The following is a 1,005,593-nucleotide window of genomic DNA, read 5'->3' as shown; positions in this document are numbered from 1 at the left end:
CAGGATGGGCCCACCACTGGCCAAGGCCAAGCCCATGGGAAATAATGGTGGCGATGCTGGGATAGTATGTTTTAGAATAGGACAAAAACTGTGCAAGTGATACCAGAGGAGTAAAAATATGTGGGATAAACAACTCTGCAGACATCAAGGGCAGTGGAAGAGGATGGGTAAGAGGTGCTTCAGGCAGCAGAGCTGAGATTCTCCTGCAGCCTTTGGAGGAAACCATGGTGAGGCAGCTGTGCCCCTGCAGCTAATGGAGGTCCATGGGAGCAGAGATCCACCTGCAGCCTGTGGAAGATGCCGAGCCAGAAAAGGTGGATGCTCAAAGAAAACTGTAACCATGTATGAATACCCATTAAATCAGGCTCCTGGCAGGATCTATGGACTCATGGAGAGAGGAGCCCATGCTGAAGCAGGTTTTAAAGCAGGACTTATGATCCGGTGGGGTGTCCATACAAGACTACACTGTGCCGGAAGGACTGTGTCCTTGGAAGGGACCACCACTGCTGCAGTTTGTGGAAAACTTTAGCTCACAGGAAGGACTCACATGGGAGAAGTTCATGGAACACTTCCCACTGTGGATACCCCAAGCTGGAACAGGGGAAGAGTTCTCTCCCTCTAGGCAGGAAAGAGTGGCAGAGACAATGTATGATGACCTGAACAAAACTCCAGTCCCACAACTTGCTGTGCCTCTGTGGGAGCAAAGGTAGAAAATCAGAAAATATAGTTAAATCTGGGAAGAAAGGAGGTATGAGGAGAAGACATTTTAAAATTTTGATTTTATTTTGCATTATCCTACTCTGATTTGATTGGTTATAAATTTCATTCATTTCCCCAAATCAAGTCTGTTTTACCTATGGCAGTAATTGGTGAGTGATCTTTCCCTGTCCTTATCCCAGCCCATAGGTCTTTTGTTATACTTTTTCTCCTCTGTCTAGCTGATGAGGAGAGTAATAAAACAATTTTGGTGGACATCTGGTGTCCAGCCAGGATCAGCAACCTTCACAAAACTGAAAATTGTATGGCACTGCTGCTTTTATTCCCAAAAGAGTATCAATTAAACTTTGAATTTGTACATATATAGAAATAATCCCAACAATAAGATAAAAAACTTCCAGCTGTATCAACAAAACTGAACTCCTTTCATCAAGAGAATCCACAGTTAAAGGGTGGAAACTAGATTGGTTTGATAATCGGCTTGTTCTCACTTGCTTTTGAAGTCTCAGGTTCCTAATTAGCAGCTCACAGCATGCTTCCCATGTGCAATGACTGAGAAAAACAAGGGCCTCCTCATCCACTGATGAGAATCTGTATTTTTTATTTCTTCTCTGTTACAGGTATTTACACTTTATTTCATGTTATTGAGCATGAAAGATTAATTCTTTTAAAGATTTTTCTAAATGGTATTTTCCATTCTGATTCATTATCTTGCCTAGGAAATCAAAACAAAAAACAATTTCTACTCAGTAATTTCTCAGAGTGAGAAAATGGTTGCTTCTTTGAAGTCAGGGAAATATTCTATTTAAGTTTGATAACTCAAGGGTTGTTCTAGTTCAAATGCAGGATGAATAATATGAAGTGGTTGTTTACAAGTGGAAAAGTACCATGAAGTTTAAAACAAATAGAACCCAGACTTAGGGTATATTATAGTGCCAGATGCTGCTGTGGAATGAGAAGGCATAACAGCAGAGTTACCTCCAGCTATTTAAACAGATAAATTCCAGATTTACTGGCAGTACTGTCAGCTGGATGTGACTCTGGGTTCCTTCTTTAATATGTGTCCATGACAACAAGACCTTCTAAAGTACTCTGATAAGGGATTTTTGACTCAACATGTATTTGCATGCTTGGGAAACCTATAATAACATTGCAAAACCCATCATCTTCACTTTTAAATTCTATGGTGTTTATATCTTTGGTAAAAGTCACTTTGCAGTTTTCTGGCAAAAATGAAAAGTAGGATATCACAGTGGAGGTATAACTGAAAAGAACTTGATTCTGTATTGAAATAACATTTATAATATTATTAAATATAGTTTATTTTTTGAATAATAAAATTTCTTAATCCTTGTGCTTAAATAGTTGAATGAGTATTAACTACTTGAAATCTTTTCCACTCGTGTCTCATGACATGTCCTAGGAAGCCCTTAGAGAGTCACAAGTCTTGCTTGTGATCCACAGTTCATCCATCATGATTTCAAAAATGCTGGTCTTTATTAAAATATGTATTTTATAAAATTATCAGTGTTAAAACTGTAAAATTTATAAAACTCGTCTTCCTTTCACATTTTATTCTGCAGAACCACATTTTACAAACATACCAGCTAGAATCAGAGATCTCAGAGCAAAATAACCAAAATGTATTGAGATACTCTTCTTACAAGTAGTCTATTTAGACCAAAGGAGGGGCAAAAGAGATCATAAACCCTGAAACAAATGAAGATACATGGATGAGAGAAATGTGAGTGTAGTTCTGTAATGAAAAGCATTCAAAGATTCTTGCTGTATTAGCCATGAGAAAACAGTGTGAAAACTGGCTTAGTGGAACACCTGGAAATCTCAGTTGTTAATAAAAGGGCCTGCAACATTAGCACTCTCTTTCAAAATATCAAAACCTGAAGCCCTTACATCAGCTGGCACCAAGCCTTGGTGCCATTTTACTGCACAAGATAAGCCCATTCTCTTGACTTGAAAAGATTACCTAATTGCATTGAAGTACTTATATTTTATAATAAATGTTTGAAAAAATTGCTTGCATCATTTCTTCTTTCTGTACCTTGCAAAAAATGGCTGAGGTTTTTAATGGCTTTTCTGAATGCCAGAAGAGTTTCTTCTTGATTTTGTTTTTATGTTCATCAGAGAACAAAAGAGATTCATGAGACTTAGGTTGCCTGTCAGCATATTATCCTCTTCCTGCCTCTTTTCTATTTTATTTCTTTCTTATGGAAGGTTGCCAAAGATGTTCAGTATTGTTTCCACTTATTCTTGTGTTTTCAGCAGATTTAAACAAAAGAAAACATAGAGTAAGTGGGAAATTACATATAATACCTGGATGAGAAAACTACAAGTGCCTTTATGCTATTTCATAAAAATTACCAGAGAGAACTTCAGTTGTAGTGCTCAGAAAGACTAGCTCAGACACTTGAAATTGTCACAATTGTTTGAAGATAACAATTATACAGCTGTTTACAGAATATAACTTGTGTACCAGCCTCTTATGATTCTATTGTGCTATTCTTCCATAGAATCTCCACAAACGATAAACGATAGTACAATAAAATAGAGTTCTGTTTAATGTAAGAAACAAAGGGTTGGAAGAGAAAAAAAAAAACATTTTTGTAGAGCCTTAAAAAGCAGGAGATAAATTTATTTTTAGGTTTCCCAAGATAGATTTGTATGTACAGAATTTCAGTGATGGCTAGATCTTGTTCTAATATACAGGCAAATATATTTCCATGAGTGAAATTAGAGTTCCAAGGTTTCCCACCCAATTTTCTGTGCATTTTTACAAATAGTGCAAAGAAATACTGTAAAATATCTTTATAGAGTTCAGTCACGATTTGCTCATAGTGAAGCTAGATTCTTTCAAACTGTGAATTTTTTTGCAGCATGCATATAAAACAATGTAGACTAAAACCCTGTTAGTGATACTCATTGATGTTATAAACATTATATTGAGAGTAGAATAAAGTTATGTGAAGTTTGTCAGTTATATTGGGTCTGGGAAGGCAGCAAGAAAACAAGATGTACAAAGCTGTCAAGCTGTCAAGAGAATGGAGTCAGGCTCTTCTTGGTGGTGCCAAGCAATAGGACACGAGGCAATGGGCAGAAACTGATGCACAGGAATTTCCTCCTGGTGATGAGGAAGAATTTCTTTACTGTGTATGTGAGCAAGCACTGGATCAGATTGCCCAGAGAGTTTGTGGACTCTCCTTCAGGAGTTATTTAAGAACCATCTGGACAAAATCCTGTGCCATGTGCTCTAGGATCACCCTGGTGGAGCAGGTAGATTGGACCAGATGGCCCACTGTGATTCCATTCAAACTGGCCCATTCGGTGATTCTGATTTTGTCAGAATTAGATCAAAGTCTCAGGTAACACTAGATCACGTTTCCCAGAATTTTTATGGCATCTCTGTCTCTGGATATACTGAAAACCTGCTTGGACAAAAAATTTGGAAAACCTGCTGTAGCTGAACCTGCTTGAGCAGCAGGATTTGACTAGGTTACCTCAAGAAGTCCCTTTCACCCTAAATTGTTCTGCAATCTTGTGTAAATAAATACCAACATATATTAATTATTTTTATAAATTTGTTATATCAAGTACAACATTGATTTGTACTGTCAGAATTGTGAACAATCCTTAAAAAAAAAAAAAAAAAAAAAACCAAACAAAAAAAGTCCTGCCAGGTACAATCGAGACAAAGTTGCGAAATCATATGACAAAACTATGTGTCATGCATTCTAAAATATGTTTTTCCCTTTCTACTAGTGTGCCACTAGATTTTTGTTATTAGGAATTTGTAACCATTCATTTTGTTTCATTACAATGTTTGTAGTCTTTCATTATAATTTGTGTTGTCTACTTCAGTGTGTTCTGTGAAACAAAACCTTTCCGTGGTGTAATCAAACAATTTGTGTCCACAGTTACAAATGATGGATCAGACTGATGTTTCCAAATATCATTTCTGATTGCATATTTTTCCTGCAGAATCTTATTGGTCTTTTTTGTCTTTACATTTGCATACTCTGCCTTTGAAAATGCACGCTTTTTTTTCTCTTCTCCATACAGTTGTTCCTACTAGGACAAATAAAGGTCAATGGATACTGGAAGATTAGGTTATTTATATTGCTCACTGCCTTCTGAGTCCTCTACCACAGAAAACAAGCTGAATCACTAATACAGTGTGTGCTGCAGAATGAGATTACACTTTTGGGTTTTTGTACTGTACTTTGAATATGGTAAGGGTGTATTCATATTAGAAATACATTTTTATTAAGATAAATCTCACAAAGGTTTTCTCTAGTTGCACAAGCTGAAAGTCCTAAGAGAAACTTCTTCTATGCAATTTGCACTTGCTTCTGAGAAAATACAAACAGTGCATTTTTGGCAAAAAATGAATTCCAGGTGCAGTTCCATAAAGTTAATTTGGGGCAAATTCATTTGAGAACAACAAATTTTGGATGCCTGGTGGATGACCAGTTTATGTTTACATAATGACTGACAAGAGAAAGATGGAAAATTAATTTCTGACAGGAACAAAATGCAGGTTGCAAACATTTAATAGAGCATCTTTTAATTGTTAGAGTGAGGAGGATGTGTAGAAGTGAATTCCTGCCTAACGAACTCTGTATGGTGCCAGGAAATTGTCCTGTTGGCAGAAGCAAACTAGAGCATTTATTATGTGGGATAGTATGGCCAAAGCTTTCATTTTTCATGAGAAAACAAAGACTCATAGTTGTGATTTTAAATACTCAAGGAGTTTTTGTTTTCTTTCTTTTTCAATACAAACTGACATTACATGAGAAAGGAAGGCAGAATCTGTGTAGTCTTAATTGTGATGTAAAACTAGTCTACAGATGTAAGATAACTTTGAAGTTGCATACTTATTTCAAATAGCATCATGTTTTTATTGTGATAGGATAATTTGGCTTTACATAGTTAAGAGAGAAAGAGTGAGTATTTTTCACCCCATTACTAGTCTCCATTGCTTTTTTTTTTTTTTTTTTCTTCTGTTCTTAGGAGCTGTTTTCATGTGGAATGCAACTACTGTTTTCATAAAACAACATTGCACTTTTAATAACAGTCATTTAGACACATTCATACTTCTTGCTGTGCACAAATGGCTCCACAGTGTCACTTCAGGACAGCATATACTGTGGGCTGTGTGGAATCGCATCCTCCTTTATGAAGCAGAAAAGGCTTTATGTCTGCAAGCATCTACTACACTGCAGGGATTTGTTTAGGGCCTCACCGGAATCATTAGTCAATTTACAGAAAAGAGGAAGAGCCTGGGCCCAGTATCCTGCTGGTACATAATTTTGGAATTACTGAGCAAACTAAGAAAATAGTATCTGCGCAATGGTGTTATTTATTGAAACTAAGGCTGGAAGATACTTTTTTAGGTCAGCTTTGTGGATAAGTACAATTTAGCCTAAAGAAGGGGGTTTTGATCTCCTCCAGAAAGAAAAAAATATTCTGAGCTGAAAATTTGTTCAGGTGATGAGGTCAATATTAAAGTATGCTCTCAAATCCTAAGTAGCCATGAATTTCACCCACATGTTTGGAAGGGCTAAGATAAGGATGACTATCCATTTAAATCAGAGGTTCAAGTCCTGACACAATGGGAGAGGCAGAAACTAGATTTCTCAACTATCAATATAAAAGTAAGAAATAAACTGAAGAGAAAAATACAAATATATTTTAAACTTTTTCATAGGGAATTAGTAAATTCTTTGGTGAAACAGAGAAATGTGGGGGTTTTTTGTTGTTTGTTTTCAAAGATGCATTATATTAAAAACAAAAGCATTCACCTAAAAAACTCATTGCAACCATTCTCAAGATCAGATTGTATTATTATTTTTCAAAATAGAGTGTCTAGAAATGCATGGATGTTTGCCAAGTGGGCACCAATTTGGATTGCTTTCATACAGTGGAAGAATAAAAGTAAATGTGTAAATTCCCTTGTTCTGAAAAAAATGCTGCCTTCTATTTTCACCAGATGTAGCAACCCATGCACTGTGTTACAGGACAATGCTAAAATCTCTTTACTCAAGAATGGAAGCGTAAATAACACTTGATGATAGTGTGCAGTCTTGGATAACTTGGTGACAATTTTAAACTTTATAAAAGTGGAGAAGTATATTTGACAAAATTCGCTCGGATGGACTTTCTGCTTTTTTCACTCACAGTATTCTTTCACTACTCTCTGGCTGAGTTTCTAATGATTTAAAAAATAGATTGATTTAAATCTTTTGCCTCCTGAAGGAGGCCAGCTCTTATCAGGTGTTCTTCTTGAAAAGTCAATGGAATTAGACAAATTCATAGCAAAGTAAAACAAGCTCTTTTAGTTCTTCTTTCATTTAGAAATGAAATTTGCAAGGAACTTATAAATGTTCTAACAAGAAACTCTTGTGGTATTTTCTGAGACTCCTGTCTGAGGGAGGATGAATGAACTATTTTATGGATAGATTATCCCTTTTCTATTTTCATCTTTTTCTTCCACAATTCTTTTGTATTTTGGACTTTGCATTCTTATATAGATCCTGCATACAGACCTGCTTCTTCATTCTATTTCTGGCTGCAGATTTGGTGCACTGATACAACAGCTGTTCAGAAAGCTGCCTTTAACAAGATGGTGGGAGAAGGGTGAGATGCTCTGACTGCATGCCTGTGCATGCAGTCATGCATTTGTGCCAACTTTAATGGGAATAATTATGGAGTGCCATAATAGTACTCAGCCTAAAAAAACAAAAATAAAAGAAAAACCCCGAAGGTTATGGAATTGATTTGTTTTACTTGCCTTTACATCCCAAGATTTGGATCTGGGATAAAGTTCACTCCTTGAGTTATGGCCTGGCTCACTGAGCAATCTGTGATGAGGACAGGGAGAAGAATGATGGGAAGAAGTAAAAGATCAGAGTGAGTTTCAGTATGTGTGTGAAACCCCAAAATGCTTCAATTTGATCTTTCAACTTCCTGTTTCAAGTCTCACCCCAAAATCTGATTACATTAAAAATAAACAAACAAAACGCAATAACTGAAATAAACAATGCTCCCCCACCCCCGACAAAAGGGCCAAAAAGAAGAAAACAAAACAAAATTTTCTATTTTTAGCTCCAATGGACAGTGTTTACCTTGAGTGAGAATTATGATTTGAGGGGATAAGATGAATATAAATAAGAAATCCTTTCCTTTTATGGGCCTTAAATACTAACATTTTTTCATTGTTTTTGGTGCACCAGACATATCCACACAATCAGTTATATGCGCAGCTTTATCTTCCAAAATAATTTTATAATCTTAACGCTAAAGGATCTTTCTTCCTTAATAGCAGTGTAGTTAAGAAAATTGCATAATTTATTGTAGATATAAATCAATGTAGCTACATTGCTTAGTTTTGAAGGAATTAAAAGTATAATCTGATGAGTCTGTCTTAAGTACTGCGGCCTTCAGATGAGATGCAGAGCATGTGAGGGGCAAAGGTTCTGGGTTTTGGTCAGAAGCAGTGTTTTATTACATTATCCTTAATGAGACTATAAAACAGAAAACTGGTTTGGGAAGCAATAATAAAATAAAAAGGTGGCATCTGGAATTTAACTTGCAAGTTCTTTATGTAATAAAGACACAGACTAGCCAGATAGTTGTACGTATCATTGTCTGGCAGCAAAGTGATATTTCAGAATGAGAATGTGCCATAAACTCTTTTCTGCTAAATAATCTATAAAAAATATTAAAGGTGATTTTGTTTGTAATGTCAGAACAGTAGTTTTCATAGCAAATTGTGTCACATAAATGAAGTATTCAGATTGAAGTCAGTCATGAGGGAAAGACTTGTTTGGCTTCAGGCTGTCATTGTTATTATTGTTGAAACGATAAATTGTTATGAAACTACATAAATTTGTATGGACACAAAATCTTGGAATTTCAGTTGGCAGTTTTATCCACTTGAGAAATGGTATTGAAAATTGTTGCCTTAAGACAATTTCTGCATAGAGTCATCTCATCATGTAACTCTTACTGCTTTTACATTTTTGGATGGGAATAAAAATAAATAATTTTTCACAGAGGCAGTCTAGAAAACAGCTTATAGAGAACCAATGTGTCTCCATTGTCCACTTGTTGCATCATAACTTGGAGTGCAGTCTGGTGCTGAATTTGCAGTAGTAAAGAGAAGTGGCTCTGTTTTCCCCAATTCGTTTGTCTCCAGATGTATCCACGTATCCGGAGGTGGCCTGCCTACTGTCTCGTCTCCATACAGGATCTCTCAAGCAATTAGAGTAATGCTCCAAAGTGACTGAGACACTGATCTGGCCATTTTACTTTCTCCTGTACTTGCTGTTGTGTTCCAGGAGAATAGGAAAAATCAGTTTTCTTGCTTGTACTTTTCTAGTTTTAAATACCCCTTTCCAGACATCATCTGTCTTCAGGACACAATGATGACAGAAGCCTTAAGTTAACAAATGCCTCATTGGAGAATTGTCAAAATTGAGGGGTTTTTTGGTGGTTTTTAAAGGCAATAAAATAGAAACTGATTAATTGTCATGAGGTGATTCATGAATGCTCTATTTAAGGAGAACATTTCCCTTAAATGGGTGCAGATCTTTGCCAAGATAGAGTGTATTTTCTTCATAATATCTTGTATGGGATTGTTTTGAATTTGTGCTGGAAACAGTGTGCTTCATGCGTGGCACAGGCATGTTTTCATCATTTCTGAGCAGGGATTCCACAGCACCGAGGCCTTTTCTGCCCATCACACCACCTCACCAACGAGGAGGCTGGGGCTGCGCAAGGAGCTGAGAGGGCACACAGTGGAGACAGCTGGTCTCATCTGAGAAAAGGATATTTCAGTCATATGGCATCCTTCTCAGCATATAAACCAAGGGGAAAAAAGAAGGAAAGAGAGGTCTTTGAAGTGATGGACTTTCTCTTCCCAAGTCACTGTTACACAGGATGGGGCCCTGCCCTCCTGAGGATGGCTGAACATCTGCCTTCCCATGGGAAGCAGTGGATTAATTCCTTGTTTTTCTCTGTTTGTGTGTGCAGATTTTGCTTTCCCTGTTAAAAGGCATTTATCTCAACCCAGGAGTTTTCTCTCTTTTACCTTTTCAGTTCGGTCTCCCATCCCACCAGGTCAGAGTGAGCAAACAGCAGTGTGAGGATTAGTTTCCAGCTGGGAGTGCACAAGGAGAGTAGGAAACAGAATGACCTTTTCCATCCATTACTGATATGTGTTTCTTTCATTTCCCTGGTTTGTGAAAGGAAATGTATGCAGGGTTTCATTTCCCACTGTAGCTGGTGCAAACCCTGCTGCTCACCATGGGATGTCTGCAGGGACACCTGTTCTTCTCCACAATTCCCACAGTATCTTGAAGGATTCATCTGCTACTCAGTTAAGTTTCTATTCTACAATATTTTACATAACTTCAACACATGTATTGTTTACTAACTTCTAGTTAGACCTGTTTGAGATATTGGGGGGAGGTCCCTTTGCCCTCCCCTGCCAGATTCCTTTACATGTTTTGGTTATCCTAGAATATATATGTTGAAACCAAATTTTTGACAATTCGCAATTCAGTTTTCAGTTGGAAACCATTGTTTCCAAATGGTTTAAAAAGTTGACTTTGTCATTAAATTTATGTTTTACCTTCTCCCTAAATAAGAATTTTTGTTTAGAAAATGTAATTTATCTGTAATATATTGTTGAAAATTCAGTAACCTAAATGAAGCATATAAAAGTTTTCAGGTTTCTTTCCTGAATTAATTATTATTGATGTCAAACAACTCTTACAAAAGTTTAAATTATTCCAACCAATTTAAGAGGAGAATAATTTTCAGAGCTGTCAGAGAACAGGGAAGTTTTCTTTCCTCTTGTTTTACTCGGTTAAAAATCTGTGCCAAATTCTCTCTTAAGAATTATGAAAACTAAAGCAGGCAGTAAGCGCCAAGATAACTATGTTTGAGCAGAATCATTACCTTTTCCAATTAATTGTTTAGATGAACATTCTGTAAAAGTGAAAGTCGCGTTGAGTTTACATTTTTCTCCCTTCAGGTTTGCTGAATGTCTTGGTGTGACATTCTTCATTATTCATCACCTTATCAAGTGAAGTTTACCATATTATTGCTGGGACAAGGCTGATAAATCCCTAAAGGAATAACACAGTGCATCCCACCTGTCAAATCAATAACTGCAGATGAAGGTTAGCTTGTAAATGGAATTAGGTCTTCTGTTATGGGGCTGTGTATCTACACACCTCTAAGATGTTATTTTTCTCAGCATCTTTCCCTCAGGAAGTCTGTTCATTCTGGCAGAGGAGCATGACTCCTGCTTCTTCTATCAAAAATAATTGAAAATAACTGAGTGCTGCATTCTTCAGCTTAAATACATTGCCTTGGGTTATTAGTTGAACAAACATCCAACTATGTTTCTCTGATGTTTTAATAGTAAAATGAATAAGTATTGGTTTAAATGTTGACTACAACAAAATGAAAACTTTCTTTGTGGATAGAACTTTTCATCTACATAGAATATTCTGACAAATATCAGAATTTTTATCTTTTATTTTGTCACATAACTGGAGTTCTTGCTTAAAGGTCAGTTCTCTGAAGTAATGGGATAGTTTACTTGGGACTACCACCTTTCACAGTGCTTTATTGGAAGCAGTATAAGACATTCACTAAGGACTTTATATCCTTGTAAAATGCACTCAGTGATATGTTTGAAAATTGCTAATGGGAGTCTGAGGACAAGGGAGAAAAAAGTACCTGTCATTCTTCAGGCTTGCCATCAATTGGCATGATCCCTGTCATAAGGTTGAATATTCCCAAAAGCTGGCTTTATCAGCTCTCAGGTATCTCCATAGGCTCTTCAAACAAACTGCAAAAACCTGGGAAAGGCTTACATACTTACTCTTTATTTATAGTTCCCAAACACTTACCCTGGGGAAAGGTAAGACACTGCTTTGTAAAATTCTCCAAAAATGTAATTCAGAATGGGAGATCTTGAAAAGATTGTCCTGAACCTAGACTGGGAGCTGACTCATGAGGAAAGGTGGCATGAAGAGGAGAGAGTAGAAAGTAGCACAGCTAAAGATGCTTTGGTTTAATTTTTTGCCTGTAGTTCTCAGATAAATAAATAATAAAGCACAACTTAGTCATGGTAGGAACACTCCAAATGCATATTTTTTTCTTCAATACCCTAAAAAAAAAGGAATTATCAATAGAGCCCCATTAAGATAATTTCCAAGCTGCTGTGGGGCAGAGGAAGCAAATGCCTGGATGACTCTCCTTAAATCAAAGGTTCCAGCTTGCTGATTTTTTCTTTTTTCTTTTTTTTTCTTTTATTTATTTATTTATTTATAATGGTTATTTAGTTACATCATCAAGGACCTACTATTGCTAGTACTGCCTACATGCCTCTCAGGCACCTCTACAAACACCTAAATAAAACTGTACCAGAGAATGTACATCGCCCAGTCTTCACCACTTCACTATAAACCAAGGAATGGGTTTCTATCTAAAATATACAGGTAATTTCCATATGCAGATTAATCTAAAAAATGAGCCTTAAACTCAGCTAAAGGAACTTCTTACCTTCCACATACATTTAGTCTCAAATATATTGTGACTGTGAATAATGATTTCTGAATTGTTTCTGAAAGTTGAAACACTTTCACCTTTTCCTCTACTGATCTTCACATTTTAAATTCATAACACTTATTAAAAGTGTGTTAAAGGAATTGAAAATAATGCAGACACAAGAATTTTTTATCTATTTCTCACTGCTAGCATTTTTCTGGTAAATATCTACATATTTAAGTGAGTAATTGTATAGATATGTGATTCAGTTAACACTTCGTGAAGAGAAAAAAGGTTTCTCTAATTAATGAGCTGAGACATAGGAAATACAAACTACAAGCAAAACTACATCTTATTTCCCATTCTTGTAAAATACTGAAAGCTGAAGCTCTCTTTCTTAGACAAACTGCAATGTAACAACATTTTGCAACTGTAGTCTTGTGTCTTTCTTCAGAAGAACATTTAAAATCAGTAGCTTTGTAATCTGCTTTTTAAGATGTTTGTTTTTTGGCAGTAGGTAGAAAAGGTAGAAATCTGAGATTATGAAAGCTTTTCTAGACTGGTATATTTTGTTATAACTATGCAGTAAATATGTCAGCCTAGATTAAGCCCATCAGACATATATGATATTCTTTCCAGGATTCATCAAAACAAACATTTTATGTTTTTTCAATGTATAAATCCACATCTACTTTTTGCTTTCATGTAGAGCCAAATAGCCTGCTTATGTTGTAGGAATCCTGCTTTTAAAAATATAAGTATTTCAGTTGCTTGAAAATGTAATTTTTTGCTTGCTTGCCTTAAAAATGTATCTGAAAAATCTGGGGAAAAAAAGGCTCTTTATATGAATCTTGACAGCCTGAAGGAAGAGTGTCATTAATTTGTGATTAAGCCATTCCAAAAAAATAATTTTAATAAAGATGGTATTTTTCTTAAATTGGACAATACTTATTTTCATTTCATATTTTTTATTTGTTTAAAGAATTGATTTTATAACTTTTATTGAAAAAATAGGGATTGATGATCAGGAAAAGGTAAGGAGAAATAGATTTGAAAAATATACTTCCACTAATGCGTAGCAGTTTCTCTGTTTCATTTCAAAAGGTAAAAATTAATGCATTTTTCCTCCTTCCTCTGAAGTAGGGTGGTGATATTTTTCTCAGTTTGAAAGGAGAAAAAGTCTCTGAGAGATTTTCATTATAGACTAGATTGTCTGAATTTCATGGTTACTGCTGTAGAACTGGGGCTGTTTGATGGGCTCTCATGGTGGTGGGCTCTGTGCATACTCATACCAGTAAATTAAACAATAATTAAAAGTACTCTGAGCGCTAGTGGGAATATTTCTATCACACATATAAGGAAATTGCAGCAGACAGAAAATTTAAGAGAGATTAAGGCAATTGACATTTCTTTTAGGTGTTGCTACTTTGGTACTAATGAATCTTTGAAAATATTCCCAGAAATTTAGAATTATTCCACTTAATTTAAAATACTGAACTGTGACACCTAAGATAACCACCCATTCACTTTCCCACTATAATCAATGAAGATAGCTGGACTAAAATAAAGTTGCATTAGTAACTGGAGTATGCTAACACTTCAGAGTAGGAAGGAGACCAAATCATCCTGAGAAGCCAGAATATAGAGGAAAGCATTATATGCAATTAAATACCTCCCTTTTCTCACCCCGTCCATTTTCTTTTCTATTCTTTTAAATCTGCAGGTCATTATTCTTTATTCATCATTTGGACATATTGATGATCTCGTTTTCTACTGAGAAACACTTTTATTGCAGATTGACTAATTTCTGAGATAGGGAATGAAACTGTTCTTTAACAAGAAGGAGAAAAAGATAGAAATACTTAAATGAATGCAGTTTTATAACATATCTACCATAGTTCTTTTACAATTTTTAAGCACTTACTATGGTGAAGCAAATAGAATATTCTCTTTTTTTTTCACACATAGTGGTTTCTCATGCAGAAGACATGGACTCATTGATAATTGCTTGCAGAATGGTGAAAACTCCAGCTGGTTTGTACAACCGGATTCTTTCTGCCTAGAGTGTTCAAAAAAAATCTCTGTATTTCAATTCAGGCTGGTAATCCTTATAGTTCCCTGTCCTTCATGTTAAAACAGGCAGCAGGAGAGATTTTCTAACACAGTGAAATCTGTCAAAAGCTCCTCTTCCCACAGGGAGCTGCTGATTGCTGGTCTACTGTGCATAGTCTCACAGTAGTCAGTGGGACTTCTAAAATGGAACCAAACTTATCAGTAGGGTAAATGGAAAACAATTAAAATTTGTGAGAGTTGAGAAAGGTCATTTTGATCTGTGTTTGCCATCCGTTCATGTCCTCAGTCCAGTACAGACAAATTCCTGCCTTTAACAACAGGACTTTGTCTTGGGGGGTTGAAGGGATTACTGATATGCCTAAGAAGTTTGTGTGAAAGCACTTTACAAAATCAAGCCAAAATGAAAGTTTTCAAAAGCTTTTCTTCTTTTCTCTTATAAATCATTATTGTTTCAGTAGAAGCAGCCAAAGGCAGCCATCTCTATCTTTCTCAGTGCCAACTATTGACACATATTATTAGCAGCTACATAAAATGGCCCAGTTGGAAGTCAGAGGTGGAGAAGGTTATATCTGCCTGGCAATTTGAGTTCCTGTTAGAAAGTACAAAAAAACCCTATGCACTGATACATGCATTGACTTTTCATTACTTCCCAGATAAATTCTTACACAGTGTTCTTAAGCTCAAATCCATGAGTCAAAACAAATAACATTCTCATGGATTTTGGCCAGAGCAGAGGGTGCTCAAACAAAGCTCATGAACATCTACAAAATCCCATATGGACAGCAGGCACCATGTTGCTGCAAAGTTTTACATTTACAAAAATCATTTGATTATGATTTTAGGGATTTTTTTTAAAATGCATCAAAACTGCTTAGACTAGATGCTTTGTTTATTCGCAATAGGAAAAATTACAGAGCAAGTAACATTGGATGGCTTTTCCTTGCTGCTCTTCAAGAAGCAGTGAGAAAATATTTGGCAGTGACTCACTGATAGTTTAGGTTCTTTTGTATATACAAAGCTTTAAGGTGCAAGGTAAAGAACATAAAATTGTTCATTAAAAACTATCAATATTGCTAATGTAAATATTTTAATTATTTCTCTTGTAATTTCTTCATATTCATACTTCTTTAGTAGGAGCTTTGATGCAATTCAATTTTCCTGTGCTAACACACTACAGAATACACAGAATTTTAACTGTTTCTATGCCCATTTCATAGAACTCAATAAATGCTATTATTTCAGCATTACATAGTAATGACTTGAGGACATTTTGAATGTCTTCACATATTGATTCATTAAGTTTATACAATATTTTTTAAAACATCCAAAAGAATTCATTTAAATAGCAAAAAAAAGTGAAAGAGGGGGCTCACTGAGAGACACACACCGTTTGAAATCACTTTATAGACGTTATCTCTGTAAAATAATTTCTTCCTATATTTTTTGTTTTCCCTTCTTATAAAATCAAACATTTTGACCTTTTCCAAATTAACAAAAGTTTCCCTTTGGATTAAAACACATAATATTGGAAAGTTTCTGCTATTCAGAACAAAGAATTAAGAGAGCTGTCCATCAATTGCATTGTCATTTATAAAAGTCTGTAGACTCTATGTCTGTATTGAAAACCTGTTCTTCTAACTCAAAGAACTGTGATGTTTGTAATTCTATTTAGTGCCTTAAGTAATTGTGATTTTAGCCTGGATGGACACCAAGAACGCATCAAAGCCATTCTATCACTCCCTTCCCTAGCTGGAAAGGGGAGAGATAAGAATTGGGAGAGATTATTCACCAATTTCAGTATGGGGCAAAAGAGACTTGATTTGAAGAGAGACTTGATTGGAAAATTATTGAGTTTATTATCAATCAAACCAGTGCAGGAATGAGAAATAAACCTAAAACCTAAAAAATTAAAATAATTCCCCTCTCCCTTCTTCCCAGGGTTAACTTTATCCCTGAATTCTGTACTTTGCCTCTCACAGAGGGGCAGGGGGACAGGGAATGACGACTGTGGTCAGTCCATCACATGTTCTCTCTGCTGCTCCTTCCTTCTCAGGGGGAGGACTCCTCACTCTTCACCTGCTCCAGCCTGGGGTCCTTCCCAAGGGCTTCAGATCTTCATGAACTGCCCTAGCAGGGGTCCCTTTCCATGGGACGCAGTTCCTCATGAACAGCCTGCTCCAGTGCAGGTCCCCCACAGGGTCACCACTCCTGTCAGCAAATCTGCTGCACTACAGGCTCTCCTCTCCCCTAGGTCACAGTTCCTACCAGGAGCCTGCTCCAGCATAGGCTTCCCACCATGTCACAGCCTCCCTCAGACATCCATCTGCTCTGGCATGGGGTCCTCCATGGGGTGCAGATGGATGTCTGTTTTCCCATGGACCTCCACGGGCTGCAGAGGAATCTCTGCTTTAGTGCCTGGAGCACGTCCTCCACCTCTGTCTTCACTGACATTGGCGTCTGCAAGGCTGTTCCTCTCAGGTGCTCTCACTCCTCCCTGGCTGCAGTTGCAGCTGTGCAGTAACACGTTCCCTTCTTGGATACACTTTCCCAGAGGTGTTGTCACAGCTGCTGATGGGCTCGGCCCTGGCCAGCAGTGGGTCTGTCTCGGACCCAGTGACCATTGCCTCAGCCAGGATTGGGGAAGTTTCTAGTAGCTTCTCACAGAAACCCCACCTGGACTCCTCCCACTACCAAAACCTGACCCTGCAAACCCAGTAAGTGTTCAGTTAAATCTGGCTCATATGTACGCTGTTACAAGTCTTGCTGACTTGGAATGTTCAGCACTTTTTCTTAGCTGAATCCAGCTCATTGCTCTTAGTAAAGTTGCGAGCACTTAGCAAGAGAAGCATTACACTAAATACAGGAACTGTGGAGAACCATTGTTGGGTATTTGCTACTAATTTGTACTTTTGAAGTGCACAAAGCCCTCTACAGTGTCAATATTCATCAGACTGTGTTGTTCTGGTAGATTCAAGCTTTTCCTCACAGTCAGTGGTACTCCTGAAAAGAGATCCAAGCTCGTTGATTTCGGTTAGCTAGTATTTGATTGTCAAATCCTTTTATCCTTGCTTCTGTGAAGTTTTGGGCAAGCTGAAACGACTTTATTATAGAAGGAGCTATTATCTCTGATGCTAGTGTATAATAATCTATGTATATTTATATATATTTATATGTATTATATCTATATATATATCTGCAGTGACTGCCATTTTTATATCCATTTCTTAATGCACATAAGAAAAGTTTGTTAGTAGCAATCAGCTTTACAACTTGAGATTTAATTGACAACATCCAATGCTATTTTTATGAAATAACAAGCACATAAAAAATGAAATGAAAACTCATTAAAAATAAACATGCATGCTATAGTATGGAAATAGGTCTTAACAAATATTAATAAGGACTCAAATAGGAATCGCCAATACTACCTGGTATAATTTGTTTCTTTATGTGCATATACTGTTTCTAAGTGCAGCTCCATCCCATCGGATGCTGTAAATTTTGGATGTACTGTAACAAAGGTACACTTACCCGGTGTGAACACAGTGAGGCTCCTTTCTTGACTTGGGAGGACTCCTAAGGCTCGGAGCCACATGAGGGCAGCAAAGACCCAGACTCCAAGGGAGGGTTGTGCGAGCCATCAACAGAAGTGAAAATGACGCAGTGACTTCTTTATTCTCCTACTCCCCTTTTGCTTTTCTCAGATAAATTTTAAGAAAATCATAACAGTGATGGTAGAAAGTCCATCGCTGCAGTCTTTTAGAGATCACTGGACAGAGTTGATGGCACTCTCTTGCCATGAGGAAAGTTCAATGGCTTTCAGTGGGAGCTCCCAGCATTACTTTGGAATCCCAATGCAGATTTGTGTAGCCTGTTTTATTCACACTATGGGTGGAAGGAACTGTATCACAGTTTTAAAACCAAACTATTCTCCTTTGTTCCTAAGGTATAGAGTATGGAATGTTTTCCTCTAATTCACTGCTTTAGTAATATTTTTCCTTTTGAGTACTCTTTCTTCTTTTGACCCACTTTGCTGTTCATTTTCACAGCTGCTTTTTCTGTCACATTGATTACAAAACATCTGAATACTCTGGTTCTTATAATTGTTTCAATGCTTTACAAATTCACACATTCATGGAAATTTTAGGTAATCTGAGCCAAGAGAACCCCCCCACTATCTATTGCCTTGTCAGTACAATCTTAGCCGAAATTACAGGAGTATCCATTTCATATTTCTGTATTTTTACTTTCTGTTGTTCTACTTAAAACAATTAACAAAGAATGAACTTAAACAGCAATAGAAATGCATAGAAATCAGATTAATAAGCATGCATGGCCTGCAGTCCTATTAGTTTGTACTAAACAGAGTATTTCATAACTACACACAATGAAATGAGTCACAATTTCTGTCAAAATTGAGACAAGTTCCTCAAAATATAAAGCATTTGTTACAAATTAAGATAGTAAAACCTACCAGCTCTATGGTTTGATATGGCACCCAACAGTTGTCAACCAGGATAGTTCCATTTTCTGAAATCTTAGTGCTGATCCTATTTCACATAGGCAAAGAAACAGATCAAGTGTTTACCCTCTTATTTCATTGTTTCCTGATAGATTAGTATTCCATTTTTATGCTGATAGAGAGGTTGATCATTACTTTTTTATTTTTCAAAATGCTAGTATAAACTTTTTTTACCAAATGACTGTGACACTGTTGCTCAAACAGTGCAAGTAGAGCAGAATGGCAGACATCTCTGCTGCAGTATCCTTCCCCTAACCATAAAATCCCAGCTCCCACTGATCAGAACCAGAATCCAGTCTTTCAGACAGAGAGCAGTTTGAGGTTTTGCTTACACTACTGTTTCCTTGCACATGCTGGGGTACTTTAGAAAGTTCTTCTCAGATGTTCTGTTGAGTGAAGGAATCAAGTCCTTGCAGCAAAGTACTCCTTTTGTGCTTACTGTAAGCATGTGTCATAAAACATCTCTAACTGCATCCCACCATTTTTCTGGCGAAAGGACTGCATATCTGCCACACTGCATTACAAGCACAGGCATACATCTACCTGTTCCAAGACAGAAAGGCTGCTGGATTATCAGCAGCTAGTGTTTTTCAGATGTGTATTTGTGTTCTGCTCTAGGGAAATCCTCTTCAGCTGTTTTTCAGTACCAGTGAAACACCTGTAAACATTCTTCCTTTAAGACAGAGCATATCAAGCAAGGGGAGGGAGGTAAAGGCTAGAGTGAAGCTGGAGCAATTAGAGCAGAAGGGGATCTCAAAGCATGTGAGTAGCTGTAGCATGGGTAGAGTACACCACAAAATGATAGTAAGAATATTGATTGTACATCAAGATTCATAAGGGTTGCGGACTATTGTGAGTGCTTCAGCAAATTGTTGCCAAAAATGTGAGTTAGTGGACAGGCAAGAAATAAATGATATGTTTTAGGCTGTGGAAAGTATATCTGAGAGAGCATGATTTTGTAATGCCCTCTAAATGATCAGGAGTACCAGAAGAGAGGTAATCCTACTAACACTTCAGAATGGATAAATATGATAGTAATTCAGGAGAGATGTGGCCACCTGTTCTAGAACCGATGACAAATCACTGTCCATAGGTCACAAGAACTTTGGTATCCAAATGATTCATTGTCCAATTTTCTGTAAAAGTGGAAATAATTCTGGTAAGGAGACTTAGAGAAATAGGTTAGTGAAATAAGCTAGAGCTGAGGTCTGGAACATGAAACTAACTCCGGCTGTATATTAATGCTGTACCTGTGTTTATTTTCCAACCTGTTTGTATGCCACGACCATAATTTCTTAGCAGTATAACATTCTTCAGTCAGTCATGCTGACTCAGCCAGTCAGGCATTGTAGGCTGGAAAATGTTGTGCCTGACTCCGGTGAAAATATTCAGTGACAGATTCCTCTGTGGTGCTAACAGAGGCTTTAAACCACAAAGGCTTTGAAGTCTTTGCAAATTCCTTCTCAATATTTTTAACCTCATTTTCAGAGGTTTTTTCCAATACAGAACTGTTGATTGTGCAGCAAACTGAGTAATCTCAGTCTGTGTCTCTATACTGGAATCATTCATCCTATTAGAGTTGCCAGACTGATGATGAACTCATTTTCTTAAATTCCTTCATATGCTTAGAAATCAATGTATTAAATGTATTAATAATTTTAAAAATTACTTTCACTGTTTATAATACTTATTGAAAATGGTGAACATTTGGTTGTAAACTTAGTTGTTTAGAATTAATTTGATAAAATATTATTTAAAATAACATCTTGATGACTGTGTGGAAGTAAAAACATCAACAAAAAATTCAATTACAACTTAATAAATAAAATTAGGCACAGCCACATCCAAATATATAAATTATTTCTTGTGTAGTAAAAGTATCATCCTAGTGAACTGTAAAGTTCAAAAAAAAGTTTCAATGTAAGAAATATGGGGTTAGAAAATTAGTGTTATTGTTTGGTTACACAATACTCTTTAAAATTTTCATCACAATTTTCTCTTTTTCTCTTTTCTCTTTGGATTTTTTTGGAAAGTAGACTGTTAAAAAAAGTTACTTTCAATTTTTTTCCTGTTATGCTGTACCTCCTTTGTTTCAGTGTCTTCTCTACTATTTGTTCTGTGAATCTTACTAAAACTCTCTGAAATGCTTTAAAGCCATAGTTGAGGAAGTTCCATGTATTAGTTTCAAACACATTTCCTGTTAAAAATATATTTCTTGTTCTAGTGCCTAGAGTTGCCAAACTAATCTACTACACTTCTATAAAATTTTTAAATGAAATTTAATGAACAAAAAATAATAACTAATATAAGAAAATATACATGTTTTCAGTGAAAACTTGTTCCATACACCAGAACACACTTTTCAACTCATAATAGCCATTATTTTAATGTACAAGTCTTGTGTCACTGCAATTCAGGATTATTTCCATTAGAGTTCAAGGTGTTACAGTACTGTAAAAAAAACAAGACATCCCATCTCAAACATTCAAAATACATTACCTGGCAAAAAATATATTAAAAATTATTAAGTTTTATTGTTTAAAAAGGTTTGAATCTTTAAGTAGTTATGTAGAATATCCATATGTCCCATCACATAGAGTAAAAACAGTGTTTTAATATCTCATTAAAAATTGCTTCCTTTTTAATGTAGATTTTTCATGGATATACCTTTTGTTCTAAATTTTATTTCTCAAGCTCTTGGTATCTGAGCATTGCAGGAGAAAGGCAGGAAAGTTTCCTCTGCATATTTTTAATAATTATTATGTGCAATAGTCTTTTTTACTAGTTTTTTCTCATTTCACAAGTAGAACAAAGTTCTTCAGTTACATTAAATATTGCAGATTCAGCAAGTGCAGAACAGACAAAAAGAAGAACAGTTGCACACTCAGAAAAACTTTTTTACTTTCTATTAATGGATAGTTCCAGAAAGCAACTCTAAGCCAGAGAAAATTCAACTTGATACTTCAAGATTAGCTGTGTCTAGGTAGTCAGAGCAGCCAATGGATGAGACCAGAACTGAGGGGGAATCAGAATGTACCTGGCCAGATCTTTCTGTGATAAAAAATCAGCCAGAAGCAACTTTATAACACCGTTTTGCATATTAGAAATTGAGCATTCCTTATTGTACTTCATTTGCCAATCTGGGGATCCTTCCCCTAACTGAGTGCCCCAGCATCAGCTGAATGGAGTTTTTATCATGCACACCTGATTACATATTCATTATTCATGCCCTCTTACTTGATGTATATGTATTAATTTATTGTGCATAGTCGCACTCCTTGTCAGAAGCCCTTGTGTGGTCTGTTGGGGTCTTCTTTGGTGATCTTTAGTGTCTGGCATCATAATATTTGAGGGGGTCATTCACTGACCCCAGTCCTTGAGTAAGATCAATGCTGTTGTTTTGTATGACTCCTGCTTTGCCAGCCTTGCAGAGCTGAGCTGGCATCCTGTTTGCTTCAGTTTCATCCTTTATCTGCTTTCCCAAGCCTGTGCTGTTCTGTTTTACTGTCCTTATCAACTGGAGCATTTTCAGTCCCAGTCCTAAGAAACATCCAAAGGCCAGCCAGTACTTATTCATGGTTAATTGAGTCCAATCCTCTTATAGTTAAGACATTTCAGTCTTCATGATGAAGGAAGAAGAATTTCTGGAAGAAATACAATGAATGAAATGTCATTATTTCTCCACACAGGGAAGAAGAGTTTGCCAGGGATTTGAGATTGTAAAGGGCAAGTATTAGCTGTGAGAGAAGAATCCAGAGGGCACAGTGCCTTGCTTGTGAGCCTAACTTTTCCTACAGAGCATGTGGGTAATGTTTTATGGGCTTGACCTGCTAAATTATCTACTCCTTTGCAAATTTTAAATAGTTTCAGCAGATAGTGACCTGAATACACTATGAGAGAAGCAAGATACTTTACTTGCTGCAATCTTTGTAGTGCTTTAAAACTGGGCTCTTCAATTTTGTGTGCATACTTTAACTGTTTAGCTACTGTATGGGAGAGAGGGGAGTTTTTTGTCATTGGCAAGTTTAGTTTTTTCTTCTGTTTTGATTGATTTCTGCAAGTGACTTTTGCAGCCTGTGTGATACATCAAGGCTGTGGCAAATAGGATTGCAACTGACAATTTAGAAAAGGGAGAATTTCGTCCTGCCTTTCAGCAGAATGTAGATATGTTAGCATTGTCACTGGTTTTCTACCCTACCTGAAAATTCTTCACAGAAAACTTACCCTGGTTAATAAAGAAAGCCTATGGACAACTTCTCATCTGAGAACCTGGCAGAATCTTAGGAGGAAAAATACTCTGCAGGGCATGTTTTCAATTGTGTATAAATGAAGTCATGTATACTATGTGGGTGTCTGTGAGAAGTTTCGGATTAGTTCGTTTTCACCATCCCTTTGGAGGCTGTGCTGAGTCTAGCTGGGATGGAGTTAGCTTTCCTCATAGCAATCTTTTGCACCTGTGAGCAAAGCAGCACTGATAAACACAAATCATCTGGCTATTGCTGAACAGTCAAGGTTTAACTTTCCCCACTCTGCCACTCCAGTGAGGAGGCTGGGGATGCACAAGATTTTGGGAGGAGGCACAGACCAGATTACTCCAGCTGGCCAAAGGGATATTACATACCATATCATGTTGTGCTCAGCAATAAAGCTGGAGACGAAGGTTTTTCTTGGAGGCAGTCCTTGTTTTTAGACTGGCTGAGTATCGGTCTTCATGTAGGGGGAGGAGATGAGTTCATCACTTGGCCTTGGTATGTGGTTTTTTTCATGCTTTTCTCTTTCCTTCACTTCTTAGTCTTTAACTTGTTACATGAGTTATCTGACTTTCCTCTGCCTATTCTGTCCCCCAACCCATTGGGGAGGGGAGTGAGTGAGGGGCCATATGGTGCTTAGGTACTGACTGGGGCTAATCCTTCACAGGATTTTCATTTATTTTTCAGAGAGAAAATAAGATGCATGATGGAGCCTGGTCAGCTCAGAGACTTAAAACAAAAGGGAGAGAACAATTTTGGTTTCCAACATCATTTTGGTCCATGTTACGCTGTTTTATTTAATCCTGCAATGCCTTGTGTAAATGCATGCAAGGTCTCTGAACTACACAAGAGCAGTGGAGGCCATTTTATAAGGAAAGTGTTGTGCCTTACAGTCGCTTGAAGATCATTTCAATGTGAAGAATAGTCCCACTTAGATTTTCCCACATATTTAAATTTTCTCTGCTGCTGAGTGTTTTAAATGGGGATCTCACTCTGCTCATGGCAACAGTTTTCAAGAGCAATTACCCAAAGGAGTTGTCAAGTCAAGACACTGTTTCATTAAATCTGAGCCGTGAGAGAGCGTTCTCCTCACCATCAAGAGAGAACTCAAGCACTGCTTTCAGCTTGGGAAACAAAGCACTATCTACAGATAGGCAGCAATTCAGACATCAGTATCTTGTCTTTGAACATCTCTGGTCAGCAAATTGCTTCATTAAATCGTTTTTCTGATGTTACTTACCATGGTCTCTTGCTACATATGACATTAAGTAATTTAAATCATATCATTTGGATCAAGCAAAAAAAAAAAACCCAAAACCTAATGTGTGTGATATAAAATTTTAATTTAAATAAACAGAATTGCAATGATAAACATTAGTCCCAGAAAGAAATATGTAGCACTTACCAACTGTGGGACAGCATTACTAGAAGCAATAACCATTCATTGGTGAGTTAAATTCTTCCAACCTGAAAAAGATGAACTGAATTTTTGTGCTCAAATTTCACCTTTTATGAAATGAAGATGAATATCTTGCTTTACTGTATTTGAAGCATTTCAGTTTCATTTGTCACTGACGAATTCTCCTTCATTTCATGGAATATATTTTTCCTAATTTAAGACCAAAACCACAATTGAGCTAAGAAACGTTAGCTTGTTATTTATAGATACAAAAGGATGCTAAATACAAATAGCCATAAAAAAAGGAGGACATAACAAGTCTAGAGTCCTTCATCTCCTACTCTTTGTGTCTCCATCCCTTAACAGAGAGGATGTGTTTTTACATGGTGTGGTAGAACAGGAGAAAATACTCTACAGGTTTTGTTATTGCAGTTAGATTTTTTTTTTCTTTTTCACACTCATTGTCTGGTTTTTGCCTATGTAAGTTGGCAGAACATTGATTTGATGTTTGTTCATTCTGAAACATCTTATGCAAACCCAAACTACAGTTCTACACCTGTCCTCCTGTGTCCTATACTTTTTGGTGAGATGTTTGTAGTGTGAAGCTTCAGCTGCAGTCATTTATGCAGCCAGACAGACAACTGGGAACATAATGAATACACAGGGGGATAAAGATGCAATTTCAATGTAACCCAAACAATCTAAAGCAGCAGGGGCTGAAGGCAATGGGAGCATTCGAATAATATTAAATGTATCCTCTGACCTCACTTGCTGCTCTGACAAAATGAACTCCAAGGACAAAATTAAAAATATAACTATTTACTGCAGCCATATGACCAAATAATATAAGACAAGCTTCCAAGGCATATTTATTTGTGACCCCTCTTAATTTGATTTCATTTCCTCACCATACACCTTTTTGTGTTGCTTCTTGAATTGTCCTTTTTTATGGAGGCATACAATAGAAAAACGTACATTTGAGTGTAAATGCAGAGTATTCAACATTTGAAATAATAAATCCCTTCTAACATTACAACACATAGCAGGAGAGCAGTAGTCTGCATTCTAGAATAGTGGAGTAATACTGGCCCCATTTCTAGTCAGTCACTTCATTTTCCTGTCTCTTTTTCAGGTGTTCTTGGAACACAGGGATGTATTCAAGACAGCTAACAAATGAAACACATGCAAAAGAGGACATGTATTGTAGAGGTTATCTTCTTTATGCAGCAATGTTTTTTTTTGTGGTTGTTTTTATTTTTTTTTTTTTTAATATAGACTAAGCCAAACTGTGTCATCAGCCCTAACAGCAGTGTTAGTGTCCCTGCTAAAGACAGAAAAGGGTAAGGTCTATATAAGGTGTGCAGTATTGAAGGAAATACATAAATTACAATGGTTAAAATCTGAGGGAAATAACAAAATATGCATGCATATGAGCATATGGTATGTAATAAATAGGATAAAACTTTTTATCTATGTGATCTGGAAAATTAGAACTGAAGGAATGTTGATATGAAGATCAAGTAAATTTAGAATAAAATCATAATAGGAAAATACGTTAGTCAAACTTGGGTAGTAAACTTTACCCAGCACTGGCAGAAGCTGAGATCCCCGCAAAACACCAAGAAACCAACCATGTTATATGACTTACCAGATGCCATTCAAGAAGACACTGAGCCAGATATGATTCCTGTGTATTAAGCAACCCACAAACGATCAGTTTTCCAGGATTTTTGTCAAGCCTCTTTTTCAACCTGTCTAAAGTCCGAGCCTCCATGACTCTCTCAGCTAGTCATTACATGAAGAACCACATCTGTTTTTTTTTTTTAATTTCACCCTTACATTTACTTGTTTCATGTGATGCCCCTTACATCTTGAACCGGAAATTACAGTAAATAATTTATCCCTCTTCACCCTATCCTCATTGCTATTCTATTGCTTCACTCCTACCTCAGCTGTCTCACTGAAACAAATCATAGTTACTGTGGACGGAGCTTTGAGAAACCTGATCTAGTGGGAGGGGTCCCTGCCCATGTCAGGGGGTTGGAACTAAGATTTTTAAGGTCCCTTTCCAACACCAACCATTGTGTTATTCTATGGTTCTATTCCGCTTATGTAGTTAGGCCCCGAGTGCTATTGAGCTTGCTCAAGCTAAGGAGTCCAAGTGTGATTTTATCACAAGTCACAAAATGGATGAGGATGGAAGATACCTCTGGAGATTATCTAGTCCAGCCTCCCTGCCTATAGCAGGGTCAATTACAGCAGGTCTCTTGGGAAAAAATCCAGTTGGGTTTTGAAGATCTTCAAGGCTGGATACATGAAAACTTCTCTGACAGCCTGACAATAAAAGCACCCTTTTTCTTGCATTTTAATGGAATTTCATGCATTTCAATTTAAGTTTATTAACACTTGTCCTGTCACTGGGCACCACTAGGAACACCTTGCTCCACCTTGTTTACTTCCATCCATCAGGTACTTATACACATTGACAAGATTTCCCTGAGTCCTGGGAAGCAATTTGTTTGGAAAAACAGGCATGAAAGTAAGATTAAAAAAAAAAATTACCTGAGAATTTTAGTTGAAAAATAAAGTTGAATGAAAGAAGCCTATGAATTAAATAAATAGGTTAAAAAACATTCCAAAGTCCCACCAAAAAGCTCCAGGTACTTTTCTTAGTTTTGCTCAAAATAGCAATGGCTGCTGGTCTTCTGACTACTTATCTGATTCTTGATTTAAATAAGAACAGAAAAGGATTATTGTTATTATAGATTTTCCATTACAAAAAGTTTATGAATGAGTGTAATATAAAATTTGATTTTCATTCACACTTAAATGTCACCTCAGTAGAGTTATTATTGGGGGTCATTTCATTATTTACTTTCATTAGGTTTTTCAAAGATCAAATATGTTTTTATACACACAGGATTTGAATGTCTTTGCTAATAACATTCATAATAATAAAAGTAATAATATAACTGCAAAAACAGTACAACCCCAAATTTCAACAAGTAAAATGCAGTCACTAATGTAATATTATATGCCTTTAACCCAGCAAATTATTACCTTTTATTCCTGTATTCATTCAGTAGAGATCTGTCATTCCATAGCAACACAGTCTTAACTCTCATATCAATGATGGAAGTAAACCTAATATGAATATATCATCTGCAGAACCAAATTTTTAGCAGTATAAAATAAGGATATAGAAATCTTATTGTCAAGGCAAGAATATTTTGAAGGCAATCTCTAGAACAATATTATTAGTAAACTATTGAGTCATTTATTGGTCTTTGCTTTATAATGAACTCCGTTTCCAAAACCTAGAGTAAATCAGTAGTAACTGTGATTGTATTTCTAACAGTGAAATTTAGCCAATATATAAAATAAGTAAAAATAATGAAAGTATAAAATATTCAACCATATCTTTTTGTGCAGAAGACATAATCTACTGCCATTGCTTTCCAAATCCTTGCTCTTTGACTCACTGTCATTTTTGCAGATCTGTGTTACAAGAATAGCAGTAATTTCAGATTTGCGTGGTAGAGGTCTTAAACCCAAATATTTATAATTTTTTATATTCTGCCTCCACAGAGAAATTGTATGAACTTCCCTAAGTATTGACAATTTCAGTTTCCTTGAGAGGGCCGGGAAGATTTTTTTTTTCCTTCTTCCCTGAAATTCCTTTCAGATGTTCTATTATACATTTGTCTTCAATTCTGTACATCTATGCTTTAAGTTTAATAGTTGGCTTTCCTTAGATACTTCCACTCTTAGGTGAATGCTTTATTTCAGCACCAATAGTGTATGTCATAAATATTTGACTTAAAAAGTGGATTTTTTTCAAGTACTTCATATGCAGAAAGTGTTTTACAGAATGTTGTGATTTGCAGGGGGTGCACTGATGGGACATTTGAGATGATGTTAAATGTGTATGCACTAGTACCCTATTTTTGGAAATTAAAACAAAAACATTCTCTCAATTCTGTGCCTTTTATACATTTTCTTAGCTTCTTGACACTCTGATAGTTTTTGCGGTTTTGACAGTAAGAGAGACATCCACTTCAACATCTTGACTCTGCAAGGTTTGTTTTAAGATATAGTGTGTAAAACCAGAAGAAATTAACTGATACAATTTACATGTGCACTGGGGCTCCCTAATCCTACTAACTTCATGTCATCTCGGATGACTTGACCTATTTTAATTCTTGTAAATTTCATGTTTCTTTAATTATCATTGAAAAACCAAGATGTTAAAAACCTGACAAATATTTTCTAGAAAGGGGGTGGAAAAGAACATGGAATTAAACACAAGTTTCCTGAATCCCAAGCTATGAATAAATGAAAAGCAATTCATTTTCTTAGTTCTACAGAACTGTTTACCAAAAATACCCCTATTATGTTAAAAATGTTTGATCACTTTTCAAAAATGGTCTTCGAACATTTTAATTATATATTTTTAGGGCACTTTTGTAAGTAATTGCATTATTTTTCTAAAATCTTCCTGGATGTGTATTAATTATGTGATAGCAACATCTCAGCTACAAATACACAAATACCTTAAATGTCAAAAATATACACTTGATATACAATTTTGGTATTGATTTAACATACATCCACTCACTGTCACATACAGATTGTGTGTAGAGCATGTTAAAGATTATGTTTTCTGGCTACTCAATTTGGAAGTCAGGCTCACATATAGACTGTCCAGCTTAGAAACAAATGCCTACCTATTCAAGACATTTGTAGTGTAGACACTTTGTAGACATTTGTAGTGTAGAGTAGACACTACTCTTCAGCCAGTATGAGCTACAAATACAGAGAATTTCCTCGGGAGTGAGCATGCCTCACGGTGTCAAAAAAGTCAAACACTGCTCTCACGTATGGTGATTTTACTAGTGAAAGGCATATAAAGGACTAACACAGTTGCTAAGAGCAGGGCTTGGCTACAGTTTGGCTACAGATGTGCATTTTCAGACTGCACATCTGAAAATGATCAGAGTCAGAGGTATGTTTTAGTTGTGACAACAGGGTAGGAAGAATTACCATGCACATGCTACATGAGGAAGCTTTACTCATTAGTTGTGACTCTTGTATGAATCAAATCTCAGTTGTGAGTAATAGAAAATATAAATATTTCTTCTTTTATCCAGTGTTCTGCTTTAGGCCCATTGTGCAGTATCAAGTTGGTTTTGATATACTGTCAAGATGTGTGAAAATTTAAAACAATCTTCCACATGAAAACTTCTGTGCCGTTAAATGAGTTCCATCACTTCCTCTGCTGTCCTGACCCATAAGGAGAGAGCTTTTATTGATTTAGTCTGTCTTTAGGAAATGCAGGATAACTTTCCTGAAAACAATAAAAAACACAACATTTCCTTGTTGCCATTCGCTGGGTCTCTTCCTCAGCATACTGCTGGTAGAAGCTATGCCAATTGTGCTTTTGATGCAGCCCTGTCCAATTGTACTGAATGATCCAAAACTCATCTATAATGTGTTTCCAAGTCTTATTGAGAGATTAAGTTATATAATGTTGAAATACATTTACATTTCCCCCAGAGGGTAAAGGGAAACTTACGTACATTAATATTAGATGTGTGAGCTAAGTATATCTGATAGTTATTAATTCTTTAGCTGTACAAAAGGTAAGCTATAGACCTGAGGTGAACAAAAGACTTCTGGTTCAAGAGAGACTCAGGCTGACCTTGGCAGTGCCATTAATCATGAGTAGAGCTCAAACAGATTGTATAGCACTGCAGAGACTCTGGGAGGAGAATAAAAGGATATATGCACTTTGGGAGCCATAAACCATTGTCTTACAAAATGTCCATGCCTTAGATCATCAGAAAAAAGTCACATAAAATAGTTTTGCAAGACATTTTCCAGGACGTAATGCCTTGTGGATATCTGAACTTCTGCCATCTGCACAGATACATTTAGGCATGCGTATGTACATAAAGAGTAAACAAAAGTGCTGGTTTATATATTTATTCTGCTTCTGTTTAAATTTTGTCAAGAACAAAATTAAGAAAATGTCCAACCTCAAAAGTTTTTCTCAAATGTTTCCTGTGGGTGTGGCAGTGAAATATGGAAATATGCTGAACTGTAGCAGATCATCAATGGAAAAATAACTATATTTATAACATATATGCTTATGGTGACTACAGAGTAACAATCTAAATGCAAAGAAGAGTGGTGTGGAATTATTTACATGTATTTCTTTAGAGATACTTATAATGGAAGAGGTGTCTTTTTACTGAAAATACAGTAATAATCTTTTAAACCCTCTCCATTTTTATGTTCTAATAATAGTCTCATTTCAAAAGAAGCAGGAGAGACAAGGGAAATTTCCTTCACATCAAGGAATAGCTGCTTTCATCTTTTTATTATTTTGGAAAAATGTAGTATTTGTATGAACATTTTAAATATTCACCGATGTATGTTAAGATATTTTCCTTTTTAATTTGGGCTTTACATCTTCAAAGTGAGCAATAGCATTTTAAATTCAAATTCTCAGTGAAACTTTGGGAGAGGAAATATGATGTCTTGACATATTGTTTTCTTTAAAAAAAGACAACAAACATAACCCCCAAACACAATGTACACACCCCCCTCCTCCCGCACAGTTCTAGTCATTAGATACTCCAGGAAGTGATCTCCATTTTTTTCTAAAAGAAGTCAGCATGTTGCTATTGCTTCTTGTCTTAAAGTTCATGTTTGATTTACCATTCAGTTTTGTAACACCATCACAGCAGACAGCTTACCACTTAAATGATAAAAGTTTCAATAGGCACTTTAGTGGAATTACGAAAAAGCTACCACTCTTCCACCATGATGCCAGAAAGCTACCTTCTTTCTAAGTCAGGTCAGTAAACTGCACCTTGTAGGCCTGAGCTTGTCTCAGTGTAATTCCAGAGTAACAAAATAACAACAACAAAAACCTGTGTATGTTACAGGATTTATCATTCTTTCTCAAATCAAACCAAAGCTGACGGTATGATAAATGTAGTAACTTGCTGGAAACAATCGCTGTCTTTTATAATCAAAGTAATTGTGTCTTATATAAAGCTTAGGTTTATCTTTTAAATTTGTTGTTGGTTTGCTTTTCATTTTGTTTCACTGTTGTAGTTGTACTTAAGTGACTTTGTCAGGGTTATAACTTTCTTCTCCAAACATATCTGCCAAGATCTTAAAGCGAGGTCCCCAATCACTCAGATAGTCATAATCCTGATCTGCCTCTGTTGTGAGGGAGTCTATAGAGCTGAGAGACTCTGCAACAGATCCATTTCCTTCATAAGCATACGTTGCCAAGGAGTCATAAGGGGGTGCAGATGGATCTACATCATTTTCCTGCAGCCTTTGATTAATGAAATCTCTTATGTCTGTGTTATCTTCTGCTGGTGGTCTGTGGCGCGTAAAACGCAAGGTGTCTGGTTTTATGTCCCTGCGTATTTTATTATCTTCAATCACTTTGGGATTCCTCAGGGCACCTATGTCAAAAGCCTGGGTGTCCTCTTCTCCACCTCCTTCATCATCATAATGGATAACATTATCTCTGATGTCTTCTTTAGAGGTCATCAGGGTGTCTTTCTTCTTCTGCCTCCGTAGTGCTACATACAGTACTACAATAACTGTAATGAGAGACAACTGAAGTTAAGACATGCAGAGAAATAATTTGGTACTCTGACGACACATCATTATATCTTTCTTTGAAAGCCACAAGCAATCAAAGGGACTTTTGTCCTTAGAAAAGAGCAGTGCTTAGCAGTGCTGTAGCCAATGAAAAAATTATATGTTCTTTGACATATGAATCTAACTTTCTTAAGTGATTGCTGTACTGCTGGAGGAAGTATCAAATAATTTTCCTGCTGGCCTGCTCTACAAACTAATTGAATTGAAAAGAACTTCAGGTTTTTAGTTCAGAGAGACATTTAAAAATATTTACAAAAAATATCTTGCATAGAAAAATAGAGAAAAGAACCCTAAATTTCCACTTTGAAGACAAGAATAAAAAACTAAACCAAAACCTCAACCCAAAGAGTATTACAGAAAAAAGAAATTGGAATTTTGAATAATAAAAATTTTGAATAATTTCAAATTTTGAATTTTTGGAATACAGAAAAAAAAATCCTACTGTATATTTTTATGCAGTATACTTCAGCCTCTTCAGAGATCTGCTTCAAAAAATTACTTGTTATAAGGTTCTGGGAAGAAGAGGGTTCTAGGAGAGCTGGTTGATTTTCAAGTATCATGTCCTCCAAACTTAATAATGATCCAACCTGAGGAGCAGGAAATCAAGAAAAGGCAGCAGAAAGCCTGCAATGATGAATAAGAAGCTCTTATTTAAACTCAGTGATAAAAAAGAGGCATCTAAGAGTTGAAAACAGCGACAGGTGAGCCAGGAGGAACATGCAGTGACAGCCTGAACACGCAGGAATGCAGTAAGGAAAGACAAAGCCCACATGGTGCTGTCTCCGGAGGGACACGAAGGGCAGCAAGAAGGGCTAGTACAAGTAAGACAGAAAGAAAGGGTAGAAAGGTAAAGGTGGGCCCATTGCTGAATGGGGGAGGGGAGCTGTTGCCAAATTACATGGAAAAGGCCAACATAGCCAGCAACTTCTTTGACTGTCTTTTTTTTTTGTAAAGTTCTCCTTCAGTAATTTCATGTCTCTGAGACCAGAAGGAAGAAAGATGACCTAATCCTTGGTGGAAGAGGATCAGGTTAGAAAATACTTGAACAAACTGGAAACACAAGAGCATGGGATATGGTGAGATACAGATATGAATGATGAGGAAGGTGGCTGCTATCATTGTGAGGTTATTTGTGATAATTTCTGAAAGGTCATGGTGACTGGGAAAGGTTTCTGACAACTGGAGCAAGTGTCACTCCTATCTTCAAGTAGGGCAAGTAGAATGAGTTAGGGAACTAGAGCAGCCAGTCTCACCTTGATTTTTAGGAAAATTATGGAGAAAATAATTCTGGAAACTAAGAAGGGGCATAAGAGTAACAGGGATGGATTTATGAAGATGAAATTGTGCTTAACTCACTTGATAGCCTTCTACAATAAGGTGACTGGTTGATGAAGGGAGAAAAGTGCAATAATTTTATCCTAACTCTAGCAAAGCTTTTGATATTGTCTTTCATAGCAATCTTCTCAGAAAACCTGAAAGTGAGGACTATCCAAGCAGATGGTGAGGTGGATTGCAAAGCTGCCGAACTGCCAGACTGTAAAGGTTGTGAACAATATTTCAAAGACCAGATTGAGGCCAGTCTCTAAAAAAGTACCACAGGATTTGGTTCTGGGACTACTTTTGCTTAATACTTTCATAAATATCCTGGATGGTGGGATTGAGTGCACCCTCAGCAAATTTTCAGGCAATAAAAAAGAGTTGTTTTGCCACTGTTCAAAGGGATCTCATCAGGCTGAGGGAGCGGGCCAAAAGAAACTCGATGATGTTCAACAAAAAGAAATTCCAAGTCCCCCACACAGAGAGGAGTGACTGCCTACTGAAGATGCTGTTGGCCAACTGACCAGAAAGCTGCTTGATGGATGAGGCCTTGCGATCCTGGCGGACAACAAGCTCACCATGAGCCATCAACGTGCCCTTGTATCAAAGCAGATCAACAGCATTTGGGACTGCATTAGGAGAAACACTGCTAGCAGGTCTAGTGAGATAGTTATTGCCCTCTGCTCACCTCTGCTTATGCAAGTTTGGAGTTCCAGGCCCAGTTCTGGGCTCCTCACTAAAAGATGGACATGGACTCCCTGAAGTGAGGCCAATGTAGGCCCACAAAGGTGATTAAGGGATGGGACCACCTGCCACACAAGCAGAAGCTAAGAGAGCCAGGTCTGCTCCTTTTGGAGAAGGCACAGAAGGATCTTACCAATGTGCATAAATACCTGATGGATGAAAGTAAACTGAGACAGGTTTTTCTGAGGGGTGTCCTGTCACAGGAGAAGAGGCAATGGGCACAAAATGAAATGTGGAAAAGTCCATTAAAATGTTAGAAATAAAAGGTTTCTTTATCACCAGGATGTCAAGCAGTAGAATATGTTGCACAGAGATGTTGTGGGGTATTCATCCTGCTCTAACTGGAATTGTGTCAAAGGAGACATCATTCTTCTTGCTTCAAAATACTGACACAAGTTATTTGGTTTACTTAGTCTTTGGTTTTGTTTTAAATTCTTCAGAATGAGTATATTTGTGAACTTAATTGCTGCTCCATGGGAAGAGTGACCATTTGCCATTCTTGTTCTGATTTAAAATAATATCTTTTCTCACAACATTACTTTTTGACACAGAGCAGAAATCCTGACTTATACCCACTATTACTCAGAAGCTATTTATGCAATCCCGAGTCTTTAGTAATTTACTTAAGTGGTACCTACATCATCCAAATGCAATGAGGTATTCACATGTTATATATTCTGTGTCAGGATCTATTTTGGGGTATACATTAGATTATCACGTGACCTTGGAAGCCATTAGTATCAAAACAAGGCATAGGCCAACATCTGTAAGACTCAGTCTGATTTCTGAAGCCCACATGGTGCCTGTATAAGCTTTAAGGTTGATTTTATTTCATTGGCAGTTGCTTCAGGCTATATTCCAAGTAAGATGCACTTTGGATAGGCTGTTAATAAGAGTACATAAATATAAGTTAGAACAAATAATAACGCCATCTTATGAAATCAATGCCTGCCTAAAATCAAAAAGCTTCCTGTGAAGCTTTAAATACATGTGGCCAGTAACAGTCTGTTACAATTACTTTCTCCTCTTCCACTTCTTCATTCTTCTTTTGCTTAAATGAGCATGAAGAATTAAATAAAAGCTCTTACTATGTTCTTACTGCTGTTACTGTCAGTAGGACTTCTCTACCTCAGTAATAATCTAAAAAATGGATATTTTAATAAAGATATTGAAAATAATTTCATAGAAAAAAATATTATTTGGGTTCCTCTGAAAACTAATGTAATAAGTGATATTGCATGGATTAGCAGATTCATGGTCATGAGCAGTGTTTTGGGGTATTCTTCTAGAAATAAAGTGCTGCACATTTTCTATGGCTTTTGTTAAAAACTAGGGGAAGCTAGTGAATAATCACAGTAAAGCACTTTGCAGGGTTTCATGAGAACTAACCTAGAAGTATAACAATACACAGCAAGATTGCAATCAAAGCTCCTGTGCTGAGGCCGACTGGTAAGAAGATTGCTTCCACATTGCAGGACTGGATGGTGCCATCAGAATCACATCTGCAAACACGGATGGTCAGAGTGTTTGTGCTGCTCTGGACAGGGTAACTGCTGTCTTCAATTACTATTGGAAGAAAGTACAGCTCTTGCTGCCTTCTGCTGTAGCCATTTCTCCTGGTTTCAATCCCAGCTGTGTTGTCTGTAAAACATGACAGTCATTAGCAGATTTTTGTTGTGTATTTCACTCCATATTTTAGATATATCACCTTCAGTAATAGGCTGGTATTTCATATATGAACCTTGGTGAATTACATGCATTACATAAATGTCTTGCTTTGCCATTAGAGAAGGCATTGTATTCTGACTGGTACAGTTATTTTTTTCAGAGCCTGAAACAATTTTCCTTTTCTTGTAAACCTTTTTACAGCTGAAATTTCAAAGAAGACAAAAATATTAAAAAAAAACAACAAACAAAACATTAAAAGCGTGCTTCTGAAGACTTTTCAGTTTTTTCACCTGATCTCCTTATATTCTAAGCCTGTGGTCCAAAGGATTTTGATTTGGTATGAATTTAGAATCATATCTGAGTTAAAAACTTAATTTCCTTAAAAATACAAAAAAATACACCTGGACAATATGCAATCATTTTAGCCTTCCTTCCCCATTAAAAATAACTAGAGAAATTAACTGAGTACTAAAAATTCAGTACAGTTTCCATCAATTAATCCACTTCTAGATTTTGTTGTTGCTTCACAGTCAGTTATTGATGCTTTTCTGAATCAAAGTAGCAAGCAATTGATGTAAAGATGAAAATAATTACATTAAAAACAAAACTAAAATTAATTTGGCAGGGAATTAATGAGATGATAGAGCTAAATGAAAGTAAACTGCTGCAATTACCATTTTTCCATCTCGCATATATTTTTAATTATATTTTTTACAAGATGTCACATGATGGTTTTCATGCCTCAAAGGTTTGATACAAGGTAGAAGGATTAAGGGTGCTGAATTTCACACTCAAATACTGGTATGGAGTTCTGATTAAGGACAATTAGACAGAACCCTAAATGTCCAAAATTAGATATGTTATGATTAGATGCCATTGAGAAGGTGCATAGATCAAAAGAATACTTCAGACACCTCCTTTTCATCAAACTCAAACATGGACAGGTCAAGTTCAGTTACACTTAGTTTTGAAAAGGAAAAAATATCTCAGAATAGTTTGAATCAAACCAGCTTCCATCTTCAGCTTTTTATTTCTCTCTATAATCACTTGCACTATATAAAAAGTTAAGGAACTAATTTGAAGACATTCAGTTAAATCTTATTTCTATTATTTTTCCATATTTCTATTATTAGAATTATTTATATTCTTTTATTTTTTCTTCTAATTGAAACACTGAAGATCACTTTAAAAGCTTACAATGCAACTAAATGACTTTCCATCCTCCTTTGAGAAGAATCAATCAGATAAACCTCTTATCTCCTTGGTTTTGAACAGTTTTTGTTGCTCTTTTGTGACCCCTTTCAATTGTTCATAGTTCTTTTGAAAACATGAACACAGGTAGGTGTTTGAACTCTACACAGGAGAGTCTAGAGAAGCTGAGATAGCTTCTGGTTCTTCAATCTGTTGGCAATAAATTAATTTATAGGCTATGTGTGAGAAAAGGAAATTCTGTCTCTCACATGAGCAATGGAGTGTACTCCACATGGACGCTTTCCTCCAGAGACCAGAGGGAGGCCAGTAAAGCAGGAAGAGGGAGATCTGCACTCCCTTTGGAAGAACTTCAGCTCTGCCAGGGCATCACTTCTATTAACAATTAACACAGTGGATTGATCTCAGGGCTGCTGAAAGGCAACCTTGAGCTTCTGTCTCACTCCAGAACTCATTAAGTTATATTCTGAAGTTTGGGGCCTGGCTTCTCTTGGGTGCAGCACGAGAATACCTGCTGAAGTTACACCTGCTGAAGTATCAGACCACCCATGATTTTCAGTTGTATAGAATAGCGCAGGGATTAGGGCTTCTTGATATATTTAAACATTTTAAATGCTACCTTTACTTGTAAAAGCATTAATTGTACTACAGTGAACAACACTGTGTCCTCAAAAAAATAGAAAAAAATTGCTTTCACAAAGTACCTGCTTGTTACTAACATAATTTCTAACCTAAAAGAAAATGGTACTTGTCTTTAAAAGGTTTCTCCAGTGAAAATAAGGTTGTGTTACTACACCTCTAAATGGTGCACAGAACAGACCTTTCTCCACCTTTTTTGACAAACAAAAGGCAGATGAAATTGCAAGACAGGGTTTTTGTTTGGACAGATTTTTTCCTAATATCTTTGCAAATCATCAATAATGAAAAAAGGTTTTTATGGGTTTTTTTTGTTCCTTACATTCAAACAAATTGCATACTTCTTTTTTATTTTTCTTTTTGTTTCTAAGTGTTAAGAAATGCTTTTAAAATTTTATATCTTGGTGGTTTCCACTTTTTATCAGAATATTGCATTTGTTTTTATACAGTAATGAAACTTCATTAACAGATTACTGAGATCCAAATCATTTCAGTGTCAACATTACTGGTTTAAACAGGGAAATTTAATTATCTAATAATATTTGAACAATTTCCTCACCAACCTCACATGCTTTTTGCAAAAGCTCTAATTATCATATAGACTTACTAAGTTTAAAAATTATTTTAATGAATTAAATCTGTTAAAATTACCTGAGACTTCTTTTTAAAGCAGAAGTTCGTAATTATTATTTTAATAAACAAAAAAAAACCCCATAATCCTTGTTGAAGGATATTTTAAGAAAAGGAGATGAAAAAAAATAAGTTAAAGCTTTTACTTTAAAGAAATATTTATTAAAAAAATAAATTAAAGGTATTTAGAAATACATAGTATTTATGTTCTAAGACTATATAATTGTGAAGATTCTTCCCATATGGGCCTTAAAATATGTTCCAAAACAAAGTAATGCCCTAATCTTCCAAGAACAGAAGTAAGGGAACATGGATCTGTTGTAAAGTCATCCTTCATATTCATTGAGCTCTCTGTCTCAAGAAAACTGTTTGAATGCCATTTGATGAAATGTGTTAGATCTACATAGTTTTGGTTTTATAAGATACTATTATTCATGTCTACAATATTATGAATGGTTTCACTATATTCTCTATTTAAGAATCCTTAAGTGAAGTTCTTGGCTCATCAGTTCAGTCTTTTTAACTACCTGTGACAAAGATAAAAGTCACTATTTAGTTTGGGAATAAACCATTTTCATTGTATCAGCCTCATAGCAGAGCTATACATAAAGAGAAACGAGGCACATTTTGTTTTTTCAAATTTATTTCTTCCTGAAGTTTCTTAATGATTAATAGTGGTTACTTTATGTAGTTGGCTTTAGTTTTCTTTTACATAACAATGTCAATAGTGCATGGCTTCAAAAGTTATGTAGACCATATACATAATTTAAATACATTTTTTTAAAGGTTGAAATAAAGGCTTTCATAATTTTATTTCAATTGTTCTATTATTAATTTCTAGCATTTTTAAGGGCTTGGGTCACTTAATTCACAAGAAAGGAACCTTTACCTTATGAACTATGTAACCTCAAATTTAAATTGAAAACAGCAATTAAAAAATTAAGAATTATGTACTTTTTTAGATAGTGATATTTATAACCTGCACAATCGAATGTTTTTGAACTTTGTTGAATGGCTTTAGATGTTCTTTCTTTGAAGGGTAATTTAAATTTAAAGATCATCTAATAGCTTAAATACTTCTTTTTTTCTTATTTGAATAAATAGTTAATGATGAAAATTTACTACAGTTTTGGTTTAGCTGTGCCTGTTCACAAGACTACATCCTTGAAGATCCTTACAGTAGAAAAAAAAAAAAAGATTTTTTGTGTATTGTTTTTTTCTTTGCCATCTAACAGAAGAGTTCAAGTTAAAAAGTAGAAGAAAGGATATTCAGTTATGACAAAAATTGGAAGAAAAATCAGGGATGTCAGTTGTACAAATTTACAAGTTATTAAGGATGTTGTACCTCAGCAGCTCTGTAGATATTTAGAACTCACTCTTCTGCAGGATTACATATCCTCAAGAAAGCACAATATCTGGGTACTTTGAAAATGGTTAGCAAAATCATAGTATTTAAACAAGACAGCAATAGTGCCTTGTTTAAAGGTATACCTTCATTGGCATATGGATTCTTCCTGAGATACTGAATGATAAAAGGAAGAAAATAAAACAGGTAGCAGTGTTTTTGAAGGCCTGTAGGGAAATCTCAGCCTTTGGTGTTCTGACAATTCCTGCCCCTAAAAATAAGAAAAGGTGCAAGACCTGAATTTATATTAATATAAATCCCAGAGAGTTTAGCAATTAGAAACGTCAAAGAAAAATGTTAGGTCTGCAGACACAACTGTAATTGAAAGCAAACATATTTGTCATTGTAAATACAGTCTGCTGCTCTGAAAGAGAGTTATGGGTAACCAACTTACTTCTGTAGTCATGGACTGTGAAGTTTGGTTTGTTGGAAGCCTCAGATGACAGTTTGAAGGAAAACCTTTGCCCAGCTGGTGACAAATCTTTATCTGCTGCAGTGATGATCTGTATCACCTGAAATCAGATTAATTCTGAATCAGTTCACTCTTCCAAAATAAGCAGTTTTGTAGAAGTGCAAAGTGAAAATCAAACAAAAGTGTTGAAAGTGAGATCTCGTTGGATTACTGTCATTCCTTTAAAACACTGCCCAATGGAGGCAAGAAGTCTGAATTCTATAATTACCAGAGAACTCAGAAGGTCTTACTTTGACATATCTGATAAAAATCAGAAAGATTTACTGTATATTAATAGCATTTAATATTGATTGTTTATATTAAAATGTTAGTGATGGCTTTCAGTTGAATGGTTATGCTTCACTTCATCTGCTACTACTCCTGTCACAGTTACAACCCTTTAGAAAAGGGATTCTTTCTCCTCTCATAGTTATTAAATGCACAATAAAGGATGGCTCAGGCCCATATAATTGGAGAAATTAAAAAAAATAGACTGCGAATTGACCATAAAAGTCAACAAACAGAATTCCAATATGTATTTCCAACACAGACATTTTGTTTGTAGAAGGATTTTGCCCATGATGTAATTTTTAAACTCAGAAATTTCTACTGCTATAAATAATAAGGAAAGAAAAAGCAAAAGGGTAAGCATCACAAATTTGAAATACCTGTCCTGGCTTGGCATTTTCACATACAGATGTCTCATATGGAACTGAAATTTCAGGAGGGAACTCGTTGACATCCAAAACATTTATTATAACATTGACTTTGCTGGTTAATAGTGGGTTACCTATAAATAATTTTAGAAGAAAAACATTACGTTTGTTGCCATCACCAGTCTCATAAACTGTCATAAACTTGTGATCTCAATATTGTGGCTCCCAAAAGCCTTTGACTTCCATTTATTTCTGATTTGAACTAAGAAGAAAACAGAACCAAACTTCTTATCAATTTGTATCAGTCTTTGATCCATTACTCTTCATGGGTTAAGGAATCAGTCAGGGTGATTATGTTTAGAGCATAAATGGAAAAAAAAAGTGAAGTTGTACCTGTTATTAAGGATGCAAACTTTTCTCAGATCACTTTTCATTAAGTCTGTGGAAAACACTTCCAATGATTAAAACTGAATTCTGTTTTCCTCAGCTAAATGCAGAAAATCAATATTTTTTTCCTAGCCATTGTTCAAGTCTTCAAGATATTAAGGAGGAAAGCAGAGCATACCAATTTAAAAGACAGAGAGAAAGATATGGAAAAACAAAATCTTGCTGCAAGCCAGAGAGAATTAGTGTTAAATTTAGCAGTGGAACACTCACAGCTACCATTCAAATATTTGACTATGTCATGAAAGGTATTTCTTTAACTGCAAAAGCATTTGCAGGCAGCAAATACTTTTATGCAAAAGAAATGTTAAACAACAGAATACACCACATTTCTTTCCACTGTCCTTCCTCTATAGATAATTTTCATTAGTCACTCAATGCATTTTATAAACAAGTTTACTTGCAAGTGCAATGTCTGACAAAACAGAGACCCTAGTACAATACAAAGCACATCATGTTCTCTTTTACTTTATGTTGAGACCTCCTGCAAAATAGCAAATAGGTGAAAAACAGTATAGCTGGTGAGTCAAAAGTATGATTATTTTATCCTTTTCCACTTAAGATGAGTGGCAGAAACAGTTAACTATGGAAAAAAATCTATGCTATAAATGAGAGTGTTGTAGGACTGACAACATGAGATCATGTTCTAGTACAAGAGGAGCTGTCTTGAGTCTTCAGGAATAATTCATAGAATCATAGAATGGCTTGGGTGGGAAGGAACTTTAAAGATCATCTAGTTCCAAGCCCCCTGCCACAGGCAGAGACACCTTCCACTAGACCAGATTGCTCAAAATCCCTTCCAACTTGGTCTTGAATGCTTCCAGGGATGGGGCACCCACAACTCCTCTGAGCAACCTGTGCCAGTGGCTGAACACCCTCACTGTAGAATATTTCTACCTCGTATCCAATCCAAATCTACTCTCTTTCAATTTGAAGCCATTCCCCCTAGTCCTGTCACTACATGTTGCTGTCAAAACTCCAGCTTTCTTGTAGGTTCCCTTTGGATACTGGAAGGACACAATTAGGTCACCCCAGACTGTCCTCTTCTCCAGGCTGTAAAAGCTCAATTGTCTCAGCCTGTCTTCACAGGAGACATGGTCCAACCCTCAGATCGTCTTTATGGCCCTCAATGGACCTTTCAAATTATTTGCATTGGGCACTTGCTTTGCAGCTGGTATAATCCTTGGCATTTCATCTGTTTATAACTAACATAGCAAAGGGAAAAGTCTCTTCACGTTGTCACTGTAAAAAAAAAAAAAAATTGCATGCTTTCTTCCTTATTCTTAGGAACTACTAAATGCAGTAGTAGTTTCAGGGGGCCTCTGTTAAAACCAAAGGTATTCCCCAATTATTTCCTAGTTACACAGGACTAGCTGCAAGATGAACTTTTTTTACCTATTTACAAGAAGTAGATAAACTGATCAATCTATAAACATATCTTGCGACCTAGAAGGTGACAAAAATGCACTATCCAGATCACACATTTGTAGTGCTTATCTCTGAATTTAATAGAGAAATATTTAATATTTAATAGAGAAAATATATAATGACCTCTATTTGAATTCTTGTTCATTTTCAATTCAGCATCATCCCTACATGCAGAATGTCTCTGTGGAGGAGGGAATTGTGCAGTACAATCAAAGACAGAGTTTGGTCTAGCAACTAGGAATTGGGCACTCATTCTTTAGGTGCCTGAAGAGCTGGAAGAAATCTAGATCACTTGCTCACAGTTGAACTGGTTCCTTTGTATAATGGGAAATTAATAAAAAACTTAAGAAGTTATTTTATTCAGTAGAGGGCAAGACCTCTATGGAGAGATCAGAAAACATCTGAACAGGTTAAATTCACACAGCTACTGGGAGAAACAATCTGACCTGAAACTTCCCTCCTAGCAGTGTTCACTGAAAAGGACACAGCAACCCACATGGAGTAACTCAGGCTTTGCTTTAGATGTTTTTGTGTGTCTGTGTTCATTTTAAGGTACAACACTGAGAAATGGGGATTCAGGACATATTCATCAAACAGATTAGAGATCAATACATTGCCACGAAAATACAGGCATAGATGTCCATTGCCTTTTAGAAATATGTTCACTGTGCCTTTCCAATAAAACTTTTGAACGTATTTAAAATTTATGCATCATGTACGTGAAAATATCAGATGATTTTGATAATTTCTGTTAGATATATCAGTTTATTTAGAAAGTTTTTTAGGTCATATTTTTGTAAAGTAGCTTGTATAAATTACTTTTTTCTGCTTTTTGCAACCATTTAGGTAGTATGTGACCTATATTTTTAAAATTAACAAAAGGATTTGACATTTTTCCCCCCTCAAAATCACAACAGGATAGCATGCTCTGGAAATATACGTGAATATGAATATACTTTTTACATTTATTTCTCACTGATAGTATCTGATTTATTCTCTCTCATTATTTGAAAGATATATTGGAGGCCAAATTCTTCTAAGTATTCCAGTAAACTAGAATTTTACCTTTCACAAATGGTGTGGAAAAGGCAGATATGAGAGTAAACAGAATTACCAGAGCCTAAGATTAACCTATTTTGAGTTTTCATTCTGTTTATATGATTTTTTCTCTGGTTTGCACTGTCATCACTTTAACTACTTGTATATATAAATGAAGACTGCAAGAAGATTGTGTACAGCTTTGAATTCATATGCAATACCAAAGACCTGTAATACTTGATGTGAGCAAGCATGAAGAATTGCATTTAAAATACTACTTTGCAGACTTGACTCCCATTTTCTGTGCTTTTTGGTTGATGTTTTGCTCAAATTCAAGTCTTCACGAACCCTGTGAACACAATTGTGATGTACATACTGGTATCAGTGAGTGAGTCACTAAAAACATCTGCTTATGCCTTTTAAACCCAGATTACACAGATGAGAAGAGAAACTGGGTAAAGCATGAACCTAGAAATTAAGAAACTGATTTCATGTTTCAATTCTGCTTGTAAGATATAGGAAAATTAATTAGCTTCATTAATTTCTTTTATCAACTTAATTAATTAGTTGACTTCATTTTCCCTTGTTTTTTCTGTCTGTAAAACAATTACCATCCTGCTTCCTTTTTTTGCTTCATTACCATAATTTGTCAGCATCTTAATGGTTCAAAGCCATTACAGCAGTAGAAAACATGTAACATTCTTTGAATAATGAACTTGTGAAAATCCAAGGTATCTGAGAAAATTGATACTGACTATAGAGAAGTTCAGATTCTTTAATCCCAGTTATGGTACGCAGGAGAATATCAACTCCATCTTGTGATTTAAGGTGAGATTTCTTTAACATTCTAAAAATCTGGATCTAGGCATAGCTGAGTTAGAAAGATGGTTTGGACAGGAAGGATTATGACTTCATTTTTACCCTTAAATTATGCCTTGAGGACAGGAAAGCGGAAGTAAGTTCTTACACATTTTATCTATCTCCTCTTTTGTAAAATGGAAAAAAAACCCCACTTCTATACTAGGTAATTAGGCAGCATATGGAGGAATTTTGAACACTGGACCGCATTTTTTTTATGCCACTATGCTCTTATGGCAGCTCTTGGTACAGTTTTGGCCAGCAGCAACCAGTGATCTTGTGGAAAATTCACATGCATGTGCTGGGAATTAGCAAGGGCAGGGACTACTCTTAAAGGATCACTTTACATGTGGGGCCTCTGGAAGGTAAGAAGGCATAGAAATAAGCTACTTCATGCCAGCTGGCCTTTGTCCTTGAAATGAATGACAGTCATGTTTAATTTATTAGTTTGGATAGGTTCTGTGGCATCAAAAAATGTTCAGAAATGGCAACCATGCAGACTACTAGGGTATTGATTTATTCGAATTATTAAGAAACAAAACAACAAGCTAAAATGAAATATAGTCATGTAATGAAAAAAAGTACAGAGGAATTGGGAAGTGAAATGGGGGAAAAAAATGTGAGTCTGAAACATCCTCCACCTGCTCAAGCATTTTGTCCCATACAAAACCTAAACTTTATATCTATGAATGGGTTAGGGATGTTCTACATTCAGCTGCCTTCTCAGCATGTCTGCAGAACAATCATCCATCTCCTAATTAAAAACATCTCCATTTAGGGACAATTGGAGAAAAGTTAGTTTAAAGAATGACCATTAGGATGTGCCTAAAAATTGTGGGAGGTGTTGTTGTTGCTATTCTCTCACAATGAGAAAACAAAATTTTAGCAATTACATTTTTAAAATAACTTAATCTGTTACTAGTTATGAGTCTATTTATTTATTCTTATTTTATAAAGGCATATAATATATATATATATATATATATGTTCTTATAGAGAGATAAAGTCACCAGGAAAATACTTCAATAACAATACTGTCTGTTTTTCTCTGAAGGAAGTTTATGCAGCTAATTTCAATGCTGGGCCACTTTTTAAAATAGTCATGTATGTGTCAAGGCACTTCTCAGTGTGTTTTTTCTTGTGATAAGGGATGACAATTTTAGTTTGTATGTCAGCACTGGACAATAATTTTTTATATCAATATTTCTTCAAATATAGCAATTTTCCCTCAATCTTTTTCATCTTTTTTCTCTCTAACCATTATATTTTACTTTTGTGTAGTGTGTCATCCCTCAATCCTCCACCCTTTTTTCTACGCTTTTAGTCAGACAATTGCACATGTTTTGACAGTTTCTATAGCCCAAATCCTCCCAAATTTTGCCAGTTACTAGTATAGTAGAGATCTTCTAATTGTTACCATTATAGATAATGGTCAATATATAAATATTTCGGGATATACTGCAATAAAGCACAGATATGTTTTAGCTGCAGATTCTTAGTATAGCAATTGATAAAACTTGGGATAACAAAATATATACTATTTGCTACAGCTCTGCCTAAATGTCATACTGTTATATATACATGTCCATGAAAAAATAAATTTCAGGGTTTTAAACATCTTTAGTTACTATTGGGAATAATAAACAGATTTAAATTATGTTTACTAAAACTGTTTTCCTTGCTGCAGGAAAAAAATTTATAAATCTCAAACGTCCTTTGCCCACTACTAAGCCTAGATAGTTAAGCTTTAGTGACACTTAGACCATGATGAGACCTTCTTTCTGCATCTGCCTGCCTTTCAGTTTCTCTGGAAACAAATTACAGTTCTGCTGTTTTTTCTGTGAGTATACACCTGCACATGTATCTCCATGGACTCAACCACTTCTGACAGCTTAGGCTTCTCTGTTGGTGTCTTTTCCAATCTAGGGATAAAATTCAATCGTTCATTTGACCAGTGTTCTCTTAATATTTTCAGGTTCCCAGGAGTGAGCCCATCATTCTTTTTGAGATAACTACAACTGAGACTTCAGAGTTGTTTTTTTTTATCTGAAATAATATTTATCATCTCTGCTTCCAAAATCTCCCTCTTCCTGTCAGTAGTACGTATTAACTTTTGAAGACTCAGCCAAACAATACATTGAGGAAAACATAATATTTTCTACAAAAATTTGCCTTTTCTGACACATAAACAACAAGAATGAATAAGATATACAGCATGCCCCTCTTCTACAGCCTGTTGATGTCAACAGAAAGAATTCTGTGGCCTTTGCACAACTGCTAAGTGACCAAAAGATTTGTATTCAAAGTGTGAGATACACCCATGACAGTTTGACAAAAAAAAATGAATGAGAAATGCTACACACATAGATGGCAATGAAGAAAGTTGCAGGCACGTAATATAGTGGAAGAAGGGTCTTATAAAAAATAAGACTATGCAGAAGTCACAAAGACAAGAAATGAAATTATCCCACCACAAATCACACAGGAAAAGAAAAGAAGGGGTTAGGGATAAAATTTTGGGCAGAGAGAAGAGATAAGAGCAGAGATGCAGCACATAGATTTAGGGCATTAAATCTTGACTTAATTTTAGTGTACTTTTTATCTGAGTATAAAATGACTCTTTAAATTTTTCTGCCTTCAAAAAACACATAGACAGACCTGTTATTTGACTAACTTAATTTCATATGAAGTGACAGAAAATCAAAAATCAGAACTGGAAGGCACCCATACAGCTCCATGATGACAAAATAGTTTCCAGCTTCTAAGGGAACTGTGGTTACATGAGATCTGCTAGCAAAACCTTTCTAAACAGGGCTGATTGAACTTCACAATTATCCTTATGAGTCTGGGAAAATGATATTCATTGAACCTTCTTAAATAAGCACTTGGCAATTCAAGCAGTCTTCACATTATATTTATACCTGAGCATTATATTCTGAGAAAAATACCATATTAACATATTAATTCAGTTTGTGTCATACTTACTAACTTTACTTGCAATTATAGACAAATTGTATTGTGCTGTGCTTTCTCTGTCCAGTAATTCATTAGTAGCAATGGTTCCTTCAGTGGCATCTATTGTAAAGTAGCTGTCCACATCATTCTTCCAATCCATGAAGTATCTGTATGTGAAAAATATTAAAGAAAGTAGATGCAAATGTGCAAAGATTACTCATTTATCATAGCAGCAGTGCACCAGCCTCAAGTTTTATTATTTTTCTCTTCGCAGCTATTACGATCCTTGCAGGAAGAAGAAAATAAAGAATGATTTGTTCATTTCTTTTTTTGCCTGGTTGGAATGCTCAAGGGGAAATGGGATATAATAAAAGGTTTAGTACTCCTGGTGTTCAGCATATTTGAAAATCTTGAAGTCCCAAGAAGTTGATGCACATCTTCTGTGACCCTGACTACTTATATCAGCCACTTTGAAAGCACTATACAGGCTAAGAGGGAAAAAGAGAAAAAATATATGAAATAGGGCTTGAGGCGATGAATGGTGACGGAGAGTGTGCCAGATCTGGTTTCTTTACATCCATTTTTAGCTGCAGTGGGCTGGACATAGCCTCACAAAGAGGTGTCCCAAAGGATTTTGTCAGAGTAACAGCAAGGGAGATGGAGAAGAGTATGCTTATTCCCCCACATATATAGGATCAATAGATAGCACTTTGCCTTTGTGAAGAATAGGCACCTTTCACTGAACCTGTGTGGAACAGGGAAATACCATTGTTTTGCACTGTTTTGCTTTATTTTGTTTTGTTTTCTTGAGCTCTTATTTGTCAAGAAGTAGGAACATAGAACAGATTTAAAACTAAAAATGTTTACTTCTTTATTATTTTCTCTAGCGAAGAATAGAAAGCAGAGAGGTACCTGGTAACACAGATGCTTAAAAGCAATGTGACAACTATCCCAAACCCATTTCCCTTAAATGCTAATTAATTTGAAAGTCTATCTTAACATTTGATGCTACTGTTTGTAGTCATAACAGAATAATAGTTTTTTCTGATGCAATTGCCTCCAGCTACTAATTTCCTTTTCATTGTTAGTCTCTTCATACCTTTATAGTGTTTCTCAAAACAAGGCAGGATTAAACTGAGAAAGCCATTTGTGAGCAGTAGGCAATAAGAACAAAATGGCACTGAACAAGTACATTCAGAAGATTATAAAGCCTAGAGAACCACTCCTATGGCACCTAATTTCATGTAAACCAGTGAGAATAGGAATAAATCTGTTTTTTCCATCTCTAATTAGAGTTATTTATGTATTTAATATAAAGAGAATGGAATAAGCACTATATTTACTTCTGTAGAAGGAAGTAATGGTAGAAAGGCATATGTATGTCATATGCACAAAGAAAATATTTCGACTTGGTACTAAGAATGCCAATAGCTCTAGAAGCCTTGAAGAGTAAAAATCCACAAAGAAGATGATATGCTTGTTTGGAGACATTTTGTTCAAAATCACAAAAAAATTCCTATCTATAGATGAAAAATTTTATTTCATCAATTGACAGGCATCATTACCAGTTTACAGCTTTAATTAAAAAGCCTCAGAAATGGTTTGCTAAAGGCAGCATGTATCCTTTTACATAGTTGAACAGTCATGTTTTCTTGAATATGATACTATTATCTACGCATATTGTAATTTCAATCTCTTTGTTCAAAATTTGCTTGACGTTAAAATTATGAAAAATATATAAACCATTTATTAGAGATATCATTACCCTAAGATACTCTCTCAGGAACAGCAAAATTACTCTGTCAGGCTTTGCATGTTTAATAAATTATAATTTCTTTCAAAATTAAATACACAGCAACACACAAATAAATGAGTTCAAAGCATGAGAAAGTAACTTGTCCTTTATTTCCCCTTAGGAAGATTAACTCATTGCAGCATGAGCCAGGGGATAAAATACAGGCCTTAATTCAAAGCACCATGTAGGGGACAGCCTCCTTCACCAGGGGCTTTGAAAGCACAGAAAACATATCAGGTATGAACACAGTTGTGTTTGAAGGGAAGTTCAGGCATGAATATTTGCAGGATCAGAGTCTGATAGTCTGTCTGGAAGCATTCACACAGGTGATAACTTCATGCACAGGCCCAGTATGCCTATTCCTGAGCATAAGCACCAACAGGATCAAACTCCACAGTAAGAGCTGCAGGACTGGCATTACTCCTGCTGGTACTTCTGGCAGAATTCCTCATGGCTTCCATGGAAATGAGAATTGAAATAAATCAGGCTGTTGTTTCAGCTCCTCTCATTTTAATAGTCTACATATCCAATTAGACTACCAAAGGGAGAGGTATAGGCAGAATTGTTGGAGATGTACTGCCTAAAAGAGATAAATTAACAGGAAAACTTGCAAACAAGCATCCATTCTTCCTCCTTTAATTTACTCTCCATGTATAGTACCCAAGAAAACATACCTAGCAGAAAATCCTCTCACAAGCAGATCTTCTGGACACAGAACTTCTCCCAGGTACATCAGTAAGTCTATAAAGCTTAAGAAAAGTGAAAATAGGACCCCACCTATGTGGTCTGAAATGGAAATTTTTTGGGACACTCCAAGGGGAGGTTACTTTTGACAAAAACCCTAAGAAAATGTAGTTTCCTTTTATAGGCAGAAATTTCTCTTTCACACACTGGTGCTCAGCATGTGATGTTTTTCTAAATAGGACAGCAACACCTAATCTCTTCCTAAGGCCAACTGCATAGCCTGAGCTCTGTCCTTAACATGGAAGAGATGCTTTGAAGAAGAGAAGAAATGGAAAAAATATCTCCAACCAGAAAATCAGTAACTTTCCAGAGATGAACCCAGATATCTAGGACATAAAGCCTGAAATTTCTTGTGAGATTGGGATACACAGAGGAACACTGTTGAAATACTGCTATTAGGACAGCTGTCTACATCTTCCAGTCATGGTCTAGCAGTTTGAAGCAACTGAGGTTGGTTTATTTGACTGCTCAGAGTCCCTGCAAGACAGACCATGGATAAATGCACTAATCCTAAAAGGCATTTCCTTCCTTGAAAAGTTAGGGAGAACTTGTTGATATAGGACAAAGCAGAATTATTTTTCAGAAGCCCCTGTACAAGCCTGTCTGGCAGCTCCCAGTACCAGACACTGATATCATTCATATTCACTGTCAGTGAAGAAATTTTGACATATATGTTTCGCTGAATACTCTTTCCAGCAGAGAAGTATATTCCAGATTATATTGTTGAAGGCAGGGAATGTGTGGACAGGGATATCTTTGCTAACACTGTCTGAGTTTTCTCAAGAATAGCTGCATCTGGACATCATGTAGGACAGAAGAGATAGAATGGAAATATTTCCAAATATATCAGTTTATAAACTTATAAGATTCAAGCCTAAAAAACTCACCCAGATTCCACGATAACCTCTTAGGACCTCCAATCACCCTGGCTAGGCAGTGATGCTGCATGTCCCTCAGGAGCTCTCACAGAACACTCCCATGGAAGAGGGCTCACCTCCATTCAAAGAGAGGAGACAGTAAGGAAGGCTGAATTGATTTTTGCTGCAGCACAGAAGGTGGTAGTTCTTGATTGAGTGCTATTGAATAGATGAGTGACAGCAGGTCATCCTTGTGAGGATAACAGCGACTCTGAGCCATCAAGCAGACAACTGCAGCGCCTTCAGACTGTTATGCCATGAATAAAAGAACTAGACAGCTGTCCTGTGCTGCTGGAGAAACCTGTGTGACAACTTGCTCTGAAGGGATGGGAGGTGGCAGGATGCTAAGGAGGCTGTGAAGCTTAGGACTCAGGATGTATTTTTTGGTCTTAAAAACGTGGAGGGGAAGATTTCTCCTGCCTATCATGGAAAATATTCTTGATATTATGGTCATGTAATTTAAGCCAGGAAATGAGCAAGGTAAGACATCTAAAAGTGTGTGTGTTTTAGAGGAAGAGAAAACTGCTTTAGAGCTACGCTGGGAGGATTAAAGCCAAATGCCAGAGGTAAAACTCAAGGATTGACCTTAAAGAGCGCTAAAGCACAGACAATAGATACAGTGAAAGATAAAAAAGGTAGTGGCAGTATAAGATCAGCATAACCAAAATTAGGCATTTGAAGGTTAATGGCTTCTGATCATTGTGACTTTGTGCTCAAAAAACATTTCCTTAAAAATTCCTGTTGATTTGTTTTTAGTTTGAGAGGGAGAAATAACCAGGTGATAGAGGAGCTTTACAAAAATAACTTTAATTCGTCTCAACTCACCCTTTGCTGATGTAGAGCACATTGCATACTCTAGTACCTAGTGACCTAGAACACAGGCTTTTTTTAAGAAAAATACTGTAAAGAAAGGTAAGGGGTGAAATAACAATTTTCTGTAATGTGATAGATTACTATTTGTGTATATGACCTTAAATTGTTTAAACAGCATTCACTTTAAATTTTATTTAAATATTAAACTGCAACTAAAAGAAATTCAGGGTCTATGACAACTTGGGATGTATAAATACCACCCATCATATCAGAAATAACAAGCAGTAGCCTAAAAACATTAGGAACATAAATGAAAGCTAAGAGAATTCAGTTGGGTATTATGATTAGTTAAGATTTTGTGTATTTCCAATACATATATAATTAAATAGATGAAAGAAGCATTAAAGCAGGAATGGCAAAAGGGATGAGAGACTGGAAGAATACAAATGAGATTCTAGGTGTGATGAGACTACCTGAAAGCCCAAAGGAATTTTCATTATTAGAATGATCATGTGCTGTGGCTTGAAATTATTAGATCTCTGCATATAACTGGATGTTGAGAATATGACAAAATACAATTTTGTCCTGGTCATTAAGTCAATAGATAAATATAAAAAGATAGAAAGCTCACAGAAAAGCAAGAAAAACTGTCATGGGTTTCCAAGTTCTAAGGAAAGATTAAAAGAACTAACATATGCTTAGCATGGATAAGAGATGAAAAAAGGGCGACAGGATAACAGCCTGCAGGTAACTGAAGAGCTTCAACAGCAAAAAGGGAAGGGTAGGATTTTTTTTCGACACAGAGAAGTGAAGGGCCAAAACTCAGAAGGGAAAAATTATGTGTTGTAGCAAAATCTTTCTGTCAGTGATGTACATATGCTGCACACCAGAGGAATGACAGAAATGCTGTCACTTGGTACTAAAAAGGCAAGCTGGGCAATGTAACACACTCACACACTGTAGAGTAAAGGAAATTTCTAGAAAGGGGAAATGATAATCCTTATAGTCTCTGTAATTTTAAGATCTGCTAAATAGGAAACAGTATAATCATACCAATCATACTCATCATAAGGTACAGTTGCAAATATTTTAAATTATAACAATGGTTTTCAGGTCTTTTTAAGATTGTTGTTAATTAAATGTAGGAAAACTGGTAAATCACTCCAACAATGAGAAACAAGAAATTTAGACTTTGAGTAAAGCCTGAAAGAATTTAAAAACCTAGAGAATGAAATGTGTTGAAGGATACAAGCTATGTGTCCTCCAAATTCCCATCTTGCCACTAAAATTTACTTCCTGCAACTCTAAATCCATTCACTGACTTATCATTGTGTAAAACTCAAACAAATCTTATTATCATATTTACATGCATAAATATGAGAAACTCTAAATCAGAACTTTATTGCTCTTCTCAAATGTAAGTGCTAAACTCTTCAGCAGATTACTGGAAGTATCTTCCAGTCCAGTTAACACAGAGGGGTGATTTCAATGATTTTGCTAAAGTGCAATCAAGAATTTTCAAAATGAGTCCCCAGCGTAAAAATATTGAATCAAATACTCCAGCATAAGCTTTTCCAATTACTGAGCAGCTTTTTTTTATTGGAAAAAAAATGGTACAAAAGTCCATCAGTCCCTGCTCTCAGAGTCCCAGCCACCCATTGAACAAAGGGTTGCTGGAGGAGTCAGATGTTCTGTGTGAACTCCTGCATCACAAGGGCACAGACACTCATCAGCTGCAAGAATTCATCAGCACGCTCTGCCAAGCATTCGTCTGCTCTGGAAACTCTCAACAATGACAGATTTCTGCTTGTTGCTGTAACCCATGCATGCCTAAAGAAGTCATTGAGTTCAAACAGGTTTAAATGAATTTAACAAAACATTTTATTTTCTTCTGCTAAATGATATATTCAACTGAATATTTACAACTAAATAGGATTGTTAAATTACCAGTCTTTCTCAGTGCTACAGCACTTGAATCAGAATTATATTAATTTAGTTTCTTTTCCATATCTCCTTTCGACTTAAAAATTACCCTAGACTTAGTTTATTGTGGTTTTCTATTAACTTGAAAATGTTGTTTCACACAGTGTTACAGGAGCAGAAATGCTAAAGAATCTTTTTTCTCCTCTGTAATATGGTAGTATGAAGTAAAATGTCATGTACTGCTTGCTCAACAGTAGCAGGCAGGTTTGCACATCATTCATGTTGTCCTGCACTAATACAATTGCAATACAACTGCAATAATTTACACTGCCCTTTACACTATACAACCCAATAGCTGTTTTGTTGTAGGCATGCACACTACTATATATGTAAAATATTAGATATTTTAAATAATTAAAGTGCTTGTTATAAAAAAGTACTTGTTATATAAAACTTGTTATATACTTACTTGTTATATACTTACAAAGACTCTGTTAATATAAGATATTCTAAGAAATAAATTTCTTAGAACAATGAAAATAGATAGGACTTCTCTTTTGCAGAACTCTCACTTTTAATACTCTGGGTTTAATATTGTGATATTCTGCTTGAAGGAAGTAAATGCAATCAAATTTACCTATTTTCACATAAAACCATCATCTGATATATTCACACCTGTCTTGAGTTGGTTCTTACGTAGCAGATGCTGTTCCACTAGGTTGTGGGGTATTATTTTTGTTTATATGTTTTAAATAATTTATTGAGCCATCTCCCTTAATGGCAGCAGAAATTTTCTGTACCTTTGCAGAATACCTTCAGAACACTGTTGAGGCATCAGAAATCAAAGCAAAGGAAAATTTGACTGGTCTGCTGTCAGATCATATCCCTTCATCATTTCCCTTCAGTAATCTCATGGATGCCAAGTAGATCACAGAAGAACCCTACCCATGCCAATACATAACAGTCTCAAATACGTTGGTTTTGTTTTTCTTTTTTCTTTTAGAAAGAATACTAGAAATGGAGGATAAATAATAATAAACAAGCAAACAAACAAACAGCCATCAATGGAGAAAACCCAGTGCTATCTAAAGTGGTGGAATCAGCAGAATCACAGAAGGATTCTGCTGCTGTTCCAGGTTAAGTAGCTATGTCCTATCCTGACCTCCCTTCCTGCTTTGAATCAGCATTATCCTGGTGTTCTCTCAAATGCAATTTCCTTTTCAAACGAAAAGGGAGAGTTCATAAAAATGTATTTTGGTTTCAGCTGCTTTGTGACCTAACTAGTGTCACAAATGGGTCATTGCTCAGCTGTGCTTGCATAACTTATGTCAAAAACCACCTGAGGTGTGATGCTAAGTTTGCATAATAAAATGCAACCAAAAATGAGCAGCCAATGTAGTTGGTTGACTTTACTTTCATATAATAACACAAAACCAACAAGGGGAGCATACACTGAACATTTTCAGAGGCATTACTTTGTTCCAGGGTTTCAAAAACTAGAGATGCCTGTGTGTTTGATGCTGTAGAAGTGGCAGAATTGTCTTTATAGAACATCACACTTGACACACCTAAAAAAATGCACCCTCAAGTTTACTGACATACTAAAATATTTCTGTCAGTTTAACTATGTTTTTCATTCAGCATTTCACACAGAAAGCCATAATCCTACATGATTTTACAGAGATTTTCAAATGTACAATACACTGAGGAAAAGCTTTTGTGATAGTCCAGGCTGAGTGCTTTTGAAGATCCCAACGCAGTAATGTATCTAGTCTTTTAGGAAGGATAGTTTGCATTAGTTAAAATATTTTGGCTTAAAAACCAGAAAATTCTGGAATTAGTTTGACAGAAGCTTAAATAAGTTCTGTCTCTGTATCCCCTTCCAAAGGAGTTCAGCAGTGTAATTTCTCAGAATGCTGTCCTGTTATCTGTACTTCAGCCTTCCCACAATGAGTGTTGTCTACAGCCCATGAAGTGGTGGTGATGTTAAGAGAAGGACAAAGATTGTTACACACTGGGAGAAGGTATGAAAGCTTCCTGTCATTGTTCCATGCTTATCATTTGCATGTCTTTCATGTAACACTTGATCTCTCACGAGAAAAAAAAAAACAGTTTGAGTCTTTGGAATATTACTTGACTGGGTTCACAGTCCTTATATACATGGCTCCCTACTTCTGTGATTTTAATCAGGAGGTAGAAGGTTTAGTGATGTTAGGAGTCAGTATCTTACTTGGTCTGGAATGAGCAGTATCACTGCAAATAAATTACATTTTTCTCCTTTGGAGAAGATCAACCATTATGCCAAATTAATTGACAGGAAAGCAGTGGCTGCAGACAGCCAAACTAATGATGGGTCAGAGTGAAGTGAAGGAAGCTGTTAAACTTTTCATAAGCCTTATAAATCTTACATAGGAATTTTAGTAAAACATGGTAGGTAATATAGGAATTAAAATGTGCGGCAGTTCTGTTATCAACCCTTTCAAACTGGCAATTCTGCCTGTCTACAACTTCCTGTGATTTCTCTTCCTTCTGTCTTTAAAAGGTTTTGTTCATTTGCTTATCTGACCCTCCAGTCAGCTCCACTGTCTGCTCTGCATTTCTCATTACCAGGTGAGTATCTTATCAAACACTGTTGTCATTTGGAAAATGCATTGTTTTCATTCAGTCTCAACATCATTTTTCCTGCTTCATTGAGCAGGCAGAATCGCAAGACAGCCAGGCAGAAGGAAAGCTTTGTCCTGCAATTTAATTAAGTCTCAGTTTTTGGACTGTGAGCAACAGTAGAAGACATGTTGGACTTAACACCCTCACTCCTGGTTTAGCAGTCAATCCTGCTACTATGGGAAAGCAGTAGAGCACTTTCTATACCAGTGCCAAACATTATAGACCCTGAACACCATTTCACCCTGATTCTGAAAGGTGTGCATTTGCCCTTTGCCCTGCTCTTTCCCCTTTCATCCAGCCCATAGCAGGAGAACCCACCCCCTGCAACCACCAAGGGACCCAGGCACCAGGGGGCACATCTCATGCTTGGTGAAGAAGAGAAGGGCTCTTGCTTGGCTGGTTTTAGGTGGGGAAAGAGCATGCTGGGATGAGTGTCTGGATGTGTATGAGTATCTCTACTAATGGACAGAGTGAGTATAGAAAGATGGAGCAAGTAAACCTGAATGAATACCTCCAACCCTTAAGAAAGTTGAGGGGATGAAAGCAGATGCTGTGACTCCATCAGATAGTCAGCCTCTACTGACTCTACTACAGTAGTAGTCAGAATACTACTGTAGCCTCAGTAGACACCTACACTTTATTTTGCACTTGGGTGCATCTGACATAAACCCAAAAGGATAAGACAGAGGTGATTCCTGGGCTGCTGTTCCCATGCCTGGCCTGGAATGCTTTGTCCTCTGATAAAGTGCTAACGCATTAAATATCATAAATACAATAAAGGAGAGCTGGCCCACTGGCATATATCCAATATAAATAATCTTTGATTGTTTTCTTTTGCATCATGTAAATACATAAATATTAGCTCTGTTCTATATCTTTGGGAACCAAAAACTGAACAAATATCTTATATTTTTATCCATTTAAAAAGCTGAAGTAAAATGCTGATGCTGAGATAATAAAAGGAAAAGCAAATAAAATAACCATGCTGACTCTAGAGAAAACTGCAGCACACAGTAAAAGATTTATTGCTTGCTTAGATCATCACTTGGGACTCAGATTTTCAGCTGGATCTGCAAGGGGAAACAGGGAAATCAAGAACTGGAGGCTTCTTTGTGCTGCTTTGAAGCTGATTTGGTGAAGTGCTTATAAAATAAGAGATTATTCAGAACAGCTCTGATGCTGCAGAGCTGCTGCATTTTTCTATTTCATTTCTCCTCCCCAAGCCTCCGATGTATCAAGGAATGCAAAATCTACAGAGGTCAGTATAAGTATGAAGTAATCTTTCCGAAGGTTTTATAAATTTCATGAGGATGCCAGGCAAAATTTGCTGGATAAGCATCTCCTTGGTCCAGTTTGCATGCTGATGGTCTGACCTGAGCAACATCAGGTTTCATCATTTACTTCTAAAATTGGTTCCTCTCTCCTCCTATCGAGGCTGAATTTCTGTACTGTGCTTCCTTCACAATATTTTCAGATTTATTTTCTAAAATAATCTGTTGTTATAGCTCCGTATTCTTATTATTACAATGAATGCTGACAGCAGATTTTTAGCCATCATAGATGATTCTCTGCCTTTATTTTCCACAGATTATATTCCAGTTTATTAAAGATGGATGCCACAGCATCAGAGAAGGGTGGAGGTTGGACCTCTAGAGGTCCTCTGGTCCAAGCCCTCATTTCAAGCAGGGACACCAAGAGCCATTCACCCAGGACCAACTCCAACAGTTTTTGGGTTTTTTTAGTATCTCCACAGACACTCCACCACCTTCTTGGGCAATCTGTGTCAGTGCTTGGTCAACCTCACAGCAAGAAGTGCTTCCTGTTCCTGATATTGAGAGGAAATCTGTGCTTCACTTTGTGCCCACTGCCTCTTTTCCTGACTCTGAACACCACTGAGAAGAAGTTGTCTCCATCCTCTTTGCACCCTCCTTTCCGGGGCTCCAATGCGCACTAAGTGCTTTTATAACTGTTAAGACCCTCTTGAGACTTCTCTTCCCTGAACTGAACATTCCCAGCTCTCTCAGCCTTTCCTCACAGAAAGAATAGTCCAGTTCCTTCATCACCTTCTTTTGCTGGATTCCCTGCATATGTCCCTGTCTTTCTTGCACTGAGAAGCCCAGAATTAAGAGACAGTAGAAATATCTGAGATCTGTTGGTATCTACAGTCAGAATATGACCGAAACTTCAAAACACAGAGATCTCAAGAAGTGTAAAACACTCAAAAACCCGTTGTTGAGCTTTATTACTTAAACTGCAAACAATAAACAAACAAAGTGCAAAATATATAAGAAACTCTTTATGCAATAACTATTTAAACATAATAATAAACCTTGAGTATTTTAGGAGAGGAAAGTATAGTCAATGTTTACAAACAGACCTAAAGGAAAAATTCAGAAGGAAAAGACTTGGAATCTGACTAGGCTGCAGTTATCCTTGTAGATGAAAGACCTTAAATGAAAAATACTGGGAAGCTTATTTCTTATTTTATACTAATGAGATAGCTTCATGGTCGACTTAGTGTACCAAAGTGCAGATTACCAACTAACACACTTCCCTGTAGCACATAGGTTTTTCTTAGACATAGTTTTAATTCCTTAGCCCTCATAATTCTCTGTCAAGCCCTTTCAAGCCAATTGAGGTGATTTGATAACGGCTGTAGCCATTAAAGCTCTGTTTTATTCTCACAATTGCTTTCTAGAATCCTTGAGAAATCTGTTCCTGAAGAAATTTGAAATAACAGTTCTTGATGAAAAATCAGGAAGACTATTATTTGAGGTAAAATTACAGTTTGTGCCTCTGGGATAAGAGCTGGCTTTTCAAAATCACATCACCAGGTGGTACAAGTGCTGTGAAATAAACCAGAAACTATTATGAACTATTATGATCATATTGTTCCTTTCCCTTCACTTTGGCTGCTTAGCTGTTCTCAATTAATTGAAAAGCTTTCCTTGCGAAGTTGTTCTTTCCCTTGGATCTGAATGCATACTTCTTTATTTTCAGCATCTACTTCTTTCACAAACAGGCCACTGAGAGCTGTAGTCCATAAACTTCTTGGGTCTACACATCTATTTCAGTTCAGTCTCCTGAGTGACATTTTATAGCGTAATATGACTGCATATGCCAACAGAAGATCACTTGCTGTTTTTCACAAGCTTCAGTAAGTTGATGAATGACTGCCTGTAAATAAAGGTTACTGGCCTCGCTCAATTTTAGACTTTGTTTTCAGTTGCTTTTGACTTGCTGGACTTAAGAAATAATATTTCATGCTTCAAGTGCATCCAGGAATTGATCTACGAAAATTTATACAAGTCAAATGAATCCAACCAGTCTTTTATTTGGCAAAGTCTGATTTTTCACTAGCACAGTCTTTCTGACTTGTGCCAAAAAGTACTTACCTTTGCTCCGTGTTCCTGCCAGTCTCGAGAAAACCCACACAGATCAAAATGTCAGTCTGCATGTGTCCCAAAATTGCAAAGAAGGATTTTTAACGCACAACTCCATCTGCTTCCAGTGAACCTGCTGCAGCATCACAGAGGGCTAATGAGTGACTATATTTACCTTCCCCACTGATCATGTGTGATCGCTTCAGCCTTGAGTAGATAGATTTCAGATTAGGGTTAAGACAAATTCACACCTTTTTGGTAGTTTCTCCTTGTAGTAGCTTCAAGTCAATCACTGAATCAAGGTACCACAGACCCTGAATTGATACAACTGAGCCACATACAACTGATACCAGCTGAGCTGTGATAATTGTCTGCATGCACCTAATCCATCGCAAATGTAAAATAAAATGTAATAATTTAAACTACCATGAAGGGGATGGACACAAGAATTTGTTATTCACACTTTGTTTCAGGTGTAGAGACTGTGCTGCTAGAAAACAGCTCCTTTTGATGGACAATTTATACACAGAAGATAAAGATTTTTCTGCCTACTATTGAAGAGAAGTCACTTTTTTGTCCAGTTCCTTAAAACAACCCAGTTGCTGGGGAGGAAGACAGGTCATTCAAACCTAGAGAATGACAGAGCAGTACATGGGACCATAGGGGAAAATCTTAGAGGAAAAGGGCGGTGGAGCAAAGGATGGGATTGCTTGAGTTCATGAAGATGAAGTTTAGGAAATAGAAAACAGAACAAAGGAAGAGTCAGAAAGTGGGGAGCAGTGGGGTCCACAAGTAGGAGTTAGATGCCCCATATCATACCCAGCATTGCTGGAAGGTAGGTAGATGGAGATCTTGTTGATTTATGGTAGCTTGGTGTTCAGTGAGCCAAATGAGAATGGGAAGGAGAGGATAGTGAGGAAAGAGCAGATTTGTCTGCTAAACGTGGCATTGGAGCCCCTGGGTGAGCAAGGATAGGTTGGATTCCATCTACACAGGGACTCTCAGCCAATGTTATCCAGTTCTAAATGCAGATGTAGCACTGGCCAGAGCTGGATGGGGCTAAGGCCACAACCAATCACATGTGTAACTGGAGCTCCTATAAAAGGAGCTGGAGGAATAAGCTGGAGGCTGTTTGTCACATGGAGCTTTGGGGTGTGTGTGAGTATTGTTTCTATCTCCCAAGAACTGACCCCATGGAACACATGGATAATGAACACAGTATGTGCTGGTATACCACACAGGTGTGGGGGCTGGGGAGGAGGGGCTGGGGTCCCGCCTTTTTGCCAAGAAAACTGGGGTAAAACCCCTACAAGAGAATGGTGGGGAGAGCTGGGTGGTAGCATAGTACTGTGGGAGTGGTAACAGTTGAACCTTCCAGTTGAACCTTGTGGTGCCAGCCACATGGCACAGCCAACTCACAGCAGCAAAAGGCAGGCCACTCTCTCAGTGGGTTCAGCGGGACACCAGCAGCCCCAGCGCCAGCATCCCAAACAGTGACCCAAAAGTTCCAGAGCCCAACACAGCACTCTGAAGAAACCCCAACTGTGCCAAAAATTGCCACTCCAGGGAGGAAGGGCGGTACTCCCAGGAAACCTTCTCCTACACCAGTCAGGGCATGGGAAAAGCCCCTGCGGGGGGCCCAACAGGCCTGTGGCAATCTGGAGCAGCCCACCCCTCTCATCACCATGGAAATGCCAGGACTGCCCCGTCCTGCGACCTAGTGAGATGGCTCTGAGGAAACACCTGTGCTGAGCATAGCCATGTCTCCAGGAAGTGTGGCTCCATCCCGATTCAGCCTCTGAAGGCCATGCCTCCTTGATGTTGCCCCACAGGGGAGAGTTCCTATGAAACCCCACTAGCACAGAGGTGCAAGGTCCTAGCCCCTGCTACAGCCACTCCCAACCTTTCTCTGCAGAGGTGTGGCAGCAAAAGTAGTGAGGGAGAGACACAAAAATCTGCAAAAGATGCCTACTGTTACTTCAACTCTACCAAGGTCTTTCATACTACATACTTTCTACACATTCTAATAAGCTGATACTAAATAAAAGAGAAGATTGGGCTAGTTTAATAACTCCTTCCTCAAAAAGCAACACAGGAACATCTACATATGTTAAGGTTAAACTGACTCATATAACATATGTCAAAGTGATTTCACTTTTGCTGTCTCTGTTTTAGAGATTATCTGTGTTATAGATTATCTGTGTTTATAGTTTTAAATGGGTTTGTTTGTAACGAGAGGGCAAATAGTGACATTTGTCTGTGTGTGTATTAGTTATAATTGTTTATAAGTTTTTAAGACATTTGCTTATATAAGCACTTAATTATAGTTCTTTATAGTTTTTTTATAATATCATAATTTAGCTAGAGTTAATCAACAAAGCCAACTATTCTGTGGGATATAACTGAGGGATTACTTTTAAAGATGGGATGGGGAAGCCCATCCAGTCTAGTCTCAGCTCTGGCCAAGCTGTGGCCTTAACTGGTGAGAAAGGTGTTCCATCAGACCCTTCCAGGCTAAGTCATAGCCCTGGCCAGGCTATGGCTTTGTCTGGCAGGGAAAGTTATCTAAACCAGGTATTTCTGTGCTAGCTAAATTGGCTTTGCAAAAGCTTTCCTTTGAGATAAATATGGAGGCTTCTGGAAGAAGCCGTCCAAGTCCTCATTGGGAGAAAGAGACCCCTCAGCAATGGCAGACCCTGGGTGATGGTAAAGCACATAAGCAATTGTAAGTTTCACCTTATTGATTTTGTTCTAAGGTATATGTTGTACTCCTATTATGGTTATTAGAACTAAGAAAAGGGGAAAAGAGGGATGGATATACACGCGTCTCAAAGGTCTTGACTATTCTCATATTCTCATGTTTTTCTCATGTTTTTCAATAAAAATCACAGCATGACCTGGCAAGCCAGCGGCTTGTCAGAGGAAAGAGATTGTCAACAGGGAGGCAGTCAGTTCATCAACTTACTCAAGCTCCAGGAGGCAAATATTTAGAGAACATCAGTGGCAGAAATATGTATGGTTGCCATTGAAATGGTTTTGAGTTGAATTATTATTGTTTGTAGTGTTAAGTTGTAATTTTGTAACTTTTAGGCATTAAGCTTGTGGCATGCTAACCTAAAAAGATTGCAATGTTAATAGTTTTAGTTGACAGGTTCTGGATGAGAGCATCACAGCTCAAATGATACACAAGGTACTTCACTACCTGTTGAGTGAAAAAGCCTTGTTCAACTACGCTCATCAATTACATTTTTTTCTATAACTGAAAGGGTAAGTTGTGCCATTGGAGTCCCTGGGTGAGCAAGGATAGATTGGATTCAATCCATGCAGGGACTCTCAGCCAATGTCATCCGGTTCTAAATGCAGATGTACCACTGGCCAGAGAGCTGGATGGGGCTGAGGCCTCAACCAATCACATGTGTAACTGAGCTCCTATAAAAGGAGCTGGAGGAATAAACTGGAGGCTGTTTGTCACATGGAGCTTTGGTGTGTTGTCCCTATCTCCAACCACTGACCCCATGAAACATGTTTATAATAAACATATTCGCTAAAGACATTCCTTGGGATTCAGAGAAAATGTTGGAGGGAAACGGTTTCCGTAGTTTTCAAAAGAAGATAAAGTAGCTGCAACAAAGTGAAATAAATACATCAAGACACTGAGATCAAAAAAGGTATCTGTCCTCAGCAGAAGAAAAGAAGAGGATAGAGCAGCACTCCAATGAAGCTTCAGGGAGATGGTTCAGCACTAAAAATACAGAAATCAGCCATGGGAAAAAGAAACACTGTGGAGTAGGAGACTACTATTAGACAGAGCATAAGAGATATAAGAAAACACTGGGCTAGTAGGAGGACAGAAAGCCATACCAAGGCATCTGCAGCAGAAACTGAGAATTAGTTCTGCAGACTTTTAATTAAATAGTTTAGATAAATTAGAACTTGGACTAGAAGTTTTGAAAGTGGGGTGTGCAAAGGATGGAATATAGCTAAAATTGCAACAGAAACTGACAGGAGGCAACAGAGCAAGAAGTGTGCAGAACAACCAGAGCAGCTGAAAAGGAACCAAAATTCATCAGTGTCAACATCTCTTATCTGTACAAAACTGACTTGTTTCTCTCCAGCATGATACCATACACAGAAAAATGGCTGTCACTTAATCTGTTATTAAATGAAGACACTTCAGGTGCTGGAACTAGATGTTCCAGGTTTCCTATATATGTATGAAACTGTAAGATGCATTTTAATGTCACAGGTTGGGACTTTTCTTTTTGAAGAATAAGTTAATTCAAAAACTGCAAGCACAAAAAGATTGGAAGAGTTATGGGACTGAAAACTCAAACTCTTACATACTTTAATTCTTCTTGGTGCTTGCACATTAAGGTATGGTGTTCTAGGATTCTGGAAGAAATCTTTATTTTCTTGATCTTAACATGACAAAGTATTTTTTCTAGGAACACAGAAACTATTAATAAAAGTCTATTGTGAACTAGTTAAAAAAAAAAAAAGGTTTTCCTTTGAAAGCAGATGCAGGGAATACAGTTTTATCCCCTAGATACTGAGGACAGGACTGACCTATGGATAGTACACATGACTTTTTACTTTAAAATTTCAGTTTCATGACTCTGGACTTAGTCAAGAAGATGCAGCTTTCCTGCTTTGATTGGTTCTTTTGGTTCATATGGCAAAACTCCTGAGTCAAGCAGAGAAGACCTGAAGGACAGTGTTTTGGCACAGAATATGAAACCCATTGTTAATTAGAGTTGTCTGGGATTCACATCAGGGACAATAATCCCGTTATACTTTATGCCGGAAGATCATCTTCATGGAAATCTGACAACTTCGGATGTGTCAGTTCAAAGTTGTTGAACTTATCACACACTGTTAGACAGAGCTCACTAGGAGGTACTGCACGTAATTCAGTCTTGCCCTCCATTTCTGCTTTCTTGTTATTTAGACAGCTTTGTCTATAACATTCATGCTGTATGGACACATAAAACAGCAACTTTTAGAAAGTCCTAAAATCTCTTGCTCCAGAAGTACAAGGATTTTTATTAAAAACTTTCATAGTTACAAATTACAGACCTTGCAACATACTACCGGACAGCAGCTTTTTTTTTCGTCCCAGTCATCTTCAAACTGTCATAAACTAGAGGAGTCTGAGAAGAAAATGAGATCAGAGTTGTTTTTGCAAGTGTTTTGGGATTTTTAATGGCCAAAATGTAATAGGTCTTCACCTTAACATGTTTCTTGAAGCACTATGGATGAAATGGGAATAGACAAACAGATCACTTGAGACACATAAGCTCCAGATTTAACACAGTTTGAAAATTAGGTGCACTGGGGTAATGTTCCAAAACAGCTGCAAAGCCAGTCACCCTTGCAGGTGTTGAATACCTGCAGCTCTTTTTCTCCTGGTGCTTAATTTCCTGTTCATTTCTAAGTGTATGCTGTGCCCTTGAACTCCAACATCTCTAGCAAGTACCTTCCTACAAAACAAACCTTTAAGGCTTCTGACTTGTCTGAAATTTTGATACCAGTAACAGAAGAAAAGAGAAAAATAGTATAACCCTCGCCATTTGCAATGTCCTCCAGCAAAATATTTTCTTTAACAGCTGAATCCAGTTTTCATTCTTAGTCATTATCTCCCCCTTCCTGATGTGTCTAACACAGCAGATATAAAATTTTTGTCTGATAACATGGATTTAGTTGCTGGAACAAATATTGTTTCTTTTCATGTGAGCTGCTCTAGCTTGCATTGCTCTCTGGAGTTTTGCCTTCTGTTGCATGCAGTGCAGATTTTATCCCAGTCTTTATTGTTTGACAGAATGTTGACTATTTCTTTTTTCTGTTACGGACTTCTTAATGGGCAAACCATTCCAGAAAAACATTTTACAGAAAATGAATGAATCTGTAGAGAAACTACAACTGGTAGTTGTAGTACTACCAGTACTATCTGGTACTTTGTATGGCTGTGTCTTCAAAGAGCATGACTTGCTTTTCCCCATTTGTTTAGAGTGCATATTTACTCAGAAGTTTCTCGGACTCTTTTGCAATATGATGAAATTTATGAAGTCATTCTTTAGATCTATGATTTCATCTAGATTTTAAGCAGCTTACAGAGGTTAAGATAAAAAAGGATACAATAAGATACAATAAGGTTATTGGTTAAGATACAATAAGGACTTGCAAACACATTTAGCACCTTCAAACTCACACTTTTCTAAATTATGGTCTTGTTTTTGTTGTTTGTTTTCTTGTTTTTCATTTAGAGCATATAAAACTTACAGAATGTTGAATACTTATACATTGGTGTATTGGGTCTGGTTGAGATGGAATTCATTTTCTAATAGCAGACTTCACAGTGTTTGCTCTGCATTGGTACCTAGAAAAGTGTTGATAACACACCAGTGTTTTGTCTGCTGTTGAACAGCTATGGTACAGCATCCACTCAGTGTCTCCAACATTTCCCAAAATCCTGGGAGGGGACACAACTATGCCAATTAAATTAACAAAAGGGATAGCCCATATTGTATAACATCAGCCCAGATATAAAAGCTAAGGAAAGGAGGAGCATTTGTTATTGTAAATATCTTTGCCTTCCAGAGAAACCACTATGTGTGTTGAAGTCCTGCATCCTGGGAAGTTGCTGAACACCCCTTGCTGATGGGAAGTGGAGAATAAACCTTTTTTTTTCCTCTTCACTTATGCATGCACAAAGCTCCATTCTTTGCCTTAGTAAACTGCCTTATCCATCTTATTTTCGTTCCCCGTCCAGCTGGAAGGGGAGTGATAAAGTGGCTTGGTGGGCACGTGGCATGTCTCCAAGGTCAACCCACCACAGCTTTCTAGTGCCCACCAAGAGATACAAAGGCAGTTCTATCTCTCTCTCTCTCTGACTGTCTGATTGTCTGTCTATCATCTATCTATCTATATCTATCTATCTATCTATCTATCTATCTATCTATCTATCTATCTATCTATCCATATTGCGTACCATAGTAAGAGCAGCTATCTAGTAGCAAGTTCCTTTGTGGGACAGACATGGGGTTTGTCAGCTGTGCTCCTTATCTCTCTGTTTTGCTGAGTTTGCTGGGAATGTGTTAAGACAAGCAATAGCTCTGTGCTTTGCCCTGACATGGTAGCCTTGTTATGCAGGGGGAGCTATCTTCTGTGGATGATGAGGAAATACATCTCCCTCTCCCTGCCCAAAACTGATGTGAATGGGTTTATAATACAGGCTCCCATGGACATTGCTCATCCTTATTTAAGCTGCTTAATACTGTTAATAGTATTAAGGAATACTATTGGCCCACTATGGGATTTGTGGAATCTGATGTCATCCTGGTGTTAGAGAAAACAAACTTTAAGTATGGAGACATTGAAATGTGCCCTGAGGCATCCAGTTCCTGGGTGGTATGGTGTGTGGAAGAATTTGGACAGGTTCCTAGGGTGGTTATTACCTCCAGTTGCCTGTGACTTTACACCTGAACACGTGCCCAACCCTGGCAAAGTGACCCATCAGTGATGGAAGGGTGCCTTGCCCACCCCAGTGAAAGCCAGCAGCTCCCTGCCCTGTGCTGGGGCTGGACCTGTGCGTGCTGTGCCACTGTTCAGTCCTCACAGAGGTCTGTAGTTGAGGCAGGAACCCAAACTGCATTTGAGGACACTACGGCTGACACAGGGACTCAAACCACAGCCACTACAGTGCTTGCACCAGTAGTGAAAACAAAATAACAGATGAGGGAAGCTACAGGTCCATATAATTGATAAGAAAGGGAGGAAGAGGAAAAGAAGGGGGAGGAGAAGGAGGACAATCAGGAGAGGAGAGGTCAGATGAAAAAGCTGGTCATTCAAGAAATAAATTTGAAGGAGCGAGACAAATCAAATAGGAACCTGAAGTTACCTGTTCCTTGACCTCATCAGAACTTTGAGACTTGTGGAAAGACTACAGTCGCCAGCCAGGTGATGCTGGGATAACAAGGCTGACAGTCAACAATTAGAAGGTCATGAGGCCACAAAAGCAAAAATCCCTTGCTAGAGATGGGGAAATTGAAGGAGGAATTGGAAAAGAAGGAGCAATTTGTAGTCTCTAGAGATGGCCCCTCTAAAGCATGAGGGCATGAAATCCATTTAAGGAAGACCTTGTGAATTCCCCAGGAAGGTGGATCACTACAGATGTAGGTATCCAGTACTTGAGAGAATTAGAAGTCCTGGAAGTGCTTTATAGTGCAGTAAAAAGTGATAATGTCCTTGTCTAGGTTTAGGGACAAAATTTAGGATAAAATGCCCTGGAATGAGCGTTTTCTCTAAAGAAAAGGACTTTGATAATCCTGCTTGCCAATGAGAGAAATAAATCCTAGTGGGTCAAAGTGAAAAAAAATCCGAAACAGTTTATTTACAAAGAAAAAAACCAAAAGAGTGCCTGCAAGGCACAGAAAAGGACTGGATAAATGCTAGATAGTGAAATTTCAAAAACTTGACCCCAAACTCCCATGAGACAGCATAGCCGTGAAGCAAAGATGGTATCAGGGAAGGGGAGGAACAAGAGTTTGCGTAGCTACTTAGGCAGGATAGATTGGAATCTTTCTGATATTAGTCTCTTCCTTGCAGAAGGAGAAGCTGGTGGGTTTAAGTGTCCTTTCTCCTGTTGGTTTAGCTACTTTGAGGTCTCAAGTCTGGGGAGGCCTCCCCACCAGCTCCCCATGTGGGCCAGAAAAAAAAGGAAAAAAAAAGGAAAAAAGAGGAAAAAAAAGCAGAAACAGTGCAAGGAAAAAAAGAAGCAAATTAAAAAAACCCCCAGCTGTTACTGGGCATAAGCAGACAATTATGAAATAAAGAATCATTATAAAATCACCCCAAGACAGTCCCTAAAGATCCAGAGGATATCCTTTGCACAATGACCATATGGAGGAAGGTGGCTCAAAGTGTCCAAGAAGCACCATCATATAACAAGTTGTCCCAAAACAAAAGAGGCCATGCTCTATTTACTGCTGGATCTTTCTGCATGGTAGGAAACCATTGGAGGTGGAAAGCTGCTGTGTGGAATCCTACACAATGACTGCTGAGGGAGAAGAAGGGACTCTTTGCAGAAGTGAAAGCCATCCAACTAGCCCTAGAGATTTCTGAACATGGCCTGTATTCTATCTCTACACTGACACCTGGATGGTGTCCAATGTCCTGAGGTGGTGGCTGCAGCAATGGAAGAAGACTAACTGGCAACACAGAGGCAAACCCATCTGGGCTGCTGCACTGGGGCAGGACATCACTGCACAGGTAGAAGATATGACCCTGAACATAACTCACATAGATGCACAGGTGCCCAAAAGTCACACTACTGAACAACACCAGAACATTCTGGGACACAGTTCATGTTTTTCTGTGGGCATGAACCAGCTGAATCCACTCATAAACCTGACCCTGGGAAGACTTACGCAGCTTGTGAGTGTAAGGGGTCACCAGGAAGAGCATAAAATGTAGGGGTATTACCTTAATGTATTAATGTAGATGGGCATTTGGACACTTAAGTAGTGAGTTCAAGGTTAAAAAACATAGACATGGATATTATAAAATGGCTTAGGATTCAATATTCCAGTGAACACAGTGCGTGGACAAACCATTGAGAGACGATTATTTTTCTTGTGTAGTTGCAAATACAGAATGAGTAAAAAGCACTTGAGTCTCCTAGGAGCATTTGTGAAACAAAAAACTCTCACTGAAGAGTGGTTATACATCCAAATGATTCCACTGTCATATGAAAAACTGCTCAAGAATGTGATTAAAGGCTTTCTATCTGGTTGCAAGAGAGTATGGTTTTAAACAGAATATTGACATCACTGGGGATATTTTCATAGGCTACCACCAGGGAAAAATGTTCAGACTTGAGTCTTTATTAGTGAAGGTTTTGATCCTTTGTCAGAGAAGGAATGTGTCACAGACTCAAAGACAAATGCATTTCTATATTTAAAAAAAATGAAGATTATATTAAAAAAAAGTGAAACAAACAGCAATAGTAATAGTTTTAGGCAAAAATTAACAGTGACTTGACAAAGCAGGAGCTAAACAGTCACTGTTATATGTTAAATGTTTGCATATGATTACCACTAACAAGCTTATTGTATATTTTGAGAGTATAAGTACTGAGCCAAATTACACATAATTATTAAACATGGATTTAAAAAGTCCAAATTCAATTTGTAATCAAATATGCATGAAAATACATGTACTCAGTAGACACTAGTGGCATTTTCCTGTTCTGTCAAAGTCCCATTTGATAAACATTTATATTTAAAGACTGATAACATGCACTATGTCTTTAATATTTCTTAGGAAAATCTGGGGATAAAAATGTTTCCTGAAGTCAAAAATTGGTACTGGAAGTATGTGTTAACAACTGCCTGCATCTTAGACTGTGTCTAAGCTTTAAGGAGCTTCTTTATGACTCTGGTTCACTTTAATCTTTTTAATGTGGCTGTAAATAGGTTCTCAAAATCAATATATTACATTTGTATACCAGATCCCCTCTCCTTTTTATTTCATTAAAATAAGCTATAGCAATAAATGAGAGGCTTGCCTGGCAGGAATTTCCTTGTGCTGAACACAGCCATGTTGGTCACAATCATGTCCCCATAGCCTCAGCCAAGACACATGGTATGATTGTTTATGAGAGCATTTGTTCTTTGCAATATGTAGAGAGTAAGTGGTGAAAGGGGCAGTTCTGTCACCCATTGGGTTCTAACTCATACAGACATAGAAGCAAAACCTTCTTTCTCACTACTGTACTTTAGAGATATATTTGTGGAAGACCCAGTGTTGAGGACCAGACCTAAGCACATTTTGTCTCAAACTTTCTGAGCATTGCTACAGGAAAGGTGTGATCAGAGGAGAGGATCCTGCAGAGGTGGGGCTGAGCTGTTCTCAGCCAACTTCCTGCTCCACCTTGAGGCTCATTCACAGCTTCCACCTGCCAACTCATTTCGTGCAGAAATGCTGGCTGTGCATGTGCCAACAAAACAGTGTGAAAAATCCACTTTACATAAGAGGTGTGCACCAGGTTAACTATAAAAGTCAGGGATTGGCCCCCCTCAGTCTCTCTGGAGGTGTGTTGTGGCATCCTCCAGCACATTTTGAGGAGCTTGTTATGGGAGTTGAGAACCTATTGAAGCATATCGTTCAAAATTAAGGGTCACCACTCTTGTGGAAGAACATTTAAGAATTTAAGGGCTTGTTAGCCAACACCTTGTGAGTCAGATTTATAGTGATGGTACAATAATATCATGACAGCTCCCTGACATGTGTCCTTGTTCAGACTGAAGGACAATTTATAGCAAATATCACATCCTCTACCAGTGGGTTGGGACACCTGGGCACCATGCTATTCCTCAGTCTTAGCACAGCATCTCTCAAGTCACGTCAGTGTGTGCTACCTTACATGATCAGTATGATAAGAAGCTGTGAGCACTTTATGATAATTCACCCAAACGAGCGCCTCCTTCCAATATTTTGTTCAGAGCACCAGTTACCTGTTACAGTGACAGACTAGGTATATTTTATATCTTCATACTAAGTTCTTTGCCAGTGCATCCAACTGTCAGCAGCACTTTGGGTTGTCAGAGAGTTGCTAAAGGAGGAAAAGCTCTCTTACCTAACTGAGCTGCTGCCAGCATCGAGGTCTTGTGCTGTCACTGCACCTATAATGGTCCCCACAGGTGTGTCCTCATAGACTTCCATTGTGTACACGGGCTTGCTGAACACTGGAGGCTCATCCATGTCCAACACATTTATCTTCACGGTGGCAGTATCTTTGAATGGACCCACTGAGTGAAATCGATGGTCAAGATGGAGATTGGAGGCCTCCACTTTAAAGGTGTATGCCTTCTTTGTTTCAAAGTCCAATGGCTGTAGAAAGAACAAAAGCAAAACATTAGATTTGACTAAAAATTAGGCATTGCAAAATCACTTTGGTTGGATTAATCTGACAAAACTTAAGATGCCTTTTGTGTAAAATTCATCTCCTGAGCTAATCAATCATTTAAGTTTGTTTTGAAGTTCATCTTATGCTAAGGTGAATTTTGAAATAGGCCAGATGAATCACAGTCAGGAAATTACTGCTTCTCTACATCAAAAAATCAGGATGACTGGCATGGATGTAAACAGTTACAGTGTAGATGTCTGAAGTTAAATGAGTGAGATTCATCTCTTGCAAATGAGCTGAGTGAAGGTTAGTCAGAGATTTGCATTTGCAGCTCCCATGCACCGGCAATCAGCTGTCTCTAGTGGATCCAGCACCTTAAATAGAAGACTTCCTGGGTTTTTTTTAGCAGGAAAGGCTTTCAGAAGACCATGACGATGATGAAGATGAGCCCAAATGAAAACTTTGATATATACTAATGAGTCAAACCAAACTTCAGGTACAACTTGGAATGTGAATTCTAATTTGATCTGAAAGAAGTTTTCTTGTAAAATGTCGATCATAGCAGTGAACTGCTATTCATGCCATATGTTTGATCTGCATGTACTTTGCAAAATGCAGACTTTGGCTCTGTCTTATGATCCTAGGTGTAATTCATAAAGTCTTGAAGATGACACAGCAGCTTTTGTGTGGTTTGTGGGGTTTTGACAGAATGTATCCTGCAAAATAAGGTTGTTTTGATGTGGGTTTCTGTCAACGCATATCAATTTAGTGCCTTTCCTTCTAGAAAAGCAATCATCTCAAAACCCTCAATACAGTCTTATTTAGTTGAAAAGATGCAGAAGCTTTATTTTCATTTAAAGGGTTTATCTGCATTGGCTTTCATGTTGTTTTTAACGTTTCTAACAAAGCCTTTTCCCGATGTCTGGGTAACACTGGCACCTAGTGGTTTCTGCCTATAGCTGTTAAGCTGGAAATTTGCTATCGGGAATGAACAAAAAAAGAACACGTTCACATGTGTATAACAAAAATATTTCAATGTTTGTTTTTTTTTTCCCCCAGTGTTTTCAGACAGTTGTCACAGCCAGGATAGATTTAAATTCTTCAGTTTTCTGTCCTTGTCACAAGAGGACATAATTGGCCAGATGACTGGTGTAAATTGAAATAGCTCCATTAAAATCAATTGAGTTACCTTGACTTGCATTAGCTGAACCATAATGATTATAAATCCTTATAAAAGATTTTGTCATTTAAATAGACTAGATGCTATGTCTTTTTTTTTTTTCTCTGAGCTGGGGACTTAAAATTATCCATATAAATTTTAATGCCATAGAAATAATCACAGTTGAAAGTAATTCACTACCAAACACAACCATCCTCCTACAGACAAAATTACCAGAAAAGCCAGTATGTGCTGTACCTTTGTGTCTGGACCGACAGAAAGAAGAAGAAACTGAGCCTGAGAAGAAACAGACAAAATTAAGTCTGGTAGATCTCATGTCCCAGTGGTGAAACCCTAAGATGTTGCCTTCACTAAAAACAGACAAGTTGGTCCATTTTCCAAATAACTGCCACAATATATTTCATTTTCTATACTACTTGTACACACCTGTTATGCATTGCCAAAATAATTTTACCCAAAAAAAACACCCCAAAAAAACAAAAACCAAAACCAAGACAACTCTTCTCCAAATATTTATATCAATTGGTAACACATTTTCAAAAAAACATAAGAAGAGAAATATGAAGTTTAAGGACTTAGTCTGGAGAAGAAAAAGTCAGGGGTTAAATTAGAAATAAATTATTAAGACAAAGAAAGTAAGAAATCTAAGCTCCCACATAGGTAGTAATTCTTTCATACCACAAAACTTGTACTAAAACTTTTCAGATTGGCTCCTGTAATACATCAGTATATTTGCAAAGAAATTTATTAATGGAAAGAGCCATAATTCATGCAGTCTTTGCAGGCTGTCTTTCACCAAATTACTCTTCAAACACTTATACCAGATCATGGTGCATGGCCAGTGCCCAGTCACAACATTTCATGGTGCAAGGGGAGCAGAAAGCAGGAAGATTTCAAACAGTTCTGTCCATTGGTATGTTCAGACTGGCATATTTCACTGCACACGTACCCAGGGAGTGGGAAAATGGCTGCATTATTTTTCTACCCCCCAGCATTATGGGGAAATACTAATGTATATTTTTAAAAAGACAGTGTGATCCCAAGAAGGGATAATGTTTTTCCACTGAAACCTCAGAGGAACTCTTCCTCTCTTTCTGTCCTTCTATGGGTCTGATGATAAATATAGTTAGAGGTTATGCAGCCAGTGCAAAGCACAGATGGCAGTCAAAATAAGAAGAGACAGGCTGGAAGTTATGAGCCATCATGAGAGAAGGAAATCAGTGACAGACTCCCACAAAATAGCAGAAATTAACCTTTTGCGTAAGTGAGGCTAAACCGCAGCTGAAATGTATGGAGAGTTGGGAAATGTTGCAAGTGGTAAACCTAGGACTTAAATAGAAAAATACTTTATGAACATATATCATGTAACAAAAGTACAGTTTTATTGTCTTGCGTGTATGGGGATTGCATGCTACAACCTCCTGATCAGGTCTGGTTTTCCCATATTTGAACAGTTGAGTCATATAGATAGCACTGACAGTTTAAGATTTAGGCATTGCTCTGAATTGTCCAGAGTCTGTCTGAAAACAGTAGAATTGAATGTCTGCATAGGTCTCAGGCAAAACTTTTTGGATTTTTTTGATTTTTGGTTTAAAGCATGTATAAAAAGCATTTTATTATATTTTTAATTTTTAGTAGATATCACTAAAATCTGTCAAGTAAATGAGTGGTCCACACAATACCTGTTTTTGTTACTAAATCAAAAAACTAAACCAAACAAACCCAACAAACAAACAAAAAACCAATCCCATCACTGTGTTTTACTGTTATATAATAGCTGTCTAAGAGTGCTCAGTTCCACTTTTATTTTGAATCTGGAATGCTGCTAAGGAAAAAAACACAGTAGAATTCTTGAATGATACAAAAAACTCCAAACCAGTCCTGTAAGGTTCTTAAAATATTTTTTTAATTAATCAGATTTTAATGAAATTACTTAATATATTTTTTTAATAAGCAAGAGAAATATTTATTTCTCCTATAAAAGTAATTACATGCAGAAGGTAAATTTGAATAAGGCTTTTGTTTTGTCTTTTTTTTTGGTGCAGAAAACAGTATTTTTGCCAATAGTAAGGTGATGCCTTATTAACTGTGAACTGTTCAATAACTGGAGTATTTCTAATTGATATCCTATGTACCACTGACAGAACAGATGTATTGGGCCCCCTCAACTTGTCCTCATCTGCTTTTTCCTATGTTGAGGTTACAAGCTGTTCTATATAGTTGCCTAGTAAAGTGCTATCAGCATATACACACCTGTGCACAGCAAAGCCATTCTACAAATCCCCAAATCAAATACATACTGACAAATCACTTTACCTTGCAACTCTGTAAGCACCATGAATGGACTTATTTAGTATGACTAGGACAGCACAAAAACAGGTCTGTATTAGAAATAAACATATTTTGAAATATTGCTGTTTTCTACATTCAAGGCAGAAGTTAAGAAATGCTTGCTATAGTGGGAAAGAGAGAAATAATTAAAGAACTGAAAGGAAAAAAATGGTCCAAAAGATATAATGAATTCTAATGATAAGCACAACAATGGGGGAAAAAAGAATTACCCTGTCAGTTTGTTCTGCTTCACAAAGTGACAGGACTGGAAACTCCAGAAATTTCTGCTTTTTATACATAGATTTCCACTCATAAGAAATACTCTCTCACATAAGAGAGTATTATTTCTGATAGATACTTTCACCTACAATGATGGAAAAGCTGTATTTTGGGATGAGATTTTAAGCCCCAGGACATATGGATAGTTATGGGTAGTAGGACTGGGTTGACAGGAAGTGCATAATAACTTAGGCTTGACTTCATACTAGCATTGGGCAACTGCAGAATAGCTCTGGGTCATATGTGCTGCCCTCAAAAGCTGGAAACAATTTCCCCTTCGAATGGGTTGAGCACCTACGCATTTTGTTAAATATTGGCATAAGGCAATTTGCCGTGCATTGACACAACTTCTGGATGACCAGTTAAATTTCAGTAACTGGATTTCTACACTGGATTCTAAATAGCATAAGGAAACAAGTGGTATTACAGAGCAGGTTTGTAAAGTAGGCTCTAGATCAACCAGGAGCATTCATTAGTTAGAGTTGAGAAAGCACAGTAAAAACTGATATCTGTAGTGAGTATTTTGAGATTTGATGGCAAGTGGACAAAATATATGTGTGATTTGTATCTGGAGAAGGGGAGAAGCTGACCAGTGTCAGGAGTTCAGTTGTTTGCTGCTTTCAATTGTCTCACGCATTTTTGAAGGTGTTGTTTTTCTAGGGGAAACCAAACCAACCAGCTCTATCCACAAACTATGAAGACCAAAGGTCTCCTCTTCCTTACTTTTCCTGTTGTTCTTTGTGACTGTATCTGCACACAGCTCACTAATTTCTGCCTGTACTAAAGGACGTAATACCACTTGCTCTTCGTCCTCAAAATGCACAACCACTATTTGCACTCCCACAAACCCATGAGTTATGATTACAGGCAGACAGTGCCTGTGCTCACACTTGCAGAGGAAATTCCCTGCCTTTGGAGAAAGAATGGGTGGGGTGGTGTGTGATGAGAAATCTGTACAGTTTTGGTAGCAAAACAAGGAGCAGCTTTAACACAGTTCTCACTGAAGGACATTGGGAGTCTGCCTTATGCTCACTCTTGTGTGGCACAGGTGCACTCAGACTGCTCTTACATTACAGCAACATCCCAGAGCTTTGTACTTGGGCTGTCCCATGGGCAACACAACTGAACTTAGCCCACAGTCAAAGCACTATTTACTGACTGCATTAAAGGCTTCTGAAAAGTGCCTTCTGAGGTTAAAAGCAAGCACACACTCCGAATACTTTCCTGCAGCTTCTGGTTCTGTTCATTGTCTCACAATCTCTTCTATTTTATCATCTATAAAGTTACTGTTTCTCACTGTGCAATGCTATGCCATGCTGAGATTTCATGGCCACAGCTTTGCCATCTGATCAGTAAGTTTCAGTCATGGTGCACAACTTACAGAAAACAAGATGTGTTTGTCCCCTGAATTTCCACTGAACCATGTGGAGAAGTTCACCGAGTGTAATGGAGCAGTGTAAGATCGCAACAGGTGGAGCTTAGAAAGAGTTGTTTTCCAAGGTTTCAATGAAACACTGCACAAATTAATAAAGCAATGTCTTCAAGCATAACAAGTTCAGTGCCTGAACCCCACTCAGTTTCTGGATTAGCACATGCTGAGCTAATTAAAAGTCTTCTGCACAAAAATGGGGTTATTGTATAAACTCATCCTTGGTTTAATAAATTTAGTGACAACTTTTCAGAGAAGGTTGGAACCTTCTATTTTCCTTTACTGTTGTGCCTGTTCATTAAAGATTTCAAAATCAGCCCCTTGCCTGGAACTGATGCATCTGAGGTCACTATACTCTGGCATGAAGGAGATGGCCCCTTCTGTCACCATGTTTCTTATAGCTTATACCCACTGCAGTTTGCTAAAGATTCAGGTACAATAGAAGATGCTATTTAAATACCAAATGCAGTAAACACTTTTTTAAACAATAGTAGACAAGGGAGGGAATGATAATTCTATTCCTAACATAGAAATATTTCTGATTCTCTACAGAGAACTGTATACAGCACTACCCTTAAGCCAAGTTTCCCTCCCTTTTTTTTAAGGGATATTATTTTCCTTTATCTTTTATTTTGAGAGAAAAAAAATTACAGTACTAACCACACAGTGGTGCTAGATGGCATTTGGATGGTTTATTTAGCAGAATATAAGAAAAGCCATTTCATTTTTAATACATGTAATTAGCACAAGAGTAGTAGCAATCAGACTTATATAGGATCATGGCACAAAAAAAAAAAAAACCAACAAAAAAACCAAGCAACCAAAACAGATTATCTAAGATCTGCAACTTGTCTAGCTGTAGCTGTTCTTACCAATTTCCAAAGCAGAGATGGCACCCCTGAAGCAGAGAATGGCCTTCTGCATCTGTCAACACTTAGTGTGCTAAAAGGAACAGTTTACTGTGTGCAATTTTTTTCTCATCAAATGTATTTTCCACCAAAAATAAAGGTAGTCCAGGAAGGCTTCATTTTTATCAATTTCGATATAGAAATCTCTCAATGTTTTTCTGTATAATAACAGACCAAAAAGCATCTGTGCAGTGATGGACAGTTTCTGCCTGCAAGAAATTTTTCAGGGAAAATAAAAGCAAATTTTATAAATGGTTTTGAAATGGCTCAGCACTGAATTACTGCAGCACTTACAGCACATGCTTACAGAATATGCTATGATAAAGAAGAAATTGTGAACCTGTTTTTTAAAGCATATAGCACTTTTTATTAGTGCCTTTCACTGTTTAATATTTATAATTCTTAATTGAATGTGTTGGTCTTATTCATTTACCCACTTTCATTTTTAAAAAGACTTCAATACATACTTAAATATTTGCATAATTTCACAAGGTCAAATCAGGTTATGTCAATTTTATTTTTTATTTCATCTCTCTAATTTTCTTTCTACATGCCCTAATAACATCCTTAAATATTTTCTGAGTTGCTTGCCCACTTTTCCAAAGATTATAAAGCCTCTTTTTTCTCATTAGTTTCTTCAAAAGTCCCTGTCCAGACAGGTCAGTTTGTTGAGGTATTTTCCCCGCAGTGGTAGCTCATCCTGTAGCTTGTCTTTTGACTCATAGGGGTGCCCTGCTCCTGCACCTTCAAGATTTTTTTTCTTGAGGTATATCTTTCCTTCCTGGACCCCTTTGTTTTAAAAGGCTGTTTCCCACAGTACTCTCTGATCAGCATCCTGAAGAGGAAGAAGCTTGCCTGCCAGAAGTCCAGTGTGGAGCTTTGTTGATACCCCTCCTTGTTTCATCAAACATTGAAAACTCTGTGATCACTGTACCCCAGACGGCCTCTGACCACCACATCTCCCACCAACCCTTCTCTATCTGTAAGCAGAAGAGCTGGCAGAGCCCCACCCCTGCCTGGTGATCTTCAAACATCCTCCAGCTGCTCACAGAATAATTTATCCACCACTTCATCCTGGTTGGGCGGCCTATAACAGACTCCCACCAGGATGTGTGCCTTGTTGGCTTTCCCCCAGATCCTTACCCTTAGGCACTCAACCTCATCACCATTGATCTCAAATTCTATCTTGTCAAGAGACTCCCCAATGCACAGAGTCATCCCACCACCTCTCCTTCCTCTCCCATCCCTTTGAAAAGCCTGTGACCATCCATTGCAGCACCCCAGTTGTGTGATTCATCCCATCATGTTTCTGTGATGGTGACTATGGCATAGCTTTCCTTCTGTGTCATGGCTTCCAGCTCCTTGCCTGTGCAACATTAGTGTACATGCTCTTCAGCTGGGCTGATTTCACCCTCGACTCAGGCTTACCACCCTTAGGCTTATCTCTGAATCCCCTTCCCCCTTCACACCTAGTTTAAAGGCTTCTCAATCAGTCAGCTCATGGCCTAAAATCCTTTTGCCCTTGTTAGATAGATGGAGTCCTGTGATGGTGGTCACAGGGGTTTTCAGGTGAAGGGAGAAATGAGAATGTTGACTCCATGATCAGAAGGCTTGATTTATTATTTTATGATATATATCTATTACATTAAAACTATACTAAAAAGAATTAGAAGAAAAGGTTTCCTCAGAAGGCTAGCTAAGAATAGAATAGAAAAGAAAAGAATGATAACAAAGGTAGCTCTCTCGGACTCTGTCCGAGATAGCTCTGTCCTTGACTGGCCATTAATTGTAAACATCCAAGATGGGCCAATCACAGGTGGACCTGTTGCATTCCACAGCAGCAGACAACCATCATTTACATTTTGTTGCTGAAACTGCAGCTTCTCAGAAGGAAAAATCCCAAGAAAGGGTTTTTTATAAAAGATGTGTGCAACATGAGTCCATCTGACTTTAGCAGTCCTGGTGCTTTAAAAGTTATGCTATGATCAAAATCTCAAAATTGTGTGGATGTCACGAGCGCTTAAACCACTTATTGGTAGCATGGATTTTCTTGTTCCTTTCATCATTCATCTCTGCTACTGAAAGAATCAAGCAGAGTGCTGCCTGCACTCCTGCAGTGTTCATCAGAAGTTCAGGCAGTGTTCTGCTCAGTTCCTTCAGTAAGAAGGAACTGAGCAGATTTTCACCAACCAATCGACCCAGAACCTTGAATTTCCTTTTTAATTACCCTGGCACCCTTCTTATCAACATCATCACTGCCAACCTGGATAACCAGCAGTGGGTAATAAATACACTTAACCACAAGTATGGAATATTCTATTGTTGTGTATGAAAAAAAAAAAAAAAAGGAAGCACAGAGGAGGCTTAGGACAAAGAGAACTGAATTCTATCAAAAATCTGCTCTTGATGATGAAATATTAATTTTTAATAGTTCCTACTTACTGCATTTTCCAACTGGCAGTGCATATGGAGGAGTATGCAGCTGCTCAGCCTGACAGCTCCAGATGGACCCATTTTTGAGTCATCTGCATGGAGGGAAAAAGGTGACCAGAAGGGTGTTTTTAAATGAAACTAAGTCTACAAATTCCCATTAGAAGGAAACAGAACACTCAAACCTTTAGTCAGAGAAGAAGGGGGGTGTTAAGAGGTCAAAGAGTTTGTATCTCATCGACAAATTACTTCCTGTGAGTATAGTGGCTTCCATTTTATGTCATTAAAAGTAGAATCAGAGTCAGTGACTTGACATCATCTTGTTCTTTAATGCATCCATGGATAATTTACCATTTCCCAGGTCAGGAGGTTGAAGCCAGGACTTCCATTATTAGAATGGATATAATGCAAGGATGGATCAATGGTCAGAGGCAAGAAAAGTTAAGCACCAGCATTCTAAATTTTCTTAGAATTAAAGCTTCACTTTTTCTAAAGCTTATCCTAATACACATGTCCAGAACTCTTTCCTTCCCAGACCCTTGTAAAGTGTTCAGCTAATAATTTGGTTTTTTTACAAAATTTACACCTACAAGTAAGCCTGAGCTGTCTATAAAACATAACTGTGCCTTCCAAAATGACCCATGGTTCAGATTTCTTTCTACTGAACAAGTTGATCATTGGTGTATATGTAAATGCCTGGCTCAGAAAATAATAACTGGTAAAATGTGAAACTCCCTGTGTCAATTTCTCCTACTGAGTGCTTTAATCAATAAATTCTAAATGAAAAGTGCCCTTCCCATCTTTGAAATTCATGAATTCAGTAATTGTGAACTCATTCTAGTGTACTAAAGCAACATCAGTGACTGAGATGTAGTGTGGTTTCCTGCATGAGTATCTTATAACGAGCTACTTGGAACACTATCACAAGTTTGGAAGTAGGACATGGCTATTTGCCATTTGGGACTCTTCAACCCTAAATAAAAACTGTGTTCACCTTAGTACTTAATAATATTCATTACCAAAATAGCAAACACAAAGTCAAAATTTTCAAAATGAAATGCCTCTAAGTCAAAATATATTACAATCCATGTAATATAAAAAATAACTCTTTCATTCTATGATCTGAACTAAAATGGTTTTTGCATGGTTTTAGGTAGAAGACTTCTCAAGCAAGAGAAATTGTACTTTCTGGACAGAGATTAGAATAACTTCTTCACCATGACATTATTTATGAAACATCACACCTAACTGTATGTGAAATGAAAGACTAAATTGCAGTGCCTTTTAAAATGAAGTGCAAAACCGTGGATTCAAATAGAGACATAAACTACTTACGTAGCACTACTACTGTGAGCTATTTATGGCATAAAAATGCAAAATGTTTCATTCCCTTACCTGTTTTACCACTTGAGTCATAGGCACATCCACCCATTGGTGCCACATACCTTTTTCAGTTTAATGACTCCTTCCTGGGTGTACTCATCTGTCGTGATGTCAAACAAGTTTCCTCCATCTCCTGGAACTATGTTGTACTCAATTTCTGCATTTTTCCCAAAATCAGGGTCCACAGCTCTGATCCGTCCAATAGCAGAACCAACGTGAGAGGTCTCAGGTACTTTTAAATGGAAGATACCTGTGACAAAGTGGTAGACAGTCATTCTTGGGATTTCTTGGTAATTAAAACAGATATTTCTGATTAAAATCATAGAGCCTGGGGGAAAAAAAAAAGACCTAAGTAATCAAATTAAAATGAGGAGATGAAAACACCAAACGTTTTGAAAAATATATTCCTGTTTTATCTATTGACTTCCCCTAGATTCTAGATTTTTTCCATTGTACCTGTAAAGACATTAGCATTTATATCTCTTGAGATATCTGTCTATATTTCTATCTCTAACTTTTCACATGTGATTGGCTCTCTTGAATTAAATTGTACTTACAGACAGTAGTACAATTAGATAGTACATGTTTTTAAACACTTTCCTCCGTTTGTTTTTCTTCTTGTTTTTATTTTGTTTTGTGGTGGTTTTTTTTAGCAAATATATTTATGACTTTCACATTGATTGAAAGGAAGAATTCAGTGGAAAAAGTTTTCATCCATTTCTTTAAAATTCAATACTATAAATAAGTGTGCAACTCCTTTTGGAAGAAGATATAGAGTATTGTTCAGGCATGAGCCACCAGAGGGTGCTCTTACAAAAATTTCGGAGCTAAACAATTTTTAGCTTAGAACACTCTTGCTTTCAGATTATTTACTACAAGCTATAATAAAAAAATGAAAACAAACCACAAAAAATATTACACACTTTTAAAATAAGTATTGCTGCTGACATGTAAGGAGAAAATGGTTTCATTCAGGTGAACAACCATGTTGGAAAATGCTAGACATAATAGAGCTAAATGTAAAAGTCCAAAGTGCTTTGAGGCAGCCTTGATTTCAGCAGTAGCAGCAGGCCTGGGCTTGTAGCATGGTGCCCTGACCTATTTCACTGCTCCTGAAGTATCTGTATTCCTTGTTTAGCTGCACCTCTCGCTGGAGTTTGTGAGAAACAACTGCTCACTTTGAAAATTTAAAAAAGGTTTATTAAACCTTAACAAAAATGCAACAAAGAACTACATAAGGAAAAAGCTTCAGCCCTGGGAACTGCCCCTTGTGCATACCACATGGCCAGTTCATCTTCAAGATGGATGCTCAGTCTTTTATACCCATGGCGGGTTGCATTCAGGGTTGCAGCCCTGGCCCTCCCTAAGGCCTGTCAGTCAGCTCTTCTTTGCCATTTACGGGTGGAGAATGCTTTCTTATAGCTTGATTGGAGGTCAGGTGTTGCCATGCTGCACCCCCTAAGCAACCCCCTAAGCTTTTCCATTCCCAGGTGCCCCATGCAAGGGACACATGTGCACGCCTCCTTTCTACCTGTCCTAGACAACCCCGGCTGTCCGATCGTCACAACACAGGGGGTGAAAAGGGAACTATGGGGAGAACAGAGGACATCTAAACTACAACAACATAACTATACATCCATAAAGCTTTTATTAATATTCACACCATAGTTATCTTTTAATTGTGAGAGCCAATCATCTCATTATCCATCTAAAACAAGTTGTTACTTTGCTCAGCTGCCAGTGAGCACCTCCATGGTCAGTGTTTACAGTGGGCAGGCAGAGTTCACCTTTCTTCATGCAGCAGTCTCTGCTGTCAAAACTGCTGGCTACATTTGGAGCTGGTTTTGAGCCCAGGATGTTTGTTTCACTTCATCCTGTCTCTCAGCAAAACTAGCCCCGTCATTTTATTTCCCTCGGTCCATCTTGTTTTCCTGGGTCAATGTTCCACAGCTCCCACAGAGCAGCCCCTTCCGAAAACATAGGCAGTGGCCGCTCGGTTCTGCTGCATGTGACGTGTGGGGGGAAATTTGCACCTCTTTTTCAACAGCATAGCAGGACAGGCTCCTGTGACTCTTGGGAGGCACATTAGGGGGATGTCTCAGAGATTTCCACCCAGCAGGGGTTCAGCCACACATCACAAAATGAGGCTTTGAAAAGCTGTATATTATGTAACAGCAGGACAGATGACTTTCACATTCAGCTGCTGAATTAAACAGCAGACAATGTTCCCTGTCGTTATCTCCTTACAATGCATGCATGCTGTGGCAGCTTTTCAGCTTCACAATATTTTCAGGTGAGGAACAAAATGACATTAGCACTGCTGGATTAGGAGCAGGCTTACTGTTTTGTGAGCTAGTAATTTGAGCTATGGTACCTCTATAATTGTCTGTTTGATTGCATCTGAAAAAATCCTTTCTGTTTGCTTCCACCCTCTGGCCAACAGTATGCAAAGTATACCAGAAGGCAAAATTTTGCCTTTTTTCTTAGAGAAAATCCCCATGAGTAAAGTCAGCTTGTGCCAGCATTTACTTCTGGACATCTCAGTGTATAGGTTTGTACTACCCATTGACTGAACTATTAAAGACTGAGCAATTATCATTTCACTAATTTTCTTTCCAAAGAAACATACTAAAGGAAGTGTTCTTAGTGTTCTTCTAACAGCAGGAAAGGATTATTATGACACAAAATGGTGTCATGACAAGATATTCTCAGGTATGTCTCAGATGTACTTCAGTGATTCTGACTAAAGAATAAAATTTTGACATGCTATTCATGATACAGTCAGAAATCCTCCTATTATTTAAAGCCATTTACAAACACGTGTATTAATGGGTTTCTGCAATGCAAATTATGAAGAAAAGAGACCCAAAAGGCCTTTATCTGCACTTGAATCCTATATTAAGTTTCCACAACATAGTCCTAGCCCTGATGTCCAAGTCTTTTACAGGCTCTTATATCGGATTACAGAAATCATTGCTGCAGTCATTGCTGTTTACAGCCACAATTTTAGTGAAAATTAAATGGAAGAGTGTATGATCATAGATTTTTCCATCTTTGACAGCTTGATCTCTTTTTAGTGATCTGAAGATCACTCAGATTCATTAAAAGAGACATTTCCCTATAAAATATTGCACCTGGCTGAACTGCATATGGGACTTAGATGGAGTCAAAGAAAGACTAAATTACTAATTTCTCATTGTTTAGGTTTTTATCAGTTATTTTCAATGACTTGGCATTTCATCATTTCCAGAAATTCAACAACAATAAAGATGGGGTCATCCAGACTAATTTGGAACTCTGAAGCAGTCTTCAACCTTGCAAGAGTCATATTCCTGAAGACATAGTATGTAATTACAGTGCCCTTGTCCTCCTGTGATATTATCTTCACAGCACATGGAAGCTGTTAACTGTTCTACTGTGACAACTTACTTTCAAAATAAAATAAATGAAAACAAATCATGTATATTGCTGCCAGCTTGCAGGAAAAACTTTGACAGAATATAATATATAGCATGAAAGCCTCATTCCCTTCCTCCCCACCCTCAAATAATAGAATCCTAGAATCACCAAATATGTTGAGCTGGAAGATACCCAACAGGAACACTGACTGCAACTCCTGACCCTGCACGGGGGTCCCTGAGAGCCACACCATGTGCCTGAATGTGTTGTCCAAATGCTTCTTGAACTCAGAAAGGCTCAGTCTTTGTAGGCAGGACATTTGAAATGATCAATATATGCTATACATCAAATGAGATAGAAAGACAGCTTTGTAGATTTTCATTTTTCTGTTTCCAGCAGACATTACTTCTTGCTGTGGACTTGCTGTGACAGTTTAGCATTATTCACTTTTTATTGTCCATTTTGCCTGTATACGCTACTGCCTCCATTTGCTATAGAGATATATTGAAACAGGCCTGAGTAATAGCCTTTTACTCCCAAAGGTCCTGAAAACCTTGTTCTCTTCAGCTTCCAGGAATGATGGAACAAGCACTTCAGACAAACTTATGCAGCAGCTGGTTATGCTGCTCAAACAGTTCTGTCAAATTTTGTTGATGTGACTTCTCTGCCAACAAAAATCTTTCTTCTACTTGCATAAATCTCTTTTAAATGTGTTTTCTGAGTTTGTTCCTGTCTTTTGGGATGTACTAAAGGAGAAAGCCCTGATTTTCCTCATACTGCAGTAAAAACTGGACTCTGAAACTAGCTCCTCACTTTGTTGATTTTAGTAACATATATTGCATGCAAGACAGGATATTTTCATGTAAAGGAAAGCTGGTAGCAATAAATATTGTTTTATTGCTTGGTTAGGAAATTTTTTTTCATGTTGAGTGGCATCAGTGAGGATGATAAAAATAAATGAGTGATGATGCTGTTGAAGCTTTTAAGCTGAAATAACTGACAGGGCTAATTGCTTCGTCCCAAAATCATTCAGGAAAATGAGGCAGAGGTTAGCTAAGAATTCATACACACTGCCTCTGAGTTTCTAAAACAAAGATGGTTCCAAAGCACACAGTGAGAAGAAATAAGAGCTGAGTAAGTGACAGGTAATCAGTCATATTGACTGAAATGCAGCACACATTTACAGTTCCTCTGACGTGATTAGATTAGTTTTAGTTTTTAAGGCTCAAAATCTGTTCTGGGGGTTTGATTTTTACTTACGAAGATGTTAGTGCTTTTTTGTTTGTTTTTAACGTAAAAAGAGGTTTTTTTGCTGTTGTTTCTCCACTCTTGAAGTTTACACCATCATTTACCAGAAAGCTTTTCAGGTCGGATAGGAATAGCACATAAAAACCATTATTACTTCTTATCAGCAAAACAACCATTAAGAAATAACCCATGTTGGCTTCCAAGGACTTAAGCTAAATGCATAATGGCCTTCAATCAAACAGCTGTAAATGATATTCGAATGTTTTTTCCTAATCTATCTCCACACTTGTACTGTGCAAGATTATCCTCTCCTGATTTTTCTTTGTCTCTACTTCTTTCAGCTTTCTGGCAGTTGCCAAGTTATTGCATTGCAGTGGAGCACAATAGCATGATTCTTAAAGGCAAAAACACTGGAGTAAAATAATTAATCTCTCTTTCTTCTAAATCTTTAATGTTTCTTCAGGAGAAAAACAAAACACCAAAACAAACAAAATAGAAATAAACAAACAAAATCACAAAATAAAACAAACAAAACAATCAGACAAGCAAAAAGGAGCAAAAAGGAAAAAAAAAACCAACAAAAAACCTCCACAAACAACAAAAACTACAAAAAAGAAAACAACAATACAAAAACCAAACAACAAAACCCAAACCCAACAGACAGTGTATTGTAATATTACTTTTTTAAATTAAATTATCAAGGCATTTTAATTTTTATCCTGATCCAGGCTGTAAAGAGACTGATTTATGTCTGTTTAAGAAAAATCATATGGCAACAGTTCATATTTTCTCACTGGTGTTTTAGCTACAATATAATAGGCAAAGGAAAGTATAATATAAATATATAACCATACACTCAATATGTAAAACCTTCTACATCAGCTACAGCTAATCCTAATAAATAGCAGCATCTGATGCATATGGTCCTAAAACTAGGGAGATGTGTTTTAGCACAGCAGTGAGATGCATTCATTCCTTTCCTGGATGTGGCTTTGTGCCCTGCAGAGGGGCTGGGACATTGTGTGGGGAAAAAAAGCCAGGCTGTGTCACCGTGTGTCTGATGCAGGTCACACATGATCTGGGATGGGCTTGTAAAACTCCAGTTATGGAAAAGATCCTTACAGTCTTTAACCCACTTCTCTGAGTAAGGGTTTATGGCCTCATTAGATATAACATAACCGTGCTTAAAAATGTCTGGTTCTCTTCTGTGGATTCCAAAGTCCACACCTAGAAAAATGCACCTCCCCATGTTCCAGAGATTGTGTATGTTCAAGGGTCACCAGTACTTCAAGGGAAAATGAGCAGAAAGAAAAAACATTTTGAGCTTGATCCTACCCTAGTTTAGGATTATCCCCATGATGGTGCTTCTCCAGAGCTGGCAGCTCCTGAGCCAGCCCTATCTGGCTCCTGAGCCAGCCCTCTATCACCTCCTGAGGTGAGTTAGCAGACTGTGTTTTTGACGCTATCTTCCTTCCACCTTCCCAAAGGAAAAAATATTTTAATTATACTGGTATAATTTTTATATACTGAAATATTCAGTATTAACATTTGCCTTTTTTTTTTCCTACTGATAAGGCATTATTGTCATATAGCTTTCTAAAAATAGACCTATGCACTCCAGAGAGTAATTCCACAGACATGAACCCTTGTTGGAGCAAGGGTTCAGGAAATGGGAAATTCCAGTTCATTTTCACTATCTCAAGATAGTCAAGCCCACAGCTTTTGCCTTCAAAGTGTGCTGGTTGTTGCATAAAGAATACTTTTTGCAACAGAGAGTACTCTGCTTACAACATAATGTAGAAATAATTATAGAAGCAGTTGTTTTGAGCCATGCACACTCACATATGTGTCCTAATATTGAGGCAAGGATAACTTAATCTTCTTTAAAGATCTTAAAATCATCTTTGTATGGTAGCATAGTTTTACCAAGAGGGGAAGAAAATACTAGGTTCTGTAAATTCCTCAAGTTTATAAAGAAGAGTTTCTTCTAGACAATATGGAGTTTCCATGTTCCAGCAGGCTGAGGAGAAATAATCAATTCCTCAGTAACTGCTTTAATCCTGATGTTATTGTTGTATACGAAAGACGCCACCTTTATCACTTCATCTTTTTGTGAAAAATTTGGCTTTGCCAGTGCATTCACATGTTAGTGTAGCTTTCTGTAACTCTGAAGGCTTTTGTGGAAAACCAGTTCCACATGATCAGCTTCATAATGTATCATAACCAATGAAGAATTGTTCTGCTAATATCCAGTCTACTAATTAGAAATTACTACCAAAAAAAAAAAAATCCAGTGAGAGAAATACTTTTTGGAGGGTATAGTCTAAAAGCTTGAATCAATTATTTTGTATCTAAATTACATAGTAGTTATAATGAATTATCAAGGTGTAGCATGGTCTTATAGATAGAAAAAAGTTTTCAGGAGAAGATGTCTTTCCTTTTTCAGAATTCCAGGCAGCATGTAATTGACATTTATCAGGTAGGTTAGTTGGTAATATTCCGGTGATCACACCATCACCATGAAGTAAATCAATACGCTTGTTCCCTCTATAAAATTTAAATTGAAGGATACATGTGAAACATTAACATGATAAAAAGTACATTTTTCAAGGATGGGACATAGAGTTTGTAATGCTCTGCTTGACATCCCTGCTTCTTAAATATCTTGCCGGCACCTTTTCATATTATCTTTATCACTCTTGCACAAGATATAATAACACAACTTTTACTACAATTCATTCTCTCTTAAGAATATGGTCAAACCATTTACTTTAGGATCTAAGCAAGGTGCTCTAAATCATCTGCACTGGAAGAATAATTTTTCTCTCCATTGACTAAGGAAATTAGGTTCTATTCTTAAGTCCTCCAAGTCAAACCTCAGCTGTATACCTAAAATCACCTAAACAAAGCATGCTCAACATCTGTATTACTCATAAAACTCCTTGTGAAGACTTTATTTTTACACACTCATTAAGTAGATTCCATGCATTTTTTTTCCCCTGAACTCCATATTACTTTTCTTCCCGATGAGGGCACAGGATGAGGCCAAAAATTATTACTTCTAAAGATGAAATTGTGAAATTATCAAGTACATATTTATAATAGTTTACTGTACTTTGTTTCAAGTTTTGGTTTACTCTCTGCAGTTTCCTTAATTGCTTGTGATTTAGTGTGTGATATAGATAGGAAAATAATAATATAATGGGATAGCAATTGTGTATTCTGCATTTGTCTTATACTTTCATAGCAAGTACACTCAGCTTTTCACAAGTGATGCTTATGTTTTACAATTTAAGTCTTTTAAGTAAGCTCTCCTTATAAATACTGCTCATTTTGCAATAAAATGCAAAAGTCATGAATGCTTAATTACAGGTCTTTCACTTGTGAGCACTGGACAATCACATTTATAAATTCAACAAATTTTCCATAGAAGACACCAAGAATAAAATAATTGTCATGAATTCAAGACAAAACTTAAAAAATATATTCTAGAACATTTCTGTTATTTTCTTTTTATTTTACAGCTTTCTGCCTGCAAATATACTGAAGACATATTTTGGATTCACGGAAGACAATTACAAACTGCTTGGTATCTTCAGCTCAGCTCCTACTGCTGTCATTAGGAACGTGTGGATTGTTGCAAGCACTTGGGCATCCCATTTAATGCTTTTACAAGGAGTGGAGCACTGCTGAAATTCTGCATACAACTGCAGTTCTTTGATATTCTTGAAAATCATGAGCCTAAACTGTTGTGATTATAATTAGATAATTACATATGGTCTGCTTCACTTTATGTTGCCCTGTCGTCTCTAAATTTTCAGAAAGTAACCTCACCACGGTTGGAAGCAGAAAGGATATGTTGATTTCTTACTTAGATGGAAGACCTCAGGGAAAAAGGAAGATGCTGCCAGAACTGATAGTGACACAGCAAGTGGCACTGTTGTCAGTGAGTCACTTTGGAACCAAATCTCAAAGCATTGCAAGGCAACCCCATGCTGTTAAATCTGTAGCCTTAGCTCCTTTTCAATATCAGAGTAGGCGGAGATGCATGGGGCTTTCAAGACATACCAAGGTTACTGAGAGTAATTTCATGCATCCAATCTAAATACTATCTGTGTTTTGAATGAATAATTTCTTCATCACTCCCCACAGAAAACACATTGTGGTGGAATGAATGACATGATTCCTGCCAAAGGTTGTTGAATTTCTATGAACTGTATTTATTTGTACCTTCTCTACATAAGGTAGCAGATGTAAAATACCATTATTAATGATAATAATCTACTATGATGATAATTATAGTGTTTAAAACAATTTACCTAATCTTTCCATTAATGATCAATTACTGCTTAGAGATGATGATAGGAGGGAAATGAATTAACAACAGAATGATATGACAAACAGATAATATTTAACTTCTAATCACTATTGTGCTCATTTGTATTTCTTGAACTATTGTTTACAGTGCAATCAGAGCGTGGTGCTTCAGCCAGTGAAAAATTACCTATATTTTTCATTGGCTATGGAGTAGTTTAAAGAAGCAGCTATATTTGGGCTTTTGCTCTGCTTTGGAGCTAAAGGTTCAGTCTCTATCAGCTTAGACCTTTAAACAGGTTTTTTGTTTCATTCAACGTGTACTCCAAACAGTCCTCAGATAACCTTTGCTACTTACGCATTCTTGAGAAAGTTAAAAAATAATATAAGTGCAGCAGACAAAGAATTTGCTAAACACTTAGTGTTTTGAGAATCTGTAGTAATTGAATATCTCCCCCTCCAGTTTATTTCTCAGTTTTCTTCCAATTAGCATGCTTTGGCTGGGAATTCAGTTATTCAGTCTGAATAAAATGATTCACTCTTCAAGATGCTTTATGATTAAGAACTTGCAACAATGACAGCTACAAAAAAGAGAAGAAGTTTCCAGAGAGTTTTTACTAAGGTTACATGTACCTTGGGGGGAAAACCAGCTCTTACTAAAAGTGCATGAAGAATTCTGATATGAACAGAAATAAGAAAAAAATTAAGAAAAAGTTGGCGTAAGTGTAAATAGAAATTTTTATAGAGGTTAAATTTTAACTCCTTTATGTTGGACTCACACAAATAATTATAGAAGGCTACTTAACTGTGGGGTACTGTGACTCAAAGAGAGCTGCATGGCCTGGATTACAAAGCATAGGCTCAAAACTGTTACAAATATCCAAAGAAATTTTATGTACCAGTCATACTCTGTGGCCCAGAAGCCAGCCAATATAAATGGCCTAATTCCATGTTATTAAATTCTTTTACCCACACCAAAATAGGTCAATTTCATGGAAAGTGACTGTAGAAAATAGCTCCTGACCTGTACTAATTTCTCCAAATGCCCTAAATTTCTCTGAGAAAGCTTTACTTGGTGTTGGTCAAAATTGTGCCCTGGACTGTTCAAAGACTAACAGTACAGACAACATAAAACTTCAGGGACTTTCCCAGATATTCTCATGTCCATCTTTTGCTTTTAAAAGCAAAATGTAATAAGCCATTATATGTCTTCTTTTAGTCTATGTAAAAATGCCCATAGTTTCACTGATTAAATGGTGGTGAAGGGAAAAGAAAAACACAGAGGTTTTTTTATGTCAAATATGTAAGTCAAGTGAGTGAAATAGAAACAGCAGGCCAGGGTCACTGAGCTGTGTGATAGGGTGGTGGCCAAAACAAGTAACATGAAGATGTAAAGAGTTTATCTGGGATGGTGAAGACTCATGATTTCAGTATAGCAAATATAGAGAAATGCAGAGCTGGGAGTGACTCAGCAAAGTATAAATTCTTTTTGCAGTGCTACCATTGGGAAAGAAAAAAAAACTACTTGTGGAGTTGAAGGAGGACATGGCCACAATCTAGTTATACAATGAAAATGAGATCAAGGATAATTATGTGTCTCTCACACAGGAGAGTGGAGACAAGGGTGTGTGTTGAAAGTAAAGATACACAGGATGAGGAGGAAAGAGAGGCCAAAGAAGGATGAAACAGGTGAGGAACAAATGCAAATAGTACAGAGGTGTGAGACTTAGAAGGAACCTGGATTAAAGAGGAGCTACCTTTGGTTCTCCTCTGATTCCTGTAAGAGCCCTGTGAAAATACTGGCCAGCTGGTATTTAATATCGTACTGATTTGACTGTAGTTTTACTGATGCTGAAGCAGCAGTGAGTCAAAGGTATTGCAATCCAAAATGTGTGCTGTTTTCCTGATTTGCTTGTGATTGTATGAGCCCATTTCTGGAGCCTTTGCATTCCTATCTTCTATCACTCTTTGAAATGATTGGTTAAAGTACATGTTTAACTCAAAAATTATGCTTTAATCTACTCAAAACTCACAGGTAAGTGAAAATCAGAATTGCATAAAATTTTCTGACATTAAACAATGTAAGCTTGATTAACAGGATCAAGCTGGTGTTTTTTTCCTTTTATGTCTTACGGCATAGACATTAGAAAATTAAAGATAGAGAAAACTAAGGATTTGACCTTCTCTCCTCTTCTGATTCAAAGCAGGTTCTGGCTCAGTCTCACAACTAATCTCTGCCTGCAGGCTAGTCTGCAATGAATCTGTCCACCTGTCCTGTGCAGGTATCTCCCAATTGGTATAACGTAAGTAATTAGTTGCTGGAACTGAATTAGGGCACCTTGTCTGCCAGGCAAATTCTTTAATCAATGAAAGATGGACTCATTTTCATTCTCAGATGCAAGTGCTGTATATAAAGCACAACTTTTAGCAAAAATACTGAGAGAAGCCATGTTTCACCATCTAAATTACAGGGAGTAGAACAATTTACCAGAAACTCATGCAAACTTGTTAAAGTGTTTAATTAGGCAGATCTGAACCTTAATCCTGAGTAAATTTTCTAGCTAAAGAAAAGTAACTAAGTTTGCTACTTCTATATTGTCCAAGAAGGATGGAATAAATCTCCCTCACTTATTTTTAAATCAAATCTATGCTTTCATTATTTAATTTTTTTAGATTAGTGAACAGAATAATTTATTAATCACATGATCTTTTTCTATAAATTTCTAAAGCGTTACTGGTTTTATTTGTGTTGCATTCTTCTGAAATCTTTAAAAGTAGATACCATTGTCTTTCATATGCCACTCATCCAAAGCAATGGATTCAAATATTTTCCTTTTTATCTCTTGTGGACCAGAAGACCTCTTCCTTGCACTCTGCTTCTAAACCAGTTTTTCAATGTAATCTGAGCTAGACTTGTTCAAAGTCACTTGAATGGAATCAGACACATTTAATTTACTGAGTTAAAAACTGACCAGCTTTAATGTAGTAAAACTTGGGACAATTAATGCATGTGCAATTTCTGTGATGCAATAAGCTTCCAATAACATATAAATAAGTAACTATGATAAGAATTTTAAGTCTAAAAAGTGTGTATGCATATGTTCGTATAGGCAGGCTATTTCTGGTTCAGCACTTGGTTGTTCTTTCTTTCTTTCTAAATATTTCTATAGATTGTAGTATTTGACGGTAAGCCTATTAAAATAAACTACAAACCAGTAAATAATCACAGAAAAAAAGATGCAATCTAAAGGGTAATAATATGCAAAGCCTATTCCTAACATATATTACATACTGTGTCTATATAATAGGCCATCCAGTTAATAGATCATTCAAGTGCCATGCCAAGGTTAAATAACTAAGAGAATAAAGGGCTTGTTTATGTTTGCAAAAGTCCTTTTCACCTACACTGAAATTCCTGGAATTGCCTAAATGAAAGGTGTTTTTCTGTTTGTTTCTGAATTGTCTATTTTATGAACTTTTTTCTCTAAGATTATTGTTTCCTCTGCTGTCTCCAATAGAAGATTTAATATATTCTATGGAATACACTGTACTGGCCATTGGTAAAATCCAATCCAATTACCTGCAAACTCCTATAGTATGGAATGATACTCAAGGTTGTAGGAATGAGCCTTGTTTAGTTTTAGGTGTCACCACCAGAAAGATGAATAGTTGTGTTTCTGTTTCCAAACATGTTAGCATTTCTGGAAATTTGCCCCGTTCTTTTATGCAAACTATCTTGATGGATTTCACTGAGTTGCTCTTGGAAAGGCCAATGACAGCAAAAAAAAATGGCCCTTGTGATGTCTAGGCCTTGCTCTACAGCTGTCTGAATATTTTAAATGTGGTTGCACGCCCACCCTGAGATATTGGTTTCTGGCCATCAGAGATGCATTTTTTTTTAAAGCAAAGACATGCACAAGTAGACAAAATTCAAATATTGGGTTCAAACCTTAATTAATTTCTCTTCTACTAGAAAAAGCTTTTAAACATTCTCTCACAAAATTGACTTCTCTTAGCTGTAAATGATATGATAAAAAATAATTTTAGCTAAATAGTTCTTTTAAGTTGCAGAAAAGCAAATTCGGGAGGTGACACATTAAAAAAGTACACACCCTAAAAAGAAACCAAACTTATTACTGACTTCAAAAGACACTTGAAATATTTTATATGCTAATATCAGAATAAATAGTGTATAAACTTTAAAATTCAACTGCATTTTTTTGTCAGGGCCTTATTCTCTAATAGCATATTTTTGTCATATTAAAATAAAAAGACATATTATTCCTTTGACTAAAATAATTCTCATGTGCTTTTATTGCTCAGCATATAAGAGTTTATATCTCTAAATTGTTTTCACACTCACTCTGTCAGCAGTGAACAAAAGAAAGAGACTGGGAAACTGAAGCATTATAAATTTACAAAGTATGAATCCACCACTTCACTTAATTAGTTTGATTCCATAAAGCATAATTTATAGCAACTTATTATGCAGCTTTTTGTCATTTAAATGTTGAAATAAATATAACCCATCCATTTTTTCTTGAAGCTTATTTTAAGAATTGGAAACAAGCCACTCTGCTGTCCTGGCAGCTGTCTCAGACTGATCCTCTGCTTGATGAGTTAAGGGTTAGCCCATTAGCTTTCAGGAATTATGTGCTTAAATACGTTTTTACTTAGCCAGCTATCATGTACATAAGTAGCTGAGAGAGAAAAGCCATCAGTTCCCTTGTGGACCAGGATGCATGCCTACATGTACACAGCTTTTGTCCACTCCTCTCTGCTCAAAGGTACTGTTGTGTTATAACAAATTTTTTTCAGTTACTCAAACATTTTGTTATGATAGGAAAAGTACTTACCTTTTCAGCCATTGCCTTATTTTTTTCCTCTTGTTTTGGTAAAAATAAAACTTTGATATGAAATATTTATTTTAATATTTACAAAAAAAATCTATCTTTAACAATGAAAAATGCACGGCAATGCAGAAAGCTGCTGTACTAATGAGGAGCCAGGGAAGAAAGAAAATACTTCTGGAAATAAATTTTTACTAATAAAATCATTCAGATTAACTTTTTTATACTAGTTTTAAAGAAAATATCAGTTTATTGAAGTGTCAGTTTTCTGAAATGTGGGCCAACAGATACCTGCAGGTCAAACAACTCTGACAGAAATCTATGTTTAGAGGTTTCCTCTCTGTTACACTCCTCATTACTAGGAGACATGCAAGGTGGGAGTTCCCCACTGAATATGTTCAAAAGCACAGGTTCTAAATAAAAAATTCTGTGTTCAGCAGGCTAGTGAGTGGTTTTTCATCACTGGATGCTGATAACCCATCCAAACCTGCCTGTCTCCTTAAAGGACCCTCAATGAGATGAAGGTGTTTCGTGATACTTTTTTTTGCAAGCTTGTAATGTATTATTTATCAATGTAGCTCCTTCCAAATATTAATAATATATGTTCTTCTACTTCTGCTCTTCTGCTGTGAAATCTTTTTTTTTTTCCTCCAGCTTTACTAAGTTCAGAAAATAAATTTAAACTTTATCCTGTGAAATGTTAGGTGATCTATAGCATGACTTATTTGGCATAAGTCCTCTGCAAAACTGTGGTCCTGATTATGTGACACAAAAACATTAACCCTGCAGCAGTTTGTGTCCCTTTTTCCAGCCTGCACCTCCTGGCACTGTTGACCAACAAGGAGCAATGGGACACTGGAGGTCTCAGTCCCAGCAGCACCCAGGGGGTCCTGACCTCTTGCCAGGCCTGAACTTGGCACCTACACTGGATTTTAAAGGCTTATTTTTCACAAAACTAAAATTCTTCCCAAGTATCCTTTTAGCTATGGTAGTCAAGCAAATGGCACCCCCCATTTCCTGGTAGGTAATTGCTCCAAATCATTGCAATGCTTTCAAGGAAAAAACATGAAAAACACAGTTGCTGTTTTTGAAATATAATTAATACTCCACTTTTTCTCACTTATTTGTTTTGTTTAGCTGTAATTAGCCTGGTATCCCTGTGAATTTCAGGCACACCACATCATCTCATGCTGGATAAGCAAACAGGGCTGGCTAAGTAAATCCCCATTGATCAAGACTGTTGCCTGTAACACATGCAAAAAAAAAAAAAAAAAAACGCTTGACCAGTACACTGGAGTCTCCACACTGACATTTTAACTTGTAAGCCATTTTAAGTGTTTGTTATTTTTGATATCAACACAAACTTCCAATCTTATTCTCATTTGTTTTGTTGAGCATCACTGCTGTAATTTGTCTTTTTTGACGTTTGATATAATAGAAAGAAAAGGTTTTCAACCTTACAAGCATGCAAAGTACAGGACAAGCTTGGTCTTGGTCTCTTGTGAGTGATTTATTTTGCTTCTTCATAGCAACAACTGGGCAAAGATGTCATAACTGCAATTCATGCATTAAATGAGACCTGGAGGCTATTTTCTTCAAACAGGATGATATATTCCATGGTTTCCCTGTGTCATGAAAACCATCTGACATTATGCAAAAAATTGTGCTTTTTTGCACACCACAGTAGATGAAATCATACAACAAAATATAAAATACTGAGGCCCCTAACAACAAAGGAAGTAAAATATACAACCAAAAACCAGAATGGGAGTGAGCACTGGGGACATGAAGCTTGCCAATGAACTGAGTTTTCAGTCCCCAGACATTTTCATTGTTTCCTGTTGTACCCATGGCACCCTTCAAACAACAGAGGTTCCAGCTGAAAGGAAGGAGCAAACTGCAATTGTGGGCAGTTTAACAGGCACTGAGGATGAAGGCAGAAAGAATGATGGTACAAAGAGGCCCTCTGGGATGATTTGTTTATTGATCAGGTTTGGAGCATCCCACAAGTGCTTAGACAGCATGTCATGAAACTAAAGGAGATATCATGTGAGTTCTGATAAAATAAAAAAGTCTTAGGACTGAAGTTCAGGCTAGCAAATGAAACCTGAAGATAAGGACGTTCATAGTAGCATAGTTTGAACTAGTCTCTCCATGTACAATCAGGAGAAAAAGACTGAAAAGTAGAGCTTTAAACAAATGCCTGGCTGAGAAAAAGGGGTGAGGAGAAGTGAGTCACAATATTAGAATGTTGGAGCACTTGTTAAAGAATAGGAGAAATTGTGAAATTCATTTTGGCCATGAGAAAAATAGCCTTATGAAAGCTTACAAACTTTTCTATCATCATTGTGATACCTAGTGAAAGGTTCAGGAGAATTTTAAAGTGTTGGAAAGCACAACACTAGGAAAAAAAAATGCACAAGTATGCAGTTCAGACAAAGGGTGAAGTAATGAGAATTCTGCATTCTTCACTGGAGAATGCTACAAAAGGAGATGACAGCCCAGTAAGAAATGCAGAAGTGGTAGTTCATGCAGAATCAAACTAGGGACCATTAAGGGGAGAAAGAAAACCATAATATAAAGCCAAGGGTTAGAATGGGACCCAGTTACCTAGTATAGGCAACTTTGATGCTTAATGCTAAGGAAGAATATCAACATTATACCAGTGTTCAATATCTGTGGGAAAGAAGAAAATCAGTCAGGCAGCATAGTATCAAGGAGCAAAGTACGCAGGAAAGTCACAGCAGACTTTGTCCATGGAGGAATAATGATGGTTGTGAAAGGAATCTTTGTCAACTAAGACTTAAAAAAGAGGACAGTATTAACATTAGCTATTCAGGAAAAGTTCCCTAGTTATTCTACACTTTACAAAAAACTATAATTAGTTTAAATGCAAAACTTGTGCAGGAGCAATAAAAACTAGAATTACAAGATGGTTGTATTCAGTTAAATAAATAATAAGAAGAAAGTGGAAATAAATAAAACCGAGTCATATTACTATAGAAATTCTGAATGAGATAGCTGAGATTGTTAAATCACTACGGGTGGTGTGGATGCTATCTAGGGATATCATTTAGAAGACCCACAGCAAATGCACATATCCATTAAAAGGAAAATCTGTAAGGGCAAACAACATAGCTAATAAAAGAAAGAACACATCTTTCAAAAAAATGAAGTTGTGTCTCAGAGAGGACAATAGAAAGAACCATAAACCTGCTTTATCTATAAAACCACAATAAAGAAGATGAAAAATGAGTTTGAATAAATCTCAGCAAACAAGCTAATAATAATTGTCTTTTAAGATATCTGGAGGCAAAAGCCTGAGAGGAACTGTGCAAAGCCAGCCCAAAACTGAGATACAGAAGTGCTCAGAAAAGAAAATATCACAAATGTAAAACCTACTATGTTTTTTTCTTTATTGTTAGTGTAGAAAAACTTGGGATTTTTTTTCTACCCTAGAATTTTATAGGGGACTCAGGAGAAGGTTAAATTAGCTATAGAAGCAGTTGAGGAACAAACAGACACAACAGTAACAAATCATTTGGATTAGCTGTTACATGCCCAAGAGCCTGAAGAATGAAATAAGGGAACTATTATGATGTGCAATATTTTGCTTCAAACCACTGTGGCAAAAGAACACTTGGAGGTATAAAATAACGCTGATTTTTTTCCCCCAGAAGTTCTCCAGGGAGTCCAGGGGAGATAAGGATGGATATGACTGACATGTACAGGCAAAATAGTAGGCAAATCAGTAGGAACAGATTTACTCAATTCAGAGAAAATTTCCCATTCTGAAAAAAGAGAAATCAACATAGCTTCTCTAAATAAAGCTGATATTTTGTGTTGCTTTCTGAATTCTTTGAGGAGGTTAACATGAAGGCAATTATATAAAGATGGATTAAAAACAAATGAGGGGGAGCTCTTAGTTATATTATAAATAAATAAATAAATAAATATATATATATATATATATATGTGCTCTGACAGAGCATGTGGACTTTCAAATTTAACATAAATTTCAAAGCATTGGGGCAAATTGCTGCAAGAAAAATACATTAAGTGTTGTTAAATGCAAAGACACCATTAGAACTAAATACAATTAGATAGTAAGAAAGTCTTATGAAGTATTGCTTGGCCTGTTTTGTGGACACCATCTAGACATGAGTGTAAGAGACAGAAGGAATGACCAAATGGATCCTTCTCATGACATGACTTTTCTTACATGCCTGCAAAAGCGCAATTTATTTTCAGACTGAATAAAAGAAGTAGAATTTTTATGAGCAAAAACTTCACAGTTGCAGATGTGGTTTTCTACCTATGGAGTATTCATGATACATATAGTGGGATTTCAATTCATAGGGAAGAAGGAGATGCAAAGTAAAAAGCTGCCATGATCTTACTGCAGATTCATGCAATATATTCTAATATGAATTAGCCTTACTAACAAATTTTAGCAGTTAATAATTATAGTTATCAAGATATATGCTTGATTGGTTTCTGCATTTTGAAGGTACAGAATATACTAAACTTCAGTAAATTTATGGAGACAAGAATATGACAATCCTCCTAATCATACACAGACTATAAAACTCTTTAAATTAGCATACTTCTGAAAAGCTTCATTTAAACTAACTGATGTGAAACATAATAAATTATCAGTAAATTATCACTGTTTGGAGGCTGTAAGTGTTTTCAGGGACAGATATAACCTTCTGAGCCAAGACATATAAAAATCTGTTCCTGAATATAACAGTAATGCTTAGCATGAGCTAGCTCTGCCTTTGGTACCTGGAAGTCTCAGGTTATAACTTTTTGTAATTTGAAGGAGTTCATTCAGTTTCTCTTGACAAAATAGTATTTCCCAAATAAATTTTATAGTGCAAATGAAATTAACTCAGGCTCAGGTGGGTTTTGTGGAATGATGGTGTATATACTCTTAAACATTTAACTCAAACTTTCAAAGTCAGCTTTATATTATTTTTAGAAAACAGGATGTCTGATTTTTTCATCATATACTGTTCTTTTTCCAGGATCTCAGCTTCTTATCTACAGGGCTTTTCCAGATTAATACTTTTAGTCATACTTATTTGAAAATCAGTGCTTTGGAATATTACATACTCTTAGGAAATCTGGGTGGGTTGTCGTTGACATCCGTGAGAGTAATGTTTACAGTGGTAGTACCAGCTAGTCCTCCCAGCTGTCCTCCCATGTCCTTGGCTTGGATTAGAACTTGATATTGTTCTTTCACTTCTCTGTCCATGTTTGGCAAAGCTGTTCTTATTACACCTATGAGAAGAATGAAAAAGAAAAGGAGCAAATAAACAAAGGGCTGTGATTTTCTACTCTTACAAATTAATATTGGATTTCTTGAACCAGGTATAGAATTCTTCTGAATGGTTTGATGAGAGGAGGTCACATGAAAACACAAAAATCACTCAGGCTTTTCGAAAGTGTGTTTGTCAGCTATTCAACCACTCAAAATGACTGTTTTGCCTTTTCAATCAGATATGAATGGATGAAAGAGAATGATGCATTTTCACTAGAGATGTGAATGCTGTGATCATAGGTTTGCCACACCAGGGTTGAGGAGCACTGCCTTGTACAGAGTAAGGCAATGTAGAAAGAGGTGTCATTGCATTGCAGAGCCTGCATCTTCAATTGTTTCCAACCATTCACTTGACAATAAATGCAAGTTACTGTAGGCCAAGACAATGCTCCTCTGTAAAAAAGGAGGTCTTTATTAGAAGACTCTTCCTTTCCTAGAGAAAGTTTTCTTGATATAGCACAAATATGCAGTGAAAATTTGAGGAATTTCCTTTTAAAAAAGAAATTAAATATCACTGTAAGACATGACTTTTAGTCTTTAGTGATTTTGGATAACTGCTATCTAAGCAGATATGCCATAATCTCCCTTCAGATATGATAATATATAGAATTAAAGGAAGACTTGGAGAGAGAAAGAGAGAGAAAGGGAGAGGTACTACTATACACACAAATTAACCAATGAGATTATATAAAGCTAAAAGGTTTGGGGTACTAAAGGCTTTTGCTTGAAATGAAATGTGTAGGAGGAAATACATGTCTTTCTCAAAATTTTACAAATATAACTAGCATTGCAAAATGCTATTTATTCACCAACAGTTATCAGAAAATGTCCAGGTGCACATTGGTGCAGATAACAGGCAAAATTGAAAAATAAACCAACTGGAAGTATGGACTTCCTGGTTATTATTTATTTAGAAAGTATTATTTTCTAGTATTAAACAATTTGATGTCAAAAGCAGGTTTTACCAGGTATTAAAATGGGTATGGAATGGCAAGAAGCAAACTTTAAGGACAATTCTTATCTTTATAGCAGCTAACCACTGCTGCCTTAACAAGCCAGAATAGGAACCATTAGTTTATAATACTTTTTCAGAGTCTAGAAATGACGTTGACCTAAATCTGCTATTTCTGGAACCTATTAATAATTCCCATTGAATTGAACTCTGTAACAGTTTCTTTCCACCTGTAACATGATGATAATGACAATATTAGAAATCACCATTTTCCTGCCTCAGGATGGCATACTGCACACAGTTTTCTCCAAACTGAAATCTTTAATTATAAAACTGCAAAATTTGTTCATATTCATGAGATTCAGAAAAAAAATATTTTTGCAAATAGGATGAACTTTACAGGTTTCCTCTTGAATCTCTTAATCTCAATTATTGCTTAATTTGGCATTGTGGAGGCTATATGCTCTGCAGCATTTTACAACATCCTTGGTATGTTCATTCCAAGGGGAAAAGACCTATGGGAATGAAAGGCCTCCTGTGTCATAGTAACAAAATGAAATATAAGAATTACAGAATGAGAATATGCTAAATTGGAAGCCACCCATCAGGATCATTGAGTGCAACTCCTGTCTCTGTGCAGGACACACCGAGTCACAACATATTCCTCAGAGTGTTTGTACAGATGTTCAATGAACTCTGTCATGCTGAAGCTGTGACCACTTCCCTGGTAAGCTGTTCCAGTGCCCAACCAACCTCTGGGTAAAAAACCTTTCTCTGATATCCAACTTAAACCTTCCCTGACTCAGCTTTATGACATTTCCTCGAGTCTTGTCACTGGTCATGAGAGAGATCTGTACCTGCCACTTCTCTTCCACTCATGAGAATGTTCAAGACCACAATGAGACTTCCAATCAGCCTCCTCCAGGCTGAACAGACCAAGTGACCTCAGCTGCTCTTCATATGGCTTCCCCTCAAGGCCCTTCTCTCTGAGAGCTCACATGGGTCTTTTTTATATTACGGCACCCAAAACTGCCCCCAGCACTCGAGGTGAGGCTGTCCCAGCTCAGAGCAGAGCAGGACAATCCCCTCCCTTGGCCAGATGTCGATGCTGTGCCTGATGCCCTCAGGAGATGGTTGGCCCTCCTGGCTGCCAGGACACAATGACTCAGATTCAATTGGCCATTGTCCAGGACATCCAGGTTCCTTCTGACAGTGCTGCTTTCCAGCCCCTCATTCCCCAGTCTATACACAACCAGGGTATAGACTGCAGAATCTGGTACTTTGTTAAGCTTCATATGTTCGGTGACTGCCCAGCTCTCTATTTTGTAAAAAATCTGCTGGACCTCCCTGCCTCCAAGAGAGTCGACAGCTCCTCCCAATTTAGTGTTATCAGCAAACTTAACTGGTGTTCCTTGCAGTCCTGTGTCCAAATAATTTATGAGGATGTTGAAGAACGCTGTTGAGGATGTATCCCTGCAGAGCCCCACTAGTGCCAGGTCACCACTCTGATCACCCCATCACTCAGGTCACCCCATTCACTGCAACCCTTTGTGCCTGACCTGTGAGCCAGCTGCTCACCCATGACATGATGTGGTGTTTACCCAGCTGTGTGCTGGACATTTTGTCCAGAAGGTTCCTGTGAGAGATGGTATCAAAAGCATTGCTGAAGTTCAAAAAGGTGACAGAAAAACATGACAGAAAAAACTGAGCATGGGCACACAGCAGGTTGTGAAGAGAGAAATGCAGTTTATCTGGTTGATATAGGTGTTCTGGGTACAACTAAGTGACTTTCTCAGAAATGTTGCAGGGTTTTTTCATAAAATGAAGAATGGGCAATCACTCCACTAGTAAAGTTCCAAATCACCCACTATTTATTCCTGTCTGGATGTGTCAGGTCATTCTATATATTTTTCTGGAAAAAACCCTTTAGAAAAGAAAAAAATCTATGAAAATATTTTTTATGTCTTGCAATTCGTGGGCAATTTTATTTTTTCTGCCTACTCTATTTCAAAGGCTTAGACAAAATACTGAGAAACATTATTTCTTCCAAAATCAGTTCATATGGACAGGAAAAATGTGAATTAGAGTTATCTTACCAGCAAAATAGAAGAATAAAGTAGAGCTAAGGATCCATGGGAAGGAAAGGGCTACAAATGCTGGTATTTCAACTTCAGCATTACAAAGAATATCTAAATTTAAATCAAAGGGTTATTCAAATGTAGAGGCCTTATGTGCTTGTGATTATGTTCCAAGTTTTTGTAAATCTTTTTACCTTAAGATTTTACAATATTGTTCAACTGCAGAACTGAATAACTTTGATTTTTGTCTTTTCAGATGTCATCAATATCAAATGTGTAGAAAAATATGGTCTCCATGAGATTGCTGAAAACTCCAAATAGTATGTATGGGACTTGGGACAGAAGATTTGCTTTCCAAAGTTATTGACCTGTAATTCAGTAGATCATCCACTTTTGAGTAAGAGAAAACACAGGTTCCAAGAAAAACCTCCTGCATAAATATTAACATCAATACTCCTGCTGATCCCACTTTGGATTTCAATAATATTACTGAAGTCAGAAGATGGACTAGAATGCGAAGTCTAACAAAACTTGTTAACATCTAGCCATTAATAAGAATGTTGATCTAAAAAACATATCAGAAAATTGGGTGGAAAGGGCATTTTCATGGTGAAAATGGACACTTTCATAAGAAAGGGAATATACAGAGGAAAGAGAAGAGAGGTTATCTGTTTTAAGAGAAGTTCTCATGTTAAAAAAAAAACCCTCTCACATTAAAATCAGAAGAGAAATTTTATAGTATTTAAAAGTACCCCTGACATACAAGATTTGAGGCCTTAGAGTGTGGCATTCAAACAGTTGCTCTCCAGAAGGTACTGTACTGCATGTCACCTCCCTGAAATAGCAATGAAGGCTAACTCTCCCTCTTCCACATGGTTTGCTTATCTCCAACAAAAAAAAAAAAAAAAAAAAAAAAAAAAAAAAAAAAAAAAGGAAAAAAGATTAGGAGGTCAATAAAGACAAGGAGTAAAAGGGGCAGCCGTGATATTCAGACCCACAGAGGTTAAATACTATTTAAGTGTACTAGTTTCATATCAGAGTAAATGTGTAACACCTATTAGGAGTGACTTGAGAAAAGAATGTGTGCTAAATCATGTGTTTGACAAGCACCATCCTTATTTCACACATAAAGTTATGGTCAGTGGTTTCTCTGTTACTACTTTGCAATGGCATCTTGCAATGGGATCTTTGCAATGGGATCTTGCAATGGGATTGTTGCAATAGGATCTTACTTGACCTAGTAACAGAAATTTCCACAAACATATCAACATCTGTGGTAGAAGCTAAAGACACAAACAGTTTTTGGAACTTTTTGGGAAGGAACAGAGAACAGAAGTGCTATTAAACAGCTCTATACATCAGCTGCCTTCCTGAATACTGTGTGCACTTTCTCACCCTGAGGAGAAGAAGGATGATTACTGGTATGGAATGGCTTCTGTATAAAGAAGTCTTCAATCTAGAAAAGAGTCGTTTCAGAGAGAATATAAATAGAAATTAACTATTCACTGCCTTATGCAATATGTGAGGTATGAAACAAGTCAAGAGATGCCCCTCTTTCAAAAAAAAAAAGAGCAAGAGGAGCCAGTTCTTAGCCAGATAAACTTTTGCTGTGGAATTTCTAGACAGTGGGTATGCAACTACTGCACTCCTGGACAAGTCAAATCTACTGGGAAGTGGAAAAGTTGTGAAGGAGAAATACTTTCAGACTTTCAGTTACTTTGACCCTGCTAGTCACCCAGGAACTTTTCAAGGACAAGTTCTTTTAAAGCTAGAAGAGTATTCTGGGGGTTCATCACTACACACTTACTCTTCATCCCTCACTAGAACTAAGCAGGCCATCACTTTGGGAAACATGACACAGGGCAGAAACTTAGTATAGAAGTTCTTGGGTTCTTTAAATAACTACAAGATTATGTCTCAAAATTGTTTCTGGAATGCAAGAGATGGCAAAACAAGCCAACAAACAACACAAAAAATGCTTATTCATCTGCTGGCAGCTCTGAGTTTGTCATTGTGCCGAAATGGCTTTCTTCCCCTTTCCTGCCAAAAGCACTCAGGACAGATTTCTGGCAGTAAAACTCTCCAATGAAAAACTACCGTATAAACTCCTCAGTTATAAAATAAAGACTATGAAAGATCAGATCTGTAGTACTGCCCTTGACTTCTGGATTTTAGAACAGATCGTTAAGCATCATCCTGTGCAGTGTTAATCACACACTGCTTACCTCTAAAGTCACTGCTGGACCCATGAGTAATTCTCATAATGTGAGCTTTCTAATGTAAGGCACTTTACAGCATATTATTGATGCTTGTAGAACCATGAATCTATATGGTTTTTTCTGGTATAGGATTTTAAACTACGCTGGGCTACTGTTTCACCAATCTTCCTCTGCAGCTGTGTCCGTTCTTTTAGCCCATGAGTAATTCATTTAAGGAAATAGCCAGGTTTGTATGATGTTCCAGGGCTTGTAGGGTGCAGACCATCACCTATGGTTGTCCTTTACTACTGAGTAACAGATTAGAACATATGACACAGTCATTCAAAGTGCCATGGGAAAAATAGTTCTTCTTCCGTGTACTACTAACTACTCTTTTTTTTTCTTGTGAAACTTGTAGTAAAACTCCAATTTTGGCTCCAGTGAAGCTTTCTCTTGCCACTGAATTTATACCCATTCTTTACAAAACTGAAATGAAATATTAAGTATAAAGGCAACTACTTTTTTTCCCCCAGACACCCGAAGAAGTCCTATTTCAGTTTGAAAAGTAAAATTGCTCACTGCAAATTGCAGTATGATCTCCTGCTAAATGGAGCATGGAACAAAGGAATGTGTACAATGGAGATGGTGCACTCACAGCCTTACAAAGCTCCACCATCAGGGCTAAAGGCCCTGAATCTGACATTCTACATTGGAAGGTGGAACTATTTGCTGAAAGGAGCATATGGATAGCTTTCCCTATAGCACACTCAGGATGCCACAATGTGTGTCATTCACCATGTACGCTATCACTTCCTCAACCGAATTACTAAATATAGAATCAAGAATGACATTTAGAAATATAGGACAAGATGCCCAATTAACATGTCCACCAACTTCCCAAATACTTCAGTCTCTTTAAACACATTATCTTTTTCTGCTCACACATCCAGTAACCCCAAAGATAATATGCCCCAGGAAAAGAGGAGGGAAGGAGACAATTAGCTGTTCCACAGTCTCAAATTAGTTCTATATAACAAAACAATAATTGCTGGAGAATTTCTGTCTGTATGTTCAGCAAGTAAAAATGCTGAGAAGACCCAAGTTAAAATACTCAATCATCAGGGAAAAAAAAAAAAAAGGATACATGTAGAAGACAAAGCTTGATCTTAGGGAAATGGGGAAATGGTAAAGCATTGAAAAAATAATCATTCAATGCAGACATATTTTAGATATTCCAGTACTGGTTGGATGAGCATGTTTCTTTTCTTTCCACAACACATTGTAATTCATAAAAAGCTAGTCAATACTCTAAACTGAATCATGTGGGAAATTGATCTTCTGGATTTTGGCCATATCAACCAGATCCATATTTATTCATTGATACTGCCCACATGAATCAAAAAATCCAAAGCTTAAATCTTCCACTGTTGCTGATAAACTATTTACCTGTCTTGGGATCAATGGAGAAATATGGTTGCCCCTGAAGAATGCTGTAAACCACTCTAGCACTGTTTCCATAAGTGGGGTCATCAGCATCTGTCGCCTTTACTTGAAGCACATATGCTCCTGCAAAGAAACAAAGGTAATCACATTTTTGTCATATATCAATGATCAGGGATATTTCAAACATATTAGTCTAGTTGCTAGTGGATTCTGTTACAATTCTTGTTCCACTGGAAAAAAGGTGAGAATAAAACTGTTAATTCTTCAGCTCCACGCTAGCAGCCATCTAGGTAACAGCTGAGGCATAAAGGGGAAGAAAGAGAAAGAAGATATTTATAAAGATACTGACATCAGAAGATACTTATAAATAGTTTATGATTTTTTACAAAAACCTTTTACATAACACAGACAGAATGGAGGTTTGGGAAAACTCAATATTAAATTTTGAAAAAGGATTATGCCCCACAACTTTGTGAAAAAGTAGACAACCATGAAAGTAAAACATGGGAGTTGCCTTTAAAACAAGTATTTGGTCAATCAACTCCTGAATCTTCAGTAAGATCAAGCGAACCAAGCTCTAAGTACATTAAAGAACTGCACTGCAGTCTCCTACAGCTGGAATTCATATTCTTTAGAGTATGAAATTAGGTGTTTAGTTCAGGTAGTGGTCTTTAAAATCCAGACATGACTACCCTTGCCATTCCAATACAGCTCAGTAAGAATTAGAAATAACGTGGAGGAAGCATTTTTGTCACTTTGTCTTCAGCCATAACTGTAGACCAGACCTAATGCAGTTTTCTTTACATTACAACCTAAAATGGACCAATGGAGCAAAAATGAAATGCACATGAAACCAGAAAATTTTCTGCAAATAACAAAAGTCCACAGAAATTTCTTGTTCCTCCCGCTGTTTGCTAATCTATTTACTTGCATTTCCTCACTGCCCCATAATTAAAATAGTTTTCAAACTATAAACTGCAGCAAAACAAACAGCCACGTTGGCAGGCTTTTCCATCAGCTTTGAATAATTGTTTCCTATGATCTTCTGGCAATTCAGTGTTGGAATTTTCAGTGCTGATTTGGAGTGAAGACTGCCTACACAAGGACAGCACAGTGGTGTGCATTATCTCCATCATTCCTGTTTTAAGAAGCATTGAGCATTTGGAGCTCATTTGATATTTTTTCAAAAATATCCATGGAATACTGCAAGAGCTTTAAGATTGCTACTTTTTTGCAATGAAAAATGACAAGTTTCAAAAAATGTTCAGAGTTGGAAATGGACCTCAATGGATTTGTCGAAATTTTGTTCTGGGAGTACCTCACTGAGAGATGTTCCTTGTGAAAGGTCCTGTGACTTTGGGAGGAAAGTAAAAGCGAAGGTTAACTGTTTGAATGACAATTTGTTTTAGTGTCCAGCCCATGTAATCTCTTCATATGACAGTGATGACTGACAGGGGCGCTGAGAGGTTTGGTACTAGCATTGTAAAAACACTTGCTGCATGATGGCAACATCAGACTTCTCCTGTTATGGTTTTTGAGTAATAGAGAATGAAAAGTGATTCCAAGAGTAATATTCCAAGAGGAATATCTACCTCCTGAGGAAAACACAAAAATAGAAGTGTTCTTTGATTAGCAATCACTTTTTAAAGTTAATTGGTGCATCATGTTCTTAAGCTGATAGCAAGTTTCATTAAAATTAACTTCTAAAACAAAGAAAATGTTAGCAAATAATAAGTGAATCAATGAAAATAAACACCACAGCTGAATCCAAATCTATATCTCCTCACACAAAAATGTGATGATGCAATCTGAAGAAAGCAGACACTGGACATCAAAGTGCCTGAAAATTCTGTCACCAACTGAGGTGCTTGATGATTCCTGCACATGCTGATTATTCGTGTAGATATTCCTAGGTACATGATCCAGGCAGTCAAACATTCTTACACAAAAGAAGGAAAAAAAGTTAATTTTCAAGTATTATTAAGGGAAACATACAGAGTCTGATAAATCCTTGGCACTGAATATGAAAAACATTCCATTTTGAATTAACAGCATTTTCACCTGTATTAACCCACCTGTCAGATCTTTTAACCTAACAGATAATATGTAAAGTTTATATATTTTATGAGGGATTTGGCATGTTGGTTTGTATTTTTCTAATATGCCTCCAGTCATTTACTTATTTAAATGACTGGAGGCATATTAGTTAAATTTACTTAAGCATTTAAATGCATACTTAATGTTCTTAATGGATTTTCTGAAATTGGTTTCTCATCTTTTCAGTATTATCAAGAATTTCTCTTTGTATCTGACAAGCTTTCTATTTTCTTGCAAAGCATGAAACCAACGTATTTTTAAAAGTAGATTCTAAAATCAAATTATGTTTTTCCAGGCAATAATTCAGGGCACTACAGCTGTAAATCTTTAATGCACAAATGTAGTGATGAAGGATCACATTAACTGTACTTCATGACATTTCAATTAAAATATATACTTACATTACTACATGGAGTAATGTAATGAGCAAAAAAGATACAATGCTGCTTTTTAGGAAAATACCTTATATTTAAATATTATTAAATATTATATTTATATTTTAAATTTTTCATGTGCAAGCAACACATATTTGATGTAAGGCATTACAAAATGCAGAAAAAATGAATTATGTGCTTTAGTTATTTATGTTTTAGAAAGAGGAAAAAAATAATGTTAAACCATTCACACAGCTCAAGAAATGGTATGGAATTTTAAAGATTTGTTTTCTTTGAAAAAATATAAGCGGTATTGAAAACTAACATACTGTAAATCACAGCAAGCATGCTCACCTGAATTTTACTCTAGCTAAGAATAAAGGAGACTCATCAATAAGCACTAATAGAATGGACCCTAAGATCTATAACTTGTTGGCAAAACTGACAGAAATAGCACTAATAAAAAAGCCTTGTTTTTTATGTCAGAATAACATTAAGGAACTGTAGGACATCTGAGTTTATACCATAACAGAAATGTTTATGAAATATTGATTTGACTTCTAGAACAATTACCTTCCTTTTTTTTCTGACAGTCTCTCATTGGTAAAAATGTTATTTTGCCAAAATAAAAAGGATCTTTGAAAGAAGACCAATATTTATGGAATCTCTTTTCATCCAAACAGTACTACAAAGAAATTTCAAAATATTCTAATACAAATTGCTTATGAATGTCAACATTTGTTTAAAGAATTATTTTAAATTTTTGACCCTCCCAAATTTTGAAACAGAGTATTTGATTCATTGATTATCTTTTATGTTTTGGGGTTTTTTCCCATTATAAAAGACTAAAATATCGATCCTATTTATTATTTCAACATGGAAACAAATTCTATCTTTTCCAAAGTGTAGTTGGGGTGGGATATCTTGCTCTCTGTGGAGCTATTTCTGTCATTCAAAGTAATCAAGCATGAAATCTGAGGTTTTGTTATGTTTAGTTTGTTGACCTGGAGAGCATGACAAAGAATACACAAAACTCGACTGGGACTAGTTAAAATGGTTATTTCATTGTAAAGGAAAATGAGATGATTCAATGCTATGAGAATAACATAGCAGACTTATTTAGACATGATTCCCCCCCCCCAAAAAAAAAAATGCTCATTCAATAGAATTGCAAAGACAAACTGGAAAGGAGATGGTGATTTGTTATGCATTTTCCTGTTAAGAACAGCTTACACTATGCCTGCAAATCCCATTAAGTTTGGTTACAAATGCCAAAATTCAGGTAGGTGATAGCAGTGTGTTGTTTTACACAGGAAATGAGGGTGGCCTGCTTCGAGGCTTTGAAGAGGTAAGAGAAGGCTGGATGGGAGCAGTAAGTTTTAAAGATTAATTGAGAAAGGAAGGGATGCTGAAAATATTATATCACAGGACTTCAAGTGTCCCATAGGCTCTGTCTGGAGTCTCTCTCCACTCCAGAGTGATCAGATGTTCAGTCAAAGCATGTGACTCAGGCCCTCATCCTGCCTGGTTTTGTAATTTCATCAATACAAAGATATCACTGCTTTGGTGATACTGTCATGCAGATTCCTACCTCAACTCTCCTCCTTTGTAATTCAGTGCTCTGATTTTGCCATTTTTCTTGTTCATCTTTTTCCTGTCTTTTGTAAGTAGAAAATGAATATGTGACGCTGTATTTGAATTTTCATGGAATTACTTTTTGTAATGGAGTACCAAAGGTAGTTTCATCTATTTCATGGTGAGTAAAGATATGATTTCCTTGTACAGTCAAAAGAACTGTCATCATCTTGCTGCACAACCTCACCCCTTCCACATGCATTATGTAGTACTTTTGAAAGAAATTAAATGATTGTGAAAATATTTTTTTTATGGGAAGGGTGAAGGAAGAGCACAGCTGCTGGCATAGAAACTAACTACTTTGTGCAATATTATTTCTAAACAATTTCAAAAATAGCACCATGGCAACCCAAACAACATCCATCTTCTTATCAGAATTCAAGTAAAAACCTAATCAACAGATTTCATAATTGTGGGCTTAGTTTTTTTCTTTAAGTTTAAGAAAAAAAAGAAGTGAATTTATGGCTCACTGCAGCACTACATTGCAATTCAGATCAGGAGATTTCGTGTCTCAATAAATATTCCCCTGACCTGCCACCAGTAGTTTCAGCAAAACTCCAGTGCTCAGAAGACACGGGCATTTGTAAAAAGAGATGCTGACGTTGCCCTTTTGGGGCTTATCTCCTATAGAAAAATTACCAGTAATAAGTTTTGAATATATACTCTGGACGCTGACTCCCACAAAAGTAATGTGAAGAAGACATATTTTACTCGGAAAAGTCAGTTTCCAGTTTATGTATTCATGGCTGTGCAGCCCCGATAATAACACAAGCTTGCTGGCTCCATCAATATCTTGAACACTAGACACAATCAGGGAAGCACACTTTATTCCTGTTTTGCATTCGAGACATCCCCCTGAACATATATATTTCTCTCAGATGTCAGAAGCGGCCATGGCCACAAAAGCAATACTGCCATTCCCTTTTGTAATTGATGAAGAATGGCAAGCCTTTTTGCTAATAGTTCTGCTGTGCTGGTAGCTAAAAGCAGCTGCTGCAAATCTCAGCATTTAATGCATAATCAAGCATATTTCTTGTATGTCTAGAATAACATTTAAATTATATTGGCAACAATCCAGGGAACATGGAAGCTGGCTTATTTATTTTTTTTTCCTGCTGGTCATCCCTCATGGATGATGAGGGAAAACAAGGGAACCTGCTGTAGTAGTTTTAGCTAATTGTTTAGCTGAGAAATTAGAAAAGCAATTATTTCTTTCACCTTTTTTTTTTTTTCTTGGTACCATCATCTGTTGGGGTCAGCCAGAGTTAAGCAACTTAGTGTGGCTAGCCTAATAGTGCCTGTTATTCACTGAATATTTATTTAATTTATTTATTTTTATTAATTTAGGCTATTCATTTATTTATAAAGACATTCGGTGGCTTACACAGTCTCAAGGCTGTGATAATGTTTACAGAGGTTACAATTCTGAAGAAAATTAGGAGCTTGCAATAGCAACTAATAGTCTAAACCCAATATGCACATAAAGGAGTGGCCCGGTAAAGTAACTGCTGGAAATTATGCATAAGGAGAATGGCAGAGGAACCAATTAGCAAACACTAAGCTTAACATCTATCTGTTTGAGAACTGCACCTCTGGAGAGTGATTTTTCCTTTCTGTTTTCAAGATTGTTTTCCTCTTACCAATATGACAGAAGTTCTTCTCATATATATATGAAATTTAGCAAATAGAAAAAATTAGCTTTGACTTCTGCTTTTATCATCTTGACAACTTGATTAGTTTTCAGGCTATGACTGAACAGGGACTTAAGTGTGCCAGTATACCTTTATGGCTATGGAAGGTGAGATAAAAATAACCAGTACACTCTCTATCATGATAGCTGTGCTGGCAAATCTCCCACTGTAGATGTTTCTGTGCTGATAAAAGCCTGGTTTTGCTACCTTAGTTTATTTTTTTTCAGAGAGGTAGTTTAAGTTGTATTAGAACCTTTATGATAACAAATGCTATGTCTCAACCAGACCACTTTTTCAAAAGCACCGTTGGAAATTGGACATGTTGTGGGAAATACCTTCTTCAATGGAATTTCAAAATAATGAATTTTAGCCTTACTCAATGCACTGATATCTCAAAGGCTTTAAGAAAAAAGAGTTAACCCTAACAGCATAAAGAGTTCCTATTCATTTATTAATTTGCAAAGTTGTTTCTGTGTGATTGAAATATTTTTTCAGACATAAATGTTCAAATAAAATACTATCTATTAAGTTCAATTTGAGCAAGGAAAATAATACATGATGGAAGTGATCCAAGCTGATGCACCCTGCTGGTTGTTACAATATTTACCTGGACAGGAATTGTTAATATCAGCTGCCTGCCCTTTCAACAACATAGATTCTTCTCATGCCAGATAAAAAAATATTAGATAAAGAATTTTTAAGCATTCACTTGTCTCATGGAAGCGCTCCTGGAGATTCTTAATGTGTGACAAAGAACTTAAAATTGTGACACTTCTCCTGACAGCCTTCCAGCCCTCTTGCCCCCAAAATAAAGTATGCCAAAAATGGTGGCCATCACATAAAGAACTCAGGAGAAAGCAAGTCACAGTGTTACTTCCACTATTTCATGATTTGAAGTTTTCATGAGCTGGATTTTCACACATCAGTTCTTCAAATGTCAAATGATTTATTCAGAATGTAGTAATAAGAAAACTTGAGCTTTACAGGGGATACAAGAAAAAAGTTACTGTGAAATAAATGTCATTCACAGTGAATGTCAGCTAAAGAGACCTGGTTTTGAATCTCAGTAAATGTTCTAATGCTATATGGAGGCTGGATTGTTTCAATATTTTTTGCCAGATATTGGACCTGTTTAGAAATAATTTAATTCTGTGTTCACCCAGGTATCTTTAGCTAAGCAAAGTTAATTTCTAAACCAGTATTTGGTGAAAAAATATTTTAAATTTTGAATGGAATAAAGAAGTTTATCAAGGCCATTTCCCCAGTTATATATAGGCTCATGCACTTAGGCTCAACAATTTGGAACAGAATTACATACTTGTGTGGTAACATTTCAAGGAAAAGACATTTGGAGATGTTGATGACTGAGCACTTCTAAAGTTTGCATTGCCTGTATCAAATTTCTTCCTTCTTCCTACCTACTTAAAATAATGTTGTTAAATCTCTCAGTAAGGATGCAGAGTCATCTTCATGAACATTTTTTCCTTCTTTTTTTTTAATTTTTTTTTTTTATTTATCACTTTTTCCTACTCAAAATCTACAAATATGCCGAGGGCAATTTTGGATTAGGCAGAGTCATGATAACAAGCAAAAAGAACTTCAGAATACATCAGTGACTTCTACACAACCGAGTATGCAATGAGATTCACTGTGAAAGTTGCTGACTTTGATTATTTAATCAGAATATTGCTTTGAAGACTCTCCTGCTACTTGAAGATCAAAGTACTGAAGAATTCACAGAATTTTACCCTATACATTTGCATTAAAATTTAAAGTGCAATCTGATCCATTCGGTGACTTAATTCATAATGTCAATACTATTCTATGCAGCTCTCTACATCAATATCCAACTACACTAACCTTCTGTGGTGAGAAGAGAGTGTAACCCCACATACCGACCATGGGGGTACGACTATAGGGGCTTCAGGACATGGAACAACATGGATATCTTCAAGCTCGATAAGAGGTTCCCCTCATGCAAACTCCTTTGCAAGAATAAGAGAAATGCCAAAAGAGGATTGTTACTTTAGGTGATATCAGGCACATCCTCCATAAAAAATGGTATTTAAGAAAAAAAAAAAGGAGGGAAGAAATTCAGCATCTGAAAATACTGAGGATAATAAGCCACTGTGTAAGCCCTGGTCTGATTCCCACCCATGACCAATTTACACCATGAAACATACAATTTCCAAGTGCCTCTTACCTTTTACCACAAGAACTGGACAAATTATTCCTTAAACAAAGCTAATGATCTAATTTCCTTTCCTACAAGAACAGTACAAGGAACTGAAGGGCGTCAGAGGTTGGTGATGGATGAATAGAGAGAGCTTGAATAGAGCTGACTGTAGTGACTCCTCATCTGAGCTTTGAGTTCCCTCTCAGAAATCCCATCCCTGCTGTAGGAATGACCCAGTGACTTATAAAGACACAAACTCAGGTCAGCTTCATATTGCCTTAATAATCCCCAGCAGTTGGTGGACTTTGAACATGGAACTGAATCATCCGTGCAGCAGAGACTCTTGAGAGAGAGTAGGAACAAACAACTGGCGACAGAAAATCATGCAGGCATTAAGCTTACGAGTGGAAAGACTTTAAATAGAGCCCTCATGTTAATGGTAAACACATAATTAATTCCTCTTTGTTCTTTCACTAGAGGGATTGTAGCATCACTATCTTTGGGAGCAGATGCATTAGGAACAACATAGATGTGGTGATCCTCATGGAAATGCATTAATTGAACCTGAAATTCCTTCTGCCCTAGCTTTTTGATGACTTGTACTGCATGAAGATTTCCCTCCCCTCAGAAAACTGTTGTATCCTTGTTCTTATGGCTATGATAGAAGGCTTTAATTTGGTTCAGGAGAGCACTATTGAAGCAGATCTTTCCCTTGCCCTCAGTACACTCTTTCAGCATGTGAACTGGATTATTTTGGGTTAAAACTAAGATGGAAGGTACATGTGCACTTGATTCAATGCTACTGTTAATAGGTAGTTGATAAGACCTTTTTGGGAACCATGAGTGTTTCAAATACTCTGGATGCCAAATTCTCATCACACACTGTTCCATCACACAGCCCTGCTTCTATTGCATCATGCTGCTGCCTGGTATGACATCACGTTCTTTTCAGAGCCTTTAGACACTATAGCATTAACTAAGTATCATTATTATTTCACATCAGGAACAGTTGCAACTTAATTAGCAAAAATCTAAAAAGTTTTACCTGAAGATATAAAAGGCTATCATAGTACAACTACACATATTTGGCTAATTTCATGGCACTGAAAAGAGAACTTTCATGATTAGGAGAGAGAAGGAATTCAAACCCCAAGGTCATATTACACATATGGAAGTTTTAAATATACACACTTAAAGCTGAGCATGACTCTCTTGTCTCAAATATCTTATATTAGTGTGAAAACTCCCTCCTTTTTATGTGCTTGCATGGGTTTTGATTTTTTTTCCATAAAATCATTTTAAAACCTTCTAGTGTACCAGTCTGATTTTTTGTTGACCTGAACATTAAAACAAATGTTGCATTTACTTCATCATTTGGATCAATATAATGCTTTGATAATACAGTCCTAGTAAACAAAACCTCAAGCATCCTTCTCAGCAGGCAAATTTCTGGACTGTCTGCTGCCAGAGTGGAGATTTGCATCCAGTTTTGTTAGGAAAAGTCCACTGAGCCAAAGCAGATGTCAGTGTTTCACCGGAGGAATGCACTTCTCAGGCACAACTGGGAAGATGTTCTTTGCCAAAAGGTCACAGAAACATGCTTTTCCTTTTTTTCTGCCTTACTAAGCACAACTCAATTTCAGGATGCTGCATGCAGAGTTTTTCCCAGCATGAGGAAAGACTGAAGCAGAAGATGGTAACAGAGATCTGGTCCTGTTCTTAATTCAATACCAGACTGTTACTCAATAAAATATCTTACTGTTTCTTAGTTTCTCCATGATAAAACGAAACCAGGAACCTTCAGAGCCTCAGTGGTAAATACTGTTCTAAAACAGTTTAATGTGCAGTGAGTTCTTGTGCCCTGTAGTGGGATGGTAATAGAGATGTCTTCTGTTGCATCATTGATCATGACATAATAATATACATAATTTGGAAATGTAGCAATATGCAGAATACCACACCATCGCAAAGTAAGGCATGAAGAAGTACATCCTATTTTTCAAATCCCTCAAATTCACATCTTTGAAAGAATTATGTACTACAGTCAAGAAGCAGTCAAAAAACGATCTCAAGAACTGATAGAATTAAAATGTTGCTTATTTTGAACAATATTTTATGAGACAAGTTATTTTATGATAGAAGAAAACATCTTGCAACCTGTGGCTATGCAAATACCCAATATTCTTTTTGGTCAATTTGTTAAAAACTGAAAGACAGTGTGACTTTTGGAACAGAAAAAAAAAAAAAATACTGACGCAAAAAATGTGAGTTTAAGTTAGCATAATGCTAGTCACTGCATGAAAAGCATTTCAGTTTTGAGCATGGTAAACAGGCAAGAATAAGAAAGCTTTTGTTTCCAGGCTTGCATTAGGAGTGGAAGACACTCGGGTATGCTGTGGAAGTTCTCAGTTCAGATGATTTTTTTGCCTGAGGAGGTTCAAATTTGTACTGCCCGTCTTTCTGGAAAATTTTGTACATGCAACTGGTCATATACTTTAATGTTTCATTTAATCATTAACAAGGGTATACACCTGTTTTCTAAAACAGCTTCCTGACTCATGCAATGTTACTCTTTCTTTCATTTTGTTCCATCTCAGTTTCTTCTGTATGAGCACTCCTGATCAATGGAAATCTGTATTTTCAGAAACATGAAACAGTATTATCAAGTGAGCTTGAAAGATATACATTTATCTATGATAGGTAGAAAAAGACCACTGCTGGTAGAGAAACAAAAAGAAATAGAGTCTTCTACATAAATTGGACTACTGCATTAAAATTTTTCCCTGACACATTTTTATGTATGCATAATTGGCTAACTGGAAAATTGGCAATCTTGAATTGAGTTTTCAGTGAGTGAACTCTTCACTGACACAAAATTGACTTCAGTATCATTCCTGCCTTTTGTGACTCAGTTTTTACCTCCTAAGAGAGATTCAAGGAAATGTTGCAGCAAGAAATATGATGGAGAATATGGTGAAGAAGAAGGTTTGAAGTATGGGACAAAACCCCCACCTCCTCTGTTTAGAGAAGACAATAACTCTAAGATTGCTCTATTTTAAAATTAATATTGTTTTCATCAGTGTGTCCTAATTGTGGGTACTGAAGTTCTACTGTTGAACTTCAGTCACCTGAAACTCAGTATCAACACTCTAAAAGTTAATGTACCTGCCCATTCCAAAATATGAGCAGTTACCAATTAAATTTTAATTCCTCTGTTATCTAAAAAGAGGCCTGAACCCTCATGGGATAGTCTGTGTTATACGGATGGTGTGGGTTGTGGCTGCAAAGCTTCTAACTGGAATGATGCCAGATCAGATGAAGAGCCAGCCAGTGGTCCTGGGGTTATTCCAGATGACATTAAAGGCTCTATTCATGTATGTTCCACTCTTCCCTGTGTGCCAGAGGTAAGTTCACACCTCCACCTACAACAGTTCTTGTTTACCCATGGATAACAAAAGAAACTGTTCTCAAAGCTAGTCAAAAAGTGTATCTTCTGGCAAAGTGTAATTATTATCCTTATCTTTTAGCCAATTAAGACTATTTCAGCTAATTTTATGCAGAACTTCTCATTTTAAAATTCTGTTTCAGAAGGCTGAGATCCATTCATCCTAAAATTAACAACAAACTTGTCTTTACCTTAGATAGCAAAGGACCATGTGTTTAAATGCTCCTGGTGTTTTGAAATTCAAAATCTATCCAGCTCTATCAGTCTATATCAAACCAGATGTTTCCCATCAGGTTGATAATTATCCAGAGAAAATGGATAGAAATTAAATTTTCATAATTGACTTTGTGAGCTATCAGTTGGTTTTGAGCAGCCTTTCTGTTGGAAATACTGACTCAAAGCATTGCCTGAATGAGTCTTCAAGCACTCCTTTCTTCAGATCACTAACTGAGAATGCATTCTGTATCCACAGTATGTGATTGAACTCTGTAGGAACTCTTAAAATAGAAAACCTTGTGTCACCTATCTCTGATAAATACAAGAAATCCAAAATGTTTTTCTCCCCCTTGCAAAGAGGCATTAACATCTTCAAAAAAGAGGTGTTTAGATTCCAAATAATTTATAATCTTATGTTTCTAATTATATTTCTGTAACTTACTAGATCAATTTGAAGATGTTAGCACTTATGAAAACATGGCAGCCAAGATTCTTTTACCTAATTCATTTGAAACTTTTACCTAATTCACTTGAAACCTAATTCACAGAAAAATTTCAAAAGTTTTTAGAAATGTACTTCAACCTATGTGTTACAGATGCTAGAGGAGACAAAACCCCCCAGCTTTTAATAAATTATCACTTATTTCCCAAATATAAACATTTTTGACATAATTTTCTTCCCCAAGAGCCACAATCACATTTGTCAACTTAACTGATCCCTGAAATGAGATCCAAATTATTCAACAGGGATAAAATTAGTAGCAAGCCTCAGGCATAAGACAGCAGTTGTCTTTAGCATTCATTTTTTGTTTATTAACTGCTAGAGATCTACAGCAAATAAAATAATGATACTGCAGTCCAGTTGAACAATCTCGTATTCCTGCTGCAAAATAACTTTTTGTTTGTTTGTGTGGTTTTTGTGGTTTTCTCGGGGTTTGTTTGTTTGTTTGTTTGTTTGTTTATTGGTTTAATTGTTTGGTTTAGTTTGATATTTTTGGGGTTTTCTGTTTCTTTTAGTTTGGTTGGTTGGTTGGTCAGTTTTGTTCTTTAATTTTTCTACAACTCTGGAACCATTTAGATGAAGTGGAGCAGAGGTATCTGCAAAGGCACATTGAGGTGCTCCAAATTCCAGCATCTGAAAGCAGTAAGTTCTCAAATTTCCTCTCAAATTTATTAAGATGTCTAGTCATAGGACAAGTTACCATCTAAAAGCAAAATCAATTAAAATGCCAAGTCATCCACTGAGCTGCTAGAACTAATATTTCTTAAGAGAACAGTGATGATCTTCCTGGGCTGACTGCAGCTCTTCTCCTTGGCTGCTGAGAAGACTCATACCTTTTGAAATTTCCAGCCATATTCCTATTCCCATTCCCATAGCCTACATCTAGTGAGCTGCACAGAGGAAATTCATCCAGTCTAAACTGCAGTTTCCCATAGTTATTTATTACATTTTCTTACCTTCCCTATTTTTCCTGAGAGGTACCCTATTGTGCCTGTTATGCAACCATCTCCCTTGTGCCCCTGCTACTTTCTTCTCTAGGTCTTTCACTCTTGAACCTTGCCCAGGTCTAGCTTGATAAAATGTTCCTGAGGCAGCTTCTGTTTTCCCTAGATTTGTCTATACAGGAAAAAAAAAAAAGAAAAACAACCAACCAAACAAAAAACCCCAAAAACCTATGCTTCTGGATGCAGCACATTCAGTCATTTTTCATTCCTCAACACTAACCAGCCTACTTCTCTTGTTTTCATATTCTTTTCCATTTTGTTTCATAAAATAAAATTATATTCAAAATAACTATTTTTGACGTATCTCAATCTTTTAATCAACTATGGAATAAATAAATGTGACGTATTTTCTGGAAATGTATTGCAAAGGAATTATTTCACACTGCATCATAACAAGTTTTTTCCTGGTCCCATTGTATCTACTGTCAACAAGAGGCTTCATATCAAGATACTGAAAAAAAATATACTAAGTAAACAATAAGGACACTTTATTGAGAAATCTAAGCAGTATCAGGCCATTTATGATTTTCTGGGTTTTAATTTATTCATTTTTCTTACTCTGAAGATTGCTGTGATTTTTTTTTTAATCATCAAAAGTTAAAAAGAAAATTAATAGTAATTAATGTTAATGGAGACTAGTTGAGGATAAATGTATAGGAACATAGTGGAGAAAACATTCATTCATTTCTTTTTTTCTTGCAGCTAAATATAATGCAGAATACAGTCTTATTTTCTTAAAATTCAGTAGGCATGTGAGGGCCACACTGAATAAAGGAATGTGCTCTTTGACCGTTTTGTAAAAATGTCTAATTAATTTTTCTTTGTCACTTTCAATATGTTTCTATTACATTCTTGGGACTACTAGGGTTCCCAATGGTAACTGAATTTTGCAGCTGAAAATTATTGTCCTTAAGTAATTCTAAGAATTTCTCACTGAAAACTCTTAAGCACACATCAGATGGTGGTTGAGGCCACACAAAGACTCTGCTTGGTTATACTTATTATTTTACATTGACTTGAGTATTATTTGTTTATTTAGGATAATTGCAAATTTTTTTGAAAAGTCACCTGCAATATTTTCCTCTTCACTATAAATGAAGATTATGTGTTTCTTAAATATTCTTCTCATGGGCAGCCATGTATGAGCAGTGGATCCAATAGACTGCATAATCTTTGGCAGAAATGAAATCTGGGATTGTATCCAGTTCATCCAGTTACCGGAAAAGTTACAAGTAGTGCAATGCAGCAGGGCAAATACCATGGGCAGAAGGTGTCAGCACATGCTGTAGTCAAAGATTCCCACGGATAAAGGTCACCTGTGTTGCCTGCATGGGAACATCTGACTGGATAATTGAGATTTCCAGTGCTCTGGTAACTAACAGAATGCCTTTATCAGTGACTGTGATTGTATTCGAAAAGCAACTACTGCTACAGAAATCCTCAAATCAACTGAGTTGCAATGTAATGAAATAGTAAATGAGGCCATTTGTGTCCCCCCACAAACTCCCCAAATCTATATATTATTTGAATTTCCTGTACTCCATTACCATGTTCAGAAAACTATTTCACAGATTTATATAATTGGTTCTTTAATAGATGCTCATAGCTTTGAACAGAGAGTTCAAGTAAACACTTAATAAATTGGTTTTGACTCATTTTCTTTGTTCTCTTTATTACTCACATGGCATTTATTGTGCAAAATATAATGGTAATTTTCCAAAATGAACAATGGTGAAAATTATGTTTTTAATAACTGTTACATTTCTTCGCATCTTATTTAACTTTTAGCACTTCTTGCAATATATTCTGTTTTGAGAGTAGAAGAACAGCATCTAAGTTATGACTTCATTTTCCAGAAAATATTTTCCAAAATATAGATCCACCAGATGGTGCCATTCACCTAGCCAGATGAGGAATTTGGTCCAAGAAAACTTTCAATTTCTTATTCATAGATAATATTTAATAATCAATATATCCTTTTCCACCATTTTTTCAATGTCCTATGCATTTACGAGTGTTATGCTGATTTTTATTTAAAGACCTAAACTTGTCATAGCACCTGTTTCTCAAGAAAGGGTAGGAGGGTAGAGATGACCCAACGTGTTATTCAGTAGCAGAGTGTTCAGTTTTGGTTTTGGGGTTGTTTTGTTACTGAGAAGAATAAAGCAGAAAGCTGGGAGGACTGGCCAATACTGCAGAGCGCTCTGCAGCCCTTCAGAAGGACCGGAGAGATGGCTAGATAAAAACCTTCTAAAAATCAACACAGGCATCTGGGAAGGATTAAACCAATGGACTAGAACAGGCTGAGGGCTGGGAAGCAGCACTGCAGAGAGGGACCTGGGGGTCCTGTTTGACAGCAAGCTGTCCATGAGCCAGCAAGCTGTTCTTGTGGCCAAGAAGGCCAATGGGACCCTGGGGTACTCTGGGAAGAGCAGAGCCTGCAGGTTGAGGGAGGTGATCCTGCCCCTCTGCTCAGCCCTGGTGAGGCCACATATGGAGGGCTGTCCCATTCTGGGCTCCTCAGTACAACAAAGACATGGAGCTCCTGAGCAGGTCCAGCAGAGGGTAACACATATGATTCAGGGATTGGGGAACCTCAGGAAAGGCTGAGAGAGCTGAACTTGTTTAGTCTGGAGAAAGACAACTGAGAGGGGGCAGGATTAATATGTATGAGTATCTGGAGGAAGGGTGTCTACAGGATGGAGCCAGCACAAGAGGAAACAGGCAGAAACAGATACACAGAAAGATCCACCTGAACATGAGGTGACCAAGCACCAGAGCAGATTGCCCAAAGGGGTTGTGGAGTCTCCCTCACTGGAGACATTCCAGAACTGTCTGAATGCAATCCTGTGGCACGTGCTCTAGGATGACCCTGCTTGAGCTGGGAGGTTGGACCAGGTGACCCACTGTGGTCACCTCCAACCTCACCCACTCTTGTGATCCTGCAGCTGATGTAAAATTTGCATGCTGTCACAGAAAATAAAAAAGGTAAAAAGAAAAGCAAAACTTTCTACCTCACTCCCCTACTTTTTCCCTCAGTAGGAAGCAATCCATGTCTGTCTTCCAAAAATTCTCAGAATGTTTTACCATTAGCTAATATATTTCATTACTCTTCTATTAATTTTGATCTCTAGATTTGAAATGAGCTGGAGCTGAGTCTATCCATTAAATAAATGCATGGGTTTTTCTGATTTACTTTAAATGGCCGTTTCAAATTATTAGTATTTCTTCTCAGAGAATAAATATGTTTACATCTATTGTTCTGTTATCAATCTTAGACCTTAAATAGTGAATACAAGTCCAAATTTTCATTTTAGCAAGAATCTTACCCTCTTTCTGTCTTCATACCATATCTTAGGTAGTATTTAGTTTTGCCTGATCCTTCAATTAAGTACAATGGTAGACCATTTCACAGGGTCCTACATCCTTATGTGGTCGACCCTTAATGAAAATACATTATTTTTTTCATCAGGCTTAATGCAGCATTTGTCAGAGAGGGGGTCTTTTTCTGTCTCCATTCCCCTCTACCCATTCCACAGGCTTCCTGTCATTACTGTTCTCAGCACAGAAATGACAGTAGACCAAACATATCTGGATGAATCAGCAAGAAATTTTGAGGTGCCTGAGAAACAAGGCACTTATCTAGATATAAACACTGTACTTACTGATAATGCACAGGCCAAAAAAAGATCAGACATAGACTAAATGGTTTGGTGCTAATTCTGGACACTTTCCCACATGGCTGTGTGCCAACAGAGGGCTAAAAGCCACACAGCATAACAATGTTCATCCATTCACCTGAGATACAGGACATGTCAGTCTCTGCACAGACATGTGCTAATGAGCTCAGGCAGCCCTGGGTGCAAAGCTGCTTCTCACAGTGCATGTCCAGGGATTTTGCACCAATGCATACAAACTCTAAGTGAATCCAATACAAATGTTTCTCTATTTAATGCAATAAATTCATATATTGAGCCAAAAAGAAAAAGCATCTATGATGTCCAGTTTCATTTTCATCACAACTCTGGAAAGCCCTGAAAGCAGACTCCTCTGAGGAATCAAAGTGCCTCCTTGCTCAAAATGACTTTCCCATTTAAACCTGGAGTCTCTCAAACTTTACTCAGGACAATACTAATAGATTTTGGCAGAACTCTTACCTTTATGAGCATGTTCTCTGCCTGATTCATTCACAGGACACCTTAGCTTTCACTTTCTTTTGATTGGTTCTCTGTTTATTTAGTTTTCTATGTATCTTTCACTGAACTAAATGTATTTAAAGTTATCTCCAGACTTTGACATCTTAATTTAGCATATATAAATGCTTACAAATTGGATCTGTGGCCATAATAGAGCAAATACATTTGCTTCTGTGTGTGTGTGTGTGTGTGTGTGTGTGTGTACACAGGTATTTGTTACTGACCTGATAAAGTTAAAACTTTTCACATATATAATTAGCAGGATTCCATATTCTATCAAGTCCTCCTTTCTTGAGTTTTGGTTTTGCTTGTTTTTTGTAAACTGATGGTGGTAATAACAGGCTTGCATATAGAAACTACACAGTGCCAAGACTTTTAATAGTGAATCATACAATTGCTAGAAAAAGCATTCTATAACAGTTTCTAAGCTTTTTAAGGTTAATAATTCCCTAGCTAGAAAAAGGAAGATTGATTATCACTTCAAATTTTATTTCTTAAAAAAAATATGTTTAATGAGAAAGGTAAGCCATGCTAGTTTCTAGGTATCTGGAGATCCAGCCAAATCTGCTGAACTTGACTAATTTTTAAAGCCCAGTGTTAGTTTCCACAATGGATTGCATTAGTACACTCCTAGAACAACTCATCTCATGAAATCGAGCTAAAATGACACAGGAGCTCAATGGTGTTAAAAACTTGATACAGGTGCTATGGCACTAATCCAAATTCAACAGAATCTAACTTCTACCTCTAGCATGCTTGTTCTTATTGACTGTGGTTCTTTTTCATGTCTCACAGTGTAAGAATGCATTCAAAGAATATATATATATATATATATATATACACACAGACATATTTTTTTTATTTACCTTCACTGAAATTAGTTTCTGCCCCTAGACTCTGTTGCAAAGGCTGACTTATGTTTTCATTATTCCTTATTTTCAGTGGGGGAATGCATCTAACTGAAGAACAGTGGCAGTGCAAGAAAGGTTAAGCAGAAGCACCCTTGCAGTAAGCCCTTTGTCAACAAAGAAGAAATGAAAGATGTCAGATAGTTTGACTCAAGACATTAACTTCAGTGTGATATTCTGAGCCAGACTCTGTAACTGTGGGACATACTTTGTTTCAGGTACACCAGGGCCCTTGTGTCAAGATAAGCAGGTCTTCATCCTAAGTTCCTTAAATACACAAAGATTCAGTGGTTTAAGTTGAAATAAAGCAATAAAATTAAACTATTTCTGCCATTTTTAGACTTTGCGACTGTTATTAGCAGTGACTAATGAATTATGTTTATAGAGACTGTTGCACAAATCACCAAGGAATTTTTCTGACAGCAAACCCCACAGACTAAGGACTCCATACACCCTCTACTAATGGTGTGGGGCAGGACTCACTTTAACAGATAAGTCTTTCAATGTCATTGCAAGTGTATGTCTGAATTATACGTTTATTTGAACTCTTCTCTCTCCAGGGTTTATACACTTTATGTTCTTAACTGAATTTAACAATATATGACCATTAGAAAGACACCATCCTAATGGTATCTCATTTTTCATCTCTTTCATTTCCTGATTAGCATGCACTAAAAGATGCATTAGTATTCCAATCATTACAAGGAAATATTGAAACAAACATAATAATTTAGCCTTTTTTCTGCCCTCATCCCCTGGTAATAAAATATTTGTGCGCTTCTCTACAAGAAACTATGTAATAGCCTTTTACTTTAAGCTATGTTACAGTAAGGCAGATTTCCTTATAGAATGATAGAATGATTTGAGTTGGAAGGGACCTTAAAGACCATCTAGTTCCAACAGCCCTGCTGTGGGCAGGGACACCTTTCACTAGACCAGGTTGCTCAAAGTCCCATCAAACCCCGAAACTTCCAGGGATGAGGCATCCACAACTCCTCTGGGCAACCTGTTCCAGTGTCTTACCAGCCTCACAGTAAAGAATTTCTTCTGCATTTCTTAATATCCAATTTAATTCTACCCTCTTTTAGTCTAAAGCCGTTAGCTCTTGTCCTGTGACTTCATGCCCTTGTGAAAAGTCCCTCTCCAGCTTTCTTGCAGGCTCCTTTTAGGTGCTGGAAGGTTCTCTATGGTCTCTCCAGAGTCTTCTCTTCTCTGGACTGAACAACCCCAACTCTCTCCACCTGTCTTTATAGGAGAGGTGATCCAGCCCTCTGATCATCATTGTCATGGCCCTCCCTGGACGTGCTCCAGTAGGTCCATGTCCTTTCTCTGCTGGGATGCCAGAGCTGGATGCAACACTGCAGGTAGGGTCTCACCAGAGCAAGCAGAGCAGAGCACAGGGGCAGAATCCCATCCCTTGCCCTGCTTTGAATGCAGCCCAGGACATGATTGGCCTTCTGGGCTGGAAGCGCACATTTCTAGGTTGTGTGGAAACTCATAAAAGCAAAGAACTGAAAAGGGCAGGTGTGTTGCTTGCATTAGTATGTAACCCACACAGTATGTATAAAACCAATTCTGGTCAGAACTGAGCTTAACTAGAAAACAGAAGCATGCACATGATGAGATCTCAAATCCTTTGTTCCGTACATATGAAACGTAGGAATTGAACATACTTTATTAATCCACCTAAGGCCTTTAACCATGAGTTTTTCCTAAGATAAAAATTACAAATACCACTGTTTAGAGGCAGCAGCACTAGAAATCAACTCTTGCTCCAACAAATTTTGTAAAGTACGCTCCCACATTTGTGAATGCAGTGTGCTTTGTCCGTATTTGCACAAAACTAATTTAATGGAATGATAATACAATAAGAAACTTAAAGACTTTTTGCTTTTGATAATTTTTTTTTTTCCTACAGAAGCAATACCACTTCTCCAAACATGAAGTCAGAAGCAAGTTATAGTATGTAATATAGTTACAAAAACAGCTTAAAAGCAACTCATGTCATTATTACCAACAACTATCTTACCTGAAAAGAAAGTAGCTTTTTGTAGAGATATAAACAGAGAAAGCTAGTGATTTCTCCTTGGCAAGTTATAGGTATGTCACCATATAGTGTACAAGAAAGACTTACCAAAGCACACCTTCATGTAATTATATTTAACAACAAACTTCCATCCTTTTTTACCCTAAGAAAAAGAAAAGCCTCTGTAAGAGATATCAAGACCACAGAAAGGCTGGGAAGACCTTTGTCCTACTTTTCAGTATGTATCTACCTAGATGCAATTCCCCACTACTCCCATTCACTTTCCAGGGATAAAGCTCTGGGACTGCTGACAGATGGTTATCGGCACCTTATTACACAGCCACTCTGGGACAGAAAAACAGACAGCTCGTCAGGGCCACAGAGAATGAGGAGTGCTACAGCCATGGCTGAAACCTGGTGCACCCACTGCCCTGGCATGCCCAGTTTCTGTCCTCTGTTCTTTCTCTGTGGGCTTTGTCAGGTGCCACCTGCAATGGCCCTCCAAGCAGCACAGGAATGCAACTTGCAGGCAGCTGGCTACCTGTTAAACAGCCAACTAAATAAAGATGTCTTTTCAAATGTCTTTTCAGAACCCAGGCAGGTGATTTCTCTTTTCCCAGCCCTCTGCAGTCACTTAAAATGATAAGAATCATGCTACTTAAATATTGCAGTAAAAATAATTATATGATGAATATGCTGTAAGGTTTAATTGAAAAAGAGAAAAGCAATTAGAGGAATCTGAGTTTAATTTTACATTAAATTTAAAGATGTACTTCTGCACTTGAATTCATTTTTACTTTCTCTTTAATATGCACATATCTGATTTTTATCAAATTTAAATTAAATATGGGAGGACAACTTACCAAACATGATATGTGCTGTGTCCTTTCCTCCCCTTACTTCACATGCTTAGAAAAGATTTTTTTTCTTTTTCTTCTTTTTCTTCAGAAAACTTGCTGTCAATTACTTGGATTTTTAGGTCATCATATTAAAAACCATTCACCACTTCAATTTCCTTTAATTATTACATATTTGATTTTAAAAATTCTGTAGGCAAAATTCTATTCTCAGTTACACACATGCAGCCCCACTGAAGTCACTAATTACCGTTTAATCAGATATATTACTTACTCTCAGGGAAAGCAGATAAGAATGAAAGGAAAGGCAGGAAGAGAAAGGACTCAGAGCACAAAATAATAGGCTGACTAGCAAAGATAATTTAATGACATAGACATAACTAAGGCTTATGGTGAATATTCTCTTCTTACTCTGATTTTGTGAGCTAACAGTCATTTAAGATCAATGACTATGTACATTTCATAAGTTTCCTTTAAAAGACAAAGGGAAAATTATGTTTAGTTATAATTACATTTATAAGGACCATGCTGGCTTTTAAGTTTTCACTATTGCTATTTTTGGAAGGTACCAAAGACTCAAAGAGCAGAGAGACAGAAGGTCAGCTAAAGCACAAAAAGGAGTATCACACAAGCAGTAGAAATAACAGTAGAAGCAGTGATGCAGAGAGATTACATGCATTGCATCACAACCTCCTCTACCTCTGAACTAAGCTATCTAAAATTATCTAGTTATGTCTTCTTATTTAATGTCTTGCTGCACTGAGATGAACAAGAGCTTGATTAGTTTGAAAAAGCAAAAAAGTTACAATGACAAGATAAACTATCCCAGGAAGAGAGCATACTGGGGTTTTTTGTTACTTTTAATGTCCATACTAGTTTCTTGAGATTGTCTTATACCACAGCCAAGCAACCACTGAACCATGTTGCTGCCACTTGCTGACAAGGTTAACAGCACGTACAACATGAATAGTATGGGCTGCAGAGCTCTGTGTCTGCTCTTGTGCCCTGTAATCAGGACATGCAGCATCCTTAGGTGCTCACTGACATGTACTGCCATACCTGCACTCACCATCTTGTCTAGGTCAGATTTTGTGCAGCCAAGTTGCTCAGGTGGCTGTGAGCTCTCTGCACCTGAACCAAGTGCAATGTTGAGCAGCCTGCAGTAAATGTCCAAGCCAAGACAGATGTTTTGCCCTTAAACCAGATAAGGACTTAATATGCCATTATTTTTGCTTGCTCAAATATGGGGATGGTACTTTTGAGACACAGCAACATTTTCAATTAATGTAATTATTTTTTGCAGCAATTGCCTGATAATGGCGTTTAACACACATTTCAAGAAATGCTATCAGAAACCAATTGCATTGGCTGTCCAGAATATATTGAACCATTGCCAGTTATCCACGTTTATTAATTTCAATTAACTGAATTTTCAGTGGTTAGTATCACTGACCTGGCTTCAGTGGATGTCAAGATTAAAAGTTTTTCACTGTATATCTCATAACTGTGTATAATAATACATTTTCACTAGCCATGGGTGCAATTCAAGAATTTTGGAGTTCTAAGCCTTGGGTAAAGGCTTGGGAGTCTGAAAGTTATTCCTATTTTTTTTTTTCTAGATGTTTTTAGTCTCTAAAATTGAATTTGAAAGCCTGTTAGGGAAGATTCTTTCAAGAAGGCTTCTAAAAGTCTGCATTTGGCCAGGAAAACCTGCAAAACACTTCTCCTTATGATTTCTCAGAAAGATTGGCAAATAAAGATGTTCTGCAAAGATGCAGAACATCTTTGATGGATTGCTTCTAGAAATGTTTTGAAGAATATTTATTTTTCACTGAATTGGTTTGTCTTTACCTAAATTTAAAGAATAACTAAATGCAAAATAGTTAGTGATAGTATGGCTTTTAAAATGGCTGTATGTATATTTTCAGATGGTCTCAAGAACTCCATAATGATCAGAAGAAAAACTTTTCCTTGTTTCTCTTGCAAATCTCAGAGATTACATTATTGGTTTGGGTTTTGATTCCTTCCTTCCTTTCCTTCCTTTCCTTCCTTTCCTTCCTTTCCTTTCCTTCCTTCCTTCCTTCCTTCCTTCCTTCCTTCCTTCCTTCCTTCCTTCCTTCCTTCCTTCCTTCCTTCCTTCCTTCCTTCCTTCCTTCCTTCCTTCCTTCCTTCCTCCTTCCTTCCTTCCTTCCTTCCTTCCTTCCTTCCTTCCTTCCTTCCTTCCTTCCTTCCTTCCTTCCTTCCTTCCTTCCTCCTTCCTTCCTCCTCCTTCCTCCTTCCTTCCTTCCTCTTCCTTCCTTCCTTCCTTCCTTCCTTCCTTCCTTCCTTCCTCTCCTTCCTTCCTTCCTTCCTTCCTTCCTTCCTTCCTTCCTTCCTTCCCTTCCTTCCTTCCTTCCTTCCTTCCTTCTCCTTCCCTTCCCTTCCTTCCTTCCTTCCTTCCTCCTTCCCTTCCCTTCCTTCCTTCCCTTCCTTCCCTTCTCCTTCCTCTTCCTTCCTTCCTTCCTTCTTCCTTCCTTCCCTTCCTTCCCCTTCCTTCCTTCCTTCTCCTTCTCCTTCCTTCCCTTCTTCCTTCTCCTTCCTTCCTTCCTCCTTCCTTCCTTTCCTTCCTTTCCTTCCTTTCCTTCCTTTCCTTCCTTTCCTTTCTTCCTCTCCTTCTTTCCCTCTTTCTCTTTCTCTTTCTCTTTCTCTTTCTCTTTCTCTTTCTCTTTCTCTTTCTCTGTGGAGAACTTACATATTAAAAAACAGTGTAATTCTTTCTCATACAAGACATTCAAAACTAACAAGATATTTAAAGATAAGAGTTTTAAATACTTCCTCCCAAGAAATACCAAATCAGAAAGTAGTATGCAAGAAGATGGATTGTGAAAATATAATATTATGCAAATATCCCCAAAATATTGATGTACACATATTTTAGTTGTGCTTCTTGACAGGGAAGTTTTTAAAGCTGTTTTCAAAACCTCCTCAAGAAAAGCATTCTGATTCACAAAGGCAGCCTTCCATGCTTCAAATTTATCTTCAATTCTGTGCTGGTTTTGGCTGGGGTAGATTTAATTTTCGTCACAGTGGCTTGTATGAGGCTATATTTTGGATTTGTGCTGTGCACAGGGTTGACAATACAGAGAAAGATTTTTGTTATTGTCCAAAATGGACTGTTGTGGCTTAACCCCAGCCAGACACCAAACCCTGCACAGCCCCACCCTCACTCCCCTGCCAGGAGAACAGGCAAGAGAATCATAACAACAAAAGGTAGAAAAGTCATGGGTTGAGTTAAAGATGGTTTAATAGAGAAAGCAAAAGCCATGCACACAAGCAAAAATAAACAAGGAATTAATTCACTGTTCCCCAAGGACAGACAGGTGTTCAGCCATTTCCAGGAGAGCAGGGAGATGACAGAGATGACTCCATGACACGGAACAGTGATTTTAGAAGACCAACACCATCACTGCAGATGTTCACCCACTACCTCCTTCTTCCCTGAAATTTATATACTGAGCATGATTTCATATGGTTTGGTATATCCTTTTCTTTAGTTTGGCTCACCTGTCATGGCTGTGTCTTCTCCCAGCCTCCCAAGCATCCCCAGCTCCCTCAGCAGTGTGGCAGTGTGAAAAGCAGAAAAAGACTTGGCTCTGTGTAAGGCCTGCTCAGCCATAATACAAACAGCTTTTGGTATTGCTCATCAATAAAAAAAACCCCAAAAATTCTCAGAAAGTATTATCAACCCTATGTTCAGCACAAATCCAAAGCACAACCCCATACCATTCCCTGTGAATAAAATTAATTCTACCCCAGCCAGAACCAGCACAAGTTCCTAAGTTACATATTTTACAAATTTTTCTATCATATTGTAAGATGCCCAGCCATTTTCTGATAATTGCTTTTTAATAAATTAAATAATTGTATTTAAAAAAAAAAAAGACCATACTATAGAGAGATGATATCTGAGGACTGATTTGTTAAATCTCTTGAAACATAAGTGATTACAGAACACTATTGCAAATCCACTTGATCTTTTATTTTTTTTTTTAGTTGTTCTGTACTTGATAACATTTAGAAAGGTGAAGGAATAATACAGGAACTTTTTAATTAAAATTGTCGCTGCCCCAAATACTGTGAAAAACACGTCAACATTTATGGCAAATGGAGCATGAAACACAGCACTGTGAACATGATGGTCAAATTGCTGGGTAAGTAAATATTCTGCCTCAAAACCTTTTCAATGTCAGAGATGGCTAAACATTTAAAGTACAGTTCTACTGTGATAAAAGCTGTCAGAAAATAACTGTTTTGTACTTTGGAGATTGGCTTCTTATGTGACTCATGTGACTGAAAATATCAGACTCTATTCCAGCTAGCTGCATTCATTTCATCTGCTAGGTTGGCTACACAGACATGATTGAGAGTGCTTATTTATGTCTCTGGCAGTATTAACATAATTGTTAATTAGTTTCCAAGAATAAAATCTTAATTGCTGATAAACATTGTGTATCAAAGCACAAGTGAGCCGTTTCGCTCATGACAGCGTGTGGGTAACATGAGTTCAATATGTCTAGGCTTCAGCCTACACCAAACACTGTGAACGTTTAGTACCTTAGATTACTGTGCCTCCGTTTGCCTCATATGTTAGAAACGGTGAGCAAACACTTCAAATGCTCACTGTGAGGAAAAATTGAGGGGAAAAAAACATGAGAAAGACAAACTACGGGGAGCCAAGAGAAAACTTTCTTCCATATCCACCCCAAGCTGGCAGGACATCTGCTTGGTGCCCACCATCTGGGTGTGTCTAATTACAGCCTACCTGGAATAGGCTCTCAGAGAGCTATTACAGAAACAGCTCCACAGCAGATGCAGCTTCAGTCCCTGAGGGCTGAAAGATAAGGCTGCAAGAAAAAGGGGACCACTGAGCAATGGGAATATTGTATCACTTTGTGCAGTAGTTTTGTAGAGTGAAATGCTTCCAGAAGAAATAAGTATTGCTTGCACTTGGAATTTACATGGAATCCAACAGGGAGTGATGATTACACAGAGCAGCAAGTACAAAGACATTGGTACAGCACACTGAGATGTAGTAAATACATGCCATCCCATACTGATGCTTCTGATGCATCACAGTTTAGATTGATGTGATAGGAATTTTTTGGGGGTTTTTTTTCCCCTTTTCCTTGAAGCAGCATTCCCCCCTCCCATTTTTTAAACTATTTTTTTTAGGTTTTAATATCACTTCAATTTCAAATCATCTTCAGCTGAAATTTAACACAGATCTTCTCTCTTTAGTTTCCCACACTGTAGCCAAAAAATCTTAAAGATAACTTTCAGGGGTTAAACAAATTGCAGCATAACATCAGGAGAAGCAAAGTTAATTTTCCCTTTTTCTAGCTTTTCTTTTCCCCTGCAAAAGCATCACACTTGCCTAGCATAGTACTTTGCAGACTGAAACAGAAATTCAGAATCTTTAGATACTTCAAGGTAACTCTGGAGAACCGAAGCAACTTCCCTTGTACCGGAGATGCATTTATGTAAAACTGCTGTTTGTCAGAGCTTGATTATTATTTTTTAACTTTTGATATTGCCACTGATCCTAATGGTTCACTATGTAGAACATGCAACAGGGAAGAAAGACCTGAGTTCAGGTGGAGCCTCCCTTGATACAGCCATGTACTTGTCATGACTTGGCTCATGGCTCAGGGCACAGGGCCAGCTACAGAGCTCTCTGGACCCCTTCTGTGCTGCCCTCAGAAGAGTCACCATCAGCTCTGCCATCTTGTTAAAATAATGCCATGTTTTAAAAACACAAACAATAACAGGTATATTATATCATAAAGGTTATACCTTCTCCATGAGCCATTTCAGCTATGTTGCATAAGAAATTCCTGTCCTTTCCTGAGTTTTTCAGGCGAAGTTGTGTGTCTCAGAGTCTTCACTCCAGATCACCTCCACTTTGCACAGCAGCAGGAGCAGCTTCGGGGAGGTACCTGACTGTGAGACCCTCCAAAGCCTAGCAGCTCTCAAACACTCCTGATCTTTGGCCTCTGCTTTTCTAGTGCCTGGAGCCAGATGTGAATAGACACCTCTAGATACTCACCTTTGGGGCTTACACCACATGTGGACAAACGAATAAGGTCTTTTGTAAATGGGCATCTTCCATTTCCTTGGCCAGACAATCACTCACTTGATCTTACTTACATCTTCTACATTCTATGATTATAATTTTCCCAGAGCTCCTCTGAATAGTGTAAAAAAATCCACATGGGACTGCAAACATTAATGATGTTTTCACCTACAGCAATGGCAATATAAATTGTATTCTTAGGAACAAAAATATATTCCTCCTTCTATTCTAATTTCTGTTAGAATTTAATGCAGTTTCTGAGCTTTATCACCTAGCTTTTAAAGGCTCAGTGGGGTTTTCAAGCATAGAAAGATGATTTATCAAGTTCTTCCTGTTAGCTTAATAAAAATGCACATAAGTGAAAGCCACTGTTGTAAATATGAGGATGATTAGAGATCAGTAGCCCCAGCTCTGACTGTGCAGTGACCCATCCAGTGTCATCAGGGTGCTCAGAGCTCAACAGTCTAATGACAAGCACAAGAATGGATTAAGCCAGCTGGGATCAGAGGTGGAAAGATGGAATAGCAAGTGACCTGAACATTACCTAGTTCTGCTTATTCTTTTGAAATGCTCAAGGTGTGTGTTGTAAAGAATGTAGTGTTAAATCTCCTCTGGAAGAAAATAAACCTATGCTGATATTTGTCACATGAGAGAAGATAAAAGTAGTAGGAGATGTCTACGCAAAACCCTCAAAATCTGGAAACATTTAATATTTATGAAAATTTTAAATATGTTGAAAGATCTGCAATTACATTTCTCTTGCATGCTGACATGATGGGAACTCTACTGTTAAAATCATCTTGATATGCACAAGACAATCATGCAGTCCCCAAGTTGATCTCAGTTCCCTTTGTTAGTGCCCAACTGAATCCACACAGAAGTTTGCTATAGCTGTGTTGCAAAAGATAATTGATCTTCAGTGAAAACTTTAGTTATAAACATTTCATATTTTAAAAAATCTTTTCAATGTTTTTCAATGGTGTCCCCCCCCCTGCCCAGGAACATAATACTAAACGCTGTTTTAATTTTGGATATAGAAAAATAACTAAATAACTGAGGCTCATTTTAATCAAAGATATGTCTATATTTGTGCTGAACAACTTTACCACAATTATCTCTGAAATAATATCACAAAAGGTCAAATTATTTGGGTTTCAAAATTTTAATCTTTGATTGTAATTTTTTTAGGTGGTCCTAATTTTTCAGGTCCATGAACTAAGAAGCACCTACCAGTACAGACTACTTGTATGTCAAAACTCTTAATTTGCATGTCACTAAAAATAATATTAAAATAAATATTAAAATAAAGGCAAATAGTTTTTCCATACATTTCTGACTCCCCAATAAAATTAGATCCTGATGATTCTCCAGGGCAACAGCAACTGTACTTCAAAACATAAGCATGGATTTGTGAAGCAAGAAAATTCTATGTCAGTGTGGTTCCACAGACGAAAAATGGACAAGAATGGAAAGTGAAATTTCTGCTCACAAGTTAAAGATCTGCGTAATGAAAGGGACCAGTGGCAAAAGCAAATAGATTGAACATTTCCAAGGTGTGACATGATGTTTCCTCTTGTATAAATGTAAAAGAAAGGCACAGTGAGCATGTTCTTAAAAAAAGAACCCAACAAGTGTATGAAAAAAAAAAATCTTTAAAAGTCATTAGTCTTTCCTATGGCCTCTGGCCAAAAAAACAAAAAAAACCAAAAAAAACCCCAAACCAGCACTGAATGTTGTATATCACCACTGTACTAAAGTACAGGTGAGAAAATGTGCCTTAAGATAAAACTCTCAGCAAATGCCTGACATTCCTATATTTTTTCCTGGTATCTTAAATTCTTCCAGCAGAATTTTCCTCTGTATTCTTCATTTAGTGAGCATGCAATCAGAGTAGATCATCTGCTAGTCTACATACACAAAGGACTCACTACATAAAAGTAGTTTAAAAGCTGCATGCTTTATATCTAAAGTATTTCAATATGCTTGAAATTAAGTTTAAGATTAAATGATACACTGTTTTGGAGATTTGGGGCATAAAATCTGTAGGAATGCTTGGGAATTTACTCAAAAGTAGAACTAATTTACAAATACAGTGGAAAAACAGAACTGATGTGAACATCTGTAGAAATAAAAGATCATGGGAATTCATCAGCCTAGTGAAAGACACAATTTTCATAACTTTTTCAATTGTATTTTCAGAATATACCACTTTATGGAGTACTCCTCTTGATTTTAAAAGTGCTAGTCTCATAAAATTCTCTGTATTGGAAGATTCCTATTCCTTCTAAAACAAAGGCGAGATTTTTCAGAAAAGGGGAATTTTTTTCCACTCATAGGTGGGTGACAGAAACAGTGTATTTTGTTAATATGTCTCATGTTGAACTGGAAAAACAAAACATGAAATGGCAAACAAAACAAATAAACAGGATTAATATGGGCCTGGGAGTTCTGGCTTGCCTCCATTTCTCATATTGCAGTACTACATCATTGCCAGAAGGGAGTCCCTAAATAGAGATGGGAGATTAGGGGGGAAAAAACACTGAGGAGAAAAATGAGGTTCTGAGATGCTCAGATACATAAATCTACCTAAGAACTTGAGTTACCTATTTTTGCATGTGGGAATAGGTTGCAGATCTTCAACTCTGAGATTGTTTTACCTTGAAACCTAAATTCTGTCCATTTTTCTTTTGAATGAAAATACCTGAAATTTTTCATGGACAATATTAACTAATCCCACTACATTTTCAGTGTACAATATTTGTTGTTCTGCAAATTGGAATGCAGTGTTAACTGTGTGTAGTTCAGGTATCTATGAAAAAAAAAATCCAACAACCAGGGACCCCATTTTTTCCCCCACATTAGAAAAATAATTCAATATGGCACGTTATTTGTCTAGTTTGGATAAGAGAGAGTACAGTATGGGTGAACATTCAGTACAGATCAGATTTTTAAGGTGTTTATCTTCCTGACAATAAAAATGAAGGTATTTCTAACAGTGAAGACTGTATTTTTTTTTTTTATCACATAAACTTTATGGCAGGGATTAAGTATTTGTTAGCACAATGTGTGTAGAGAAAAACAAGTGTGTGTGAGCTGTGAAGCTGACCCCAGTCACCAAGGATGGCTGCCATGGTCCTGTGCCTACATCTGACTGTCACCACCTGAGGGAGCAGAAATGTGCTGGAGACAGATGTGTGCACAATATCAGAAATACAGGGGCTCATTAACTCTGGGCTATGTCAAAGAAAACACCCAAAACTCTTAATTTCTGCCTCATTATTTGAGTATTTAGAAGGCAGCACTGAAAATCACCACTCAGAAAGGCTTCAAGAGAATCTCACTCCACATCTACACAATCATCACCAACGCTGTATCCCTGCCCTAGCACAGAAATAGGGCATGCTCAAAACATCTCACTTCCCCAGATGTTTCATCAGAGGACTTCTGTCAGCAGGAGCTGAGCCCTGAAACCCACCTGCAGGAAGGCTTCAAGATGTCTTTTTCTGGGATATCTCCTGGCTTCATCCTCACTGTCCTGAGTTCCCCCTGCCACCCAGGGTGGCTTATCCTTCTCCCTTTCCCTGTCATTTGAGTACTGTAAAAATCTTACACTGATCAAACAGTAGCACTTAAAGTTATTCTTTCTTCTTTGAGGGTTATCCATGGGTAAAATGACAAATACCAGGCCAAGTCAGGACTTCCACTCATGAATCCTATTGCATTGCTCCATGGCCCAAATATTTTTGGTAAGCACAGCCTTGGATTAATCCAAAATGTGAATGAAAGCCTGACTGCAAGCTTTAAGAATTCAACTACTCAGCACACCACTTTCATTTAAAGAAAACTTTAAAAGGTACTGAAGCCAGTGAGATTCAATAATTATATTTTATAGTAAGTAATTGGGATTTACTGTTGAAATAATTGAAGGATATATGGTAACACGATACACAGTTTCATTTCCTTTCTCCATGCTCATTCCTTGATCGTGTTCTGTTCCTTATTGATAACTCAAAATTCAGGTGCATAACTGGTAATCAGAGAGCTCTAAGGAAAAATCTAATCTCAAACATTCTTTATCTGCCGAAATTCCTTATTGCTGTAAAATGTTAGCAGAAAACATTTGTTTGCCTTCCTCTGCTGTCACTGCATTATGGACTGACAAATTTTTTTACAAGTCTTACAACAATTCTTCTTTGAGAAAACTTTCTCTTATTTGGGAGTACTGAGCCATCACCTCTACAACATATCCTTCTCCTGATGTGATTCAAGTATATTTATATATATACTTTGCAAATATTTCACTGGTAGTCTGTTAGTTTTATAAATAAATGTGTTGAGAAACGATGACTTCTTAATTAAAATACCTGGACTTTGGAAAAAGGAGTAAAATTAAACAATGATGTTTAACTGTCTCTGTAGTAAGGGTGCAGCATTCTTTTATAATTTTAATTCTTAACCCTTATTTCTTATTTGATGGCTTCTTTCATGCCTCGATTTTATTTCAATGCATTATGTTGATTAAATAAGACACAAGACAAAAAAGACCAGAACAACACTCAAATATATTGTGGCCATACCTAAATGCATTAATGCAAATATTCCAATATTTGTATACCAGAGCTAGGATACAGAAAATTCTAGTTAAGGGTGATACAAACAAGCCTGACTCTGTGCTTCACACAGTTAAAATTATTAAGGTAGAAACTCTACAATTCTTACCAGATAGGAGTTTAAATCATTTACTTATTAGAGTTATTCTGAGCCTACTCTGGGATTTTTCCCCTTGATTTGCATTTCTCTCTCTATTTTGCTGATCAAAATCACTTGTCTCTGGAGATCAGATAAAAAGCAACGCTTAAGTTGGCACCACTGGCCAAAAAAAAAAAAAGAAGAAGAAGAAAAAAAGAAAAAAATCAAACAATTACAGATAATTAAAATGTTAAAATAGCAAAGGCAGAGCATATCTGACTGTTGTGCTGTCTGGGCTGATGTGTAATCTGACGCTTCTTAGGTGAGGATTCTATTCTATAAATTTGCCTTTTTATTCAACTCCCCAATATTTTTATGTTTATTCATGAATTCAAAAACCTGTGAGGTAAGCAAGCCTTGATATTCATAAAATTTTGAACTTATGAAATACCAGAGCTAAAATTAAATGCACCTAAATATGGTCTAGATATCCATAAAAACAGAGTTCTACATTTCAGAGGAAAATATTTGCTCAATGGTTGTTATGTTAAAATTTTAGAGATGAATCTACATCTGGAAAAAATCAAACCTGGGTCTACATGTTGACTATATAAAGTTTTATTGTATTCGATGTTCAAGGACTCTTGTATTCTCCTTAAAATTTCTAAATAAAATAAAATCCAAGTTATTGATTTTTTCCAGAGATCGAGAGTAGTAAAAATTGCAAAATAAAATTCTATCCTAATCCCAAATAAATCAAAATAAATTAAGAACAAAAACAAGACCAAAACAACAACAAAAAAAAATAGACAAAACCAAAACCCAGAAAAAACAAACAACCAATTAAAAACAAACAAAAAAACCCAGATGCTAATTTTAAATAGTTCATGCACAGTCCTTGCTCCATACATAAGAACAGACATAATGGTTGTCAACTCTCTAAACTAATACTGCTCATATTTTTTTAATGAGCATTAATATTTTGTCCTATTATTCACCTGGTTTACTAACTTTTTCCTGCTTTTTTTGTTTTGCATTCATCAACATTTTTTTCCCTTACACCTTCACAAACTTATTTTAAAAGACATACTGTTTTTAAGGTAATTTCCCCAGTTCCCTTGCACACACATCCTGTCTGTTTTTTCACTTCTGGTACCAAATAAGCATTAAGAGTCAAGCTCTGCAATGAATATTCCTTCTCAGTTTTCACCAACTTCAAGACTACATCTATAATGCAGAGATGTGACATTACATGGTGCTTTTATGCACAACAATACTGAGGGCATGAATCATAAAAATGAGCCACTGCAAAATGCAATAAGCTCAGATGCAGTTTTTTTCTCTTTGGTGTTATTTAGATGCCTAACAAAGAGATCCATACAAGCAAGCTTATTAGTGAAAAGGTGCTGTAAGAAATACCAATGAGAAAAGCTGTATCCTAGATATCTTCTTTCTCAGAAATTATTTACTGGGGATAAAAATTTTAACCCTTTTCTGTGTCAACAGTTTAAAGCAAGCTTATTGTCATAAAATGAAGAAGCAGATGATGTTGCTCCCCTTACTGTTCAGTGGATACATAAGCTACAGATTTTTTTAAGTCATTCTGCTGTTATATGTTGGTTGAATGCTTATTTCCTACCTCCTAAGTGAATGCTCTCCCAAGAGCATCACTCAAAAAAAATAAAAAGAAAAAGGAGGAAACTGATCTGCTTTATGTAGGATCATTAAATATTTATCAGGCCCAAAAAAAGGGAGAAGGAAGAAAAACTACAAAGACTCTGGTGGTTAAAACATAGGGAGGGGGTATTCAAAAAAAGGAAAGTATTAATCTGCATCTGCAGCATATTGTGTGAGTTTTCTACCTACCTCACTGAGAAATGAAAAACATATAACCTCTCCTCCAGCCACATTTTGCATGGGATATAACACTGAACTCTGAAAATGTCACCGACTGGCTTCCGAAAGAGAATTAGGTATATCTACTTTATGATTTCTGACAGTGCTTAGGCATTAATTGGCTTCTAGCAGCTCAGCAGTGTAAAGTTCAGATGCTTCTATGTGCAAGCAGATTGGGGACAGTCTAAGATGACATTTTAGGTACCCATGGGAAAAAAAACATGGAATCTTACTTTTTTTACAAGATATTTCATGTGGAATCAGACAAATAAATGCATGTGGGTGTCTAAGTCTCAATGGCATGTCCTCACTTACTGTAGTAGTGCTGAATTTGATTTGTGTCTGATCTGATTGGGCCGCAGAGACATTGCTCCAAGTGCCAATCCAAATTTTGAGGACATGTTGAATCATATTTACAATGTAGGTCAGCAAAAGTTAGATGTCTATAGATAAGGATTCTCAGTATGGCTTGAGGAACTTAGTGGTACAGCTCAAGCTATTAAAAGATATTTGGGAGTCTAAAGACAGACTAGGGTTTTCAAAACCATTTATATGCCCTACACTTAGTCATATCAAGGAAAAAAAAATACCCACAAGATGCATGTAAAACTCTCCAAGTTACCAAGTTGCCAAGTTACTAAGTTACCAAGTTCCCTTTAAAAATTTGTCCTGAGAGTGTGCTGATGAAAATCGTCCGTGAACAAGACCCTACAAGAGAGTCTAAAATCTCTCCTGTTGATAAAAGCAGTACCAACATGATACATACTGTGCCCACAAGAAGGTCAATACTCAAATCACAGAACGTATTTGCAGTGTGAGAGGTGCAGCCTCACGTAGTCTTTAATATGGGCAGTCTGAGCAACAGCAGCACTGGAAATGAACCATCAGGACATTCTTGCAAGGAAGCTGATGAGTTAGTATCCCAAAGTCTCTTGTACTATGCTGCCATAAAACCTGTCCTGTCATCACTGTTACTGTCCCCCTGTGCTAACCAAAGTAAATCGATCACAGTGGCTAAAATATAAAGCATCCAGACTGCAGTAGAGGTATTACTGAGCTGCCACAACCCCATCTCTACAGTAAATCAGTAGGATGTGCTGGTGCAGTTCTCATCCCTTATCTTTCCTTTAAATCAGCCTTTCAAAGATCTCTTATTGCTGTGCAGTGGCCCAAAGAGTGGATTCCTTCTTTACAGCTTGCCAGTTCAATTACTAGCTCCATATGGATTTTGGAATTTAAGGAGCTGATGCCTTGCTACGATCTTTTGATTCAGGCAGACAGTGACATCTTGGCACCTCTCAGGTCATTTATGTAAGATTTTCTTCAGAAGGAAAAGCTAGAATTTGCTTTTTCTTATTTCTTACAAAGAAAAGCTGATGTGGGAACTGATTATCCAACACTTTATGTAGCAACCATTCCTAGTACAGCAGTGTCAGAATCTGGGTTGTGTGAAATAAGAACATCTGTTTACATTTGTTCACTCACTGCCTCTCCCTCCACAAATGCTGAGTCCTCCCTCCCTTATTCCCTCACCAGTACTGCAAACAAAACTATCAACAACAGTGCTTTAATACATCATTGTAAATTTATTTGAACTACTCAACCAAAAAAGATTTGTCCCTCCCCCCCAGCTATATTAGCAACTGCATGATCTTTGGAAGGCATACAGGATCATCCACTGTTTGAACAACAAGGTGCTATGCCTCACTGAATTATGCTCAGTGATTAATATTGATTTAGGACTTAAAACTTGTGAACAAGGGATTCATTCAGAATCACATGGAAAAAATCATGAAAGAATCCCAGGACTATCAAGCATCTGTTGAAAACTGTCTGAAAGTGGTTTGTGTTCAGGCATAAGGTGATATGGAGTGAAAGCAACAAGAAAAAGTGGATGAATTTGGAGCTACTGAAGCAGAGAAGTAGCAAGTAGGGCTGATAATTTGAGCATCTGTGTCTGTATCATCTCCTGCAAGACCATAAATTGTAGGCTTGAGCACTTGAACCTGCCCTTCAGGCATCTTTCTCATCTGAATTCTCTCAAGGCTGTTGAAAATATTGATTACTGCTGCCTTATCGCTAAAAGGACAGCAAAACTAACGGGGCTCAGAGGCAAGCAGTAAGTGATTGAGACATGAAAAGTTTTTCACATAGAACTTTAAAGATTTTATCTCTTTAATGTAGAAGGGAGACAAAAAGATTTGGCTTGATAGAGATGCATTCAGTAGGTAGGACTATACCTACATCATCTGTTATTATACAACTTTTATCTTCCAGACTGAAAGTCACAAATGTGAAAAATAGGAAAAGAAAATGTTTTGTAGAATGACATGAGCAAATCAGGCAACGCACAGCCACTACACCAAACAAGATTGGGATCAGAAAAATATTTGACATGCATGTGAACCCAATCAATAATCCTTTTTAAGAGATAGAGAAGTAGTAAATTGTGCTAGGGTAAAACTTAGTCCCAAACAGGCTGTGACATTATAATCTCCCTAAATGTGTATTTAACCTTCTCCCAGGCTCTAGTTCTGGAAATTTACAGATATTAGACGACAGATAGGTTTCTAAGGTGATGTTTCTACAAAATGGGAATCTTAGCTGCATAATTATCTTATGTTTCAGATAAGTTGGGATACTATTTTAGATCACAACAAATGATAAAATTAATGCTTGCTGTACTAACAGCAATAAATACAGATGGAAAAATGAAAGATATTATTGAAGAAATGATCTCCCACTGTAGGTTTCTTGACCAGATTTTTATTGGATTTTCTGTTATGATTCACATTATTCCTCATCAAATATCTAGAATATCTATTCCCAAAGCATCATGCCAGCCTCAGTGGGATGACAAGCAGTCAACAAACCATTTCAAAAGAAAATCATCTGTTGTTTACAATATGTACCAAGATGTGAATGGTTCACTGCAATTACACCTCTGAGAGTTCCAGCAGCAACATTCTCCATCAATCCTGGTGCAGAATGGTGCATCAGGTAATCCTTTGGTTGGAGGTCCTCTTGTCTACTCTTTGCTGTTTCCTTGTTCCTTCAAGAACTCCGTAGGTGTTACTGTACAAGCTGGCTTGTACTGATAAGTAAGAAGAATGCTGATACCTTGAGTGCTTATGCATTAACATCCTTTAAGCTTTTTATGAAAGTAAAATAACCGCTCTGAGGTTTTGTTAACAGAAATAATAGCTGTCTTTTTAGCAGTGTCAACATAAAGCAAGTCAAAGGCAGTATTAAAGGTGTTGATTTCTCTCCAGAAGCTCTTGAAATGAAAGTTGAACAGTCTATAAAGATTTTCCTCTTTCTCTGCTGTCATTCTTTACTTTCACACCTGCCTGAAGTCACTCCCCTTCTATTTCCAGTCTTTGCCTCTTTAATCCTCAATGATCTCACATTTACTGCTGGCTTCTGCACAAAAGGTGCTCAGACATAACTGGCAAGTAAGGATGTCTAGAGAGTGAAATTTTACTTTACTGTGATATTTCAAATAGTTTTGGATTTTCACTTTATCCTGCATCATTCCAGAACAAAAATTTAAAATCACATTCCAGAAAACAATACTGGCACTGCCAAGTGTTTAGCAAAGAGAACAGTTTCCTTCATTTCCACTGGTCTTATTCCTACTTAGTTATGACCTGTTTAGCTTGCAAGCTTGTCTGGAAAGCATGACAGCCTGTCTTGTCATCTACTATATGGAAGAGAAGTCAGGGAACAGGGAAATGTACCATGTTCCACGCTTCAGAGAATGCTGCCTTATCTAGGGGTTCCAAGCCAGCCAGTGCTTGGCTTGTCAGGGTGATATGAAAATGCTCCTTTACTAATACAGCAACCACCTGTTTCATTTTCTAGTCACCACCTAACCTGTGCAATGGCTCACTAGGCAATCATCTGGTTTTTCATAAAAAGTTTTAAGAGAATTACATGTTTTCACCTTTCAGTTGTACAGAAATTTAGCAAAATATCTCTTGAGGAAAGGTTTCAGTCAGCTGTATCAGGATCCTTGCTGAGAAAAGGCTGGAGGGATGGCAGATTCCTGTTCCCACAAGATCTGTAAAGGTTCCTTAGTTAGGAAAAACCTACAGTGTGCATGACAGATATTGGACTGGATTGCCAATCTATGCTGCTCCTTACTACAAACAAGGAGAGCTGTTAAGTACCTAGCACTCATTAAATCCAAGGTTGGCAGACAGATACACCTACTAATTGGCTGACATTCCATTTAAAGATACTTTTGTATACGCTGTTCCTCAGTCTGCAGATATTTTTAGACCTCTGGTTTATGTAGATTTTCTTTTCCTAAGGTATTATTTTTATCTGCAGTGTCTTTGCTGTAGACTTTAGGCCTTATGGGATTCTCTAAACAGAGAATAATTTGTCCTTAACAATATGTTTTTGATCAGTGATTTTTCTCTTAGTTCTTGTTAAGCCAAATTCTTGTGAACACTTTGCTTATCACTTGAGGCCTTCCTAGGATTACATCTAATTTGCCACACAGAATTTCTGCACACAGAATTAAAGCCTTTAATCATATTTGGTTTAGTGACTCGCATTTGCTTAGTAATCTTGAGAATATTTTGCATTCCCTTTTGCCCTCCTCTAGGGCCGATGATGACTTGATTGATTCACACAATCCATCAGTGACTGATTTCTTGGACTTCTGAGATTTTTTAGTGCAGAATATCAGTCATGTCTGTTTTTATTGTTTTTTTTTGCTGCAGAGTAAAACACAAATATGGGTGACTAGAACACTGGATATGCACTCACTTTCCATGCAAAATATCCATTAAAATCCTTTTAAAATTTGGCTTGTTATTATTACCTGCAGTGTTTTTATGAGAAGATGGGTAGGACATGATTACTTGTCATAAATGAAGACCTGCCTTGTGCCAGTGAAACCTTGCACTTATTTTTTCTCTGAACAGTTATAAACAAAACTGAGTGCATGACAAAAAAAAAAAAAAAGTTCAGTGGCTGAAAAGCAACTCTAAACAAAATTTATATTCATAGCCATGCAAGCAGTAGCTTGAAAAGCAGCTTTTATAAAACATATTTAATGTTTACAGTCACTCAGTGGCTGAGAAGAGTAATACTTCTAAAATATGTTTCATGTTTAAATCCACTTGGTGGCCAAAACAACGTCTCTTACCGAAAAGCTATTTAATGTCCAGAGTAATTTTGTGGTAAGATAAAAGCAACTTCTTGTTAATTTTTATCATTTACAGCTGATCTGTGGCTACTAAAGCAACTATCAGTACAACGAGTTTTATGTTTACAGATATTAGGTGCCTGCATAAAAACAATTTCTACATTTTTCAATACTACACTTAAATATGTCAATTTCTTTTCCTCATCAACTGTGTAATTAACAAAAAAAAATTCACACATAATCCCAATAATTCTAATACAATATATCTTGAATCTAAAGGTGTTTATGCAAACTGCAAGAGTGCACTAATAATTATAAAGCTTTTTCTTATATACAAAAAGAAGTAATACTCAATACCACTAAAACTACCAACAAAATTCAGAATATAGATTTTGAAATAACCCAAAGGCCTAATTTTAATATTTAAATAATTGCTTAGACACCTAAAAAAGGTTAGGTTGCATCAAAAAATGTGTATGATAAAATAAATTATTTGATTTATGCTTCTGAACTGCAGTAAAATCAGTGTGTGGAAACAGAGTGGTTTTAACTGCTGTGACCTGGGTTCTTAGCTTTGCCCACATACATTTAAAAACAATCACATAGAGAATCAAAGAATGGGTAAGGTTGGAGAAGATCACAGTGAGCCATTTGGTCCAACCTCCCTGCTCGAGCACATTACACAGGACTGTGTCCACATGGTTCTTGAGTAAGGGAGACTCCACAACCTCTCTGGACAATCTGTTCCAGTGCTTGGTCACCTCATGTTCAGATGGAACTTTCTGTGCATCCACTTCTGCCTGTTGCCTCTTGCCCTACTATCTGGCCCCAACAGGAAAAGGCTGGCTCCATCCTCATGACACGCTGCTTACCAACATTGATCAGGTCCCTTCTCTGTTCTTTCTTCTCAAGGCTGAACAGGAAGAGCTCCCTCAGCCTTCCCTCATAAGAGAGATGCTCTGGTCCCATAATCCTCTATTTTACCCTCCACTGGACCTGCTCCATGTCTTGAACTGAGGAGCCCAGATCTGGAGACAGCACTCCAGCTGTGCCTCCCCAGGAACAGAAACACCTCCTTCAATCTGCAAGCTACGCTCTTCCTGATGCACCCCAGGATACCTCTGGCCTTCTTGGCCACAAGGAAACACTTCTGGCTCTTGGAGAGCTTGTTGTCCACCAGGGCTCCCAGGTCCTTCTCCACAGAGCTGCTTTCCAGCAGTTCATCCCCCAGCCTTTGCTGGTGCATGAGGTTATTTTTCCCCATTTGCAGGACCCTGCACTTGCCTTTGTTGAATCTCAGGAAGTTCTCTGTCCATCTCTCCACCCTGCCAAGGTCCCTCTGAGGGGCTGCACAGCCCTCTAAGATATTGGCCACTCCTCACAGCCTTGTGCCATCTGTGAACTTGCTGAGGAGGCCCCTGCCCCTTCATCTAAGTCCCTAAGAAGTTAAACAGTATTGGACCCAGTATTTAACCTTGGTGGACACCACTAATGACAGGCATCCAACTAGAACCTGTGCCACTGATTGTAGCCCTCTGGGATATGCCTTTCAGCCAATTCTTAATCCACTTCACTGTACACTTAACAAATTCCCATCTCCTGAGTTTGCCTTTGAGGATATCATGAGAGACAGTGTTGAAAGCCTCACTTAAGTTGTGGTAGAAAATATCTAGGGTAGGCTTAGATATATGTGAGGAAAGAATCAAATCCTTTGAAATGGTTTCATCACTAATACTGACATTTTGGGACTGTAAAAACAGCTAGTGGAAAATAGGTATCCAGTGTCTCTTTTTAACATCCAAAACTTCCTACCTTTGCTGAGAATTTTGCTGTTCACGTTTGCATAGTCCTGTGGGTCACAGCTTTCGTTTTACATAGAGTGTCCCACCTCACAGCATTTGCCAAATGTCTTAAGTTTCACTGACAATATCCAACAGCCAGGGTAAATGAAAGGAAACTCACAGTATGGCAGAGCCCATTATCCTTTAACTAATCCAGACTTGTTTTTCTGCCCTTTCTCACTCTCTTTTGATCTAATTTTTTTTTCTGGCTCCTCCCTGCCCCATAATTGAAGCTGCCTAGTTGCCCAGTGGTCTATCATAAAGAAACACTTTTGTTTCAAAAACTTTCACTGACAACTTGTAATATCATCCCAATATCTCAGTGTTGGTTTTTTTTTCAATATGCTTTTTTGTTTTATGTTTTATGCAATGTCCTATATAAAGGGAAAAACACTCTTTGAGAAAAAGCTAAGCAGCCCTAACCTGCCTTCCCCTCTGCTCCTTCCTTAAAACTCACTTTCCTACATAGTGGCAAAAAAAGTTATTCTGATGATAAGTGCAGTAGGTGTATCTTTTCAAAATTAAAACAAAAAGAGAATCAGAAAGACAAGAGCTGTAATTAAAAAAAAGTTGTTCTTAATGAGAAACCACTGAACCATCAATTGCAATGAGTCATCTGCCTCCTGACATAGCCCCAGGAAAGAGTGTGGAAAAATAATGACAAAACATGAATTTTTCTGAAACATAGTTCAAATGACCCAGGGCACCAGGTCTGACCCAAGTGATGGACAAAATTTGTACACTTTAATAAAGTATCAAATTAGAGGACATGTGGATATCATCCTGTAAGCTCAAATTCAGTACAGTTTTGTGAAGTTGTTCTTCGCTAAACCTATTAAAACTGTTGGGTGCACCAGTGAGTATATAGCTCAAGATTACTGGCATATATTAAGAATATCTAAATTTCAAAGAAGTTTTCAGCAAGGTTCCTAAGCAAAGACTCTTAAAAAAAAAAGAAAAAAAGGAAGTTTAAGATACAACAGCTTTTCCTTATATAATCCAAATAAAAAGTGATCTAAAACAGTAGGAATAAATTGCCAGTCTTTATGGGAGAGAGGGGTTGCCACTGGCATCTCTCTTGGAACTGAACTCATAGGTTGCCAGTAAAAGAGAATATATGAACAGGTGACAGCTTGACAAAATGAAAGCTTTGCTGCAAAGTGCTACAGGGGAATCTTAACATAGCATGAAACTGAGAAAACGGAACTTCACATGGAGAAACACAAAGAAGCTTCAGAAAAAGTAACTTATCAGTACTTCTGCAGTACTGATGTATGTGAGTTGTAGCTCCATCACCTATTAACTCTTGATCTTGGGATCACTATGGTAAATCCTCCAAAGTTTTCTTCTCAATGATCAACAGCAGACAAGAAAAAGGAAAATGATCAATAGGAATAATTCAACAAGGAAAACTGGATAAAAATAAAACATATTCAAGATGTTTGTATCTTGAATATGACATCCAATTCCCATCATTTTCTCTAAGGACTTGATAACACAAGAAAAACCACCTGGAGATCAGGCTGGAGCTGGAGGCTGCAGACAATGGCTGCAGACAGATTATGCTGTCAGTTATCTGTTCATGAGCATGCATAATGCCACTCAAAAGTACCTCTGGCCTCAATGGATTCCCAAAGTAATATCTTCCACAACAGCCTGGGTGAGCTTTTGGAAACCCTTAAAAATATATCGCCAATAGCTAGGAATCTATATCAAAGCAGGCTCATTCAGCCTTTGCTCCAATGCCTTGTAGTCCTTCCTTCCCCAGCCCCTGCTCACTGTAAGCTTCAGGCTAAACTCAGGCACACAGTGCTAAGCTTAGCCAAACCAGAGTGCAGGTTCACCAGGGTAATTTTCTACATATTGCAATTCTTGCACATGTAACTGCATAGATGGATATATTAAACATATGTTCCATTACATAAACCAATTTTTAAATAAAAGCCAATTAAGTATTCACTCCAGAAGGAAAACTGCTAGAAAATTTATAGAGACTATTTTCACACTGACAGTACCATGGGAAGCAAATCCATAAGACTCTTCAGGAAGCTGTTTTGCACCACTGAGGAACACAATAAAAATGACCTGATATCAACTTTCTAGTATCATTGACCATTTAAGTCTGCTATGGTCATCTGGAGTTTGTAGAGTTAATCAATAAAGAGTTAATGTAGTGGAAAAGTATGAAATGAAATTGTGTAGGAAAGAACATATGGTATCTGTATATTATGGAATTGAGGAGTTTAATACAGCCCTAGCTGGTCTATGTATAAGCATAGAAGAATAATGCAAAGACCTTAGAAAACAATTAGGAGACTGTGACAGTAGTGGTTATAAATTTGCTGTTAAAATCAGCATATTCAGTGAAAGAAATGCACATGGAAGCAAATGCATTTCAGTGCACATTTTTATGTATAAATATATAAAATATATATATATATAATAATATCTTTCCTTGAATGTGTGCTGAATGCTGCTTTGCCCCCATTCTCAGTCATCTGGACTGATAGCTTTAATAAGGGGATAACCTTGGTTTAAACTCAGCTATATTTGCATGCTTACGTCAACTATATTGCAACAGAAGCTGGCACAGCTGCCAGAAGCAACAACACAGTTGATTAAACTATACTTAAGGAGAACATGTTTTGCTATTACAAACTTAAAAAAATGGAGATATTAGGGCACCCTTTTCAGTTCTCATAGATAAATACACATTTCTGTTTCATTCTACATTTTGGAACCTACATTAAACAAGAACATATTTTCAAATAAAGATATTGATAAAACCAATTCCATGTCATAAAATAAAATAAAAAAAGACCAAAATAAAACCCCACAACCGACATTAGGAGTTCAGCTCTTAAGCTTTTATAAGTCTCTTACTGAGCATAAGATAACAGCATAGCAATCTATGTTCTTAAAATATTAGTTCTGCATTGTAATTTGACTCCATCTGCTGAGTTTTTCTGCAGGGAATTTAAAATAGTTTGTAAAATATTTTTAAAAAATAATAAATAATAAAAAAAATTAAATAGTCCTTTAAAAATAAAACCTTTACCATAAAGTATTATGCACCCCATTTATAGTGTGAGCAATACAATGTCAACTTTGGAGGCACTGATATCCTTCCACTACAGTGTGGAAGCTGTGCCCTCTTTGAAACTATCAGAAGCACTGGAAATCACAGATGGGTACAGCAGCCTGCATGTTACAACAGTTGGTAACCCAAGGGGCTTTTCAAGAGAAGATCTTTCTTGTTTCTGGCTGTGATTGACTTTCCTCTTCATCATACAAGAACAGATTACAGTGCATGTATGGAAAGAGCAAGGCTGGCTGTCCAGTCAAACTTTGGCATGAAAGAGGTTTGCATCCCAACTTGTATTGAGTAAATATTCTTCTAACTTTTTTCCGTAAGAGCACATGAAGCAATTTGGCTCCTGGTAAGGAAGGCACCACTAACTAAAAATAACAGTCCTAAAACTATCTTTTCAGAAAATAATGAAAAGATATTCACTACCATTATCTCCTTTAATGAGTGATATTGATTAAAAGGAAAAACAAACCAACACTAGAGTACAGAAAATGTAGAAGAAAATTCAATCTGCCCTCAATGTAGATTTGAAGTGCAAAAGAAAACGTCCACCTTCAACATGCATGGAAAGTAACAAAAGTTCTAAAATCTACTGTGAAAAACAAGGCTATGACAGGTATATCTAAGTAATACCTCTGTGCAGAAAAACAGAACTTGAGAATGCCACGTATTTTCTTTTTCTTTTGCACTTTTTCCAGTAAAATATTGCTAAGGTCCAGTTGATGTACAATTTTATTATAACACTGTAACTGCAACCCTGATTCCAGAGGTGAATGCTATGGCATTATTTCAGCCATCCCAGGTTCAGCAATAGCAATTATTAGGAAGTCTAGAGACATTATAAAACCGAGAACCATGTACCCATAGCAATTTCTAGAAAGTACCATTACTAATAATATTACCAATAACGTTGGGAAAAAGTACCAAACTGGGTAAACCTTTGCATGTAAATGTCATGAAGCAATAAAAGACTGCAAGTCACTAGTCACAAAAACTTGTCAGGCTCACATAAGAGACTAGTAAGGGTAAAAAATGTAGTATTTCAATGAATTTCCCACAATTTCCCAAGAAATATGTGCAAGAGTGCAGTTTATAATCCATAGTGTTGTAAAACTATAGTAAGTGAAATTTGGAACATTTGGTATTTAAAAAGTAGCAACTAGAAAATGAAAATGTTAAAAAAAAAAAAAAAAGAGGAAGAGTTTATCTGGGATCTGGGTTTTTTTCCTAAGCCAAGACAACCATATGCTGCACCAGCTGAAAAATCAAAGTGATTTTCAGTGTCAGCCTCAGGCACTGGTAGGTCTCAGCATTTCCAAAGGTGCAACTAAATGGTACTGATGATAGAAAGCAGTAGTTTTAAATCCTCTGAGAAATCAGTGCTTGCATAAGGAAGGAAAAACAGATAAAGAGAACAAGAGAATAGCAAGACCTACATCAGAGAAGGCACAATCTCCTGACACACTAGAGAAGACAAGGCATTTCTGGATATTTTTTCTGCAAGACAACCTAACAGCAAAAATTCTTATCTGCTTTAGTAGCCACTAACTGAAGTTTAGACTTCCATTTAGGGAACTCTGTCCTTGTCTTGCCTTTTCTGATCAATTTTTATCCTTTTTTTTTTTTTTTTAATAGAGGAATAGACATAGTGAATGTGACCGAATAAAGAGAAGACCAAGAAGATCTCTTTTGCCATGGCATCTACTTCTGTTTTTCTAAAGGAGGATAAATTGAAAGGCATTTCTTTTAAAATGCTGCATGCATGCCCCAGCATGCTCAGTTGTATCTCATTTATTCTTGCAACTCCTCATCCATGTAAAAGCTGCCAATATATGGCACACCTTGAAGAGTATTTCATATGAAGTAAAAGCTGTGTTAGCATTTAATCTTCTGCTTCACACACATATTTACAAAAATAACAAAGAAAGATGGGGTAGAACAACAGAGTAAGGGAATGAATGAAGGCGCTGTGTTCTGCTGTACTAACACCATCACTGATTTTCATTTTTTCTTTCTGATAAGGTTTTAAACACAATTTCACTACCAAGAATACGGCCACTGGTGAGAAATGTTATTCTGAATTTGCCACAGACACAGGTGTCAAAATGTAACAAATGTTTTTCATCTATACATGTTACAACTGTAAGTAATATTATTATGCATCTCATTAGGGGAAACAATAGTGTACTATATTGTGAATCTACAGACAGAGTCCTGTAGGTGACTATAGTAAATGCTTCTCAACACTTCTGTAAGATTAACATGATCATCTCTGCATGTCTACTCCCATCACATTTTATCATATTCTATAGCATTCTACTGCTCCTTACCACAAAATTTAAAATAATACCTCATTAATTCTGTGTAGTACACAATGCTTGTGTAGACAGCTAGTCGCCTCCCAGATTGACTTTAAAAGTATCAACATCTGAGGTGCATAGCTGAAGGGGAACAGTATCCCTCTGCCACTTCAAAGTCAGAAAACTTCCAAAAGCGTTAACAATTACCAGGAGTATTAAATGGCTGGTTCTGGCTTGTGAAGTACTGGGAAAATGCAGTTTAGGAGAGAGAAGGGCAAGAAGCTGGAACTAGCATTGGGAAGTTAAATTACTCCCAGCCCAGAACAAATTAATTTCTTGTGCCTGCAGGGAAACCCAAAATGCCATCTGGCAGCAGGACACAAGCACTGTGCTTGTGTTACAAACACACTGCTCAGGACCACTGGAGAATCAGCCATCAGGAAGAGACCAAAAGGGCCCATTTAGCCTATGCTCCTACCCCAAAGCAGGATCCATGCTCTTTATGTTATTCCTGGCAAATATCTATCATGTTGTGAGAATTCTTCAAGCAAAAACCTATTCCAGTACTTCAGTATCATTACTTCAGTCCACCTTTCTCTGAAAAGAAAATCACTCTGTCCTCTGTACAGTAGGTTTTTGAAAACTTTCCATGTTCCCAGGCAATCTCGGTTTGTTTTTTTTTCTGTTTGTTTGTTTTTTTAAACTTAGGAGTCTGATGCACTAAAGATTTTTTTGGACATTAGGCTTTTGACAACTTGAGCTACTCTTGCAGACTCTCATTCTTGCATTGTGACCAAGGCAAGGGAAATACTTACTGTGAGCATGCAGAGTATAACAAGACTTGAATAAAGAATTGCCCCCTAATGAATAATTTGGAGATCATGCTAGTGCTGTAGGAGTTTAGGAGCCACAAAGACAAAACCATTTAAATTACAAGATGCTTTGCAACAAACAGGCAATCTAATTTTTTCCAGCAAACAGCAAAAGTAAACTAGGAAGGGAGGGGAATGCACCACATCATGTGACATAACAGGTGTGGGGTTAGAGACCCCCTGGACTTTAGCATACCTTCCTTGATTGTCTTTTGTTTTTTAACTCATCCTACCCTCAGAAACTTAACATCACAGGTACTCATATTGCAGAGGAATAAGTTTCTAAATAAGCAAACAAAGCTAAAAAAACCTGTAATCTGTGTACATCTAGGCACAGAATATTAGAAACATTTCTAATAATAAGTTTTAGAAGTGGTTTTTTTTTTTTTCATTTCATCCCTCTCTCAGCAAGAAAAGTACACTGAGGCAATTAAGTAATACACAATTAGTTATCAAGAATTTGCAGCTTCTTACTCACCCACTGGAGACATTTCTGGGACACTGGCAACGTAAGGCCCATCCAGAAACTTTGGCTCATTATCATTAATGTCCTGCACTTTGATGATGAACTCTGATTCAGGCTCTAGTGGTTTCTTGGTGTCAACATCCACAGCCTGAGCCCGGAGTGTGTAGAAAGGTTTTTCTTCTCGATCTAGGCTCCTTATGGCATGAATGTCTCCCGTGGTCTCATCAATGGTAAAAACTGTGCCAGCACCATCTCCTGAAAGGGTATATTTAACACTGCCCACTCCCTTGTCCAAGTCAGAATGAAGCTGGAGAAGAAAAAGAGCAAAATAGAGGACAAAAAAATTAATGGCTATTCCTAGGCTACACAGCAATTCTTTTTTTTTAATGTAATAAAAGACTTTGGAGGAACCAATTTCTTAAGTCTTTAACTGCCTCTAATTGCATGGAAAACTTGTGGGTAGCATGTTATGCAAGACTTTTACTCCTATCTAGTACAGCACAGACTTGCTGCAGTTCAGTAACTAAAACTGCAATGAAGCAGGGCTTCACATTTGTTATAAACTGAAATTTAAGACCAAGTATGTAAAATCACCAATAGCTACATCAAACAAATGTGAGATGACATGAGAGTGTCAAAAGGTTTCATAGGCATTTGATTTTCAGAGAAGAAAAAGGGAAATATCTAATTATTTCAAGAGCAAGAGCTTGATGGCATCTGAAACGCAAAGTCAAACTTGGTTAAAAAAAAGAAAATATACACCTCATGATTACAGCAAATGCTAAACAGAACTAAAAATATTGCCTTTTACACAAATACTTGATCCCTTACTTTTGTCTTTTCTGAGATAATCAGACAGCAGAAAGTGAATATAGGAGTTTCTTGCTCATTTTGAAAGAGTACAGAACTCAATATTTTCTGCCTTAAATACTAATATACACATTTTTTTTCCTGCTACTATTCTGATGAATCTCAAGGTATAATTTAAAAATAAAATAAAAAACTTGAATTTAACTTTTGGGATGTTTTGTCCCTTTAATCAGTGTCTATTCAACAATAAAGTGGCCTTAAACATTATTTTAAATACAGGGTTCTTTTAAATCCAACTACAGTATGATGAACTTCTTTCTAAGATCCTTTACCTGCTCCACACCCATCCTTTAAATACATCTAAAAGCTTTGAAAAGATACACAAGGTTATATCACTGATGCTGAAATAGCTTTTAAAATATTCGTAGACTTTTCCCATCTAATGAGGACTAAAAACATCTTCTGTAATGGCCACTGGTTAGAATGGAGTTTTCAAGAGTGAATTCTCTTAAGCTGAATTGTAAAGGGATTATGGATATAGACTTTATTTACATGATGTACTGCCCAAGGTGAAACACAATAGAGAAAACATGGGATATGAAAGGAGATTATGTAGAAAATGAATTACTGAGAAACTAAATGGTTTCTGGTAATGGGGCAAGAAGCTAAGCTACAGAAAGGAGTTAAAGGCAATTACTAACATTTATAGCTATTGACTTGAAATTGAAAATAGGTCCTTGTGACTGTGGAAGAGGTCGTGGTTTGTGGCACAGAGCGAACACAGGCTTAGTCTCCTCTTTGTCTAGTTTTTCATCTCATCACTCTTGCTCAGTGAATATATTAATTTCTGATCTTTCATCTATCTAGCTGCCCCCCACATGTGATTTTAAATTGTCTCTCCAGTCCAAACTAGAGTATTTTGCTTCCAAGGTATTAAATATTTCCTTGCTTGCAAAATGAAAAGATAATGTAGTCTGAGATAATTAATGTCAATTTTCTTCCTCCTTATTTTAAATTAAATGGCTCAAAACTTCCTGCTGTTTCATTACACTCTGCTTAGTAAAAACTTGGTATTTTCCTTCCATTATCATTTAGAGGCTTACAGACACACATCAATAGAAAAAAAGAATCAAAATGATGATGAGAAAGGTTGAAGAAAAAAAAAAAAGTTAGAATTTTTAGAGGGAACCAGAAAACTGCTTTAGTAGTATCCCTATATTAAATAATTTTTTTGGGGCTTCGTTGTGAAGACTACCTTGATGCATACTCCTGGAAGTCATCATATCACAGAGCAAAATAATGCAATTATGAGACAGGAATTTGTAAACAGGGAAGCATGACAAGATTACTCCCATCTCCTGTCATTGGATTTGGCACTAAAGCTGAGATGGTTGGGTGTGTTTCTGATTGCCAGCTGTAGGTTTTGTGTTCAGCTAGTAACAAATCAGGCTGTATTGCATGTCTTATCTGAGCCCTTGGATTATACTAGAGAGAATCAATTATAGTTGCTTCTCCTAGCTGGAGAAAAAACAGGAAAAGCAAGGGCTCCCAAAACAAAGGAAGACTGAAATACAAAGTCTAGATTAAACACAGGCATTTTTTTCCAAAGTGTATTGGAGAAAAAAAGGTTTGTAACTGGTAGGAAGAGCAATTCTACGGTTGCAGATGTATTCACTGGGCTTCACAAGGACCACTCAGCTACTACAACCTAGGAACCATTCCACCTATTTCAGCAGAGCTGCAATGCTCTGCGTTAGCTGGGATGTGTCACGTTGTATTTGTTCACCAAATGTGCTGATTTTGACATAAGTTTCCTAGATGACACTGCAGGGCATTGTGCAAATGCATGCTTGTAAGTAACCCACACCAAGCTATGCAATTTGTGGGTCAATTCAACATTGCACAGTGTCAAATTACTGCAGGGGAATAGCTGATTGATTAATTTAAAATTAACTAAATTCTCCAACAATAAAGGGAATGCAAAACTTATATTCAGATGCAAAGATGAAGAGCAAGAAGCTAGCATTAGCTGTACTTACACAACACTAAGAAATAATCCTGACTTTCAATGCCTGAAATTTTCCAGACAGCAGTTTAGGCTAAAGAACAAGGGCTTGCTACTGTGTCTTGATTTATGTGCTACAAGCCGTATTGCACTGGAAGAAAAGACATTTATTTTTTGTGCTGAAAAACAGAAGATTTGTGAGAGACTAGTTTTTCTGACACTGTGTCCACAGCAATTTTGGGTTTCGATCCCATTTCACCTTCTTGGTTGCACTTATTTTCTAATTCTTGGTCTTCCATTATTTCAATAAAATTACAGGGCAAAGAACAAGTGCTCAGATATTACCTACTTCCCCCCCCTACAAGGTGTTTACATTCCAGAATCACCTGAATTTACTGCAACAAGGTTGTACAAATGATTGTATTCACATGGTTGTCTTAATTTTATGCTTTCTCTATAAATCTTGAATATTAAAAATGCAGCAGAGGCTTGGAAATATGAGGGATTCATTTTTATCTTTGTTGAAATCTACACTTGTATTCTACACACAGTTTAGTGTCAGATCTTTGGGCAAATCTACACCAAGTGTAAAACTAATAATTTCGTGCAGCAAAATTCTGTTAGTGCAGAAATTCATGAATGTTTTTCCATGACGGCAGAAAAAGACATATCATTCGATAATTCTTGCTAATGTGTACAAACAATAACACATATGGCAAAGGAAATTACTGATTTTAAAAAAATCATGAATAATAAGATGGAGACTATTGTAAGATACATTGCATAAATCTATGCAGAAATTATGGCAGCGTTTTGAATCATATCCAGTACCAGATGCCAGACTGAATCAGTCTACAAATCCATGTGATCTAGCAATCTGCTTCAGCCTGTAATAAGCTGAATGCTAGTTTGCTTCAAAGAGGATGAAAAGTTGATAACAACTCTCTACTAGCACATCTGGGAGAAATTATTTATTCAATTCTTCTGACAGTTTCTAGCGAGAAGTATGATTGTTTCTATTTTAACAATAAATTAAGATCTTACTGCTTCAATAACTCAATGTTATCAGCTCTGTGTCACTTCAAGAATTCATACACCTGCACAAATAATTTCAAACCACATAAAAGACCAGTAAATGCATAAGGTAATGTACTTCAAGAATGGGGCTACACTCCTAAGTAAATTGAGCATTGCAGGAGTATGGATCAGATGTATTTGTTCCTCAGTGTCCTGTGGTGCTGATTTTCTCTTCAGTATCCTATTCATCTGATGCTCAACTATTCACCTTCTCTTTCCTTAAATACTTCTATAACTTCTATTAATACAATAATTTTGAAAGTTAATTATCTAAATTCACATACTTAAGTAAAGAAATTGGAAGCAAAAGGTGCTTAAAAATTTGCAAAATAGTCTACTTTAGAATGAAGCTATCACTATATCCTCACAAATCATGCCAGAACAAGGGCTATGACATCTGCCAGCATTGCTGTGATCTTAATTTCAGAGCAATGCAGACATTGAAAAGTTGTTGTATGAGTTGACAACTTCCCTTTCCGCATTTCCCAAATGTCCAGGAATGTTTAAAACCCCTAAAGTGATATATTTATTCTATGATACATTCTGAGATTCTACATCTTATTCCACTGCCAATTTTACAGGCTGGAAAAAAAAATCACTGTCCTATTTATTTGTTACTAGTAAACCAGTTTAAATGCTATATTGAAAAATTGTAAATGTTCCAGGCTATTAACCATTCCTTGCCTGCACAACAGTGATTATTATACATCCCACATCTGTATCTTTACATCATTTTTATTTATGCAATATATTTTAGGACTTGCTCCATTATATTCTCTTCCTGCATCCACTCCCAGGTATCATCATTCATTCTGTAGCCACCAGATCCTGTAGTGTCTTGGGTAAGATGTGCAAAGAAAACTATTTGAGAAACCAGAACTTCCATTCAGCTCCAATAATACCTAAAACTGAAAATATAGAATGATGGCCTGAACTGAGGAAAGGAAAAAAGGCCATTTTTGTGCAGTTAACATAGACCCAAGCAGACCCATTTTGGCAGATCTCTACTGAAGAGGTGTCTGTTGGAACAAGGATACCCACTACAAGAGAGGAGGGTGTAAATGAGTCTGGAGACTTTCTATTTGGAAGGCTGCCCTTTTAAAATATAATTATTCTCCACATATTTTCTCTTGGCAAGAGCTCTATGGTCTACACAGATTGCAAAGCTTCTTTTAAAAACTGATAATTAGAATCTAATGTACTGCTTTCACACAAATGTACTTATCCCTCCCATCTAAAAATACATAAATCTTGAAAATTTTCCTAAGATTCAAAGGGGTAGGGGGGTGCCAGAGACTTTAATTCAGAACATGGAGAAACTAAAAAGAAAAAAAAAAACCTCAAAACAAAACAGTGTTTTGTTGCTAATCAAATCCAATAAAATAGCTTTTCCTTCTTTCCCACTCCATACACACACGTACACACACACCAGAGCAGAGGACATTTAGGGACGAGGTCAAATCTGCTCACAACACAATCAGAGCAAATGTTTCCTGATCCTAAAAGTTTGGATTACCTAGGGCATCTTTTAAATAATAAGTTAACATGAATTAGTCATGCAGACTAAAGCTTGTGCTGAGAGGGGTTAAGACACTACTGCAAATGGGTCAGATGAATGACAATAGGTATATGGAAACAAGGAGCAACTAAAATCACAGAATCAGAGAATCCTTGAGGATAAAAAAGACCTTTAAGATAGCTGAGTCCAACTGCAAAATGATGAGGTAAAAGAAAGGTGAACAAAAGGAGAAGAGAATGGGTTTTTTTAAAGGTCATTTGGAAAAGAGCAATTTTCAAAGCTGAAAATTATTTGTACTAGGAAGAGGTGTGTTTTTTACTAGCTTTGTAGAAACCTTTTATAAGAGACTTCTATCTGTGAGCTGGCTTTCTGAGCACTATGAGAATTTCAAACAATAACTAATAATAATATAATTAAATAATTTAAAATGTCAATTAAAGGACATGTATGTGTGTGTGTGTACACATATATGCAAAAAATTTAAAAATATTATTTGAATTAGTAAGCTGTACATCTAATCATCATGATTAATTTTCTTCGTGTTATATTTCTTTGTCTTCTTTTTTTATGTTTAGCAAAATATCTGCTTCCAAGAGTTGACACTTCTATAGTCACAGTGAAAAAACTCATAATACTCCTTTGATGGAATGCTATATATATAAAAATATTGGTCAATGAAAAATGCTATGCTCTAGTAAAACACTAAAAGAATAAAAATTTCTCAACAATGTCCTAATATAATTTGATTATGCTAGTAATTACACACATAAGTTACAAGATGCATAGATTTCTGATGATTATTTCTGCATCACCATTTCAACTGGAGCTGATGCATACAGAAACAGAGTGTTTTGCTCTGCCCTCTTCAACTTTAATGCAGGAATCAACATAAAAATAAGCTTTAAAATTAAGTTATTCTTACTGATCTCATATAACTCCATGTTATAATGTGCTCTGTGTACACATGTTGATAGGTTTCAGTTCAGCTATGTTGAATGCCATTTTAGAGAAATGTTCTGCAGAATGGTGACAGCTGATATGAACTTCAATCTGTTGAGGTCTCTGGGTATAGTCATTGTCAAGTAACAGCAAAATCACAGGTTCCAACAACAAATTCCACTATTGGCCCTTAGACAGCAACAGGAGTCAAAATTTGAGGAAATTTATAAACTTCCAATTTTTTTTTTATCCAGCTCAATTTCATATATCCTTCCGAAGGATTATAAGCTACATTGTAGTGTACAGCTTCTGATGACAGCTCGGTGTAAAAGATTCTGCCACATTATTAATTTTTCTAATTTTAGAATTTTTCAAAGTATTTTACAGGAACTGAGGAGGGGATTTAAAGTTGAACCCTCACAATCCAAAACCCTTAATGTATCCCATGGAGAAAAGTGAAGTTGTGCCATGTATCCTCACACATAGATGCAGAATTTCTTTCCACTACTGTGCACCCAAAATTGGTGGTAAATAACCTTCTGGGTTGAAGGAAGACATCTCCTGTTACTAATGGATGCATTTGAGTTGGCACCAGAAGGCCTGGTTTGATCTACACCTGTGAAAGCACTGCTACTCCCTCTGTACCCATGCCTGGCTGGAGTCCCTGGGGTTAAATCAGAGGATAATATTGATGTCCAAAACTCAGAAATGAGGGAAGGCAATTTGCCACAAACAGGGCTCTGGGGAAAAAATCATCCCAGCCTTAAGCAGGAGATATTTGTATTCCTCTTCAAGACAACACTTATTCACTGACTTCAAAAACTAAATGAAGAAAAAACAGCATGACAATCGAATTCTAACTCTTGCTATTTAATTGTGAAAGATCAGCAAAATGTTCAATAGCATTGCTGTAATCAATTAAATTGTAAGTATGAAGGGGTGGTGATCTTTTTAGGTGGTGATTGCAGTATTTCTTTTTTGAAAGAGGAATCACTATCAGAATATCAAAAAGAGCTTCATGTCTCTAGATAATACATACTGACAGCAATATATTATGTTGCACTGTGTTGCCTGCTGTATCTCTTCTACAACACATATAAAACATTAGTGCATGAAAATATTAATTATGCTGTATGAATAAATGCAATAAAAATAGACACTAGAGACTTAAGAAATCTTTATGTGAATTTTTTTAAAATCTAACACAAAATTTCTAAGACACCGATTAAAGGAGAGTTTATAATTTCTAATGACTGTCTACTTATGTTTATTAGGATAGTCTCTCTGCAGATCACCAGATAACCACTGTTCAGAAAGTTGAGAATAAGCAGAAACTCTATACTGCAGTGTCACTGAAATGAAGCTGTTGGCAAGGTTAGAAATTTTCAGTTTAGAATAAGTTGTTTATGCTGCTGAAATTACAAAATTTGTTTTCTTTCTAGGGTGTGTGAATGTGATCCAGTTTCTGTAGAATTATAGTCAATAGACCTTTTAAGCTGCAAGGTATAAAATCCTAGTTAGTTACTTGGACTTTTTTACACATAATGAATACCATTATCATCAGAGGACACATGCTTTATTCCTCATCTCACCTAACAGTTATGACATTATGGATTTGGTTTTTATTTGAAATTTAATTTGTGATGGAAGCTATAGCTATAGCCAGTCAGTTGCATGCGATTTTTCTCTCACAGGAGTAGCCCTACTCATGCTAGTAGGAATATCTTGTGTGATAGGGAAGAAAGTGTGGGGTGTGCCATTCAGTTTCTGAAGGGACAGACAAAAAGACAGCTGCCTGTTGACAACTGCCATGCTGCTGGAAGAGATCTTGACTCTGAGCAGCTTCCCACCACTTTTCTTGGTGGTACTCACTTCTCCACCCTAAACATCTGGAGCTAATTGAATTCTGCAAAAATTCTTTATATCAGACTGTCCCATCTAGTCAGAGGAATTGAATAGCTGACTTTTGTAAGCCTGGTTTTTTCAAATTAATTATGGAAAACTCAAATTTCCTGCTGGAGTTGCTCTTTTGAGGAGGGAGCAACCTGTATGAGGGATGGTAGTTGTGAGGCAGCATATATTTCCATATCACAGCTGCAGCTAGGAGAAGAAATACATCTCCAGCTATGCAGTCATAAATATCTAAAGGCAAAGTAGTCACAAAGTAGTTATCTCCTACTCTTCATCAATCCCTAACACAGAAAACTGTAGTTAGGAGTTAGCTGACCTCCACAGTCACATAAATGGTGCGTGTGACCACACAGAGTGAATCCCAAGCCTGACTGCCTTCTTGAATCAGCTGTGCAAAATGTCCAGAGATAGCTTCTCAGTAAAGCCAAGGGCTCAGTATCATTCCTATAAGTCTAATTAGGCTTCCTAAACTAGGTTTACTCTACTTCAGGAATTTTATCATACGCAGAGGCACGGAAGGACACATTATTATACAGACTCTCATTGCCTTGCCCATTAGTCTAAATAAGCTGAATTTTTGAATTTTTTCTGTGCCCAAGATAATAATGGAAATAATAATATCAACAATACTGAAAAATACACAACTTTTAAGTACTTCAAAAAGGCCCTCTGTCATAAACAAAAAGTGATAGGTTCTTGAAGTTAGAACATAAAAAGAAAGACTAAAGCTGTAGCAAACACACGCCTAGAAATATGTGTTGAATGAGAATCAGTTTAAATCCATTGCATTTGTAAAGTTAAAAGATTATAAACTGATTATAAGAGCTTATGCCTAATTTTATACTGATTAGAACCTTATTTAGCTTATACACCTTCTGCTATTTTCTGATTTATATCCATGTGCCCTTTAACTCTAGATGGAACTTGGAAGGGTTTAGAGTAAAGGTTTACTAACTTCTGCTGGTGCAGATGAAGATTACTTCATTTTTATCCTTCCCTTAATTCATTTTTCTTTGGATTTTTTTCAAAAATTTTTATTTATTTACCACCTAGCAAATGAATGTTAAAAACTCTCTTCCTCATGTATTTAAATTTCATGTTAAGTTAAATACAAAAAACTTGTTCCATAAATCACACTTGCTGTAAAGCTCTGTCAGTTAAGGTGTCTCTTTTTGTTTGATAATGATATACTAGAAGAGGTAGGGAATGACAGAGTAGAAAGATCTTACCTCAGCCTGTCTATCACTGTGACAAGGCATACTATCATAAACTGTTTGACCAGTTCTCTTTCATAAACAGGGAAAAAAAGAGTTCCATCATAAGGGTGAAAAAAAATTTAACACATATTAGAGAATAATTTTAAGGCATTTACAGGGACAGAACTTTATGAGTGAAATATGACATATTTTGAATTTTTAATCTCTTTGTCTTATGTTGGCCCAAAAAAATTCAGGCAAGCATTCACATTACAAGACACACAAAAAATTGCAAAATAATCCAGCAAGCATGGACAAATAACGCTTAATATGCATGGAATAGAAAGTACAGCAAAGAAACTGAAAGGGCTCTTCTGTGCCCTGTGCATCAATTCCAAGAAAGCACACCCCCTGAATAATGTTCTGGCAGCAAGATTTCCTCAGAACAATACTTTTAAAGGCTGCATTATCACACAGCAGTGTTGATTTTCCTCAGGTTCCAGAAGCAGCATAGGAAAGGGTTGTGATGTATGTATTTCTTTCATTTTGCTGAAGCAGTACAGATAAGTGACATGCTTCATAGTTTGCCTTATTTGCTAGCTTGTGACAAAGGTTTTTTGGGCTTTTTTTTTTTATGGCTTGAGTTTTTGCAAAAATATGTAAACATTCTATTTTAGTGGGGTTTTTTGACTAATCAACATTTGCATGGGAGAAAAGTAGGTTCTTAAGACAGAGGTAAAGCATCAGACAGAGCTCGTTTCTTCTGGCTTGGATTACTTAAAACAAGTAGCATTTACGTGGAGCTATAAAGAAGTGAATCAAATCCCAGAAATCTTGTATATATTCTAAGTTATGGATACATTAATATTTCACATATCGTTAAGCTACAATGTGTAAGAACATTGGTATGCCTTCTTTTTAATAAAAATGTCACACCTATGTGTGACACATACTAACAAGCAAAAGAAAAATATCTTTCACAGCTAAAGGTTACATCATTTCTGCTCAAACAGAGCAGTTTAATTATAAATCTGAATATCATTGTCTCTGCTGGATTTTCCCAATTCAATTTTAAGAAAAACATGTTGAGTTTACATACATTTATATGCCAGCTACAGCAATCATTTTCAAGATTTACTCATGTATTTAATGAATAAAGACAAATATTCCTAAGAATTCATTGAGAGTACAATACAATAGATTTAAAAAAAACCTAGAAAGCTTTGTAATTTGGAACAAAAATTACTGTATGTCTGCTGTAAGATATCTTTTATCTATATTTGTGGCTGTATTTATGATTTATACTGACGAGATGGAAGAACAACCATGTCTGCTGCTGCTATTGGGAGTGGAGAAGGAAGAAAAGAGCATAGACTCATTTTACCCCAAAGACAAGAGGGTGGGAAGGTTATTCCTACAGAGAACTTGGAAGAAGCAGGAAGTGAAGTAGAAAAATTGTTTCTGGATGAGTTTATATTCCATTTTTCTGACAAAACTGCTCATTGAAAGAACCGAGATATTAATTTGTTCCTATCTTGTATATAATTCTTCTAGAAGTCCTGGGAAAATCAGTTAACAGGGAAAAAAATCTCTCCAGGGTCCAGGGAAATATAACTGTGTCCATAAAGCCTAAATCTTGGACTTTAGAAAGGCAATGGCAAAACTCCTGTTGTCTCCAATTTTATCCAGTAATAATTAAGGCCTTGCAAGCACTAGCAGAGAACTCCCCTGCAGAGTATTGGCAGGGTTCTCTCCTGCAGACTGAGAGTAAACATTTTCTATTGTTTAAGTTCATGCACTTAGGGAAATTTTCTTTTCGCCTTCAAGTTTTACCATACTAAAGATCTCAAAATGGAAACAACAAAAGTTTTTTTTTTTCTTGTGTGGAAATCATTCATCATCTCTCCCCCTATCCCTCCCAGCCCTCCTTTTCATTTTCCAGAATTTCAAATACCTCAAATAGTAATATGTGATTGTTTCAAGATTCAGGAGTAGGATAAACTTTATCCATGAAATGCTTTTGCAATTTAACACTAACCTTTGTTAGACAGAAATTACTGTGAAATTCTTTCAGTGGTGTGGGAGTTGCTTGTGATGTGGCAGAGCTTTTATCCATTCATAAATGTTTGCAGCAGTCAGGCTCCTTTCACTGACAAACATTGCAGCTATTGGTAGCTAAATTCACCTGCATTTGAAGCAGCTATTAATTATGATCAAGGAAGTGATATTCACAAAGGGAACCAATTTTAGCAATTTTCCTAAAAATATTCCTGTGATAAATGACACATGCCCTTTTCGAACATAAGAATCGACTTATCTATTAAATAATAATATACTCACTGGCTGTAGACCTTCTGAGCACCAAACATCATCTTTCTTTTGTTGTCTGCCTTTAAGTTTTTACAGATTTCATCATCACATGACACTTCCCAAATGTAGAAACCAGGACTGTGGAAAGTGTTTGTGCCTCTTCAAAGAGACTGTAAATATTTCACTTACTGAATAATAGAAAATCTCTATGGTGAATAAGGCACTTCAAGAAAACATATAACCTAGTGATGTTAATTTTTGATTATGCCTAAAAGACGTATGTATAGAATGAACAGGTAATTGCAGTTATTTACTAATTAATTTGTCAAAACTGAGTAAACCAGAAATCAGTAGTTATTTCTGTTGCTTCCACATTTTCGGGGAAAAATACTCTAGATATTAAAATTACCAAATCTTTTGAAAGCTAGCATTTTAAATTCTATTAAAAATTGAATAATAAAATATTTATTTTCAGCGCAAAGTTGTTTGTCAGAAAATCTCATTTCTTCAAGGATATCTGATGATGATTAGTCTCCTACAGTATCGATTTACTGAATCAGAATAGATTCAATGTGAAAACTACCTTATAAGCATATTCTCTTTTAAGTAGTGCTTACAGTAATTGAACAGTAATTCACTCTAGTATTGAGGCAAGTTGTATTTCCCAATCTCATTCAGGAGCAAGCTCCAACTACCAAACTATGATCACAGTGTGGGACTGACTGTAGGAACATAGCAGGTAGAAGCCCTAAACTGACAGTCTGCAAGCCATCCATGGAAAGGCATGCAAGGATGTACTTTGTAGAACTGCACTTTATTTATTTAGTGGGAGTAACATGTAACTGCCAAAGCCCATATCCACAGTAGGGTACAGGTCTATTTACAGCAGCCATACACCCCACAGAGCTGATTGTATTAAAGGAATAAGGTTTTTAAGTAATAGAGTCTTATTTGACTCAATAAGAAGAAAAAAAGGCTTTGTGCACAGAGCTTCCAACCTTCCCACCCGGACCTTCCACATCTGCACAGGGAAATAGCCATCCTTGAGCTGCTGTGAGATCCAACTTAGAGCCACATCCTTTAAGTATTTTGAGAGGCTGGCTTAGCAGAATGAGAAGAATACAGCATTCACCTGAAGTGAGCCTTTTTAAGCTTTCAGAATAGATTCATCTCTTGTTGGCATCCAGCTGGCCTTGTTTTGAGTGCTGCAAAATTTTCTTTGAAAAAATCGTATAGCACAGACAGAAAAAAAAATTAAGCAAGACCAAGCTTTTGATTTACTATATGTGTGCCTTAAATGTACATATTTTTCATCTTAATGATACATTTTCTGGAAACATGAATTGGTGTTGTGGGATGCTAAACACCTGTCACAACGAAATTTCATGCTATAAAATCATGAATAATCTATGTCCCAGCACACTTACAGCCATATCAGGATAATGTTGTTCTCTAAGAATTCAACTGAATACCAAATTTACTACAAATATTCTTTTAAAATTCATAAACTTAGTAAGAAACACCAATGAATATTTTAAAATTCATAAATACATCAAGATTTCTTTGCTAATCATTAACTTAATAGCCTAGTAAGACTGGGCTTAGCTTGATTAACAAGATATTTTAATACCAATATCACATAAAATAAAAATATTCATAAAATTAGTTTATTTTAAGTAATACTACTAAGTAGTGGTGTTCCCATTAATGAAACAGCTGGTACCTGGAGCAATAGTTAGATACTTACTTCATATTTTGATATACCAGCTGCACTGTACCACTAGTAGCAGTGTAGCATTTCTGATTTCCTGAAGCATCTATTTTGTGGTCTGGGTTAGTACTGTGGACCCCTAGAAATAATTTTGGGTCTTGTATGACTCCTTCGTTATCAGCACCATATGGCCAACTGTGAAATATGGGATTCTTTGGATTTTTTATTTTTTTTTGTAAGAACTCAAATTTTGTCCCTGTGAGAAAAACATATAAAAATTCTTTCTTAAGTGTGAAATGAATGTGAAATCGAAGCTGTATTTTAGAAGAAAAAAGGATGGGACAATCTGAAGATGTCTCTTCAGTACATAAATAAAATCTGATTTGATGCTGATTAGCTTGTTTGCAAAAATTTCTTCAGTTTAAGAATTTAAGGAAGTTTGCACTCAACAGGCACTGTTTTCAAATTTAAGAAGGAGCTGCAAGAAATATTTGTGGCAGACAGAAAAAAAATACATTCAGAGTAGTTCTCCAACTTGCCTGTGATCTGGGGATGTCATGACTTTGATAGGCAGATGAATAGATACTTCAGCCAGGCTGGGCTGTACAAAGCACAGCTAAGAACTGATACATGCTTGTCCATAAAGAGGTTATAAAAGAGAGGTCTCAGGTGGAGGATATTTCTTCCCATGAGTGCAGTGAAATTTTATAACATCCCTCCTCAGCACAGCAACATAAATGCACCAGAATCATTAATGGAAGGTTGTAAGGTGCTTCCAAATGACTTCCCAAAAGGGCAAGACTTCCCAAAGGAAAAGTAAACCACGGTTTTCCCAGCATTACTGACTACATTTTGTAGGCTGATCCTGCTGTTACACCTACCTCTGTCCCACAGGAAAGGTATGTGTGCCAATGCCATTCCAGGGCAGCAGATACCAGCTCTTTCTCTACTTAGCCCACAAGAGCTCCTACATTGCCTGGCTGAGCAGTACTGCCAGCTGTGAAAAGAATGGAAAAGCACTTTTCCCTGTGAACTGGCAAAATAATAAACTAGTCATGGCAACAGCAAATTAGCAGCACATATCAGCACTGCGGGGTGTATATAGGATTTGTGTAGCGACACGCTGAGTCCCAGCGGTATTACGGACTTTGACAAAGGAAAGTTAATGATGTTCAGGTTCTACAAAGCCATGTTCATGTAAGAGCTACAGATGATAACTTTACATCAATTTTCAGAGAGCATTATCAACCCTACTTAGAGGAAGGGAAACAGACAAAGGAATAGAACGGTACAAAGAAGCCCAATGGTACAACTTTTAAACAGAATTCAGGGAAAGTGTACTGACTTTAATGGCAGTACTCAATCCTTCAGCTGCCTTCCAGCACAATAGCTGTAGATGAGTGTGAAGTTTTCTTTTCATTCAAGCCATAAAACCTCAGAAGTCAGAGAAATGAAGAATAGTCTAATTTTATAGAACTTCAGCTAGGAGCACCTAAGAAATTATTGATCTTAGTAACTCCAGCTGAGTTAGTGGGAGAGAGAGAGAGAGAGAGAGAGAGAGAGAGAGAGAGGGAGAAAGAGAGAGAGAATAGAGAAACATCAACTCTACAGAGAACACCAACTAAAGCAACTTGTTCTCCTTCCATATAAATCTGGGTCAGTTTGACTAAGGTTTAAGGCCAAAATCACTAAAAGTCAAGACTGCAAAACCAGAGGACCCATGAGAAGAAAATTTGGATCATTTACTAGCTCAAAAGTAAATAATTAAATGAAGCTTCCCCAAGTGCAGGTTTTACACACACAAACAGACACCCACAGATTGTCCTTATGCTTGTTTTAGAGCAGTTCTTTTCATGGTTAACATGGAAGAGAAAAAGGAAAAAAAAAAAAAGAGAAAGGAAGAAAAAAAGAGAAGACTGTGATCAAAGGTGTAAACTGCATGCATTACTAATGGATGTTGCAAAACAGTTAACAAATGTTTCCAAAAGAAAGGGCAAATGAATTTTACATAGCCAAGTATTTTAAAAATACACATTTCATGAGAACCTTAAAGGAAAAAAACAGATGGCATTTTAGACTGTGTTCTACATACAAGATTTCTCTATCATGGATTGTGAATTATGTATATATCCTTCTCACATCTTTTATATATAAAAAATGTTTTTAAATATTAATTTTCCTAGTTTAGAAAATATTACCATGAATATTTTCAGGAGCACATATTCAGAAGTACTAGCCTTCAGAGAAATAAAAATAATGATAAGAGTATAAATAAGTATTGTAAAATTACTTCTCTTCTTCATAACACCTTGTATCATTTTTACAAGAAAATCTTTATCTTGAAAAATACAGATTTCAGTTGGATTATTCTACTTATCTTTCCATTTAATTAAAATAATTGAAGTACACTTCATTTTATCTTTCATTATTGCAGTAAAAAAGTCTGTTTACATACACCATCTATTATAAACTAAATATAACAATAATTTTTCATTTTTCTGGCACAATTCTTCTAACTTTGCATTGCCTGTTTCATGCTTTGTCTTAACAATCATTTCGATCAAGTAAAAATCTATTCAAATTGAAATATCTTGGTGACTTCAACATAAATTTGACCTATGTCCTAATTTTTATTGCTCTTGATATGTTTTCTCGCAACATGAAAAGTAATGGGTGAACATGTTCCAACACAGATAAGAACTAATCATAAAAAGACGACTGGGATAAATGTAATTTTTAATTACAGATGACACACAGACACATAGACACACAGACATGCAGCAGCAAACTTAGAAGTTAATTTCTTCTAAATCAATAGCATTTTACACAAACAATGTAAACACTTATTTTTAGTACTCAGATTTTCCAAGGATTGTCATGAAAGATATATACTACAAACTAGAATTTTTTACATATTCTAGCATGTAAGGACCATAAATATAAATATCACTAAAAGTTACTCCAAAATTAAGACTATATGCTCGTGCTTTATACTACTATTTTGCTTACTTTCTTCCCCACCTTAGTACATGAGCAGTATAAATCCCTTTTGCTCAGTAGGTCATCTTAAAAACACTGGAAAATTAACCCAAAATTTAGGGAAAGATGGCTGACTAAATATGCCGGGACCCACCTAGCCCTGGGTAGTGTCTCTGTATCTATTTTTTATTAGACACAAGCTGTACCTGTGTTAGCAGGTAACGTGAACCAGTGTGAGTGTTCTGTAGAATGGAGCAGCTGATGGAGAGGAAAGATGCAGGCAATAAACGCACCTCAGGGTTTTCTGCTGCGAACAAAATCTCATCTGGTTCAGTGGACTAAGTGCCAATTCATGTAGTGCATCCTCTCAGCTTTTTTTACCAAGAAGGGATCTTGTTTGTACTCTCCAAGACCTCTCTTGATGTGAACAAAACTACAGTAAGTCTGAATGATCAAAAGATTTGCCTCAAAAGTGCCCTTTAATTCAGAATGAAAACACTCATGGAGATCTGCCAGCAATCTGGTAATGATTCTGAAACACAGCTATGCTTCTGAATTTAGGTAGTATAGTATTTTAATTTTGAAATAATCAAAAAGAATTTTTGAAGAAAGGTTCCATTTAATTTTTGGACATAGCCCAAAATGGAAGTGAACTTTATGTCTGCATGGTATCTTTAAGTAAAAATATAGAGTTCTCATTCACTGATTATAAAATTTGTGGTGGCATAAAGTAAAGTGAACTGGAATTTAACAGGATAAAATGAAAATTTATTATCCCTGAATCTGAAAAACAATTTCTGAAAATGTTTTTTCTTAATAAATATTGTCAAAATGTGTGGGGTATTGATAACATTTAGAAAAATGTTTTTATTTACTTTGTAGGCATTGTTTTAGGCTCATCTTGTCTTTTAGTGTATAACATTAATGAACATTAAGACTAAGAATGACTTTCAGAGTGTTTTTAGACATTGTCATGGAAGAATATCAATGGCTTTGAAAAGTCCTTGAAAAAATGTACTCATATTTATCTTTGTAATTTACTTTTTTCCTACAGTTTGAGTTACATTACTGGAAAGTAACACTGAAGATAAATTACTGGAGCAAATAATTTCTGTCTACTTGTTTAACTCATCGTATGGACTGGTACACCACTAACAAATATGAGTGTAGACTCCCCACAAACACACAGAATAAAAGAACCTTTGGTATCTGCCCTAGATATTAGGAAGAAGGATTTCACATGCTTTTTTTCTCTCAAAAAATATCATTTTATATTTTTACCAATAATAAAAGATTATCTGTACCATGCATAAAATGTGATCAAATTCAGAACCTATTATCTTGTATAGCCTATAGGAAAAGTAATGCCAATAGGCTAATTACTTATACCATTACTTTTTACAAGTTTTTAACCACTAATACTTGGAGATAATTAAAGAAAATGAGCAGCCTGTCAGAATTATTTAATACACCGAGGAAGCCATTACTTCAGAATCAGTCTCTGGGGCTGGGCTCCCCAAGGAAACATGTTAACAATCTATTACAAGGAACACAAGTGAATACCCATAAAGCACAAGGCAGACAGACTGTTAGAAACACAAGACTCTTGGTTGCCTGTTTTGCTAGTTATTTTCATAATTTTGTCATCTATTTTGATGATCCATGAATACTGTGGGCTCATGAGGACTTAACAGCACTGACCTTTAATCCCTTTCCCTCTTCCCCCTGAGCTTACTTTACCTCACTTTCTACCTTGCAGTTACAAATTTGACATTATTAATGTCAAGACTGGGAATGGACTTGGAAGCTAACTATTTAATCTAAAGAGCACTGCAGTGCTGGATGTAGGAAAATTTAATCAGTAATCCTTTATTTAATTTCCAGGTAGGCAGATCTGCCCAGCTCCCTCTTGCTGTGTCCTTCAACAGAGACACAACTGCCTACTTATCAATCCAGACAATATCAAACTATAAACCATTCTTTATATAAAAAGCCCCACATTGAACAAAAATTAGAAAAACCAGAAGGATTGACTTTCTAGTTTTTAAGGTATCAATTTCATTTGTAAATTATTCAAGCAGATAATTCAGTCTTGCTGTGCTTCGATTCCCTACTCAGGGAAGAGAGCTGCTACTTTCTTGCCTCACAGAGCTACTGCAAGGATAGTGACTGAAATGCTCAGATGCCTAAGTGATGAGGCCCATAAAAGCATGTCTTTCAATCACTCTACTTCATAGACAGGTTAATCAGCAAAGAGGACAGAGCAATTTTTTTTTTTTGTAGGATCAATTAAAATTTCTTTCTAAAATGTGTTGCTCCAAAACAAAATGATAGGTTAGACATTAATTTATTTTTTAGTTTTTAGCACATCTAGTTTTACTACCCTGGGTAATAAAGTTATGCCATATTTGCTACCAGACTCACCTGGCAAGAGACTCATCTTGCTGAAAAAGGAATGATCAAGTGCACTTCAGAGCCAGGCCTTACAATAGCTTTCAGATATGACAGTGCAATAAACATGTCAAAATAGTGAATAGAGTAAATAAAATAGTACATAAAAAGAACCAAACCCAATCTTGTTTGCATCCAAATGAAAGAATGACTTATTTTTGACTCTGTATTTCGCTATACAAAAAAAACCAGCTCAAGTTCTTGTTTCTAATATGAATCATACACTTGTTATTGCCTTTTAACTTCCTGATAATATCAAATTAGTTTATTAGCATATAAATTACTCAAAATAAGAAAATATTTTACTTTTTAAAAATACTACAGCAACTGAAAAAAAAAATTCAGTTGTACTGGTCAGATTCTGAAGTTTTATATAATGATTCCTAATCTGCACAAATGCTGTCTGCCAGAATTCATTTGGCTTGCATAGGAATCTCCTGATTCTGCAAACACTCATTGATTATTTTCTTGGACTCTAATACTAGCATCAATTAAACTAGAAGCAGTTACCTGCTGTTGGGCTGATACAGCTGGATTTGACGAGCAAGAGCTAATAACTGGCTTATATGACAGTGCTGAAGTACTTTTAGTTTCTAGAAAATATATACTGCACTAATAATGTCAAGGAGACCTTTTTCCTTAGCTTTCTTCTTGAAGTTTATGCTTCAATTCTCATAGTAAAAAAAAACCAAAAAACAAAAAACAACAACATTGTCACACCAATTAAATTGTCCTATCTCACTCTTTCATTATAATCCTTAATTCACATCAGCAATAATACATACATATTTATAGGCTGATGGGTTTTGACACAATACCTCTTGTTGACTATCCAAATCTATAACACGACACACTCAAGAAAATACCTTTGGATCCTGCTTTATGAAACACTAAAAAACGGTACTCTCTTCAAAGTAGTAATTTTACACTGACACCAAGGTACAAGAAAACATAAAAAATTCAGAATCAGCTGTGATCAACATCTTACTCAGACATCACTCCTGAAAACCAGTGCTATGAGAAAAAAATTAAATAGAACAACCTCTGCTGAATGGTATAGAATAATCATCAGGGACTAAAATTTACCTACTGCCACAGTGACATAGAAAAGGATTTGCTTATTAAAACTCATTTATTGACATTATCCTCTAGGACATTGGAACAGAAAATTCTCTCATCTTGTCTCACCTTAATCTTCTTTAAAGGACAACTTGAACTGAACACCAAAAAAGGGTTTTTGAAGACCCAAAAATTAAATAAAAACCAAAAGGCTGATGTACACCCTCCTGACAGACCTAAATTCTTATTCACACAGCACATAAAACACTTGGTCTCCCTCAGTCCATGTGGAATTTTGTATATGAAGATAATATACAAACATATACAGAACTCGGAAAGTTTTTAAGCTTGCAAGATGAACAAGGAATTCTTCCACAGAAGTAATGAAGAAGGTGTAATAAAAAAAAATCCTTTCATTTACTTCTTGATTTTCAGCTTATCAGGCAGTCAGAATAACAAGACATGATCACAACTCTCATCCCTTTAAAGAGGTCATTTTATTTTCATGAAGCAGATTGTAAAGTATAATTTAAATCACCTACTGTCTTTTATAAGAATGCCATAAGATTTGCATAAGAGGGTAATAATATCCCAGCAAGAAGACATACAGGAATATTTGTGCTTTGTATCTGTCTGTCTTTTGCAAGCATGTTTGAGTTTGAGGGTGGGTACCACTGTGGTTCAAGGGTTGTCACATTCATGCTGCATGTGGGTGATGAGCTTGCCTGGGAGGTTTCACGGCACCTGATCGAGTCCCCCCACATTCCCAAGCTGACCTGAGCATAGGCTGAGCTAGTTCCCTCTGACTCAGAGAGGAAACCAAATCACCAACTGAGTGTATGGGCTGCATCCTCAGCATAGCAAATGTGTTTTGTGCTTAGCTCAGCTTCAGATGGAAGAAATCCTCAGGGAGAATTGTAAGGGGTCTTAAGAGGCTCAGCTCTTTTTAAGGATGTTTTAAGGACAATCCTCTGCCAGTGACATGGACTAGAAAGCTAAAGAAGCAGTTTGGGTGGAATGGCTGGCAGTATGAGATACTGAAAGACGTGAACAATTTGCAACAACATCCCAAGCCTCTTGCTAACCAGACATTTTTCTTGGCATTACATTTGTAATAGTGACCTGGACTACTGTCTTATGTTTTTTGAATCTAATATTATTACTAATACATCCAAATCAACAAAAAAATCAGTAAATTGCTATATGAAGTACTGCAGATGTTTGCATTTTACATATAAAGACAAATGTTTATATTTTCACTAGGAGAAATGCTATTTAATAAAATGTATTTTTTCTGTTTAGAACTGATTTCTTACTTGATGAAATACCTTGCCCATTAAACTATCCAAAACACATGCAACAAAGTTAAATGAGTCACTTTTGGAAACTAATGACTAATATAAACACTTATTGTTATTTTATTCTAGGTGGAGGAGCACGTCTGTTACCACCCTTGGACCCCAAAGCATGCTTGGCCCCATTACGCTGCACCGGGTGCACGTGGCCTCCAACCCAGAACTCTGCCTCTGGCAAAGGTGAGGGTCACACATCACCACATAATTGCCAAGTATCCAGTGGTTCATGGATATTGGTGGTGACTGCAGTTACTAGCCTTTGGCAAATTGATTTTTTTATTAATTTCTTCATTCTTTTATCATTAACATGAAAAATTCTGTTATCTCCACAGCAGCCTATGGCATGGAGCTACCTAATTTGGATTGATTCATTTTGTGAAGAATCACTTCCTTTTCTTTGCTGTGAATGGGAAACCTGTTGGCTTCATTTGTGCCCCACACATCTTGCATTGGTGAAGGCAGGAATCTCCTCCCTTTAGTCTCACCCCTATGTTCTAGACATTTTTGAGACCTATCCTATCTCCTTCTCTTTGTTTCTTTTCCAGGCTAAGTGAACTTATCTTACTCAGTTATTCCTCACTGATGAGTCAATCCAAAAGTTCTGATAGACCTTTTGTCCTTGTCTGTACTTTTACAAGTTCTTTGGGACACATGCTCTCTGAGACTACAGGCACACCAGAAATTTAGATACAAAGCTATATTAACGGCATCTATTTCCTTCAGCTGCTGCTAAGAATTTCTAACATCCCATTTGCTTTTTTTGGCACTCAACGCACACTAAGCAAATGTGCATACAGCTATTATGAAACAAGATCCCATTTGAGAGAGATTATCATTTCCACAGAGAACAACAATTTATTAATGAAACTGGAATTATTCCCCTCCTCCCACAGTATGTACTGCTTTCCATCAGATTTCGTGTCTTATTTTAGTTCTGTTTCATAATGTTTTTCCCATTTTTTTCCATCTAGCTTTTGTCTTTAGTAGCCTAATTTGAAAAGCAAACACTTCCCTGGATACTCTCACACTTTCCAAGATAATTTATGATGACATTAAACAACATAGGCCCCAGCCAAATCCTTACTGATGCTGAATCATAGTGTTCAGGATGAAACATAGTAATGTTTTTTCAGTGGTCAGTTAAGACTTTTCACAACAATAGGAGTGAATGATCCATCTGTTACTGGAAATCTATATTTTTAGCAAGGAGTAGCAAGGTTTTAATGGCATAACACTATCAATCATTGATAAAAGAATCAATAACAACTCTAACTTACATGTTCAGGGACTGACAGCTAAAATAAATACAATGCACACAAGATAATAATTTTTTATAATTACAACTGATGCTAGAAGACAGGAATTCTTTTGCCAGTTTGCTTTGTTCTTTACACACCTTTTTCCCTTATTATAAATACAAGAATAACTACTGCACACAGCTATTTAGACAAAAGCCATTGTATTTATGTAACACAATCTTCTCCAGGGTAAGATTAAATTTATCTAGTTATTGAAAATTAAAACTAATGTAGTTTTAATTTTAGTATGTGGCAATGTTAGTGGACATTGTGTTCTCTCATTAGTATATCTTTCAGCTTTTTTCCTCCCTTTTTCACTTTTTGTGAGATCAGCCCCTGGGCTGGGAGAGTGAGGGACATATCACCCAGCAGTGTGGATATAATCACCTTTCTCCTTAGTCACCCTCTCCAGCCTATAGGGCACATGTATCACTGCCATGCAGCAGTCATAGAACACATGCATCTGGTACTGCACAGTGAACTACATCAAGGAAATCATCTTGGAGTTATTTTGGAGTTTTTAAAAAAAATACTGGAAGGAAAAGGCGAATTTTACAACAACATGTTTTTATGCTTTACATCATCTTCCTCCCTTAGAAACAGCATCATCTGTTTCTAAGAGTCTGCAAATGCCTCTACAAGGCATTTGGATTATTTGGAATTTTATAATCTCCATTTAGATTGACTAAATGATAAGCAAAGGACAACAGGGAGAAAACTATACCAAAACTATACCATAGTGTTCCTCTTACAAAATTATTAACCCCTAGGGGCATCTAATAAATATTTGGTTATTTTTATCTATTAAGTCCTCAGTTTTAATCTTGTACCATTCCACTTTCCTTTGTTAAGACCTTTCGTGACTTTTCATGTTGAGTTTTCTGCATTTTTTCCTGGCTAGAAAAATATGTAATCTACTCTGTTTTATGAAATAATTATTATGTAATAAAAGTTAGGCTCATTTATGAAAGACAATTCATTTCACTAACTCGTGTAGAAAACATAAGCAAGATTTTGGGTACACAAGGTCTATTTGAATCAGGAATAGAAGCTGTGGAGTTCTAAGCTGTTGTTAACTCTGTTAATTCCTCAGAATTTAATAGGATATATAACAGCTCCTATGCAAGAAATAAGTTGATTTTAACTTCTGCACTACAGTGGATATCAGATACACGGAGACAGAAAGAAGGATTAGGGAATGTCTGTCTCTAGAGGGAGAGGAGAGACAGGTCATGTAGAGCCTGTGGGACATGAAGCGTTGCTGGGAGGGAGGGAAACAGTCATTGCCATAAAGCCAATATTTGCTCCAAATCCACTGCTTTCTATGCCATATAACAGAAATTGTGGTTTGATATATCACCTTCAGAAGAGCAGGGGGTTTTTCACTTTAGGACATCTGCTGTTAAAACATTTTCAGGCCCCTAAATCACAAACTATTTTATGTAATGGCAGCACTTGACAAGACTGCCAATCCCAATAATTTCTGTTTATGACTTGCACACAAGGATGTTAACTGCAGTGACTGAAGATGAGATAACCTTTTAACTTGCTAGCTTCTCCTATATGCTGGTGCTGGACAGCTGATAGGAAATTATTCTTTTTCATATGAAGCATGTTTTATTAATGATTGATTCTAGCGGTGGGGTTTTAAGTTTGTTTTATGGAGGATGTTTTTGGTTTTTTGCTTGCTTGCTTGTTTGTGGGTTTCTTTGGGTTTTGTTGGTTAGTTTTTGGGGGGGGTGTTGTTTCAGGATATTTATAATTTTGTTTGAAAAAATGAATTTAGGTTTTAATTTTGTTGCATTCTGTTCTATGCTCATACTTTGGCTTTGAATTTCTATTTTTCATGGTGATTTTTCATGTTATGTTTTCAAACATGCATTTTATTGAGAAAAATTAATCACAGAATCACAGCATATTCTGAGTTGGAAGGGACCCACAAGGAACTATGAGTCCTTGCCTGCACAGAACAGCTTCAAGGGTTCTTGAAGCTGTGCCTGAGAGCACTGGCCAAATTCTCCTTGAACTCTGTCAGGCTGGTGCTGAGACCACTTCCCTGGGCAGCCTGTTCCAGTGCCCAAACACCCTCCGGGGTGAAGAACACTTTCCTGATTCACAGCCTAAACCTCTCCTGACACAACCTCAGGCCATTCCCTTGGGTCCTGCCACTGATCACCAGAGAGAAGAGATCAGTGCCTGCCCCTCCTCTTCCCCTCATGAGGAAGTTGTAGCTGCAATGGGGTTTCCCGTCAGTCTCCTCTTGTCCAGGCTGAACAGACCCAGTGTCCTCAGCTGCTCCTCGTACTTCTACTCAAGGTCTTCACCTTCCTCGTGGCCTTTCTTTGGATACTCCCTAATAGTTTTATGTCTTTCTTACCTTGTGGCACCCAAAACTGCTCCCAGCACTGGAGGTGAGGCTGTCCCAGCTCAGAGCAGAGCAGGACAATCCCCTCCCTTGCCTGGCTGTGATGCTGTGCCTGATGCCCCCCAGGACAGGGTTGGCCCTCCTGGCTGCCAGGACACTGCTGGCTCGTGTTCAACTTGTCACTGACCAGGGACTCCAGGTCCGTCTCCAGAGTTCTGCTTTTCATTGAAAACTGTATAAATATCCAAAGTATATAAATATGCATATTTTGACAATTATTTAGTTAGAATTATAAATTATTTATATTTCTGAAATTTGCAGTTTAATTTTTTTTCCCAATTACTGTTTTAATGCCGAATCTGCATCCCACTAAAATGAGCAAAGGAAATAAAAAAGTCCCTATTGTGAAAAAAGTTATCCATCTCATAGATATGAAATCCTGAGCTTTAATCTAGTCTCCTGTCACTTAGCAGTTCCTTAATACTTCTACAATTTCTTGTTTTCCTGCTGAAATTTTATACTTTTGTAGCACAATTGAGGCATTATAGTATCTCTTTTTTTTAAACAGCTCCTATGTCTCAGTAATCATAAATTTTATTCAATTTCTGAACCTTTTTGTTATTCTGGTTTACACATAATTAGGCAGATACAGGAATGACTCCAGGTATTTAATACTTTCCCACAATTTGCTGTCTGGCAAATGTTATTTATTTTATTACTTGGCATTCTGATGATTTTCCAGAAAGAAAGTCTCATGATCCCAGCTGAGTTTTAATTGACGGTCTAATGTTTCACTAATTATAAATACCGCTTGCATTGCTGACATAGAGAATACATGCCCATGTCTGATCTGACTATCAACAACAATATGTCTACAAGGTGAATCAGAAATTCTCAGCCAAACTCCATATTTAGGTCAAAAAGAAAAAAAAATCTTCAAATTTCTTGGATTAAAGGAGGACACAATGTTTTGATTTGTCTGTTCTCCTCGAGTCCTTTGAAGAATTTCTAAATATTTTTTAAAGTATCTTTTCCTGTATTTTCCTGTTTAAATAAACTTTCTGCCCAGGTGAAGCCATTTATACAGAAGCATTCCAAATAAAACTAGAATATGCGTAAGATTTTTCTTTAGCAGTTTAATTTCTACAAGCTCATTTGTATTTCTCCACCTGTGTTGGCAACACAAATTTCAGACACACAAGCACCATTAGCACCCTACACAACACAGCTGTGTTGGGAGCTCTTGTGAGACCCAGTCATTCACTCTAACAGGACCATTTCTACAGGCTCTGAGTCTTCTACAGGGATCACTGAATCCTTGCATTGTACAGCCTGTTAAATTTTAGAGTTTGAAATACTTCAGTCTGTGACCTCCTTAGCTGTTCAGAACAATAACCTCCACCTTTTACATCCTCTAAAATGTGGGTGACAGCTCAAGAAGTTGATCCTTCCCTTTTATTTTGCTCATGCCTTGTCCTGATCTCGCTCTTTTTCCTCTCTCACGCAATCAGTGAAAACCTAGTCCTTCTTTTTTTTTTCCTAGCTTCAAATACCTCATATAATTTTCATCAATGTAAGGACCACAGGCAAGAGATCTTACTGCTACTATGCTCCTAATTTACCTGCTTTGAGCTACCTAAGCAAATCAATTCACAAAGTGAAGCCACTAGATCAATAATAAACATTCTGTTGCAAGTTGTTCGTCTCTGCTGCTTGTCTTTGTACACCTTGTAAAAAGGTTAGCTTCCAGGAGTAAACATTAAATGCAAGTCTGGCTCGCTCATGGGGGTTTTGTGTTTCCATGGTTCCATTTCCTTCTCACACTTTCATGTGCAACTGTCAAAATTACTTTGTGTCTCACATACTCCATGCAATATACAGGATGCAAAGCTTTTAAAGTCATCACTTTTTTCACCAGACAGACATAAGTGGGAGAGACAAAGGTCTCAGCTCAACAGAGCAAGAAAAGTAATACAGAATTCTGATACCAGTTCTGATTCCTCTTACACCTTTTTTACCATTTCTTTTCTCCTCATCACTTTCCTTGTCTGTTATAAATTGTGACAGTGCTTTTGCTTGAGTATGTGCACGGCATAAACTCCGTAAGCCAATTTAGTATGCCAGGTTAATATGATCACGCCTGATTGCTCTTTAAATTACTATCTAAAGACCATTAGAGCCCAACAAGATTTCACTTTGATGTCAGCAGACAGAGGTGAGTATATGTTCGATGTACTGAACAAGCTCATTCTTATACATAGCATATCTTTCATATTAAAATCATAAAGAATGAGTAACTCTGATGTCCTGCATCATGGGAGTCAATTAATACATTACTAGCAGCATTCCCTGAAACAATTTTCATCTCCTTGATGATGGCACTGTGCAAATGTCTAATGGAAATAATACACAGCTATCTCTAATATTGTTACTTCTGTTTTGGGAATGGAATCTGATAAATTACAAAAAATCATTTTGACAACTTGAAATGAAATATTATTGTTATCATATTACTAGAAATCTAGTGGAAATACAATTTTAAAAGGTGAGTTTAATCTGGGTACATTTATGAATAGATTTAAGTGGTTTTTTCCCTTCAAAGGGCAGGAGTTTTCAAATTCACTGCATGTATTTCTTTTCCTTAAATTTTAGTTTTTCTTTCAAGTTAACTCAGTGCTTATGAATAATGCCAAAATGACAGCCACTGCTCTGTAAAATTGTTTGTCTGAACAGATTCACATAAAGCAGTGCATAATTTCCTTTACAGACTGCCCTGTCATGCAGACACTCACCCAAGAGGGAAAATAACTGTAAAAAGAGAACATGTATTCAGAAGTACATGTTGATTTAAGCCTAATAGAAGGTGGTCAACATTAATTCTATCATATTAAAAATTATCCACTAAAAAGTGCATAAATAAATTCTATGCTCATATTTCAGATGCAGAAGATAAATGATAACGTTTTTAAAAAGCATGCTGTTCTAGTCATAGATGTAGAGCTCTGCTTCCTCCAAATCAGCACTCTTTCTGCCTTGATATATGGGGAAACCTTGGAAGATGATGAGGCTTGCTCAGGACAGAGTCAGATGAAAAATATCATATTGTTACATTACCCTGCACTGCCACAGAACAGTCGTGAGTATTAAATTTTTCAGCATCCTTTTCTTAACAAAAAAGATCTGCAGTTGTTTGTGTGTGAGTGTGCATTAATTTGACAGAGGTTTAAACAACAAACTATTAAAACATAGGTTATTAATTGGTAGAAAAATATCTGGTAAGCTGAGGTTCTGGGATTTTTGTTGGGTTTTTTTCTTGTTTGGTTGGTTGGTGGGGTTTGGGTTTTTTGGGTTTTTTTTTTGTTTGTTCGTTTTTTGGGTTTGTTTTTTTTTTTTATTTATCTATTTTTGGTACAGTGGAAAATAGAAGAGAAATGTCCACTATACTGAAGAGGACTTTGCAAACTTTTCCTATGCACACAGTACAGTCGGCATCCAGTACAAGGCACCGTATGCCTATCTCTGCAAACTTGAGGACAGACGGCAAAAAAATTCTCACTGAAAGCAAATGTGCAGGTGTGCAACACAAGAAAGATAAGATGCATTTACACACTAGGAATGCAAAGACATATAAAGGGAAAATGCCTCATGTAGCACAACCAAAACCTTTGGTAGTATTGTCTTGACCATGTTGTTCTCTTGAACTTTCAGTTTATTTTGCTGCCTCTGCATGTCACTGTTGAAACAGAGCAGTAAAGAAAGATTATGGACATATTTGTAGTGCTGGTGGGGCCAAACCCCCTTCAGCTATCCTTGCACAAGGGCAATAAAAACTGCTGCCTTGTTTGTGGGTGTAAACTGTGCTGGAACTTGTTTATGCTCAAGGACTTGATCCTCTGGCGATTTCTGTCACCATTCACTGACACCTGCGCTTTTGCACAAAAAAATAATCATGAACTTTTTGTCTTCATCTGCCCATGATGGTTTTGCCTGGTTTCTGGAGTTTCCAAGTACCAGGAAAACAAGTAAAGCACTGCAGAGTAAATGAGCAAGCCTTATTTTACTCCCAGCACCCTGTCCATTTTCATGGGTCGCATGATAATATCATACATTAATTTTACCTTTTAGACTGGATCTGCTTAATGAATGTTGAGCAAAGAGGGTTATCTTCAGTTATCAATCTGATGGCTTTTTATTCTTCTTCCCGATTACACGAACAGATTCCCTAACTTTAATAAACAAGTTAAATGCTTTTAATGTGTAAGCTTCAACCACTATTTCGAAATCACCACCTGTAAGCTAAACTAATCCCAATCAGTTTGTAAACTGTATTTTGATTTGCAACCTGACATTCCTCAAGATAGTTGCCTAAAAACAGACGTGGAAGGAATTATATGCGCTGGCTGATAATTCAATACATTATTTCTATAAATCTGTGTTCTCTTACAAAACGGATGCAAAATTACCTAGTCACCCTCAACTGTTTAGTGAAACTGTCAGCTGATTTAATAGATACATTAAAATCCTATTTATAAATTACTGGACATTATTAGTGCAGTAGTTCTATAACAAGTAATATAAATGTCGATATACAGGTGTACTGATAGCATGGCTAGAAGATAAAACCCTTGTGATTTCAGGTCACATGAAACATCCTACACTTTATAATATACTTATTACTACTTTAAAATATATAACAGAAACATTATAAAAATAATTAAATTGAAAATAAATGCTATTGGAATAAACATGTAATTTTGCTGAGTCATTTGATTCTGCAGATTTAGTTCTGTAATCAATCCAGAACTCAACTGCATTTAACATCTTAAAAATTTTATGTGATTTTAAAAAATTGCATGTGATCTAAAGATACTGATTAGTGACTGTTGGATATATTTTAGTATACTGACAATGGTTTGAATTTATATGAAGTTTGGCTTTTGCTATCTAAAAGGACAATTTCTTGAAGGAACTTCTCTCTTTCAGTGTTATACCTGCATTGAGAGCCTTGTGGAAAATAAGGGGAAAACACCAACATCTCCACCTTGGTTTTGTTTATCTGTTTGTGTTCTGGTTTTTTTGTAGTAGATTTGGCAATTATGACATAGAAAGACTGGCAGAGTTTGTTGGTTTTTTTCAGATAAAGGAAATAAGTTAATATAGATAAAACAAGTTGTGATAAACATCAAAATAAACATTGTTGAGGAAAGTTATTACCTAGATTTGATTGCTCTCCTCTAGAAGCAGATGTTTGACATAAAAAAAGGGGTTTGACATTTTGGCTTTCCTCCTACTTGAAAAGTGTTGCACAATTTGTAACAGTTCCAAAAAGCCTGAAGAGGTAAAAATATTCCAGATCAATCTGTAATAAGTGTTAGTCTTAATGAAAATATTCCATTTGTTCTATAGTTGCTTATAAACTTAATGTCAGTGGAGCAAAAACAAGACAAAGGAAGAAGCTAATTGATCAGTACATTGATAATAGTCAATTTTGTGCAAAATTTACATTTTTTTGGTAGTTTAGAAGTGACTCTAAATGACTACCAAGAAAAACTTACACAAAGGAATAAAGACTAATGAAAATAGAGTGATGCATCAGTAAAATCTGTTTTTTGACATTAAAGGCACAGCAGTCACATTGATTGTGCTACAGCACCAAATGTGATGAGAGTCCTTGCTGGCATCTTCAGCGAGGTGCCAGAACAAAGGTATGTCTCAGAGAAAGTGTAACTTGTGCCCACTGGATATCACAAATATGATTTTTTCCATTATGTGGTCCCCCTTTCTTCAGACTTACTCACTGTATTAACTTTGTGTTACAAACACACTGCTTTGCAAATTGCTTTGACCAATACACTTTAGGGCTTAACACAAATGTCTTCATGTGCAATATCCAAGTACATTTTTGGCTGCTGTGCTAAAAAATATTTTGTTTTATTTATACATCCTCAGAATATTTTTCTGGAAGAGTAGGAGGAAAAATTAATTTTCTGTTGATTTATTTCTATTTAGGGAAAAAAAAGATTTTCCACTTGTATACTGAAAAAAAAAAGTTCACAATAGTATTAAAGTAAAAACTGAAACATGATGACTCATTTTTACAGTAGGTGAATTTGAAACCTTGCTGTCTAGGGAAGTGGCATTTGGGGACCCAGGAAAGAAATTCCTGACTTGTTATTTTCACTGAGTAAAGTCCTTTACTTAAACTGAAAATTATACACAGCATCCAATTATACACTCTGCTAAGATTTTCTTTAGGTGTCCTTTTCAGCTTTCCTATCTGAAAACTCTAAATTCACTACCCCCACAATCCTCAAACACTTTTCTGTCAATTGCTTATGCCCTCTTACAGAAACAGTGGACATATAATGAGAGAGGGAATTGCAAAAATTCTCTGCAGGTATGATTGTGCATGTCTACACACCGTATAAAAGCTGTAGTGCAGGACTTTGAATTATGAAGCAATAAAACATATTAGAAATACTTGAAAACAATCTGAACAATCAAAAATAAAAGTAAATGGTTCTGAGACATAAGAAAACAGACCAAAAAGGATGCATCTTCATTAGCTGAAAATGGACTTGGAATAATCATATCAATCACAGGAATAATTGCTCATTATGGGCATGAGATTTAAAATTTATATCTTATCTCTTGATATCAGTACGTTGCTAAAACTCAAATATGCAATCACAGTCGTTTCAATTAAAATTAGTGGTGAAATACAGATTTATATCAGAACTCTCTTATTTTGTTTTTATTTTTTTGGATTATTGTTGTTTCTGTTGTATTTGTTTAATATTAAAAGCAAGAATAGGGAAATAAGCATACAAAGACAGAAAGTATATCGTGGCTACAAGACAGGCTGGATGGTAAAAGCAATGAGCAGAGGGAACTACTGCTGGTAGATTTGTCCCACCAGAAACAGGTACACATTTATAATACATTATATTACTTCTCTGTATCATTTGAACTTTCAAAGAAATAGTAAAAAATTACCTTTCCCACATACTGAGGTTCAGAGCCCATGTACTCCTCCAGAACAAAAAATTGGTTCCACACCCAGCCTCGCTTGACTCGCTGGGCAGATGATCTCCTCTCTGGCACTGGGACAACATTTTCTCTTGGCTGTGCTTCCAAAATCTCTTGTGCTTGTGGGTGCAGTGGTGTTAGGAGACCTCCATCGAACAGGACCCAGAGAAGGAGGGATAAGCAGTTCCTTGTGAGCATTGGCAATGGCTTCCCTACCGCAAGTAATAAAAACTCCAGCACTTAATGCCGAGCACAGGAATCCAGGTTTGAGGTGTCTGTGGCCTTCACCACTTAGCTTCTGATTTTATTGCAGAAATGCTAATGCAGGCATTAATCCTCCTGATGACAAGGTATTTGCCGCAATAAATTCCATCTATAGGGACCTATAAAAGAGATTTACATGCAACATCAAATTACATAGGATTACACTGAAGCATTCATCAAAATTCTCACACCTAGTTAGTTTCTAGAGACAGAGAAAAATATTAAGAATCACAGTTTAAAAGAGATTGCTATTTTCATTGTAGCACTGAGCTGCTCTAGAACATTGTTTAGTTATTACTTCATTCTTCCTCTGCTTAGCATTACCATTGTGTCTGTCTGAGACAGGGCTGTATCATTTGTTTTAGGATCAGTTATGAAACAGTTTCCCATCAATGGTATCAAAAATATTTACTTATTTTTTTTAGCTTTACTCAAATTTTACTCAAAAATATTTTATCCAAAAAAGATTTACAAACAAAATACTGGAGAACAGGGGATCCACTCTTTCACCCTACTGTCCAGAGCAAGAACTTTTGCTCACTTTCTCTGCCACAAAAGCCTCTTCAAGTCTTCTCTACAGTGTTCTGGTTGCCAGGTATAAAAAAAAAATAACTGACGGTAGGACTTAAGATAGATGCATTTTACATTTTAAAAACAAAATACAATTTATAGCACTATGGACTTCACCACTTTGTTAGAGTCATATTGTGTCATTGATTTTTAAGCATAGGTTTCTAGGAAATCAATAGAGTTCTGCTTAAAAAGCAATGACATTATATGGACCTCAAAAAAGAAGAATAATAAATTACTTAACCATATATATTTTTCCTTTTCACATACTGCCAAAGGTTGTATTTCCCTTATGAATAATATTATTACTATCCATAACAATAAATAGCATAGAAATTCTTATTTGTTGGGTACATGCTGAAGTATTTAAATAGAAAGGATTTATAATCAGGAACCTGGAAGTCTTAAAGAAGAAAAAAACAAAAACACCCTAGAAGAATAACTGCACTTCCTATGTAAAATTTAGGGCGAAATTTTCTGTTCTGATTGGTGAAATTTTCTGTTCTGATTTGAAAGGCTATGTCTGAGGTCTTAGTAAAAAACCTGGTGAAAGGTATCTACTGAGTGTTTTAATTCTAACTTCAGAAAGGATAAAATATGAGGAAAGAACTCCTGTCTGCTCAGAATCCTTTAAATAAAAGTTTTGCTAAGTTATGTTCATGACATTTCAATGTTTTTCATCTACAGTAAAATAATATTTTGTGCAATGAGTACAAACTTCTTACTTGCACAATCATTTGCAATCTGTGAATTTTATTCCAGCAAAGGAACCTTAAGACATGAGCCAACCACAACAGAGATCTGCATTCAATGTATTTGGTATGAATTTATTTTTTACTGAACAGTTCAGATGTGGTTTTCTGCTCCTGCTTTCAATGTATTCAGTGGTATATAACATCACATTAAAACTGTGTTCATCCATAATTCTGTTCCAAGATTTCCAAACTTTTTTGCCTCTCCTGATCCATGGTTGCAGAGTGCATGCCTTGTTTTTATGGCAAAATCATAATAATCATGAAACTTAGCAAAAATTAAAACAAATCAACTCAACATATCCTTTTGAGTTGCCCAGACATAGATGGGAGGTGGAAAAAAAATCTTAAAAAAAAGGGGGTGGGATAGTCTGCACTGCTTCAGAAATGCCAAAATCTTGTTGTAGTCAATTTAATTGCCATGCCACTTCTCTTTGCTCAGAAGACTCTGTACATTGCAGTTCTCCCAGCAGAGCTCTGCCTCCGGCCATGTCTGTCAGTCAGGGAGCTTTTAAAATGTTATACAGCACCAAAAGTAATGCAAAGAGATTGAAAGGCTTCAATGAAAGGAGAGCAATTCCCCCTCGGCTGGAAGGTTAGTAACCAAGTGCAAGACACAGAGCACTTTAACCTCTTCTCCATTGGTATCCCAGACAGCCTCCCAGAATGCCTACTGCACAGTCAGGAAAGAGCAATGCCAGTGCTTGCTTCATTTCCTACAGCTTCAAAAAGATGATGAATGGGAGGGTCAGAGAAAAAATGGGAGGCTAATGGATGTTGCAGTACAGGATTGTAGCACAGATGCCCTCATCAGCTGCGAAAGAGTTCAACGTGAAGAATTTCTTTCAATTTTTCTTTTTTTTTATCTTTTCTTTTTTCTTCTATTTGTTAATTTAAACCTCAGCAAGGCAAATAATTGAAACTCTCATACTTTGGCACTTGAAAGAATCACTCCAGCTTGCTGTTCTGTGACATTTGTGCCGTAGGAAACTGAGGCCGAAGGTCCTCCCCAGTAGCTTCTTCTTCCCCATAATTCATTGCTGGCTTTGCAGGAGGCTTTGTCTGATAGAATATACTTTATAGCACCATTGGAACTTGTACAGAAATTCAAAGGCTAATATATATATGTCTTATTCCTTAAGTCTGTTCTTATTGTTTTGCATTTTCTTTTTAAGCTATGTCAAAACCTGTCTTAGTGCTTTTATACTGTCAAATACTCATTGGTGCCTTATGTACCTTTGATCAGAAAACTCATAAGACAAGTAGGAGAAAAGGATTTAGAAATCCACTCAGAACAATTAACCATAAGGAAGGCACTATATTTCCTAAATATTTAGGGTATTATTTCCAGTGATGCTCATAAAGAAATACTTATCCAATGAGACAGTTGTGAACAGACATGCACCCTCGTTGCATCTCTTTCCTATATATTACAGAAGTACAGATGGTCAGATTTTTCTTAGATCTTGGGGTTTTTTCAATATTAGCTATTGCTACTCATTTCTTTCAACTAGCTTGCAAAGATTTAAGTACCATTATGCATGATCTAATTAACCCATAGAGATACAAAGGGATACCCTGTATGAATTTAGCCCCACATATGCTTTTATAACCTGTGATTATGTTTATTCATTTCCCCAGTTTGATAAAGGGAAGTAAATGATCCAAAAGTAAGCATGGACAGTCTGTTAATACACAATTATTAAGAAATCTTGATCATATTTACTGTGTCCCCCAAACTGCAGGCTTAGAAACTCATGAAATGCAAATGATGAATAAAATATCACTACTAAAATTATTTATTGGGAATAACAAAATACAGTAAAAATGGTGCTCCTGCAAGAATTTAGATTCTGACCTGGGCTATACTGCCATTAATCTAAACAGCCTGAGCAAAGAAATGCTTTTGGAATACAAAACTGATGCATGCCATTGCTACTGCAACAACCCTTTATCACTGGTACAGCAGACACAAATCACCTCACCACGCTTGGCAAAGGTTATCCCTTGTAGAGAGAACAGTCATAGATCCTCTGCAATCACTCGTATGCACATAAGGCCTCATGTAGAGAAGTATTTGAAAAGAAACTTTAAATGATCTTTGATCTTGTCATGGTTTAATGCCAGCCAGCAACTCAGCCCCACCCAGCTGCTCACTCACTCATGCCCAGTGAAGAAGAGAATCAAAAAGATAAAAGTGAGGATACTCATGAACTAAAGACAGTTTGATAGATAAAGCAAAAGCTGCAAATGCAAGGAAAGGAAATAAGTTCATTTTCTCCCTTCCCATTGGCAGGCAGATTTTCCATCATCCTCAGAAAAGCAGAGCTCCAAAATACATAGTGGTGTCTTGGGAAGGAAAATGCCATCACTTCAAGCATTCCAACTTTTCTTCTTCTTCTCCCCTGCCGCCCAGCTCTATATGCTGTCCGTGATGCCATATGGTCTGGAATATTCCTTTGAGTCAGCTTGGATCAGCTGTCCTGGCTGTCTCCCCTCCCAGCTTCTTGTGGACACACAGCCTCTTCACTGGTAAACTGGGATGAGCTGCAGAAAAGGCTCTGACTACGTAAGCAGTGCTCAACAATAGCTAAAACATCCCCGCGCTATCTACACTGTTTTCAGGGAAATTCACAGCACAGCCTCACGCTTGGCTATTATGAAGAAAATTAATTCTATCCCAGCCAAAACCAGGGCAGACCTGCATGATGTATCTACTTGCATCAGACCACAGATGCATTGCTGTCACACACAGACAAGCAGGAAACACTAAAGCTCCATGATGCACTCAAAATTGTCATCAGTCCAGCAAGGCTGGTAATTGAACCTCCATGAATGGAGGCAAATTGCCTACTGACAAAGTATCCATTATGCACTGATGGTGGGAACATTTCTGCAGCCACCTTTACCATAAATCTATCAGCATAGAGAATGCTTTAGCTTATGTGAAATAAGAGCTAATGTAGAGCAACCCTCTTCCTATGCAGAAAGAGGTTTGAAAAAGCTTGGTGGTGCTGTAAAAGGGTTGATCATGCCAGCAGGAAAGTCAGATAACATCTGCAACTATGGATATGCTGTGACAGCTGACCATGTAATCTTGTTTCTCTGCAATACCTTGCAATAAGAAAATAAAGCAGTTGGAAAAACAAGTCCATGTTTTTTGTATCTATTACAATTAACTGCTTAAGTATTTGAGATGACATATCTTCTGGTTAAAGAACAAGTAAAAGGATATGATAAATCTTTGAGTTTAGACAAATCAGTTGGGTGGATATCCTCAAAGTTATTTAATTAAACAAATCCCATTAGATTAGACTCTAAATTACCATATTTCTTTGTGAGTTTGACTTTCCTGAGCTTCACAACCTATCTAGATACTTTGTAAATAAAGTAATTCTTCCCTTTTTGCCCTGGTCTTTTTAGTTAGTGTAGGAACAATTTGGTAATATCAAAAGAGATGTTAGGAGAGAGATTACAAGTAAACAGATTACAAGCCACAAACTAGAAAAGACTTTAATTCTCAATCTGCACATCCCACAAGTCAGAAAATTTTTAACAGATTAAGCAGGTCCCACCTCTGCAGCTACTATAACAACTTGGCAAGAATAACATCTGGAATCCATGCCAGGTAACTGTCATGGGGAAAAAATAATATCAGTGCTTCTACCTGCTGGAGTCTTAACATCATCCAAACCACTTATTCCTTTACCTCCCTTTGTGTGAGATTCAATAAACTGTATAAACTGTCCTAGTTTAACATCTGTCAGCAGCCAAGCACCACACAGCTGCTCACTCACACCCTCAGCCAGGAGGATGGGGGCAAGAGAACTGGAAGAATAAAAGTGGAAAAACTTGTGGGTTCAGATAAAAACAGTTTAATAACTGAAATATCATTAAAATATTAATAATATTAATAACAATAATCATATTGCTATGAAAAGTAAAATAATTGAATGAGAGAAGTAGACTCCAATAAATACAAATGAAAATAATTGGGCACCAGCAGTGAATCGATGCCCAGCCAGTCCCCAAGCAGCAGCTCCCAACCTTCCCCCTAAGTTATGTGTGCATAACTCCATATGTCATGGAACATTTCTTTGGTCCTTTGGGGTCAGCTCTCCTGGCTGTGTCCCCTTCCAGATTCTTGTGTATCCCCACATGTGTGCTGGTGAACAGTAAATGTCTTTTACTCTGTGTGAGCACAGATCAGTGATCAATAAAATATCCCTGTGTTATCAATGCTGTTTCCAACACAAATCCAAAACCACTGCCCCATACCAGCAACTGTGAAGAGAATTAACTCTGTCCCAGCCAAAAATAGGACAGAAGCCTAGGCTGGCTCTCTGGCTGTTTGGATTGAATCCTCACAAGGCTGAAAATCTTAATTTCAGTCCCATTACTTCAGAGGTTGTTTATATGAAATTCCTGATTGAGAGAGGGAACAGAAACCAAAATCACCTAAGCTATTCCCAAATATTCTGTAGATAAGTGATAAGAACATTTTGATTGAATGTGAGAAATATATGAAGAAAATACACATATGGAATCTAAATCTTGGTATTTCTGGAAGATGTATGTCATCATACAGACAAGAATTATACTCTGTAGACTACTACACAACAAATAGATGGAAGCATTTTTCCTGCAATAAAGTGATTTTAGCTCGCTTTTGTTAAATTCTATTACAAAAGCCCCCAAATCCTACTATTTAATGCTAATATTTTGCTTATTATAAACTTACAAATAATTCAACTTGACAAGAATAATATCAGTTTGATTAAGGCTATGATTTTTGGATTTGACTGCCAAAGCCACTTCCTCTCCCTGTTCGATTGTCCTGTGCAGAGATGTATTTTGTATACTAGTTAAGAGATCAATTCTGATGATAGTTGTGCCTACAGAGTGACATCATCTATGAATCTGGACTACTCTATTGAGTTTTAACTGGCATAAAACCAAAGTGAGATGAGAATGATGTCCTCCACCTTTGAGTGCAATCGTCCTTGTAAGCACATTCACAGGAAGGCTGCCACAAAGATATATTACAGCACAAAAAATGTGTGATATATTCTATCAATACCCAGTAAACACATTTATAAAATGTCTAACATTGGAGAAGAGTCTAATTATGTCTGGAATTTCTAAGCCTTGCAATAATAAAATTATTATAGCTTCACAGATATGCTTTAATAATTGGCTCTAGTGTATAAAAAAGTGATGACTTTAGGGAGTTTGGTAAAATACAAAATCAAATGCTTCAAACTTACAAAAATGGTGTAGTTTTACAATGCTGAAGCTTATAGAAAAACTAATGTAGAAGTGCAATGTAAAAACATTCTGAGTGCAAAATAATTAACTGGTTCTGCATGCAACTATTTACACATATTGTGTCAGTTTTGTCATCATTAGTAATATTTACAGGACATCATTTATGACTGAGCCATCATCCTCTACCAGGGAAATTATCACTTTTAAATTCACAAACATGCATAAGAATATGAGGGAAATAATTGTTAAAAAAAAAAAAGGATTGGAACTTTCATTATAAAGTGTAAGTACATCAGTAAATGCACAAGTCTCCATGGCTCATTGAACTATTCAAAGTTAACTCAGGTAAAAAGAAATTTCACTTTCACTCTAGGTTAATAATGTATATTTTGCTGAGATTCAAATTCAGGCCAATACTACTCTGTAAATGCTTAATGCAACTCTAGAGTTTAGTCGCAGCTAAAAGAAAGAAACAAACTGGCTCCAAAAAGAACAGTTTCCTTTACAGATATGGTCAGATGATGAAGCAGCGTCATCAATTTCATTTTTATTCTGTCTTGTGGCATGCTTGACTCAGAAAAGTCCTGTGGTCAATCTATACCTACTTTGTCAATGATCTAGAATCTTTATTTTTGATAAATTACAAACATTTTCATTTCTGCTAGGAATCTGTCAATGCCAATGCTAAAGCATGGACAATCAGGAAACAATCCTTCATTCTACTGTCGTTCCACACTTTTGGAATAAATATATGAGATGGGGGAAAGGAGGGAAAGGGAAATAAATCAAAACATTTCAATACATTAGCAATATATGTAAAGTATATATATAAATAATTGACAAATGTGAGGCTGCAGCTCAAATATATTTATAATTTTATATGTAACACGAGATATTGAAATGGATGAGAGCATATTTTAGTGCACTCTTTTACATTATTTTCTTAATCCTTGGGATATTTCTGTTTTTCTGAACCTGACAAAAATTCTATCAGATTGCAAACACACTTTAGTGAAGATATCATTATAAAAAGATTTTCTGATATTGGTCAGAACCTGATTATAAGAAATTTGAAACTATTTATTATAGTTTCTAGTGTCAGAAGGACTAAAAAATTATACTAAATTACAAAACTAACCAAAAGAGAAATTTTGAAATGAGATCTTGCAGGCATTTGTTTGGGTGTTGTGTATATGGTGGTGCAATTCTTGCTTAATACCAACTTGATGTATAACCTTAGACATTTAATATTGAAAAATGGATCTCCTCTTGCTCATTATTGCAATTTCTATAAAGCAGATTTAAATATCCTTGTCTCCATCAACATAGTATCAAAAGGTATTTCATTCCCAATATTCCTTTCTGTAGTAGATTATGGAAATCCATAGTCCAACTTTTAGACTTTCAGTCTTCTGAAAGGTTAATAGAATTGTTCTAACAGCACTGAATTTACAATTTCAGAGGACGATACCATCCACAGGAAAACATGACAGACAGCAGTTGTGCCCAACAGGTTTGTAGCCATTAATCTTCTGAATTTTAAGAGGCAGTCCCAGACACAACAGGAGTGAGAGATAACCCATCAATTTTCTGAACTATGAGAATATCAGCTCAGATCTCTCAGCACTCTGGAGTCACCCACCCAGTCCTTTATTCTGGACTTTCTTCAATGCTAAACAAAAAATAACTCTTATTCTTGGTAATTTATCTCTTCACAACTTATTTTGGCTTGTTTTTACCCTAGCTATATTTACTGGAAAGACTATGATTCTTTTCTGATCATCGAGGAATGAGAAAAAAAAAAGAACCAAAACCAAAACTTTCATGGATTTAAAATATCAGAAATAGTAATGCTAGGGCCTCTATTTTGATTCTTTAAAAGTTTTCTTTGTTTTGCCCAGCATTACTGCATAGGAATATAAGGTCATTAGAGCAACTAAGACAGGCTCTAGTTAGATGGGCAACAGCTATTCTAGAGAGTACAGCCATCTACAAATAACTTCAACCAAAGTAATCCTCATTTGTATTTTATTTTTCAAAATTGGATTTGTTTCATGAAGACTTGCTAAGTATCAAAGTTGTGTGTGAATAGCTGTGTCTATCTTCAAGAAACCTTTCACTCAAGTAAAACCCTCTACTTGCCAGTCAATGTGGAAGTGCTCCCAAACTAAGTCAGTGATTAAACTCAGAGATGCTAACTAAAAGCAGCCAGGAGACATTTTGTGAGCAATTTCTAAAAGAAGATTAGATAATATTTGTGCCTCACTTTCATCTGAGTAGATCCTCATGTCTCTTGTGTACGATTGCTCATTTCCCAAATTCAAGAGTAATGAATTGAGTAATTCTGTAACAGGTGCCTGCTGTGAATTTCAGCAATTATGGCCAAGCACAGACAATAGATGAGGTGGTGCACAAGGAAATAATGTGACACTCACTGCTGCAGCTCTGTCTGTCTTGTCTAGAGAAATAAATGGAAATCTTATTAATGAAAATAATTTTCCTTTTAGATTCTTTCCTGTCTTTCTAAATTTCAAATTAAAAGAATAAGAAAATAATGTATCAGAAAAGAAACATGTCTTATCATCCGTGTAACACTCGCACTCAACAACATAAATTATTGGTACTTTTTTTCTCCATTTGGTATGCATGTGGATCTTTATTAACTGGTGTGAATATATTTTCATAGTGTCACTCACAAATGTATCTGCTATAATTTAATAAATTAAAGGCAAATATTATTTTCTGTCTTTTTCATTGTTCATACATACATACATACATGCCCAATCCCGCAGATTCACAGAAAATACAGGAAATAGACAAATATAAATACGAAATGCAAAATCTCATCAATTCTAGTAAGCTTACAATTTCAAAAGCACTTTTTTTAAAAAAATAAAATGTCCATGAAGAGCCATAAACAATTTTCAGTTAGCACTGATTTAACTTAGAGTAGAAACCATTTCATCTTACTATGTTTCACCCTTAACATCCTGCTTTGAATTACTTCAGTAATTAAATTAGTATTAATTAAAACAAAGCACATATTTTCATAAATTATTACAGTCAACATCCTCATTCTTTAGAAAAGGCAGTGGTGACTTTTTCTTTTTTTGTTTGCAACTTAAGCAAGGTTTTTCCCTTATTTTGGTCTGAGCTCCTTCCATGCTATAGTAAAAATGCAACTGTGTAGTGGCTAGGCGGTTTATGGTTTATGTAACTTACCTCAAGACATGTAATGAGCAGCTTGTTTATTGCATATATTGCATATTTTATTTTTTTTTATTATAAACATAAATGCATCTAGTTATTTCTGTCTTCAAAACTATGGTTTAGATAGGAAATCAATAGTGTCTTTTTAAGGTTAAGCTCAGTGAAATGAAGTGCTGAAATAGTCCTGATGAAATTGCACCTCAGCTGAACCCAGAAAGATCAGCATTATGGCAAGAGGATAATGTCATACCTGCAGTATTATAGATTGCAGCCAATCAATCAAACATAGTGTAATCGCTAAGGGCACTGCCCTGTAGTACTAAAAAAATGCCTTCAGGTCTCAAGGTAGAAAGATTGACACCTTTAGTCTGGAGTAACCTAAATCAAATATTTCCCTAAGACTAGCAAATTAACCTTACTAGAGGACACAGCTCACAGACACACATTTTATCCTGGTATAAACAGAGTACTGGGCCAAAGACTAAGCTGCAAGGAAGGCTTAGGAAGGCTTTTTCACCAAGGAATTTCGTGGAAAAAAAAGGTATTTTCCTCCATGCAACCTCTGATCTGTGGTCGAGTGTGACCCATTGTGTGGCTCCTCTAACTGCAGAATCACAGAAACACAGAAAGATTGAGATTTCATGAGACTTCTGGAGTTCATCTAGTCCAAATCCCCAGCTCAGTCTGGGTCAGCTACAAGAAGCAGCTGTAGCTACATAGGCAAGACAAGTTTTTCTACACATGGAGACTACACAACCCCACTGGGTGACCTGTGGCCTGGCCATTCTTCAAGTTTTTGATCCTCTTCACTGTCCACCTAACTTCACCAGTTTCTCTATGAGATTGTTTTGCAGCCAATGTGAAAAGCTGTTTTAAAGACTACATTCACTACACTCCCCTCACCCACCAAGCCAATTGCCTCATTTTAGAAAGCTAACAGGTTGGTTAAGCGTGATTCCTCCTCTGTAAATCCATACTGGCTTCTCTCCGCTGCCTTCTTGTCCTTCATGTATTTGGAAATGGTTTCCAGGCATTAAAGGGCTTTATTATTTTCCTGAGGACCTAAGTGAAGTCGATGCCTTAGGATCTGTCTATGTCCTGATTGCTTAAGTGCTCCCAACCTGGTCCTTCATCACTGAGAGCAAATCTTCTTTGGTCTATACCTTAACAGCAGGTACTTCCTGTTTCCCTGGAATTTCAAAGCCTCAACCACAAGCACTATGAACAAGTCTCTTCATGAAGATAGCTTTTGTTGTTTACACTAAGACAGTAAGTGAGCCAAAATAAGCCCGATTATTTTTCAAACCCTCTTCACTTCCCTCTAGGAAAGGAGCCTTTGAAAGTCCAAGGACTTTTAGAGAAGTTTATTGTTAATTTTTCAATTAAATTCCCAATTTCTTCCTTATAAATGAATGAGTCTCATGTTATTACTATTATTATTAGTTACTACATTTGTTAACATGGAAGCCCAAAATATAGGTCTATATTCTGTGTTCCTAAATAAAGTATTGTGACTTTTCAGAAACAGTGTGGAAGTCAAATGCCTGTTGAAACCCTTAAAACGCTTTCAAGAAACAAGTTATATTCTGTACTCTAAAGAATTGCAAGTAAATAGCAATACACATGTTGATACTCAACTCATATTAAAAACACTAAATAAAAGTTGTTTGAAAGACAACATTTTAATGTAATGGACAAAAAGAGGAGCTCACCTATGACATCTAAAATATTTATACTGATTTTTTTTTGCACGAAGATCTAAATTTTAATGGTAAGAGGTCACACTTTAACATAAATATAATGAACAAAATTTTTGGCTTTTTAATGAAAAAAATCTTGTTCAGTGACAACTTTTACCTGGAAAATTTTCATATATAAGTAGAGACAACTCAGTTTGCACAGAGAGCTTTAAAAAAATACATCCGTAAATTAATTTCTTTCTATCTCCAACACTTTACAAATTTACTCTGTTTGCTATATTTCTTTAACAGAAATAGTAAAAACAATTCTCATCATATTATTACAGACCATTCAGATATATAAAGAGAATAATTAATTCACCATAAGATCAAGTATTTGCTTTGCAGAGTTTTATAAGATATTAAAAGCAATTGATGATATAAAAGACAGTAAAATCTTATTGGTTATGCAAATTCCAACTGAAATGCTTTTATAACTTTACCTCACTTTAGGTAAAACTCTCTCTGATGTTAGAGCTTTTGAAATTCTTGGGAGACTTTTATTCCCAGAAAGAGTCTTATCTTCCATTTTGAAAAGAACAAAACCAATTCTTTGGTTTTATCCCTTTTTGATACACATACATATTTTTATGGCAATAAAAAGCATTTAAAGTTTGTGGCAATAAATAGCATTTAAACCCAAACCCTGAAACTTGGAAATGGAATAAAGTTGTACTTTATAAATTATATAAAAAGTCACTATTGGCTTTACTACTCCTTTGTTTTTTCAGACAAAGCATAATGCAGCAAACTCCTGTGACTGAGAATTTTCCATTGATTCGCCACTTGCAACTCTTCTGTTTCTCATGATCTGCTAAACCACCAGATGTTTCCAGCTATTTACCTGCCAGTTCAGACCAAGAGACAGAACTTCAGGTGAGGACCAAAGGAAGAGAGAGATCAGACAGGAGTCCTTCAGACACACCTTTCATCTGATGTGTGTGAAATAGAATCTCTTGAGCAGTTCAAAACCTGGACTGGCACTAAAATCACAAACTTGAGACCTTTAACTATGTTTGATATTGCTGAAGAAGGGGGCTATCCTTCTACTTTTGTTTGAGGTTTCTACAGAATTTATTTGCATTATAATGGAAGGTGCAGAAAAAAATCTAATGTCCCCAAAGGAAACAAGAAGGAATAACAAGGTTCCAAGATTCAGATTTGTCATTAGCACAGAATGAGCTACTCATTCTCTAGGATACATAACCCCCAAAACCATAAAGTACTATGCCTTCTGAAGGCTCATCCTAGCTCAGTAAAAAAGGCTGTAATTCTCTGTTACCTGTGTTAGCCATCATTATGGTATTCAAGCATCACTAATTATAATTAAATATTTAACTAGTTAGCATCTGCAGCAATAGTTGGCAGCCTGGCTGGGCAGCAGCACACAATCAGAGCAGAAAGAATTGTTGTGATTATTTCTTAATAAGGTAGCTGAAATGGCTCTCAGCTAATCAATGAAAAAGACTGATTTACTCAGCCCTTGTTCAGAAACAAGCTGAATAATAGTTTTGCAAATTAGAGTTTTCAGACAGGTTACAAAGACTTTAATATTTTACTATTACTGAGAAATAATCACACTACAGATACGTAAGAAAACCTGCAGATGAGGTGCAGGGAATTTCTAATTGCCCCTAAAGCCACAGATGAGTGTCAGCAACTGTGCAACATCCCAGTTGTCATACTGGCTCAAGTTACAAAAATTAAGAACAAAATACTGCAGCAGCATTCCAGCATGTCAACACATCAATCAAGTCACCCCTTTATTGCTCACTAATTAATCACCTTCCCCGTCTTGCTCTCTTTGCTGTTGCTTTTTCTCTTCACCAATTTTAGAAACAGTATTTAGAAGAGAGCAAAGGGAAGAGAGAGGAGATGAGACTTTGTCATTAAAATGCAACAGCATGTTAAAACAAGACATTGAGTTTGTAGTTAGACACATGAATTAAAGAGGTCTGCTTCAGAGGTCATGTGTGATGAGTACTCTGAAAACTAGGGCAAGCTTTGGATACATATTAGCATAGGGCACCATATATCCTTTCATGATCAATTTGTATAGGAAGTTTGATTACATGCCATGTTAAAACTCAGAATTTGTTTCCTTGTGTGAGTAATGGAAAAAATTACAGCATCCTCGATGATTTAGTTCACATGTTTCCTGTTTGATGTGATCTCTGAAACAGAGAGACCAAACGGCTACCAATTTGAATTTGAAGAGCACTCGTTTTTTCAAAAATTTGCAGCAAATTTAAGATTTTAATTGTCTTTCCACTTATGAAAGGCAACAAAGTTTCATCTCCCACACATCCCTTTTGTTTTACAAAGATTAAGCATTTAATCACTTAAAAAAATAAATAAAAGAAGTAAATTTTTCTCAGAGTAAAACCAAAACCAACTATTGGAATATCTCCTATTGATTTTTTTTCTTCTCCTAGGAAATCAAGGTAAAACTCTCAGGTCTCTAAGTTTCTTCAACTTATTTCAAAAATAATATTATTTTCAGTCATTTTTATTATACCAAAACAAAGCTTTCATGACAACTACATTTGCTTTGGTCTGCAGGCCAAAAGATCAAGACAGCAAATAGCCCTTTATTTTGTATTCTATGCATGTATTCTATGTGTATACATGCATCAATAGTAAGACACACAGAGACAGGCTTCTATACCTAAGAAAAATGAAAGTTTATTCATTACACGTATACCTAAAAGTGGTAAATTCGCAGAAAAACACCAAATATATTTTCTGCTGAATAACATGAAATAATCTTCCAATACAATGCAAATAATCCTTTCCACACCTAGTTTTCCTAAAGAAAAAGCATTCCTGAAGGACACTGCCACTAATATGTCTTCCTCAAATGTTTTTAAGGGGCAGTTACCCTTCCCATATTGTATGGGCTCCAAGAAAGTTGCTGTTTGCCAGTAAAAAAAGAAAAAAAGTAGGCATTTAGCATATCTTCCATTTTCTACAAAGGGCAGTGGTCCAGTGCTTAGAAGTGAAAAACAGAAAATTAAATATATTCTTCTGCTGAAAAAAAAAATCCAAATATAATGCATTATGCCAAAGAGTATAACCTCCCTTCACAAAATTCAAATGCATTTTCTAATTTTGACTGTGTACCAGTGACATTTATTTTTCAAATTAAAAGCACTTAGTGCAGCACTTCTGCACTTTTACATTCCACACTTTATTTATAAATTTTCTCTAGTCAAAACTGGAACTATAGATTTAAATTTGACAAAAGAAATAAAATTAATCCTATTTGTGTCCCAAAAGCTTCTTGAGGTTACAGAGGGCAATGCAGGAGAAATAACGTAATGAAAAAGTAAGACTAAATGGATAAATTGCAAACACAGATGCTAGAATACATTTTGCTTTCTTTCAAAGTAAGGAGTTAATAAGAGAAATAGTCCTTGTTTACCAAATCTCACTGCATCACTCAAAAAGTACAGCACAACTAAGAAGGCAGAAAACTTTCAAGCTGTGAAAAATAGAATCGGACACTTACTGAGACTTTAAGATGAGAAAATGCAAAAGAAAACATGACAGAAGCTGAAAAGACAAGTAACCATTTTAAATGTCTAATCTTTTCATACACCCTTCCGTGACATTTTATCGTCTGATACTCCTTTAGTTTTCCTTTTTAGATTATAGGAAACAGACAAAAAGAAGAGGTATGCAGAGACACAAAAAATAATGGAATTAGATTTAGATTAGGATTATATGAAGTAGGAAACCTTGCAAGATGGGAAGCTCTTTCTTTTTTAAACTTTTAGATCTGAATTGTCTTTCCATTGTTTAATAAAAGGTGAATATGACTGCTAACTTATGTGAAAAACTTGTATCAGAAATGCTATAGTTCGCTAAGCTAAGTCAAATCAGGTGAAACTAAAGAAAAATTATTTTAGAAATGAGGAAACATTTTTGAAAACTCCTTTTCATTTCAGACTTTTTCAAAGTATTTTCAGACATAAAATATCACTTAGAATTGGAAAAAATTGAAATTAAAATATTCAATAATGAACAAAGTCTATTGACTTCAAAATTAAAAAAATATTAAAAATACAATTTCATTTAATTTCATATGGTATTTTGAAATGTCATCTATTTGTAAATTGCACTTTATTCATAATTAAAGGAAAAAAAATTGAAACACAGATTCCTTCCCTTTTGGAATGATCAGTTTTTTGGATCAATCCTAATTTAAAATCAAGAACAATTGTAAAACAAAGTTTGTTCAAAAAAGGTTTCCTAAACAGAAAAGGAAAAAAAAAAAAACAACCTGTTTTCCATTCAATAAAGCATTCTAAGGTAAGACTTCTCATAAAAACAGTACGTTGTAGTGTTGTACAGCAATTGCTTTCCATTGCCCTTTAATAAAAGAAGCTCTGCAAATCTTTGTGAACAAAAACATCAACTAAAAAAAAAAGGAAATAAACCTAAGTACAGCAATAGCCCTGCATCCTGAAACCACTGCTGTCATAAATTAAATGGAATATATTCCAATTGGAGATATCAGTTTTTGGAGGTATAAACAGAAGAGAAAAAGAGAAGATTAAAAGGTTCCATCCTGTAAAGCAGACACGGGAAACTATAAAAGTAATTTTCAACATAAAACACAAGCCAGAAGTCTGCCCAGATGGTTTAACATTTCATATTAGCAGAGAGGTAAAATCTATGTCCCCATGATGGGCAATGACCTTATAAGTTGGAGACTATAGAAATCCGGCAGTTACAAGCAGGGAAAATTGAGGCACAGGAAGAGTTATGCAAAGGAGGCCACAGTGTTCCTGGAAACCAGCAGGAAGAGCAAGGACTCAGAGGTAAAGATTTTAAAGTCACTTTACTTATGTGCACATGATCAAATTTTATAACCCAGCAGTTCTAAATAATTCTCTCCATAAAATGACAGTTTAATTCTACAAAATCAGCATAATTTTCATCTATCAAATGCTAAGCCATGACAAGAAAGACTTATTTGCATGAATTTCCATGCTTCTGTCAACACAAAGTTTCCTAGCAGGCCCATGCTCCTGCACCTGCTCAAGCTCTCAAGGTTTGCAAACCAACCTCCATGGGATCTGTAAGATTGGCTTCCCTTTCTTCACCCACTTCTGTCACTTGTGTTCTCCTCCCACCTTTCCCCATTATAGAAAGGAACAGAAAGTCCTTGCTTTGAGTCAAAGGCCACAAAATCAATTAAGAGTTCTCTCTTACCAAACCACTGCTCCCAATACTCTGGTGCTTTTGACTCAGGAGAGGGAAGTAACAAAGATAATTAGGTTAAACCAATTACATTTCATTCTGTAAAAAAAACCCACTCTGTCTTAAGAATGATATTCTTTTATATCTTCATCAATGACATAGACAGTGAGATCAAACACACCTCAGCAAGCTGGTAGATGAAACCAAGCTGAGTGATGCAGTTGACACAGCTGAAGAATGGGATGCCATCCAGAGGGAATTGACCAAATTAGAGAACTTTGATGATGAGAAACTCACAAGGTTCAACAAGGCGAAGGGCAAGGTGCCACAGCTGGGTCAGGGCAGTCACAGAAGTGACTGAAAAATAACTAATTGAAAGCAGGCCTTCAGAGAAGGACTTAGAGGTTCTTGTGGACAAAAAGGTGGACATGAGCCAACAGTGTGTGCTTGCAGTCCAGAAAGCCCAGAAATCCTGCAGTGTGGCCAGCAAGGCAAAGGAGCTCATTCTGCCCCTCTGCTCTGCTGAGACCATCCCTGGAGTGCTGCATCCAGATGTGGGGTCCCCAGAAAAAGAGGGCATAGACAGACCTGCTGGAGAGAGTCCACAGGAAGCCATGAAGATGATCAGAAGGCTGGAGCCTTCTGATCTCTCCTATGAATACAGGCTGAGAGAGCTGGAGTTGTTCAGACTGGAGAAGAGAAGGCTCCAGAGATGCCTTATTAGTAGCCCTCCATTATTTAAAGGGACCTTATAGGAAAGATATAGAACAACTTTTTACATTGGCAGACAGGACAAGGGGGAAAGATTTTAAAGAAAAAGAGGTGAAAATTAGATTGGATGTTAGGAAGAATTTCTTTATTCAAAGGCATTAGCAGAGGTTTCCAAGAGACACTGTGGATGCCCCATTCCTGGAATTGTTCAAGGCCAGGTTGGACAGGTCAGTCTAGTGGCACATGGCAAGCAGTATGAATTGGATAATATTTAGTCTCCCCACCAAAAACATTTTGTGACTCTGATGCTATGAGACTGTGGATAGTTTTGAAATAAGAAGGGGAAGAAAGATTTTGTATTTATTTATATAAGAAAACATATTTTATGTTTAAATGTTCAAATCAAATATCTGAAAATATTTTAAAGTTCACTATACCTATTCATATACATATTTTAATTTTTCTTTAGAATAAGGTGATGCAGTCAAATTTTAAATGAGTTAGCAGATTGCTTTCTGTTCTCATCAAGAGACAATCCACAATTTCACAGATCCCATGACACCCCTGTATTTTCCCATTTATTCAATTAAGCATTATCTTCTTGCAGATATGATATCTGTTAAGATAAGGATTTGGCTGTCTGTTTCAACCTGAAAGATTTTACATAGGGATGAATTAAGGAGACTTTTGCAGAGCAGAATACATCCTAAGATATTTTCCACTCCTGACATACTTACATGATCAAATAATTTTGGTGAAAGGTTGGGGTGTTTGTTTGGTTGCTTTTTGGTGGGTTTTGGTTTTGTTGGTTTTTTTGTTTTAATCACAGAAGCAGTAACATCTCGCTAAGAATGTTTAGCATTTCAGGGCTGGATAAATTACAGGTTCCTTATCAAGGTCTGCTCTTGGCCTCATTTAGTTTTCACAAACTGAAGCTTGGCAGGATACTTGCACATCATCTTTATTCAATAGAAAAAGGCTTCTTGAGCACGGTCTGGGATGAAAAGCATGATCACTTAGCCTGACATGCTTACACTTGCTCATTCTGATTGCAACAATAGAGCAGATTTGTCCTCTTGAATAGAAACAGCTTAAACAATTTCTTCACCCTATTTCAGCCTCACCCATCCTATAGAGTCTAAGGTTAAAACTGTGATTTGACATTATTATATTGACACTAAGGAGTTTTTTGCTATCTACAAAAACATGCATGAAAATTATAGTAACTTCACACCTTCAAGTACTCATACCTAAACCTTTTGACAAATTAATGCAAAATAATTATTGCTCTACAATACTGTTGGTACACTGAATTGTTTAAGTCAGTCAGAAAAGAATTAAAAAGTAATTTCTTCACAGTATGTCTTCCATGGTTTATTTAATTCTGAGGGCATCCTTTGGCATCCGTATGCCTACTGGGATTCTGAAATTTTCTGTAAAATCATTGCACTACAAAAAAGACTCATTTGGATACAAACAACCTGCCACCAAGCTGACATCAGACTTGGTCAGTCACAATTCTCTCTGCATCTACCTGCAGCTGTTTCAGAAGGGAAAAATCAACTCTTTAATGAGTTGTGTGCGAACAATGACTATTTTGAGACCCTGTATGAGATAGTCAGCTCTTTTCCTTAGGAGGAGGGATACTTGTGATTACCATATGTCTCCCCAGAGAGCTGGTCTGAAAGGGCTGACCTTGTGTGGCTTTGCCATTCCAGGAGCAGAGGCCTGACAGGACACTCACCCATCGCCATTAATAGTCTGAGAAAGCCAGGCTCCTGGATGGAGAACAAGATTAAAGATGGTTACAGAGTTCCACATGAGTTATTAGCTGTTAGCCTGATGTAAACATGACTAACGGATAATGGGATTAGCTTGGCTGAGCAGAAATCACCCGGAGGATCCAAACACTTTCTCTTCCACCCTAAAATACTTCAGAGAGGAAGAAAAAGGGTGAGGAAAGTCTTGTGCGTCACTTTAACAGCCTGGGTGGGTTATGACATTGCTTGAAACAGAATCCTTTCGTGGAGGCAGATGTGCTTTGTGCACAGACAATTTGGAACTTGAAAGAAAATAAAATTAATGTGGGGAACGAGACAAACAGATAGAAAATGTTTATTTTGCTTTTTTTTTCTGGTGTATTGTTGCTTTTTTTTTGGTAACACCATTTAACTTTATAAACAGCAATAGACTTGACACTTCATTGTTAGGCAAGCGCAAAACAAAAAATTTGGGATGCAGCAAACCTTCCTGCAGGGGTTAAAAAGCCATTTTTCTCCTAATCAGCGATCAGATCTTAAAAAAAAAAAAAAAAAAAAATTCTGTATTTCAGATACACAGATAGACACCTAGACAAGCACTAAAGACGAGCAAGGCATTGTTGCAGATTTTTATCAATGTAACTGACACAAAAATCTGCTTATTAAAGCAGGTCTAGGTTTATTAAAGAGCCCAGAAACACGCAGCTGAAAAGTGCAGCATTCACACAGCCTGCAGAAGCACCTCTCCCCCCACCAAAAAGAAACCAACCAACCAAAAAAACCCCAAAAAACAACAAAAACAAAAAAAAAAAAAAAAACCAAAATCAAACCAAGAGAAAAAAAGAAAAATGAAAGTAAAATATAAAAAAAAAAAAAATAGAGAGGGCTGGGTGTTAGTGAAAAGTCTATATTTTTTTACATCTGCATAAGGCATGAAATCAACAACATGTTAATATATAAGTAATTTCTCTGAGTCTTCTGGCTCCCTTGCATTTTGCTAAAGCTGATCAGGTAAAAAAATAGAAGAGAGGCTAAAGATTTGTGAAAATAAGGTTTGAAAAAGTTAAAACAACCAGTTTCCCACTTTTCACTTTTCTGGAATATGTTTTAGAGTAATGATATGGATGGCAAAACAAACCTTTGTGCTCACAGGACCTGCAGGCATTATAAAAGGGCATTTCAGAAGAAGAAAACGTGGCTTGCAGGGAAGCTTAAATAAAGAAAAGAATCAGTATACATCAGTTCCACCTGAAATGAACTCAAATCCTTAATGTCCGGAAAAACTGATACTTGACTTTCCTCATTCCTATACTACAAAGATTCAAAAAGCATTATACACATTCAGTGGGGCAAATTTCAATCATTTAATCAAGAAATTGGGGAAAATTTACTTCCAGGATATACTGTAGTTGCAATTCTGGGAGCACTTCTTACAAAGCCTAAATTTCCTGTGACTCCTTTGCTGCATATGGTCACTGTAGATAACATATTTTAGGATAGTCAGTGTTTCTTCTATTCAGAGCAGCTGCAAAGCACAGTGGGATGTGAGCACACATTGCCCTGGGTAAACAGCATGACATTCAATGGTCATTATGGATCATTTTTCCTGGTGGTGCTTTTGCTTCTGTTCATTTGTCTGTTCAAAAGCATGCGCTCACTCACTCCACAAAATTATTTGTCAGTTCAGAAGCTGAAACACTGGAAACCATCTTTTCTGAGCTTTAGAGTCAACCAGGGAAAAGACAAGAAAAAAATGAAGAAAGGAAGGGAAGAAGGAAGTCAGAAAAGGTAAAAATGTTCTTCTTCTAAAAACCCTTGTTAATAACAGGCAACTTCATTCTTTGACCTTAATACTATGGCCTTCTGCATCCACTAAAAGTATAATAATGGAGAATTTTTCTGCTATCTGTTTACAGCTGAGGAAACAAAATTTGATAACATTCCATTCAGTTTTGCATTGGAAGGAGATGTATGTAACACTTTTCAATGTTTCAGACATTGAGTTTGCTAACATTTCTTTTCTGTGTGGTATAATGCCCTTTCATGTGTCTCCTCCAAATGATGTTCTTTAAAAAGGAAACACTTCTCTTTATAATCCTAATTTCCTTTATAGGTCCCCGGCGTGTAACACACTTAGCATACAACTTCAGAAAATACTGGCACAAGTGAAATTCTACTTTAAGACTTACAGCTACAATGTTAATATATATTTTCCTACTGTTTTCCTTAACTTTAATCCTGAATGTTAAATAAAACCCCAAAAAATTAAAAACAAACCCAAAAACTGACACAGTTCTTGCAACCTTTGTTGCAAGAAAACCAAGAGAAATATACATTACAATGCAATAAAAATTGTTTTTTAGTTTTTTTTCCATCTTGTTTGGGGAAAAAAAATAACCTCACAAAAAAACCCCTACTCTTATGGAACTAAGAAAGAATAAATTGTTTATAATGTAGCAGTATGTTTATTTATAGCACAATTTGATGGTGGTGAACAAAAAGCACATAAAACCTTTTAAGCATTAAAGTGTATTTACTAGAAAAAAACATTGATTTCATAATCTTCTAAAGGCAAAAAAAAACCTAAATAGTGATCCAAGTAATAATGAGTAGTGTATATACTAGGACTGTTCATTTATACATCCACATTTATCATATAAATAAACTCTTCAGAGTGTAACACATTGCTTTCTAGGCACTAATGAATATAACATCTTGATAGATCCTCACAGAATATGAATACCAGCAACTGTATTTCACAAAGAGGGATTGAATATAGAGCAAAGGGATCTGAAAAATCCACTGAAGCAAACAGAGCTAGGGTTTGAACTGAATCCAACCATGTGTCTTCAACATTGGCTCAGTCCTTCTTGGCTATAAGTGGTAGACTGAAATGCCAAATGGCTCTTATCTAAAAAGTTACGCCACTGTTAAAAACTGCATTCTGAGAACACAAAACTCATTTAATAGATTTCTGTGTTACTTAAAAGCTACATGACCTGGCACAGCAAGTGCTCTCCTCAGCTTCCAAGATTACTCTTTTAAGTAATCTGACTGACTTGTCGATGCCTTCATGTTGCAGCAAATCACACGCACAGAGCGTGCAATGTGCATTTGCCTTCATGATCTATCACACATGTAAACTTGAATGCCCATAGTCAATCAAAAAGAGAGCATCCAAAACACAATCAGTTTCAGTGTGCTCCATGAGAGCCCAAAACAATGAGGTTTTAACGAAGGAAAGCCATTCAGGGGAAAGAAAAAAAAAAAAAAAAAAAAAAGAAAAAAAGAAAAAAAGAAAAAAAAAAAAAAAAGAAAAAGAAAAAAATAAAAAAGAAAAAAGAAAAAAGAAAAAAGAAAAAAGAAAAAAGAAAAAAGAAAAAAGAAAAGAAAATTAAAAGGAATAAAAAAAGAGAAAAGCTATACGCCATTACAATTTTTCAGGTTGATTTCAATCTTTGGAAAACATACACCAATTTATTTGCTGACTTATAATTTGTGGCTGATCTAAATTGTGTAGTGCTCAAAGGGAAGTTATTCTGTGTAAAAAAGAATAAGAAATTTGATTACTCAAGTGCACTGTCTCATGAATACTATTGATCTCTCTCCTACAGAGAGTGGTGAATATTCTCTGTAAAACCTTTGTTTATAACAATTACATCTTAATAGCACTGCATGCAATTTTCTGCTTTTGCTTAATATATGCTGCTCTTTTGCTCTACACTGCCTTGCTGAAATGTACAATTATTTTCAAGATAAATTGATCATATTTTTTAGTGTTACTTATCCATGATAGTGAGCATCAATTTGAATTTGTCTTCTACATATTAACCAAAATTTGGTTTTCTTATTCAATTTACAAACTGTCTGCACTTAAGCTGACCTTTTACTCTGCGTATTCCTACTACCAATAACATGATAATCATTAGGACGTATATACAGCTGAAAGAAAAATCAAAATGATTTGTAGGCACCATAGGAGGCTTCTTGGTTTTCACACCTGTTTTTCTGCTCTTTATGGTGCATAATCTATGGAGATGAAATGAAAACTCATATTTTTGGTTGCTCCAAACACTGCTGGAGATATAACATTTAGGTTCCTCCTATTCTTATGTTCATAATATCTAAGTGTCAATCAAGTTATCAATGCATTTAAAAATAATCTTAACTGAATCCAAGTTAAAGTAAAATGCATATTTCCCCCTCTATCCTTTTTTTTCTCTCTTCAACTCTAATACTTTTAATGTGCTCGCAAGAGGAACTTGAGCTATTTAACTAAGGTTAAAGAAGAATGTTCTTTCTCCTCCTCTCAAAACCAGATATATCTGGTATGCTCTTGCACGTAAGATGGCAGAAGCATTTATAATCTTTTCCTTACTTTATACCCCAGAGAGTATCCTTGTAGAGAACCTCTGCTTTACTGCCTCCACCAAAAATCATTACATTTTTGCAAAACGTTAAATTCCTGTAGCCATGTTCCCCCATCAAATCTCCCAATGCACCCAGGCAGCATCATCGTTTTTCTTAGAAAAATTAATTTCTTGAGTACATACAGAGAAAATCTGCTGACTCTGCTTTTTGTGTAAAATAAGTACTTTTCTGCTTCCTTAGATATGTTTGTTTGTTATATCCTGTGCTTGAGTGACCAATTAATATTATTTTACTCAGTCAGAGAGAACAGCCATCTCCTCTCTTCCCTCAGTGAACCACTGATACATTTTATTGTTATATACAATCAATAAACACTACTAATTTTGTACTTTTTTCTCTATATTAAAAACACAATTAAAGAACATTTTGATGTAGCTCATTGCTACTATTAAGATAAAACATAGTGGTAATTGGTCATTCTCTGGTGACTGATCTTCAGGGTCTTTTTCTAAGCCATTGTCAGCATCTCCTCATGACTAAAACTGTACAAAACCTGTACAATGATAAGCAGACCAGGATCTTTTGCCTCCATTTGTGCATGCTGCAGATCACTGTCACTTTATTTTTTGCATGAATTATGCTGATTACTCATTCCCACTGAAGCCTGCCGACAATTTTTAATCTTTTATACAAGACCTTCAATACTTCACTGCATCAAATCTTAAACTGAAGTGTCAAAATAGTCTTTTCATCCCGAAATTACTAAAAGGAAAATATCACAGTAACAATTTTGATTGGGCTGAAGTAGTTTTTCTCCATAATAGCTGGTATGGGACTATAGCTGGGATTTGTGCTGGAAACAGTGCTGATAACTCAGAGATGTCTTGGTGGTTGCTGATCAGCGCTCAGAGCCAAGGCCTTTTCTGCTTCTCACACCACCCCAACAGCAAATAGGTGGAGGTGCACAAGAATTTGAGAGTGGAAACAGCCAGGACAGCTGATTCCAACTGACCAAAAGGATATTCCAGACCATATGGCATCATGATCAGAAATATATGAAGGGGAAGGTGTCCCATAGGGCTGCTGCTCAGGGACAGGCTGAGCATTGGTCAGTTGGTGGTGAGAAACTGTTTTCATTTTCATCACTTGTCTTTCTTGGGCTTTATTTGCCTCTTTTTATTACTTTTTAAATTGAAATGTAAGGTTTTAGGGTTTTTTGTTATTATTATTGTTGCAATTATTAAGTTGTTCTAATCCAAACCCAGGAATTTCTTGCATTTACCCTTCCAATTCCCCTCTCGCCTTCCTGCTGTGGGGAGTGTGCATGAGCAGCTCTGTGGTGCTTGGTTTCTGCCTGGAGTTCAACCAACACGGAGAATGAAAGAAATTTTTTCAGATTAAGAAGGTGGTGATTAATTTTGAGCATTCATTTCCTGTCTTCTTTTCATCAGCCTTTCAAAGCAATGAGATTTTTATAACACATTGTTATCTAACTGGGCATGCCCAGAACAGATGTTAAATTAAGGTCATATTATATTAAATATTATGATAAAATATAACCAGTTAATGCTTTTTTTTTTTCTTTTTTAAATTAGGAGTCAGCTCGCAACATAGTTTCCATTACCAGCAGAAGACAGAGTCCAACAAATGCAGTACATCTTTCCTCATATTGCTCATGCTGTCCTAGAATGTGATTATTTCAGTTTTATTGGCAATATGTAATTTTGCTAATTCAGTATATGACAGGACAACAGCTGAAAACTCTGCAAGGCTCTCCTTTGCAGATTGCCAGATTTCTTTTACACTTTGATTCTCTGCTTGTAAGATAACGAAAAGTCTGAACCTGGTCTTTTATGAGTTACATTACAGAGTGATTCTTCTGAATCATGAATGGACGTGAAAAGCTTTCCAGTAAGTTGGCAAGGAATATTTTTTTTACAAATTTAAGACAGTCACTATTATTTTGGAAGGAAGGATTGCTGCTTACTGAATGAGAGGCATTATTTGATTTACTAACTACCGCTTTAGGCTCTGTAACCTATAGCTTGAGATTGCCTATGCAATGGGCTTTTGCAGCTTGTTATATTTCCTTGTGCAGCTGAGGTTCATACAAATAGGTAAAACTTTTTTTTCCCAAAGTCAGGTAACCTTCATGCAACCTTAGAAAGAATGTTTTTATGACAGAGTCACAAGTCTGCTGCCTTTGTTTAAAATCTTAGTTTGCAGTAACAGTGACATATAGGGTAACTTGAAAGGAAATGTATATAAATTACCAGGCTCTAATGACTTAACTGCACCCTGCAGTGTCTCATGCCCAGTGGATGCTGGATTGCACTATACTGAATAACAGGTCTATCATGAATATCCTGTCTTTCCTCCATGAACATCTAAAGTGTTGGAAAGAGTGGTCACTATGATTTGTGCAAAATCTCATACTCTGAAAGATCTTTTCACCAAGATACTAGTGGAAAAATCAATAACAGTCAATTTCAGCAATACCTAATATCTTTTTATAAAATAATATTTCTATACATTCTCATGATCATTGCTGAAACACCTTTCTTTTTCACCTTTCTTGACTTGAAAATGTTTCTTTTCAGCTTTTTCTCACATTTTAATAACCAAAGCAGAGGTTTTCTTCAATGCTGTAACTCCAAAGTAACAGGCAAAATACGTATACCAATATCCTTGTTGGAAGAATCAGTAGACAAATCTAGAGGTTTGCTTCCTATAAAAGTATTTCAGGGCCTCACTGCCCTAATAGAAACTCCTTCATTTTCTCTAAAAAATGAAAAATGGAAGTTATATTTTTTTGTATCTTACATAGTAAAAAAACAAAATAAAAAAAAGGTGGGGGGGAGGGGGGAGGGATTTTCCTTGTATGCGCCAAACTGGGGACGTGTTGTATCCCTACACTGCTAAAAAACATACTCCCAAGATAGACAAGATGGACTTATATATCTTTACATACATTTTGACATTTGTTTTAGTTACTATTTTCATTATTATTTTCTCCTCCATTCTCCCTAGTTATTATTTTCCTATTTATTATTTTCCCTTTTTGCGTTTCTTATGGTCTAAATTTTTATCTTTTCCCAGTGCTGCTCAGAATTTCTAGTCATTGCTCTTCATTTGTCTCTTTCCCTCAGAGTAAATGTCCAATTTGCTCTTTTTATATCACACATCCATGTAAATGTTCAAGGTCAGGTTGATGAGGCTCTGCACAACCTGGTCTAGTAGAAAGTGTCCCTGTGCATGACAAGTGGTTTGGAACAAGATGATCTTCCAGATCCCTTCTAATCCAAGCCATTCTATGATTCTATGATATCAAAATAATCTTTCCCAGAAAATATACCAGATGCCAAAGACAAGCCAAGATATAATCAGAGATTATTTTTTGCTTTAATAAAAGCATTGTAAAAGTGTTTCTCCTGCAATTTCATTCTTACCAAAAAAGATCCTCCTTATTCTCATTCCTTTAATTACTTTTCTCTCTATATATGGAAAGAATTTGATCATAATTTTGTTTTGGGGGTACAGTCAATTTAGTGGTTGATTTTGTACTTAATTTATGTCTTCTGGTCATATTAAAATTAAAAAAGTATGGAATATCAATTTTCCTGAGGAAAAGAGGAACCTTGTAGTTACATAAGTTTTAGGTAAGGTTGGATTCTTTCTCTGATTCTGAGCTATGGAGTGCCTGATATCTCCTAAAATGTAATAAGAACAGTCTTTTCACAGCCCAGGTATTTTACCAAGACAATATTACAAGCCATCACACTTTCTCCACTTAATTGACCTACACATGTAGTTCAAATTCTTAAATAATATGGGTAAAATTGCCACTACACATGATTAATTTTACCTTATTGTTCCCTTATCACCTGCTTGGTAACTATTTCATTGTTTCTGATGTAGAAGTGCCCAGTCTAAAATTAATAAGTGCTTTCCCTATGTAGATAATCTGTTCCTTTTTAGCTGTAATATTCATCATGAGTTGCAGCTCAACAGAACTTATATCTTGTCAAAGTATTTCCCTTTTTCCAGACCCTAAATACCATTAACCTTTACAAAGCAGCAAGGTATTACAGTGCTTACTTTGTTTTCCAGACAGGCTTGCATTTACTCATATCCGTAGACCAAATGCTAGAGATTTATTATTTCCAGTTTTGAACTATGTTCATACTTATGCCTCATGTATCTTGTTTTGGCTTGTTGGCAGTGTCCTTAATTATGTTTTCTGGTTTCAGAATTTTCACCTTTTTAAAAAAATATAGCAGATCTTATGGCGAGGGGCATATAGTCAGACCATATGCAAAACAGATGTAGGAACGAACAAGGAACAAGTGATAGGAATATTTTCAAATCCAAGCAGAGCATTCTGGCACATGTATTTAATAAGTTTAGATAGCCAATCAAAGACCTTGGTTTATTTTTTTTTTGTGCCTGTTCCATCTAGTTATGGATTCATTTAAATTGTCATTAATCCATCCCAGCCCCTTTGGGCCTTGAAGTCATATATTTAAGAGCAGAACCAAATACCTAATTTTAAAAGTTCTGCAGTAGATCTGCTCACATCAGACTGACTCAAGGACATTCAAAAGCAACTTCATAAAAGAGTTCTCTTCTACCTCAGAAAAGGTCAGGCTATTAGTGTTGTTGCAATAATACCTTTAGTCTATTGAGATGCAACAGTAACACACATTCAAATAATTTATCATAAGTAGTTTCTACTTTTCATTATTTTTCACATTTCTAGTTTAAGTGACCTGTCCAAAGTCAGATGCAAATGGAGAAGAACACAGATTTCCACATGTTCATGTTTTATCTAATTTTTCTGTGGTTGGAATCTCTGGGTTTTAAGCAGTCAATATCATAGCATGATATCTCTCTCAAACATTATTCCATCATAATATTACACATCTTGAAAAGTGACCTAGTTTTGTATCAGTCCACAAATTACAGATCATAAATCAGATGATTTATGACTAGCTAGACCATGCCTGAAAATGTTTGTGAGTCCACATTGATAGGAAGGTGTTTTCTGGTTTTTTTTTTTTTTTTTTAACAAAAAGCTGCAACTCTGGATGTAATTACACATTAATTTAATAAGAAGTTTAAAATTTCAAATTGAGTTTTTTTATTTTTATTGATATACACTACTGAATTATACAATCATGAGCTGAATTATTATTTCAGCTTTTTTCTAAACCTTTATTTTTAAAATTTTCCAGTGTTTTCTTCTTCATCCATGTTAGATTCAGCTCCAAAAGTTCTCATATACAAACTTGGTTATATGGTTCGGGAAGCCACATAGCCTCTTGTGCTAATGTTCAGAGAAATAATTCCCGATCTTTTACTTGATGAAAAAAACAACTTTATAACACAAAAATAATCAACTTGACATGTCCTTCACATGATGGATATACAGATGATGTATCTGCTTATGGGACTGGATTCCCAAAAATTGAACAAAATGTCACAGTGTAATTAAATCTACACAATGCCACTTAGCAACCAAACTGAACCTGCCACATGATAGACGTGATGCTGCCATGGGAGAGGCAAGAAACAAAGGAAGATATAGAAGAAAAGGAGATAAGGACAAAAAGACCATGACAAAGCAGTCAACACTCCTAATGGCTAAGGGGCCACTGAGTAAAGAGGGCTATAGACAACACCTTTTGGACATGTCTGTCCATACAGGGAGAATTATTGCTTTGCTTTTTAGCCTTAACAAATATAGGCTATAAAGCAAAGCAATATATACAATATTCCCATTATATACAATAATGTAGAGAAATGCTATTGAGGAGATGAAGTAAGCATAAAGCACAAATGCCTCAGAACCCATTGGCTGAAAAAAAAAAGTTATGACTTACATTTTGTAGAGCATGTTAATGGTAAGGACATTAAAATATACACGTGGATGTGAATGCTAATGTCAGAAGGTATTAGGAAGTTGACTATATGTTTTTATATTTATGAGATATTTAATTAAATTTTGAAGGTAACATAATGTTTAAGCAAAACAATTGGGGCTGTAGGCTGTAAATTCTAAGTTGTGCCCATACCAAGAGAAAGCTTTGCAAACAGCCAGGATACAACATCAGTTTTCACTATTACCTCTCATGCTCAGAAACTAATATAAGTTCTGTTCTAACAGATGATCTCTTTTGACAGCAATGTTAACAAAAGCATCTATGCATGTGCAGCACTGTTGTCCTACTAAGACGCTAAAGGTAAAGCTCTAGCTGATATCAACTCAGTAGGCAGCTAATTTCTAGTTAAATAGACATGCAGCAACTAGCTATTACAGTGTGTAAAACTCTTACCCTCTTTGAACTCCTTAAGACCCAAATTTTCCTCCAAAGTGAATGCAGCAAAAAATAGACATTGAAAAGGGATGAGAAGGACAGAAACAGAGCTCATTACATTTAATCTAAAAATGAGCAGCACTTCATTTAGTCCCCATTACATTTCCAGTGCTCTTAATCAGCCTTCAAAGTGCTATGCATCTCCAGACTTCTATAGTTTGGACCCTGGCTGTGTGATGGAAACTGAGCTCAGATTTAAAAACAAAACAAAACAAAACAAAAAGTTTGTGAATCTACCTTTATATAAAAAGATTTCATAAAAACAGCAGTTTAATGAAAATCATCACATTTCAGAATGTTTTGCTTACTCAGCTGTAATTGCCAGAATCATGTCTTATTTCACTTCTGTCAGAAAGGAATATGAGTGGCTTCTGATATTCTCTGACACTCTTGGCTGATAAATGAAATAGACTATAGGAAAAAAAACAAATTATGAGACTGAAACTTCCAGTTAGTAAAAGGGACTCAAAATTCACACACAAGTTGTTTCACCTCTCCTACAAGAAGCTCCAAAAATTTACTTTCAGCCCTTGAAATACAGTATGTTTCCATCAATCTCACTGCATTTTGGAGGGACAGAAGATAGGGGCACATTAGGAGGACTTCAAAAATCCTGGATCTCCTGCACTCTAACTGTTCTGCTTCACATTTATAGGAAGCCTTATTTTGTAGCACTTTCTAGGTCACCAAAACCACAATCTAAACATCACTTTGAAGACTGTGCATATATTTAATACTGTATTTATATATGACACATGTATCCCTATATCATAGAAATAGTTTGAGAATAATGAGAATCAAATGCACCTAACACATAAAACCCAATGGTTAGCTTCACTCAGGTGAGACCTCTAACTTGAAATAGAGAAAATGTCCTGGTAGAGTTGAATTGTTGACAGCAGTGGCTTTAATTAGGCTTCACTTTGTCATCACTACTGCTCTTTCTGGCTGTACATAGCTCTCTCCCAAGAGCTATAGAGAACTCTCTAGCCAGTCCTAAAACTGAAAGTCAACTGTCATTCATTCTTCCCAGGGCTGTGGATCTCTGGCTTGCATCTGACACGAATTCCTGTATGGAGGTTGTCATTATTGATGTGAATAGTGCTGATAACTATTTCTTTCACAAGAAAATGCTGCTCTGGTGGAACACCCACTCTTCAACATAAAAATGAAACTTCTGAGAAAGAGCAAAAAACCTTTATCAGAGACAGAAAACACACAGAATAGTTCATGCAGCACTAACCAATGGAGGAAAATGGAAATTAGTATTAAGAATTCAAATTAAAGCTCTTAACATCACTAAAAACTATTTAAACTCATCAGACTGACTATTCCCCTTCAAATTACACATATTACAACCGTCTCTTCCTGAAAAAGTGAAGCACAAAAGCATTTTGATAATTTCTGGGTTTTTTTGCCCTATGGTGTTGATTTTTTACAGCTGATTTTCTTTTTACAGTTTTGTATCAAACAAATTTCAGACCATCCTGTCATTATGTTTCAGAACTACTGCTAACTTGATATTTTCATTATATTTCAACTTTTAAGTTTATTTTTATTGTGTACATTGAAGTAGTCTAACACCATTACCTAAGTCTTATTAGTTACCAAGGCTCAGGAAACTGGGATTTTTCTTTTTTTGTTCTGTTGGATAATGTACCATTTAAATTCCCTACCTTCCCTTGTTTCTAGGCTTTGTTAGTGAAACAGACTTTGCCTTCAACCAAAAGATAATGTTGCTTTTTCTGTTGCTTCATTACAAAACGAAATAAAAGCCTTTTGTCTTAAACTTCTGACATCTAAATGAATTAAAAAATAAAATCACATAACAACAAAAATCTTTTCTAGAGATTAAATTTGTGCTCTTGCATTTTGCAATCATTTGACTGCATGAATGCTAGAACGGATTAATTTGAAATCCTGCTTGAGTATTTGGAGTTGAAAACAGAGCAATAAGTCATTGAAAATTTAATTTCCCTTAGATTTACAGTGAAAGCTCAGCTTTGATCTATGGCATCTATGTCCCAAGAAACTGGCCATTCTTAATGTTATCACTCTTCAGACACATACTTCCATCACTGAAATATGAGGTATAACAGATATTTGGAAGAGGACTATAGTAATGAATTAACAAACTGAAAGTGACAGAGGAAGTTTTGTAGAATGTAGTTATGATGAAGTGACATCCGTCAGCATGCTAAGCCTTTGATTCAGCAATGTGCTTCCATGTCAGCCCCCTCTTCAAGCCAGGAGCTTGATTTGAGCCAGGCCCAGCACAGAAAGGTGCACTCGAGGAGCAGAATGATGCTCCAGAAGCACAAACCTGCCACAGCTCTGCTCCCATCTGGAACAAGTCAGACTCCTGTGGTGGCAGGAGCAGCAGCTGATGACAAGGGCACAGCAGGCCTGGAGATTGGGGGCTTTCAGACACTTCCAAACCAACAGAGAAACATCCAGAGGAGCCATATGGCCACCCTCCTACTCCAATCTCTCTGGGTTTGGTTTACTGGTTTGATAGACACTGTTGCTGTTGTTGATTGTGTGCCTATAAAGAGCAGTCCTAAGGGAGCCCCTCTGAGCTCTCCTGGACCACAGCCGGCTGTGACCAGAAATCTCCCTCTGAGCGGGATGCCTCTCAGCAGCAGCCAAGTCTCAAGGTTGCTATACCTGGAGGATCACCCAGCAATGATGACAGAGCCTTGGCTGATACCCCCCACTCCTCAAGGCTCAACCCTTTGACCACTGGGAATATGCAAAGGCATCCAACCTTACTGAATTCAATGGGAATTTTTCACAGGTGCATGCCTTGTACATACTCCTTTACCTCTGTGTGTCTATGAGTGTGAAAATGGCTCAGCAAATGTACTGTGCTCTCTTAGATTCTTAAATATATTAGATACATAAGTAAGGCCTAGAAGAGAGTTATTATTATGCTACAGTAAATTTGATAGAATCTTTGGTGAAATTGTTTAAATTAGGATATCAATTAAGTGCTGTAAAGTTTATGTGTTCTTAAAACCTCCAGGCCTGAACCATTTGTCAAGTCTGGGGCTAAATTTGACAAGGAGATCAGCTCTCAACATAGTTACTCAACAGGAGAGTTTCCCTTATTTTTTTTTATCCTCATAATTTTGTATTCTTCTGCTTTTTTTTTTTTCCCAAGCCTCCACACAGATTATTTTTGGTTGATTTTAGATTTTACTGATTTTGCTCTGTGTGCTTTAACAATCTAGGAAGTAGTAGAGTGAACCTTGCCAACAAATTTTGCCACACTTTCCCTATAGTGCTAAATCCGCTTTTGCCACTATACTTGTGTGATCTGAAACCCTCACTTGTGGAACATCACTTCAAATAAGCCATTACATCTATAAAATCAAACAGTAACAAGAAATATAAAAAAAATTGCAAGTTTTTTGCATTTTCTAAGAAACCAACACAATTCAAGACAATAGCTGATTGAAACTGAAAATTTTCTCTCCTTTTCCCTCTTTCTGGAACCAGGGAAAAGAAAAGCCCCATGTAAGTAGAAATTTTCCTGCATTGATTGCTTAATTTTTCTGATCATCCATCAATGTAAGTTAAAGCTAGAATTTAGCTATTTGAACCAATGAGTCAATGGTGAATCTATGAAATTGTCCATAATATTATTGTGAAGATTCTGCATTATTTCTTTCAAAAATTTGTGTTCATTATAACATAATATAGCTTTGAACTTCCAGTGAAGATTTCACATTCCCTTTAAAACTTCATAAAACATTCCAGTACACTAAAGTTGTCTTGCCCACCTTTTTCAAATGGAACATTAAAGAACACAATTATTGACTACCTCACTTATAAATACTTAAGTAACAAAATGTACACAGTCCAAATTGTATTACTTAAAAAGAACTGGGTATGACAAATGACATCCTTACAATAGAGGACTTTTAGACTAAGGAGAAAAAAGATATATTGGCTTCTAGACTGTGTGCCAATCACAAGCTGAATTATTCTGCTCAGTGGTATTTTTGTGGGATCTTTTTTTTTTTTATAAGGAACTAAGGGAATAGTACTGAATGAAAAATAACCTTAGCATTTAAAAAGCTCATCCTATTACCATCAGTGAAGCAGCAGGAAATTCAGCTGCTAATGAAAACCTCTAACCTTAACCACATCTATGAAAAAACTTGCTTTGCCTAAGCATAACAGAGAGGAAAAAGCTGGCTTACAGTGCACAAAAAATGACATCTTCAGAAGTATTATAACAAAATGATCTAATTCTACAAAAGAAGTTTATATGAATGTATTTTTTGTACTTCCTGTAAGAAGACAGATGCTTATCTTCTTCTACATGACCAGAAGGAATTTATGAATTGCACTACAAAATGGTAATTATAGCATTAGTGTAAGATTAGGACATGATAAAATTTCCATTTAACCTAAACCATTGCAGGCAATATAAACCAGAGAAAAAAAGTTAAAAAAACCCTAAACTTAAAGCCCTCTCTCCTGATTTCTAAGGTCTTTCTGTCATTTAAAAGTATATGCAAATTATTAAGTCTGTCACAAGTTTTCACATTGATCTAGATATCCATCTTATTTTTAACAAACCAACCACAAATGTTGTATTCTTGAATTCCTCATATTCTTCAATGGTATTTCACATTACTATGGATGCACAAGAATGACTACAAAGCATTCTGTAACTCATCTTGTTAGCAGCAGGTTCTTGAACCAGCACAAATACTCAAATAAGCCAGCACTGAACAGAAATAGAATCCTTATGTTCTATCTCAAAAGAAAATCAATTTACAATCTCCCACATGAGCTACTCTCATTCTGTTTTTGTTTGTCCTTGCTTTCTCCTTATTAAAGAAAAATTGCAAAAGCTACATTTCTGTCATTAATTCATTTTGGTCAATTAATGAAGCATGCATATTTGTTGTAGGAGATAAAATTAAGTGAAGTAGTTTTACCAAATTATATGAATGGTTGGATTGGAATTCATTTCTCTAGAATCTACAGCACGTTCACAGTTTTGCCTGATATAAATTCCTGGAAGACAGGTTTCCACAATATACAGACAAATGTTTAAGAAGATAATTAGAATATGAGGAAAAGACTGTATAATGACAAAGAAAAATAAAACATTATGTTCATTTTGGTTTTTTTTGTTTAGGATTTTTCTTTAGGTTTTTTTTTTTTTTTGGCATTAGAGAGGGACTCAACGTGTATTTACACCCTAACTCAGCTTTAATTCTCTCCTGTCCTCTATTCCCCAGACCAAACCAGCTCTACCATACTCTTTCTGTAATCACAAGTGGAAATCTGCAGAGGCTGGCTAGAAGCAACCTTCAGGAATATGAGAGTAAAGAGCTGGATCGAGCTAAAAGCAGCCCAGACATAGGAACTGAGGGAATATGTTGACAACCCATCAGGCAAGTTAAATCAGAGGAAACGCGCCTGAGATGTCCCTGAGACAGAAGACGGTGTGTCCCACACATGGGAGTTCAGCACCAGAGAACGCATGCACAAAGCAAATGGAAGCACTTAGCGTCTCTTCTTCTTCCTAAGTAATTAATGTTGGTTTTAATTTTTATGCCTTAATTACGTTGGTAACCTCCTTCCTGTGCCTCAAAAGCCAGGGACTGGCTGACCTTGTAAAACAAACTCTGTCACTTTCTCTGTGTCATTCTAGTCCTTGATAAACCTGAATTGCTTCAGAGATCTCTGGCCTAAGCTGCAACTAGGTCTGACATATTTGCAGGAAACATTCATTACAGAACCTGCAATTTTACTCTTTTTTTTTCTAACTAAAATATTATTCAACAGAGTATTCATATTCCATCGAAGTAATGGATTTTTCTTTGTCTTTCATCTGGCAGAACACATTCTAAACTTCTATAGAAAAGTAACTGCTTTATTTCTGGATCATGTACTATGGAAGCAATTATTTACTATATTTCAAATCCGTGTTATTTGCCACTTACTGCACAAGGGTTTTAATTTCAGTTTTTAAAATTATTAAGATCAAGAGTGACCTCCACCAGTGACCATGAAGCACTCTACTGAACAAAACTCTGCTTCAAAGCCTCCATTTCTTCTCAAAAACATTATTACTTCTGTTAATTCATGGGAGTTGATACCTTTCTAGATTAATGTAAGATAAAAAACTCAAATTCTGTTCATCACGTTAATTAAGAACTCAAAATCCCAAGTCTTTCAAAATTGTCTGTATGATTCTGGTGTGTAACAAATTATATCATTTCAAGTTGCAAGCTGGGCTAAGTTAAAAGAAGCAGGCGAGTGAAGAATTCTTCATTGTGCATCTTTATGATCAGAAGCAGATTAAAAGCGCCCCTCCCTCATCAGCAAGTCCAGACCAAGTTCACAAAGAATGGTAATTTTCAAAGGGTAAAACCTATCTGAAAGCACCTGGCCTGGTTGAAGAGAGGGGGGAAGAAAAGGTGAGCACATCCTGGAAATTCTGCCATTTTGCTTCCCTCTCTCCAGTGGGAAGGTTGTCAGCATCAGCCCAGTCAATCCCATCCTCTGCTGCCTCCATCCATCCCCTCCCTTTCCTCCAAGACATGGCTGTGGGATGTGGTGCTGGAAGGCGCCTGTGTGGCCGAGCCTGGTTGAGCCAGCGTGGTGCGGAGGCACAGCCCCAGAGGAGCCTGAGCCCCAGTGCAGCAGAGCAGAGGCAAGGCATGACACAGATCGTACAGTTTGCAGGGGTTTGGCCATCGTTGTTTTCCATTGCCTTGGGCTTTGGGACAGGGCCAGCCAGCAGCACAGGAATAGCCACCATCTTGTATTTGTCCCGGCAGACAGACAGAACTAAGTTTATGGGTATTTTGGGGGGAAAAAGAGCCTTCTCTTTTTGTACACTTTTGTTTATACTATTGCTGCTGTTACTGTGTGCTTCTTATTCCACTGATTTTTGTTTTCAGTAAATTGTTACGTCATCTCCCAGTCTCTGCCTTTGTCCCTCTCGTACTGGAAGGGGCAGAGGGGAAGGCAAGTGGCCTATTGGTAATTTAATTTCCACCTGATGTAAAACCACCACACCACAACTGGAATGACTAAGACCTTGACTGAATTTGCCTAGTGCCCAGCTTGAACTGTTACATGACTCTGGTATGTGCTTTAAAATCAAACCAAAGACAAACTGCTTCTATGGAGAGGCATCTCTCAAAGCTATGGGCTACACCTGGCCTGCTCTGATGATTAGGTATGCAGAGAAAAGAAATGAGGAAGATGAACTCAGAACAAATTTGTGCCCAGGTAAGACATTTTGGAGCAGGAAGCCAGGAGGCGACAGTAACCTAGATATCAATGTCCAGATGGCTACAGCTATGGAGAAAGTAAAAGGAAATGGTGATATCACTAATTAAAACATTGGTTACCTACACCAGTCAGCTGTGCTAGAAAGCAGCAGCAACAGAAGCCTTTCATGGAGGACATCCTTGCACAGTGGTCCCATTCTACCTACAAATACCTTTTATATTATATGTCACTAAGCAGTGTGGTTCTGTTCCTGTGTCTACCTCACCCATGAAAATTATCTAAAATTGTCAGTTTTGCAATCCTCCATCATATCCAGTGACTTATTTTACCACTAGAATCCTAGGCTTAGATAGTCAGTAGTATACACAAAGTCTCTTCAACTTGTGAAGAAAAGAGATGAATTTGGCAATTTTTTTGCAATATTGCATCAAGGAATTTACAGCCCAGAATAGATCGTGAGCTTTATGAAAGCAGCTAAAGATATGAGCATTGCCAAAACTCTGACTGGTGTATTTTAGTGATCATGAATGAATGAATTTTTACTTTGCAATCCTTACAATTAAAGATCCATACCAGCCCCTCACAGTGGGGCTGTTTTAAAGCCCTTGTATGCAGAGAACAAACTCCCCTGAGGCACCAGACCTTGTAATGTGCACTTCTTCTATCCCAGTGTAGCTCAGACTGTAAAGAATGCTAATTAATCTCCTACTGTCTGATAGCATAACACCATTTTTACAGTATTATTCAAATATTTAAAATGCCTTGACAAAATATGTTGTGAGAACACTTAACGGAATATGAAGGGACTAAATCATGGGAATTCTTCATTACAGCTTATATGCTGCATGAAGCACAAGAACATGACCAAGTACAGTAAATGGTATTTACAGTAAATAAATTGTAATTGTAAAATTTTGAAGATTATATTAATAGATTTAATACTGTGAGAGACTTTAATTACTGTTAATTGCTTAAACACTGTTATGAAGGACCTGTTTGCCCATTATGGCAAAACTGTGTAAAGAAGGTGTGACCACCAAAGCCCACCCCTCCCTGAATATGCCGCTAGCCTAGAACTTTGGACTGTGAATTAAACTGCCCAATGGAACTTGAGATTAGATAAAGGTGACACTATTGTCCATTTAGCTCAGATTTAGGGAGGAATATATAAGGATGAGGGAGAAGAACGTAACAAGAAATCAGCTCTGGCTGGCTTCAGGGGCAAGGAGTATGGGGAGAGAGTTTTTGGATATGTAGCATAACCTTAGGGGAGAGGCAGTGAACACCCACCCTCCCTTACACAAATTGTCTCAGCTATAAACCCCAGGCCCCCCATCCCAATTCATGGAACATTCACATGAGAGGCAGCTGAGGAGGTGTCACAGCCCAACAAAGAGCCCCTGAGCTTCTCCCCACTGCTGAGGCCTTGAACTGGAGCGTTGCACGTGATGCAAAGTGATGCTGCAGATCCACAATCTGTTGCAAGAGACAGTGTCAAACTTGGCCCCTGCCCCCCTGCCAGGGAAGGTACCTGGACATTCTCACCTGGCCTGAACCTATATTATTCCACTAAGCAGAGTGTTGTGCAGGACCCTCACCACCCAGAAGCCTTGGAGAAGAGAATTCATGGGAGTGGTGATATTTTCTTCCTAATCTGTCTCTGTCACTCACCTTCTCACCCCTACCCCACCACTTATTTCTATTTCTTTATCTCACTCTCTCTCTCTCATTTATACTGTTAACATACATACTTTTGACTTCAGCACATGGTGTCTTTTGCACCTTAATTCGGGAAGAGGCATCTTTCTAAAAAGTTTAATAACCCCATTGTAACAAATATACATTAATGTTCCAGTCTTTTGGGAGGATGAAACTTTTTTGCATAAATGATTTTGTTTTTTTCCTTATTTCTGCGTGAAAACACAGGCATGTAAATCTGAATTTGCTAGTAGGCACTATAAAAAGCCAGTAGCAGGTAAAAATAACTCCTTGCCCCCAACTTACACCGATAAGGCATATTGTTTTATTTTTTTACCACAGTAATGTACAAGAAAAGGTACAATATTGAGCTTTCTCCCCTTTGATCGTTCTCTAAATTATTGAAATACTTAACACTGAAAGTTTCATGGCTGTTGCAGAAATAAACCAAACTGAAAGTGTACAGTTAGCCTCAGAGGTGTGTTCTCCCATCCATGTATGCTCATAGTCTTTATTAGCATTAATGAGAACTAGCCATGCATATGGATGAGAGAGCAGACCCCTTAATTTGCTCAGATGAGACCAATTTTAATCAGTGTAAGCTAATGCATAATTTTGCAGCATGCTTGTGTGGTTGGTGAGTCAACATGTTTTGAGGGTCTCACTTCATATTCCAGGAGTGCCTGTGTATGCTGAGAATATGTGAAACATAAGCATGTCAGAAGATTAGCCAGGAATATTATTCTCAGGGTACTTTGTCCCAGTGAGAAGGGGAGCCACAGTGACATTGAGTGACCTCACAAAAGCAAACCAGGACAGAGAGTGACTGGTTAATGCCAGAAGCATGATTTTGCATTGAATCCCTACCATTAAAAGATGCTTAACAGCCATCATTAAGGTTTGCTATAATAAATCATTGCTCTTGATCATTAAACACAGGTCAGTAAACTTATGTTCCCAGTGAATATTCAAAATCTGTATTGCCTCCTAACCTCACAGCAAACTCATAATAAGCTCAGTAAACATGTTTATTTAAACAAAACAACCATCAAGGAAAAATATTAAAATGCATGCCAAAAAAATACAACCCTAAAACACAAAATACAAGGTGAGACCAAAGACCTACTCAGAGAAAAACTTATGATACTCTGCTCCTCATTTGAAAATTACTTTCAGTCTCAAAAAATAAAAAACATTTTTTATGTTAAATACACTATCTTTCTACTGCTTCATCTTTTACTGATAATCATTTTCCTAGCTCTCATCAATCCCACTTTCTGAAGATCAGATTGGTTTCAGAGACACAGAATTGTGAAGGCATTGCTTGTTTCATGAAAAAATGCAAAGCCAGATAAATATGGTAACTTTTTTTTCCCCCCAAGATAAAATACAGGGTATGTCCCCAAACTGAAAACATATACATCTGGGTAAAGGACAAAAAATTTCACCTCTATAAATGTACCTATAAAAGAGACCACTAGTGCAGATCTATATGGAAGATGATGATCCATAATTGTCTTTAGGTAATTTTGTTAAACTTTCCTTCAAGGTTTCAAATTATTGATGCTCAAACCTTCTATTTGACAAATGTAACTTTCAGTTTCTAAGAGGTTTCAGCTATTGTGCTTTATGAGGTTCTGTGTAAAAACATGAGTAACCTGTAAAGATCATCCTAAATAAAGGTCTAGTGTAACCTTGTACTACACCTTGTACTACATCCCATAAGTAGTCAGCCTGAAACATAGAGAATCAACTGAAAATATATAAAAAGTTCTAAAAATATCCTCATGTTCTGTTTTTCCTGCCTTATTTCCACAAAGGAGACACAGCTTTTCCCACTAAATTCAGCATGAGGCCAGAAGAATTTAACCAGTAGCTGGCACAAATACACAATGCTTCCATTTACAGAGATGCTATTTTTAGTGTAACTGATGGAAAAGTAAGGTGACCACCCAGAAAACTGGACTATTTAATTCTAATATGTTGCATCACCCTCAATATCTCAGTGGGGAAGAGGAGAGAGAGAAATTATATAAATGCACATGTAGGCATTCACTCTATGCTGTGTACATGTAAATTGCCAAATTCTTGGAGATCTACAATTTAGATGCAGGCTTTTGAGAATTTATTAAAGGAATCATGAGCATGTGACAAAAAATGCTTTATAAGGGCAATTAGCACAAAAGAGAGTGCATGTTCCTCTTATATATAAACTTTACTTGTTTATTTATTCCAAATATGCATTTCACCATAATAAGTGAGATGAGAAAGAGAAATACACTATTGGAGTACTTTTTTCATCTTGGTAAAGAATAAATGTTTTTAAGGCAGGCAACACATTGGACTACTGATTTCTTCAAGTGAAAAGAGTTTTTGGAAGTCAATACTGTTACTGACATTGAAACTTAAATGCAAGTAATAAGAGAAATGCCTCTGAGATATCTGTTTGGATTAACTAATTTCAAAACATATTGCAGAGTATGGATAGAGAAGAGAAAACTGGGGAGTGAAGTATTTTTATCAAAGATGATGTTTGGTAAATTATTACCACATTATTTTTATTACATATGTACAAAAGTATGAAAATAAAAGATTGTTATAGGCATTTTCTAAGTGAATAATATTTTGCTGCTGCCTAAATTCATGTAAAATTTATAAGATAATGACTTATTTCAATGAATCTTAGCATCTGAGGGAAAGCAAGCTGCAGTGTGTATTTACTAAAAAGTAACTACATAGTTAGTTACTTAATAATTTATAACAATAAATTATAATAGTAATGGTTTATCTTAACTGGGAGTAAACTCAAACTTCAAATCTTGCACTGATCCCAGCTGGATATCATGTTACATATTTGAAAGGTTTATAAACTCTATCTCTGATAATACCCAAATAAAATATATGCACAAATGAATTAGCCTCATGGTCTCAAACTAATTTCTAACATTATTTTGTTCTCTTCCCCAGGCCAATCTATGTTCCATATCAAATTCAGCACATCTGCACGACATTCAAGCAACCTTCCCAACTTAGAAATGTAGTATCCAAGATGCATACTATGGTATTTGAACTGAATCTTCAAATTTTATTTATTTACATGGTATCTCTATAGTCAGTGAAAGGAATCTCATCACTTTTAGTTCTCTGGACAGTTAAAACAGACCTCCAATAAAACTCATTAAAATGAGGCTTCATTGGAGTGAAAACTTCACCGCCAACAACAGCTCCTAGATTAAATAACCTAACCTCTCTACTACCTCAGTAATTCACAGGATGAATTACCTTATCATCTTTTAGTTGAGTTATTGGAGGATTTAGCATTACTGAAAGGTAAAAATGAAGTTCCTATTCTGTTCAGCATAAGTAAGGTAGACAGAAAAATCCAAGGGAACTTTCAATGTTGCTGATCAGGTGTGTAATCCCAGACCTATTAAGCAGAAAATTCTACACAGAGAAATGAGTATTTTCTTTCTAGCTTGCTCCTTCATTATGTAGAACTGTTAAGAGAGACAGATATCAGAAAAACTCTCTCCCCCAGATTGGATATTTTAGAATAAATCTGAAAGATGCTACTTTACTATAGAGGGGACAGTTTGAATGAAATCCAATAGCCACTGCTTTAAAAAAATTGTCCCTTTCCAAAGAACTTGGTTTGGATTGTGCTCTCTCACTTTTATACAAAACTTCAAATGTAATTTTTCTTTATATACTTTTTGAAAGCTCTTGTCAAGAAGGTCTTCATCTTGTCAGTAAATTATTTACTCTCAACCTTTATGAACAACCCTCAAAAGGTCATTCACTCCCGTTGTAACAAAGACTTTAAAAAAGTTTATACAAAATACACGTGGGTAATAATCCATGAAATTTTGCCTGTACTTTCCTCTTCATCTGTTTTATTTACATTACTCTAAATAACCTATGGTTGTGACCATCCCTCTGTAATTAAATTAAGCCATAATTGCATCAAAATATTTAGACAATAAAGGTAGTGCACTTGCTTGATGAAAACAAAAATAAATTTTAAAAAAATTTAAAAAGGAAAATATAATTAGTTCAAATTCAACTGAATATCTTAAAATTAACAAGCAATTCAATTGCAAAAACTTAATGAAAAAAAAATACTCATTGAGTGCAAAACATGGCACCAAAATAGTTCATAAACATATACAGCCTCTCCAAAGAGAATTCACATCAGGGTAAAACTAACGATTATATTTTCATAAATTCTGTGAAGAAACTAATTTTCCTTTTGCATCAATTTATATAGACGCCTTAATCACCATAGCTTAGGTAGATCAATTAGATATACATGAAAAAATCTACTGAGTAGTTCTTGTACCTGATGCAAAAGACTTTTCCTTTCCTTTTCCTTTTCCTTTTCCCTTTCCTTTCCCCTTTCCTTTCCTTTCCTTTCCTTTCCTTTCCTTTCCTTTCCTTTCCTTTCCTTTCCTTTTCCCTTTCCTTTTCCCTTTCCTTTTCCCTTTCCTTTTCCCTTTCCTTTTCCCTTTCCTTTCCTTTCCTTTTCCTTTCCTTTTCCCTTTCCTTTTCCCTTTCCTTTTCCCTTTCCTTTTCCCTTTCCTTTTCCCTTTCCTTTTCCCTTTCCTTTTCCCTTTCCTTTTCCTTTCCTTTTCCTTTCCTTTCCTCTTTCCTTTCCTTTCCTTTCTTTCCTTTCCTTTCCTTTCCTTTCCTTTCCTTTCCTTTCCTTTCCTTTCCTTTCCTTTCCTTTCCTTTCCTTTCCTTTCCTTTCCTTTCCTTTCCTTTCCTTTCCTTTCCTTTCCTTTCCTTTCCTTTCCTTTCCGCCCTTGCCCTTAGGTATGCTTATAAACTAAGTTGAAATTTAGGACTTTGTCTTTAGGTAGCTGGAAGCACCTCTGCAAAAATCAATGTCTACTGAAATTTAAAGTAGGGCATGAGGGCCTGGGACAGACTTGAGGGTCACAGACATGTTATCACAGGGCACTGAGCCAAAAGAACACTTCCCAATGCTAATGTGTAAAAAAAGAGTTTAAAGCCTTCTGTGTCCTGGATCCTTTTCAACCATTTCCAGAAACTTATTACTGAGTAACTAATATGCACCTCAAAAATCACAAATGTAGGAATTTGTTTCCAGTGTACAATAAAACTCACAACTTCTCACTCAATCTAGCAATGCATTTGGGTACAGAGATTTAATATGGTCTTGAGTAAATTCGGTTAAATTCAGTCAGTCTGGTAAAAAAAAAAAAAACAAACACCTGTCTGAATTCTTACTCAAAATTTTGCATGAAATTCTGCATGTTCATTGTCCTTTTTTCCAACTGCTGCTTTCTACGGAAAATAATTTAAAATATCAGAAATCATGCCAATCTTTGATTTATGACTTCGGCCAATTTTGTCTTGAATTTTGCAGCTATTTTACACAGGCTAACTTTACAATGACTTTTGAAATGAAAAAGACAAAAACAGCAAATAAAAAGTATTGATACAAAGATCTATCTAGTGCTTAGAGTTATGAAACAGACTTTAGAGAAAGGCACAGCTACTCACCACCTGTTGGAGTAATGCTGTGATGGCCCAAGGCAGAAAAGGAAATATTTTTATACCTTTTCTTTTTCTGTTAAAAGGGAACACACTTTTTTCAGAGCAGTTTCCTACTGAAATTGTGAACTGGAAGACTATACAGCTCCATATGCTCAAATACTTTTTACTAGCAAATCCCTTATATGTGGTTTTAAATTAAGCATGTCAGTAGACTTACTGTGCTCATCAGTACTAGCCACATGCTTAAATAGGCTTGGAAGTCTTTTTGGTTAAAGAACCTTAATATCTTATAAAAACAAGCAGAAGTAGTAGTTTAGGAACAACTATGCAAATAACCCCAGGAATTTCAGATATAAAAAAAAACCTGAATGCATTTCATTTAAAGGTAATATGGATGAAATAAAGAAATAATAACTCCTGATGAAAAAGAAAATCAAAATTTACATTAGAACAGTTTCAAGTCTTAGTGATCTATGATTTCTCAATTCTAATGCATTACTACCTTCCAATCTGTACACCAGTAGATGTTCTTAATTGCATTTGCTATTCAAGCAGTTACACACATACAATCATACCAACACAAAGATTTGTTGATACTAAATGGAAAATCAGACTCTTCCATCGCAACATAATAAAGCTTGACAGTGAATTGTAGCTTAATTGCTACCAACAACTATCATACCTCTGCTAGAAATTGCTGATCCAGGCAACTGCTTACCATAGCTCTTGATTAACCACACACATGAATGTGTAAAATTCTAGGTTTATGACCTCTGGAGAAAGGGGCAGGGAATTCTGGAGGACTAAAAGGATATTGTGATGTTGTTCAGGGAGAAAATCAGAAAAGTCAAAAACCCACCTAGAACTTAAATCTGGCCACTGCTAATAAAATTAAAAATGTTTCTATCAACACATCAGCAATAAAAGGAGGGCTAAAGAGAATCTCCATTGTTTATTGGATGGAAGAGGAAATACAATGACAAAAGTTGAGTAAATATCCAAGGTACTTAATGGTACTTCTTTGCCTCAGTTTTTATGGTAAGACCTGGTACCTTTGGGTGCCCAGCCTCCTGAGCTGGAAAACAGGCCTGGGGAGGAGAATGAAGCCCCCATAACACATGGGAAATGGTCAGTGACCTGCTATAACACTTAGTCACACACAATCTAAGGGGCTGGGTGGAATCCACCCAAGAGTACTTAAGAAGCTGGCAGAAGTGCTCACCAAACCATTTTCCATCATTGTTTTGGTTAACTGGGGAGGTCCTAGTGGACCAGTGTGATGGTCATCTCTAAAAAGTGTTGGAAAGAGGATCTAGGGAACTACAAACCTGCCAGTGTGACTTCAGTGTCACTAAAAGGAATGGAGCAGAACTTTATCACATGACATGTACAGAACAACCAGATGTTCTGGCCTAGTCAGCATGAGTTTAGAAAATGCAGGCCCTGCTTGACCAAGTAGATTTCCTTTCCACGGCAATTCAGCACCCTAAAGTGGGTGAGGGAAAGGATGTTTTCTACCTGGACTTTAGTAAATCCTTTGACACTGTGTCCCACAGCATTCCTCTGGAGAAACCGGCTACTCATGACATGGACAGGTCCACAGTTTGCTGGGTAGAAAATCGGTTGGATAGCTGAGCCTGAAAAATGTTTACATCCAGCTAGCAGCCCGATCACTAGTAGGGTTCCTAAGGGCTCAGTTTTGGGGTTAATGGGTTTAATGGGTTTAATGTCTTCCTCAAGAACATGGACAAGGGGATTGAATGCACCCTCAGTCATTTGCAGGTGACACAAACTTGGGAAGTAGTGTTGATCTGCTGGAAGGCTCTGCAGAGGGATCTGGACAGGCTGCATCAATGGGACAAGGCCACTCGTATGAGCTTCAACAAGGCCAAGTGCAGGGTCCTGCATTTGAGTCTCAAAAACTCCCTGCAGCACTACAGGCTGGGTGCAGAGTGCTGGAAAGCAGTCCAGCAGGAAAGTACCTGGGAGTGTTCATTGACCACCAGGGGAACATGAGCCAGCGTGTGCCCAGGTGGCCAAGAAGGCCGATGGCATCCTGGCCTGCATCAGCAATGGTGTGGCCAGCAGGAGCAGGGCAGTGATTGTCCCCCTGTACTCACAAGGTAAGGCCACGCCTCAAATCCTGTGTTCTGTTCTGGGACCCTCACAGCATGTCCAGAGAAGGGCAATGGCGCTGGGGAAGGGCCTGGAACGTAAACCTGTGAAGAGCGGCTGACAGAGCTGGGGTTGTTTATCCTGGGGAGAAGGAGGCTCTGAGGAGAACTTACCACTCCTTTCTACTATCTGACAGGGGTTGTTGTGAGATGAGGGTTGATCTCTTCTTCCAAGTAACAATGGCTTCAAGTTGCATCAGAAGAAAGTTTGTTTAGATATCAGGAAAAATTTCTTGATGGAAAGTGCTGTTGAGCACTGGAACAGGCTACCCAGGAAAATGATGGAGCCACCATCACTGGAGGTGTTTAAAAGACATGTAGGTGTAGCACTTTGGTCCATGATTCAGTGGCAGTATAAGGTTTGTAGTTGGGCTTGATGATCTTAAAAGTCTTTTCCAACCTAAATGATTCTATCATTTCTACTTGCATCATTTCTTGATGCCTACCTGATGATGGATATTAAACTACTTATTTTCACATTTTTGGAAAAAAGTCTCTTTAGTAGTCTCAAATCTATAGCTCTCACCATGACAGTTTAATGTTTTTTAAAGCCCAAAATGCAAATTAAATACAAAAAGAACCTCAGACAATATATTTCAGGAAAACTGAAATTAATTGTTAGTCTTTTAAAGAACACTTTCACTTAATATTTTGTCTACTTGAATATGTTTTATCCCTTGACATAAGTCTGTGTTTGGACATAATACCTTTGACAATCATAATTTTAAAGTTGTGTTACAGAGTTGATGAATTACCAGCAACCCACAGATATTCAAATGTTCATGAAACCAAATGTAACATGCCCTTTTTGTTGGTTAAATGTGTCAACTTATTTCAAAAAGCCCTGCATCTTGTGAATTTCCTTACACACATCAAATAAAATAAAATGAACTCTCATTTGAGGTACATATGCAAATGTTCCTTTTCTTACAAGCTCATGTATTTTGCCTTGCTTTGGAAAGGCAGGGATATGTTCTTGGCTAGCTCTTCTATGCAGCTACACTTCTATCCCAAAAAAATCTTCCAAATTCAGGAATTGGAAAAGTCAAACAGAAGATTGTGGAACGCTTGGCCAACCTAAAATTTGGGTTGCAATTGAAGTTTGTCTCGGAGACCCACCTTAGACTCCAAATGCTCAACTCTATCTTTAGGCAAGGTGAGGAGTGTAGTCCATACTTTTCATAGTGCACATCATCTCTGCAAATCTCTGTTGTCCTGCCTCTCCCATTTTGAGATACCTTTGACAGAAACTCCCCATTAAGCTCTGGAAAGCTTTAAGTTCCTGAATTTTCAATTTCAAAAGGCAGTTGGAAGAAATTTTATAGCATTTTTCACACAGGAATAAACTTTTTCTTTCTACTCTCTTCCAGAGGAAGCATTCCAAAACTATACAGGCAACTGGTACTACATGTTTCAGAAAGACTGAGACCTAATTTTGTCTCTTAACGTTTTGCTTATGAGAACCTAGAATTTCCCAATCAGTTTGGGATATAGATCTGATCTTCTGTCTGCTCCCTTGAGATATGCAGAAAAACAATTAATGTATTTGCCTTAGCATAACACAAAACTGGTGAATAAAAGCAAAATAATGATTTTTGATTTCCTTTGTATGCCTCTTGAAGAAGACATGGGACTAAAGCACATGCATTGAATAAAGTTAGAGCCATTAGGGGACCAGCTTGTATAACTGCGTTGTTTTCCTTTCCAAATGTGAATTGGATCATCACCCCTCTCATAGGATAGGCTTCAGACTTCTATGTTTTCACTTTTGGCAATGGCCTTGCAAATTAAAGTGTGACATAAGGAGTGAATTCTGTTATCAGATGCTCTTCAAATATACCTCTTTAAAGTACACAAAGATCATTGAAACTTCACTGCTATTTACTGACAGGCAGATACTGCCTGTAACTTCAAAGAGTTTGGTATTTTATATTCCTTAAGGAATAGGGAACCATGGTGTCAACTTTAAATTTGATTTTTTCAAGTTAAATGCACTAAGGAAATTCACATTTGCTTACTACTAAAACTGACAACTAAAAGACTACCTAACTCTTCTCATTTTCTCTCCTTTTTTTGTGGTTAAGTGGGAATCATCTTCTGGCTACCTGCAAGATAAAGTTTAAGCTGTGAGCATGGAAGTGACATACAGAGCAATTTCATGAAAAAACTTGCTCATCTATTTCCCTCTCATTCTCATCAAGAAAGAACTTAATTACTGACAAGAATTATCAGGATGACAGCAAGTTGCTGTCATATCAAAATAAGGAAACATTATGGGAATTCAAGTTTAGAGGGTCTAAAATTAAGAAAAGGACTTAAAGTAGTATAAAGGGATATGGATTTGTACTTTGATTACTTCACTGTCTCTATTATGGTGACCACTAATTTTTTCTAGAATTTCATATAAAAATAAGGGATGAATAATGCTAGTTTATTTGCCAATTTTAATAATCTAAGAATTTGTTTCTTTTTCATTATGAAAGGGGGAACCATGAGCTGCAACTACTATCACTTCTCTCTTGAGTGATACATTTGCAATTACTCCAACTCTGGTGTTGAGTTTGGTATGGTTAATGCTCATTGAGTTGGTTGAATATGGTTAATAACTGAGATATACTTTAGTTCTTCCGAGTTACTGCGCTAGGCATTAAAGAACCAGAGTCAGAAGCACTGCCTCCACCTTATTGGAAAGTCAATAAGAAAACTCAGGTTCACATCACTGGGACTTGAATTAGTCCTAAATACACAGAAAAAAAAAATTCAGCTGATGATACAGTTCTCATGTTCAGTTTACAATTCAAACAGAATCCTTGTGAGTGTGGGGAAGTTAGAACTAGCAGTAGGAATTCTCTGGAATTTATTCTGAAGTTACTCTAAGCAAGTAGGCGGAGAAGCTAGAAACTGAAGAGATACTATAAATGATAAGGACTTGGATTAACAACAACACAGAAAAGGTTATGGCCAATGATCACCACAAGCATTATATAAATCATTTGATTTGCAGTATCAATAAACTATTTTTTCACATTAAATTTCAAAAATTGATGTTTATAGGAATTGTGGAATAAACAGATTGATGTCCAGTATGTTACTGTTATACAAGTCCTTAAAAGGTTCAAAAAGTTCTTGTGCTGTAACAGCTTCACATATAATGAATTCAAAACAAGTTATTAAACTTAGAGCAGCTGTAGTTGTACAGAGAGGATGGAGAGTCTTGACTTAATGTATTAAAAGTTATAGGAGTATAAAAAAATTTATCAGTGTCCTTCATACCATATTCAGATCTTGATTTTTATACAGGAAAGAATAGTGCCCGCATCCACGTCTTCTGGAATATAATGAGTCTCAAAGAGAATAAGCACTGTAATTTTCTTCCTCTGTAAAACTGGATTAATGCTATCTCATGTCTGACTTATTCCTATCCTGAAGGAGTTTGAAGAAAAAAAAAAAAAACCCAGCTCAGTAAAGCAATAGTACAGAGAATCTTTGCAGGGGCATAGCATACAGGACGACATACATTGTCTTCATCCTTGTCTAACAGATAAATCATCACCTCACTTTGACTTTGTTTTCTGACCACTTTCTCTATTTTCATACAAATTACATGAGAATTAAACAGATACTGAACTATTGTGCAAGACATTATAAAACCAGTTTCTTCTTAGTGATTGCACACTGTAGAAGTTGAAGTTAATTGACATAAAATAGTCAACACCATTTTAAATAGAAGCACGTGTCTCTGCCATGGTCAGAATATTTTTTCTTCCCAGGAAAATTTTCTTTTACACTAAAAGCTTCAAGCTGTCTTTATCACCGTACTCTTCCTGTACTAGTATGCTCACGTCTCAAGATTTTCAGTGGAAAAACTCAGCTACAAAACAGTACAAGACAATTGTCATAAACAAAGAAAGTACACAACCTCCTAATACCTTTAAGATCTTCATCCTAATACCTATCAGATCTTCATCCAGCATCACTGAAATCAATATTACAAAAGTTACACTGAATCAAAATCTGATAATCTTTTTTTATGGTATAATTTAAAACAAATAGCTACTCTTAAGTTAGTACACTTGATGAAACTTATTTAAGGAATCATCCCAGCACGTGTCATTGACCTCAGTGTGAAAAGCTCTTATTGATGCTTTTAAACAGCATGTCTAGACACCCAAGCATATGACATTTTATAATTTCTTTCACTTACTTTACCATAACAATTCAATTTGAAGCAGCAGAAAATGCTGATGTGATTCTACCAGACAGATACAGACATTAGCTGTTCTTATGGAAACTTATAACATTATGGAATAACCTGACTGAAGTTACTTGATTTAGTTGGTATGTTTGACATATGATATATTGATAGGAGTTTGTATGCTGCATGAAGTTTCAAGGTGCATTTTCAAACTTCAAACTTCAACTGCTAACGTAACCCAAATGGTCTTCAGAAAGAAAGCCTTACAAAAAATTACTATTTGAATATAATAGAATAAATTTATGATAGAGGGATCCTTTGGCTTTGGCAGAAATTATTTCAAGAAATACCATCTTACTGAAATGATCCTGTCAGACTAAATTCTCTGTCTACTCTATTGTACCGCATTAGTTTTAGGTAAAATTCAGTATTTTATCACAAAGGAAAATCTAAGAGTTGACATCCATTAAATATAGGAGTTTGATTTTGAGACAACTCTAACTTGTCACAATTTTTACCCACAAGTGTGGTATTTATGTAAATGTATATGTCACAAACAGTTGTACTGTGTCAAGGGTTAGATAAAGTTATTCTAGTCTCATTTACATGATACTGATGCTTTACCATTGTTTCATCATGTAGAATGGAAGAGACAAAGGAAGCATTATCTCCCTCTGTGATTAAAGGAGCATAGATTTACTTCTTTCAGGACCCAAAAGAGCTTCAAAAAAGATGAACCAGTTTTACACACACTCTACAATCATCTGCAATATCACAGATTAGACATTTTAATATTACGTTCTTATCATAGGCAAAAGTAATTTTCAAAAGAATCATTGCTGCTCACTTTTACAGTGTTTCCTGCAATAGTAAATGATAGGATAGGAAATGAACAAAAAGAAAAAGGTATTATTTCTAATTTTTATTTCCTAAATTTGCTATTTTAAAGATGTCCGTGGACCCAATAAACATGAATTGGTTTTCAGAAAAAAGAGAATATTCTATGATCACAGCACTTCCACTCTCTTTTAATTCCTTGCAGTTAAGTTAAACAAAAGAGAGAGTACTTCCTTTACTTATAGACTAAAATATTTACTTTCAAAATCCTTCATAACATGCCCCTAGTAAAAATACTTAGTCTGACCATCTGATGTACTGTCACTGTTTGTCTTCATGGGGTGTCTGTGAACACTACCTCTCAGGTGCTGTTTCCGTGCATTCAGGAATCCACTTTGACCCCAAAAGCACTAACCCAGCCAGGCTGCATTTCTTTTGGTACTGTCATGTAAGATGTGCTCCACAAAAAATAAGGAACATTGACCTTGAAAGGAAAGGGGCCGGCGGGGGGAGGGAAATAATAAATCCCACAACCAACTCATTCAACAGCTCAGACCAAGATCTAAGCTCTGTCAAGATGATTTCTTATTCCATTTCACTGAAGCAGTGCCATGCTTTATCACTTCTGAGTTCATGCCTTACAGCTGAGGCAGCCCACTTGAATTGGTAAGTTGTTTAGTTAAAGTATACACATGCTATTCACATTGTCAATATGATTTAAAAGGAAAGAACATTTTGCAGGTGAAATATAGCCACAAATGCAACAGGAAGCTGAAATCCAAAGCACCTGAGCACATGCAATCAATGGTTGTGTGTCTCACTATGCTCCTCCTTCCCATTTACAGCAATACTATGGTTAGACACGTGGCACATGTGGCTCCTTGGTGGAGGTGGCAGCATTAGAGCTTCCAGGAGCTTCTGATGAAGTCTCATAATCACAAGCAAAATTTGTCAGCTAACCTGAGCTAAATGTAATGTAGTACTACTTTCTGTTTCATTACATCACTGTGCACACAATTATACACAGATTTCAGTATAATGTGAAAAACTGCTGAATTTGTTTTGTGACTATGCAGATGTCAAAACACCTAAATGAATTGTGAGTTTAAAAAATGCCTTCCAACTCATCTAAGTCCTCAGTTTACAACCAATAAAGTTTACACTTCATTACATCTCTTCAGAAGTAGTTGTGTTTATTTATAGATATTTTTATACAAGCAGTTTGAGTTGCTTGGCTTTTGTGGTCCAGCCAGATTGCTGCTTTAATAGAATAGATCAAGCATTGCCATACAGGCATAGGCTTTTATTTCTTTTTTTTTTAAAGCAAAAGTCTCTGTATTAAAGCACAAACCATACCTTAAAAGATATTGGCTCAAACAGGAAGGAAATAAAAACCTTTCTCTCCTCACAATTTGCAAATGAAGAAACCTGCTAGACCTCTATAACTCAGTTTAATTTTATTTTAATGTAATTGAAAATTCTTGTGAAGGCAATCTTGAAAGTTGAGATTATTTTCTATAGCACTGCAGTAGAATAACAATCTCTATGAATGTCATGTAAATTAGCAACATTATCAGACTACAATGAATCTAAACATTCCTCCATCTGTATTTTGTGATATGTGAATAAATAAAAACTTGAAAGTAATGCAAATGAAGTCACTGACAAAGGATCTATAACATTCAGAAGTAGGTCATAAGTGAATGCATTAGTGTTCAATATAATTCCATCTTAGGTTTTAATGCTCACTTTCTTCTCTTGTTCTTGCTGCCAATTGATTATCTTTCAGTAAAGTTTACACGTTACCATTAAATGTTAATAATGCATAAATATTAAACATACCATTGTAAAGTTAGCAACACTATTAATATCCCTAGTCTCTGTAGGCAATACTAGAAATTACTAAGATCAGTATCAATAGTCAGAATCATAAAAATCCTGTCTTTCTGGAATTGATAGCAATAAACAAAGTACAAGGTACAATGGATATTTAACATCTTCCTACAAAACTGGTACCAGGAAAGAAAACACAACACTTTTTTAACAAGATATTCCTCTTAATGTTTCACTTTTTTCCATTCTTTTGTCTGTATCTAATATTGTAAAATGCTGGAAAATGTTCAGGCAATGCATATTCTGAACAGCTTGACAATATTTTGTTCTCTAGATTGTTCAAGGAAGAAAAGAAAAAGCAAAACAATAAAACACCACTGCAGCACTGTCAGGCAAAAATGTCACTGTCAGACTGCAGATCCCTGTCAGGCATGAGCATTGTTTAAAAAGCAGATAAAGACTTAAAAATGCATAGTTGCTCTAGATTTCAGTCCCACTAGGTGACAACAACTAGCTAAAGTATACATGTGTGATAAGATTTACATGCTCCCAAGGGTGCTAAATCATTGTGTTGGCTCACATTTACTTTTTAAGAGCTTTGTTGACTTCACAGCTGGTGAGTTGATGCTTTCTATCGCTCCACCACTTGGCAACAGATGCCTCTTACTTATGCACAGATGTTGAGTATCCACCCAACCCTAACATTAGCCTTGTGTTTTGAACTAATTGGGCCAGCACAGTTGTAATTAAGATTTGAATAATTAGAAAACTAACATGATTACTTTCACAATTAATCCTTCTATTGTACCACTACATTCTCTTTTGGACTATTCTACAAAGCTCTTATTTCTTTGGGTCCTGTAAATCCATCAACCTTCTAAATAGTGGAATAAAATCACACTTAGCCAATAATACTAAAGACATTTTAAAGGGCTGTTTTCACCCTGATTTAAAAGAATTATAGTATGCAATTAGACTGTTCTTTTTTCTTTCGTTCTATTTACCCATGGGTAAATATATATAATATAAAGATATATATGTACATATATACATTATTGCTCTTTATAACAGCCACACAGGAAGAGAAATCATGTACAAGAATGAACAAAGATTTTTAAGAAGACTTTGTGAACACACTTGGATAGAGTGTAATACAGAAGATCTTTAAGATGAGCTGATCTGCCATATCCTCTTTTATTCCTTTGACTTGGTGCCTGTTCTAAAGTGGGTGCTGAGGGGTAACTGTCAAGCACAGGAATAGGAAAGGAAAGGAGTCTTGTAAGTAGGAAGCCTGCCTGTCCTGGGAAAATGGCAACAGTAGAACTTGGAAAGAACAGTGGATCATCTGATTTTAGAGAGAAAAAATAACAGGAAATGAACAATTAAAAATTGAAAATCATTATGTAATGTCTAATCAGAGCCCGAGGGGCATACAAAGTGTGTAAAGACTGGACGATTATGCCAACATCCCATTGCACTAACTTTAAACAATTCTCTGACAGTAATATACAAAACCAAGATGCTCATGCATTTGGATGCTCACAGAAATACCACTTCCTTTTCTCAGACACATTTACTGACATATGCACATAATAGGAACTCTCTTGTTCTTGATAGTAAAAATCAACACTGGTTAAATTTTCATTCTTTGGCATTAGGAAGACTGAGAACAATAGAGAAGAAACATTATAGCTGCATGGGAATATTAATAAAAATCATAATTTATAAGTACATATTAACCGCTCTTTAATCCAGTGCATCCAGTCATGGAAGGGGGGAAAATTTGTCGGAGACAGGCTCTCTTGAACTAATGATTTTTGTTTGCTGGTCTCCTTCAAGTGTTTAGAAGATATTATTTGCACAGATATCTGAACTTGCTTTAAAGGCCATTTCAGGAACATATTCATCAGGAAAATGAAAGAAACAACAAAAAGGAAGGAGAAGTAGTTCACAGACTGTTTCAATGGACCCTAAGTGTTAAATAGCAGCAGCCAGTGGCAGCTCAGCCTCCCCTAAGCCATCAGCAGTTCAGTTCCCCTGAGACAGGAGAATGAGCAAAGGCTGTAATTACTGTCTACCACTGTTATTGAAAATAAATATACTGCTTCCATATTCAAGAAGATCTATAGCCTCAATCCCTCTTCCCCCATCAAATCCTTAATCCAAACTAAGAATGCTCCTATTTATGCCTATGATAATCCCTGGAATTATTATGTGACATTATGGCAATTTGTGATCACAAGCCAGTCTCTTGTAAAAACATGAGTTAGGTCCTGAGACAGTGACTCGTTACTTCCTTAGAAACAGGAAAGTGAAAATGATGCTAAGGACCTGTGGAGGGAAACATGACTCCCAGAAAGCCGTGGTTAGTAAATTAACCCACTAACCACGGTTGGCTGGGTTGGGATAAATGAAAAAAGGAAACAGTATCTTGACTTTTATGTTGGGCAGATGGACAACTCTCCAAAAGCTGGAAACAGATCTTTTTGTGGGCAGCACATATGGGGAAAATGAGACAAACCAAGTTTGTCTTTTTTATTTAATCTTTTGTTTTGTTTAAAGGCAAAGGAGTTTTGGCAGAGAACAACAATAATTTCAGTACTGTATCAAGTCTAGCTGAGCCAGAGCTCATTTTCCCACAGCGGCCATCCCAGTGCTGTGCTCTGCATTGGTGGCTGGAAAGGTGTTGATAACACACCAGAGCTTTGGGTACTGCTGTCTCTCAGCATTCCCTACATCAAGAGGCTGGGGTGGGCAAGATCCTGGGATGGCACACAACCAGGCCAGCTGACTCAAAATAACCAAAGGGATATTCCATACCACATGACATCTGCTCAGATATAAAAGCTAAAGAAAGGAGGAGGAAGGGGGGGCATTTGTAATTTACAGTATTTTCTTTCCAGAGCAACTGCTACATTAAAAGTGGCCTGAACATCACTTGCTGATGGGAAGTAGAGAATAAACTTTTTCTTTTGTTGTGCACATGCAAAATTTCACTTTTGCTTTAACAAACTGTTTTATCTCAACCCACACGTTGTTTTTTATCTTATTTTTCTCTTCACTGCCCACCTGGGGAGTAATAGTGTGATTTGGAGGGCACTTGGAATCCAGCCAAGGTCAACCCGCCAAAAGTACTTATAAACTTCAATTTGTCCAAGACAAAAAGCTCAGCAGCTCTTGATGGAATCACACAGGTAATCACATTCTCATCTAATCTCAGTCAGAGATTCTGCACTGTCACACACTTGGCACTTAGGTTTAATGACTGAAGCAGGATCTTGTCTATTACTCAACATCCTAGCCACTGAATGAGACTTCACTCCCTGACATCAGGGTACAGTAGAAATCATGACTTAATTGTTCTAAGACTCTGTTTAGACATTCCATGAAACTTCAAAGCTCTCATGAGTGCTGATCAAACCTACCTGCTCAGTTAGATTTTCTAATTCTATCAATCATATCTAGTGTGCTTCACAGCCATAGCCTGATCCAGCCCCTGATGAAATGACAGAAAGTTAAATTCATTTTCCATCCATGTGGACTCTTCTGAATTTTACCTGCTCTGTAAACCAGAGTTTGCCAGATATTTCTGTAAGTTTTTATATATGTGGCAATGTACTGAGCATACTCTAAAATTTCTTTCACTTGTGGGGTTGGCAAACATGATACATAAGATTTTTAACGAAATTAAAGCCAGGTTATAGTACCAGAGCAGAGCTCCTTTCACAATACTCTCCATAAAACATAGTTTAATGCCTCAAAGAGGGATGAATAAGGTTATCCAATTACAAAACCTTTGCAAATGATTACCAAATCAGTTGGTAATAACAGTTGGTTTCACAGAGCGCTTCAGAATTTTTACAATTTTAGCCAACATACATGGGATACACTCTCATAAAGAATTATAAAGTGGTATTTCAAATGATTACTTAGAAGTATTTTTCACTTCTGGGGCTGTGTTTTGCTTCAGTAATAGAGCAATAGAATTTTGCATAATAAAGAAAATACATATTACCTATTTCATTTATATTCCTAATTATTTTCAGAATAAAAAACCAAAAATTTAAAAACATTTTGAAACTTGTTAAAGAGAAAAAACCATTTAATATTAAAAAAAATCCCTCAGTGTCTTATTAGGGATTTGCAAATAAACTAGAAAATAGAACAATAATTTTGATTACAAATACTTTCTCTTTTTTTGACAGTAACTGTTTCTCTATTTACTTGTATATATTTTGCTTTCTATCCTACTCACAACATTCATCTTGGTGCTATGGTGCTCTTTGCCTTTTCAAATGTTTTCCTTCTGGGGTATTGATGCTACTAAAATCATCTATTTCATAGATCTGCACTAAAAATCACTTCTTTTTCCTGACAAGCTATTTAAAACATCACATTTATGCCTTATGAAGTCTACTTTAAAAAAAAATATCCACATATCCCTTGAAAACTAAACTTATTTGACCCAAGTTATGTTTATTTGCAAGAAAGACAATGTCTGTCTGAGGAGATTAGCACTAAAGAGGTATGAAGGCAACATTTTCCAAAACAAACACTGTTGTTTATTTTTACTGGGGAGGGGGAGATATCCTATCACAGACTTCAGAAGAAGGACTCCTAAAATGGCTAGTTTAACTGTGGAAATCAGTAGTATCAGACCATTTTTCTTCAAAATTAAAATCTGAAAACAAGATGATCAGGTAAGCCTCATAGCACACAAAAATATAACCTCCAGCACTTGTATCTTCTAAAATTTTAGATGGCAAAATACCTCTACTTCCTTAATCACTTTTGCACAAGGCATACAGGCACAAAGAGGCAGAGAGTCTAAGAATGATCCCAAACACCACAAAGTATGTTTTGAAATTATAATAAACGACGTCTCTACCATGATATTTGTCTAAAGAGAACCTAAAGAAAAGCTGGTAGAAAAAGATGTCTGATACACCTAAACACTGCATTCAAACCATTTTAGGTAGATCCACTTGTGTTTTGGCTGGTAGAACCTGCACTATCAGAAACAACTGAGGTAGGGTGCATGGTAACCAGCTCCAGCTGCTCTTTATCAAATAAGTGAGATTATATCAAGTTAGATTTATTAAATCTCAGCTGTTAGTAAAATCATCATCTGTCAATAGGTACGTGAACATGAACTGTGTTCATGCCTTGACTGGACAGAAGACACATTTAGAAATAGTTGTGAAGCCTTCCACTCAAGACAAAATTTAAACCTAGCACCTTGCTATTTTTACCTGAATTAGCACCCCTAGGTGTGTACCAGAATAAGGATTATATGACCACTAGGTAATGAGAAGGGAATGATAATTCTGGTTTAGCAACCCCCTGCAAATACTTCTATTGGAAGTATTCATGCTCTTTGATCACAAATAGGGCAAAAAATGTCATACAATTATTACAGAAAAAGTGAGTTGATTAAAAAAACCTGACCTTTAGAAAACATTTGCAAAAAATGCCCACTGTTTGTTGAAAGATAATGCTCCAAGCAGTTCAAGGAAAAAAAAAAAAGTCAAACCAAATAAACAAACAAACCCTCCCAGTTTAAATAACAGGCTTGGAGAAAAATACTTCTACCAGACCAAAAATATCCCAAACCAAATTAAATAAACAAAAAAATTTGGCTACTTTGTAATATTTCCTGTGGGGTTTTTGGGATGGTATTTCTGTGGTGGGTTTTTCATTTATTTGTTTTGTTGCATCGGGGTTTGTTTTGTTAGTTCTTTTGGGGGCTATTTTTAGTGTTTTTTTCTTTGAGTTTTTGTTTGTTTGTTTGTTGTTGTTCTCTTGTTTGGGTTTTTTTTTTTTACTCTGTAACTATTAAAATCATCCAATTGCTTGCCCAGTTAACTCTGCTCCATCCTGCCATACATAGTATCTTGTCTACCTAGCCTTGGATTACTCACATCCTTGGCTGCTGGAACACAAACATGTCCTTGACAGATAAATTTTGGCTCTCAGGGTGAGAAAGAATGACAGGTAATTGCTATGTGCTGCATCTGATAGGTAATGCAGAGTGGGATTGAAGTCCATTGATGCACCTGAAATAGTTGCTTACGCATTCTGCACATTAACAAAGGATGTTTACAAATAATAATAAAAAGAGGACGATAGGGATGAGATGGGGAGACATGAGGACAAATGCAGAAGAAAGTGATAGTGTCTGAAAATTTTATTAGATTTATATGCAGTGAGGACCAAAAAATGGGATAGCAATTTTTACACTGAATCACAAAAACATCAGAGTCAAGTGATGTTCTTTAAAAAGCATTTTAATTATCAAATTAGCACTCAAAATAATTTGAGTGTTTTCCTTATCAGCACTTACCTTTTCAACACCACCTCTCACACTCTGTATTTATTCTGACATATGTATTCATTCAAGTAGAAGCCATGTGTATCACGTTTTCTCGCTTTTTTTTTTTTACACATTCTCCTTCAAGTAGCAGTTCAGAGGAGGAAGGGCCAAATTACAAAAAGCTCTGGTTTATAGAAAATGTGAGTGTCACTATCTAGGAGGTCAGATTTTAAAAACAACAAACCAAAAGCAGGCTATTTCATTATGAAAATATGAAACAGCTCTACTGAGAGGTCTGTTCATCAGTCAGGACCTTCATTGAAAGGCATAGAGCTACTTTTTTCCTTCTTTTAACAGTGTAAATCAGGACTTCTGTAACATCTGTTTGGAGCTACAGTGAGATAGATCTAAACTGGATATGCTAACTTATGCCCAAAATTACTACTATTTAGAGTAATAGTAAAGGAATAAGGAATAAAAAGTGCTCCTTGTGACAGTAAATGAAACCTTTTAAGAGATATAGTTATATATTTAAAATTGTGCAAACATGCACCGTGAATACTATTAATATTTTAGAAAGAATTGAAAAGACACTTAACATGCAAACATACAAGGCTCCAAAATGGAAAGACAACGGCTTTTCATTTTGTTATATAATTATTACTCCAGTTTAATGAATGAACTATTACTTGAACAAGAAGAGATTTTATAGAAAACTTGTTGCAATAAATTTGAATGAACTCAGATTTGGCAGAATGGCTTCATCATCAAATACTTCCTAGCAGAAGTATTGTGTAAAATTCTGCTCGGACAGTTCAAGACAATGAAAATCTAGTAAAGAAATACTAGTTTCTAACTTTTCTTCATGCTATAAGTATTCTTAGAAATCTGTAATTAAATTTTCCATTTAACAATATTGATTTTATATTCAGCATTTTCTTAAATATGAAAAATGAACAATGGAATTGAGGTTTTTTGGTTTGTTTTTTTTTTTTTTTTTAGATTATGCATTAAACTTAGTATAAAGCACATCTATGAAAGTGTGTAACACACACACACACAGAGCCAGTATGCTGGAGGATAGAATGCCAAGGAGGTTCTTAATAAATGTACTTGGTGATCTTCATACTTGGCTTTTAAGAGAGCTGCCTAAACTATCACCTCAGCTCCACATACAGAAATGCTGCAGAATAACTAACTAATGAACTAGATAAATGGTCCAATGGGACTACAAACGAACAAGGAAAAGGAAGTCAGAATCTAGGTCTCCAGTTAAAGCCAAGTCCTGTGGGTAGTATTTGAGCTCCATAAACAAACCAAAATTTTTGTGAAATTAATAAATAGCCACAGACAAGTGTTTGGCAAACGTGTGTCTGCATTTACAACTACACTTAGCACCTGCTGGGAGCCTTCAGAGAACAGCAGCCAGGATCCTACCTAATGCTTATAGACTCTAGGTCAAATGAACCTGTTCAAAAAGCTGCATGATGGGATCAATGCAAGAGTGCATTGTTGATCAAGAAATGTCAAAAGTCATGTATGCTTTCTGAAAAAGAATGGGTTTGCTTGCCTATTTACCTTTAGTGGGAAAAAAAATGTTTCAAACATTTTACTAATCAAGTCAGTCACTATGGTATTTTGTAAGTGTATTTGGTGTGCTGGACAAAGTATTAATGCAGTCAGTGAGTAAATTAATGCATGAAAAGAATAATAAATCTGGCCTAAATGTGGAAACAAAAACTATTCATCCAAGTCATTTAACTGAGTATTTATCATCAGTTTTGGAGACTGTTCCAAATATACTGTACTCTGAAAGCTAACAGAACACATAATTCTGGTACCTAAATACAAAACTTTTAAACTTATGTGGTAGACAGAATTTTTCTTCAACAACTTCTTATTTTTAATCTCAGATATCTACTTTGTTATGAATATCTCCATAAAGGTTTGCCACATCTGAGCTGTGGTTCCAGGTCTGGGCTATTCAGTACAACAGAGATGGACTTCAGTACCCACAGACCCCAAATCCCACTCTGCTGCAACACAGGACAGTAAACAAAGCTTACATCATACATATCCCAAACAACAGTCATTGCCTTAAAAAATATTGCCAGCTGAGACATCTGCAGCAGAAAGATGGTACTTCAGCCCAGGACTGTCTGGTGCACGTCAGCAAATCTGATCTTTACAGGAAGACCCCTCACCCTAAAATCTGAAGTGATAAAGTCAACAGAAACTAAATCACAGCTGCTCTTAAAGTAACCTGACCAAGTCTCATGATGTAAATTCTCTTAGTTCCCATCTGGTGGTTAGAAGAGAATCTTTAAACAATCCATTGCAAGATCAGCATTGTGAAACCTGACCTCTGCTAAATCCAAATTCCAGTAATCAATGTGGTTAGGTAGGTGTGTATTTCATTTCAAAGTAGAATTTTTCTACCTGGAAATATTTTTCCCCACTCAAATCACCAGGCTAGAAGGTTCAACAAAGAAGCAGATTGAAGCTTTCTCTCTACCAAAAGAGGGACAATCCCCAAAGCTTTGCTACAAAATAATTACCTGAACAAATATTCTGTGACACATGCCAGTAAGTTACACCTCTACAAAACAACTGGGCCTTTGTGAAAGGTTCTGTTCATACAAAAGAAGATAGTGCTTGAAAGTCATTCTTTAACATGCTATGTTATCTTACCTATGACAAGCCACAATAAAAAGAGAAGCCAGGAAGATGTAGTAGCAAAGACCAGATTAGCCTCTATATGAACTTATTAGGAGATGCAGCTTTCGCTGAGGCTTGAAAATAGCACCAATGAAAATATGCTCAAAGTTACTCATTTAAAAGCATAATATATTCATTTTAATCTCTGCTTATTTTTAACTGTAATGTATGCTTCTGCAAAAACAATATCATACTGAGGCAGATGACAAACTTTGCATTGTTTTTATGAACCAGTGAAAAGCAGGAGATTTCTGCAGTCTAGACACACACACAAGCTCCAAAGCTGGAAGCAGAACCACATCTTATTGTTCTAGCTACTTACTGTACAGTGAGATACAGCCCCTGACACAAAGATTGTACAATCAAAACCAATTAAAAACTAGAGAAAAGGAGGATGAAGAGATGGTAGAGTCGTTGGAGCACACACGTCCCATTCAAGCGTCATCAGTGGGGCTTTTGTTTCAACTAAAAATGCAAAATTTACAGAGATGGCCCCAGTGTGAAAAGTGATGTCCCTGCAGCATCAAAGAAAGGAGAAGAATCATGGTAGGTGAAGAGAAGGAAAGGATGCTAAGAGGAAAAGAATAAAGGTAAATATGTATCATTAGGAAGAAAATGAGACTTTACAAAGAGGAAGATGTTACCCTGAGGTGCAAGAACAAGTGTCCAGAAAACAGATTATGAAAACAACAATGAAAAAGAGATAACAAGAGTCTGGTGGGACACAATGGTCTTGCTAGGAAAGCTGGTGTTAGCTTCGTAACATGTAAATATCAGAGGGTTAAAAAGTCTCCCTTTCAGGTAAAGCAATTTCCCTATATATCTTCAAGAAGGGAAACTATGGAAACTCATTAACGCCTGAAGTTTGTTCTAACTCACTGTCACCCCATACTCTTAAATTATAGATAATTTAGGATAATATATCTCTTTCACATTATCTGGATTATGAACTATAGTCATTAAAAGCTGTTTCCTCTTTCACATGTCACTATCCCAGGACTGTTCCTCACTGGTTTGTTGTTGGTTTCATGTCAGTTTTCATATAACTCCCTTTCCTTTACCCATTTCCAAGCCTCATTTTAATGAATCTCCCTAAAAAGCTCATAAAACATTAAAGCAATAGTATCAAACACTAATTTTCAGTGGAGTTGGGCTAGATAGTAATCGTACTCTGCTGTCAGTAATAAGGAGACTTAGCTTGAGGCAAAAAAAATTAACACCAACCTCATTCAAAGAACTTGAAATATTTGAAATAAAGTTGAACTCTGCATATAGGTATATGTTTAACAGTATTGGATACAGCCTTAGAGTAAAAAAACCAACTTCAAGAGAGGGAACTAGGCTATACTGCCTTCCTGTGCAATCTGTCTGCCTGTGTTTAACAAGTCTGAAAAGCTTCAGTAAGTCAGATGCCCCAATTTATTTGCTTAATGAGAGGAATATTACATCCCCATATTGCTGAGGTCACTTTTAGGATCGTTACTATGTATGAAGAGGCTCACAACCCACCAGCAGAAAAGATCAGGAAGTAATTATAGAATTATTGTTGGTTTTTATCAAAACATGAGAAAAGCAAGCATTTCCCTGTGTTTGGTAAACTTTCATGTCATAAAATCTCTGAGGCTGGCACACTGGAAAGTAAGCACTTCACTTACAAGCAGATAGAACATGTGATCTTGTAAGATAATAATAGAGATGTATTTGTAAGACTTGTTTAGAAAGGCACAGACATATTGCCATGAAAGTGTGATTTATTTATTTTTTACTTACAGCAACAGCTTTGTGAAACAAAAGGAGAACAAAGCCATCATGTCAAACAATGTTTGTAGCAGACCTTGTGAAAGACTGGAAGGGAACTTCCTGCTATCTGTAGGTAACTTAAATGTCTCCAACTGTAACTGGTTTATGCTGGATTTTTTTTTTCCTTGCATGCATTAAGTTATTGTGTTTTGTTTTTTTTAATAACGAATACTCTGATGAATATGAATGAATACTATGCTGAAAAAACACTGATTAGTTGTGAAAGAAAAAAAAGGGAAGACATATACAGTGCATTGTTATATGTGCATTGAAATACTTCTACCCTGGTCAAGACTTGCATCTCTGGGTGGAGGAAGCAGTCACGCATTTAGTAAATGTCATATAAACATAACATGAAAAATGAAGTGAGCCATATGCTACACCAAAATGAGGATCAGTGCATGTAACTACTTCCAAAATCAGCTTCCTTTCCTTGACAACAGTATAATAAAAAATACTACTTTCCAAAATAATTTTCAAGGAGAATATAGAGATTGGCAGTTAAAACTGTCAGTGTTCTTCGAACATTCCCTCAAAACCTCAGGTCATTTCCCCCTATGCTAATGTTTTTGCAAGAAAGACAACTTGGTCTTTTTCACTGAAAAGGTTAACGGAGTAAGTAACCTGCAGGTAACCAACATTTGCTGGAATTGTTCTTTTTTTTTCTTTTGTTTTCCTTTTCTTTTGGGAGCAAGGGGGGGGGCAGAGGGACAGGTGGTGATGCAGAGAGGAGGAGTGGAACAGGGCAGAGGCTTGAGAAGTATATGTCCATATTGATTAGCTGAGTTTTTAATGCAGGATACAGTGCTATGAATTGTATTTCCAATAATAAACAATAATCAACAATAGAGTATATAACAACAATAAACACCATTGGCTGAAAACAACCAGTGCAATAAATTCACACTTTTATAAGCTTCCTAAAAGTTATACATCTGTCAAAGCCATGAAGATTTGAAATCACTTAACTTTCCCTCAATGCTTTCTTTCTTTTATGATCGAGTTTTAAGCAAAATGCGTTAACTTTTAAAGGCAACAGAGAGAACAGATATTTTCAATACAACAGATCTTAATTTCATCCCTTACAGTATTAAAAAGTTTGGCCTCCTTGCACACTCCTTAATTACATCCCCTGATAGCACAGTTATCAAGCATGGACAAGACTGAGACTATCCAAGTCAGTTCACTTTATAAATGTCAGGGTAGACAGACCATAGGTACAAAGCTAGCTAACTCCAGGCTGTGTAAAAATCTCTGACACTTTCCTATTACTCATTTAATCTTTCAAGACAGCCTCCCTCATCTACTGTCTTATTTCCTTACAGATAAAGATTTCCAAGCATCAGTCTATTTCTTTTGATATATCTCACTTTCTATCAGCCCATGAAAAAATGCATCCTGTCTCTTCTCAGTCAAGCATTGCTCTCACCCCTTAGCAACCAATTTAATTTTCTGGCCCCTTGTATTGAAACAACATCCCTACTCACTCTTCCCCCCACACAGAGGAGAAATGCTAACCCCACAAAAGCAACTATCCAAATCATACCAGCCTCCAAGCGTAACATTCCTTCCACATGTCAGTCACAGTCTTCAGTCTGACGGCAGCCTGGAAAGCTGCATGCATATTTTTGACTCACATTTCAAGAATCCCTTACTGTCTCATTTAAATGCCATGGGACTTTAAAGCCCTGCATCTACCAGTTCCTGCTGGTGAGGGAATGATGCTCCTTATTCAGGATTATGCTTTACCATAATGCACTTTTGCTTTCCAGCTGCTGTGTTTCCTCAAATACATACACAAGGAGGGAAAGTGTACTTGCCTTTCCTCCTCCTACCTTCTCGCACTCCTGCATGCTTCTAACAATTTTTTTTCCCCTTCTTCTTTCTTTGTTGGTTTGGGTTTTTTTTTTTTTTTTTTTTTTTTTTGCAAGCTTCAGAGAATCACAGGATGGGAGAAAAGTACAGCCATTCGTGAGATGCTGCTTGGAACTGGCCTCGGTGCCTCGGGGTGTTGCGGGCTGGGACGCGGGGGCTGCCCCCAGCCCGCTCCCGCGGCTCGGGCTCCCTTGCTGCAGTGCAGGCTGGCGCTCCACTCTGCTCCAACTTTCCATGCAGAAACTCGGCACGATGCAGGTAGCCAGATAAAGCAGCACTTACCTTAATTGAAATCTTTTCCCTGGCAATGCTGGAGCATCAGTCCAATCAACAGCGATCGGGGAGAATCTAAGTTTCAATCAACACCCTCCGGGTAGCCGCATGCTGCTCTGCCTTTTTTTCAGTGAACTCCTCACTGTCTGGAGGAGAGAGAGAGAGAGATCAGCTGAAATCCTCAGAGGCTCGTGGGGAGTGAGAGAAGAGGCACCAAAGCAATGTTTCTTAACGGGAGATTCTCAGCCGGCGTGCTCAGGTCTGGAGGATCCTGTAAGTGCTGTGATAGGCTCCTGTCACGTCCCCTGAGCCGTGAGATGATCATTGACCTGATTAGCTCCGAACACTCCCTACACGCAGAGAAAGCGCTCAGAGGATTGGTGGGTCGCAGGGGAATTGGGAAAGGCACCAGGGCCGCTTGGGAATCTTCATTCTTCCAGACTAATGGATGTGCTGCAGCTGAGGCTGTAATTTGTGAGGAGGTTATGCACAATGTTAACCATCTGAGGACTTAAACAATTGTGCTTTTGCGTGCTGTTTCTCAAGGTACACCAGCATTCAACGCGGGGTAGAGCTGAGTGATTAGAGGCTGATGTAGCCATTTCGTAATACAAGGCTCACTGTGTGAGATGTTCTGTAAGCTGAGAGATAAAGTGGATCCATACATTTGTCTCTGACCCTGGAGACAATAGCAGTTAATGGGTAGAATAATGGAAATTAGTATGGTGGGCTCATGTTAGCCCCCAGATGGCAATCAGTCAGCATGGAAAGAAAAAGAAAAGAGCAACAAAACCCAAGCAGACTAGAATTATTTAACAAGTGCATGTGACAATTTAAATAAAATGTGGAGAAAGAATTTCAAATTAGTACAGAAAGGACTTCTCAACATGTAGATAAATCAGTAGAAAAGCACAACAATAGAGCAATGCAAGTTCTTTCCTCTCTTACAGCAGAGGGGAAAACCCAACAAGGAATGCATTTAAAGGATCTAATTTGCCTTTCACTTGCACTGAAACAAATAAATCTATTAAAGATGGCAGTTTAAATTTAGATCAGCATAAAAAAAAGCAGAGTGAAAGAAGAATGAGGTGTATTCATTACTTGTTTTTGGTTCAAGGGTATTATGGAAACTAGACTTCAGTGTACCAAGTATTCAGGCTTGCATGGTCAAATGAGTCAAGTCAAAGTGTGTCAACTTTTATGACTGCTCTCATCTGCTGTTTCCCTGTGCTTGGACAGTCATTACGGCACTAGGCAATTGACTCCATTTTACATTCAGATTTATCTATGGAAATACCAGCTTGTGACTTAGAATAATTTTGTTCACAGAATAATATATTTAGTATTGATGATCTGGAGCACCAATATAAAATAGAAATCGATATTTTTATAGCAACTAATGAAGAAGATATAGAACCTATAATAGCAATGCTAGTTCATATGTAGTTACCATAAGTTACTCTATGAATGCTGAAATAAAGTTAGTCATAAACATATATATTGAAATTCTTAATCAAATTTATTTACTTTGGGTCTACTCATACATTTTTCTGGTAAATTTGTGTAATTGTGTTTTAGTAGGAAAGGCAGTAATGAAAGCAATTTTAAAGTTGTTAAGTGGCAGAGAAAATGGATTATATGTTTACTTTCTGAAGGCATTCACATCAGAAAGCTCATTATTACAGAGAAAAGAGTATCATGTGATTTAGATCACACAGAAGTAACCATGGAAGTTTGAATCACCAATTTATTTAGCAAGATGGAAAACAAAGATTTTTCACCCTGGCTTTAATGCCTAAGAAACAGGAAATAAATGTAAGTGGCCCATATTTCCACTAGACAATCAGAAGGAACATATAAATTTTTCTACCCTAGCAGTGTTAGCAATACAATTTTCAGGTTTCTCCTCTGGAAGTGCCACTCTCCACTGAAAAGTGCCTCAATGTGCAAAATCTGGATTATAAGATTGGCAATATTTTATATTCAGACAGCAAAGTTTTTAGAATGTAGGTTACTTTTTTTTTTGTAATTTCTTGAATGCCTATCACCCAGGGATTCATGCCTACCCTAGGACTAATGGTAAAAAAGTAATAATTATTCTACTAATTAATCAAATAAGAAGGCTTTTATGCATGTTAATATGAAACATAAACATTATTGAGTAAAGGGTTTTATGTGTCAGGACTAAGATTTCCTGTTACAACCCTCACTGAAAAAGAAGCTTTTCTCCTTACCTATACATTTGTACCAGTGAAAGGGTGGAAGTCATCCCAAAGCTTACAATCTTATCTGTTCTGACATGGCATCCCTTATGAAACATGGAATCCACAGACACATGTTGTATTATTAAAGATTTTAAATACAATTAAAGAAATTAAATATGAAAAGGACCTTATTAAGACAATTTATTTGCCACTTCTGTAAGCTTCCAATTTCAGGATTCATGCTGCTTTGTTTAATTGAATCTTAGCTCTCACCAGCCCTAGAAATTTCAACACTTCTCTGTGTTGAACACTTCAACTGTTGTTCCAACCTATGAGATCTCAGTAACAGGAATTCTTTTCCATTTATTTCTTTTCAAACATCTTTCAACAGTTTTATACTAAAAAAAAATTAATATTCTAATAATTTAAATGGTAATCATTCACAATCAATGGTCTGATTGTCTTTTTAAGGCTTAAAGGTCAACATTCATCAGAAGTTCATTGTACAAAACTGAATTATTTTAATTGTTTCTCACCACAAGTAAAGGTCTGGGGAAAAAATAACAGCAGATCCAGAGAAGGGACTGAAGCATGAAGGAAAAAAACCTGAAGTGACAACATGATTTCAGTTTGTGCAGAAACAACTGGGACTTACTGTAGTCTTGGACTATTAGGTAAGACACTGGCATTTTAAATTTCGTGTTAACAAAAGAAAACAATAATTTGAATCACTCATGAATCTTGCTACAGTCTAAGTAACAGAAGTAAAGTCTGGCGCCTTGGGTCCTATTTCCAAGCCTAAATATAACTTAAAATTTTGAATTCAGTTCCTATGAGTCATATTAATAAAGGGACAGAGGTTTTTCTGAACAAGAAAAGTAATATGTTTTCAATAGGAAATTATACAGTAACATATAGAGATTAAAATATTAGGCACCCTTCTCAGCACATCATTCTTACAGAAAGGGGGCAGTATACTAAAGCAGTAAAAAATAAAATAAAATTCTATGTAATCTCTAATTAAGCTTTTGAATTCACTGCTCCAAGCCATGATTATAGGAAAGAATCAATATGTACGTGTGAGAGTATTTTGAAATCATAACAGAATCTAAAATAATTACACAATAATACTTTCTCTGTTCAATATTGTTCCTCAATGCAAAGCAAAAACATTTTTTCATGGGCAAGACAGGTTACTAGTCACAGGGAAAAGAATCACTGTCCAACTAATGATTTAGCAGCAAAATTTAAAAGACTTTTACAGTATCATTGAATAAACCATAGTATTTTTACTGTCAAATGCCATTAGATATTTGTGCTTCCCTAAAAGATTTTTTTTTAAAGATGAGTAGCATATTTAAAAAAGCCATATTTCCAAACTTGGTAATTTGTTTAGACTGAATGCCAAAATAAATGCAGAAAGCTGTACTAGTGTAAGTTTCTTAATATTCTTGTAAAGACCTTTGGTTCGCAGACACAAACTACTTCAGCTCAATACCTTATCATGCATCAATGTAAAGTCAATACAGAACAAAAGGCCATAGAGGAACACTAAGAAAAGTGCTAATACAGTCACAACTTTCCTGCTGGCCCAAGTCCCACACAGAGTCTGTCATGTCAGCTCTGTTGATTCTCAGGAACAGCAAGGAGTAGAAGCAAACAGTGTCTATGTCCATGTCAACACACAGAATTATTCTTCTCCTACATTTAAAAAGATCCTTTAGTATGAATGAAGAAAAATGCTATACAGAATGAACTTAGAGTGTTGATTTTCTGCATAATTTCTTATTTTCTAAAAAGTAAATAACAAAAAAGAAAAATTGTCTGTTTCATTTTGGTTGGAAACACAGAAACTAGAAATAAGCTGTGTGAGTACTCTAGGAAAGCAGCAAATCCAGCAGAGTACATAGAAAAGATAAAATAAAACTATATTTATCCTTCATCTCTTCAGAGAAAAACATAAATAATGAACCACTTAAATACATTAAAAATGCTCTGCAGAAAAGTATTTGAGCTATTCAAACTTTCACAACCATATTTTCCCTATTTTGGCAACCAATTTTACCCCACAGCCTCTATCGACAATGAGACTAGTTAACTCCCAATAATACTTTACTGCCATGCACTGTAGCTCTGAAATGTTATTTTCATCCTGATTAATTTCAAAAGTACCAGCAGAGCAAAGGCAACTCCAAGCTCTCATCTGGCCTATATCGGTACAGCTATATTGATCTAAGTGGAATTGTACAGCAGATTTATAAATCAGTGAGGTCTCGTGTAACAGCAATACAATTGGTCATCAATGAATACTACAGCAGGTTTCAAAGATCAGCCTTCCTGAAACATCATCCAATATTTTATTTTTTGATACGGATAATTTCTTTCCAAAATTCTTGGCCACAGTGAGTACAGACAACACAGGGAATTTCTCTGCACCGAAGAGTTTAATCTTGAGCATTCAGGGCTTCAATTCAATATCTTATTCAAGAGGTTCTAGATGTTAAGGTAAAGATATGACCTGGATGGAAGGAGACAGCTGAATCCTTGTCATACTCAGTGGAAAACTGCTGACTTCATCAGGCTTCCCCTTGTGGTACCTCAAAGGGCTCAGACAAACCCAAACTGCTTTGTGTCATCTGATCACTGTTCTCACTCCCAGTTTAGCAATAATTATCAGTACCACTCTTTTTACTTAGGCCATACTTCCAAAAACAAGGAAAGTAGCACAGCATGTTGCTTTAAGATACTTCTGATACTGTTAATGTAAAGTGCAGTTTCAATTTCATTGTTCACTTTTATTAAGCCAGCCTTGTTGGCTGAGACAAGTCAATGTTGGTGATCTCTGTTTCCTTTAAGACGTTCTCACAGTGTTTGAGACATTTTGGAGGCATGGGTAACCCTAGATTTAAATAAAGGCCCACAAAACGACTAAACAAATGAAAGTTTTGGAGTATCCTAATACCATTGTGGAATGGTGCCAAAATAATAATGAGAGGGGAAAAGCAGGTGGTGGTTAAATACTCTGCAATTCAGTTCTGGGAAAAAATTATGAACATTATGCTTTTTAAGAGTAGGGAACTTATAGGTAAAGAGGGTACATAGCCCTGTGATTGAAAAGAAATATGGAGGGATAATATTTTTAAGGATATATTCAGGTCTAGTAAAGAGAAAACAAATGTAGAAAGAAGATGTAAAATGGAAACAGGCCACCACTCTTTTGGAGTTTAACTACCATCTGAGAGAAATAAACTTTGTATCCCAGAGGAATGCCATTAATGTTCAAGAACCAAGGAAATTATTGTTGTGTATAATTATAAAGAAGGAAACAGAATGAACAATTATTCAAAAGTGATATATGCCTGCAGCACTATTTCATTTACAGATGCATACTATAAAGGCACTTTTGTGAAATAATGGAATCAAAATTCTGTTCAGTCTGTTTGGTGTGTCCTTCTGTATGAATTGAGATCCTTAGGACCACTAGAATGTACCCTACAGGACCAAGGAAACTTTGAATATAAAATTAGGTAATCGCTGCTGAAAATTTCTGTCAGCAATACACCTATACAGCTCAGCTGGAAAAGAAATTAAACAGTTGTAACTAAGAGCACGGTTTTGCAGCAAAGTTTGCAGTTTCTGGTCTGGGTCTTTTTGCTGGGGGCTATAAAGCTACTTTAGACATAGCAGCAAAAATAGAAGCACCCTGCAATTTGCACCACAGGAGCAGTGTGGGAAACAGAATGACTCAGGGACATCCTTTCTAAAGTACAATTCCTCCCTCACATCCTTCTTGTTCAGGTGAAGGGAACAGTGTGATTTGTGGTATGATCTGCCTCAGCAGCAATTTACAACTTCCCAGTAAAATCTCTCTGCTCACTCCCTTCTGCCATCAACTTGCTTTAGCATGCAGGGACAGGGGGAGAGGATAGTGCAGAAAGTCATGTGCAGGGATGCAATGTACTGCTTGTAACCACATAAATATCTTACACTCATCCATTAGCCTCCCTGTTCCTGTCTCTCTGAATAAGGAGGGGTTGCTTGTCCCCTTGAAGGGGACAAAACTGAGCTGCAATTTAGTCTTGGGATTCTCCCTGGCATTTTTATGGCTGAAGTCTGTCTGCTACTTACTCAGACTAATACTATAAATCTAGCACACTTTAAGGGCCACATTTTCAGTGTCATAAAGCATCATATCTGTCCATTTTTTCAGGGTAACCATAGGGCTTTTATAATAATAGAGAAAATCTGATCTTAGGATGTGACAACATCTCTGCCTGAGATTTTTCAGATGCTACTGATTTATGGAAAAGCTCAGAAAAATATAGTAACAAGTATAAACACTAACTTTCCAGCAATCCTCACTTGCATCTGTCTGACTAGTGGGAACTTGGATTTGTTTATTTTTTTGATTGTTATTGTTTGGTTTTATTTTTATTTCACCCTTGACTGTTTTCTTATATGATATTGCTCTTCTCTTTTGCAGTTTTTCCATTCCAGAGTCAACTTTAATCTGGTTTTTTTTTTTTTAATTCCTAAATTTCCAATCTCTTTTAATATTCGTCCTTTCTTGTTTTCTTGCTCTCTATTTTGCCAGTCTTATAAGGAGAAGTATACTGCCTTTTCTTGGCAGTGTTAGAATGGATAGGTATAGAGGGAAATAACAGGGAGAATAATGGATGCATTTTTCCATATACACATAAAAAAATATCTTGAGTAGGAAAAGGAAATCAAATGCTACCAAAATTGCTTTTATTTTTCATTCCCTCAAATACTATTCAGGAGGAGCTGGAAAATCCGTAAAGGAGCATGACTTGAAACATTTTAATTCCTCATACAGTCTCATTCTTCATAGTCTGAAACAAGTTTTCCCTCAAATGACAGACACCAGCCCGTTGACTGTGAAGGACACCTTCCTTGTAACAGGGAAGAAGGCTGAAAATAAATAAAATAAAGAGTACCTGCAGCAGTATTGTGCAAGCCCTGAAGGAGTAGGCTGATGGGAATAGCAGCAAGATAAGCCCTTATTTGGGGTCAGCACTCTCCCTTCATGTGGGCCCATGCTGGCCAGCACTTGGTTAGATTTGCTGTGGGAATACTCAAGCTAGCACAAAGGTGACAGTGAGCAGGAGGGTAAGGCAGTCCCTCATCCCAGCTTCTTCAGAAGTTATCAGGAATAGAAGTTATTTAGTGCCTTCCATGTGCCTAATGGCAAGATTATTACTCCCAGAAGCATTGCATTGCATCCAGTTGTGTAATAAGTTAAGTGCCTTCCATGACACAAAGAAGCTAAAGTGTGTACTGTATATAAATCTTATTTTTAGATACCAAGGAACATGAAGATTTCCATCTAGCACAAAGACACTAACACTGATTAGCAGGGTCTAACCCCATCGAGTTTCCTTCTTGTTTTTACCACTCACATCATTACTCCCTCTAACACCTTCTATTACAGGCATATGACACATATTATGTGCTACATATTACTCTGCCATGAGTTTGCTTCCCTACAGCAAAAATTCAGAAAAAAACAGTGCTTTCTTTTTCAGACCTGCATGTTATTTCTCATTTGTCTGCTTTTGACTACATCCTGAACTTCAAAAGTCTCATAAGCCTTTGTGATTATCAGTTTTCTGAAGGCTTACCTTAAATCATCAGCTGAAAAGAGAATGAAAAGGCAATAATACACAAAGATGTGTTCCTAATTTTTCCATCCTGCAGTCATTATTTCCAGTTGGATCTATTAATGCCTTTGATTTAAAAGCTCAGAAGGCAGAGATTCAGATCACAATATGAAATGTGACACTCAGTTCTAGCCAGCAGCAAACTGAAGGTGGCAGGAGGAGATCAGAGCTAAAACCCAGACTCCTTAGCTCAGGCAGCCCAAGCAAAAGCCAAGTCTCAGCAGCTGCCTCTTCACTCAGGGAAGCAGAAGCCATGGTCTATCATAAACTTGGGCATTGTATCCTGCAGAGAGAATTCAGCAGTGGCATCTTAAACTCTACGTCACTGCAGTTTGCTGCCAAAAACCAGTACAGAGCATGCTGGAACAGTTTCTTTAACACAGTCCTTCTCTGGAAACCTTTTGGAAGAGAACATGCTTCCACAAAGCACAGACACCTGTTACCTCTTTTGAAGATGGCATGGTTTGAGACAGTGGCTAAGCAATAAAATTTGGCCTCCACTGATTAAACAAAATAGAATAGAATTCTCCAGCCACACATGACAGATTAATCATATGACACTTTAGAAAAAAAAATTGTTCAGGTTAATAATCACATCTTTTCTGGACAGAAAGTATCATTATGTGATCATACTCATTTTGAGTCATTAGCCTCTCTTTTCTCTTTTTATGAATATGGAGATATGAAAGATGGCCTAATTATAGCACTAGGAAATTACTTGCCTTTTGGGGGGGTAGACGAGATGGTCTCATAGTCACAATACAAAATTGAGACTGTACAATATTACCTTAAAATATTTATTCCCAGTTACTCTCAGTTCCATTTGCATCTTTAATAAGTAGCATGTTTAAGGGACACTTGCATATATGGAATGGGAGTAGAAGAATGTGGAAGCTGAAAGATGCAGGGCCTCACTGCCTAAATAGACAGCCACATTTTCTCTCATGCTTTCAAGCTGTAATTTGTGATTGATGTGAAAATGTTTAATATTAACACTGTCTGTTAAAACAATGGGCAAACCCCATAAAAACTACATTTTCATTCATGTTAATTTGTCTCTTTACTAGCAAAGCCAACCAGCTCGTGTTCATCTATCTCCAGAACCACCTATACTGATATTAATCAGTTTGCTGAAACACTGCATCTTTTTTTTCCCCTATTCATGAAGGCACTTCTGAGAATAATAATTACACTACTTAGCCTTTATCTAGTGCTTCTCATCTTTCAAGAGCTTTACAAATATTAATTCACTAATTAATCTTTCCAACAACTCACATTACTCCCATTTTACAGATGGAAGAGCATTAGCAGAGAGGGTGAGTGACCTGCCTGAGGCCATGGAGAGCAGAAAAAAGGGAGAGGACTAAGAGAAAAGATGCTTATAACTAGAATGAAATGGAGGCAGATGGGACAATTATGGTGATTGTTCAGCAAATAATCATGAGATTCCAGTGAAGAATTCAACATACATGGGTATCGCAGTGCTAGTTCTACTGGATATTATACAGCCACTCAGTTTGCCAAAGGATCCACAAATATTTTTGGTTTTTAATTAAGAAAAAAGAACTGAAAATAAAACTTATTGCTCTTTCATAATTTTTTTAAAAAACAAGAACGGTCTGTTCTTAGATGCAGGCAAAAATCTTAAAAGTAATCATGAGCAAAAAAACTAGGGTCAAGAAACTATACAATTCTAATTTACTTGGTATTTCATTTGATGTGAGGCTATCTGTACTCAAAATTGGACCAACTAAATGCAAAGACTGCCCAATGCTAGTGACATTAGGATTTCTATTCCTGGTTCATTTTGCATCTAGGGAGTCTAATAGAAAATATGCTCTCTATAAGACTGGATTTAGCTCACGCATTGAATTCCAAATGTAAGTGAAAAAATGAAACAAATAAACTTCCCTCTTGAATCTTGGCTTTCTGCTTTCCAAATAACCTCTGTTTAACTACATTTTTTCCACTTTGTTTTAAGTTTGGTTCTGCTTTGTTTACAATCCCACATGATCCAGGAAAACAGACATTTCTACATTAGGACTGCAGGAGAACATGGGATAATACTATTTTATGATACTGCTGTCAGGGAGACTTTTTCCTTAAGGCTGCAAGAGATACACTATTCTCTGGAATTTAGGACAGAGACTGGCAATGTGAGGCATCCAAGCCAAATCCAAGAAGTGAGTTATCTAAGAGCAAAACCTTTTCTCTGTGCCACAGCTGATAAAAAGCCTGGGGACTGGTTTTTAATTGTGTTAGAATCTAGCAAGTACAGTACACATAAATATTGAAATCAAAATGATTACACAAATATTCAATGAATCTTATGCTTTATACAGACTGGGAACTAGGAATAAAGTAAAAAAAAAATATACAATCAGTTCAAACTGAGATGACTTTTGCCGGTCTCTGAGAAGTTTTGCTTTCTGCTCCACTGATATATTAAATGTTTGTTTCAGTTGCACTTTATGATGATATTGACACTTTGTATAATACTGTAGCTCACTGAATAGTGGATAAACGACCCAAGAGTACAGAAAGCCCCAATGAGAATGAAGAGGAGTACGGGGGGTTGTAAAAAGGTCCCTGAAAGTTTCAAATACTGCATATGTGCTGTAATATTCAGCACTAAGAAGGGAACTCTTACTCCTGTAACCTGTGCATATCTCTCACTAGCTTTCCTCTTGTCTGGAGATACCATTAAAATGAAATTTAATTCCATTTCACAGAATAGCTACACTTTTTCAACAGATACACCTATTTTGTGTGTTGGAAAATTATCTGCTTCCCAACCTCTAAGAACTTGATCCACAACAGTTATTATTTCAAAAAAGAATAATAAAAAATGTATTTTTGCTTCTCCAAGAATTTGAAAGTATAGCTAATTGCTTTCTCTCTCTCTCTGAGTTCTATATCCTCATAAAATTAATTCTCCCTTAAATTTATTTAAGATGCATATTCAGGAAAACATTTCCTGGGAATGACGAGGTGGAAAAAAGCCTCTATTTGCACTATTTTGATATTAATAACACAATTTTATGGCTTCATCATTTGCAAGCTTTTCAGACAATAGACATGATTACCAATCCAATCACTGACAACAGCAAGCAACTTACCATTGTGACCTCAAAATTCTGTAGCAGTAAGAAGCAAATTGACTGGGAAGAACTCCTACAGTACATTGTAATCAGGATAAAGCTATTAAATCTGTGATTTTATCCAGTGATTAAATTTTTGGTTAACTACTGTGATAGAATGGGGTCTATGTTATTACAAAAAAAGAATGATCACAAAACTTTCATAACAGATTTCATACATAGGTACAGGACTCTTGAGAAGGATGCTGAGTGATTACACGAGCATATCATGACAAGCAAATGCTGCATTTTGTCTGTGAGGTTTAGTTAGGTTTGCTTTGCTTAGGTCAGCCTGTTGGACTAAGGCCACAGATCACTCTCACCAAAATTCAGAGTGCTGTGCAGAAAGGACTTGTAGCAAATAGGAGAAGTGGCAAAGAAAACAAAGTGCCTGGGTCAGCTATGGTATCACCGAACACAGAGAAGACAAGTTTTGTTTATGCAATGGACATAAAAATGTCACAAATTCAGACCAGATATCCTGAGTTTCTTCCCAGATGCTCCTGGGTTGCACAGAGGCTACTGTAGCTACATTTTGTGCTCTTTCTTCAGTATATTTCAGTGTTAAAAAGAAGAGGTGGATTTTATTTACGTGTCTCCATGATTATATTTGGATGCTGTTGAGCAAAGATGGAGCTCAAAAGTGCTGTTGATAGAAACCTAATTACTGTTTTAGAAACCAAGTTCCTTTAAAAATTTAGTTTTATTTATTTACTTAGCCTAAATTTTTGTCAGAAACTAGGCAGTGCTGTGTAGTTCAATGCTGTAAGTTAAATGGGTGGTTATCAAGGTAAAGTAAATGGTTCTTAGATGTTGGGAACTACAAGTGGACTAGCTTTACATATCAGCTCATCTTTAATTAAAATTTGTTAATACATTCTGAATGTTGCTAATTCTAATATTTTAAAGTGCCTATGGTTATTCTAGGCTAAGCAGGAGAGTGTCAGTTTTCCTTCTTTAGCAGTCTTTTTGTTTGCATAGGCTTTAGTTTTATATTCCTCAAGCAGGAAACTGTATGTAATTATTTTGGATGTCTTCTTTTATTGCTTAATTAAAACTATAGAAAATGGCATAAAATAAACTCTATCTCATTGACATTTGCACAGCAGCACATTTGCAATCAAGCAAAAGCATATTTGTCCTATGTCATTAATGATAAAAAGGCACAAATTACTTATTTATGATGATATTAAGAATAAAATATTAATTTGTTGAAGAAAACACTGTATTAATAATAAATAATCCTGATCTCCATGAACATGATACTAGGATGAAAATTCTTAATTTGGTTTAGAAAATAATTAAATACAGGCATACACTCATAAAACAGAACTCCTCTGTCTTGTAAACTGTGGTAAAATGCATGTCTTGGAACAACCTCTAAGTAAGAACTTGCACAAGAAGTGTGTTATAATGATGGAGGAATTTACTGTACTGTATCATTGACCATTAATTCTGAAAACACTACTTTTTCAGAAAGAAAGTTCTGCATAAATAAAAGATATGACAAGTTTAGAATTCACAACCAATGCCTAAAAAATAAAGTGTCTGTACTTTGGATCATTTATTATCTAATTAAAAAAAATATACATGCGTGATTAATGATAAATCCACTCATGACACATGTCCAAAACCCTGAATCATTTTTCCAAATCATGGAACAAAAGAATAATGAAATGATGAGTATGATGGGCCAGGAAAACATCCTGCCTATAACTATGGATTTACCACAACAGAAATTCAAAGGCAATGTTGAATACAACTGAGAATTTCTAAAAGTAAGTTTACATAGTTATTCCAACTTTTTTTTCCAATATTTTGATCACTTTACCAATAATTAAAATACGTGCGAAAACGGCCTAAGTAGCTGTCTGCTTTTTAAGTGATTAGGGCTTTCCCATTCTTTATGTCTACCTTCACCTCAATTCTTCATCCTTTACACTTGCTCACACAGAAAATCATCTCCTTTTTTGTATGCACCTTTTTTCCAAACTGTTTTTTGAAGCACACAGGAAAGCTATGGCAACGGTGATGACGTCTGCACCCTTTAATTTGTAGCACAATGCTGTCTCTTTCCATGCCTCATTCTCAATACTAATAGGCATATTTCCAGTCACTTCACTTCCACTTGGTATTATATACATTAACAATCTTTTCATGCAGGTCTCAAAGCACAAAGCTCATGAGTATCACATTTTGTAAAACATCAGACACAAATATTCATGTTCCAGAAAATATGAATGATTTTATTCTCAACAGCAAGCAGACTGGGAATGGTTGAAACTCACACAGACATATCTGAGTTAGTCCTAATTAGCTGAAATACCAGTAGCAGCATAGCAGGGCACAGTGAATAACTGCAGGAGAGCTGCCCAAATATGTTCTTTGCAGTATCATGCCCAGCAAACAGTATGTTTGAGAAACCAAAGGAATAACAGAGGATGTATCCCTTGAATTTCATTAAAGAAATCTGCCCCGTGCTTTAACTTTTTTTTCACTGCATTCTCACAGAAAGTGGTTCCAGTGAACTAAGCGAGATTATTTACATGAAATTTGTGACCCAGTTGATTGCGGGCCAGACCTTGCATACATTTCTGCAAGAGACTGTTCTTATTTGTGCAAGTAAGAGACAAGCTAAAAAGGCATTGCTAATATATACACACACTCACATCATTAGTTTGAGAAATATCTTAATAATGCATTACTAAAATATGTGATATACACATTGTTCTGGTTTCAGCTGGATTGGAGTTCATTTTTTTCACAGTGGCTGGTGTGGGGCTGTGTTTTGGATTTGTGCTGAACTCAGGGTTGATAACACAGAGATGTTTTTGTTATTGCTGGGCAGGGCTCACACAGAGCCAAAACCTTTTCTGCTTTTCATACTGCCATGCTGGTGGGGAAGCTGGGGCTGCTTGGGAGGCTGGGAGGAGACAAAGCCAGGACAGGTGACCCAAACTGACTGAAAGGATATTCCAGACTATATGACAACATGCTCTGTTGTCATATGTGCAAAGTGAGAGGAAGAAGGAAGAAGGACATTTGGAGTGATGACATTTGCCTTCCCAAGTAACTGCCCTGCTTGATGGGGCGCTGCTGTCCTGGAGATGGCTGAACACTGTCCTGCCCATGGGAAGCAGTGAATTGATTCCTTGTTTTGCTTTGCTTGTGTGCATGAATTTTGCTTTCCCTGTTAAACTGTTTTTACCTCAACCCATGAGTTCTCTACCTTTTACCCTTCTGATTTCCTCCCCAGTCCATGTGGTAGGGAAGTGAGCTGGCTGGGGTTAAACCATGACACACATGTACACCTAGATGGAATTATTAATAAGAAGAAAGGGTGGTATATGACACCCCAACTAAAACTAGTTTTCAGAATTTCAACATTTTCACAAGAAAAAGTCACATTTAATAGAATAATGCAACATAGCTGTATGCCTTGCAATATCATTGCAATTCTAGGCTCTTGTGTGTGGTTTATTTGAGGTTGCACTCTAATTAATGTTACCTGATAGTCCATTATAAGACTAGAATGTCAGTAAGTTTTCTTCCATCTGAACACAGACATCTTTTTGAAAATGAGATCTATCATTCTTGTTTGGCATCCAAGTCTTACTTTTTCAATTATGAAAATATCATAGACAGTTTGTTAAGATCAGATACCAAAATTTTAGCCAATCAATATTAACTGAGTATAATCCCACTATTCCTGGCAAGAGGCTTACTTTAGAAGACATGGAAAGAGAAAAAAACCTTATTTTTCTGAAAAGACACGTTTGGGTAAGTGCTTTGTCTTTCCCCGTCAAGCTTTTACAACTTTTCTTTGTTTTTTTATCATTTTATCCAGATGTTAATAATTTTGTAAATATTTTGTAAACATTTTTCATCTGTGATTCAGGCTGGGACAAAGAGTAGAATATGAGGAATAAAACTGCATGAATATCCTTTCACTGAGATGGTTTAGGAATCTCACTCCCTGTTTAGTGCTGCCCTCCCCCCAAGACTCACCACCCACTTGCTTCCCCTCCTCCCCTCTTCCACCCTAGGGTGGGCTCATAGGAGGATTGCAAACTCAAAAGGGAAACATCACGGGCTGAGGTAAGAGCAAATGAACACTGTAAACACCTTTTCCTCAGCTCAGCATACCGTGCAACTTCTATAAATTATCATTTAATACCTAAAATATCATTTAACCTTTAGGCTGTCAGATAACTTTTGAATAGCCACCTAAATAAAAATTATTTGTTACACAGAGTTTATGAGTGTCTACAAACTGATTTAAAACATAGAATGGTAGTTTGAACTGCAGACACTTTTAGGTATAATATGGACCTTAATTTCATATAGTTAGAAGAAAGAAATCTGGTGTGTAATTTCATTATTTGTTGTTGCCAATAGATTATATAAATGGGAAAAGAAACATCACAATTGGGATAGGCTTTTTGGGTTTTTATTTAAAGGCAAGTAACTCCTGCTGAATATTTTAAACAACATTCAGCAAAGAAATAATGCAGAGCCTCTGTATGGAAAATCTGAGGAACATGGCATATTTCTTTGTTACTCAAGAGTGGAGAAAGATGGACAAGGCCAGCTAGCAAAGACAGGGGAAGAACTGTTTTAAAAATATCTTGTCAATATCTTATTTTCTGAGCAAATTATCCATGCCAGCTATGTGAAAAAGCAGCCTCAGAATATAAATGCCTGGTTTGTCATTATGTCAGCTTTTACCTTTTCTAAAACCAACTTAATGGGTTTTTTATGTCATTTTATAAATTAAATGCTGTCATCCTAGAGATTTTTAGTTTACAAATAAAAAGTGTACTTGAATCTTAAATAGTCCAAACTTAATATTATTCATTAGTTATATATATTGATGCTTTGCTCCTTTCTGTATTTTAATTTTAATTATAAGCAATTTAAGAAACTGAAATAAAAATAAACTAAGTTTGGAGTTCTTTTAGAATTCATTTTAAAAATACTTGCAAAGTTTGTTTGATTTATTAATTCCTAAGTAAGGATAATGTCAAAATGGTTTTCAACTTGATTTTATTTAGGATTTTCCCCTTAATATCAGCACTACCCTGAAATAACAGAAACAATTTCAACTGCAAAGACAGCCGTGGCCAAATTCCCTTTCACTTAAATAAGGTCAGACTTTCACCTCATACCTAGGCTATTTTATCTTTCTATGCCCTTTACCGTAAGCATGAGGCACTGGACAAATGAAGTCAGTGGAATTAAAGAGAGATGGAATTGGCATTAATACACATTGTTATTTTTCACCACAACAATTCAGTATGGTTATGTGAGAATAAAAAGGTTATAATGAGAGCAGAGTATGGAACAACATGAATTCATTCTCACAACAGTGATTGTAATGCTAATGGCACATTGTGCTAACACAACCCACCCCAATTCAATTTAAGGAATTCAATCATATGTCCATTTCCAGTTGCAATTTACTTTTCTTCTTACCGTAATAAATTAATTCACACACTAGGTGTAAATTAAAAATAGAGAAAACACCTCCCACTAAAAACTACCTCTAATCTCCCCATCTGTCACTGTGCAAGGTGTGAAGCAACAGATAGGTAATATCACCTCTGCATTTAAACCCTTTAGTATTGATAACTTGGCTTCCTATTCCCCGTGTTCCATTCCCAGGCATACGAAGGACAAGCAGGTCATCAGGTACAGCCAGCAAGGATTTAAAAAGAGGAAGTCATGCTTGATCAACTTGATAGACATCTACGGTGAAATGATGGGCTTGACAGATGGGAGGAAAACAGTGGATATTGTCTACCTTGCCTTCAGGAAGGACCCCACAAGATCATCACAGAGAAGCTGTGGAACTGAGGGCTGGATGAGCAGATGGTGAGGAGGATCAGAAACTTGACAAATAGCCAGCCCAAAGGGTGGCGAGCAGTGGCACAAAGCCCAGCTGGAGGCCAGTAGCTAGCTGTGTGCCCAGGGATCAGTTTGGGCTCCAATCCTCATCAATGCCATCATTCCTGCTCTGTACTGAACTGTTACTGGCAGCAAGCTTATAAATGACACAAAATTGGAAGGAGTGGTTGATACATCAGAGGGTCATGCTGCCATCCAGAGGGACCTGGGACAGCTGGAGAAATGGGCAGGCAGAAGGACTGCAAGGTTCAGTCAAGGGAAGTGCAAGTTCTGTGCCTGGGAAGGAACAACCCCAAGTGTGCTTGTAGCAACCAGCTTTGCCAGAAAGAGCCTGGGGATCCTGGCGGACCCCAAAGAAAACATGAACTAGCAATATGCCCTTTGCAGCCAGGAAGAATAATAAGATCCTGGGATGTTTTAGATTAAATATTGCTAGCAGGTAGAACTTGATCCCTCCCCTTTACTTGGCACTGGGAAGGCCACATTTATTGTTGATTTTGACAGAATGAAGGATCTCAGATTTTAGTTCTATAAAGAATGCTCTTTGACAAGAGCATTTTATACCAACAAAGCAAGTTCCAACAAAGGGATACGGCAATTACTGAAAATATTACTGCAAGGTTGATTGCAAAAAGGCACACAGAAATCTATATTTAAAAATACTGCTATCCTTAATACTATATAAGCAAAGAGTTTGTTGCTTGTATATCCACAGAACAGAGATATTTTAAAGCAGGCATTTCTTGGAGGGCTAAAATACAGCAGGGTTAGAACACAAGGAGCTAGATGAAGAAGAGTAAATATGAAGATTTTCCCAATTGTGGCCTAGTGACAATACCTGAATTACATAATGCAGATTTGTGACTTTGTGCAGCAGCAAGAGATAACAGCATAATATTTTTTTAATAGCACTGTGGCAAGCATAAAGCATTCAAACACAGAACTAGTTTAGGACTTGAAGCAGCAGTATAACTAAAAACAAGGACAAGATGCTTGGACATATATTTAGTTATTCAACATACTCCAAAAGCATTATTTCTTACAGAAAATAGGATATCTGTGGCGTCTTGCAATTTTACGGTGCTGTTTTGTTATTTTATCTCTCAAAGAATTCTGCAGAAATCAAAACCCCAAAAATGTGTGTATGCTACTAAAATATTTGACTCTATATAGTCTGTATTTGCTACAACACAATAATCTATCAAATAGCATCAAGGTTTTCTTTTGCTTTTTTTGACATTCTTAAGAGAAATTCACAGGGCAGCCAAAGAGGGGAGCTCCCTAAACTGTGCTCTGTAGTTTGCAGTTATATCACTTACAGCATCTCACACAATGGGTTCAGAGCTAGCTTTCATTCATTTGTAAAGAGATGCATTTGCATCTCTGATCTGGAAAGTTACCATGGCTCTGCCTCCCATATGCATCGTTTTTTATATCCCATCTAAGTGGCCTCAGAAGGAAGGATTTACTTTATTAGGCATTGCTTTAATTGTGTTAGGCTTCATCTTTGGCAGAATCAACTGCCTTGATGCTCTTCCTAGTATTAACATTGATCTCAGTTTCAATCTGGCATCTTTACTTCTAGATGAGGAGACAGAGGAGCTCTCTGTCATGTTACACCTGCAGCTGGAGTCCACTGAAGATCCAGACAGGGAAGTGTCCTAACACTGTTTTCCAACCTGCATGTTAAATGGAATCCTATAATTAAAAAAAAATAGAGTAAAAACCTGAAATCAATTTTTCACTACCACAAAAGAAATGCCTATACTATTAAATTACCCAGTGCCTGTGATTTTTCCTGGGCACTGGGCTCAGTCACTCATACCACAAATTAGAACAGTGTCCAATAGACTTGCAGCCTCAGTGTTTTCTTGCAGGTTATTCTTGTGGGAATGTGTTATGAGGTAGAAAAGAACAACAGGGAATTTATATAAAACCGTCTTATTTTGGAAGTTAAGAGAGTTTACTTACATTGCTGCTCTCTGCTTTTTGGCCTCGGTGCCAGAGAATCACAGAAGGATGGAATGGTTTGAGTTGGAGGGACCTTTAAAGGTCATCTAGTCCAACTCCCCTGCAATGGGCAGGGGCATTTTCAACTCAGCCAGGATGTTCACAGCCCTCTGCTATGACCTTGAGTGTTTCCAGGGATGGAGCATCTATCACTTCCCTGGAAATCCTGTGCCAGTGTTTCACCACCAATGTCATAATGACCCTGGTGGGTTTCACTTTTTTATACAGACATGGTCAAAGTGACCAAGATCTGGAAGGAAGACTTCTCCTATTGATGTCCTATCAAGATTTGAAGTTAAGAAAAAGGAAGATTTTATGGAGAATGTATGTTACATAAACTTAGAACAAAACTTAAAAAACCCTCTGCCTTTCAAGGCTGTCAGCCAGGCACATATCTAAAGCCTTAGTGTTACTCATGAAGACAGAGAGAAAAATTCAAAAGATTTTAATTCTGAACATAAAAGCAATCTTGAAGATATAAGCCACCACCACTAGACAAAGATGCAAGCCTTCATGATTGAAAATCCAGTCCTTGTAGTAAGTAGCAATTTGCAGAGTGTTTAATATAAGAAATCTTCCAGACAATAGAAGACTGACATTTAAATTACAAAGGAAAAACAAGTGGTTTGTATCATTCACATCATATGTCATGCATGTATTCTTGAGCTGCTGAAGAGCTCTTTACACTTTTCAGGCACTTTTTCCATTAATGATCTCCAATTATGACTGGTCTTTCTGGAACTAGACATCCTCAAAATACATTGTATTTGGCTCAGGGCTGCCAAGTCCTGCATTTGTCTTCCATAAAGACAAGCGTAGAGATACCATTGAGACTTCAATTCTCAGAATAGTTCATTTCCACAGTGGAATGAGAAAGGGGTTTTTGGGGTTTTTTTGTTATTTTTTCTCCTCCTGATGCACCAAAAATCTATTTTATAGATAGCAAGTCATGTGTCTGTCATGTAGTAATTTAAGGGAGAATTATTAAAAAGATCAATTTCCTTTGTGGTTTTTTGTTGTTGTTTGTTTTGACATCTTCAAAGAATGTTACTTATAAATTGCTATTTATTATTAGTGATTTCCATCCCATTAGTCAATAGAGATGCCAAATCTCACAATGAAACAGAGAAAGCAGCAAACACTGAAAGTGTTTAGTGTTTCAGTGCAGCAGAAAGCGTTATGGATAAAAATAAAACTTTTTTAGATCATTAAGAGCCAGATCCAACTCTCCTTAACATAGGTCAGAAAACTGCCATTGATAGCAATTGATTTTGGATGTGATCCAAAGCAAGTTAAGAATACAATGAAGTGTCAGCAGCCAAGATGTATTCACTATTTGCTAACTACTCCAAGATAGGAAATAACCAGATGCATCATTGAAATAATAGCTGCCACAGAACTTTTGATCAACTTCTGGGTTTGCACCAACAAATGTTCCAACCCTATTTGCTCATCTTACTTATTTGGGAACATCACTTCCTGTAAAAAAGCATTGCTTAGAGTTTGTTGATTGCAGCCCTGTCCTTGACATCAGTAAGTACTTAACTAAGTACTACATTATAGCTGGAAAATTGCTGATAAGACTAAGACTTTGCATAATCTATGTTGAAAGCAGTTCAGCACAAAACAATTCAAGGGAATCATATTTAATGAAGAACACATCTTTTAGTACATACTTTCACCTCACTCTAGAAACTCCTTGGAAGTTCCTGGGGGTCTATTGATTCCTTTCACAAAAGTCTTTTGCTTTCTAAAATAACAGACGTACCAGAATTAGAGTTATGCAAACCTCATAATTTCTGTGGCAGAGTAAATATTACATTTCAACATTTATCTTTTATACCAACAAAGAGGAAGAAAGTTCTATTTTCTGAAACATGAAACAAAATTTCAGTATGTAACAAACTACAGTTTCCTGAAGTTTCTTAATATGAAAAACTTGACTTTTATTTAAGTGTACCTTGGTACTATTTTTTTTTCTACCTTAAATTTAACAAAATTTTTAATGTCCTTTCTTTTCTAAATGTAACCAAAATCAAGCAATCAGGAGCATACATACATTCATGCATGCATACATACATCACACACAAAAAGAGAGAAAAGAATTAAATGAGCTCTTTTAAATTAATGGCTCAGATTACAACATTTAATTTAGATCTTTCTAAATGAAAAGCAATATGCATGTTCAAAGTCTTCAGTGACAAATTCATTCCAACAGAATTGGTTTTTTTCTGAAGGAAGTGATTCTTTTAAAAAGAATTCCTCACTGTGACATTAAATTATTTATTTTTTAGGACTAGATTTCTAGAATGAGATGCTAAAAAGACAGATCTTGTTCCTGGACCTCCTACTGGCTTCCTTGATAACTTGGATGAGCTATTTTTCTGTATCTGGCTCATGTTTTTTTTTACCTTAATGAATATTTCACAAAGAAATTCCATATAATTTTAAAAGTAAAATAAAATTTAAAAATTTATATGATTGAGTTTATGTGATATATAGAAATAGCTTTGTATTGTGGTCTCCATCGATTTTGTTATCTTTTTAATAGAGAATATAAAAAATACAGCTTTTCTGTAGAATTTTAAACTGCTTTTCATGAGATTATTAAAAAACCTCAGATATTTCAAGAAGCTTTATTTAACTCTTGACAAGAATTTTCCAACTAACTGAATGGATTCCTGCAAAAGAAAAATAAAAAAGAAATACTAGTAGGAGTAGCTGCTATCATCCTCTGGATTCCATATTCAAAGCATTTTCCTCCCTACTGGTCTAAAAGTAATACCTCAGACTGCAGCTTTGGAGTCAGGCTGCACTTTGAACAGCTGATACTCTGTTCAGGTTCACTGCCTACCAAAATAGCCAATCTTCTATGGGAAACACTATCAACAGCCTGTTGATTGTTTTCAGGAAATTCATGAGAGCATCCCTCTAAGAGTTTTTAGAAAAAAACCTCCCCTCTGTATGCCCCTAGAGATAAATGTATAGAGTAGTAGTTTCACAGCAACAGCTCTATTTCCAAACCACAACATCCACATAATGTCAGGCAAATTAGTTCACTAAGATTTCTGAGATCTTTTTCTTTGATGATATTCCCCTCCCTACTGATAACTTAGTTTAAAATATTTATCAAGACATAGAGGGGAAAAAAAAAAAGAAAAAACAAAAACCAAAAATCAACCAAACAGAAACATTTTTAGTGTAAAAGAAATAATATTTTATCAGATGTGAACTTTAAGAATATGCTGCCCTCCATTGTACAATTACAGCTTCATTCTAATTGATCCTAGTTAAATCTCAGTGGTCAATGTCACAAATTTTCCTGAAAGACCAATTATATCTGCATAACTCCACAGAATCAACTGCTATGCACAACACAAAATAGTACAACAAATATATATACATATGCAACTTATATATATATTTTTTATATATATATAAACATATATGCAACTGAGAAATATTTATTTATTTATTGAATTACGGTATCTTAAATGAAGCAGATATGGAAAAAGGTTGAATGAAAGATTAATCTTTCCAATCTACAGAGATACATGTCCTATTCAGAGAAAGATTCCTAACCAAAGTCTGTCCCTGATGCATTTAAAATTAATTCATACTGTGCCTGCCTAAAAGCCAGACATGCAGAGTCTAGGGCTGATGTAAAGTCTGGTAAAGCTGATGCTTCCTGCTACAGGAACCTGCTCAGACCCTTTCTGCTCTGAAAGGAAAGGTAAAAATCAAATTTAGAAACTAAGCAAGGAACATACAACATAGATTTCTTGTCATGGATATATTTTTTTCCTTCTGCTCTTGGCAAAGCTCTCTATTGAAACAAATGTGAGGATTGAATTTTACTCATAATTTACATATGCAGTACTATAGATAGAAGAAAGACTATTCTATCTCAGAGACTCAGAAGGCAACTGAAGTACGTGCTTATATCTTTTTTTTTTGTTCTAGATGCAATGAGCCAAAAGCACTTGCAAATGATATATTTTTCAATCAAAATAAAATATTTTTCTCCAAAATCTTAATAAATCTCCAGATATTTTAATGCTTTGAAAATAATCTCTCAAATAAAAGTAGACCTAAAAGCATCATAAACCAGTAGTAAGTAATGATTTTTAGGCCACTAACCAGAGTGCTTATGGTGATCAAAACTTCTCTCAAAGGGCAGAATTGTATTCTGGAATTTAGTGCTCCTAAAATCATCCAAAATGAGAAAATGTAAAACAAACCCCTAAACCATAAACAGCAAAGCCTTAAAATTTTTCATGCATATAAAACCTCCCCTTTGGGATGAAACTTCAAGTCTGAATGTCACACTGAAAACAAAACTTATCCAATAAAAATAAGTGTATTATTTCATTTTACCTACAGTGTCAGTCAGCCTTATTATTCATATTATGAGAATTATGGGATCATGTTAACTTCCTCAATGAAATACGGTCTTATTTCTACTCTGATTGCAAACTGATAAAAGTTCCAAAGTAACTATTTAAAATCTTACCCATCATGCCTCTGAAACAAAACTACAACAGTATAAGGAAAGCATTACAAGGATGTTCCTAAGGAGAGATGAAAGTATTCACACTATGATCAATTGGATTTGACAAAATACAAGATGTAGGATTACCTTTGATATTTCAGATCTTCTTAAAAGGATTCAATAAGAAGACATATTAGGGGAACTGAGCTATAGAAAAGCAAAGGATAAAAGCCAACCCCTAAATAAATGCAGTAGTTCCTTTTGCTCTTATAGGCTTTTATTCTAAAAGCATTTGCAAAGTCTAGAGAATGAAGTACATGGTCACTCTATTCAAGTACTGATGAGAATTTGAGGAAAATGTGCAATTCTGAAGAATGAGCAGTAAGGATTACTCAACAAGCCCTTGAGTAATCTCACCTTTAAATACTAAGTGAAAGGTATGCAGCCCTGGATATTTGCTGTGAACAAAAATCAAATGAAGACTTCTTCCCCACTCCACCCCCCCCCCCCAAAAAAAAATGTTATCCTTACAAACAGACCAAATTTGAATAACAGAGTGGGAGAAGGACAAATCATGACATGCAAATAGTGTAATCTGGATTGTTTGGGGGTTTTTTTTGAGATTCACCTCTGGTAACAGAATTCTATATAACCTGTGCAAGTATCTGTTTCCCGTCCTGGTCTTTCAACATGGTCACAGGCATAATTGCCTCTTTTTATCTTTTATAAAAAACTTCCACCTGCCCATGGGAGAGCTTACTCATGGAAGGGGTTCAAAAGTATAGATATGGAACATGAACTTTACAGAAGTGTACACAAAGTTTATAGAATACAGTACAACTTCACTCAGTTCAGGAGAGTGGAGAGATGGATCCTTCCATAAGACCACAGCAAAGTTCAGAGATTTGTAGAAGTTCAAACCGATTTAAATTTCACATAAATTGCACTCTTTGCTTTCCCCCAACTCATGGAATGTATCAGAGCAACATCTAATAGAGCCTCAGGTAAGAGAAGATTCTGAAGCCAAAGACTGATCATACAAACAAGATATATGCAAACCCTGGCAGTAAAAACAGAGCATGTAAAGCTACTTGAGCTCTCTAGCAAATCCATTAATGAGAACTAGGCAGCTCACAAAGTGACCCACCATGTTTCTGCATATAGCTAACTTAGACATAGATCTGATTTTCAGCTAAATCCAGGCAGAGCTTTCCTTTCATACTGATTTGGGATGTCCAACATTAGCACTCCTATAATCTAGATAAAATTGTCTTACAATTTTAGGAGAGCAGATAGAATTCTCCACTCTTATCTCAGGGTTGATACATTCAAACTGGTCATATTGCAAAAAAAATTTCCTACGGGTAAGGATCCTAACAAACACGTATTTGTCTAATTGCATTAATACTTCTAATTCAATTAATACAGGAAAAAAAAAAAACCAAACCACTTTAAACTATGCCAACATTCTCTTTTATTCAAGTGCCTATTTTCTTATGTTTTTAACTTCAGCCATGGCAACTGACTTCAAGAGAAAACTATCCTAACTTTTGTTTTTTCCCTTATTGGGATATGGTAATAAAAACCCAAATCAAACCAAAATTCAAACAGATAACAATACCCATAGGACTGAAACTGGTTATTCATCTTTCTTTTTCTACCTAAAGGGATAAGAAACCATATAAACAAACAAACCCCACAAAAATCTTACAACCAAGACTGTGATCTTTGTCAATCCCAACCAAAGCACCTCCTTCCAGAGGACTTTCTGGTGATATTCCAGCTAATTAGCACCACTGCTGCTTTGACAATACATTTCGCAGTATCTTTTATGAATGCTTTTATTACTAGGTAAGAGCATTTTACTTTGTGTGCTTAAGGAACTGTTCAGTGATCAAACAGCCTTACTTCTTACCCCTGGGTTTCATCTATTTTTTAGAGCAAACCCATAAAACTAGATATTTTAACTTTAAAAAAACCCCAAAAACACCAAACATTTATATTTAAACTTTTACTTTTCTCTTTTCATTCTTTCCTTTCAAAATAAATGTCTTTGTGAATGCATCAATTGCAATCATCCCTTACAGGTTGTATTCTGGCTTATGCAGTTAGCTCTGCCTCACTTCACTGACAGCTACTTAAGCATAGAGGGCACTTAGACACTGTTTCTGTGATTTAAAGTACATTTGTCCTTTCTCCTTTTTACTATGGTATTATTTTTTAACTCTGGTCTTTTTACTTCTCTCTCTCCTCTTTGGATGCCAGTTTTCCCAGTGAAAGCTCTGGAGAGTTTCTCTGCAAGAATCCCTATGCTGGAAGCCCAGTCCCAGGGCTTTGGTACCCCTTTACTCAGCTGAGCTCAGCCTTGAGATCTCATGCAGCAGCAGAGCAGGGATCAAGTGTAGGGTCAAGGGAGGGGGAGAATTGGCTCTTTTCCTCCTCCTTGCCTTCCCTATAGGTGTGTCTGGCCTTCTACCCATTCCATCAGTTCATAGAAAAAAAACTGCCAAGAAGACCAAACACCTGGGTTCAACCAGTTCACACAAAATAACAGAAAACAGAGATCTCTGATCTCCTCAGACTCTGATCAGAGACAGAAGCCACATTGCAGCAATCCTGAGATTTTGACCTGGATTCCACATCTTCAGGGGCTGCCTCTTTTTCTTTCTCCTTCTCAGGTTTTGGGCTAACAACATGAGACATCAGTTCCTCTGCTACTTCCTCTGCAAAAACCAATGTTTTTGCAGCTGAAGTTTGTAGCCTGACAACAAAACTAAGACAAAAGAAGTTTGTCTTCCCTTCTCCTTGTGTTTTTGGGGAGCCTTCACCTCCTGAACCATTTATGAAATAACATAACATAAATGCAACCCAAAATAAAATAAAGAAAAATTTCACAAGAGCTAACACTCTTGACACAAGCTCTGCCTTTCTAGTCTTCTCTGATCAGTCTGGTCATCTGCAGAGACATGTTTGCAGAAGGCAGGTCACTGGGCCTGGCATCACTGAAGGGTTTGCCCACTTTTTCACCACTGGTTACCCTCAGAAGACTGTCATGGGCAAAACTGTCGTTGTGCCTGCAGTACTAGTAAAGCACTGCTGGTGCAGATGATGGGCTCATGGTTTTTACAGTCCACTCTCTCAAATGCAAAACCCCTTCAATATGATCCAGTAGAAATTGCAGTAAAGCTCACACCCTCCCTACCCCCTCCTGTTCTCTGCCTGTCCATGGCTCCTGGGCACCTCAGACTTGCGGAATGCACAGAAGGAAGGGTGGGCTCCAGGGGCCTTACAGCACTTGTCATGCTCATGAAAGGGGTTCCACACACAGCAGGTCACTCAGTGTCACTCATGCCAGCCCCAGGCCCCATGAGGCCACTGTTACCAATGCCTAAATCTCATGTATTTTTATTTTGTTGGGTTTTTTTACTTTTTTTTTTTGTTGTTGTTGTTGTTTTTATTTGACAGCAAATAAATCTCATTTATTTGCTGTCAAGATCTAACACCACTGTCTTGGTGAGCTAGCAGGGAGGTGCAGAGAGGGGAACAAGAGAGAATAGGGACAGTAGCTGTAGTCTTAGTGTACAAGAAGACATAAGGAAAGTAATAATTAAATAAATAAATAAAAAATCTTCCCTTAATGTAATCAACTCTATTTTTCTTATTGCAACACTGTTGTCTTTCATGGAGGATATTAAGACACTGAAATTTTGGTAATGTGTCATGAAATGCATGGGAATTGACAATTGCTATAATGTGTTGAGTTCCAGCATTCTCCAATTCAGAATGTTTTTTAATGAAAACAAACTGTTGCAGCATTTTGGGTATTGAAATCCTGTAGAGACACAGTCCCATCTTGTGAAGGACAGCCCATGCCTACAGCTCTTATTTTCCTAAATTTTAATTTTAAAGGAGATGAGGAGAAATGGATGGTTTTTGTTTCTTTCCCTGGGCCAACAGAAATCTAAAGCTTTCATGTCCTTCTGTGGAAACACAATACATCATGTCTAGAAACTTACCACAGCAGAAAACATGGAGATGTTTTCTTATAAAGTCTGCCTGACCATCAGTGTACATTGACAATAAAGACCCACAGAGACTGATTAACTACCAGATCAACACAGAGAAAGATAACTCTTCAGATTCTACCATTCATGTGTATTTAATTTTTTTTTTATGCAGTTCAAGGAAGAGGACAATGGAACTGAAATAAGAACACGGTTCCACATAAAAAGCCTAGGATAATTGAGCAAATAGATCTCTGTGTATGACATGGAATCTTGCTCTGGACCCAGTAATTTGCTTTTTGAGGTTAAAGAATTTTTCTCTCACTCAGAAGACTTGTAGACTATTGACTAAATTCACCTCTTGATCAGTTTTTAATAATTTGCTTCTTCTGATCCAGGTTAATTTCTGTTAGTGAACTTCTTAAAAGCTCACTCTTTTTTTTAAAAAAACCCTCTTTTAGAAGTCCTTATTCTGAGAAGTAGCAGTATATATGAAATTTCAAAGAATATATTTCAATTTCTTTTGATAACATGCAAACAACAATAAATAATTCTGTTCCTATTTTTCCATATTAAAAAGTATAAAACAATAATCATCTGAGGAGGAACTGCAATTGTGAATTAAACAGTAAAATTATTAGTGGGGTTTTGTTCTGAATTTCTAACTCTTTTGGTCACTTCAAAGAACACTACCTAGAAAAAAGATCAAGAATTAAGCTATTAAAGAGCTGGAATATGGACATCAGAATCCAGTTTTAGTTCAACAACAGGCCAGTCCACATGTATTCACATCCTGAAAATTTGTTGCTCTTAGATAACTCAGGTTTGATTCATGAATTATGAATATTTTAATATGCTAAAAGAACAGTCCAAATTCTCTCAGTTAATGCAATAAGAACTACTTCAGACATATCACAGAACTATCATTTCACACAAAATCCCTTTTAGAGATTAATAGAAGAAACTGAGATGAAAATCTACTTTTGAATGGAAACCTTGTTTTTCAAAAGGAATTTAATGATCATCAAAGCACTTTGAAAAAGTGCTCTTTTTTTGGAGCAAATAAGCCAGTTCAAATGACAAAGGCTATCATCTGTATAGCAAATTATTCTATGCTATTGAATGTTTTCTATTTCAAAATAATTTTTTTAACTGAGTTAGCTTTTTGATTTCTAGACCCAGCAAAAGGGCGTGTTCAAATGCTGCAAGTTAGCATACAGACTTCTTAAAAATATGAATCTCATTTCAAATTAGAAATTCCAGTATCTGTTATAGGAGTCAATGAACATTAGGATGTGCAATACCATTACTTCAGTTAATTTTTTATAGAAAATATTACTCTGAAGTACTGCAGGTAGAATAAAGCATAGTGTGATAAAAAAAACAAACCATATAAGGAAATAATCTCTAAAAAAATTAGTTTAAAAGTTAAATGAAATTTAAAAAATCATTGATTACTGGACTCTGCTGTAGTGCTTTATGTGACCTGAGTCCTTGGCACATAGCTGACCAGGCTGACTACCTCAGACACTGCTGATCCTGGGAAAGTGGTTGCTATCCCACGGCCTGGTACTACTATTTCAATTCTGATGGCTTCATTATTTACCTGATCCCTCTGAAGCTTCATTAAATGATCTAAGATGACAATAAAAAACAAAGCAAGATGCATAACATCCTTTGTGCTGAGTACCATATGAATACGTGCAAACAATACGAGTCTGCTTCAGCTAACAAGGTAATTAGACTCTATTCCAAGCTATCATAAAAACAACTCTTTTACAGTCAATCAATTTTCTGACCATAACTGCTCCTTAGGGTTCAAAGAGAGTTTTAAGGGTTTTTTTCTTTTCCTTTTTTGCTTTTCATTAATCAATAACGGTATAATGCTAAGAAGAAAATGCATCTTTGGGAGAGTTTCACGGGGCTTCTGGCTTTAATGGAAAAATACTATTTTAATGATATCAATTCAAAGTTCAATTAATGTTTATAAATGAATATACTTAATATACTTTTTACAGAATGCTTAATCTGTTTGCTGAGATAAATCAAATTCACTATTTTTAATTTTCATGCATGCTGCTGACTATCATATATTCTTCTCTGTACCTTTTAAAATAAGAGTATGGCCTAAGGAACTAATCGTCCTCTAAGTCTTTCCAATAAGGCTGTTTGTGTGGATGACTTGCTTTGAAGGCAAATTTTTTCCTGCACATTGATGTGTGCTGGTTACTGTTAGATGGTGAAAGTGTGGAAAAGAGCTGAGTTGCAGAGCACAGCAGCGTGATATGTATGTGGAATTTATTTCAACAGGGAAATGGGGAGTTGCAATTATTCACATGCCAGTCTTGCAAGATAAATTACACTACTTTTACACTTCAAACAAGATTTATCTCTTTACTACTACATTTAAAAAGCCTAGTTTAATTGTTCACATTTTAATTCTTCATGTTGCATTCCAGCTTCATATACCAACCAGATGAATATAAAATATAACTCATTCTACAGTCAGGCAGGCTTCTTCAACTAGAAATATAAAATTTGAAGTACTTATGTACCATGAATTTTTTAGTAATAATATGCATGCATCCTATCATCTACTCTGGCAATTGAAAGAAAATGTTTCACTTAAATTGAAACATAAAAATTATGCTAAAATGAGCTTTCTTAGAAATTGGGTAACAAATAGGCTTTGCATGATGTTCATAAATCAGCTTTATTTTATTTCTTGATACTTGATTTTTTTTAAATACAATATTATATTTGATTCACAGATTTGTTTCAACCAGATGCAATTTTAATTCTTTTCTATTCCATTAACAACTGAAAATCTATATTGATGCTAATTTCATACTTCTTGCATGTAGGTCTAACTTTTGCTTTCTCCATTAGCTTAGAATTTCATCCTAGCAACTTCGGTATTTCTAAGCAGCAGAGCCAAACAGTAAGGAATATTCCATGCGTTCACACACATAAATAAGTTCTTAGCAGTACCTCAAATCCTCCTGGTTGTCACAGAAGCCTGATATCTCTTCCACATGATTTTCACTGGTGATTATTCCCAAGATATTTAACACAGGCATCCACACCTCAGCAATTCAAACAAAATCCATTTGCCAGTTAAATAGTTAATGTGTCTGCATATACAAATCACCAAACTGGCAGAGTCTTTCTTAAGCTGCTCCTAAAAATTTCAAGAATCAGTAAAAAGGCTGAACTGCTTCCTATCTTTTTCTTCAGATCAAACCACCATGATAAAACTTTTCATAATAAAATCCTTCACGTCTCAACCTCTCTTAGCAACTGAATAGCCAATACTAGGAAACCTGACCAGATAGTGTAAGCAGATGTTGTAGAAAACATTATTTTCATGTCTCCTTTTCATTGCTTGCATGCAGACCCATCTTGTTTCGTTAAGCTTAAACAAAATCATTAAACCATGACATGCAGTTCAATACAATGGAACTTGGCAAGGAAAAGCAGCAACAATGAGATCTGAAAGTACTCAGAACAAATCTCCCCAACTACAGTCTTCTCTAAGATCACATAGGCTGAGATTAGAAAGTGGATTCTTACTCTTCACATGCTTTAAGTTTTATCCAGCATATCTCTGAACATAATTTATCTGTGAGCAAACCAAGCTGGTGATTAGTTGGTCATTAGATGATGACATAGCCAACCTTTGTCATGTGGCATAGAAACAAAAAGGAGATGATCCTTGTCTCTTAAATAAGTATGACCTGGATTGCCATGGATTGCCAGCTACTAACTGAAGAAATAAAACATGACTTAGACAATTGTTCAATTTCCTTTCTCATGACAAAATAAATTTTAATCTTATTCCTTATTTGACTTAGAGGCATCTTCTCCTGCAAGATGAAGTTTTACCAGAGTTCAGTTAGTGTATTTACATATAATTTGGAGATTGAACAGATGAGAAATGAAAGATGTATCTAATTTCCAACCACATTCTGTAAAATGTATTTAATATCTTCTAACATAAATGTTTTAAATAACATTTAAAGAAGGTGTTTCATTTTAAAGTGCCTGAAATCTTTCTTTGTAACACAACTCTTCCCGAAGTATCAAGAACATGAAATATTTCCTGAAATGAAAAAAAAAAAAAAAACTTTCTGAAAAAAGAAGAAGATATAAAAGAATGAAACAGAGGGGTTTTCATTATAGACAAGATGAGGATACTTGTGTGTGGCAAACATCAGCTTCAGATCCCTCAATCTATTGGTCTTTCACGTCCTAAATGAGAGCCCCCTTACAGCTACTTTGGAATATTTTGGTGTCAGAATTTCCCACTTGCCCCCACTGACTCTGTTTAGATCATTCTATTCATGTAGCAAACCATTTTTGAGTCACTTAAAATTTGATGAATCATTATAAAAATGTCTCTTTTTAAAAGCATATCATTATATTTAATAACAATTGATAAGAGAATTTGATGATGAATCATTATATCTAATAACAATTGAAAAGAGAACCTGATTTAGCATTTCCCACAGAGTAGGAGGATGAAGCGTTTCTCTTTTTGATCAAAACACTACTACCTGGATTTCACAAAAAATATCAGAATAGATATGCCGGCATGAAAAGAATTTTGTTTTGATGATAAACTTGTTTTCCAAAAAGAAAAAGTTTGCAAAAATCACAAATGTACCTTTATTAACAGAACAACATAAAATAAAACAAACAAAAAAAAAAATTGAAAGAGAGACAGGGAGAGACCAGATGTTTAACTGATCCAATAACTCATGCATGTTAGATGTTTTAGTACAGAAAAAGCCAGAACTCATGCTTCAGAAGCAAAGTGACACTGTTTGGTACTCTCTTAAATATTGAGGTTACATCAAGATTATACAATTTAATGTGATCTATAAACATGGGGGTAGTACTTTAATGTAACATATCTAAAAATTATTCATTCTGAACTCTGTGTCTATTCATTTCCTTCCTCATAATTTCCAGACTAGACACCTCTAAAATAATTTACCACAGAAAAAAGGAAAAACAAATACTACAAATGTCATAAAGTTCAGTCAAGCAAGCACTACAACAGATAAAAAGCACAGATTTGCCATCTACAGTGAAAAAGCTTTCCCTTTCTACAAGCTGCTGATATAATTTAATTATATTATAATTATATTATAATATAATGAAATAATTAACATATGATAATGGTGAACTTTCTGCGATGATTTCTGAAATATCAGAGTGGTAAAGAACATTAACTAACATCTTCAGAGAAGTAGCACCATATTTATAATTAGGAGTATAATTTTGCCAATGAAAGAACTTATTGCAATCAATTTCACTTTACCAGTGTGCAGTTTGTAGGAGATAATAATTGACTTTCAGAGGAAGTTGGTTCTGTTTCAGCTAAACAGCTGAACCTCCCTGGATTCAGATATAAGACTTGGATACACAAGGGGGTGTTTTTCTCACTCTTACATGACAGATCATGTGTGATTTTGAATTAATTTGGGGACATTCTTCTGCACTAACACAATTACTGCAGAACATCTACAAAAGCCCTGACAAATGAACTTGCGAGTTCAAACTGAATTCCAGCTTTGTAAATTAAAGTTGTATAATACACACTGGAAGAGAGGGAAGGAGGAAAAGCACATTGTGTTTTGGGATGCAGTGTTTGCTGTCCACTTTGTACATGGACCTAAAAATTAAAGAGTCTGGAATTTCATTCCTAGTAAGTGTTCCTACTGAAGTTAAAGAAAGTATCTTGTTGCATTCTGTATTGGAAGAATAGGCTTCCCAGTTCACTAAAAGAGAATGAAAAAACTAATTTAATATTTTTTTCGCAATAAAGCATTCCCTCAAATCAATTTTCATTAAGATCTGTTTCTTGATGTTATACTTCTGTGAAAATTATAAGAAATAAAATGCCCAAGATTTCTAACTGATTATCCACATGGAACTTGGGGACCTGGAGAGGACAGTCTCCTAAAGAGAGTAAATTATTACACTTTTGAATTAGAGGGTCAAAATTTTGACAGAATTTCACTAGGCACTAGAAAGACATACAAAGTGCCTTCACACTCAGCAAGGCCTTTTGTTGTCCTGTAATATTGGTTCCCTAAAACAGGTTCTTCTTATTGAATCAGCTAAGACATAATGACAAACCTAAACTGGAGCACTTTCCTCAGCATTCCAGGGAGCTGTTTGTGTCAAACTAGGGTGAACAGGGCCCTGAGTACCCTCAGGTTTGCTGCCATTAATCCCCATTAGATTTGCACCAAAGAACAAGTCACACAATATGCTGCAGAGCTGACAGAACACATCAAACTGCCTCAGAGAATTCAGTGAAGCTGATGATGCTGTAGGATTGTACCTAAATGTTGCAGGATGCCTCACTTCCCAGACCAATGGAACCTGAGCTCTGTGATTTAAAAGATTTGTTAGTTTTCTGTGTTATCAACTCAGGATGAAAAAGTTCTCTTTTCAACATTTAATGGTCACTAAGGCCAGGAAAAGCTCAAGAATTCTCTTTGTATTCTGCTGCACAAGGTCAATAGCAAGGCCAGAAGACCATGGAAACTGAAAATAAAGGAAATTATTCAAGAGAAAGAAGTCAATTGGATGAGAACACGTCAGGAAGGTTAAGAAAACCAATTTTGATGAGTTTCTTTGAGACAGCAAAAAAAGAAGAGTGAGACGTTAGAGTAGAATTTTGTATGGTCCAAAGGCTAAACAGGTCAGAATTTGCTGAAATATGTACAGAAATAAAAATACAGAGAGATTCCGACTATGGCAGACCATCCAATTTCACTCCTGACTAGAATCAAGAAAGTGCAGATGTGGGGAAAGAGCAGAAAAAAATGCAATTGAGAGGGTGTTTTGCAAATGCTAGCTAGTTGTGGCTATTCACAGAACAGTTAATCCAGTATGCTTCCTGATTACATACTCCCTCAGAAGTCCACATACTTCAAATAAACCAAGAGGTCAGATTTTAGATTTAGATTTTAAAATTAACACACTTTGGATAAAGATAGTTTAGAAAAAAAAAAAAAAAAAAACAAAACCAAAAGAAAACAAAAGTGGGCCCAGCTTGAAACACAAGTCAGTTTTATTACATTTTCATCTTAAGTACTCTATTTCTTGAAAATATATGGAGCTTATACTCAGGACAAGCCTATGATTGCACAATAACTAAGGGTGTGGCTAACACAGAAAGCTGTAACCACAGTTGCATCTTTGGCTTATTCCTTATTCTTCATAATCTTCTAGCACTTCTGAAGAGATGAAAAACCAAAAAGTCTTTTAATTTATTTGGTCTTAGATTTCCAGTGAAAGAAAGTTAGCCTCTAACTTGTCCTCTTTCCCTTTTCAGATAGCAAATATGACTCAATGAAATCATGGCCTTGGAATGCTTACCAACTTACAGATTTGACATTACCGAAGGGAATAGCCTCAATGCAGATGCTAATCTCATGTTTTCATATTTCATTTAAAATGTAGGGCCATTGAAATAAGGTATAATTTAACTGCAATTTTATGGCAACACCAGCTCTTAATGACATCAGCTGGTATAAAAGTTTGTGGAGAATTTAGCTGATCATCACAAAGGTACTTCATTAGGTAATTATGTACTAGTAAATTTAGCCTAAGTTTAAAATGAACAAGAGTTATTGAATGAAGACGTGAATGAAAAATAAATCCCAAGTAGTCCAAGTGTGTTTAAATCTGAACTAAATGACTTCCAATAAAATCTCTGAATCTTAAAAGAGCACACCACAGGTGAAAACAAGCATTTGCCCTAAGCAAATAGTTCAGGATCAGACACCTTTTTATCTGTACGCGATGTAAGATAAATAGCAATGTCCATGTTTCCTACAAAAAAAGTTTAACAGGCTTTTTTTCAAGCACAAATACGATGTAGTATGCAATAATATTACACTCAGATGCTATTTTAAGTCACGTGGCAGTCACAGTAATTGCTTTTACTGCCTTTGATAATTTTATATATCTTGTGCTTGTATTCTCTTAACAAAACTGAGTCTTGAAATACATGGTAAATAACACCCCATGAGGGTCCATGTCTGATTATCTCCAATATACTTTTAGCATTTTCAGCTGTCAATTTTCATCCTCGATCATTCCTATAGTAGTTTTTCCCCTTTTATTAATTCTTCACATAAATGACTTATTGGTTTCTTCCACTGCATTTTAAATTTGTCTTTCCTGTTCAACATCTACTACTATTTGAAAAATATTAGTTAACTACTGGTAAAACACATACCTACTCTTTAAGGAAATATAGCCACACCATTATAGTTAAAGCTCTGTCAATATTTCTGCAATAAAAAAATTGCATTTCCAAGATTTATAATTCAGACACAAAGAAAAAAATCCTACTGGGATGGTGTTCAACATACAAGGTCATAGCCCACAACAAATTTGTTTTACCAGTTTTCAAGCAAATTGATTCTGCCACTTTGAGTGCTGCACGTATAAATCAAAACAGAGATTTACCTGTTTAAAGCTAAACTCTTTTGGCCATGTACTCATGTGTGCCAGCAACAGGATCTTTATGGCTTTTCATTTGGAACAAACTTAACCCTCAATCTAAACTGCACATTGCCAATTTTACATAAAAATATATACATATAAACATGCAATATATACGTATACATACATATACATAAATACATCTATTTACATGCATTATAGAGGACCTTGTGATCCCTACAGCTGACATCTTCATTTAAAGGCTAATTCCATTATAGAACATTGGCTTGTATGAATTAAAGACTTGACCCATATTTTATGTCTGTCCTGCTGTGAAGGTACAATTTTCCTAAGGAAGCTTTAGCACAAAATGCTCCAACGCTTTTGTTCCAATCACACAGCTGTGGCCAGGCTGCCCTTGACTGTCAGCATGCTACCTGGCTGGAAAGCTCTGGGCTTGCTGGGTTTTGTACTCTCAGAAAAGCATAAATGGGTTCATCCTTCAGTTGTACTTGTAGACTTTGCATGGACAATAGACCCATTAGGATCTCCATAAGAACTCCTGCTTATCTTGAACACATTTGGAAAACTATAAAATACTTTTAATCTGTGTTTGTTAGCACACAGTACTGGTGTGTGAATGTAGATGTCAAATAAATCCTTGCTCCAAATGAAATTTTCTCATTTTCTAAACTGATGCATACCAATATTCCAGGAGTGTTAGGAAGATGAGCCCTTGTACTACTGGAATGGTTTTAATAATATCCTTGACCTAATTTAGCAATTGCCACTGACAGATTGCAAGGCTTTTTATCTTTATTTCAAGAAAGAGAAAATATCTCTTTTGAAAACAGAGTTGACCTATATTATTATCTTTTAGTATTGATAGAAAATTTGTGAAGAGTCCTTCAAAGGGTCAACTTTCCATCTAGGAAAAATTAGCATAGGATGGTTTGGCTGTAACTGCATGCCTTTGGACAAATTTTGTGCATCATACTGAGAATTAAATGGCATCTTAAGCCTTTTAAAACAGTGCAACCTTCTTGTACAATACCATTTAACAAGTAAAAATCACCTCTGTGTTACCTCACAGATGTAATTATGGTATAAAGTCATCGGACATAAAATGCACCAGACTAGCTGAAAATGTAACATGTAGTGTGGTCTGAAAAGACACTTTTCAAGTCATGCTCTGTCTTGAAATCAAAATGAGCATTACAGTGGCTAATTCTGCAGTGACTGAACTGCACTATTTTGCTATAGTATTTGTCCCAGACCTATTTCAACTCAATACTTGCATATAGTTCCTTCATTTCCAACCTCCCTTCAGTTTATCCATACAGAATTAAGTTCCATCCTTCATCTTCACTTTTGCTGTATTTTAAAAATATTTATTTCATTTCCTCTTTTAAAACTTGCTTGAAAACTAATCTCTCTGTGTTTAAGAAAGATCAGTGGACCTAATCTAGTAGAAATAACACATTTTGCCTCATTGCAACTCAAAAAACGAAATTATACTGGCTGATTAGGTGGCTGAATTATCACCTATCTTGGCCTCTGTCAATTTGGAAAGCTGTGTGTATGATGGTCTTGAATGATGAGATGTGTGAATGTATTTGTACACATGGATATTCACTGATTTTCAGCTTTTGAGTCTTCATATTAATCTCAGTCATCTACTCATCTTCTCTCTTTACATTTGTCCAAGAGTATTTAGGTCACCATTCTTCACTTGAAGAAATGGCTTTGCTTCGCTTTCTGTATGTTTTTACTTGGCATTTATTAGGACTGTGCCTAGTAATAATCAAAATATTTAACTTAGATATTGCTCAGACAGACAAAAGAAGATTTAAATAAAGTTGAGAACATGTTGAGTAGAAATTTTAAAGATAATTAGGAAGCTGAATTCTTGCAGAATGCCCCTCCATTGAAAGTGGAGGGAAAAAAAGTAAAGTGTGTACTGTTATCAGAAATGTTTAGTCATTAGGCAGTAAAATAATTCCTACTGAAAAAACCAGGTTTTAAAACTAACAAAAAATCAATAAAGTTTGCTTAACAAAATGACACACAGGTGCTACATAAATAAAATATTTGAGAGAATAAAAGAGTACATCAATAGAAAAAAATAAAGTAAAAAAGTTAAGGACTACCACAGCAAAACAATAATTTGAGTTATGCTCTTCACCTATAATAAGATCTGACAGACTCAATCTTATCTTCAGTGCACTTAAAACCAAATGGAATGACTTCAAATTCAGCAGTATGGCACTTGGTTTCAGTTGGCTCTCAGAAATATATGAGTGTTGAATGAAACTCAATTTTGTTCTAATAACCATGCTTAGAGGACAATTTTCCACATTCATGTAAATATTTCAGGGTTCCATAAATATTACACATTTCAGGAAATTATATGTAATCTGATATGGATATGAGAGTTGCCATTTATTAAACTTCTGAGTGGATGATTGTTTGACATACTATGATGATTTTATAAAATTTTTAGAAAGGGTATAAAGGAGCAGGTCTGTTTGCTTCTGACACTGATGATGTTCAGCATCCCTCTGTTTTTTATTCTTTTTATATGCATTTCCCCCCCCACACACACAAAATGAAATTAATTATGCAAAGAGCAGGGAACACCAAGAAAAGTCACAAAGCCACACATCCATTTAATTAATAAACAAAGAGAGCACAAAATTATCTACTTGTGAAGCAAGAGTAATCTCAGCAATAAACACTAGTTCTATTTCTACAAACTGGAATAACCACAGTTAAATCAACAATATAAGCAGACTTCAGGGAAAACAAAAAAAGACAAACAAAAAGTGCAGGGAAAGTCTTGTAGCACCATTACACTTTAGAATGCTGACTCTTTCCTTAGTGATCCTAGTTTAATGCCTTAAAACATGAAATTTGCTAGCACCAGGTCATAGCAAGTGAGAGAAAAATTGAGCACAATAGAGCAGAGAGGAGTGTTAAAATATAAATATATTATTAAATGCTTATTCATATTTCTACAAAGTGTCTGCACTGGATATAGCCCCAGTCAGGAAGCAAAACAACTGTCAGATTCTAATAATTGCATTCAGCAGCTAATGCAAAAAGGGAACAGATTGAAAACCTTTGTCCCCTCCCCAGGGACAGAAAAGATTGTTGTCCCCAGGAAGTGGGCAGTGAGGGAGAGAGAGTGCAGTGGGCTGACATCATCCCACCCAGCATTAAGCACAAGTGATTGCCTAATTTAATAACCTTCTGCTGGCAGAGAGACACGGCTCAGAAATGGGTGATCCCGCCCTCCTGCCCTTGCAGCAGGTGGCATTCAGTCAGATGGAAAAGTACAAACGTCAGTGTAAAGAGCAGGACGGACACCAGCTGCAGCTTCCATCCATACAGACACTTGGGGAGAGAATTTTGACAGTGATATTTGAGATTGATGAAGATGAGATTGTTTTCATTAGGCTAAAGGCTGAGGTTGGATTTTAACATTTATCAGCCATAATCAGTCATTCCAGACTTTACAGTTGCAGGAAATCTGACAAAGTTAGTCAAAAACAAAATATACTGTTTGCAAAAGGGACTTGTGTCTATCAATTAATTAAGGAAAAAGGAATATACTGTTTTTAGCAATGTTATAGCAGTGAGGGAAAATGAACAACAATCTTCAGGGAAGAAGATTGTGAAGGTAAGGCATCAATTCTATTGATTTGGGGAAAACATTGCTCTATATGATTCCTTGGTCATTTCTACAGATTGCTAATATTCTTTGAATGGCAATTTCACAAAAATATATAACAGATGATACTATTTTTCCTCCTGCTTTTTATTTTTCCTGTCTATTAGAGATGCCAGAGTGGAGGAAAATCTTTTTTCTTTTGTCTAGAAGTAATTAGCCCAATCAAACCATGATTGATTAAGTTTCTCAAAGTATTCTACCATTATTGCTATCACTATAAATAACCAAAGATCCCTACCAGAAGCCAAGACTGTATTTAAAAATGAAAATATTAATTCAGCAAAGCAGTGAAAAAAAATCTTCAACCTTAATGCATTCTTAAATGAATGAAATTCAAGCATGTGCTCAAAGGTTTGGCTGAATGATGGGACAGCTCAACTACTTCTCCAAATTGCAGCAAAAAGTCTGACAGAATGCTTAAACACCTGAACACAATGACGCATTTCACTAAAAACATTTTTAAAACTCTAACACAGGTCTTAAAACAGAGAAAAAAAACCTTAAAAATTTAAAAACCCTCAAACTTAAATCAGAAATGCCAAACATAGCCGTGTAATTGGTATTATAATACAGTGCAGGCAGAGACTCATTTCAGCTGAATGATGGGAACAATAAGTAAAAATCCTTAAAGTGTTAAGTACCATGCTTTCTTCCTCCACTCCAAGGCCAAAACACTCAATCACCAGGTCCCAAATGTTCCTTCATGAACTGACAGTTTTGCAAAAGTTTGCAACTATAGCAAGTGGGTCTGACATGGAATGATTTGGGGTGAACTACAAGCACTCTGCTGAAAGTCAAGTCCATAGTGAAGGTACAGACTGAATTTTAAAAGTCACGAAGAGGGTATTCCCAGAGATATGGTTCAGATGCCAAAGGACATAATTCATAGAAACAATCCATAGTAATCTACTCCTGCAGGCCAAATGCCAGCTTTGCTGCTGGGAATTATGCCTAAGGAGTAGATTTGTTTACTGGCAGTATATTCCCAAGACTAGTCAATCTGCACAGGCTGGGATTAATGACATGAAGAGGCCACTACTTTTTAAATTACTACCTTTATGCAAACATTAAAAGTGCCAAGTGCCCCTGAACCAAAGATTTTGCAGCTTTCAGGGTAGTAACTAATGTTTCATCACATCCCTCTGGAATTACAGAAAGTTAATTGATACTAAAAAAAAATGGTAAATTGATGATCTAACTATCCCATTTCCTAGCTTCTTCTCTCTTCTAAGGCTTTTTAAGTCCCTTAGCAAGGAAAAGAGCAGGAAAAGAACAACATACAAACAACATCTACCCTAAGGGAACTCAAGGCAAGTTTCTAGATTTAGAGATCCTGACCCAATAAAAAGACTCTAAAAGTACACAAGTAACAGAAAAGAACATCAGAGGAAAGGTTTCTGGAGAGGAACTTCCTCTTCCCATGAACTGGCAGAGTCCAAGGGATATGCAAAGAAACCAATCAATCCTATAAATGCATGAGTTCATAACACAATTCCTCCTTGGGAAGAAACATCTTGATTGTTTTAACACAGTTCAAATCACGTCAATGCCCCTGCTGATTTGCTCTTATCTTGAAGTCAAATTTAGTCACCATGAAAAACAAAATACTTGTAAAAGTCAGCAGGCTGATGTGATGAAGACACTTCTCTTCCCAACACATAATTAAAAATGCTTCAATATATTAAAGCTAAAATATGCTGAAGAAATCCATATTTCCTCACAGTTGTCTCTTATACGGGTAAGGTGGAGGCTCAAGTGCTCTTTGCACTGTATTTATAAATAAATGTTTTAACAAAAAAAAAACCCAAAACAAACCATGTATTTTTTACAATTTATCATTAATCTTTGAATAAGCTCCAACTCAGAAATACTTTCAGTATGTTTTAATGCAACTAATTGAATATCAACACTCCTCTCTACCCCCACCCAATATATAAATTCCTACAGCAACACTTATCTTCCAATAATATAAATTTTAGTACAGATTCTCAAATCAGACTTAGAAGATGTTCCAAAACAGTTCTCTTCAATCTGTTTCTATTGGTCAAAAAAAAGAATGATTTTATAACTTAAGTTGCACTGCCACTAAATCATGAGATTTTAATTACTAGTGTATAGGGACAGCCTATACACTATTAGGCCTATAGTCTGCCTGTCCTAACTGGTGATTAGTTATATTTGGGGAAAACATAGTGTTTGTTACAGAGCTGGCTATGAATTTTATGGCATTAACAGGACAGTCTGGTCATTCTGTTTTCTTTTAAAAAGCAATGCTGTGAATTACCCAGAATAGTCTATGGCTAGCAGAACAAGGCAATTTTCTGCTGGTGATTCCTTTCCTTTCTTTAAGTGCCAAAAATGTCTTTAATGACAACCAGTGTCCAAAGCCTAATTCTGCATCTCAGATTAGATCTAAAAATCTCAGTAAGGCTGTGGGATATTGCCATGCAGATCACAGACAGCATAATAGCTAAGGAGAAATCAGCTCTGGAGAATACAAGATAATAATTCTGCAGAATAAGCAGTATTTCAAAATAAAATAATCTGATGTACTGGGATATCTGTACTGACATTTTCCCTTCTTTAGTAGTTCACCTTTAGGTTTCTAAGCTTGAAAGAATTACCCATATTTATAATATCACATTAGCAAGAATACCTGGGTCACACACTGCAGGTGCTTTGTTTGTGACTGGGGAAACATCAATAAAATAAGTTCAGAGCCCAAGAGATAAAACTATTTTAGTGTTTTTCTTGGGCTTCTCTGTAGGAGAAATCGTGTGTAGACTCACAGGAACTATCTCTTTACTTGATCTCTGACATCTTGAATCTTTCTTTATATTCTGTAATTCTGCTCTAGATTCCTGCAACACACTGCAATATGACAACAAGAGTCACTAAAGAAACTTGTCTTTTCACACTCCATAGACCATTACTCAGTAGTACTACCCATTATATTAGTATTATTTGAATATGCGTATGATTAAATAAAAATATTACATTCAATTTTATATGATATATATATTACATAAAATCTACATATCATATTCTGCTCAGTATTACAATATTTTTAGTCAGGAATAGGTGGTAATGACTTTTGAAGACTCAAGTTCCTTTGAAATGTCAGATTTCACACTACAGGACGTAAAGGTATAAAAGAAAGGCAATCTAAAATATCACGCTTTGAAACTTGGAGCCTATTAATCAAAGGAAAAAAAAAACATTGACAAGGTGACAGCATCCTGCATGACAACAGTGAGCTTGATGTGGTGTTCAACTTTATTAAAAATCAGAATTTATGATGCAGCAATTGAACCTGTTTAGTTGTGGTGACATGAATTGTCCTGGGTGAATAACATACTACATTAATATTTTAGCTGAAATTCCTGGACTGTATGGTTGATTAATAAGCTGCACTTCAGGTTGAGAATATATGGCTGTTCAATATAACTGGGTTATGAATAATCCTTATTACAGAAAGAGCAGCCTCCTCTGAGGTTCAGAACAGACATGTCAGTGGAGCACAGGGAGTTGTATTATTAATCCTCCCATGTTCAAATGTATGTCAGCAACCAACAGAGGTCAATACATATCCCACAGCATTATGCAAATGCATGCATTATTAAAGATTTTTTTCTACTCAGGAGGACTACAAGAATGTCATGAGGTTTTGCAGGGGGGAAATCAGAAGGGCCAAAGTCCAACTAGAACTTAATCTGATTATCGCTGTAAAGGATAGTAAAAAATGTTTTCAAAAATGTATCAGCAACAAAAGGAGGGTTAAGGAGAATTTCCATAATTTACTGAATACAGGGGGAAATAGTAACAAAGGTTAAGGAAAAGGCTGAGGTACTAATGCCTTCTTTGCCTCAGCCTTTAACAACAAGAACAGTTGTTATCAGCCCCCTGAGATGGAAAACAGAGATGGGAAGGAAAAGGAAATTCCCTAAGGGGCAATGGTCAGCAACTTGCTTATACATGCACAAGCCTATGGGGACAGATGGGATCCATTCAAAAGTCCTGATGGAGTTGGCAGAGGAGGTTGCCAAACCACTTTCCATCATTTACCAGCAGTCCTGGCTAACTGGGGAGGTCCCAGTTGACTTGAGGTTACTGTATGTGACACCCATCCACAAAAGCCAGAACGTGCAGGACAACCTGCCATGCTCAGCCCAGTCAGCATGGGTTTAGAAAAGACAGGTTCTGCTTGACCTGATCTATTTTCATAAAAAGGTGACACATTTAGTGGACGAGAAAAAGGCTCTGGATGTCTTTTACCTGGACTTTAGTAAATCTGTGACACTGTCTCCCACAGCATTCTCCTGGAGAAACTGGCGGCTTGGGACAAGTCCACTATTTGCTGAGTAGAAATTGGCTTGATGGCTGAGCCTGAAGAGTGCTGGTGAGTGGGGTTACATCCAGCTGGTGGCCATTCACAAGTTGTGTTCTTGAAGGCTCAGTATTGAGGTCAGTCCTGTTAAACATTGTAATTGATGACCTAGATAAGCGTATCAAGCGCATCCCTCAGTAAGTTTGCATGTGACACCAAGCTGGGCAGCAGTGTTTATCTGCTGCAGGGTAGGAACGCTCTTCAGAGAGATCTGGACAGGCTGGATCAAAAGGCCAAGGCCAACTCTAAGAGGTTTAACGAGGCCAAGTGTTACAGGCTGGGGTCAGAGTGACTGGAAAGAGCCCACAGAGAAGGACCTGGGGGTGCTGGTCAACAGCCGTGTGGATCTGATCCATGTGCTCAGATGGCCACAAAGGCCAGTGGCATCTTGGCCTGCATCAGCAATGGCGTGGCCAGCAGGACCAGGGCAGAGATTGTCCCCCTGTATTCAGCACTCATGGGGGACATCCTGAGTTCTGTGCTCTGAGTACTCGGCCCCTCACTGAAAGACAGACACGGAAGAACTGGAACATGTCCAGAGAAGGACAACAGAGCTGCTGAAGGGTCTGAGAAATATTATGGTGCAGCTGAGGGAGATGTGAGTGCTTAGCCCGGAAAAAAGGAGACTCAGGGGAGACCTTATCACTTTCTACAGCTGCCTGAAAGAGGGTGTAACAAGGTGGGGATCAACTTCTTCTCCCTGGCAATGAGTGACAAGACCAGAGGAAATGGCTTCAAGTTACACCAGACGAGATCTAGACTGGATATTAGAAAAAATTTCTTCATCAAAAGGGTTGTCAGATATTGGGACAGACTGTCCAGAGAAGTGTGCAGTTAAAAGAAGTCACAAAGATAAAAATCTCTTGTCACTTTATATCTAGACTAAAGATTGACATCAGGAAGGAACAGAAGTGGCTCTTGGAAACAAAAACTGACGCATTAATGAGATTATAACATGGGAAGTAATGTTTGATTAGACAAAGAGAAATGGTTACCCGTGGAGTTATACATTAAATTTGAGATTAGAAAAAATGTTGAAAAGACTCTTACCAGATTTCATTCCTTGTTTGTTTGAGTGACTACCCAAGGTTATGCACTGTTACAGTGAATCATATGATTGCTTCATGTCCAGGTTTGACTTAGTCATGCTACACTTAGAAGTGCTCTCAAACACTGGAACTTCCTGGGAATAACTGGTATTTAAAGTCTTTGAAAATGACAATCACTTCCCTTTGAAGATTTGTAAAAGATTACAGTTTTTGAAAAACTCTGCCTACCACTGACAAGCAACTGTTTCAAAACAAAATAAACAAGCAAAAAAACCCAGTGAAACTGAAAATTACGGTTTTGACCCCATTCTTATATGTTTCATGGTGGGAGGTCTGTAAGCTTTAGTTAAATTAGTGAAGACCTAGAGAAAATGCAGCACAGTAGAATGGTTCATAAACCCTCATTCAAATTCCAGTAAAATGAAGTTAGCAATTTGGGGAAATGGAAGCCTTTTCATGTCTTTGTCCCTAAATCCTGAGAGTGAAGACTCTCCTCAGCTGTGGCTACATGGCTAACACTTTTAATAGATATTTTTAATGCAAGAAAATTGCACACTCATCTGGTAATGTGGCCAGAAATATTTCTTGAGGCAGAACTGCAAGGGGCTAAAATTTTGCAAGGAAAAAATACTATTATATTTTTCAGACAGCTTTGTGGTTATGAACGCAGAGGCTACAAATCCAAGAAGCAGATCTAACACTGCCCAGAAGAAGAAACACAAAATATTGTCTCTCTAAATTTATTTTGGTTACATTGAAATTTAATAAAACCTAGTTGAAACAATAGCACACTAATCACCTAAAAGAGATAGTGAAGTGACACCGACTACGCCTACACAAAGCATACACAAGCTCTCTCCTTCATGCCTGAAGCATTTGATAGCAAATAAGTCTGGACTTATAAATCCTGCAATAATACAATATTCCATATTACCTAATAGGGATTACTATTTCCAGGCCAGTTCTGCCCTGTGACACAACAACTCAGAAATTTTCTCAGGATTGTCAAAACCTATCTCAAGAGAGGTAGCAGAGTATACTGATATAGAAGCATTTTGTTGAGCTGTTGGAAAAATATTGCATTTAAATAGCATGTTTAGTGCATTCTCCTATATAATCACCCTGACTGCAAAGTCTCAAACAGTGACACTTTGTACAAAGTCCAGTGAAGCAGCCACTGATCTCCATGCAGCTCCTTGACAAGTCCAAATACTGATAGTATTCAGGACATGTTCTGTAGCCATCTGGACATCATAAAACAGGGAAAGGAAATTAAATTGGAGATAACTTGCCAGCTAATTTGATCAGTTCAAAGTTAAGAGTAGCACTGCAGTATTTCCAAGAGGTGACACACATCTGCATTACAAATTGTTTGGGTTTTTTTAATTAAAAAAAAAAAAAAAAAAGAGAAAAATCAGTTTTAAAAATAACAGATCAAATCTCTAAAAATATTTGGCTGTGACTTAAAAAAAAAAAAAGAAAAAAACCACATAAATATTTTGTTTGGCAAATAGGTGTTTGACATTTCAGGTAATGAAATTTTTGACTTCTACTCAGATTTCATCAAATTTTTCCAGTGTTGAGAAAACAATAGGTATCAAAAGATCAGTTATTTGTCCAGCTTTCACTGGTCACATCTCAGTTAAGTTTCCCAGACAGAGTATCTTTTGCTCATGTCTTTTATCAATGCGTACCTCTGACATACCAACTCCATTCAACCAAAATACACACCTTGGCAGGCTTTGCTAGATTTTACATCTTTAATTTGCTTATCTGTTCAAAAGATAAACTGAACAAAAATAAATCATAATTCAGCAAGCACCTAATAATATTAGCTCTGCATTGTCTCATCTACATAACTCCTAACTTGAGATATGCAAAGGTGAAATTTGACCACAGATTTGGATTCTGGATGCAAGGTTCATTCATGCTTAGAAATAGATTTATCTGCATATAAGACAACACATCACATCGCTATTGCTTATGATTAGTGATCTGTAAATTAATGTGTAGCCCTTTCATCTTTCATTTCTTTTACAAATTGCAAAATGTATAAAGACTTGTAAGGGTCTTCTTGCTTGCTAGGCTGGGGATAACCTACAATAATGTAAATATTAAATTAAAAAAAAAAACAAACAAAACAACAAATCTTTCTCCCATCCTACCAAGATGATGAACTTCTTTACAGAATAAAGAGGAAAATACTAAAAATCATACATTTGAAGTGATGATGTTTCTTATCCCAAGTCATCATTACATGTCAGGGGGCCCTGCTTTCCTGGAGATGTCTGAACACATGCCTACCTTTGGGAAGCACTGATTAAATCCTTGTATGGCCTTGCTTGCAAGCACAGGTTTTGTTTTTCCTATTCAAATGTCAACCCACAATTCTTTACCTCTTACTTTTCCAATTCTTTCCCAATCCCACTGGTGGAGGAGAGGGTGAGCGATTGCATGGGGCTTTTTTGCTGGCTGGGATCAATCCAGGACAGGTGTGAAGGTAAATTCTCCACAATCCTGAACCTGTAAAGATCTCTCACATTTGTGAGAGATTTGTTTTCTATAAATATTTCCCTGCAGTGTTTGGGGTTCAGCAACAGCTGAAGGTGCATAAAGAGAAAACTAAAAGAGCCAAGACATCAGAATAAAATCTCATTAATCAATCCACAGTGCCTGAGATGCTAACCCTGTTGATATGTCATTGTAAATGCACTTTGTCTCAGGAAAAATTAAAATAAGGATAATTGGCAACAGGATAATTAATCTTTCTAGACTATAATTTTCTCAGAGCCCCAAAGCTCAGTCCCAAACTACTCCATATAAGAAAATTTCAGAGCACACTGAGTACCAGACTTCTCTATCCATCTCAGTCACCTAATATTTTTATTAGGAATGCAGAGGGAAAGATAACTACTCTTGTGCTTCATGCATTTTGCAGCTGATACAGAATTGAGATGAGATGGCAAAGACCATGTCAGCAACCCTTATCATCATTCAAACTTGTATTTTCTCTGCCAATACAATTCAGTTGCCATGGCGCTGTTTGTGGTTCTAACATTTTGATTACATGCAGTCATTTTCAAAGGAAAGGATTGTTACTGTAACCACAGTAGCACTTAGTATTTTTCATCTTCAAAGAATATGACAGGCATCAGCTAATTATTTCTCATAGCCCTTTAATTCTCTTTAGAAGGTTATGGAGAGACGAATTCAATCCTGGCTGTAAATAAGCCCAACCATCTCAGCTTTACCACTAGAGCTGGGACAGGAGAGTTAACACATTATTGGCCAGTGCTAGAAAGATTATTTTTGCTGGCATCAACGGCAAGTTGATTTATATGGCACATCTGAAAAACAAGGAATAATTAGGTCCTTGCTTTATAAGGTTTATAAGGTTCAATTATAAGTTTATCCAATTGCAAAGCAATGAACCCTGGTTTTTCAATCCAGTAAATCTCATAAGCAGTCTAATCTTTCAAGCCTGTGAGTGATCCTACTGACTTCAGTTTAGAAGCTTAAGCACAACTACAGATATTTTGCAGGTTTGGGAATGCAAAACCAAGCATTTTCAGGATGAGGATGACTGTCAGCTGAGGATGGAGGCACAAATTGTTCTGGCATCTAATTCTAAACGTGTGATTTTAGATAGTGCCCTCTCTGTTAGCCACCCAAAAGAAAGCTTGCCAGGCCATTACCTTTCCTTTCTCCTCTCTGTTTTATTGTGCATGAAGGTAGCAGGCATATATTTGAGACATGCACAGGACCAAAACTATATATTTTATCTTATACACTACACACACCAGCAGCTATTAAAACCTGATGGTCCTGAAAGGCTGTGAACATTACACATCTAGTAATGCACTCATTACTGCACTGCTGAGTGTCTGGCTGCTGTAAACTCACTGGTTTAAAAAGAAACATGCTTAAAATCTGCTGGGCTTATAGGTGAACTGAAACAAAGCATCATCCCAGTGAATCAATACACATGTGAATATTTTCTTTGAATGTTTCTTAGAAAGCTTCATTGAAAAGGATGGGAAATTTTTCTAAATTAGTATACATTGACACTCTGATATGGATAAGTAAACATTTTATCTGCAAGCAGCTGGAGGTTCCCCATAAATGTCACAGATCTTAGGAAAGAAGTGACTGCATAGCAATCCTTGTACGCAAAAAACTCTCCCTTCATTGACAAGCCTCATATCATCCTCCTCCTCTTTCATTTCTTATCTCTCATTTCTCTCCCTTCAATTGCAACAGTTTCCTTTGGATCTTTAGAATCTTCTGGTTTGAGCTATGCACCAGCTCGTATGAGAAGGCTGGGTGAAGGAAAAAAGAGAGAGCTTTTCTTCTGCCATCAGCACTTTCCTCTATGCACATATAAAATAGAACACTCCACAGAGGACTTCACTATAAGACTAAACCTTGCTTTATCTTAACTGCCATACGAGTGCACTATGTATCTGGTCTCACATTGCAGCTCTCCATTCCCCATAGCCTGCTTTTCATTGCTCCCAACATTTCTTTCTTGAGTTCAGCCCTCTTATTTTGGAGTTCTTCCTTGAAATGAATGTCTTTTCTGACTTAAAGATTAATGGCTTTTCTTCCAAAATAAGGTATGATAGCTAAGAGTTTTGCCTTGACTCCAGGTTTTCATTCTGCCCAATTCCCACACCTGTCTCTTCCTGCTCCATCACAGCTGTAGGAGTACACATAAGCCAGACTGACATCTGTGTGTAAGGAATGACAGATCTGCTTACCTCTATTAAACCTGAGCTGGGTACACTTGCCTTGGCATTTCTGGGAGGACAGTGTAGTGATGGAGGAATATTTAATAAAAATATTATTATCTCTGGGGTTCGTTTCCTTGGAAGTTTACCACAGCCCTCAGTGAGAACCCCCAGCTGACCCCCGCCTTACTTGACAGGCTGCAGAGTTCAGCAGCCCTTCTGCCCAGATTGGAGCTAAGACCTACAGGACACAAGTGCTGACCCTTTCAGGCAGCCCATTAAGCCAAGTACACCTCAGACCTCCACCCAGAGGATAATATTCACTGTTTACCATGTTAATAAAGGTGTCAAATGTGAATCACATGAAAGCTGAAATCAGTAAATCAAAAGTTTTTCAGATTCCTATTTTATGTACACTCTTCATGGGTTTTAGAAATTAGACTGACTCATAAAGGATTACAGTGCAAGGAAGTTTTATGGAAAAGTGAGAGCATTCATTAAATGAAAATAGTATGATTACTTGAACTCTAATTTAGATTTGCCCACATGAAGAAACACTTAGGAGGTGACAAATCTGCTAGGGAGAATTCCTTGGATAAATAATTTTTTTTTATTATTTGGGTCTGGTACATCTCTGGAACAGACTAAATTTTTTTTAAGTTTCAGTGCAGTTTTCAGTCTCTAACACATTGCAGATCTACTAAAGAAATCTTCTATGCCTAAAATAACTTCATTTATTTTAAAATAATCAATACCTCAGACAGATAGAGCTACCACAGCACATTGAGCGTTGAAGAAATAGGTTAGCCTAATGTTCTACAGCCCAAGGGAAGGACAGATGATATTTATATTACCCCTGAATATGAATTAGAACACTAAAGTTTATAAGGTTATTCCATTAACTGGATCCATCACTGGACAGCATGAAAATTGTATTATGTTTCCGGACAAGGTCTTGGGAGAATTGTAACGGGTCCATTGATGTTATTTTTGATTTTGCTTAAATTAAATGAAGGCTTTACATTTAAAAGATTTTTGTTTGGCTATAGATCAATATTCCATTGCAAGTTTCAATTTATCCTGTCCTGTGTACCGTAAAAATTTTCTTGCTGGTATTTATAGGATAATTTAATTAGCAAATACTCTGTAAGTAATTTTTGGTCCTAAAAATTTTTGTCTGATATAAAACAGTTGCAAGTTATGTACAACTACTTAGTAAGACTTTTCATTGAGAATTTTAATTTCAAGTTGCATTAGTTGGGAAGTAATCCTCTGAAAAATACAGAGATGTTCATAGTCTGTGTCCTCTGGTTTCCTTCCATTCAAAACTAACACAAGGTATGAATCTGACAGTTCTATGACACTTAGACAAGAATTAGGACGACAGTGGTGATATAGATGTGTTATGATCTGGTTTAAGTGTTATTCTATTGGTCCTGGAGATTCATCACTCCAGGCACAAAAAGCTTGATTGCTCAACTGTAGACATTAATTAGCAAGAATAAGAAGATACAGTCTGCCCATGAAAATGTTCCAGTCATGTTTTCTGGAGACCAAAGAGAAGGTACAAGTCTCCTTCCTCTCCAACAGCTTGCTCACGTGTTGAGCATGTACTTGATGTGTTCTGAAGCTAACACTGCTATTCTCCCACACAATCTCCTGTGCAAGTCTACAATTGCACACAGGCAAGGGAGGTCTGAAACCACACTTTTCAGAAGGAGAGGAACACAAGGCTGTGGTGGACAATTTGGGCAGGAGGCAGTGTTCTGCTTCTAGATGATGAGAGAAGTAAACTCTCATTACTGCTCATTAGTAACAGTCAAAAGCTTCACTCCTCTTTCTCACCTTTCTATTCCAAACCCATCCTCCGGAAGGAGCGACACTCCAAACTGCACACATCAGTGGAAAAGCACATTTCTTTAGGGAAATGATGGCCAGGGTCAACAACATGGCCACCTCTTCTAAGGCAGTTCTATTTACCCAGTGAAATCACCTGGAAAATTGTGTAGGAAAAAAAAAAGTAAAGTAGAAAAGGCATATTCTAGTCTATAAAACTGGGACTGAATTAAAAAACCAAAACCCTTAACACCTGATAATCAGGCATAATGTATTTCACCACATGGATTGAAAAGTTACAGGAAATCTGCTATTTTTTAAAAGAATTTAAAAGATTCTCAAATCTAAAAATAACTAGACACTTAGAAGGCAACTGCCATGCAGACTCACACCTATTATCCATGGAGAAACAGAATTATAGTCAGAGTACGGCACGTAACGCCTCTGTGCTCTGTGGGTCAGGCAAGGTCATTCTGAAATTACCACAGAGCCAGCATAGAGGAGGAAAAATATGAAATAGTCATTCTTAGTGGCCTTGTCTTCCCTCTGAGGAGAAAAGATGAGTTTCTTGCTTTGCAAGTAAACTAGTTAAAATCCTAATGAAGAAAAAGCAGCTTTGTAGTTGTTGTGTGAGTTAATTTTATTTTTTAATGAATTAAACTGGGCCTTAATATGTTGTGGTCTAACTCCAGTTGTCAAGGAAGCCCCACGCAGCTCCCTGATCATCTGGTGAGATGGGGAGCAGAATTAGAAAGTCAGACAACTCAGTGGTTGAGATAAAGATAGGAATAAAGACAGGATAATCATAGGAAAGAACCACACCCACAAGCAAAGCAAAACAAGGAATTAATTCACCACTTCTCTGGCCGGGCCATTTCCAGGAAAAGTAAGGCTCCCTGATGTACAGCAGACATTGTGAAGACGTATTCCATCACCCTCAACATCCCTCACTTCCCTTCTTCTTCCCCTAGCTTTACATACAAAGCATGATGCCATGAAGTCTAGAATCTGCCTTTGGTCAGCTGGGATCATCTGCCCTGGCTGTTTCCCCTTCAGAAATTCTTACTCACTAGCAGGACACCAAGAAAAGCAGAAAAGGCCTTGACTTTAATAAGGACTACCCAGCAATAAAAAAATGATGCTGTACCATCAATCTTGCTTTCAGCATGAATCCAAAATACAGACCCTTGCCAGCAATAGTGAAGAAAATTAACTCTACCCCAGCCAAAATCCACACATTAATGATATATAGTCTGAATGTCATGTCTGCTGCAGTCTGTTTCATATGAGGCTCTAACAGCCCCAACAATCTAAAAAGGTTCAGAAAAAAATATATAGTATATGCAAGAAATATATGGATGACTTAAGATACCTATTGAGAATTTCCTGAAGGAAAGTAACCTTAACACAGAGCAATCATCTCTGGTTCCTCTGACCCCTTCTGTACCTGCAGTCAAGAGCACTTGGCAGAATAGCAAAAATGAAAGGCTATTGTTGTCTTGGATAATAATAAATTCAGTCAATTACCATTTGGCTTCTGAATCAAATCAATTCAGAAGATGAAAAAAAGCCCAAATTATGATTTCCTTGCTTTCTGCTAGGCAGAACAAACACTGTTTCATCATACCTTGCCATGCAGTGTCCTATTTTAAACTGTTCACCAGTTCATCAGCTTCACTGTCCATATTAAATACGGACTCTGCTGTTTTTCCTTGGAAACTATTCCCCATTCTCCCTGTACACCTTCACCACCTTTCAAAATATCAGAGTTCCAGTCTTATCAAATTTAGAAAATACATGCTATAATATCTGTAAATATCATAATCTTTTGCTACTGAATACCAAATTCACAGTGTGTTAGCATAAAAGCTATACTCAATAAAAATGATATTTTTTAAACTTTTCCTATGACCAACAAATCAGTTCAATGAATCAGAAGTAAACATATTTTTCAAGATAAAATACACCTAAAAATTATAAAAGAGAAAAAAAGTAAATAGGGAAATCCTACAAAGGTAAAAAAGATGATGGGTAAATGTCAAAATAAGCAAGGGTCCTAGATGCTGTCAGCAAAATCCTGTCGATTTCAGCATAAATTTTATTATATTAAATGTGGTTGCTGGGAGAATTCATAAGTTCTAAATACGTTAAAATATAAGGATGAACTTATAAATAAGTTACAATATAAGGATGAACATATAAGCTGAAAGTTGTATTTTGTCATCCTTCTTCACCTTCAGCAACACCTGAAATCAATACAGCTTTGAATATTGTCAACTGTTTCTCTCAACTAAGGTAAGACATGCAAGTCTGGAAAATAACATCAAGTTACAGACAAGGTAAACACTGTACATCACTCAAGAGGGTGTTTCTCTCTGAGATTTTTTTATACTGGATGCAAGAAAATTTCAGAGTTTTCCTATGTACAGTTATATTTTAACAGACAGACATAGGAATTTAGAAGGCCTAAATATGTTTTTTTTTTACATGTAACAATAACAAAAACGGTGTGCCATGGTACCATATTTCCATTATTTTATTTTATGGACAGGTCACTTAGCAGTAGTATTATATCTGAGATTGACATCTCACAATAGACATAACATTATCTTAAATAATGTTTGGTAGTAGATCAGTAGTAACCTAATCTTCTGTTTTCAAAACAGAGTGCAGAAGATGACTGAAACATGTAGGGTTCTACTCTCCTAGAAGACATTTGTGCAACAGTAAGAATGAAGAATAAACAAATATAAAATAGCTTACTAAAATAACTATGGAAACATCCAGAGTGACTGGTAGGACATGGGTTATTAACATTTAAGACAGTTTACGGGCTTTTTCACATAACAGCAATTAAGAACTTGGGCATGTTTTCTTCCTTGTGAATGAGGAGTACATTATTCTTGTGCAATTGTTATATCTTAGGTAGAGGCTTGAAACATTCTGAGAAACCTGAAAGTGTGGAAAACCAATTTTGTCACAGCCAGGCTTTGTAACACAGCAACCCAAATAGGAGGCTAAGGGACTATTAATTTAACTGCATTTCTAACACCTGAATTAGATGGCTAATTTACCAGGCTAATCTCCTAATGAAGTTAGAGAGGTGTAAAACCTTGGGTATTTATTGCAGAGATTAATTCAGAGTACTTCTCTTTCTTTAGCCATCAATTTCAGGAATCTACTAAACTAGACCCAACTGGATTCTTACCCAGATGTTTAAAGTTAGATACTATACATAAATATTAAACCTTTGATCTATATTAGAATCTCAACTCCTTTAAGAGCTAAAATATTGAAGTAGTGTTAGAGATTAATTATAATAATAGATCATCTGGAATGCTAAACTAAAAGAGCAATGAAATCATCTTCATTTCAAGACATTCCAAGCCAGTGAGCTAACTATTACAGTAAGGGTTAATAAATCAATCCCTTCTTTCAGATTATTGCCTCCCTAGATAGGCTCTTTTTGCAAACATTCCACCTTCTTTTAGGAAATGAGAAGAAGTAATGGTAAAATTATTTTGAGTAATAATACAAATACTGATAATAGAAAAAGAGTTATTACTGGTTTATTTCTCATTGACTTTCTAATTTGTTTTCCAGTATAAAACCTATCATTTTAGACTGAAGGTTTAAAGTCATTCCAGCATTTCCATAACCTGGAAAGTACTTCACATTTTAATCTCAGTTGGCTTCATAAATTCCATATCCCTACCTTAAATAATAAATGTATTCAAAGAGCAGTTATTATAACAAATGGGACATTTGACACTGGTTTCTATACGGGTTTTTTTGTGACGCCTCAAGCAGCTCTGCATGTTGTACATCACAATACATATGTGATCATTTAAATGTTCAGCGTGATTGATGGTTAATTAAAGCTTCTCATAGCAACCAGTCACGGTAACTTTGCAGTGCTGATAAATCCCCAACAGTCTGGTTGTCCTTTCTTTTTTAATTATATTGCCCATGTTCTTTTATGAAAGTTATAAGGTGCCACTAAATGAGTACCTGTATTTTTATGACATGCAAATAGAGCTAATATTGTGCTGATAGACCAACTGAGCTGTACTTTGCTGTGGATGTTTACAAATGGTTTCATAAAACCTTTTTAAGAAGGGATTTTTTAGTGCCTGTGTAAACTCATTGTGTGCTGCTTAATTAAGAAGTGTAACAATACAAATAACATCATGGTGTTATTAATCTCTGGCTAGAAAGTGAATTGCTTTTAAGGATTTTAGGGATTTCAACAGACTATATTTTTAAAGATGTACTTTATTGAAGCATGTTGAATATGCTGTTTATGAATTTGCTGAATATATATCATACATTGAATGTACTGTTTTAGTAATCTCTGCTACTAACTTAGCAGAGTTCATAAATTAGCAGCCTAGCATTTAACTTGTGAAGACAGGCCCTTTGTTTAATTACTATTATAAAAATTCTTGTTCTATATTCTTTTTGCTTTATTCTTTTTTGCAAGCAACTAAGAAAAACCTTTAAGCCTGTACTGAGTCCTTGAGATCAGCTGAAGTATACTACTGAATTTAGAATCCTCTTGTATCCAAACTTAAAATCAAGCAAATTTTTCATTGTCAGTAAGTAAACAGAATATTTCCATGAACTTCAATATACTTCTCAGTTATGGACTTTGGCTTTTAAAAAAATACAGTCATGAAAGTCATGTTAAAAATTACATGGAAATCACTTTGGCTTCTTCTGATCAACTGTTCTTTTTATTGCTCCTCATCTAGATACTTTTACTCATTTGAAAAGTAACCTGTTGACCTAATATGTCTTTTGCGTCTAAGATATTCTCTGAAAAACAGTATTTATCCAAAGTATGGTATAATTTAAAAACTAAAACAAGATATGACATCAGAAAGAATAGGAACATGACCAATGCTACAGTGGACCTGTGAACATGTTCATGCACTTTTGTCAGTTAACATCAAAGGTAATAAACAGAAATAAAGAAGGTCCCTTAAATATACTAAGTAGCTTCCACCAACTTTTAAGAAGTATTTTGCTTTGAAAGTGAAATAAGAAAGCGAACACAAAAATACATATAGCACTGGATGTACAAGAGTAGAATGGAAAAAGTCTATTCAAAAGCTTGAAGAATGCTTTCCATTCTAACTGACCCTTTCTCAGATCATCTTCTGAAACCAGAGGATTTTGTTCAGCTTTTGTTTTACCTACTTGTCAACTTCGGAACAAGACTGTCTTCTCGCATTAAGAACACTGAGCCCTTTACTTGCTGCATTGGAAAGGCCTCCTTAAAAAGAATGATTTATTGTAGTCTTCTTCAGCCATACACGGTCAACTGTTCAAGTAGCTCACTTTTGGACAAAGCAATTCCTAGTTAATTGAATTTGTTCCAACAATTTTAAGTTATTCTACTTTTGGTTGTAATTACACATGCAGCTAATAAATAAACTGTAGGCTCAAACTCTTCCTGTTCTTTGCAGTCAGAAAATGCATTTGCAGAAGCATTAATAAATACTATTTTAATGCTAATTTTACTGCTACAAATTCAACTTAGCTTGCTTTTATTGACCCAGGTCTTCAAACAAAGCACACCACCATATATCCCAGTAAAATTATTCAAGTTATGGCAATGGCTAAACAAAATGAAAGATTTGTTTTGTATATTACCTGTAATATTTTAACTATTGAATAATTTCTCTATCATGGGCCAGATGGTCTTTTTCTTTTCTGTTTGGAAAATGAAATCTTCAAAATGAGGAAACAACAATTGGACTCACAGATGGTTTACACACAACTGATGTTATATTATTTCATTTATATATAGACCTGTTTTAAGTCTAAAGGCTTAAAGACATACACACTTAAAATCACTTGTTTGCTTTTGGTTTTATTCTTTGGGAACCAGGGCTAGCTTCTTTGGACCTCCCCAAAACCAGAATATTTAGCATAACCTTCTAGTTTTCAATTCACATGGATGAAGCAGGATCCTGTTCTGAACGTATCTCTAGAGGAAAAATTGGGCCTGTATCAACTCACAAACCTATAGTGAGATCTCTGAAATATATAGGTAGTCTGGATAATATGCCTGGCTTTGATATAACCATGCCAATGTATAAATCCATGGTACATCTCCTTCTTCAATATCATTTGCAGTTCTAGCCCTTCTCTCCTTTGACATCTCAGGAACTTAGAGATGAACAAAGGGATGGAGTGTCTTACCTACGCTGAATGCCTGAGTGAATTTGATCTCTGCATCCTGGGGAATAAAAAAACAAAAAAAACAACTGGGATATGTGGTAAAATTTTATAAAATTGAGTAAAAAGTAAAAAGAGGTGGACAGGATTAAACAGTGTTTCAAAACAAGATAGAGGATAGTAAGATAAGCCAGGAGGAGTCAGGCTCAAAACCAATGGCTGAATTGTCAAACTTCTTGCCAAACCATATTTAATTGCTTATTTCAAAAGAGGCTCATGGGAAACTTGGAAAAGTCATGGAAGACTGATTCACAGCAGGTTGCTAAATACCCAGATAAGATGTTCATCCATATCAAGAGTCCATGACCTGCCAATAGAGGAAGGCTGGAAGGACATATTGTAAAAATACAATAGAATCATAGAGGTTAAAAAAAAACGTTTTAAGAACATCAAGCCTAACTCTAAAGATAACAATACGAAGTCCACCACTGTGCCATGTCTCTAAGTGTCACATCTACATGCCTTTTGAACACCACTAAGGTGACTCAAGTATTTCCCTGGCAAATGTGATCCAATTCTTGAGAATCCTTATGGTGAGATTATTTTTTCTAATATCCAAGCTAAACCTCCCTGGCAATTTGAGGCAATTTTCTCTTGTCCTATTGCTTCTTAATGGGAAGAAGAGACTGACCCTCACCTGGCTACAGCCTCCTTTCAGGCAGTTGTAGTGTGATGAGGTTCCCCTTGAGCCTCCTTTTCTCCAGGCTAAACACTCTCAGCTCCCTCTGCTGCTCCTCATAAAAGTTGAGCTCCAAATCCTTTGCCAGTTCTGTTGCCCTTCTCTGGATGTGATCCAGCTCCTCAATGTCCTTCTCGTAGTGAGGGGCCCAGAGATGGACAAGGGATTTGTGCTGAGCCAAAGTAGAGGGACACACAATCACTCTCTATACTCTTTTCTAGGCCTTCATATCTGATCACTATCTGAGACAGAACATTAGATTTTGGGGATATGTGACTCAGTATAGCCATTCTTATAATTTATTGCAAGTGTTCATGAACCTAAACTAGCAATTCACTGCTTTTCATCTCTTTCAAACATCACATGGGAAGATGAAACATGAAAAAGAGCTAAATTTCACTCTATCATTAGCTCTTCTTATTTTTACATTATGGATTAATTTCAATCTACCCTGAAAGCATTGCATTAGTAGCTTCCTTTTCAACGTCAAATTGAAAAAAAATATAGTAAACCTATAGTGTAGCTTGTCCTCATGTAAATTTTACTTGGCACAGCTCTGATATTTGCTTTGAATTCATATATAATCAACTAAGGAAAAGACTCAGAGGGGCTTTTCTTTCTTCCCCTCCCCCCACACCATGTCTTTCCAAACAATTCTACATCCACACAGTTGTGATAAATGTCAATAGAGCACATCTGCAATTGTTCCATCCTTTATTGGTTAGTTGTGGGATGCAATGATGGTCAGATGTAGATCAATGCTACATCTGTTTCCATTTGTTCTGTCCTATTCTGGAGCGAGTTAAAAAGAATTCCCACCAGTCTCCTTTTTCATTTATTCATTTAATCTTCTTAACACTCTTCAAGCCTGTTGCTAAGAGATAATCAAGAGAAGAAAAAAGCTACATATAGAAACTACATAGAAGTCCTTACTTTAGGAAAAAAAAATCTTCCAGAGTGCCTAGCAATCTTGCCAGCTGGCATGAGATGTAATGTATAGTGTACAGCAACCCAGCTCTGTCCTTTACACCAGAGAGAGATTAGCTGCTCCACACAGACTATAAACTACAACTGGCAACCTCATACAATGAGAGCAGGCAGCCACAATCCACTGAAACTGATTCTGTGCCAAATGCCTCCAACCAGCCTTCCAGCCAAGGGACCAAACCATAATTCTTCAGGTAAATACATTCAACTAAATGAGTCCTTTCATTTCAGGCAATGACAGGGAGCAAATAAGAGCATGAGAGACAGAAACTGGAACATAGTACCAGCACAGCAGTGGCAGCCCACATCCAATATAATTAGCAGTCATTCTGGAACATGTCAGGAATGTCAGACCAAGCATTTTGCACTTGGAATCAATGCCCAAGGCATTGATCATGACAGGGGCCCAGACGATCAAAAGAAGGAGTCTGAAGAATGGAACAGCACAGGCTATGTGGATGCTGCTTTCTATTCATGGAATTGTTTAGACTCTAGAAAGTCTTCCCTAGAAAACCTCGGTCAGACTTGCCTCCCAGAGGCCAGCGAAAACAACTTAAACAGCAGCAGAAATGTTACCTAACTTCTACAAGCCCTCTTCTTAATGGTACTGCTCTCTACTTGAGACCTCAGTGTAGGCACTGCATACACCTGCAGCATGCAAAGCATCAACCAAGTGTAATTTTCTGTCCAAACATCCTGAAATGCCATTTAGAAAGCACAAAGGCAGACAGCTTTTCCATTCAGAAAGACAGAGGTAGCAACATAATTTATGTCCCTTCACTAAATGACCAAATTATAATTGAATAACAGCTTTCCCTCCTACCCATTCATGTTACAATACAAACCTACTGAGCTAACCTGTTTCGCACAAACCTGTTTCTGAGCACCTCTGACTTTTGATTTCAAATGTGCCAAGAGTGGACTCTGCTTTACATAGTTACTTGTTGCGGTGTGTTGCAATGTCCTGTTTTAAACTTCCGGGTCCCTTCCCATGTGTGCCTATACCTTCTCCCTTCCCCCTCACCCCTTGCTGAGTGTGCCCTGTCAATCAGGCTAACATACCAGCAAGGTGTCGTGTGATTGGTCCCTCAGGCCTGGGGGACATTGGATAGGTGTCCCTAGTCCCTTGAGACCCTGCCCCTTTCACCTGGTTGGTAACTCACCTGTCCCCTCCCCTTCCTCTGTGCCCGAGCTTATAAGGTTAATGAGACCATGCGGCCAGGATTCTGGTGGCAGCAGTTGCCCCGGTGCAGACATCTCTGTAACCATGGAATAAACATCTGGCAACCCTCCAGCAGAATCCACTCCTATTTTCTTTTCACCATCGCCAGAAGCTCTCTCTCCTGAGGTAAACGGAGTCCTGACAAGCCTGGACTTGCGTCTGTGCCCCGCAGCACTCTCAGCAGCCAAGGTATCTCTGGGGTAAAGCACCACAGTGCTGCCTTTGGCCCAGCAGCAAGGGTCAGAACTGGCCCAGGCACCATCTTAACTGGTTATATTGGGATTCTTATTCCAATAGTTACTGTCAACCACCATGCCCCACTTCTTTAAAAGCCCAGATCCAGGGAGGAGGCAGATGGATGTTGCTTTTTGTCTTGGATAAGAAGGAACCTTCTGAGGAAGAGGAGACTATTCCTTCATGCAAAGTAAGGATTGCCTAGGTGCCAGAGATATTTTCTGGTATGCAGAGAAGCAAGGGGCTCACGGGACAGTAAAAGTGTTGCCTGTGGGAGCATACAGTGGTGAAGAAAAAGGTATCATCAAAGGGTATTTTCAAACATACACAAATGGGAGTTAGCCACTTTCAAGGGATCAACAATACTCATTTGTACAAATCTATCCTCAAAACTTGGCCTATTACCAAGCCTGGAAGACAAAAGAACTCTGAAAAGACAAAAAAAGCAGGAAAAATTTCTTTCCACATTGTCTTAGCTTTATGTCATTATCTGAGCTCTGCACTTTTAAAAGTTCATGTTTCTAGTCTTCGTTCTAATAAAACCAGCACTAGAGATTCTAAATGTATTCAGTGTTTAGGGAATGATAAATTCAATAATTACTCCAGTCCCATCAAACAGTCACTGAATGATACTTCCAAGAATGGCCCAGAGTCTCTTGCCTTCAAACTGGCACTAAAAATGGCACTCTGGAATCCTGTGCACAGCCCTGCCCCGTGAGACTCAGTCAGATAGGCACTGCAATGAGAACCTCATAAAGAGGAGGATTTTTCAAAATATATGTCTGAGACACAGTGGGAATTGCTTTGTTGAAAGAACAATCCAACTACTACTGGTTTGTAGCCTTTTTTTTTCCTTTTTTTTTTTGCTTTTGAAATCTATAGGTAACTCCTATTAGAAAAAAAAAAAAATTAAAACCTGGTGGTTTTGTTTTTAAGAAGGAGCAAGTTGTTACACAGGTCCCAAAAACAAATGCATGCACACACAAGCCTCCTACCAGGTGGAATTTTCCCACCTGATAGAAAACATTCTCTCTCTTGCTTTCTCTATTTTACAGTAAAATAACAAAAATATCCAAACAATATTGAAAATAGACACTAAAAGGAATCTCCTGGAAAGAAGAAAGATTTATCCCTGTCTGGAAGCAGCTTTAAAAAAATTACTTTGCCACAATATCTTATGCTACACATTTTCTATTGCACACTTTCCCAAAATGTCTGTCAGACTTCAGCACTGAGCATGACTAAAGAAAAAAAAAATATATATAAAAAAAAGGAGAGGTAGGAACAGTTAAGAACCAGAAATGAGCTTGTATGTTTGTTTACTTATAAAAGCAGAGCTGTATATTTTCTCCTTAAAATTCATATCCTAATAATTTTCAAATGGAACTTTAATTTTCCAATATTTTCCCTAAAACTTTGTATCTAATAGGAGTCCCAAAATAAGAATACTAAAAGTATTTAACAATTTAGAAATTGAGATTTGATTCTCTGAACCTTTACTCCAACAGGATTTTTATCAACTTTACAGTGTCATGTTGATAACATTTATTTTTACAAATACCAGTATAAGCACATAGGAAAAAAAAGTAGAAGATGAGAGTATGAGAAAGGATAGATGAAGAATTTTTACAGTTTCTGCTACATCTTTATCATCAATGGTACATTAACTCTTATGGGTTGTACATTTTGTCCAATAACAGTGTCCAAGGAAGTATTTAGGATTATCAGGATTCTATGGTGCTAATTTAACTTGATATAAAATTAATTTTAATGTCACTGTTGCAAGACACACTATTAATCTCCTATTCTTGGAGAACCAGCATCCCTATAAGCAAATTAAGAAGCATAATTTTTCTCCAGCCCAAATGCATTTCTATATTTTATCTAACTATACAGCTTCCTATGAATAATATGTATGTGGAAATTTTTCTAGAATTACCGGAAGTGGTGACTGAGAGTCTGAGCCTGTAATCATTACCTTGAACGATTGCAAACAAATGGAAGCAGAAAAAAAAAACCAGAGTTGTTATATTTTCAGTAGTCAAAGAAGAAATAACTAAGAATTCATCTATGAAATTAAGAGGTATTCATTAATATTCACCTAAAATGCATAAATTAGTTTTTAAAAGTCACAGGTATATAGAACCGAAGTAATCATTCTCAGAGTTACTTAAAACACTGTGGAAAAACATGCATTGATGTAATCCCTTTAAAAATCCAAATATCACATCTCCATTAGTATCCCTATACTGTTAGGCATCAATAAGAGAAATGTGCAAAAAAAGGTAAATTAACCCTAGTAGATAAAAGATCAGAAGAAATTTTTATTCAAACAAAACATATCTAATCCTGCAGAGTTCCTTTACTATTCAAAATTGAAGTATAAATTTCCTTCTGTTGCCTGTCCTGCTATTGAGGTAGCACTGTTTAACTACCAAGATGATAAACTGTTATGCTACCTTGAACTCTGAATTTATTACTTGTGCTAAAGCACAGTATGCCAAATGTTTATTTATGGTCAACAAAGTTTTGCTCTACATTTTTACAGTCAGAAGTCTTAAAACATGAGATCCTTAATTCACAGTCAAACAATAAACGCAAAGGAAAGTCATGGTGCTATTTGTCTACTCAGTTTCCTTTAATCATAATTTCTAATTAAGCACTGAAACCTCCAGACAGCATATTCAACTTATGAAAATCACATGTGTTTTGCAATATTTTGTAACATATAGGAATTGTTTCAAGAGAACTTCATTTCTCATTTATCATATACTATTCAACACATTGTATTTATTGAAATGGCTTGCCTAGAGCTACTTTGACCAACAGAGTACAAATGTCATTAAAAATTTAAATATACCACAAGCTAAACTACTGAAGACATGAACTCTTGTAGACTCATGAGCTTCCTGGGAATTTTTGAAATTTAAGAGAAGAATAGAAAGTTTAATATAAGCACAATATATGGCTGAGTCTTGAAAATTTCTATTCTTCCACAGAAAGCCAGAGATTGCTATCTACCAACCATGAAAACATATGCATGTTGTTAAACCCAGGAAGGACTGAATATAGGACTCTAACTGAATGCACAGAAAGTGTTTTTGACCTGAGAAGTGTATTAGGGAAAACATGATCCATTATCTATATTTAGTAGGGAAATTAAAAAAATATTGAGGTGTCCTTGACTGGCTGTTATTAATTGTCTTTGCTCATATTCTCCCATATGCATGGTTAAAGATGAGTCACAGCACCTAAGAGAAGATACAGAACCACAATACTTCTAGCAAAATGTTATATTTCAGTACTATCAATGCTGGGGCACAGATGGAAAAAAAATTGACTATCAAGACCTCAAACAGTAACTTTTCTCCATGTCACCAGTCCAGTACAAGAAATACCATAAAAAGGGTAGTTCCCTGCATTCCTTTTTATGGGACTAAGTTCCCAATCATAAAACTAGTAATTACGAAAATATCTACTCTGCATACTCAAGCAACCAAATCTACCAGAACTGGAAACTCAATTATATAATGTATTAATGTTACATACAATAAATTTCATAAGATGTACTTGGCTGAACAGAGTAACTAAATTAAAATTTGATTTATAATTAAAAACTTATCAATCATTTCAAGAACATTAACATGACCAACGTTATATATATTCTACTCTAGTACCTCCAGAAATTGTAGTACAAGTTGTCAGACAGTGTTAGTCATCAGTTCTGTGCAGCAGGCAATGTTTGTGGCAATGCAGACAGCATTTAGAATGGATCAGACATAGCACGATGAATTATTGGATTAATGGAATGTGTGCTACACTACAGATATATGTTGAAAACTGTAAATATATGGAGAAGCATTAAATTTCAAAATTACAGAGATCTCAAGTTTCCGACAGGTCTCTATCCTTTATAAACTGTGCATGACCATCAAGGAGAGATGCGGGGAAGAAATGGGAAGAGAAATAAAGACACTTGGAGAATAAGATCAGACATTTTATAATAGCATGTGTATGATTACTTATCCCCTAGGTCAGAATAAGGCTACCTGTACTTTCCACAGAGTTAAAAAGTGTGGTGATTCTGAAATATTAATCATTATTTCTCTTACAATTACTAGAAAATGCTGATACAATAGGTTGATGTATTTAGAAATTACTCACTTGGTATTGTTATGGTGGTAAAGTTCAGATAATCATGAAGAGATTATGAACAGATTATCTGCACTATAAAGAATTGATTTCTTTCACTGTCAATTCTAATTTAATAATTTATAAGCAGAGGTATGTGTGCCTGATTAAGCAAAACATTTTACTAAATGTGGAGAGAAGCTGAAAAGTTACCCACTTATCAAAGCAGTGACTTATTGAATCAAAGCCAGGGTTCACAACACCTTGTCCATATAATTTCATGCAAATAAATATATTCAACTTTATCAAGAACTATTAGATTAAAATTAGACTGTGTGATCAAGTACTTTTTTACCACCAGATTCCCAAATAGAAACCATTTCTGTAAGATGAAGTTCCTTACACTCTGCTTCTCATGGAAGGACCAGTAATATTAAATATTAAAAACTACCTTTAATAAAACTCTGCCATTTTCATTATATAAAACATGAAGAATTTTGAATTCCATTTAACAAACTCAGATATTTTTCAAAATACACTTATACATTTTAGAAACTAACAAACTGGTTATTGACTAATATTACTCTAAAGACTAAAATACTAGCGTTTTTTCCTGTTTATTGTTTTGAGCTCATTGAAAGAAATGAAATGTATATTGAAAAATATTTACATCAGCAATACCTTCACATGGAATTCTGCATGTTAGTCTTGTGAAAATTTGAGATGTGCCTGTTGAACAGTTTCACTCAGCAGTTCCCATCCAGCTCCACACACAGGATGTCTCTTAGCACTACTCTGTTTCTCATACATAATTTCATGTTCTTTGTGACATAACTGGGGAACTGAGGGGTGAGGCAGCAGCAGAGAACCCCAAGCCTTCCAGTGTAGGACATCAAGGTACAAGTCCCATATGCTCGTTTATATTAAGGCACTGAAGTCTCCTGGAGAAGATAATTTTCTGGTTTGAAGCTAGGGGTGGAAATAAATCAATCAGTGCAGAAACTTGAGTTGCTATCCATGGGGTTTAAGTGCAGCTGGACAGCAGAAATATGAGATCATTTTCTAGTAGATCTGTCTACTTCCTTTCACAGTGCCTTTGCAATATTCTCCTCTTCACATCAACATGTACTGCATTTCATGTGCCTTTTTAAATTTTTTTTAATTAGGATGATTATAGTATTTCTCCATTATATTACATAAAGCATGAGACCAAAGTTCAAGACATCCTTCTTGGATAAAAATGTGTATGTTTTTATTTGATATACCCCAGTGAGTACGGATCATTTCACTACCTAAGAGCTTTTGAGAATGAGAGGCACATTATTTAGGTCTACCAATAGATATTTATCTGCCCATTCCTCATTTTCTGATAGCATTTACATGCCCTGTAATCCAGAGGGAATTAATATTTTATTAATATCTCAGTATCCTTAAGAAGCAAGAAATAAAATTTCCTTTTCCCACATAGAATATAGAATAACTTCATTTTTCTCATGATTTGGAAAGTTGAACGCATATCTTTTAATAATCCCAGACTAAGTCTTGTCTCTGGTAAAGCAATTATTAAAACAGCTGAGAAATATAAAAGTGTTTTCTTCTGACTTAAACAGAGTAACTCACTAATTTTTTATGAATACATGTAACATAGGTCATTTTCCTGAAAAAAAATTCTAAAATAAAACCCAGGCTTCTGATTGTAACACCAATAAAGAGAAAATTGGTGTACCCTGGGTTTAGTGCTGGGGTTATTTATTGTAAGATTGGTATAGGATGAAAGAGGGAAAAAGAACAAATAAATAATGGATGAGAAACCCAAAATTCATCTGTTTGGAAGCAGGAGTAAGAAACAAGAGAAGAGTTGAGCCTAACAATTTTAATTTGAACATTGATAGCAAAAATGGCTATGTCGAATGCTTTCATTTGCATTTGTCTTGGTCTGATGAGGGAAAAATTCAGACTCTTAAGTATAAAGACTGTTAAAGGATGTTAACCAGAAAAAAAACACAAATTAAGGAAATGCTTAAATAAGATTATACTACTCAGCAAAGAAACATTTATTTGTATGGTTTTATAGGAAGTGAAAACTTTGGAAAATATTTGGAAAAGGACATGGGAAAAAAAAGTGTATATTTAAAATAATACTATTCTGTAAGTCAATTAAAATGAAAGTCAATTTGGTGAATAGAACCATACATTTCTAAAATCTAAATGCATGAAAATATCACACTTAAAAATGTAAATAGGAAGCAAGTTTATTCAATTTCTTATTATTTAAAATTACTTTAATAACATTTAATTTAAATTTTTTGTTTAGACTTTTTGTTCCAATGGAATTATAAAAATTTTGTCCTAATATTGTCTTTATATTTCAAACACTTTCTTTTCATACTGCAAAATAGTGATTTTTCCAAATATGGACGCTTAGTCTAAACTCCAAAATCCAGCTGAATTTCTTCCATCCATGTATTCATTATTCATAAGATTCTACAAGTCATGTCAGTCTCTCAAGTCTAAAGCACTCTTAACAGCTATTCCATCCGTAGAAACAGTTTAAAATAAAAGTGGTGTCATTTTTCCCCTATCAAAAGTATGATTAATATTATCTAAATTTTCCAAAGGAATGCATGGAATTATATCCCCTATCTTGAACTTCTTCAAAATATGCTAAAAAGCACCAGTTGAGAAAATTTATTACTTTTTTCAGCTTCTCTTAGCACTATCTTCTAAGTAGTTATAATGTGTTACAGAATCTTAAATTTTAAGATTTAACTTTAATGTTTCTTGTTTTAGACTTTTCTTTCATTAACAGCTGATCATCAAAAAAATGACATTGGAGAAATTTCTTGGAAGGGAATTTTTTCTGCTGATTCCCACAATCCTCTATGCAGAAATAAAATCAAATCAGGAAATGCTTCTACTGATATTGCAATATTTGAGTACAACTTTTTCTGTGGCGTTTACCTTGGATACTCAGACCAAAAAAAAAACCTAGCAAAAAGCTATTTCAGAAACAAATTATCACCAATAAAACACTGTGGATACAAACAGAATTTGAACAATGGTGGACTTCATTTTAATCTATTCTTTCAGAACGTCTCTGGAGAAGCCATACTGCCAGATACTGCTATGCAGTTTTTACTGTTTTTAGCACTATTACTTGTTTTTTAACATGCTAATATGTGGTTGCAGCAAGAAAAAGTAAAAAATACATTGCTCAGTAAAATTAAAATAATGTTTAGAAATGTTTAGGGATGGTTCCTAAACCAAAAGATTGAAAAAGGGTATTTTAAATGAGCTGATATATCAAAATTGTTGCATTTTACAGCCCTTATGTTCTAAATAACAATGAATGAACTTTGAGGAAATCTTGGAAAAAGCAGTTACTTGGTAAAGAAGTTATTAAGTACAAAAACAGTTTTTAAATGGTTTGTGTTTTACAAATTCAAGTTGTTTTGTGACTAGACATGCACTGGAAATTGTAGTGGTAAGGTTGGTTCCATATCAACATGATAGAACATTGAAACAAAACTCTTATTAATTTGGATCTGACAGGGAGGATTTTTTGATTAAAAGACAATCTTTTTTTGTCCAAATCACAGCCAGCAGTTTATTGAATCTAATCAGATCTATCTCTTCCTCATCTTGCCTATAAAATGCAGAAGAGTTAATATTCACATTCAGCTATATTTGAGTAGAGAGAGCTAACAAGAATATATTTTCCTTTCCTGGGCATACAACTGTCATCATGTAAAATTCGAAGTCCTTATGAAAGAAAGGGGAAGTATACAAATTGCCTCCAAAAATTGTGCTCATGCTGCTTCTCAGGATATTTGCTGCTAAAAACTTCATGCCAAGACATACAGCAGGTGAGATGTTCCCTTTGAGTGACTAATAAATTCACCTTATCTTCATGTTTCTTCCATAGCACAAGATAAAACATTTCCCGTGGTTGGACAGTTGCAAGTAAGTTGGACCTTGTAAGAAGGTAAGTTACTTTGATGACTTCAGCTGGGGTAGAATCAATTATCTTCATAGTAGCTAGTATGGGATTATGTCTCGGATTTGTGCTGAAAATGGCACTGATAACATGGGGATGTTGATTTCTTGCTGAGCTGTGCTTGCTCAGCATCAAGGTCTGTTCTGCTTCAGTCTCTGCCCCAACAGTGAGGCGGCTGGGGGCGAGCAAGGAACTGGCAGGAAACAGAGCCAGGACAGCTGACTCCAGCTGACCAAAGGGACACTCCACCCATGGCATCATGCTCAGAATTTCATGTTTGGGGAAGGAGAAGGAAGCAGAGGATTTTCAGAGTGATGCCATTTGTCTTTCAAGTCCCGGTTACATGTGATGGAGGCCTGCTCTCCTGGAGATGGTTGAACACCTGTCTGCACATGGGAAGTGGAGAACGAATCAGGAAGTGACAAATGAGTTCCTAGCTTTGGTATGCTTGTGCGCACAACTTTTGCTTTACCTATCAAACTATCTTTACCCCAGTCCAAGAGTTTTCCCACTTCTATCCTTCTCATTCTCCATCCCAGCCTGACTGGGGAGAGTGAGCCAGTGGATGTGCAGGGCTTGGCTGCTGGCTGGACTTAAACCACAGCCCTTACACAGGACAGTGCAGATAATCTCTGGTTACTAGCAAGCACATCTCAGTGCTGACTAACTTCCAGTGGCTGCCTGAGAAACTCTGAGTTTCTTTTACACCTGGGGCACTTAAAAAGAGATCCTATTATATCCCATTATATTAATGGACAGCAGAATGCCAAGAACATATTAAATACAGTACCAGTAATGAATAAAACACAATGTAGAGAGTAGTCTGAATTCCAACTGTTTTACATAATTCCTGTAAGACAAACCATAAATTATCTGACTCTTTCTAAAAAATTGCTTTACTTATTCTCTTTTCTATTTCAATCCTAATTTTTTCCTGGGTTATTTAGAAAGTTTGTTTGTTTTAGATATAGTCTTTGAACAAAAAAAAAATTACAGACTACATCCTGAAAAAAATGAAATGGTCAGCACTGTTATACATCCTCAGATAAAATAAAGTGGAAACAAACTATATTCAATACTGTATCCTGGTAACTCTTGAATGACTTCAAACCTTTACAAACATTAATGTTAAAAAAATAACATAACTATAAAAAGAATACACTCTTTGCTAAACAATAACTTAGCTGATATCCATGCACAAAGTTTGAAACAGGTTAATAATGTTTAAATGTTTGGTTTGCCTTCAATGAAGGAGCGAAGGAAAAAAAGTGAAGCAGCACAGTCAGAGGATGCATTCCCTGATGATATTGGACAGCAATTTTCATTACAGAGACACAGGAGAACTGAGAATCTTTTCGAATCATGGAAATTTTGAAGGGAAAAATAGAAGGAAAAACTAAATTCAATGTTCAAATATACTCAGTGGTTTGACTATTCCTATTAAATAAATAGCATTATAGATAACATCCAATGAACAAATAGTGGTAAAAATACAACCCTCTTTGATTTCCTGTGCACTACTGATCAAGACTAAGAACAACTTAAGCATGCAGATATGCCCTCTTAAAATTTTCAAGCAGTCCTATTAAAACCCACAGGGTTCTGAATAGCAGAACAAAGTTGTTACAACTGCCAGAAAGAGTCTTCTATCTGAGAAATAAGAGGACTAGCTACTTTCTGAAGAGAAATCTGAATGCGTTTCAATGTTTTTCTTCCTAATTCCATATAGTAAGTAATGTTTAAGACCTTTTCAAATGGGAAGTAAGCATTGCCAGAAAATTAAAAAGGGGTCAATGGTTGTGTCAAACCTTAGAGTGGTACACCCTTTTATGTTGCAAACATTGGCTTGACTGCAGTGAAAGCATAGCTGTCATACGCAATATACAGACCTGAACTCTATCAGTCACAATGAGGTCCTTAATGTAGGCATAATTTTCTTTATTTTGCAAATTTGTCTTGGACTTCACACTATTGATTACAGCCAGCTGATCTGCAAGCTTGGATAATGAAGTCTGTGCAACAAACCAATCCTCCTTAAGAAATATAGGCGTAGAAAACCCAACCCCTACATATCTGCATTACAGGAATCTGATTTACAACCTGGCAAATCAAGTCCATTTTTGTTGAATGCAAGCAACTAGGAGTAGGCAAGTTCTGTCCCATAACATTCCTGATATTTACCAGTTGGTGAATGCAAACACAAATTTTTGCTTGATGAAATGAATTAGTCACTTCAAAGTACTCACTTTCCAAATTGCCTTTCTGTCCTCAGTCTTATTATTTCAAAATGACTGCTTTTCATATACCAGTTTAAGACAATTTTTCATAGCTTAATGTAGCTTCTATCTGGACAGCAGTACATTATGTAATGCAAACTTTACTATATATTCAAGAAGGAAAAGAAAGGTACCCCATTTATTTTTCTAAGATATCACTTCAAATTTTAAGTACTTGTCAGATTCAGTTTGCTAAGCTCAGTATTTGCAAGTTTACTTTAGCAGAGGAACATAAAAGAATATCTGATATCTCAGTGCAAAGTAATCTTTGGTTTACACCTCATTTTCATCTGGTATTGATCAAGATAACTGAAACAATCTCATTTTATGCCAGAAGATAAACTAGCTAGGAGTTGGCTTCTTCCTAGTATAACAGTAAAAAGGGATGTACTGTATTCTGGATTGTTCTTCTTCCTCCTTTCATCCTCCACTCAATCTATATTTTATTTGCAGTGATGTGGTAGATAAAAAACACTCAATTTTTTTACAAGTTACACTACAAGAAAAGATCTCTATTTCTCATACCTTTGTTTTCTGAAGTAATCCTATTTTCTTACTGCAATTTACTTTATTATCCTGATCTTATCCTCTATTTTGTTTTCCTTTAGTAGGATCATAATTTTCACACTTCCAGCACTGTTACTGTTGCAGTTCAATGTAGTTCACAAAGAGCCACTCCCATTTATTTCTTAATTGCTCTTCAGTTATAGCCTCTTTCATAGGTGTATTGCTAGGTGTTTTTCACACCTCCTCTTTCAAAATGTGAAACTTCTAGCAGGTTTGGATTTTTTTTTTCTTATTTTGGAGTATGAATCACATCAGTACAGATGCTGCTGTATCACAATGCTGCATTTATATACAGTAAATTGTAGGAATACAAATGTGCTTGTCTCTTCTAATATGCTTTCATTCCTGGTTCTTATTCTCCACAATTTATTTTATTTCTCACAGTTCACATTCATCTGGAATTTACCAATTCTTAGCTCAACATCTAACTTTTTTTCTGAATATCCATACTCCATGTGCTCAGCTTTTTGTCTTTCTCAGTTGCTACATAATAATGTATACATAATAATCCATACAATGTGTTAGTGCAGTTACCTGATTTGGAGATCTTAACTTCCTCTACCCCCTAAAGCTAGGGTGTTCAGTTTGCTCAAAACTGATGAATTTCCATCATTCGATGGAGTATGATGAACATAGAGAAAAGAGCCTCCTAACGGACACTGAGAACAGTTACATTTGTGAAGAAAACAAATTCTGGCACAGGAGTAAAGGATATTACAGTCCTCTATTTTAATGTAAAGGTCCATTTCTGAATTATAAGAAGCGTCTTCTCAAATGCTGCTAGATTCTTGCAATGAGTGACTCTCTATGATGTGCTATTGTGTTTCGAGCCACAGACCCCAGCACTCTGTCTTCAGCTTTGGCATAATAGCAAATGCTTCAAAAAGAATGAGAAATGGAGCAAATAAATAGTGCAGTATTCCTTCTCACCTTGCAGGAGCCAGAGGCACATGGCTAACAGATTTGAAGGTTGCATCCAAAGCATTGCATTTAATGACATCATGGGAACCATCTGCTATAAAATTGCCTTTTCCCTGCTTAATCATTGGATGTTTTTAGCTTTATCATTTGCCTGATAACTTCACTAACTTCACTAGGGGCATTCTGCCTTTTTTCAAAGAGAATTACCAAATAATTTACTTTTTTTTGTCTTGAATAACACAAAGCATAAAAACAAGCTTGTAATTTCAGCCAGACAGAAGCATGTCAAAAAAAGGTTAGGCGACAAACAAACTGTGCTCACATAAAGCACAGTCACATTATTTCTCAATATACATATTTATATTCTTCACTATTTGACCAACATCGCTTGCACTTGTTGTGCAATAAGTTATTATCAGGGCCATGTTATTGCATACATGAATAAAAGAGTAAACTAAGAGTAAGCAGATATGTTTACTACTACTTGTGAGAAAAAAAACCTCTTCCAAATAGAGTTTTACAAGTTATTTATGTTAGGTTCTGCAGTTTCTCTTTTTTTTCCTATTGTTTACTGGAAAGAAGTTACCGGCATGATATCCCATCAATATTTTAAATATAGATTTTCAAAATGCAAATAAGAATTAACAATTTCTGCTTATGATGAAAAGTATTGATAAATTGAAAAAATCATAATTGCATAAAGGCAAAAAAAAAAATCCTGATCAAGAAAACATACCTGCTAAGTATAAATGATCAAAGTAGTAGTGAGGAGAATTGAGAAGAGGTATCACTAAGCCAGAATAATTTGAAAATAAACTCTACCTTACTAGATTAACAATATAGCACAGAGGAAGAAACAGACCCCATTTAAAAGAATTTTACTGCTTCATACAAAATAATTTCTCTTCCATCCATACCAAATTCTCACAATCCCAAAACAAAAGCACCCTAAAGTTTGGCTCAGAAAGTCAAAAAAGAAGCTGTCCTTTCATCACTGTTTATTGAACTCTCGAGCCCAAATCTTGCATGCTATCAGGTTTCTAGTCACTCAGCAACCAATCTGTCATCTTTACTCCAGTTATAAAAAGTTTTATCACCTTCCCACCTTAAACTAAGGCTTTCTATCCTTTCCCTATGCTTCTGTGCTGTGAAATAAGCCAGGAGCTGCAGAAAACCCCTACATAACCCTCCAGTTTAAAACACTTACAACTTGTATAGCAAGTACTTTATGCCCAGTACAGCTGCTGGCAGAGAATTTGGCTCCGATCTTACCTCCCACGTCTCCTGTAGCTCAACGGCTTCCGCTGGGTACTTGTTTATTTCTCTTTTCCTTTCATATCCCTGACCTTTTTTTCTAGTGTGTTGAGCTGAGTTTGGAGCCACGGTGATGAATGAGATGTGATCATGAGAATCACAGTGAGGGTGAGATGTGCGGGGCTGCTCCACGGGCAGCATAGTAGCGGGCGGAGGAGGGGGGAAGTGGAAATCTGACAGGTTTAGCTTGCTGACAGCCCATGTTTATAGACTCTGTAAAGAATACAGATGAGACAGAGGAAAGGCAGAGACGACAATGACATAATAAATCTCAGCCCCAGTGTTTTCAGTCCAAAAAAGTAAAGAAATAAAATCAAGTTTGGGATGCTGTTAATGGTTAGGCTGCCACAGAACTGAAGCTCTTCACTGTCTGCTTCTTTAGATGAGATTAATAGATACACTCCACTCCATTCCACTGTACAGAACAGTACTTCTGCCATCTGCACAGAAAATTGCTGCCCTCTTCCCCCTTTGACCAAAAAGTACTTTAGGTAATAAATGAGTTACACATTCTAGTTCCAATAAGCAGTGTAATAGAGCTGCTTAGATTTAAATAAATTAATAATTATAGAAAGTGGCAGAATAAAGACCAGCCTCCATTCTGAAAGCAGCAGTCAGTTCCTCAGCTGCTTCAAGCACTGTGTTGTCTGGCTTCAGTGAAATCATGCCAGCTTATATCAGGTGAGGTTCTTTCTTGTTTTCAATTGTAAAAAATTCCAAGTAAATTTCAAGTAAATTCCAAACTGTTAAATAAAGAATGCAAAATTTTATCAAATTTTAAAGTGTTTAGAACCTTTGCCCTCTCCAATGTCCCAGGTATAGTAGATGTTTATTTAACTGTTTTGAATAGATCCATCAGGAACTTGACTTTTGCAATGCAACTGGATCTGTAATAGGTTACATCTTGCAGATAGACTTTTTCAGAGCTGCTCTTATTTCTCAAGTTGCATTTATTCCTAAAAGAGCTACAACTTTTCACAATTCCCTGTTGTGGGAAAAAAAAAAAAAATCAAGAATGTAAGCTATCACTACAAAGTATTTCCATTCTATTTAACCAGTTATCACCAAGCAAAAAAAGAAAGTTGAAGTAAGAAAGTAAGACAGCATTCTGTCCAGATTCTGGACAAGACAATAACGATTTCCTTCTCAGAAGATGGAAAGTCTGTACCTATCTTCATTCATCTGAGTCCAGTGTTAGGAATGGAATACTTAATATTCATCTTGCTGCCTTTGGTAGATTTCCACGTTGTTGAATGTACTAAAGACAAGGCTCTTATACCCAAGTGAATTAACAGAAGAGATCAAAGAGTGCATCAAGCACTTCAATTTAGGCAGAAGAACCACACTGGAAAACACTTGTGTTTTCCCCTCTGTCTTCCAATAGCAACATCTGCTTTCAGGCCAGGTATCATGCTTTTAATAGCTTATCTGTTAACTGGAAGCTGTTTGTTACCTTTTCAGCCTCCAAAATTATGTCTAATCCACACCTGGTCAGTTCAGCCATCCATCAGCATGTGCAAGTGCAGCCAGAATAACCTTAGTTATGTACTGTTTGAAATATACATGATGAATAGCACTACTGCCAATAACCAGCCTTTAGAGCCAAGGCACTTTTGGTGGAACACAGGCTGAATTTATAAAAAATAAGATTAAGAAAAGGATCAGGTTTTCATTAAAATCAGATTTCTTTGAGGCATGTAAAAATCCAAGAATAATCACTACAATAACACTAGTTTTTGAGAGAGAGAATAAACTTGTGGGGAGGCAAGGGCAAAGGGAAGAGGGAAGTCTTCCATCTTAAGTTCTCAAATTATTACATGCATGTCTCAATAGTCAGCAAAGAAGCAAAGTATCATTTCGATAAATAATTAGTTTAAGAATTAAGCAAGTTTAAGCATTTTATCCAGTATCTCCAAGAAAGACAAGTGTAGCAACTCTGACTTCCAGTTACCCAATCTAATTCTGAAATGATGCTCCATTATTCAAGCTTTCTAACTGCTTGTCCTGAACCCCCAATTGCTGTATTAAATGCTATATACTTATCAGCTCCATTATATTTAGGCAGAATAATTTTATTTCTTCTAGTATCTCTAGAAAAACTATGACAAAACTTAACAAAAAAGAAATCATCTAAAAGAAACTGCATTTTTTTTTTTATTGCTTTCTTTGGCACACTTTTAAAATGCTCTCAGCTCTTCTTCTATGGAAATAAGGAGGATGTGAAAAACAAAATAGTCTATTAAAATATATAAATGGAAATAATAATGTAAATATAATAAGAAAAAAAACCCAAGCCAACAAACACCCACAATTAATCAATTTACCTATCTGGTACTCACCAGAAAACCAACCTAGCATATAGTCTCTTGATACTACTGTCTATTACTACAGATATTTCATGGTAGTTAAAGTTCAATTTTCATGTATATAGTTTCATTTTTCAATTGAAAATTGTCAAATTGATAAGCTAAAGCTTCCTGCTTTACTGGCTTCAGCTTTTGTACTTTCTCATAAGGAGATTAGAAAAAACAAGACAGATTCTGTGATTAGTTTGGGGAAAGGGGTAAGAAGGAAACCAAGGTTTTACAATTATCCCTGTATAGTCATAATTCTTATCATCTGCTAACCTATGACAACAATGGCCTTTAATACCCATGCCAGACCTTGCCCTGCTCTCCATTAGTCGCATCATTCTACACCTCAAAACAAAAAAAAGGTAGCTCACACAAAGAGATGAAAAGAGCATTTTTTCTCCTGACAGGTAATGATTTTTAAAAGCATATGCATCTTCCTAGCATTTTGAGAGTATAAAAACAAACCTAACCTCTACAGTCAAGAATCCTTATGTTTTCTTCTCTGCTTTTCAAAAATTTCTCTTTGAGGGTGTAGCTGAACATCAAGAAAAAAATTCTGGTAGAAAAATACATTGTCTACCCACCAAAGTCAAGCTGTCATCTCAGCTCAGGATGTTGGTATTCAGTTTTACATTCAGATGAAGACAAAATGAGTGAGACTGCTGCCTAATAGAGCTACCATCAGTGGAACTGTTTCATCCCAAGCCTAGAGACTAGTTCTATTCTTATGGTAAAAACCATAAAATTTTGATTCTTTCCAGACCACTGCCTAAACAAATCTCTCCTGGCCTATGTACAATGTTAAATTCTAACATTCTAAGTATTATTTATAAAATCAGGGACTAGGAAGGAGTTGAGGTTTAGACTATGTGGTCATTCCACTTACAAATGGAGAAGAACAAAGAAGCCTATTTGAGTGCTGTTATCTAACTAGTATGTTCTTTTCTTAACAAAGTATTTTGTTCCTGTGTTATAAAACATCTGGAGTTTACAAACAGCATATCTGTTACCAGATCATTCATGGGTCTGTAGAATTATGTAATCTCTAAACAGGAGCTAAAAAAGAGTATCCCAGCAAGCTGAACAGCATCTAAACAATTCAGTGAGATCTCAAATCCCACCCTTTTTTCACAATGTCCTAATTTTTGGCAACACTGCAGAGCTAACACCATTTTTCTGTGAAAAATCTTTTAGCAGTGAAGAGCCACTCCAGCAGAAAGGAACAGCCTGACCCCTAGAAGATACTCTGAGGGAGGAAGAGAATAGAAAAAGGGATCAGGTTGTGCATGCCAGATTGCAAATGAATAAAGACATCCTCAAAAGGGGCTCAGAATTGGGCGGTTAACCAAAATGCGCACTAACTGTGCACTCTGTCCCCTCATTCCAGTGTGAAGGCACATCAGGGGCAGAGCAAGAAGTGCATATCAGAATGTGCATCAGCTTCCTGAGGCACTGTCACAGTCCAGTGAGACAAGAGACCTCATTGCTCTTCTTTTTCTATCCCCTATGAGGGAATGAGATTTAGCTATGGAGGAAGAGTTATCACACATAAAACTTCAGAAAATGTTACTTGCATGAAACTGTGCTTACTCTCAATTTCAGTGATTTTTTTTCCCCTTTTTTCCTTAAGAGTATGAGAAAAATATTTCTGGACTAGTTGTAGGTTGGAAAAAAAGAAATCACAGCCTTCCAACCTCATTTCCAGAGAGCAGAATAAATTCTTCCTTGTTTTTTTTCCCCTACTTATTAATACTTATAGAATATAAGTATATATAAAAGGTATAGGAAACCTACCAGCTTCTGAAAGGTCAGACAAAAAGGAACTTGTTGGGATGTTTACATCGAGGCTGCTAAGATATGACATTGCTCTTGGTGCAGTATTTGATATTGTTATGACCAAAACGAAAAGCTGGGGTATGCAATTTATTTACAACTTTATTTGTTATGTTACCACAAATTACCAATTTTCACAGATGAAATAGAATCTGAACTCAGTTTGAAAAATAGTGCTGGAGCTCATTAAATCATTTCAAAAAATATAGCAGGATAGCATCCCTGTTGGAAAAGTTGAATTCAGTGTTATCATCTTTCGCAAAGTAAAGTGTTAATGATTCTTTTTATGAACTTCTAGCACATGAAACAAATTTAGGCAATCTGTTTTCTCAAAAACAGAATAAAATTATTTCACACATTAAAAAGAATACAACTAAGACAGCAACATTGACATTTTTTCCATTCAATCATTGGGTCAGTGACTTTTACACCTTTGGACAGTGACTTAAAGACCTTTTCAAGAGTCTTTAAAAAGTGCAATAATATTTGTCTAAATACATAGAGAAATCTTCAGCGTAAAGTCACTTCACTGTCAAAAATTTCCTGATTAAGGAACTCATGATTTGTCCCAATACATCTCCACACTCAAAATGGAAGCTGTTTTGGATCAATAAGAGTATATAGTGTATAAATTAAAATTATAAACAGTACTATCAGTATATTACAAGCACATGTACACATATATAGTACATATCATATAGTATGTAGAGATTAAATTGGTTACTATAGCATAAGAAAAAAAATTAAAAAGAGTAATTAAAAATACGCCTGTGCTTACATCCCTGGAACTCACTCTATTTTTGAATATATTTTATTTACCTAGTTAAAATACATGGTCTTTAGGATTGGGCCAGATCAGGTAGCTTTAAAAGAGAGAATTGAAAACAGATTTTTAAACATATATTTAGTTATATACTCGGAGTTTTTCGCATTATTTGTCCAGCACACTAACAGTTGGGAAAAATCAGCAATAAAATACGCATTTTTTCCCCACCACCTATTTCTTTTTCTCTTTGACATATTTTGTGTATAAAAATGTAAAAACCACTGTGTGCAGTACTTTAATAAGAATGAACATCATTCTTATTTACTTTCCAGTTGTGAGTGATTACAGAAGTTCAACTTATCTCACCTCACAGAGATCCAACTCATTCCTGAGCCCCTTGCTGAATGACAAGAAATGAAACTGCCTGCCTTGGACCCTTCTCCAGTGGTAGGTAAATACCAAATAGACTTAAATTACGACTTACTGTATCATGAAGTCAGCTATTGAACTACTCCAGTCCTGTGTGAATTTTACTACACAATCTCAGCACACACAGCACTCAGTTGTTGTCAGGAAAAAAAAAAAGCCAAAAACCACTACAATTCAAGCCAAAGTATATTAATACACAGGAAAAGAAGAATCTGAAAGTACTTTTCTCATATCTGGAACGCATATAACAGCTCACCTATTCCATTATATGTATGCATATATATTTATATATATTCTGTAGTGATTCGCTTCGTTAATGATAAATGTCATGAGTATACACATTAACTCATTAAACAGCATGAGTATCTGGCAAAGCAGACAAATAACGAAAGCAGTTCTGTTGAGTAAAGTATTTATGCAGCTAGGAAAAGTTTCATGCACTGCAGGAATATCTAAATTTCTAAATTGCGGTTTTGTTTTATTTTGGGTACTCGCCATTATAATAGCTTCTTGTTTATCAGTGTAAGAATTTTCTGTGTAACTGGCTGGTCTTTGTGAATATTGTCATCCTTGGAATATTTCATCCTTTGAAGACCTGAAGAAGACTGCACCATTCTCCAGAAAGCAGCAATGAAAAGTCATATATAATGAGCACTTCTTATCGATTCTTTTCGAATGTGTTTCTTCTAATAATTTCTAAAACTATTATATCTTAAGTAAGAATACAAAGCAAAATTTATATTATTTGCCATATTTCCTTTACCTGGCTCTTTAGATGAATGAAATGGCAATATTTAGCGCCCTCATTTATTGCCCAAATGCCTATAATTGACTTTGAAGTGTCTCACATGAAGAACAAGGTCAAGAACCCTCCAGAGAAAACCTTACAGATCACTGCAATTTAAATGGAAAACATAATATAAAATGCCTTTTCCAAACACAAATGATGGCATACAAGAAAATAACATACAACACGAAAATATAAACACATTCCTTAATTTATTTTTGTGATTTTTTTCATCTTTCACTGGTGTCTTTGAAGAAAGCACAATTTTTGAGTGATTACTCTGAAACAGAAAACAAAATGTCTTTTTTGCTCATATTTTTTGATCAGTAGGAAGTATTCGTCACTACAATGCTTCCTATATGGTCACAGAGCACAGAAGAGATTTTAATTTCTCCTTGAAATTAAGTGGAGGACTGCCTACATGTCTTGAAATCAAAATGAGGAAAAAAAGGCAAGAAGTTGAAAATTCCCAGAATAGCTGGGGAATTTATGTGCATGTAAAGCAGAAAGCTTAAAAAAAAACCCAAAACAACACAACAAAAAAACCCCCAAAAAACTCAAAATTTCTTGGTTCAGGACCTAAAGGACATAGCTGCAAGCTTCCATGACCCTCTGACAAACTCTTGAATTATGGCTCTGAAGCATGAGAGGAAAATGAAAACATTGATCAGGCTGCCGGTCACACTTTGGCAATAATTATGCAGAATTAGCTCAAATCCTTGCCAGATTCTCTAATTTCATCCTGACTCTGAAACTTTCAAGCTGTAAAACGTACACTTCGAAGTCACGCAAACAGGACTTGAGAAACATTATGTCTCATTGTTCAAGCACTTCCCTTCCTAAGCAATGTTTACATTTCCTGTACTTCACACACAGCTAAAACCTGTATTTTTGGATGTATGGATTGCGAGTCTCTTGTGCAGAGAAGGCTTTACATATTTGAGCAGGAAATACATTTCTGGGGTATCTATAGGACATTAGAGTACCAAATACTTGACTGTAGATTCATCTGCATAGACAACTAAAAGAAAATAAAACCCCAGGATGTTCTGGCACTTACTTAGAGGTCAGTGAATCAGGGAACCTCAAATCAATTAAAATTTGGTGAGCTGTAATGTTCAAACCGTCAGCACTTAAACATTCAGGAAAGTGTCTGTATTACAGGAAAGTTATTATTCAGCCACCACTTGTCAAGCCTGATAAATGGCCATCCCTTTTGGCTTACTAAAATGCATTACCACAGGCTAGAGCTAATATTACCAGACTGATACTGGTAAAGGCTCTGCCCTACATGGGAGGAAAAAAGTAACATGCATTTCTTTGCATAAAGTAACAAAGTGAGAAGTAATAACCATTCACGTACTTTACACATTACATGTGGAGACAAATACACAATTTTTTCTTAATTATATGAATAATTACCATTAAGCAAACTAATAACAGTTTTAGAACTCTATGTGTTATATACTGTTACAACATTCATTATGACTTCACTGTCTCACATATTTAGTTTTATGAGATGTGAAAAATGATGTAGCTGCATCTTATTAAATTAAATCAGACACCACATGCAGTTTAGGCAATTGCTGTAATTACTCTGTAATTTCTAAAATACGTATAATAGGAATACACAAATGTTATAAAGCTCATTTTTATATAAACAGAGTAATTAATACAGAAATCTCAAACTCTCCTGACTGTCAAAAACAATATGCTTACAAACTTCAGGAAGGGCTGGCAAAGCACCTTCAAAGACTTTAGAAGAAATTGGGTAATCAGCTTTCAGCATAATAAACATATGCATACAGCGTACAAATGAAATTCAATATGTATTATATACCACTCTAGGATATGAAGCTATGATTCACCAGTTTTTTTTTTTTTTGGTCTAATAGTAACTGTGCTCATTTGAATTGGAAAAAAGCCAAAACCTCACTACTAGAATGCAAAATGTTGGAGATGGCTTCTACCACATCTGTGTTTTATTTTGATGGTCAAACTTTTACCATGCACAGTTCAAGGTGGACAAAATTTCAGAGAAAAAAGGTAAAACTTGGTGTATGAGTTACTACTGAGCTTTTCCATTCTCAAAGACAACATCACCATTACATTCACTAGTGTTACACAACTTAAAATTGTCCAGTACAATAGAAAGTCAAAGCATCAGAGCGTATTAGAAGGCAAATGACAGCCATTTAAAAGGTAATCTGTACCAAAGGCCAAAGAAACTATGAAGGTGATGTATACAAAAGGAACAACATAAAAATCTCTTCTGTATTTTATATTATGGCGTACACTTCACATATTGTACAGGTTTATTTGAATAAACAGTGTTAAGTATTGCAAGAGAAGCCCCACTTCTTACTTAGTCAACCATACTGAGTGTTAATGTGGAAACAGAGATTATCCTGCATCTACATTTTTTCTTTATTGTTAGCTTTAAACACGTCTTTCCCAGGAATCCAGACTATCAGAGTTGTGGATTTTTTCTAGCTACTGGAGTATTTTGAGGGAAAGGACAGCAGTTTAGACTCATTTCGCAATAATTTTCTTCACTAGAGAATATTCATAGAGCTCATTTATGCTGATCTCCTCTGACTACATTAGGACCAACAGTCACAGATACTGCTGGGCAATTGCTTTTTAACTTCTTTAGTAGAGTCTAAGGGACATTCACAACAGGAAATATTTTATGCTTGCACTACAAGACATTCTTGGTTTTCTATTTAAATCTTTCAAGAACTCACGGTTATAGAGCTTTTCTTAATCAAAATGCAGAGAAACCTAGAACCAGTTACAGAACAACTTGACTAATATTCTAAATTTCTATACCTCAATTAGTGACAGATAAACTGTATAGAAAAAATACAACATGTGAAACTTTCCACAAAAATTTTTCTAAAAAGAAAAGTTTTATGAAATCTGGAAAACAGATTCTGTAGCTTTTTTTCTGGTGTGTATGCTCTTTTCAGGGAGAAGTACTTTATAATCACTCCTGCCTGATGATCCGGTAGAAACCAGGTTTCTGAAATCTCGTGATTATATTCACTTGCCCTATTTCAATTCAGAAGAGCGTCCTTCACAATCATGTGTCCTATTTACCAGTGTTGTCTGTTGCAGTACAAGGGTTGTACAACAAACAGAAAAATAAAAATTAATATCATGATTTTATGAATGTAAACCATGTAACACATGCACATTTTAACCAAACAACTTGTCAAAACTCATACAAGATGTGTGTTGCAGAGCCAAACCTAAGACAATCAAGTTACAAATCAATACCTTAAACAGAATATGAAAGAAATTTCAGAAGTCTCATTGTTAGAGATCCAGCTGTAATGTACAGGATCTCCACTGATGTTGATCCTTTTTATCTGGTTTACCAATTCAACTGGTCATCCAAGGGAAAAGAAAGACAGAAAAATCAAGCCATCTTCTACCTATTTCTGCATTCATATATACAATCTGTATTAGATTCCAGGTAAATTTCTGTGATAGTTTCCATAAAACTACCCATGTTTTGCAATCAGTTTCATACAACACGAAGCAGCTTTTAAGGTTAGAATCCAAAAATAAAACTAAACAACTACATAGCACTTTCTCTTTACCTATCTCTAAAAGGGAAGTTAAGTGTAATTATATTTGTAATTCATGATAACAAGGAAGTGACTTGCCCAAAACGCAGGAAAAAGTCAATGGAACAGTGTCCTATTCCAATGTCCTACTCACGAAACATAAAAGTAGGGCAAGTTTTGCTCTGATGGACAAGTGATAATTATCTGAGTGGAAGCAATCTAGTTTTACCTGAAACCTCTTGTGCTTTTGTTCTTTATTGATATGCCATCAGATTTACTGTCAATTGGAATTGCTTCTGATTTGCTTCTGGCAGAGGACAAAAGCACAGAAAGTCATCAGAAGAAAACAAATTTTAAAAAGAAGCTAATACATTTTGATCTTACAGCATCAGCTTTGAAAAGACTTTTTTTTTTGGATGGCCCTTGATAATTCAGTACTATGTGATTACTAAACAATGGTTTAGGAAGAAACTTGTCAACATTTGCAGGGTATTGAGGGTTATACTAGAGTACTTATCTGAGCACTCAAGACAAATCCCTCATTCTGCTTTCTAATGCTTTTTTTCCTCTTTTCCAGAAAAGAAAGTTATAGACTGTTTCAGACTCCTTGTATTCTGCAGAAAAGCAAAACAGAACATCTTGGTTCACTAATATTCAGGCAAAGGTTTTGCATGGTTATCTATTAATCTCCCTCTAAATAATCCACAAGGTAGCTGTTTAATATATGTTGGTCTGTATTGAGCAGTGTAGAAGCATGGTTGACTTGCTATGAAAATCTATAGCCAGTGGGCTTAAATTCACATTACATTCCATAGCGTATGCACACAGAACACAGTCCCATAGCCAGATTTTAAACAAATGGCAATCCATTAGAGTGTTGGGGTTTTTTTTCCTCAAAACACTACAAACTTCTCTTCTCATAGATTTCAGATAGCCTGAGGACAAGTAAAGTTTCTTGTTAATTTATAGCCAAGTTTATACCTGTAAGGTCCCATGGGGCTCTAAGAGTCGAACGAACGTCCATCTCCTTTATGCTGCACTTGGGCTTTTGAGACTCATGTCCTCCCGGTGGATTAATGCTGTCTGAGACTCATTAATATGGCAAGACAGGAATTTTAAGTGATGGGCTGTGAGATGTTGTACTTATTTTAGGATTCTAACAAGTAGTTTCACTAAAGGTCTCTATACCATTAATTCTGCAGTACTCTTAGTAGAAATATATAACAAAAATATAGTAGAGACAAATTAATGTCAAGCATTAAAGGCAATTCCAAGTACAGTAGTAAAAAAAATAAGAATCCAACTAAGGCAAAAACAAGTTTAGTGTTAACACTTAGAGGTAACTTCCTAGCAATTCAACTTTCATTCAGTACTATTTTTCTCTCTTGCCTGTTCCTACTGATACACTTCAAATGCTTCTTTATTTTTAAAACAGAATATGGTTCACATTCTCTTCCTCCTCCAAACCTTTGTGGGTATATTTCTTACTCTGTTTCATTAGGCATCTCACTGCCATAAAATCATCTGGAGAGAACAGGATTCATTTGTGAAAGAGAGACAATTAGTCAACTGAACATTTATTGTTATGAGAAACTGAACACCTTCTGCAGGATTCCAGGTTTTATTTTCCTTTCTAACCAGTTCAGGGGAGCAGAAGCACCAGGAACCATAAGACTCAGTAAAGAATTCACAAAAAGGTAAACAAAGTATTAAAATCTCAGCAAAATATTTACTGACTTCAGAGTCCAAATTTGCTGAATAACCTACCAACTCCAATGGATTTGGAATGCTGCCCTTAAATATACCCTTACTTTATGCAAATTTAGGAATCTTATCAAGACTTTACTCAGCTTGTGTCTTCAGAAGTCTTGTAGATTTTGGTTTTGGAAGAGAAAGTTTACTTGAGAATCTTAGAAGACAGCTAAATGCCATTCTACCCATTAGGGAACTTACAGTAGGAAGATTATTAATGATGAAAGACATAGGCAGATGTAGCAAAAGGAAATTTTTTACTTCTTGACATAACCCACCATAAATGCATACATATGATCTCCATACATATCAAGGCTTTTACACATAAAAATATAGGTTGGGCAAAAAAAAAAAAAATCACCTGTCTAAACTCTTATTACAGTACAGCTAATTTCAATGAGAAACAAAATTGTTCAGGCTCTTGTATGTTCTACCAATTTTCATGATAAACAGCCCTATAGTACAACATGCATTATAGTATCTCCTTTTCCTCTCAGACAAAATTCTTTAATAATGCAGTACATGGTCTTGGTACTTTCTTTGTGTGAGCTGACAAAGCTTTTTTTGTAAAAACAAGTCAGAAGACCACAGCAACAATAAATTTAATGATGATGTAGATGAGAGAGAATCACAGATGAAAACAAATTATGTTTAAACTATGAAAATTTATAAAGGAGAAGATTAGCAAAACCCAAGACTAAACCCCCAAAACTAAATCAAGCAAAAAACCCCCACCAAAGTCTCCTAAAACACACAACAACCCCAAACAACTCCTCCGCCAAATCAAACCAAATTTCCCATCCCCCCCAAAATCCCCTTCTTTCTTCCTGTCTAATGACTTTTTTGCAATAAATAAATCAATGTGGATATTTCTGTAATGCTTTTGATCTAACTAACAGGACATTTTTCACTGTCTCAGAAAAGCCAAAACACAAATAATATTAATCACATGTTGAGTTTCATTCCTTATTTTGTCTTCTCACAACCACTTTTTCCCAAGACTGTACAGGCAGTATGTGAGCTATTGGTGTACTGAGTCATTATCTACTCATAATTATCCCCTTGGCAACAACTCAGCTACTGAGATTGTGACCAATGCCTCTGTATCATACAGAGGATTCAGAAGGGGTGCCATGGATCAGAAACATCCTTCCACATAATTAAATAATTTTCAAAATGGAGAGTTTATTTTCATAGTAAAAGAGGTTAAAAATTTGTCAATTTCAAATTTGGCAGTAGAGTTTGCAGGCCAAAGACTCAGGGTCTCATGGCGTTTGTTCTCCATCCTTCATCTGGAAACTGCACTTCCTTCAGCCCAGAGCTCCATCTGTGCCCAAGGCATGTGCAGGAAGAGTGCTATTCATTATCTGCTGAAAAAAAATTCTTATATCATAGAATATTTTTGGTTGGAAGGGACTTTTGAAGGTCATCTAGTCCCAATTTCCCTGTAATGAGCAGAAACATCTTCAATTGGAGCACATTGCTTAAAGCAGCATTAACCCTGGTCTTCAACACTTCCAGAGATGGGACATCCACAATTTCTCCAGCAAGCTTATTCCAGTGTTTCACCACTTTCATTGTAAAAACATTTTTCCTTTTATTTATTTTATTTAGTCTAGACCTCCTTCAGATAAAGCCATTACCCCTTGTCCTATCATAACAGCCCCTGCTAAAAAATTTGTTCCCATCTTTTTTATAAGCCCCCTTCAATAACTGAACAAGGCCACCGTGGAGCTTTCTCTTCTCCAAGCTAAACAACTCCAAATATTTCAGCCTTTCCTCACAGGAGGATCATTTTCATGGCCCTCGGAACCCATTCCAACAGGTTCAGGTCTTTCCTGTCCTGAGTGTTCATTAACAGATACTATTACCCTTGCTGAGGAAAACTAATCTCATTTCTGCTCAACTGACTATCATGCACCACATGTTTAAAGAGAGACTGCTAAGAACACAGACAAGTGGCCACAGGATTACACCACTGTATTAAAAAAAAGATTAACTTCTTATGGTCTTGTTTAAAATATGTTTGTGATTCACAGCTGTAGCAACCATAACATTCACAACCAGCAAAATGAATCTCATGTATCAAGGTAATGACAAAACCCTTAGTTTGATGTATAATACCCTCCAGTGTCTTGAGAAATGAGTAACACATCATTGTGCAAAATATATACATGTAGCAGGTAGAAGCTTGCATGCATAAAATACAAAAACCTTAGCTTTAAAGCTGTATATAAGGGAAATTTTGTCCAGAAAAAAAACCACTGACAAATGTATGTTAATAACTAGTTACTACTTCCTTTAAAATTGAAAAATAAAATACCAAACCATAGACTTTTCTTCCATTTCTTCTATGAATTGATATTCTAATTTCATGAGATTTGTTAATGAAGCATTAATGAAGCATTCCTATACCAAAGTCATCACACTGGTAAAGAAATTTTTTTTTTTCTAAATAAAGATGTGACACTAATAACATCTATATTGAAATGTTCTTATTTCAGAGTTTCTCAGTATCATCATAAACATTTTCTCTTCAGTTTGTGCTGCTCTCAGTTCTCCCACACATTCAGCTGCAGGACCAACCAGCCATTTGCTGGGATAACTGTTTTCTCCATTCTGAGTGCATCCACATAAAAGCAGGACAGGCAGTGTGATCCATAACTGCACTGAATATGAGGGATGAGAGGGGATAAGAGGCAATGACAGAAAGACAAAGGAACGTGAAATATAAGCTATGTGGGAAAGTAGAAAGCCCTGGAAGCCAGTCCCTAGAGATGTCATGTAGAAGAGAGTAGCCAAGTTCAGGGCTTCAAGGTTATTGTCCAACATTTTCAAATGCAGTTTTCTTTTTTTTCCTCCTTCAAAACCTGTGCTACATTATAGATGCATATAAATAAAAAAAAGAAGCATTCTATTAACTCAATATAGTTTTGCATCTATCTTAGAAAACGTACTCAGATATCATACACGTTCACTGGAGAATTTGCTGGTCTTTATAATACTGCTCCCTCATGAAGAACATTGAAAAGCTTGTTTTACAGGTGATGTGAAAGCAAAGGAACCTCTGAGGCTGTTAGTATAAATTCATGTCTGACACCAAATATTAAAGCAAGCAAGTACAGAAAAGGAGAGATGATGTTGAATTCAGACATTTTTAGGGAAAAATTTTGCTACTTTGTCCATTGGAAAGCCTTTATATAGCTCAGTAAGCAATCAGGAAGAAACTTCTTTGTGCCTGGATAAACTTTATTGTGCTTGAATCAATAGACAGTAATGCAGTGCATTTCTGCCTCCTACACCATCATCTTGGCTGGAGTAGCTTCCATTCAGAATGTCTTTGTCCTTTTCATTTCTGGCTTCAACTAATTTATTCTCTCTTTTCTTGTTTGAATGTTTACATTCAATTAAGGATTTTCTACTTTATTTATCAGCAGTGTTTGATCTAAATTACAAAAATAACCAACATATAGTCAAGGGTTATTCAGAAAGTCTCATTAGCTTGTTGATTATTTGAGAGAAGGTTTCATTACCTTGTAAATAGAAATAGGTTCTTTACTCAGACTAATGTTTAGTGTTCTGTGAATTATGTCTTGCGACAATTAAACTCCTCAAAAGATACACAGTACATGACATTCATATTATACAGACTAGTTATTACTGCCACAAAGGATAAGAGGATAATTATTTTTTTTAACTTTTAAACTGTCACTGACTTTAGTATAATATAGCTTAAAAACTCAAATTCAGACCACACAACAAAAAGATGATAACAAAATACTCATTCTGAATCATTTTGTATGGGTTTCTTTACACAAGACATTCACTACTGATGTTTCTAGAAGATTGCACCACAATTCATTTTGGCCCTTGTAGAATAAAGGTCAAGCCTAAACTAGAAAAACAGAGAAATGAATCGTCAATCCACTGAGGATATATCAGAGTAGAGGAAATATCAGCTGACAAGTTGACACTGTCAAGTCCTAGACTGGTATGATATTTACACAACCTACTTTATGCAGACTTTAATTGGGCTTTTCATTTATGTGCTCTGAAATGCCATGTTAACTCCTGTGTAATCCTTCAGCATTTAGGGACTAAGCCATTTAATTTACGTGATTAGATTTTAGCTCTTCATCATCCCTTTCTACTTTGAAAGCATAGAAAATTCTGACTGACTAGTAAGACAGAAGAGAAAAGGGAAGCCTTTCGCACTCTGCCATAAGAAGTGGAATTTCTGCCCCAGCCTCACCCCCCAGTGTAATTTCAGCAACTCAATCATTTTCTGACTGGAGCAGCTATCTGTGCACAATCTGTGGTCCTAAGAAAATGTTTTGATTTTGTCATTCTGGGACCCTCGCTCTATTTTCATTGCCTGTTTTTATCAGCCTTCCTATCCCTCCTGCAATGTGTGGGTTGGCATTTACCCTAAGACTCTGCATAGCTGCTGCCTGCAGCCCAACATCACCTGAACCTTCCTATCTCTGAGCATGCTCCCTAGGCTACCTCCATCTCTCCATCCCTCAGGAGCATTTATCCAACCTTGTCATTCTCTTCCATATGAAGACCATACAGAAATGCACCGTACCATATAATAGAATACAAAAAAAAAAAAAGGGAAAAGAGTGTTTTAAATGGGAGGAAGAAAAAGGTGCAACCTTTTTTAGAGTGGAATAAGCAATAGATGTTAACAGCTTGAATGTGAACCAAGTTAAAAAAGTATCAAGTTTTTACTGGTAGGTAAGCATGACTACATGACTATTTCCAGTTGACATAGAGCTGTAGAATTTTAGCCACTGGATTACTTTAAACAATCAATGTTGATATCCCATATTGAATAAGATGAACAGCTAGGCAAGCAGTTTAGTCAGTCATTCAGTTCTGCACTTATTTGATTAAAAGAAGGATGGAGAGTGATCTCCCAGACACACAACATTAACCTTCAATCAATAACCACTTTAATGGTAGATGCACTCCTTTCTCTAGGCCTCTTCCAGTTGCATTACTGTGGAACTCCTCTTTAGATAATGATTAATATGCTCAATACATCAAAGATTAATCCCTGTTTACACTAGAAGATGCAGCATTACATATTTTCATACCATAGCCTCTGTCCTCTAGTCATGGACCTTGAGAATGACAGGGTTTTGATTACTTTCAGACTAATCTCCATGATAAACAAGGATTTTATACTTGTAGCAATCAGTAAAGTAGAAAATGTTTAGAATGATGCAATTTGAAGGAACCTACTTGTTTTCTGAGTTCACAGAAACAGCATTAGGGGCTGAACATATGGATTAAAAAAAAAAGCAGATGTTAAGCTTTTCCCCCATATTATTTTAGTCTGCTCCTAATGAAGCAAGAAGGCAATTTATAAAAGGTTATGGTTCAGGTAGAAGAAGAACTTTCTTCTAAGCTCATCCTTGTTGAAATAGAGTGGACACCCACAGTCAGATAGTAAATAGATGTCCAGTTCTTAGAAATATAGCAGATTTAGGGAAAAATCATTAAGAAATGTGCACATTTGAATAACATTATAATATAAATAATGTATGAGTAGCTTATGTTGCCAAATTTAAGATTTCACCAAGACAAGTGGAACTCCTTCCCACTAAGACTTTGTAGAGTTATGATCTCCTTGACATTCTCTCTAAAACCTCATTCCCTCAAATCATTAGGGACAAAAAACAAAAAAAAAAACCATACCAATGTTCAAAACAGATTTTATGTTTAACTAAAATGTTTGTATGATAGTTAGAAGACCATAACATTTTTATCAATGTGCCAACATTGGAAAACTCTTTTGATAGGTCAACATATGAAAAACCTCCTAAACTAATTTGAAAATTACATGTTTTAGCAAGGATTTTCTTAAAAAAAAAAAAAAAGTAGTATCTCAAATATTTTATTTAGGCTCATGTACTAATTTTCTATCTAGCTAAAGTATCAGTGGCTGTATTTTTAACTGCCAAATTGAGCCAACGGGACGCCAAGTCCTTGTGTGAGTGACCTTACTCCTTTAGCACATCCTTGCCTCACAGACAAAAAACAGATGGATTGGTTTTGAAAAGCAGCACACTGACATCATTTTGGACTGAAGAGAAAGAAATAAGTTCCACAGCCAAGTTCCACTTCTGTCAGCTTGTTTCAAAAGTTCCATACCTTCTTGGTGATTTCCTCATGGGCAGCTACTCACAGCACTGACTCCAACTCCTTCTTCTTCACAACACAGCCAACAAACTCCAGCTCTCTCCTCACTCAGCTAACCCACTCATTTACAGCACTCATCCTCCTTGGACACAGCTGTGGCCTGTTAAGGGCAGGCCTGTTCCTAATCTTTGAGAATTAGCACAGCTGCAACTCCTCAGGGGTGAGATTACTTTCTGCACTGTCTTCATTTTCTTACATTCTATTCCCCCACAAATCACCCCCTTCAAAGAGTCCTGCTATCCTCCCTCACTAAAACCCCAGCTTACAACTCATGTGAGAGCATCTTGATCCAGGTTCTTCTCCACTCCTCGAGACAGAATGGAGAGGCCAGCTGTATATAGGGAATATGGGAATGTGCCTACACTGAGTGCATGCAAGGCCACATTCACAGGTCACAAATACGTGATTTCTGCTCTGTGCTTGAGCTCACCCAGACAGGGTGTCTTAAAGATACATGTGACATAGTCATGGCCATTCCAGGGATGGGACTCTCTGACACAAGCAGGCAGCAATCTCTTCCTAATCAGAGAGGATGAAGGCAACTGTGGCACAAATCATTAAAACTCTTTAGTGTCCACTCTGACTGACTCACACTAAGAGTTTAACTAGAAACCAGGCTTGATGCTGACACACAGCGTTTATGTCAGTGCTTTTCTCAGCCACTAGGAATTTCACTCATGATGCAAAGGATGGAAAATATTGCCAGCAGTACCACCTCCCAAAGCTCAGAATCCACATATTCAGCTCCAGCAGTTTTACACAGCATGCCATAAATTTACTGTTTATTATACCTTAAAAGGAGTTCATCATTGCAGAAGTTAAGATTAATTGGCTCTTGACATCATTGGTGCCAAGATTTATCCTTGAACAATTTACATATTGCACAGCCTTTTGAAGTCCACTGTTAAATAAGTTGTTTCTGCCTTCTAGTCTAAAATAGAAATTCAAACTAAAATTAAAACTAACTTTTCTTTTCCACTAGTTGGACATCAAATACACACCACCAAATTAGGATCTTGGATTAATTTTCCTACCATGAACCTTTTCATGTGAGCTTTGTATTTAAAAAAATAAATTGCAAGAGAAACACAGAGGTGGAGAAAATATAGAATTATCTCTTCTCACTAGCTTTCAAACACTGTGGGACTAATTCAGAAAACCATGGTTGTTGGTCTTATGTAAGGAAATTCAGGAAATAGGCTGATGTGGGCAGAAAACTGCTGACAATGACAAGATCACTCTTAGAAATTCAATATTTAGGATCAGAGAACAGCATTTATGCATGGCTTTTAAAAAATAGCTTCTTTTGACAAAAAATGGGCTACATTCTAGGTCTATTTTTAAAGGGATGTCACACAAAGAAAACAGATCAAAATGTTACTCTTCTTTCATGTGTTACTCTCACATGAAAGAAGATATGAACATAACGGAATAATTAACAGATCTGGCTCAAGTTAATGACAAAATATTATACTTTCCCACTCAAAGTAATTCCCACCAAGCCTTTCTGTTTCTTCCTTCTTTTTGACCCAGATGTGATAATGGCTTCACATGTCCTTGTTACTGTGCTTCCCGTAACAGTTCTTAAGTATTAGTGTTTCAGTGCTGAAGGTAATATTCACTTATGACTTAGAAACAATTAAGTGGTTACAGCAAAAACCAGAATATTCATTAAAAACATTATTTATATTCATGCTCATTATTAACTCCAAACTTGATTTAAATTTGCACTCTTTCATGTTAGTTGACTCAGAAAGAGTTTTGCTTGCTTAAAGCTCAACTGAAATTTCATGGAAAGGTAATAAAATGATTACTTTTTGCTAACATTTGTCAGAAAATAAATAACCAGGCTCAGTTTTTTCACCTTTCTATATCACAGACAAGACTCCAGGAGATCAAATCCTGTCAGCCTCAACAAGCACTAGTATGGTTTATGTGACCATTTTTATGGTTTTATTCCTCATTATCTTTGTCATGTATTAAGTGAAAGAGAAATAAAGGAGACAAATGAGCTAGAGCACAATCAAAGGTGAGCAACAGTTTGGTTAAGAGGTGATAACAGGAGAGGGGAAAATGGGTGCATTGGCAGCAAATCAGTTGTGTATTTAATTAATATAAATAAGGATATATGAAGATTGGGCTTTACAGCATTATACAATTCAGGAATAGGAAAAAGCTGCATATATTTCTGCCTCTTTAAATTTCCATTGGCACTCCTTCCTGTCCTTGAAGGTGTAATGTTTCAACATATTTATTAACATGCAACATACTTACCAGAAGTTCTATACATATGCCTAACGTCTAATACATCTATTATATATATATAATATTTATATATGCCTAACCTTTAATGAAACAAAGTTATGCCTAACGTCTAATATATCTATTATATCTATAATATCTATATATGCCTAACTTTAAATGAAACAAAGTTCTATTTGCATAATTACAATAAGAGTGAATTCTTTAAGTAAAGAAGCAGAGCAAAATGGTTACTCTACTCTGCATAAAAAACCTGCAGTCTGAAAGTACTTGATAAACTGTAATATATAAGCATCCCCAGTCTTGAATTTGCTAAACTATAATGTAAAGGTCTTTTGTTAGAAAGCAACTATTATATTTTCCATTCAACCTTTTGCCTTAATGGCACAATTGTGTGCCTCACAAGGCTTGTACAGGAATGTAAAGCAACATTCATTAATAGATATGTGGCAAAAGGCCAAAATTCGTCAAACTATGTCTGACAATTGAGCATTAATAGAAAATTTACCAGGTGTTATCACTTGTGAAGAAATATCTGACTTATTGACAACCATCTGTTTCTAAATATCTGTCTATTCCAAGTACATAAGATGCCTCAATTTACATATATTTTTAAGCAATAGCTGTTGCAAATAGAAGATAGCAAATTGCAATTTTTTCCTTTACTTGCATTCATCACTGGAACTTGTAATACTCACAGAGCATTTGATGCTTTCTGTGATCCATATCTCCAAGATGGAAGGTTCAATGCCAAAACTGGGGCATGACAGACCGGTGGGATCTCACTACCAAAGACCTAGTGATGTTGGTTCTAAAGGAATTAAGGAATCAAACTGCAGTGCAGTGTTCTTACCCTGTCCTTAGCTTGCAGGCAGTACCTTAATGAAATGAAGAAAAGTGACAAAGACAGATGAGAACTCAATGTGACAACTGCTTTTAAAGGCAGGCTGAGCCAAAACAATTTGATGCAAGCAATATTGTGATCAATAACACCTCCTAGGCTTGCTCATTCCATTATGTACAAGACTATGTGGCTCTACTTTTTTTTTCTTCCTTCTTACAGTATTTTGCAATTAAAAATATTTCAGACTAGTTACAGTGAAAAATTTCCACTGCACTCATTTTTGGAACAAACTGTCACTGCCACCGTGGTGAAGCTTTTGTTCACGCTCTGTAAAGTTTAATGGTGAAGCAAGACATTTAAGGTGTCCTCATTTGCAACAAACATCAGCTAGTCCAGTTCACTAAAGGCTATTAGTAAAGTGAAAAAGGTAATGGAATTTCCTGAATGCTTCAGGGAAAGAATAAGTACAGTAAAAGTACTTATTAAAAAAAATAAAAAATTGTGTAGTGCTCTCAAACTAAGCAAAGTCACTGGATCAAACTGTAGCTTTGAAAACTGAAAATATTCTATCAGCATCTAACAAAGTAACAGAAACTGTCACGCAATGTCACATTGCAAAATGCAAACTGGAACCTATTTGGCTACCATCCCTAAAGAATACATCTTTTCAACATCCCTCTTTTAGCACAGCTCCTTTTTTTCAAATGTCAGCTTATTATATTTTGGGTACATCAGTAGTTTTAGTTAAGTCAAAGCAATTCAGGAAAACAATATAATTCTGGCAAAACAAGAGGGACATATCCTATTTATTATGAAGTCAACTGTTTACTATAATTCGGAATGCAATTTTAAATTTTGTATTCAATGAAACATAGAAAAAAGTACATTGAAAATGAAAATTGTCTTAATTAGGGAAATCTTAATTAGGGAAATCTTCTTCTATGCCCATTGACAGAACCTCTTGTTGAGAGTGAGCTGCACTTGACAAGCATTTCAATTGTTGTACCATCTACACAGTTAACTAAAACTACCTGATGTTATCTTTCTTTAAATGAGCTGGGAATCCTTACTTTATATTATCAAACATGATTGATTAGACACTGGTAAATAATACACTTTTCTTATCTGCTGTAAATGCATTCAGTTTCACACTTGTTTTCCTCCACTTGAGTTAATAATAGAGGGGCTATATTGTTTCTCACTATGTGGCACAGTTTTTGCATCATGCAGTCAAAAATCCCTACTGAGATTACTCAATTTGATAAGCTATTTTAGGCTTAGATAGGTAATGGAATGTTGTCATGGAGATCAATAATTAACATGTTTACGTTTGACCTGTGCTTACCAATTGATACGAGGTACAGCAAAGCAAAGCAACCTTACAGTTCTAGTTCTGGAGGGGAAGCAGCAAAAATGCATACATCTAAAAATGGCATAAACTGATTAGAGCTTTTTTTGTTTTTCCTTTTTTTACAAAGGCTTTATCAGTCTTTGTAAGGACAAAAGAAATCATTACTTTTTTATCTTAGAACTGCATTTTAAATGACAATGAGGAATCAATGAATTTGTTGAGTCCATGCCAGGCTAGAAGCCTGCATTCCAATGCAGTCTATAATATCTTTAAACTGGAGACATTGTCATAGCTCTAGTCTGAAAATAACATCCACATCAGCTGAACTATAGATCTGGATCAATAATAATCTATCCAAGTATCTGTGCTGATCTTCATCAACAAATATTTTATCTTAAAATAAAGAAACCTGATGGATCTTCTCAAATCCCTATGGAAAGAAGCAGGAGTACTTGTTTTATTTTAATTATTAAGGAATAATTCAAATGAAGAACAGTGCAATTCTGATAAAAGTAGCAGCACCCTGTACATGACATCTTTGTCTCTTAGATTTCCTGCTTGGAGGATATGTAGATTGCTGATGTCTTCATTCTTTAATGGACAGGAAAATGTAAACCAATTTTTCCTCTTTTTAGCTTCCCCGAAATATCTAGAGCCATTTTGGCTAAATACCAAAATAAAAATAATATCACTGGCAGCGCTTGCTGTCTCTGTTTCAGCCTATGACAAGACTGATATTTTCTCATTGATAGACCCCAAGATGTATTTGCAGAGGAAGAATAATTCACTTGAAATATTTTAATATGGTACTTCAGGAGAAATGAAAATCAATATTCTGCACATATTTATGTATATTTACGTGAGCTATCTGGAAAAAAAGAATTTTTTATAACTCAGATGACACAAAGTCATTGACATAATAATTCTAAGTGGAGGCCATTTTACAAAGAAATTAAAACTCTTAGGAAAACTAGGTGCACTTGAGACACATACATGCCTATACCATTTGCTATATCCTATATGTATAAATCAAAAACACATGCAAAATTAGTGAGGAAAAAAAGTGAGTGTTCTAAACTCTATGGGAAGGATTTAAGAGAGGATAACTAGATGATTCCTGCATATAGTATAATGAACTAATTAAAAACCCTACTTGCCTCAGGTGTACCTGAATAAAGGGAAATTCCAGAGGAAATATGACCTGTATAAAGCCATTAGAAAGATAATTTATACAACAGTTTAGTAAGTTCTGCAGCTGCACCTGCCCATGGGGATGATCCAAGGTACAGGAAATTTGTTACATAGTGAAATATGAAGACAAATCCTTATTCCTCTAATGAGAAAATAAGAGAAATTGTGATGAACAGGTAGATGGTTTGGCACAAATACTACTAAGGAAAAAAGGTCCATTAGACAAGGTAATAAAATCGTAAGGACAAATAAGTACAAGCATAAAATGGGAAAACTAGAGCTAAAAATGGTGTCATCATTATTTTGACAAGGATAATTTCATCCTGTTTTGACACCAGCATCAGTGGGCTTTGATCTCTGTTTGATTTATTTCTTCAAAAACTTTTGAAAGGTGTTAACAGGTTTATCCTTGTTTCTTTCCTTTAAATACATGTCAGTTAGTTGCAAAAATTATGTATTCTTACACAGTTATACATCCAATACTAAACTAGATTGTTTCTGTCACAGAATGTAATTGATTGTTTCTGTCACAGAATGCAATTCTTACTTTAATAGTTAATATTTTTCTCATCTAGAATACTTTGGGTTGCATGATTACATTGTAATTTCTGTGATTACACATCTCTGTTATTTTTTCTTTAATTGACTGATGTCACATTTATCAGCTAGGCTCTAAAGAGCAGCTTGTCCTACAGGAAATGCCAGGCCCTTCAAGAAATAGCCACAAATGTCACACTTCAAATTTGGCTCTCAGTATGAACTTTTCTGCAGCTCAGAATTGTTTGGAAGATGATGTGCTTTAATTCATCATTAGTAAAAATATCACTCTGAAGCTAGCAAATTACCAATAAAGGTGACAAAAGATGGCTCTGGTATGGGACATAAAGTAGTCTGGAAGAGGCAAAATGCTATTTACAAACAAAACCACATATTTTAGAAAGGGTTTGATGCCAAAACATGGTTTGATGAAAAACATGGTTTAATACAATTCCCCCTTTCCCCCCAAAAAACAGTCAGCCCACAGTCAAAGCTGAGACACTGAAAGAGAGGATGGGGTCCTCCTGCAGTGGACAGGTTGGAATTGCAGCTGCCAATATCCTGTCACAGTCATCTCAGGGTCTCATTGACTACAAACAGCTGTCTGGAGAATTTACAGCTCTTAATTCCCAGCAGGATAGAAAGCTGAGTGAGTAAATGGCAAAGATATAAACACAAACTTCTCCCAGGAGTCACCATGAAGTCTGACCCTAATGGATCATTTATGAAATGGTTGATTATAAACCCTCTCCACTGGTGTCTGTGAAACATGTAACATATGCCTAAACCAAACACTGACTTCTAATCAGAAGAATCTCAAATTTTAAATGTCTTATCATTTTGTGACATTCCTCATGTTGGCACCAATCACAGGTTGCTCCCAGGGAAACACACAACTATAGAGATCATGATAGAGTGCCCTCAAATGGAACTACTTTTTGTTCAAAAAAGTCATGGACTTCTTTCCTGATCAGGATTGGCTTCTGATGCAGTCTTGAGGGAGTTGGTATCTTGCACACAGTAGAATAGGCTTTACTATTAGGTTCATAGTATGAACAACAGTAATATGAACATCAGTTTGCTGTTCACTAGTTCAACAGTAAATTTTGAAAGATCACTCTATGTTCCTAGAAAGATTTGTAAGCCGTGGAATGACTCTTTTCTATGGCTAATATAAACCATGAAGAAAGAATAGAATATTTAAAGTTAACAGTAAATACTCCATATTGCTATGCCCTCCTAAGTAATTTCCCTTGAAATACTAAAAGACCCACCTCACAAAAATTTTAAAAAAAGAAAAAAAGAAAACAACAACACCAAAAACAAAACAAAAACCCCAAACCTCAAACAAACAAAAAAAATGCCAAAAAACCAAAAACCAAACCAAAAACTCCCACAACTTGCTGGGAAAATGGAAAAAGTAAATGTGTCCTTCGTTTGCAAGGGAGAACAGTTGTGTACAGGACGTAGAACATGCAGTGCTGTATTTTAGCTCAGTTGCATAAAAAGTAATTTTCTTCCTATTATCTTCAAATAAAATTGCCTATCCACTTAATGTATGTGTTACAAAGATTTGGATGTAAAAAGAATAGAACTATGTTTGGGCAAAAAAATTTTTTACCTATCTCCACCTGAATCATTGTGACATTTACCTATGCTACTCCATCATTTTCTGTCTTTAGAATTGACAGTAAATTACAGAAATGGATATGGTGCTTGAAGGCAAAGAGAAATGGGAGAACAATGCTGAGTTTACTTATCTTGACACTCTTCTTGCTGTTGCTTCTGGGAAAAACTAAACAACCCCTTTTGGACCGCCTTACAGTATAGCCTAGATCCATTTCTCAGGCCATTTCCAATGTAAGTACTGTCACCTGCACACTTCTACAACTTGGGAATAAAAATTTTGCAGATGATGAGCTGTTTCTTGAAATCATGATAGTAAAATTATTTTTTTCTTTGTTCTTTTTCTTTTCCCACTGAATATAATGCTAAAGAATAACAGGTGTGACTGAATCATATCCATTTCCTAGTTTATCTAACAAGAGATTATGCATTTGTGCTGGTGTTTTACTATTCTTTAGTTCACATGTGTCAAAAAACAACAAAAATGGCTCTCCTAAACAATTTTGCTGATGTTATTTCATTTGTTATCTAAACTTTACTTCAAATGTCCATCTTTTGTTCTAGTCAGAATAAAAAATGGATAAGTCTTTTCTTAAAAACTGTATCAGGTTTCTTAATGTAGAACATTTTAAAGCTTGAATTTTTTGCAGAAATACTAACTAGGTATTTCACACTAATTATCTGTTTTCATTAGTATTTTTTTCTTTTTGGGTTGCTATAACTTCTTCCCATTTTACAATGCATGATGCCAGTGCAGAGCTCACAACTGCTTTCCTGATCAAGTCAAATTCTGAAAGTCTTTTTTCTCAGGGTGAACAGGCCTAACTAATAACATAATAGTACTTAGATCCTACCTCTAGGACAACTTAGTTCTGATTCACATACTAGTGAAGATTTTTTTTGTAGGACCTATTAAAGACTTGTTTGTATGTGATAATATACTGGTACTTTAGGTTTGTAGATTTTGGTTTTAATTTTAGTTAGTAACTGCTAACATCTATGAAAAAAATACTGATTATTTTTTAATGCCAAGTTCTTCTTTCATTACATGTCAGAGAATTAAAAGTGTCTATAGTGGAGATTTCTGGGGATACATGAAGACAGGCAGAGATGTGTGCAAAACCAGTACAACTGGAAATGGGACAAGTTTACCTTTAAGTAAGTTGGAAACAAAACCAGTATGGCACAAAAAAAAAAAAATCAGTGTGAACTTTGACATTCTGGTGAGGCTGAGTGCCTTCAAAAAGATGAATTAGATGAGTCTCAGACTGTGATTTGATGTGGTAAATGATGAAAGGGATTAGGGATTTCCTAATTTCAGCCATATCTCACAAAAAAACCCAAAACAAACAAACAAAAAAAAACCCCAAGCAACAAAAAAAACCACCCCACACCACAAACAAACAAAACACGAAACCCAAATAAACCTGCTACACCTGTGTAAGTACATATTCTTTTTCCATGACAGAGACTGTAGAAGCTGCCACAGAGCAACTAAGGAACTACTAAGGGAAAAACAGTCCTATGGAAAAAAAAAAACCTCATGTTATACTGCATGCAAAATAGCTGAAAACCTGGTAGATGAGTTATAAAGAATATGGCGCCTGAAGAATTTATCTTTAAAAAAAAGACAGCCTGAATACATAAACCTGTGATTGAGTACCAAAATTTTCGTTAGGCCTCAGTCTTCTCTGAATTTTAAACAGAAAATAAACCAACAACTCACTAACTGGGAACACAGCTTGAAATGAATTATGGGCTGATATCACAGATCACGAAAAATAATGTGAAAATTAAAGAAAAAATCTTTGATAGCAGAAATTAATAAAATAGATAAAGGAAACATGTGATAGATTGGTAAGAACAATAAAAAGTTCAATCACACTAATTATTTTAAAGAAACAAGCATTAATTTTTCTCTTGCATTTAAGCGGCTATAGCATGTCAGTTTTTGCCACTCATAACAGCTAAACAAGATTGTCAAGCGTTTGAAGATGAATCATCTTTTTCTAGGAACAAAGTGGTTGGGTTGTTTGAAACTTCTAATGATGCACTTGTTACACACTGATTTGGCAGAGACTCTAGTTTATCAGTAATTGCATTGTGAAAGCACTAAATCTAAACAGTAGCTAAACAGAACTTCCAAATAACTCTCCAGTCAGAGGTTTTAAAGTCTGTTTAGGGTAGTCTTTCAGAGCTAAGTCTCTTGATGTGGATAAAGTGTTGCTTTGATCGCTGTTTTCCCAAGTTTGCCGTTTAATTAATTCACTGTTGCCATCTGCACCTCCTACCTTCACCCCTGCCAGGTTTGGTCCCACCTGGTGTCTCCCCTCTTGGCCCCTGGGTTTGAGGAGTGAAACTGCCTTTTCTTGGTGGTTTGAGAATAGCCCTTGCTGTTAATTCACAGCTTTATATGAGACATTTCATTGGCATTGGTGTGCTGTGTTGGAAAGAATTACCCGACTGGACCCCAAGCCAGAGGTCTGCGTTAACCAACACTCTCACCGTGAGCCACACGTCCTGTTTGCAAAACAAACCAACCCGCCCAGAAAGCACTGTATTGCATTTTCATTTTTGTTCTTACGTGTTTGCTGGGCACACAATAGTTCTTTATAATTGAGCTGGCCAACTAGATACACTATATACTCAGGCAGTGTTTGTTGCGTTATTTTCTTCAAAGACTTCAAATTTGCTGATTTGTTTACACAGCTTGGGCTACACAAGTAGTCAGATTCTGCACACAGCATTATTTCTGAGCCTCCATTTTCCTTTAATCCTAAAATCCAATTTGTCTTCTGAGTGTCCTGGTAGATGGCAGAGGAGAAAAGAAAACATTTCAAAAGAAAAAATAGGTACCTGGAAAATTTAAAAAGACATTTTATTTTCTGTCCTCTTATATGTGTAAAAAAACCCCATAGCTTTAAAGGCCATCTAATATTTAGGGACATAAAAGTTGTTTCAGAAAAGAGCCATGACGAAGAGAGGGACAGTTAATCAGCTGTTTAACGTGCTTTGTATTGATCCTTGAGCTTATTTCTATATACGAGAAGATGTTTCAGATAAAAGTATGAGTGGTCAGCAATTTTTGTCTCTTTTTAAATGCTGTAAAGTGCAAGACAATTTTTCTCCTTCATCTTTTCTCCATGTATAAAACTCTAGGCTAGGTTTTTAGTAGATATAGGCAGGCACAAATGCCGTAAGTTTTGATGAAGAGCACAGCATTTCTGAATCTGAACCAGTACTTTTTGCGTTAGTTCTGCCCATGAACTGTTCCTAAAAACTTGATTTTCCATAGGATTTTAGTAAGTCCAAAGCACTATACTGATTCTTGATTATTTACTGCATTCTATTAAAAAATACTTATGCATATTTAAGAATTTTACTTGAGAAAATTGTAAGTAAAATTCTCATTTTCTGTCACTGAACATGAACAAACAGAAAAAGATAAACTATTATGGTAGAAATGTTCTCCTTTTAATACTAACAAATGGATTTGAGATAGAAGTAATTTTATTGTGTAAATCCTTCCAAGAGGATGAACAAGTATATTTTAAGTATAGTTACCAAACAATTACATGCACACAAGAAGCCCATACATTTCTCAGTTGATCAAGAAAGATACCTATTGCACTAATGTTGTATCTTGATAATGATATTCCAGTCAAATTTCATTTTGCTTGTCACTGTACAAATCTGGCAAAAAGGACAGCTCCCAACACAAAACTTTAAAAGTTAAAAATTCAGAATTATGGTTTAAATTTTATAATTTATTCAATATTATTCCTGGCTTTTAAAAGATGTCATCAAACTTCAAACTGACATAGAAATTTATTTTTAACTTTACTTATTTTCTTACTAGAAACATTAGTTAGTCTTGTAAGCAATCATATGAACATGCAATAGTGGTTAATAAACTCACTCTGCTGTTTCTCTTTGGACATGATATTCAACTGGTATAACATCAGAAATATATATGTGGTCAATACAGTAGGACAACAATTATGTACTGTTAAAATATTTTTTTGCACCTTCCAAACTTTTCCCACCACTTTGGGATTTCTGCAAGTATTCAATTTTAAATAAATAAATAAATATGTATATAACTATGTATATGTATGATGTGTATCTGTATATGTATGTACATATATGCATATGGATATACAGGGTAAAAGTCACAGTGTTTCATGTTGAAAAAAGATCTCACATGAAAAAAGTAAGTATTCCTTCAAGGGTTTTAGAGCTCTAATTTTTACTTTATATTAGTTACAGCCATTATGCTGCTCCCTTCAGAGCTGCCCCCCGCAGCAGTTTTATATCAATTGTTATATAATTAATGTGTGAAGCTTGGCCTTCAGGATTACTGAAAGATTTACCTATTCACTCTCTGCCTGCCTTGCAAAATGGAGTACTTTGAGCCTGAAATGAGCTACCAGATTTAAGCATTCTGTGCTTAATGAGTGAAAAATCTACTTATGAAATGAATTCTAAAAAGACTGATTCCTAAAGTCATGGAATAAATGAAATAAAAAAATGTAATTCAGAACAATTATATGTGATGATAAATCATCCAACACCCTATGAAATTTTGTTATTTCTAAACAGGTCATCTTCAGAAACACTTGAGTTTTTCTCATGTGAGAAAACTCACTAGTGACACTAAGTTAGAAGTTTATTGTTGGCTAGTCAGTGTTGTAAACTTTATTTCTCCTCCCCATCTCCACAATTATTTCAATTAATAAAACCAATACTTTTTGTATTTTTCTATTTTGGAAATGGATGTTTTAGTAAACTATTAAATAAATTCAAATTTTTTTCTTCTTTTTTTTTTTTGTTATTGTGACTCAGAAATCACCTGCAGTTCTTTTTCATGCTTTTTTGCACAGAGTACAAGTAAAGTAGTGATTTCATCTTTATGAGACTGTGAAGACAATCCACTTACAATAGATAGAGCAATTTCATTTCTCTTTTACATTTTAATGCAGAATGGGTTGGATCCAATACCACCATTTCACTTAATTCTCTGCTTCTCATCTCTTTAACTACAAAAAAATCTATATAGTGTGGGTGTGTGTCTACAGAAACATGTTCACTGCTTAAATTACACCTGAAGGCAGAAAATTACACCAGAATACAATAAATGATTCCATCGAGAAAAGGTACAGTGCACAGAAAGCAAACTTACCCACACATCAACAGGAATTCTCTTAGCTATAGCTAGACTCTCAAAATGGTTTTCTATTATGCCAATTTTTATGCAATTAAAAATTACTGACAGTATCTAGTACACGTACTAGAGAGCTACAATTATAACATGAGTGAGCAGAACTTAGCATTTTTTTCCCCTCTCCAGTTTTAGGGGGCTGTGTGTGTATGGGAAGAGGCTACTTTATCCCAACATCATTCTCTACACCACTGAGTGGGTGTAACTGAGCCCTGGAATCTGATAAAATGCTGTGTAAGCTAGAAAGGATCTCTGTCCTTTGGTCTGTAGGTAAATGGATACAAATTATATATGCTGGCCTTCAGAGGGTATGTAATACAAATATTCAATAACATATACTAGTCACAAAACAGCCATCACAGGAATCCGATGACACTCACTTAAGAGCTTAACAGGAACTCAAGGAAAGAAAAAAAAATTAATGCTAATGATCATATAAAACCTCCCAGGGAAAATTAGTTGATAGGCTGAAGGGAGGCAAATGTGAATGCTAGTTCTTACAAAAGGTTTCAAAAGGATTTAAGCAACTTCAGACTTATTAATACGTATTTATAAAGATAAAGAAAAAATAATAAGGAATAAATAATAAGGAAAAAAATTGTGAACATCTGGGTGAATACTGTAGTTTGGAAGGGACAGCAGTCCCTTCTTTTACAGAAGCTGATGTCGCAAAATTTGTAGAGTCACCTGACTTTCCAGCACATTTGGATGAAATAGACCAAGTTCTTGTGTCTTCGTTAGATTTCCAAAAGACTTTCTGATAAACTTCTTTACCTCAGGATTTTAATAAAAATAAGCAGCCACTGCATTTAAAGATATGAATTCAGACAATAGATGTGAAGAGCTGTTTTTCAAAATGGAGGGGTGGTGGTAGGGCTTGTCATCAATGGAATCCCTCCAGAGCCTCTGTTCTAACTGGTTCTGGCCCTGTGTTGTCTGATATCCCCATCAATTACCTGGGTAAGAGGCAAGCAGCAAGGTGAGCTGGTTTGCTGATGAAGATACTTAAGAGAACATGGAAAATTACAAAGAATCGTTTAAGCCTCTTTGGGGCCCAAACAACAGAATGACAAAATGAGATGTGAAAAATGTTATAGATTAATAAAGGTGTATGACCAAAAATAAATCTACTTCCACAAATAAAACAATGAACTTTAGCTTAACATAAGGAGGATCAGGTTGGTGTTTGGAGAGTTTCATCAGAAGATGTACAAAACATGCAAATGCTGATAGGAGTGGGGAGCAAAAGAGCAGAAGAAAAATCTAGGAGATCATCCTGCAATGCAATAAATCTATTTTCTTCCATAACCCATTGAAAAACAAACAAAAATAAAATCTATATAAAATGCTATTTTTTACCCCCAGTAAAGGTAGTAGCAGCCAGACTCAAACTAAATAAGTCCTTGTTCAATAGCACACCTCGCTAAAGGGAACTGTGATTAGAAAATGGTATATTATACATATTCAAAGGTTACTAGGCAGGCAAATCTCTCAACAATATCGCCTGGTACCTAAATAATTTAGAGAATGGAAAAGTACCCCCTTTTTCCTCCTCTTGTTGATACCTTTTATCTGGAAGTCATAGTATACTTAGACCCTTTACTGAGGCACTGCAGCTCATGTAAATGGCATCATCTGAGCATTGCTTCTATATTTACCCTCTGCCTTTTTCCCATGTGTTGGGACTTGTATCTGGGACATCATGCAGGAGAGTAAAAGTCACCCTAACCTTGTGAATGTTCAGAAGACGTTGTTTGCTACAAGGATAGATTTGATTTGTAATTTAAAAGAAATCCAAACCAACAATCAAAAAGTCCTGTAGCACAAAAGGTTTGTTGTATACTGGTTCAGTTTGTTTGTTTGTATATTTATTTATTTTACTAAAGTTTGGTGTATACAAAACCAGCATGACACCTAATTTATCATGTATCTTCTTTCAATCTTGAAATAAATTGCAAGGAGCTTATAAAAAAATTTAACAGCCTTATTTTGAAATAGTTTGTGGCTCCAAAAATAAACTGTTAGAATAATATATGTCCCCATGATTTGTCTCAGAAGAGACAAATTTCTATGTTTCCTTAGATTTTAACAGTCAGCAAACTCTGCATAAAACATATGAAGGCAATAACTATGAATGCTTTGCAGTGAAACTTGTTCTGAATTCACTTTTTTCATTGCAGACAAAAAAGTGCACCTAAAATTCGAAGAAATATGCTTTAGATTCTGAATGCGAAGCACAAGTAAGTTGTAATACAAGTCTCTGGATGAAGAACACTTTAAAAATATTAGACTCCAGAATGACAGAAGAAAAGAAATCAAGTTTTTGAAATTATTGAGTCATTACTGATTGGGTTCTGCACTTCTCTGAATAAATTTTCAATGGATTTTCCTGAAGAATATGTGCAGGATAATTTGAGTTTGTTTCTTGCTTTAGAATCTGCCACATAGCTGGTCTGCAGATATATTCTGGTAACTTCTGATTTATGTACAGGCCTATTTCAAACACATTCTATATCTCTTTACGCAGACTAAACTGGAGAAATATGTTTGAAGATTTCATCCTATTGTTTTTTCAATTTTTATTTAGAATTTTTCTGTGCTTAGGGAAGAAGATATATTTGGTTTTGTGAAATTATTTTTTAAAAATGCTTTGCTTCTGTTCCAAAAACCAAACCAAGCCAAAATAAAAACCCAAACCACACCTTGTCTGGAGTTGTGGAAAGAAAACTGGGTACAAATACTCTAAGGTGGAATAAAGACAGTGGGGCTGGAGGACAAGAAGAGAGAGAAAAATGAGGTTTACTGTGAGGAATAAATAGCATGATGTTCCTAGCACAGAAGGACATTTCCAATACAGTCTTAGAGAAGAGAAAACAACAGTTCTCTGTGTGTATTTCGCTGAGGACAGTATTGCACATGGCCTTTTGTTGATTACTTAGCACATGTAAAAGATAGATGATGGCTCTAGGTGATCTTGTCTCATGGTAAAACTGTAATTCATGTCCTCTTACTTGCTTACCAGATAATAAAGAAAGAAAATAGGGCATATCTTATATATAACCAGATACTGAACTAAAAACTGAGAGAATAATCAGCGAGAATAATAACCTTGGAGTGAAAAAACACAATTCCACGCAATGGTTCACAGATAAGAAACTAGTGGAATAAGTCTGGTTGAGATTATTAATTCAGTCAATCTTGGACATGTGCAATTGTAGAAAGGAGATTGAGGGGGCGGAGGAAAGGTCAGTGAATGATTATGTCACCTGTAACTAACAGGAGCTCCAGAATAAAAGAAAATATTTGCGAAAGCACTAGACTTAGATCCTGTGTGAATTCAGGGCTCATCTTATCTATCCTCTCTATCAAGTGATGCCAGACACACAGACACATTCTACACTGTTATTGTGGCTCTTTAGAGCTGGACTGTTGCAGAGGGGGGGCGTATGTGGCCCGAAGTTTGGAGTCCGGCTAGCTGAGGGCGAAAGGCCGACGCCCCTCTGCAATTCCTGGCCAGCACCCTTCGGCGTCTGATGGCCTCGGGCTGCGCTGGCTGCGGACTGGCTTACACCGCTGGTATTGGGGAGGAACGGAGCTGACCATTTCCCGGGGGTTAAACGTCGGTTTATTGAAGGTGTTGCGGGATCCAAACGCGGGGAAACCAACCGGGAAAAAGTCCCCGAATAGGAGGTGAAACAGGATTAAAAAGGAGGGGGATGGGTACAGGCGGAACCAATCGGGAAAGGTGAGGGGATGAACTTCACAGAACTGACACTCCATGGAGACCAATAATCAAAAGGTAAGGGAGGTGTCCTGGGACCCCAGCCAACCAACACCTCCAGAGAGGAGAAGGTTCTCAAAACCTGGGAGGAGAAAGGGAGTGATTGACTGGGCCCAGGGAGGAGACAACTTTCACTTATAAGGGAAACTAGGGGAGGAGCAATTACATATCAGCAACTATGAAAAGCGAGGTTACCATAGCAACTTATCTGACAGGGTAGCCGTGGCGGGAAAAACTGGGGGAACAAAACCATTTTACACATAATAGGGGAGAACAATACATAAATTGGGGGAATAACACAAGAAACTTAACAACACACTACAACAGACTGTCTCTGACCTGGGGAACCAGCTGTTCAGGTGCAACTCATGTGGCACAGAACCATCTCTCAAAGCCACCAGGTGGTGCATAAGCTTTAATGTAATGTTCAGGCAATAATATCTCCTGTCCAGGGTCCTTATTGTAATGTCAGGGCTTCTCAAACTAAAGAAAGGTACATTTGACATTCACTGAAACAGGATTAATTAATTCTAGGGATTTTTAACAATGGGAAGGAAAGAAAACCCATCAAACACTTGGAATATTCATAGTATGATTGAAGAAAAAGAAGTCCTTTTCTTCCTGTATTCTATTTTTCTATTCTTTTTTCTATATTTTCAACTTTGCCTTCAAAGTATATTTCAAAGCAAGAATGTCTTTTCATCACTATATTATAAATCCTGTAACAGTATCACCTGCTATAAAAATAAACTGGCAGAACTGCCAGAATTATGGCAATTTTATGAAATAAGAGCAACAATCTTTTACCTTTAACATATTTAATAATGAATGTCAAAATTAATAACCACATATTAATAAGCTGTTAAATTTCTTTGAAGAATTTGATTTAGCAACCTTGCAAAATTACCATCTAGCTTGCATCTAACAATGTGATGAAGTTTCTGCTAAATGATTGCTAAATATTTTTGTCCCCAAAGACCTTTGAATATTAGTATTTCTGAGGTATTACTTGATTTCTGTTGAAATAATCTTTCTTTTTTTTTTTTTCTTTTGTGAAAGAAAAACATTCTCTGATATACTTCCACAAACTCCAGTAATTTTCATGGAGTCAAGAGGCTAATTAATGAGTACCTTGTGAACTAAAATGAAAATCTTTCAACCCAATGAACCTACAGGCTCACTGGATTGAATTCCTTATATATATGAAGCAAAGATACGAATACATTTATACATATACTTCATGCATATGATGTACACATACTGTGCTAGAGTCTGCAAGTGAAAAATGTGTGGTGTCTACAAAGATTTATGTTTTTTCTAATGAAAATGGAGAATTTATCTTCTCTGCAGACAAGTTTTCTGGTAAGTTTTGCACTCGTTAAATTACTGTTTCGGAGGTTCCTGCATTTTCTATGCTAGCCATTGTCATCACTATTACTATACTTCTAAAGTGTCCTATAGGTTAGGATCAGCACCAATGTGTATCTTCTAGAGCCATGGAAGGGTTTGGATTGCAAGGGACTCTAGAGATCATCCAAATCCACACTCTGACATGGGTAGGGATGCCATTTACTACACTCAGGCTGCTCAGGGCCCCATCCAACATCTCCTTGAACATTTCTGTGGGTCAGCCACCACTCTCTGGAACCTGTTCCAGTGCTTCACCACTCTAAAAAGAACCATTTCCTAAAGGAGAGTAAAGAATTTCTTCCTAACTTCTAATCTAAATCTGCCCTCTCAACCTTCAATGGTTGAAATTTTACAACCATTGTCCTTTATTCTGTCACTATCTGCCCATATAAAAAGTTATCCTCCCTCCTTTTAACAAGCTCCCTAAAATTCTGAAAATTCATCTGCCCTGACCTTCTGAACATGCTGCTTTTGATTCAGCCCAGGGCAAGTTTGGCTTTCTGGGCTGCAAGTGCACATTGCTGGGTTGTGTCCAGCCTCTCATCCAGCCCAACCTTAAGTCCTTCTCCACAAGGCTGCTCTCAATGGTTTCCTCTCCCAGTCTGTCCTCATGTCTGGGACTGCCCCAAATCAAGGGCAGCACCTGGCACTTGGCCTTGTTGAATCTCATGAGGTTCCCATAGCCCACTTCTCTGGATGGTGTTCCATCTGCCAGGTGTGTGAACTTGCACCACTCAGCTTGGTGTCCTCTGCAAACCTGCTGAGGGTGCACCTGATCTCATCACCTGTATAACCAATGAAAATATGGAAAAACACTGGACCCAAGGCAGGTGTCCTGAAGAACAAATCTGTCAGTGGCCTCCACCTGGACATAGAGCCACTGACTGCAGCTTTCTGGCTGCATCCATCCAGCCAATTCCTTATGCACCAATTGGCCCACTGCTCAAATTCATGTCTCTCCCATTTGATGATTATGATGTTATGTGGGACCATATCAAAGGCCCTGCAGAAGTCTAAATAGACGACTTTGGTTAATCTTCCCTTGCTAAACATTTCTGTCACTCAAACAGCAGTGCTGGCTATCTCAGATAATCTCCTTGTCCTTACCACATCTTCTTGGCGTATCTGCCCCATGATCTTCCCAGACAGAGAGGTGAGGCTCACCAGTTTTCCTTGGATCTTCCTTTCTCCCCTTTTAAAAAATGTGAGTATGTTTCCTTTTTTCTATTCTATTTCTAGCTGTAAGATTTTATCCAATAACAAGAGTGAACAGGAGTGGGCCTTGGATATCTATTGCCAAGTCTACTCATGAATTAAAAATAAAAAAAAAGGAAACATTTGTCTTATTTGTAACGTGCAGGTTAATAGATTAGTCTCTTAAATTATAAAAAGGAAACCAGTTGCTTAGTGTAGCTCTGATTTTACTGCCAGAGACTTCTTTTTCTTAAAATGTATGAGCAAAAGTAGTGCTGTCACACTATAAAGCAGTACTTTTGATTAAAATATTGTATAATTAATGAATGCATTTTGTTCTTAATCATTATAAAAATCACCAAATATTTTATTGAATAACTTAACTGTTTATCCTTCAAGTATTTGGGGAAGTTTGTTTCTTCCCAAATAGTCACAGACTGTAATAAATATACAATATTTAAATATTTAAGAGCTCATCAGTAACAAATTGAAAGATTGCTTGCAGAGGTTTTAGTTATATACTATAAGAAAAAAATTACCCAGTATGAACAAGTGCTTTTATAGTTTCCCTGTTCTCTCCATAATTTTAGAGATGAAAAAGTAGTAGTTTCTACTCCCCCATCACCCACAGTCTTGTTGGGACTGCATATAAAACTTACTGCTTATTCCTCAATGTATTCAGCAGCAGAGTTAATGGAAAACTACACAAGTATTTAATTTGAAGGTGCCTCGACAACAACGACCACAACAATAACAACAACGCAGCTTTTCTGAACAGGACTGCCTTCAACTGTCAAATAACTTGAGTATCACTGGAAAAGCATTATCCAAAGACATGAGTCACTATGACACAATCATTCCAGGTGGGTCCTCATTCTGCTGTGACAGCTCTAGTTTTCCACAGAAGGCCAGTTCTGCTGTAGCTCAATGTACACAGGGATAACCAGAAGACAGGAGGATGCTTGCCAGCAAATAGATTGCCTAGGATTTTCACTCAAAACATGTATCTCCAATGTGCTGTTGAAATTAGTCTTTTAAAACAAGCCTTTGAAACATTTCTCAGGTTGATATTTTATTCTCATTTCTAGTTTTCATTATAAAGATGTGATGAGTTGACTTTGGCAAGTTACCAGACACCTATCCAGCCAATCTCTCTCTCTCCCTTCAACTGGACAGTGGGGCAAAATAAGACAGAAGAGCTCATAGGTTGAGATAAAGACAGGGAGATTGCTGGTCAATTGCCATCATGCACAAAACCATCCTGAATTGGGGAGAATTAATTTAATGTATTGTCCATATTACACAACTCAATGGTGAGGAACAAAAGCAAAATCAAAAATATCTTCCTCTCTTACAGCTTCTCCCCAGGCTGGCCTTCACTCCTTCACTTTCAATTCCTCTATCTCCTCCTTCCCCCTGAGCAGCTTAGAGGGATGGGGAATTAGGGGCTGCAGTCAGTTCTAAGAGCTTCTCTCTGTTGCTGCTCCCTCCTCATGCTCTCCTCTATTTTAGCCTGGGTCTTGTCCTGGAGCTGCTTGGGTAGAGCAAGGGGCAGCACCAGATTCTTGTCACAGCCCCACAGACCCTCACTGCTCCTGCTGGCACCTGCACCTGGCACAACAGGAATAGTGTATCCCATATATACATAAATATCCTGTATCTATCCTGTAGGCACAATTATATGTGCGTGGGCATGAAAATATGTACAAGTAAATAATATGGTTTATTAAATCTTTGTCAAAAAATCTGTGGTATTCTTTCTCACCTACTCCTGGAAGACATTTCCAATAAACACATTTCCTGAAATTAATATGCCTATGCCATAATATTCCTTCAGAACATTAAAAAAACCCAAATCTAATTCCAAAAAATCTCGTCTTTAGGATTTTATAGAAAAAGCAACAAATTTCCTGGAATCCCACACACCTACCAGCACCTCAGGTTAATGCATGTTGACTCAATTATCCCAGACAATCATCATTAGGAACAGAAGCATTAGACTTTAATATATGAACTGAGACCACCTGGAATTGAACTGAGACCACCTAAAATGTTTGCTATGTGTCTGGCATTTCTGGTAACTGGCTAAATTCTTGTCTTACTACAATGAAGAATGTCATTCAAAAATTCTTAAGGAAAAAAAAGTATAATCTTTTAATAGAAATCTAGGCCCAGCTCTGCTAGAAATATTTTTTCTTCAATTCTTAAGACTGAATGTCTTCCTTTCTGCCTTTTTTTTTAATTCTGTTATTTTCAGGCAAAGGCACTGATTTACTCCTCGATCTCTCACTTTGGAGGGAATAGGTACATGGCTCAAACAGGAGTACAGAAAAAAAATTTAAGATTATAGGGCATTCTGTTCGACTTCTGCCCACCTGTTTACCCTTGAACAGCTCACTTCAACTTTCTGCTCCTTCTCCTCATGCCTGGTGCCTCTGCACTTGGAGGAATGGTTTAACAGACAGAATGTCTGTTTATTTATTTATTACTGAAATAACTCATTTCAGTAGGATTTAAACCTGTACAAAGTTGCTTTACTGAACTGAAAGCCTATAGCATATTAGCATATACCCATTTGGACAGAATTTTTTTACCATACATAAGATAAAAGTGTGAAGATAAAATTAACAATTTTTTATTTTTATTTTCTCTCTCATAAAATGCAGAATATATTTCCCTACTTACTACAATGCATAAGTATAAGCTTGAGAAAGCTTATTAAGGCATCTGATTACCTTTATCAATCAAATTTTGATACTTTTTTTAAGCGTTTCTGAAGAATCTATTGGGAAAAAAATTTTAGAAGCTTAAATTTCCTTCCCATACATATAAAATATAAACATTATATATTATATACATCATATAAAGTATGTGTATGTACATAATTACATCTAATATATAGTGTGTACCGTATGTACCCACACACACACATATATATATATGTGTATATATATATATATATGTATTACGATGTCTATTTAATTTTTCTACTTTCTGTCTTCTGGTGTTTAATTTAATGTCATGCTTTTCTAAGCTAGATTCACTGTTCTGAAAGCTTGAGTTTTGCAGTAACATACTGAGATAGGTAGGATTCTGGTGTTTTTTAGCCATACGGAAATTGTATTATTTCAAATTACCATTTTTCCCTCAAAGAATCACATCCATAAGTTTTGGTGCATGTCAGGACAGGCATTTCTCATGATTTTAACTTTTTTTTTTTTTAATATTAGGACAACTAAATAATGTAGGATTACATAAATTTATCTATATCAGCCTTGATCCTTGAACATTGCTTGGGAACTTCTGAGAGTTCCTGATGATAAGATTCAGATAAAGCAATAAAAACAAACAAACAAGACAAACCAAAAAGAGAGTAATTAATATTGCCAAAATTACCCTTTGGGACAAAACACAGTTTCTAAAGATATGGTACTCTCTAAAAAGAAAACCAAATTAAGACACTATTTTTGAAAAAAACTGGCATAACTAATCTCAATTCTATTTTTTTTTTAAATAGGACTGAGACAGGTATTTGTGAAGATACTTAGCCTGAAATTATAAATATAAATGGAAAACCATTATTGTCCATGAGACTTCACTTTTATAATCCTAATACAATTATTGTACTAAAACTCTGAGTTTATGTTGTGTTTCTCTTTCTGCCTACCCAAGGCAAGCTTAAGGAAATTCTATTACCAAGTATCTGATGCATCCAGGTAATAGCAGCATTTTACAGTATCTAGGACTGCACAAAATGAGATCATTAACTTCACTGCTGTAATTATTATCTGTATTATTAACTGCAACCTTAGGAGTAGAATTAAATACTTATCTGTTCCAGGTACTAACTCTGAGAAAGAGGAAGGGCCCCAATGGAAAATAGTTCTGTCACTAAAGGCTGAAATGCTCCCTGTAATTTAGTTCCTTTTGCTGACCTTTCTCAATAGTATAAAATCACTTTTAGCAAGGAGACTACACCACTTAGAAAAGGCACTGAGAAAATCCATACAGGTTATCTTTCCCAATCTGTGCCAGGTAGGCTTTTACCGGGCCACTCCAGGAGAATGCCACTCAAAGGGCAGAAGTGATTTGGTAAAATTTAAGATGGTAGCCTGAAACAATAAATACCGCGGTGACTTTGGTATATGTGTCTTGCTGTATTGAGACTTACTTCAGGCTTTGCTTTACATTAAGGTTGTTCATTATTTGTTGTCCATATAATTATGAGAATAGAATAGACTTTGTTTTTCCAAACCTCCTTTACATATTCTGATTATTTTCATGCAATTTTTAAAAAAAAAAAAAAAAAGAAGAAGAAACTCAAGCCTCTGCTCAGAGGTATGTTGGTCACACCTGTAATTCTCAAATAGCTTCAGCATAATCTGCACCACTTGATTTTTTCCAAGAAATACTATGTGGACACACAACTCAAACCACAGACAATATATGAGTAAAATCTTTTAAAAAATGTCCCAATTAACAATAGCTAATGGACCAGTGTTCCAAAAAGATCTCCTCTTGCTATTTCAAACTTTTAGAAGGCATGAAGATAAAGATTATATATATGATTGAATAGGTGAACCTATGTAAACAACGAGGTGCAGAAATTATCAGTAAAAAAGCTAGCAAGGATGGAGATACATAGATATAGAGGATATAGGTATGTAGGACACACTGTAGATCACTGTGGGAAAATTAACCTCTGCCCCAGAAATAAATGTACACCACAGAATTGTATTTCTGTGACTTTAGCTTTTGTTTACTAAGATATAAAGTATAATAGTCATTATTAATTGTAATTTTTCATGACATGCATGCACCACTTTGGCACAAGAAGGTGTAGTAGTTTCAAGATGGTTTGCAGGGAAACCCAGTTTTCATTACCTGCTTTGATCTTTTTCAGAGATAAGATGACAGGTTCATTTGTGCTGTCACACCCATCACCTAAAAGAAGTGCAATTCAATAGTCCCCCTAAACAAACAAGTTGATGTAATTTCTGAAGTTATTGTGTATGGAATAAAAAACTTCTCTAATCTGTATCTTTATATAATTTTTATACAAGGTATGGAAACTTCCAGAAAGTTTCAGTCTTACAAAAGCCTACACTCTAACAGGATGCTTCAAAGACATAGGTATTTTCCTCCCAAACTAATTTGTATCATTGTTTATTAAGCCATCTACCTTGTGTCTTTTGATGTGTTGTCAAAATATTACATTTCTTTATGTTTCCTAAAAAAACTCTGACTTTTGTGATAACTTGTTTGCAGAGACACAAAGTTAATTGCAGAAGGAGAAGCTTTTTTAGACTACTTCTGAGACAAACATGACATGAGCACTCAGGATATTATTCTTCCTCATAAATATTTACATGGGTTAAATTGCCCATAATTAAAACCAGAAACCCAAACTTCTTTCTCTTCATGTGACCTCAAATCAATCTACTTCAAGGAGACAGGAATAATTTAATGAAGTTATTTAATAATTTCAAGAATAATTTAATGATACTTGACCTGCCGGAGATCTGTACAACTCAGCATCAGAGAAGTTGCGCCCTTTTGTATTCATTCAGTTCCAGCCTCCAGCCTCCTCCCCAGAAAAAAAAAAACCAAAGAACCAAACACAAAGAAAACCACTAAAACACACAACAAAGGAAACATCAACCTGGCACATGTGTAAGTTCATTGCCATTACATGGCTTTAGTTGCAGAGCAATTTTTGATACAGAGTACCACTTAGCCTTCTCGCTAGCATTCAAAATGTCCACCTAAGTATTCAGGGAAATATTAACCTATTGAAATAACTACACTACAAACTTAAAGGTAAATATTTTGAATTTAAGCCCAAGCTGTGACATTAAAACACTCTACAACATTCTAGAGAGAAGTTTGAAATAGAATCAAGTGCCACGCAACAGAACCTTTTCTCTCATGTGGTACTCCTTGCAAAGGTAACATCCAGTGTTGACTCCAATATAATTTGAAGAGACATAGGTTGCTTTCACAACTACAACTTGCCAGCCTTATATTGATATGAGAAAACTGAGAAAGACCATAATCTCTGCTATGACCCCCTTTATGCAGGTTGCATATAAATAGGAAGGAGCTCAGCAACTCCTTGCTCAGCTCCAAGTTGTATTATGAATTCCTCTTATTTATGATTCCTTTGATTATAGCCCAGCAAAGAAACATGTGTTTGCTTGCATTAGCATAATTTTTTTTCAGAATTGCAAAGCACCTAATCCATACAGAGTAATCCACACCATTACAAAATGGCTGACTCATTGCAAACCCATGGCTGCTGTCACTACATAAACTTATACTGTTACACAGCAATTTATTTCATATATAGGTCATACTAATGATTGAAAAGACCAAACTAATTCCTATAAGAGAAGAAAAAAACTTATTTCTAGTGTCATCTGTAACTCCTCAAACAACAAAGCCAGAAAAAGTTTGTTCATGGAATTCAATTAATTTTCTACTGGATCAACCACAAATCTGTGTTGATTTCATCTGAAAGACACAGGAACAGTTAGCAAGGGTAAAGAGCTATGAAATCCTATTAGCCAAGAATAACAAATGGCAGTGAAATGAAACCTGCAGATTTTGGATATTTCAAGCTATTGAGCTACAAAAGAATGAGCTCTTTTAATTGGGACTCAGTGCTTTTCTTCCTCACCATTCTTATGTCAATTTATTCCTCCTCTGGTATAATCAGATGCATCCAAACTTCAACTTTTGAGTAAGGTCAACGAATTGTCCTACCTAGGTGTCATAAAGTCCTTATAGTGAATTTTCAGATATAGATTTGTCACTCACCCCTGCAACAGAGCCCACGTATTTTGAATCTGAATTCTGAATCATTCTTTAAAAGTGACTCATAGCCTAGCTCAGCTTGCTAATGTCAGATAAGAAGAGCTAGAGACCAGAGCAGAAAAACTGTCAAGGATCACACTTCAATCACTAGAATTACACACCACTTTTACTAATAATGCCTACCTTAGTGCCTCTAGTAAAGGTTGCTTGGTAGCAGGATTTTTTCAAGGGCATTAGAGATCTCAGCAGCTTCCATCTGCCAATTACACAAGACTTGGAACAAAACTTTTAGCTCTCCTACAATTGTGATTCTATTAGTTTTCAAACACAGGACAAGTGATATAGCTACATCTGATCTATGTCCACATTCATTATTAATAAAAATCCAAATTATGGTTCCCAAAACACTACAATCCTTGCTTACTGCAATACTAAAATTTCTGAGTGATTTTATTTTTTGATCATTTTTATTTGATCTCTCATGAACTTCTTTCCTCTAGAGCGTTGACATGACAAAAAAGAGAACTTTTGTATAGGGATGGAAGAGTTCCATCCTCTTGTCTGTTCTCACAAACCTCATCTCCTGAAAGCACCAAAAGATAATTTGCCACCCTCTCCTTTGATCCTTCATTACAGCATCACACAGTCTTTACAACATCAACAGACCTTCCTCCTGCAGGTCTTACATGTGCCTGCCCTTCTCATGCTTTATTTTTTTCTTTTCTGTTATCTTATCTAAAAGAACAGCTAGGATCTGATATCCAAAGCAAAATAAATGCTATGTGGGAGGAGGAAAACAATTCAGAATATTCTGAAGGGATGTCTCCCTTTCTGTAAAACCCTGAACTCTGTCTTTTAGAACACTAAACCTTCCACATTGAATCTGCTGCTCCCCAGCCTCTGTGATACAGCCTCATAAGATATAATACCCTAAAATAACCAAGGAAATATGTGCTAGTGGAAAACTCGGCTACTGCTCAACAACTTTAAAATTTGTTGTTCATATATATTTACAGTATACTCCCTTAGAAACTCAAAACAACATTTTCTTTCCAAAAGTGTTTTTCTACACATTATTCGTTATTTATTTTTCTTTTGTTTTTTTCTTATAACAACAATCAACAAGACTTTGCTTCAGTTACATTCTTCTCACCAGTTCAAAATCATTAGACTTCCATTTTGCTTTATTTTCAATTTATTTGTTACACTTACAGATCAAAACTATCTTGTGGTCTTTAAATTCTGTCTTCTTTATTTTTATACAATGAAGATACATAGATGCAGATACACATATAAATAAATACTACACATTTATGCATAGTAAAACACATTAAAGAGAACAAAAAATTAGCCATAGAAAGAAACAGGCAACTTAGTGACACAAATTATGATGCATTTCTTCTTTGAAAACTCTTTCAATTCAACTATAAACGTTTTTAAAACATGTTTAAAATGTTTAAAACTAAATCTTACAGAGTAGAAAAAGATTTTATATTTCAGAATATTTGCCAGCTTAATTGGCCTTTTTTTTAAAATTTCTTTAAAGCACTATGCAATATGAAATGTGCATGCTTGCCAGGGCCATGAAAAGTAGAAGTTAAGGCATCCTGGGTGTTTATGCTGATGACTTTTAACAGTTAATTCACCAAATTAATCTGAACTTAGCCAAGAATCCTGCAAATGATCCATCCTACTTTTCTGAAGGTGTGTGTTGATACTTCAGTACTAAGAGACAAGCCACAAAAATTACTGGATGTTCAGTCAGCAAAATAATCAAACTGGTTCTGCATTTACATAAATCCATTGAGTAAGACAAAGCCATTTTACATTGGTGCTTTTCAGGATACTGTTGCACAATGTACACAGCCTCCAGGGAGCTGCTTCTATTTCAGTGAGCAATTTAATTTTCAGCATAATTTGCCATATAATTGTGTCTTTAAATTTAGTCAATTCATTCAGTTGTTCACATAATTAATTCTGATTTATTCTTAAGCTCACATCTTGCAATTCTTTCATTTTTTCATTCTTTCCTTATAATTTGCTGAAGATTACATTAGATTCTCAGATCCTTTGGAAGTTTTCTAAAACCTATGCACTGAATATTAGAAGTGAAAATACCTTTTGGCCTTATTTTTACTTCAATGAAGCCTCAAGTTAAAATTGTCTTTGAAGGATGTGGCAAAAGCAATGTTGTAAAGGAATTCTGGACAGTTATCTGCTATAAAAAAAGAGCTGAATTTCTTTCATGACTATGACCTATATGTATACTCTATGAAAAAAGTCAAGGAAAAATATATATCCCATATTATGTAACCACCACTGAGGTTTTTAGTTTTGTATGCAGTAAAAATGAACAGGGCAGAACAGCCTTACAACTCATTTAATGATATCCATGTACTACACCAACATGCTACTTATCATTCAGCTTGATGCACACACACTACCCTTGCTATTCATCAATTTAGACTGCTCCTGACAACAGGATCTCCACCCTAACAAGACTAGAGAGTGATGAACCTTTGGTTTGACTTGCTATGTGTAGGACTGACTGAAGCATTGAGGTTTCTGTGGCAAGAAAACGATGAAGCATAAATAGGGTTATTCATATTTCAGCTTTTCCTCTTTTGTCTACGTGTAGATGGAGCAATGGCTTCATCTTTTATTATTGTCACAAACTGTCCACAATAATGAATGATGAAACAGAGATTGTGGTTCTTCATTATGTCAATGACTTTTAGTCTTACACTGTATCAGAGCTCAGTAAGTTCTTATCCACTGTGAATAGAAGACTGCTGTTTCAAATTAAATTAAATCAATAATGATATCATTATTATCATGGCACCTACATAGGAAGGATTTTCTAGTTCTTTCCTTTGTCTGTATGGCCATTTGTACAGAATCATGGAATTTGTGTTCAGATGTGTTTTCATATTTTCAAATTTACATCCATTGTTTCTTAGCCTGTCACTGGGCACCACTGACGTGAGATCTCCTTCACTCCCCCTCTATCAGGTACTTCTCCAAATTTAAAAGATCCCCTCGAGCCTTCTTTGTTTCATGCTGAACAGTCCCAGCTCTCTCAGCCTCTCCTTCTAGTGCAGATGCTCTAGCTGCTTTTACATCTTTGTGGCCCTTCAATGGACATATTCTAGTAAAGTCTATATCTTTTTTGGACTGGGGGAACCAGAACTGGACCCAGCACTCCCAGAGTTGGTCTGGTCAGTGCCAAGAAGAAGCAAAAGAACCACCTTCCTTTACTGGCAGCATTTTTCTACATGCAGCCTGAGAAGCTGACGCTGATCTTTCCATACAGGCACTCTGGCTGGCTCATGGTGAGCTTGGTGTCCCTAATGATCCCAAGGTTCTTTTTTGCAGAGCTGCTTTAAAGCTGGCCAACCCTACTCAGTATCAGTGCCTGGAGTTACTCCTCTCCAACTGCAGAACTTGGAATTTTCCACTGTTAAATTTCATGAGATTCATCTCTGCCCACCACTGAACTTGGGTTCAGCTTGGTGAATCACATGCAAACAATGGATCAGCTACTTCTCACAGTTTTTTCATTGTCTGGAAACTATCTGAGCACACATTGTTCCTAATTATCTATCTCATTAATGAAGATGTTAAACAGTATTGGCTCCATCCTTGACCCCTCAGTTACTGCACTAGTGACTTGCCTCTAACTGGACTTTTTGTCACGGATCATATTCCTCTAGGACAAGCTGCTCGGTCAATTTTCAATCAACCTCATTGTTTAATTATCTAATCCATGTTTAGTTTTATCTAAAGATGCTAGGAAAAACATTGTCAAAGAATTTACTAAAGTTCAGGTAAAAAAAGATCTGGTGCTCTCTCTTCATCTACAAAGCCAGCCACCTCATTGTAGAAGACTATCAGGGTGGCTAAGCATGGTTTCTCATTCATAAGTCAACACTGACTACTCCTGAGCACCTGCTTCTCATTCACATTTAAAAATGGTTTCCAGGATTAGTTGCTCCATTGGCCTCCCAGGCACTAAGGTGAGACTCACCAGTAACAGTTCCAAGATCTTTAGTCTTTGCTTTCTTGAATATGAGAGATATTTGTCCTCTTCTATTGTTCAAGGATCTCTCCTGAATGCAATGACCTTTCAAAGATAACCATGGCTCCACAGTGACATCAACCAGCTCCCTCAGCACTTGTGAGTGCCACCTATCAAGCTTCATGGACATACATATGCCTAGTTTCTTACAGTTCCAGAATGCTGACTTACCAGTAAAGAGTGAGCAGGAAAAGGCTTTAAACGCCTTTGCCTTTACCACATTCTTTGTCTGCAGTTTATCAGATGCATTCAGCAGCAGGCCCACTTTTGATGTTCTTAGTTTGGAAGATTTTTTTTAGGTTTTTTTGGTTGGTAGTACTACAAAAAAAAATTCTTTATGGAACTTCACCTAATCCTGTTTCTTGTCAATATAAATATTCAATAACAAAGTGAACAAATACCTTTTCCTTAGTGTTTCTTTTGTTTTTATGTACTTCTAAAATTGGCTATTTCTTCCTACATACCTGGAACATTCAACTCCAGGTGGGCTTTAGCTTTCCCATATTATTAGCTACATATGGCCTCTAGTAAAGACACTGATATGAAATCCAATATGAAATAATTTTGATTCCTTGTTGCTTTTTATCCAAAGGTTACAATCAGTTTATGCTTAGTGTGTCTTGGATCTACAGAGAAAATAAAAATGCCCCAGGGGAGAAAATCCGGCTTTTTCATTACAGGCCTGTAACAAGAAGTTACCCAAGTATGGGTTCACCTTTGTGTTCGTTTCCAGAGGAGGTACAGGTGACATTATTCAAAATGTTTTCTCAAGGGATAAGCACAGTTTGAAAAACCTTCTCTGGATATATCAGAATTCTGCAGTAAGGAATGGAAATTAACTTCCACAATTCAAGTTACTTCAGACTGAGGAACTGCCAGTTTCTAGAAAAGACCTTCAACTGTGTGTTAAGCCTCTGAACTATTAATCCAACTCTGGTTTATGGCACAAGTTACAAAACTTGCAACCTTTTGTATTCCATGCTTAATCATTATAAAACTTTATTTGTGCATAATATTTATTTTAGGTTTTTAAGAAGAGAATGTGATTTAGAGTGTTTTTTTGCCCATTACCTCCAGCTCTTCAGGAGATTATAGGTTTAAAACTCTCTGCAATAGTACAATGCTCCCTTGAACAAAGCTCAAAGAACTCAATGCTAAATATATTTTGTAGTGTACTATAGAAATTCAAATAAAGTAAATATATGAAAAGTCACAAGAAGGAAGAATTCAGGTCTGAACAGATTATTTTGAATATGAAAAATATTTGATTACAGACATCACAATAATAATTTCTCTGATAAAGACAGCAAATGGATTTTTTTCTGCTATTACAATAGCTTTGAAATTCTGCACTCCTGCTTAGTGTCTGTTCTTATACATAATGCCTGAGGAATGGAAATTATGCTTTTGCACCAAGGTTGGGGTTTTTTTCTGGTTGATGTTTTTGGTTTAGAAGTTTTTTAGTTTAGGTATTTAGTTTGTAGTGCTACCCAAGAAGAATCTTTATGAAAAGTCACTGAATTCTGTTTCCCATGAATGAGAATATTCAATAACAAGGTGGAAAGCACATGATTTCTATGAAATTCCAGAAATAAAGAACAACAAAAGCTTGTACTTATTCGTGCTAAAATGTGTCCTTTCAAAAAACATTAAAAAAACCCTCTCTTCTTTCCTAAACAATTATTTAGTGATAGATGTAAACCAGAGATTGTAATAATAAAAAATGTTTGTAACAAAAAGAACCCAAGAGACTACTTACCATGGCAAGAGATAAGGAAACTGTGATATATAATAGAAGTACAGTATGACTGTGTGTTTCCACATGGTGAAATTGTTAGAAATATAAGCAAAAAATTGTTCTTTTAATGCTCATTTATGGACCAGAAGAAAGTGGAATCAAATCCTACTCATAGTCTATTCTATAAATCATGGACTTTTATTTTAATACATTTGTTTCCTGATCTGACATCTCAATATAGGTCCTGTGTCTTCACAACTGGTTTTGCAGAAAATCATAATAATACTATAAGCTTTATGTTTTCCAAAAGAAGGCAGTGGCTTGAGAAGGAAACAGCTTCAAAACAAGCAGAATAATATCTAAACACATGCATTGAAATTATCTACTTTTCAGTGTGTCTTCTCTACTCTTACAATTAAAAATTCATAATGTCAACATCATCATGTAAGGCCCAATTAATCTACCATTTTAACTCTCACTCTCTGGTCTTCTTGGAAAAAGCCAAACAAGCAAACAAAAAAAACCACCCCACAAAAACAAACCAACAAAAGCCAGGAAACAAAACCTCACATATTTGCTACACCAAAAGAGAGCTCTCATGTAGCAAACTTAAAGAAACTTCCTTGCTGAAGTCAAATAACAAACACTCACACTTATCCCTATTCCCACCCACAGAATCGAGGCCATGTTATTCAAATACCCTCAAATAAAGAAGAGATGGAAAACGTCTTTTTACTTCATCTGTACTAGTTTGAGCCTTCTACCTGGGATAACAACATCAAGATATCAATTCACAGGAAAGAACTTCTTAGCTAATAAATAAGAGTCCCTCTTTGAGTCACATTTTGCAACAATGTGATTATTACACCCATTTTCAGCATTTATTAAAGTGTGATTTCATGCTGGAAGTTGTTTGAGTAGAATGTTTCCAAACATAAAAGTCAAAATGCTTTGGCAAGTGTTGAATGTGTCTTCCTTTCTCTGAACTCAACTTGTTTGCACGTGTCCCAAAAAAATCTCATGCTTTCACTGCTTATTCTATCTTTTTCTTCACTTCCCCTTTTGCTCCTGAAACTCTTTTACCTCTGTTCTTTGTTTTCTATCCTTCTTGATCTAATATGTCCTATGTGTACTTCTTCCTTTGAGGCAATAATAAAAACCAGCTACAACAAAGGAAACAAAAAGGTGTCATGCAAATATGTCCCTATAGCAAGATAGAAACTAGGCTTCCAGAGCAGCTTAAAATTGTGTTTGACTGAGCACAGCGTACTAGGCAGCAAATAAGCAACTGAGAATCATTGCAGTAAGCCAAATGATCTTGGAATTGAATAGGAAAAAAACCCAAAAACCAGGATGTGTCAGTGGCAGATGCTAAACTAAACCCCATGTGAAGTGACTGCCAAAGTCAATAAAGGTGCTTCGGAGAGCCACATAGGAAAGTTTTGATTTCCCTTTATAAACACCAGTGCAATGCACAGACACATTGCAGCAATGTGAATAATGCTACCATCTCCCTTTTGGAAACACAGAACTAGCAAAAAGTGGGGAAAAAAAAGGTAAGAAACACAAACAGCATTTGGAAAGATCTCTCGAGTTAAGCAGTCTCATTCTCAAATTCAAGCAAAAGCCCATAAATAGCCCCAATCAAAGAGTGTGTTTCCTGAATAACTCTGTACTCCTATGGAATAGCCTCAAAGTCTCCAGACGACTTAGTGTCAATCTTCATCTGAAGACTCCTTAAGATGATGAATTGTACCCGCATTTAGAAAATGAAGTTCACACAAGCATAGCAATGATACCAGCTTTCCTTTGGACTCACAAAAAAGAACAGTAATGCTGTTGCCTCTACCTATAATGTTAAGGATAAAGAGTTTGCACAAAAAACCACATGTGAAAACCGATTTAACTTTTTTTTTTGGACAGTTTCAACCAGCAGAATGTCGTATACCCAGGCTATAGAAAATACTATTGTTATATAAATATAAATTCTACATTTATATATATACAATATATATATAAAAGCAGCTTTCAAGTGTTGTTGAATTTTATAATCTACAAATTAAATTAATTTTCTTTAAACATATCATGGCTTAGGAATGGTAGTCCTCAACTTATTGCTCCCCCACCAACAAGACTCCAAAACCACATGCTACTCACACTCTTCCTCTCTCCTGCCCTCTTTCTCCATGGGTGGAAAGAGGAGAGTTGAAGGCACAATAGGTAAAGATCACGGGTTGAGATAAAAATAGTTCCCTTGAAACAGCAATGAGACAAGAAAGTAAACAGTAACAGCATCAACATTAATAACAAAATTATACAAAAGGAGAGTGCAGAAGCCCAATCTGGCCACAGCCATTCAACCCAAGCTGCTCTCTCTGGTCAGGACCAGCATTACCCCACTGCTGAAGCAGTCACACTTTTTCCACTGGAAAAGCACAACCCTCTTTTCTGGAAGCTGCTCCCTATCCCTGTCAATGACCTAATCTGTAATTGAATAACACAATGTCTTGGCCTTGGCCTCTTCTGCTGATCTGAGCTGGAACCAGGACAAGCCATTGACAGAGCAATGTCGAAATACCTAGCAAAGCCCTTACAGCAATGGAGATCTGTCTTTAAAACCCTAGTCTAAGAAATATGTGGTAAGCAATATAAAATGTTTCGTAAAATAACTGAACTTGAGCATGGGGTTGATTTTTTTCAAAGATTTCAAAAGAACTATCAAAAAAAATCTCACAAAGTAAAAAAACCCTTCAGTTTGTCTGTGTAACTGTAGATACTCAGTAGTTCTGGGTACTTTTAAAATACCTTTTCTGAAAATACTAATACACAAAATTGGAAAGAAATTAGAATTCAATTTTTATTCTTTTATTATCATTACCAATTATTTGCATATAATTTTACTCCTAGAGTTTCACAACTCTATGTAATCTCTTTATGCCTAAACTGGACCAGTGAGCTGCAGAAGTAATTTATTTGAGACCAGATTTTGACCACCAAAGATCTCTTATCCTAAAAGGTGTCAATAAACACACAGCAGTCCTCCTCATTTTAAGAGCCACTCCACACCTTCCACATTTTGCTAAATGTCACTAAAATTTTGTCAATTTCTAATTATTATTGTGCAATACAGCATACAGGTTTCAGAAGAGACAAACTGTTATATTTACCCTTTTATTCAGCTAGCTTTTCCCCTTTCCAGCATATGTTCACTTATAATTTGATGTCTTTAATCATTTAACATTTAATCATTTAAGTGGGACTTCTTTCATCTCAATCCAGAGCACATAACCAGGTCATGATCCACACTGAACTGCAGAATAAAATTAAATTATAGTGAAAAACATTTCTTCCAGTATCAACATAGAGGATGGGGCTTACATAGTCTCTTTCCATCCTCAAAACCTCTCTCTGCACTTCCCCAATTTACGACCAAATTAAAATGAATTCCCTTCTCCCTAAAAGGCTTTCACTGCATTGATTTCAGAATGAACTGATTATCAAATAATGGCTTGAGAATTACAGTTTTCCCATTTATTTACCTCTTTCTTCTGCTTATACAATAGAGCTCCACACATTGCTGTGGGGAGATCCCCGAACTCTTAAAGAAAGTCTCATAAATTTTTGTCACATAAAAACAGAAAAAAGTAAATTACTACTCAGCAATATGTATAATTGCTATTTAAACTTTTATATGGTGTAGAATATCTGAATAAATGTAGTGATTGAAGAAAAAACCCACAAAAAACCACACACACAAACCAGCATAAGCAAACAGATTAATCCAAGCCTGTACTACAATAAACACTAAATATAAGATTATATTTAAAATTTTATCATTCCTATACACCCTGGATGTCTGTAGGTGTAACCCACACATGCACAGTGTTGTTAGAAAACCCAGTTACACTGACAGAAAACGCTGCTTCTACAAAGACACTAGTATATTTTACTGAAAACTCTCAGTATTATGTGCAGATCATGGTTTTGTAACACAAACTCAATTCCTTTTGGTAGAGTCTAGAAGCTCATGCATGGAAGTATTACCAAACCATTCCTGAAATTTCCATTCAGGCTCAGTGAGCATTAGGTAAGGCAAGATTTTACCTCGTGATTTTTCTGTGCTGTGTTGTTTGGTGCTTTTCAACTAAGGGAAAGGTGGAATGTAATTTCAGAGTCATGGAATGGAAGAGAAAAAAAAGAAAGTTTTCCCATTAAACTTATTAGAGGATGAGGTTTCTAGAGAAAAAAAAGTCTATCCAAAAAATCAAAGGGATGGCCCATTTGAATAAAACAATAAATAGTACTTATAATCTAAAAAATGTGGTCACAACAGGAATAATAAAACCAAAAAACTAGAAATCACTGACAGAATATAAATCAATTTTACCATGTCAAACAAAAGTTTTTTTTTTCAGCTGTAAATTAAAACCACATGATGCCACATTTATTTACTTACTCCAATTCTTACTAAATTACAAAGGAAGTCCTGACTTCCAAGATTCCTTATAGGAGATCTAATCTAAGCCTACTCTTTTTCAGTAAGAGCATTTCCTATAGTCAGACTCATGGCATTTAAATCTATTTACAAGTCAATGAATTTATAGTATAATTTTAGCAGGCACTAAATACTGACTTCATATTCTGAACCTACTGTCATCCCATACTGAGAATGATCGTAATGATCATGATCTAGGAATTACTTATGAAATTTCTGTACATTAACGTCTCTCCTTACATAGGTGAGAAATAAACTATGATGGTCAAAAAGCCATCTAAAAGAAAAAAATAATTCTACACTTTAGAGGTTGACTAGAGATTATTTTACGTTATTTAGCAGTAATTGTAACAAAGAAATCATACTTGGTGTAGTAGTGGCTTTTCAACTCATCAGGGACAAGTATAAAAAGTCATGTAAATGCAACAGATCCCACAAAACCTTCTACTACAGATATAAGAGAAACTTCAAACTCTAATTAATAAAATGTGCAACTATAGAAAACTGGATTGCTGTCAACAAAATAATCTGTGAAAGCGCAACATAAAAATATAATAATATCTAGGATTATTGACACAGATCATGACTTAACTTTCTGCCACCAGATAACACTTCAAGGACAACAAAAAATTTCCATGCATGGCCCATATATGAGATCTTGAAACTTATAAAACAAGAATTTTCAACTCTTTTTAGAACCAACTGCTAAAGGGTATCTTTGAATTAGAGGAAATGCTTCAATTTTTCAGTCTTGAATACAGATTTGTGTATTTTAAAATATTGGCTCTACCCTGACACCCACCCATCCACTTTTCTATAATACATCATAGCAAAAAAAGATGAGATGGGAAAGAGATTTCGCACAGTAATCCTATAAGCTTTTGTTCAGGGAACAAAATTATTTTAATTTCATTAGTAATTTCCTTAAAATAAGTCTTCAAAAAAACCAGAGACTCTCTTTAAAACTGGGAAATTCAGAAAAAGGTTTTACGCAGATCATTTGTTTAGGGATTATGAGAGATTCAGAGAAATGCTTCAGATGTCTAGTATTATGAAAGAATCTGACACTTATTCTCAAATCTTAGCCATCTCAATTTGTTAAAACTTTTGCAAATTTGTTATCTCCATTGCCACATGTGTCCATGGTGAAAAAAAATATTTTTCATAAATAGAATTGATTGTCATACAAATCTTTTATAAAATGCAGTGAATTTATGGAAAAGTGCACTGAAATAAATCAACATTTATGAAAAACTCAGCTGTAAGTGATACACTGAAGCACCTTATAGCTGGTCTGTACATGGCAGCTTTGGGGGGTAATGAAGGCAGAAATAAACATTAGTGAGAAAAACACATATTATTGTAAAAGGAGTCCACCCTTGCTAAAGTTTAGAATAAAGCATTCTTTTTGCAGATAGCCTCTTGCCTCACTTTCATATATTTCACTGTTATATTCCTTTTTCATCCACAGAGGTCTGCTACATTTATTAGTACCAACAGCTGATCATGTAAGTATGCGCAATTTTTTATCAGGCTTCCACATTTATTCACAAAAAAATTTAATGTTCTTACCAATCCAGCTGGTGGGCTCCAGGAGGAGGCAAAGCTAGCATTTACTCTATTTCTTATCTAATATTTTGCATAGAACTGCCTCAAAGTATTAGTACTTTCATACAGTTAAATATTTGTTTTTTCTAGCCCATTTTTTCTTCAGCCACAGAACAACTCTTCTGTTCCTAATAGAATACAACTGGGGCAAAAAGGTACTTTATATATTGTTACTTGTTCTGTGTGCCTCCCTAATCCATTCCTTGTTTCCAGGTAAGGAAGTGTTCAGATCAACTGATCCAGAAAGATGAATCTTCTACTGTGACAATTTTTATTCACTCAAGATTTCCCACTCTGATCTGTTAGTCTGAAATTTTATATAACTTCTGAATTTTAATGTTTCACTCTTCTCCCAGACTCAAGATATGAACTCTAACTTGACGTTTTGTTCAAGATACTTCTACCTAGGGTATTACACAGTTCCAATATTCCTTTTCTTTCTTTTAATTTTATAAAGTAACAAAAAACTCCCCACTTTTCTATACACATCTTTGAGCCTTCCATTTGAAATGAGAGGTAGAACCAAGGAGAAGTGTCTGAGATTACTTCTAATTAGCAACACTCCAAAACCACACTGAGGGATTATTCTCCACTTCTCTCAAATATCTGTAGCAACGGAGAAGACACACTTTGCTCAGCATGAGGCAGGTATTCCAATTTTTAGAAAGAAACCATACACCCACACTACTGGAAAAGTAAAAATAGGAGGAAACCTTTACTACAAAATTAAGTGCCTATAGGTTCAGCACAGAAGATCGTATACAAATCACCAGGTGTCAGGTGATGCTAGGTGAGCTCCAGATGATATTTCATTGTATTCATCTCACCTGTCTTGTAAAGTCAACACACCCATCTAATCTTGATACCATAAGTAATAGGACACAAAATGAACTGCAGATGTCAAAGGTCTTGGTAGGTGAGAGAACCAGAATGAATCCAAACTAACATTCTTACTGGGTTGCTAATCTTTTCAGTTTTCTGTAAAATACTTACTACCACACCAGCCTTGGTTGCAAAGCTCATAAATTGTATAATTGTATCCTATACAATTATAGTATTTCATATAATTATATATATTTCATATATATTTCATATTTCACATTTCATATAATTATATATAATGCAGTAAAATTTCAGGAGCCACTATTATCTTCATCAATATAAATAAATCAATGCAAAATTCAACTTAAATCAAATAAGCAATAAAAATACACAAGCTGTGATTATAGCACAAACTCAACATCCAGCATGTCAGACGAGAATACCAGGACTTCAGTAAAAAAATGGAAAATCTTTTGTTTTGTCTAATAAGGATTTTCTTCCTGGAAATTAGATCAGGCAATTAGTGGAGCTCTCCCTACTGATAATATTCATGTAAGACTGTCAATGGGGAGGGAAAAACCTCAGACTCATGAGATCTCATGAGAGTCACCACTTTAAACACAACTATTGACACTCTGAAGAACAAACAAGTCAATCAGAACACATTTCTCTTCTAGTGTCATCAGACATGGAATAACCCCACAGGCATTATCATGATTTACGATGGTAAGAAACAGGAGCTGTCCATTAACATGGAAATATTTGCCAGTTCACTTAGTACAAACCTGCATTTTCACAGAGAAACCATCCGAGATAGCTCAGATGTGTTTCAGGCTCACATATACTATACACCACAAAGTCATCCAAAGGAATATTAAAACAAACAGAACTAAAAATGCATTTTACCTTTTTTTTTCTCCCTGTTCTCTCTCTTTCATCTGACCAGTTGGGTGAAATAACACTGTAACTCACATAGTCTACAACTAAAGAGAAGGGGTTTTTTTTTTGTTTGTTTGTTTGTTTGTTTGTTTTGTTTTTGTTTTGTTTTTTGCTTCTAATTAGTTCCTAATGGAGTCTGTGAGGTATGGCTGAAAGAAAAAAAAGCAACAGGACTGCGGAGCAAAACGGCACCTTAAAAACACAGCATAGAGGGCATATTGTAATAAAATTTATTTTTCTTCCTTTGTTTATCCAGTTCTAAAATTACTTGGTCCATGAGTCAGTCCTTGCATAAGATGATATGTCTGCTTCAGAGACCCTTTAGACTAAAACTGAGGTTTGACCTTTAGAGTAGTTATCAACCTTGACAATATAGGAAAGAGATTATTCCCTTTGCAATTCATTTCACTTAAAGCCTTTAATCTTCCAAGAATTAGAGTCTTCACCCTCATCTCCATATAGGCAGACTAGCAGTCTACCCTAATTCTCATCTCCAGCTTGACTGCGTTCCAGCAATAAAATAGACTTAAAGGGACCTGAAAAAGAAGCATCAGAAAGCCATACTTCAGACAAGGCTATCTTGTCCTGCCTGAGTGGTGGAAAATGAACAGTTGTGGTTCCAAAACACCTGAAATAAATAGGATCACTAGTTCCTGGGTCAGCTGTTATTTCTATTTCAGATATCTAAACTTTGCAAGATGGTAACAGCTTAATGGCTTGCTTTTCACTCTTTTAATGAGGTGCAGAAAAAAAAAGCATCATATAAGTATTTTATTAGAAGCTTTTAAGGATACATGCTGTGAATGCTTGAATTGCAGCAGTCCAAACTTTAAGAAGATTGCGTGTTTTTTACATAGACATGTGTAAAAATGTACTGTTATATTTTAACATGATTTGACATAAATCTTACTGAGAAAAGGAGTGAAACCGACAGCTAAGTCAGTCTTTCAAGAAATCCTGACACACTCAGTGTCTGAAGGTTTTTAAAATATTACCTCCCAGTTATACTGCAAACAATAGAGGCTTGAGATCAGGAAAGCTTAAAATAATTTCAGCATAGCCTTCAATGCACAATACAAAATATATTCAAATATTCCATTTTCTACTCTCAAAACCATTGTTTCTGACAGATGCTTATGTTCCTAAATATCTTTAATAATGAAGAATTCATGATTCTCCTACACACTCTATTTCAATGGTATTTTCCATAATAAGATTTTTAATTCTATGTAATCCAAGTCTCTCTTGCTATAAAGTTAAAAGTGCTTAATTTTTGCCTGATTCGTCCTGGGAAAAAACAAGTTATTCTTCCCTCTTTCAGAAACTTATCGTGGCAGATTAAGATATCAAATTTTTTCCATCTTCCCTTTACTTTGAAGGTTCAAAGATTGCCTCATGCAACGAGTATGGTTTTTTTAACCAATCAGATATCTCAAAGTATAATGTCAAAAACACTACAAAAGTATTACAGGAGCTGAATAGAGATGAAAAATCCTCTCCTAAACTATATATAGAATCACAGAATTATTTAGGCTGAAGAGACATCAGGACACCTTTTGTCCAATTTTCAACTCGGAGCAGTAGTAAGCTGTGAGGTCAGAGCACTATGCTCAGGGCTTTATTCAGTCTGGTCTTGAATATGCCCAAGAACAGAGAGACTAAATGGTCTCTCTGAAAAACCTGTTCCACACTTTGACTGTCCTATGACTTTTAAGATCTTTCCATACATCCAGTCTGAACTCCATTTGTTTCACTTTATACCTGTAGCCTTTCATTCTCTCTGATGCATGGCCATGAAGAGCCCAGATCCATCTTTTTGCTAACTGTCTTGCTGGCATGGGCAAGCTGCCAACAAGTTCTTCCCAAGCTGTCTCTTCTCAGGCTGAACAAGACCTGATCCTCCATCCTCTCATCAAAGAAAAAATTCTCCAGCTCCTGACTATAGCTTGGGGATCATCTGCTAATCCCAATTCAGCTAATTGAAGTTTTTCTTGTACTGAGGAGCCCAAAACTGTAAGCAGTAGCTAGATGAGGTCTCACAAGCTCTGAACAGCAGAGGGATAATCCTACTCCCTCAATCTCCTTTCTGTTTCCCTATGACTACAGGCTAGATGCCCCCTCTAGCCTGTAGTCTAGAGGTGCCTGGCCCAGGTTAGATCCCTCACATATTTAATTTATCATGGGCCTTCCAGCAGTACATGATTTATGCTTTTGTCTCAGCCATCCAACCAGCTTTTTATCCATCTAGTTTTCTACCATTGACAGCATAATGTTTAACAATGTAAAACTTATACAAATCAAGGCAAATATTACCCATTTCTTTCTCCATGCTCACAAAACAGAAAGTGATCAGGTTGGCCAGGCATTAATGAGAGCCTGACTGTTCCCAACCCCTGCATTCTTCAGGGGCCCAGATGTGAGCTTTAGAAGTCCATGATTTCCTCAGAAATCAACATGAGATGTCTATACAGTAATTTCCTGTACTGTCTTTTGGGTCTTGTTTGGAAGATGTGTGCAAAATTTGCTTTTCCCCAGTCACCAGATCATGCCCCAAATCTTTTGTGCTTCATTCTGAAAAAATTTTAGAGCATTATCTTCAGTTTGCAATCCTTCCTCTCTTCCTTCCTTCCCCTGAATCGTTACTGAATCAATTTTTCCTCAGTCTGTATTTTGTCTCCGGTGATTTTTATGCAAGGATATTCAATTTGTTTAAGTTTCACCACACCTTTTAGTGGTTACTTCTCTGCTCCTCATGGTTAGTTTGAATTCAGAGTCTAGCCTCTACACACTCTTAATTCCGATCAGCTTTGTAGATGGTAAATTTATCTTTGCAAAATTTACAAATATATCTTTACAAAATTGATAAGAAATGCAGGTTTCTATTTAATGGCCCATCAGCTTTATGATAATATCGAATAAAGCCAGGTCAAAGCCCATAACAAGATCCTTATGACCACACACTTTCACAACAAATATAAGATATCTTTCCATTACAAAGAAAGTTCTGCCACCAACTTTGTGCTTTCTCTTTGTTGATACATCTAGATTAAAAACAGATTAAAACACTAAGCAAAACAATACCAAAATTCTTAGTCAGGATTTAAGGCACCTGTTTTTTCCTCTCTCCATAAGGCTACAAGATTAGAGACCTTTGACATAATTTATTCAAATATGTGAATTTCTACAATTTAATTTATATTTTGGCTCTCATATCTGAAGAAAAATGTTATAAGTGAGGTCACTTACCAGCAAACTAGAAGCATTATGTATAAGGATTAGAGCTATGTTATAGTGACATTGATTCCATACATAACTTTTACAGCAGAGGTTTTAACAAATAAAGATATTTGGCTTGGTCAGGTGAATGGTCGATAGAAGAAAGCAACTAAGGATTTTTTTTTTGTTTGTTTGTTTTGTTTTACATCACTGGGGAATACAGATTTCCTGTTTTGACCTGGTCACTGTCATAGAAATTCAACAGGCCTATGTTGTAAAAGTAGCTAACCAAGCAATCTTTTCTGAGATATGGATGACAGCGTGATGTCACAAGAAAATGGATAGGCAAAAATAGACACAAAATAATTACTTACAAACAATTTTTTGATTATGCAATTTTATTTTTTTATATCTAAGGAAACTTATAATCCCCCCAAATATTCCATTCTCCTTATAAAATTTTAGAATTTTACAAAGCATTGAAAAATTTTTGTGGCATTGCAACAACAACTTGCCATTTTAATTATTTGTTTCATGTGAATAAGAATATTGAATATTTCCAGTTTAATTTAGCTCTTTCAATCATGAGAAACAAATTCATAATTTCTAAAGAACTTGATTACCTTGGATTAGATTAACACTTTCATTTTTGAATTCACCATTTAATCAGGTTTATTCTTGGAAGCTTGTTTTCAATTAGCTTGCTTCTGATGCATGCTCAGAAAAATAATGTTTTTTTAAAATTATATCGAATTGGCACTAAAATCTAAGGAATTCCAAATTAGTAACTGGTATTGAAAGATGAATATGTTGGAACATGAGATTATAAAAACATGTCTCTGATATGCATTTGTAACCTAATAATCCTGCTTTCTCAAAAGAGCATGTTCTATGTCTGTCATGCGTAGTACAAATTACAGAGGCTTTATTAAAAAGAAAACAAAGACATTTACATTGGGCCAAATTAAACTTCCTAAACAAAGAGCAGTTTCTGCCAGTTCACTAAATAGACAGCTGTTTCCTTCATAGTTTTACTCTAATTGTTCTTGTGAATCATGGACTCTCAATCTGTGACCCATTCCAATGCAGAATGATGTGTTTTATCAGGATAAGAAACTGTGCATGTAGCACATATTTATAGTATGAAAAAGAAGTTTTACCATAAAGAACTAATTTTCAAGTTTACATGAAATGAGAGAAAGAAAACAGTTTATCTACAAATAGTATTCAAGACTAGTGTTTAGTTTCATAGCAACAACATCATTCCTGACTAGCATGGTAGATGGATAAGCAAACTCTCTCTTCCTGCATCATCTGTTTTATTGGCTGGATTTCTAGAGTAATCAAACATCCCAATGGAATACTAGAAAATAAATGAACTTTCACTTCATCAAAGCAGGAAAAAAAGTTAAGAAAGGAAAATAATTGCATTAAAAGAAAAATCACCACAGAAAATATACCCACGAAGACATTTCCAGTACTATCTCTATAAGCTAATAATTAGAGGAAACCGCTATCCTGAAGAGATGAAAAAAGTCTTGCTGGGGGCCTGTAAAACTTTACAGCACTGTTTAAGCAGCTATCAAGTAGTCTGGCCTCAAGCAGTTGACAAACCATTATCCTCCTGATTGTGATCTTCTGACAGTACTCAGGAAGTGCTCTCTAGAAAACACTCTCTGTACATAATGACTGAATATAAACATCCTAATGCCATGTTTGCCTGTCGGCTGGCAATCCAAAGGGTTGAATTATCAAGAAAACTCAAACGGCACACATACCTTTTTTTTTTCTTTTTTTTTTTTTTTTAGTCGTCAAGACATAACATTGTAGTCCAACTTTATCTTTTTCCTTTAGATTACAGAATCATAGAATGGCCTGCATTGGAAAGGACCTTGGAGACCATCTCTTTCTAATCCCTCTGCCATGAGTATGGACACCTTTTACTAGACCAGGCTGCTCAGGGCCTATCCAACCTTGCTTTTATCACTTCCAAGGATAAGGCATGCACAACTTCTATTAGCAACTTGTTCCAGTGCCCCATCACCCTTACAGTAAAGATATTTTTTCCTAATATCTAATCTAAACCTCTTTCAGTTTGATGCCATTCCCCCTTGTCCTGTACATGTCCATGTAAAAGGTCTCTTTCAGTCTTTCTTGATTTCTCAGTTTACTGTGCTAAATATGTAATGGATTAGAGCTTTTGAAGTTTCAAACAATTTTTTTTGTTCATAATACATGAAACTGATCACCAGTATTGTCAGTCATGCAGTACAGAACTCTGCTGAACATTATATTCCTGTATTTCTTTCCGTGACAGAAATGCATAGAATTTTGAGTCACATATCAGAACTAAAAAAAAAAAAAAACCCAGAAAACCAAAACCAAACCAAAACCCAAAATCTCCTGCTTCCCTGATTTTCTTAGTTTGCAGGGCTATGAAAGGGAATCCTTATGACATCACATACATTCAGATCTCTTACAAATGTTTTCAGTCCCTCTACACTGGCATTCTGAGTAAGTAAAATATTTTCAATACATTGGTAGATAAAATTTATTTCCAGGTATACTGCCAACATCTACAAACCTAACAGATAAATTCAGGTTCTATGGTGCTTATTTAGCAGACCGCACGCATGTTATGTGTTTTCACTGTGAAGTTGTTCTTCAATCACCATGAATATTTGAGTTGAATACTTATACTTGAAAAAGTAGCTGAATTCAAGCAAAGATAAAGGGAAATTCAATTCAAAAGAAAAGGGTTGCTCAGGAGTCCACCAATTTAAAACAAGAAAGGTTAATTTTTTTTTTTTTGTCTTGTATCTATTAAGCAAGGTTTTCAAACATATTTATAAATTTTAACTTTTGAAAGCAGATCAGGGTTTAGAAACAATGGGCTCAGCAAGAATCAATTATTTTTTCTTCTTTTGCAGGAAATGTTAAGTATTCCTTTAATAGCAGAAATTCTTTTAAGATCCATTTTACAATTTTTTTCCCTTTCAAAAAGTGTTACTGTTAATTGAGAGAAGCATTGAAAAAAATTCCCCACCCTCCATTCCTGAAGAAAGATTACATGCACAGTAAGTTATAATCCTTGGCTTTGCAATACCACCCTATGAGGTTAAGAAGATGAATGTTCATTGCTTTTAATCCTTACCATGATTTATGAGGCTCTGGGTATCCTTTCCCCAGAGCATCCACAACTGTGCGGTTGTTCTGCCTGCTGCTTAAATTACAGAGACATCTGCAAAGTAAATTATGGATTGTTGTCCCACAATCAAGCTGCCTCCTGATCTCTGCTGTAGTATTTCTTTGATAACAGCAAAAGGCTTTTTTTACCCTTGTTTATCACTCTTGTTTTTCCAGACTGGGTGATGCTATGATGACCTGGATTACTGCCTGCTCTGCTCATTTTGAACCAAGATGTTCCACTGTAAAAACCCACAGTAAAAAGAAGAGGAGGGAATGAGCTATGAAGGACAGAGCAGGCAGCTACATAATGTGTGCTTTTTCCATGAAGCTCTTCAAAGTTCACAATTCACAAACCTGGAGATTATTTTCCTCCTTCAGAAATATACATAGCTGAACCTAACATATGAACACTTAGACCCATTATGAATGAGGTGAATACATATTTTTGTTATTCTACTACCTCTCTATTACATATTCATTAATATGTTGATTTCCACATCTCTACTTATGTGCACGTACCAATACAAACTTATGAAACACTTAAAGGGTTATCTAAGCTATATGAAAAGCTGTGTCAGACTTTTAATTATGTGCCTAATTTTACAATCAAGCAGTTTAAAATTTTATTTAATAAAATAAATAATAAATAATAATAAATGCAGTGAGAATATAAACTCATTGTCAACAACAAATCATAAAATGAGCATGCCAAGATTTGTCTTTGTCCACACACAGGCATTCTTAGAAGACAGTCTACTCAGTGCTGATGCCATTAAATTTCAAATAAAATTTAATAAAATAATTCCACATTACTTTATTATCCTTCTCATTGTATTCCCACACTGTCTACCTGAGTGTCCTGAAACAAAATGCAATTTAAATTACAATCCAGGTGTCAAAAAAATAATGTTTTAAAGGCAAAGTGTGTGGAAATATGTCATCAAACCATTTTACTAAGCAGAAATGATAGTCACATCCTAAGCTCTTCTGGCACATTTCCAGCAATCCTAGTCAAGACAGCAAGTGCTGATCACATTGACATCAGAGAAGTTCTTTTCATTTATTTGTCAGAGTTACTGAGATATAATCTCAATTTCCTAATTTCTTTTGACTGATCAGAAGCCCAGAGTTCTGTAAGAGAAGATGCATAACTGAAAATTGCCTTGTGCTCTTTGTCCCAAAGACAACAAAGACAGACTTGAGCAAATAAAAAAACCCCAAAACTTAGGGTACAGACATTTTTAACCAAGATTAACAGACCAAATCGCTAAAAAAAAATTATAACCCCAAAAAATTCCCCAACCTTTGCCATCTTCTGGAGACTGTACTTTAAACTCATTAAGGCTTTTACTTCAAAATACGTTATAGCTAAAGTTATAAATTTCATACCTTCATACCTAATTGATTTTTTTTTTTTTGGTCATTCCCAGCATTAAATTGCTGTCCAGAATATACTAAGATCAGCTTACAGTACACTCCATATACGACAACTGAAGCAAACAATAGTGTATTAATAAATATGAGGAAGTCTATGACACTGGTTTTTACTTCTGTGAAAGGGTTCTGCCAAGGCATGCCTTTGAAAGCAGACAAATACCATTTGGCAAAAATAATACCATACACATACAAGGAAAAAAGCATCATGAAAATAAAGCTCAGAGAGAAAACTAGTTTCTGTCTTTTAAGAAGTACAGAATAGACTGCAAAGGTACCTTTATTTTCTCCAATCTACATTTAAATTGAAATAGTCTGAAGAATGTAGCATACAATGCAGCTCTCTGTAAATAGTGAATTGGTCTGCAGCAGTGAAATATCTCTAGACTGCATCAAGTATTTTTGCTGAGATATGCCAGCAAAGATAATCATAATCCTCAATTTCTTGAGCGCAGTTAGGTGGGCCTAAAACTAAATTTTGTTTAAAACATAAATAACAGCAAACAAACAAATAATGAAAAAATCCACCAACTAAAAATTGAGACGTGAATATTCCAAGTTTAACATAGTAAGTTCATCACAATTATTACAGATTTCTTTGAGATGACAGAGACATCTTTTTAAAATGATGCCTGTGAATATGATGTCACATCTTCCAAGACCTTATACAAATAAAGCTCAGCCCTTAGCTGGCCATATTCACCACAATCCTCAACAGACTGGGTCACTAAACTCTGTAACAAGCATACAAAAGTTATGTACGTTAAATTGTCATTGTTAACGATTGTTCCTCATGAAAACAGGAAGAAGAACAGCCAAATCACAATGACGTGTTATTAGAAATTCAATCTAGCATAAAGAAATATTACAGATCACCACACAGCACATTTTTGTGCCTCTTGGCTGAATATGGCAAGGTGAGGAGCAGGACACAGATGTCCCTTGAAGCTGATGGACCCCACTGAGCAAACACTCAGATTTAAACTACTCACATTCTTTATAGCTGTCTAAAACTTGGGGGATTTTACTGCCAGTAGGCATTACTGCAGAACATCATATTAGAGCTCTGATTTGTATGCATTGCCTTGGCTGGGCTTCCTTTGTGTCAGCTATCATTCATCACAGCATGAAAATAAACATACAAAGACCTTTTTGAAAAGGATGGAGTAGCGATAATGCGAGCTAGGGACATCTCATATAATGATTTGTTCTTTTCACAATGGTTTTACAGCAAATTTTGTCACTGCTATAATCGTATAAATCAGTATCCTATATGGCAAGATTGCAGTTTTTCTCTTAAATGCAATTCTGCAACTCACAGAAGCAACTTCTATAACTGGCCCATTGTGATCTGGCTCCTATTACAGCTCTGAGACACGTTGTTAGTTGAACCTCAAGCTGATATTTAGATGATGGGGATGGGAGGAAGCAAACAAAAAATACTGGAAAATATTTTCAATTATTTCAATGGGATGAAAAGTTGGAAGATTCTTTGCTGCTTTTATTTATTGTCTAGTTGCTTGCATAATGGATTTTTTTAAAATGCAGACAGACAGAAAGCTAAATAAAAAGAGGGAAAGAGAAAAAAAGAAATTAAAATATATAAGATTCCAAGCCCAGTACTAGAGGGATATTTAGAGAGAGATGGAATCCAGATACAAAACTATAAAACAAATGAAAACTTAAGGGAAGACAAACAGCTGAGTTGGTGGCTCTCTCTGTCTTCTTTCATACCCCAGGCAGTGTCCTTACCCAAGATAAGAGGTTACTAGAGACAGGCATAACACCCACTCTGAGCCAAAACTTTAGATTATATTAAATTGAAGCTTTTAAGAATGTACAAACTTGGGAGTTTCAGGTGAATTATGCCTGCAGAGGAGAATAAGACATTCATAAGACATCAACAACCCAAGTCTTCATACTTCAAGAAAACATTAAAAGAAAACCCAATAATACACTACAACATAAACCGCATATATAAAAGTTATAAATATATAACTTCATTCAACTACATTTTTTTTATGCCCAAGGCATTCTATTCACTGACAATGAACTTACTGTAGGAGTGATTGACTCCAGTGCAATAGCTATTCAAACACTCGCTGCACGTGGATGTGGTGATTCTATTTCACCCTTTAAATTGACCATATTTGTGAGGAAGGCAGCACCAGAAACAAACCTACCCACTTCACAGGAGAATTCTTTTTTAGTTTCTTGCTAATGCAAACAGAATTTGAATCACATGATTTACTTCAAGCTTACCAAACTAAACACATTCCCTGTTCCTTTGAAGAATTTACCTCTGGTCCTTACACTAAAAATTTAATATACCTGCCAAAAACCAAACTGACAAACAAAAAGAAGCAGTCCAAAAGGAGAAGAATCCCAACACTCTACAAGCTCCTTTTATTGCAGAAACCCCTAACAGAAAACAAAAGTCATAAACAAAACAACTTGCTCTTTCTCAGTTAGTTCTTCATGTCATTGGATTTGATAGCAACAATATTAACTTAATGGATGAATAACACTTGATATCAGTTCAAAAGAGCAGCTGAAACATGCATCCAGAACTACATACATTGCAGGGCTCTAGAGTCTTCTGATGTAAAAATAAATAAAGAACCTCATTAAAGCCAAGAAAAAAAAATCCAGCTTTTTGGTGTTAGCATAGCAAGTTCCTAATTCCTTAAAAATATTTTTAAATGCAGCATACAGCCCTAGTTATTTATTGCTTGGCACCTCTTACCAAAAACATTGGCAATGAAAAAGAGATCCCAATGACTCTTACTGCAAATTAAGACTGGAGTGGTTCTGTAAACCTTATTGATTTTTTTCTCAGTTGCATTGATTAAATTTGAAAAATCTTTTCTGCAAATAATCTAGTTTACTTAGCTGAAGGAAAAGTACAGCATGAAAACTGTAATATACAGTTTGCAATAATCATCTAACCTGAGGAGACTGACTGGGAACTATGGCGCAATTGAGTACCTTGGAACATATCCAAATTCAGAGAACATTTTGAACACATTTACAAAACAAAGTTAAAGCGGTCAGGATTATCATCTGTGAAACTACAAAAAGTATCAAGTGAAAAAGAATGCACGTTTGGTGAAATATCACTTTCATTTACAGATATTTTTCACAGTAAAATATTTAACTAGAAGTCACCTAAATTTTGTTACATGAAATTATGGTCCCTTACTCTCTTTTGTTTTGCAGGTGTACTGAATTTCATAGTGCTTTTCTATCTGTGCTCCCTTGCCCCCACTGGGGAGAGGTGGATCACAACTGCTAATGACAGTGATGATTCATCCTTTGTGAACCTGGCATTTGGGCCTATGTTTTAGGGCTTTTTTCAGATTCCCTTTATATCAACATTTATTCTCCAGAAATAAATCTCTTCGGGCAAAAAACTCCTTACACACAAGGTCATTCAGAAAGAACTTAATTATAGACTGAAAGGCCTCACTTCTCCCTGTACTTTTCAATATTCTTAGTTTTTCATTTTACTGCACTAGTGTGTTTACAGATATTTGGCAGTCAAACATACTCTTCAAAACCATAATAGTCAATTTTGTAAAGAACAACATTTCCTTCTGGGCTTATTTGATAAATATGCTTCCAACACAATTATGCAACAATGTACAGCTAATAATGCTTTTGTGTTTACTTATTGACAAGTCAAGAATAAAACACACAGCATTAGCTCTTTTGCTGAATTCTGAGATTCCTGTGGCAGAATTCAGTAATAAAGATTTCATGAATTGCAGCACTTCAGGGTAACTCTTTGCATCCACCCCTGCGTTTTCCCTGTTTCTTCTGCCTGCAGTAGTTGGAGGTTGTTTCCTGACATTGCTGGCAGTCTGGAACCACTCATTAATCTAAAACTACCTACAGCATTTGCTATAAAATTACCATTTTTCTTCACCCTTTTAGCACTTTGTATTTTACAAAGACATATCTGAAAAGATTCCAAAAATCCTACAACAGTCCAGTGGGTTTCTAAACCAGCTTTTTCTCCATGGAAAGAAGAATGCAGCAACCTCTGAATCAGCATCTTTTAACATAATTTTTGCAAAAATAACATGAGCTTTGAGTATTAAATGGTCCAATGTTATTTTTTAACTCTCCTATGGTTTTTTTTGTTTTTTTTTTTTTTCTTTTTTTACTCTGGAACAAAATGCTACACAAAAATCCCTATTAGTCAAGTCCACTAGTTGGACTAGCTACAAAAAAATGAGACAGAGGTTAATTACAGTTTAAACTCTGAGGATTTGGGAGGGGTTCCAGGTGAGGCAGGGTAGCTGTATTTGGAAGAAAAGGAACCTAATAGCTTACAGTGACAATACATATTAAACAGTCAAACTATAAATTTTAAGACATTTAAAAGAAAAGGTGATGGAGAAATAGGCAAGAATTGACACATAATTAAATTAAACATAAATCCAATAAAAGTCATGGGAATGCAAGCATACTGAAGCAATAAAATTCCTCCTGCTTTGCTGAGGATTCAGAAAACAGATGAAAGAAACTGGCAAACCTAAAGGAAGTCAGAAGAGTGCCTGAGTGAGCAATATTGCCACATTCCCCACAGTTAAAAAGAATAAAAAATAATGCATAGTGAAGGAGATGATAAATATAACTTTTACTTAGAAGAGTAACAGGAGGACAAATCATACAATTGTTTAGGTTAAAAAAGACCTTTAAGATCATCAGGTCCAGCCATTAACCCAGAACTACCAAGTTTGTAATGCTCCAACATTTTAATATGACTCTGTGGTTTTTGAGATTGCCAGAAACTGAAATGATTTCTTGCAGAATTGAATTGTGCTGGTTTCAGGTGGCATTAATTATTAACATCAGGTCATCCAATTAAGGAGGAAGAACACGACCCAACACAGACAAGCAGTTACAAATCTTTAGCAACCCAATTCAGGTATGAGTCATCCATTCACTTAAAACAGGTCAAGCACAGCTCCAAGGTCAAACAGATTCATATAAATTACTTGAATTACAGTTTTTTCTGTGATTTACAAGTGACAAAAACAAACAAAAAAATCCCCAAAACCACATTCTTTCATACTAAAAATGGTGAAAACAATCCATGAGAATGAGAAATATTTTTATAAAGGTGTACAGAGTTGCATCACATACAAAATTTTCTCTCTTATTGAGGTCAATAAGAGGTGTTATGTGGACAAAACAGATGGCTTTAATTCCTTAACAAGAGCCTTGACAGGTTGTTGATGTTTTCAATGTGCCGATGGACTGAATCTTCTCCTATCCCTCACTGCCCAAAACACTTCCTAAGATAAGCATATAAAGAACTTTCCCATCCTTTTCCTCTTTAAGCCCCTGACAATGGCACTAGCTATTTCTGCAACATGAGTACCAGTTTGCTGGAAAGTGGAATGAAACCAATCACCCATTTCACACAGCAATTGCACTGCTATCAGAGAGTAATGATTTTCAGTCACTACTGGCTTAGCTTGAATCTGAACTACCTGCTCAAAGGTCAAAAGCTTTATAACCAATTATCAATCTCCTGGTCCATCCAGACCCCCCTATTATCTTGTTTTCCTTTTGAAGATTAATGCTGTTGCCATAGTTTAATCAAATAAAACACTGGCTCTGACATTTACTTCCATCCTACAGCTCCTTCTTCACAGAAATGAGTCAAGAAAAACATAATAAAATTTCTTCTATAAATATTACTAAAAAATTAAATATTGACTGTTCAAGATTTGTCTAGGAATTAACACAAAGAACTCTGTCACTACACTAAATTTATTTCATGGTTTCTTAAACATCTGTATTTTGTCTGAATTTCTAGACAGGATTTCATGTGGTTTCAAAGACCAAGAGTGCAATATGGCATCTAAAAGTATTTGGACTTATCATTAGACCGTCAAAATTCTGACACAATTTTTGAGATACATAGAAAAATCTATACTTGGCCTCCTGAAACCCATCTTGTGGACTCTGGTCTATCTGCCTTAATCTTCTTCCCCCATAAAGATATAATTTAGCAGAAGGATAAGCATGACAGGATTATCTAAGATCATTCTAGACTATTTGTGATACTAGCCAGTTTATTGCTATCTCCAGATCAAAAGTATAGTGATTTTCTAGGTAGGTTTTTGGTCTTTCTCATGTCCTTTCCTATCATACACATGCCTCAAGAGAAATGAGATGTTCTTTTTAAAGTTCTAGTCAAGAAAAAAAATAAGAAAGAAGAATTTTAAGATTACTTCTAAATATATATGGCTTACTTCTTAGAATAAATCATCATGGACTCTCAAAATATTTTTACATCTTTTTCTTTTGGAATAGCTCACACAACACTTGTGCTGCATGCCTCTTTCAGGAACAACAGGGAATTGACGAATAATTTGCTATACATAAATTCTTCTGTGAAATCATACCATATGTCTACTTAGTTAATGGCTGTAAAAATATAATTTATCTAAGTGGAAAAACAAATGGGTATTCTCTTAGTTTCTCTCCATTCCCTCTGTAAGAACCTACTTACACAGACTCATAAACGTACAAATACAATTTCTTTCCACTACATAATAGATTTTTATTACATGTTATTTTTTAAATTTAGCATGTTTTTCATTGTTACTTTTTCTTTTTTCCAGTAACTCTAATTGATTTATTTTATAAAAATATTAGAAGTCTAAATTAATTGAAAAAACGAACATTGCCTCTACTATCAATCTAACACTACTTCCATTAAGCACATGGGCAATGTAAAAATGCAATAACATTAAAAGAAATATAATGTAATGAAGCCATATGTTCTTATTTGATATAGTACATTACCATGCTTTTTCTAGTCTTATTAGTCTAACACAACAGATCCAAACTGAATTCATAAGGTGGCCATTATCCAGCACATTTAAATACTATCCACCCCGAAATTTATTTTTAAATTAACAGTAGGAAATATTGAAAATATCCCATTTTGAAAATGGGATGACCATGCAATTTTGTACCCTCCTCAGATCTATTCTACAGAAGTTGGAATGAACAGGCATCCTGCCTCAGTTTCAGCTAGGCATCTGGAGCCATGATACAGCATCTACTCATGTACAGAGACAAGCTCTCTGAAGATAAGTTAAGCCCACCTGTACAAGGGCGACTTTATCTTCTGTTTTGAAAACCTCTCAGGATTTGAGATCATTTTTACTGTCACTTTATAGCTTGAGGAAACCAAAATTGCTTGCTTTCTTCCACAAACCACTGCCAAACATAGCAGCTTTTTGCAGTGCACTGCCTTTTATTTTTACTTCTCAGAAGTCGCTGTCTTTCTTTCATATTATCAGAACCCAGGGTTTTCACCAGCAGTGCACTTGAACCTTTCTAAATGTTCAAAAATGTATGTTTTCTGTCCATGTACAGGTCTTGGGTCAGACTCCAATGCTGAAAATTAACTTTTCTGCACAACAGCTTTGAATTACACTTTACAATTATGCTTTTCGATTTTAAAATTGAAAAAAAAAAAAAATTGTTCAAAGAATCTGGTAATCAGTTATGTCTTACAACTAGGTTATTTCTTTTTCTTTTATCTCTGTGGTAAGAACTGATCTAAGCACTTCTATTAAACATAATGACAGTGTTAATAGTGTTTTATTCCCCCATTACATGCACAGCTTCACCGGTCATGACTGTTCCTGGGGGTTCTAGGCTCCATTTCTTTTTTATAAGGCTTTCCACAACAGACACTCCAGCTTAAAATTTTATGTGGTTGCTTTTGGCAAGTAGAATTTCAAAGAGAGTAAAATATTTTGGTAAATTTATTTCTGAAGTTATTTCTCAAGAAAAGGGCAAACAGTTGCAGACCTAAAGATATAAGAGCTGTAATTTTCAAGTTTTAAAGACAAAATATTCTCCTAAAAATAAAAACTCTAAATAAAAGAAAGGGTAAAAATCTCAAAAGATTTTCCATTTTAACAGCTCAGCTGGCTCCTCTATAGTCTCGAAATTACATTGTTTAAAAGAAAAAATGCATCACTAATTATCATAGCTTAAAATCCCACACTCCCAAGGAAAATCCACTTCATTGAGTACCAGTGATTCACAATTAATTCTATGAGATCCAGCTTTTATGTGATTTAGGCATTAGCTCCTTTAGTGGTAAGTATTGTAGAAACTTAAGGCAAAACAAAAAATGCTGTGGTCTACAAATAAATGCTAAGCCCAAGATACCAATGCAAGGTACATTTTTTACATACAATACCATGTGCAAGTATGGTGAGATCTTCTTTTGTGGAGCCTGTGTAACAAAATTCTGTGGTTAAGCTTAGATTCATCCAAAAGCTGGTGGCTGTAAGCAAGCTACGAATCAAAACTCTGCAGACTCAACACATAAATCTGGTCTCAAATCTCTCTTAACCTCAAGGGCAGGGATGGGAACTGTAGACAGGACAATAGTTTACCAACAAACAATGTCAGATTACAGATGAATATGTCCACTTTTAAGAAAAAATTAGAGAAAATAGATTCTGCCTTTCTCCCATCAGAAAATAGTATAACACTAGGAGGTGTTTGTGCCTAAGTCACCAAGATGTCTGTGCTATAAATGAAAAGATCTTTTATTATTAATTTCCTTAAGATTTTTTTTAATTATAGGAATTTTACAAATGTGAAGTGGAAAAAATAAACATGTAATTTTAATATTTTAAAATCAGGTTCACTAATACTAATATTTCACATAATCTGAAGTATCAGTTCTTAGTACAAAGAAAAACCCCAACAATCCCTCCAAAAACATCCAATACTGATCAGACTAATAGAAATCAACTAACAAAGAACACTTCAAAATCCACTTAGTTCTTTCAAATGACTTTCTTCTGTTCTGGATTTTATGAAATAGAATGTTGCTGAAAAAACACCTGTGAAGATAAAGTCCTGTGAAATTATTCCACCAATGTAATGGCATTTGGAAGTCATTGAGTAGCCCAAATGTCCCCTGGAGCATCTGAAAAGTGGCAGCAGAAGTCCATTTTGCTGTAATGCCAACAGCCAAAACTACACAGATGTACCAGGGAGAGAACAGGTAGTCCTAATGTAACCCCAGACTCCTTTTGGTTGTGTTCCTTCTCCAACTACATGAAAAATGCAGTGGCAATAAAGGGCTTTCTGCTGATGAACTGTGTAAGAATTTCGCCCTTTATTTTGAGAAATACTAAACAAAGAAAATGGAATTCTGAGCTGGGGAGACCAGGGGGAGGGGGCAGTCAGGGTTTGAAACTAAGAAACCCCCAGATGTATGTGAATTTTCCATAAGGCAGAAAAGTTATATTTGTCATTCATTCCTTTCTTGCAAAGAGAGTGGAATTTGAGTGTTCTAATTACAGGTCATTATGATTTACACTGACACAAACTATTAAGCAGCCAGAAACTATGCTCAACAATATAAAATCTTTGCTTTCAGTTTTATAGAATATTTTAATCATTCTGAAATATAAAAGATCTTATAACTTTATTGAAATTTAACATTTTAATCCATAAAGTTTATGAACCTTTATATATAATTTTTTTGCATCTATGTATTTATATGTTTTCATGCAAAATTCCTAACACGTAAAAAACGTGAATCTTGCAAAAAAGTTAGGAACAGGAACCTATATTAACTCTTTCTTATGAAACTATTTTCCCAGACAGTGACATAAAATACAGTAAAGTTATAAGAGTAGCATATCACCTTGTTATCGTCAATTCAAGGGCACACCTGGAGATTCAGACGGTTGGGAAAAAGTCCACAGCTGTGATAAGTGCTATGTCCTATTACAATTTCATGACAAGCATAGTAGTAATTTTACATATGAATATACCCACTGCAGAGCATGAAAAGTTTATGATTCACTTAACTACCAAACATCTGAGGAACACATTATGCATAAGGAAAAAAAAAAAAGAAAAAAAAAGAAAAAAGAAAAAAGAAAAAAGAAAAAAACAAACAAGAGATTTTGGAGTACAGGCAATGTTCTTGTTTCTCAACAGAGTAAGAACCACAACCCCTTATGTCTGCAGCAAGTCACTGAGATGAGAATAATTTAGCTTAATCCAGCTGGAACAGTAGAACAAACAAACACAAACTGTGCCCTTCTCTCTGTTTCCCTAGTTCACTGGAGCAAGCATCAGTGTCAGTAACAGCATTGTCTGAAGTTAGGAAGTCAAACTGAAGTGCTTAATGAAACACTAGGCACGTCTTTGCAGTTCTATTAAAATACAGCTCCTGACCCAGGTTTCTTCTCAGCTCTGAGTGATGCACCCATTACCAATGCTCACAGCATCTATGATTGCAGAGGATGAGATGGTCCTCCAATGTTTTTATCTTCAAGAGTATGGCTAAAAGACAAGAAAAAGAACTGGAAAATAACCCTCTTTTTGATTCCTTTCTCTTCTCTGTCCCATCACATACTCTGCTGTGTCAAATCAAAACTCTCAGACAGATTGGAAGCAGGAGCAATACACCTTTGGCACTGAGACTAGCAACTCCATAATTCACTAATGATGGAGAACACATGAGCCATGAATGGTTGCATTTTGGCCAACAGAGAGTAAACAACTACTGATTATCTGGGAACCCCATTTAAATTTCTGACTCCCACATCCAGTTAGGGGCTAGGTGTCACCCTAATTTTCACATCAAAGTGATGTGTAATTGAACATATGTGTACCCTACACAACTTAGCTACAAAATACATGACCTACAGGGATCCATCCTTGGTGACTGAGAATCCTCCTGCACTTGACCTGCCATGTGCTTCTTCATGGATTCAGGTTATTTTAAAGCTATTAGCTTAGATTTCTTCACTAGTAACTTTTATTGCAGGGCAAACACAAGTTCTATTATCTTCAGTTAAGCTACCAGTCTTTTAGTCTTGTTTTTAGTGTACAATTATGCAATCTTTGTACTAATCTAACTATGGAACATACACACACATCCCCTTCTCCTTCACCTGTTAATAGTAAAAGCAACACTTGCTCATTTTATTCATATGCATTTCATTATAAACCTTCCCAGGATTCAGGATCTATCCTGTCTATTAATCTGCCAGGATGTTTGCTCCCAAGTAGCCAAATTTACATACATCATCCACTTTGCAGTCAGAAAGAGCAAAATTAGTGGGCTGGATTTCAACCTAACCATGGTAATTTTGTCTCAGTGTATTATTAGTATATCTTAATTTCCTGTTATGAGTGATGGGAAGGGATGGAAAGTCACTGTATCGCTATGATACATGCCAAATGAAATCAGCTTTGATCAAAGAAACCTATCATTATTTTGTCATCACTTGATGGAACAAAAACCTCCTCTAAAACCCACTAAACCTCTAGAAGTTTCTTGGAATATTATATATATATATATATATATATATGTATACACTATTTTTTAAATTCCTTTCACTCATTTTTAGTCAAAGAATTTTTTAGAAGTGCCATTGACAGACTATTTGAGTTTTTCTTGGCATATTTACTACAATCACATTCAATAAGGAATTGATAGCCATCTGTAAAATTTATTTCACATTAGCAAAGGTTTTATTTGGCTACAGTAAGTCTATTTCATCTAACTCTGATTATTTTAATCAATTTCTTCTCCTATTTTTAGTTCACAATGAGGACAGTAGGAAAAACCTGGCAATGGTTGAAGCTTTTCCCATACTGTTGAATGAAATTGATGTAACAGAGCGGCCACTGAGAGTCACAATTGGTGGAAGAGGATGGTGCTTCCACCATACTCCTCTCATCAGCATTCAGGCACCACAGGAGAGTTCTCAGTTATTAGACCGCTCCTGAGGCAATTCCTAGTGCTGGTCACCAGAAAAAAGAAAGGGCAAAGATCTGCACTCAGCAAGTCTGGAGTAATATTGACCTCAGTTAGTTTGTCTGTAAAGTGACAAAGCCACCCTATTCAGCATACTGGTATGACAATTATTGGCAGAACTCACTCATTTTATTAATTATTTCTTTGAAAAGCTAGTTGAAAAAATTAGGCTAAAACCAAAACTACTTATTTAAAAATATATTCGATTTGATAGGCGTTTCCTCAGATATTTGGAACTTATAAATCAGATTGTCCTATGGACTACTAAATATTTCAATTTCAAAAATATCTGTTTACATACAACATACAGTTATGGTAAACATCAGGTAAAGGTCAAATGAAACTATCTGTAAAACCTGCTTGGCATTTCTTAATGTTTACATTTACATTCAGATTGTGTTTTACCCCTCTCTGAAAGATGACATGAAAAAGATCTCCTTTAAGTCCACCGTTCCCTAGGACTACATTGATTCTTTTTGAAGGTGCCTATCCAGGAAAGCGACGAGTTCTAGAAACACATACAAAAATAAGAGCTGAAAATTAAGATTTGAACTGTTTCTAATCCTAGTATTAAAAATAGAAAAAAGAAAAAAAAACCCAAAATAACAAAGGTTGAGGGCTGGAAACAAGACATTTTAGAAAACTGCCAAAGCTTTGTGCAGCTGCAGTGTCAGGTGGGACATTATGCTGTATGACGGCAAAATAGTCAATTTAATACTTAATACTATTGTTTTCTCATAAGATGTAATTTAGCAGTAATTAATCCTCATGTCAGGAAAAGATTTATCTGAAACATTTGTTAGCAACTGGTAAAAACACTGACCCAGAGCCTGTAAAAAACCCAAACAACTAGCTATTTCTAGGAAGACTGATCAGGATGGATAAAAAGTCATATCACACAGTTTTCCTCCACATTCTCTTGGCAAAAAACAAGTAGTTTTAGGATTCATTGCAAGACAGGCATTAAAAATAACTTTGAAATAAATTTAAATAACCTAGCAATTTACACACATTTTTTACAAAAATATCAATTTAACAAGGTTAGTTTACTGAAATTTTCTCTAGTTGGGGTGCTCATCTTTGAGTGCAGAAAACACTTCAAGTAAAACTTCATAATTTTAAAGGTATTTTTCAATTATATTTCATAACAGTAAGAACTCTTACCATATTAATAAGTCTTCCCATACACAAAATACATTAAATTACATATAATTAGTATCCTAGAAGTAAACCAAACCATTGATTTATGTTATTTCACTTCTCAGATTCTATGTTGTTTTTTCTTTCTATTTCAAATATACGATATTTCAAACCAACCATGAAACAAACTCCAAATCAAAACAAACCCCACCAGGATACCGTTCTGGATAGAGAGGTATTTTACTTTAGGCCTTTTTTGGGTAGACAAGTTATGAACTAATTCCATCATTACAGCAGGCAGCATGGAAGAAATTAAAGTTATTAGATGCTATCATATGGTTTCACTTTTGTAAAGCTGAGGTTTATAACTGCTAATGCAAGTATTACCTCACTATTTTCTTACTTTAATGAAGATTTTTTTAGGAGTTTAAGGTAAATACAAATTATGGAGAAAACCTATTGCAGTCAACTGTGTCACTGTTTTCTTATTTAACAACAAAATCAACAAGAAATCAAAGTTGAACTTTAGAATCCTTCAATGTGATTCTTGGATCACCTGGAGATAGTTTCTTCTTACTACAAGAGCTACATCGCTTGCAGAAGCAAACAAATCCTCTCCTCCAAAAGAAGAACCAAACAACAAAGCAAAAAAATACACCATATAATAATTTGTAAAATTTATCATATTTTGGCATTAACTATTAAAGCAGGAGCTCTTATCTAATAATGTAAGTTAAAATACAGGTACATTGTGAGGTGTGGTTTCCAAGGAACCCATCATTTGACATTCAGATGCCAGTAAAGAAAAGAATGGGAAAATGCAGCAGCCGCGGCCACTGTCACCACAGCGGTATCGTGAATTGGTATTCTGAAAGGAAGCACTACTGACACAATGTTACACAGACTATCATAGTTACAGGCCAAGGGAGTAAATTAAAAACAGTATGATAGCTGTCTTCACATTTTTACAAGCCAAGCAACATGATACTTGAGATTGGGTTCTGTTTTAGCAAGACGTTTTTACAAGCCTGCTGCTGTGAGTAAACTGAGCAGTCCTTGTGCCTTCGCTGCTCAGGGCGGCAGCACAAGCTCCATGTACAGCCTCCTCTCTCAAGTTTTCCAATTACAACAGGAGCCCATGGAGTTTACCCATTGATAAAGTCTTCTCACAGAAGGACTTAAAGGATAGCTTTTCAGCAGTCTTCTAGATCTATTTTCTCTCATCATGTCTGGGCTTCCTTAGAACTACATTGCTCTCTTTCCTCGTGTAAAATGATGAGCTACAGCTACCATATCTAAATGTCTCTGTGCATGAAGAATGGGATCTAATGATATATTCTGAGTCAAAGAAATCTCTTAAGTAAGTAGATCTGGACAGTATTAAATATGCAGTATAAATATGGTGCACTTAGATTGTAGAGACATGCTGGTCTTAAAGGGCACAGTTCTTCACAACACTTTATAAATTGCATAATAGTAAAATAACAGTTGCCTTTTCTTATTTTGGTAATCTGAGAAGAAACAGACAACTACACAAATACTGATAAATATTAATTTAGTAGATAGACAACATGCCTGGACTGTATCTTTGCAATAAGGCACTACAGCTTTTTTTCTGTTCCTCATAATTAATGTGTTCCATCTATGATCAGTTACTTGGAAAATACAATTATAACCCAAATTCCTTCCTCTCTGCTTCCTTGTAAGTTTTCTTAGAAAACTAACCCCTTTAGTTTTTTCAGGGAAACCCCTTTAGTTTTGTAAGGAAGACAATGAGAAAAAAATATGTACTCAAGATGTAGACATTTTGCTACAAAAGATGAAATGACAGTGAAAGTGGAAGTGAAAACATCCTCATCATTTCCCAAGTCTCAAATCAGTCTCATGTGTGACTTACTCATTGATGAAGGTTTGAGAGCTTTTGCTATGATTAAGGACATCAGTTTATATGTGTTCCAAAATACTAACTTCCTGGTATCACACAAAATACAAACTGTTACCTGAAAATTATAGTAACAAATTGCATAGCATTGTAAAGAAAGCGAAAAGCGAAATAATTGCATTTTAATTAGAATCCTTGAAATCAATCAATCAAACATAAAAGAACTCCGACAAGAAAAGAATTTTACAAATTCTTTGTGTACTTGTGCCACCTACTGGGTGTTGTTGGACGATGACAAAAATTGGGCAAAAGCACTTTCAGTTTTCTGGCAGAATTCTGGCAGAAACTTGTCTCTACATACACCATTGTAAATTAAACTGATACCTAATTAAACACTTAGTGTTTTCAGAAATTGCTACATTTACAAGTGCTGCTTCTCTTCTTCTTCAAAACTTCCATGAAAATAAAGAAAATACATCAATCTACCTTGAACAACTTCTCCTTTCCACCTGGGTCATTCTTCCAAGGAGTTTTGCTAAAATTAGTAAACTGAAGAATCCAGTTTGTATTTGGTATATGCAAAGAATCCCCCATATCTTCAGAGCACATTCTAAAATTTAAGATGCTGAGTGTGTCTTCTCTCTGAACAAAATACATGAATGAAAGTTTATTTTTTGGTTCCCTCTCTGGAGAAATGCCCTCTAATTAAAGGCGTGCTTGCATGTTTCCTCAGAACTAATACAAAATATCTAACATACCTAAAAGATAGTAGCCAAAATCTTTAATTTGAAAACAAACCCCATATATTTTAAAGTTTGGTTTTACAGATAGTAAATTAAAGTTGAAGCTTATCAGGCGGGTTTAGAAGACTGTAATCAAAAGAGTAAAACGTGTGCTCTGGGTCACATGACTATGCATGTGTCCATTGACTTCATTCAGCCTTGAAAAATACTTCTAAAGAATTCTAAACTGCTACTAAAGAATTTTTACCTGCTTACAAAGAAAAAAGCCCTCTGTCTTTGTAGAGTTGTTTTGCTGCAAGAATTTGGCAACAATTGACAAAGAGTGACAAGGAAAACACTGAACAGAGAAAAGTACTACAAGTTTTGTCTGCCTGCACATTCAAAGGAGCATAGCAAAATCACATCCAAGCTAACAGATTTATCCTTTTTGGAAGTCTTGAATTAACGCTGAAGGCACCTTGTTAGCACTAGAGGCCACATGGCCAGGCCCTTCCCAAGCAAACACCTGTACCCTTTGTCACCATAGTCCACACACGGCACTGACTGGGCTGTGAATCAACTGCATTGCTTCTTTGGCAAACACATTCATGAGGCTGCAGAGGACCTTGGTGAACTTGGTGAGGAAATCAAGTGTGCATCTCAAAGAGATTTCATTTTAGGGAAAAATAACCTTTGATTTGAGTTGTATTTTAGAGGAACTACTACAGCAGCAACGACCTGGGCCAATGGAGGAGGGGCCCACAGGAAAAACTGGGCACAAATAGCTGTGGTCCATCCTGAGTCGTCTTTGGTACCCAACAATTCAACACAGCATCTGCCTTCTCCTGTCTTGAACACCACAGTCAAGCAAGACTGGAAACAGAGAGGTGGAAATTTATCTACAGAAAAACATGGAAGTTAAAAAAAAATCCCATGAAAGAGTGCTGAGCATTCTATACCTATGTTGTGTCTAACAACAACATAGTTCATTATTCCAAAATAATTCCAAACTCTGATTTTCATGTCAAACCAATCAGCAGAAGTGTCACACTACACATACATGTAGAACTTTATGTTTTTCTGCCATAGTCCAATCTTAAGGCTCTTTCCTAATGTCAGAGAAATAGAAGTATCTGAAAAATTTTTAAAATTTAATACATCAATATAAATTTATACTCCCATTCTCTTGTCAATGTCTTGACCAAATATATTCTCCATAAGACTGAATCTAAATTTCTCTAATTTAAAAACCAAAAACCAACCAAAATAACAAACAAAACAGAGAACACCACCCCAAATAAACAAAATTTAAAAAAAGCCAAACAAAACACTATAAAACAATTAAACCCTTTGACCTTTTTTTAAAGCCTGAAAACAGCAAGGTACTGTACAGCTTGCAAAAAACAAATGAAGTGTTTTTGAGAATCTTTTTATGGATTTAAGGAACATTTTTATAAAATTATCTCCTTGTTAAAAACTGAAGCACACTGTGCAAACTTGCCTGTTGCAAAAATATGGGGCTATACACTAGTTGTACAGTGCTTAAATAAAGCCTTGATCCTACAATATTTTAGCATTCATCTAAACTAAACATTACATTATTAATATGGAGAAAATTAAAAGCTGTGATGATAAAGAATGAATTGCTTAAAATTCAAAAACTACTAGCTCTGTTAGTAATGACTGGAATTCCCCAAGGCTGGACAGCTGTAATATGTATATAGCACATGTCAACAGGCAGAGGTTCACAGAGTGTGGCTTGAATTTCATGCTTCTGTACACTTTCCTGTTAGAGCAGTGTAAAATATTATGGTATACTGGTCTTCACTTTCCTGTGGAATGGATTTTACACTGTAAATAGAGATTGAAAAATTGGACAGAGTAGAAGACATTAACTCATCTCAGAATTCAGGAACACAAAGTTCCGAAGTTAATTTTCTGTTCTGCAACATCTTGCTGTTCACAATGTAACAGATCTGACATGAATCCAATTGCTGAAACTTCTTTAGAGCCGTATTACTGTGCTGGCTCAGTTTCCCTCCTGATAATATTTATGAGCAATTCTTTATGTAACTTGATTAGGATCATCCTGTAGGGTGGAATTTCCATGGTAATAACAGGTAATTTTCCAGTTACTGTTCATACGTGCATGGATAAAAAATAATTACTTGCAAGATAAGTACTTTACCTAGGGAGGGAATATAGTTTCAAGTCTTTGAAACTTAGGAAAATCTACATTCTGACATGATCTAAGGTCTTAATCAGCTCTATAAAGCATAACCATTCAGGCTCTCGCTTATGTGTGCACCTGTGTACTCAATTTATTACACTCAGCTAGCCATTCAGAAAGGAGAAATACACACACAAAAAAAAGTCTAATTGGTACAAATGAAATCTTCAATTTCACACTCATTTGTGTCATGCAACCACATGCCTGAATGGATTTCCAAGTTCTTATCTTCTCTGCATGCATTTTTGCAAATATCTCTGAACCTTACAAACTATATGCAGCAGCAGAACTTTAAAGCTGATTGAATACAATCACTTTTCACAAGAGTTTTTGGTGAGTCTTCAGGATTTGCACCTGAGCTAAGTGTAAAGAAACTGCATCTGAAGGTTCTGTATTTAACCTCTCATGAAGATAAAGCAAACAAAAAAACCCATCTCTATAAATGAAAATTAATTGCATCTCAGTTTGGGACTTGGCTTTCTTATGGTAATTTATATTAACATCTAAAGGCAAGGTACACCTAATCCTATCTTGGATGTCTGACCTTACAAAGCTTGTTAATTTTAAGAAGCACTTAGGATATGAGCATGGGGCTAGGATACCTCTTAGCCAGAAAACTTGGTTTCAGTGCTCATCACAGGACTCACCAGTTTAAGTGTGACATCCTGTGTCTTTGTCTAAGATGACTGGGTCAGTCTGTTTGGACATCTCATTTTTGCTTTGCCTGTATTGCAAAGGCAGCTGCAAAGTCAGAGTGCCCATATGGATAACAGCACCTGTGGTACGTGACCACTGGTAAGGAAGATTCTCACTGTGACCATTCAGAAGGCACTCTGGCAATCACGCTGCCACTACCAGAAACTTTCACTGCTGGACCCAAAGCCCTTCACAAGTCCAGTGAGTGGTGGGTGCCCATTCAACTCCCTACACACCCCTCCCTCACACAGTCAGACCAGGTTTCCTGACTGGTTTGACTTTAGGTTTCCCTTAGCACAACCTGAGCTATCTCTTCCCATAAAGCCACTTGTTTATGGTGCAGTAACACAGAAACAGCCCAAGCTGGTGCCTCTGAGGAGGGACCCCTGACAAAGGAACCCCTGGATTTTTATACCCTCACAGTCTAAGTGCCATAGTCTGGGCTCTGAGTGTCCTCTCTCCTTGCTGGTGAGACTGGTCTACATGCCCTTTGTTAACCAAAGGGCTGGCCCTTCACAGCATCTTGTCCCAGATTCATACCCAGAGCTCAGTCTGCATCTCCTCAACCATCACACCAACGAGCTTTGCTTAGAGCAGTGCCCCTAGACAACAAGGGGACAACAAGGTTGATCCCACATGGCCCAGCTGTACTGATGCTCAACAGCAGTGTTGTAACTGGCAAAGAAAGCACCAGGGCAGCTGCAGATGCCCTGCACAACTCCATGCTCACTGCCTTTCCAACACTGCTTCCCACTCTAGCTAATTAGCAAAAGGAGCAGCAGGAGCTGTCCTGTGGACCACATGTGGTCATGGTCAGATATATACACATCACCTACATGCATCTCAGGCCTGAGATCCTAAAAACTGGTAACAACCCTTTTCAACAGGCAGGTGGAATATATGGAAAATCAGGAACAAATAAGAAGCTTCAATGCCAAATGACTAGAAAATCTTTCCAGTTACCATATTCTCTTCTGAAGGATAGGACTGAATTCTCAAAATCATAAAAATCATAACATTATTTTCATTGAACATACTATTTTTTAAAATGAAAATATTGTTAAAAGACTGTATTGTTCCTCCTTGAGTATTTGTATTCCATGTAGCATGGCTTCAGCGAGTTATGACACAGATACTCTGCAGCGAGAAGATAATGACAGGCCATAAAACATCACAAGTCTGTACATGTGTTTTCAGACAACTGTCAGACACTTGCCAATGCTTGCCAGCAGGCATAACCTGTTTCCAAGTTTCTCTTAAAATACTTATATATAAATGGAGGATGTACTTACATCAGTAAAGCTAGGTTTGCTGAACAAGGTCGGAACAGTGCCCTATGAAGCCAAAGCATTTACCATCTTCGTTTTGAAGAAAAAAAAACCAAAATTAAATGAGGTAAGTCTTAAAAACATTTCTAAAAATGTTACCCTGGACAATTTTTCCTGTAACAGTATCGTCTGATGCTTTTTTTAATCTCATCCAAAAGGATATTAGCATGTCATGTAACTCCACACTTCCTACACAGATTAGCTAGAGAGGGAAAGCTGTGCCAATTCACATTACAGTTTAACAGTGTTACCTTTAACCTCTGGGAGTGATGATGAACAAGTCTTTGGATTTGATTGTCCATTTCACATGTTCTTAATAAGGTATTTTTGGCTTTTTTTGTTTGGTTTTTTGGGTTTTTTTTTCTTGCTCATCTTCTAATGCACACGCCATTTCTTTGAAGCACAAGAACTGTTGTGCTTGTGTGCTGTGTTAAGAGGACATGCTGGATGGGTGAAGAGATGGCTTTGAGAGCAAATGAGGATGCTCAATCAGAGAAAGCTTCCTGAAGTGCAAGATGTGATGGGCAGAAACAGCATCAGAGCACAGAAAGAGCTTGCAGACAGCGTGCATGCTGAGAAACTCTTAAGGAGATAAAGGGAACATATACTCCCTCGGCAGGGAGTACTGCCAAGTTTTCAGAGGAGGCAGACAAAGTTAGAATAACTTTGGATCTAGAGGTATCTGTGCGAAGAACTGGAAATCACTTGAGAGCCACGCCATGGAAAAAGAAAAACCCAAACTGCTCTAGAAGAGCAAAATAAGCAGGGAGACAGTGATTCCAGCTCCTGTGATTTACAGAAGTCAAAAGCTGAATTTTAGTCTCTTTCCAAAAAAATACACCTTGTTCCGGTTGATGTTTCTTTAAACCTCAGCTGGAAGATTTTCAGTATTTTCAGTGCATTTATTTTAAAGAAAAAGTACCAACAGATATACTTCAAAATTATCCTAGATTCAGATCTTGTCAAAAATATGTAGAGCAGCAATTAACATTTGATAAAAGCCATGCCCACAGAAATGTGAACTTTGAATTGTATCCTAGAACACCATGGCCCAGTCCAACTCCATGGATAATGATACCAGTGCAGGAGATGCAAGGTAAATTAAACTCATCTTCTTCAGTATGAAAACAGACATTTAAAGTTGGCATAGAATTACTTTAAAAAAATAAACACATATAACTGAAGAAGTCAATGTTAAAAAAAGAAAATACTTAGGGATATTTTAAAAGGCATGTTTGTTGCCAATATCTTAATATAGTTGCAGTCCTAAAATTAAAAAAAAAAAAAAAACAAAAAACACAAAAAACCAAACCAAAACAAAAAACCCAAATCAAAACAAAAAACAAAAAGCAAAAAATATCTAACATAGAAAGCAAATATTTTTCAAGATTTAAGCTATTTCACCCACTAATTCTATAAAAAGGAAAGCAATAGTTTAAGTTTCCAGAGATACCACAATTAGGAAATTCCAAACTAGGAATGCAATACAGCCTGATTACTAAGAGACCATGTTTTTAAGAAAGGAGAAGAGTAAAGGCTTTCTTCTCAGATTATCTTTATAAGTCTGCAACACAGAACATATTTTCAAACTTTTCTCCTAAACTACAGACATCAGAAGAATGCTCTTTTTTTAAGGAAACCCAAGATTCATTTGTTCCTTTTTATCAGAAGCCTGGGTTTTAGAAAAACAGCTACAACTACAGCAAACCTTACAATTAAAATCATCAGGTGTGATGACCTTTGCACTACCGACGACCCAAAGAAGCTTCTTTTAAGAACAAAAGTATGAAACAGCCCTCCATGTCCTACTTTCCAATTTTCAGAAGACTACCACCCATAGGTGTATCTTTCTCTGAATCTCCTTTTCAAATTTTTTATAACTCCAGTCTGTAGTCTCACTAAAACTGCATAAGAAACTCAGAAAGAGCTGGTTCAAGGGAAAAGTGCATAACAGAAATTCCTCTCCAAACTCCTAATTGAGATACTATGCAACGATTTGAGAATTTCTTTGGATTTTCTACTTCTGATAGAATATTTGAAGTTAGCAAGTCATAAATAAGAGCTAATCTTTACTCTAAATAAGAAAGCTTGGTTTTGTAAGGCCAGCTCCAAATAACTAGCTTCAAAAAACATACTCTCTGTCAGCAAATAGGACAGAAACAAATGCTTAATAAAAGCATGAGCTTTTAAGACTAAGAAATATACACACAACTCATGAGTGCCACTGGGATTATCATCTCCAGTACCTCAAAACTCCTTTTAATTCTCCTCCACTCTCATGGATTCTAAGACACAGAAGTTTTTGAAAAGGATTATTCACAAACCTTTCAGGAGATTCAAATGTAATCCCTCCATTATAAAATAACCCCAACACAGACCCTCAAACTAAGGAACACGTGGCTGTCACCACCAGCATCAAACATTTCCCAGCTGCTGACAACGTCCTGCAGCACCTCAGCACTGTTCTGCTACAGGGAAGCCCAAAGAGACATGGGAGCACTGGACACTGACAAACATAAGTAGGTGCCAGCAAGTTAATGTGTAATAACTTTATAAGGCAGTATTCATATGGCTGTCCTACATTATTTTGGACTACAGTCATTATTATTGCAATTAGATTAATAATAACTTAGTATCATACGTAGATTTTATCTTGACTGCAATTAAGCCAGTACAGGCCTATGGTGTATTCTCTTTTGTCCACAGTATTTTGACTGCAAGGGTGAGGCATCCACAAAACATTTTCACTATTCTGCACAAAAGGGTAAGGGCTGTGAGCATTTAAACACAAATTCCACTACTGCACTTTCAAGGATAAACTAGAAGAATTTTGAAAGGATCTTTCAGCTCTTAAAATTTGATATTTACTCTTTTTACACTTGTGCCTACTCAGGCCCATAGTAATCAGCTTTCTTCAAGTTTTGTTAATATAATCCACAGCTCTTAAAATCGGGCATGGAGAATTAATAAATAAGAATAATATTCACATTAGCAGAATTTACCATTTAATTTTCCTTTCCACTATTGTGAATTATCAATATCGCCAAAAGCTCCTTTTTTATCCCCCATTTTTAAGTGATAAACACTATGAATGTGGAAGACTGAAATTGTCTTTCCTCTTAGAAGGGATCCTGGGTAGTCTATCATTGCTGAGGACAGCTAATATTGAGTTAGAGAAATTATTATCTTCAGGTCTAATGAGAATCCCACTGTTAAATGCTGCATTACTGTTTCTGGGTTCATAGCTCCAGTATTTACTTTATAATAAGCTTTGCATTGTTAAAGGAGAAGCCACTGCCTGAACAATCTCACACCATGCAAGGAGTCACACATCATGGTTTACTGGTTGCCTTGTGAACTCAGTAAATTATTGATTTTCTACCAGCTACAGAGTGGTAAACATGGTGCTAAATTAGTAGTATATGGTTCTGCCATTCATACTCCTTAACTACAACATAATTCCTTTTCATTTACTGTTAAATTTCATCACAGATTGATTAAAATATAAAACCAAGAAAAAATAGTAAAACATAAAACACTACCAGGAACACTGGGGAAAGATCATATTTCCCAAAAAACATCAGATCAAATGGAGTCTACACAAGTGGCAGGAGAGAATCGTCACTTGAACAGATTAGCAGTAGATCATGTGAAATAATTATATACTTTTATGCAATTTTTCAATATTTTATACCTGTATGACAGTGCCCATCTTCATATTCCAGAAAGGCAAGGTACTTGTGAAGAATGGCCTGGGTTATGGCATATAGAGGGCTATTATACTTGGATTACATTGGTGACATTATTGTGTGACAAAGTTAAGGAGCTTGAGTCTTTCTTAATAGTGTCACATTATCTGCCCGTTACTGACGGATGTAAAATCTGCAGAGGCCACTCTCAAGGATTTCTTCAGAAATTCTCAATTCCATCTGATGTTGAATAAAGAAAGAGAAGGAATGATTTTTTCCTCTGTTTACTGGAAATGTACTATAAGCTTCCTGAAGGCCTGACCTATTTTATAATAACTTCATTTGAATTTATCAAAATCAAGGAGGCAAGTGAATTCAGACTGTTTTGTTTGTTTTTTTTTTTTCCCCCACACAAACTAAAATTACAGGAATACCTGGAACATTTATCAGCTTTGCTGATAAACTAATCAATCAATTTTCAAACCTTAAATTATTTTGAAACCTGAAGTAAGGTTAAGCTTACTGAGGAGGATGAGAGAAACTCCTGAATATCGTGTGAGAATCACCTGGACACAATACAGCCCTTGTCAATAAATTAGTAAGATTTTCACCTGGTGCTGTGAGGAAGGGCTGAAATTCATTTCATTGAATGGTTCAAGAGGGTGGGAGTGGGAGAAACAGATACATTAATAAATCAGTGGGGATCACTGAAACATTTCAGGGAGTCTTGTAAACCAACAGAGCTTTGGCAAACATCATAAGGCTACAATGAGTCTGAGATTACCTTTGGTAACACCAGAAATACCAAAATGGAGAATGTCTGTAGTAAAAAATGGCCCTAAAGGTTAAAAGTGAATTGGGGCAGGTTGTTTATCTGTGAGGAGATAGGATGAAAACCAGAGGGATTAAGGTGACTCAGAAGTAGCAGGCACAGCAAGGAGGACAGAAGCAGGAATGAAAGCAGCTGGCTGAATGCAGGCATGAGCAAGCCTTGTGCCTGAACATGGCAGTCCCTCCTGTCTTCTTGTTAATCTCTACTACAAACTCACTGCACCTTCAGGAGCATGTTGTCTATTCCATGTGTGCTCGAGTAAGATGCTTGCAAATTTAAAACTTAACTAGGCAGCAAGGAAGTGAAGATAGGAGAGGCTGTAAATCTGCAACTGGATATGAGTGTGAATGTAGGTCAAAGAGGAGCTACCAGAGGGAATTTTGTGTGCAAGTTTGAACATGTTTAGTGGGTAAGAACAAGATTGACAGGTGCAGTTCTGGCTTATATGAGGGCTGTTTGTGGGTCTGGGACACCTGAACAACAGGAGGGATGTTCTTATGGCCAGCCCCATTCACAGTGTGTGTGTCAGGGGTGAAGAGTGAAACACAATTCTGAGCTGTGGTATTTATCCTTTCCTGCCAATTTATATTCATGTTGCAATCTACACTGTTTAGCTTCACTTAAATGCTTTTTGCATGCAGGTATTTTATAGATGCATAACTTGCTCCGTTCAATATTTATTATTTGTCAAACAAACAACAATAATTCCACTGTGAGCAGTTATTGAGGCTCTTCATAATACAAGTACTTGAGTTTTTTCTTTCAACCGATTATCCAGTTCTTGCAGTGATTACAATAAGTTTTCCTTTTATAGATTATTGGCCTGGTTAATTTCCATTTCATTGATAACCCATTATCATATATCACAGTGAAACAACTGATGATAAGGCACACTTCGTGCACCAACCTGCCCCCTGTGGCCTGCAGGTAAAGAAATGGATGCAGGGAGCCTTGTGAATGCTTTTCACCTGTGAGTAACAGCTGCTCAGAAGTGTGGTAAATTGAAAGACTGTGTTACTGATCTGGCCAACACCAACACTCCTGGGAACACCTTTGCAAGAACTCCAGCTTTGCACCTGCAAGAAATTAGTTTTATCTTGCCACAGTTCCAATTGGTGATACACATGGCAAAGATAACTCACATTAACTTTCATGGGCTTGATGCAGGCATTTCAGCCATTAAACTAATAACTCACACTAGAATCTACTATAATTTTGGCAGCTTTAAAACAAAAATATCTATTTATTTCAAATAGTACTTCCCAATTATGGGTTGTGTGCATGATTTCTATTAGAATAAAGTGATGTTTCAACAGGCTGGTAATGAATTGCTTTGTTCAGAGTCACACTGAGCTTTCAGAGCTCTTTTGTTTTCTGAGAAATTGAATTTTAAGTTCATTTAGAATTGTTTCCCCATAAGGTTTTGATCATCACAATTATGCCTTCAAAATCTATACACAGGCTTTTATATTCTTGCTCATTTTCTTAAGTAATATGGCATCAAAATCATCAATAGGGAAATGAACTTCTTCCTCTTCCACCGAGAACAGAAAAAGATGCAACATGCAATTTTTAATTTGGACTGCTTTTTAAAAACTGTTATTTTTACACTGAACCAATAACAACAACTAAAAAGTCCTGCATTTCAAGTATAGAAAATGCATTTATTACAGAAAAATGGCAATTGGCAATCAAGAATTGCATTATTGAACAATATTTATGTATGAACAATTTTGGCTGTATATACAAATGGTTTTGTAGTGGCAACATAGGAAATTTGCTGGTTATACATTGGGTGAACAAAAATGAGGTTTAAATCTACCTCACTGAACACAAGCTGTAAATGAAAAGATCCGGGGTAAAAGAACAGAAGAATTTGCAAAGAGATAGCTAATATTTTTCAACATTGGCAAAGCATATAAACTTCCAGCACTATTCATCAATATGCTTCATCTCACATATCCATATTCATCCAACTTGTATCAGAAAAGAACAAACAAAACCAGAGACATCTGTGAATGTTTGAATCAGCTTCATCCTTATACTACAAGTCTCACTGCCAACAACCACATAAATAATAACAATTACACTGATATTCTCTAACCTCAACCTTCACTTCCCTCTTTAGAAAAGAGCACTATATTACATAGAAAAAAAGTGATAGGTTAGTCAATTAAACAGATTAAGCAGCAAATTGAAAGGTCTGTACATAACATAATTAAGAGTATTTCTCCATTTTCGAGATAGAATTTCCACTAAGTTTTTACTATTATTTTTGCAGATTTGCATGAAGGAACCCTATTAATCTTACTTGTCTCATGCACCTAAAACCCCAAATAAGCCAATATATCAAATTAAAATCAAATACACAAGTATTACAGTTTTTACATATACATCAAATCCAAATAATGGATCCAGAAGAGTTCAACATTTCAGTCTTGTATTTCATTAAAGTACATACATTCATTCAGCACTGCTGACACTTGTATACTTATCTGAAAGTATACAAGCTAAAAAATTACCTCTCACAAACCTCCCACAAAAATACTAAAACAAAACACCCCAACACAGCAGCAAAAAAAAAAAAAAAAAAAGAGAAAAAACCCCCAGCACTATCAAAAAATCAAAAAACCCCACAGAGCACTGCAGCTTTAGTTTACCAACATGCTTCTTTTCCTCAGCAACAGGACATAAAATAGTCTAAGTGTAGTCTTTGGTCCTGCCTGGATTCTCAGCCGTCACCAAAGGTGCTCTATCACTCACCTCTGCAATGGGCAGAGGAAAACAATTATAATGAAAGATGAATGAGAAAGATGAATGAGGACAGGGAGAGATCACTCATCAATTACTGTCACAGGCAAAGTAGACTTGATGATATTAATTGAATTTATAACCAATCAAAATTAGAGCAGGATAATGAGAATTAAAATGAATCTTAAAAAAAAATTCATCCCACTCCTCCTTCCTTCAGGGGCTCTACCATCTTGCCCCAGTGGGGGAAGGAGACAGGGAGTGGGAGATATGGTCAGCTCATCACAGGAGGATTTTCTTTGTTCTTTTACATAGTCTCACTCCTTTCTGAGCACAATTGCATCTGCACTGTACTTTTTTTTTTACTTCTTAAATATACTATCACAGAGGAGCTACTACCTGCTCTGGTTGGCCCACTCTTGGCCTGGGGCACATCCATCTGGGAGCTGGTTGGCATTGGCTCCGTTGGACATGGGGGAAGCTTCTACCAGCTTCTCACAGAAGCTCTCTGTGTGCCCCCCTTCAGCTACCAAAACCTGGCCACAGAAACCCAATATGCCTAATTGCAAAAATCTCATGTTTAGCAGTAATGAAGTGTTTTGTCTGTCTCTCAAAATTCATTAGTAATGTGTATTTCAGGTAAAATGGAACCTCTCTCTGCCTGATAGGTTTTGTAAATCCTTGTTTCTTTTTCCACTTGAGCTTCTAGTAACCACGAGAGTCTCAAACAGTGAGACGGGTTCAACTCTGTAGTAAGAGGACAATTTAAACAATGTGTAACTTTGCAAATGTAGTAGGAAAAGATGAAGCCCTATGAATTCACTGGATTTGAAGTTCTGACAAACTTCAAATAAGTTTGTGAGTTACACACTGAAGTTAACTCATGAAGGGAGTTCATCTAAGTGAACCTGACTTATGTGTCTGAATTTAGCATTACCTGACCCCAGAGTTTTCTACCCTTTCCCACTAGATGTCTTCCAGCAGGATGTCACCTTTCTCTTGAGGACAGTGGATGTGGAGCATCAAGTTGGCAGAGAGAGCAGCGGGCAGAGGCTACCTGGCTGATGAGCTGTGTTAATATTCGCACCTCGTTTTCACAAAATGTCACCAAGTACTGTGACAGCCATAAACTTCAAAACTCAAACTTAATTAAAGCACATTTAACACAGATGTTGCTATTGGCAGCAAAGTAGCACGGTCACTGTAACCTCTTCTGTCAAGGTGGCTGCTGCCAGTCTTTCAAAATATAGTATCTAAGGAATTGAATATATAAGTAATATTCCAATTTTGTAAATACTATGCAATCAGACAGCAGAAAGGAACTTTTTTGCAAACAGATTTACTTTTCTTCGCAATTTTTTTTCCTCTGGACATTAATTTTATTGGGAGGAAACAGGTTCAAAGAAGTCTTTAAGGAGTTCTGTTATTTAATAATACTGATTTTTAGTGAGATTCAGACTGTGTTATACTGCTTTTCGTTCCCCCAAGCAGTCCAAGTGCTTTAGGATATATATATATATATATATATATATATATATATATTTGGACATTTTTTCAGACTCCTTCCAGCACCTGCTCACATTTCACAAACACTTCCTAGGTCTGTTGAAAGGACAGACAGAGACAGATACTTTTTTTACCCTATAGGATATTCAAATGAATAGCTGAAAATTTCAGAAGCAGGGCAGATGTAAATTCCTTACCTATTTATCTCCTAGAGCTACAATAGGTAACAAAAAAACTTGTGGTTTGGGTTAACTGTCAGCAGTTATCCATCTTCGACAAACTTCTTTCCAATAAACAACCAATTTTTACACATGCATTCCGAGAAAAAAAAAATTATTTTTCAGTCTCAGTTTGCATTAGATAGGGCAGATACCTGATGTATGCAGGTCAAGATTTGACATAGACTCTCTGTACACAGTTAGTGATAAAGCTTCCTGATCTTTCTATATGGAGCAGTAGATTAAAAAGTCTTCGTAAAAATGTGAGGACATTTCAGTAAGCAGGGTCCTCTGTCCATACAGCAGTAGCTTCTTTCACTACAAGCATGTGCCTCACTTCCTCTCACCTCTTTCCCACAGTGTTATTTTCCCCTGTGCCATCTAAAACCTTTCATTTTCCTTCCTCCCACTCCTTGTTTCCATTTTTGGTAGACAGCTAAAATGGAAGTCAGATCCATGTCAAAGCCCCAGCAGGTACCACGTGTCTGCCTTGGGCACAGCACCAGGGCCAGACCTCCTGGCTGCCCTTCCTGCAGGGCTGCACTCTGCATGGACAGAGGCACAGACTCCTCTCTCTCCTCAGAATTTCACAGCACTTGCCAAAACTCCTTCACTGCCTGCAGGCTTCTACTGCCTGACAAATTTAAGATGAACTGGCCAATATATTCAAAAGCTATCACAGAAAACTGACAGACACAGACACTGTGACTCTATTGGAAAGCCAGTACATCATTAAAATTATGCTGAATTTCCTGATATATACAGACACAACAGAAATCTCTTAAACTGCATTTCCATTAGTAAAAGAAAAGAAGATATTGATTATTTATTTGGATTTTTTTGTTGTCATCTTGTACTTTTAAATATCCACAGCCCATAAAGATCATTCACTTCTGACAGGATTTTTCTTCCAGAGTGCATGCATCACTGATTATAGTCTGGCTCATGTACAATCAGAGTTCCACTACTTCACACTGTAATTAAGGTTATGTGAATCAATTACTAAATTAATTCCAGGGTTATAAAGCTATCATTAAAGTCAGAGAATGATTCAGGGAATTAACAGGTACCGGGGAGGTAATGCTTCAGAAAAAACTGCCCTGAATGTTCTTCTCCCAACAGCAAGAGTGCCTCCTGAAGTTTCTAAAAACTAGTTTAACAAATTCAGTGGTGTCAGAATCATGGTCCTACTCTGGCTTCAGAGTTTGGCTGAGCAACCACAAAAAAGATATTGTTTTTATATTGCTTTAGTCTATATACTGCGTTCCAGCTGCTGTTTCCTTGCATTCGAACACAATAGAATTATAGGTCGTTTCCTTAGCTGACAATGCATCTTCAGAATAGCTACATCAGCATATTTAAATGTGTACCAAAAATACAGAAGCACTGGTTCATTACACAAAGTTTGCTTTGAAATTTCTCATTCTCTTTTTTAAACTGTAACCTCTTACAGAGTGAACAGATTTACTAGTAGAAAACAACTTCAAGATGCAGTCATCAAAAGCAGTACACAAACCATTCAAAAATAAATCTAGCTTGTGTATTTTTTCATCTCAAAAAATAACTGAAAGGCAATATTGAAATGCAGACAAAGGCAAAAGGAATATAAACCTTTGAAATAATAGAATAAACTACACATGGAATATTCTCCACTTGAGGATAAACCATGTTAACATGTTTAGTTTTTCCTGCTTAGAAGTCTGTCAAGTACTTCTCTAACTTCTTTTTACAGTACTATGACATAGGGATGACTCAATGACCTTAAGACAACTTCAGATTTTAACACTGATCATCCCAACTTGCATCTGTTTTATTTATAAGGATAAATTATTGTATTGTAATACAATAATTTATTTACAATTTACAATAATTATTGTATTGTAAGAGTTGCTTACCACACAATGAGAAAAACATCTCCGAACTGCATCTTCCAAAACATAATTTTAAGCCTCTTGAAACATCAACAATGCTCCTACATAGTCTTTAGTCTGCTTTTAAGGCCAATTATAGTAATCTAATGATAAATAATTTTTAGATAAAAATTGTTTTGTTTGTTATCTTAGAGATGTAATCACTGAACCACATTTTACTGGAAGTGCTTTCTAAAAGATACCACCTAACATTTCTTGGCTCAAAGAAATATGTATTGAATTCAATAAACAACATACAATATTTTCATTTTGGGGGTGGGGTTTATATGAGAGGGGTCTCTATATGTAGATTCAGCTTTTTAGTTGGTATTGTACAGCCAATTTGTGATTGCTTGGACCACTGTTGATTTCTTAGACTGAAAGGTGGCATTTGTAGGAGATTTCACCACCAATACATAACATCTTTAGAAATTTAACACCATTTAGTAATTTTAATTAGCTATTTCTTTTTCCAGAGCCTAAAATAATTTCCAAAAATCTTAACACTCATTATGAACTGGCTTATAGCAAAGCAGAGTCAATAATTAATTGCAGGAGGAGGAGGTAGCAAAAGAAAAATAATGGATAGTCACCACTTTGGCTTGGGCTGAACAGACAGCACTAGCTACAAGAAACACAGAAGTCAAGAAATATCATGACACCTAATCATCAATTCTTTGCTAGTTTTTTTTATCTAACACTACTAGACAGAGACAAATAATATCCTTTGAAGAAAAGTCTGGTACTAACAAAAGCTGTTCACATACTACATAAGAGGCAGCATCACTTGAGAACATTTTTCCTTTTACAGCCTTCTCCCCTTAGACCCTGGTCTTGCTATCTGCTCTGAAACAACAGATCAAAGCACCTAAAGGGGACTGATGAAATGTGCAACAACCCAAATATCCCAAAGAAGAAGCTTCTAGGTTTAGGTTTGACAGCAGCTGGTAAAGGTGGCAAAATTGTGTGAATACAATTTCAAAAGAAGTAGTAAAAAGTTAAGAAACTACAACTTTGAAAGAATTGCTGACACTTCTATGTCCTTGCAGTGCCTGGTAGCAGAAATTTCTCCTGCTGTATTGGCATAAGGTACTAGAAGGAAAGGCAGTAAGAGGCTAGCTGTTTGCTCCCTCTGGTTTAGCAAGAATACCATGATGGTTTAATTTACAATCAGGGGTTCACTCATTTGGCATCTGAGGCAAGAAATCCAGCCAGCTGACATAGCTGCATCTGGGCCTTTGCTCCATGAGAAGTCAAGGTCAGTGGGGCTGACTTGAGCTGGCTTGTAACAGCTCAGCTTTCCGTCTTAGGTGACCCCAGAGGTCCTTAGTCTGGAAACAGAGAAGCTTGGCCAAAAGGACAAGTCTTCCTGCTGAAACGCTGGTGGGAGAGTCCTTATTGCAATACACATTAAGAGGAGGCTCAGATATATAACTTATATTAGACATGAACATTTAGGCTAACAACATCAGGTGAGAGGGGAATCACACAAAAATGGCAAATGCAAGACAAGAAATTTTCCCGTAGGAAGCCTAGTGCTTTGTTATCCACATCTTCCCATGGATCAGCAGACAAGAAACCATGTTGGCTAAAAAAGGAGCAAGGTGAGAACAAAAAAGCCCAGTTCAAACTAATATAGTTTATACAGACATAGGCTCTCACTGGTGTACCCAGGAACTTCAGTACAGACTGGTAATTTAGCTGCACAAATAAGTACAGTTTCCTAAACTTGAGAAAACCAAAGCCACACTCTATTAACATACATATTCCATGCCCTACAAGACCACAGATGCACAAATTAGTAAGCAGATGGAGAGACTGCCCAAATTATGCTTTTTATAACTGTAAGTACAGATCATATTCCAAAATACAGAAGACAAACTTGAATAGCCTTCTATTTTTAATAATGACTAGTATCAAGTAATGACCAAGAAATATATAGAGAGATCAGTTTCCCTATTTGAAACATTGCTCACCTGTTGGAGATTTTTTCAGAAATGGCTTAGAAGGCAGCTGTGAGGAGCAAATTCTCATAGCCTGTTTCTGTAAACAGTAGAAGTTCTCAGGTTGTTTTTAATTACAAGTAAAAGTGACAAACATGAAGGCCTTGAGAACCTTGCATACCAGAGTTCTCAGGCAGCTTTCTCATAACAAGTAGATATTCTATCTTTGGCTGTTTTGGGAAAGTAAAAGTAAGTTTTGAGAACACAAATCTTGGTATTGGGAACAAAAGGAGGGGTTGGTGTGTTATCTCTGACCTATTGTGAGCTCGGGTTTTGCAATATGCATGAAGTGAATTAGCACTGTTACAAAAGGTGTCAAATTTGATCAATAAACTGGAGTCGATGCTGAACCAACAAAGGTGGATCTTCTCCCTCCACTTCAATTCTCACCAAAAGGTTTAAAACCTTGCCCACAAACATCCCTTTTTGTTTTACCTAAGCAGAAGTGACACAGGACTGGTCATCATGGTATGAGAGCAACACACAGAGGAAAAGTTGACATGCACATATTTATACAGACATATACAGATATTTATATAAAGATATATGCACATATGTATGAGTATGGACAGCACCTTGTTTGAAATTGGTCACTTGCCTTATGACAAGACCATGATCTGGCATAGCCAAATTATATTTTTTTGCTGTGCATTTGTACGGTTGCATACAACAGGCAGCCATTGCATTGTGTTGTATACAACATGTACTACACTCTGGCAGAGGGAATCCAGTCATATTAAAGTACTTGAGAAAGAGATGAGGGTACTTATAAGCAAAGCTAGATTTAGCAGTCCTTTATTAGGTACTCAATCCTTTTACTTCTCTATATATTTTCCTGCAGAGAATATTTTCCTTTTTGCTCTGAACTTCCTTAGGCTTAAACAAATTATCTATCACAACTGGCAAAATATTTAAACCTATGGGTACCAGCACAGATGTACTGTCTAGAGTTATGAAATTGCCTGTTTTCTCAGCTTGTAAATGTAGGAAAAAAAGTATCTATCTAGTAAAAGTCAGGTGTCAGCAATGGCAGCTAGCACAATGATACACAGCCAGCATTTTAAATGTGGGAAATGAAATGTTGGTTTAATAAATACATAATACACATATATTCTAACATTTAAAAATTGACATATCAATAAATATGTGTTCACACTTAAGAATCCAGTTAGGAAAGCTGATGTGAAACAAATCCTTTTTTGCATTAGTAATTCAGGCTACAATTATTCAGCAATATTCCAAAAACATAAAAATGCCAATACCACTACAACAACCAACAAAGGTGCTCAAGTGTTGTGACAACCAGAGTTTTGCATTGCTGTCAGTACAAACACAGTTTTCACATCCTTTTACCACCAAATATAACAAGAAGAATAGAGCTGATTACAGTCAACCAAGCTGTGTGATACCCTGTTCAAATGGTACAGCTCTGTAGCACAGCCACAAAACATGCAAGTACTCTGAACTGCTAGATATATATTATGCACATGTTTAAAACCATTGATGTGCTAAACATATCAAGGTAGACACCAGGATTTTCCTTCATTAACAAAAGAACTGATGGGCTAGGTTCTACAAACAACTCAGATTTTTTTATGAAAGCTTATGTTTTGGATCATTTCAATTGAAGCTAGCATGAAAAATATGGAAAAGCACTTATTAGGAAAAAAAGTATAAAAATGTTGAAAATTGTCATCCATAGTAACATGCTCAGAGATGTGACAGACATGGACTTTAATATATTCTGGCTATATTAACACATCATAGGTATGTTCGGTATCTTGACTAATGTATGCCAAGACAGGCTTTGGATAGGCTTTAAAATATTGGACCTGTGAGCAGAAATGATGTAATTTACAGGGCTTTTGTGCAGTATAAATCTGACTGTGAATAACAGACCAGGCTGAGGGTACAAATACCAGCACCAAGGAGCTTTTTTACCCACTTAGGATATGCATATAGTTACTCTATCACAATATCTTCTAACATTCTGTAATCACCCCTTTTTGAGAATCATCCAAAAAAACCCAAAAAACAACAACTTACTCTCTGGTTTTCATACAGCACAAAATTGCTTACTAAAGCTACTTCCTATGATAAGGAAACAAAGGAAACTAAGGTGATTCTTTTAAGCTGGTGTTCACTGGTTGTTATGAATAAAAATTCACCTATATTCCTTGGAAGCCATCCACAAGAAAAAGCTGGTATATTCAGTAAAACAAAACAAAAACAACAGTCTGCTCTGCACAATAGTAAAAAAAAAAAAAGGTCTATTGGATGAATACTGATCCCAGGATTTGGAAGACTGGCTGTTACTTCTTGCCTGATTTCTGTCAAGCCTGAAAGCACACTTATACAACTTACTGATACATCAGAAAAATTACACTCACTCTAAAACAATCTTTTTAAATGGTGAGACATCACAGAATTTGCTTTCTTCATGTTTATAACCATGCAATAAAATTTTGGTTTTGAGTTGTATATTTCACAACAATTTTGCAGGGTTGTCATGAGGCATGTAGGCACACACTGGAAATGCCACAGAACGTGATTTTTCCTTTCAAAATGAAACATATGCCTTTTGATTTTACCTAGTGCACATCTTGAATTAGGCATATAAATTCTTTGGTATGTGTGCATATTATAATACCAGTGTAAAGAAATTTTTAGTAAGGCTCTTGTGAATATTATCAGCATCTGTAGCTGGATAAACCAGGCATGGTGATGATCATGCAAATTAGCAGAATTTCTTTTCTACATCTAGATTAATCTTAATTCCTATTATTATGCAGGAGCAGGAATGTTTTAATTCTGTCTACAAAAGGTGTAATTATTTTCTATTTGTTTGTGTTCATTCCAGCAGTTATCAGTTTGTCCCATGTTTACTGCTACTCAATTACTTCACAAACAGGAAATACAATACATTTTATCTATTATTATTATTGTGATGATGAAATATTACTTATTCGTATTGTTACACTTAACGAGGCAATGTTTTTGTCTCTGCATAATTATTAGCAGGTTGACAATAATTACATAATTTAAACTGGCTTCTTCATTGTTCCCTGAACTCCTTTATTTCCCATGACTTTTTCACAGATGATAGAATTCCATGTCATGATCTACATCCTTCATAATTCTGTAGGTAATATTGCCTACATAAGCAAGTAAATATGCTAAAAACTTCTCTTTAATTTTATCCATCATACTAAGTTTCCCACATAACCTTTCAATTGTATTAATTAGTATAAAAATTAAGAGGGCAAGTGATTTACAAAGCCAAAAGTATGCTAGTCTCTTTTGCCAAAACATTTTTAATTCACATGATTTTCATGTGAATTTTCCTTACCTGAAAAGCTAAAGCAAGTGAAAATACTGTAGTGTTCTGAAGTCCAAAACACATTAATAATCTAATACTACAGTTTCTTGAATCATACAATCCAGATATTTTTGGATTTCAGTTCATGCTCACGAAACTTTCTTTAAAACTCTGCATTGTGTTAATAGCAATGGGTTATTTTGGTAATTTGATAATAAAGAAAGGAAATATCTTGCCAAGTGGCTAGTTATCACACCTGTGAGCGAGCAGCACTCCAGCAAGGACAGAGGCAGCGCTGGTCAGAGTGCTGCAGAGTGCGCCCACGGGGACAGGTATCTACAGCTCTGCATGTTGGCTTCTCCATCACTTCAGTCAGCTGCCAGGGACAGCAGAGCAGAACTGGGCCTTGGCAACAGCAACCAGCACCAGGCTGAGCACAGACAGACTCTAACAAGGGAGCATGTCAGAAGAAACATATGCAGCATAAGATTTTCAGCTGGAAACATACAGCTGCAGATGAAGGAGGAGACAAGTTAAACAAAAATTAAATTAGTCAAGTGATGAAAATAACATAAGCATGAGTAACTGGTATAATACTGATGTGTTTTTTCTAATTGCAGTCATTAGACACCATTCCTGGCCGTGGGAAATTTTCCAGATTAGAATTTGGCTGTGTTGAAACTACTGTAAGCAGTGTTTTAGAGTCACATAAAACCACCTTATGTGCTTGACAAATATACATCCTGAAGCAGTCATCAGGTGTTGAATTTTTTTCTCTTTTAATTTAATTAGCGACCATAAGGACTATGAATGGCACCCAACTGCTTAGGTTAAAAACTCACATTAAGTTGCAAGGAAACATGATCCAGCACAACTACCACTAGCAAAAATCTCTCATAAACGAAAGCGTAAACTTACCAACAAAAAAAAATTTCCAATTTTTTTTGGAAGGAAAAAACCCAACCAAAAAAAACACCAACCAACAACCCTCCACACAAAACCCTCTTAAAATGCAAACCCTTGAAGAGTTTCTAAAGCATTAAAGCCTCAATAGTAGCTGAACTTGGTTCCAAAAGTAATATGCCTAAACCAGTTCCATAATTTTGACCTTAGTTCCCCCTTCCATCTACTTGAGCTTAAAGTTTACCACTATGGTCCATGTACTTAGGTGTTCTCTTGCATTACAGACCAGAGCTGCTAATTACTAGCTGCACCTTTATAGAAGTTGCAGAGTATTTCAGGATTGTTTTATGTGAGCAGCAACCAAAGGTGCAAGGAAGAAAATCCTGTACAATGAACAGTTCCTTTATATAAGACCATGATTACACAGAGAAATTAGAGCATTTATTTTATGTTTTATCACAAGTTCCTCTTGAAGTTTCCCTTATATGTGTTTCTTTACAACAGATGAAGGTAGACAGACATGCTGGAGGAAGCCAAGCCTGAAGTATAAAAGCCTTGACAGAGTGAGAGAAAAAACTCAAGTAGATCGCTAAATTATATAAAAGGCTGTACATAGATGGTAAAATATAGATAAAAAGCAATGTTGCCTTTTTTTTTTCTTTCTCCTGAAACCAAGCTTCAGTTCATCTACACTGAAAGTTTCAGACAAACTAGAGTAAAATTAGAGAGGATTTCAACGTTAGGCATCTATGAAAGAAAAAGTATTAGAATAGATAATAAAAAGTTAAATGTCTTATTTACTTCTCTCTCTAACAAAATCATCTCATTTAGGTTAAATGGAAAAAAGGAAGAAGTAGAAGTTAAAGATGCAAAGTAAATTACCAGCATCTGTTGTGAATGAATTTGGGCTAGTTCAGAAGTCCAAGGCAGACAAGATTTATCCCTTAAGCATAGTTACGCACAAACCAGTTAGCTTTTTGAGAAAGAATAACAATTCTGCAAGTAGTTTTCCCACCACCTAATGATTTATAATTAGTGGTGGGCAAAAGACAAGAACCATAAGAAGATCAAAATTAAATATAATTATTAAGAATGAGACAAGCTAATATAAGTGCAACTGTCAAAAGAAGTTGATATCAATGTAGGGATTTATGAAAAGAAATTGAATGCAAAATGAAAGATTTCACAAGTAGATTTAGTGTCTTTTCTTTCAGTTATCACTGAACTTCATGAACAGAATATTTGGCTCAACAGCTACTAGCAAACTGCAATTCTAATTAAAATGTTGATATGCATATAATATTTTACTCTTTAGCTATTTGTTAGAATAATAAATTGTTAGAGTAATTAATTATCTTTTATTTCAATAATAACCTCTTATAAATTTCTCATTATAACTGCAGTCTTGTTTTGTGCTCAAGACATTTCAGAGATAAATTCAATTGACATGATGTATATGTTGGCTGAGTTGATAAGACAAAAGCCACAAAACAATATATAAACTTCTTCCCATTATTTCTGCCTTTGGCTGACTTTCTTTTATGATAACAGATGAAATGTATTACCAGAACTAACCTGAAAGGGGACAAGCAGCCAGAAAAGTAACATAAAGAGTTTTCCTGTTCATTTTATCTATTATAAACAAGGTCTTTAAATAGAACTAATTTTTAGCTTATTCTACAGAAAGTTACTGAAGAGAATTGTTTTCTACCTTATAGAAGAGCAATTAAAAATTTGTAAGGAATAAACTACTTTTCTGTCAGATTCCTAAAGCAAATAACTTGAATTTGATTAAATCTTACAGGAACTTTCCACCAGCTTGAGGCAATTTGAAATAAATAACTATTTCCATATATGAATACTACTTCAAAAGCAGGTGCATCATATGCCTTAAAGGTACAATTCAGCATAAATAATTAGATACATGCCTGACTGACCTTTTTTATTTTTTTTCTTTAAATAAATAAAAAAAAAACAAACAACAACAACAAAAAAAACCACTAAACCAAAAAACAACCAAACCCTCAGGATATATTTTGACTGTATTAAATACATGTGGAAGAAAGAAGTTTGAAGTGTATTTTTTTGGTAGAGATGAAAAAAGTAAAGGTTCAGTTTATGCAAGCCAGTAACATTTTGTCCTTGGTAAAGGAGCTGTGAAAGTCGATGCTAACACTCATATAGCCAGAAAGGGATTTTTCATTTTTAGAACAATGTACAGATTAGTCAGAACACCCATGCATCAGGCAGTGAATTGATCAGAGAATTTATTGTGCTCCAATTTAGAACCCCGTGACTCTTCCTACTTTCATCTGAAATATTGCACACAGGTGAATTCCAAAGAAAAAAATTCAGCCTTGCGTGGTAAACTTTATATTCCCAAGAGACAAGCAGGGATGTTTGTATTTCAGCCTGAGTTAGCAGGGTGTCCTGGCCGCAAGGAATGCCAGCGGCATCCTGGCGTGTGCTAACAGGAGCACAGCCAGGAGGCTGGAGGGAGGATTAGTGTCTCCTAGTCAGTGCTAGTGAGACAATATTTGGAATACTGTGTCCAGTTCTGGACCCTGGGTACAAAGCAGATGTTGAATAACTGAGTCAAGTTCAGCAAGGGAGGGCTAAGCCAAGCTCTTGCCCTTTGGGAAGGAGCTCTTTGCACTGAGCTGGAAGATGAGACACAATGAACATGAAGTAAAAAACACAGATTGCAGTTTGATATAAGGGGGAAAGGACTTGTGGCGGGGAGCAGAGAAATCACTGTGGGGATAATTAGGCAGTAGAACAAGTACTCCAAAGAGGTTGTGCAGTTTCCATCCTTGTAGATTTTTAAGAACTGGTCTTGACTCTGTGTTGATCCTGCTTTGAGCAAGAAGTCAGACTAGGGGACCTCCCAAGGCCCCTTTGAACCCAATTACTCTATGATTGTAATGCAGAATTATACACACATTTTCAGCAGAAATAGAGCCTTTGATTTTGGTGGTTGTCTTGACTAATCTGAAGACTTGTAGCAGGCAGCAGTCTCTGGTTACAAACTGCCTCTGTTCAAAAACTGCAGAAAATAAAAGAAAAACTTCAGGAGAAACAGAACATGTGACTGGAATCTCAACTGGCTCCCAGTGCAGTGCTGCTAAAACACAAAGGGATTTTGTTGATTTTTCTTTAAGTTTAACCCTTTCCTTTAAACCTATGTGCAGGCAGACATACCTACTAGCATTTGAAATGCATCCACATTCAGTTACACACAAACTAGCCAGGACCTATTTTGCAGTAGATCCAAACACACCACTCCATGCGATGTTTTTACTATGGGCTTAATTCTCTTCCATGGTTTTTCCCAGTTGCACAAAGTCTATTCAAGTCTATTCCCACCAATAACAGGATAATATAGTAGCATACACACACTGTTTTTCCATTTTTGAAGGGAATGAATTTGTTGAACTTTATCAGGCTGTTTACAGTACTGTCATTTAAGTAAGTTGGTTAATTAAGTTCATATGAAAAGGGGTGACACTCAGGCGTGAAGTTCAGGCCTAAAATACCAGGTCAATTAGTTATAATCAGGAGACTAGGTCAATTAATTTTAAAAATGAAAACAAGTCCAATTTTCATTAACAATTCAATCTTTATTTTTGATGTCTATTCCATTTTCAAATTTCAGAGTATGCTGTGATTCTAAGACACATATATACACACTTCAAATTAAAACTAATTTGAGCATTCTAATAAAGCATCAATACTAATTTGGTGTCCATTTTCAGCTACGGAGTCATGAGCAGTTACAGGCAATTTTGCTGTTAGACAAAAGTAGACATTAATTTAGACTGGAGTTCAACAGAACAAATACTAGTACAACTACAATACCAGATTAATTTATCTAACTCTCTTTAGATTTTTGGAAAAAGAAGCAAAAAATTGCTTCATTCTGCATGGAATGAGTCCATGAGCAGATAGAAGAATGGAACTGATTATGTTGAGTTATAATTTCAAACAGGCTTCCTTATCAATAACAAGGAAGGGATCTTCTCAGAAGGCAAACAAGGTTTGGAACCCTGATTGTAAAGCACGAAGTTTGTGCTACAAGAGCTCTCAGATGAAATAAACCAGTCCCAGAAGGTAACTGGGGGAAAAAGACATTAGACAGGGAAAGTCTATAAGAAGGACACTGAATAAGTAAAGTTGTCAAACCATGCATGTTTTACTTTTAAGAAAGATCATTACTATTGGACAAAATTTATCATCATCATATTGCTTCATTTTACAACACAAGGTTTTTCTGCAGTAGAAGGGATCAGACTTACCTAAGTCTACCAATATAAGAAACACCAAATTTGATTTCTTCCATGTTCTATTACAGGGCTGAAATTGAGAAAAAATTTACCTTATACTCATTTATAGTGAAAACAAAGAAATTTAGCAGCAAGCAATATGTCAAGAAGGCAGATGACAGTAAGTCTCCCTAAAGTTTTAGCTATCAACTCATCCTAAGTAGACAGAGATGTCATAAAATAACAGCAGTGAAACACAAAAATAAATTTGCAAGAAGTAGCACTGATTTGTCAGGAAGTCAAACTCATCTATCCAGTCTCAGTAGTGACTATAGAACATGCACCAAAAAAATTCCTATTTCAAAGGAAAAATTGAAAACTGGGGGAAAAAAGGGTCGTCTTAGGTGCATCAGGCAATAAGAAAGTAGAAATTCCCTTGCACTTGCTTTAAAAAGATATATTCTCTTTTTTAGCCTAAGACTCAGCTTTGTACCATCTTCAGTTTAGCTTTATGCTTTTTTTGTGTATGCACCCACTACTTTTTCCGCTCTTAATTCTCACAAATTTCCATGAAACACACACTTCTTCTCACCTTGCATAGTTTATCATATATGCTTGGAATAGATGACATGCTCGGAATATGTTGACATGACATATATGCTTCTCATGATGACATATCTACTTCTTTCCCAGCAAAAGCTTTGTCTTAATTGTATGCAATATTTGTTATTCTAGATATCCCTTCATCTTGGAAACTCAGGATTGTTTTCTTTATGTACAGTTATAGTATGCTTATGGAAAACTGGAAAAAAGTTTGGACTCCTAACAGTTTACAAATAGTTTTCCAGGTAGGGCTGTTTCAGTTCCTGTCATGCACTGGTTTCATTTGTTTGCCTTTCTTTATGCTTACAGACCACAGACAGTTGAATGGAAACAAAGCAATCAAGAAGAGGGGAAAAAAAAAAAAAATCACTCTTTTCCAAGATAATTTTTCCTTTCAGGCTTGGAGGCTTGGTAGACAGCTTTAAGAAAGCAGATATATCTCCAGCAAAACAGAAAATTAATTTGTTGAAGCATGCCATATCAACTGGTTTCTTGCAATAATTCATTGACTCAGTAATCATTCCCAGGAGTTTGGTATCAATTTTCTGGAACATTCAGGTATTTTTTTAAAAACAGTATTGCTAAGTGCAATACAGGGAGAGAGACCAGACCATTATGATGTGCTAACACATTAATGATGCAATTTTAAACCATTATGAATAGATTCGTTAAATGAATGTGAAGATCAATTTATACTAGGGCTTCACTTGAAAAAAATTCTAGTTGCCCCTTATTAGAATTATTGACTCTTCATGGTACCTCCTTGATGCTGCTGGACAAATAGCAACTTAGGAACCAGTCAACACTGTCAATGCACTTCCCAAAATCTTGGTTTTACTGAGAATTTTAAAAAGTGTTAAAGAAAAACTACATAAGAAAGAGGTACCTGCTTAAGTCTCCAGTAAGGCTTACACAACAAAAGTTAAAATCACTGTTAAAGAGTTCTAAGGAAAACCATTGCTTCCTGAACAGCAGTAGAAGCATTTATCAATTTTAGCCTAGGACCCTAACAAAAATTATATTTCTCTAGCTGGCATCATCCACAACCGTGAAATGGGATGAATTTGCTGAATAACTATATACAATAAATCCTCATTTTTCAGGAAATCCACAACTTCTGTGTTGTTTTAATATGATTGCCTGCTTTCTAGGTTCAAATCTAGGCTGTAAGAACTTGCATATATGTGTACTTTGTGCCACTTTAACACCAATCTTCTCAGCAGATCCATTTCTGTCGCTTGCCAATTGATTTTGCAACCTGATAAGTTTATCTATTTTTCCAAATAATAATTTAAAAAATAAAATTATCATTAATGCAATTTAATTCAGAAAGATTTTATGCTGCTGTCATGGTTTGAGCCTGGCACAGAGCCAGTGCCCCCCATGAAAATGCCTCACCCTGGTGTCTGCTGTGAGATGTGACCAGGAATAAGCAAAACAGGCTCCAACTTAAACATAAAGACCACTTTATTACTTAAACTACAGAAAAATAGGGAAAGACTATAAGGAAAAGAAAAAATTGAAAACCTTACAAAAACCACTTTTCCTCCTCCCCACTCCCTGACTTTCCCAATCCAATACATTCTCTCAAAAACACCAACTGCCCAGCCTTGGCCCCACACTTTAGTATACTCAAACTGCAGTTCATGAAGAGGAAAGGAGTCCTTCTTGTTCCATAGGCTTCTGGAAACACACTGAAACCTCGGATGCTTCCTTGTCACTTCGGCACCGCCCGGGGAAAAAAAAAAAGTCCTTTTGCCGCTTGTGACATGTTCCTTCCATGCCCAGTGCTCTCACCACCGAGACATGGCCAGAGCTGCTTTTAGGGTGGTCTTTCAAGGATGCCTTGTCTCACTCCAAAAAGGCACAGTCTCTGCTTTTGGGACAACTGTCCCCCCCATATTTTTCCAACCCCCTGGGGCCGGGGGGTCCTCACGAATGAACCCTCCTGGTTTTGAGGCACTGCCTCCCCCTAAATGCAGTCTGTGTCACAGGAACAACTGAGTCCATGGCTACAAGAAAAAGTCCAGCCAAAAGGCCACTCCAAATCATCTCTCCCCATCCAATCATCTCCACGTTCTTCGGGCCAGGTCCTTGTCTCATCTCATCTCTCATCTCCCTTCTTATTCAGCTTCGAGGAGGATTAGCATTTTCTGCAAGGCCCCAATCATGCAAGAAAGGGTTAAAAGTTTTCAGTCTCTGTCTGTCCTGGGACGAGATGATACTCCCACACGTGCTGCTGCTGCGGCCGGCCGCTCTCCCTCCCCCCTTCTCCTCCTGGCTGGCTGCCATCACATTCGGTGCCGCCGGCTCTCTCTCTCCGGGGGGGGGGGGGGGGGGGCTGGCTGCCCGATGTCTCGATGTCTCTTGGGGCTCCGCCACCCTTCCATCCTTGAAAGCCCCCTCAACCCCCACCTCTGTCCAGGCCCCAGGCCTACCGCATGGCGGTCCCTCCCCCGCCCAGCAGCAGCGGGCCGGGCGGGGGAAGAGATCTGACCTCTTCGCCCGACGATGTCCAAAAGAGGAAGTGCCAGGGCAGTGCCTTGCTTTTAACCCCTGTGTATTCTCGGAGGTGTGTCCAAACCCCACTGGCTACACCAGGTGTCAGTATGAAACCCAAAACCTTCATTGGTTTGACCACAGCTTCCCAGAATTCCCACTCCTTCCTGGTCAAACCATGACAGCTGCTGAGAAAGCCATCAAAAGAAACAGGGAAAACAACTCTTGTCTGTCACAATGTACATGTGCTTTAATAATAAAGACATTTTTTGGGATCCACTGGTTTAGTCTCCAGATTACTTACATGAAGTATAGCTAGAGTCTTTGTTCAACATTCAATACAGTAATGTGAAAAGTCTTCAACACATAATGTAACTGTAAATCTATTGCTGGTCAGAGAGGTGGAGCACCTCTCCTGCAAGAACAGGCTGAGAGAGTTGGGGTCACTCAGCCTGGAGAAGGCTCCAGGGAGACCTCACTGTGGCCTTTCAATGCACGAAGGCTTACATGACAGACTGGAAGAGAGTCCTTACCAAGGCCTGTAGAAGCAGGACACGGGGCAGCAGTTTCAAACTGAAAGATGGTAGATTTTGGATAGATTTAGATAGGATACAAGGAAGGAATTTGTTTGTTGGGAATTTGGGGGTATTTTATTAGTTTTTGTTTACTCGTTTAATTTTACACAATGAAAGTCATGAGATGCTAGGACAGAAATGGACCAGAGAACTTGTGGATGCCCCACCTCTGTATGTGTTTGAGGTAGAATTTTGAGCAGCCTGCTCTAGTGGCAGGTGTCCTTGCCAGTGTCAGGGGTTGAACTAGATGATCATTAGAAACTGGAACTAGATGATTATTAATTCCCTTCCAACCCAAACCCCTTTGTGATTCTAGTTTATTCAGCTTTTTGTTTATTCAGCTCTCAACAATACTTCTGTAAAATACAGTGTACTCGTATTTCCTTTTTCAGTTACTGGTAATGGCATTTTTATTCTACAGCTAGAGAATGAGATGGGTACATCCATAACGACATAATACGCCCAAATCAAAAAAGCCTTGCAAGATATGATTCTGGTTTTCCTTAGATAAATAAATAAATAAAGGCAAGCATCAGGCATATCCTAGATGGGCTAAGGCATTATGACATGTGACAGATAATGGTTAAGAGAAAAAACAACCTTGTCCTGAATCTAAATATCACTTGCCACTCATCAGCATATCTGATAGCATGACCAGCTGTATCTTATCACATCTTAGAATTGTTCCTTTGGCAAAAAAGATGACATAAAGCTACTTCAGCCAAGTCTAACTAGATATGCTAGGCTAAAAAATAAACAAAACAAACGAAAACAAACTCCAATATTATTTATTCTTTTCTCAGGTAATAGAAATATTAAATAATTGCATAGGGAAACAGAAAAACTAATTTTTGGAATATTGGAATTCCAAACCTATGTTTTCGCATAAATAATTTTTTGAACAGAATACATCAATAACAATGATAGGGAAAATTTTACATGTAAAATTACAGCAATGAAAAACTGGACATCATAATAGATGGTCCTGTCCAATCCTGTACATTCCTTAGCACTGAAGACTTGTGTATTTTACATAGTTAATTTTGTTAACATTAATGCAAGAGGTATTTCCATGGACTGTTAATGTGAATCTTAATAAAAGGGGAGATCTGAACTTGTATGACTGCTTCATATTCAAACACAACACCAATTTGCCAGTCATTTTGTTTACCTCAGGGAAGGCAAGAATATTTCTTCTTTCCCAACATTCATTGTAAGCAGCAAATAGTGGCACAACTGCAGCTGTCCCTCACAGTCAGAGCACAGCTTATTTCTGAAAGTACTGGAATCCAGCTAGTGCTGGAAACACAAGCCACGCTGAGTTACAAGCCACTTGGTGCATAAAATACAGTGGGGAAAATTGGTAGCAGGCAGAACTGTTCCAACATTTAAGACTCAGAATGTTAAACCCCCATTTTTACAGGATAAAAGCTCATACCCAAGGGAAAGGAAACAGTGGAGAATTAGAAAGCTGCATAGTAAGTATGAGATGTGCTTTCTCAGCAGCAAGAGAAATCTCTGGAGACAATTTTATTTGTTGTAACCTCCATGTAAAAATCAAAGCAGAAAGCAACATAAAGCACATACATATTTTTGTAAACTATCATAACAGCTTGTAATTACATTTGTACCACAAGCTTTCCAATGCTGCTGTCTTTGAAGTTTATTAACACTAATTATTGGACTTTGCATCTTACAGCGCATAGTTAATCCAAGATTTCAACAGAAAAAACATATGCATGCTGCAAGTGGCTGTTTAAATACCCAAACAAAATTCCTCTCCTGTTTTCATTAAGTAGGGATAGTGACAATATGACCTTTTGAGATCTCTTCCAGACATCTCCATCTACAGAGAACTTTCCTTCATTATAGGTGGGATATCATCAAGTGAGTCTCTGAAAACTTTTTCAAATATTTAATGAAATATGAAGAAGAAAAAAAAAGAAGGTATTTTAAGGGGCTTTGATACTAAGTTGTAGAAACTTATTTCTTTGGATTTTAACAATTTTCAGAAAATTCTAACAAGTCACATAAATATTATAATAATGTTCTCTGTAAAATTAACTGCTATAAAAATTTTGCAGCTTCCAATTTTTTTAAAACCACTAGTGGCAGGAACATGTTCAGAAGGCACCATCCAGCTCTTCTAACTGATGTTTACAAAGACTAAATTTATTCTTACTACTTTAATATATGTAAGATGGCAGCACTGACATCTTATAAGCAGAATTCTGGAAAAACTGGATTTGCACATTTGCAGTTACCTCTGTAGCCATTGATACATCTATTACATCAAATACACACCTAAACTGCCAGACCCCTTTTTAGATCATTTAAGGGTAGCCACGGATTGCCTATTATAAGCTAAAATGCTAAAAAAGTCAACCTATGAAGATGCTGGAATAATGGCTAATTTTCGGTCAGTTAAGCCTGAATGAGATATACTTACATAAAAATCCTTTGATCTTAAAACTGGGCTCTTTGTTCACATTCTCATTCTGCAACACCCATCAGTACCTCTCATCCCTGTTTGTTGATGGATTGCTCTAAGATAGTTAGAAAGAAGCCCATTAATAAGGAGCTACCAGAATATATGAATGTTAAAATTACACTGACTCCAACTTTTTGTTGACATGAGTTTATAAAAAAGATTGAAAAGTACTAAATCTTTATCATCTGTGCAGATTTAAAATAGAGTAAGACGTAGCTGTGTTTTAACAACACTTCCACCTCCCTCTAAAACCCCCTGAACACCTCATAGAAAGGGAGATCTGAGAAATACAGTTACTGAAGGGATTTACTTCAGTTACAGGCTGGTTTTAATCAATATTTTCACCATGGCTTCTCATGCCAATGGTAAGACATAGGTAGAGTTTGAGAAAAGGCAGTTCCACACATACTCAAACCCATTTAAACACATATTCCAGAGACTGGCATCCACCAGTGAAAGCTTCACATCTCTACTGCCCCGCAACCAGCTGAATATAATTAGTCAAGCTCAACTCATAAAGGCCTTCCCATAAGCACTTTTGAGTATTTCCTTTGTCTTACATTACCTGCTTACAAAATTATGTGTTTCCTTGTAGATAACCAACAGGGAACCAAACACTCACCAACCAGGAGATATATTCTTATGCCCACCTCAAACAGACAAGAAACTGAGAACTCAGCTCAATGACTACAGTTAAAATCCTGTGATAGCACACCAGCAGACTGTTTTATCTTCTCTGATTCTGGAAGCTTTTCTTTTTTCTGTTTTTTAAAATATTACATTAGCCAAAAGGCCATTTGCTGAATTATGATCTTTTCCATTGCCTATCTTCCTGTCACTGATTTTTGAAATCAAACAAAACACAGAAAGAAGAAGGGCATATATCCTCCTGCTGTGTGTTCCCAGTTGGTTGGCACCTTACAGAAAGGTCTCCATTCCGCAATAAAGAGCGCTTATCCTTCTCTCTCAGGGCCCATTCAGCTTCATCTTGCTGCAACAGTGACAGGCAGTGTTGTGCACTGGAGACTGATCCTTTTAAAGCTCTGAATCACAGAACTGTCTAAACTTGTTTTCCTGCTGACTTTATCCCAGGCAAAACTTCTACATGAAACAATAATGTCATGCCAGAATAACTCAACAATTGGTAGAACACAGAATAACCTTGTAAATAACCAGCATGACAGATAGCTAGGGAAGAGTAAAGAGAACAAAGTGAATTTAATTCCCCTTTTACAAACTCATTTGTGAAAGACAATCTACAGTTTGAGTATCCTGAAGAAAAATCATTAAAACCAGAAGTCAAAAGGATCAGTTATGAAGAGTATTTTAAGGACAAGGCAAAGGCAAACAACATAATATTCTCAGCAAAACAATCTAACTTACAATTATTTCAATTTGGGACATCTTCCTCTCTGGAGATTTGCATACATTGCAACTTGTATAACAGTAATCCTCCATTATAACTAACTAGTAAACACAGCCTGCTATTCACAAGGCATTATGCTGCATTCATTACTGCTAGGTTGTGTGATAAAGCTAATCCCCAGAACCACAAAGGAGCTCAGAGGCAATGGCAGGAATGGGAGCACTCAGCTGCACTCAGATCCATCCCAGGAGGCATCTGCCCATCACAGTCCCATCTCCACAAACTCAGAGGAGATGCACAAATGCAGGTGCAAAGAAGTAGCACAAGATGCTACAGTGAGCAGCAGGTGAGGTACCTATACAGTGAGCTCCCTATCCATGATCGTTTTGGATACTCTGCTGTGTTCAAGGTACAAATTCCTGATGCTGCTGCTTCCAGTATCAGCAGGTATCCTGGTTTGGGCTACAATTGAGTAAAATTTTCTGCACAGCACCTGGTATTGGGCTATGTTTTTGTGGTGGAAAGTGCCAATAACCAGGATGTTTTCACTACTGCTGAGCAGAGCTTACACAGCGCCAAGGCTTTTCCGCTTCTCGCACCAGCAGCAAGGAGGCTGGGAGGTGCATAAGAGGTTGGGAGGGCACACAGCCAGGACAGCTCATCCCAACTGAGCAGAGAGATATTCCATGCTTAATAGATAAAGCAGAGGAGAAGGGAAGAGTGACAGGATTTGTCTTCCCAAGTCACTGTTGTAAGTGATGGGGCCCTGCTCTGTGCATCATGGCTGAGCACTTGCCTGCCCATAGGAAACAGAATGGATTTCTTGTTTTGCTCATGTGTGGGTCATGGTTTAGGAACAGTATTCTCCAGTTTGGTTTTCCTAATGAAACTATGCAGCACTCACCCACTCCCCCTCCCCTCACCCTACTGTGGGCTAGAGATGAGAACTGGATGCACAAAAGGTACAGCTCAAGGGTTGAAACAAGTACAATTTACTGGAAACAGCAATGAGACAAGAAAATGAACACTAACAGCAACAATATTAATAACAAAAGTGTAAAAGAGAGAGAGAAGAAATACATATGAAAATCCAACCACCACCATGCTACCTACCCCAACCCAGAAGGGAGCCCCTTCTCCCATCCCCAGAGAATGATGTGAAGTGATATAGAATTGCTGCCATGTCCCAGCTCTGCCCCTTCTCTGACCCAAATTAACCCTGGCCTGGCCAGAGCCAGGAGAGCATGGCTTTTTCTCTCCCTATTAAATTGTCTCTGTCTCACCCCATGAGCTCTCAGTTTGACCCTTGCAATTCTCTCTCCCATCACACACCAGGGTGGGGGCTGAGTGAGGGGTGTTCAGCTGCTGTCTGGGTTTAAACCACAACACCAGGGATGACAATTTCTTATTTTTACAGTAGGCAATTAGAGTCCAGCCCAGCCATTCTGAAACATATTTAACTACATCTTGGCATTTGCTGTAGTTCAGTCGTAACCCCTGCTGCCAGCATATGCTACTAGAATGGGATTCATCCAATAAAACATTTATCTAAAATGTTCAGATGTGCCCATGGTTCTTTCTAAAAAAACCTGGCTTTCTTTTATATTCTTTCCTCAGAGAAATCTTGAAGCATTGGGCCTTCTTTCCAGTTCTTTGCCCACTAGCTCTCTCCCAATTAAATTGCTTTTTCTGCTGAATTTCTTTTTATATTTTGGTAGTGAAGCAGTTGCTCTTTGTAGATTTTTCTAATAACTTTATCTGTTTGTTGCCAGGAATGCATCTTGAGAAAAGTAGGAGAAAAAAAACCATTTACCCAGGAATGGGATTTTTATTTATATTCTAATAAATGAAGCAACAACCATTCCTTTTTTATGTTTAAAACCAAGTACACTTCCATAAGAAAATAACACTATGGTAAGACTTTTTAGCAGGTCCTGCTCTGGGAAGACATGGGGTAAAGGTTTTAAACTAAAAGAGGAAAAATTCACTGTAAGTATTAGGAAGACATTTTTTTATAATGAGGCTGGTAAAACACTGAAATAGGTTGTCCAAAGAAGTGGAAGGTGCCCCACTGGACAGGGTCAGACTGAGAAAACCTATCTAGTTGAAAATGTCCCTGTTCAGGCCAAGGAGGGTGGTCTAGATGATCTTTAAAGTCCCTTCCAACCCAAACTATTCTGTGATTCTATGGTTTGCAATACAGTGAATTTGTAGTGTCTCCATATTTCACCTCCATAATTTTATGAAATTTGTCTTCCCCTACAAAGTAAGTACTTACAACCTAAAATTTCTTTCATGATGAGCAGATGGTGATACTGTAATCCTCTTAAAACAAGTAGAAAACAAGTACAGTTGGTATTTTTCCCTAAAACCAAAGCCTACTCTGTTGACATTGCAAGGGGACTACAATTAATATGAAGCTAACAGAACTCTCCAAACATTTCAAATACACCCTGGGACAAGGCTGTTTGCTTGAACTCATTTGTCATACTGGGGCAAATAACTACTTCTTTACCCATCCACCTCTGGCATGTGGATCCATCCCACACTTCCTAAGCATTTTGGAATCCATCATAAGCACAGTTACAGAGTGTATTCTCTCATAATGGGAAGAATATTTATTAAATAATAATCTATGACAAAGAGTGAAGATTGAGCTATAGGAAAGCTGGATTACTTAATCAAGATAGCTTGAGAAATTTGTGGCAGAGTCAGAAATCAAATCTAGATGCTCAAACTGGGTTCCTAGCCAAAACATATGCAATAAATACTAATGATGTATGCAAGAATACAAACGCTAAAAGTTTGTATAGATAAACTATTTGGAAAAATTTGACATTTGTGTGTTTTCAATAATAAGACTAAACACCTTAAGAGAAGGAGGTCAGAAAATTAACATGACCACATGAGCTGGTTTCTTTGTCTTATCTAAGGTTTTTCACAATGGACAATTCTAGAAGCTTTGGTAGGTCTTTCACTATGGTCACCCTATAAGATGCTGTGATAACTTCAAACATTGTAATTCTAGTTAAACTTTTAGACCAGAAAATATCTCTTTAAATAGATTTTTTAGATGCATACTTTAAACCTGTTCTATTCATTTTTTCCACAGCCCTAGCACATATTTCCAAGCTTTATGTAGGAGTCAAAGTCTCATATTTTCATTACATCAGAGAATACAGGCTTTCAGCACACAGTAAATTCCAAGAAAAGACCACCATGACTTATTACACAGAAATCATTAGGGCAGTAAGACAGAAAATATATTAAGTAAAAAAAAAAAACAAAAACCTATACTTGCGAGAGCAACCTTGTTATTTCTGTGAGAAAAATAAAAAAATAAAAAATACAAGAATTAAAATTTAACAAAGTTTTTTCCTCTACAGAAATTATAAAATTCCAGACACATTACAAACATATGCAGACTGTATGGTCCTACAGGGCTTTAATACCCATTTTTGTCTTTGTGCGAGATTTAAAACCAAAGCTCTATACAGGGATTTAAAAATCTAGTTATAGATATTCTGCAAGAAAAGATGGTAAAAAAAAGATTCTTCTGTATTAACAGCATACTCCCCAAAGCCCTGAAACACAACAAAATCTGATCTGTTGCAACCACCTTTGAACCAGAATTATGGCCACTGCAATCTCAGTATCTCTTAGGACACAAAGTATCAGGGAAAAATAGCAACCATGAGAGAAAAACTCATTGCTCAAGAGTGAGAGGAGCCTTTGCAAGTTACAAACTAATCAGAATATTTCCCAGACAACATGCTGCGATATTTGCATTGTCAGCTGGTTATTATGATTTATTGGAAAAGTGGGACACGGATACAGCAGTACAATGGAATTGCACTGTGATAACTATAGTATTCTCATTACACAGCTTTTGCTTTTTCAACCAAAACTCTGCACAGCTATTGTTTTCTTTAAAGCAGAGAGGGCAAAAGGAGAGGGAAAAAAAGAAAAAAAACAGCCCACAATAAAACCCCAGGTGTTTGAATCCATAACTTTGTGAAATCTCAGCTTTGACTTTTCTTCTTTTCCTAATTTTTTTAAACAGTGTTTTAGCAAATCTACCATCTACATACTATTCTAGAAGCAGTTGTTATAATTAAATAATTAAAACACAATCAGAGTGCTTCTTTTGACTTTACATACATGATAACCATCTAATTAGGCTTCCATTAATGACAAACATGATCAGTCTTTCAAAGGTTAACTTTATCTTGTCATCATAACATAAAAGTGTCCTTCACAGGTTTTCAGATAGCTTAGTAACAGATATTCTTACACACAGAGACGGCTTAGAGTTTTAGGCTGTTTTGGGGTTTTTTTTTAATAGGTTCTACCAGAAGAATTCTACAATAACAATTAGCAGCCATAAGATTATAATATTATCTACACAAAGTAACCACTTGCAGAAGAGTCGTAACATCATAGGACTTGACAACAAAAAAAAACCTTAAAAATAGTAAAGCAGCTGGAAAATACCTAACAATGTGAGAAATATATACATATATTTATATTTAACTCATTTTCATCATAACCATGATGGAGTGCACCCTCAGCAATTTTGCACCCAACACCAAGCTGAGTGGTGCAGTTGACACACCTGGCAGATGGGACACCATCCAGAGGGACCTGGACAAATTTGAGAAGTGAGATCATGGGAACATCATTAAATTTAACAGAGCCAAGTGCAAGGTTGTGTACCTGGGTTGAGACAATCTACTATCAACACAGGGGGATGAACAGACCAAGAACAGCCCTGATGAGAAGGCCTTGGGGTGCTAGTGAACGAGAGGCTGGACATGCCCTGGCAATATGAACTCCCAGCCCAGAAAGCCAAAAGTGTCCTGGGCTTTATCCAAAGCAGTGTGGGCAGCAGGGCCAGGGAGGGGATTCTGCCCCTCCGCTCTGCTGAGACCCCACCTGCAGGGCTGCATCAGCTCTGGGGACCCAGCACTGGAAGGACACGGGACTGTCGGAGCTGGGCTAGTGGAGGGATGTCAAGATGGTTGTAGACCTCTCCTATGAAGGAAGGCTGAGAAAACTGAGGTTCAGTCTGGAGAAGAGGTTCAGGGTGACTTAACTGTGGCCTTTCAGTAACTCAAAGGGCCTACAAAAAAGCTGGAGAGGGACGTTTCACAACAGCAGAGGAAAAGGGATAATATTTTAAGCCGAGAGTAGGCTTATACTAGATATTAAGAAGATACTCTCGTGGAGCAAAGGTGAGAAGCCTCTTTTCCTTTCCTTTCCCTCTATAACAAACAGGAGGATGATCACACACAGATTGATTCTCCACCTGTCTTTAGTTTGTCACTTAGATACAGAAGGGAGAATCTAAAAGCTTAACCCCTTATGTATTTCACTATGTGAAGAAAGTGCCACAACACTTCAGAGACTTTAGCTTTAAAGACATGTTCGTTCACTGTGGCAACCAGAAAAGCATTTGGTGAGGTCTGCTGCTTTTTTTGAGACAGCCAGTCAAAGCATTTGGCTCACTTCCTAGAAAAGAACAGCTTTCAAAAATAAGCATAAAGATTCTCTGAAAAGCAAAGTGCTTACAAAATGTACCTCGCAATAATCCTATACCTAACTACATCCACGGCCCCTGTATGTTTCTGTGCATCAGCAGCAGAAAGCACCCGCTCTCCATTCACTCAATTTGGGATGAACACTTGAAAATAAAAAAGACTCCTGAATACAGCAGACTCCAGATGTTTCAGATTGCTGTGTGGGCACAGAATGAGGCTATTCAGTTTCACAGTAAGAAAGTAAAATACAGTAAATTACCTTGCCAGGGCATCAAAGTGGCACAGATTACCACTCTTCTTCTATAATCATCAGATGATTAAAGAGTATTTTCCACATTAAAATCTCTTACAAGGGACAACCATTATCCAACTCTTCATTTACTCATTAAGCTACATCTAGGTTTTTACTTTTCTAATTGCAATTTGATACAAGCTCTTTAGTCCTAAAGTGGTTTTTTTTTTTAAGAAAGAAAAGAGGTTTTATCACCTACAGAGTAAAAACACCATTTTCATTGAAGAGACCTTGAATTTAAAGCAGCATAATTGCAATGTGAGTTGTTTAAAAACAGACCAACAGTTCATAAAAAGCCCAAAACAACAACCTGACCAAAACAAACAAAGATTAAAAGAAACACCCAAAGGGCAGAATTTAGGTCTAGAAACCCAAGTCCTCTTGATTTGCATGCAGTTCTCGACACAGGTGGTGTCAGAAAGCAGAAATTCAAGTGCTTCTTCCTTCACTACAGTAAAAGTGCCCCTAAATCATATAAACCAATGTCTGAAAGCAGGAAATGTTATCCTCCCTACCAAAAAACCCCACATATTAAGACATGACTCAGTTTACCCAGAACAAATGAGACTGGGAACAGTACCAACAAATCCCGAGGGGAGAGAGGGAAGAAGAGCTCCAGGCAGTGGAAGGTACCCAGATGGAGCAGGGAGAAGTATGAGGAGAAAGGAGATGCAGAGGAGCTGTTCTGGGCTGACCACAATCCAATCCCCCACACTCTGCACCAGGGCCACCTGAGGATGCATCAACTTGGAGTGAAGCTAAGTCCAGGAAAGGGCTGGGGAAGAAAGGTGTTGCTCTAAACTCTTTGTTCCTTACAATTCAGATCTATTTAAAATGGTGATACAGCTTCTCCCACAGTCAAATCCGTTCTGCCTGATAGTAACGCATAAGGGATTCCACCCTCTGCTTAAACCCACAGTCTTCCATGGCAGCATCTCTCCCAGCGAGGGAGTGAGAGAGCATCTGGGCAGGCATCTGGTGCCCATGCAGTTATCTACCTGTCACAGCAGAATATTCAGAACTCCTCATGACAGCCCAAAATATTTATTTCCTTTCCTCCAGAATCAGAGGACAGAATAAAGATCATCATATTTTGGATATAGTAAGGAATCCTAAAATTAAAGTCTTCTGGTCCATATACAGATAAAAAACAAGTAATTCTGCTCTTACTACTTTTGACTTTGCACCTAATCCCATTTCTTACAAATATGGATATTAACGTGGAAACTGCATGTTATTAACAGATACTGCATATTAACATGGTGCTAATATGTTTAGCTTTATACGTGCAAATTAAACTGAATATGATTGATACAAAATCAAGTATCATAAGCAAATCCATTAAGTTAAAAGGCAATAATTTCCAGCAAAAGATGGTGCATGATACAGGTGTGCTAAGTTTAACATAAGCAGCAATGAAAACATATTTGTGGTAAAGCAGTGAGAACTTTAGTTGAAACCAAGCTGAAACACTAACTCCATCAGAACACATGCCCCCACTTTTTCTTCTAATAAAAATATTGCTTCAAGATTAATTTGTAAAAATTATATTTTAAAAAAAAATTTAAAAAGGAGCTAGTGTGAAAGTGCTTGTGAGTCAATTTAAAGCATTTTTTTCTACTATGCACACAAATGAGGCTATATATGACTAAAGTTAAGTAAATCAGATCATCTGCATTGCTCCATGTGGGCACAAGTGTGAAAATTTTGGCCTTGCAGTTAACTACCTTCTATTTCATCTTTGACTGTATTCACATTGCATTTTCTTTTCCAAATGGAAATGGAAACTCTAAATGCACAATTAGCTATAAAGTGCAAAGACCAGAAGAAGAGAGAAATTACTCAAACCAGTTATTGTAAAGGGCTTTACTGAAGTGTGGGTTCACAATGTTTCCACAATAAAATGCTAAGCCTTCCACTGGAAATGTAAATGTTGGTCAATAAAGACTCCTTTCTGAAGTATCCCTTATGGATGCAGATGTTATTCTTCAAATCACTAGTTTAAAACCAGTGACTTGACATCAGACAAACAAGTTTTATCTACAGAAGACAAGGATTAAAAATTGGGTGGTACTTGAGAAAAGGTTGAGAACAAATTGCAGCATCAAACAAAAAAATATTTTAAAAAGTGCTGAAACAGAAATCTGCATAACATCCTTAGAGAAGCACTTAAATTGCTGATGAATAATGAAGAAAATAATAATGCAGTACCTAATTTTAAATAATGCTGCTAAAAAATAATCTAAAATTTACAGCCTGGTGAGATTTGTCCTATTACTGAGTAAACTGATAGAGAATCTTATTAAAGATAGGATGGCAGAACAGTTGGATAAATATGATTTGATAGACTCAAGCCAGCATGGCTCCAGTAAAGGGGAAAAGGGAAGAGTAGAAAGAAATCTCACTCCTTTAACCCAGTAGAGGTACTTTTTAGCAAACACACATAAAATTGGGGGGGGGGGGGGGGGGCAGGGGGAAGGAAAGAGAGTAAATGAAAATGGGCTTAATTAACTTCAGTTTTCAAAAATAATATAATTAGATCTTTCCTAAAGGAATATTAATTTCTTTGTAATTACACATAAGGATATAAATTATTTAGCTTCATGTCACCAGCTGTGTGCTAGGTAGTTTTCTAAGGGGCAAATATCTTGATTTAGAAACTAATTAAGCAATCGGAAATAAAGTTTAAAAGTTATTCCTCAAAACAACCACAGCTATTTTTAAACAGAAAAATCTCATGGGTCTATGCAGTCAATGAATTGGAAACGGAAATAGCTAGCAAATGGATGACATTTCCCCAGTGCCACCACACTGCTTCTGTTACAAAACAAGCGAGATGATAGTACATGAAATGTAACATGAGTATTACAACTTGTGTTCCCAGGGAACAGAGGATAAGAAACCTCCAGAACCATTCTTGAATTTCTCAGTGATTTTTCTTTCCCTTTTTGTTAACATGAATCTTGGACTTCTCCACAGACCAGTTAATGAGTTTGGTTGTCAGATATTAGGAATGCAAGTGGAATGCTTGAGTACATTTGGTACAGGCAATTATAACAAAAAAATGTCAGAACAATGGTCTGATATCTTCAAAATCATAAATGAAATTTAAGATGACCCCTCCATAGAACATATAGAAACTAGGCATTTAGAGAAATCCAAGTTTAGCAGGCTCCATCTTGATATTTCTCCTTTTCACAGATACTGCTATGAAGCAGGAAGGAAAGTATTTTTCCAGAACTTATAGAGAGATGGATGCGAGAAAACAAAGGAGAAAAAAGGCTCAAATAACCTTGAGATGTTGCTACTGTCAACCAAACAGTCTGGGCATCAGAGTAGTTTCTCCCCTTTACATCCATCAAGGAAAGTAGGAAAGCAGCAGAGTAATTAGTTTCTGGGGGTAGTGAGGAAGCAGGAAGGGTAACATCTTCAAAGTGCTAAATCACAAAACTAATAAAATTTGGAGAAATCATCAGCCAACAAGTCGAAACTTCAGGTAATGCTGGGCAGCATATTCTTACAGACAGCATTGGGGGGAGCCACAAACACATTTAACAAGTCAGCATTCCCTGTGTCTCCCACCAAACACAGATGACACCTTGCAAACTGTGTGGCAGAGCAGAGGAGCCCTGAGGCTCAGGCTTGGTTCTGGTACCTACTGCTTCTCAAGAACTGGGTGCAGGCACCTTGGCAGTGCTCTTGGACACACACATTTTGCACAGCACTCGCTGGCACGCTGCTCTCCTTTCAGAGCTCAGCAGGATGCACTTCACAATTCATAAATTGTCACTCATGAAGACCTCAGCAAGATACAGGAGCTCTTCCTCAAACCTCTTTCCTGCTCTGGCCAAGACAGTCACAAGGATCTTGAGCAAGGTGAAATCTCTTGCTGCTCTTAGGTCACTGAGGCTTCATCTGTCTGGATACCTTTGGGATCAAAGAGTACTGCTGGGGAAGGCCTGCTTATTCCTCTTTCAGTTACTTCAAGTTTCTAGTTTTACAAGACTCACAGCTATCTTCCTTTTCCCCTTGACTTTTTAATTTATTGAAGTGAAAGGCCTCTGAATGAAGCCAATAGATGCTCAAGCAACTTGAAAAGGCAGAAGAGCACAAGCCCCTAACAGAGACACAGGGATTAGCAAAAAGGAAAACTTAAGGAGGTGGCATATCTAGCTCCAAAGAAGGCCTTGATATACAAGGCACATCAGAATTTTGATGAAATGAAGACAAATATATCCAGAATAAACAATCTGCCAGGAAAGCTAAACTAACCCATACTGGAAGGAAAGCAATACTGTATGTCCAAACAAACTTAGAACTGAATTAAGAATAAACTGAATTAAGAATAAACTGAATTAAGAATAAAACTTAGAACTGAATTAAGAATAAACTCTCTAATTTTTCTGTTTTGGTATTGATTTTTTGTGTGTGTTCCTGGTGCTATCTGTGTCAACAGTTAGCACCAGGAACACACACAAAAAATCAACACCAAAACAGAAAAATTAGAGAGTTGGCTCTTCATTAGCAATTGCCAGAAGCTTGTCAGGGTTATCCACAAATCTACTTTTCCCTCTATATGTTTTCTTTCTCTATATATATTCCCTGAGTATATTTCTGCCTCTAGGCAAAGCATATTGGCCTCTTCGGTGCCTCTAGCAGTACTGGAGGTTTTTAGGTCTGGGTTTTTTTTTGTTGTTTTGTTTTTTTCCCAGTTGCCCTACCTACTCACCTCATTCAGAATTCATGTGGTTGTTTTTTGGTTTTTTTCTTGGAAAGACTCTTGCTCTTCCCTTATCCCCTTATCCCCATTTCCCCATCCCCCTCCCCCGTTTATCTTCTGCAGTAAGTTTCTTCATTTTCTGTAATCTCAGAAAGCATTTTGATTTACTTGACCGAGTAGGATGCATCCAATCTCACTAAGGAACCAGCAGAATCACAGAATTTCTAGGTTGGAAAAGACCTTTAAGATCATCGAGTCCAACTCATGTTCTAACACCTCAACTAGATCATGGCACCAAGTGCCACATCCAGTCTTTTTTTAAACACATCGAGGGATGGTGACTCCACCACCTGCCTGGGTAGATGATTCCAGTATTTGACCACTCTTTCTGTAAAATACTTCCTCCTTAATTCTAGCCTGTATCTCCCTTGGCGCAGCTTGAGACTGTGTCCTCTTGTTCTGTCTGTTGTTGCCTGGAGAAAGAGACCGACCCCCAGCTCACCACAGCCACCCTTCAGGGAGTTGAAGAGAGTGATAAGGTCACCCCTGAGTCTCCTTTTCTCCAGGCTGAACAACCCCAGCTCCCTCAGTCGTTCCTCATACGGCTTGTGTTCCAAGCCTCTCACCAGCCTCGTTGCTCTCCTTTGGACACACTCAAGCATCTCAACGTCCCTCCTAAAGTGAGGGGCCCAGAGCTGGACGCAATACTCCAGGTGAGGCCTCACCAGTGCTGAGTACAGGGGAAGAACGACCTCCCAGCTGTGCCAAAGGATGCTGTGTGCTTGAGAAGACAAACTTGGGAACACACTGTTCTGAGATATGTTAATCTACATTTCCTGGACTCTTTAAAGTAGTTAGAGTCTTCACCTTGGTGTTTAACACCTCTTGAAGAACTCATGAGTTTGTCTAATCTTTCTGGGAAGTTACACTTTGCTTTACCATGCTGACTGCTGGCAAGAAGATTCCCTAAGTTCAATTGGATTTTGTATGATAAATACATATTTCTGTTTGTTCTCTACCTCCTGCTTTATTATTCTTTTTGTCATTCATTCTTGCATCATGAGACATAAAAAATGAGTATAAAATTATTAATTCAGCATCATTCATCATTTTATAAGCCATTAGCCAATTTGTTTCTTCCTCAAGCAAAAGATTTAGTTACTTCTGATATTGAGGTCATACAAAAAAACTGGCTATCCTCGCTGTTGCTATCAGTAGCTAGGGGATCAAATGATGAGCTTTAATGGCAAACATCAGTTTCTTATCTCTTTTGTTCACTGGAGGGAGAGAAGTAGATTTAAACTCCAGTTAGACAAAATCTGACATTTTCAACCAAACACTTAGCTCAAATTTGCTAATGTGTGTTCATAGAAAATTATTTTGCCATACAGATTCCTGGAAACAAAATGTTCTGTAGCTTCAAAAACCATTAAAAGAGAGATCCCTGTAAAGGGTTACAGTAGTATTTTTTTTAACAAATAAGAATATTTAATTTCTGAAAACCTAATTTTTAAACAGAACACTGTGTAAATACACTTGAACTGTACCAATCATGCTTCATACATAAGCAGTACAACTCTAAACAACCTACAACTTCCTATAGCTTATCAAATAACTTCCAAATGGAAGCTCCAATCTAGAAACAAGATGTATGAAAAGACTAAGGAAAGATGAACTGAAATGACATATACCACAAGAAAAATCAGATGAGCTGAAACCATCTACTACAAGAGTAGTCAGCTCTCATATTTCCCATTCTTTTCTAAATTTCATATTAAAAAAAGGTTCACTTCAGTATATGCAACTAGATTTTTCTTTTTCTTTAAAACCCACACTGATTTTTCTGGGAAATATTATAATTTATATGTATAATTTAGTAACATTTATAAACCAGTGAACTGATTTCACTTTAATGATTCAAATCTTCTGCAGTATCAGACCATAATACACTCTTACCATCAGCAAGCTGTTGTTTTCTTAATATTGAAATTTGAATTTTTTAAACAGAGTAGTTAATCCTGCATTTCTAAAGGCCTGTTACTCTACTCTGTTTCTGTACAGCACTAAGTGACTGGGGTTATGTGCCTTCATGTCCTCTGAGAGCATAAAAACCCAAGAAATATTTACTACACAAGTAAAAGTGGGGAGATGAGTAAAGACAGAAGCACATATCAGAAGTTTACAAAGCTCTGCATGAGGTAACCAGACAGAGGAGCTGAAAAGAACAGGTCTGAAAGCCTCCAGCAGCAGCTGAAGGCACCCAGGAACAATCCCTTAAGATCCCCCACAACCTGAAGAGTGGTATTTAACTCTTTCCTGTCTACCTTCAAAATATGAAGTTGCTTCACTTTTTAAATTTTTAATAATTTGGGGGAGACAAAAAAAACCCTAAGTCTTCATAAGGAGAATGAAGTCTAATTCCCCCACCCAAAACAAACGCATAATATCACAGCACTAATTGAACAGAAGCAAGATGGATAGGTCAGAGCCTTCTCGTAGGCTGCACATCCCAGTTTGACAGAAGTGTGGAGAATACCTCTTGTTTATATGACACAGTCATTGCTCAATGAGCCTCAAAGGTTTCTACAAGTTTGGCAGCTTCACCCAAAATGCTGATTAAATAAAACCAGAGAGAACTGTTTTCTTACATGTCACATTCCTGTACTTAGCCCCCTCTCATCCTGATCACGGTAAATAAGCATATTAAAAAAAAAAAAAATATTACTTTGGCACCTTCAATGCATTCTAGACACTCTTCAAAATTGCTCATATTCATGTTAATGGATCAGAAGCTCTATACAATTTGTTTGATGCAGTGCTTATATATGCTACTTATTGAACTTATATATGCAACCAGTTAAAGCCCAAATTGAATGGAAGGAAAATTCAAGTGTTTTTAACAGGGCTTTAGAATCTGTAAGAAGGATGTCTGCTGTACTCCCTAGAGTGGAATACGCAAAACTGAATGCAGTCATTCACCAGCAACAATAATGAAAGGCCTGTAGTTGTAGCACCATCATATTCTGATTATGCAACATCACAGAGTACAACAGTAATTAAGGATGCAGCTGATCTAACTGGATGCTAGGACAGTGAAAATGTATAAGCATCAGCATGATCTAAAAATCTAATATTTCGGAAGTGTTACAAATCTATCACAGCATGATATGCATCAAAACCATCCCAAATAATTTGATTACAGGTGACACAGAAAAATAAGTAATTGCTCTCCCACATTTTGCATCTGTCTGGAATATATTAACTAAAAAAAAAAAAAAAAAACCAACCAAAATTCATTTGAAAGTCTTAAACACAGCTATAAAAACTGATACTACCTTCTAAGGCTGTGTAGTTACAAAAAAAAAGCTGAGACAGAGAACAAAAACTTTAAACTCCTGAGTTCTTTAGAAATTGGCCAAGCACTGTGTATTTTTACTCTGACAAGAAATAATGTATTCTTAAAACTTCAACATTACAGGAAGCTGTAAGTGCAGCAGATTAATGTTGGAGCATGCATTGGAATTGCACTACAAGATGCTCAGGAGAAGCTCTTAATGGCTCTCCCTCTGTGAAAGTCAGGTCTTGAACATGAAAGTCAATCAGCAGGAAATGCCACAAAGCCCATGGAAAATGAAGATTGATAAATGTTGTCTAAAATGTAGGTTAGACAGCTAGGTGACCAGATAAATTATTAACTACTCACTACATCTGCATTCACAAAATATTTTTTTAAGTATGACTGGCTCCTGTTGAAAGCAATATTTCTAGGTTCAAAAAAACACAATAAAACCTGTACTTATTCTTTGGACTTTTTTCTTTGACATAAAAATAGCAGGGATGTTTGTTAATAAGATGAAAATTTAGGATATCTAATGAAATTATGTCTCTTATCCTTCCTAATTACTCCTTTATAATTATTCTTTTACAGGTATTAATCAACAAGGATGACATCCAGCAGAGCTTTAACAAAACACTTATCTGTTTATGAACAATTCTAAAGCATGGTTCTTATCACATGCTAATTTAGCTGTCTGTATCAAAGCTCAGCTGACTGTATAATTGGATCAGACACTCCAAGGATAGCAAACATTCAGTAACAAAACTAAGATGTAGCATAAGAATATAAAAAAATTATTTGACACAAGCAAAGAAATTCTTATACTGCTATACTTCTAATTACCCAGCATTAGCCAGAAAATGCTACTTCTAAAAGACAAAAAAACGACAGAGAAGGCATAGGATGAAGAAAAAAAGACAACAATGGGGAAAAAAAACAGTCATATTTGACAATATCTGCCTAAACAGTTGGTTGGAAGCAAAGAAAGCAATCATTTTAGATCCTTTTTGCAGTTAAACCGCCACCTTGCTCTCAGGAGCTCCTCTGTTGACTAGCAGCAGATCAAGGAGGGTATCTTTCTGAGTCAGCTCCCTTAGGTCCTCCTCCTCCTCAGCATGAAGTTGTCATTCAGGTCTTTTAAGAATATTCTGGCTTGGGCTGCACCAGCTCTGTGATGCTCCCAGTTGATTTCTGGCAAGTTGAAGTTCCCCATAAAGGCAAAGGCAATCACCTTGGAAGTATTCCTTAGTTCCTCATAGGATAATTCATCAGTGTCACTGTTCTGGCCAGGAATTCTATAGTAGACTCCCACATTATTTGTTTGCCTCTTGATTCTTACCTAGAGGCTCTCAACTGTGCCATTGCCAGCTGTGAGCTCCCTTTATTCTAACACTCTGTTGCACACAATGCCACCCCTCCACTTCCTCTGCCTTATCTCTCCTAAAAGAGCCTGTAACCATCCAAAAGGGCACTCCAGCCACTGGACTCATCCCCACAGGTTTCACTTCTACCAATGATGTCAAATCTTGGACTGGCCAAAGCCTCAACCTTCCACTTGCTGTGTGCATTAGTATACAAACATTTCAGGTGTGGCACCTTGTTTGTAGCCAGCTACTCCTCAAACATACTGAGTACTGAATCAGTACTCATCTCTTCAAGTTTTGGCACACCATCCCATTGCTTATCACTGGCAACCCAGGTTTGTCCCATTCCCCCATTCCAAGCTACTTTAAAGCTCTGTCAATGAGCTCTGCTACGCCTGTGCTAGAACTCTTTTCACCTTATGAGAAGGGCATATCTGGTCACGTGTCAGTAGACCAGGTGTTGAATAGAAAATCCTGTTGTCAGGAAACAAAACTTTTTTGCTGACACCAACCTTGTAGCCACAGATTGATGCAGTGGACCTGCCTATTCCTATTATCTGCTGGTACTGAAAAAACTTGAAAATCACAATCCATGCTCCTTATACCTCTACCAATTCTCCCAGGGCCCCGAAGTCTCTTTTGATTGCCCTTGAACTTTGTTATTTCGATGCTGCCAGCTTGAACAGCCAATAACAGATAGTAATCAGAGGACCTTACTAGAGAGTTTTCCATTGATGTTCCTTATCCGAGCCCCTGGGAGACAGCAGACTTTCCTGGGAGCTGGCTCCAGTCTGTACTTGGGCCCTTCATCCCTTCTAGAAGGCAGTCTCCTATCGAAAGTACCCTTCTTCCTCATACAGCAAGAGCTCCTTACACTTCAGGACTAGGCTGTCATTAATTAATTGTATTTAACACACTTGTGAGAGAGCATGTTCTCTTCTAGTAACATTCCAGATTGATATTGGTTGGTAAAATTACTACGAATAGAAACTGGACTGTGTTCTGTCCATAACTTACAACATGAATTAACAAGTAAAGTAACAAATTAGTTAACAAGAGTTGCACATGATATGTGTATTTATGAACTCAGCAATTTGAGCAATAAAAGAGGCAATAAAAAAGGAGAAAATAGCAACATGGCCACATTTTTGCTCATCAGTTGCAATTAAATACTAACATTTATAATACAGCATATCTATATTTCATTTATATCACAATTTTTAATATTAGTTAATAAAAAGAAGAGCAAAAAAATCTCAAAATATTACTGGGTTTGGTATGTTGCTGCAGGTACTGAAGGCACAAAGAAACTTGAGAAAAAACAAACATGAAATAACTTGAAACAATCCCTAACGCATTTCTCACTCAGCGTGCCAAAGTTTCAGAACACCAGTTTCTCTTTGTGAGGCACAGAGAAGTCTGAAACCAGGCATAAAACAGAAGCCTGAGTTTTCAGAAGGGACTAAATTTTTTTTCCAAAGTATCAAACAGGCTAACATAAAAACATTTCCCAGAACTAAGCCAAAAAAGCCCAAGAAATTAAGTGAATATTTCATGAATGCAAGAAGCTATTCACAGTTATACCTATGGATACATACATGCTTGCTTTTCAAAATATCATCCTATTAATACTGCCAATGTTGGACAGTTTTGGCTTTGTTGTTTTTTTTTTTTTAATAAAGCTTTAGTAATCAAGCTACTTCAGCATATGCTTACATTTGAGATCAATAAAATTTAATCAAACACCTAAAATATCTGGTTGAATTCTCATTCATGAAAGGAAATTCATCCAAGCTCTTTAGAAGTACAGATATCTGAGCCCTACCCTTACAGCCCATGGTTTTGATGATTATTTTATTGAAATAAAAGTTTGGGGGCTGTTTGCTTTTGGTTTGGGGTTTGTTTTGTTTTTGTTGCTTTTTAACACAGTGTTTCCTAAAGCATCAAACAATTAATGCCCTTAACAGTAACATCCTTTAGGACTGATGCTCTGTGTGGTGTTCAGCCTTTATGAAAAAAAATAAGGTTGAACAGAGGTAAAGTCCATGCAGCTGCAGTCAATAGTGCAAGTATTAAAAAAAAGAAACTGCCTTTGAAAGCCTTTGAAATCTCATATCCATGAAAATTGTAGTAATTACCCAAGGCCCACACCTATAACCTTCTCTCCATTTTTAAATCCCTAAGAATTACATCAAAGAAGAGAAGAGAACTTGTGAGTAGTAGAAAAACATCTAAATAGAATTCATGCCAAAAACACAACAACCAGCTCCTACAAACAAACTGCAGGGTTTTGTAAATATTCTTTGTTCAGCGACTTCAATCAAAAGCTTGAAGAACAAAATTCTCAAGGAAGTCTTCTTATACTCCCTACAAGCTTACCAAACAAAACCAACTCCAATCATGCTGCTCAATAATACTATTTTGGTTGTTCCAAGTTACTGCTCCAGTAAGAAACTCTTCAATAAAACCTCAGCACACAGAAACCAAGTATACTCAAATTCCCCTACCCACCCAATTGCTCTGCAACACAAGATTTTAGAAATAATTACAGAGAACTGGCTTCAACCACAACTTACCATAAAACAATTCAGCAACACAAAGACTATCCCAGGAGCACCCATAAATACTTTCATCTCATCCAATCCCACCCAAACCATCTGCCTGCCACTTCCTCATATTACTATATGAGGACGTCTCACATTGATCCCAGGTGTTCCCACCATCCAGGTTAATGAAGAGACAAGGGCTAATTGATTTCCTCTTATCTATCACATAAGCTGTCCTGCTTTAATTCACTACACTCAGTAGTGAAATTTTCAGCTATGCTTACCCCACCTAGTTTTCAGTAAAAAGAAGGTATTCAAGGAGGAGTTTCCCTTTAAATTGTCCCTGGGAGCATAAAAGTATTCTCTTATTCTCTGTGATGTTATCTATTTATAAGATGTTAGTTAAGATTAAAAAAAGTGACAAAGTTTTTGGAAAGTAGAAATAAACTTTTTTTGGAGGGAGAAGATGAAGTAACATTAAAAACAAAAAATTGTTTAAAAGGAAAAACTCAATTGCCTTGATTAGACTGGAGACTATACTAAGGAAAACTGACTTTTGATGAACTCCAAATCAGAACTTATAAAGAAAAGAAATTATTTACAAAGAAAATCAATTTTTGCAGTAAGATGGAAGTCAAGTATAGAGGGTGTGAAAATATAGATAGAAAAATTTAGATAAGAGGGTCTGAAAATATAAAGCAGGTATGTCAACATCTGTTAAAAATAGCTCATTTTCAATTGCCCAAAGGGGAAAAAATTATTTAGCTTAAATAAACATTATGGAATATCCCTTTGTTGTGGGTATGAATGCACTTAAAGTATGTAATAAAATACATTATTCCATGCTTACTAGAGGTTATTGCTATATCACATGTAAAATGGGATAACAGAAGCATGAAATACAGTCTCACTCAAGGTCACTGTGTATCTTGCCACAGGTATTGTGTCTGACTTGAGGATATAATACCTTCCACTGTCAAAACAGACTTTGATTCTTTGATTCTTCTAACAAGGCCAGTTACCTTAATAAAACCTTAGTATACATACATATGTGTTTGTGTGTGTTTGTAGAAAGATGCATATTTTAAACACAGAAATATATTACAGTGAAGATCTATCAAGTCTGCCTCATTTAAATTTACTCTGCTATGATATCTCTAACTTTATTTGTGGCTATTAAAGGGGATGAACCAAGAGCATAAATCAAGAAACAGAGAGTTTGCCTGTGTGCTCGTTTTTGTTTTTTTTTGTGGGATAGGACTAATTTTCTTCTCAGTACCTAGAACCAGGCTATGTAATAGTGTTGACAAGACAGGGATGATTTTGTCATTGCTGAGCAGGGCTCGCACAGAGTCAACCCCTCTTCTGCTCTTCACAGCACCTCACCAGCAAGAAGGTCAGGGTTTATTGAAAAGTTCTGAGGGGACACAGCTGGGACAGCTGATCAAAGGGATATTCCATACCTCATGTCATGTGCAGTAAATAGAGTAGGGGGAAAAAGGAGGAAGAGAGGGGACATTTGGAGTGATGGTGTGTGTCTTCCCAAGTCCCTGTTACACATGATGGGGCCCTGCTCTCCTGGCAATGGCTGAAGACCTGCCTGTCCATGGGAAGCAGTGAATTAATTCCTGGTTTTGCTTTGCCATTGTGTGTGCAGCTTTTGCTTTCTGTTTTGAACTGTCTCCTCAGCCCAGGAGTTCTTCTACTTTACTCCCCTGATTCTCTCCCACATCCCACTGAGGGGAGTGAGTGAGTGAATGGCTGTGTGCAGCTCAGTTGACAGCTGGCATTAAACCATAGCAATTTGGAACTTATTGCAGAGTTCTTGACAGTTTGGGTTTCCATGATCACATCAACAAAAAATATAGTTATTTTCTAAAGAACAATACACTTACTAAGTACAATTCTAATCAATGCCAATTAAGATATTTTTAACATCTGATTAGTCCATGCACATTTTATGGCCCTGTGAACTCCCATGAGGCTCAAAGTTCTTGATGATTAAGTCTTTCTACTTGCTCTAGAACCACCCTAGAAAGGGTATTAAGTAGTCCCATATTGTAGGACATCTGATGTTTAAGTAAATTGGCACCATAAGCAGCCCAACATTGATGTTCCATTTCATGACAACTCTCTCAAGGTAATACGTTTCCAGGATCAGAAGAAGATGCATCAGCTGTTCTTCAAATAGCTGAAAATACCCCCTGTCTATACTCCATTTTCATGAGGGCTTTTAGAGTATGGGTGTGACTTTCACAAGTTATGCTCATGCAAATATTCACTTCTAATTATCATCTCTCTTCTCTTTACCGATCTAAAGGATCACCAAATAATTTTGTCTCCCAAGAAATAAATTTTATCAAATAGATTGATTAGGCAATTTGAAGTCTGTAGAACACCTTGCCACTGGGTCTCAAAATTTACAGTCCACAGCTAATTCTCCCTCAATAGGAGGTACACAGCATTTTACTCTGACAATCAGAAGTGAGTAGAAAGTCTGTTTTTGGGGCTCTTGTCCACTTTGTGCACATTAGATTCTGAAGTCATCATTAAGACCCTGAGCACCTTCGCATTTTATGATTGGTAAGTTCCACCAAACGTGCTGAGGAGCTTTATCTGATCTCTTTGCACATAACAGGCTCACCAGTAATTTATCATGGAAAATGTTTTGTTCTACTTGATTAAAAAAAAAATACAATAAATTTAGACTTTTTGTGCCTTAAAAATGGGTGTCATCATCTTCTCTGGTTTGTAATATAAATGAAAAAATGTCACAACTAGTGACATATATAATATAGTAAGAAAATGCAACAAAGGAATTTTAGTAAAGTGTTATAATTTGCAAATAGGTGACCATATCAAAGCCAGTGAGACAAAAAATAAATTGCTCTAAGCCTAGTCATAATTTTCCAACAGTTGACATTGATTAATTGTTTACCTGGTGCTGTGGTGGCTGAACCTCTTATTAAGATGCTTAGTACTAATTAAAATTTTAAAATATCTCTCTGCTTCAAATGCTTGAGTCTCTCTTGGGGTCCATAAATAGCTTTTTTTCCTTTTCAGTGGACAAAATGAAGAAATGAATGACAATTCCCAATGTCTGTAACAGTTCAGGCAGCAAGTCTATTCTCACATCAACACCTTGAAGAGAAATCAGCGTCTGGTGTACTTCTAGAAGTTTGAAAGGATGAAAAATACTGGAAGGTTTCAGAAGATGGTTTTCATCTGAAGACAGAGATGAATTCAAACCAAAGGGCTAATAAACATGAGAAGTTTAAAAAGTTTGAGTCTGAAAGTTAGATAAACCAATGCCTGTATGAACTCCTATTTTTATAAGAGCGAACATCTTGAAACATCTTTGTTTTTCAAATTTATAATATTAGTTTTGATTTCTAACTATTTTGATTCTTTGGAAGTGTTTTCTCAAAGTATTTTGAAACACTGTGCTTGTGATAGTAGAGTAGGACTTTTTTATATCTTGAAGTTGCAGCTCCTGATTCTGGAACTTGAGGCAGTCAATTGAAAGTAGATCAATACTTTATGATCTATTATCATGCTTACACTTATTTCATAAGCAGATTTCATTAGAATCATCCGATCGTCTTAACATTTATATAGTGCAAAAATGAAAAAAAAAAAAAACCTCAACCTGCAAATTTGAAAATCATCCTATTTTTAAGTAATAGTAATAAAACAATGTCATTCTTTGGTTTTCAGTAGATGAAAAGTGAGTTTCAAAATATGTTCTTTATTTTCCATTTTGGTAAGCTTTGTAATCTTTACCTTATCTCATATTTTTACCAGCAATCTTTAATCTGGAATAAATAACATAAAGAATGTAAAAGAATGGAAGTTATTTTTGCAGTTTCAACTGCAACTTACAGAACGTATCTTCTAGCAAAATGAAAATTGAATAGGATTTCTGCAAAAAACTGCTTCAGAAATCTACAGAAACAAATTTTTATGGGCCTGCCGATGAAATGATGAAAAATGTGGTGGCATACTGTTCAGACTTGAAGCTAATTAGTATCACCTATAGGAGACAGAGAAAATGATGGAGGGTGTTTGAAGAAAAGAGTGCTTTGGTTTTCCATACACTTGTAATTAATTATCTTTTTGATTATGCTATTAAACTGAGAAGACCAGAATCCTCTGTCTTTACTTTGAGGACAGCAGAAAAAGTGAGCACAAGAGTTTTCATACTCAGTTTTGCCCATTTGTATTAAATCAGTGCAAGTGTGCAGTAAGCTATAAAACTCAGCTTGTAGTCTCCAAAATAGTGGCTGAGGTAGTAAGTCTGATGAGTGTACTGCGAGATAAGATCAATAGCTTTGGAATCAAGACTCAGAGTCCTGGGAGCTGCAATTGATTTTTTAAACTTTTTACCACTCCCCTGAACAGAACTGTATAGATTCTTGAAAACAAATTCTATTTGTGATGGGGATTTGAGATTCAATGTTAAGATATATTAAATTTCAGGGATAGCAAAAATCACCTTTTTTCATACAGGCTTTCTGTAGCTAAAATGAAATGGAAGCTTACAAAACAATTCTTTGATACCAAGAAGGGTTTTTTTCCTCTAATCTTTGAAGGTGAGGAGTGTAGTGGGAAAGAGGGTTTATTTTCTCCCTCTTCTTCTTTCTCTGTTTTCTCTTCCTTTCTCAGTAAAGAGAAGGAGAAAAGAGGAAGGCCATAAAGATACAATTTTCAAAATAATACTCAGAATATTATAAGAACATATCTTGCCAACTGTTTCCAATACTTTCTTTTCCACGAAATTCTTCTTGGACTGTGGTCTATCATACCATCCTAGCTGCAAGAGACTCAGTAAAGAAGTTACCATGACCCACCTGCGCTCAAGGAATTATGCCTGGTTTTCATGCATTGATTCAACATAACACATACTCATGCAAACAGTACCTAAGTTCTGTCAATAAAATTCAGTTAGAAAAAGACTTACTAATAAAAGTAATAAAATACTGTTTTCCTGAAGTTACAGAGTAAAATCCTTGCAATCTATTAGCTTATATGAATTCCATGTTTCAGAGTTTGCAATAATGATGATTTTGCTAAAAAATCTATATATGCTATATACTATGCATTTTTGAGTATGGTTATCTCCTGCACTCACATTTATAATAATATGCATGCCTGTGATTGTACAGTTTTATCATTTTGCATTAAAAAAGAGCAAGACTTAAAAGAAGTTAAATAGAACTCTCTGTACAAGTATTTGAAGTGCATAATATTCAGAATTTGGTTGCTATCCACTGTTGTAGGAGAGGAAGTAAAGCTTATTATAGTTTTGTTCTCTCTCATTGTAATCAAATGAATAAGCTAGAAATCTACATTTATTTTGGTTGAATGAATCAAACTCATAGCTACACAGAAAATCAGAAGTGATGGATTAATTCTGGAAGACATAGATGCAGAAATATATCAGACTGCTACATTTTAAGAAAGTACCAGATTTTAAGAAATATTTTCTAGGGTTGCCCATCTCTATTTTCAATTCATAGAATTTTCTGTTTATTCTACTATTTCAGCTATTCACAGAAGCTCTAATTATGTGTAAGTATCCTTGTTCCTACATGGCTGTATGACATAATGAATGCAGTTTTGATGCTTTAAGCCTAAGTCTCAATATTGGAGACTCACACAAGCATTTTAAAGCTGAGGGATTTCTCCTAATGTAACAGGGCTATTAAAGGATACAAGAATTAATTTGAGTGTAAGCAGTTCAAAGAATAATTCTGATTTGATCACATATACAAAGAAAACAGCATGTCTTAAAACATTGTGATAGTCTCTTCCAGTTCATTGCCTAGTTTGAAAGTGTGACAGTACACAAAGAAATTAGAATGCTCAACTATTTTTAAATCTCAGAAATTGCTGTACCAGTGGAACTGAAAATTATTTCTTTTCTGAATGAAATTAATTCAATTCTGTAATGTGCACTCTGCAACTTAAGTGATCTGGACCCAAAATCATCTCAACATTATATTTTTAATTCTGCTATAAAAGCTTATATCCAGACAGCACAGCTTGTATTTATTCTGTATTTGCCAATATGGCTTTAAATGTTTTCAAAGTGGAAAGAAAAGAGAACAGGAAAAACCTTCAAGTTTATATATTCTTGAGAGATAAAAATCAAATCAGAAATCTACAGAATTAAAAGATATTAATCTCTTTACAATTATAATGGAGCCACAAAGAAACCCATAAATCAAGGTTTAAGTGAAAACGGAGAACAATTCTCAGAATATGCGATCAGATTTAGATAAGATTAAAAAAAATTAAATGTCAATACAATAGACAGAAAGAGAAGAAGCTCCTGAACTCACTAATCCTGAAGGCCTCAGATTTACCTTCAAAATCACTTTGTCTACAGGAAAAATCAAGCCTGAGCTAAATAGGGTTTGAACAAGTGTCCTTACAGATATTTTTGCTACATAACAAGCTGATTTTTAAAAATTTTTCTTTTTCATTTCAAAATAGAGTGAGATAAGTCAGAATGATCATTCTTGTTACAGAATGAGAGGAGGGGAGCACATCTAGTGTGGCTTTTTCTATGCTGTTCTACCTTGATTCCTTGTCTAGAAATGTATTTTGGGTCACAATTTTTGCCAGTCTGCTCATCTTCAGAGAAGCAGATGTATTCCTCTGCCAAGACAGCAAATCTGACTCATGTTAATAAAAATTGTGTCCATTATAATTTCTGATCCCATCTGAGGCAAAGGTGGCAGTCATGGAACAGCTAGGTGAGGTTATTTATCTGGATTCTGTAGTATTTACTCTTATCAGCTTTACTCCACCCCAGGACCCAGAAATTTAATTTTATTTTTTCTGTGCAAAGGAACTGATTCAAATGGCAAAGCAGGATACAACACTTGCAAATAAAGGTACAGTAGGTCATATCTTGTAGCTAAATACCTTAATTCTCACATTATGAAAGTCATGTTGCCCCTCTTCCCTTGAAATCCAGCATCTTTGTTTTTCCCATTCCTCCTTTCTCCCCAAAGCCTCACCATCAAACAGAGTACAGAAAGTCAATACACTGCAACAGATCATTCCAGGAACACCTCCATAGTTATCAGATATTGAGGGGTTTTTACATTTTTAGTCACTGATTTTAGACAATAGCATTAATCAGAGCTGCACTGAATACTTCAAAGCCACCATGTGGACGGAATTAGTTCATTTTATTTCCTTAGAATACCAACATATGGAGTTAAAATGTCATTAACACAGACTTTCTGACTTGAAGTTTTTAAGTGTTGAATATCTGCAGAGAGGCACAAGAAATTAACAAAAAATAACCATACAAATATTTTTTGCTCTTACTGATTCTCAAGAAAAACTCCGTGGTTTGCAGTGGCTCTGTGCAAATTAATCAAATCCTTTCATACCCAGGATTAAGGATATAGACAGAAGTCCAGACTCTGAGATATGGTAAACTCCATCAGAGTCAATGTGCTATGCTCAATTAAGCTAAATACTTCAGGCACACCACACCTTTATTTCTTCTTGCTTTATATACACCCTAAACCAAATGTCAGCCTGTTCCAGAAATGACTATTGAAAAGAAGGCTGGAGTCTGCATAATCAGGCCTTATTTACAGGTAAAATGTGTATCCTTGCTTACTCACTGCGGGAAAGTTTTTGCAAATAGACTAATAGGATTTTTTTCCACAAACCTCTAGCTAGGAAAGTTCTGTGGACTTTTTTTTTTTCAATTTGGAGACTGTAATGAATTTTTTATTGTCTTTCTTTTTTTTTCTTTTTAAATTCCATGTAGATTTTTCCTGCTGATAACATGATCTATTGTTCTCTGAAGTATGGTGAGATTGCCATCCCTTAAATAGACAGCACTTATTGGAAATTAAACCTCTACTAATGTATTATAATTATTACTTCAGAGTAATTTGCTGCTCCAGCAGGGAGTCAGAGCTAATCTGATGGTAACATTTCTTGTGTGGAGCTGTTAATATTTTCTCTATACTGAATATCCACATAATGGATCTAGCCTGAGGCTGATGAATGATCTTGGTGCTGGAACAGTGATTTGTAGCTAAATCAGCCCTCACTGAAAGAGATTCAGTGTTACTTCAGTCAATACTGTTAAATAAGTGTAAACAGTGACTTTGGTTAGCACAAACGTAATCTAGTAAGGTGAGAGAGAGGCAATAAACTGAAATAAACTTCTACCATTCATCCATTTCATTTGAACATGGAAAAAATCACAGAAACAAGCAACTTCTCAACATCCCAATGTTCACTGCACCAAAAAATCAAAACCTGCAGTACTACTTAGCTGAATTGCCAGTTCCTGAACAATGTAAACAGGAAATTGAGCAGTATGGATAATAAAACCTAATATTTTATCTTGCTTTATCAACATGAAGCTGAAGACTAAGGAATTAAAATCTCCTTCCCTTTTCCTTCTAAATTCTCAATGTTTCAGAATAGGAATATTTATTATACTACACTGTTATGTGAATTATCTACAGGTAAATGGCATGTATACAAATACAAATAAAAACACAAATCTAAATATAAATGAAAAAATTATCCTCACCTTCCACTACAATTTTTAGAAGAGAATGTTTTCATTTATAGTTCTATATGTCTGATTGGAATATGGCTTCTTGAAAAATTTTCTGAGAAAAAAATAAATATAACAATAATTTCAAAGCTTGAATATGTTAGTTACTGCCTGTAATAACTTTAGAGTTAATATTTTGTGTTCTGAATTAAAATGAAAATTTGCATTTTACTTGTACTAATATTACTTTCTTAGGAAACACAAATATTTCAGATTGTGATTTTGGATTACAAGTTCGGTTTCCAGGTCTTTTTATTTTCACCCTATTTGCTTTTCTTGAGAAACAGACAAAGAAGAGTGAGAAAGAAAGGTGAAGTGGGGCTCCCTTTCAGTTTCCTACATTCCCTGTCTTCGAAAGCAATAAGCGTATTCAGAAAATATTAATTTCACACAATGCTAAAGAAAACTGAAAATATTCAGGACTAAAATTTTCTCAGATTCTTTTGAATTTATACATGAATATATACATATTTCCCTGAATTCTTCCCTTTATTCTGCAGGGCATTTTCCTGAACATCATTTAAGGCTGTTTCCTTATAGACTGGTAATACCATAATGAGATGGGTAACAGGAGATAAGATCTGAGTCCATCTGAGGATGGACTGAGGGCAGACACCACAGCAACAGATAAAATCTCAATCTAAATTTGATGAAAACTCCAACTGACCTCTCAGAGGAAAAGCTCCCTCTATTTTTCCCTTTTTTTCCCCTTTTTTTGCTCATTCTTAGTTGCCAGGGAGCCCCTGCCGAATCCCAGGGCAGTGGGAAGCCCTGACCTGCTGAGCCAAGAAGTCACCGCCCCTCTGTCTCCAATTCCCAGTTTTGACTCCTTCTCCCTTCACACCCAGTCCAGCACTTCAGCTTCCAGTCTGGCCTGCAGCTACTGTACAGTGTTTCTGAATGTTTATCAACTTTACCATGTGAGACTATTTCAAAATATCATATGAAATTGCCTTTTCTTACTTTCCCAAATCCTCCTCTCCAGCAAGAGCAGCAGCTCTTGGGGGCAACTCTGTAGTTCATTGATATGAAAAAAATTTGGATCATTTTTGGATACCTGAGAAATTGCAGAAAACTCTGGGTTCTGTTAAGGTCAAGTATTGTTATAAATTAAAATCTTCAATCAGACATCTGTACCAAAGCACGGAGACACTGCTGCAATAGTAAGGCCTTGTGGGAAGTCTCATTTGTTGCACAACCCACCTATAAAATTATCCCACCTATAAAATTATCAGCCTCAGACCCTGTAGCATTTGAAGTTCACTGATTATCACACAGTCAGTAAATTTTTATACATAAGTACTTTGCTGGGAAGAACAGTTTATGGGATCTTAGGAAACAGATACTATCTGCCTTAGCAAACACCTATATTTTCTTTGCTGAGACAACCTGTCTTACTTTAAAGTGTGGGTTTTGTACTTTAGATTCACTGAAAGCTACAGTTTTATTCTTAAAGACCTAAAGATAGGTACAGTCCTTGTTTCTGTAAAGACTGATTTAGTTCTTGGCTCAAATTCTGGATTTATTTTTAAGTTATTTTGTAATCTTTCTTGTTTTCTGTTTTTCTGTTTTGTTTTTTTTTAACTTAATAATATTTCTTAGAAACTTAAGGTATTGGACTTTTGAAATACAAACATATTGTATCAAATCATTCGGCTTGTAAGACAACAAAACACTGTTATGTTAACACATAAATCTTCTACTCCTTATCATAATAAACCATCTCTGCTAGTCAAATGACACTTTCTGTATATGGAAGTGTCTTATACTTCCATCTATAGAGACTTGACAGACATATGTCTTAATCAGTGAATTTTTAGCTATTATTGTGTGAATATATGAATATATGCAAATATGAATAAATTTGGTAGTTTTTGACCAGATGAGCTAAGAATAAAAACATCAACACATTACCTGGGAAACGCAGATTTATGGTGCCTTGGCAGAGGCAAATGGCTGGAATATTTAGGAGTTCTCTCAGAAGAATGACTTTCTGCTCTGTATACAGAGATATTTGTGTATGTACACATATACATGTGGGGTGTGTATTTGTATGTACAAACTCAGTTTGCACCATTTCCAGTTTATTGCTATCATGCCTCAGTTACCTTCTGTGGTATCTTTCTTACAAGCATTCCTAGCAGTCGGGTTCATTATAAGTCTGGGATCCCACAACAGGAACAAACTCTTCTCCCAGCATTCTGTTTGCACATAGAGCTGAACCCAGCCTTGGAACTCATCTCTGTTCACCAGCAAAAATATGTTTCAGGTTTTATATTTTGTAGTTGGATAAAAGTAGAAAAAAGTCAATTTTGTCAATATCCAACATTTCATTCTTCCTTCTAAAAAGTGTACAGATTCCATTAATATGTCAGTTGTTATATACAAATATTTAGCATTAAATATATTGTTCAAACTATTTTCCCTATTGATTATGTAGTTCATCTGCTACAAGCATGAAATTAAATCTATCTTCTAAGAAATGCATTGCCCTGTACCTCAGCAAGAAAAATTCCCATCACTGATAAGAATGTATTAATGCTGTATTAATGGTCTGCAAGAGCTCAGAACCACAACCTGCTTGTCTTGGTTTGTCTGGCCTTCCTTACGCTTCCCAAGTTCTTTCTTTCTACTTGTTCGGCTCTATTAACAATTAATGAAGAATCAGTTATTATTGCCTAATTTACTTCAGTTTTTCTCAGCTTTGAGAAACTGCATGTTATGCCTGTTGTAATAACTTTCTGGAAAGCAGTAAGCTACAATAGTGTGCAATTACTCTGTACAGAAAGTGGCACAGTAGCATAGCCATATGATTTGAGTAAAGGCATGGGATGGCAGCATAAGCCTTGGGAGCACCAGGACAGGACAAAATGAAGAGCTATGAATGATTCAACAATATGCATTCCATGCCATTATCAGGAGGTAACCCTGGTAGGTAGGCAAAATATTCTTCTAGGGCAACAAAACAGAGAATAAATATCCAACAAATACAGAAAATACCATATAAATTAATTTCACATGCAATGTGGCTACCAAAATGGGCAAAGGTCATTGTAGCTGCCCAAAGGAGGCATCCAAATAACCCAAATTAACCAAAAGAGAGCTGGATAAGCACAAGGGAATACAAACAGGCACATAATCTCCCTGAGTACACAGGCCACCTCCAAAGCCCTCTGGGTATTAACCAATGCCTATGTTAATAACAACCTCTGAGGAATACCACTTGTCACTGGACATATTTGTGGATATTGAAATTATAAGAGACCAGATGTATGTTCTGATTTTTCACAAGTTCATGGAGATTCATCCCAGTTTACTGAAGGATGTAACAGCAGGACTGTTCTTGATCCTCTACAGAAGGTTTTGGGAGTCTGGAGAGGTCCCTACTGACAGGAAGCCGGCCAATGCTATTCCAATTTACAAGACGAGCATTATAAAAGACCCAAGGAACTACCAACCTATTAAGTCTAATATCAACTCCTGAAAAAAATTACAGAGATCATACAGAGCACCCATGGAAGTTATGTAAAGAATAATGCAGTCACCAGGTACAGTCAACATGGGTTCACAGAGGGAAAGTCCTGTTTCAGTAATTTGATATCCTCCTAGGATAAGGTCACCCCCCCTAGAGGATAAAGGGAAAGTGGTAGGTGTAGTTTTCCCAGATTTTAATAAGGCTTTTGATACTGACCCTCACAGCAGCCTTCTGAACAAGTTGTCCAACTGTGGGATGTGTGGATTCATAGTGTGTTGGAAGAAGAACTGACTGAAGAGTGGTGACAGGTGGTGTTCCTCAGGTGCAGGAACACTGGTTCAATCTGTTTATCAGTGATCTGGATGCAGGAGTTGAATGCACCATTAACAAGTTTGCTGATGATCCCACATTGGGAGGTGCCGTTGACTTTCTTGAGGGATAGGAGGCCCAGCAGAGGGATCTAGAGGGATTGGTGCTTTGGGCTACGATTAATGCAATGAAATTTGACTTGTTCAAATGCTGGACTCTGAATCTCTGAACTAGGACACAGAAATGCTGGGGAAGAGTATAAATGATGGGGAACAGTGTCTGGAGAGCAGCTCTTCAGGTTGGGAACTGAGGCTGATGGTCAGCAGCAAGTCAGTGTGAGCCAGTAATGTGTGCCCTGGCAGTCCAGAGGGCAAACCACATCCTGGGCTGGATCAAACACCAGCCAGGCAAAAGAGGTGATTATCCCACTGTATTCAGCGTTGGTGTGGCCCCACCCTAAGCATAGTGTGTAGTTCTGGGCTCCCCAGCTTAAAAAGGGTATGAAGGTCTCTGAAAGTGCCTGCAAAAGGCTCACAAGGCTGGTGAAAGGGCTGGAAAGAATATCCCGTGAGGAGCTGCTGAGGACTTATGCTTGTCTAGTTTGGAGAGAAGGAGGCAAAGAGTGACTTCATTGCTCTTTACAGCTTCCTGAAGAGGGAAAGGGAAAAGGGAAATATTGAAAACTTCTATCCAGTAACAGGATGTGTGGAAAGCTGCACTAGGGGGGAAGGACATTATGAAACAACTCTTTACCAAGAGTTGCTTGTAACATTGGAGCAGGCTTCCTGTAGTGGTGGTGGATGCCCCATGCATGTTGGTGATAATGAGATATTTGGACAATGCCATTAATAACCTTTTTGTGGAAGTGGATGAGATGACTGCTGCAGGAGTCACGGCATCAGTCTTCTAGATATTCATATTACGGCAATCTCTGATTTTCTTTTTGATAAATATACGAATATATTAATGTACAACATGAGTAAATAAAATTAATGGTTGTTCCACTAAGAACAAACTGTGAACATTCCATGCATAATGCTAACCTGATTAATTATGATAATGGTTTGTATTCAGTGTGATTAAAAAGGTTTCAATATACATTATAATAGTTCCAGAAAGTTTCAATTTTTTTAACAATAATTTCTAGCTAAGTAGAAATGAACTTAAACATAGATGCAAAAGTATAGGTATTATTGGTATAATAAAAAGGGATACTATACTTTCAAAGAAAATAGAAACCCTATGAAAGAATACAAATATTCTCCTGATAATATGGAATCTTCCATTCTTATGAAATGATATTTCATTATAAAAGAGCTTTAATTAATGGGAGAGAGATCATGAAGAAGAATAAAGATAGGAAGGTGTCAGCAGAAAATGATTTTTACCAGTTTGTAACATTTTCAGAAACAAAGAAGGCATCTCAATAATTTGATCTCAATTGCATAGGAAAGCACTAGAATTATCTCAGTGATGTTATTTCAGACAACTGAAGAGAAGTCTTGAAGGACAAATAAATGCCTCACAAAGTCCCCTGTCATTCATTTTTTTACTGCAAACTTTCCTACAGTGTTAAACATGTTGAAATATGTTTTTTAAATTTATTTATTAAAAAAGTCTACTACAAAACCAGTTGCAGAACATATTTTAATTTGGCTTACTTCTTTCCCTTCCACTATCTTTGGGACAAATTACTTTCAGCTTCATGCTGCCAACTATTAAATAGCTTTTATTGGCATAGGACTAGAAAAGTGTTATGAAAACTGAAGAATGTCAGTTTATCAGCTGACATCATCTCTTGACTCATCTGAAAAACCTCAGAGGAACATGTGCCTTAAAGACTGTGCCCTTCCCAGAGACTCACATTATGGGTTTTCTCTTTTTCTTTGTTTTTCCTTCATCCGGCCTTTCCACATGAATGTTTATATATTGTGCTTCAGCCCTTATTTCAGCAAAGGAAGGAACAAGGCTAGGAATTCCACCTCTATTAATTGTCCTTGGGAGTGGTTGTTCCCAAAGAAATACTGAGAAGGGATCATTTTACAGCCTAGGCACCCTAATGAGTTGCAAACTGTCTGACTTCTATGACTTATTCTCAAAATTAGCGTAGGGTCAGGCCCCTGACTTATATCTCCATAAACTCAAATTAACAAGATTAGTCCTAATACCTTATGTTATCCCTGAATTGCTTCCTAGATAATTGGTGAATTCAGTAATGGAAAGAGGTTAAACTAGCATTGCACTTTGGAGGGATTATTATTGCTGGGTAAACAGCCTAGAGAAACCCATCACTGAGTGATATGTATTGGTATGGCACTCCTTTCCACAAGAAACAGAAAAGCAGACTGCATTAAATTGTCAGGGAGAAAAGATTCAAGGTGACATAATGCAAACAGACCAAGTGCATTGGTTTAAAGCTAGACACAGATTTTGTAAATGTAGAGAAAGCAAGTTTCTGATTGAAAATGAGTTTTGACTGCTACATAAGGTGGCAACACTTCTTTGAAAAACTAAAGTATGACTGTGATTACCTGGTAGCACAGTCTCAATACACATTTACTAAGATGAATATCTAGGCCAAGAGACACTGGGTTTGACTTCTGCTTGCTTATATAAACAACATACAAAATGTCTGATTAATCTGCTGCAGAATTTCAAAGCCCTCATTTCTAGAAATGAAACCAAGTTGACCAAAAGTATGAAGCAACAGGGAACAGGTCAATTATACTAATTATTTAAACAGTTTTGTGTTAGATATGACAGAATGGAGGGAGAGCAGATTATATATATATGCAGATTCCAGGTATCCATTCTGTAAACTTCCTGTTCTAGAAGAAAACTTTCTGCAAATTATCTACCCTCAAGGATACTGTTTCAAGCATGCCTCTCACTACTGTTGGACAGATGGTTTTTAGTTCATAACCAAGGGGAAAAAACAGCACAAGAATGTCTAATATAGAAATGCTTTCCTCAGTAAAGAAAAAAACTCTAGTTTTATAGCCAGATGTGCTCTCTCCACCCAGGAGGAGAGACAAGACAGAGAAAACCAAGATGATAGCAAAGCAACACTAATAATGACCTGTGGTGTGTGACTAGAGATGGCTTCTGCTATCTGTGGGTTTCTTTAGTTTTCTATGCTGTTCTCCTTAAGAGAGAGTTGTGTATTCTGCTGGAGAAATATATGAGATGTGCATTGAAGTGAAAGACAATACAATGAATTCACTTGCAAAATAGTGATATGGATATCAATGAGGTATGACTCTCTCAATCTCCACTCATGTGAAAGAAGCTAAAATAGACTGCAAAGGAAAAAGGAGTTTTGAATGTGCTTATTAGGAAACTTTCTTTCAATGCTGTGACAATGGAGCAAGTCTCCCTTGTCCAATCCAAATACCAGTCTTCTAAATTTATATTAGGTTTTCCTGTGTTTAGATCATATAACAGATTTCTAATCAAACTGCATAACTTCGTAAAGCCTCAAGTAATTTTTTGTAACAATAACAAGTAATCCTAAACTACTTAAAAATATTAAGACTGACAAAAAAAACCAAAACCAAAAAACGACCAGAACAGGCTGATTATTATCCACTTTGCACACACTATGACATTGTGACATAAATTTGTTTCCACAAAGTCCCTGTCTCACCCAATGAGGACTTGCTCCACATATCTTTTTATTTCTTTGAAGTTTCATGGGAAAGTGAAACACTGATATCAACATTTCCCTAATGCCATCTGGATTCAGATTTTCATTTTACAACTGTGAAAATTAAGACAAGACAGTCAGAAGGATCTGGTAAGTATCATCAAAAGTATGTTTTTACAGAACACTTCTCAAATGTTTAACACAGGTCTGGTTAACTATAGGGTTTATGTGTCAGATCTTTGGCAAATTAATCCATTCAAGTATTCAGAAATGAATGATATCCAGTTGCTAAAAAACCCATGCAACTGAGCTTTTCAGAATCTTATGAAGAGTCAGTTCCTGAAATGGAGAGAAAATACAATTGTTTATGATGACTTTAAAAATTTATCTTTCACTGTCTCAGGAAATGGGCTGAAATTCTGCAATGAACTCCTTAACATGTCCAACGATCTGACTAATCTCTAAAGACTGTAAAAGTAATTGCATCATCATCATCCAAAAAAACCCCCAAAAACCAGTAATAAGGACTATTTAAACTTAACCACAAGTAAATGCAAAAAACAAGCACAGTTGACATGGAGCAATTGCATTTTCATAGTATTTTCAAATAAGTTAAAAAAGTATAGAGACTAAATTTTCTATAGTTAGTATTCACATAGTGATTCAGGATGAAAGGGATGTCAGACACAGCGTCAAGTTAGGCTGCTCAGGTATTTGTCTGGTTTTGTCTTTAAAAACTCCAAGGATGGAGACTGAACAACATTTCTAGGGAAGGTGCTCCACTTCTGGACTGTCTTCAGGGTGATTTCCACCCCTCTTATAGCCTGATCCTCCCTTATTTCACCTTATGTACTGTGAAGAGCCTAGTTCCATCTTCTCACAGGTGTTGGGGCGGGTGGTGGGTACTGCTCCAGGGCACCCTGGACCACCCCTCCAGGCTGAACAAACCCTGGTTCCTCAGTACCTCCTCATGAGATAATGGCTCCAGATCCCAGCCAGATGAATTTACTTAAGTCTATCACTGTTTTCGGTGTGGGGACCCTAAAAGTGGACTCAGTATTCACATGTGCTTTCATGGGCGCCAAGTAACATCCACAAACCTGTGAGGCATTAAACTTGGTAAATTCAGGTTTAATATAGATTTTCTAAACTTTGAGTGGGTTAAATCACTGCACATGCTTTTTTGCATACCTAAAGAGTGAGATTGATCTACTTAATTCCATGCACCTCTGTAATGTCCCAAGAAAGAAAAAACATTTCAAATTTATAGATTTTGTGGGTTGTAAGCAGAGGTGCTCCATTAAAGTATAAATTTTTAAGTGAACTTAGTACACAGTTGGTATTGCCCTGGACAAGGGACAAGGACAATATAAATGGCATGGATGTCTACCAACATTAGGCAGCTGTTTTATAAAGATTAATATTTAATAGTTCACTGCACAGAATTAGGAATTATTGACAAATACCCACTTCTCATTATAGTGGCTGACTTAGCATTAATTGAAGTAATAAAGTTGTTAATTGAAGTTTAAAAAAGGGCTTTTTAAAACTCTATTCAAGATGTTGATCTCATTAAACAAAGATAAATCTACCAGTGGCATGGGAGGTACACAAGTATAGCTAATATATCCATTTGCTAACCCAAGTAATTTCAGAGTGCTTGACTTCCAGAATTGTACAACTAGAATTTCCTTTCAAGATAATATCATCTCATGAAGAGTAATCATAAAATGAATTGTGAAAAAAGCAAAGACATTCAAGTTTTATTAACAATTATTTACAAATTCAGGATTTAGATATTCATAATAAAAATTATGAGTTTAGAATCAGGGTGTGAATTAAGTTATGAAATGTAGAAATGCCATATATAGGGAATTTAGGAGGCCATTTCTTTGTTGCCCAAAATGTATAAACATTAGATGAGAAAGAGACCAATTACAGACAAAGCAGTGTATGAAGAGAAAGGGCACTTTGGATGGCTTACAGTAAGAGCAGCATTCACAGCCTTGTACATTTACATGGATGTTGCCCATAAGGAATGCATAACTTCTTGTTAATGTCTACTGGGAATAGAACATGGAATAAGAGGCTTAAATTGAAGCCTTAAGTTTGATTATACATTAGTAAAACTTTTAACTGTAAAGATAGCTAAGCACTAAATTAAATTGAGACTGTGAGGTTTCCATCACTGGAGGTATTTACCAGGATTTGAAATAACTGTCAGGAACAGTTGAGGCAAGAGGATGAAAAAGATGGTCCCTTTTGGGTATATTCTTTCATATTTGCCATATAATGTAAGACATTTTTTTCTTTGATGCATCTTAGAAAAGTAATTATATATTGCATGCTGTGAAATCTCTTCTACTAGAAGAGAAATCCCAGCCAACATCCTGAGACTCATTTCTCTAAAGGCTGTAGAAAATGTGAAAAAAATATGTCCCAAGGATTGTCACAAATAAAAATGGGAAATATGGAGGATATATAATAACATTTGAGTACAACATTAAATGGGAAAAAGCTAATACAAAAAAATTTAACGTTAAAAGCACAAGGTTATGTCTTATCTAACTTTGATGGCTTCAAAGGTTTTTATTAATAAGTGGGAAAGGTATTTATGAATTCATGTACAAGCTGTCTGTCTCACTATTATTAGCAAGCTAATTTGCAGTCCTAGCAGTAATTTCATAAGAGAAGCCAAAGTCTAAATAGGCTTGGGGAATTGCCCCTCAAGGATGTTCATATCTAGGAGGTGGGAATAGCTCTGAGACAAAAACATCTTTACAGCTGCTTGTATCATATTTCCTTTAATTTAAATAAACGATTTACAGGGTTGTCATTGTGCAACCTTTCCAGAAGAAGGTTAGATTACTGATGATTCTGGACCATCTCAGCCACCAGGCTGCTTTTTAAAGCTAACTCTAATGAGAGAAATACAAGGAAATGTTATGGACAATTAGGAAGTAATGAAAGCCATATCATTGCAGCAGATGACAAAAGACCTTGAAGGACATTGCTATATGTTGAGTCTGGATATTAATCTGCTAGACTACTGCATTTCTCAGAGGTTGAATTTATTTTATGAAACAACTCCATTAATAATCCAGGAGAATGCATAAACACAACATTTATTACAGAAGATGTTTCTATCACTGGGTTAAACCGACATAATGAGGAAGAATCTAGAGAGGAGAGAAATCAAGACTGGAACTACAGTGAGATTCACTGAGAAAATATATAGTCCTAGAAATGTGTGTGTGGGGAAAACATTCACTTCCCTCCACAGTGAAGGGCATCACACTTCTTGAACAGATGGGACAACAACTTCAGTGTTATGTCAACAGTCACCGAAGTTCGTATTAGGATCAACCCAAAAGCATCCTGAAGGGAATCATTCCCTCCACTGATCTGCCAAACAAGAAGCACTTCACGTGCAAACCACAGTGGTCCTAAAATGCATCTCTTCAACCATTCCAAGTCCCCTATCTGTTTTCAGACTAAAGCAAATGTAAGGGTTAATGAGTGGCATGAGGCAGGTGCATAATCCATATATAAAGCAATATGGCTGACAACTGCAATGGTTTTCTAAAATCTTTAAAGTTATGATTTTTTACCTCAATTAAGGCTTTTTTTTGGGGGGGGGGGGCAAAGAATTATCCAAAGATTGGAACAAACTCCTCTCAAATTTCACTGTTTTTCTCCAGGCATACTAGTTACATCACCCATCCACACTGTCATGAGGGCTTGCAGCTTGTGACTGCCCTGAAACACCAAACTCAGAACAGAGATATAAGACAGAGATACAACCTCTCATTATATCTGACACTCATCAGTGCACTTAACTGTAATCATGCTCCTAAAGAGTCACAATCTTCTGAAAAAGAAAATGGTTCTAACATCAGAATCAAGACTGCCACGCAACACCAAGATGTACAGCCATGAATTATGCATTGTGTATCTCATTTGCCTCAGAAAGACATTGCGTAAATCAAAGCTTTTCTGTGCATCCAGTACATAGATATGAAGCACTAACCAAGTATTATGCTACCAGATGGTTTAGGTTTGTTCTTTAAAAAAATTGCTCCAAATGTAAGTACACCACAGAAATATGAAAAGAATAATTCTATAGAAAGACTCAAATTTGTTCTCAATCTCTCCCCCCTTATCTTTTGATGGCATTTATCTCAAGTTTTGAAACTCTTGCTTTAAATGATCTAGAACTCTAGAAGTGTTTGCACACAACTTTTATGTTTTGCAGAGCTGAATTTAAGAGCCCAGAAAGCATTCTCATCAGTAGGAAGAGAACACAACAGTACTTCATTCAAGAACTCTCAAAATTATTATACTCAATTTCAATTATAAAAGAAAGACATTAATGCAAACCTGTTTAACAACAACCAAATAGGAACGAATCCCTGAACACTAACTACAATGGAGCAATAGCCCCTGCATCTCAAAGACCTACTCAACTGAGCATCATGAGTGTGAACAAATGATGCCTGGCTGAAACAGATTTCTTTTTCTATTTGGTGAATGCATGGGTTTCTTCTGCTTACCTCTTAATAATATCTACAACTGATTTTCTATTGGGGTTAAGATTCAATTGCCTACAGAGGGAGGATGTTAAAAGTCTGTTTTGTCAAGTTTTTAAAACAAATTTTATAGACCCCTGGGTATTCAAGTGCAGGTCACAACAAAGGAGTTTTCTTAGGAAAAAGATGTGTCTTATGAAGATCAGCCTAGCCACAGACTGGAGTTACATGCTATAGCAGGAAGACACATACTATAATCCTTTCCATACAGGAATTAAGTTCCAAGTCAAAACAAGCTTAGTCCTGGGCCTCACTATTGCAATTTGGAAGGTGGTTTCAGAATCTTCATGACCCTAACAGGTAGAAGTCTTTTCATTCCAGACTGAACTGACTCAAGGCCAATGTATGCATATTTATTTGCTCTTGAGCCAGTAATTCTCTTAAAATTTCTTCCTTCTGTTCAGTCTCATACATAATCTGAGACAGTGACTGTGCTCTCTCAGGCCTCATTTTAAATTGGGGCAATATTTTCACTTTGTTTCATTCAGGCTGGAAGGGACCTCTAGGAGGTCCCTAGTTCCACCCTCTGCTCAGAGCAGGGTCAGCTCTGAAGTCAGACTAGGTTGATCTTCTCCTCTGGCTGTGTAGTTCTATAAAGAGCCCATCTCTGTCTTCCCAGTATATCCACACAAGTACAAGGAGGCTGTTTTTAGGTTCTCCTGAAGCCCTTTATTCTCCAGGCAGAATAAACCATTTCCAGAGTTAATTTTTTATGATTCATCTGCCTTGAAATTGCCTATTTTTGGTTATGTTTTATGTTTTCATTTTGCCTTTGTTCTGCCTCATGGGGCATTTTAGTTTGATTCCATGAGCTCCATTATTATCTTTACTGAAAATCAAGACAAATAAGGATTTTCTTTAATTTCTGCCCAATCCCCACTACATAGCAGTCTCACTATTTCTTTCCTTTTTTATCTTATTTTATGCATACATTTGGAGAAATAGTGGTTCTCATTTTAATTCCTCTGCAAACTTGACTTTTGGCACTTCTTACTTTATTCATTATTGAGCTCTAAAACACAGACTTAATTTCCTTTTTCCCTTTCTAATCAGTTCCTCTTTCCATTCTCTTCTTAATCTTAGCATCTTTCAAGTCAGTTATTAATCTGATACTGCCTTTATGTTCTTTCTCTTTTAATGAAAGCTAGCCCCTGATCAAAGAAAACCAAACAATATAAAACCAAAATGAAATTCAGGTAAACATAATAACAATACCTGGACTTCAGCAAAGCCTTGGATAATGTCTTCCATGGCAATCTCCTGGAAAACCTGGCAGCCTATGGCTTGGACAGGTTCTCTCTTCACTGTGTTAAAAGAGAGTGGTGGTGAATGGTACTGCATTCATCTGGAGTCAGGTTGCTATTGGGGTTCTTCAGGGCTCAGTATTGGGCTCACTCCTGTTTAATATCTTTACTGATCATCTGGATGAGGGGATTGAGTGCACCCTCACCAAGTTTGCAGACAATACTAAATTGGGTGGGATGGTTGATCTAGAGAGTAGGAAGGCTCTGCAAACAGATCTGGATTGATAGAATGAGGTCAAGGGATGAGGTTCAATAGGGTGAAGTGGTAGGTCCTTTACTTGGGTCACAACAAGCCCAGGCAGTGCTGAAGGCTGTGAGAAGAGTGACTGGAAATCTGCCCAGTGGAAAAGGACCTGGTGGTGCTGGCTGACAGCAGCTGAACATGGTCCAGCTGTGCCCAAGGAGGCCAAGAAGGCCAATGGCATCCTGTTCTGTATCAGCAATGGTGTGGCCAGCAGGACCAGGGCAGTGATTGACCTCATGTCCTCAGCACTGCTGAAGCCACACTTCACAGTCCACACTGTCCTGTGTCCAGTTATGGGCTCCTCACAGCAAGACAGACTTTGAGGTGCTGGACCATGTCCAGAGAAGGACAATGGAGCTGGTGAAGAGTCTAGAGTGTGACTCCTATGAGGAACAGCTGAGTTCAGGGAGCTTGAGTTGTTTAACCTGGAGAAGAGGAGGCTCAGGGGTGGCTTTACCACTTCCTACAGGTAGGTACAGGAGGCTGCAGCAAGGTGGGGGGTCAGTCTCTTCTCCCAGGCTACTAGTGATAGGGTGAGTTGACATAACTTCAAGCTGCGCCAGAGGCATCAGGAAGAATTTCTTCATGGAAATGGTTTTGCGGCATTGGGAAAAGCTCCCCTGAGAGGTGGTGGAGTCACCAATCCTGTAAGTGTTCAAGAAATTACTGGATGTGGCACTTAGTGATGTGGTGTAGTTGATGTGTTCGGTCAAAGGTTGGTCTTGATGATCTTAGAGGTCTTTTCCTGTTGGGAATTTAGCTGCTAGAAAATGAAAAATTACAAAACCATGGCTAATTCCAAGTCCTGCACCTGCACAGATAACAGTGACCTTGGGCCTAGCTGTGGTATAATAACAAACAGCTAAAGAGACATGAGAAAAGAGAGATGTAATTTCTAAGGAATGAGGAAGAGTTCATGGTATAGTTTAACCAATAGATTGCTTAGCTTACAGAATATTTATAAGCTTATTACTCGCTGTATAAGTGTCTGATGCTCTCTTCAATAAACTGGAATTTGCTTATCACTCATATTGAGTGTCTGAGTCTCCCCTCACCGACAAATGGCTCGGCCCCGACAAAGGCCCATCATTTTTTCTCTGTAACATTTTCCAACTTAAATGATTCTGTGATTCTGTGAACATTGAACTAAATTAGACCAAATTAAGCTCACATAAGATGTGCATACATTCAATGTGGTGAAATACATATTCAATATTCAACCCTAGGTGAAATACACAGGTGTACCTCCAGCTGGAAAAACTACACAGAAGCTGCTGCTATACCGTCAGGATAACCATCTGCTTGTTAACACAGCTAGGAAAGAACAATTGAGCAAAGATGACTCATTTGTCTTTCAATGTGTATGTTTTTAAAGGGCTTTGTTACTTATTATGAAATAGTTCAAACAGACTATCAATTACTAGGAAGTCTAACACACATGACTATTCTTCCAAATTGAATTTCAAATCTGTAGTAGGTATCTACTTGTTAACAAATTAGCCAAACAATGAAATCAGCCAATCAAAAGACAGTCTGGCTTGGAAGGATCCTTAAGGATAATTTGTTCCAGTCCCCCCTACTGTGGGTAGGTATCCTTTTACTGGGTTGTGTTGTTCAAAGCCCCATCCAACCTGTCCTTGAGTACTTACAGGGATGGGACATCCACAGCTTCCCTAGGCAACCTCTGTCAGTGAAGAACTTCTTCATAACATCTAATATAAACTGACCCTCTTTCAGTTTAAAGCCATCACCCCTTGCCCTATCACTCCATGCCCTTGTAAAAAAACCCTTTCCAGATTTCTTGTAAGCCCCTTTAGGTACTGGAATGATGCTAGAAGGTCTCCCTGAAGCCTTACCTTCTCCATGCTACCCAACCCCAACTCTCTCGTCTCTCACCCTGTCTTCACAGGAGGAGGAGTGCTCCATCCATCTGATCATCCTTGTGGCTTTTCCCCAGGACTCTCTCCAACAGGTCGGTGACCTTTTCATGTTAGTGACCCCAGAGCTGCATGCAGCACCCTAGGTGGAGTCTACTGAGGGCAGATTCAATAGTGGAGGGGAAGAATCCCCTCCTACACCCTGCTGGTCACACTGCTTTTGATGCAGCCCAAGATGCACTTGGCACTCTGGGCTGCAAGCACACACTGAGGCTCATGTCAAACTTTTCATCCACCAATAAACCCCACATCCTCTCTATGGCACCGCTCTCAATCCACTTGCTGCCCAGATATTGTATCCATATTTGGGATTGTCCTGATCCAGCTGCAGGACTTTGCAATTGGCCGTGTTGAAGTTCATGAGGTTCGCACAGGCCCACCTCTAAAGTCTTTCAAGATCCCTCTGCCTGTCAACATCTCTTCCCTCCAGCATGTTGACCACACCACACAGCTTGAGAGTGCACTCCCCATGCTGTCCATGTCCCCAAAAAAGATATTTAGAAGTACTGGAGCCATTATGCAATCCTGAGGATGCCATTTATACCTGGTCTCCCCTTGGACATGGAGCCACTGAATACATTTTGAGTGTGACACCATCCAGCCAATTCTTTATCCAGTGACTTGTCTGCCCATCCACTCTCTGTCTCTCCACTTTAGAGACAAGGATGTCATAATCCTTGTAATCACAAGGGACATTATTGAAGGCCACCATATTTTTCAGGCATGGCTTGCCCGTAGTGAAGCCATTCTGGCTGTCAGCAATCACGGCACTGTTTTTCATACGCTTTAGCACAGTTTCCAGGAGCATCTGATCAATGGTCACACCAGGCACAGAGGTGGAACTGACCACCTGTAGCTCCCCAGGTCTTTTTCTCCTTCTTAAAAATATAAGTTGTTTTGATTGTTTCTTATTAATAGACTTCTAGAAGTTTAGAAGGCAGCACCAGCTAGGGAAGAACAAAGAATTTTAGTTGGTGCAAATCCTCTGAATACTGGAATCTATTTTGAATCAGTTGTGTTTTCAGAAAAGGAAATGCTTTACAGACTGAAGTGGGATGTACATCAATCTGTGCATCCCACTTGAGTCTGTAAAGCATTTCCTTTCCTCAAAGAGATTAGTACCATATTGTTACCCTTGGAATTACACGAAAATGTTTTTGTTGGAATAGATGGCAGCAGGAACACAAAATACTTTAAGTGTGAATTGAGGTTATAAATACAAGCATGAAGAAAGGTAGCTTTATTTTAAAAATATGTCACCAGCAGAGCAGTAAAGACACTGAGACTACAGGTAAGCAGTTTCAAGCCTATGTGATACGGTGGTTTATTCCCTCGGGTTGTTCCTTGTATAGGATCATAATCACTTCTGAGTTTTGGTTTTAGAAATTAAGTCTATGTCTACTGGTAATGAGCCAGGCAAGAGTATGGCTTTAGCAGGAAGCAAGGCATTAAAAAAGATTAATAAAATTCAGATCTCAGAATGGGAAGACTGCACAATCTTACAGGTCTTTTAATTGCAAAATTGTGGGGTTCAAAGCCAAAGCAGTGAGAACCTTATTTAGATATCCTAGATTTGGAATGTTATCTTTCATTATCTTCAAAGATCAAAGGTCTGGAAATCTGAATAAATCACATCATATACAACAAACTTTCTGGGGCAAATCTATTTCATTATACAACCAGGCAATATTTAACAGTACAGAGTTCCTAAGTGTAAATACCAAAAATCTAGTACTAAAACACAGTTTTATGGTATTTCAGCAGTAGCACCTCCTGTCTGTCTGTGAAGCTATACAGGAAAACTTTCCAGGTACTGTTTACATTGAAGTCCATCTGATAAAAACGTATGGACAACAACCAGATGCTAGCCTGTTTCACTGTGTGTTTTTCCTCAGAGCTGTCCATGCTGTAATGCAGGCGCAAGAAGGCCAAATGGGGATAATATACCCTAGTAAGAAATGGAAATGCAACAGTAGAGGAAATGTTAAGAAACAGCAGTTAGAGGTCAGGGTAGCAAAGATTCGATAAGAGTCAGGGGAAAGTGCAAGAAACAGCATCTGTAATTAACTGTACATATGTTCTTGCAGAAATCCATAAAGTCTGTCAGTCTGTTACCCTAAATTGCAAAACATGTTAGCCAAATTCCCTCTGGGCTACCTGGTGATAGGTAACCTGTCCAGAGGTCAGTTTACATAACAGCCTAGACTGATAAATGCAGGAAGGGAAGCTTTGTTTTCTGCATATGAACTAATGCACAACAACATACTGGGACATCAGAAGTTTTTAAATTTGGTATAGATAAGACAGGAATGCCAGAATTCAGATGCTGTCTGCAGACTTAGTTCAGCCATCTTGAGCATAAGCAAAGTAAAACTGTCTTTAAAGGAAAGCCAAATTTGCATTGGAAATCTCCAGCAATTCTTAGGCTCAAAGGAGAAAGCATACAGTAGTCACTTAAAATAGTAGCCTAACCTTTTACTGTTGGGATCTTCTGAGTGCATTCTTCTGTTGCTTGCATACATTTTTCATGCACAGTTCTTTATAAAGGGGTCTAAGAGAAGGATATTCCCTAGCAGCTACACACTGGCATATTTTCCTCCTATTGATATTCCTCCAACCATCAAATGGCTAGTCTTCATAAATAATGAAGAGCTACAATAAGTGGCTAATAAAATCCTAGATTCCTTCACTTTTATTATGCTGAGTAGGGATAAAAGCAGCATGTGCCCTTCCCTAAAAATAAATGCCATGGCCAATGTTACTAATTAGAGATATCATCACTGCCTCTGGAGAGACTTTATTTCTTTTCCAAAGCTTATTTATGTTTTGTTCTTTTTACACTTGCTCACTGTAATTTAAAGCCCACAAACTCAGGCTAAATCCTTCTGTCTTTTCTTCTAAATGAATCTCTAAATTTTCAGTAGCAAAGAAGGACAGGATAGAGGATCTAGACCACCCAGTCCCATTGTTTTGCTTATAATTTGATAACAAAGTATCACCACTCCTAAATGAGTCCTTCTGTTATTAATAAAAATGGAAAACAAGTCTTTCAAGTCATCCAATTAGGCTATATTATATATATATAAAGAATGAAACAATACAGCAACTCAAGTACAGAAAAAGGAAAATGAAAGTCTAAAGATTGCTTCTATAGCCTTCTCCCTTTGTGCATGGATTATTCCTTCTTGTCTGGTGTCACCTGGTAGCTCAGGAAGAGAACCAAGGATGGAGCTCACAGAAAAACTTTTTGTTCAGTATCACTCCTTCACATATTTCCATGGTTCAAGATGTTGCTCTCCTGTCACTCACATCCTTCAACCTGACAGACTTTTTAGGTAGCCTAAATAGAACACTATAATTTGAATTAATACAGTATGGAAGCATGGGAAGTTTTTTCAGCCAGACAATAAATTAAACCTAATGGATGTTTTAGTCTCATATAAATAATTGCTTACACTACAGGCAGAGAACTTCTGATCCTGAGAATTTCCCTTAAAAGTATCACATAGTTATTGAGCAGATACATTCACAGTCTTATTAAAAAAGGGCCCAAATTTTGTTGCTGAATTAATTAGACTTCAGTCAGGCTAATTAGAAACTGGAGAAGAGGGAAGGGAGAGGGAAGAAGGAGGGAGTGAGGGGATGTACATTAGAGATCTTTTTAAGAAATTATTTCTAGAAGTCTGACATCTGAAAAATTGAGATGAAAATCAACTGAAATAATATCAGAGCTATGGTATATGAGACATAACTGGCACCTGCAAACCATTCAGCAAATTATTTTAGAAAAGTAATTTATTATCATGGAATTGAAAAAAATAAGGATATCAAAAGTCTTATTTTTCAGATATAGATAGGACAAAAAGATGGTGGTCTTGATAGACCTTTATATTGGGAAAAAATGCAGCTTGCCCTCACACAAAAATCAGTTGGCAACAAAAAAAAGCAATGGAATTTGTTGGGTAAATAATACTCTGCTTATTTTCTTAACATATAAGTAAAGCTTTTGTCTTAAAACTTGTTTCACAAACAGTAAGACTGAAGAGGACTGCAATAATGGACTATATTACCATCAGAACAAATTCTGGCAATACCAAACACAGACAGAAACAAAGACTTATGACAGAAAAACTAATACAGAATAAAATATTGATACACCTGTTATTATCATGATTTATGAACCAACTAGTGCTGAGACAAAAAACACACAAACAAGCTGTATTCGTGGTTTGACATCCCAGTAAAGAATATGATAGATTAAAAAAAAATACAGCATGGGAAGCAAACGAGCAGAGATATGTCAGCCTTGCAGAAGAGAAACAAATAGTCCAGAACAGTGACCCACTCTCCTTCCAGCAGGGAATGATACAATGATGGTGCCACTCTACTTTTGCCTCAAGAAATGCCCACACATTATTAGATACAATTTAGGACTTCTGATAGAATTCAAATTTGTTATAGATCTTTGGATTTAGTGACAGGCTTGTCCACTGATTTGTTCAAAAATCGGTTTGAGAGTCAAAAACTTACTTTTTTTACTATTTTAGAAATTAAAAAAGACATTTGAAATGTCAACAGAAGGTGGCTGACCTTTCCAATGAATTACTGAATTTTAGTAGGCTAGAGCTGTGTTTTCACATCACAATAAGCCTGCATGCTTTCACTCTCTTCTGTCAGACTTCCATCTTGGCAATAGGAAGATTTTTTTCTTACAGTAATTTTGAAGGGAAGGTCACAGTCTTACAGATCTTGGTCTGGTAAGGTCCTGACCACTCCCTCAGAGGTACGGATTGCCCTTTATATTCTCTGAAACCTACAAGCAGCTTGCAAGATTGAGCCCATAAATGGCATTTGAAAGTGGGTTTTATTGTTCGTTTACATTCATTATATTTCCTTATGTCCTGCCATTTGTGTGCAGCGCTCATCTCAAGCATACATTTTCAATGCAGAAGATTCCATCAGCAGCAGCAGATGTGAAAGTAATGACAGGCTGAGAAATGATCTGCTGGCTGATTTTGGAAAGTACTTTATTTGGCTCAGAACAAATTTGGTTGTTTAGAAGACCTGCATCATAATCATATTCAATTTCAACTTCTGGGAAAGGAAAGGAAAACCCCTAAGAACAAAAGGTTTTTTTAAAAAATGTATTAAAAAAGGATATTCAGAAGAATTCTATTAGAAAAGACAAAAGGCTGCTGAGTCACTAGAAGTAAATCAAAGTGTGGAAAACATAAGGGGAGACAAGGAAGAGAAAATAAATCACAATTATCAACACATAAGGGGTACTGTGCTAATTCATAAAGGGAGATAGTGGCAGAGAGAATGTGGGACAGCTGTCCTGTGCATGTTGTTCACTTCCCTCATAGGCCTTAGCAAGAACCTTGATTTTCAGAGAGAAGGGAATACTGTCCATGACCCTCTTTCATGAGATATCAGCAGTGAAAACCTTTCCCAGAAGTTTCTGACAGTTATAAAAGTTTTGCATCTTTTCCCACTGCAGACTGTCATTTTCTCTCCCCCTCATCCCATAGCTCTTCATTTTGTGTCATGTCTTAACCTTTTCTTTTATCTCTACATCCAGCTAAAATTCATCTAACTGAGTCTTGTTTGGAGTTTCTGAAGCCTGGACACGCTATGCATTTTCCAAAAATTTCATCAGTGGGGAATTTTTTGATTGCTGAAGCTTTGAAATATTAGAAAAATTGACAACTTATAATAGTGAAAGAAATTTTAGAGAAATGTTAGGTTTAAGAAGCAAAAAAGAGAAAGCCTGAAATTTAGTAGGAACAAAAAATCCCCCAGGCACTCAAATCACTCAAATGCTTGTTAATCCCCTCAGAAATGACCCCCAAAAATCCCCAAAAAACAAACAAACAAACAAAAACCCCCCCAAATAACAACATTGAATACAACTTGTTGTATTCTAGGGTTTTAATTACTGCTTGTTAAAAAAGAAAAACATGGCACTTCCAGGCCTCCAGAACTTCTTCAGGGTTCACAAATAGAAACACAGAAAACAATCTTTTCTTCTCTCAAAAGGCTGCAGATTAATTTCTCCATGAGTATATATTTCCTATTATACAAGAGCTAAGATAACTTAGAAGGTAATTTAGAGGACAAAAACAAGCTGTTAAATCAGAAAAAAAATAACCTTCTACCACACATGAAATTTGTTTGGTATTTGTCTCAGGTTTTGCTAATCGTACAAAGCCCCAGAGCCTTTTCTTATATTTTATGTTGTCTGAGAGCTGCAATTGCAGCTTCTGTCAGCCTCACCTCTCTGACTGGATTGCTATTCTGCCAGTGGCTGTCCCTTGTCCCTGCCCCTGTCCCACTGCACAGCTGCTGATCAGCAAACAACCTGAAACGACTTTGCCTGTGCTGTCCCAAGGCAGTGCCTGTGATACCAAAGGACTGCTGGGCTTAATCAAACCTCAAAATACCGCAGTGTTTTAGTAACTCCTCAGATTCAGTTCCACTAAGCTGGCATCCTTGGATACCCTTGTTATAATTCCCACAGGGCACACTGCTACACAGACTTTTCACAGCTCAACCCCAAAATATAGCAGATGAGACAAAGCTCGACCAAAAGCACTTTCAGAACATTCAACACCACAATGAAAAGAGGCAAGAATGCAAATGCCCTCTCCCCATGCTAGGAGAAAAGGCTAAGAGGAAGGAAAGAAAGAAAGAAATGGGACTCATTGAGAAGGAAGATGCTGAATCTAACCACAGCAAAGAAAGTTACAGATGTTCAGGCTCTAATGGAGACCATAAGTGCTGGAAAAGAGCTAAATGAATCCAGGCAGAAAGCAAAACTGGAATAATGTGAACATTAAAATGCCTGTAATTGCCCATATGAAAGGTCTGTGTAGCCTGAAATCCTGAGAAGGATGAGCAGCAGAGACTGCAGGAAGGTGCAGAGGAGGAAGCACAGAAAATGTTAATTCTTTGAGAAATAGAATTAAACTTTTAAGTATGTGACTGAAAATGAGACGGTGTCTGGATGACATTTGTTATTGGTCACAGCTTTATGGCTACTCTAAACATACTTTTAGCCTTGATAACATTCCAGGGCAATCAGAGCTACTTTTAATCTTTAAAATGTAACCTGATTTATTTGCTTTAAGCCTGCCTAAAACTGCCATTGCATTTTCCCTTATTGTTGCACTGTGGTAAATATTGGAAAGCCATTTCCTTCTCCACTTTTTAGTATTAGTATTATTGCAGGAAAGACATTGTGAATAGAGAAAAAAACCTAAGTCTTTCAAAAGGATGTGTTGATAAGGTTAATAATTCAGAAAGACATTTAGCAGATAAGTCAGAAAGACATTTTAGCAGATAAGGGGTTTTTCTAATAATGGATGTAAGGTATTTACTTTGGATTCATTGCACTCTGTCATTCATGGTTAATTTGTTTCTGGGCTTACACAAAGATCAGAGATGATGTTATTATTATTATAATCACTCAATTGTGCATTGTCTTCTTGTATTTTTTTTTTAACTTTCAGCAGGTAAATATGTTCCCTTTTTAGAAACAGCTCAATTAGTCTCCCATAATTACATGCCACATATACTTCATTTCTCTTTCTACCAGCTAAAATGATTGGGAAATAATGCTGGAAATAAAAGAAATACTTTGTTTTAATCATAACTTCCTAGAGAAAGCTATTTTTGGAAGGACTTCTGAATTGTTTCAGAATATATGGTCTCTGCCAAAATGGGTAGTTTTCATCAACTATCTCTAAGTTTTTACTTAGGCTTTCCAAGAAACATTGAAAGCTAGAAACATTCTCTTGCAGAAGAAATGTAAAAGAGAAAGTTTTAATATTTGGAGTTCCAATCTAACTAAAATGTTAAATCTTGAAATGCATAAAGTGCATTCAACAGCTGGATCTTAAAAGGAGATAAGAAAAATGAAAAGCCTTTCTGATTTTCAGCTTTTTTTGTTTAAAAGTTATTATATCATTGAAAAAGCTGTAGCTGAAACAATATAATCATGTGACACAATGTTTCTCTATTAAATTTTCTCTTTAAGAAAATTGTTGTAACAGCTGGGGATGTCATGAGAATGCAAGGCATTTAAATGTCAAAAAATTCTTTCATACTGGTTTTATCACAGCTCTTGTTAGACACTGCAAATATCTTTGTGCCAATCTTTCCTTAGAAACTATAAATAATGAATTATTAAAAAAATGGCATGGGGGAAAGGTGTCATTCCTGTTGTCAAATAAAAGCCCTTACTAATAAATATATTCTGGCAATCAGACTAAATATTAAAGCACATCTAGTATGTTAGAGAAAACTCTGAAGTATTCCTTACTTGGAAGAATGCAAACCACTGTTAGTTTAGGAATCTGCTGTGTTTCCTGCTTTCCTATTACATCTGCCATGGAATTTCTACTTTCCATGGAATCCACAGAACTTGAATACAAATATAAGTTTATTTGTCTAGGTAATTCTGCTTTCTGTAGAAGCAAATCAAATATCTTATTCAACCTTTAGCTCAGAAGTCCTAGATATTCATTAAGCATTTTTTTCCTAGGTAATTTATGACCAGGAATTTTGTGATTTACTTTACAGGATGAAAAAATATGCCACATATGTTTAAGGAGACAAAATCAGGAATATGAATCATGATATACTGACAAATATTCACAAGGACTTTTAAGAAGTCCTTGTGACTTCTTAAACTTTTAAGAAGGTAAGTTTAAGAAATCCAGTTTTTGTTTTGATTAATTCTTTAGACTAAAATTAATTATCTGCTATTTAAGATAAAATTTAGGATTTAAAATGTATGAGCTATATTCAAAACTAATTCCCCCAAGAGGAAATTTCAATTAGATTCATCCTATCCTAGTTTAAATTAATCCATGCAGCTTATTTAAAACTCTAGATGAAGAAATAAATAAACACATATTAAATTTTAGATGGTAAAAATGTTTTTTTATAATCCAGAAAAAACAAAGCAAAAAAAAAGAAACCAAAACAAATAAAGAAAAAATCATCACGATTTTTAGTTAACTCATAAAATTATGCAGAAAAACATCCTAGTTAGTCTATTTGTACAATAAAAGTAGGAGTTATCCAGAGCTGAAGTTGGTTTGAAGAGCAGAAATGTGATAGCCATGCAAACCAGGAGCTGGCTATGATGCATCCATGGGGATGGTATCCCTTATGTTCATGGGAGGCATTATAATAACTGCTTCTAATTTAACTGTCCGAAGAACAAGGATTGAATTTTGTTCGATGTATGTAGATGCAATTCCATGTGCAATCACTGCTGCTGGGCTCTGTAAACCCATGCTTCTGCTTCTGGCATTGATTAAATAATTCCATTTGTTTAATGCCACATATACCACTAAACAAAATGTTTTACCTAGTTCTACATATTCATTTTACCCAAACCGAGTAATGAACAGATAGTGATACAAACATTCTAGATAAGTAAGCATTCAGAAAAACAAAAACACTTTTTAGTTTTCTCAGTTACAATCAAGATAAAAAGAGCCAGGCTAAGGTATATTTATAAATAAACTTACATGAGATAAACAGAATCAATCTAATGTAAGTTGCAAACATTGCATTCACTTCAGCAAGCTGGGTTTTCTTTTACATAGTCTAAGAACTGCCTTAATCTCTACCTCATTTTGGTATGATAAGAAAATGAAAGTTAAGCAACAAATTAATAGAAATAGGAAAATATATTATTTTCTATTGCTCATTAGATTTAAAGATGAAATACCAGTTTGTTTCTCTTGAGATAGCACCACAAATTAAGATTGGAGATTCTCAGCTGCAGAAAATTATTTCAAATATATAACAATTTGCTGGCAAAATTACCTGGTTTACCCTTCTAAATATCTAAACTTTTAAGTTCTAAGAAAACAACCAACCAACCAACAAACCAACCAACCACAGAAGCACGCAAGCAACCCTCTTCCACAAACAAACAAGAACAACAAAAAGAAAAAGGAAAAAAAGCACAAGGATGTACTCTTTTCCCCATTAGAATGAATGCTTAAGGTTTTCCACATGGTAGTTTCAAAGTAATTTTATAATCTGGGGCTAGATTTTATAAATAATTGAATTTTTTTCTTTAGAAAATCCCTGTGGTTTTTTAAACTCTCTGTTTGGCAGAAGGCACAGATAACAATGTTCTGAAATGCTCAGACAACTGTTCACCTTCACCTACATATGACTGCTGAAAACTTTCACAGAATCACAGAGTGAGTGAGGCTGGAAGGGGACACAGTGGTCATCTGGTCCAACCTCCCTGCTCAAGCAGGGTCATCCTAGAGCACATGGCATAGGATTGAGGCCAGATGGCTCTTAAATATCTCCAGTGAGGGAGACTCCACAACCTCTCTGGGAAATCTGTTCCAGTACACAGGAATCTTACTGTAAATAAGATCTTCCTGTTAAGAACTTTCTGTTTAGTTGTGATACTTGACATACTATACTTGACCACTCACACCTTTTGCTATTCTAGAATATGAAGATCATGACCACATCCTACTATAAAATGCAAACATGTGGCAAATGACAATTAAGACTGATTTTTTTCCCCCTCTTCCTGAGGCTAGATAACTCTGAGGCTGGAGAACTAATTTTGATTTAGATATTGATTAACTTAAGATATTGGGCATATTTCCTGTTGGAGTCACTTTCAACATGTTATATGAATGAATATTTAAAAAAATGAATAAATATTTATTTAACATATCTTATAGGTGCTATCAAATAGTCTGGAATTCGGCTTTCATTCAAAGTCTGCAGAGATGGAAGTCCCCAGCTATGTTTCTTATCTGTGTTAACTTAGGTCTTGAACTTGCCCTCATCCACCACAATCCTTTCAGTGCAGCAAGCTGCTCGGGACTCTGGCTCTAGTCTGACTTTTCCTGATAAATCATCTGAATCCTACTGCAGGGCAGCTCTGGCACAGGAGGAGGCTGACAAAGATGTATTTCACTAGATAGATAATGAGATATGTCTTTTCATAGATGACCATCTGCCCTTTCCTGAGAAACTCACACCTTTTCTTTATAATGAAGATGTCCTCTGGTTTGAGAGTTTCTTGAGAAAATGGTTTCTTGATATCCCAAATGCCTAAAGAGAAATACATACTGAAATGTAAAGAACACAAAAACCTAATGAAGCTGAAGGCTTGAAGAGGTTTCCTTTCTTTTTTTTTTCCAGCAGTGCCATCCTGAGTTAAAAGGATTATCAGTGCTACAGGGACTGTGTGATTCGAGTAGGATAATTACCTGTGCACTATGATGAGAAGGGGGGTAATAATGCAACATCTCATCCTTCTCATTCAGAAAATTTCAGGAGGTCTGAAAAGAAGGAGGGAGCATGATAAACGCATGACAAAATTGTATTCTTTTATTTAAGCTTGAAGATTCTTTCTCCTATAGTTTAAACAGATAACTATGTGTTATTGTGCCCCTAAATACTTGCATGCATGGTGAATAGTTGTGCAATGCAGCATACAGATTTTAGGGTTTTTATTAAGTTATTACTGACTTTAGAACCTGTACTGCCACAGCTGGAAGACCATATGTTTCTCTCTCCTGCTTTGACTATGTGTAGCACTGCTGATCATTACAATCCACCCCGGGAAAAATTCTCTGCCTTTTCTTGTATTTAAAATTATAATTCTGCACATCTAAATTGCACCTTAAATTTTTAAATATCTTTACATAAATCCAAGGTAGAATTTAAAGATGGCAGTGATGACATTTTGCACAGGATCAGATCAAAGAATTCACTGTTGAAAAGCTGTGTCAATTCATTAAACAAGTCTGTAGAAGAAGATATCCCTAACACACCAATACAAGGCATAGACATTCTCTAATCTACTAAAAATGCCTCTGGCATTATCCTTCTCATATTCATGGAGGCTAGTTCAGGGTTACAGATAGTAGTCCCCATGCCACATATTATAGCTAAATCTATTTTTTTTTTAATATTTCTGAGGAGTTATCTTTTCTAAGAACAATTTATTAATGACTAATCACTCCTAATTGAAAGAAACTGATAAAAATAATTTCAAATTATCTCAAAAGCAGAAAAGCACTCTGAAAGTATCCGAATAAGAACAACTTTCTTCTACACCCACTGTCTACTACTACAAGTAATCAACCAGTCTAAAGTGTGACATGCAGGGCAATACTTGTCACTGTATTATGCTTTCTTTACAGGTGGAAGGCTCTTTTTTCAAAGAAAAGTTTACAAGTTAAGCAAAAAATAGTATTACAGCAGGACTACTGGTAGCAATGATAATTAAACTTGCTTACATTTTGCTGTTCTAAGAGTGTGTTTTCATTCTTATAGTGATTGAATATTTGTCCTCTCTGACTTTTATTCTTTGAATAATTCCATGCCCAAGTGTAGTCACACACATATATAGAAGTGCCAATATTTCTCTTTTGTTTAAAATGGTTAGGAGCAGGGATTGAAGTCCAGAACTGCCTTTGGGATATGCAAGTTATGAAAAGGTGATTTAAAACTCAGCTTTCATGACACACATCTTTGGCCTGAATATGAGTTGTAGGTGGCACATAAAAAATTGCTTGAAGCAATACTAAAGATTCAATATTCATCCTCAAAAGGACATTGTAATGGTACAATTTAGAAGAATGCCTTTAAAAAAATGTTGATACAAAGCGAAGAATGCATGCTGCCAGAAATGGAAAAGTTTTTTAGCATTTCAGGTTTTATGAATTCTTTTAGTGTACATCAGTCACAGAATAACCAGATAAGTCCTACTTGCAGTCATATGTCACTGTTCCAATGGACATGCTGCTAGGCCAGCCAGTTGATTCCTATAGTGGATGTGGAGGCATAGTAATACAGGAAAATGACTTCTTTAGGATGCTGGAAACCTAGCTGTTCCATAGACATGGATGTACAGAATGAAGACAGACTTCAAATATGTATGACAAATAACTATGTCTTCTTTTTAGAAATATCCAAATGTGAAATGGAAAACACCCACTAAATAGTCTCTCTTCTCAGATGAGAAAAACTGATCTGCCCAGATATTTTAAGGGCTTTAGTGTTTAAAGGGATGCATATTTTACTACTTCTAGGGGAAAAAGAAAAGATTCTCATTTAAGAAGAAGAGCAATTATGTTTCCAATGAAAAGCCTGCCAACTGTTTTTATTTATTTCTTTCCTTATTATTTCATTGAACTATGCTAGAATAGCCGCATAAATAACACTAATCAATCCAAGTAATGTGGCAGGATGTGGTCACACTTGGACCACATTTATAAGGGTCTGTTACTGTCATTACTAATGTTCTGTTATTCAAAAAGCCTAACATTGCATTAGCCTTTCCTTTGATTTTTCCTGATGTGCTCATGGAAATGTAGCTGTCTCCTGTGATGACAGTAAGCCTTGTTCTTTCAGGTGTTACTGCCTTCCAGATGACAGTGAGCATGCTGTTTGTTTTCCTTGGTTACACTAACTGTTTCCCTCCCCAGGATGGCTTTCATCTTGTTTTTGTTCATGTTTGATAACCCTTTAGTTTCCTATTCCTCTTTTTTTTTGATTAATGCCAACAATTCCACCCTAGTGTGATGTGCAATTTCATTGATAAACAGTTAATTCTCCCTTCCAGATAATCTCTAAAGGCATGAAGTATTCTGCAAAGGTATTTCTGCAATGCATTGCTGGTATTTTTATGTCTATTGTATTACCATGTTTCTTGTGTATTTTCCCTTGTTTAGGTTTTCTGCAGAAAGCAGTCTATTTCCACATGATCATGAATTTTGTAATTTTTGTTTTTCAGGTAAGATATAGAGTAGTCTAATTTTGTTTGTGATATGAGGATTGAATATTTGCCTAAATCATTAAACTGCTTAAAAAGTTAACTGGCTGTCAATTGGTTGCTTTTCAAACTCATTCTTCCCCCTGTTTTTTCTGCTTAACTTACTGCTGAAGGGAAAACAAGGTTGTCCCACATAACTTAAGATCATCTAGAAAGAACTTTTTCTGGCTGGTCTCAGCTACTTCATGAGAATAAAAATTGTTCTCAGAGTAGAAACTCAGCACAATTGTGGATATTTATCTCAAAACTCTCATTTTTAAAGTGAACTACATTCTTAAATAATTGATGCAATGTATCTATATGGAACCAGGCAATAGCATTTGTGTTTATTAAGACTTCGTATTTTAGCTTATTACCATTTACAACATGCTGCAGGAGTTGGTTAAAAGATGCAACTGAATAAATTGTGGTCATGAGGCCTGTCTATAATGATAAAGTTCAAATTTCTAGCTAAATTGATAGAAATGCATGCCGGAGAAAAAAATTATGTCCACATGCCATCAGTTCTAATAAAAATCTGATTTGATTCTACAATTTTCCATTGAAAATATTGTCTTGTCAAGGGAAGTGGGATAAAATTTAAAGGCTTTTACTTGATTCTTTGACTTTTACTGATAATTGAGTTCCTATAGTCAATAAATGTAAGAAATAGTTTTCAAAAATCAGTGCTCTATTTGTTTGTTTTACTGTCTTGTTTGTTTGGTTTATTTTCTTGGAACATATTTTACAATGGCCTGAAAAACATTTTTTTAATTAGTATATTTTCTCTCTGTAATTATTAGTAACTAATACATTATTAAAATTTCTTTTTGTCATGGAAGTTTGCTTATTTTAAGTAAAAAAAAACAAGACCAACATTCACGCAGCCCAATTCTGAAAGTCAACACCACTTTTAAATCCTGCAAAACTTTATGTAACTCCACAGAAACACATGATGAACAGAAATTATTTAGAAAACCTATTATGCCTCAAAATACTATGCCCTTTGAGTCAAAATGCTGAGGCTTTTTACCAGAATAAAGATAATCCTGTACAAGTAACTTTTACCTCAGTGTGCATTGCTCCCCTTACCTGCACATTTCATGGCTATATTAAAGAAAAAATACACTTAATAGGTATGCATGGAGGGGTTTCTTTTATTGTCATCAGTTGCTTGACATAAATACACATTTATGGTCATTCACATTCTGAAAGGTAAATGACATTAAATACCGAATTAAAAACATCAGAAAATCCTGCATTTTTTATCCTTTTTTTTTCATTCATTATATTGTAATGGTTCTAATGAGAACAGAAAGGAAAAGGATTTAAAAAGGAAAGCATTTAATAAGAAAAAGTATTTCTTTAGAATGAACTGGAAGGCTGAAATGTTATTTTGGTTTTGAACACCCAGGTTATCACCAAAGTCACTAGAATTAAGAAAAGCTGCGGTACTTATTTTGCTGAATATAGATGGCTGAAAAAATCTTTACACTTAAAAATATAATGAAAAGATCTTTTTTTTTTTTTGAAAACAGCAGTTTTAATTAGTGAATTTATGATTGTTCTACAATAAATACTACACATAGCTCCAATAGAGCTGAACTGCTCTAAAATATGACTAGAAACTCAGAGCTCACACAAGGAGTTCTTGGTAAGGACTAAATGAAAACTCAGCAGAAAATAGCAAGAACATCTTAATTTGGCCAATATTTGCTTATCCTGTGCTTTCAGCTGAGCAAAGTTCTGCATCGATGAAGTTGCAGCAAGCTTTGTAAGTAATGAACATAAAATCTACTCAGTTCTCATCCTGATGATTAAAGTGTCAAGAAATACTGAGAATGAAAAGAGTAGACCAACAACAGATTATACACCTATTTGCAAGGCCCTGTTGTAGACAGCAGAAGCAGTTATCTAATTATCCTGATCTTCTAATTAGCAATCTAAACAAAACAAAACAGTTTTAGTTACTGTGGAATTGCAGTAATACAACAATGCTTCCATGCTCGTTGCAGTACAAAGATGTATTAAGAAACAGAAAACCTAACAATATTCAAGTTATGCATAGAGATTTGAAAGTATAAAATATATAGTACACTTCTAGCAATATCTTGCAGCTTTATTTTTTTCTCTACAGATATTGTCTACAATATTGCCACTTCTCCCTCATACATTGCATGGTGTTTTGGTTGCTTAAATGTCTTCCTGTCCTTCATATTAGGATTAATATGATTCAACTGTAGCAGGCTTACCTTTGGGAATCGGTTATTTATTCGAAAAGAAAAAAGGTGCTGTTAGAATCTATGAGAATAAATAATTCAAAATAGTTCTCTTCCTTTTTGCTTCAATACTCAGGTGTACAAATCTCATCCATAAGAAATTCCACATGGTTCTTCAATCAACTTCAGATTCACATTGCGATATTTAACCCTTTCATGTTTATCCTGTGAGGTTAACCAGGGAGATTCTGGGAGTCAAACAGAAGAAACATTTCTAAGACTGCTAACCTACTTGAGAAAGAAGAAAGGAGGCATACTCACTGAGGAGAGAAACTTGAAAGTCTAAGAATAATAAAGAAGCAAACATGAACCAAAAGGTTTATGCTGATGTTACTAGAAAGTAATTTTTTAATATTTATTTAATGCATTTTATGCAAATATCAAAGGCATAATTTTCTGTAGCATGGTTTGAAAAGCTGAAAAACATGGGGTTTTTTTCTACTAAATTATGCAGAAAGAGGAGGAAAGCTTTTTGATATTTTTAACCTAAAAAGACAGTCATTTCCAACTGCAGGAATTCTATAACAAGAACAAATCAATGTACAAGAATATAATCTTTAGTCTTGAGGTTATGGCGGATGCACTGAGGAATAGATAATAATAAGTATTAAGGAAAGCCCTTTGGAACATTTCAATTGTAATATATCTGAGCATTGCAACACCTCCCTGAGAAGCACAGTGTCACATATAATTGTACAGTGCCCAGAGATAACACAAAAGACCATCTGTAAGCTCTGAACAGATGTTTGAATACTTGAGCTTATCATGGTGTTAACATTTTCAAACCTCTAAACAAGTGCAGCTTCTAAAACAATACTGGAGTAGGAACAAATTCAAAATTGGGATATTCAAATTCCTGTGAAGTTGATATTTTGTTCACTGCTATTTAAAAGCACGTATCTGTTCAACACTTTTGTGTTTTAAGTAAAAGGGGTTTGTATACATAATTAAATACTTGCCAGTTTTATTTTTCAGATTAATCTCCCTACAAAGGCACAGAGTAAGAACAGAACAGACTAGAACAGACTGTATTAGTTGGAATAAACATAGAGCAATCATCCAGCCCAACTGCCTGACCATGTCAGGGCTGACCAAGTTGTCAAATCCAAGTACTTAAACACTGACAGTCATGAAGCATCAACCACCTCTCCAGAAGCCTGTTCCAATGTTTAACTACCCTCTTGGTAAAGGAATGCTTTCTAGCGTCTACTCTAAACCTCTTCTGGTGCATTTATGAAACCTTCCCATTCCATCCTACCACTGAGCAGCAGGGAGAACAGATCAGGACTTTCCATTTCCCTTCCTCAAGAGGTATGGAGAACAATGAAGTCTCCCCCTCAGCCTTTTTCTCTCCAAATTAGACATGCATAAAGTCCTCAGCTGCTTTTCACAGGACATTCCTTCCATCTCTCTGGCCAACTTTGTTGTCCTCTGGACACACTGAAGGACCTTCACATTCTTCTTTAATGGTGAGGCCCAGAACCACACACAATACTTTAGGTGGGGCCACACCAACACTGAACACAGTGGGATAATCACCTCTTTTGACTGGCTGGTGGTGCTGTGTTTGATGCACTCCAGATGTGGTTTGCCCTCTGGACTGCCAGGGCACACACTGTTGGCTCACACTGACCAGCAGCCCCAGATCCCTACCTGTAGGACTGCTCTCCAGCTCTCTCCACCTATACTGTTCCCCATCATAACTCCATCCTAGGTGCAAAATATGGCTGTTGGAGCCATATTCTGTATGGAGCCATCAGTATGGAGCGATTTATGATGCTAGTCCATTCCATGATTCTCTGCTTTATGCTCAAAAAATGGCAGACCACCTTTAAGGCCCGGGACTGGGTGTGTTTGGGGCCAGGGGAAATGGCCAGCTCTGGGCTTTTTGGAGGGCATTTTGCAAAACCTCATGGCCCAAGCATTCTGTGGTGCCAGGTGGTTCGGTTTTGCTTGGTTTTCTTGGCCCAGGCAAAAAGCATTTCCCTCCCCTGGCTGGGAGAAGGTGCAGCAGCAATCTTTCAGCTGAGTCAAGGTGAATGGAATGGCTGCTTGTCTGAGACTAGAGAAGTGGAATTGGGGCAGCCCCATTCCAGCCCTAAGCCTTGGGCAGCCAAACCAGGGAGAAACTACATCAAGAGGCTCCATCTCAGCTCTTTTGCTTACCATGAGTGCCATGGTGAGGTCAATGCCAGAGAGTCACCAAGTTTCTGCCTACAGCTGAAACTCTTCCAAGGAAGCTCCACTTCCCTCAGCATAAAAGCCAGCACGATCTTACACCCTGTGTCAGGGGTATTCCTTTAACTTTTGCTACATTTTTGGGGCATATCTGGGGCTTTGTTCCTGTGACAGTGTGGGGCAGAGGGTGAGTTCTGTGAGCATTCTGTTGTTAATAAACCATTGGGTAGTTTGGTTTTTTTTTCACTTTCCTTAACATTCATTTTTCTGTTGGTGTAGGGGGATTACTGTAACCTTTAGAGGAGACTACTCATTGCAGAGTGTCTTCTTTTAAATTTGTCTCAAAGCTGAACAATGGTATTTGAACTTTTGAAATTTCATCCCAATAATTATAGCCAAAAGCACTACTAATCCATCTAGATCTCTCTGCAAGGCTTCCTGTCATTTAAGACAGTCAACACCACCTACCAGTCTTCCAATTTGGGATCATCAACAAGCTCATCATAAGTTCATCTCCTGCATCCAGATCACTGACAAACAGATTGAACAGGACTGGCCTTGGAACTGCACCCTGAGAAACATCGCCGGTGACCGGTCACCAGCCAGAGGTATCTTCACTCACCACAGTACTCTGAGCTCTGCCCTTCAGCCAGTTCTGCACCCAGAGCACTGTGAACCCACACATCCCACAGCTGGACAACTTGTTCAAAAGGCTACTGTGAGGGTCTGCATCAAAAACTTTACTAAAATCCAGGTAACAACATCCACAACTTTCCATTAATCCACTAGGGGAGTGACCTTATCCTAGAAGGATATCAAATTACTGAAACAGGACTTTCCCTCTCTGAACTGGTGTTGACTGTGCACGATGACTGCATTATTCTATTAATAACTTACACTAGTATCCAGCAGGATCATCTCCATAATTTTTCAAGGAGCTACAGTTAGACCAACAGATCTACAGTTCCTTAGACCTTCCCTCACAGCACGTTTGTAGATTGATATAACATAATTTTATTTCAATCAGATAGCAGGAAATGGTGAGAAGTTCAGTGTGGGATGTGGTTTGTTTTAGAGATTGAAGAGAATGGAAGGGAAAAGCGGATGTGCCAAAGGCTGCAAGAAATAAGGAGGGAAGACTGAAAGAGGAAGGCATAAAGAAGATCAAATCCTACCAAACCATACGAACCATGCACTATAGAGGTAGATCTTCACACACCTTGAACTAGCTTTGAGAATGGTTATAAACTCTTGGTCCCAAAGGTATCATACGCCTAAGTGGAGATGGAATTTCAATAAATAGGACTATCAAAAGCATAGATTTAATGATCCTGTACTTACACCCAGCTAAGCAACTGATAGCATTCTAGAGTGCTGCCAGCTTGGAGTGCTCTGTGAGCAATAAAATTATAACCAAGCTATTAATAAAAACTGATTTTCAATTCTTCCATTGAATAATCACTTGCTAGGAACAGCAAATACCTAGGTGGAAAGTAAAATGCACATTTCTCACATGGTTTCTCACATGCCCATAAATCTCCCAAACCAAAAGTCTATGAAAGATAAAACCCAAGGTTAGAAGTTACTTTGTAAAATTGAGATAACACACTTACATGTGAACAAAGTTATCACTGCAGACTAATGGAAACTATAGAAAAACACTATTTCAAAGACAAAACTTTAAAGTTTCTACTCATTTACAGGTTCCGTGTCTTAGGATACTGAATAGAAAAAAAAAAAAAAAGGAAATTCAACACCAATACATTTGCACAGTCATAAGAGCAAAGTAAACTTTTCCAAATTAGAGAAAGGTTTGTTCACATGGGATGAGATATTAAAAATATTATGTTAACTTGTAAGGATGTGTACTGAAATCAAAACCACTTCTTATAAGGCAGGAATAATTATAGGTTTTACATGTACTTGAAGTTTCTGAAGACAACAAATCAATCTCTTCCACTTCCAAATAAATCTCCTTTTCATAACCGCAGGCATAATTCTAAGGTTTTGTTTGCCTGGTAAACCTTCAATTTATCTCTAGATAGGCAAATATTCACCCATAGTTTATCTGTTCCTATATATTAAAAAAAGGGTTCTGGTATCTTTAATCTGTTGCTCCTCTTTCCCTTGTGAATGGTTAATTAGTTTAGAAAAGGCCTGCTTGAGAACTGAGGGCCTTGTATATACACCCAACAAAATACAGATAAAACAACTGAGTCTCTTCAGTCAATCTTTCAAAGGTTTGGTGGTGGCTTTACTAATTCAATTATTTATTAATTTATTTATTTATTTAGATCACCTACAAGAAATAACTAGTGTCTATGTTTAGTACAGAACAATGGGAGTGTCAACTCCTTGACACTCTTAAAAAAAAATAAGAGTGATAGTCTGACACTCTGTAATAGTCTGACACTCTTTAAAAAGAATAAATCTAGATTCAGAGTTCACCTTGGCCATCTCAGAAACATGGAGAATAGAATTTTCAGCCCTGATCTTTTAAATTTTCGTTTTCTAAGACAAATCCTTACTAGATTCTTGTCTGCACAATGAAAATTGTGCACATGCACAAAAAATATTGGAAAAGAATTATATCCCCAGGAAGTATCAAAATGAATCTTACTTCTAGATACCATTACAGATGGAAAGTAGATACACTTTTGGACAGAAAAATGCAGTCATTAAAAACTTTGCACACAATTTAGGTGCAGAAACTTTAATTTGCTATAAAGTATAACCAATGAAAATCAGTGAATTTCACAGAGTACATGGAGTTTGGTCAGCTGACTATTTCCAAAATTTTATGGCTGCTTTAACTAGAAGCTTGACTAAGTTGTCTAATTTTCTGCTGATGTTAGAAGCAACTATATATGACATCCCCAAGAGGTTGATTTGGATGAAAAAAATTTAACACTTCAGTCTTTTAAGATTTTCAATAAATCTGTGGAGAAATAAAATCTTAATTTCTAAGAATATGTGTGTGTATTGGGGGGCAAGGGGGAGATACATATGTGGATTTTTAGAATCTAATTAATGTTTTATAGAACAAAGAAGTTTATTTTTTTTTTTTCTGAGTGTTACTTCCTTGTTATCACTAGCCCAAGTGCATTGTTCAAGTTATCTGTAGCCAAATCATACAAAAAACTTTTTATATACTATTACTGGAAATGCATCACAGATCATCTTAATACTTAGATTTTCAGGAAAACCACAAACAAATAAACGGGTTTAAATTAAAATACTTTGCCTTAGAACACAAATATAAATTTAAACAAACTAGCAATATTTCTGTAGTCTATAAATAAAATCAATGCATAACTGTGAGTGCTCTTTGTTTTCTTTCAAGTGATTTCATTGTTCAGATGATGTATATTTCATAGAAAGAGTGAAAAAATATCATATAAAGACATATTGAAATATTGCATTTTGCGTATACACAATTAGTCCAATCTTTATTCTATTAAAAATTAGAGGAGTAGTAATTAATTAATGCTCAAAAACACTCTCAGTATGTGATAGGCGCACAATAATTTGTACCTTTCTTCATTTTTTCTGTGGTTTCAGATATGTGTTTGTTTCACAAATACCAAGCACTTGTAATTTCTTTCTAGCCGTATCGGAAAACTGAGTCAGGATAAAGTAGGCCTTAAAGAAATGTATTATTTTCCTTTTTAACTACTATTGCTATTATTTCAACTTTATATGGATGATATTTGGGGGAAGAAACAAGCCAATGAGTGAAACTCTGGTACATTTCTTAATATTGGAATGATTTATGATAATGCTAAATTGATGCATTTTCTTAGATACCATCATACTGTATAAGCTAGCCAAAATTTGCAGACACTTCTAAACTGTAGTTGGAAATTTGAAAGAACGTTTACATGGTAATATCTGCCATGTTGATTTGATTTTTAAGTTTCTATTGTTTGGAAAACTGTATTTTCAGGATACAGCTCTAGGGCATGAAGAGTTAGGATTCCATTGCATGTGTGTTCATCATTGAGTGCTTAATAACATTTACTAATTATTTCTGTTCCCTAATCTCTAGCTACCTTGGCAGCCCAGCTATAATAAAACAACAGGATCTCACCAGAAATAGCCACCTTCCCTACTGTCAGAATAAGCACATTGCAGTCCTGAATGATTAAAAATCGGGCTGCTAAGTCTTGCCAACAGAATATATTTTACATTAAAAAAAAAAAGTAGTTTCTCAAAAGATGTCACACAAATATGTTCCTAAACTTCCTTTCTACTAATAAAACTGTGCCCTACTAATTCAGACAGAAAAGTAAAAGGTCAGAAAGATTTAAAAGCCATAAAAATGTATTAATTGCCAGAGCATTAGGCCATCTGTCGTGAAGCAAAAGTCTTTGTCCTCTGTGGTGGACTCAGCTATATCAATAGTGAAACTGCTGCTCAATAGCTGTGTGTTAGTTTAGCTCCTCCTGGAGCAGACATTTAATTGAAACTCAGACTGGCAGAGTACATGGCTCCCTGTTGTTAATTGGTCTTTAGAGACTGTTAAGAAGTATGGCAATTATCTGTAGCCCCAGTCCCAAACCAACAAAAAGATTTTTAAAAGAAGAAAATAATAAGGTCACCTTGTCTTTTCATTAACAAGCACCAATAAAAAAATTTGTCAGTTCTTTAAATAAATGTAAGCCTATGTGGCATTTTCTTTAGACACAGACTTGAATAGAAGTATGGCACAGCAGTTGATCATGTACCACTAAGGCAGGTGGCCCAGAGATTGTCTGATCAAAACCAAAAGTCCTTTTTTTCTCTCTTCAGTGAAAAATACTCTTTCTAGGATCAGGTTAAGAGCTTCAATTCAAGGTGTGTAAAAAATAATGCACCATAAAATGTCAAGATGCCTGAAGAAGATGGATGGGAGAAATAAAGTATCAACTCATCTGTGAGAGAATCCTAACACCCTTCAGAGAAGAGGACTTTAGGAGCTAATTAGAAACATTTTTCAGTACAAGCAGCCAGCTGTATTTTCTGCCACAAATTATTTAAACTTGGAAAGGGAAAATGAAAATGTTCAGCAATCACTCCAAAACACAAGACAAAACAAGAGAAAAACTCTGTAATATGCAGCGACTTACCTTTTAAAACATCACTTACAAACTAAAAACATCTCCTCATTAAGCACTAAATCTTTCATTGGAACATAGAAAAAGACTTTAAATAACACAGTCTCTGTGACATTATTTTAGATTCTTTAAAAGTAGCAAAAATTGTCCTCTCTATATACTGAACAATATTTATATAATAGTATAAGTCATAGTAGTAAAAACACTTATTTCACGAAAAAGGTAAAGGCAAAAGGTAAAAAATTCCATGTACATAGTCGATAGGAATTCTTACAAAATTAAATGTGATCACTTACAAGATTTTATTTAGTATCTCTCAAGAACAAAATTGACATTGAGAATACTGTTTCATACATCGATCCTCTTGTATTTACAATCAGAATACTTAATACTCATATCTAGAAATTTAAGAAAACAATCATCTTTGCACTAAAATTCAAGCTGGTTTTAGAAACTTTCCATGCTACTATTGGAAAAAGAATAGTCATTTTTGCTGAATCAGAATATTTTGGGAAATATTCAGGGACATGTCTCTAAGAAAATATTCAGGGGATACTCTCTTCTAACCAACCTTCTCTTTATTCATTGAAGCAAGACTCAGGTGAATAGTAAGAGTGCAATCCTGGAAAATGCTAAACATTTAAACACTGCAGAGTGCTGCTAGAGATAGCAAAGACACCTCACATTCAGCTGGTCAGGGAAATCACTTTGTGTGTGTAATGAAGCGGATGAGGATGACAGAAAGACAGACTACCAATGCAAATAATGCTGCTCAGGGTAGTTTTCTTTCCCTTTCAAATGATTACACAGCATAATGTTTGTGTATGTTATACAATCTGCAGAAAATCTGAAGAGTTAAACACAGCGCCATAAACAAAATACCATGGTGACTACTGTGAGAGTTGCAGCCAGTATGTCTCGTGTAGCCCCACACCAGTGCCGTGGTGGCACTTCTGGGACTCCATGTGATGCCTCTGAAAAGCACTACCCTCGTAAGCTACTCAAGGACTCGAGGAGTTCCATGTTTAAGCTTTAGTGTGAATGAACAATGGTCTAAATTAGTATTTTAGATGGCCTTCAAGCAGAACACTCTCAAAAGCTCACGCAAATCACCTTCAATAATGATTTACAAGGATTAAAATATACATACTTATTTCTGTGGACTTGGACTGTGGACTTCCCCAAGGGAAAATCTGATTGTGAGACACTGAATCTGCTTCGAGGTGTGAACTAGTAGACCTGGTCATGTAGTTCAGGAAAGAGCTTGTTAAAAGAAGTCCTGAGCTTTCACCAGATTCCTATTTATGTCATTATACATTTAGATATTCAGGAATTAATTGAAAATGCCTGAATCCATAGTACAAGTACTTACCCTACTGCCAAATATTATTAAAACACAAGAAATCTGAAAAATAGGCTTTATAAGCACATATATCAAAGTCTGCAGAAGGGCAATTTGGTGTAACTATGTGCAGAAAATTTTAATAAAGAGGGGGGAAAAAAGATATTACATATTGTAAAATCATCTTTGCTTTTATTCAGTTTTAGGAGACACTTCTCTCAGATGTAATTCTGGAAAAACATAGCTCATGTCTTTGGTTGCTCATTACATTAAATACAGAGTTCAGGCTAATTGAATAAGACTGCTTTAAGGTAAATCTTAGTTCTCCTTCAATGCATGCAGGCATAAAAATCTTCCAGGTATATACCCCTTGCTGGTATCACTGTGAGGTCCATTCCATAGAATTGGAAGTCCAGCTTTTAAAGTTCTACAATATTTAATGCTTCATATATTTTTATTTGGTGTTATAAAAGTGCATCTAAAAGTTAGATAGCTTTTGTGGGTTCTCTTTTTCTCTTTTTGAGAAACTGTAATGATTTTGAGAACGGTAATGGTGAACTGCACCTCAGACCATTGCCCTTTACAGTTCTGGTTACTGTCTGTCTTAAAGAAAAAAAGCCACAAGAGTAAATTCTCAAAGACCACAAAGACCTAAACAAGAAAAGAAAATTATTCCATTTTCAAATCTCTGATTTTTTTTTTCTTTTTGGATTTCTTGCAGGTCTTATTCCAAGTAACCCAGATTGGTTACGGTTAATGATCCTTTTGTCATTAATGGTTCTCTCAATATTTGCACTGCTTGAAAGCTTCTTTGAATACCAACATCAATATTAATACGTGATAAAGTAAAACTTGACAGTTACTGATGACTCAAGAGTGTTTAACTCCCTACTTTAGCTTGTTTTATGTGTGAGGGAGCAGAGCACAAACTGCCATGACTAGGGCAAGGATGCAAATAAAAGCATTGCAGAAGACTAATCTTGAATTTTTCCTGTAACAAATCTCAAAGTCATTGTATTTACCACTTAACAACTTCTGTTAAAGTGCCAGGTTGTTATGCTGCATATTAATGAAGAGGTGTTTAAGAATTCAAACTTTGTTTGCTAAAATTAATAATAAGTTTCAATCTGGAATGCAGAGAGCTTAATACAATTTTTTTCTTTTTTTGTTGTTGTTGATATTGTGTTAAAGATAACTTTTTAAAGTGAATTGAAGGATTTCTGAACTAGTTTTCACAGGATGGAGTTATGGTAAATTAACTGCATTGTATGATTCCATATAGGACTAAATAGGATTCCCTGTTCCCCTTAATACTTAAATGGAACTCTCCTAGTTATTTCAAATTTTATTGGATATTTCAAAGAATCACATAACCACAGAATGGTGCAGCTTAGAAGGGACCTCTGGAAGTCATCTTGTCCAGAAGACAATTTATAAATACATGTGTAGCACCTTAATTTAATTGATGATATATGGGATATGTCCCAGATGTAATTTTAACCTTAATTAAAAGATATTCATAAGAAATTGTGATAAAAATTTCTCAGTATGGAAACAATTGTTCTGCTTCTTTGTGTCTTGTTTTTTATTTCTTTCCTCATGAAGAAAAAAAACATTTAAATAAGTGTTTGTTACTTGTTTTCCACTTTGGTACCATTAGTCCAGAGTTAGAAAATCTGTTAAATCTGAAGGGAGCAATATGTCCGGAATGTCATTGGATATTAGAACCGTTAGGATTATATTTTTTTTTTCTTGTTTGTCTCTAATACATGTATTTGTTAAAAAAAAAAGTGTCATTTATTTAAAAACACAGATGAGTAAATTTGACCAAGATTATGGTTTTAAAGCTGCCTTCCTCATCTTAGATGTCCCATTCCTAGAAAAGGGGCTGTCATGATCATTGCACATACTCATCTGAGGATCACTTTGAACAATCAAATGTCTCTGTTTCCCAGCAATTATTTCATATTACTGCAACTGAAACTGAAAATTCCTTGCCAGAAATAAGGCATGTTCAAAAAAGATGAATATGAACAAGTAAGAGAGGCAAGGGCAGAAAGGAAAACTGAAGCATAGATGTCAGAATTGATTTCTCCCAAGTCACTCACTAGGTTTGCATTCAGCTTCTAGGTCTGCTAGGAAATCAGAAATTTCCAGTATGGTTTCTCTTACCTGAAACTCTAAGGACATCATTCATTTCCTGGTTGTTTCCTAGCTTTTTCCTAACTGTCAGCAAAGAAATACAGTACAGGTTTCTCAAAACTTATCAAAGTTTGTTGAAACACTGCGGCTGACCTGGGATCTATATAAGTGTCAGTCATGTAATAAAGGCATCGCAGTGGTATTTTCCTAAAAATAAAAAAATTCTAGTTTCCAGATGATGTACATCAGTGTAACTTAACTGATTTTAAATGGGGAATATATAATCTAAGAAATTGATTGATTTTTTTGTACTAGTCTATTACTGGGTAGATAATGCAGCTTTCATTTTCTGATTTAATCCCTTCTATTTGAATAGCCTGCAGCTTCTTGTTAGGATAATTTAAAATAAATTTTTTTCCACCGTTTTAGCCTCACATCTGCTTGCTGTAAGTCAAAAGAGAAATAATTAAAGGGCTCCTCAGAAGCCTGGAAATTATCTTCACCTGAAAGCACTGTATTTTAGATACAAATAACATACAGTAACACTTAGTCATTACCAAACTTGCTGTGAAACCTGTGTTCCTAATCCCTATTTAAACAATCAGATTGTCTCTGCTTAAAAAAATACTTTAAATCATCATGATAAAAATATTTTAAGCAAATAGAGAAGTTCAAGACAATCAATTTTCATACGTCTGTGGTTTAAAGTCTTTTGCCATCAAAGTATTTACATCTGCTGAGTTCTAACTGCATATCAATTCAGTTATTTGGGTAGAACGTTTGTTATAATTCCATCTGTCACTGGAAAATGGTTGATGAAAATAAAAACTCTCTTGTCTTACAAAAGAGTTGAATCTGAGTCAAAGGAGGACATTGAATTTGCATTATCTCAATACTGTCACTGTTTAAGTTTTCAGTAATTGGCCATTCTGTACAACCAATCTACTACAAATGTATTGGTCCTGTGAATTCTTTTCAACTATTCTATATGGTAAAAAGTAGAATAATTTTATCTTCTTATGAGGTTTAATTCATTATTCCACTCAGTTTACTGTTCAAGATTTCTAATTGGTTTCATCAGGCTATAGCAGGAATTTAACTTTTGTTTCAGACAACTTCACACACCTATCGACATGACTGAAAGACCTTCAAAGCAGATTTTTTAGTCTCAGAAAAGACTTCTAAAACGTAATTTTTCAATAAAGCTTATCAGTCCTAAAGAGATAGTGAATATACTTGAAATCATCAGAAATTGGTTGAGGCCAGTTAAAAAGTTGCACTGCAAAAGAAGATAAATCCTAAGCACCCCAATAATTAATATTATTGCTACAAGTTATATTTTAATGCCTGGCCCATAAATTTCACTCTTTTTTTAATTAAAAAATATCTTAAACACTCATGATACATTTTATATAGCATCATTTACTTAAAAGGAGTAATAGAAAACTACTCTGTCAGGATACTAATTCAGGAGAAAGGAGTGGTTTATCTGCACTTTAGTAATTTCGATTTCAACAGTTAGATTTTAAGAGTTTCTCCTGCATCATCCTTATAAACAACTGATTTGTTGGACTTAGCTGGATGAAGTACAGACAAAATAAACAGAGAGTGAAATAGACTAAAAGCTGATTGAACTGCCAGGCTCAAAAGACGGTAATGAAGAAATCCATCAGGCAAAATACTCACATTGTCTTGTACTGGCTATATTTGCATATTTAGCTTGCTTTCTACCTTTCTCCACTTTATTTGTTACTGTGTCTACCTCTTTTTCTTATTCTTACAACAGATTTCCCCTTCTGCCCTTTCCCCCAGGTGAATCTCTATAAATGTGATGCAACATAAAGCAAATCCTGCTCATGAATAGCCAGTTTCAATTGAAACAGCATGCTTGTTAGATTTAGATATGGAAATAATAATTGAAGCATATTGGGCCTGATTCTTTCCTGGTTTTTATCCAGTCAGCGGACTATAAGAATTTAAGAAAGTGCAAGACAAGCAGTTGCTGTGTCAGTTTTCAACAATTGTGGGCACTTTAAATATATTTTTCAAACTTCGATTCAGTAAAGAGCTGCATGAAAGCAATTTTTTTGCTTTAGTAACTTATCCAAATTCTCACAGTAAATACAAATTATAATCCTTCTTCAAGTTAGATGGAGATATTATTTTAAAATTTCAACATCAACACCAGAAACCCAGGTAAAGCTTTTGCAGTTAAAAAAGTCCAGGAAAGGATTAAAAAAATCTTCTGAATGTGTCAAGTCTTGCTTGATAGACCCCTTTTTAATAAATACCTTTTAGCACTTCTGTTAAATACACTTTGTTTTTCCTTAATATTGGAAAAAATTGTTTAATATAAGGAGAAGCTTGTTCTATAGTTTATGTCTTTATCATATCCCTATCTATTCTTTCCAAAAAATAAAAAATACTTTTATATACATAGATCATGGTTGGAAAAAACTGAGTGCAAACCATATACTAAATCTAAAATTCAAGAATTTTTCAAAGAAGCAAGTTCTTGAAGATGCATTTTGGAGTGACTTGATGTAAATATTTAAAGAACATGAATTCTTCCCACATATGCCCATTATTTGCCAGTAGGACAGGCAAATTTCTATAAAAGAAACAGCTGACATTTTCTTCTAGGTTATTTATAAATGCTCAACTTTTTGATATTTTAAATATGAGAAGAATTTTATATAAAATTTGAACTGGATAAAGGAGCTCAGGATTCTTGAGCAATATTCTTGAGCAATATTTCTTGATAATGAGCCTCATACACAGGAAATTAATTCATTGTTCACATGGGCTTTCTCTGTATATTTTTGGAATATTTTCATTGTTGCACACCTTCCACTGCTATTTTGTAACATATCTGCAACAAAGGTTTATAGCCTTGAATCTTTGGGCATACTAAACCAAATTATGACCTCAACTGAAAAAATTCTGACCTTGGAATTTTTCGTTTTACTCCTCTGTTTTAGTGAACCCTGAAAGTTGGGAAAAAAAAAGGTATTTTCTCTGGGTGGTACTCAAATGAAGTAAATTTTGATGTCTTCTAATCCTGTACTGTACTGTACTGTACCTATCACAGCAGACAAAACCATTCATGCACCATAATTAGTAATTCAAGGGGAGGCAACTACCTGTTACATGTACTACTACAGTAGGAATTACTGAGAGAAGGGGAAAGAAAACTCTCCCACCAGAGCTCAACATGACAGACTGCAAAAATCAATTTTAATTAATTCTGCCTCCTTAAATCTGCCTGCTCTTTTGGAAAGATTGCTATCTGTGTCAGGCACTATGGCAATATAATTAACAAAAGCACTGCAGGGCACTGATAGCACTCGCAGCCAATTTACTTGGCAACATCTTGGTTTTATGAGAGTGCCAGGTGAGAAGGTCCATTGTATTAAGAGTGGGATTTGTGTTCCATCTTCATGTAAAAGGTACTCATCTTTTACCAAGAAACACCTTGTGAGGTTTTAATTATATGCCTTCAGGAAAGAATTAATGAGAGAGCTTCTGAAAAACAACTGCAGGGTTACGAGACTGAGACTGTTTCAATGTAAGATTACTGACAATGAAAACCCAGGGTGTCAGCTATAAAGTTCATACTGGGAAGCACAGGCTTATGAAGAGTTGTTTTGTTCTGGTTTGTTTTTCCATTTTATTTGGCACACACATTTCAAGCCACCTACTGTAGAGGACTGACTTTTCTGAGGCAATATCTCTGCTACGTTACATTGCTTCATTTCCTAAAGCACTTGACAGAGTGGTAAAATGTATCAGTCTGGTAATAAAATGTCAATTGACATTACTTACAGTAAACTCATCTACCTTTGAGTATTTTTTAGTGGAAACATCTCAAAACAGTGCCTGTCTTTCAGAAATGGTGGAGTAATCAAATAGACTGTACTGAAGAAGAACTTCAAAATATTGTCAAAACGTGTCATTAAAAATCAGATTATCAGTCTGATGTATGTATATATAGATATATAAAGTTTATACTTTCCAGCAGCATTCCATGATAATTGAGGAATAAATTGGTAAATAGCTTCCAGAAGAATCAGGTTAGTAGTTTTAGGTTTAGGTTAAAATAAAAAATGTTGATTATATCATGCAAAGCATTTAGTTGGTAAAGGTTCAATCTGGTCTTTAAATAATTTGGGAAAAACCCCTCATATTGTCAAACCAGGTACCATCTGTTTTCTACAGCTGACACGAAAGACTAAAAAAATAAAAACTGAAGGTAGCACTACTTCTTCACCCATACCTTCCACTGCTGCTTGGGGAGGGCTTGGGAGTGGAGAGGTGAAGTTAGGCATGACAAGCAGGTAAGGAAAGGTGTTAATTTTTTTGTCTTTTGTTGCTCACCACTTAAATTTATTTAAATTGACAAAAAATTCATTTCCACCATTTAGAGCCTTTTTTACCATAGTACACTAAGTGTAAGCAATCTCCCTATCTCTGCCTTAATCTGTAAGATTTCTTGTTTTATTCTGTCCCCTCATAGGGGGAGTTAGAAAGTAGCTGTGTGGGGATCTGACTGTTAGCCAAGACTTACCTGCCACAATTTTACAAGAACTTGGATAAATCTCATACATATCTCCCAAGATTTATCTTTACAGCTTTGTCTAACAGAAAAGCAATCTTCACTGTTTTCTTCTTCTCATATACTGGTGGGACAATAACATTTTTATTTGATGAATTGCAGTTGGTTTTTTTTTTAAACAAATTACTGTGTTGCTAGATCTATCCGCTCTTTAATTTAAATTATTCATTCCAGGAGGTGAAAGTATGAATTCAGAATCTTTTAATTTCACCCAGAAATTCTACAGTTCTGTTTACAGGGATGATGTACAAGAAAACCTGAAGACTGCTAAAAGAAACTACTCCTGTTTTAGCAATCACCTCAGTGAACCAAGTACATCTCCATAAGAGAAGTACAGAAGCACAGTCAGCCAGAACACTCTGTCATGAAACAATGCCTACAAAATCTAACACTGAATGAAAACAAAGCAAAATATTTGATTCATGCTACAGCAAAATGATCAGGCTTACAACACATTTTGTTTACTTCTGTTGTCTAGGTTCCTTTTTCTACAATACTGGCATATTTAGAATTAATAAAACAGAACAAAAAAAATTGCACGGAAAAATGAGAAATTAAATTTTTTAAAAAGTTTTTATCAGAAAATCTTACTAGACTCTTTTGCTATGAAAGATTTCAAGCATAATTCTGATGCCAAACAATGCAACTTCTGTCTCTCCTATACATAACAATAATATTCAAAAGTAGGCAAAGATAAAAATGTTTGTGTAAATTATGATTAATTCACTACAATTAAGTAAAACCAAACAGAACCTGAAACACACAGATAAGAAAGTGTGATCAAGAATAACAGAGATTAATGGGACTGTTAATTAATGGTGGAGACTGCAAAACATTTAACACAGTTATAAGCCTCCCCTTGTCACTGTAGAACACAGTTTAGTTATATTCTATTTCAATATTTTAAATATGCTGTGATTGTTTTGACTTTGTACCATATTAATCTTGAAAGAAGTGGTGGGACTTGGGGCTGCACCATTCTACCTCTTCATTTGGAACTGTATGCATCAGTGTTTTACCTTTCCCTCCAGACCTACTGAAGTCAGTGAGAGTTCCCTATTGATCTTAACTGCTACAGCATGCAGTAAAAATTTAAGTTACTCCTAACATTCTTCCTTGAAGTTAATTGAAAATGGTCAATTGTGAAAGACTTTATGTAATTTTACAGCTCATCTATTCTATACAAAACTGTTAAATATTTCAAGGATGTAAGTCCGTTTCTTGTAAGTCTAGATTATAAGTGCTTAATCATGAGAGAAAAAAGTTCTAAAGATAATTCATGAGGTCTTGAAGACTCTAGTGCTCTTTCCATCATTACAGCTGGTGCTCATTCTTCCGAATTTCAGGATATTATTAATGTGCAAGAAACACTCCCATGCAAAGGAAAAGTGTGGAGCTTATGAGCAGCACTACTTAAGCTTTGTCTAAATGGAAATGTTCCAGATAGCTGTATTAATGACAAACTACTCCTTCTCTGACTGCCATGGCATATTACTGGGGCTGCTTGGTATGAATCAGACCAGCTGCAGTTATGATAGCTTTACTGCTCCATGGAAACCAGCTGAAAAGAAAGTGGGTATTGAAGTTGACACAAAACTGAATATAATCCAGCAGTGCTCTCTTGTCACAAATAAACAAACCAGCATGTTAAATTACATGATAAGGACTGTGACCACCAGACCATTTATACCACTCAGTGGCAATGGACCCAAACTTGGACTACTGTGACCAGTTTTGGTCCCACAGCTGAAAAAGGTCATGACCTTCAAGAGAAATTCAGGGAGATGTGCTTATTTCATGTGGAGAAGCCAAGGTCAAAGGGCAGTTTAAGAGCAAACCAGAGTACTTGAAGCAAAGTTAGAAAGATGACTGAGTCTCTTTCTAGAGGTGGCAGACAGCAAAGTCCAAGGGGAAATGGCTAAAATTACCTGCCTGAGAGGTTCAAATTAGCTATTTGGAGGTTATTGCAGCTGTAGAACAGGTAACCTAAGGAAGCAGCATAGCCTCCATCACTGGCCACTTCTAAGACTTCATTAGACCAAACCACAGCTGGTGTGATCTCTTGGTGATAATCTTGCTGAGAGCAGGAGTTTGCTCTCACATTTCCATACGTGTTTCTAACCACCATTTCTATAACAAACTCTTAAATATTAACCCGTAAAGCACAAAAGTTAAACCAGATGAGCAGTCATTGGATTTGGAGGTTTCTTTGGCAAAGGGTTGATCCCTACTGTAAATAAAATTGAATGCCAGAAAGAAAAAATACCATTTTGGTATTTTCTCTCTTTCTTATCCATTCTTAAAAATCCTGTTAATTAGAGAGTTATAAGTCTCTAGTAGCTCTTCCCAACCACTATTCAGCTTATTCTATCACAGAGAAAACAATCTGAAACTTAAATTTAATATGTTTGCAGAAATATTGTTTAAAAGAATGCTTTTCTCCCCACACATAGGGCAGCTGCGTCTCATATACAACTGAATACAACATCCAAAAAACAAGAGAAACAATATTTCCCTTTGAAGTTCAGCTCCTCAAGAAAGAAGTGCTAGTGGTCAAACTTCAAAGAGAAAGTGCCCTTCCTACCTGGCTGTAGCACTTCAGAGAGAGCTAATTTACCTCTGTGGTGAAAGGCAGGCCTTTCAGCAGTCGAGCTGACTGAGAGAAGATGTAACTGGTGGACTCCAGAATTAGATGACAATTTTCTTTGAAGCTTGGCTGCTCTTCTCATTAGCATTTCAGACATGTTGAAATGATTTACTTGCCATTTTGATTTCACATAGAAAGATAAGTGGAAGCTCCCAACCTAGCTCTTAAAATTGTAGCTGGACTTTAAAAGCCTTTTATACTCTTAAATGGCAGTCATGAAGTTTCCTGACATACATGTAGAGACACCCAAATTTTTCATTTTATACCTCAATTGACATCCACAGGGAACAGCATAGCATCTATCTAAAAGAAGTCAACTGAAACTATTTGTAAAAAGAGGATGGTCTTACTTTAAGTGACCATGATTCTACAGAAATGATTAAAAAAAATCCAATGCTTCTTTGAAATATGCTACAATTAAAATTTACCCCATATAACTACTTTGTTTAAAATAGCTGGCAGCTTGCACTTCATTATATTTGTATGGTGACATCTACACAACTAAGGAAAAGGTCAAACATACTAGAATTCTGCTGCATAACAATTTCCTAAGTGGAATATTTTTCCCGATACATTATACATTTTTACCATTGACTTTCACAGAACTTAAAGGGCACAGCTCATATGGTCTGCGAGGGCTTAAAATAGCCAACACATCTCTTCAACCCATGAGGGACCTGACAGACCACAAGTAGAACAGTTGTCTATATAAGATTCAGCACAAATTTCCATCTTTCTATAACTACCATTTTTATTTAGGCCATTTTGATTAAGCCTAACTGTCATGGTTTGAGCCTGGCACAGAGCCAGTGCCCCCATGAAAATGCCCCACCCTGGTGTCTGCTGTGAGATGTGACCAGGAATAAGCAAAACAGGCTCCAACTTAAACATAAATAACACTTTATTACCTAAAACTACAGGAAAAAATAGGAAAGACTATAAGGAAAAGAGAAAAAAAATTGAAAACCTTACAAAAAACCACTTTTCCTCCTCCCCACTCCCTGACTTCCCAATCCAATACATTCTCTCAAAAATACCAACTGCCCAGTCCGGCACGACACTTTAGTATACTCAAACATCAGTTCATGAAGAGGGAAAGGAGTCCTTCTTGTTCCATAGGCTTCTCGTGGAGACACACTGAGACCCTCGTGTGCTTCCCTGTCACTCCGGCACCGCCCGGAAAGTCCATTTGCCGTTTGTGACACGTTCCTTCCATGCCCAGTGCTCTCACCACCGAGACATGGCCAGAGCTGCTTTTAGGGTGGTCTTTCAAGGATGCCTTGTCTCACTCCAAAAAGGCACAGTCTCTGCTTTTGGGACAACTGTCCCCCCCATATATTTCCAACCCCCTGGGGCCGGGGGGTCCTCACAAATGAACCCTCCTGGTTTTGAGGCACTGCCTCCCCCTAAATGCAGTCTGTGTCACAGGAACAACTGAGTCCATGGCTACAAGAAAAGTCCAGCTAAAAGGCCACTCCAAATCATCTCTCCCCATCCAATCATCTCCACAATCTCCGGGCCAAAGTCTTTATCTCATATCATCTCTCATCTCCCTTCTTATTCAGCTTCGAGGAGGATTAGCATTTTTGTAAGGCCCCAATCATGCAAGAAAGGGTTAAAAGTTTTCAGTCTCTGTCTGTCGGTCCCGGAACGGCTCCCACGCACGCTGCCCACACGCTGCCGCTGCGGCCGGGCAGTCCTCCCCCCCTTCTCGCTGGCTGCTCTCCTGCTCTCCTGGGGGGGGGGGAAGGGGGGGGGGGGGGGTGGCTGGCTGCCCGATGTCTCTTGGGGCTCCCCCACCCTTCCATCCTCGAAGCCCCCTCAACACCATCTCTGTCCAGACCCCCAGGCCTCACCGCATGGCTGGCCCCTCCCCCGCCCAGCAGCAGCGGGCCGGGCGAGGGAGAGAGGTCTGAACTCCTCGGCCGCGATGTCCAAAAAGAGGAAATGCCAGGGCAGTGCCCTGCTTTTAACCCCTGTGTATTCTCGGAGGTGTGTCCAAACCCACTGGCTACACCAGGTGTCAGTATGAAACTCAAAACCTTCATTGGTTTGACCACAGCTTCCAGAATTCCCACTCCTTCCGGGTCAAACCATGACAATCCACCCTTCACCTCCGAGAATACACTTTCTAAAATTATCAACAGGACTACAAAACACTTCTACACAACAATACCTTAGATTCACTATGACTATTTATCTACCTTAACTTAGTACATGCTTTCCTTATTCTTCTTGGTCTCATCTCACAGCTTTACCTCATCATTCTCCCGTGATTCGATTCCCGGTCAGGGAACCAAAAAATGTCATGGTTTGAGCCTGGCACAGAGCCAGTGCCCCCATGAAAATGCCCCACCCTGGTGTCTGCTGTGAGATGTGACCAGGAATAAGCAAAACAGGCTCCAACTTAAACATAAATAACACTTTATTACCTAAAACTACAGGAAAAAATAGGAAAGACTATAAGGAAAAGAGAAAAAAAATTGAAAACCTTACAAAAAACCACTTTTCCTCCTCCCCACTCCCTGACTTCCCAATCCAATACATTCTCTCAAAAATACCAACTGCCCAGTCCGGCACGACACTTTAGTATACTCAAACATCAGTTCATGAAGAGGGAAAGGAGTCCTTCTTGTTCCATAGGCTTCTCGTGGAGACACACTGAGACCCTCGTGTGCTTCCCTGTCACTCCGGCACCGCCCGGAAAGTCCATTTGCCGTTTGTGACACGTTCCTTCCATGCTCAGTGCTCTCACCACCGAGACATGGCCAGAGCTGCTTTTAGGGTGGTCTTTCAAGGATGCCTTGTCTCACTCCAAAAAGGCACAGTCTCTGCTTTTGGGACAACTGTCCCCCCCATATATTTCCAACCCCTGGGGCCGGGGGGTCCTCACAAATGAACCCTCCTGGTTTTGAGGCACTGCCTCCCCCTAAATGCAGTCTGTGTCACAGGAACAATTGAGTCCATGGCTACAAGAAAAGTCCAGCTAAAAGGCCACTCCAAATCATCTCTCCCATCCAATCATCTCCACAATCTCCGGGCCAAAGTCTTTATCTCATATCATCTCTCATCTCCCTTCTTATTCAGCTTCGAGGAGGATTAGCATTTTTGTAAGGCCCCAATCATGCAAGAAAGGGTTAAAAGTTTTCAGTCTCTGTCTGTCGGTCCCGGAACGGCTCCCACGCACGCTGCCCACACGCTGCCGCTGCGGCCGGGCAGTCCTCCCCCCCTTCTCGCTGGCTGCTCTCCTGCTCTCCTGGGGGGGGGGGAAGGGGGGGGGGGGGGGGGTGGCTGGCTGCCCGATGTCTCTTGGGGCTCCCCCACCCTTCCATCCTCGAAGCCCCCTCAACACCATCTCTGTCCAGACCCCCAGGCCTCACCGCATGGCTGGCCCCTCCCCCGCCCAGCAGCAGCGGGCCGGGCGAGGGAGAGAGGTCTGAACTCCTCGGCCGCGATGTCCAAAAAGAGGAAATGCCAGGGCAGTGCCCTGCTTTTAACCCCTGTGTATTCTCGGAGGTGTGTCCAAACCCCACTGGCTACACCAGGTGTCAGTATGAAACTCAAAACCTTCATTGGTTTGACCACAGCTTCCCAGAATTCCCACTCCTTCCGGGTCAAACCATGACACTAACAAAAAAAACCCTAGAGGTTCTGAAAAGCTTAGGATAGCTCTTAAGCCATTCAGTAGCTTAAAATATAAGGAAAATTACAGTTGCTGGTAAAAACAAAAGATAACTAAGAAATTGTGCAACAGAGAATATTTGCTGTAATGTGATATGAACAAAAATACGAAGAATTGGAAAAGCAATGAAAGGAGAAAGCAGAGCTACACTTGAAGGATAGGAAAAAGACAGTAATACAGGAAATATAATACAGGAAAGGGAATACAAATTAAAATATTTTATAAAATAATATGTAGTGAATGAAAAAATACTATTGACATTAAAAAAAATGTGTTTCCTATTTTATTCTTTCACTGCTAGAGGGATTTTAATTTTATGTAGAACGAAGTAATCTTAAGAGAAAAAATCTTTTAAAAACATAGTTTAAATAAATTAATTGATGCTTAAAGAGACATACAGTAAGAGTACTAAAACACTCCAGGGCATTTTTTATTAGCCTATTAATACAAACATCAGGTGGTAAAAGCACTCGGCCATACAACACACCTGAATTGTACATTAACTGACAAATTAAACACACTTGGTTGAATTTTAGCACTTCACTATTGTTGCAAGTACATGTACCTAAATGTACAAGTAAAATTTTGTTTACTACAGCAAAGATTTTGACAACAGAAAAATTATTATCTAAAAACTTTGTTTCCTTTTCTATAAATAAGTATATTTTGATTTTTTTGTCTATCTCAGCTTTTCAGGAGTCAAGTCATAAAAGATAATAAATCACTTCCTACCCTATTTGGTCTCAAAGGCATGGGCAAGTCTAGCTTTTCAATGCTGAACTCAGATCAGACTCACATTCTAGGTCGCAGAATATCATGATCCAACCATCTGATTTACTATCATTTGAAAAAAGGTGAAAGTTGAGATATCATGAACGAACAGAGATTTGTGTTATTGTTGCATACAGTGTATCACTGCCATGGGAAAGGCATTCCAAATCACCACTCTCATATCATGAAATTAGGAACATGTGTGCGAAATTAATGGTTTTCCATCAATATTTTTTTAAAGACTTTTAAGCTAGCCAGTCCATGTCACTTTCCTCTGTCTCTACCTATAAAAAGTCCCAATAGGAGACTGTTCTCTCATTTCAAAGCCTTTAAGTCAAATTCAAAGTATTCAGTAAAAATGCAAACTTAGTAACATTGCATGAGGTTCAGAGAGTGACAAGTATGTGGTTTTTTTTCCTTTAAACAGGAATAAACAAAGGAGCCAGACGTGTATAATAAAAGGATAGTGTTGCTGTGTTTCTGAATAATTTTCACTGATTAAACAAAAAGCTGATGGAAATGTAGAAAAACGATGCAAATTTTTTTTTCAAATTTTTGGAAAAATTTATAGAAAAATGTTGACCAGTCTATAATCACGTTTAGAGTTGTAATTTCTTACTACCAGTCTGGTTTAGATATCCTTGGCAAAATTTTAAAAATAATTACCACAAGCCATTACATTCATCCATATTTATCACAGATAATGGTGTGCTTCTTACACATTGCAAAGTGTTCAAGTACTATACTACTGTAATAGATTTTTCCCTCACACGTCAATCAACTTTTAAAAATCTGATAAACTTAATTCCACTTAGACCATTTAGCCGAAATTTGAGCTTCAAAATTATTCAGCCAACAAACTGATTTTTATTTCTATTGATTTGTCAGTCTCTTGGAAAAAGCATCAGCTAAACACAAACTGAGTTATTTTACAATTAGTGAATTATTGTAATTTTTTTCTGATTTTCAGAGGCAATTTTCTTAATAACCTGTATATTTAAAATGCAAATTTTATATAACTTGGGTGCAATCATTTTAAAAAGCTTATAATTAAACAGGACTCAAACTAATATCGTAGTTACTATTTGTGACGGTATTTCTCAAAAGATATCTCACAATGTCTAAGCTCTCCCATTCTCACTTTATAAGCAGAAACTGTAATAAATTTACCAACTGTGACTACGTAAGGTCTGCCACTATATAAATTTTAAAAGTTCAATAAGCAAGTGTCTCTTAGAGAAAATAATGTGACCGTTGGGAATTGAAAGCACCCTAGTGACCCTCCTGTGGCTTTCTGTTGACAGGTCTGAAAGCCTGAGCAGCACTGACATCCCAGCAAGTCACCTCTGCTAGCAAGTGCCTCACTTAAGTGAGGTGAGGAAAAGTTCATGACAGACAAATTCATACATACTTTTGAAAATACTAAATTTATAGTCAGGAAGTCAGTGAGCTGAACGTTGAGCATGGAGCTACATGTGCCCCAAGGGCTGATACCACAACAAACAATTGTCTGCGACCTCTTCATCAGTGACCTGGGCAATGGATTCAAGTTTGGAGAAGACATAAAACTGGGAGGAATTTTTGATACACCAGAGCATCATGCTTCCATTCAGAGGGGCCTCAGCAGGCTGAAGGCATGGGCTGACAGGAAGGCAATGAAGTTCAGTAATGGAAATTGCATGTAGAGGGAATACAACACAGTTGCATTCCTCCTACATGCATTTTCCATTACTGAGAACATATAATGCAACACATAATACAACAAGTTGACCATGAACTAACAACTGTGTGCTTAAAGTAAAGATGAACAGCATCTGGCCAGTATATGGAAAACCTCTGATGGTAACTCAAAGGAGAAGATCCTTTCCTTCTGCCCAGCCCTGACAAGACATGTCTAGAATATTGTATCCAGTTTTGGGCTTCCCAGTACAACACAGATATGGTTTTTCTAGGGCATGTCCAGCAAAGACCATGAAAAGGATTGAGGAAATGGGGCACCTGACATAGAAGGAGAACCCAAAAGAGAGCTGGGACTGTTCAGCCCAGAGAAGAGAAGGCTCGGGAGGATCTTATCATTGTGTATAGCTGACGGGAGGACTTCGGAATAAAGACCCAGACTTTTCACAGTAATATCTGTTGACAGGGCAACAGACAATGGGCATAAAATGATATGAAAAAGCCTCATTCAAACCATAAAAAGAAACAATCACAAAAATAAAAACCCACTTCACAAAACAAAAGCATGTGCCATATGTGCTTTTATACTAGGAGGATGAGCAAACACTGAGACAGACGACACAGAGAGGTTCTGAATTCTCCATTCCTGGAGATATTCAAAGCTCAATGAGACACAATCCTGAGCAACTTGCTTCAACTGGCCCTGCTCTGGGGAGACTGGTCCTGGTATTTCTCCAGAAGTGTCTTCCAACCTCAGTTGTCATGTTTGATTCTATGTGTGGGCCTCATTTGACACTATTTTAGGCTACAACTTTTGGCCACTTTTTGCTAGAGACGACACTTCATGTCGGAGCGATGTTTAATCTTCCCAGATACAACTGCTCTTTTGGGAAGAAGCTGGGTCTAGATACAACTGCTCTGCTGGGAAGAAGCTGGGTCTAGAGAGAATTTTTCCCTTTAATCTATGTAACATTAGGTGAGATGTGAATACCCAGTGGCTGTTGACCGCATGCAGCTCAGGCAGCCCAACTGTGTCCAAGATGACACCATGCATTCAAGGAAGATGGTGTATGGGCAAAAGGAAACTGAGACATGCATCTGTGAGGGATTTGAGCCAGCAATGACTGTTGATATCCAAACTGCTCTACTTCCTGGCTGTAGGCTAAATACTTGCACTTAGTGCCTAGAAAAATCCAATCATGTCTCCTGCCTCACTTGAGTACGGCATGCTCTGTGAAACCACAGTTAATTCTTTTCTCAGGAGTGCCCACATATTTCTCTTCTGGCTAGCTACACAGTATGAACTCTGTCTTGTGGCTGTTGGTAATACAAAACTTTTATATGCTGCTCACAGGGGCATGAGAAATAACTAATTAGGGACTGACAAAGTTGAAGCAATATAACTCCCAAAGGCTTCCCTCTTATCTCCCAGCAGATAATAGAAGATCACAAAGATGGAAGGACTTTTTACTAGAGAAGTAAAATAGATAATTGGTAAATTTGACACTCAACCTTAGGTCAAGTAAATTTATAAAATGAAAAGTTACAACTCTTGGCTATAAATCCTACCTAAGGCAGGAAAGTGGTACATCACTGAGGAGAAAAGAACAAGCCTTTTTGAAAGTTAGGAATATTACAATAATCTAGTACCAGGAAGGTACTTTAATATCTACATGCCAATACTTGGTAGAGAAATAGCCTTTATTGCTCAATTCACTCATCTACAGTTATTGCACTTGAAGATAAATGTAATATATGTGTAAATGTATCTATAACCAAATTTACATACTGCACACAAATATGCACACTATATATACATGTAAGTTATGCCTATATAGACATGTACACATTTAGGTAGGATGTAGCCTGATTAATATTAGTTCTATCAAGCTTGTTGATTTCCTTCATGCAGTCAGATAATAGTCTTGTGAAATATCTTCATTTTGGAAACAAATAGAATAAATGAACTACATCCAGTTCCTGGAATAGAACATAATAAACAAATGATAAGCATCAGTACTAAAGCAAAACCATTTGTATATTCAATTTATCTGAACTTCGGCAAAATTTTTATAACTGCTATTCACAGAAGCTGAATATTCTGAGTATTGCCACTTAGTGTGCTAATAAAGTATATATTGAAATTACATCTGTATCTCAAGTATTTGCAATTTCACTGAACATGTTATACCTAAAGTACTGAGCCTAAATCCGGTGCTTCCTGGATCTCTATGTTTTCTTTTGTCTCGGTTTGCAGTCACATCCTTTCATCCTAGTAGAAAGATGAGGAACTCATCTTTCTTGAAGGAGGGAAATGCTTGAACAAGGGAAGAATCTCTGGAACATCCAGCAAATTGTGTTGGTAATTCAGCTGAAAGAACATCTTGTAAACCGTACTGCACTTCCCACAGCTGAGTGTGGGGGAAGCACCATCCTGAAGCAAATAACATCCTTCACAAAAAAACTTTTATCAAGACTTTTATTCTATCCAGAAAAGCTTGCAGGGTACTTTTTCTGGTTAAAAAATTAGAATACCTCAGACAAAATTCCACTACCAATAAATATCGAATGCTTTAATTTAAACCTCAAATCCCTTTTGACAGACTATCTTAAATGCTAAAAAAATCACAATCTCCACATATTAGTTGACTGAATGCACTCACAGTGCAATCTGTGAGGGTCTTTGAGTGGTAAAAAGAAAATTGAACATAAGATGCACTGTTATTGGTATTGTTATACAAGTTTTGGGTTGCATTTTTTGTATGCACAGAGATTTTAATCTCCTTTAGAAACTAGATGTGAAGTATTTTCCCCACACCCATCCTAGCAAATCTTGCAATACATTCTGACACAAGTCTGAAATGCCAAAAATGTACAATTCCTAAACACAATAATGAAAAAATAATCTAGACTTAATTTTTATTATTATTTCTTTATAATATTCTTCCATATCCTCTCAGTACATGTTTCATTCACATAGATCATGTAAAATATTTGACATCTTTTTAAAGAAAGAAAACAACTATTCTGTAAAGAAAGAAATATGTGAATTTCTGTGAATCATGATGTAAGGTTTATCAGCACACTTTTGAGTTCTCCTATGTGTCAGCAATATTGTATAACTGACTCGTTTAATGCATCTCCTCTTATCTATATGAAACTTCAATTATTTAAAGAAGTGGAAGTCTGTTTCACTCCACTAAGTAAAGCTCTCCTATCCTTAAAAGAGAAGACTCAAAACTTCTAGGTTAAATCTTGATTCGGATTTAAATAAGTTTTTAGTTGGTAGTCAGAAACTCTTAATTGTCCTTTGAAAAATTCCCCTTTGAGGAGCAGCAAGCCTTCAGCATTTTTTGCAAGGCAGATTCTACAGTTCCTTCTTGCCTACACTTTCACTCTGCTTTAGGCAAAAGAGAAAAGTGGAGATGTCAGAAAAATATAAACCATACTACTGGCTATCTTCTCAAATGCAGTGGAAGATTCTGAAAAATAAGAACATTTTGCTCTAGGCTAACCTATGAATCTTTTTTTTCTGTCAATATGCATTTCTTCCCAGTTAAAAGGGGTAGGAGACTGAGATGAAACTGAAATATTATGCAGTTCTTGGCTAGAAAATTTTAAACCTCCAATATCTTGCTTCCCATTCTTTTATTAAAAGTTATTGTCCTTCATTCTGTCCATTTTTTTCATGCATGAATATATATAATACCATTTTAAATTACTCAAATTATATGGGTTCAAACTTTATTCAAATATTTACTGTATTTCTGCAATTGTTGATATGATGAAACACAGAGCCTCCCTTGGGGCGGAGAGACCTCATCAAAATTGGAGATGGACAATCACTGACTGTAGGAAGTTTAACAGGGGCATGTTCCATATTCTGCACCTGGCTGTGAGTATGGACTGGAGAATGAGAGGCTGGAAAACAGCTGCAGAAAGGGACCTGGGATCCTGGTCAGTGACAAGTTGAACATGAGCCAGCAGTGCCCTGGCAGCCAGGAGGGTCAGCCCTGCCCTGGGGCATCAGGCACAGCATCACAGCCGGGCAAGGGAGGGGATTGTCCTGTTCTGCTCTGAGCTGGGGCAGCCTCACCTCCAGTGCTGGGGGCAGTTTTGGGTGCCACAATATAAGAAAGACATTAGACTATTAGAGAGCATCCAAATGAGGGCAATGAAGTGGTGAAAGGTCTGGAGAGCAAGCTGTTTGAGGAGTGTCTGAGGGCACTTGGTCTGTTCAGCCTGGAGAGGAGACTGAGGGGAGACCTCATTGCAGCCTACAACTTCCTTGTGAGGGGAAAAGGAGGGGCAGACACTGATCTCTTCACTCATGACAGGACTCAAAAAAATGGCATGAAGCTGAGTCAGGGGAGGTTTAGGTTGCGTATCAGAAAAAGGTTTATTCACCCAGAGAGTGTTTGGGCACTGGAACAGGCTCCCCAGGGAAGTGATAACAGTACCAAGCATGGTTGTTTAAGAAGCATTTTGGGGCAATACTCCAAGGTGCATGGTGTAACTCTTGGGCATGGCCCTATGCAGGGCCAAAAGGTGGACTCTGATGATCCTTGTGGGCCCTTTTCAACTCAACATATTATGATTCTATAAGTTACATTTAGTTTAGGTGGAGGTGTATAAAACACATAACCTAAGACTGGAAACTGAAAATAGACATCAAGCTTCCAGCTGCAGCCTGAGCTCATCACAAATGCTTTCACAATCCTGCACCACACAGAGACTGAGTTTAGATTCTCCTGGAGAACCCTTACATGTTCTCAATACAAGGCTAAACAAGTACAAGTCTCAGTTGTGGCTATCCTGGCTAATTTTAATCAGTCCAGTAATCAGCACCATGAGATAATGAAATTATACTCGTGTCCTCGAGAAAGGACAAAACATTAAGTGGGTGAAATCTCAATATCTACCACTCTCTTGATCACTACAGTCTAACAGAGTAATGTTACAATCCTGAACTGGTTTTGTCATTTTCTGACCAGCTCCCATTTTAAAGGCTATTCTATTTACAGTCTGCTGATGTTTCCGATTCCTTGTTTTCAAAAGCAATCTGTAAGGAACATGTATACTTTGGATGATTTTTTTAAAAATTAATTTACCTTTAGTAGCAGTAGCTGTACTAATAGTATTCGTTCAAGGGTTAACACTTTCAGACTTTTATGGGGTTTTTTTCTTGGTATTTTAACTCTGCTTCTGAATTCAACATATTAGATTCCTATTTTCTCTTCATAGTATATTTTATAATTTCAGTTTCCCACTATAAATTTTAAAAACCCTTATACATTTTAGATTTTGTATTTTTATACCTGTTCCCCACTCACTTGAAAGCATTTTCCTCTTTTTCGTGCCTTTTCCTTTCTTAGCCATTATTGTACTTCTTTTTCATACTTAGACTCTCTTGCATTGAAAAGGAACCTCCTTTTCCCTTGTTAGGTTTTCTGTCCACTATGACAAGTATTTTGATATGAATGCGGGTTCTCTCCTCACCTTGACATGCCTAAATAATTTATTTTGCCCTTGCCACAACATCTGCAAACACTGTGAACTCAGACCTTATGCAAATCTCATTTCTCAAAATTACATCTGGTATTGTTTTCTCTTCTGTGCTCTTGCATACATATAAGAGATACTTTTTTTTTCCTGTTCAGAAACCCTCAAATCTGCCAAATCTACAAAGAAAATAATGGTTTTACAGACATTAGCATCTTATTGGCATTATTACCCCCCCACAGAAATGCTTCATAAAGCATTTCCTTTTCCTAGTAAAACTTGATTTTCTAAAACTAAGTGAAAGACCACAGGTAAGAGCTGTCTTACCCTTTCTGAAGTCTAAATTCAGTAAAACTCTTTAGTGATTGTTTTAAATGAGCAGCAGATATTTAGATGTCCAAACTGTTTTGCTGACATCAACTATTTAAGCAGATTTCCAGATGTGGGGGCAGTGTTTTTTCTCATTCCCTTCTTTTTTTCTCAGCTAGATATTTTCTCTGAAAAGATTCATTGCTTTTACCAGTAGCTATAATGACTGTGGAGATAAATACACACACATGAACAGGAAAGATAATGCCTCATTTCAGGTAAGATACATCCATCTGCTTTATCTACTGGTATCTCCCGCACCAGGCTGACCTCTAGCAGAGTTTGGGTTCTCATCCAGAAGCTTGAAAAAGGGCAAGCCACTGAAAATGCAAGAAGATATGTTTTACCTGTGCATGAAACATAACATTACAATGTTTTATTTGTATTAACTCTACCAAATGCAAGGCATTGAAACCGATTACAACTCCGAACAATCTGATTTTTTTTTCCTTTTTCCTAAACATATCAAATAGACCCTTAATATTTCCTTCAATAACTTTGATAATTGAATAACTAGGCCCCTATGTAGCAACAAAAAACATTATTCATATGAAATAAAATTTAATTCATATAAATGATAGATTTGCCTCTACAGGAAAACAGATATGTCTGGCTAAACTAATGACATTCTCTATAAATTATGTATGAATTTGATAACTCTTTGCATTATTTGATGATTAAAGAAGACTGTTGGCTTAACTGCAAAGATTGGGCTAGAACATTCTAAATCCAATTTTGAGAGCTCGCTCACAAGTAGAGTAAGAGTCATGAAAAGAAACTGAATACATCTGAACCCTTGTTATTACTGAAAATAAGAATGTGATCCTCAGGCTTAGAGGGAAGTGGGCTCTAAGCCTTAAACAAGCCATGACAACTTTCCTGCTTTCCCTACAGCACACACAGGATTCCAACATCTCCCCATTTAGCCATGTAACTCTCTAGCAATCATTTCACTCTGGACTCTACCTACTGCAAACAGATACTCAGGTTTCCTTCAGCCACCCAGATAAATAATTTTTTACCCTCTCTTATTCTTGCTACAAATTAATTAATTGAGAATGAAAGTCAGATCTTGTGTATCAAAATAAAAGTGAGTACTTAGTACTGTGTAAGAATGAACTGAGCATATAAAATAATAAATCCCTTTTCAAAAAAAAAATTTCTCCCCTGAAAGTTCTTCAGTGTTAAGATTAATAAATGAATTTACATAAATTAAAAACTAACCAGTTATAATTCAACCAAATTAAGTAACTAATACTAATCCTGATTATATATTTTGCTTTGTTTACTTCAAACCAAGAAACATCAAAAACTTCAGATTTGCCATTCATTCTAAAACAACTTCAAATTTTCTTTCTTTTTTTCTGCATTAAAGAGGATATATAAGGTGTGCTAAAGAACCAGATTCTCACAGCAGAAGTATTTTTACAAAACCTATGTATATTTTCACATTTCCACATTATTTTTTATTCAATTGCAATTCATCCTAATTCACTCTTAATTCAATTCAGCCTAATTCACTCTTAATCAGTAGTGATAGTAAAATTCGAGTGCGAAAATGAGGTGAAAATATAGATTTACATTTCACAACCTCATCAGAGACTCAAAACACCTGTGTTTGGCGAGAGAGGTCACTTATGTTCAGCGCACCATCTTGTAAGAATCCTTTTCTTGCAATAAAAAACAAATGAATATACTGGTATTTTTTATTCCATGTACAGCATTTCATGCATGGATCCATAAAACAGCAAAAAGAAAAAATCTTGGTGGCAAATTTGAAATATGATTTGAAACACTCCTATTTGATCTTGGGAAACATAAACATATAAGATGTTTAAAGTATTTCAATGTTCAACTCTGCAAAATTTAGGAGATTTAGTAAAACATCTCTTGAAGAGTATAAAACATCTCCTTAAGTCACCTGTGCACTAATGAGGAGAATTTCACTCAGATTCTAATGCTTTTTATTGCTAGAAAAATCTGAAAAAGTGCAACAATAAAAAAGAGGAAATAGGAAAAAGAAAATCTGGCTATGATCCAGTCATTTCTATGGTGACCATTCAAGAGCCAGATCCCAGCCCATCAAGAAGATGAAGGTCGAAATACAAGAGAGGTGTCCATAAGGAAACACACAGCCTGGAAAGCTATGATTTAAAGTCAGGGCAGATTTTGCCAAATAGGAAGTTCTGTCTGCTGATGACTCACATTTTGTCCCAGCTAGGCAGCCTGATGAGGACAGAGCTGAAGTCATCCAGACTACAAGCTTTTACCACACCAGATGGGGCCATCAGCCATATCAATTTTTGTCACACAACCTCCCAGCCAGTCATTAGGGATCAGTTGGAATTAGCAGGGTTACTTTTGAATCTTGACTTCAGAGATCTAAGTGTTGAATGTCATATAAAGCAAATGAAAAAACAATTCATTCTTTTTCAAAAGGAATCACAGTTGTGTTTTTTTTTTTTTTTTTTTTGTGGTGTTTCAACAGCCACTTATAAAAAGGGAACAGCAGTACATCCTCTGTATCTCAAAGGAATTTTGCATGAATTCATTAGGGAGTGTAAGCAGATTGAACTATAATAGCCAGGGCTGTATGAATACCAAAGCCTGAGCGAGAGAGACCAGAGTGCGTATCTTCTGTCCCTGGCTTATGCATGAGGCCACTTGGATATGGCAGATGCTCTAACTGCAAAGCAAAGCAAACAAAGCACAGTCACTGAGGATTTTATGAATTAAGATTACAGAAAGCTTAGACAGAGAACAACACCAGAGAGAGCTTACATGTGGTTTCACATGCAGAAAAATGACTCTGTAACTAACTGGGGAGATGGGGGAGAGAAGAGTAAGGGAATAATGTAGCAGCATGAAGTACTGATGACCTATTTGGGAAATAACTATTGGGCAGTTAAGTTCAACTTCAGAAAAACAACTTCAGAAAAAAGGAAGAATTTTATATCTGGTAAAAAAAAAAAAAACCAAAAAACAAAAAAACCACAGATTTTTAGAAATTAAAATTATTCCAAGAATTTCATTTTATGTTTGACACAGCATTTCATGGGTTTGAGTTTACAGTATCCCTGATCTATGTCAGATTGTATGTCACATCCGGTACGAAAACAAAATATTGCTAACATTTTACAATCACCAAGATCATTTTCATGTAAGATGTAACTTCACAGCTTGATGGTTTCCAATATATATATGTTGTTTATGTTCCTAAGCACCAGCCAATATTAAGACACTCTATCCTATGTTTCTGGAGAAGGGGAAGAGGAAGCAATGCTTCAAGTCCAAAGAGTCTCTCTTCTTTTGGCTTCTTTAAAAATGCCATCCTTTACATGTTCTATTTTGACCGTTCTAGTCTATGGCAGTCAAGGACAAGATGCAACTAAAATTATTTTCGCCAAATCCAAAACAAAATCTGGTAATCTATTTTGGTTTTCAAATTTCATTTTGATTTTCAGTAGTTTCAGACAGTCGTTTAACCCTCCTCTACCCTTCTCAATAAAATATCTTATAAATTTAGCTAATACTGCCATATTTATAGCTGCAGTGTTAAAATGTGCTTAGAATTAAGGACATTCAGAGGAAATAATCTTAAACGAACGAATAATCTGTTGCCACACATAGTATCTGATAATCTACTGTACCTGATTTTCTTATTTTACTGTTTTATTCTACTACTGACTTGAGCCTCTGATGCCCTTGCAAATTTTTCTTCCTCCCTTTAAACTATGAAAGAATATTGTACTGCATTCTATCAGGTAAAAATTATGAAAAGATGATAACACAACAACAAAAAAACAACCCATGTCTGTAAACTAATGTTAGCTGAAAGTATTCTGCAAATAAAGCACATGCTGGTTTCCATAATGGCAGTAAACAGCCATTGGATCCATGGGCCAAGTACTGCCAAGGACAATCCAAACCAGGAATTGTAAATCAAGAATGATGCCTGATTGGAAATAAAAATTAATCTGAGGAAGTCCTCCATTTCAGTTTGCATATGAACTCAGATCAGATCAGCCAATTGGTGTCTCCCAATGGCATCAATAGCCATGGGGAGACACTCTCTTATTTGTGAGACCAGCTTTTAAAGGGGCTGTTGCAGCACTGGGGAGCAGGTTTCCATGTGCTACTTCTTGAGAATTCCTGATGTATTAGCAAGTAATAGGAAAGAAGATATACTATTTGTCAGCAAATCATCGCAAGGTTTTGCCCAGACTGAGGCTGATTTTGATTTGTGATGGAGGTTTTCTCTCATTTCATGCTTTCTCTTCAGGCTTTCTACTGAAGGCTGTCTGAAAATCTGAGCTGAGGCAGATACTCTTCCTTCCTATCCTACAGAGCTTCTAGGCTGCACCATTGCCTGTGGAATCCTCCTTCCTGGTGGAAGATCCAGCTGAATGTAGCATTAATTTTACCAAAAAGCTCTGTATGGACTTCTACCTGACAGGCAGACAGGCGAGCACAAGCAAATGAAAATACATCAATGTTAGCTTCATGAATATTCGTTAAAGATACCAGTGAAACCAGCTGTACTACTCATGACTGGTATTTGGTAAGAGTAATGAAGTGATGAGAAGAAAATGAACTTAGTATTTGGTATAAATACCTCAGAATAATTATTGAAAAGAGAGAAGACATCGTGGTGCCATTTCTGGATAACATGGAGGTTTTTATAAACATTTAAATAACTGGAACAAACAAAAAAAAATACTAAAATACAATTAATAGTCACCTCATTCCAGGAAAAAAAAAATGCTTAAGATTTTAATAATCACTAAAAGGCAGATATTTTGCTATTAACACAATCAGTGGAATGGTAACGATTTCTACAATCTGCCAGCTATTCTACCAGCATCTCAGACTCGATGTTTCTGTCACAATAAGTATCCTGTAAGTTGTTCAAAAAAGTCTCTCTCCATCTAGTTTTTGCAAGGCAGGGCAGAGAATGAGATGGACTCTGTAACTTTCTGTCATTTAAGAAAACCACATTCTATAGGTTTTGACTATTTAAGATGTATGAAAACATGCCTTCCTCAGAGATTGATGATGGACTCTGGAAGGTTTTGTAACAGAAATGATTCATACATTTGCCCACTTCCCACAAAAAAACCTTTTTAATAAGCTAGCATAAATTATTCTATTTGAAACACCTGTAGTTTACCTCCTATCAAAAACTCAGCATACTCTACATCTAAGGACAAGCAGGAACTGTACATTAAAATGGAGATTGTTACCGGAGAAGACTATTATCAAAATAGTAAAAAAGATTATACAGCAATCAGGAAGAGTATTACATGATAAAATAATATCCTTGTGATCTTCCAACATTGTCATTTACAGAATATATTCTAGGCAGAAAAATAACCAAGAACATATAAAATCAGTAAATGTTAATGGGCAGGGAAGAAGAAATCACTGAAAAATACAGAATTCTAACCAAGCAGCCCTTAGAAACCAAGAGAATTTTTAAAAGAGTCAGTAAACTTCTGAAAAGAAATTCTAAAATTATCTCTATGTCTATACTGTTTCTCAGGAGATTTTGTTTAAAAAGTTCTACATCCAATTTCAAACTGGAAAATGTAGATCTAAGTTTGAAAATTCATGTCCACATATCAGTTTTCCACAGTTAGCTGGATAAGAATTAGGAAGATGGTAAAATAATCCTTCCGTATAAATTTAACCCCAAAGTAAAAAGGAAAAACAAAAAAAAATCTACTTTGATTCTCCTGGTACTTACATAGCCATATTTTTTTGACCATACCTTATCTTCAATGAACACTCATATCTTTAATGAAACTAATAAGATGCCTTCCAAAAACACAAAACAAGTACTACTCTCAAGGATCTCAAGATGATTTTCCCAGAATGCTTGGGGGGAAAAAAGTGAACACATTTATGACTATTGGAAAGGACATAAATTCAATTTCTGTAGCATGTAAATGTGCTAAACTGTAATATGAGTATAACAAAATTAGTCCAGATAGTTCTGTGGGCTGAAGAGATCATAAAATTCTTTTTGACTGCAGCATACCAAATGGATTGTGGACCAGACACAGTGTCAGAGGGCTAACTCTCTACTTGTTTCCTTAAATCTAAATTTCAATCTTATATAACTTATTTTAAAGTTCTAGGGGGTAATAAATGGTTCAGATACAAGAATGGAACAGGACAGCCTAATGACAGCCTGTTCTCTTGATTTTTAAGAGGGAAAATCTCTGTCCAGAGATGATTTCCAGCACTTTAATCAATGTTTCAGTTAGGTATCATTGACCTTTAATGTCATATGCCCTAGTTCAACCAGAAATAACAAAAGAACAAGCATAATTAACACATTATCTACCACTTCCATTGTTAAGCTTGAACTTTTAAGGAAGATACAACACAGGAGTTGGAGTTTAGAATACAAAAAGAGAAAAAGAACTAAAATAGTTTATATTAAATGTAAGTTGTCCAGAAAAGAGAAAAATAGAACAAAAAAAAAAAAAAAAAGAGTATGATTCAAACAGAACTTTGCCTTGGAGGAAGTAATGGTATTTATTATCATTGAAAACAATGCTAAAGTGGGGCCTGTTGCCTCCCACTAATGAGGAGTAAAGCTACAGTCCTTCTTAAAGGGATAATATTTTATCACGTCAGACACCTTGATATTTCTTCATATAGACAACTGGAATCAGTTTTAAATTAATCAATGATTAATTCAGTATATAATTCATTTTTTGATCCTTTAACTTAAGTTCACATTGTGTATAGTTTCTTTAGAAAGTATTATAAATGCTCAGTGCACAATAAAATATTAAGGAGACATAATTAGATTTAGTTTTCATTTTAGCATGGAAAAAAAAGAAAAAAAGTTACTGTTCCTTACAGTTTTTCACTGTCCAGATGTCTACAAATATCTTTGACAAACTTACATTCAATAGAGTAGCAAAAAAAGTACTTTAGTGAACTCTGATACTACATCCCCACTGTAAACTGCATTTGTAGCACTTCATGTGAAGTCCATACAAACTAAAATTTAATTTCACAGAAGTACTGAATAATAGAATGTTAAGGGGTTGGAAAGGTTGTTAAAGATGATCCAGTTCCAATCCCCCATGCCATGGGCAGGGACATCTCCCACTAGAACAGGTTTAATCCAGTCTTGAACATAAGACGTAGTGGTTTCATAAATCCCTCAAGTGAATCTCAAAGTCCAAAAAAATACTGCAAGATTAAGAAAATAAGACCAGAGAAGAAATGCTTCTTTAATGCAACTTTCATATCTTCCCACAGCAGGACATATATACTTCATGGGTGGCTAGAACAGCAAATATATGTATATTTTACTAATAGTTTAGTGGTCCTATAACCCTATTACTGTTCATTGCACCTAAAACATATGATACCATATAAATACCTATGATCCAGATGTTTCTAGAAGGAAGGGAGGAAAGGCACATACATTTATAAGCAAGGAACCAAACAAAATTAAAGTAATAAATATTTGAAAGTTTAACTTATTTTTCATTGTATTGCCAATGAAATTTATTGAGACAACCATGCACAATTTTATCCGAACTTTAAAAATGCCCTTCTTGGGTTTTAAAAGTAAAGATACCCTTACACTATAAAGGGATTTTTATAGTACTTATGTTTTTCTACATTTTTATTATATTTAGTGTCTTTTGGTAGTAGACACTAAAATTTATTTTTATTTCACTATGGCAGATTTGCAGCATTAGAAAATATGCTAATTATGCTGCACAATACATATCTAAGGATGAATTAAGAGCCCTGCCAGCTTAATTCACAGACATTATCAGCGGCATGTATCTTGAGAAGTCGGACAAAAATTGATACTTAATCTCTTATTACAAAAAAAAGACTCTGAACTTCATTAACAGTGAAACATTTCAGCGCATTTCATCTCCAGTTCTGGTTAATGAGGAGGTCCTCAGTGGCAGCAAAAATATGTTTTATTTATCATATAGTATTTCTAAATAAAGAAAAAAACCTTAAGAGAACTTAACAAACCTACTTTAAATAGATTATTTATGATTATTTATGATGGTGCACAGAGAAGAAAAAGTCCACATAAAGATGAAGACAGAAAAACAGCCACCCCAACAAGTTAAAATACTTCTAAATGCTTTTTACAGTAGTCCAAATAAACCTCCAACAGTTTGCTTTCTTAGGATAACTTTTGTGAATTTCAGATATCAGACAGGATTGGAATGTTAATTTGGACTTGTTGAACATAAGGCCCCAAAGTACTACCTCTGTCACAATATTTGTTGGAGGATAAATTACTTTCAGAAGGCTTGAGGAACAAGCTGCTAAGAAGCTTTCAGTTTTCCATCTTTTGCAAGTTTAAACGATCCAAACTACTGTAAGGGAAAATAAATACCAACTCAAAATTTCTTCTGCACCCAGAAAAAAAAGGAGTTTTAGTGATAATTTTTCCATTAAATATTTCTATTTTTTGTTTGAATTTGGTATTGTATGAAAATAAATTTATTTCTTAGATCAGTTTTAACTTTATTCATACTTTATTCCAAAATAGTAATCTAATTTCCAGGTTCTTGTGATCTTATAGCATATTTCATTCATGAGGAATTTCTAAATCAATCTCATGAAAATATCCAAGCATGACAAATTTTGGAGAAGGCCACTGACATGCTGAGATGTGTACATAGGACAGGTTGTTGGATAATATAGCTGTCTTATAAAGGACTAGGAAATGTTGGAAACCGTCACTTTGGATAACACAGTTAGGTCAAAATAAAACATCCATCTATGTCAATGCAGTGTCTCTTCCAGCAATCAACTAAATGTGCCTGGGGGAAGAGTGTAAGAACATGGCAAACAGCTAATGTTTTTTTCCAATAACATCATTCCACCCTTCAACAATTTTTGCACCAGGGGTTCCCTGAGACAGCTGTGAGGTTTTCTAGTTGTAAATTTTGATAGTTTTTTTTTTCTTCCATACAGGAAAATCAAATGGAAAATTCCTGCTTAAAAAACTTGCCATATACGACAGGACATGATTTGTTTTCCTTTCTCTGTAATCTTATTTACAATAATTCTACATGAAATGCATGAGCACTGACACTAGTTCCCATCAAAGATGTGAATAATGTGTGCATACACATGCAAAATAAAGAATTTACTGATTTTTTTTTACAATCTTTCCCCCTAAATAACATCAGTTCCGTAATTAGGAAGCTGAAATAATGTCACCTGATTTATGTACCCATCAAAGACTGTTAGCAGTAAATAGTAGAAGTGAAAAAAGTGCCTCAACCTTCCAGATTCAAACAGATAACCAAATGGCAAACACTGTTTTTTGTCCAAGTACTCAATAGGTTATTTTATTCTTAAAGTATGCTAGGCAGCTAATACAGATGTAGAATTACTGACTGCCCAAAATGCACAAAAGTAAAAAATTAAAGCCAAGTGTAGCTTTATCATTAATGCATTAATTAAACAAGGTCCATTGGATTAGTAAGATTGTACATAGAGTAATTACTGCAAATTTCTTTTTGGGCTGTATTTTCTTACCGATTATAAAAGTGTGGGGTTTTTTATTTTAAAATTTGGATATTTCAAGTGTGTTCATATACCTGCTTAAATATCTGTGAAAGTTTTCTTCTGTTTTAAAAATTTACGTCCTCATATGCCATAATGGCACCTTTAAGCAGGTTGCCTCATCTAATTCAATGGTATTTGGCACAGATGTGCAACTCACTGATGACTAAGATCAGACAAAACCCAATTTTAACTGGGGTTTTTTTCCAGGTTTTTTTTTTGTTTTGTTTTGTTTGATTTTTTATTTATTTTTTCTTAATACGGGAAAGCTATTTGAACCTAGAACAACTGTTTCACATCAGTACATGGAGGAGGTAAATGGAAACTCTTGAGGTTAACTGAACAAAATGCAGGATGTTCCATAGGAATTGTAAGATTTTAAAATAATATTGAAATTAAATAGAAAATGGTTTTAAGAACACTAGTGAGGAAGGATTAAAAAAATCATTGGATCTAAGGAACTTTCATTCAAAATAATTTGCTTTAGAACCACAGAAGACCTACAGCTATGTCTAAGCATGTACAGCTGCCATTTGTTTCCTCCCATTGCTCAACACAAGCAACAAGCAGGATGCTCTACAGTTATGCTGCTTTCTCCCAAAAATTCAATACATTGTTTCCTGTCAAAAAGGTTTTTTCTTGTGCTTGTATGGCTAGGGGCACAGTGGTTAGACTGGTCACCTGGGCCACAGAAGACACAGGTGAATGTCTGCTTTATTTATCTAGAGGATTTAATTTGTTTATTTTATACACTGTAAGGTCTGTGACCACAGAGCTTGGAAGTAAATGCCTTGTTTAATATTTTATGTTCTTCCACCTTTTAAAAATACCTAAATACCACCTCTTGTAAAGAAATGCTCTCTTGTGTCTATGATGTTTGCATTTCTCCCTCACAGTCTTCTATTTCAAGACTCCAATGCAAATTGAAATCCTTGTTCTGCCAACTGGAACCAAGACTTCAGCCTGCGATTTGTGTATCAGAGGTGAACATTTTGGTTCCTGCATATCACTCTATTCTCACAGACATCCACACACAGCCTGTACTGTAATACTTGCAGGCTGTGCTACAGCTGACAATGGCTCCTGAGACAATCCCTGTTGAGTATACTCCGGCTTTTTTGGGAAAAAAAGAAAAAATTAAAAACCCAAACCATACCAGCATTTTCTGACCAGCTATACAGTCTTATTGCAAGCACTTTATGCCAAAAGAAAGATTTTTTTTTTATGCACATAAGAAAGAACTTTGTAAGGACAAAAGGAAAGGATTTTGGCCATGCCACTCTGTTTTTCTAATGAAAAGATCTTCTGAGTTCTGCCACTCTGCCAAAAGTGCTGGTACTATTCACACTTCAAACATCCACAAAACCAATCAGCTCATTTTAATTATTTTCCATTCTGATAATTTCATTTGTGACTGTAACAATTAAGAGGATATTAATGCTTCCTCAAGATTGCCTTTGCCTTGACATTTATAGGATTCTTCTAAAATGTCATTGATTTTTTCTAATAAGATGACTCCTTTTAAACATATATATATATGCAATTAGAGAGTTATTACATAAAGCTCTTCAAACGAGCTTTGTTTGCAATATTACATCAGCTTTAACTCTGCAATTTGTTGTGGAATTACATAAAAATCTTTGGTTCAGTTGACTGTAGAGGTGTACACACCTCTCCTCAATAACTTCACTATAAAGCAACCTAAGTGCAAGAACTTAGGACAGCCAAAAAGGCTTTGCTCGACCACATCAGCAAGGCAGGTAATTTATTTGAGCAACCTGGTCATATATGTAAATGCCTCGCTTGTTCAAAGGCTACTGAAAAGTCCACTTCAAAATTTGATATCACTATCCCTTATAACAAAAGTCTTACACACACAAAATCCCAGCTGTTAAGGGTGCCATATATTAATCGTTTACTTACAGTTGTGCAAAAGGCTGAATTATTGAAAAACCACAAAAGCAATGTCAACACGACCCCTTTCTTGAAACAATTTCAAAATATGCGTGTTTTTGGAAATATTTTTAGAATTTATATTTATTAAAGTTTTAAAATTTAGATTTATCTTTACTATAAAAATATTTGATTGAAACTCTAGTATCTAACACTAATTCTTCAAACCTGTGCAATATGACCGATTTTTTGTGAGCTGCAAGTTCTCTGTTTCCCAAAATGCCCCAAGTTTATTCATGCTCTTGTGGCCTCAGTGTTAGTATATTTATTAAAACTGAAAATACCCATTTTGATGGGCTCTAGTCTTTAATGTTGTAGTTGGAGAGACAACAATTTTAATTTTTTATTATGAGTCAATAACAATCACTGATTATTGCTGTTTATCCTAAAATTAATTTAGTTCTAAATTTTATTCTGGTCCTTATCGTCCCACAAAATAATACAGTTCAATCTGAGCAGGAAATGGAACCATTTAGTTGCCCTTCAGCTAAAACCCAAATACATTTTCTGACACTGAAAAACTGGTTTGAAATTTAGACTGCTCATGGTCAGATATTTCAGATATAACTAGTGAGCTGTCAGTCTATTACATTTCAAATCTGTTTACTTCCATCAAATTTATTGCAGCTTTCATTGAAGTAAGAATGAGTGCTTTGCTACCCAGTAAAGTGCCTTTCAAATATCATACCTTCTAGCAATGTGAAACTGTCTGAAATATTGGAGATTTAAAGTGGTGAGATAAATTGTCAGCTGGTCTTCAAAACATATACAAATAATAGGTCCATTTTCAAATCAGACTGCCTAAAATTAGATACCTAAACATCTATTTCAGAGCTCTAGATTTTGAGGCACTTAGGAATGATCTGAACTCAGTATTTCTGTTTGCTGATACCAGAGTGTAATTTCACACCCGCTATAAATTCAGACACTTCATTCTGTTGAAACTAGGACAGCTACTGCCAAGAATCTGTGACAGTGAAAACTTAGTGCAGTTGCCCCCAAACCGTCTCTAATAATTTCTTCAGTTGAAGAAACAATTTGTTCTGCTTTCCTTGCTCATTTTCTTACTCATTACTGGATAAACCCTCCTCAGTTTCTCCTTCTCTGAGGTCTCCCAGGTCACTTGGTCCCTGTCCTATACATACGCATAAATATATACAAGCACATCTTGAATAATACATATCATATCAAAAATTAGGAAGTGTAGCTATATGTAGTTCAGAAACTGATAAGAGATCTTTGGGAAAGCAGGAAAAAGATTACTTAATTTGAAGAAAAAACTGAGTTAAATTTCTACAGAATAGGTCAATAGGGGAAATACAAGAAACTGAAAATACTACTGAACAATGAGCATTTATATCAAGTGAGTTTTCAGAGTTTGCATATTACAAATGTGTACACAGAAAAAAAGTGTGGTTCAAAGATGTTGTTGTAAAACCAGTAGCAGTTTTCAGCAGCAGCCAATTCTGAAGTTACATTTTTAATAAACCAAAGCCCAGCAGACTAGGATTGATAAATGAACACACAACATGCTACCTGCCACTTGAAATTCCTTTGCACTTTAGCAACGGGTATCAGTGTCTAGAGACATGTTCCTGCATGAAAAATTGTATGCCAACTGTTTTAGACAGTTTTGTAGGGTTGTTATTCCTCTTCTTGAGCACCTTTCTAAGGACAACCAAGGGAAAGCAAGAGGTATAACTAAGACATGGGCATTCAGGTATTTTAAGATCTTAATGAAAGTGTACATAGACATTGTATTTCACCTTTGTTATCTCTGTAGAGAAGACAGGTTTAAACTGAGCTAAAAAACCTCTTTATATGTCCTCTTTTTTCCTTTGTGGATTATGGGCTTTACTGTAGTGCTAGTGGATGATGTATCATCAGAAGAGAGATAACTTCTTATGCTGGGAATTGCCAGTACAGTAAAACACAGCCCTTCTTGCCTGGTGAAGATTTTTATTTTTAATTTTTTAACCGGTTAGATGCAAAGTAAGACCTCAAACTGGTTTTGCTTTCATTTGCTCTGCCAAAACTCTCTTGCTTAAAACTATCAGGTGACACTATTGAAAAGCTGATGGGAACAAGTACAGAATCATAAGTTGTATTTTCAGCCATGCAAAAGCTTTCAAAACCATGACCTCTAATAAAGCTAAGCTTCAGTGGTCATTTAGAAGCACTTATTTCAAGGTAACTGAAATTTGGGTAAGGTGATGTAATGAAGTCAGAAATAACATGTAAAGCTAGAAAAGACTTTTAGAGATAAATATTTTTTTCTGATTCTGTAATACCACAGAGCAGTGGTTACATTTATCTGCCAGTGCAGTGACAGACATATTTTACTTCTTCTCTTCCCAAATAACAGTATAGTCCATCACAGTTCTATGGCAAATTGAGCACCAGTTCTATTACTTCAATTTGGCAATTCACAAATGCTAAATTCTGAAATGCTCAATAACAGACTAAGCCCATATCAACAAACACAGAGCTTGAAAAACAACTGAATATTTAAACTGCAAATTAGCTGCATTTAAAGCACTCTGAAATGCATGAGGAAGACATTCAAGGACATATAAATCCATGCAAAAAATTTCATCTGCTTGTAGAGATGTGTAATAGTTAATTACACTGTAAGAAAATTATTTTGTCTAATATATTGATAGTCTGTAGGCTAACAGCAGCTACCACTATCTTTTATACATCTTTACTTTCTGACTGATAAATTTTAGAAAGCATTCCTCCAGAAACAGAAGGAATTCATAGTAATTGTGTGGTAAATTGCCTTAAAATGTTTTTTATTTTTAACTGGTTTACTGTTTTTTCTTGATAAAACAGGTCTTTTTATGAGAAACAATACTGCACAAATGCACTGAGTGAACGCAGAGGTTCCTCTTCTTTGCAGAGGTTATGTTCAAAGGAGTAAAATGCATCTCAGTCCTCCCTATAACAAGCTCCCTAATAACTGAGAATTAAAATTCAAATGGTCAACAATGCAGCTATAAAAACCTCAGAAAGGCAATTTAACCATTAGGACAGCTTGAATACAAATTTAAGATCCCAAAGGACAATAAAATAATGAAAATTTTCTCCTCTTTCCATTTTTCCAGCATGGAGAGGCTTGCACACCCACATGAGCTGATGGAACAGGAACTTCTGTAGAAGTAGCACTTTTGCTGTTGGTTCATTATTGTGACTGTCTTTATTCTGCTGCTGCCCTTTTAGGTATAAAGCTCCAAGGGACACAGAGGCAAACACTGCTTTGAGGATAGCTGTGGTACAATATTTGCTAACTGAAATTATTATGCTTGCAGAAGTAACCCTCCTGGTTACTCCCTAGATGCCACACTACCAGCTCTGTTTCACTGCTACCTCTCTGTTTCACAGCACTTGGCCCCTTATAGACAGAAGAATATTATACCAAATATGATACCAGGTACCAAAGATAGAATTTCAGTTTGTCTACTGCTAATAAAAAGCCTCCTAGAGAAAGCTGTTTTCATGGAAACAGAGATTTAATGACCTATGAAAGCCCTACTCTGTTCCAAAGAGGATAACTCTACCACATATAACATGAGCAAGTCACAGAATCACAGAATTTCTAGGTTGGAAGAGACCTTTAAGATCATCGAGTCCAACCCATGTTCTAACACCTCAACTAGATCATGGCACCAAGTGCCACCTCCAGTCTTTTTTTAAACACATCGAGGGATGGTGACTCCACCACCTCCCTGGGTAGATGATTCCAGTATTTGACCACTCTTTCTGTGAAAAACTTCCTCCTTAATTCTAGCCTGTATCTCCCTTGGCGCAGCTTGAGACTGGGTCCTCTTGTTCTGTCTGTTGTTGCCCGCCAAGTCAAGTAGGAGGGAGTAAGTTAATCTCAAATGAACTTCTTACAGAAGTAAGGGATAATGCTTTTTATAGGAGATAAGATGATTTGATTAAATCCAACATGTAATGAACAAACTGAATGGAAAATAGAAACAGGAACCTGTTAACATGGGAAAAGTGCATTTAGAGAGAATTACGTGTGCAGGTAAGCAAGGCAAGGTGGAAGTAAATATTGTACTTATATCTATGTAAAGGTATCAGAAAATACATTCTCAAAACTTGGAAGTCACAAAGTCAGGTCTCATTAAAGCTGGGGGAAGACATTCACTTCTGAAAGAATACTAAAAGAGTCAGAAACAAGACATCTTGAAAGAATAAATCTGCTGTATTTTCAGAAGCACAGATTATGTAATAATACATTATAAAATGTACACACTTGCTTGAAAAAATACCATTTATCTGCTCTATTTAGGGCAGTGTATTTCTGTTAATGAATATGACGAAGTCCTCCAAGATACCTCTCTTTCCCAGAACTCCTAGGTTCCACACAGATTCTCATCTGCACACTGTCACAAATCCTGATTTAGGATGCTGCCAGCTATGCCACTTTTCAGGAAGAATATGATCTACAAAATACAGATATATGTTATATTGTGTAATCCCTAGGATGCAGACCATTTGATCATGTTATCAATGCTGTGCTCTTCTATGCTTTTAGCTTTCTAATAAACACAGTGTTTGTACAATCTATATCCATCCATGCTCATGACAGCATGTCTGCACAAGTTTTATCCTTTACTTACCCCCTGCAGTGTGTACATAAGATTTTTAACAAAAATCAAGCCACAAAAAGAACACAGGGGACCTATTTTCTTTGTCACTACATTTATATGGACTGATTACTCTGTCCTGCAGCTTTATCATCCCTAACTGTGTGCATGTCTCAGGATTATGCCTCAGGCTAAGGAGAAAAAGCCATTTTCAGAAAAAGCCAGTGTAAAGGAAGAAATGGTAAGTGGCAGCTGACCAATTAGTTATTTTTTTTGTTTGGTGTCATGGGGACTCCATTGTGGAAGAACTCCACAAAAGAAAGTTAATCAGCTGCAGCCTGTTGATTAAACTCAAAGTGGGCAAAATCTAATTTTCATCATATGGATAAACGGCAAAATTAATTATGCCAAAAGTAATTAGTCTAAAAGTAATTATGCCAGGTGTAACTATTAGATGAAGTTTTACACTTTTTAAAATAAATAATATAGAGTCAAATACATTTTGGAAAATACTTCCCAGCTTTTTTTTTTAAGATATCATCAGTAAAATTACTCTACTTTTTCTCACTAAAACCTTACATTTGAAGTTAGTGCCCATAGGTGTTAGCCATATAAGCAAACAAAATATTGTACAGGTCAAAGTATTAACATGTTCCATATGATGAACAAGACATATTCAGAAAAAGGGTTTGTAGAAAAATTAAGTAAGGATAGTTTCCCTTGGGGAAAAATTTTAATTAAAGTATCCGCTAGACCACTCAATTAGCAATTTTAAACTCATCAACTAACTTCTGTGCAGTGTCTATTCACATAGCCAAGTGCTCAAAACTACATTCTCTTCCATCTTTCCTATTTAACACTTTCTTGTCCCATCCTGTTGGGCAATATGGGAAACAGCATTCATTTTTTCACCTGTGCAAATCCTCCTAAACTAAGAAACAACGAAACATTTAACCTACTGAAACCGTTTGTTAGCTACGCACTATTTGGTACAGATGTTTTTGTCTGAGAAGGCCACAGAGCTCCTTAGAGCCCACCTGCTGTGGCAGTCACAGTCTCAGTGGCACAGCAGAGAAGCTCCTGTGTGGCTCTGCAGCCCCAGCTGCAGGCTGGGTTTCTGCAGTACCAAGGGTTCTGCTGCAGCCTCTGTGGTCAGCACTGAAAGAGTTAATCCTTTTCCAAGGCTAAGTGCTTTCAGTTAACATATTTCAAAGGATGCAGGCAGATGGTATCCCTTGCAAAGCTATTGTTTTAGTTTTTCAAGAGACACAGCAGGACCTGGAAAGCATTCAAAAGTTCCCAACAAGCAAAATAAAACCAGAGCTTGTATATTTGACAGAAATAAGCTAAATTCTTTGAAAAATAAAACACTGGGCATCTTGAAAGATTGCTGAGATGTATGAATCCATGTGGAAGTTTCAAATCCATCCATTTTTCTGGAAATCATATTGTAAAAGTCCTCATTCCAAGTCTTGCCAAGGTCAAGCAGAAGGTGCCTGAAGTACATGGACATAATAAAAATAATTTTGCATCTTTCCAAAAGCATAAGAGTCTAGGCTTAGCCTAGATAGGCTGTCCCATCTCTTCTTTGCTGGTTGCCTAATCATTAAAATGCCTCAATAATGAAAAAAATCACTAGGAAAATATTTCTTGTGTAATGAAGAAGACATTCTAGTACATAATTCTTTAATAATCAGAATTAAGATTCAGCTTTGCACAATAAAATGCTATCAGAACTTTTGCAGAATAACAGTTGTATTGATTACCTATATCTAGGAGTTGCCAGGCTGATCCTTTAAATAATTTCCTCATAGATCCGTCCATATTATGTAGATATAGATGTCCATCATAATTTCCATTAATTATTCACATATTTTCTTGTCTTTACAGACAAATATTTATAGAGATTGGATGTGTCTTCACATCCTCAATTCCTTGGTGCAATTGTGCATAGCTACAAAGTACAGAAGTAAAAACAGATATGCAATCAAATGGGAGATGTCTACTAAGGTAGAGGTATGATGCAAATGAAGTTCACTACAGAAATATTCCAGCTCTCTTTGTGCTACATGAAGCCTCAGGCTTCTTTCCCTGTATCTGATGCACTTGAGAACTATTGTTTGCTGCAGATGTGACCCAGCTTTCTTGGCATGAAGCAGAGGGTTCCTAAATCTAATACAGTAGCATTACTGAACTTCATTACCTCTTTCCAATGAAAGAAGGGAAAATACAGAAAGACCAGGGAAGTAGAAATTAATGGAAGAAAAGAAATATGCAAGAGAAAGAAAAAGAAATAAAAAACAAAAAAAAAATATCAAAAGCTTAGAAGAAAGAAGAAAAAGGGATAATAAGAACATCAACAGCAGGACTAGCAGGATGCTGAGATCTCGCTTGTGCACACATACACAGAAAAGATGCCCTGCACATCATGGACAAGCTCTGCCTGGAAAAGCAGGCAAGAAAGATTCTTACTGAAGAAACCGAGACAAGTGCACAGTTTTCTGCCATTTTCAGCAATTCTCGTCAATGACAGCCTACTGAACTGATCATTTTTATATGCTATATAAAGCAGTAAGAACCAATGGTCGCCCGTACATGACTCAATCTTACACACTGCACCTACGTAATTACAAGACATAGAATCAGAGGAAATAAAAATGACCTTGCGGCTTGTTGCTGAGCCCACAGTGAGTCACAACAGCTGTTTGTGTGTGCAGCTGGATTACAAGGACATAAGCATTTCCAATGACTTGGTTTTATTGTAGCCAGGACCTTGACAGCTTTGCACTGTGAAATTCAGGATTAAAAATCTTCAGATTATAGTGTCTCACTGTCTGCCTTTATTTTTGAAGCATTTTGGATCTGAAGAGAAAATAAAGAGAATGAAGATATAAAATAAAGAAAAAGATATAAAATAAAATAAAGAAAAATATATAAAATAAAGAAAATAAAGAGAAAATAAATTCAGCCAAAACACAATCCCTAGACTAGAACTCCAAAAAGGTTGAAAGAAGTAATGTAGTTAACATGTATCTTTTGCACTTATATACTTTTTCAGATTTCAAGTAGAAACATTCCTTACAGGAAGTATTGAATCATCTATAAAAAGCATCAAGCTAAATTTTAGACCAAATAATATTGCAGAAGGCAACTTATCTGAGAGTTAGGGAGACCAAGGTTTGAAGCCTCTGCTTGGATTGATTCAGAACAGAAGCCCAACCTGCCTCTGAAAGAGTGGGTAAATATTCTGCCCACTGTGCTACTGAGAAATTTACAATTCCTGTCCCTACCAATGATCTTTAAGCTTTTATAAAAATTCAAATAACTTCCTTGGAGAGACTCAGGCCGTAAAATTTGGAGGTGAAATTACTTAAAATGAAACCCGAGTTAAAGTTGAAGCAAACAGGAATTTAAACTTTATTCTCTTACAGCCCAAAAGTATTCCTTAACTGCTAACCATTGTGCTAATTTCTGCTTTGACATCTTTCTTTCTATCTCTCTTTTCCTCTACTGGGCACATAAAACAATAACAGTACTTCAGAAAAAGAACTAACTTTGACTAATCAGAATTTTCCATACCTTGTAGCACAGGCACCTGCTATGTTTGCCTGTATACTCAGCAGATTCCCATATGAAAACAAACATATTGTTTTTATATGCACATGACTGTATCATGGAGAGACAAGTTACTTTGATGCCACCATGCAAGACAACGAGTACAAATGAGAATGTAATGAGAAAAAATTACTCTCTCTTTTTTGTCCTACTTTCTTGCCCTTATATACACACATTAAAACAGAGACCAGCAATGCAGGTAGGGAAGCACATAACAGACACCACAGCAAACCCCAAATCCATTCTACATTTCAGCTCCACAATGAAGCTGTAACAATGTCAGAGCTGTTTTATTATCACCACTCATTTGGTCCATTTGATGTATTTTGATGTTAACTATGCAAAATACTGTTACAGAAGCCAAAACCAAAATAAATGCATTGGTCTCATGTACTACTCTGGTACTCAGAATACATATAAATACTGCATATTTAAAAAAATATACTCTGCCATTTCACAAGAGAAGCATCTCACTTGCTGAAATAAATTACTAATCTGAGAGATTGCAGACAGAGTCATGTTTACAATATTTCAGGGTTTATCCAATTTCCTTGTTCTTTTGTACTGTCTTGACGGCGAGATATAATTCATGATTTCTTTTTATCTGTCTGTAATGGCAGTGCAGTAAATTAAATCTGGGGTTATTTTAGCCAATCATAAATTCTGATTAGTTGTAGTCTAATTAAGGAATAATGAATGGGGAAGTGACAAATTTCCTCTTCCTCATGTGTTTCTTTTTTTGTAATTAGAATGCATACTGCACATCAATCAAATAATCTACCTTATTAAAAATCACAAACTTTTTTTTGGAACCCATGTGTTGTTTTGTTGGCAGGAGCATTTATCAGGTTTTATGGCCAGCTGTCAAGAAATCATAAGGTACCAACACTAAGCTATCTATCTGATAAATATCCTCAAGGAGAGATTAAAAATAATCTGCCTTAGCTGTTACAAGAATGACAAAACAGCATGCAGTCTTTTCACTAAGTGTAGAAAAGGGTCAAGCCTTGATGTTGAAATAATTATTTAGGTTGTCAGACAACAGCTAGGGCCTAATAATTCTTCCAAGCTCTTAAACTTCTACAATTTAGTCTGTGGTGTCACTTGTACTCCTCCAAGTCTTGATGTGGAGTGAAGAAGCAATAGAACAAAGTGAGTGCTGAATGAACTAGAGGTGAAAACCTCTATAAAGAAGATGGATAAACACAACTTTCCACATTATTAAGCTCACAAGCAACAGATAAAATATACTTTGGGGACTTAAATCTTATACAAAAAGTGTGAAGTAAGGTAGTATTAAATAAGAGGGTTGAAGAATCTTCAAAATAAAGGTATTTTCTTTTTAGATAAAAGAGGGGCCAAAATACAAAATGTAATTTTTGTTGATCTTATATGAGATAGCTCAGATTTACAGTTCTACTCTTTTTTTTAATGGCATTTTTCCTACTCCCTGTATTCTCCAAGCTGTTCCAGAGACCAACACTCTCCTTAGGGAACAAGATTGACAAGGCCTTGAAGCATTACATGGAGGGACATAGAAAGAGTGTTTCTGCTTTTCAGTCAGGAGCATGAGGCAATAGCCACAATGTCAATGTTAATAGCCACAATGCAAAGTTCCTGAATTAAATGCTTTCAGTTTTTATGTCTTTGTCTGCAGAATATTTTGTTTCAACTATTCATCTATCTTCTTTATTTTTCATCTCCAGGAAAGCAAATTCTGTTTGCAAAATGATTTCTTCAGCTACAAATCAAATTCTCAAAAGAAAAATATTTCTTTCAGGAAGGTTTTGACCAGGGCTTCTACAGCTCATCCCAAGGCTGAAAACACTGACTCATTGTTGAGAATTCACAAAGTAATTCTCTTTTCATTTCCCCACATGTGAAAGCTAACCAACATATCTGTACATTTACTTAATATTAGACAGCATTCAAACCACCATGATTTTATGTTTCCACTGGTTTAATTTCCCTTTTTTTTTAAATAAGAATCTCATTCTGCCAACATCTATTGGCATAATGAAATTCTGTGTGACTTTCACAGGGGAAGAAAAGTTTCAAAATAAGAAATTGTCACATATAATATGGAAGTACAGGGCACCACGATTAGATGCCTAGCATCAGAATAAGCTGAACCACAAAAATTAATTTATATTACCTACAGCATTAGTGCTGAATAGCCTCACATATTGCATAAATAAATTAGTAAATTGAAATGATACAATGATACTGGTCATCAGGAAAGCACTATTGTTTCCAAAATAAGGTCATTTTTTTCTCTTAGTCATTCCTTTTACCAATATACCATGACAGCAAGTTTTTCTCAGAACTGCTAAATTATATCTGAGGCAGAAATAACATTTCACATGTAATTTTAAATTAATTGGACAAGAAAGTGAAATGTTATAATTCTAAACTAAGTCCATAAAAGTTTGAAAAGTCTATTCTTCATAGAGGAAAAAATCTCATGACATAAAGAAACTTCCAGGAGAAGCTGTGAGAGGAAGATTCTTTTCCTGTCAGGTGTTCTGTCTAAGAGTGGGATTTAATGAGCTTCCCCTGACAGGGGTAAGTCTACATGTCTGTGGGTATTTAGGTAAGACACAGGCAAGAGATATTTGACAGATTCCAAAGCAAAGCTTTCCACTTTGCACTTGACATAAAAAGCATCATTTCTTGCTTTGCATTTCTTCTTATTGGGGTTCAGTCTCTATATAACATTTTAACTTAAAGCCTCAAAAAAATCTGAGTACTCATCTCCTACCTGAGAGCTAGAATGCAACAGAAGGGTATTATGGCCCTAAATTCTCTAAGGATCATCATTTCCCATTTAAAATATCAAGACATGAGAACAACAACCCTAATTGTATCATCTCAATGACAATAAAAATAATAACCGTTTAAACATGTACATATTTTCACACAGAAAAAAAACAAGTTCACAAATTCCTATGCAGATATTTCATAGTGGTGACATTTACAATTCCTTCTTTCCTGGGATAGATTACACTCGTCTATATGAAAAATAATAGAACATGGAGTTTGTTTCAGGACATGTTTTCATTGTGCTGTTTTTAATGTAAAGAAAATAAGAATACAGTGATACAGATATGCCACATTAAATTTAGGTACTGAAGATAAAGATAAAAATAAAAATCCTATGCTTTTTGCATTTCACCTGGCAGCCAGCTTAATCTACAATTAACAGCATTAACAAAAACTTTGAAATCTTGAAGTGTTTTTCTGTTTGACTGCAAAAAAATCACTCTGTTGTAAAATTATTAAACAAAATTTGTTATTAATTACACCTATGGTTATAGTTTAAGTGAAAATCTTTGCCTTGCTTGCAAAAACCACACGTTCCTGTTATTAGTCCATTAAGCTTGAAAGATTGGTCATTGTATTCAGATTATAAACTAAGTCTATATATTTCTTAGATATGACTAAAACACCAGGATTTTTTTTATAAATTTATCACTGGAAATGGGATCTGTGAAGGAGAGAGAATGACCTTGGATTTTGGTCTTTGGAAATGATGAGTTTGAATATCCTTTCAAATTTCAATAAGCTCAACATGCTTAAGTAGGAAAACATTGGACAGAAATAAAATTGCATGAGTTTAAGCTTCCAAATGCAGAAATACAATATTGATCCTCAAAAACCATTATACTGTGGATGCAAGAGGAGGAAAAAGGAAGAAAATCTCTTTCCATAAATGCTTCAGGCAGCAATCACAAGAGACTTTCAAGTCTGAAATTTGCTGCAACACTCAGAAAATTAAAATACATAAAACTTCTCAGAGTTTTAATGTAGTACACATTTCAAAAGCCATTTTTCACTATTTGAATGTGAGTATATACCACTAAGCAGCTGGGAAACCTAATTTAGGTTTGAAATCTGCTTACAGTTTTGAGATCCTTGGCACTGTTTCTGGGAAGGTCCTTGTATAATACTTCTAAAACAAAATAAAAATGTTACATAATGAGAGACAAATATATGAAATATTTTAAGTGCCTATCCTTTTACCATATTCCATGCCAAAAAGGTCAATACAGCAATATTATTTCAATCACAATTCTATTTCTAATGCCTGATTTGAACAACAAACTCCTTCTACAGTATCCAAACTCTTTAGGAAATATTTTTATGAGTGGATGAGAAAAAGTCAAATGGGTTAAAAAAGTGCATATTTTTAAGCATTTCATCACTACTTGATGCTGTTGAATGTGCCTGTTTGCCGAAGTGTAGAAGCAGAGACAGTGGAAGAAACAATGTTAACAGGTACTTTCAAGTTAGATTTTTTTCACTGTCAGTGGCTTTCCTTAGAAAAATGTTAACTGAGTGAAATTATTATATTTCCTTAGTGACAGAAGCTCTTGGAGAATGTTTAAATTCAGCTACAAGAAAATTAATTTATTTGAAGACAGCACTATTTCTTATGGCAATTTCTTCTGTATCTAGGTTGCATGTGCAGTTGGTAGAAAACTAAGTTCATCTTTCTAATTTCCATAGGCCTTATATCTTTGTATAAAAAAATATAAGGCAACTATTCCTCTCCCCATGTTTTAGCTGTACTATATATTAACTAGGAGTGGTTTATGTCTAGGAGAGTTTAGAGCTAGTGAGGTTTATGGCAGTTTTATTGGAAGCATTTATCAAGATTTAGTGTTTGTCAGCAGCAGAACCAGTGAGCAGCCTGATGGTCATTCAGCACAAACACAGTGGCAGGGTGAGAAAACCCAGATCATCCCCAAAAATGAGAAGTAAAAATAAACCTTAAGAGCACTGTACAAACATTTACAATCACATCCAAAATGTCTTCTCATCCTATCACTTACACTGTTTTGAATTGCTATGCCTAAGTGACAACAGCTCTTCAGTGTAAATGACAATGTGGCGACACTGGGAGAAGAAATTATGTTGATACTCACAGTGTATCCACAACTAGAAAACATCCTTTTATTCCCTTCTCAGTGTGCCTACCAGCCTGAGTCTCTCCTGTGGGTAACTACAGCAGGACACAGCATTGATGTTTTCTTCCTGTTGGAAATTGCTCCATTTTCATGTCAGAAACTCAAGCTGTGAGGGGGGTACAGGGGGGAAAGTCATAAGGCACTTGACTTGTAAATAATCTGTCACAGCAGGTCAGGGCCAGCTAACTTTCCTCACCTAAATGAAGGAAAAAGAAAGAAGCACAAGACAGGGAGAGACAGATCTGATTTCTGCAAATGTCCAGCCCGTCTGCTCAGCCAGATGGCCAATTGAATCACAAGAGGAAGGTGTCACAGAGAAGCCTGAGACTTCCCTGCTTTATCATTCTCTAGCCAAAAATAATAATTCAACAGCATCCAACAGAACCCTAAAGGCTTTATGTACTAGCACGCTGAGATTCCCTGTAATCACTGTGATATCTTCAGGAACAAGGGGTGGCATGAATCATTATTTGGATGTGATAACATGACCCATACAAACATTAGGGGATAATAGGCAAGTCTGCACTCTGCAAATCGAATCACACCATGATCCATCATTAACCTAAGTGAGCTATTGCTTTATTGAAGTAGCCCTGTAAATGAATAGGTCACAGTCTATTTAAAAGCTGAGAGATTTGTTAATGCTCCAAGGTCTTATATTTTATTAGAGCATACAGCCCAAGTACAACTGAGATTCTAAGTGTGTTTTTAAAGGATAGGTAACAGTGAAGGGAAAACCTAAGATTTAGACTTGAATAATTTTTAAATGCTCCATTAAAACACTTATTTGCACATATACAGAAAGGTATTCTTATGTGTCCTAATTTTAGTTTTGTCTTAAAGAAGAAAGAAAATAATCACTAATTTGATTTCTTTTTTTTTTTTCCTTCACAAACTTTCATAATGCAAGGAGTGAAGACTTTGGGAATGCAGAAAATTAATGCACTTCCAGTTGTTCTGAATCAGCACTACATGAAAAATTAAGATTGTCCTTCAGAAGAGAGATTCACAATTCAGAATTAAGCCAATTAATTGCTACTTTAGGAACTCCGGATTTTGCATAGACAGAAGTCCAGGTGTTAATACCAGTTCTTCAGTGTTCAGTTTTGATAACAGGACTGAGCTTCAAAACCAGCTAAGACAAACCTTTCAAGGACTCCCATGACCCTCCTTTTCTTATGGCATCCTGACATGTTTATTCAGTTATGGATGCAACAACGAACTATGGGCATCCTCTGAGACTGCTGGACCATAAAAGAGAAGTAATTATCTTCCCCCTAAATACTCCTGAAATCAAGTTTAAATCACACATTCTATATCTCTTACAAAAAAAGTTTTATTTTTATAACTATATTCTTATAGCAATTCTTTGCAATAAGGGAAGGAAATGAAAGAATCTTTTAATCAAACCTTATACACTATCAAGCCAGTTTCGCCTGAAAAAGGTAGGAATGGGCTTCACAGTTGGGAAGAGAAGATCTTCTCCAAGTACTGCATGGATAACGTGGGAGGAGCAAATGCCAAAGAACTTGATAAACAGTGATAAATAGGTTATCACTTGAAAACACTTCTATTTCCTTCTAGGGAGGACTGATAATTAGCTCCCACATTCTTCACTTATACTCTGAAAAATTGAAAATATCTGTGACCATTTGCTATATGACTCTGTTAAACAGTTGTTCCGAGAATATGTAAGGTGTTTTAAGGGACTGTGTGTTGTAGCACTTTTTGTGAATTCTAGGGCATCCACACAGAATAATTTTGGTTGCATTTCTAAAGGTTTATCAGAATAAATTACAATATGTTACTGTTGTTTAGCTAAATTCTTTGTTGGGACATGCTTTTCTTTTGATGGTCTTCAATTGTATACTCATTACCTGCATACTTCCTCAAGACCCTCTGACACTTCCCCCAAATGGGCTGAAATTCACTGGGGCATGCTGCTTTTACTGACAAGTATAACAGTGTGTAATTTTTTTCTCTGGTCGCAGCTTCAAGACAGAGATTCATATTCATGTTTAAACAACTCAGTTCACTCTACACTCCCACTCCACAGCTGTGGGAAAAAAATTCCAGTGAAACACCTTTCCTGTGCATAATAACAAAATCCCCATGAACCACACACAGCCTCTGCAGAATGTTAGATGCTGGAGTAAGCTGCAGTATCAGACCCTCCTCCAGCTTTGAAGTCTGACTTACACTTGTGTTTCTGGAACCTCCCTGGTGAGATCTATGACTGTCTCTAAAATATAAACAGCATATCAACTTTTGAAGGTAGAAGACTTTTAAATTGTTAGGATTGTATGCAGGCCACTGATAAGTTCTTGATTTCTGTTTGATCTAGTAATTAAATAAAAAATGAAAATGCATTCTCTCAGTGTAAAAGGGCAATAAATTAGGGAAGAATGTATAGAAATCAACACAACTGCTTACGACAAGCATTATGAATATAGGACAAAAAAAATCTGCAACCTACTCTTTGATCATCTCTCTCTCTGTCACAGCCAAACAAATTACGCTGACACCTAATTCATTTTCTTTTGACTTGCACACTGTAGAAATAACAGGTGCATTGTCCTGAAAAGTTCATTCTTGTCTCCTGACTTATATGGATGAGCTTTTGGAATCCAATGTTAGCAACATTTTGGGGTTTTTTTTTTTCTCTTTTGTTTTTTCTTTTATACTGATACTTGTTTATAAATAGAATTAGTCTTTGCTCCTATCACCAAGATACTATGCTATCAGAAAAAAAAAGAGAATGAATACCAGTATTTTATAGAAATGTGGAGTGGTTAAGATTGGGAGGAACCTTAAAAATTATCTAGATCCAAAACCCCTGCAATGGGCAGGGATATCACCCACTAGATCAGATTGCTCAAAGCCCCATCCATTCCAGTCTTGAGCACACTGAAGGATACGGCACACACAGTCTCTCTGGACAACCTGTGCCAGTGTCTCACTATTCTCAAAGGTAGAGAATTTCTTCCTAACATATAATGTAAATCTCTCCTCTTTTAGTTTAAAAACATTCCCCCTTTTTCTATCAATATCTGCTCAGTCACTGTCCCTCTTTTCATAAGTCCCCTTTAAGTACTGAGAATTTGCTAAAGTCGACATGGAGCCTTCTCTTCTCTAGGCTGAGCAACCCCAACTCTCAGCCTGCCTGTGTAGGAGAGACCTTCCAGCCCTCTGGTCACCTTGGTGGCCCGCCTCTGGACCCACTCCAACAGGTCTGCATGTTTCCTGTGCTGAGGACTCCAGAGCTGAACACAGGACTTCAAAACGAGGTCTCACAAGAGCAGAGAGGGACAATCACCTCCCTCAACCTGCTGGCCTCACTTCTTTTGGATGCAGCTCAGGATGCATTTGTCTGTCTGGGCTGCAAGCACACATGGCCATCGGGCTTTTCACTTACCCACAGCCCAAGTCCTTCTCACAGGGCTGCTTTCAATGAGTTCAGCTCCCAGTCTGTGCTCATGTTTGGGATTGCCTGGACCCTGGTGCAGCACCTTGCACTTGGACTTGTTGAACCACATGAGGGTGTCATGGTCCCACTTCCTGAGCTTGCCTGGATGGCACCCTGTCCTTCAGGGTCACTCAGCTTGGGGCCACCTGCAAACTTGCTAATGGCACACTGGATTTCACTGTTTATGTCATTGATAAAGCTATTAAAGAGCACTAGTTTCAGGGCTTCCCTCAACCATATTAACAGCAGCTCCGCAAAGAAGCCCTACCAGCAGGTATGCAATAAGCAGGGCAGGAACACAGAGGCCAAACTCTCTGCCTGGCCAAAGGGCTGCTGTTTGCCAGCCACAGAAAAGTACAAGCTTTTTGAGTGAGGGAGTCTCCAGCCAAGGTTAAGCCAGATTTATTCCTGCTCTGTGCTCCTAAAGAGGCTAGAGAATCAACCTGGCCAAAAATCCAGCTTCAAAGCAAATTTCTATAGGAATAAATAATTACTACTGGAATGCAACAGGAAAGATTTTGATGAATCAAGACTGTCATGCTTGTTCATTGAGCTGTCTTTCCAGTGAATCATGCAGCTTTATTTCTCTGACAAGGACCAGAACTAGAGCTATTTCCATCAATGACATGAAAGTTGAAGCAAAGAGCTTTCATTTAACTTTAGATAGGTTTTATTTCTCTTCTTCTACCTTGGCGCTATTCCTCTATCTACCATCAGTAGTTTTTATTATGCAGTTCAATCCATCAGATCATTAACACATTATCCATGAGGCCCATTTTGTTATTTTAAAGTGTTTTCCCGTGGCTGAAGTAGCTTTCAAGGTTAATCTCTAATTCCACAAAACTCCCATTGTTTTTCATGCCCTTGCCAGAGTTTTCAGTGGTTTATAAGAAAGATGCAAAGTACAGAACAGAAGTGAAAAAAGAGACTGCTTCTGGGAGTGAAGGCATTGCACAGTCTACCACCTCTGTCTGCTACTAGAGGACAGATGTTTGGGGGAAAAAAATCTGTCATTTCCTAACTGACAGTGGGAATTGAAACAGTAAGTGCAACAGGAGTGTCTACACTGAAGCAGTGGTCAGGACATCTCAAAATTTAGTTTATAACTAAATTTTATAGTAGATATTAAGAATACATGCGCTGAGACAAAGCAGAGAATAAACACAAAGAAAAAAAAGAAGCAAAATATTTGTTACAAGATTTCAAAAAGGAGGTAGATATAACAAGGTATGACAGGTTGACTTGATCTGTCAAGGAAATGCAATCCCTTTCTGGAGTTTAGTAAAGTAGCAATTTCAGAGTACCTCACAATTGGTTTTACTGAATAGAAGAAAACAAATCATCCAAGATAAACCAATAAAGAACAATGAAATTAGGAAAGAAGTTCTTTTAAAACAAGAGAGGCCAAAATAGTATATCTTAGCCCTGTCTTACTCAATAGCAATGTAAGCTTTTCAGTGATGAGAGGTGATTAATATCTTGTACTATGTCTCAGGGAAAAAGAGTACTTTAGCAGACAGCTTCTTAGAACCATACTGACATATAAAGGAATTATCTCTTAACAAGAGGCAGATTCTTAAGTGGCATCCTAAAAAGAGACAGACTTAACTATCTTCCTGAAATTTAGGTCTCTGAGCAGCAAATTGTATTAATGAGGGATGACAGAATCTGTACCCTTGTACCCTCATTTTTCCCTTGAGAAGTAGGCACACCGTCACATCTACTCTGTGAAATATGACAGTATCACAATACAAAATAACGTCCATGTGAAAACATACCCAACTTTATTTCCACAGCTATGATACAATCACTTATAAGTATCACCCAGCTCCTAAATGCAGCTCAGTAGGAGTGAACACGCTGAGAGAAACCAGTGTACCACAGCAGACCATGGACCTCCCTCCACATCAAAGACTTCTAAAAGTGAAATCTAGAGCTGAAAAGAGGCACCATCTCATTATAACAGACATTATATTCCAGTTCCTTTAGTGAACAGTACCTAAGAAACAGGTAAGATCACATGATATTTTTCACAATGCAGTTATAAAACATAACACTTCATGTAACATACCTTCTTAGTAGCATTTGTCTATTTTTGCCACCCCGAACCATACTTCATTCCTTGCAATGCCTTCAACTCAGTGTGTTATACAAACTCAAATCTTGTTCACATTTTAAAATGTCTTATAAAAATTGCTTCATTTAAAGGGTATGTATACGTAAACTGATGTATACATAAAATGCTTTAAGTGGAGGCATTTTTATGAGTCACTTAAAAGCAGAACAGCACTTGGCTTCTTAACAATTTTCACAGTTAAGATACCTCAAAGAGCTTTGCAAATGAATAGCTTGGAAACCAACAAAGATACTGATGCTGTGGGCAAACATATGATTTGAAGGGGAGCAAATGCAAAGGTATTAGTTTCTTCTCTTAACACATGAACAGTAAACCATGGTTAAATTAAGAAAAATCAAAGACACTATGGCATCAGCTTTAATTATTTTTTGTTCTGTGTTTCCCTCCTGTGTTTTTATTTTATTAGGAATCTTTAATATACATGTTCAAATACATAGCCTTTAAGAAATTAATGACAATGTGGAAATAAGATTAAAATATGCTGTTCCACTCAGCAACATACTGGGAAAAAATCAGGCTTTTTTATTGCTTAAAACAATTCACACTAAAATACAATTGTGTTTCTTTTCCAACCTTTCAAAAATTGTTGAATAACTCCAGTAGAACTATCATCAATTTGCTTGTATTTGACTTTGAATTCATAGTTTATGATGGAATTGTTTAAGTTGGAAGAGAGGTCTAAAATCATTGAGTCCAACCACTAACATAGTTCTGCCATGCTCACTACCAAACCATGTCAGAATGTGACACATCCACATGCCTTTTGAACTCATCCAGGCATGACCATTCCACCACTTCCTTAGGCAGCCGATCTCAATGTCTGACAATGCCCCCAGTGAAGAAACTTTCCCTGATATCCAATCTAAATCTCTCCTGGTGCAGCTAGAGTCTTTCTCTGTCCTCTACCACTTGTTGACTGGGAAAAGAGACCAACCCCACCTGGCTGCACCCTCCTTTCAGGCAGCTGTGGAGTGATAAGGTCCCTCCTGGGATTCCTGTTCTCTGGGCTAAAGAACTTCTGCTCCCTCAGATGCTCCTCACAAAACTTGTGCTACGGACCCTTCAGTAGCTCTGTCGCCCTTTTCTTGACATGCACACACACACACATCACTGTTGGTCAATATTAAGAAAAATATTCTGAAAACAGTTTGGTATTCCTAAAAGAAGAAGAGATTCTCAACAGCAATATGTATATGCAATCATTTTTCAAAGCCTTATGACTGTGAATGGGACGACTGCTGTAATTTAAACAAAACGCCAGTTGTCATTACAAGATTATTTCACACAGTACTCAGTATAATACTTACACTATTAAATAATAATAGAAGTATCAATATTAGTAAATAATTTCTGGTAATGAAGTGTGAGAAATAGAGGCAAAGACTTTAGTAAATTTTGAATATTTTTATATTAAAATTGATACATATTGTTGGAATCAGAAGTAGAATATATTACAAAAATAAAGCTTTTAAAATAAATATATCGAAACTTGAAATATATTATTTTTCTTTGTTGTTTCAGACAACTCTATTATAGCTAGAAAATAAGAAGACTTGCAATGTGCACATGCACAATCTTTAAAAGCATAAGTAAAAGCAATACATTCCAGAGGAAAAGGTAAGATCCCTCTGAGCAGGCGCTGTTGTGAGGAAATGTCTGTGCAGAAATTCCGTTTAGACGGCTCTCTCAAGAAAGCTGTTATTTACAAATGAGAAAACTGTGCTGCAAATAATCTTTCTTGTTACAATCTAAGACTCAGTCTTAAATTGCACAGGAAGTGATGAGTGTTTTACCAGTTTCACAGCAGGGCACACGGCAAGGAGAGCCCTGCTCCCCACCTTGAGAAGGTGTTTCCAGGTACTCCAGAGTCTGGCTCCTGCAGGCAGCATCACGCTGTGTGCCCACCCTGAGCCTCTGTGCTTCTTTACATGAAAACAGCACATGTTCCAGCCTGACTTTATCTGCTCTGTTTTACTGTAAGGCTTCACACTGCATGCCCACATCAGAATAGTTTGGGAAAGTTGATATGAGACTAGCAGATCCTCTGAACATATTAAAGGCAATTTACCTGAGCTGTGGGCGAATAATAAGAATATTTGAAAAATTTGATCATGATGCTATGCACAGTTACATGTAAGTTACTCCCTTCTCTAGTTCTGTGATAACTGCTTAAATACTTACTTAAGCACAATTTTGCAGCCTTTAATGAAACATTTACAACCAAATCTTTATAATACTGTTATAGTAGCATCTAGATAAAGACAAAAACATCATGGCATTTTCTTATTACACAAATGCCAATGATTTCTAAAACATTCTCTTATACAAAAGTGTTTAAAATAATTTGAATACTGAAAAAGCTGTTAGTCTAAAACTCACTCACAGAAAAGAAATTTAGGAATTTGCTAACCTATACATTTTTTAATCATCTCAAGCACTACTGTTGAACTAATGGGTTCCTTAAGGTTGACAGAAAGCAAAATAAGCATTTATTTTCCTGCTGAATACTGATTACAAGTAATGTTTTTCTTCAGAAGAACAAAACTCCAACTGATGGGTGCAAAATGAGAAACTGCATCTAGAGAGACAACTGTAGCCTTTATATTTGTTATTCTGTTATCTGCTTTCTATTGCACGTCATTGCAACTGAAATATTATTTCTTCTTATATATTTGGAAGAAAATATTACAAAGTATTGAACACTTTAAGAAAAATCTGTCTAGGTATGATAAATACAAATTGTGGGAGATCCCTCCACCACAGCAGATAAACAAATACCACAGACCTGACATTCAGAACAGGTGGGAGGGAAGGGGGCAGGACAGGCACAAATTAATTGAAATAAAGCAAACTCGAGGATGAATGTCATCTATGGGATAGATGCAAGAATGAAAAAATAAATTTTCTTATAAAACTGTCTTTTCAAAACAAAGTATTTCGTTTATTGCTTCCCCAAAGGAGAATCTTCTCCCTCTGCAGTCTCCCACAGGGGCCTCAATCTCTGAAAGGAGCAACATCAGGTGACAAGTTTGATCAGTTTTGTAGGAAGACTTTGGTCTGCATGCTGGTATGGTCTTGAGCACTCAAATCAGTTTAGCAATTAACTGCCTATGACTTCTGCAATGCATCCATCAGCTTTCAGATCTGGCAAAGTATTTTATAAGAAGCCTTGAGTCCTCTTGAAAACACACTGTCGTCAGTAAAAGGTTTAACAAGTTCAGAAGACAGAAATAAAGACATGCTGACAAAATTGCTAATTTCATAAAAGCACGGTTTCACGGATATACCTTAATACTGATTTACTTTGAATCTGAAATGCAATCACATACACAGCAAAAGGTGCATTATAATAAGATCTACTTAGTATTCTTGAATTGTTCAGTTTTTGCTATTTATATTTGGATTTGAAAATAGGGTAAGAAATACCAGTAACCTCAACCATTCATGCTATCCAGCATCCTATTTAGCTCTGTTCAGATATTTGCAGATACAGAAAAAAACCCAGTTAACCATCACTCAATAAACACAGACATTTGCACAAAGTCCATCATCACCACTACACCATAGCATGTTTTGAAATGAGTATTTAAAAGGCAAGAGACTATGTTTCCTCCTTACTCTAGACTGAATATTAAGAATTGAAATACCAAAGCCACATAGCCATTAACATCAAAAATCACGTGAAATACTCAAGGTAAGCACCTTCACACATCGCTGTCACAGGCACACTTGCAGCATGATTTGTAATTCATAGCAAACCCCACTATTAAAACGTTTGTATAAAGATTGTGCATGTCATACTGTTCATCACATGACTAATTCATAGAAGATCAGTTTGAAACATTATAAAAGATAAATCACGGCTCGCATTTGAAAACCTCGTGTCAGGGCTAAATTTTATTTCTCCCCACTAATTTTTTTCTGCAGTGCCTTTTTTTATTTGTTTGTTTGTTTTAAGGGGGGAGGCTGCTCAGGTGTTTTCAAAGTTGTTTCAAGTCGAATTCATATTCCTTACCTTCTTTCCTGTAATTAAACCTTATTACTTCAAACGTCAGCGCTGCAGAAATTCCCCCCTGCCTCCCTGTCTTCACACACACACACAGAGTACTGAGCGCTCAAAAAATAGATAATAAAAAAAAAGGGGAACATAAAAAACGGCAGATACATCTCCAGTCCCACGAGTTTCACACCATCTCTCAGCTATTCTCCCTTTTAACGGAGTGCCCGGTTTGGCACGCTGTTTTCCCTTCTGCGAGCCCAGCGTTCAGCAGAGCCGCGGCGGCTGCCCCCACACACCCGCCCGCCCTCACGCACCTCTGTGGCCCCCAGGCGCTGCCCGGCCCTGGGAGCGCCGCACTCCCGCACGGCGGCCCGGGCACCTGCGGCTCCTTCCTGCCCCTGCTCGGCTCCCTCTCCCCGCAGGCACCGCGGGCTCGCACACTTTGTTTGGAACTTATGGAAGTTTTGCGGCTCCAGACCGGGATGAGCAGGGAATGGAGGCTGCTCCATCCGCGCGGCCGGGCTCCTCGCCTGTGGCCCTGCCGCTCCTCCGGCGGAGGCAGCGTCCGTCCCTGGGTGCCCGGCTCCGGGGTCCCCACACACAGCCCCGGCCACTGGGGGGCCATCCCGGGCTCTCCCCCTTCCCGGGAAAAGCCGCCTTACCTGCTACATGGAGCTGCAGCAGCAGCAGGCGGAGCGGTGGCAGCAGCGACCGCAGCGGCAGCAGCCCGCTCGCTCAATCGCCGTAGCAGCACCACTGCCCCTTCTCGCCTTCCCCTTCATTCACCAAGGATGTCGCGGGCGGCAAAGGCAGGTAGAAACCACTTTCTTACGGGAAGAGGTCGGTTCCCTGCTCAGAACGCCTCTGAATGGCTCTCTGAGGCTCCCGACACATTCACCCTTCAGATCGATACTGCACTTGAGCAGCAGCCTGAGCTCAGCTGCGGCTGATAGAGAGCAGCCAATTGGTATTGAGGATTCCCTTTCGGCAACCCCCTCCCACAAAAATACACCGTCTGCATCTGAAATTTCTGAGTTGTGAAAAGTAGTGTTAACCCCTTGCTTGAAAAGCACCCTGTGCTTTTGAAACTCCGGATAATCTCATATTTTATTTTTGCATTAAAAAAAATCTCTGACTGTTCAAACTATCCTCACCTGAACGCTTTTAAGCTGGGTAGCAGTCAGTGAGAAAACTAAAACACCCGACCTGGCAATCAACTGATTAACTGATTGACTGACTGGGAGGGTGATGTTTTTGCATTCTAGTAGATATAGCCCATGACCAAAAACAAACAAAACAACAACAACAAAAAAAAAAAAAAACAACCAACCAAACAAAAAACACCAAAAAAACCCCAAAAATCAACAAACCACAAAAAACCAAACCAAACCAAACCAAACCAAACAATAAAAACCAATCAAACCCCCAAAAAACTACACCACAACCCCCCCACATAAAAAAACAAAACACACAAGAAAAAAAAAAAAAACACAAAAAGCTGCTCCACCACCAAAGCAAAAAACCCCTCAAATCTGTCAACCAGACATCATCATCCTCTTTTTTCCCCACGAACTCCCCATATTTCTGACCAAAAATATGCCTATACTTCAATCAAATAAGAAAAAAGATGGCATATACAGTCACAGTAACATACCTAGAGAAGAGAAATTTCTATTTTGGCCAGTCCTGAGTTTTATTTAGTGGATATGACTTCACCATTTCGTCAAGGACATTGAATGCTTTACATTTGAGGAAATAACTTTACTTGTAGAGCTCTACAACTTTATTTCTAGACCCTCATAGTAAATACACCACCTTCTTGTTTGTTTCTTGGTGTATATCTGAAGGCAAGAGCTGTTTTAAAATAGTTTAAGCCTGAGACCCTTTCTTCTGACTTAAAGTAAAAGGTATGCTACATTAATTACAGCAAAAATAGAGCATTTTTAAAAGACTTACATTTTCAACAAAACAAACCTGGCTAAAATACACAGAGGTAAGTTAATAATGTAAAAACTTCCCCTTCCATGTGGATAATACAATCTTCATAGCATTTCAATATTCTTAAGTTTGTACTTGCAAATTAAATAGCCTGCCTAGTAAAAACCCACTTGGGTTTCCCTCCATTTAGTTGGAAAAAAGTGCAGTGCTATATATAACATAATATTCACTTGACAGAGGCAGGCAAATAAATTACAGATACATGTATGGATTTTAATGTGGCAGGCAGCAATTTCATTAGTTTCATCAAATAGGGAAACAGGCCTAGCTACTCTGGGAAACACAAAGCAGCTATCACCTATGAGGTAAGGCCTTCCTCTTAGTCAAAATATGGAACACTTTCTGCATTACAAAGACATAGTTCAGGACGTTTGGCTTCTGCCTCATGGGCGACTCGCAGCCTGTTAGGATAATTTGTGTGACCTCTAGGCTCAGTTTCAGCTGCTCTCTTCTCCAAGAATAACTTGTGGAAGAGAGTAGAGTGTGCTGAGCTGTTCTGGTAGCGGCTGCAGGACTGCTTCGAGCTCCCTTTCAGGGAATTGCTTCCTCAATGTAATTCCAGTTCTGAACGTGGTATCTGCAAAAGAAAAATGCACCTGATCCATGGTTTATCATTGGAGGAGCCCTAAAAAGTCTTTTATCAGTCTTTCTCTGCTCATGTGTGCTTCTCAGATCAAATCTAAGAACATTTTGTAGAGAGTAAAAGGTAGGCAGAATATGTGCTGCAGAAATAAAAGGTATGTGGTATATCTGGGGGACACCATCATAAAGTTCAGAAGCACAAGAGACATTGCCAAATTGATCATATTGTGCATCCCTATATGCACACACATATATGCATAACTGGCTATATTGTGGAGAAGACCTCATACTGCCATCCAGTTGCAGGAGATTGGTGAGCTTTCCAGCAAAACAAAGTCATAAAACCATAGATTTTAGGCAAAGCTATGACAAATTAAGATTCTCTGTCTCTGCCCATGCCACACACTATATTACAATGGAAATCAAGCTGCATGTAGCTGTGGTACTTGCTAAAACCAATTTCCCAGTGATAGGGAAGATGCGTGCTAATGTCTTTACAAACAATTCCAAGGGTGAAGGGATGGCTGTTAATGTCCCTGAAATGGCCATTAGTGTCTCTATAACTTCAAGCAGCAGGTTTGTTACAGAGAGCAGACACCTTGGCTTCTGAAACAAACAAGGGGGTCTGCACAAGGCTGAACTTATAGACTTGGGGGTAAAATAGTAGGTTAAGGGAGGGATATGTGGTAGGGGTTTGGTAAGGCTGTACCTTCCTAGTATCTCAGCCAATGGGGAAAGGAAGAGGGCAACACAGGGACAGGAGTTTAGGATTAAAGGAGGCTGTGCCCTCTGAAACCTCAAAAGAGAAAACCCCACGGGCATGTGTCCCAATGGACTCTCTCCTTATTCAAATAAAGTTGCAGGACCCCTCTGTCTCCTTCTTGGACACTGGCTTTCATTGCGCGGTTTTCTGTACACTAGATAATACAAAAAAAATAGGGCATTTCTCTTCCCAGAGTTAATAGATTGGAGATATCATGTAGAAAAAGGAGCATGACTAAATTAAAACCTTTTCCTCCCAGTAAGCACCAAGACCATCAAGATGAAAGATTCTAACATTGATAATAGGGAAATGGTGTCCTCCACAGCTGGTCAGCCCTCCCAGTCCTGCAGCAGTCTGGTCCTGTAGCTCTCTCTTGTCCAGGTATGATGTATGCTCTGAACTAATACATGAGCTATTTCTCAAAGTCCAGCTTCCCCAAAACAGTCAGTTACTGTTTGTGAAAATGATGGTACTTCACCAGAAAAAAAACTCATGCCTTAAGAGCTGCTTGTACAGATTATCAAAGCCACTAGGTTCTCCTCTTACAAAGAGTCCTGTCTTTGTTGTGTGAAAAGCTGTGGACATCATGACATTGAAATACTTTCTAGGGACTTAAAAATGAAATAATTTCTTTTTTGTCCATCATGTGAACAAGCCATGAAAGCATCCTCCAAACATTGCAGTTTAGATGTGTAGTGACTGGAAAAGAGTTGATGTTCCACAATTTAAATCTAGGAGATCATCAGCAAGTATAATTTTCATGTTTGTCAATTCTATTCGCTGATGACAAGGAAAATGTTGTTACTGCACTTCCTTAAAGGATAATACAGAGGTGGTTTATAAAAAGTTCATTCAGTCAAGTTATTCCCTTATAATGGAGTATACCAATAATAAAGCTCTTACTAGCTGCAAAAGTATAGAAACACCTAAAGGCCTACTTTAAACTATCTTTATTTCAGCTTTACAGTTTGATTTAAAACTTGACAATTGAAAGTTCAAAATAAACCCTAGAAAACAGACCAATATAATTTACAAAGAAGTTTGCAAGTCCTTGCAAAGCCACTAAGTTAAATTGCTAATTTTAGCCTCCAATTTTGCTATCTGTCATAAAGAAGTATGTGTGTGGTTTAAAATTCCATTTGTTTTTAAAAAATATTTTTTTAGAAAACACTGAAGCATGAATAGCTCATTTCTTAGTGTCACTCTAAAGGAGAGATAGAGCTACTTATTTATGAGAGAATACTTATTAAAGTTGAAAATGTATGTAGCATGGAAGACAATGCATCCAGAGGAAATGGAATTCCTCATTTTTTGAAAAAAAATACTTGCATGCCAGTAGAAGTAAACATAATTGCATATTGCCCCTGTATCCCTACAAATCCTTCTAATATTGGTCCAGATAACTCAAGTTTCTACTTATTCTTGCTACTCCTAGGAGTTTTCAAAAATTTCTGTTAAGAAAATGCAGGCTGGACAAATACCCTTTACAGAGTCTAAAAGATTTCCCATGCCATAAAAAACCAAGTCTGAGATTTTTAGCCTTGCAACATCATGGAAGGCATTTATAAGGATAACTAACTCATTTGCCTGACTTTTGCATGGTAGAAATCAAGATTTAGCCATTTCTGAGGAGAATTCATTCATTTACACATGTAAAACTAGGATTAAAAGCCCACGTGCTGCACAAAATGGGCAAAAGGGATCTGAGATTTCACTTGTGAACTTGCTTAATTGATAAGTATTTATATATATGTAAGATCAGCCAAGCAGTCTTTGCTTGAGCATTTCTTTTTGTTGGGCAACCTTATTCTAGACAAGATTCAAAGAGAAAGCCTAATTTTATGGGTATACTTACTAGGAATCTATGGTATCTTCCATAATTTCTGAAACTTCTGCAGTTAGACCTCCCTGAACTTAAACAAGTATATTACATTAATAAAGTGGTAACGTGCCTCTTAAGTGATTTCCCACCTTGTTATCCATGCAGCCATCAGGCTTCTGGTTTTACTGTAGTTATAAATACAGATTGTTATAGTGACACCTAGAGAAACCAACCAAAGATCCAGCATTATCCTAAGAGAGCAGGATAGTATTTGAAATCCCTCCCTAAGGTCACAAGCAGAGTCAGAAACCACAGGTGTCATTTCCAGATGATGTCTAATCTGTCCTAGAAATCTCTGAGGACAGAGAATTCACAGTCTCTCAACTAGCCTCTTCCACATTTTACCTACATTTACAAGTGAAAGATTTTCCAGGTGCTTAACATGAAACTGCCTGGTTGAAATTTAAGTCCTTTGGGTTTTGCTCTACATATACTCTGGTTTAGCATAATGCGTATTATTCTCTTCCTTTTTCCTATGATATTTCACATCATGCAGATATGAAATACAGATATATCATCTCTAACAATCCCCATTCCTTCCATCTCTCTTCACAGGACTTTTTGCTTCCTAAATTCTGAGCATTCTTTTTACTCTGCTCTCTTCTCTATTCAACAGATTTCCTGTTTCCTAAAATTAAATGTTCAGTACTGGATACAATAGAGCTGCTGTGCTCTGTGCTGGTAAGGCACATCCTGAGGATTATTAGAAAAGTAATGCCTTCAAATTTGAGTACTGTCTTTATTCAGGGTCAATGCCATTCCTCTCTTTGTCATGCTGTTATCCCAATAATCAGTCCTCCTCTAAAGAACTTGCACTTTAAACAAAACATAAGAGAGAACTCTCAGATGCAATCAGTGCAGCAGCACATTATGAACAGAACAGTGCAGGCATGACTGTTTAATTGTCATCGGCAACACAGGAAATGAGAGACAAAACAATAAGGTGCAATAGTGTTTGCATGAGGCATTTTGAGCTTCTCATATTTCTTACAACATCCTTAGACAAAGCTTTCAGTTTGTCAATGTCTATGCCACTATCTTTGTCTCATCCAACTGTCTACTTCCCGCAACGTCTATATGTCTGCAGATTGTACTGCTTTTTATCTATCTACCCATTGGAAGATGTACCTTTAGACACAAAACATAACCTGTATCACATTTAATTTGTAAATCTTTTAATATAAAGTGTTTAGTAACCTGTGTTTTTTTCCACTTTACAATTGATGCTACCTCTTAGAACGTGTTCTGTGGATTTTTTTTTTTTTTTTTACTCTTGTATTTCAGACATCATACTGCTAAAAACAGGAAAGCAGATTTCAGAAGCTGAATAGTTTTCCTTGCTGGTGATTCCAGCACTGAGTCACACTTTGCCTGTCCTACTGCTGAAAACATGAAACAAAGTATCAGGACAATCTTCTTGCATCCTTCTTTTGTGGCTTTTCCCCATTTAAGGCCTGCCTGCTATTTCAGTTAGCTTTGCTCTTCACCAACATTGTCAATAAACAATTACTCATCTCATTTTCAGTGAGAGTCAGGTTTTGATGCATTCACAAAAGCACATTCACAAAAGTAAGTCAAAGAGAACCATAGAGGTAACTCATACAGTTATGAAATATGTCAGATGGATGCAAACTAAACCTGGCTGTGTGTGAACTTAATTAATATCATGAGAGGGACAGCAAAGGCTATAGCAGTTATGAAGAAATATAAAGTTATGTCAGTAGCACAGATGAGAACTATGTGTGGTTATCACAAAATGGAAATCACCCCTAATGTACACAGGCAGTAGTTCATAAAATAGTTAATTTTTGTTTTTTAAATTTCAGTATAAACTTTACTTTTAAATAATGTATTCTATTGACCCACATTTCCTAAATTGTAAGTTTTCTACATTACATATTTTGATAGTACTGTTGAAACTGTTGTGTTCTTGCAAGTTATCACAGTTTTCCTCTGGGGATAAGTATATCTCCATAAATTGTTATCACTAACTTTAGGTTTTTGCAAGCTTTTTCACAGGAGTGCAATTATAAATACATACATATTAACATAATCCATTTTTAGACATTTCTTATTTTACTGCATCTCTAACAAGACAGTGAAGTTATTTCACTGAGAGGTAAATTTATTTTACTGCAACTCACAAACTCTTAAATCCCAATACAATACCTCCTCTAAGCAGTAGACATTATCTTTAAAACAATGTTATATTTTGTTGCAGTTATTGTAATTTCCAAGGCAACTTATAAAAGTCTGTTGTCATTTTATATACTTATCTAGATGATACATCCAGGCAAAGATTTTCTGAAGAAACCCAATAAACTTGCCCACATTTCTAAATAAGTAGCCATTCTTTATACTTCTTAAAATTACATTTCTGTCTTGGTGCGATTGCAAGTGTGTTCTATGTGCAATGTACTCATATCCATCAAGTGTTTACCCCATGGATGTTACACTTGAATAACAATTTTATACATGTAGATCTAAAATTAGTTTTCATAGCAGTAGCAGCACTATTTTCCCAAAGAAATAATAAAGAAAGAAAAAAAGAGGGAATACCTTCTATAAACAAAGAAGACATGAGTGTTAAATAACTGAACTGGAACAGCATGGCAGACCTTAAAAAAGTCATATCACGTACTTGTTTGCAAATCCTCCAAAAAAGAGCCGCATGAATTTTGCACGTACCTATCTAAAGTGTTTTAATATCTACTGATGAAAATGGATGCAATTATTGTTCTGACCTCAAAAATCAACACACTGTTTTTACATGTTTCTTACAACTTTTAACAAATTCTCTCATTTATGTTTTTTTTCACACGAATGCGTGAACTTTGAATACAGATGCTTTCATTAAGATAGAAACTATTCTGGGAGAAGATTGGATATTTTTCATGGTGAAGCACTAGGTACTGGGGCACTGAAAAGGGCCATATAATTACCAAATAGTCAGAAGATTTTTCCTGGAATTCAAGTTAGACAAAACCCACTGAGCCTGAGCATACATACACAGGGATGAAGTGTTGCCTTAGTGCTCACAGAGAGTAAAAATACTTAGAGGATATTTTGGCTCTCTTTGAGGGGCAGCGATTCAATAAGTTCCTGCCTCCTCTAGTCTACTCACATCCAGTTTGTGTTCTAACATCAGTCAGTCGGAACCAGAGAGTGCCCTTCCTTTTGTTTCTGCTGTGTACCTCTACATCACCCTGAAATTCATTACCCTCTTCTCCTAAGGCTTTTGGAGGTGGCAAGATTTATCGGCCTCTGGATAAGTGAATATAGTCTATAGCACAGTAGTATTTCATCCAGTATTCTCCACAAAGATGCCTGAGAAACATCAAGGGATCTCCAAGCCCTATGTTCACAGAACATATGTTTGCAGTCCACAACACATTTATTAGTTGGGAGTTATTTCTTTGATTCTGCACCTTGGTACTGTTGATGTACATGGGTCAGCTCATCCATCCATCTTACTGGAAACAGGCCGCTACTACTAGGTGAAAAAAAGTAGTCAGTGGGAAATAAAAGCACAAATGATTCTTGAAAGTCCCTGCCAAAAATAAATAATGAACATTTATCAGGCTTAGAATAGAAGCAAATTAATATTACTGAAAATGTGAATGGAAACAATTGTCCTTTTTTTCAACTTTAATTGTATCTTATAGCATGTGGAAATTGCTTTCTCTAAACTTACATATTAAAATTTTTGAATGCTTTGCAGAATTTGTTTCAACAAATTTTCAATACTGTTCACATTAATTTTGTATATATACTCAGACTGCTTACTCCAGCTTCCAAGAGCATTAATAGAAATAGAACTAAAAATATGATGGAACAAAAATTGGGCCAGTGACTTATACAGATGTGGTCTAAGTGCATGTTGCAACATAAAAATACAGCTGTCCATACAAGATTATTGCAAGGTCCATTAATAGCTACAGATAAGAAACTAGTACATAATTCTCTTAATTTTACATATAACTTAGAAACCAAACCTTAGAAACATAACTTTACAAATCAAAGAAACACCTGATTTTTTTTCAGTTACTGAAATGCTGTATTCTGTCCTCCCCCTGGCTCTTTTTCCACTCACAAAAGAAGCAAAAGAAGCCAGCTGATTCATATCTGTCTCAAACACTAGAAAATGGTTCATTTTCCGATTCCATTTTCAATTAAAAGTATTCTTGAACCATTTTCTATACAAAGAGAATACTGAAATAGTGATCTAAGATTTAGGCTTAAAATCTTGAAATATTTGTCATTTTTTCCAACACTGCAGTTTCAAAAGAACTTTGAGCAGACAACACATAGTACCACTGCTACCAGAAGAAGTTGTCTCTGTTTGGGACAGAGTGTGTCCTAACCACTTCTTCCTTTTATGTAACAAGCACAATGAGGACCAAAGGAAACATCCTTATGTCATTTTTAAGTAGATGAGTCAGGAAAATCAAAGCAGAGTTGTGAATAAAACAGTTATTTTTTCATTTACACCCCCCACATACACACTAGTTTGTTAGGTTTTTTCCCCTGAGGTCTAATTCTATGTATAGACACACTTCCAAAGAGAGGTGAAATTCTATTATGTAAAAACATTAAAGAGACTTTTAATATATTAAGAAATGCAGGTTTGTTGTTCTGCTTCAGAACATTGAACATATATAAAGAAATTATTACAGATTTCTTTTATCATGACAGAAATGAAAAGAATTTACAGACAAGGTAGTAAAGGGTGTGAAGATATTGTTTTATAATCTTATGATACCTGTAGTAATTAAAATACACTGCTTAAAATCTGGTACCTGCTCCCAGAAATGAGTAAGAAAGGTACTATAAATGTGAAGGAAATTACAGTATGTGTAATTCATTTTGTAATCCCCCTCTCATATGAACATTGTTCCATTATTGAGAGAAAGGTAAGACTTGATACTCTTAGATTTGGCTGAATATCTTGGTGATATCAAGTATCTTGGTGATATCAAGTCATCTTTTTGCAAGGATCTGCTATCTTATGTATTTATTTCTGGGAAGGATGTTACTTTACAGAGAAAATCACAGAGCACCTGATTTTTGAACATGGGAAAAATTGGTTTTCCTTCTTTTGCCAACTGAACTGTCAGACTGTCTCAATATCATCTGTTTCTTTCTACTCACTTTTGGTTTATTCTAGTTTTCTTCAAGACATAGCCTTCAAGCAATGAGAAGAACTGAGCAGATAGAAGCAAACACTACTATAAAGTATTAAATTTCTTGTGCCAGGTAATTATTATATTGCATAAGTATACCTGAGAAACTGAAACTAGTAAGTAATTAAGAAACTGTGTATAGACTGTGGAAATTTACTTGGGTGGAAAAGGCAATAATTTTATTTTTAATTTCTCATATGCTTTGGCACTTTACCTATTCAAATACATACCAGGGAGACTCTTTTCAATTAAAAAAAAAAAAAGCCAACAAACCAAATTACAAACCAACCAACAACAAAAAACACTGGCAAAGAAAATAAACATAAAATTAACTAAAATATAATAAATGGAAAGGAGTATCATTAAAAATACAGGAATTTCCACCAGTTCTGTTTCATTTAGAAAGCTTTGATTTTGATTGTTCTGCAACTGGAAAACATTAAGAATACCTTGCAGAGGTCAAGTTTATAGAGCTGAAAAAATAGAGTGAGAAATAATTCTGATTAAATTAGATGTCCGAGATAAAATTCTAATGACATTATATCCTTAGTGTTTTAATGAAGCTTGAAGCTGAGATAAATCTTGGAAAACTGGCTCCCGGTAATTCTTAGCTACATCCTTCTAGTGAAAAATATGTTTAATCAGTGAAATCGTACTGATTTGGGGAGATCACAATGCATTTTGTGGGACTGGGACTGGGAACTGGGAGAGGAACACAGTAAAGTAAAAAGTCTACTATGATTTTTATGACTAACACCATCTCTACAAAGGCAAATAAATTTGTATCTAGTAATACACTGATGATAATGGAGGATGTCCTTCTTGCTAGCAGCAGCTAAAGCAGCAAGACTTATGTCTCTCTGCAGGGGGAGGTTAGATTGTGCTAAAATTCTAGTCCAAGACTCATGTAAAAACTCACTAGGGACTATATATCCATCAGCTATCCTTTATTTCAAAGACAGAGGAAATGCAGTAGCTCTTGAGCAGATTTTGGTTTGTTTTATTACTCTCAGTAGAAATATGCCTCTAACTTTTAAAGAAGCCATCATGGATACAAATAAGCCATCCACACCACTGCAATGTGTAGTAAGTCACCATAAATGGATGTACAAACAGAAGATTTAAACATAAATATAACAAAGGAGAATTTCAGAAACTTTTCATTTGGGTAAGCATCAGTGCTTTTTCAAACTACTAAAACTCTCCATTGCCAGAAAAATACTCAGCTTCCAACCCAGCTTCTAAACCTTTTCCTCTGTATTCACTGCCAGTTTCTCAGGAAGGTGAAAAGACACCAGATTCTCAGAATGAAAAAAATAAAGGGAGTATTCTGGGACTAGACCTTTCTATCCTAGAAATGACAGAAAAACTTCAGAAATGTCGTGCTCCGTGCTGGCTAGAGATGTGAGGCAGACACATTCTGATAAAATTTGACTGACTATAAAGAAAACCTATGGAGAGAAAGCAATGGTAGATTTAGCAGGCCTGATCATCAATGAATAAAACAGCAGTAATTTGAAGTCAATCAAGTGTATGTCTGTAGGAATTCCACTGAAATTACTGTAGAGGAGTACTCTTACATGGCACTGTTAACCTCCAGAGAAATTTGTTTCAGAGTTGAATCCTCTCTAAAACAATGCATTTGATTTCTTCCACTGTGACATAATAGTATTTCTGGTATTAACTCTGTCTCCAGAGTTAATTTTCACTGACCAACTTGAATTAGTAGGAATGCTATAACAAAACTCTATGGGAACTCAGAGCTTTTCTTCTTTAGTGCTCTGCTGTGATATTTATGGGTCCCAAAATGATAATTTTATATGCCAGACAAAAAAGAAATCTGACATCAAAGTTACATTTCGCTTGCAATTCCTACATTACTACCATAAGATCTTTACAAGATCTTTAATGATGTGTAAGGCAGAAAGCTTTGTAGTTTCTTTAGTGCATTGGTTCTGTATAAGCTTCTGTCAAAAAACCCCAGTGCTTATATTGCCAACAGAGAGCTACTGTTGGCAAGATTATGATATCTCACCTACTCAGTAGTATATTTACAATCACACTTCAACTAAGGTGCATATTTTTTCCTCTTTTTTCTCTCCCTTGCAGGTTGCTGAGCCAACAGTATACACAGCATATGTCAAAACAAAAAGATATTTTTTTCAAATTCTCTGCGAAGTTACTTGCTCTCTCTGCACTTGAACACAAACATTTGAATTTGAATATTTTTTTCTTATTACCTCAGTTGTATGATACTGAGATTGCATCTTAAACTTGTAAAAAGCACTTGGAATATTTCAGTGGTTCTTCATAAACCTTTCACAATATATTGATTTTGACTGCTCTTGAAGAACATTTCCATTAAGAATCTGAAAATTAGATTTAAGTCAGATTTTTGTTTGTTGCTTTTCTTTGTGATTACACATGCAATTAAAATAGTAGACTTCCTGAAGGAAGTTTTCAAGCAGTCTGGGATCCTGGTTGTGAAGTTTCTGATCTACATACTCAATGACACAGTTTGGTTGTAACTCAGTTTGGTTCTGAACGGGACTACAGTGGAGTGCAAGGTATTGTCAGAAATTAGATCAGAAATTATTACTCTCTGAAACAAAAACAACCTTTTTAATAAAAAAATCAAAGCAATGTCTATTCAAAAGGTATTTTTAGTCTTAAGCAAATGCCCTTGATTAAAAGTAGCATGAAGCAACATCCGCAGTCACTCCAGGTGTTTAATTTCTCTTAACATAGGAAACTAGCTTTCTGATGAAGGTGCATTTCAAGCACTGATTAATTCTATCTCCATGCTTTTGCCAAAGCCCATTCCAGACCTCACAAGAGATAAAATAGTTATAAGCTCTGTAAAAACCTGAAAAATATGTAAACTGTGGGATTCTGTGAGAAAGAACACTAAGAACATGGAATAATTACAAGGGACATTACGGATGTAGAAAAGTAGCATGAAATTTTAGTAATGAAGAAAATTCAATCACAAAGAAATTGGATGAATATTTGATAATTGCACTCAATAAGCAATGGTGTCTGAGGAAGCTAGATCTCTGAAGCTAGAAATCCACATTCCAAATATGTCTAAATGGATGTTCAAAATTAAGCAAAATAACGTAGTTTTTACTTTGGAGACAAAGCAAAAATTATTAACTTTGTCCTTGCAGTTTTCTCACAGCTGCTCTTTTTTGATTCTACTACTAAAACAGTTTAGCTTAATGAAATTAAAAGGAATTCAAGTAATTGTCTAAATTTTGGAGCCACTGTCATCACTTGTAGCCTTCAAGGGCTGGCAGATGCAGTAGCACAGTTTCTCTTTCATCTGTGGCATGTTGCCTACAATTATAAGAAGAAATGCTGCATGTCAGTTGTTTGCATCAGAAAGTGACAGTCTTCACAGCACAGGGATAAAATCATCCTTTTCAGTGCTCAGCTTGATCAGCCTGGGGGCAACAGCTGCTGTCATTTCAGCTGTTTGTTTTAAATGTGTACTTTTTGGTACCTCAAGATGGCATTTCTTCTTCAAGCAGAGCCCAAAGCTCACAAAGTCATCCTTCAGTGTAAAAACTATAAATTCCTACACGGTACTAAACTAAATAACCACCAGCATGCTTTATCTGGAGGTAGGTGCTGGTGACCTGAATCCTAACCACAGTCAGACACTTTCTGGCTGAGGGTGCTGCAGCATTATCTTGCACTGTCTGTTTCTAACTAAAAGGTGTGGGAAGAAATAAACACACAAAGCCTCTCATGGTCCTTTCTACCAGAAGAAGAAAATCTCTTTTATGTGTCATATTTAAATACACAAAACATTGCCTTATTTCATGTCCAACCAAATGCTATCCCATTCCTGAAACTCTAGAAAAGGATTCATTTGTCACCATGCAGCTCTCATCACTGCTAATAATCAGTTCATTTGAACAGACTCTCCCTTGAGGAACATCTAGAATTAATTAGAATTGATTGAACAGCATAAACCATAATTTGTTGATGCTTTAGCACATATAATCAGTTAGGCCCATAATAGTGGTAGGGCATGTTATTTATTTGTAAACACTTGGGCAGCTACCATTTTATTTATAAACAATGCTGATAATTGCTGAAGGGCTTGTGAGTTTCTGGATAAATTTTGATTAATTTCCATATTAATTATGTATTATATATTATTTCTCATTAATTATTCCTCAACAGTTATTTTCTTCTAGGAATTTAGGCCATCTAACTGACTGAGCAAATACAATGCACTGTGATTTAAGGGACAAATCATATATCAGGAATATTGAAGTGCAAACTTCAGTATTCAAAAAAAACCAATCTAAATTTCCCACAAAAACTTCTTGATAGTATTTACACATTGCACAGTCAGGATAAATTAATATTGCAGGTAGCACACTTTCAGGAACAATTGAGAATGTTCAGGAAACACCAAGTATTGTTCATTCCTGTTATGTGATATAATATTTATCACCATGTTATGTAACTCATGTACATATATACACAGTCATGAAGAGACTGGCTTTTTAGGGGAATAAGTTTGGGGCAACTATGTAACCACACATAATGCTGTGCAGGAGTGCACAGTCTAACCTACAATAGTTAAATAAAAAGCTAATCATAGTGATAATGGCAAGGAGGCAGCTAGTAAAGGCATATAGAGAAGGAGGTGTTGTTTCCACTGTAACAATAAGCTCTTCTATAAAATTCAGAAGCTATTCATATGCAATGCTTGGCAGCCTTTAGACTAGCAGAGATATGCACAAATATTAAATATTTATATTAAGTTGTGTTGTTAGAGTTGTTCTCTGTCTTTTCTACATGGCATTGAGGATGACAGAAACCAGCTCTTGAAGATTATTTTCTTGCATTTAAGATGCATAGCTATTCAAAACACAAGGGCTTGGTAATGGCTTACAAACAGACTGGCCCCCACTGGTTGCTACAGCAGGAAGATCCGCAACATTATTCATTTAAACAGACTTTTGTTTTCCCTGGTCACAGCTCAGCCGACGCAGTGTGAGGGAGTGCAGGAACAATGATCTCCTCTCTCCTTCCCTGCCTCCACTCGCTCCTTTTCTCCCACAGACCACCACACTCAGCAGGCTCTGAGAGCAACCATGCTGATTGTGCTTGCTAAATATTGAAATAATAAATTTTGGGACTCATATAAATTACAGCATCTGCAGGCTGGAATCAATGGACCAGAAAAGGAGGGTGGTAACAACATCCTGACAGACCACAGATTAATGTCATTGTGCTGTTTAAACTTCATCTGTTGTATGTGTTTCAGAGGTTAAAAAAAAATTGCAAGCTAAGACAGTAATATCATCTTACTGTGTTAAAGACACCTATTAGTCATGTCCCAGGCAAATAGGGATTTATGACTCAGACATAATTCTTCCAAATATGCCTGCTGTTCATAAAAGGCAGAGATATATGACTCAAAAATAACACTGAGACAGGAATAATTTTACACTTCACTTTGCAACATTGACTTTCCTCCAGAACTTACAGTGAAATCTCCACGTTTTATGAATAGGCTTCTGCCAATACTATAGATTTATAGCTACAGCTTCCAAATCAGGTGAATTTCTCAGCCAAACAGAAGAGGAATAATTTCAGATAGAGAAGAAAGATATGTTTAGATCTTTGTCTGCTAAACAACTGTACACAAATTACAAAGAATCACAGAATAATTTAGGTTTAAAAAACCTTTGGGATCATTGAGTTCAACTGTTAACCCAGTACTACCAAGTTCACCACTGAAACACGTATACACATCACTTAAATACCTCCAGGGATGTTGATTCCAGCACTTCCCTGGGCAGCTGTTCTACTATTTGAGCACCATTTCAGTGAAGAAATTTTTCCAGAATATCCAATCTAAACCTCTCCTGGTGCCACTTGAGGCTGTTTCCTCTTGTCCTGTTGCTTGTTAGTAGGGAGAAGAGACTGATTCCCAGCTGGCTACAACCTCCTCTCAGGCAGTTTAGAGAGTGATAAGATCTCCTCTGAGTCTCCTTTTCTCCAGGCTAAACAAGCACAGCTCCCTCAGCTCCTCTTCATAAGATTTGTGATCCAGACCCTTCACCATTTCCATTGCACTTCTCTGTACAGGCTCCAGCACCTCAATGTCTGCCTTGTAGTGAGGGACCCAAAATTGAATGTAGGATTTGAAGTGTGGCCTCACAAGTGCGGAGAACAGGGTGGCCATACAATTGCTAATATAAGCTCATTTAGCCAGTGTTATGGCCTTACTTACAGTCTCCATTTTGCTATAACAATTTGATACTATAATTTAATTACATTCCTATGATCTTTCCCCAATGATTCTTCCAAATTCTAGTTTTGTTCTATCAGGGTTATGTGCATTTCAAGAATGAAATGAAAAAAAAATAGATGCAGGCGAGATACGCAGCTGCTGTTTATGTCTGAGCTGTAACAAAATATGGATGAAGGTTTTTTTGCCAAAACTGTTGCAATCAGGACCCAGTCACTGCAATGTGAACGGTAGCCCCTGGCCATTGGAGAATGCAATAGGACTGGCCCCTGGCCAGACTGCTGAGAGAGCAAAAGGACCTTTACCTGCTGCATCAGCCCTGGTCTGCCTCTCATGTCCTTGGGCAAACATATACATGGCAACAAAAAATCCTCTTCTGAAGTTTGCTTCCATTTAACTTAGGTCACACCTTTAGGAGGGGCTTTGCTCCTTTGAGAAATCATAAGTTTGCAAAAGGTTCACCTTTTAATATAGACAACTGTCTTTTGGTTTCAGATGTCAAATATTATGTTCACACCTCTATTCTTTCCCCAAGAACACTTCAGTCCCTCTTCTTGCTAAGCACCATCCACCCATCAGGGGTCGTCCCTGAAACACCACTATACAATTGTGCCCAGCTGACCTCTTGGTTGTACTGCACACTTGATGGGGTTGCTTATTCTGAGAATTAAAAATATTAATATCTAATAAAATTTGGTAAAAGTTTAAAATTATATCCCATAAGCAAACACTCTGTTATTCTTTATTTTTTCCCTCTTCAACAGTTCACTTGTCCAGTTAAGAAATACCATGAAAGTGATTAACCACACCTGAGAAGAAAGCAAAAGGTAATACCCAGAGAGATCTCATGATGTGGCTTAGGGCTGAATTTTGATTTCTTTTATTTCCATATTTCCTAGTCAAGGAGATCTTTGATTGATGAACATTGGCACAGCTATTAAAACTTAATGATAAATGAATATCTGCACTTGCAAAAAGTCTGTCCAGTGCATGGTTTTCTGTAAGGAGTTCTGGAGAAACTAGCTATTTCAGTGATCTAATACAAAACCCACAAGCTGTATCTCATCTTCTCCTTAGCCCAAGTTATAACCACCACATTTTTCACAGCAAAGAAACAGTGAGCATTTAATCCTCTGTGAGCCTGTTGTGGTGCCGGTACCTCTGCAATTTACTGGCTTATGCCCAACCAGACCAGTCCTCAGAAATGCCAAATGTTTATTTAGCAAGTACAGCCAGCCCTGTGTCACCCCTCATAATTTTTTAGGTATAAAGGTACCTTCCTGTCTCTCATCTGAGCCTCCTGTCTATGTCTAGCATGAAATCCAACATACTTCTGTAAAAAGTCGAGAACTAAATTTTAAATTCTCTCATCCACAATCAGTTGAAATAATGTGACACATTGCTTGAATTTTTCTTTTTCCTAATGTAGCCACATATTTGTTATCACAGTGCTAGTAGCCACAAGAATTCAGTATCAGCTTTCCTTCCAAAATCTCAAGAATGTCTTAAGAGTAATGGAAAAAAAAAAAAAAACAACAGAAAAACCAGCCATGGCTTTGGAGTTCTGCTGATTTCTTTCTTAAAATAAAATTAACTCCAACAAACCTAAATGAAAATTCAGGACATATTTTAGTCATATTTTCAATTGATTACAGAACACTTCAGAGCCTAAAAATATAAAAAACCAGCAACATGTTTTCCAAGAAAATAGCCTATGTAAAAACCCCAAGAAAATCCCAGAAAAGTGAATCCAGGAGGAGGGAGTGTGGTTTAAATAAAATACACAAGTAACAGCAATATCCTGGAAATAAATCAATGCTAGTTTTTTTCCCCACTTTTTTGCAATCTAGAATCATATTTTAAAGTCAATAATGGAAGTTACAGAAATATCCTTGTTATCACTCACATGAAGAAGCATGGAGGACACAAAATTTTTGCCTACTTCTGCTGAAGAAGCTCAGAGTCCTTACACTGTTCTTCAAGGAATATGAACATAAAATGCTGCCTCACTGCGACAAACTAAGTATATGCAACTGCACTACATGTTCCAAGTTTATGATTAACTATAAACATTTATTTAAAACCTCTTCAGGGTCTTGCTTTGTAAGAAACCACAGTAGCACATTGTGGTCTGTAAATTCCAGAAGCTCTGTAACTAGCAAATACAGAAGATAGGACGCAGTGTCTTCCTCCATACTATTTAGGCACACAGCTGCTGAATGATTTCTTTCTTTCCTACCGCCCATTTGCTGGTCCCCAAAGCTGCTCTTTGCATTTCCTATATTGCTACAGTACACATATTGAAGTTTAACCAAATCCATTAATTGATATGTTTTAGCAAATAATAAGGTTAGATGAGGGATTCCATCAGACACACAATGTGGCTGTTCTTCTTCTAAACATTCTTTATTTTTACTAATCAGCACCCTTTTTTTTTTTTTTTCTGTAAGTCCACTGGACCTCTGAAATCCTGTGCTGCACTTCCTTCAACCAACTCCACCTCAACAGGAATCTTCCAGCTGCTGTGTAATACTGTAAAGTGATATGAGCTATTAACCAGCCAATTAACCATACAAAGCTACTCAGCCTTCAGTCTTCTCTCCAACACTATCTGCCTCCATCTGTTTCTCCTTCCATGCTTTTTGTAGGTATTTTTGATGGCGCAAATTGGGATAAAGATAATGTTTTTAAAATCAGTGAGATGAGAAGAGAGAGGATGATTTCTAGAAAAATCCCATACTGCGTGTACAAATGGAAAAAAAAAAGTAGTTTGACTGTTGCCTGTCTGAAAGGCTTTTATCCAACTAATTTTCTCACTGCAGGGTAGTGTAAAATTGGCATGCACTTCTCTGGCAAGTTGTTGGAGCCTAAGTGCCCTGACTGTCAACCCCTCCTCCTCCTCCAGGCTGACTGCCAGCTTGTCTCTGCCTGTTCTGGGAAAGCTGGGAATACAGAAATCTTGAGGAGAAGGCTGTGACTGAGAGCTCCTATTCACCTTTTTCCTGCCAATAGAAAAATAAAATAAAATTAAGAGCTTTATTAACATTGGCAAGAAAAGCAAGGTGTCTGGTAGAAGAAAATCCAATTGCTTTTAAAGTCCGAGGCTCATTAAAGACTACAGAGAAAAATGGTATGTAGATTTACTTCCTTAGTAAAAGGAAATCTTATTTGTTAAGACAGATAAAAAGACATGTAATTTTATTTTCATATGGATTAAAATTCACATGATAAATTAACCAAGTACACTTTCCTGAATTCACTGCCAGGTTCCTTATATTATATACCATGAGAAGTAATAACCATGAACATTTTCTGATTTGGAAAGGAAACGAAACTAATGATTTTTCTTTAACTGTTCCATAAAGTTTTATATTAATGCTCCTCATTTTGTGCCTATTCTGTCAAGGCTGCAACCATTAATTTCTCTGAAATTTTATTTATTTTATTAATAAAGACAACAATGAACCTTACTTTCCCTTTTGCCAATATGACTCCCTAAAGTGACTTTTGGGTGACTGCTCTGAATGACTTAATGAATTTAAGAAACGTCCAGAACCTAAATGGAAATCTCAAGAAATTGTTGCTTGCTGACCAAGTTTTGCTTACTCTTCCATCTTCCAATCAGTGAGATGGGGAAAAATTCTTCAAAACAGAGCAGACTGAGTATAAAAAAGTACGATATCTGGCATGGTGAACATGAAAAAGTTAGTATTATTTTTTCAATTGAGAATAGATCAAAGAAAATTTTGACAGTCAGTGGCTTATGTCACTGCTGGGATGCTTGGAGAAACACATCATTTAACCCTCTGATACAATCTGGAAAATATCAGCTACATCAAGCTCATCCCAGTGCGCTGCCCCCTTTTTAATTTTTCATGTGACAAGCAGATTCCACATATTTTACCTCTGTATTAACTGTGCAAATGGAAAATTATGTAAGCTTGGGCATCAGTAAAACATGAAGCATTCTGTGCTTGAAAGTGCCTCTTTTTTTGCCTCTGTTTTTGGATTGAGAGGCTGACTTAACAGGGCTGAATATATGTGTGCTTTGTATTAAGCTTCCTCCAGTTAAAGCATGTCACTGTTCAGTCTTTGATCTTCCCAAGTCAGAGCTGAGTGGCAGAGATGGCTCAGCGAGATCGCTGCTGCACTGAGCTCCTTACCATCATTCTTAATTGCTTACCCTCACAGCTCATAATGCAGTGCTTTTTGGAGTGGCACCAGGTTCTCTGTGCGCTCTGACCTAGGGGAACCTTTCCAGGTTCTGCACTAGCAGCACAAGATCCATCCTCTCTGTCCAGTTTTTACTTCTCATTGACATTATGCTGGCATGCTGTGAAAACAGCTGCTCAAGCTGCTATCTTTCCTTGCTTCCCCCCGAGGTTTTTATCAAGTCCATGCCAACACTTAGAGATGGTGTTGATTACATCTTCCTTGCCTGATTCCTGAGGTTTGACCCCATACTCTGATACATCCAATATCTGCTGCACCATCTTTGTCATTTATAATAATAGATCTTGAAGAGAATTTCTCTTTTGAAGCTGTTTTTAAAGAGAGTTCAGCTAAAACTCACAAATGTCAATATGTTGACAGTCATATATCGAGTACATTATGCCAGGAATCTGTGAAAACCTCTTGAGAGTTTAACCTATGCAACTTTATACGATTTGTGGCCTCGCTTCCCAGGGAATTGATAATGAATCAAGTTACTGTGGCTTACCAAGCATCTGCTGAGCTACCTTTCACATTCACTGCATGTTTTTAGCCTACAACAATAGGGAAGTAACATGATTTTTCTGAATTCTTTCACTATGGGTTAAGCTATACTATATATGATTTAAATGTGCAGATATATGCACTTAGCTCTATTCATGATATATTTTGAGTGCAATGCAAACACCTACCGGAGTAAATATTTGCCTCCACACTAGTGAAGGGAGAAGGGAAGGAAAATTTGAACAAGAGCTCCCTTGCCCTCAGGAAGTGAAAGCCATCACCCAACTGCTCTATTTCTTGGTGACTGCAGGACAGAACCAAGTGTTGGAATTTTCTGTGTCTCCTTGCTCATGTCTCACAGCCTATTTAGGATGTCAAAAATTCCCTGGAGGAAGAGGGTGGCTTCCCTGTCAAAGAATTGACCCTTCTGGTCTACACTTCCTTGGGGAAGCAAGTACAAGGATTTCACTGGGAAGGCTCACAGTTCTTGTCAGCCTGCAGGACCACTCCAAATGTTGCTGAGTGTACCAAAGATTGGATTAATGGCTCTGTCCCGCAGCTTATTTTTTCTGCCAAGCATGGCACACAATGAGAGATGAAAGAATACTATCATTACTCCTTCTGTGGAGTTATTTCTTTCTATGTATAAATTTTTAACATTGGGCTTCCATGAGCTGTGCATTATACTATTGCAGAGTACCTAACACATATTGTATATGTTCATTTATAACATGTAATCAAGTCATGATTGCATAAAATATAATCTACCGTGAGGATTTTAAGTTCTCCTGTCTGGTCAGTGAAGTCTTGGCTTATGTAAGTACTTGTGATTTTGTGTAGAGTTTGCTCAAGGCCAATGCAGGAAGAATTTCTTCTCCATTCATCTGCTGTCTAGACAGGCATACTTTTAAAGCTGTACAAGCTGTTTCTGGGTTTCCCTGCTAATGACAGTATCAACTTTGTTCCAAAAGAGCTGTAGTGAACTCCAGCGACATTTACTGCAAGCATGACATTATTCCAAATATTTTCTGAAATTTTAATGAAATAATATTTTCACCAATAAGATGATTAATACAACACCAGCCCTGAAGAAGGAGTTAGGTAAATGTTTAACTTTAAACAAGATTCAGCATATGATGAAAATATTATTAAAAGGAGGCAAATGAAGTTTGCATATTGCATGTTTGTTTGTTGGGTTTTTTTTAAATTGATCTTTTGCAAAATTTATGAATTTAGCACCAGCAAACCCAGGATGTTTCCTTATAGAATATATATTTTCACAGTAATATTCACTTTGAACAAATATGATGCATATTTAGATGCAATAAAAAAAAGAAAATATATTTTATCCAAAAATTAAATAAGAATTGAAGTGCATGCAAATAATGTATGCTTAAGAGAAACTTTTAAAAACAATGAAATCCTTTATGAGATTCGAACCCATGCTGCTTGATACCATATCTCACAGGATGAGAAACACTAGGGTCTTAATTGGCTCATATAAAAAATGTCAAATTAAATCTTAGCTATATGTAGTAAAGCAAAAAAAAAAAAAAAAAAAAAAGTTGTATTTATTTTGGTTTGTCCTAATTTTTAACACTACCTAAGAAAAAAACTCGAGCAGCATTCCTGAAAACAGTTATATAATCAAAACATACTTTTAATTAGCATATGTAAGAAAGCTAAAGAAATGCTAAGAAATCTCTTTTATTTTCTCCATTTATGTTAAAAGTAATTAGATCAATCTCTTATTAATAAATATTTCTTTTGTTTGAACTGCAAAACAGTAATAATACAGTATGCAGTTCAACCCTAATATAAACCACTGCTTTTATTGAAAGAATTCATCACTTTGCTTCTCTATCAATAGAACTGAAAGGTCTCTAAGTTTCAAGAATAAATGTATCTCACACCCAGCTCTAAGTGATAATTAGGTTGTCAGTAATGTTCTTCCTTGCATTCATTTGAGTGTAAATTGAATACAATAAATACTGCGATTTTCATTTAGCTTTAGCAGGCAAGTATCTAAATAGGTATTCAGTAGGTTACTTTGGTAATTGTTTTAGGTACCATCAGCATGTAAAGGATGCATTACTAACCTCTTTTTTCTTTTTTTCTCTCTTTTTTTTCATTAAATACAAAAGGAATCTCTGTAGGTGTAGTCAATGCAATGGTAGTGATACTCTTATAATGCTCAGCTGGATTTTAATTAACAAGTCCATTTTGTGTCTCATCATTCATAATATTCCACAATAAAGAAATTAATAGATTTAGTCACTATATTTTAACAGTAGATACAGAATTTGCATATTAGATCTCATCAAGAGCCGTGAACTCTTTCAGAGACTGCCTGTAGACCCTTTTTCCCATATATGATATATCATTTGCACCTCTTTTTTTGCCAGTGGAGTTATATGAATACAGAAAGGAAACATTGTATTTGAAAAGTATTATGGAGGGAGAAATCTCAAGAGATTTATAACATTCTGTGCATCTGATTAGCCCTTCCTTGGGACAGGTTAAAAGAATTGGTTTATATTTCATATAGAAAACTATTCACTGGGATATCTTCACAAGATCCTCTAGGAATGTGGTAATTTGTTGTAATTTACTGCTTGCTTGGATTATTTCTGTCAGAGACATTTAAATTCAGCTTCAGTTCTACACAGAGAACTCAAACACCTCACCACCATCTACAGATCTATCCCTTAATGAAACCATACAGTTGCAGCAGGAGTTCAGCTTGTCTGGGGAGGGCAGCCCAAAACCTCCCCAGGAAAATTAAATAATATGGCTGTGTCTGGCTTGCCCTTCAGCATATCTGGCATTAAAAAAAAAAAAAAAATCAAAAGAAAAAACACAACAAACAAACAAACACCAACCACAAAAAAAAAAAAATCAAAAAAACACCCACAAAAAAGCATTCAAGGCACTTAAAAACAGCAATCATGACCAAAGTAAAACCTGTCACAGATGTGAGCTGTTCCACTGTAGGCAGCTCCATATGCCTTATCCACCTCAGGCTCTAAAGCATTACATAAATAACCAGGAGGTTTCTCCTCTGTAGGAAGAGTGTCATATCTGAGAAGATTAATTCTAACTGGAACATTTACCACCTGACTGCTAGCTCTGTAAAGCCTCACAAAGAGGACAACTCCCACAAGAACTTCGAAACTAAAAAAAAACCAACCAGAAATAGCATCCACCACATATATAAACACATTTATGTGAATCTATACCGGTTAAAACAAAACAACACACAACAAAAAATACCCTTCAGGTTTCAGGTGCCCTCCTACCAAGGTGGAGCTTGACCCAAACTTTCCTACACAGGCAGATGTGATGGGAAAGCTGCGGTTCACCTTAATTTAAAGATACAGCACCACCTGCTGCCAGCGCACACCACTGCTGGGGGGTGAGCATCGCTTTCGTGGATTACCCTTGGCTTCACTTGATCCTTCTTGGCAGCTTGGAAAGCCTGCAGGTACTCAGGTAGCATCGCTAAAGTTAGGGTGACATGTCCAAACCAAGTCAGAATAGCTTTTGCAAAATAAAATTCATTATTTCTGTTTGGATAGCACAGAAATGAAGGTAGTGATCAAACAAACTCTTCATGGTTCAATATATGGTTGATCCTTAGAACTAGCAATACAGTAATTTAACTAATGAGTGAAAATCTAGTGCCAAGTTTATGTAAGATCTCCCAAAAAGGAGAATTTTAACATGTTTTTGTATGGAAAATATCTGATTGTTTCCATAAACTTTTTTTAATGTTCTCTAAAAAATAATATTTGCAAAAATTAACCTCTTATATTAAAAATTTTGACATCTTGCTATAACACAAAATCCATCACTTCAAAATTATACCACTTGATTAAAATTATAATTTAAAATATATTAGTTTCTCAGGCAAGTTGTTTTCATACTCATATGCATTTCTTAAGGCTTAAATATCTCTTTTGTTATGAGAATAAATTTTCACTTATATAGCTTATATTAGCATTGTTGAAATGTCAGGCTATTTTTTAGATTGTGCAGTCTCTATGACAGGGATTAGCATTTTATTATATGTTTGCTTAGTGACTTCTGTAATGGGACCCTTCTCTGGCCTCATTTTCGTAGCAGGAAAGAAAAGTAAAACCAATCATAATGAGAAAGTGCTCAGCCTTACGAATCAAATTTTCCTAAAACTTCTGAATCCAGTCTCCAGAGCAGCTTCATGCACTCTTACAAGGATGTCTGAAGAAAGCACAACCTTCCTGGCCCCATTAAGTGCGCTGGAACATCACTTGACTTTTCAAACCTACTAGAAAGATGACTATTCAATACACTAATAAACAGGCAGCTAACCAAATGACATCTATGTATTAACATTAGATTTTATTATTTTGATTTTTCAAACTCCTGTCTAAAATTTCAGGAAGGTAAAATCAGTAATTTTGCTAGATTCTCACAGAATGAAGGGGAAATTCCTCGGTAGAGCACAGAGGGAGTTGGGATTATCCCAACTCTTCCAAGGGCTTTTTGATGGAGTCCAGAAAATCTCCATTTCCTTTGTTGTTCTATTTCAGCAACATCTTTTTTAGTGGTCTCCTGTTTCTCTAGGCACTTAAGATTTCCACCATTTTCACCATAAGCAAGTGCAATAAACCCCACTGCAGCCACGAGTCCTGTATTAGAGTGTGTGCCCAGTGGGAGAGAAAACTGGCAGGATACAAGCTGACCTGTGCCAAAACCATTATTAATTCCTCAGGTACTGTTAGCAGCTTCAGGCTACAGAGAAATAATTTACTTAGAAAAGCAGTAGAGACTTTTATAACACCTTACAAGGTGAACAGACATTTTTAGCTCTAAATACTGACAGACAGTAGTTTTCAGGGAACAAAGCACATAAATCTCAAAGTTGTGCTTTGTTGATGTATATTTTGTGGAATTATACTTTTTACTATGAGTATTTAAAAATCTGCTTGTTAGGAAACTGCTAATTTTATTGCTGTTGTGCTAAGCATCCAGATGTCCCAAATAACTCTGGATTTCTATACTTATACTGAAACAAATTATATTATTCATATAGGTTTTGTTGCAATCAGAATTCTCTAGATACAGGTATTCAAAATGTCCTTTTCTGTAGTCTCATGGACTTCTATGATCATGACACTGAGTATTGTTAACTCAGTATCTACACATTAATTTATGACTTCCTGAAAGATACAGGCTGACCAAGAAATTAGACTCTGCAGGAATACAGACAAGAAAAAGATTGCATCTTCAATGAAACACTATAAAATCTAAGATATTGGAGATTCACATTGAAAACCAATGTTTTCCTTCTGGTCAACAAGTCAGACCAAATCATGATTTAAATAGATGTGCTGTTGCTTAATCAAGATTTTTAACTATATCTGGGTTTAAACTATTAATTGCAGAGAGCAACAACTTTTCTGAGGAAATAACCACAGTGATAGGGCTGGAGTCATCATGCTATGAGTAAAATCCATAAAAATACTTCTTTCTCCTAGAGCATGTTTTGATGAAAAAAATACAAGTCTTCACCTTTTCCACCTCCAGACTCTTTCCCATCTAAATAGCTGCTCCATTGAACCACAAATGTGGTCATAAACCACATATAAAATTGGATCATCGACACATTCAAAAGGTGCACGTGACCACTATTTCTTGGATATGAAGGTTCTGAACCTCTTCCTTTTGCTAGTTTTGTTTAACCCAGCTTCTTTTTCCTACATACCAGGTTATAGCAATGTAAGGGCAGTAGCTAAAAACAAAAGGATCAAACCCCATCATTTGGATTTAAGCACAAGCCTGAAGAACTCAGAACCATTGACTTCAAAGATGGAAAACTGCAGAAATCTCAGATTCTCAAGAACTTCTAGTTCTTGTCTTAGAAGTGTCAGATACTCAACACTTGCTTGTCTTTGGGAACAGCTGAGAGAATTCTAGTGTATGGCAGCAGTAGGTCTAAGAGCAAACTCAATCTTTATGACTAAAGAATTTGATGACTACTGAACAACATTTAATTTAATGTCATATCTGTAGACAATCAATGCAGAGATTTGAGGATGAAAGTACTGTAGAAACTTAAGGAAGTACTTGTGCTACAAATTAGCTTTGCCTGTATTTAAAATTATGTGCATTTCAGAATTAATGAAAGGCTGTAAATGAAGAATTTTAATAAGCTTTACTGATCAAAATAGTAAATACAAAGTAACCAACAATCTTCTTTTCATTGATCAAGTAGTATACTATAGTCCAATAAAGAGGAAATGTTTAAACAATAAGCATCATCTAGTAATAGAAAAGGGAAAGAAACATTTGTGAAAATTTTGAAGGCAATTTTGAATGTGTTATAAAATAAGGAAGACTTATTTATGATTTTATATTGGATGACTTTTCATGTTTTCTGGTTTTCCTGGGTCTATACCTAGAGAAAGATCAGCTCACTACTCTGTCACAAATATGAAACAGCCATAACACATACAGAAAATTTGTGTGGGGGAAGCAACCTTTATTAAGGTTTATAACTTTAGCATGCTGAAATACATTTGGAAACACTCCTACAATTTTCATGGCAGTCCAAAATAAAATTAATTTCCAATCTTTCTGGGAATTATTTTCAGTGGTTTGGCTACTTTTTTGAAAACAAACAAGGAAAGAAAAAATCTCTTTCTGTCTCTAAACAAGAATCTTTTTTAAAGGTTGAGGTAGCTGAGGATGCAGCCTCCCTAGTTAAATCTCTGTGCCTGTATAATTTGTTCTTCTCCCAGTATTGAGTTATTAATTACATCTCAGTAGTAACCAACACCTCAGCATAGATTTTTAGTATAGATGGTTTCATTTACCAAATTCTTTCTGCTTGTTTGCCTGTTTCAACACTGAAGGTCTCCTTGTTTTGATCTTGTTCTCTTTTCTTTTTTTTACTGTCTGATAGAAAAGAAAAAACACTTGGATATTCTATGCTTTGTACTACAAATTGATTCTTGAAGTAGTTCTTTCTCAAATAAAAACACTGTCTTTTTAATTATCTCAGTTGCTTTTGTCACACAAGATTAATTCCATAAGCATTTTCATGTTTATAACAATTTCAATGTCTGCATTTCTACCAAAAAAATAAAAAGAAAAGAACCAAAAAATACCCTAACAGACCAAACCAAAAAAGCAAAAACCCCTCCAAACATAAAAAGGTTTCCGTAATATGGCAACAGTAGTTCCACTGGACTAAAAAATCATCCTCAATTTTTTTCTGCTGCTATTTTTTTCTTATGTATAGATTCATTTTTCATTTACAGAAAGACAACTATGACTAATATATCAACTTCTTTACAATTAAGGAAACTATTCAATGAAATTGTCTACAGCACTGGTTTGAAAAGTCCATTAAAAATGATGTCAGGATATTAAAACAGAAACATCTATATCTACGAAATCTATTTGCACGTTTTAATACATAAGAAGCATTCCATCTCAAAGAGACAGGACTTTCTTTGAAATAAATTTTAAAAGTATTATTGCATCAACTAGGAGTAATAACATGGAAGAAATTATTCTAAAAGAAGAAATAAACAAAAACCAGGTTATTTCAGGTGAATAGTTAAAATTCTTTCATCTTTTTCTCAGTAGCATAATTATCCCTAAACAAGTCTTTGTTGTTCTTCTGGAAAGTGTTATTCTGGATGTTTTTCAAAAACCACATTTTTCCCCTCAGCACTTTGTAGATATATACACCAGACCGGAACAAATATGAATTGCACTAGAAATAACGCTTTAAAAGCAGGACTTTCAAAACACCAAGAGAAAAAGTGACAGTGACTTGTTGGCAAATATATTTCAAAGCATAGCACTGGACTGTAAAAGTTCATGTTAACTTGTCAAAAATAAATAATTTTTTTGCTTTTTTAAACTCAGCAATTTTACCAGTCTTCAGACATTAAAAACTGCTCACAGAGCAACTGTGATTTTATTAATCACATTTTTGCTGGTTAGGCAAACCCCTAAGATCTATCATTCTTGGAAGTTGCCTACTGGTTTGATTCACCTCAACTTCTGAGCCAGGACTGAGTAGGATCATTTACTTGAGAGTGAACTTTGACTGTGTTTTATCTTTTGTTTATTTGGTCATTTGTTCATTTGTTCGGGGGGTCTTGTTTCATTGTTTCAGTTTTTGTTAACTGGTAAGAGACCAGTGATACAGCTAAAAAAAAAGTAAGGGAATTTTTTCTTCTCTATGGGCAAAACAGTCTGTGCTGAACACATAGTGCCTACCTGAGGCATATTCCCAAGCTTTAGCTTCTGCCTCTTTCATATGAAATGCCTTCCCTCATGGGTTCATGATGGATATTTTAATTTCCTCTTCTGTTTTGAATCATGTTGGAGTGGGTTTTTTAACTATCTATAATGAATCTGATTTTTAAAGATGAAGTTCAAACAGTATTTTACCAATTTTTATAATCTTAAAATGGAACAGAAATTTATGGTAGAAAAATAAAATATTAAGGCTAACAAGATTATTTTAGATGTCTAATCTCATGAGGTTAAGGTCCATTCATACATTCTTTGGAAACTAACAATCTTTGCATAGTACTGACAGTGGTGCAATGTTGAAAATATATCTGAGTATCAAACCATCCTTCTAAGGCCTGTGGAAAAAAAACCTGGTTATTTCAATGTGATTCCTACCATGCTTCTTTATTTATCACAGCAGTATAAATAAAATTCATGCAGAAGGAAATCTTGCCTTCTGCTTATTCCAGAAAAGAGATTAGGTCACATGAAAACCTCTAATAAATGAAGCCTTCAGATTACAGCTGGTGTTTTATTTTGCCACAGTAGTAAGAAAGACTGCATTTTGATAGTAGTTATTGAGCAAATCCTCCAGAGAAAGAACAGGTTTTCTCTTATGGCATAGCCACAGACAACTTGTCTATCTTTTGACAAGTCTTAGTTATACCTGTACTCCCTATTTAAATAAAGTTGGATATTAAATTTCTTCCATTCTTTGAAATTCATTAGAATTTATAAACACCATCTCATTCTGGAAATAATTCAGCAAAAAGGACAAACTACTGTAGATTAATATAATACTACTGCAATTTTGCAATAATATCCAATTTTGTAGACTTCCTTCGCACAAATTCCTTCCCCAAAATTGCATGTCATTTTTTGAAATAATAAATTGCAGATTGCAGATCATAGAATTATAAAGTATTTTCAGCTGGAAGGCACCTTTAAAGATCATGTAGCCCTATGCCCATGCAATGAGCATGGGAAAAATCAGATTTCTTGGAGTCCCTATCCAAAGTGAATAGAATTATTTTCTCTCATGGGATTACGCTGAACTCATGTATCCATGCTTGATGTAATTTATTTCTAACTGCTAATTGGCATTTAAGATATCTGAAACAGGATCTGGGGTTTTTTAGTCTTTTTTTTTTTTTTTTGGTTGGTGGTTTTTTCCCCCCCTATGTCTTTACATAGCAAAGATCTGGAAATGAATAATTTAAAACCTAAGCTTGTGCAACTGTCTAAATTTTCACGAAACATGATGTGAAATATTTTTCTAATGCAAATAAAATGTATTTTACAGAGTTCTGTTTAAAATTCCTTTTTAATATGAACCTTTAGAGAATGTTTAAAAATGCATTTTCTGAGCTTTTTCTGTCCTATGTTGACTCTTAAACAAAGTAAATATTTAATCAAGATACCAGGGGAGGAAGCCACCTGGGCACCATAGGCTATTATATTTCATAAAATGTTAGACGGTAATATTTAAATGGGAAGAAAAAAGTTTTATTTCAGCCATGGGATATTAACATTTTCCATCTTTTTCACATTTGGTCATGTATCCAAACCACAATGGCTCTTCAAAACTTGAATGTCATAGTAGAAAATTAAGAAGCGCTGTGACATTAATTCAGTTTGAATATCGGTCAATTCTCAAATGCAATAAAGATCTATTACTCCTTATCAGCTCAGCCTCAAGTATCACGTATCAGCCACTTTAAGGAAAATATCAGTAATATGGATTAGATGTCAGTTGGCAAAATCATAAAGTCACCAGCTGTTTTCTGTGTGCGAAATAACCAGATCTTTCAAATGAACAATCTTTAAGTTCATTTCAGAGGTGAGGTGATTTTGAAGGTAGATACTGGCTGAAGAAGATTGGACTTTAAGGAAATTGTTTCATTGAATATACTTTTCAAACAAAGAAATTAGGATTAAAAACTACATTTGGCACTCCAGACAACCATTAAATATCCTCCACAAGATATAAAACATTTGGGATGATGTAAAACAAACAGCTTTCCACCTCATTGTTAAAAAGGAACTTGTGTACACAGCCCGAACATCTGCATAACTCAAAGTAAAACTGTCATGGTTTGACACTGGCCAAACACCAGTCAGCCACAAAAGTCACTCAACTCACCATCCCCTGTCACAGTTGGGCAGAGGGGAGAAAAAATTAACAAAGAGTTCATGAGTTAAGGACTGGGAGAAAATACTCTAAGGGCAAAAGAAGTTCAACTTAAAGGTACAACGTGAATTTATTGCTAAAAAGATCAGAGAATGATAATAAGACGTAAAATAAGCCCCTAAAACACCTTTTTGCTCCCAACCCCTCCCTCCTTCCCACCAATAGCACAGGAGACAGGTAATGGGGATTTTCATCAGTTCATTACCCAAGGTTTTCCTCTGCTGCCCAAGGAGAGGAGTCCTTCCCCTGTGAGACAGTTCTTCTCCCACACGGTTCTACTCTCAGGAGCAGTAGCCCTACCACACCTGCTGCAAATGTGGGTCCCTCCCATGGGCAAACAGCCCTCCCAGAACTGCTCTGACATGGGTCTCTCTTCTTCCACAGTGTGCAGTCTTCCAAGGCCAGGCTGCTCCAGCCTGGAAGCAGGGCCCCTCTCTCCGCTAGGTCTCCCACTGGACCACAGCCTCCTCCAGATATCCACCCATTCCAACATGGGCACCTCCCCACAGGCTGTGAGTGGATCTCCGCATCCCCCATGGATCCCCACAGGCTGTGGGTGGATCTCTGCATCCCACATGGATCCCCACAGGCTGTGGCTGGATCTCCGCATCCCCCATGGATCCCCACGGGCTGCAGGGGCACAGCTGCTTCACCATGGTTTCACCACAGCCTGCAGAGGAACCTCAGCTCTGGCACCTCCTGCTCCTCCTTCTCTACAGACCTTGGTGTCTCCATGTGGTTTCCTTCACCTGGTCTCACCTCTTCCTCTTCTCTGTCTAGAATTAGTACTTCACTGAACTTTGTTTTGATTTTCTCCTTAAATTTGTTATCACAGAGGTGTTACCACCATCTCTAATTGGCCCAGCTTTTTTCCAGCAGCATGTCCATACTCAGACCCATCAGGGATTGGCTCTGCTGGACATGGTGGAAGCTTCAGCAGCTTCTCACAGGAGCCACCTCTGTGACCCCACTCTACCAAAACCAACATAAGCAGAAGACACAAAGAATACTAAAAAAAGTCTATCCAATCCTGGTCTTTCCAGTCTCCAAAATAATGAATGCTTTTGACTTGCTATGTCATTAATAATTTTATTCCTGTCTCCTTCAAGACAAGCTGAAATTCTGAAAAATGTTGCAGGCATGTTCCTTGTCCTTCCTGTGATCACGTTTCTATTTCTTTCCAGAATATGGAGTCATTTACTCCAACTTTTTTTTTTTTTCCACTATTAAATCTTCCAGGAACAACAGGTGCTTTTAAAATGACTGAATAAATTTAAAAAACATTAATTTATGAACTTAGTCTAAAATTGTGGTTACACTTAAGGTGCATAGGGTTCTCCTCTCCATCATTATCTAAAATTTATCAATATTGTAACATTTAAAATGACACATTAAAATAATACAGAATAGTTGACAATCTTATTTTTAAAGATAGTATTTTCTCCCACTCTTTGAGTAATCTAAGTGAAGTCTAGAGTATTAAATATTGTCTTTCTAAGCTATCTAAGAGAAGCAAAAATACTCATTAAGTAGTTAAGTTCTGCTCTGAAATGAACCCAAATATAGGCTTATTTTCAAACAATTTTAGTTAAAATTACCATTCTAATTTCTGCCTCATCTAATAACACCAATGTCAATGAGTTTTTCAATTAATGTACAGTGTTTTCACCAACACAGAGGTGTCTGGAGTACAGGTCTTAGGAAGAACAGCTGAGGGAGCTGGAGTTGTTCAGTCTGGGGAAAAATAAACAGGAGGGACCTTTTTGCTTGCCACCAACTGAAATCTGAAATGAGGCCGTAGCAAGAGGAGAGGTCAATCTTTTCTCACAAGTAACAAGGGATAGAACAAGAGTAAATGGCCTTAGGTTGCACCAAGCGAGGTTTTGATTGGATGTTAGAAAAATTTCTTCATGTAAAATGTTATCAGGCATTGGAACAGGCTGCCCAGGGTAGTGGTTGAGTCACCATCCCTGGAAGTGTCCCAAAGGGGTGTGGATGTGGCACTTGGGAGCATGGTTCAGTGGTGAACACAGCAGAGCCAGGTTAATACCTGGACTCAATAATTTTAGAGGTTTTTTTCGTGATTCTATATATATAATTCTATATATATAAAATTTACGATGAATTTAATAATATTAACACAAATGTATAATATAAAACTCAAGAGAGAAAGAAACATTGTAAATTCATTGCTTTTGAACTAAGAGAAAATTAAACCTTTTCATATAAACTATGAAGTTAACCTGTTAACATTGCCTCTACTAGAAGTACTGCAATGATGGAATTTGAGTAAAATAGAAACTAATGGATGTTAAGGAAAAAGTGCCCCACCACTGGTGCACCTGCTTGAAACTAGGAAAGACCAGTGAGATATAGAAAGAGAGAAACTCTCAAAAAGTAAGGGAAAGCCGCTGAAGGAAATAAAGACTCAAAAAGACTGGAACATTCCTGAAACAGATGACAGGATGTTTTATGCTTATAAATAAATAATCAGTCTTTGAAAAATAAGTACTAGAATTCAGGGGCAAGGGGGGCAGGGGATTAAAATGCTCATTCAAATTATATTTAAAGAAATGATGCAAGTACTTCAGGCAATTTTCACATTAGAATTTACCACCCTTATACATGAAATAGTATTTGATACCATGACATAGTTGTCATTGCAACAATTTTTGCAAAGGGCTAGAATGACTCTTGCAAATGTCAAACTAAAGTCGGGGCAGACATAACCTAATTGTACCTTGCAGGGGGAAATAAACACAAGGAAAGCTGACATCTGTGCCCCAAAAATCATTATTATTTCTCTAAGAACTCACTTCTGATTATTTCACTGGCATGTTTTTAATTTGGCAGATTTTAAGAAATCAGGCTAATTATTCTAACCTATTAGTGAAAGACAGGTTTTCAACTCATTAAAATGCTGAAAGTCTTCTGAAAGACCTCAATTGCCTTTTCAATTACTTCAACAACAAACATGATCATTTCTGTGCATGTATTTCTTCAAAAATTACTTGTTTTCAAAAAACCAAACAGCTGTCTGCTGGAGGTGAGTAGGGTATGAGACAAAATCTATATATGTATTTTCATTTAAATTAATAGATTTTATGCATCTGCCACAGACTGGAACACTGCTATGTCTCTGTCTTCAACATTGAATAAAATCTAACTCCTCAGCTTTATTCTTAGTCCAAGTTTTGTCAGCAGCTAGGATTTAATTTCAAGAATTTTTTTTATAAGAAATGTTTTCCCTAATTTCTTTTGTCACACAGTTTTTTAATTAGAGCTCAAGTTAGTAAACATACTTAATCTCTCACTCGGCATTCCTCAGGCTGATGACGGCTATGTTATAGTGAGATTAAAATGTCTCAGTGTAAGTTTGTTGTTCACTTATTAGTTGTTTTGGCTTGTTAGTTTGTTTTTTAAACTGTCTTCAGGCAGCAAACCCTTTGGCAATGCCTCTAGAAACATGGACTGCTTCCTGATTTTATTTTCTTTTTTATTTTGTTTATTTTTCTTTCAGTTTATAAAATATGCAAATTAACTAAATTCCCTCAGTATATGAGCAGTGGAAAGAATACAGCTGTTAATAGCAGGTTTTAAATCTTGACAGAAAAGCCAATTTGCAATATTTTACTAACAAAAATAAACATTCCGAACAACCATCACTTCAAAATTCTCTTCCTTACTTGCTCATACACCACACTGTGAAATAATATATTGTGTATAAGCAACCCAGTGTGGCAGTAGCACCAAGCTCTACCAAAACAAGCAGGAACAAAATGTACACTGAATGATTTATTATTTAAAACATTTTCCTTACCTCTGATTTCAGTTGAATACAAAATCACTAAATACTTATAACTGTCTTTATTATTTTAATAATTTTTATTACAAATCTGTAAACGTTTGTCATTATAGCAAAAGCTGCCTTTCATTTCATTTATAAATCCATTAATTTAAAAGCTGTCTAAAGCTCCTAATAATTAGTTGCAGCTAGTTAAACAGGAAAAAAAATCCTGTTTAATCATCACCATGCTTTGGTTGTGAATCATGTGGGTTTTCATTTATCAGTACAATATCAGGATAACATATGGTCCTCTTCAGAGACCCTAACTCCATTGAGCTTCATGCTGCACAAACACTGAGAATTGTCTAAAAGGAAATTTAAACAATGAAACTACAGGAAGAATTGTAGTAGAGAAGAGCACAGAACATTTAGACTACTAGCAACTTGGTATAAGCAACAAAACACAAGAAAAACTTAAGGAGACTTCTGAAAATACAAACATTTAATCTGCTCTCCTGTTTTTAGGCACAATGACGGCAATGGTTGTGCTTAAATGAGGAGCATGAGACAAGCTGCCAGCAAAAACTGGTGGTCTGCACCAATATCTGTGATTATAAATTAGAAATGACAGGAAGGGTGGATGATGAACTAATCAACCTCAGAGTGACAGTGATAAAGCTTGTACTATTTTACAGTATTAAGAAAGGGAAACCGAAAATGGATGGAGAGAGAAGAAGAATAACATGATGAAATAAAACTGGTTATAAAATTATATGGTATCAGCACTCAGTGGACAGACATGAAGCAAGATTGTATTTGCCTACATGAGCGATGAACTTGTAAAAATGATTGATACATAAGCTGACATCCTGGTGGGTTAGACTCACTCTCCTTATCTCTACAAACAATGAATAACCCCCAAATATCCAAACATTCTGTATTGAGCGTGTCTGGAATGGAGTTAATGATCACCATAGCAGCCTTCATAGAGCTGTCTGCATTGGCAGGTAGAAAGGGGTACAAAGCAGTGCTTTTCCTGGGGTATTCCATACCATATGATGTAATGTTCATTAACAGAAGCTGAGAGAAAAGAAAAAGGTCTGGAGGGGGCCTTTGTTGTAGAGATATTTCTCTGCCAAAGTAACTGAAATACATACTCAATCCCCAGTTTTTAGGAAGTGGCTGGACTCTGCCTTTTGGTAGAAAATAAGAGAAAAAATCATTTTGGTCTGCTTTTTTTCTTGCTTGCTTTACTTTCATTCATTATACTGCCTTTTTTCCTGATCCCTGCGTTTTTTAAATCTTGTGTGTCCCCATCCTGTTGAGGAGGAAGAGTGAGATAGCAGCTGAGTGGGCACGCAGCAGCCAGCTGAGGTGAATTTGTCTTATTTTCATTGCTGCTTTTCTCCTTAGTTATTATTTCTGTATAAAAAGTTGTCTTATGATAATAATGATTACTTTTAGAATCAGTCTTGTAAATTCCTCTCATTTCTGGCATTATTTTTAGGGATGTCTCAGTTTTCCCCACAAGCATTTTTACAAGCAACATTATCTTCCTTTCTAAATTACTTAATAGGATCACTCCAGAAGGATGATTCTTTGAAGACTAAACCTTAAAAGAAGAGGAATTGTACTGTAGTTGTACCACAGCAAATGATTAGAAAGTCCTGTAGTGAGGAGCAGAACAACATGGATGTCTTGCCTCAAAAGCTCTCCAAGGAATTTTTTGGTCTGCCTGGATGGACCTTTTAAATTAGAGAATGGAATATCTGCTGAGTCAATGGGCCCCATGCTTCATCCAAACTTGACCAGGAACAGGCCAGGTCTCTCAAGCTCTTCCAGGTAAGGGGACACAAGACTGTAGGAAACAGAGTTTACTAAATTCAAGTTTATATGCTAAAATTCCAGGTGGAAAACTCAGGATATAAATTAGAAGTTAAAACCTTCAATGAATAAAAAAATAGACATAATTTTGTCCTTCACTGTATTTTAAACTCTTAGAAGTTTCTAAGAGAACTTTAAATGAAAAATGGAGGAAAGCTTTCCTGCCTTTAAGCTGCATTTTTGCTATAGAAAGGTAATCAAACCATTTTATTATAGAAAAATAAAGTAGTGTAGAAAAAATATATAGGGTAGATTTTCCAGCCTGTTTCATATGAAAAATAATTAATTTCAAAACACAAATATAAAAGCTTGTAATGCCAGGCTTCTTAGAACCTATCTTGTATAGGACATGTCAAATTAAGAATACAGCAGACACTACAAATGTATCAGGGCAACTCAATAACTTTTGCTTTAATGCCCCAAATATTTAAAGCACACTTGAATCAAAGTACAAAATTTTATTATGGAAAATACAACCGCTAAGTACTAGATCTCCATAAAAGGATTCAATTTTGTTGTCATCCTATTGCAAAAGTTCCATACCTTCTTGGGAATTTCTCATGGTTACCTCCTCACAGCACAGCCAACAAACTCCTGCTGTCTCCTCACCCAGCTAACCCACTTTTTTATAGCACTCATCCTTATATTAGACACAGCTGTGGCCTGTTAAGGGCAGGCCTGTTCCTAGTCTTTGGTAATTACTACAGCTGCAACTCTTCAGGGTGAGATTACCTCCTTCACTATCTTTATTTTCTTATATTCTATCCCCCCACACAATTTCTCATCTATTGGTTATAAAGTTTACATGAAAGCTTAACAGAGAATAAGAACTGCAAGTTTATAAAAATTTCTAACATAAATTATCATTCTTTAAACCTATCTAAGACAAATCTTAGATCTTAGACCTTTTCTACTTAGCCAATTACCCGGGTTATTTGATGAAACTAGTTTGGGTTTTAATTTCAGAAAAAAATCTTTGAATTTAAAATCCTATATAGAATGATACCAAACTTTTATTTCGCCCATACTTGATTTGTGAATAGAAGAGCAATTTAAATATTCCTACATGTAATTTTACATGGCATGCATGATGAAGTAATCCAGAGAAGACAGTTGACAATTTCTTCCTCTCACTGATACTCTTTGCCATTGTGGTTTGAGATTGTCTGTGCTAATCCAAGTACCTAGGTCTCCTTTGACCTACTGTTATAATTATATTTAAAGACAGAAATTTACACATATGAAACTGGGTATGCAAACCACCTACTGATTGCACATTGTATGTATTACAGAGACAGTCATTCCTATATTACCAGAAGGACTATCTTTTGAACATAAGAGCTAGTATTTTGAAAGCACTATAAATCTATCAGCACAATTCTTAAAAATCCATTAACGTTTTTGTCAATAAAGTCCTTAAAATAATGTGCATTCACAAAATTATTAGAAGTAGTATATATGCGGTCTTTCCAGAAAAAATTAAAATCCTGTAGCAACTATAACTATGAACTTTAAAAACTGCAGTAGATGGAGGATAGTCTATTAAGAAGTAAACAAAAAACATTTATTGCAATTCTATTTGAAAATGTGCATGTGATGAAAAATTTATCAACATATGGGAGATGATATAATCATGGACATTATAACAAGAAAAATACTGAAAGTATTTCTTCAAAGGATATTTTTGTCTTCAGTGAAATTGTTTCCAATTCCATTATTTTCCAGGCTTTATTTTCATTCAAATTAGTGTGACTTGATCTGCTAGTTTTAGGATTTACCATATACTTTTATCTTCTACTATCATAGTAGCCGTCATGATGGAAAAGAAACTTGCAGAGTAATTAAAATTATGCAGTTAAAACAAAGAGTTGTGGAAGTGCACTTTTAATAGGTTTTATGTAGGACATCTAATCTCCTTATATAATAAAACTCAGGGAAATAATGTTTATGACAAAATAAAAATAGTATCTCTGAAGACTTATTTTTCTTTCAGGAGGTAATAGATTTGCATTAACAGAAGTCATGATTTACAATTGATATGTATTTTTTTCTGAGGTTTGAATTAGAATAAAAAATTGTTTTTCACAACAAAAATTATGTCAGTGTGGATTATTTGCCTTTTTTCACCCTTTTTTATGTCGCACAGCTTTATGTCATGTCATAATATATTACAAGCTGTGGTAGACAAATAAGATAAAATGTGATGCCAGCAGAGCAGCCACAGAGCACCTTAAGCCAAGAGTATCAATTACAATGTAAATGTACTGCAATGACAAGCACAATTACAATAAACACAATTAAGATGCCCTAAATATGTGATATTATTTCCTTAGCTACTTTGATAATAATCAAGCATTTTGGTAAACATGTATGGTATTATACATTTATATATTTTAATGGTTTTATATTTTGCCTCCTGATCCAAATATTGACATCTGTTACACAGATTAGACAATTTGGATATAAAATTCTGTAGTGTTCTCTTTATCACTTTCCTTTCATATTGTAAAGCATTCCTTTAGGCTGTTGTTTGGGGTTTTTTATGGAGTCATTGATATCTAAGTCTTATATTTTAAAAAGTACTTGAGAAGGTCACCCAGACCAGCCTCCTGCTCTAAATAGCTTGACTTAGATCAGGTTGTTTTGGACTTTATATTGTTTTGTTTTGAATATGTCTATGATAAAGATTTAACAGCCTGTATGGGCAACCTGTGCCAGGGTTGGACCACGCTCAGGGTCAATTCCTTTTTCTTTAATATCTAACCAACCTTTCCTAACATCAAGTTGGTTTTGTTGCCTCATGTGCTACTGCTGTGCACCTCCTAGAGGAGGCTGATTCTGGTTTTTCTGTACCTTCTCACCTCTGTACAGAAATTAGCTTTCCCCACTGCCTTCCATGACCATGTCACAGACCATCCTGCACTGTGGATCTCACAAGTAGGTCTGGTACTCCAGACACAGTCTTATAGATGCCAGAGGTGAAGAATTACTTCTCTTGGCTCTCTGAATACTTGCTAATACAGCCCAAGAGACAGCTCAGCCAAAGAGGGGCGCTCATTTCTATATCTGTTTAAGAAATAATGATTAGAATAATCTTTAATCACCGTGGGAGTACCTGCCTCTCCAGGAGCAATGCATAGTCCTACTGCAAGGAGTGTTGGTATGGCTCTTCTATGCTGGTAATACTCTTCCTTGATCTCATTTCAGACCATTCATACAGCAAGGTAACACCTGCTATAAAAGCATCACAATGAGATCAATAATAATTGATGTACAACTTTGAAAACTACCGTTTACAACAAAACAGCAAACATATTTTGTTTTCTTTAAGATTCTGCCTTGTTACTCATCACTGAAATGCACTTCTCCCAGGATGTATTGTATCCACTTAGTAAAATGGATTGTGCAAAATGGGCACCAATGACTTAGAGCATAGCTTTGGGCCAAAGGTCCACGGTAGCAGCATGATAACTGCATAAATAAAGACACTGCTGAGATGTGACAATAAAGCAAGTGAATGAGGGAGCCATGAATAACACAGATATTCTTGAGCTGGCTTTGTGTCACTTACTTTGTGTTGCTGTAGGAAAGCAGCTGATAAATTATTGATTGTACAATGATGAATATTGACAAAAGTAGGAATGAGAAAGTATAACCGATGAGCTTCTCTCAGGATGTCACAAAATACTCTACAGAAAAAATAGGTAAAGAAAACTCATTGCATTGAAAAAGAATCAGCAAATTCTTAAATTTACTGCTATACTGAGAATTGCTAAGGGAAGGACCAAATTGTTAACTATCCCGGTTTGAATATCCAAAGGTCATTGAGGGAAACCATAAGACCTCCAGATGCACAAGATAAAACTTCCACTGAAGCAGGAAACACATGTTTTTATAAAATATAGGAAGAACTTACTAAAATAAATAGATCTAAAATTCCACAATTCTGTGTCGGTTTACAGATTCCCCTTCTTCAAATTTTTAATGCTGCTGCTTCACTGTCCTATTCTTGTGTTGTGTTCCCTACCTTAACATCTTCATCTTCAAATAAAAGTAAATAACAACCATGGTGAGAGAATAATTGCAGTATCTACTGTGACACTACTATCTCACTTTTCATCTGACCTACCTACTTAAATTGTGAAGGGTAAGAAACAAATTGCTTGTTTGCTTTTTAAGTAACCTTAATCTCACAAAAGAATAATGACCATCCATTATATACTTTTAAAATTTCTGGTTTAGTTTACTTTGGAAAGACAAGCTTATACAAATATTATTATATTTTTAAGGCACTGGCTGGAACTATTACATTTGCAATATAATACTTGGGCTATGTGATACATGGTTTGTGGAATGAATTCGAATAATTGCTAAAGTTTATGTTGTTTTTACTTCAAGTACAAAACATCATTTTGCTTCATCACCAGTCTTTATCTTCGTGATTCTGTGAGTCCTAAAGCATGCATTTCTAAAGAAGCATTAAGGACAAACCTGTTGTTATGTTTAAAAATAAACCACTATTTTTGTGAATATTTATGCTCTTAAGTGACAGCTCAACATCCTCTGACCTGTGCTTCCTTGCTCTGAAATATGGTTTCGAGTCCGAGTCACTAACTGCAAGGATTACAGAACATCTATTTAAGTATTCTCCTTTGATTCCTCTCAAAATAATTTTCTGGGATTTTTGCAGTGTTCACTTGTCATGTAAAACTGCTTAAAGTCAAAGTTTGGAGAATAGCAGTATTTAGGAATGTTTTCTATATGGACCTGAATGATTATTTAGAAATGCTATTATAGAAAGAGTTATTTTAAAAAATTATGAAGCTTAAATTGGAAAAGATATAATAATGGAATACACTACATTGAAACTTCTAAAGCCATAAGAGAAATGTCTAATGGTATCCACAACTATTCACAGTATATTTGAACAATTCAATTTAAATTTTAAATAATCAAAAGTGACACTGTGAGTTGCATCTCTATTATGCCTGTCAGATGCTCTTATATGTGATCAAGAGGGCAATTCAAATTTACAGAAGACAGAGTTTCTGAAGAATCTGGTGAAAAGTATCTTATTTGAACTTTCTGACAGTACAAAGGAGAACAAGGCTGAATAAAAGGAAGCCTTACTAACTTGGGCACAGTCTGACCTGCCAGCCAGTGGCCAGCATACTAATATTTTCCATAGCTAATAGGTTATTTCTGTAAGATGGTGATTTTTACAGAGCTCTCACAGAAGGATAATACTGACGTGATCAATAAGGTGGCCAATGCTCTAATCAGATAAAGATCTAATGCATTGCTTCTAGGCAATAAAAGTCAATGTAATATCACTACAATTTTGTTAGTTGGAAGAAATATCTTAATTCAATTTCATGGAAAATTGACAGCTGAAAAACAAGGAAATATCTTGCAGTCACATAAGTCAAGCATTATGTTACCTATCCCTCCTTGATAAATTTTAGGAGAAAATTCATTGCAATCGTTCTCCGTAGCATGTCAGTCTAATCTGGGGAAGAAAAATGTAACAGTGATTTCAATTATCATCAAATTATACCAAAATTCAGAAGACAAATGCTATGATTAACAGATGAAATAAGACAACTCTGGTTTAGGAGGATTGACATTACTCTGTGTGGGAGAAACAAGAAGTCAGTGAATACTGTTCTACTGCACAAGTCATGCATGTAATGCTGCAGTACTGGAGAACCATGTTTTTGAATATGTGATCATTGACCATTTCATGCGAAAATTATGAGATTATTTCTGGCACATATGGGCAAGCAATATTAATTTATGCAAGTAATATATGGTCTGTGGGCCAAAGATTATGTATTTTTATATCAATTCACAAAAAATTCTTACCAAAGAGGTAGCCTTGTGAAATGATAATTATATTTGAGTGCTGATAGGCACAAAATTTCAAAACTTCTGTTGAGTGCCAAAGTATAAAAAAAATCCAACTTGCCATGCAATGAATGGTAGTAAATAGGATGGACATCTTGGTTCAACAGAAACTCAGAATTTTTAAGAGAGGCATACTGAAAACCATTGAGTAGTTCTGTGTACTAAGGGATTTTGCTGGTTGCTGTGTCTACAGTATGCCTACTTTATTTTTTAATAGTCTTTTCATGCTGCTCCATGCAAGTTTTACATATGCTGACAGTGATGGCCAAAGATGTTCTTATGCAGAGCAATAAATATGCCAGGCTTGATCTTTCTTCAGCTCCAGAGACATGCAGAAGAAAGTAAAATTTCATTTTACAGAAATTCTCTTGACAGTCATAACCTCACACTATGAACAGAACAAAACCTTTAGGTGAGAAATTGACAAACTGCCATGAATGAACCAAACTTCAAGGCTTCAGGGTCTTGTCTGCAATCTCTCCCTCACTGCTTGCTGTTCAGAACACAACAGCATGAGATACTCTATATTAATGAAGTTTCATGCTAGTGAGATGAGATAATTGCAGATGTGGGAATACACCGTACACAATTAGGTTTCAGTGACATGCTGTGACACTGTTAAAAAACTTTGCAGTTCTTAAATTATCATAGGACTTCTGAAACATGTTTATATTGACACAAGTCAGAAGAGAATTCTGCCTATTATTTCCTTAATGCCCTCAAGTTCCTCTAGACTTCCATTAAAAGTAGATAACAATGAAACCCTTTGTCCACAATAAACAAGTTTTGCATTAGAAAATAGAAGCCAAGGAAGTTTGACTGTTTCTGATAAGTACTGCGTTAGTCATTGAAAGTGTCCCAGGAATAAATTTGGACAAATAATCAATAATAGTCTTTAAAACATTTTTCTGATGAATTATGAATATGAGTACAACAAAGCAGTTCCAGATGCATATAAAACTGGAGAGTCAGTCTATGTGCTATGCCCCAGAGACAGCAATAGACTCCTAATGTCACTTAGGATGATATTACATCTGGAGGTGTAAGAAATTTGTGAAAAGCAAGAGTGAACAATGCTGAATTTCTCTGTGTACTCTTTGTAAGGCCTTATGTGTTACTGGCTTATTACAAAAGAGTCATGAGCATTGTGTGACAGACTCACTTGTAAGGTCAAAACAGTGTCTTATACTGTAAGGAGTTAAAGAACACAGGTGACTGTCTCAAACACTCTTCAAGTCACAGAAGGACTTTGCCATGAGATAAGAACAGAATGGAGAAACAGGATGGCATGAACCCCAGGCCTGACAGAGATGAGGTCTGTCTAGCTCATCCTGGTTAACACATCTGGGTAGAAATTACCACTATGGCAAACTGTGTGGAGTAACTGCTTGTACACATATCACTTGAGATGCCCTTTGTTTGAGCAGTTATGGGACAGATGGCATTTGTGACCTATGAACACCAAAGCACCCCCAAATATTCCTGCATGGATATCCAGAACTTTGACTGTAAGTTAAGCCATCACAGAGAGAACTTGGGATAAGATAAAGGTGGCACTGTTGTCCGGGTGTCTTCTCAGACCTAGCAGGAAGTTAGCAAAATTGAGGGAGAAGAGCACATCACTGATATTTGACACAAAGAATACAAAATTTATGAACCACAAGAAAAGCCAACTTAGCAACTGTGCTGAATCAGCTCTGATTGTATACAAGGTAATTCTGGCAGGGGAAGATCACAACCCACCAACTCAAACATCCACCAAAGAAGAGAAAGACTGAGCATGTGGACTAGTTAGCACTAGAAGCAAAGGCAGAATTTAACCAATAAAGTAGGAGAACTCTTTAGCCAATGAACATTAATTCCTTTGTTTGCTAAAATGTATAAAGGGTGAAAAGTTTTGAACAACCTCAGGATCCCCAACACTGAGAAGTCCAGAGTGAAGAGAGACCATCAAGACACTACTGGATCCACAGGCGTTGACTATCTTGTACTTGATCTCTTTCTCTTCTCTCTTTTTTTAATTCTTTATATCTCTCTACCTCACATTCGTTGTAAAAAAACAAAAAATAAAAATCTGTATTACTGATTTTGGCATATGGTCTTGTTTGCTCCTTAATTTGCACAGAGGCATTTCTCAGTAACTGAATCTCAACATATGCCTTGATATAAAATAGATCTTCCTACAAAATATACAAGTGCATTTAGTGAAAGCATAGGGAGAAAACTGAAAGAGAATAGGTTAAAATAGGTTTAAACTAGATACTAGGAAGAAATTCTTTGCTGTGAGGGTAATGAGGTATTGGGGCAGGTTGCCAAAAGAAGATCCAGATGCTCCATCCCTGGAAGTGTTCAATGGTATTTGAGCAACCTGGCCTACTGGAAGATGTCTCTACTCATGTCAGGGGAGTTGAAACATGATTTTTAAGGTCACTTCCAACCCAAATAATTTTATGATTATTCTTCCTTTTCTTGAAAAGGAATAGATATATCATCCTCTGTAATTTTTAAACTTCAACTTCATCTGCAGAATCTATCTCTGGATCATTGCTCAGTTTATAAATATTAGCTTGCTTGTACTTGATCCTGTATGCCATTTTCCAATACTTGGATCTGTTTTCAGATTCTTATAATTTTGTTAAACTTCATACATGAAGGCTAAAACTTTCCATGGTAGCTATTTGCCTTATCATATAATACTTTACTATTAATTTTTAAAGTAGCAAAAAAGGAAACTATTTCCACAATTCCAGTAAAGAAATGCTATTTACCCTTTTTATTGTTGTTTTGCTAGTTCACAGCTGATTTTCTGGTGGTGTACTAGTTTGAATTTTAACCCACAGTTGTCAGTCTGTTGGGGACATGCCCTTTCTCATTCCTCTGGAGAACAGGACCTGCCTGCTTGCTGGCAGAGGAGCACATGGTCCTGCCCTCCCAGGCTCTCTGTGCTCTCCTGCCTTCTTGCAAAAATCCGTGCAAGTGGTGGAAAGAGACTACAGTTAAGAGTAATCCCAAACACAAAAAGATCTGACCCCAAACTAAAAATTGTGATCTGTGAGCATCAGTATTGCCCACCAGTCAGGAAACTTATCTGTCAATCTCAGAAATATTTCGCAGTTCTAATTGTGGTCTAAGTTTTGAAATGCATAATTTTCTTGACTATTTTTAGAATGTCTATGAAAAAGGTCACAAACTCAAGGATCACAAAATTTTAGAAGATTGGTATTAAAATTGCCTGTCCAATTCTAATGGGCATTCTCCTTAGAACAGTCAATTCTCTGCAGTTTTTTCTTGCTCTATACATAGAACTGGGCACTTCAAGGAACAAGCCAATGACTGAACACTGAGGTATTTATTTCCAGTGAGAAGGATGCAGAAAAAAAGCCTCTTGCAAAACAGCGACAATGCATTACAGCCGTGAGCAGTTTCACTTCACCCCATGGAAGTAGGTGCTGTCTGCTCTTTCAAAATTTCTGTGCAATGGTTAACAACCTTTTCTCCTAGTACTGCCTTTCACAAATGACCATCGTTTTCATGTTATATCTCATTAAATGACCAAAATACAGAATTGATTGACAAAGCTTAGTGAGTACCCATGAATATCACAGAAGTGGCTCAAAAATTACTAAATATTATTCAAATGGTAAATTACTTGAAAAAATTAAGCTTTTGTCATTTTAGATTAAGATTCAAAATCACTGGATGTTTTGAACAATTTTTACCTTGTCTTGTGCCATTTCTCCACCTGTCAAATGGAGATAATTTTTCATCTCTCCTCCTGGAAGGGAATTTTCAAGATGAAAAAAGGTGTCCACCTGTTATTTAATAGGCAGTTCACTATAGAGAAGATATAAAGTAAAATATGACATGGCAATAGAAAATGAATGATGGCATAAAATTAAATTAAGCTTCAAATAACTCTTAAAACATTGTTCTTTCCACAGTCAGAATTTCGGTAGGAAAAAATCAAACTATAAATCCCAAGCACACACACTCCTGTGCTAAAAGATAGATTACATTAAACAATTTTTCAACTGTTAAAACATCTGAATATTTAACATCTGAATATTTACATCTGCTAATTGTATTTTTATATCATTAATCAGGTAATTAATATATGTATGAGCTTGTTAAAATTAAGTCAAATACTTCTCCATGTTGCATGTTTCTTGTTTTTCTCCTTTCAGATATTTTTTTTCTTCTTACCAATAACTTTCATTACCCTTTTCAGAACATTAATCTCATGAATAGCATTCTGGTGAGATACTTTAAAAAAATATGGCAACAATGCATTTGCAGCAGAAGTTGAGGCTTAAGAAAAATTCATTGTTTCTCCAATTCATGGTATTGGCGAGAGCAGCTAAAAATCATAGTTGACTTTTCCTGATAAAGGTGGTATTTAAATCCCCTGTCAACACACTATCTAATTTCAACTTCATGCCTTTCAGTCCTGTATTTTTTCCCAGTTTTTTGATTTATTATTTTTTACCAAGTTGCACAGTATTTCTACACCTCAAATCAATGCCTATACTTGTAACTCCTAACTTTATTTTCTTGTTTGTAATCTGAAATAGTGTTGGCTTTTGATTTTACAAGTGGGATGTATTATCAACTATGCATTCTAAAATGGTCCAAAACCCCAGTAGCTTATCAATAGTTTAAAATTCTGATAGTATTTTCAACAGTATTAATGAGTTTGAAAAAAAAAGGTGTATTTCCCATCTGCCTGAACACAAACCTTGTTGTGAGGACTGAAAAAGCAGCAGAAATTCAGTATCTTTCTGCTTCAAAAACACCTGGTATTTGATAGGCTCCTATCTACCTGGAGCTAGAAAAAGGGGTAGATATTTTAATTCTTTTTATGTTCTATTTTTATTCATGCAAGAAGGAAAAGTCAGCAGCCCAGTATTCATTAAGAGAGCAATGAAAAGGATGTTAATTTGTTGTCTCAAAACCAGACGTCATTGAAAAGTCACTAAATCTGTGTTCCATATGTGCCTTCACACACACACATATATGTATATGTGGGACTTTGGAAACAAATGAAACAAATTTTTAGCTCTTACCTGGAGAAGATTCAACACATTCATAATTTTTAGAGTGTGCATACTGTAACTGCATTCAATCTAAGAGCTCAACATGTCTCCAAAAGCATCTGCAGGAACAGATGCCTACATAATTTTATAGAGTTCCTGCATGCAAAACACTACATAAATTGTGTGAATCTCTTCACAGAATCTGCTGAGAACATTAGGCTAGGTAATATAGCTATAGGATTTGCAAATGTTAAAAAAAACCCTTAGAAATGGATCTTACCTTGCATTTTCTGCATTTGCATAGACTATATATATTTATAATGTGTTTGTATATTCACGGAAGCATGCTTACAAAGAAAAGAAAAATATCAATGTTACTCTGTATTCCTATATTGGTTATAGGCAGTTATCTCAGACAAGGATAGGGCAGAAACACTGCATTTAGAAAGCAGAGTGATATCAGTAAGGGTTGTCACTTTCAGTGATATCAGATAAAAAGAAATTTTCTGCTTTGTGTTTGGCTTCTGGAGAGGAAAATGATAAATATGCATGTGTAAGCAAAGCAGTTCATGCTACCAGCAAATGCAGCAGACCTTCAAACGGGTTTCATCTTTAAGTTCCTTCTTTTGATCTACTTTTATTTTCCACAAATATTCATTTTTGCAGTAAAACACAGTATAGGTCATTTCTGTAACAAGATTTTAAAGTTTAGAGCCAAATACTTTAATAAGGTCATCCATTTCCCTTATCTATGAAACAATTCTAAACATCCTCCTTCCTGGAACACTGATAATATTCAAAAATTACTTATTTTAAAATTCAAATGTAGTGTGCAAATTGCTCCTGCTATAATATTGCAGCATTCAACTGTCTAATGAAGTGGCAGAATAAGCAAGCCACATAAGGGACTGACCTGCTAATCCCATGAAAATGAGGGACCCCGTGAAGGCAAAATATGACAATCTAATTTTTTCTCTCACTTCAGCTGCATTAGAAGAAATTCAGACTGAAAGAACAACATTGAATTTGTAGAGTTAGAACTTGATGTATCTCTTTCTTTGTGGAATTACATCTAAAAATCTTAAAACATTCACAGTATCAGAGCAGCATCACCTAAGACTGGTTTGAGTGTAAATAATACCTCAGAACAAAAGAAGACAGCAAGTCTGTGCTAAGATAGAGGCTAATTAGGAAATTATTAATTCCCATGTGTGATTTCCAGCTGTTGCATATCTTCCACTGTCCTGCAAAAGCCTGGATGAGCTTTCCCAAGGAGCTCTCCTTGTGGCACAAGGTGGCCAGCTTGGAGCTGTGGCCATGCACCAGAGCACAGGCACACGCTGCTGTCCCATAGTCACAAAGGGCTGGCAGCAGAATCCTGCCTGGTCAGCATCCCTTGGCTCCAAACAGGAGAAAAGTAAAAACTTCCCTGAGAAAACAAAAAAAAACCAAAACAAACAAAACAAGTCTGTGGAAAATTTTTCACTTCTGAAAAGCATATTGAAACAAACTTTAAATAAAGACAGGGTGTGGCTTTTGAGGGAATAATGTCATAAGAATGACCTGCTCACTGACTCCAGCTTCATGAATCTAAAAATTTTTAAATTCTCTGTTTTCTGAATATGATTTGTTCAATCTTTAAACCAAGTGCACCTGCTTATTTAAAATCCACAGCTAAAATTTTAACACTTAAGATGCAGATTTTGAGGAATGTGAAGGGAAAGAGGACATTTAAAATAAAAAGTTAATTGGAGGGTTAAGAGGTCAATAAAGTTTACTGAAGATTTGAAACTAAAATTCAAGCCATAGAGGAAACTGACGCTGGATGAGGAAAGGACATTCTTGTCTGAAACAATAAATAAAATCAACAATTATCACTACAAATCTATTTAAATTTAAAATTATTTTCCCATAATTTAGCTGAATTTATTGACGATAAAAAACTTAGTCTTGATCTCTGACATTGATCACCTGTTTCTGAAAATACTAAGCATCTCTTCTGAGGAAGATCAAAGTCCTAAATTTTGAAAGAACAGTAAACACCATCTAAGTAGTAGAAATCAATATTTTAGTAGCTAATTCACCTAAAAGGCTAGGATTAAAGAGTTAGGCTAAGCACTATTTTGACAGCCTCTGATAATTATGTCTTGTGAATATTTGCTGTCTACCTTTTATTTATTTAAACTTTTCTTTTTTCATGTATCTTCAACCCATGTGTTGACTCACACCTCAATGAGTTTTTGTGAGTTTCTGAGCCTAACCAAATGCAGCGGCTCTATCAGGTGCTGAGGATTACAAGGCTGTGCTCCTCTGGTATGCTGCAATTACACCAGCATTCCATGACCTGTAGATGAATACTCATCCTGGTGCAGCAGCACATCTCCTTACAAGAATACAAACCACTACACTCATCACTTTATAATCAAGATTATGAGAAATGTTATGAGAAAAATGCACTTTTGTTTTTTTCTATTAACGTTTTCAAATATATTCTGTCATTTCAGGGCAGATCACCAGGAACAGAGATTGCTTTGTCAGTCTCCTAGTTTGTGCTACAGCTAGTGTGGGAGCTGGAAGTGGATCCCATCTGTGAGATGAAAGGTGGGATTCAGACACTTCTATTTTCTATTTTGTTATTTTAGAAAGAGCACAAATATTAAAAGGCTGCTGATGGCAGCCTCTTTATTAATTCATTAACTCTAAGAAAGTGAGCTTGTGCTCTGTAACAAGAACAAGGCACCTTTAGGGAGCCATCCACACATGTGAGCTTTATATTTCCTAAATGATAACTGTCATGTCAGGTGCAGACTTCTGCCCCATCCCACCAGTGGGTGTTGTCTCCCTGATCACAGCTTCTAAACAACAGAAATATGCCTGTAGGAGATGACCCAGATGGTTTCACTACTAACATACAGCGACTGATGGGTCATCACATATTTATAATTTGTTTCTTCTCCTGTGGTATGCCTAGGGGCACCACTTCCTGCAGGTTATACCCACTCTGCAGCAGCTTGTCTACCTGACATCCTCCTGAAAAGTTAGGTTTCTCATGTTGAAACGGTGGGGATGCTTCTGACATCAGGAATATGATTAATGAAAGCAGCTACGGCAGAGGTCTCAGCAGAAGGAACAGAGAACTGCTCTGTTGTCACAACCATCATAAATGGTAACAAATTACTGGTGGTACTCAGGGCTCAGCTCACTTTTAACGCATGATGTGAGCACAAACTAGAGAAGTGTGTATGTTACACATGCCAAAAAGAAAACACACAAAGGTGTCTGAAACATATTTATCATTCACAGTTGTCCCACTTGTGATATTCAGTGTGCATTCAGCATTTTTGCTTTAGAAACAGCCAGCTCCTGATGTCAGCTGTGCAGGGCCAGTTGGGCAGGGAGACATAAAGCATTCATTAGACAGGATCACCACAGCAATGACATAGTCTCATTGTCTTTTATGAAATTTGAAAAATTCCTTCCAAAGAGAGTTCTGGGAAGGAAACTGTCATTTGACTGTTAGAGCTAGCAAACTAGAAACGCCTTCCCTTTGGCCCATAGAACTAATTTAGTACTTTAAGTCCTATGTCCAAAATGAGGATCAATTACACAAGAATCCTCTCACATTTTAAGGCTATTTTAATTTTTAATTCCTTTTACATGTTTTGGGCACCTATGGGAAGCTTTACCTGCCGTATCCTACTACCAGCAATGCTACACTACTGTGTTGTACCCTTTGTTAAAGAATGGAAATATCATGCTTATCATGTAAGCAGCTTTGATAGAGCTGCCCTGGGAGCTGGCCTCTACCTCACCAAGTCTGTTTTTATTTGGTACAGAACTCACTCTGGGCAGAAGTAGACAAACAGCAGATTAGTATTGATCATCATGGATCTACTGGCACAAGAACCATGCTTCCTTTCCCCTGAACATAGTCAAGTTAAAGATACCTGTCCCAAGAATACTAAGGACAAAATGTGCATCAAGTCAATAACCTTACACATTACAGATCACGAAATTTTTCACTTCTATATGCAAAAGACTCTTTTTTTCCTAATTAGAAACAAGAAATGTAAGGAGCTTCAGGTAAAAAAAAAGGCAGGAAATATTCAGTCACAATACAATAGAATGCATATACAGGAAAATATCCTTTCCTGATTATTAAATAGGAAACTATACAGAAGTGGCTATATAATGCCAAATTACATAAACCAACATGTCATGATTGATGTATCAACAAATATCACTAACTATATCTTTAATGAGAGCTTTCAATATTTTCTGTCAAAAGGATATTATATACTTTTTTTATCCTTGCAGCCATGTGCCAGTACACTACAGTTTCCTGAGTTATGACAAGTCACTTGTCACTCCATGGGGCAAAAAAAAAGTGAAATTAAAATACTCAGATGAATTAAAAAAAAAAATCCATTCTGGAGATAGAAGCTTGTTTAGTCTTAAAAAAGAGTCTTCATAGTTTTTCAGTACTGAATAGCAAAAAGGAAAACCTCTGAGAACAATCTTCCATGAAGAACACAAAACCAATCACAAATTGCTTCTTGGGAATATTCATGTGAGAATAATACCACACCTTGGTCACCCTGGCCACAAAGCCTCTCTTGAACAAACACTACACATGCACACACACGTGCACCTGTAGAAATCCAATGCCTGAGAATCCAGTTTCATACCAAAGTAGGTGCTGAGGAAAACCAAAGCCACAAGTGAAACAGTGGTGGTGCTACAGTGAGCACCAATGAATACATGCCATATAGTAAATATATAGATGTATTGTTCAGGTAATAAGAAAAAGCAATGCTGACTCAGTCCCTCTTTTGAGGTCTAGGGAGATTTCATCTTACACCTATTTTCACTGAAAAGTGTATCCATTTACAGATAAATCCTTTAAATATGATGCAGAGTCTATAGAAAAAGCAGTGCTTTGTGCAATTCCCTTGACTCTTCCCTCTAAAGAATAAAGTACATAAACTCTTAAAAACTGTACACTGAAAATTTCAAGACTTTCAGAACATTTCTTTAAAATTTTAATTAACTTTTTAAAAATTATTTTTTAAATTAATAGCTTCTTTTCTCTTGTGTTTTGAAGGTTCAACACTAGAGACTTGTGAGTGTTTTCCAAAATGAAAATTTTATAACAGACTATCCAGCTGCAAAATGGCTTCTACCTCACACTTTTATCAATGTGACTGTGACTTCTAGCAGCATAAGATTCTCAAACATCTCCTAGCTTTTATTTCTCAGGGAAAAAGCAAAAAACAGGATTTTTTGGAAAGTGACAGTTTGTTTCAGTGCTGTTAAGGACAATGAGATGCAGCAGTCACTTTAGAAGGAAACTTGGACATTTCTTGGAACAGAAATTTCATGTAATCCCTCTAAAGACAGATAAATTAAGTTACACATATCTAGCAGCCCAGTATGACTATATAAGGAAAACTATTTTCAATAATTCTCCATTGCATTCAACTTGACTAAGCGCTTTGTTTTTTCCTCCCAAGTAGTCTAAGACTTAGAAATACTACCAAGTACGCTTACATGTAACCTTTGTGTGTGACAATGTATATATAGAAAGAAATAAGGTTTGGCTGCTTCACTCCCACATTATATCATATTGTCACCTGGCTCATGCAGTGCCTTGAATGCGTTCAAGTTCCAGAACAATAATTTCATTTGCCCACCTCCCAAACATATCCAGGCCAGCACTGAGCACCTCCCAGCACACCAGCTCATATCTACAGCCATTAAAGACCTTTAGCTCTTCCCAGTCCTTAGGAAATGTGTTTTCTCCTTTCTTTCCCAAGACTGCTGTCAGTGTGTCAAATAAGAACAGATGAGCTAGAGGAAAAGGATAGATATAGCGATGTGTATGTTAACAGCATTGAAAAGGAACACACAGTGTGTTCATGAGGGAAATTGTGGCTGTGGAAGAAAAATGAGGGACTGACACTAAAGAGGTAGAGAGATATTTGAGAATACACTTCAGCTACTTTAATGCTGTTTTGGTAAAACAGAATAGCTGTGGATGCAGTTTAGCTGATAACTATAATCTACTCAACGTGCATCACTTGCTGTTATAAAAGAGAACACTGTTGATGTTAGATCTGCCATAAGGTTGACAAACTAGTTAATAATTTAGAATTAGACTTCAGTAAATTAGATGTCTGCTGCTGTCAAATAAGCTGCAGTGTGACCCCACTAAGTCTTGTGGTTTGAGGATAGAACACCAAGAACTGATGAATACTCAAGCACCCATTAAAGTCAGGTATTTGTATTAGCAAGTAAAGTCCATGATATACTCTCTTTAATTTTACAGGCACTCCATAGTTACTCTTCTAGGAAGAAACCTAAATTTATCTCAGAATGCTCTTTCTCAAGAGTGATGCTATAAATTTCAAGAAAAAAAAAATCTGTATTCCAATAGCATCTAAAAGCCCCTATCAGGACTAGAGTATTAGTGTAAGAATTGTGCCACGGTAAAACAAAAGGCAACCAGTAGAATATATTTTTCTAAAATTTAAACAAACAAGACAAACTGAAGTAAGATGATCAACCCATTCTTCAAAGCAAATTTTACCTAGATTACACAATAGTTTGTGACATTAGGGAACAAAGGTGTGGAGCAGAGATCAATATCTAATTCCCAGTGTATGTCATTACCCAAAACCAAAGATTGCTCCCCTTTAAAACCAAAGAAATTAGCACCTGACCAAAGAAATTAGTACATAAATAAAATAAATAAATAATTTTTCAAATTTTAAATACTTTATATTTATATCCTTTATATCCTTTAACAGCCTACTTCCACAATGAACAGCTTTCATCAATTTTAACACTAGTAAATATAATGATATGAAATGCACAACATTGGAAGAAAATAAAGATAAACAAATATTATATTTCCAATTGTTTATTTGAAGATGTTCTTGGAATCAGAACAGCTGTTTTAATTAAGAATAGCTATGAAATTATTTAAAAAACTGTATTTTCAGTAATTTTCATACATATTTCTAGTCACAGAAAATGAGATATATTTATCCGTATATATATCTGCATAGATATGTGGTCCTTTTCTACAGAAAGGTCTTAGAAGAAAAAAAATACATTTCTTGCAGGTAGTTTTTTTTTTCTCAGTGACAGAGACCCTACAGTAACTCCTCTTTCAGTAACTCTGTGATTGTTTGCTTTGTCACATGCTCACTTCCACAGCCAGTAAATGTTCAGTTATCTTTTTCTTAAGAACACAAACACCACTAATGCTGCTCATTTGTGTTTGCATATGTTAAGAGGAATATCTACTTAATTCAGTCACGCTTTTCCTTTTATTGGGAAGAAGATTTGTCAAAAAACTTTTACAGAGTTTTAAATGCTTTGTTGTTTGATTTAATTCAAAAAGTTGATACTGACAATGGGCATGTCAGACATTTTGGCAACTGCTGTGGCAAAGGGGTTTTGCTTTAATAGTAATATCTTTCAGAAGGCTTGAATTAATTTCTTTGTGGCGGGGGTGGCATTCCTGTCATACCTAATGGTGTTTATGATTGCTTCATACAGGACTTGTCTAGAGAATTAATGTATGGCCTTTATATGTAAATTAAAATGCTACAATAAAGCAAAAAATGACATGAAAAGTAACTAAAATTTTCCTCAGTGACATAAAACCAACAAAATTTTCATTTACTGATGAAAGAAAAATCAATGGAAGATTGAAACTTCAAATGTTACACACAGATGCAACCCAAAATGCCTGCTGATATATGGACTTCACTTGCTCTTTTCCTTTGGTAGTGACAAGATCTGCTGGTTGTGTGGCAGGTTTGGTCACAAAATTATGTAGAGAAAGGCTAAAAACATTCAACATCCATGGAGGGACTTATTAATTCCTACAGAAACTGGTGCAACTACCAAGAAAAACAGTGCATTATTGGGAAATGCAGGGCTACACAAGAGATCTCTAAAATTCCTATGTCTGCCAACAATTACAGTTTATTTTACTGCTACAATAACTATAAGCTCTGTTAATGGAAAATAGTCCATTTAAGCACTCTTAAGACGGGCACTAGAGAAATGATATTTTGTTGGACAAGTTTTCCATTCAGATAGCTTTGGAAATCATTTCTTCACAGTACAATTTCCTCAACCTATGAATTTCTGCCTGTTTATTATTCTTTTTGCCAGGATTTGAAATGTTCTTTGCCTATGTTCTCTCTTCTCATCCTCTATTAAACCACTGTGTTAATCCCATCGGTTTCAGCTGCTTAAAGATTCATAAACATGGGATTTTCTGATCACCTCTGCTACTAAGAATTTCATTCTCTGGATGAAAAGCTCTCCTTTGCATGATTATTGCACATTACTTGTCTGTTTAGAATAAGATACTTGTATTTTTCTACTCTGATTGTGTGAAAATGCAAATTTACTTTCTGGGGGATGGGGAAAGAGGGCATACAATACTTTAAAAATATCATGTTGGTTTACTCATGTAGGAAAAATGGTCTGTGAGACATTCTTGATCTTGTTTTATGAAAAACTTAATTGTGTTAATGTACCATCCCAGCTGCCTATAATTTTTGATGGAATATGTCATTCCCACAGTTTAATTGCCATGGCTAATGGTGGTTGCTCCATCAGTTTCATAGCACCTCAGCTGCTGCATTTCTCCCCCTACTACTCCAATGGAAGTGCCTATGAGAGGTGACATCTGGAAGATATCTCAGTAATTAGGAGTGATTCACCCTTTCCTTCCTTTCTCATCTCTACAATTCCTTTCTGTGGCTCTCAATTCACTGCAGCAAGATGCTGTCCACTTCCTGTATCTGGATTTCATCACACAGCTTCTTGGAGATGGTAGTTTGGACACACGATATTTTTCATTCTCCTTCACAGATTCTTAGTATAATTTAGGACTGAACACTGGAAATTGGATGGGTGCTTAGTCCTCCACTCTTTTTACTTTGTTTCAAGACAATTTTTTCTTATGTTCAACTAGAGACAGAAGCATAAAAAAATTGCAAGACATTTCCCATGATTTTTGAGTTCTGCAGAAAGTCTGGACCAGCCCCTCCACTTAGAATTTTACTTTCCCCATTACAGTCTATTAGAATCAAATTAATTGGTTTTCTACCTGGTCCAAAAGCACATGGAGTGAAAATTGGCTTTACACCTGCTCCCTAATTATTATGAGACATCTAGGTTCAGGAGAGTGTTAAAAAAAAACCCCAAAAAACACTATTAAGGTCCAGAATGGTTTCTCATCCCAGATACCAGAGCTTTTCTTGGGATACAAATCTATCATACTGAGCCATTGAATTTCTAACTCTGGCTTTTAAATGTCAAGGTGGAGATGTAAAGTTTTTGCCTTAATGACCTAATAGTAACTTCTCATAATAGTTTTTACATGTGTATAAATAGATCAATGAATATCAAGGATAATTGGAGATAAATTAATGCAGATCCCATAATTACTGGCATGTAGTTCGGCTGCATGAAACTCAACCTCAAATAATGTTAAGTATTTCTGAATTTTGGTAGAATCAGTAAGTTTACTCAACAGCATGAACTGAGCTCTTAAATTGCAGCATAGCAACTATTTCCTTCCATTCAATCAAGAGAGAGGATTCACGAGATGCAGGCTGTATTTCCACTCTACTATGGTAGACACTGCACTGTGGCATGGTGAGTACCCAGAACATCCAATTATTATTCTTTGTGCTTTAGTTTTCCCAACACACAAAACAAAAACTTATACTGACCTCTTGGTAAAATACTGTGAGGTCTCCTGGCTATAAAGAAATGACAGGATTGGGTAAAAAATACTGAGATCATATAGTTTAAAAATTCTCATCCACATTGCTATCACCAGATCAACTGACTCACCTGCATGTTTTCCTCAAAAATATAACTATAAGAATTTATCATATTTCAGTCCTCATTTATTTCTGGCAGTACAAAATTAATTTAATATTTACACTTTTCTATACCTTCTCATTATTTATTGATTTCTGTCATTGAATGTTGCAATTTGTGAAAACCTATAACTAGTATAATTGAACAAACTAGTATTTTTCCATGTGTTTTAATGGAATATGAAGTAGTTAACTGGAGTAATTTTGTATTCCTAGTTTTCACAGTATCATAAGTGTATCTAGAAATGCTGATATATTTTCCTAGCAAAATGTAATTATTTAATAACATTTATTGATAACTTATTCACTTACAGAACTTTTAACTACTAAGTATTTCTCATCTACCTTAGTTTGACATAAAAGTGATCTACTCTTACACATACTGGAAATTTTACATGTCACATTTTTGGCAGTGAAGCTTTGGAACGGAATTTTTTTCATTTTCAGAGGTTGTTTTTGAGAAGAGTTTGCAAGCAGTTATTAAGCAGGAATAGATAGGAGAAGAATTATTCCTCAAAATCAATGTAGGGGAAATCACCTGTGGTTACCATCTGCAACAAAAGTCACATACTTGGGATTTTATTTGAAGTAGAATCCTTTAAGAAGGTAGATGTTAGCCTAAACAGAGTGAAATGGCTTTAAAAATACTTTGGTTCAACTACCTTGGTTATTTGAGTTAGTGGCCTGTGTAGTAAATCAACAAAGAAGTGGTTTATGTGTCCATTTTTACATTTTATGAAAATTAGAAACAACAAATACATCACTAAACTCAAAATTATGGTCTTAGAAAATAAATTAGAATTAAAAAAACCTATTTTAAAGGTCACCATTATACTTAGATTAATATTTCAGAGGACTGAATCACTTGATCACTAAAGAAGGGTTTTTTTCTATGCTACTATATTTTTTCTTACATCTCACTGACAGCCAACATCTATTGTTTTTTTACCACTTCCTCATACACAGTAGCTAAATCATTACAAAGGTTTAATGATGAAACACGTGGCTGTTTAGAAATAAGAATCTAAGATGATAATAATTAATTTCCTAATGTTTTCATTGCTTACCTACAGTATTTACCTTCTGAGCTGGAAATCATTTCCCTTGAGAAAAGTAAGTGTTGTTAGGAGAAAAATACTGCTGCCTCTAAGTTCACTTTCTGTTTCAACAAGGAACCTTCTTTCCCAAAAGAAGATTGAAAATTCCCAATATTTTCTCTTTTGGGGAGGATGCTTTGGGATTCATTAAATACCAGTGAGATAGAGAACATCCCAGGCAAAGTGAGAAGAGAAAAGGACAATAGCAGCTTCCTTCCTCAGAAAAATTGGTCTGGTTGATACAAAAAAAAAAAAAAGGGTGAATCACCCCTTAGGATATATAGTCTTGTGCAGAAAGAGAGGTGATTCAAATCAGATTTGATTTCTCCCTTTTACAGTTAAAGTGTTCTCACTCTGATTTAGAAAATACAGACACAGACTAAAAAAACTTGAATAGTGCATGTGTTTCAGAACAAATCTTTGTGTCCCAGCCTCCTTTGTAACCCATCTAGAAAAATCTGAATCTCATAAGCCATTGTCATAGGTTAACCCCAGCAAGCAGCTAAGCCCCACACAGCCTCTCACTCATTCTCCCTCTGTGGAATGGGGGAGGAAATAGGAAAAGTCTCGTGGACTGAGATAAAGACAGTTTAATAGGCAAGGTAAAACCTTCACACACAAGCAAAGCAAAATAAGGAACATCACTTCCTGTGGTATTCAGGCAGGTATTCAGCCATCTTTGGGAAAGCAGGGCTCCATCTCCTGTTATGATCACAGAATCACAGAAATTCTAGGTTGGAAGAGACCTTTAAGATCATCGAGTCCAACCCATGTTCTAATGCCTCAACTAGATCATGGCACCAAGTGCCACATCCAGTCTTTTTTTAAACTCTTCGAGGGATGGTGACTCCACCACCTCCCTGGGTAGATGATTCCAGTATTTGACCACTCTTTCTGTAAAATACTTCCTCCTTAATTCTAGCCTGTATCTCCCTTGGCGCAGCTTGAGACTGTGTCCTCTTGTTCTGTCTGTTGTTGCCTGGAGAAAGAGACCGACCCCCAGCTCACCACAGCCACCCTTCAGGAAGCTGAAGAGAGTGATAAGGTCACCCCTGAGTCTCCTTTTCTCCAGGCTGAACACCCCCAGCTCCCTCAGTCGTTCTTCATATGGCTTGTGCTCCAAGCCCCTCACCAGCCTCATTGCTCTCCTTTGGACACGCTCAAGCATCTCAACGTCCCTCCTAAAGTGAGGGGCCCTTGGGAAGACAAATATCATCACTCTAGATGTGTCCCCTCCCTTCCTGCTTCCCCTGATACTTATGCTAGGCATGACACCACATGGTATGGTATATCCCTTTGCTCAGCTGGGTCAGCTGTCCCAGCCTTCTCTGTCCTCATGTGCACCCCCAGTCTCCCCGCTGGTGGGGGGATTGGATGAGGGCCAGAAAAGCTCTTGGCTCTGGGCAAACCCTGCTCAGCTATAGTGGAAGCATGCCTGTGTTATCAGCCCTGTTTTCAACACAAATCCAAGATACAGCCCCTACAAGCTAGTGTGATGAGATTGAATACTACCCTAGACGAAACCAGCACACCTATATACAACAAGCAGTGAAAAATATGAAACAGATTTCTAAAAGTTAGGAGCTTTACTGGGAAGGAGGTAGGATTTGAATCAGTTATTCAAAGCTCAAAACCTCAGCTAGCACAGTTAGACAAACAAATTACATAGGACTTCTCAAGACTAATTGTACTAAATACTGGAGCAGTGGCATGAAACTGGTCTTTTTTGGTTTTAGGATTGCTATCAGCATGATATGAATGCTCAGCTTCACTATACTAATTTGAAAACTCAACAGCTGTTCAATTTTTGTCTCTATGAAGGCAGTATTAGAGCAGCATAAAGGTATCAAGACAGACATCTGTTCAACTGCACATATATCTATCTTGAAGATTTGTTAATTTCTGTGTTTCTTAATAAATCTTCATTTAAGGATGCCAAGCAATTTTAAAAATGCAAATTGCACATAATAAAAAGTTTTTAAAGTACACAAGTACTACATGTATTTTACACAGAGAAAAATAAATGCAAGAATAAGTGGTTTGCCCAGCCTCAAATCATGTATTTAAAGAAATTGTACCAACTTCTTTGGCATCCTGAACAAGTCTCAGACCAGCTACCCTTAATCCAATGAAAGCATGGTTGATTTCCATGTATAATAATTTGAATATAAAAGCATGAAGAGATTTCAAAGTTTCACAATACTACTATATCTTACAGTATTTAAAATGCTTAGGAAAAGTACTGCAGTTTTTCTGACCAGTCCCCATTTGGTAACCAGTGAATGTTTTTCTTCAAGCTCCTATTAACCAGGTATAATTGTGATTTATTAGTTAACCATGAGCATTTAGCTATGCTACTAATTCAAAGTTCATTTAATACTTGGGAGAAATCTGCACAAGTTTATTCTACTCCTTCACTGCTCTTAAAGCTGTACCTACATAATGAAGAGCAGACAGGAAACACTCTGCTATGAAGACATTTTACATCTTTTATTTAGCATGGCTAAAACTACAGTGGAAATCTTGAGCATCGGTATCAGCTGATCAAACTAAAGCACAAATGCTTTGGAAGGGAACATCCAAGAGTGAGGAAACCAGCTGAATTATGACCCAAGGTCTGGTTATCTCAAGTAGCCTCTTTTGACTCTCAGCATCGAGGGGCAAAAATGCAACTGTACTCTGATCATTTGCTCTACAATCACACAGCCTCTTCTGCAAATGAGACACAGACCACAGATGGAAAACATGAAGCGTGCTGTTACAAAGTCTACAGCAGCATAGACATAAAACAGCCATTAGCGGCATTTTACTGGCTGCTTTTCATGCAAGGGAAAAAAAGAGTAAACTAGAGAGTCACATGGTTTATGAGGCAATTTCTAGAACAGAGGCAATAAAAAAAAAAGGAAAATATGCTTATGGGTTTGATAGGAAAAAAATCACTTAAACTGATCTAGGAGTGGAAGTAATACATTTAAAGAAATGCAGCAGATGGAGAGCAGAATAACATCTCGAGTTAATTTATTTTTGAAGCACACAATGAGTTTTAGGATATAATTGAATTAAAGCATCAGAGAATGAAATAACCTTTTTCTTGTTCTGAATATTGTTCTCACAACAAAACAAGTGCAGCAAGTTGTCTGCAATTTTTAGAATAAACATCACCAAATATTTTTTTTTACACTTAATGGATCCAATATAAACCTGCTGATTGATGAATGTGTCTAAGTCTAGCAACAAAATGGCCAGTCACCATGTGCCTAGATTTCTTCCTTATTTGGCATCACTAGGGTACATGCTTGTCATGCAGGTGTACCAGTTTTGTGGATCTTCCAGCAACAGTTGTGAGTGAAGTGTTTCCTTTGATTTATAAAATACCTGCTTTAAGTGCTTTTCTTTTCAAAACAGATTAAGAAATGCCTGTAGTGCAGTGGCTTATAAGAGTTACAGTCCTCTGTACCTAGACTGGTTTTAGCATTAATTCCATGTCATTAAAATTAATAGCCCTGCATAAGCAAAACAAGATATTTTTCACCTCTGGCCATTCATACAAAATAAAAAACCAAATACAAGTTTATTTAAAAAAACCAAATACAGTTTTATTAACCCAGTGGATAACTTCTATTGCTTCATGGAAAATGTCAAGACTACCATATAAATAAATTAATTCATTTGCTTTGTCACAGACATTTTCTTTCTTATAATGTAGGTACCTACCAGATCATGGTGCATACATTCTCTCCACTGCCCCCAAACACATGCAACTAAATAAAAACTTCTGAAAAATGCCTGAAAGTTAAAGAACAGCAAATTTTAAAAGATAATATAATGCATTTCCTTCCATCAGCATTAACTTTGCTGCTTTTCAAATTGATCTTTCAAAAAAAGGGATAATCTTAGTAGGGTATTTTTGGATAAGTATTCTGACCAGTTGTATTCATATCATTATTATTGAATTATGCAGTGATAACTAAGAGGTATTCTGTGTAGTCTTTAGAGACAGTCTCTAGAGATCTGCTTGCATATTTGCAGCATTCAAGGCATTGTAATCACAGAACTCTTTTTCCCTTTTTCTGAGCCTTTTTGTTTTACAAAATGTCCTACTTTAAGTAGGGCAATAACAAAAAAGGAGGAAGAAAACAGTTATGAATTCCAGTATTAAATAGGGTTAAAACCCACATAATATTAATTTCTACTGCCTTAAGCACTCTGAAAACCCTAAATCATACCTAGCATCCATGGAGGAAAAAATACAATTTTAAAGGTCCAGAAAAGCTTACGGAAAATAATTATAGTGTACGGGATACATCATTGATGTGATGTTGTAGTGTGTTGTTAAGTTTCTTGTGTTATTCCCCCAATTTATCTATTGTTCTCCCCTATTATGTGTAAAATGGTTTCGTTCCCCCAGTTTTTCCCGCCACTGCTAGCCTGTCAGCTAAGTTGCTATAGTAACCGCTATTCATAGTTGCCGATATGTAATTGCTCCTCCCCTGGTTTCCCTTATAAGTGAAAGTTGTTTCCTCCCTAGGTCCAGTCAATCACTCCCTTTCTCCTCCCAGGTTTCGAGAACCTTCTCCTCTCTGGAGATGGTGGTTGGCTGGGGTCCCAGGACACCTCCTTTACCTTTTGATTATTGGTCTCCATGGAGTGTCAGTTCTGTGAAGTTCATCCCCTCACCTTTCCCGATTGGTTCCGCTGTACCCACCCCCCCTCCTTTATAATCCTGTTTCCACCCCCTATGGAAAAACTTTTTCCCGGTTGGTTTCCCCGCATTTGGATCCCACAACACCTTCAATAAACTGATGTTTAACCCCCGGGAAATGGTCAGCTCCGTTCCTCTCCTATACCAGCGGTGTACGCCAGTCCGCAGCCAGCACAGCCCGAGGCCATCAGACGCCGAAGGGTGCTGGCCAGGAATTGCAGAGGGGCGTCGGCCTTTCGCCCTCAGCTAGTCGGACTCTAAACTTCGGGCCACATATGCCCCCTTCTGCAATGTGAGAAAAACAATCTTACATTGGACTGTGTTTGGTTTGGATAGTAGTACACTAAGAGAGAAAAGAAGAAAACCATCAAGCAAATGTGGACTGATGGTGAAGTGAGAGAATTTACAAAAAGTTTTTGCAAAACAGCGTTATGCTTTTTCTCCTAGTTGGTCAACTTCATACTCAGGTGAACTATGAAAGGATGCACAGAGTAGAATAAAGAAAAGTCAAAATGGATTGTCATTAAATACCCCAAGCATACTTTGGGAAAGGGAAAGTGAGAATACCACTTCAATACTCCATGAATTATGGAAATACTGGTAGCAGAGATCATTCTGCCTCTATCAAACTGATCTCCAAAGACAATATAAATTTTTTTTCACATTTGCTTTTATTCCAAGTTGGAATTTTAAAGAGTAAGACACATCCTCCAGGAATTTTGAACTAGCTTATTTAACAGAATGCTTTACTGAGGGCTAAAACATTGCAAGTCCCAAGACTGATGCCATGTTTGATGAGGTTTGTAATAGCATGGTCTAGAACATAATTCTTTCAAAACATCTACATAGTTAGAATTTGGACAGTGCACAACTGACATTTGATGCAGTGTCTGTGTAACAGCTGCGTTGGCCCTATGAGAGGTAGAAGATCAGACAATACTGAGACAATATTTTACTGAGGCAACTCACTTTTATTATACTCCAGTTCTACCTTTTATTTTTGATGAAATTTTACTGTGGGAAAAATTTAGAACTACAATATGCAAAAGTATGTCTGGGAGGACAATTAAATTTTATTGACCTTAAACTGGAATTTTAAAATCCATTAACAGATGAATTGATCCATTTCTACAGTGGGGATAAAATAAAAAAATCTATCCCAAAAGGTCTTCATAAAACTGTTAATGCCATCTATCTTCCTCCATTTCCCACCTCCCCCCGGATTTTCTCACTCAACTCCAATCTACCTTACTGAAAGAAAACTCTCCCAGCCCCCACCCTATTCCCACCATCCACTTGCCTCTTTTTTTCCTGACAGAGTCTATTTCTGTTTCCTTGATGTGATCTACAATTCCCTCTCTGCATCACTTCTCTTCCCTCAGTTCCATGACAGAGTACACAGCAAAATTTATAGTACTAAGGCCGAGTCAAGGGATTTGCACAGAGATCGTGTCCTGGTAACACCTCACACACTTCTGGCTACTAGGTAATATTAAATTTTATTGTTTCTTAAGAACAACAGGTGCAGGATAGCTACATATCCTTCTCAGTGACAGAAATGGTAATGACCTGTAAACCTACATACATAACAGATAACAGTTGTCATATGTTCATGTGAAACTTTTTTTGGTGCAAAATATAACTTTAATCAACCTAAAGATGAAATACAGTCCAGAAAAGTGGACTATAGCAAAGGGATCTCATTAAGTATTCCCTCTCAGAAGAGAAAAAATAATTCTACTTCTGTCAGTTCTTTAATGCATTTGCATATTCAGCTATCAATTATAACAAGTGAATAATACGCTCCAGGCCAGACTGTCCAAGAGAATAAAAATCTGCATACAGCATTGGCATCTTAGAACTGAAGCAAATCTGAATATGGAAAAGGAACATATCTAACCTCTCTGGAGTTATTGTTTGATAACCTCTCTGGAAAGGTCTGGCTAAGCAGCCACAGAGGAGTTCATTGTTTTGTGAGCTGTTACAGCACATGAAGCTGTGACTTGGCACCTTCAGGGGCAGAAGTTTACTGGAGCTAGGTTAGTTCTTTCACACACAAACACTCCCCTCCTTTCTTTTTTTGCGAGAGACATTTTGTGAGATCAGGTGTGCCGTAGAATCTATTATAACCTACGCAGCCAGCACATCTTCTAATGACAGGTAACTTGTCACTACATGCTTCACTTTCCTTCCCTTGCTACAGACTGGCAGCTTCTGCACACTTTTCATTGTGCAGGTGCTTTCTTTTGGCAGACTTGTTCAGATAATAGAGCAATCCAATCAAAACATTACTGGGAACTCTTGACAGAACATTTGCTGCTTTAGAAACATTTGCACTCGCCATATGGCAAGGGCAGTTTAAGCTATGAAACTCTGATAATTTTGGGTTTTACTCAGGGAGGGCATCTGAGATTTATGATGGCCAGAATTCATTAAGTCTTGACAAAGCCATCCAAATATTTAAAGCAATTCTGTAGGCTATTCCAGAGCTGAATAAAGCAGAAGCATTTGGTTTTCACTGCTATTTATATAAGGACCTATCCATTTCAACAACCATTCTGTACCTTACAACCACCAAGCCATATAAAAGTGGCACAGCAGCTTTCTATGGCAATAGAGCAAAATATAACAGCTTGCAGTACTAGTAATCTTGTTTGCATTTTTTTATTGAGCATTTTCAGTAACATACTTACCAAAACATGAAAAATAATGATAACGTGACTAGCATGATAATGAGATTGGTTTCTTCACATTTTAAAGTCACTGCATTTCTTAAATATACCAAACTCTAATTTGCTTCAAAAATATAAGAGGATAATTTGTGTTTACTGGAGTTTTTATAATAGAATTCCATTCTGACTTGGAAACTATAGATAATAATTACCTTACATCTTTTAATACCATTAAAAGATGACATCTCTCCATAAATAATTGTAAAATATGCACTAGCATAAATTATCAAAAAAAATACCCTTGCAGATTATTGCTTGTTAGTTTAGTAATACAGCAGATTCCAGAGCAATAGCATTTTTTACATGATCAGATTTCAATAGTAACAGTGACTTTTATTCCCATTTGCCCTTGAGCCAAGGGAGCTTTTGAAAAATAACCTTTAGCCCTTTCCTATGGACACCAGGTTACTTACCAGCCAGTGTTCAACATTTTTTTACATCAGTGGAAGAGATGCCACTAACAGAAAAAAAACCATAACACACAGGCATATTGTTTGAGGAAAAAAAAAAAATAAAGGAAAAAATGAAGCAGGTGTTCAATGGTGATGGAAGTAATGTAATGGTATGTTATTAAGACAGTGTTTAGTCCCTTTCATGCTTTTCATTGTATGACTGTTTATTTTTTTAATACAAAGTTAATTGATTATATATTAATAATTCGCTTTTACTTTGTGTTTTTAGTGTTTTAAAATTGATATTATTCAGTACACTGGTTTGTAAATTAAATACTTCCTGTTGATGACTGTTTCACTTTCCTCAGCATTGGTTCCAATAATTAATGTGATGTCAGAGGATTAATTATCATAATGAAGTAGACCAGAGTTTCTCATTAAAAAAAGAAAAAAGTAATAATTTTGAAGTTTCATTTCTTTTAGTTGGCACAATAGCAAACCCATGATACACGTGCTTATGTTTACCAAGCAACCCAAAGATTGAAGCTCATCTACCTGAGAGACTACTCCAAAAGATCATGGATCCCAAAGACCATCTTTCTTTAGGAAGAAATCCTTTACAGTAAGGCTGGTTAGATCTCTTGCCTAACCAGGGAGGTGGAGGAGTAACTATCCCTGAAGGTGTTCAAGGAATGGCTGGATGTGGCATTTAGTGCCATGGTCTAGTGGAAAAGGTGGTGTTTGGTTATAGGTTGGATTTGATGAACTCAGAGATCCTTTCCAGCCTAATTGATCCTGCAATTCTGAGATTCTCTATGGTTTGAATAATAACTGAATGACTTGGTTTCTGCCTAGTCTACCCTGCGAACATGAAACATGTACAGAATTATAGATACACAGAGAGCCCGGTTCCAAAAGCTTCTATAAACTGAAAGGAAAAATTAGTTGAACATGTGAGGTGTTAAAACAGGAAGCGGGAGTAATGTCTCTTTTGTTTGATCTCTGAGCGAACACTAGGGCAATTTCTAGCAGACTTAAATAAAACCCCAAAAAAACAACCTAGTAGGCTGATGCACAGCATATCTACAGCCCATAATATAAGCTAATTTAACAGGCATTTAAAAGTCAGGAATGATCTTTTCCCCATTTCAAAGAAAAAGTCAAAATTACAGGGCACTAAATAAATCCACTTCATACAACTTGTTCTGGGCTCTCTATCCATAAGGATGCTTCACCATTTTAGTATCCTTAAGTGCTAAAGTTGTGCTATGCTATTCCAAGTAGGAATACCAGTAATAACCAGTGCCTGGTTGCATCACTGAGAGACTTTGGACAATTGTAATTGTGAAGAAACATGATCCTGGGACTCACAGTCCCCAGATCCCCTACTAGTATGTTGTTTAGTGGTTGGTATTCAGATATCAAGTCTAAACAAGGAATTAGAGAAGGGAAATACTATATTGATACAGACTACAGATTGTATTTTCATGATCAGAGCTCCATAAAGCTGAGACAAAGGTTTACAAAATTGTATTAATCAGCTTAGGCTATTTAGCTTTCTGTGAGCTAATCCTCTTAGCTCAGATGCCAGGTAGGATAAGATAGTAAAAGGTGGGTTGTTCCTACTCAAACTAATCCTTGGCCCTGAATCTTTGTATAGCCCAACTATTCTCCTTCCTCATAAAAAAAAAAAAAAAGAAAAGAAAAAAAAAAAGAAAAGAAAAAAAAAAAAAAAAGAAAGGGCTTAGTCTTACAATCATTTTATGAATTACACAGAGTTTTTACTGCTAAACAATTACATCTGAGGAGAGGGGAAAAACCCCTTCAAACTTAAACTAAACCATAACACTAAAATGCCCACATTCCAATCATATATCTACTGGAGAATATTCCATAGATTTGATCCACAAAAACTATCATGGAACAGTACTCACAAGTTCTAAATTGTTATTAGTAACAAAAAATTTTGTTTAGATATTCTGCAATGCAAACAGGATTCATAAGAGCTTTTTATATTCGTATGTGAAAAAATATTACGGTAATGAATAGAAGTGGAGGTATTGAGGTATTTAATTTTTTATATAATATCATTCGCTGTTTACTTTCAAATACACATTTTTCCAAATATTTGGAGACCAATATTTCTTAAAATACTTCTAGGTTACCTGTACATATCTAAACACTTCAGCACTTGGAGGTCAAGTTATTTTTTCAAGATATATTTAGATGTTAGAGTGTGAGAGTAAAACCAGCAATTTTCAAAACACCCTTTTTTTTTTTTCAACCTGCTACTTGAAATAACAAAGGATACACTGCCTAGTTGAATAGCATTTCTCCTTCCCTGTTTTACAGAGAAGCTATCTTTCTTTGTACTTTAAATATTGTTATCCTATTTTATTGCATATTATGAAGAAATCTTTTGTCCAAAATGAGATATTAAAGGACTTTGACTTCACAAAGCCAAATTTACAAATGCAGAAAATCCCAAACACACCCATTTCCATACGAAATCCTGTTCATACATTAATATAACTTTTCCATACTGTTTATATAAGTATATATACTATTAATAAAAGTATTCCCACACTATTTTCCCAGAGGAGCTGAATTTTTCACAGCAACCTTCATATGAACCTTTAAGTATTACAATTATCATTCAATATATGAGATCTGGGAAATATTTAGATAGCAAGAATAAAAATTAAAATGATTCACTTTCTCATGACTTTTAATTCGCTCATAAGCATATCTGAATTTTCATGCTTTATAGATAATTAATCCTCAGCTGACTTAGAATCTACAACAAAACATCTTCCAATGATCAAATGACACAGAAACAAACAAGTTCTAAAATTATAAAGTAACTTCCAAGCAACCAAGGTACCTATTACCCTCAGTTTAAGGAGGTAGATGATCTTATTTGTTCTTTTGGACTACCCTAGCTGTAAGTGAAGTAGAGGAATTAAGTGCTTTGCTTAAGAGTACCCTTAATTCCTGGCAGTGCTTTGAATGATGTACACTAACAGAGTGCACTTTGAAGGAAGTGTGGCCATGCATAACACAGCAAAGATAAATGTCTACAGAAGAGATGAAGGTCCTGTGTTTTCCTCAGGGGTGAAATCATTTCATTACAGTCACAGCTCCAGTTATATGACCAACATACATAATATGAGATCAGAATGTAATACATATTAGAAAGAAAGGATATACACAGCCAGCTTTAACCACTTGAAATAAGAGCAAAAAAAAAAAAAACTAAGCTCCTTTATAACATTACACAGGTGTCTTGCCTGTGTGAGATTTCTTCTCCAGATCATTCAACCATTTCAAAGGCTATTCCATAGCTATTCATTTCGGAAAGGGCATAGGTATCCTGCTTTAAGATCCTGAATTTAGATTGCTAAACTCTGATGAGTGAACACATCCACAGCCTCTGATATCAAAATCAATTTTTCAAGCTTAAGGATATTAATCTTTATTAACTTTGTTCGCCTTCATTAGCTACACTCAAATGGAAGAAAACATTCCCCTGGCTTACCTTCCTCTCTCTCTTTCATCTTTCTCTTATGAAAGAGGGCATTCTTTTATTCAATCCTGCAAAGAGCAGAATTTTATATAAACATGTAATTCTGTGCATTAGAAGAATTCACAGCTACCTTCATGATCCATTTTTAAATGCAGCTGGTTTTACAAAGCTACAGTTGTTATGGCACTCTGGAGTCCAAGCACTAGTGAAATTAAATGGAAATTAGGTTATTAAATTATTTGTAATCTCCATTCCTGAGTATTTACAAGGCAAATATATGGTACTGTGGGTTTAACCTCCATAATTCTGTCTAAACTTTAGGAAGAAGTCCAGCACAGGATGAAGCCTTTTTTATGCTGCTCCTTACACTTTCCTCTGCTAAGTAACATTTAAAGAAATTGAGGTACCTGATGGGCCAGCCTCTGGTTCTATGTAAATACACAGGTCAGGTTTATTCTGATGCATCCAAACCCTGCTGGACATAGCATCATACCTGGATTTGAGTAGTTCATTTATAGCAGAAACAATAAACATTCAGAGACCTTTTAAAAACAAGCCTTTGTCCCATTCCTGAAAGGAGACGTCACAGTAAAGTTGCAATACAAGAAGGAGATATATCAAAGTCTCATTTAGGTCCCTTATAACCACTTTGAAGTGTTTATGATTGAAAGTCACAGCAATCACAAGATATCCAAAACCTTCACTTCAGCCAAAAATCAAAGTCAGAGAAAGAAAAAACTATGAAGATAGGATAATAGCTGCAAAAAAGTTATGACAGACTGAAAGAGAAACAAGTCATGGCTTTCTCATAAAAGCAATCTCTTCATTATATTTTTATCAGGTTTGTTATTTTTCACATTTTAGTATTAGACTAGAAACTTAGATATTTCCAGTTTATGACTACAAGAACAAAAATGTTTCATACAAAAAACTTATTAAAATGCATATGCAGACCTAAAACTAGAATGGATTATTTGTGTGGAGTTTTTCAAAATACCACTGTAATCTTTATAACTGTACAAGAAGAATCATACAGAAGAAAACTTCAAAACAGATATTTTTTTGGAGAAAGAAATGTCAATATTCAAGATGTATATGATTGGGTTTGTTCACTTTGAATTAGAAGTGAAAGTCTGGAATTCAACAGTTTATGGGAAACCTGTACACCTGAAGGAGGGAGTTTTTTACAGTGCCAGAGCTGTGTTGTCTCAGCTGCTTTTCTATTGATTAGCCACGCTGTCACAGGATGTCAGTCGTCTCTTGAATTGTGATTGTGCTTTACATGTACTAATGCGTAAGCCATTAGAGGTTAATTAAAACAAAAAGCTGTTAATATACTTACCATGTCACTAGGTACTTAAAAATCTGTAGGTGGCTGATAAGGCAAACAAAGTGTTATGAACTACTGTCAGCTTATGCTTCCCTGATCAAATGGAATGTCAAGTTATATATTGTTTTAATAACTGTCACCATAACAATAAAATGAATGGGAACACTCCAAAGCAAAACTAGATGCAAGTCAATATCTAGCTCCTGTTCTAAGACCTTGGTCATACCTTGCATGTGTGAATTAAAAACTATTCCTTTTCCCGCCCACAGTTGTCTATTTGAACAATAAAATAATTGTAGTAGGACATGCACATGCTCCACACTATGCTAGCCTACATAATTTTAGGGAACTATCAAATAAAGACAACTGCAAAAACTTTCATGGAGTTGTATTTACAATATACTGGAAATCAGCTTTAGAAGAACTTTGTATTTAGCTTTATTCTGTATTGCACCTTTTCATCAAAGAAGCACTGAATAGGTTGCCTGAAATCCTTAAATTATGCATGAATAGAAGTTTGAAAAATCTTTGCTATCAATAAAGTAAAATCACCCAGAAAACCCTTCGATATAGCTTATTGCGGTCTGAAGTTACATCATAAGAAAAACACTTTTTTCCTGTTAAAAAAATTAAATTAACAAACAGCTGAGGAGAGAAAGAACTAAAAGTTGGTTAGTTTCTGCCGTCACAACTTGCAAAGGAATGTTTCTTCCCCTTTTCTTCACCACCCAGGAACAAATTCCTTGCCACAGCTTCCCTTTACTTATGTCAATTCACAGGTGTTAAAAATTCCTGATTCTTTGTCTTAGCCATCTTTTAATCATTGAAGCATATAATTGTTTGATATGGAAGAGAGCTTGTATCACCTAGTAATAACCCTGTGCCAGGGACACCTTCCACTAGACCAGGTTGCATGAAATCCCATCCAACATGGTTTTGAACACCTACAGGGATGAGGCATCCACAACTTCCCTAGGCAACACATTCCAGTGCATGCCCACCTTCACTGTTGAAGAGTTAACCCCTATTTTTGCAGGGCTAACTACCAGGCACTGAGAACTCCACCAAACTGCTGTGGCTTCTCAAATGTGGATAGCAGTTTAGTTACTTTCTCCACCAGTTTCCTCAGGACACACAGATTTGTCTTATCAGGCTCCATGGGTTTGTGCACTCTCTAGTTTCTTAGCTGGTCTCAGACCTGATCTTCTCCTACAGCAGGTGGTTCTTCACTCTCTGAGTTCCTGCCTTTACCTTCTGTGTGTGTGGCTCAGACAGCACAGCTGAAGTACTTTTAAGGAAAGACTGAGACAAAAAAGTTGTTGAGCACTTCTACCTTCTTCAAATCCCAGAAAATTAGATTTCTCTTTTCCTTATGAAGTGGGGCCATGTTTTCCCTAGTCTTCATTTTATTACAGACATAACCCACAGGAGCTTAACTTCTTGCTATTGACACCTGTAGTCAGGTTTAATTCTGTCAGGGCATTAGGTTTCCTAACCTGATCCCTGTCTGTCCAGGCAATCTCTTTATATTCCTCCCAGACTATCTGTCCCTGCTTCCATGCTCTCCAGGCTTGCTTTGTGCTTGTTTTTGTCCAGGAGACCTCTTTTCCCTCCATTAACCTCCTGGTCATTTTGTCTGTCCTCCTCTTTGCTGCGATGCATAACTCCTGAACTTGGTGGAGGTGATCCTTGAATATCAACTAACTTGCTTGGGCTCCTCTTCCCTCCAGGGCTTTATTCCATGCTACTCTACCAAGCTGACTCCTGGAGAGGCCAAAGTTTGTTCTTCTAAAGCCCAGGGTATACAGAGTTTGATGTGCACCCTCCTCACAGCCTTCAGTGCCTTGAAATCAGCAATTTGAGGGTTACAGCAGCTGTAACCAGATGCACATACCCCACAGCACCTCTTGGTAAGAACAGGGTTCAGCAATGCACTTTTCCTTGTTGGCTCCTCTATCACATGGAGAAGAAAGGTATTGTTAATGCATTCCAGGAACCTCCAACAGAAACACAATCACAGAATAATGACGTTGGAAGAGACCTCTAAGATCATCGAGTCTAACATACGCCCTAACACCTCAACTAGACTATAGCACCAAGTGCCATGTCCAGTCGTTTTTTAAACACATCCAGACATGGCAATTCCACCACCTTCCTGGGAAGAGCTTTCCAGTACTTCATTATTCTTTCTGTGAAATTTTTTTTTCCAATATCCAACCTATACCTTCCCTGATGTAGCTTGAGACTGCATCCTCTGGTTCTGTCTGTTGCTGCCTGGCCTGGTGGAAGAGACAGATCCCCACCTGTCTACAACCTCCCTCCAGGAAGCTGTAGAGAGCAATAAGGTCACCTCTAAGCCTCCTCTCCTCCAGGGTAAACAACCCCAGTTCCTTCAAACGCTCCTCACAGGGCTTGTGTTCCAAGCCCCTCACCAGCCTCGTTGCTCTCCTCTGGATGCGCTCAAGTGTCTCGATGTCCTTCCCAAACTCAGGGGTCAGAACTGGACACAGCACTCAAGGTGTGATCTCAGCAGTGCCAAGCACAGGAGAAGGATGACCTCCCTGCTTCTGCTGTCCACACAATTCCTAATGCAGGCCAGGATGCCATTGGCCTCCTTGGCCGCTAAGGCACGCTGCAGTCCACCAGCTCCCGCAGGTCCCTTTCCGCCTGAACGCTGTCCAACCGTGCTCTGGCTGACATGCCAGGTCCTGTTTGGCCGCTCTGCTCCTTGTGCTCCCCAGGGCTGCTCTCTGTGGGCATTGGGGGTGACACCATTCCTCCTGGCCCCCCACATACACTCCTCATCAGCACTCACATGAGAGCTGCCACTTCTTTGCAGGTCTCAGCACTGCCTGGGTTTTCCCTAGGTCAGGACCACTCCTTTCCTCCATACACTATGATAACCTGCTCTGCTACAGAATGTGCCTGCTGTTCAATTTGCAATTAATGTTTTATTAATAACAATGTGGTCTACAACCATAAGGCCCAGCATGATGAATATTAATAGTTGGAAAGATGATAAAAATTTCAGAGCTAAGCACATGTGATTCATTAATATGAGGGGATCATCGTAAAGGTCTGCTAGACTAAAATGTAGAGTTAAAAGGCCTTTTTTTAAAAAAAAAATGCCTTTGTAGTGATCAAAAACATCACTTGGTGCACTGATATTCATACTAATTGACAGCAGCACAACCAGTGTTCCCCTAGACCTACTGCTTTCTCCCTCTTCACTCCAGCTTGACTCTTTGCTGGGTAGATCTCCCACATCTAAGCTCTCAGCTTTATTTTGATATTTAGTTGAACATACAAGATACTTCCCCTCACTGTGTTCCCCACCCCTTATTCCCCTCTTCCCAACAGACTACACAGTTTTTTCTGCCTATAAATTAGATATAAGCATTAGATATAAGCAGGCTTCTAAAATTTTGTTGGTTTCAGCTAGATTCAGAACACAGTATGAATCATCTAAATCTAACCTTAACTCCTTCGGGTAAAGTAACTATGCAAGAAAACAGAACTTTTAAGGCATATTTCCCCTCATAACAAAACCAATCTGAGTATTTGCAGCACATTCTATTGCCCCAATTAGAGTGGAGGGTGGCTTTATTTTTCACATCGAAGATAAGTAAACATGTTAAGTTTAATTGCATTAGAAAACATGAAGCATGAAATACTGCTGAAAAAAACATTTTAAAAGCTAGTTGTGAGAAGTTCTGAATTGGACTGCAATTAGAAACAATGTATGTAGTTGGAAAAAACATGCGTTTATAGAACTACTTCTTTGTACTAAACCTGAAGGTTTTTAGGACAATACCTTGGATTTTAGACATTTCAACTCCTGTAACATGTACTGCTTCTGTAATTTTCCCCTAAAAATTGATTCGTGTTGTTAAGTATTTACTGTTTTCATTGAAAAGAAGCATTAAGCCTTTTTAAGTAACAAGTCAAAGAAGAGTATAATCTCAGCAATTTAAGACATAATAAAGTAGGAAATACAATGAATATTATGAGCAAATCAAACATGACTGCATGCTATTTTTATGCTTCATTGTCTTACATATACTTCTCTTTTTCTGTGAGATAAAGCATGTTCCATTAGTTTGGTATGGTCAAGGAAGAGATCCAACAAAATTTGTACATTTATGAAATTGCAGAGTGGGACAAAATTACCATTATGTATACTGATACAGACATGCTAGAGCTCTTAGCATCCCTGTGTGAAGTCTTTTCTTCCTATTCTAGCATAGAGAAACCGAGAAAGATAGCTATTTTTAATGCATGCATTTACTATTTTCCCCTAATTTTGAAATAGTGCTTATGCTACTTTTTTTTTCAGTAAATTTGATACTAAAATTTACCCTGCCACATTCAAATGTCCAAGTGCATATTCATATTAGTCAAAAATGCAAAGCTACCCAGGCTCCATGATCTCCATAATGTACATGCTTGCCTTTTCTGTTTGCAAGTCTAAAGAGGTCTGCAAGAAACTAGCTTTTATTAATAGATATCTATAACACTATCTCAGCGCATGAGCATCAAACAAAAGAAACCTGACTTAAAAAGAACTTTTCCCCCAATAAGTAATGTGCTCTTGTAGTAAACAAAAGAAGTATAAAGAATCATGGAATCCTTAGGGTTGGAAAAGGCCCTTAAGATCCTCAAGTTAAACCATCAAGCTAGCACTTCCATTTTCACCACTAAATCATGTCCCCAGGTGTCATATCCACGTGCTTTTTGAATGCTTCCAGGGACAGTGATTCCACCACTTCTCTGAGCAGCTAGCATTAAGGTTTGACAACAATATCAAGGAAAAAAACTTCTAATACTTAATATAAATCTCCCCTGGCATAACTTAAAGCCATTTCCTCTGGTCCTGCCACTTGTTTCACTGGAGAAAAGGCTGACCCCCATGTCTCTGCAATCTCCTTTCAGGTAATTGGAGAGAGCAAAAAGGTCTCCCCTGAACCTCCTCTTTTCCAGGCTACACAATCCCAGCTCCCTCAGCCACTCCTCACAGGATTTGTGCCCCAGACCCTTCAGATTTGTTGCTCTTCTCTGGACAGGCTCCTGCACCTCAATGTCTTCCTTGAAGAGAGGTGCCCAAAACTGAACTCAAGGTGCAGCCTCACCAGTGCTGAGTGCAGGGGGACAATCACTGCCCCTCATTCTGCTGGCCACACTATTGCTGATGCAGGCCAGGATGTCTTTGGACTTCTTGGACATGTGGGCACAGTGGGATCACATTCAGCATCCCTATATCCTCTTCCAGTGGGCAGATTTCCAACCACTCTGCCCCCAGCCTGCAGATCTGCCTGGGGTTGTTGTGAGCCAAGGGCAGGACTCACTCCTTCAAAATATGCCATGTTTAAGGGTTGGTAAAATAAGAGTAATCTACTCTCCAAAGTAAGTAATAGAACATTTTACATTAAAAAAAAAATACTGCCCCATTCAAGGTTGAGATAGATTATGGAATTAAGTTTCAAAATTATAACATTATTTTGATTTTTCTTGAATTTTTTTCTGTGGGTTTAGCAATCCTCCCAAAATCTCCATCATACATTTCCTATAGAAAGACAATTTATTTGGATATAGAAGTATGAAGACTTCACCTTCTTTAATATTTCATCAATATCAGAGAAATGGAAAAGCTATGCAACTAGGTTAATTTCTCTAACTGAAGTAGATGTCATATTACAGTATGCTTAAATGAATGGCTTTTTAAACTGCATAAATATTACTGCTCATAAAGTGTCCTGGTTAGAAGTGTCTATAACTATCACATTTGTTGTTGCATGTTGTCCTATTATCTTTTTCCTTCTAAATCTGATAGCAGTACCAAAAATTGGAGTTTGAAAAGTTGGCAGCTGTATTGTGATATTGAATTAGCCAGGTGAGATCAAATTCTGTTACCAGTTTAAAGTGCTGAAGCATTCCCTAAAGCAGCTTTCATTTAAGATATTAAATGCCATCATTTTCATACTTCATTGACTCTATAATTCAACAGGGAATAACTTCTTTCACTGCACCAGGTTTCTAGTATCATTTGTGTCTTGATGAGGTTTTGTTTACCTCAAAAATTAAAGTTAAGTAATAAACCTATTTAATGAAGTACTAAACATAGTAATAAAAATAAAAATATTTGCTTCTTACATCTCAAAATGTAAATTTCAATATTTAAACTTTGTTCACTAAGGAACTCTTTAATTAGCCAATTAAGAAAGCCATTTATTAAGCCCAGTCATTTTTGATTACTCAAAAATGGAAATTATTAATATTACAGTAGTTAAAAAGCAAAGATAAGGCTGACACTGGGGAACTTTTTCCTTGAAATGAGATTAAATTGTGTTCTATCATCATAGCTTACTTAAGTGTTTACAGCTAACTGAGAGTTTGATTATTTAAATCAGAATATCTAATGTAGATAAACACTCAATATTGACTACAAAATCCTAGTGCACTCAAAATCATTGAATCTCAGACTTATAAACATTCCTTCAGTATCCAAGCACTCAGAAACTATACCAATGAAATCTGGGTGTATAACTCTATAGAACCCCCTATCATGACTTCCAACCACAACTGACTATGCTGAGGACTACAATAATCATTGAAGTGACATATTATAAGGACATATTGTCTATTTCCATGAATTTGAAGAATGGGGTAGAGATAATATCCATTTATGTGTCTTCCATCAGCTTTTCACAGAATAATTATAACTGAATAACATGATTTAAAAATCCTGAAACTGTCACAGGTATATGCTTCTCCAAGAGACTCCTGGAATATGAGTTTGCATGGCTGACAAATGTATGGCTTGCATTAAATAATCTACAAAAGCTTCTGGGAGTTCCAGGAAAGAAAAATGGCTAACTGATAAAGAAGCACTAACTTGTTTTTATATGCAGAGCTGTAATATCCTGCGATTTTTGCTCTGAACTGAACTCTCAATATGCTAGGTGTCCTGAGTTCCCTCCTCATGACATCTGAGTGAGAAATAAAATCATTAGTTAGTTTGGCCGGGCCAAAACTAGAAGTTCTCAAATGCAGAACATCCATGGATCTCCTAAACAAGAGGTTATCTCTCCCATGTTCCTTTCAAAGGATTACAAACACTGGGGACATTTATGCAACCCATTCTAAGTAAAGGCAAAGCCAGTCAAACAAGAAATGTTTTTTTCTGACTAGTCTCCTGTGCTATCCTCATGGAAAGAGGAGGACAATTGAAAACAAAAGAAACAGAGACACGTGAACTATATTAAATTTGGCTCTAAATTACAATGTTTAAGTGCTCTGCTTTTGCCACTTTATGACTTATTATTTTTCAAATCCTGCTGCTTTAGCTGAAAAAAGAAGAACATTTCCCTCCAATCCTTCTTTCTAGAGGGAAGAACAAAGTCTTTCAGGTAGAGAAGCTTCTCTTCTTAGTGACAGAGCTCTGGTGAGTAGGTGGAGGAATCCAAGAAAGATCTCTCTGTCTGGATCTGTCTTCCCTGGGACAGGTCTCATGAGAGATTAGGATGTATGACATGGAAGATTACCTGTCCTCACTCCTCTGGTTGAACTGACTTCACCTCAGGGAGAAGGGACTATAGGGATGCCAGTAGGTCCTGTAAGGATGTCATGAGGTTATGCAAGGGAAAATTAAAAGAGTCAAATGGCTGCACCAGTAGTGTAGCAATGGTAAAAGAACAAGAACTTCTGATTGAAGTTCAAGTTCTGGTAGAACAAGAACTTCTGTATCCTCTGAGAGTAAGGGCTGGTAAATTTAGAATAACTGACTGCATTCTTCTATTTCCTCCTGCACTATGTATGACCATCTTGTATGACCACCTTATTGCACATTGTCACAGGATGGCAGAATAAAGCCATGATTGCCACAGAACTTTAAAAAAGTGAGTAGATACTGAAAAAGGACAAAGTACTCTTAATAATTCAAAGCAGATTAGAAGAGCTGCTATATCTAATGATTCAGGCTTCATTCACCATGTCCTATCTAATTGCAATTACAAGCTTTTTGTCCTTAGTTGAGCACTACTGAAGGCAGTAATCAGTGAATGAACCCCAAGTTCAATTAGAGATGCAGTTCTTCTGTTTTTAAGCATTTTGAATACGGTTGTATCAGACTTCACTAGGACAAGAGAAAGATGATTGTCAGGAAAAAGAAATATGGTCCACTTAGGAAAATAAAAATGACATAGGATTTGTATTTGAAGTATAGTCCACCCTTCAAATCTTATATTCATATACTTCATGAAAAAGTAAATATATTTAGATGAATAACTAGTAACTTAGCTTTTTTCTTTTTAATTTTATTAATCAATTATCTTTTATGAGCATAATATTCCTCCTGTGACTTGGAGGTTCAAGTACACAGCCCAGTATTTCACTGCATACCAAAAAGCCTTCAGCGTTACTCAAAGTCAGAATTAAGTTTGCCCCTCAAATCCTTTTAAGCCAGACCACACTTTGAAAAATGTTTGAAGATATAAATTCAGGATACCCTTATATTATCAATGTCTTGTTTTTTTCAAAAAATCTTTTAAAACATTCAGGTTAATCCAAAGTAAGAGTAATGCAAATAAAAGTTTTTTCTAAGCATGAAACCAAAACCAATTTAAACGTTAAAGATGAAAAAGAGTCTAAGTATAGCATGCTCACACTAACATGCTATAAAAATCCTCACTACCTTCCCTATACTCTCTGTATAATCAGAATTAGTGTTATGTGCTTTAGACTTCCATTATGCTACAGATGATACTTATTTATGAAACTATAGAAGGCAATGAACCAATCATTAAGCCATTTTTAGACACCTTCAAGGTATTCTCGGAGGGTTTTTGCAAAGGAGCTCTTTTCTCAGACCTGCTGGATGGTGGTGGCATTAACAGTGGTGTTGTTTCTAGAGCTGAGCTTTCTCTTCAATTCCTCCACCAAGAGCTCCTAAGTCCTTCATGCTAAACCAATTTTTCATTCCTCCTGCAACAGTCTGGTCACCTCTTAATTAAAGACAGAGTGCTTTAGTTACAAAAAATGGTTTTCTAGTACTGGCAATTTCCCTCTTTGATTAAAATAGCAAATCATTACTTTAAAGAAGGGTAAAACCCTGTTCCTTTTGATAGTTGGTTGTACTGATTAAGAGAGAGTGCATGTAGCACTGTAAAGTATACTCTCCTTCAACTGAAGCATTAAAAACTGTACAAGCAACTTAAGAATTATTGCTAGATCATTACCAGTAAAAACTAGGCAGTGTGCAATTGAATTTGGGATTACTGATCCTCAGCTTCTGTTTTACATGAAGAATATCAGTACACCATTTTCTTCTGGTAAACAACATGGACCATTAATTTTGCCATGGGGAGTAAATTTCAAGTAGAGAGTTGAACTAAAAACCAGTAAATTTATTTGTTACAGTAGTGTTATGTATAATAGTGTTTATACATTGGCTTTATTTCAAGATAACAGCAGCATGCATCGAAAGCTTTATTACTACCACTTACATGTTTCCATTCTTAAAATTCCTTGTTCAGCCTGAGAAAGTTTTTGAAACCTATTTGAAAATATTATTTGTTGGGAACTAATTTCTTAAAGTTCTGAAGTTCTGCCAAAAGGTTAATAAAAATAATGCATGAGTGAAAACCAGTTCACTATCTTTTTCAAAAAACACCTAGGATTTTTAGCAGAAAATGGTACCTGCTGATGCAAAACCCTTCTTAGTCCTAAAATAGCAATTTTTGAAATTGCTAGTAAATAGTAGGTGCTAATTCCTGCTTCAAACCAACAGAAAAACAGGTGATCTCATGGAAGTATCATAAAAAGACAACTTATAGCAGTGATCTTATCTTTGATAGTGCTTAATATGAAGAATTTTATTTCATAAGACTCAATTATTTTAACTAACTTTTATCATACAAATAATACCTTAAAAGATAGCCCAAAATATATAGTTACAACACTGGATATTCAAGGAATTAATTTAGGAAAAATTATTCAGCGAGATGAAAATTTCATACTCGACATTACATCTCACTCTATGCTATCTAGTACTTCATCACAAAATGAGCTTCAGTTGAAAAGTCATTTGTTGAAAAAGGATGTGATAAAGCCTCTTGATCTCAAATATGTCACTAATAGATTATAAAAAGGCTTAAAATAAACTTATACTTTCCTACTTTTCAGGCCATGTTGCAAGTCAGATACACATTAACTTTGTAAGTGCAGAGGAAGGGAGCACTTTTGTCTAAAATTGGTTACAGTCACCACTGATTTTATTTGTAGAGATCAGAGCTTCTTATCAGGCTCTTAATGAAGGATCTCAGACACATAGCTCAGGTTTCTGCATAGATATACTTGACGTTTTTACCTTACCTGTGCTAACAAGCCATAATTTCTCACATGCAATTGTTACTTCTTTGCATTTTTAACATTTGCAAGGAAACACCTGCTCAACAAAGTGTGCTATTATTATAGTTTTTCTTTTCCAAAATTGCTTTTAATATCTGGATAGTTAGAAAACAAACTCTTCACAATCCATCAAATCACTCATGAGTAATAAGGAATTTGTATTTGTCAGTTTAGAAAAAATGATATAATTTGCATTTGAATTTGTGTGCAGTTTAATGATTTGTAATAGTAAAAGGAGAGAGACTTCCAATTCTCTGAAGATCTTGGTTTAAATGCCTACCCTGCCAGTCACTGATTGCTATGTATGAATATGTATACTTTACTCTTGTGTTTCAATCATCCAGTTCACAATGAACATTATTCTTCTTTCCTCCTAAACTTTTCCTCCTTAATTACAAGTCTTTTCCCAGTGTGACTATTCTGATCACACACTTCTGAAATTTCACAAACTGATTTTTACCCATGCAGGCATATTTAGAGTACAACTTAAGCCTACTGGAGGAGGAAGATGGGAAGGGAAGGGAGGAGAGCAAAGGGGAGGAAAACACAAAATAAACCCTACCAAAAGAAAACAAAGAAAACCTTTCCCACATCTAAATTATTCTGATAACCTGAATCACAATCAAAGAATGAGATGCAAAAGTTGCCAATTATATTGCAGGGACATGATTTGAGTGTTATATACAGAATAAGAAGGCAGGTATACATATCCTGGATATAAGAAAAAAGCAACAGCAAATAAAAACTGGAAAGTTTGAAGTGGACCAATGATTATGCTTCATACATGTCTCTATATAATATACAGTTTTCAGACATGATTGCATTCAAGCACTCACACAATTCAAGAAAGGGATTTAGGGAGGGAGAAGGAAGACTGAGACACTTTCAGAGAAGTAGGATTATAAATAAGATTATTTTATTGCTTTCCTGTTCCAGGTAAAGAAATTGTGTAATATTAATTCCCTCTTTTTTGGCTGATCAATTATTCCCAAGAGAGTAGGAATTCCAGTAAAACAACCAAAAATTATCTGCAATATTGTAAAATTGCATTTCACAAATCTCATATATCATGAGAAGCTTTTGAGAGTTTTTGAGGGGTAACATTCTCTCTCTCTCCAACTACCTGAAAGGACGTTGTGGCCTGGTGGGTGTTGGCCTCTTCTCCCAAGCTGCAAGAAACAGGACAAGAGGAAGCAGCCTCAATTTGTTCCAGGGAAGGTTTAGATTAGTTATAACAAAAAAATTTTTCATGGAAAGTGTTGTTCACAACGGGAACAGCCTGTCCCCAGAAGTGGTTGAGTCACCATCCCTGGAGGTGTTTTAAAGGAACATAGATGTGGCACTTAGGGACATAGTTTAACAGTGGACTTAGTTCTGGGTTAACAGTTGAAGTTGATGCTCTTAGAGATGTTGTCCAAAAAAAAAAAAAAAAAACACAACCAAAAAACCAACAAAACAATTCCATAAACAGAATAACTTTCTGAAAATTTCTGAAAACTCTGTTTTCTCAATGCTTTGCAACAGTGTGCAAGACTGGCAATAGAAAGATCCACACTAGTTCTCTAGAGCATCCTTCAGAACTGCAGATGTGAGGGCTCACAAACACCACAAGACACAGAAATATTTTTCCTGTTGCAGTTCATTGTCTACAGTACAAGTTGCTAGTAAGGCCATTCAGGAGAGACCCTACTAATGCTTCCTTCCCAAATGGAAAGTCACTTTTAACTGCTTTAGTCTTCAGTTTCCAGACCAGGAATAAAGGGAAAACCTAAGAATATTTTAAAAATTCTTTCAGGGAAAAATATGGATCCCTTTCACCAACACTATTGAGTCTGTATTTCAGTCCATATTTTCTTCCTATGCTCACATTCTAGAAAGGACTATTTCTTACTGTACAAAATTACAAATGGATTTTACTTTTTGGCCACCTGCAAAATCATAATGGAAAGACAGGAAATATTGTTTTTGAAGCAAAGCCAGTACACCTGTTTTTGAAGTATGGGTCATGCAAGTATGTTGCAATTTCTACACAGAAAAGCATCTCTTAGAGGCCATCTAAAAAAGCATTGAGATCTCTGTTCTTAATCACGGTGCAAATAATTAACTAACTATTAAACCTCACAATTATATCTCAATATTTATGACACACATTTTGCTTAAATGTGAAGAAGTTGCACATCTCTTGGGAGGAAAGTAGCTGAAGTTAGAAGCAACAAAATGCTTAGGTTGTCCTTTTCACAGAATTATGTATTTGCCAAGGTCTTTAATAACATTTTATTAAAAAAAAAATCAGGAGATTGATTTTTACTGGAATATCTTTGTATTCTGGAAGAAAACCAAGTGCTCTTCCTTCATAGCAATGAAGGAGTGATGAGGAGTCAATGAAAGGAGTGAAATTAATTCTGTTACAACCAGATGATAATTAGGTTTTGTTTACTTAATACGATACTTAAGCTGGAGAATAAGTTAATTAGACTGGTTTACAAATAGCAGCATGTCCCACACACTGCCTGGAATATAAATGTTACTCTTGCAAATAAGGATGTACAAGTGGCAATATAAAATCAAGAATTAGTGGTAGTGTTCTCCAAGAAATAAAAAAGCAGGGAACATAAGTCTAATGCCTTCCCAGCTAATCAAAACCCCAACAACTCCACTTTCTAACTACATTTAAAAAAATACTGTGATAAGATCATTACGATAAAAATTAAAATTTATAATCCATTTTTTGGACTTAGCTGAATATAAGTTGATTCAGAGGGAAAATATTTTTGAGAAGTAAGAGAGCATCTGGAATCCAGTGTCCTAGCATTCACATACTTTAACAGATAAGCATAGATCCTCAGTAATCATGCTGATTGCTCATGAATATCTTCATTTTGGGACTAAAAATACTGTGATGTACTGCAAGTCTCCTAGAAAGTCAACATCCTTTTGAAAGTCTCATTTCACAGTAAGTAAGCATTAAAGACAGTATTTTGCTCATTATTCATGCAGTAGTTATTGGGTTGAAGTGACCAAACTGAATCAAGTTTTGTAAAAGTAGGGGAAGACAAGAGGTCATAAAAGAACCTCAGCTTCTGTGAATTCTACAAACCAAAGGAACTGTGAGAACGTCAGCAGAAATATTTGCACATAAGACATGATTCAGTATCTTTCAGTGACAGAATTGGAGTCTTTGTTACATAAAGGCAACAGATTATGTAACTGGTTAAATATGAGCTCTTAGATCTTCAGAAAGTGTAACATTTGCTTCCTGCTGCAAATATATCAAACCTTTAATGGTCTACAGATCTTATGAAGATTTGTGTGTTTCTGGTATACAGCTCCCTGGTACAGTCCAAAGCAGTACTGAATTAAAAGAGTGAATGCAGCAATATCTGTGTCAACTGAAAAGAAGCTTTAACCTCAGTCTGGTCAACACAATCAGATTTCTTGAAAAGCAGGAGGTAAATTAGATCATCTGAACTATATAGCTTTGGACAAATACTGTCTTCTGCTTTAGAAACTCACCTGTCTTCTGCACATTCCAGCTGAATTCATCAAATCAATTTGATGGACAATATTACTGGCAGAGAACTGTTTCTGGACAAGAAAGACGTTGGCCTGATGTTAAAAACCACAGAAATCCTTAAAATGTGTCACAGAAACATTTAATAGTATGTGAACAAGAGTTGGGTGAACCAAAAGAATGACTCCCATATATGAATGTTCATCCTAACTTCATGATCAAGGAGAAAATAAAATGATAATTGAGAAAAAGCAAACAAAAAGCTAAAAAAACACCTTACCTCCTTCAGTGGAGATCGTCCAAGGGTAATTTCTCTGCTGGGATAGCAAGGAATAGCCTTTCTTATGCCTGAATCCCAAGATGAAAAGCATGAGCAAGACTGAAGTATTCTGCTGCTACCTTGTTACAGGAAGGAATATCAGAGATTGAGAGGAGCAGCCAGAGAAGGTTACAAGCAGCTACAGAGGGAGAGAAGAAAAGGTGCAGGGTTCTATACCCTTGACACAAACGTGAGAGGAAGATAATTGAAAGCTTTTCTATTATTTAAGGCTAAAGGACTGTCATACCTATTCCTCATTTACCACAAAATTACAGGGTTTAAAGACACGCTGCATTATCATGTAAGTCTATTTCCTTACATTAATTTTTTTATCTACATAATTTCTGTGACCTGCTTATCTACTTCTCCTCCACAGTTAGAAGCTACATCCAGGCAATTTATTTCAGTGCTTACCTGCTTACACATTTTGAAAAAAAAAATTAAAATATCTAACCTTATTTTCCTTATCACTTCATTAATTAATTATCTTTTATCTTCTCATGGACATGGGAAAGAATTATTCCAGTTTTCTTTGAAACAGTGTTTTACATGTTTAAGAGCATCATCTTAAGCAGAATAACATTATTGAATCATATTTTTTGTTGTAAGCCATGTTTAGTTGACCTATGCTCACCCTTATTATCCCCTCTGAGCTTTCTCCAATTGTGTAAAGCTCAGAACTGGACAGAAGCCAATATCCTCCCAGTATTCTGTAGAGCAGGATTATTTCAAAAGGCCTTACAGAATGTAGATTCACTTTTACCAGAACACAGTATTAAATTTTTTTCCCCGGAACAGCAGGATATCCCTGGGTTATGGCTCAGCTAGGGGTCCATTATTGAGATTTTTAGAATAGCTGTCACCTGAACATTTATTTGACTTCCTATACTATGCAATTTTTACATTCCTGCTTTAATGTATTTCCCCATAAGTTTTGCACCTTATTTTTTTCCCAGTAACTTCAATTTCAACATTTTTAATTATCAAGTGTGTAGTCTTTCTCAGTTCAGTGACATCACATTTTATTCTGCATCCAGTCACCCCCAACCTCTAGCAAAGCTTTGATGAAATAAAAGCATCAGAGAATTGTAATTTGCATCAGTTCTCAAAACTTAATGTTTAAAATCAGATCTGGATAATATTAATTACACCTATAAGTTGTCAAAATATATTTTTTTCTCCTTTGGTAATATTAAGACCATATGCATTAATTATTTCATCTTTCAGCTGATAACATCTGGTATTTGGGTTTCTGTGGGTTTCTTCTGAGTTTTGGTTGGTTGGTTTGGGGATTTTTTGTGTTTATTTTGCTAAGAGAGAGTGTTCATGATCTTATTACAACATACTCTTCAGTGGATCCAGTCTCAGAAGCAGTGCAAGAATTTGGTTTTCATTTTACCATTTCACTTTTTGACAAATTGACACAATTCTCTAAAGAAAAAATATTCTATGAACTACCTGTGTCCAAGGACAAACATGTATCCTTGGGGAATAATTAGGTATTCAGAGATTAAAAAACTCCTAAGAAATTATTTTTTAAAAAGTATTAGTGCTTAAGAGTTCAATAATTGAGGAACACCAGCATTAAAATTAGAGCTTTCCCTTCAAATTCAAATCTCAAGGCACTGTATTTACTTCATTGATCATTATAGACCGATAACTTCTTAAGTGGGATATGTACCTGCTAGCCTATTTGTGATATAATTAAGATCATCCTTTTCCTAAGTTAGTGGCAAAGATATTAAACCTAAAGCCATGCAAAAATTCTGTATCTCCTGCATGTTCAGTGCTTTATAAGGATATAACAGTAGTTGTATCAAAGTAATGATTCTAAGTAATGTGTTACCTTAGTGGCACCAAGAATTGTCTAAAATAAAGCTGAACTAATCAAAAGACAAAAGGTTAGAAAAGTAGATTCTAAAGTAAAACTTAAACTTATTCTCTTTAAATTTGTAAAAAAAGAGATTATTTTTTTCCATGTAATCTGATAAGCATGAGTAAGATTTCTAGATTTTCCTGTTTTGCCCTATCTATCTGTAAAACACATTGTTATTTACTCCTTGAAATTATCAAAGTATTTGGAGATTTTGACATTTTATATAAATAAGTACTCATCACAGAAAGTATTTGTTTTATTTCCTCTTTTTGGCAATTCAAATACAATAAATTACCTCTCTCACATTAAATAGATGCATTTCAGTTGAAAGAAATTTGAGTTAGTAGCCTTTTCTCAGAACCTAAGCAAAGTGAGTTTGGGTAGTTTTGCAGCTCTTATGTTACCATATAAGCATGCACACAGGTAGCTTAAACTGAGCTTTTTGTCACCTCAGAATGGTTGCCTTGTATGCCTGAGCTCATCTTAAGGGTTGCATACAAGCAGTAATAGTAGTGAAACATGCAAATAAACATTTCTGACTTAAAATTATTGGGGGGTTTTAATAACCTATTATCTTAGACAATAATATTAAGATAATAGTATTATTATAATACTAATTACATTATTATTACTGATAATAATACTATTAATACTCAGATATCCTATTAATTTTAATAATACTATAATAATTCAGATTATAGTTACAAGTAATCTATCAAGTGTAATTTATCTGAAAGCCAACATGAAGATCTTGACACTGTTGAGTCTTGTCAAATAGTTAAGACCTGAACTAGAAAATATCTTGACTTTGCTTAACTGTGTGTTGAATGAGCATCAGGTGAATGCCACAAGTATAAAAAACTAGTTAGTGTCACTTGTGTTATCAGCATTCAGGCATCCCGTGTAAGTCACCATTCTGGACCTTCATCTGACTAAATTTCCACATATCTTTTATCTTTCACAGGACATGTGAGAGATATTCAGTTGTTTACTGCCAATACACAGACTGGAAAAAAGTGAATGTTAGATACTAGCATTTTGACCATATTACAAGTTCAAAATGCTGTCAGAAAATAAACTACAGTCTATACAAGAACGTTTTTAATAATGCTGTTCCTAGGAGATAGTAGGTGGCACACAAAGCTGACCATCCTCCTCATTTGATCTTGTTGCCCTGCATGAGACAGTCTGTCTTTTGGAAGGACTTGTAGTTGCGGTCTTTGTTTGTAACCACAGTCTGTTGTTAATCTATTTTGGTAATCGCTTATCACTTTTCCCCATCAATGAAATAGTATTTACCTTTTCTCCCTTTCAAAGTCAGTTAATGCCAGCCTTTACAGTGTAGCTTTTGTTTTTTCTTCTTTTAACTCTTTCATTCACTTGGCCTAAAATTACTTCAAACAAGTTTAATAAACAGTCACATGAAATGACAAGGCATCAAATTAAATTGATGAGCCCTGTGTAGGAATGCTTTCTTCTTGTATCTTTCCCTTCTATAATACAATGCTTTTTCTTTCTTATTTGGTCAACAGAATTCTGTTTGAATTTTCTCTCTCTGTACCAAACAGAGCATGACAGCTCTGGAAATAGTTGAACTTACGAGCTGGAAAGGTAAATTACTCAATTCAAAAGTTAAGATTTTCTTCCTACAAAGTAAGAACAGAAATATTTCCTTCACTATTTAATAAACATTGTTTTCCTCTCCTCCTTGTTCCCTCTCTGAGACTATAACAAGCTTTTCTTAGACTAAAAAATCCAAAGCAATGACTTGGTTTTTCTGTACTTTATAAACATTTCTGGTTTGTGTACTTGAGTAGCTTTTCTCACTATAATGCTAAGTATTTCATAAACTTACCTTCATGTCAGGACAAAGCAGATTAATTGAACCATGAATATAAAGTAGACAAAAATCTAAGTTCTTATATTTAATGAAGAAAGTAGCAACTTACAGGAGTAATCAAGAGGCTTATAGCTACTTAAAGGTAGATAATAAGGGGAGTTTTGGTCACTTTCTAACAAAAATGAGGTGCTAGAACTTATTTTTGCAAGCTTCTATTGCAATTGAAATACTTTTAAGTTGCATTATTGCTGTCACAAGACATTTTATCATGCTTGTATTAGAAAGAACAGTCAATTGTCAAATAATTTAATTTCCTCATTCGAGCTGGTAATGAGTGTACTGTTCAAGCATTATATAACCAAGTGACAGAAATCTGCTGTACTGATGTGTTTGAAATAATAAAGAATTGCATTATGTAGTAAATATTTCCTCAAAAGACTTCTGTGGATAAAACTATAATTTCACTGCAAAAACAGGATGCATTCAAAAGCTGCACTGCACAGTCAGTTTTCAATTGAATGGCTGAAGGATTGTTTTATGACTAGATAGCAATAAAAATTTAACTTCAGAGACTAAATCTTATGATTGGATATCAATAACAATTTAATTTCAGAAACTAAATGTCAAGTTTTAGTATCTTAAAGCTACAGTAACAAAACAAGGCAAGTGCACTATATAGAGCACGTTTCTTTCTCTCAGTGGTTGGAATAAGAGGCATAACAAGAGGTATAAAAGACATCATCTTATGAGAAGAGTATCTTAACGCTTTCAGAATGCATTCCAAATGCAATAAACATCACCCAAAATTTTTTTCAGACGCTGCTTGTGTTTATAAAGGCTGGAGGTGGCTTGGTCACTGTGTTACAACAGATGTCTAGTTATCTGATAAAGAAACATCTGAAGGGGATTTGAGAAGGCAGTCCCTTCAAGACACCCAGGAAAGATTTTTCTAGAGTTCAAGGTTGCAAAAACTAAGAATTTTTGTAAGACTCATGGATTTCCCCAAGAGTAAAGTACAATGAGATCCCAGGCTGGACCAGCTACAGAAAGTTAAAGAACCCATGACAAGCAGCCACTCAAGGAAATAAGTTCAGGAAAATGCTGAATGCTCTCACACTAATCCTCTCTGGATTATTCTCAAGTTACTTAGCCACCTTCATTCAACTACTCCTCCTGTATGTAGAGCTTCCCTACAGATGTATGGTAAGGCCAAAAGTATGACAAAAACACAGCTTCCCTATAATTTCTGACTTATTTTTTAAAGTCCTTGTTATAAAGAATAATGACCCAAAATGGAACCAAAAACTTTTATATGCAAAATATAGAGAGATCACCCACTAAGAAACACAAAGTGTAGCAGCCTAAGTCTCTCCGTTCCTATTCATATAACTAATACTTTTTTTCTTGATATTTTCTTTCTTCTCCACTTTGTAACACAAGAAACATTCTGAGATTTATTTTTTTTGTTTGATGCACCATAACTAGTGAAGAATAGTTTTTATACAAGATTTGCAGATTTCTTCTCCAAGATTTCAGATTTTCCTCAGTTCTTAGGTTTAAGTTAAAATAACATTCCCCACTCACTGGCTTCTATTACCATAAAGACAAAAAGCTACCAAAGAAAGATGGGTGAGCAACTGGCAAATTTAATTAGAAACAGTATCTTCCTTCAAAGGTAACATTTAAACTAGATGAAACACACAAATATCAAACCCAAATTCAAATTCAAACACGATATGGATGGGAGCAGGGGAGGAATTTCTAAAATGGACAAGCAACTCAGTTGTCCTTGGTTGCCCAGGACAGCCATATCACACCAGGAGAAGTAAGCATCATTGAGGTGTTTTATTAAATTATAGAATTTCATATTTTACTGCCTTTGGGTTTGTCTCTTCCCCTTTTGTTGTAGTAAATTCACATCCACATTCAGTTCAAAGAGATAAAACCCACTCAACAAAGTGGGTTTCTCAAAGTAAAGTGCAGTTTCTCAAACTCTATAAAGTTTATAAATGTATAATATGAATTTTACTCAGCTAATACTGCTTTCTCCAGTTAGTTAACTATTTCAGAACTTTAAAAACTTGATTCCAGGAGACAGCCAAGAGCATCTTTGTTGATGATCTTAAAGTCAGTGTATGATTGCCTTTGATTCTCAAAGCCTTCAATACTGCTCTCAAGGTGCAAGCTAGCATATTTTATTTTCCTCCTAATTTTTTTATTTTCTGGTTAATTTGTTCAAATCTAATTGCACCACTTTATCAGACTGATACCACAACATTATTTGGCATTGAATTTTGCACTTTGACCTTTATCAACTTAACTGGATAAGAATGGGAAAGACAAACAAAACTAATCAGAAACAAAATTAGTTTACTTCCAAGCATAATTCAATTAAAGTAATGGGAAAAGGTCTGAGTATTACTTAAACTGCAGAATTTCAGGAATACACAGATTGCACATTTACTGGACTCATGAGCCAGCAGTGGCCAAGAAGGCCAAGGGCATCCAGGTCTGTATCAGAAATTGTGTGACCAACAGGATGAAGGCAGTGATCATCCCCCTGTACTAGTGAGGCCGCATGTTTAATTCTGTGTCCAGTTTTGGGTCCCTTAATTTAGGAAGAACATTGAGGTGCTGGGGCATGTCCAGAGAAGGGCAGCAAAGTTGGTGAAAGGCTTGGGGCAGCTGAGGGAGCTGGAGTTGTTCAGCCTGGAGAAAAGGAGGCTCAGAGAGATTTCATCACTCTCTACAATGGCCTGAAAGGAAGGTGTAGCCAGGTGTGGGTTGGCCTCTTCTCCCAAGTAACCAGTGACAGGACAAGAGGACACAGCCTTAATCTGCACCAGGCATGGTTCAGTTTGGACATTAGGAAGAAATTCTTCACAGAAATGGTGATTGGGCATTAGAATGGACTGCCCAGGGAGGTGGTGGAGTCACCATCCCTGGAACCATTTAAGGAAAGATTGGATGTGGTACTTAATCCATTGATTCAGTTGACAAGGTGGTGTTTGGTCATAGGTTGGACTTGATCCCAGAGGTGTTTTCCAACCTAATTGACTCTGTAGTAGAACAGAATATATTCCTGTATGTGCATACTTAATGCAAATTCTGTCCTAAGGAAGAGTGTCACTTACTTTAAGGACCCAAATAACTCCCCAGTAGACATTAAAAGAGAGATTAATCTAGCTAAGGACAATTCTGCTCTAGGCAATGATGTCAATACTCTTGAGAATTCAATTCCTGCTGGCCTTGCAATTTAACATGTAAACCCACTTGTACACAGGAGTTTTTTGTTTCACAATGGTGGTCTGAATAGAAAATGGACTAACATATGTGACAAATCTTACAATTTTCAGATTAAAGTATATTTAGATTTTTTATTTTTGTTTAAATTAAAAAAAAAAAAAAAAAGAAAAAAGGGAAGGCTGCTAAGCCTGCAGACCATCTCTTTAACCTACATCTAAGGGGAGAGCAACCAGCCACTCTAGCAAGGTCTGCTGCTTCACAAAGCCTATTCCTGTCTTTGCAGCCCCCTCCTCCTGCTGCTGAGTTCACAATCAAGCATATGAGCAGGTAACTGGAGTAAGAATTAGTAAAGCCTTCTCAAAAACAGGCTTTCTGCATTCTCTCTGGCCTCTGGTAGCAAACAGTTCACTTTTTCTCCACATGCCCCCTCCACCTACTACCTTACAAGCATGCAGTAATACCAGTAGGAATTTTAATCCCACTGGGTTACATAGAATATAGGAAAGCAAATTGCTTTTTTCCAAAGTACATTCTAAAGCTGCAAAAACGATGTGACAGGTAAAGCATAGAACACAGCAACTCTGTTGCAAAAAAAGAAATAATGTACCTAGATTAATTTATCATGGGAAAAGTCTTCAAAAAATAGAAAGAATGACTGAATCAATTTTGTGAATTTTTTACAAGCTATGAATAACTTTCATTGTTTAAGAACACACAACTCTAGAGGTCCTTCAACTGCAGAGCAAGTTTTTACTGTCACATTTTGGATGGCATCACTTGTCATGCTTGTAGCACTTGCAGTTACAATGCAATAATGTAATATGAGGGGAGGCCAGGATGTTTCAACTTAAGAGATATTCTTCTGTCACGCTTTCTTTTCACTTCACTTCTTTACCCCTTAGACATACTTGTTTTGGTCTCCACTGCAAGGATGATCTTCTCCAAACTCATTTCCTTCTGCAGGGGGAAAAACTGACAAGACTGGCATGCAAAAACATCTTACTGTTATAAGCTTCAAAGATGAGATACATTTTTTCTCTTGTAAGAGCTGTTGTAACCAGCAAGATATATTCACCATTTCCCTGCTGCTCCCAGAGAAACAGCACAGGATCTGTGCTCTTAATAGAACCAGAAACTGTTTCAGGTGTAGCAGCACAACACATGATAAATCTGAAGGCTCAAACTGGGATCAGGTTTTATATTAAATGTCAGTCAAGCACTATCCTACATGAAAGTGCCTCCAACTCCCCATCCGTTCCCCACCCACTCCATATCCTATGAAGAACAAAGTTCTGAAAGAGAGTCAATGCATTTTAACAGGTGTGATGTGATGAAATACTATTCTGTGTTCTCTTTCCTTCCTTAATAAAGCCCAAAATTGTAATGAAAGAAATAGCCACTTCTAAGTTTTATCTTATTGAAGTAAAACCCTAAATATGCTTCATTACTCAAAAAATGAAGAATGAATGGCTTCTCAGTTATTTCAAATTGATGATAAAATAGTCAATATCATTTATATGACCTGTTCCACATGGGGTTGTCAGATAATGCATTTCTAGGCAAAAACACGATAATACACTCTCATACTAGAGAATAAGTCTGAATGAACCTAAAGCGAGCAACTTGTCCCTGTTTGAACTGGGGTAGCATTAATTGTCTTTGCCAGAGCTAGCACGGGGCTGTGTCTTGGGTTAGTGCTGGAAACAGTGTTGATAAGACAGGAATGTTTTTTTTTGCTTTTTTATTGTTTTTTTTTTTTTTTAATTTTATTTTATTGCTGAGCAGGGCTTCCACAATGTCAAGGTCTTAATTTCTTTTAGTACTGCCCTGCTGGCAAGGGCTCTGGGGGTGCAGAAGGAGTTGGAAAGGGACTCAACTGGGACAGCTGACACCAACTGACCAAAGAGATATTCCATACAGTAGGACATCATGCCCAGTTTATAAAGCTGGGAGGAGAAGAGGGAAATAGAGAAGGGGATGTTTGATGTGAGGACCTTTGTCTTCACAAGTCACCACTGCTACATGTGATGGAGCCCTGCTCTCCTGGAGAGAGTGAGTTAGCCATCACCTGGAGGTGTGTGAACACTTGCCTGCCCTTGGAAGTGATGAATTATTTCCTTGGTTTGTTTTATTGTGGGCATGCAGCCATTAAACTGACTATATTTCCCTATTAAACTGACTTTATTTCAAACCATGAGTTTTCATTTGCTCTTCCTATTCTCTAACCCATCCCGCTGGATGAGAACCTGCATGGTGCTTGGTTGCTGGCTGTGGTTAGCCATGACACCACTAAAAAAATCAAAGACAGCTTGGCCTATCAAATATATATTTAAGTTACCTCACACTCTCCAACAGAAAGAATTCACATTATAAATCAAGACATTACCCTTCATCCTTCTGACACATGATTATTTCATTTGAAGATAATTTATTCCATTGGGGTTTCAGTCTATTTATCCTCATTTACTGACTGCTGGAAGAAGAAATAGAGTTACCTGAAAAAAGCCATTATGCTATTAAGTCACAAATGAACAGAATTTTAAAGGCAGTTCTCATTGAGCCAACCTCCACTGTTACAAGTATGATTTTAAACTTTATACCTAATACACCCAGAAAGGAAAAAAAATGAAAATTGGGTATTTAAATGAATTACTTTGCACAAAATGTCAGCTTATCAGGATGGATATGCAAGATAAGGTATTAATAAAGTTAACATATTTCCTACCATGACATAAAGAGAATTATTAAAATGATCTCCCAATCAGTGATGTTTAATGCCATAACTCCTTAAATCATTATGTTCTACTCTGGTAAAATGAAGGCTTCACATGAAGTGTGGAATATCTTACTGTCAAGTCTGACTAGGAAACTGCCAACATGTTTTAAACAGGATATACAGTAATAAACTGCAGTACTACTTGCCAATATGTAATAGTTTACTTTTTCAGTACTGCTTGCATTATTAAGTTTTAAAACAACAATGATGAAGGATACCATTTCCTTTGACATCTCTTTCCTGCTTATTGAATTTTGAGCACCCTAATGACCACCCAATTCTGCTAAAGAAAAACCCACCCCCTATAAAATAACGGGATATTTTTCCCCTGTAGTTGCATATAAGCTATTTTAAATGCAAAAATCCTGAAGTAATTTCTCTGGACTGTTTCTATACTTCTCCACAGGATGTTGATGCAACACTACAACCCATTTAAGGGGACACGTTAGAAGCTATTGTTCCAGACCCTTGCTGTGAATATCTTCTTGAATACTCCTTCCAGGTATTTGTTGATATAGTTTTCATGTAGTATTATGTTGTGAATCCTAGGTGTCAAGCAGTTCTGCTTGTTTTCTAAGAATGTTTTCCCTTCCCTCACCTTTCTATTTGTGTCTGGAGAGGAGGTCATCTGTGGTTAGGCAATGTCTATGCATTTGGAAAACAGAAGAAAAGCTTCCTGAGGTCAAGCCATCCAGTTTTAATCTTAAAAGCATCTTGACAGCGACCAGGGATGTGCTGATCCATAACAAGGGCATACATAAGTCTGTAACAGAAAGATCTTGCTCCAGATATATGGATTGATCTGTTCATGAAAAATAACTTTTTCAAAGTGTCTGGGGGGTCTTTAGTTTGCTTTCTTAAAAGAAAAATAAAAAGAGCTCTGCAGCAACCTCTTTCAGGCAGATTCCACATTTTTCAAAGCAATGCCAAAGAAGTGCAGTTTGACACACCAATTAACATTGTTGCTGTATAGAGAGGCTCCCAGTTTTCCTGAACTCACTGATGATCTAATTTTTTCAGATCTCCTTGGTTGTGCAAAGGAGGTTCCTAGTACTACCAAGGGGTAGTACAGTACAATTGCTTTTGCCCAAGAGAAATATCTCCAGCTTTTGTTTATTTTACACAGCTAACTTGCAGTCAGACAAAGGAGCGCTGGTACTGACACTGGAAATGGTATTGACTGCATCTCGTAACAGTATATTTAAATCTTTCATAAAACTGTACTTAAATCTTTTCTTTCTCTCTTGCCTTTCTTAAAGATTTTTTTTCCAAGTGGTTTTTCATCACTTCAGAAATCCTTTGTTAGAAAGCTATATTGGTGGCTGATGTTTTCACTGCTCTATAAATCTACTCTCCCTCAAAATATTCTGCCTCTCATAGTTGATGATCCACTGAGAAGGTAATCGAAAGCCATACATTAGTCAGCCCACATTGCATTTAGACCATTCTTGTTTATCAGCTCTTCACAGACATTTTGGCACTCTGAGGTATATCAAATATACAGAAAAATTCAAAACAATAATCTCATGTTTTCCCCTTAAAAACAGAAAACTGAATGTCTGTATAATATGGAGAGCAGGGATGACAAGCTTCTGTGGCACAAATGAGTGAAGTCCCACAGCAAGGTTAAAAAGTTTTCTACTTTTTAACAAATTCCATATGATAGCAGTGTATCAGTTATAGGAGTTGACTCTTTGCTATAAATTTTTTCCTATAATTGCACCAATTAGGTGCTCCAGAAACAATGATGAACATTTAAGGGCTGAACATGGAACACATGCTATATAAACACTTGAAGTTTGTACAGCAGTGGGGAAACATACTTGCTCACTATTTTACAGAAGATGTATGTTATCATATGTTGGTAGCTGAAAGCCAGAAGTTCTGATTTCAGTTTCTGCTCCCACTGAAGATGCTCAAAAGATCTACAGCCTTCACAAAAGGGGGAGAAGACCAATAATCAGGAAGATTATATGTGCAATATATTCACCATTGGTTAATCCTGAGTCTAAAGGTACTTTTCTCCAACTCTTAGCACTCTGATATTTGAAATAGTCTAATATAATGAAACAGAACATTAACAGAAAACAAATAAAAGGCAAATGAAAACAAAGAAAACATGTCATTTTACAAAATCATTACTTGATTAGCTACATGAGTGAATTGAACTGTTCAAGGCTGTGTCAATTATTTTGTCTGCAGCTTAAACTCATTACATGCTTCCTTATTAAGGCAGTTTGTGTATGCCCCCATAAGTGCCAATTCTGAAGTTAACTGACACATTGAAATGTACAAAACCAAAACACTTTTTAGCTTATTATGTTGGCTAGATATGTACTATTTCATTAGAAGTACTAGGAAGTGTTCCACAGCATTGGAATTCAATTATCTGTCCTTTTAATTGTTACAGCAGTCCTGTCTGGCATGGTTTTTGGCCAGGATTAAACAGTGCTCTCCCAAACTATTCTTGGGCACAATTCAGGAATTGGCAATGTTCAGAAACTACTCCCAAATGCCAATTTAGAAACAGCAATTATGTTTTTAAAGACTAGGATTCTAGTGTTCTGGAACTAAGGCTAGCTGACACAGTACAGTTGTACTCATGACATACCCATTGACTTATTTAATTTACCAATGTAAGCATATGCAAAAAATCCCCAAAAAGTACTTCTCAAAGCAAAAATACCCCAAAAAAATTCAGATGTCAACAGGAGTTTGGCATTGCCCAGATGACTAAATAAAATCCTTTTTGTATAGCCAAAGATTCAGATATTTTCTAAAGGTGTTCATAAAAATTTAAGCAAGGAAAGAGAGAGGCCAGAAATGTAAACCCTCTGCATCATATGAAGAGAATCTCAATTTTAGATTTATTCTTATTTTTCATCTTCAGCGCAGGGGAAGAAAACCCTGACCTACAAGTGCTGGCAAGAGTAATATTTCATTTTAGCAAAATTTCACCTAGCAAAAAGATACCTCTTCACAGCTCTATAGGATACCTATTGATTAATACTAAAGAATGACAGCACAGTCATTTTAGGATAGATGATCGAGCAGAATAAGAGAAATCCATTTTCCCGGACAATAAGTTTTAACTGCTTAAGGACACCTTAATCCAAAGAGCTGTTTACAGAAGTGAAGCTGTTTAGATGGATGCCTAAACATAGACCCTAAAACATCTTCAAATATTGGCTATTTCCTTAATACTGAGATTTCCAGAAGAACAGAGGGTTTAAATAATGTATGCTGACCAGCCTATCCACATATATATAGTGTTCTATACTAATCAGTCTCTTCTCTTTTTGGAGTAATTTGAAGCTGTATTATTCCCCTTATGGAAGCCACCTGAAAGCAGAAATAGGAAACAGCTCCTTATTGGATTCAGTGATTTTTTTAATGCACCATTTAAAAAATATTTATATATTTATATATATGATCTTCTAATTGAAGCAGTGTGGTGTATTAGCTGAGGGGCTAGAAGCAGTCTTTTAAAGTAGCATTCCTTTCTCCCTGCAGACTGAGAAGTAAAACCAATAACGTTTCTTGATGACAAAACAGTCATGACAAGAATTAATTTTTATCTTTCTAGGCATCTACCTCTAGCCTCTAAACCTGACTAGTAACAATAGCTTAATGCATGCTCTCTTCCTTCAGGAGAAATGCTTTGCTCAATAGTTTCAGGTGAATATTAACTAAGATGAGCTTTGAGTAAAAATCACTGTAAAGAGAAGGAAAAATCTAGTAGAATGAGATGCATAGAAAAACACTATGCATTTAATATATTTCAATAGTGGCCAATTACAGGTATGTGCTCTACTATTTTTTAGTAATTGTGAAAAAAAATTTAGTCTCTTCATCTGTAAATAAATTGCTAATGAAGATACCAATGGACTGTCAATGAAATTAGTATGCACTATTATGAACCAATACTGTAGGGCTACTTCCAGACGTCTGTTGCAAGAGGCCTCATATAATCCTGTACATATTTGCCACAGCTTCCAAGAAATTCTAGAAGGTTAATGAGGATTTTTTTTCCCTGAAATGTCTAGTATTTTTGAAAATTATATCCTGTGCTTTAAATACTGAGTGTTTAGTTATGCAACACCCTACAGATCATGGAGGCTGTCTTTGTCATATCCCTTTCCAACTTCCCATATTTCTTCTCAAGAGCATCCTTGAAGTCACAACTCTATCTCATCAGTAGATCTTCTTGTTTCAGTTGGAGAGCATCAACCTATATTAAATTTTCTGTGCTTCATTTTCCTGTTACGATTTTCTTCTGATACTCTCTCAGTAAGTTATTATTGCGCTGAAGACACACATGGCAAACTTGGACAACCCCTATGTCTAAATACTTTTAACTCCTTTGCTTTCATTTGCCCAACTAACCTTAATGTCTAGAAATTTTGACCATTCTTTTATACTCTAAAAGCTACTATAACTAGTTTATTGCCTTTTAAAGAGCTACAAACTAGCAAAAAAAAAAAAAAAAAAAACCAAGAGCATGTCTGTGTTAAAGGAACAGGCAATCAATGAAAACAAAACCAGACATTTAAAATAAACCTGAGAAAAGTTGCATAAATGCAAGGTCAAAAAGCCCATGAAGGGAGGGAAATTGACATGGTAAGAGGGACCATCTCACCTTGCAGAATTTGCCTCTTAAAGGGATCAAAGCCTGCCCTGTAGCTTCACCCTCTGTCTTAGGCAGGCTGGCCATTACACACCCAAAACTCACCTCCTGCTGGCCTCAGCAAAATACCCTGACACCACCACAAATGGGCAAATGAGTCATTAATCTTTAATAGCCCAGTCTCATATGCACTAAACAGTGCAAACTCAAATCTACAAAACACACACGAAAAAAACCCCAAACAACTAGAGAGGCGGAAAGATGAATTTTATATCAGTGGCTGTCACTTGCCTCATGAACCTGCCACAACAACATTATCAGGTACAGAGCGCAAGACCAGCAATCTGAGATTAACAACATGACAGAAAAGAAAGAAAAACAGGGCTACAGAGGCCCTGGAAAACTCTACCTCAACAGCTTTATTGTGCCTTAGTAAAGAACTTCAACCCTACTAATTCCAAGGGACCTGCAGTGCCAGACATCATATTTGTTTGTACATAAGGGATTTCCCCCCAAATAAACAGTGTGCCATCATAGCTAGCACTGTGTAAGAATAGCCAGGCTATTGCATTAGTCATAGCTGCAAAGCTCTGTCAATATTGAGAAAATTTTAGTCTCCATAGGATGGCACATATACATCAAATGCCTCTTGATAGCATATGGGTTATATAGAGAAAAAATATTAGAGTGCTTCCCTTTGCTGCTGTTTTTGATGTGTTGCTATGACTGCCTTTCATCCCTGCTTCAAGACCCACATTAAACAGATAAAAAACTCCCAAGAAGAACCCTAATGCAGCATGTTAAAGTGAAAAAAGGGTGCAGACCCAAATAAAATTAAAGCACTGATGAAAAGGAAATTACGGAAGCTGCATTTTCTGAAAGGTTCAGTATTAGTATCAGGGCATGTTTTCAGAATAGTTCAGCAATAAGGAAAAAAAAATCTTAAATTTGCAGCTTGCTACGCAGGCTGCAAAAGTGTAATTTCATAACACTTTTCACAAACCAGTGTTCACTGAAATAAGTAAACAGGCACTGAAGTCTTAAAGGAACAACTACATATGAAAACAATTTTTTCAAAAAGGTGGATTAAATTTCTTTTGCAAAAATAAACTCTCTGCATTTCTAGCAGTTACACCAAAAAAAATAAAAGGCTTCTAGGAACTTTTGCAAAATCTCTAGAGTGTAGTCACAAAACTGTATTTAAGCTCAACTCTCAAGTATTGAAAAAACTACTCGAGGAACTCAGACATTATGCTCATTAATTTCCACCTTCCATGTATTAGTTAGGCCCAAGTCTAGAGGATCTCCAATGATCTTCAACAAGCATTTATGACAAGAACAGGAATTCAAATTTATTTACAGGATAATTAATCCTAATACTGTTGCTCCAGTTTCATTAGCAAAAAATGGCAAACTAAAAAAAAATGTCAAGTTTTCACTTTAGTTTGCAGATCTCTATGACACAAGCCACTCTTCCCAAGATTTGCTTGTACTCTGTACAGGTCCAACACACTGGGGAAAAAAACTAAAGCACAACAAAGCCACATACCTCATAAAAAATGCATTATGCAGCTACATTAACAATTTCAGAAAATAAGCCATCTATTTACCTAGCAAAAGAGATTGTAACCTGGATAGTCCAGACCATGTTCCAGACTTAACAGTAAAATTTTGACATTGCTAAAAACACTATAAAACTGCCTTACAAAAAATTCTGACAGGCATTCAGTCTAGCTGGTTTTATGACAGCGTATCCATGCTTGCTTTCAGCTGATTTTTCAATCAAACTTTTTAAGTGTCTGGCCTTCACACTTATTGTTTTTTTCTATTTATAAAACCATATTACTACACTTCAACCAGCAAAATCCTCTCTGCTGAAGATACCAGCCACTTCGGAGTCAAAAGACATCAAGACATTAAAATGTCTTTGACATTTTGACATCAAGACATTAAAATGACTCCTTGCATACCCCTGAAAACAATACAACAAGCAAAAAGGCTTGTTAAGCACCTGTAAGTACTAAATTTATATATAAAAGCTGATTAACAAACAGAAAGAAAACTTTAGACAGCTTATTCTAATGAACATGCTAAGCAGTTCATTTAGAGAAGACACAAAAGACTGCGTACAAAATATTTTCCATCATGGTCCAATAAAACAGTAATTTTTTTATTTTTTTTTAACAATTATGTTGAAATCACAGACTGTATTAGGTAATAATTGTGTCCTGTCATTCTATACCAGTTTCTAGGCAGGGTTCTATAGCAAAGGAAAACTCTTCCTTTTTAAAGGTCACATAAGGGAATTGCTGAGGCAGGAAGAATGCTTGCACTGTTTCAATTATTTCACACCTTGCCCTCTAAACAACTACAAATGCATCTTCATGCCTTTTCTGCTTCAAGGGAAAAAGTGCAAAGCATAAATATCCTGAGTGTCAGAAGAAAGCATACAGTACCACTTCTTTAAAAATTATATATAATGGAAAATAACTACTATCACAGGCCACACAAATCAAATATAGAAATAAGATGTTTCAACAAGGGTATTGGAAGTGGATGGAGATTAAGTGCACAGTTATTACAATTTACTCACACAGTGAGGAAGAATCCACTGACAGTACAAATATAACAGACATTACATACTTTAAGCACTACCCTTTCTCAGTTTTCTTGTGCAAGCACAGGGCAGACATGATTACACCAATGTCAGATGGAATTTAGGCTTTCTGCTGCGTTACCCAAGTATAAAGGGGTTTCCAGGCAACAGTTATATTTAGGGCACTCACTACTGCACAGCTGAAGGGGTCCACAGCAACATGGGAAGACAACACCTCTCATACATCTCCTGAAAGAGACTGAGCAAATAAAAAAAAGGGAAAAGGATGCACCTCACTTTACACTATATAACTGAGATGTAACTTCAAACAAGTTTACCAGAGGAAATGGCTACAACTGTATATAAGCAATCTTCCCAGATCCTTAGACCCCTACTTTATCTCCTTTTACCAAGGAGATTAATCTCCCTGGCACACAAAGGAGACTAAGAGAAGATTTTTTCAGTTATATATCCAAGCAAGGCCTAGGGAGATACTGAAAAGGATCTAAAAGTTTAATTCCTTATAGATATCTAGACATATTAAAAAAAAAAAAAAACAAACTAATAAAACCAAAACAAACAAACCCCCTAGTTCTTAGGAGAAAAAATAAATTTGTAGATCAGTCATTGAGAATACATGATGACTATCTACACTTTCCCTAGAAATTCTAGCATATACTTCATAGAATTTAATACAGAGAGCATCAACTATCTAAAAACACTGCATAGAGAAAGAGCAAAAGAAAACAATTGTTCCCATTTACTTTTTCTTCTTTAAAATTTTAAGGAATTTGGTTGTATAGATCAGCAGTCATTTCTTGTACATTTAGTACTTCAGTCTCACAATTGATAATAAAACTAAACAGTGCCAGAAACAACACCAAACAAGTTTTCATAACTGTCATACAGATCAATTTCAATCAAAAGGGCTTCAACTTTTCAACATAAAAACAAACATATTAGAAAGAATCTCCTATTTTACACAATCATTTTTGAAAAAGATAAGGCTTTGGAGCAAGTTGAAGTTGGTAGTTCTTAAAAGGAAATTCAGACATCCATTGTCATCCATAGGATAGAAGTTCAACCTTGTACAAAAGCCTAGCTTCCTCTTCTACCTACCTAGATCTTATAGTTAAGATCTTTGATACCTTTGAATATAAAATAACCTTCTTTTCCAAGAAGTGGAAGTTGTGGTTTTGGTTTTTGTTTTTTTTTTTTTTTTTTTAATCAAGAAACATCCTTTTTCTCCAGGAGAACTATTTGGACCACATAATTACATTCAGTTATTAACCTACTAGACTACAAATAGATTTTCAGACCTTTAAAGACAAGTAATTTTATTAGTCTCCTTTGCTGACCAATGAAAAAAACCCCAAGAAAACAGACTACCACAAATATGCATCATCCTTCACTGCTTTCTGCAACCTCACCAAATTTTAAACTGAAAACAGAAATATAGGTTGCCTCATTGAGACAGGCAATAAATATCAACTGATCAAAAAACCAAGACCCTAACAATGTTACCATACAAACACTTGCAAAAACAAACAAAAAAAATTCCCAGCTTACCAGAGGAAAGACTCTTCACTTCATTAACAAAAAATTCTCCTATTCCTTTTTTGAGAGAGCATCTTATAGAGTGGTCTGATTTCCCTAAGTATATCTGATCAGGCTCAGCTGTGCATCAATACCTTCCCCTTCACTGCTGTGAAAGATGAGGCAACAATTGGTGCCTTGACTGCTGGTATTTGTCAGTTTCTTCAAGCTGAAATAGAAATGGGATTTGGGAGGTTAGAGGAAGAGTTTCCTACTAAAATGCAGTTAATAGTCTGGTGTTTGAAGTGTTGTTTTATCCCAAAATATGTTATTCTTTTGGTTGTGTGCAGGGATAGATTAATTAATAAACACAAGAAAATAGAGTTGGCCTAGCTGTTTCTCTGCTACATACCTCCCAGATAGCCAAACCCCTCCTTTGGGCATTTTTTACTTACCTTCCATCTCACTGCCAAATTGAATGTATATGATCTGCTAGGTTTTAAAGAGGCTGCAGAAACTGAAGTCTCATTCTTCTAACATAACTTTTCTTTCCATTAAAATAAATATGTACACCACTAGAGTCACAACCATAGTGCAAATTCCACAGTAGCCTTCTGAGAAAGTTCATCAGCCTCTCCTCTGAGCATATATTGAAGGTTGTCTTTCATGGGTTCACATCCAGTAGTGTGTTCAATATTAGACTGGAGTGCCTAAGGCTAGTGGATGTAAATCTGTGTATCCTGCTTCCCACTTGTACTGCCTACAAAAATGGGTGTGCCTTAAAAACTGTAGCAAATGAAAACCAAGATTTGGACACATCTGCAGCCTTAATTTCTGACACATGCAAGCATCAATTCACTCCATAATCAGGATTTAGCCCTGAAAGAAATTAATAGAGGATCAAAGAAATGTAGAAGAAAAGGCGGAGACAAGTGGTGATGTATGAGAAACTTACAGAATGAAACAGAGCAATGAACACAGGTGGCATTTCTGAAGAAAAGACAGAAAATAAAAGACAAAAGGCACTTAAACCACTTGTGCAGACAGCCTCTGTGAAAGAACAGGGCAAGAGCTCCAAATTAAACAAAAAAAAGGTAAAGAAAAAATGTATACAAAGCATTTTAATAATGCTTTAATGTTTTAATAATGGGTACGTGATGAAAATAAAGATTGTTATTTGGTTTTAGAAGTTAATGTTACAGCTCAGTACTTTACAAAAAATTAGTCACCACATCCATTAGTTTGTTATTTATTTGAGTGAACACAAATATTGTAAAAACTGTTCTGAGTAATTATAACACCATTAATGACTCTATAAAGGGACTATTGCTTGCAGCTTTAGAGACTATTGCTGACACTTTTATTAGGTCCCTCAACATGTTCTGCTTTCCCAGAGGCAATGTCATGTTTTGACCTAGCTGTCTGGTTTTTCTTGATGAAAATTTATACATATATATATATAATTAATTTTTTTATAGATATTGCATACCCAAATATGTATATTCTGTGTTTCTTCGACTTGGATCTTCAATTTTATATTCATGGTGACTTCTAAGGAAGTTCGTAATTCTTTGAACAGGATTCCTCACTCAAATATTAGATGACCATATTAAATTTATTTCCTTGAAATGAAAATAAAAATAAAAGTGATGTTTCCCTCAAAATTAGAAAAACTTACTGGCTTCAGAATCATTCAGCTTCCTGTATATGTCAGGTAGATTATTTTCTTTTGTCTTAAGTGCTTTTCTTCACACATCACCGACATCTTCCTGTTTAACAATATCTTGTGTATGTGCTTTTTCTTTCCAAATATCTCTCTCTCTTCTACAAGGAAAAACTTACTATTTCCTCCTAATTCTGGCAGTCTTATAATGGCTTTAGAAGAATGACAGTGATGTAATTTTGGGTGATTATAATGTTTGGGGTGTGGGTGCAGAAAAATAGGATAGATCTCCCACAACACAGACTGGCTGTGATGTAGCATGATCCACCTTTCATCCAGACCAGGAATAAATGCTTTCAGGTACTTGGGGATCAGTCAGCTCACAAGTACTTGGACAAACCTAATGTTGTGTATTTTCTGTTAGCCTCTACCATTCCAAACTAGGATGCACAGACCATTGCTTTTTGTTTATTGCTGTATAGTTGATATCAGGGTGACTAAATGTAATGGATTAAGGACAGCTTTGATTTTCTTAATTGCTTCTCACAGTATCAGCCATGATTTATAATTATTTCAGCTTTTACTCTTTCATAATCTCCTGTAGTTTACTAATGCCTTGGTTCTGGCTTTGTCCATCCAACACCTTTCCCTGCATGATGAGTCAAATTCCACCCTTTCATTTCACTCCAGGAGTGAAAGCAGGAGTACAGAAAGCACACAAGCATTAATTAGAGTCTTCCACGATGCTGAAGCTTGAGATGTGCAACAGAGGAGCCACGCAGGCACATAGTGCCCAGTGTCATGTGGCATTTCTCACTCAGCTTGGGTGGGTGTGTGTGAGGTGGCACAGCACGGGCAACTTGAGAAGAGTTCTTAGGGAATCAGCACTCCTACATTTCCAACACCTGTAAAAACAACACAGGAACCCTATCTACAGTAGCAGGTGTAGAAGTGAAATAAAGTTTGTTCTCAAAAAATATAATGGTTTTCATGTTATTTAAGCAGTGTAACATTCATGGTAGCTTTCTCAGCTTTATTGTTTACATGCTGGTACCCTTTTTGAGTAAAACTGGTTTGCAGTGCTCCTTTGACAAGATCCACATTTCACAGATGACACTTCAGTATTTTGCCCAAAATCAACATAATTATTTTTATGTGCATTCTTTTTATTACTTACTACTGTCTGAATCCCACAGCAACTTGAAAAGTCATTGACTTTTCTTATTATACTCAAGTGTTGCAGTGTGTTTTGATTGATGTGAGTCAATGCTAAGTGTGTACAGTTTAACTTAAATCTTCTGGGGAATAAAGTTAAATCACTGGCCAGACATAGGCTTCACTCTCAGATAAGACAAACTGTGATCCAATTTGATACTAGAGTTTACATAAATGAATTTATCTAAGTAATATCCAGTAAAATTATCAAGAAACTTGAACGATGTCTTTGACAGTGACAAATTGGCTTTTATCACATACTCAAATTTCAGTTTCTGCCATTTCAGAAACCACTGACAGTGTGCTTATGCTTGTACATTTGCTCTACTAGAGTAGAGATTTTTCGGCTATTATCTGTTAAATTTGCTTTCATTACACTTATAAATTTATGTTAGACCTTCAGAATCATATATGCACTGCTGACATGGCAGTCAAGGAGAAGGCCATTTGGACTCCAGCAATTTCTTAAAATAAGATAGTAGGCCAAGAAATTTGCCATTCCCTATTCATATAAGAACTGACAGATTAATCTAAAAATCTGTCTTTTCAAAAATTTTTCATTAAATTAATGAAAAGTTGTTTGATACTGAATTTGTGAAGCTATAGTTATTAAAAATAAAAGAATGGATAAAAAATGATTAGTCATATATTAAACAATGCAAATTGTTACCATTTCCTTTTTGTTCACATTCTTTGATGTGTCAAACATATTCTGCTACTTCTCAACAGAACATAATTTTGTTATACATTAATATTTATGGCTTTTTGTCCTGTAGAAACACAAGAAAACTAACAGCATGACTGTATCTCTTTCAATGCACTATTAATTTTTTTCAGGTACAGTATTCACTTGGAGCATAGTTTCATAGCTTAAAATACATTTTAATGTGTAAAAATGTATCATATTTTATATATATTCATTTGGCACTTTTAAAGCATCTCACGTATGCATATAGCAAAACTGTTGCTCTCCTGCTTATGCATCTCAACTCTTGACTTTTTTCACATGCATGGATCATCTCCTGAGATTGCAGGCACAAAGCCTGTATGGATGGTTTGATTTAAATTTTATGTCATTTGAGGAGAGAAGACACTAAGGTAAAAAGTTTGACCATGGAGAAAGCAGGTTTTTAGTGACTTATGTTGATAACATTTACAATAACGAATAATGAATATTACATCCTCACACAGAATAAGATCACTGCTGTATCCAGAGAATTGCTCTTCACGGCACAGATTTGCTTCCATTTTTTGCCTGGCGCAAATGGTTTCAGGCAAAAAATTGCTGCTAGATTATTTAAATATTATGGTGATACAAAAGACAAGGTTGTCTGGAAGATAAGCATCTTTTACATAGACATGCTGATATAGTTGGGAAAAAAAAGCATTAGATTTCAAGCACAAAAGGCTTTCTACATTCCATCATCAGAAATACAACAAATAAGAAACAAGAGTAGGGGGGCAGCAGCATTATAAAGAACTTCATCTGCTAAGGAAATTAACTGCACAGACGTATTTCATTGCCTGGTATCATCTGACCTTTCATTCAAAGTGGACAGCCTTAAATCTATGTCATCTATTCTTTTAGCAGGCCTGCAATTTCACACCATATTGCCACAAATAATGCACACATTTCTTTGTTATCATATGTTCCCTCATCTTCAGATGACAATTTGATGGAGTTTATGAGCTTGCATAAGTCTATTCTGTATTTTTTTCCGACAGACAGTTGATTTTTGGTGTTGTACATAGATCCAGTATTTCTGGGTTTAGAAGCCTAGCCTTATAAAGACCCCCAAGGGAATCAAGCAGGGTTTTTTCAGATTTATGGGTAGGAAAGTGTGCCAGAAACATTGCTTCATTGCTTAAATAACCCCTTACACATTATAACCTTTTTGCTGTTGACAACATTTGGCAGAAGATAGTTTAAAGTAATGCCAAGGCACAGATTTTTGCAAAATTGCTGGCTATACATCCTTAACTTGTGCTGAAATGAAAGCACAGTTCTCTTTGAAGTTACTGGCTCAGAAAGTTGTATCCCTGTTGGCATTCTTGTCAGCGGTCTCAGCAGACAGAAGCACCTTCTCTGTTGAATAGCTTTTGGTTTAAATCCAACAGATAAGTACAACTGTCCCCACAGTTGAACTAATTCAGTGGACAGATAAAGGGATTTAATTCTCCAGCTTTCCCAAAGCTGTTCCTTTTGAAACAGTAAATTCAATGAGCAGAAAACAAAATGTATAAGCCTTCCTAAGATAACCCAGGCAATCATCAAATTAAATCTAAGTATTATGTAAATGCATTCTTGGTATTGGACTTGATGTATTTCAGGATATTCAGGATATATAAGCTTTCTAGTTCTCTACATATTATAGTCTTTTGCCTCTGGTATAAAATACTGCAAAGCCATTCTTCTTCCTCCTGCATCTCCAAAGCTTGAGGAATTTGACTAGGTTAGGCTTTATAACTAACAGGCTTTTTGGCACAAGGTTAATTAAAGCGTTAATGCAGACAGTTAAGAAATTTGCTTACTTTGACTATCAGGCTTAAATAATACTACAGTTTTCATATTCCTATGTGATTACAATAAGCATATAACAAACCACTAGCATGAGAAACTCTCTACAGGCCTGTGGTGCTCCAACAGGTGTTCAGCACTCTGGTGGTCATGCACAGACCCATGACATGAAGTAGCATCAAGGCCACTTTATATTTAATATCCACCACAGGGGTCATGTCTGCAGTGCTCTCTGCATGTTACAGTTTAGGGGGAATTAGGTATTGAGGTATATTTACAATTCTGTAGGTCTTTTGCAAACACATCCTAAATATGTATTACTGTGGTCTATCTCTTGTATGGCTGGCAATAATCCTGAAGACACGCTTCTCTTATTACTGATTAACTACTTGTTGCTCATAAATGCTTCAACCCTGCTTTAGCTCAAATTAAGTGAACAGAGAAGTTTTTCCCTGCATGAGTGATAATATTGAGTTTTATGCCATACATCACTCAACTCCTTGGAGATCACCAGACATCCTTGGTCAGCTTTATTTCCAGGGACTGAAAAATATTTAGAAAACCTCTGTAAGTCACTGCTGGAATAATGAAGGCACTTAGAATGGAAGAGTATACAGGAGTGACACCTAGGATACCTGGCAGTTCTGGAACAAGAGCAAGGGAGAGAAAATTCCTTGGAAGACAGCAATCAATTTGGACCTAAGGGAGATGCTTATATCTATAGAAAAAGAAGCAAGGATAAATTCTGACTGGGAATGCAATCAGCAAGCTGTACCTTTCTGTGAGCAGCGTACAGAGGAATATAAAAACCCACAGACCAGAAGACCATTATCACTCTTCAATTTCTCTCCTAGAAGTCCTAATTTTTTTCTTACTTCAGATTCTGAAAACAGACTACAAGGAAGCTACAAAACACAGACACTGGATGGTGTCCTTTCTGTTAAGTTAATCCTATTTTTTACTGTTTGTGTGTAATATGAATAATAAAGTATAACAGGCTAACCTGTATTTTTTGCCAAATGAAATATCCATTATATGCTGATACATGCTGGTATTTTTAAGGTTATTCTCCTCCTGCCTGGACAGGATAAACTGCATTTACGTCAGCCTGAGGAGCTGATTTATATTGTCACAAGAACAATGTGTTTTATAGCGTTGTCTGACTTTGACTATTTATTTATAGTTCCTAGTCCAGCTCACTCCTAGACAAGCAGCCTGTCATGCCTTTTCTTTTCTTAATGTGCTCAAAACGGTGACTTTGAGCTGTCCTTCCTCTTTCTCTTCCAGCTGGGAGATCAGAATTATACTAGTTTCTAAATAAATATATTTGAGTACTGCAAAACTAGATTCCATCCAAATTAATTTGTTTCACAGTTTGGTCAGTGCCCTAGCTGTCCATTTCCTAGGAGTTTATGAGGTAAATTTTGTAGCATTGTATCATCACTGTATGAGGTAAATTCCGCAGCTTTTTATCAAGGTGTTTTATAAGACATACTTGATAGCATTTTATGTAGCCACTTTATCAGATAACATAAATATAATTTTAACTACAAACATTGAGGGCATATGTCATGGCATACAGTTGCCTACAAATATATAAACACAGAAACAGTGATAGAAGATGTGAAGAACAATGTTAACGCTCATTATTTTAAAGAAAATAATTGCAAAACTGGAATTTTAGTACAGTATATACTTTTCTACATGACAATGTACTGTACAAGGATTCAAGCAGAGAGTTTTTTTGTTTTGCTTCTTACATGATAGAGCTGCTCTCTCCCAGGTGTACTACCAGTCCAATAGTACTTGTAACATAATATTTCTCTATATCCTGCTAACACATACTCACTTTTTTCTGATATACTTTCTGCCTTTTCTCCTCACAAATCAGTTCCAAGTCCTCTGACATAAGATGCTCCTGCAGAACTGCAGTCCCTGTCCTTACTCATCCAAGATCCCTGCAGCGAATGCACTTCTGCATCACTCAAAGATGCTCCACAGCCAAGCTCCCCAGGCAAGGTCCACAAAATTAGCTCAGGCATTAGACAAAGTAGGGTACCAAAATACAGAAGTAAGAAGGGTAAAATTCATATGGTTTCCTTGTTAGTGGGAAGAAGTCACTAAAAGAAAGGAAGCACAAAACTGATGATTTATTTCTGTATTTGTTTCCATGGAAACTGAACAAAAAAACCCCAATAAGTTCTGGGGTTTTTTTCTGTACTTCTTACAGGCCTGCCATATTTGCTAGGGTAACATGAAGTACAGAATCATTAGTAGACTTCCAACACTTGTCAAATATAGAAAGGAAATAAGGAAGCAAAGAGGTTATATTTGAAGAATTTAAAGTGAGGCTAAGAAGGGTTGGAAGGGGTTTCTTTGGTCTGAAAAAGAGCAGGGCAGAATATCTAAATGATCTGAAGCTTATGACTGAGAATTCTTGATGTGACTTGGTAGGAAAAACCCTCAAAATCCCAACTTGGAAAGATTTTAGCGCACAAAAAAAATCCATTGAAACCAACTTGTTTAAATCACCATTACATAAACAAACACTGAAAGTGGCATAAAGTGATAGTGCTAAATGAACACCATTATTGCCCTCATTTTTCAATACACTGATCTGTAAGAGCAAGGAGGTCTAGAGGTCCATCATCCACCTCCTAGAGTCATTCTAAACCAGCATCTCAATCTTCTCATTAGAAGAGTAACCATGCAGAAAACCACACTTATGTATTTACACAATCAATCAAAAAGACAGAACTTTAGAAGCAAGACAGGTTTCAAAACTTGTTTTCTTTATGCTGTAATAATTTTTTCAACAGTTTCCGTTTTAAAAATATACTATCTGAAATGATTCACATTTTCCTGTAAGATGCATTTAGTTTTTTATTGAATTTATTAAAACTGAAGAATTGTGATAAGAAGATTTTACTTAAAGGCGTAAAAAGTCAAATCCCTTACATGTGAAATACCAGGCCTCCAAGTTCATTAATATGTAAGAAAAAAATAAGAACAGTGCACCCAGTCTTGAAGGTAAGAATATTGGCACCCATAAATTGAGCATGTAGGACCTTGAGGGTGACATCCACCTGCATATCCTGAAGTTCTGTGCATAGAAAAACTTCAGAGAGATCTCAGATTTCTCATCACCTCCCTCGTCATCTTGAGGGTAAGAAGGAAAATATAATATTCAAATTTCCTTCAGGATACAGACTATGCAGAACAATCTGATGTGGTTCATGGAAAGGCCACCATGTCTTCTAAATACATGCTTTTGACGTTTTTTTTTTTTTTTCCAGCCAATTAAATAATTGTTTGCAGCAATGTTTAATGCTCAGGGTAAGATTTCATCAGCCAAAATTGCAGAGTACCAACACCATTAATACTTATAGGACTAAACAAAAATCAAATATATGTAAAGACATGAGTTCCACAGTGTATAGTGTAAACATGATCAGAGAAAACAGTGTTTATAAACACTGAGGAAGGAAAGGATGAAAAACAGGAACCTGGTTTCCTCTTTTGTGTAGAGCTGGGAAACCTGTGTGAATAAAGTACTGCACAACTGAAACATGGCGAATTATGTAATCTGTCCCTCAGCAATTTTTTTTTAAAGTAATGATTTTCTCGTAATTTCAGGCACATTAATCTGTGTAGTAAGGTCAAATCATGTTTCTGCCGGCTAACAAACAGTGGAATAGAAATTTCAATACTGGCTTACTGTTGATGCATGAGAAAAAAATCTCAGGTAAGCTCTCTGCCATCTTGATTCTCCAGAGCAATTGCTGGATAACCAAAGTCTGCAGCAGTTTTCTCACACCAGTAGCCCTTAATCTAAAGAAATTTGACTCATGAAGAGCAAGTCCTTCACCTCCTGATACTATTGATACTGCCAGGTCAGTTACTGGAATGTCTACTGAAGCTGCTGTAAAAACTGTTCGATAGCACAATGGTAATTTCCAGTGTGAAGGCAACCAAAGACATCACAATTGTGTTCTCATGAACTGCTTCATATCATGACCATTTAATGGCACTGAATATTTTTCCTTTAGGTCTCATAGTCAAAATTTGCAAGTAGCACCTCCTGCCTGCTGAGCTGTTGATGAAGTGACTGAAAATCACTTATCTGTCTGGCTCACTTTATGCTTCCCACAGTGCACCACAAGAAAGAAAATGAAAAAAATATCAAATTTTGTCAGAATGCCAAAATATTTCATATGATTCTGAAATCAAATCAGCTTTGTTGCTTCAGGATCAGCTGAAGGGGCAACGCAGCAGGGCACAATCCATACCTGATGCAAGCACTGGTGACGACATTCTGACATAGATGATTGAAAAGTTGATATCCCACTGACAAACAATAAAGAACTGGCTGAGGATGTGAGGGTCAGGGAGAGTTTTAACAGCAGTGAGATGCAGGAGTTTGAGATCCCAAGAGAAGGGAGCAAGACAAAAGCAAGGATCACAATCCTAGATTTCATGAGAGCAGACTTTGGACTGTCCAGGGACCTACTTGGAGGAACTTCATGGGATATAATTATGAGAGAGAAGTGAGAGCCAAGAGAGCTGGCTGACTTTCAGTTTAACATAGGAGCACATATAAATAGCCCCCCTTTATACACATTGGTATTCAATAGTTTTTCACTGGGAAAACATACATAGGATTTCCCTGGGACAACTTACATTGCTTTAATTTAGTTTTCATTCCTATTCAAACAGACCCTTTAAAGATATCAACTTTGCAACATTCCAAAACTTTACTATGGTCTCATTCTGTCCAAAATTTCTCATTTAGAAATATCAGATTTAAATGATGAAAAGATAAAGAACTTGTCATAAGACAGATGACAAATAACATAAACAATAAAAATGGTTATCATAAAATATCTTTCTGACATCCAAATTGAAATCTAATAATAATTAAAGTAGCAAAAGCCAATTACATTCTGATCCATTTCCTATGAATACATGTTTAAATATTATACAATATCCTATTAGCACTATTTAAAAAAAAAGTTTCTTTCCTGTCCTTTTTTTATTCATAACCAGACAAAAACATTAAACTCTACATTTCCATTTGAAATTGAAGAACTACCTGGCTCATTTTATCTTGTGATGTTGACCGAACATGGAGGAAAAAAAATCAACAAATATGGAGAAAAAGCAATTTAAGCTCAACATGTGAGTGGATGTACACAGATGCAAGGCCTGATTCTGTAACCTCCCCCTTATACAACTAATTTTAATAATGTCAGAAAGAATCTATTGGCTCAGAGGTAAGAGAAGAAGGGAGAAAACAACTTCAGAAACTGTCTAAAGGAGAGATAAGAACTGTAATTTTAGTTCTGTAGGGGTCACTGAAAGGGTTGCTGTAGAGGTGTCTGTTTATACAGAATCTTAGCTGCAATCAAAAACCAACTACAGAGACACAGTAAGACCCATATTCTCCCAGATTCAAAATGAGGAAATAATGAGTAAGTAAAAGAAAATACACAAACATGGGGGCTGAAAGACAGACAATTCCAGCTATGCTAATTACCATAACTTTTCGGTCATGATATAAAAATTTCATTAAAGACATTAATAAAACAAAACTCTGGCTGATAAGTTTGTAAAATAAATTTCTTGCATGATATGGGTAGCAGCAAACAGAGAGAAAATAATAGCAGCACTCTAAGACCTCCAGAAAGGTCAAAGGTGTTGAAACTCAACAGCATAAGAGGAAAAAATGGTGCAGTTTTCTGTTTTCGCTCTTGTATGTTACAGAAGATGGACTGCAGCATTGGAAACTTCTTTTAGTATGTGCTGATTATATTTTTCCTTGCTTTAGCCTGGAAGAGGGAAGAGTAAGTTGAATATCATTCTAGTAATTAATTAAAATCCAGGTTATTTTGGCGCTTCTGGAAGCTGGAATCACATCTAACTAAACTGCAGTTACAAATAGTCCTTGTATAAAATCAGCTCTTGTCTAGGCAGGACATTACTTAAAGTGGTCCTCATTACATTTGGTTATTCAAAAAAAAAAATCTTGCTAAATACAGTGAACCACCAGAGAGAATGTAAGAGTAAATTCTGCAGTACTTTTCTGGGTTTTGACAATCAGGAAAGAAATGAAGATAAGCTGCTTTGCTGCTTTACTGAATCAGGGTGAATCTATTTCAGCAACTATATGTGTAAATGTACACACGCACATAACTAATTCTGTTAGCATTTTTAAACAGCGAATTCTTCACTGTTTAAAACTTCACTACTCTCACAACTATGTGCGCAGGCTTACACTGATCCTAGGCAAAAACACAGACTGGATATCATGGAGAGACAATCCAGACCAAGACATTCATTCTTTGCTGAACTGTCTTTCAGTAACAAGAAGAGTTTGATTCCATCTTTCAATAGGGAAAATTATCTAGATCTCCTCTTGAACCATGAGTTGAACACCATGGTCTATTTGCAACATTTCCACATAGTTATCATTTTTTCTCCATTGCCGCATTCCATCCACAGAATCAGGATATTGCATTTTTAGATGGAGAGTAGTATGTCAAAATTATTCTTTTCCTGTTTATGACCTTTACAATTTGTATATACATATGCATGCATGAATGAGACAAGATGTTGCAATCCAAAACTTAAAAAAATCACAAACTCTAGCTATGTGCATATTTTTACAAATATTAAAATACATAGTTACATAAATGTTGTCAATGCTACATTCAGCTACTAATGATCAGCACACAAGACAGCTGGCAGGATTTCACAAGAAATATATCAATATGTCTTTCTTAGTAATCTACTTTTAATCATCCTTATATTTTAAGCAAGAGAAAGTATGGGAAATAATAAAGAAAATTGAGTGAAAACTTGAAGGTAACTTAGAAACAGCTAGGGCTATTCTATTTTGTGCTTTTAAGTATTTTTACAGTCTTTTAGATTTCTTCTTATTGCTTTTATGAGAAACTTTTTCCTTTACAATTTCCTTTCCCCACTCCATGGCATGATAAAGCTGCTGAATACTGATACTTTTTATTTGCAAAAAAGGAATCTTTCTGATTGAAATAGAAATATCCTTTTTCCTTCTTACACAAATTTCCAGAAATAGAGTAAAATATAATGATTCCTCAATACCATAAAGAAACGAGCTTTGACAGTTAAGGATGACTAGTCATGTGGCATCTATAATGACATCTTGTGACATCGCCCAAAATATTTTCGTCATCGCTACATTTTATCAGCGGCCACATTTACTATCTTTTTACTTCTCATTTATTTCTCATGTATAGTTTCTTACACAGCAAGTGGCAAACACGTATTGGCACATAAAATTTTGAAAAAAATCTTGTATTCTTCTTCAAAGCAATTAATTCCTACACATTTTTATCTCACATTGCTGTATCTCAGAGTTCTTTAAATTTGAGACTATACTTAAAATTTAAAATACAGACTTGAGTCTCCTTTGTAATAAGATATTGCATATTTGGCTAGGACATGACTGTGCTACAACAGGAAATTCGTTACTAATCTAGTACCAGTTATTAGGCTGATATTCTACTGCAGAGAGAAATCGTACAGACAGTAAAAAAGTAGTATTAGGACCCGTAATTCAAGCCTAATGAAGCAACATTAGCACTTTTATGTTGTACTTTCTAATTAGAAAGTCTGTTAATGAAATTGGGGCATTTACTTAATTGCTGTGAACAATTATTTTCAAATTAAGCCTAGCAATTAAATAGCATGATTAAACTCATGCTACAGGCTTTTTAGTAGAGATATGGTAAGTATCTTTCCTGTTGTATTATGCACGGTAGTCAAAACTCTGAAAAACTTCTGATTAGCCAATGTAAATTAAGTGCAATGCCATTTCGCCAAGAACATGAATGAATATGCAAAAAGGGGAAAATAATCACCTCTGTTATGGACTCCAAATAACAGCCAGAAAAACTCTAGTAAAAACTAGTTGTATTGGTGATATTTTTTCTCGTGATTTCCTCTGTATAAGGGAAGGTCAAGGAGATGAATGCAAATTGATCACATTAGCTTGCATTCAATGTAGCCAGGATGATGAAATAAAATGCGTTTTCCTGTTAGGGCCACAGTTAATGCTGACAACCCTTCAAACCATTCGATCTCTCCTAGCACCTCACATAGGAATTATTCCGGTGAACAAACTGAGATAATTGAGTAACCTGAATTAGTTATACCAGTAATAGTACAATTGAAGGTGATATGTATGACTTCATAGGACATACATGTTTCTTTTTATAAAACACAAGACCCCATTCATCAATGCAGGACACTAGATGCAGAGCTGTGTCTCACACAAATCCTGCTGCATGCTATTGCTTTGATTCTAATGATAAAAATGCATTGAAACTAGGAAATGGGTATTTTCAATGTTCAGCAAACTAGCTAAGGACCTATTAAGAATATATAATATTTGCAGTATTAGAATGCCCAGGAGAAAGAAATATTAACAGCCAGACAAAAATTGAGATAGTGTTCCCTTTCATCAAGTAATATTTAGGTGCAATTAATTTTCTACTAATAGCACACTAAATTAAAAAAAAAAAAACAAAAGAATACATTAATTAAATAACAAATGTTCTATCCTTTTCATGAAAACTTTGGGAAGTGATTAAAAATAACTGACTTCCCAGCATTAATTTTCAAGTATAAATAAATCCTAAAAGAATCTTAAATTTCATTTTATTGCAATAATTCAGCATGTGTTAGGTACTATTCTTAAATACTTAAGAAAAAAGATATGAAAATGAACATGATCTAAATGTCAAGCATATTCTGAAATAGTTTGATCAAGGATGTAAAAAGCGAAGACTGCAATTTACCTAATGTGGCAGGATGGTTCTAAAACATTTCAAGAAATTAAATGGAAAAGTTTGAATAAATTTGGCCTATGACTTGAGTTAATTTTCCTGAATCAGAGTCTCTTCTAACATGGCATGTTGTCTTGGATTCAAATATTACTCAATATGAAATAAAATGTGAAAAGCCAGAAATAAAAATAAGATAAAGAGAATAAAAGAGAAAAAAAGAGAAGAATTAGCACACAATCACTTTCACATTGAAAAGAAAGCTAAATGGTGGCTATATTTTGCTTATGATTTGAAAGTGGTTAATTGAAGACATAAGAAGTTCTTTTTGTGCACTCCTTTGTGCAATTACTGCAATCACCTTAACCACCTATCAATCAAAAATTTCTGGTTATTGAAAAAAGTTGCTTCTGTTTTTTATTTTTAGAAAAAATAAGACTAACCCTGGGATGTGGAGCACTATACTGCTGTATCATTCATAAATTATAAGCATTTATACAACTTGTTACAAAAGTAATGACATTTTTCAAGTTTGAAATGAACATGGGAAGGGAGGAACCTATGATTAAGTGCTATGAAAAAGCTGAATAAGTCAATTATTGTTGGAAGATAAAAGTTTACGCAGCTTAATGCTCCAAATTGCTTGCCACAAAGGTAAACATCTTACATCAAAATCAGGATCTGTACCAACACTTTTGTCTTGTGAATTTATTTCATACATTTCTGTCCCTTGAGATGGATCATTGTTTTTCCTCTCTCAGCTAACAGCCAGAGCCCCAAGGCCACCACAGGACTCTCCAGGCTCAGCCTGGGCTGGGGATTGACTTGCTGCAGGAAGGCATGCTCAGACCTTGAAGACAAAGGCCAGGATCTTTCAGGGGATGCTTTTCCCTACCACAGCACCCTGCATCTGCTGAGCAGTGTTTTGGTCACACAGCCACCGTGGTTACTGTCACTACACCTGTAGTAACACCCCGGACACTTAAATGTACAGGGTAAACTGAGGTTTCTCTGCTCTGGATAGGCATAAGGGAGAGCTTCCAAGCAGATATTCTCAAGAGGTGAAAACTAAACAAAAGATTTTTTCTGGGAAAATACACAAAATCAAGGGACTTTGGCAAAAGACTTAATACAACTTATCATTGCATGGACTTAGCCCATTCAACTTAGCAAATTAACTTTTGTTTGCACCCATTTGATGTTACATTCTAGAAGAGAGCGTTAGAGGTAGAAGAGAGAAAGTCAACAAGACAAGAAAAATATAGAAAGACAAACATATAGCTACTAGCTTCTGGGTTCCAGCAATGTAACAGATAGAAAATTCCAAGATGAAGGAAATGTTAAAGAACAACATGCTTATCTCCCAGTGACCCCTCTAAAACCCTTGGCCTCTTATGAACTTTTCCTCAGATGGAACTTCCAGTCTCTCAGACACCCAGGGCTTGGTTAGAAACACTGAGGGTGATGCTGAATTGATTTTTGTCTTTTTGCTTTTATGCATTCTCTATATTCCTTACATATGTATTTGTAGCTCTGTACCCTATTATTGTAGTCATAGCTATCATCTTACCTATTCTATTAATAGACAGAAAGACAAAAGCAGCTCCAAGCCTTGGGGGTCCAAGGTAAGGCTCTCTGGGAGCCGAGGTTGAAACCAGCTCTCTGAGACATATTTTCATAAACAAACTTTAGTTCCTATCTAAGGAGGAAGTGCAGGGGGAATTCAGAAGAGGGTAGAACCAGGGACAAATTACCTCATTACTTATGTCTCTAACTGGGGATTTCTTATCAATTATGTCAATTTTCTAAACATAGAGAAGTTGTCTCCATTTTATGTTACATATACATCTTCAGTGCTTTCCATCCAGCAAGCTGTGCACCATATGGATCCTTATAAAGGTAACCACTTTTTATCACCCGAGTGTGTCTGGGTCATGGTTACAGGACCAGTGAAAATGCATCAAGGGGCTGCCTCCAGTGTGCCATGGCTGACAGACACTGTGGGGCTGGGGGCATGGGGGGCAGGGCACTGTCTCACCGCCCCCTACCACACACACACAGGCATTCCAAAGTGTTTCGAACCATCAATCTTTCCATTCTCTGACATGTGTTTTGTGGGACTGTACTATCTCACCAAGGCCACTGCCCCATGCTCTCTTGTCAGCCTTAACCCACCGCATGCCTCCTCTTGCACAGCAAAACCGTCTTTCTCCTCTGAGACCTCATTACACCAGTATTCACTTATAGAAACAGTCATTCTTGTCAAAAGACAGGCAAAGAAGAAGAAATATTCCAAATGGGTATGGTTGGCATGTGGTAAAGCATTAGATGAATGTAGCATAAATTTCCTACTTTAATATATTTCCATAGAACATACTATGATAACATACTATGAAAACACACTAGCACAATTACTGATGTCACAAATAAAAAGAAAGCAACCAAACAAAACAAAAGAGAGATTACTATCTCTTCAGTATGGAATTAATAAGACTGCAGATTCAAAATAAAAGCAATCCATGAATATTTTCAAAGTGAAATAAGACATATATATATAATATATATATATATATATATATATAAGCCTAATTATATGACCTTTGCATCAATACATAAAAGGAATGAAAATATACTTTATATTGTGCTCTACTAGAAGATAACACAGTACAGTATTTCCAACTACCTACCAAACCAGACTTTTTATGATATCTTCAGCCTGAGTTTTGTTACCCTGTAGCCCTGTAATATAGAGTAATGTCATTGATATTAACAGGCTACAAGATTTTTACTGACTTTGGAAGTCTCAGGACTTGTCAGGCTATCTCTGTCTGAAATTTTCATCTGCCTGCACCTTTGTTTTGCTTGGTTTAGCTGCAATAATGCTCTTTCTAATTGACATGGGGTAGCTATGGATAATTTGTTTTGTTGATGTTTTCATGGTGTGATCATAGTTCTAGAGATGACAGTAGCAGGCAACTGTGCTTCAATGTGATATTTATGACTCAAATATAATGTTGCAGCATAGAGAAAAATAAGCCTGGTGTGAGAGCAGCAAGCTCATACCAGGAAGTGTCCTCATATCAGGAGATCCAGGAAGCAGCACTGAGGAACACAGGCATGCAATGAGAAGAGCTGGGACACAGGCGAGAGAGGAGATTTCTTCATGGTAAGCAACTTTCCACATGCCAGTTAAAGATATGTAGACTGGAGCTAGACAAAATTGGCTTGGTTTCAGAAAGAACAAAGGGAACTCATACGTAACTGCATCTAACATCCAGAAAGGGATCTATTGAGATGTAGCATGGAGCTGCAGACTAATGAAAGGAAAGTTTACAATGCATGTTAGAAAACATATAGGAGCAGACCCAGATGAATCTAAGGCATATAAGAAAGAAGGAGTAAAGAAGGGGTAGAAAAAATGTATCAGCATTTTATTGTAGGAGAGGTACTCTTCCCTCTCATTCTCTTCTTTGCCCTCCTCTGGACTCACTCCAAAAGCTCCATGTCTTTCTTGTGCTGAGGACCCTAAAGCTGGATGCAGTATTCCATGTGGGGTCTCATGTGAGCTGAGTAGAGAGTCAGAATCACCTCCTTTGACCTCCTGACATAAACATGATCTCAGACTTTGACTAGCACTTACCAATACAACCTTTCTGCATCTTCCAGGGAGTGGTAACCTGTTCTTAAGGAAAGTCAGTTTGGTTTTTGGTTTGTTTGAGAGTTTGAGGTTTGCAGTTTGTCTTGGTTTTTTTGTTTTCATTTTGTCTGTATCCCTTTTTTTTTATTATTTTTTAACTAGATCATTTCAAATTGTTTATGATTCTGAAGAAACATGGTGGAGAAATGCCTCTGAAAATGGGAAGTAAGATATGAATAAAGCTGGTAGAACCTGCCCCATTTATTTCACTGGTTCATATACTCTGATGGTCCCTAAGAAATACAGAAATATGTATTAACTAAGGGAGAGAGAAAGTGGAATTTATTCACATCAATGCTTTTCCTATTGAAGTCAGAAGTATGTATCTACACAAAGGCATTCCCAGTGCAGGCAGAACTACATCTGAGGACCTGCAAGCACACTCTGTTGTTACAATAAGGAATTAATCTAAAGAAAATAAATGCATTTCAATGAATGTTGCAAATATTGTATTTTGAACATTAAAAGAATTTAGCATGACAGACACCTTTTTGAGGTACTTATACTGTGACCTAGCTCTGAGTCTAATATGAAATTATATTTACTGCCTTTGCCACTACTTTTCTTTTCCTATTGCTTGAAATGAACAGCTAAGTTGAGGAGAAAATGAGTCATTTTTAATAATGAATTGTCCCTACACAAAACCCAGGAGTTTCTAGATTTGGCAGGTATGTTTTTATCATAGCACTCCACCGACTATGAAGAAGTCCTTGTAAGCCATTTTTCATAGATGTCTGTACTTAATAAAACTTCCCTACATTTATGTATGTGGGGAAAAAAAAAGGAGTTTGAAATGATAAAAGCATTCAAAGGTTTGTTACACATCAAACACAGTGAGAAGAGAGTCCTGAGAATTAGAAAAAAAATCATGCTAATTACTCTCAGGGGCAAAAGACTTTGAAAGCATGATATCCAAGAGAAATAAATGAAACAAAAACTGAAATATGCTTTCCAAAAGTCTTTTATGCATATGCCAGCCAAGTAAGGTATCATGACCTTATTACAAGAAAAATATGAAATGAATAGAAACTGTTCTGACAAAAGAAGAACAATTTTACTGACAAGTACTAAATCAACTGCCTTTGCTGACTTCTCACTTCTTCAAATTAGCATAGCCTTCTAGCTCTTCAATGAGCTAATAATTTCAATTTACAATGTAAAAATCAATTTACCTCTGGTCTGGTATTTCAGTTTTCCTTTTGTATGTGTATGCATATATGTGAGTTAGAGATTTTAAATTCTTCATATAATGATGCTTATGTTCTGGAATTAAAAAGTACACAGAATAAATGACTGAATTTCTACCAGAATATTTTTTTCTTCAATATATAATCCATAATATAGTTCTTCCAAACTTGGTATTATGATTTTTTAAAATATAATAACGTTGGCTTTGGAGTTAAATTCAACTTGGGTTATTTTTTTGCTGTATTGATTTCAGTAAGAGTGAAAGAAGAACTTCCAAGAGAAAAAGAATGTTTGACAACATGTTTTACCCTGGTTAAAAATATTTGACCATAGCAGCACACACCACACTTCAGGAACCTTCCTTTCCTTAACATGATTAGAATTTTTAGTTATTTAAAAGTTGCATATAGAAGCCAAACAGTTCAGAAGAATCCTTACACTGAAGCTGTTACAATTAAAGCTTAATTTAAAACACTGTATCTTTGGAGATAGGGACACTACTTGGAAATCCTTTACTGGAAAATTAGGACATAATTACTAGATGCATCATTTCTGACCTCTGATATAGCTGATGACACAAATCTTTCAAGTATTTGGGATGGCAAGATAAGCTTTTTAATATGAAAAAGAAATTGTGGACTAAATAAAATTAATACTGGATTATATATATTTGCTCACAGTAAAAAGTATTTTTAATAATGCATACTTTAAATGCTAAACTGATACATTCTTTCCTCAATTCTGTTTGCATGATTAGAAAAAAAAAATAGACAAACAAATTTATTTTTTGTATTTTTTGGGTTATCAATTTTTTGTCTAAATCATTGCCTTGCAGATTTTGTAGCATTTTATGTTTATGTAAAGTTCCAGGTACCTTGACAAATCAGAACATTGTTCTCACCGGCATCACTATTTATGTCAAGGGTTACATGACATAGTAGATATGACTATGCTTATATTTGCACCAGTGTCAATAAAATAGATATTAAAATCTGTGGTGTCATCACAGATGAGAAGTTACATTACAGACGACAGCAATGAAAGATTTGAAGCAATGAATACCTCCGAAAAAAACTTTCATTAGGTGTTAATTGTAAGGGATTAATTATGAAAGAGTTATGACTTACAATAATTAATATTTTCATTAGACAGAGATGTTTTGTAGACACTGACAATATAACAAGGAAATCTTTAATTGTCCTCTTTGAGGAGTCTCTAGGGACAGTTACTAAATCAACAGAAATGTTGCTTGTTTTTCTACAGCACCTAGAGCCCTTCAGAAGCATTTATCAAGCTAGAAGAATTTACAAAAATTCAATTTAAGAAACATTTCACAAAGGGAAATAATAAGAATCAAAAAGGTATGAATATGTGAAACAAATTCCAAATTAGTGATGATTATGGAATAATCTATAATTAAATTATTCAAAATATGCAGTGAGCAAGCAAAAGTTAGAGTAATGAAAGAAGGGGATTTTACTCTTCCTGTATGCACACTTACAATATACTTGACAGAAACAACACATTAGGTACATCTGGTAAAGTACTGGCCATTGCTTAACCCTTATAATAAAATGAATGGCTCTAGAAAAGCTGAGGTTAAAAAGCTTTCTTGGAAAGCCTCTTATTAAGGGAATGAGTGGTAATGCTCTATAAGCAATGATTAGGAGGTTTATTCCAAACAGAAGAAATTTAAGTGCTTTTTAAATGCATCTACGATGGCCCTAGATTATTCTGCAAGACCCTTAACTGTTTTTTTCTTTATTGGACTTGTTTTAAAAAAATGGGAGAAAAGCTCACATGAAAATGTTTGAATTAAAATACAAGAAAAGTTGTTCAATGGTGAACTATTTGGTTTTTTCTTTCCATAGACTCCAATGTATTCTCTATGGTGAATTTTGCTGTAAGGTTTAGAGATTTATCAGTCACTTGTACATATGGCATTTTACAAACTGGAAGTGTTTTCCTGTGGCATAACTAAGAGTCCTTCTGGGCTAAGAAGTAATCTGTCTCACAAAAGCTGTAGGCAAAACCAGAAACTCTAAAAAGAAGTTAAGAGTGTGAGAGTTCAGACTCTGGGAGAGATGTGTATTTTGAAGGAGAGAGAAATTACTTCAACTGAAATACATGATGCTAAGCTCTTTAACATACAAAGGCAACAGTGGAGAAAATAAAACTAAGAAATAATTTCTTCAGTAGAAATACCTTAGACCAAGCCACAGAAGTAAAAATGGCACATAGAAAATTTAATATGGAGTGAATTCCAGCAAGATAAAAGTTGTATGGTTTAAGGTTGCAGTGTTAGAATATGGAGTTGGAGTACACAATAATTGATCATTATTTGGGTAAGAAAAGCTATCTCATTAACATAAGATCCTTTGTTATTCTTTTATCAATTATTATTTATGCAAAATTTTAGTCAGTACCTACCTGAGACTACTTCTTTAGCCACAACTTCTGCTTGGTTTCTAGAAAATCACTAAATCAGGCATTGGCACAATTTCATGTATTGTTATCCCAGCTCATCCCAGAGGATTATCTGTGACTATTATTCTGTTGAGCACCATCAAACAAGCCTATATAAAGACTGTAAGGAAGTTCACTGTGGAGCTTGGCACATATCCTATGCAGCCATTTGTTTCTGTATTCAGAGGATATACCACAGAGGATTGCTGCCGCTAAATGAGGTCCCTGAAGGCAGAGCACCTCACCAGCACCTCAGACTCTGTCAAGAATTGGTACTGCCTGCTCAGTTTTTCTGTGCCATTTAAGGACTTATGCATTCTGAAGACCGCTGTTATTTCTTCCACTTATTCAGCTCCCTTCTCTCTTTTTTCCCAAACATATATAAATGTACTTTGAAATGTGTTCTTCCTTACTTTATATTATCAACAAATATATTGTAAATCCTAAATTTAAAAAAATAAAATTGCCAAGAAAAGAGGACACAGGAATTTTCATCATAACAGGCATTCCTTATTGCAGTCTTTCTGACTGCTGGCCAATGGACTGCTGGCCATTCACTGATGAATGGTATTTACTTGAAATTTTGCACAAACTGTAGATCTTATCATAGGTCTGTAACTAATCTCAGTTTAAATTCATGGTCAATTCAATTCATAGTTTGGATTCTCATCCCTCCCTTGAACACCAACCTACTCTGCTCCCTAGATACTCTTTAGAGCAAAACATTCTTGGATCCCTTCCCAACTCTGAATGTTTACCTTGAGAGTCCTTGTCATTGTCCATATCATATAAGTTATTTCTCTTCTAAGATCTTCCCTCCCAATTCTCAGACCTAATTATGCAATCAGTAAAATGAACTGCTTGGTCCCACAAAACTCTTAGTCCATAGCTATTTCTGTCCCATCTTTTTTTCCAATTTATCCATAGTCCTTAGTGTACAAGACATTATATAGGGAAAGAAGGCTTCCTAGACTTCAAACAGGATTCAAGATAAGGGGAGGGGAGCGAGAGGTAAGACCATCTAGAGCATTCCACCTGAACTGGTCAGCAAAAGGGAGGAGAGAGCTGCTAAAAACAGAGCATGAGTAACTAATAGAAAGGTGATAAGAATGGTAGCTGCCCAAGTCCCCACTAGCGTGACTGCTGGTCGCTGTAAATAACAAGATGTTTCTTAGATTCTTTCAGGCAGTAGATTTTGACCTCTGCCATGTCCTCATATGCATGTGCCACAGTTTAGATGGCCATTCACAGGAAGACTGTCAAAATCTCAGTTCAACAAAAGAATATAGCAGCAGCCAAAAAGATTATGTTCAAAATGCTGAACTTCACAGAAAAATAAATATTTTCAGATGTAATTCACAGTTTATACGTGGTGCAAGATGCATTGCATCTTACAGGTTTTTGGAATGCTGTGCTAATCAAAAATAGTACAGCCTCCCTGTGAGAAGGTTTGTACAGTTCCCTTGGATTCACAGTGGGGCAGAGCACTTGTTTAATTCCACTGTGAAATCTCTGCAGTTCCCAGAATTCCTAACAGCAGCTGCTCCTAGGCTGAGTCACAGCAATAGTACTAAACATGAAAAAAACCCCATCCATCAGAGTCACTGTGCTGAGATGTTTAATGGAAAAATTTACATCTTGCCATTGTACTTCCTTGTCTCACACAGTCTCATGCTGATGGATAGTCTATACTTGCTCATTTTACATGTAAGGAACCGATGGGTGGGAATGACAGTTAACCTTGAAATCATGTTGCACTTTGGAAACCCCTGTGAGCCTTGGGGTGGAAAAAAAAAAGGGAAAACATTTCAATTTTTTTTGTTTACCTGATGAAACACTCCGGTAAAATTTGAACTTCTTCATATTGTTTTTGACACCCAAAATCATATAAAAAAAAGTCCCTCCGACCAGCAGGTATTCATAATACACATTGTGCTGCACTAAGGTACAAAAGTAATGGATAATTATAACTGATGAGGTTTTCAAGTACTTACTGCTTATGATTCTCAACATTAACTTCTACAAATGTTTCATCCTCCTTTTATAACTCACATTTTTACCATTTGCTTAAAAGAAATCACAATAAAAGAACTAGGATATATTTTACCAAGTTGTTATCCGTAAAACTTACAAGCCAAACTCCATATCTGGAAGTAATTCTGACAGATCCTCACACTTGTAAATGTCTCTGTAACATCAGTAGGACTCTCAGGGGGCCACTTCCATGAAGTGGATTCAAGTATATCTCTATCTTTTCCGTGTCTGGGAAAACGTTTGGTAGATTGCCTAAGCTACAAAGAGCTGAAAAAAGTTCTGTGTCCTTTTCATACATGTGTTTATTGGGAGAAATGTAAGGAATTAGATAATACTTAAAGAATAAGTAAATATTGCTCAATATTTTTCAGATTCCTTTTAGCTTTGGCAGTTGCACATTATTATAGAGATCTTTCTCCACTTTGTCTACATAAGCACTTAGCAGAGTATCAGATCACATATGTTATTTTAAACTAATATTTTAACCTTAAATTTTGATCATCTATATTTGATTTACCACAGTAGTCACCTCTGTTCCCTCTGTTCCTTCTGTAAACAGCATGATCATAGCACAGATGAAGAATATTAATTTTAGATTTTCCTAAAAATGCTTATATATATATATATGCAAGGAAATTTCTGGAAAAAAAAATTACTCAGAACCCAACAAATCAAGCCAGAGCATAATAGGACACATGGAATATTTTTAAAGGAATGTAGTTTCTTGGTAGGTACAGCCCAGGAATTAGACCTGCTGTTGCTGCTGCTGACTCATGTTCAGCTTGTTGCTCACCAGGACTCCAGATCCCTTTCAGCAAGGCCCCTCACCAGCCACACACATGCTGACCTGTAGTGGGCTTTTTGGTTATTTCATCCCAGGTGCAGGAATTATAACTAGTCTTTTATAAATTCCATTCTGTTCTCACTAGCTCCCCTTCCCTCCTGCCAGGTCTCTCTGTGGGATGGCTCACCCTTGTGACAGGTTCACCTCAGCACCACGTTTGGCACCACCAGGAAACTTGGTGAGGGTGCTTTCAATCCCATCCCCTGTGTAATTTATGAACATGTGAGACAGAACTGGCCCAGTACCAGTCCCTCAGAGACCTCCTTGTGACAGGTTGCCAGCCTGGGCAGAAGCCATTGGTTACCATCTTCTGGGTGTGAACTGTTTGCGATTTCCTACACTTCTCACATACAACCCATTCAATCTGTATCTTTCCAGCGTTTTGAGGAGAGGCCATGGGAAACAGTGCCGAACACTATACTGATGTCCCAGTAAAGAGGTTAAGTAAGGAGGTATTTTATGTCTCTGATGTCAGTAAAGGTAATTCCAACTATGGTTTTATTGCTTATGTTCTGGACTAAAATATCAGAAAACTACGAAGGCAACAAATAAACTGAAAACATAAAGCTTAAAAGCTTTTGTGGGTTGGCAAGAAATATTTTGTAAAGGGAAATGCAGTGTAGTAAAACTCACTACATGTGGCTTATTACAACATGAAAATAGGTAGAAATTGAGAAGTAATTAGTTTGCAGTGTACAACTGCCTTCACAAAGACATGCTGGACACTGAAAGTCTCTGGAGTCTAGTAGCCAAAACTAAATGAAAAGAAACAATCAAAAGAAATTAAAATCAGAAATAAGGATGAATGCAGACTTTTCTATTTGTAGGTCAAATCTGAAATTCAATTTGCCAGGAATTGCATATTCTTTTCCTATTGACATCCCTAAATGGACTTAATGGTTTTCTAATTTAGCTCTTTGATAAATGCAACTCTAGATAAATTCAAGTATTTTCTACATTTAACTAACACTTTTTTAATATATCAGTAAAGAAAAACACTCTCTCAACCAACTCAGAGGTACTATTCCAATTTAGCTTCAGAATTTAGAGGGAGCAGATAAGAGCTGCACTGAACAATTTTTTTCTCTTATGATTTAGGATGTAATAGCAATGCTGTGTTTGTGTTCAAAGGAGCTGTACTGCCACAGGAGGTCCTATTCATACTGAGCCTCAAACAGACACTCAAACAATAATTATCTGATCCCAAAAAGGCATTTGTTAAGTATCTGGAGAGTTGAGGCTCTCAAAACCTTGTGGATACTGTATTTGCAGAAGGGTTTTATAATGTATGAGAGGTAAAAAGTAGTGTCAGCTTTGAAACCTATGACTGAACAATAAAACCTACCTGTTCTTACATCCATGACTTGCATCCTGCTCAGTCATTGCAACACTTTTTTTTCAATTCCTTTTCTGTGGTACCATGATGGCCTCCCCATCCTTTCATTTTGCTTCTCCCCTTCTAGCAGTAATGTCTGAGCCTTTTTCCTATAGTTAAAGGTGTTCCAACTCCTCTTATTCCAGCACCCTATCTAACCTATGTTACAGCAGATGTTGAGCAGTTTCTAGAGTAAAACTCTGAAAACCTGGGTATTTGATATTCTTAGAAGCTTCAAGCAAAAGAAACAAAACCCGAGAATTTTTCACTGCAGATGACATGCTGGTTTGATTTGTTATTGCATTCATTTTTTCTTATTGGAAAGACCAGAGGGAAGTGAAGAAGATCAACATGCTGAATATCATTTCACAGCATGAACAGGTGTTACAAGGAGTTGACGATATATAATTGAGGGAACAAGAATATTACTTAGTCCAAGCCTGTGGTGTGTTTGTACTTTTGCGAACACTCTTTTGTGAAATATGTACAAAATAAACATTCTGAATGAAAACCAATCAAACAAAATAATGAAAAGAAAAAAACAAACCCAGGCTCCAAGAAATCATATTTTTGCAAAAATAAAGGGGAGTAATGAAAGATACACAGTGCTGCTGAGACAATGTTTTTTCCTTACTCTGACCTGCAGTGAAAGACCAAAACTACCAATTTAGGAGCCAAAGGGGAAGTAGGTCCTTTTGTGCAACATGGTGCAGTGCATTCCTGCAATGAATTGTTTACACTGGAACACTACTGTTTCTAAAACACCTTTTCATAGAATCCTAGAGTCCTTTACATTGAAAAAGACCTTTAAGATCATCAGGTCCAGCCACAAACCTAACACTACCAAGCCCACAACTACACCACTGCCCTAAGCTCCACATCTATGGGTCTTTTCAATAACTCCAAGGACAGTGACTGGGCAGCCTTCTCCAATGTTTAACAATCCCGTCCATGAAGAAATTGTTTCTAACAGCCACTCTAAACCTCCCTCAACACATTGTGAGAAAATTTCCTCTCATTCTGTCACTTGTTACCTGGGAAAAGAGATTAACATCCTCCACCTGACTACTATCTCCTTTCAGGTAGCTCCAGAGAGCAATAAGGTCTCCCCTGAGACTCCTTTTCTACAGGCTAAACAACCCCAGCTTCCTGAAACACCCCACACATGACTTGTGCTCCAGACCCTTCACCAGCTCTGTTGCCCTTTTCTGGACATGCCCCAGCACCTCAATGTCTTTCTTGTAGTGATGATGTCTTCATGATGCGAAACTGGAATGAGGATTTGAGGTGCAGCACCAACTGTGCTGAGTACAGGAAGAGAATCACTTCCTCTGTCCTGCTGGCCACACTATTGATGATACAAGCTATGATGCCATTGGTCTTCCTGGGCACACCCTGACTCATGTTCAGCCACTGTTGACCAGCATTCCCAGGTCCTTTTCCACTGGAGAGCTTTCTACACACCCTGCCCCTGCCTGTACCCTCGCACGAGGTTGTTGCGACCCATGCAGGAACTGGCACTTGGCCTTATTGAACCTCACATCATTGGCTTTGCCCTAGTGATCCAGCCTTTCCATATCCTTCTGCAGAGCCTTCCTACCCTTTAGCAGGTCAACACTCACACTGAACTTGGTGTCACCTGCAAAGTCACTGAGGGTGCACTTAATCCCCTCATCCAGACCATTAACAAATATACTAAACAGGACCAAACACAATACTGAGCCTTGTGGAATCCTGCTTGTAACTGGCTGCCAACTGGATGTAACTTAATTCATCAGCACTTCTGGAATCAACCATCCAGTCAGCTTTTTACCTGGAAAACAGTGAATCTGTCCAAGCTATGAACAGACATTTTCCAGGAGAATTATGAGGGAAATGGTGTCAAAAGCTTTGCTATAGTCCCAGTAAAAAACATACACAGTCTTTCCCTCATGCATTTAGTCGGACACCTTGTCATTGGAGGGGATCAGGTCAGTCAAGCAACACTTGCCTCTCATAAACCCATGCTGGCTGAGCCTGGTATCATGGTTCTCCTGCACATGCCGTGTGATGGCACTCAAGATCACCTTCCCTGGCACTGAAGTTAGACTTCAGACCTGTAGTTCCCCAGATCCTCTTTCCAACCTTTCTTGTAGATGGAAATGACATTTGGTAACCTCCAGGCAAATGGGAGGTTCTTCCCCAGTTAGCCAGGACTTCTGGGAAATGACAGAAAGCTGCTCAGTAAGCCCCTCTGCTAGCCTCCTCATGTTATGATCCCACTTCTCCTCTCTCTGTGGGTCTGCAGGTCCCTGATAAAAGCCTGGTCCAGCACAGGCTTCCCATGTGGGAAGTTGCCTCCTCTCAAGCATCCACCTTCTCTGGCATGTGTCTCCTCCATGGGCTGCAGGTGGATCTCTGCATCCCAGAGGTTCTCCATGGGCTGTAAGGCTACAGCTGCTTCACCATGGTCTGCACCACAGGCTGCAGGGGAATCTCCAGTGCCTGGAGATGATGTTGGTGTGTGCAGAGTTGTTCCTCTCACATGTTCTCACCCTAATCTTCTCTGGCCACAGTTGCATCTGCCTGATAACTTTTGTTTTTCTTCATTTTAAATCTGTTATGCCAGAGGTGTTACCACCATTTCTACTTGGCCTGGCCTTGGCCAGCAGCATGTCTGTCTGGAGCTGCAGGCATTGCCTCTGCCAGACATGAAGAAAGCTTCTGAAAGCTTCTTATAGAAGCCACCTCTGCAGGCCCCTTCCCTACCAGAAACTGTCATGCAAACACAAAACACACAGAAACATTAATTCCAACAAAGTTTGAACAGATGATTTTCTAAAGAATTTAGATAGGGAAAAATATTTGGTTTTCTGTCTTACAGTATGCTGTAAAACATGAGTTTTACAGCACTAGCATTAGATTTTTACTCTACATTTAACACTGTCAACTTTATTTTGATTAAAAATCTTGGTATGTCTGACATTGCTAGCAGCATTCCATCATTGTAATAGTTTGCAATGTATACAATATATAAAATAGAACTCTCCAATCCCTTTCATGTAAGAGTAAATCAAATGCTGAGGAAGCTTTCCGTATAAGGGATAATGACCAGAACTTTCTGTGCACAAAGCCCTTTGTACACAGGACACATAGTAAGATGGTGTGGAAACAATCAACGCTGGCATAGCAGAGTGTAATAAAAGACAGATGTCAAACAATATGACAATGCAGAATAATGGGAATAGGGGAAAGTGGAAAGCCAGAGCATGAAGTCTTTGATGAGCTATAGAATAGAAATTCTCTTCCCTTTCAGTACCTAAACAGAAGGGTAGTAATTTGGGAGAGTGAGAGGCATGTTTACAGTCAAGAGTGCACTGAAACTCTGGGTCTGGATATGAATCTATCAAATTTCTCCAAGCCTGTTTTATGGTATGTCAGCATTTCCAACTCAAGTTGGAGAACAGGAAGGAAAAAAATACTGTCAAAGCCTAAAAAGAGCTTAACATAAAGTTGTATTCAACAACTTTAACAATTTTAAAGGTCTTTCCTTCCATTCTTTGTGAAATGATTAATCAAAAAGTCTTATGAAATGAAAGTAAAGAGGTCCTTATAAATGTTGCTTAAAGACTGTGTTTATAGAAACAAAAGGAACGACAATAAAAATGCATATTTTGGTTTTTTGTCCCCTTTGTTGTCTGTTGTGCTAAATACTGCAGGTGGCATCAGAAAAACCTGGTGAAAAGAAGCATGCACTTCAATGCCTTGCACAACAGGGCCACTGCAGATGGTGATAACACTTTTCTCTCTAAGTTAATGCCATGCAGATACCTTTGAGACCAAAAAGAATCAGTTCTATATAAATTCAATTTCTTGAGAATTCAGTACAAAGAAGACTCTATATGAATGTTAGATATATTGCATTGAATTCCTGTTAAGACAGACAAAAATCTCACCTATTTATTTACTTCTTTTAACACTGGTTAAAACCAAGTCTTTGGATGGATTTACAGAATCTATTTCTGCACTGATCCTGAAAGAATCAAAAGCAATTACAAGAAAATGATAAAAAGAATGAGAGACAAATGCACTTCAAACACTTTTCATTCAGGAAATGGCAGGACCAGACATGCTGGCTGTTTTCCAGTTTCAATATGTGTTTTCAGTCTAAATTATTTTTTGTTCTCTCTCTCTGCAATTAAATATAGTGGAAGTGGGGTGCTAGATACACCTTATCTCTGCAATAGAGTAATTCCCCTACTAATGGAAAGGTAAGAGGGAATAAAGTGAAATGAAGCTGACATATAGCTCTGAATTAAGGCCTAAACAAGTACAGCAGTGAGACATTAATTTTATTTGTATTTCTCATCCTCTACCCCTAAGTTTTCCACTTAACATTTCTGATTTTATCTTAGGAAAAACAGTATATACAGTAGTTGCTTCTATTAGCATGAAACAGAGACATTGTGAATGAGAAAACTATCACAAAAATACTGTGTTTCTGACCTTAGCTTCAATCTTCAAACTAAGCATCACAGTTAAATAGATTCTTAGGGTTTTTCAGATCTGAGCTTTTCACAGTACAGCTAGTCTGTAGCTGAACAAGGTAAATCTGGCCTAACAGATCCAATTCAGCTGACCTGAATCACTCTAGAGAAGAGGTAACAGAGACCTCAGCCAGCCCTGTTCAAGCTTAGATGCAGACACACCACTGGCCAGAGAACTGGGTGGAGAGAGATCCCATCCAATCAACTATCTAACCTGGGAAATTTAAAGCCCTAATAAAAAAGGCAACCATAGTAAATTTGTGGCTGTTTGCTGATGACTCTTGGTCTGTTGTGTTGTGTGTCTGTCTCCAACCCACAACTCCACAATACAGGGCTGTCATTTGAAATTCTATTTTATGTAACCACCTATTTCACTGGTCTTTTTATGCAAAGCCTGATTCCTATTCTCATTTTGTGACACTTTGGTATTAAGAGTCCAAAACAGTATGTAAAATCCATAGACTCTCACTCTATAATTTTCTCTCTTTCTTATCAGCATTGACTTATGACATGGAACTTGCATGGAAGAGCAGAGGTTGCTAGAGTGTGAAACTGAAGGAACATACTGTTCTGCTTGTAAAAGTCACATTTTGGTAAGAAAAGCTCTAAAAATAAAATAAAATAAAACCTCTAGTTTGATGTAGTTATTAACTAGCACACAATAATGAAGCATGGTATTAAGAGCCATGAACAATGTGGCCTACTAAAAGGAAAAAACAACAGTCAAACTACACAGCATTTAAAATCTCAGACTAGAGAATAGAAAAACCAGATTACCTAGTTGATAAACCAGATTTCCAGATGAAGAAAGAAAGGAAAAGAAAACACTGGAAAGTATACCAAAAAATGAGTCTGCATGGAAGATGTGGATTTTTTTCTATTTCACTGAAGTAGCAATGAGAAATTAATAAAAAGAATGCTAGAAATGAAAACATGTTTACACCTGGTAAAGTTGTATAATGAGTAATATAACTCTCAAGATAATAAGATGCAATTTTTCATTTGAAACCAAGAATCAAAACAAAAGTAGACTAGATTAAAGCTGACCTTCATATAAATATTCTGGAATGGTACAGCTTTCTTAATTAGAGACAGACTCATCATCTAACATGAGCAATCTCTGTGAAAAAGTAATCAAACAGAACAGCAATAAGGAAACTTCTTCCAAAAAAACCCAATGGAAACTGAATCACCATCATCATAAAAAATCTCCAGCCCAAAATCAATAAAGTTATTTTTAATTGAGAGACATCTGAGTAAAGATATTGCAACATAAAGTTTGATACCATCTTGGAAAATTCCCTGAAAATCTGGGTAACTTCTCAGGCCTGTATGACATCTATCCTATTCAGCTGCAGTGGTCCCAAGTTTAATGATAGTTCAACAATATCTGCACTGCACTACTGCCTAAGTTTTTGTAGCTACTGATAAAAAGTATAGCAAGCAGGATGGAACACTCACTCAAGAACATAGAAAGAAAATCATAAAGGAAGAATGTCCAACAATTGAACAGGACAGCAAAGTAAAAGAAAAAAAAGGCTACACATATAGTAAACACATACCTGCAACAGAGGAAAGCATCTACACTGGGACTCAGACACAGACATTTCCAATATGCACTCTGTGCAATAAAGAATCTGCCAACCATCCAGCTGCCATATTTACAATCACTATTGGATCAATGACCCATTTCAGCTGCATTGTAAAGCCAGCAGCAATGTGATTCCAATAATATGAAGCTCTAACAGCCTGGGCAATTGCAACTAAAGCTTAGGACACATACAATGAAACCTTTCTCTGGAGGGTGGATACATTCAGGCTGTCAATAAAAAACTCACAGAAAAGACATCTTTCTGCATTGAATTGCACTGAGTTTATAACAGCTGGCACACCAAGGTGCTGGAAGAGGGAGGACATCACTGTGGTTTCTGTTCAGCTTTCTAATAAAATGTGGGGGAGAATACATCCTCTCAGTAAATTCACAGGCAGAGCAAGCTGCACTGTGTACATCCACAAAAGTGTGCAGACAAACCAGTGAAGTTAGTAAGACAGTGAGGCAGAAATACATTTCATCTCTTGAGACTAACAGAACATTTGTCAGTGGACTTGTAAGAGCAAGACAAAGTTAAGTAAACACAGAATCTACATTAAGACATACTTCCTGATTTATCCATGGCAATGTCATTCACATTGCTTGTGACACTAAATGGGCTCTGGGATATTACACATGCTGTGTCAATTTTCCTCATGCCTTCTCCATAAGTATCACAAAACATGAACCCACTGTTAAGTTTCTCTAAGAAAACACAATAACTTGAGACAGTCAAGATTATAGATGATGATCTTATCCTATAACAGAAAGGAAAATACGGAAAAGGCAACCCAGGACTATGGACAGCCACAGGATTTCCACATCTCAACCAGTCTTCACTCTTAAGTGATCGCCAGGATTTAAATACCATCCTAGAAGACAGGCTGAAACTGATTCAAGAACATAAAAGGATAAACAAACCTAATGTATATTTAGACACTTTTTCTTTTTTCCCCCTCCTCTTGCCTAAATCTGTGAATATAATGTTTGGAAAAGCTGAGTGATGCTGAAGAAGGAAGCAGCAATTCAAGGGAAGAGGAAGTTTCATTTCAGAACTTTTGGCATTTGCAGTTGGTTGCGATTAGGTAGGCTGGAGCTCTGCCTAAAATTCAGGCTGGATAAGACGTCTTGAGAAGCAAGTAATGAAATATGTATATGCTTACTAATTGTTATTACTTAGTTTTTATTACTATGCTGCCACAATTTGTGTGGAGGAGAGACATTCCTACAAAAGGGGTATCTGTATCTGATAGCCTTTAATGGATGACAGTGGGATTTTCAATCACCCTTTAGACTAAAGTGAATTTTTATGACTTTTTCAGCCTTAATATACATCATGTGAAGAGCCCAAAATGGACACCTGTTGACTTCAGAGATCTTCCAGCCAGAGAAACTGAGAACCACTGAAAAAAAGGCTGAGTAGAAAAGATTTTAAGAGAATCCATTAACTGAGGGGAACAGCCAATTGTTATTCCAGATTGTGTGAGTATACAGGAGAATCTCTTGAAGCCTTCAGATAGATAATGTGCAAAGTGCAAGTGTAGAAATACTTATACAGAATAAAAGAACCCAAAATCCCCAAAGTTTAAAGAGATACTTTTACTGGTACTCTGTGCTAATAAAACAGTGAGAGTACTTCTAAATTATCAAAATATGGTCAACTTTGCATTTGTGAAGCTTCCCCTAACTGCCTTGAATATTTTCACAAGGCTCTTCTAAGTACTTTCTCAGTCATGCAGAGAATCTATATTAGCAGAGAACTAAATTAGGGTTTCTTAGACACTAGTTAGCTTTTTAACCACCAGCTCTTACTCTGAATGAATACAATTATAACTGAGCCATTATCACAAAATTTTCAAAGAATCTAATATTCATAACACAAGATTTGTTCAATAAAAATTGTTCATAACATAAGATTTGTTCAATCTTAACACAGTCTTTTCCATAAAGAATATTTTTAAATCTCCTCTGTAGCAGAGATATTATGGAGACACTTTCCAAGGTAGGATTTTCTAGGGATGGACTGAAGGGAATACCAAGGCATTTTTTATAACATCTTTAACTTTGAACTGAACAGCAGCAAAATTTTGGCCATTCCCACAATGTTGTGACTGAGATAAAACATCTTCAGGGTTCACAGTGACAAAACATATTTGATGATTTGCAGTTGCAAGTAGTTTGGTAATTCCCAGCAAACAGAAAATTACAGAATTACTGATTCTTTATTAACTACGCAAGTACGTGTCCAGAAACTTCACTGAGTCTAAAAATGATGGATGTGCATAGCATTCACCAAATGAGATATGTGACCCTGACTGAATAATGATCAATATAAGTAAAATAGTTGTTGAACTAGATCACAGAATGAGGTGATTTGGAATAAAGATCATGTTATTGCATCACACTTTGGGAGCAGAAGAAGAAAGGTCAGAACTAAAGTTATTTAATTCACAGTGTCTATTTAATCAATACATTGTTTCAAATAAACATAGTTATTACAGCTACATAAGATTAAGAATGCTTCCTCTTTTCTGTTTTTAACTGTTTCTATGAAGATCAAGCACTAGAACAGATGAAGTTAACAATAACAGTATTCTCAGTAGCCTCAGGGCACCTTTTGCTCCACTGTTTTTTCATTTGTTGCTCTGCAATTTACAAGGCTTAGAATAAAAATTAAAAATACCTGCCTGACTGCATAAAGAGACAGCCCTTATCAACTGATTCTATTCTGTCACAGTAGTTACATTAAATAGCAGAGAGATTTTTCATTCTGAGTGACAAAATCAAAAAAGACATTGGAACATTGCCTCTGCTGGTTTTTGAGGTACTGAAATCCAAAAATCCTAGTGCTTGCTACTCCTGAGCACGTTGACAGCAAAGCACTAGACAGCACTTCTCAAAAAGCTCTTCTAACATGAATAAATACATAATATAAGCAAAACCTCACACTGTAGACATCAATGACTTAGCTACGCCACCTACTTTACACTCATCCACTATTAGACCAGCCTAGGTATTTGAGGATGATTTGAGTGCAAATTGCAGGGTTTATTGTTTTTTTTCAAAGAAAGAAAAGGAATGGAGAGCACATTAAGGGCCTAATCCTATCCTCTCTCATATCTAAACACATTGTATATGATGAATATTAAAAAGTGTTCAGAAGTGCTGTTCACAGACTGACGCAGATGAGTGGAGGCAGCTGGGGAAAAAACCCTACACTTGTAAAAAGGGAATTCAGGTTATAGATTGTCATGTTCACAGGTTTTATGGGAACAGAACATATGACAACAGTCTAAGGGAAAATGGAAACTTGTACTGTTTGGGAAAGTGGCCTAGTAAAACAGGTCAGTGATCCACTGATGCTATCTACTAGACACAGTTAAATAAAGAAGAAAAAAAATAACACTGACATTGTTGTGTGCAATATCAAAATAATATAGGTTTGAATTTACTGCCTCATTCTGAAACTAAACTGCATATTAATGGATCATCATGTTGGCAAAATGGATTGAGACTGTGATCCTTTACTGGCACTAGGTAATACTAAAGAAACTGTCTTAAATGACAGCGAATGAGTGACATAAGATCATAGTTTTCCACATCTAAAAAGGCATAAGGGTAATTTGCAATATTTTTTTCTGTTACTTCAAATAAATTTTCTCATTGAAATAAAATTGTCATTTTGGGGATATCTCCCTGTGTTTAAATTCCTTACTTCATAGGTCATTCTTTAAAAGAAAAATACAAGTGCTTATGCAAGATATGAATTTTTCCATGTATGCATTGAAAGCATGCTTATGATTACTTTTTTTACACATGATTTAAAACTGCATACTGGTTAATTGTTTAAATTTTATCATTTTTCCTCAGAGATAGTTTTGGTGGGTTTTTTTCCCAAAGATATAGTTTATATTTGCTGAGATTTTTATAAAACTTTTTGGCTCCTCTAATTGCTTTCTTTGTTTTTTATGGTTTTTTTAGTTTCTTTGAAAATTTATTCTTTTTAGTATGCAAAGTCATATAATATGTGAATGTATACTCAAGAAACATTATTATCTAAAAAGTGTCAAAATGTGTATTTTTGCAGCTACAAAGATAAAAAATAGGTAGCTGGACTTAATTTATAAAGTGAGTTATAATATGGTCATAGGAATAATTAATATTTACTACACATTTTGTCCATATAAATAACTGCTCATATTTCTGGGTTTTATTAGGCAATTTTCCTGTCCCTTAGACATTTAACATTTCTGGAACCATACTTGTGACAGGTTTTAATGCTTGCTTTTTTCTTTTCCCTAGAAGTCAGCTCCTCTGTTACAATTCGGTGGTTAGTGATTTTTGCCCTGTTTGAAAAGCCTTTGCTTTAACACACTGCTGGTCATCCAAGAGGCAGATCAAAAGTGCTACCCACTGAATGAGTACTTGCCAACAAAAAGGGAATTCCTCACAGGAAACTGATTTAGTTTTAAATGGTAACTCCTGAGAAAATACTTAAATGGCCTGAAATATCACAGCAGTAATCTGGAAGATTACTGTTTAAATTGTATTTTTTATGCAAACTGTGCCACCCTAGTTGCAGAGAGGAGGTGAAACTAGGAGCAGTTCAGGCACGGCCAGGTTCTGTACCACGTACATCATCACTGCGGGAGGGTGGCTTGGGGGGAAGAAAAAGGAAAGTACCCCTGGAAACGCATCATTTTGTCTCCCTCCCCTCATTGTGGGAAGATTGCCAGGATCAGCCCTGTGAACCACATCCTCTGAGATTCCCCATCCCCTCCCCGTTCCACCGAGATGCAGCTCCAACACACAGTGCTGAAAAGCAGCACTAGCTGCTTAACCCTAACCTGAGGGAATGGACACTTGTTATCACTATATTGCAAAAGTTCTATTGTCATTACATTGCAAAGGTTCCATATTGCTAGTGTTTCATGCCTCCTTGATGTTTCTTGTAGGCAGCTCCTCCAGGCATTGACTCTTCTCTCATCCTCACAGCAACCAATAGACCCCAACTCCCCCTCAGTCAAACCAATCCACTCTTTTATAACACTCTTCTTATTGGCTAGAGATGTGGCCTGTTAACATCAGGCCTGCTCCTAATACTTAATAATTAGCTCAGCTGCAACTCTTTAGGGGGTAAAATTACATTCTATATTTCCTTTATTTACTTATGTTCTATCCCCCTACAACCCCTAACCTCTAGGGAATGGAGCTGCAGAGGTGAGCCCAGTTCCAGCTGAGCTGAGCCAAAAGGAGCTGAGTCCAGCCATGTGGAGCAGGATGGAGCAGTCTGAAGTGTCAGTGCCACATGGATTTGAATCAGCAGAGTGCAGTGGTCTGGAAAAAAATGGGCAGTACTGTGCAGACAATCCAGGCTTTTTGGGATTTGTCCATCATTGCTTGTCATTGTTTCAGGCTCAGGGATGAGAGTGCCTGCTGCAAGGAGCACCCTCCATCTTGTCTTTGTCTGGGAAACCATGTGGTGATGCTCACAGGAACAGCTGCCACCTTGCTTTTGTCCCAGCAGCCACATGGAACTAAGTTGAGCTGGTGAACACCTTTTTGTTTGTAAATCACCTTATCTTTTTGTGCACTATTTTCATTAATATTGTTGCTATTACCATGCTTTTCTTCAATTGCTTTTTGCTTTCAGTAAATCGTTTTCTTAACCTATAACCTCTGCTTTTGTCTCTCTCTTGCTGTAGGGACTGGGGGAAGGGGGGTGGCTTATTTGGAGTTTAATTTTGGTCCAGAATTACAATACTATATACGTTACCTTAAAAAAAAAATCAGTGTAAACCTTTTCATCATTTTTTTTGAGTTCATAACTGGCGAAAATTGACTTTATTTGACACCTTATTTGGGTTTGCATTGGTGACTCAGAGCTGAAAAAGACAGTCTCCTACTATCTCTAGTCACCCAATACCACCTGCACATTTTATGCTTTCTGGTGAGCATAACCTAACCTAGACTAGCATGATGCTCTAGCACATGCTGTCAGAAATACTTGCTTTGATATAGACCTCTAGAGCTGAAGGCTTGAACGGGACTTCTAGGCAATAACTATATAAATAATCAAAGGAAAAAAAGAAAAGTAAAAAACAAACAGAAAATCCATACAGAAAAGACAAAATCTTGTCACTTACGGTAACATATTTTTCTGGTATGATATTTATACCTCATCTGCGCCCTCCTCTGTGCTGGTACAGCTGGTATTGAGAACATACTATGAAAAAAAACCAAACCCAAACCAAAGCCAAATAAAACAAAACCCCAAACAAAATAGGGGGGAATTTTTAGCAATTAAAAAAACCCACTTTGAGGTTCTATTTGAGATGGACCTTTTCAGTAATATGGTGTGTAACACAGAGTAACATTAATGCAATTGTTGTGGCAGTGACAAAGAGCCAGAGGAGAAGCAGGAGTTTCTTAAGAGTTTCTTAAAATGCCTCTTGACTCTTCCATCAAAGTCAAGAAGTGCATAAATACTAACCTTTCTTGTACAGCCTTGAAGTCTGAAAGCAGAAGATACAAGTGAGGGCCCCTATTTTTCAGAAAATTTGTTGACTGGGAAGGCAGGGAGATGCCAAAATAGGAGTCATGTACACCGCAATGATTGTAGCTATTTTACTTACTACGGAGCACGCAGCCTGTATTTTGGCACTGAATGAAAGCAGGAATGAAAAATGGTGGTTCCACATTTGATTGCATTTGGACTATAGGAATATTTAAAAGACAAATCTAGAATGCAAATGTTTTGGCTAAATATTTTCTTTGTTTTGCCATAAGCAATGATGAAAACTGTCTTGGGTTATATTTACTTAAAATGTGTAAATGTTAGTACAAAACAAGTCTCAAGTTGAGAGGGCATTAGCAAGCAATACGAGCAAAAATGCAATCAAGCTTAAATAGATGTTTGTTTTGTCTCTAATGATTTTTTGTTATTTGTTGTATTCAATTTAATAGTGTCCAAACATATGTAATAAGGTTTTAATTAGATACAATGCCTTATACTTGCCTCTGAGTTTCATTACAGTAATTACTTTAAGAATCTGAGCAAACATTATAAGTCATCGGTTAATGAAAAATGGGTTTGTATGTTTCACTGAAAAATTTCATTGGATTATCCCTATCTCAAAAAAATATGAGCAAATTCAAAATTAAAGAGACAATAAAATACTACTCATCAATAAACCTGTGCATGTGCTAAATCAGAATCATTTATTCCTCCTATTATTTAAAGTCATAAGAGATGCAATGCCTATATAATAGGATGACTATCAACCTGCATTTAGAGAAGAGTAAATGTAGAGAGAAAGCCAAAAAAGTTCTTTTACATTTTGCTTCGTATTTCTGGCCATACACATTGCATTACTAAACAGCATTCAGCTGAAGCAAACAACTTTCCTTTTGCTCAGAACCAAAGACTTGTGTTTTTCAGTCCTCTGCCTGCCTTAGTTAGATTTTTTCAAATTAAAATAATTGTTGAGTGATGAAAAGATAGGCAAATACATATAAACTTATTTTCAGGAAGGCACAGGTGATTTCATTCAATGCACTTTCTCTGGGAAGCTTATTTGATGAAACATGCATTTGTCTTATAGATGCTTAGTTTTGCCTCTAGTTCACAAATACTCCATGCAGGTTTATCCAAGAGAGTTATAGGGATGGGGTCCATGCTTTAAAAATTTGTGGACAATGTAAACAGTTCCGTTTCCAAATTTTTAAAGCTCTCCACACTTCTTCCCCTCTTTTCACAATATCTTTATTCTGTGGAAAGGAGAAGCCATAAAAATTTAGATTATTGAATGATTTGGGTTAGAAGGGACTTCTAAAGACCATGTAGTCTACCTGCTTGCCAGGAACAGGGACATCTACCAATACCTATCAGGTTGCTCAAAGTCCTAAGCAACCTGACCTTGAACACTTCCAGTGATGGGGTATCCACAGCTCCAGACAACCTGTTCCAGTGTCTCACCACCACCATCATAAAAAATCCTTTGTCCTTATGTCCAATCTAAATCTACCCTATTTCAGTTTAAGATTGTTGCCATTTGGTTACAGACTTTGAAAAAGAAAAACATTATATCAGTGGGCTGTATGTATTGAACCCTCTAATGCTGGGTGGGAAACCTGGTCTTGTGAAAGGTGTCTCTACCCTCTCAGGGGCATTGGAACCAGATGGTCTTTATGGCCCCTCCCAACCCAAACAATTCTATGATTCTATGAAAAGCAGTGTTAGAACTGTGCAGCAACACAGGAAAACATAACAGCCACATGTTTTTAATACCATAAATGGTATTAAAGGTTTATACAGGAAATCTACTTGTGAATCTCAGCAGCAGCAGCAGCAGCAGCATCTGTTTCACCTCTATCAGACTATGTATGACAGACAGGTGAAACCTTTTTACTCCCTCATTAGCCAATTCTCCACACGTGTGCACATAAATATGCTCAAAGATGCATGTATACTTTAGTCAGAGCACTCTTTCCTCTCTTCCTTCTCCATCAGCTCCAACACCAGCTACTCCAATGACAGATTACTGCACAGAGGCAAGAAGTATATTTCTTACCTTCATTCTGTCTTGAATTTGAATTCTCTGGCAGAAACAGCAGCTTTGGGCTCTCTGACAGGCATGCAAAGGCAGGTGCTACTTCAGCAGTCATTGCCTACTTATTCCCAGAGAAAGTATTTCCTGTTTTATCACTATGTTCTCTGTGCTTTTGACCACACATAAGCTAAGCTCACTGAGGATCCATCACAGCTCACAAAAGATAGCAAAAATACTGATTTTTTTTTTCTTCAAAAGAAAAAAGCAAAACAGGCTCTGAATTTTGGCAGAATTCAGACCTGAGGAATTTTACCTCGAGACAAAAGCTTCAGAGATTATAAGAAAACACTCTGAAAACCCTACCCATAGAATTTCACAGAATTTTTCTGCTAAAGAAGACAAATGGAAGATAGAAACAAATTTTGCCTCAAATAGAAATTCTTGTCAACAAATGGGAAGTCATCCTATTAATTAGATAAATAGGACAGGGGTTTTATATTTATTCTTTATATTACATAAATGTGTGGTAGGAAAGACAGAAGCTTACAGGAAACATATAAACAATCATACATTAACACTGCAAATATGTGATATCTGCCCTAAGCTACAGAAATGCTTGCATTCTCAAAAAACCCAAAATCCACCAAAAACATGACATGAAAAAGTCAGTTAAAAGAGGCATTTTGAAAACACGAGACTGTGTTCTTGCAGTTTTTAAATTTTCATCACAATAAAAATATTATTTGCATATTGTCTATTCTTCTACCCACTGGTGTATGAGAAAATATTTTGCATGAGGGAAAAAGGAGGACAACATGAAGGAGCCCTTCCCCTTCTGCTTGTGTATTGCCAGCACTTGCTCCCCTCCTCCATCATACAGCCTGTTTTGGGACTCTGGCAAGCTGTTTTTCTATTTCTGAAAAAAAGCTTTGCTCTTTCCGCTTCATTAACATTACAGGTGGAAATTGTATTTGCTCAAAGTGGATTTAATGTACAGAATCTGCCTCCTTCTGCCTTTCCTGGTTATATGGCTATGTACGTGGCCTTTAGTTAGGTTTGCAGCTACCATTTCAAGGGCAACAGCATATGCAAGGAAGTACCTGGATCCCTTGCTGGAATTTTAAATGCATTAAATTCTGGTTTTTCAGTTTCAGCAAAAGAGTTTGGCATCAGCTTGAAAGTTTCTTTGTTGGATGAGTCACCAGGTTTTGTTACTACAGAGTGACAAACATCTGACAAATGACAACCTGCCTAGAGATAAGGATACCAATAAAATAAACATCTAGTCACTGCAGAGAAGCATCATTCATGCAACAGAGATTTTCTTAACTATATTCACAACTGAATGATGGAAAAGGATAAGCAGACATTAATCTGGTGCATTTTATAGAGAGAAAAAAAGTGACACAGAACTCTGAAGGTCTAATGGCAATTTGTGCACTTCATCTGATTACTCTTTCAGTATAATAAACTATAATGAGAAATTACTGCATTGTTATGATATAAAAATTATTGCCAGGCAATTCTAATAAGCAAGAATCACAAAGTATATTTATTACATTTTATTGCTTTGGCTTCTTTTTATGTTAAAAATAAAAATGAGAGATACTCAGAGAGATGACTTATGCAGGAGGCACCATGACTCACAGGCCTCACAAAACAGATGGGACTTGTTATTAGGGCTGGGCAAATCGAATAACAAGTATGCTCCACACTTTCCACATATTTCAATGGCAGGAATAGGGCTTTATTCTCTCTATGTCTTCAGTAATTTCACAGCAGCGTAAATTCATTCCCTTCAGTCACACAACTCCACAGGTGTTACGAGTGATTTATGTCCCAGGGACACAGAAAGGGCTGCATGTCAAAAAGTTCTCCTGATCCCATTATTTGTTGTATTTTTCACAAACATCCATAAATAACTTCAACCATTTCAGCACTATTCTCCATCTTTTTATATGAGATTTTCTTTTATTGTAGAACAAAATCATACAAATATTTAAACACACACACATCCTAATTAGTAGTATAATTTTAATTAACTGGATTATACACATGATCAAGTGAACAAATACTTAAATATACTCCAAATCATAATCACAGTGAGTCAGTTGCTCCTACTTCTGTTGTGTGATTCATCCCATGATGAACAAAAAATTCTGTGAATACTTTACCATGCTAGTAGAGCTCTGTATAATAATGTTGCAAATTTGAATATCATTGGTTTTGTATAAATTGAATACAGCTAAAGATATAACACTATCAAAAATCATTAAGAAATTTACATTTTTTTCCCAGAAATTAGGTTAAGCACTGAAACAGTTTTATTTGGAACTACAGTTTTATTTTCAGTGAAACTTAATGTATGTCAAAATTCTCATTGGTTTGGCATGGAATTAATCTATATGAAAGACTGACATGAAAATCCATCCAATACCTGCATCAGTTTTAAAAAAGTAAGCTCTTTCTTTCATGGTTCTTTCATTCTTATAGGTTCCTTTCATGACCTATAAGTATTTTCTCCACCTATTCTCCTCCTAGTACAATTTTGGAAATAGTGGATAAGGCTGCTGTGTCCTTTATAAAAATGTTGTTTAGAAATTGAACAAAATAGAAATAGAATATAGAATATTAAATTTACAAATATAGGATGAACAGAAAATACCTGTAATGATTCTACAGACAGCAGATTTCCTTGAGGAGAAGAAACATGCACCTAAGCTTATTACATTTACATACAAATTGATGTAGTTTATCTGGACTCAATCAAAGCCTTAACACTGGCATGTGTCATTTCCCATGGCATTCTCCTGGAAAAGCTGGCAGCCCATGGCTTGGACAGCTGCACTGTGGCTGGGTTAAGAACTGGCTGGATGGCCAGGCCCAGAGAGTTGTGATGAATGGTGCTGCATCCAGTTGGTGACCAGTCAATAGTAGTGCACCCCGGGGCTCAGCGTTGGGCTCAGTCCTGTTTAATACATCTTTTGATGAATTTTGCTCAGGGATTGAGTCTAGCATTAGCAAATTTGTAGATGACACCAAGCTGAATCACAGTGTCGATCTTCTGGAGTGTAGGAAGGCCCTGCAAGAGGGACTGGGCAGGCTGGATTGATGTGCCAATACCAACAGCATAAGGTTCAACAAAACTAAGTGCCAGGTCCTACAATTTGGCCACAACAACCCCATGCAGGGCTACAGGCTAGGGGCAAAGTGGCTGGAAAGCTGTCCAGTGGAAAAAGACTGGTCCAAAGCAGCTGAACATAAGCCAGCTGTGCCCAGGTGGCCAAGAAGACCAATGGCATCCTGGCCAGGATCCGCAACAGTGCGGCCAGCAGGACTGGGCAGTGGTTTTCCCCCCGTACTTGGCACTGGTGAGACCATATCTCAAGTGCTGTATTTATTTCTCGGCCTCTCAGTTCAGGAAGGACATTGAAATTCCAGAAAGCATCCAGAAAAAGTCAACAGAGCTGGTGAAGTGTCTGAAGCACAAGTGTCACAAGGAGCAGCTGAGGGACCTGGGGTTGTTTAGCTTGGAGAAGAGGAGGCTCAGGAGTGACCTTATCACTCTCTGGAGCTACCTGAAAGGTGATTGTAGCCAGGTGGAGGTTGGTGTCTTCTCCCAAAAAACTAGTGACAGGACAAGAGGACACAGGCTTAAACTGTACCACGGGAGGATTAGGTAGGCATTAGGAAAAAATTCTTCACAGAAAAGGTGACTAGATTTTGAAATGGGCTTTCCGGGGTGGTGCTGGAATCACCATCCCTGGAAGTCTTTAAGGAAAGACTTGCCATGGCACATAGTGCCATGGTCTACTGACATGGTAGTGCTAGGTCATAAGTTGGATTTGATGATCTCAGAGGAGTTTTCCAACCTAATTGATTCTGTGAAATCTCTGGGGAAAAACCGCTATTTTCAGCTTATGCAAATTGATATTTGATTATAAAACAGCATGTAATATATTCTTCTATTCTCAGAAATAGATTGATACAAACAATAATTGCTAGGGCTTAGAAGCAGAGGAAGGTTTCCAGTGTCATTCCCTTTACTGTTGGTATTACACAATGAAGTTTCAGAGACCTGTGCTAGGAAGACAGTAAATATCACATTTTCCTCTTTTAGAATGTATAACATAGATATGAAGAAACCTCCAGCGACTTTGAGGCTGAGTGCCCCAAGTGATGCACATCTCTGCTATTTGGGAACAATTGAGCAAAGCTGAATGCAGCACTAACAGCTGTTGTACCAGTTATAAACAGTTTTGCCCTCTCCAGCACAGGGAATAACAAAGTCAAAATCATGCTTCCTAGAGTATCTTGCTTGCCTCATGACTCTGAGATTGTTTGCTCAGAGGGACATCAGACCCTCTCCATGCCTTTTTCTCACTCTGAGAATAACAATCTGCTGCTGCTGCCGCTAGTTTTGCTTGAATTGGAGAACGAGGTGTAAAGATTTTGAGTTCCAAATCTGCACAGAGAGTTGAAACATATGCAGGAAGGATTTCAGGGTTTGGGGTGTGGATTTTTTAGGGTTTTTGCTTTTTTGATTTTTTAAATAATTCTTTGGGAAAAAAAATCCTAGCAGTGATTATAAAAGACTTGTCATAATAATTTTCTACCTTAGTTGCTTGGAATTTACTGGAGCTGTAATAGGGCTTGAGCCAATATCACAGAAGATTCCACATCTAATCCTGTCACCAAGAAGATGAACAGCCTCACACTTACAGAACATCTCCTAGGTTTCTTTTAATAAAGACATCATAAATGAGAAAATTACTCTATTGTTTCCATAGAAAGTTAAGAATTCATGTCATGGAAAGCTTGATGATGATAGCTGTACTATAGATGAAATTCTTGCATTTTGGTACTTAATGCATCTGGTTTACCACTTCTGGCTTTATAAGAGATTCCTTCTAAAAACCTAAACCAGTCTTTTATCTCTTCATGTCACAAATTCAAATTTTTCCCAACCAGAATAATATTTCCATCCTGTTGACTTTTTTATCTCTTTCAATTTTCATCTCTCCAGAGAAATGACAGTATAAGTGGACATTGAGAACAAGGAAAGGAGTATAGTAGTCCTTAAAAACTGTGCCAGAAAAATCAATTTTAACTAATTTTCTGCAAAGAGCAGACAGTCAAAATTAGGGGTTTTTTTAATATTAACCTTGTCCAGGTCATCTCTTCAGAAATCTTAACCGCTGCAGATCTCATGGTTTATATTTCATTGTACTATGATAGCTCAAATAATAATTCCTTGAATTAAAGAGCATTAATACATACATCACATTGAAAGATGATGTCACAACAGCATTAAGAAGATGAAGTAATGTTCATCAAAATTAAAGGAAATTTATTTTCATCACTTTGTGACTATATCATCATATAGTTACAGGTTTCATTCTATTTCCAAGGGGTATCTGCTACTTCATTAAACTGGTTTAAATTAAAAAAAAAAAATAGAAATTCTGTTTCCAGTTAGATCTGTACTTCATAGGTTGTAAAAAGTGCAGAGCTTATGATGAATGAGACAGAACATTCCAGGAAAAAAGCACAGTCAAGAAGTTGAGTATGATAATGAATAAGCAGATTTTCCCTCTCTCCCCATCACAAAGCCCAGAGTAATACAGATTTAATATTTATACCAGATTCTTGAAATTAAAAACCCAAATTCTAGTCTAATTCTCACTGATTTCTCATTGATAAGGTTTAAACTTTTAAATAGCTAAAAGTCATAAACCAGACATTTTCAGGAAATCAGTAATTACATGTTCCTCATCAATTTGCCCATCCTAGTTAATACTGTATACTTTAAATTACAGCTGTGGCCTATATAAAGACTCCTCAAGTTGATATAACATATAATTGTTTTAAAAGCATATAGAGAGTTTTGGGAACTAGATACCAATGTACTGAAATTGTTATCTCAATCTCAACAAGTATTTCTGTCAATTTTTTATCATAATATTTGTTTCTTGGTTCTCCAAGAGTTTTCTAGATAAGTAGTAACAACAATTGATCTTTCAGGTATTCATGAAAATTCACAAATTACTAGGGGCAAAGGAGAGAAATCCCTGTAGGTAGTCCAAGTAGTATGTTCACTGCATTAATAAATTTGCTATTGTTCTGAATGCAGATAAGAGCAATTAAATTAGACCTATACATAATGATATTAATAAACTTTATTAAAAAATTCTCTATAGGAATAAAACCATATGCATTGCTGCAATTAATTAATATTGAAATGAATATCTAAAAAATTGGAAATAAATGTTAATGAGTACATTTTAATTCTCTTATTTCTCAAGTTTTGAAGCAGTGCAGATAAAGAAAAAAGTGAAATTGCTTAGAAGCATGTCATTGCAAATACTAGAGTTTGCTTTCAAAAAAAAAAAAAGGCAAAAGAAGGAATACACATGCTCATAGGTGGCCAGATTGAGGAACATTTCCTGTTTAAGTATTCCATCACTGTCATGGCCCAGTAACTTGATGCTCTACCCACTTAACCATCTGTCCTATCCTACATCTAACATATTAGCTATTGAACTTCAGAAATGAAATTTCTAACCAGTAGTGTTTCTTGTTAATGTAGAATGTGTAACTATTATTTCTGCATAAAAAGATAAATATAATCATCCATTTCTGGTGCATGAATTAGTTCTGATGCTATAAAAACTATAATTCTTATGATGAGGCAAAATAATTAGAGGAATTGATGACAAGAAAGAACAGTAACTACACTTTCTCCCCATTTACAGTCACACCTGCTTAGAGATTAAATTGTATTTTTATGCTACATTAAAACAGCATTTTCTACAGGAATGCATTATGTTTCCAAAAAGCAATTGCAAATGCCTTTGTGAACTCAGCAGTATTTTGTGTTTTCCAGCCAGCACTTGTGTTAGTGTCAATTAACCTGTAATTCCACTTCCAAGAGAAGAAAAAATAGAAGAAATGTCACTCAAAGAAACATGCATTTACTTCTATTCAATGTGTAGTTTGTTGTAAATTTGTTGTGAGAGTTTTGTCAGCCTTTTCCAACTCCTGAATTTGGCAGATAAAACTATAATGCAGTGTTTGATCTGAATGCAACCTTTTAAAATTGCCGCTTTCAGATTATCTGCAGTCTGGGAATACATATTTTTGTCTAAGCACTCCAATGTGCCAGCTCCCAGAACACCTATGATGGTTTTGATAATCAGATTTGATTACCTAATTTATATATAATTTTTTTTATTTTAATATTTTCATATTTTTGAAATGGCAAAATAGTTTCCTCAGGAACTACTGATCATTATTTCAGTCAAATCATCTCTACCATGTCACTGAATTTCTTTTCCTTTCAAGAAGTTAGAAACATAGTTGGATATTTCCAGGCTGTTCTTTCTCCTGGCATCTCAGTCAAATGAAAAGAATTGTAGTGAGTACGTAGCTACTATACTTACTATGAGATCTCACAGGTAAAACCAAGCATTGTTTAATGTCTCTTAATATCAAAAGAAACAGAAGGAGAACATCTGTTCTAAAACTTTACACCTTGGGAAAAGGGATTATAAAGCTATTCTATCTGGCTGGAGTGGTTTCATTATTTATGAATGGACTGGGGTTAATATAGTATTTTTCATTTTGTTGTGTAGGGTTTTGAACAATTTGGTCAAGAATAGCCAACAATTCAGAAAAAACCAAATAAGCCCAGTTGCTCTTGACTGCTCAGAGTGTGCTAGATACATGACAATGCCAAACCCAAGATACCATCAGCAATGTTGTCATATGCAAAAGTGGATTAATTTGACGCTTTAACAACTGGTTAAAAAAAAGCTGTTAGAAGTCATGATAAAATATTTTGAAAGATCCCTATTGGCACCAGAGCTGTTCTAAAAAAGATCTGACAGACTCTCTCTTACATTCACAATCATAACAACAATACTTTAGTCCTTACAATAGCTACTTTTGTGCATGCTGCACAGAGTTCATGTAGTCTTTTAAATCTGGCTGATTACTGTCATTGAATTTAAGTATTATTTATTTAAAATACATTAAAAATACTGCAAATGCAAAAACCACCATATATGATGTTCTAACACCATCAGCAATAAAATCTGACCTTAATAAGTGACTAACATTCAGAAATACAGTACCAAAAAGATTAAAACAATTTGCAGAACCACTATAAGATCTTGAATCAATGGAGCCTCAGAATATATCTCTTACTTACTTACTGGTCAGTGTTTGTATTTGCAATTTGGTAATTTGTATTTACCAAAATTCTTTCTTCTTTATCTGATGGCAGATAAAGATTTCAGTAATTACTTAAAAATTATCAGAGCTTTAAAAGAAGTACAAGCAGCTTTCCAACTACAAGAATACTAAGAAGACCAAAGGTGACCCACCAAATTAATAAATACAGGAGTCATAATAAATTTAAATTATTCGGCAACTTGCCTATTTACACATAGAGAGAAAAAACATTACATATAGAAAGATCCTGACCAATCAGATAATACTTTGTTCTAGGCAGAAGATGGCAATACATGACTTCCAGAATATCTTTGTAATCTGAACATTCTGACTTCCCATGTAAACTCACACGAATAATTAGTGTCATAGTCTATATTTACACATACAGATTTAAAAAAGAAAGAAAAATGTGGCAGATCATTGCAATTTGACCATCATGTTAAAAGATCATGATGCACCTCCCCTTCCCCATGCAAAACTGCGCAGGGGAGGACTTTTTAACATTAATTCTTGTACTGAAGAAACATCACTGGGCATGCATTCCTCCTCCTGAGACTCAGTCTTTTTCTTCTCCAGTTTTTTGTCCTCAGAGGTTCAGACCTGGCCTCAGAAAAGCACCACCCTGCTTTTGCAAGCTGCTGGGTATTGGGGCATTAACCTTTCTAACTTCTTCTTCTCTCACAATTTTTGATTAGGAAGTACAACTAAAGTACTTAATTTACCATGATGTGTGCATGTGAAACCAGCTGCGATGTTTGAAACACTAGTGAAGTCCATAGTGAACTGTTAGATCCTTACCAGCTCCCTGACTCCCTTTATGTTCAGTAAGGTTTTTAGTTCTTTATTCTTTCACTCAGAAGAGCCTCTGTTATGTCTATCTCCCTGAATTGTTCAGAGATCATTCAGCACCAAGGAATCTGGTGGAAAGTGGCTTCTTTCAGTTCTGCATTCTTACTGATGCCCTGAGCAAGACAAACCTCTGAACCTGAAGATCTTGCACAGAGCTATCACTGGCAAGTATTTATTTCCATGTACAGGTGTATCCTTTTAACCATCTGTACTTGGAGATGGTACATTTCCCTTGTCTGCTATCTACATAAGCTCTCCTTGTCTAGGGTGTTTGAAAAAGCGTCCTAAGATGACTTTAGATATGCGCATCAAATTCTTCCTACATATTGTTCAAGATTTCTGTCAGGAACTTCTTGTGAACTACAAGGGCATTCAGTCTGAGGCATCTGGAACACTTTGGAAGTCTTCATAAATGTACTTCATTTGTAATGGATGTGTGTGGGAGTTCCATATGTCCTTCAGCCTAATCACAGAAACAGTTTGCTGCCAAACTTTCTGACACCCATATACTTCAGGAAAATATCTAAAATCCTATTTCTTTTTTGATTCCTCTTAGGACAGAATTGTAGGACAGAGAAATGTTGGTTTGGAAAATAGGATATTTTGTAACCCTGATTATATAAAGAAAGGATCACTTAACACTTTAATGCTTCGGACTTGGTAAGATAGATTTATGGTGTAAATTATTTTAGTATTTAAATACAGAAGGAAATAGCCATGTTTCTTGGATTAATTTGGCCCTAGTAAAATTGTAATTGTAAAATTGAAAATCATATGTGTAAAACATAATCTAGGCGGCTATCTAAGTTATATGCAGATAGCACTCCTGCAAAATTAAGTCAATTTTTCTCATTATTTAAAGTATTTTTCTCCGTGCCATTACATTACATTGAAATCTTGTAGAAGTTTGGGTTGTTATTTGTCTTTCCACAATAGATTCTGTGCTGCTTTGGTATCATAAAATTAATCACCAGTGGATTACCACCACGATAGACTAACCAGCATTGTTGGATTCAAGGCCAGTGATATCTTTCTTTTTCTGTGTCCCTATCACTATCAGCTATCTTTCTTTCTCCTTTCCTCTTCCCTTCTGTGAGAGCAAATGTATGTTGTTTGATACTTGATTGCAAGTTTTCCTCAGCTGCAAATTCAAATCTGCAATTCAATCAGCTGTTGCCAATATTGTTATATTTGCAAAGACCCCTGGATAAACATTATTATCCCTCCCTGTTACTGCACAGAAAGAATTAAAGCAGCCTACCTTTTTCCAACTGGGTGGGATGTGACAAAAATTAACAAAATTTTTGCATTCTTGGAAACCCTCAGTGCACAGAGACTCTGAGTAAAATCTCCCAAGAGTCATAATAGTAACTAAAAAAACCGAAACCCAAACAATCAAGTAAGTTTCCAAAATCTATAACACAGGATTTACTATGTTCTTAAAAAATACTAACTGCTAGATTCTGGAGCATAAAATTAAACATAACAAGACATGATAAAACTGAAAGGTAGAACCATTATGTTTTGCAGATTAATAAGAGCAGGACAAGGGTCAGAGTGGACTCACAGAGAGCAATGAAGCATCTTTCTATGTAGAGTCTATGTGGAACCTTATGAAGCAAGAGTATCTTTTACATTTTCTTTCTTTCTTTGATTCCTAAAAATTACTATCCTTTCCCTGCAAAAAGGAAGGATTTTGTTTATTTGCATTGTATTTGTTTTAACAAAGTGCTTTCAGTCCACTATGAAAGCACCACACATTGTGGTACTTTACAAAATGTGGCTTCTATTGCTGTTTCATTTATGAAATACTCTAGAATAAAAAGAGGTGATCTTGAGCTTTTGCCATCTGATTCTTTAACTTGACATCAGCTTGAATTATCTTTTATCAATTGTCCTTTACAGTCTCTTCCCTGCTTAATCTGTTTTTTCTAGTATTTGAACTTGGATTATCTAATTTTCTGAATAACTGAAATCCTTGAGACTCAATTCTAAATGCTCTTTCCTGCCCTTTTCTTTATTGCCTCATTTCCTTAATACTTCTATCATAATGAGTTCCTAAGAACTGCACACTGTATTTCAAATGTTGTCATGATCACTGCTGTCTTTTTCAGTGCCAAAATTATATCTTCCTTTATTTAGTTCTCAGGCAACACTTATTTTATTTTAGAGTTAAAGATATTACTTCAGCTTCTTAATTTCTCTTTTTCAGTGAGGTGTAGATTCTGATATTTTTAGTCATGCTGAATGTAAACATCATTCCCAAATGCTACCTCTCATGTAAGATGAGAGACTAACAGAGAAAGAATTTGTAGTAGTTTATGTTTTTGAGAGTTAGAAGACATGTAGTGTAATCATACGTCCTTGTTTTGGCTGGGAAAGAATTAATTTTCATTTTAGTAGCTGGTACAGAGCTTTGCTTTAGATTCAGTATGTGAATAATGTTGATAACAGTGAATTTTTGGTGGTTGTTATGGAGTGCTTACTCTGAATCAAGAACTTCTCAGTATCATATTCTGCCAGTGAGGAGCTGCACAAGAAGCTGGGAGGGGACATGGCCAGGACAGTGTCCGAAGAGAAAGTCCATACCATGGAAAATGAGTGGTGCTTTGTTGCCAGCTTGTGTTAAACTGCAGCATTGTCAGGGTCTCTTGCTGGTCAGAGTGACCCTGAGAAAAGTGCAAAAGTCGCTTTTCCCAGCCTGGCCCTTGCAGAAGGAATTAGGGCTTTTCATTTCTCAGTCTCAAGGTTGCTTATTGTAACTTATCTATAAAATTCTTTTTCTTGTCCTGCCGAGGTCTGCTCAGCAAGACAGTCAGAGGCACTCTCCCTGCCCCCGGGGCAGTGTTATGTCTTTATACTAAAAACTACATATGCAATGTTTACAATTACTTTCCAATACCTATCACCTATGTTAGACAGTGAGCTTCTACTCTAAATCCATCTAAAAGTGCCAACATCACAGCAGAAGATGGAGGCCAAGAAGGAGAAAAGCAGAACACATCCAGCTCCCTCCATCTTGCCCTCTGAACCTCCATTCTAAAAAAACCCAAAATCTACTTTTTCACCTCATTATAAATTCACTATCATGCTACTTAATATTTCAGGGCTTACAGATCTTCATTTAAGGTTGGTTACTTGCTCCACAGGTCATAAGCAAAACCACAGGCATTTTGGGCTCTGTGTCAGGGTCTCTGAGCCCCCTGGCAGGGGTCTCAGCTGCTCAGGACAGCCAGAGGGATGTCCTGGGTCCTGACACAGCATGATATTAAATTTCAAATTTTTTAAATTTCTAGCTCTCCAGATTTCTGCCAGCATAGTAAGTGGTTTGTGCAAGCATGAATGTATTCACACGTAGCATTACTGTAATCCCTAAAGCTGATCCTCTTGATTTTAACTTCCACTGCCTGGGGGTCATACTGTACTTTTGATAACGCAGTGCAAGATCCCAACAACAGAAAATCTGCTGGAAAGCTGTTGTAAAGAAGTGTAATTGGTATATATGGAAAATGAATGGCAATGTCTGCCTGTGGAAAAAACAGAAAGAACAAACTATAGAGGATAATCCCTGAATATGACTTGTATTGATGGCACCTAGATCAACAAATGATGAACAAATGTCCCAGAACATCTTGGGACAACAAGGTTAGGAAATGTAGGAAAAATGAAAGGAAAAGCCAACCAGGGAAAGACAACATTCAGATTAAACAAAAGATTAAACTGTAAGAGATGCCAAAATGAATTTACTGAAGAGAGTAGGGGACAAAAGACACCCAAAAAGGGAGAAAAAGCACAGAGAGTTCTGATGAATCAGACATACAAAGAAAAGAATGAAGACATTGCCAGTTTGTTGGTGGCACTGAAAGGCCATCCAAAAACTGCCTTGGCCTCCTAGTTTCCCATCGTACCTGTGAATATATCTTGGCTTTTCTCTTCTTCCCACAACTCATTCCAGCTTCAATTTCTGTTTTGTTGAAGCGAAGGGAACAGCTGCAGCAACAACCTAATAGGCTTGGGTATATTTTCCCCAACTTAGTACCCTTGCATATTACACTTCTGTTCAACTACCTTGCATGCAAGTCTTCAATCTAAACTCACTCAGATTTTTTTTCTAAAATATTTCCTTCCATCAATATACGACAAAGACATCGCAAAACTCAAAGTAACTGTCAGTTAAAAGCGTCAGTGTTTCATGATATTTACAATGCAATGCTACATGAACTAAACAAAAAATAAATACTTAAATGATGCTTATAACAGTTATGAGGATAACACGGAGATGAACCAGCCAAAGCGTCTAGAACAAAACCCTTTCCTTTTAGGGGTCTCCTTTGGGATTCTTTTTGTGTGCTCCCTGCTTCTCCCTTCCAAGTCTTCTCCCTCTCCCCAGATTTAATACGAATTTAACAATTCTTGAAAAAAAGAAATCATTGCCACATCCTGGGAACACTTTAATGGGCTTTCTTCCCATGTTTTCTGATTTGCTTATTGTCTGAGAAATTCAGCATATTGTTTGCATTCTGCTTTGATGACCCTTTAAATCTTTCCTTGAATATAGAATTTGCACACGTCTAGCAGCTCCTTCACAGTCTGACAATGTGCAATAGATTTTTGAATAATTAGCTGTGCAGGCTAAAACCTCCTCAAAGAAACAATAGCCCAAATAAGCAGCATTTGAGTCAATGCACATCCAAAACTGATTATGGATTAGGGTGATCAGTAAGCACAACACATCCATCAGATCAGGTATTAGACTTTTTAAGCCCATGCCTGCTTCTGACTGTAATAAAATAGTTAATTTTACTCAGTGCATGTCTCTTTAAACAGCACTATAAGACAAGGATATACAACTATGCCCTTTCCTAGTAAACCAATCGTTTTGGTGTATCTTGTATCCATCTTGAAAAATTTTAAAACAACCATCTTCAATATCTCTACTCAGTTCTATACAGAGGGCATGTAAGAGACATGTCCTGAGAAAAAAGGAGGAGCACAAAAAGCAATATTCAGGAACTGGTTTGTATATGGAAGAAGATTATTTCATCTCCCTTTTTTTTTTTTCCTCAGAGAAACAAACCTGACCTAGGAACAAACAAACTCAGAAAATTCAGCACAACTATATAGACTTTCATTTTTACTGAAGACTATTTCCACATCAGTTCCTTACTGTCATTGTTCACAAGACTTCCCATCAGACTGGAAAGTCAGAAAGAATAACTATGAATTTTACATTAGCCCAGTACCTTCTTGGACTACATTTTATCAGAGCCACATCTGATCAGAAAGTTGCATTCTTTTCTAAGAATGAGTCCCAGTCTTGTTTTGTACCTTTTCACCGTGGACTCACATATAGATTAGACACTCTGAACTGTGTGGATGCATGAGGAAAGGTTCTAGGCATGTTACTGCTATTTCTGTTCCCCATTACCATACATGAAAGCAGTACTTACTAGATTTCCCTCTTTCTCTGGGGTGAATACCAGCTGCTCAACAATGCACTTACACTATTGATAAAGAATATCAAGGGGGTGGTGGTGGGATAAAACCACATATTACATGATCTTTCAATACCGATTCCATTTTCCTGGTAAGGTACCCCTCCACATATTTACAGATTAAACAGTAACAGCTCACACTGTGACTGAAACATAACAATTGGAACAATTACATGGCACTAAGCTGCATAAATAAAATGATCCCATAATCTATGTCAGCAAGACATAATCCTAAACAAAATGTTAAAAAGGGAATTTCCTATTCTTCACCTCTTCTCATACTGCATTCACTTGTCCCTCTTCTCAGGCCTTCAGGGAGAGCACCCTATGATTAACTGCGCTGTAAAAAGCTGAGTTACTCCTCAATTCCCTTCTATTGGATTTTTGGAGGATAGGTTTGATGATCTCTTTAGGGGCGTACTAAAGGACTGTTATCTGCACCGTGGTGGTTTAAATTCCAATTTCCCTGGAAAGCATGGTGTTATCAGCCAAGAACAAAAGTTGAACTCATATGTTTGCCCTCAGCTCAAGATAAGCCAGCATGAAGGCAATAATACATTTAGATGAGATTTTTCTTAAGTGAGTAGGACTCATTTAAAAGCCCAGTTAAACTCTGCAGTGAAAAAAGGTCTGACAGCTGAAGGTATTTATGTGATTCAGGATAGAACATAAGGGCATGAGTATCACATTAAATCATCAGCAGAGATTTCAGTAAGAAACATACTTTAGCATGTGCTACATCTTGAACACTTTACTGCCTACCTTTCACAATGCGTTTTAGGTACAGTAAGTAATTTAAGGGAGAGAGTGCTCAATTGGAATAGCCTTTTAAAACAAAAGGAACTTTCCATTTGTATCAATGATCTTGAGCCAAACCTTTAAGAAAGAAAGAAGGAAAGCACCAAAAACACCACCAACAAAAATCCAAAACAGATTTACAAGAAACTTCACATAAGTTCTATACATATCTTCGATACATGGGAAAAAATCACTGTTGATTGGAATGCAAAATACATAATATGTCAGTTATTGCTATTGTGCTAAGTTGTACTAATTTTCAACAATTTATAAATGAAGCTGAGGTATGTTTGTTGGAATTTTTTTGCCTGTAGGTAATTTTTTTACTAAATTTGGTTTTCTTATAACTTTCATAGTCACTAAGAAAAGTAGAACTAGGAAAGCACAAGATTTTGAATACTTTTGAAAAGTGAAGTTTTTCACTTTTTTGTTTTCATCCTCAATTGGAATAAAACGTCAAAATGGGTAAAAGTGGTAATTTAAAATAAATAAATTTTAAAAGACGGAAGTATCCTCCTTTCTTTTAAAAACATTTGTACCTTCTACATTATTTCATTCTTGCAGTTAGATTTTCTTTCATTTTGAATTGCATTAACACTAAGTTTTGATAGTGGTTTACACAAGACTTAGTTCATGTATTTTCACATGCATAAGACAAAAGAACATTATTTTATTGAATATATAATTCTGCATTTTTTACATACCCCAAAAGACTGCCATGACTACACAGCATCACTAATTTACCAACACATTCTTAATTTATTTGCAAAAGATTATGTGAGACTGAGAGATCTTTGTGGTGTCCAGTGAAGATAATACAGTCCCATTGACAGCAATGGTCTTTGGATGACATTCTGTTGCTCTCACCAGTGATTTGGAGAGAGCAAGAATTCTCAAATGTCTTTCTGAAATCTCCCCCATATAGAAAAAAAAATGCTTCAGATCATCTCATGAATTATAGCAGTTCCAATAATAAGTGCTGGCCCTGCTTCAAAAGGCAAAATTTTGGAAAACAATCTGTCTCTCGCTAAGTGCTTAAACTCAGTTTTCAGTAGCCTGTGCCAAACAATCTATTTTGCATAAATTGAACTGAAGTTCTCCAAGGGGATTTTATGTTCATGTTCCCTAGATATTTCATAGTTGCCAGCTCAGCCCATGTCAAATTTACAGATAAGGGTATGACAGTCAAGTATGAACCTAGCTGGTCTCAGAAATATATAAGGAGAAAAAAACCAGTTTTTCATTCAAGTTCCTTGTGATAATTCAGCCTCAGAATTACAAAAATTCGGCATGAGGATGTGAAAGAAGAACAATACAGTCCTAAACCTTTGTGAATTCTGTTTTATCATTGAAAGTTCTCTGGTCTTCTTATTCCTTAGTAAATTGCTTTTCTCTGTCCTTTCATTTCTCTGCATCTTTAGTTGAAATAAAACCTATTCTCTACTGCACCTTGTTCTGCTTTATTTCCTTTCTGACTTTCACTGTATATTGCATGGTTTCACACAGGAGTAAAATTTTAATCTCTGTATAAATCCTTCAGACTCTTTGCTGACAGGACAAATTTGTTAATTTCTTATGAATAAATAGCTAATATTTGCATTACACTTAAAGTATAAGTAACTGTGAGCTTCTGGTGCCAAGTGTTTCCCTTCTGCAATTATTTATGCAGAGTGACACTGAATTTCCTCAGAAAAGGCATGTGGCATTTCTTTGTGCAGCCCATTTAGATAACACTTCCAAATGTTCAAAGGCATTTTTGTGCTTTGCTCCTGCTGGAACCAGTCCATACGTGGAGCACAGTGATATAAGTTATAGCAGCTTACACTCTCTCCCAGCCTATGTATCTATCCAAAAGCTTTAAAGAATGCAAGACTGATCCTTCTTCAATCCTCTGGAAAGCACACTCTCTTAAAATAAAATATAAATCACTAAACCTGTACCTTAGATGCACTTTGCACTGGGCCTGTAAACTGATCACTCACAGTTACTTTTTGTGTCAACTCCCCTATGTCTGATATATGTAATGTCTCTTGAAAAAAATCTGTAAATTGCTATTATAGCTCCATGCCAGCAACATACAACTACTCATAACTGGACAGGTGCTCCATGAAACTACTGAAAACCATACTATTGTCAATTCTTGACATTGACAAAATATATTCTTTAAATTGATTTTTAAAGTGCTATCCAAATGCAAGCTCTAATACAGCAAATGATTCTGTGCAGAAAAACCCTGATTTCTACAAAAACTTCAGAGCTTTTGAGCTTAGGGAAGATGGGAAAATCAGGCACATTAGATATCTCTGATTACATTTTCCTACACCATCTTTTTACTTTTATGCACGCGGGGCACATTATCATAAACAAGTTCTTTCAGTGATGAAAGTTCTGCTAACTTTTGGTTAAAAGCATAGAGCATCCCCCTAAGAGGAAAGGCTTAAAGGACTGGGTTTGTTCAGGGAACTGAGAAAGCTTAGGGGTGACCTACTTCTGGCCTTTCAGCCCTGGAAGGGAACCTGCAATATGTAGAGACACCGCTTACAAGGGCATGTAGTCTCAGCACGAGGGGGAATGGCCTCAAATAGAAAGAGTAGGTTCAGATTAGATGGATAAATTTTTTTACTGTGAAGGTGGTGGGGATCTGGAACAGGTTGCCCATGTAGGTTATGAATACCCTATCCATCCCTGGAAGTGTTTAAGGCTAGCTATGTTGCATGGATCTCTGAGCAACCTAGCTGCTAGGGATACCTAGGAAGGTGTCCTTGTCCATGGGAGGGGGGTTGGAAATGGGTGATCGTCAAGGTGCTTTCCAATGCAGCCTCCTCTATGATTCTATGAACTCTAATAATTATTTGTCAGTGCTGCAGTCAGGATGATGCATAGCAAAATAAACATATGCATGACCAGGCTTTCATGCTGTTAGTACTCATGATTAAGCAAAGGAGAATGAACTTCACTGGAGAAGCCAGGTAGCTGCCCTTTCCTTGGGCCATCAGCTCAGACATGCCATGCCATAAGAATCCTGCAGACCAGTAAACACAACATGATAATTATTAATAATGGCCATGGGCTCTGTGCTCAGCAAACTCCTGCCTTTTGGCACTAAGCCCTGACTGGACACAGTGGTACTCTGCCTGCCCTTTCCCTGCTAAACATCACTTAAATGTTGACAGCAGCAGCTCTTCTAAAGCACTGGCAGAGGATATATAAAATCGTCCTGCGGGTGGGCTGCCATCGGTGTGTCAGTCTCGCCTTGCAGACACACACAGCGCAGTTAGTGTTATGTATGCACCTCAGGTCCCTGTGTCTCAGCTACATTTAAACCAGGCACGGGGCTGCTGTCAGTGCAGCTGCAGCGACAGCACAGCCTGCGACAATGCACCAGCAACACCACCAGGAGCTTTGTGCTGCCATGCCCGAGCTGTCAGCAGCTGGAGAGGGGTTCAAACACAGCTTCTCTTCAGCCTATGCATTATCTCCGACAGATGTAGTCAGTTCAAAGACAAGAAGAAATAGGTACTCAGAATCTATTTATGGTGTGTAAAGGTTTTGCCTAAGGATAGGGATCTCCAGTGAACCTGCAATAAAATACACATTGATTTAGCAATTTACTGCAGGTCAGTTGTAGGTCACTGGTGGGGTGAGGGAGAAGTTCCCAACCTGCTGATCTGAAAACACTAAGACCATCTGTAGCTGGAGGATAGAGGTTGTGACAGTTCAGCTATTTTATTTACATATTTAGAGAAATAAAAGGCTAGTTATTAAAATGTTAAATATATTACAATTTACTTAGCTACTGCATACGCATGACTAAAAGCATTATTCTTTTATGCATATAATGGGTTTAATTAGGATAACCTAATTTCAACTGCACAGTTATAAAGGATCTGGTGAGACCATTGGAAGAATTTAAGTAGCTCAGCTTCTTAATTCAAATAGTTTGAGCTACTTAAATTGGTTTTGGTTATATCTTTGACAAAGTTACCATAGATATTTACTTTTTATGAAAAAAAATCAATCTAAATCAGCATGTAGTTACCAAATTAATAAGGTTTCTTTCTTTTCTATGAACAGGAAATACAGAAATATTTCAGAGTTCAGATAGTTTTCAAGCAACGTGACCTAAGTCCCACCACATCCAAAACAGTTCTCCTGGAACAGGAAACCTTGGATATGGAGTCTCATCCTTGTGCCTAGTACAGTACTTCAGTGGGATTAATGCAAACTCAGAGTAATTTAAATAAATTAAACATGAGATCAAAATGAAGTTATCAGATATACCAGAGATTTTTTTCTTTATTTTCAGTTAGTAATCTACTTACTGATTAAGAAACATAGTAATTATACTTCTACACAGTAATCAAGCAGTATTAGTCACCAATATTATTTTTAACAGTGTAACTTAAATACAAGTTATCTTCACAGAGTATTCAGAACTGGAACAATATTGGTGAACTACAGAATATGTTATTTAGTTCTGTTATTCAATGAGAGCATAACAGTTTATTGGGCAAGTTTTCTGGCATGCAAGTAAAAAGACTTCTAACTACTACAAATATGACTTTGGGGGTTATTTTCAATTAGATATCTCATGGATAGATCTCACTTCTGATTGAAAAGAGTAGGAGAAAAAAAATAAATTGGGTGTCCCAATGATTTATTGAAGAAAAAAAAAATCCCCACAGTAAAACAAACCAAAACCAAAACAAAATAAAGCCCCAAAAATCCCCCCTAAAAATTCTCCCAACAAAAACGTGGAAGCATCTACATGGAAAATAAATGGCTGTCTACTAGGGAGACCAAAGATTAATTTTTAAATGACAAAAGGGAGATCACCTCAGCTAACATCACATCTACAAGTAGGCATGTCCTAGTCATCCTAAACTCCTTTTGAAGTTAATGGAAAATAACAGGCTTGTGTATGTAATTTTCTTTTTTCCACTTGTACTCTTAATCTTCTTCAATGAAATTTCTCTGAAGGGATATTTTATTTCCCTGTTAATTCCAGCAGAGCAGTCTCTAATTAAATTAGTAGCTCTTGGGCAACAAGGACTTAAATTGTCAGCATTAAGTTTAAAGTTGTCACGCATCCTGTATGAAATGCTACACTTCACGCAGAGTTTCACATTAAGTAAAATATATGAAGAGAAAGAAAGATATCTGGGTCCACAAAAGTGACAGAACTGAGGTGAATAGATGCATGTCTTGTTCATTAGCCAAATGCAATTATTCAAAGACTTTTCCAACTCATTATGCAAACAGCGTAGTGCTGAATTATGAGCAGCCCTTCCAAACAGCCTCCCTATCAAACGAGTGAGGGAGACATATATACTATCTTGAATTTTATTGCAGTTGAACAAATATTTATATCCTGAAGGAATTTATTGCATTTCAGAATTCCTTGTTCTCTAATAAGGGTGAAAAGTCAAAGTACCCTCACAGGTTTATGGTTGTGCTTGCATTCTGAACTATACTTTGAATTAAGAGTTTCCTAGGAATACACTATGAATGGAAAAAATTGCTTTTGACCTTTATAGTTAAAAAGTATGACATATTAAATGTGGATTTTTTTTCATATACAAGATTTAATTTTCATAAATTTATGCAGAAAAAAATTTGAGGGACTTTTGTAGGCTTTTGCTCAAAGCAACTATTTTTTTTAATACAGATATTGTATTAAATTTTATTGCAGAAAACTAATGTTAAAAATTAAAAAGGCAGAAATTATTTGCTACCTACATTTAATGATTTACTATAACTATTGAGTATTTCCATTATCTCAAAGGATCCAAATTGCTAACCCTATTTCATTCAAAAGTGTCATTTTTGTGTTTTTCTAGTTTAACAATGCTCTGGGCAAAGGGACATTAGACCTAGATAATATTCCTTAGAGTCTAAATCAAGTAGAAATTCTCCACTTTTGGAAATAGTGACTGATCTGTGGACAGCAGTACTCTTCCTGATAATGGCTTGGCTAATCTCTGTCCTGAGCATCCAGTTAACCCTGCTTCAGGGATACAGTTGGCAACTGATTTATTTGGAACACTTAAAACCTCTAATTTTACAGCTTTCTACTAATCAGCCCTTTATATTTTTCAGTGATCCAGTAGTCAGCATGTTTTACTGTTTCCTGCCACATCAGGCACATGGAGTTGTTTTTTGATTTTTCCATTAGCTGCTAATAGATCTGAAAGCATTCCTCATTATTTTCTTTACCACCCAATTTAGACAGTTATTTAGCTTCACTGAATTTGCAATTCTGTTTAATGTCACTTTGGCAGAGGTTGTACTAAGCTTATCTGGTCACAAAACTTCCTATATTCTTTGCCTCGACACACATGTTCACAAATTAAAATTCAGGAATTGGTTAAAAGTTTGTAATGTACTTAAAAAATTATAAACATAAAAAAGTAATATTTTATAACTCAATGCACTTGGGGAAAAAAATAAATAAGAAAATTAGCAGTACTTGGGTGGCACTTTTTTTCCGTTTTATGAGACACTTGACATGATCCTTAAATTTGGGTTAAAGCAGGTAAGGACAATGACTATTTAGTGTGTGAATTAACCTGTGCATAACTCACTTAAATGTAATTGCAAAATGAAAATTATCCATTTACTTTCCCAATAATCTGCCCAATTAATCAGCTACAGAAGGTCACTCAGCATTAGACAGATAGTGCTAGACTTCATGCAAATCTTCCATAGCATTCATTAATTTTATGTTAGCAGACTCACTGTAATATCCCAGAATGCATTAACTCAGAGGTAGAGAAAAGAGTTTTATGGACCTGACCAATTGAGTCTATTTCAATACTATAAATTGGAGGGGTAAAACTTTTGCAGTTAATACCATATTATCCTAAAAGACATGGTTTTCACCATTTCTTTACTTTCTGTTTTTCATTACATTGTTAAAAAACTCACAAGACTATCACCTTAATAACAGAAATTTAAAAATGGATTCCACTTCCAAAAAGATAACCAAGCAACCCACTAAAGAATCATAAAATTCCCAATCAAGAATCATATTTTTTCCTTAATTTTCAACACTTTTTCTGGCCCAGTCAGATCACAGACTACCCTATTAAGGGGATTTTTTGAGTGTTGAGAGTATGTTTGTGGTCAAAATCTAGTAGGGCTTTTTTAATAGGAAAAACCTTCCAAAGTCAAGCTTCAGTTTAGCCCATCTGGGTGTGCAGTGTAAGGCATTCAGACATCTAAGTCAGACTCTGCTCAGTTTATTGCTCTCTGTAGAATCAACTTATGTGAGCCTAAAATTTTCGTTGATAGAAGATTCCTGCTTCAGCAAGGATGCACTGATTACAGCTCATATACCTACCTAGGTGTACCTAGGTGCACCAGAAATAATATATTTTTCCTCCATATTAACCTTATTCATATTATTAATTTGTTTATAAATCTAATATTTTAAACCTGATATATGGGACCTCCATATATACATAATAATCTAAATACAAAGGAATTGTTATGGCTATAAAAATCTAAAATTTGTTAGTATTTTAGCTCAATAGCACAAAACTTTTAGGGTATCTGTTGAGAATTTTCTTCAAAATAATTTTCAGATATTTAGAAACAGAATATCAGTCAAATGTAAAATTACCCTATAAAAATAATTCTCAGGATATAACATCATAAATTTTTATGTAATTTAATTTACTGATGAATCATTTCTCATTCAACAGTATTGTCTAGAGGTATATCCCATATACTGGAGAAAAGTTATTACTGGCAGAGATAATTTATGGAATCACCAGAGTTAACATTTCTCCAGGAATAAAGACACACTTTAAAAGCTAAACTGTTGCGTGGGTTGGTAAAAGCTTTGCACATGATGGTTTTGTGACAAAGCTGAAGCCTTGAAACAGCTTTGAAGTAGAAGTTTGGCAGTGCTTCAAAGCTTAGAGATGGCACAGCATAAAGGACTGTTCCCACTTTTCCCTACACTGGAAATAAAGCGACTAAGGCAGAAGGATGCATTAAAAGGAGGAAAGATTAAAACTGGTTTTGCCAATTGGGTAAAACATAAAAAGAATAAAAGACATGAGTTTTCTTGGTTTAAACACACAAAAAAGAGGGAGAACATGTCTGAAAGGACTTTTGAAAGAAGAGTAAAACTGACTGAATGGTCCAAGTTTAAAGCCAAGAATTGTAAAAATCATTTTGAAATAAACTGCTGTTCTTTTGAAGAGAGATTTCCTCATATTTATATACCATTTATTCTTTTTCAGAAAATTTTAGCTGTGATTTTTCTCAGTGGATCTCTTCTAAAGAAATCAAACAATTAACACTTCCTCCATTATCTTGTTCTTCACTAAAGGACATGCAAATTTGTGGTAATGATAGAAATAGAAACAATTAAGTGAAAAAGGAAGAAAGTCCTTCCAGATGTACTGAGAGAAATGAAAACAATTCCAAAGAGATTTACACATAATGTAAATAAATTATAAGGAATTTAAATAGGTAAAATAAACACCTGTCAAATAGTTTATGTACAGCTGTTCAAATTTGTGTGCAGAGAAATGTATTAGATTACTTATCTAACAGTTGGGTTCTTTTGGGGACAGATTTTTTATGTATAGATTGTTTTCATGGCTAGATTATTTTCAGTGCTAAAAGAATACATGCATGAAGAATTACTGCAGAAATCTAATCCATGTTTCAGACTTCTAAGGCACAGATAATTTTTTTTCTATTGAAGGCCAATAAAAAGCTAACAGAAAACAGACAAAATCATCTGTGCATAGAACAATTGTAATAGCCAATTGTGTGGGAAGCTGGAGGGCTGTGACTTGCATACCACACAATCTAGGGAGGAGTAAATTTCATTCATCAAGGCAGGAGACGATAAGGATGCAATCATGGACTTCAGGCTAAGGAGGTAAAAGTCTCATCCTAAGCTGTGGTCATCCAGTGCCAAATTTACAGCCTCTGTGGAACAAGACACAATTTTGAAGCAATGGAAAATGATAGTCAAATAAAGGGTCATTATACCCAAAGCAGAGTGGGAATGTGACAAAATTACAGGTTCCCTTTCCATGCCTTACTAGGTGTGTAGCTCTATTGCAATTTGCCTAATAGTACTGCAATAAAACATCACTCACATTAACAACATAAGAAGCTGTTTCCTCAAAGCACTGTTCCTAAGAGTGGCTGGAGCTTCTGCTCATAATAATCCAAAGCTCTCAGGTCAAAGTATCTTCCAAATATCTTTACACAAAGTAAAATACATTTTTTTCAGTTCTTATATTTTCAAAAGCAGCTTGTCTTTTAGACCTTGTCATCATCACAGAAAACCCGATTGTCTGCTGGCATCTTTACAAAAAAATTCTTAATTTCAAAAAAAAAAACCCAAACCAAACAACTTGATGACAAGATTTTACTAAGCAAATGACAAGCAGAAAAATAAATAACATTAATGGCAATAAAAAAGCAGGGCAAAATGCCACAACACTGTTAGGGAATATAAACTCATCTTTCTGCAATAGCTGAGAGAAGGGGAACCACCCCAAACCAACAGAAATTCCAAATTATTTTGTTTTTTACCAAGTACTGTCTAAACAAGTATAAATTTAATCATAAAAATTCAATGATCTTCTGTTATTGATGCCTGAGAGGCTGTCTGGAACAGAGGCTAGACAGAGTTAAAGGAATAAAGTAGGTATTTATTAAAAGGCCTTCAAAGGCACCTTGGGCAGTGCAAGAGCCCGGCTGCTGCTCCACCCAAGATGGACAACAGGTTTTCACATGAGTTTTCACACTTTTATATCTTTTGGTCCATTTACATATTGGGGTTAATTGTCCAATTAGAGCTTCAGGTTATGAAGTCCCATCCTCCCAGATTGCTCTCCTCAATTTGCTGCTGTTTGTACTTTTTGGGCTCAAAACTGCAACAGTGTCCTCTGTCCCTTAGCCTGGAAAAGGATTGTTTTGTCTAACTAAGCTGTGAAAAGAACTTGCTGACATGTTATATGAAGTTCAGAGTTACACAATAAGGTAGTACAGAATCTGAAAAATATGAAAGCTGAAACTTAAGGCATCATTATTACCTAACAAAATACACTCACTTCTGTCCAAAGCAAGCTGCACTATTACAGCTTCTTACTAATTACCCAGGACTTCATACCACACCATTGTTTCTTCCCAGCCTTGGCTTCAGGAGCCAGCATATTAACTACAGCCTGCACAAAGAAGACGCAGAAATCAATTTAAATGCCACCTTTTCACCTCTCTTGATTTCAAGGAATAGCTGCTTTTCTCTACTTCTACTCCTCAGTAATCATAAAGCCCAATAGGTTTCTGCCAATAGTGTTTAGAAAATCCATCAAAACTGCAAAACAGAGCAGATGCAACTTTTATTTTTCTTTTACTTACTGACAATCATAAAAATACTAAGCAAAGGTCTCACAAGCTCAGCTGTTTGTTGTGTCTGCTAATTGTCAGATTATCAGATTTTTTTAACTCACTAATTATTGACTAAATTAAATTTAGTAAAATTAAGTTACTGATTGTTTACTAAGTCACTAATTATACCTTGAATTTCATATTATGAATATAGCTAGAACAATGGCTCAATATAAAAGATCAAGAAAGATATTTATCAGTATCTCTCCTGCTACAGAAAGTTATTGTTATAATCTGGTTTAAAGGAACTAGTTGTATTTAAGACCAACATACTTAATTCTTGAAGCCATATTACTGCAAATATTTACATGTCTTACATAAATAATGCAAACAGTGAGTGAATACTTGTCTGACATCAGTGTATTTCCTGAATATGTCTGAGGGAGAATGCAATTGTATCTCTGCAAATGGAGGATTATTGGAATCTGGAAAGAAAACTAGTAATTTCTTTTGCAGATTTTGGGAGGAAAAGAAGAAAAGAAGCAATATTTCACTGAAACCGATGCATTAATATTCTCTATCATTTATTCCTCGTGTAGAGATTTTTTACATTATTTCCATGCTTTCTCCTTCCTTCTCCCCATCAGTAAAGCATCCTTAAAAACAGAATATCCAAAAGTGTACCAGCTTTTTCTGACAGGTTTGGAACGAGCTCTCTCTGTACTAATTAGGAGGATCCTTGGGTGTTCTCTTACAGCATGTACTAAAACTTTGTCTCAGAATTAACACTATAATCCACCCACTATTAGAAGTATCACACTTCATTTTTTTTTTTTCACATTATGATCTCCTCTACAGTCAAGGACTAATGTGCTTAGCTTGTCAAAACGTCAAAAATTAACTTTTATAAGATGTTATATAACTTGCAAAAAATATTTTGGTGTTATGAAAATGCTGCCAAAAGAAAAGAATATGTGAGCTCATTAGTACCTGAAAAGTATTATCAGATACATCCCCAAACATTCTCACTGAAAATATGTATTTGCTTTTCTTTAGAAGTGACAGCAGCTGTCCATAAGTAGGTCCTACTTGATATATAGGCTTATGTTCATGGAAGGACTTTCAGCAATTTCTTAGTGGAGATTATTTTCTACTTCTCTCCTACCAGTCCATGCAAACATAAAACTCACCGCTTCTTTGTGTCCTGCCACCCTCAGACAGAGCAGGTGCCATTTCATTGATTCTTTTTGTGCAAATGTGGAAGCTTCCAATTTTAAATACACAATTTTTTGCAGGCACAACAGGAAGCCTTGTTGTGCTTCTTACTTTGGGAACAACAATTTGACAGCAATTGGTCAAAAGGCATCACCTTTATGGGCCAGACAACACTGGAAGGAAGAACAGCTGTTCTCTCCTTATGTATGGCTCGTTTGCCTGCAGAAAGACAAAGACAATGTACCACTTTGATGTAAGAAATTTGGAGTGAGAACTATACTTTTAGGAATTTTCAGGCATCAAACAGCATCTTGCAATGATGAAGCAACAGCATGCTGGGGTGTACCAGCAAAAGCGTTGCCACCACTTCCCCTTTTTTTGGCACCACTGGACCACATCTGGAATATTATGTCGTTTTGGGCTCCAAGGTATTTGAAAAATTGGAAAAAGGGAGTGACTACAACAGAGGGCTAGCAATATGGTAGAGGGGGACTTGAGGACATGAGGCAAGGTAGTGAGAGCTGGCCTTCTTCAGCCAAGATAAAAAGGAGGATCTTATCACTGTCTTCAGAAAGGTTGTTCAGTGTGGTGGTATCTCAAACCTTAAACAGTAAGCTTTGATAGCAACACACTAAGATTTCACTTTGAGTAGAGGTTAATACAAGATGGCTGTGAGAGATCAGATCATCTATAAAGAATTCGGGTGGGTATGGAAAGTAACAGTAACTCTGTACTTCTGTTGATCCACTTACACACAGAGGGTATTTCCAAATTAATTTTGTTCAGAACAGAACTGGTATATTCCTTACAAATACTTCAGAGATTCTATGTCAAATTTCCATGTTAACTACAACTGTAATCTTTAAATTACATTTTTCAGTCAAAAGTAATGAATGTACTTCTCTCTTATGAGAGAAGAGATGGTACTTTTTGTCTAAAAAACCAAATAAAAGGATTGTCACAGTTCTCAAGGAGATATTTTCTCCATCACCAGCCAGCAGGAGAAAAGAAATCGGCAAAACTTGTCATGCATACTTTTCTTCCAATTAACTTATATTTTCACAATAAAAATATTCTACTTAAATTCATTTACCTCCTCATCTAAACTAGTCTCAATGTTATTTCATTGTACAGAACTACCATACCGTATTTTTTGCTATTTTATTACTTTGTTATGAGAGGATGAGGTAAATAATCAGCTCCCTCACAGGGAACTTTGTTACTGCTCCTTGTTCTGGTTTGACAGATTCAAATGGATATGGTAATACCCAGCAAAGATCAGTTTCACTTTCAAAGTCTCATGATCATTTTATCTCACAGTTAATGCCATCTTCACACCTTCCAGCAGCACATGATGGCACTGATCATTTCTTTGGTGAAAATAATTCTTTTTATTGTTTTATTGGAGTGACACTACTAGTCTACCATATGAGTAGAAAAAAAAGGGTGTTACAGGGGATATATCTCCTTATATCACCCAAAGACACCACTCAATATCACACTAATTTAATCTACAAAGATCCACTTTACTAAGAGAAGAAAGGAGGTATCAATACGCTCCTTCACAACCTGTCATATTTTTTCCATTTTCCACTAAAAATTATACTTCTACACATGTGACTAGATAGGAAAAATTACTGGTTTATAGAGCTAAATAGAGCTAATTCAGTTTTGGAACTGAACTGACCAAACTATTCCTCTACATCCCCTGCTCCCAAAAAACATATGTATTAATGCACATATGCATTATTTTCCTCCTCATAAAAGTGAAGTGTAGCTTAAATAGATGCTAAATCTGATTTCATGCTCCTTGGCAGCAAAATGAGATTTCAAGTTATTATTAACACAACTTTACCAAAGTGTACTGCATACAAACAGAATTTAAAAGGGTAAGCACACAGGCACTGATTTGTGTTTTCCAGACCTCCTCATTACCTTTACTTTTGGAATGCATCCAAATTTTTCCCTGTCTCTTACAGAACTACTAACAAAACAAGTAAGAACACATAAAATATGGTATTAACATCTTCTTCTATTTGATTGAAAACATACAGACCAAATGAAATATGAAGCCAAGGGGATATTAAAAACTCTATGGTTCAACATAAAAAAGATGCCTTCATATGCAGACACATTTCACTATATGAACAAGTATACATTATTTTTTTCTTTCAAGTTAATGGCATTGATTGCTTTTTAATTAAAGGCATATAGCAGAAGAAATGCAAAAGAAACAAACAAAAAAATAATATGATTCAAATATTTCTGCATAAAACTCCAGATCTTCAATGGATGTAAATCAGTTCAGAAGCTTAGAAATAAATAAGATATGCAAATTTGCATATGCAAATGCTCCAAAGCCCAAATCGGAAAAAAATACATGAGTTATAGACTACAGATGTTCACATATTAAGTGAATCAGGTGCATTACTTTTTTAGATGAAACTGCAAGAATAAAATTTGTTATAAACATAGATCCACAACATTTGAATCAAAGTGCTCAAAGATTTTTGCTTGGGATTTTATGACTGTGAAATATAGACATGGAAATTATCTTAGTTAAAGTAATTCTGCTTCTTTTTTCCTCACATCAGTAGTCTGCTGTAACTGGTGAAACTTGGCCAACTCAATAGAAGTAACAAGAAAATAAGAAGGGTACTCTCTGTGTGCCACTTTAAGCAAAGGTAGTTTAAAGAGAAGAGGTTTTGCTCTGCTTTGTTTTTCTCTCAACATACTTCATATTTACAGCAGCCAAACAATGTAAATATATTTCATTCCCAAAGTCATGCCCCTTCTAGTATCTGCAAATGACACAAAAACTAATAAAAGCACATGCAAAAGTATTGATTTCTGAAACTTCCTGAAAACCACAGAAGAACCTGGTGCCATCTTTCATGACATAAACACAAAGCAACAGGTTCTGATACCTCTGACATATTTTGAAAGGCTTTCAAAATACTTTTTGAAAAAATTATTTTACTGATTTGTACAGATATTAAATCTCATTGATCTGAATAAAAATACCCTTCTTGTTTTCTTCTCTGCACATATTATTATATTTATTACATAATCTGCTGTGTAGCTCTTTCTAACTTTGCTAATGATCTCTGGGTTTGCAAGAAAATTCTGTTTACTAGTGTTCAATGTCCTCAGAAATCACAAGTTCTCAGCAAACTCCATGGTGAAGGCTCAGCCCTTTTAGATAGGTTCTTGATCAATAATGAAATGTTCTTAATAAAAAAATTTAAATTTCTCCTCATAGGATATTGACAGAAACTCACAAGTGTAAGGAGTGCTTTTTAGGACATAATTTTGACTTTTCCTCTGTGCTGTAAGAACAAATATCCATGCAGTCAATAAATGGCACTCACCAAGACAAAGCATCAAGGTTGTGTTTAGGAGTTCCATCCTGCTAGCAGAAACAAAAATCCATATGAGGACACTTGGGACATGAGAAGAGCACAAAATTGCTTTGAGCCACTGCGCTCATTGATAAATGGTGCACTAAGAAAAAGACATTTCTTTCCTCTCTCACAGTGGTAGCCCTAATGGAAATCTATAATAAGTTATTTTCAAGATCATGCTTCATATTATTTAAATTCTCCCCCAGCATATAAACCAAAATCTTAAGAAACAGACAGAAACCCAAGCTGTACTCTGGGACACAGAAAGATTTCATTGCCTACAACTGACAAGACAAAGGATGAGGACAATATAACAGTTACTACAGCCTAGGACACAAGAGAATCAGGTTTGGTTTTCTGACCCTCTCTACACTAAAACTTTCTCTAAAAGGCAGTCAGCTCACGTGGTGTTTGGCTAAGCTAAACCAGAGGCACAGAGGTGCAGCTCCGTTCCCTTTCTGAGTAGAGAACTCAGATGGTTTCTGCAGTATATTTCAATGAAATCCATCTCTCCTCTTGAGATTTCAAAGCAGAAAATCCATGTGTGAGGTAGGAGAGGAAACAGCAGTCCCAGAGTTCACAAAGGGGCCAGGTCTGCAGACCATATACATCTCTATGAATGTTCACCAGCCTTTAAAAAGAGAATATTATTGCAACAGCTACATCTCATGAATTATGAACACAGCAGACTTTGAATCCCTACAAAGAGAATTCAAAAAGCTTGTTGAGCCCACCTCTCACTGAAGGGAGCTGTGTTTGGAATACTGATCCTAGACATTACATATTAAAAGCACCAAAATTATGTAAGCAACCAAAAAAAAAAATCCCTTTGAATGAGTTAGTTCAAACACCTTGTTTTGTTTAGTTTCTATCTGGCCAGAAGGAGGTATTTTGGTACAGCTATGAGTAAAATATGCTTACAAGATGGTGGCTTTGCCAAATGAGAGACAAGAAGAATAGTATGTCAAGAATCTTGCCAAGCTTTAGCTTGACATTTGGAGCAGCCCATTCTTGGGTAAACCTAATTAATTCCTATTTTATTACCTTTTAACACTGTGCTGGCTGAATGCCTACATATTGCAAACCCTGCCAAAGAGGAGTCAGAGTGACCTCCACATCACAGTGATGGGCCATCATTTGGACACAGCATGTCCTTCAACAAGAAGTAGCACACAGTACTTAGAGCAAACACCAAGCATAGGCTGAGCTTCAAGATTTAACTGATTGACTGAAATGTTTCAGGATAAGTAACTTAAAAGTATTTACCTTATGCACATTACTGAAGTTTCTGTTCTTTATGAAAATAAAACACATGGGCACACACAATTTCTGGGTAGTTACTGTTGGTTATCCTGAAGGATGACTCATGGCTGCCCATAAAGTCAAGCAGAAATGGTTATTAAGACAGCAAACTCAGTAAATTAAAAACTCTTGTAATTTGTCAATCATGTTCTCAGGAGATGGCAAGTTCCCTTAAAAGAGACCTTACTGTTATACATTGGTACAGATAGAAAAATGTGAAAAAAAATCTATAAATTAATTCTTTAATATTTAGGTAGAGAAAATCAGCATGAATTTGGATAGATTTCAAAAGTCTAAAAGAGTGAGAGAAACTAATACAGGCAGTCTTATCAAAACTTATTTTTGTTCCTTTGTTTTTATTCAATTTCTCCTTTAAGAAATGTTTTGCATAAAATCAGAACAGTAGAATTCCACTAACCCAACCATACAGGGTAGACAAAAAAGCACTTACAAGTGACAGCAAAAAAATTTATCCATATATCTCTGTCTTACAAAATTAAGAAAATTATGTCCAAAACCATAGGAACCTTGAAGTACCATGGGGTTTCTTTACCATCTTTGGGGAAATAAGTTAATAAGGAAAATTTCATTCTTATCTCTTTCATAGACACAAGAGCTTCTATCACTTTTTAGAGATTCATTTCATCTGAAATAAGGATAACCATGTAAAGTTTAAAATATTATCACAGCATCAAATCTGAAGAAAATAAATTTTGTTTGAAGCAATGGAGTTGATCTGACAATAAATTGGAGCTATTGGATACTAAAATATGACACTGAAACATTTATCAGAAATTTCTAAAATTAAGTCAATTTTCACAATATTAGTTATGAAAAAACCCAAACAAACAACAAATAAACAGTAGAGAATGTGCATCCAGTAAGGGCACTATGGCAGACTTCCTAGGAATCTTCAAAGAAAGTGGATAAAAAGAGGATATTCAAAACAGAAAAAAAAACCAAACAAACCATACTTTGAGAAATTTCATAAATGTTTATAACCCCCCCCCCAAAATGCCACCTTGAAAAATACCTACACTTTTGTTACAAAGAAACCATGCCCACAAAACCACATCACTTATAAATGAAAATTATAATTTGCCTAAGCATTTTTAAATCATCTCCTGCTCACATATGTCCTTACCTGTTAAATGATATTCACTTGTAATAATTATGAGGTAACATATTTGAAGTCAGTAATCCACATAGGCTTATGAGCTTTTCTAAAAAGCATTTCCTCAGTGAAAAGAAAGAGTGAAAGATGGAAGGATATTTATTATTAGAAATAGCTGGTGTTTCAGACTAATTGGGATAATGAAGGGGTGTTAATAAATTTGAGGAGATTCATTTAGCAGGCAAAGCAAGCTGGCCACATTCCTTAAGAAGTGGAATATTGTATTTATTTTAAATCCACAAAAACACAGCTGAAGCAGTACAATGCTAACTGCAATAGTTAGACAAGACACATGGAAAAGTAAAATACTTTCAAAGAACACATGCAACCGATTTTAACAGAATAAAGAGTTACATGGCCCATTGTGAAGTGCAGCAAAATATGATTTTTCACAATTAATGTATGTTAGAATTGTGAGGATATTGTCATGTATATCAAAGCTGTTAATGTTCAACAGCCCAGGTTAGCTCATTGTAGGGAGAACAGGGGAAAAGGTTTTTTTGACAGGTGGAACTTTAAAAGAAGTAGGGTGTTTCGAACTGCTGAGGAAGTCTGGATTGTGAAAATAAATCCCTGAGAGATGGATTATTGGGCAGGTAATGGCAAAAGGCATCTGATAAATTGCAGAGTTATGTGGTAAACTTATTTATTACATGCCTATGCAATTTGTCACAGGGCTGTCTCATTTATCACTTCCCCATGCGAGATGCATATATTAATATTGCACACTGCTATCATTGCCTGACAGCTTATGATCCTGTTTGTGAAATTCATACATCATTTTTCCCTGCGCTCTCCTATCACAAGATGTTCCATCCAGCTATATTTCCAGATAAATGCTAAGAAATGGTTTCTGACCCACCTGGCGTCGTGCCGTATGCTACTAATAATGTAGACTATAAGTTATGTATTTTCATATACAGACTGTAGGGTCAGTCATTGCTGTCCTGTTGCTCACAGATTTATTCTATCATGATAGGTTGTTGATCAATCTGCAAAAGCTGGTATTCTCACTCAGCTGAAATGGATCTTGTCAACACCACTCTGCAAAAACACTCTTTTAACAAAATGGCTGATTCATGAGAACACTTCTTGCAGTTACTGTTGTTTTGCAGGACCGTGTTAGCTCTCAGCGAGAGCTTAATATTACCTTTCAGTGAAACACCCGCATCAAGAGGCTGCAATTGTATGTTCTTAAATTTAATTTTGTCTGCACTGAATCACAACAGCAGTTTCCTTCGAGCCAGCCAATGCTGCCATAGGTATACGGAATGCAACAGGGTAAAAGGTAAGTAATGGAAAACTTTTGATACGGTAATTTTGATTATTATGCTGGTAATTGGTTATTTTGCTATTAAGCTATGAGATATACATTGCTATTGTTCCTTTTCTGGTTTTTTGTTTCTTTAAAGCTTCCTGGGTTTGAGAGATGAAGGCTTATCATCCTTATGAGCTCAAATATGAACTTCCTATTAAAAACCATCTAGGAATGTACTTGTACCTGCAAGACACCAGAAGATCATATAGGAAAAGAGTAGTACTTTGTGAAGCAAAAAGGCAAAAAATATAGGTAATAAAATCAAAGAGGAACAATCAGTTACAACTGGACCTCTCAAGCAATCCAACTAACAACAAGAAATAATTTAAACACATGTGAAATCTGTTCATGTAGATATCTGGATCCCTTAAAAAGCAAACAGAGCAAGAAACCATCACCAGGGAAAAAGTTGGTTTTCTGGCATAAATTCAACAGTCTACAATTAAATGTCTCAAGCAAAACTCACTTTCTTTCTTTTTTTTTTAATTTCAACTTTTTCAAGATTTTTTCCCCAGATTTTCTAAGAAAACTCTGTGAGTCTGTTTTGTTTAGAAACACAGTGCCTTATTCTCTCCTCCCTCTTCCTGAATAAAGCAGTGAAAGTCAAATCAAAAATTTTGACACAATTTTCAGGCTGTCTTTTGGAGATGTAAAGAATAAAATGAGCTTGATATATACCATTTTGCATGTAATTTTGAAATGGGGGAAAACTTCACATTTATTTATATCAGCATTTGGATCAGCTAATCACAGATGTATATAGATGGCTTCTGAAATCCACATTTATATTCTGGTCCTAGCTGGGATCGTTAGACTGAGAAAACAACGGCAAGAAGATTTTATATAAAGAAATTAAAATTTTACAAGCTGTAGAGTAGTGTTGTACCATATTATAAGTTTGGTAGGAAGACAAAAACTCAATTGTAATCAGAGAAAAATAACAAAGATACATAGTAATACAGAGAAGCAAAAAAATTTCATTAGTATTTGCATAGAGTCTTCATGATGCTGCAAACCATGTTTTCAAGGACAAAACTACTTTTAATATAGAATTTAAGAGACTTGAGCAGTATTTTGCCGTGGAAATAGGGCCAGGCTTTGCGAAGGTTAAAACAGTTTTGTAAAAGCACATGGAAAAGCACTGAAAGACTTAAAAACGAAACTTGCTGCACAGACTCCATACAGTGTACAATCAGAAAAATGTTCATGAGAAATCTTCAAGAGAGAGGTACATTCTTAAAATATTCAACAGGACTGAGCTCTAGGTAATTGTAAACCATTCACTGCAGGTCAATATGATAGCTGAAGTTCCACAGCAGTATTTTCCCCAAAAATACATGGGAAATGTTTGGCTCACCTGATGGGTACCCTTTGTACTGCAGGGTATGTGAGGCATGCAAAGGCAAAGTTAAAACCTAAAATGTTGACATATGTAGCTTTTGCAGGAGATAGATTGGTTACAGTGCGTCAAAAACATGTCAAATACTAAATCTAATTCTGGGACAACTCATGTAGAAAGGCAGTGAAATGCTAAAGATTGATTCCAGGATGTCTTTACCAGCACAAGGAAGCTGACAACAGAATATAAAATTCAGTTGACAGAATTCAATTGTACTGTCACAGAGGCATCGAAAAAATGCTGGCAATAAAAATTTCAATGACAAATTTGATTGATTAAAAAGGATAAAAAAAGCAAAAGGGAAGAAATACAGGACTGATCAACATTCCTTTTAATGTCAAAAGTGGAATTATGTGTAGACTTCCCAATGAACTAAAGATTATGGAAGAAACCTCTTTTAAAACTCTTTTACATACATATCACTTTAGTCAAGGTGGGTTCATTGACCCTTTCTAAAACTTTGAAGCCAGGGTTGTTGAAGCAGATGCATTAAGAGAACTTTACCAAGAACTACAATCTATTCACTGTAGCTGATAGTTTATAGAAGACAGATGAGGGAAGATCATATGAGAAATTTCTGATATAAACAGCCTGCAGTGGAAGTCACAGTTTCATATTCTTGGATCAAATAGTTATTGGAAAATATTAATTCTTAATAATTACAGCTACTATCTAAAAATGGCACTGCTGGAGCACAGGAGCTGCAGTGCTGAGAAACAGTGGTTTTTAACTAGTAAGAAGCAAAATTTTTTGCAAAATTTATGATTTTAAACACATTGCTGCCAATCCTCTATTTGACTAAATAACCACAGGATTTAAAAAAAAAGGCTAGTTTAAGTCCCTTCTATAAAAAAAAGGATTCAATCCCCCAAACAAACACAAACAAAACCTCCAAAGAGCCATATGATAATCAAAAGATGAAAAGCATTTATAACCATAAGACAGTGTCCACAGAGATACTCAGGGAACAGGCAGCCATGATAGATTTTTCTTGCAAGGTTCATTTTACAAGTGATAATTAAGGAGCAAGACTTCAGCCTTCCACTTATTCTATAGGAAAATAAAGAATAAAAATAGACTCAGACTTTAAATTCCAGAAACTCAAAAAGGCAGAGCTGATGAATAGAAAGAAAAAAAATGCAAAAAATATTGAACTTAACTTACAAGTTTTCAGAGATTTACAAGGTCAAGGAAGACAGTTTAGAGATTGCCTGTACATTTGCACATTTCTAGAAGACCAAAGAATGAATCCAAGCACAGGGCTCCTGACTGTTCCTTAATTAACAGCTTGCTCCCTAGCTCTGTTCTGAATCTCACCAAGAGAGATTGTACATAACAGGGCATGATTCAATAAGCAGAATTAAAGAGATTACATAAATTTCTATTCTTTTTAACCACAGCTCTGCGACATTTGTGCCTTCATACCCTCTTAATGTCTCCATGCCATATCTGAGGTTTACAGCACACCACCAATGAGTTTTGCAGAGAGAGCAATGTGGTGGGCAATAACACAAGTCTCACATTTATACAGACACAACTCACACAAATGTACCAAAACACCAGTTTGAGGGCCAGAGGAGAACTTCCTGACACTCTTGTGTTATGCAATGTGGACATGGCCAGTCTTTTCTAGGGACAGCAAGCCCCAGGCTGTGATCCAGTCTGGGCTACTCAATTCTAGAAGCAGAGACCAATTACTTGTCCTTTCTTGTTTATCAAGGTACAGACAGACTGGCACTGTAAACTGGTGTATATGGTTAACTTCATATTTTTCCACTTGGAAGTGAATTAAGCGAGAATAATTATTTTCATGTCTCGAAATGAAACATGGTATATGTAGAATGTTTTGGTTTACTAGAAAGAGTCAAGTAATGTCAGTGAATCAGGGATGAGTGAGTGATGGCAGTTAAGGAAATGTTATATTCAAAGAAATTACTGAGAAATATGCAACTTTGCTCTCTTTACTCTTCCACCTTTTTAATCTAATGTTTTAAGATTAGTTTTTATTCTATTAAGGATTAATTCACAAAATTTGGCAAACACTTCTCACTACACATCATTTAAGAATAACGCATGTGTGACAATCAATATGCAATGCAACATTAACAATGGCAATAAAAGTATGGAAATCCTATATGCTGTAAATATGAGCATTCTGTGTGGCAGCCTTCCTAACTATCCACAATTATTTACAATTTTGTTAAAAATAGAATGCTCTTCCATATATTCTAACTGTTTTCTGAGAATTCTTCTGCAGAGATTTATGATATAGGTGAGATAGCCCACTGTAAAATTTACCTATGAAATATTAAGCTTTTAATACATGTACTACATGTTCATATTGTGCTGAAAAATGCAGCACACCTGTCCTCTGCAGACAAAGCCAATGGCTTCATAAGTTGTCTCAATTTAAAAATTACCTAACCTCCACAATAACAAGAATTACAAAAAAGTAATGTACTTTTTTTGAGTACCTTTAAGAGTGTACTTATTAAAAGTAAAAGGAGACATTTCTAGGACAAGCCAAAGAGTTTCAGCCACAAATGACAAGCCATTTTAACAGCTTTTTAGCAAGTATCATCACATACTTGCAAAAGTATGGTATGTAGAAATAAGACTGTGGATCTAGTTAACTTGATCAGTCTTAGTTGTGCCAAAAGTGTGTTCCAGGATGGTTTATTTTTCATAGGACAGCAGAATTATCTCACAGACATTTATGCATGTAGCTGTTTGGTACTTCTTATTTAACTGCTAAATACACCTATCCAAAAAACATTCATCACAAAATCATATACCCTTAATCCTCATTCAATCTTCAGTCTCCTTATAAAAGCTTCCAAAGCTTCCTTTCAGTATGCACTTTTACCAGTGCAGAATTTCCACCCTTTAATTTTCATACTTTACAAAATTTTCTTTGGAAAATTAATTAGCCATAGCATCAAGGATAATTTTACCTTGTGCTTACCAGCACTCTCTCTGACTCACAGGAGCCTTGGTGATAACACCTTCTGGGAGCAATACCTTGAGTCTCCATGAGTCTCCATTGAGTCTCAGACTCAATGCTTCCATGACCTGATATTCTGTCTTTGCTTCCTGCCTTAGGTTCTTTTTTTTTTTTTTTTTTTTTTTTTAATTTTGTCTTCAGGCAATTTGAATATTTTATCAGTATAAACAACAACAACAACGTCAAGCTGTAGGATTCTATATCCTCAGTTGTCAACTCCTTAACACAGAGACCCAGGAGATTAAAAGTGTACAATCAAGGTAAGACAGAGACACCTTGACCAAAAACTACTACTAGTCTATAAACATTACCAGTTAAAAACAAAACTCACTGAACATTATTTTTATTCTACTTTGAATTAGACTCATCCAGAGCAACATGTTAAATGTATCAAAAATCCTTGCTTTCTGACAAGAAAAAATTCTCTAAAACACATTTTGCTTTCCAATCCCTTCCTGTGTGCCATACCATGGGGAAGAAACACAGCACAGAGCTGAGGAAGAAGGCAATAGCTGATGGAATCTTCATATTTCACGCCTCTCAACTGGGCTTTCCCTGGCCCGGTGGCGGCGGCAGAGCTGGGGCCGTGCCAGGGCCGTGCCGGGGCTGCCCGGGCCGGGCCCAGGCGGCGCCAGTGGCTGCAGCGGCCCCAGCGCAGGGCACGGCTGAGCCCCTGAGCCCCGGGGAAAGCCTGGGCAAGGGAGGGCAAAACGCTGCCCGGCAGCCAGGGCTGAGCCAGGGGAAGCGAGCGAGAAACAGCCCTGCGAGCCCCGAGGGGACAGCGGGAGCAGGGCCGGGGGCAGGAGAGACCCGGCTGGGCCGGCCCTGCGGCCTGCGAGAGAGCCCGGCCCCGCTGGGCCGGCCCTGCGGCCCCGGGAATGGGCCGGGCTGGAGCAGGGAAAAGCGTGCGGAGAAAGGATCTGCAAAAAGGAGTTGATGACCGCCCTCTCATTCCCATTCCTGTTCATCCTTCAGTGAAGAAAAAGATTGTTAGGAAAGAAGGACTGACGATGAGCCTGCAAACAAGGGGGAATGGAGAGAAAGATGGCTTACTTTTTTCTTTTTTTTTTTTTTTTTTCTCACCATCCAGCTCTAGTTAACTGGCAAGAAATGAAACTAATTTTCCCTAAGTTGGGTCCATTTTTTCGGTGTAATTACTGTCATGTAATCTCCCTGTCGTTATCTCAATCCTTGAGAATTTCCATCTTATTTCCCCATATGTCCTGTTGACAAGAAGAATTGAGAGAGTGGCTAGCAGACAATCAATATCAATCCACTACATCCTCATACTACTCAGGAAAAGAATACATTTCATCATAATTTTGCAGTCCAGTAAACTTAGAGGACAACCTAAAAAGAGATTTGATCCTTTGTAAATCTGTGAAATGGTAATAGGGGTCCAGAACATGACAAGCAGAGAAATAATGTGAGCATTTGCTACACAAGAGAACTGGGATGAAAAACTAAGATAAAATCCAGGCTGTGACCTGGAGCTGTTCCACTCACAGTTCTCACGTTGATGCTACCAATGGCAGCTGCAAGCCAGTGTTTTGAGAAATAAATGTCTCTAAAGCAAAGTGGTTTGGCCTTTTTATAGAGCTGAAGAATAAGCAGGAAGAAATCTCTATGATGAGATGATTTGTATACAATAGAGAAGAACTTTTAGCTATTTCTTTTGTCTTTTTCTGGAGATGAGGACAAGTGGATGGAGACACAAATAAAATCCTCAAGTGGCAAAGTATCTTCTGTTTGCTAGGACAATTACAAAAGTAGAATAAGTATTTTATTGAAAAGCCCCAATAACTGAATACATTCATTCCTTGGGGCATCTGGATTTTGGTGAAAATATTGAGAGGATCATAGAATTATAGAATAGTTTGGGTTGGAAGGGATGTTAAAGGGCATCTAGTTCTAATCCCTCTGCCATGGACAGAGACAATTTTCACTGGACCAAATTGCTCAGAGACCCATCCAGCCCGGCCTTGAACACTTCCAGGGATGGGGCATCCATGACTGCTTTGAACAAGCAGTTCCAGTGCCCTACTACTTTAGGCAATTTTTTTTCTAATATCTAATCTAAATCTGCTCTCTCATGGTTCTCATCTTGATGGCTTCCTCTTAAGTACTGATCAAGGTCTGTAAAAACTGATACAAGAAACAGACAAAATATTTTAGAGGGACCTTCCATCTGTTTAGCCAGAATATAATAGCAAAAGTGAGTCAGAAACACATTTTTATAGTTAACTAGAGGAAAAAATTCGAAATGGAATATTGTGACTTTGCCATCACTTTATGCTTTTAAGTTAAACCTAGATAAATGTATAAACTTGCATGACCACAAATGATGGAATCTGATAAAAGAATTTCCAATCATATGATTTAGACTAGACAGGCATTTGTTCTAGCTCTAGCATTCATACGAGATTGCAATAAAGCATGGTAAATTTGATAAAGTTAATGACTAAAATATTCTCATTTAATTCACTAACTTTCAAGTTATTTTCATGTATATTTAATATTTTCTTAATTTTTTTGTCTATATATATTCTAAGAAATCAACAGGAAATATTTGAATGGCATAGCTATGACATTTATTGGAATGAATTCTTTCTCAACAGTGAGCTCCTAACTGTTATCTATTTCAATTGACATTTCACAATATTTTTTTTTCTCTACTGTATGCTTTATCTTGCAACTTTTTAACTATGGCTAAAAATTTTCACTTATTTATTTTTACAGTTTGGAGCTATTTATATTGTCTTAATGGGTAATATTTTCTGCTAAATCAATTAGTTTTGTGAGAGATTTGCCCCCAATTTGGTGGGGAAATTATTGGACTTTGCTTGGTCTATAGTTTACCTTCTGAGTACATCAGATTCTGCTTAGAGACCTAACATTTGTTTCTACTATTCATACCTGGACATCATAAAATATTTCAAGCTTCTCTTGTATATAGACTGTCGCTATTGCCTACACTTGGCATTTTTTAAAGCAAAATGGTATTTTGTGACATATAAAATTTTGAAGTAGTGCCCTTGTAAAGAATCCCATCATAGCCAGCAGCTCCACCTATGCAGTCACAATTTAATTTTATTCTTGGAGGAATCTCTGCTGCCTCTGTTTGCCATCCATGAAGAATCACTCTCAATCTGTTCTAAGCCTGGATCATTTTATCTGTTTGTTTGAACCTGACATATTTTGCTGAAGAGGTGGACAGTACCAGCATCATTTACTTCATGCAACTCCTGTCTGAATTAATAGGTTATTTTGAAAGCATAAACTTAATTTAATAAATATTCTTCAATTTAATGCTAATTGTTTGAAGCTGATATGATGGTTCAAAACTTCCTTCCATAAGAAACATCTGTCAGAATTTATCTCAAATGATTTCAAGTCCTCAGTCATTAATGGAAATTAGAACATATGTTCTTGCTTTTTTTCCCTCAATATAAATATGCTGTGACTCAACTGGAAATCCTAATCAGGATGTAGCTATTGTAGACTAATAAGAACTAATTGGAGAAAAGAAAATTTTCATTGGTCTATTCAATATGAATACTTGCATTTATAAAATCTTCATCAGACAGTAGCCAATGAAAGAACAGTATGTTAAAAGGTAAATATAATAAAATAATATGCCTAAGAAACAGCACTCAAATACCTGCTGCACAAGAAATTGCAGCACTATCAGAAAGAGAGCTTGAGGCTCAGAGTTGAGAGCATTGTGAATTTAATGTTTACTATGCAAACTTCACTGCCTGAATCCCTTCTTTTCCTGGTGAGGATCTACTGAACTACTCCCAGCTTCCTGTGCACTGGTAACTGCAGTGCTTCTTTTGGGTCAAAGTCAGAGAAAGCCAGTAGGACACAGAATGGGAATAATTTTGTTGCATCTCTTGTGTTTGCTTCCCAAACTGCCAGCTCTTCATAGTATATCTGCTAGTCAAGGTCTACAATCCAAAAAGTCACCCTGTACTGGTCGGCCAAGGGAACTGAAGCGTGGCTCACATAGATTGGTTCATCAACAGTTCAATCACTTAAAAGTAATATTGGATATTCCGTGGTATTATATTACCATCTCAGCAGTTCCATGGCATACCATGTAAGTATGTCAGTGCACTTGTGACTATAGTGCAAAAAGCATGTTAAAAGATAAATAAAATATTTTAGTGAAGCCAAGTCTCCCCCACTGTGCTAATAATTTTTCTAGCCAAATTTATCAAAAGTGGAAAGAAAGGAAGAGGTGAAAGTTCTGCCTGTGAACTAATGGGTAACAGTTCAGCAGCTGCCCAAATTATTCTCAAGTACTTTGGCACATCTCTAGATAAAAATTTACATGGTTCAGAGGATTTGATGTAGACAGGAACATTTGTCAAATGATAACCAAACTTTTTCAACTTGCATTAGTGAAGTTAGGAAGCTGAACTATGGCAGCCTTTTTCACTAATCCATTAGTTAAAGAAAAAAGCCACAAGGAATGACATGCCTTCAAATCTATCTCTATGTGTAAGCAAATCTGTATATTCAGAAATGCATTATAAGCATCATTAATACTGATACAGAAAGATACTGCAGTCATCTTTCATAACCATAGGTTTCACATATGCAGTCTGCCTGAACATCCTTCCTCAGTTCAGAGTGTTCATCTGTCTTGTAGAAATGGTTCAGGATTTTCATTCATCATTTGAATGAGATGAGGTAAAACCTCTACCTTTTTTTTGTGGTTTTTTTTTTTAGGCTTGAACTAGTGTATTTTCATGGACTGTGCTTCCTGGGCCCATTAATATTAATGATATTATATGGTTCACTGTAGTCCTTTCCATGGGCTGCTGCTCATATCAGAGCAAGTAATAAAGAGGCAAAGGCCTCCTGGATGGAAATGCATGGCCTCACTGGAGGGGGGTGAGTGGAGAGCAGTTAAATGCATCAACTAATAGAATCCAAAACTATTTTGCCTCAAAAAAGGCAAAAAAAGTAAGCAAGCACAAAAAGAAAAGGGACCCTCACAAAAGAGAAATGAATTCTAGGTTTTTCTTGTCCATTTTAAATGGAATTTCATGTTTAGACACATTCACAGGAGTAAACAGTGTGTTTTTCTCTATGGTTTATACAGGATATTATTTTCAGCTGCGTGTTCATTGCACTCTTTTAGATATGTGAATAAAAGTTAAAGCTCACAACCCCCCCTATTCTTCAGGAAACTATTAGCTGTGCCAAATTACCACCACATCCTGAACTGTGCTGCATCCTTCATCTCCCCAGTCTGAAATTATTTTATGGCTTCCAGAATCATGATAATCATTATTGCCTGAAGGAGACTTGAAATGTTAAATTTGTGTGAAAAGAAGGAATTAATCAATTTATTTGGAATTTTCTCATCATCCTTCCTCTACTCCAAGAGCTGGCTGCTGGCACCTATATGCAGTTTCTCCCTCTATTTTTTCTTTTCTAAGATCATTTGCCCAAATAAGCTGTACATCTTGGAACTGGTAAATATCTATCTTCCAGAGGTCTCCAAATGTGCTCTATGACACTGTGTGAGAATGAGGCCTATAGCCATGATAGATATAAGGAGATATGTGGTAAAGGGATTTTCATGAGATATGTGGAGATTTCTGTGGCTATCATGGGATTTCTGTGGACATGATGGCCTGCTGAGGTGGTGACAGGCTGTCAGGCAGAAGCCAGAACGCCCTTTTTTCTGCAGTTGCCCAGGTGGAAGTGTGGGACTCTAATGTGTCCCAGTTTCATTATGTCCTTGTGCAAGACCCACCGTCTTTGCAATCTTTCTTTGTAAATCTTGATATCCTTCATTTACACATAAATTGTCAACCCCCTCCATTTATGATGGCAGTAACAGAATATTTGACAGCACTCTCACCTCCAGAAGCATAAATTGGCATTTGAAATGCTCAGCAATGGAGGATGAGAATATGATGACCTTGCATGCAAGTGGATGAGGCTTGCTTCTCTTTCCTCTCCAAAGTGGGGACACCTCTGTGAAAAGATTTGCACATCCAACTGCACTGGAGTATACCCAGGAACTCTTGTTCACCATGCTATACACTTACATTTTGAATCTGTAGTAAATTTATCAGCAGCAGTCTAAAAGAATCTATAACCTGTTGCTCCAATAAGCTGCACTATTGGTGAACCTGTGTTCCTGAAAGCTCCTTTTTAATTCATCCAAACTTTTAGTATTTAATTGGTTAAAACTCACTATTTGTGACTCTCTCACTGTGAATCAGATCACATTTTTAGAGTGTAGCCCACATTATTTATGCATCTGGGGTCTTACTGAACACAGCTAGACTTCTATTTCCAAATTGGTTCTAAGCAGAAATTAAGCCCAGCTGCACCCAGTGCCTCTGATTCCTTAGGTCTCACTGGAGCAAGGGGGTTTATTTTCTCCAAAATCTCTGTACTCTTAACACACAGGTCTAAGCTGAGAGTCACAGCACAGAAATCATTATTCAAAGGAGATAAAACTGATACACTCAATTCAGGACTGCTGTGACCAAGGATAAGTGAGAACACTTAAGATTGTCAACAACAGCAATCTGCATTGCCATCCCAGCACACTCCACTGAATTAGCTTCTTGAGTGCCTACATAGTCCAAACAAAATATCACAATGTCACAGCAACTGTCTTTCTCTACAGTGGTCTTAACTATAGTCTAAGAGGATAAGCGAGAACAAAAAAGACCCCAAAAAGCCAGGTAAAAGTAACCATCACACTGCTTTGCCAATCGAAATTAGATGTAAAAGCAGTAAATTGAAATAATGTTGTCATACAGTCAAAGCATGCTAAAAAACCAAAAGAAAACCAAACCAAACCCAAAACCAAAATCAATGAAAAAACTCCAACAGAACAAAACAAACAATGAAAAAACTCAAACAAAACAAAGCTCCAACAAAACAAACCAAATGCAAAACCAAAATCAATTAAAAATCTCCAATAAAACAAACTAACCAAACCAACTAACCAACCAATAAACACCTTCTTCCCCTAAAAAAAGCCTCCAGTGCTGGCCCCACAAAATCATCACCAAACCCTCTAAGCATTCTCTACAAAGTTCCACAAAGCAATGAAAATAAAAATAATCCCACAATATTAATTTCGTGCTGCACACAAGGAAAGAAACAGTGGAAACCTTATGGGTATGCGCTCTAGATCTTGACACTAGATTTCCTTCAGAAGAAGCTAAGCAAGGGAACAGAGGTGGCCTCAAAACCCTAAGGAAAACTCTACCAAAGAACAGCAACTGATAGTCAGGAGTATAAAGGACCCATTTTCATTTTATCATCAAAAGTATAAAGAGGACAAAAAAAATCGCTATTGCCTTTTGAAAAAATGAGTTTTAATTATTCTCACTTTCATCCGTTCACTTATTTTCACAGCATAGGCATATCATCCCTTTGCTTATGGAACACAGACATTTTTCAGATAGATCAGACACAGAAGACCATAGAGCAGCAATGATGCCTACATGACATTAATTAGAACCTTTGTTTGGCATAAGAAAGCTATGACTGTTGTCTTGGAGACAAAACATATTAATTCTGACCGTTTTTTTTTGCGAAGGATGGCATTATGAATAACCTCCACATACGTCTCTTTTAAATGCAAAATGGTTCTTAAGCTTGAATATAAAATTTCTCTGAAGCTGAAAGAAAAAGTGGCAGCATTTCTGTTTTAAGAATGTAATCTTAATTTCATATCTGCAGAATTTTAAGAACAAAATTGTTCAATATTCACAAATCTTAATTGGTGGGGCTTTCAGAGTAGACACAATAGACACTACACAACTTGCAAATGTGCACTTTGTAAAGGAAGTTGAACAGGAGCTATGAAAGCATGCTTTTCTTAAAAAGTATGTTAATTTAACAGATGGTTTTAAATACTAAAGTGTTTGTGCCCAGTGGATGATGAAGAAAGCATCAGTGAAAATATTAAGCAACAAGTAAAGCTGCAATATTGCTGCATAGCAGGATATGTTTAACTTCCTTTTGCAAGGCTGAGAAGATACTGAGAAGAATTTTATGGTGAAGAAACTGTGGAATGACATCCAGACTCTGATCTGATCACAGTGGAAACCTACTCTGGCAGGTCTATTTACTCTGAATCCCAAGCTCCATTGTCTGAAAGAGCAGCACTACCAGAGAGTTGATCAGAAAGATGCATAATGTAGAGAGGTCAGAATTAATAAAGATTTGCTTCTGACATCTTAGAGCTAAAACATCACACTTCATGCTGCAGTTCCTTCAGCTAAAAATACCTTCCTGATTGCAGACCACCTTTTATTTTACCAGCAGTCACTGAGATTGAGAGAGCGCTCACTGCCAAATGTACTATTTATTTATTAGCATACCAAGTAGGGGACAACAGTAAAGCAATTTCTTTCCTGTGGATTTCAGCAAAATGTGAACAATGATATGATAAAATGCCTGTTTTGTTAAAATTAGGGTTGAAAAGTCCTTACTGTTCAAAGATCTTATTCCTAAAATCCACCTGCTTAGTAAGACCTGTTGTACTGGATCAGAACAAGACCCATTTAGCCCAGCATTCGATCTATAACAGTGGACAAAAATAAACATTCAGGAAAAAGTATTTGGAAAATAATCAATAGGAATACCTTCCAGTTATAGCCTCCACAGTTCTAAACATCTGATTCAGGAAATTCCTGAATTGTAGTAGAACCCAGTACATGGATACTACATCCATAGAATTATGGCTTCAACTAGCAGCAGCTTGGATACTTGCTTTAACACCTATCCCTTTCAAAAATTGTAACACTTCTTTCCTCATTTTGTCAGTTCGTTTTAAGTAATGAGCAATTATGGAGAGTGCTTGGAAGAATTACTAAGGTTCTTCAGTCAAGAAACCTGGAGGGATAGTCTGCTCCAGAGCTCTTCAGTCATCAAGGATCTCATGGGTTTCCAAAACTGTCTGGCTTCCCTTGGATATTGTTATCCAGAGGAAATAATATCCTGGTTCTGTAGCACATATAGTGAGGCTCAAATCTTTTAGGGACCTAATACTTTCAGAACTATCTGAAAAGGCAGGAAATTTGGTTTGGGTTTGTCAACCTTAATAATTTCCTCATCAGTTAACAGTCATTAATGGTCATTTCATCCTCATTGTTTCTAATCAGTTCTTCTAAAATCGCAAATTGACTCAACAGCTCTGTATCCATATCAGTCATGAGGCAGGCAGTAATGAAGCATTCAAAATGAAAGCTCACAAAATATTTTGGTTTATTCCTTTTATTGGTTTGGGTGGTTTTTAGCAAGTATTCCTTGGATTCTCAAGTGTTATATAGTCTTTTTTTTCTGTAGAAACAACAGTTTCAATTTTTTAGGAAGCATTTCAGCACTGGGGAAGGAGATAGCTGAATAAACTGTTCAAGTTTATCAAATATTTTTATGGTTATCTTTACATTAAATGCAAAGAAAACATGACCTTTCAACCCTTGTATTATTTTTCCCAGATCCCACTTTTATAAGCTTTTAGAAGAAATATAAACTGTAAGACTGAGAAGGTGTTTGTGATAATTTAGAATAATCTACTGCATTGGAGGAGTTCCTGTATGAAAATTAATCACTTAATTTTTTTATTTATTGCCTTTTGTTAAAATAAAATCTCAAATGAGAAATATTTTTGATACTGCTAAATATCTTCAGTATTTTTTTGCATCTGAGAGTTTAAAAGTATAATTACTTTATATGTATGATGACTTCCTCATGCTGTCATACAGTGTGAAGTTATTTTATATTTATAATAATTGAAATTATAACATCGTGAGTAAATTTCAATATGGTTTTGTTTCTAATGACAGAACAGAGCTGAAAAGGGTGACAGAGTTTGCTGTGCTGTGTGGTTCTTGCTACATCAAATGGTGCTGTATAATATAGTTTCATGAACTTTGGAGAAGAATACAAGGCTTTATGAAAGCACAAAATAGGAGAAAAACTGAAGAAAATAGTGCCACAAGGGCAAGATGTTAAAGGTAGAGAGAATGGGGAAAGTGGAATGCCACTGTGATGGTCTTTTCTGCTTGATGACCACTGTTTTCAGTAATTATAACTATATGACTTTAGTGAAAATTACCTCTGGACATTGTCTACTCCTACACCCTCTGCTCCATGTCTGATGTTACCAGAGACGTCAAAATTAAAAACTGTCCTTTCAAAAATCTATATAGTTTATCACATGTAAACTAATTGTTAAGCCTCTGAGGGTTTTTTTATGCTGTTGCCAGATATCTTGTGCCCTTACAAAGGATCAACTTCACCAAAATGTAAGCTTTTGAAAACTAGTGTAGAATTCAGGTACACATTGATACAAATTGCAACTTGTCCCTTCCAGAGGCAGAAACTGAACTCTCAAATTAGCTGCATACAGTCTACTGGTTTTCATTAGGTTTTATATCTATAGTCCCATTTTTCTTTTGATAAAGATAAAGAAAAATGTCTATTTTTTGTGTTAGGGAATGGGGAACATCTTACTGCAGAGAAAACAGTGATATAAAGGGCAGAGGGAGGAAGAAGAATTATTACATAAATTCCTGAAAATTGATGTTCACAATCAACTTTGACCATTCCTATTAACAGCTAAGAACTAATCATTCATTTGGTTATCAGGGGTGCAATTCAGGTGCACACACCATTAGCGTTTACACCCATTCAGGCAGCCCCAGAGTACATTCTGTCTCCGCTTGCTGTTCCATACAGTTTCCTTTAATTCCTAAGTCTCGCTTGATCAAAACAGAAGGTCTAGAACATCCTATACAGCAAGAGATGCAAATAGCACGACATGGGAAAATGTCTGACCTGGAACAGAAATGGAAAAAAAATTATGCTATCTGTAAGAATAATCTGCTATCATTCTGGAAGTAATTTTAAGATTTTTAATACAATTATCTATGTGTCACTAGTAAAAAGTTAGGGATTGTATTCTGTTGTCTTACATAGACACAACAGACAATCTGAAGTAAATCTATGAATGCTTTATGTCTTAGCAATGATGAGACACATGCATACTGCACATTTCATTTGCAGATTTCCATTTTTGTCTGTGCACCAAAACCAAGCCTCTTCTAGAAATTGATAGTCCTGACCTCACTTTGCAGTACCTACTTTACCAGTGTTGGGATTATTTTTCTTTTTATTGTGGGACCTTTATACAAAAGGCAGAACAAACCACAAAGCTGTGTAATGAAATCAAAGTATATTTTCCAGCAGTAAGTCAGAAAATCAACTCTTGGGAATAGATATTTTTCTGTAGCTTTCACTGAGTCACTAAGTATCTGACAAAAGAAAACTATTCCTTGTTCAAGGAATTAACACAACAGTAAATCGTAACTTTGTCTTCTGCTAAGGTTTAAAATAATTTTGTGTACTAAGAAAAAAAGGAAGTGAAGTAGAAGCTATCCTTTTAGAGTAATTAAGAAAACTCAGGTTTTCAGGTATTCATTAAACACCAGATAAAAATAACATGTCCCCAAGAAAATCCTAGATGTGGCTAGAAGGACTGGAAACTAAAAAGTTTGTTTATTGGAGTTCTGATGGACTGATTTCCACAGATATGATTTGAAACAAGTCAGGTTTGTTGGTCTTTTTGTCTGTCATCAGGTTTATAAATATTCAATCCATCCTTTTCTGCTAGCAGAAGTCCCATGATGAATGAAGGTGCTACTCATAGTCTCTACAAGTTTTTTTCCCCTTTCTCATAAGCCTTCATTTTTTCTTTCCTTGACATTCTGTAGATTTTTGTGGGTTTTGTGTGTGTGTGTCTGTGTGTGCATGTGTGTGTTTTCCCCTCACTTGTCAGGTTTCCCCTCATATGTGCTGATTTCTGGAAAAAAAAAATTAAAACTAAAACCAGTTTTCGTAAAACAAAAAAAAAGAGCAAAGCACATTGTGTTTAAGGATTAAGAAAGTGATTATAAAACATAATTATCAAAAATTTTTTTGAGAAAAACATTTTTGTAAGCTAAAAATAAATCCATATTTACCATGCACAGATGCCCGGTAATGATAAATATTTTAAACAACATATTTTTTAAAAAGTTTGATCTCGCATTCAGTTTAATAAATAAAAAAAATAAGCAGATGGCAGCACAGTATGTGCCTTTTGGATATTATGATAAGATCTCCATTGCTGAAATGTGAAAATTACCTTGTGGCTACTTCATCAGTATAGTAAACTATGCTGTTTGAAATGCAGAAACAAACATTTAGAGTTATGAGTTCACTCAGCGTGCAGGAAAGTTTTCAAAGCAAATTACAGTTCAAGTTCCTAACAGACTTTTTTACTTCAATAATTTTTGTAATACTATAGTGAAAAATCCCCTAAAACAGCTATTAGTTAGGCTTCCTGCCTTCTTTTAATATGCCAAGAATAAATTTTATAGCAACAATAAACTACACAATGCCTAAAAATTGCTGTTGTGAGATCTTCTGCGACTCAGAAATTAATTAAGAAATGTTAGAACATTAAATGAAGTGTGACATAGTATGTTCCACAGCATTTAAATAGTTTAAATTATATCTCTGGAATGCACAGAAGCTTAAATATATTTTGCAGTTTTAATAATAATTTTTCAAGTGATATATACCAAAGGTGTGTTTTTTCACGTGAATCCAAATGACTGGAGAAAAACAGTGACAACACTGAACACGAAAGACAGTGAGAGATAAGTGTTCTTGAAGGAACAGCTGGGGTTATTTATCAACATTATATTTATCAAAGCAGACTCCCTACTTGGCTCCAGACATTTTAAGAGCCACTCCTTTAGAGCGATAAGCCTCTAAGCACAAGGCTTCTACTACATATTTGCAGTCTTATTTTAAAGAGGGTTTAGGGAAAGGAAGGCTGACTGCTGTGTGAAGAAACTTGGGTTGCAACTACCTGGCGTTTGCAGGCAGTCGTGACTGGATTTGTCTGCACTCCAGGCTGGCTAAATGTAAGCCAGCAGAAGACCAGAAGATGCTGAGGTGCAATTAATGTGGCACTGAGTTTGAGCTAATAAACCTTGCTGGGAGACAGGGATTTCAGGCTCGTGTGACACTCCGGCTCAGCGCCGTGCTAACACAGCAACACGCCTTCCAGTTTAAACCTGGCTTGCATCCAGCTGGTTCAGAGTGGTGCAGGCAAGGACAGCTGGTATTTTCTCTGAGCATGGACAAGATTTACTAGTGACTGCTACTGCCTGCAGAAAATTCACACAGCAGAAACTGTGCTGAGAGCAGCACCTTCCACTTCTGATAGCTGGAAATCCAAGAGATAATGAAAGAACTCGTAAGGCAAGTTGAAGATATAAGAAAAGAGAGATTTTTATCCAAGGCACATTTTTGGAAATGTATTTCTTCTGTCAGTCTTCAATGACTAAATAAATTATGCTGCCCTTCTATGACACTGCAAATGTAGCTGTTCCATGATCATAGAAGAAAACAGCACAAATATTCTTCAGCCTGACACAGACAATGCAGAGAAAGAAGGTCACATCTCTCTGCGACAACATTCAGACATAACCAAAAATCCTCAAATTTGCTTATATCATCATGCTCTGAGTACCCAAAGCATTCAAATTATATCTCAAAGCCTAGTCTGTGGGTTGCAGGAAGCCTGGAATTTAAAACAGGGAAGTGCATGAACCCTATTGACCAACTTAAGCACTCCATTTGAGAGAAAGGAAAGTATAATGCAGAATCACTTTATAACCTTAACAGTACACACATAAGGAGCTTAACTCAGAAACAGTATGTAGGTAATCACAGAATATTCTGAGCTGAAGAGGACCCACAAGGATTATCAATTATGAATGGCCTATATGGAATCCACAACCTTGGTGCTGTTAGCAAAATGCACTATGACTTGAGCTAAATGGTTTGTGTCCTTCTTACTCCAGCAGGGTAGGAGGCAGTTAGAATAAAGTTTATTACTGAAAGTATATCTGAAAATCAGAAGTAAGCTTCCCAGAGAAGCAGTGGTGGTGCAAGGCTTTTGAGAAACATTTGGACAACATTCTTAGACACATGGTTATGGTTTAACTTTTAAGTTGTCCTGTGTGAAGTTAGGAGTTGGACTCAATGATCATCATAGGTCCCTTCCAACTCAGGGCAGTCAATTTAGTAGTCATTTGAATGCAAAATAAAGTTATTAAGGGTGGGAGGTGAAAATAATTTTTAAAAGAAGCTTCTTCAAAATAAAAATGCTATTACATGTAAGGATGCAAAATGTAAATAAATCGGCCTTTTATGTAGATTGATTATCAAAAGCAGGCTATAATGAATGCAGTGTGCTTAAGCCAAAGTACAGAAAAGACAACTACTTGTTCAGGCAATACATCTTTTTACCAAGTGCAATCAGCTTGTAACCCTCAAAGATAAGTTGCTGCAGCTGAAGAGCCACTCTAACCAAAGGAAACACTGTGCAATAGAGGGAGGCAAGAGCATATGGGGGAAGGTGAGGAACAGAGCTAGCTCTGAACTAGTTGCTACTGCTGTAAGGTAGGTAAGAGTAAGGATTTCTTCCTGACAGGATGAAAACAGATGAGGTGAGGAGCTGGTGCTTCTCTGAACCTGACTTCTGAGAGATAAGTCTTGAGAATTCTTTCCCAGCCAAGAAAATGAGCCATACAGCAAGATCTTTGTACTAGAGAACCCAGAAAGGATTTTTTTTTTTTCTACTACACATCCTCAAACACCAGGTACAGGTAAAACTTTGAAACTGAGAATTTTCTCCCTTTGAATAACAGGTCTCAGTTCTTCACTAGAGGCTGAGGTTGGTTGTGCATCTGGATCTCCAAGCAAGGTCAGCTTTGTCCCAAATGCTAATAATTACATATATTTATTCTTGACTCCCCTGGAATGATGAGACCTTACACTCCCAGGACAAGTCAAGGAAGAAAACAAGATTCCTGTACCACTCAGGCTTAAATGTTAAATCCAGTATTTTTAATGTCTGAATAACAGCCATGTGAAAGAAAAAACTAAAAAGAAAAAGAAAGAGGAAAAAAGAAGAAAGATAAGGAATAGAGTTATATAGTAGCAGTAAAGATGTATTTCTGAATGAAGCAATTTATTAGAAAAAATAAGTGTCTTTCAGTTCTTAAAATACATAATTACTTGACTCAAACCTGAACTCAAGTTCCTTTGAAGGTTGAGATGATTTTGAAAGCTGAAGGGTCATGATTTTGTGAGCTAAGGTTTTAGAAATGCTTCTCAACCTGCCAGGGATCATGAAGCAAAATGTGAAAGCTCAAGCTTGTAGAAATGTCAAAACATAAGGTCCAGCAGCCACAACTACACTAAGAGAAGTCTTACCTTTAACAAACTTCTAATGAAATTAAAATGAAATCCAAAACTGAATCAAGTCTATTTGAAAACCATATTTTTAAAATTTGTAGGGGGAGTGTAGTACATCATACTAAACAGTGCTTCAATATAAAGCATAACCACTAACAGTCTCCAGCTTCTTATTTAAGAGGTTGTACAAAGCATAGACCTTAAACAAGTTTAAACTCCATTTAAAATTTTCTTGCTGGTTTTGAGTTCTTTCTCCATTTCTACTTAGCTTTTCTTTAAAATTTAGAACAGCTTCTCCTGTGAGATATTCTTCCATCCTCCCCCCACCCACCCCCCACCATCCCAAAAGAAAGCATAATGTTGTTGAGGAATACATCTGGTCCAGGTGTGGTGGTGTTCGCAGGGGTCCCAGGATGAGGGAAGAGATGAGAATCTTGACTCCATGTTTCAGAAGGCTGATTTATTATTTTATGATATATATTATATTAAAAGAAAATTATATACTAAAATTATACTAAAAGAATAGAAGAAAGGATTTCATCACAAGGCCTGGAAGGAATGGAATGACAATAAAATCTTCTGACTGCGCACAGCCTCAGCACAGGTGGCTGTCACTGGTCGTCAAGTAATTTCACATGCTAGGTAAACAATTCTCCAAATCACATTCCAAAGCAGCAAAACATGGAGAAGCTGAAGCTTCTCAGCTTATCAGGAGAAAAGATCCTAATGAAAGGATTTTTCATAAAATATGTCTGTGACATCCAAGGTAGCTTGGCTGCAAGCTGAACATTGAGTTGCAGATTCAAATGCAAGTTGAGCTCTGCATGTGAGCCCAGAAGAGGGGCTGTGAACTGCCAACCTTTGGGATAGCAAAGGGCATGAAGATGGGTGACATTTACCAGGTGAATGGACAATGAGACATATCAGGAGCTGGGAATTGCAGGTGTTTTGGATAACAAAGGAGATGAAGACCTGTCACCAACGATGTGGATGGACCCAGAGGGGGCAGGACCCAAAGACTCTGGAGGAAAGTCAAGGCTTAAAGCCCAGGACTTCCTTTGTTGAGTGTGCTCCTCAGAGGCACCAGCTTTGGCTCGTCCTGTGTTATGCACCATGGATAAATGGCTTTATGGAACCACACATCTGCCGCAGGAAACCTGGGGTTGAACCAGCTGGGAAAAGTGGTCTGACTGTGTGGGAACAGGGTATGCAGGGAGCAAGCAGGGCACCCACTGGATCACTGGAGCTGCCCCCTGTAAAGCGGTTTCTGTCCCAGCACTGGAAGTGTCTGGCCTTGGGAGTCTGACTGCCAGTCTCATGAATGGTCAGGCTTGAGAAGGTTCCTTAATAATTTAAGCAGCATTTGCTTTCTCTACAGCATATGTCTTGTATATCAAAATCATTCTGGCTGTAACTGGCAGGTTTTGGAAAACCACCCATTTTGTAATAGCCACGAAACAAAAAGTTATTCTATTATATTATATTAAATAGCTTTATAAAATACAAGCATTTCATTACTTCTTGGATTAAAGAAGAGATTATATTGACCATTATTATTTCAGTATGTGTAGGTAAAATTAAATAACCTTCATCTATCCTGTGAGCACTCTAGATCTGACAGCAAAGTCTTTGAAGCTGACATTCTCTTTGACATTACTCTGACTCCAGCAGAATAAAAATACTACTTAGCACTTACCTAGCACTTTTTATCTTCAAAGCACTTTGCAAACATTATAATTAATGCTGACAACAACCTGGTGAGGCTTGTAAGAGTTATCCTCCCCAGGTGGTAACATACGAGAAACACAGAGAAGTTGCTCATCTAAAAAGAGAGGTGAGGAATAAAAGTTTGGAGTTTCCAGTACCTTGTTCTGTACTTTGATCACATCTCTATGCAGCATTTTGAATGGTGTTTATTGTTACTATTGCCCCATTACAATACATTTCAATCTTAACTCATGAAAGGTAAAAGAAACAAAGAAATTCACATGTTGAATATTATAGAACCCACCACATTAGTACCGTGGGTGTATTTTGAAATGTGAATTCATTACTTATGGTACATATACAGAAATGCAAACAAGACCAAGAGATCTGAGATCACTGCAAACTAGTCAAATTTCAATGCCTCAAAAATTACTACAATTTCCATTTCCTTTGTAGGCAAGATTTTCTGCTCTTTGAAACACTGCTATCATTTCCCTATTGTGCAAATCTGACATTTTGTTTCCTGACTACACAAGTAATCTTTGCAAAATCCAACAGCACAAAAAGCACAGGGAAGGCAGCTGAAAATCCTTTTCACATTAGTTTAATCCCTGAGTGACATGTCTGTTGCAATCACTACTCTTGAAGGCAAACAGTTGGGAATCTTCTGCAGTAGGAACTCATTTTAGGTGTTAAACAGCAGCAGCCCTTGTTCTTCCCACCCTGCATTTCAGGACCAAGGCCAGGGAAGGAGCTGTGATTTCCCCCTTCCTCAGAGGGCATCACCGCAACCCTTACTGGGCACACCCGCATCCGCACAGGACAGAACAGATTGCAAGATGAGAGCCTACCATCCAAATATTATCTTGAAGATGGCCCATAGCTGGGAAAGCATTAGACTGATATCATGCCTTTTCTGTAGGATGAGAGATTTCTCATCATTGTTTTCTTCCCTCTGATGCCCATATAACTATACATATCAGAAAGACTACATACAACTTCAGCAGTGCAGTAGAAATGCATGAACAGTAGTTGTTGCTGAGAATAAGTTTGAATGTAAATTACAATACAGTCATCTTTCAGGGGTTTGAAGGAATTATAATATTGTTGAAAACTTTTGTTGGTTGTGGTCTAGGATACTCCAATCAAAAGCATAGAATAATAGAATGGTTTGAGTTGGAAGGAACATTTGAAGATCAACTTCTCAAAGCTCCTTCCATTAGTAGGGACATAATTCTCTAGGTCAGGTTGCTCAAAGCCCTGTCTAACCTGGCTTTGAATGCTTCCTGTGATGGGCTATCCACAGTTTCTGTGGACAGTGTCTCTCAGCCACTATATTCACCAGAAAAAAATGTATTTCTTACTTCCAATGTAAATCTGCCTTTTCTTTCAGTTAGAAATTGTTGCCCATTCTCCTGACAGAAAAGGTGTTGGTAAAGAGTGTCTGTCTTTCTTATAACTCCCTCTAAGCACTGAAAGATCTCCATGAAGCCTTCTCTTCTTCAGGCTGTACAAGCCTAATTCTCTCAGCCTGTCTTCGTAGGGGAGGGGTTCCAGACATCTGATGGCTTTTATGGATCTTCTCTGGAACCATTCTAACAGGTCCATGTCTTTCTTCTACTGTGTACCTCATTATTAGCATCCCTTGCCAAATTCAACTCCAACCATGCCTTAGATATCCTAATCCCATCCCCATTCAGGCACTGTCTCAGTATTCCTCACAGGACAAATATCCTTGTTTCCACTGCCTGTACAGAAAGAACAACTGTAAAAGGCAGAGGAAAATGTAAAATTTACTAAATTTCCATGGTTTCAGTACATTAAGGATTTTAGTCCTTGGCTTTTCATATATTCCTTCAAGTTACTGGTATTACCCACATCTATGAGTCACAGTACATTTACATGAATAAGTTAATCTCATATCTCAGTCTGTAATCTGAGTCTAGATCCCCCAGTTGATAGGATTTCAGACACAATGTAAGTAACAGCTTCTTTCCTAGTTCCTTATATAAAATGCAGAGAAGGAGGAATGTAAGTTTTGGAAGCTGATGGGTAGAAAGAGAACTACCTGAGGTAACACAAAGCATCCATGACAGGGCTTTTAAACCTTCTGCCTTTGAGGAACAATTAGATCCTTTACGCTGGTTGCCCTTCACTTGGGAGTCACAGCTCTGAGTAATCACCCAGAGTTCAGTACCTTTTAAAAAACATTAAAGAATTATTCTTTCCTATCAAAGGACAGCCAAAGGAGGAGGAGCAGCTGCTGGCACAGTTTCATCTAACAGAGCATGGGTAGTCACCCAGAATTCAATAAATTTCTTTCTTTTGCCAGAGAATATTTGAAACACTTTTTTGCCTACCCTACAGTAACATCTTGGCCACAGATGGGAGAGGGTTTATTACCTCATTGCTGCTTGTTTATTTTTTAAGATAATTAAGTATCATTTGGGAAAAATAGAAGAATGGTGACAATGTCTTTTGGTAGCTAGACCACTTTCCTAGGAGAGGGAGTCATACGCTTTAGACTGTGGTACTACAAGTTCTTAATAAGAAATTTCAAAGTATTGGTTATATAATTAATAGATCACTCTGTAATGGATGTGTTTATTTTGCTAAATGCTGCAACCAAACTAGGATACAAATGGGGTGGTGGGACACTAACAGCCTCTTCTCAAATCTAATTGTCTTAAATAAAGGACTACTCCAACGCAGGTACATATTTGGTTACACTGTTAGATAACTATTAGGTTACCTATTATAATATTAGGGAACTATATCTAACAAGTATGTTTGATTAATGAGAGACAATAATAAAAAGAGTAGCAAAAAACCTGATCAAGGAAAAACTCTGTAGTCCTGGGTTTTTTTGCCTTATTGACAGATTGTGGATTATTAGGTGTTCAATATTAGGATATGTGAGACTTTTCAAGCATTAGAGGTTAATATGCCCTGCTCCCTGCTCTTTTTTTTTTTTTTTTTTTTTTTTTAATTACAAGGGCTTACAAGTCCACCATGTGGAACTGAAAAAAAAAATCACAAAAAAACCCACAAAGGGTCAAAATCTGAAGTTTTTGACAAGCCTAGGTAATGATACATTTCCTTTCTTAAGGACCCCTGAAACTAACCAAATTTAAAACATAACATGTTTCCCTAAATTAGGTACCCTTATACCCAGCCACAGACACTCAACTATTAGAGTAAAGCAATGTTAAGCTGTTTGACTCCCACAGCTTAGACTATTTTATGTAAAGCCTAACTGATAACTAAAGAGATATATATTTTTTTGTTCTGTATTTTTTATATTATATATTTAACTTAAAGCCTTTGTTTATCCTTGTCCAGTGTTGTAAATAAAACTTTACATATAAATAAAAGAAGTGATTTTACTTCACTGGAGGAAATGAATCAAAACCAGTAGTGGCAGACTGAAATTCAAAGAGAAGATGGGGACTCTGAAGGCAGTTTTTGGGTTTGTAGCACCAGTATCATACATGTAACATTGCCTAATTCTATAATATAGATAATACTATGATATAGCTATTAATATAATGGACAGCATTGTAATAAGGTGTTATGTATATATTATATAATATTTACAACAGAATATTTACATCAAGTGTTTTGCATATTAGGACTTTGTTGCTGCTAAGACTAATTCTTTTTGGAAGTTAGCTTTTTGGAATTTTTTTACTATCCTCAAAATATTTCTTCAAGGTACTGCATATTTGGCTACATTTCTGTATGAAGCACATATCTGGTGATCCTCTTGGCTTTATATTTTGTACATAAATGATGGATTTTTCAGATAGTGTGTGGAGTTCGCACCAAAAGAGTAAAGTAACTACATTTATATCACATATTGCTTGTTTCTGTTTTGTAAGTCCTTACAAACTCATATAAACTCCTCCATGCTTAGACAGAAGCCCACAAAAAGTCATGTACACTCTCACACCATCATCACAGGCACACAGTGAAATTGAGGCAAATACAAGAGAAGCAGGATCCCTTACATAGAAAGATGAAGGCCATGGTGTAGTGGAAAACTAGTAGCAGATCTAGTTCTAAGTAGCTGCATTTCAGTGCTCTCATTTCAACTATTTGCATGCAAAAGTAGTGCAGCATTAGCATAACTACTCTGCAATATGGTATAATTTCTGTAGCAATACAAAACTCATTCTGAAAACATTTGTGTACACAATTTCTGCAATTATGTCAAAGGAAAAAATAGAGCAAAACCAACAAGAAAGATTTAAAACATTTTTGAAGGAGGTGGGTTAAAAATTTGGTATCAGCAAAGTTTTAATCTCTAGCTACCTCACTTATTTTCATCAACATTCTCTACGCACAGAAGAAACTGTTAAAGAGCTGAATACCATAAGAACAATTTCAAAGTATGAGTGTATATCATACTAACTGTTGTTATTTATCTACCTCAGAAACTATTTCAGTAAATGCTGAGATTTTCCTGTGATGAAAAAATATGAAGATAGTAACTTTTTCAAACTACCTAGCTATTTCTCCAGTATTAGGGGATACTAGCACATATAAAGCCTTTGGGTCTATATTGTATTCCTTTTAGAACAGACAGCTGGGAGTAAAGAAAGGAGCCATGCTGCCATAATTCTTCTAAAATCTCTAGCTCAAGGCCTTTAAGGGGAAGTCAGATATAATTTAGAAGTCTTCAGGTTACTTTCAAGAATATTGAAAGCAAGCTAGCTGCTGGCCTGTGTCAAGCAAAGTAAAAAATTCATTTTTACTTTGCTGATGTTCTTCAGCATCAGAAAAATGGAAAGATTCAGTTATACATTTCTATAACTGATAGACCAGAGCAAAACTGAATTTGATTGCCTTTTTTTTGTATTCAGAAATATGTCATGTCTCAAATGTTTTACCAAATCTTCTACCAGTCTGCTTCTGGAAAGTTGTTTATTTCTGAAAATAAAATATCAGTGAAGGTTTTAAAGGAATAAATGTAATGGATCGCTCAGTATATTAGTGGAGATGTAGAGTAAATGTTGCCAAGACCTCTCTTAGATTCTTGTGGGTGAGTCTGTATTTCTTAATAAATCTGCCAGTGTCCCTTCAGCTTTCTGGGTATGAATGTTATTTCATATTGGAAGATATCAGCTTATGAAACAACACAATACTTACAAGGATGAAGGAGCTGTGCAGCATAGCTAGAATTGTTAATTTGCCATTACAGTGAGCCTGTATCATACAGGCACCCACTTAAACTGACTGCACTGGTGAAGCATCAACATGAAGCAAATTTAGTCAGGTCCATCATTTTCTCCATCTGATTCTGTGAATGTCAAAGGAGAAATCTGCCTTCCTGCACCAAAACAGTCATACTAATAATAAGCTAAAAGAAAAATATTCCACAATAAAAAAATTACTATTAAAATAAACAACTTGCTCTGTTAGAACTGGGGAATCTAAGGTTACTTCAAACTGATGTAAGACTGCAGTTAGTAAAAGCTGAACTTCAGATAAAGACCATAATAATACAATGAATCAACAAGATAGTGCTCCTACAGCATTATCCAATCCAACACGAGTACATATAATCAGCAGTTCAGACAGTACATAGTTAAGGTGATGCAAATCACACTGGCATAAAAATTGAGATGCTGGTATAGCACTTGTTTAAATGGTAAACTCCATTTGGAAATTGAATGTGTGCTGCCTGTGCTTCCTGCTGACAAGCAGCAAGAGAGCTATGCTAGCACAATGCTGCGATAGAACCAACCAGCTTAGCTGAAACATTCTGCAGCTAAATTATGAGTTTTCTTCTGGCATATGAAAAGGTCTAATGCTTCAAGGAATGACACCCACACTGACATGGTTTTACTACTAGTTGGTTTTATTTATATCATAGGTTCCAGGGACAGTTAACTCACTATTGAAAAAGAAATCATGGCATCATTTTACTGCACAGAAGCCCTTTCTTATTAGAAGGCACATGAAGCATTTTTGTGTTGCACCTCATTTCTCCAGCAGCACTGCAATGGCAGCACTGCCTTCTGCAGGCACAGCCTTGCTGCATGGTTCTCATTGCAAAGGCACAGCAATTTAATTACTTCCACAACCCCAAAGAAAATGCAGCTGGCCATGCTTTAAAAAACACAGAAGGAATCGGGGCCTTAGGTGCTTCTCAGTTCTCCAGCCATTTTGTATGTGCACATACCAGGCTGTATTTCAGCTGATACAAACAAGAACCCCTCGCAAGCACAGGTCACACCCCACAGTGGGGAATGTGTCTGTATTTGTGTCTGAGTCCCCCTCACACACTGCAGATTTGCAGCCTGCAGCCACAGCCCAGGGCACCCGGATGTTCATTTCAACTGGTTAGTACACGTCAGCTCAGCTCAGAGTAGACTGGATCACAGGTGCTGTACAGGAGAATTTCTCTGCTTTGCAATTTGGTTGGAGCCAAAATGCTTAGCTGAATCTCATTTAGTGATATGATAAACATTGCTTAAATAACAGCACCCATTGCTTCCTTTAGAATGGTTTCAAGTCCCGGTAGGAGACTAGATGTCCAAGAGCTGGGCACACATACTAGCCCCAAAACTGCCTGTGTTCTCTCCCACTTTGAATGGAATTTTGAATCTGTATTTGGTGAGAGACCAGTGATGAAAGATTAGGCACAACTTTTTCTTCAGGTAGCTACTATTCTTTTTCTAGCAATAAACTAAACTGATGTCATCCATCTGAACCATTAGATTGTTGTGCCTTATAGCAAGATAGACTTTACAGTGAGTTTATCTGCTGACAGCCATAATTACTACAAAGTTTTACACCCATACAAGGTACAGACTCTTCAACACATATAAACTTTTCTGAGAACTTATAAACCACAAAACTGTATTACCTCTCTATATGAACATATGGGCAGGCCATGCCAGTTATCTTATCCATGAGAAATTCCTCAGGGTCCCCTTTGGAGCAACCTCCAGGACAAGCTTAAATCTGGCCTTTATGCTTCAAGGTACTCCAAGCAAATATCCTTAACCACTGCTTTTGGATATACCAGAATCAGCTTTGAATGAATGACTTATCCATATAGCAGCACAGGGCTCCCATGAAAACCTTGTTAAATTATTCATACATGGGGAATGAATTCATGTATGAGGAATGGCAAAAAGTCACAAGTAATATACCTTTTTAAAAGTACAAAAAATACATCCCATAAAACATTTTCTGTAGTATGATTTTAAGCATCTTTGAGTATGTGCAAATATAAGAGAAACAAGGAAGACAGTATCAAATCCATCAATTTAATTGTAGTAATATAAGCCCTACATAAAGACCCAAAAAAAAAAACCCCTGGAATTTTTAACATTTCAGGTCTTACCGTCTAAAAACGCACAAAAAGAAGATATAATGATTGTAAAATAACATTTGCCATATTTGAAACATCTGTTCCAGTCTGCACTTATAATTCTCCTGTGTTTTCATAATTTCCTTCTCTCTTATCACATAATACTCAAATCAATGTCAAAACAGAAGTTGTCTGAGTTTTCAGGGCAATGGGAAGGAGTAAGAGACATGCACCTATCTCCATGTCCATGCATAGAAATAAAACATGCTACAGACAGCAATGGTTATCACTTCAGCAATTTTTTGTATCGTCTCTGCTCTCAACTCAAATAATTTCAGTCCTTCCACTCCATCTAAAGACATTTCTTATGATACTGTTGAGAATTCACATATAAGTTAGACTGAAATCACAACAGGAACAAAAAATTAATCAAAAAGCACAACTTCAGATGTTACCATTGTGTTTCAAAGTACTTTTCTGTGACAAAAGGTATTAAATTTCCATAATAACATATTGGACTCTGGCTCTGATTACGGGAGGGAAGAAGATATTTTTAACAGGTATTTGAAAGACATTAGTAGGCTCATTTTGGGATTATTTCTTTATAGGAAATTATTAGATATCCTGCAATAGTTTTGTCTGTAAGGTAAGTGACTGGATTCTTTTGTGAAGATACTGGGTCTTCTTTTTACAAGAAAATTGTATAATCGAAAGCAGAAAATATGACAGAAGAAAAAAAGAACAAAACAAATGGAATCACAATTAGAAATTGTACAGTAAGAAAGAGTGCTATAAGCAAAATAGCTAACTCAGAAAACACTTTGATTTGAACACAACTGTGGTATTTTATACAGCTGTTGTTAAAGTTGTGGATCTAATTATACCCTGATTTACAATGTGGATCAGGAACTTTAGGCAGCTACCCTACTGCAGGCATGACAAGTGACAGGTGCAGTAGTCATGGTGCTGGGTGCATTATAATATTCCTTTCTATAACTGATTTGGTGATATCTTTTAAGGTGAATCCCCCAATATCACTACACTTGTTCAGAATATATGCTCTCAAAGGTACTAATTCCCTAATTCATGAAGGCTAAGCATACAAATTGGCAACCCCATCACTGCACCAGACACTTCCGTTGCAGATAGTAGTTGCATGCTTATTTTTTAATCTAAGACCCTGATTTCAAAGTAAGAAGCAGGGGTAAAATCACTGGCAGCACAACCGACTTACCAGGTAACAAATAAATTAAACTGAAATTTTATTTAAGCTTCACCAAAAATCTCCCAGTTAAGTGCTACAGTATTTTTATGCAATATTCTTTTACTTAAAGGGTGAATCAAAATTTTTCATGTCCATTTTTGTATGCATGTGTGTTTGCATGTGTGACACATTTTAGCCAACCTGGGTAGCTGAGATCATTGTCCAGATACTGCAACTTGTATTCTAGTAAACCCAGCCATGACACCAGCTACGTATGTCTTGAGTGGCTTAGTAGTTTGGAAGCTTTTATGTAAAAAGATAGCTCAGTCACTCACTTAGAACAAGTGAAAAGCATTAATTATTTTGCTCAGAGAATTTGCAATGGTAAAAATAGTAAAATATTTATGGAATTATTTTTTCTGTATTCTAGAATAAAGGTAAATCCCACTGTGACCTGTTTGACCAATCAAAACTAGGGAACAGTCAGAACAAGATGAAAGGTAGCTTTGCTTTAACTGTTAGTCACAAAAGAGAAATTCTTCCTTGGACAATATACCGCTCAAAGAACAAACTGAAGTCAATTTACTTTGAGATATTCCTAAGAGATAAAATAGAGGCATTTGTATGATAAATTATTCATCATAGCTTATTCACACAATTTTAATTATTATATTCTTTCCATAATAATCTAAACATAGAGCAACTCGGGGGACTCAAAGGCCCAAAACTATTGATTACAGGATGCAGAGCTTTCACCTTTATATTGACTGTATGTGTGGGGACTGGATTCAATGAGTAAAAGCTGGTATCACCTGTAATCTTTGTGGTTCATGGAAAAAGAGCAGGTGATGATCAAAAGGAAATAGCAAGCCAGGGATATGCCCTCAAGAGCTGCTGGGTGAATTCAGAGGCAATTACTCAGTCCTTTAGGAGGTCCTTTAGCCCAAGGGCTGTTACAGGAGCAGTGACAAATGGCTGCTTCAGAGAGCAGGACTGAGGAGACGAGGACATGTCCAGGTTTCTGCATGCTGCAGTGTGTCCTGCTGGTTAGAGAGTGAAACATGGATGCAGCGGCTTTTCTGCCATTGTCCTGCTGTCCTTGTGAGGTGAAAAAGCTGAGTTTTCAAGAGCTGAAGGGGCTATGCTCTTCACAGTGAATGCATGAAGATCTTTTCCTTCTTAAGAGAAGAAAAACCTCAGCACCAACCTCACATAATTTATAATCCACCTTGCAAATTTTGGCACAAGGCACTAGTCTTAATCGAGTTTAAAATAATGATAAAAACACCACAGGAAAAGTGCAAACTGTTAAAACCATCGTACCCAGATGGCTGCCTCCCTTTTATACTTTCTGTAATGAGATTTTCTGCCTTGCTTTAAAGAGTGATCCAAAACTTGAGCATCAGAACAGGTGACAGAAAGTGAGAGAAAAGTTAAACTCCAAAAGAGCACGGTCAAACTCATTTTTATTCTTTTATGCATTAGGAAGCAGATTAAAAAAAATGGTGTGAGACCATATTCTAAGAACAACAAAAAAAAAATCACTAACTACCTATTTTTGAGTGCTCACTTTTCTTGCAGGAACTTTTCTTTCACTTTTAGTTAGCTGGTTGTTCTGGGAGTGAGATTACTTGACCAAAAAAATCCCTCTTCTCCCCAGAAACCCCCAAACCAACAACCACCTCTAACAAAACCCACACTATTACAGAAAAAAAGAAGCTAACAAAACCAATCTAAATTACAAAAGTAGCAGTATTTTCTGTGTGATTTTGGTGTGTGAGCATATTTATTTCATTATGTCTTGTAAGAGTGTATGAAAGTGAAAAATGTTATCTATAAACATGGAAAAATCCCAGGGCAGTCTATTCCAAATGTAACAGATACAAATTTGTTGTCTCTCTCTCTCTATATATATATGTATATATAGATATATATGTGTGTGTATATATATGCATATATATATGTATGTGTATGTATGTATATATGTGTGTGTATATATATACACACACACACGCTCTGACCCTACCTGCACCATACAGCCACCCTCAGAGAAAAAAAACACTTTTCCACCTTCCAGAAGAGGCTGATGCAATAAGAAAGCCTCATTCCTGAAATTTTAAGATTAGTTTATTTTTCTTGTTCTGTACTTCAAAGGAGCTCCTCTTTCCCAGAGCACCGTCATGAAATACATATGTGGAACACAGGTTAGACAGATTCAAATGTGGTGCAAATTAGAATAGGATAAACAAGAAGGTATTGAAAAGGCATCAGAGTCCTGCAAGTTTTGGAAGATCTAGGATACAATCCGAATTCAAAGAGGGCAGGAGATTGATTTATCCAACCAATTACCGTTTTCTTCTTAAAGGAAATTCTCACAAATAAAAGTTTTTCGTTTTCAGTAGGTTTTGTCAAGACAGCAATGCTAACTCAGAATCAAATAAAATACAACCCTCAGAAAATACTGAAGGAAACAGATAGAATTAAGTCTCCTCTGTCCTAAAGCTCTTCTGTTGAATAATTTCCACATATATTCAGTTTGATCAAGGCTGCTGGCACCGTGTGGCAGGAGAGGCCAGAGAGAGCAATGGTCATACCCTTTCCTGCTCCGAGTTTTCTATAACCCAGTGATGTCCCTGTGTCAGAAGAGACATGAGATGGCTGTGGTGGGCACCATGGTACCTCAGCCTTAGCAATGCTAGGGGCTTCTATTGCCAGCACTGCACCTTTCCACCCATGATGTGCTGGCAATGCCTCCCAGAGTCTGTGTTACACAGCTGCTGTCAGGCTGCCAAAACAGCCTTTGAAATCTCCCCAAAACTTCAAGCATTTTAGTCAGATTTTTTTGTCATATAATTCCTCCTGCTCTTTCTCAAAAAACCCAACCCTCCACCTTAGAATTTCCAAGGCATAATTTGTTTTTGAGTTACTCTTTACCCATTATTGAATGCATAGCTCTTGTGAAATGGGAAGGAGAGCTTCTAAAGGAGATGTAAATAGTGTCAGTCCGTCAGGATGAGATAGGGTCAACCAGTACAAGTCTCTTCCAGTTGTACATCCAGTATATTCTTTGCATAATATGTTTTGTTCTAGATCTTCTAGAAATAGTCCTTCAGGTGGAAAAGTCTTTTCAAAATAGGAATCTTGTCTCACCTTTTACCATACTAAGTTGCTGCCTTTTTAGCTCACCTCCAGACAATTACACTGTTACTGACCCAAGCACAACAGCCATAATTGAGTGGCTAAGATCTTATATATAACCTGGACTAGAGGCATGTTAAAAATCTTCATCAGCTATCCTCTTTCTGCTCTAGTGAAACAATTAAATTATGATTTGCATTCAGAGGTGACCTGCCTGGGTTACAGAATGCTGCCGTCATACAGACAATATGTTGATCCTGCTCTTGGCTCTTCTCTTGCCTCTTCAGCAAAGGCACAATTTGATTCCTGAAAGGCCAGCTGCAGTAGCACTATCCTGTTAATGATGGCTCTCAAGTGAGATGAGGATGCTCCTGAAGGTGAAATATCTACCTCCTGCAGTCAAGGAAGCAGAAGCACCATTTCTTGTGGTATTTGTTAACTGCCTGCTGCTTGCAAGGGCACATAATTCCCTGAGTACTGTACAATTAAGACAACTCTAGGACAATTCTTTTCATTCTCCTGTGCACAGTGGAGTAACTGTCTCCTGCTGTGTATGTAAACTTCTCCCCAAGTGCTGGTGAACAGGCCAGTGCATGTAGGAGCTGAAGACAAAATGCTTAGAAAACAGAAAGGGAAAATATCTTAAACTGTCCTTCACAGCACTGCAGGGTGGCACAAAGACAAAGACTCCACTACAATTTTACAAAGACTCAAGCTATTTTTATGCAATTAAAAAACAGGCATAGAGGAGCTAGAAAAAAAAAAAGAGTCTATCACTGCCATACAGAAGAGCTAAGCTCTCTAATATTCTGATTTGCCAACTTAATCTAATACTACTTGGGAGGGACTTTGTAGTACAAAGGAAGATGAATGTGTAGCACATTAAGATCTTAAAATCACTGCAACGCTGAATTGTTCTTATCTGATTTATTTCTCTTCTCTTTTTTCCAGGCCTCTGACTTTGCTACACTTAAAAGTAGTTTTGGTATAAATAAACTGATCAGAAGACACATTATATTTTTATTGCCTTCTGATCTCTGCTGATTAAGACATGACTACTGAACTTAGAAGTAATTGAATGAGTACTACACCTCAATTGCTAGACGTCTCTACTGAACTGCATGGCAGACATGAAGTATATAATAAATTTTACAAACATAATTTATATATTTTACTTTCTCTAATTGTATTATCATTGGCATAATACAATTCATGTTTCAAATGCTGTGTCAAATGCAGTGATTTGTGAAATCCATGGGTGATTGTGAAATGACTGCATACCCACACAGAAACAAATAATCTGTTTTCAGCCTTCCTGAGGAGAAACAAGTACTTCTGCAGAGTGAATTATATGAATGAAGTGATTGCACAGACATCTGCTAAACTTGTTTACAAGAACTCCAGTCCCAAGTGACAAGTCAGGCTTGAGACCAAACCCATCACTGCTTTTGAAAGCTGCTATTAAAGTCTGTGCAGTTCAGTGCAGTCACATTAAAACCTTTAAAGTATTACTAAAGTCATTGAACTGACAGGAGACTAAGTCAAACTCATCTGCTCCCAGGTTTACCAATGAGATGCGGGTAATTCCTGAAGCAAAAACATATAATTCACCAGGAAAATAAACCAAACCATTTACTTAAATTTCTAGAGGTTTCACATTCATTGCATGTTTTGTATAAATACAAACTACCCTTTTTCATTTACACTCACATTCTCCACATGGATAAAGCTAAAACCCCCAATACGTTCGATTTTTTTTAATGGATGTCCATGGATTCATAGACAGGCTTCTTTCTTTTCCTTTCCAGTATAATTTGCAAGATAATAATAGACTTGGGACTTTATATGCATGTGGACAGATATTTCAACACTGTACTGACAATTATTTCATGGTGCAAGGCAAGAAGAGGTATGTTTTAGAGATATTGTGAAAGTTGGCCTATGGAATAGCAATGAAATAGCATCACATGTTAGCATTATTAAGCTGCAAAGTTTCTCTGCCACAGATGTTTATGGATCAGTGGATGCAAATGAGAAAAAAAATATTTTCAGGCTGAGATTTTTTTTCCAGAAGTAACCATTTCTTACAGATAGAATAAATTCTTTGTGAACAAATATTCATTGAATTTTTTTTCTGCCAAAAATATTCTTTTTAAATTGTGATAGGGGATCACATGCAAAAAGGACCATAAATTTTAAAAATCTCATAATATAATGCAAAATAAGTCTCTATAATAGCACTAAATGATCCAGATACATAATGATTTTAGACAGCAAAAATATCTGAGGATCAAAAACCATTGTTGTACAGCAGTCTAAGATGACTGACTGCTTGGCCAGTCCTTGGAAAGTAAGTCTTACTGAACTTGACCTTGAGGTCTTAATTAGATCACAGATTTTTCATGAAACTACGTATATCTTTATATCATAAGAAAAAAATACTGCTTCTACTGTATTATTTTTTCATTCAACTGCTAACAGTCTTTCTTTTTTCTTCATTCACAAAACATAGTATTTCAGAAGTATTACTGTTTTTAGGGGTCATTATTTACAATAGGTTTTCTTTTCAAAAAAAGTAATTTTTTCCAATTAAGCCCAACAGTCATACGTTTCCCTCCCAACTTTCTGACAATACTTCATGACTATGTAATCAGCCTTTCAGAGTAACAGTACATTCCTTATTGTCTTAAGGGAAAAAAATAAGTGTAGGCATGCAAAGCAGCTGGAAAATAAATTTACCTTTTATCACAGAAAGCATGGTGGAAGATATACTCCACTTGTCTGGATATACTGATTTCTCTTGCTTTCGTTCTTTAAAATATTAACATACTGGTGCAACTTTTCACTCAGTCTGATAACAGTCGAGTTTCCGACAAAATTTGTTTCTGGTTTCAGACATAAATTCCAGTAACACTGAAAATGCCACCTTGTTATAAAGGCATGATCAGAGCTGGTGTTCACCATAGGCAAGGAATAGAGTTGTTCATTGGATTTCCCCCTCCCATAGGCCCTCAGAGATCAGTCATGGATTGGTTTGGGTTGAAAATGACACTTAAAGGTCATCTAGTCCAACCCCCTACAAAGAGCGGTGATACCTTCAAGCAAATCAGGTTACTCCAAGCCCCATCCAACCTGAGCTCAAATATTTTCAAGGACATCCATCACCTTTCTGAGCAGCGTTTCACCATCCTTTTTGTAAAAAATCTCTTACTTCTCTGTAGTCTGAATGCACACTCTTTTGATTTAAAACAATTACCCCTTGCCCTATCAGAACAGACCCTGCTGAAAAGTTTCTCCCCAACTTTCTTGTATGTTCCTTTTAGGTACTGGAAAGTCTCCCTGCAGCCTTTTCTTCTCCAGGCTGAACAATCCCAGTTCTCTCAGCCTGTCTTCATAGAAGAAGTGTTCCATCCTCCTCTGGACCACAGTTCTACAACCTTCCTCTAATGGGGACCTCAGAGCTGGATGCAGCACTCCAGGTGGGCTCTCACCAGAGTGATGTAAAGGGGCAGAATCTCCTCCCTCACTCTGCTGGCCACACCGCTTTGGATGCAGCCCAGGATGCAGCTGGATTTCTGGGCTGAGTGCACACTGACAGGTCAGGTCCACCAGCACCCCCAGAGCTGCTCTCAATCTCTTCATCCCCCAGCCTGTGTTGATACTGGAGGTTCCCGGGACCCAGGTGCAGCCCCTCATACTTGGCCTTGTTGAACCTCATAGATTCACATGTGCTCACTTCTTGAGACTTTCTGAGTCCCTTTGGATGGCTTGTCAGCTGCACCACTCAGCTTGGGGCCATCTGAGAACTTGCTGAAGGTGTGCTCAACCATACTGTCTATGCCATTAACGTTGATATTCATCAGTCCTGGTCCTAGTATGGAGCCCTGCAGAGAACCTCTTGTCACTGATCATCAGGTCATTAAGGCATTCATTACTGACCTCTGGTTGCACCATTCACTAATTCTTATGATGTCATGTCTCACCACCTTCTCCTTTCCTTCCTTAAACAAACATTCTCCTCATCCTCCCTTTCCAGCTCATCTTTGTGGTGTGGTTCATCAGTTTTGCAACCACAATCTGAATTTCTGCGTCCTACAACTAACCTGCTTCGTATTACTTTTCAGATCCTGCAAAGGACAGGGAATTCTCTCCTCTTGCCTATGCTGAAGCTCTCAGTGATCATGTTCCAAACCCAAGTTTATTTCCTTGTAGTCTGTGAGGAACTGCAGAGAGAAAGTCCCTTAAACACCCACCAAGAGCCACCCAAAGCATCACTGATCTTTGCAAATCGATTGCCACTGAGATCTTCCAAACTATTACACTGGGAGGACACTAAGCAGCTGTGACAAACCTGAGTTTTGCAGAAACAGGATATTGTTACCTCTCAAAATTCAGATCAGTCAACAACTGCCATCTGTGGTTTAAGCCAGTTCTGTGATCTGTGCTTAGAAAATTTATTTACTCTTTTTTTTAAAGGGCTAATAGAAGTATGATCTTAATGATTCAAAACCTTTCAACTTTCTCATGTTTTGAGGTTACATTTAATTCCACATCAAAGTCATTGAAAACATGAATTACTTGAATATGACAGCAAATCACAGTTTAGATTAAGTTCCTGTGGAATTCCAGGAGCACAAGTCTCACTCAGGAGGAGCTTTTGTGCTTTGTAATATTGGATTGCAATTTTTGAAAGGCACAAATACAAGTCAGATGTGGATCTTTTGTTGAATTTCAACATAATATTAATACTTAATTTTCATTCCATTTTCTCAGGGTAGAGATTGAACAAAAATATTAAACTTTAGCAGTAAGGGCAGTAGAAACCACAGGGTAACATTCATCTCTCCTTGGAGAAGGTTCTGCATATCTAAAGACCCTGAGTCAAGTGGGTACTTGAAAAATCCTAATATGTTTGGTTCATTACTGGTTATTTTGCTGCATCAAGGCACTAACATGAAAGTGGTTTTCCTTTTAGGGATTATAAATAGAAAATGAAAAAAATACTCATTCTGTATACAAAGAGAAAAGAGGCACTTATACATATTCCTGACATGAGCACAATTTGTTGCTGTACAGAAAGCAGCAATACAAATTCTACAGTAATGGTTTTGTCATGGGAAAAGCAATTTGGAAAACAGGAACTTATCATTACCCTAAGCAGTAAAGTTTCCTTTATAGCCATGTATACTCTAAGAAATACAAATATTGATGCTTAAAATGAGAAAAATATTACGAGGAAATCTACAAATAATTCTGTAGAAACAGTGACTTTGTAATATATACTCAAGCTGAAAACAAACATAGAAATTATAAAAGCCATTTAGCAAAATGTGTTAACATAATGGATCAGAAACAAGAAACATTATTTTAGTTAGATTCATAATCTTAAATATGTTCAAAATTGTGTTTGGAAGGAAATTTTTGGGGTTTTTTCAGTTGTCAAATAACTACCTACATTATTTGAGATCACATTTAAACCACATATTGTCATTTGAAACTCCTTGGGGCCCTTTAACATGATAGTTTCCCAAGTATATGTGATTTTTTGTGAAGAAATTTTTGTGACTATGCCAAGAGTGCAGGTGAGTGCTGCAATGATATCAATTCAGATTTTTAGGAGTCTCTATAGGATCTGTCCAAATTCTAGATCTATAACCATATTTTTAATCCAGCATTAAGTAACAGGAGATCTTTAACAATTTCAAGTGCTAAGTGTGTCAGCTTTTTTTAAAAGCAGTACTGTCTTTTATAGGAGATTATACTATCCCTCCTGTGAACAAACAAAAAAAATCCATCAAACACCATTTTACACATATTTAAGCTTATGAATCTAACTAAAATCACATGTCTTATTGCTGATACATTATGTTAAGGCATCTTGTTAAATTGTTTTTAACATTTTTATGTTTGGGTTTTGAGTCACAGAATGCTTTGGAAACTGTTGACTTTATAAGGACTGGGACTGCGTGGGCAGTGTGACAGACAGCTATTATGAATTCAGTAATAGCTCACATGCAGCTCTGGATATTAGAAATGGATTTTCTCATGTCACAGTCCTTCTTCCATTGATCATCTGATCAATGATACCGAGAAGGAAAAAATGAACAGAAGGAAGCTTGAATAGTTTTCTTAGCTCAGCAATGGGGACTGGCCTCATCACTTCATCCTCCCAGATACAAGGCAATTCACTGAACCTAAGAGAAGCTACAGGGCTTCTGTAATGTAGTCAGTGCTGTGGGACAGGTTTTCTGTGGCTTATTCCTCAGGGGCTGGATGAGTTCTGTATGCTTTTGCCACCGCCAAATCTCCAAGTCTCCTCTATTTTCTCTGAAAGATATAGAGTTCCCCAGCTCCATCTCAGATGCCTCTGAGATTGGCCTATTTATCATTTACTTGAAGTAAACAGAACACTGAAACCAACAGTAAAAATATTACTTTGTTAGAAAGTATTAAAATAAGCTCCAACGGGAAACAAAAAACACCTTTCAGATCTTGAAAATAGGGAGCTCACAAGATTCACAAAGCTTTGGACAGGTGATTAATCATATCAAGGGAGACCGGAGAGAACTGAAAGCATTGGCTGACATCTACAGTTGCTTGAAAATTTTTGAAAGACAGAGAACCCATCTGCCTTCATTTTGTTTCACATCATCAAGGAAACACATCTACTCCCCACTATAGCATACTCTGAGTTGCCTGACTAGCTGAGGCCTGATGGGATGATATGGAGCTTATTTCCAGAAGCTCCTTATCTCTTAAAGTATCCCCTGCTATCTATTTCCTGAATGGAAATGGAGATAAAAACTACTATGAACCCTGCTGCCAGAGATTTCAGGAGAGTGAGAGCAACACTTGAGGAAGGTTTGCTCAATTTGAGCATGTCATGAGGCCAAATGGACTGTGAAAAACACAACAGAGCAGCCACATCACAGCACTGACTTTTTAACAGTAGTTGCAGGACTTCAGGTCAAATGTCATATACTCACTTGTCCTTTCATGTAGCCTTCTGCAGTATTTTACTGTTCACCATATACAAAACAATAACTAAAAAAGAGACTTCCCATCTTGAGGGATGGAAAATGTTAAGGTGAAAATTTGAAAATACCTAAGATCAGTTTAAAGCTGGTATCTAGGACCTGACAAAAATTAAATGGTTGTGGTGTACACTTTGTTATTTGAAGGAAACGCTAACTTCTTTGGCCATGTAAGAGGAATAACCTGGTGAATTAAGTCTGTCTTGTTTTTTGAAGACTGAAAATATATAGGAAAAAAAAGAAGGGAAAATCAATAAATTCTTCAACAAAATGTGAGAATGTAAACTGAAACAGTTAACATGTCAATTATCTGTTTTCTCAATAGTATCCCACCAGACAAGGAAGAGCAGCTCAATGACTATACCAGATTTCTCAGAAGTTTCTGCTATTGCCCTATGTGAAACAGTTCCAGGACCTGCTGCCATGATGCTCTGGCATCGTATTGGACATTGTTATGCTTTAACCTGGAAATTCTTAGCCAATGTAAGAAAATTTAGTTATGACCATCTTACTTTTTCATCAAGTCCTATTTCTAGGAGGTTTAATGTAACGAATTCTGAATACCACTGTATGTTTGTGAGACATAGCACAGCTCATTTGAGATCCTTGCACACTTACATGATCTTAGCTTAAGAGTTTCTACATGCTTAGTACTCTAATTTCTTTCAGTGTGCTAAAAAATCTGATTTATATCTCAAGAGCTCCTTAACAATTAGTAGTATATTTAGTCACCTGAAACTATTATGATGTGATTTCTGTTATTTTATGACTATGCTGTAGTTTCACATTTCAAACATACCTAGTTGACTAAATGATCTATGACATTTAAGTTTTGTTTCTCAGCTTGGCATTATTATGGTTATTGTGCTACATAATGTAATTTAATTAAATCAGCTATTATGCGCTGGGCAAGTCCAATAAAAAAAAAAAAGAAAAAAAGACTCTACTATGTTTAAACCAAAGAATTTTGCCATGTTTTCCATTTTACAGTAGTCTTTTATTCTAGAAATGTTGCAATGCATCACATATTTTTAATTAGAATATTATAATAGCCCTTACCCATGCTTTCATTATAATACTTACTGTTGACTGTAATTTCCTCTCAGATCGCCTGCCAAATTCAGCTTGATAAAAATGACAGCAGCAAATTCTGCTGCCAGAATTTTTTTTTACCACATTCTGTATAGTATTTATATGTTGCTGCTTTCATATATTTTTTTTCATATAGTTTCAGTGGCTGCAAATCCTTATTAAACGTTAAGGTTAAATATAAGATTATTTTTGTCTGCATTCATGCTATTTTTCAGAAATCTGATTATTGAAAAAGTGGCAATTGGGTACCCCCTTGTTTGTGTCACTCATAGTAGTCACACAGCATGGATATGCAGAACCCCCGTGACTCCTGCCAGATGACAGTTTTACACTGAAACAAACATTTAAGAGCAAAACCACCTCTGACAGAAACACGTACTTTGTCACATAGTTTCTTATCCTTTATATTCATTTATCTGTATAGTAGGAGAAGAAGACACCATTGTGCAATATGGAAACTAATCTACATTTAAACAGTATTTTTCCTTTTTAATCCACACTTGTTCTCTCTTTCAGATCATATTACAGCCCCACAAACAGTTCCACCTTGGGAATGGAGGGCACAGTACAGGGACATAAATGATCACCTGGGAAGGAAGGTTAATTGAATACCCACAGACTCTGTCTCATGGAGGAACTGGTTTGCTCATGTTCAGTAACAGATAAAAAAATTTACAATGCATAGCTAATCCCACTTCTTCCTTCCAAGAGGGAGATGAGAGAAAGGGAAAACAGATCTGTTAGAAATGGCAGTTATTACACTTAGGATACCATCTGACAAGTTCAAACACTGAGACAACATCAGAACGAAAACCTAAAGGAAATAGTGTTGCAAACATTCAAGCCCTGTGCTACTCATTAAGCAACCTGTTTCCCTATGTACTCAGAACTTCAAACATGTCTTTGTTCTTAACATTTGCTTTCAAGATTTATAGGCAAACTCACTGTGCCTGACATAAATGCTTTTGCACACATTACGCTTGCAAAAACTCATAATGGGCATGCAAATTGATATTTATTCACTCAAAGACAGTAACTACAAATAACCTCTCCTGCTGCAGTATCCATTGGGAGTAGCTGTGATACATTGGTGTATCCATCAAAATCTTCTTTCAAACAAGCAGTTTTCATCAGGTAAGAGGTATAGGGACTTTTTCCCCCAAGCAGTTGTCAGCAGGGTACAGGTATAGGGGCTTTTTATCTGCTTTTTGGGGGGTCTGGCGTTTTGTTTGCTTGGGGTTTTTTAAGCATTAGTAGGAACAGCCACCAAAGAGCTCAAGATGCTGCACAGCAATAATTGATGGAGCTTGCTGACCTCCGTTGGGAGGTGCTACGTGAAACAGAGAATGGGCAGCAACAACCCTTCCAGTACCTTCAGGTGGACTGCTTGTTTGCACTCTCATTAAAACGCAATTATGCACGGTTTTACTTTCACAGAATCCCATTCTAGAGACAATGAGATTCTTGCCCTAGCAGCCGTGGAAGCTGGATCAAGTGCTCTTCTCCTTCTCTCTACACCCACAAAACTCCACAGGAATTATCATCAGGCTTATGGAGATTAATTTAAAATTGCAAAGCTCTGATAATGAATTCTATAGCAAACAAACACAAAATGCTTTTAACCACCAGGCCTTTAGCCAAGAACAGTAACAAAAGTCATTATTTCCTCCCACAACCTTAAAAGAAAAGAACTCCACCATTTTCTGATGCTGTTACAGCTCTCATTCTAAATCAATTCAACACTACCTTTCCCTCATAAGGATAGTATATGAATATTTGAACTTTATAAACAAGAACAAACACTAATTACCTACACTGTTGTTACTAAGATGAAGAAAATAATTGTGAAATTAATTATATTATGCTCAAAGAGAAAAATCACAACTAGAGTTAACACACAGGGGTTTTCTCTGAGGAGGACAGAAGACACACTACCTTCTCATTCAGCTTCACAGCTCACATAAGGTTAAATCACTGCTAGCATTTTTCTGCTGAAGAACTGTTGGAATTAAGTCTGTGATGCAATACAAAGAAAATTGATCAAATACTTTGTTAAGTCCCCAGGATTTAAGAAATGACTAAGTGTGATATCTTTGTGAAAGGAAACTTCAGCATTTTGCTTTTCATACTTCAGCAGATCAGTCAGTTTAGATTGATCAAATATTTACTTGTAATCAACATGATCAATTAATGCATTTGATTTCAATGTAGCAACTGTCCAGAGGCAAAACAAAACAGACCCTATAGTATTCCCATCTGGGATGTCACATGCTCCAATGACTAGCACTTGCTGTTTCAAGGACAGTGCACTTCTTTGTCCTATCATTCAGAGCAAAAATTCTCTTACTTTCCAAAGTGCACATTCATTTCAAATTGTACTGCATTGATAGAATACAGTCCAAAATTTATATTTGGGGCAGGGAGTGGGAGACACTTTCTATAAAAAACAGCTAGCTGGTTTGTATTTTGAAGAGATAAGGCATATTTGCTAGTCTCTTGTTTATTAGGAATAACCAAAATTAATTTAAATTTAAGGTAAAGAGTACTTTTATTAATTTGTGATACAGTTTAGGAAGAGGACACCAAAAAAAGCTTCACAGAGTGGTGGAAACCTGAAAAGGAAGGTGTTGATATAAAATGTTTTTATACTGTGCAATTATTTTATATTAAGCCAAGCCTAAGTGTCCCTGTTATTGTTCCAAAAATATTCTTTTTATAATTTAATACTTTCTTCAGACTTAATGGCTAAAGCAGATGAAACAGTGATGAGTGGTGACTGGTTTTCCTCAGTTTTTATTCTGCTATTGCTATTATTCTGATCTTCCTTATTTTGCTTCCATTGCTATTTTAGAGAAGCTCAAGATGCATGAAAATACACCCCATTCTCACTTAACCAGTGTTCAATACAACTTACTTTATTGTGAAAGAGGACACTGCTGCCATATTAGACTGACTCCACATATAAAAGAGATCCAAGACTGAGGTTTCTAGCTTCTGAATTTGCCTCATGATATTCTGCACTATGCCTGAGGCAAGCTTTTAACTTCCAGACTTTATGCTTGTTTTCAAAGTGAAAGTGCTATGGCCCTAAGACAATTTTATGAGCTTTCTTTCCTTTTTTTCTTCTCCTTACATTTTTTTATACATAGATCATAAACATGGATTTCATCTTGCTTTGTTTACATAGAACAGATTTAGTTCCCTTATAAATCTGCAAAATGGAAATAAACACTTGTGAATGTTGTCATGTTTAAGCCATTAGTCACAAGCCTCAGAAGACAAATTACCCTAAGCATGGTTCAGGAACAGCAGAAGACTGCTCATTCTAACTCATCTTTATTACAAGAAAAAAAAGAAAACAACAAAACTGAATGTTGCCACTGATGCACTATCTTTTTATCTGACCATTTAGGTAAGGTTTCATGGGAAAGGCAAAACTTTTTATACTTTTGTACCATGAAGTGTAAGACACAAGCACTTTGGTCCTTAGTTGTCCTGTTCAATACTGCATGTTCCCTCTATGCCTCAAATGAGTCAAGTCAATTCTCCAAAACAACTCCATCACACAAAAAGAGAGGAACACGGTGGGTAACCCAAAGATAAATAAACACACTGATGAGCCTCTCCAGGTATATCAGGAACTAGTTTCTGTTTGTTTTTCCTCTCAGCAGAGGTCACTGGTTTTTATCTCTGCCATACTCAGGTATTCTTCTCAGAAAATATGTAGGAATCTTTGAAAATAGAGCTTTGAAAACTGTACTGGTTTTAAACCATGTCCAAAACTAATCAGTGTGTTCTAAAATTACTACAGGGAAATATGACTGACAGAGGCAGTTAGTAAAACAGGTCTCATTACACCCAAGTAGAGGAGGGCTAGAACTGCATTGTTGTAGACTTTGAGAATTCCTTCTTCTAAATACAATTCCATTCCCAGAAGCCTGTTTTTCAATCTCTTGCTGTTCAAAACTGAGGAACTCTGAAAAAGTAGTAGAAGAATATAGATATAAAAATTAATATAGAAAGGATTTAGACACAGACCATGATTAATTTGCAACATAGGGGATTAATCCAAAGACCCCTGCTGCCTTTCTTCTCCTGCCTTGTAACATCACTCTATTAGATATTCAGTTTCTTCTACAAATGTGTCAGTATTCTGATGGCAGAGTAATATAAAAGAGACAGATTATTAATCCTAGTTATTAGCAAACACATAAGTAAAATTCTAGTTCTAGCAACGCTAAATAACTACAAGATGAACCCCAAGTTATCTCCAGTCATCATGGTTTCTCAGGCTTTGTGACTGCATTACTACCATTGTCATATTCGCGAGAAAAAGCACCACAATATCTTAAATTACTCTAACACATTCTCAGACATCTGACAGAGCTCACTGGAGATAATGGCTGCAAAACTGTTTATCCAAATTTCACATCAAGCACCACATCTTTGAAACTAGTCATTACACCATTAAGTCTACCGACACATGCCAAATCACATGCTTTTGATTCAATGAACTTCTCAGACAATGGGGGTTGACAGGACAGGTTTCATCTTTTGTTTGAGGACTTTTTTTTTGTTAAAATCATTGTTTTTATCATTTTACTTATGTTTTCCTGTTTAGTTAAGTGTCTGCAGATGTCCATTGGCAAAGTTTTTGTAGTAGGAAAAAACAGGAGTTGTGGAATCCTTTGAACCCTCCAGGGAAATCCCCAGGGCCTTGCCTTAGAAGAATTTACCATAGAGTCTCCACATAGGCTGAAAGAGAAAACTTCCCCATGGAGCCTTGTACAACACTAGAACCACTAGTTCCTTTCCCCGTATGTCCCTAATTCTTGTGGTCTCCCTGTTTCCTAATTGGTTGTGGTATCCCTGGTGGCCAGCTTCATCTTCCCCATAGGGCAATACCCTTTGCGCGGCCCCTGCACCATTAGACACCATGTTTAACCTTGTGTACATCACATGGCTTCATCTTTTGTCTCCGATTTCCCTTTGGCATAAATAAAGATTTGGAACAAATCTTCACTGGAATTTATAATGCAAAAGGCTCTTCTGCCTCTCTTTGCTGAGCTAGCCATGGTAAATGTGGTGTGTGGAACTTGACTGCTTTGCCTGAGTGCTTTTCCCCAGGAGATGCTTATTGGGAAACAGGTTGCAGCATCCCCATCTAAACCCCATGCCACTACATTTGCTTTTTAATTTTAATTCAAAAACTGGGTAATATTTTAAACTACTTACACCGTTTAAGTAGCACAGGGAAACTTATTACATGATCCAATCAATAAATTTCTGCCGAAAATCATGCTTCCTTTCTCCATCTAGGTAAGAAGCAATAGTGTGGGTTGACTTCAAACATTTTTAGTGCTGTCTTGTTAGCATACAGAACACAGGAACACAGTGTCAAGAAAAGTTAGCATCAATATGGTTATTCTGTCCTTGAATAATAATGGTTCCCAAGTTTCATGTGTCCCCATATACCAGCTGTATTTCCTGAGAGGTTATACTTCCTAATGCAAGGTAAAAGAAATCTGGTAAAACAGGAATAGAAAAAGATCTGCTGTTTCCTTAGCAAAGCATAAGACTGTTGCCCATATCAAAGCTACAGAAATGAATGCATTTATTGCAGACATATTTCAGCTACTTTGATGACTGTTCTCCACAGAAGAGGGAAAACATAAGAAAATGGCCTTTCAGACCTTGCATAAAAAGCTATTGATTTCACTGGCTACAATTTATCTGGTATCTCATTCTCTTTGGAAAAAAAAATTACTCAGCTGGGTCACATAATTATTGCCAGCAGCATAAGACACTTTACAGTGTAAGATCAGACTAACACATTAATTGTTTCTTTGACAGCTCTGTGAGAAACAGGGAAGAGTCCTGCCCATTTGCCAGGAGATTCATAAGCAGTCTCACAATATGCCTCATCCTGCAGATTCCCTCTACAAAGAATTTATCATCATAATCACTGAGCAAAGCATGTGCTACTTTTAAGAACAGGTTGCCAAAGCCTAATAGAAATTCAAACATATTATGGAACTGAGAGACCAAGTAAGATAAATTCTTATGCCTCACAGTTAAGTTTGAATTTGGAGAACAGTACAAAAATGCAACACGGAATCAGAACGGTTGAGGTTGGAAGGGACCCCAGTGGGTCATCTGGCCCAACCTCCCAGCTCAAGAAATGCACATGGCCCAGGATTGTTTCCAGATAGTTCTTCAGTATCTTCAGTGAGGGAGACTCTATCCCCTCTCTTGGCAGTCTGTTCCAGGGCACAGGCACCCATACAGTAAAGAACTTTGTCCCCATATTCAGGTGGGACTTCCTGTGCACCAGTTTCTGTCTGTTGTCTTTTGGTCTGTTGCTTGGCACCACTGAGAGAAGCCTGGCTCCACCCTCTTGACACTCTCCCTTTCAGATACTTATATCAGTGATGAAGTTCCCATTTTGGTTGTCTCTTCTGAGGTCTGGAGAAACCCAACTTCCTTAGCCTTTCTTTGTGAGAGGGATGCTCCTGTCCCTTTATCATCTCTTTCACCCTCTGCTGGACTCACTTCTGGAGCTCAATGTCTCTCTTGCACTGAGGAGCCCAGAATGGGACACAGCACTCCAGACATGGCCTCACCAGGGCTGAGCAGAGGGGCAGGAGCACCTCCCTCAACATGCTGGCAATGCTCTTCCTAATGCACCCAGGATCCCATTGGCCTTCTTGGCCACAAGGACACATTGTTGGCTCAGGAAGAACTTGTTGTCCACCAGAACCGTTTCCTGCATTCTGTGTGGTTTCTGGTCCCTGGAGCCTTTCAAATCTGGTGAAGTGGCTCCAATAACACCCTCCTGTCAGCCTCAACAGTTCAGGCTGGAGGAACCTGTAAGGTTCCTGAAAAGCTCTCAGCTGTTGCTAAATTCATCTTTATTTAAAAGAGTATGGTCTAAGAGGTTCTGTTTCTCTCAACTCCGTACACCTACAATCATCTGAGAGTAACAGAGATGCTCAACAAGATATTGTGGAATCCTTTGAACTCTCCGAGAATTTCCTTTTGGTAAGGGGAACAAAATCTTGTGATTCCTGTGGAGATCAATTGGGCAGTCTTTGGTCCATGTCCCTGCACTTGATGACATCTATGCCTTTTGATGGCTTTCATCCATGGCTTTGGCAACAATGGTTTTTTTCTTTATTTTTTCCTGTATCCATGCCGTGTCTCTCATATCTCCCTTAAAAGTTGTGTCTTCCTCCTTGATTTTTTCTCTTGATTTTGCATCATCTGTGAGCTTAGTTTTGGCCTCTTTTGGTCCTTTGCACTGCACCTCATGTAAACCTGGTCCATTTTCATGTAGTCACTAAATCTCCCAATTTTCTGTTCATGGTTTTTTTCTTCAATCGCATTTCCTTTGATCCTATCTCCATTCCAGAACTTTTATAAGTCCTTCTTTTCAGTTTTGCAAGATTTCACTTCCATTTCTTACTTTGAAATTTCTAGCAATCTTGATTGGCTGTGCTGTGGTTTTTTTATTCCTTGGTTGTATTTTGAAGGGCCTCGGGATCAAATTATGCCTGAAGATTTCATAATGTTACCAGATTCGTTTTCTATTTAATAAAGTAGGATTTCCCTATATTCTGAACCATAAACCTATGTTTGCCCCCCTTACATTTTTTTTTTGATCTCCCATCCTGGAGTATTCATAAACAATTATTGCACATCCTGACGGAAATGTCCTAGAAAAAGCTGTTGAGGTCAATAAAATAATCCATGTCGAAATGTAATGATTCCCTACCAAAGTTTTGTTTGAGAAACTTTCAAAAATAGTTTATTAGTCAAATTTGGAATCATAATTACTACAGAAAAGTAAGCAAGATGAAAGGGAATGATATATTCTGCACATGCACTTGCAAAGTATTTAAGCATAATCTTAATTACAAGAATGTGAGTAATCCCAGCGGCCTGTATAACTGCTATAAGGAAATCACATTACCAGGATATAGAAGCATTTTTTGTCTCTCAGGGAATTGCTAGATTTTTTTGGATTCTAGAAGACCTTTGAAAGGTCACTCAAATTATTAATTTCATAAAACAAGAGACAGACTGAATGACTGCATTGCAACTTATTTTGAGATGCCTAACATGTCATTTAAACTGAGTAAATTATGGATTAAATAATAACGACATTTAAAGTCAGCTCTAGAGGTCAAAAAACAAACAACTGAAAAGCTATAGAGAAAATATCACTGATAACTTTAGTCAAAACACTTTCAGGAAAATAATTTTCCATTACTGAAGATATTTGATTATTTCCTGCTTTTTGCATAGAAGAAAGCCATATGTTCTGTAAACCAGTCTTAGATACAAGGCAGCTCTTCAAGTTCTTGTAGGACTGTTCTACGTGTTTCAGAACATCTGATGGAGTCAACAGATACCTGCAGGCTGGTGGGGATATGTCCTCCCTTCCCGGTGAAGAAACAGGGATAGGGTGGGAGATAGGTAGTGAGGTGGACTGAGAAACCAAGACAGAGTGCTCCAGGATGTTGTGGTGCCTCCTGAGCATCGGATAGAGTCCTGCCAGGGCCCATCCCAGCTCCCCCTGCTCACCAATCCCCTGTCATCCACAGCCCAAATTCTGCCGTGGCGCCTATTTGGGATAAGCAGGGAGCACGCACCCAAGGAACTGCTGGTACTGGCTGCATCTCCCATGGTGGCCCTAGGTTTGTAAGCACATCTCTAAACTGTCCAGGTGTACAGGAAAACTCACTGAATAGGGTCTGCACTTCTTTCTCCATCCAACATAAAACCAAAAAGGATGGGAGGAGCAACTGAAACACAGGTAGGAGTACCCTAGAGCTGATATAAATGAAAAACCACACATGCACCATCCCACCTCACAGGCTTGGCCCCCTGTGGTAAATATTGCCCATTTCAATAATCTACTGTAACCCAATAAGATGAGTATTGCTTCACATCTATTTCTCAAAGAAGCTTGGATTAAAATGAAATTATTTAGGAGTAGAGCTTGCTTACTTGCTTGCTTTGAAATTCTTTGGAAATCATCTAAACCACAGGCATTTCTGTGCAATAAAGCCATTCAATATACTCTCTTCTAGCTCTTCAAGAATACCCTTAAACATCAATGAATTATCTGCTTCTATTATGCAAGAAGATATACTCCCAAGTGATGAAAAATTAACTTACTTCATGCCAGGGAAAAGTCATACTGAGCTTTGTTAAATGTACCTTTATGTTTAAAGCATATTTTCAATGTTAACACTTCAAGTTGCTTAGTAATGGATAAAACCCTATAGCTAGAAAGACAGACTATGTACATGGTTTTAAAAAAGCAAATGGTATACTCTAAAAAGCAAGACTAGATGGTAGTGGTCTCTTCCCTCCTACTGGTGTAAAGGAAGAGCAGCTGCTTTGATGTTTTCAGTGTAATGCCACATAAAAGTTAATACAACTGCAAAAAAAATACCAGTTTTGAAATTGGTATGAGGACCAATGTAGAAGTTGATCAGCATTTGGATTTACATTCAATAAAATGACTCAGAACCATATTATCATTGGACAGATTTGCTGGTTAGAAACTGCACAATTCAAGAGAACTATGTTATTCAGAGGGGTGATCACGGAAATACTGATTTTGGATGACTGCAGCACAGCTGGATTTCAGCTTTAGGAACTATTACCACTACTTCTGGTGAGTTATAGAAAATTACAGGATACCACCAGAGTTTCAGTGATTAACGAGTAAATTTGACAATAAGAATATTGCACTCCCAATAAACCAAAGCATCTTAAAAGATTATTGCTGTTGGGCAGGACCATTATTGCTGTCTACTAAAAGGCGCTCCAGAGAGTCAATTCAATGGTCTCTGATCTTAGTGTCAGGGATTACTAATTGTAGGTACCTTACTAAATCTAAGTATCACCAAAGTAAAGAAGATAAAAATGTTTTGGATTGAATGTATGGAAGTTGTATTATTAGTGCTGACCCATGCAAGGGATCAGCAATACAAACCTTAAGAAGGTAATTTATATTATGTTAACAGCATTTTTCATTTCTTCAGTGAAAAACATAATCTATAAAAGATTACTGCCATATTCTTGAAGTACTATGTCTTCAGTACCATGAAAAGGAATGGATTTTATAAGTTGTTTCCTTATACTAATCAGAAAATCCCTGAAGTGACAAGTACCATAGGGAAAAAGAAGATTACTTAACATGCCAGGATTTGCTTTTACCAGCAGTAATTTGATTAGTTTGTTATAATGTTAGTCTGCTGTTCATGCTCTATTTTACATATGAATACAGCAAAACTTAGTGGAGGAGAAGTGTTAATAGCCTCTCATTCAGCTGCCCTAAACCACGTATTTCACTGTCAGTCCAAGGCTAGGCTTTTTGATATTTTTCCGTCCTCTTGTAACTCATCTACTACTTTTCAGTTCATTATCAGCCGATGTAGATAAGCTTGTGATGCTTCACATTTTTTAAAATAAAAAAGAAATTTTTATAATAGAGCATCATATTTTTTCTCATTTGCATTGACAATTGACTGTTGCTGGAAGTGCTTTTGCACTGTATCCAAATGCTCAAATGCTGGCAGAAACAGCATGAAGCTTTTAATTTTTTTCCCTTGGAAACTGAAGGCAGTAAGTTCTACTCTAGTTCAGTAGGTTTCTTATTTTCTGCATTCACACTGTTGAATTTAATCCATTGTCTCATGGCAGATAGGGCCAAAGGAATTTGTTGCCTCCCCATTTTTCTAATATGGTACCATTCAGCTTGATTAAAGGGATTTTTTTTTCTCTTACAAAGCTGTACATTTGGGGGGAATTTATTGCAACTTAATTTGCCTTATCTTCTAGGAAAATATACCACTGAGTGTCCCATTTCCTCTGTCCATTGCTTATTTATAACTGTATATAATCTGTTTCCTGATTGCAACTGTATTTGCTTTTGTCAGTGCATTCCATTATTAGCTTTTCTTTCTAGAAGTGAATATCTGTATTTCGTTTGGCTAATAAAGTTTTCTTTCTTTGTGTTGTTAGCTTTGCAGTCTATCTATGATGAAGGATCTCTGCATACTAGACAACCTACAGACTTATTTCCTTGTTGTATTCTGGCATTTTATTGCATTTTATTCTACTTGGCTTCTTTGTAGGCTGCATTAGGCAAAAATTCTTTTCTCCAAAATTTGATATGAATGCACACAATCCCATTCCATTTGATCACACATTATTGAAGTACATAGATCATAACCAATATAATCAATGTAAAAAAAGCTAAGAATAGCAATAAGTGTTAAAAGCAAAACAAATGGATTCTATTTTCTAGATTCTTTCAAAATGCCTGCCAATAAAGAACTAAAAACGACTGATGCAACCCCAGCTACAGAGTGCTTGAATCAGCCTTTACTCTTCATCCTCAGTTATTTTTAACTATATTTTAATAATGGACTGCAGTTTTCTTCTTTCCTTTATTCCATCAGAACACAGGTGATGATAAACCTAAGTGCAGTTGCTTTTTAAAAGCATCCAACCATGTTTTACTGCTTGAGACTTGTGTCCAGGTGGGACTCAGCATTGGTAGTCAAGGTCAAGATGTTCCAGATCATTTTGCGTCACCATGTCCCAGTAATGAAAAGCCAGGGCCAGGGCTTTGATGAAAACATTTCTGTGAGGATGTCTTTCTGTCTCTCTGACTACCATGAAGCACAGATACTGTGTGTACTGATTCTGAACAGTCAGGAGGAATGAGTGTATTTTTTACCTGTCCTTGACATACAAGGGGGAGGGGGGGCACATTTGGATTATCCTAAAACAGGGGGAAACAGCATAGGAAGGCTGGCTGTGGAGACCTATTTAAGAGCAGTTCAGAGCTTTTAAGTAACCACCACCTCTTGGTCAGGCAAATATTCAGGTGGTAACACTGATGACTGTTCAGACAGAACTTTCCTCTTTCACCTTTATTCCCCCTAATCCCTGACAAACATATTTGAATTGCATTCATGGTGTAAAAGCTCTGGTTGAGGTCACCACTGAAAATGTGGCTGCACCCTACAGAGCAGCCAACTCCCTCACTGCATCTTGAAATTTTGAAAATTTTAAAAAAAACACCATTTTGAAAATACAAAAATTGCCACTGTGAAACAGAGGTACTCCCAAGAAATCCTGGCCACTGATCCACCAATGCATTTCTCTGTACCTGGTTCAGAGCATTTAGACCTCAAGGCAACGTTATGGTAATTCCTGTTCACCTTCTGCATAAAATGAGACTTTGCAGGTTTTATTGCACTGCAGCAGATACTAGGGAGTTGGAAGCTAAAGATTATTATGTCTAACTGACCTTATTGTACCAAAATGAAAACCCCATAAAAATTGATTTTTAGCAGCACAGCATTATGCTGGTCTTCTAAGGGCAAACAGTTTGATTTTTCTTTTTCATTTCCCATTTATATCTATGAACTTAATTTATTTATAGTGCTAAATGCACATTCAAGCTCAGTCACCTCAGTAAAATACATGGAGCTGATAAGATTTTATACAAAACTCATCCCTTATAAATGTATTTATTGAATTCACACAGGCTGAAATTTAACATACAGATCCACCCCAGTAAGTAAAAAGGGAGATGTTTTAAAACCTCCTAGCTTATGTAGAAGTAACAAAACATAGAATTTGTTTTGAAAGATATTTATCAAGTTGATTTCTGAGAAGAAATTCAAATACTAACATGAATTTGCATTTAGCTACTATACAGGGGCACAGGTGTTATGTATTAAAGCACTCTCTTCTGTTCTAGGCACAAAGTTCTACCCATTAACAAGACAGAAGCTCAAGCTTCTGCTATTGTTTCTTTTACTAATAAGCTTCAAGCAATTGTCTCTTTTACTAAAAGATGGCTTCCCAATACTAGCTGAGGATGGATAGGACTTGGGATTATGAGGTAGAAGGGAATTCCAGGCTTACAACCAGAATAAAGATCTGTGGGTATGGGCAACCTGAGAAGTATGGCGTGTTGTCCATTGATTTAATTTTTCTGCCCATCCTGTGAGTTTTTGTGAGGCTTTAGGTTTCTGTAGAATTCCCGATTGCTTCACAAGTAAAGGTCATGGAGAGGCTGATATATAATTGATGTAGAAGACTGTTAGGGCAAAGAGCTCTGTGCCTAGAGCAAGGCACACTGTTCCTAAGAATAGCACCTGGAGTGCTATAGAATGAGGCCTCACAAAACTGCTGATGCAACAGATTTTTAAGCAGTCCCTACTTGAGGGACCTTCTTTCCCCTTGACAAAGTCACTAGCCATCTCTAAATACTGATACATGAATTTTCAGCTATGAAATCAAAGTTAATTTGAGTTTGTTTTGCAAACACATATGTCAAATGGAACCTATTCAAATGTACATAAACTTATTTGCTGTATTTGTGGAATATTTTCCCACCTTTTAAAAATACATGTTGTAGCAATGAAATCAAAACAGAGTCAACCAGGGATGAGTTATGCGATGTTTCAAAAATGCTTCATAAAACAAGCTTGATAAGAAGCAAAAAGGATAATGATGTAAATACTTTAAACACAATGTAAACAAGACAGCTCCACCTCTAACCACCCCCATGGAAATAAAGAAAAAGTGGCCTAACCCCTCCCAAAAATCCCCTAGGCTACACATAAATAGTTTTCAAGAACACAGCTGAAGAAGAAACTTCATTGAAACAGACATTTCAATGATAAATATTTAACATAGCAATGATAAGAATGTTTAACAAAGCAAAAAATCTAATGAATCAAAACCACTAGGAGATAGCTTTAAAAAGTCTCCTTTTCATCAGCTAAGAAATAAGACTTTCATAAAGGTCTAGCATTACTTGAAAACACTCTGTACGGAAGATAGATCTTTGCTTGAGCCATATTCTATACAACAGACAGAAACTCAAAATCAAATGCAAACTGAGCATTATCAAGTTTTTTTGAAAGACTGTTGAAAGTGTTTTAGTCTGTTAAATTGCTTAATATTTCTCACCAGAAGAGATAGAAACCACATTATTTGAATTGGTTAAAGCTGGAATGTGCAAAACTTCTAGTCCCACTGGGAACATTCCTACACCTACAAGGTATTGGACAAGATGACCTCAGAGGTGTTTCCATCCCTTATTTCTTTGACTCAATGAATAAACATGAACCTAATCAGAATAGCTGTACTGTTTATCTAAGCAATAACATTCAGTTAACTGGAGCACACAAGGGAATTGTCTACTCTTATGCTGCTGATTAAACAAGATCAAAAAGCTTGAAAATAGGCTTTGGAATTTTGATTTGCAGACCTTGGTAGGCATCTGTATTTTAGTGACCTGTATATAACCTTGGACCTATGAAACAAATCTTATTTAAGAGATTTTTTAATAGGAAAACAGTTTGTAAAACACAAAGACTACAGACTTCAACTGTAAGACTACATATAAAATAGCGTGCTATTATTCTTCAGACACACAAGCTTGAAGAAACTTATTTCACAGAGAACAAAAGAAAATGCAAAGAGCATCTTATATCAAGAGTGGCTTAGAATACAGGGTGTTGCAGGATTTTTTTCAGACAACTTGAATTTGGCTATGAACTTAAATTCAAGTATCATTTGCATCACTTTCATTTTGACCTTTTCTTATTTGAATGTGACTGCTAGTTTCATGTCCCCTATAGTCCTTTTTTCCTTGTCCAAGAACTCAAACATTAAAAGTAAATCAGGCAATTTCAACAAGGCTATGATATTACCATCGTCTGTTACTATATTTAAAGTTTTGAAAAGCATATCCTTTCCCGTTGTTATCTTATTGCAAAAGTTCTATACCTTCTCTGTGATGTCTCACAGGCATCTCCTCACAGCACTTACTCCTTCTTCCCCTTCACAGCACAACCAACAAACTCCAACTCCTTTCTCAGCCAGCTAGCCTACTCTTTTGTAGCACTCATCCTTATTGGACACAGCTGTGGCCTGTTAAGGGCAGGCCTGTTCCTAATCTTTGGTGATTAGTGCAGCTGCAACTCCTCAGGGGTGAGATTGCCTTCTGCACTATCTTTATTTTCTTACATTCTATCCCTTCACGCTTTCCCATAAAAACTGTGCTGATACAAGCCAGGATGTTTTGGCATCAATATAGGATGTTTTGACATCAAAGCAATCAGAATGTGATAGATCTGGTCAGTGTGACTGTATTCCATACAAATGAAGGTTTACAGGTATTTTTAGGTCTGTACCAAGTTGGATTTTAAAACCCTAGAGATAAACTCCTTTTCATTTGTGGTCATTGTTATTTTCTTCTCACTAGACATTAAAAAAAAGCCATATCATTGGAGCTAGAAGTATAAAGTGAAGTCTCTTTGAGCAGGAAGGAGGAAAATTGCTGACTGCTGATGGTGGACAAATGGGAAAGAAAACAACTTGGTCTCTTGAGCTATCAGCCAAGTGTGTTGTAGAGAGTCTTTGCCATAAAATGCTACCATGCATTCCTAGCCTATTACTCAGATATCTTTCAAGTCATACAGGCATTTGTTATCCCAATATACTGTCAGAGCTTAAAATCGTAAAATGCATCACAGATCTTTTGATAAAATTCACGCTATGCTACTTGAGACAGCTCAAATGGCAGCATCCAGGTAGGAAAATACTTTTTAAAACAATATAAACTGGCCTTTGGGATTGAAAGACTTTTGACAGGTTAATTTTTATATGAAACAACAACTATTCTATTGTGGAAGGCTCTTAGTTTTGGATCAACAGGTTCTCAACCATCAGATTACTTCGAGTATTTTTTACTAAAATATTTTTCCTTCGGAAAAATAAATTTTTTAGGCATGATCTTGATTTTTTTTTTCTTATTAGTGAACTGTGAACCTATCAACTTGTTCTTACTTTGTTAAATATTATAATTTTTCCATATCTTCTCTTAGCTCTATTTTTCCCCTTTCACCAGTCATATAGATGTCCGTTTTTTTATCACCTAATTTTGTTTCACCCCTTTTTTCACTTTTTCCCAAAGAAAAAATGTAACCTCCAATATATTTGAGTAAAATTAGTATAAAATTAATGTATATGATTAAAAATCTTATCAAAGAGGATTATGAAGACAACAAAGTTATAGTTGAAGATTGAAAGGGGAAGAAAATTAGTATTTAACTGCAACACAATATTACATTTTGAAAAAAAAATCTTACATCAAGAGACTGAAAAAAAATGGAACTCCTAAAAAGACAAAGATTTTTAAAAACTTACCTTTATGTGAGTCAAAGCCAAGTAAATGGTACATAGGTTGCATCTCCCCTACATTTTCTAGTATAAGACAACACAGACAAAGAAGAAATATGTGAAAGTTTAAAAAAAAGAAGTGTTATGCAAGAAAAAAAAAAGTGAAAATTACTTCAGTAAAGATCTTTCAGACAGATTGGCTAATGAAGACAAAAATCCCCACAACAACTCTTTATCAACTGTTGTTTCAAATTGTCAACACGCTGACAATTTGTGGTGCTAAACAAGATGTTCCACCTGGATATGTGCTATGCTTACCTGGCTTCACCTGGGACAAAATCCAAATATAATCTACTCAACATTTTGCAAATTATTTTCTTAATCCGTTATAATTATACAGGAGGTGAGGTTGCATATTTTGTATAGAAAAAGTTCTTTTAAATTTTATAATTATCCAATTATATTTTCTTTAAAATGTTCTATTTTATAGATATAGACTTTACCTGTAATGTTAGAGGTACAATATAAGTGTAGACTAAGCTCAGTAAAGGAACCAGGGAACCTTAGGATAAGGTCAAAGCTCTTAAGTTTCACCATAAAGCTCTTGGAATGCTGTTACTGAAAACATCTGATTCCAAACTAAACAGGAAACTGTTGTGTACTTAAACTCATGTTGCTTTTGGAATGGATTTTGCTATATTTCTAGATGCTTTTGTAAATAAAAATCCTGCCACTTAGAAGGCAGAGTGATTTCAATATCTGAGGATTGCTCATAAAATGTTTTTCTGGTACAGTCAAAGGACTACAAAATAACAAGTTATTCTATCTATTGTGAAAATGCATGTGAATATGCAATAAAAAACCTCGTAAATAGTGGAAATTTAATTTTTGGGACTAGCTCACTGCAGAAGCAGAAACTTCTGACTAAACTTGATTGCTCTTAGCTGTAAAATGTCTATTTTCAGTATAAAGCAACTGTAGAGTTACTTGTATACTTGAATAAAAATTTAAAAGACAAACCATAAAGTAAAAAGAACAAAGAATCACAGATTATTCTGGGGTGGAAGACACCCACAAAAATCATCCAAGTCCAACTCCTGGCCTGGCACAGGCCACATCAAAAGTCGCACCAGGGGCCCAAGAGGATTGTCCAATTTCTTCTTGAACTCTGTTGGGCTGGTGCTACGACCATTTCCCTGGGGAGTCTGTTCCAGTGCTCAACAACCCCCAGGTGAAAAATCTTTTTGCAGTATCAACCTAAGCCTCCCCTGACCCAACTTCAGGCCATTCCCTCAGGTCCTGTCCCTGGACACCACAGAGGTCAGTGTCTGCCCTTCCCCTTCCTCTCGCTAAGAGGAATTGTAGATTGCACAAAAATCTCCCCTCAGTCTCCTCTTTTCCAGGCTGAACAGACCAAGTGACCTCAGCTGCTCCTCACAAAACTTCCCCTCAAGGCCCTTCACTTTTTCTGCCCCCTTTGGATGCTCTCTAACAGCTTAATGCCTTTCTTATATTGTGGCACCCAAACCTGCACACAGGACTCGGGGTGAGGCTGCCCCAGCTCAGAGCAGAGCAGGACAATCCCCTCCCTTGCCCGGCTGTGATGCTGTGCCTGATGCCCCCCAGGACACACTTCTCCCTCCTGGTTGCCAGGGCACTGCTGGCTCATGTTCAACTTACCATCAACCAGGACCCCCAGGTCCCTTTCCATGGTGTTACTTTCCATCCTCTCATGCCTCAGTCTGTCTGTACATCCAGGGTTGTCCCATCTCAGGTGCAGAATCCTGAGCTTGTCCTTGTTAAACTTTATATGGCTGGGGATTGCCCAGCCCTCTGATTTGTCCAGGTCCCTCTGCAAGACCTCCCTGCCTTGGAGGGAGTCAACAGCTCCTCTCAATTTTGTATCTGCAAACGTATTTATTGTCTTGAAACTATTATTCTTTATGTTTTATGCTGCATATTTTCATAGAACAAACAATTTTGAAACAAAACAATGGGTTACCCATTTATATGCAATTTTTCACAGTAATGGATATGTACGGTATTTCCTTACCTTCATTTTAGACACTGTAAACATTATAATTTTTTGGTATAAGAAAAATTGCAAGATATGCTTTAAATGTAGAAATATTTATTAGGAGAAAAATAAAGAATATAGGGAATAAGCAGTAAAAATGAAGAATTTTGGAGGTGAAGGAGCCTGCCATTATTACTGTAGAACATTCCATTAATTTATCATACTTTTTCCATTGCTCAGTTAGCTATATAGATAAATCACCTATGCATTGTGAACTCAATTCAGCTTCTGATTTACTTAGTGAATTAAGCAAACAGGGATAGGCTACACTGTTTCTTTGAGGCTTTTCAGACAATTAGACTTTACCCATTCAACTGATAAGACAATGCCTTTACAAGTTATGATTCTTTGTAGAAATCAAATGTTGATGGCAAGGGGTGGGTGGAGGCACAATTACGTCTCATTAGCTTAATGTCACTCTACTGATGATTAGTGTTCATGTAAAACTACAGTTCCTAGGACTGAGTGTGGAAGCTGTCTTTTCCTAGTAGTATAAAGGTATAAAGCAGACCATGGGATGTTTCTGTACCACACAGCCATATTTCAAAGGCATGACTCGGACAAATGTTGTATGAGAGGACGTTAAAACCCTGTATTTTCTGATGTTAGCAGTATTTTGTCACTGAGTTTGCCTGAGCATGGCAATCTATTTTTACTGCTGTCATGTTGTCTGCCAGTTTGTGGTAGCTGTCTCTCACGGTCTTCCCTCAGAGTGTGTGGCACTAAAAGCTTTTCCTGCTAGTCAGACTGGTGGCAAAACAGAATGTATGAAACAAAAGCTTTTAAAGTTGCATTGTGAATCAATCCAAAATCTGAACAACTGTTCTAAAATTATAGCAGTCACATATACTTAAATCTTCCTCTGGTGGACAACCTTAATATCAGTTGCAGAACTGAGTGATGATTCAAAGCAGAGAAAAAAATCCTTCCATCTGACCATGATGTAGACAAGTATTCTTAAGCTAATCTACTTTATAGATATCAGAGATCAATATAGCCTATTATGTCTGAGCCATAATTTCATCATAAATCAGGTGCATAAAGCAGGACAGGAATTTTTAATGCTGCCTTGTGCTTATCAGCTAAAAATGAAGGTCAGAAAAATTAGTGACTATAGGTGCGTCCATTTGAGGTAAATTCAGTAACAGTAATTTTTATCTTGAGAAACATAGACTCAGTTGCCTGCTTGTTTTTGCAACAAATTTAATCCCAATCCCTTCACTTAAACCATTAATTGTAATAAACCCACTAGAAACTACTTTTTCCAATTCGTAGGCTCCTTTTTCACCTTTCTTATTTGTTCAAGGAGGACAGAGGCACAGCATCAATGATAACGTTTTTGGGGTTTTTTTTTTGTTTAATACATTCCTCCTTTGTGTTCCATGCATCAGTTCTGCTTGTTCTCTTCATCTGTATTTGCAGAGAGTTGCAAATATTTCTCTGATAATTTTTTTATTTATTCTCAGAAATTTCCCCCCAAATAGGAAGGCCTAAGTTTTCACTTTTATCATGTAATTCATTAAATATAAAAAGTGATAAAATTAGTGTATTTGAGGACAGGGGGAGAACAGTGTTTGTAGTTACAGGTCACAGAAATCACAGAATATTCTGAGTTGGAAGAGACCCACAAGGATCAGCAAGTCCAACTCCGAAGTGAATGGCTTATAGAGGGATTTAATTCAAAACCTTGATATTATCAGCACCAGGTTCTGAGCAACTGAGCTACTCTCACATGAGCAGTCCCTCACAATATTCTTGGAAACAAATTAAGATGTTATTGTCAAAAATGTGTCAATTACTGATTTCAGAGGATAGTGGTATAGTGCCCTCTATCAAAGCTATTAAATGAAATCCATAAAAAGTCCTAAGTATTGAGCCGAGAGAAATGTAACTCACCATGGGCACTTCTCTTTCCCTCAACCTCAGGGAAAATTCTTGAAGAGGCATCCCCACTTCAAGAGACAAAACTTCATAGACATAGTCCAAGAAGGAATATGTTAGAGGAACCTACTTAATGGGAGCGAACTGGATTTTTATAGGATTGACTGCCAGTCATAGGTCTTCAATCACTCTAGCAGCTTATCTGCCAAATTTTTGCTTCCCTATCAAAATATTAAATTGGGGCTGATAAGCCAGACTGGTTTTAGCATAATTCAACACCAAAAATAGCACATGAACCCCCTCTCAACCCAGTACTGATAACTTGTAAAATAGGGCATTTTGTGAATTGCTTGACCATATTCCAAGGCAAAACATCCTATTACAAGCTGAAGTAGGAGGTTATATAAGAGACCTCCTGAAGTAACTTCCAGCCTGAATGATCCTATATGACCCTGTCTTATGATCTTGTCATTCTTTTGCCATTTTCAATTTCTAAAAGTGCTTCCATTTTTTTTGCCATATGAAGCATTGCCAAAAACACTTAACCTTGAAAACATTAGTCACACCACCAAAACTCAAGTCACCTTCCAGAGGTATCAGACTCTGAAGAATAATTTGTGCTCTGTTACTATTTCAATACTATTCTCTTGAGATGTAAATGTTTTCCTAAAATAGCTTCTCATCAATTCCCAAAACAGAGAGAGTATATCACCAGCAACCTCCTCCAGGTTTATATTCCATTTCTTCAGAGGTCAAAAAGGTGTTTTAGATATCACCTGGTGTTATTCTTACACCGGTATCTATTTCCTACTGCTGACTAATATCCAAATTCTTGCAAAGTACTGAATATGTCACAGTTTTGTGCTGCAATCACTCATCCATAAAATAAAGAAACTTTGTGTTCTTTCTTTTTATTTTTTTTTTAATTTTGCAGTTAGCAAAAAATATAACAGAGCTTTACTATTGTAGTCATGCATTGCTAAGCATGAAATAATTCTAGGTTTTTAATTTCAGAACTGACTCTCCCAGTATTTATAACAACTAACTTCCTATGGGAATTGTACCATCTCATTCCTTGGGAAAAACAGGTATTTCGAATGGAAATGAGACTTGAGGAAGCTGAACATTAATTTAAACAGTGGTAGGTGCATGAGACATCTGAAGAATTTGTAATGTTAAATTTCTGACAGGAATGGATTAATGGAGGAGCAACTGGTGAAAGGAGTGTGATTAATAGTTTCACATGACTAATTCATTACATTGTGTATGATGCTGTTACATATTGCCTTGCAGGTGCTTTTGGAATATAGGCACATTTTTAATCCTGAAGAAAATGCTGTGCCATGCAGTTTTCTGCTGAAATTGCTGTGCATACCAGCTGAGACAAGTCCTGTCTTGAACTTGAGAACTTTTACTTTACCTCAGCCTGTTAAACTGATGGTACTGGAGACACAATTACTTCTCAGGAATATTCTATTGAAACAAGGTTACATCCACATACAGTATGTTCACACCTTTAACTCAGTGCAGTGGAGGAACAGACTCCAACAAAATACCAGGTCAACATCTTCTACTTTATTCCCAATTCAACCCCATAAATCTTCTCAGGATGTTTTTCCCCACAGCTACAGTAAGGAGTACCGGACAAGTGTGATAGCATATGTGACTGTCTTGGGTATACTTAACCATTTGCAACTGGGAGCAAGAATTTTGTATATATTCTTCCTCAAATATTTAGAAACCAAAGAGATTTTCTTCTCTGAATGATCTGCAATTTTATCTACAGTTTGGAGTTTTTGCATGCTCTTAAACCCAGAAGGCTTAAATTGTGGAGAATTTATGAGAAATAGCTGCCATCATTACAGTTTCTATTTAAGGAGGAGAAATAATGGAAAATAAATTAGAATTGTTGTAGCTAGGTCCTTGCACTATTTTAAAAGCTATGCATTCATGTCTTGCAAATGCCAATCTTTATTTTCAAATATTTTCAAATTTTTATTTTCAAATTGAAAGACATTCAAACTATTTCATAAAAGCAATTTGATAAAATATTAATAAAACTGAATAATAATTGGAAGTGATGTAGTGTTGCTTGGCTAGATTCTCTAGAAATCAGAATCCTATGACTGAATAAAGTTTCAGGAACTTAAGAAAATCAGTATGTTTCTTATGGGGAAAAAGCTTTCATAAAATCCATTAAACATATGCAATGGCTGAGTGCAGTGGATATGAATGAAGTTAAAAATCAGGTGTGGGAGGGTTGAAATCAGTAAAGAAAGCAGAGGAAACTACAGAAATAAATTACTAATGAATACGATAGGGGGCCATAGAATCTTGTGTTTATTTAAGGAGTCAGAAATGAAATTAATCATCATACTTAAAGTGACTCTCTAGATAGAAATGGTAGATGCATTTCAAGCAAACGGTAGATATATTTTCAGTGAGCTTTTGTGGCTGATTTTTTTTTTTTCATGTTGGAAAGAGAGGAGATGTTCTATCAGAGGATAGATATACAACTGCAACTCAGATGTTGAGAAATTTCTTCCAGATTCCTTGCTCCTATACAGCCTGCGTCCAGAGGGAGTTTGGAGCAGAAATACCAAGCTTCAACAGAACTTGGCACAGTAACCAAATTTCAAAGGGAAGACAGCTAAAGTTTTGCATGCATATTAAAAGGTAAATGAGGAGATCTGTGTAGTAACAGCTTGTCAACCTGATATGGAACCTGGGTGAAATATTAAATGGCTGACACAAGACTATTAATAAAAAGTTTATTCAAGTACTAAAGAATTAAAGGATTAAAACATGATCAATGAGTAGAAAAATTCTTAATAATACTTTTGATAAAGATATACCTGACCAATTCAACAGGATCTCTTTCCTGTTATTTATTTAAATCCTTGCTCGCCAACTCATTGTAGCATAATATTTTAATTTGAAAAAAGTGTGGGAAAGAAAAAAGCAAACTGAAAAAATAAGTAGATTAAAAAGATGATAAATACTTTCTTAAGCTTCTTGTAGCAGGGACTAATAATCAAAGAGGGTGTCTTGCCAGCAGGATTGCATAGAATTTTGTAACTGTCCATAACTACAAGATTGTGGATTCTGCCTGAATGAAAGATTTATGTTGGCATAAAAAAAATCTCTTCTTCTCAAAATCTCTTCTTCTCAAATACCAAGAGTAACAAAATTACAGTGTCTGTTCAATGTCACTCTGGATAATCTCGCCAATTAAATCCGTTTGAAATATAAGACGTTTGAAGTATAAGAAACAAAGCAATACAAACAATTTAAAATACAAATCCAAATTGCCTTACCAGTACTCATGTTAGGAGTTCCATCTTTGTATTATTACTTTTCTACAAGTCCAAACTGGCTGTGGCAATTTCTCATGCCAACAGTCTCAAATGCTAATTTTATACTCACACACACACACACCCCCCCACACACACAGTGTAAAGACAGCTAGAAATACAACTGGCTGGAGCTGGAATGAATATAAACATTATAATCAGAATATCCCCATTCCCAGGACAAAAAATTAAACTTTTGGAAAATTTGCCTAGAATTAACCAGATAAAATTTGAAAGATAGAGGTATGTGCCTATATTGAATGAAACTTTCCAAATAACTCACAATACACTAATTCAAATGCACTTCAGGAGCTACAAATTGCATTGTTCAAATCATGGTGGATGTTATCTGTATACATATCTTTACAGACCTATTTGTGTAAAACCAGCACCTGTGTAGCTGTCATTGATGGTCAGATTCCTCAAACAGCATACCTTGCACAGTAGCTTATTTCCAACAGTCAGTATCAAACTATTTGCCAGTTTCTGCAATCCATTTCCATAGCGATGTTTGTCTAAACCCTCAGCTGTATTGATGACAGGACATTATTTGTTATTAATATGCAGTCAGTTTACTTTGAAATACAGAGTCTAAATCACAGACAAATAGGTTCCTTAAGGCCCATAGAGAAATGATAAATTCGTGCTACTATCTCAGAAGTCAGACTTCTTTGGGATATTAAAATCAGATTAATAAAGTGGCAAAATGTCATACATTTGCTGTGTATACCATCTGTACATCTGTAACTTCTTTTTCCTTCTTGAGAGTATTTGTGTTTTGCACGGGCTACAGCACAGACACAAGAAGCCAGGATTCCAACCAGCAGCAGAAATCTGCTCTGACTAAATTAGAAAGTCTAGCTCAACACACCACCTTTTCCCACCATCAGATTTCACCATGAAGGACATGATCATACAAGTCTAGTGAAATATAACTATTGTTCAACCATTTCCCTCCTATTATATCGACAACAGAATGAATAGGAAGCAATGAGAACACACACATTATGATTCCCCTGGACATTCTATAGATTCCGGTAGTTTGTGGCTCAGACTTCAAGGAACAAAGGGATATCTACAAGCACCTGTTCTTTGTTTTCCTAATAATTTTTTGAGCTCCTGAGGCAGGAAGTTTTTCTCTATAAAATCATATTAACTCCAGGATATTTTATTAATCTATGTTTACTAATTTACTTTTTGGAAGAGTTTTCAATAATTAGTTCTGTACAGACAGCAGAATCACAAATCTGGAGCCACCTAGATCACCTTTAAAACATTAAAAAAACTCCACCGTGCCACTTTTGCCTCCTGTTGGCCTGTAATAGCACAGCAGTTTTATGCTGGAGATAGCTGAACTATTGTGTTAAGAAGTTTTGACTTAAATTAGAACTGTGTGGCAAATATCATCTGATCATCACAATCTCTATTTATTCTTTTTCTCATTTGTTCATGTTCCATACTTTTTCTACCAAACAATTTAACAGATTCCCTAACAGACTAAACCCAGGATTTCTATGCAGGAAGTCCCCAGTCTTTTCAGTGATGAGCAGTAATGCAAAAAACCAAAGCAAGCAACCAAAAAACCCTCCTCACCTAATTTCTCTGCTGTAGTTTCAACCTTTAAGTCTCTTTTTATGCCTTCATCATCAATTAGCTTTGCACACTCTTTGCTAATTCTTTTAATTCTGAGTTTTTTGAAAAAGATTTACCACTGCATTTTATGTTTAAAAGAAATTATTCCTTAGACAATTTGGGATTTGCCTCAATATATATTTTGCACACTACTTCCTAGGGCTTCTGATCCTTTTTATTTTCTCTTTGCTTTGATTTACATGCACAAATTTAAAGACAAATTACACATTCAGACCTCGCACTTCAAACAAGTATTTCAAGATCCTTAGTATTTCCTACTGCATGTTGACACTTTCTTAAAACTATTCCCAAAGGCTTCATTTACACTTCACTTGAAAAAACAAAAACAAAGCATTCAAAAAGCCCAGAATTATATTTGCTTTCCTTTATTCAGTGAATAAAGTTAGCAGTTGTGGGCATTTGGTTATAAGAACATACTTAAGACAAATGAATAGATCCTTAACTGTGATAAAAACAGACAAAGAAATGATGACTGCTTTGATGTGGGATGTTGTGATTTTAAACAAGATTGCTTAAATTTTTTCATGGATTTTTCTTGGCTTAAAGGACAAGTGCTCTAGATATCACAGCTTCATAACAATTTCATGATATATGCACATTACCTAAGCAATGTGAATTGTGCAATTTATAAGGATTCTTGAAAGGGTTTACAAATTAGCTCAAATTTCAGTATAAATCTGTGTATAGATTCATCTATGTAGCATTTTTATGGGTCTAAAACCCAGATGAAAATATTCTAGGCATGGAACAATGTGGGGTTTTTTTGTTGTTTTTTAATAGCCCTTCATCCCTTCATATAAATTGTTTTTTAAATCCCTTTCCATATCTCAGTTCTGCTTCATTACACAGCATAAAGCCACAGAGATGTATTGGTTTAGCTGCAGTTACCTGAAGTATCTCTACAGGCAGCACAAACACTCTTGCAGATGCTGCCATTGGCTCTCTGCTCTGTACTGTGCCGTGACAGCATCACTGGGCAATTGTATGCTCACACACCATGGCCCCAGTGTAAAACAAAGGAGATTTCCAGCTGGAAATGCCATCAATTCATTCTGAGGACAGAAAATAGCTCTTGCCACGGGTGCCACGGCACGAGCTGACAGATCAGTCTGCGCTCAGAGAGGTTGCTGTGCTTGCCAGCGCTGTTACATTTCATCCCTACAGTCAGTGCTGGGTGAGGAGGAAGCAATGCAGCTGCTCTACAGAAGCACTTCAAGTAGCACATGAGCTGTTTATCACTTCAGGCAATGCCAGACAGAGGGTTCTTGCCTCCTATCTACCTTTTTCCCAATTAAGCCATCCTTATTGCTTGGCAAGCACCAATGTGCCAAGAGAAGCAAAACAAAGAAGCCGCAGTAGGAGGGAAGAATCTTTAGGGTAACAGAACTTCTTGAAAGCCAAGCATTGGTGAGAGGACTGAGATTTGGGCAAGATGGAACAATAAACATATACATTTTAGCTCAGGATTGCACTGTATACATTATTTTACACAAAGAATACACGATATTGTAGAGTATGGATTTATCTTTGAAAACTTATCTGTAATGTCTTAAGGTACAAACCTGCCTTTGTCAGAGGATGAGTCAAAGAGGTGTTATAATAACACCTTTATATCAAAATTTTACTCTTTTTATTTTCTTTTAAGTTTACAGACTGGAAAGCAAAAAAATCCAACAACAAAATAACCCCACCAAAACCCTACAAAATTTCGAGCTTGTTTCATACCTCTTTAAAAAAATTGTGAGCAGAGTATTTTAATCCTTCTAAAAGAACGATAATGAACTTTTTTATAGCAAAATCAGGGGGAATTTTTTTTTTTTAAAAGAAAATTGAACTGTCAGAGACAATCCACAATAAAGCCATCAACCTCTGGACATGCAATTCTGTAAAAACACTCCAGTTTTGAAAGAGAAAAGGTTATATTATCATTTCTGCTCACCTCAAGTATTTGACTTGGGACTTATCTTCCAGCACAGTTATCCATGGTTCTGGGTCACTCAGTATTTGGGGAGAATGCAGAGCAGGAACTTTGAGGCTTTTCTGCTTTGTACATTTATTTCATTATTTATGAGCCAGCAATAGAATACTTTCAGCTTATTGGTTGGGCCACTCTCCATAGATAATCCAGTGATGTCTCATTGGTTGAAAGGAAAGGTAGGAAGCTTCCCTGGAAAGAGAAGTAAATTCAACTTCATGTCTTCAGCATTAAAAAAGGAATTTTGAACTATATTCCTATTTTTTTCCACCCATTTCACTCTACTGTTTGAAGAGAAGTACTGCTAGCAACACTTTCCTTCCCTTGGTAGTTCAATTTTTTACAAATATATAGATAGAAAGCTGAAACTTACCATAAAAATAAATAAATGAGCCTTTTAAGAAAGTTATGTTCCTTTTTTATATGTGCACGTGTTTGCTCCATCCCACAATAATTCTGAGCCTACACTTTTGGCAAGACGTTTATCATTGTATATTGCTCCTGGAACTAGAGAAAACTAAATGCACAGGAGAAAGCACTGGAGAATTCTGACCTACACATCCTACATTCCTCTCAGAAACAGGTAAAAAGAGCAAACAAAAAATAGGAACCTAAATTCAAACCACAAAAAAGGATCAATGATAAATCAATAGCAGAGTAACAGATTGAACCATCCATTTAACTAGCGTTCCAGACAATTCTGTTCTCCCAAAAATTACTATGTATGCTTTTGATGAATGGAGGTGTAACTAAGCATTGTTGTTCCCCCACATTTCATCACTAACTTTAGTGATGAGCAAAATTTTTGGGTTTTATAGTGGGTGGTCTGACTGCAGTCCAGGGACCCAGATACTTAATTTCAGGCATTACTAACACTTAATGAGGACTATTTGTGGAGTTTCAAGAAAAAGTTAGAGATCGATGCTTTGCAAGACAGCTTTATCAAATCATTAGGCCCTGTGGTTCTAACCAGGATCTTACTAATTAGCTTGTAGCCTTAAATCAGTCTATCACCTCAGACTGCCTTTTATCACCATTAACATGCTCTTTGAAAAATCTGTACAGTTAAGCTGCTTGATTTTAGACTTCTCTGGTATTCAGTTGGTAAAATGTCAAGCTAATTCTTCATCATTGAAGTGTTTTCAAAGTTACATTCAATACTTATGTAATTGTATACACCTAACAGATATATCTGTTTTAAATTAACAGTATGTACTGAATAAAATTTGCAGTAGAATTGTTACATTGGTGGATGTAGAGTAATTATCATTACAGATAGAAGCGATTACAAGATGTCATACCTGAAAAACCATTCTAGGAACAAAAATGTAAGAGAAAATCTAAGCTCATCAAAATTTCCCAACAAATTATACCAAAATGAATAGATAACTTTTCTTTGACAGTTTTTTTCAGGTAGTTAACAACAGTCCACAGCTGTGACACCCAAATTCATAGACACTGATATTATGGTCACATATTTAGTATCTGGATTATTTATCATTCAAGAAACTACATTTCTATTGTACTTTTAGCTGACACCTGTAAAGGATCTATATTCCCACACAGCTTCTGCACTGATCATCACAGTATGTGTTACATTAACATTTAAATTGGCCTTCAGTATTTTCTGCTTAAGTACTTTAGAGGAATAAAATCCTAATGATGACATACTAAATTCTCAGTCAGTTTTTGAGGGAAAGCACAAACACAGCTCAAGCTTATTTTTGTGTGTTCCTGAAAATAATTATCAACACCTTGAGTATTCACCAAGGCATTTATAAAGACACATTATTCTTTAGCCAGCTAAGTACAATGGCAAGTCTATTGTTTGATTCTAAACCAGAGCAGGATCTTCTGTCTGGGTTCTGGCAGAGAAAAGCTGCTAAGCCTCTCAAGTCATTCAAAACACGGTGCTGTTCTGTGCAACAGATGACCTAGTTCCCCAGGCTCATAAACTGGAGGAGGAAGTTATTTATAACCAATAAAACTATATTTTTGTAAGAAGAAAAAATGCTCATTTTCTGAAAAAGATGAGATCCCACCTATTAAATCTTCAGCAAAGCACACACAGTGAGACAGGCAACCTATATTCTGATACCTGTCGGAAAGAAACAGATACCAGGGAAATAAATGCTTTTATTTCTATTGTGTCTTTTCTTGCCTTACAAATCGGTCCGGATTTAAGTTTTCACCTCAAATGATTCTTGGATTTTCCTCTTTCTGGTTATTTTCTTGTGTTAACAAACATCCAGCTATATTAATTGGGTACTATTAAAATGTTGCAATGCTTCTGCATCACTTACTTCAATCCATCACCTAACCATCTCTGGTCACATGCACTGTAACACTCTTGTGAACAATTATTTCCTTTCTATGCTTTTTGCTACAGTGTTCCTCATCTACTCCCCAGAAAAATACGCAGTCACAGTAGCAACCCTTTCAGAGCAGGCTATTCTATGCACATAATTAAAGCACTATTTATTTGTTCAACAATTCTGGGGGAAGCAGAAGTCTTAAATCAAAAAATATTATTTGTAAAGAGCAGTACATTAATAATTTTTAATAATTTAAAGGGGAGATGATTGACAATTGCTTCTACATGTAGATATTTCACTCCTGCTTCTGTCATGGTATGCTATGACTTAGACTGCTGTATTTAACAAAAATAAGATATGTCTACTGAAAGTAGAATAATACAAAACAATGTAAAGATGGTAAGTGAACATAATATTAAGGTTCAGAAGAGAAACTTCTCTAGTGAAAGTTGTTCTGTAACTACTTATTGTGGGATTGATTCCTGCCATTGTACTGAATGGTCATTCCTGATACTTGGAGATAAGGCTTAAAAATTTTCTGGCATGAATTTAACTAGTTATTTGTTTTTGCTTTGAACAGAAGCACAAACTTTGTTTAGTGTTGTTTTGTGCTGTAAGAAAGCTGCCACAATCTCTCAAAATTCTAGCTTCTGGCAATCTTCCACTACTAATTGTTTTATTATTCCTACAGACATACAGGTACTTGTATTATCTGTGTGAAGAGTAGATTCTCTGGCTGTAACATTTGTCAGCTATCTAATATAGTTTTATTCTCATGATAGACCTCACTTTCACTACTTCTGCCACTTAGGATATACACAAGATTAGAATTGCTGTATCAGCGCTTCAGTGCTCTCTTAACTCCTTTTAAAAATATTGAGGGGAAATTTTAATTAAAAAAAGCCTGCCTGGACAGAATGCTGAAAAGCACACTGTAGTGTAACTAGGTAAAAACAGGAAAAAAAGAAAGCTTGAAAATTTGAGCCCAAAGGCTGAGACTGTAGTGGACAGAGAGCAAGACCATCTCTAGTGATTGCCAATGAACTTACAGTTAAAATAGAACTCACACCACCCATTTAGGGGTGGGAGGTTTGGCATGTCTATGTTGTATCTTGATGTTTTTAAAAGAGCTGGATGTGTTCTTGGAAGAACAGGGCAAATAATGAACATCATAGCATCCCTTGATCTGTGTCATCCAAGAGAAGTAAGATATTGAGAAAAATAAAACTATGGGCTTGCATAGCAGAAGAGCCATAATAGGGTAATGCAAGCAGCAAGGGAAGCCAGATGAGGTAATCTCTTTGGATTTCAGTAAAGCTTTCAATACCATCTCTCACAGGATCCTTCTGGACACAATGTCCAGCACACAGCTGGATAAACACCTCATGGTGGGAGACCAACTGCCTTGCAGGTCAGGCACACAGGGTTATAGCGAATGGGGTACATCAGACTTGTGACTTGTCACTAGTGGAGTTCCCCTAGTGGGGTTCCATCCTTGGCCCTGTGCTCTTTTAACACCTTCATAAATGATTTGGATGCAGGTCTTGAAGAGATACTGGGCAGGTTCGCAGATGATACAAAATTGGGAGGAGCTGTTGACTCCCTCCAAGGCAGAGAGGCCTTGCAGAGGGACCTGGACAAACGGAAGGGCTGGGCAATCACCAACCATATGTGCTTTAACAAAGACAAGAGCAGAATTCTGCACCTGAGATGGGACAACCCCGGATGTACAGACAGACTGGGGAATGAGAGGCTGGAAAGCAGTGCCATGGAAAGGGACCTGGGGGTCCTGGTGCCAACCCTACCCTGGAGTGTATCAGGCGCAGCATCACCAGCCAGGCAAGGGAGGGGATTGTTCTGCTCTGCACTGGGACAGCCTCACCTCGAGTTTTGGGTGCCACAATATAAGAAAGGCATTAGTCTATTAGAGATTGCCCCAAGGAGTGCCACAGGGTTGGTGAACACCTTTGTGGGGAAGCTGTATGAGGACTGGCTGAGGTCACTTGGTCTGCTCAGACTGAAGAAGAGGAGACTGAGGGGAGACCTCAGGGCAGTTTCCAACTTCCTTATGAGTAGAGGGGGGACAGACACTGATCTGTCTGTGTCGTCCAGTGACAGGACTTGAGGGAATGGCCTGAATTTGTGTCAGGGGAGTTTTAAGTTGGATATCAGCAAAAGGATTTTAACCCAGGGGGTGATTGGACACTGGACCAGGTTCCTCCAAGGAAGTGGTCATGGTACCAAGTCTGAGGGAGTTCAAGCAGTGTTGTGATTCTTGGGGCTGTCCGTGCAGAGCCCAGGAACTGGCACTGATGATCCTTGTGGATTCTTTCCAGCCCAAGATAGTCCATGATTCTAAGTAATTGTATTAGTCTTTTACATTGAGTGGTGTATTTATCCACGGCAGGTTCCATAATTGCTCACATCCCTCAGTAATAGTGTTATATTGCTATACAGATGCATAAAGATGACTTTTTAGGGAACTTGCAAAACAAGTTACTAAGGGCCATTTCAAGAAGACATATTATTAATCCATTTAGTTTATATGCTTTGGGCACCTAATCACCACTGGTCCTAAATATTTTGAAATCCAGAAAAATTAAAAGAGCAGTGAGGTTTAAAAAACCAGTGTGGTTTATAAGCATTGGAGACTGTCATATTGCAAAATTTTCAGGTGGTAGTGCACAGGTGGGGGAATGAAGACCTTGACCTTACATACTGACAAGTGGAGCAAGAAAAAAATATTAGGGAAACCTAAACAGTCCCTTTTGAATGACACCAAATTTTAGTTCAAGAATAATACCAAGTGATAATCATCACACTACCAGTTAGATTAGGAGTCTAGTTGCCCTTCATCATTAAATATAATTTTAAATGCATTCCAAAATGAATGCACACAACATACTCATTGTAATCTTGAGGCTGAGTAGTTATGCAGTTGATCAAAGACTCTGCAAGAGTAGAGAGGAGCACAGCTCCCTTGGGTTTACACACTTGATAGTCAGCATGAGTATAGTGTCTACTTGCACTTCAGATTTATTTTTTTCACCTGTGCTTCTGAAGTATGATAGGAAACAGAATCTTAAAAAGCAATATGTAAAATTGTTCCTCTTGCAAAGTGAAATGCTCAAATTATTTATAGCTCTCTTCAGAGCCAATATCTCCATGTTACTGGATCACTAAAGAATTGGAAAATGTATGATGAGAGACCAGCCACTTTCCCTTTTAGTTTTACAAATGGAAGATATTTCAAAATGTTAAAACTCACTATCAACTGGAGAAAACAGTTTCATGCTTATCATGATTTAACCCCAGCTAGCAGTTAAGGAGCAGCACAGCTCAGTCCCCTCAGTGGCATGGGGTAGAGAATTGAAAAGTGAAGGTAAGAAAACTCATGGATTGAGATAAAGGCAGTTTAATGTGTGAAGCAAAAGCTGCATATACAAACAAAGAAAAACAATTTACTGCTTCCCATCATCAGGCAGATGATCAGCCATCTCCAGGAAAGCAAGGCTCCATCACATGCAAAAGTGACTTGGAATAACAAATGCCATCACTAAAGCTTCTTCCACTTCCTTGTTCTGTGCCCTATCTTATATATTGAGCATGATGCCATGTGATTTGGAATATCCCTTTGGTCATCTGGGGTCAGGGGTCCCAACGGTGTCCTTTCCAATTTCTTGTCCTCCCCCAGCCCCTCAGTCTCACGGCAGTAGGAGAAATGGAAAAGGCCTTCATGTATGTAAGCACTGCTCAGCAGCAACACAATAATCTCTGTATTCTCAACCCTGTTTTCTACACGAATCCAAAACACAGCCGCATGTTGGCTATTGTGAACAAAACTAACTCTCCCCCAGACTAAACCAGCACAGTGATCAAATGAAAATTGGGGATTGAAAATTAACATTTTACATTGAAATTCACTTTGCACAAACTAGTGAATACTCTGCTTTAAAAAGTAGGCTGTTATCAGCATCTTCACATAAGTTCTGATTTTGGAAAAATGTTTTATTAGTGATGCTCAGTTATTTTACATCATCCCCTAATTAACACATTTCCTCTCACTTATTATTACTTGGTAAAGTTTAACACTGTCAAATTTTATATACCATTAACTGAAGACACATTGATGAAGATACATATGGATGCAAAACCAGAAGTATTTAAATAATTCAGTACTGTTAGTTTTCATACCTCTTACCATAGGTGAATACCCAAGCTGAGGCTAAAGGCAGGACTGAAAACAGATCACTTGAATTCACCTTAAGTAAAAGACAGACATTCAAGTCTAATTTATTTAAATGTCATGGCACTATAGGGAAAGGATATGGTGAGGATCCATTCCAGATGAGGCTAGTCAGTGTAATTAAGAAAAAAATAAGAAACTCAGAACGCTCACACATTTTGGCTTAATTGGGGTTTAAGGAGGCTACTGTATAAAGAAAGTAGACTGATAAAAAAACCTGAGAAAAAAAAAAATAGTCCTAATTGGCTCAGAGGAACAAGGAAGATAACTATCTCTCCTTCTTCCCTTGCTTGCATTAAATGTTACATTATGAACAATTTGAGACTGGTGATGGTAGTGTCTTATCATAACCTCTTGCCATTTCTGAGACAGACTAGTAAATTGGACCTCAGGAACTAAAAGGATATAGGGAGAGGGAGCATAGTGCTAAAGAAAAGGCATAGATACAAGGAAGTATATGCATAGAAATCTTAACTGTATTACTAATTAACATTTAATCTGTTAAGTGGACAAGTAGTAACTTTGTTACATTTTGATTAGTCTAACAATAAAATCTTGTTTTCATGCATAAGGTGTAGTGCTTTTTTGTTTATAACAAGATTTCATGTTTAAAAAGTAGCAACAGAACATTCTTTCTCAAAAATAGGACTATTTAAATACTTTGTTTTAGGGACTATCTTACATTAACCTAGCTGAAACAGAGGCTTCCTTTCCTGTAAATTATTTTTTATTCATTTCTATTTAAAAAATTTAGTTTATTCTTGTAACTAGTATTATATCTTAACATCAGCAGCTTTATTTTTTACATCTTTTTCCCAATGTCATTTAAGGAGGTTAAATGTAATTTACATAACCTCGACCTAAGATTTTCACTATGATAATTACACTATAAATGTGCTAGAGTGCATACAATGAGGGAGGGTACCCAGTAATTTCGGAAGAGTTCAAGTGTACATTTCAAATGTATATTCATTTAGAAGGATGAGTAAGTTCTTCACAAAAAATTCTCAGTCTGCTTTTTACATCAAGACATGATGGTAAGGCTTGTAAAGGTGTATTTTTGGGAATTCTGATAGAATGGTCAAAAGAGGAAATACATTATTAGGTAATTTAGAGTAGCCTCATAGGTAAAATTAGGAACAAGTTAGGTTGCAAGGTCGAGTTGTCACAATTTATTACTACATTAAATGATACCAACAACTGATGATCTAGCTTTAATCCTACTGACAATCAAGGCCATAATAAATACAGGCAATATTACCTGCTGTAAAAACTCCTCTGAATGTGCTTGCTACTGATACAGAGACATTCAGAAATAAAATCCTCCAATAAGCAAAGCAGTGTGTATTTTTCATCATGGTGGCCTTGATAGATTTTTCTCAGCACATAAAGAAATTAAAAAGCCCATTCATAGAAGCTGAGTAAAGAAGCTTCACAGTGAAATAACAGCTCAAGCGTCAAGAGGAGGTTTATCAAGGAAAAGTTTTAATCCGAATTTCTTCATATTTTTTAAAGACATGGCTTACTTTATATATACCGTAGAAGTCTTTAGCAACAGAGACTAGATCTGAGACAACTGCAGTTCAGGAACCTGAGGCTAATGCAAAAACCCTGACATACATTTTATTTCTGTACAGCAAGCCATGTTTTCAGGAGCTGACATGTGCCATTTTCAAATGATTATCCAACTACTTTAACTCAACCAGTGATGCAGACCATCCTAACACACAGTGGCTCCAAAAGGTTTTTGGAAAGTTGCCATTAGGTGACAGACTAACTGCTGCTGCTACCTGCTGCTGTTTTGGCAAGAACAGTATTACAGAACAATAAAATGGCTTGGGTTGGAAGGGACCTTAAAGATCATCTAGTTTGAAACCTCCTCCAGCCACCATGAGCAGTGATGCCATCCACTAGGTCAGACTTTCCATGACTCCATCCAGCCTGGCCTTGAATACTTCCATAAACAGGGCATCCACAACTTTTCTGTGCAACTTGTTCCTGTGTCTCAACACCCTCTAGGTAGAGATTTTCCTCCTAATATCTAATCTAAGTCTCCTCTCTGCAAGTTTAAAAATTTTCCCCATGTCCTATCATTTTCTGCCCATGTGAAAATTCCCCCTCCATATTTTGCATAAACTCCTTTCAAGTACCAAAAATGGCACAATGTACAGTAGTCAGAGATGACCTCCCATTCCATTTGGAAGTTTTTTTTTCTCTGATCTCATCTATTCATCATTGTGTTTTGTGATCTAAAAAACAATGAGTGAGGGGAGACTGAGACTGCTGCAGGCCTGGGAAGTGACCTTGGAATTTCAGATTAATATTTTCTCACCTGGATGTGTCATGGAATTTACCCCAGAAGTACTTAATACTATTTCAGCATAGATAGGTGACAATTACTCTCTTCATTCAGAAACACGTGGCCATCTCCATATGGATGCTTATCACCTCCAGATCTCATTAACTGGATCAATATAGGTTGATCAGGTACCATACAGGGTGGGTGTGTCACCATTAGAAAGACTTCTTCACATGGTATGACACTTCTCAATCCTCATGACATTTGAGTGGACACTGAAGTCTCCATCTGCATATGAACAGCTGATGCAATCTGCAATTCTTTGTATGTCTTTAAACATGCCTGACACTTGATCACCAAATACAGTCACTTCCACCACTTGTGTGTGATGAAATTCTGCAGCATGATGACATAAATGCAGAGCTGCCTCTAGATAGAAATCCTCAACTTAGGAGTAGTAAAAACGCGCCTTATACTTTCAGTAGAAAAGATGAAGATTGCGATGAAGCAAGCATTAGAAAGTTAAAAGAAAGTATAAGAAGGCAAGAATAGAGTTTTATATTCATATGAGATAGAAATGTGGGAAAAAAAAGAGATAATTTTTAATTTTTTCAGTGGGTTTCTCTATAGGTCTGGTCCTGCAGGGATTACCATTCCATCTTTACTACTTGCATGCCTATGGATCAATAATTTCAAATAATTATCAGGTTTTCTTATGTCAAGATTCTGGTTTTGGATTAAGATTTCTTCTATGACACACTTGTCAACTGCTAATTTTATTGCAATCCCCATGTTATAGGACCTTTAAGCTCCAGTTCCTGCAGTCATATAATTAGAAGAAAATCTGTGCTTCATTTTAGAAGTTACTAGCTCTCACAGCTTTGGAGAAAAGAAGGACAAATGTAACTGAAATGTGCTCTAAAGCTCCTGAGGCCAATAGTCAAATAAAAAAAACTATTACAACTTGTTTGAAATCATTACAGATGTCACATTATCTTTGCCTGTGCCATGTCCAATTTACAGGGTTTGCATATTTGAGGTACTGACTAGCACATAAAAGACCAGGACAATATTCAGTAGCACAGGAAACCTTAATTTGTGTCCTGGAGAGCTTTGAAATAGCTACTGACTATAAAAAATCCTTTGTACCTCAAAAACTGTCAGCAAACAATGTGCAGTCCTCTTTTACCTTCTGCTCTTTCTTTTAAAAGAGAAATTACCTGATTATTTGTGATTATAGTTCAGAGCAAAACCAACACAAATCCATCCTCCTCCAGTCAGTTACTTTGCATTTTCCTATTTTCACTCATTTAGAACACTAAAAGCAATATTTAATTTATATTTACTAGTTATTACATATTGCTACTTTAATAATGTATGGAGTCTGATGATACATGCAGATACAGATATAGATGTGCATATAGAAGCCACTTCTTTGTCTCCAAATAAGGAAAGTTTTAGCTTGTAACTTCCTATTTCTGTGCCTGCTGAAACCATAGGTTATATTTTACATCAGAATTAAAAATAGACATGACTTTGTTTTCTCACCTTGAATGTGCTATTTTAGTTAAGGGAACAGTACATTTAGTAGAGACACGGCCTAATATGATTGCCCTTGCCATCCACTGTCTCATGAATGAGAAACTGATATAACATGTTTAGATTTAATGATAATGCTCACATAAATGAAGGATCACAGAAGAATCTTCATAACAAGTTGTCACCTACATTTTTGCTATCTTCTTTCCTAAAGTCTATTTCTTTCATGACAATTGCAAACCTCCTCTATTAGGCTGAATTAATGTACAGTAGGATAGCTTTACTGGGCTTTTTCTCAACTATTATTGATATTTTTAATTATTTTTTGGTGGGGGTGGTTTTTGTTTGTGGGTTTTTTTTTAAAAATTTATTTATTCTATCCAAGCTAAGGGAGCCTTGGATATCTCTCTCACATTGTGCCTAGCATGGAAATTACAAACCCTTTCATTAGGATTTCTCTTTCTCCTCTCCTTTTTTAGTAAAACTGATGTTGATTAGCAGATTTTTGCTTGTAGCTTCATACCATGGTGTGTTGCCTATTTTTACATTATGACAAATTCACTGACAAACAGAATAACTGGAAAAGTTTACAATCCACATGGCCCCCTCAGGAGTTCTTTTGCTGCTGCATACAAGAAAAGATACTTTACTTAACTTTGGTGGTTAAAATTCGGGGTCTGCTGCAGTGAATTGGATTATGGATATTTGTAACAGATCCTACTCTTGGGCATCCTTGACATCTGCTTTATTTTTTAAGGTTTCAGTTTATCTTCCCTGACCTTGGTGCTGTGAGAGCTTACACTGCATACTGTAAGGACTTAGTCTGAACTTATTCCAGTCTTTTTAAAGTCCAGCTGTTGGTAATTCTCTATTAATAATCACTGTGAACACTGACATTGGGCATGTGCCCAATGAAGAACAGTTGTTCTTGCAGCTCAAAACCACACAAATATTGACTGGATTCCAAACAAAAACTGAGATTTTAAAATAAAAAAGGCTAGGAAATAAGTCCAGATCATTTGCAGTAATTCCTCTCATTTTACTACTGCTTTCAGAAGCTAGAGTTCCCCAAATAATTGTCATAAACAGGTTATTCCTTGTGTGGATTCCACATATGTGTCTTCTGTACTCCCTGACAAAGTATTTGACTACAGTATAAAGAGCAATATTGCAGCTTAACAGCTGACCTTGTCAGACCAAAAGCTAAACCCCAGCCTTTCTCCCATCTTTGAAATGAAGGCTCACATCATTGAGCACCATGATATTTAGAACTTATTTCAGAATTGACAGAATTGTGAGACCAGGCAGTAGACATTTTAAGTAAAAATGAAGAAAAACTGGAAGTGATTTTGTTACTTTCCACAGGATTTTTATGGAGGAAAAGAGCAAAATTATTAGCGTACAATCACTAATGTAACATTTTAATTGTTTTTAACTCTCACATTTTCCAAATGTTGTAAAGTATGCTTGACAAAAATAGAAGAAACTGCTATTGCAACCATGAGCAGCAAGGTGTGCCATTCTTTTTTCTTCTCTTTTAGTAAAAGGAGATGTTCTAAAAATTCCTCTTTATGATCTTTATTCATTTCCACTATTACTATATCAGTATTTTTTTAAAGTCTTCTATTTACATTACACATTTTTCCATGGGAATCTAGAGTAATATTACTTGAAATTTTGTATCTAAAAACACATTAGCTCTATGTGAATTATTTTGTTTGGTAATATAGCCTCTGTCTAATCAGTCCATAAGAAAGTATGTTGGCAGAAATTCTCTTAGAATAGAGAACATTATTGTGTTACTTTAGTATAGATTTGACAAAACAATGTCTTATGCTTATTTCAATGATAAATTACATCATACACATAAATCCTGAATTATTAATGTTTCATAGTTCCTGGGCAGATTTATCCATAATAGCATGTTTCCCTTGCTTAATACGTCTTGAGGTAAACTCCTTGAGTAGCACATCCAGTTAGGGAATTAGGGTTTTACCACCCCAAGGAGCAAGATTCACGCTGTTGAGTTCTGGCATTTATGCAACATATTAAATTATTATAGTCATCATTATCTCATCAAGTACATTATCAGTTGCAAAAATATGACCAAAGAAATCAAGAAAAATTCTCATTATACACTAATTTTAAAAATGTCCTTCATTTCTAAGAATTAGTATCCTCTTCCCCAGTCAACCTCAAGAATTTTATTGAGATACAGAATCATACTCAGATTAGAACTCCTAAACTGGTTCCAGCCATGTTTAGCAGAAAATGTATTCATGTTTTCCTTCTATGTGAAATAGCCATATTTTTCCATTATTCAATGGAATGCAAAGCAAGTCTTTATTGTATCAGAAATAAAATTATCAAGGAAGAGTACATTAAATCCTCTCTATGTATGAAAGAACTCTCATAGTTCAAATATAATTATGAGAAAAAGTTGAAGTTAAGGATTAGAAGTAACTTTGTGTTCAATTTCCTCTATGCCTTGAAGTATGTTTTATTTATAAGCAGAAAAAAAAAGAAAATAAAACTCCAAAGTAATAAATAAAATACTTGTCCCCTAAGCTTATATTCTAAGCAAGTAGGTATAAAGAAATATAGGATATCTGTAGAAGTTATTTGCACCTTTACATGGTGCTAGAGGCATAGTTTGTATTATAAAACACTCAAGGCCAATATCAATATCTGGGCTTACAACTTCAGACCCCATACAGACTTCAAGCATCACTGAATTTCACCAAAGTAATCACAGATCTGGGTTTGAATCACAGCCTGTGTTACAATCTAACTTTGCTGTAAGCATCTTTACCTTGTCACAATGGTAGCTTCATATTAAATTCAGTGTTTTCTTTACTGGAAAATAAAGATAAAAAATGCAGCATTTGCTCATGAACTGATAAAATATTATTTACCTGAACTGTGAATGCCAATATAACTTTAGCTTATGAAAAGAGTTTTTCTGTTTCTTAGTGCCTCTGTTTTGCAAAAATTAAAATTTAAAATTTTCAGGGCCATTGCTGAAGCTTACTTTCAGGTGATGACTTTAGCACGCTTTTATGAGTTACAGAGGTTTCAAGACACACAGTTCCCCAAATATTGGTGTATTAAGAGTACAGAAATGTGGCAGAAAATAAATTCTTTTGCTTTCCAACTGATCCTCAGAGGGCTGGGTGAGGCTGGGCTTACTTTGCGATTATAGCTGATTCAGCACTATGTATGTCCAGTTGCAGTGAACAAAAACTTTCACAATCAGAGACTCACAAATAGCCCAGTTTAATGCATAACAAAAATTCAGATTTTTAATTATTGTTAATAAATGCATTTAGTGCACTTGATGTACTAAAGCTAGCCAACAGTTAACTAAAGTAAGATAGCAAGTCAAACTAAATAAATTCAGCTTTTCACTAAGCTTAACTTCACCCTTAATTGGGCTTGGTTTTACCTGGGTGTTCTCTGATGCGCTCAGAGAGATATAATTGGTTACTTGTTGCTGCTGTTTTGCCCGCTAGTTTTAGTTGAACAGTACAGCTGGCATATTAAAACCAGTTTCTTCTGCTTCAATAATTCTGTGTCTTAGGTGAGTCAGGACTACTTGTTTGACCTGTGTAACATACAGATACTGCCTCTCTTTTCCTCTTAGTTTATGAAAGTTTTAATTTCACTGATAAGAAAGGTTAATTAATCCGTTTACTCCACCAAATAGGAAAATTCAAAACTTAATTTAAAAAAAATTTCAAATGTTTTCCACAATGGGAAAGTCTCTAACTGCTGTGTCCTCAAAATCTATCACAGCCTTGGAATAGATCTTCCCATGTCCCTACCCGCCCTCCAAGCTATCTTGACTGTTGATAATTCATTCCAGCTGCTGCAACTATATTTTATTTCAGCCTGCATTTTTTCTCTCATGCATCCCAGATCCTTCACACTGAAAAATCAAAACCACAAACCCAAAATACCAAACCACAGCAAGTAAGGGAAAGAAACCACTGCACTATGTCCACTATTCTCCCACAAAGAGAATACTGAAGTTCTGAGAAGGCTCTTGGATGCTCTAACAAGCTGACTCACACAGTTATCACACTTAGTGATTTTAGTTTAGCTGCAGTTTTAGAACACAAAATAATCATTAGACATCCACTTGGCAGGTAACGATTTTCAGGTCCTATAACATGCCTTGAATTGTTTTTATCAGCTGAACTTTAAAAAATTTGCTTCTTTTTTATCTCAGTTGCTCAGAGCATATGATTGATTTTGTGTTTGTATAGTCTTTCATACTCTTAAAATCACATTAATAGAGAATATAAAACACTTGATATGTACTGGTGTAACTCCATTTATTTTCTCTCGTTTTGTCATGTGAGAAAATATATGAGGCCATTTTGAGAAACTATTTTGAGCTTTTTAAAGCAATTTAGTACCACATGGGGATTTTGCCTCAAAATCATCTAAAGGCAAAAAAAAGAATCAATATTATTTTCTTAGATCACAAACATACCTTAAAATATATAAACACATGAAATTGTGGGTGCTTATTTCATTAGGGTCCCACAGAAGTGGACATCATCCCACAGATTCCTACAAGCTTCAATAGAACTTTTTAAACTGGGGATAAATGTTAGGTTAGACTTTGTCTGAAATTTTAGATCTAGCAGAAGTCAAGGAGTATTTTATATAATTTTCAAAAAGCTCCAATATCTTAATCTTCCATGTTTCATTCAAATAAGATGTTTTAAATATGATTTATAATTGGTAATGAAGCTTGCCCTTCCCCAAAGAGATACTTTCAGCCTTGAGCTAAAATGCATGAAAATAATATCCTATGGAGCTGCAATTAATTATTTCTTTCACAGAACAGGTATTTTGTTCTTCTTTCTGAAATAAAATCATAAAGGTTCCTGGTAAAAGCAATTATTATTGTTCCTATTTATTTAAATTTTTATTGAATTCTAGGGTAAGATGGCTTAAAACAAATTTGATAGTGTTTAGCTTCTAAAAATAAGGTTTTCTCCCAAACAAAGGTCAGCTTTATTGACAGTCATACTGAAAAGAATGCTTACATGGTCTCACTTATCCAGTCTAAATTAGAAAAAATATAATTTTAGAAACACTGTGAATACTGTGGTATATTATTTCTAAGAATAGTGCTAAAGAAATGCTATTTAACATTGCAGCTCTCCAGAAGTGTCAGCCTCAGTATAATGCCTGACACTGAACGAATCAATTTTCTCCCGGTTCTAAAGATAGTTAAGAAAAAAATGGTAAGTCTGATGTCATCTTCTTAAAGGTGAAGTTCAAAGGCTATTTACAGCAGTGGAACAAGAAAAAAAAACTAACCCCCCCCCCAAAAAAAAACCCAAAAAAACAAACCCAACCCACCAACCCTTTCTGTGTTATTCAAAATCAAATTATTTAAATTCAATTTGAAAACAGATTGAATAATCAGAATCTTCCAGGTGAGCCATAGAATATTTCTCCACAGAAATTACACCAGAAACTTAAACTGGAAGAAGCAGCAGGGAACTCTGGAGGGCTACATGGATGTCTTGGGGTTTTGCAGGGAAAAAATTCAAATTCCAATTCAAATTCAATTCCAGCCAAAACGTAGCTGGAACTTAATATGGTTACTGCTGTAAAAGGTGATAAAAAAATGTTTCTATAAATATAACTGCAACACAAGGAGGGCTAAGGAGAATCTCTGTACTTTAGTGGATGTAAGCAGAAACAAAATAATAAAGGATGAGGAAAAGGCTATGGCACCTAATATCTCCTTTGTCTCAGTCTTTAAAAGTAAAACCAAGTGTTACCAGGATACCTGGGCCCAGAAGGATGGGAAAGAGAATGAAGCCCCAGTAATCCAGGGGAAAAAAGGTCAGCAAACTGCTATGCCACTTAGACACTCACAAGTCTGTAGGGCCACATAGCATCCACCCAAGGGCACTGAGGTAGCTGTGCAAGAGCTTGCCGAGACATTTTCCATCAATTATCAAGAATCCTGATAGGGGAGGTCCCAACTGAATGGAGGTAAGCAAATGTGACACTCATCTACAAGCAGGGACAGAAGAAGGATCCAGGGTACATCAGGCCTGTCAATCTGACCTCAGTGCTCAGGAAGAGAGGGAGCAGATCACCTTGAGCACCATCATGCAGCACAGTACACAAGATCCTGCCCAGAGTGAAAGGTAGGTCCTGCTTGAATGACCAGGTCTCCTTTTATGACAAGGTGTCATCCTTGGGGGATGAGGGAAAGGCTGTGGATGTTGTCTATCTAGACTGCAACCATTTCCCACAGAATTGTCCTGGTGATGCTGCTCATGGCCTGGATGAGAGTACTCCTGGCTGGATAGACAACTGTCTGGATGGCTGAGCACAAAAAGTGGTGGCAAAGGGTGCTGCATCCAGCTGGCAGCTGGTTACTGCTGGTGTTCCCAAAGGCTCAGCATTGTGGACAGCCCTGTTTAATGCCTTCATCAATGACCTGGCCCAGGGGATCAAGCACAGCCTGAGTCAGTTTGCAGACAACACCATGTAGGGTGGAAGTGTTGATCTTCTGGAGGATAAGAAGGTTCTGCAGAGGGATCTGGATAGGCTGGGTCCATGGACTGAGGCCAATTGTATGATGTTCAATAAGGTAAATTGCCAGATTTTGCACTGGGGTCACAACAAGCTTGGGGAAGAGTGACTGGAAAGCTGCTTGGCAGAAGACCTGTGAGTGCTGGTCAATAGCCAGTTAAACATGAGCCAACATGTGCCCAGGTGGTCAAGAAACAATCGTGTTCTGGCTGGACTAGAACAATTTTTGTCCCTCTGCATTGGTGAGGCCGCATCTTAAATGGTGTGTTCAGTTCTGGGTCCCTCACTACAAGGAGGACATTGATTGAGGTGCTGGAGGGTGTTCAAAGAAGGGCAACAGAGCTGGTGAAGAGTGCAGCACAAGCCTTATGAGGAGCAGCTGAGGGAGATGGGGTTTAGTTTCAAGATTCTATCAACATGGGTACAGATCTGCCATATAAACAACTTATTAAACCACTTAATATTTACGAACAAAAAACCAAAACTGAACTACCATCATGCTTTTAACCTCCTAGAAAGGAGAAATTAAAAAAAAAAAAAAAAGGAAAAACAAAAAAAAGAAAAAAATGTAGAGATGGAATACTTGCCATTAGACTTTATTAATATACATTGAAGAGACACATGATATCTTTAAAACAATACAAAACATCCAAGACCTGAGTAGAATAACTTTACAATCTTTTCTTTTATAATAGAAATATGTTTGTATACAACAGTGCAACAGTTAAGGTCATCTCTGTAAGATAATCTCTGTAAGGAAAAAGACTCACAAGATCATTATATAGAGTCCTCAGCTTCCCTAACTTGTTTTAATGAATTAAATGTGTAAGGAAAATAAATTGCTTAGAATTTAAATAGACCAGACTATCCTAATTGACTGCTCAAAAATGTGCCCTTTCACTAATGGCTTTGTATCTGTTTTGCCTGAGCGTATTTAGTCTTGTGTCTATCTAAAAACTGAAGCAGCAGATCCATTATAAAGAAGGGAATCTTAAAAACACAAATGCATAAAAATGAGCAAATGTTAATGAAATCTTCTTCAGGGTGAACCTAAAGTACACATATAAGTCACAAAACCATGCTCTACCTTTCTAATTAAATTTTTTAATTGACTACTTTTAATGTATTGGGCAATCCCCTAAGATTTTAAAGTCACCTTCTAAATCTAATTGTGAAGGATCATTTACTCTGCTTCTTTTCCTCTGTTTAGAGGATGATAAATTATTCACCTCATAGTCACCACTAAAACTCAGTAAATGTGATTAAAATGCAGAAAACTAAAGAGTCTAAAATGAAGCTGCTGTGGAAAGGATTACTACTTTGGGGATAAAATGTAAGTAAACAGCTGCAATTGTCATTAAAACATAGAGTAGTACCCCATTAAATGTTAGCATAAAAATTAAGAGATTTTTTTTCATAAAAAAAGCAAATTTTGGAACTGAAATGCTAATTAAGGTCTTAAGAGCCCCGTGTCACAATAGTACAACATTTCTATATGTCATGCACATTCTCTGCAATCAGCACATCTGATTATAGTCTGTGTAGGTTGTGATAGGAAGTTGAGGGAATCAATAAAAATGCTTTACATACCTAAAAAAGTATAGAATAAAAAATTTAGGTGATGTAGACTTATCTGGAGGTCAACATGTGCGAAACAAAGCTGCAGTCAGACATCTGTCACATTTAATTAATGGTCTTAAAGCATCACTGAAAGTACAGACCTGGCTTAGCACTTTTTTAAAGCATAGATGAAACTGAATTTTGCCAGGCCTACCACATAGGTGTTTGTCCTTGTAGTGCTGTCAGATGAGGTATGAATTAATTGCCTGGCATATTAAAAAAAAAAAAGATTTACACATAAATGCATTCAGATTGATATGGAGAGGTTAGTTGTCATTGTGATCTTTTAACCTATCCTCACAAAATCCTTCTCTGTTTGACACAATTAGTGAGACACAGAAAAACGTGCACCTGACTGTGTGAATGGCTGCATAGACTGCTGCATGCCCTGGTTCTCTCTGTAACGCACACCTAATACATGAGGGCACCTATGTTTGATAATCTCTAGGTGAAAAGTAAACCACTTTAACCTGCAGTAAAAGCTGACCTTCTGAACTACGATATAAAGGAAAACCAAAGCATGCAAATGTCTTGAGACCAAAAAAAAAAAAAAAAAAAAAAAAGGGGATAGAGACAGAAACAGAGAGTGTGATGGATTAGCTGAATCCATAATGAGTGCATGTATTGCATTTTAAAGTAGATTGACTTGACTTTTGTTTTTCTGGACAAATGTCATTTGAGCACATGAAATTAAACATGTAACTATGTAGCTTGATTCCTGTTAAGTTTCATCTACATGAACAGCTTGTTGCTAAGTCTCAGCAAACATAACAGCCATTCTACTACTTATAATTTTACTGAGGACAGAACAGGGAGAAAAGGCAAAAAGATAGTAGTTACACAAAAAAAAATGACACCACAGTTATATTTTCTTAAAATTACATCTCAGAGGAGTTGCTTGGTTTTTAATCATTAATTTTTAAAGATCTAAACAGAAAAAGATTATACAAAGATAAAAGAACAGGCAACTATTTTGCAAAATAAGAATGATTAGGAAAGCTCTTAAAGAAATAATCTGACAAAGACTGTTAAATTCAAGCACTGCCTGTGGTTGAACTTGACTTTGAGTTTTATATTGCTGGAGGCTAGGACAGAATACCACAGATGTACTTTTCACAATCTGCTGATAAACATCAGTGAAAGCAATTTAAGTTTAGGAAATTTTTACATATGATAGAACTATGCTTGTGTTAAGGAACATGTTGATGCATTATTAGAGTGGATGAGCATAGGATTACTCACATTATATCTGAAAATTATCTGTTTACTTTTTCTAAGGACCATTTTTTGTACAAATATTTTTAACAGCAACATTTTTGCTTAACCATCTTCTTTCAAATGACCTGTATTTCTGCTCTATGGTTAGAGCAAACAACTCACTGTAGTAGGTTAAACTGAAAATTATGGGATGCCTCCCATGAGTAAAGTGAATTAAGAGACAGAGTTTATTACTCTAAAGTTTTTTATTTGTTTTGGAAGGACAGAATAATTTTGGCTTTTAATGAGAAAAATGTGTCCTCAGAAAAGCACAACTTAAAAAAAAATTATCATTCACTAGTTTTAATGAAAATCTATGAGCAGTCCCTTCCCTTGTGTCCAACTTCTACATGACTCTTATATGATCTTAGAAGAAAGAAAAGTGTGTTCATAACTTAAACTTGCCCTAAAAAGTCTCACTGACCACTGCAAAAGTCATGTGTGTTTAATGTGAAGATCCCTGTATACTATCAAATGAGTGGGAATGTTTCTTATTTCTACACCTTTTTAGTGTGTGTATAGGAAAGTAAAAGTGTGGAAGCAGAGGACTCTTAGATCCTGAACACACCCATAAAAATGTACAAAGTGATTGACACTTCCAAACACAAACATCAAGTGCTTGAGGATGTGAAAGACCAGATATGCCACCAGTGTGGTAAAATGGACTCATCCAGGGACCACCCTGAGGCAAAAGAAGATACCTGCAGGGGAAATTAAAAAACAAACAAGAAAAGATGCACAGTAGCATAGCTAAATAGGAATGGGAGCTACCAATGCATAAGAAAAAGGTTCGCGTTACTTAGAGCAAGATAACAAACAACAGCTTTGAAGAAGAGATTTTGTAGATCCTCACTTGTGATTATCCTGTCCCACTGTGGCACTGATGGGACCTCACCTTGAGTCCTGTCTGCAGTTTTGGGCACCATAATGCAGGAAAGATATAAAGCTATTAGAGATAGCCCAAAGGTAGGTACAAAGATGGTGAAGGGCTTTGAGGGGAAGCCATATGAGGAGTGGCTTTATGAGAGAGACTGAGGGGAGACCTCATGGTAGTCTACAATTTCCTCATTGTAAGAGGAAAGAGGAGTGGAAGAGGAGTAGCAGACAATCTCTTCTCTTGTTGTCTGGTGACAAAACCCAAGGGAATGACTTGAAGCTGTTCCAGGGGAGATTTAGGCGGCATATTAGGAAAAGATTTTTCAACCAGAGGTTGTTTGAGCACTGGAACAGGCTCCCCAGGGAAGTAGTCACAGCACCAACCCTGACAGAGTTCAAGAAGCCTTTGGACAATACTGTCAGGCACATGCTATGAGTCTTAGGCTGCTCTGTGCAGGGCCAGGACTTGAGCTTCCATGATCCTTGTGGATTCCTTCCAACTCAGAATATTCTATGATTCTATGATGCTCCCAACTGAGAGATTCATGTACACAGGCATCTATAAACAGCAAGCCTGCTGAATGTCTGCAGTGAATGCAATCTCTGCTGAATGATTGACGATATCTCTGCACACCATATTGTTTGGATTCCAGACAGCTCTGAAGATCTAATTAGTAGTAAACTGGCTGAAATCCAGATTTTGAGGGCTTTGACATGGCTAAATCTCTCTACAAAACAAAATTCAAGTAATGGGAAGTGATTCAAATATGGATTGAAAGTAAGTTTTGCCCAACAGACACTAAGGTCCTAGAAATATAATGTCTTCCACATTTGCAGAAAATTCCATATTCCTTATGAGTCTCTCAGTTTCCTAGTGAACACAAGCATTTTATCACCACAAGTCATAGCCATAGGAAAAAAAGTGGTGTCTGACTCACCTATCAAAAAACAATCTACCAGATATTAAAAAAAGCTGATTGACCAGATAGAATCTCTCATCTTAGACTATAGACCAAATTAAAAAAAAAACCAAATAAGTAGGAAATGTAAATGCACGTTAGCAGAAATCTCAGGTCTGTCCTGTGAAATCACAAGAACAAGTGTGATTTCCTATCCACACAGCTAATAACATCTAATCTTTGAACAACAGGATTAATTATAATGGCAATTAGTACACAGAAGCAGATATGAGTCCATAATCCATTTGCTAAAACTTCACAGATTTAAAACATGGTTGAGGAAAAAATCTCTCCAGGTCAACTGGTTCAACCTCTTGCTTTGTACAGTCCCATGTCCCCTCCAGAGTGCTACCACCGAAACATGAATTGAGACAGATGAGTTCTAACTAAGAGCAACTTTTCAGGCCTAACAGTGTAACTACCCACAGAAGTTAATGCATTCTAATCCTGGTTTGCCAAAAACAAATGGTATAATTAAAATGTTTATATGTTGAAGAAAAAGTCAGATCCTAAGTCACCTCAAGACAAATTATTTGGTTTTGCTTCAAGACCACTGACGAAGGTAGATGCATCTCCCAAACTGAATGAAAAGCATTTGGGATTATCTCTAGAATGCACACCTCTTTTCAGCATTTGCAAGGATGATGCTTTATATTTTGCATAAATCTTTGCCTTTTATTTTCATTTAGTGGCTATCATCTTTATCTGTTCACAGAATGCTTGAGATCTACAACCACTGACAGCAGGAACTAACTAGTTGAAATAAACTGTGCTACGCACAGACATGGCTACAGTGATAACCAAGTAGACTGTTTAATAAGTTCCTGGCAGTCTTCTATGGGTTTTAATGAGGAAGAAGTCTAAATTTTGTTCATTGCATTTGACACATTAGATAGAATATGCCAAAATTCCTCCTGAAAATAAGATGTAGGGCCAGTGTCACTTAGAGCATGTCACCATTACAAATTTAGCTTCAGTTTTAACCTGGCTCTTAGCCAGGTTTACATATTATTTGAAAGAGAAATATTAAGTCTTATATTTCCATGCTTTGAAACAACATGCTCACACTAACATAATTCAGGCACTTTGTTCTTTTTTGAAAGTTTTTGCTCTTTAAAGGCAGATTACTTTGTAGTGAGGATATTTCAAGCTTATTTTCGTAGATCAAAAATTTTGATAATCCTCTTGCTTCATCAAGCTTTTCTGAATACTTGTTTCTCAGCTACCTTCCACATATGTAAGCTTTTGTTTAATGTGCAATTCTCTTCCATTTAACACTTTCTTCAGCAGCCCAGGATGTCTCAAGGGCAGACAACTGAAATACACCCTGAGCCCAGGTATTCCAATATCAGTAGGGTCGGGATAGCAGGGAGACAACTCACCTTGGATTCTGACAGAAGCAAAAGGCAGATTAATTTTTTTTTTGCTTCTACTGAGGAAAATCCTCACCTACAGAAATTTCGCAGGGAAAATCTGCAGTGATAGCATGAGTGGCATTCATCTTCAATGACATCTAAGAAGTTGTGTAGGTAGCTTTGATCTTACTGTACCAAAAGCTGTCAGTGAAATCCTTGCAGCTAAATTTTTTTCTGTGAAGTGCTTTAATTTCACATTTTGTTTCCGTAAATCAGAGCTCTGAAGAGTAGATTGTAAAATAACAGAAAGATTATAAACATATCTCATTTCGTTGTTAAACTTCAGATCACTTCAGTTGCATGGTGCCACTCATAGGGCAAAGATGCACTGCTCTTGCACCAACAATTGCCTTGAAGAAAAATCAGGAAAATACTGCAAGTTGACTGTCTTCTTGGATTAAGCTTATGCGCTCATGAGTGAAAAATAGAATCACTGCATAATTTTCAATCATTTTCTGTCTTCACACACAACAGCAGTATGTAATTTGAATAAACAGCAACAAAACTGCCTCAAAATTGATTCCTGAATCTTTTTTCACTGACTGGCAAATATTTAATTTTTTAGACAGGTTCCTACAGGACTGTGAAGCTGGAGCCTCCCACATCCGAATTGCAACTCATTTCTGAATTGTCAGAGTCTCTTCCCCCATGAGAGTTTTTGAGGCTTCATGTCCACTGATGTAAAGATCTTCCTCAGGTCCATAGTGTGTACCAGTGCTGAGCATCTCATATTGCTTCAATCACATGGAACAGCCCTGTGCTGAATGTTCCTCTCATGAAACCTGAAGCTGCAGAAGAAAGTGCCAATATAAGTGCCTTGCACATAAAAGCTGCTCTCCAGGGATTACTCCCACCTTCTCACCACATAACCTGAGACACTGTCAGCACTTCTAGACTGCTGAGATTACAAAGACAAGTAGCAAAAATTAATCCACTTTTGCTGAGATATCATGTGTTATTGCTCTATCTGGAAAACCCCTAGTAAAATGTAAAACCGGGAAGAAATAGTGTTGCTATTAGCAAATTAGAACCTCAATATACTCTTCAAATTAAACAAATCTCCAGGTATTTATGAAAGTCTCCTGTCTCCTGTTCTGAAAGTCTCCTCATTCTGCTTAATGCAAGTGTCTTAACATGTTTTTACTATATTGTCAAAATTTCTATGAAAAAACTTATCACTTAATTCATACTTCTGCATAAAATTAGGCCAGATTCTGTGACCCTTCTAATTTACCTTAGTAAAATGTTGAATGTGCCCTGATATATGAGAAAATTTCATCTTTTTTGCGCAGTTCTTATTATTTCCTTATTTTTATTTCCCTGTTGTTCCTTCATAACACTACCAATTATTTATTACACAACAAAGCAGGTAAGTTTCAATCCCTGAAGCAAAGGCACTGATACATGTCTCAAGTTTTAGATTTTTGAAGAAATTATAGGGAGTTTCTTTGAACTGTACAGACAATCTAGGCATAGTTAATTTAAAACTTTTTGTACAATTTAACACAAAAATCATAGTTCTACAAAGCCTTCACACAACTACTTATGGAGACTATCATAGGATTAAACTTGATTGAAGTATGATATGATATCATTTTGCTTTATAAGTCCCTGTTGTGGTGTGTTGCAATATCCTGTTTTACCTTCTCCCTTCCCCCTCGCCCCTCGCCGAGTGTGCCCTGTCAATCAGGCTAACATACCAGCAAGGCATCGTGTGATAGGTGTCCCTAGTACCTTGAGACCCTGCCCCTTCACCTGATTGGTGACTCACCTGTCCCCTCCCCTTCCCCTGTCCTAAGCTTAAAATGTGAATGAGACCATGCGGCCTCTATTCTGTTACCAGCAGTGGCCCAGTGCAGACGCCTCTGCACCAATGGAATAAACATCTGGCTACCTTCTAGCAGAATCCATTCCCTTTATCTCCACCATCGCCAGAAGCTCTCTCCTGAGGAGAACGGAGTCCTGTCTTGTGCCCCGCTGCACTCTGCCGCCAGCCAAGGTATCTCTGGGGTAAAACACCGCAGTGCTGCCTGTGGCCCAGCAGCGAAGGTCAGAACTGGCCTAGGCACCATCTAACTGGTTATATTGGGATACTTATTCCAATAAGTCCCAAGCTATGAGCAAACCTTGCTAGATAAAATCTAATATGTTCAGTCTACACTGCTAAATCAGTTTATCTTCAAATTACATTAAATTTTTCCAGATCTCAGGAGACTTTTGTTATTTTTGATAAGCTTTTAAAGTATTGTCTTTTCAAAATACTTTAGACAAAATCTTTATACTTTCTAGTATGAATTTTTTTTTAATTTTCTGCCTTGATCATGACCACTATGGAGAAGAGAGAAAAAAGAAAGAGAGAGATTGATCCCAGTAGAAGTGCATAACAGAAGAAATTAAAGTTATTCTTGTTTTACTCAAAGATTAAGGTAACATTTTCACACAGTCCAAAACTGGACTGGGGTAATGAACCTGCATTTTACATACATCCAAAAATTTTGTAAAGGTTTTGATGGGAAAACTACTCATACAGAAAAAAAATGTAGACAGAAAAAAACCCACTTTTCCTGATTATCTCCTCAGTTTTTTGATGTGCACACAGAAAATTTCTGCATCCTTCTGAGTTTTGGAACAGGGAGTCACTATGGCATTAAACTCTCTGGGACAGCTGATGTAAAGAAATACCATGTAGGCTGGAGGAAACAAAAACTGGGGAATCCCTGAGAAGAGATCAAGAGAAAAAGTGTCCTAAATGAGATGACAGCATTTAAACATCAGCTCTGCAAAAGTATTCTCAAGTTACTTGGATGGGGCAGGATTGAAGTGGCTTTTGAAGGCCACTTTGGAGGATGAAGCTGTTGTTAAAGCATAAGATATTGAAACTTGCCCTGGATTTTCCTTTGTTTCAAAATGAGAAAAGACTGTATGATGAGAAAAAGGCCAGAGGAGACTGAGGAAAAAGAACTAGAGGGCAGAAAAAGGACACAACTGAAGCCAAAAGTGGAAGGGATAAAAGTAATAATGAGGAAGGTCAAGAAACCAGAAAACATAAGATTCCAGGAAAGGGGAAAGGTAGGGAATGTCAAGTGCAAAACACATCAATACTGAGGAAATTAAAAAATAAAACTGGAAAGAAGGAGGGAAGGTCAAAGAAAGTCAAGGAAAGGTGTTGGTGCCATCATTTTTCCCTTTCCGAAAGGTCTGCCTGTCCCCATTTCCCTGTCTTAGAGTGGCTTCTATTATGACTCTTCAGAAGTCCACTTGAAAATCTCTTTTGTTAACAATGTCTTCTGTGGGACTTCATTGCACATATGGCTGTGCTGTACTAAACCTGCAATATCACAGAGATACTTTAAGTTTACATTTCTAATTGTTTTCTCTTTTCGCTTCTGCTGTAAAGCATGGATTTTGATGAAATCTACAGATTTATTGTAGATAAATTGTAGATATCCTTCACTCATGTTGTCACTGTCCCTAACTGCTCTCAGCCTCTGAATCTAGTCTTCAAACACCACCTTGTGCCTTGAAATTACAAATATATGTTAGGAGTGACAAACAGCAGTTAAAAAAAAAACCAAAAAACCAACAAAACCCAACATTTTAGAATTCCTGAATTCAATCTTTGCTCATCCACCAGTACACATCTTGGATGGGTAATGCATTTGCTGTCATTTATTACTAGGCTCTGTTGAAATGATAAGCAGCATTTGGAATATATGATTTTGTAATTCAGTCTAAGGCTTCAGTCTAAAGCACTAAATCCAGACACAGTGGTGTGAGAATTGAATGCCATAGCAACAGCTTTATGTACCTGCAATTTTTCATCATCTGCTCTCCTGGTGCTTTCACGAAATCAACAACATCATTTTGGTGGTCACTTTGCCTGCTTCATCTCTGCAAACTGGAAGATAAATCCCAGTGCCTGCTCTTTATTACTGGGTCTTTTTAGCTAACTGTTGATTTAGTCCCAATTACTTATAAGTACTGTCAGATAAATTAAAGATTTCCAGGTTTATTTCATTAGGCCTTTTTAATCAATTTTATTAGGGCAGTAACTTACTAAATCAACATGCTTAATTGGCCAAATAAGTTACACAGAGAGTTAAGAAAAATGTCGCTGTTAGACTGAAGGCCTGGGTAAAATAGACCTGTACTGGTGATGAACCACACACTGTGAAAGTTATCTATGCCTAAAGCTTCATATTTAGATACAGATTTTAACTTTCTTATTTTCCTATCATCACTTTGTTATGAATGGAAATGACCCAGCAAACCACCACTAGAATATCAGTAGCTTTCTCCTTTTCTCCTCTACCTTAACAAACAACTAGTCCTAGTCTCAGACTAATCCTTTTCTCCGAGTCTATATTCCTTCATGCTAGAGGCATGTGTGGCACCAGCCTGTAACAGAAAGCCATGAGTCTCAGAGCCACTGTCAAAGAAATGGAAGTGCAATAGATCACTTGTACATTTTTCATTTAGTTCAATAGGTTGCTTAAGTTTGGTATCAGCCTTTCTAATTTGACTTCTGCATACACAATGGAAAAATCTGGGCAGAGTGCTAACTGCCTTTTCTTGTCCTAGTTTGGCTGTGTTTACACTATACTCTGGATTTCAGGGGCTTTTTGTTAGCACGAATTAAAACAATCTTGTGCAGTTTTTGAATTAAGTCACAAGCACTGCTCAAAGCATGGAGCAAGAAAGTCTCTGTGTAAAACCAGCTTAATTGGCTCTGCCTTCCACTACATTTTCTTTTTTTATGGATGGTACAGAGCCTTACAGATAAACTTTTCATGGAATCATTTTGTCTTTGTCTGAACTTTTTAGCTTAAAATGGATGCTGCTTGAGTTTGACTGTTTTTCTCTTCATACAAACTACCTCTGAGCCAGTACAGGAAGTCTACAAACACTCTGACAGCAAACTCTCATAAATCCTGTAAGTTTTTCAGATTCCTCGAACTCTCAAATAGCATATTGTCCATCACAAGAAGCCAGTAAATAAACATAATCCCTACAAGCAAAAATCACACAGAATCACAGAAATTCTAGGTTGGAAGAGACCTTTAAGATCATCAAGTCCAACCCATGTTCTAATGCCTCAACTAGATCATGGCACCAAGTGCCACATCCAGTCTTTTTTTAAACACATCGAGGGATGGTGACTCCACCACCTGCCTGGGTAGATGATTCCAGTATTTGACCACTCTTTCTGTAAAATACTTCCTCCTTAATTCTAGCCTGTATCTCCCTTGGCGCAGCTTGAGACTGTGTCCTCTTGTTCTGTCTGTTGTTGCCCGGAGAAAGAGACCGACCCCCAGCTCACCACAGCCACCCTTCAGGAAGCTGAAGGGAGTGATAAGGTCACCCCAGAGTCTCCTTTTCTCCAGGCTGAACACCCCCAGCTCCCTCAGTCGTTCTTCATATGGCTTGTGCTCCAAGCCCCTCACCAGCCTCGTTGCTCTCCTTTGGACACGCTCAAGCATCTCAACGTCCCTCCTAAAGTGAGGGGACAGAACTGGACGCAATACTCCAGGTGAGGCCTCACCAGTGCTGAGTACAGGGGAAGAACGACCTCCCTGCTCCTGCTGGCCACACTGTTCCTGATACTGGCCAGGATGCCCTTGGCCTTCTTGGCCACCTGGGCACACTGCTGGCTCATGTTCAGCCGACTGTCAACCAGCACCCCCAGGTCCCTTTCCACCTGAGCACTGTCCAGCCACACTGTTCCTAGCTTATATCGTTGCAGGGGGTTATTGTGGCCAAAGTGCAGGACTCGGCACTTGGACTTATTGAACTTCATCCCATTAGATTCTGCCCATCCATCCAACTGTTCCAAGTCCCTCTGCAAAGCCCTCTGTCCTTCTAACACACGTTAGATCAACACACGTTCCCAGCTTAGTGTCATCTGCAAATTTGTTAATAAAGGACTCCAAGCCCTCATCCATGTCATCAATAAAAATATTAAACAGACCTGGCCCCAGCACAGACCCCTGAGGGACACCACTGGTGACTGGTCACCAGCTGGATGCAGTACCATTCACCACCACTCTCTGGGCCCGGCCATGCAGCCAGTTCCTAACCCAGCAAAGAGTGCTCCTGTCCAAGCCATGGGCTGCCAGCTTGTCCAGGAGTGTGCTGTGGGAGACAGTGTCAAAGGCCTTGCTGAAATCCACTAGGCGGGTTACCTGGTCATAAAAGGTGACCAGGTTGGTCAAACATGACCTACCCCTCCTAAATCCATGCTGGCTGGGTCTGATACCCTGGCCATCTTGTAAATTTTGCGTGATGGCGCTTAATATAAACTGTTCCATTATTTTGCCAGGTACTGAGGTTAGGCTGACTGGTCTATAATTACCAGGATTTTCCTTTGCACCTTTTTTGTGAATGGGTATCACATTGGCCAGTTTCCAGTCATCTGGAACCTCACCAGTGAGCCAGGACTGTGGGTAAATGATGGAGAGTGGCTTTGCAAGCTCATTTGCCAGCTCTCTCATTACCCTAGGGTGGATCCCGCCTGGTCCCATAGATTTATGAATATCTAAGCATTTCAGTAGTTCTATGACTGCCTCCTCTTGGATAATGGGGGGACCATTCTGCTCCCTGTCACCATCAACCTGCCCAGGCGGGCAGGTGTCTTGAGGGCAAGTCATCTTCCCACTAAAAACTGAGGCAAAATAGGCATTAAGCACTTCTGCCTTTTCCTCATCTTCAGATACTAAGTTCCCTCCTTTGTCCAATAAAGAACAAAGTCTGGTTTTACCTTTCCTGTTGTAAAAACATTTTTTATTATCCTTTACAGAAGTTGCCATTCTAAGTTCAAACTGAGCTTTGGTCTCCTGTCCTGGGTTGACTATATGATGCTTTTATCCCCAATCGTCTCATTCTGTTTATGTTGAATAATAATAAGTTTTGTACCTTTAAGAGTCTTACAGAGAGTGAAGGGGGAGAGAGAAGAAGCGCGCAGTTTGTTTTCGGACACTGCACTCACTCCTCCACATTCCTGCTCCTGACTGTGTTGTTTGCGGACAGACAGCGGGACAGAGAGCTCTTCTTTTGCTTTTTAGTTAGTGTTAGCTAGCTGGGCAAAGAAGTTCCCTGGACTGTTTTTTTTCCCTTTTCTTTGGACCTCTTGGAACTGCTCTGGACTGAACACCCAGGAGAGCACCGGCAGCTGCAGCTGTGGCCCACTGGGCCGGCCCTGGCCTGCGACAATTCCAGCACTGAGAGACTGATCAGAGACTGAGTGAGCTGCTGCTTGAACCCGGGTTTCTCAGTTTGTCATCTCTTTAGAGTGGCAAGGGTCGCATTGTTTTGATACTGTTTTGGTCTTATTGTTTAATAAACAGGGGTTTTTTTCCACCTTTCTCCAAGGAGGTATTTTTCTTTCCTCCCGGACCAGTTGGGGGGAGGGGCCGATTGGATCTGCTTTTCCCACCGGAGCTCCTTTGGGGGGATTCTTCCCCAAATTTGCTCTAAACCTGGACATCTCCCTAATTTTTTTTCTGCATGCTCTAGCAGCCTTCTTGAATACTTCCTTAGAGACCTGACCCTTCTTCCAACGCTGATACATCCTCTTTTTATTCTTAAGTTCCTCCAAAACCTCCTTGCCCAGCCAGGCTGGACGTTTATCCCGTTGACTGATCTTTCGGCACACAGGGATGGTCTGTTCCTGTGCCCTCAAGATCTCTGTTTTGAGGTATGCCCACCCTTCCTGAACTCCTTTGTTTTTTAGGACTGCTTCCCAAGGGACACTCTGAATAAGTCTCCTAAACAGGCCAAAGTCCAATGCAACAGTTTTACTGGTGCTCTTCCTGACTTCACCAAATATTGAGAATTCTATTATTTCGTGATCACTCTGCCCCAAGCGACCTCCAACCACCACATCTCCCACCAGCCCATCTCTGTTTGCAAACAGCAGATCTAACATAATCCCTCCCCTGGTGGGTTCACCCACCAGCTGCAACAAAAAGTTGTCCTCCATACATTCTAAAAATTTCCTGGACTGCCTCTTTATTGCTGTATTAAGTTCCCAGCAGATGTCTGGTAGGTTGAAGTCACCCACAAGAACAAGGGCTGATGATCTTGAAACATTACCTAGCTGCTTATAGAATATTTATAGAATTATAGAATAATGTCACTTTGTCACGTAATACTGCTGTACTCTCTTTAACACCTCATCAAACAGCAGAAAACAGCAGAAGTCTTGCAGGCTGCTTTATCACTGAGCAAAAATGCAGAATGCTTGTAAAGATCATCTTCCCAGTGTAATTTGCCTTTCTACATATAGATACTCACAACTCTAACAGGCTCTAGAACAATGCTCTGTCCTCCTTGTGTCTGCTTTTGCTCTCTGTCTCAAGATTAGAGAATCATATATTTAAAAAGGTGGAGAAGGGTAAACTCCAGATTGTTGTACAGATCCATATTCAAATGTGACAGTCTCTACTTAAAACCTGGAATAGAAGCAGACATGCAGTAAATACTTGCAATATTGAAGACTTCTGTACTAAGAAAAATTCTATTTATTTTGACAATACAGCTAAGCAACAGCTAGAATTTATTTTGGGATCTTGTTTTAGCTCTGTCAGAATAAACAAAGTTTTATATAAGTCCTAGTTCACCAGATCTCATAAAAAACCCCAAAAATGCCCAGTGGCAGTAATTCAGGAAAAAACAAAACCTGTGGTCACCTAACTTCTGTAAGGGTAACTAAAATAAATTCAAAGTTATTCTTTCCAAGGGACAAGAGCTAGATATCCTTCAGAATGCAGCAGTTTTATGGTATAAAATGAATGATTAACTATATTAAGAAGCAATAGTTGAAATAAACAAGGAAAGAAGAGAAACTTTCTTGCCTCTGGCTGTGCAGAGTACCCTCCCTGGGCACTGTAAGCCATCCATTTCAACTGTGATTTTTCTTCTTGGTTTATGAAGTTACTTCTGAAAAGCTGAATATTTGCTTTTGGAAAACAATAAGCTGACAGAAATAGCAAGGTTTATCAAAGTATTATGAAAATAGTGCAGAGTGCTATCCAATGCTTAGAAAATTATTTTTTTGTTTATTTAAGACCTTTTTCACTGTGGAGCTTTTAGTGTCATGTACTTGCAGCAAAGTAGCACTTTATTCATGGAAGTAGAGTGGTATTACTACCATTTCTGTCTATTACTAGTTGAAGTAGAGAAGCAGAGAGTGTTTTGCGGTAAACAAGCCTGAGTTCATTTCTCTATTTTTTATTTTATTTCTGTGGTCTATTTTAAATGGATTCTCTCTTGGGCTTCTCACTTCTGCAAGCAGTAAATCAGGCAGTGCAGAGAAAGAAGGCTTGAAAGGATCACAGCACCTGTTGGGCTCGAACAGCTCCATTGTATCAGGGCAAAAAGGCCAAACACACTGCAATGAACCCACTGCTTAGGAAGCATCTCGTGCTTTTCCACACAAAGGTTGTCTTAATATACACTGTGTTATTTTCCCTACTGTGACTGAGTAATCAGACCAGTTCTATTCCTCCTGAAAAGCAGTACGCAACATTTTGCTCTCAATCCAGAAGTCAGACATCTATGGGTGCATAAAACTACAGGATAATTGCCTTCCTGTTCATATGATGGTATACAAGTTCCCCCACCAAAAGAAAACCCAGAAAAAACCCTTCCAGTTTTCACCTAGCTATATGGTGAGCAATGCAAGATGTTGCAATTGGAAATTTCTATATTAGCCCTTGGTATCAAATGTAAACTGTATTAAGAAGTATTTAAGTAGTTAGGATGCAGAGATCTTTTCCTGTACTTCTTAAACACTTTGGGGGAAAGAAACTGCAAGAGATGAAAGATGCAAGCATGTTAACATTTATGTGATTAAGAAAAAATCCATTCTATATGTTTGCAGGTGTAATTATTGTTCTACTTTTCAGCAAACTTTGTCTTTTATTTCTGTGTATTTTTATGGCAGTAAAGAGGAGAAGCTACATCTAGTTTCTATCCAACCTATGCAGTTCCTGTAGTGTCTAATTTCTCTTGTAATCATGCTAAAAGCTAAATCTAGAGGATGGAAGTAAAAACTCTAAGGAAAAGGTGTTCAAAATTCCCTAAGGGCTTCGAATTAATCTGCTGGATCAGGAAGCACAAATAATGTTGAAAATCATCTGGCGTCCCTACTCACAGGTTATCAGTAACACAGTACTTCCAGTCTAATTAAGGGAATAGAGAAAGCAGCCTATGTTGTACATTTTTCTCTTTAACACAGATTGGTCATATTGTTACCAGGGCCAGAGTTCACTCCTTTTAAAATAATAGGATGTAAATTGCAGATAATGATACAAATTGGGTTAAACACATAATGATCACAGATGGAGAGACAATAGTTTGAAAATGCAAAAGCAAATATATTAAAATATTACCTCTGGTTGCATATTAACATTTACTACTATAATATTAGAACTATGCACCTGTCACATGTAAATGGGGCACAAAGGCAGGCCCATTTACAGAAAAAACAATACTAAAACAATGGCCATACTGGGACATGTTAAAAACATCTCCACATCTACTTTTTCTAATTGTATTTTAGGCTAAAAGTATCTATATTCATTTGAAAGCCATAATTATATTATAATTAGATATTGATCATTGCACCTAATGTTTTCATAAACAGGTGCCTAATTTTTTTTTCTTTTGTTGAAGTTTCACCCTGGGAAACCTTCAGAGTCAAATTTATCTCTGTCTTTTTTTTTATTACTACTGTCCCTTAATGACCTGAAATCTCAATGCAGGAGATTCGAAAGAAGACAAGATGGGAAAAGAGTCACAAATATGAGTCTACAACACCAAAATATCAGTTCACAATTTCAGCTTCCAAAATACTTTGGCACCCTTTGAAAAATATTTTCAAAGACACAGTACCAGACTGGATGTACATTTAAGCAACTATGTGCTTGGGACTTCGTGACATTGCTTTCATAAACCTTGTTATGAATTAAAACAATTCAATGGCAGGAAGTAGGTAAAAAGAAGGAAAAGAAACGGAGCATGAAAAATGAAGGCATGAAGCTATAGTGAAAAAACTGAGCATACAGAAAGGAGATCAGTAAGTCAGTCAGTTCAGGGTGGAGAAAATTGTGGCAAAGCTGTGAAAAAACTAATCAAAGGCATAAAGCAGCAAAAGAAAGTTTCTGATGATCTAGTTGCTCCCTGTCACTCATGCTGTTTGCTCTCAGTAAATTGAAAGCTCAATTATTGTAATATATTCATTTTAGCATCTCAGTATGACTCCTGCTATTTAATCTAAAAAACTGTCTTTGAATGAATGACAGTCTCATTAACATGTTACAATCAACTGGAAAAAGGTGATGTTGAGAAATATGCTTATAATTTAACAAAAGGGTGTATAAAATAAATATTTAACAGCATGAGGGCTAGCATCTCATCTCATTCAGATCAAAAAATCCCATGTGATTTATGTATCAATGACATAGAAAACAACCTACAATGTTACAATGATGTAAAAACCACAGGTGATAGCGGTAGGTAGGCACCTACCACTGCTGGACAGTAAACAAGATTATTTACTATTTAAGAAAATAATCACAGAAAATAGAGATTATCTAGTCCATGACAGCTTACTTCAGATATCCCTACTTCATTTTCTTTTATAATGAGAATTTTGGTTTCGGGCTCTTTTCCTAAAAGCTGCTTAGAGATGAATATGATAGCTTTTACCTCCTGTTAACTGATCATACACTGCTGTAGAGCAAGTATTTGTTAGCTGGTATACACATAGCACCCTACCAGACATTCCTAAACTCCCCTGGAGCCCTATTTGTAAAAAGCAGTGTGCCAGAAATTCGAATTTGGGCTGTGGTATATTAAAACTATTTTGAACACCTGATCTATCAATAGTGCTTCATTTTGGGCTCTCTCACTCAGACCTTGGAGTATCTGGACATGGCTCCGAACAACTGATTTACGTACTTATTCTTGGCACTATGCTACTTGAAAAACTGCTTCACAAATTGATTTAGTATCTCTTTTAAGCAGTTAAACTGAAGTTCTCTGAAGAGTTACAAAGCTTGAGCTTTGTTATTTATTAATAGAACTAAAAAAAAGTCACTGCCATACAAGAGAGATTTCTTAGGTGTCTCAATGTCTTCTGTTTCAGTTCTCTCCTGAGAATCAGGCATTGTTAAAATCAGGCATTGACATTTCTCATTTTATGCTTCACTTCAGATTGAAATAGTTAATGTTAGACTTTATGACCACAAACTTCAGTAGTTTTTATTGCTGCTCTGTGTCTTTCTGGCTTCAGAATTCTCCTGAGCTTTAATTAGGGTTGCTATATCCCTTAGGTTTTCAACCTCTTCTAAAAAGCACCAGGTTTTCCCACCAAACACTGCCTCAGGATTTGTCTGACTATTTAAGAGCTACTCTCTTAATAAACTCTTCAATACAAAACATGCAATAAGAAGCACAATCTGCATGAAGGAGATGCAGCTACTCATCCTTCCACAGAAGCAGTGAGACACTTAGAACCAGAGTATCCTCTGGGCTGGGTAATTAAAAGGAAAAAAAAGAAAAAAGAAAAAGGAGAGAACTGAAGAAGGACAAAAACTGAATACTGACAACAACTTTCTTTTTCAGTCAGAGGACTAGCAATGGTTGAGTTATGTAAGGACAGATGAAGCATTGTTCTTTAGATTTTTTTAAAATGAAAACAAAGAAAATATAAAAGTTACAAAGGGGAATATTAATAACAACAATTCCCTAACACATGAAAGAATTTGTCATAAGATGTTTGAAAGCAGTGGTAAAAGGAAGACTGATCTTATGCCATGGGAACTTAAACACTAAATAAAACAGACTCATAGCAGAATTTTTGGCTGCAGGTGGAAGGAACAGTTGTACTAGGAAAAAAGAAAACCTTGCATGGAAGAACTGGACTGCTGAAAATATCACTGCAGAGGACGCCTTTTGAAAATATGTAAGAAAACTGTTCAGGTTTTCACAGGTGAATCTGTACCTGTGAGTAGCAAGTGGGGGCCATAAAGGAAGACTTTCAGATGCTAGCCTTATTTCCAACAGCACCCCTGAAAATCTCCAGAATTTTTACAAGTTTTCAACCACTAAAACTAAACTGGGAAACTGCATCGTAGCAATACCAGCAAGTATTTGAGATTATACAAAAAATAAAATGCAGGAGGAAGGAGAGTCAGGAAGAGGATCGAGGGCTGGAGCACCTCTCCTATGGAGACAGGCTAAGAGAACTGGAGCTATGCAGACTGAACAAGAAAAGGCTCTGCAGAGACCCCACAGTAGCCTTCCAGTACCTGGAGGGCACTGGTATGGGAAAGATGGAGACAGACTTTTCATAAGGGCATGCAGTGAGTGAGAGGACATGGGGAAATGAGTCTGAAAGAGGATAGGTTTAGATAAGATATTAGGAAGAAACTATTTGCTCTAAGGGCTGTGGAACACTGGAGCAGGTTGTCCAGTGAAGCTGAGCATGGCCCATCCCTGGAAGTGTTCAAGGTGTGGTTGGATGGAGCCCTGAGCAACCTCAGGAAGGTGTGTCCTGAGCAACTAGTGGAAGGTGGGTCCCCCAAGGGGGGCTGGAACTAGATGATCTTTAGGTCCCTTTCAATTCAAATCATTCTATGATTCTATGGCTCCTCAGCAATAGCAACAACACCAAAAAAAAAAAAAAGGAAAAAAGCAAAAAAGCCAAAAGCAACCAATCAACCAACAAATGAGCCAAAAAAAGAAGAAGAATTCGACAAATGTAAAATGAAGAACCAACCCAGAATCTTAAAAAATAAAAGATCTGAAAGTCAATGAGATCAGAATTTCCAAATTTGTACCTCTGCTTAAAGAGCAGACAGTATCCTGATACAGCTGGTATAATAAAAATTTTCAGATACTGCAAAACTGAAGGCAGAGAAGTATGCCAACCAAGCCAGAGCCTAATTAATGAGAACATGTACCAACATCACAAACTTTAATAAACACTAATTTTATTTTTTCCCAATTTATTCTCAGCTTTGGCCTGAAACAGAAAATGATAAGTAAAAAAAAGCATTCTTTGTTCTATGTGTATTAACATGTACAGATACAATGAAAAGAGCAACATGAGTCTTAATAGCTTTCTGTGGAAACCCTAAGACCTACCAATTCTTGTAACTTGTTAAGGACTTGTCCTTAAAATATCTGGCTTGTATATGAAAGCCTAGTAATGATATCTTCTGAAAAATGTGCCCACTCAATTTTGAAGTGGGGGATGAAATTTTAAAAGTAATTAAATTTACTATTAAATTTTACGATTTAGTATGTAAGTATTTAATAATTATGTATCCTTGCACATATTAAGGTTCTTGATTTTGTCTTAGTCACCATAATACTAATTTTTAAAAATCAGGCTGTAATTAGGTCTTCCACTTGTTATTTGTAACAAAAAATGGTAACATATCTAGTAAAATATGAATACAGCAATTTATAATGCATACTTATTTTTGGAAAAAAATCCAGACTTTGAAAACAATCAGATCCAAGGTAAATAGATTAAATAAAGGTGGGGTATTTTTTCATGTGTCATGTAATCTCCAACATTCTCCTGTTCAGTCTCTATTCTTGCAAATTTTTTACTAAGTTTACAATGCATTTCTTGCAGCAGCTAGCATTGCTTTGTAGTTTTGATTTTAAATCTTAAAATTTATAAGGATCATATTTTGAATCATGCTAAATAAAGACACATCAAAAAATAACTTTGATAATTAAATGAATAGGGGTTAGTAGAGCAATTATCATTGAGGAGATACAAAAGAGGCCTCCATGCTGAGTGCTACAACTGGCACTATTTTGATTATAAAAAAATGCAAACAGGGGAATTTGAGAAAAAAATCAAAAAATCTGTGAGTCATGGGCCACAAAAAATCATAGTAAATTAAGAGATATGCAATTTTCTGTTTTATACTACCCAAGACAAAATACCCTATCCAATATAATTACATATAAACCAACCTCTTTAGGCATCCACACTGTACATTTTGAACTAGCTTTTAAAAGGTGCATTTTTGTCTTTATGCAAAAGGTGCAGCTTTGAAATTTATATGCAAATGGTCTATTCTCTATGACTTGAGGGGGAGTAAGGACAATTTCTTTTACACTGTATTAAATTTAGCAGAATTCCACTGAAAGTCTTCTTCTCAGTTCCACTATTTAATGGTGCTTTGTACTTGACCTAGAGGTGCTATTTATTTAATCATGTGGAAAGCACAAGTATTAAACGCCTGGATGTACCTTCACAGCCCATAGTACCAACTAGCAGTGGAGAGGTGTCTGTCATACCATAAAACTGCAGCAATGGATCAGCAGAAAAATCCCACATTTACAGATTTCTTTCAATAAAGCCTGAGAATATGGATGTCCCCAGGGGACAGATAACTCATCTTAACATTTTGCAGCACCATTAGAGTTGCAGCAAAGGAATACAAGAGGAGTTATTTGTTCTTGTATTTAGCTAACTATTATCCCCCTTATTTATGTAAATAAATTAATTTTTTCTGCAGTTGCTGAGAATGGCAGGTTCAACGAAAGTAGAACTGGCTGGTACTAAAGTTTAATTACTCTGTGAAGTTTTTGAGCAGGTGTAGCTAATAATGTCTGAGCAGTGTCTTTCTCAGAAAGCTTTTTGCTATATTCCCTGTGTGGGTAACCCCCATGAGCACTACCAGAAGGCTCATGTGGGTACAGTGGCCAGGGTAGAACAAAATGTCAGGATTCCCCAGTGAGGGAGGTTTGGTTATTTTTTCTTTGTTGTTGTCTTCTTTTTTCCTTCTTCTTTTCTGTTTTTGTGGTGATTTTTCCCCTCTAGGTCAGAAACAAAAAACTGTGCACTGGCCTAGAACTTTGTAGGCAACTGCGAGTGGAAAACATTCCTTGAAGTACAGAAGGAAAGGGTTAGTCACTTAATTACATCTTCAAATAAAATACTCTACAAGTCTGACTTCCTGTCTTGCTCGTTTGTGGAAAGAGCACAACCTGGTCTTTGGACAGGGTGTACACCTCTGTAATTATCTAGCTCAAAAACCTTCCACAAATGTTTTTTCTCATTAAAGCAAGATTTTTAACTTAGTATGCATGAACCTCTAAGCATAATAAGAAGCACTTGCACAAACACTATAAAATTATTATATTATGAATCTGCACTTTCTAAGTACATTTAAAATGCATTAATATTATGTCAAAAATGAAACTATTTTATTATATAAGCCTTTGACATATACATTTTCTGTACCAGGAATTGCATTACACTCTAGCATTAATATCCCATAAAGTCATTACTGCCAAAGGAATATCAACAACATTTCTACACATTTAATAAAACATGCAGAATCAGATAATTAAAATAGAGTGTCAGAGGAACAATAATAACAAATACATTCTTGTGTTTGCTTCTGCTTAAAGTAATCAAAGTTGTGATTCAATGAAATTTCAGCGGTAAAAAACACAGTAGGCGATTTACCTGATTTGAAGCTCACACTTTGTTCACTGGAAAAGTGTGTCCACGGCCAAGATAAGTCTCATGATACAAGGAGCATTAGCTGCCACTTCCTTATGAAGCAAAAAAATATTCTGACCTGAGAAAACACTGCCTGCTTCAGAAAAGGACTCAAGAGTACCCCCAAGCACGTGGATTGGTTTCAACTTTACTTTGGAACTGTGCTAAGTGCAGCTCCCAACTTTTGGAGGAAAAATTGTGCACAGGCAGGAAGTAAGCTATTGTGTGGCTGTGAGACTGAGATGATAATTGTTAATACCTCAATCAGCCATTTGCAAAAACAGCAGGTGCTTTGCTGACAGTGTGCAAGGGAGCAGACCAGGTGCAGAAGGGGTGATCACCAGAGGATGACCATGACAAATCAACCTTTGTTAAGGAACAAGCTGGCGTTGGAGCCAGACAAGGGAGGAGAGTGATAAGAAGCAGACACTGTGGAGGTGAGATAGTAGTTTCCATCATGCCGGTGTCCTCTCTTATCCAACTGGCTCTGTTGTAAAGCTCCCTTACCCCAGGGGATATATTTGGAACATTCACACATAGGCCTGCATCCCTTCTGATGGGGCATAACTGGCTCAACTCCACTGAGCTGACGTGAGAGTGTCATGTCTTTGAAGGGGTCATAAGCCCCCCAGACTCCTTTCTGAGGCCTTCCACCTCTGAGGACTGCACATTATCCACAGTGTTGCAACATCCCCTGAATGTTCCCATGTTAACCTAAACACATATTAACACACTCAACTTGTGTGTTTTGTGGGCCTCCCTCACCCACAACAGATCAAGACTGAAGCATCACTTCCATCAATGAATATCTAAACTGCAGCAATTGAGTCTTGTGCATGGATCCATGGATGGTGCTGTCTTTCTGCTCTTATCCTTTCTCTTTCTTTCTCTCTTTCTTCTCTGAACTTCTTCTTGAAGTATATTGTAAGCCAGACTAAAAAATTCCAGTCAATGTCTTAGTAAGTGCTTTGTTAAAGTTGGCTAATTTTGAGCTTGCTTAGTTAAAGTTTGTGAAGTCCCTTACTTTGTCTGGATGTTGTTTAAAAATTTGCCAAGTAATTTGTTCTACCTTAATATTGAAAAGTATAAAAGTAAATCTTGGTTATTGAGAATTTCTGAGAATTTTGTAATTCTCAGAAATTTCTCCAATGCACAACCCAGAGTGAATCAAATGATCTTCCCATTAAAGGGGACTGTAGCATAACAGTTGGTCACTGCATATCACACATTTGCAGTTCCAGGACACAGACTGGGGCATACCTGACCTCTGGTATAGCCAATGGAAGTCTCCTACCAGCCTAATTTCTTAGTTTTTGTTTGTTTATTTGGAGTTTTCTTTCTTATAGGTTAAATTACTTTCTGCATTTCTGTAACAGCGTGATAAGCAGCAAAATGAGTCACAAATTTCTTGTAAGTGACTAATATTGTTTCCTTTACACTCATCTTTTCATTAAGCTTATAATTATGTGAAGGATTTATGGCAAGACTTGAATCAGTCTCTTTCAGTTCAAATCACACTTAGCATTAGCTCTGTAAATGTGTTGACAGATCATTCTCTGTAATCAGAAATGGTGATGGTTGCAATAATGTTCCAGTTTTAGTTTAAATCTAAATTAGTAGACAATTACCTCTCTTGCATCCAAACTCTCCAATATCACTGTTTTTATCAGAACACATACATAGGGAGGAGGAAAATACACTGCTATATATAATTTCTGTACTTTCATGGAACTGTAAAAATGAAACAAATGTTGGCAGTTTCTCATTTAATGAATTAGGGGTGATAAAAAAATGCCAACCAACAAAAGTGCCAGAGTCTAAGATGGAAACTTTGCAATAATTTGTTGCTTCAGCTTAACAACATTAAACAGTATCTTGATGTTTTAAGAGGATTTTCATAATTTTCCTTATAATCCTTAGGCCTGTCAGGAATTACAAGTATATGATCAGAGATAAAAAAAGATGGAAAGAAATAATTTTGTGGTTTTTTATTATTATTTTTGTTAAAAGTTTTTGTTGTTGTTGTTGACTTATAAATTACAGTTCTTCAGATCCTCTTTAGATCAGTTGGTAATTGGGCTTTAATGATGTAGTTATTTTCACATTTCACAAGCCTTTTTTTGCCACCTACATTTTCTGTAAATGAAGAGCACAAGCAGAAGCTTAATTGTAGTTGCTTGATGAATATTTACCTCTCAGCTCAATAAATCATGATGGTTCACCTCTTCCAAAGTCAATAACTATTTAATATTCTATTAAGCTGATGGGCATAAAAGAATAGTAAACCAGGTTTCTGCTATAGCAGTGCAATTAACAAAAACAGGGAACAATTCCCCTTTCATTTGAAATGGCAATAAAACATCCGTTATTCAAGGAGTATGATCACTACAAAACTGTGTGGAAATAAGTGAACCCTGTAAACTTGTATTTAATGCAGTTTTCTGACTGAAAAGTTAAAAAAACCCTCTAAAATTATAACTTTATGTGTTTCGCTCCATAGTATTTCCAAAATATGTTGTCCTCATCTGATGATAGCTCACCTGACTGGATAAAGTCTGTGAGGAGAAAATTTAGAGCTTTCATTCATATATTAATAGTGATTAGGCTGTCCTTGAAGGCATCCAAATTCTTGATATGCTATGCTTTGGAATCCCTTAATTTATAACACTTGGATATTCCCACAGTGTTAGCTCCATCCTACTTCTATTTAAAGAGACTTGGAAACAGGGAAGGAATCAGTTCTTCCAAGAAGAATGATTTCAGACAAAATAGCATGCTACTTACTAAGAAAAAATTAAAAACTTACCATTTTTGAAAAATCTGAATTTAGCTGACACCACATGCAAGATTTGGCATGCTGCATAATTCTCAATAATGGTGCGGGTTTTTGCTTGTTTGTATTTTCCTGTTTGTTGGTTTGTTTTGTTGGTCTGGGTTTTTTTTTGTTTTGGTTTTGTTTTTTTGAGTTGGGTTGTCTATTTTTTTTTTTTCAGTGAAGCATGTAAAATAAATGTTTAGAATTCATTTTCTTAAGTTAAAGTCATTGGTGGACTGGCTGCCACACACTAATTCATCTGCCCTTACTCATTGTCCTCAACAGGACATGGGAAAAAAATGACATGGGAAAAAAATAACATGGAAATCCTCATGGATTGAGACCAAAGAATCACAGAATCATGGGGTATGCTGAGTTGAGAGGGACCCACAAGGATCCAACTCCAACTCCTTGCCCTGCCCAGCACCATTCCCAAGAGTCACACCATGTGCCCGAGAGCACTCTTGAAACATTTCTTGAACTCTGTCAGGGTTGGTGCTGTGACCAGTTTACCTGGGGAGTTCCAGTGCCCACACACTCTCTGGGGGAAGAGCCTTTTCCTAAAATCCAGGCTAAATCTTCCCTGACACAAACTCAGGCCATTGCCTTGCATCCTGTCAGCAGTCAACACGGAGAAGAGAAAAGAACAATGTTTGCCCCTCCTCTTCCACTCACGAGGAAGTCACAGACTCCACTGCTCCAGGCTCAACAAAGTGACCTCAGCCACTCCTTATTCAGCTTCCCTTCAAGGTCCTTTAACATCCTCATTGCCCTCCTTCGGATTCTCTAGAGGAGCTTAATGTCTTTCTTATATTGTGGCACCCAGAACTGCCCCCAGCACTGGAGGTGAGGCTGCCCCAGCTCAGAGCAGAGCAGGACAATCCCCTCCCTTGCCTGGCTGTGATGCTGTGCCTGATGCCCCAGGACAGAGTTGGCCTTCTCGGCTGCTAGGACACTTCTGGCTCATGTTCAACGTGGCATGGGCCAGGACCCCAGGTCCCTTTCCATGGCACTGCTTTCCAGCCTCTCATTCCTCAGTCTGTCTGTACATCCTGGGCTGTCCCATATCAGGTGTAGAATCCTGAGCTTGTCCTTGTTAAACTTCATATGCTGGGGATTGCCCAGCCCTCTGATTTGTCAAGATCTCTCTGCAGAGTCAACAGCTCCTCCCAATTTTGTATCATCTGTGAACTTGCTCAGAATCCCTTGAGTTCTGCATTCAAATAATTCATTAATATTTTGGAGATCACAGGCCCGAGGACAGAGCAAGAATTTTTTGTGGATTCAAAGACTAAATTTAAATTACTGCACATTGTGCAATAAAATATAATGTACTTCTAGACCATCTTTTAGAATATATTTCACACACACATACACCCCCACACATTCCAATGATGGGCTCTGAAACACATGAAGAGCTGAAGCTGCTTTGTGGTAGGAAAACAGACATGAAAATTCTCCACTATTTTTACCTTTTGTTTTTATTGGGATAAAAGCATTATCAGTCCCATTGATTTATTTTATTAGAGAAGTATCCTGTATGACCAGTCTCAGACCACTTCTGTCATAACATTTCTGGAATCTCTGAAGAAAAGTAAAAGTAAGTTTTGTAGCCAGTCCATTGAGCAACAGAACACTCTTGCCAATGCAGGTGTTATTAAAGAAATCAATAATTAAATTACAATAAAACCACTGATTCCTAAACCAGAAAAACATAAAAGCCATAAAATTGTTAAAAGCTGTGTGGGTGAGTGGGTGCGAAGTGACCTAATGAAACCATTTAAATAGAATTAACATGAATTAATTTTTTTTTAAACTCCAAAAATACAGTTTTCCCAAAGACTTACTCTCCCAAAGGAGAGTGGAAGAGCAGCACCTCCTCATACCAAACATTACAAGGGCAAGGAGACAGAGCTGGAGCCTGGTAACACATCAGTATGGACACATCTATACCAAACAGCCAGGAGGAGACACTTGCGGCTCTGACTGAGCTTCCCAGCAGGCAGTCTGTGGTTGCTCTGATGCAGGGGTAGTCAAAGTGCAAACTGCAGGCAGGAATTGCTTAAATAATTTTAATCCTATTTAAGAGGAAATAGAAACCACATAAATTGCAGTTGTTTCCCACTATCTCTGAGCTTAAATCTATTCCCTGGGTGATTCAGCAGACCCAATTAAGCAGATTTAAGGGCTTCTCAATCAAATACAAAAGACTTTCCAAGTACCTTAAGTATATATTTAGTGTACAATTTCATGGCAATCCCACTGGCAATAAAACTAGTAGGGTGGTAATTAATTTAAATCCCTATAAATTAGCATTTTCTTATTAAAATAAGTGTTCTAATGAATTCCTTGTTAGTAATTCCAAAGATGACTATAAGATTACTGTTATTCTTCCCTTACTTTATTTAGCCATGTATAAGTTTTCCTGCCTGAGTTTCAATTTCTCATATAGGTCCTGATCTCAGCTAAGAATCTATTTAAAGAAATGTGGATTCGTCCTGTTGTTCTTGAACTCTTGGTATTTGTTACCTTCCTAAGAGATTTTTATTTTTCTGTCTTCCTGCTGCAAGCTGTTTGAAATTAAACACTATAAAAGCTTGTCTTACTCTCACCAATACCTTTATTCCCAAGGCAAAGCCTGATCTTTTAAAGCCTCAGAAATTAAAAAGAAGAAAAAACCACACATTGTTCTCAGTTTAATTTTCACTGGACAGCCACACAGAATGGCTGGACTGGGTAAGCTTTAAAATGGGAAAGTTATAGTGGTATCATGTGGCTTCCTACACAGGAACATCTGCTCTACCTGTGAGTGATTCTCTCAGTGCGAGAGGGGTCTCTCCTGCCCTGTGAGCACGGTAAAGATCCTGTCTGCAATGGTGTGTTGTCCCCTGAGCTCCTTCTGTGTATTGCAAACAGGCTTCCCTTTCATGCTGGTAAGAAAGCTTGCTGGTTTAGAGCAGCACTGCCAGTGCTGCTCGGAGTCAGAGTCCCCTACCATTTCTGCCCTGAGGTGAATATCGAGCTCAGACACAGCTGGATGCTGGATGCTCTCTTTTATTTATCAGCTCTTCAAGACTACTCATTGAAGTACCATTCTTGATCCACACAGAGGTAGTAGGTGCAGTCACCAAGGCCTGCTAATTCTGTCAACACATGCTGGCTGCTTCCTGGCTGTGCCTCTTTGTTTATCAAATAATCATTTTCAGTAATAAGGGAGCAGAGTGTAAACATGCTCTTCACTAATTTGCTATGTTTGAGCATCTGATTCTTTAGTGTTGTGAACAGGAAGCACTGATGAGCTTTGTGACTGCACAGTTTGGTTCCAATTAAATTTTTAATGAAACAAAAGTCAAGACCAACTGTGAGTTTTGACAGAATTTTGATTTCAGCAGTGCCCTCTTATGTCTCTAATTTAGCCAGGTTTACCCCACTGAATATAAATATTGATAGTTAACAGTCAGAAGAGACAAAGCAGGGGATGGAGTGTGCCAAGCATTTTCCTTTTCTGAGTTGTCACTTTATGTTATTTTATTTTTTTATTATTTTTAGGGCCTGTTGACAGATTGGCAACGAAGCCTATCTTGAATTTTCAAGCTCATTCAAATCTGCCTTCAGAGTGGATGTCCCAGGGTGATTCTAAGGCAAAGGAAGCAAAGTGTGTGCTTGCACCATTGAGCACACTGTGTTAAGCTGATAGAAAATGTTTGAAGCTATTTAACTTCTCTGTCGGAGCCCACAAAACTCTGCTGCTTCCTGCCACTAATAAATGCCGTGGAGGCCGGTTGCTCTCAAAACTCCCAATAAGACCCACTGGTGCTGTTTTTAAAGGAACACAGCAGAAGGGAGAAAAGCTAATTTAAGAAACATTTGCCACAGTGAAACAGTGCTCAAAGCCATGGTATTAATGACAGTAGTCAGTAGCAGCAGCTGGCTGCCTGAATTTAAATGGCAATCTGCTTGTCAGTAGCAGTTTAGAAACAATGCAGATATTGGACTGCACTGTCTCTTGTGTAAACCTTCCCAACAGGTTACAAGATCTGATCTGACCCTTGGATACTGAACTCTGTAACCAAGCAGGTTAGACTAAAGACAAATAAATTGCTTCAATCTCTTAGTCTCTTAGTCTTGCTTTCTTCAGCATTCATTCAGTGACAATTTTCTACTCCCCACAAAAAAGAAAAAAAAGAAGAAGGAAAAAAGGAAACTTCCCAATTTTTATGCTAATGCAGAGCTGCCAAGAAATAATTTTAGTAGTAGGGGACATAGTCCCCAGTTGGAATAAACTGATTCAGCTCTTGTAACTACAGCAACTTTGCACCACAGGTGTCAGGTGTGGATGGGGCTGCACATTCCTGACATCAAGCTACTAAATAAGTAACAGCAAGAATATCAGAAGTACAGCATCTGCCTTTAGATCAAAGCATCCAATTTTTTTTTTCCTCAAGTTTTGGTGAGAAAAAAGGGCAACTTTTGAAATTTAGGAGAATAAATACAAAATTTGGGAAAAATATGTTGACTGGATTCCACAATTCAGTATCTGGATAAGTTCAATGGAGTTCAAAAGCTGATGAACCTCAAATCTAACCTTAAACTTGGGAGGTTAATTTAGTGATTTTAGTGAAGTCTTTAAGTTCATCTTCCTACATTCTAGGAATGGAAGCAACTGAAGGACCAGATTGCAGAGGAGGAGACATAAGATCTCTGTCTATAAAAGCTTCATTTAGTTTTTCACAGCATCTTTTCCTCACTATCCACCAAAAAGAGACAACAGTCTGACCCCTATGGATTTATTTAGGTGGCAGATTTGCATGATGGAATATTATAGTTGTCAAAAAGGATTTACTGGTGGTTTTTTTCTGTTGCTCCTGACTTGTGCCAGTCTATCAGTATGCCTGTATGTATGTATGTGCCGGTATGATGTGTTACAATTGGAAAAAAATTAGTTATTAATTGCTGCAAAAGTAGGTATGGTTCCTGAAAGTATGGGTTTTTATAGTGTTTTTAAGATATTTTATTTGCAACCCACAATCCATGCCTTTGGAGACTACTCCAAAAATCCTGCTGCTGTGATAGATTTTCTCACAGCAATCACTACCTGATTTCACTTTACTATGCCTACCTCTTTCTTCAAGTTTTACACTAAGTACTGTTTCTTAATCCCTAGAGTTAACAGTTTTGTTAAGACAATATGTCATGTTTTCTTTCAGCCATTATGTACACATGCAATCTTCTTGCAAAATGTTCCCTCACAAGTCAACAAGTCAGTCACTTACCTCTCTAACCTTTTTTTTTTTTTTTTTTTTTTTTTGTATTTTCTGTTTTCTTTGTTTTTCTGGCTTGAATCTTCTAACAGATTTAGGCAAACACAGTGTCTGTAGTGTTATTTCTCATTTAGCTGTCCCAGCTTGTACAAAGCCTAGATGCTCTTTCATACACAATTCCTTTCAGAGAGATCAAATAGAGATAAAGAAACTGAACTGCACATATAGAATCAAGACAGTGGATATTTAAAAACTTCTACAGAATATATGATAGCTATGAATACTAGATTACCTCTTTTTTCTGTACCATACCAAAAATTAATATTTTGATTTTTACACATACTCCTCCAGCTGGGACATTTTGAGCTATTACTGGAACTATTATTTTCCAAGAGCTATCTGTATTAAATGTATTTGTGGCCTCCTGCATAAAAGGGATGCTTTGAAGATGTACTTTAAAGAAATAAAATTAAAGACAAAAGTCTTTATCTCTCTATGTAATACCATGGTCAGCCAAATTTCATCTCAGGTTGCTCCTAAGAACATCTTTCTGTTCTTCAGCTTGTGTTTCCAAGCCCTGTCATCCCTGCCACTGTGATTCCATGAATTTCTATTTTCTATCTTTGTATTATTTTTTTTCACCATAGCCATTTTGTGAGACTCACTTGTGGTGTCATATATTTTTTCAAAAAAAACCACTTAAGAAATATGTTAAGTAAAACTGAACTTAACCCTGATAGTGCAAAAGCATGATGCTTTTGCTTGCTTAGAAACATTTCTTAGTTTTCCTCCCATGATAGCAGTCTTAGGCACAGCAATGCCTGATCTTTTCAAGTAACAACTTTAGCTTTAGCTGGCAGTTTTAGCTGAAATCTGGAGCCATCATCCCCAAAAGAAGATTGTTTTGCTTTGTTTTGTTTTGCTTTGTTTTGTTTTGTTTTGTTTATGCCATCCTACTTCCAGGCACTGGCATAGTAGACACTGCTTCTGTGGTTGTCTCCGTCTTATAGAGGAAAATAAGTTTTAAAATATTCCTAGTTGGTTTCTAGGGAATTTTGAGCTTCATGAACCCACATAAAATTGCTGTTTACTCTACTGCCCAATTTTATTTGTCTCTTTCACTGCATTTTAAAATCATTCCTAGAATCTATATACCTGGGTACCACTGTAAACATATACTTTATCAGACTTAGTTTTCTGAAACAAAAATATTTGCAGTTATCTCTTCAAAGCATGCAAATTATCCTTAAATTTTCAGTAAATTTCTGTAACTCTAAATGGTTTTAAGATCAATTTTTCCTTGCAGGTTTTTTTTTTTTTTTCAGTGGGCCACTATCATGTCTTGAATTATTTAAGAAAACATTTGTTTTGTCATGTTGTACATTTTTTTAGCTTCCATTAATAAAGTACCCTGAAAATACAAACTTTCATATCTGAATGCAAATCCTTAATATGTGATTAGCTGGTGCTGTGAAAAGACTAGAAAAACAAACAACAGAAGTGACATCAGCTATGGCTTTCCAGTCCTCCAAAGAAAGAAAGAGGAGAGACAGACTCCTCTTTCAGCAGCCAGAAAACCTGTGCTACAATATCTTTTCCTTTAGCAGTAGAAGAAAACTAGAAATTTCTATTCAGCAGACAAGTGGGAAGAGATAAAACACATATCATGTCATGGTATACCTTATTACATAAATATACTGTGCCTTTAAGTTAAGCCACAATAGAAATCCCTGCTTAGGCAGATATATAAAACTTAAGTCACTGAGAAGAGGTCCAGTCATTCACTCAATCATGCAACTCTGTAGTCTCATAAATAGTTGAGGAAGGTTGCATAGTGTTTGCAGAAGCCAGCATCTTCCTTTTGTAATGATATTAGTGTCTCCCAGGACTAGAGAGTCAGATTATTTCATGATTATTCTCTGATCCCAAGAATTCTCTGTTCTTTTATTTGTCTTATGACAGTCTGCAGAAGGAGGGATGAGAGGAGCAAACAAAAAATAAATCTCAAATAGAATCTGGAATTCTAATAGAATCTGGAATCTTAAAATAAGGATGCATGTAGAACAGCATCCTTATTTTAATCATGACTGCTGGATTTAAAAGATGCACTCTAAGGATGTCAACACAGCCTGTCCTGTTGGAGCCACTGCTGCCAGCAAACTGTGCCTGCACAGATACAGCGTAGAAGAACAGAACAACCTGTGTGCTCCAACTTCCACAGGTAAGTGCAAGTGGCACTTGAAGGGTATTTTGCCCAGGATGAATTTGAAAAATATCTGAATAAAAAGATGAGTCAAGAGGCGTCTTTTTGTAGGATCCACCTAAACCACACAAACAATCTTCCAAATTAAGGTGGTTACCTAAGACATTTGACTGTCTCACAGATAGGTTGCTCTGTGATCTGCAGCCTGCCACATCAAGGCAAAACAAATGATTTTTCTCTTTCTTAATATATCTAGATGAAAACTGTGCTGCTGCAGGAACTGATGCAGTAGGAGCAATGCCTGCCTTAATAGCAAGGACATGCATCACTGAAGCAGAATGGATGGTACCAATTGTAAGGCTGCAGCCACCTGATGGATTTTTATCTACTGCTTCAACTCTGCTACAGGTATTACTGCTATCCCAAACCTCTTTCTGGAACAGAAAGGGAAAGGGAAAGGGAAAGGGAAAGGGAAAGGGAAAGGGAAGGAGCCAGTGAAAATGCGGCGTTCTTTTCCTCTTTACGTTCAAACTGCTCTTCTTTCACACTAAGTTGAAGAATTTCTGCCTGTCTGGCTGCCATATAAAGAAAGTGGTTGATGTAATAATCTAAGATTGTGCCTCTCTTGGTAACTTCAGGAACAACTGTTGAAAACTGAAATCACACCAGCTTGAGTGTCTAGAATACAAGAATGAAAAATAATTTGAGCGCTTGGCTCAAATCAAGGCAGATTGCAGTCTTGGTGACCTTGGGCAAGTTACTCAAGCTCCGTGTTTGCCTTCCTGCTCAGCTGTGAAATTAAGTCAAAGCAGAACTTCACTGTAAAACAGATGCTGCTTCAGACTTGATTTTTTTCCCTGGTAAATAAATTATAGAAGAAAATATAATAATTAATTAATAAGTAGCAGTCAACACATAGTAATTATGTGGCCATATCCATTATAAATGTACATAAACAAAATCAATTTTCATTAGGGGATATTAATGTTATCAGGCATTGCTAGAAAGACCTCAGCAGTTAACAAAAAAGCTTTTCTTTAATGAAGCACAGCCATTCTTTCATTCTAGTATCATGTACCATTTTAAACCAAGCAAATCTTGATATAAAAAGGAAGTATATTTTAAGTTAAGCCCAAATTGGAAATGCATTTCAGTAGTGTTTCATATATTTATGCACAGGATAGTTTTATCTTCATAAAAGTGAAAGTTTTATAGGCAGTGAACATAGTGAGATGCAGTTGCAGTTTAAACTGGTGTAAATACAACTATTCTACAGAGACTGGTGAAGCTGGCTGTAGCACCAGGATTACTTCAGAGACTTTTCAGGACATTAGTTTTGCAGAGGGTTTGGGGGCTTTTTTTTTGGTTTTTTGGGTTTTTTCTATTTTCAGCTGGAGGAGAATGTGAGGTAAAGTTTGTTTTCAGGATGTTTCATGATTTTCAAACAAGCGTGATTGATAAAAATGCATTTTCCCATGTTCATAAATACAACAATAGATCAAACAAGAAAACTTTTCCCCATTCTGATGGGCCTCTGCTTTTTTATTGAGGCAGTGGGAAGAGGGCTAGAAAATTGCAAAGAGCCTTGGTATCCTTATTATTTTGTAATAGGATCTATATTGTTGTGTATTGAAATTGTATGGTCAGGTATTTTGAAATCTGGCAATCTGACGCAAAAAGCTACAGAAAGATTTTCAAATGTGCTGTAGTTGTTATTTTAGAAATACAAGGAGCAAGGAAATGAATAATCAATGTACAATTCACCTTGGAAAAATATAATTATGTACTACTAAATCACGCTTCTTGTTCTCACACAGAGGGGTCCAAAATTGCAGTTCATCATGCTAGTCAAGATATTTCATAAAGAGCCATGACCTCTGATATTCTGATCTTTGCAGATAGAACTTAAAGGAATCTCTTTTCACTGTGTGTTTCAAGACAATCACATAGAGATTCATTTTCTATTTACACTGCAGAATGCAACCAATATAATGATTAGGACCTGGTAAATTGTATTGTTCCATTATGCAAACCCTACTCTTCCATTACCCCAGTGTTTTGTTTCCCTAACAGATTTTTTTCCTAAACCCATGGATTGATTGTCTCTAGCTGAGATTCAATTGCTGGAGCTAAAAAATAGGATGGAAAATGTATGATTACTAAGCTGCTAAGCTTGGCATTGCAAAGCTCCAATTGTATGATTAGCTCTTGTTAATACTGCTTATTTATTTCATTGTAATTCTACAGCAGGATTGGACAAAAGAATGCAACAAGTCATCCACTTAATCCTAAATCTAGGAACAGAAGAGACTATGCGTTTGAAATGTGCACCAAATGGCCTCCTATTCAATCAATTTGATTTTAAATTGAGTATCATAGATTTAGAGGATTGCACTTGTCTATAATTTTTCAGTCATCTTACACCTTGTAGTTGTTCTGCCTTTCATAGAATCTGCATGGAAGACAAGTATCAAAACTTTAGCTGTGTTTGAAAACTAACTAACTAAATAAATACAGACATATGTGGTGCTAAAAATGCAGTGTTGCATCTATTTAATATATTTCACACTGCAACAGATGAGAAGTATAAAAATTATTTTGATAACCATATTATTTATGTAATATGAGCCATATTTATGCAATACTGACAGTTGAACAACCCTTAGTGCTAGGAATTTTTTTATAATTTTGCATCAGAAGAGAGATTTGGAGGACTATATCTGGACCCTTCTGGGTTCTTCAGTGGTTATATTTTTGTGGTAAAATCTCAGGCCTTTTAGAAGTGAACAATTATATAGAATTAGTTTCCTTCCCTTTTTTCAAATCCTCTGTTTTTCCCTTGCTTTGAGTTGGTCAGTCAGTCCTGATGTCAGATACTTTGAGATGAGTCATTGCTGAACATTTTAATAGGATCTTCCTTGCACAAAGAAACTTCACTGTCTTTCAGGTAAATTTTCTTCAAAATGTTGATAGAAATGATTCTTATTTCAGCAAAAATATCACTAGAAATCCTTCTGTGTTCAGAACTGAGAACTGTTTAGAGGTATATCAATTCAGATTGGAAGGAAATTATGAAAATCCAAGTGCTAATTCAGAATAACAAAACTGGGATTTTGTGAGCTCATAAAAATATCCCATAACTCCAGTTGTCTTTGAGCACTACCTTTGTGGAAAATTTCCCCCCCCCCTAAAAACAATGAGCCAAACCCACAAAAGCTACACAGAAAATGTACAAATCTTCAGTAAAGTCAGACTTTTGCTATCAGCAACTGAATGGTAAGCAAGTTACTAGAACGATGAGCAGCGACACATGATCTGTTCTGCAGCTGATGGTGAGCCAAAGTGTTTTTTCAGACTAAATGTGAGCAATGCTGGCACATAGAGATGCCTCTGCAAGTAGTGCTCTATAAAGGGGAATATGAATAGGATAATGGATATGGGCCAGAAATCTTGACTGAGAGAGTGAATTAGTGACAATGCAGGTGAACAGCTAAATGGAAGCAGTCAAACTATCCAGGTTAAATAACACAGGATTGATTTCCTGGGTATAAATATCAAGATTATTATCTACTTTACTGTATCATTTGAGATATTCTACAAATCCTTCTATTAGAATAAGAATTTTAGACAGGACATAGGTTTCTTTTTAAAAATTACCCATATTATTCCGACATAGGAAAAGTATTTTTACAAGCACTTTGCATGTAGAAATTTCCAGGATTCACTGCTTGTTTAGTATTCAGTTCATTGCACCAGTGCCTCTAAATTTGGTACACAGGATAATTCTCATTTCTTAAATGAGTCAGGCTCTAGTGAAATTGAAAAGAGCTACATGCATGCATTTGCATCCAGAATGTAACAGATAATTTGGAGATGCAAGAATAGCTTTGCTGTGTTCAATATCATACAAAATTGGAAAGTTATTTCCTTTTTCTTATCCTTTATACTTTATGACCAGCTACCATATTTTTCTGCAAGAAAATCGGGAAGGAGTCTCTACTATCACATCCATTTATATATATAAGCTTCTAGCAAGAGCTGTTTTACAGCAATGTAGGTCATGGTCAAATTAGAGGAACCACTAAAAAACATAGCTTAGATCTGCCACATCATAGTGAACTTAATCTCGACTTTGGTGCATATATAGAACTAATTTTCCCTACACAGAGAAACAATTTTTAATAAAGAAAGTTAGCATAAGCAAGACATGGAATTAGGAGACTAGAATTCAATTCCTACATTTTTGGATGTCTACTGCTACTTCTACTTCTTCAACTGGACAAAGCTGCTGATGCACCTGGCTTTCCTGCCCATTTCATAGGCTCTTCTGCAAACATGTAAATTTTTTATTCCTTTTCTCTTTCACTGGTCCCACAACACTCCGACAGTAATTCAACTCTATACCAACAAACAAATAAACAAAATTAGACAGAGGCAGTTTCCAAATAACCTAGATCCTATTTGCAAGATACTTCATATCAAATGAATTGTTTTGTCATCTTACTCTTCATGCTGCATCCCGTGTGTGAGCTGAGGCATAACAATTTCATGAGCATGGGTAAGACACGTTTATAAGGCAACATCAAATCAGCACCATTAACTGAAGAAACTAGATTCAAAAGACAGGAATTGTGCCTTCAGGTCATCTGAGACATACCAGCTTCAAAGGTGCTTCCCTAGAGATGTTGCTTCAGATAATCCGTTAGAACATGGACAAAAATGTAAAACTAGTCATGAAAAGAAAATGGATGAAATCTTGGCTTTCAAGGGGAGCAGAATATGGATTCACATTTCATTTGGATATAGCTATCAGGGTATTTTCTAATATTCCAAATTTTCATAAAAGAAATAAAAGCACAAGATTAAGAATGCAAGTTTACAACACATAAATAGCATGAGATTGATACTTAAATTTTTTTAAAAAGTAGAATAGTATGCACATTCGAACAGTGGGAAATACTGTTTTACTTAAAACCAGGGTAATTAAAAAAATACTTCAGTTAATTATTTTACTTTGAAACAATGTTGTTCATGCCCTTTAAAATGACAGCAATTTCATTGAGCTGCATAGAAATACCTGTAAGGGACCCCTCTACTAATGGGGTGGAGGGAGTTACTTGCTCCTAACAAAGTAACTACAATTTTTTAAAATACTTTTTTTACTCCACTACCACTTATGTTTAGAAAATAACAAGTTATGTTCGATGTTAATTTCTATTGTTCTTTCTTTTATTTCTGAAGTATAGAGAAGTATTGAAATCATTGAGTTTAAATAATCTTTTCTTTAATTTGTTGTCAGGCTCCAATATTTACTAAATGAAGATATCTTTAAAGGACTTTTTTATCACTCCTTTCCTGAGAATTTTTCCTTTTGTCTAAGATCTCTTTTTCATTCTCTTCTCTTCTCTTTTCCTTAAATGATAAATGGCAAAATGTTTTTAAGTTAGAACTGGTGCAAAACGTAAAATGTGAGTTTACAATTGTAGAGATAATACAAAAACAAAAAACAATGTATGAAGGAAACCTATTATTTTGTAACTCATAATAGAGCATGTTTTATTGTTTATATCACTACTAATGTTATAAATAAATATGTAATATTTTAAAAATGTGTATTTCCATTTTAAAGATGAATGCAATTGCAAAAGTACTAATATCACCAATAAAACTTAGATGTTTTGTCTAGGCTGTTCATCTAAGCTCCTCCTCCTACAAACAAAACTAGTCATTTATAGAGTATGTATCTTTCTATTTCCACTGATTACTAAGATGCTGAAGAAGAGTAAAATAATTTTAGCTTGAAAGTCTAAAACTCACTGAAAACTGACTTTTTTTTTCAATTAAAGTTCTTGATATGTTTTTAAAATATGCTAAATTTACAAATACCTTATAGCTCTAGGGAAGCTCAAATAAGGAAAGGATATCAGAAATGCTTATGACTTTAAATGCACACAAGTGTACACACACACACAAGACAGATAAATATATATGTGCATACAAGACACTGGTACATTACACTTTGCATACTGAAGATGTGTTTAGAAAACTTCACTGAGGTTTATTTTTAATATACTGAGAAATCTGTATAATTGTATATATACTTAAAATTGGGGAGGAGGGACTGTTATGTTTAATGATCCTTGGAATAATCCTTAGGTTTAAGTTTGACTGGGTAAAAGAAGATGTGAGTAAGTTTTTGACCTTGAGCTAGTTTGGGGCCAAAAAAAAAAAAAAAGAAAAAAAAAAGAGGGAGAGAAAAAAGATCAGAGATTAAAGAGCTTAGTAAAAAATATACTTCTGAAAATTCCTCCAGTTCTTAACTTTAGCATCAATAAAATGCTACCTACATGTTTGAAATTTGTTAGAAGATAAAAACAACCCTTCACACAAGAAAATTGGACACTTTATTTCTCTCTCTTCTTTCAAAGATGAAGAGTCTGAGAAATAATTCATAAATCCTCCTCTTAACTCCAGTTCTTCAGTTGTATTGATCTTCCCTGCCCTTAGGTCTTTCTTGGTGAGCAAACAACAGACACTTGGCTTCCTGTCTCTACTCTTCCTATATGAGCTTGTTCTGAATCCCTGATGGACTCAGACCTCCTATTGACTTCAGATAGGAAATCTTCTTATAAATGACAGCACAGCTGCCCCCTAAAAGAGCTTCTGCTGGGTGACTCTCTGCCACAGCACTAACCTGCCTGATTATATGCCTTACCCTCCCATTCTACTGTCTGACAAGCGCACTGTCTAGGAAAGTCAAGATAAAATTGTCTATAATCATTCTTTCAAATGGAGTATTGCCTTCTATTTTTGATTTCCCTTCAAAAACCATTTTATAGTAAAATCTTAGTAGTTTGCAGCCTGCAAATTATTTTGTACATGTACTGATGTCCCATTAGCACGCTTGACCCTTACATCGCCTAATGCAGAAGAAAAACCTGGGTCTATTTGTTGCTGTTATTCAGAAATTTTCTTTAAGAAAAAATATGAGTTAACAGTTATCTATATACATGTATATATTTATATATAAATATATTTATATTTATACAAATGCATAAATGAGTCAGCCTAGAGTAAACTGTCTCTGACACTGGATAATGGTAGCTGATTATCAAGAAATTATGAAGAAATCAGGGCATGGATAGATGCAACATAGTATCTTGCATTTGCTAATTCTGCACATGAAATTTTCTGCTAAAGACTATCTTATTGATGCTAATGAATACCATTCAATGAGTTTTGATTCCAGGTTTGTCAATGCATCAAGTTTCCTGCTCCCTGATGTGGACCTTTCCAAGGGGTAACTCTTTTTGACTTTGCTAATTGATAAGCAAATCATGATGAGCTTTTTGATGAGAAAACTCTTTCCTGTGTCTTCTTTCCATGCTAGTTTTTAAATTATTGGCCCAGCCTCTCATAAAACATATAACTTGTGCTACAGCAACAAGGTAATCATAGAATGGTTTGGGTTGGAAGGGACCTGAAGGATCATCTAGTTCCAGCTCTCCTGCCATGGGCAGGGGCACCTTCCACTAGATCAGCATTCCCAGGGCCCCAACCTGACCTTGCATGTTTTCAGGGACAAAAAAATAGAAATAATAATGAAAAAATCATCTTACAACATCATGCAATCAAGCAGCAGATTAGCAGGTAGCAAAACCAAACCAGATGATATCAGGTGTGCTTAAAACACTCTCTTTCCACCTATTTTATCTAGGGGACTTTTGAGGTAGCAAGAAGAATTAAACATGATGTAAGATTGAAAAAACAGTGACTGACAGTTTTAAAAGCACATAAAATTGAGTGCAGGAAAAATTACTTTCCAATTTTCATTTTTTCTTCTTTTCAAGACAAGTTTTGAACCCATTCTTAAGTAGTAGATATGATAGCTGGAGCACGTAAACTAATACAGGGAATGGGATGGAGAAAGGCATTTAGCTGCTTCTGTCACACTCCCTTTTAGGTCAAAACTTTCTTGAAAGTCATGTATTTAAAGCAGATAAATGGATTACTTTCTGAGTATAGAATATAGATTATTGAATGAGGCTTTCCTTTGAAGTCCCTGATCATACTTAAATTCATTCATCTCATGAGATCACAGATGGCTGCAGGCCATTTTGGCACTATCATATTTCTTTTCTTTCTTAAAATTTATGATCATCTTTAAAAACTTCATCAGGCAGGAGGGAAATTAATCAAGTCACAGAACAATGTTTCTGGGAAGTTCTTATAGACTGCAGAAAGTCTTATACATTTGGTCCAGCAGCTCTGGGGGATTTTTTTAGTAAGTGTTGAGATCAGATTACCTAGTAGGAAATTGCGACTTCCTTCAAGGTGGATTGAAGTTTTCACTGTGAGGTTCAGCAGAGTGGACTTAAATGATGGAAGTAATTTAAGGAAATTAGGTTAACAAAACACAAATAAAAAGGATGAACACTGCAGGTAAAGGGAAAAATAGAAAAACCTCCACAATATTAGCATTTCCCTGATATTCATAGTTAGAGATTTTTAATATAAAGGTATGATCTAAAAATATATTTATCCAGTTTTTCCTTATCTATTCAGACATGAAAATTATATTTAGGTATTTTTCAACATTTCTTGCATTCCTTAGTTCACTGAAAATGAATTAAACTATTTAGGGAAAAAATCCTCATAAATACACACCTGTAAAAATCAAAATGCATTTCAGGAAATGTATAAGTGTTTGGATGTAGTTTTACCAGTTCTCTATAAAAAAAAAAAAAAGAGAGAAATATTACGAAAATGGTTACATTACTTAGGAAAATCTATAAGCTCAGCAAACATATTCAAAAACAAGAACAAAATTTTAAAACCAATTCTTAATATTATTATGTTCTAGATGAAGACCATGCATGAATCAAGGCTTGACAAGGCAATCCCTTGCCTTAGGGAAAATAAGTACTTCAGTATATCATGCTGTGATTTCCTGTCAGGCAAAACAAACCTGCCATGTGCTTGCTCACTTCTGACTCTGCCTGTGCCAAAGTCCTGATTAAACAAGACTTGACTTGCTGCCAGAAGCAGCTTTTACTATTTGAACTCCTTTTACACCCCTTTTCCAACTTCCTTTTTTAACTCAATCTAGTGCTATTGCCTAAAGTCTGCGAAAATTAAAATATCTGTTTGGGATCTCAGTCACAAGGGTAAACCTGATAGCTGTCGTTCAAATTTTAGTTTAATGACTGGAAGTTAGAGTGAAATATGAGAACTTATTAGTGTTTAAATTTTGTTTACATCATTTTGGGCATAGACAACTTCTTCACACACATCCGTGCAATGGCCACAGAGAAATTGGCAAGAAAGTTTCCATTTACCTTCTATTTCATAGATGTTTTAAAATATATTAACTAAAGTGCAAATATGCAACTGATTTGCTCTTGACACCATGTCTGCATGACTCTAGTTTAGGCTAGGATTAACATGGTGGTGTTTCAAGCTTTTTTTTCCAACACCAGATGAACGGAGATAGAAATGGTGCTGCAGTACAAGGGAACAAACAGGTGACAGGAGTTAACTTAATATCTTACTCTTGTAAAGTTTCTCACTCTTTCCACTGTATTGAAATCTCTGTGACCTTGTCTGATTGTTCTCTACAGGTGGCTTAGCAATATGATGTGCATCTAGAGCCTGTTATCTGGGATTAATCTGTTGGTCTACAGCACAGATAAGCATCATGTGATGCACTTCACTGGTTTATGATGTTGCTCCCTGCAGGTTACTCTGAAAAGATACAGATTACCTTGATCTTTCAGAAAGGCATCTCAGTGCAGGACACTGCTTTCTAAGGGTCTCTGCCATAGTCCTTATTGGTCATGCTGTGAAAAATCGATGCCAGTTTATACACTGCCCTTTTGCTCTCACCCTAGTCTGAAAGAAGAAAAACCCCACAACCTACACATTACTAGCATAATTTAAAAACCAAAAAGCAAATAGAGAGCAAAATAAAAGTGGTATCATTCTGAATTGCACTTAAAGTTATGAAAAGAGATAAAAAAAAAGAAAATAAGAGAAACACAATTTTGTAACCAGTATTTAGTTACACATATAAAGAGTTTTGCACTGAGTTCAAAGACACTTCCCATGGATTTTCAGAGACATCAGAGACAAAAATAGATAGAACTATATAATTTACCATACCATTTAAACTACATTTAAACACAAAATTCTTTCAATTTTTCTTAATTTAAAATATACGTGGAGAAATACATATTCACTGCCCCAACCTTGGTCATGTTCAAAGCCAGGTTGGATAAGGCATTAAGCAGCCTGGTCTAGTGGGAGGTGCCCCTGCACATGGCAGGGGGATGTGACAAATGATCTTTAGGATCCATTTCAGTGCTTAGGACTCTCTTTTTCCATGATTCTATGATAAACTAATAAATTAAATTTTTTCTTCTGTGATAATACCTAGACATTTTGTTTAGAAAATAATTTTAACAACTTTTCTACATACACTTATCTTATATTCTAAACATTGATGTGATTACCTTTGTATATCAGTTTTGCATCTGTGGAAGGAAGGGAAGCAAAAAAAAAAAAAAAGGATGTGGGAATGAAAAACACAGAACTTTTAAAATCAACATTCTTCCCATACATTCTACAAATATGTAAATAGCACTTTTGTCAAGAATGAAGATACTCAATGTAGGGTGTTTTTTCCATACATATTTACAGGCCTCTACGACTTTTGATGCTTCTATGAGGCCTAATAGGGATATATAAATGTAATTAAATAGTGGTACAAACATGGTTAAATATTAGTATTTAATATTTTATTTATTATTTACTATTATTTACTTTTCTAGTGGTATCTCTACCATGTGAGTATCTCTACTTTAAAAACAAACTGAAGGAGAAGTGATTAAATGCTATGCTCAAGGACAGAGTGAGTCTTCCAAAAGCGGAAAATGCAAATACTCAAGCCTATTTACCTCCACATACAACTAACATATCAGTCACTTCTTCTTGGCTTTGTTTCCTCCTTCTTATATTTAGATAACTTTAGTTCATCAGCTGTCTCTGCCGCTGAGGAATGGAATAAAATATCTCCAGCTGACAAAAACACAACAATTTCACTGCAGCAAAACAAAACCAAAAATCTTCTCAGGAAAACTTCTGTGGAGATGGATAATTATTTTTCTTTTTCTTACATATAAAGGAATTACCTCAAGAAAAAATCTGAAGATGACAGATTTTCAGTAAGATCCACAGATTTTCAGTAAGATCCTCTCTCCCATTTTAATAAACTCAAATAAGTTTGGACTAAGCAATAAGAAAAAAAAAAAAACAAAAAACTCATTAAGTCTAGAATCAAATTCTCTTTAAAGAAAATATAATGGGCAAGGTTGTCTTTAGCAGCAAGCAAAGCTACGCAGTTATATAATCTATAACATTATGAAGAAAGCTGCCCTTGTGTATGCAATTCTAATTCAAATTTACTTGTATTTTGTTTTTGTAGGCTGAGTCAACTTTGAATACTTTGGTTTATGTACCTAGCTGGAAATGGGGTTGACAGGAATAGGGTCAGGTTTTACAGCAAAGTATCAAAATTCTTACTTTTAACCCAAAGATTTGTTGTTTGCCAAATGCAAATTTTGAGGCTGAATACCACTTGAATGTATTGCTTCTGTATTTTATTATGTGTTTCTATTTCAGTGTTGATTTACTAACAATTTAGAAAGCAAATAGGGCTTAATTCTTAGAAAACTTGTAAATTATTTTGATTTAAAAAAAACGCTTTGTTTTTTGCAGCGAGATTTTTATTTTTTCGTATTTCGATCACAATATGTATCCAAAAATTAAGCAGTATGGATTAGTTGTAACCTCAGCAGACTAGAGTCATAGCCATCAGCTTCTGTGCTTCAGTTTCACTAATGGCAAAGTGCAGTTAATGACACTGACCTCTTTTGCAAAGTTCTTTAATGAGGAGTACTGTTTATATGGGAACTAGTTGTAGTTAATTGAACAAAAAGCATGAATTAGGTGTGTGCTGATGAGCAGAGACTGAATATGGATCTTTCACTAAAATTCTCACTAAATTTTCACTAAAATGACAACAACCCCTAGTTTTCAGCAACTTAAGGAAATTAATAGTAGAGATGAAATTTTTATTCACACTCATACATCCATACTCTTATGCCTGCATTTCTGTGCAACTTCTTAGTTGTGAGACTTTACTGACTGTCACTGGCTTTTTGTAACAACCATCAGCATCCTAATACCTCTGTCAAGCAGAATCTGTTGTTCATGGTAGAAGTTTCTTCCCTTTTAATACTGGGGTATGCTTGTATTTGTTTTCCATATGTTCCCTCAGTGCATGCCCCTGCCCTCCCCAGGCAGCCAGGGCAGTGTGGCTGGCACAAATTGGCTGACCCTGCCCTAGGGACACCCAGAGCTGGTGCTTGTCACTCCTTGGCCGCTCCTGCCTGTGGGGCAGATGGTGTCACACAGCCCCAGGTAAGTGAGAGCCACTCACTGACTTAGTACCAGTCAGGGTGATAAGTGCCAGCAGGACCAAGCTGGCCCCTGAGGCACCACACCCTCTGATCCTATTTGGTCGAGAGATTTATCAGTGAAAAACTGGCTCATTTTCTTTTTAATTTCTTTTTCAAGGTTGAAAGCATAAAGGGGTGTTACATACACATGTTAGTGTATGGCAGTTCCACGATAAATACAATTAATTCTTTAATCTTCCTATTTGTTGTACCTCTGCTTTCTCAGAACTGGGTATCAGATCATGCCTTCATCACTGAACAGCTCTTGTAGTCAAGTCTTCCAAAGATTGCAGCAATCTGAGACCGTGGTACATCACCACAACTGTAAACAAATGTTCTAGACACTGTCAGGCTCATAAATTATATAGTAGTCAGGGCACAGCTGTGCACTGTTTTAGTGATCTGTGGCAACAGGACCATTATCATTCTGAACTCGTGACAGATGAGCTTTGCCAGAAACGCCTGGGACTCTCTAAACCTAGGTAGTTAATTCGGGGACACAGATAGTGCGCTTATTTCTCTGGTTACTGTCAATAATGCCTGCAGAAGTTCAATGATTTAATTTCAGCATTACCACTTTATGCATTTGGCTCTAGGGAATTTATGGATAGTACCAAGTGATATATCCCATTGCTATGAGCTTGGGAACTACTCATAGAAAGTTTCTTAGCAACATATATGAAGTGATTCCATAGTACACTGTGATTTAAGATGGAATCTTCATTAGAGTCTGCTGCTTTACAACCAGAATATTTTTTTTTTGTGCAATCAATACAGTAAAAGCAGTCTAACACAAGTTATTTATAACTTGCTAGCATCTTTTCTGTCCCTTCTCAATAAAGTGTAATAGTTTCAATGAAACAGAGTCTGATGCTCTTACCTACTCCTTTTTTGCTCTGCATCACCCATAGGATTGCCTGAGCCTGTCCCAGTTAACCTGGTCTCCTGGGAATGGTCTCCTAGGCAAAGGCCTCTGGTGAAGATCTCTCAAGTTTTCTTCCCCCTCTTCCCCTGAGCACTATGTCAGATTAAACCCCAGTAGACTTCCTGCACTCTAGGGAACAGGAGACTGTCTTTAAGACTAAGCATAGGGAACTTTAGATACTGAGCAAAGATAATCTTAGGGCCTGTTTTTGCTAAAAAAAAAAATTTAAAAAGTTCTCATGGGCTCTGACTTGCATTTTTTGTCTTCAGTTGAAACATAGGGCTTGCATCACCTTACCTTCTAACCTTTACCACTCTCTCAAGTGCTATTTACATCTGCACATTACATATTACCTCCTCTTTATGGTCTGTGGTGAAAATAGCCTGTACAGTTAAAGTTTTATCATTACCAGAGACAGTTAATTTAACCTAAAGATGTTTGCACCAAGTACCCATTTGGTTCAAGCTTTCCTCCATTTCCCAGATGCTCCAAACACAACTTCTAGATGCAGAGGGCGGTTCATGTCAGCCTCAAGGAGAAACTGCCATGACCTGAGCACCCATCTGAACTGCTCATTTCAGCCTGGCTACATCAGACTGCTTGAAGCGCTCAGGCAGCCGAAGTTCCCATTGAGCTGCTGTCTTTGCCAAGGATTTCACAGGCTGAGCCATACTGCAGCCTGCCCACGGACCTCGCTGTGTAAATCCAGAAATGCCAGAAAGCAATCGGGTCACTGCACGTGTGGCACTAAGTGATTAGTTGTAGCCGTGGTGCAAGTTGTGCCATGTTGTAGAAAAGCTAAGATCTGCAAAGATAAGAACAATCACTGTCAGTCAAGCAAGGTCTTTTCCAATCTTATTTAAATATTTATTTGTCATGTAAATGCTCTTCAACATCAAAGAAGTTAAAAATTAAAAAACAAATAACCTTTGGGGTGAAATTAAAAATTTACGAGTCATATAGGTAGCTAAGAGAACATTAGAAGAGTTACATTGGAGCACTGCAAAAATCAGGTCTTTCTGGAGAGAGTTCTTAAACCTCTCTTCTTGTAGAGGCAAATGAATGTATCGATTGCTGCAAAGAAATAAAATATTAGAAGAGATTCTAGGAGAAATAAAAAGATCAGACAAAAAAGCCTCCAAATTATTTTAACCTCAAATGAAGCAATTTCTCTGTAGGCTTGGGGGTCTCTTTTCTTTGTTTGGTTTGGGGTTTGTTTATCTGTTTGTTTTGTGTTTGTTTGGTTGGTTGGTTTGTTTGTGTGTTGTTGGGGTTTTTTTTTGTTTGGGAAGGAGGGCATTAAATGAATCAAATAGTGATTGCTAACAAACACTAGTCTTGATAGGGCCTATCTTCCCATATGGATAAACAGGTGTTTGCCAAGGGCAGAAAGCAATATGGGGCAAAAAAATCTTTAATGGCTTTTACATGCATGACTGAGTATGGGCCAGGTGGATCAGCAAAACATTTAAACATACTAATGGCAGCAAAAGACCCTTGGCTAACAAAATACAGTATTTCTAAGCTGAAATTTATTGCTGCATAATGTCCATATTGAGCAATTCAGTGCTTGCTCTCATGATGAGCTGGAGTGTCAAAATGCCAGTTTCAAATGGGGTCTCGAATGTTCCAGTTACACCAATCCCAAACATGACAATGGCATCATATCAAAAGAATCCTAAAGAATATAAATTCAATGCAAATTACAGGCTGAAATTTATCAGGCCTTATGTTTTAAAATGTACCGAGTAATCTTTGTCTATAGCAAAGATGATATTCCTTTTCAGGGAAGATTGTTAACACATTTCCATAACTGGCTAAACAAACAATGATGCTATTTTTACTCTGCAAAAACTTTTCCAAATATTCTTTTTTTCCTTTTTTTTCCTGCTTTAGCTATGACATGTATGTAAAAAATGTTAGGAAATAGCAATACATGGTCCCTTGCTTAATCTATTTGCTCTTTTTACAAAAAGGATTGTGTTCAACTTTCCATACCTAACTAATATACAATCAACTTGGGAGCAAGAAGCAGATTTTGTACAAGCTAACTTTTGAGAAGTAAGATTCCTTTAGAAGACCACAAAGTTATTTCTATTATAAAAGAAAGGCCGTTCATCATATAAAAATAGCTGTAGGAAAGCAGCCTCTCTCTTAATTAAACATATCTAAAATAATTTAATACAGATATAATGAAATGAATAATGACACACAAGTAATTTCTTTTTATATAGAGAGAAGTCTCATCTATCCAGTCAACAATATCTATAGGAGCTATTTCCTAACCCAGAAAGTAATAAGCTATTTATTTCCTGTCGAAATGCGGCTCAGTGTGCCTGGAAAGAAGAAAAATAGAATTCCATGTAGGTACTAACAATTGCCATTAACAACTCCTGTGCAGGGAAATAAATAGATTTTTTTTTTTGGTCAAAAAGACTGCATGTCCTTTACTCCTCTTGTACACTTACAAAGGCTGCATGGCTTTTATTTCAAAACAGATGGGAATGGACAGAAAAAAGTTCCCTCATTCTTATTTCTCTTCTAGCACAGAAATCTATCTACCCACTGAAATCTCATTAGTGCCTTGATTTAGATACCCTTTGCCAACTTTTTGCAGAATTTCGCACTATTCTTATGTAAGCAGCAAAACTGGGGTAATAGTAAAAGGCAAAGCTGAATTTAAAACATTTCATAAAGGACATGGAAGGCAGAAAAGGGCAGTAATATAAATGCTGAGTCACCCAGAAGTAACACCATTCTTGATTCAAGGAAACAATATAAAATAAACCAAATATAAAACAATATATATTGGAAACAATATAAAATGAAACATTTATATCTGCTACCAATATCTGGATGGAACTCACTAACTGTGGAGATTGGAGACAGTGAAGCTTGGTAGACAAAATTGACCTGCTAATGTGCTTTCAAAGGCAAACAGCTGTCTGAGGTTAAAAACAAAAACAACTCTCAAGCATAAAACCAAAACAAAGCTTTCCCTCCCCACATGTACTGAATCCAACCCAACACAAATTAGACAAAGCTTTCCCATGGAATACCTCCTGCTTTTATCCTTTACCTGCTATTGGCTGGATTAAGGACATGTGTAGTGATCAATGGGATTCTAACACTCTGCTTTCCATCTAGAAAATACAGAAGGGAGCATGTCCAGAAAAGAAAGATTCCCTAGTTACAGACTGAATATACCTGAACCAGACAAGCTTGTTCCCATTTAAAAATTTATATCCCACCACTAAGTCAATAATCAGGATTGTTAAATTAAACCAAAGAGAAGTGTTATTGCATGAAATCTGAATTTATTTTACAATTTAAATCTTGGAGTGCAGGATTAATGGCATGCAGACTGCACAGGCAAGGGTAGTCAGGTTCCTCATACTAGCAATGAGTTCTTCCTTTCTCTGCTCAGTAGAAAGTTTTTAGAGTCTGTTTACACATTTTTTTGAAGTGAAAATGACTACAACTTGTGATCTGGCTATGGAGCACTATCCAACCCCAAGCAGTTGAGCTGTGATATGAGCATTCGCAGGTGTTATTTGAAATGTTAAATTCAAATAGTTCTTCAATCTCTCAATAGGAAATAAGAATTTATGTCCAGATTTTAAGGAATAACAATCACTCAGTGTACAATCCTCTTAATAATTCTTATGTGTGGATATTTTGTGCAATCAGGATGATTGGTTACTTTCCAAAAATCACAAGGACATTCCTGCTGGATATCCTACCAGGTCCTGTTGAAACGAATGTGCAACTGATCTGTACTATGTCAGTATATAGCTGAAGTGTTCTGCCCTTCAAATATAAATAGGCACGTCCAGCTGCACATGAAATAAAAAATCAGAATAGTTTATCGTGGTCTAGGAACAGTGTAACAAAACCAAGAAAAATATCCACAAAAAACTGACAAACCAAACCAATGAAACAAAAAGAATTTTGAAAAAAGCATCCTTTGCTTTATTTCTTCCTCTTATAAGAGAATGACCGCATCACACACCTTGAGCTGTGACAAACTTTGTTTTGTGACCTATTAATAGGAACAAGCTCCAATCAAAGACTGACATCCTACTGTGTTGACCAGCAGAATTCATTCTCAAGTACACAGGTCAGAGAAAATAGGTCAGAATTTTCTTTTCCCTAGCCTCCACCTTGAACCACTATGAAAAGCCCCTTTCTCCTGAAAGAAAGTTCTTTTAGCACATATTCAGCCAAGAGAGAAGGTTGAAAGAAAGAGGGAAGGTGAACAATCAGTTTAACGGAAACTAATACAAAAAGAGGCCATGGGAGGCAGGACCAGTGGATGAAGGGGGCTGTACTAGGGCAAAGGAGAAAGGAGCAATGTTCACTTTGCAGAATCTCTGGTAGTGGAATGTCCCACCTTTTGGTGCAGGTTCCAGAAGGGGAGTACCACAGTAAAAATAGCTAGGAATAATTAATTAACGATAGTGGTTTCTGGCAGTCATGAGCTCACCCTTTTCTAAAGCTTACATCCCCATTGAAGTTACATTCCCACCTCTGCATGGTGCAGTTCTGTTGTGCAGTTAAGTATCATCCTCAGATTTTTAAAGAACATCCACTGCTTCACCTATCATCAAAATACAACTCATGTACTATTCCACATAAGAAGTCTTCTATAAACTTTAACTGGCTAGTAAATAGCCATGGTGTACCTAAATATTTTCTGGCATGATTATATTGAAGTTTATGATAAACCTGAAAGATTTGCTAGGTTTCTTAGCTTTGCTAGGTTTCTTGTTGTTTGTGGAGTTCCTATCTTCATCCCATCTCAGCATCTGCATTTGATAAATACAGTTGTGATAACCTCTGTCTAATGCTATCCTTTCTATACTTGACTGTTTACTCAAGAACAACTGATTTATTATCCCATTCATCCTCCTTCATAGTGAGTAATATTTGGAAAGGTACATATATATCAAAGTGATTTAAATTACTCATATTATTATCATTGTCTATCTAACATGCCCAATTTTAGTTAATTCATAATGAATATTTTCATCTGACTGGAAGATTGCATGAACTTGAGGGAGTTGCTGTTTAACCAGAAATTCTCTCCATTCTGTAAAGTAGGTACAAGAAGATTTCATGAGGCACGGTAATACACCCAGTTCTTACTACACAATATAATGAAGGTCAGACAGTAAATATTCTTCATCCTGTACAAGATCACATTTGCAGATTTTTTGACTGCAAATGCTGTATGTTTATATATTAATCACTGTGGGAAAAAATATACAGTGAAGTTATCCAAAAATCAAGGTAAGAAATGTTTCCTCCCATATTTCTGTTCTTCCTTAAGTGTCCGGTTAATCTTCCCCCGAAAGGTTATGGTGGTTCGTGGTCCGTCCAGGGACGCCAAGTGTCCGGTTTATCTCGGCTGTTTGAGGGGCCTGGGAGGCCCGGAGGTGGCCTTGGGGCAGCCCGGGTATCGAAGGACGAGAAGAGGCTTCAGTTCTTCTTTCTGGTTTTATGTTTATTAATTGTTTATCTAAAAGATGTTCTTTCAGCCGAACAAAGATCCGCACAGCAGTCAGCCATGGGCACACTGTGTCTCCCTCCGGGGCAGGCACCTATCTTTATACCCATTGTGACGTATACAATATTTATCATTTTTCCCCAATACCATCTATTATTATAACTCGGTGTACTCTTAGTAATAACCAATAGAAAGGTGCCACCGTGGCCAAAGAAGATGGAGGAGAGGAGGAAGAAGAAGGAGGGTAGGACACACCCCAATTCCTCCATCTTACTCCTCTAAACCCCCCTGTACATAAATCCTAAACCCTGTTTCTCACTCTCTAATTAACTAATCCCTTCACCATTCACCCGGTGAAGCCCTCATCCTTGTCGTCTCCTGTGCAGGGTTAAAGTCCTGCCACCAGACACTTCTGGCAACATTCCAGGACTCCCGAGACCCCCAGGGTCTCGGAGGCTCAGCATCTCAGGACTGAGATCTTGAGATCCGACACTTAAGTATTGATACTCAATACCAAGACTACCAAGTAAAAAGCAATTCAAATGAACATGGAGTGTTTTTGTACAGCAGGAAATGGTAAGACAGAAAACATATGTTCTAGAATATTAACAGAAATAATTGTCAATATGAGTGTCATCATAATTAATCTTTCTGTTAAAGAAACATACTCAGATGAATGTCTGATTTTTGTACTCTTGCTGAGATACTAGAGCACTGTTCAATTAAGGCAATCAATATGCGGCAGAAATGGTAACTCTTCTAAAAACATTAATCAAAGCTTAGATAAACAAAATGAGCTTTACTGGAAACAGCACTCATATTATGAAAAGACTCGTAGATGTGGCACTTAGGGACGTGGTTTAGTGGTGGACTTGGCAGTGTGGGTTAATGGTTGGACTCAATGATCTTAAAAGGTCTTTTCCAACCTGAATGATTCCATGATTCCAATCCATCTGAATGACTAATCCTATAATATTGTTCCGTGACTCACTTCAGTACAACTAAAGGAATCAATTAGCATAATGCCATCACAGCTCGTCCTTCTCTTCTTCAGCTGACATTTCAGATTTTTAATTGACTCCTGGGCAGTAGATGGCACATACAATCCTCAGTAGGCTGGAAGCACTGGTTTCTCAATGAGAAGCTGCACCCAAAGCTGCCTAATGGCCCTTGTCATTCTAGCAGGTAATTAAAAGTCTTCCCACTTTGGAACTTAGCCAGCAGAAAAGCAGACAAAGTGCTCACTTGGAAAATGAGGAATAAAGCTCATACTTTGAAGGAGGAATAATAATATTTTGTAATTACATAACGTCTTTTCTTCAGGGATTTTATATAAATTAATAGGCATCAATTAATAGAACCTTGTAAATTCCCAAGAAAATACTTGTGCTGCTCATTACAAAAGAGGACAAAAAGGAATTCAATACCTCATTTCCACAGGATCATTCTTTCGGGATGTCTCAGGACTGGTGAATTTAGTTGGATTACTGTGTTGGAGGAACAGTTGAGCATTTCTCGTCCTACAAAAACAAGATTTTTTTCATGATTAGCATCTCTGAAAGCCAGACTTTGGGTAAGAGACAGAAAATTGAAAATTACCCTGGTACCAGGCAAAACTTTGCTGCTAATGAAGATAGAGTAACAGATAAAGCTATAATACTGTAATAATGTTAAACATGAATGTAAACACATCTTTCATTCATTTTGGGACACTTTATGTTTGTACTCAAAACGTTTGAAGAAAACGATATATTAATGTTTTGACTGGTCATCAGATCAAGATATATGTTACAGTTATTCAGGAATTCTGTGAGAATTTTATTTTCTGCAACATTTGGATGAGTCTCAGCTATTAACAGAAACAACAGCCATGACTATAAAACAGCAAACGTGTTATAAGCACTCTACAGTGAAGTTTTAATATTTACTGTCATAGTTTATTTTTTTTAATGTGGTTCAGTTTTTTGGGTAAAACATCTAACATTTTTTTTTAATTGCCTATCTACTACATGAATGTACAAAACCCAAAAGATTTTAAAGATGGGAGTTATTTTGTCAACACAGCAGCAATCAGTATGAGCACCTCCTTTATAAACATGGGGATTTTGCAGAAGAGTAAAATAAATGAAGCTCAATGCACTTTATCACAGATGTAATCTTTATCTCTACAATTCAGTAATTTTGAAACAAATAAGGTTTTAAAGAATGCTTTCAAAGAGACTATAAGCATCCTGAATGGGCAATTTTTGTTCAGGACATATGCATTGTGTGAGTCATAAGCCATTATTCCTAAAAGGACCTTTTTTTCCCCCTTCCTTTTTTCTTTCCCCCTTGCAAGGAAAGATGTAAAATAGGGTCAAGGTTTTTCTAATATGAAAGATTTATTTGGTTTTCTACAAACACAAAAAACTTTCAATTTTTAATCAAAACCTTGGCAAGTGGATAAATTTTGGAACATATCTGTCACGGACATTCTTTCATAAAAATCCTTTCTTTTAGGATTTTTCCTCTTCTGGGAAGCTGAGGCCCCAGAAGAAAAATGTAAACAATTATTATCTGCTGCTGTGGAATGCAACAGGTGCATCTGTGATTGGTCTTCTGTGAGTGTTTGGATTTGCTGACCACTCACAGGAGAGTTTGTCTTTGCTTTCTGCCTGGACACAGAACTTTGTGATTAGATTCCTATTCTATTCTTAGCTTAGCAGCTTCTGCAACTTTTGCTCTCTATTCCTATTAGTATAGTCATAATGTATTATATATCATAAAATAATAAATCCAGCCTTCTGATCATGAAGCAAGATTCTCATCTATCTCTCTCACCCTGAGGAACCCTCACAAGTCATGTAATACATATCCTATCGTATACAGGTCTAAAAGCGTCCATGCTTTTTGGTCAAAAAAGATGACAAACACCTTTTAAAGTGTGTGTTTATTATTTCTAACAATAATTACCTAGGTTAATAAGGTTTTAGAAATTGAAATAGTTTCTATTTAATGTAGTATGATGTATGTATGTGATGAATAGTAATAGGACATATTTCACCATGGAAAATTGCCACTACTAATTAAAGAAATCATTTAGGCATCAATGCTTAATGACTTTCCACAACTAGCTCATAGATAATAAAAGTCAAGTGAAAAAGTTTTCAAAAGAAAACATTTTATTTCTTTCATTTAACTTTTTAGAAATCAAGTTAGGTAAAATAAAAAATGAATCCCCACAGTTTTTTTTTATATGATTTATCAAGAAAATCTTCCTGAATTTGAGAGGAGTTCATCTATCACTAAATGTAAAAGCAAAATATTAGGAAAATTTAGGAAATTGAAAAACTGAAAATAGCAGCTAGTAGGTACATACTGCATAATCATTAACAGGACCACAAATTGATATATGAAGTTTTGAAAAGGAATGAAGGTTCTTTCTTATGAGTCGAAACAAATTAACAACTTGTTACTGAAAGACAGAAGTCATTTGTCCTCCTATTCTATTCTTTTGCTGGTTTTATCCTGACTTGAAGTTTACCTGATTAAGTCAGTAAAATTGCAGAAAACTAACCCAGGAAAAAGGGCTTTTCTCTTTTAAGGAGTGCATGCTAGTTACTTTGCAAATTTAGAAAATTTAATTAACTAATTTATGTTCAAATAAGCTTCAGACTCGGTTTATGACATAGACTAGGAAAAAAAATCTGAAATCCGGAATTTGAGGATGAGATCTTTTGATGGAAGTAATCTGTCCATTCAGTTGTAATAGGAAATAGCACACTGAGAATGCATACTCTTTTTTCCCAGTAGCTTATGGAAGAACAAATTACAAAACTTTCCTAAACAGTTTAGGTCACTAAATCTTTCCCTCACATTCTTTTTTGTTCCTGTTTTAAACCTAACTCATACAGGCAAAAGACCAGTCATAAGCACTGTCAGATGGAACAGAGTTGATAAGCATCAGGGGAAGTAATCTTTTAGTGAAAATTTCACTGTCACCAGGTATTTATTGTGAACAGGTAACAACCTGTTCTATTAGTAGTTCTATTAATTAGCTATTAGTAGTATGGTGATTTATTTGTTACTGTTATTTTAGTGTGTAATGAATTGCCTTTTGCATTGAAGAGGTTAGCAGTTTTAAACCAGGAAATTGTTTCAATAGTGCATAACAATTCGTTAGTTAGCCTATGGTGTAGAAAGTGAATAGAAGGCTTCAATTCACACATAGAAGAATTTTTATGATTCAATGAGCCTGTCTCAGAACAGTTCTTTTAAAGCTTATCTGGTTTTAATGTTTGTATTTTTGGGGCATTTTTGAGTTGTTGATTTTAGGTTGTTGTTTCCTTTTTTTTTTTTATCTCTTCCTATGGTTTCTCTGAGAACAAATGAAAATTAACTGTATTTATTCAGATGACAGAAATTAGAATTTCTTTCATAGATCAGTGTAGGATTCACTACAGATTTGCCATACTAAGTTTGGGGTCACTTCCAAGCCAGACGATAAAAGAAGAACTAGCACAATCTCTGTTAGAGCATACCACAAAGAGGAGTGCGAAAAGAGCAGGAATGTTGATGGTGATGCTAACTCCCAGTATTTTTTTCTTTTCGTGCCTTGGGCTTGGCATGCTTTGCCAGCCTTGCTCAAGAGGTGCTCTGTGCATGGAACTGGCCTCTTCTTCCAGGACTTTATCCACACTTCCCCCCGCCATACCTGCTTAAGGCCTGGGCCTTCCCACAGCCCTCTTAGAACAGATGTCTCTTGTAAATGGACTACAGATCCTTCCTCACTAATTAAGCATTCATATTTTGGTATGTAGAGCAGGGAATAAGTCTTTGGTTTAATTTCTGAAACCTAGTCTTTGCCATTTTTTCATAACCCCTTTGATGTTGGGCTTTGAAGATTTGAACCTCTGTAGTTTCAAAGGCATGTCTGAATACATTTCTGCTTGCAAAGGCACTCACTCAAGGCTGCACAGAGCTTTTTTGCACCCAAAGTAATAAAGCCAGCTGTTGCATATTTGAAGAAGGCACATGGGAAATGAGGGAATAAAGCATCCTCTTACTCCTCACCTTGAAAGGCCCACCTTTCACACCATATAGTCACTGCAAGAGTGCATCTCTGGTGTTGATGTTTTCTAGCTGACATTGACCTAAATGACCATTTACTATGCATTGTTTATATTTGCAGATGCTCATATATAATATGAAAGTTAAATAGAATTTCTACTGATTCTTAAATTCAGATGCTCGTGCCAAATTGAAGTACTTTTTTTTGTAATTACTGATTTTGAGATAAGGTCTGAGCCAGTTGTATTGACTCTTGAGTTGTTGAAAAATGTTGGTTGTCTTCTGCATGGGGTTTTTTATTGGATTTTATAAGACAGAAAATCTGACGTTGCCATGTGGTGCAATTTAGTTAGTGTGAAAGCTATCTGTAGGTCGTTTTTTCAAAGTGGTAGTTTCATTTTACCTCCTGTGTGGACTTAAGTGACTTACAGCTCATTCATCTTTTGGTCTTACTCACACAGAATGGAAAGGACATTGACAAGTGAGAAGGCTGTAAGAGCTTTAGCAATTTCTTATGTTTCATTAAAGCTTGGTCAAATCCAATCGTTGTAAGAGAAATTAGCCACCATTAAAAGCTTGCATTTGTAAGGTGTATCTTTCTCAGTGCTATTATAGTACTCTAATAGGAATTTGTGAAATTAGGCAGTGAAGTGAAGATTTGTGATCTCTACTCAATAACATTCCAGACATTATACATATCAAACTCGTATGCATTCATGCTACTACTCACTTCTCAAACCACACAAGAAATTCTGTTTGCCCAAATGAGAAAAAAAAGTTAATAAAATTGTAAAAAAAAAAAAAAAAAGATTACAGTCTTTATGCTTTCTGCCTATATTATTATAGCTGTTATATAATAACATATTTCATATATTTTTAATCTTGCTTTCTGAAGTTAGTTTTCTATGATCTTGAAATACACACATTCCTCTTCTTTGCTACCTCAGATCTACTGAAGCCATCAGTTAGCTGGTAACGTTTCCTCTTCACTGGTTTTTTTTGCTCCATAAAAGATATCAATTCAGAAGTTCATGTTGGGTGTGAGGCATGATTTTTATAGCAAGGTTGGCCTTAATCTTGTACATATTCTAAGTCATGTAACATTGCAATGAAGGACTGTTTAAAAAGAGAGTGCAAGTGTTGCTGAACAGAAGAATCACATATTTTCAAATATATACATATTGCCAGAATTCAGATATTCTTCAAATACTCATGATTTTTAAGGATGATGTCTTGTAAATCATTCTAATTTTACACAATAAAGTTTTTTGATGCACAACTAATTAAGATGGAGGGCTTTTCCTTTTTTTTTTTTTAATTTGCCTATTTGATAATTTGTTTCATCTATACCACAAATTTGATGGGTTTTAGCACTTATATAGCAGATCTTTACCACAGGCCAGATATTACCCGGAAGTTTTGCAACATGTGAGGACTGCTAGCATTTGGGTCATCTGCTTGTGCACTCATGTACCTGGAATAGTTGATTTTCATCATAGTAGCCAGCATAGGAGTACGTTTTAGATTTGTGCTGAAAACAGTGTTGATAACACAGGGATTGTTTTTGTTACTGCTGAGAAGTACTTGCACAGCATCAAAGCCTTTTCTGCTTTTCACACTCTCCCAGTAGCAAACAGGCTGCTGGGAGGGGATGCATCCAGGTAAGTTGATCCCAGCTGACCAAATTTCCATACCTTGTGGCATCATGCTGAGCATATGAGGAGGAGGAAGAAGAAGGAAGCAGGGGGCATTTGGAGCTGTGGCGTTTACCTTCCCAAGCCACCATTATGAGTGAGGGAGCCCCACTTTCCCCAAGAGTTGCCGGCTGCCATGTGCAGTCTGTTTTGCAGGAAATGGTGACTCTATCAGTACATTATGATGGTACTAAGTGAAAGGAATCTAGAATCTAGGCACCAAGGGGATAACTAAGTGTTTGTGTCCAGGAGAGACAGAGAGAAAGAGAGAGAGCGATGGGTATCAATCACAGGAATTTTCCCCAGCCAGGGACACATTGTTCTCCCAAGGAAACCTCACTGTATAAACTCAAAGCCTCTGTTAACAATTATATAATCACATACACCATGCTTTAGTTCCCTCTGCAGCAACTTAGGCCACTATGCAGGGCTTGGATGACCATGGAATATGGTAATGATCGTGCCACTCTTACCTGTCCTGATGATCCAGTACCACAGTTACTGCAGTCCAAAGGCTGCTTTCAGATGGCGAATTTTGGAGTCCGAGTGGAAAGAGGAGTAATCCTGTGCCAAGTCAGTCAGTTGTGTACACAGACATGATTTTGCCTGCATGACCCTTGTTTCTCTATACAGTATATGCTACAAGCTTCCATTAAAAGGCCTCCCCTGTTTTCAGTTATCATTCTTTCCTACAAGGTAAGAAAGGGAAATTCACAGTGACAAGGAAGAGGACTTGAGATTAGTGGTACTTGTTTGTAATTTGATTCTGTATTGTACATGGGTCTCAAGCTCCCAGTAAAGTAATTACCACACAGTAGAATGGACCCAGTATAATAAACAGTCTGGAAATAATCTCTGGCATTCTTATAACTTTGTCAGAAAAAGTATTCAAGTTGCCATCTGTACACTTCCCCCTCCCCTGTCACCTTTTTTCTGTGAATCACAGACCCAATAATTTCAAATACATAATAAACAAAGATAAATCATCAAAAAGAAAGAAATTATTCTCCAAGCTTCAGGGTTTATTTTTTTACGTTTGGTACAATATCACAGTGAGCCTGTTGCCATCCTCTAAACTCTAAAATACTGCTAAATATTAAATGACAGTATGTAAAGTGGCATCGGATAAAACTGACAGAATGAGCTTAGACTTAGAGAAATTTAGCACAGAAAAAGGCTTCATAGTAAGTGGCATGACACTGCCTTGCCTGGACCTTGAACTAAGACAGTGAATAAACTGAGAAAGGATATTTTACAGTTTAAATTATGTAGGAGTATCCACCCATCAGGAATCTCATTGCTTCCCTGCACAGCACTGAGCTGACACAAACGTTTTTCCAGTGGCCTGTTCCAAAGAGTCTTAGACACCTGCTGGCATTATTCACATTTGGGTGGGGATTTATAGCAGTTTTACTAAAATCCATGCAGAGCCTCTTTTTTGCTTTTAACCAAAAGTTGAAGTAAATAAATTATCAGAGGTATTGTCAGTAGGATCCAGGTCATGGAAGGGCAACAAGAAGCAAAAGGGATTCAGGATTTTTTTCCCCCAGGCTTAGTGGCAGAAAAACATTTGCTGTTGCTCAAGCCCCCTCCTTTTCCAAAGCAGCCTGTCCTCCTGTCACCATAGGCAATCTGGTGCCTGATGCCCATAATTAGTCTGGCCCTTGCCGCTCCATGGATATATTTTCTACCCACAAGGTCTCACCCTATCCCTTTGGCCACTCAGAGTGACCTGCCTGGAAATAACATCTGCTGGGAAGTAGAGAGCTCTTTTAAAGTAGGACCCAGTAATGTGGAGCTGGGTCTGATGCAACTGGTGCAGTCACCAGCAGCATTATCTTCCAGGGGAAACTTGTTAAGTGGGGCTCCAACAGGGGTGGCCTTGAAATGAGTGAAGGAAACCATCCTTATTGACTATCTTGGAGCTCTTTAGGGAAAATGGCTGCCTTATAATGAGGATTTAGGAGCCAGCTGTGGGATCACCTGCCTTCTGCCCCTCTGTGCCCTGTGCCTTGTAATCAAAGACCAAGAAGAGCACCTTTGCCTGACCTCCTCTGGCTCCTGAGCAGCACCGTTTCCAAAAACTCATGGAATGTTAAGCATTGTATATTTGAAGAAATCAATAGGGAAACCTATGGAAAAATACAGTTGAGAAGAGGTGCTGCTGGCTGGTATTTACAAACGAACGGAGACGGGGCAAATCTGAACTAGTGTCCTGAGCTATTTATTCAGCACATCAGTCTCAGCACATTGTTAGGACAATAGAGACAGAATGTTAACAGCTCTCTGATCCAAAGGAAATGCTAAAGGGGTGTTACATTACAGAATAGCATAAAGCCATCTCAGCCTAGATATCAGCCAATCACACATAGAGCAAAACATATTGACAAGAATTCTATCCAATCATATGAAACACACGTAATGGTAGCTAATATAATAGCTCGTTCATGACAGACAAAGCGCAGAGATCCATTGATACTAACCTTCTAAAGATATACATTAAATAACCTTGTTGCAATCTATAAGGCCAGTTCTACAGAGGTCTATTGTGCTATTTGTTGCGTCTGCTCGGCTGCTTAGAAAACTTTTTGCTGTATTAGCAATGTTCACAAAACTGATCTCAAAAGCCTGTCCTTTATAACCATTTTCTCAAAACCCTCTAACTTTATAAATCCCAGCAAAGAGGGACTGGGATTTTCAAGAAAAAAAACCAAAAGGAAATGCTGTCAGTATGGATGACAAGAAAAGATGGAATCATAAATATGCAATATATAAAAGAAAAAGAACATGATTTCATATTTCTTTGTCTAATCTCTGGGCATGGAACTTAACTGAGATGTAAAATGTTAAATAAACTTAATATGTTTTAAAAAAGAGAATGAGCAACAGCCAAACCATCATATTTTTATCTTCCTTGTGTGAGAATATCTTCTGAAGTTCCCTGGATTGTGTCTGGATGAAAAGGTTTCTAAAAGTCATGTGTGGGTTGGGATGGGCTGACCATTTGGTTTGACATTTAGCATACTCCATTACTGTTGTGACAGATTGATGTATCCTGCACGTTGTCTGGGACAAGCTGTGATCTTAGGGCTTCTTCCTTCCTGTATTAAAAATCATCTTATCAAATCACTTCCCAGATGTTTTGCCAATTAATTCCATGCTTTCCCATGTAGCAGGGACTACATTCAATTCTCCTTTTTATGTCTCTTATGTTGCAGTGTATGTGCAGAGCATCACTGTGCTGATTCTAGATATGAGCTATATGGTTTGTTCCTATTTACAAATACTTTTACATAAATTTTTAATACAAACAAAATGAGGACGCATAAGCAAATTCTGGTCAACATAATGAAAAAGAAATCCTTCAGGGCAGCGAAAAATAAATACTTGCATAATGAAATGCAGAAGGCAAAATGAGTGAAGAAGTAAACCACAATACCTAAGGGTTGTAATAGCCTGCTAAATCTGATTTCTTAAAATGAAATAAGGATGGTGAGGATGAGAACCTAAAAGCACAGAGATAATGAAAGTTTCAACTTCTCAAATAGGAACAGTGCGCATTTAGCTCTTAGAAAAAAATGTTTATATAACTGCTTTAGTAGCAAATAAGAGCCAACAATATCTTGTAAAAGTTTTCATCAGAAGGTTAGGTCAGCTATAGCTTCTTTAGTGGTAACTGGCTGAAAAAGTTTTCTTCCAACACACCCATAAAGAACCAAGGATGCTATATACACAGTAAAAACTGATACTAAAAAAATACAGCTAGACTTGGTCTCCTGATATTTCAATGCCTAGCAATGGTCACTTGCATGAAAAAAAAATTAATGTTGCCATATGTGAATGGAAATGGATACAATAACTGAGTCATCTCCAAAACTTTAGCATTAAGGTAGAAGTCTTGCTGTGCAAGCTTATTATTACAAATGTATAAGCATTCACCCACACGAATATTTATACACTAATGGCTGTGGTCAATATCTATGAATTTAAAAGTACTATTACTATTTAGTATGGAAAGAACTGGAGGATTTTTCCATGTAATACCAATGCACACAGCAGATAGGCTTGGTGACTTCTCAGGGCAGACCTGTGTTCAGATTGTGTCGAGCACAAAGGGAAGAGTGAATGGGGCAACATCAGATTGGTGACCTGTCACATGTGGGGTTCTGCAGGGCTTCAACCTCAGCCCCATGCTCTTCAACATCCTCATAAATGACTTGGAAACAAGTCTAGAAGGCATACTAAGGAAGTTTGCAGATGATATAAAACTGGGAGGTGCTGTTGATTCACGCCAAAACAGAAAGGCCTTGCAGAGACTTCAACAAATCAGAGTGCTGGACAATCACCAACCATGTGAAATTCAACTGGAGAAAGTAATGGATTCTGCATCTGGATGTAAAGACAGACTGGGAAGAGAAATGCTAAAAACAGCACTGCAGAAAGGGACCTGGGATTCCTGGTCAATGGCAAGTTGAGCCAGCAGTGCCCTGGCAGCTAGGAGGGCCAAGTGTGTCCTGGGGCATCAGGCACAGCATCACCAGCCAGGAAAGGAAGGGGATTGTCCCAATCTGCTCTGCACTGGGGCAGCCTCGCCTCAAGTCCTGTGTGCAGTTTTGGGTGCCACAGAATAAAAAAGACATTAATTAAGCATCACTGTAGTATTCAGTTAGTATGAATACTACATAGATGCATTTGCTTAATTATTTGCTTATCTTTTGCTTTTAAGCATCACAGTCAGAATTTCACAGAAACATCCATAAATCTAGAAATTTGAGATAGTCTGAAGTCTTCTGAAAAATGTTTGGGGATTTTTATAATGAATCATATGATTGTATTAGGAGTTTACATTATCTTTTTATCATCAGACCAAGCCATAATGTTATATAAAATTACATATTTTCTACTTTGAGGGACTCACTAATCTGTGTTTCATGAAAGTACTTTAGCTGCAGTTTAATTACTCTTTTCTAAGACTGTTTGCTTTTCTTTAACCAGGGAGATTTTTGCTTCCCATATGGCTCACAGGATTTAATCTAACTGAAATTTCACAGCCCTTTAATTTCCCTCCACTGGATAAATAGAAAACACTTGCTTCAGAAAACAATAGTAAATTAAGTGGTTATAAGAATTTTCTTGTGATTTTATGAGAAGATGTCTTTGCTCATTTCTTCATTTTTTTCTCAAACAAGACAAAGTACATATAAAGGTCAAATTAACAAAGCATTCAAATATCACTTTTGAACTTCAGTTGTCTTTTGGAACTGTCTGCTGAGCCAAAAGAAGTTCTTACCATTTACTTTTTTTGATTAATCAGTTATGATATATAAACCAAGTGATTTCACTGGAGTCTTCATGTCTTGTTTAGTTCAACGTGCTAAACTAATGCAAATTACATCCATTCAGTATTAGCTCAATATGACATGTTCTAAATAGACTTAGAACAAATGATTGAATAGGTTTAGCAAATAAAATCACTACTAAAACCCAAGGATAAATTGCACAGGCCTTCCTTCTGCTAGGCTTGCTCATTTGTTAAAACTAGAGAGAGGAAAAAGATGGGAATTAAACAAGACTTCTTTTGTCAAAAGTTTCAAGGACATAATCAATGTCAACCTTCTTCCTGCAAACTCTAACTAAGAAAAACTTTGAATGAGATTATTTTCCTAAAGCAACAAAAAAAGATTTCGCATTTCCATTAGCTATGCCTTATTGCTTACTAAAGGCCAGTGATTTTACCTTTTTGTCGCTTCTTCAAATAATGAGGAGTACTCAACACCAAGGCTACATCTACCTCAGCAACTACCATGTGCAAATAAGCACAAATTTATGAAGAAAATAGTTGACTTTGAGGACGAATACCCACACTGTATGGAGGGAAGAGGGTGTTAAAACTGACCCTCATGAGCCCCCATGGCCTGAATGTTCATTTGTGGATACAATGTACCAGGTGTGCTCCTGATGTGTATCTGTGGTTAGCATCATTCAAGATAATTCATAATTAAATCTCATTAATTCCAAGATCACTCAATTTTAAAATCAAAATAATTTGAGAGTGAATCAGGAGGCCCACAGCAAAAGATGTCTTCTGATCCAAACTAGAACTGCTAATGCAGATGTACTCAGAGTAGAGGGAATAAAAGCAATATGTCTTTCAGAAAAGAACCAGTAGGAGTGTTCTCCTGCTTTTTTTTTTTTTTTTTTTTTTCCTGCGGGATATCTCTAGTTACTGGAAGGATCACCTTTAAAGGAAAACATTTATGTTCATCTTCTCACTGTCATAAAGCCAGAATCAAAGATGTCTGTAAGTGAAATGCTCCATATATCACTCCTCTCCAAAGTGGTGAGTCTTAATGAATTAAATGTAGCACCTATTATTGACATAGGGATATATCTGCTTCTTAGCAGAGTGTCTTCTCTGGCCACTCAAAGCATCCCTATGCTTATCCTGTCCTAATGCATCAAAAGTGCCACAGATGCATTGCAACAAAGCCTTCCATTATATACAATCACTGTTCAAATTTCATAAAGTAATACATTTTTTTGTAATTATGTCCTCTACTTATCCTAGCATTGTAGACCTTTTCTTCATCTCGGTTTTGATGACATTGTATTTTATCTAACACTAAAATAAAACTTATGCCAATTATACTTTCTCTCAGCCTCATAACATTTTGAGACTCCTATATGCCATTAAGCCTTATACTAAATGTGATGTGTCAGCTTTATTTAGATCTCTCTCTCCCTGCAATTTCTTTAATAGCTGTATTACACTTTTATTCCACCAAGGAACAAGAATTTTTATTGCCTTTCAAGCAAATGGATTAAAAATATTTTTATTAGCTTCTCTCATAGCTGCATTCACCTCATTACTATTTAAAAAGTCAGTGTCACCATTTGTGCATATCTTTTTCAGTAGCCTGTGAACCTTCAGATTCAGTCCTAGGTGAAAATGTATGAAATTTTCTTTAGTGACCAAGTTGACTTTTTCTTCTCAAACTCTCTTTTGAATAACTTTTTTTTAATGGCAAGAAGAGAAATCCAGCAGAAATGCTAGCAAATTTTTGATTAATGATTCTGCCCATCAGTCTGGCTTTCATGTATTGTGTCCTTGCATTTAAAAGAAGAATGAACTATGACATTAGGCAATGAAATAGCATGCTGTTAAATTGTTGTTTATATTCAGATTATTTTTATACCTCTGCTCCAAGTGTAAGATGTACAGCCCAAAGAATATCATAACATGCTCTGCTACTCAAAATCCTCTGCCAGAAAATTGCTGCAACATTCTGGACCCTGGCCACATCCTTTCATGCACAAAGTCAGCCCTGAAAAAACATGTACAGATGGGTGGAAATAAGGGTACTTGTCTACACAGCCCAGATCACCAATAGACACAATCTGATGAAAGGATGTTATCTCCTTATATTACTGACAGTGCAGTATGTGACAGCCCATTATTTGACAAAATCTCATTAGAAAATCTGCAGTGATAGTAACAAAAGAAGAAAATTAATAGAAAGAGTCTGGACAGTTTTTCTTGATGCATCTGGATTGAATAAAGAAGAATATCCTATGTTGGCTTCACAGCAGTTACCTGAGTGTTAAGTAAGACCAAATAGCTTGGAGGAAAAAGCTGATACTGCTCCATGTGAGCAGAAAAATTCCTTTCCAAAATCCAAATTTTGCATGAAAAAAAAATTAACCTCCCCACATTTCAAAACAGTTTGATGATTAACAAAACAGAACTTCATATTTTTATTGTCTGTGAAAGAGTTTTTGTCTTCATATTCTAATGCGCATTAATGAAGAAAAAAATGCAAGAGAGACAAACTTTGAAAAATAGATGAAATTGAAGATTGCTTTTCATTATTTATACCCCTGAATTATTACATAATTCATAAGTAAAATTATAACTAAAGAAATAATTAATTTAAAATATTTCCTCTAAATAATGTCCAACAAACCATTAAACAACAATAGGCCTTGTTTCCTTTCTTTACAGTTGAGACATCTCACCTTATTGCAATCAAGAATCAGAGCTATGAGTTTAATTGTAGTTCTCAAATTGAGGGAGTATACATGGAAGCATGTGGCAAACACTCAGGAAGAAGTCATTAAAATTTTGAACAAGCAGAGTAAAATTAAGAGGTTTGATTTAAAAAGTTTTTCAGGTAAGTGATGTAATTTTTGATTCTCTTTACCAAAGTTTTATAGCAGGTTTTCTCAGAAAAGTTCATGCAAATATCCTTGTCCCAGATGAGAGTCAGGCTGTGCTCCGGTGAAAATGTTGCATCAGTGATCCCATTAATATGGGCAGAGTGACATAAAGTGTGTAGATACACACTAACATCACCTTATGTGTGCAGAGAAGTTATCAACAAAATTAATTAAATTGAGAAACATAAAGTCACACAGAGGGTTATGTATTACTCCAAGTTTGGGGTAGGTATCTGTGGAAGAGATTGTTCCTGACTATGAGACCATGGTCTCTCTCTGATGTCCAGCAGAAGAGCAGAGTATGTTTAAATAGCTTCTACATTAGCACAATATTCCCCAGGGCGTTTTTGAACTTGAGAAATAGTTATCACACGTGTGTGTCTTCTTCATGGTTCGCATCAAGAAGGAACAATTTAACATGATTTACTCGCAAATATTAAAAAAAAAAAAGTTACAGCTATGTCCGTAGTAAAGCTAATTTCACACTAAGTGAATCTCTTCTCTCTCCTCAGACTTTTTGTGTTTGTTACAATAAAAGTTTACTTTGTAAAAGGGATAGAAAATGTTGAAGTAAATGCAAAAATCACGCTATTGAAATTGTGCTTTTCTTTGCTACTCTGTGAAATACTCTCTATACAAAATGAAAAATTGTTTTTGTCAATAAGAACTGTAAAGAAACAATTGTTTTCTAAAGTCATCATTTTAAATTATCATTAAGCCATACTTTCAATGTCTTATAAATAATACAGAAATATGTTTGTTAATAATTTACACAGAGACTTGACAGTTTCCCCCAAGCAAATCAGTCATTATTGCTACCAAAACAATGTAACCCAGAACGAGCAGCATTGTTTTTTCTGTGTTTGGGGAGAAAGAAGTGGGTGATGTTCATCCCAATTATACTGACAAAAACAGAGGAAAACCAAAGGCTGTTTTTCAGTGTTTGTCTACACATGTGAAAGAAGAAATAATGGCACTATAAAAAGTTGGTCTGTGACCAAACTCCATATGTTCTACTGTGTTTTCATTATTCACCTGTATTAATGTGACTGCATAATTCAAAAAACAGTTCTATGTTTTACAGATTTATATTAATTTCCAGTTTCTATTGCACATATTTATTTAAAAACAGAACAAAATACACAAAACAATTTTGAAATAACTGTGTACTGTTACAAAAGAGATAATGTCATGCATCAGTGGTGATAGATTGAGTACTGGGAGGCTGCTTCTTCTTTTTCAAATTTTTCCTTGCCTCTCACTCACTGGCCCAATTCAGAAATATAACTCCTTGTGTCAGCTTAATTCTTAAGTTCACATAATGTTCATATCATTTGTAAAGAACAGAGACTGAGTACTGAAATGACAGTTTAAACAATCTGTTCATTGACCAAATCAAATGCATCATGAGAAATGCATCAAAACCAAAAATATCACCACTGTCCTTTAAGCAACTCTTTATCCTTTCTTCTTTTCTCCTACAAATGGTGTTAGGTAGCATATCCCAAAGGTTTTTCTGTATTTATTTAAGATTTATGTGTAATACAGGTGCACAAAGAAACTGTTCATAAAAAGTAGCTGATAAAGGAAAATGCTTCTTTTTGATACATAGGCAGAGTCTGTTAGGAGGTCATTCTGAATCATCAACAAAATTCTGTGGATTTGAGAACTGGTACAGCAATAACTCAGAAGTGAAACTGTAATAAATAAGAATGAAGAAATCCCAGAGGTACAATATATTAAGAAATCCCCTCTACTCCACCCTAGCAAGGCCACATCTGGAATCCTGTGTCCTGTCCTGAGCTCCTCAGTATGAGAGAGACATGGAGCCCCTGGAGCAGGTCCAGTGGAGAGCAACAAGGATGATGAGAGCACTCAAGCATTTCTCTTATAAGGAAAACCTGAGGGAATTGTGCCTGCTCATCCTCAAGAAGAGGGCTGAGAAGGCACCTCATCAATGTGTACTAATACCTAAATTTGGGGTGACAGGAGGATGGATCCAGGCTCTTCTTGGTGGTGCCAGCCTCTAGGACATGAGGCAATGGACAGGAACTGATGTACTGGAAGTTTCACCTGAATACGAGGAAGAACTTCTTTACTGTGTGGAGAACAAGCACTGGAAAAGGTTGTCTGAGAGGCTGTGGAGCCTCCCTCACTGGAGATAGTCAAGAACCATCTGGACACAATCCTGTGCAATGTGTTCTAGGATGACCCTGCTTGAGCAGGGAGGTTGAACCAGAAGATTCAATGTGGTCCCTTCTAACGTGATTGCTTCTGTGATTTCTGTAATTTATGATCCCTTATTACAAAGGATGAAAGTTTGACAAGCATGCTATCAACAGGTAAAGATAAGAAAGAAATTAACATATTAGCTTTTGTCCTGTGCAAGCAATTTAAAAAAAATAATAGCATAAATATATATGCATGAGAGTATAGCTCAAAACTCCTGCATATTCCTACATCCAGAAGTTGTAATTAATTTTAGATATTAATTTGTCCTTAACTGTCTCTTCATTTGCATTTTACTACTCAGAAGTGGGTCTTGCTAGTGTTGAGGTCTGCTAGTACAACACTGTAATGAGGAGTCCAAGTTTTGATCCTGGGATCTGTTTATTCATTTGTAGCTGTGTATGGATCAAAGGATGAAGAAAAAAGTGTACACAGAATATACTTGCACCTAGGTAAACACCAATATCTTTAAAATTATCTAATTATAACTCTGTATGATCCCCATTTTGATTACTTTCTAGAGTAATTCTAATGAAGGAAGTTTACTGAGAGGAATATCATGAAATGTTTTTGTAAGACAAATTTCAAAGTCAAAACAGACATCCCTGCCAGGAAGATAATCCCTGGATTTACGTTTAGCCAGTAATAAAAGAAATGCCTATTATGATCAGATTTCAAATCTAAGTCACTCCACTATATGATCATTAAACATAAAATTTGCAAGCAATCCAGAAAACTGCATTGAAGTTTTCAAATAACATAAACATTTGTGTTTTTCTTCTCTCTTATTTTTTGTCCCATCTGTGATGGCTATTAAGTCAGGAGAAACATATTCTCTTTAATTTAGAGCTTCATTTCACAATTAAGAAAACTAAGAAGACTTTTTCAGTGTGCTTACATAAGGGATTTAACATCTTTTCATATGACTCAATAAGATATTTTGATATTAAATCTATTTATGTTTCTCTTCAAGCAAAAAAATAATTTTATATAACTAATTTGGCTTCACCTTCAAATTTTTGGTCCCCAAATATACCCTGAAATGATTTTTTTCATCAGTGTAAGAGAAATATTTGAATGCACAGATGATGAAGATCAGACAATAGATCAGCAAACAAATTTTCTAATGACATTTGCTGGGGTAAAACTACTACCAAAAGTTATAATAAAAGATCTGAGCATTTATGAAGAAACACTAACTCCTTAGAAGGAGGTTACACCTGGGAGTCTGAGCAGACCTGTGAAAAATGGTGAGGGTAAGTAAAGCCAGTTGACTACAGAAGAATTTTGGGAGGAGAAAAAAGGGAAGTAGATAAGTACATTTGACAAATATTGCATTCTTGTTTCTATGGTTTTTTTAAGCACTTGGTCTAACGATGCAGTTGTGTTCATATATAGAATACAGAAGAGATAAACATGAACAAGAAAAAGGAAGACCAACTTCTAAATGTTGAAAAAATAATAAGAAATCTTTTTACAGTACAAGGGGAACAGAAAGGGAAATATTCATGCCAGAACATGGGTGGCCCTTGGGAAGTTCTCTCTTGAATTAAAAACTTGCTGATAAAGGATTCTCAGTAGAAGCTAGTGAGAACTGTAATAAATCACAGGGATGAGAATATGATTGGCAGAAACTCCCAAAGGATGAAACCTCTGAAATATTGTCTTCATATGAAATTCCTCTCCAAACTGCCAAATGCTGTCCTACCCTAAGACAGATGATGGGTTGTCAATTATTAAAAAAATATTCCAGGCCACTTTATGAGATGCCAAGCCATCAAGTCAAATGCCTGTACTAAGCATATCCATAAGAATAGTCTGGAAACACTATAATTACTGAGATAATAATATTTGCAGGCTACTGAATTCAAGGTAAAAAAGGTGTTACCCAAACATGACCAGTTTGCAAAAGGGTCTCATAATATGAAAAATTCTGTAATAAAATGGTAAATCATTTCAACATAGAGGAACGTGAAATGCCATACCTTCAAAATGAGAACGCTAGTTTTATGTAACAGAAAAGTTTAGTTGGCTCTCAACTGGAGAATACCACTCCTAAAAGAAAACTTGGGCAGGTGGTGAACAAATATCAGAAATCAACCTGGAAGGAATAGAGGACAAGAGAAAAACATGCTATCCTTCATAGAATCATAGAAAAGTTTTGATTGGTAGAGACCTTGAAGGTCATCCTGTTCCAACCCTCTGTATGGGCAGCAACACCTTTCACTTGACCAGGTTCTCCCATCCAACCTGGGCTTGAACACAGTTGTGTATCAACTTTTGTCTTGAACAGCTCTTGTGGTTTTGGTGCTTCCCTCTCAGAATGAATATACTAAAACTGGCACATTCTCAAAGAAAATTATAGCAATAACGAGGTCTTACACTTATATATCAATAGCATTACCTCAATCAGAGGATTTTTATGCAGTCATTTCTTCCCATTAATAATCTCAAAGATTCAGAGGGTTCTGTTCCACATATGTTCTAGTAGCCCACATGCAACCTTGCTTTCTGTTTATATTTGTATGGCCATCAGTTAGAGGATGTGGTTTTGAAAACATCCAAAGGCTGATGATGCTTTTGAAAACAAAGAAACCAAGAAAAAATCCTGTAAATTCTGAGAATAATAAAGAATTTCACATCTATAGGCAAGTTTCTTTTTATGGAGGACAGCATATGCTGGAGGAAGGTAAACAATGAGGAAGGTAATAAAATAGCTCCCCAGCAGCTAAGACTTCTTACCTCGCCTGTATCATGTTGAATTTGTATGTATTAAGATGCTGAGTGAAACCATTTTCCTCAGAATAAATTGATGGTAAAATACAAGTACTTTGACAGACTGGCAGAGGTAAATAAATTACATTGGATTAAAATTCCACAATGATCTATTTTTTCATTCCCTCCTGTACTTTTGTTAGAAAAATGAAGGTTTATACCTTATTAATAATTTTAATATTGATGATATTTTTGTAGTATTTTAGAAGCAAGTTATTTTGCATGGTATTCCAAAGTGCTATCTATTCAGTTTGGAAAAAACAGGGACACAGATGTGATGGATTCTGACACTTGTCAATTATCATAATACAGTTTCAGGCAAAAAGAACTCTTTTTCTACATGAAGTATTCTAATACTACTGAATTAATTTGCACATTAAAAAGATGTGCAAAAAGAGAAAGAGGTAGGAATCCACTGGACAATTGGCAATTGAGGATAAGAAAAGCATTTGAGAACAAGTAAATCACAGTAATATATCCAAACCCATGTAAATCATAGAATCAAAGAGAGGTTTGCATTGGAAGGGACCTTAAAGACCTTCTAGATACCTTCCACTAGACCAGGTTGCCCAAGTCCAATCCAACCTGACCTTGAATGCTTCCAGGGGTGGGACATGTACATAGAAGATTTTTTAATTATTCTTGTGGAGTTCTGTAGCTTTCACGAAGGAAAAAAGAAAAAAAAAAAAAAGAAAAAAAAGGAGGGAAAGTTCTAAAAACTTCAGTCAGGTTTTCTAATTTAAAACTTGAAGGTGCCATGGGGTTAAGCTCCTTAACTGAATACTAAAGTGATATTTTCAGTATATTAGTTTCCACAACTGAATGTGAGGCACAGTAACAAATGGAATCCTTTTGCTTAGGAATGTCTCCTTATAATGGTGAGATGTTGAAAATTACAAAATGTAAAGCATCTATTTGATCATAATAGCAGTACTTTTGAAGAGTATGAATATTGCCTTCTATAAAGTTTTTCCATGATTGACAACTCCTGCATGGATTTAAATTTATATTTTACTTAGTATTATCTGCTACAGTCACCTACTGATAGCTCAGATTTATTCACCCCATTTGACTCATACAACCTCCTGCATTGTTTCTATAATGAGCTAATAACTTCCCTCTCATTAAAAGTCAGTTTTACTCCTTTCTCTTATATGTCACACTTCTGCTCCCATTTATTCTCAATCCTTATTTTCGGTAACATGATCAGTTTCATCTGGGTGTCAATCTCAAAGGGTGTTCAGTTTACAACCTAAATAATTATTAAGTGAGGCATCTTTCCTTGCAAGATGGAATGCTAATGTTTTCTTGATTTAATACTCCTCCTCATATAAGTCTGGCATATGACTAAGTTGGTCATTCAAGGAAGGAAAACCTGTGAAAGTGTTTTAGCTTTCTTTCACTAGCTATATCACCAGTGAAATATCTTTGTGATCTTGAGTTATATTCATGCTGTAAGGAACTAGGAAAGACCAGAAGAAAATGCATCCCATACATATTTCTTTTTCTTCAATTAAATTATATAAAGGGTTGATTTTGTAATGACTTCTCTGAATGATTTTGTACAAGGAACATTAAGCATAAGGGGTGGAATTTTGATTCTGTTAGGAAATGAGGGATCTTTGCTTTAATTATGATCAAGTTATGACTTTAGCTTACAAGCTTATCAAATGATAAAAATGACAACATATTGATTGATTCAAAAGTAAGATTTATTTTCTTCTTTCCCTGCCTTATTTTTATTTCTGTCATTAATTCTCCTTATATAGGCTTATATGCATCTATACACCTACATATATTTACATATCCCTACATGCAGATATATGTTAATTTAAGTGTATATGTACTTTATATGTGTATAAACTATATGCAAAAGACACATCCACCTGTTGTCAGATTTTTCATTTGTTCTATAGTTAATGTGGTGGGTTTTTATCCAAATATTAACATTCACATAACTTGAATTAATTAATGCAATCTTATTTTATATATGGAATGGATGTATAAATCTTTATGAATGCCATGATCTTCAGGTTTTTTCTGAAAGCACAGTCTAGTGAGTAATAGAAGCACAGTCTGTGGTTTTGTGTGTTCTTTGCAATAACAGCAGGATTATTTTTTTGCCAGTAAATTTCAGACAGCAACATGGATCTATGTACATTTTAAGCATGAATAAATCTATTTAACAACAATTTATATGTGAATAAATTTACAAAATAAAGTTGTAATTTACAGATTCAACAGGCCAAAAGAAATATCACTCAAGGCCTTTAACTTTATTTAATCTGTTTCAATCAGTCCTTAAATCTTCTTATAACTAAGATAATTACAACAGCTTAATTCTGAAAACAGCCCAGGATTTTTAGCATCTTCCAAATAAATAACCCAGAAATTCTGGATGCAGCAATTCATAAAGTGGGGCATAAGCTCTTACTTGGGATTCTTACATTTATAGGTGTAAATTTTTAACTTTATTTTTAAAGTCAGTTTTCTACTCATTCACAACAATTCAGCATGCAAGCATATACTCAGGTTTGTTTAATTCTCTTACTCTCCTCATTTCTTTACTTCCAACAGGTCAAGACCAAAGCACTCTGAGTACAAACTAGGTTGTTACACTTATTTTTTCCTCAAAGTATCTCAAAAATGTTGCACTCATCAGCTGCTCATTTTTATTTGCATTTTAATTATGTCTCAGCTGTTCATTTGAGTTGGTCTCTGGTACCTTGCTCTTATGAAAGAGAGCCTATTATCAAAGTCATCATGAGAAATTCCGTTTAATTTCTGCAATCTAGTGCAAAAGATTTTGACCAGACACTTGATTGTAAAATGTGTATGACTATTAAAATGTGGCTACCTGAGCGTGGGAGAATTTACACAGTAACAGCTTTTCCTGTATTTGTTTTGATACTTGGCTTCTGATCTCAGTACAGAATGGCATGTTTTATCTGGTCATATGAAATATGATAAGCTATTTAAATAAATAAATTTATTTCAACTAGCTGCATTGATCCAAAACATTGATCAGTTTTTGCTTTGTAATTCATAAACATCAACAAAGTTTAAACAATTTACAGAAGACAGCAGAATAAAAATATGTAGTAGTGTCCATTTACAATGATAAAAATGGGTTGCATTCTATAATGATGCATAATTCATGTTAGTGTCTAGTGCTTTAATGATTTTATGAAAATCATAAAATCAAAATCATCTTTAACATTCCATTTTTGAGTTAAACATTTAAAACCAAGTAACATGAATATATATCCAGAAAAAAGATCCTCAGCTATCCTTACCACAAGTATTATAGAAAAGACCATTCATTAGAAGTGATTAAACTTGATCCACAGATATCCAAAGCTGTTTTTTTTTTGCAACTCTATCTTTACCTAATTCATAATGTCGTAAAAATTTGTCAGTCATTCCTTTAAAAGATTTAGTTAAGCACATACACTGATCCCCACTGTTACATGTCTAGTTAATTTTCCACAAAACTTCAAATTTATTCAAGTTCACTCTCTTTCCCTGCCCTAACTCTACCTGAAACAAACCAAAACAAAAAAAAAAAACAAAAACAAAAATGAAACCAAAAACCAAACACAAACCAAAACCAAAACCAAAACCAAACAAAAACCACAAAAGCAGAAGAAAAAAGAAAAAAAAAAAGAAAAAAAACAACAGGAACACAATCAGTTCAGTTGACTGAAATGATGAAAAGGTTAAGCCAAGCACATGCTAACATTATAGTCTTTTCTTGCAAGAGCCCTTTGCAAAGGACTACAAAAAATAAGCCAAACAAATTAATCTGGTTTTTAATTAACAAATCTACTAATATAGCTTGTGCAAGCACATTGGGCACATCCTTCCATTACAATCTTTTCTCATGTGGAAAACTTCCTAATATTCTAAAGAAATATTTGAGGTTTGATATTCTCTTTGATTTCTTTCCTTTCACAGGTGAATAAGTTAAGCAACAACTGGGCCCAGCATGGAACTCTGGGGGACTCCACTGGTGACAGGCCCCCAAGCAGACTCTGTGCCACTGATCACAGCCCTCTGAGATCTGCCATGCAGCTGGCTCTCAATCCACCTCACTGCCCACTCTGAGCTTGTCTGTGATGAAGGATATCATGGGAGACAGAGCCTTACTGAAATCAAGGCAGACAATATCCTCTGCTCTTCCCTCCTCTGTCCAGCCATTGTCCCATCATAGAAGGCAATCAGGTTAGTTAAGCACAATTTCCCTCATGTATTCATCACCTTTAAGCTGCTTCAACACACAAATCAAAGAAGGTGTACAAAGAGCAGAAATGTTCTATATATATTTCTAAAGGTGTTTTTTAAAAATAGAACATGACATGTTTAAGTGAAAAAGGTAATGCTCGAGTTATAGTAGATGAAAAGTGTTCTAGCATCAGTTTAACATTGTCCCAGATAAAGTTGTGCTAAAAGAAAGTGATAAAAAAATTCCCTGGTTGAACATTATATTAAAAGTGCTTCAAGAAATTACTTGAGGGAATCTGGTTGTATTGCTTTTCCTTTTGATAAAATTTGATAAGGTCATTTGGTGCCAAATTACCTATTACTCCTAAGCAAGATTAAAGTTTTTTACCCAGAGTGTCAGGTGAGGGATGAAAAGCTCTTTGAAGGCGTTCCCAAAACTCTATACATGAATATTTGGAAAATTATTTTATAACTCAGGTTTTGTTTGCTGCTCTAGGGAGGTTATTTGCTCTATCGAAAGTAGCCTTCACCGCAACAGTGCTAACACAGCAGTATGCACTTGTACTGAAATAGGCCCTGTCTAAATTGGGGATTTACAGGATTAAACTGATCCACTGGAAAACTTAGTGCTAGCAAAATACTTCTCCATTAAGATCAGAGTTGAGCATTTTTTTAACTTAAAAAAAAAAGCAAAATGCACATCCTGGAATTGATGATTTTGAAAAGAGATATAAGATGTTTAAAATTCTATCTGGGCCAAAACTGGCAGATTATTATTAAAACATTATTTCCTTTTTCTTCCAGAGCCAAGAGAATAGAGTTCTATTGCAGGACATTCTTTCTTCTCTTCCATATATTTTAAAATCTCCATCCTATCAAGACACATTTGTATTTCTGACTGAAATGGAAGTTACTATTTAAAGAGAATCAAAAAATTCAGCACTATATTCCTACCAAAAAAAAGAGTATTTATTTATCTATTGGTCTTGAACCTTGATAAATAAAAATTTATTTTACTAGGTAGGACAGGATTTTCAACAGTTACCAATGAATACAGTACTGTTCTGCACTGATCAGTGACTTGCCTGTAGTGACAGGGGGATCCAAACAACTCACTGTATTGGAGGCTGAGATTAGCCTGATGGGACACAAGGATTAGAATGTGCTCTTTTTGGCTGGGCTAGAGTTAATATCCTTCAGAGTGGCTGGTATGGACCTGTGTTTTGGATTTGTGCTGAACACAGGGTTGATAATACAGAGATGTTTTTGTTATTGCTCAGCAGGGCTCACACAGTGCCAAGGCCTCTTTTGCTTTCCCTACTGCTCTGCTGGTGAGGAATTTGGGAATTCATGGGGGTGGGAGGAGACACAGCCAGGAGAGGTGACCCAAACTGATCAAAGGGATAGTCCACATTGTACAGCATCATGCTCAGCATATGAACTGGGGGGAAGTGGGAGGAATGGGGGGACATTTGGAATGATGGTGTTGGTCTGTCCAAGTCCCTGTTACATGTGATGGGGCCCTGCTCTCCTGGAGATGGCTGAAAACCTATCTGTCCATGGGAAGCTGTGAATAATTCCTTATTCTGCTTTATTTGCATGCATGACTCTAGCTTTCCCTCTTAAACTGTCTTTACCTCAAGTCATGAGTTTTCTACCTTTTACCCTCACCATTCTCTCTCCAATCCTGCTGTTGGGTGGGTGAGTGAGTATCTGCATGGGGCTTGGCTGCTGGCTGGAGTAAAACCATGACAGTCAAAGAAATAGAAAAGGAGAATGGCAAAGGGAGGGATGTACTCCACAGGAGTCAATATCCCTGCATGAACTTGTTTAGTTTCAAGACAGCTGTCTACTCCTACTTTTAATCCTAAGATTTTTAACTGTTTTTCTTGTGTGCCATTTCCTCTTTCTCCTGTTTCACCTTCCTGTCACATATGAAATCTTTGATTAGCGCTTTAAAAAAGAAAAGAAAAATTATTCAAAAATCTTTGACTTTATAATTTATCACCAAAATAGCTGTACCTCATTTAGCATACTGAAGTATCACTCCGAGAAGGGCATGAGAAAATTTAAGCAGTTTCAGCACTCACAAAAGCAGGAATTATAGCAGAATCAAAATCACATTGCCTTTGATGAAAAATCTTCATAGTTACTTCATAGGTCCTTTGTATTGCAATTTAGTGAGCTGGACTCCTCTTACTTCTGTTGACGCAAAATATCTACCCCAGGAAAGAAAAATGTGTCGCTATATTCCTCGTGGAATTGTAGTGACCAATCTCTACTGTCCAGTCCTAGTTTTCTACTCTGCTAGCCATAACCTACCTGTAAGGGTTTTTGCATAATGTATGGGGAAAAATAAGTGAGCCAAGTACTTCTTGTGTCTGAATTTTTAATTTTCAATCCATCTCCACTGTTTCTCACAAAAACTTGCACATGGAAGAATACATTTCACTTATGTAATAAAAATACGCTCAGCCCAAATGCAGATTCAGATGCTTTGCAGAGACAGAAATATGTATATAATGTTTCATGTGCTGAAAACAAAAGAAAAGTCATTAGTTGGGGATATATTTGCTTCTAACTCTTCTTCTCATCGTTCTGTATAAAAATGAATCACCTATACTGCTTCTCTGCTACACTCATTACCAAGTGGTCTATAAAGTGTTTTCTGTTAGATGCAAGTGAAACAGCCTTTGAGGACAGGAAAAAATGGTGTTGGATCTTTGAAAGCTGAATCCAGTTCTGATTCCATCACTGCTGGGCTTGCCTGATTTAATCAGGTCCATTCTTCATTAATGTGATGATTAAAAGGGAGTCACTCCAGATTCTCAAATCTGGAGTGGCAGAGACAGGCACTGTGAGATGTTCCACACAGTGATGGGCACGCATCCGGCACAGAGGTGATGATAGTGTTTTATAGCAAGTAACAATGTACAACCTAATTCATTGGCTATTCTCACCCAAAATAAAGTCCTTCAAGATACACACTGAACCTCCCCAACCTCCTGCACTGCCCACAAAGTGCACTTACATCCTTGGGAGAAAGCAATCCCAAGCAGAGTTTTTCCTTTGTCTGATGCAGGAATAACTCAATCTGTTCTCCTCAGCATATTTTTAATATACACTACAGAAACTTTATCCCTTTCTACATACAGTACATAGAAATTTTAATTGTGCAGGGCCCACCAGATCCTCTGTTGCTGACTAACCATGTGGCTTTTGCTAAATGTGTATCCTGATGCTTGAAGGTCCCACTACCCTTTACTCTCAGAATAGTCTTTAATAGTGCATGGTATTGCTCAATCTTTCCAGAGGCTGGTGCATCAGGGGATGAGACAGATTCACTCAGTGCCATTTTTGGCTCCAATGTTTATGAGGTTGTTTAAAAAATGGGCCCTGATGTTGGACTCAATTCTTTCTGGGTAAGTGTCACTATAAGGCTTGCTTTTTAAAGTCCAGGATGGTTCCAGACAGTGACATGTGGCACAGGATATCCTTCCAGCCATCTGCTTGTGGCTTCCACCATTGTAAGCACTTGAGGTCACACGTTTGGGGGAGTGTGAAAAAGTCAGTCTGCCAGGCCTCTCCATATTCATACTTCAGCCATTGTCCTTTATACCAGGAGGCTTTATAGCATAAAATTTCACATTCACAACCTGAACCATAATGTCTGTGGTTAAGTCTAATTATCTCAATTCGTTAAAGTATGGTGCTAACAGCAAGGTCATGGGTTTGGCTCCTGTATGGGCCATTTGCTTAACAGCTGGACTTGATGATCCTTGTGGATCCCTTCCAAATCAGAATATTCTGTGTTCCTGTGAAAATACGCCCCTTGATCACAAGCCTGTGTATATGTTGCATCTCTTTCTTGATGGCCTGGTGTGTCATGGGCCCCCTGAGCTAGAAATAAGTCACTCGTGTTTCCAGTCCAGAACCACCTAAGCTACTTCAGTCTTACCAACCTAACCCACCTGCTGGTTGTCTTGATGCTCTTCAGGGGCCCAACTCTTGAGTGCATGAGAACCTTCACAAACAGGTTCTTCATCTAAGCAGCAATACTTTGCCACAGCTCAGAGGGGCTTAGTTCTTGCTGCTAGCTGCTCTATTTCTACTTCTGTAACCACTCTCATGGGGCATTTGCTGACACCCATGAGTCAGAACAAAAATAGAATATGAGCCATTTTTCTTGGTCAGCAATGTCTAAAGCTAGATGGATGGCTTTCACCTCTGCAAACTGACTTGATTCACCTTCTCCTTCAGCAGCTTCTCTGACATGTTGTGGGGGACTCCATACAACTGCCTTCATCCTCCGATCCTTTCCTGCCGTACAGCAGGACCCATCAAGGCACACTGCTTCTCCCTTCCTGGTAATTTATTACACAGTGGGACTTCTTCAGGACAGGTCACTGTCCTCTGGTGGCATTCCCAAGTCTTTGCCTCCTGGCCAGACAGACCACTTCTAGGATTTTTCGATGAATGGGGATTATTATTTGAGCTTATTGTTTGATCAGTGCAAGTCAATTCATGCAGCATCAGCTGCATGATCTGTATAGGAGTCCCTCCCTTTGAACAACCAGCACAGCACTGGCAGCTGAGGTGTCAGGAAGAGCTGTGCTTCAGTACCGATCACTTCTGAGGCAGCTCAAACCCTTTTGTAAGTTGCCAGTATCTCCTCAGTTGGAGTAAAGTGGCTTCAGATCTTCTGCATCCCTGATTCCAAAAGCCTAGAGGTGAACCTCAGGTGTTCCCTGGTGTCTTCTGCCAGAGGCCCCAGATAGGGCCATTCTCTCCAGGTGCAGTGTAGGGAACATTCTTTGCATCTTGCTCTGTCCTGACAAGCCCAAGGGCTACTGAATGAACTAATTAATGTCTGATTTGTTCAAAAGCTTGTCTTTTCTGCGTTTCATTGTTTGAAATAATTTTTCTTCTAGGTCATTTGATAGAAGCAGCTTACAATCAAACTGCAGTTTGATAAGTGCATTCTCCAAAAGCCCACAATGGATAAAAAAAAAGGGTTTTTTTGCGTTAGTTGGTGGAGACATTTCTGTTACCTTGCTCTTTGCATCCACTGGCATCTTACAACAAACATCTTGCCAGTTTATTCCTAAAAACTGTATCTCCTGCCCAGGTCCCTTGACCTTACTTTGGTATATGGCAAAATCAGATTTCAGAAAGATTTGGGCTGTTCTTCTTCCTTTTCTCAAAAACTCCTGTTGCTGTATCACCCAGCCCATACTAGGCACCAAGAAGGATAGCTGTGGCTTAACCCCAAACAGCAAGCACCAGACACATGCTTGCTCACTACTCACCACCCTGATCCCACAGAATGAGGAGGAGAATAGAAAAAGGGTAAAACTACTGGGTTGAGATAAGAACAGTCTAATAATTGAAATAAAGTAAAATATTTTACTACTTCAGCTACTACTACTACAACTACTACTTTTGATTGCATTGCAAGGGGTTAGTGAGAATGAAAAGCCAGGAAAGCAAGTGATGCACAATACAATTGCTCACCACCCACCGACCAATGCCCAGCCCATCCCCAAACAGCAACCTTTCCCACATGGATGATCTTAGGTACTGGACATGATGTTCTATGGTATGGATTAACCCCTTGACCTGTTTGGATCAGCTGTCCCAGCTGTGCTCCTCCCAGCTTCTTGTGCAACTCTTTTCTGTCAGAGCATGGAAAACTGAAAATCCTTTGAATCAGAGTAAGCCCTACCTAACAACCACTAAAATACCAGTGTGTTATTAACGCTATTCTCATGTGAATTCCAACAGACAGCACTGTACCAGCTACTAAGAAGAAAATTAACTCTATTTCAGCCAAAACTTGGGCACAGAAATAGAAAAATGGGCATGAACTACTGTCTCACGTACTGAAAACAAAAGAAAAATCATTAGCTAAAAATGTATTAGCTTCTAACTCTTCTAATATTATCTCTCCATATAAAAATGAATCTCCTACACTTTTTGTCTGCCACACACTTCATTAGCAAGTGGTCTACAAAGTACTTTCTATTAGGTACAAGACACTTCAGCTTAAGAGAAAAGTGATACTTGTAGCAACCCTAATAAAAGTTTCTGAATCTTTGTGGATAATGTTTTACAGAAAATGGATAACAGTGGCTGCATGTTTAAAATGTTTGCAGGATATTTAGGACGCATTAATAGTTTCCATTATGGAATACAAAACAGAGTTTTCCAACATATGCAAATTGCAAATTTCAACATTTTTCTGCCTGGCTGATACCATCTGCAGGAAATAAAGAGCTGAAGTAAACATTCAGAGTAAAGAGATGTGGTGAAACACAGCTAGACCCAGCAGAGGAGAACAACATTTTGAACACAAAAATCAGATTTGGGAATGAATGTACTTTGTGAGCCCATTTTCTGTTTGAAAGTGTCGCTTGTGATCTTTGATAGCTCCAGGAAAGAAGGGAAAAGAAATAAAGAAGAGACTTTTATTTTATTCTAGCCTAAAGTATAGCTTAGAAAACCTGAGTAGCTCACAAAAAATAATTGCTAATACAGACTACTTCCGTAAGACCTTTGGGATTGGTTTCAACTGGGAATTCTCTGGTGAAAGCCACACCTCATTTCACAACTAATTTTTGAATAGGAGCTGAATGAACTGTCACTAGAAAGTTTTGGTATGCAAGGACATAACTTTATTAACTATTACACAGATTGCATGGCTTTTCAGTGAATTAGCATTGCAGAAAACTCAAAAGAATTTCTTTTATCTAAGTGTTTTGTCATTGTGAGCTCCAATAACAGAAATGTGGTTTGCAAAAATTGAACATCTGAGCTTTGTCTCTTGATAAGGACAATCCAAAGCTTCCAAAAGCCTGACATGTATTCAGATTGCTGGGAATAATAAGGAAGTTATTGCTTGATGCCCAAAGACAAAAATGAATATTCTGAGTATAATCTGTTTAAAGACTGATTTTTTTGTGGGGTATTTAAAGCAAACGTATGACAGTGTATGTACAGAGACTTTAAAATTATTTCAATTTATTGTAACTTTTAGGAATGCACTTCAGTTAGAAGTCACTGCTTCTTGTGCTACCTCATTGCAACATTAGGGTCAAATTTCCAAATGAAGTTCAGAAGCTTCCTGAAAGGAAATTCTTTAGATTTCCTAATAATATTGGATGACTAAGACATGACTGAGGATTGACTGTTGCTCAAACAGTGATGTTGATGTTACTGTTACCTTTTTCCTTTTTGCTGGCACCACTTCTATTAGCTGGCAGGTGATAACTGTACACCTGGAGGATCAATGGGCTTGCTTCCTCTGATCAAGATAATAATATGGTGTACTTAATGTTAAATTCATGTTATATTTGACTAAAGACAGGTAGAATGACTGACTTTACCATGTTCTTGCTGCTGCACTCTGTAAGGCACAAGTATAAGAAGGTGGAATGAGGCTGGATCTTTCTTGGAGACCAGATGACGACACCAAACCCCAGACAGGCAGAGGGACCATTGCCCATGAGAGACAGGAATTTTCTAAGGTGGCAGAGGGGCAGATGTGAGCCAAACCTTGGTGTGATAAGAAAAAAACACAACAGACTCTCCTAGAGAGTCAGCGATGACTGTGTGAAGCCTTTACCAGTCTAAGATGCCCTTGACACTTGATAAATGAGAGCAAGTTTGAGGTGATAACTTTCCCAACTACCATGTCTAAGAGTGAGATGAAGGGAAGAAATTACTTTCAGAACCTGTATCTGCTGGCAAAACTGACTTTTTTAAAAACTCAATATGAATTTCAATATAAAATATGCTGCAATACAACATCATTAAATATGAAAACCTTTCTGATATCTCTCAGTGTCCTTACTTTAAGGAAAATATAAGGTTCTACCTCAATGCTTTTGTTGCTGTGGGGTCTCAGAATGCAATAAATGTTCACACAGCAAATTTCTAAAAAACCAAGTGTACTGAAGCGTATACAGATTTAAATTGCTAGATTTACAATAGCAAATGTGTTTATACTATATAGAATTAAATCACTCTATTTAAAATAGTAAATATATTTATATTATGGGGGTTTTATCAGTTGTTCTCTTTTCCACCATGTCAGCACACAGCACTGTGCTAAAATGCCAGGCTAGCTAGGGCATTCTGTGCAGTCTGTCAGCCTGCAGCAGCAGATAACTTTCATGTTCTTCTTCTACAGTGCACATCATTTGACAGAAGAGTCTATAAAATCTCAGCATTTCCTGCAAACACTGTACTCAGAGTGAAGCAGAGAAGTTCGATTGAATGAGCTTGGATATTGCATTTTAAATAATTTCTTAAGTGAGACTTTTTAAAACAATCTTTTTTACCATTACATTCCTGGTAAGCCCACAGGAACATGGAGATGTGCCTGGAAAATATTGGTGATTCTCAGTTCTCTGCCATTCTATGTCACCCCAAAGAGGTAACACAGCTAATTAAAGTGATTGGGACATTTGCAAACCCACTCTGCAAATGCAGTTGACTAAAATACAGTAGGAAGCACAAATCCTACTGCTAATGACACAGTGCTGGGGGACAGGAGAATAGAAACCTGGCAAAACAGTAAGCTGAAAGCCATTTTCAGCACTGAAAAAATGGGTATTTCAAATATAAGAGACATAAGCAGTTTTCTGACACCCTTAGCATTATGCAACATAATAGGTATCAAAAATCTTCTGGACTCCTTCATAAATTATACTTTAATTTATTTGGAAAAAAATAAACAGGTATGATGTAAAGATAGTTGTTAAACAATTACATCCTCCTTACATCCTCCTTACCATGATATTTCCTTAATGTGATACTCAGATATATCTGGATGATGTATTTTAGGGTGTTTGAGATGGAAGTATTCTTTGCAATACCTACATGGTTTTATTTGTAATCCAGTCTTACCGAAGAGGTTACCAAAGGGAATGGGGAATTATCTATTTACCATACCATGAATGAAATAGTAGGAGAGTAGAAGAAATACAAGTTTGGTTCTTTGTTTCTTTGCTTTTGTATGTTTGTTTGTTGGTTTGGTTTTGTTGGTTTTTTTGTTATGTTTTTTGGGTTTTTTTTGTTTTGGTTTGGTGGTTTTTTTTTTTTTTTTTTTTTTTTTTTTTTGCTTTGGGTTTTTTTTTTTCTTCTGTTTATAATTATTTTTGCAAACATTCCTGGAAGCAGTGACAATTGGCATTCCAACAATTTATATTAAAAAAAAATCATCTTCCTCCCTAAATTAATATTTTACAGACTCAGCAATGACAACAAAACATAAAATGAGTGCTTTGAATATAGATAGCCTGCACAGATCACAGCACGTGGGAAAAAATCAATTAGTATTTCTCTCTGTGGCATAAAATATCAGAGTAAATAAGCTCATTTTTCATATGTGGGAGACATTGCATATCTTCTAAAATTCTACCAATTTCTCATATTCACTTCAGGCAGACATTCATACAGAGAAATCTTTTCAGAAATTATGAAGCTGATTGAGCACAACAGATACATAAGGCTTTATTTAATATTAGACAAATTAAACCAAGCACTGAATGAAGGAAATATAGAGGCCAGCTGTAATGAGAGCAACATGTATAGCTTGGAAGACAGGGAACATGGATGTAGGGTGATTGATGACAGAAAAACTGTACTAACAAGAAATCCTTGAAACCTTAAGAGGGTGCCATGTAAGGAAATACAGGTACTAATCACCTCTCATCCTAGTGCTGTCAGTCTATATGCTTCTTTAAGATGATATACTCGTTTTACCTGAATGTCATGTGCAAACGTAGTGACCTGTTTGGTTTTTCCTTTGTGTACTGAAAAAAAAAAAAAAGAGTTAATATTTCTGAGGTGGGTTTCAGAACAAGATCTATTTGTTAGAGTAAATTATACTGTCAACTTGTATGATCTGTTTCATCTAAAATAAGGTCTTGTCTTCCCTCATTAGCTGCCCAGAGCAGGAAATAGAATTACAAAAATGGATTCTTTCTCAGGGGATGTCAGACCTCTCATGTGTAACTCACTGGAGAATTACTTCCTTCTCTGTCATACAAGGAGACATGACTAGAAGTCCCATAATGTGTAAAAGGGAATGGAGATAAAAGTTTATAGCAGTCTTGTCAAAGTATCTGATACTGCAGAAAAAAAAACCTATATGAAACTTTTAAGAGGACTTAAGACAAGAGTGAAGCTAAAAAAGTTGTAACCAGATAAACTTCATTTTTATAATCATTTTCCCTGTGAAAAAAATCAAATGTTTCAGCAGAAATAACCATATGCTTATCTTGGTTTAAGGCAATTTAGGAGGTGGGCACTCTAAATTGAATTATCTCCCCTTAATTTTAACCAATCCCTTTCCACCACTAAGGAATGCATACAACTGGATATAAGTTAAGCCATGACAGTTTACAAACAAACAGAAGAGCAACAGGAGAAAAAATAACAGTAAATAACCACCAAATGCAAAATCATTAAATCTCATTAAGGGTTCATGATTTAAGCATTCAGGCCAAAGTCTAATCGACCAAGTTTGACCTTACAGGTTTTTGCAAACCTCACAGAGCAAACTAAATTAGTGGGAGTGTATGCAGGAGTTGTTTGTATTTATAACACCCTTTAGTTATAAAATTAATTAAATTTTCTATTTTGAACACTTCTTGAAGAAAATAGTTTCTTTCATTGTTGACTTTCAACAATGATTGATCCATTCAGTGTGTTTCTGTTGTGTGTGATATCCCTGCAGGTTACTTACATGGCAGTATTATATATATATATATAATCTAATATAACATAATAATCTTATATAATCTAAGTATTACATTACTTGCATTAAGAATTTATCAATAGTCTGATCATCCTTACTGTTCTGAAAAGGTAAGAACACGATACCTCAGAATACCAAATCATGTTTTTTGATAATCATTCGGTACTAAAAAATGTTATTAAGATCCATTAAAACTGAAAAATATTATTGAAAGAGCTTGCAGTATCTATGCAAAATATAGGCTTTGGCCAATTTGAAACTAAATCTAAATACCTGTTAAAATCCAATGAAAATAAAGAGATATCTCAGAGACTCTACTCAATGAAAGAAAGAATTAAATGCCCTTTAAAGGTGTCATGACAGGTTCCCATGATAAAGAAAGTGTGATAATAAAATTTAAGAAAAAATACAACTCATTTTATATATAGCAGCAAATTTCAAGTTCATGACATTAAGTAGAAGGAACAGCTATCCACAGAATTGTTGAGTCAGTGAAAAGTAACAGCTGGTGATACGTGCATCCAGTGAAGTCACTGAAAAGAATAATTTTTTTCAGCTTAAATGTGACTATAAAAGGAGTAACATGTATTGTGGTTGATTTCCTGTTGTTAATCCATTGACTGTCTGTTCAGCCATCATATATTCAATCCAACACCAGTGTTTTCAAGGTAAAAAAAAAAAAGAAAAAAAAAGTCAGAATGTCACATCAAAAACAGCACAACAATCTTCAACAGGAATGATTTTTCTTGGCAGCACTTCTTTCTTGGCAGAAATATAGTAACATCAGAAGCATCAGAGTACTTTTTGTATTTGTGAAGGACTCCAACCTTCACAAGCAGTTAAAGACTAAATTAAAATAACTTTTTTTTTTTTTGTCTAAAATTGTTACATCACTGAAAGATTGCTTTAGCATAACAGAGCAAAAGCAACTTTCACATATTTCTAAAAGTTTGGTAATGATACCAGACTTTATGCTGACTAGATTGGACATTTGTCTATACCATTTTATAACTAGTTAGAGAAGAGTCATGATATTGCTTTTATTTCTTATCAAATGACCTCCAGTTTTAAATTTTTCTTGTTGCTGTTGTATTGTTGATTTTTTTCAGTTTGAAATAACTCCTTCAGGTTCTCATGATAAATAATTCTATTAGGAAAATTATGCATTTCTAATCAGAACGTTTGTCAAAGAATTTAGTAAACCAGTGTCAGGATTTGATGCTGGCCCACCTCCAGGCACCCACGAGAGTCACTCACTCACCCTCCCCTGCCACAGCTGGGTAGAGGAGAGGGGAAAAAAAAAAAGAAAAAAACTAACGAAGGGTTCATGAGTGAGAAAAGGACAAGGAGAAAATATTTTAAGGGCAAAACAGGCTTGACTTTATTTGCAAAGTGGATTTGTTACTAACAGGATACCAGGAGGATAATGAGGAGGAAAATAAGCCTTTAAAACACCTTCTCCCCCCAGATTCTCCCTCCTTCCCATTGACAGCACAGGGAGACAGGAAATGGGAGTTTTGGTCAGTTTATTATCGAGATTTTCTTCCACTGCTCTGGGGGAGGAGTCCTTCCCCCGTGAGGCCATGGGGTCTCTCCCATGGGAAACAGTTCTCCATGAACTTCTCCCACACGGTTCCACTCTCAGAAGCAGCAGCCAAACCGCACCTGCTGCAACGTGAGTCCCTCCCAAGGGCAAACAGCCCTCCCAAAACTGCTGTGGTGTGGGTCACTCTTCCACAGGGTGCAGTCCTCCAAGGCAGGTTGCTCCAGCCTGGAAGCAGGGCCCCTCTCTCCACTGGGTCTCCCATTGGATCACAGCCTCCTCCAGACATCCTCCCGCTCCAGCATGGGCACCTCCCTCACAGGCTGTGGGTGGATCTCTGCATCCCCCATGGATCCCCACGGGCTGTGGGTGGATCTCTGCATCCCCCATGGATCCCCACGGGCTGCAGGGGCACAGCTGCTTCACCATGGTCTCACCACAGCCTGCAGAGGAACCTCAGCTCTGGCACCTCCTGCTCCTCCTTCTCTACAGACCTTGGTGTCTCCATGTTTTTCCCTCACATGTTCTCAGCTCCTCCTCTTCTCTGTCTGGAATTAAAACTGTGTGCCACACTTTGTTTTGATTTTCTCCTTAAATTTGTTATCACAGAGGTGTTACCACCATCTCAAGTTGGCCCAGCTTCGTCCAGCACCATGTCCATACTCAGACCCATCAGGGATTGGCTCTACTGGACATGGTGGAAGCTTCCAGAAGCTTCTCACAGGAGCCACCTCTGTGGACCCCAATACTAAAAACCAGTTTGTGCCAAACCAATACAAGCAGTTTCACTTTTAAGCATAAAATTCAGTGCTAGATTTGATAGGAGAGTAGGAGATAGGGAGACTATCTTATTAGCATATTTTAATGCAATTACAAAATTGTAATTTGACAAGAGCTTGAACTAGGGGAAAATAAATTCCAAACCCACGGACCAGCTTTGTTTAAATGAACACAGATAAGCAAATAAAAAATTAAAAATCAATAACTTAAACTTCTGTAAGAAAAATATATAAGTAGTTTTTCCTGTATATATATTGGCTAAAAAAAAATTTAAAAAGCAAGCTTCAAATCAACAGCCCATGTCAAATCCACAGAATAGGTGAACAAGAAATGGTGCTTTATCAGCCGAGAAACCCACAGGAAAAGAGTAAAACATTTAGGCACTGAATTTCTTGGTTAAACAAAGAAATTTTAAAAATCATGTACAATAATCATAGGTGTTCTTGGTGGACTTGGAATCAAAAATGGAATAAATCTTTTATTGTTTTTATATTAGTTTACAATGGTATCAAATACTTCTGTAAAAATACTCTCTTGGCCTACTTCTAAAATACCTTTAGACCACTGAAATTTCAAGGTTTTTTCTCTTTTGAAGGATTTTCTTAATTTCCTTTTTAATCTGCATATGCCATTCACTTGATAACTTACTAGGTCCTTTTTATTTGAAGATTTAAAGTCCATTTTCTTTGTTCATAATTTTTTTTCTTCATTTGACACTGGCCTGCTTGAATATTCCAGATTATATTGATTTTTAATATTCCACATCTGTAACTAAAATCTTATTTTGGAAAGAGTAGTGACAAAAACCTGGCCCTTTATAACTCTTCAACAAATCCTGCAAAGACTTTGATAAAGTTTCAATTGCTTTCATTTAGTATCATGAGGAGTATCATTTAGTATCAGGAATTGTCAAATGCCATCAATAAAACAAAATATTTGACACAAAAAAAAAGCAGGCACTGGAATATCTGTTTTTCTTGAAAATTCCTGGACCAGGCTACCATTTTTCATTTTCAATACAAGATACAACAAATACCTTTAAATCTTTCAGGATTTTTCAGTAGATGGCAGGAAGAGAAGGAAAAATCGCCCAAAAAAATGAACAAAGAAGACTCCATTACGGCATTTTCTGATCCCAGCATTTCATTCTAGTCCATCTTTCTTTTTTTTTAAAGTCTTCTCAGAGAACACCCTTGAACATTTACCTTCACTTTAAAAACCCAACAAAACAAACCAACAAAACCTACAAATAACCTCAAACTTACTCGAATGTTGCTACAGCTCCCAAATTAGTTTGCTCAGACTCTAAAGACAACCTAGGGAACATTAGTAAAATTCATACTAAGGCCACAGTTCAATTTTCTATTGGCCACTAAAAGAGAGATACATATTTTTACTGCCCGATTTTTATGGATTTAGAGAATTTTATTTTAATTCACATTGTACACTATTTGAACACAATGACAGCCAGATGATTTTAATTGAAGCAGAGAATAATTTTAGATTCCTTCAGAAAGGCTATTTTTTTCCTCATATTTGCTTTAAAAATTGGTTATGAAAATTGATACATTTTCTGCCTTTTTCATTTCTTTGAACACTGGCAGTATATTTATCTGTTCATTTCTAGGTAACTCCAGAAATAAATTTCCTGTGGAAGGCTAAATTCCAGCAGTGTACTTTGCTTTTAGAGAGGATGCAGAAATGCTTCATCCTCGTTTATTGATAGCTGAGGTGGACTAGAGTGATATGCCGTGCCAGGAAACTGTCTGAGGAAAACCAACACTGTTAGACAAACACAACAATAAAGCAACAACAATGGAAACATCCTACAAGACTTGACTTTAAGAACAGTGCAGTGCTGGAATAGGTTTGAACATGACAGGGTCTGGTGAATGTTCTTCTATAAGACCATAGGTTTTGAAGCTATCAATAATCATTTAGTAAAAGATATATTAATCTAAAATGGGGTTTAGAGAGAATTAAGGCACCACACCAAAAATGCAGAAAGTATGTGATTGCAGTTCAATACTCTGCTAGCAAGAACATCAGTGATCGATTGCTGGTTCATCTGGGGATTTAATGATCTTATTTTCATTCTCAGTCTTTTGAGAAGTAATACTAGGTGTAATATTTCAGTCAGTTCATAGTATTGAACTTTACAAAAAAAGTCAGTGCTTCCCTTGGCAAGGGAGCAGAGGCACAGGTGGATGGAAGGAACCTGGAGGCCTTGGAAAACACCAGCTGAGCAGGAGCCAGCAGTGTGCCCAGGTGCAGAGATGGCCAACAGCACACTGGGAGTTATTCACAGGGACATAGCCAGGACACTGAGGGGAAGGACTATCCCCCTCTGCTCAGCACTCCTAAGCTCTCATCTGCATACTCCAAGCTATGGGATCCCTGAGGAAGGAGGGCCCTCAAGTTGACTGAGGTCTGTGACACTTTTCCCGTGAGGACTCAGAGTCTGAGGGACCAGGCTTGTTCAGCCTGAAGGAGAAATGGCTTCAGGTGGAAATAAATGCAGCCTGCTGGTACCTGAATAGTTAGTGATAAACTGTATAGTTTATCAACAAGATAGAGTCACCTTTGTTGTGGTGCACAGTGAGGAAATGAGAGACAGCAAGCACAGAGAAAAGCAGTATTTTGTAAAGAAACCCTTTTTCACCCTGAAGATAGCCGAGCAGTTGCAGAAGCAGTCCAGAGAGGCTGTGCTGTATCCATCCTTGAAGATTTTCAAGGTTCAGGATTTTCAGGATAAAGCCCTGAACAACTTTGAGCGATTCTCCTAGCATCCTATCATTCTGTGGTTTCAGAGTGAATGAAAAGAAGCTGAAATGAACATCTAGATTTTCAAACTAATGGTGTGGAATCTGAATGCTCTATTTACTAGAAGCAAACTCAATATCTCTTTCTGAACTTCTGGTAATGAGGAGAGACTAATCATTAAAACATTGTAGGACCTAAGTTTTAGGTGCTTAATTTCTTCATTAGATCTAGTCTTAGTCACCATGTCATGAAGGCTTTATGGCATTTGTGTAAAGGTTCTATCCAAAGGAAAAAAAAATCCCTTTTTGCTGTCACTGGCAATTTAAAAAGCAAATTTGCAAAACAACTTGTGCATTAATGCGAGGCCTTAGGGATATTTATATGATCCCTTTAAATTAAACCCTTCAAATGCACTTTTTAATCCTATAGAACTGACAGCCATGCATTTAGCTAAGTTTATTATTCATGTCATAATGATTTATGGGCATTTTAACAAGTTACAGCCCATGTGTTGTGTTGTCATGTCTTTTTGAAGATCAGTAACTTGGATTAGCTATGCAAGTGTATGGCTAATTCTTGTAAGATGCTTAGCAAAAGACATCTTTTAACTCAGGATTTCCTCCAGCTGTTTGATCAGAAACCATGTTTCTGTCAACAGTTGATCTTTAAACTGCAGCTTTTTCTTCATGAAAATGAAGGGATGTTCATTGCACAGCTTACATTTATTTTTTGTCATTATTCTTATTTCTATAGACCTGTAAACTAACATTACTTCAGCATTATAAATTCAAATGCAAAGTATGTAATTTTAAACAAGATTTTCTCTAAGAAGATTTGTAATAAGTAGCTTGTTAAACTGTCTGTGAAGTTTAGCTGACATACCTAAGAGCTCTTGTTAGCAGTTAATTCTTTTGGAAGAAGTAAAAGAAGTTACGGATCTGGGAGACAGACAAACAGAGGAAGACAGACACAAAAAGAAAATGCTTAACAATGGTATATTTAGAGACCATTCTAACTTTAACCTTTACGAATAATGTCAATGAAATTTGTCTTGTGAACATATGAACATATAAATGATGAATATTTTATCTGTTGTTAGAATGTCTAGGCAGACTAAAAATTATGAGGTCCCTAAAGGTCCCTGTTTCATTCCCAGTTTTCAGCACCAAAACGACTGTGGTGTGTTGACCCTAGCTGGATGCCAGGTACCAATGAAAGCCATCCTATCAGCTGCTTCTGCAACTGGATAGGGGAAAGAAAATACAGGTAAGGGGTCATGAATGAAAATAAGGTGTTGTGGTGTGTTGCAATATCCTGTTTTACCTTCTCCCTTCCCCCTCGCCCCTCACTGAGTGTGCCCTGTCAATCAGGCTAACATACCAGCAAGGCGTCGTGTGATAGGTGACCCTAGTACCTGGAGACCCTGCCCCTTCACCTGGTTGGTGACTCACCTGTCCCCTCCCCTTCCCCTGTCCTGAGCTTAAAATGTGAATGAGACCATGCGGCCCCATTCTGTTATCAGCAGTAGCCCAGTGCAGACATATCTGTGCTCATGGAATAAACATCTGGCTACCTTCTAGCAGAATCCGCTCCCTTCTTTTCTTCACCATCGCCAGAAGCTCTCCCCTGAGGAGAACGGAGTCCTGTCTTGTGCCCCGCTGCACTCTGCCGCCAGCCAAGGTATCTTTGAGGTATAACACCACAGAGCTGCCTGTGGCCCAGCAGCGAAGGTCAGAACTGGCCTAGGCACCATCTAACTGGTTATATTGGGATACATATTCCAATATATTGGCGTCCCTGTGGGTGGGCTCGACTCTGCAGCCCGAAAAAGGACTCGCAGTTCCTCAGAGAAGCTTCTGCCAGCCGTGCATCCAGCTGAAAGGAGCCTAGCTTCAAGACTCCCAGCTAGAGACTTTGGGAATATTCCCAGAAAAAGTTTCGTGGACTGTTCGGCGCCTTTGGAAAGCCCTGCTTCATTGTGGTGAACAGATTTTCCAGAGGGAGAAAAGGGCAGCCTCTCTTGCACCCAGAGAGAGGTCCTTTTCCGGTGGAGACCTGCCTGCCTGTACCCAGCCTACAGCTTCCATTTCACGTGAGTATCTCTGCTTTCGGTAGAGCAGAAGCTCAAAAACAGACTCTGCCGCGAGTTCTGTCCCTTTTTGACTTTGCATTTTGGCTGCGCAGCCCCACAGACGAGAATTCATAGCGTTCTAGTGTTAGCTTTCCTGCTGCGTGTTTCACTGTTTTTTAGAATTCGCGCCGGAGCGGGATCGCTCTCTGCCCTTCCCCCCCCCGGCTCAGCAGCGTGTCCAGACACGTGTTAGGAGATTTTCTTTCTCTTTCTCTTTGCGGAGGAGGGGGGGGGCTCTCTTTCCACGTGGCCGGGGGACCTGCGGGGGTCGGGAGTGCTCTGCACACGCGGCGGCGGGGGGGGGGCGGCCCGGTTTCGGCTGCCACGTGGAGTGGCTGCTCCCTCTGCTCCGCGGGGGTGCTGCATTCCACCGCGTGTGAGGCTTTGTTTCTGCCTCCGTTCGGCAGAGCGTGCCCTGCTGCTGCTGCCCGGGAATTTTAAAAGCAGTATATACAGCTGCATTGTGAAGCTTTTGTCTGCTCGTTATCGCTTTCTATCTGTGGTTTTTTTTAGAAATTGGTAGCTGAATTTAGCTTTGTTTTTGGTCAGGCGAGATTAAGTACTTGGCTTTTTAACATGGGTTCCAAACTTAGCATTGTACAAAGGGGAGTGTATTATGATATTGTTAGCATTTTAATCAAGAGTAATGTGAAATTCTCTAAAGGAAAATTGAAACAGTTTATAAGATGGCTTTTTCTGCAGTTCCCAAATATTTCCCTGAAGAAATCCACAATATTCAATTCTGGGATAAAGTTGGGAATGAATTGATAACCTTAGGACAATCTGGCAAATTACCCTCAGCTAAATTTGTGTTCTGGAGTTTGCAAATTCGAACAGCATTGCTCAAACAAAAGGAAATGGAGAAAAAGCCAAATGTAAAGCCATGTGCCTCTGCTCTCCCTGTTCCTCCCTCTCCCTCTAAAACCCCTAAACCTCTTTCCCCAAAAAAATCCCGAGCACGTGTTAGCTTTTCGGAGAGCAGTGATGTCCAAAATGGCCCCCAGTCCCTAGGGGGTGCACAAGATGGTGGATGCCACGTGGCATCTTCCCAAACCTGGTCTTCTTCTTCCCAAAATCCTCTTAAGCATCCCAAAATTCCTGCCCCATCCCCCTCTCCTCCTGTTCCTCGTGACACCTTCTCCCCTCCCCCCGCCTTTCCTGCAGTACCCTCAGCTCCGCCCCTCTACTCCTCCCAGGGGGAGGATGCTGACGTGATGTCACCAGGTGACCCCGCCCTCTGTTCCCACGGTATCCCCGCCCCCTGCCAGCCCCTTGACCCCGCCCCTTGTTCCCACAGTTTCCCCGCCCCTTGCCGGCTCCCTTTCCCCGCCCCCTCCCCGGGTTCCCACGGTGGGGACACACCCACTGCCTGTCCCCAAACCTGTAGCTGTGATCCCAATGCTTCTGATTCAAGGGATACAGAGCAGGGGACAGCAGACCCAATGCATGGTGCCATGTTGTCGCTAGCTCCTGTTATATTTCAGCCTGCAGCTCAAGCTGGAGCAGCCCCAACTGCTAATTGGAGTTCTTTTGGACGACAATTGATTAAAGAGATCTGTAAATCTCATAAAGAATATGGTGCACACAGTCCATATTTCCGTGGCCTTTTAAATTCTGAATTAAGTAGAACTGTTGTGGTTCCACATGATTTAAAACAAATTTTTTCATGTCTCATGACATCCACGGAATTCAAATTATGGGAATCAGCATTGAAGCAACTGCTAAAAGATGCTCTCCCAAGCTTACAGGCTGATCCAAACACAGCAAAAGACAACAATGGTAACCCCATTACCCTTGACCACCTCTGTGGTGAGGGTCAATGGTCTTCTCCCTCAGTCCAAGCTGCTGCAATTCCTGCAGAAACACTCGAGACAGTAAAGGAAGCAGCTGAAAAGGCATTCTTTTCCCTCCAACCTGAGGGGCCTTTTGAGCCCTATAGTAAAATCAAACAACTACCATCAGAACCTTTTGTGAAATTTGTAGAAAGGCTAACTAGAGCCATTGAAATACAAGTTAAAAAGGAAAATGCAAGGGAAGCAATTTTAGAAGAAATAGCATTTACAAATGCAAATGAACAGTGTCGAGCAGCAATCCTGAGCCTTCCTATGGAACCTTCCCCTACATTAAAAGATATGCTTCTAGTCTGTAACAGGAAAGTGCCTCTGATGAGTGTTGCTGAAGACTCCAGACCAAGGCTGCTGCCAAGACCACCTCAGCGTGTTGCTGTTGCCAGCCCTGCACCTTCTCTTTCAGCACAGCAGTACCCTGGGCAGCAGCGGAGACCAGCAATGGTTGAGCCCACTAAACCATGCCTGCTTTGTAATAAGCTAGGGCACTGGAGTAACCAGTGCCCCCTGAAAAGGGAATTTGATGAATTAAAAAATAGCAGGGGAGGAGAACTGCAAGCCCTCCCTGGGGGTCAACAACAAAAAAACGAAGAATAAAGCGCCAGCCTGCCAGGCGTGCAGACATAAAAAGAGCAGGCCAAGAGAATAAGGGTAGCAAAATAAATCAAGCGCGCGATAATATTAACATTTGTGTAAGTGAAGCAGGTGCTTCAAAGACCAAGTCCGCTAGTCCACTGTTAAATGTGAAACAAAATAACCTTTGTTATGATTTAAGTGATTCTGTATTAACCGCATCTTCTGTCAATGAGCCTTACAGGTTGCAGCTGACAGAGTCACTCCACCTGAAGGACACTGACTGGCATATTGTCTCTGTAAATCCTGAACAGAAAGGTACTTGGAACCAAATTCGTTGTAAGTACATCATCACTGGGGACAAAAACACACCACAAGAGATCGAAATTGCTCCGGGACTGACAACATCAGATCCTAAGCAATTTGTTCTCAGCCTGCACTGTTTCCACCCACCCCTGTTTCTTCCCAAGGGACAAATTGTTGCTCAAGCTATCCCTGTGCCATCTTTACCTGAAAATGTCGATAAACAAGGGCCCACAGTCGCCCGGGTCCAAGTTATTAGGACAGATAAACCCAAATTGTGGTGCAATGTCAGTGGGGGTGGGGAGTCTAAACGCATTGAGATGCTTGTAGACACAGGTGCAGACTGCACAGTGATTCCAGTACAAGACTGGCCAGCTCACTGGCCTTTACAAAATGTTGCTGGTCACCTTCGAGGTGTAGGAGGTCTGCAATTGGCAAGGCAATCCAAAAGCATTATTCAATTCGAGGGTCCAAACGGACAATTGGCAAATATCCGTCCATTTGTGTTAGATTATTCAGAACCTTTGTTAGGGAGAGATTTAATGGCCCAGTGGGGTGTCACAATTAATATTCCAGACTCTCCACAGCATTTTTGTGCAGCAGTCATTAAACAACAGCGCCCCACCCAAAAACTTAAGTGGAAAACAGACGAACCAGTTGATGTGAAACAGTGGCCACTCAGTAAACAAAAAATAAAGGTGCTTGAAGAACTAGTACAAGAGCAACTAAGAAAGGGCCACATTGTGGAGACCATGTCCCCATGGAACTCTCCAGTGTTTGTCATCCAAAAAGCTGACAAAAAGAGGTGGAGACTCCTCTGTGACCTCCGACAAATTAATAATGTAATTGAAGATATGGGTTCTCCCCAGCCTAGTATGCCATCCCCAACAATGCTTCCTCAAGATTGGAAATTAGCTGTTATTGATATTAAAGATTGTTTTTTCCAAATCCCATTGCACCCTGACGATGCACCGCGTTTGGCATTCTCTGTCCCTTCTATCAATTCAGAAGCTCCTATGAAAAGGTACCATTGGACCGTTCTTCCTCAGGGCCTAAAGGTATCTCCAGCTATCTGCCAGTGGTATGTCTCTTCCCTGCTTTCCCCAGTTCGTGCAGCCGCAGAGAAGGCCATCATCTACCATTATATGGATGATATCCTTGTGTGTGCCCCCAATGATGATTTACTAACACATGCGCTTGACCTAACGATCGATGCATTGATTGTTGCAGGGTTCGAGCTCCAGGAACAGAAAATTCAAAAGATGCCACCTTGGAAGTATTTGGGCTTAGAAATTAGAAATAAGACCATTGTTCCTCAAAAACTAGAAATCAATCCAAAGATCAAGACCCTTGCGGATGTCCACAAGTTGTGTGGGTCTTTGAATTGGGTAAGACCATGGCTTAGTCTGACTAATGAAGACCTTGCCCCTCTTTTCAATTTATTGAAAGGGGGAGAGGACCCAGGTGCTCCTAGGTCTATTACCCCAGAGGCACGGAAAGCTCTAGAAAAGGTTCAGATTGCAATGTCCACAAGACAGGCCCACCGATGCCGGCCTGATCTGCCATTCAAATTTATCATCCTAGGTAAGTTGCCACACCTCCATGGAATTATTTTCCAGTGGGAGGAAAAACAAACACCTAAGGCAAAGGACACACCAAAAAAGGACCGGGACCAGAGGGACTCTCTCTTGATCATAGAATGGGTTTTCCTCAGTCACAAAAGGTCCAAGAGACTGACAAAGCCTCAGGAGCTGATAGCAGAACTGATCCGGAAAGCAAGGACCCGGATCAGGGAGTTAGCAGGATGTGATTTTAAGTGCATTCACATTCCAGTTGAGTTAAAATCAGGTCAAAATACTATGAAAATACTGGAACAATTGTTTCAAGAAAATGAAGTGTTGCAGTTTGCTCTGGATTCCTACTCAGGACAATTTTCGGTAGCACGGCCCGCTTGCAAATTGTTTGAACAAGATGTTCAATTTACTTTAAAATTAAGAACTGCTCTAAGTAGGAGACCTTTAAAAAGGGCTCTGACTGTCTTTACAGATGCGTCCGGGAAGTCCCACAAGTCTGTTATGACTTGGAAGGATCCTCATACCCAGCAGTGGGAGACGGACATTGCTGAGGTAGAAGGTTCACCTCAGGTTGCTGAATTGGCTGCAGTTGTTAGGGCTTTTGAAAGATTCTCAGAACCATTTAATCTGATTACAGACTCTGCATACGTGGCAGGAGTAGTATCCAGAGCAGATCAAGCAATACTGCAAGATGTATCTAACATTGCACTTTTTGAATTGCTTTCCAAACTGGTAAAGTTAGTCACTCACCGAGAGCAACCCTTTTATGTGATGCATGTCAGGTCACACACTGACTTGCCAGGGTTTATTGCTGAAGGCAACAGAAGGGCAGATGCTCTTGCTGCGCCTGCAGTGATGGCCACTCTCCCAAATGTTTTTGAACAGGCAAAAATCAGCCACCAGCTTTTCCACCAAAATGCACCTGGCCTGGTTCGCCAGTTTAACATCACTCGAGAACAGGCCAAAGCGATTGTGGCCACGTGCCCAAATTGCCAACAACATGCACTCCCTACAGTGAGTACGGGAGCAAACCCAAGGGACTGAACAGTTGTGAACTGTGGCAAACAGATGTAAACACACATACAGGCTTTTGGATGGCAGAAATATGTTCATGTTAGTGTAGATACCTTTTCTGGAGCGGTCTATGCTTCTGCCCACACAGGAGAATCATCTATTGATGCTATTAAGCACCTCTTACAGGCTTTTTCTTTCATGGGCATCCCCAAGGAGTTGAAAACTGATAATGGGCCTGCTTATAAATCCAAGGAATTCGGGAGCTTCCTGCAGCAATGGGGAGTAGAGCATAAAACTGGCATCCCCTACTCCCCTACAGGTCAAGCTATTGTAGAAAGAACTCACCGTGATATTAAAGGGGTCCTGGACCAGCAACAACAGGTTCTGAAGGTAGAACCTCCCCACATCCGGTTAACCAGGGCGCTATTCACAATCAATTTTCTGAATTGTTCTTTTGACAGCCTGAACCCACCCATCCTACGCCACTTTGGGGGGAACAGTCACAGGTTGATGAAAGAAAAACCTCCAGTTTTAGTAAAAGACCCTGAGACTTGGAAAATGGTGGGACCTTACAAATTGGTTACTTGGGGACGTGGATACGCCTGTGTGTCCACCCCCTCTGGTTTAAGGTGGGTTCCTTCCAAATGGGTAAAGCCCTATGTTCCCAAAGTCTCAGAGAAATCTGCAGAAGCACCCCAGGTTGCTCACGCTGCCTGGAGAAGAAAACGCCGCGCACGTTCTCTGGAGGAAATTCCATTTAAGCCTCCTATCTGGAATAGTTTGTAATATATGTTTGTCTCAAGTTTTTGTACCAGTTTAGATCCCACTGTTCGTGTGTAGCCTCGAGACGTCATGAGACCGAGCCTGCTTCTCGTCCTACTCGTGATCATCCCACCTGCAATCTCCTACATAGTACCGCAGCCCAAACCACATATAGACTACCTCGATAAAAGCTCTCAGACATCAACAGAGAAACTGACAACGAGCTGAATGGACTTTTCAATGGCTGGGGACTCTCAGGCTGGTTGGGATCTATTCTGAAAACTGTAATTTTAGTGCTGTTTATTTTAGTTGTAGTTATTGTAGTTTTTAGCATTGTTTTTGGAGTAATCAGACGCATGGTTCTCAAGTTAATCTCAAGCTCATCTCCCCCTCCTGAGGTCTACCATTTAGAAGCCCTCAGTGCTCCAGTGGATGACCTAGAAGCCTCAGTAGAATCATTCTGCACCATAAACACAGTCCTCTTCTTTTTAAACAAAACTAGGGGAGATGTTGTGGTGTGTTGCAATATCCTGTTTTACCTTCTCCCTTCCCCCTCGCCCCTCGCTGAGTGTGCCCTGTCAATCAGGCTAACATACCAGCAAGGCGTCGTGTGATAGGTGACCCTAGTACCTGGAGACCCTGCCCCTTCACCTGGTTGGTGACTCACCTGTCCCCTCCCCTTCCCCTGTCCTGAGCTTAAAATGTGAATGAGACCATGTGGCCTTATTCTGTTATCAGCAGTAGCCCAGTGCAGATGTATCTGTGCTCATGGAATAAACATCTGGCTACCTTCTAGCAGAATCCGCTCCCTTCTTTTCTTCACCATCGCCAGAAGCTCTCCCCTGAGGAGAACGGAGTCCTGTCTTGTGCCCCGCTGCACTCTGCCGCCAGCCAAGGTATCTTTGAGGTATAACACCGCAGAGCTGCCTGTGGCCCAGCAGCGAAGGTCAGAACTGGCCTAGGCACCATCTAACTGGTTATATTGGGATACATATTCCAATAATAAGGAAAGGGAGAGATCACTCATCCAGTACAGTCACAGAACAGGCTGAACTTGGGGGTTTTAATCGAATTTTACCAAGAATATCGAATCAGGATAAAGAGAAAAAGTACATCTTCACCCTGACTCCTCCCTCCTTCCCAGATCTACCTCCTCCCCACCAGAAGTGCAGGGAGGCAGGGAATGGGAGTTATGGTCAGTTCATCACATATTGTTTCTGCCACTGCTCAGGGAGAGGAGTTCTGCCCCTGCTCCAGTGCGGGCTCCCTTACACAGGAGACAGTTCTCCATGAACTTCTCCAACATGACTGCATCCCACAGGCAACAATTCTTCACAAACTGCTGCAACACAGTTCATTCTTCTACAGGATGCAATCCTTCAGGCACAGCCAACTCCTGTGTGGGTACCGCACAAAATCACAAATCCCACCAGGAAAATGTGTCCAGTATTGGATCCTCTCTCCACTGGTCTGCAGGTCCCCCACAGGGTCACAGCCTCCCTTCGGGAATCCCCCTGCTCCAGTGTGGGTCTTTTCCACAGGCTGCAGGTGAATCTCTCCATCCCCATGGATCTCCAAGGGCCATGGGGGACAGCTGCCTCACCATGGGCTCCACCACAGGCTGCAGGGGAATCCATGCTCCAGTGCCTGTAGCACCTCCTCCCCTCCTTCTGCACTGGCCTTGATGTGTGGAGAGTTGTTCCTCCCACATGTTCTTACCCCACTCTTCTCTGGCAACAATTGAAATTGCTCAATAACTTTTCTTCTTTTACTTCTTAGATATGTAACCCCAGAGGGGCTATCACCACCTCTGATTGGCTTGGCCTTGGCCAGAAGCAGGTCTGTCCTGGAGCTAGCACAGGCTCTGTCAGACATGGCAGAAACTTCTGGCCGTGTCTCACTGATGTCATCCCTGTAGTCCCCCCGCTACCAAAACCAATCACACAAACATGATATAGTACCCAATCACAACCCAGGATCTATCTAAAAGTTCTACAACAATTATAGTTTCAATTTACACCAAGGTAAAACTTTTTGATTTTTCACTTTTTGATTTTTAACATAATTTAAATTTGCAGTAGCCATTGTGCATTAAAAATCTCAGATATTTTATTTCATAGTGTAGTTAGTTCACACTCTAGATAACACACAAGTGGAACACCTTGCTGAGATAAAATATACCTCTTGTGATTCCTCCATGGTTTGAGTCTCCAGCCCAGATGGCAATCTGCCTCACCCACCACTGATATGGTTCTGGAATAGAACCCTGGCTCCATGCTGGGAAAGGGAAGTGCCACTGCTCTTTAATGAATGTTACTAGTTTGTACCTACATTTTAAAGATACAAAGAGAACTGAAAGCATCAAATGAAATGCTACATATGTGGTAGTTGCTTACTTTTTGTGGCACTATGCTAGAGCAACAGTCCTTGAAAACTATTCCATAGAGCACAGAGTACTTACTGAAGATACTATCTTTCAAATTTCTCCCCTGCCATTCCCAATACTGTGGTCTTCATGGTGAAATAAAATTAAATTATTTTAATAGCAGGGCCTGAAAAAGAAATTTTTTCCTGAAAATTCATGTCCTATTTGCCTTTTAATGCAGCAAGCATCAACCCAGAACTGTCATAGGGAAAGAGAAAGAACCAGTGAGCCTTCCAGTCTTCTGCTGGTCCCCACCTATTCCAGGCCTGGCTGGGATGGAAGTAACTTTCCTCTCAGCTGCCAGTATGGTGCTGTGCTTTGACTTGTGACTAAACAGCGCTGATAACACAGCAGTGGTTTGGCTGTGGCTCAACAGTACTTGCACAGAGTTGAGGCTTTATCTGCCTCCCACTCTGCAGCCCCAGTGAGTGTGCTGGAGGTGGGCAAGAGGCTGGGAGGACACAACTACAACAAGTGATCAAGCAGTGTTCTGTACCAAATGATGTCATGTCCAACAATAAAAGCTTAAGGAAAGAAAAAAAACAAAACCAAAAAACAAAAACAGACCCAGGGAACTTGATAGTTAAAGCATTTTCTTTCTAAGTAACTGTTATGCATTCTGAAGTCATGGTTTCCATGAAATTGGTAGACCTCTGTCTCCTCATGGGAAGAAGGAAATAATTTGTTTTTTTCTCTCCTTTCACATGCCCCTTTTGTTCCCCTTATTAGACTGTTTTGTTTTGTTTTGTTTTGTTTTTTTCAATCCATGAATCTTATCACCTGCCTTTTTTTCTCTCTGACATGCAGCAGAAAGGAGTCAGTTCCATTAGATGAGGTCAACCCACCACACCAAATGCTGAGCAGCCCATCTCTGTTACTTCAATATGCATAGAAGCAAACTCTCAAAGGAAATGTTATTCACATAGAAACAGCCAAAACTGAAGACTAGAGGTTCAGAATGAGTAGAGATATTTGCATGCTTTCCCACAAGTAAAATCTAATGTCTTTTAAAATATTATAGCTGCTCTAAACTGTTGTAAGCTTACAAACAACACTTACAGAATGATGGCTACTACTCTAAAGAGCATACTTGTTGGGATCTTTGTTCTTTCATTGTGAATAGACAAAGTATTTTCACATAATTTACATGATTAGTGGTAATATATTTACAGACAATTGGATATACTACTACTAATTGGATATAATCTGCCACAATAAAAAAAAAATAACCCGCTATGGCTGAAACTGAAGATAAACAAAAATACGACACACTCCAAGATCAAGAGTATCTGACCTTTTGCACTAAGACACTGAAGCTATTGCCAGACTATTCAGCCTGAAAATTCTGCACTTTTCCTTCAAGATCAACTTATTCACCCAGAGGAAAGGTGATTAATGGCCAGTCATATCATGAAAGTGATGCCTTGAGTGGCTACCTAAACCAGAGGCTAGAAAGAGTAAAGAAATAAAGTAGGCATTTATTAAAAAGGCTTTCAAAGGCACTTTGGGCAGTACAAGAGCCTGGCTGAGGTGACACCCAAGATGGACAGCAGGTCACGAGTTTTCACACTTTTATGAATTTAGTCCACCTGTATATTGGGGTTAATTGTCCAATTAGATCTTCAGGTTATGAGGTCACATTCTCCCAGTTCTGCTCCCCCAGATTTGCTCTTCTTTATACTTTTTGAGGCCTGAAGCTGCAACAGTGTCCTTGGTTCTGGGGCTGGAAAAGGATTGTTTTGTCCTACCAAACTGTGAAGAAAACCTGCCACCATTTCATATGAAGTTCAGAGCTACACACCAATTCAGTACAGAATCTGAAAAATCTGAAAGCTAAAACTTAAGGCATCAGACAAGAGAAGAAAGTAAAAGGTGTGAAAGTCACCTAGTACTACCCTAGCAATCTGATTAATCCATTTCAACTAGTGCAAATTGTGTTGTTACAGGTAAGATGACTTCATTTGTCCAAGGCTGTGACACAGAATGTCTGCATAGTGTTTGATGGGGAGGATGACAGACACTCAAGAGAGCAAGAAAGAGAAAGAGAAGTGATGGAAGTGAGGATCCTGCTTTTGTGACTAGTGCAAAAATGTGAAAGTGGCATTTGATCTAGAAGAGGAGACAAATGATATAAGCTTCCAGTGTGTATCTGGTCCGCATCTCTCATTCAAGTGCGTTATCTCAAGTTCACCCTGGTGCTGTTCAGTAATGGCAGAGTATTTTAAAGCCTTTTTCTGGTGGGGATGGGAACTCTACTCTTTCACACTACAATTCTTCTAAAGCCATTTTCACTGAAGAAGCAAATATGAAATGGTGGCATAAAAAGTGAAACCACTGAGAGAATGTCTTCCAAATAACATTATGGATTTCTCCTGGACAAGAAAACACAAGAAGATTTTTATTTGATACAGCATATAACATCTAAGCAGAGACTAAACCAGAATTAAATTTCTTCAGCTTCTGCCTTTTATTCAACATGACATAGGAGACTAAAACTAAAATTAAAAAAATTATAATGCATAAATTTATTTTGTTAATGTATATCTAATAACTGAAATTCACAGCTATCACTACTATCAACTGAAGTTGTCTACACATTAAAGAAGACAAAATTTTTTCTACATAGTCATGAACATTTTAGATTCAGCTTTTAAATTCCACATACTGCATTTTTCAAGAAGAAAAATACCAGTTATTTTATTGTTCAAGCTCATCAAATTTTTAGTCCTATTCAGCAGAGACAAGTGAAAAGAGAATAACATCACATAAATTAATAATTAATTTTGCTTACTTCTATTATTTACCATTGTAGCTGAAAGTATTCATCACCATAGTATCTGAGCATCTTAGAAATTTCAGTGAATTTTGCATAAGTCCACCAACTTGTAGAGCATTTCTGTTATTCCTGTTTTACATTTTTGGAAGACAATGGACACTGAGGTTGACACACTGATTTTTCAGAGATGCTTAGCATCTGCTTGTCCTACCCATTTATTTTTTTTGGCATTGCAAACCACAGATTTTGTTTTGTTTTGTTTTGTTTATAACGTAAGGACTTTGAAAATGCCATTTTGAAGAAACTTCCTGACTTGAGATAAATGTTTTTGCACATTTTTAAAGCTTATTTTGCCAAAATATGGGGTTGGAAAGCCCTGAAAGTAGCAGAGAACTTATCTGTTGATGTCCACCTTATAGTCGATAGCTGCTGACACAGTCAGAAACAGGAGGTAAAACATAAAAGACTTTCACTTTTTTTTTTTTTACTTATTTGGAAACACACATTTTCTTGTTGGTTCAGGAAGAATTGTTATGCCATTGAAATGATCCTTATTTTCAAAATATACTGCATTTCTTTTAAACTTCTTTATCACACAATCTTATTCTTCTTATATAACTGATACTTCCAGATACTCCAGTAGTGCTCTGTCATTATAACAAAGTTAATAAATTAGTAAGAGATCCACTTCTCCATTGTTTCTCATGAACTGAGATGTTAATGCAATATAATGCAAAAGAAGAGCAAAGGGAGGAGCTGGAGGAGATGAAAGCCAAGAATTTATTTTCCATTCCTTACCCAAAACATTCAGTTCTAAGTTCAATACTCATGTAGCAAATGTGTCAAAAAATATTCTGATCCTTTTTTACTAGAGACAAGTAATTTTGACTGCATGCAAAGATAATTTTCTGGATTTCTATTTTTTTTTCCTAAAGTGCAATTTCAGGAAAACTAAAAATTCTACTTGCACAGTAGGATGCACTGGCAATTCAAGATTTCTATTCCGAAACAAAATTACACTGCTGTTAAAGCATAAATCTGCAAATCTAATTTCTTCTGGTTTTGTCAGAATTAGCCACAGAAATAGCTTTATTTGAGTAACATATTGCTGTATCCTATTGCTTCATAAAGCATCCTGTCACATTGCAAGCAGCTATGCAATTTCTCCTTTTGTCTTGTTGTCTACATGGATACAAATACATCCATTTCAAAGGAACTACAGCTATGGTAATGCACAGATTGAAGTATTATTTTTTGTGAACTGAGGGCTTAGAAAAAGATCATACTGTCCTTCTATAAACAGATTTGGACCACATTTGAGGGTAACATTTAAGTTTGTACAAAAAAACTACATGCACATGTAACCAAGTAATCAAAAGTCAGTGCACACATGTTGTGCACTGACTTTTGATTACTTGAAAAAAGAAAAACTGAAATAATGTGAAAACCACCTGGAGCTAATATGTCTTCCAGAAAGCTAAATGTTTTCTGTTTAAAGGTAGCCTGTATGTGATTTTATATCCAGGACTTATTAGCGAACTATATCTCACCAAAAAGCCTCATATTTTTAAGATTATATTTCTCCAAGAAAAACCACAAACATAAACAATACTTTGATTACAGTTACAGCAATGAAAATATCTAGGAGGTAGAAGTGATTTCTGCTTGAAGGCCTAATCCTAGAAATTTGTATTAACCACCAAATATTTTATGTGATATACAAACATACAGAAAAATCATAAGTCTCCTCAAAGTTTTCTGCTGACTTCATAATAGAACTATTTACCTAAGTGAGAGTCAATTTGGGATTTATAATGAAGAGAAAGTTAAACAATGTAAGTAAGTTTATAATGTTTTATTCTTTCTGGTTTTGCATATGGAAAGACTACAGGTAAGAGAAAGACCTGAGATAAATCATGATCCTGCTTGCATAATTGAAAATTTAGCAGTAATACCCCACCACAGTGAACTACCATTCACACCTATTTAGCCTTACCTCAGAACAGATGCTGAGCATGGAAGTTGCACAAGCTACAAGTTATTGCAAAAACTGTTGTTGTGACATGCAATTGTAACAGATATGAGCCTCAGTCATCAAGTATTCAACTACTTTGAAGACTGAAGTCCTCAATACTGCAAAGCAAGAGAGCTGCTTTTCATTAGCAACAGTCAACACTTTGAAAAGAATTGGTGAAATTTGAGCAAAAAGTTTTCAATTAAATTACTATTTGGTTTGAACATGCATTTTCATTGTCTACCTATAGAAGGAAAAAAGGGTGTATTGTGAAAATGTAAGCCAAAAATTTACTGCCAGACAGTAAAATACTTAACATTTACATAAATATGAATGTAAGACTTCAGTACAGCTGTCACACTGGAAAAATCAAGGAAGTAATCTCTGGTTATTTTCTGAATGCCTCACAATGTTAAAACCATGATGTGCCATCTTGTCATCTATATCCCACGTACCATTACAAATCTCTAAGAAAGATAAGATAAAGAGCTGAATTATAAAAAGTTGAGAAATCCAGTTTGCTTGTATATTATTGAGGATTTAGTCGAGTATTTCTGTATGGAAGGGAAAAAAATCCCCAGCACATAAATATTGCAAAATGTTTCCTATTCTCAAACAAGTATGACTGTTACAAATGTGGTCCCATGTGATTTCATCTTTGGACTTTGTACTAAAGGCATCCAGATGGTGTAGTAAGAAACTGTTCCAAAAATGTAACTGGCATCCTTGCTGGCAGTGACAGCTTCCAGCGACTTAAAGTTGTAATTTCCTTATTCAACAAACAGAGAGAGTTTTGTGACAACACTGGAGAAAATGAGAGTCTTTAAGAATTTATGACATGGTAATCTTCACCTTTTCCATCCAGCTGAGAATGTTCCCTTTAGAGCTAGAGAGTAGTTGTTATCACACAGTGCCCTTTTCTTTACCTTCCTCTTTCATGGGAACTGTTTCTAAATCTGTCTGCTATATTCCTTCAGTCAGGATAAGGAAAAAAAAATGGCCATGATTACACTCCTGAGCATAAATCCTTCCTGTTATTATATTTCTTCATTTTAACTTCACTAGGGTCATTATTATTGCCTCATAAAATATGGCAATGGTACCATTATTGCTCCTACTCCAGATATGCTGTAGATGCTGATAGCACAGAGAATTACGAAGACATTGATTTCAACACACTAAAATCAATTGAAAATGCTTTCAGGTTAGCTGAGAAGGAAGCATGTAAATTATTACACCAGTTATGGACCAGTTTGCAGGGTGGCTGCAAACACTAGAAGGTAACTCACTCCTACCCCTGGGCTTTTAACTTGTCCTTGCTAGCTGAACAGTGTCTTCAGCAGTATGACCAAACGAGAAGTTTGAAGTCTCATTTAAATTTTTGGAGAACTTCAGACCTTTTATGTATAGTTTTTGTAAAACTTATTCACTGTCAGTCTTGTTGCCATGATCAATATGATTACTATGTTTTGCTTAAAAATATTCTACAACCAGTGTTACAGAACCATTGAGTTTATCTGCAAAAGTATAAGGTAGACACTGTCCTGTACTTGTGCCTATGTGTGACTCATGTCAGTGACATGAGAACAGATCTTATTCTTCTTTACATGCTCTTTGACATTAAAAATGCTGCCTTGCTACTCAAACTTGTTAATTAGTTTGCCAACAAAATGTTCCAAGACAGAGATATTAAACGTGAATATAAGCAACATTTATTTAAAGAAAAATAACAAACTTTCTGCTCTTGTTTATATTTCATAATGAAGAGAGAGGGCACAGACCCAATCTTCTTCTCTGTGGCACCTTTAAGTAATTGTATTCGATCAACATATCTTGTTTTCTGACCGGGCTAAATTAAAACTGGCTTCCTTCTTATTTCATTAATTGATACTACAATGATTATTTTCCTTGTGCTGAATGCCATAATGAGCCTATGGGTTAAAGCCTCTCTGGGTTGCCAAGGACAAACTTTAGAGAAGCAGCAGAAGAAATGGGATGCCTGTGGAATGAGATTCCACAAGGGCTCCGATAAAGCTTAGTCAGACATAGTACCAGGGACCTGATCAGAGGAGATCCTGTTATGTCCATCTGCTAATTCATGACTGTCTCAACATTTTAAAGATTACTTTTTCAGGAAGTATGGAAATTATATTGCTATTTCACTTGGAGCAAGTCGTGTTATTAAGAAAAATAAGGCTCTATTTGGTAGCGTTTCAGACTTTACCATATAAAATTAGTATCAAAATACCATATCACATATTTTCTGAATCATCAAATTATCAAAATTATTTGTATATTTATATTTCTGAATCATCATTATCATAATCATCAAATACTTGACATTTTATCTGTTCTGCACACTCCACCCACTAGAGCTTACTGATAGCAAGAAGCAGGGTTATGAAGGACATATCCTATTCTAGTAGCAGACTTGTATATAACAAACTCCTTTTCTTCAGTAACAGAGGGTAATTTGTTTTGTTGCTCTGTAAGGCACAACAATGACACAGATCACTGTTGGCATATCAACATCAGATTTATTACAGGAAGTTCACATTCTTACTCAGATTATATTAGTGCTTTATTCCATGAGTAATTCCATTGAAACTGATGAAACCACACCTTGGATAAAGTGCTAATATGGCCATAATTTCTTCTATCTGCTCTTTCAGCACTTTAGATTATGAAGTGTACGTAACAAAATTCAGAAAAATTGGCAAAATCAAGAGTCAGGACGAGTAATAATTAAGGGCTTTTGAGGTAGGTGACAGATTATATATAATTTGAAAGAAATAAAAGTCACTAACTGCTCAGTTGACACATACCAAAATATTTTCTCTAATCAAATGTACCTGTTTTGCCTCTAGTCAAACTAGTCTTTCAGTTTGAATCCTTTGAGAAAATTGAATATATTGGCAGTGAAATAATGTTCCTGTCACGTAATATATGTCAACACTTTTTATTTAACCAGTGCTATTTGCAACATTCTGTAACTGTTCCTGTGCATTCTGGTGCACACCTGAGTGAACGCCTTACTCTCACTTCACATTAGCTTATACAGGTATTCAGTAGCAGTATTACACTCATACAGATTCAGTGAATAAGGAAATTAAATCATAACTATATGCTCTATTTGACTGAAACAAATAGAACAATACGGTACATTGAATAAAATAGTCAGGTGTTTCAAGGCAACTGTTTTTGCAAAGTAAATGAGAGGAGTTACATATTCACATGAAAAAAATAAATGAAGCAGGTTTGGGTTTATTCCAGCCACTGCATGGGGTAATTTTTTCATTCTTACAGAGATATATTCTTTTAAAATCAACATATTTGCATCCATCTCAGGCTAAGACAATCACCTGGAATGATGAATCTACCCCAAAAATATTTATCTTCTGATTTTTATGGTTATCTTTAGAGTCCAGTAGTATGATGATAAAAGATTTACTGGTACTGTTAGAAAAAAATTGTAAATCAGGAGAGAATATTAAGTGTTTAATTTTGATGGATTAGCTAAGATTAATACTTAATCATGGAAGACAATAAATGTTGACATATCTATAGGTACATTCATGTTAAAAGATACATTCATTGACCTATCAATCATAAAGTCTCTCTGAACTGGATCACTGACAGAATAGGAACTAAAGAAAGGACAAAGAATAATACAAATAAAGACAACTTTTCTGAATGCTACTGGGAACGCTCTTATTCCACTAGAAGCAAAAGAATGCATCTGCTGAATTGTAGGCCTTTTTTTTTCTTCACTTGAATATGAAATAACTAGTAGTTTTGGAATTCAAATAGTGAAAAAATTTACCAAAAGTCAGCAGAACTGGCCAGAGCAGACTTTTTGAATGCATCCCTGTAAGCTGCGATTATCTCAAATACAAATTTCTGGAATCTAAAAATGCCTCAAATGTACCAAGTGTATGTACAACAGTGCTATTTATACACCATTAAGTACTATGTAAGTCATCTGGAAATTATTAGCATAAATGGATTTATTTCCTAAACTGAAACAGCATTTAAAATGTCTGTGTCTGATTTTATAGAAACTAGGTAGCTCAAGACATATGTCTCCATAGACTGTGGTTTCAGGTTTGATTTAGTGACTCTCTAATCAAATAACTCACTTTTATGTAGAAGCTGCATCTCAAAGCCTGATACACTCAGTTCCACTTGAAGGCATTCTATCATTCTTCATCACACAGTGTAGAGGCTGGCACGTGTGCCCTCATAAAGTCAATCCCAAACAATCTGGAAGGGTCTTTTTAAAGTAAACCCTTTAGTTAAAAACAAACCAGCAAAAACACACCACCAATCTTACCAACACCATGACAAAATGCTATAGTAACTGTATTTCAGGTATGCAAATAATTTGTTTCCCTAATAAAGAAACCTTCCCTTCTATTTAATTTCTGAGTTCTCTTCTGCTTTCCCTTTTATTCCTACATCCACCATAAATATGATTTTTCTTCAGGGTCTAAATAACTTCTAAATCTTAACACTGAGATTTGCCTCTGACAGATTTTTATTTTCTAGGTATTTGCTTCCTTGGCAAACATCTCACTTCCCAGATGAAACAGCTTCCTTGAATGTATAAACTGTATGATCTCTCAGCCCTCAAATAGTTTTCCTCATATCTTACCTTTTATTTTTTTTCCAGTGCTGACCTATCCCCAGACAAATTCCTTAAGATCAAATTCAGCTCTCAAACCAGAAAAAAAAGGACAGAATTTGTTCAACATTGTGTATTAGTTCAGGTATCACATGTGATCAGATTCCTTCTAAGGAACTATTAAATGCTTTACTTAGGGCAGAATGTAAGATTTAACATAATCATTTTTTATATAATAGAAAAAAATCAATTCTTGAAAATCATGCAAATGGACAGATTTAAAGATAATAAAGTAACACAGATTTAAAGATAATAAGTCAAACATCTAGAGTGAAACTTTTAAGAGCAAGAGACAGGTAAGTATTTCTAGATCTAAATACAAACGGACTTCAGAGGTGTTAGATTATCCTAACCCATGGCTGTATCAAAAGTTTCCAGGTGCATAACTTTTATTATAACTGTAAAAATACTCTTTCTAGTGACAATGATTTTATTTCAATATACCAAAATCCCTATTTCCAATTTTTTGTAGCTCAGAGTCCATATTAGTATTTCAGTAGACTTTCCAGTTGCACTCTACAAATACATTGCTGGCTAACCTTAGGCACACAGCCTGTGTGACTAAGACACAAAGTATTCCAAGTACACTCTAATGAGGCTTCTAATTCAGACTCATATAGAGATGTGTTAAATTGGGCAGTCAGGATTTCACCCATGCTGACAATGGGACTATTTTACAAGCAGATATTATACAGAACAATGGCAGAATCTGATTTAAAACATACAGTAATTGTAGCAGGTCTAGGACATTCTGTACTAAAATATAATACGTGTGTTGAGCCTAACAATTGGTTTTTTTCTTCAGAATACTGTGAATGTTCTGAAAGTTGCATTAAATATTAATCTGCTTCTGAGTATGAACATCCAATCCTTCCATATTTTTGGGTTTGCTGCTGTGCATTCTTTCAGGAGTTCAGCAGTTTATTAAGAGAGCTATTACTTTTACCAGACCAGGCTTAGGAATACACAGTCCTTCTCAGAAATCAATTTTTAAAAAATTTTCACAGCTTATTACAGATAAAATAACAAACATGCAGTTTATTCTATTATTCTAAGCCTTAAGAATGAAAAATGTCCTTACAGTGAGAGAACATCCTTTGACCTATTCCAATAGAAAGTTTGATTACTTGCATTCTTCAAGCAGCAGGATGCTTTGAAAGATACTCCAAATACTTTAAATGTTCTGCAAGAAACATACAGCAGGATAACCAAAGATAACTCAAACTCAATTACTTACTAACATTTCATTTTTAATCAAAATTTTATTGCTGGATTGTGTTGATATGTACCGGGCATTCAGAGAATTTGGGTAAAATGCTTTTGTCTGAGAACATTTATGCAAGCAAAACACTTGGTGCTCATATAAAGTAAACACAGAGGATAAATACACACAAAAAAAAGAATTATTTTTCAAGGTACTGGAGCAGTGTTACAAGTTTTGCAATTGCTGAATTGTGTCACTTTATCAACTGAAGTAGCATCTGAATAATACTTATTTACAAAGTGGGGAATACCCCATATTTTATACTGACATTACCCCAACTATAAATACACTTAATTTTGTTAAGAAATTTGCAGGCCCATTCATATAATAAGGTAAGGGCTGTTGCTCCCAGGTCTACATACATGTGGAAAATCAATGAAAATCTTGGACAGTTCAATTTCCAGGCTTTGCACATTCCATTTAATGCTGGAGTTTTACTGGCAGAAATCTATTTGCTATAACAGGTGTACCAACTCTCTGTAACAGAATTCCAGTTCAGCCCAAGTCTGACTGTCTTGTGTATGTTCTCCATTTACCTTTCTAGCATGGGCAAAGCAGGCATTTTGTTACCAGCATGGCAGAAGAAGTCCAACCAACCATTTCAGGTATGGATAAGGCATTTGGTGGCCAATGGTTTAAATGTGTGAAGACAGTTCTGTTTCTGTTATCATGAAGGTCAGCCTTTGCCTGAGTTAATAGTCTTGAGAAGCATTTTCTTTTCAGAGGTAGTAAGTTTTAATATTGGGTATGTGGATTCAATATCGCACAACTAATTTGTATCAATAGGTCAAATTTCAGACAATTTGGGTGACAGAAAACACAAAGACTACACTGAAATGTCTAACATTAAACACAGAATAAAAAAATTCTAAATCAAATTGAATATATGATCACAGATATTACAGTGAAAATGAAACTGAAGAATTTTAAAATAGCATTTACAGAAGGATACTTGTTACATTTAACTCTTCTTTATTATTGCCTGCTATCTCTTTTTTAATTATTGTCATTATCATGGAGTTGATAAGACACTTGATATTTGTACTGATCCACAAATTTCAGTGTAACTGAAAAATGCATTGCAGAAACAAAAGGCCCAGCTCTTGCAAAGCTTAGAGGGCAGCAGTGAACCTGTTTGAATTCATCAAGCTACAAGAGGAAATGAAAAGTTAGCAGATCTTCTATACTAAAATATCTCATGCTCTAGTTAGATGACCATGGAATATTTGTTATTCATGCTGATAACTCACGTATCTAACACAGTAAATGAAAGCACCTGAAATTGCTCTATCTTCAAAAAACTCAGAATGATGGTCAAAGACACTCCAAATTAAAATTTCCAAAACTCTAGTCAGGCTCAGCTTCTCTCTAAATTTTGCTAATAATCTTCTCACCAAGGAATTGTAGCTATTACTTTAATGAGGTAGCTGTTAAATTAATGATGTGAGAGACATATAATTAAAGAGAAAATTGTATGTAATCACATATATTTTGTTTCAAATACAGCCATTAATAAAATCTGGTCCTCTTTATACAGTTAAATAAATTTTTACATTTTCCTGAGGAAGACAAGAATCTTTTATATATATATATATATATATATATATATATATAAAGGTTTTAAAATGTAAGAAATTTTCCCCAAAGTAGTTTTTTTAGGGGCTTGATTTGTTTGTTGACTTTTTTTTCAGTACACAGGAAGTTTTTCTTCACTTACATATGTCTCATGAAAACCCCATCAAAATCCCCCAACTCTTTATTAATTTTCACTTCTTATGGTAAAGTATTTTACTTTCAACAGCACAGTGCTGTATACATTTTAATTACGAATAAGCCTGACACTGTCCAGGCAATAAACTTAGCAGCTCAACAAATCTGAGCAAAACCTTGAATTAACAGAAGTTAATATGAAAGAGCAAAATATCCTCAGTTGGGTTAGCTCTTGCCTGTTTGGGACTAGATCAGCAATCAAAGTACATATGGTGCTCAATCATATTTTTTCTTGTGGCAAACTAAAACTGACTTAACAGAGTTGATACAAGCATTACTGACCTAAAACCCAAAAAATCTGATTGCAAAGAACCTGATCACAGCTGCAGTGTATTTTTGAGATTTAATCTCAAAAGACTTCTGAATCCAAGGCAAAATCATCTCTGAAAAAGCATCTGGTAACTAGAAAGCTGAAGTTTCATATATTTTTTAAATCACCTGTCATGGTTTTGCTAAAGACGGCAACTAAGTACTGCAAAGCCCCTCACTCACTGTCCTCTTCATCCCCAAGTGGGATGGCAGAGAGAATTAGAAGGCTGAAAATGAGAAAATTGACCTAAAAACAGCTTAATAATTAAAAATCAACATTATTTTACAAAATGGAAAAAAGGAAAAAAATATCGAAGACAAGAAAATAAAACCCAAAAAAAGGATGGAAATGAAATGTCGTACCACCAAATGACCAATGCCCAGCTAATCCCTGAGCACTAACCACCCCCCAACTCTTTCCCATCTGGCACAAATTAAATATTTGTCCTTCATCCCACACATATCTCCCAATTTTCTGAAATGCCAGCAGACCCTGGCACTCTCTTCTACATTTAACATTTAGCAGGCATTAAGCAGTCAGTAGGTACATGGAGCCAAAGGGACCATGAGACATGGAATGGATCCACAACAGACTCATCTGGTATTGCAGGAGAACTCATCCAGCTGCCTACTCTTCCTGTCAGCCCTTAACTACAAAGGAGCTAAAAAATCTTTATAAAGGAGAACTGACAAAGGGTCTTGATGGACTTCTGATGGTATAAACTGCAGCTCTTCACACAGATTATTCCTTTGGGCAAAAATCTGCTGTAGACAAACAGCTGTCTACACCAAGTTTTTTTAGAGTTAACATAGATATACACTGCTCTACACAGCTTTAATCCAGAGGGCTGTGACAGTCACAAAGACCTCAAGTTGTAGACCATGTCTTTTGTTATGGAGTCATTCCCAAGAGAATCTCAGAAAAAAAAAAAGAAAAAAGAAAAACAAAACAAAACACAAAAAAACCCCACAAAAAACCCCAAAATTCACTACCTGTGTATTATAAAGCTAATTTTTTTTTTTTTGAACTGTATGTAACCATAGCATTCAACCTTAACCACAATGTAAGGTCAAGGTTTTATATTAGACTCAGTGACCTTTAAAATACACGAGACAAGACCAAAAAACTGATACAATAATAGACTACATTAAACTTTTATGGCTTTTTGTTTTAACTGAAAAACTGAGGCACTGATCATAATGAAAAACAGACTCTTATCTTAACCTCTAACATCTCTTTGCTTATTAAAACTTCAGTAGCACACTTGTTTCTATTCAAGTTAAAAATATTTTTCAAAAGTTTGCCAAACATAGGCTTTTTGCAATGAAAGCATGAAATTTTATGCTGCTTAAACAGACATTTATTGAAAGTAATGCTTACTCTACACAGCCAGTACACATTTGGTATTCTGCACAGGAAATTCCTTTTTTATTTTTTCATTGAATTTGTCAATAATTCTTCTCAGTTTTGTCTCAGTTTCTCTAAGACAAGAGTGTAGTTTGAGAGGACTTACAAACAGATTCTGGAAAATATTTAGGCTTTATTGAGCTCACAAAGTCTACCCTGTATGTTAATAACTATATCTAGTTTCTAAATAACTACATCAAAATTCATAATATGTTTTGAGGTACACAGAATAAAATCAATGAAAGCTCGTGATCTGAATTCTTTCTGCTAAGTATTATCAAGAAACTATGGCTTATCTCAGGGCAGTTTTCTAATAGTTTCCACGGCACCATGCAGAACCCAGTAGACTGAACCTACAGGATGGATCATGAGCTCTAGGGAGAATTTCTCACAGTGCTTTAATCTTCACCATTTGTTTCTTCTATACTGCATCACCACATATGAATACTGCAGAACATTAGCTCTGTGCTCTGAGCTTTTGGGGTGGCACAGTGATACCGAGTATAGCCGGTCCTCAGCTCATTCCTTTCAGACAAATATTCTGCAGTGAAAGGCGTACCTACGCAACACAGTGAGGCAAAATATTTATACACTTTCAAATATTTATTTTTAAGACCGCAAATAAAGGCAATTTGCTGGTACTTTACGGGCCGAGGTGCCGGGGCCATGCCGGGGCCGTGCCGGGGCTGCCCGGGCCGGGCCCAGGCGGTGCCAGCGGCTGCAGCGGCCCCAGCGCAGGGCACGGCTGAGCCCCTGAGCCCCGGGGAAAGCCTGGGCAAGGGAGGGCAAAACGCTGCCCGGCAGCCAGGGCTGAGCCAGGGGAAACGAGCGAGAAACAGCCCAGCGAGCCCCGAGGGGACAGCGGGAGCAGGGCCGGGGGCAGGAGCAGGGCCGGGGGCAGGAAAGACCCGGCAGGGATGGCCCTGCGGCCTGCTAGAGAGCCCGGCCCGGCTGGGCCGGCCCTGCGGCCCCGGGAATGGGCCGGGCTGGAGCAGGGAAATGTGAGGAGGATCGATAGGCTGATCGCAGACCCTCCATTCCCCACCCTCCTGCACAGTCCGGCAGTAGGGAATGGAATAGTGAAGGAAAACCTAAGAAGAAGGGGGAATGGAGGGAAGAGTTGTCACTCTTTTCTCACCATCCTACTCTGTTTTAAACTAGAAACAATTTTCTCAAAGTTGAGTCTGCTCTGTCCATGATGGTAGTTGTCTTTACCTCACCCCACAAACTACCATCTTATTCCTCCCCATACTGTGTAAGAATGAAAATGGTAGAGCAGCTGGAAGGGGATCTGGCACCTGGCCACAGCATACCCTGCACAATTTTATAGAACTTTGTTTACTATGAATTCTTCATTAAAACATTTGCTTGCAAGATGATCTGGTTTGCAATATGAGTATCCAAGGTTAGCCCCCCATCCTTACTTACAATCCTGAGCACATACTGATTTTTCCCAAGACTAAGATGGAAAGATGAGTCAGATCCAGATAGTGGATGCTCAGCAGATTGTCCTCAGAGAATTATGCAAGGGCCTGAAGCCCCCTGAACAAGTCTTATTCATTGAAAGATCTTTAAGTAAGAGCTTTCTTACTTATAACAGGACTCAGGAGAGCTTGCTTGTTATATTTGTAATACTGCTGGGAACAATAATCAAATATATCCCAAAAGAGTTTGCAAATTAAACACAGTAAAACCACTGGATATGAAGACTGTATCATTACATTGGCAAATCTGTACTTGTGTGCTTCTGCCTTGCCTGCACACAAGCACACTATTTGCAAGCATTCAGGTGTAGAGTAGTTGGATGTTTCCAAGTGAGTTCTCAGTGAAAAAATAATTTTCTGTGCTAGTGCATCTTGTTTATCGCTAATTCTGACTGACTGTCACAAAACTTGTAGCATAAAACAAACATCTGTGTAGTGAAGTAACGCTGAACTGTGCAAGGCTAAAAGAGCCTACATAGGCTATAAAGATGATGATGAAATTGTCCTTCCCTATAATGGAAACTAAATATGCTGAATTTTTCTGCCACTTTTCAGTGGATTGTAACAATTTCCTTTAGATGTGATTTTGTTGTCTTGCCTAGGTCAACTGTATGGCTTCCATTTTTAAAAGATATTACTATTCAAATTCATCAGAAAATCTGTTGGAAATCTAAGCATAAGACTGTGTCTGTCCAGTTCTTACTCAGTCACTCTCCAAAACAGAATGAAATCATTCCATGTCATTTAACCTTATTTTGACACCCAGATGAAGAAAATTAGGTCTCTTCTTAATAGGATATGAATAAGTTAATACCCCTAGGACACCATAATCCCTGCATCAAGGAAAATAAAGAGATCAAATCTTTGTTAAAATTCAGAAGATATTAGTGAATGGGCATTACATGAAAATATCTGTTTCAGCAAAAAATAATAATGGAAGCAAGTTTTCTGAGTGTGCAATAGTAGGTAATCTTCAGCAGCTTTTTCTAGTATTGAAGAGAAGTTTCAGAGACGTGATGTACGATCCATGAAACTTTGATGTGGCAGCTGTTCAAAAGACAAGACTGATAACAATTTAATTGCTCTTTTGACTAGTCCCTGTATTTCTATTGGGTGTTTTCGCTGAAATTGAAATGTAAAAAAAGGGGAAATGAAGTTGATAGTTAGGAAGCAATGGCAAAGATGTTGGCATAGTAATAATTTATAACATCCGTAAAATGAAATTCTCAGTTCCAGTAAGATGACTCACATTTTGCTCTTTAAATAAGGACAAGTTTAACCTTTTGACTACAAAAGTTTGATTCATCTGAAGCTTTTTTTGATTTTTTATAACTTTGAAGTCATAATAAGATGTAAAATGGATTGTATGTCAAAACTCGACTCAGATCATATGTTATCTTTCATGTCATAAAGAGAACAGAATTGAGGTTTCCATGCAGAATAAAAACAAATGCGTATAAATGTCAGAACCCAGTGAAAAGAGACCAAGCTAAGACAAAAATGCTAGGTATATATGCGTTTTTTGCTGTACTCCTTGAAAGGCAAACTGGAGATTCAGTTGAAAAAAAGCCACCCAGCTGAGAATAACAACTGCCTCATAACACCAAATGGTAAAATATTGTTTTGAAAAGTGAAATTATTTAGCTGTCTGAAAGTATCTTACAATAACACAAGCAAAGAAACTGATTATCCTGTCATGAGCTAAAATATTTTTCTTATTTCTACTACTTTTAAACTCTTTTTTTGTGGTGGGAAATATACAGCTCACAAAATAGCTTTAACTGAGGCTGGGTTCTTTCTACATTTCAAGCACGTCTAGATCTTATGTTCTAAAGCAAAATTTCAATTTGTTACTAATACATGAACAACAGACACTGTTACAAGTGTTTCTAGGCATTAAAGATTTTTTTTATCACCGCTTGATTTATTGAGCTACAAGATAGAAATAGAATGCTAAAATTCTTGCATGCGTGATCACTTCCTTTATTCCATTATTCATAAAATCTTTTTTTTTATGTGATGTTTCAACAGTTCTTAATTTGGCTTTGCATTTTAGAAAGCATATAAACCAATGGTGCATAGCAAGAAGAAAATAATGGCCCAATGTTCATGGCTGGCAAACAGTATCAATGATCTGTGATAAATTAAATTTTAAAACATGTTTATAAGGAGGAAGAGTATTCTGTTGAATTTGTTTGTGATTAGAGAGGGGTTAAGGGAAATATAACTTTTAAATTCAGCCATGGATTTTGATTACTCTTATTTACTTACAGCACAAAATTTTAGTTCTGAAATGAAAAAGCAGGTTTTTCTGTAAAGCAGATATAGAGCATGTGGAATTAATGGAACATAAATGTACTGTTTTCTCCAGACTACTAATCAACTGATTTTCACAAATTAAACTAAAATTTCATTCTAGGGCATGTTGAATTTTATTCCAGAGAAGATTTTTTTCAGTCAGCCAATCTATAGAGTGACATGGTACACAAAATACAGGCAAGTGATCAGGTTGTTTAAGACAAAGTACTCCATTCATGCAGATTTAAAGTGGTTTCCTTGTTTACTGGACAGATATCTTCAAAGAGCTCTTGTTTGGAGAACGTGCATCTCTCAGTCAGTCTGCTCATATTTTGTGCTGAATTCTGCCACAGCCTGTTGCCTGGAATGCGATTGTTTGCTCAAATGCATATCATGAAGTAAAATATCTGAAAATGGTGCCCAGTTAAGAGCTTAGACCCGCATGACATCTATAAAATGAGAGCCCTGGTGGCCAAACCAGTATGTATGCTAATAGAAGTACTGACACTCTGATCCAACCACAATCTACTTGTGCCTTTTATTTCCAGCAGTTTGAGTTTTAACTCATGCCTGCATGGTTCGCACCTTAAACACCTCCATAACTCTCTTAAATTCTGTCCCTATGCCCCTTTACAGCTCAATTAAGTTTACATTGCAACACCTACAAAATTTAAAATGTCTATGAATGCACAACCACCCCAAATTTAAAGATGTAATTTTAGATAAATAAAGGAAGTAGCGTACAAACTGAATGGTAGATTGCCAGCCCATTGCTCTTCTATTCTCTATCCAATTTAACCTGTCTAAGCTGTTTCTGATTTTACATTCTTATCATGTTGCTTCTTATACATCTCCTTCCCCGGAATAAAAAATATAAACGCTACCTCACCCACTGCTCACTATATTCATAGTGAGTCTTTCAGAGCAATTTGAGAGACCTCTGAGATGAGATGCCCTATATTGCTTCTCATGTAAATAACACAGTTACAGACCTAATGTCCTTATTAAACATTTTGTTTTTACTTTTGAATTGAAATTGCTCACTGCTCATCCTACAGCAAGTTTTCCGCTTTAGTAACCAGATCACTTTCCAGAGTGGGTGCATTTAATTTTGAAATCTGTAGCAGTTGTGCAATTACAGGTTGTCATCCCCTCCTACAACTGCTTTGCCTTCATAAATGCTTAATTTCTTTCAGTATCATGGTACACATTGGTTTAATTTACTTCCTCAGTTGCCTTATATTTTCTTTCTGGCTTAATAACCATCTTTACTATCATCTGCAAACTTTGATCTCTCACTGTTTATCCCTTGTCCCTGATTAATGAACTAAATATAAATCGAAACTTTGTTAAGCTGCTATCATGGTATAAGCTACTATTAAGTCATAGTCTAATGTTTTTGCACATGACATAGTTTGGAAATGCATCCCATCTTTTTCCTAATCTGCAGGGGTTTTTTTCAAATTTTGTCAGTCTTTTTCAAAAATATATTGCATTTTGAATGTTGTTTGAATACTTCATGGGAGAAGAGTCATATAATAGTAATGCGTTAATCTTATACCAAAAAAAAATCTATTTCATATATATGCAAAGGTGAACAGATATTATCAGAATCAGTTAAAAGATAACTGACTTTATCAAACCTGATATGTGAAAAAATAGATAAGTACTAACCAGTAAATGCATCTTAGTAAGACTTAACCTAACAACAGCTTAAAAAAAATCCTAACACTGAACATTACTGAACATTCTTCCAGACTCTGCAAGTTTTATAGGAATCCAGAGTAATTTACCTAAGAGTAGTGAAAAGCCTTTTTATATTTATAGTTTAATGAGAGAATTTTACAATGCTAAAATGGATTGACCAATCTCTCAACTGCTGTGCAAGTACATCAAGCATTGTCATTTTATCCAGGTCTCTCCAATGCTCTGATAAATCAAGTCAGCAAATAGGAGCTATAATACGAAGCAAAAAAAACCCAACCCAACCCCAAAATATTCACTGTGAAATTCAGGGTAAATCAGACCTACTTAGAGAAATGTACTGTAGACATACTGAATCTCTCAGGGTTTTTCCAGTAAGCCAAATCAAAATTCTCCAAACTGATGGATGAGAGGTACTTGGATATCACATAATGATGCTAATTTTCATGTTGATATATAAGGAAGAAAACTGATTGCAGATATTATTCTCCAAAGACAGTCTATTATCATGGTTTAAATAAAAACAAATCTTTGCCTTACATAATTTCTGACTTTTGGCTATCCTTTCATCTTATGTTTGTTATCTGTAGGAGCAACAAATACAATAAATTCTCTGAAAGGACATTCATTTCAGAGAAGCTCATATCTTAATATATTCCTAATTGTTTCTACACTCCTTTGGAATTGCTAGAAGTAATTGCCACAAAAGTTGCAGTCACCCACTCACTATAATATGATAATGAAATACCATGCACCTATGCATCCATTCAAGATAATGGGATTCATGTATGTCATACTTTGCCAAGTAAATGAAGCAATAAAGAGATACAAGTAAAAAAGTCCCAAAACATTGATTATGAATGAAGACAGCAATTGTTACATATCTTAGATTTAAGTGTTTGAATTTTAGATCAGCCCGTGTCAAGCTTTTCTCAGGTTTAAAAGCCATTGCAATGTTCATTTTGCATATATTTGTATAAATTTAAAAATAAAATTACACTGTAGCATGTTTTCAGCTTTCTTTAATCCTCTTTGGTTTTGCTTACCAACAACCATCATCTTTGATCATTCAGCTATGTGATGTTTGCTGTTGGGTGTACTGTTTGTTTCCAAAGGAAGAACAGGAAGGCTCACAAAATGAGCAGAAGCTTAATGTCATCAACTACATGTGACATATAGAAAGGCAAAAGGTGAGAAATCATACTGTGGGGAACTTTCAGAGTAGCCAAACGTGAAGGCCTGGCTGGGGCATTCTGAGCTCAGTATTGGATTTGACTGATAAATTCTGATCTTGTTAGAAGATGATGTTGGTATGCACAGACATGTCTTCTCTGATTTTTGTTTAATACTTTTAAAAATAATGTCATGAAACTAATAAAATAATAATAAAACTTCAGATTAAACAATAATTCCAGTTTTCAGCAGAAGAAAAATCCCCTTCTACCCTGACCTTTAAATACTGTTTGTGAGATGGATTAGTTACCAGCCTGCAAAAAGCTAAGTGTTTGGATTTTCTTAAAGGGCCAAAGTACAGTATCTTAAATTCAAGTTAATAATTTTTGTTCTAAAATATGTACCTCTTACCATTTTCAGTGCAGTTTGGGTTAGTTTGCTGAAAATTTGGTAGTATCCATGCCAGATATGATAACCCATATGTTGAAGATTTTCTTCCACACCAAGTACTCATAAATGATTCAAAGAAAGAAAAAGAACTTCCCTGTGCTTGGTAAACAAGAAGATAAAATTAGGTAGTGACTAAAGTTATACTAAAAGTTCCCTAATATGACATTAATCAAAATTTAGGTGTCAGCAAAGGTTGGAAGCAGTCTTTATCATCATGTTAGCTAAGTGGCAGGCAAACCTGCCTGGAAATGTAATCCAACTACACAGGAAATCTCTTCCTTATGCTTAGAAACATGAAGATTTTATCTCCTCTTCCTGAGGGGATTTATCTTATCTAAGGGTGTACCCTCAGTAGTATGAAGAATTAATCCTTTAATGCTACAGACTTCATGTTAGTCACAGCTTGTAGCAATGAGTGCCAGAAAATAATTAGTATTGTGTAACAAAATAAAATATTTAGCTTTTTTTTAATTAATTGCTTTCTGTTTTATTAGTACCCTTGTAAATGTATTGTGCAGCAGTTAGCAAGAATCTCATTGTGTAAGCTACTCTTTATATAACAGCTCTCATTTTCAAAAAGACCTATTAGTTACTGGTATTCACAAGACTTTAAAAAAATGGAATTAAAGAGTCCATATAAATACTCAAACGTTTCATTAACTCGTTGACTCTGGGCTGTTTTACAATAGGAACATTTTATCACATGATGAGGGGCAAGTTCTTTGTTTTCACCTATATGAGAAGTTTATTTAATGTCCAAATACAGAACAGCTGGAGGGTAACTGTGGCTCAACATTTTGAAATAGTTCATTCAAAAGATTTGCAGTTGAAGTACTGTGCTCAAAACAGAATGTAAGAAAACTGATTGTCTGGTATTGGGAATTCATCTCCTTCTCAGTATCTCAGTATCTACTCTGTATGAATCTGTATCTGAGTGAGCTGCTTCAGCTTTTGAGTCAATAAAATGAAATTCATAGTTTTAGGCCATGAATCTTATAACCTCTTTCAAACATTTTCTTTAGATTAAGATCAATTGTGCACTTTGAGCATCTCTTTCTTTTCACAGATTATACAGTTTAGCTGCAGATTTAAAATGTGAACATTTGATCCAGTGCGCCTTTCATTTTAAAGCTACCTCACAAGTTAAAGCTGCATGTGTGTGCATAGCTGAAACCAGGACAGGTATGAAAGCTATTTTTATTGCAATCTCATCTGTACAAACATCTCACAAAATTACATCCAAGAGTTGTAGGCTCATTTCCAGTGAAGGATGTATCCATGTTCGCAATACTGGCAAATTACACAATATGTTAATTAAATTTCTGAACAGCCTGTTGCAGTGAGTTGACACTGGCCCAATACCAGGCACACACCAAAGCCTCTCACCCACTCCTCTTTTGCAGCTGGACAGAGGACAGAAAATTTAATGGAGGGTTCATGGGTTGAGATGAGGACCAGGAAAAATTGCTCATCAATTTCCCTCACTGGCAAAATGGCCTCAACTTTGAGATATTGAATTCATTACACTTACAACATCAGAGCAGGATAATTGGTAAAATAAGCCCTCAACAACACCTTCTCCCCACCCCTCCCTTCTTCCCAGTCCTATCTCCTACTGCAGCAGCTCAAGGAGACATAGGATGGGGGTTTTGGTCAGTTCATCACCTGAGGTTTTCTCCTGCTGTGCAGGGAGGGGAGTACTTCCCCCGCTGCACCCTGGGGTCCCTCCCACAGGAGAAAATTCTCCAGAAACTTTCTGACATGGCTCCATCCCATCAGCAGCAGCGCCCTGAAAACTGCTGCAATGTGAGTCCCTCCCAAGGGCAGACAGTCCTCCTAAAACTACCATGACATGGGTCACCTTTCCACAGGGTACAGTCCTTCAAGGACAGGCTGCTCCAGCCTAGGAGCAGGGCCCTTCTCTCCATGGGTTTGCCGTGGGCTCACAGCCTCTTCTCAGGCATCCACCTGCTCAGGTGTGGAGCTCCTCCATGGACTGCAGGTGGATCTCTGCATCCCCATGGCCCTCCATGGGCTGCAGGGGTACAGCTGCTCCACCATGGTCTGCACCACTGCCTGCAGGGGAATCCCAGATCTGGTGCCTGGAGCACCTCCTGCTCCTCCTCCTGCACTGACCTTGGTGTCTCTGTGTTGTTCTCCTTATGTGTTCTCACTCAGCTGTTCTCTGGCCACAATTAAAACCACAAAACAATTTTTTGTTTTGATTTCTTTTAAAATATGTTACCACAGAGACGTTGCCACCATTCCTAATTGGTCCAGCGTTGGCCAGGTGCACATCCATCTTTGGAGCCATCAGGGACTGGATATGCAGGACATGGAAGAAGCTCATATCAGCTTCTCACAAAAGCCACCCCTGTTGCTACCTCTACCACTACCAAAACCTGGCCAGGAAAAACCAATACACTTGTATTCATCCTTGTTTGGGTTTTTTTGGGGGTTTTTTTTGGGGTTTTTTTTTTTTTTTGGTTTTTTGGTTTTTTAAATTTTTTTTTAACAGTAGGAGAAGACAGCTATACAATTCTGACACTTAAAATTTATAAACTTGGTGCAGCTCTGATAGAAGTTGATGACTCTTACATGATTCATCTTGTTACAGCTCACATTCTCAATACAGAGTTCATAACAGAAGCATATTGTATGTGGCATTTTGAATCCTCATTCAGCCAGACTTAATTGATATCTGAGAAACAACAGGGCACCTGAAAATTGCTATAGTAGCTGATACCTCTGATGCCAATGTCTGATATCTACCATAACACAGTGACTTTGACAGAGTGACACACAGGCCTGACTTTAAAGGACTTCTGTGTGCTTTGATTACCCATAGAACAAAAGGATTGGTAGTCTGAAGGAGAGAAAATTCAGATGTTTTCTTAATATCCTCATAGCATAAATAATGATAAATTGAAGAAGCTATGAGTTGATGTAATCAACACCATGCAGTAGAAAAACAAGGAAAAGAAGCTAGACTCCATATTACAATGCCCATGATGAATATTCTGACAAAACCTATCACTAATTGTATTCTCTAAGCTGAGGTGGAATAAACTAAAAAGCTTATTATATTAGAAAAAAAAAGTTGTGGAGGCTGAACATCTGTATGCAATAATGAACATACTTTAACTGGAAGCAAAGACAAAGGAAATACCAACTGTTGCACTGAAAATTGCTGATTCATTCTTGATTTACTAACAGCTGGAATCTCTAATTATCTTAATATAATGAGGCACTTTAATCTTCACTAAAGTATGTTTCAAAAATCTATCTAAAGATTTTTCTTCATCAGAAAAATGCAGTTAAACATAATCTGTCAACAGTGTGTACAATCTGATTAAATTCTGTTCTTGGCTCCAGCCACTTACTTTCACCTGTTGAGGTGACCTAAATATTCCTGCACTGCAAATTTAATTTAGAGTGCAGCTAAAAAAGTGCCATTTATTTTATAAATTTTATTTAAAGATGTGGGGTTTTTGTAAAAGAAAACCCAAACCAAACAAACCTGTCTTCCCCTTACCACCCCCGCCCCCCCCCAAAAAAAAATACCAACAACTATAGAGCAAGCACAAAATCTAACTTTTGTATTTTTCCATTGAGTAATTGCAATTGCACACTTAACAGACCGGAAATGCTTCTGAAAAGCCATTTTCAACACAAATAGGCATCTTAAGGATACCCACACTCCTCCTTTTGAGTATGCATTCTGTAATAATATCCCCTATTAAAACTGGAATAATTGTCTGTATACTTACAGACAATACTTCACTATACTATACTTCACATACTGAAGGGTTTTGCTTGACACAAGAATTTCCTTTTCAGAAGGATTTTCCCTGTAAGAAGGAAGTAGACTTTTCTCAGATATTAATGTTTTTGTATAACAATAGGTCCAAACAGAACTTGGTATTTCAATTTAACAAATAAGCAGAAACAAAACTTACATTGGAAAAAAAAACCAAAAACATAAAACAAAACAGAATGAAAGCCAAGATGGAATCCAGAGGAGAAATGGGTTTAAGTTCTAATATTCTTCATGTCTAAAAATTGGGAGGTCATAACCCTAAATCTTTGAAATGCATTATTAAATGATGAAAGCACTGAATATTCTTGTTAGTTTATTTTCTCTAGATTTAAATATCCTTGTCACCTTTGTTAAGCTCATTTTGAAGTTATTCTTACTTTAGTTGTGACTACTAGGATTTCCATTAAAAACAATGGTTTTATAAAGCGGAAGTGCCTAAACTATCTTTGGAAGACATTTTATAAAACTGTTTGAAAAGTCATTTGGGGGTTATATGATTCAATCCTATCTTCATTTTTGCTAATTCCTTCAGAAAACTTTTAAGAGCAGGAGGCTCCAACATCTTAAAAAATCAATCTCAAACAGACCACACAGATCCAGATGCTGACTAATTAATATAGTTTGTTATTTAACTGGTTTAATAATTATGTCAGGCTAATAAAGACTATATCTCTTTCTAGAACTATTTTTTTTAAGTCAGTGCTATGTTTTCTACCCTGGCTTGGTAGCAAGGGTACTTGCTAAACTGCTGTTTAAAAATACTATTGGTCATTTATCTGCTCTACCCCTAAATTCTGTTAGAAAGTAAATACCATTCCAGTCCTGCTGACTTTTGAGAGTTTGTGCTATCAACTTGTTCCATATCCTCCTCAATTTCAGACTTATCCTCTGCTGAGCCATCTGCTATGATGAGTTCTAGCATGTGAATTGCTGTCATTCTTTCATAGTGCAACCTCTTGAACAATTTTAGCTTTTCGGTACAGGTCTTGCCTTCTCTAATCACTCTTTAACAACATGATCTGCAACTAAATCAGGAGACTTGCTAAATATTTTTTTCTTACTTTCCTCTCTGAAGAAGATATTGCTGTTTATTGCTGTTGATTCCTATGTCAATTGCCTTTCAAAATCTTTTGCATTAATTTAATTTATTTTTTCCCAAGGTTCATCATATTTTCTACTTTCCTTCAGAAAAAGTTCTATTCAGCTTTTCACAGATTATGAGACATTTTCTTATGTTTAAAGATTTTTCTTATCTTTTGGTTAAACAAATTTTTTTTTAATTATCAGTGCTGCGCTTTTTGGAAGGTATACTTCAATAATGGCCACAAAACAGGTAAGGATTTAATCCCCTTAGCTTTTCTCATCAGTTTCTTCCTAAAAAGTGTTCATTTTTACACAGGCTACTTTTCAATGAACCTACTGGCTTTTGTAAGTCCTGTGAGGATGCTAAATATGATGATGATTATTGTTAAACAGCTGCTCCCTATCAATAAAACCTTTACCCAGGCCCTGGACACTGCTTAGGACCAAATCACACAACACACCTCCTCTTGCAGCTCCCTATACAGCTGTTCTATGAAACAAATAATCAGCAAATTTAAAACTTTTCCTGCTGTATTGCATCCTGGAGTTATGTTTGCCACATGTATAGAGCAGAGGAAGAGGGAAAGGGAGAAAGTGGAGTGTCCTACCATGCTTTAGTTTTTCTTTCTGCCTCTTTATTGTCCTGGCATATGGTGATAAATGGCTGTCTGAAGAGTCACTGCAGAATCTGCATTACTTGCTAGGATGATTATTTTATTTGATTTGATTCTAGCTCTCTTTAGCTTACACCACTAAATTGTGACCAAAATGTCTTACTGTGATTTTTTTTTTTTTGTAGTTAAATGTGAAAATGACATACTATGGTCCTTCCAGAGCTCTGCTGTTAAAAAGTATGTCAGAGACATGTATGGCTAGACATTCCATCTTGCTTCTTTGTCACATTTCTCTCTCAAAATTAGATGACACAAAAAGTAAATGTCAAACAAAGAATAAAACAGATATTTTCATATATTGAACATGGCAAGGGTTCTGCCTAAGACATGTTACATAATATTAATGATGACACTGTGGTTTTTAATATCAAGAAGGAAAATTGAAGTTAGCTTTTGAACTGTAATATTTGAAAAATAAAACAAACCATGACATCTGGCAGTGGAGAATTTATTATTAATGTCTTTTTCTCTTTTTTGATTACTTTACTTATTACTTTAGGGCTATTTTTGTGGATGACAGTCATCAGCTGTTACTTCTACAAATCACAGTCTGTCATGGTCTTTTTCTTTGCATTTCTTACATGCCTCCTATTTTCCAGGCAACTGAGCAGAAAAAAGTGGCATAGTTCTCTACTATTGTTCTTTAAGGCTTCAAGGTAGGCTAGGCTTTGGCTGAAATTCTTTGGAAATAAACTTAATTTTGAGTTCTATTCTTCAAGCTTTTAACCAGAAGTTACAGTTACATTAAAAACCTAGGTGTTTTAAACTTTTAGAGAACAGTGTAGTATACTTTCCCCTTGAACAGCAAAAGCCATTTCTTCCCTGTAAAGAGAAAGGATATTTGTTTCAAGAAATGCAAAATCTTTTTCAGAATTATCAGTACTTTTAGGGAAAGATGCAGGATATTATACAACTGGGCAAGAAGGTGATAATATAGTTCAGCTATTAAATTCTTATTATGTAAGAGTGACAAAAAGGTAATATTAGTTTCTATTTTTACCTGTAATGTTATATTTCAAAAGTCTATACTCTGTTTTGAATTTCTGTTCTAGTTAGAGTAAAATTTACTTTTCAGAAAATAGGAATTTTGTCAATTAAAGCACTGAAGGGGAAAAAATTATTAAGATTGAAATTACAGGTATTCAAATTTTTCTCCTTTGAATACATATTTTTTGAGAGGGATACTAGACCACTGTACCATGCTGTGACATACATCAATACTAAATGTGGAGTGACACTTTACAGCAGCAGTAACACAAGGCTAATTACCATGGCGGCCATTTGCTTGGTCTTATTGAATGGTCTTGATTCCATTTGGTGATGCTTCATGGTGAAATATTACCCAAAAGAGCAGGAAAAGAATTGTGTTTTCTTCCTCCATCTCTTCAGAGACCTGAATTAGCTACACATCAAAGACAGCATTTTCATCATTCCCACTTAGATCTGGACTAACCACACTGTAGTTTCTCAAAATTTCATGTTATAGCATGTTTATTCCAATATATGGTAATTTTAATTTTCACAAAATTATATACCTGAACAGGTCTTCTCACGTTGTAGGATTGCCCCAATTATCAGAAGTTTGGCCAAGTTATTAGAAATTTACTGCATAAAGAAACTTCCCGATAGGAACTTGACTATTTAGAAGGTGGATAAAATTAAATCATTATATTCTAATTAAAATGCCATTTTTAGCAAATGAAACCACTTCTAAATTTATTTCTACAATTATTTTGAGAACCTTCATTGGCAGATGGATGCTGAATCCAAAAGCATTCTTCTGCATTTTATTTCTGCCTTTTCCAGAAAACTGTTCTGGAATTCATCCTAACATAATTTTTCCTCTATATATGTAAGGCTACAGTTGCTTAAATATAGCCTTAATTTTTATCAGCCTAGAACACCTTTTTCATATTTAAATTTTGGAGATTATGCTGCAGTTGTGAAAATTTGAATTATTTCATATACAGCTCACTCCCCAAGCGGACTACACAAAAAGGAACAATACATGCATACATGTACAATGAATAAATGAATCGTGTATGTTTTGCTTCAGGATGCCATGTACTGAACACACCAGTTTCCTTAATTTCCTTCTCGTCCACCTGAAAGCATTAAACACCTGTAATACCCTCAGTGTGTGGACAAATGTCATCACACAGAACCCAGTTATTCTATTATCTTTTCTCAGCAATTTCAGATTGTTCATCTGGAAAACTTTTTTCATAAAGGAAATATTTTTTTAGCATTATTTTGATAGAAATTTTTCTTCTAGTACTATTTATTTGAGATTCAAACCCCAGACATTAGAACAAAAACGTGATGATTAATTAAGATCTTGAACACTCAGCTCAGTCTGTGTCTTCAGGATTACAGCAGACAAATTTATAGCAGGCAGGCTCACAAGCTTAAGATACAAAAATTTCTTCATGCTGATTTCCACTGATTTCCACTAAAGTGGTAATTCTTTCCCATTCTAATTAGCAGGTGATACCCTATGGTTTAATTGATCTTCCCATGTATTTCCTTCTTTTCTTCTTTCTTATCTCATTGTTCAGGAATATTTACTAAGTACCTATTCAGTACTACCCATTCTGCTGCAATCTGCACAAGTATCAACAGGAACAAGGAGCCAGATGTCAGAGTGCAAAGAGAAACAGCAGAAGATGAAGAATCAGTGATTTTTAGAGGTAGCACATGCATCACATGCATGTGCTGGTTTTGGGTGGGGTAGAGCTAGCCCTCTTCAATGTGGCTGGTATGGGGCTGTGTTTTGTGCTGAGCACAGGGTTGATAATACAGAGATGTTTTTGTTGTTGCTGGGCAGGGCTTACACAGAGCCAAAACCTTTTCTGCTTTTTGCACTGCCCTGCTGGTGAGGAGCTTTTGGGTGTTTAGGAGGTGTGAGGGGACACAGACAGAGCAGGTGACCCAAACTGACCAAGGGGATGTTCCAGACCATATGAACTCATGCTCGGTATATAAAGTGGGGGGAAGTAGGAGGAATGAGGGGATGTTTGGAGTGATGCTGTTTGTCTTTCCAAATCCCCATTACACACAATGGGACCCTGCTCTCCTGGAGGTGGTTGAATGCCTACCTGCCCTTGGGAATAAGTGAATTAATTCCTCGTTTTGCCTTGCTTGTGTGCATGACTTTTTCTTTCACTCTTAAACTGTCATTATATCAGCCCTTGACTTCTCCAGCTTTACTCTTCTTGATCTCTTTTCAATCCTGCTGCTAGGGCAGTGAGTGGGTCTTGGCTACTGGCTGCGGTTAAACCACAACAATGCATTACACCCCAAAAATCCCGAGAAAACAGCAGATTTCAGTTTAATCCTTTCTGTGCTTACCTACAGTAAAGTATAATTCTGCATGGTTCAAACCGCTGTGCTGTTAGATTCCACTGTGTTTGCAACTGCATGGTTCTTGCCTGATATCTGGTTGTCCTACTTCAAAATGATACATCCTTATGTTAGAATATCAGGGAGAATTCTTTCAGAAACACAGAACCCAAACAGAAATAGGGAAGAGTGTAATGGTAAACAAAATCAATGACTTAGAAGAAGTAGTTCTAAAATACTCAGCACACATAACATCTTGTCCTTCATCTGAAGAAAAAGATACCTTGCAGGAAAATGGATCCTGAGCACTGGAACTGAATTTTAAACAAACTGCTAAGTGTTAAAAATGTAACACCTATCACCAAGGTAAGCAGGAAAGAAGCCACTTTATATGTAAATTTCTGTGCTACTCCTGAAACCAAAAGTCTGGTATACACTCAGCAATATAATTGTGCAGTGCACAGGAAGACACACAGACAGACATGGCTACATCTTAATGGCATATATACATTGGTAGAAACTAATAAAAGAAAGTTAGAAAGATACCTGGAGCTGCTGGATGATGTTTTTTTCTTGACAGGCTAATATGCAATGCTCTTAGTAGAAATTGAGCACCATTACTGAAAACAAACAAACGCAAATCTTCAGTTTCCTTTACACACAGTAAATCTGAAGGAAAGCAGTGCACTTTGGCAGCACCCAAAACTTACATATCCCTTCAGGAAATGCAAGCACAGACACATGTTTTTTGCTTGGTTTTGTTTTTTTGAAATCAATTATGTCATTAAAAAAAAATATTATTGTATGATCACACTGCTGTAGTTAAGATTATGTCAGCGCTTCATCTGTGAAAATATTTTCAAGGGACTTCAACTTGCCTAAAAGTTACTGAGAACTTCAATGTGTCATATTAAAAACTCATTCTGGATAAGAACACTCTTTTATGATTGAGACTTCTCTTGCATTTAAAATAAGGTTTTAAAAAACTTTTTTTTTTTAAGTCTAAAGGACAAATATAAATATTACTCATTGGCAAGTTTCTGTTTTATACATTTTCTTGCCAAACTTCAGCTACGTTATCTTCAAAAAAAGCCCAAATTTTTCCAAAAGAATGCAATTTTCAATATAGACCAGTCAGACTTCCTCTTAAGTGAGTCAGTAACAGTAACTTCAAAGTGAATATGTGGAATGAAAACATGGTTTGCTTGCTTTCTGGTAAAAATATCACCTAGTGAACCAGAAGGAAAAGTAATGCTCACAGATTTTTTTTTCTCCTTTTTTATTCTGATTGACTCCATCTTAAAAGTATCCTATGGTACAGAACTGAAGGCAGAATCAAGCCCAAGTCATTACCAAAAACGCTACCCTGTCCCATTAAAAGAAAGGAACCACCAAAACCTCACAGCTGCATAATGAAATACCAACACTACTGCTGTTTGTTTGTTTGAGAAGTGACTGTCCTCAAAGGAACTCTTCATCCTTAGAATTGTTACTTTTAACCATTGCATCCTCTTCATTCTCCCATTCTATTTCATGAGGAATTCTAATATCTATTTTCCAACACTTAGCAAGGAACAATTTCTGTCAATTGCAATTTGTCATATGCATAGCCCTGTGTCAATAAAGCTGGACACAACACTCAGCTCAATGACAAAGATTTCTATTTAAATTTAATAAAATGATTCCAGACTCTGAGTAGTCTTTCAGAAGCCATGCTTGAAGAATACACTTCACAATCCAGGGTGTTCAATTTACAAGCTCCCAACCATGTGTACTCTGTAAGACCCAAACAAAATTGTTCATTTATCCTGAGATGCCAAATTATTCTGGAGGACAGCAGTAAGGTGCAAATAATGACAGGAAAACTGCTCTGACAGCAAGGTAGGGCTGATTTAACAGGGAAGTCAAATGTGGGCACTATAAAATTAAGGAAAAAATGACAAAATTTTTCATAGTAATTATGAAATCAAGACTTTAAAAAATCTTTAAGAATAATTTCTTTAGGAAATAAAGCCATACACTACAGATATTTGAAAAATTGAACGTTATTAGAAGAGCAGTTTTTCTGGAAAGCAGTTTAAAAGTGGATTACTAGCCAAAAATAACTACCACAGAAATATGTCAAAGAAAAGCAGGAATCACATTGAAGTAATCCTTCCAGGACACTGCTGTACAGAAATCAGTTAATTAGTGTTCTGGCAATTTGAAGAAACATGTGTGTCATCAAATTTGCAGTAGCAAAAATTCAGTTGAAGAAATCATATTTCAGAGTGCACATACTTGCTTTCTCAGAAGTAAAAATGTTAGAACAGTTAGGATGCAAAAATGCACTTTTTAGAGATTATGGAACTTCAGTGAGCTGCAGCTATTGCAGACCAGGATTCAGTTATATAAACCTTGGGTGAAGCTGGAAATGTGCCTGGTCTATTGAATTTCAGGATGCAGTCATTTACTAACGTAGGCTTCACAAAAAAATGGGTTAGGATTTTGGCTGGGGTCTCTTTTGCAGGTGTGAAGTTTTGAGATAATTTACTCTAAATCCAAACTTACTTCCAAATGTAAGGACACCTGTTATTGTTCAACTTCCCTACAGTTCAGGTCATGATCACCATTTTCAGGCTGGTTTGTTTGTTTGTTTGTTTCCTTGTTTACATTCAACAGTTACGAACAAAGGTTGTGATGACAGATTTCTTCTGTGATTTTAAAAGTATTATATACCTAAACCAGATAATTTAATTTAAACTGAATTTGGAAACAATTCAGAAATTAGGAAAGTTTAATTCTGTAGCACATATGCCTCTTAAAAACCTTTAATTTTCAGAAAAAAATTGTTTTTTATCAAAAATAGCAGACAGAAAATTTGCCACTTAAATGTACTTCTAAAACAGGCAGATGAAATATTGACTATGGACTTCCATATACACAAAAATACATTACTCAATATGGAATAGATATTTGAAATTGGTGATACAAATTTGTTTGTTCAAGATTCTGTACTGCTAGTTTAGCTGGCTGGTGGCATTGATGAGTGGTCTATGGAGCATTTAGAGGTTTACAGGCATTAACTGAGGGGGTCAATTTACTTTTCTTCCAGTAAGACACAGGAAGACAATGGTCAACATTCTTCTTATGAGACATGATAGTTAGGTATTCATTTGGATAGATTCCTATACTTATATTATTGAAATAGACATATTTTGTGACATTCCTACATTGTTAGATTTCTAAAAATAAACAAGTTAACATTCCTTATAAACTGTATTTCTGCTTTCCTTTGAAACAAATGTTTAACAATGAGATAAAATCCAGGGCAAAAATAAACCCCCCTTCTCTCAAAACTTCTATTGGAGTAGTGTTGCAATACTGCTTCAAATAATTCTATGTCTACATCTGACTGAATATTACAGTTAAATACCTGTTTAGGTAATCTTTAAGAGTAGTGTGATCCAGCCAAGCTGAAACAAGTAATTGCCATGCAATTTTCTTAGTCTTTGGGTAGTTGTATTTAAAACTTTGCATTTAAAGTGAGGGGGTTTTTTTTGTGGTTTTGTTTGTCTGTTTTCCCTTCCTCTTCACAGAATCTCTTCTTGCATTTTTCTTCCAGAATGCCCATGCTTTGGCCCTGTGTCTTTTGCAGCATCTAGATAGTGTTGTAGAAAAGGCTTTACCTTTTAGGCCAACCAGTCATCACTTCCCAGTTCCAACTTCTGTGAATAAAAACCCCAGAGCTAATGTACAGAAGGGCACCATTCCCTTTTATTATGACTGTCACAGAATTCATATGTTCCATGGTTCTGAAGGAGCGGGACAACTGGAGAAGATCACTGGATTGTGGTAAAATGCTGAATGTCACAACTGAGTTTTATATGCTCTTTTTAATTTTTCAGCAAGTCGTACTCCTTAAACTTTAGCTATGCTTCTATAGCTGACTACTGGCTAAAAACAGTCAAGTACTTAAACAGTTTTCTACAGAAAAACAAAAATATATGGGGTTAGTCATGTTGTGCAGGATGATTTCAAAAAGAGGATATAATACAACTTCAAAAATTCAATTTTGCAAGCAGGTTATCTGCAAATTAAGTCAGCATCATCAGATGTCATACTTGAGGTCTCCTATTTCCCTGAGAAAATCATGTGGAGTATAGTTGAGAAAGCCATTAGCTTAGTAAATTGTAGAGATTTGTGCATTTTCAAGTATATTGCTTAGTGCAAAAAGGTAAAATAAGTAATTTGGCTTACAAAATAAGGATTAAAACCACTATGAACCCAAATAGCCTTTTCTCCATAGTTTATTGTTGATGAGCACCGAAAGATTACTAGGGAAGAAAATCACTCAATAAAGCTTAAACATTATCTGATTACCATTTGATTGTTTAAGAAAAGTCAAATATGGTGCAGAAGATTTTTTTTGTAATTGGATTTTTTTTTTCTGAAAGTATCCTATGCTTTGAATGTGAACTGGTTCCAACTCTAAAAAATCAATTACAGAAATTATCCCTAGATTATAAATTTACACATTATTAGTGCACAATTAAAATACAGAAGGGAAACAAGTTTATTCATGAATCTGAATCTTTCAACTGATGAAAACTACTACAGATACTTGAAACATTTCTTAGGTTGATTAATTGTGTTTGAAATCCATCAGGAAAGATACAATCCCAAAGTATGTAACCATCTACTTACTGAAACTTTTTTAAAACTCGGCTGAGGCCTCCATAAAGTTTTAATTGTTCATTTTCAGAAAAAATTGTTACAGGCTATGTTTCTAAGGAATGTAGCTGCAATCTTCACTAAACTCTGACACCAAAAAAAATGAGAGAAGTGATCATACAGACTAATTTTTTGAATCCTAGTGTTTATATTTCCACTTGCAAGCATCTCTCCTAAAGCAACAATCATGCGATAAATCATAGTATTGTGGTTCAATTTATTGATTATATACAAGAATTATTGGCTGGGTTTACTTTAATATTATGACAATTGCACAGCAGACATTTAAGGGTTTCATATATTTCAGCCTGGAAAAGAGAAGGTTTTGGAGTGACCTAATATCCAGTACCCAATATGACACCTCATGCACATGAATCAAATTACTCTTGTAGTTCTATGCTTCACATCCTAGCCTTTCTCCTTTTTCAGCAAAGGATAGTTTTGATTTTTTTTGTGAAACATCCAACTCTGTTTTGATGGGCAATAGATTGAATTACTTTTCCCCAAGTTGAGTCTGCTTTGTCCCATCAAAACAACTGGCCAGTAATGTCCCTGTTCTCATCTCAAGCAATAATCTTTTCCATTTCCCTGGTCCCCCTAGAGGAGGGAGGCTGAGAGAGCAGCTGAGTGTGGTCTTGCAGATGGCCAAGGTCACCCCCCCCCCATTAACAAAATTGGCTCTCAGTGGTAGAGGGAAGCAATATTTTTTCATGCTAAACAGAGTATGGCAGTCCATTTTCATAATCTGGGCTATCAAAAAAAAATCACAAGATAAATGTTGTAATACTATGTAATTTGAAAAACCTTTTTTCTCTCCAATACTAAGCTAAGTTTTAGAATGTACAATAATTCAAAGCTGATGTATAACATAGTTCATTCACACCTGTGTGAGGTAAGGTTGTTAATAAGGCAATATTGCTAATGGCTCTGAAATCCTGAAATCTTTCAAGTTTTCTCAGCATTAGCAAGCAATTTCCAGATTTCTAGGGAATTTAACTACCGTAACAGAAACCACTTTCGTTTTTATAAACCATTTCTTCAGTAAAAAATTTTCAGATAATATTTACTCAGACAACTAATATGCTATAAAATTAGAGTAAAAGAATTACAGAATAGATGAGTGATGCATTTGAAGGGCCATATTCTGACATTCTCAGTCTATGAACTAGATAATTTAATCTTAATTATACACTCTAATTCCACTTCAGTAATTAACAAACCTCGTCACCATGCATTTTGGGGTCTGCTATTTTCAGGATTACCTTTATTGCTAGTCTCAGTTGACAGTGCACTTTCATAGGGGCAATTAAAAACTTCTAAAACTGAAACAGATAATTGAAGACAATTGCATAATGTTAAAGATGTACGCTAATTAGAACTATCAAAATATCTGAAGGAGTAAACTCATCTGCAAATCTGTGGGCTTTGCAAGGAAATTGCAGGGAATAGGTTATGGAAAACGATCCCATAAACACAGCACAGAGAAGCACTGGCCTTAGACTGAACTCAAATCAAGAATTCTGGCAAAGTAGAAGGTTTCTCTGATAACAGGCAATTTGAAAGCCAATTAACATATGAATTGCAAGCAGGACATGCAATAAAATCTCAGTGTGCTATTGAAAAAGAATAAAAATAGAAAACATTGCAATAAAATCTAAAATGGGAAGGAGGTGGTGTTCTGCTAGTCTAGTGATGATCCTGGTATGCAGAGGGTGAGACAGAGTTTTCCCTGTTGTTAAGGCTTCAAAGGCTAACCTGACATCAAGGACAAGGTAGGAATCTATTAACTAATAGGTGTGGGAAGAGCCAAGAATAGGAATGTGTCTAAACACAGCCACCTCCATCTGGAATGGCCTTAATTTAACTCCTGCTTAGGGGCCCCTAGAGTAAAAAAGAAAATGTGTTTAGGCCTGGTGAGAAAGTGAGAGTATCCAAAGGGAGTCATGTTACTTGCAGTCATATTAATGTTGCTCTGTGAATGTGAGATGGCTGAAGAGTAACTCCACACATGTGTGAAGGCAAATATTCACATCTGAGTGCCCAGGCTTTACACTTAAAAGATGGGGCACGTATTTTGAGATCAAACATGACAATTCAAGTGGCTGTAATTGCAGGGCTCAATCAACTGATGGTGTAGACACTGAGATTCCTCACCACGTAGGCAATCAAGAGTTTTTAGTTCAATTATATGTAATGTCATTTCCACTGTGGAAATTGCATCAGGCAGATGCTTTAGTAAATTTTTTTCAGAGTAGAAGAGCTTGTGACTGAGGAATTAGTTCAGGCTGCTGTGCTATACTTCCCAAGGGTTGATATAGTAGTGTACTTTGTTTATGTCAGCAAATATTATATCAATACATATCATATATCATTACTTATAAGGCACAATCTGGCCTGCAAAAAAAAAAAAAAAAAAGCAAAAAAAAAAAAAAAACCTTTTTAATATCCAACACATTTTTGATTCAAAACAGCTCTTGCTTGTTATACCAGTAACAAAAAAGAACATCAAGTTCCTTCTGCCATCTTTACTGTTGGGCTTTCTACCATGCTGTGGTAAGATAGCACCACATTGTGCTGTTTTTCATGAGAAGGGATAGTACCCATGATTAAAGCCCTGTGGTCATACTACACTGCTAGTTTTAGGCACAAGTCAGATATACAATAGTTGCTATTTATGTTTGTGTTCATGTGAATGAATAAAACAGATACACAGACTAAATCCCATGGCTTTGTTTAGGAACAGTGTTTTCATACAGAAGTAATGAGGATTGCATTTCAATATGTGATACTTATATGGCAGACTATAGTTGGTAACAAAACACTTACTATTCTTTTCAAATTTTCTGTTCATGGTGCACAGGCATGGCACTGTGAATTTTTTCATTATACAATGACAGAAGATCAACATTTTGCTATAGGACTACAAATGTTATCAGTTCTTCAAGCAAATATAAGACATATTACCATCATTTTAAACTGCATAATATTTGCTTTATGCATGGAGAGGTAGTTATCAGTAAAATCAATGTAATTTAGTTATTTTTGCTTCTCTTTTCAGATAGATTATTCTAAAATTAAATTGATTAATCAATTTGCTCATAGGCAAGAATTTCCAAGATAATGTCTCAGAATAAGGGTAAGCAGATCTAGAAAATGAACCATTTAGTTCATGATGGTGTAAGACTGGGACCACATCTATATGCTATGGTTTTGATATTACAGGTTGTGAGGTAAATTTCAAGATGAATGTCTAAATAAGCTGGTTTGGGTACTGACAGTAACATAACTCAAGCAGAAATCCGCTTCAGATTTCTTTACATATAACTTTGATACCAGATTTTCTAAGGGTAAAATACACCATGTGTCTATTTTACTGGTAGATTTTGCTACCTAAACTCATCTGAAGATCAGTTTTTCAAAGTATTTTCATTAAGTGATTGACTTCCCCAGGTGGAAGGTACCAGTACAAACCTTCTATGTAGGTATAAACTGCTTTTGAAACTGGTCAGCATGCGACACTGACACGCCTTGACCATCTTGGGCTTAAATACTCATTTTTAGATTAAATTTCTTCACTCATTATGTTGAAAATTATTTTTCAAAGGCTGTAGACTTTCTTGGTGAAAGAACAGCCCTTACATATCTTCTGATGAAGGTCAGTGTAGAAAAACATTTTTAATGTAGGACTTATTGGTGCAAAAGTCACTGAATGGGGTCAGAAAGTCTGTAGGTAACGCCATTGGCTAGATAACTTTCTCATTGATTTTTGAATCATTTTTCTGTACTTAATTTACCCACTTTTACTGGAAACCTTAAAAGTAATCCCGGCTCAAGGCTAGCTGCCAAATAGATTGAAAACTGAGCTTATATTACGGCACCCTTTCTGTAGACTGATTGCTCTTCTGCTGTACTAGTCTAGAATAGGTGCTAAATTTCTAGTGTCTATTATACACACTGGTCTCCCAGATAAGCCCAATCTTTTTTTTTTTTTATTAAAAACATCTTATAATAACCTCCTTCCTCATAGAGAACCACTGAATCACTCTCTATGACAAATTCTTCATGAAACAAGATGCAAGTTTCTACATGATTCAATTGGAGTCTACTTGCCCTCAATACTTCCAAAGCTGTATACAGAGACTTATTTCACCAAATAACATTTCTTTTGCAGTTCCTAATAAATATAGTGTGGGTTTACTTGCTCCCGCACCACTATAACATTGAATATTTTCATTTAACCCTCTAGAGTGAAGCACAAGTGACAAGACATGACTGCAGGTTCTACTCTTTGTTGGATTTTTAATAATTTCAAGTCTGTCACTACTCGGAGAGGCTGAATTTTCACAGATGTCAATTAGTTATCCTGAAACACTAATATTTCACCTCTAGAGCTTCATCTGCTAGGCTAAAAGTCCATACAGGATGGTACAGAATCCTACTAGTCAAATACTTAACACTTCCTAGTGTAACAAAAAAGGGAGGTAGTTATAGGGATGTAGCTTTTTTTATTATTTTTTTTGCCAATACATCCAGAGAAAATATTTAGGTCTTAAAGTTGGAAAGTTAAAATGTAAGAAGAAAGTGTTATTATACAGAGAAGGGGCTTGACCTGAGGGGAATTGCATCACCACTTGTCCTCCTAATTGCTGTTTTTTATAATTTATGCTAATTATGCAAATTTCCTAAAACCTATAAAAATGTACTCACCCCTGGGGTAGTGTGCTTTTGTGGACATCTTTCCATAGCTGCTCATGAAGGCCTTCAAATAAAGATCCCTGTTTATATTGCCTCCTTACTAAAATTATCTTGAGTTTCATTTCCAGGTTGGGCAAAAGGCTCAACAAAACAAATGATGTAATGAAGCAGCAGACTTGGTGCACAGCCAGTGTGCACTTAATTCAGCTCCTGGACCTGGAACTGAACAGCAAAGTAATGGAAACCTAGAATAATTTAGATTAGAAAAAACTTTTATTATAATTGTTTTCAACCATGTCTAAATAGACTAAAGCATGAGCTAATGAAATGTAACACAATCTATGCCTTCATGTCCTGATAGAGTTTAATGTACTTCAGCTGAGAAATAAAATGCTTGTGAACTTCAGCGGAGGTAGAGGACTCCTGAAATTCCATCTTCAATAGTTTCTGATATATATATATATATATATATATATATATATATATATATATATATATATATATAAATACATATGTACACACACACATATATACATATATATATCTATATGTATGTATATATGATGGACTTCAGCAAAAATACTAAAATGTCAATGATATTAATAAACTTGAAACTACCTAAGCTACTGACAACTTAGGATGGGTGTACACTGCAAACCAGAAAGCTTTTTTTTCATAAACAAAATTACTTTTACTGTTACAGCAGGTTCCCAGCAGACAAGTAAATTTGATCCTATCCTAAAAGATACCACACAATCAAATTCAAGAATGACAGCAATAACATTGCATATTAGAGTCAATAGTAGGGCTGAAGAAATCTCCAAACTGCTAGATCTCAGAAGAAAACATCTGTAAACTTGTCCTTTCTCACAAGTGGTTGCTATCAGGCTGTCATATGCATGAATCCTAGTTGGACCTTTATTCTGACTTAATATATGCTTTTTGTGCTGGACAGATTTCATGTAAATGTTCCATGTTAAATTCTGCTCTTTTTCTCTAAGCTTCAACTCTTCTCATACTGCTGAGTTATATGCAGTTATTCCATCCATAGATTTTTAAATTTCCTTTCTGCTGTATCAGATTACTGTATTTAATGATTTGTAGCACAAAAATTTGCCTACCTCTTCCCCAGCCCTGCTGTAGCCAAGCATTGCTGGCCTATGCTGCTTTCTGCATCCAGTTCCCATAGGAACTCTCTCCAATTGCAGCACTAAGCGTCCCTTGATGAAGTTGTTCCCCTTCCCCAAGACCTTTTCTCTCCTCTCCCTTTATTATGCCCCTGAGTTTTCAATGTTCTCAGCAGGTCCATTACTGGCTTCAGGTAACAGAGAGTAGGCCATCACCTGTTGTCTCCCAGTGCAAGCCTTACTTTGCCTTGGACATCCTCTGATTTACCACACCTAGACTGGGTCTTGCTACACCAGTCTCACAGCAGGGCCCAGGGAAGACAAGAGGAAACAGACTTGGCAAAATGTCACCAGGCTGGATAATTTATCATATTAGCAAATTTGCCATTAAAATGGGAAAATAAAGGCAAAAGTAGGTTGAATGGCTTCTGGGTCTCTTTGCCATAAAACAACCCCAACAGCCAATAAAAACTACAAGGATGTAATCCTGTCTCAGCTCCATTGGGCTGATTGCCACAGTGTTTGGTCCAGTAGCTGAGCTGGACTGACAGCCAGTTAGAAGAAGGATGAAGCTGTTTCAGTGGTTTAATGAGCCAGGAAGAGTCAACAACTGCCAGAAGCATCTTTAATTTTCAGAGCAGCAGCTATGCTTACATGGTGTGGAGGAGCCAGAGTGAAAAAAAGCTCAGCCCTCCTACTGCCACCTGGACCAGGTGTTTCATTGCCAGCGTACTTGTAGCCATGCCTGCTGTAGTTCTGCCAGTTTTGGTATCTGGAGTCCTGTGTCTCTTCTGCCTGACATGCAATAATCTTTCTCAGGAAAAAGACATGGGAGGGAGGATTCAGAGCACCAAGTACTCAGGTGCATGAATTTTTATTCATTCCATGCTGTATGTCTTACAAACATTGTCCTTGTGCCCACTCCTACATGCACTCCCAACTTCCCTCATGTGCCAGTTGTGCTTCGGTTATCCAGACAGAAATCTGACAGCAGACTGAGGAGTGCTGCTGGGACATGGAAAGTTCCTATCTTCAAGTGTCTCAGCTATGACTAGGATTCTGGTGTTGCTGGTTGGATCTGTTGCCTTCTCGAGAGTCAGGTTTGTCTGAGGCAATGAAGTTCAAGCTGGGATGCCATCAAGTTCAGGGACATGGACCAAAGCTTGCCAAAACTGATCCAAATTGAAGTCCTGGAAACAGAAAAGAAAGACTTACAAATGCTCTGGAATATAGATATCATGAAAGGGAATGCAACTGAAGAAAAAAAAAGAAAATTGGGACATTTAGCAACTACAAGAAAATGGACAGGGATTCCATTCCAAAGGACTGAAAGAGGCAAAAACCTCACAGGTGTTGCAAAAGCAGGGGAAAAAATCAAGGAGGAACACACAGCTTGGAGGGGTAGATAGGAGGGGCATGGAATGGATACTTAAAAAAAAAAGGAAAAAAAAGGAAAAAAATCTTCCCCAAAGTCAAAGCCATCAAGAGGCATGCCATATGCCATCAAATGCAGGGACATGCACCAAAGCTTGCCCACATTGATCTCCCTTGAAGGCCAAAACAGAAAAGAAGGATTCAGGAACACTCTGGAATGGAGATACCACCAAGGGAAATAAAATTAAAGGAGAAAAATAAAAAATTAGGGAAATTTAATGACTACAAGAAAATGGACAGGGATTACATCAGGTACAGTGCAAAGGACCAAAAGAGGCCAAAACTAACCTCACAGATGTTGCAAAAGTAGGGGAAATAATCAAGGAGGAAGACATAACTTTGAGGGGACAATCTGAGAGACATGTCATGGATACTGAAAGAAAAAAAATCTTGGCCAAAGTGAAAGCCATCAAAAGGAAGACTACATACTTTGTATGTAGTCTTTATGCATGGGAAGCTGCAGATAATCTGTATCAGTGATCTGATGTCTTTTGCTGATACTAGGTCAGATCACATTTTTTTAAAAAATACTGGTTCAGGATAGGAATGGGCCAGCTTTGTTTACAGTTACTAACTAGTAGAATCTCAGACCTAGAGGGAGCTGCATAAGATGAAAAATATCAGGATATGTCTGTCTTCAAAAACATCTTTTCAGGACAGCTAAGCTGTTCTATCACATTCAATCAAGAACACAGGCAACATAGGATTTGTTTACTGCCTCCTGCCAGTACAGAGAACACACAACTTCCTTTTATTTACTTTCTTAAGCCATCTCCTCTGTCCCTACATAGCTCTGATCTGTAAAAAATGCCAAAACATGCTTGGATATTGAGAATCTTTCATCTTGTATCTTTACTTAGTTTTACTGCTTCTCAAGGGATCAATAGGCATGAACTTCATTATTCCTAGGAGTAGAATAGTTGAAGGTCTTTGAGATAGAATAACTATGAAAATACATTTTTGGGAAGATACCACGAAAACACCAAATGTCTTAGAAATATGTTTGGAAGGGTAAGTAAACAATTCATTCAGCAGGTAAACATTGGCAATATGAGCATTAAGTCCTGAACATGGCCTTTCTGCACCTTCCTAGCTGCTGCTGGAGGGAAAATCAGATGAATAGCACATGATGTGAATTCATGGTGGTGAGAACATGAACATTGAGTGCATATAACATAGTAATCCTGAGGAAGAAAATTGTGTCCCTTTTTTGACCTTGTAAATGTATAGAGCAGAGACATAAGTTCAGTTCATCTCACATTGAAGGAGAGATTAGGATGCAAATACAATGGGTTTCTGTTTTTCAAACAATTTGCCACACCTAGCTTACACTTAATATTTTTTTTTTTAGTGCCAAATTTATCCTGACAGCATATTTCAAAAGCATGCATTCTTTGCAGTGTTTCCAAGTGAAGGATATACTTTTAATAGTGTCTGGAATAAAGTATTATCATGTTTTTAAAATATATAAGGAACCTTCTTAAGTTCAAGAGGCTTCATGACTTTTCTGAAGTATATATTTATGTGTGCTACACCCCCTAGGGAAAATGTAATTTATCTTGTTATGACTTGTTCTATACTTTGCTCTACTAGTGACAATGCTGGTAATGCTGGTGATAACCATTACATATTCTGTTTAAAATGACATGACTATTATGTTTCAATCAAAATGAAGATTAATCACCAGAAAGAGTAACCAGTTAATTGAACTTTATTTTAAATAATATTTGATTATGCCATAATCAATTTTGTTCTGATACACCTAGAAAAGCACATTATTTTACCCCTAATTTTATATTCCCCAATTGTCTGTTTATATTAAAGTGAATGATGGATTTAGAGTCTAATTATAATAAGTGCCATAAGACAGCATACATATGCTGTTCATACAGAGAGAGCATTGAGAGCTGAATCTCTTCTGCTCATACCATTAATTGTAAGAGAAATGTTTTCTTGTTAGATTGTTTAAGCCAGTAAAATATTTCCTTCCTAATAACAGAGCAAGGAAAAGGAAAAGGAAAAGGAAAAGGAAAAGGAAAAGGAAAAGGAAAAGGAAAAGGAAAAGGAAGTTCTGGGAAGTTCTGGGAAGTTCTGGGAAGTTCTGGGAAGGGAAGGGAAGGGAAGGGAAGGGAAGGGAAGGGAAGGGAAGGGAAGGGAAGGGAAGGGAAGGGAAGGGAAGGGAAGGGAAGGGAAGGGAAGGGAAGGAAAAAGCTAAGCTGCAATAACTAGAGGTGTCATATGCTGCAGGTTTACCTAATTTCATTTGGATTTGAGATCACAGTAAGAGCAAAGGACATGAAAAGTTATATTTACTTGTACATGGATGAAGTATTTTCTATGGAATTAATATGAATTTTTTTTCCTACCTTGTAAAAACACATGCCAGAGATAGACTAAACTGTTTTGGGTTAGGATTTTTGGACTTCTTTTTTTTTTTTTTTTTTTTTTTAATGAATATAGAAAGCAAAGAACAAAGGTTTGTAATGATGAGAGACTCTTTTAAACTGTACCACAGGCAGGAAATAAGATGTTTTTGGCAACAGAAAAAGTGAGAGCCAGTAATAAAGGGAAACATTAATTATCTAATACCTCTTAGAAAGGAACACAGACACAGTGTCTTACAGAAGTTAGAGAATACAATGGGGAGAATGTGAAATGGGAGGGAGTTTAGGAAACAACTCTCTCCAGCCTCATTTGCAACTGATAGTAGGCATCTGAGGATTAGAAGGTGTAAGCTACTAGTGATTGTCACAGGAGGTTTAGCTTCAAAATTGTTAAGAAAAAGAAAGGAAGAAAGGCCCTGAAATAAGATGTTAATTTTGGGGGCTTTTAAAGTTTTTTTTGGTTTGATATTTTTTTTGTTTGTTTGTTTGTTTTGGTTTTTTTTCCAGAAGTTTCCATCCAGTTTGGGATCAGATGAATGACATAGCAAGATTTGACTTACCATCAAAAATACCATACCTAATAAGCCACAGTTTTTGAGAATAAATGAAAATTCCTAGAAATGGAGAAAGAGCATAAAATATTATGGTTTAAGGTATTTAAATATATTTGGTACAATTAAAAAGGCCTTGACCACTTGATAAAATAACCAAAATAGTACCTGAATCAAAGTCATTACATTTGAGATCTTGTAGAAGGGAGAAGCCTCAGTGAGACTGAGGAAGGGCAAGCCAGTACATTCCTCTAGGAAAGGAAACACTTGAGAAACCACTGACCAGTCACAGTACTTTCAGTATGTGCAAGGATACTGGGAGAAGTTATTAAACAGCCAATTTATAACCACTCTACAGGAAAATAAAAAGGTGATGAAAAGCAGCCAACACAGCTCTCTCAAGAGAAAATCGTGTCAAAACAATTTAATTTCCTCTTTTGACACAGTAACTTTCATTATAATGGATAAGAAGGAAGTAGAAGATGAGATCGCTTTACTTTAATAAAGCTTTTTACACAGTGCCACATGAGACCTCGTAGGGAAGCCAGAAAAATACAGCCCTCTTGGCCCAGCCTGAACAAAAGATTTAAATAATATTGAGGATGTGCAATACATGCTAACATAAGGGATGAAAGTACTGCATAATACAGTATAAAAGCAAAAATTTGGCCTTGGCCTTCCTGAGCTCAACCACTAAACCATTTTCTCTTTATGTCCTCTGATTTCAGTGAAGGTGTTTGTTCATTGCAAGTTTTGAACTTAGGCCGAACTGAATCTGTGGTTAGAAAATGCATTTTACTTGTAATTACAAGGAGACTGAGATTAATTTTTTGAAGTATCATAAAAAATAATACCTACATTTTTTGTATTAATTGTTTAGCAAAATGAGTCACTCATAACTTCAGCCAAAATTGGAAACAGAATGTATTCAGAATAAGGTAAAATCCAGTCTGAACTTGCTATGTCACTAATGGCATCATAAAAGTCACAATTTGAAGAGCCCAATATGATGTGGTAACAGGTTACTGTGAACATCCCAGTGCCAACCATCAATGTAACTTCGGAATGATAATCTGAAAGGGAAGATTTTTCCACTGGCACATGTAATAAGTGGATCCTTATGAATATCAAAAAACTCTAGAATATTGGCTTCCACCAGAAAATTTAATGCCATATGTTGACTTTAAAGGTTTTAAAATTATTTTATGGTGGGAGAATAATTGATGTAAGTAGTATCTAACAGGTATGCTGCAACAGCAACTGATAATAACAATTTTTATCAACAGTCATAGGAGGCAGAACTTGACAAGCCACAGCCTATTCCAAAAAACAGGCCAACAAATCTACCTGGTAACTTGATAGTTACAGGTACATAAGTCAAATATAATTAATTCAACAAGAAGAAAGCAAAGACACTAGTGCTCTCCTGAACAGGCTAAGAAGCAGAGTTTAGTGTCATAAATAGAAGACAGTCAGCCAGGAGAAAGAGAATCAGAACATGTGAAGAGCTACAAATACCAGACATTTTAGAATGTGGTATTCTGTCCTTATCAATGAAATTCTGGAACTTAAAACTTCACACAAATAAGACATTGGTTTTACTGACATCTAACAAAATTGCAGTTCTGCCCAACCCCCTTGCTTTTCATAATTTGTGATTATTTATTTTGTTATGTATTGATTTTCTAATTTGAAATGAAGTTTGCTGTTAATACAAAGCCTAAGTGTTTGAAAGGGAAATAACTTCATTAAAATTTGGTTAGGAAAAGAGAACCCTTAACCATACAAACAGTATGTATGCCTATATTTATAGATGTATATATGTATACATATGATCTACCTAAACAACCTGGAAGCAGGACTTGAAAGAATACTAAGTAAATTTGCATATGATGCAAAATTGGGAGGATCTGTTGACTCCCTTCAAGGCAGGAGGGCTCTGCAGAGACATCTCAAGAGAGACAAGGGCAATCACCAGCCATATGAGGTTTGACAAGGGAAAGTGCCGGATTCTGTCCCCCTAGGATGGGACAGCCCAGGATGTACAGACAGACTGGAGAATGAGAGGCTGGAAAGCAGTGCCGTGGAAAGGGACCTGGGGTCTTGGTCAATGCCAAGTTGGACATGAGCCAGCAGTATCCTGACAGCCAGGAGGGCCAGCCCTGTCCTTGGGGCATCAGGCACAGCATCACCAGCTGGACAAGGGAGGGGATTGTCCTGCTCTGCTCTGAGCTGGGGCAGCCTCACCTCCAGTGCTGGGGCACTTTTGGGTGCCACAATATAAAAAAGACATCAATTAAGATCTTAGAGATTGTCCAAAGGAAGTCAGAGGAGATGGTGAAGGGGCTGGAGGGGAAGCTATTTGGGGAGCAGCTGAGGTCACTTGGTCTGTTCTGCCTGGAGAAGAGGAGACTGAGGGGAGACCTCATTGCAGTCTACAATTTTCTTATGAGGCAAAGAGGACGGGCAAGTACTGATCTTTTCTCTTTGTGGTGACCAATGACAAGACCCAAGGGAATGGCCTGAAGTTGTGTCAGGGGAGGTTTAGGTTGGATTTTAGAAAAAAGGTTCTTCACCCAGAGGGTGGCTAGGCACTGGAACAGGGCCCCCAGGGAAGCGGTCACAGCATTAAGCCTGGTAGATTTTAAGACTCAAGCCTTTTAAAAATGGTTTCAGGCACATGGTGTGATTCTTGGGGTGCCTTGTTCAGGGCCAGGAGTTGGACTTTGATAATCTTAGTGAGTCCTTTCCAACTCAGAATATTCTGTCATACTGTGATTCTGTGATATGTGTACATATACATACATATACATATACATATAAATGTTAAATAAATATATGCATATGTACACTTTTGCATATACATACATATGTAGACCTCACAATCCTAAGTTTTAGACTAACTTGAATAACTTGGGTTACCAAAGAAAGAATCAAGTCTTGAAAAGAAGAATCAAAGAATCAAAGAAGAATCAAGTCTTGAAAAATAACACTACTGTGGTACAAACACTGTTAGAAGCAAGTTTTGGAGTTAAATTCTGTAGATAACCTTTTGTTAGAAGATGCACTTGACTGGTTGTTATAGCCTATAGAACTTCACAAAGTATAAGGAAAAGTACTGGAGCAGGTGTGGAAGAGAAATGTCAGAGGGTATCAATTAATTACATGCATACAATAAACCAGTAAAAGACATGCAAAAAGATAAAGGACAAGGGCTGTGCCTTTACAAGCGCTGAAGAAAAAAATAGAGTAGAACCACTCATGATGTCCAGTCCTTGAAGAAAGCACAGCCACTCAACATCTCTCTGTTTTCTAAAATCATGCTGTTCTCCAGTATTTTTCAGTGCAATAAAAGTTCAACAGCCTAAATAAAAACCACTATGAGTGCACAACAGGTCTTATTAGCTAACACATACTTAAAATGCACTCAGGCTGTGGGAACATATGATGTGAGATCCTTGCAAAGGCTTGAGATGAACCCAGTTCACATCACTGCTTTCATGAATGATTCAGACAACAGTGTGAAATGCTCTTTGACATTTTGCAGATATCACCAAAACAGGAAGAATAAACACTTTCAAAGACAGATCTGAATCAGCTGGTCAAAATCACTCTTGACTCCAATTTACTAAGATCAAGTTAACAAAAAAGAAAAGCAATATAATATAAACAAGAAGGTAAATTAAGATTGAGAGACACAAAAAATAGAAAATATTTGTCTATAGATTTAAAGGACTGTAAATCACATCAGTGATATCATTTTATAATAAAGGAAAGAAAAATAAAAGGCAAATATAAAGCTGAGTTATAGGATGTACTTCACCTTACAAGTAATGAAATTATTCCCTTCTTGTTGGTTTTGCTAACACCACATTTTCTTTAGTATATAGTGGTACTTTTTATGAAAAACACATAAAAGAATAGCTGAGGAGAGGAAAAAGCATAGGAGAATGACAAAATAGAAAATGCTGTGAGATACAAAAGGTAACTGGTTTTGTTTGCTTTTCTAAAAAAATAAAAAATAGAAGAATGAAGATATATATATATCTTCCAAAATGCTTAGATGATTGTAGCAAAACTGCTCTGAGTCAATTAGAGCTTTGAAGTATAGCTGTCTAGATTTTTTTCCTTAGTCCAATTTCTCAAATGAGCCAACAGTGAAGAGAATGCGCTCCATTGACTGTTAGAAAGAAATAGCTGGGACTGGTCCTCACCATAGCACAAGAATATCAAAAAGGAATTTTGCAGAATCTGCAACAGGAAAGAAATATTAGGAAACTGATTCTGAAGGCATCAGACCACACTTGGATGGTAAAACTTTAGACACATGGAAGTAGTATATTGCTTCAGACTTCTTCACTTCTACATGTCTGTGATTTTTAAAGACTAGAACTGAGTAGCGGACCTGCTTTTTATTGTAATTTTATTGTATTTAAAACACTCAGAAGAATACAGTTGACAGATTTCTAGCACATGAAATAAGATTTTTTGAGGGAACAATTAAGATTCTGTAAGAGCCTCATAACAAGAGAAAGGCTTCAAAAAGTGCTTAGTCATTTTATTCACTTGTTCACTCTTGAACTCCTGAAAACTACATGCAGGATGGACTGTGAGTAGTCCACCCTGAGGCCCATAAAAAGGAAAGATAAACTGGTGAAAAATGTGGAGGAGAAAGTGAGGGGCAGAATCCCTGACCTTCAACTTCTCCCTCTCACCACCCCCAGCTTTGAGACACCCTGAGGCCCCCGGGATCCAACATTGCCTGCCTGGAGAGAACCCCCCGATCCTGCAGCCCTGGACCAGGGCCACAGTGAACTGTGGAACCCCTGGATCAGGGCCACAGTGAGCTGTGGAATTCCCACCCTGCTCCTGCATCCCGCAGTGAGAGCACCGTGAACAGACCAAGGTTTGGCCGCAGCCATTGTGTGCTGCACCTGCAGGGGATGGGCTGCTGCATCCCAGCCAAACTGCTCCCGAGATCAGAGGAGGCAGGTGAGACACTTCAAACTGCAAAAAAAGAGAAAAAAGGCAAAAACTGCTTCTCTCCCTCCTCCTTCGTCTCAGTAGTAACAAAGGTAGCACAATGTTGTGGTGGCCTATCCTGTGCTTTTTTAAGTAACCTTGGCTTTTTCTAATTTTTCTCTACTTCTGTCTTTCTTTCTATTTGCCTCTTTTAGTATTAAATAAAAATATATCATTTTTTTTGCATCAACATTTAATCTTGTTTGGTTTTTAACTCATTTTTTGGGGGGAGTATTTAGAACCTTCAAAGTTCTTTCTGTTTTATTTACAGATAGTTCTCTTTACTCCTCTGTGATTAAACCAGTTTGTAACAGATGCCATGTACTTTAACTGTGCTCAAAATAATTCCTGTGCAGAACAAACTTGTGTCAATAGGTTTAAGTAAAAAAGTCCATAATTCTTTTCATGCATGATCATTTTTCATACACCTCTGCTGGTGTGAAAGACTGTGCATGGGGCAAACGTGTTCTGCAGAGACCTGTAAATCCTGCTATGAAGGAAGGTTGACAGGGAATGCATAGGTTTTTAAGTACCTGAAGAAACAACAGAACAAAAAATTGGCATGTATTGAGAATCAGGACATGCCTGACCACGATAGGCTGGTGAGCACTGAAGCAGGTATGTTTGCAACAAAACTACAGTACAGATGACTTTTCAGTAGATCTACACTATCACAGAAGATGGATGGAAATCTTGCAAGTATGATTCCTCTTCTTGTCATTTCAGCTGAAAAATATTTTAACCACATGGAATGGAAAATAAGGCACTGGGCACCAACCTTGCTTTAAGATTTATAGGGAGTGAAGTGGGGGATATAAGACCTTGGGGATGAAATATCAGGCTATACAAAGGGTTGACTCATAAGAAACAGACAATATTTTAGCCAAAAATCAGTTCATTGTTATAGATGACTCAAGACCAGTCAAGATGAAATTAAGAGATGACTCAATAGCTGGCAAACTTATCTTCTGCATCACCACAAGTAATAGTAATCCAACTGATTGAACATACAACTCTTGATACTAGTATAAAAGAATGAGTAAGTAGAACACATGAGGAAATGGGTGTGAATGACTGAAAACATTTTTCTTTGAAACAAAATATCTGTTCCAAAAGTTCTTGCTCTGAGTTTTCTTACATTTAATTCTTACATGACTTCTGGAACTCTAATTCAGGATAAGGTCAGAATGAATCAAAGAATAATAACCCGTGTTGGAAGAGACCATCTAGTTCCAAATTTCCTGAGCTGCATGCAGCCCTTGTGGTGGGGTCTCACCAGAGCAGAGGGGCAGAATCCCCTCCCTTGCCCTGCTGCCCACGCTGCTTTGGATGCAGCCCAGGACATGCTTGGTTTCTGAGCTGCAAGTGCACATGGCTGGGTCATGTCCAGCCTCTCATTCCCCAGCAGCCCCAACTCCTTCTCAGCAGGGCTGTTCTCCATCTGTTCATCCCCCAGCCCATGTTAATACTGGGGGTTGTCTTGACTCAGGCAAACTTGTTAGATTTTATGAGGTTTCCATGAGCACACTTTTCAAGTTCACCCAGGTCCCTCTGGATAGCAGGAATGTCAACAGCACCACTCAGCTTGGTGTCATCTACAAATTTGCTGAGAGTTCACTTGATTCCATTTCTATGTCACTGATGAAGACATTAATCAATACTGGTTCTAACACAGATCCCTGAGGAGCACCACTTGTCACAGGCCTCCATCAGGACACAGAGCCATTGATGACTACCTTCTGGATGTAACCATCCAACCAAGTCCTTATCCATCAAAGAGTCCATTCATCAAATCCATCTCTCTCCAATTTACAAAGAAGGATGTTGTGGGGACCATGCCAAAGTCCTTACAGAAAGCTAGACAGATGAAATCTCCTTCATAGGAGGCCACTAAGTTGGTCAGTCAAGGTTAGCCCTTGGTGAAGCCATGCTAGCTGTCTTGAATCACCTCCCTGTCCTGCACATTCCTTAGGATAGCATCTGTTCCATTATCTTCCCAGGCACAGAAGTGAAACTGACAGGTTGGTAGCTCCCTCCCTTCTACCCTTTTTGAAAGATGGGTGCAATGTTTCCCTTTTCCCAGTCACCTCAGACTTTACCTGACTGCCACAACTTTTCAAAAACCACGGACAGTGGCTTGACATCTACATCAGCCAGTTCCTTCAGGATGCTGGGATGTACCTGATTTAGGTCCCATGGAGGCATATGCAATCAGATTGTCCAGGTCATGAGCCTGATATTCAGTTATAGTGGGAAGCATTCTGCTCCCCTGTCCTTATCTCATGTCCACTCACTCAATGAGCATGGAAAAGGAGATGTCCATTGAAGACTGAAGCAAAAAAATTATTGAATATCTCAGTCTTTTCATCTGTAGTTGCCAGTTTGGCAGACTTGTTTATTGTGGAGTCACCTTCTTTGACCTTCCTTTTCTACCTGACATACAAGAAGCCTTCCTTGTTCATTAGTTTTTCCCTTGCCAGATTTAGCTCAAGCTTTTTTTTCCATCCTTGCTTCATGCCTACAAAACCAGATTGCATCCTATACTCTCCCTCCAGCTTACCTGTCCTTCCTTTCACTACCTGTGCATTTGCTTCTTGCCCTTTAGTTTGACCAGCAGATGCCAACTCAGACATGCTGGTCTCTTGCTTGCCTTGCCTGCTTTCTTGCACCTGGGCATCATAGCTCTTGCACTCTATGGACAAATCTGCCAGCTCTGTTCTGTTCCTTTGCCCCCGATGGCAGCTTGCCAGGGTGTCCTATTGACTGTCTCCTTGAAAAGCTGCAAGTTTGCTTTTCTATAGCTGAGTGGCCTGACTTTACTCTTCATGAGACCCACATCCCTCATGACTGTGAACTCCACCAGCAGATGACATTTCAGCCCAGACTGTCTCCAGTCCTAATGCCCCCAGGTACCTCATTTGTGTTGGTGACCATGACATCCAGCATTGCCTCCACTGGGGTAGGTCTGACTATTTATTACCTGGCTTAGGAAGTTATCTGGCATGCATTCCAGGAGTCTCATCATGCTTCTTTCCCAGCAGATGTCAATGTTGGAATAGTAGGTTGGAAGGAAGCACAAAATAAACAAAACTGTAGTTTTCTGCTTATGCTGGAGTAAACAGATTTTAAGTCACAAATTAATTTAAATTAATTTGGGGTGGGGTTTTTTTGCTTATATTAAGCTTTTTTCTTTTTTTTTTTTTTTTAGAGAAACTTAGTTTTTGCATGATAATCCAGAAACAGAATAATTGTTTCATAAATAAAATTTGTTGCCACTTCAACTAGAAAACATAATTTTTGGGAAAATGGATATTTTTCCCCCACATACATATTGTTTACTAAGTTTAAGTTATCCAACATGTGAAGTTAAATTATTTCACTAAAATGGACTTTGAAATATTGTCTCCTTCAGCAGCAGAAGTTTAATTTTCTTTAAATGAGCCAGTAATTTTAATTGCTCTCTTTTTTTGTTTGTTTGTTTCCCCATAACTGCTGCTTTTACAATGTATAACATACCATAGGGATTATGCATAAATTCCATGTCAGAAATCATGTCCTCTCTCAGTGTCACAATTGCCCACAATAGTTTGAAAAGAAAAATTTCCTTTTGCAAACAATGTTCAGATAACATATATAGATGTTCAGATACCATGTATAGCTGGCCCTTCCTATTCAGTGAGTTCCCTAACCTTAGCTTCCCAGTCAGTAAGTCTGTCTTGGCAAATATAATTTTCCTCTTCAAAACTCTGACGTAGGGGAGCCAATAATAACTCTGCTCTGTATCTAAAAACTCATTGCAAATTAATTTGGAGTGCTGAAGTTTTCTCTTGAATCTGGTCTTAGCATTCTGCATAGTGTGATGAATACTGATCTTCAATGTGCAGCCTAGACAGCAATTTTTTCTGTGTATGATAATATTTCTCTTAGACAATGAGGTGAGATGATTAAAATGAGTCCTAGTGGCTAAGAGGAGCATGAAATGCAAGACTATTAAGTCAGTAGTGCCATTGTGTTTGCAGGCCATACCCCTAAGTCAATTGGAATATGTGTGAAATAAAGCCATTAAACACAATTTATATTCCGTGGAGTGAAGCTGTGGAAATATAATGTGTGGCTCCAAGCTTTGCCTTTATCATCTCCTAAAATAGGCTTTGCTAAGTAACACTGAAAATTACTCCACTTTTCTTTTGGTTCCAGTTTGAGTTGGATAAAAGCAAGTCCTTTTCACATTCCTTCTGACAGCATGCAATCTTCTGCCTGCCTGAAACTCTTATCTGCATTTATTCAGTATTTGCATTTTATTTCAAAAGCCCCATGACTTTGTTTTGGTTCTCCATGAGGACAATAGCATGCATCTTTCTCTCTCTGCAACACTTTAACAGGCAACAGTCTCCTAGTTGTGTTATGTGCTTTATTTTGCTTAGGATCCATGGCAAATTTCAGCCTCTGTATTAATTCCCATGGGAGAAGATACATAATGTATTTAAAACAAGAAAAAATAGCCATAAGGTAGGGCTGCAAAATTCTTTACAAGATGTAGTAAAATTCTTAGTAAATTGTTTCTTATTAAGACCATTGAGATTTGCAGTAAATGGAAAGAGAAATTGCAAAGTACGAAAGAACATGGAATTTTAAAATTCTGTAAAGCTGAAAGCAGTTTTTAACTGCACAAATTCTTTAAGGAGATGTAAAAAATCTTATTGTCACTTGTCTTCCTAAAATGCAAAGAATTTTATATGCATAAAAATGAAGAATCCTGGGAATTTTAAAAATTATGTTAAGGAGGTATTTTTAAAGCTGTCACTGAAATAAGACAAATATGGTTGTCTTTATATACATAATTAGTGTTATATAGAAGTCAGAGTTCTTTAAATCTGACAGAAACCCCAACTTCTCTTAACTCACATGATATATTCTTTTCTCTGGAGGCAATTACCCCATTTCAATATTTTTATTCTGTGAATTTACAATAGAGATCAGGATTGTTTAGCGAGATGAACTGTGGTAGTATACGACTGTATTTTTATTTTTGCTACTATAGTTGTGTGCCAGCTAAATTTGGAAAAGAGGGAGAGGTCCAAAAGAACAACCCAGTTTTGAAAGAAAGTAGTGATGATGAGACCAGATACTTGAAATCTATCAGCACATGACTTATCAGCAATTCAGTCCATTTTTTCATCGATGTGTTGATCTCTGCTCCTGGTGAACCACAGCTGAAGTATTTTTTCTTGTATTTCTCTCTTAAGCCCTTTTCCCCACTTCATTATAGTGAAGATGAAGCTGCATCCCTTTGAAAAGTTCAGGATAATTTCTAAATATATTCTTGTCAACTCGATTAAAAGTTGTATAATCCCCATCTATTATGGACTGTGCTTGATAGTGTGTTTGTCTGTTCTTTCTGTCTTGCAAAATGCAAATCTGGCTACTTGATAGATTTAAATAGGTACAACAGATGGGAAAATTGCTTTTTTTTTTCTGGTTTTGAGATACTTGTAATTTTAAAAAGCATGTCATTGAATATAGCAGTCTTTGCATAAAAATAGCATATGCAGAGGGAACAGTTTATTTAACTTGCATTTCATCAAGTTATGCTTGCTCTCTACATATACAGGAGAACAAAATTACACTCTCGACATATAACAAAATAAGGAAGTTCTCTTCCTTATGCTCACATACACAGTTACCTATGCAATACAGCAATGACAGACCAGTCCCACAAAACAAACTGATGGCACTACTAACAGTTCACACTCTCTCTGTCTTGGCTGCCTGTAAAAGTCTGCCTACTCTCTTTTTGCAAGGTCTGAAATCTTTTGCATTTCTGAAGATAATCAGTCAAGAACATTTAAATTTTTTTTAAAGAAACAAAATAAAATAAAGGTGCATTAGGAAAAAAAATCTCAGCTGTTAATCTCAAATTTGCAATACCATTAGAATATTGCAGCTTTAACTGTTTGGAAACAACTTATTTGATTATCCATAAACTAACAGAAAAGTTTGATTTTATGGCATTACTACATTTTTCACCTTTTTTTTTCTCATTGAATCATTAACTAAAAAAAAACTTAAGTTGGAAAAAACCTCTGGAGGTCATCTTATCCAAACTCTTGCTCAAAATGATCCAATTTACACCATGTAAATTTACGATTTATCCTGTTGAGTTTTGAATATATTCACAGACAGACGTTCTGCAAACTCCCTGGGAAGCCAATTTAACCACCCTTGTAATGAAAACAGATTTCCTTTTATGTATTTAGACTTTCCTATGTTGTAAACTGTGTCCACTGCGTCTCATTCTAGGAGAGCCTGTCTCTCTGTATGTTTCCACTAGCTTGTTAAAGGTATTTATGAGACCACCCTCTTAGGCTCTCCTGCTAAGAATAAATTCATCTGTTAGCCCCTCCTCATATCCTATGTCAAATGTCAAGCACTCTAATTTCTTTGGTAAACCTTTTTTCTTTGGCCCCAGCACATCAATGTCTTTCTCATGGTGAGGAGAACCAAGACTGGATACAATACTCCAGATGGAGTGTCACAAATATGAAAGGGAGACAGACAATCCATCACTTCTCTGGACCTGCTGGCAAGATTCCTCCTAACACAGCCCAAGGTGCTGCTGCCCCTCTTTGCTGCCAGGTGCACTGGTGGCTCATATTGATTTGCTGCCTGCCAGGACCCCTCTCTTCTGCCCACCAAACTGCTTTCTGCCCACTTGATGTCCAGCCAGTACCGGGGTTTTTTTTGTTTTTCATGATGCAGGACTCAGTGTTTACCATTTCAACACTTTATTAAATTTCTGTCTTATTGTGTCTTCTGTTTAAGCCCCTTTACACAGCAGTCCAACCTTCTGGATCCTTTTTTCCAATTTGGTGTCATCCACAATCCTGTAGAGAGGGTGTTTAGCAAGTGGTTTTTTTTCCCAATTCATTCCCAAATTCACTCTTAAAGTCATGACCATTTCTTTGGTGCAAGCCCCAGTGCTCCAGTCCTGTCGAGAAGCTTTCTCAAGAGAGCTGCCATGGCATTGAGTCACCATCAGGAGCTCGGCTCCATTTCCTCACATGGGCAGCAAGTGCCACTTCAGCTCTTCCAATGTCTCCTGTCCGGTTCTGCCTGCTTTACAGGATGATGTGAACCTCCCTTATGGCCTACATCTGTGTCATGCCTATCCTGGGAGAGATGTCTAAGATAAACTATGAAATCTCAGCCGACAGTGATATTTAAAAAGAAAAATTGGACCCAGGAACAGATGACTTTAGAGACCTTGTGTGCACATGAGCAATCCAACCTGTCAAAACTTAAATTTACTTGTATTAACCTCAAACTGAATGACACATGGTCTTCAGCATTATTTTTAGAACTATAATTGAGCTATAGTTTTTTAAACTTTTCTTTCAACTGCTTTGAATAAGGTTGCACAAGTTACAACAAAATGGCATTGAAACAGCAATTAAATTAGTACGTTAAAGAATTGATTACTCATAAATATAAACCATTTTATCTCATGAAAAATTGAGAAAAAAGAAAGATGTAATTATTAAGCTCCTTAATTAACCTAATAATTTACTCCTTGTCTTCCAGGAAATTCATTAACAAAGTTAAAACTGATTTTAACCTTCTGCTTGAATAGCAGAAGAGTCCTGCTCCTTTTGACTGGAATTAGGTTGGCATTATTACAATAGACAAATACTTGTCCTAGGTAGACTGCTGAGGGTAAAAAAACACCCTCATTAACAGGCACTCCTGTCATTCCTGCTGCCACTGCAAACAGCCTTGCACCAGTTTTTTGACAGAAGTTTGGATTTCCCCAGAATAGCAACATGCTCCTAGTACATTGAGCATAGCAGCATCTCCTTGGAATTGATGTGAATACAATGAGTTTTGAATCTCAGTCCTGCAGACTATTGTTGGTATAACCCTAATGAATACCTCTTCCAGGGAAAATGAAAGCTTTGTCCCTTAAGCAGGCAGAAAGGAGAAAGATTTATCAATTGTCATTCCGCTCCCAAAATTCATATTTCTTTCATATGCCTTTCTTCTTCTGATTGTGAGGTTCTGTTTTGTCTAGTCTTTTGAGATCAGAGGATCAATTCTAAATATAGTGGCCATAAATTAAAGATCTAAATCCTATAAAGCACATTGATTTAGTCACAGTAATAAAGCCAAATGGTTCCCAACCCTTGAGAGAAGTCCTAGGGTAAGTAAAGTAGGAATCTAGGCATGACATGTATCCACAGTCCTGCTGCAAACAGTAGATAACACTTTTGCTGCTGCTGACACTTTCAAGTTATAGATTAGCTCCAAGTAGTTCAGACTTCCCTTTCTTAACTTTCTTTCTGCCTTCATTAATTATTTCCCCAGAAACTTTTCAGACTGCTTACTAAAAGCTGACTGCCACAGCTTTCATGAGCTTTTCCTGATATGTGATGGAATACTCCAATGCTTCTAAAAGCCATAAAAAAGGTGCTCATTTGTGACTGAGGAATGGGAGGAAAGAGAGAGAAAAGTGCTGGAAAAGTGGGCTGAATATGCTGCTCATTCTGTCATTTCCCTATGGGCTACATTTGGAGAGTAATTTTGACTCTGTAGTCCCATTCTAGAAACTTTTCCCGCTTGGACTAGATGAGAATATTTTTTACATGTTAGGATGCCTGTTTTTTGAAAAGATGCATTTGATTGCCTTATACAGTGTAAAGTTTATGAAAAGAACCCATTAAGGGACCTGTGGAGGTGTAAGTGAGGATTTTTAAGCGCGAAACGAGAATGTGACTCATCTGTGTGAGAGGAATAAAAGAGAATGGACTATGGGACTGATGCAAACTTTATTTCTCTTCTGGTGAAAATGATGCTTTCTTTGAAGATAGTTCAGTATTTCTATTCTTTAAAGAAAAAGTCTTTTACTTTTGTTCAGTTTCCTTGACAGTAAGCAAAAGAAAATGTTGTCTCTTGCCACAGAGTTGTTTGAAAAAGTCTATATTTCTTTTTTATTTTTTCTTTTGACTGGAGAAATTAAAAAAAACCCTTTTGTTAACATACGTACATTTGTGATGGACACCTGTGACAATATTTTAAGGAAAATTGTAGAGGAACTCTTCAAAATCTTTCAGTGATTCATCTTTTCTTCCTCTCCGAAGTAGTTGTTTTCACAAGGATTCTGACATTATAGGAAAAATCACTGCTAACACAAAGGGCAGAAACAATCCCATTTCTTAACAAGAACATCATGTTGTAGTCTTTTCTTATGAAGCCAGTTAACAGCAGCAAGAACAGTTGAAACTTCCAATAATGAAAATCTCCTCCACTAGGAAGAGCTTGAGATGGACCACAAGATGGTCTCCCCTCAGTCTCCTCCAGTCTGAACAGACCAAGTGATCTCAGCTGCTCCTTGTACAGCTTCCCCTCCAGGCCCTTGACCATCGTTGTTGCCCTTCTTTGGATGCTCTCCAGGAGCTCAAATGTCTTTTTTATACTGAGTGGCCTCAGCACTCGAGTTGAGGCTGCCCCAGCTCAGAGCAGAGTAGGAAAATCCCCTCCCTTGCCCTGCTGGTGATGCTGTGCCTGATGCCCCAGCACAGACTTGGCCCTCCTGGTTGCCAGGGCACTGCTGGCTCATGTCCCACTTGCCATTGACCAGGGCCCCCAGATCCCTTTCTGCAGCCCTGCTCTCCAGCATCTTATTCCCCAGTCTATCCACATATCCAGGGGTTCTATGTCCTGGGACAGAATCCAGCATTTATCTTTGTTAAATTTAAAACAATTGGTGATTGTCCTAATGATGAAGGTGCTAAAAGTTCATCTCTATTTTCTATTAATGAAAGTTTTTTAGTTTTAGAGAGGAAACATTCCTAAGAAACACATACCTAGTGGTTTTGTGTTTTAAATATTGCTAAGCTCACATCTGGTTGTGGCAAGATCAAAAGAATTTAATTTATAAATATTATATGAATATGAAATTCATGTTTTCCCTGCAATTGAGATATAGGTAGATATCATGACTATGCCCGTGTTCACTCAGTCAGCAATTCCCTGGCTGATCAAAGAAGCCTATGGCCAGTTTCTGCTGAGATGATCCCATTGACTAATTTGAGACAAGGGGATTTACTCAGCTGCACTACAGAGCATTTTACTAATTACTGCATAAGCTAGGAAACAGCTGCAAGAGGTCAAAAATTCAAGGAATCCAGGTGATTATCTCTGTTGTGCACTTGGCCGGTTCACAGTGACTATCCATGTGCTTCCATATATTGATTAACATCTGAGATGACAAATCTAATTGCTCCAGAAACTCTCTGAGGTAGTTCTTATTGCAGAATAGATTTAAGTTCAGCTAGATAAAGTAATTCTAAATAAACTTTAGAAATTACTCCTGCAGATGCAGAAGTAGTCACCTAAGATGGTTTTTTGAACAGAATTAAGGCATGAGGTGTTTCGTACGCTGTTTATCAATAGCAATAGAATACACATGGTCACATTGCACCATGGGGCACAAAATTGAATGTAAAAATTCAGCACAGATGTGTTTTGGGAAGGTCTTTCTTATCCAGCTGAAGACCTCACTGCAAAGTTCTTTACACCAGACAGGAGCTGATCACATATCAAGATTTGGAAGACCTGATTCACCATAGAAGCATGGTCTTGTTTAAAAGTTCCTGGTAAGTAAGGAGTTTCAAATATCCTCTCATTGACAGTCTGTAGAGCATGATCCTGTAAAGTGACAGGAAGAGCAGTTGCTCCTTGGGAAAAAGGGAGAAAGGAGCTAAGGGTGACAGCAAGATGGAGAGAAGCAGGTGCCTCATCAGGAAACCCCCATCCCACAGCCCATGGATGAGACAAAAAGTGCACATTGATGCTGGTAATCAGGTTCAGGGATCCCAGAATGCCAGGCAAATCCTTATCAGCAACTTGTTCACTGATCCAGACATTCTCAATTTAAACAAAACAATAGATTCTGATGCTGTGGAGAGATTTTGGGTTTTTTTAAGATAGATTTTCAGAGACCTTCTTAAACTGAAAAGGGACTAGAAAACTCATTTGCAAAAAAAAAAAAAAAACCACAAACCTAGCATCTCTACACTAGGCATGATCATTCCACTTCAGTTTGCATTATGTTGTAATGGAGATTTTTTTTTTTTAAATTGCACGTATTGTTTTTAAATATTATTTATGTATTGTATTTAAATATTGTTTATGTATTATACTATACTTTCCTATTTCAAACAAGTGGTAGAAAATGTAAAACTCTAACAGTGCTCTAAAAGCACAGTACAGAAAAGGTAAAGAACAAGTAGTAAGAGAGAAACAAAAGTTGATATTGTACAATAATGCCTCTCTAAGTGTTTTGGCACTCTGCCATTGGCTAATTAAAAACTGATTTTACATTTTTACTAATCAATCCAAGGCTGCTTCTCCTCTAAATAGTGAGTGTAAAAAATTATTTTTGGATTTCCTTCCTTCCGCCACTTCCTTCCTTCCTTCCTTCCTTCCTTCCTTCCTTCCTTCCTTCCTTCCTTCCTTCCTTCCTTCGCCACTTCCTTCCTTCCCCTACTCTCCTTCCTTCCTTCCTTCCTTCCTTTCCTTCTTCCTTCCTTCCTTCCCTTCCTTCCGCCACTTCCGCCACTTCCGCCACTTCCCGCCACTTCCGCCACTTCCGCCCTCTTCCTTTCCGCCACTTCCTTCCGCCACTTCCTTCCTTCCTCATCAGGGACCACCATTTTCCATGTATATATAACTAATATTTAACAGGTTTGTGTCTTTAATATGATGGTTTATAACTAATTTGCTTGGCATATTTTTTTTTATCTCTACGACTGGAAGATTAATTAGGTTGATAAAGGAGATTAAACCAATATAGAAATGAAATCACATAAATCTGTCTGATTAAAAAAATCTCTGTGGGTGCCATATTTTTCTAGTATTTTATTTTAGCCATTATATTCTGTAACTACTCATAAGTCATTTACTAAGCACTGCTCCACACATCTTTTGCTGCAGATGAACCTCAGCAATTGCTACTGCAAAGAGCAGCCTTGTGTCCTTGATAAACCTCAGAGTGGGCAATTATAAGCACTGATTTCCCAGTTTAGTGCCATGGAATGAACACCAAAACTCCAGAACTACTGATAGGACTTTTATTAATAAGTTAAATATTGTCTTTTTCTTCATAGCACTTGATATATTTCTCTCAAAGAAGCAAAGAATATCAGCAGAGTAAATTTTGCAACATTTCTTCTTTTAGATGCTCTAGGGTTCTCTCAATATTTTCCCAAGGAAAGTTGTAACAAGCTTAACATGAAGGTGACTTCAGACACTTATTACTGTTAAGAGCCTGAGAATGCCCTTTAGATGCTGAGGGGTATTTGAGGTCTAACTGAAAGTACTGCTTATTCCGTTGGGACAATTTACTTCAGGTTTAAATTACTTTTCAATTTGGGTCTCTCATTTCATTTTTGCTACTAGTAACTTTATATGGCATCTTATTTTAACACAAAACTGGAAGAAAGCAGCTTACAAAATTAAAAATCACATTGCCCTTTATGCCCTTTCCCTGTGCAATTTCTTCCTAATTTCCTCTGCAGTTTTTCAGAAACCACGACATTGATGTTAAACAGGCCTGTTTTAGAGCTCACAGTGCAGGTGGTGAAACACTGCAGGGGTTCAGACTTTTAGTGCTTTTTGAGGATGAGCAAAGGAAACACCACTGCATCAGCATAAGTTAATTATGCCGTCTCTGTGATACTGGATGCAATGCAAATGGCATGTGCAGGAAAGGAAATAGAGCAACCACAAAAGAGTTTGTTCTCAGTACAACACTATGCTTTAGGTTCTTGCCTGATTGATTGGTGTTTACTTAGGAACAGATTATTGTTTTGAGAATATTTGAAGTAGATTTAGCACACCCTGAGAATTTACTGTGAGATTTATTTGTCTGAAGTTCATTTGTTAGTATCAGACCAGAGTGTAAAGATGGGGAATATTTTTCTACATAACTCTTGCTAGGATGGCTTAAAATAAGGGGGAAAAAAGAAGTGCTTATTTGTTTTATTTAAATTATATTTGAAACATACCTTCAGATTTGACACTTTTGTGAGAAAATTAAACCACATTTTTAATCTTTTCTTCTAATATGAATATTCTGTTGTAAATAACTGGTAAGTGTTTTTATCACTTAAGTAAGTGTTATCACAGTTTTATCACTTAAGTAAGTGTTTTTATTAAGGGATTGGCAAAAAAAAGTTTAAGTTTCTGTGACAGCAAAAAAACCATTATTTAAGGGCAAAAATCATTAAATTACAATTCTTAGACATAATTTATCTGGAAGTTAGTACTATTTTTTTCAATAAAAAGTAATAGAGATAACATCAAGTAGCTTTTCAGAGAGATATCCAGTCCACTGACATTTAATCACTTTAAAACTGGATTAGTTATGGCTTTTTTTAAATTTGTTTTAATTCTATTTTGATGTAACCTCTGACAAAAGCAGTTGTTGCATTTTGTCTTTGCCAGCATATGCAAAATCACATTTTAGGAGTGCACTGAGAATTCCAGAGTAACTTTAGTCTGTTCTGTCAGGTACTATCTTCCTGATTTGGGGTCTTTTACAGAATTTCCAGCTTACAAAGGTCCAGAAATTTTGAACCGTGTATAAAATGATGAGAAGGTATCCCCACAGTCTCAACTAACGCTAATCCCTTAGGGTTCTTAACATTTTCTCAATTTATTGTTCCATAAAGGTTTGAATTTTACTCAGCCTCTCACTTCGCAAGATTTTATTGACATTTGGGGCAAACAGTGATGATAGAAAAAAGTGATGCTACATACAGTCTTAAACCTTTTAAATAATCCTTTTCCGTGCCCCTGTTATTTTACTAGGGATTATGCCTTGGTGCTGCAGCATGAAAACTGCACAGCCTATATGACACAGAAAGCTGCAGGTTGGACAAAGGTTGTGCTCTGAATACAGTGCTGCTCCAGAAGCTTGAGGGAGATCAGGGACGGCAAAAGAGGTTGTCTCAATAGTGATATAGATGGTGTTGTGTTACTTGTTGTTGGCAACATTGTGCAACACCACTGCCTCCTGTAAAAATTAAGAAAACAAGTGAAGAATAAAAAATGTAAAATAAATAAAATACTAATTATTCCTAAAGAATTAAGTTTGCTATTTAATCTGTAAATGATGAAATATTTATTGAAAAAAGATAATTTTCAAGTGAGTACAGGTTGGAAAATAAAACTTTGTTATCCATGCGTTAGCATGAGCACTTGAATGTTTGCAGCTCTTAAGCAAGGCAGAATGATAGCATGAAGTCTCACTTCTGCCAGCTATTCCCACTGTATACACAACACTGTACATAAAGCAAGGATCAGCTGATATCTATCTAGTGCTTTTAAAAAATTCAAAGTATTTTTCTGTTTCCTTTTTAAAATTTATGACCTGAGGAAATACTTGGATGTGATCTTGTCATCTACTCTATAACAAACTATCACTTCATAATTGGTCTATTTGGAATGATTCCTAAATTATTTGGATGATATAAAGTAAACAACGAAATAATTTAAATTATCTGAAAAAAAAAAAGAATATTATTATCAACTGTAGAATTGATAGTAACCATCATGGTCTATATGTGAAGCAGAATTTCCACGTGCCATCAACATTTTGGAATTATAAATGTATGCATGTTTTTATTCTGCAGAATATCTTATGGTGAATAGATTGCACAAAATCATTCATAAATGGTAATAAAATCAGGAAGTGCTGCTTGCTAATCATGACAAATCCAGGAGCCATAAGTACTGACCATATGAACCAATAAACGCACAGGTCTATTAACCAAAAGGGAAGCTGGTTGCACACATGTAATCTGCAATAATCATATTGCTCTTGAACACCAGAAAGACAGAGATATTTAGGCTTTGATTTGCATACCAAACAAACAGAGTATGTAACTAATTTTTAATGCAGTTTCTGAAGAATCCCTTAGCATTATCTAGTTTTAAAATCTAGTAGCAAAACAGATTAACACTCCAGAATACCAAGGAATGCAAAGTAAAATAAACCAAACAATCAACCAAACTAAACAAAATAAACAAAAATAAACCAAACAACTGTGTTTAACGATTTAAAAAACTCTGCAGGTTCTTTTGCAACAAGTTATATGTTACAGTAGAAATTTTTTACATTCTTATTTTATTTTTATAATATTCAACCAAGTGGTTCTGAAAGCAATGGTGACACCATAACTCTGTTTTAGGGCAGGTTAAAGTTTTACCTATACTGCAGAAGAATCAGAAGTCTGAATTATATTCTTGATATTTCATTGGAAGGAATGAAAAGTAGTATTTACTTTTCACATAAACTGGCAACACTCATCTTAAAATCCAAGCTAAAAAGCAAGAACTTCTTTTTAAAAAAAGTAGGAAATTAATAAAAAGACATTTGAAGGCAATCACACTAAATTAAAGCAGAGCACTCTATGCAAAGAGTAGGCTAATCACCCTTTGTGTTTCAGTGGAACAAATCAACAAATCTAAAACAAAGACATTAATATGTTCTAATTAAAAGTTGTCTTGACTGGAAAAGATTTTTTTTCACCTGTATATAAGTTCAAAGTAGCCAAATGGAAAAGATGAGTGATTGATGTATTTTGCACATGCATGGATTATCCAATTCAAAATCAATGTATGTGGAACATAGGGATTAAAAGGTAGTAATTAAAATAAAATTTAAGTTCTGTTATCAGCAAGCTCTTCTTTATTTCATTATTTGAGGTATGTATGATCAGCATACTTTGCACTCCTTTAATGTCAAGTGCAAGTAACTATTTTATTTTCTTATATGAAATAATTTGTCATGACAGAAATGCTTGAACTGGTTCTCAAAATCTCTGAAACCTGGCATCATGATAACCTTTCCATTTTGTAACAAAACCAAAGAAAGTTGCAGCTTTACTCTGATTATCTGATTAATTGTATGCTAAGCAGATGTAGCCAATGTTATGTTAATTTTTCCTTCTTGCATCAAAAAGCTCCCCTAACTATTGCTGACCTCACACTGGAAGTCTTCCTAACTGCATTATGCATTTCTTACTCATGTGATCCACCAATTTCAGGGTTTGACAGGACACAGTCTTGTCATTAAATATAAGTTAATATGAAGTAGGTTTTTTGCTTTTTGCATTAAAGCATGATTATTTCGTGCAAAACTGTATTAAGTCCATACTAACAAGCTGAAGTCTACAAAAAATTACATTTAAATTGCAATCTCCTTAATACAGAACTGGATATATTTGTTAATCTTTTAAGCTCTTTGTTAGAGTCAGCATCAGTGTTTATTTCTAAAAGAAACCTCCTGAGAAGTGCTTTGTATTCAATAAACTGCTTATATAAAATGCAGTAACTGCCAAGTTCTGACACTTGTATTAAACTTAAACTGTCTTCCTCTGTGTGTCTGCCACTTAGATTTAGAGTCACTTTTGGAGTGACTCTTCTATCACTTCGAAATATTTCAGAATAATTTACTTAATTTTTCCAAGTTTGATAGGGATGATTGCTTGAAAAAGTTAGGCTTGTACTAGATTCATGAAAAACAGAAGGTGAGTGGAGGTAGGAGAGCCATACTAGTTTGCTAACTGCAGGGAAGGTTGGGAATTTATTTTCTAGTTGTATAAAAAAGACAATAATTTCCTTTATACAATAACTTTAACACTGAGACCTGTCTTATTAAAAATATAGTTGTCTGAATTAGAGACAGTGGTCAGAAAAGAAAATTATTTGGAAGCATTCAAAAGACAAATGTGTAATGGGTATGCTGACTGTTTGCTAATTCATTACAGAATTTGCAGAAAATAACTTCAAACAAAAAATATCCACATATTCTTATATATAACATATATATATATAACATATATATATATAACATATATTCTGTTCTTATACAACTGCAAATAAGAAAAAGACTTGAACTCCAAAATCTTTACTCAGATAAGAAATACAATATGTCCTTTAACACTGTGAACTGCATTCTTATTTTCTCTCATATCTAGGTTTCAGATATCAGTAGGCAAAATTGTCTAGTCATTTATGTGTTAATGTAACTCTGATCAGCCTTAATTTGTTTTGCAGTTCCAGCAATCTGGCCATACTCTTCCTCTGTAATTTTGCTGCTGAGAAAAGATGGAGTCAAAGCCCTGTTAGCTGATCCTGGAGGGACTGTGTCTGGAAGGAAGGAAGATGAATGGGATACCTTCCCATATGTGTTGTGGAAGTATAAACTAAGCAAGACCTGAAGCATGTCATCCCCTATGCTAGATATGGACAGCTGGCCAGGGCAGTTGGGCCACCTGTATCTGACCCATTTATCTTTCGTGTGATTAGTGAAATTGATGGTGCTACAACATCTTTCAAAACACTTGGGAGCCTAGGCAGCAAGAACTTGACCTAGATATGCAGAGGAGCAAATAATCTATGCCTGTTCTTTCTTCTTTCCTTTTTCCTTCTCTACCTAAGAGATCAGAAACTGCTCAGTAGTCTTGCCAAATGCAAAATGTATAAAGTTTAGCATAGTAATGACATCTTCCTTCTCCCATGCTCTCTGTATGACTATCTCTCTGTAACTCTAAGCATTTCTCCAGAGGTAAAAATAATTTTTCTATATGTCAAAGACTTTTATCTAATTTTTTCCAGTTGATAGTTCTTGTTCTGATGGATTTCTGTTAAAACATGGATTTTAATTTCACTTGAATGGTAAGCTCTATTAATTTAATTTACTGCCAGAGGAGAGTAATAGTGTTTTGTTTGACCTGCAGAAACTACACAATTTATTACTTTAAACTACTGAACAAAATTTTAAAAAAATATGGTTTTGCTTCTCTTCCCTCCAAATAATTTCACTGACACCACATATCTTCCTCACAGTGATGCCTCTCACTTGTACAGATTTTCCTATAATTCAGAATAGATATAATTGTGCTTTGACATGCTGAGTGCAAACTTTAGGTGTCTAAGAACATTTATGTAGCAAGATACCCTTTGTATTGTGGATTTTTATTAGCTCTATGTACATTGCTCAGCAAGATACTATAGCAATGAGAAATCACTGCACTTAAAGGAAAAAAACCTGAAGCCAGTTACAGAATATGACTGACTCTGTTTTCTGATAAAGGGTAGAAAGAAGGATTCTGGGAAAAACAAACCTGTCAGCCTCAATGAGAGAGTGGAGCAGATCCTCTTGGAAGCTGTGCCAAGGCACAGAGATTAGAGGGAGGTGATTAGAGACAGCCAGCATGGCCTCACTAAGGGCAAATCACGCTTCACTAAGGTCATGACATTTACTAACACTAAGGATGGACAGACTCTGCATTGGTGGCTAAGAGAACACCAAATGTCACCTATTGGCCTCTATAAGGGCTTTGACACGGGCTCAAACAACAGCCTTGTAAGATGGCAAAATATAGGTTTGGTGGATAGACTGTTAGATGGATAAGGAATTGGCTGGGTGGCCATATTCAAAGAGTTGCAGTCAATGACTCAATGGAACTCATTAAGAAGTAGCGTTCCTCAGGGTCCATATTAGGTACAGTGCTATCCAATACCTTTATTAATGTCAGTGAGACAGACAGTGAGATAGAGTGCAACCTCAGCAAGTTTGGAGGTGACACCAAGCTGAGTGGCATGTATGATTTGCTTGAAGGAAGGGGTGCCATCCAGAGGGATTTTGATAGACTTGAGGATTGAACTCATATGAACCTCATAAAATCATAAAATAAAGTCTTAGAGCAAAGTCTGGCTGCCAGGACAGGAAAATATCTGTTTTCAATTGAGACTGAGGGATGAAGGGATTGGGAGCAGGCCTGTAAAGAAGGACTTCAGGCAGCTGGTGGATGAAAAATTTGACGTGGACTGGCAATGGGTATTTACAGCCCAGAAAGGCAAATGTGTCCTGGGCTGCATCCAAAGCAGAGTGGCAGCAGGGTGAGGAAGGGGATTTTGCCCCTCTGCCCCTCTGCTTCTGGTGAGACCCAACCTGGGGTGCTGCATTCTGCTCCAGGATCCCTAAGATAAGAAAGATGTGATCCTATTGTAGCAAGTCCAGAGGAGGGCCACAGTAATGATAGGAGGGATAGAACCTTCCCCTATCAAAACAGACTGAGAGAATTGAAGCTGTTCAGCTTGAAGAAGAGAAGGGTCATGGTAGACCATATAGATGCCTTCCAATACCTAAGGGAGGGCCACAGGAAAGATAGGGAGGGTCTTTTTGCAATTGTAACAATAAGAAAAGGAATAATAATAATAATAATAATTTTATACTGAAAAAGATTTATAAATTTACTGAAAAAGATGCATAGATTTTTTAATAGATTTAGATTAGATAGAGGAAAGAAACTTTTTACAATGAGAGTGGTGACACGATGGAAAAAGATGCCCAGAGAAGTTATGGATGCCCACTCCTTGATAGTGTAAGGACAATTTGGATGGGGCTTTGAGCAATTTTGTCTGGTGGAAAGTGTTCCTGCCAACAGGAGCAGGTTTGGAACTAGATGAACTTTGAAGGTTGGCTCTTTCCAAGCCAAAGCATTCTGTGATTCTATGATTTTAGATCATTTAAGTGTGTAGAGGCTATGAGTAATGAAAAATTGAAAGGACAGTTTCCTTGAAACAGGACAAATCACACCTGAGCCAGTTAAAAGAGGTATTCAATCCCAAGATATGGCAGCAGAGCTGTATCACTTGTTATACTTAAAGGATCTCTCCACTTACCATGTTATAAAAGGTTTTTCTTAGGGTCTCCACTTAGTGGAGACGCTGGGTTCTCTACTAGATCCAGTGAAGTATATCTTTTATTAACACTCTCTATCAGCTAAAAGTGATCATGTGTATGAATTGATGTACTGCAAAAACAAGCAAAACAATGAACTTGCTGCTGAGTCAATAATGTCAGAGCAAACAGTAGCTATTGACTCAACAGGGTTATTACACTGCCAAAAATTGATAGCTTAACTACAGTGCAGAAATATGAAGCAGATGCTACTGAATAAAAAACTGTAAAATTTAATTACTCAAATGCAGACACAGAAGAAAAGTGTAGTCTGTTATGATATGTAGATTAGTTTTAAATATTTTGACATTTAGAACTAGGTTTTAGTAGAAACCACTAATACTTAGATATATTTTGTCATAATTTTTACCATGCTATGGAGCAAGCAGTAGATTGTTAGATAATAATAGCACTGTGTCTTTTTTTATATCTTGACTGTATTCTGCTTTCATAATAGCCATTTAATATTTTTCAGGAAATTAGGAAAAAAATTGATTTCTAAATCATTATCCTGGTTCAGTTAACTCAGCATGAAAGTAAATCATTCCTATAGCATTGTCTTCATTAACTGTCACAGGAAAGAGCATAATTTAAAAAATGTAACATAAATGCACATTTCCTGTAAATGACTGTACAGGGAATTAAATGCCTGTGAGATCCGTTGTGGTTAGACATTATTCAATATTTTAAATACCTAATTTCCAAGGATCACATTTTTTTCTTTCTTTTTTCTTTATGGGTAAAAGGGTTGGAGGAGTCTAAACCGTGAGTAAAATTATGTATAAGATTTCAAAGGCATACAGCAGCTATTTTTAAATAAGTTTGCCTCAATTTGATATGTTCTAAATGTTGATATCATTTTCAGTTTTTTTATTTCAAGAAACAGAAAATGGTTTAAATCAAATTTATATCTATGAACAACACAAAAAAGTATTTTGTTCAGATTTCCAACTAATATAATGTACTGTGACCTGACTAAGACTGGGATATTTTCAAAATAATATTTTCCAAACACAGAGTAATGGTTTTCAATTTAAATATGGATTTTTTTCCTATAGAAAGCAGAATAGTGGGTTGCTTTTACAAAGACATAATTTCTTTCCTTATCTGAAGGAGCTTTGGTGATGTCCATTTCATTACAACCAAAATACACTGAATTTGCAGTACAGTAGAAAGTACCTACACACAGACACAAACACAGATTGGCTAATTTAAAAATTTCTTATAAAAACTGCCATGGTTTTCTTCCCTTGATTTAAAAGCAAACCAAAGTAGTTTCCAGTATTATGGTGTGGTATATGATGCCTGATTTCTCCGACATTATCACAGAAGTGACCTTCTTTGGGTATTCTTTAACTACATGATTAGAAATCAAAATGATCATTGCATGGAAACTATATCATGTTCCACATTACTTTCTCTTGTATAGGAACAGCTGCAATGAAATTAATGAACTCAGAGGGATAAGGCAACAGGCACAAAACATAATAACAAAATTTATATAGCATCTCATGAAAAAAACCACATTATGCAAACCTTGGATATCAGATGAAACTTAATACCTCAAAGTTTGGTTTTGAATACTCTTATATACAATTTGGGATAGGAAAGAAATAAATGTAAAACCTAATTTGTGAGATAAGGGCTTTAGCACTAGCAGTGAGGAAAACTTTTAACTCCTTCAGAACACGTTTCACCTCATAAGTAAAAGTCACTCAGAAGAAAACACTGAGTTGCAAATGACTTCATAGTTTTAGTCTATGGTAAAAAATAATATCTAGAGAAATCTATTCTTCAGGTGGCAGAATAACTATCTCTTTATACCAGATGCTTAAGTGATAAATATTTCTTGTTTTCAAAACACGTATTCTTTTAATATTTTATGTTAACATCAATATTATAGGGAAACTAACAATGATATTTTTTCTTGTTTGATACATATAGCTAACTCTTTCCTACTTACACAGTCAGAAAACTGAGGAAAACTCTGTCTCTTTGCTGCAGAGATGTGAAGGAATCACAGAGCTGAATTGGCATTAAAGAATAATAACACAGTTGAGGCAGCACTATAGACTTTGGCCTTGCTATAATAGAAAGTGGAAGGTTGAAGAAAATTTCTTCAGAAGAATCTGTCTTCCAGTGCAATGTTGCTTAAAATTACATCAAAGAGGAGAAGAAATAAAGAAGATATCCTGTTTGGGTTTTTTACTACAAGTTTATTCCCAGAAAAGGATTGTGAATGAGCAATGAACAATTTTAATGAGAGAAAATTTGATTGGCATTGATGTTGCCCATGCTGTAAAAGCAATCTTTTAGATTGCTTTTTAGAAGCAAAGCTTCTAAAAGTCTGTTTACTAAAGGTTCTAAAAGTCTCTTTACTAATACTTCTAAAAGTCTGTGTAAAACTCTATTTAGGTGTGGTTGAGTATCACTGATTATGTGCTCTCCTAGAAACACAGAGGGGATCAAATCACAGAATGCTTTTCATTACTTCAAAGTGCAACAAATTACATAAATATAAAAATTATATATAAACATTTAGTATTATAAATATATTATAAAAATATAATATTATAAATATAATAAATATATATATATAATATATATTATATATATATATAATATTATAAATATCCTGGATACACACAAAGCTAAGGACCATGTCAGTGTTTATGCACATTCTCTGCTGGAATTCACATGGTAGGTTAGAAATGGCAAATCTCAACATGCAATTGAAATACTGTTGATAATAAACTATTGATAATTTGCTGACTCTAGGTATGTTAAAAATGTTAATAAGTTAAATTAAGAAAGGAAAAGAAGTCTTAACAGGCATTAAAAAAGCCTGGATAAAGGCACCTAGGATGACAAAAAAAGCTGCATCTTACTCTGTATTTCACTTCAGAGGGAAGAGTGATCTATGTCCTTGAAGTTATCCTCTAGAAAAGATCTAATCACTTCAGCCATAATTCGCAGAAGAGAAGGATTGCACATAGTTACTGGGCCAGACATCTGCCTACCAGCTTTCATAGCAGTCCCTCCTTTTTTCAAATTTCTTACTAGGCCTAGTGCACCTCTTTATTACTAGCAGCTTTGTTTTTATTGTCTCTTCATGGATGTGATTTCAGCATCTGGTCATTCTCCAAAGTTATTTATATAAGTCTTAAATAATATGTAAACAAATCTTAGAATATTTAGGTGTGGAGCATAACAGTGTATACAACATACCCCATCATTTTCCTACTGCACCTGAAATAAAGGGCACAATTTTCACACTAAATGTGAAGGGACAGCAAGTTTCACTTTCAGCAATAATGAGCATGGTTAATATTTCTAGACTTAGGAAAAAGAAAAGACTCCTCACCTCCTGACAGCTGGATTAAGACCTGACCTATTCCTGGTCATTCAATGTGTCATTTTACATGTATGGGGAAAGGATATCATCAGAG

At 36.5% G+C, this 1,005,593-nt stretch overlaps 1 protein-coding gene, 3 long non-coding RNA genes and 2 pseudogenes across 12 annotated transcripts; 1 reads left to right on the top strand and 5 right to left on the bottom strand.

The window, feature by feature from the left end:
* The first annotated feature begins 19,622 nt into the window (after positions 1 to 19,622).
* Positions 19,623 to 24,442, top strand: LOC135443216 (uncharacterized). The gene is made up of 3 exons (XR_010438891.1): positions 19,623 to 19,654; positions 22,582 to 22,694; positions 23,830 to 24,442. It is a non-coding gene; the product is annotated as an uncharacterized LOC135443216 (long non-coding RNA).
* Positions 24,443 to 31,482: 7,040 nt separating this feature from the next.
* Positions 31,483 to 651,068, bottom strand: CDH12 (cadherin 12). 8 transcript variants are annotated; one of them, XM_064705457.1, is made up of 13 exons: positions 651,047 to 651,068; positions 253,875 to 254,011; positions 187,098 to 187,513; positions 155,129 to 155,423; positions 107,565 to 107,684; positions 100,683 to 100,850; positions 81,816 to 82,003; positions 71,544 to 71,797; positions 47,700 to 47,836; positions 40,959 to 41,080; positions 40,234 to 40,351; positions 35,681 to 35,932; positions 31,483 to 32,169 (listed from the first exon to the last, which is right to left on the bottom strand). In XM_064705457.1, the coding sequence occupies exons 3-13, from the start codon at positions 187,326 to 187,328 to the stop codon at positions 31,673 to 31,675; spliced, it is 2,382 nt and encodes a 793-aa protein (XP_064561527.1). In that variant the 5' UTR covers positions 187,329 to 187,513; positions 253,875 to 254,011; positions 651,047 to 651,068; the 3' UTR covers positions 31,483 to 31,672. The 8 variants fall into 8 exon arrangements, with proteins under 8 accessions (XP_064561527.1, XP_064561526.1, XP_064561528.1 ...); XM_064705456.1 differs by lacking the exon at positions 651,047 to 651,068 and adding an exon at positions 565,317 to 565,584; XM_064705458.1 differs by lacking the exon at positions 651,047 to 651,068 and adding an exon at positions 564,670 to 564,690.
* On the bottom strand, positions 453,143 to 485,025 carry LOC135442923 (uncharacterized; annotated as a pseudogene).
* Positions 638,934 to 639,645, bottom strand: LOC135442922 (uncharacterized; annotated as a pseudogene).
* Positions 651,069 to 658,882: 7,814 nt separating the features above from the next.
* Positions 658,883 to 662,756, bottom strand: LOC135443215 (uncharacterized). Of its 2 annotated transcripts, none has more exons than XR_010438890.1 (4): positions 662,647 to 662,756; positions 661,422 to 661,586; positions 660,434 to 660,520; positions 658,883 to 659,004 (listed from the first exon to the last, which is right to left on the bottom strand). It is a non-coding gene; the product is annotated as an uncharacterized LOC135443215 (long non-coding RNA). The 2 variants fall into 2 exon arrangements; XR_010438889.1 differs by having other exon boundaries at positions 660,434 to 660,517.
* Positions 662,757 to 788,334: 125,578 nt separating this feature from the next.
* Positions 788,335 to 800,388, bottom strand: LOC135443214 (uncharacterized). The gene is made up of 3 exons (XR_010438888.1): positions 800,281 to 800,388; positions 790,681 to 790,760; positions 788,335 to 789,421 (listed from the first exon to the last, which is right to left on the bottom strand). It is a non-coding gene; the product is annotated as an uncharacterized LOC135443214 (long non-coding RNA).
* Positions 800,389 to 1,005,593: the final 205,205 nt, after the last annotated feature.

Source organism: Zonotrichia leucophrys, chromosome 2 (assembly GCF_028769735.1).
Source record: "Zonotrichia leucophrys gambelii isolate GWCS_2022_RI chromosome 2, RI_Zleu_2.0, whole genome shotgun sequence".
Taxonomy (NCBI): Eukaryota; Metazoa; Chordata; class Aves; order Passeriformes; family Passerellidae; genus Zonotrichia; species Zonotrichia leucophrys.
This window is presented reverse-complemented; position numbering and strand designations above follow the sequence as displayed.

Bases quoted from the DNA above. Each gene is read 5' to 3' on its own strand.
- CDH12 (XM_064705457.1), bottom strand. From the start codon at position 187,328: ATGCTCACAAGGAACTGCTTATCCCTCCTTCTCTGGGTCCTGTTCGAT. The intron at 100,851-107,564 runs GTAAATAGTTTA...TTCTTCTCATAG, and splicing joins CTCCATTGATCCCAAGACAG to GTGTAATAAGAACAGCTTTG. The intron at 82,004-100,682 runs GTATGTAATATT...ACTTTGTCACAG, and splicing joins CCCACCCAGATTTCCTAAGA to GTATCTTCCATTTAAAAGTA.